The sequence below is a fragment of the Canis lupus genome, chromosome 26 (assembly GCF_003254725.2).
Source record: "Canis lupus dingo isolate Sandy chromosome 26, ASM325472v2, whole genome shotgun sequence".
Taxonomy (NCBI): Eukaryota; Metazoa; Chordata; class Mammalia; order Carnivora; family Canidae; genus Canis; species Canis lupus.
In genome coordinates this window covers 2,198,159-3,215,684 of record NC_064268.1, presented here as the reverse complement: position 1 = coordinate 3,215,684, position 1,017,526 = coordinate 2,198,159, and the positions used below count along the sequence as shown (strand labels likewise).

General features: G+C 46.2%; 4 protein-coding genes, 2 long non-coding RNA genes and 1 other non-coding gene across 14 annotated transcripts in view; 2 read left to right on the top strand and 5 right to left on the bottom strand.

Annotated features, from left to right (window-relative positions):
- Positions 1–52,327: 52,327 nt before the first annotated feature.
- SLC15A4 (solute carrier family 15 member 4) lies at positions 52,328–80,592 on the bottom strand. Its single transcript, XM_025473586.2, has 8 exons — positions 80,050–80,592; positions 73,979–74,274; positions 69,866–70,034; positions 69,389–69,466; positions 68,770–68,938; positions 60,199–60,354; positions 58,959–59,117; positions 52,328–53,320 (listed from the first exon to the last, which is right to left on the bottom strand). The coding sequence occupies exons 1-8, from the start codon at positions 80,575–80,577 to the stop codon at positions 53,172–53,174; spliced, it is 1,704 nt and encodes a 567-aa protein (XP_025329371.1). The 5' UTR covers positions 80,578–80,592; the 3' UTR covers positions 52,328–53,171.
- Positions 80,593–85,330: 4,738 nt separating this feature from the next.
- On the bottom strand, positions 85,331–91,852 carry LOC125753690 (uncharacterized). Its single transcript, XR_007406075.1, has 2 exons — positions 91,334–91,852; positions 85,331–89,668 (listed from the first exon to the last, which is right to left on the bottom strand). It is a non-coding gene; the product is annotated as an uncharacterized LOC125753690 (long non-coding RNA).
- Positions 90,082–177,309, top strand: GLT1D1 (glycosyltransferase 1 domain containing 1). 8 transcript variants are annotated; one of them, XM_035706555.2, is made up of 14 exons: positions 90,542–90,695; positions 103,241–103,389; positions 120,050–120,155; positions 124,647–124,698; positions 131,116–131,151; positions 133,874–133,885; positions 134,445–134,481; positions 136,183–136,239; positions 143,755–143,850; positions 144,415–144,464; positions 155,458–155,501; positions 156,778–156,898; positions 168,592–168,690; positions 176,712–177,309. In XM_035706555.2, the coding sequence occupies exons 1-14, from the start codon at positions 90,628–90,630 to the stop codon at positions 176,871–176,873; spliced, it is 1,089 nt and encodes a 362-aa protein (XP_035562448.1). In that variant the 5' UTR covers positions 90,542–90,627; the 3' UTR covers positions 176,874–177,309. The 8 variants fall into 8 exon arrangements, 7 of the variants coding, with proteins under 7 accessions (XP_025329373.1, XP_048957462.1, XP_048957461.1 ...); XR_007406074.1 differs by lacking the exons at positions 131,116–131,151; positions 133,874–133,885 and adding an exon at positions 161,407–161,576 and having other exon boundaries at positions 176,712–176,749; XM_025473588.3 differs by lacking the exons at positions 90,542–90,695; positions 131,116–131,151; positions 133,874–133,885 and adding an exon at positions 90,082–90,170.
- A 42,719-nt stretch (positions 177,310–220,028) lies between these two features.
- On the bottom strand, positions 220,029–822,594 carry TMEM132D (transmembrane protein 132D). Its single transcript, XM_049101718.1, has 9 exons — positions 822,407–822,594; positions 665,292–666,186; positions 540,034–540,180; positions 397,501–397,684; positions 308,260–308,403; positions 231,555–231,760; positions 229,305–229,581; positions 226,423–226,614; positions 220,029–223,259 (listed from the first exon to the last, which is right to left on the bottom strand). The coding sequence occupies exons 1-9, from the start codon at positions 822,483–822,485 to the stop codon at positions 222,078–222,080; spliced, it is 3,306 nt and encodes a 1,101-aa protein (XP_048957675.1). The 5' UTR covers positions 822,486–822,594; the 3' UTR covers positions 220,029–222,077.
- On the bottom strand, positions 316,739–316,842 carry LOC112677053 (U6 spliceosomal RNA). The gene has a single exon (XR_003146822.1). It is a non-coding gene; the product is annotated as a U6 spliceosomal RNA (small nuclear RNA).
- Positions 822,595–986,628: 164,034 nt separating the features above from the next.
- FZD10 (frizzled class receptor 10) lies at positions 986,629–989,806 on the top strand. The gene has a single exon (XM_025473584.3). The coding sequence runs from the start codon at positions 986,928–986,930 to the stop codon at positions 988,671–988,673; it is 1,746 nt and encodes a 581-aa protein (XP_025329369.1). The 5' UTR covers positions 986,629–986,927; the 3' UTR covers positions 988,674–989,806.
- A 25,821-nt stretch (positions 989,807–1,015,627) lies between these two features.
- Positions 1,015,628–1,017,526, bottom strand: part of LOC112676412 (uncharacterized) — a 12,380-nt gene continuing 10,481 nt past the window's right edge. The window contains exon 6 of the long non-coding RNA XR_003146505.3: positions 1,015,628–1,016,022. This is a non-coding gene — a long non-coding RNA (uncharacterized LOC112676412). The remainder of the gene's footprint in view (positions 1,016,023–1,017,526) is intronic.

The window sequence follows — 1,017,526 nt, the reverse complement described above, 5'->3', positions numbered from 1 at the left end:
TGGAGGAGAGGCTAGCCTCTGTCCTCAGAATATGACTGCAGATGGGAGCAATGGGGGCCCTGTGCTCCCAGGCGCAACTCTGTAAGCTGCATGTGAAACTTATATTGTTCACAGGGGAAAATATAGAACACAAGTATTAACAAAACCAATGATTTTTTATCAGACTGTGAAAAAAATAACATAATAAAGGGCATAAGCAGATATGGAGAAGGATAATTGGGCACCATTCATGGAAGGGACTGCTTGACATATAGTAGTCATGAGGCAAGATTATACTGGGTAACAGGTTCCAGACAAAGAAGGGTAGGTGCAAAGTCCCTGCAGCAAGAATGAGCTGATGCTGCCTTGGAGAACCAGAAATCGCCCTGGTGGCTGGAAGGCAGTGAGCCCTGCGGGAGATGGTAAGTGTGCAAGGCACAATGTGTAGTAAGGGGAGGCATGAGTGAGAGGCTGCCAGAGGCTCCGAGCAGAAGGTGATATTCTCTGAGTGGTCTGAGAGGACAGGTGGTGCCCCCATGAGAAGAGAACTTCGGGAAGGGCACTGGATGAGGAGGCTTTTTGTGCCTGTCCTAGTGACAGATTGTGGGGTTTTAGCTCTGGCGGGGGAGGTGGAGGACACAGCATGCATTTTGCAGAGTGGACATGGCAGACGCTGTCAGTGGTGCCCACACTCCCTGACATGGTGCAGCCCCTGCCAAGCCCTCCTGATGCAGACGACATGGGGCAAGCTGAAGCTCGGACTGTAAATTCAGGAGATCCTGAGCCATAGCCACCCGGCTCTACTGCTCACAGATCTTTACCCCAGGACCTGTGAGACCATGAATGTCTGCCTTGTAAACTGCCCAGTGCCAAGGTGCTCTGTCACACAGCAACAGATAACCGATGCACCCGTGTGCTTGGGGGTAGGATGACTCTGAGGTGTGTTGAGCACCATCCAAGGATGCCCCCCAGCTGGCTTGCACTGGCTCAGAAAACCTGACTGTGAGATTCTCTTCTCAAATTGTTGTTCAGGGACATCTTGTTGATAACTGGAAATCAGCCATCAGCAGGGAATGTTTACATCATGAAGTTGGTGGAAACACTGCATGTGTCAGAGTCCTGGGGCTGCTATAAAAACTGGGTGGCTTAAAACAACAAACTTATTCTCACACAAAGACAACCTAGGATAAGGAGAAAGATGTTGGTAAATGGTATTTCCATGTCTGGTAAGGATTAGTAGCCAAGATATATAAAGAATTGATACAATTCAAAATAAAAACCCACAAATAATCCAGTTAAGAAATGGGCAGAGGACATGAACAGACATGTCTCCAAAGAAGACATCCAGATGGTCAACCCACGCATGAAAAGATGCTCAACATCACTTATCATCAAAGAAATGCAAATCAAAACCACAATAAGATACTACCTCATCCTGTCAGAATGGCTACTATCAATAAGACAAAAAACAACCAGTGTTGGCGAGACTATGGAGAAAGGGGAATCCTTGTGCACTGTTGGTGGGAGTGCAAACTGATGCAGACACTGTGGAGAACAGTATGGAGATTCCCCAGAAAATTAAAAATAGAACTACTCTATGATTCAGTAATTGCACTTCAGGATACTTACACCAAAAATATAAAAACAGTAATTCAAAAGGATACATGCACCCTGATGTTTATAGAAGCATTATCAACAACAGCCAAATTATGGAAACAGCCCAGCTGTCCACTGACAGATGAATGGATAAAGAAGATGTGGTACATAAACAAGGAAATATTAGTCGTCAGAAAGAATGAAATCTTACCATTTGCAGTGACATGGATGGAGCTAGAAAGTGTAATGCTAAGTGAAATAAGAGAAAGATAAACGCCATACAAAATATAAAATATTTTACAAGATAAACACCTTATGATCTCACTCATATGTGGAATTTAAGAACAACTAAAGGAAAAGAGACAAGCCAAAAGCAGGCTCTTAACTATGAGAACACACCGATGGTTACCAGAGGATGGGGGTGGGAGAATGGGTGAGATAGGGGATGGGGCTTAAGGAGCGCCCCTGTCGTGAGTAGAATTGGCTGAATCACTATGTTGTACACCTGAAACTAAGATAACACTGTACGTTAACTACACTAGGGGAGAAAACAGAAATTTACTCTCTTGGGTCAGAGGGCCAGAAATGTGAAGTCAAGGTGTTGTAGGACAACACTTGATCTGGAGGCCTCGGGTAAAGTCTTCCCTTGCCCCTTCCAGCTTCTGGCAGCTCCAGGCTTTCATCATTCCAAACGTGGCTGCATCATCCCAATCTCTGTCTCTGCCTTCACGTTGTCTGCTCTCTGTGTGTCCCTGTCTGTGTCTCTGTCCTTCTTATAATGAAGGACCCTAGTCATTGGACTCAGGGCTCATCCTAATCCAGTTTGGTCTTATATTAATAATTACATCTGCAAAGACCCACATTCCAAATAAGTTCACAATCTGGAGTTCTGGACGTGAATTTTGAGGAACACTGTTGAACCCAGAATATACAAATTTAGTCACCTGAGCCCAGATCCTTGCCCCCCATTCTACTCCTACTGGAACACCACCTAAGACGGAAGACCATGGGGATTTGCTAATAGGTCACACCTGGGTTAAGAGAAAGACAAGAACCTGGGAGACAGGCCATCCATTTACTAAGATCATGGTTGAACAATTAAAACAAATACAATCCCAACAAATGACATCTGTAGAGAAGCCTCTGTGAAGTGCCCTAGCCCAGACCATAGCAGGATGCGGGTTCTGTGTGGGAGCAGGGCAAGCAGCCACCTTCTGGCAGCCTGTCAGTGTTTGCATTGGATGCTTCGTCCGGTCTTGAGTAAGTACTACTCTTCTCTTTTCTCTCTCCCTTTGATCTCATTGCCTGGTGTAAATGAAGTCTTAATTCCAGGGGAGCCCACTCTCAAGATCCCATCCAGGAAAAGAGATGTGAATTGCAGCAAATCCCACAATTGCATAAACGTGGGGATTAGGATGACTGAGATACACAGCAGTACTTAAACACATATCAGGTATTTACCAATAAAGACCATCAATTTCATGAAAAAGAAAAGTTGTAATTACCCAAATTCAGAAGTAGCAAATAAGAGGATGTTCCTCATTTGTGCTCTCAATGACTGTGGTTTGTATCATGGATGCTCATGGCCTCAGGCAGACATGGAAGGTTCTAGAATCCTCTGATTCTTAACAAATGGCCAGAAAAGTAAATAAATGACTTAATGTAGTAAGGGCAAATGGGCCTCCAATTTAAACAACCTCAAGGTAGGAAAACTTATTTCCAGTGGGATGGGTTTTAGGCCACAAATTCAGGTATGTGAAAAATAGAATTTTCTTTTTCTTTTCTTTTTCTTTTTTTTTTTTTTGCTATACCTGAAATTAATTTTTCTTATGATGAAGGCTTTTACCTTTAGGAACAAGAAGTTAATTTCAAGCAATTCATCTTCTCCTCCTTGCCCCCCAGGGATGCATCTAACTTCCAACAGGCTGAGGGGATGAGGGGAGGACCTCATCTAGGTGGGTGGCTGATCCACACAGGTACCCGTGGGACCATTCCTATACCCGGTACAACACCCGCCAGGACTTGCTCCCAGGCTGCTCAAGAATTCACAGGACAATTCTAGGGTTCTCACCCATCGTGGGGCCTGCAGAAGACCTCACTAGGTTGTCTAAAACCACTCCCCACACCCATGTTACATCTGGGGGCATCACACCTGTTACAACCAAACCACCTTGAGCATAAAGGGACTCTTTGATGCAGGTTTTTAGTGATGTCTACCCTAACAGAGATTAATATACTGAATACAAACTAAGATATGTTTCACAGACCCCAATTTGAGTATTAAAACTTGTATTTGCTCCATTTAATTTTTTAACAAGACTTGGGATAGTCACCTTCCCTAAAACTTTATGCCTTGCAAAAGGATCCATCAGAAGAGACTTTAAAAAGTAAGTGCATAGGCTGTGTTTGAAATGTGATTACTCGGGATCCCTGGGTGGCGCAGCGGTTTGGCGCCTGCCTTTGGCCCAGGGCGCGATCCTGGAGACCCGGGATCGAATCCCACGTCGGGCTCCTGGTGCGTGGAGCCTGCTTCTCCCTCTGCCTGTCTCTGCCTCTCTCTCTCTCACTGTGTGCCTATCATAAATAAAAAAAAAAAAAAAAAAAATTTGAAATGTGATTACTCTGCACACAGTATGCACAAGCACATTTGTTTAAAGAGCAACATACTCAGGGTTATAGGGGACAGGTAGAAGGACAACACGGATTCTGGCCTCTCAGTGCATATTGGCATTCGTACCCTCAGCATGACACTTGGTACATAACATGCCTCCAGGAAAAAAAAATTAAAACAATAAAATGAAATAAAGTGCCTCCAAAGGCCTCAGCTGAGTGAATGAGCAAAGGGACGAGAACTAGTCCAGGTGAGCCACTGGCCCTCAGTTCATTTTTTTTTTTTTTTTTTGTTCAGCATGCCCATGACCCTAGAGATCCCTTCTTCTCCTGCACGGTAGTCAAGGCAAAGATTCACAGACCTGGCGGAAACCCTGAGTCAGCGACTTGAATGGGTTAGAATATACACCTCAATCCTGAAAGGGAGGGCTGCTCTGTATCAACTCTGAAACCCCACAGTTGTGTTTGTGAGCAGGACTGTCAGTGGGACGCAGCCCAGGTGAGCCTCCCTGTGTTGTTGGAGGAAACAGGTGTAATCAGAATAAGACTGTCTCTCTCTGATATTCCGTATAAGTAACTCCCCAGAGGTATCTACATCCTCATCCCGGAGGCTGTAAATGTGTCACCTTACCCAGCATCACAGGGTCCTCGTAAGGGAACCAGGGACACAGGAGGTCAGAGAAGATGTGACAATGGGGGCAGAGGCCGGAGGGCTGCCAACAAAATGTCACGAAGTAAGGGACTTAGGCTGCCCTAAGAAGCCAGGAGAGGTGCACGCAGCTCCTCCCTGAAATCCTCCAGAGGAAACACAGTCCTGCCCGCACCATGATGTCAGGACTTCTGACTCCGGGGCTGGAAGACCGTACATTGGGATTGTTTTCAGCCACAGGGGCTTGTGTGCCATGTTACAGCAGCCGCAGGACACTCATACTCTGCCTCCCAGCATGGACATGAAGACTCAATGGCAGGAGACAGGACACTGCTCTCTCAACGCACTGGGTCTGTGCCATCGGCTGCAGGACATTCACTCACTCACTCCCCGCAGCAAACCCACAGAAGACTACTGTTATTACAGTCACCGTTTTACAAGTGAGAAAAATGAGCCTACAGGAGGCCACACCGTTTGGTGGGGGTCACTTCACTGTGCCTGACTGGATTGGAGCAGTGTCCATTCTAACCTCTGCACCCATTGCCCCCCACACCCAAACATCCCCGAGTAACACACTTCATATTGGGTGCCTGCTGGATGCTCAGTACGTGTGGGCTCATTGTGGTCCTCTCTGATCTCCTGGATCAGGGAGAGATTAGGAAGCAACCAGAGACTTTTCCTCCCTCGGGAGCACAAATGCAGCTTTCCAGGGCAGGCAGTGTCCACACCCGTGGGCCATGCTTTCATGCACACTCATGGCGTGCTGGGTTCTTGGGACAGGGCCGCCTCTCCAGGGCTGCCGTGTCAGTGCTCAGAAAACCCCAGAGCCCAGGAGTGGGCCACAGATGGGACGAAACCTGACAACAGTGCCCATCTCTGCGACACTGAATGTCTAGGCACCTGTTTTTTTTTTTTTAAGGGTTTATTTATTTATTCATGACATAGAGAGAGAGACACACAGAGAGAGGCAGAGACACAGGCAGAGGGAGAAGCGAGGAGCCCAATGCAGGACTCGATCCCAGAACCCCAGGATCATACCCTGAGCCAAAGGCAGACGCTCAACCACTGAGCCACCCAGGAGTCCCTGGGCACCCAGTTTTTCTGTTTGGTTAAAGGCAGGCGGACTTTGAGGAGAGCTCCACTTCTTCTGGAATTACTGATGAAATGGTCCTTCCTCCAGCCGTGAAGCCACCTGCTCCTGCCCGCAACACTCCTGTGGCCAGTGCTGGGAGAGACTGGGATGCTGAGGGCTCTGCTCCCTCTGCAGGTTCAAATAGCTCTGCGTGTCCAGAGGGCGGGTGGGACACACATGTGCACACTGCCGTTCATGCCTGCCCTGGCGCACACGGCAACGTGGATCTGCCCACGCGGGCTTCCTGCTCCAGCATGCTTCCCAGACGGTCCTTGGTGAGGGACACAGTCATTCCATCTGTCCGTATTCCCTCTTAGGTCACCTGTGCTTTGCACATAGTCGCTTCTCAATAAATGCGTTGGTTGTGTGAACAGACAAGACGTTTCACATTGGTCTTAGACCTGCACTGTTCAATAAAAATATAATGCAGGTCATAGGTGCAATTTTAGATTTTCTATGAGACACATTTTATAAAGTAAAACAAAACAAAACACTGAACTTAGTTTTGCTATATTGTATTTAATTAAATCTACCTAAAATGATATCCTTTTGGAACGCAATCAGTAAAAACATTTACTAATGGATATCTTGTATTTTAATACTAAGTCTTCAAAATCCAGTAAATACTGTATAAGTACAAGTAAATCCATAATAATGTACTGAGCATATCTCAGTTTGGACTCACCACATTTCGAGTGCTCAGTAGTATTTTAAGGGGTTCATAGTATGCCACCGCAATTATTTTGAGTTGAAGACACTTGAAGCAATCACAAGAAAGACTCTCTCTGCCATCCCCTTCTCTATCAGGAAGGACAGGTGATTTTCCATCACTGGGCATAACTTTGAACTCTCACCAGCCCGGAGATGGCACCAGGGGGGATCCTTCACAACAAGCTTCCCCAAATATTCTTATCTCCATCGCTTTCCTCTGTATATTTGTCTTCCCACAACATTTACCCTGCCTAGAAGCTCACTGTCCCCGCCCTTTGTCTTGTCACTCTATACAAAATTATTGTCCTTTTGTGAAAAAGCTTTATGGCAAGTTCTAGCCATGCTTTGAGTTACTGATCACTGAGTTTTCCTGTGTGTATGTGTGATGCACCTGTTAATAAACTTGTGTTGGTTTTTCTCTTGTTAATCTGCCTTCCCCCACAGGGAGTTGGCAAGGCCCAGGCGATGAACCCAGGCATCTGCAGGCACGTCGCATTTGCTGCTGGTCACAATCCATGCCCACACGTCTGAACATTTCAAGCATGCCCAAATAATGAGAGGGCTTTTTGTCTGATTCAACCTGTGCTGCTTGCTTTATGACTTCCAAAACGGTACCTCTGTAGTTTGGTCAATTCTCTTCATTTGGAGCAGTTTAATGAAAAATAGAAAGTCCTAATGCAATGGCAAGAAGAGAACAAGAAGAGAAATGAGAAGAGCTGCCAAACGGTCTCTATTCTCATTAGCTGAGCATGTTCTGCAGCTCCATAGAAGTCATAGTTGGGCTTGACTAATGTGTCTCCCTTCCCAGGTGAATGGAGTAAGTCTTCCCATGAATTGTTACTTATCACTGAGGGAAAGGACAAAGGGGAAACACAGACAATTCAGACTCGGGGGTGCAGAGAAAGGATGGTATTTAATGAGGACTCAGAGGTGCTGGAGAATTTCTTCTGTTTTCAGCTTCTTAGCAACTTCTTCCCTCCTCGAAGGTCATTTTCGTGTATTGACCAGCCCCTAACTGGCAAAAGAAGAAACGTAAAGAATCAATAAGCATCTAAAAAATGGCCAAATGATTGCAAATGAAAATAGTCCATCATCAGTCATCCTCCAAAGTAGCAACGATTTTTGCTGAATTGCCTTACTGAAGTTACTCCAAGTCAGGGCTGGAGGTACATGGAGCGAGAGCAATGTAACCACACAGGCTGACGGGGGTTTAGATATTATAACTCATCTGCAGAGCAACTGGAAAATTGTGCAAATGTGGAAGACCTGTTTCCAAATAGGAATGGATTGCCAAAGAGACACAAACAATACAAGCAAGCTGGTCAACCAGCCGTATAGGAAACAGAAATATTTCAGAGAACAGAAGATTGGATCAAGAATCCCTCATTACCATTTTCAGAACAGCCATACCCAGAGCATCACCCACAAGAATATGATGAAGAAACCATCAAAACCCAAAAATGACCCCAAAAAATGCTCTTGGAAATTTAAAAGTAGCATTGCTTAAACTACAAATTAAGGTGAATGGCTGGAAAATACACTGTAGGAATTTTGTAGGATACAGAGTGAGTCAACAACCATGAAGAGCCCAAAAGATGCTCAAGAGATACTCAGACAATGGGGGGAAGAAAAATATCAGAGAAATAATAAAAGAAAAGTTTCCAGCCCAATAGAGAGATATTAATCTTTAAAAAAGAGAGTTCACCTCATATAGACAACAGCACATTTTTAAAACATCCACACTAAGACATGCTTGGAAATTTAAAGGACTTTACAGACAAAAAGAAAATCCTAAAAGCTCCAAAAAAGAAAAAAAAAACATCTGTAAATGAGTTACAAATCAGGCTTATAGCAAACATCTCATCAGCAATGCTCAACGCCACAAAAATGTGGAATGATTATTTCAAAATTCTACATGGAAATTATTTTGGACATTGACATTCAAGCCTAGGCGAACTGCCATGCACAGATGAGTGCAAAACAAAGCCATTTCCTCATAGGCAAAGCCCCCCAACCCTGCCCGTTTCTGAATTAGTGAGCTATGGGGGACAGTGATGGGAACTCTAAAGGAGTCAGAGGGAAGCCTATGAAGCTGCAAAACTGATCTGGATGCCCACTGGAAGCAAAACAGCACCATCTCCCTGGATTGTGACCAGCCCCAAATGCGATGTGCCTGCTCCAGCTGGAGCAGGAGACAGAAATTCAAATTAAGCATGAAGTCAATGTCTCGCTGGAGAATACCTTCAAGAAGAAACGTGGAGGGCTCCATTTCAGGACATGGAAATGAGGCCAAAACTGGAAGATTTAGCAACATTGGGAAGACATATATTTCTTCTCCTCAAAAATAAGGAAAGGTAGTTCGAGAAATCTGGAAACCAATAAACCATACCAGAAAAACACAGCTCTGGGTTACTAGTAAGGATTTTCTGGTTCCTGATGGAAGAGGTATGGCGATAATTTGGTTTTCTGTGCTGAGAATAAGCAACTGTCATTTTGTTGAGGGCATCTGAGCCATTCTATTGAAGGGAAAGGATGGAAAATTATATCTTAGGACTCCCTATGGTGGTGAAATGAAAATCTTAAGTAGCGAAATTGTGTGCTCATTTTCAACTTTTAAAATCAATTTATAGTTAAAGCAGATGTTATTTAATTAGGATTGCTGAAGAGCAAAAGTTTCTGAACTTTGTGTTATCAAACCAAAGGTAGACTGACATAAGAAGGCAAAGAGAGATGGAAAACAGGTACATTCCCATCTGGTCATGAGGACATGACAACATAAAATTTGATGTGGGTGTATCAAAAAGTAGAGATTGCTGTATATTATTTAATGTTACAAATACAACCAACTAAAGATTGAAAAATAATTATATGGCCGTCAACCACTCAAGGGAGAAGCTGGGAAGGGTGGTATACAATACGGCAGCGGTGGTTGTCATAGTAATGGGGGTGGAAGGAAACTTTAGGAGGTGATGTATATGTCTGTGAGCTCAGTGATGACGCTGGTTTCACAGGTGTATCCTTACCTCTAAAATCATCAACCTGGATACATTAAATATGTACACATCAATCATACCTCAATCAAGTGGGTTTTATTAAAAAAAGGATGAAAGAAGGTATTACACTGAACTTTGTATGTACATAGCAGCACTCGTCATAATGGCCAACAGGTGGAAAATGCACATCTGTGCATGCAAGGATGCACAAAATGTGGTACAAGCACATGGTGGAATATTATTCAACCATGAAAAGGAAGCCAGTTCTGACACATGCTACAGATATGTGGAGGAGCCTTGAAAAAAATATTCATGGAAAGAAGCCAGACACTAAAGGACTTGAACTGTATGATGACATTGATATGAAATGTCCAGAACAGGAAAAGTCACTTTGACAGAAAGTGAGCAGTTGTTGCTAAGGGCTAAGGAGAATGGGAAAGAGACAAAGGAAAAATGTGGAGTTTCTTTTGAGGTAAACATAATCTAAAAATGACTGTAGTGATGGGTACATGGCTCTGGAGATATACTGGAAACTACTGAATGGTACACTTAACAAACAGACAAGCCTGACTTGCTTGGACATTTATGAGCTGAGTGGCCATCTGCAAATTACCCAGTGACTTTTTTCCTCAGTTTGCTCAGCTGCAAAATGGGAATAAGGCCCACCTCCTGCATCCCTGGTAGATGGTCTCATTTTTAAAGTGGGCAAGAGAGCCTGGTGCTTGCTCTTGGGAAGTTCCCCATAGAGGGTGCTAATATTGGTAGGTCTCCTAATTGCTGCAATGAGGAAACACTCACTTATTATTGGGTTGAGTGTGGATCAAAAGCCTCTGTGGTAGGCTTCAGGCATGCAGGCATGTTACAGGCTGGGTATTGTCTTTGAGGCTCCATGTTCAGCAAATTCTATCCTTTTGGCTTTGTTCTTGGGAGGAAAAATTTGGAGGGGATGGGACTCCTGAGGGATTTGTTAAGAAGGGGACCTGGCTGGCAAGATTGACAAGTCAAGCATGTGTCTGCATCCCCATGTCCACTTTGCTGGGAGCCTCCATGGGGAAATTTGACTTTTTGCTAATGCTTCCATTTTAGCAAATGATCAAACTTGGTTGTCCCTCTAGAGAAGAAAAATTAACCTCGGTTCAGTACACCCTTGGCTTAAATTGTAAACTCTGAATCTTTTGATCAATCAGGAAGAGCTTTTCCATCAGAAATGATGGTGTTCTGCATGTCCCTTGTGAAGACAATACACTCTTTTGGAAACCACTGAAAAGTCTGCTTCTCCCATCAATATCACTGGCTGGCATTTGTTTCCTTTCTTTAGTTCTGAAAAAGGTTAATCTAACAATAGATTCAGTGATTCTTCTATGAGCGGACCACGGTCAATTGGATGGACAGCCTGTTACTATTAGCAAAATGCTGTAGTGTCACAGCCTTGCTCCTACCAGGGGTCCTACGAAGAAAGCTTTGTGGTTTCTACAGAGCAAAGCTCGTCACTGGGCTAGTGCAATGGGCAGATGTTGTCATGTCTCATGGGAAGTAGGATCTAAGAGTACCATTTAAATGACCTGTCTGTGAAAATTGGTCACCAAAAGCAGAGAGACCAGAGCAGTAGTGTGAGTGGAGGGCAAATGGCAAGAGCAACGGAGCCCCTATGCCTGGGCACAGTGGGCCTCCAGGTCAGAGGGCCTTGCTCTGTGTATTGTCACAAAACTGTGTCTCTCCTGAGGAAGAAGCCTGTTTGGGACTGACCTGTGTCTCCCAAAACTCATGATGAAGCTCTCACTCCATCACTCAGAATGTGACTGTATTTGAATGTAGGGTCTTTACAAAGATGATGAAGTTCATGAGGCTCTTGGCATGGGCCCTAATCTAACCTGCCTGGTGGCCTTATAAGAAGAGGAAATGTGGACACACAAGGGCCCTGGGAGTACACACCCACAGAGGGATGACCACGTGAGGACACAGGGAAAAGGCAGCCATCCACAAGCCAAGGAGAGGGGCCTCAGAAGAAACACCTGCCAACACCTTCATCTGGGGCTGGGAGTTAATGCAGAGGCCAATGGAACATGCCCACCAGGATGTGCCCTCCTTCCTGACCATGCTCGAGGTACCGGGATCCCAGAATCACCTGTGCCCCAGCCCCAGACCCACTTCCTCTACCATGAGTCTGACCTCCTTAGGGAGGAACTGAAGCCTCTGCGCCCAGCGCTGGCCGAGAGAGCTGCCAGGGGGCAGCTGTATTCAGGGCTCTGAGCAGGCTTTCTTCTGCAGGACAGGGGTCCCCATGCATCCAAGCATGGAAGAAAGACATGGGAAGGAAGAAAAGTTTGGAGGACCATAGATTAGGCATCAGAGGCTGCTTTCTCTGTTCTAGCATTTTCTGCATGCAACTCCAAAAGAGCCAAAGGACTTTCAAGTCAAGCCTGGCCATCTGGGCTGTTAGGAAGGCAGAGCATTGAGGCAAGGGATGGAAGACATTTCGTTGCATACTTAGCTTGATTAGTAACGTTGGTGCCTTTGCACATGGCATGTGGGCTTCCGTTCATGCTCCTGTGTTGGGGTGCCACAAATGGGGGGATAAGGCCAACAGCATCCAGCCAACATGGGCTTTTGGGTGGCCACATCTCCTCTGATCCTGATGGTGAGCAGGGCCGAGAGACAGTCTATGGATTCTCTCAAGCGGCTTTTTCCAGCCGCTTTAATAGAAAAGTCAGCCAAACATATCCAGTTGTGGGAGTTACGAATGGTGCTGGCTGAAGACAAGCTTGAAAAAGGCGCTGTGAATCAGGCACAGCAGATTCAGGAGCACAGCACAAAAGCAGGATTTCGGTCAGGGTTGTGGGTCTAATTCTACAGAGCTAGGCTCCAATTTGTGGTTGTCTGCGGTTAGCAGTTTGTGCTAGCAAAGTGGGGTTACCATGGAAACCCCTTTCAGGCTCTGTGGCGGCCCATACTCAGGTTCTTGTCATCCACGATGTCCAGGTTTTTATTTTATAAAAATTTTAATGTGTTCTAATTATCCTGAAGCTTCTCCCTCCATAATTGATGTTCATATAGAAGAGCATGTTGTCCCGGCACTTACAGCTCAAAGCGCAATTGTGCCTTTCCTAGGAATCGGTTCATTGCCATGTTTGTAGACACAGCCCCTAATCAGAGAGTCAAATTCCTCTTTTTTGTCTTCTTCGGGGAATAAGAAGAGGTGCTGGGCACTGTCCAACAGGTATCTGGAATCAGGCTGCAGTTTCTGTGGTCTTCGTTGAGGGTTTTCTTCTGTGGAAAGGAAGAGAGATTACAAACAGCCTCTTCCTTGCAGCGGGACATTTATTACCCAGATGCCAGGAATAATGATAGATTCTGTTCACTCATAAGTACAGGCTTCGAGATCATATACTAATACTTCAGTTCTTGGGGGATCCTTGGGTGACTCAGCGGTTTAGCTCCTGCCTTCGGCCCAGGGCATGATCCTGGAGACCCGGGATCGAGTCCCACGTCAGGCTCCCTGCATGGAGCCTGCTTCTCCCTCGGCCTGTGTCTCTGCTTCTCTCTCTCTCTGTATCTCTCATGAATAAATAAATAAAAATCTTTTTTAAAAAATTTGACTAATACTTCAGTTCTGTAAGAATCCTGGAAACGGAGAAAGTGGAGACTATGACCTGGCCCTTGGAAGTGCAAACTTGAGCACAAACATTAACTTGGGGAATTTTCAAAATTAAAAATCCCCCCAAACCTTATAGAGCCCCCTCGGTCCATACACCTATATATAGAAAATCAGCTTTTGAAAGAGATGTCTGAGCTTGAAAAGTGAAGCCTAACTTTGGACCTGGAACAGCTGTGTCCCAGGTCAGCTCCATGACCTCCTTCGTGTTGATGCTGTGATACCGCACCAATGCCCAACTCGTTCATTATGGTCGAAAGGTGACATTGTGACAGTGCTAGCAGACAGCTGGAAAACCAACTGGAAGGGGAAGTAGATAAGAACAACAGAATGTGATAATGTGAGGGCAAAACACAACAGAAAAGGAGATATAGGAGGGAGAAGAAAGAATGAGAAATAGTATGTGATTTCTGTAGGAGGCGGGACTCTCTGGGTTCCAAGCAGTAAGAAATTCAACTCAAAATTGTTTCAGGAAGAAAGGGATGGGGGTGGCTAGCTGACATTAAAGGGTCCAGGAAACTTCAGGCAGAGCTGGATCCAGGTGCTCCTATGAGGTTCTCATAGGATTGTTGTCACTCTCGTGGGCTCTCAGTTCCGTCTTTCTGAGTTAACCCCATGGCCAGGCAGGCAGAAAGATGGCCCTCAGGAGTGTCACACTGGCTTTGCAGCCTCTCAGTGCCTCTAAGAACTGTTCTTTTTACTGACCATTCAAACAAGATACTCAGAATTGGATCTCTTTAGACCATTGCCTTACATGTCTACTGATCAAGCTGCCGCTATGTCTACAGGCATTAGATGCTCTGGCTGCCTGGGTCAAATGCCTACCTCCAGAGTCAATGAAAGCAGAGTCTGAAAGCAAGGTCACTCTTCCCCCAAGTTACATGGTTTTGTTACCAGAATAAGGAGTGATAAGGTAAGAGATGAAAATTGCATGGCTTTACCAAACAACTCAGCACTCAGAGGATCAGTGCCTTTCAGAGGTGACGACAGGGCACCCTGAGAGCCCAGGAGGTTCGTGAATGAATGAATGACTCTCCACTCTCTTCCTTTCCTCTGCCCACACAGCAATGGAGGGCATTAAGACACGTACATCACATCTTAATGCCCTCCCTTAATGCATTTCATTCCTCTGGCCCTGGCACGCCACGCACAGGCTCTAGGAAAGTGTGGTGCACCTGGGGAAAGAATCCAGGGATTGCTGAATACAACTGAGCATATGCTTTGTCATTTTCTTATCGTAGTTCATAATTTTGTGGTTTTGACATTTTGTCTTTAAGAAAATAGCAAATCTCTCTTTCTGCTTTCCTTCTCTCGCCCCCACCCCTAGGCTAGCCAAGGTGCCTGGGAAAGATAACAAGATTTTGGATTATATAAATATATGGGGTTTTTAGGTGGACAGGTCTGTGATGTTGTCAGATCGGTCAAGTGGAAGTTCTGCGTGTGCTCACCAGGGCAATGCTGAAATCGCTTATGTTCAGCCTTCATCAGAGCAAGCAACAACTTCTCCAAACAGAAAGTAAATCAATAGCAGTTGAAAGCTGGATTTTCCTGGTTCAGAGACAGGAAATGTTAATAATGTCTCCTCTCTGATTCCCTTTTCTGTCTCTGCAGTCTTCAGTTTAGAAGCGTTAGCAGAGGAAATGGTGCATTTTGGAGAAGAGTCCACCTGCCCCAGGGAGAAAAGTGTATTTGGGAAGATATTTTCATTTACTGAACCAGCAGGACATTGAGACACATTTTATACTGTGTTTGCAGGGGTCAACAGGTATACAATTTAGCTAACCTTTCAGGGTATATTCTTTTCCTAAATTTATACACACACACACACACACACATGCATGCACACACATGTGTAAATCCCAGGGTCCCAGATAGCTCAGCCTTGTATGGTGCTACATGATAGCAAACACAAGAAAATAGTCCAGTGGCCAGAAGTCATAGTTTAAGAATACCTTTCTTGAAGATCAAGTTTCTTAGTCATAATGATCAGAAACTGACTGAGTTCAAAAAAGTTTCCCTCGATGCCGTTGGGGCCCTCACAGATCCTTGCCAGGACTGGAGAACCAATAAGCAAGCTAAGTATCTGGGAACCACGCCCCACACCATGCAGCAGATGCAGCCAGCTGAAGAAGTTGGCACGGCTGTCACTGACCTGCTGAGTCCCAGAGAAGGTGCAAACGTCCACTCCCCTCGGTGATTCCGCTTCTGCCCCAGGAACTTGCCCCACATCACTGAGAGCAATCACTCCCATTGCTAATCGCTGACCTCACTTCAGCCATGAGAGCCAACAAATGCGACAGCTGCGAGGCTGAGTTTCTTCCCATTCTTCACCTTGGGATGCAAGTCACATCCAGGTGGATCTCACTGGATCCCATGGAGCCAGTGCCTATGTTGAGAGAGGCACTTCCCTGGTCCTAGAGCATCTCTGTGTGTCCTTGCTGTGAGGACCATCATCCCCAAGACTGGGCAGTCTCAGTAGCTAGTCATACAGGCAATGCAGAAGGTCAAGGTGCCCATGGAGGGACCTTGCATGCTCACTCCCCACACATGCTACCAAAGGCTCTGGGTCTTGATCCTGTGTTTCCTGGCTTTGGTGCGCTGTGTGTATTTGTGTAGCCTCCCACCTCATGGGACCTGGGACAGGGGAATGGGCACTCTAATGCAGACACTGGCATTGTTTCATGTGCCGTGAGTGGTGAATTCCTGGCTCTGGTGCCTCAAGTCCGGTTGTCTACATTAGCAGCCCTAGAACTGTGGCAGCCCAAGCAGCTCACCTCCTTCATCATCTGCCTGAGTCTCAGTTCTCCCTGTCCTTCTATAGCTCTGGGTCTTCTCTGAGAAGCAGAGTCCTTGCAACAAGACAGGAGATGGAGAGCCGAGGCACTTGGGCTCTGCCTCCTAAGATGGGAAAATGAGGCCAATGTCAGGAGAATTTCCCTGAGATGAACAGATTAACACTACCCTCATCCTAGACTCAGGAACTTGCAAATGTATTAGATTCACAGCAAAAGGAACTTTGCAGATGTGATGGAGGACCTGCAGATGAAGAGATTTTCTTGGATTATCCTGCAGGCCAAGGAATGCCAGCAGCCTGGGGAGGCTGGGAAGGACAAGAAGGTGATTTCTCCCAGAGCCTCCCAAAAGAACATAGACAGGCTCATGTCCTGATTTTCAGCCTGGTGAGTCTTGTTTCAGACTTCCAACCTACAGAACTGTAAAATAACAAATGCGTGTAGTGTTAAGCCACTTACATTTGTGGGTGATTTTTTATAGCAGCGATAAGAAACTAATACATTCCCTGAATGGTAAGAGACTACTCAAAAGAAAATGAGGGAACAAAATGATGTAGGAAAGAGGAGACACAGGACAGTGTTGTGCGAGGTCAGGGTTCTCCAGGGAATCAGAGCCAACAGGATCTACGGGACTGATTCATGATTACGGAGGCTGAGCTGTCCCATGACCTGCCCACCTGCCATCTGCGGCTGGAGGACCAGGAGCAGTGGAGGGGTGACATGGCACCAGGTCTGAAGGCCTGAGAACTAGGAGACTGGTGTGGAAGCCCCACTCTGAGCACTGTGACCTGAGACCAGCAGGCCTACATCTGCGGAGGCCTCAGGTCACCCATGGAGGGAATTTGCAATCCTTTTACTTTTTGTTCCACACAGGCCCTCTACCTACTGCATGGCACCTGCCCACCCTGGGGGTGACCTTCCTGGTCTACAGAGTCAGAGGCTGATCTGTTCCAGAGACTTCCTCACCAATGCACCCAGAAGCAACACTCACCTGCTGTCTGGGCACCTCTCAGTCCTGCCGGTGTGACCCACAAAAGAAGCATCACAGGAAGACTCATGCTTCTTTTTTCTTTTTTTAATTTTTATTTATTTATGACAGTCACAGAGAGAGAGAGAGGAAGAGACACAGGCAGAGGGAGAAGCAGGCTCCATGCACCGGGAGCCCGACGTGGGATTCGATCCCGGGTCTCCAGGATCGCGCCCTGGGCCAAAGGCAGGCGCTAAACCGCTGTGCCATCCAGGGATCCCACTAATTATTATTATTATTTGTTTTACTAATTTTTTTTCAATTGTAGTGAAAGACAGTGCAACTGTCTGAGCTCTCTTGTTCTGGAGAGGAATAATAGAAGGATTCTGAGTTCGTGTCTTTTTTTTTTCTTTTAAAGATTTTATTCATTCATTCAAGAGAGGCACACACACACACACACAGAGAGAGAGATAGAGGGAGAGGCAGGCTCCATGCACCGGGAGCCCGACGTGGGATTCGATCCCGGGTCTCCAGGATCGCGCCCTGGGCCAAAGATAGGCGCTAAACCACTGCGCCACCCAGGAATCCCAGACTCATGCTTCTTAATAAAAGTGAAGATGGGTAGCTGTTTTCAGGCATGTGTATAACTGCTGAAAATACATCATGAAAACTGTCTAAAAGGTGAGATGTAATGACAGGTTTTGTAATATTCTGTTATGATTATTTACTGAGGATACTTACTCCCCAGATCCCTGGGTCCACAGACACGTAGAACTCCTGTTTGACATACTTTCAGGAATTGGGTGGGAAGATGAGGGCTGCCCAGGATGCAATGATGGAAGGTTCTGGAACCCAGTCCATCCATCCCCATTGGGCTCAGTCCTCTGGTCACATTAACAGCACTCAGAATTTGGCTTATAAAGTGACATGAATTGGATTTACGTGAGTATGGGGTGGAGGGGGGTGACTTTAAAATACCAATAAAATCTCAATGATTATTAATATTTTAAATGACAGGAATCCCCTAAATTAAAAAATGCATCAAGAGTCCCATCTATTGGGGTACCTGGGTGGCTCGGTGGTTGAGCATCTGCCTTTGGCTCAGGATGTGATCCCGGGGTCCTGGGATCCAGTCCCACATCGGGCTCCCTGCAGGGATCCTGCTTCTCCCTCTGCCTGTGTCTCTGCCTCTCTCTCTGTCTCTCATGAATAAATAAATAAATATATTTTTTAAAAAGTCCCATCGATTAAAATCTGTGGAATAAAGTCTGCTGTGACCACTGTGCTGTGTACTGACACATTCTGATGCCATTTCCCACCAGGTAAGCAAAAGTAGCCCCAGCACAGCCAGGAGGAGCCCAGCTCTTGGCCTGCCTGTGCTCTGCGTCCTCGGCAGGGTGGTACACCCCAGAGCCCCCTTGCCCAGTGGCTGTGAGGCTTAAAGGAAGTCACACACCTGAAATGTCAGGGTATTTCCTAGTGCCCCTCCGCACCTCCCCAGGGGGGTCGGTCTTGAATGTGACTCTCTTCACCCACACACCACGCCACCAATGTGTCCTCTTTGCCCTGGCTCCTAACAGGCTCTTTATAGGCGCTGAATTAGGTACACGCGTTACAGATCTGTTGGGTGAGTCCAGCACAGGTGATGTGTCAACACTGGAATGCCGGATGGTTCTCCAGAGGTCTGAAAATTATTACTCTTCCACAAGTCTGCCCTTCAACAGATGCACACCCTTAGCAGACAGGCTCTGACCTTCACAGCTTTGCTCAGAGGTGGGAAGAATCTGGAATGTTCCGCCAGTCAACACCAACCCCGGGGCCCTGATGTTGGTTCAAACATGATTACATCTTGCAACAAGGGTATTATCCAGGTGATTTGCAGTTGGATCTCTCTGTCTTCCCCAGCCTGATACAATGATGCCAATAAAGACTTGTCCAATCACATGGGGGTGGAGGAGGAAAACAGACACAATGGCAGCAGAAACCATTTGCAGGCCTGGCCTCACCACTGCCAATGGCAAGTTTCCGATATGAAGGGCATTTTTTTTTTCTTTAAATGAAAGACTTTGTCAAGATTTGTGGTGAAGCATGTCTAAATAACCTTGTAACTCATTCCCACCTGGGGTCCTGGCATTAAGGTAACTACGCAGGTACATCTGGAGGAACCCGGCACCCATCGCTCAGTTAGTGCCCTCCTGCATGAATTGGAGACGAGGGCAGCTGGGGAACATTTTGCTCCTGAGGCAAAACTAGTCTCATTACCAGGTAAGGAGATTTCCCTCCACTGTCAATTTGTTGATGTTGCCAGAAGCAAAGGAAGAAATGTTTTTTGGTTGTTACACAACCGTGGAAAGAACGTTGCTTTGCAAAAGACTGGAACCAAAATGTCTGAGGCTTGAGGAAGAAGCAGCTGGCGCCTTGTGGCCCTTAGCCGCTGTGTGACAGTCGCATCCCGAGACATGCCCTAGTGGGGACAAGGTTGTAACTCAGAGCCTGTTTAGATTCATTAAATATCCACTTGCCACATTTCTTAATCTCCCTGTTAACCCTGTCATTCATTCAGGAGGCACCCTGCGTGCAAAGCTCAGTCCTAGGCAGTGGAGGAGCGTCAGCTAATGAGACAAGGAAACTCCCTGAGGTCACAGGTCTCACACTTTACTGGAGAAAGACAGATTGTTAATAAGGAATCCAACGAAGGGTACTTTCAATAAAAAGTCATGATAGCGGGCAGCCCTAGTAGCGCAGCGGTTTAGCGCCGCCTGCAGCCCAGGGTGTGATCCTGGAGTCCCGGGATCCAGTCCCACGTCGGGCTCCCTGCATGGAGCCTGCTTCTCCCTCTGCCTGTGTCTCTGCCTCTCTCTATCTCTCTCTCTCTCTGTGTCTCTAATAAATAAATAAAATCTTTAAAAAAAAAGTCATGATGGCTATGCTAACAGTGTGGAAGAACTTTGGAAACATTATGCCAACTCAAAGAAGACAGTGGTGAAAGGCCACATATTGAATGATTCCATCGATATGAAAAGTCCAGGAGAGGCAAACCCATAGACAGAGGTGGACTGGTGGATGCCAGAGGATGGGAAAAGGGATACAGGGTGAGGGGTAGGGTCATGGCTAGGTAGGGTGCCAGGTGTCTTTCTTCGATGACGAAATGTTCTACTGTCAATTGTGCTGATGGACACACAACTCTGAATGTACCGAGTTGTAAGATCACCGAGTTGTAAGAAAAGGTAAATGCAGTAATGTGAATTTTATCTCAATAAAACTGTTACGGGAAAACTATAATGGTGACTGTATGTTACTGTTGAGCAATGTGCTGCCCCAAGAAGATGGGACTTGGCAATTGCTTGTGAAGGGTTCTGAGTTTACACATCAGCTGGGGGTTTGGCTGGTCTTGGCTGGTGGTCAGCTGGAGAAGGGGCTGAGGGCTGCTGATCCAGGATGGCCTCACTCACGTGTCTGCTGGCTGGCTTGCTGTCAGCCGGGCAAAGGGGTGACCAGACTGTCCTTGTCTTCCCCCACACTGGGCTGTGTTTGTCTACGAGGCCCCTGCCATGTGTGAAGCCCCTGGAGGCCTAGGGCCTGACATGGCTCACCTCCACTACATCCTTTAGGCCATGGCAAATGGCAAAAATAGTCCTGAATCAAAAGCACAGACTCTCTTTTAATGGCCCTACTAAGACAGCTTCCGGATCCTGTCCAATTGTCTCATTAAAGTGTTCATTTCCATGGCTTCTTGTATATCCACTGCTACACTCATGTCATGACAGTCCAATCTAGCAAATCCTTGTTACTTCTCAGAGAAATACTTTGCCCCTCAGCCTCACCCCTTAACCTTGCAATCCCCTGTGCAAACGCTAATGTCTCTGGACCGACTGATTCTGGACATGTCGCACAAACAGAGTGCTTCTCTCTCAGCATCCTGTTGTCAGGTTGCTTCCATGTTGGAGCAGCTGTGAGTGCCTCATTGCTCGGCAATGTCCCATTGTGTGTCTGTCCCATATTTAAGGGCTGTAGATTCCCCCTCTTTATAGAGAAGCAGCAAACTCGCATTGCAAGGAGCATAGACCAGGATGGCAGGGAGTGGAGGCCACCTTGGCAAACAATCTACCCAGTGGCACGGATCCATTTATATAGTTTGGAGAGCGGTTTGGCTGTGTCTGGTGAAGCGCGTGTCCCCTTTGTGATGGACATCTGGTCCCCTCTCAGTGGTTACCCCCTGTTTTTGCTACACTGACTTCATACAAGTGACGCTGTGCCCATTCTCAGGGATGAATCATGATTGGTCCAGGCCAAGCAGCAATCTCATTCTTTGGCCAAAAGCTTGTTGGGGGAGGGGGACATGTGACATAGCTCTGGGCAATGACAATTAAGGGGAGTCTGCTGGGGGTCTCAGAAAAGAGTTTCTTCCTTCATAAACAAAGAGTTAGCTATACATGACTTCTGCGTCTACTTCCCAAGGGGCTTTTAAGGGTCATTGTGACCGTGCATGATTTTCCCCAAATGCAACATCTGTAGAATTCTCATTGTGTGTCCCAAGTTGAACACCATGTCCACCTAAATTCACATGCCCCTGGACCCTCAGATCATGACCTTTTTTAGAAACAGGATCTCTATAGCTATAATAATCTCATTAAGATGAGATCACACTGGATGGGGTGGGAATCATTCATCCAATGTCTGATGTTCTGAGTAGTAGGAGATTCAGACACAGGGAGATGCCATGTGGCAGTGGGAGTAGTGTGATGCATCTACATGGACGCCAATCCTGCTGCCACCTGCATTTTGGACATGTCACCTCCAGAGCTGCCATTCCATTGTGGCCCTCTGTTACAGCAGCCTTGGGAACTAATAAGCTATATTATTCCATTATTCTTTTTAAATAGTCAAACTTCTCATAACAAGCCATGGAGAAAGGAGATGTTCCCCTCCAGGGCCTGTCCAGATACCAGGGGAGCAAGAGACAAATGCTACAGAGGATGAGTGTTCTGTGCCTCCCACCTCCAGGCTCAGTGCCCCTTCTACAGGACAGCATGCTTCTCCTCCTGGTGAGTGACCTTCATTCAGCATGATAACTACAGGAAAGCCGCCAGCATGCTCCACTGTCCTCACAGAGCCGAGCCTTTTTATCTTAGGAGAAAAAATATACGATTTCTCATTTTAAGGGATTATGGGCCATTGATGCTCGCTTTCCATATGTTAGGAGCAAATAAAATTTTTTGAGCGATGAAAGTGAATAACTGGAGGTCTGCATACAATAAAGTAATTTTATTTTTTATTATAAAGCAGTTTGGTTTGAGGTGACAAAAAAGACGCTGTTAACATTTTGGAGAGATGGGGCTTTTTTTCCCCTTTGGTCAAGGACAATGAAAGACTTGTTGAGTCTCCAGGAGGTCATTTAATTACCTACAATTGCGAGAAGAACTTGGATGACATTAAGTATCCCAGCAAGTGATAATTCCTGAGGTTCTGTGCCCACGGGAACAACTCAGGTGATCCGTGCACACATGCACATATATACATACAAACCTCACAGTCATGGTCCCTACACACACAGGCACACACACAAGCTCACACACACATGAACAAATAAACATATACACACAGATAAGCACACACAAGAGAAAGACACACAAAACTCACATGCATGGCCTCTACACCTAATGCACACATGTATATATGCACAGAGATGTGCTCACACATGTACTACAGACACATATGAATACACATGAATCGAGTGCACACATAGACATGCAGACGCATGTAGACACAGCACACATACAACCACACATGGGCACACAGATATGCACACATGCCTTTCCCTAGCTGACCCTACGTTCCCAGATGTCACTGCTACCAGACGCGTTTAGTCTGTGGTCAGGAGGCCCTTCACCAGAGGTCTGCCATGGAGGACTGCAGCTAAAATCTGAATTTCCTGAGAAGGAGCGCTGGGTCTCTACTATCATGCAGATTGTGTAGACATCCTTTTAAGAAAAGGATCCCATGAGATGAAAGACTTAGCTCCTAACAAATGAGTGTTTTTTGCCACGCTGCCTTCCTAGGGGATTGCAGGCCAGCAACCCTCAGCACATGGCTTCATCCAAGAGAACAGAGGGATCAAGACGGCAGCGGCTCTCACTGGTTTGTACTCCAGTCCCCCCAACTCACACACACAGAGCTGTGGGTCTGGGAGACTGATCCGCCTGGCTTCGTTGTACAGTTACTGGGAGCCCATGACTTTCCCTTTCATGCATCATTACTGCTTCCCACCATGAGAGGGAAACCTGCCTTCTGTTGTTGCAGGGGTGAGATTCACATGGAATAAAATTACCTGCATTAATGTGTGCCACTCAGCGATTTTCGTACATTCACATTGTGAAACCATCCCCTCCATCTAGTTCCAGAACAATCTCATACCCCCAAAAAGAAGCCCTGTGGCCATTGGCAGTCCTTCCCCATTGCCCAGCCCCCAGCCCCCGCCCCCACCAGTCTGCTTCCTGTCCCTGGGCATCCACCTGCTCTGGACGTGTCATTTCCGTGGAAGCACACAGCATGGCCATTTGTGTCTGGCTTCCTTCCCTCAGTATCATGCTTTCAAGTTCATCCACATGGCCATATGTCTCAGTATTTCAATCCTTATTACGACTGAATACTATTCTAGTATATGGATATACCACATTTTATTTATCATGCATCTGCTGATGGACATTTGGGCTGTTGTGAATAGGGCTGCCATGAATATCCACATATGAGTTTTTGTTTGAACACTTGTTTCTCATTCTCTTGGTCGTATTCTTAGGAGTGGCATTTCTGGGTCATAGGTTAGTTCCGTTTAACTTTCCAAGGGACTGCCAGAGTGTTTGGGCCTTTTCTGAATTTAAATTTTTTTATTAAAGGTTTTATTTATTTATTCATAAGAGACACACAGAGAGAGGCAGAGACATAGGCAGAGGAAGAAGCAGACTCTCTGCAGAGAATGTGATGCGGTACTTGATCCCAGCACCCCAGGATCACAACCTGAGCCGAAGGAAGACACTAACCACTGAACCACCAAAGTGCCCTGTTTAAATGTTTTTATAATTAAATATAACAGAAATGCAGAAAGTTGAAAAAACAATTAATGTCTCATTTATTAGATTAGAACTTATACAAAGTGCTAATTTGTCGTTAATTAATAAGTTGTTATAAGAAGAACACCCTTGGAAGCCCCACCTGTGCCATCCAACCCAGAAGCCCTCCATGTGGTTCTGCACAATTATAATTCCATCTTCTCCTTATCTGTAGCCACTACTTTAGTATACATCATTTTTTGAAATAAATTAACCAGGGGGGCAGGGCAAGATGGTGAAGGAGTAGGGTCCCCAAGTCCCCTGTCCCCACCAATTTACCTAGAGAACTTTCACAGCATCCCGAAAACCTATGGATTCCGCCTGAGATTTAAAGAGAGGGGGGATCCCTGGGTGGCGCAGCGGTTTAGCGCCTGCCTTTGGCCCAGGGCGCGATCCTGGAGACCCGGGATCGAATCCCACATCGGGCTCCCGGTGCATGGAGCCTGCTTCTCCCTCTGCCTGTGTCTCTGCCTCTCTCTCTCTCATTCTGTGACTATCATAAATAAATAAAAATTTTAAAAAAAATTAAAGAGAGAACAGCTGGAACCTTCAGAGACCAGAGTTCGCACTGCTAACAAGGTAGAAAGGCGGAAAAATAAAAATAAAAAGGATCCAGTGGGGGCGGGGCCCGCTTTGAGCCGGCTGCGTCCCGGCCGCCCGAGCCTCAGGACAGGAAGGCCCAGGCCCGCAGAGGCGGGAACTTGGCAAATCCTCGGATCCTTCCCGGACGGAAAGGGAAAGGCGCTCGCAGGGAGCTCGGGCAGGATCCCAGGAGGGCGGGGGGGCCCCCAGGCTCCCGGGGTCGCTGATCCGGGAGGTGCCCCGGGGACAGCGCCCCACACCGCGGGCCAGTCTCCGGGGGGGCCCTGGGAGCAGCTCCGGCGGGGGCCCCGGGAGCGCGACCCGGCGGCGCAGGCCCCGGAGCCCAGGGCGCGGGGGACACAGCCCCCATCCTGCGCTCCCCGGGCCGGGCGGAGGCGGGGAGGTCCCAGGACAGCGGGGACGCTCCTGCCGCCGGGCGGCCCGAGGGGTGCAGGTCAGCGCCCCCGCCCCGGGAGCACCCGGGCCCTGCAGACTGGGAGCGGCAGGGGGGGGACTGCGGGAGCTGACTCCAGGGCTGGAGAGCTGGCCGCCGCCAGTGCCAGTGCGGTGGTTCCTCCTGGGGTCACCCTGTGCCTGGGATGGAGTGGGGCCGCCAGGGGACAGGGGCCTCACGGGGTAAACAGCGCCCACGGAGCCGTGCACCTGGCGGGGGGCGGGGCAGCTCCCCCAGGTGCACACACCTGAGGATCAGCGCAGCAGCCCCTCGCCCAGAAGACCAGCTGGAAGGACTGGGGAAGAGCAAGTGTTGACCGAGCAGCGCTGGGAAGCTCCAGGGGAAGGCGAGGGATTTACAGTATATAGAACTGAGGATACCCCTCATGGTTTTGTTTTTTTCTTTTTCTTCCTTTTTCCAATACAACTTGCTTTTAGCCACTCTGCACTGAGCAAAATGACAAAGAGAAGAACTCACCACAAAAGAAATAATCAGAAACAGTACTCCCTGCCACAGAGTTACAGCATTTGGATTAAAATTCGATGTCAGAAAGCCAATTCAGAAGCACAATTATGAAGCTACTGGTGGCTCTGGAAAAAAGCATAAAGGATTCATGAGACTTCATGACTGCAGAATTTAGATCTAATCAGGCTGAAATTAAAAATCAATTAAGTGAGATGCAATCCAAACTGGAGGTCCTAAGGATGAGGGTTAATGAGGTAGAAGAACGAGTGAGTGACATAGAAGACAACTTGAGGGCAAGGAAGGAAGGTGAGGAAAAGAGAAAAACAATTAAAAGATCATGAGGAAAGGTTAAGGGAAATAAATGACAGCCTCAGAAGGAAAAAATCTACGTAAAATTGGGGTTCCAGAGGGCACCAAGAGAGGGAACCAGAAAGCATATTTGAACAAATCATAGCTGAGAACTTCCCTAATTTGGGGAGGGAAACAGGCATTCCGATCCAAGAGATAGAGAGGACCCGCCAAATAATCAATAAAAACTGTTCAACACCTCAACATTTAATAGTAAAACTTGCAAATTCCAAACATAAAGAGAAAATCCTTAAGGCAGCTCAAGACAAGAGGTTCTTAACTTATATGGGGAGAAATATCAGATTAACAGCAGACCTCTCCACAAAGACCTGGCAGGCCAGAAATGGCTGGCAGGATATTTTCAGGGTCCTAAATGAGAAAAACATGCAGCCAAGAATACTTTATCCAGCAAGGCTCTCATTCAGAAGAGAAGGAGAGATAGCTTCCAAGATAGGCAGAAACTGAAAGAACATGTGACCACCAAACCAGCTCTGCAAGAAATATTAAGGGGGACTTTGTAAAAGAAAGAGGACGCAAAAAGAAATAATCCACAAAAACAGGGACTGAATAGGTATTATGATGACACTAAATTCATATCTTTCAAAGGTAATTCTGAACATTAATGGGCTTAATGATCCCAACAAAAGATGAAGGGTTTCAGACTGGATAAAAAAAAATAGAAAGGGATGGAGTACTTTCAAACTCGTTCTATGAAACCAGCATCACCTTAATTCCAAAACCAGACAAAGATCCCACCAAAACAGGAGGATTATATAGACCAATATCCCTGATGAACACAGATGCAAAAATTATCAACAACATACTAGCCAATAGGATCCAACAGTACATTAACATGATTATTCACCATGACCTACTGGGATTTATCCCTGGGATGCAAGGCTGGTTCAACACTTGTAAAACAATCAATGTGATAGATAATATCAACAAGAGAAAAAAACAAGCATATAATCCTCTCAATAGATGCAGAGAAAGCATTTGACAAAATACAGCATCCATTCCTGATCAAAACTCTTCAGAGTGTAGGAATAGAGGGAACATTCCTCAGCATCTTAAAAGCCATCCACGAAAAGCCCACAGCAAATATCATTCTCAATGGGGGAAACACTGGGAGCCTTTCCCCTAAGATCAGGAACAAGACAGGGATGTCCACTCTCACCACTGCTATTCAACATAGTGCTGGAAGTCCTAGCCTCAGCAATCAGACAACAAAAAGACATTAAAGGCATTCAAATTGGCAAAGAAGAAGTCAAACTCTCCCTCTTCACAGATGACATGATACTCTACATAGAAAACCCAAAAGCCTCTACCCCAAGATTGCTAGAACTCATACAGCAATTTCGCAGTGTGGCAGGATACAAAATTAATGCCCAGAAATCAGTGGCATTTCTATACACTAACAATGAGACTGAAGAAAGAGAAATTAAGGAGTCAATCCCATTTACAATTGCACCCAAAAGCATAAGATACCTAGGAATAAACCTAACCAAAGAGGTAAGGAATCTATACCCTAAAAAATACAGAACACTTCTGAAGGAAATGGAGGAAGACACAAAGAGATGGAAAAATATTCTATGCTCATGGATTGGAAGAATTAATATTGTGAAAATGTCAATGTTACCCAGGGCAATGTACACATTTAATGCAATCCCTATCAAAATACCATGGACTTTCTTCAGAGAGTTGGAACAAATCATCTTAAGATTTGTATGGAATCAGAAAAGACCCCGAATAGCCAGGGGAATATTAAAAAAAAAAACAAACAAACATATCTGGGGGCATCACAATGCCAGATTTCAGGTTGTACTACAAAGCTGTGGTCATCAAGACAGTGTGGTACTGGCACAAAAACAGACACATAGATCAATGGAACAGAATAGAGAACCCAGAAGTGGACTCTGAACTTTATGGTCAACTAATATTCGACAAAGGAGGAAAGACTATCCATTGGAAGAAAGTCTCTTCGATAAATGGTGCTGGGAAAGTTGGACATCTACATGCAGAAGAATGAAACTAGACCACTCTCTTGCACCAGACACAAAGATAAACTCAAAACGGATGAAAGATCTAAATGTGAGACAAGATTCCATCAAAATCCTAGAGGAGAACACAGGCAACAGCCTTTTTGAACTCGGCCACAGTAACTTCTTGCAAGATACATCCACGAAGGCAAAAGAAACAAAAGCAAAAATGAACTATTGGGGCTTCATCAAGATAAGAAGCTTTTGCACAGCAAAGGGTACAGTCAACAAAACTCAAAGACAACCTACAGAATGGGAGAAGATATTTGCAAATGACGTATCAGATAAAGGGCTAGTTTCCAAGATCTATAAAGAACTTATTAAACTCAACAGCAAAGAAACAAACAATCCAAACATGAAGTGGGCAAAAGACATGAACAGAAATTTCACCAAAAATGACATAGACATGGCCAACATGCACATGAGAAAATGCTCCGCATCACTTGCCATCAGGGAAATACAAATCCAAACCACAATGAGATCCCACCTCACACCAGTGAGAATGGGGAAAATTAACAAGGCAGGAAACCACAAATGTTGGAGAGGATGCGGAGAAAGGGAACCCTCTTACACTGTTGGTGGGAATGTGAACTGGTGCAGCCACTCTGGAAAACTGTGTGGAGGTTCCTCAAAGAGTTAAAAATAGACCTGCCCTACGACCCAGCAGTTGTACTCCTGGGGATTTACCCCAAAGATACAGATGCAATGAAACCCCGGGACACCTGCACCCCGATGTTTCTAACAGCAATGTCCACAATAGCCAAACTATGGAAGGAGCCTCGGTGTCCATCGAAAGATGAATGGATAAAGAAGATGTGGTTTATGTATACAATGGAATATTCCTCAGCCATTAGAAACGACAAATACCCACCATTTGCTTCAACATGGATGGAACTGGAGGGTATTATGCTGAGTGAAGTAAGTCAATCGGAGAAGGACAAGCATTATATGGTCTCATTTATTTTGAGAAAATAAAAAATAGTGAAAGGGAATAAAGGGGAAAGGAGAAAAAATGAGTGGGAAATATCAGAAAGGGAGACAGAGCATGAGAGACTCCTAACTCTGGGAAACGAACAAGGGGTAGTGGAAAGGGAGGTGGGCGGGGGGTTGGGGTGACTGGGTGTAGGGCACTGACGGGGGCACTTGACGGGATGAGCACTGGGTGTTATGCTATATGTTGGCAAATCGAACTCCAATAAAAAATATTCAAAAAGAAATAACCTACAGGGTGGTGATCCTCCCATTTTTTAACATAAAGTCCATCCCATGTAAGAGCTGCCCAACAGGACATTGTATGGAGAGCTAGCATGTATTTAACCTGCTCTTGTCGCTGTACACTTGGACTGTCTTCAGTGTTCTGCTGTGATCTTCGGAGGATTCTCCAAATCCCCTCAGATCTTGGACATCTCTTCCTCGTAACGAGGGGGGTGATAATCCCATTTGAAAGGAAGCAAGGGACAGGTTTTGGCAAACCACAGTGCACCCTGAAAATATAGGTTCAGGGCCAGGGTAGGCCCTGATAAGACCTTAGATGCCCAGGGATGGTTGTGGAGCTGAATACATGGGCTGGGGGGTGCCTGGTAAGTCTGTGCGGCAAGCTATACCTTCCTGAGCAACCACCCGGCCTTTGTATCCCACCTGCTCTTGTAAGAGGGGCAGATGCTCCTTTCTCTGAAAGGTGGACCAAGTTCCCCCCTCTTGAATCTTGGTGGGACCCAGCGACAGCTCCACCCATAGTGTACATTGGAAGTGATGGTAGGTGACTCGCAAATGTAGGTCTTAAGAATACAGTTTCTGCTTGGCTCTTCTCTTTGGCCAGTGCTCACTCTGGAAGAAGACAACTATTTCACTGTGCCGTAAGGAAGCCAAAGTTGTTCTCACAGGGATGGAACCACAAGGACAGACCCACACAGATGGACCCCCAGAGATGGACCGCAGAGACGGACCCACACAGAGACCACACGGAGGGAGATACTTCATGGAGAGACCACAGGAGTGGTCTGGTTCCACAGGCGTGGAACTGAGGCTCACGGGCAACAGCTGGCATTAACCCTTCAGAGGGTTTTAGCCCCTGACTTTAAATTTTCCAGCTGAGGCTCCAGACCATTGATCACAGAACAGAGATGGTCTGTCGAAATTCCTGCTCCATGAAATCCATGAACATAACTAATGGCTGTTCAATGCCACTAAATTTTGTGGTCCTGAATGATGTAGCCATAGTAGGTAAGTGGTCAGATCTTCCTTAAAATGAACTACGCTCTGTGCCATCTACAGCCAGGGTTGCTCCTTGGGACTGGACAAGTTGGGGAGTGCATCCTAAGACACCTGCTTGCAAGGGGTATTCAGCTGAGCAAAACAAACAGGGCCCGGACAGATAACCTCCCAGCATGTCCAGACTGGGTCATAGTACAGCAAGGAAGTTCAGTGGAGTGAATCACATCCAGCACAGGGACCCACATTTGGGGTTCCTACAGGATTATCCACTTCCAAACGACTTTGACAATAGAAAAATGTATTCCTGCATCTATTCCTGTGACAGTAGCTCCAAGATTGGGAAGTTACAGTTCTTGACTCGGATGATCAGCAGCGCATGCGAGGAAGTGGGTTCTTTGCACCTTCCCATTTAGGGTGTAGATGTTCCCTCAGAAAGCTCACTCCACAGTTTCAACCTGGCAGCCAAGTTTTGGGCATCGCTAGGGACAAGACAGGTGAGGGGATAAACTGCTGGCTGCCGCACATCTGTTTTTAAAAACAGGAGCGTTTCCTGAAGCCTCCAAGTAGTCCCATCTGACCTTCTGGCCAGCATGGTTTCATGTGCTCCTTCTCGAACCAGTCCCCACTCAGCAAGACAGGGTTCTCATGACTGGTCTGGAGAAGCAGACGGCTCCACAGGGAGGGTGAGCATCAACCCAGAAAGGACAGGTTCCTTCGGCACAGGCGGAGGGCAGGTGCAGGGGTCACAGGGGCTCCTGTGGGCAAGTGGGAGCTGAGCTGCTCTCCAAAGCGGAAGGTTCTCGAGGAAGAAAGCATCCTGGCAGAGCCATTCAGCACTGGGCTCTGCTGAGACGCGTTTAAAGCTGAAGACTCCTAAACCTTCTTCCAGACTCACGAGCACCGATCACTCTTCTTGACCAGCATTTTAAGATGTCTGTGTTCAGCATTTTGCCACTTTGATCAGATGTCCAAAGACTTCTCAGCTGTTTAACTTAAGTACCCAAACAGTGACACTTTCTTATCTATTAACGTCCTCTGTGGGGCCGAAGAATGTGTGAATCAGATTGAATTTCCCATCAGCCTTGAGCTTAATGTTAGCAGCAGCCAGGCCCCGGGGAGAGAAGTCGATGGAGAGGTAATTAGGGATCATGTAATATCGGGGAAATAATTATGGGGGGAGGAGGACCCTAGGCAGTGGTTCTCAGATGCTGTGGCTCAACAGGTGATTTGTCAGCAAGCAAAGGCACGAGGATTCCTTTGAGGCAAGGAAGAAAAGTGTTCTTGATACGGCAATCAAGGGAATTAGATATCGGATGGAGGTGTAATTATTCGAGGAAGGAAATCATCCTTTCTCACTGAAGGGAAAGCAGAAATCTCACAGCAGTGAATACAGCAGAGCGAGGCAGGCTGCGGCGAGGAAGGGGCGTAGAAATAGCAGATATTGGTGGAAAACAATCTGCTACGTGCCAAGCTCACGTCACATGGGATCTGGAGCACAGCCCAGCCCTACTGTCCAAAAAGGTTAAACGTGACACAAACCCTCCTTTGTAAATATAGAGGTTTACTCGTCACTTCAGCAAGTCCCTCAACATCCATGACACGCACCTTGGGCCCTCACTAGGGAAGGCCAGAAGGCCACCCATGGCGAGCATCCTGGAGTCCCTTGATGCCAAGGTAAGAAACGCTCCAATCTCAGTGCCTTGCAAAGGCACAGACGGGTTTCTTTTTTTTTTTTTTTAAGTTTTTATTTATTTATTCATGGGAAACACACACACACACACACAGAGCGAGAGAGAGAGAGGCAGAGACACAGGCAGAGGGAGAAGCAGGCTCCCTGCAGGGAGCCCGATGGGGGACTCGATCCTAGAACCCTGGGATCACGCCCTGAGCCGAAGGCAGGCGCTAAACCACTGAGCCACCCAGACACTGCGCAGACTGGTTTGTCACTCACATCGTCCTCCAAGGCAAGTCAGGAAGGCCTCCCATGGCCACGCTTATGGCAGAAGCGCCAGGATGAAGCCTCACTGCTAGGGAGACGACCTCGGGCTACGGGGGCAAGTCCGACCACAGAGCCCGATCCTTCTGAGAGGGATGCAGACGCCACTGACATACCAGAGGCTGGCAGAGAGAAGAGGTGGGCCACAGACACGGAGACTGGAATTAGCCATGAGCCGAGGGATGTCTGCAGCTTCTGGAAGCTGGAAGAGGCAGGGGACGCATCCTCTCGAGGCCCCCGAGAGGAATCAACCCTGTGCTGCACTGAGTTGCACCCCGGGGGCCAGCTATTTGGAGCTGCCTTAGCAAACCACCACCCACCAAGGGATGGAGGCCGGTGTGAGGGCACAGGGAGAGGACAGCGTGTACAAGCCTAGGACAGAAGTGGAACAGGCAGGTGGCTGTCTCTCAGGGCCCTTAGGGGAAGCCACCCTGTGGACACCTGCATCTGGGACTTCTGCTTTCAGAGCTGTGACACAGTGACGTTCTGCAGTTTTATCAACTCTGGATTTGCCTCTTCTGTATCCTTGTCAGGGAGACATGTTCCCAAGCAGGTCCCTATCAACAGCCTTAGAAATTTAGTCATTGAACCAGAGATCTGGCCATCCAAGACCCTGCAGGACAATGAACTCTGAATTGCCAGGTGTCTGGTGTGGTGATGGTCAGTAAGTTTCCACTCAGGGGTCGCCCCATCCAGAGAGGTCCCAGGCATCCTTGACCTTCCTCCATTTGCCATTCAGAGACCAGGAATCCGTCTCTCCTACAAGTGTCAGGGAGCGATGCATAAGGCGCTCCTTGCACAAGGACCTCCCGCCAGCCACCTGGCTAGGACCCAGAAGGGGTACAGGCTGTGCTTACTGCTGTGCCTCAATTTTCCCATCTGAAGAGGTGTCTAAAAAATGGATCTATATCACAGGGCACATATGAGTATTCAGGGAGTTGATGTGCAGCAGAGTTAAGTCAGTGTTGGGCACACAGTAGGCGTTCCACAGGCTGAGCGATGATGGTGTGCACATACCTGGCTGTCATTTGAAGCCTCTGCCATCATTTGAAGCCCCTTCCATGCACCTGCCACTGGGGGTGCAGACTTGAGTGTGACACAGGCTCTGACCTCAGCCTGGGATGGAGCGGCATGGTCCCCCACTATGCTGCCTGATGCACGCGGTGCGAGCCTGGCTCTAGTGCAGGCCAAGGCTTCCATGTGAAAGTTCTGCAAAGTGGAAACTCCACCAGGGGGACACAATCATGCAATTCCCAGGCCAGGCTGAGACTCAGTTAGGGCTTGAGTGATGGCTTCAATCATCTTTCACTGTAGCTAAACTTGGTTTGCCTGTCCCCAGCGTACAACTGACACGGGGAATCTGATTTGAATGGAAACATCTCAATTTCAAGGATGTTTGGGATTCAGTCTCTGAATCTGGCAGAGAATGGAACTCCGGATATAGTGGGATGCTACTCCAGGGACTGACCCTGGGGTGACAGGTGCAGCTGTGGGGGAGGGACTGGGTCACAGGTCTGAGTGCAGATCCAGACATCTGCACTCCAGGCCCCCACCTCCCCCTGCTGGCTGTGTATCCATGGTGAGCTATTTAAACTCTCTGACACTCAGTTTCCTCTCCCATAAAATGCGTCAGACAGCAGGACCTATTCCACGCAGCTGCTGTAAGAATTATACACGACACCAAACACGGAGTCATATTCAGCAGAGTGCGCATGAGTGTGCAAAATGATACAGGTGACAATTGTAGCAGAACCCTCCCTGAGGAAGGGGACTTTGCTGAGTATTCTAGAAGGAGACAATAAGCTGTGCGCTAGGAGGTATGGGGGTGTCATCTAGTAGAGGTTGCAAGTGGACAGCATAGTTTCATGTCAGGTCTCAAAGTAAGGCCCAATACTGTGTTACCTGGGCATCTGGGGAAAACCAGAAGCTCCTCAAAAGTCTTCATTGAAAGCTCCTCCCTAGCTCTGCTCCCAGAGATCAGGTCCCCAGGCCAAATGAAGTCTGCAGCACGGGAACCAGGTGGGGCTCCCGCTCACCCTCTAGCAGCGGGGTTTGATTGTCTGTCTGTGCGGGTGCCATTCAAGCAGGCCTATCGCACCCTCCCAGGGAGCCAGGCGTACCCACCCCCAGTTACTCCACAGCCCTGGCTGGTTCATGCACCCCATCCCAGCCCTGCAGGCCCAGCTCCTTGGCACCTGGCATCCTCCCTCTCTGGCTGTGAGTACACACAACCAACAAACTGCTGTTGGGCTCACCACTCCGACATCAACTGTCACGTGTTCAGTCATCCCCACGTCCCATGGTGAGAATCCCTCCCTCGCCAGTGTGCTGAGTGGGAGGTGATTAAAACAGACAGGAGGGAAGCGCAGACCCAGTTGAAACTGGGTTTCAACCCTCACTCTTGCAATCAGTTGAATATGCCAGAGATGAGACCCTAGCATCAGGGCTTCTACATACCCTTCAAGACTCAGGACAGTTCAGCAAAGTGACAAGTTACCTGCTCAAAGGTTGATTGCCGTCCCATTGGGAAACACCAGAGCCACCTCACTGGTTGGTTGGCTGGAGCCAGAATGGGTGACTAGAACAGCATGTCCTACACACAGAAGCCAGATCAAATGCTTGTCTCCCCGCTTGTGGCTACTAGGGACACACAACCCTCTACCGGCTCCCTCTCTGCTCTCACCACACACCTCCTCCCTGCCCTGCTAAGCTACATGCCATCCTTCTGTCCTCCAGAGAGACCTAACATCGGATCCTTCTCTCCCCCACCCCACCCCTTGCCTGGTGGACCTGCTCCTTGGAAGGGCTAATGGAGGCAGGCTTCATGGGCACTATTCCTTACTCGGCCCAGCTCACATGTCCCTCTTCTCTGAAGTTCCCCCAGTCTGAGGGGTCCCCAGCCTGCTCCCCATCGCATCCCTGTGTTACATGATGCACCTGTGGCCTCATCTGGCTGGAGCTGTTGACTTGTTTCCTGTCCATCTGAGTCTTCCATCAACTGGGTTTTAAGCTCTGTGAGAGCAGGGATTTAGGACTAACTCCTTTCCTGCACATTCCCTAGTGCCTGGCAAACATTTGTGGAATGGATGAGGGATACGAACATGTCTCTGCACCCAAATTTCTCTTCTGTTAACATGGAACAGTAATTCCCATCTCCTAGTACACCTCCTAGTACTGTGTAACAACAACAGGGGGTCATAGAAACCACATCACAGAGGTAGAACGTGTGGATACATGGTCGTCTGTAAAGGTCCTGCACAAGGCAGTGTCCTGGGGATCTGACGTTGATGTTCTGTTACTCCTCTGAGAGAAGCTATGCCTGCTGCAGGTTTTCCTGCTAATGATTCCACCTCCTTCCCAGCTCACTGAAAGCCACTGAATGGAGAGGGCTGGGCCCAGGCCCATCACTCCTCACTGGCTCTCCTGTGCGTGCAAGGTTGGTCATCCTCGCTGTTCTAGGCTCTGGAGTCCACCTGCCGAAGGGGCCCATCAGTCAGACCACATCTCCCTTTTCTCCATCTTTATCCTGTATAGTGTTCACTCCCCTTTGCAAGAGCTTCTTTAATCTGAACTGATTGAAAATAATTCTGAAGGTTGTGTCAGTGTCTATTGCTCCCAGAGAGAGTCAGTATTTAGACAACACCTGAACAAAACCAAAATAACCCATCCACAAGGCATCCATTCCCTGTTCTGGGCAGGGAGCTGAGGTGAGGGGAGGGGGGGAAGGTGGGCTTCCCTCTGCAGGTCCCAGGGAGGCGAGCTGTCAGCACTCCAGGATGGCCCAGACCCTGTGGTCATGGTCCTCACCCAACGTCCTGTCTTTATAATCTAAGAGAAGGGTGAAGGCAAAGATCTAGTCCCAAAGACATAAGGTGGAAGGATGCCAAAGACGATGGACGTTTGTGCTGATATTATGTTTTCCGTGATTTCTGTCCCCGTTTTCCAGGAAAAGGCACTGTTTTGTGTGTGAACCCACCTCTCTGGCTCAGCCCAGTGCATCACAGAGCAGGTAATGGCCTCCACGTAAGCCAATCGGCACGTAGCATGGCTGTGGCCAATCTGCTTCGCTCAAGGGTAAGCATGTGATCTGAGTGCACCACATCCCCGTGAGCCTCAGAACTCTCGCAGGAGCCCTCCAAAACAAAGACAATCCCTCTTACTCTCAAACACGGAACTGAGAGGATGTGGAGAGCCAGTAGCCACTCTGTCAACCTCGGGGGAAGATGCCAGTGGAAAGACAGCTGAAGGACAGAAAGAATCAGCGTTCTCATCCTCATAAAATGCCATGGAAGCCTCAACTAGTGAAATTTGGGTGAATCCAGGTAGTGTGGGACCAGAAGTGAAGGAGCCCTAGAGGCAGGATCTAGAGATTCGATGAGAATTGGCACGGCACGAAGTTGCAGTGCAAACTGTACTTGCACCTTGATTTTTTTTAATTTTATTTATTTATTCACGATAGACATACAGAGAGAGAGGCAGAGACGTAGACAGAGGGAGAGGCAGGCTCTATGCAGGAAGCCCGATGTGGAACTGGATCCCGGAACTTGGGGATCACCCTTGAGCCAAAGGCAAACGCTCAACTGCTGAACCATCCAGGACTCCCGCACCTTGATTCAAACAAACTGTAAAAATGAATAAATACATAAAACATTTACAGATCAACTAAAAATCTGAATATCTCCTGGGCCCTTGATGATACTATGGAGCTACTGTTGATGGTTTTAGTTGTGAAAATGGTTATGTGTTTGTTTGTTTGTTTGTTTGTTTGTTTGTTTGTTTGTTTTTACAGGTCTGATCTTTTAGAGGTACATAATAAATATGCAGGAATAACATAATATAGTGTCTAAGGTTTGCTACAAAATAACACAGGTAGGAAGGAAGTTGGTAAGGTATAGGGACACAAGAGTAACCAAGATAATAATTCTTGCAGCTGGGTTTGAAATACATGGCATTTTGATTTGAAATATGGGTATATTTAACATTTCCCGACATAAAGAGTTTAAACAATGAGCAGTTATTTGAATGCTCTCTTCCCAAGGTGAGGGTTTCCCACATACAGCTGAAGTAAGGCCATTGACATTTTCCTGTGAGGTATGGCTTTTCTGTTAGATCAAACCATTACTCTTCTAAATTAATTTGCTTATTTTTGATTCCTTACATTCTTGCATGTGTTCAAATACTGAGGTGCGAGGTGCTTGCTCTACTAGCAGACGATGATCACATAAATGATGCCTATTTTATATTGAATGCTCCCAATAAACATCGGTTATCACAATAAGGGCTCAGTTGTTTTTCATCCGATTATTGAAATCAAAGCCAAGATTTTGGAAGTTCATTTGGCAGAAGATGGATGTCTGATACAACTGTGAATGTTCTTGTAAATTCACCGATACCCACACTGGAGATAAGAGTTGTTTTCACAGTAATAACAAGAACACAAACTTTGGGGTGGCACAAAATCATGAGAGAAAAGCAATAGTGTACAAACTCAGGAAACTTTATGGAGCACAAGTTCCTTGTTTTGATTGCAGGCAGGGCAATTGCCCTCCCAGACCAGTAAATGCCAAGGCATGTAGTCTTTTAGGGTGGACCCTGGTGGTCCTCACCACCTTGTCCTCATGCCTTTGGAGGATCTCTACCCTGGAGAGATGGCTGGATGGCGGCATTTACTTCCAACTAACAGAATATAGCCAAAGTGAAGGGGTATCGCCTCTGAGCCTCTTGCGAGAATCTTGCTTTCTGCTTTGCTCCATCTCTTTCCACTCTCTCAGTGGGAAAAGCAAGCTGCCATGTTGTAAGCACCCGATGGAAAAGCCACGTGGCAAGCAACCCAAGGCTCCAGGCAACAGCCGGTGAGAATCTGAGGCTGCCAAGAGCCACATGAGTGGGCTTAGGAGAGTATCCTCCTCCCCGCCCCCATCAGACCTTGACATGATGGCAATCCTGGCCAACACCTCAGTTGCAACCTTGTGGAAGGACCCAGCAAAGCTCTGCCTAGATTCCTGACCCACGGAACCCATGATGTAAGAAAGGGTTGTTGTTTTGAACTACTGAGTTTGGGGGTAATTTATTATGCAGCACTAGAACTAATATAAAGCTCTTGATATAAAAACTTAGGTCTATTTCTATACATTCAGAGTAAGTGGACCTCAACATGTTTCCATGAAGGTGACCTGCACGTGCAAAATTCACCAATGCAGAGCACACTTTTCGTTTGGGGCCACTATTCGATCTGGGTTTAGAATGTCTGAGTCTTTGGAGAGCTGTTTTGCAAATTCACCCAAGCGTCCTGCAATGCTGTTGAACGATTTGCTAAAAACTTGAGATTCAGTTTGCATTCTGTCCAAAACCAGACAGAGCTCTCTAGTCAGAGTATTCAAACAGTGAGTGTCACAAACCTTAGCTTTTAGAGCTTATAGCAAATTACAGTTGTTGAGGGGGTAAACGCTGGAGAGCAAGAAGACGTTGTGGTGTATCCCCACAAAAGTAAGGGAGGAGCAGGAAAATCTCAGCAGTGAGGATGCAGAAAGGCGAGCTTTAATTCTGAAATCACAGGTTTGTGGTGGGAGACATCCTGGCCCGGGAGAATGTTTGGATAGAGTTTGTCTATTTAATTAGGTAAATCTATATTCTGTGTCAGAATGGAGCAAAATTGAGAAAGGCTGTAATTCTGAAGGATCCAAATGTGGTAAAACACTAAAAGGAAACTTTAAGTAGAGGTCAATTGTTTGACAGGTTTTGTGTGGTAAGAATATTTGTCAAAGAAAGGTCTTCTGGAAGGAGGCCAAAAGGACACTGTCTGTGAAAATATTTGGGCTAAATATTCTATTAATTTTAATATTTTAATACCTAACAAAAATGTGTTTTATGTGGCTGCACTGGTTCTAAATTTATATTAGATATATATTTTACTGACAAAAAATGTATTCATTCAAAAAATAACTGGCAGAGTATTAGAGACAGATGTGACAGAGAAACTAATAAAATGATAGGAATCTGCAATATGATGGTTAATCTCATGGTCAACCTGACTTCCCAGACAGGTGCTTAAACACTGTTTCAAGGTCTGTCTGCAAGAGTGGTTGTTTCTGGAAGAAACTGACCTCTGAATTGGTAGATGAGTAAAGCAGACGCCCCTGCCCAACGTGGGCGGGCCCCTCCCAATCCACTGGGGGCTCTGAGGAAACCCAGCAGGTAGAGGAAGGAAGAGTTTCCTCCCTCTCTCTCGGCCTGACTGCTGAGCTGGAGCCCCTGATCCCCAGGACTCCTGCCTCTCCACCTCTCAGGAGCCCTGTCCCCCCGACCCTCAGGACCCCTGTCCCCCCGACCCTCAGGACCCCTGTCCCTTCTGCCCCTCAGGACCCCTGTTCCCCCTGACCCTCAGGACCCCTGTCCCTTCCAACCATCAGGACTTCTAGCCCCTCCAACCCTCAGAATGGGACTTACTACATACACCACTGGCCTTCTTGAGCCTTCAGCTTGCAGGTGACAAGATCACAGGTCCATAATCACATGGACAATTCCTCATATTTCTTTACATGTGTTTCATATATACATACACATATGCATATGTACTTGACTTATATATGTTTTGTTTCTGTATATAAATACTATATGTATTATATACACATGTGTACTATTGGTTCTGTTTCTCTGGAGAACCCTAATACATCCACCAAGAATAATTAGCCTGCTTACATTAGTTTTAAATGAATATAAAATATTTATATAAAATGGAATAACAAACTATTTTTAATATAAATAATTTAACATTTTTTCAGAAAATACTATAGTTTTGACAATAGTTTCTAGATACATCTCACAGATCCACTGACATCATCAAACCAATCTGTCAGTCCATAAAGATATTATGGAGTGGAGCATTAACTATTTCTAAAACTCTGACTCTGAAGGATGTCTTGGCTTAGGTGATAAATGATCGGTCACCCTTCTTGAGTAAAGGGACGGACATTTCCTTTTCGAAACCAGGAGGGATGGGGAGAGGCGTCCCTCCTGGTGGGTACACTTCACTGGCTCCTGTGAGATTTCTTCTATTCTTTCCGGTTTCTGAGCTTTTTGCTGGTGGTGTTGCTGCAACCAGTGATGCACTCTCTTTCCCCATCAAACATTCTCTGTTTGAAATGGTCTCGTCCTTTAAGGCCAAATGCAGAGTGCTCACCCCTGAGAGTGCAGGCAGGGCAGAGAGGTAGCCTGGAGGTACCAAGGCCCAAACGCTCCCCTCCTCTGCAGTGCCTCGTGCTTCTCTGACGCCACGCTTTACCCGGCAAACAGAGCAATTTTTAAAAATCCTGGATCGTATGCATCATATCACTGCCCTGCTCACAGCCACCCGATGCCCGTACCCCTGCCTGGCTCTGAGGAATATTCCAGGTACTGGTGATGCAGCCACACCTCCACCTCCCGGGGGTCCTCCGTCCTTCACATTGTCTGCGGCTGCCAAGCTGCCTATGTGGCCTCCTTGAATAACCGACAGTTCCAGGGGGCTGACCTGCCTCCCTGGGAGGCAAGATGAGGTGGTGGGGACTCCTGTGTTCTCATCTCTTACCCTCCTCCCCTTGCTAAGGTGCCCCTTCGAATGGAATGTGTTTTCTCCACTGAGCGCTGGGCTCGGCCACAAGCTGGCTTTGGGCAACCGGATGGAGCCCAGACCCAGGCCGAGGCATTCCATGGACTCTCGGGGTTTGACCTCTGTGCCCCTGCCTGCCTGGCTCCAGGAGGCACCCCCAACCCTGCCGGGGAACTGCAGGTCTTTTCTGATTCCAGGGCAGAGCCAGGAGGAGCCAAGCTGAGCCTAATCACTTGTTCAGGGCTCAGGTTCCCCAGTGGCAGCCTGGCCCTGAACCTCTGTAGGGTGGCTCCAGAGCTCAGGCTCATGCTATCATGCACGTCACTCTGGGGGGATTAAGGCCCCCAATGTCCTTGCTATTAACTCATAGTGGAGCAAGGGGCTGTAAGGGGGAGCACCCGATCTGAACATATGTCAGAACACACAACTGTGGATGGAGTCCTAGAAGTAGGGCAGGTGTTGAGCACATAAACAGGAAGGAAAGCCCACCAATTCCATTCTGGGGAGGCATGTGTAGCAGATGTGTCCCAGCCTCTCCATACGCAGCTCTGTTGGCAAAAATCTGGGCCGACCCAAATGCGACCAGCCGGAAACCAGATAAAGCGATTGTGCTGCAGCCACGTAACAGAAAACCATGTGGGAGTGAAGATGAGTGGGTGGCAGCTGGGTGCATCGGCAGAGCGGCTTCCATGTCCAAAACACTGCAGCCAGTCATCCAAGAATGCCTACGGCGTGAATCCATCCGTGCAACACTCCACTGTGTACAAAACTAAAGAATTGTGTTTGGGACACGTGCATGTGTAGTAAAATAATGAAGACAAGAAAGAGAGAAAAATACAAACTTCCCAACAGAAGATGGGGCAAAGGAGGACACAAAGCAGGCTCCGAAGTACCTCCTTCCCTGGATGGTGGTGCATGGGGGCTTGTCTTATTCTCCTTTATATGACAGTCAGGCTTTGTGCGTTACTTTTTAAACAGGGAATTTTGTATCATTTAACAAGTGTTTTTTTTTTTTTTTTAAGATTTTATTTTTCTATTCATGAGAGACACACTGAGAGAGGCAGGGACATCACAGGCAGGGGGAGAAGCAGGCTCCCCACAGGGAACCTGATGTGGGGCTGGATCCCAGGATCATGACCTGAGCCAAAGGCAGACGCTCAACCACTGAGCCACCCAGGTGCCCCTGTATCATTTAATTAAAAAGGAGGGGGCATCCATGTAGGATAACGTGCATGCAATGCTCAGAAGCTCAGAGAGGGAGAATTATTGGTGAAATGGGCAAGCTCGGCCCCTCTCTTCTATTAATCCCTCCAATCCCTCCAATCCCTCGGATTAAAAAGTGAGCTTCATTTCTCCTGCCCCGGCTCCAGGTTAGCATGTGGAGAGGCTGGCAGGAGCAAGAGGACCAAGGACCCTCGTGTGCCTGTGTGTGTACATGCATGCACGTGTGTGTGTGTGCACGTGCCTGAGTACATGTGCATGTGTGTCTGCATTTTGGTGTGTACACGGAGATACACATTCATGTGGGGGGAGTGTATGAGGAGACAGCCACTAAGCTTTGCTGTTGGCAGGTCCCCCTCTCAATGCAGAATCTGAAGACAAAGGGGGACTTTGTTTTACAGACTCCAACTGCTGACAGAGCTGTTGGGGACTGGGGACCAAACACAGCCGCCACTCTAGGGTGAGTGTGGACTGCTTCCTCCTGCAGCAGCTGACGGAGGGCTGATCTCCGGGGAGATGGCCTGGTATGTGGACCTGCTGGCCTGGCTCGGCTGGCACCAGGCATGCTCACACCCTGTGGAACGAGCCGCACACACAGCACCCCGCTCTCCGCCACACCCCATCACTGGAAGCCAAGGGAAGCAGGAGTCCACTGCTCTGGGCCATGGTCTGAGGCTACACATGACGGCGTGAAATTGCACTGACCCAGAGACTCCACGTGAGAGAATCACTCCTTTGCGATCTCCCCGGAGACCCAGGAGAAAGCCTGAGCCAGGTGCTAGCATGGCGTTAACACTGCTCCAACTCTCGCTAACTTTCATTTTTTAAGGGGCCAGCCATTGGTGGGGAACCATGTGTAGCTGTTTCTATGACATTTAATTTGACAATTGTCTTTCATTGTTAGTGTGTGGTTGTGGTTTTCCATTTAAGAGTGTGATATGATTTTCTTTTATAATAAATCATGTAAGGACACCCTCGGCACCCCTCTCCTGTGTGCCAGGCACCGGTCGGGGTCCTATGCACACATCCGCTTGTTTCATTCCCCTGACCACCTCACTAGGCAGGTACGATTATTCTCGGGCTCGGCAAAGGCCACAAGCACCTGGAGCCTCCTTCCTCAGCTAGAAAGGAGAGGGGCTGGGACTCGTCCTGGGGAATCTGCTCTTGGATCTGTTCCCTACCAGCACTCTGTGCTTGCTCTCATGGAGGTGGGACAAAACACATGGTTTAAAGAAAAATATTAATAATACTGGGCATTGTGGGATGAATTGTGTCCACCAAAACAATGTCTCCAAAGACCCAGGGCCAAACCCAGGATGTGTGAGTGTGAACTTATTTGGAAACAGGGTCTTTGCAGGTGGAATCAAGTGCTAGGTCAGGGTGGGCCCTGAGTCCAATAGCTGGGGTCCTCAGGGACAGGAAAGAAGATGCAGAGATGCAGAGGAAGACGGCCACATAGCAACGGGGCAGAGACTGAACACAGGGTTGTGGCAGCCTCAGGAAGAGGCGAGGAAGGGTCCCCCCCACAGGGGCTTCAGAGGGCGCAGTCCTGCCCTCACTTTATCTTACACTGCTGGACTCTGGAGCCCTGAGACAACAAATTTCTGTTGTTTGAAGCCCCCGTGTATGATACTTTGTCAGAACAGCCCTAGGAAGCCACATGTGGAGCGGCAAACTCACTGTGGTACCTGAACAAATGTGAGACCTGGAAGCACCATGGGCCACAGCTGGGCTCCGGGTTCCCCTTCCAGGACCACCTCTTTATTTTCAGGACTGTGGTCCCGCTGTCCTCTACTGACCCAGGCACACAACCAGTGTCCCAGATCCCCAGACTTATACCCCTGGAGACCCCACTGTTGTGGTTTGCAAGCTTTAGCTCTGGGCTTTGTCACCATTTCCACAGGACACAGCCCACAGTTCAGAGGCCAACACCAAGCCAGTCCCCAGCATAGGAGTGCCCTCAAAGATTCACAGAGATACACCCAAAAGACAGCAGACCACCCCTTGGGCGGAGCCCCTGAGTGGCATGCAGCACCGTGCTTGGCAATTTAATAAAAAGATCTTGCTTAGTGCTGACAACTCACGGTGCTTTTGTTTTGAATGACCATAACGGACCAGCACGTCTCATATCAAGGGCCAGAAGCTCAGACCGTGCCTGGCCCAGGCAGGTGACATAAATACATTGCATAGCCTGGTGGAAGCTGCATGTGTGCCTCCTCAATGAGGCAGGAGCTGTGAAAATCAGAAAGACACCCTTCCAAAAGAGGCAGCTCCCACTTATGCCCCAGGGACTGGAATCCCATCTTGACCTATTTTCTCATGTCTTCAGAGGCTTAGATTAAAAAAAAACAAAAAAAAACAAAAAAACCAAACACGTAAAATCTCCGGATTTTCCACTGTTGGCTGTAGTGGTTTGACAGGTGTTCCCCCAAATTCACAATCTCCTAGATCCTCAGAATGTGACCTTATTTAGAAACAGGATCTTTGCAGATATAATTAAGGGAAGGATAGAGATGAGCTCACACTGGGTTGGGCTGGGCCCTAACCCCAATGCAAGAGTCCTTATCAGAGATCAAGAACACACAGAGACACACAGGAGAGGCCACAGGAAGACAGAGGCAGACATGGGAATGATTCGGCCACACACTGGGTACACTAGAGCCCCCAGGAGCTGGAAGAGGCAGGAAGCATCCTCCCCTACAGTGTTCAGAAGGAACATGGCCCTTGTCCACACTTTGATGCCAGATCTCTGGTCTTCTGAATAGTGAGAGAATAAACTTCATTTGTTTTAAGCCACAAAGTTTGTAGTAATTTGGTGCAACAGCACCAGAAAGCTGATATATTGGGTGAATTTTTAAAAATACTCAAGCTTAGCCTTATGTAGGCTCAGGATCTTGACCCAGTCCAACCCTCAAAGATGACTTTCTCCTTGAGGCCAGCAAGCGGATCTGACCACACCTGTTCCCAGAACCCACAGGGGTAAACCATGTCCGTCAAGAGTCTCTGCCCTTAGAAGTGTTTCCATGGTTGACGGAGGGGAGGAGGCCTAGTATTTTCTCTCTTGGGAGAAGTGAAGGCATAGATAAGAGGGGTCTGTCTACGTCTACTCCACTGCCTGCAAGTGGGCGGTCTTTGCTTCTGTGTGTGAGCCTCCCTTGCCCCTGAGAGGTTTTTCTGCAAACTCCCCAGGCTGGTTACTGGCTCAGTCCTCAGGACTGGACACTTCTCTCCTTCAAAGCCTTTTTGGCAAAGGAGAAGCCTCTGGCTCCTGCCCTGGGTGTTTTCTGACTCCCCAGGGTGGGATGCCTGAGGACCTGCTCAGCCCTCATCCTTGGGTGACCTACCAGCAGACTGGGAGTGAATGCCACATTTGGCAGTGGGGGATGGGACTGATGGATGAACTGTCCCCCTTTGCCCAGGCAGACACTTCTGGGATACATTTTAGATTTTTCCAAAGGACCCACAGAATCCAGGACCAGGTACCTGTGGTGGCAGCAACCAACTTAGTAACTTGTCTCTCATCTGCTCCTTCCCTCTTCTCACTCCCCGTCCCCCACTGCTGCTCTGAGCCCCCATTGCAGGCTCTCTTCCAGACAGACATGGGCTCACAGACGTGGTTCTGCTCTCAAACTCAGGCTTAGACTGTTAAGCAAGAACCAGCACATGATCCTTGATGTGTTACAAAAGAAAATCCACAACCTGCCAAATCCTCTTATGCTAAAGTAAAAAGAAAAAAAGAAAAACAAGACCCCACAAAACACAACTATATACTTGTGCTCGATCTCATCAGCCCTTGTTACAAGACCCTGTATGCAAGAAGTGTAATGAAGCTAAAGACAAATGCAACTTATATCAACCCTAATACATTTTAAGTGGTTCTCAATAATTTTGTTGACTTTGAACGTAAGAAGTTTCAGAAAAATCACTCAAATGACCATATGACATATAAACATTTTGGTGGATTCTGTTTTTTGTCCTGATGCAAATTTCTTTAGTTTTTTAAAACTGAAATACAATTGCCATGCAACTTCATAAGTTTGGGGTGTACAATGTGTTGATTTGATACATGTACAAACTGCAATACAATCACCACTGTCGTGTTAGCTAATACCTCTCTCGCCTTACAGAATTACCAGTTCCTTTTTGTGTGGGAAGAACTAACATCTGATCTATTACCAACTTCAAAGTTTGTAATACATCATGGTTGGCTATAATCATTGTGATATGCATCATCTCTCCAGGATTTATTTATCTACTAGCTCCTAGACTGTAGAGGCACTCAAAAAATTCATTAGGCTTTGAAAATCACCTGCGGTTCCATTTTTAGCCACTAGATGGCAGGACAAACAAGAACTGGCAGATCCTAATGGGCTTAGTTGACAAGAAGGGGCAGGGGTCTACAGGCAAGTGGCCTTCTCCAAGTCTTTTTTTTTTTTTTTTTAGATTGATTATTTACTTATTGTTTATTTATTATTTATTTATTTATTATTTATTCATAGAGACACACACACACAGAGGCAGCGACACAGGCAGAGGGAGAAGCAGGCTCCATGCAGAGAGCCTGACATGGGACTCAATCCTGGTCCCCAGGATCACGCCCTGGGCTGCAGGCGGCGCTAAATCGCTGCGCCACCGGGGCTGCCCGCCTTCTCCAAGTCTTGCTCTGCATTAACTGCCTCACCAGAGGGGATCATGCTACACTATCATCTTATATTGTTTTCACCACAGACCTTACACTTTCAGACATGTTATTGTTTGCCTACATGTTTACTGTTTGTCTCCTTCAATATAACATGAGCTCCAGAAGAGCTGGGACTTTGTTCTATTCCTAGCTGCCCCCCCCCGAATTTAAAATAGATCCAAGTAGCTCAGAGGTATTTGTTGAATGGATGAATGATAGGAGTGACAGATGAATGTGACATTTGATCCACACTAATGGTCCAAGTCTCCTCTGACTTTCTTGTTTCCAAAAGCATCACGACTCACTGTGAATGAAAATCTGCACTTTATGTGGTGTCTGGGATGTTAGCAAACTGCTGAACTCCACAGTTTGGTTTATGTCTTTGAAATATCTGAGCCCTGAAGAGCAGTAAGCAAGTAGTCCTCTGGGTCTAACTAGCTTGGTTTGAGTTTAAAATTTAAAATGGCAAGCATAAATCTACTTGGAGGCTCCTGTGATCATGCCTGAAGGATGTCCATCCTTTCCAGCTCCAGGATCGACAAAGGACTCATGTAGCAGTGAGACTGTAAATTCTGGTGAACTGAGGTTTCTTTAGATAAATCACCCATTTGCAATTAGTCAAAGCAGTCAAAAGATTTTGCTGGGCTTCTGGGGAGTGCTGCACATGTTATACCCTGTGGACTGAGAAAGTGGGTGGACCTGAACAGCAGGGCCAGGATTAGGGTGAGGACAGTGAGGTTGAGTATTGCAGAGCAAGGAGCTTGTGGCCCCTCCCTCCATCTTCCAAACCACCAGTGGCATGACTCTGCCCTCTACTTCTGTCCTCACTTCTGATTCTGAATCTCCTGCTTCCCTTCTTCACTTATAAGGACCCTGTGATTCCAAATCTCCCCAGACAATCCAGAATAACTCCTACATCTCAAAATCCTGAACTTGATCACATCTGCAAAGTCCCCTTTGCCACGTAAAGGAAACATATTCACAGGTTCCAGGGATTAGAACGCAGATATCTTTCAGGATGGTGGGTGGAGATTATTTAGCCTATGACAATGCCGATCTGAATTTTAGCCTACAGTTAACAGAATGGAGAAAAAACTCATCTATTGCTGGCACCCAAGAAAACTAATTATCTCTAAGAAGCCACCTTAAGGGCCATGTGCCACGATTTCTAACCTTCACTGCTGTGTGCAAGCCACAGGCCGGCTGTCCCATGTGCACCTGTTCACTTAAAATGTCAGGCAGTGGGAGTGGGGGGGGGGGTCGCGGGGGCAGTGACACTCTTCCTCTCACAGCAGGTTCCAGGTGGAGGCCAAGCCCCGCCCCAAGAAGGGCAGTGAGGGCGGCAAAGCCTTTACCATCTCAGCACATTTCTGCTTCAAAGATGTCCCCTGGTGACAGCCCCAGAGCTCCTCTTTCCCACTTCCCTGATGGATTTTAAATTGCGTTGAGAACACGAAGAGCAGCCGTACGGATGAGCATTCTGCCTGGCAGAGACAAGATTCTAGTTGGAGCAGTGAGGGTAATAAAGCGGTTTAATCTGCCTTAATAAGCAGAGTAAATGTTTAACTATCAATTGATATAAATGGCCTGTTGTAATTTTCTTGACTTTGGGAACATACCACTTTTGTGCTCAGGATGTAAAAAAAAAAAAAAAAAATCAAGAGTCCTGGATCAAAATCGAGAAGTTGACATGACTGTGCGTGTTTTCTGGCTGGTGCGCCGTGCTCGGCATCTGGGGGGCCTGACAGTATCGGATTCATGGGAGAACCCATGTTCTTCCTAATTCAGTTTCTCACATATGCTAGTTGGTTCATGTCCACATCTGTACCATGTGAATGTATGTGATAATATAAAGCATAAAAATTCATGTCTGGATCTGTCACGATATCTTTAATTTTGCTGGCTATTAGCACCAGTGGACCTAGAGGGAGTGATGGTAGCATTTCACCGAGTGTGTGTGTGCAAGTACCTTTGATGGATTAGGAACTTCTCCTGGGACATGTCAGAGCCTCACACAGTGGCTTCGACCTTCTGGAATCTGGGTTGCCGGCAAGCCACTGTGGCAGGCAGAGTAGCGGCACATGCAAACACCTAAACCTGTGAACATGGCCATACAGGCACCAACTAGCTGGCTCTGAGAGATTTCTAGGCTGCAGAACCATCAGGGGATTCGTCTCCAGTGTGCTGATCCACCCAGGTGGTGGACCAGCATCAGGGCGGCCCCAGGGCCCCAGGAAGCTGTTGTGCTCAGGGCAAAGTCCCACACAGTGGGGGGTCTGGAACTACAGAAATCCCCCCCCCCCCTCACACTCTGGAGGAGAGCCCTTCCTGCCTTTGGTGCTGCTGGTCACCATCGGCCTCCCGTGGCTTGTAGAGATGTCTCTCCAGTCTGTGCTAATGGTTCTTTGGATGCCTCCCTGGTGCTCGCTGCTCATGAGGATGCCAGTTGTACTAGATTCAGGGCCCACCTAACTCCAGAGTGACATCTTGATTCCACCTGCAAAGATCCTATTTCCAGTAAGGCCACAATCACAGGCTCTGGGTGGACGTGACTTTTGGGGGACACCATTCACTCCGGTACCGCAGCCAGTTATTTCTCTGCCAGGACAGATACCAAGGGGGGGGGGGGGTCTACTACAAGCAGGGTCCAGGCTTCACACCCTCATGGCTGCATGTCTCACAGGGCCCACCTGGCCCTGCATGCACACCTGTGGGCAGCACCCAGTGTTTTTAGCACCCTTCTCCATCCCTTGCATTTCTGCTTAGGCTTCTGCTAACAGAGTTGAGGACACAGAGGCAGTATCCTCTACATACCGGGGCTCCTGTGTGCAGGTTTATGTCCTGCCACATGCAAGGGGCCTCCAAACATTCCCACCTTGACTCTTCTTCCCTCTCAGGGGACCAGAGTCCTGCCCACCTGAGGCAGGGAGGACATCACTTTGGTGTCCAGCACTCTGCCACATCCCACATATCCCCTCATATAGAAGCTGAAATCTCCTAAAGCTTCTGATTCTCCATTCTGTAAGAGTTAGAATGACCACAAAGACCTCCCTTTGCCTGGTACTCTCGGAGGAAGGAGGAGGGCCGGGAGAGAGAGAAGACAGAAATGGAAAGAAGGGAGGGACAGAATGGAGGACCACCTCTGCCCCCACAGCCCGTGCTACAAGCCCCCTCCTCTGGGTCCCTTCAGGGCAAGTGGGTACCTTGTCCACCTGCACAGCCAATGCCCTGCAGCTGGGCTCACCGCTCCGCAGAAGGCGGTCATCCCACTTGGCAGGGATGTGGGGCAGACGCTCTCTCTCCAGGAAACACTCCTCCACCCTCACCTCCTTGACCTCAGGTCCTGGGAGCAGCCAGGGTTGGATCCTTCTCAGGGAGGCTCAGGCATCAAGCATCACCTCCCCACAGATGACTCCGAACATGGATCTCCAGCCCCAAGGAGTCAGCAGTCAGGTGGAGAGCCCTGATGGACATGTCCAGGGAGGTCTCCAAGCTTGAACTCCATACGCGTTACTAGTGACTGAGATGCTGATCTGATTTTAGGAACAAGTGCTGAGGGCAGCTGGCCCTGGGCCTGCCAGCAGTTAGGGAAGGTGGTGGAGGCTGTGCCAGTGGCAGGTTGCAAACGGTGGAGTCCTGCAGGCCAAGAGGCTGACCGTGCACTTCTCAAAAACGCAAGGCAGTCTGTCACCTCCTTGGCTCCTGATCTGGCCCGTTTTGCTGGGTCCTGAAGTCTCTGGAAAATCAGCAGGGCATAGAGGAGAAAGGACAGGGTTCCTGCAAGGTCCCTTCCCTGCCCTCCGGGAGCCTGTGACTCTGTGACGCGGAAGCTCCACAGAGCAATGCTGGTTTGGAGGGCTGGGTAAAGTGTGTAGGACAGATGTAACCCCCAGCTAACACCACGCTGGCTTCCCTGCCAAGGAGCCGTGGGCTTGCGGCCGATCTGAAAATTAGCAAACGCTGATTTTTCAGTTATGTGGCGTTGTCTCATTGACTATTTTCCCCCTTTGCTCTCTAGTTTGTACTTCTCACTTAATATGTTGTTTCAATCAGGCACCCTGTTTCCTCAAAAAGGCCCTGTTTCCAAAAGAGCAAGGTGTTAAACATTCTAAAGCATCTGCTCTAATGACTTCATTCAACTGGAAAGCGCCCCTACAATACTGGGCCTATTTTAATAACAGTGAATCACATGGTGTACACAGCAATCTCAGGTTCTGACAGCACTGTGTTCCTCTTAAATGCACTTTGATTTTTAAGTGATGGGGTCATTCTGCACCAATGGAACACTCTGGTATCAGATTTCAGAGAATCTGGCAGCCAGTGGGGGCCACTGCAGTCTTGCGAGGTCACATAAAGGACCATGTGTTCCCATCCACTGACAAGGGGTGTCTCAACCTCTGCCCAGTGAGGTGGCAGGATGCTCCACTGGACACCATCCCCCACCTCCCCAGGTCCCAGAGAGACAGCAGGACATACCGACTGGGCCATACCTGAACGTCATGGACAGGCTTCACAGGTCCCTTTGAAACCAAAACAAGGTTCTGTTCCCCCAAGCTCGTGTGGGAAAGCTCCGTCTTATTAAAACCTCTACGAGTCTGCCCCAGATACTGGGGAGAAATGAAGAGCCCCACCTGGCACACCCTCAACAGATAAGGCAGGCGGGAGCGTCTTCAAATGGAGCATGAGCGTTGGCCCTCTGAGGCTGACACCAATGAGCTAAAGACATATCCCATCTTCAGGGTACAGCATTTCTAAAGTCTCCCACGACAGGATATTGGTTTTGTATATATTTTTTTCATCTATTACTGCTTAGCGCCATAGGGTGAAGCCGATCACCTACAACCTAATTCAGCTGAGACAGACTCTAAGGCTGTCCTTCTGACTGCTTTGTCAGTCCTCCAATGACCTGGGGAGACTTTCCTGGATGGTCTGGACAGATCCAGGGATGGTCACAGGACATGTGTCCAGGGCGTAAACACTGTCAAGTGGACGGGGTAGGGACCGCCTGTCCCCATCACCCAACCCTCTCTTCCCTTTCCCCGCCACTTCCTTCAATGGGTTAACAGTATGGGTTAACAGTTTTCAGTATATCCTGAAGACATAAACTATATCTCTAGTGGACACTATTTCTGAGAGTGGTGCTTTTCACCCCAGACTCACACCGTCAGCCCCACTGACAACTTGGTCATCTGTCTTTGCTCTGCCTGAACTCCACCAGTCAGAGGACTTCCTTATGGTTTTCCATACTTTCTATTACGTACAAACAACAGAGCAGGGGTTTTGTGTTCATTTTTTCCTCCAGGTATAAAACTGTATTTTAATACAGAGCAGGCTTAAGAATCACTACGTTGGAAAAATCAAAGAGCTGTGACAAGAGCGGGTATTATAATTCTTGTCAATTTTTGATTCAAGAAACTGCACCTCCCACGTGGCAGTTTATGAACCCCTATAACGTCCAAAGCCAAAAAAGGGAAACCAGGTACAAACCACAAAGAGAAGTAGTTAATGGGTCTCACATTTGAGGGACTTTTCATAATAAAGTTATACCAAAAATACAGCAACAGATAAAGAACAGTTTATTTGACAAAATTAGAACCCCCACATCCATGTAAGAGAACAATACAAAAGCCGGTGACTATCACACAGTTGAAGTTCACAGGTAACGTTTAACACTGCCAACGGTCTTGAATGACACTAAATCTGTTCAAAGTAAGGTAACATTTCTCCATGACTGGTCTTCAAGCTCAATGGCGTCCAAAAGGAAATGTCACAGAAGGACAGACTAAGCAAGGTTTAAAATACCCTGTAAGTTGCTTTGTAGCTTAGTTAGGACACATGGTCTTAAATAGGTCCTGATGCAAGCTCTTAAGAAAAAAATTCAACATCAAGAGTTGAAAAGGTAAGTCATTTCTGAAGCAGCAGATGAAATACGCTCAGTACCAGCCTGCTCTGACAAGCCAGCAGTGGCAAGATTGGTGGCTTATGAGAGACCTTCACACAAAATCTCTGCAGCATCAGATTACATTTTTATCTCTTAAAAAGCCCTCCTATTTCTCAAGATAAGATGTTTATTAATGAAAAAGGGGGAAAAAAAAGTGAGATCATCCTGTCTGCAGGGAGGGAATGGTCACCCTCGTCTAACATGGGAAGACACCGACCAACACACTCGCAGTCTCCTCGAGCCCCTATCACCTCGCCACAGCTTCTGTTGAGGAGCTTCGCGTCTGCTCCAGGGGGCCCCGTGTGATGGGAGACCACAGGAAGGCACTTACCCAGCTCATCTGGGAGAACACGACAAACAGTCTAGGTGCCCCATGTGCACGGTCAGGAAGGTGGAGAAGCATCTCCTGCTTGGTGCATGGCCACCTACGGTCCACCAGACATGGCCTCGGGGGTATCAGGTCCTCCTGCTGGCAGGTGCCCCATTTGCCCGTGACCGTTGCCGGTCGTACCTCACAGAAACAATCAGGAAAAGCAGGAGGGTGGCTCCCTGAATCGCAGCCAGGAGAAAGAAGTAGTAGTTCAGATGGCAGCCATTGATATTGCCTACGAAGACACAAGAGAGAAACACATCAGCTGCACTTAGGGACTTCTCAAGATTTTATCTATTATGTTTGGTTCCTATCAAGGTCAGGGTGATTTTTAACTGCAGTTATTAAAAAAGAAAGGAAATGAAAAAAAAATTATATCTTTGTAATTCAAAACACACAAGTATTTTGTTTCTAAAACCACAGCAAAAGTCACTCTGAAGCCAGCTGTGTGTCTACCCCAGGCTCTGGACCGCAGTCTCTGGCATGAACCGCGCTCCCTGCTCCTCAAACGTCTCCCCGCTGGACGACAAAGGGATGAGGACAAAGCCCCTGGCCACGGGAATGCAGTAACAAAGCCTATTTCTGACCACATCCCCCAGAGAATCCATGCAATGGGCTGAAGAGAATCTGAGGAGGTAAATGAGGTGAGCGTCCACTGGCCACAACTGAAATCATGTGGAGAAAGTCTTTTTTTTTTTCTCCTTAAAATTTTCCAGTGCAGAAAGTTTGGGGAAAGTGAAAAAACCACCCCACTGTGTTCCTGCCCCCACCCTAGAAGCAAACACTGGACGGGATGGTGTTTCGTCTTTTCCAGCAGCTCCCTCCCCTTTAGGACTGACAGCTGGCCTAGCATGGACAGCTGTTCCAAGGAGGCCATCCTCATGCCGATCCTGAAAGCCATGTTCTCCACGGCTCGGGTCTAGAATCTGGATCCTTATCAACACCACACTTCGATACAGCTCAGATGCCATGTCCAGTCAGGAGTTCTGGATGCCTTGTGCCATTCAGTAATTCAGGTATAGTGAGCACCCTCCAACACACGTGTCTTTCACAAGCTAGGGCGGGTAGCTGACATACACTCCACATACTACATGTAGATAGTGTGTTTTTAAAACTCTTCTCCAAAATGTTCAGGTTTTAGCATCCTCAGGGTGATACAGGGACACACTTCATCTCAGCAGCTAACCTACTGAATGCTTGACTTTGGCCCAAGCACTAAGCATGGCCTTTTTCACACACACACTGTTCCGTTTAGCTCCCAATACACCCCAACTAGGCTGAAGAGGTTAGAGTCACAGACCCTGAAGCTCAACCAACAAAGCTCAAAGCCAAGAGGCCTGCTGTATCTGGGCTGTTTCTCCATCTGTGAAACGGGGAAAACATAGCAGCTAGCAGACAGTGTTATCGTGAGGGCCAAATGTGCAGGTAACATACCCAACACTGGACCCAGGACGCACTAAGGCTGTACTGTCGCCTGCCTGTTACCATCCTCACTGTACATGTGGGTCCAGGACCGTCAGGTCTGTAAACTGGGAGGCTTTCTGATGGAGAACCGAGTTTTCAAGGCACCACTTACCACAACCACTCAATGTGGAGAAGTAAGAATGTATTGAAATACGATGTTTGTATTGAAGCATTCAGAGCCACTCACAGCACATCGCCCTGAGCTCCCTACAAAGCCTGACCCCCATCGCCATGGCCCACAGGTGTCCTACCATTTACACCATTTGTCACCAACTGAAAAGGCTGACACATTTCTTGACAGATGAGCAAAGAGATGTATTGGTCAGCAGTGTCTCCAGAGAAAGCTGTTCTCTCTCACGTGTATCACATGCAGCTCTCTGATTCGCTTAATTTAAAAATCGAGGCTTCCATTTGTCTGGGTTACTCTGGAACTTCCCTTCTGTGTCTGAACAAGTACTAATGGCCAGTGTTTTATGGTGCTTGTATTTGTAAGCACAATTAAGGATCTATATAACACACATTTGTACAAGCGCTCAAGCAGGCTGCAGAAAACAGTGACTTCCCACATGGATTGGTTTGGGAAGGGATCTGGTAATACCCAAATTTCTAGCAGACCATCTACAACAGATAGTTAAGAATGGTGACTGATCAAAAACAAAAACAAAACAAAACAAAAAAAACGGTGACTGAGCCCCTACTGTGTGCTGGGCTCTGTCTCAGGTACTGGGAGGCCTGCACACCCCGTGGAGCCCAGGGTACACTGTCACCACTGCTGTGTTAGCTCCGTGCTACCAGAGGAGATTGCTGTTAGGATAATAATGACGTCATTCTACGCACTGATACTGAAATGTGCATCTCCCCAAATTAAGGAGTCATTTAAAAGTTGTGAAGCTTGGGCACCCAGGTGGCCAGTTGGTTAAATGTCTGCCTTTGGCTCAGGTCATGATCCTGGGCTCCCCTGGGATTGAGCACCCCACTGGGCTCTCTGCACAGCGTTGGGGGGGGTGGGGTCTGCTGCTCCCTCTTCCCCTCCCCACTACTCAGTCTCTCTCAAATAAATACATTTCAGAACTTCTGAAGCTCAAAGCTGGCATACCAAGAGAACTACACGCTGTTTTCCCTCTTTGGGTTGACCTGTGTGGGATTAGGAAGGGTATTCAGAAGCCAGTTCACTACCTGTAAGCAGTCACCCTGTACTTCCTTGGGCTTCTTCGCAGACCTAAAGGTAGTAAACTCTGGGTGACAGACTCCTGGGCCCCGGAGCAACAATCTCACACAATGTCCCCAGACATATGTGCAAGAAGGTCCTTAGCGGCTTTACTCATGACAGCCTCAAACTGGAAACATCACACCCAGCAAGAGTAGATCAGATCAGTGAACTGTGACTGACTCATCCACCAGCTACTCCTCAGAAGAAAGCAGTTACAGGGGATGATTCACAGACGTGTGGAATGGAGCAGGACACAGCAGCACAAAATCAGCAGAGTCCACAGGGCTTGACATTGCAGAACATGTGGTGAGTGGACAGGGTACAGAAGGCCGTAGGGAAGCCCCCTGAAATGTCCTGTATCCTGATCTGGATTAAACATGTTTCAAATTGTGCTTAAGACTGGTGTGCTTTGGGCAGCCTGGGTGGCTCAGCAGTTTAGCACTTCCTTCAGCCTAGGGTGTCGTGATCCTGGAGACCCGGAATCCAGTCCCACGTCAGGCTCCCTGCATGGAGCCTGCTTCTCCTTCTGCCTGTGTCTCTGCCTCTCTCTCTCTCTCTCTCTCATCAATAAATAAATAAAATCCTTAAAAAAAAAAAAAAGACTGGTGTGTTTAGGGGAGCCTGGGGGCTCAGTGGTTCAGTGTCTGACTCAGTTCTGGCTTAAGTAGTGACCGTAGGGTCATGGGATTTAGCCCTGCACTGGGGTGTGGGGGGGTGTTCCCTGCTCAACATGGGATATGCTTGAGGATTTTCTCTCTCTAGAAAAAATAATCTTTAAAAAAATCCTTAGGCACCTGGGTGGCTCAGTGGTTGAACGTCCGACTTTAGCCCAGGTTGTGATCCTGGGGTCCTGGGATTGAGTCCTGCATCAGGCTCTCCACAAGGAGCCTCCTTCTCCCTCTATGTCTCTATCTCTCTCTGTGTCTCATGAATAAATAAATAAAATCTTAAAAAAAAAATCCTTAAAAAAAGAAAAAGATTGCTGTGCTTTAGTCTGAATTATCCTAGATCTAAATGATGATGTTCATGAAAACTTGGCCTCCTGAGAGAACAAGTACAGAAGGGAATGGTGTAAGAACAGGGACTCTTCCTCCACACCACATTCCTGTAACTACACAGGATGCTCTAAATCTACCTGCTTCCTTCATCAGCAACCTGAACCCATATACAGAAAGGAAGCTGTGGAAAAGCAGAGCCAGGAAGAGCACAGTCTGTGCAGAGAGACACACAAAGAGCCCAGGATGACACCTGCCACTCCTTCTACTGAAGATTTTATTCTGGTGTGGGGGGTGGGGGCTTACCTGGTCCCATCCTCCCCCCAAATCCCCAGTGGGAGGGAGCTGAGAGGAGCTGCCTGACCCACCGGGCACTTCCCACATCCGCATCCTCCTCTTGCCAAGTGGGCTGCGGGCATGGTTCACTGAACCTCTTCTCACTGGTGTGAAAATAAGGACAGGACAGGTCTCCTTGTGCCACGAGATATGGTGTGGGGCTGTTCTAGGACACTGCTATGAAAATAACACTAACACACAGGATCCAGCTTAAACCCCATGTCTGTGCCATGCCTGACAAGTCGAGATGAACCTCACAATGGATGGGCTGGAAGCCACCTTGTCAGAAGTCAAGGGCCAATGACAGTAAAGTCAGAGATACTAAATCAGCAACGAGGGGCTGAAATCACTAAAATTAATCTTTCAGAATACGCTGAAAAATAAGACAAAGAAACAGAAGAATCACAGAGTTCTGGTCTCTGCAGCAAAGCTTTCTCTGAAGGTTTGTCCTGTATGCAGAAAAACAGATCACAGGACACCAAGAATCCACGAAAATTCCCAGAAGCCACCATGCACCTGTTTCCTATTCCACAGCTGCTTATTGTCCAAGGGGCCCGGGAATAAACAGCAAAGCCCCAGAGCCTCCTGCTCTCTTCAAAACAACCAGACCTGAGCCAGCTGTGAACATGCTCTGACAGCTGGAACGCAGTGTGGCCAAGGCCCAAGGGCTTCGAGGGTGGCTTAGGTTTCTAGAAGTTACACTGGGACTCCATATCCTAAACTCACCCCTGAGGACAGGAAATTTTTTTTATTTTTGAAATATTTTATTTATTCATGAGAGACACAGAGAGGGAGAGGCAGAGACACAAGCAGAGGGTAAAGCAGGCTCCCTGCAGGAAGCCCGACGTGGGACTCGATCCTGGAATTCCAGGATCATGTCCTGAGCCGAAGGCAGATGCTCAACCACTGAGCCACTCAGGCATCCGTGAGGACAGGAATTTTAACTCAATCTGGGAGGGGCCTTTGGAATTCTGTATTTTCTTGGGGAAAGTCCCCAGGCTTTCATCAGAGTTACATGGGGATTTATTACCTAAAAGTAGAAACCTTCACCTCCTGCATCCAGTTAAAAGCTACCATAAATTGGGAAACAGCAAAACTCTCATCTTTTGTGAGTGATTTTGCTCAGCGCCCCGATATGCCACCTAACAGCATCAGCTATAAAATCCCCTCATGATGGTCACCAGTCATAGCTGTGATTAAAGTAAGGAAATTATCTGTCCGTGTTATTAAAGGCAGAGAATTTGGGACGCCTGGGTGGCTCAGTGGTTGAGCGTCTGCCTTCAGCCCAGGGTGTGATCCTGGAGTCCCTGCATCAAGTCCCACACTGGGCTCCCAGTATGGAGCCTGCTTCTCCCTTTGCCTGGGTCTCTGCCTCTCTCTCTCTCTGTGCATCTCTCATGAATAAATAAATAAGATCTTAAAGAAAAAATAAAAATAAAGCAGAGAATTTAAAGGTATTGTCAGAAAAAAAAAAAAACCCAAATACAAAAAATACAAACTCAGGTAAATAAAAGGAACTTGGTGATACAGACTCTATTTGCCTCACAAAGATTGTGGCAGATATTAGGTGGAAAAGGCAGCCTACTGATGAAGGAGATTTCAAGTAAGTGGCAGCCCTGCAGACCCGGCACACTTGGCTGAGGCACATCTGTCCCCGCAACAGAAAGAGGCTCATCTGTGTCCCAACAAACTTGTGAGGATGTGGGAGATCAGGTGGGGAGTAGTCTCAGGCAGCTCCAGGACCTGCACGTTAGCAGCTCCTGGGCAGCTGTGCTCTGCTAACACGACCACAAACACTTGGACACCCGCTGCAGCCCAAGCCCAGGTCCTGTCAGAGGCCATGTTCAAACACACAGTGCAGCCCTTACCGAAGTCTGTGTGGTTGCTCATCCACCCGATGGCTTTGATGGACACCAGCTCCAACAGTCCAGAGCCCACGAATGAGCCAACACCAGAGAAGAAGAAGAACAAGCCCATTATGGCGCTCTGCATGGATTTGGGGGCAGCTGAATAGGCGAATTCTAGACCTATAAAAAGAAGAGGATGGTTTCCGTGAGAGGCGGGCTGACCCCGTCTACATACGGCGGGGTTAGCAGGGGCCCCACTTGGGGACTTGGGAAAGCAAGGCAGCTCCCTTCCCTATTTGGAAGACTGTATTTAACACAAGGTCAAGAAATCAAGGGCCCCTTCTATTCACTGTGACAGTCTTTCAAGTCATGGAGCAAAACGTCATTTTGTTGCTCTCAAACTTAAGGGTTATTAACATCTGACTTGTTGGCTCTAGTATTTCTTCATCTGAGGGTTAAAGAAGCAACTAAGGAGACTGTGAAAACAATGTATACAGACTAAAATGGGGATTCTATGTAAGACTTCTATCTTAAAGGCAATAGGTTTTAAAATAATTTCAACATGGACATCTAAAAATTCTGATTTTTATAACAACTGCATGTAGAGATGTATAACGTACTCCAAATGAAGGACCAGTCTGATTTATTTCCTTTACAGATTCATGAGTCCATTCTGATGAGTCTGGTGAAGGTGAGGAGGAAGAACCACCACCTACATCCCCCCCACAATAGATCGGCTCTGGTCATCATGAATTTTCTCCCTCCCTTCCAGCATCTGGGAACAGGTCTGCACACCATGTACTTGTCCACACCCCACAGAACCTTGCTCACAGGAGAGGCCTGTGCGAACAGCTTTTAGGAATCAGGTCTGCCGCCTGCACAAAGCTGACCTCACACACTCAGAGCTCTGGTGGCTCGGCTGCTGCAGTGTGACCACAGAGCTGAGGTTAGAAAGTAGCCAACCTGGGAGAAACCACCCACCACAAGCTCTTCCTCTTCCTTTCTCCTGTGGCATCTCCAAGGCAACAGACGATGTCATGGACATGTCTTTGGGAACCCTGTTTTTATATCTAGAGACGAAAACCTCAGCCACGGTACCACTGAACAACTCACACCATGAACCACAACTGTTGCCACGAAACAAAAGGGGCAGCAGGCTATTTGTGTCTCCGTGCATTCTAACAGGGTGTGTACAAGACACCATGCTCCTGTTCATTTAGGATCCTTCGAGCCCCAGAGCTGGGAAGGAGGGAAGCCTCACCTGCTATGCTGGCGAATATCTCACTGATGCCAATCAGCACATACTGTGGGACCTGCCACCATATTGGCAGGTCAGCAGCATAATACACCACTTTTCCGATGGTCTGATTGATGGTTTTCTCTTTAACAAGGTCCAGCCTTTTGCTCTCCAAAATTCCTAGAATTCATAAGCAGGTTAATAGAACACTCGTTCACTAACGTTTGCAATTAAACTAAAACACTACAGGCTTGCTACATGTTTATTGACCATTCTGAAAAGTAGAAGGGATGAGGCCCAATGACACACCTGCTCCAAAACCACCTGACCTAAGGGACCTCTTGACTTCCTAATTACTCAAACACTGATCGTAACAGATTATTTCAGGTGGGCGCTTTCCACCGCCTCAGGCAACAGATGCTCCACAAATGTGGTTTAATCTTCAAATGTCTGTATGGTGTACCTGTACTCTTCTGTTAAGCAGTCCTGCAGTAAGGACAGTGATAATGCACCCACTTCTGAGATGTTTTTCTCGCCATGGCAATGGATTTAGGCTGGTCCACTGACCTATTACCCTTATGACTACAACCCAAGCTACTACTGCTGACGCCAGTTCCCCTACTGGTGAACAGTGAACAGACTATATAGCAGCCCTGTGAAACTACTGGTCATTTTTTAAGGTAAACAAAAAGACACAAGGACATGAGCAAGAGCACAACCACTCCTTGTGAAACAAGTAATAAACCAATCAGAGTGAAGTTTAAAAGCAAGAGCTGTAGAACCAAGTTTTTAGGTTAGAGAGGTCACCAGTTTTGTTTCTAAAGAACTCTGTGAATAGAATAATAAGCCCTAGTGCTTAATATATATGAAAACAATTAGTATTTAAAACCATGAGTACGAGGAAGGATAGCTGTCTGGGAGAGGACAATGGACTCCATCTATTAAAAATACTCATTTTAAAACCTGAGAATGAGAAAGGTCCAGGCTACCAGTAACAAGAGGAGGGGAAGACAAACTCTGGAATCTGTCCCCAAGCCTAAAGGTCATGTGAAATGTCCCAACAAGAAGTGTATCGAACTAGGGGTGGTAGAAAGGGAGGTGGCCGGGGGTGGGGGTGACTGGGTGACGGGCACTGAGAGGGGCACTTGATGGGATGAGCAATGGGTGTTATTCTGTATGTTGGCAAATTGAACACCAATAAAAAATAAATTTATAAAAAAAATAAAAGGACTCAGAAATGAAAAAAAAAAGAGTGTGTATCAAGGGAGCACAGTAAGGACAGGCCCAGCTCCATCAGAAACACCTGCATCCATTCCCTGGAGGCACATGGAGGGGCCCTAACCCCTGCACCCTGTCATACAGGGTGAAGCGTAGGAGCAGACCTAGAGCTGTCTGCCTGGCACTCCTAGCTGCTCTAGATGGGTTGTTTGAGTGGCAGTGCCGTGGCTATCTCTGCCACGATGCTGGTGGTGGCACCAAGTGCCTTAGCCACAAGTGACAGCTGTCCTCTGTGCACAGGACAAAGTATGACCAGCTTCCTCTGGGTCAGCCAAGGTTCCCCTCACAATAAGGTCACTGTACTGACCACCAGTGTGCAGCTGAAAGGTTGTAGAGCAATTCTAGTGTAGCTGGGTCTGTAGGGAAGGACCCTTTCAACCAGTCCTGAGGGATGAAAACAAGCTGGAGAAAAACACTCTCATCCATAGGGCAGTTGAGAGGATTTGTGCATTTGTGTGGGGCGCAGAGGGGTTCCACTGGGGACAAGACATGCTCTGTGGTCCTACCCACAACACAGATGCCGTGCAGACGGGGGGAGAAGAGACAGAAATGAATGGTGCTGGCTGGGGGCACACAGAGGACAAGGCTGGAGCAGAACCTGTAGAAATAAATGAGAGCTGTCCTATGGGGGGCCAGGAAGGATAGGGAGGTGTGGCACACATGGCTGACCCTGCAGAAGGCAACAACAGAATGGGGCGCTGCCCGCAGGAGCTGCTAGGGGAGGAAGGGAAGCCACCAAGCACCGACACTCCAGGTCCAGGCCATCCTGAGTAACAGCAGAACTGACAAGGAAGCATCAATATTAATGTGAAGGAAGGTGCCAGGACAGCCAACATGGCACCCTCTTTGTTGACCAACTGCACTCTGCAGAGATCAAAGCCAACCAAACTCATCAGTGTGGGCAGGATGGGGGCATAATGCATACCAGCCCGGATGGGATCAGGTGAGAGGAAGGACTGGCCAAGATACAGCTGGCAGTGACCAGCAAAGGAAGAGGTGATGCCAAAACACAAATTTGCTCCATTACATTTCACAGACACGATGCCATTGGTGATCCACAGAAGCCAGAGATGCAAACAGCACCATGCTCTCGAAACATGAGTGCACTAAATCTGGCCTTGCTCCCAGACACAGGATTCCAGGTGCACCACCTCCCCACCAAGGGGCCATCTTCCCATGGGAACACACCTAACCCTGGAGAAGACAGAAACATGTGACGAAGTGACGGACACGCACCTCTCCAAGTCCTGGTTAGAACAAGTAGACAAACCCCACGAAGGCTTCATTTGGTGCAAGGGTTGCCATCTGGACATTCAAAGGCAAGCCCTGGCCTCCACTGATATGACACACAGCTCAGGACTCACTGAATGGAGATAGAAAGGTCAGTGCTCACGGGTTACTCTGGGAGACGCACACATCTGGGTGGGACCCGTGCCTCCATTCACCCGACGATGCACAGACCACCACAAATTCCGGGACCGTGAGCACATCCACAGGATCCACGGGACCCCTGGGCCCCGCGCAGGCACTGCGTTCAGAGCACCTGCCAGAACATGTCTGATGAATACAGCTGATGGCACTACAACAGAGGAACCATCATCCTAATCGGCTCCCTGAAAACATTTCCAGAAAGGAAGGCGTGAAGTCTGAATGCAGGACTTACAAAGCCATCGTCTCCCCCACACCACAATTAAACTAGGCTTTGTTAACAAATGGATAAACATCAGTCCTACTGAAGCAGTTCTCTGGAATTAGTCTTGGGTCATAAAGGAGGCAAACACCCAGGTTCAGTAGTCTTAGAAAACAAAAATCACAGCAAATCAAAGCACATGAGACCTGACAAAGCAGCACTGAAAGGCTAATTCATACCGTTCTGTGGTTTTCACCATTAAACAGGGAAGAAAAATCAAAAGTATATGAATACTCTAACCAATGAGAGAGAAAATCACAAAACAAACCCAAGGAAAAGAGAGAAATCATATTTTAATTTTTCTCTATTATTAGAAAACATAAAGTCAAATAAATTAAAGAGATACGTCTATGAAAAAAATCATAAAACACAGTTTTGACAAGCCTAATATAAGAAAAAAAAGCACATAAATACATGAAACTAGAAATGAGGAAGGAAACACAACAGATTTATTTATTCATGAGACACAGAGAGAGAGAGAGACAGACAGAGAGGGAGGGAGAGAGGGAAAGAGGGGGGGAAGAGAGAGAGAGAGCGCAGAGACACAAGCAGAGGGAGAAGCAGGGAGTCTGATGTGGGACTTGATCCTGGGACTCTAGGATCATGTCCTGGGCTGAAGGCAGGCGATAAATCGAGGAGCCACCAAGGGATACCCTACTTGGGACTTTTTTTGAAGAACACTTAAGTGATTTAAGAGAAAACACAATCTGCACAAAATTGAGAAAAAGATGAAAACATCACCCCATTTCTCCTGAGAGAGTAACAGGCTCCCCTGGGAGCAGACAGATAATTCTCCCCCTGCTGAAATATTCCCCTGCTCAGAGAAATTAGGGTTTACTAATACCTTCTTTTTTTTTTTTTAGATTTATTTATTTATTCATGAGAGACACAGAGACACAGGCAGAGGGAGAAGCAGGCTCCACACAGGGAGCCCAATGCAGGACTCAATCCCGAGACACCAGGATCATGTCCTAGGCCGAAGGCAGGCGCTAAACCACTGAGCCACCCAGGCATCCCTACTAATTCCTTTTATGAAGCTATATGACCCTGACACCAAATCATAGACTGATGTCAACTATGGATAGAGGCACATAGCAGAGACTGCACACAATCAAAGTCAGCCCTCTGGACAAACAGGTTTGTTTTAGAAACGCAGAAATGAGTATCAGGAATTTAATGTAAATTAAAAAAACATGAACACCGGGTGTGTGTGTGGGGGGGGGAGGCATATAATCCTATTAGAAACCAAAATATGTTACCAGAGAAAAACTCAACATTTCTCCCAAAAATACTCAGTAGACTTGAAATAAAGTTTAGAAATTTAGCATCGCCATGAATATGTATCTCAAACCCAAGTTCAAAGCTTCCCAGTGAGCTGCCCTGGAGATGCCCCCGTTAAAGCCCAGGTGGGAGCAGGTTCTCCATCACCACCAGCTCTACCAGCACAAAAGAAAGTCTCGCCAACACCACCTAACAGAAAGGGAGGAAGAATCACCAATGAAGGCAAGAAAATAAACTATGGTATTTGAAGAAAATAAGTGACCATTTGAAAAGAATTCATCTGAACTCAGAATTTTAAAAAATCCCGTATGTGAGCAAGCAAAAATACAAAAGTAGTTAGGAATAAACCTAACATAAAATGCATAGGACCTAAAAGAAAGAAATGCATAAAACTGCACGATACCATAAATTAAAGAAAACATGAAAACATTGTAAAGAGTATTCCTCAGATGAAAGTTCTGATTACATATCAACACGAACAAGAAAGGCTCGGCACAGGGGCCTGGAGGGCTCATTTGGTGAAGGGTCTGCCTTCAGCTCAGGTCATAATCTCAGGGTCCTGGGTTTGAGTCCTACACCCGGCTCCCTCCTCAGCGAGGAGTCTGCCTCTCCCCTCTGCCCCTACCCCCTGCTCGTACTCTCACTCACTCGAATGAATTAAAAAAAAAAAAAATCTTTAAAAAAAAGAAAAAGCAAACCTTGCTACGAAATGCCCCAGGGCATAAGTGTACACAGAATCTGATGACTGATAATGTGGGAGAGGATCATCATCATAAAATACACATCAAAACGAAGATACACTGTATTTAAATCCTTCAGGTAAGAGATTCACAGAAAACGTAATGAGAAGGGAACTGACAGGGCAGAGCTCATGGCCTGAACACTTTCAAGTGGAGGAACCCACTGAGAGGACAGCGGGCTGAGAGTACATGTGGATGCGGGGGTGGTGCACAGACTGGATGCAGCTATCTGCATACTATGAAGGGACTGGTCTAAAAACTGATGGTACATTTAACAAGAGAATATGATGTAGTTGTTAAAAAACACAAATGTGTAAATGACACGGTACAGATACAACATATAAAAACAATTAAGTTTACACTGTGAATAGTTGGTTTCATTTCTTTTTAAAAACAAATGAATGTAGCTGTCCAGAAACTGTCTCAGGAAGACGTCACGTGGTCGTCTTGGACAGTGGGATAATGGCACAGGGGGGTCTCCCCTGCTCTTCTGTGTGTTTGTAATGACCATGGACCGACTATGTGATAGTATGTCTGAAAACCCTGCTGCAGACCAGTGGTTCTTAACTAAGCAAGGTATGACCCAGGGAGAGGCTCTCAGTGGACTCTGCCCCGTTTCTGATGCTCTCTGGCCCTGACGCCTGGGCACGGATTCCCACGTACAGCCCTGTGTGACGGGATACCTAGGATACCACCAGTGGGACGGGGGAGCCAGCAGGCGGATGGGAGGGCACTGCCAGCCTGGGATGATGGTGGAGTCACTACCTCTCTGAAGATCCTTCTGTCAGATTAATAAAAGCCTTAAGAGGATGCCACGGTTACACTTGTAGATATCTGAAGAGTAAATCAATCTCCCTGTAGTAAGGACTATAGTCACAAACCCAAGCACCCAAAAGCAATCCCCAAGAGCAGAGGACTACAGAAGAACGTCTGATGTGGGAAGGATATTCGTGATACATTAGGGCTTGTTTTCAAAGTGCACACAAAGGAAATATAAACTATCTACCACATAACATGTATGTAATTTTCCCCAGGCATCTGCAAAATGGTAATTATTGGTTTCCTCAGGTGGTGGAATTAGTGTGCGTGCACATGCAATGGCTCATCTGTATCTCTGGTTTTTTTCCTTCTCTGTAGCATGCACAGCTTTTATTATACTCTTAGGGTTTTTCTGACACTTATTTTTTTTTCTCAATCAGGCTCATATCAGCTTGCACAACAGGATTTCGTTTTTGCAACAACACAGAGGGTATGTGTACACACACACACAAACAAGATCAGACAGGTTCACAACACCCCAGTGGGTGTTTCCTTAGAGCATCTCTAAGGAAATTACAGATGGTTTTTATTTTCTTCTCTATGCTCCCAAGACCACCTTTCCTCCAGCAAGCATCTATTGCTCCAGTAACTCAGGAGGATACACACAGTTCTTTAAAGGGAAAAGGAAATCTAACCAATGAACATACTTCCTTTTTCCTTATACACACTTGAAAAAACCCCCGGGGCCTGCCGGATTCTCATCTGAGAGACCAGAAAGAACCATTACCAGCAGCCATGGTTCTACATGGAAGATACTGATTGGTTATGGGGGAGGGTAGTAAGTACAAAGGCAAAACAGTTCCCTTTCTATTAAAATTTTGGTTTGCTAGGATGGTTTCAGGTCTCTACTCAAAACTTATTAATGTTCCAATTAAATAATACCCACTACAGCTGGAAGTAAAATTGTGCGAAGCTCTGGCCACTTTTACATTACATTTAATAAACTGTGCTTAAGTCAAGTACCACATACTTAATACCTCGGAACCAGTGACTTTGAGGCTCTTTCCTACTATTTAAGAACACAAGCGGGGCGGGCGCCTGGGTGGCTCAGCGGTTGAACATCTGCCTTGGGCCCGGGGCATGATCCCGGAGTTCTGGGATCGAGTCCTACTTCCTGCATGAGGCCTGCTTCTCCCTCAGCCTATGTCTCTGCCCCTCTCTCTCTATCTCTCATGAATGAATATATAAAGTCTTAAAATAAGTAAATAAATAAGAACACAAGCATTGTGGGTGTCTTTCATTTCTAAGAAAACAATTCTACCTCAGAAGCCTGAGGGCCACATGACTGTATAGCTCCCCCTACCTGGGGTGCAGTGGGCAGGCAGAGCACAGACCATCCTGCCCATGCTGGGAGTGAAGTGCCATGTGCCACTGACCCTGGGGAAAGGTGGATGCCATGCCCACCGTGTACTGTCAGTGGTCAGCCACCACATGCTGCCTCCTACACAAACACATGCAGAACACCTGCTGTGGTTCTCAGGGAGGCCGCCAGAAGCCACCTAGCCCATAACCAAACCAAAACACAAGATGGTATTAAAGGAGCCCTAAGCCAGAATCTCCTAGGAAATGCCTGTAAACCTCGAACACCTCCCTTCCCAAGGGGAGGGACAAGGGGAGCTGTGGGGCCAAGTTGAACCCATGGTGGGTGCTCAGAGGAGGTAGGACAGACAGCATCCCTGGGCAGCTCTGTTAGCCCAGACGGCCCTGAGGACCTCTGACCCTGCTTCACGAGACCCCAGCTCCAGCACCAGCATGGTCTGTTTGGTTGTTATTTGCTCCTGCTTACTCCCCACGTGCCACTGGGCTGGAGAAGTGGAATCACGGATGAAGCACACAGTATAAACATCATGCACACACGACCTCGCTGTAATTATCTGTTTGATCAAGAGAAAACCTAATTGTCTTCTAAAATGTCTCGGTCCCTGGAATATAGATTTCTTAAGCCTGGGGACTCATTTCTTTAAACCTATGAAGTACTCTATCAATATGTTCACTCCGGGGACAGTGCATGGAGGCTGCTGGAAAGCACTACTAGAGAATATTAAATTCTGTCTCAGCAATGCTTAATGTTCAATTTCTCATAACCCTGGGTGATACATAGTTGGTTCCAGAGTATCAGCTTTTCTGTTCTTATTATGTAACTGAGCTGTCTCACGGTTCAATGATTTTCAAATATTAATGAAGGAAGAACTCCAGAGTGAGTTAACAAAGCCAGCGGTATCTCGGCTCTATCAGCAGAAGGTATTCCAACTCTCAGCTCAGAATGTTAAGAATCACAGAAACACAAAGGGGCCCCAAGGGAAACTCCCCTCATCAGGGTTTTGGTGCTTCAGGCTAGGGGTTGGGGGCGGGTCACGAGCCTAGTTTGATAAAACCCTTCTCCTGACGAAAAGCATAGGCAATTGTTGAGGGGCACCAAAGCCTGCTTCTGTACCCAACAGGAAGAGTACAGAGATGAACCCAGGTCTTGAGAATGATAGAAAAACTCATCCAGTCAGCAATCTCCATCAGAAGAGAGAACAAACCTCCTCTGATGCAAATCAAGTCACTTTGCAGAGCACTTTCCTGGTTTCAGCTCAAGAAGAGAAAGAGCAGAGCTCTAAGGAGAACATCTTTCCCTTCACAAATAGAAACTAGAAGTGAACACCACCTGTTCCCCAACAACTCCTATCTGTTTTCTTTTGGGTTGTGCACACGCGGCATGACCGGGCTGGTCACAGTACTCTGAGTCACCCACTGCTAATGCCAGTTTCAAGCTTCAGAAATGAGACAGAAATGCCTCCCCACCTGCAGCGAAGGCAGAACACATCACAAAGAACATTCCAACAGCGATCCTTTTTAGGGATGACGGGAGTAAGCCGTGTCTTCTCAGAATGGGATCAACCAGTTTATCCTTCAAGGGAATTAACAGGAGGATGAGAACCGCGTCGAACATGGTCAGCCAGGCCGCGGGGAACTGGAATCGAAACACACGAGATAAGGTTAGTTCTCCGAAAGAGTAAGTTGTCACTTATCTCATAACTCATAACGTATAACTGGGAAAATCTTTATTCTATAAGAGTCCATTATTAGCGTATAACCTCCTAGGGAAAAAGCCTCACTTTCAAGATGTTGGAATTGAAAAAGATTTTCATCTCTAAGTGCATTTGCATTTGTTCTTCTGTGCTTTTAGGGAGAAAAAAAATCAGATAGGAAATTAGTGTTTGGTTGACATCGGTCAACAATCTAATAAACAACATGGCCAATAGAAGAATAGTCCCTAAAAGAAGCAGAAGTTCCATTCCAACGAGAATACTGCTGGTTCATGCAACCGCTGATATTTGTGAAGGACCTAACCTGGCCGAAGGAACCTGCCTGTTACATAAGCTCTGCATGACAATTTTCAGATCGTTTCAGTTATTCTCACCGTATGAGGAGTGGCTGTAATACTGGATATTGCTGGAATCTTCAAATGAAGACTCTGCAGAACATAGGTTGTCTGCATCTGGGTGTAAAAAGTGGTATTGTTACAAGAGGGAACACTCCAGCATGCTGCCCACCCCCAGACCGCTCTGTGAGGACATGCACATGGCTGGGGTCTGAAAACAGATCAATTATTTAGTCATCATACAAGTCATCTGGAGATCAACTTTGGAAAAGAAATAACAGAGGAATTAAACTCAAAGTCGGGGCCTGGAAAAACAGAAATGCACCCATTCTTAGCTTCTCTCATGGGAAGGTTCTCAAAATGCCCAACTCAGCAGAAGTGAGTTCCATGACTGGAAACAGGACTGCAAGATCCCAGAGACTCTTGGAAAGGACACCACAGCACCCTTGCACTCCAGTGGTGGCCAAAGCGAGGGTGGGGACAGAAAGTAATTTTCACCCGACTATCACCACTCACTTGAAAGTACACTGTCCAGTACGGTATCAAAGCCAAGAAAACAGGGATGATCTTCACAAGGGCCTTCACGTCCTCCACTGTGTCTTCTGAAAACGGCCCTCCACGAGACCTCTTACATGAATCAAACAGACTGTGTTTAGAAGAGTGCTGAAGGACTCCAAGGCCTTCACTTTGGGAGATAAAATGAAGGAGTTAGTTTTCTTCCACCCCTAGAAATCAAGTACTTGGCAACAATTTAAGTTCGGAGGCAGGAAGCCAGCTTACTATACGGATCTGCTTTAATGCCATCCTATTCCTGACTGACCACACACACTGAATACAGCAACCTAGGCTAGCCAGGAACACAGCACTGTGGACACAGCTGGCAGAGGGTCCCATCTGGAAGCACACCCATGCCTCCTGCCTCTGGACGAGGGTACAGACACAGCACGACTGTTCGGAACATGACTGCACTCTTCCCCAGCTCCGCTCACTCAGGCTGAGAAAGACCTACCATCTCACCTGAAGCTGCCCACTACTTCAGCTACATCGCTGGATTAGCGTTTGAGAAAAAAAAAAAATGGGCTGGATTGTTTGGATTTTGAATCACGTGGCTTTTTCAAATGTGAAAACTTCAAAACCATAATACTGATGCTGTTAATAGAGGCATTTATTTAAATGCAGCCACTGATAGGACCATAAGGAAAGGTTCTGCTCTGGCAGGGAAAGCTGTGATCATGATGGTAACATGCCAATGTCACTGGCAGCAGGTGGCACTCAGTGCTTGCTCATTACCCTGGACCGTGCCCCTGTGAGGCATCAAGACCAGCTTATGGGCCCCAGGGCAGAGAACTGGGGCTGGAATTTGAGCCAGGCAGCCCAGGGCACACTACCTGCCCCTCTGCTCCCTGGTCACAAGCATCACCCTCATGCTCAGGTGTGCTGGATGTGTTGAACCTTGTGGTCCTAGCTCATGCATTAGCGGCTGCACCTGCTCACTTATGCTAGGACAGTTTCATTAATTATAAAATGAACAGGTCCCAGTGGATAGCTCCAAAACACTCTATTGGACATGTATGCTTAGGTTCTTAGAGACAAAACAAAACAAAACAAAAATTGTTTTATTTGCCAACTATTCTCTAAAACTAGAAATACTAGGACATAATTAATTACCATTAAGAATTCTTCCAATTCTGAGATGCAGCTATACATGGCAGTTGTCTGCTTTTTAGTTTATAAACGCTTATCCAAAGTAACTAAGTTACTACTATTTTAAATCATTTTTGTCTTATAACATTGACATTTTTTCATCTGAATATTCAGAGTGGGTGGGGGAGATAACCAAAAAACTGAAACCACAACTTAATATTTTAGCCAAATTTTGCATAGGACAACTAAATTCAATTCAGCAAATATTTATCGGGCACATACTCATTATGCCCAGGTCTGTTATGCCTGGGTGCTAGAGATACACAAATAAATTTTAAAAAGATACTACTCCACTACTCGCATCATATGTAGCTTATCTAGTAAGGAAAAATTATCAGGAAAACCACACTCAAAGAGAAACTCTAAACTCCAAAAATACTATTCATACTGTCATTTGAAAGTATTCACAGCTTCTCCATTTTTGGCGGGGGGAGGGGGTGGGGGGCAAAAAAGAAGAATATGTGAAGTCCTTACATAACTATTACAGATACAATCAGTGACTTAACTACATCATACTACATGTGTTTCTCTAAAAACATGTCAAAGTCAAGTAACCAATCCATTTTTACACATAGAATCACTCAGACATGTTACTGGTTACATTACTTACTTTGTATCATTAAAATATTCTGGGAAGTACTAAGTCCACATGCACTTCAGGCTCTCCCTACCTCATACACACGGCTAGTGTATTATTATGAATACACAAGGGTCCAACATGGAGCCACAGACACAAATAACATGGAACAGATAGGACCAAATGGTGACCTAGCTCCACAGGGCCACTGCCCCCCTAGAACTGTCTGCAGAGGCTCTATGTGCACAGAGGCACTCTCCTGGGAAGGGGGGGCTACTAATTCTCAGATTCTCAACTCAAGAAGTATCCATCTCAAAAAAGGTTTAGAACTATTCCCAGTCAGATGAACTGAACAGATACACATGGATGTCTCACGTAAAATGAGTGTTAAAACTAATCTTCGAGACACTGATCCACCTATACCAGCAAGAAACCAGAACTGGGCCAGATGAAGGAAACAATGGCTGATGTTGCACCTCTGTAGGTGTTTGGAGCCGACTTTCTACAAGAATATCCTAACCAAGTAGTTCATATCAATGGGGCTCTCATCACGGACCAGGCATTCCTGAGAACTGCACACACTTCAGTTTCTCAGGCCTCACGACAACCGTGTGAGATGAACCCCACATCCACTGTACAAAAAGAGAATGCAGGCTTGGCAAGATCATTAACCTGTCCAAGATCACAGAGCTCAGAGTCTGTGTACCAGGAGAGCATAATGTGAGAATTCTCGGGACCACTGACCTCTCTGCAAGATCATCCTTTTTATCTTAACTGTGCCAGTCGTCAAAAACAAATCTAAAGGGAAACCAGATTCTGAAGTAGAAGTGCGGATCTTTCTCGTCATGACATCTGTGCACTTAAAACCCAAAAATGTCCATGAAGCAGGACTGTCCTCTTGCAGAAATGTCTACCAGGTACCACCCAGACAGACACACTGAAACTTTAAAAGCTGTTCCTTCAAAAGGATGCATTTTGCTCATGAGTAATCCATCTACAGAACAAACATCTGGACGATGAAACCCTACTTCTGCCTAGTTGAAGCAAGGCTCTGGCAAAGCAGCAGAAAGGCAGCACTATTTTAATGCTCAAAAATTTGTTGGTGTGGTGCCACCACTGTGGTTCTGAATGAGGAGTCTGAGTGCCACACTGACCCACAAGGATGCCAGGACTGGCTGGGAGATTGGAGGGAGCTCTGTGCGGGGACAGCTGAGGAACCAGAGTAGCCTGGAGCCAAGGGGCACAGCCACAAGAGCTATTCTGGTACAGCTTCAAACCTACTGCGTGGAAGCAGGTATTAGACATTCACAGGACTCCAAGGGCATACATAAGATACATGCGGATCAGCCACAAAGGGGCAGAACTTTCCTGCAGCCAGGGCCCCCCCCCCGAGCAATGAGCGTGCTGCCCTGACAGGAGCTAAATGGTTAGCCTCTGGCTCAGGGACTGACCACCCCTCAGGAATGCCTACTTTGATCAAAATATTACTTGAGGAGGGTCAACTACAAAGGTTCCCAGGAACTTCTCTAGGGTGATGGAAATATTCTATATATCCTGAGTGCTTGGTGGTTGCACAATCACATAAGGCTGTCATAATTCCAGAACAGTAAAGTTGAGAAGCCTGCACTGCACTGCACGTGGATTATGCTTCAATAACAAACACCAAAATTGCTGAAGTCTCTTCTCAGGCTAAATTCTGGACTTCCCTCTATTAATATGCAGCTGGGGTGACCTACCACCTGTCCCTATTTGTCTGGGACTTCCCAAGGATGTGGGGCTTTCGGTGCTGAAACAAGGAAGTCCCACACAAAGGGGATGATGTAGTTCCCCTGCCTGCATCTCAAAACTCTGCTCTTATGTCCTTCTGGCACAGAATGGCTGCAGTGACCACGGGATGACAGGCCCAATCTAACCCACTCAGTGGCCCACTCAGAGTAGGAACAGCTTACTATTTTAAGGAATACAGAGAGGTACCTACAAAGCAAACAACTGCTTGATTTTTCATTCAAATGAATTTCAAAACTTTTTAAAATACAAAGAGAAATGTACAAATGTACACTGTATGTGTAGTGTCTCTCCCATGCTCTGCCAATTTCTTTATAGAAGCAAGAGATCCATCCAAATCAGCAGTAAGACGAAATTCAATGTGGAAGTTAGACACCAAAAGTCTGCCTCTATGAGGAGAACAGACACCTTACAGCACCTTCTCAAACTGATGTGGGACATTGAAACCCACTGGCCCAGTTCCCTGCACACAGTAAGCCTGCGTCAGACACACACGAGTACTTTATTGACAGCAATGGGGAAGTCGTGTTAGGTGAAGCCTATGATCATAACCTGGTACTTACCCACTCTGACTGTGTTCTCCGATTCGCTTCTGGGGACGACACGAATATGCCAGTATCTTGAACATATAGGTGAAGGCACTGCCATCGGGAGGCTTGGTGATAAAGACGCTCTGGCCGCAGAGGAAGACCAGGAAAGCCACGCCAATGCAGACAGCTGGGATGAGGTAGCCAGTCACAAAGCCCACGTTCTGCTGAATGTAGGCAATGCCTCCCAGTGAAATGATTGCTCCCAGATTAATGCTCCAATAAAACCAATTAAAAAACCTTCTTGTGGCTTCTGGACCTCGGTCTTTAACCTAAAACAACAGGGAGGAAACAGATTTTAAAACATGGTGATCTTCAAGGATGGAAAGCCTGTATAATGTGGGCACCTGGATGGCTCAGTTGGTGAAGCGTCTGCCTTTGGCTCAGGTCATGATCTCAGAGGCCTGGGATCAAGTCCTATGTTGGGCTCCCTGCTCAGCAGGGAGTCTGCTTCTCCCTGTCCCTCTGTGTGCCTGCATGCACTTGCTCACATGCACACGTGCTCTTTCATTTTCTCTCTTGCTGTCTCAAGTAAGTAGATAAATCTTAAAAAAAAAAAAAAAAAAAAAAAAGGAAAGAAAAAGAAAAGCCTGTATAATGAAGTGACTAAGGTCACTGGAACACAATCGACCGGTGTTTACAGATACATTCAGTGTCCCTGACAAAGGAGCACCCTGTAACTTCCAATCACTATACTTTCTGGATAGTGTTTTTCTTAATTATGCTGAAATCCAAGAAATCCAAGAGAGTTTCTCAAAGTAACATCTGGGGACCGCCTTCTCTGGAAACACCGGAATGCTCCCTAAAAGTGCTGATTCACAAGCCTCTCTGGCCAGAGCTAATGAGTCCTCATCTCTGGGATTCGGACCCAGGGATTGGCCTTTTAAACATTTTCCAGGCGACTTCTGCTCACAGGTTAAGTTTTAGAACCACTGCTATAGAGCTCCACGCACAAAGGAAATTCCAGACTGAAACTAACCCTATATACTCTTTCATACCAGGAAGGCTATGGAGGGAATCAGAAGACATTCTGGTAAGGACAGAGATTCCTGGAGGCTTCAACAATCCCTCACCTCCTGAACTTCGACAGAAGTAGGGGGTAACACTGTTCACAGGACTACTGCAATGGGCCCCACGGTGCTAGTGGCACTCCACGGGGGGGGGACAGGTGCCCCACACACCTTCCCTTCTTGCCATGACATCCGCATCTACACAGATGCCACCTCTACACTAGCTGGTGATCTCATATACAATTTCTAAACCAGCTTACTAGCTAAAGGCTGACACTAGATTGCATACAAAGGCTGTCCTAGGAACCTCTGTTGTCTCCTCCTTACAAGTTACAAAAAGGAGGATTTCTATTTCAGTCACAGATGTGACGTGTTCCATGAAGCAGTCCCCACCTGCAGAGCACAAAGAAGGTTACCCATGGGGGCCCAAAGAACCAAGGGCCAGATATAAAAAAGCACCTTGTTAGCAGTCACATAAGTTGATACAATACCGTAAGCTCTATTTTTTGAGATCAAAATACAGGTATAAAACAGTCAAAATTGTGTGCTCCTTAAAAGAAAAAAAATATAATCCAAAAGGATTAAATGTGGCTGTGTTGACAAGAGACATGCTTAATTAAGATAACGACATGGTAACCAGCACCCCAAACTGAAAATCTGAGTTTTAAATAAACCACAGGTTTCAGGAGGTGCTTTGACTCTAGCCTATGTCAGATCTGGGTAGAGGTCCTAGACCAAATGCTGGCATGATGAATGAGTGATTCATTCTGGGAATTTCTCTTATTTCTAAGACAGCTCTTCATGGGGACACGATGTATATGAATGTTACTAAACTGGACACAAACATTCATTCTATCCTAGAGGCAGATCAGAGGAAAGAAACATCATAAGCAGAGAAGTGGTTACAGGGAAAATATAACTAAAGATATAAAACCCAGTAATGGGGTGGGGGGGTGCTCAGCAAGTCTTAAAGGGAAGAGAGCCAGTAAACAGACCATCTAAAATTATACAGACAATATACGTATTGGCTGAAGTACATCAGGCCCTTCCCATCGCCTGTGTCAGTACTGCGCACATGGTCCTGTGTGAACTTGGCAGTCCCTGTTTTGAACGTCCGAGTGTAATTCTCCAATGTTACTTAAGAAAATGAAGCCTCTTACTAAGGCCTCAAATAACCACATACCCGTAATTTTTTTTTCTTCCACAAATGGGAAGTTGGCTCCTATAAACTGCAAATCACATGCTTCTGTGCCCTGAGCTGGCAAGCCCACTGCCAGTCACATTACATCATCATCCGATCATCCGTGCAGGGACCTCCTGCCCTTCCTGGGCGAAAGTAAACAAGCCTCTCATGTGACCAGTCACCAGATGCAGCTGCCGTTAGTTCAAAAAACCACAGCTAAAACAGGATGGTGTACAGTAAGTCAGACAAGTTGGCTGGTTTGGAAAAATTCCTTAAAATGCACAAAACTGCCACTTTTTTCCTCACTATAAAAAAAAAAGTTGTATGATTTGCTCTCTGCATCTGTAAAGTAAGCTTTTCTTCTTTCAGTTCACTATTTGAAAGGACAGTGTGACCTTTGAAACAGGTAATGCACCGGGGAGGATGCAGGGGCTGGCACGATTTGCATCAGCCTGGATCACCTTGGACTCCTTAGTGGCCTACCTGCTGTCCCAGGTCAACAGAGGCCTCCCAGAGCTGCACAGCCTGCGCCCGCTCATCTCTCGCTCAGAAAGTTCCCTAAACGTCCTATGTTGGAGATAAAGGGGGAGTGACAGAGAAGCCTAAGAAGTACCTCAGAAACACAGTGGCTTCCGGAAAACAAGGGGAGCCAAGAGATGAGGAGCTAATTTCCTCTGAGGACCAGCGCAGACCCAGGTCTTGGAGCCAACCCCCTGCCCCCACACACATACAGACAGCCCCTGGCATGGAGCAGGCACCCTGGCTGAAGGGTACCCACATTTTCCTTCTAAATGCTTTTCACTGATACAGTCCACACAGAAGAGTCAACCATAAATTTTTTTAATTTTTATTTATTTATGATAGTCACACACACAGAGAGAGAGAGAGAGAGAGGCAGAGACACAGGCAGAGGGAGAAGCAGGCTCCATGCAGGGAGTCCAACGTGGGACTCGATCCCGGGACTCCAGGATCGCGCCCTGGGCCAAAGGCAGGCGCCAAACCGCCGCGCCACCCGGGGATCCCGAGTCAACCATTTTGAAACGTACAGCTCCCAGGTTTTCAGCCGACCCACACTTGAGCAACCACAAGCACTATCCAATTCCACATTTCATCACACCACTTCCCATTCCTTGTCCACTACTCCCCACTACCACTCCTCTTCCAGTCTTTATGAATTTGCCCATTCTGGGCACTTCTGTACAAGAGAAAGGAAAGAATGTGTGGTCCTTCATGTCTGGATCTTCCCCTTGGCATGGTGTTTTCAATGTTCATCCCCACTGTAGCACGTACCAGCACTCAGGGTGGAGGGATGGCCCACTGTACCATCTACTCTATCTATGCATCATGCAAGGACATCTCCACTTTTTACTTACATGCTTTAATCTCATGCAAAAGCTGAAAGAACAGTAAAGCATACACTTCTATATACACTTCACTTAGCTTCTTGGTTCTCTTTTTCTCTAGATTCAAGGACGTTATACTTGAGAAACAAAGGCAATGTGTGTGTCCTGATTGGATTCCCAGTGTTTTTCATTTATAAATGAAATACTCTTGAGGCTTAATGATTTAAAAATAAATTGCAGCATGATAACATTTCACCCCATATGAATCTAAAAATAAAGCCACTCTTCTACATGACCACAAACCATTATCCCACCCAAGAAATTGAACATCAATGCCATTTTATCTAATGTGTGGTCTATCATCAAATTACCCTAATTGTCCCTCAAAATGGCTTTAAAAAAAAAACAAAACAAAACACCAGGGATCCAATCAGAACACACACATTGCCTTTGTTTCTCAAGTCTAACATCCTTGAATCTAGAGTGGCCCTATTTCTTTCAGGATAGTGTCATATTTGAAGAGATTAGCCCAGTTAACTCACAGAAGAGAGCACTTTTTTTTTTTTTTTTAACGTCGACACGTTATTACACATCCTGTCATGCATTCTCGATAACCTCTATAAGACCACTCCTTCCTTTATGAAATGTTGATTGCTCATCCATCATGGACTGGAGACAACTGACTTCATGTTGGCCTGCCCAGGTCCAAACACAGCTCCTATTGCCCTGCTGTGGTTCTGGGCCGGTCAAACGTCCTCAGCCTGTGTTAAGATAGACACATGCAGTCTGTAGAGTGTCCTGAGGCTACGAGAAGGCAAAGTAACAAGTACAGTGAGGACACGACAAACATTCACATGGCATGTGGGCCGTGTCTTTCAAGGGGCTTCACTGCGCTGCCAATGCTGCGCCTTCACTGATGACACCCAAGACGGAAGCCACGAGCCTGGGCTCTGAGACCCGACTATGACCCAGCTGTGCTAGGTAGGTCTCAGAAAGCACATCTCGAAGCCATGGTTAAAACAGAGGTCAGGAAATCAGACCCGGACTACAACCGTGGCTTGCCCACTCACTACAAGAAGTCATCTTTTGTACCTCCGCCTCCTTGGGGGAGTCAACGAGGTCATGTGTGTAACACATGCTCATTTCCTGGCGCAGAGAAGAATTTGGAACATGAGGCAGCGATCTCTCAACATTATTGAGATTCAGCAAGGCGCCACCTCACTGTAAAGGGTAGCCGGACAGGGTCCACTTAAAGCTCAGACTAAGGACAGGCACCTGCATCCTGGCTCAGTCAGGCACTAGCTGTGTGACTTTGGGCAAATGATTTACCTCTCAAGCCTTATGTATAAAATGGGCACAAGAGCAGCAGCAGCGTCACGACGACTGATGAAGCACGGAGAGAGGGCCTGGAGAACAGTAAGCCGTATGTGCCGTCACGTCAAGTTCAGCACAAACACCTGGGGATCATCTTCCCTGCGGCTGCCGACCCCACCTCCACGCTCTTCACTCTGTGTCCACTCGACCCACCTCCGTCCAAATCCCTCTCTGTAACCCGGCCAGCATGATGGACTGCCTTCTGGTACGCCTGAGGTTCTCACTTCCCTCCCTAGTCTGCACACATCACAAACTTCTTCTGTGAACGGGCGGGGCGCACACGTTTTAGGTATTGAGTTGAGAGACATCTGGCCTTTGTCACAAGTCCCCAGTTGTGCTACTGCAAGGTGACAGCGGCCACTCACAGCTGGTGTGGGCCCAGCGGGCCGTGACTGTTCCGATGAAGCTTTAATTAGGGAGACCAACGTCTGAGTTTCATAAATTTTTCCCCTGTCACAGGAGACTCTGCTTTTTCCCTACCGCTTGAGAACCTAAGAACCACTCTCGCTGTTGGCTCGCAGGCCCCCCCGAAGCAGGAAGTGGGCAGGTTTGGCTGCCAGGACACAGCTGCTGGGCGCACCTGCGCTCGGAGGACCTGCTTCTCGAAGACGCCGCTCGACGCGGCACACCCGCAACAGCTTCCTACTGTACTCGAAGCACACCCACGAGTCTTTTAAAAGCCCCACGGGACCTGGCCTCGGCCCGCCGGTCCTTTCCCACTTCTGTTTCCCTGCAGCATAGTTGCCGTCTGCGGCTAAGCGCGCACCCTCCGCGTTGACTTGACAGGGACGCGCCGCGGCCTGAGCGTCACGTGGCCTCTTCAGAGCCCGGAGCCGCGAGGCGCCCGCCCAGGCCGTGACCCCGGGGTCCCGGGCTGGGGTCCCGGGCTGGAGCCCCGCGGCGGGCTGCCCGCAGGGGGCCTGCTCCTCCCTCTAGAGGCCTGGGTCTCTGCCTCTCTTTGTGCCTCTCATGAGTAAATAAGTAACATCTTAAGAAAAAAAAAGGGGAACCGGAGCGTCGGTCCGTGGCGGCCCCGCGGCTCTGCACCCGTGGCCGAGGTCGCCCCGGGGGCCCCGGTGGGGCCGGGGGTGTGGTGCTCGGGGCTCGCCGCTCGCCCGCCCCCCCGCCCCCGCTCACCTGGTCCGCCCCGAAGGGCGTGACGTTGGCCTTGACGGCGCCCACGCCGAGGCCGACGAGCGCCAGCGCCGAGAGCGCGGCCGGGGCGCAGTAGCGGGCGGGCGCGTCGGGGCAGGGCGGCGCGGAGCAGTTGCGGAGGCGCGTGGGGCGCGGGGCCCCGCAGAGCGCGGCGCGGGGCGCGGGCGCGGCCAGCAGCGGCAAGGCCAGCATGCCCAGCAGGTAGAGCGCCAGGCTGAGCAGGATGGCGCGCGCGCGGCCCAGCTGCGCGTCGGCCAGCCAGCCCCCGAACGGCGACACCAGGTAGGCGAGGCCCACGAAGAGCAGCAGCGCCTGGCTGGCCTGCGCGCCCTCCCAGCCGAACGGCGCGCCGTTCAGGAACAGCACCAGGTTGGCCGTGACGCCGTAGAAGGCGGCGCGCTCCAGCAGCTCCGTCAGCAGCACCGCCGCGCACGCCGCCCGCCGGCCCGCGAACGCCCCCCGCCGCGCGCCCAGCAGCGGCGCCCGCTCGCCCGCCGCCGCGCCCTCCATGCGCCCGCCGCCGCCGCCACTCGGCCGCCGCCCTTCTCGCGAGACCCGCCCGACGACGCGCCCCGGCCCGGCCAGGCCCGGCCCGGCCCGCCCCGCCCCTCGCGCGTCCCTCCCGGCGGCGCCGCCGCCCTTCTCGCGAGAGCCGCTCGGCCCGCCGCCCTGGGCCGGGGGCCGCGCGCCGCCGGCAACTTCCGTTTCCGCCCGGAAGCCCGGCGGGGCGGGGCGGGGCGGGGCAGCTTCCGCCGGGCCGCGGTGGCCCCACAGCCCCGGCCCCGGGTGCGCGCGCCGACGGGGCTTCTGTCCCTGTGCCCGCAGCCCCGGCGACGGCGACGGCGCCCCGCGACACCCGGCCTCGCTCCGGCCTCGCTCCGGCCTCGGGGCCAGCCGAGCGGCGGGCGCGCAGGTAGGGAGCCTGCCCCCACGCTCCAGCGAGCGCCCCTGCGCCTCTTGTTCTCCCGGACGCGCGCCCCCTGGACCGCCACCCGCCCCGGGCCGGCACGCAGCAGGCGGCAGGGAGCGGCCGGAGGGAGGCCCCGGGGCTCGGGGGAGCGTCCGCCTTCGGCTCCGGCTGGGGTCCGGGCCCGCGATCGACCCCGCGTCGGGCTCCCTGCGTGGGGCCTGCCTCTCCCTCCGCCCCCCCCCCATGTGTGTCTCATGAATAAATGAATCTTTAAAGAAAAAGAAAAAAAAGAGGAGCCCTTGCGTGCTGGAGGGACCTTCACACGGTGCGTTCAAGCTCCTCGTTCTCAGCTCGGAAGCTCGGATGTCACGTTTCCGACCCCCCAGCAGAGGGCGGAGCCCTCCTCACGCCCCGGGAGCGCCCTCCACCTCTGTCTGCACAGCACCGTGTAAAGTTAGGATCGTGCGTTTTGCGAAAACGATTTAACGTGTCTTCAGACCTGGGAGGGATGGGAATTTCTTTGTCCGTCCCCCGTAGTCCAAGAACCTAGCACAAATCCTCGCAAGCGGTAAGTACATGTGGAACCCAACAAACGAATATTTGTTGATTTTTAAGTGGTGCCGAAAGAAAGTTTTATGTTCGATTCTTTTTTTTTTTTTTTTTTTGGACTTCCCTGATGTTCTAAAGCATACATCAGTCTCCTAATTTAGCTGAAAGGCAAACCGCTTAAGATTTCTGTCTGGGGTCATACACTCAGTAGAGCGGAGTCTTCAATTAAAGGCTTTTACTTAATTCCTCGTACAAGGCTCTGCCTCTTCCACATTCTGGCTGGAATCTGAGACAGAACCTTCAAGTATTTGCTAAAAGACTGGTAAAACTGACACTCAGGCAAAGCGCAGAGTAAATAGGGGATAAAAGTTAAGCCGTCTGACTTAGCGTGTGATGATTTAGTGGGAAGCCCTGGCCCGTGCGGATGTGCCATTTCAGATGACGGCAACGGAAGGGAGTTGGATTATCTCGGCTAAGAAGTATAAAGCTAAGTGAGCAAAGCGAGAGTTCAGGACGTACCCTAGGAACGAACTTTGAGCAGTTCCTCTCGTGGGTAAGGAAATCAGCCGTACCCTGCAGTCTCTGACACCGTGAAGTTGCAGAACAGTCCAGTAGGAAGAAATGGGCTGGTTTGGTCGCCTTGTTTTTTAACAGCCAAACCGGCTTTGTGACTTGCTTTGGTAAGGAGAATGTAGTGGAGTATCCCTGGGCCAGGTCTGTCCTTAAGCCTTAGGAAGGTCTGGAAGCTTCTGCTTTTGTGCCTTCAAAGCCATGAGCCACCACGTAAGCAGTCCAGGCACCTTGCTGGAGAGACGTTATTGAAGAAGACCCCGCAATCGAGTCAAGAGGTGGTCGCCATCACCCCAGCCGACCTGCCAGCTGAAGGAAGCTACATAAGTCAGCAGCAGCAGCAAGATCAGCAGAAACTGCCCCAGCTGAGCCTCAAACCAGATTACAGAATTGCGAACAAATGAAATACTTGTTACTCTAAATCACTAAGATCAGGGCAGGATCGTTAGGTAGCATCAGATAACGAAAATACACATCTTCTCCCGTGGCCACAATCTGCTGACACCAGGTAGCAGCCACTGTCTTAGGTGGGGCACATACTTTGCTTTTATCTGAATCCTGCTCACTCGCTGCTGTCCTATTTTCTTACTGCAGAGAATTTTTCTCTCTGCCCGTCTGGTGCAGTAGCCGCTAGCCACGTGTGGCTATTTGAACTTAAATTACCACGAGTTTAATAAAATGAAACATTTTGTGCCTCAGTCACACCTGCCACATTTCAAGTGCCCAGTAGCCTCCTGTGACTGGCGGCCACCATGGTGAACAGCACAGTATACATCACCCCACTGCAGAAATTTCTGTTGGGTTAGTATAAGCACTGCCTCATGCTAACGTGCAGTGGGCACCACACCCTTGATTACTACTTGTCCAACGTGCACACCCTCCTGTCCTTCCCGATTCCATTCAGCTGTCTATTCTCAATTTGTCCTCACCCCACCTTGCTCCCTACCATTTATCTATGTATCCATGTAGCTCAGGAGAAGCTGACTTCATCTTTGTTTCTAAATCTGACTATTCAAAGCCAATGCTAGTGTCTCATACCTCTTCACAGTGACTGGTTGGGAAACCCAGACTGCAACCATTCAAGACAAATTCCCCCAGGGCCCAGCAGAGGACAGATAACATAAAGTGGCCCAGTCGGGCTAAAAGAAAGGACTTGTTCCATGACTGCAAAGGAGACACACTCTTCAAATGGGGCATGGATTCACAAGCCTAAATCCCTAATTGCTGCTGGCAGCTGTCTCACAAGCACGAGAGGAACCAGCTCAGGACGTGGATGGCACAGAAAATCAGGGAGAAGTTAGACAGTAAAAGATCATAAATCCTACCCTGTTCAGGCCACTGTGTTGGGTTTTCTGTTACTTGTAGCCAAAAGCCACCTGTCATGATTCTATCAAAAAGCAGGAAAACAAAAGAATAAAAGAAGGCAGCCTTAGAGTCTCTGCCTGGCCTGTGTAACCAATGTGTGCGGAGCTCCTGTGCTAAGCCCCAAGGATTGTAACGCTAAACTGACGTGAGTTGACTCACCACTTTATGGCGTACACTTGTAATAGGCCCGTGTTAATGAAAGTAATCATGGGAGTCTCTCTTTGGCTGTTGAAATAAACAAGTAAATGACCTAACTGAAACAGCTGGTGTCTGGGGATAGGTAACATTATCTTACAGAGTATATTTCTGTGGGCTGTCTCCACCTCAAGGGCCCTCTGGGAAAGAGGACCTTTCTGCAAGAATGCTTGCAGTGTGGGCTGAAATGCAGCATGTACTCTAAGACGCTGGGCCCTTCCTTCTCTATCACCGCCTATCCCCTGTTCTTGCTCAGTGTGGAACCCATAGGAGATGCTATCTGATGGAGTGAATTCAGAAACCAGTGAGGAACTGAGGACATTTTAGGGGCTGTCAACTTTCTCACGGTATCTCTGTTTCTCATTTCACATCAGCATGGCTCAGCCCTTGCCACCGCACAGCCGCGTCTGCTTACTCAGTTTCAGCTTCCTCAAAACTTTGGTTTACAAGTAGGCATTATGGATGTCCTGTACCATCTGTGTGTCACTAACCAACTCTTCTCCACGTGTCAGGACGGCTCAATGTCAGCACTCATGGCCGATGCTTCTTCGGGCTCTCCGGTTCCATCCCAGGGATCACAAGAGGCCCAGCTCGTCTCTGTGTGCCAGGCTGTGCTGTGAGGCATTAGCTGCATTAGAGTCAGGCCATCCTGTCCATCTTTTGACTCTCCTTAGATATGGAGTAGTCATAATTTCTGTTTATTTCACAGAGTCCCTGTTGTAATAGTTTTGTCTGGCTGAAAATGTAGGTAGAAACAGAAAATAGAAGTAAAAACAGAGTCAACCCATGGGGACAGAGTTAGGCCTTAAATTCCCAAGTCCAAAACAAAGCCACACTGACCTGCTGTTGTGTGAATTCATTTAGCTCTCACAATGACTTGTGTTTTATTTTTACAGGGGAGGTGAGACTGTGTGGCCAGGATGGGTTTTGGTTTGACTTTTTTCACTCATTTTCTTTGACCATTGTTAGTAGCAACCTCTTTGGGTTCCTTTTCTCTTGTGCTTTAAAAAAAACTGTGAGACTTCTGCAAGAGTCAGGCATTCACCTACAGAAAGAGGGAGGCAGGAGAGAGAGTAGGTGAAAGAAAAGGGGCTTCTGCTTCCTTCTGTTTGAAGAAGTGCAAGACGCAGGACTGAACCTGCCTGTTCAGCTTCAACTCCACTCCTACGGTTCCTTGTAAACCTGTCTATCTGTAAAGCATTCACAAAACAGATAGTGGGCAGCTGCAGTGTATTTGTGTTTAGATGGACCCGACAGAAGAGGTCCAAGGAGAGGAACTGAAGCACGTACGTGACACCATCCAGCGTGTAGTTCTAAGCCTGTCCTATGCATGGAGAAAATAACGGATTATTCAGTGAATTCCCTTGGAATGAGCAACTATAACACGTGAGAAGAACAGGCTTCACGTTTCAAACCAGCATCCATTCCAGACAGATAAAATATTATCATGGAGAAATAAAAAAATTATAAAAAGTGTTATATGAAATGATTGGCAAATAGAGAATCTCAGGGCGGGGAAATCTTTCCTGAGCCGAACACCGAACCCATAAGCCATAACAGAAAACATCCATAAATTTGGCTACATAACGACTTAAAACTTATTTACGTTAAAAAAAAAAGGATAACTGTTGTCTGGCAGCAAACAAATTTAAAAATATTTGAAATACAAGTGGCAAAGCTAATAATGTCTTTATTTTATAAGTTCTTAGGAATCTTACGGGATTTCTTGGGTAAATACCCAATAAATAAAACTGGCAAAACGAATGGCCAGGTGTCATAGAAAATAGCTGTCCTTTGGTGCTGTTCAGCATCTCTTCTGCTAGGGGCACCTTGCTTTTCAGCTCCTGGGGTGGTGCAGGCAGGACTGGCCTGGCCAGGCTAGCTGTGGTCATGGTCACATGATCTCAGTCCATCCAATGGCAGGATTCCATCTGTTGATACAGTGATTGGCTCAGATGGACTCTGACCCATTCTGATCTAGTCAAAGCCAATCCCTTGGCTTATTCTGGAGGACCAGGAGTGAATGTTCCTTTTGTTGGATTTGTAATCCTAAAGATAGAAGTCTGGAGTTGCCAAGGGCCATCTTGTAAAACTTAAGAATGAAACAACTCAAAAAGGTAGGGATGCAGAGAGAAAGACCTTGTTTGCAATGGACATGTTCTGGGTCTAGGTTCTGCCCATCCTCTACAGGAGCTTTTTCCTGGACATTTCTGTGGTGAGCCTGTGACTTCCCTTTCTGATTAAGCAACTGTGACTTCTAGTTCCTTGCGACTGGAAAACTTCCAACTAATAGAAGCAGTACATATCCATGCATGCACCCACATGGGAAAAAAAAAAAAAAAAGACCCTTCGAGGGGAAAAAAGTCAAATTACACCAGTAATTTAAAAACAAAAAGAGGGGACATGTCACTTGAACTGAAAAATAGTTTTGGCAATTGTTGGGCGGTGAAGTGAGTGTACTCAAGTGACCCGTGGAAAGGTAAATTTGGTGTAGTGTTTCTAGAGGGCAATTGGCTATGTATATCAAAACCACAGTTGCCTGCATTCTGAATGTGCAGTGCCACTGTTAGGAATTTTAAAATGCATGTGGAGACTTAGCATGAACTTAAATGTTCATGGCAATGTTGCTTAAAATAGCAAAAAGATTGGAAACAGGCATGGATTAAATTGTAGTCCATGGGTACACTGGGAAACTATGTAGTTACTCAAATGGTACCGGATTCTGAGGTAGAAACACATTCGCAGTCTAGGGTTGCAGTCTATGATCCTGTTCACATTCTCTTGTTACAAGTCACAACAACTTTGTTGCTTCAGATATCACCCATGTGTGAGCTCACAGCTGTGTGAGCCACAAGTTTGGGCATGGCTGACTGGTTCCCAGCCTGGGGTCTCAGGAGCAGAAGTGAAGGTGCGGGCTTGGCTGAGATTTCATCTGGAGCTCTTTTTGGCTTCTGTGATTGTGGCCAGATGTAGTTCTGTGAGAGGGGGTAGTAGAGGGCCCCACTTCCTGCTGGCTGTCAGCTGGGAGCTGCTCTCAGCCCCGAGAACCCCCAGTACCCCGTGCACCTGGCCGCCTTTGGCCCCAATGCCAGCAGCAGAGACTCTCCCTGACGTGCAGTCCCTCTCGCACTAGAGTCTTGATGACATCAAGAAATGCCCAGGGCCTTTACAGGGACAATGACTGGGTGAGACTCACCCTGTATGACCTCCCTATCTCAAGGGTGACTATTTTGGGAATTTAATCTACAAATTCTGCACCCCATCACCTGGATGGGCATCTGATGGAATAACTGGAAGAAGACCTAAATCAGGAGGCTAGAAATCTTGGGGCCATGTTACAATTTTGCCTACCATGATTATTAAATTTTACAAATTGAGCAAATAACCACAAAAAAACTCATATAAAGCATTTTTACTTTTTGTAGTGAAATGACAAACACAAACCAAAAAAAATTTTGTTTTGTTCATCTGCATATGTTAATTATATGTGAGTGTAATAAAAATAAAAAGGGGTGCCAGGGTGGCTCAGTCAGTTAAGCGTCCAACTCTTGATTTCAGCTCAGGTCAAGATTTCAGGGTCCTGAGATCGAGCCCTGCATCAGGCTCCATGCTCAGTGGGGAGTCGGCTAGGATTCTCTCTCGCCCTCTGCCCCTCCCTCTGCTCAAATCTCTCTCAAATTAAATCTTAAAAAATAAATAAAAGTTTAAGAATAAATAAAGGTCAGTACATACAACAGGTTGTTACTAGCAGCAGTTAAAATGTCTTCCCTTTAGGGATGCTTGGGTGGCTCAGCAGTTGAATGCCTGCATTCGGCCCAGGGCATCCTGCATGGAGCCTGCTTCTCTCTCTGCCTATGTCTCTGCCTCTCTCTGTGTCTCTCATGAATAAATAAATAACATCTTAAAAAAATAAAAATATCTTCCCTATAGTCAACCTCTGATGCACAAGCATTGGACCTCTGTCTCTTACATTATTAGAAACGGGAAGCCTTATAACTGCACCAATGCTGTCAGACGTCAAGCATTGCAATGATGAGAAGCTTTGAGATGAGCGTCCTGGTGCTGTAGAGTCAAGAACCTGGTATGCCCCCCCCCCCACACACACACCCTTCAGCACAACAATGGGAAGTCCTGCTTTTTTGCCAAAAGCTCAAAGGGAAAACTGTCTAGTTCGAGTTGACTTCCCTGTGTTCATTAGGCATGACAGGAAGAAACTAGTTACTTGAGACCAATAACTTGTTCTTGCATTTGGTCATGTAGGACTGCTGTCAGTGAGAGACAGGAAAAGAGAACGTAACCAGGCCTCTCAGACCACAGTTCTGCCTGTGGCTTCTGTTTTTAGGACGATCTCTTTCGCTCTCTCTCTCACATACACACACACACACCCCTTGTATTTATAGTTCTCAGTACTACGGTAGGGAAGAATGATGGTACAGAGATTGGGATCTGCTAGAAAAAGAGAATGAGAGTGCCCCACTTGTTAATGTCATGAAGGCAAAAAAAAAAAAAATAAAAAGATGTCAGGTGCTGTTTTTTTATCATGAGCCATTTCTAAAGTCAATATGCAAAAAAAAAAAAAAAAGGAAGAAGAAAAAAGATGTGGTGCTGATTTTTATCATGAGCCATTTCTAAAGTCAATATGCCCATGGTGCTCTCCCCTGAAATGCTATCACTTTTCAGAGTAGATAATATACACAGGGTAGATAAATAAACTTTCATTTTTCCCTGGTGCCGTGAACTAGAGAAATAGTCTGAGCAAATACTATGATGAAAGAAAAAGCAGATTTTGCTTTACATATATTTTAAGACCCTTGAGTTAAAAGCATCTAGAGAAATCTTAGGAGATGCTTACAGCCTTTTCTGTTCTAGTCTTGCCCCCCCTAATTATTTTTATATTATCCCATAGTAGCACATTTGTCTCTGTACCCTTTTCTATTATCTACTTGGGAGAATCATAACTAACTTTACCAAAATGAACTAATTAGCTATGATACTGTTTACAGTCTTGTCTTATAAATGAGTGAACTGAAGCAACGGATGAATACAGTAATGGGCCCTCACAGATACGTCAGAACCTTTCACTAACTTACAGAGCAGGTGTATTCCAGAAAAATCGAATAAAAGTGAATTTCAGTCTAACAATTCTATTGTAGCACCGACTTCCATTAAAAAATCAGGAATGCATTATCATAGGAATAAAATTTCACAGCAGTGCAAATCCAGTGATTTCCTTTAATTCAACAAACATCCACAGAGTGTCTTCTCTACATACAACATCATTCCAAGCAAGTGGAGGTTGCAGCCACGAGTGAACTCAGACCCAGTGGAGAGGGAGGGGCCAGCTGCTCTGTGATTATTAGAATGGGACCAGCACAGGGGAAGGGACATGGGTGTAGGAAGAGTGGTGAATAGTCCCTGGTGTGTGCGGCAGGGCCTTCATACACACAGTCATTTTTGAAACGCGCCAGTTAGTGGGTCGAGTTGCCCAGATAGATATATCCACATCCAAGTCCCTAGAACCTGTGTTATCTCTTAGTGACCACCATTTGATTCAGGGCAGCAGTGCGCCCAGCTAACAGACTGCATTTCTTGGCTGCCTTGGATGCAAGATGTGGTCATGTGCACAAAAAGATAAAGGCCTCAGGGTTGTATGACACTCCAGGAGGAGCTCCTAAAGTTAAACGCACCGTTTTGGGTGCATCCTTTTCCTTGTCCTCTCTGCTGAGTATGAACGTGATGTGCGGGGCTCCAGCAGCCATGCTGCTCTTTATGACCATGGGGAGAATGGAGGCCATGGTTATAAAGGTGCTGGGGTGCTGGAGCGAGCGAGAGAGAAGCCTGGGTTCCTGGAGACTGTCGAACCGAGAAATAAACTTCAATGTCTTCTTAACGTTCAGGCGGAGATCGTGAAGGAATTGACGTGAGCCCTCAGGTCCCATCCGTCAGATGATAGCAGGAGGCCACTAGACTGATGGGACTCCAGGGCCTTGTGTACCAAGCCAAGAGGGAACCCTGTCAACGCCTCATGGTTAAGGTCACAAAATTGGAAGTAAGAATGACCAATCACAAATAGCCAACCAGGCTTTAAGCTGGAGCCAATTAATAATATACTTCCTTTGTTTCAGCATTTTCTGTATAAAAGCCTCTCCTGGATCTCCTGCTCCCCACCAGCCACTTCCAGCTTAGTACTGCTCTATTGAAATCAACTTTTTCGCAAATAAACTTAAAATGTTTAATGTGCCTCAGTTTTTTTAACACATCTAAAGGGCACAGCTCCTTCTTAGATCTAGTCCGTTTTGGAAATGATGGCTTAAGATTGCCACATCTCTGATTTTTCCAGCAACGTGCGATCCCCGGTGCTGACAGCCCTAGGACATCTCTGACCACCCTGGTGCCAGTAAGAGTCTATCCATGGCCGCCTTTGGTTCCAGAGGGAGGCAATGCGGTCACCCCTGCTGTGGCCCCCGAGGAAAGGGACCCAGCACCTTGTAGATCCCAAGGGGGCAACCTGCAGGTACCCCCGGGCCCTGTGTGGGGTGGGGGGCGGGGTTGGTGGTAGCCGACCATCGTCTTTGTGGGAAGGGACTTGTAGGCACCCCTGCTGTCCCCTAAGAGCGGCCCTCTTCTCCCCTGGACCCATGAGACGGCGCCCTCTGTCTCTTCTGGTTCCCATGGGAGGGGACCCGAGGACCCCGCGGTGCTGGCCCCGGGGAGCGGTGCTGGGGCCGTGGCCCGGGGAGCTCCGGGGTCCCGGTCCCTTGGAAGCGGTCTCGCGCGCCCTCCCGCCCCCGCTGCTCGCGCGCCCAGGTCCCCGGCGCCGAAATCCCGTGAGCGCGGGCGCGGCTTCGGGAGCGGCGGGCGGGACCCACCGAGCGCCACCGCCCGCGGCCGGGCGTCCAGTCCCGTCCGGCCCGGCCCGGCCCCCGCCCCCGCGCCCGCGCCCGACCGGCGGCGGCGGGGACGGCGGAGGCATGCGGCTCCTGTTCCTGGCGGTGCTGCGGCGGCACACGGGCAACGCCGTCACTGCCGAGCGCGTCCGGTAGGTGCGGGCCCCGGCGAGCATCCGCGGCGGGGCTCTCCGCCGGGCCCCTGAGCGCGCGCCCAAACCGCCCGGCCTGCGCGCGGGGGCGGGGGGCGGGGGGCGCGGGCGCCGGGATGCGGCGGGGGCGCGCGGTCAGGGCGGCCGCAGCCCGGGCCCTCCGCGCCCCGCAGGCCTCTGGGGTTGCCTGGGGGGGGGGGGGGGGGGGCCGCGGCCGAGAGGCGCGGGGCGGCAGGAGGGCGGAGAGGGCGCCGCGGGGGCTGCCGGCTGCTGCGCACGCACACGGATGCCCTGCGTGGGAGGAGGGCCGCGGGCCCCGGGCTCGGCGAGGTGCACCCCGGGGGCCCGAGAGCGAGCGCAGGATGCCCACGGCGCGCTGTGCATGTATGACCGTGAGCGGCTCGGGCTGCGGGTGCGCGGGGGCTGCTTCAGGCTGGGGGCCCTCTGCACAGGGGCCGAGCGCGGAGGGGCCCCTGGAAGCCTGGGGCTGGGGAGACCTTCGAGGCCGGGGTGCGGCAACGTGCAAGCCCTCCGTCGTCCTCCGTGGGCCCTGACCTCCGCGGGGGCCCCTTCCCGCGCCCCCAGCATTCCAGGTTCCCATCTAACTCTTCCCGTGTGCCCACCTTCCCAGCGCTCACCTTGTTCTGCAGTTGTCTTGTCGGGTGTTTTCTTGTGTTCTCAAGGCGCTGTAGGCCCCGCAGGGCAGACTTGGAGCAGATTAGTGCCTGGAGCCTAATGGAAACCTTTTTTTTTTTTTTTTTTTATATAACTGACTTGCTTCATAAAATTTCTCAACTCACTTCCCCTCTATCGGTTGGCTTCCCCATCATTAAAATGAGCGATTGGGGCAAAGCCAACTCTTTAATTTGTCCCTTTCCACAAAAGGATGCTACAGTTCTCCTCCAGATCATAAGTGGCAATTGATAGAGGATAAATCAGTTTTCTGAGGTGTACAATTAGGATTTCACAATGAAGATTTTCATCTACAGGTTTATCTTCGATCTAATTTCAGTGCCCCTGCTTTCACTCCTGGGCACAAGGAGGGAGGAAGTGCAGTGTGGCCTCTGCTCTGATGAAGCACATTCCAACAGGGGAGAGAGACTGCAGGAGTCCACAGAATTACAGGGGGCAGTTTCAGGCCTTGACTAGTGCCAGGGGTGGGGAGGCTCTCTGACATGGTGAGATTCCAGCTCAAACCTCTGTGACCAAAGGGAGCAGCCACTCCGATCTGGGAGGATGGTTTGGGAGGGGCTAACAGCCAGAGAACAGGTCCAGAGGCCAGACAGAGCTTGATGTGCCTGAGAAACAGAAAGAAGGCCAAGCTCTCTGGAATCTAGTGCCTGGAGGGGGTGAGTGCAGAGAAAGGAGATCAGAGCGAGATGCCAGGTCCCATAGGAGAACTAGAGAAAGCATCTCTTTATTTAACATTTTGCTCCCAATGTGAATTGTACACATGAACCCCAATATTCCAAAGGCCCTCAGGCACCCCCAGCCAGAGAGCCATTAGGAGAAGTAGGCAGGCATGTCCACAGGACCACTGACATTTAGCTGGGATGCAGGCCCTTGAGCTACTTGTCTTTAGTTTTCCTGGCTGTGCATGAAACATGACGACAATGGCTCTTTGTGCTTTTGTCTCTGCAGAGCCAGCTTTGTCTCCCCTTTACTCCAGAGGGAATGCAGAAAAGGGAAAATCAGAAGTTGCAAAAGACATCCTGGGTCCTGTAGAAATGGAGGCTCCTTGAGGAAAGAATGCCAGGTGTCCTGGAAGGGGAGGGGATGGAGGTTCCTATGGTGACAGTTTCTTGTGGAGCTAGAGCATCTCCTCACACTTTCTCTGCCAAAGACCCCTCTGATCCTCAAGTGACCCAGGGCCCAGGGAGTCCCTCAAATGAATAAGATTGGAGTTCCCTTCAGTCTAAGAGAGGAAGGAGTCTGAGTTAAAGATTGGCTTTTTAAAATGAAGAAATGGGTCCATTCTTGTGCATCTGTCTGTAGTTGTAAATTAACACCCGGTCCATAAATAGCATTCCTGAATCCTGATGAGTACATGGATAGGGAGGTATAAGTGCTCTGGGAGCATGTAGGCAGGTGACCCATCCCAGGCCAGACATGGGGAGAGATTTTGCGGCATTGCAAACTGAGGAAAGGCACAAGCTCTGGAGTTGCCTTCACATGCCGCTCCCCAGCAAGGAAAAGGTAGACTGGGTTACATAAATGCTTTGCTGCTTAGTGTTCTTATCCATGAAGAAGGTATGCCGCTATTACCTGCCTCATAGGTTTGTTATGAGAATCAAACATGAATTAATACATTTTCAGTGTTTTAAACCATGGCCAGGTGCTTATTATGCATTTAATAAATGCATTCGATTCATGATACCATGGACCTTAATTACCCAAGTGGGCAAGGGTTGGTGGGAAGGGAGGATGGGTGTCCCAGGCAAAGGGGCAGCAGGTGGGATCAGGGGGACGGCATATCCCTTCCAGATCTGAGGAGTGCAGCCTTAGCAATGTCAGATACACTAGGTAAGTGATTCTCAGTGGGATCCAGGGCTGGAAGGATGTGCAGAGGAGGAAGGAATGATTTTGCCCCAGGGGACATTGGGCAGTGTCTGGAGCCATTATTTGGTTATCATGCTGGGCATGAGAGGCCACTGCCATCTCTTGGGTAGAGGCCAGGGGTGCTGCTAGACACCCTGCAGTGCCTAGGACTACCCCCACAGAAGAGAATGATCTAGTCCAAAATGTCAGTAGTGCTGAGACAAACCTCACTCTAGGGTGGAACAGGTAGACGTGGCTGCAGAGGTGGGCAAGATCCATGTCAGCCTGGATGTATGGTTTTGTGCCACAAACAGAATTAAGCCACCAAGAGCTATCCAGTTTTAAAGATATTTGAGCTGCATTTTGAAAGATGGATTGGGTCAGGGGCAGAGGAAGTGAGCCTTTGGGTCTGACATATTTCAAAAGTAAAATAAGTAGTGCTTGGTTATTGAATGTAGTGAATGTCAAGTGAAAAAAAAAAAACATTTAGTAAAGAGTTTGATGTCTTTTATTCGAGGGAAAACAACCCATGTGTCGGGCTGCCCTGCCTCACAAGCAGGGTCGCACTTCCGAAAGATTTGAGGCTAGAGGGAGTTTCTTTTCTTTTCTTTTCTTTTCTTTTCTTTTCTTTTCTTTTCTTTTCTTTTCTTTTCTTTTCTTTTCTTTTCTTTTCTTTCTTTCCTTTCCTTTCCTTTCCTTTCCTTTCCTTTCCTTTCCTTTCCTTTCCTTTCCTTTCCTTTCCTTTTCTTTTCTTTTCTTTTCTTTTCTTTTCTTTCTTTTCTTTTCTTTTCTTTTCTTTGTTAGAACTATTTTCATGGAGCCTTAGAAGCCACACTCTGGGGACAGTCCTGGCTGCCTAGCAGGTCAGGGTTCCTCTAAAGCTAGCAGATCCTGTCTGTTAGGGTGAGATGAGTTAGCTAAACTGAGTTGGAGGAGCCCGATTGGCCTGTGTTAGGCTTCCCCAACAGTGATGCATTTCCTGGCTGACTGAGGTTCAGGTTTGGGATGTAGGCCAGGCCACTGGACAGTCTCCATTTTGTGGGTCCTGATAGATGAAGTATGTTAGCAGGTACAGGTGATAGCTGGGAAGAAGGCATTTGGATGGGGATCAGTAACGTAAGAGTGACTATTTTATTGTCTGTGTGGCGCTTTGCCCTTCCAGAGACCTGTGTGCCATGCATGGAAGTTCACCTTGTGTTCTAAATCGGGGACTGTCAGTTGGCATTCTTTAAATACCCTAATTGGGTACCTACTTCTAGATTTGTTCCCTGAGCCCTGTGAGTGTTTGTTCATTAGTAAAGGGTTGTTCATTAGTAAAAAGCATCTCAGGAGTAATTACTGGTGTTAAGGGTCTTTGGTGTGCTGGAAAGGTTTGGGGTCCCTGTGTGAACATGAAGTCCTCACGGTGGGACTACATTAAACTGCCAAGGCTGGGGGTCTGGCTCTCCGAGTGGTCCAGCAAGGGCACCTGCAGTTCCCCACCCACCTCTGACCCCCTGAAGCTGTAAACATTTTTCAGAAGAACCTGACAATGATCCCAACAAGCCTCTAAATCAGGCAAATTGGTTCAGGTTAGCTCCTAACAAAAAAAGGTCACAATGAAAAGCTGCACCGGTAAATTAAAAACAGGGTCAGAAACCTAGGGAACAAAGTTCTTTAGGGAACAAAGTTAATTTCACTGGTGGCAGAGAAATAAATTGCACAAGTAATGGATGTGAAAAAAAAGTATTGATGCAATTGTTGTAGTGAAATAGTGGCAAATCCACAGTATCAGAGAGCACTAACTAACATGGGAGGCTGGCCCTCAGAACCCTTGAAATATCCTTCTCAATCAAGGCTGGACAGAGTTGTGCCCAAGGGCCACTCAGAGGCAGCGCCTGTGTGGTGAGGAAAATCTGGAGGACAAGGTTGTGCCCAGGGGTGCGGGGGGCTGCTTCCTCATTTCCCCACTGTAGTGGCTGAGCTGAGTGCTAGGACAGGGACCGTCTGCCCCAGGCCCAAAGATATGCACTCTCTGGCCACACTTCCAGGGAAGGATTTCTGACCCCTGTCCTACACCAAGCTGTGGGATGCTTGCCAGAGTACTGGGTACCACTCCTGTAGTTTTGTCTGCAGAGCTCCTAAGGTCACAGCGAGGGGCAGAGGGTTCAGGTCCCTCCAGTCCAGAGGAGGGAGTTCTGAGGGTTAGTGTTGATGAGCGTATTGGCATCCGCATGAAGGTGAATGTCACCACGTGGGAGCCGGACTTTGCGTGGAGGGTGGTGCTGCCTTGTTCTCTTCCTCCCTCATTGTGTAACAATGGCAGCCACTTTAGATACCAGAAGCAAACAGGATCCTGCCTGGAAACATACTGTTGGGGAGGGAGAGGAGGAAGTGCAGACACAGCCCTGCAACCAACACAGCACAGACACCCAACCCCACTGCTCCCTGCCCTTGTACCTCTGGAGTCTGCTGTGATTGCCCAGCCTTCTGGAAAGAAAAAAAGGCCCGAAGGAAAGTTTTCTAGTGTTCTAGCTTTTCTTTAGCAGATGCCAAGGAAACTGCAGATGTACATTAAGTCAGTAGCAAAAGGCTTTCTCATTTTTCCCCTGGAGTAATCGTTTTTGAAAGTCACTAATGTTTTCATTCCACAAATATTTGTTATTGAACATCTCCTGTAGGCAGGGTGCCCGCGGGTGCCCTCTACCTCCCGAGCGCACAGCCATTCAGCCACACAGTCCTTAACACATCAGCTCAATGCTCAGCAGGTGATGGCAGAAAAGGTTCTAGCATTTCTGCATGGCAGATGAACAACATACATTTGCACAAATGACTCAATTTGCCTTGTCATCAGTGCAGGAAGAAGTGCAGGGTGATGAGAGGAGCAAGCCCTTCTAGAGGGTCTGGGGGGTTCCCGTGAGAAAAAGGTTTTTCTTTCTCCTACAGTTTGCTTTGAGATATAGTTCACGTATCAAAAATTCACTTTCAAGGTGTGCAGTTCAGAGATCTTTAGTATATTCATAAAGTCATGCATCATTGCTACTGTCTAATTCCAGAACGTTTGCATGTGTCTCACTGGACACCGCACACTTGTTAGCAGCCACTCCCCAGCCCCCACTCATCTGCTTTCCGACTACGTGGATTTGTCTCTTCTGCACATTCCTGTAAATGGAATCACACACCATGTGGTCCTTTTTAAGGACTTTGCACACGTTTCACTACTAAACCCTTCGATGGCTGAGTCATACTCCAGTGGTGAGCATAACACATTCTGTTTGTCCCATCCTCCATTGAAGGACACTTACGCTGCTTCCACTAGGAAGTGGAAATGAATAGTGAACACGTTGATACATGAGTTATATGGTGGATAACCGTCTAAGCCAGAGCCCTGTGGGTGAGCTGAGGATAGAGAGCGTTGGGAATAGCATTCCGGGCAATGGGAACCATGTGTGCAGAGGCCCAAGGGCCAGAGACGCAGAGGTGCTGAGGTACAGCCAGAGAGCAGCTGGTCTGGCAGGTGGAGCCATGGTGAGGGTTCTGGACGCAGAGTGCTCATAGGACTGCAGGCCACTGCGGAGGCCCCTGTGGAATGAGAGACAATAGGGGTCTGATAGCAATGGGAAGGGCCTGGGAGAGAAGAGGGCTGCTTCTGCTGCCTCATGTGCCCATCGGGCCCAGGGCTCTGTGGCCAGGGGGACGCCCCGACCCAGGGTGGGGTGTGTGCATCCAAGCCAGGGTGGCAACGGACAGACACCCAGTGCTGGAGAGCGGGTGGTGCCAGTTGCAGGGGGAGCCGAGGGAGGGGCATGTGCCGGTTCCCAGTGCTGTGAAGGGTTCCTGAAATCGAGGGCCCGGGCTGTGACCATCACATCCCATCTCATACTCCCATCTCACTCTCCAACAGTGGCCACTAAGACGTGGTGGGTGGAGCATCCCGGGCTGGTGCTTCCTGCCATGGGCACCTCGAATGCTACCAAAGGCCATGGGAGAGGAGAGGTTCATGTATTGACAAGAAAAATCATGGGAATGACAGGAAAGGGAATCTTTGCGGGATTGTGAGACAACGTGCAGGAGGAGCTACTGGAGGCCAGGGTCTGGAAGGTCTGTGAGGTAAGAGGTCTTTGTGGTGTGAGTGATTGAGGAGCCTGGGGGAAAGATAAGATTGTGGTCAGAGACTGGATGGCTGTACAAAGAGCTTGATGTAGCAAGCAGCTTATGTATGAAACACCAATAAAAGCTCTAAGCTGCTTGTCTATAGTGGTATCAGAGATTTTCAGCTTTAAGTAAGTGGAAACCCAACCCCAACTGCCCCAACAATGAAGGGAATTGAGCGGCTTATCCTATAAAAGGTCTAGAGGTGGGGGCAGGCTTCAGGCTTGATGTTGCAGCTAACATGATAAGCACAGGAGTCCACTGCTTGCCGCTTCTTGGGTCCACTTCACATTCTTGCTAGATTTTTCCTAGCCGGCACCTCCCACCACAGGCCCAGCAAGATGGAGCACCTGAGTCTCTGCAAATACAAGTGAGCACCCCCCCCCCACCCAAGTCCATGGTGGAAGCATGGACAACTGGGATGCTCTGATTGCCATAAGCCAGCAGGAGCACCCCTAGACTTGGGGGTGGGGTGCACCCCACTCAGATGGGTGATACGGACATTCAAGGTTATCAGGAAGGGGGGAACATGGGAATGCATGCTACAGGAGCCACACATATCCAGATATTGTGGATGTGAAAGCTTCACCAATTCCTATAAAGAGAAGGAGAAAGCAGATCTCCACGAACTTTTGAGATTTAAGGGAATAAAAAATGTTGGCATTGAAGGAGCAAGAAATACCTTTGAGAACATTAAAATCAGGAAGTTTTCCATACAAATTCAAATACCCACCTTCTTTTAGTAAAATGACAGAACCATCAATGGTGAGGAGCATGTCTGTTTGGTACTGGTTGAAGCAGCGTGAAGGCTTGTGTCATTTTACATATCCTAGTGGTCACATTAAGCACAGCAAAAGAAATGGATAAAATTAATGGTAATAATATATTCTTCTGAACTGAGTATTTCCAAATATCATGTCAACATGCCATCACTATGCAAATTATTAATGAGCTGTGTGCATATTTTACACTTGGAACATCTATTCAGGCTAGCTCATCACATCTCATGGTTTTCCCTAGCCTCCCTCCTTTCCCCCATTCATTTGTTTATTTCATTAGTCCCATCTCAGCAGACATTGGGGCTCGGGATACTTTCTGATCTTGCCATTTTGCCTGTTTTTTTCATGGGACTCCGCTGTCTTTTAAAAAGACTGGTTTCCCAATAGCAAATCTCTTAACTACCAGAATCCTATTAGAATCTCATTTAAAAAGTAGATCCACTTTACAGTTTATAACACACATTGACCACATTATTCTAAGTAACACCCTGTCCTCCGAATGTGCTATTATCTCAATTAATCCACAGAAAGTTATGTGGTGCAGTGTCTTTGCTAGATCACTCTTCCAAAACTAGGGCCTGCGAGTTTGTGCAGGCATTCACAAAGGGCCTCCATCTTCATGAGCACTCTCATCATTCCAAGGCCAGCATGATTTCTTTTATACATCAGAAACTCTTGAAATACTGTCCAAAGGCAACATTTTCTTCAGCCCAGCCAACCTTTCCCCACCAGAAATAGCACATCTCTGCTTCCCCCGCAAGTTGCCGTTGAGGTGGCTGGCCTGCCAGTAGATGCTATGTCACTGGGCCTGGCCAGGGGCTCACACACTGAGAGGCCCACAGGGTGGGACAGCCCCAAATTGTACTGGACCTGTGTTCCTATCTCAGGATCATGCAGGGGTGCATGGAGATGGAACAGAATGCCCTTGGTGTTGCCCACTCTCATTAAGTTCCTCCTGCAATATTTTGTATTCCAGACATCATAGTTTATGCAAATTTGCATACATTAAACACAGAAATGATCAAGGTTCTCTATTCCCTCAGTTAAAGAGGATGGCTTTCAGCCAGTTGGAAGCAGGTAAGACCGGTTGAGTCTGGAGTCGGCCATGTGCAGATAGGTTCATCACTTCCTAGAACGACCAAGTAGTGCTTAAAATCTCATAATTTGTTAGAGATGATTCCTTTCTCAAAAAAGTCTTCAGTCAAATAAACGTGAACCCCTTGGGCATATTAGGTGCTCATGGAGTTTATATTGAATCAAGTGATCACTTACAGAAGAAGAGGGTTAGAGCAATTTCAAGGCATTAAAAGTCAACCAGAAACAAGGGTAAATTCTTAGTCATAGATAATTAAGATATAAAAAATTATTTTAGAACATTTATAAGATAATAAACTTAGTGTTGAAATGCCATTTAAAAATAATATGTTTAATAGATCAAGAACAACTCATTATCTGTACTAACCACCTCCATTCCATATGTCCTATCTTATCAGTTTTGCATAAACCAAAAAATCTCAGGAATGGATTCTCTACGTAGGATTCAAACTGTTAATTTTCTGTTTATCAACACATTTGTTTTTGGTTTCTTATTTCCTAGAGTTTTAAGAAAATGGAATAACAGTTATTCACTTATGCCCAGAAGCACGGTTGAATTCTTATCTTATTTTTGTAAAACATTAACTTTTAGGCTGATGTGAGCTAGCTCTGCTTGTCGGTTGCCTGCAGCCCTTCCAGAGGAGTTGAGGTGGGGTGAGGTGGGGAGGGGCAGTGTTATTGGCTGATAATGATTGATCAGCATAGCAGTGGAAATGATAAGATCAGGATACTCCTTGTACTTCAGTAACTTAAGCAAGATCTCAGCTTTTCTGTATTTGTCCAGTGATAGCTACAGCAATGTGCATTTAATTATAGTACAAAAAAAAAAAAAAACCCAAAGAGAATAATTGTCAGTTGCAGAGTAGTGCAGGTGATGATTCTCACCCTACTCCCCAGAGTGGGTGTGAGCAAGATGTCTGAATCTGCTGTTTCCTCAGAGTTCCTGAATTTGCCTGTGGCTCCCACATTGTAAACAACTGGGCCATTTTATGACCACTCTGCTCAAAGATTCTAGTTCCTTCATTCTTTTATTCTGATCTTTGTTTTGTACACTATTTCCCCTAAATACAAGCCAGCTAATGCACCTGGTAAACACCATGCACTTCAGCTAAACAGCTGAAGAAATAACAATCTGTTTTATTGCTGGAGAAAAAAAAAAAGCTATGTGGGATTTGAACTTTGTACTATAGTGACTTCTGGATGATTTAAGAGATGCTCAAGGGTAATCTTAAGTGTACTTGATTGTCATCTCTTTGTAATTGAAGCCTAAGTGCGATGCAACTCCCTTGTTCGAATACACGCAGTACAGAAGGATCAGGAGCAAGAGAGGCTCAGCACGATGGTGTTGGGAGGACAGATATGTGGTGGGAGCAGGAGCTATCGGATCTCACTGAGAGGAGCTGGCAGTAGGAAACGGACAGTCGAATGCCTGATGTGCTGGGTGTCCTGCAGGTGGAAAAGCAGGTCTGGAGCCAAAGTGGGTGGAGTGAGGGCGGCTGGCACATGGGCTGTGAAGGGCACTGTGGGCTAGGGTGAGGTTTTTGGACTTGATCCAGAGATGTCTTCCGCCATTAGTTCATTCAGGAAGCAAGACAGATTCGGGCCTGTTCTCACAGAGTTGACAGCTGAGCTGGCTACCCTGAACTATGGAAGGGTTTTAGTCAAAGAGGCCTGGGTGGGTTCATTGTATATACACAGGCACACACACCTCCAACACTCATAATATCTGACCATGGTAGAAATATCCAGCAACATAAAACGATACGTTTGTCCTCTGTAGACCTAATCATTGCCGTCTCCTGCTTGTGCGTCCTGCAGGTATTCTGTGCACACACACTATATATACACAAAGTATTCTTCGCTTTCTCCTCATTAACAATATGTCTTGGAGTTAATTCTAAATCACACTTGACCCTTGAACAACTTGGGGTTCGAACTTCATGGGCCCACTTACACGCAGAGTTTTTTCCTATATAAATACAGGACTGTAAATATATTTTCTCTTCCTTATGGTTTCCTGAGGAGCATTTTCTTTTCTCCAGTTTATTGTAAGAATACAGTATATAATACATATAACGTACAAAATCTGTATTAATCAACTGTCTATGTTAGTGGCAAGGCTTCCTGTCAACAGTAGGTTGTTAGTGAAGTTTTGGAGGAATCAGTTATACATGGATCTACTGTGTGGGGGAGAGTTGACGCCCCAAACCCCCATGTTGTTCAATGGTCAACTGTACTTCACTGTGATCTACTGCATTCCTTTGATGGAGGCAGAGCTTGATTGTAATGAGTCCCCTACTGACCAGCACTGAGGTCTCCAGTCTGTTTGGTAAGTGAAATATAGCTGCAGAGCCTTGTCTTGGGCGCATGTATTTTTTTTTTAATTAATTCCTAGAAGTGGAGGTGTTTGGTCACAGAGTTCATACATTTTAAGTACTCTAGCTGTTTCTTCATTGCCCACCAAAGAGGTTGTATCCATTTACCTGCTCAGAAATAATATAGGACAGTGTTTATTTCACAAACTTTCAGCAGACTTCTTTTTTTTTTTTTAAGATTTTATTTACTTATTCATGAGAGACACAGAGAGAGGCAGAGAAAGAGAGGCAGAGACAGGATAAGCAGGCTCCATTCAAGGAGCCCGATATGGGACTTGATCCCGGGACTTCTGGATCACGCCCTGAGCCGAAGGCAGACACTCAACCACTGAGCCACCCAGATGTCCCTAGGCTTTTGATCCTTACAATATTCTACGTAAAAAGGGTGACTGAAGTTGAGCACCATTTCCTACATCTAAAAGTCCAGTTGAATTTCTTTTTCTATAGCCTTTGCTCTCAAGTTATTATTGTTTTTTTCTTATTATTGATTTATGAGAGCTCTTTATTTATTTATTTATTTTTTTATTTTTTTTAATTTATTTATGATAGTCAGAGAGAGAGAGAGGCAGAGACATAGGCAGAGGGAGAAGCAGGTTCCATGCACCAGGAGCCTGACGTGGGATTTGATCCCGGGTCTCTAGGATCGCGCCCTGGGCCAAAGGCAGGCGCCAAACTGCTGAGCCACCCAGGGATCCTGAGAGCTCTTTATTTATTAAGCAAATTAGCTAATTTTCCTTTTGTAAGTGGTGTAAGTAGTTTTTCTCAGTTTATCTGTCTTTTGATTTTGCTCATACTATGTCACCATTCAGAATATTTCTTTTATTAGATTTTTATTTCAGATTTATGTTATAAGAAACCAAAGCAGGATGAGAAGAAAGATATGTCTGAAAGATGTTTTGGAGGTAGAATGGAAAGGGCACATGAACTATCTTTGGAAGCTATGATAATGGGTGACTTTTGAAGTCTTTATTAAGAACTGAATTTTATTTTATTTTTTAAAGATTTTATTTATTTATTCATGAGACACACACAGAGAAAGAGAGAGTAAGAGAGAGAGAGAGAGAGGCAGAGACACAGGCAAAGGGAGAAGCAGGCTCCATGCAGGGAGCCTGAAGTGGTACTTGATCCCAGGACTCCAGGATCACGCCCTGGGCGGAAGGTAGGTGCTAAACCACTGAGCGACTCAGGGATCCCAAGAACTGAATTTTAGATGCTTAAAAGCAAACTTTCAGTATCATCCATAATTAAGGGACAGGAGAAAAATGCAGAATCAAGGAGATTAAAAAAAAATGGAACTCTGGTCCAGCAAATACCATTGAAAAATGTCAGTGTGTGTCAGCATGTGCCTTTTGTCTAAGGGCTGCCAAGAAGACTTCCTGAATTAGCCCTCATCTGACTGGCCTTGGTCTTTGCCATAGTCTTAGGGACCGGACACTGGTGGGTGAATCGTTACTGCCATTGATGATGAGCCTTGTCCTGTATTTTAGGAGGATTGCCCTTACAGGGCATTTCAGAAGATAAATTTTATTAACTTTTTGATTTAAAGTGTTAATCACAGTAGCCACCCGTGACATATTTATGTTTTGCCCTCACCATTTTCTTTCTCTGTTTATATTTTTTGGTAAAGGGAGCATCTAGAAGCCGCAGGCCACATATGTCTTCTGAAAGATACCTCTGACCTGGAGAGCTCGTCTGAAATCGCCCACTTCATCAAGGCAGAGAAGCTCGAGGCAGCATTGGCTCTTCACCTGTACCGAGGAGGCCGACTTTTGCAAGGTAACCCTCTTTCTCTCCAAAGGTGAAACATGAGAAATCATGAAAACCAGAAACACATCCAGCGTCTGGTAAAACAGAGCTGAGACAGCTTAGCCTGTTTACCCGGTTCAAACCTGGAGGGAGCACAATCATCTGCTTTGCTCCGTCCTTAGTAACTAATGTTCTGAAAGGAGATAACTATGCCTATCGAGAGTGGCTGTGTGTTGTAGCTGTTTTACTTCATTAAGAGAACTATCCTGAATATCTTTGAGGTATAGTTTCTAACTCAAAGTATGATTTTCAGAAGCCAAACATTTATGAGTCTTTTACAAACATAGAATGGGCACGTTTGAAACATTTTATTCCACTGATTTACTAACAAGGGAAACGCTGAGATCTAAAGCCAATTTAGAGCACTATTGAGGAGCTGGGTGTTAAGCAGGTGATGTAGTGGAGAGTGTCAGGATCAGTATGCCAGCTTAGCTGCAGAGCAGATTCATGTCCAGCATGCCATGTAGGAAGCTCTGGGGCTATCCTTCCCAGAGGTGCATTAGTCAGGGCTCCCCAGAGAGATGAGACCACTAGTGCATATCCAGACACATGGAAGAGGAGATTTATGGTAGAGATTGGCCTGCGTGTCTACGGCCATACCACCCTGAACGAGCCCGATCTCGTCTGATCTCGGAAGCTAAGCAGGGTCGGGCCTGGTTACTACTTGGATGGGAGATTGGCCTGCGTGATTACTGAAGCCCAGAAGTCTCACAATCTGCTGTCTGCAGGGGGGAGAACCAGAACTGCCAATGCTGCCCTTCAGTCTGGTTCAGCAGGTCTGAGAATCAGGGGGCTCTGGAGCCAGAGTCTGAAAGCCTGAAAACCAGGAATTGGGATGTCTGACGAGCACAGGGGAAGACGGATATCTCTGCTAAACCCGGAGAGTGAATTTGCCCTTCCTCTGCCTTCTTGTTCTCCAGGGACCTTCAGCAGATGCCTTAACACCCACTTGCATCAGGGAGGGCATCCTGTCTTCCCCTCAGTCTACCAATTGAAATGCTAATCTCATCCGGAAACACCCCCACAGACACACCCAGAAATCATGTTCCACCAGCTGTCTGGTTGTCCCTTAGCTCAAACATAGCTTAACATCACAACCACACAGAAATGACTTACATCGCTACTTTACCCAAAGCTACAAAGTATGTATAATTTTTTTGAGTGAGCTGTATGTACAAGATGGCACTTGAACTCAGGACCCAGAGATCTTTCCATTTGCAATGACATGGCTGAACTAGAGGGTGTTATGCTGAGTGAAGTAAGTCAACCAGAGAAAGACATATGCTATCACTCATATGCAGAATTTAAGGGAAAAAAAAAAAACAGATGAATATAGGGGAAGGGAAGGAAAAATAAAATAAGATGAAATCAAAAGGAAGAAAAACCATGAGAGACTCTTAACTCTGGGAAAGAAACTGAGGGTCACTGGAGGGGAGGGGGGTGGGGTGACGGGGTAACTGCGTGATGGGCATGAGGAGGATGTGATGAGCACTGGGTGTTATATGCAGTGCTGAATCACTGAACTCTACTTCTGAATTGAATTGAATTGAATTGAATTAAAAAATTAAAAACAGGGCAGCCTGGGTTACTCAGCGGTTTAGCGCTGCCCTCAGCCCAGGGCCTGATCCTGGAGACCCGGGATCAAGTTCTACATCGGGCTCCTGCATGGAGCCTGCTTCTCCTTCTGCCTGTGTCTCTGCCTCTCTCTGTGTGTCTCTCATGAATAAATAAATAAAATCTTCAAACAAACAAACAAACAAAAAAACCAAAAAAACCCCAAGAGAGTCTAATGCTTTCCAGATTGAGTCAGCCAGGCGCCCAACTTCACAGAATATGAGCTCTTAATTAGTCATAAAGAGTGAAGTTGATAACAGTACTCTCTCTTAAAAAATTAATCAATCCATGGGGAATCTTAAAACACTGATCCCTAGATCACTGAAGGGACATGCACCCTTTTAGCTCTAGCTACATTTTGGGGATATTTCTTCTTAGCATCCCAAGACCAGCTTGACTTCAGTGAAAGTATAGAGACCACCAAGTGAAGGCAGAAGAAATCACTGTGTTGTAGCCGAGCAACAAGTGCCTCTTCCCAAAAATGAATTCACTGACATGGCAGTGGTAGCACACTTCAGGGGTGTAGTGTGTCATTTGAGGGCCAAAATTCTCTACAAAGATCTTCACATTGGGATAGAGCTTCAGGCAACAGGATAACAAGCTTCTGAAATTTTTGGAAGTTTCATTGCCAAAGGTGACTTTCTACTTTTCCACACTAGATCAAGCCTCGCTTCATCTCCCTGGTCTTCCTCCTGCCCTCTGCACCTAGCTGGGACTTAGGTCCTATCTGGATGCTTACTTCCTAATTTTTTTTTTTTTTAGTTTTTTTTGTTCATTCATGAGAGACCCAGAGAGAGACAGAGACATAGGCAGAGGGAGAAGCAGGTTCCCTGCAGGGAGTCTGATGCAGGACTTGACCCCAGGACCCCAGGATCATGACCTGAGCCAAAGGCAGATGTTCAACCGCTGAGCCGCCCAGGCTCCCTCACTTCATAAATTTTTTAAAACTTAAACTGCTATGCACACATATTTAAAAAATTCCTCCCAGCACAGAGTGAATGTAACTAAATGATAAAGCACAAAAAGTAAATCTTTCTCCCACTTCATATTCCAACTGTCTGATTTCTTATCCCCTGAGACAACTAGTTATTGTTTTCTTGTGTATTCTCCTGGAAATGTATTATAGGTACTATACTAGTTATCTGTCATTACGTAACAAATTACCCCCAAAAGTGAGTGACTTATAGCAGTGCATTTATATGGAATAGTTTCTGGGAGGGAATGGCAAGATGGAGGAGTAGGTGTCCTCAACTCACCTTTCCCACAAACTTACCTACATAACTTTCAAAACATCCTGAACACCTATGAATTCAACCTGAGATTTAAAGAGAGAACAGCTGGAATGTTACAAAGAGAAAAGTTTTCACTTCTAACAAGGTAGGAAGGTGAAAAAAAAAAAAAAAGAATAAACTGGGGGAGCAACTAGCAGGGCTAAAGAAGAGTGGCAAAAGATTCAGGGGCATGAAAGCCCAGCCCTGGAGAAGCAAGAACTTTAAAATCTGAGTCAGAGTTTTCCCTGATGGAAAAGTGCTTAGCAGGGAAATCGGGCCGACTCGAGAGAGGGGCAGTGAAGCCTCAAGATTCCTGGAGTCATTGTAAGAAGGAGTGCCCAGGGGAAAGTTCACCACAAACCGGGGTCTGATATTGGTAAAGGGCTGGAGCGCCGCAGCCCTCGGAGTATTTGGGAAGAGCCAGTCGGTCAGGTGGGCCTGCGGAGCTGCCTTTACCCTAGAGGCTGCCAGCGTCCGGAGGGGGCTGCACTCTGTTCCTTGCGGGAGAGCGCGGGTCCAGCAGCACGGCCCGGATCCCAGGGCGCCCAAGCAGACAAGGCCTGCGATCCTCCGTTCCGCCTGCGACAGTCGGAAGTGGGGAGGGCACGGGCAGCAAGGACTCTCACCCGCTACCAGGTGCCCCCAAGCTGTGCAGAGCAGTGCACCTGTGCCAGCCCTGAGAGCACCTAGGCCAGTGCGGACTGGGAGACTGTGGTTAGTAACTTGCGGAGAGCTCAACTTCAGAGCTAGAAATCTGGCTGCCACCGTTTTTTATTTTCCTCTTTGTTTCACCTTGTGTGTGGGAGGGATGGGGCCGCCAGGGAACAGAGGCCTCCCGGGGTAAACAGCTCCCACTGAGCCCAGCACCTGGTGGTGGGGGGGGGCATCTCCGCCCAGGTACACACACCTGAGAGTCAGCACAGCAGGTCCTCCCCCAGAACACCAGTTGGAAGTACAAGGGAAGAGCAAGTTTACTGAACAAGCAGCTCGGGAAAGCTCCAGGACTAAGGCATAATAGTATATAGAACTAGACGGTCCTTTTTTTTTTTTCTTTTTCCATTACGACTCGTTTTTATATCAGACTAAATATTTCCAATATTTTTTTCTTTTCCCACCTTAACTACAATATTTTACCAACTCTTCATTTTTTGAGTTTATTCCTTTTTGATTTTCATATTTCTACAATTATATGTCTTAGATATGTTTTTCACTTCTGGATTCCCTTCAACATATTCAATTTAATTTTGGTAGATACATGAGATATGGGTTTTGTTTTCTGTTTTTTCTGCCTTGTTTTGTTTTACAATGGTGGAAGTTAGTACCTTCTACAACACGACCAACATACACCTAGAACCAAGTGGAACCCTGTGGTGGTTCATTCTGTGAGATTATATTCTCTTTTCCTTCCCATTCTTCCCCCCTCTTTTATCTTGTTTACATTTTTATGATCAATGTTGGGACTCTGTATAAGTATTGCTGGTTTATATAAATTGGAGACTGAGCATCTTCTAACATACAGAACAAAATACACTCGGAACCAAGAGGATCACCCTCTAGGACCCCTCATTACACTACATTATCTCTCCATCACCATTTCCTCACCACCACCACAATCCATCCCCCCTTTTTTCTCTTTTCCTTACTATTTTTTCTTTTTCTTTGTTCTTCTCCTTTGTTTTTGACTTTTAATTTTAAAATTTGTTTTTCACTTTAGTGGTCCATTTGTTTTATTTTGTTCTGTTCTTCTTTTTCTTTTATTTTCTGGTCTCTGACCTCCTCAGAATCATCTAGAGTGTATTTTACCTAGGTCATGGTTGATATTTTTGAATCAGTCCACTAATACAGCCACTCTGCACTGGACAAAATGACTAGAAAAAGAAAAGAACCAGAAAAGAAAGAACCAGAAACAATACTCTCTGCCACAGAGTTACAGGATTTGGATTTAAATATGATTTCAGAAATTCAATTCAGAAGTATAATTATAAAGCTACTGGTGGCTCTGGAAAAAAGTGTAAAGGATTCCAGAGACTTTGTTACTGCAGAATTGAGATCTAAATGAGGGTGAAATTAAAAATAGATCAAATGAAATGCAATCCAAACTGGATGCTCTAAGTGCTAGGGTTAATGAGGTGAAGAGAGAGTGAGTGACATAGAAGACAAGTTGATGGAAAGGAAGGAAGCCGAGGAAACAAGAGAAAAACAATGAAGAACCCAAGAAGAAAAGTTTAGGGAAATAAATAATAGCTTGAGAAGGAAGAATATACGTCTAATTGGGATTCCAGAAGAGGCTGAGAGGGAGAGAGGACCAAAAAGTATATTTGAACAAATCATAACTGAGAACTTCCCTAATCTGAGGAAGGAAACAGGCACTCAGATCCAGGAGATAGATTCCCCTCCCCCCCCACAAAAAAATCAATAAAAACCCATGCAACACCTTAACATTTAATAGTGATACTTGCAAATTTCAATGATAGAAAATTCTTAAAGGTGTGTGAGACAAGAAATTCTTAACTTATATGGGGAGAAATATCAGATTAAAAGCAGACCTCTCCACAGAGACCTGGCAGGCCAGAAAGGGTTGGCAGGATATATTCAGGATCCTAAATGAGAAGAACATGCAGGCAAGAATACTTTATCCAGCAAGCCTCTCATTCAGGATAGAAGGAGAGATAAAGAGCTTCCAAGACAGGCAGAAACTAAAAGAATATGTGACCATCAAACCAGCTCTGCAAGAAATATTAAGGGGGACTCTGTAAAAGAAAGAGGAAGCCCAAAGAAATAAGCCACAAAAACAGGTACTAAATAGGTATTATGATGACACTAAATTCATATCATTCAAAGGTAACTCTGAATGTGAATGGGCTTAATGATTCCACCAAAGATGCAGGGTTTCAGACTGGATAAAAAAACAAGACCTATCTATTTGCTGTCTACAAGAGACTCATTTTAGACCTAAGGACACCTCCAGCCTGAAAATGAAAGGTTGGAGAACCTTTTACCATTCAAATGGTCCTCAAAAGAAAGCTGGAGTAGCAATCCTCATATCAGATAAATTAAAGTTTATTCCAAAGACTGTAGTAAGGATGAAGAGGGACACTATATCATATACTTGATCATATCAAAGGATCTATCCAAAAAAAGGACCTAACAATCATGAATATTTATGCCCCTAAGGTGGGAGCTGCCAAGTATATCAATCAATTAATAACCAAAGTAAAGACATACTTAGACAATAATACACTTACACTGGGAAACTTCAACACGGCGCTTTCTGCAAATGAAAGATCTTCTAAGCACAACATCTCCAAAGAAACAAGAGCTTTGGGGATTATAAAAAATAGCAAAAGGGAATAAAGGGGAAAGGAGAGAAAATGAGTGAAAATATCAGTAGGATGACTGAACATGAGAGACTCCTAACTGTGAGAAACGAACAAGGGGTAGTGGAAAGGGAAGTGGGCGGGGGGTTGGGGTGACTGGGTGATGGGCACTGGGGGGGCACTTGAGAGGATGAGCACTGGGTGTTATGCTATATGTTGGCAAATTGAACTCCAATAATAAAAAAAAAAAAAGAAAGAAAGAAGAGCTTTAAATGATACACTGGACCAGATGGATTTCACAGATATTTACAGAACTTTACATCCAAATGCAACTGAATACACATTCTTCTCAAGTGCCCATGGAACTTTCTCCAGAATAGACCACACACTGGGTCACAAATCAGGTCTCAACCGATATCAAAAGATTGGGATTGCCCCCTGCATATTTTCAGACCATAATGCTTTGAAATTAGAACTCAATCACACGAAGAAATTTGGAAGAAATCTAAACATGTGGAGGTTAAAGAGCATCCTGCTAAAAGATGAAAGGGTCGACCAGGAAATTAGAGAAGAATTAAAAAGATTCATGGAAACTAATGAGAATGAAGATACAACCATTCAAAATCTTTGGAATACAGCAAAAGCAGTCCTGAGAGGGAAATACATCGCAATATAAGCATACCTCAAAAAATTGGAAAAAACTCAAATACACAAGCTAACCTCGCATCTAAAGGACTTGGAGAAAGAACAGCAAATAAAACCTACACAAGCAGAAGAAGAGAGTTAATAAATATTTGAGCAGAACTCAATGAAACAGAGACTAGAAGAACTGTAGAACAGATCAACAAAACCAGGTGTTGGTTCTTTGAAAGAATTAATAAGATAGATAAACCATTAGCCAGCTTTATTAAAAAGAGAAAAGACTCAAATTAATAAAATCACGAATGAAAAAGAAGAGATCACAACCAATACCAAGGAAATACAAAGAAGAATCATGAATATTTATCCCCCTAATGTGGGAGCTGCCAAGTAAATCAATTAATAACCAAAGTAAAAAGATACTTAGATAATAATACATTTATTTTTATTTTAAGATTTTATTTATTTATTCATGAGAGAGAGAGAGAGAGAGAGAGAGAGAGAGGCAGAGACACAGGCAGAGGGAGAAGCAGGCTCCATGCAGGGAGCCCGATGTGGGACTTGATCCTGGGTTTCCAGGATCACACCCCAGGCTGAAGGTGGCACTAAATCACCGAGCCACCAGGGCTGCTCAGATAATAGTACATTTAATAACCAAAGTCAAGAGATACTTAGATAATAATACACTAATAGTAGGAGATTTCAATATGGCAGTTTCAGCAAATGATGGATCTAGGAAGAGCATCACCAAAGAAACAAGGGCCTTCAGTGATACACTGGATTAGATGGATTACAAAGATTATATATATATATCAGAACTTTCCATCTGAATGCAACTGAATACACATTCTTCTCATGTGTACATGGAACGTTCTCCAGAATAGATAATATGTTGGGTCAAAAAATCAGGTCTCAACCGATACCAAAAGACTGGGATTGTCCCCTACATATTTTCAGACCACAGTGCTTTGAAACTAGAACTCAATCACAAGAATAAATTTTGAAGAAACTCAAATACACGGAGGTTAAAGAGCATCCTGCTAAAAGACGAATTGGTCAACCAAGAAATTAGAGAAGAATTAAAAAGATTCATTGAAACTAATGAAAATGAAGATACAACTGTTCAAAATCTTTGGGATACAGCAAAAGCGGTCTTAAGAGGGAAATACATAGAAACCTCCCTCAAAAAATTGGAAAAAAACTCAAATACACAAGCTAACCTCGCATCTAAAGGACTCGGAGAAAGAACATCAAGTAAAGCCTACACCAAGCAGAAGAGAGATAATAAAGATCCGAGCAGAACTCAATGAAATAGAAACCAGAAGAACTGTAGAACAGATTAACAAAATCAGTTCTTTGAAAGAATTAATAAGATAGATAAACCAATAGCCAGCCTTATTAAAAAGAAAAAAGACTCAAATTAATAAAATCATGAATGAAAGAGGAGAGATCACAACCAATACCAAGGAAATACAAAAGATTTAAAAAATGTATTATGAGCAGCTATATACCAACAAATTAGGCAATCTAGAAGAAATGGATGCATTTCTGGAAAACCACAAATTACCAAAACTGGAACAGGAATAAATAGAAAACCTGAATAGACCAATAACCAGGGAGGAAATTGAAGCAGCCATCAAAAACCTCCCAAGACACAAAAGTCCAGGGCCAGATGGCTTCCCAGGAGAATTCTATCAAATGTTTAAAGAAGAAACAATACCTATTCTACTAAAGCTGTTCCAAAGGATGGAAAGGGAAAGAATACTTCCAAACTCCTTTATGAGGCCAGCATTAGTTGGTTCCAAACCAAAGACCCCACCCCAAATTAGAATTATAGACCAATGAATATGGATGCAAAAATTATCACCAAGATACTAGCCAATTGGATCCAAGTGTACATTAAGAGGATTATTCACCATGACCAAGTGGGATTTATCCCTGGGATGCAAGGTTGGTTCAACAGTCATAAAACAATCAATGTGATAGATCACATCAACAAGAGAAAAAACAACTATATGATCCTCTCAGTAGATGCAGAGAAAGCATTTGACAAAATACAGCATCCTTTCTGGTTAAAACTCTTCAAAGTGTAGGGATAGAGAGAACATTCCTCAATATCTTAAAAGCCATTTATGAAAATCCCACAGCAAATATCATTCTTTTTTTTTTTTTAATTTTTATTTATTTATGATAGGCACACAGTGAGAGAGAGAGAGGCAGAGACACAGGCAGAGGGAGAAGCAGGCTCCATGCACCGGGAGCCCGACGTGGGATTCGATCCCGGATCTCCAGGATCGCGCCCTGGGCCAAAGGCAGGCGCCAAACCGCTGCGCCACCCAGGGATCCCAAATATCATTCTCAATGGGGAAAAACTGAGTGCCTTTCCCTAAGATCAGGAACATGACAGGGATGTCCACTCTCACCACTGTTGTTCAACATGGTGAGGCTACAAGTCGTAGCCTCAGCAATCAGACAACAAGAAAGTAATAAAAGACTCAAATTGGCAAAGGAGAAGTCAAACTCTCCTTCTTCACAGATGATATGATACTCTATATAGAAAGCCCAAAAGATTCCACCCCAAGATTGCTAGAACTCATATGGCAATTCGGCAATGTGGCAGGATACAAAATCAATGCCCAGAAATCAGTGGCATTTCTATACATTTACAATGATACTGAAAAAAAAGAAATTAAGGAATAAATCCCATTTATAATTGCACCCAAAAGCATAAGATACCTAGGAATAAACTTAACCAAGGAGATAAAGGATCTATTCCCTAAAAACTACAGAGCACTTCTGAAAGAAATGGAGGAGGGCACAAAGAGATGGGAAAATATTCCATGCTCATGGATTGGAAGAATTAATATTGTGAAAATGTCAATGCTACCCAGGGCAATTTACACATTTAATGCAATCCCTATCAAAATACCGTGAACTCTCTTCAGAGACTTGGAACAAAGAATCTTAAGATTTGTATGGAATCAGAAAAGACCTTGTATAGCCAGAGGAATATTGAAAAAGAAAACCAGAGCCAAGGGCATCACAATGCCAGATTTCAAGCTGTACTACAAAGCTATGATCATCAAGACAGTGTGGTAGTGGCACAAAAACAGACACATAGATCAATGCAACAGAATAGAGAACCCAGAAATGAGCCCTCAACTCTATGGTCAACTAATATTCGACAAAGGAGGAAAGACTATCCACTGGAAGAAAGACAGTCTCTTCAATAAATGGTGCTGGAAAAATTGGACATCCACATGCAGAAGAATGAAACTAGACCACTCTCTTAAACCAGACACAGAGATAAACTCAAAATGTTTGAAAGATCTAAATGTGAGACAAGAATCCATCAAAATCCTAGAGGAGAACACAGGCAACACCCTTTTTGAACTTGGCCACAGCAACTTATTGCAAGATACATCCACGAAGGCAAAAGAAACAAAAGCAAAAATGAACTATTGGGATTTAATCAAGATAAAAAGCTTCTGCACAGTAAAAAAAAACAGTCAACAAAACTAAAAGACAACCTACAGAATGGGAGAAGATATTTGCAAATGACATATCAGATAAAGATTTAGTATCCAAGATCTATAAAGAACTTACTAAACACCTAAGAAACAAACAATCCAATTATGAAATGGGCAGAAGACATGAAAAGAAATTTCACCAAAGAAGACGTACATGTGGCCAACAAGCACATGAGAAAATGCCTCGCATCACTTGCCATCAGGGAAATACAAATCAAAACCACAATGAGATACCACCTCACACCAGTGAGAATGGTAAAAATTAACAAGACAGGAAACAACAAATGTTGGAGAGGATGTGGAGAAAGGGGAACCCTCTTGCACTGTTGGTGGGAATGTAAGCTGGTACAACCACTCTGAAAAACCATGTGGAGCTTCTTTAAGGATTTAAGAATAGAGCTACCCGATGACCCAACAATTGCACTGCTGGATATTTACCCCAAAGATACAGATGTAGTGAAATGCCGGGACACCTACACCCCAATGTTCATAGGAGCAGTGTCCACAATAACTACACTGTGGAAAGAGCCATGATATCCTTTGACAGATGAATGGATAAAGAAGATGTGGTCTATATATACACTGGATATTACTCAGCCATTAGAAACGACAAATACCCACCATTTGCTTTGACATGGTTGGAACTGGAGGGTATTATGCTGAGTGAAGTAAGTCAATTGGAGAATAACAAACATTATATGGCATCATTCATATGGAAATATAAGAAATAGTGAAAGGGATTATAGGGGAAAGGAGGGAAACTTAGTGGGAAAAATCATAGAGGGAGACAAACTATGAGAGACTCCCAACTCTGGGAAACAAACAAAGGGTTGTGGAAGGGGAGGCGAGTGGGGGGTTGGGGTGACTGGGTGACGGGCACTGAGGAGGGCACTTGATGGGATGAGCACTGGGTGTTGTACTATATAAAAACAATGTAAAAATATATATGTATATATATATATATATGGAATAGTTATGTGGGTCTGGAATTTAGAAACAGCTATGCTGGGATTCTGTCTCAGGGTCTCTGGTGAGGTGGCGGTCAAGACCACGTACTGTGTGTTCCGGCTGGGTCTGGGTCTTCTGGAGGCCTGACTGGTCCCACAAGGGCCACTTGTAAGGTAGCTGTTGGCAGCAGCATCCTTGTGATGTGGCAGCTGGCTTCTCCAAGAAAGGCCCATCTAGGATAGAAATTGGAAGCTGACTGGTCTATCATGACCCATCCTTTGAAGCCATACAGCATGAGTTCCAGAGCATCTGGATCACACAGATCAGCCCTCTCAGGCATGAGATGGAACCTCGCTGGTCGTGTCCTCCGGGAGCTCGCCATCTTGAAGGCTGGCTGCTGGATAAACGTGTACACATATTTGCATGTATCTCTTCCTTTACAAAAAAACATGAAAGTGGCAAGCAGACTCTCTGCTGAGCAGGGAACCCAATGTGGGACTCCATCTCAAGACCGTGAGATTACAACCTGAGTTGAAATCAAGAGTCAGGGATCCCTGGGTGGCACAGCGGTTTGGCGCCTGCCTTTGGCCCAGGGCACGATCCTGGAGACCCAGGATCGAATCCCACATCGGGCTCCTGGTGCATGGAGCCTGCTTCTCCCTCTGCCTGTGTCTCTGTCTCTCTCTCTCTCTGTGTGACTATCATAAATAAATACAAATTAAAAAAAAAAAGAAATCAAGAGTCAGACGCTTTACCAATTATGCTACCCAGGCACCCCTCAATTAAACTGTATTTTAAAACATAGCACTTATGATTTTTTAAAAGATTACCTAAGCACATGATTTGGAAACTTCTTAAAAATACAAAGATGGAAATACAGCACTTTGACTTTCACTACCCAGATGTGACCAATGTTTCCTGTGCATGTTTGCTTTTATTCATTTTGTATTTTTATTCAAATTTAAATTTACAAAAGGAGATCCACTCTTACAATATAAAATTGCAACTTCTTTTAACCAACTATTAACTGCTGCTACCTGGGCTAAGTGCTGTGGTAGGTGCTATAAGCACAGAGATGACACTGTGTCTCACATTCTGGTCTGTCTCTCTCTGCAATTTCTATGTGTATTTTTAAAATCATGATCATCTCACAGCTCAGCAATCTGTCTTACCTACTGACATGTTAGGAACATTTTCTCGTCATTGAATGGTCTTCCACAGCATGATTATGAGCGGTCATATCCTATTTCCATCTTCCCCCTTGACTGTAAGCAATGTTGTGATGGGCGAGCATCTGCAGAAGCCCTGGTAACCCGTTCACTTTAGGATTTTCTAAGAGAAACACAGCCATCTCACAGGACATACCTGTGCATTTTTACTGCAGATACATCTTGCCAATGAATAATCAGCCACACTTAACATGTCTGTGCATAGTAAATATATCTAAATAAAACCATAATGGCATGGACAAATGGAAATTTGCTTTTCTTTTTAAAACCAGTATTTACTGAGCAAATAATTAGGTAAATAAATTGCTAAGAAGACTTCAAGTGATGAGAAATAGCACATTAACAATATTAATATTTATTATAGCTATATTACAGGTATACATGGTTTAAAAAAAACATGAATCTTAATGCTTTATTTAAGTCATAGACCAATTACTATACTAACGTCAAAGTAATGTGTTGCATTTGTTCTTCCCTCTTGGACATGTCTGTGACAGAGGTTCACTGTGTATACCTACCAGCCTTTCAAGTGTGCAGGAAGAGAACTTCATAGCTATCCTTGCCTGAAATATAATAGAACACTGCTCTTGTGCAGAATGCTCCCTGGGCTCTCCTTCACAGGCCCCATGTAGCACACAAAGAAAAATTGCCTGGTGACCTTACATTGGCAGAAAACTGGATGAGAAACATTTTGATGAAGCTCTTTCTCTGCTTCTTTTTGAGAATCTGCTTCAGGCTTGAACCTGGTGAGGAAGCAGATGGCATCAGGTGGCTGATTAAGGAGCCAGGTTCAGGAAACTGATGCTTTTTCTTGGCAGACTCCTGAGAATGACACATTTAAAGCAGAGGAGCTGATTTATGAAATAGGACCAGTCACTTGGGTGGCTCTGAGTAAATGCACTTGGAAAATAGTTTGTATAGCACTTTTCAGGCTCAGTTCATTTCCACAAATGCTGTTTAGAGATTTAATGTGTAGCAGGCATTTTATTAGGAGCAAGGGATACAAAATTAATAAGCCACGGTGCCGGTTCTCGCGGATTTTCCAGTCTGCAAATCAATCCTAAAGCCTTATGATACATGGCAGGGCATCAAAGTGGGGGGTTTACTTCTGAAGGATCTGAGAAAGACTTCAGTGAGGAGGGCATGCCTGAATGAGGTTTTGAAGGGTCAGTAAGAGTTTGCAGACAGTTTATATGCATCATGCTATCTCAGAGGACTTCCAGAATTTCCCACTCATAATTATGGATGCATTGCCATTAAGACTAACATGCTACTGGGATCCCTGGGTGGCGCAGCGGTTTGGCGCCTGCCTTTGGCCCAGGGCACGATCCTGGAGACCCTGGATCGAATCCCATGTCGGGCTCCCTGCATGGAGCCTGCTTCTCCCTCTGCCTGTGTCTCTGCCTCTCTGTCTCTCTCTCTCTGTGTGACTATCATGAATAAATAAAATCTTTAAAAAAAAAACAAAAAGACTAACATGCTACTTATTTGAAGCTCTGTTTTCTCAACAATAGAATGAGTATTGAAAAAAATAGGAAAGTAAATGAAATATCTCACATTCCATTCTTCCAAATGCTAATTTAATTCAGAGAGCTTCTGGATTTATATATTTAAAAACTCGTTCATCGTAAAGCACAGTTATACTAGCATCACAAGCAGATTCCATCCTGTTCCTGTATGTCATATGTATGTAGTGAGTCATTTAATCCCAGGAGCGAGTCAGCTAATTATCATGACCTCCATTTCATGGATGAGATGGCGGAAATTCAGAGAAACTGAGTGACTCGCTCAAAGTCACCATTTTCCAAATGGGGAACCAGGATTCGGACCCAGGATGATCTGGTGTCAAAGTCTTATGTTTTTCTTACTAAATTTGATCTGATATATTTGAGCAGTTGCCAGTTGGCTTAATTAGCTGGCAGGGCTGATCATTTTAATTATTGAATATTCTCATAACTTTTGAGCAGCTTCTACAATACCCGGTGTGTATTTTTCTGGTCTCTATTTCTCTGTCTTTGGAGATTTCACTGAAAAAAGACTTTTTCTGTGATTTTTCTTACCCAGATTTTCCTAAACTGGCAGTTTTTATTAGGGAGGTACATTGTACTAGTTTCCTAGGGCTGCTGTCATGGTTTACCACAAACCCTGTGGTGTGAAACGACACACACTTGTTAATCCTGTAGCTCCCAAGGTCAGAAAGCTGAAATGGGTCTCTTGGGGCTAGAATCAAAACGTTGGTGGGACTGTGTTTCTTTTTGGAGGCTTTTGTGGCAAATCTGTTTCCTTATTTTCCACCCACACTCCCTGACTCATGGCCCCATCCACCCTCAGAGCCAGAGATGCATGGTCCAGCCCCTCCTCACACGGCAGTGATGGGAGCTCCTCCTTTGCCTGCCTCTTCCACCTTTAAGGACCCCATGATTACAGTGGCCTCCCTGGGAAATCCACAATCATCTGTCCCGTTTTATGGTTAGCCAACTGGCAGCCTCAATTCTAAATAGCTTAATTTGCCTCTCCCCTGAAACATTCATAGGATCCAGGAATTAACAACGGACATCTTTGGGGTCATTATTCTTCCCACCTCACACCTCCCTCAGCCCCAGAGATTCGTGTCCATCCCACGTGCTAAAACCGTTCACGCTCAGCATCCCCACAAGTCTGCACCCATCGCAAAAGGTGAATCATTTCTACGGAGTGTGCTTTCCCTGTCTGTCTGTGGTTTGGGAAAAGGTCATAGTGCCAATAGCAAGAAGTGCCAACAACATAAAATGTTAGAATGTAAAGTAGGTTTCCCTTGCATCCCAGATCTGTGGGCTTGTAGGTCCCTTGTTGGGAGACAACAACAACCCAGTTTTCTGTGTATTCTTTCACAGAACTTATAAACATAAACATAAATATAAATATGTGTGTATAGAAATGTATATATGTTTATCATTTTTATATAATACTTGTATACTGTATTAACCAACATGTGCTTGATTTTTCTCCTAATAATAGTGATAATAGATTTTTTTCAGTCTTTTTATGTCAGTGTACACACACACACAACCCTGTCTGCTTTCTTTTTTTAAAGGCTGGTCTCCACTTATATATCTGAATTGTTTCTCATCTTTTGCTCTTACTAGCAGCCTCGCTGTCTCCGAGTATGCTTCTGTTGGGCTTAGTATCTAGAGGCTGAATTCTTAGCAGATTCCAGGGGAAGAGTCACCTTCCCAGAGAGAAGACATCTGCTCCTTTGCATGGACAGGAATAATTCTAAGGCAAATAAAAGGAGTAGTCGAGTACCCTTTGACTGACATTCTGAAATCTCAAAAGGGATGGTGTGTTCCAGAAATCCCTGTATGGACACTCTAGTTAGTCTGGTCAGTTTGGTGGTTTGCTGGCCAGCATCTCTTCAAATTTTTGGTTGATTTTTGGAAGTCCGTCTGGAGGGTTGCTTCTGATGAGCACATCATTCAGCTTGGTCTGTGCATGTCTGTTGCCTCGCTCGCCCTTGCTCAGCAAATGTCTCTCAACTAAGCCTGTCAGCAACACAAAGAGCTTCCCCCAGAACAAACTTGATCCCTGGTGAATCCTTCCACACTTGACACGTGCAGTGTCTTGGATACTTTTGCTTCCTGCCATAGCTGTGCTGCATTCACCCCGAAGTCACAGTGGGCAGGGCGCCCAACATCACCCCAGTTCCTGGAGAGCATGACACCTGCTGTGGGGAGCCCCAGCCGGGCTGCATTTGAGCTGCTCTTACTCTGTCAAAATGCCAGTGGTTCCAGATCAGCCCGTTTCCCGAGAGCAAGAAGCTCAGCTTTGATAGATGGTGGCCAGCACGATTCTTCATTTGTTAAAATTTAAAGCTAATTGATTTAAAATGGTCCTGGCACCTGCGGTCTGATATGATTAATCCCCATGTCATGTTTATAATAGTGAGTCCTATTCTGCTCCTCAGGTGAGCTGGATAAAATGAAACAAACATCAAAACATGGTCCCCGAGTTCTGGGAACACAGGTTTCATGCTGCTTTGGGATGGGCTGATGAGGTCTGTTTCCAAAACCATGCTCTGCTTCATTAACTTTCATATTTTGCAGGTCATGGAATTCCTTTTGGAATCATCTTTGGTGGAACTGATTTAAATGAAGACATTAACCAGAGAGAAAAAAACCAAGTGATGGGGAAAGTCCTCGAGGAAGCCAGGTAATGCCTCTGAGAACTTCACAGGAGGTAAACACTGGGGCAGAGTTCGTTGAAACCTAAATCTTAAAGAAAGCAGTAGTTTGGGAAGTTTACATCTTACCATAATAAAGCTAATCTCTTTTTTTCATTTGGCACCTATGAATTTTGCCATGAAGAGTCATTGTAAACAAGTCATTGCATGTGAATGACTTTTTGAGGACGTTAACATTGGGCCAGCCTTCTTGAAAGGTCCTACAGGGTAAAAGGCACAGCATTGTTGTCCTCCAAGAGAACACCACACACAGACTCCAGCTCTGTGCGTGCATGAGTCAGGTTCTACTTTGCATGTTTTTGGCATATCTCTGAGCTCCATAGATTTCTGAGCTACAGAAAACCATCTGTGAGGGTGTCACCAGCGGGATTTCTCAACCGGCTTACTGTGGGCATTTGGGGTAGGACGGTTATCTGTTGTAGGGGGCTGTGCTGCACATCCCGGAGCCTGGACACTGCACATCAGCAGCACCTGCTGGATGCTGCAGCTTGAGGCCAATACGTTCCTAGCCCCCGGAGTGGGAGTTGTTGCCTCCACGCAAGAATCCAGAGATGCACTCCCCAACATTTTCTTTGTCCAGACATGCTTAGAGAATCCTATTGGTACAGCATTGTGGAGTGAACCAGAAGGACTGGTGGGGAAAAAAAAATCACCCCCATTCCTCTGTATCAGAAATATAATGATAATGTTTAACACAAATAGTAACAGTATAGAAATCCTCTATGTCCATATAAACATTGTTTGAAAAGGCTAAAGAAATCAAAACAAAACCTAAATAGTCACAAATGCTCCCTTTCAATTCTTGTAAATCTTTGAATCATTGTAAAACAAACAAAAACAAAATAAAGCAGGCAATCATTATGTTTTTAATGTGGACAAACTGCTTTATTAATTCTTTTTAAAAAACACTTTATTTAGGCATGATTGATGTGCAAAAAGCTGTATATAATTGATATATACAGCCCCATAAGTCTTCATCAGTAAAACTATCATCATGATCTGTGCCATAAACTCATCTATCACTTCCAGAAGTTTCTTCCCACCCCTCTTTATTATCATGCAAAGAGCACTTAGCATAGAATCTACCCTCCTTGCAAATTTGTAAGCTTACATGACAGCATCCTTAACTGTAGGCTCCAGGAGATCTCCAGGACCTACTCACCTCATGCAAGTGAAACCTTGTGCTCTTGGATAAATACCTTCCTGTTCCCTCTCCCTCGGGCCCCAGCAACCACCGCCCTGCTTTCTCCTTCTGGGGGTTCTAGTACTTTAGATACTCACATCAGTGGGATCATGCAATATTTGTCCTCTTGTGTCTGGCTCACTTCACTGAGCATCATGTCCTCCAGGTTCATCCATGTTGTTGCAAATGACAGGATTTCCTCTTTTTTTCAAGGTTGAGTAATACTCCACTGTATGTGCTTACTACATTTTCTTGGTCCATTTGTCTCTTGCTGGACATTTATGTTGCTTTCATGCCCCCAATAAATGACTGACCATGAAATGCCTGTGGCTCATCTCTAACCGTCTCACGGCTGAGAAGCTGTGGTAAGGGAATTCAGAACTCTTTGCCTCTTTATGTCACTGGAGCATTCCTGATCTCTTACAAAGGACAGGACTCCCTGTTCTGCCATGAAGCGTTAAGGCAACCCCCCTCCATTTTTATAAGGTGAGAAGCAGTCTTGCTCTTGGAAACTAGGGTTACCATGAGGTATCATTACATTTTAGGACCCGCTTCGTCCTGATAACTTCCTGGACATGAATGTGGCAGTACAGCCTTATCGAAATAGAGCCAAATAGCCATGTGTGCCTGTGTGAGCATGTGAGTCAGATGGAGAGAGAATTACAGTAAATAAAGGTACCCAGAGTTTGAGGTTGATCTTGAAAGGTGATCAGTTATTATAGGTTTTCTCGATATTGTTGTTCTTATGCTCTAAAAATTTATTACCTTTTGATTCATGTGGTTTACACTGTCTTACAGAGGGGAAATAATTCTGCTGGGTAGAAACAATATTGAATGAATTCATCTTATGGTATTATCGTTAGCATTATTCATTGCATTGTTATTAAAACACATTGATTTTCATTTGGAAGGGGTATTGATTGAGTCAGTGGTCAGGGAAGTTGGATGAATCATAAATTTCTTGCCGGAGAGCATATGGCATAGTTTTCTGTAAAATAAAGTATTGGACTTGTATTGCTTTATAATGAGTTTCATTTTTAATCAAATACTTTTAAATAGTTATATTTTTCTTATAAGGTATATTTTTTAGCTTGTTTTATAGTTAAAACATTTCCCCCCCTGTATGGTACAGTTTTGAAATTACTTCAGCATCAGCTTTCTGGCTTGTTTTATAATATAAGTATTTGGTAATTATAAATGCCAAATTAAGTAAGGAGTTTGAAACTTGTAGAAATTGTTCTGTGAAGAATCATCCAGGTGCATCTTAGAAAAAATTAATATTGCCCAGCAAATGAGCAAAAGAGTTTATATGAAATAAATTGCCTAAGAAATAGTTTCACAGTTAGGAAATACAGAGCACATGATGGGTTAGATCATGTGAAATGGTAGGCCAAAATGGTTCAGTATCATTTCATGGGGTTTTTGAGCTATGATATTGCTAAAGATGTTTTTGACAAACAAAACCACACATCAAAGTGAGTATGTTTTGAAATGGCAATATTCCCTCATGGTGTAAAAGTGGTAGTTTTACACTTTTCCTAAGAAATGGGTTATTTTCAATTTCTTTATTTTCTTAGGGTCACTGGGTCAGAAACTCTCTTGAGGGTTATCTGTTAGGAAGGTGGTGCAAACCCAGGGCCAGGGTCTCTGTAGTGAGGCCCCGAGAAGGAAGGTGTTATCTGCCGCTCCACAATAAAAGGACATGATGGAGTTCATGCAGACCTGCCACTGGATCCCAAAATGTTTACACATCGCTCTTTCTGATGGAAACCTTTCCAAGGCTCTCCTTGCTCCCATCTGTGGTCAGCCGTGCTGTTGATCCCCTGATGTCTGGGTCTGAGACAAATGGGGCATGCCAGCAGAAAGGGCTACAGGGTGGGGACAGTCACCAGCTGCTGGGTGAGCGTGCCCATCCTCCCGCTTCTGCAGTCAGCCCCCCACACCTGCTCTCCCTTCTTCCTTCCCCTGACCTGCTTCCTGTGGGAATGTAAGGCAGGACTTCCACCCATGCACTTGGTCATTTATTCAGTCTGCATACTCTTGCCCATCTCTGGGGTGCCAGGTGTGACTCCAGCGAGGGGCAGGTATGTGACAGCAAGCAGGCCTCCCCATTCAAGAGAAGGTGGCCAAGTTTGCCACAGGGGTGGATTAATCTTACAGGGGCCATCCTGAGGCTGCACTGCGCATTTGTCTAGAAACTCTGTGATGGCAGGAAAGGCCTGGTCCTTCGGTCATTGACCTCATTCCCTGCTCTTCAACTTTTCTCTGTTTTTGGGGTCTTCTCTTTTCTTCTTTTTCCTATAGGTTTAAAGCTGTTCCATGGTATGTTCATGGGGCACCATGCAGGGGTCATGGTGATGGTGTTAATCTTAGTAGAAAACAGTAACAGGAAATACTTGCTAGGGACCAGGAACCTGGTGACAGCTTACCCATGTTGTGCTTCTTGTTTGGCTCTGCAGTGTCCTGTTTTCACAGTCTCCCATGAAGGAAGGTTCCTGCACTGTCCTTGCGTGGCAATATAGGTCTCAGAATGTGGTGGATGCTCTCAGAACACACTTGGCCCATACCCCTGTCCATGTCCAGGGGCACGTGGAGTGTTGTATGAGGGGTGCCGGCACACCCATCATTGCTGGGTCAGCCCATGCTCATGCCAGCTGCATGCAGGGCCTGGGTGGGGAAGATGGCCCCAGTGGAAGGTGTGATGCCCTCTGCGCCTCCTATCCCTCACCGGTTTTGAGCAATTTCTGACTGTCTGACCTCCATGAGATGTCCCTGGTTCATCCCATGTGTACCCAGCTCTAATTCTAGAAACAGCCATTGTTTGATAAATGTAGAGGTTAACATCCCTTATCCATGTGCATTTGGTACATTTTGACTACTTTAGCATAGGCTTTCCTCGCTGAAGCTAATGGACTGGACAGCTTGTCCTGGGATGTTCTGAGTGTATTAACTAAATCCTTTGCTTCTCTTCTGCATCTGGCCTTCTGACTTTTCCCCTGCTTCTCTGACCTTACATGGAAGGAACAGTAACAACAAAAAGTTGAAATGTTGAGCTTCATTTGTTAATTTCTTGCATACACAACTTGTTTTGATGTGAGTGGAGATTGGAGCTGAAAACCACTGACCGCGCACGATAAAGATTGATGACACTTGGAATTCAGCTTCTCACCTTGTCTCTCATGATTTGTTCCACGGAGCTGGTCCCTAGTTATGTTAATTGGATTCTGCGCTAATTCCCCCCCTCCTTTTTTTTTTTTTTTTTTTTTTTTTTTACCAGATTCGCTGTCGCTTTCACAGAATCAATGAAGGAGATGGCGCAAATGCAGTGGGTATGTGTTTGTTGTGTGGTGTTGTGCTGGCTGAGCTGGGGAGAATGTGGGATGGGAGGGCTGTGGGGTCGGGGGCTTCAGGGTTGGGGGGCTATGGGATTGGAGGGCTGTGGGATCGGGGGGTTGTGGGGTTAGGGGCTGCTGAGTTAGAGGGTTGGAGGCCATGGGGTTTAAGGGCAGCAGGGACCCTTGATGGGACCTGCTAGTGTTTCTATCGACCCTGCCCATTATGGCCACAAGAGTGTATTACAGATCCCATATATTGATGTTTCTTTTATTCGTGTAGATACTTTTAAGACTTAACTGATTTTTTAAATATATTTTTGCCAAATGGCAAGAACAGCCCAATAGCCAAATCTTGTAGTATTCTTTCTGTTTTCTTTTTCATGAGCTCAGAATAAGTGATTTAGAGGCTGTGCTATAAAGGTTGCAGCCACCCCATGTGCATGGAGAGCCGCAATCTTTGAGGTGGTATATGTAGTTTCTAAGGTTGGACTGTTTATCTGAAGAGCTTTGAAGAGGAGAGGACTTTGTAGCTCTCTAGGCTAATTCCCTTATTGACTTTTTAAATTCATGATGACTCGGGGGCTGGTGGGAAGAGCTGGTGGGAAGAGCTGATGGCAGACTGAGTTCTCAGTGGGGAGTTAGGGAAAGGCGCAGCACAGCTGGCACCTGCAAAACCAAAGCAGCCAAACAAGAGGCCCATTTGCCTCAGGGACCCCTGAGCATGAGACTTTGCTCTTGGGGGGGAGGGGAAGGGAACCTGCAAGGAGCCTTGGTCGCCAGCACTGTTGGTCCCTGTGCCATGCCAGCTCATCTGCTGTGCCCACTGCTTATGCCCCATCATTTGTCGGCATTATTCCCGGCAGGGGTATTTTGCAGGCTATGCACTTTCTTTATAGAATTTCAATTTGGGGCACTTGGAGACTGCGTGTTGGGGTGAGGGTACATGCAGTGTTTTGTGGGACCAGTGGTCCCTTACCAAGGCTCTGAACACTGTGCGTGTGTGGACGCTCATCTCTACAGCCACAGTGTGCCTACCCTCTTCTTCACATCACACACTTCCCAGGCAGGAACTGGAGGTTGCACTTTTTCAGGGCAGTTTAACAAACTGTAAATCTCATAATGAAAAAGGACAAGCTTCCCAGCTGCTGGTTTTATGTTGACTAGTTTGACTGCCTTCTTAAAAGGTGATCGTCTGAACCAGTAGTGTCAATGTGTCAACGTGGGGATCCCTGGACTCCTTCTGGGCCTCCACAAAGTCAAGCCTATTTTCATCATGACAGTGAGACATTGTTTGCCTTTCTCACCTTTAGGAAATGAGTGAAACCGCTGACCCCTTCATCCTAATGAAGGCAGTGGCGCCAATGTGAGCCAGTCATTGATTATCCACACCACCCCTTGGAGTTTAAAAGAAAAATCACTTTAAGATCTCCTTGATGAAGCCATAAAAACTTTTGATTTTATCATTAACATTAACCTTTGAATACATGTGTTTTTAAATGTTCGTGTGGTGACACAGGATGTATGCATAAACCTATCTGCCGCATCCTGAATGAAGTATGGCATTTACCTGGAGAAAAGGCTCTTGTGTGATTGGGTTACAAATTGAACCAGATACTTCTTAATAAAATTTTGTATCCAAAAGAATGATTGGTAGACAAACGGGTTATTCGGATTTGGGCATTTGTCAGATGTTTTCTTAAAAATGAGTGGATCGAGCCAATCTCGTTAAGCAAAACAACTGGCGGTCTTTGTTGCCAACAAGAATGTTTGAATCGTTGAGAAAAATCAGAATTTTGGAAAGCCACCACACCATGTGGTTGACAACCTCCCCAGACGTAAAGGCTTCTCTGGTGAGGTCCGTGGTTGTACACTGAAGCGGGATTTTTGTTTGGATGTCGTATAATGACAATGCCTCAGTGTCTGGAAGACCTGCATCTCCCGGTGAACCCGTATTTCTCCAATGATCATACACAGTGTGACATAGTCACAGATCCCTCCAAAGTGAGGGGGAGATGGGTGGACTTGGATGGAGCGGAGCATCATAGGAATTCAGGTTCCCTATTGCATCTTACCTTGGGACATTCCCATTTGTTGAGTTTTTATGTAAGTCCCCTAGAATAACAGCTACGATGATCTGAAAAGGCTCACCCCTTCCTGGCCACCTATCAGCAAGTGCTGGGCTCTCTTTACATCCCTCAGTCAGAACAGATCTCATGGAGTAGCAGGTACAGAAGCCAACTGTTCTAAGCCAGACACGAAAGGAAGCTTTTACCTGTCAAAGCAGATGTTCCTTGTCCATGAATTTGCAACCCTTCCCCCAGCATCTCCATCTTAAATGTCACCTTCATCCATTGACCCTGGGGCCCTCCCAAATCAGTATAGATGTGTTCACTTACTGTATATGTTGTTTTTTGTTACATGACAAACCACACCAAATACAACACCTTAAATAAAACACTGTTTATTCCTTGTGCTACTTGGGTCAGCTCAGCCAGACTGGGTGGTCTGGGGTACCCTCCTGGCTGACGTGGCTGGGACCTTTGCCAAGGACAGTGAGGACAGCTGAGGCCTCTGTCTCCTGGACCACCATCCCTTGTGAGGCTGTGCAGCAGGAGAGGGCAGGCACCAGGGTGAAAGGCTTCTTGGAACTTCTGCTTGAGTAATGTTTGCTCCCATCCTGATGGCCCAAGCAAGTCAAGGTGTGGGGGTACAGTCTGCCTCAGGGTCAGAGGGTCTTCAAGGTGGGTTTGCAGGGGCACAGACAGACTCAGGGAGGGATACACTCAGAGCCTGTCCTTTCCTTAACCCTACAGGGTTGTGAGCTCCGTGAGGATGGGCACAAAGTAGGGCTTGCTAGTGCATCTCCAGGGGGTAACACACATCCTCATGTTCAATAGATATTTGTTGAATTGAGTTTACCAGGGACAGATGCTTCCTTAGAACTTCTTACTACAGAAATTTCCACACATAAGGAAAAGTAGCAAGAATAAAAGGGTGCACTGTACTCACCACCTGCTTACATTCTTCAATTCTTACTTAATCTACTGCCATTCTCTACACTTGGACACATATGCACATGCATGCACACACATACATACACGTGCACACATGCACACACACATACACTGCACACATGTGTACCCTTGCACCCACTCACATTCACATGTGCATACATTTGCACACACATTCACACATGCATACACATACACATATATTTTTTTAAAGTTTTTTAAAAAATATTTTTTTAAAAGTTACAGCCATCATGCCATTTCACCTGCAAATATACGATTCCACCTTCTTTGTAAATGCACTTTGATAAAGATTTTTTTTAACATTAAGTACCAGGTTCTGGATATATTTTTGTGTGGGAATACCATAGCACGTAAGGAAGAAATAAAGTGGGACTCAAACAGTAGCATGATTTAAGATTTTTATCATTACATTTCGGAAGAACTCAAGTGAAAGAATTTGGAGGAGAGGAGTGGCATTTCTGAGTCCCAGACTCACTGAATTAGCGATAGTGTTAGACTCAGGCACCAGGCTCGGAATGGAGCTGCATTGTGAGTCTGTGCTCAGGAGAGGGCGCACTTGGGGATACAGAGCCCTGAGTCCCTGGTGGCAAAGGGACAGCTGACCCGGAACAGTTCTTATGGTAGTTTAACTTTGATATGCAGTGAGAAGGGGACTGGCCCGAACGCACATGGCAGGCAGAGTTTGGGCAGCCAGGACAGTAGAGGGGATAATGCCCCAGGGACACGCCCGTGGATGGGCCAGCTCCCGCCTTGGAGCCAAGTCCAGCATCTGCTGACACTGGTTCTCAGATAAAGGTGATTTGCCACCAGGACTGGGTGATCCTGGGTCCCTGCTCTTTGTTTTCAGAAAGATACTCTTCCAAGTATCTAACAAAGCATTTTTAAAAAATTGAACAGGCAACAAAAGTTCCATCTTAAATGATTATGTAAGATGCACTATAATAAAAGCTAATAATAAGAAAGGGTGTTTCTGGTTTTAGAGTTTACAGTGGTGGGGGTTAGTTATTAAATTCGAATATGAGCCCGGTTTTTTTTTTTTGTTTTGTTTTGTTTTGTTTTTTTTAGTACAGTTTTCTGTACTTTTTTTGGTGGATGACTTTTCAATAAAGTTCTGTTCAATACCTTTATCTGATTAGTTTTTACAAATAAAAAGTACATATAAATAATGTAAGGCTTCATTACTCAGCCGTATTTATATAATTATTTTAGATGGATTTTTGTAGAAAGATGGTTTTTACTTGTATTCTGCACAGTGTTGTTTTTGAGTAATTAAGTTTGCCTCTTTATTATCGAATTGTCAGCTTTTGTTTTTAATTTTGTGTTCTTTATTTTAGTGAGCAGACCTGACTCAGGTTGTCGTTTAATTCATTCCACCTATTATTATCAACCAGAATCAGATTTCCATAGTCCCAGATTAGAAAGATCTGCAGCATTTGCTTCTTACTGCATAGAACTCACTGACGATTGCTCTGCTCATAGCTACAGTTTATTCTAGGGAAATAATAGACTTTATTGGACTAAAACCCACCCCATGAAGAGCTGTGTAGGGCAAAGACACCCTTATCCTCTTCCCTGTGGAGTCAAGCCTTCTACGCTCTGGTTATTGATCTGAGACAATGTGTGGGGAGGATTGCCAACCAGAGAAGCTTACCCAAGTTGAACGTCCAATGTTTTTATTGGAGCTCTTCATTCTAGGCTCGAATGATTGGTTTACTGTCCACATGGTTGAAGCCAGCGTCTACGTGGACAGATGCCACTTGACTCCAAGCTCCTACCCTAAATCATGTGGGTGGTGTTTGTGGTATGGCCAATTGGCTCCAACCCAAAGACCAATGGTTGTGACTGGCCTCACCCTAAAAAAAGACACTCTGTCAGGTCTCAGATAAGTTATTTCCTGGAGGTCTCGCACAAAGACCAAGTTCTTTACTGCACACTATCTATATCCCAAATCTTATTATTTCAACATGTAATCACTATAAAAATGACTAATGAGATAGTTCATATTTTTTTTTTTGCACAAAGTCTTCAAAATACAAGCATACCTTTTGCACTTAGAGCACATGTCTGTTCAGACCAGTCCTGGTTCAAGGGTTCCATGGTCTCGTGTGGCTGATGACTGCTGCATTGGTGACCCCAGTTCTGTACATACAAGTGGGAGATGACCTCTTTCAGGGTTGCTTAGATATGTGTGCACAAAGCATCTGGCAGTGGGAGACATCTTTGTCAGCCCCGAGTCCTCTGAGAAAGCCAGGGCTCTACTTTGGAAGCTATTTATGATCCTCTATCTGTCTCTGGCTAACTAAACAAATTAGTTTGATTGGATTTCAATAAAGCTAGCTTTATTTTATCTCTTTTAATTTGAAATGCCTTTGTTTGGGCTTGTCTGTTACTCTTTTTAGTGTTGTTTATATCAACCTTAACGTGACACCAAACCCACTTTGTGAAGGTCACAGTCCCAGGGGGCTCTTTACCAGGTCTGCATGCTGCATCATTAATATTTGTCACACAGGTTCAACACTGATCGTGTTTTGGGAAAACAATGCTCTGTTGGTTTGTGGAATTATAACCTCAATTTGGCTTTCTTAGGAATTTGATTCACTACCCACTTCTAACTTTGATGTATGCCTTATGGAAACATAAAGCTAGTCTACGCAAGGTGTTGGTTTCTTATTACGATATGTAACAGACATTCAGCCTGCAAATTTGTGTTAAAAGTTAAGGCTGCTTTCTCTGAATTCACCAGATTTCACCAGAAAATGTGACTGTTTCACCAAAAAAAAAAAAAAACAAAAACAAAAACAAAAAAAGTAAAGCAAATTAGGTCTATATCTTAACGGAAGGCTTTTCTCTCCATAGAATCAATGATTTTGGGTTTAATATGTCTCCATTGAGTTCAAATCCCCACAAGCCTACAGAAAATTCAACTGCACTGTCAACCCACTTTTTCTAAGGAATACTCTGCTAACAGGACTTTTTCCAAATTCAAATATTTATTTATGAGCTAGCTGTTTTTTTAGACATCTTGAGTTGGAGTAAATATTGCTTGAAGTGGTTATCAAATTTGAGAAGCATGATGAGCACCAACATGGCCCATCTGTACCCTTGGCTGAGGTTAGCACTGAGCTAAGCCTTCTGATGTCATTATTTTTTAGAAGATTGTGGGGGTTTTTGTTTGTTTGGTTTGGTTTGTTTTGGCTTGGTTTGGTTTGGAGACTGTGCCTGGCTGCCTTCTGGGGTGTCACTGTTGTGCCTTGCCTTGGCACTTATTAAACAATAAGAACTCTCTTGCAGCAGTTTGGGTTAGGCAGTAGCTAAAGTGTACTTTCACCTTCAGTGTGTGTATGTACTCATCAAAATTCTTTTGGAAATTAAAACGCAGAAAGCAAGACAGATTTCACTGGCTGTCACATGCGCGGTTCGCGGCACAGGTGAGCTCACCTGCAAATGTGGGTGTTAATGTCAGCCCATCTGAATGAGCCTCGAGTCGACTAATTGCTGAACTATATGTACTGAACGCATGTTGTCCTATGAGTGACTTGCTCCCTCTTCCTTCTGCATGGCCCATTGCTCTGTATCTGACTATCTCTGAAAATCACGCTGGCAGCAGCAGGAGCCACACAGACGACAGCTTTTGTTATGGTTCCAATCGCAACAGAAACTTCAAATCCTTCACCTCCTGGGTTTCATCCTCAAGATGCCCTCTTTGTAGGCGCCCCTCCCTGCAACTACTCTTTAAGAGAAACTCTGGGGTTGGAGCATACCCTAGGAAGCTAATCATTTTTAACAACTTCTATTAAGATTGGCTTTCCTCAGAGATTTCTTGATGGAACTGAAAATGTTCTTTGCATTTTTCTTCCCCAAATGAGATCCCTGGGAATTGGAAAGTTTTAATATGACTCAAAGGATGGAAAACTCATTAGGTCCAGAGCACAGACTCCCACCTTTCACAGGATCATGACCCGGGGCTCAGACATCTGGAATGGTCAAAATTTCTTTGAATTCCTCAAATCACCAAGGCACAGAATGGTGGAAGGATGGGGGTGCGGGGTGGGAGGGGAGTGGAGCTTTAAATAACATCAATAACTCCCAGCTATTTACTCGGTGTATTTAACTGTTTTTAAAAATCTTCCCCTGAGTTTTCCTGTCAGCATTCCTATTTCTGCATTGCCAGCTAGCTTTGGATCCCATGGGACGGGATCTCGATCCAGTCTTCAGAGACACTCCTCATCCCATTCATGTGGTTTTCTTTCTTTTTCTTTTTTATTTTCTTTTCTTGCTTAAAAACCAATTTCTAAAGGAAAAGGGTGGAGAGAGAAGGAAGAGAACCACGTCCCCTGAAAAGAGCCCAATTCGTATGTATTTTTTGGACATAGGTGTATTTTGAGAGCTTTCCACTATTTGATTGTTTTAAAGCAATTTATAGCTCTTTTAAAAGTACTTGTTAACAAAGTCATCACCAGAAGTCACATTGTCATTTTAGAATAAAAATTAGTGTTTTTGTCACCTGTAGACCATGCATTGTGCTGTATATTTAAAAAGTAGTGTTTACTGTGGTTTATACTTGGAGAGAGCTTAATTTCAGAAGGTTATATACATTAAGAAGTGGAGGATCTATTTGTTGTTGCTGTCAGTTATTCCTTTTTTTTAAAGATTTTATTTATTTATTCATGATAGACATAGAGAGAGAGAGAGAGAGAGAGAGAGAGAGGCAGAGACACAGGCAGAGGGAGAAACAGGCTCCATGCCGGGAGCCCGACGTGGGACTTGATCCCGGGACTCCAGGATCACGCCCTGAGCCAATGGCAGGCGCTAAACCACTGAGCCACCCAGGGATCCCCGCTGTCAGTTATTCCATTATAAAAACGCATTAATTAGCATTAGTGTCTGTTAAAAGTCATGTGTACTTATAAGTATCTAACCAACAGGACACTGGCTTTTTATATCTAGTAAATGGGCCAAATTAAGTAATGGTTTCTCATAGACACCATGCAGCATCCTCCCTCCACACCCTCTACACACACACACACGTACAGTCTCCTTTTTCATTTTCTGCATCAATGAGCTAATCTTGCAAGGGAAGTGATATACAAGGATTTTGACTCTTATTTCAAGGCAAGAGAACCAACAATAAATATTGAGCAAAGAAAACTAATTTGTATTTAGAGCATTTTAATATAGATAATGCTTTTCAAAATCGATAGAAGCCAGTTGGCTTTTGCCAGATTTCTTTTATTACAAAGGTTAAAAATAACCAAAGTCCAGATTTTTAAAATATTGTAACCCTATTTTCCTGACTTGCTAGGATAAGATCTTAAAATACTATTCATAACGTGTTTTAAATGTCCAGATAGGACTTGATACTTCTTTATTTTCTCGTGGTTTTGGTAGATTTAGGGGAAGCAATGCTCGGAGATATGTAAAGACCAGCGGATAAATTCAGGAATTTCCACATAGAGTCCATTCATTTTGCTTATGGAGTTGGGATGCCGGTTTAATTAATTTCTGTTTGTTTCAGAAGAAATTGTCTTGAAGGGAGCATCTTGGGTTTATGTATTTCTAATTGCAGATGGAGCATATTTCTAATGGAAACAGAGGCAAGGCAAAAACCCTATTTTGCCTTCCCTTAATTAATCAAATCTATGTAGAATTATATTGAATCTGTTTTTGTCAAATGCTGGTGTTCGCTTTAAAGTGTAACAGCCAGGCTGATATGTTTTTGCCAATGTGTTAGCATCCCTTTCTCAGGGCTGTTTGAAGAAGAAGCATGCCCAGCCTCCTCTGCATGCCAGTAAAAGTCTCTTCAGCTTTCCAGTGAAATTATAATTACACAAAAAGAGTGTTTTAAGCCTCTAAACGTCAGTTTCTAATTTCAATTTGTTGCTTTTAGCCATTTTTTTCCATTAAAAACTTCCCTTTAAAGTTAACATTTTTGTTTTTGTTTTTGTTTTTTTCACTAGTAGGGAGGAGAATTTTTTTAAAAAATTTTAAGGCTTACTATTGTAAGGGCATTTTCAAAGAAGGTGCTTCCCTGCTGTATGGTGAGTTGAGGAGGATAGTCCAGGCTTTAGAAGGTATCAGGTGCTTCTGCTGGTTAGATAAAGAATGTAATACTGAGGACAAAAGCAAAGCAAACAGAGATTCCTGTCCGTGTACAGATTTGCATTCAGCTGCCCTAAAAACGGCCAGATACTGCACCTCTCAGGCCCTTCCCATCCACGGGGCAGAGGGGAGGGCCACCCCTATCTTCCCTCACCTTCCCTCCCTCTCCTTGTTTCTTCCCCACAGGTGGGGATTGGGGAGTGTACTTTCTCTGTTCAAGGATCTGTGTCACCAAACTTCTACCTCGAGCTCCTGCACACAATAGATAGGCTCCCCACGGGCTCTGCCATTGGCGTGTTCTCTGAGCTTCAGTAACTTTATACTAATGTAGTAACTATATGATTGTAATAACTCATTACGCCTAATTTAAAGGACCTCTTTCTTTGTGCTTCTTACCTTGAAAATGCTGTGTTTTTAATGGGCTAACCCCCATTAAAAGCAGAAGGAACTCTGCTCTTGGAAAGTAACCAGTATATGAGCGGCTGCGTGGATGATTCTTTGTGACTTGTTCCAAGGCGGCTTTTCTTATGGCCTTCATTTTATTTCTAAAAAGCAGTTGTAATGCACTATCCCATTTACTTATTTTCCTTTTTCCCTTCTTTTCAAAAGCCGCATGCCAGGGATAAGATCTATGTCCAGAGTCAAGGTAAGAATTTTTAAAGTTTACACATTTTAAAATATGAGTCCCTTTAGAGACATGTACTGATGTGCCTGTGGATGAAATTATATGATGTCTTAGATTTACCTACTAATAATTTGTAGAATGGATGTGCCTATATTGCCTAACATGAAGATAAAGAACAAATATAATGACATTATAAAAAAAATTAAAATACAGATCCTTTAACGTTTTCGACAGTAGATGTAGTGTCCCAGGGGTATGTTACAAAAGGAGAAAGCTGAGCTTCTCTCTTAGTTAAGGGGAAGTAGAGTCCTTCTGCTCCAATCTACCCCTTCCTGCCCTCACCCAGTTCCTCCCAGACAGTGGCCTCCACAACCTCTCGGGAAACCCTCAGCATCTAAACACAGTGAGGGTTTTTTAGGAGCTGTGGACCATAAGCCATGGACAAAACCACATATATATGAGGAATATATTTTGGTCACCTGAGTAAAAAAATCTCACAGCAAGGGAACCACTGTATTATTGTTTAAACAATAGGAATCATGGAAGAGGCAGTTGCAAATAGGAGCACGTAACCCCTTGCAAGCTCAGGTCAGTTCAGGTGATGAGGCCCGGAGGGGCACAGCCCTCGAGGTCTGCCTTAGCTGCACACCGTGCATTATCACACGTATAAATGTCCCAGTGGTTTCAGTGACGTTTTTAGCGGAAGAATCACTTACCAAGTAAGCCCTTTCTTGGAATGCCCATTTTTTAAAAGATACCCTGACTCTATATATAATAAAAGGTGTCTTTAAGTGTCAGGGCAGGTGCAGGGTTGGCACCTCCTCATCCCTCTGTTGGCGCCTGATTTATAGTCGGGGAACACATAGGCACACCAGATATGCATGGGCTTTGAAGCAACACACAGGTTTGGACGTAGCCTCCACCACCTACATGCTGAGTCGCCATGAACACCATGTAACCTCTGTGAACCTCATTCCCATCCGGATAAACTAAGGGAGTCAGTCTACTCAGCAGGGCTTTAAGGGGCTCCAGAAGTGTGTGGATTGCACCCAGCTAGAGTCTACGCCCAGGACAGGCGTGCAGTGCACAGTCACTAAGTAGTACAATAGTGAGTACCCTGTGTTGTTCAGTGCAAATGATGATCTCAAAGGTACATTGCAAAAAGGGTTATTGACTTAATTTACATTTCATAAAACTTTAGATTTTTCCTATTATCAGGATAATATGTTAAATGTTGCCTCTGAATTTCCTACATCTCAAAATGTTCAATTCAGGGAATTTTAAACTTAAATCTGCTCAAGGAGATGCCACAGATAGCGGGCAATTGTGTGTGATGTGGAGAGGGTTGAGATTAGGAATTTTAAACAGAGACACAATTCATATGTGGGGCTGTGTTTTAGAAGCCTTTTGCTTTCAGGTGTCTGTTAGAGACTTGTGTTTCCCACAACCTGGCAGCTGTCCCGCCCAGTAATGGAGGTTGAAAATGGTGTGCCCTTCCTTGTTGGGAACCTGTGGGCTCCCTTTGAACCTCCTTTGGGGTAGGGATGAACAGGTGTTCACAAAGCACTCAGAACTTTGAGTTCTTTGTTAAGAACCAAGTATGAGACCAATATTTGAACATTGACCCCAAAATAGCTGGTTGCATCTCATCAACGTGGTCTCTTTCCCTCTCTCTCTCTCTCTCTCTCTCTCTTCTCTCTCTGTCTCTCCCCTTCAACTCAGGAATCGTGACAGTACCAAACGCCGCCTTTAACTGGAACACCTTCCTTCACTGTTCAGGTGAGAGATGAACCTTCTTACAATATTTTTTTAAATTAATTATTTATTTATTCATGAGAGACACAGAGAGAGGCAGAGACATAGGCAGAGGGAGAAGTAGGCTCCCTGCAGGGGGCCTGATGTGGACCTCCATCCCAGGATGCTGGGATCACGCCCTGAGCTGAAGGCAGATGCTCAACCACTGAGCCACCCAGGCATCCCTTCTTACAAGATTTTGACCAGAGTGCATCTTGTCCAGTAGTGTCAGGTACATGGTGTGCTCACGTGGTTTTGGAAAAGAGGTTCTTCAGGTCAAAGATGTCTACTGTTTTAGGTGAACAGGGAAGAGTGTAATAAGAATTGGGTTCAGGACACACCTGGCTTCTCTCTTTTCTCTTTCTTGAGAGAATGGGAGGAAGAGTGAGTTTGAAGGAGGATTTTTAATCCATTCTGGATTAATGTCTTTTGTTGGATACATGCATATATGTGAATATTTCTTCTGTTTCCTCTGGTTTATCGTTCCATTTTCTTCTAATTGATCCACTTTTCATTAATGCTTAGCACTGCCTGAGCCCTGATCAAGAAACCTTTGCCTCCTCCAAGTTCACAGAAATATTTTCCCTATTTCTTTCCCTCCGGAAGTTTCAGTGTTTCAGTTCTATCATTAGGATTCTAACCCATCTGAAATTAATTTTTGCCTGTAGTATGAGGTAGGGATCAAAATCCCTTTCTTTGTGAAAGTTGTTCTAGTATTGTTCATTGAAAATGTTTTTCCTTCGTTGAATTGCTTTGCTCAAAATCAGTTTACTGTATATGAGGGTCCATTGATCTGCATCCATATGCCAACATTGTGTTGTCTTCCTGCTGCAGCTTTATAGTTGAGAAAAGGGGTAGTGTGTGAGTTGACAACTCTGTTTCAGAATTGTTTCAGCTGATCTAGGTCTTTTTCGTATCCATATACATTTCCGCTCATCTTGTTAATCTCTAATAAAATCCTATTGTATTGATCTGTAGATTGATTTAAGGAGAATTGATACCTTAAAAATAATTTGTCTTAAAATCCATAACATGATCTGTCTACTTCTTAAAGTCTTTTTTATCTTCATAATGATTTGTGTATACAGGTCTTATGTCTTTTTTTCACGGATTTTATTGTTTTTGATGCTACTCTAAAGGTTTTTTAAGTTTTATTCTTGAATTATTTGTTGCTAGTATACAAAAATATAATTTATTTTTTACATTATATCCTGAAATCTTTTAAATGTGTTTATTAATTCTGATTACAGCATAGTTCCAATTCCTTTGTAGTATTATTTTGAATTCTATAAACTTAAACATTTTGATATGTAGTGGTGGAGGTGCTAGGATTTCAATCTTCATACATTTGCCCAATTGTTTTCTTTGGAACACCTAAAAACAGTCTCTGGGTTAGATTACGCACTCAATCAGAGCCTTTGTACATCATGCGTCATGTCTCCTGGAAAGGTAGCAGCAGTGAGTATGTCCATCAGCAATGCTATGAGATGAGGGTGCCATTTTTCCTACACACAGTGGAGCTAATGGAGTCTAGCCTTCATATTTTCCATATGTGGTATGATCTAAGTGCAGTCACGAAGTTCAAACAAAATTTTGTTGCAAAATATCTTTAAATAAAGAAAGGTTTTTGTCCACAAATGAGGCCTGTAAGTGTATACTCTTGGCAGCTATCATTGCCTTACAGGCTACCCAGCCCAGTAGTTCTGTGAAGGTGTGAGAACAGCTAACACTGACTCACCAAATGCAGTGGAAAGTTTAAGAATTCATCTGTTTTAACCTGAACTGCTTCTCACAAGAGTCAACAGTGCAAGGGTACTGGTGGGGGGAAGGGGCTTGATGTTATAAGCCTGATATAAACTTCAGAGAAGAGCTGAAATGCAAACTGTGGGCCACATCTGCAACACATGTAGACACCCCGAGCCTGTTTTCACTCCAGAAACATCAGACAAAAACTCCCATCCCCTACAGCATGCCAGTGTTAGGTTCCCTTGGAAAAAAGATTTCCAAGCATTTTATTAGAAACAATTTTCCAAGTGCATCCATCAACCTCGGGACCAGCAGCAGGGCCATTCTCTGCATCACAGATGAACCCCTGCTGTCCGACTGCTCTGTCACACTGGGGAGTACGGGCCATTATTCAGAACCAGTGGGCCCATTGTAAATTGCCTGTTGGGAGGTTATTTCATCTTCTATATATCATGGGATGCCGTTGCTGTGTGACTATGTCATAATTTCCAAAAGGAGAGTGATTTTTCATCAAGCCTGTAGCCTCATGGTTGTTTGTATCATTGGTCTTACTACTGAGTGATTAACGGAACAGCCAGCCAAGGGATGTTCAAGACTCCTCAGGCGGCACTTCCCCCGGAGACCTGCTGGGCAGCAGTTCCAACTTAATGTGTGCAATTAGGAGCTGTGAACGTGCTCGGGACACATGGCAGAGGGAAGCGTGGTGGTGTCATAGTCGCCGGCTCTGCTGGATCATGGCATAAGGTGGAGGCAGAATCAATCGGTGTCTCTGGGTTTTATAACCAGGCGTCTGTTCTCATTTATGGGGTCATTCATCTTTGTCATCTTTCAGATTTTAGAGATGGACTGTCTTCCCCACCCATCCTTGATCTTACCCTGGCATTCAGAGCCTGTGATTGTGATTTGTCACTTCCACTTTGAGCCTCAGACAGTGAAAACAGAAGATACAGTGAATTTGATATAGACTATTATGATCAGATACTCACCCTCTGAATTCTTATAAACTGCTAACCTTGCAATCAAGAGGAATGGGTGGGAAAGGGTCTCATTTAACAGTGCCTACCAGCAGACGAGTGCTTCGTTAGCCATCAAGGGGTACCATCTGCTTCTGGGGTCTCCGGTGCCGAGTTTATGATGCATTCTCCTTTACAGCGTGCCAGAGGTCCTTCTGAGAATATTCAGTGTCTCTAAGCCCCAACTAACAAACTACTAAATCCTTTAATTTAAAACATTGAACGATGTTTATGCTAACCAGATTTCACAGTCCAATAAATCAGCTAGGGAAAAATAAAGTTGGTTAAATGCACTAAGTAGCATCGTTATAATTTTTCACATGATATTTACAATAGTTATTCTGATCAGAAGATACATGTACAGGTATCAAGTCAGTCACCTTAGTGTTTCTATGCATTTCCATGTCCAACTTGAATGTTGCTATGGTTCAAGGATGTGTGATTTTTGCTTTTAAATCCAATGACTATTGCACCTTATACAGCAATTCTTTGTGGGCCACCAAACCTAAAACTATGAAAACTTCAATTTGACCATACCTTCCTGATTTTGTTCTATTTATATATTTATTGTTAACATATTTATTTAATTTTCTTCCCCTCTCCTTTTGTAAACTGTATTTATATTTCTATGTGGAGATTTGAATCTGCCAAGCTCAGATGGTGGTATCTTTCCTCCTTCGCTGTGCCTAGGAAAACACATTTTTTCAAAAAGATTTTATTTATTTATTCATGAGAGACACAGAGAGGCAGAGACATAGGCAGAGAGAGAACCAGGCACCCCACAAGGAACCCGATATGGGACCTGATCCCAGTCTCTGGGATCACGCCCTGAGCTGAAGGCAGATGCTCAACCACTGAGCCACCCAGGCATCCCTAGAAAACCCATTGTTTTTCATGTGGAAAATTCATGTTACCAGATCCCTTGATATTTTCACAGCCCCAAAATCAGATTTTCTAGCTACAATTCACTATGTCTAATGTGCTCAACCAAAGTCCTTGTATTCTTTTCTCCTTATAATGACCCATGGAAAAACTAAAATAAACAGTGGCTAGAACAGAAGATGGGAGAAAAAATGGCTTAGCATAGATCGAGTTTGCGCTGCAGAGCCAGCTGATGCATCATGCAGAGGGTTGGGGAGTATGGCGGACGCTCAGCCTTCAGGGATACGGTGCCAGCTCTCGAAAGCAACTCACTGTTTTGAAGATAAAAATACCATTCTCCAGGAAATGGTAACATCGGAAGGACAGACATGAAAATCCGAGCATTTGTGAGGGATGAGTTCAGTCCTTGACTTCTGTTCAACCTGGATGCTCACAGAGAAACAACAGAAAGAAACATAAGTTTGGAGTTAAAAGGAAGAAATGAAATGCACTAAAATGTTAGGTAGGCTCCTGCCTCACCTCCAGACGTCTGTAGGCCACTTTCTTTTCATTCTGCTATGAAATCTAAGAACGGCCACCATACATGTCCACAGCCCTGGCCCAGGACACAGGCTGAGTTGGGTACTTCCAGGTTGGGGCCTCAGCATGTGCTTGCTTGATCATGACTTTCCAACTCTCATCTCCATATCCTTGAAAACGATACTGTTGTGCTCGGGAAGTGCACAAATGCTACTCAAACCAAATGCTGCCTCTGTATTTTATATTTAAAATCTTGTAAATCCTACAATAAGGCAAAGCATGTAGTCCTGTGTCCTGCCATGGCCTAATTTAGTTTCCTAAATTCTCATGACATTTAATCTCCCAGGAAGAAGATGAGGAGAAAGACAAGAGAATATATAGGGCTGGCTCTGTCTCCCTCTAGGGTCTGGTAAGTAGGGTTCTCAAAATCAGTGAGTAAGTTGAGAAACAGCACTTTTGTTTTTTTTTTATTTTCATTTTTTTTTTAAGCTGGCACCACACTCAGTGTGGAGTCCAACATGGGGCTTGAACTCACAACCCTGAGATCAAGACCTGAGGTGAGATCAAGACTTGGACACTCCAGTGATTGAGCCAACCAGGCAGTCCCAGGGGCCAGCACTTTAAAAAATTGAAATGAGTTAGAAAACATCAGAGTTCCTCATATGTAATTAGACTAGTTTGGGGGGTTGGGGAATGTATGTGTATATAAACATATATATATATAGATATATATATATATCTTGTGTACAAAGTTGTGTACAAAGTTTCTTTTTTAAGATTTTATTTATTTATTTGAGAGAGAGAGAGAGAATGAGAGAGCATGAACAGGGGGAGAGTGGGGAGCAGAGGGAGAAGCAGGCTCCACTCAGCAGGGAGCCTAACACGGGGCTCGATCCTAGGACCCTGAGATCATGACCTGAGCTGAAGGCAGGCGCTCAATCAACTGAGCCACCCCGGCGCCTGGTGTACAAGGTTTCAATGTGATATATGTATACTTCCCTAAGTCATAGAGCGTTTTGAAGGTCAGTTTTGTCCATTGTGGGCTACTCTCTCTCAAGGTTAGCTTTCTAGGGCTCCTGGGGTAGGGGTAGGTAGAGGGACACTTTTTCCAGCTTCACCTGAGCAGAAGGCCCCAGATCTCCCAAACCTGCTGTTCTGAGTAGCTAATGCATGTCTCATCAAAATAAAGGGACAAAATAGATTTCCAACATCTGTGCTTTGTCACACAGCAAAAATACAGAAGTAAATGAAGTCTTTTTACTAGGACATCACATTGGTTCTTAGAATCGTGCTTTCTTTGGCTACTATCTCTGGATGGTCTTTGTGTGTTTATTTTGCTATTGTACTTTGTTTCAATTCATTAATACAGGTTTTCTGATTTCCCCCTTCTGGGTGCATCATGCATCTCCTTCTACTTTCCTTCTTACTTTCTTCTTGCCTGTTTGAGGAGATACTCCATAGACATGATGATGATATCTGTGATGTTGTGTCCTGCCCAGTGGGTTACACAGCACATCAGCTTCCCCTGTACTGGTGCTTAAAAAAACAAACAAACAAACAAAAAATATATATTATATATATATATATATATATATATATATATATATATATAATATATAAAGTGTGTATGCATGCATGTGTGGACTTCTGTGTGTGTGTGTGTGCACCTGTGCACATGTGTTCATGTGCCTGTGTGTGCGTGCACACACCACATGCCCTGGGCTAAGGCTTCCTCCCATAATTAAGTGGGCATCCCCTGAGTTTCTCCTTGTACCTCTGTTATCTTTCCATTGTCACTACTAACTAATTTTCATGAAGGCACTTTTAATTTTTGTCATCAGATGTTCACTCACTGGCTTCAGTGTCACTGATAGGTCTTGCCTGGTAATGTGAGATTTTTCTGTTTCTCACACCTCATCTTCCTGTCCCTTAAAGGTTTTCTTCAACTTTATCATTTATTAAAGGGAATAGCGTGTCTTCTGGCCTCTAATGCCTCTGATCTTGGATTTGAATTCTGCACACAGCTTCTAGCTTAGGCTTTTGGTCAAACAAATAGTAAGTAGTAAGTTTTATATTCCTAAGATTAGTTTCGAGGTGCTCCAAATATTGGGGAAATATTTTACAAATGTACCATGCCTGAATGAAATTAACAGTACTTTGGAGCCTGTGGTGCATTTTTAGGGTCTTTCCCAGGGGGACCCCCCAGCCATAACACTTCAGCACATATCCTCAGATGTGGTCACACGTGGTTATTGTGCAGCATGTGTGACCGTGTGAGGCAGTGTCACTGTGCCTCATCATGCTCACTCTGATGATACTACTATTCAAGGCTTACAAAAGCACAGAGAAACTGACAGTGTTTGCATAAAATAATGGGTGAAATAAAATGCATGAATGAAAACCTCTCACCTGCATGATTTTATGCCCAATTATATGCATTTGGAAATGATGAAGTCTTAGGTTAGCTTGTGTTAATTACACGAATAATTTCTATCGAATCACTTGCCTGTTGCTGCCCATCAAACCACTTCAGCATAAATGGGCTTGAAAGCCCCTGGTTTCTCATGACTGCGTGGGGTTGGCAGCTTGGCCCAGGCTCAGGGGGCAGCTCCTGCCGGCCTCCCCGCTCTGCTGCTGGGTCCCCGTTCCCTTTGCGCTGGGGTGAGGCCTGCCGGTCCTGCGTGGCCTCCTCAGGAGGGCAGCCGGGCATCTCCCCGCAGAGCCTCACCCTCAAGGAGGCAGTCGGCCCAGCTGCGAGCTGCGAGTCGGTGGTGCTCCAGGGAGTGAGACACCGCGACATAGGGTTCCCGAGACGGGGACTCAGAAGTCACTGGCTGCCCTTCCACTGGGCTGTCAGTCGATGCTAATCACCAGGCCTGCCCAGAGCCAAAGGGCGAAGAAGGCGGTTCCAGCGCTCCGTGAGAGGAGCCACTCACCCCTTTATCTTATGGACCTGTGAGCTCATCCTCATCCAATGTGTGCACCTCTATATACACACACGGGCTCAGGAATACATGACTATGTACAACACCTTTCTACTTTCATGAAGAAAATGCTCTTCCTGACCACAATTGTATCCAAATATCTTCCAGGGTCCGCAGTTCACATTGTCCCCTTCCTCATTGCACAGAGCTGGGTTCACATTTACTGGGCTGAGCTCAGCTCAAGTTTACCCGCCAGGAGAAGCAGTGCATGCAGTGAATCGTGTGCAGACTGGGGGTGGGAGCAGGTGCAGAGAGGTCAGAGCCCTGCAGCGTTGGAGCTGTGTCTCGGGATCTTTGCTCCCATGGCATCAAGCTGCCTTCTCTCTGCTGAAAATATCTGACCTCTTCTGTTGCAGGAATTAACCAAAGTGCTGATAATTTACACATCTTTCTCCTGGTGTGTGGACTTAGACAAGTTAAGGACCCTCTTTATTTGGTGGATGCATTCTCAGGTATGTTTTGTTTATAGAATTCTGTATGGGGACTGGTCTTAGCGCCCCTCCCATTGGGATTTTGAGTGTTGCTGTCTCCATCTTTCCACATGAGCAGAACTACTTCTAGTTTGTTATTCTGGAAGAAAAACAGAAAAATAATAGTGCTGGGTAGCGATCTCACGCATTTCTACTTTCATGTGCCCTCGGCTTCTCAGGAAATCACAAAAATAGTGAAGAATTATAAATCTAATATAATCTCATCCAGAAATATTTTACACATGTCAATTTGTGTGACGCGTTTGGAGATTTGCTGCATTGCTTGAATATCCTAAAGTCCATATTGGCTTGTGGACTGATTACTCCTGATTGTCCAGTAGGTGAGAGATCTGGATAATGCATAACATTCTAGAAAAAGCATTTTACTTAAAACTATATGATGTTCAATATTTACATTTTAAATACATATAACTTGACTGTTATGAGAGCAAAATGATATGAATGATTTATCACATAATTATTATTAATTATGTTTCCATCTATGACATGAAACCACTAAAAAATTTTTTTCTTTTTCTTCCCAAGAATGGCATCAAGAAGAGCCTAACGTTTACATGGTGATTGTAGGTCCTGAAGTAAGTGGATACGTCTTAAACATTGCTCTCATGTCTGTCTTCCTCTTTATACTTTTTACATATTTCCTAAAATTAGTTGACATTCTTCTTCTAACCAAATTATTTTTTTTCCTTTTTAAGTAACTGAACTCTGCTTTTTAAAAATGAAAACCAAGGTTAAAGATGATGAGGCTTCGTAAATCTTTATAGCTAATTTCTTGCTACAAAGGATAGGTTTTTAGGAAATGCGGAGGAGTCACATCAGGATAAAGTCCCATGAAGTGAAAGTCTAAATTGGTGTTGTAAGGCACACATTGTGTGTACATGGTCCACATTTTCTCTGAAACTCCTTTAAGCTGCACAGCAAAACAACACAGAGCTATTCCTTCAGCCGATCACCAGGTTAAGTAGTTGACTTGCATTTAGGAGCCAAGGGGTATGGGAAATAACTCTCTATAAGCATGGGGAAAGGAGATGCTCAGACCTGACCTCAGCTGCTGTCCAGGGAGCAGAGGCCTATGGGAAGCCTGCGAGACCCTGTGACTTGTTCACAAGCCTCTGGGACATTCCCATGTCCCCTTAACAACGCAGGTCGAGAGCGTGCTGCTCTGTCCGCCATGCAGGGCTGAGCACTCAGGATTCAGGGAACTGAGGTAGAGACATGTATTGAGAATGAACTTTGGTTTACTTCAAGCAGTTTGGAAAATGAAGTAAGCTCTGTGTTTCCAGCAGGATAGGATATGACATCACAGAAGCAACCCCCGTGCTCCATGGAATGTCTGTGCCGGGCTAGGAGATGGCACCCTCTGGGAAAAGCATCACTCATTTCCTTTGTCCTGCTTGCCAAACTGGGATAGTTGAGCTTGCGACCTTGCTATGTCACCTACTTTAGACATCGAGGGCACCCCGGAGACCTTGAGTGAGTAGAGTCTTAGCTGTTGTGCAGGCTCTCCTCCTGGAGGTTTCCTAGCTCCCTGGGGACATACAGCATGCAGTGGGACACATGCACCTGTCTCTGTATTTGCAAAGACTTCTGGAGACAATACGTTTACCTGGAAAAAGGCTTCCTAACCTAATAAAAATATCAAGGGCTCGAATCTACTATGTGAAAAATGAACCACCCCGTATTCCATCCATGTTTGGTGCAATGTGCACTCACACATTTATACACGCCTGCACACACATATCCACACGGCACACACATACACACATGCTCAGCACCAGCCTTTTGGTGGCAACGAGATAAATCCCAGGTGCCCTGGTTAGTGTGAAGTCCCGGCGCAGCAGAGTTGTTTATTATGATGATTATTTTAGTTCTCTTTCCATTCTTCTGTTTGAAGAGCATTACTGAAAGAAATAGTTTTAGTTTGATGCTAAAATCTTCTCTGAGAGAGAGGGCCTCAGGCTTAGAAAGAATTTAGTGATGTGGTTTCTCTCTTTCACTGTTTCTGTTTTCATGGTGACATTCTATTTATGGCGCATGATACTGGCTTTCCAGCTACGAAAATTTTCCTTAAAAATAAATTGTATTGTCTTCAAAAATGTATTAAATAAGCAGCAGACAGATGGTATGCAGATATGACAAATTATAAAAATGCACACAAATGGCCAAAGTTTGGAAAACAGTTGTTATTAAGTGTGTTCAGGGTGCAAGCAACCCCAAAACGAAGACTTGGTGGACAGAAACGTTTGCCTGCACCAACTGAAGGTTGGTGACCTGCTTCCTCCATTGGACTCTCTATCGCGTTTCCTTGTAAGGAAAGCCTTTTGGCAGGTGGCCAGCTTGGGAACACACTGGGAACACAGAACTCGGACAGAAACCCCATCCCAGGAGTGATGACCCCCATGGTGCTGGAGCTGGTGCAGCGGCCAGAGGGAGGGGCGACTGGCACAGGTGGCGCTTCCCTGGGTCCACCTGGGACCCCCACCTCCAGCCCAGAGCCTGCAGGGACGGTCTGGCACTGCCTGCCTCCTGAGGGCTTCCTCAGCCATCATCTTTCAGGAGAGACACGACTATTATTTTGTAGTTTATATTGAACAATGAGGACTGTTACTCATGTCCCAGAGGAAAGGTGTCTTTTCTACCACTTGCTATTGGAACACATCACTTTCCTGTAACCTGTGCTTGCTTACTTTTGAAGGAAAAGTGAGGACACAGAATTTGTCTCTTTCCCCCAAATTTCAGGGCAGGGAACCTTGTGCCTTGGGTTTGTGCTGGGGGACAGGGAGCAGGGGAGGCCAGAGGCTGTGGCGAAGGGGGTGAGAGCTGAGGGGGGCGGCGGTGCAGCTGCGGCATATTCGTGTATCCAGACGTCCTGCTGCGGACTTCCCCAGAGGAGCCACGGGCCAGCACGGCTGCTTAGAAATGTGTGAAATGGGTGCTGGGAATAAGTAAACACACCCACGTATGCACACAGACAAACCTTACAACATACATCTCTGTAGTTTCTTTTTGTGTTTTTAACTTCTGGAAGGAAGGTAGTGCTAAGTGCTTTTGAGCAAAGGCTGTCTTGACTTCGTCTCATGATGAGCCAATCAGAACTGGACATTCCAGGATGAGGGAACTGATGGTGGTTTGGAGCTGGGTGAGGGAAAGCAGGTCCTCAGTGATGCTGGAGAGCACGTCACTGGGATGCTTCATGATTCCATAACTTTCAGGGGCCCCTCTTTGCTTTTCCCCGGATAGTCTAATAAACCTACAATGCCTAAGAACAGCTGCTTGCTTGGCAAATGCAGATCCCAGATGAGCCCTGGCTCACCTACGAGCTAGATGGCCAACTGGGGCCCCAGGGACATCGGAGCTGCATGGACAGTCCACATGTTGGTCTGCTTTTGTGGAGCAAAGGACCCAAAGTGGCAACAAGGGAGGGTAGCTAAGAAAGTGGATTCTTGAGTAGGGGGCCTGGGAACCTCCATGAAGCATTGTGACCTGAGATTCACTGGCCCTTTAGCTCACTGTCACAAATTCCTAATGATTTGAAAGCATTTCTTTCACAAAATACTTCATGATTTGAATTGAAACCCTGCAGGAAATGGGGAAATGCATCTGTTTGGTGCAAGTTTACTGTTCAACAAAAGAAAGGGTCAGTACCCAGACATGTGCGATGTTCACACTCAGCCTGGAGCTTTCCTTGGATTTGCCTGCTTCTCCTCCACCACTGAGGGAGTTAGCATCTAACACATCTGAGTCCACATTGGGTGATGCACATCAGCACCCTTCCATGGGCCTGAGGGCAGAAGCGAAGGCTTTGGGCCTGACAGTTGATATCTGCCCAGTCCCTTTGGGCAGCTGCAGTGTAATCCTTTGGATGGGGTGATGAACCAGCAACAAAATTTATTTCTCCTGCTCCTGAAGGCTGGAAGTTTGAGGTAAAGGTGTCAGCATGATCGGGTTCCAGTGAGGCCACTTCCTGGCTCATAACTGCCTCTTCCCTCTGTGTCCTCACATCAGGGAAGGGACAAGGATGTTCTCGGGGGTCATTTGTGAGACCTGATCCCATCGTATAAGACTGATCCTATTCCCAAGGACTCACTTCCCAAAGACCCCACCTCCTGACACCATCATCTTTGGGGGTTAAGATTTCAAGGTATGAATTTGGGGGGTGAGGGAAACAATATTGAGGCCATTGCAGTGCCCCCACCTCATAAAAGGTCTTTATCAAATCTATTTTTATCAAAAAAACCGCCACCAAAACCTTGATGTCATCTCAGCAGACAGAATAATTTGAGCTTCTAAATAAGACATCATTGCATCCAATGAGTCACCAGTTCCTTCAGACAAGTTGTTTTCTTCTTGATTCTGTGTGTCTCTTGAAAGATGTATAACTGACATATCTAGACACACATCTCAGAACCTCTGGTAACTCAGGCAGGCTAGTGTCAAAGTTTCGCTTGTTTGTTTGCTTCCTAACATAACCGGCAGTGTTCTGGTGAGGGTCCAACAGGCAGTGCCCATGGGGGGTGGGGCAGGAGAGCCCTATTTTCTGAAAGCCCGATTGGCCTATTTCCATGGTGTAGAATCTTCTACAACGGCCAGTTTCAAGCTATCGGGGGATGTCTCTGAAGAGAGTTGCATGTGTGCATATGTGGCCATTGTGGGTGGGCAAAACCAAACTAGCACACGGCACGTGGTGCCCTGCTACATGTGCACGTGAACTCAAGCTCCTGCGAATGCACCAGAAACAAGCTTTACTAGACAATGCTTCTATCACTTCATGCAGTTGTGCACTCTAGTCCTTTTTTTGAAGTAGGCTCCATGTGCAGCATGGAAGCCAATGTGGGGCTTGAACTCACAACCCTGAGATCAAGACCTGAGCTGAGATCAAGAATTGGCCACTTAACTCTAGTCCTTTGTAAAAGACTGTCCTGTGCCACCCCTTGCTATGTTAGGCTATTCTATTTCATGTCACTTTTAAAAAGTTTTTTTTTTTTTTTTTTTACCCAAAAATTGATTTCCTGATTTGCTTCCTAATCTGAAGTGTGAAAATAATTGACTTGGCCATGCTGGATGGTATGTGTGTAAGAAAGTCCCACTAGATGTATGTCCCCTCCAAGGCCAATGCACTAGTGGCTTCCGCAGCAAGAGCCCCTCCCCAGATGCTGGCCTTGCTCTGCTGGGATGCAGGCAGATATGCTTCCCCTGACCACCGCATTGAAACCAGCCCTCCCCTTCATCATTATAAGATTTCCAAACATCTGTCCATTTTCAGGGTCAAGGATTCAATCAAACATCGTGTCTGAATACCAAAGGAGGAGGGGATTCAAACAATTTTACACTTTGATTTGAAACCTTGCTACAACATTATCAGTTAATAATTTGGAAATGGATTTGAGAAGTGGGTCAGAGGTCAAGCCTTGGGACGCATTGAAACCCACACTTTAATGACCATGTCACGTAAGACATTGAACACCCCGAATATTCATTATCTTTGGCATCTGATAGGAGTCCAATCCTATCCTATCAGATCCTATCAGATGCAGAGTTCTGCATCTATCGCATCCTTTGTTAACTGTGAATCCGTGGCTGAATAAACTCTTTAGGTACGAATTACACACTTTCAGAGAGCTTGTAGCCTTTCCAGGTCACATGCTGGCTTCTCAGTACAAAACTGCATTGACTCGGTGAGCTAAAGCATCTGTTTCTTATTAGAGAATCACTGTGCTGCGCACAGAGTGGTCCCTTTGGTCCTTTCTCTGCAAGGAGCCCCATCACATGGGACATACCAGCAAAGAAGAAATGGCACCAGCTCAGCCAGTGCCCCTCGGCTACAAGTGTCACACCAACTCCAGCGAATGCAACTTATGAGAAGATAACAACAGCCACGAAGAGAATGGTTGGAAGGCTGGAGACCAGAAATTTCAGAGGCCAGGGAGTCTTAGCTGGGAATGTTCCATTCCAGGCATCCCGCTGGGGAAAAATGAACTCTACCCACTTCTTGGTCTCCAGATCCTTCTGTTCAAGGTCCAAGATGCAGCTTGGGTTGCATCCCACCCTTCTGTAAGGAGAGGATCAGGCTCGATTCCACTTTGACAAGCCGTGTCTAGGGGAGGAAGAGCCAAAGGAAGGAGGGCTCTGGCAAGAGACGTGGATGCTTAGTGTCAAAGGAGAAGTAGATGTTCAGAGCCTGTGCAGATCCCCTGTTTGTTTTAACGCTCAAAGGAAGGGAAGACTCTTAAAGGTCAGGTGATGGGAGTGACACAGCCACGACATGGGGTCCCAGCACCTCGCTTCAGGGAAGTGGGAAGAATGCCCCTTAGCAAGGAAATCTGTGCTCATTGGTAGAACTGCTGCAAGACTGCTCTTGCCGTGTCCTCCTCTCTGAACGTGTGGGTGTGTGACAGTGACGGTGAGCCACGTCTCAGTAGGAGACCCAGCTATCTTTATTTATTTTATTGTATGTTCACAAAAACATGTATGTTGCAATAAATGTGTATATGTAAGTGTGTGCATGTATAATTATGTATGCAAAACTTGACTTCTTCATTCAGTCCTTCGAGAAATACTTACTGAGTGCCACTGTATTGTAAGCATGTGGACATATCCCAGTGGCTAGAACATATATGACCCCTGCCTTCATGGAGCACAGAGTCCAGGGCAGAAGGCAGACTGGAGCTGTGCCAGCAAAGGAGAGCCCAGGGGCTGCGGGGTGTTGACACCAGCTCCTGCCACTTCCCCTGCCCAGCCCAGAGGGCAGAGCCACACTGCTCTTGTGAATATCTTTGCTCCACTTGTCAAGCAGCATTTATTGATTCTAGTAACCACTTTTAATAAGTAGCGCAAATGTTCTTAGGTCACTTGAAAAATCACTGATGCTGTGTGTGTTTTATTTTTTAGATGCCATACATATGTTTATTTTCATGGTAATTCTTAGCAAGAACATTTTAAAAAGCTAGATCTCTGTCCCATACGGAATCTACATAATCATTCATTGCTGCTAACTGCTGGCAAGTGAGTGAATACCTTTAGACCAAGTGGTATCGTCCGTGTCATGCAAAGGGTCGTTCTGCATGGCCCTGTAGTACAGTGGTCGCATGCACGGACTCTGGAGTCAGCTGGCTACACCTTGCCTCTCTGTGCCTCAAGATCCCCATATGCAAAGTAGGCATGACCCAGACAATGCCACCTGCCTCATCGCTTCTTGTGGGGACTGAATGAGTATCAGCACAGTGCCTGGAACGGTGCCTCGCTCAGAGGCAGTGTCCTGTGATATTAAGGGAAAAAGACCTTTTCATGCAAATGTTTCCTTTGGGCACAGACATGCTGGGATTCTGCTTTAGCTGCAGGATGGTTTGAGTCTGGCTTTGGTTTTCTATTAAAGCTTCTTTGATCTCTCAGTTCAACCATTTTAGCAAAGCGTGTGGCTTCTGCTTGCAGGAGGGTCTTGAGTGGGTGCATTTTCTGGTGCTCTTTGATAAGGAGAGTGGTATGAGCATTCGGTTTGAGCATGACAGCTTAATGACTTCCCACGATAACTTCTTATATCAAAGATTATTTTCCTTAAGCCTGGGAGTTGAAACAATATCTTTTGCTCAGAAATAAATAAGCTTAGAAGGAGGAAATGAGAATTTTCTTTGCTGCTTGCAATGGTTTTGCTTTTTAAAATTTCATAACGTGTGCTTTCATTACATAAAAAAAAAAAAATCTACCCTTCTTTTTTTCTTTATCTTGTATTTTGTTCCACTTGGCTTCACTGGGAGATTTGAAAATGAACTGATGTGGAAGGCAAATCCAGAAAAGTTTAATGCAGTTTGTAGTTCCAACTTGGAAGTTGTTATACCTTCAGCTGAATTTTAGTTAACGTGCGAGGTACTTCAGCAGACTTTTAAAATTATCCTCACTGAATTACTTTTCTGTAGTTAATCATGAGAGCAGAAGCATGCTAATAAAATTAAAAATGAGGGGGTCTCTGGCTAAAAATGATCATAAGTAAAATATGACTTTGAGAATTAATATGTAAACCAAAAGAAGGCTTTCATTAGGTTGTTTGCTTTTTCACAATAAGATGTTGGACTTATAATGTAATTCAGTTGTTTGAGATCATTTTAACAGAAAAAATCAGAAATGAGAACTGGAAAGGTGGGGCCAGCTGGATACCATGCATATAGTAAATTTCATCAAGCAGAGAGCTGTGTGGAAGGCACCGGGCCTGGTCTTAGAGGGACAGGGACACGCATATGGGGGCAAGGTGGACGAGTAGCAGACAAGGCAGGACTTGGTCTGTTAGCAGGTGGAAGGAAAGTAGGGGAGGAAACATTGCTTCTCGTTTAGATGATGGAGGAAAGTCTCCCATGGAGGTGGCATCTGCCTGTGTCTTGGGGATGAATAGGTTTTGGGGACAGAGGGGAGTATTCCTGGTGGCGAGAATGGCAACAATAAGAGAGGGAGGGAAATAGAAAGCTACAGATAGGAGATCATGGGGAAATAAATAGATAAGCAAGTACTTATTCCATAATGCATGTTGACTTTTATGAACTATTTGATGAAATCCCTGAGTAGATGCCAGAGAGGCAGTGGTTTTAAGAATTCAGTCTCCTGGCCCGGCACCATTCTAGCTGTGTGATCCTGGTTAAAGTGCATGAGCTCTCTGAGCTTCACTATCCTCTTGTGTAAAGTGAGGTAATCATAACAGCATTGTTGGCAAGAAGTAAGTTAGTGCATATTTAGAACTTAGCATGCGTTAGGTCCAGAGTATGTGATGAATAAATACTGACTCTTAACAGCAGTAAATAAATCGTTCATAAGTATGAGTGTTTCCTTTAAGGATCTTTCTGGGAATAGAAGTGTGTTTGCAGTCTCCATGGGTTCATCTCTAACCCAGGCACTGCTTCTAGCTGACCCAGCTCCACTGAAGGAGAAGGAAGCAGGTGAGGAGGCCTCCAGAGCATGGTTCCTGCAGGGCCCACTGCCTGCAGGTTGACCAGTTGACCTGGAGCAAACCTCCAGGGAAACATCTGGCTACTAAAGCCACCTGCGAGCATGTGCCCTCTGCTGGTGGCTGATGGAAACTGCTTCCAGGCCTGCATGGGCATTCTGGAAACTGTCCTCATCAGAAGTGATGCTCAGACTTCGCTTCCGACGTCTGGTGCAGAAATTCCCCGGGACTTCCAAACAAATCTGAGCTTCCAGGGCTCAGCTGTTGGTGCTTTGCGAGAGGCAAGTGAGGTCTGTCTGGTTGTATGTCTGGAAGACACAACCCGAGTGTTATCCATGCCAAGTGTGTAATAACTTTGCCAAAAGACACACAGCTAGCACGCTGCACACGTGGAGAATTCAAGAAACCTCTATGGCAGGAAACAGTTCATTCTTAAGAAACAAAAAACAGTGTGCCTGGGTGGCTCCATAGGGGAAGCATCTGCCTTCAGCTCAGGTCATGTTCTCATGGTCCTTGGATCGAGCCCCACATTGGGCTCCCTGCTCAGTGGGGAGTCTGCTTCTCCCTCTCTCTCTGTCCATCCACCTGTTTGTGCTGGCTCTCTCACTATCTCTTCTCTCAAATGAATAGATAAAAACAAAGACCAGAAAAACCCCACAAAAGGTTCTCTTCTTGTTATTGGTAGTCCTGAACACTAGATTTTTTTCCCCCCGTGGAGTTCTAAAGTACCCAAACAGGTGATTGTGAGTGGAAACACAGGGACAGAAATCGGGTCTTGGCAGAATTTCCACTTTGATTTGTGTGCAAATTTTTAATACAAGAGTGGAGACTTCAAGCATTTGTGCAGGTCGAAATGCTTCAGCAAGAACTTAAGCAATTAAATTTTATAACAATCATACACAAACCCGTTCAATGTTTCCAGGTCACATAAGCATCTGGATTTTCTGAGAGCAAGCAAATCACTTATTGATGGCAACTAAATGGTGTTCACTGCATCTTGACCATAAGCTGGATTCTACCCACTAATAGTCATTTCTCACTGAGCTCTCCTACATGCAAATACGACTGTCTTTTGTGCTATTCCTGTAGCATCACTATTACAATACATTAAACTCTAAAAACATTTTTTCTGAGAATACTTTCAGTGTTCCTTATGCATTCATCCACATTTGGTATGTTAACTTGTTGGGATACATTTCACTTATGCCAGTGGTTTGAAGGATTTGGGGCCCAGCACACACACACAGACACAGAGACACACAAACATACACACAAAACTTAAAGTTTCTGGAAGGCGCAACATTATTTCATCTGGCATGATAAAGTATAAGGATATTGTCATTCATTAGACTGACTTGTTCTGTAATTCCTAATACCTACTGGCAAAGTGTGAATGAGAATAGAAATTGATTCTGTGTTCACCGCTTGCTCTTCAGGAGGGCAGGATGAGCCAGCAGACACTGTGTTAGTAGAGTGTGTTTATGTCCTCTTCTGTCTGTATCTTTGAGGAAGTACTCAGAATTTGGTGTCACACTGGCATAAACTTAAGAATATTTGTTATTTTGGAAGTGTGTTCATTGTTGACAACGCCCATAGAGAGACAGCCAAGGGCAAAGCCGCTGTCTGCTGGTTGAGTTTGTACTTGGTGAGTCCAATGTGGTGAATCTACACTGCGGCTGCATCCTGGGCGGGCCTGTGGGAACCTGTGACAGTGGGCAAGTATCCCCTCATGTCCTCCTGGTGCCTCAGAGAGCAAGCCCACCTGAGAAGAGGTTGTACGAGCAAATGATATTCCAGTTGGGTTCCCCAGGGCCGGGAATGTGTGTGTCCCTGTGTGAATCCAGCAATGGCCGACAGGCTTGCGGGATCTTGCTCTTCACTGCTCAGTCCCGGGTGCTGAGAAGTGTGGCTGAGTCATAGCCCCTGACAACCACTTATCTACTTTCTTTCTCTTTGGATCCGCACATCCTGGGTATTCCGTGTAAATGGAGTCACCTAGTACATGGCCTTTTGTCAATAGCCTCATTCATTGAACATTACGTTTTCTAGGGTCGTCCATGGCATAGGACTTCACTCCGTCTTGTGACTGAGTTATATTCCCTTGTGTGGATGGACCAGTTTGTTTATCCACACATCAACTTGATGGATGTGCCCTTGGCTTTAAAACTGTGTTTCTGGGAATGCTCCCTGTCAGAAATAAAATTTTAGTTCTATCAGGTCCTTTGTCTTAGATCTGCTAAGGATTCCAATGCACTCTGCCTCGAAGGTTTTATGACAAAGTCCACCTTCCCTCCAAGTGTCATGTGGCCAGCAGATTGCCCCATGGCTGGGGATCACTTCTGCCTCAAGACCTTGAGTGAGATGGGGGGCTGGCCCTACCGTCCCCAGGGCTGCACCAGGCTCTTGTGTGATGGGCCCAAGAACAGACAGGAGACAAATGTATTTCTCAGAGCTCCCTCCCCAGTGCTCCTCTCTCCCTCAGGATTCTTATGTAGTAGTGCCATCAGGTCATTAGTTCGTATTCCATGTGATTTTTTCCTTTCTGAGTTGTGGAGTCTGGCTCTGTTGCCATGATATGCAGTTCTCTTGAGACTTAGGCTCATCCCGGGCTTTTGCTAAAATCTGCCTTTGTCTCTTTTCAGGTCGACCCAGTGTTTACAAGGGAAGTAAAAGCCAAAGTAAAGAGGTATGTAGAGGGAGCGAACCAGCATTTTGCAGGAGAGGAAAACCCAGTGGCCAATCCCACTCGAATGTTTGTGCAGCACTCACCGTGCCCAGGCTCTGTTCCTAGTATTCCCAAATGCTACCTCCTGTGAGCTCCCCGTGATCCTAGGAGATTCAGGTGTTGTACTTACCCCCACTTGACAGGAAGGATACTGTGCTGGTAGTGTAAGCAATCCCTGCAGGAGTGGCGATGCCCAGCCTTGCTCACTCAGGGAAATGCTGATGCAAGCCACTTTGAAATTATAATTCCCACTGATCACATTGGCAAAAACCAAAAAGACCTAAAATATCAAGTGCTTGGTAGAACCAAGGGAAACCATGGTGCCTTTGCCTGCCAGTAGCAGAGGCTCCAGAACACAGGCTTGAACATGTGGCAGCTAATTGCTCACAAAAGCAACAACCATATGTGGTTGGCCTGGGACCAAGTATGACTTTGGGGAGATGGGTCCTGAGCCTCAGTCCAGCCATCCTCTGCCTGTGGCTTCTGTCCTGAGGGTGACAAGTGTCCACAGAGCTCCGCCAGCACATCCTGAGTTTTCAGTGGGGAGATGGGAAAGAGCAGGAGCCAAAAGGGTCACCTCCCATTTGGGCCAGCCCCCTTTCAGGTGATATCCTCATGATCGATCCCCCAGAATGACTCCTCCGTGTCACTGGTCATCCCCATCAGCAAAGGGCACTGAGAAGTCCTGATTTCATCCTCATAGATAAGCAAGCATCTTTCTATTATTGCTTATAGATCCTGAGTGCTCGCAGGTAAAACTATAAGCAGTTATATGAGTGATGGAAAAGGGTGTTGGATGGACATGAATCAGTGTTGCTGGATGAGAAAAATAAAACAAAATCTCCGTGATATGTCAGTTTGGGGCAGTAGGCACCTGGGTGCTTGTTGCAATCTCTATTTTAACATTTCTGTTTCTGTTTATTGTATTTCAATTATTGTCCCTATTACTATTTAAAAAAAGTCATTTGAAAAAAGTTGCATTATATAAAAAAAGTGGCCAGAAACTTATATTTGGCTTCTGATACCTGGGAGGCATGACTCACGGTGCTGGTGGCTCATCAGGGTGGGGAAGGGGAGAGACCCCTCATCCCCACACTGCTTTCCATGTCAAACCCACTGCGCTATCTGTGATGCCGACTTTTCCTGGAGAATTTCTCCGGAGCTGTTGCCTGTCCTCCACGGGACCCCCTCCCCATAAGATTCCCAGTGGCAGAAACTGTCCCTGCCCCTGTTTCAGGACCCCTGGGGTGAGGCTGCTCCGGGAGATGCCTCAGGAAGACCTCCACGCGGCGCTCAAGAACTGCTTCGCGGTGCTCAATAGCTCTGTCTCCGAGGGCATGTCTGCGGCAATTCTGGAGGTAATTACACAGCCTGAGTACTGGAGGTGGGATCAGGGAGCACATCCCTCCTGCTCTCATCTATGAAGGGGGTGTCCTTGTTAATCCACTCGTGCACCCCTCAGCACTGTGGAAAGCAAAACAGCCTCTCCTTCGGACCTCGAAAATTGTTTCTAAGTTCTATCTGAGACTTCAGAAAATATCCTTATATTTCTCTTTGCCAATTGTCCTTGGCAGCTAAAAAATAAAATAAAACTAGGTCAGAGAGGTGACCTCTCATCTTTGATGGGAGGGCACCATGGTTATAAGAGGTTGCCCAGGAGATGGGGTTAAAGTGTGTTTTGGCAAGAAGTCTCTTTCTTGATCTTTTTTTTTTCTCCTTCTTTTCAGTATGCTCTATAATCCCAGAACTCAGGATGAGAATGGGTGGGACTTCCGCATGTGGCAGGATGGGGGTGACAGCATGGGACGGGGGTGACAGGTACACGGGGAGGGGTGGGCAGGGCTGTGAGGGGAGAGCTGATATCCTCATCTAGCATTTGACCCCAGAGCATCACTTCCTCCACACAAGGCAGCACAGTACTGCCATCCAGTGCTGAGTCACTTGTTCTGCGGGGACAGGCAGGCATAAGGCGCCTCTGCCCTGAAAGTCCTGGCTGGCCGTGGCATGGCATCCAAGGAAGGGCTCAACCCAACCCCAGAACCCCTGTGCATTGTTTGTCATGTGAGCCGTCAGTGTGGCCGGGCAGTTCACCAGAACACCTGCTGCTTTGCACAGCTGCTTGAGGTGTCAGCATGTGTCTAACATAAGAAGGCTTTCCTTTTTGTCGTTTTGTTGTTCCTTCATCATGGGCTGGACTCCTTTTCAAGAATGAGCTCAGCACAGAATGGCCTCTGTTTGTCCCTGTCCAGACCAGCCCTCACTCCTGCAGTTCCTTCATAACATTCAGTCACAAGCCACAGCATACATGTCATCATGTGCTGTTGCTTCCAGCTTCGAACATATGCCCTGCACTTGGTAGATGTGCGTAAGAACTAGCTCACCATAAAACCTTCTCTAGAGAAGGGCACATTGACGATCGGGCCTCCAGGACTCTGGGACAGGGTTCACATCTTCTTTCTCAATGCGTGAGAAATGCCTACCTAGAGCCATGCCATCATTTTGTCATATTTGCGGTACCCACTTCTTCCTTTGGACGCTAGTTGGATTTACTGAACTTGTTTGCAAAAGGTACAATTCAGCTGCACAGAACATGGTAGATCATGAAAGCAGCCAAAAGAATAACCCTCCCTAAACTGAAGAACTGACTGATGTCCTGTGCCTCATATTCTCTTGTGCATCCTCCAAAAAAGCAAAATCCCAAACCCAAAGCGCTATCGGGAGCAGGGGTAGAAGCCGCATGACCAAACCTCGACGCCAGCGCTGGGGGCTTTCAGAGCGCACAGCACGACCATGACCCGTTGTCTCCAGGCAGAGCCAGGACCTCCACGGGAGCCGGAACGGCGGCGGCCGCCTCTTCAGGCTGGCTTCGGTCCCGGGGGCCAGGGCTTTCGCGCCTCATGCTGGCGTTAGAAAGGCACGTTCTTACCCCACCAGTCCTTGATGGATGCTCAAATGCCCTTTGTATGTAAATATACATTTTCTTGTTCAAGTTCCCAAGAAAAAGCGAAGTCGAATTCAGGCATGATTTCATCACCGGCGCACAGCGCATCTCACAGCGGATGAACTACTGTCAAATCTCATTTCCTTCAAAGGAAAGGCAGCTGTTACCAAATGTGACTGCCTTAAATGTTGATGCTGTGCTCCCTTGGAAAACTCCAAAATAACCTTTGGGTTGAGGGTTTTGAATAAAGCTGATTTTAGAGGAGTGGTCTGGGTGCATTTCATTAGAATCCATTCAGATAACCAAAGTGGTTAATCACAGAATGAGAACATATCACTTTGGAAGGAAGAGATCTTTCGACCTCCCAGAATTAGCTTTGTTTTCTCTTGGAAGTATATAAAAATCTCATTTGCTAACACACATCTCTTACTGATAAACTCCAAAAACCCTGCTTGAGCTGGATGTGTGGGCAGTAGAGTGAATATTCCTACAGTGAATCCACGGTTTCCAGCTTGGGCTTGTTATGGAGGTGAACGCCCTGTAAAATTATTATTTTTTTCTCTTTCTCTGTCTTTTCCTTTTCGCCCTGTAGAATTAAATTGAAATAACACAGAAAAGTATTTTCTCACCTCAGTCCCCGTACTTAGGCTCTCCACCCCACCCTGGAACACACACATACATACACAAATACACACACATGCACGCGCGAGTGCAAGCACACACACCACACACACACTACCCTCCCGGTCAGAGCGTTGCTGCCCATGGGGAGGGAGGGCCATATTCTAAGGCCAAGAGTAACAAGATAATTGTCAAGCTCTTAGCTTCCAGGCCCAGTCCCTAGTGACTGAAGAGTCACTGAAGGGCTCTCCCCAAGGACAGTTGTGACTATGTGCCGTGTTGACTGTGGCTAGTGTGAAAGTGAGTGTGTGTGGCTGGGCTGTGCCTATCCCACCCTAAAAAGCGAATGGCCCTTCGAGTGGTCACAGTGGAAAGGGTGTTACTGGCATTTAGTTGAGGGTGGCGGGGAGGGACCTGCAGGGAGATGAAGTACTTCTCAAGGCACAAGATTGTCTCTTGCATCTGAGAGTGGTTTCCCAAATACAATGGGCCTCCGTGCTGAGAAACATTCTAACCTGCGGGATGTAAGATCCAGGGCAGCCAGTGTGTGTGTGTGTCAGCGGGATCTCGGACCCACCTTGTGCCCACCCGACAGGCCATGGTCACCGCCCTGAACACGCGCTAGTCAAGGCTGTGAAAACACAAGCAAACCTCTGCATGAGAAAATCCAGGCCACGGAGGCTTTTGACCTAGGGTGTGCATCAGCAGCCCCTCCGTAAATACAGGTGACAGCCAGTGCCCACGCTTCGAGGCCCGCTCTCCCCAGCTTCGGTGGAGGGGCCCTAGCAGCTGCGCTCTAGAGGCTGGTCTACACATGGAGGGGTGGCAGCGTCTTGGGACCTTTCTGGCAGCTCTGCAGAAAAGGGGGCACTAGCTACAAGGGTCTTTTACAGGTGGAATCTGATTTTCAGCCACCAACGACAGGTGGGAGAGCTCACTCACGGAGAAATCGGGCACCTCTGAGTCCCTGAAACCCGGGACCAGGTCTGCGCCGCTATCCTCCCCACGGGTCTTGAACTAGCCTCGTCTGTGTTCCAGAAAGTGGAACACAGGGTGCACGCGCCCATCTCCAACACCGTCTGGCACAAGACGCGCTGCTGGTCCAGGTTTTGTCGGGACCCACTTCACACCCTGTCCTGCCCTGGACTTTGCCTTTCTTAAGGGCAGCTTGTTTATAAGGAGGTGACTTCACATCTTGAGAAAGCAACTTAAGAATCAACCATCAGATTCCTGAATGCCATGTCTTGACCATATGAAAACAGCCTTCCCACCGGCTTCTTCCCTCTAAAGACGTTTCCTTTCCTAACGACAGTGTATTTCTGAAGAGGGGCCTTCACAGTTACCTGTTTGTGAATACACAACCATTGGGTCCCCTTACGTACCTTCTGCTCCACCCCACCGTAGGCCAGCACAACCCAGAAGGTATCGCAGCTCTCCTGGCTGACCGGAGCACATCTTCCCCGGTGTCTGGCTGAAATAGTAATAGTAATGGAAATAGTAATCAGATATATATTCCTGGGCATCCTTTCATTTGACCAAGGTGTGCCGGGTGTGCAAAGTGCCCTGGCTTGGGCCATGCTCTGGAGACACAGCAGGGAGCAGGACATATAAAAGTCGTGGTTTGTGGGGAATGTATGCCCTTGTTTGGGGCAGAAAGAAGGAATTAGAAACTGGAAGTGAGGAAATCTGTCAATGAACGTAGGGCTTTAGAAAGTAACAAATTCTTGGCAAGAAATGAGCGAGGGGGTGCAAGGGGACAGGGTGGAAGGCGGCCAGCTGTCAGGGAGGGAGTGGTGGTCAGTGGTGAGTGTTCGGGGCTGAGCTGCATCAGGGTCCTAATCATCCCCCGCCAGGACCTCTTCTAAAGCTGCGGTCAGTCTCTACAGAGGCAGTCGTGTTAGGATAAGTCATTAGGGTGGACCCCAAGCCACTGTGCTGGGTGTCCTAGTGAGAAGAGGGGATTTGGACAGATAGGCATGCATAGACACAGGGGGAAGATGGCATCTCCCAGCCAGGGAGGGATCCCTGGACCAGATCGTTCTGGCCTCTGGAACTGTGATGGTGCATTTCGTGCTTTAAGCCACCCTGTGTGTGGTGCTCTGTTTCCCTAGCACGCTACTGCAACAGGAGGAGAGCACTTGAACTCAGCCCTGAATGATGAGAAAAGCCACCCCCAACAGGATCTGTGGGAAGAGAATCTGCTGAAGGGGACAACAGCAGTACTAGTGGAGCGACCAGAACCCCATATATTCCCAGTTCATGGCTGTTGTTGCTCTGCCTGACAGCAAGCTACCTTCCTTGCAGGATGGGTGTGGTGACTTTTATAGAAAACGTTATTACCAACCAGCCATGCGGCAGCCACCCTACAGGAGATATTGTCTGCTCACCACATTGAGAATGCCAGTTGTGTGACCTCACCTGTTCCTGATGAAGGCGATCTCCAATAAGTGCTATTTCCACGCAGCCAAGACAAGGTATCATAGAAAGATAAAAGCACAAAATTTATCACGGGACTGAAAACAAAGAAGTTTTTAAGATAAAGGAAAACCCATTAATTAGTGTTCTATGACATCACCATCCTTACACCATAATATTTTATTTGATTTAGTGCTGTAGCAATAAAAAGTTAGCAATGAAATATTCACTTACTCAGCAAGGAAATTTATTGAAAAACAATCTTTGGGCATGTGTTTTATAAATCGTTGTTTGAGGCTTTTTTTCTTGATTATAGGACACAACACTCTGAGTAAATTCAGACGTTTTTTAAAAATTATTTATTTATTTATTTATTTATTTATTTATTTATTTATGATAGTCACAGAGAGAGAGAGAGAGGCAGAGACACAGGCAGAGGGAGAAGCAGGCTCCATGCACCGGGAGCCTGATGTGGGACTCGATCCTGGGTCTCCAGGATCGCGCCCTGGGCCAAAGGCAGGCGCTAAACCGCTGCGCCACCCAGGGATCCCTCAGATGTCTTTTTAAAATGCTTCTTGAATACAACAATTTTATTGAGATGTAATTCATGTAAGAAGCCTTCATGCATTCATTTGTTTAAAGCGTAAATTCATTCAAAGTGTACAATTCAGGAGCTTTTAGCATGTTCCCAAGTTGTGAGCCATCAGCATTGTCAATTTTAGGAAATTTTCATCACCCCAGAAAGAAATCCTGGACACATCTGCAGTCACTGTTTTTTCCCAGTGTTCCCTGGCCATGCCAAGCCCAGCCTGAGGCAAACACCTCAGATTTACCTCCTCCAACACTGCATATAAAGGGAATCTGACAACATGTGGGCTTTTATGACTTGCTTCTGTCACCAACATAATGTTTTCATGTTGCAGGACGTGTCAGGACCTCCTTTGTATTGGTAAACATGCCATTGCACGTATACACTGCACTTCTATATCTTCTCACCAGTTCATGGACATTTGGGCTGTGTCCATTGCTTGGCCATGATGGATAATGCTGCTGTGAACATTTGCACACAAGTGTTTGCTTGACCATATAGTTCCATTTCTCTTGGGTCTACACCCAGGAGTGGAGTTGCTGGATCCCATGGGAACTCTGTTTAACCCTTTGAGGAGGAGCCACACTGTTTTCCAAAGTGACCTCACCATCTCATATCCCACAACAGGGCATGTGGAGGCTCCAGTTTCTCCATATGCTCATCAACTTGTTACCATCTATTTGGTGATAGCCACCCTATGGTGTGTGATGTCATAATGTGCTGTGGATTTGACTTATAATTCTCTAAAGACAAATGATGTTGAGCATCTTTTCAGATGTTTATTGCTCTATTTGTATCTTCCTTGAAGAAACATCTTCTCAAATCTCTTGCTTGTGTTTAAATTGGGCTATCTTTCTCATTATTGAGTTGTAAGTGTTCTTTATATATTATAGATACAAGTCCCTTACCAGATAGATGCTTTACAAATATTTTCTCCCACTCCATGGGTTGTCTTTTCACTTTCTTAGTGATTTTCATTGAAGTTCAAAAGTTTAAAATTCTTATTAAGTCTAGAGTATCTGGGTTTTTTTGTTTGTGTTTTTTTTTTTTTTTTTTTTTTTTGGTGTTGCTGTTGTTTTTGCTTTGGGTGTCATATCTGAGAATGCTTGCCTAACTTAAGCACTCAAAGATTTACTCTTGTGTTTTCTTCTAGGAGTTTTTTTGGTTTAACTCTTACCTTGGGCTGATGATTCATTTTGAGTTCATTTTTGTGTATAGTCTAAGAAAAGGGTCCAAATTTATTTCTGTGCTTCTGTATGCTATCATTTTTATCCCAAACTTTAATAGAATTTTAATTTTTGTTCTTTCCAGCTCCCTAGTTTCTAAGGGCACCTGTTTTTTTATTTGGGATCATGGGGGTGTGGAATGCAGTCTTGAGCTCTGGGACATGTAGTTAAAACTACATATGAATCTTACTGATTCAGGGAGAGAGACCATCAACAATCTCAAATTTACCTGCAATGATAACTATGCCCAGAAATAAGCCTAAATTCTTCAGTACTGTTAGGTAATCCTCCTCACCACCCTTAATGAAGGAGATTTTATTATAGTCTCTATTTGACATCAGAGGAAATAGGCAAACAGCTGAGAGATTGTGACATATACTCGAGATCATACAACTAGTGGAGTTGACCCACTAGTTGGATTCCAACTAGTTGGAATCTCCAGTGTGGAGATTAGGGGCACCAACTCCTGTGCAGTCAAAAATCTGCATTTAACTTTTGACTCCCCCAAAATGTAAGTACTAATAACCTAGTGTTGATCAGAAGCCTTACTAATAATGTGTAACAGTCATTGAACACATCCTTTGTATGTTGTATGTAGTATATACTGTATTTTTACCCTAAAGTAATTTAGAAAAAAGGAAAATGTCAAGAAAATCATCAGGAGGGGAAAATTCAGAGTCCTATAGCATATTTGTCAAAAAGAAAATGCATGTGTAAGTGGACTTGCACAGTTCAAAGCCCTGTTGTTCAAGGGTCAGCTGTGTAAAAGAACCAGGATTCAGACCCAGGTACAATAGCTTCAGGCTTGCACTTTAAGAAAATTATTATTATTTCTTGATTTTTTTAAAAGTTTAAGACCCATAGAAGAACTGAAAGAATGGTATACTGAGTAGCTATATACACTTCACCTATACTCACCTCCTTGTTCCATCTCCCCCACCGCCCCCCCCACACACACACGTGTTCATAAGATACCTAAATTTAAATCCTATTACCTAGGGTCTTCCTGACCCCCTCTGTCTCATATTTACATTCCCTTATCCCACAGCCATACCCTGGTTCCCAAAAATGTGGTCAAAGAACATACTTTTATATGATTTCAGTCTTTCTATATTTATTGAGTATTATTTATTTGGATTCATCATATGATATGTCCTGGAGAAGGAACCATGTATACTTGGGAAGAACATGTCTCCTATAGCCATTGGCAGGGGGTGTCCTGTAAATATCAGGTCAGTTGGTTGGTGCTGTCAGGCCTTCTGTCTCCTGAATGGTGTCTGTCCATTTGTTCTACCAGTTATTGAGAGTGGAGTATTGAGATGTCTAGTTATCATCATTAAATTGCCTATTTCTCCTTTCAATTCTGTCAGTTTTTGCTTCAGGTATTGTGGAGTTCTGTCCTAGGTGTGTGATTTTTATGATTTTTTTTTATGATTTTAATGTTTGCTTTCCTGATGTATTGATCCTTTTATTATTGTGGGATGCCCCTCTTTGTCTCCAGTAACAGTTCTTGTCCTAAAGGCCATTTTGTCTGATGTAAAAATATAGCCAGGGCAGCTCTGTGGTTACAGTTTACAGGTACATTTTTTCTTCCTTTTACGTTCAAATTCTTGTGTCTTTGAATCCAAAGTGTATCCCTTGTAGGGAGTGAATACAGTTGAGTCTTGCTGGTTTTTTTTTTTTTTTTTAACCAAGTCTGATAATTTCTGCCTTTTGAGAGTGGTGTTTAGTCCATTCACGTATAATGTTTTATACGTGACTGAAATGATTGGTTTCCATGATTTTTTTATGTGCTTCTGAATTCTGTTTACTACTATTTTCTTTAGGATTTTTATGGAGAGCTTTAAACATGAGATTGGCCTGTGCCTTCCTTTCCTGTGCCATCTGTCTCATGCTTGGGTTTATTGTTGAACTTGTTTCATAACAATTATTTGGAATGTTTCTTTCCTTTTTTGTGATCTGGAGCAGTTCCTGCAGTACTAGGATGATACAGTCTGATGATTTTCTAGAATTCTCTTGTGACATCGTTGAGATGATCCTTTTGTTGTACATGGTTTCCTCGATAACTTCTGTTTCTCTTATAGGATTTGATCTGTTTAAGCATTTGTTTCTACCAGGGTTAATTTTTTTTAAAAGAAGTATTTTTCCTGGTAACTACCCACTTCAGCTAGGTTTTCAAATTTATTTGCAAAGATTTCTATGAATATCCTCCCATGACTTTAAAATTCTTCTGTGTTTCAGTGATCTGTTTCCCCTTGCTCTGTTTTGTTTTGCCTTCCCCTTTCTTCTGATCAGGGTAGCTAGTGACTTCTTTATTTCATTGACTTTTTTTCAAAGACTCTGCATTTAGATATATCATTTCCTTTGTTTTTGCTTTCTGTTTCTTTAATTGCTGCGTTTATTATTGCTTTCCTTCTACTTCCTTTGGTTGATTTGTTGTTTTCTCTTTATGGCCTTTTGAGTCAAGCAAGGTGCCCCCTACTAGGCAATACTACATCATTATCCCCCTTCAACCAATGGGTCCCATCGCCTAAGCCTCCTGCATCCTGCTATTTGCCGATTGATAACAAATATTTGTCCAACAAGTGGACAGTGAATGGACAGTGCTCAGTGGTGCGCAGCCTTTCATGTAGGAAGGGTCCTCAATGAGCACTGGTTGAATGGATATACAAGGGAGTCTATATAGGAGAGATGATGATAAGATCTTCTTTGCCTGAGACAGAAATTTAAACTCTGTTATCCCTCAGGATCAGCCAATCCTGTGATGATCTGGTCATTGTTTTTATAAATCCACATTTGTCTCTCTCTACATCTACATTTCTAGATAGCTCCACTCAATCTGTGTCTGCCACAGATTCTTCTCAAATATTCTGGTGCTTATCCCAAATCAGGGGTCAAATGTACCATTGGAGTATGAAAATACTATGGGACCCACCTGGAGGAGGGACACGAAATGGGGCTCACCATGTGCCCTGACATGCCAATCACCCTCTTTCTGAGCTCTGCCCTGACCTGAGATGGTGGGTGAGATAGGACAATGCCAGAGGTCTCATCCATATGGGGGGTGTGGCAGTTAGCTGACAAATGTCTAGAAATGAAATCACAGTGTGATGTGCTAGTTTAACGAGCCAGAGACCTGCACCGTGTAACAAGCAGAGAGACAAGCCATATGACTCGTAGCATCACTCACCATAATTATGTTATGGCCTCGTAACTGATGTAGTGGATGTACTAGTCAGCTTATGCCACAAACCACATAATGGTATTTGTGCAAAATGACATCGAATTTTTCATGTGCTGTGGAGAGGAAAGTTTAGTTCCTTATTCCAAAATGATGCAACCAAGACCCAGTGAGATATCCAGGACCCCCTCGGTGTACTTGCTGCTTCACTGGTTCTTGAGCTGAACAGTAGGATTATGGGAGGAACTTTCACAGTTGCCTGACTGTGGGCAGAGCAAAGCAGGGTGGGGTAGGGTGGAGTGGGGTGGAACAGGGGCCAGGGCAGGGTTCCTCATCATTCCAAGTGAAAGTGCTGCACTCAGGGGCTGACAACCACTGTGTGAACCCGGAGCAAAGATAATAAGACCAAGATCTTAATTCCAGACCAAGGAAGGCCTCTTGATCCCTGGCCCTGTGCCATCTTCCAGGACTCCAGACTGTACCTGCAGTGTATCAGAACCCCAGGGAGCCCAACCAGGGGTCCGTAAGCACTTGTGACTCTAGAGCTGGGATGTGACCATTTCGGGTTACTTTTCCCCTCTGCTACCAAGGTGCCTCGTTCCTGAGTGTGAATAACCACTAAAGATTCTGCTCTTGACCCTACAAAATGAAAATGGAAAATCTGACTTGGAGACTTTCCATGCCTTCCCAACACCAACAGGAGAGCCTGACAGAGAGAGACCCACCACTGCACTGGGGAAGCAGATGGGTGGCTGGGGAGGAGCAGGACAATGGGGCTCTAGTCCTTCATCAGGCCAGCTCTTCCACTCTCCCCGATGGTGGGAACAGAATAGCCTCAGAGACGTGCTGAAAGGGAAAGGTGTTGCTAGCTCCCGCATTCTCTAGGGCCTGGATCTTAAACTCAAAGTAGACTGGGACGATATAGATGATGAAGAACCAGGAAACCAGGGAGCCTACCAAGACGGCAGCCGCTGGTTAAGATGGCCACGCTGGACGACATTGCCATAGATGCTCCTGAGGCATCAGCTCCACGCTATTTATTGAGCATCTGCTGTGTGTCACACTGTGCTCTGGGTGCTCTGGTGTTGCTGGCGTACCTGCCATAGGAAGGCCTCAGTGTCATAGAGCTTCCCACTGTGGCTGCAGTGGGGGAACTTTACATTTCTGAAAATCGAATGTCACCGTTTCATGACCAGATTTGTATTACATGAAAGTAGATGCCACAGACAGAATCAGAGTGCCTCAGACATACTTTAGTAGAGTAAAAGGGAGATTATCGATTAGCTGTTGATGTAAGCCAGTCCTGCCTGTGGACACCAAGTTACAAAGGGATGTCCTTCTCATCTGCTGAAGGGCACCTGCCATATGAGAGGTGAGTGGTCCCAGGCAGAAGCGGCCCCAGGAGGCTCCACGTAGGAGGCCAAAATAGACCCTTCCAGGTCAGGTTCCCCAACACGTAGGAGGAGAACCAAAGAGATGCTGCCTCGCCGGGGATGTGAGGCCAACTCTCCCCGCTATGCTCTCGGGCATTTTTCGAGACCTCGATGCCAGTTTGGGCTGGGCTGCAGATGCCGCATGCTGATCCCAGACCTTTGGGAATGGAATCTGCTCAGTGAATAATCGGTATGATCAATCATTCTCCTTCTTACTCTTGTCTGTGTGCCAAAGAGACCTGCTCGGTCCTCCTGTGCCATTCACGAGGCTTGTGCTGGGAGAAAATGACTCATTGGGGGAGTAATGAGGATAATTAATGATGTGTACTCCAAACTGTCACTGCACAAGTGTCAAGCGAACATTTGGAGAGAGGGGGTTTCTTTGTGACATTGCGGTAATTATGTCAGACAAAGTCTTGCAGTATAGAGATTTCCAGAATTTGCAACAGTACGTAATTAAAATGCAGTATGTACTTTGAAAATGGAGTGTTTAGATTGGGATATCGCTTTGACGAGCTGTATTTTCCATAATGTGCCAGAGGTCTGGCTGACATAGAAGTTATTTTCCCCCCAAATTGGCTCAATCTCTCCAGGGAAGCTCTTAATCACGACTGCCCACCTGTGTTCTCTCTCTCATATCCTCAGGCGATGGATCTGGAAGTCCCAGTGCTGGCCAGGAACATCCCCGGGAACGCGGCCGTGGTGAAGCATGAGGTCACAGGGCTGTTGTTCTCAGACCCTCAGGTAAGGATGGGGTCCCTGTGATCAGCTTATCTGGAATGGTTTTCATGGGCATTTCACTTGGAGACTCCGCGGTTCCCATGTTTTCACCAGTGCCCAGTGGTTCCCCCTCACATGATGGGAGCCCCAAGTGTGGCGCGTGTCCGCTGTGGCCACAAGGGTGGACACGTGATTCAGAAAAACCTAGAACAGAAACTCAAACACAAGACCTGCGCCTGTTCCTGATTCTGCCTCCAACGTGCGACATGGCCTTGAACAAGTCAGGTCACTTCTGAGCTGCTTGGATTTCTGATCCAAAGCGGATGCTCCTCAGATACAATCTTCTATTTCTAGCAACCTACTGGTTTTCAGAAGATTGCCACATATCTGATCACTGCAATGCCTCCAAACAGCGTGCAGAATAAGCTGAGTACTCGTGCATATGCACGCACCTACACGTGTATTTGAAAGTAACATATAGGATGGTGCAGCTGAGAGTGGACACAGCCTGGGCACGTGTGTGCATAGGACCTCGAGGAAGCATGTGGGGGTCCCGAGTGTGCCTGTGCATGTCTGCCTACAGTTGAACCCCCAGGGACTGCTTGCAGGGCGTGTGGCCTGGCCTGAGTCTCCAAGCTCTGTTTTCTCCTCCGGACAAGCGGAGCTCATTGGCCCTCTGCCTCCTGGAAGTGTGACAGAGGCTGAAGGAGGGATACACCAGACTGAGTGTGTTCATGGCACGCGGCCAGAGCTCTGGACCTGCTGTCACCACAGGAGAGGGACCGCTGCAGCCTGTGCCTTGTGTCAGGCAGCAGTAAAGAAGACTCTTAGCCCCAAGTCTTGTTCTTTTAGTCTTTGAAAATTAGGTTCTACCTACCAGCGTCTTTATTAAAGCACATATCATATTCAGGAATACAGGGATTTATACTTAAAAAATTATAGTCAAGTCAAATATTTGAAAATTCAGGTTTCAGATTTCCTATGGCAGATGCTTAATCCAAGAGAGCTTTCTGTTTCCCTTGCTACAACCACGGCTCACCTGTTTTCACGGCTGCCTGGCGTGCTAGCTCCCCCGGGGGGCCGACCGCAGCAGCAAAGGGGGCCTAACCACTAATGCCTTCCCTCTCCGCAGCAACACCTACCAGCCAAAGCAGTATCAGGACAGGGAGACTTTGTAGTAGTTACTTGTCTCTTCTCCAAACAAAGGTTTATTGCTTTGAACCACATTCTGGATCTCTGGAATCAACGCCAGCCAAGCTTTTAGGTCAGACAGTAGTGTCTCCACCCTGGTAAAGGCACTTTATTTTCATCTCTCCAAACTCAACAGCTATTTATTTCATAGCTCAATTTCAGAGCTCTCTAAGTGGTCAGTGAGTGTCTGAACATGAGGACAGAAGCATTTTGGCTTTCTTATTTCACAGAGCTTCCAGCAAGCGATTCCTTCTGACATTTGCAAATCAGTGTCCCACCGCCGACAGGCTCGTGTCAGCTCTGCTCGCAGACGTGCTGCAGCACACGCAGAGCTAAGTCTAGGATTTATCTCGATTCCAACATCTCAACATTGGTTTCACAAAGGATGTTTAAAAAAAAATAAAAAAGAACACTTTAGATTTCACATGGGGAGAAGGTTGTGTTTTCTAACACACTTTAAAAAGTGCGCTAGACGTGGCTGTCACACCCGGCTTTGTTTTGTCTGCTTTATGGTGTCGACGAGACTTAATCAAGCGCAGGGTGGGAGCTCGCCTCAGAAACCTAAAATGCATTTTCAAGAAGCCAGCAAGTGTGGTTCTAGTCCTCTCGTGGAGAGGGGCTCAGGTGGCATTAACCCCTGGCTGGTTGCCAGAGGGTGCAAGATTTATTTCAAATCTGTATCCAGATATGCATCAGAAGCAGCATTTCACCTGTTAAGAGGGATCTTGTGCACTGGTGCCAGCCTGCTGAAGTTGGTGTATAGTGTAAACTGAGAGTGCGGCCCAGGCTGAGCTAGCTCTGAGTGAGCTCTCTGTGCCTGATGGAGAGGCTGCAGCAACCTGACGGGAAGAGGTGAGGTCGCCAATTGCTGTCTCATGTGCTAGACCCTGGTCACCCAGCCTTCAAACAGCAAACAAATTTCACGAAGCCTTTGCCTGAAGGATGTCAGGGGTTGTCAAAGGGCATCGCTTAACTTCTAGTTTATTTGGTGAACTTTTGTATAAAACTAAACCAGGGCAGCCCAGGTGGCTCCGCGGTTTAGCGCCGCCTTCAGCCCAGGGCCTGATCCTGGGGTCCCGGGATCCAGTCCCACATCAGGCTCCCTGCACGGGGCTTGCTTCTCCCTCTGCCTGTGTCTCTGCCTCTCTCTCCCTCTCATGAATAAATAAGTAAAATCATAAATAAATAAATAAATAAATAAATAAATAAATAAAACCAGCAGTGGGAGCAGACCCGTGACCTGCCACCTGAGAGCGCAGCCGTACTCTGGTGTCCCCGCCCCGGCCCTCGCCCTCTGTTGCCCTTCCTGGAGCCCTGTCTTCAGGATCTCTGAGAGCCTGTACATCCTGGGCCATGGCTCAGGTTCGGGGCCAAGCTGGCCGTGTGTGCGGGTGCTGTGTCCCAGAGCCCCCCGCGGCCCTTAGGTCTGGCCACAGAGAGTAAAAGCTCAGAGTGGCGGCAGATACCAGCTTAATACCTTGGTCAGTCCCGAAGGCAGGAGGGGAGGGGCGTATGATAAGTAAGTGTGGCCTCGGTGTTGGGAGGCAGGAAACAGAAAAGAAGCGGGTTTGAGGCCCACTGGCGCATGCTGTCTTGTCTGGGGGCGCCGGGGGAGCCAGGGGCCTGCACAGTGCCCACTGCTGGCTGCTCTGGGGACACAGCCCTTGCTGAGCGTGAGGAGAGGCTGGAATTCACCAATTTGTAAATGTCGATAATTCAGTCGGTTATTGGTTTAAATACTCTATGGCCTATCCAAACACTCAGGGGAAGGAAGATTTGCCAGGCAGGCCACCAGACAGATGTCTGCTCGGGATGAGGGCTGTGCCTTCTCTGAAGGAGCAGGGGATGAGACTGTCACCCACAGGAGTGACATTCCCAGTGAGGTCGTGTCCAATAGCATCTTCCTAGGCTCGGGACCACATCTTGTCCTCCAGACAGAAGACAAGGCGAGGGGTCCTCGGGCAACGTCAGAAGTGGAGGGGGCCCGACTGTAGGTCTCCGCAGCCAGAAAGAGGAGTTTGGGCTTGGCACGACAGGACCAGAGTGGTGTGTTCTGTCCGTCTCGGAGACAAGGCAGGTGAATCCGCTCCCGCCACACACCAGGAGGGTTAGGCAGAGAACTTTGCTCAAGGCCCCGCTGTGTGGCAGGCATTGTGCTGTGCTGGGTTCTGCAGGTAAGAGCTGAGGGGAGAGGCTCAGGGCCTCCGGGGCCTACAGTGTCAGCAGGTGCTTCCAGGCTAGGGCAGCCCAGCCTCTCCACCGTCCTCAGCTCCACAGGCACCACTCCCAATGGGATGTTGGCCCCCTGCGGCTTTGTAGGGCTTGACTCCTGGGACTCGCACAAGGTCTGCCCGGCGAGGATGAGGCCCGCCTCAAAGGAAGCAGGGAAGGGCTCTCACAGCAGGCAGATCCCCGTGTACTGAAGCTGGGGCGTGGGGACGTGCGGCTCGGGAGCTAGGGGGAGCACAGTGCGGCACGCGGGCCCCGCAGGGAGTGGCAGAAATGAACGAGAACTCACATGTAAGGTGTACAGGACACGGGACTAGGTGGGCATGGTTCTGAAGCGGCCCTCACAGTCCCCACGTCTTGGTGATAGGCTGTCATCTTTTTACATCACCCAGACATTTTTTTAATAGAAAAATCAACAACATAGCAATTAAATTAAAAAGTATCCATTATTGGCTATTTGGAAACAACCTCGTATTTTTCCAGGACGCATTTTCTAGGACCCATCTGGACGGTCAACCAGGCCCTTTGGTTTCATGGTGCATCACCAGCTGTTCTGCGTCCACTGCCACTGCTCTCAGCCGAAGCCACGGGTGGCGATTCCATCCTTGTCTTTGTTCTCATGGACATAGGGCCAGTGCACTCCTTCTCCCCAGGGTACCCGCACACCAGAGGTAGAGTGTGCTTGTCAGAGCAGAACAATTGCTTGAGCAGGGAGGGCACATGACCCAGACGGCTTGGTTATGTGCCATCTAGGGGCTCCTGCTTTGCCGCGGCCATTCTCAGAGCTGGTGGTCCATGAGAACCATGGCTTGGAGCCACTACTGGCACCTGCAGGCATGGCTGGTGGCTGAGGTCAGAGGCAGGGCGAGCCGTGCCCACAACTAACAGGGCAGTGTGTGGACGGACATTCGTGTGGCCAAGGAGGGCAGCCACCAGCTGAGGTGCAACTGTCACCCTCTGTGGAGGGTTTGTGGCCCAGGTAGCCTCCCCCAGCCTCAGCAGGGCAATGCTGACCAGGAGCCTTTGCTGCAAAGCCCCCTGGGCGGCCTCCCAAAGCCCACTTCCTGAGGTGACCTCTTTCAGTTAACCCCATGTTATCCCGTGTCCCCGTAGCACAGCCAAGATGACTTCCTGGCAGATTTACTTCTACATTTCTCGAGGGCTTTGCTCTTTCTCTCTGACCTTCTGAGCCCCCGACCTGGCTGTGTCACTCTGCCCTCTGGAACCTTCTCAGGGCCAGCTCTCCTCCCACCGCATTCCCTCACATTCTGGTCTTTGCTTGCCAAGACTGGAGGAGGAGCACATGGGCCCAGAGCTGAACCGTCCAGTGTCGTTCCGTCCTGGCCGCTTACTGCTCCCTTTGCGGCCCTGGGCCCGGTTCCTGAACCTCTCTCTGCTCCTGTTTCTGTCTGAGGAAGGAGTCATGGGGATAGCACACAGTCCCAGTCCCTTTCTTCAACTGCAAAATCCAAAATGCGCTTGAAAAACAATTTGATTTTTTGGGAGTTTGGTGCCAAAACTGACTTGGCAGCAAAGTCGTATCTGAGCTGATGCAAAGTTATCTGTGGCTGTTTGTCCTGCTTTGTGTGACTATTCATACGTTTTGATTTGGAAATTGTGGTGTGTTGCATATGGGGCGCTGCTTAGAGCCACCATGGGGCCTACGGTAATGAGAGAGGGCATGAACCCCATCATGAGATCCCCCAGATCCTGGATTCTGAACGTGAACTGCTCCCTGGCGGTAAGCATGTGACAGATGCTGGCTGTATGCTGATCTGTGGCCGGTCCAGCCCCGCTGGAGGCTCCAGGCCACACACCAGCTGCCCTCGGCAGAAAGCGTGTGAGGGCAGGCTCGTACCTCTCCTGGGCTTTCTCCTTGACTCGGGAGCAAAAGAGAAATGGAAGGGTATGAACCTTCCCAGCATGCCGGTCACAGCCGAGGACTGTCCCGTCCCAAGCAGCCCAGAACGGGGGTCAGGACATGCACCCAGGTGCCTTGCGCTCTGCCCCTCGCTTCTGGGCCTCGTGGGTTCAGGGACCTGGTCTGTGGGCTGCCTAGCTGGGTGTGAGCCAGGTGCCCTCCTACAGGATAGCCTGAGCTTTAGGGCTGTTTCTTAGCATCCCCAGCCTGAAGCTGTTTTTATACAGTGGATTTTAGCTTCTGTTGGACAAGAGGGTCCATACAACTTCCAGAGGTGGTTGGAATGGAATGTTCCCCAAAACCATCCCTGTTGAGAGCCACGTCCAGTGTGCTGCCTGCGGGGCCGTTTGCTTCTCCCTGAGATCCCCCTGCCCTATGATGTTAGGGTGACAGTATTATGACAAGGATCCCAACAGGGGTCTGAACATCAGTTCTGTCAGAGGGACTCCACTTCTCATCCCCTGAACCTTGGCGGTGCCTCCACAAGAGAAGGCAGGTCCCCTGCCCCTGATTCAGAGGGAAGTTTCCCAGCAGCCACTGGAGGAAAGGTGAAGTGCTCATCGTATGATGACGAAAATAGAACCATGCTCTTTTGTATAATTTTTTGTTGTTTTTTTAACTTCAGAAACATATAACTGGAGCCAGGGCTTGCACACCTGTGGTCCTGGGGTTGCACCATGTTCTGGGCCATGTTCTTAAAGTTTCACATGGCTCATTTAGCACGAGGTGCTTTTTTGTAGATACCCCAGGCTTTAGGCCTCTCTTGAATGGAGGATGTGGCGTCAAGTCCAGGCCATGGTTACTGTGGTGCGGGGTGGGTGCTCGGGGTCCCAGTCCTGGCCTAGAACAGTGTCGAGATGGGCCTTCGAGCTCTCACAGGTGTGGAATACCCACACATGGGTCCTGTGTATGCCCTGAGCAATTTTCAAGAGCAGATCCCAATGCTGCAGGAAGCAGATCCCGACACTGATGAGCAGCCCCTTCCTCAAGGAACTGTTTGGCAATCAGTTGACCGGTTTTCTGGCAAGTTCCACAGATGGCAGTGCAGAGAATCCACAGTGCTCTTGCTAACACGCTGATCAACTGGCACGTGTGCTTCTTTCCTGGGAGCAGTGCCGAAGCTCCTACTGCCTCATTGTCCAGACCAGTCAGTGAGGCATCCTCACCTTGTCCTCGTGGGTGTCTCTGTCCACGCACTGTCATCCTCAGGGGGCAGCCCAGGCCTCAGGGCATGAGTGGGAACGGGAGATGCCAGGGAGCTCTGCTTGGGGCTCAGACACATCACCTCTGACTTAGTCTGTGGGTGGAGCACAGACTCTGGAGCTGGGAGAAAGACCCCCTCCAGCACATGGGAGGAGCCTGCACGGTGGTGCGCGTGTGCGGACAGAGGGCACATGGTCTGCCCGGCAAGTGCCTGGCCATCTGTCACCACAAGCATCTCAGGGTCCACAGGCGTGCACTTACATGTTCCCTCTGCTCACACAGGAGGGCTTGGCCCAGAGCCCCCGGGAATGAGTCTGACATCCCACGAGTCCGGGTTCCCTTTGCTTTTCCCGATGTTCTTCCTCACTCTCTGCCGCTCACACGGGCTTTGGTTGTGCTGCGGCCGGGGGCTTCCTCCTCGCCACCCACGGCTCTCTTGCTTTACCGAAGTCTGTGTTTCTGCTGGGTCTTCCGTGCGGACCGGAAACCGTGCACTTTCTCAGGTTCCATCCCTAGAAGCTTCATCATTCAGCGCTTGGTTGTAAAGTGGTCAGTGTTCTGTCGAAATCCTAAGAGGTGGCTGCCGCCGTGGTCTGCGGGTCAGATAATCCAAGATGTGACTAGTGTCAGAAAATAATAGACCGAAGTTGTAAGTGTCTTGAATAATTTTTATACGAACGTTCAATTATGAGGTAGGAATAAATGTGTTTCACTTTTATTATAAAAGAACACCAATTTACTAAAAAGTGTATACATAACACATAAAAATATAACTGCTGTATCATCAATATTGCTATTTATATTGCTAGCTATAAAGAGCTTTCAACATTTAGTTAACAATAATTTTGAAAGTACGTGGGCATTCTTTTTAAATGGCAAAGCGCCGCATGTTCACATGAGGCCTGGCTGTCTAATTGGAACTTGCATGGGCTTCGGGGGTTCCTGGTGATAATGATGGTGAAGTCTGTGTCAGGCTGTGCCAGGACCCCATGTACCAACCCATTCATTCCTGCCAACACACCATGAGGCTGGTGCTTCCATCGTCCCTCAGTGACACACGAGAAAACAGAGGAAGAGAGAGGCTAAGGAATGTCCCCAAGGTCAATGGCGTGAAGGTAGGACATGAGGTCACTTGCAGGCCTCCGGCTCATGCACTCTGCCCTTTACTTTGTGCAACGTAACACACATGGATGCCCCCCTCCTTTCTCTCCATACTCTTGAACAATCGAAATCATTCTAATTCTTTCCGATTATGGAGCGGGGGTCCCCATGTGGATGGTCATCCTGGCACGTGTGTGCATGCATATGTGTGTGGGTTCATGTGACTTGTCACTCAGCCCACGTCTGAATGAACTCTCATCCCCCCTGAAAGCCACGTCTCCAGAGCACAGGAAGTGGATGAAGGAGATGCTGGAAGCTAACATGGGCACAGGCTTTGGGTGCCTTTGCTAAAGCTTGTCACCAGTTTATTTACACCTGTTTCTCTTCTACCTCCTTGCAGGAGTTTGTTCAGCTGGCAAAGAGACTGGTTAGTGATCCTGCATTAGAAAAAGAGATTGTGGCCAACGGAAAGGAATACGTGAGAATGTATCACTCATGGCAGGTGGAAAGAGACACTTACCAGAACCTCATCTGTACCCTCGAGGGGAGCACCGAGGAGTAAGGGTGCTGTCACACGCCTGCCCTCGGCCCCAGCCCAATGCCCAGCCCTGAGGGAGTACCCAGAGACGGGGCTCTGGGCCAACAGGTCCAGCTCTGTATGAATCAAGCCAGTTTAAATGAATCACCGATAAGCAACATCAGTTGTAAGGCAGGACCTCATCCAAAATCCATCTGGGCTTCCAGATAACATCCTGGATGTGTCTACCTGGTCAGTCCTGGTGGAGATGAGGATGCTCATGGACACACAGGGCCAGGAGGGGAGCCCTGGAGAGAGTGGCCTTAGCTGCTGTAGGACTCTTGGACCAGCCACCCCCCTACAGACACTTCCCACCTGTCTTCTGATGACCTATGACTCAGTGTTCCACAAGCAGAAACTAAACTGAGACATGTCCACAGACAGGAGTCCACAGAATAAAACGTGTCGCTGTCAGTCCACAGAGACAGCCGCTGTGTGTTGGTGTTGTGCGCAGCATCGGCGAGAAATCGCTCCCCCGCCCCGCCTCCAGTTGCTGCCCCTGAAAGAGAGGTGCTGATGCTCAAGCACCTCACGAGGAGGGTTTTCATGCACAGTCACTATTTTAATGCCAAAGTGCAGATGTGAAACAGTGCTTTTCTATGCACACTGTAGACGGTCCCAGTTTCATACTTTGTTTAAATATCTTGTGTATCATTTTCAGCTTGTTGAAGTCCAGGTTTGAATGCTCCAGAAGTAAACCTCCAGAGAGAACGGAGATACTGTGGCTTTGCATACGGAGGGACAATGCACGTAATGGGGCGCCGCCTCCCTCGGCTTCTCCTGGGCACCATCCTACCCCCTTCAGCTGTCCCAGAAAGCCGAATGCCACAGAACCTGTTGGATGGGCAGCTTCACATGGGTGTTCAGGTCTACAGAAGCAGACTGCGTGGACTCTCCTGGCTGAGCCTGCCCACCTGTCACTGAGCCATAGCTTTCTACTGTGTCCAGAGTTGGCTCTTCTGCATGTTTCCAATGATGACACAGCATCTTCTTTCTCCCATCCCCTATGTCCTTTTTCCTTGCATCTCCCCACACCCTGCCCTCACTTACTCTTTCTGACCAGTGTCCTCTTGGAAAGCCAGGGGCTGATGCAGGAATGACAGTCAAAAGACCTCCCCACCCAAGGCCACCCTGACAAGAGAGGCCACTCTTTAAAGCAGTGGTTCCCAGCCTCAGCTTCTAAAAATCCTGGTTCCTGGGCTGCATTTCAGACCAGTAGCATCAGATCTCGGGGCTAGAGACACCCAGGCCTGAAGCTTCCCGGCGACCCAACATGCTGCCAAGATGGATGGCTACTGCCTTACATGGTCCATCTCAACAGGGACCAGAATTTCACAGTAAACAAACATCTGAGAAGAGGCTGGATGGTGATGTCATATTGAAAAGTGAATTCCAGAATGAAAAAGATAGGTTAAATTTGCCTTATGTTTAACATGATTGATTATGCCCATAAAATTGAAACTCTAAGTGCAGGGCCAAGAGATATTTCCCACCAACAAGTAGCTGACAAGCACAGCCCAGGACTTGTCAATGCTCCCCAGAGCTTCTCCCTCCTCTGGGCTTCACTTTTGTCTGGAATGTCTGTCCCACAGTCCTTGGAGACTGTCCCGCCCTCACCGGCTACCTGGTTCCAGGCCACCAGGGACCTGCCTGTGGTTCACGTTGCTCTCTGACACCTGTCCATCACTTTCATGGGATCCCTCATCTCTCACAAGATGTGCAATTTTACTTCTCAGTTGATTTCCAGAGGTGGTGGTATTTAAACACTTTGACCATGAAATAGTAAGAGGGACCAACCCTACCCAGGTATGGGGAGCAAGAGGATGTCACGATTACACCTGGTTGCACCTGACCAGAAATTCAAGGTAAAAGTGGCATAAGCAGGAGGGAAATGATTTTTTTTTCTCTCCCAAGTTCAGGGATGTGGCATTCCCAGGGGCAGGGACTCAGACCCTCCATCCTCTTGTTCCTCCATTCTCAGTATATGGCCATCTCTACCTCATGCAGCAGGTAGCTGCCCAAGCACTGCCATCATGCCTGATTTCCAAGCCACAAGAGGGTAAAAGGAAGGTGGGAACAGAGACTTACCTGTTTCCTTTCTTTCAGGACAATTCCTACCTCTAGTCACACACTGTGTCCCACACCCAGTTGCAAGGGACACTTGGGAATGCTGGCTTTACTCCCAGTAGCCATGTGCCCCTTAAAAATCAGGGAGGAGTCTATTATCAGAAGAGACAAGCAGATTGCGCATCAAGAGACAATCTGCAGGTGCTTGGCTATCGGTATAGGCTGGTAGTAGACTCAGCAACCCCAGACATCCTATTACTAACCACTGGGTACCTTTGAATTCCAAGAGAAGCATTTTCCACAAGGTTTTAATTTACTTTTTCAAGTCATCCAGACACAGCTCACCTTCCCTCCCCAGGATTTCATTTGTATACAAGCCCTCTGCCAGGGCAGCATATCCATTAGAACTTCACACCCCGCAGCAACGGAATGAACGGCTCTGAGTCAGAGAACACATGGGTTTTCACTTGAATCTCCTAAAATGTTCATTCCCTTTGGGTGACACACAACTGACCCTGGAAGACACAACAAAGCGATAAAGTGTATCGACGACGTGTATGTGATCTCAGCCACGAACGTGGTCCTGGTAGCCCCAGGTCCTTGTTCACGGTGGAAGGTCTTGGGAAATTGGAATCTTTTTGGAAGGGATCCATACTTCGAGTTCGGCTGAGAACAAAGAAGAATTTGTCTTATAAAGAAGATACAGTGAAGTTCCTTTGGCCTAGCTCTTAGGCCCTACAGATCATGTGTGAAACAAATGCTGCGCAGTGCGAGCTCTGGTGGAAGCCCCCCGCATGCATGCAGGCTGAGTGTGCACACACCGCCCTGCACACAGAGTCTGGCTCACAGGTGAGTTTGCGCAGTGCTGCATGAGGTCAGGGGAAGCCAGCCCTGAATGCCTGGGTATCCTATGGTCAGGATTTTAGGTGGAGAGCTGAATCCCTAAGCAGGACATGGGGAAGCCCTCCCTGTTTCCTGTTTTCATATCACCTGTGTTCCATGCTCTCATCCAGCAAGCACTTACCTGGACAGCAGACAGTGGCCGTGCACTGGTGCTCCAGGGCCAGGGACCCAGCTGTCAACCAACGGAGCTCCCTCCCTCTCAGGGCTTCCCTGCCCCAGGAGCCTCCCCACTGCGTGGATGCGGACCAATGCCTGCGCCAGGCTTTACTAAATCCTGGAGTCAAGCCACACAGAGTCCTTGGGGTCAGAGTCGGGGAGGACATAGCCACAGAACCACGGAGCCCCAAGGGTCTCGGAGTGGAAACCACAGCCAAGGGGGGACAAGCAGTTTCTGGGAGAATCTCGCAGACTCTACAGGAGCTTCTGGTACAAATACGGATAAGGTGGGGGTGTCCTCAAGTTCATAGGAATGACTTCATCTTTATCTGTGGCCACATCTCTTTTAAAGAGATTATTTTACAATCTATTCCATTCAGACTCGTAAGTAGGCCTTGGAAATCCAGGCTGAGAGAAGCGTGTTTCCAAAAATGAATGTAATTCAGCTAAATGGCAAAAGCTTTCTCCGCAGGGAGGAGAAATGAGCGTGGTGCAGCCTTGCTCAGCAGAGGCCCTGGAATCACCCTCACGTCCCCAAGCCTCTGCTACCAGAAGGGTTGCGCTCCACTGAAAACGGATTTTCTTCTTTATCATCTAATAGAAAAATATGCTAAGTATTTCCTGCAAACCAGAAAGGTTAGGAACCAGATGTCTGCAAGAACCTGGAGAGCGAGGAGCTCCATCTTTCTGCCAGGGAGCTTTCTGACTTGGTTTTTGGTGTCTGTTCCCCCATTTACAAATACCCAGAAAAACCACTTACAAAGTCTGAAGACCTGCTGATCGCCACCTGCTAAGAAGGCTTCCTTCCCGCTATTTCCCTGGCCCCTCTGCCCGGACCTCTGGCCCCATTTAGGGACTCAGCAGGCATATAAACAACGGGGACTGGAAGGCACCGCAGGTCTGTCACTGAGAGTGAACGTTAGGTGACCCCCTGTGTCCCCGGCACAGTGCTCAGTGCTGGCAACAGAGACTGTCCCCCAAGCCCCAAGCCCCTGGCGAACAACAGAGGTTAAGAAATGTCCCCAGCAACATGAAAGACTCCTAACTCTGGGAAACGAACTAGGGGTGGTGGAAGGGGAGGTGGGCGGGGGGTGGGGGTGACTGGGTGGCGGGCACTGAGGGGGGCACTTGACGGGATGAGCACTGGGTGTTATTCTGTATGTTGACAAATTGAACACCAATAAAAAATAAATTTATTACAATTAAAAAAAAAAGTCCCCAGCTTTCACGTTCTGGAAGGGCCTTACTGCAGAGGACCGCCTCCCCACAGGACTCCGGGGCCTCAGGGACGGCGCCCCTGCCCCCTGCCAGCCGGCCCAGTCGCCACAGGTCCCCGCTGGCTCTCTTCAGGCCTGGGCTGCCGCGCTGCTCCCCACTGATCCGTCAGCCTTGTCTAAGACCCCGTCCTCTCGGGGCCTGGCTGTCCCCGCTGGGCCAGCCACACCCCTGCCGCTCCCCCACCCCATTCTCTCCAGCCGCGTGGGCTCCTCCCCATAAAATAGAAGCCGTGTTCCAACCCCCACGAGATGCCTACAGCTCTGATGGTCAGAGTGCCCTCCCCATTGTCAGAATCCTCGAGAATCCTGAGAATCCCGCAGAGAAGATCCCTCTGTACCCAGCAGGATTTGCTTCCCATTTGGTGGGGACTTCTCCACAATACCTCAGTGCTCACAATTTCACTCTGCCTCTCCCTCCCTCTCCCCCTGTCTGTCTCTCCCTGTCGCTCTGATGCTACATGGGACCATCTCCATATCCCATCCAGGAGTCGGACAAGCGTTCAAACCAGGTCAAAGGGAGGGAGCTGAAAGGGGTCAGAATAGGTGACCTCCAAGTATGCCCCTTTGGTACCTGGGCTATTCTGAGCTGGAGGCCACTGGGAATGAACGGATGCTTCCCTCACCTGACTCGGAGCTCGCACTTCTGAGAAATGAGGTCTGCCATAAATCCCCCTCCCAGGGCACTTGGACAGCCGTTGACCTGCATGCACGAACTTAACTAAATAACCCTGATCTCCCAAGAGTTCCCTGTATATTTACCTGCCCACACTTTACTGCCCTGGAAGCTCAAAAGCTCACTTTACTTGTCACTTCTCCACAGATGCATTGTCCTTTGTTCAAACGGGTTTTGTAAAAGCCTGACCACCACTTTGGGGGCTCATTTCATTTTCTGTGAGCTCTCGCCCCATGAGCATGAGAAATAAGCACTTTCTTCCTCTTCCTGGGACTGGGTTTGCAGGCCCTCATTCATAGAACCTACAAGGAATCTCCTCCCCTCAGAACCATCATTTTTTTTTTAATTTATTTTTTATTGGTGTTCAATTTACTAACATACAGAATAACCCCCAGTGCCCGTCACCCATTCACTCCCACCCCCCGCCCTCCCTCCCCTTCTACCACCCCTAGTTCGTTTCCCAGAGTTAGCAGTCTTTACGTTGTCTCCCTTTCTGATATTTCCCACACATTTCTTCTCCCTTCCCTTATATTCCCTTTCACTATTATTTATATTCCCCAAATGAATGAGAACATATAATGTTTGTCCTTCTCCGACTGACTTACTTCACTCAGCATAATACCCTCCAGGTCCATCCACGTTGAAGCAAATGGTGGGTATTTGTCATTTCTAATAGCTGAGTAATATTCCATTGTATACATAAACCACATCTTCTTTATCCATTCATCTTTCGTTGGACACCGAGGCTCCTTCCACAGTTTGGCTATCGTGGCCATTGCTGCTATAAACATCGGGGTGCAGGTGTCCCGGCGTTTCATTGCATTTGTATCTTTGGGGTAAATCCCCAACAGTGCAATTGCTGGGTCGTAGGGCAGGTATATTTTTAACAAGATTCCATCAAAATCCTAGAGGAGAACACAGGCAACACCCTTTTTGAACTCGGCCACAGTAACTTCTTGCAAGATACATCCACGAAGGCAAAAGAAACAAAAGCAAAAATGAACTATTGGGACTTCATCAAGATAAGAAGCTTTTGCACAGCAAAGGATACAGTCAACAAAACTCAAAGACAACCTACAGAATGGGAGAAGATATTTGCAAATGATGTATCAGATAAAGGGCTAGTTTCCAAGATCTATAAAGAACTTCTTAAACTCAACACCAAAGAAACAAACAATCCAATCATGAAATGGGCAAAAGACATGAACAGAAATCTCACAGAGGAAGACATAGACATGGCCAACATGCATATGAGAAAATGCTCTGCATCACTTGCCATCAGGGAAATACAAATCAAAACCACAATGAGATACCACCTCACACCAGTGAGAATGGGGAAAATTAACAAGGCAGGAAACCACAAATGTTGGAGAGGATGCGGAGAAAAGGGAACCCTCTTACACTGTTGGTGGGAATGTGAACTGGTGCAGCCACTCTGGAAAACTGTGTGGAGGTTCCTCAAACAGTTAGAACCATCAGTTTTAACATCCACTTTGAATGAGTTACAAAGGTATAAGAATTGTTATTTTTCAAAAAAAAAAAAAAAAAGAATTGTTATTTTTCAGTAAGTAGAATGGAGATGGAGTTTTGATCTGCAGGACTTAAATACAGTAAGATATTATTGTTTCTAGAATATTTTAATAGTTTGGCAGTAACTATTCTTTGAATAACTTCATAAGCTGAGATTCTGCCTTTATGCAAATTTTTCTAGTTTTTGGGAGCAGGATAATATACCAACATATTAACTGATAAGTATTTTTTGCATGCACACACTTGCATAATTCTTTATGCAAATGAGACCATTGAGAACTCATTGCATTTGGGGATGGTGATGGGCACATCCACCACCAAATTCAATAAGAAACAGTCAAATCCTTGGCTTTCAGTTTCTGAGGAGGGTTTTGAATTTCCTGGGAGAGAAAACAAGTCTTGAAAACCGAAGGTCTTGCATCAAAAAGCAGGAGTATTTGAAACAGAAAGGCTTTAGCTTTCAAAATGCAAGGTCTAGACAAGTATCAGAAGCAAAATCCTGGAGGACTGGAGGTATAGTTTAATTATCAGATTAGAGAGAACTGGATGAGGAGTCAGGTGATCGGGCTGGGGGTGGGGGAGCAGAGCCTGAGGCTGGACGCTGCCCCCCTCCACACTGCCTGGGGCATAAACTAGATACCAGACCCCTCTCCTCACGGAGCCTCTGCAGCCTGGTGAGTCCCAGAGCTGCATCATGGTCCCCAGGAACATTGGGGCAGGAAAGACATGACCTTATTTATACATAGCACCTGCTCTAAAATGCACGCAGTAACACAACCATTGAGGCAGGGTAGAACCAATTGATCAGCTGCCATTTAAAAGACAGATCTTCCTCACAGTTCCCAAGAGGAGGGGGCATGCCCTGCTCCCAGGGCCCCATGGGAGCACCAGATCTTGGAGAGGACCTTTTGACAGGAGCTGCAGCCTCCAGTGGAGGGATGCAGCCCAGCTTCCGCGGGTCCCTGCAGGGAGCAGCCCCTTGCTCTCCATCTTCATCCTGTTCTCCTGGGCAGAGCCCAGCTGGAAGCAGCAGGTCAGCAAGCCCCCTGCTGTGGTCCTTACAAGCGAGTGCCCGGAGGCGGAGTGTGGATGGAGAGGAGTGGACAGTGTGCATGCTGGGGTGCTTGCGAGATATCCAGCTCCATTAGTTCTGAGGCTGCCATAACAAATGGCCACAAATATAAAATATTTATATGTAAGATACATATGTAATGAATTTGCTATGATTTATAAATTATAACAATTTATCATAAATTAAGATTATAAACATTTATAAAGTAATTAATATGTATTTATAAGCTTATAAATAAAATAATACAAGTCAAAATGATCTATAATTTAAAATGAAATTAACTTATTAAATTTACTAATATAGTTTTAAGATATCTATAATTAAAAATTATAATTAAAAACTAACTTATGTCTATAAATATTTTTATATATAACCAAATATATAAACATAAAGAGGTGATTATTTATTAATTTTGTTAGAGTTAAAATTATACTAAAAAGGAAAATTGCAGTAAAAAGGAAAATTTCATCTACAATTATATATGCTATATATAATATATACATATACATACATATACATATATAGTGTATATAATTGAAGATATATAATAATATATAAATATTTATTATATATTTATTTTATGTAGTCATATATTTAGTATATACAATATATATAACTATATATGTAGTTATATATATATATATATATATATATATATATATATATATATATAACCTATATATACACACACATAGTCTTTGACCAAGCAATTTCACTTTCTGGAATTTATCCTTAGGACATAATCAGGGGTGATCAAAAAGATTTATGTAGAAAGTAGAGCCATCACAGCATTAATACTTAAGATTTCAAGCAATGCAAATATCCAGAAATAACCAATTAATTTATAAGGTTTTTATATAGTTAAGACATGAGATAGTGTGCCACCCTTAGAAACTATATCATAATAGAGAGACATAGTCACCATAGTACGTGGAGTATGATCTCAGTTTTATTAAAACTTATGCATATATGTGCATAAACCAGAACTTGTAACTCTACATGTACATGTATTGGGGTGATGAAGTTTTGGGTGATATTTATTTTTGTAGGCATTTTTTTCTATAGTTTTCTAGTTTTCTAAAAGAAATATATTATTTTGTTGTAGGTTAAAAACTATGTTTGTTGTTTGTCTTAATGAAGGAAATGAAGCAGGGAAATTCATCATTGAGACCAGACTTCTCCATCTCTCAGTGGCTATTTCTCAAGCCCCACCAGATCCAAAAACTCACATGCGGTGCCTACGTGTTGTCTCTGGAACATAGAGCTGAGGGCATGACATAAAATGAAGGGCATCCTTCCCTGTTGTTTCTGGGTGTCTCACTGGAGCTCCTTCTTCAAAAATAGTCTTGAAATCATCAAAAGCTAGTCTCATGTTTTGTTTTAGTATTTCCCAGGCTCCTTGTTTAAGGCTGTATTTTGATCTTCTTGGAAATAGTTAAGGAAATGGTAGCAAACCAGAAGATTGACATAAACTTAGGGCAAGGTCTAAATACAGTCTTGGAACTGAAAGGCAAACTACCCAGGCCAGCTCCCGACTTCCACCTGCGAGGGTTTCCGGGGAGAGATTTGGACTCAGTCTCCCGTCAAATATAGTGTGCTGTACGGTCAATGCACTTCTCAACCCAGTTGAAATTAGCGGTTTTTGTGACCATCAGCTTCTCAGCCACGTCCAGTTGGTAGAAGACTCTACCATGTGAAATCCTGACATTTGTAGCAAGTGTGCTCAGTGGATCAATGGCAGACATTGGGGTGCCAGTTTCAATTCACAGGAGCTTAGGGTGATCTGAGCACCTAACGGCCAGCTCGGGAGTGCAAGATTACCCAAATCTGACCTCTCAGAGCTTAAATTTTCTTCCATTACTTAATAATCTCCGGAGAATCTGATAATCCCCAGAGAGGGAGGGGGTTTATTTTTCCTGGCGAAGAGCAGTGATGATGAAATACATTGAAAAAGAAAGCTGGCCCTCCTTCTATATGAACCATTTATAACTCTAGCCAACTCAAAAACACATAATTAATATCCCATTATAATTGCACGCAAAAGCATCATCCATCTTCGAACTTTCTTGTCCTTCCACCCGTTAAGCTGAGTCCTTACTGCTGAGTGGTGAAGCTCAGAGACAATGCGGTAGTTGGGGGAAAACTTTTCTGGTTCATTTTATTTTCTGCCCATAACACTTCCAAGAAGAAGAAAAAAAAAAAAACAAAAAACAAAGGAACAGTTTGTCAAGGGCTTGTCCCATGCGATGGAGGCTTCCATGTGGAAACCAACTATTTAATGCCTCAGCGGGACCCGAGAATTTTCCATTAAGTTGTCCAGTGTAATCTCATCATTCGGGAAGAAGTCCTCTTTCCTCTGTTCTTCTGGGTTGAATGGAAGCCAAGACGTGAGCACGTCCACACTAGCTCCATCTCAGTGCCCCGCTTCGTAGTCGGGGAGGAATTCTCAGAGCTCACTCTCAAGATGTGTTATTTACTACTTTGTTCTTAACTGATTTGTGAGCATGGCTTTCCATGGTTTGTTCTTTCGAAATGGACCCTGGGTGATTATCCCCAGGCCTGCTCCAGGCTTCCAACTGCAATCGGCTCTGATCTCATCCAGGTTGACCTCATGTGAGATTCGCTCATTTATCCATCCATGCATTGTCTCAACAAGCAATTGTGAAGCACTTGTTAGGTGTCAGACCCTGTTGCACCCCGGACTGCGGCCATGAGCCAGGACAGGCAAGCTCTTCCCCCTCGAGAGTGGTTACAGGCTGGAAGGCACACAGATCAGGTTTTAGGAAGATATTTCCAGGTAGTGACATGTGTGGTGAGGAGATAGAACAGGGCTTCTGAGTGGCTGGGGTGTGGGTGAGCAGGTGAGATCTGTGGGCCCTGAGTCAGGGAGGGGCCCTTGCACCACAGTGGGAATGATGGGAAGGGTGGAGGTGTGCCAGCAGCTGGAAAGAGAACTTGTCACTCTTCCCAGAGTGGGAAGAGTAAATGCCAGCGTGCTGGAGGGGAAGGGAGCCCCTGTGCTGGGGGAGTAGGGGAGGAGGCCACTGTGTATGGAGCTCATGAGTAAAGCATAGCAAGGTGGGCAATGAGCTTGGGTCTTGGGGGCCCTTGATGGCAAGGGGTCTTCAAGTCTGAGTTTTTAGCATGGTCAGACTTCGCACTTGTACAGAGGTGGGTTGTAGGGAGCAGATGTGTGCAGGAGGAGACGAGCCATCATGGAGGCTTGCAGAAGATAGCAGCCTGGACTCTGACCCACTTGGCCACAAGCATAAACAGGCTGTGGTGGCGGCTCTGGGGTGGGGCCTCCTGCCAACACTGCCGCTGGGGCCCGTAGGTTTTCCAGAAGTGCCAAAGCAACAGTTCACCTGTAGGAGCTCTGCTACAGGGTGACCCAGGAGGACAGGCTCCAGGAGCACGTCTGCTACCCACACTGTGGCTCTCAGAGCTGGGCTGACTTTTACAGAGATTTCGCCAAGGCTGCCCCATTGGGAAAAGCAGTAACTGCAGACACTCGTGTGCTTCCTGTATGCCAAGCACCAGCCACTTAGCCACCTCATGCTGGGCAGTAGGGTCCCGGGGGCCAATGCTGACGCCCCAGGGAAGCCCAGGTTCCCAGGGACCTCGTGTAATGTAACTGAAGTATAGTTAAAAAAAAAGATTTGAAGCTCCCTAAGAATCAGACATATGTTTGATATTGTTAACTTTTTTCCCCAGTGCTAGAAGCTAGAGGCACATTTCCTACATTAATGCACTTAGTCCTTCTATCCACACTGTGAGGCATGAGCTAGGACTACTGCCCATTGTGTGGATGGGGACACTGAGGCACAGGGAGTGGATAGCTGGATGACGTGCTGTCTGGTTCTGGCGACCACCACCTCAGCCACGTGCTGGGCTCCTTGGTGGGACTGGAGAGGCTGATGTTTGAACTAATTAGGAAGCCTCTGCACTCATTCCCATCCGCACTGATTGCTACGGCTGCTGTAACAAATGACTGCACACTCAGTGGCTTAAAGCATTTATCCTCGGACAGTTCTGGAGGCAGAAGCTTTACATCAAGGTGTTGACAGAGCTGCCTTTATTCAGGAGGCTCTCAGGGAAAATGATTTCCTTCCCTTTCCAGGGTGAGGGGCTGCCCACGCTCCTTGCATTAGAGACCCACCCTCCATCTGCAAAGCCAGCTGCTCAGCACCTTCTGACCTCACCTCTCCTCTCACTGTGACCCCCTGTGTCCCTCCTCTCTGAATCTGTCAGCTCATGGCCCCCCGGATGATCCAGGACAATCTCCTTGCCCCGAGATCATTAACTTAATCACATCTGCAAAGTCTCCTTGGAGCATGGAAGGCAACCTCTTCATCCACAGTTTCCAGGGTTTAGGATGTGAACTGGGGAGGAGGGTTCACATTCTATTTGCCATGTTATCTAAATGAAGAGTTGGGGAGAGAGCCTCGCACAAATCTGATTAATCCACATTCCTGGCTTCTGCAGACCCATTTGTGCTGGGTTCCCCTGTGAGTGCATCAGTCTGGGAATCAAGCAGTAAACCTATGTGATCAGCTGCCCTTCTACTCAGTGGACATTTATTAAATCCTACGACATGCATTTGTTAGCACATGTGGCACTGAGTAGGTTCTTAGTAAGATTTTGTGGAATCTGAGTGATAAGAGTGATCGCGTGTATGTGTATTGTTCACTCGTGTCCCAGGCACTGTTCTGCTGTATTACTTGCAATATGTGCATTCTGCAGGAAGGCAGGAGAGCCATCTCTGGTGGTGGTGCTAATGCATTACCAAACTTCCATTTTTGCTAAGTTTATACACTTTCCCATTATTTTCAAGGCTTGCAGTCTGTAGAAATAACTCTCAATGCTGTTGGGCTTCTAATTTTGGCTTCTTTAGACGACTGTTTCCCTGGGAATAGGAGTGAAGATTAAAATTGGGCCTGAACAGTTGGAATTTATCAGGTGTCAATGAACCATTTCCCTTAATCGCCCTTCTGAAAGCCTAATTGCTCTTTTCCACACTTTGACTTTCATTAAAATGATCAGCAAAGGTTTCAAAGGGGAATCCAGACAGAGAGGTGGTAAGACTGCCAACGACCCCAGTGCCTTGCCAATACACTCATGGAGGGTCTTGTCTCCCCACCCATGGGTGAGAAGCACTGTCCGGCCTTTTGACTCTCTTTAGCAAACAGAATGCAACAGAACCAGTGTCTCATGGGTTCTGAGTCTGGACCCCAATAAGGCTTGCATGCTTCTGATTGCTTTCGTGGGAACCTGCCGAATTGCCACCATGCGAACCAGCGCAGGCCATGCTGGGGGCTGAGAGCCCTGGTGGATTTGGGGGGAGGCACTCCAGACTATCTGCCCATGGCCAACACAGATGCGTGTGCGAACTCAGCCACAGTCGGCATGCGATTCATGAGCAACAATTATAATAATCAGTCATTAAAATAATTAGAAACTATATCATGTATTACAATGAATAAATGACAATAAAAAGTACACCATTTCATTTTTATGTCACGAACCTTTGTGCAGGTCTGTTATGAAATAAACAGGTATACAAAACGGAGAGTAAACTTTGTGGGAGCTCCTTGGGCTAGGTCTCACCGAATCACTGAGACGCTGCAATGTTGCTGTCAACAATTTTTCCTTTCTTAAGATTTTATTTATTTATGAGAGAGAGAGAGAGAGAGCAGAAGCAGGGGGGAGGAGGCAGAGAGAGAGGGAGAAGCAGACTTTCTGCAGAGCAAGGAGCCCAACGACGTGGGGCTGGATCCCAGGACCCTGGGATCATGACCTGAGCCAAAGGCAGACACTTCACCGACTGAGCCACCCAGGAATCCCGCTGCCAGCATTTTCAAGCACCATATTTTTTATCAAGCTCTTATTCTAAGGATGTGGTGTGATCTGAGTCAGTTTTTAATTGAGATATTTCATAAAGAAATTCTGATTTTGACCTCTTCTAAGAAAATGAAATGTCTGAAGATGCCGAGCATGCCTTCCCCAAGGGCAGCGATGCGCAGAGCGGGCTTCCCGCTGCTGCATCTGCGCTATGCCCGCCTCCCCACTGCCCGCTAAGTTCTGAGTCTGCTGCTGGCTGCAGAGCTCCACGTGAGGCGTGACCACACGGGACGACCGCACTCTGACCTCTGGCCCACCTTGCTCATCTAAGGTTGTGCATTCCACAGAGACCTGTACTGAGACCTGATTGTGCCACCTGCTAGCCATAGCAACAAGTATGTGGCTCAGATTGCTTTATGCCTCAGTGTCCTCATCTGTAAAATGGGAATATGAAGGTAGCTACTTTATAGGCTTGTTGTGAAGTTCAAATAACTTAGGGCACGCAAGGTGATTTGCCTGGTGCCTGGCACCCTGAAAGCACTAGGAAGTGTTTTCTATTATTTATTATGATTATTACCTGTGTTACCAGCTGCGCTTTGTAAGTACATGAGTTTCCAACCCCTGATCTAGTTCCCATCTACTGCTTTATTTCCCACTCTGTTCCTGTGTTGTGAAACTATACCAGTAAAAAGAAAGGACAGCACCTGGAAAATACATGGGAGACATTGTAGGATTCCTAATATGGAGATTTCCAATTCCCTGTTGAGGTTTCCACAGACTCCATGGCAGGAAACAATCCTACAGTCATGTTGCCTTTAAGAAAAGGCCATGGGTGCCCACGGATGCCGTCACTTTTAAGACAGCTTAGAGGAAAATACTAAAATTAAGGATGTGATGCCCCGGGATGAAGAAACCTCTTTTCTGAAAGGCTGCTCCGGAACGAGACTTTTGTGAGTGCGCAGACCGTCAGGATGGCATGTGCGCACAAGTGATAGCTTTTAAAAATTAATTGAATATTAAAAAAATTAACAATTAAACATTCTTTCTTCTGTAGTTCCACGAACTTTAACACACGTATAGACCATGATCAGGACCCAGGAAATTCCCTGGTGCCGTCCCTTCCTGCTCCTGTCCTCCCTCCCATCTCTGGCGACAGAAGGGGATGGCGACTTCTCCATCAGCACTGGTGGTGTTGTTTTGGGTTTCTTTTTCTGAAGACAGTACAGAAACAGAAGCAGGTGATATGCCTTTGGAGACTGGCCAACATCATTTTTAATAACACAAAATTGAAGAGGATCCTCCCTAAGAGGATGCTCCCAGAGGAATAGTTACATAAACAGGTGCAAACACTGTATGAAACACCATACAGCAGTTAAAAAATTAGGCATACATGTATTAATACTGATAAAATTCCACGACATATTATTATATAAACAACTGCCAACAGATATGCTTACTATTATCACTTACATGAATTCCCCCCCCCCCCCCCCCCCGTATACCTAGGTTCTACGTCACTGTACAAAGGACTGTCATGGAAGATTCCAACTGGGTGAAAGGGGCTACCGGACAGGGCTGGGGTGCTCCCTGCCGACGGCCAGTCCTCCTGTTGCCCCCCGTCCCCACCCCTGCCCTGGCGCCCTGTCAGTGCTCCCGGCTCTGTGACACCTGGGGATAAGGGTCTCCAGCACATTCCCCCCATCCTGGTATTCACACCTGCTCTCGTCACCTAGGGCAGATGCCACCTTCGGCAGTAATCACCGGATGCTAGTTACCCCCCTAACTCTCCTGGCTGTCTCGCCACATCTTAGATTCACCCAGAGAAAACCACCCCGAGTGAAATCTAATCGTCATTTACTTCCTGGCTGCACCCAGGCAGGTAAAGACGGCCGGGGAGGACACGGGCCTGTGCCGCAGGTAACCTGCGGTGGATCCTCAGAGCAGCCTGGCCGTGGCCAAGACAAGCACCCCGCTCTCTGAGCAACGCAGTGGCGGCGAGGACAGTTCCACAAGCTCCTCATCCCGCACCTGCCACCTACACGCGGGGTTCATCCCATTCCTGAGACTGACCTGTGCTCTGATGGAAGCTCGACCCTCTTCTTGGACCCTGGATCCCATCTGTCACCCCCGAAGGACATCCTCATGCCAAAAATTATCCCTGGCCCCCTTGCAGTATTATTATTTTTCTTCTTTCTGCCGAATCAGCAATGCAATCAGCTTATTATTGATTTTTAAGGAAACCTCCATGGCATCTTTCCTCTTTCCATACTATCTGCGTCCATCAATTCCTCGATGGCACATCTTTGCCTCTCGTGCAAGCAGAACCAGTCTTGTCCAGACCACCCAGCGTGTAAGTCCGGGCGCTGCAGAGGCTCGGGACCAGCAGTTTACACAGCACCCAGGGCAATTCTGCAGCTCGGGAACCTGATCTCCCAGCTGGACCCCATGGCTTCTGGCCTCACCGCCGCCGGTGTCTTCTGCGGGAGCCCCTGTGAACGCTGTGTGTGGAATGGCGCCCACACAGCCTACACCAGACACACACACACACACACACAGAGCACCAACCACACACCCAGAGACACACACACAGCACTGACCACGCGCACACACACATAAAGCACCTGTGTGTTTGTTGTCTCTTCCCGCCCCCCTCACCACCGGCATGTAAGTCCCAGAAGGGAAGAGACTTGATATTTGTTATTGATCACTTTTTCACTGGCAACTTGAACAATACCTGGCCCAGGGCAATGCTCAAAACATAGCTGTTAGTAAATAAACCAATGGGCTCTATCTTCTCCTCCGTGCCCTTGGGATTCCCTTCCCCAAGACAACTGGACTTTTGAAAGAAAGTGGTCACTATGTAACCAGAAAACAAGAGCCGCAGATAACTGATCATTATATCCAAGGGCCACTGCTACGAGAAAGAAGCAGATGGACATTAGCAGATCAGGGTCCGCGTAAAAGTTACCACTGGGTGGAGAAGGAGATGGGGCCAGAGCATTCTGCATACGAGATAGAGATGGAGGTGATGAGCGTCTTCCCTTGACAGTGTGGGAGCCCTGAGAGGGCTGCTTCAGCAGCCAGATTTACTTCTCCTTCCCGTCCAGGGAGATGTCTGGTTTTGATTTGCAAGAATCATCTCCAAGATAGGCTCAAATAACCTGTAAGTACATTAGAGCCCAGGACACCTGGGAGATGTGGCATGAGAATGCAAAGCTTCCCTCTCTTGGGAAAACGAACCAGACTTTCCTCTCTGGGTGCTAATAGCTGCACGTACCACCTGCTAGGATTGTATGACTTGAATCTCACAGAGTGGTTGCCCCCCTGGACTATATATTCCTGGGGACGGAGACTGAGCCTTTGTGGTCTTTGCCAAATAAATCGAGGGGCAGATCGTGTGTAAGCGGGTTCAGGGTAGAGGACGAGTATCTCAACTATAGCATGCTGGGCAATGCCCGGATCCTAGCTGTGGACACCTGCAATGTGAATACAGGCAACGTGGAGCCTGGGATGTTGCATCAGTCAGGTTAGGGATGAAAACAGTCTGGTTCTAGTTCTGGTTCTGGTGCGTGCTCAGGGCTGCTGTATGGAGGGCATCCGTCCACGTGTGACTCTGGGACCGAGGTTCTTCTATCCTCCTTCGGAGCTTCTTCGTTCATCTGGTGGATGGGGCACAAGAGCTAAAAGGTTTCCACAGGCCTTAACTGGCACATATCATTTGCATGTAAACGGCATTGGCCAAATCTCAGGCATTTGCTTTATTTCACTGTGAGAGACACCAGGACAGCTTAGCTGTGTTCCCAAGAGAAAAAGAAATTGGGTTTTGGCGAACCTCCAGCAGTGTAGGCCATGGTGCACCTCCTAGATACTCCCTCACGCTAGGTGGGACTGGGCTCACCCAAGCTCGCTAGTGTTGGAAGCAGGGCTGCGAGGCCAAGGAGGACAACGATGTGGGAGGAATGGAGGTACAGCCACGGGGGAGCCGGCCGGCGGCTGGGAGGGCTCCCTGATGAATTGGCGAATGCTGGCTGCAGAACCCTTACTGGATCACCTGTAAGTGCATTCCTTGCTGCGCAAACTGTTGGTAAGTATTTTTAGCAAGGCCAAAAGTTCCCTTAAGTACCATAATTATCTCAGTTGGAGATGTCAGGAGAGTTTACAGCTAAGGAAGTTAGTCTGCTGCAAGCGTGGTAATAAGGTAGACTCTGCTGTTTTTATGGGTTCAGAACAGAACATTCCCACGGCTGCCTTTACATATGGACAGAGGACTCAACTGTCCTTTGGGGAGCTGTAGAGACATAATTTCTCTTCAGTAGAGCCAACTAAGTTATTCTGACCCACACAGTTCACATCTCAGGAGGGAAGAAAATAAATCAGCGCTCTGTGGAAAACCTTCCCTCGTTAGGCCCAGCTCTGATGAGGCCCCGTGGGTTCTTGCTGGTCTGAAGGCAACACACAGGCTGACTTCCCCAGAAATAAAAGAGACCCGAGGTTATGCAACAGGCTTGCTCAGAAACTAGGGGCCGTCTGAAGGGAAATGGATCCCGGCAGGAGAGAAGTTGTCTGTCGGAATAAATGGGCTCAGAGGAGGTGGGGAATTATGCATGGGGGGAGGGAGGGAGTCCGTGTGGCACGTATGCAGATAGGCAGGTGCATCTGTGTGCATGCACAGTAACACACGCAGTGTTGCCCGCCTCTTGGGGGCACATCCCATTATGACTTTTTTTCACATTTATGCAGCAAAAATGAAAAATAATTGTGGTAAATATACTAAGTGAACACTTCACGTGGTTCCTCATTCTTAGACCAGCAAATACGGTTGCTGCAAACCTCTGAAAAATATTTCTGGATTGTCGAGATTTGTTTTATTTTATTTTGGAATTGTGGATGAGGGATTGTAGATCAGTGAGGAGGCATAGAAGCCCTTAGCACAGCCTTGGGCACGTAAAAGACCTCAGTAGACACCGATGTTATGTGTTAGGAGTCAGAGCAGGTTTCAAACATCCCTCTGGCAAAGCCAACAGGAGAAAAGACTGAGGAGTTAGTGATGGTCTAGCAGAACATGGCGTAGCCCGGACCCAGCATGGGAGGAAGCAAGGTGTGGGTGATGAGCACATGCTTTGGCATCAGTTAACCTTGCATCGGCTCCCAGACCCAGCATCCCATCATGCATAACCTTGGAGAAGACATCTGACCTTGCTGTGCCTCCTGGTCCTCATCTGGGCCATGGAGATGCTAAGTGCTCTTTGCTTTGGGGCCGCTGTGATGATTCGAGAGGCCATGCCCCATGACAGCATGCCACCACTTTTGTCAGCGAGGAACAGATGGTGGAGACAAACTGCATTTGGGGAAGAGCATGTATGCCCAGGGGACAGTCCGGGGAAGAAATCATTCCAGGGAACATTATTATTACAGCCACACTCAGAGAATGCAGAGTCCTCATTTGACAGACAAGCTCAGAGACGTAAGTGACTGGCCTGATGTCACACAGGAAATCCTTCACAAAGCCCACCTTGGGACTTCTGTCCTCTCATTGCTGGTGCTGTCTTTTCCCTGCATTATTCTTTTATTTTTCTAACACAGGAGCAAGCAATCTCACATTTTCTTGGGATCAATGTATGTGAATTCAGGGGGGAATGGAAGTGTGATGTAGTAAGAACAGCAGAGCAGGACCATATGTACCAATCTGTGGCTAGTACAGCATAGACCTCTGAGGCCGTGCCCCGCGGGTGGCCTGCAAGGCACCAATACAAGGCACGTCCCCAAACACAGACGGATCTAGAACACTCTGCGAGCGTGCGGTCTCTGACCCTGGGTTAGAATTTGGAAATGGCTGTTCCTGGGTGTTCCTGTGCTCTAAGACACCAAAGCCCTGAAGGCCGGTGTGAGCTCGCCAGAATGAGGTTGTGCCCTGCCTGCCGGGGATGCCATTGGGGGTTGGGGGGACCCATGGAGTAAGGCAGAGAAACCACACACAGTGAAACCACGGTGCCTGGACACGGCGGCGCCAGATGGTGGCATTTGGAGAAGCACCTTTGGCTGCACAGTCTTTGGATGTTACTGGGCCTCCAAAAAAAAAAAAAAAAAATTCCAAATTAGTTTCTGTTGCTGGCATTAAAGAGCTCGCACTGAAACAAATGGAATCAAAACCGTTCTATTTTTTGTTTTCATTTTGTCTCACTCCATTCATTTTTAAAATTGTGGTGAAATCCGTGTAACACAGCATTTACCATGTAGCCATTCCTGAACATGCAAGTCAGCGAGGTTACGGGACTCACAGTGCCGTGTGACTGCCACCACTCTCTACACCCAAATGGCTTCCAGCATCCGCAACAGAATCTCTGTGCTCCTTAGGCAGTGACTTCGCTGCCTTCCTCACCCAGCCCTGAACTGGCCCACTGGGGGAGCCTCACACAATATGTTGCTCTGCATCTAGCTTATTCTACTACGCATAACATCCTCCAGTGTCGCAGCGCGGGATCAACACTTGGGTTCCCTTTGTGGAGGAGTGATACCTGCTGTAGCCGTACACCACATTCTGCTGATTCGTTCGCCTGGCCTGTTCGGAAACTTCTGCCCTCATGCATGATGCTACTAGGACCTTGGGGTACAAATAACTCTTTGAGACTCTGCGTTCGATTCTGCAGAATCATTCTTGCTGACCCCGTATGAGGCCCCAAGCTGTAGCCCCATGTCGCTGCCTGTGTATGGGAACCCAACACTTTGCTCTTTATCACACCCCCACAGGTTTCCTTTTCTCTGAACAAGTATTGGTGAACTTGATGAATTTAATTGTCCTGACTGTGTCTTGGGGTTCTCCTCACTAGTTCTTCAGAAAGCCCCCTTTCCTCTTGTCTGGGAAATTACATGCTCATTTATAACTGGGACATCAGCTAAGGCATTCCCTTCCTGCTGCTGTCCCCGACCCCAGTGAAAACAGACCGGTCCTGTGCACCACCTTGCTGAGAAACAACAGTCAATCTTATCAAGCCGTGTCTAAAATAATGGATTAAAGTCACTTCTTCTGGCAATGTACTGCATTCACCGAAGACCTAAAGTATCTTAACTGAAAGCAATTTATTTTCTTTCTTTTTTTTTAGGCGGGGAGGTGCAGAAGGAGAGGGAGAGAGAGAACCTCAGGCAGACTCCACGCTCAGCATGGAGACTCAAGCAGGCCTCGATCCCACGACCCTGAGATCATGACCTGAGCCAAAATCAAGAGTTGGATGCTGAACTGACTGAGCCACCCAGGCACCCCCAAAAGCAATGTTTAATGTAGGGGTTTGTGGCATCTAGCCACCTAGATGGAAGGAAGGATAGTTTGAATTTGAGGGCTCTTTGAGGTTTAGGAAGCCACCTCGCGTGACATGTGCCCATCGGTCGGGTCTGCCAGCCTTGCCCTTAGAAGCACCTGCAGCCAGCCGCAGATGCTGCCCATGTCTCCAGTCTGGCAGCTTTGCCTGGGGCCTGACGGGTCCTGAGAGAGAAGCTGCTCTTCACAGCCTCCTGCTCCTATGAACAACCAGATGATCCCCTCAAAGGTCATTTTTGTTGTTGAAAGATGTGACATTTTTTCAGTGTTTAATGATGAACTGGGGATTTGGAGTGTGTAGGCCTGTGGTGCTCAGATTGGGGAAAGACATATGGCTTGTGTTTGAATTTCAGTCCGCGGGTGAATTAGTAGAAATTTGCTTCCACACCTCCAGCTTGCTGCCAGGGGTCACAGCTCACGATACTGGGGTGTTGGCTGGTCCTTCCCTCGAGGGGTCCCAGACGCACAGTTGACTCTTCTGTTTTCCTTGAGTAGTGATTTCTTAGTTATCATTGCCCCTTGTATGGACACCAGCAAATTGTGAACGTGGTCCTTATGCACCCCACCTGCGAGGGAGAGCCCCTCTCTCCCACCCCTCCATGGTCCATGCCCCGCCGGCGCTCAGAGCTATCAGTACAAGATGCAGACAAGACTCTGGCCCAACCAAGAGCTTCTCTTGCACTTAGGAGGATTCCCTCATCCTGGTCAGGGGGCCCCACCCAGGGCCCAAGTGTCCTGCCCCAGCGCCATCCTGCCACCCCCCCTCCCACCCTCTTCCTGGACCTAGACACGTTGCGCCTTGGCCCTTGGGGTCCCCTTTCTTGTGCTAACCAGCCTGCCTCTACTCAGAAGGCTGGCTCCCATGTCCAATCCTTGGGGAGACTCCTCTTACCCCTTTCTCCAAAGGGTTGCCCATCCCAGGACGGTCATGTATCCCCCAGGGGCATGATCTGTAATGACCTTGTCCATGTACTGCTTTCCTCATGTGCTGGGTACTCGTTCCCCGCCCCTTACCACAGGAGAGCTCTGTAAGCTCCGTGGTGCTGGTCATGCTAGGTCCAAGGCTGCGAACCCTGCCCTGCCTGGAGGGGGCGCTCGAGGGGCATCTGAGGAAGGAATGAGTATGCACCTCACAGAGTTGCCAGAGAATCACAGGACACATGGTCTGTAAAGCTCCTAGCCTGGGTTGGGGCAAAGGTGGGGCTGCATGAAGACACCCATCTTTATTATATCTGAGGAGTGCCAGTAGTCGGTAGGGGCGGCAAACTGGTGGCCTCGGAGTCACCTCTGAACTCCCGGCTGACTTGGTATGGTTTTCAGAATGTTTTTTACAGATTGCACAAGTATTAAAACATTGGAGGGTTTATGTTAAATTCTGGTATCCAAATACTTTTCCACTCCCTATTACGCGCTCCCCCCCCCAAAAAAAAAAACCACAACAAAACAAAACAAAACAAAACAAAAACTGGCAACACCAGACTCCTATTTCATACAGCAACCTCTGGGTGGCAGTGGAAAGCACCTGCTCCTGGACTCAGATGCTACCGGAGCATCTGAGTCTATAGGATGAATAGGGGCACTGTGATCACAGCAGGAGCCTGGATTCCTAAGGGTCCACCTTTCTGCAGCAAGGAGAGGTTGAGGTAGGGGAACCATAGTAGATCTAACCTTTCTTCCACTTGAGGCAGGCCCATGGGGGTCATGGGTCTGGCTAGCACGTCTGTGGGTGATGTTGGCCTCGTGCTTGCCCCTCAGGAAGCCGACAGCCATCAGCCTTCTGCACCCATCCAGCCAGGGACCCCGATTCCACTCTGTAGATCCTAGCCTTCCGGCTCTCAGATGCTGGGGACTGGGGAGTGTCCCACACTGCCACCTAGCCAGGAGAAGGGCAGAGCCGAGCGTGTGTCAGAGTGCTGGACACGGTGACCAGGGAGTTCTTGCAGGGGTGCTGTCGCTCGAGGTCTGCTGTGGCCAGGACCCCTCCTCCAATGAATGAATAACAAACAGCCCCCAGACCTCCTGCCCACCGTGCTTGTGCTCTCACATAGGCGACAACCGTCCTCTCAGCAAAGTGACCCTGGGGCCGTCCCGGGCACGTACGAGTCTGACCAGACAGTCATTGACCCTGGGCCCCGCCAGATTCAGGAGCGGCCGTGCAGCAACTCCAGTGAGAAAGTGTCCTGGCTGCATGGGCTAGCATGCCTTCCAGGCTGTCGCACTGGAAATGTTATATCGCTGCAGAATGTGAAAATGGAGCAGTGGGTGTGGCCGGCATGCCCCCCTGGGCCTCTGGGTGCTGCAGAATCTAACAGATTTCTCCTTATTCTTGGAGAAAGGGCTGGGAAGGGGTTCCAAATGTGCCCTTTTGTGCAATGTGCAATGAGCCTCTTACTGGCTTACTGTCATAATTGGCCAGCACAGCTAGGAGTTTTCTTTCTAGAATCAGGCAGTTAAAGAAGTGGTTGGTATCATGCCACTGGCAGAGGGCAAATGTTCTCAGATCCACCCCCGCCCCAAACTGAGAGTGAAGAAAAGCCCTGTGCACAGTTGATAATTCTAAAGGACCCTCAGTTCCCCTTGATGTGCTGTTCTGTCTCTGGAAACCTCCCTTCAAACGGACACACAGGCGCATAGGGCACACATGTCTTCTCTTTGCCCCACAATGCCAGGGAAGGACAATGTCCGAGAAAAGCTGTTAAGCAAGGCGCCAGATTTTACTTTGTCAGGTGGAACCTCCGGCAACCTGCTTCTCTTTCAGCTTAAATACCACCCAGAAATGGTAGCATGCTTCTGGGGTTGGTCCTGTTCTTCACCCCACAGAGTGCAATGCCTCCTTCCAGAGCAGTCCCAGTCTGTTGTGAGGACAGCGGGTCCCCCGCAAAGTCACATCCACCTGGAACTTCAGATGCAATCTTGTTTGGAAATGGGATCTTTGTAGATGTAATTAGTTAAGGATCTTTTTTTTTTTTAAAGATTTTATTTATTTATTCATGAGAGACACAGAGAGAGAGAGGCAGAGACACAGGCAGAGGGAGAAGCAGGCTCCATGCAGGGAGCCCGATGTGGGACTCGATCCTCCGTCTCGAGGATCACGCCCTGGGCCACTTAAACTGCTGGGCCACTTAAGATGAAGTCATTTTGAACGTAGGGCCCTAAATCCAAGGACAAGTGTCTTTGTAAGAAGAGGCAGGGCAGAGAGACCTACGGGGAAGGATGCCCTGTGAAGACAGAGGCAGAGGAGTGCCTGGGGCCACCAGGAGCTGAAAGAGGCAGGACGTGCGCTCCCTAGAGCCTTGGGAGAGGCTGCCCACATCTTGATTTCAGATTTGCTGCCTTCAGAACTGCAGGAGAGTACTTTTTTGTTGTTTTAAGCCACCTGGTTTGTGGCATTTGTTACAGCAGCCCCAGGAAGCCACTATGGTCTGTGAAGGATGTGAGAAGTCCTGATGATGATACGCTTATCACCCTAGATTGTAATTATTGGTCTTCTTCAGTTGACTGTAAGCCTCTATACTTGGTTCTGATCATGGCACCTAGTTGGCAAGACTCAGCTTGATGAGTGAGTGAGCAAGACAGTGAATGAATGGCAGTATGGGGCTGTAGGAGACCATGGTGCGGATGGGACCACTGAGGCATCATCCCACCAGGAACCCTGGCTGTCTGTCTGGGCTGAGAACAAACGGAGGGAATGAACCTTGCCCACAGACCCCTTCTCTCCATTCCAACCAGAGAATGGAAGTGTCAGATTACGAAGGCTCATTTTGGGGCATAATGCCCAGAGCCACCTCTTGAGGGCATACACCAAAAGGAAGTAATGTTGCCCATTTGGAAGATGAGATGTAGCGTGGGAGTGAGTCTATCTCCTGTCTGCACACCTGTGCTGTCTCACAGCACCTGCTCAGTCACCACCTTGTGCAGAAGGGAGCTGTGAGGAGGTGCCTCCCTCGGCTTCTCCTCGACCCTATACACAGCTGGCAACAGTGACCCAAATGTCTACCATCACCACCCGCCCTTTGGACTACACCGGATGGAGCACATGTGGTTGGGGGCAAGAAAAAAGCACAATCTCCATGGGTGATGGCTGCTTTGTAAGCAATTATGGCCCTCGGCGTCTCCCAGTCACCTGGATATGGGTGGGCCCTCGTGTCTCCCCGTCACCCAGAGGTGGGGGGCCCTCGTCGTCTCCTGGTCACCTGGAGATGGGTGGGCCTTCATGTTTCCCTGTCAGCTGGAGGTGGGGGGCCCTTGGCATCTCCCTGTCACCCAGAGGTGGGGGGTCTTTGGCATCTCCCGGTCACCCGGCGGTGGGGGACCCTCAGCATCTCCCGGTCACCCGGAAGTGGGGGGCCTTCGGCATCTCCCAGTCACCCAGAAGTGGGGGCCCTCAGGTCTCCCTGTCACCCAGAGGTGGGACCCTTGGCGGAGGAATGGAGTTTGTTAGAAGCTTATGGGAGTATCTTACAAAGTAATGCATGAGGCTGGAAATCTGGATTTAGACTGGATGGGAAAGAATGAGGCAGCAGAACTGTACTAGGTCACAGGATCAGAGGGCAACTGTGGGGACATCCCTTGGGACAGGGGGAGAGGGCGATCCAGGATCTTGATTGACAGCTCCACCTGCATCCAATAGAGGAAATGTAGCTCCCAAAGCAAATTCAGGTTGCTGCTACCCCAAAACGGACAAACAGCAAAACAGCACATGACTCTTCTACCCTCTTTGACCTACCCTCTCATGATGGACTCAGGACTTGTATTGAAAATATTTAATGACTAGTATAACACTGGCCAGAGAGGAAGTGGCAGTCAGCAACGGGGACAACTGTACTGGCCACACCAGCTGAACAGCAGCCCCAGCTGCAGACACGCACCATCCCCCACTTACAGAAGCATTTCCTGTCCTGAAGGCTAGAGAAGTCGGTGTTAAAACACACTGGTTTCTCGTTTACCTTGTCTTCCTCCTCTGTATGGTCTCTGGATAACTTTGGACCAGCGTGTCTAATGGGATGAGCACCAGGTTTAGGAATTCTGACATTCCGTCATCTCAACTCGCCTTCTTACCTTAGGTCCTGTTGTTTTATTTGGGCTTCAGATTTCCCATTGTGAAACTGAGGCTCTGGTCCTTTAAATCTAATTGAATTTGACAAGTTCCTTAAAATCCTGTTCACCTAGCATTTCTCTGGGACGTGTGATGGATGACAAATTCATTAGCTGTCAAAAAGCAACATTTCCTGAGTAAGACAGCCACTCGTCTTGCGGCTGCTCTCTTAGATGGAAAAGCAAGGTCGCCAAGGACGTGAAGATCCCTGTCTCTCACGTTGATGAAAGTTACAAGTACACACACTTGTGCTGCCTGTTTAGTGTTTTTTCTGCTCTCAGAGCTGGCTTTATCTGGAGAAATCTGCCTCCTCCAAAAAAAAAAAAAAAAAAAAAAAAAAAAAAAAAAAAAAAAAGAAAAAAAAAAAGAATAAGAAAAAACAAAGCTAAGCCAAGCAGTGTCTCTTTTCATCCAGGAGAACAACAGCTTAATTGCTTCAGCCATTTAGTTACCAAATGCAGTGATATGTTCACTAATGAAATGTTTCATGCTATTTGGATCCTTTGAGGGGAGAAAAGAAAAGAAAAAAGCTCACTCCAATCTATAAATCAAGTTAAATAATTTCTGTTCCTTTCTAAGGAAACTTTTTTCACCCTCTGCATATTATATTATCTGTGTCAAACAGACGCTGGCAGAGGGAAAAATGGAAGGACACTGTAAGCAAATTTAATAAAGTAGCTCTAAATATTGTATCAAAATAAATGAAGTGAATAATGAATGCAAGAGCTCATTCTTGTTTTTTTTTTTTTTTTTTTTTCATAACACGCTCAGTGTGCAAGCCACAAGCAGAGGTGACTCAAGTGGAGGGCTGAGCTGGAAGGTGGCCCAGTAACGTGTTCCTTACCAGGAGACAACAGGCAGCCTCACCGCTGTGTTCAACTTCAGAAGTTCGTTGGGTCCTGGAACTGAGAAGGAATGGGAAGGTGGGAGAAGAAGAATCAGAACCCTTCCTCAGTCCAAGGTTTTGCCTTGGATTCCTCCCTGGACAGCAGAAGATAGGTTCTTGGGGTTTAGGTCTTCCTGGATCTGTGAAGGGACTGCCTGTGTGAAATGTCATCTTCGAGGAGAGCGTTGCTCAGATGCTGGTTCCCACCATGGTAGGCGCTTGGCGTTTTCAGGCAGCAGCACTGAGTTCCTTTGCAGGAAGCCTCCCTGGGTGTGGTTCTGGATGCGGAAGGGGGAGACAAGATGCTCTCTCTGCGTGTTTCCGTGACCTTTGCTGTGGCACCGCGTATCTAGCACTCCATCATCCCTTGGTTTCTGCTCATTCATCCCCTTTATTCTCTGAGCCCTGATATCTTCCCAGTAATGGGGTCACTTTCTGTTCCCTATAACCAGGATCCCCAACCATCCCCAACAAGCTGCTTAGAAGAAGATACCATTTGTTTTTAAAAATGCAGAGGTTTTTAAAAACATCCTGGGTTTGAAGATGATGGCCAAGCTCAGCAAATTCATTGAGCTCTAGCTAAGTGCTAGGAATTGCTCTAAACAATGTATTGTTTCTTATTATGCATTATAATATAAAGTTATATAAATATGCTATTAAATAAAACAATGAAATATTACTAATAGCAATGTTAATTAAACATTAAATTATTTTGTTATTTATTATAGATAATTTATTATTTAATGGTTCTTAACTCAATCCTCACAATTATGATTGCAATTATGATTGAGCTGGTTCATTATTTTCCCCATTTTATAGATTGGAGAACTATAAAGCGGGGAGAGAGTAAATCTGTTACCAACCTGCTTGGGACCAGGGGGCAGAAGGGTCAGCAGCTGGACCCAGGCAGTGTGGCTTTGGCTCTTGCCTTTTAAGGACCACATTCCATTGCCTCTCTTGAGCAATAAAACTCCTCCAGATGATGCCAAACAATATGACTGCAGGAGGGGAATGTCCCTTACTGCGGGGCCACAGGATCACTTGGTAATTAATACAGATGTCAATTTACAGTGTTGTACATCTGACACGTATATAATGTTGTATACTAATTTTGTGTCCACTAGAGAAAGAGAATGGATTCGCTTGATGGATAATGTTGATTTGGTGCTGCTCGGGGTCCCCTCAGCATCCTCTCCCAACACAGTGGCTGACAGCAATCTCATTTTCCTACCGTCCACGGTATCATACCCCACAGTGTCCTATCACTCAGATGCCACGACGGAATGGGTACATTTAATTTTTAACCATGCAGACAGCATTTGCTGCTTTTAACAGTACTCTGGTGACCATGTTCCCTGTGTGGAGGTCCTAGCTAAGCTTGCTGTGCCTGATCCCTTTCAAGCCCTTCTAGATTTTAGATCCCATCTGTCCAAAGACACCATTACATAGTTACATGCACAGCATGGCTTGCTTTGCCTTTTTCCTGTGACTTATGGACAGCATAGTAAGATATGTAATCTTTTACTCAGCATGGCACATGGAAATTGAGGAGCTGTGGTGTGCTCGAAGCAGTTTTTGAAATCAGGAAATGTGGTTCTGGGGTCTTTTCAGAGCAACATAGCTGGGGATGCGGAGGGAGGCATGGTAAATTCCCACCTGGGGCTTCCCGCAGCCCTGGGCAGGCAGGACACCCTGCTACTACTTCCCTTGGGGAATAGGAAACTTTATTGAGTATCACCCTTCCAGAGCCCTGGAAACCATGCATGGAAACACATCCTCTGAATTCATCACAGAATCTGTGACTTGTATAAGATTAGTGCATCAGACTGTTCCCTCCTTCAAGCTTCAGCCTCTTCTCTTCACGGAACTACTTAAGTTCATCTCTCTGCTTTTCTGCGGTGATTTTTCAGCTTGGCCAACCTCCTCAGAATCTTGCAGATTTGGAAATGCAAGTCTTGCTCCCAGACTTCTCTGCTGCAGAGCAAGGGGAGATGGCAGGGTTGTGTCTTGATGAGCACGTTTACCCTCCTTTATTCTCTAGTGAGTTAATAAGCACTGCTGACAGGTCTATTCATCTGCATCTCACTTATTGTGGTAACAGCCAAGCTGAGTGAGCTCTGGGCTCAGCCTCAGTGTCATAAATGCATGATCACCAGCCCAGCCCAGTTACCAGATTGAGGAGCTGCAATTAACATGATAACTTTTTGTACAGGTCATTTAATCTGAGAATATAAATCACAAGGAACATGCATTGTTTTCAGCTAAGGTGCACTCAACTGAATCAACTGAGAAGTTATGGCCTCACCTAAACAGCTGAATGCTTTGGAAACAAAAACAGAAAAGGCAGAAATTAAATGAGTGGATCTTCTCTGTAGTAGACATTACATAGGCATAAGGCGGGTTGTCATCTTGAGCGTGTGTGTGTGTGTGTGTGTGTTTGTGTGTGTGTGCACACACACCACATATATCTATAGAACAAGGGTTAAGAATGCAGGCTCTGGAGGCAGCCAGTCAAATGTCACATCCTGGGTAAGCTACTTATGGGCTACATGATCCTGGGCAATTACCAGGGAGCTCAAAATTTGAGCTCAGGCTTCCTGACTCCCAAGTCCTTGCTTTAAATCACTCTGCTGCACTACTTCTCTAGCATAGCAATAAATGTTAAGCCAAGAAGACAAAAAAATGTCCTTCCACCCCATCTTTTGTCCTGATTCCTTGCAGAGCCAAACATAGTCACTGATTTCTTATGCATCATCCCAATAATACAGATTTTGATTGAACAGGTGTCTGACCTACTCCTTATATTTGTCCATGTTTGACTTAACAACAGGACATAGAGTGTTCTGCATCATGTGAAGATATTCTTTATTCCTTTAATGCACTTTACGTAAGCCCTGTTATGTAGAGCTGTCCCTGGTGTGAGACATGATGGCGCCACTCTTGCTAGAGCAACATCATGCTGGTGAAGAAGGGGGTGGGCAGCTCAGCCAATAACCAGATTGACTTTTCCAAAGTGAACTACGATAACCACAGCCCCTTCGATGGCTCTGGTGGCACAGTGACCCATCTGTTCTCCAGAAACCATCACACCACCAAAGGTACCGTGTATCCTATATAACCCCATGGACCCTACATAACCATGGAACCTGTGGTACCATGAATCCTATGTGGTGCCAGGAGACCACATTGATCCAACAGAGACTAGTGAAATTATCATGGCCCTACCAAGGTTTATCATCTAGTTATTGTTGCATTATATCCAAGCACGAAAATCCAATGGTTTAGATTAATAAGTATTTGTTTAGCTCACAAACCTGTGCATTGGCTCCCCACTTCTGGTCTTGGCTGGGCTTACTCTTGTTTCTATGTTGGCTGGTAAGTTAATTGTCAGACTGACAGGCTCTTTGGTGTTTAGGGCTTTGGCTAGGATGATACAATTGCCTCTACTGCTCCATGTGACTCATCCCCAGCAAGCTGGCCTGGGCTTGTTCATCCAGAGGCAGAGTTCCCAAAAGGTGGCCAGGAGCAGGGCTCTTGTGACCCGGGGTGGAACGGGCACAGTGTCACTTCCACCAAACAATAAGACCAGCCCAAATTCAAGGGAGGCTGGGGGAGCAGAATACACTCCACCTCTTGATAAGTGGGACTGCAAAGTCATGTTGGAAACGGTGTGCATATGGAGAAGAACTGGGCCCCTTTATGCAATTGGTCAGACGTACCAGTAGAGTAAGGGTCCCTGGAGCCTGGAGACACTTGTGGGTGTAGAGAAGGCCTGGGCAGCCCAGCCTGCCCTCAAGGGCGCCTGTACTGACTCCTTCAGGCCTGAGAACTTGGCCCTGCCTCAAGGGAGCCCCATGGATACTTCAGCCAGTTCCCTATCGGTAGACATTGAGGTTGTTTCCAGCGTTTTGTCACTGCCAAGAGCTCTCTAAGAAATATCTACATGCCTCCATCTGCCTTTGTGCAAATGTGCAGGTCCACCCGAAGGATCAATTATCTAGTGTGCTTTGAAGAGGAAATCTCTCTTTGGGTGTGTGTGTGGGGTGTCATTTGGCGAGGTATCTAAATAACTACATGCAGGCCCAAGACAAGAACAGAGCTCCTTGAAACCTGCTCTGGGAAGTCATTCATCATCAGAGCAGCGGTGCCAGGGCCAGTGGCCAGAGGCCAGCTGTGTCTGCCGCAGACGCTATGCTCAGCGCACCTCCGCAGTGGTCAGCATGGGCTTCCAACATGGTCATGGGGTTCCGCATTCCCCCGGGGCCAGCTGCCATGCACGCGAAGCACAGGGCTGCGTTCAGTCAGATCTCTGCAGGATGGTTCAGTACTGCAGAGCATCCTGAATCCAGCCCAGAGGAAGGGTCAGTGCTAGTGTTTCAGAAGAAAGTTCCTTGCCCATCTCTGACCTTGTGAACCAGCCCAGCATGTGCACGGGAATGCCAAATGCTGAGAGGAAAGTTACCGATCAGGTGTGGAAGGAGGAAGGAGGATGGAGATTCATAAACACTTATTAACGGCAGAGAAGGGATGGGTGCTGGAGTTTCTGGCATGAAAATAAAAGGGCAGAGAAGGAAGTTAAGGAATTGGAATATAAAATCTCAGAGTTGGAAGGCTGCTCCCAAACCCAGCTATATATCAGCATCAACTGGGGGGGAGCTTTTAAAAACAAGATACAGATGCAGTGAAACACCGGGACACCTGCACCCCGATGTTTCTAGCAGCAATGTCCACAATAGCCAAACTGTGGAAGGAGCCTCTGTGTCCATCGAAAGATGAATGGATAGAGAAGATGTGGTCTATGTATACAATGGAATATTCCTCAGCCATTAGAAACGACAAATACCCACCATTTGCTTCAACGTGGATGGAACTGGAGGGTATTATGCTGAGTGAAGTAAGTCAATCGGAGAAGGACAAGCATTATATGTTCTCATTCATTTGGGGAATATAAATAATAGTGAAAAGGAATAGAAGGGAAGGGAGAAGAAATGTGTGGGAAATATCAGAAAGGGAGACAGAACGTAAAGACTCCTGACTCTGGGAAACGAACTAGGGGTGGTGGAAGGGGAGGAGGGCGGAGGGTGGGGGTAAATGGGTGACGGGCATTGAGGGGGGGCACTTGACGGGATGAACACTGAGTGTAATTCTGTATGTTGGCAAATTGAACACCAATAAAAAATAAATTTATTATAAAACACACACACACACACACACACACACACACACACACACACAAACAGGAACCCCCAGGCCCTGCCCCATGTCTACCAACTTGACATTTCTTAGGGGTGGGTCTTTCCGTCTGTAATTTGTGAACACTCTCCGAATAGATCCAAGGAGCTGCAGACACAGCCCAGGGTGTAATCCATTCCCCGACACCCACAAAAGAAGGATCTGGACTACTTCACAGTGACGGTGAGTCCTGCTTGCTGAGCACTTACTATAGCCAGGCGATGCGCCTCATTCCCTCACTAGCCAATGCCGTGTGTGCTATCACCACCGCCACTTTCTACGTATAACAGCTGATGATTGTAAACAGGAAAGCATCGAGCTGGGAAATGGCAGAGCAGAAGTTCAAACCAGACCCTGTGCAACCCCAAAGCCTGCACTCTTCTTTTCCTGAATTGCTTCTTCCATGAGATGGGGCAGCAGTAGCAGCCAGCTCATACCCTCACCTCCAAAGCCCTGAGGCCCTGACTCTTGACCTATAGACTTCACTGCAATGCATAGGGTAGGCTTCTCCAGTTAAAGATGATGCCCAGTGACTTTTCTTACAACCTCTACCTGTTCTGGGTTCCCTTGCCTCTGGGGAGCACAATAAAATACATATATACTTATATATATAAATATGTATATAAATGAAGATATCTAAATTGTGTGTATGTGTATGTGTGTGTATATATGTATGTGTGTGCACATGCATGTGCATGTGTATAATACACACTCATCTCCACACATATCCAGCCAAGGCGACTTCAATCAATGGATCTTCTTGGCACATGCCTTTGGAAGACCCCACGAAATGGGTTTTCAGAGAGGTGGTATGTCAGGACCTGAGCAGAGATTGCTCACTGTCCCCAGAATCCATTCTTTCTGTCTTCCTTTTAGTAAAAGGATCTCCCAAATTTGCGCCAGGCACATGGCTGCCCATCTGGTGACATTTCCCAGTATCCCTTGCAGCTCAGGGTGGCATGGTGACGAGTCCAGGCTAATGGTATGTGAGTGGAAGAGGTGTACAACTCCAGAGTCATGTCTAAAGAGAAATCGCTCCCCTCCCCCTGCAGCCTTTTATTTCTCCCTGTGGGTTGGGATGAGGGCTCTGATTTGGTAAAGGAGAGAGGTCCTCTACCAGAAGAAATTCTGCCTCCCTTGGGGCAGGTGGAAATGTTTGGAGATGCTGAGGCTGAGAAAGGATGTGATGTACATCTGTATCTTCTTTTTCCTGCAAGTTTAGCTTGTACCTCATACAGGACTTTATCAAAATGTAAGGCATCAGAGATCCCGAATGACTGTGGCCTAGATGCCATACTAGGAGAACAGACATGCCCTGTCATTATCAGGAAGCATATACGAGGAAGGTCAGTTTTCTCAGATAGAATGTTTGATTGCAGGCACAAAACTGACTCCCATTCATTCAAGTGGAATATAATTTTCTGGAAGGCCCTAGAAGTTCACAAATGCATTGAGGAAAGAGGAAACAGAGAGGAGCATAGCTTTAGAGACTGGGAAGCAGGAATGACCCCAAGCAGGGATGAGTGTGTTGAACAGGCTTCGATGGGATGGATGTATTTTAGCTGCCTCTTCTGGCCTTGGGTCACTCGTTTGAGAGTTAATGGCTGGAGAGAGAGCATGTACCCAGTTAACCAAGCCTAGAATGTGCCCACCTGCTGGCCGGCACCCAACAGTGATGAGAAGGCTCTGAGTCAAAGAGTGTCCAGGTGACTTTTGACTCCTGGGCAGACAGCCAGCTGTTTTTACTGTTCCACAGAGAATGCTCACAACCTAGGTGATCCCAAGTAATTTGGAGTGTCACTAGAAAGTGGGATTGGATAATCCCGTAGCCCTAACCAGCAAGCACTGAGTGGGGAGTCAGGAGACAAGGTTCAACTTCTGGCTTTGTCACTTGTAAGCCATGTGACTCTGTGAAAATCCCTTTGACTTTCTGTGCCTGAAGCTCGAGGCTAGGCTCTCTCACATGCATATACCCCTGCACAAAGTCGCTCAGATCCACTCAACCACTCAATATGCTCAACTGTTGCTGGTAATAGATGTTTCTCCCTGCCAAGATGTATATATTGACACATAGGGCTCAGGCTATCTGTCTGTACAATTATATATCAAAAAATGGAAAATTTTAAGTGCACACATTGTGTCTCACTTATTTGAAGAGCATTGAGACAGGGTGAGGATTATTTTCAAAGCCTTCATATACTTTAAAGCATCTCAGAAATTGGGAAGAAACAGAACAGAATTTACTGTGCTGTGAATATTCCATATAGCCAAAGAGAGGCAACTAGGGAATCTCATCTCCCCTTCATCCCACAGGAAAGGTCCCGAGGTTGAACCTCTGATGCCCATCGATCTACCTGGGGAGTGGAGAACATGGCCAGGAGTTGAGCACTGAACTTCAGGGCAGCCAATTCTTTGTTCTCTTTAGGAGCAACTAGAGCCTTAATTGACCTTGGTTGATCTTTCCTGCTATCAATTTCCTTTTTTTATGAAAATAAGATAGCTTACTCAAATATTTCATGAGGACTGTCATGTGATTTGAAGGGAGAGGATTGCTGAGGAGTGGGTATAGGGTCAACTTTGGGCCAGTGGAAGCTTTCCATTCCCTCCTGGTGATATGGTGACTGGTTCAAGGATGGGCGCATAACTCAGATTAGATCAAGGACTCCATTTCTAGATTTTTGTTGAAACCGTTGGGAAAGAGACAATCCCTTTCCTTAGGGGTTTTCTGAGCAGTTGGATGTAAGCTCATCAATATAGAGAAGACTATTTTTGTTGGTAGTTGGAGAGAGCCTACCTGAGAAGGTGGTGATCTCCAGCATCCAAGGTGGCACACCATGGTTCTTACCTCCAGGTATTCAGGGCCTTGTGTGGTTCCCTCCCACGCTAAGTACAACCACTCAGTGTAACTGTGAAAATACCAGAAATGATGGCGTGGGACTTCCACAATGGGGTCATGAAACATGCTATGGCTTCCTTCTTGCTGTCTCTTGGATCCCTGGCTCTGGGGGAAGATGGCTGCCATGTGTAAGGTTACTCAAGCAAACTTGAGCAGAGCTGAATGTTCAAGAATCTCAAGCAAGCACTAACTTTTCAGACAAGTGGGTGAGCTGCCCTGAAGTGCATCATCCAACCCCAGCTAGGATCTGGTGGCAACCTCACAAGAGACCTGAGCCACCCCCCCCCCAGTGAACCATGCCTAGATGTCTGGCCCTCAGAAAGTGTGATGAGTAATACACATCATTGGAAGCTGCTAAGTTTTGGGGAGATTGTTGTGCAGCAGTGAATCATGAACACACATTATTATTTTGGGCAGTGGTTACTCCTACTGTAGGAATACCTAGTCTTGGTGTTCTCTCCTAGGCAGAGGGAGAAGCAGGCTCACTGTGGGGGGTCTGATGCAGGACTTGATCCCAGGACCCCGGGATCATGACCTGAGCCAAATGCAGATGCTCAACCACTGAGCCACCCACATGCCCCAGGGAATGCGGGCTTCTTAAAGCAACCTGACCCAGTTCTTCCAGATGGGATTGTCCAGAAGATGAATCCTGCCCTAGTAAGCAGCCCACACAGTGGTCTGGCTGCGGTGTTTCCGAGGAGGAGACAGCCCTGCATTCACTGAAATTCCAGTGGGGGATTTTCTGGGCCACAGGTTCATTTAACCTGTTTCTCTCTCTCTCTCTCTCTCTCTCTCTCTCTCTCTCTCTCTCTCTACCACAATTATTTTCAAATACCTTAAGGAGAACACTGAGTTTTGCATATTCCTTGAGGCTTTTTAAAATGGGAAGGATTTAGATTTTGTTTATTTATCCATGGGGGGAAAAATGCAATTTGGAAAGTCTTCTTGCTTATAGATGGCTGGGCTCTGCCTCAGGGGTCCCTCCAGGTCCGGTGCCTCTCTTCTCCGCAGTGAATTATAGGTGACAGTCATGGTTGGCAAAGTGCCCCTTGGGAATGTGGCAATCCCCACAGAACAGCGAGGCCACTCTCATGTGCGGTGACAGTGGTGCCAGCACACAGGAAGGATGGGAAGGTGAGAGGGAGGAAATAAGGAGCACGCCCCTCGGGGACAGATGGAGTCCACAATCACCCCAGATAGCGGAAATGGGTGGAACCTTTGGGGGAAGTGAACATTTTGTTTGTTTGTTTGTTGTTTATTTATAAAATTTATTTATTCATGAGAGAGAGAGAGAGAGAGAGAAAGAGAGAGGCAGAAATACAGGCAGAGGGAGAGGCAGGCTCCATGCAGGGAGCCCGACGTGGGACTCGATCCCAGGACTCTAGGATCACACCCTGGGCTGAAGGCAGCGCTAAACCACTGAGCCACGGGGGCTGCCCGGAAATGAACATTTTGAAGTATCAGTGGGATATTTAGCTTCATTGCGTGACTTGATAGATTTTCTTGGGTTTACATTTTCCTAAGATCATGGGAAAAGGGGAGGGGCTAAAAGAAAAACAAGGATCTCATCTTCTTTTTTTTAAATAATAAATTTATTTTTTATTGGTGTTCAATTTGCCAACATATAGAATAACACCCAGTGCTCATCCCATTAAGTGCCTCAAAATGGATGAAAGATCTAAATGTGAGACAAGATTCCATCAAACTCCTAGAGGAGAACACAGGCAACACCCTTTTTGAACTCGGCCACAGTAACTTCTTGCAAGATTCGTCCACGAAGGCAAAAGAAAAGCAAAAATGAACTTTTGGGACTTCATCAAGATAAGAAGCTTTTGCACAGCAAAGGATACAGTCAACAAAACTAAAAGACAACCTACAGAATGGGAGAAGATATTTGCAAATGACGTGTCAGATAAAGGGCTAGTTTCCAAGATCTATAAAGAACTTCTTAAACTCAACACCAAAGAAACAAACAATCCAATCATGAAATGGGCAAAAGACATGAACAGAAATCTCACAGAGGAAGACATAGACATGGCCAACACGCACAGGATCTCATCTTCATTGTGAGCTTTGGTCCCAGCAGCTGAGGCCACGCTGAGGTCAGAGCCGGTGGTCGGCCCCGGCCCCCGCTGGGAAGGGGCAGGAGAGCCCCGTCCCCTCCCTTCCCTGCGGCTGCCCGGAGGGTGGGCACAGCGAGGTAGGCCTGAGCCGCCACGGCACCTGCAGCCCCGAGTCCTCCGAGGGCACGCGGGGAAGGCGCCAGCAGCGCGGCCGGGAGAGCCAGGTGGCACAGAGGCCTCTGGGGCGAGTCTTGGGGGATGGAACAAAGCAGACAGTCCTGGGCCAGCTAATTAGTTCACAGCGGCAGGCAAGGGGTCCCCCGTGTTTTCCTTAAGCTGGTCTCAGAATCAAGAAGAGGCCCCACTGTCTAGGTGGTGCATCTGTTCTGCTTTTCCAGACCAGGTCCCCGGGGGCACCTGACGGGGTGGGGGGGAGGAATCCTGTTGCTTCCCCACACCCCCAAGTTCTCACCTCAGCATGAAGGTCTGTTCTCAGGAAGCCAGCCACTCAGCGAACTAAGTAGCATCTAATGAATGTATTGTATTTAACGGGCTGTATCAATCAGGTTGCTGCTACAGTAATAAATAAAGCACAAGAGCAGTGGTGTAAGGAACACAGATCTATCTCATGTCAAGAGGGGCATGTGAGGGTGGGGTGCTCTGCAGGCTACACTCCTCCTGCCACCACGGGGGCCAAGTGTGGGGAACTCCCACTCACTCCTCATAGCCCCCATTGGGATGTTACTATGCACAGTCCTCGTCACTGTTGTTACTGTGCACAGTCCTTGTCACTGTTGTTACTGTGCACTGTCCTCGTCACTGTCAGTCACAGGGTCCCAAGTGCACCACAAGGCAGGCTTGGACTGCCCCAACTCCCATGTGCCCAAAAACTTCCAGTACAGGGAGGGGGTGCTAGAGAGGAAGGGATCCCCTTCCTGTCTCCTTCCCCCGGCAGGAGAGAGCCGGGGAAGTTCTGCTCGTCAGCAGACTTTGCAGACACTCGTGTGTACAGCATGACTGGCACAACCCTGAGATTAATCTGGGAAGAAGAGGGACACTGAGTTCATACTGCACTCTGCATGCAGAAGCTCAGAAAATCAAAGTAAACCAGCAAAGGTCTTAAGAAAGAGACAAGGGCAGGTATTATCATCTGTGTGTCTCCTGAGGGCAGGTATTGCTTCTGACTTACTTTTCCCTCCTGTAAAGTGACCAAATCTGGACTTGCCTATTTGGCCCAGAGGAAGAGGTTGGTGTCACATCCATATGGTGCAGCAGTTAGCTAGATGCCTTTTTAGAATTTCCCTGGCAACAGTTCAGTTTCCTGGTTCCCACCACGTGACCAACTTAATTTATTAGATGATGCCTTTATCACCTCTGTTCTATAAACCATTCATTGTCCATCTGTTTTCCCATCAATCCATCCAAACATAAAATCATCTGTCCATCTGTTCACCTATCCATCCATCCATCCATCCATCCATCCATCCATCCATCCTCCTCATCTCCCCATCAATCTATCTCCCATCCCCCCATCCATCCACCCAAAAATGCTTGCTTACTGGCTGCTGACTTGCTAGGCATGGCTCCAGTCATGGGGTATATAGCAGAGAGCAGGTTGGATGAGATCCTTGCTCTTTTGAAGTATATTCTATAAGGTAAGGCACACAACAAGCAAGAGAGAACATACTTAGAAAGCACAGCTCCAGAGTGCCCTGAGAACCATGAAGGGTAGAAAGGGAGAGGGTTGGGTGGGGAAGGAAGAGGAGGGCGAAGCTTCTTTAAGGTCATCAGAGCAGGCCAAGGGAAGGGACGTAGGAGCTGGGGGCTGAATGATGAGGAGAGCTTACACAGGCAGAGGTTCCAAGGTGCAGATGAGCCTGTTTTATGAGGGGAAAAGACCAAAGGAGACCAATGAGTCTGGGACTTAGTGGGAGAGCAGGACAGGGGCGGGATGAGGATGGGGATGATGGGTGGCACCACGTCACTGGGTGCCTGTGGGCCTTGGTCTGGACTCTGGACTCCACTGGAGGACGTATAGGCATCATTGGAGGGTTTTAAGCTGGGAGTGACATGATTTATGTTTTAAAAAGGTCACTCTATTAATTTTCTTTTAACAAACATCAACTGTCTACTTCATAGATTCATTTAAAAGCCATGAAATACTCTGAATGCAGGGAGAGCAACGTAGAACAAGGCAGGAGCTTTTAAAGTTATGAACCAAACCACGGTGCTTTGAGTCCGTTTGCATAACTGGTGGATCAGACTTGACTGAACATCAGAGAAAAGCAGCCACAAGAAATCCAAAGTCTGGCAGATCGAGAAAGAGGCAGTGACACAGAGCATGTGGCCCATGGGACCCTCAGGGGGACCCAGCCGGAGTGGTGGGGCTCCACTGTACTCTTCACGCAGGTTATCTCTGAAGAAGGCTTGGTCTCCCTTCCACAGCCTGGCCCTCGATTTTCTGGAGTCCTGTATTTATGGCTCCAGCATGGGGGGTGTGGAAAAAGCAAGGAAACAGTAGCACATCAACTGCGTCAACTGTGTGGCAGGACCAGATCTATTCTTACGGCAAAAGTCTTTTGATTTTCCTCTTGGACACCGTCCCCTCTCTGTTCTGAGCCCATGTGGTGTAGCCCATGTGGTGTAGATGGGGGCTTACTCCCTTCCCAGCTTCCAGGCCTGGAAGGAGATACCCGTGAGCAAGGCCTGGGCCCTCTGAGCTTGCAGGCGACAGATTTGATTTCACTTCAGCTTGTGATGCAAACAGGCCTTCAGGGGTCAATTAAGGGCCTTTTTCTGAAGATGAGGGGACGGCTTCTGTCTTTACTCAGATTCTTAGCTGGGAAACTAACATGGCTGGAACTTCTGGAAGCCCTTGTGTGGAAGAGCTCTGCCTGAGAATGAAGTCAAACAGGTAAGCGCAGAGCTTGGACATGGTGCAGGTAACACAGGACCCCCCAGATCAACCACTCTGGGAGTAGGACGCACCTTTGCTTGTGCAGCCTTCAGAAGACTAAATTCTGTGTTTCTATTGTTTTTCCTTTCTGAAGCCCAGTTAAAAATTTTTTTAAAAATATCATTTGCAATGAAAAGATTCTCACTAAATCCAACATCAAGACCGGTCTTCTTCCCATCTGAGGGGACTGCTTCGTCCTTGGAATAGGGTAGAATCATATCCCTGAACCCCCAAGTTATACTGCAGTCCTGGCCCTCAGAACCTGTGAATATGACTTGATTAGGAAAGGGTCTCTGCAGATGGAAGTGAGTTACGATGTGGTCAAACTAGAACAGGGCAGATCCTAATCCAGTGACTTATGTCTGTGTAGGAGGAGGACTATTTGGACCCAGGGAGCAGACAGAAGGAGGTGTGGTGACAGGACATTGCCAGGACCACCAGTACCTAGGGCAGAGGCATGCATGGCAGACTTGATCATAGCCCTCAGGGGGATCCAACTCTGCCAACACACTCGGATATGGGGCATCTGGCTGCCAGGACAGTGGGGCAGTTCCTATTGTTTTAAGTCTCCCAGTCTATGGACAGTTGTTATGGCAGCCCCAGGGAAATGAACACATCTCCCCAAATTCATGTAGCTCTGGCCTTTTCCTTCTCCTACTCATACATGTATGACACACATATTTGTGTTTTTTCCCTCATAAACACATAAGTTGGGGCCAGATATAGGGCAGGTGTAAGGCCAGATTTGGTGCAGGGGTATGGCAGGTATAGGGCCAGATGTAGGGCAGGTGTAGGGCCAGGTATAGGGCAGGTGTAGGGCCACATGTAGGGCAGGTGTAGGGCAGGACTTTGAGAGGAGGGTCTTGGTTCAGGCAGGAGTTCTACTGCTCCAAGGCAGACTTCCATTAGACCTCTGGCCACAGCATCCTCTTCCCACTACCCATTTCTCCATCACCCCTTAGTCACCCCCAGGGCAAATCCAAATCATCCATGATCGCTGGACTTGGGGACACAGGCTGCCCTGGGGTGTACTCCTGGTCACTCCCATCCTACCAGAGCCCTGCTGGCTGCTGCTACAATGGCTGGGGGGATCCCCTGGAGAGGAGATCATGACCATACCTGGGAAGTGACTAACAAGGTCATTCACAGTTCTGAACCTTCCCAGAGGAAACAGATACATGCTCCCTGGCACTCTCAGGGTGTCCTGGCACAGCCCCGCTTGTAAAGTGGGTGTGGACAGAGGGTATGTAAAGACTTTTGTGGACGGGCTCATGGTGGGCCCCTGCCCAATGCTGGGTTGGCCTGTGTTGTAGTCAGCTGCCCTCAATCTGCTCACAAGTGGAGCTGCCCAGACCTTGGGCCAGAGATGGGCATTATAGGTTGAAATGTGTTCCCCCAAATTCTTGTGTTGCAGTCCTAATCTTCAGTAGTAGGTGGGACTTTATTTGGAAACAAGATCCTTGCAGATGCAATTTGTACCCCACTCCGATACACCTGGTGTCCTGATAAAAGGATGAATTCAGACACAGATGCACACACAGCGTGTGGAAATGCCATGTGAACATGAGGGCGGTGTGGGGGTGAAGCATCTACAAGCCAAGGAGTGCCAACGACGGCCAGCAAATCAGCAGGAGCTGGAGAGGGGCCTGGAACAGTCTCCCCCACGGCCTCAGAAGGAGCCGACCCTGCTGCCGGCTGACCCTGGGACTTCTAGCCTCCAGACTGTAAGAAAGGAAATTTCTGTTTTCACAGCCCCAGGTCTGGGGAAGCGTGGAGGCGGCCCTGGCGGCCCAACTCACCTGACGACAGACCAACCACGACAGGCCAGCCACGACCAACACGAAGGGCACGGCTCCTGCTGCTCTGGGGGTCTCCGTCAGCAGGTGGGGAGCTCACTGGCTCCAAGGGCCCCACGGGAGCAGAAACAAGGATGCAGGCGGGTGTGGGGGAAAGCAGGACAGCTGCACTTTATTCACATTCAAAAGGCACTCTGTTGGAAAAGCGTTTTGTCAAGACTTTCAGATCGCTTCTTCTTTCTTGAGTTCCGAGCACAGAGACGGCGTTACAGGCTGTGTGAAGTCGTGTTTGTTAGACAACAACGGTCTGTGTTTTCATGGGAGACACACAGGGCTGTTCTCTCTTTCGAACAGCAATAGACTTTTCCCTAATTGTCTTGGGAACACACAACGTCCCTCTGCCTATATTTTCTTTTTGCACTTTTGGGTAGAGATGTGACCAGGAAGGACTACTTCTCTATTCTAGGGAAAGTGATAGCAAAGATGGCAAGTCAGTCAGGGAGACAATCTGGGTGTCCTGTCCGGAGGTGGCAATAGCAAATCCACTGTTTCCAATGAGGGCCAAGTGGGGTTGTAAGCCTCATTTTACCAAAGTGTCTGTTTTCAAAAGAAAATAGTTCAATATTGACTCAGTTTTTGTCTATTCTGTAATCTGTTTTATCATCCTTTCTATAATTTATGATGGATCTGAAATTTATTTTGATGTCATCCCTTGCCTGGTTAGCTGTAACATTCTCAAGAGCAGTCATGTCACATTCAGTGCACCATCTCCAGTGCCTGCAACAGGTCTAAGCACATGGTAGGTGCTCAGTAAATACCAGGTGAATAAGTAAGTGATCTATCATTTGATACTGTTGCATGGATCCAAGGATTTCATACAACTTCTCTTTCTGTGGAATGGTCTCAGGCTGCATTTGGCCATTGGAGGAATCTAAAAATCAGCCTTTTTCATTCAGCCCAGAGCCACCGTGGGCACACCTCAGGAAGCTGACATCTGAATATATGTGTGAGATCCAAAGGAAGGACAGCAATTTTGCTTGCTGCAGCCCAGAGGGAGCTGGGATATACGCTTGCCTGACATGGTTCTCACTTACCACCATCAGTCAGCAGGCTTTTAGCAGGGAATTGCACATGTGATTTATTTGAAAATCCTTTCAGGTCTTGAAGGACAGATAGTTAGTACATAATACACTTTGTCATCATGTGTCAACATTGTCTTGATGCAGAGAGTAACATTACACCATGTAAGAGTGTAATTGGATTGTGCTGGGATCCTTAAATCTGCATTTTCATTTACCAAAGCCACAGCATTTGGAGAGCCATCTGCAATCGGGCGCCAGCCCCTCGGAGGGTTTCAGTGTGTAGAAAAAAAAAGGACAGCCATAAAGCTGCTGAATGCAAACTTTATATTTACAGTCGGTAAGTGTATAAACATATATTACATTCTTACGATCTACAATACATTCTGCAGGGGGATGGATGTGAGAGTGGGCAGCAGCTGCCACATGAAATTGGACATCACGCAGGTACGAAGGGAAAGAAATATCAGGAAGTCGACTGAAAGCAAAGGAGAGTCATGGAGAAGGGCTGACAGTGTCATCGCCCAACCAGACAAGGTGAGTAGACTCGGGGACGGGAGCAGGTGGCTCAGGGCTGCTGGAATCCCAGTGGAAGAGCAAATGGGGAGCACCTCATTTAGGGGGTGCTAAGGTGGGAAGGCTGAGCTGGTGGAAGTGACACCCGTGATCTAAGGGGAATTCAATTATATTCATTAGAGAGGGGGTGTGAGGAAGGAGGAAGGGGAGAAGAAGAAGGAAATGAGAAGGGGGAGGGAGAGACACAGAGGAAGCAGAGAAATAGGGTCAGGGAGAGACAGAGACACAGAGAGAAGGAGAGAAAGCAGAGAAGAGCATCACGGAGCAGAAAGACAAAGTGACAGAGGGCAGGGACTGGGAGAGAGCCGGCCTCGCTGTGCTCCCCCTGCTGTGCTCTCTGGGTCTGGCCCTCCTTGCCTGGGACCTCCTGCTCCTCCCGCCTTGGTGGGAGCTGGAGCCGGGACAGGAACCCGCTCCTCTCTCCCCACACCTGACCTTCTTACCGGCTCCATACCTGTGCAGGGAGTTTGGGACACATTCAAAATCACTCTGATTTCAAACAACCACATTAAAGCTCTCAGGACAGGCAGGGCCTCTCTCTCTCCCCCAAGGGCAGGCACCTCTGTCCCTCCATCTGTCCAAGCCCGCACAGGGGTATGGATGGGCCTCCTGAGGCCCACCTGCAGCACGGCGGGCCCCGGCTCACCCAAGCTCCCCAGTGCCCCCCACACCACACCGACACCCACGTTAATCTCTGCAGCTGGGTCCGGGGGGACCCAGTGTGGACGGAGACCTGGTGTGGCCGTCCACAGGGCCGTCACAAAACGGCTCTCTGGTCCTTCCAGAGGAGCAGAGGGACCAGTGTCCCTTGGTGTTGAATTCGCCGTGACAACCGCTTTTCCTCTAAGATCCGCCTCTTCAAGGAAAGGACACGAGTGATGTTTGCCTGGTGGGCCCACTGCAGAATGTCACCTGGAACTGATGCACAGGCCACGGGGAGAGGGTGGGTGCTGGAAAGGCACCCAGTGCCTACGGGTGAGCGGCAGCTTTTAGAAAGCTGGCAGGGCAGTGGAGTACAGATTCAAACACAGCGATCTTGCCCCCCAAAGCCTGGTTCTTTGAACAGGATTGACATCCTGTGCCCTATATCCCTCGTTTATAAAGAAAGAAATGCCCCACATTGCCCAGAGGGTTTGTTCGTTTGTTCTGGATATCTAGTTACAAAAAGACTTGTGGCCTACTTGCCCATGTGCTCCCCTTCAATGCCTGTCAGCAGCTGCAGTGCCTGGGTCTAGGGAAGATGACATCCTGCCGTGACACCCGCTGGGAGCTGCCCACACTCAGGACGCTGCCCCTGGTCCCACTCGCGATGGGATGTGTGCCTCGGCTCAAATCACTCACTGCCTCCCATCCATCCACTCCCATCGATGCCCCTGAGTCTTGGCGTTCTGCAGTCTGCGGATAGTGAATTCTGGACCCATGTGGATTCCACAACATCCACAGGGCTTTGATTAAAGAGAGAAAGAGAGGGGCGGACAGAGGGGGGCTGTTCTCTCCTGGAACCTCTCAGAAGCTCAGTGATTCAGAACTCATTTTTTCTTCCAAGTTTTAAAAATCTTGCTGTGCACAATCCGTCTCGTAACACCGGCCAAGACACTGGATGCCAGAACGTGTGCACCAATCCTGACATGGGATAGGTGTTGTCTACCAGGGCTCTCCTGATATCGGGGCGATCTTATGTGGTCCTGTCACTTCACTCTTTCCCGGGGACACCCTTGCCACACATCCCCAAATTAAAGGCTGAGAGGTGAGTGAGAACCAGCGTCTGCAAGTGTCCGGCTACACATCCTCATGTAACCTTTCCATGTAGCTGTGTGGCTGTCTGCTCTCCTCAGGGTCCAGGTCCTGGCAGACCCAGCTCACATCCTCACCACTGGTCGATATGGAGTTCACAGTGGGACATCCTTCATCCGAGGGGATGGTGGTGAACGTGGTGAATTTTACTCTTTTCCGTTTCGAGGTAGGGGACGTTGGGGGCTCACTTTTCTGATCCTTCCCATCAGCAGCTGGGGGTCCCGAGCATTTGAACAGCTGCCCATTGATACTCTGCTGGGAGTTTGTGCTGAGGAGATACTTACTCTCTTCGAAATCCATGCCCCTGTCAATGGCAGTGATCTGCTCATCTTGGGAGGACGCAAAGTTCGTGTGGATCTCCAGCAGTTCCGACCGGTGGCTCAACCCAACCCAGTCGTGGGAGTGACTCATACCTTCTTGCTCCTCGAAGGGAACCTGTTTGCGCCTGTACTTCAACGCAAAGGCCACGCAGTTGATGAGGAAGACCATAATGGCCAGACAGAAGACCCCCAGCAGAGCGTACATGCCGATCTCCAGGTCACTCAGCCCTTTGGATGCCTGGGTGAGGCCATTCTCGTCCATCTCCCCATTGTCTCTGGGCAGGTCCCCCTGGGTGGGGAAGCTGGTGAGGTCGATGGGGATGGTCTGCAGATGGCTGTCATCAATTAAGAGGCTTCCCTGGCTGTTCTTTCTCTGGAACGTTGACTTCTCTGTTGTAGATCCTCTTCCTTCCACGAGCCCCATAGAAGAACTGCCATAGGACTGTCCCCCCTGACTCCCCCATTCTTGAGAGGGTTTTTTGGCTCTTCTGTCACCAACATTATCTTCTAGGTGAACTCCTGAGCCAGTGTATCTGCTGTCACTGGCATTGGGGTTAGCATCATTTTGGCCAAACTTAACTTTGACATTGGCTGTTCCCACAGCCAGCACACTCTTCCGCTTGGATTTCTGGCATGATTCGCTAATGATCATCTCAACTTTCACCAGAGCACCCTGCCCTTCGGTTTCAGCAGCGATTACAGGCCACTTGAATTTGGGGTCTTGGTGGATGGAGACCACTTTCTCATCCAGGGATGTGGTCACCAGGGAGAAGTCTTTCCCATCGTAGATATCCAAGGGGGTGATGGAGCCGTCACTGAACTGGACCCAGCAACTGATGGCTGCTTCCTGTCAAATAAAATAAGTCAATGAGCACGGGCCCCAGAGCTCACAGAACACCAAGTCTTTGTAAAGTAGGCATTCAGTGGCAAAGATGATGCAACAAGAACAATCACTTTAAAGCAGTGCGGAAATAAGAGACCACATGCACGAGGGTCATGGAAAAGAACCGATGCTCATGAAGATGCAAAACCAAAAGAACACAACACGGCATTGACATGACAGCAAAGCAGGGCCCATACCAAACACTCCATAATCAGATCTACTTTTCATCCCTGAACAGTTGAAAGAAAGATGGAATCTTTAGGTGGTGCAAGATCTACTTCTGCGTAACCATAAATCACATGTCAAAGGATGTTCCTGGTTAGTGAGATCACTTATGAATGTCACTTATTTTTTTAAAAATATTTTATTTATTTATTCATGAGAGACACAGAGAGAGGCAGAGACACAGGCAGAGGGAGAAGCAGGCTCTATGCAGGGAGCCCGATGTGGGACTCGATCCCAGGACCCCGGGATCACGCCCTGGGCCGAAGGCAGATGCTCAACCACTGAGCCACCCAGGTGTCCCAAGTGTTACACATTTAAATGGAAAATACTTATTACATTATTTTTGGCCAAGGTCTGTACACATTTCAATCTCTTGGTGCTTTAGATCAACTTTCCTTGGGACGAGTCAGACCAGGCAAACCATAACAGAGGAGTTAATCTCTGACTTAATGCGAGCCTTTAATTTCAGGGAAGCTGTCACTGTGCTTGACAGTGAACTGGTGACCCCATTGCTTCCTCTCTTCCCTAGATCTTGGAGAACCTGCTCTACCCAGAGCCCAAAAGAATGAATAGCCTGGAGAGGCACATGACCCCACACACCCAGCCACAATGCCATGGTGGATTGGACCAGGGACAAAGTGGCCATCAGAGCTGTTCATCTCAGCAGCTCTGAGCCAGTGGCTATCTCTTTCTCTCTCTCTCTCAAATTTGAAATAAGACAGATGGAAGTGAAGACTTAGCTGTGGGAAGACAAGTGAAGGCTCAGGTAAGACTGGGGGGCGGGGCAACCAGAATAAGCAAATGTCTGGGCCCAACATTTATCACAGGGAAAGGAAAAAAATACACCAAAACAAAGCCACAGGGGAGGGAGTGTGGGCATGTGGATACCCCACCTCCTCTGAGTTCCTGCAGCTGGGGTCTGTGAAACCCTGGTAATAAACCCCTCGTTTTTCGAGCTTGCTTGAGTGGATTTCTCTTTCTTGCAACCAAAGAACTCCCAGGGGACCATGAGTGAAGCCAGGTTTCTTCCGGAGCTGTTTGGTCTCTGGAAGTAGGAAGAACCCCTCCAGTGTGATGGGTGGCTTCTGGTCCTCTTGCAGCTCTGCCACTAAATACTGCTATTGTCAGGTATTGGCTTAGACCAGCCACTCACTACAGAATGCTGCCAAGACACAGCGCAAGGGCCCCTGGGCATGACACTGATTCAACCGGGTTCTTCCAATCTGCCATGAAATTGGAGCAGGAAACTCAAACGCCATTGGATTTCCCAAAACCTAAGTGTCAGAGCCAAGTGCATGCGTGGACTAAGGGCCATCCAAACCAAGTATGGGCAGACCACAGGGTAGTGTGTTCAGCTCTGCATGTTGGAAATGGATTAGCTCTTTGGCCTCATTCTCACTGTCTTATTGCTTCCTTAACTCCTGACAGGCGGTTGCCTGGTTTTTATCACCCCACGAAGAGAGAAACCAGCCCCCAGTTATTTCTCCTTTGTTATCTGTGCCTTGAATCCTGGCTGGCATTCTGCCCTGAGAAAAAGGAGGTTTGTCTTTGGCAAGAATTCATATCTGTTACTGGAATCATCTACGTTCAAGGGTTTTATAATCCAAACCCCGGCACACAACAACCATAGTGAAGGGACAGAAGGATTAGCTAAGCCCTGATGAGCGCTGAGTGACAAGTACAGGCTGGGATAAGAGGACAAGTCTGGCTCAACTTGGAGCACGGTCACAGCCTCAGCAGTGCTGGGGGTGGGGGTACTGGGGGTACAGCTGCCAGGAAGGCTTCCCACCCAGAATGGAGGCTGCCAGGAACTCCCCACATGTCCCGGAGGCTCTCCAGCACCCCCACCAGGGGACAGTCCCGCTTCACAAGCCACAGGGAGAATCAGCAGCTGAGACCACTGTCTTGTTGCTCAGCAAGCTTCACCAAAGCTTCCATACTCCCTCCATAAAATAAAGCTTACCCACCTCTAATGAGGGAGAAGGACCTATAACATTTGCAAATGTCCTGTTTCCAGCGCCTGTTGGAAAGCATCATGTCGACACACAAAAACACTTGACATCCACATAGCACACTGTCAGCAGACACTGGTCTCAAATACAGAGAAAGGAGATGCTGATGGACATCACCACAGGCCCCCTACTCCCACCCTGAGCTAACTGCAAACCTGCTGAGAGCAACTCCTCCGATCTCCCATATCGCCCCAGGCCCGCTACCCCATTTGCCTCGTGGGGACCGAGCAGCCAGCTGTGGGCACCTCCTGGCATCCCCTCTGTTTCACCACTGAGTGAAGGCAGCCACATCCGGGGCAGTGTGGGCAGCAGAAGAGAGGGAGGCAGTCCAGGCGACTACCTGAACGCACTTGGCATTGTGGTTAATGGGGAGTGGAGTCCTTGTCCAGCCCCTAATCTCCTGGCGCCCTATAATCTTTTACCCTGGGCAAACTTTTTTTTCCTTGTAGCTCTGCTTAGGGGAGCTCGGAGGCATGAGCCAGACAGTCACCTGCCTCTCAAACCCCTCTTCAGGCTGAGAAACCCACGACATGAGATCCCACTGTTCTATGGAATTCCCCAGTTGGTGACTCCACCAGATAGGTAACCTGATCTAACGTGTGACCACACTCCACAATGTGACCTTGAGCGATATATGACTCACTCGGTGTAGGACCTGCTCGATGAATCACTCTACCTAACATGTGATCTGGCCTGACTTTGGGATTCTTCCGGATGTCTCACTCACATGATGCGTGACCTCCTCTGATGTGTGACCGACCTGATGTGTGACCTAACCTGATGTATGATTCACCTGGTGTGTGACATAACCTGATATGTGACCTCACCTGATGTGTGACCCACCTGATCGGTGTCCCACCTGGTGTGTGACCCCAGCCCTGCCCCTGTACCTGTCTGGGTCTTTGCAGAAGCTCCTGAGCCACTGCAGTAGCAAAGATGGCTTTGTTGCTCCCTGGGCTGAGCTGTAGGGAGAGTGACAGCCCTGTCACCAGCTGGACCCCAAGGTCTGTGATGGTCACCTTCTCATCTAGCACGGTGATGGTCTTTTCTGCCAAGATGGCATCTGACAGAGGTGACAGGATCTGAAAGGCAGAACCAACATGTAAAGAAAAACTTTCTGTGGTCCCAGAATTTCCTCCAATGGCATAAATGATGCTCACGGAGACAGACGAATGAGCCAGAACGAACAGAATGGGTCTTTTCCATTGAAGTCTTCTTCCAAAAGACATATCTCTCTTATGAAAATATAATGTATTTTTAAAGTAACAGAAAGGTGGTGTCTGGCAGCAGATGGGGGGACCTGGTGCCTCACCCCACTCTACGGACAAACCTCACTACCCACTAGGCACCACCATGGTCCTTCAGAGGAGGAGTTAACATTGTCATTCACTGAGTGCTAGGTTTATGATTCTTGTACTGCACTGCCATTTTTCTGTTATCTAGTGCATATTTTATTTAAAATTATTTTACTTAAATAATTGATTTAAGAAATTTCACAGCATCAAGGAGAAATGATTTTGACGTGCTAGCTACATATTTATATGTTTCTCTCTTACATATGAGAGGGGAGACTGTGTCTGTGTGTCACCTGCGTCATCTCATGTATCACAGCTCACATTCCATACCTTGGGAAACACTGAGCTTTTGGGAGACCAGCTGACATCCCCAGAAACAGAGCTGTGAGTCTCTACTGTGGGTGCTAACATCCCAGAGTCTCATTTCTCCCGTGGACACCTATGGCATCCAGAGGAAATGAAGCTTATTCTCCACTTAGATCCTGCAGAGGAAATCTTGCTTTTGTGGAGCCGCTTGTCCTGCTCACCCCGCACTCAGGTTTGAAGAGTTAGCTTTGCTCCCCGTGGACGTAACCCTGGATGGCATGGCTTCCAGGTTCTTCAACCTGCTTTCCCTACATACTTCTCCCTGCGAGGTGGTGCTGATAATTATGAAGACAAATGTCAATATGGCAGTTTCCCCAAGATCTCTTAAATTCGTTTATCAAGCTCCACATTTCTATCCAAAAACCAGTTTCGGTCTCTAAGTCTGGTTGGGGCAATTCGAATGGCAGTGAGCATGAGATATGAGTCCCCAGAAGAAAGTGGACAAATGGATTTATAACCCAGGAGGACTGAGTGGGAATAAAGAAAAGGTCTCAGGACTTGCTGCCCCACCAGGACAGGGTCCGCGTTGAACACGTGGGAAGCTGGCCTACGTCCTCTACCGCAAGCCCTGACTTGTGCTATTATTCTTCTGGCCCTTATGCTACTGCTTAGGGGAGTGGTTAATGCCACGCTGGTTCCAATCTCTGACTAGTTCCAATACTGACACCTGGAGATTTAAACCAAAGATCTAAATCCCTTCAGTCTATCCACAGGTTTAGATCCTTCAATGAAAAGTCAATCGTGGAGGTTTTTGAGCTCTCGTCTAGGGCACAGATATGTTTTGTTTGACATAAATAAAACTTTAAAATAGAATTCATGGCCATGCTTTAAAAAATGAGAGGATTTCATGCAAAGAGATTTCTTGAGGGACACCTGGGTAGGTCAGCAGTTGAGTATCTATCTGCCTTTGGCTCAGGGTGTGATTCCAGGGTCCTGGGATCGAGTTACGCATCGGGATCCCCACAGGGAACCTGCTTCTCCCTCTGTCTATGTCTCTGCCTCTCTCTGTCCAGTGTCTTTCACGAATAAATAAAGAAAATCTTTAAAAAACAACAAAACAAAACAAAGAGATTTCTTGCTTTTCTGGAAAAGTTGCAACATCTGGCTGTGCTAGATTTGCATTTTCTTTGGCAGCTCTGTGGTGTGACTGGCAGCCCCGTCCTCCCCACACTCCTCATCAGGCCCCATCCTGTTCTCAGCACCTGGGGCCCAAGTGAGTTGCTGTCTTTTGGCTCACACCCAGCCTGCTTCGCTCACTGTCATCTTCTCTGGTCTTAGACACCATCGGATCATGTGACCCCTGGGTCACTTCAAATCCATTTATTTTCCTCCTCGAGTAAAATGATGTCTTTTATATACCAATCGATTTTCCAGAATGGATATGCTTTAAATCTTGCATAATCCAAACTTTCACTGATGAGCAGCAGTGTCAGAAACCCCACTGTCAGGCTAGTAGCAGGATCAGGGCAGCCATGGGGCAATCATATTTGTTCTTAGACAGGAGGTAGATGACTAAACCCAGGGGACCTCCTGGAACAGTGTCTGGGGGAGTGTTTTTTCCAAAACCCCATGTTGCACCCTTGTCCTCTCTCATCTATTCCTGGGGAACAAGTGCTTCCAAGATGATGAAGAGCATAACAACTTTGTTCCTTTCCTCAGCTTGCTTCTGAGATGTCCTAGTTTTCACATGGCCTGGGGTGGGATTTGAGGCAGCATGGCCTCACGGTGGGAGGGAACGCTGTTACACATGATGACGGTCAGTGGGGCGGGGCTCAGGGAGAAGCTGTTGGCCATGCCCACGGTCCCCATGAGGCCAACTCACATCCGGAGCTTTCTCTCCAAGGTGGTAACACCTGCCATGCTGTAGAGACAGACAGCATACTGAGCTTTCAGACATAAACCAACCAGAGAAGCCGTCCAGTGTTTGTCAAATGCAAACAACACGTGAGCAATTTCAAGACTCTTGTCATATCCTGACACCACTTATATAATTTAGGTGACAATCTCATTCACTCTAGAAAGAAATGTCCTAAGGAATGACAAACAGTTCTCATCTGGGAGAGAAGATGCAGGGATACAGAGACAGGGTCCTTGCCCTGGGGGTTGCTTACCTGAATGGTGGTCATCCCAAGCTCCTGGCCAATCAGGACTTGTCCCCCTCGCAGCTTGGCAATCCGGGGCTCCTCTACCTGCATGAAGTCATTCACTAGCTCCGTGATGTCCACCTGCCAGTCTGAGCCCAGCAGGTGGGCCAGGTGCCCGCCGCGGTCGGCCGCCTCGGCCACAAACTGGGTCAAGACCCGCACCATGGCATGCTGGTACTGGAGCGTGCAGCCGCGACCCCCCCTCCTGTCGTCGTCCTCCTCTTCCTCGCTGTCGCGAGCTGGCCTGTCAAAGAGTCAGTTCTGGTTAGTAGTTCTGACTTAGGCCAGGGGCAGGGGCTGTGCGTGGAGTGTGGCAGGGGCTGCAAAGGCGAGTGGGCAGTGAGCCAGCCTGGTGGGGCTCAGACAGTGCACGGGTGATACCCTGAATACCTGACCAAAGGTGCGACACGAGTCCTGACACTCTGAAGGAGCTGGTGTGGTCAGCAGTGCTCCAAGGTGTCCCCATTGAGCCCCACCTCCCGGAATGCAGTCGGTGGAATCTCCTCCCTTTGGCTGGGAGCTGCACCTAGTAACCTTCTTCCAGTGGAAGATTACAGCCAAAGTTAGGGGAGCTCACTTCTAGGATTCTGCTTTAAAAAGACTATGACATCTGTCTTGCTTGGTATTCTTTCCTTGGTCTTCTCTTGCTTGCCCTGATGGAGGGAGCTGCCATGTTGCGATCATCCTACGGAACTAGCCATCTGCCAGGACAACAGCCAACAAGGAAGCGGGACCCTCCGTTCCATAGCCTGTGAGGAGCCAGGGCTGCCGATGACCACGTGCGCTTGAATGCAGAGCCCTCCCCACCCTGAGCTCCACTTGGCATCCAGACCACAGCTGTGAGAAACCCGGCTACACCCAGGCTGTGTTCCTGAGGTGGAGACACTGTGAGATCATATGCATCTTCTTTAAGGCACTATGTTTGGGGACAAGGCATTGAGTTGTGCAGCATGAGGATGCTAGGGCTGTGTGGATGCCTGCTATCGCCCCATAAACGAGCACACAGGGGGTTAGTGTTGAACTCAAGGTAAGGTAACATGACAGTAAACACAGAAAGGACCGGGAAGCTTTGGCTTGGGGACCGATGTTAGCTGCTCCCCTCGTGTCTGACTCTTTCCGTACAGTCAGTTTTTTCTGGCACATCACGGCATCCAAACAACAGCCCGGGTCTGTGGCCAGACCTGAGCTAGACAGCCCTGACGCTGTGATGCGCCACGATCAGACTCAGCCAGTCCCCTGGCGCGTCCTCCCGGCCACACTAACCTCTCCTAACCCCAGTGGCTAAGGGGAGGATCCCTGCAGAAAACACCTCCTGGCCCTGCATCCTTGAAGCTGTCCCCTCTCCCAGGACCACAGGACAGACAGGTGGAGCTCCAAGGGCCGGGACGTAGAGAGTATCCCTCTGAGGAGTGCCAGCTCTCTTCCCCTGCGGAGCGCGCACACAGCATGAGTGCTCCCTTCTCTAATTGTCTACGCTCATTTTCGACTTTCTCCACGTGGCCAGCATGCGGGTCCTCAAGCATGCATTTCTCTAGGATGACAGAGTCCCTGAACAAAGAGCCTGTCCTCTTGCTACTCTCTTGGTCCCTGCTGACCCATGTGGATAAAGGAGACCTGTCCCCCTAGCAGATACCACCAGAGTAAAAGGCCAGGGCCATGGGTGACAGGCTCCGATTCCATCTCCGAGACCATGGAATCTCAGAGCTTCTGGGCAGGGGCACAGAAAGGGTGCCCAGGCCAGCCAGAGTCTGCTCCCAGGTCTCTCTACTGGACGTCTGTTGTTCATGTCTTCCCAGGATCAATTAGCCCTTTCTTCTGGTTTGGGTGGGATTGACCTCGTCCAGTTCCTCTGGCTCCAGCCAGGGGATGGTGGCTGAAACCTGGCCAGTCAGTGCATGTCATCACTACCATGACTGCTTCAGGAATGGGCACATAGCCCATGTGAGGCTAACCTAACTCCAGGACTTCTGCTGGGACCAAGGGGAAAGAGAGGATGCATTTTCCACAAATCTGGACCTGCAGGAGAAAAACCTGGTAGAGCAGGAGGCCAACATACAGCAAAGCAGCCTGAGAGGTGGGGACAGACAACATCCTTAGGCTGCCATTTGAATCCCTGGATCCAGCCATGCCTGAAATCAGCTAGTCTGCAAAGTTCCATTTTTAGCGAAGCATATTTGACTGGGGGCTCTGAAAGGGGGTTGTGACTAGCACACCCACCTTTTGTTGGAGATGATGGGCACCCTCCAGCCCTTGATCTGGTTGAGCTCGGTGTCTGAGACCTCAATCTGCAGCGGGAGCCGGGGAACCCACACTGTCATCTCCAGAGGGCTGCTCAGGTGCTGGTAGGTGAAGTTTACCACCACGTTCACCTTGCCTTTCATTTCCTTCCCATTGACAAAGACATAGTCACATCTGTCAGACACCTGTGAGGAGGAGAGAGGGGTGGGAAGCATGTGAGTTCTCACTGTCTCCCATCGCCTCGGGAACAGCAGACAAGGTGGAAGAGGTGAGGAAAAGTGCCCTCGCCCTTTGCGGGAGGATGAGCCCTGGCGTGGATGCCGCCCACTGCTCTCTGCTGCAGCACATTCAGTGGGCGTCCGACTGCTTCTCCTGGGACCCCTTCTTCTAGTCTGCACACAGCCCCCAGGCGCTGTGGGCACGCTGCTGACCTCTTTTGCTGCTCCTCCTCTGCCAGGTGGCCCATCCCTTGGGTGCCAGGAGCAGTGCCCTCAGCTACCTGGTAGCTGTGTGCTGCCCGTGTGCCTCTTGGCCCGCCAGCCCCTGTTTTGCCTGGAGGAGGGACAGTCTGGGTGCATGGCCACCACGCCAGGTGCCTCCTGTGGTCTGGCTGAGGCCAGTTTCACTGGAACCACCCTGCTGGGTTTCCCTCACCTGTGCACCTGTGGGTCCTGTGTTCTCTTGCTCCCATATGGATTTCCCCCAGAGAACATCCCTTCACAGTCATCGGGACGGATCTGATGCATACTCTTCATGGTTCCTTACTGAGTCCCTCAGGACTTCTCCCCACCTGCCCAACAGGGTCGCTACCCCCATTGGTGTCTCTTCCTTCACGTGTCCTGTCCTGCCCCCCACTCCCTCGCTCTTCCTCATGGAGCCACTCCCCGGGTAAGCCCATGTCCCAGGCTCTGTGTCCCCGACAATCCAGACAGGGAGATGCAGGTGCATGTTAGCTCATGCCATCCCTCCCTGGGGCAGGGGCAGAGCATAGCTGGGCACGGAGGAGGGGGTTGTTCTGCAGTCCGAGGTCTCAGCTACCTCCCCGTGCAATGCTGTTCCTCCTGCCTGCGTCTGAAAGAAGAGCCGAGTTCAGTGAAGGGGTCTCCCCTTCCTCCAGTCCTGGTTTTCTAGCAATCCAGGGGCATTTCTCCTCATTCTAAAGAAGTGGGTAAGTGTGCCGGGCTAACTCGTAGCCCCAAAGAAGTCAGGTCCTAAGCCCCTGGAACCTGGCAGTGTTACCTTTTTTGGCAAAAGAGACTTAGCAGACCTAGTTCAGTTAAGGATATTGGGATGGGCATGTTATCGTGGGTCATCTGGGTGGGCTCTGAATGTAATCTGAGTGCCCTTAGCAGGAAGGAAGCAGAAGGAGGTTGGTGGCTGCGGCGCAGGAAGGCCACGTGCCATGTGAGCAAAATGCCACGCAGCAAAATGCCACGCTGCTGACTGTGATGACACAGGACAGGACGGAGACACCTCCAGAAGCTGGAGAGGCAAGGAAATGCTTCCCCCTTGAACCTCAGGAGGGAGCGCAGCCCGCTCACCTCTGGTGCCCAGACTGCTGAACTGCCTCCAGACTCCTGCCCTCCAGAAAGTGCTGTGTGACATCCCAGGTGTGCAGTGGTGTGTTCCAGCAGCCCCCGCATGTGGACAGAAGCCCAAAGTGAGTGTGGAGGGAGCACCCACATTTACTGAGCACCTAACACACGTGCCGACTGGCAGCTGAGCACCATGCATGCGGTCTCAGGTGCTGTTTCACAGATGGCCAGCCTGAGGCCCCGAGACATTTGGTAGTGCTTCCCTGGGATGCACAGCTGGAAACGCAGAGCCCAGACCTGCGGCCAGTCCACACTGCTGCCTCCTCCTGCAGCTGCCCCATCCCTGCCTGAATGGTCCTCCCTTCAGTGCTCAGAGGGGTGTGAAGAAAGCAAAGCAGAAATTATCAGGTTGTTCAAACATCTGTGGCGAGGCAGCAGCGATACCAAACACACAAAGGGGCACCAAGAGCTTCGGCGTCTGAAGATGGTCAACAGCTCTGTAGAGAACCATGGACATGGGCCCGTTTACGAGTCACAGGAGGTTGTCATCCTAAGTATCTGCCAATAGCAAAAGTGCTTAAATCTGGTTGAAAGGACAAATGGAAGGGCCCAGGCGGCTTTGTCACCATTGTGGTCTGGCCACGGGTCTCCCTGCCACTGGCCTGTTATCTCAGGCTTTTTCTTGTTCAAGTCTTTAGGATTCAGGCTGAATTGTCACAGATAAGCTGAGTGGGGAATAGAGAGGGAGGGAGGAGGAGGAGGGGGGAGGGGAAGGGGGAAGGAAGGAATGGAGAGGGCGGGAGGGAGAGGACGGAGGAGGAGGAAGGAAGAGGGAGAGGGAAGGGGGAGGGAGGGGATGGAGGGAGGAAGGCCCAAGTGTAAGACCTGTTTCAGGGACAGGGGCTGTTTCATGAATGTACCTTTCTGGTCCTCTTGCTAAAGCAGGTGTTCTAAGAGAAAGAGGTGAGAGAGCATCTTAGGCACGCCTGCCACCAAGAGCCTCCCATGGAAGACAGGGCAGGTCTGATGTCAATTGTGAATGTAGAGCTAAGTCTTCATGTTGTGTTTTGGTTTGCTTTTTTTTTTTTTGAAATTCAGTGTTAATTCCTCAAAGTAATAAGAAAAAGGAGGATCTAGAGTGAAAGATGAAGGAAGGTAGGACTTCACAACTATGCACCTAGGAGCAAGAGGTGGAGGCAGCGGGGTCAGAGGCAGGAACTGCAATACTGGGGCTGGGGGCGGGGCACCCAGGTAGAGGTGTGCCATGTGTGCAAATGTGCACACGTGTGTGGGTGTGTGCGCATGTGTATATGCATGTGTGTACACATGTGCAGGGTACACACAAATGTGAGTGTATGTATGTGTGTGCTTTGTGTACACGTGTGGGCGTGCAGGTTTGTGTGCATGCAGGTGCGCACGTGTGTGTGTGTAAGGATGCTTCAAGTGTTTATGGCAAGTAATAAAAACAAACTGTCTGACTGGAGGGTCTGTGAATCTCCGCCCTTAGAGTTCTCTGGTTTTCCGCACACGGCCAGAGTCTGCGTGGAGGCCGTGAGTGGGAGTGCTCAGCAGCAGTGTCTGGCCACTGTTTGGGCACACAGAGGGACTCTCTTAGCGCACATTGTTCAACAAGGATGGGACTACCTTGATAATAAGTTGTGAGCAGGTACCATGTGTCACCTCCTTGTGGGAATACTTAATTTCCCAGGAGGGACCTCCTAGGGCTCCCTGTCCATGGTGCCGGCAGGGCTGGTGGTGGTGACTCCAGCCTCGGAGCCCCGCAGCCTGGACCCTTGAGAGCAGAGACCCCCACAAAGCTGTGGAGATAGGTGGCATGTGACAGCGGTGGCAAGCACAGCTGTCTCATTTGAAGTCACTGATACCCCTGGATTATGTTACTTCACGTGAACCAAGCTATTTCCACCCCAGCAACATGCACAGACATGTTCTGATTACTGAATTAATAGAGAAAAAGTGCACCAAATTAACAGATTTTGTGGATTGGGGGAGGGGGATGAATGAGACACATGAAGGCAGATGAAATAATGAGGAGTGGGGGTGGCTAGGAAGATCTTAATTCCTGAAAACACAACATAAGCCAGGAACGTAACTGGGGTCTGACCCCGGGGCAGAGGACTTGGTTATAAATAAGCATCTTTCCATAATGCCCAATGTAGGGGACCCCACCCCCCAACACTTCCTAATACTATGGCTTTATAAGGATGGAAAGGGGGTGCAAAGGAAGGAAATGAAATTCTAGAAGGAGCGACTTGTGGCCTTGAACTCTTCACCTTGGACAAGGCTCTGGGGGGGATTGGAGGGGATCCGAAGAGAGAACGAGATCCCACCCAGGAAGGACTTTGCCAGTGAATGAAAGGGGGCGTCCGGAGCCTATGCGCTGGATAGTTCAGGGGCACAGCACCTACCTGGGGGTACCGATGTTCATAATCGCACAGTTTGGGGACCACGGTGCTAATGGGCCCTGCTTGTTGCCATTTTTGAGGGGACCTCAGCCTGGGTGTGTCAGGAATCTTTGTCTATGACTCAGCTTGGGCTGTGAGTCAGGGGGCTACCGCCTTGCTGGCTCTCCTGGTCCCTTGTTGCTTCCAAATGTGGTCTAGCCCATCCAGGGGATGCAGAAAAGGGGAGTGTGTAAAAATACCCCAGAGAGAGGGAGAGGGAGAGTCACATGGAAGACATAATTCAGTTAAAGATTTGGAGATGAGATTATCCTGAATTTGGGGGCAGGCTGCAAAAGCAATCAGTATCCTCGTAAGGGAAAAATAGGGGGAGATTTGGCAGACAGAAGAGGAGGAGGTCTTGTGGAGATGAGGCCGATGTAGCAGGGACCACATGTGGCCACACGTGCGAACACTGGCTGCCTCGAGCCCCTGCAAGAGGCAGGAGCAGACTCTGTCCTGGAGCCCCCAAGGGGGCATCATGCAGGCTTCTGGCCTCCAGAACTGTGAGGAAAGCATTCCTTTGTTTGAAGACGCAAGCTCATGGTGACTTGTCAGAATGGCCACAGGAGACTAACCCATCACCTGGGCATGGCTGTCTGTGCTCTGTGCCCCAATTACAGGCCTTACTTCTGGGGCTTTCCTCATTGAGCCTCTTGCACAAAGCACCAGCCCACAGCTGGGTCCAGGGAACCTGACTGAAGGCTGGGCCCACCCTGAGATAGGAAGATACCAGCCTGGTTCCCCAAGAGCCCACCTGGGTCTGCCTGCATCCTGTGGTCTCCGCAACAGCCAGATGGGCAGAACTTGCCCATCTGGCCCTCAGGCCCCCATCTCCCTGACTGTCATCAGATGAATGGACACACGGATCAGTCCAGATGAGCAGACAAGACCTGGCCATTTCTTCCGAATGACCCTGCATGGTGCTAACGGTGTGAGGGAAAGATTGGGTGGGACTCGACCCTCTCTCAGAGTCTGCTTCCAGCCAGCTGTGCCATTGTAAGGATATTGTTAATAATTTGGACTCTGCTATGCACAGTCCATCACTTCTGTGAATTTAATGCCATTCCTCTTTCCCTGAATGCTGTAGGAATTTAAGTCTTACTTAAATTATCACTAACATTCATGGTAAAATTTATGTTCTTCTATTTTTTTTCTTTCCTTTTTTTCCCCCAAAGAGCTAGAGGTAAGGATGTTAAAATTCTACCCCTCCACCCAGATTTGGCAAAAGTAAACAGCCGACAGGAATATTTGCATTCAATTCCCAAGCCAGGTTTTACCTGTTTGAGATTAGTCTTTATCCTGCACAAAAATCATACCATTAATAATAGTGGGAACGACAAAAGCAGTGTCTAATCTTTACTGAGTGTTTATTACACAGAAGGAACCTATGCTGAGCATCTAATATCCAATTCCACGTAATCCTCAAAATAATTCTGCTGGGGAGGTACTATTGCCCCATGTTCCAGATGAGAAACAGGCACTGTATCCCATAGCCGTGAGGGGCGTGGTACACTGGCTAACTGTCAGAAGACAGCTTTATCTGGCTTATCACGCTAGGCTAATTTATCGGGAGGCAACCTACCTCATTGGTGTCTGTTAATAAAACGTAGACAGGCTCCTGCCAAAGGACAAGTAAGTTTTCAGTGAACATGTGGAGGAGCAGGAGCCGAGGCTATGTGTGCAGGAGGAGTAAGAGCTGACTGTGCATCGATGGCCCTGTTAGGGGCTCACCTGCAAGCCCCCCGTGTCCCTCTGTGGAAGCCCTGGCTCCCAGAACCTCAGAATGTGACTGAATTTGCAGACAGAGCCTAGAAAGTGCTGATAAAGTGAAGACATGGCCCTTAGTGGGAGAGAGCAGGACACGCAGAGGCCCTGGGGTGCTCGCATGCAGAGGGAAGACCATGTGTGGACACAAGGAGGCGGCGGCCGTCCCCAAGAACAGCAGCCTCAGGAGAAGCCAGCCCTGCCAGCACCCTGGCCTTGGATTTTCAGACCCAGTATCATAGGAAAAGCAAAGTCTGCTGTTTAAGCCCCTGGCTGGGGTATCTCCTTATGCGGCCTGAACCCAATGATGCAGCCCCCGACCCGATTCCCAGAGCCTGTTTTCCCACCAAGGGAGTGCAGGGGGCCCGTGGTGCCCAGTGGGAGCTTCACATGGTGGAGAGCGGGTGCCCAGGACTGTCTGCTGGCTCCCTTCCCAGGGCTTACATGCAGGGGCTGTCTCATCCTGGACAGTCATCCAGCATGTGGGGGTTCTGACGAGGCCCATTGTGCAGAGCGGGAAACCGAAGTACCACGTGATTGGGGGACCAGTTCAGGTTTGCGAGGCTGGGAAGTGCTGGGATTTGCATGCAGGCCGTCTTGGCCCCCTTCTGACACCACAATAGTGTGACCACGGAGGTCTCTGGGGAGCAGACCCTGAGACAGGAGGTCTATGAGGCAGCAGCACCTGTGAAGGGAGTGGGAAGGGGCGCAGGGCAGGTGAGGGGCTCTCTGGTCAGGTGCAGATGTGATGGCACCCCTGCTGGCTGCACCGAGGGGCCCAGGGCCAAGGCCAGCTGCCCAGGAGAGGAGCCGGGGCCTCATGCCACAGTCTTCGTCATCAGCCAGCTGGGGTCCCCCGAGGAGCAGCACAACTCAGCTTGGAATCGAGGGGCCCAAGGAGCTCAGTCGCCAACACTCCTGTGGCAGAGCTGAGAGCCCTTTCTGGAGGAGCATCCCTAGCACCACCCAGGCCTCTTATTTATATACCAAACACGGATATTCTGGCATCTTTGGAATCACCTGTATGCGATAGCCTATTTTTCCTTCTAAAACCCTAAATTTAAGTTCCCAGGAAGCTCTGTTATTTTAAAATCAAACCCAAACCTTCTTACAAGCTGACGTTCCCACTCGTGGTGTTTCCCTGGGTCAGAAGGAATAATGTACTTGGTGAATGCTCCCTTGTTTGTTCTCCAAACAACCCAAAGTGTGACCTGGGCCACAGGATGACAGTGGGCACGTGTCCCTGGGCAGGCAGGAGCCACACACATGGAGGCTCTTGTGTGTGTGCATCTCCTTCTAGGGCAGCTGGAGAAACGGCTCCCCATTAATCACAGGCAGATACATGGACCAAAGAACAGACACGGAGGGAAAATGGGAATCCTTGGGAAAAGCATCTCTTAGAGGACTGACTCCTCTTCGGCCACCAGCTATTGATTTCCGCTTGCTCTATGCTAAGCCTTTCCTTAAAATAAGTTCTCTCGGTCCTGGGAAACAGGAAGCCCCGTTCTGGAAACTGAATGTGGATCTCTCTTCCTTCTCTTTTGAGTGCAAGATGTTCTTGACATGGAAGGAGCAGCCAAAGTGAGGATGGACTGAACACATGCTTCCTTCTGGGCCCGAGGGTCCATTTTGCCTTCACAGTCCTGGGGGCTCGTGCACGGCCACAGCCTTGGGAGCACAGAGCCGTGGCTCCCGCACACTCAGGGAAGCAGCTCAGGAGCACAGCACAGTGGGCTTTCTTCTTGGAAATGCCGCCCGGGAGATGCACGTAGGGGTATGCGTGGAATTAAACGTGCGGAAGGCAGTCATGGTCTGGGCGCTCCCACCGCGCCAGCCTCCGTCGGGCGACCCCGCTGAGCATGGTCTGATGTATCGATGAGGCGCCCGTTTGCGTGCTGTCTCCCAGGCCGGAGGAGGAAGGGCTGGCTCTTCCCATCTCCTTCCGGGACCTGTGGGCATCATGCCAGTGTCCTCCCTGCTGCCAGGCAGCGGCTGGTCCATGCGGCTTCCCCACACACTCCTGGAAGCCACCCGATCTCAGCTTCTCAGAACAAGGGCTCTGGGTCCTCCACCCAACAGTTCCCCTTCACATTCAGAGGGACCAGGGCCTGCTGAGCAGCAATCTGTGTGAGAGGACGTCATCTCTGTGCATAATTCCGGTGCTGTCTTTGCTTTGGCAGGTGCGGGGTGGCCGGGTTTTACCATGCTGCCTCCACGACACCACCTGGGTCCCTGTTCCCCCTTTCTGTAGGGACCTAGCATCTTCTTATCTAGTTAGCGATTTCCGATATAACATTCTCTCTGTTCAAATGACCGATACAAATTCTGTCTGCCAGCTCTGCCCTCAGGGATACGATGGAGGGTGGAGGCAGCTGCCTTTGCCAGGTGCACTGAGACTTATAAGATCTTTCTGGAGAAGTCCGCAGGACGGGGAGGTGACTGAGCATCATTGGAGATGGACCTCGTTTCTATTCTTCATTTCTCCCCCAACTCCTGACATTGTCTGCCTCTGCCAGTGTCGTGTGGCCGTGGAGGCGGCTTCAAGCAAGGAAGTGGCCAGGAGTGGAAGTGATGTGTGTCACCCCTGAGGGGAAGCTTTGAGAGCTGGTATGCATTCCCTGTGTCCCTTCTTCCTGCCTGGGAGCTCCGAGATGCAGGTGCCCCAAGATGCTGCACCATCTCTCCTTCCAGGGAGGGTGCTGCCCTGTGGAGTCCTCTGCCGCTATCTGCATGCTGGGGGCACCTGCTGAGGCTCTGGTGCTTGGCCTAGGGGAGCCCATCCTGACTAACTGGCACAGTGGTGAAGACCCATCTCTCGGATCCACAGCATCCTCAGTACCTGGAACAGTGCCTGGCATACAGTGGATGTGCCGTCAAGAGCTGTTGAATGAACAGAGGTGAGGATCACTTTGCAAGAGGTCCTAGCATTGACTCCAATACGGCACCAAATTTCCTAAACTCATGCTTCCAATCCTTCCAGATGTCATACCTTCATCATTCAACAAATACTTTGCAATGCCTGCTTTAAAGTCTTGAAATGGGATTCACAGATAAGGAGCCCACCTACAAGATATTTTATAAAAATTAATATCCCTAACTGGATAGACAGTAAATGTGACTTTATGATGGAATAATGCATATTTCAAAAGGCAGCTTCTTGAGCACAACTCATCAGGAAACATAGTGAAGCCCGCTGCCTGCAGCCCCTACTCAACGTATGGCCCCACAATAAACGCAGCAGCAACTGGGGCAACAGCACAGAGGTGCTGCTGTGTCAGCTCAGTGGGGCGCCTGGTGAGGAGACCTTGCAGGCTGGGGACAGCTCCTGGTAAAGTCACCAACAGACACAAAGTATTCCTTTGATTTACCTGATGGCACTCCTGAAAAACGTGGAGTTCTGCGTATTAAACTATGGTAGATAATGGCCTCTGCTCCCCTAGAGGGACATTTAAGTGTTGTGAGAGACACAGGACATTTTGCACAGCATGGGCTATTGGGGACACCACACTGCAAGACATTCAGCACCTCTGCCTTCTGCCCACGAGGTGCACAAGAACGACACAGCGCTCCCAGACTTTTACTGAACGCCCCCCCCCCCCACCGCCCCCTGTGGCAGCCACGTCCCTGTGGCCATTCATGGCTCTAGACGGGACATTTTATCCTTCAACCTGGCCCCTGCTGGGTCCTCGGGGGCACACAGTGACCCGTTTTGTGTCCACTTGTGTTGCCCCGATCCCACACCCCCAAGGAGGGGACACAAGCAGACACCTGGCGGAGAATCATCTGTTGTTGGCACATGCGCAGACAAACCCACAAGGGTGAACTGTCATCGTGCAGAGCCGGGGGTGCGGCTGGGCAGGCCCTCCGCTTTGTGGCAGGGAAAGGAAGAAGAAGCGGCTTCTGGGAGCTGCAGAGACAACACACATTTCTCTTCCATGCAGTGAGGACGAGCCTTCCTATTAATGGCTTTCCTCTCCTCATCAATCCCCGTCCTAACCTCCTGTCTGTGCGCATGTGATCAGCATACACCAGCCACAAAGTGGTCCACCTGCAATCAAGAGTCATGCCTGCCCTCCTCTGTGCTGACAACACCGTCAATCACAGGAAGCGGCCAGGGCCGGCCCCGGTACAGGGTGTCCTACTGCTGGAGGATGCCCCAGGCTCGAGCCCCCGTCACTGCTGCCAGTGTCCTTCAGAAAGCAGAGGGCATCCTTCCTCCAGGCAGATGCGTCTGTGTGAGTGGCACCCTTCCACCAGAGTTCTGCAGTGCACAACCTGTCCAACCACACACAGCGATTCTGGAAGACAGCTCTTGACTGGGAAACAGGGAAAACAACACTAAATCATCACATCACCAGCCCTGTTGCCAAATGCATCATGGGCTCTTCTTGCTCAGTTCTTTTCCTGGCAATGAGCCTTCCCTCCCAAGCTGGATGTGCTGCAGTCCCCTCTGCCGTCATTCTCCCGGCTGCAAAGCACAGGGTGTTCTGGAACTCCTGTCTCAGGCTTTCCCAGTCAGGATTTACTGGTAAGTGGAACTATCTGCTCTTACTCCTGGGACCATCTGCGCACTGGCCCCAGCCTCTCCTACTGAGGTCCTCTCTGCAAGTCACCAAGGTGGAGGGCTCCCTTAGTTGTCCAGATACCTGTGATGTTGTCCCCACTTGTAGGGAAAGAAACCCCACAGACATCCCACAGACAGCAGCTGGACAGAGAGGTGCAGAGCGGGAGCTCCCCTGGCTCCACGGCTTTCCGCCCTGGTACTGCGAGCTGCTTGTCTCACCTGCACGCTCCTCACCTGCGATATGGGAGCGATCGTCTAGCGTTCCCCTCACGGAGGTGTGGGAGTAAATGGTGGTCGCTCAAGGCACAAGGAGCAGGTCCCAGCATGCAGTAGAAGACACTTAGTTGATGTTATGCAAACTCCTCTGCTCATCACCCACAAAATCTACAAGCACCTGCTGGCGCTTCTCTGTTTCCCCATGGGCGAGGCAGCTATTTCTCCCATCTCGAGGCTAGTCTAAATCTCTGCACTGCTGCAGGATGGACTCATCCCCAGCACTGTGTCTCCCAGGCATATGCCACCAGCTCTCCGAGAGCCGTGTGCCTGCTCCCTGACACCAGCCTCGGCCCTGTGGCCCCAAGGAAACTCGCTGAAAATTGCTTTTCTCCTGATTCTGGCAGGTGGGCCTGAGCTGAGCAGCTTATCTCATTTCCCGACCTGGTTTCTTGGCAGCACTATTGGGTTTGGGGCGATGGCTCTGATCTAAAACCTTTGAACTGCCTGCCTAGGGTGGGAGCAGCTGCGGCCCCGCAGGAAGAGGGGAGATCACAACCCCACTCAGGCCACTGGGGAGCCCCTCTGCCACCCGGGGAGCCTTCTCTGCCATTGCCTCGGCCCGCTTGCTCAAATGCAGCACCTCTCAACCTTTGGCAATGCTCCGTCTACCTGCACAACAACCATCGGAGTCAGACATCACCTATAGTTTTAATATTTTGATTAACATTTTTGATCTGCTTTTTCAACATTTTATTATGACCTATTTTAAATGGAAACACTGAATTGTACAATGAACACCAGAGACCCGCCACCTAGCTTCTATTTTTTTCTGTATTTGCTTTATCACAGATCTCTCCACATTCCAACTCTCTTTCCATCTCCTTTTATGATTCATTTCAAAGGAAGTTGCGAACATCAGTATCTTTAATGCTAAATGCTTCAGCCTGCAGCACCTGCCTCTCTGCCCTATCCCTCCCAGATATTCCCCTCACAGAGTGGCTTGCACGCCCAGTTCTGCCCACTCTTAAAGAGGCACATGGCCCGTGGCCCGAGTGTGCCCCCCGTGCTGGCATCCGAGAGCCCGGGCACAAGGAGAACACAGCAAGCTCTATCACGTCTTCTACCTCCCTCCTCCAATTTAAAAAATTCACCAGTAGTGATTTATTCTTTTGGCAAAAAGGCTTTTCAGTCCCTGTTAACCCCAGAGTGAGCCACCCTTAAGTCTTTTTTTGAATTTTGCATTCTTTTCTTTTCAGTTACAAAATAGGACATATTTACAAATGAACATTAACCATGTAAGATGGTACAAATAATTACAAAGCAAGCATAGATCACCAAGTCAAGAAACAACTCATTGCCTCAGAAGAAATAACTCCATGCCGTAATAACAACACCCTCCCTTTCTGTCTCATCCGTGTTGCCTAAGTCAGCAGAGAAGAGGGACAGCAATGCTGACAGAAAAGGGGCAGGGAGGGCCATGCTCTGCCTGCTTCCTCTGTTGGCACAGACCACCCAGGCACTTGCCGATCATACACGTCCAAGGGCCACAGACACTACACATGTGCACAAAGGAGCAAGCAGTGCTCTGTACTGACTGGAGGGACAACCAGGGTAGACCTCTAAGTGACAAAGGTCAAGTGTAAGGCAGCTAGGGCCTCTGATCATCACTCAGCATCCATGGTGAAGGCCGAACTTGCCCTGAGCACTGACCTTGTTGGCAGTCACTGTCTCAGTGTCTAAGTGGCCCCTGCACCCTTAGGACCCAGGTTCGTAGTGTCCTGGTTCACAGGTGCAGTCTTCTTGCTGTGTCCTCGCATGGTGAAAGGGTGGGGGAGCTCTCTGGGGTCTCCTTTATAAAGGCACTAATCCCATTAATGGGGCTTCACCCTCATGACCTTGTCCCCCTCAAGGACCCCACCTCCCAATGCCATCACCTTGGGGACCAGATTTCCACATATGACTCTGGGGCACATGGAGTCAGGTCTATGCATCACCTATGGCAAGAGCTTAGTCTCTTCCTCCAGGCAGCCCTTGGTTTGCATCGTGCCAGTGGAACAGGTGCACATCAGCGGGGTTCCCCACTACATAGTCATGGACCAACGACAAGGTTCTGATGCGTGAGACCCCACCAGCAGGGCACTATTGCCAGATAGGAACTGCCCACATAACGTTTGTATTTTAAACCATGTGAATATATCACCAAATAAGAATCAACTATAAAAATGGGATCTCCAGGATCCACTGCAGACCTTCTACATGGGGTTTAATAGTGTCCCCCAAATTCTCGTCTACCTAGAGCCTCAGAATGTGATCTTATTTGGCAATAGGGTCTTTCCAGACATAATTTAGTTAAGATGCAGTCATACTGGGTTGAGGTGGACTCTGAATCCAATGAGCATGTGAGAGACAGAGAAGGAGAGACACAAACATCCAGGGAGAAGCCCACATGATGATAAAGAGAGGCTGGAGGTATGGGGCCACCAGCCAGAGGATGCCAGGAGCCCCTGGAAGCGGGAGGAGCAGAGGAAGGACCCTTCCCAAGAGACCTCGGAGCAGGTGCTGACCGGCTGACACCTGGTTTTGGAATCTGGCTTCCAAGACTGAGAGAGAATTAGGGTCACTGTTACGGAAGCCCCGGGAAACTAGCCTGTCGACTGAGACTCCTCGGTGAGGCTGGCGAGTCTGCATCCCAACAGCTGCTTCTCACTTCTGATTCTTATCACCCCGCAAGCGGAGGGCCTGAGCCCAGAGAAGCGCTGTCCGTGAAGAATGGGCTGACCCAAGGGCTTCTTACAAAGATGAAATCTGCCCATTGGTTCTGAAAGGCTCCGCTTTTGACTGCGTGTTCCAAAGTGGATGAGCACTGATTTCAGAGTCTTCCCTCCCTGTAAGTCCTTCAAAGGAAGCCCAGCTTTCCTGGCTGCTTTCAGCTGGAGGATTCTCTGCTTAATATCCAGCAGTACTGGGGAGTGATACTCACTGGGGCTATGTGAATGCTAACACGGGCATTTCTTTTTGAAATTTTTTAAAAATTTAAGTTCAATTCAATTAATGCATAGTGTATTATTAGTTTCAGAGGTAGAGTTCAGTGATTCATCAGTTGCATGTAACAACCAGTGCTCATTCCATCACGTGCCCTCCTTGATGCCTATTCCCCAGTCACCCCCATCCCCTCCTCTCCAGTGACCCTCAGTTTCCTAGTGTTAAGAGTCTCATCCATATCATTGCAAATGGCAAGAATTCATCCCTTCTGATGGCTGAGTAATATTCCAGTGTGTGTGTATGTGTATGTGTGTGTATATATATATATCCCACATCTTCATCCATTCATCCATCAGTGGACATCTGGGCTCATTAACACCAACATTTCAAGCACAGCCTTGCCACATGGGGTCGACTCAGCATTACCTACTTGACGTGCTCCACCTGCATATGTGGTGTCACTGGAGGTGCAAAGGCCTTGGCCACAGTCCTGAGGAGCCACTATAGCACCTTTGCTCAGTGGTGGTGGTGGTGGGGTGGCGGTGCCATGACAAGAATGTCTGCTACTTCTCCCCATCCTTCCTCCATCTTTCACCTTCTTCCTTCTTATCTTTATTATTCAAAAAATCTTCTTATGAACTTATTTTCTGTTTAATGCCCTTATGACATCCAGGTAACACGCCATGAGTGCGCAGCTCAATGACATTTCATAAAGCGAACAAACCCATAACCTGGACGCAGCTCAAGAACCAGCATGTTATTATTCTGCTGGATCCCCTCACACCCTCCAGGGCCCCCTGCTCACACTGCTCCCTGAGGACATGCTAACCACCCCCTAATATCGCAGCCCACACTTCCCTGTGTCTAACCTTTGGTGTAAATAAGGTGTCATCACATGTTCTTGTCTTTGTGAGACTGGTTTGTGGGAATGCACATGGTTCATTCATCCACCCTCCTCTTTTGCAGACATTTAGGTGTTTCCAGGGTTTGGCTACACCAGAGGACGCTGCCATGACCCGACATGTACACGTCCTGCAATGAACAGATGCAGGCATTTTGGTCGGGGACATATCTGGGTGTGGAATCCTCGGCTCACAGAGTTTCCATATCTCTCCTGTTTAGTTTCCCCAAATCACTTTTATTTGGACAAAAGGGCACAGAGCCTTCTTTTAAAAACACAGACTTATCATATTAGTACCACATTCCCCTCAGGACACCATTCTAAAAACTCATCCGTGGGTTTCCATCGCTTTGGGATAATACAGTAAACTCCCACTGTGCCCCACGTGGTTGGACATGGTTTGGCCCCCACTGGGTTCCTCCCTGGCATCTTGCTATGTGAAAGAAGCCAGTCTGGAAAGGCTGCATACTGCTTGTAACATTCTGGCAAAGGCATGACTCAGGAGATGGTGAAAAGATTGGGTAGAAAGATCAGGAGTCAGGAAGGAGGGAAGAAGGAATAGCAGAGCACATATTTTCTTTGGGGTGACAATACCAAAATGCTGGATACACGTCATTATGTGTTTGGTGAAAACCCATAGAATGCACAACCAGGAGAGGACCCCAAGGGAGACACTGGGCCTTCATTACTGATAAAGTATCAGTATTGGTTCAATAAAATCCCCAGTGTGCCCATAATATTTATTATGTGCCAGGTGCTATTCTAAGTGTTTTCCATGTTTTATTTAATCTTCATAACAACCCAACAAGGCCAGCGTTATTACAGCCTTGTTTATGGGAGGGGTACTGAGGATGGTGGGTTGAAGTCGATGGCTGGGGTGTAAGCTGCCGTGAACCTGAGCTCGCTGCCCACTGCCCCCAGTGCTCTATTCAGAAGAGCCCCAGTGAGCCCCGGTGACAGTCTGATCTCCACTCTACTGCAGTGGAAGAAACAATGACATCAAGGAGCACATCTTCTTTTGTGATTTTTAAAATTCATCAAGCTTTGTTATGTGTTATGAATCTTTCATACTAGCTTTTCAAGTCTGCATACCTCATTGGAGATTTTCTTTCCAGTTGCTGATTTTTTTGGCATAAGAATGGAAAGTCAGTACTGGCGTATGTGAAAGAAAGTGAAGAAAGTGAATGAAAGAAGTATGCACCTGTGAATACCTGTGAATCGTAAGCCCCGCCCACACCTGCCAGTCTCTGGGTCCTATTCCCTGGAAGTGACCCTCATTGATAATAGCTCTGGTGCAGCCTTTCAAAGAATCTATGCATGTACACACATTTAAGGACGCATTCTCTTACTTTTTCGAAACACATGATGGCCAACATCCTATGTTCTGTGGCTTTTTCCTTTTTAAGGAAGTAGATAGTCCTAAATCATTCTCAGTGAATTTCAGGTTCCTAATATTCAAAAATCTATGAATCAAAACCATCTTTTTGCAGATGATGGTGAAGTGGAAAATGGACACCAATTTTCCTTTAAAATTAGGGGATGGGTATAAGCAAGGTGTGCTCTGAATTATCAGGAAATGTCTGCAGAGTGGCCTCCCTAGCAGCTCCAGAACACATGACGCAGCAGCTCTTCGTGCCTGGAATGCACCTGCTCTCCAGCCGTCATGCACCCAGGGCAAAGGAGGCACCCACTCTCTCATCCTCTGCCCCTTCTGCACTGCTGGACTCTGGGATGGGGCCCGGCTGCTCTGGTTTCTTGAGATGAGGCACACAGGAATATCTAACTGGCCACTAGCCTGTTGGACCTGCATGTGTTCTCTGGTAACTTCTCCATTTAGCAATCCACCCGAGGGCCTTTTAGAGAACAAGGAATTAGACAGTGCTGCTGCCAGTTAATGGGAATGCAGAATGTGCTTGGCACTGCTGTTCTGATGTCCAAACAAGTCTTTGGTGAAATGCCGTTAAATGAAATGGGCCCTGGAATGTCCTGAAAGCCCCGGCCATCCATCCCAGACAGCGGCCCAGTCTGCCCGAGCTCACTGCCTGCGCTGTAAGCATCCAGATATGGCGCGACACTGCGGCTCACCTGCAGGGGCACCTCGCAGGCCTCGCTCACAGGCTCATGTGCCCCCCACTGCTGTCCTTGCCTGCTGTGCTTCTATAGGGGATGTCTGACAAATGAATTGTTCTTAGAAAGGGCTTCCTGCACCCCATACATCAGTCCCCAGAAGAGAATAGTGGACTCTATGCTGCCCTGGAGATCATCCCACAGGCCCATCCCACAAGTTTTTCCATGACAGGAGAGTGACCCTGTGATTGAGGGGTTGCTCATGGAGCCACAGAAGAAGACAAATCAAAATGATCAATGGAATTCCAGCTTGGGAACACAAGACACAGAAATGCTGTTTCCTGACCAGACTTTGCATAAAGGAACTCAGCTGCCAGATCTGGAGATGCAAGAATTAGGAACCACCATGGAGTCCAATGAAGGCCATGTGAATGCATGAAAATAAGTGCTCCTCCATGCACTTTGGCTAGAGCTGTGGGCTGGGCACATGAGATTAAAGAAATTCATTCATTCAACAACTATTTTATGAACACCTCTTTGTCCTCAACACGAGAGACAAAGCAGTGAATCACGGAGATAAAGTTTCTGATTTCATGAAGCTGATGGTGTTGTTGGGGGCAAAGGTGTAAATCCAGACAGTGGCAGGGGGTGAGAAATGAAATGGGACATAGGAGAGGGCGCTGGTGGGAGGGGTGGTGGCCACGCAGGGAGGCCAAGTTTTCCTCGAGACCTGAATCTTAAGTCATGTGTTAACCATGGGAGCACCCATGAAGGTTATTTATTAGGAAGAGTGCAAAAGTCAGACAGTGGGAATGAGCATGGAATACTTGAGAAATAAAATAAATGCAAGGCACTCTGGCTGAAGCCTCAGTGAGAGGAGTGTGTGTGGAGGGGTGGGGGTTGCCAGGGCCAGATCACACAAGGCCTGAACGTCCGTTCTGGTGAGGAGGTTGGATTTTATTAAAAGCACCCCTGGAGGCCATTAAGATGTTTCATGCATGAAAGGGATACAGCCTGAGTCACATTGTGAAGAAGCCACTTTGGCATCTTGGTGAGGAGCAGACTGCAGGGAGCATGAGCTGAAGCATCTTCTGGTGGATGCCACCAGAGCCTGTGAATGCCTGAGGAGGGGCAGGCCAGCTGCCTGTCAGGGTACCAGCTGAGGTGGGTTACCGAGGCAAAAAAGAAACTTCACAGTGGAGTAATCTTAACCAAGAAACCTATGATAACACCATATTGATGAAAAGCATACCCTCCATCCGATCATGAGAAAATACCAGACAGACCCAAGCTGGGAAGCATTCTATCACACAGCTGACCAGCACACTTCAAAAATGCTGAGCTCACGAAAAGAAGAGAAGGCCAAGGAGCAATCCCAGATTGGAGAAGACTTAGCAGATGCAAGAGAGAGCTCCCCACCACCCTACTTGTCCCTTCCTGCTTTTCCACATGAGGCATGGTCCCTGGGGCTGCAAGAGCCACCTTCTAGTCATGGGGGGAATCTCTGTTCAAGGTCACAAGGAGAGAGGACAGTGAAAGGCTAACTTCATCCTGGAACTGCCTACCTGAAATCATTTTTTTTCAGCGGGAGAACAAGTATCTGCACACAATGTTTCTCAGCTGTGACTGCACGTGAGAATTACTTGGGGCGTTTTAGAAAATATGGATTAATGGGCTTCACCCTGGAGCATTCTAAATCTTCACTTGGTGATAGTGGAGGTAGTGTGGAGCCAAAATTGTGATTTTTTTTAAATGCTAAATGCTTCCTAAATTATTTGAATGTGCAGCTGAGGTTGAGATCACCGGTTTACGCTGCTGTTAGAGGTTGGATATAGTGTGGCTTGCAGTTGAAAGCAGTCTTAATCGGCATCGTCAATGTTTCAATGTCTACATATGTGCCCAAAAGTATGGAATTCAGATATCATATGTCATAAGGACTTCTTGCCTTTTGGAAGTTAGCAGAGTTTAAAAGAGATCTGTCCCAAAAGAGATTTATGGTAAGGCTAGTGAAATCCAAGTGGATGCCTTGAATGGGTTCTCCTTCCAAGAAATGTGTTCAAAGTTCACGTGCTTTTGTAACATTTGCAACATTTGTAACATTTGCAAAATAAGTGATTTAACCATAATTCTTTAAACTCTTTCCATTGCAACTTTATCCTCATTATACTTCCTCTATGCCGGACGGGTTCTGAATGGCTGTGGCAGTTTTATGTCCCGCTATGATAGGGCAATTGGACTTGGGCTATATATTTCATCTGGCTCTACTAGGATCCATTTATGTGGTGTGTGGTTACTTCCATACAAAGTGAAGGAATTGCTGGCTATCTTGGTGTAGCATGGCTTCCAGAAGTATTTAGATGGCGCCGTGGGACAGCTGGAGGATGTGACATACTGCATCCCGTGAATTTGTGTATGGCATCCAGCTATGGAAAATGTGGATAGTAGAGAAGAAACAAGGTTTGCAATCTGAGGAGTCAGAAGCTTGACTGGAAAATTGTCTCAATCATGTGACATGTCACATTGGAAGTAGAGAATTCAGTGCCCATCTTTATGATATGCTTAGTAAGACATATGTTCTACCTTGTTAGGAATTGACTTGATAATGCAGCATGCACAGCAATAAACACACCCCACATTTTCTTTTTTTAGTGGGAATTATGCAAAATAGATTTTATCAGAATTTCTGTTTTAATGTCTTGCTTACTTGACGTGAACTCCTGACAGTGACAAAGATGACATAAGACTCCTAACGTCGCTTCAGAAAGATGCTGATGACAAGCTGGTGGAGGCTAATGATTGCCAGGAATTCAGAGTATTTAGTCACTTTGTAAGAAAACTTGAAATTCCCTAAAACCTTACATCTCCTAAAAAGATGACACTTGATAGGGTTCACTCAAATTTGAGAACAATCATAAATATGTGCATGGGATTAAGCACATCAGGTTATAAAGCTAAAGGAAACCTCTCTGAACTATCAGTATTTAGTGATGCTAAAAGAAATACTATCAGCCCTATCATTAAGTAAAGCACTTATAAAATCATGTTCTGGATTGTTCAAAACAGATGTAGCCAGAAATATGTAGGAAGAAGGTACAGTAGAGAAGGGTCAATTAGTTATTTAGTTACTTAAAAATAAAGATATTATAATACATTTTATATATTTTGTGATGTTTGTAGCATTTTCCCATTTTTTACAACTTATAATTTGTTGCTCTTTTCTCTACTGAGTATAAATAAATATTCAGTAAGTTTATGTACATGATTTTGTATTTATTTTCTTAGAGGTGTGCCTCTAGCTCAAGTGTGAAAGCTTCAAGCTGTTGGGGACATGGGTCTGGCCCTGCTCCAGCTCAGCTCTCCTCTCTGTTCTGTCCACATGGGCTCTGTTAAATTCATCCCAAGCCAACCCACAATAGAATCCTCTGCTGGTTCCCACAACGGATGCCCTCACAAAGTCTGCTATGAGTTCCTGGCAGATTTGCAGGTCATGGGGGCCTTGCACTGCCTGCACATGCCCTTGCATGGTCAACATGCCAACCCTTCCTTCCTTCTCTTCCTCTAAAATAACATGCCATGTGTTCCCCCTGCCCCACCAGTGATGACCCCACCCACACTCAGCACTGCCAAGTGTCACCTGGTATGCATGGGTAATTTTATTTCTACAAAAGTTGAGTTATAATCTAATGCTCAAAGAGCACCTGGGTGGCTCAAGTTGGTTAAGCATCCGACTCTTGATTTTGGCTCAAGTCATGATCTCAGGGTTGTTGAGACTGAGCCCTGAGCTGGGTTCCGTACTGGCTGTGGAGGCTGCTTGGGATTCTCGCTCTCTCTCTCTCTGAAAATAATAAAATAAAATAAAATAAAATAAAATAAAATAAAATAAAATAAATAAAATAAAAATATCTAATGCTCAAATGTGCACAGACCTTAACTAGACAAGTCAAAGGGCGTGTACCCATGTGTATGCTTGTATAAGCATCCTAAGATCAGAATCCACAGCACTCAAAAGACTCCCTAGTCAGTTCCTGCTCTCCATCATCCTCTCCTGCACCTCATTAATGGTTATTCTGACTTCTTTCCCTATAGGTTAGTTTTCCCTGTTCTAGAACAGAGAAGAAACCATACAGCATATAGTCTTTCATTCCCAGCTTCGTTTTCTCACTGCTGGCCTGAGAGGTGTCTCCATGCTCACTGTTCTTCGCCGCTGATGAGCATACACGTGAACACAACACTGCATCCACCCATTCTCCTGTTTGCAGGCGTGGGGGCCATCTCCAGCTGTCGGTTATCATGAATGGAGCTATTGGGCATGTTCTCATCTACAACTTCCATGACGCATGCCCTGGTTTTTCTTGGGGATAGAACTGCTTTGTTGTGGATGGACAGATGTTTTTCATTCCCAGAACTTTTAAAGGCTTTCCACCTCCTATCGGCCAACAAACTCAGTTTCTAGAGGAATTCTGGTGCTAGCTATTAATGTCATTACATTTCCCCATCTTGTTACAATTACATGACTGTGGCTGGAACTAATCTGGAGAGGGAGACAAGGAGAAAGCGGTGTGTTTACTTTTGAGATGAAGCACATCCTGACAAGGCCGAGGGCAAGGGGGATGCCTGGAGCTTATTAATGATGCTTTGTGCTTTTCTGATGGTTTTGCACTGATCAATAGTGGTGAATGAATTCAGGAATAATATGACGTGTTCCTGGAAGTGTGTGGAGGCATTACAGATGTCGATAGCTGGAAACTCCAACCCTGTGATTAAATACCTTGCAGGACACTATCTCCTAATCGAAGTAGTAGGTAATGAGGGCAGCCGAAGCACGCAGCCTGGAAACCCCTTCCTTCTTCCCTTTCAGATCAGAATTTAGCAAGAAACTAGCTCAGTGGGTCTGAGTTATCTCAACATAAGAACTCAATCCTTCTAGCTCAGGGATTTTTAAGCTTTCTGTGATAAAGTTATATTTTTTTCTTTAATGTTCAAGCCAGCACAGACTAACTCTTTTGCAAAACACAATAAAATGTGTTTGGAGGATGTGATAGTGTCCAGTTGCCGTCAGAATTTCTGGATGCTTACTCTTGACTTCCATACCAAACTCACTGAGGACCAGCAATGGGGTCTGGACCTGGGTTAGTATCCTGTCCACCCCTGGTTGAGTATCATGGCCCATCTGTTCCTGGCCAGGAAGCTCCCTTCCAAACACCATCAACATGGTGCTGCTTGTCCCCACAATGTCCCTGCTAATTCACTTGGTGTACAGGGGCACCATCTCCTAGAGGCCATGCCCTGGTGTGCCCGGCCAGAGCAACCCACATGTGTGTCAACCCACATGTGCCTCTCAGGAGGAAAAGGGAACTTGGGGCATTGCGTGCCTTGCTGCCCGTAAGTCTTTCCAATAAATTTACTTTTACTTTTGCTCAACATGTCGCAAGAAGTACATGTGCTTTAAAATTAGCCCAGGCAAGACCTATCAGGTATTTAAATGCACAGCTATTAATATCCATGAATCTCTCCCTACGTTTCTATCTACATATCCATATTCATGTCTGGGGCTTTGGTATCTATTCCAGTGGCATTCCCCAGCCAGGAGCAATCTTTGTGTGGTTCTGTGACTGGAGAGAAGGCTTTCCTTCTGTTGCCTTCACCTTCTCTTTTTCCAGCAAGATCTGGTTTGCGGGTTCTGACCCCTAGACCCCTCTACCAGCAGAGCTCCTGGAGCACAGAGCACATGCAGAAGGGACAGGCATTATAAACAGCAGCTTGAGAGGCTACAGTGGGTTCCTTCTGTCTTACTTTAATTAGTGTGGATAACATCTCATGTACACTAACCCACTCAAGGCTGCAAGCATCCCATCAGTGTCTAAGGGATTTGGCTCGTTAAAGTATCAAATACGCCAGCCCTGTCAGGGTGGTGGGTGAACGGTATGGGAATAATCACATTACAATACGTATGCATTCAGCAGGAGTGTATATTAGGTATCGAATTAGCATTCCTTGAATTAACACAGGGTTCTAGTTTAATACATTTTTCAAGAGTTTGATAAAATAAGCCAGAGTGGAGAGTTTTTATCTATCTTAGTAGCACTAAAATTTTAAATTAACAAAGAGCTTTTTTTCTGCATTATTAGCATCAGGCAGTTATAAACGAGGGCCAAATTCTACATGAAAAGATATGTCATTAGTGCTAACAGATCTGTCACTGGAGCGCCAAGATGCATCACGAGGAAGGTATCACATCTGCAGTGATTTTGGGCGTGCGATGCTCTGCATTTGGGGATGCCATCTAAGGGACAAGTATGCCATCCAAACCAACTCATCTGCTTCAGGGAAACACTAAGAGGGAAAACATTCGATGCCAAGGACCAGTAGACCTGCCCATCAGTCATGCAGGCTGAGAGATCGTTCATAAAATAGATGAACGCATTTGCTTCAAGGCTTTCCTATTGGACTCATACTAAATGCACCAAAGCGCACATTTCCCTGATTAAATTTCTGATATTTCCAATCACTCACATCCAAAGGGCACTTTTTCTCCTCACCTTAGGATCTTTCAAAACAAGACTAGCACCCAATGAAGAATGCAGTGCAAACAGAAGTTTGGTACCCTCTGCACCAAACGCCTCAATGCCCCCAAATCCAAAAAAGTCCAGAGCAGCAGAGGCTCATTTCATCACCATTTCACTGGAGACTCACAATCATCAGATAGGGGAGACTTGGCAGTTGCCAGTAGCTTCCAGCAGGTCCAGAAGCTTTCCCAAGAGTCAAATTTCGGTCTTTATTCCTATATACATGAATGGAAATAAGCCAGATGCACAAGGAAATGGGCTGTTTAAGGACATGTAAAAAACCTGCTCTCTAGGCATTTGCTAAATACTGAGGTTTTTGACAGCACTTTCTCTCTATTTTACCCTCAATTTTTGGATAGGTTGACAGTAGAAGGCCACATAAACACTACCTCAAGCCAAGAAAGAAGCAACTAATTCAAACACAGCGAAACAGACTTTTGCATACTTGGTGCATTTTTTTAAAAAGATTTTATTTATTTATTCATGAGAGACAGAGAGAGAGAGAGATAGGCAGAAACATAGGCAGAGGGATAAGCAATCTCCCTGTGGGGGCACAATGTGGGACTCGATCCGAGGACCCTAGGATCACAACTTGAGCCAAAGGCAGATGCTCAACCACTGAGCCACCCAGGCATCCCTACTTGGTGCATTTGAGTTTGTAGTTCAGGCCCTGGACGACCAAAGGCATGATCGAGCCTGGTGTGTGCTGATGCTTCCCGTGTCCTATGTCTGCATCCCCACCTACCTCTGGTTTCATCAGCTGCATCCACGTGCAGCCCACCAGCACCTTGCCTTGCTCCCTGCCCTGAGGCTTCTCTGTGGCTCCACATGGGCACCTGGGAGAACCTGCTTGGAGGGTGACACCCACCTGTCCCCGACTGGCAGGACTGCAGGCCTCCATGAGACCTGGGACCTTGAGCACTAAATCTGAGGTAACCACAGGCACAACAGGACAGTTGGTGGCCCTTCTGCTTGGCCATTTGGATGCATGTGCAAATAGCTAAGAGCTTGGCAACGCTTGAGCCATGGGGGCTGTGGGCAATATTCCCTCCTCAGGAGTGCTCCACATACCTCCTCCAAGGGCCCTGAGTACCTCTAAGCTTCCCACCCAGGCTTATAGACGAATGGATCCTCCCCTCATTTCCTGCTTTGCTCCTCCCAGTCTCCTAAGCCTGCTCCTTGGCACCAAAAATACGTACCTGCATGCAAGCTCCAAAATCAAAGCACTATTTTTTTGGAGTGGGGACAGAAAGACATACTTTCTGAAATATTTTTGAGCACTGTGGTGGTTGCTGTAATGTCAGTGCAGAGCTCAACCTTCCCCATTCAACCCAGGGCAGCTCTGAAGAGCCACAGCAGCCTCAGAACACCTGAGGGGTCCAGTGAACCCTTCTGAGGGCTTCACTGTGCTCAGCTTCTCCTTCTCCCCTTCCTGCCTCTGCCCCTTCCCTTCTACAGGTGTAGGCCCCTGAGGGAAAGCCTGCCTGCTCACCTCCACCTCGGGGTCTGCTTCAGGGGAGCAAAACCTGATATGAGCACTTTCTTGATACTTAGTATAGAAGTTAAAACAAACAAATCCCATCCTCGTGGAACTTATGTTCTAGAGAAGCATATAGACACTAACCAAAGAAGCAAGAGGATTGAGAGTGTAGTGTCCGGGAGTGGGGCACACAATGCACAGAAAATCAGGGTGTGGGACAGGGAGTGCCGAGCTGCTCCTCTAGACACTGTGGTCAGGAAGGCGTTCTGGGTGGTGCCAGGCTCTCCAGAACCAGCAAGTGTTGATGTCCATAAACTACCAATGGAACTACAATGCCCCAGGATCAGTATCAGGCAGAGTAAAATGGCACTGCTGTGATTCTTACCCACTAGAATCATCAGGGGTGGGGACAACTTTAAAAATGTCAATTCCTGGACCCACGGCTCAGAGGTTCTGATTCAAGTGGACAGCAGTCGGCCCGGGCACCTGCGGTTCTACAGGTATTTTTAGGCACAGTCGGGTTGACATCAGTGATCCACACACTCGAGTTAATCCACGTGGGAGAGCATGACATTCAGGTAACAAAAAGAACCAGTGGGAAAAAAAAAACCCATAAACCATCCTACGTCTTCTATGTGCAATTACGTGCGTATGCAACCACATGTGCCCCCCGTATGAACCTGTAAATGTGTGCCCTCACACACCAAGCACCCAAGGACAGGAGCCCACACTCCAGAGCATTTTGCTGACTTGGGGTCGAAGCACCCACATACAACACATTCTCCTAGAAAGCTGCACGTCATTACCCAGTATCAGAGCCAGGTTCATTCAAAATATATTTTGTAAAATGTGGGAAAAATCCATGAAGGGACATCCCAGCAAGGCTGCCATACTGGTGGCTGTTCCCTGAGCTTCATGAGGCCACCCCAAGGATGACAAGAAAAAGAAAGATGCCGGAAAGTGGGTCAAGAAAGACAAAGACCCCATGACCCAATCTGGGAACATGAGCTGTGGTCCAGAGGCCAAGTATGGGACAAGTTCCATGGCCTGGTCTTCTTTGACAAAGTGGCATGTGACAGACCATGTATGAAGTTCCCAGCTACAGCTGAGGAACCCAGCTGCTGTCTGTGGGGGCTCAAGGGCGCATGGTGCTCCGGGCAGGGTGGCTCTGGCTTCCTTGAACTCACTAGCAGCCTGAAGCTCACATCATGTGCATCAGAAGCACCCAGGGTGGGGCCCTTCACTGCCTGCTGCTCATGGAGGTGTGCAAACAAATTCTACCAGCTGTGCCTTCAGAGAACTAAAACTTCAATACATCCAAAAAAACTCCCAGAAGCATGAAAAAGGGGCTGTCAAGCAATGCACACAGTGTTATTATGCCACCAGCCCCCCAGCTGTACTTCCCTGAGAGTCCAAGTCTGTGGGGCCACCGTACCCGTGACTCATTCAGCTCCAACCCAGTACAGTCTCTGTTCTTGGAAACTTCAGTGAAACAACCAAAATTAAACGCAAATATTTTCTTAGTACTCCCAACCTTTTACAGGAGGACAAATATCGAACGTTTAGCTAGGCTTCGCTTGAGTGGTTGCAAATTTTGCTGTCCCAAATTGGTGAAAGCGAGACTGCAGAATTTACGGCACAAAGCAATTATCATCTGTTTACAAAAGAGTTGAATTCTAAGTTTTATCCTATACTTTTGCTGTCGTGTGTATTTCCAATAAGTGATTTTATGAGCATTTTTACGAAAAAGAAAAGCTGGTGCAGTCAGTTGCTTTAAAAAGAAAAAAATTGGAAAAAATGTTTGCCGGGAATCTGCAAAGCAGCTCGGAAAACGTATGTATATATCTGTATATACACATATAATATATAGCATAATTATATATTGTAAGGTATTTATAGTACACATATTTTTTAAAGATTTTATTTATTTATTCATGAGAGACACAGAGTGAAAGGCACAGACATAGGGAGAGGGAGAAGCAGGCTCCCTGTGGGGAGCCCAATGCTGGACTCAATCCCGGGACTCCAGGATCACAATCTGAGCCAAAGGCAGACGCTCAACCACTGAGGTGTCCCTATAGTACACATAATATATACTATTATTTATAATGTAATTATATATAATATAGTTATAATTATATATCTTTTAAAATATATATAAATATATCATATATCTTTTAACATATATATGTATATACACATATATATATCTCTTAAGTTCCTAAATTTAAAAGAAAGATTCTGTCTTGAGGAAATAGCAATGTAGTCCTTATAACTACATTTATACGTTTACATAAAAAGTTAAATTATAGGTAACTGTGTCTCTGGTAAATTAAAAGGAACAATTTCCATTTCCAGAGACCTTTAATAAAAAGACAAAGAGGAGATTTGTCTTGTGCAGTCCTGGAGGTGGTGGGTGCAGCAGCAGATCACTGCCCATTTCAGTGGTGCTGGACTGATTCTAGGTTAGGGTCTAGGAGGCAGCAGCCGAGGATGTTCAGACCAGGCTGAAGGGTGCTGGCTGCTGGGTGTGAGGCTGGCCGACAACTTTAGATCTCACAAGGTGTTGGTGCTGAGACCTCTTTCTCTCCTACCTGCTTCTTCCCCACTGTTTCTCTCTCCCACCTGCTTCTCCCTCCCTCACCAGCTTCTCTCCCCATCACCAGCTTCTCTCCTCACCAGCTTCTCTCTCTCACCCTCTTCTCTCTCCCAGCTGCTTCTCCCTCCTCCACCTGCTTCTCCCCTCACTTGCTTCTCTCTCTCCCCTGCTTCTCCCTCCCTCCCCTAATTCTCTCTTGTCCCTCCCTCTGCCCCTTTGTGACTCAGGACTAGCTCTCTTCCTCCTATGTCAATATCTTTAGCTACAGGTAATTCTTTTTCCCTGACCTGGACAGGGGTTGGACATGATTTAGAACCCTTACTCTGCCAGGCATTGTTCCAGGAACCTTTGTACAGTATCCAATAGAGGCCACTTGACCAATGTACGAGATCATTTATATTATTCCGCTTAATAGTTAGAAGGTAGAGACACCAGGGGAAACCCTGGGCAATGTTCCTTAGTAAGGAATTAATGGGCCAACTTCAAGCCTGGGCAGTCACCTCCAGAGACTGACCCTTCCATGAGGGACACATGGTGTTATGCAGGCTTGACAAAGCCTCTTCCCAGGGACTGGGGGAGACTCTGGGGTTCAGCTGGTCAGACAGACACCATTTGTGTCTAATAGCTTGATGTTTGGTTACAGAGAGACTGGGCAAGAACCTAAGTGACTCCTCTTGTGGCCTGGTTTTCGACCACCCTGTTTCTTCTGAGACAGGCCTCATCCCCTTGCTGCACATGGGGCAGGTCTCAGGCAGGGCTGATCACAGCCCCTGGTCACAGCGACTGGTTCAAGGCTATGTCCCTAACCAAAGCTGGGCAAATCAGTGTCCTGCTCTGATATTTTGTTTCAAATTGAAGTCTGTGAAGAGATGTTCTTTTGTCCTCTCTGGTCATGGGGACATGTAGGAGAAATAAATGGAATTTCCTAGGGCCATGCTCCCATGGCGATGGTAAAAGTCTGTTGGATATGGAAGAAGTCATGTGAACAAAGATAGAGAAGTCCAGCTAAGGTAGAGACATCACAGAGTGAGGGCAGTTCCTCAGCTTTTCTTGTCTCTCATGACCTTGAGAATTTGGGGAGCTATTTGGTAGAATTTCCCTTGATGCTTAGATGCCTGGTGTTTTCTCATGATTAAGTTGAAATTGTGCATTTTGGGGATGAGGTAATATGCCTTTCTCAATGCCTCATATCAGGGGTACATTAGCACTACTTTGAAACTCTATTTAAAAAGCCTATGGCTTTGATTTATAAATTCTACATGAAAACCCATTGTTATCATTATCATCACCATCATTACCACCATCACCATCATCATTACCACCTCCACCATCCTCACCATCACCATCATCACCACTCTCCCTATAAGCACCACCATCATAATTACTCATCACCCTCACTGTCATCACCATCATGATCATTACCATCATCACCATCTTTTATGATTGCCAACCATATGCCAGGTACTGCACAAGTTACTTCATAGTCACCGAGTCATTAGCTCCCATGGAAATCTTATATGATAGGTGCTATTAATATCCCTATTTACCAAATGAGAAACTGAGGGTCAGGGAGACTAAGTAACTTGTCCAAGGTCACACTGGAAGTAAGTGGTTAAATTATAACTTGAATCTAAGCCTTGGTGATGGCATATCCCCTATCATATTCATGCCTCCTTGAATTCGACATTCCCTTCTGTCTGCCCCTATAGTGTTCAATGCTGCAATGAATCAACCTTTCCAAATTCCCTTGAAGGTAGTTGTGGCCATATGATACCTTGGGGGAAATAAGCTGATGTGTTTTTTCTTTCTTTCTTTTTTTTTAAGATTTTATTCATTTATTCATGACAGAGAGAGAGAGAGGCAGAGACACAGGCAGAGGGAGAAGCAGGCTCCATGCCGGAAGCCCGATGTGGGACCCGATCCCAGGACTCCAGGATCACACCCTGGGCCAAAGGCAGGTGTCAAACTGCTGAGCCACCCAGGGATCCCCAAGTTGACGGGTTCTGGAAATGTTTTGCTTTCCTGATATAGTCTATGCCTCCTTCTTGCTTCATTCTTATTCCTGCTTGGAATGTAGACCTGTGGCTGAAGATATGACAGTCATTTTACAACTATAAGGCAACAGACATGAGCTGTTTCTACTTCTGAGTATTTACCTAAAGAAAACAAAAACACTAATTCAAAATAAGATATATGCACCTTTATGTTAATTGCAGCATTATTTATAGTAGCCAAGATATGGAAGCAGCCCAAGTGTCCATCAAGAGATGAATGGAAAAAAGAGATGTGGTGTGGTATGTATACACACACACACACACACACACACACACACACACACACACACTGAATGGACACAAAGGAATATTACCTAGCTATAACAAGAATGAAATCTTGCCATTTGCAGCAATATGAATACGGTCTGTGTGTATGCTTACTTTGCTACTGTCAGATACCTGTTATTTGCAAACATGTGTGATCCTAATTGACCCCCAAGTACAAATGTAGCTTCCTTTTGTTTAAAGTATGATATTTTCTAAACCTTTTCCTAAAATTTTTGGTTTAGTTTGGGGGTCACAAGCTCAGATGGCTGTGGAGAGCCAAAAACCTAAGTAAACGAGTTAGACGTGACCTAGATAGCTCCCTCCCCAGTGGATGAGCAACTGCCAGGTCACCCCGCTGTTGCCTTTGTGAAAGAGAGGTCAGTGCTGCCAGGTATTCCATTTTCTAGGAGAAGCTATAAATTCTATTTTCAATGCAAATTTTAATGTAACAATTCCAGATTTTAAAATCTTAGCCAAAAAATAAATAAATAAATAAATAAATAAATAAATAAATAAATAAATAATAAAAATAAGTAAAATTTTGGCCAGGATTCAAAAACTTTCAGGCCAAAAACAATATGTGTAGGACCCAAGGACCTCCAATTTTCAACCTCTGACTTAGAACAAAAAGCTAACTTCATGACATTTGTCTACTTGAGGGATATAAGAGAAGGGGGATTTTGCAAGAAACCAAGATGGAGCTTTTTTGATCTTTGAACTGGCAATAAAAACGGACAGCAAAAACAAGTTAACAAATAGTGTCTTCTCACATTGCCATTGTTCTTCAACACGGAAGCTGCAAAGCATGAAATATTGTGACAAGGAAGCCCATTTTTCCAGCCTCTGCTGAGTCTCTGATGGTAGCAACACCAGTGACCCAGCCTTCGTTCTGATGACAAAAAGCTGCCTCCAGACCCAGCCTTGGTATGCTGACTTCCAGGGCTGGAGGCAGCAGCCCTGACAAACTATTTTAGTAAGAGCACATTGAAATCCTCTTGTGCAAACTCTGAATTTTTTTTTTGTGATATTGTTTAAAACCTGCATGGGGGAGAAACACGAGACCCAGTTTACAGTTAGAAAATAGAGAGGGAAAAAGAAAATCAATTCTCCAAGGTCCAGCAGAAGGAAGTGCACTGTTGCCTGGAGCAAATGATAGGTTGTTTGCATCTCAGATTTTTTTCTCTTTCCAGATGAGTTTCCAACTCTAAAAAAGTTATGTGTGTGCATGCATGCACGTGTGCATGCGCATGTACGTGTGTGTGCATGTATGTGCAAGTGAATGGTTTTCAGGTACTGTCAGATGCAGTGCTAATTTTCAGACTACTCAACCACCAACATGGCATGCTTAGAATGGCCATCTCATCAGACACCAGCCACAGAGCAGTTCAGGCAGGCTAGTGCGATCCTTCTGAATATCCCCTGTGGCCATAGGGAACACCCCAAGTGGTAAGGACAGCAGGAGGGAAAGGAGGCATATTTATCTGACCTATTGCACTTGCCCCTGGTACTTAACAACAAATACAAACACATTTCCAACCTTGTCTCTCCTGTGGAACTGTTGCCTGTCCAAATAAACAATTGATGATCCTGTTGGTTTTACGTACCTGTTTTAGTATCTGATTTTAAAGTCTGTAGAGAAGCATGCATTTTCAAACTTGCTGTGAACTCCCCCCCCACTTTTTTTTGTTTATTAGAGGACTATTCACATAGAATAAAACTCCACAGTATGAAGCATAAACTTCAATGAAGTTTGGTGATGGTATACAATCATGTGACCACCACCATATCAAGACACAGGACGGCCTCTCACCCTAAAGGTACTTATGCACGCTCATATTTGACTTCCTGTCCCCACCATGGACCACAGGCAATGACTCATTTGCTGCCATTATATTTTTTTCTTGGAATTTCATAAAAAGGGAACCTTATATAATCTTTTATGCTTGCTTCTTTTGGGTTTCACAATGCTTTTGAGATGCAATCGTATTATTGAATGTATTGATGGCTGACCTACCCTGATGGCTCAGAAGCATTCCCCTGTAGGGACCGTCTACAATTAATTTATCCATTCACCATTTACTGGACATCTGGGCAATGGGGCTGCTTCCAGGTTTTGGCTTTTATGAATTATATCACAAACTCTGAATTTTGGCTTGACTTTCAGCACCACACATCACATGGATGACCTTGCAAATCTTAGTTTGAAATATATAAAAGAAGAGAAATGGAAATAACTTTGCTTTAATGGGTTGATCACTGGTGATGCTAGAACTAGAACAGCCACAGGGAAGGTTGATGCCCTGGGGTTTATGACCCATTTCAGGTTCCATGGCCAACATGATTCGATGGGAAGTCATTCATTCATCCAACAAATGTTTTTTGAGCACTTTTTATGCCAAACCCCTTTCCAGGACTTGGAAACATAATTGTGAATTAGATCCTTTATTTTTTCAGTGATTACTATTTAAATGCGAGGCTGGGCAGTGGGTACACAATGTGAAAGAAATAAACTAACAGGATTATTTTCAGTGATTAAATGTATGATGGAGAAATTAAAACATTGTGGCATGTGAGCAATTCTCTGGGCTAAATGTTTAAGGAAGAGCTCCTGGAGGGATGTCAACAGGGAAAAGACAGTGTAATCAATTGACAACTACCCTAGATATAATTGTAACAATCAAGTATTACCTAGAACAAGCAGTTGGAAAAAAGGCTTATATTGGGCTGTGCTTGACAGACTGTCAAAACAAGTATGATTTTCCCGGAAAAGACAAGGTTGTTTATAATAATGGTCAGCCAGAAATAGTAAACTGGGCATCTCATAAGTAGAAAAAATGTAACTATAAATAAAAAAATCCTGTGCAGCTAGCCACACATTTGAGAACTGCCTTGAAAGTTACCCCCAAATTTCCTGGCCCGTCCTCAGTGTAATGACTGTCACCTATTCACATGTCTTCAACCTCAGCTGACAGCAACCCTTATTGTCTGTGTTGTTGAGGAACTTCTTTCCCTACCCAAAGAAATAATAAGGTCAATCAGAGATAATGAACACAGTAGCAACCATGGTATTAGCTCTGATTTACAGCCACGATAGCCCTCGAATTGGTTTTATATTCCTGGTTCACTGTGTATCTTGTCAAGTTAAAAACATTTATGAAAATCTCATAGATGAGATTTTGATTTCAATGGAATGTTTAGAAATGTATAATTAAGTGTGTAATCAATATTTAAATCTAATTTAATATGTTAAACTTGTTAAAATCAAAATTTTAAGTTTATTTGTAGCCGGAGTAACCGATGACCATTTAGAGAAATGTTAATTGTTTAAAGATTGAGGAATTGGACAGGAGACACAATACAAGTCTTGTGCTGCTTTCCAGCTGCAACACTGTCATCGGGAAATGGTCTCTGTCCGTGGCTTTCCTTTGCTTCCCTGATCGCAAAGACCCTCCGGCAAGCATGCCCCTTACGGCGTAAGATGCCTGCTGGTGGTTTCAGGCACTTTTCTGAGAGCACGCACTAATTTCTAAGATCCGGTGTGACTGGACAGAGTTGGGTCGCGTGCTCAGGCCTCTCCCAGTCGTGATCAAAGTGTTAAAAACCCTTGACAGTTCTTGAGCCAGGGAGGGTTGTAACAGGTGGCCCATTCAAGCCACAAGAACACATGGGGAAAGTTCCCAAGGAAGTGAAACCTAGGGGGAATTGCCAGACAGAGCCAACACCTGTAGATGCATAAAAACTGCAGAGAAAAGGAGAGACAGCCGTTTCGAGCTCTGAGTTCCTGGCAGCACAGGATTCACGCAGATGAAAGGCCTTTTTATGGAATCCCTCAGCTTCGACATTGTTCCCCCTTTTCTTCTGAAGGTCAGTGCAGTTTGAGAACTCAGATTACGCCCCTCAGAACAGAAGTGAGCCAGAGCCCTGCCGAGTGGACTGATGACTCTGCTCACTTTGAACTCCCGGGGGAGATTCCTGCACTATTCAGGCGACGCTTAATTGGGGCTGTCTTGTGACCGGTGGGCAGCCGCCTTGATTTAGTATTTGGCATTTCTCTGCTGGACCCTCATGGACTCAGGTGGCTCATCCGTGGCCTGAAGGCCAGGATGCTATCGTCACACCCTTTTTGGTATTGTACCCTGATCCTAGCAGAGGTTTCCCTGCAGATTCTCAGTTAATGAAGAAGAAAGGTGGAAAGAGAAGGAGAAGAAGGGAGGGGCAGCAGCGATGAGCCAGGCTGAAGGACAAGTCTTGAAACTCTGGAACAAGTGGAACACAGAAGTTAGGAATTGTGTGCTTATCCCTCTGTGGCGGAGCTCAGGCGAACAGCCCCTAATCTATTGTGTCCTCAATATCCAGACCCTTGTGCAATCCCTTCCCACATCAACTGTGGGCTCAGTGTCAAAATGATGATGTTCCAACTCGCTCTGGCTGGTGTGACATCAGCTAACACAACACTGAGGTTTGGGGAGCGCTTGCACACTGGAGCTTGCCCTTTAGAAGCCAGGTGCCACACGAGGAAGCCCCATCCAGCTGACAGAGAAGCCTTGTGCAAGGAAACCAAGGTCCGGGCTGACTGCCAGACCTGTGAGTGAGGCGTCTGGGACCATCCAGCTCTACTGGACAATCCAAATGGTGGGTACTGCTTGTGTGATGGCAGCTGAGACCAGCCCAAATTGTAGAGTCAGGCATATATATCAATGCTTGTTTTCACGCAGCAATAGGTAACTGGTACACATTCCATTATCAATAATCTAAAGTAGTATATATATATATACATATATCTGTATGTGTGTCTCTGTGCATATCAAAGCACATATATGAACTACTCACATATAATTTTTATCTGACACATTTATCAGTTGAAACACAGTATACATATATATACGTGCACTAACCAGAAGTTATAGAACACAGACTCATTTTCCGGCATGTGATGCACGATAATATTTCTACTCCTTTCTTTCTTGTTTTGTTTCATTCTTTCTCTTATTTACTCTTTTTTTCCTTCTTTAATTCTGGTTAATAATCCACTAACTTAATTTCACAACTCAGGAGTGCATCAGTCACATTTTGAAAACCCCTGGTCTAGATAACGTATTTTTAACCTGGGGCAGGAAGGAGGGTAGCAGGGATGAGCTTCAAGGCATAGTTCCTTAAATTTATATGAAGACTTCTCTGTGCAAGTGGGCATGTGCATTTTCCAGAAGCTGGCCCCAGACTTTCAGCAGACTGGAAGAACCAACCATTGATATTGAGTCACTCAGTGATGCCGCCCATTGTCACACTGTCACCAAGTGGAAAGCCATAACCCTGAATCTCTATCTTCAAAACTGAGCTCTGGATTTGCAGCCAACAGCCTCCTGGACACTTCCATCTGGATGTCCTAAAGGCACACCCAAACTACTGGTTTCCAAAGCTTTTGAGTGTTTTTATTACCCACGCCCTCTACCACATCCCAGCTGCTCCTGCAATTTTCCACGCCAGAAGCCTCGAAAACTTCCTGATGCTTCTTCCCTCCTTGGACTATGTGGATTCTGCTTCTACAAATTCTTCCTTCTTAACTAGCCTCTGGGCATCTGTCTCTGTCCCAGTGCTCACTGTCTATTTCCTGGATTGTCACCAGAGCTTCCCTAGTGGCTTCCCCATGTGGGATTTGCATTTGTCAGGTCCATTTCGTATCACAGCCACCAGAGTGGTCTTTGAAAATTACAGATGTTATGACATCGCTTCACTCTTTGAACACTAAGTAATTCTCCACTGTCCACACTGCAGAACAATAAATCACAGAAACTCCTGTGCGTGGGCGAACGGCACTTCACAACTGGCCCCAGCTCACCTGTCAAGCTGTCCCTTAAGCCATGCCCTCCTCACACTGTAGCATTCAGCAATATCCCATCAACATGCCCCGTCTCCAATCTTTGCACACTTCCCCTATGGCACTCTTACTCTGTCTGTCCAGCTGGCAAACTTCTACACATCCTCCAAGCCTAAATTTTGACTTTTCTGGGAACAATAGTGACAATAGTAGTGATTAGTGCCTGATGAGCACACAACGCTTTGCCAGCTGCCAATGGCTTCACATGAGTGAGTTCATCTGAGCTGCAAATAGCCCTAGAGGGGAGGTGCTTTTAGTATCCTTAATTTACAGATGGGAAACTGAGGCCCAAAGGAATTATGAAATCACAGGGCTAGCAAGAGGGCATTGGCAAGACTCAAACCCAGGCACTCTGGCTTCTGAAGTCAGTTTTGATGACCAAAAAATACTTTTTTTAATAATAAACTTATTTTTTATTGGTGTTCAATTTCATACAGAATAACACCCAGTGCTCATCCCGTCAAGTGCCCCCCTCAGTGCCTGTCACCCATTCACCCCCACCCCCCACCCTCCTCCCCTTCCACCACCCCTAGTTCGTTTCCCAGAGTTAGGAGTCTTTATGTTCTGTCTCCCTTTCTGATATTTCCTAAAATATTTTTTATTTGGAAATAATTCCACATTTATTGAAAAGTTGCCAGAATAATACAAAGAATGCCTTATCTACTGTTAACATTATGCCCATTTTTCATTATTTGTCCTATTATCTATCTATTTATCTATCTATCATCTATCTGTATGTCTACCTATCTATCCATCTATCACCTATGTATGTATCTACCTATCTATCCATCATCTATGTATGCATCTACCTGTCTATCAGACTATCTTTCCTATCTGAACATTTTAAGAGTAAATTACATGCACCATGGCCATTTACCCTTGGACACTCATGCATGTACTTCTCAAGAATAAGGATACTCTCTTAAATAACCTCAGTACAGTTACCAAGTTCAGGAAACTTTTAATTTAAATTGATTTAATCTTCTGTCCATATTCCAATTTTGTCATGTGACCCAAGAACATTTTTATAGATTTTTTTCTCTTCCAGTATGAGGTTCTGTCTTGGATAGGGTGTTGCATTATATATCATATTTTTCCTTAATTTGGAACATTTCCTTGACCTTTTGTTCTATTTTAAAGTATTGACATTTTTGAAGAATATTGCCAATTTTTAATAGGATGTTCCTTGTTGGGGTCAGTCTCATAGTTTCCTTGTCATTAGACAGATCTATGCATCCCCAGCTGGGACACCACAGAGATGATGCTGTATCCTGCTCAGCATGTCACATCGCAGGCACTAAATGCCCACCTGCCCTTCATTAGTGACATTAATTTTGATCACCTGATCAAGGTAGTGTCTGATTTCCTCACGCCACTATAGCTAGTACTTTTTTCTTGCAACTAATAGCTTTTCTTTGAGAGACACTTAAGAACACGAGTAACCTGCTCCACCAAATATCCTCCTCCTCACCCTAGATTTAGCATGACTTAATGTTTCTTGTCTGAACCAGCTTTAGTGGATGGTTTCAAAATCATGATTTCCCCCCCCCATTTCCAGCACTCCCTGCATGTTCTCCAATTAACACCTGCACAGATGCTATGATTCCATTCTTTCTCCCAGACAGATTTAGGCATCCCTTACCTATATCCCCATGCTACTACAACAGAAATTAATTGCTTGGCAGTTGTTTGGTGTACCTAATTTTCTCACTATAAAACTTATAGTTTGAGGGCAAGCACTCCACCTTTCCACCTTTGTATCCACGGGCAGCTGAGAAGGGCTTGTCTTAAAATGATCAGGAATATTTGCTTTTCCATGAGATAAAATCTGTTGCCTGATGTGGTAGAAAGACTAATGGCCCCCTAAAGCTGACCTCATCCTTATTCTTGGAACCTGTGAATACACTGCCTTACATGGGAAAGAGAACTCGGCAGATATGATTAGGTTAGGATCTGGAGATGGGCAGATTACCCTGGATATTCTGCATGGGTCCAGGATCATCAGAAGGGTCCTTCTAAGAAGAAGGCAGGAGGTCAGGGCCAGTGAAAGATATTAGAAGGTGCTCTGCTGCTGGTTTTGAAGATGGAGAAAGGAGCCAATAGCCAAGTACCATGAGGTCCTTTTAGAAGCTGCAGCAGGGCAAGGATGGGATTCTCCCCCAGAGCCTCTAGAAGAAATGCAGCCCTGCCCATACCTGGATTTTAGCTCCTAGAATCCATTTCTAGACTTCTGCCTTCCAGAGTGGCAAGAGAATGCATTTCTATTTCTAAAGCCATTATGTTTGTGGCAGTTCGTTACAGCACCAATAAGACCCTGATACTAAAGTTTTGATGGGAAATGTTCCCCACCTCCTCCCCCCAACTGGCAAGGTAAAAGAAGGTCTCCTTGTGTGCAGGGGGCACCCCTCACACCCTCATTCCCCTCCCCAGGAGGACTACCTCTGAGGGCTTCCTGCTCTCCAAGCTACCTTGTGAAGCACCAGGTCCCAGTGTGGGCGGGCCACGTTGTGGGCTGGCTCCCCTTTTGTCAAAAGGAAAGTGTTCTCCACTGTGGGTCCCTCGAGCTGATGCAAAAGGATCTTTCATAGAAATGCTGCCCCAAAGCCATGAGGCTCAAGTCTTCCTGCCCCTGGAACAAAAACAGGGAGATGCTTACCCCAGATTTCTGTGACGGTTCAAGACTAAGATAAGGGAAAAAAGCCCAATCAGGGATTGCTGGAGAGAGCAAAGGGTTTGTACTTCTGTTCTTGCAAAGGTGTGAGTATCTCCTGGGGCTTTCGGGTCCCTTTAGACTTGCGGGACTGATAAAGGATAAAGAGAAGGGATACGGAGGGAGTGAGGCGGTGATCTCACTTTTACATTCCGCCTCTTCGCCTCCAGGAACCATGCGCACTCCTCTGCGCCAGGGGGGCAGGGCAGGCACAGCGAGGCGTCCAGCGGCAGCAGGAAGAAACCGAAGCAAGCTCACGGTGACCCACGGCCACCGCTCCTGCAGCTCGCTAGCCATGTCTCTAGTTTGTGAACCTGGATGCTCATTTGCTTTTTCTCTCCAAGCATAGCCCAACCCTTTTGGTCAAAAACCTAACGTACACCCCGGGATAGAGAGGAACAATTTCTGAAGCACTGATGTCATTTTCCCACAGACATAAAACATGGGCGGCAGCCGGACAGGAAGCCGTGACTCCATGGGGAGGAGTGTCATTCTTCCCCCATGACAGCATAAGCCTGGAGCTCTCAGCTGACCTTGAACATGCTATGTAATTCACTCGTGACCTCATGTCCTCCATGAATGAGTGAGATCAACACCAACATGCTATGAGCTCATAGACACAATCTCCCTTACTCCCTGGAAGGCGGGTGGCCTCATTCCATGTCTAAAGGGCCAAGATGCTTGGGCTTAAAGGTGTGAGCATCATACGCTGGGTGACAGGGCTCATAGGTGGCAGAGCTCCCTATGCGAGGAGTGTTGGGAGGCTCCATCACGGAACAGGAGAAGCACAGAGCAGTGATCCCTTCCCGCAAACCTTCACAGCCACCATGGTTGTGCATAGCTCCAGGTGGCGGCCCAGGAGCCAGTGTGGAGGGAAAGCATGCTCTGTCCCCCTGCGGTCCCCCTGGAGAGAGGAAGGATGGGGAGGAACATGGCCAGTCTCTCCTGGGAGCCTTGCTCACATCCCAAGGCAGGAGGGCAGTGACTTGCTCAGTTGGCAAGTTTAGCAGGAGGAACAGAGCTTCCCAGTGGGCTCCATTTTGTGAAAAGTGCATGTCCCAACCTCCTCTGAAACGGATCGAGGCCACACAGCCAGGTCTGGCCAATAGGTCATGAGCTCAAGTGACAGGTGTCAGATTTGGAGCCTCCTGGACCCCAACGTCCCCACCGTGAGTTGTCCTTGGAAACCACGTGTGGAGAGACGGCAGCATCATAAGATGGGTGGAGGTGGCTCCCAAGTAACTTGGAAGAATAGCAACTTTGTCTAGTCAGAGTGTAGGGATAGAGGGAACATTCCTCGACATCTTAAAAGCCATCTACAAAAAGCCCACAGCAAATATCATTCTCAATAGGGAAGCACTGGGAGCCTTTCCCCTAAGATCAGGAACACGACAGGGATGTCCACTCTCACCACTGCTATTCAACATAGTACTGGAAGTCCTGGCCTCAGCAATCAGACAACAAAAAGACATTAAAGGCATTCAAATTGGCAAAGAAGAAGTCAAACTCTTCCTCTTTGCAGATGACACGATAATGTACATAGAAAACCCAAAAGCGTCCACCACAAGATTGCTAGAACTCATACAGCAATTTGGCAGCGTGGCAGGATACAAAATCAATGCCCAGAAATCAGTGGCATTTCTATACACTAACAATGAGACTGAAGAAAGTGAAATTAAGGAGTCAATCCCATTTACAATTGCACCGAAAAGCATAAGATACATAGGAATAAACCTAACCAAAGAGGTAAAGGATCTATACCCTAAAAACCATAGAACACTTATGAAAGAAATTGAGGAAGACACAAAGAGATGGAAAAATATTCCATGCTCATGGATTGGCAGAATTAATATTGTCTAGTCAATCTGCACTGAATGTTGCAAAGGCAAGATGGGGGGATTTCAGGGCTTACTTTTTTTTTTTAAGGATTTTATTTATTTACTTATTTGAGAGAGAAAGAGAGAGAGAGAGTGTGTGTGAGAGAGAGAGAGAGAGAGATCAAGCAGGAAGGAGAGGAGGGGCAGAGGTAGAGGGAGAAGCAGACTCCCTGCTGAGCATGGAGTATGACATGGAACTCGAACTCGGGACCCCAGGATCATGATGTGAACCAAAGGCAGACACTCGGTCGTAGGGCAGATCTATTTTTAACTCTTTGAGGATTTACCCCAAAGATACAGATGCAATGAAACGCCAGGACACCTGCACCCCAATGTTTCTAGCAGCAATATCCACAATAGCCAAAATGTGGAAGGAGCCTCGGTGTCCATCGAAAGATGAATGGATAAAGAAGATGTGGTTTATGTATACAATGGAATATTCCTCAGCCATTAGAAACGACAAATACCCACCATTTGCTTCAATGTGGATGGAACTGGAGGGTATGATGCTGAGTGAAGTAAGTCAATCGGAGAAGGACAAACATGATATGGTCTCATTCATTTGGGGAATATAAATAATAGTGAAAGGGAATAAAGGGGAAAGGAGAAAAAATGGGTGGGAAATATCAGAAAGGGAGACAGAACATGAAGACTCCTAACTCTGGGAAACGAACTAGAGGTGGTGGAAGGGGAGGTGGGTGTGGGGTGGGGGTGACTGGGTGGCGGGCACTGAGGGGGGCACTTGACGGGATGAGCCCTGGGTGTTATTCTGTATGTTGGCAAATTGAACACCAATAAAAAATAAATTTATTATTAAAACAAAAACAAAACAAAACAAAAAACAAAAAGGCAGATGCTCAACCCACTGAGCCACCAGGTGCCCTGGGGTTTACTTTCTATGGACACACAGCACAGCCTACCCTGACTAACCTATCTAATGCCCTCTCTACCATCAGCTTTAAAAATGATAAAGCTGATATTTTTATTTCTGTCTCTTCAGCTGCTTGATTCTCATTTTTCAGTTACTTCTAAATCCACCCTGGAGAGGAAGACAGGAGGATTTTTTTTGCTTTTGCTTCCTTAATCTCAATACCCCACCCACATACTGCACTCTCTAATGGGTCACCTTCCTTGGAGGGCTCTGCAGCTCTGGGAGAGAGGGAGACAAAGATATTATAGAGCAAATCTGTGGCAGAATCTCTTTGCTGGAACATCCAGAATGTTCTGGGCAGGGAGAAGGCATTCATGTGGCTGCCCAGGATTACAGGGCAGGACACATGGCAGGGCAATGGGTCAACCAGAGTACGCAGCATCACAGTTCACTGAGCACTCAAGTACGCCATGTACTCTGCACATAGCTTTAGAAATGATTTTTATTAGTAGTATCTTCAATAAAATGTTTAGTTATTAGAGTTATTTTACAATTTGTTATTTATGCATCATTTCACTCAGTGTTCAGGAAAATTTCCAAGAGATATTTTGCAGAAGAGGAAGCTGAGGTTCCGATGCCAGAGCCTGTGTTCGTAGCCACTGGGCTTCATCGGTGAGATCATCCGGGATCTCGCTGGGCCCCCCCTGAGCTGGGGTCTCCCCTTTTTGGGATTGCCGGCCCCATTGTCCCGTCCCCTGGCTGGTGGCAGCCAGGGCTCCTGCATCTCCCTGCCCTGAGGGGCTACAGGCTGGCAGCTGTCCCTCACAGAGCACTCACAACCAGAATCCCAGGGTTGCTTCCTGGGACACGAGCACAGCTCTCCTGGGGCAGTGCGAGGTGTCCAGGGTGCTCATCTCCTGTCTCAACTCTGTGAAGACCATCCCCTGAGCTCTGTGACATCTCCAATGCCAGCAGCTCCATGTTGCTTCCCCAATGGCTGCCACCTGCAAACCCCATCACGATGCTCTCACATACCAGGTGAGACTCAGCTGGCAAGCATATAGTCCCAACAGTTATAATATTCTGGAATATTTCTGCACCAATTAGCAAACGAGCACACTCTCAAGCTCCCCAAGGACCCCATCCACCTCCATGGCTGCCCCAATCCCTTCCTGGGACTGGAAAAATGGGCTGTGCCCATTTTGTAACCACTAAGGAGCAGAGTAGCCTTCTGGGACAGACTCCATGTCCACTACCCGCCTCCACCCTGGATTTTCTGTGCTTCTGGCACCTGAGTTAAATATTTGTATATCACCTGTCCAAATCCATGTGCCATTAATACTGATATTCATTTAACATAAACCCTTATAAACTTCAGCTTTACTGAAATATAGAATTAGAAGATATCGGAATGTACATGGGGGCGATTTGTAAACATGTAGTGTGAAAGGATTCCCCGTCTCATTAATTAATCCATCCATCACCACACATATTTATCTTCTGGGGGTATGAACATTCAGGTTCTGCTGTCAGCAAATTGCGGTTTTATTATACAGTGTTACAGCAGTGTTGTTTTGGACCTCCTTCATTTTTTGTACCTTTTGAATCAACTTGCTTTGAAATCAATTCACTTTAAAGCAAGCACCCAACCCAATGGGATCTTCCAGGAGTTGGGATCTTCCCTCGAGGTCCTGTAGGCCCTCCCACACGGGGAACAGGGCGTCAGAAGAGAGCATTTCTCCATGTTGTCCAAGCCAGCCTGAATGCTCTCCGCCAAGGCTTTAATAATGCAGAGCCCAAATCCATCTCACCTTCCATCTGCTTTTTAATCAGTGTTGGGGAGGGAGACCAGGGGCAATTGGGCTTGGGATCTCACCACTGCTCAAGACCTCCTTCTCAGTAAGGCAGGGGCACAGAAGGGCTTGAAAATCACCCAGGTTTAACCCAAAATAGATCTGGGCTCCCGTGTGAAGGCATTGCATTAACGAGCAGTTTGCCCGGGATGACAGCCATTTCTAAAATCTCCAAATACTCCTGTGAGCATGTTTTCTCACCAGGAGGTCAAAAATGTCTCCCAGAAAGACGAGGTTTTGGAGCATCAGGGCATGACCAGTGGTCCTGACACAAGCTCAGTTAGCTCTTCCGTCATTCAGAAATTATTTTCTGGGCATCTGACGTGTCCCTCCTAATTGCTCCCCTTCCTCTGCTCCATATCACAGGTCTTTGCAAACCATTCCCAGGCTTCATGGTCGGCTGGCTTCCAGGTGGGTTCAGTCATGTGGATGCACTGGTGGCATGTGGGGTGGAGGAGCGGAGATTCCCAGGGATGTGTCCCCTCTTTCCCTCTGTGCTCTGGACAGTGTTTCTTCTAGAGGCTGGGATCCTCTCACCGTTCCACCTCTCACTGGGCACCTCCAGCCAGGAGTCCTGGGTTCTGGCGACAGCAGCTCTTCTGCTTGTCTCCCAGACCTAGAGGCGGTCCTTGCTGCCAGCTGTGGCTGGTGTCTGAGCAGCTCACAATTTCCCCTTTGCACTTTCAGGTCTGCAGCACTAATCCCACATATTAAATTCCCTCCAGGGAGCTTCTCACTGTATTTTCTGGTTTCTTGACTGGACCCTGTTTAATGTACCTACTGGGCATCCAGCCCTGTGTCAGGCACCTGGAGGCAAGCAAGTCGGCACGCGGTGACATTGCAGGTGCAAGCCAGAGATACATGCGCGGCATATCTAGGAGAGCTCACCGTGCGCAGAATTTATGTGGTGCTGCCCATGGCATGTAGAGACCGAATATGGTAAGATCAGAGGTTTCCACCTAAACAAATGGAAATCAAAGCTCTATAGCTTTTGCTGTGTCCCTGTGAGTCTGGATCTTGGTGCTTAGGTCACAGTGAAATGTCACACCACCCGAGGCTCCGCTGTGAGAAATGGAAGCCGAGCTATACATACTAATTACTTCTACATCTGGCTTTTCATGCTCTTTGTGACCATTCTCAGGCTGATGTTATGAGGCATTTTCATAACATCATAGTTTTAAAGAAATATAATAAATATTTCACCTGAAAATTAAGTAAGTGCTTTTCAGGATGCTGGAATCAGAAGGAACATGTCTTTTCAAAAGATTTTATTTTTTAATTCTTATTTATTTATGATAGTCACAGAGAGAGAGAGAGAGGCAGAGACATAGGCAGAGGGAGAAGCAGGCTCCATGCACCGGGAGCCCGACGTGGGATTCGATCCCGGGTCTCCAGGATCGCGCCCTGGGCCAAAGGCAGGCGCCAAACTGCTGCGCCACCCAGGGATCCCGGAACATGTCTTTTCAAAGAACCCCAGACTCAGCTGGGTGAGGCCACCCCAATAGGAAGTCAAGGAGATCCTGGGGCCCCTCATTTGAGCTGGGGATCAGTGATGAAGGCAGAAGCATCAGGTGAAGGTGATTTTGGGGGGCTGGTGGTCCTGCGCCTTCTCTTATGTGCCTGGGGCTGGCAAGTGACACAGGAAGTGCATTCTGCGCCCCTCACCACACTAACAGGTGGGAGATGACACATCACAGCAGACGCTACCTCCCACTCCAGGTAAGATCATTGAATTTCTGGTTAGTCTTTCATCCTCAAAATTCGCTTTGAAAATTGTCACTAATCTTATATTTAAAGTTCAAGACATATAACATTTCAATGCCTCTACTTGGACAACTGATCGCAAGCTTGACAGGTTGCTGGGTGATCCATAGCCCATATTTTGTGATGCTCTGGGGATGCAGTGAAGGGCAGTGAGAAAGTGCACGGGTGGGTTACAATGCAGTGGGTCGGAGCCTCCTAGGGAGCGGGAGGGAGTCATAGGACACATGAGCAGGGACCAGAACCCGAGGGGCCACGGGAGGGCTGCCTGCCTCCACATGCTTAGGAACTGTGGGAAATATGCATTCGTTCCCCAAGTTTGGCAATTTATATTAGTGAGCCAGAATGAGATGACTGAGTTATTCACAAATTCAATACATACAGGTTTCTCAGGACCCATTGTGATATGACATCTACAGGATTGTACAAAAGACGATCCTGTGGCTGGGTATTGCTTTCTCAACATCTGGCCTCCTCAGATCATTTAATATAATAGCTATTTGGATTATCACAAATTGATAAATAAAACATAATATTTAAAAACTTAATGGCAATGACACTTGTTACTAGGAAGGATCATATTGTTTGTGATATTACTACACTGTGACACCTGTATCTGGCTCAGTGACAGATGGCTGGTGCCCTAAGCCATTTCTTTTTCTTTTTTTTTAAAGATTTATTTATTTATTTGAGATAGATAGAGAAAGAGAGAGAGAGAGAGAGAAGAGGCAGAAGGAGAGGGAGAATCAGATTCCCCGCTGAGCAGGGAGCCCAGGGTAGGGATCGATCCCAGGACCCCAGGATCATGGATGAGCCAAAATCTAGAGTTGGACACTCAATTGACCAAGGCACCCAGGTGCCCCCTAAGCCATTTTCTCAACTATTTGGGTTACTTTTCATTTTTTTTCTCCTTCCCTCCCTCCCTTCCACCCCTTTCTTCTGACGCTAGTTCATTGGTTCCAACGGTTCTGGATATTTGAAATGACCTCAGACCTGGAGCATTTGGTGTGGCTTCTTGCTGCCAATCGCATCCCGAGAGTCACCTAATTACTGCACATCTGGCCACACGTCCCACCGAGAGAACACATTCCCAGCATGTCTTTGATCACATTTACACTTTTCTGCCCTTACAGAGTCATGATCAGGGAGCACAACATTGACCACAAAACGATGAACAGACTATGAAGTAATTTACCATTTCTGTCCACACACGCACAGCATACATCCTGAGAGCTGTTTTGTAGGAAACACGCGCACCAATGACTCCTTACAAAGTAAAATATTTGCGAGAATACAGATACAAGTAATTGCTTTTGCACACAGAATGCCGCCAATAAAGGAACCCGCCAACACTGTGCTACACGCACTCCCCAAGCCTATCTGGCATGCAATTTGCACCTGACTTTGCAAGCTTCTCAGAACTGGTGTAATTTGTACTCATTTTGTGCTACAAGCAGCCCATGCATCTTTGATGGGGCTTATAGTTTTGTTTTCTTTACCTTTAACTAGAATGTTAGTTTGTTATAAAAGCATTATGTGGCTCCTGTTGTAAAAGGTTTTATTAGAGAGGTGCTTCTTATGAAGGGCTGGAAAAGACCCATGTCAGTTTAATAAAATCCAATTTTCAGGGAGTCATTAGCATTTTTACACTTCACCCTTTCCTTGGTCATTAACAGATCATCATATTTCCAGATTCACTTATCTCAGTACGTTCAGATTTACTCTCGAGATCTGGCCACTCTGTATGTTAATATCGACTTTCCAGATGTAACATGAATATTATTACTTTCATCATCATGTCTTACACTTGGTATATCTCTGCTGAGCCATTGATCTATTTCTATGAATTCGGAATATAATGCCGACACAACAGAAACAATATCCATCGCAGACTTCACAAATGTAAAGGAGACACACACATTCTACACAAATACGTCAGCCAATATTAATTATACACTGATAACTGAGTGCTAGCTGGAAATGCAATCCCAGACCATCTGGTCTTTGCATGGCCTACATACTTTAAAATTGTAATGATTATTAAGAATATAATGTGGTTTTCTTAATAATCATAATTAATCTTATATTTAAAATTTATGACATCTACAATCTCATCGCTTTTTCCTCTGCAGCTGTGAAACGACGTGCTAGCCTGTTGTACATCATCTGCTAGAATGGGGGGGTCTAGTCAGTGGGGGGAGATGTGTTTATGGAGATATGGTTTGGTCTGGCTGGAGAAATGCAACTGGACAGGTGAGTGGGGGCAGGATGGCATGGGAGAGGAAAGAAGTGGCAGATCACAGAGCACCTTGGGGCAAGAGACGGGTAGGCCAGGTGTACACTTCAGAGAACATCATGTGTTTGGGGACCCTCATCAGCAGAAGTGCACTGGCTGGTCCAGATGGGGCCACAGACTCAGCTCTGCAGATGGGCAGAGCCTCCGACTGGATCTCTGCATGAACACTACTGCCAGCAGGACATAGCCTACCATGATCTGGGTTCCAGGGCTGGGAGCCTTGTCTCTGTCTGATCCCCAGCCACTCCTGTGAGGTATGACCCAGTGGGCCTCACGAGGAGCGTCCTGCCACTCTGGTGCTGCTGGATGTGCAGCGGGCTCCCGGTCCCACTGTAGAAGCCACAGTCCCAGGGACCCATGTGGCGTGGTGCGGTGCTGGCCGGGGTAAGGTCAGTGCAGCTGCTCACTCTTCTCGTGCTATCTTTCTCAGACTGGCCTCCCCACTCGTGGATTTTCAGTGGTGCCTAGTGGATGGACAGTTGCTAGCTGGTCCTCCTGTTCGGGGGACCAAAGCAGGAAATGACTTATGCCATCATTTTGAAGGCATTGCTTCCAGGGGCTGGCAGCTCACAGTCAAGGGGGACCGGAGCCAGCACAAGGGCCACTGCAGAGTCCACAGCCAGGACTCAGGTCCCTATGCCTGTTACCCAAAGCCTGGGTGGCCAAGAGTCCTCCAGGTCCCTTGGCAGATGGTCCTGGGGACAGAACCAGAGCCAGCCAGGGCTGCAGCTGAGTCCTGGGCAGGGTGCTCTTTCTGGGTCATCGCTGGGACCATGGTGGAGAGTTTGGGTGTAGGTCTGCCTTCAAATGGCTCTTCTTGGTCTTGGAAAACCTCTCACCTAGATTCTGCCACTCCCAGAGGCACATGTGTCTGGGTGTGCTGCCTGATTACTGCTGAGGGCCGTACACCTGAGGCCGTCTCTTCTACCATCTTGCTGACCTCACCACTGGCTACTTCCTTCTGCTCAGTAAGAATTCACGGCTGCTCTTAGTCCCCTGGGTTCCTTTGGGGAAAACCATCCTCCCCAAGTCCTTGTCTCTCACTGCTGGGGCTGAACCTGGCCCCACAGGTGGGCAGGACTGAGGCCTGAATTGTGACATCCTCCAGGCTAGGAACTGCCTTGGTGACAGGCATGTGACTGAGGCTTTGGCTGAGGTTTTGCAGAGAGGTGCGCTCTTCTCCTCCTGTCTTGGAGTGTGAGCAAGATAGCCTGGAGCTGCAGAAAGCAACATTGCCACTACGAAGGAAAAGCTGGAGAGAGATGTCAACATTGCAGAGGACGAGAGGACAGAGACCAGGTCCTGATGACCAAGACCAAGCTGCACCCCAGCTGTGGTAATCCCCTCGCCTCCCTTTCTTGGGGGTGGGATTAAGTCACTGTGATTAAGTCTCCATCACTTGCAGCCAAGACCTCAGACAGACATTCCATCTCAGTGGGTTTTGCTCAGACCATGCTATAAATTTATAGGTGATAAATGTGTGTTGAATGACCAAGAATGGTGATATGGTTAACAACTAATACAGTGAATTTCTTTAGCATCTTGATCTCCCTGTCAAGTATATGCTGCTTCAGTCCCTGAATCCACATGAGACATGTTTCCAGGAGTCGTGGAAGCAGGGACCTGGTCTGGCTTTGAGTTGGGAGTCCAGGAGAAGAGCCAGCATGCCTCTGATCGAGTCTGCGTTTATTCTGAACACACTGTAAGAATTACCTTTACTCCCAATGCTCACACTAATACCAGAACCCAAACAAAAATCTTAGCAGGGGTATTTAACTGAACATTTTGAATAGGTATTTAACTGAACACGCATCTAGAATAGGCCTCTAGACATCAAAATCCAGAACCTTCTGGTGAGCTAAGCTTTCTGCAGACATTTAGCATCACAATGGACTAATTTCAAGGAATCATCTCAAAGGGCTGGGGAACACTTACAATAAATTCCTTTTATGTTAACAAAGCAAAGCAAATATCTAATTTCTCATTTCGAAGCTGATCCTTCATGGGTTTCCAGTAATGTGAGAACCTCTTACGCGACTATTAATGAGTAAGAAGTAAGATCACAATCCCACTATTTCTTTTCAATGTCCAAAAAGCATCACTTCCCAGAGTTTGCCAGAAGTCATATAAAACTGCTAAGTTCTCCTTCTATTTATCTGATCCTGTTGGGACAATGACACATTTCTTTTTCTGACTTTGACATTTTCGGTGACTTTTGTCACAGTCCCCCACAATGCCAAGATCTTTAAAGAGGGAGCAAAAGCTTTCAGCAGATTCTGGGAAGCTTAAATTCTCTCCTATTTTGTTGTTACATCCTAAATGCTCACATTGTAAATTCCTCTCTGCAGTCAGGGCCGATTCTCACCCGGTGAGCACAGGAGCACATGCTGGCTGGCCTCTGCTCCAACAGAGTGGTACCCAGGCCACCGTGGGCCATGCACTGTGCTGACCGCCAGCTGTCCTGCTAGGAGAGGCCCACGGTGGTCCCATTCTCTGCACTCCTCCCTCTCCTTGGGCACAGGAACTGAAACTTTTACTCCCTTCTCAACAAATAGTTGGAATAGACAAGAAACCCTTGAAATGTCCATCAGTAAATGACTGATTCAGTAAATCCATGATTCCATAAGCAGAATACTATGGAGCTGTCGAAAAGGAATGGAGCAGTTCTATGTATGCTAACATGGCATGATCTCCAAGTTTGGTGGAAATGCCAGCCAGGTGCATGACGCCAGATGTGGTGTGTAACACTCTGCACATCACCGAGTGGAGGGTAGGTATGCAAAAGTCACGAATGTCACTGGAGCTTGAACTTGACACTAATTATAGTGGCAGATGAGCTTCAGGAGGGCCCTGACATCACTTCATGAATGCTTATGTGTGGTTCCCATAACCAGACTGCCTGGGGTCTCATCTTGCCTCCTCCACATATTATGTGAGTCTCCGTGCTGAGTGGTTCAACCTCGAGCCTCAGCATATTTGTCTCTGTAATGGGGATAATATTAGTGCTTCCCTCATATGGTTGCTGCAAAGATGAACTGGATTAATATATTAACAGTACCTGGCTCAAATCAAATGCCAAATGAGTGTGAATTATTATGCTATCTCCAGTGGGAGTGCTCTACCACGGACACATAAAGCCTTTTGCAAATCAGCAAAGATGCATGAAAAACAGATAAAGGTAAAACACTAAAATATTCTAGGTTCAGAATCTTGTTAGGACTGAGAGGACCTCTTGTCCAGCCCAGAAAATGAACCTTTCTCTTTGCTGCCTGGATCCTCTGCTTCCAGGATGAAGACCCAGGATGAAGGCAGAGAGAGGAAAAGACAGAGGTTCTGAAAAGGATGGAATGATTGTGCCCAGATGCAGGTCAGCAAATGCCAATGTGGATGAAACCCAGGTATTTTCAAGCTGGAGGGCTCCGGGCACCAACTCTGCTTGAAAGTTCAAATGAACAGCTAGGCACCTCCATCCCGGCCAGCAGGTGAAGGCTCCCCCTGGCCCTGAGGAGCAGACTATATGGAGATGGCACAGGCTTCTTTTCTGTCTCTTCTCTGACCACGTCTGTGTCACCCCTGCGCGAACAACGCCACATGCATCCACCCCTCCGCCAGAACGCTGCTGAGACATGGTGAAAGCACCAGACATTTACTGATGGTTTGGGCATAAGAGAGGTGTTCATGGGACAGAACACAGCAGACGATGTTCACACTCGCATGGTGGGCACTGATGCCCGCGTGTCCTGCTCGGGAGCGTCCACTGGCCCGCAGATCCACCCTCTCTGCCATCTCTTCCTTCCAAACGCCAGCCCCCAACCTGCACTTTGTTGCTTCATTTCTCGCAGGACTGATTACATCCTTTCCTTCCAAGCCACACCTGTCGTTACCAGTTGAGCTGGTGGCAAGGGGAGGGCGTGCAGGGTGGGGAGGGGTACTGGCTAACTTTCTGTTCTCAAACAGCTGCTCACGTGGTTCTCTGAATACATCAAAATAGTTTCCTAAACTCCTCTTCTCAGAGATGGCTTTTGCCTCTCTCTGGATCCCTCTGCAGAGAGATTAGGCTGGAAAGACATTGAAATTATCTTCCAAATTAGGCCAGCCTCTCCTGTGGCCCCCTTGAGGATGACCTAGTTGGCTCTGTGAGGATCTCATCATTCAGAAATGCAGCGCTGGCAAGCATCTATTGTCCCGAGAAGATGTAGTGACAACTACCTCTGCCAGGTCCTCACGAAAACCCCTCTGCTGCTAGAGATGGAGGAGGTTTTGAGAACCATGTGAGAGTGCTGAGTGATCCAAAGTGGTGGCCTCATCACAAGGACACTCGAGTCTGCATTGGTGACTGGGGCTCACACAAAGACCCAATGGTTTTATTGGGGGGCATTTGGTGCCATCGTCAGTGTCATGTTTTAGAGAATAATGAAGAGAAGTATGGCCTAAAGCGTATCCCCCAACTTGTATGCCAAGGCCCTAGCTCCCAGAGTGACTGTATTTGGAGAGAGGGTCTTCAGGAGATGAGTAAGTTTGAATAAGATCATAGGGTGGGGCCCCAATCCACTAGGACTGGTGTCCTTACAAGAAGAGATGCCAGAGTGCTCTATCTCCCTGCACGCCAGAGAAAGGCCACGTGGAGGCTGACCCAGAAGGTGGCCACCCACAATCCAGGAAGGGAGGTCTCACCACAAACCAACCCTGAGGGTACCTGATCTCAGACTTCCAGCCTCCACAACTGGGAGAAAACAAATTTCTATTCGGTGAGCCACCCAGCCTGCAGGATCCGGTTATGGTGGCCGAGGAAGCTAACGCAGTCAACGTGGGACAGCTAAGCCAGTGTTAGCATTGGCATCCATGACGTGCCCTTGCCTTCCTGCAGGTCTGTCTCAGACCCGAGCCAGCAAGGTCACCACCCAGCATGAACCACGCGGCCCATTCACGTTCAGAGTTACTGGACTGCTGGGGATTTACCCCAAAGATACAGATGCAATGAAACACCGGGACACCTGCACCCCGATGTTTCTAGCAGCAATGTCCACAATAGCCAAACTGTGGAAGGAGCCTCGGTGTCCATCGACAGATGACTGGATAAAGAAGATGTGGTTTATGTATACAATGGAACATTACTCAGCCATTAGAAACGACAAACAACACCCACCATTTGCTTCGACGTGGATGGACCTGGAGGGTATTATGCTGAGTGAAGTAAGTCAGTCGGAGAAGGACAAACATTATATGTTCTCATTCATTTGGGGAATATAAAAATTATTGAAAAGGAATAAAGGGAAAGGAGAGAAAATGAGTGAAAATATCAGTGAGGGTGACAGGACGTGAAAGACACCTAAGTCTGGGAAATGAAAGGGAGGTGGGCGGGGATGTGTGTGTTGGGGTGACTGGGTGGTGGGCACTGAGGGGGGCACTTGGCGGGATGAGCACTGGGTGCAAATCAAACTCCAATAAAAAAAAAAAAAAAAAAAAAAACAAAAAACCACGCGGCTGCGGGACCCCACAGACCCCATCCTCATCAGAAACACCGCGTGGCTGCGCCTGCCCGAACCGCGTCCCCTGTGGGTGGCATCAGAACCCTCCCCCGCCTCCGGATTCTGCATGCTCCGCAAGCTTGGACAAGGCACCAAGTGGGTGGCTGCTGAAAGGAGATTCTAGACGTCTTGATAATAAGGCAGGTGTGTTCTTAAGAAATTAGTCTGCAACAATATAAGAGGTAATTGTATTTGTGTCTGGAATCGGAGAAGCATTTCTCAGGATAGCAATGTCAAAGCAGTGCAGCAGCTTTTGTTTCAAATCTCATTTTAATTTCTTCCTCCTACAGTCAAGCAACAGCTACTATGAATTCAATGAGCCTTGGGATTGTGCTGTGATTTTTTTTTCCTCTCTGCCTCTGCAGACACATGGTCTGCCCTTCCCTGCCCCTGGCCTCTCTCAGAAAGTCCATGGTTCTGATGCACACCATCAGATAGCCTTCCTCACTCGATTCCAGGCCAGGGGCGGCCAGTGGACGGCAAGGGCAGGAAATCAGAGCAGGAGGAGAGAATGGCTGGGGTATTTGCTCCCTGCACCCCCTCCCTGCTGGGTTGTTGTTTGCCATCTGCTGCCTCTGGTTCCTCTACCTGTGCATGGAGCTCCTCCAGGGTCCAGAGCCAGCCCCTTCTCCTTGCCCTCCAGGCCTACAGGAGACGATGGCTTCTCACTGTTACTGGTCCCTAGGACTCCCCTCTCCTCTCTAGGTTCATGCTGGCCCAAGAGATACCCTTATTACCCCTGTAACACACTTTACCCCAGCTCTTCTGCACCCTTCAATCCTCTGCCTTTGCCTCGAAATGGCAATCTTCTCTGCAGGAAAGAGAAACATTGAAGTGCACTGCTTGATGGAAGTCAGCACACAGTGATGGTCCATTCTTGTTCAAGCATATGGCTTCTGTGTGGCTCTTGTGCCCTCCCTGGCTGGGACTGGGCACTTGAACACTGTGACCTCTGGCAATTCAGCAAGTTCCCCAGTGGGTAGCTCGAGTTATGTGCACAATCCTCAGAAACAACCCACAGCACACACCTGGGGTCTGGAGGCTGATGGGAGGGTCGCTCCCAGCTTTGTGCTCACCAGGAGGTTGCTCCCTGGCCAGCGGGTAGCCAGCGAGGAAGGTGCGGGCACCTGCTCTGCACCAGGTCAGGCATTAACGTCCCTGGTACCCACACTTGGCGTGGGCCTGGCAGTGTGGCCACGGCAGAGAGACCCACTGTACTACAAGGGGCTAAAACCATCGCGTGTTGCTGAGAATGTGGAGCAGCAGGAATTCCCAGACTCTGTGGACAGGAAAGCTGGCGGTTTCTTATCAAGCGAAGCATATACTTGGCTATATGACCCAGGTATGTCACTCATATGTATTTACCGGAAAGAAGCAAAAATATGTTCCCACCTAAAGACTTGCATATGAGTGTTCACAGCAGTATTTATATACGCTGAAAACCAAAATCATCCTAGGTGTCCATCAAAGGAAAAATATATACACAAATTGGCATATTCTTGCAGTAGAAAACCACTCGCCACTCAGAAGGAAAGAATTACTGACTCACATGATAACACGAGTGAATATCAAAAATATTACACTGCATTGAAGAAGGCTTCCACGCTGGATGATCCACTCATGTAAGATCTTAAGATAGGACATTGGTGGAACTTAGCACCTATGAGGTCATTGGCCTGCTCTCCCCAGAGGAGGGGTGACAATGTCTCTAGCTGGTGGGCAGATAGATTCCCCCACAGACAACTCCTAGAAAGAGCTCATAGCAAAACCCAGCCTGCAGTGCACAGGTGGTCTGTTTGTCTGGCACCATCGCTTTGACACCTGCCAGGTAAAAATCAACACAGGCAACAGGAGTCAGGGCCACCTTTCCATATGCAGCCCACAGTCCCAACATTTCACTCCACAGAGTAATGAGAGATCAGAGGACTTTTGCCTTCCCTTTGCTACTTCTTGACTCACAATTTTCCTCATTAAGGCTTATTTCTTAACACATATCACATGACATCATGGAATCTGCCTTAAACCACTTTGCACCCGAGTAGACATAACTTAGATCTATAGGATGTGCATCTCTTTAACATTAAAATCATCTAATTTTGAATTTAAATGTCAGTCTGACAAATTGGGAAGCAGCCCAAGCCCTGCATTCAGAGTTTCTAAGATACAGGATCTCATGGAAGTGTGAAGAATTACCCTTTACCCAGAATATTGCAGGGGGGACGGCGGTGAGCAAAGGCTAGTACACTGTCTCTGTTGTAGCTTGAGAAATGGATGAAGTGAACCCCCCCCAGAATGAGAAAGCTGTAGAAAATAAGTATTTTTTTCCTCTGGTTGGAGGACCAAACAATCAAGCTCTGAAAAGGTAAAAATGAGGGCCACATTCACCAAGATAAAATGACAGATTCAGAGTTCAGAGAAGGGGAAAAAAAGTCAGTCATGGCAATTCTTGGAAAAATGTATTCACTTTTGAAAAGCGTTAAGGGCTTAGCCATAGGGAGAAAATGCAGCTTTGTGTAAGACTTATAACTATAGTTTCTTAAGAGAAAGAAACATTCCTACCACCAATAATGGTTTTGCTAAAAAGTCTTCGACCTGCTAGAACAGATTTCCTGAGCTATAATTCACATACCACACAAACAACCCTTCTTAAGGGTACAAGTATGTGTCTGTGGCATCCTGCCAGAGCTGTGCAACCATCACCACTTCTAACCTTTGTCACCCCCCAAAAGAAACCCCATATCCATTCTGGCCCCCTTCAAGCCCCTGGAAACCTGTAATCTGCTTCCTATTTCTATGGATTTGCCGATTCTAGATATTTGATATAAATGGAATCATACCATATGTGACTTTTTATGTCTGGTGCCTTCTACTTAACATAATGTTTTCATGGTCCATCTGTGTCCTGACACACCTAGAGCCTAAGCTGTGCTTTCAAGTTCATCTAACATTGTCACTGCTGATATTTTGGGCTGCATCCTTCTTTGTTTGGGAGGCTGCCCTGCCTAGGACCAACCTGCTCACCACCCACTAGACGCTAGCACCATCTCCTCCCATGTTGATGGCAACCGCAAATGTCGCCAGATAGGGCCAAATGTCCCCTGGAAATTACAGATTATCAGTCCCAACCCTCAGAGTTTTTGGTTTGATAGGTCTGGTGTAGGGCCCTAGAATTTGTATTTCTATCCAGTTCCCAGGCGATGCCGATGCTGCTAGTCTGGGGATCCCACCCGGAGAACCATCTGAGAGTAAGCTCATCTTACCCCTTTTTATGAACTAAGATGCTCAAACACAAGCTCCTGCTGTGGCCAAACAGGAAACATAATTATGAGACATGATGGTATGATGATGTTGTGGCTGGAGCAGAGCTGTGGCAGCCACTATGTGGTCCTGAGTCCAGAGCCAAGAGAGGTGCTGGGAAGCCAGCCTGAGGAGGCTGATATCATGGAGCTGCTGACAGAGCCACATCTGAGATCAGCAGTCTCTGAGCTTGTGATCCTGCAGAATGGATTGTAACTCCTCTTATTAGCCACTTCTGATCTGTTGTTCTGTTATTTCAGCTGATAATATCTTTGAAAATCCAAATACAATGAGGGAAGTTAGGCCGTCTACTTTTGGTTTATCTCTGTATCTAGAAGTGGGTCTAATACAGAGACGGGATTTAAGACACAACTGGTGAAAGAAGGAAGGGCTTCAGCGCCACTCCTCGCAAGCTTCCGCCCTGTCCGCATCTCGTTTTCAGGGTTTACACAGCATGCCTAAACACCACGTCTACTAATACTTACTTAAAAAAATACTCTTTACCTTCTGCTAAGCAAAATATTTGCAAAACCAGTTTTGATGTGTTACTTATAGTTTTGCAATACATTAAGTGCACAGACTGTATTTTGAAAGCATCCATCTACATACCATCTAGAATCCTTATGCCTGCTATGGGCTGCATCCTGCCTGCATGTCAGGATGGCATGCTGGACCACAGCCAGTGCTTAATTGGGTCCACGGGGTTCTAAGCTGTTCGTGAATAATCATGAAGTCTCCGGACCCCATTCTCATTTAGAGCTGCTCCTCTCAGGTCAAGGGTGAGGCACTGTAGGGAGAGTGAGTCCAAGTGCTCTTACTGTATGCAAACCGAACAGATAAAGGATAATGAGATCTGAGTCTGGAACAGGGCCCCTCGAAGCCGTGGCTCATTCACCACCATGCTCAGGGTGGGGTTTACAGAGCAGGGAGTGAGCAAATAAGCCCAGCAAATGTTTGCTGATATAAAGATTAATAGGTCTTGGCTCTTCCAAAAGTATTCCAAATGAGCTGTTTTAAGAAAGACTGCTTTTGAGATGAAGAACATGATGCTTCATGCCCCCAGACATTTTTCCATTTTGTACCTAAATATTATAAAACAGAATTTTCTCTAATGATTCTTTATTTCTCACACCAACTTAAACAGCTTCTGCTTTGCCAGCTCCTTTTGTCCAAAGCCAGGCTTTTTCTCACCGAAGATTTCCAGCCCGAGGGACTCTTCACCCCTGATGAGTGGATGATCTTTTTAACACCTGCAGTTTCTATCATGTTGCATTAAACCAATCTTCTTTTGTGATTTATATTTATGCCAGTGTTCAATTCTATCACCTTCTCCTTCCTGTATTCTCGATTTCCTCTCAGATTCTTTTTGTCTCGATAACATCATTTCTGTAGCTAAGTCATAGGCTGTCACTTTGCATTTATGAGCCGAGACATAAATTGTCCATGATTAGTTTTGTGAATATCCGTAATGACTAATGAATGCATTGATTGGATCTCTAGGGAGGGGCTTTAACTTCTTCGTAATGGATTGTCCTCACCCCATACCTCCAAATGCCCGGATATTTAACAATGCATGGGATGGAGAGGTGATAAAAATTTGTCATTCCTTTTCGGGGTTTTTAGATGTGAAGAAAGGCAAGGCTATATCTTACTTGTTTGAATTTTGGAGTAATTTTAAGTTGTGGTTCAAGAGAGGAGGGGAATGAACATCTATTTTAATAAAAATGCACTAGAATGAACCTAGCCGGCTACGTAAATACTCATCCAAAGTGATAATCAGACCTTCTGAGAAACAATGCCCTCTTCTCAGGGAAGTGTAATGTGCTGGAGTAACAGGGTCCCAGGGCGTGGCACCAGGATCCAGGTTTTGATGCCACCCCCTAAACTGCCCACCTGATACCAAGCATGTCTGACATGGATTTCAGTCCCCTTATGTGTTTTACAAGTTTGTTGGTAATGAGGAGAATATATGAGAAGCCTTCATATGCTCTGAATATATTCATATATTCATACAATGCTGCATCAATGAAGTCATCCTAATAAGGCAATGCTATCTCACTGCTATACCTACCTGCCTGCCTCAGTTTACCAAACTTGTTACTGTTGCAAGTGTAGTGGTGATTTGTCTACCTAACTTCCTGGAATTAGCATTCTCAAGAACCTTCTGGGTTTCATCTCGTACAGGGGTTGGGACTTGAGGGCAAATATTTGGCAGAGTGCAAGATGCCCTTGTAAATTATATAGGGCAGCATCATGTTGGGTCTGGAGATCATCCCAGCAGATCTGACAATATCCCTGCTCTTCCTGGCAACTGAAATGGTCCCAGTTTCTTTGGTTGGGCATGGGATGTGGGCAGGGGGCTTGTGGCAGAAACTACATTGTGTGGAAACTGGTGTCTTCCAATGCTGACTGTACCAGACGCCGACACCCCAGAGGCACTGGGGAAGGGAGTCGTGGGGATGCACAGGTTCTGGCTCCCTCCTCACTATGACCACAAGGGGATCCTCAGTGCATGCAAGGTGTGAGATCTCCCTCATTACTTAATGGTGATTTCTCTCTCTCTCCCCTCCTAAGCCCATGTAAGTAAGTGCATCTCCATGACAGATTTGCACAGCGTGGCTCCCCTGTACTGCTCAGAAGCAGCTGCCTGCCTCACACAATCCTCGGGACTCATAACGTTCATTTCTGAATCTCAGGAAATCTTTGGACTGCTTGGCCACGTCCATGGACGAAGGTGGGCCTCCAGGAGGAGAAGCTAGAGCATCAGGAAGAGTCATTCTTCTCTATGCCAGGTAGGGGATTTCAATGCCTTCCGGGATTCTCAGCAACCCTCCACTCTGCTTTGATGGCTCTCTCTCCACCACGGCAGAGGATACACTGCTTTAATTACAGTGAATTAAAATCCATTTTGAGACTCCTGTGGCCTCTGAGAGAATGTGAGACGTCTTACTGTCAGTAATTAGCTTTGCAGAGGGGCGGTCGGTGACGGCAGGCCTGGCAGTGCTCATCACAGGTGTGAGGACCAAGTCTGGCGATGAGCTTCCAAGAAATCAGATCATTTCTGTATGTGTGTTATGGGCATTGCTCCGTCACAGCTGTCAAGAAGCCAAGTGCTAGGCGGTGAGGTGTACTTAGCCTGAGAACAGAAGCTGCCATCTGGGGACAATTCTGTCAAGTACCTCGGAAGAAAAAATGCAAACACAGCCACGGTAGCCTTCGATTGTGGCTGGCCTTTATCCGAGGGTCTTCGCTGTGATGAGGCGCCCGCTGTGCACACTCCTTACCCCGGCTTGAGGGGTACCATGTTGGCAAGTGCACAGTGGGCAAGATTAAATTTTTAGGAAATGAGGAATTAATTGGACAAAGAAAAAATGATACGAATCCTTAGAAGTGAAATCACAAGTCAGAATTACTTTACTTGTGAGTTATGTTCAAAAGCCCATGAATTCATATATTAAGACAAATTCTTATCGAGATTCTGAAGTGGTATGTCCCCTTATGGGCTCCCTCAGTCACTTGGTGCCAGGGAGAAACAGGACAGGTGTCTTGGTGAAGAGGGTAGTACTAGTGTGTGTGTTTGCTCCGGGCCACTGGGCCTGACCCCAGGCTGAGCCCCGCACAAGATGAGCAGGAACTAATCTGCTAAACGAATCACACTGAACACAGGTGCAAATTATTTCACCAAACCTCAAGTCTAAAACCAATTAATGTGAGCCCGGTTGAACCTGAGCTGAACTTCCTTATATTCTAAGATTACAGAATGGTCTCACACTTGAGCTTGAAGCTGACCTTAAAGGTCAAAATTCCCAATTCTACCTCGAGGGAGGAAGATCCAAGGGCTCATTTACACCACCCCACAGAAGTGGGCCAGGAAAGAAAGGGGGCATCAGGGCACAAATGATCATCGTATTTAAAAAAGCATTTCCAAGCTTTCAAAGAAAAGAAGATTTCTGTTATCTGAAATAAATGGAAGATGTGACAGTGCAGAAGAAAGAACCTTTTTTTTTTCAGTTCAAAAGAACTTTTGAAAACAAAATGAATGAGAACAAGTTATCAATGGTTAATTCTTGATTAACTGTGCACCTTGAAAATAAAATTTTTTTCCCCAGGTGTTGCCAGATGTAGTAACAAATGTTCACTTAGTATGCCCAATATTCTACATTTCCTTCTCAAGTGGTTGGCTTTAAGATTGATTTCCTGGAAGAATGCTTAAAGTTTATCTATATTTCTATATCTTTCCATTCTATCATCTATCCATCCATCCATCCATCCATCCATCCATGTATCCATTTATCTATCATGTCTATATCCATTCTATCATCTATCTATCTATCTATCTATCTAATCTCCATCCACCCTATCTATTATTATCTATATCCATTCATCCATTCATCTATCCATCCAATCTATCTGTCTATCTATCCATCCACCCACTTATCTCTACATCACTGAATTTAAACCACTTTGTTCTGAAATAAACTGCACATAGAGCTCTAGAAACTGTCCAGAGGTCCTGGAAATGTGTCTGGTTTTAATGAAGTGATCTTACTCTGTCAACACCACAGAAAGCCTCTAAATTGAGCTGCCACAACAAGAATTCCTCAGAGCTGTTGAAGGTTTGCACAGAGAGTCAGAACATCGTGCTGAGCTCCTGGTTCCCGCTGACAGCAGAGCTCAGAGAGTTTTGTAATCTGCAAAATGCCAGACCTTTCCTTTCAGAGCCTCTGGCACTCCCACCAGGAGGGTGGGTCTGAGAGAACCTAGGTCCCTACAGCGGTTTTACGTACACCCCTGTTGAGAGTACACATTTAAAATTCAGGTAAGCCAAAGGCTCCATGATGCACATCTGACTTACTTCCTGCTCCTCGGGACTTGTTCTGGCCACCCAGGCTATGACATGTTTAGGGAGCCCTCCAGACCCACCTTGCCTCCTTCTGTGCCTCTGCTGGGGCAGGGACTCTGACCTGCATTCTTCCCAGGTTTGGTCCCCTGGGAAGGGGTCCATGGAGCAGAGGGCCCAGGCCCCCTCTAAGCCAACCTCATTGTCACCGGTGCCCACGTCCTGGCTCTCCCATCAGGTGTCTCCCAGTCCATCAAGAAGTGTGTTTATTTGTGATGGGTCCTGGTGCACCCTGGAGCCAGATTGCCTGGGTTCAAACTTGGGTGAATACTTCAGATTCTCCATCTGAACCCGGCCCCCCTCCCTTCAGGGATGTCACGAAGATGAAATGTGCTATTGCAGGTCAGTGCTCAGAATAGTTGTGGGACCTGAATAACCATGAACAGTAGGTGTACTGATCATTATCTGCTCAACTACAATGGTCACTGTAAATTCACTGTACAGATGACAATTTCATTTTTTCAGATTTGATTCTGCATTATACCAACATCTTATGAATGTTCAGAATTCATGGAAATAACACTATTTAATACATGTTTGATACAGTATTTTATGTATTATGAAATATGAGGTAAATCCCACATTCTTAGCATGCTACGTATTAAGCAACTATTGTCCATTTAATGTAAATAAGCAGCTGTTACAGATTCTCCTACTTTCTTGGATTTCAGGGCCCTCCACCCTGAGAGTACCCCTTTGTTCCACTTCTTTCTGGGCACAAAGTGACTCCCTGTCAGTTAGGTAGGACCATGAGATCGAGCTCCAGTGGACGGAACACAGCCCACAAGCATATGGCATGATTTTCCAGGCTGCCGTCCGTCCTGCTAAAAAAGAACTAGGGAATGGAGAAGCCACAAGATGGAAGGAGCCTGGGTCCCTGAATTGCCATGAGGAGTGGAACAGGAACACAGTGTTGAACTGTTTGTTGCACAAAGAGAAATGAACCATGAATGTTTTAGAGGCTTGCGCGTTACAACGGCAAGCCTTACTCTAACCAGCCGGGTGGCAGGAGGGCAGAGGGGAGGATGCTAAGCAGCTGCACAGTCTTGGAGGTAAAATGAGGCAGGGGGGACTTGGGTGAGGATGTCGGGGAAGCGTTGGTGGTCATATAGTGGGGAGCCATGAGGGCCAGTTTGAAAGTCTGAACTAGTGTTAATTTAATGTTACTTAAAAATGAGCTTGGGTTATAAACCTCTATGGCCATAATTAAACCAGAGCCACTTAATTTTTTTTAAAAAAAAGTAACAGACCCGGCTATGCAAAGTGAATGCCCTTTGTGTCATCACACAGTTAGAAGTGACAGCCTGCCGTACTCCTCCGAAGAAGTGGTGACACCGTGTGGCACTGGGCCTGGACGTGTCTCTTCTCCTGGACAGTCATGCTTCCTGCCAGCATGAGATAGAGCGACTGCACACCTCTGCACATGAGGTTCACCTGTGCTGACTGAGGAAGGTGACAATTTCCTTATGGAATGAAGTCCTCTGGCAAAGGAGGATTTTCTGGTTCTTGTGTGCCACCTTTGCCACCTGTCACTCCATCCACCTACCACCCCTATTATTCTTTATCAAAATGCTTCTTTACCTCTTCCTTATACTAAATCCTTTGTAAATTTAGTCTAGTCCCAAGAAAGAATATTGAGGAAATTACCGTGGGCGATGTTGGACATGTATTCTTCTAATAAACATAGAGGATAAACCTACTGACACAGAAAATGTTCTTGTTCCTGTCTCAGCAAATGCTGTGAATCACACTAGGAGAGTGTCCAGGGCACGATGCCTTCTTAACACCATACAGATGAGTGAGCCAGCTCCAGGTGCCTTCAAAAATCATGATCATGGTTTTTCTCAGTCTTACCCTGGGGATGACTTTTCCTTTGGAAACAATTAGGTTACAGATTGTGACTCAGTGAGATGTTGCTTCGGGGTCCTTGGTGTGACTGAGACACATCAATGCTCACTTCTCAGTTCTTCTCTGTACTTAGAAATCTCCCCCAAAATATCAGACCTGTCCTTGCTCAGTGAGGCGGCCCCATATTTGGGGTGACTGCACATCTGGTTTGTCTAGGATGGGACAGCTGTACACCCCTACTCATGAAAAATGTCCCATTTTATTCTAAAAAATGGCCTCATGGGAGGAATATACTGTATTATGTTCTACTCACAAATAGCCTGTTGGCAGTGCCCATCACGTGCTTCCCTCAGCACCTGAAGCCTCACACACAGCATGCCTGTGCTGCTCCTTCCTTCATCCTCACGTCCCCCATGAACCTGCTTCTTCCTTCCAAGATCGGTATTTTGTGAATGGAACCATGGCCCCCAAATCTGCCCATGCCAGGAGAGTGGGCGTCATCTGTGGATGCTATTATCACCTTCTGACTGGTGATGCCTGTCCATTTTATCTCTCATGGCTCACATCTACTTTCCTTTTGCAACCCCCACTATAGGGGGTTAGCATGGTTAACTCATGGTTAACTCATCATCTCTTGCCTGTGATTATTTAAACAACAGGGCCCAACCCTGGCCCCTTTTGTCATCCACTCACTGTGCTGTGACTGGAGGGATCTCCCAGTAGCACCCCTGGCCCAAGGCACTCGTCCTGGCTTACACACCCAGCCTGGAGGCAGGACCCCACATGTCTTAGCCTGGTGTGTGGATGGACTGCAACTTCTAGCTTATCCAATCAGGAGCAAGCATCTGTTTTCTACCACCTGAGCTTGGGCATCAAGATGGACCTGGCCCATAGAGTGGAACTGGCCCAGGACGATGTGATTCCGGCAGCCCCATCACCTCTGACCCCCAGCCCCAGCCAACACAAAGGAAACCACCCTGAGTCCGCTAGCCCTGCAGCCTCCCACTGGCACCGGGTGCAGCTGAGGCTGGCACAAGTGCCCAGTGTACCACAGGCTTCTTAGGGAAACAAGTGCCGGCTGCCTCAGCTGTTAGGTCTTGCGACTCTTGCTGGGTAGTATCAGTGTGGCGACAAGGAACAGCTACACACGACACTCTAGCACCTGGGATCCATAAGCCCCCTCCTACACACATCTCTGGCCCAGTGGTTCCTAAACAGGGGGGACTTTGCTTCCAGAGGAGGGTCAGCAAGGACTGGAGGTGGTCTAGCAACCCCACGCAAGTCAGCTTCATGTCCTATCCCTTCAACGGCCTTGGCCACACCTCAGACTCTGCAGCGCACTGTGGCCCTCAGTTCCAGCATCCTCCAGAGGTACCCTGTTTCCTCTGCCTGGGAAGCCCTCCACCCCCGTCTCCCCTGTGGTCCCTTCAATCCACAACTCTGATGCCTCCTCCTCCAGGAAGTCTTCCCACATCTCCCCCCACTCCCTCTACCCTGGCGGTAGGTCCCTCTTCTGTGAGTTGAAACTCCTCCCATGACTCTCATCGCCTGGTTCTGTAATGATGTATCCATCCCCAGTGCTGAGCTACTCCAGGCTTCTGGACAGGGTACCTAGGGTACTAACCAGGCAGAGAGAGGGGGCAGGGAGGGAGACAGAGATGGAGAGGGAGACAGAAAGAGGCAGAGACAGAGAGAGATAAGGGGAGATAGGGAAACAGAGACACAGAGAAACAGAGGCAGAGAACCTTCAGCCTGGATGAGCCCCTCCAGAGATCTGAAACCAGAGTCCCTAGAAAACATGTAAATGTAGCACTCTACACAAGACGGGGTGTGGTTCAGTACTCGCTGGATCCAGTTTCTGTCGAGCTGATGGCGAAGACCAGTGAAAGGCTCATGGCGAGTGCTATCCTGAATTCTGAGATCGCCCATGCTCCAGAAGGATGCGCCGTGCTGCTCCCATGCTGTCCACCCCTCACTGCTCAGCCCAGGGATGGGGACCGCGGACAGGAGGAGCTGACCCACTGGGGGAAGCCAGGGTTCCTGAGACGGAACCACCGATGGCCCTCAGCTCCCATGAGCAACGTCCCTGAGAGGATATAGCCCATCGGAAGCTGCCAGAAGGATGCCCCAAAGGAGCACTCAGGAGTCTAGAGGTGTCTAGGCCATCACCTCGTCGCAAAGCCAGGGGCTGGTGATCTGAAATATCATAGTCTGGGAGCCCCTGGACAACAAAGTGCCCAGTGCCGTGTGGCAGTGATGAAACCAAGAATGAACAGATGGCTTGATGTGGAGACTCACGTCCACACCCGCTGGGCAGTAAGGAAGAGGACCCCTGCCCTGGCCTCAGAGTGAAGACCTGAAAATCATGCGATGTCAGAGTGCAGTGGCCATGCAGGTGCTGGAGACCAGCATGCTCTGGGCAAGAAGGACTCATCTGGGCCCTGGACAAGGCCACCACGGGGCCCCTGCAAGGCCTAGCGAACGTGAGGTATTACGGGGGCCGGGGGCTGGCCGACAGCCGGGCTATCCACATAGATCCAGAAAATGTGCGCTGCTCAGCATGGAGTGAGGCTCTGCGTGGCCATGGGAGAAACGTGCATGCGCTGTGCCATCATCCACACGTGAGGACAGCGCATCTCCTCGGCAGTGATGCCGGCAAGGCAGCCTGGGGTAGGCGGGAGGACGTGTCCCCACCCTGATGGCTGGCACCTGTGAATATGTCAAGTCACATGGCAAAGGGAAGGAAGGTGATGAATGGAGTTCAGGCTGCTCATCAGCTGATGCTGAGATGGGCAGAGGTGCTCGGTGGACCCAGGGGAGTCAGAGACAAGGGGCTTGCAGAGATGGGATCACTCGTCACAGTACAGTCAGAGATGCAGCAAGGCCAGCTTTGATCACAGAGGAAGGGGCCACAGGCCCACACATGTGCGTGGCCTCATCGTTTGATTTTTCAAAGACAGATTTAAAAATTCTCAGTGGGAACATCTCTGGCCTGTTGGCCAATAAGCCTCTGCCTGGTGCCCATAGGCATGCCTTTGCTAAGGATCCTGCAAAGTAACAAAGCACCTTTGAGAAACCATTCACCCAAAGTGCAGTTAACAAGCTCAGAATTCTGTTCCCACGGGACAGTGTGGATTTCCCGGATTCCCGAAAGGCCTCCTCTGTTCGCCGTGTAGCACCTGTCTTATCCACGCGGTCCCGCGGCCTCGTGCTGTGTTTGGGCCACAGGGTGCTCCTGTCTTGGTGGTGCAGGATGTCAAGGTAAAAATCAAGGATGACTGAAATGTGATGAAATATTAAAAATCGATTTATTCTTTTATTTTTATAAGCATTATCAATATTTTATTATTTCATCCAACGGGTTGTATTGTATTTAATTATTTTGTGATTATAGCTATCACAATCCTGTTTGGTTTACAGATTTTGTTTTCCCTGAGAGGGAACGCTAGAATAACGTCTGGTTTCAATATTAAGTGAATTTTTGTTGTTAGCTTTCCTCCCCCAGCTTCTTTGGGATATAAATTACATGCCGTATTGTGTAATTTTAGGGTGTATCACATGATGATTTATTTGACACACATATATACATTGTAAAAGGGCCACCACAACAGGAGTGGTCGACACCTCAAGTGATGGTGGTTTCTCCATGGTGGAAATACTGAAGGTCGGCTCTCTCAGGAGCTTTCAAGTACATAACACAGGATTATTAACTATAGCCGCCGTGCTGTCCATCAGATTCCCAGAACTTAGTTGTCTTATAACTGGAAGTTGGTGCCCATTGACCTACATCTTTGGAACATGGAAGAGTGAAGGAAACAGATCTTCCCCTGGACCTGGCCAGGAAGGATGCTGCCCTACGGACCCCTTGACTGTTAGCCCACTGAGACGCATGCTGGTCTAACCCACAAAACTGTAGGATAATAAAGGCTGTTTGAGGACAATGCACACGTGGTACCTTTTCACAGCAGTGGAAGACCAACACCGGTTGCACGGGGCGGAGAGAGCCCAGCACCAGCAGCCAGGGCTCAGTGCACAGCAGCGGGCTCCTGCCACAGCAGCTGCACTGCATGCTTCTGGGCCCCCAGCCTCCCCACCCGGCCGCAAGCAAGCACCGTCCTGCTTGCGTCCTGCTTGCTTCCTGCTGGCCATGATCTGCTTCGCATGCCCCTGCCCCACTCCGTGCCTCCCATCCTCTGCCCTACTCGGGCTCCTCTGGCTCACCTGAGAGCCCGTCGGTGCTGTTCCTCCTGCTGCAAACACTCTTCCTTCCTGCCCACTCTCCACGGGACTCGCTTGCCCCTCCCCTGTGTCAGAGCTGAACTTTGGGTCTCTAAAGTCTTAATCTGTTTTTTAGAAAAGACTATTTCCATGTAGAGAGGTCGCTGAATATGACCCGGGGCTGGGCCTCCCTGGTGTCCTACTGTTGTGTGTAACGTCTAAGCCTGCAAAGAGGCCTCTCTGGAATAGATCTCTGGGCCCTGCATCCTGGTGGATGTGTCCCGAGAAATGTTGCTTAGAGGTTTGAGGGTCCATACTTGGGATTTGGGACCGGGCTGATTCTCTCATTTCTCTCATGGACTAAGTGCACCGCCTCCAGCAATGAGAAATCTCTGAGTTCTACTGGGAAAGGCTCTGAGCTTGGTTCTCCTTTTTGTCACAAACACACATTATACTTCCTGGTACATTCTTTCTCTTTCTTCTTGGATCAAACACCTTCCCCTCAGGGGAAAGACAGCAGAAGTTTCTGTAATTCACCCTAAAATTAAAGTCAAGATTCTACATCAAGCTCTTGTGAGACAGGAATTCTGATAAGACTCTGAAAGAAAATAATTTTTAAGAAATCCCTTTTGGGTAAGTATAATCTCTAATTTGGGGTTCTACATGTACCTTTTCCCCTCTATAAATTTGCCTCTGTAGAAGAAGAAGACAAGGGGATGCTACTGGTACTAATTATCTATCACTATTTCATTAATGAGAGTTTCTGCTGTATGTTGGGCTTTATGTCATAGCTGGTATATGGTAAACTCAGAACCATTCTGACTGTGGTTTGAGCTGACATCTGCATGCCCCATTTTAGCACCAATGGAAGATGGAGGCTTGTCTCCTAAATCACCATGCAAAACACTACTGTTCTAATGCTGGGTTAAAAACAAAACAAAACGAAACAAAAAAAAAAAAAAATCCAAAAACAATGCAGGGGCAGCCTGGGTGGCTCAGCTGTTTAGCCCCACCTTCAGCCTAGGGCCGGATCCTGGAGACCTGGAATCAAGTCCCACACCGGGCGGGATCCCTACATGGAGGCTGCTTCTCCCTCTGCCTGTGTCTTTGCCTCTCTCTGTGTCTCTCATGAATAAATAAAATCTTAAAAAAAAAACAACAATGCAACGGCTTTGTGCCAATTACACACCTTCTGTTTATGATACACAGTGTTTAACTGCCTGAGTGCTGAGTTAGAGGGTTTAAAATGAGTTATGGCCTGTATCTCATGCCTTAATGCACCTGTTGTCAATATGTTTCCTTCTTCATATAACAGTGTGTTTGTAGTCATGGATGTACAAGTCAAACAAATAATTTCCATCATAGAAATGGAGGGGAATTAGCGAGGCTCCCCTTTATAGGAATGTTACAATCCTGGAAGGTGCTATGACTGCAATTTGGGTTCCCGCCACCGGGTGGTGCCCATCAGGAACTGGCCTCTGTGGTTCCTGGCAAGGAGCCAGTGTCTGGCCCAGGTGTGCCTCTGACGCGTCCAGCTGATGCACCTGAGCATTCACCAACCAATGCCTCCAAAACCCAACTTTACTAAAGTAGCCCATCAAACACAAGTATGTGTGTTAATAAAGTCCATCTAACCAGAAATAACCATGGAAGGGAAACAGGAGATGTGATACTTTGTACCTTGCTAGATGTTTCTCAATGTTTAAATACAAATCTAGGTTTATTTAGCTATTCATTCATTCACTCAACAAATAACTGCTCAGGTACTACCACAGGCCAGGCCTTCAGTTTAGTCCAGGAATACAGAAAGGCATTAGATATGTCCCCAGTGTAGAATTTCTCCAAATCCATCAGCAGTGCCCACACATAGATAACTCAGGGTAAGGACGATCCAAGCCCAGGACAGTCATATCTTACCTATAGAAAGGCAAAATTCACCCCTAGTGAAAATTACTCTTGAAAATCTTTTAAATTGAAACCCTTTTGGCCATGAATGTATCCTTTGACTTCTAACGTCTGACTTTTGTCATTTTAATCTTTAAAGCCTTGGAAGTAAGGTCGGTGCAGGGTCCTCCTGCTGAGTCTAATTGCCTACCTCATGTCTGTAAAAGGGATGCTCACCCCAAGGCTTCTTGTTCCCATTTAAGCTCCAGAGGATCCCAATTAACTGTCGCATTTCTTCATTCATGTAAAAAATGGAAAGTATGGAGTAGCAATCAGGCTGGATCCCTTCCTGCTCACCTCATCCCTGTTCCATTCAGAATGTTCTCTCTACTGCCTTCTCAACATACCTCACTCTTTCTGAACTGGACCAACAGAGCCATTTTCATAGGGTTCTAAGTACTATCCATCAACTCAAAGTCCATCATGCCTCCTGGGACCTGGAGGATCTGGAGGAAGTTCCATCCACCATCCTGGGGATTTTTTTTTTTTTTTTGTATGAAGGTCTAGGGAAATCCCACCTTATAGTAAGTAAGCAGGCATGTCCTCACCCAAATGAGGAGAAGGGTGCTCTTGGTTGTTTACTGATTTTTTCCTACTAGAGAGAAGTTCCTCTCTGATATCAGAATGCTCTATGTGACAATCCAGAGAGGTGATGCTCTTCACCCACATTCACTGTGAAACTTCTAAGACCCCTTCCTCTGCACAGCTACTGGCAGAGACCCCAAGAGATGGCAGGTCTTGCTCCCAGCCCTGGGAAACTAGCAATGATCCAGTCAGCAAGCCTTTGTCCTCAGAGAGGACATGGAGAAAATGAAGCAGAGGAAGGAGTGGAGGTTGGGGTGAGGGCCATCTGAGCCGAGCCCCAGAGGGCGCAGAGGGTGAGCTGTGTGTATCTGAGAGAAGACAAACAGCAGTGTAGCTGGGGAAGAATGGGGAAATGAGGTCAGGGAGGGAGAGTGCAGGACAGGTCATGGGGGCCCTGGCGACAGCTGTGAGGCAGTCAGACTTCATGTGGAGGGAGATGGGGAGCCATGGGAAGAGCTAGCAAGAAATGTGGTGTGATGCACACTTCCACAGGGATGCATTCACTGCTAGTGCAGAAAAGAGTTTGGGGCACAGGACAAAGCTGAGAGCAGTCACCAGGGAGGAGGCCCCTGGATGGTTCACTTCATCTCCCAAGCCTAGCCCCCTGAGCCAGCTCTAAACAAAACCTGGGAAGAATCCACGGGGACATTCTCCAGGTTAATGTTGCCGCTACAGGCACAGTTCTGCTGACAAAACAAATACACCAGGCATCGGAGTGACTCCCCAGCCCCATGAAGAATCTAGTCAGCCATGGGAATGTCATCACACCCACTTCACAACCGAAGAAACCGAGGAACAGAGAGACTAAGTATCTAGCCCTGGTTCTCACCTGTAAGTATCAGAGCTGGCATTGAAATCCAGGCAGCGTGGCACAAGAGCCCATGCCTTCAAGTGCCCTATGTGCTCTTCCGTGTGGCAACAGTCAAGTAGAACGTGGTAGCAGCCGCAACTTGGGATGGGGTGTGTGCCGCAGACCCCACCACTCCCTATCACTTCACACATTCGTTATCTCCTAGAGCTCATATTCAGCTGGGTTGGCCATCCTTGGTCGAAGTACTCCGAGATCCTTTATGTAAATTCTATGGAAGCGGGGGTCTCATGGGGAGCTATGTGGTTCCTTCTAGGTCTGAGGTGACAAGGAGGTTTTGTATCTTAGGCTGACGATTGGCACTGATTGCCGGGCCAGTGTCTGAATGCAATAGAGACATGTGCTGAATTCTACAGGTGACGTCTGTCCTGGGGCTGGCACCGGCAGGAGCACCCTGTGTGCCGTCCATTTGCTATTGCTACTGGAGGCTAACTGAGGGTGTATGTAGAGCAAGGCCGGCTTCCAGCTCTGACCCATTTTGCCCCATTTCCTCGGCAGGTGGAATCTCTGCTTGACCTGATTTTGCCTACCAAGGAGGAAAGTTTGGACAGAAATTTCTAGGAATTGATACACACCATCTCTCCCAGAAGTATATTTGCTATAACAAAGCATCGCCGAGAGATGTTAATTCTCAATCCAACGGCATGAAATTTTGCTGGAAGAATCGCAACCATCCATGGAGGAATTATTTCTGGCCAGGAGTGCAGGGCCTCAGAGCGCCCTGTGGGTAAGCACCCATGGAGAAAAGGCCCGCGTGGAGTCCCTGAGCAGAGGCCGGCAAGCTCCTCTGTAGGAAATGGATGGTGAGCGCATCTGGCTCTGCAGCTGGACCACCTCCCCCACTGCCACTCAACCAACCCTACCACGGCCTCGCAAGAGCAGCTGCCGACAAGAACACACAAACGTGCATTCCCGACTTGTTCTCACAGCAGGCATCGTGCGCCAAACCCTGTCCTGACAGAGGAGTGATGGAGGCAAAAATGCAATGGGACTTGGACACGGGGACCATGAATCTTGGTTTCTGAAGATGCGTCAAAACTCTGTGTGCGCAGAGTGGCATGATTCACAACAGTCCAAAGGTGAAGCAACCCAAGTGTCCATTGATGGATGAATGGAGGAACCAAGCATGGGCCGTTCATGCGGTGGCATTTCAGCCCTAACAATCCCCTAAGGGGATTCTGATACCTGCCACCCCGCGGATGAACCGAAAGAACAGTGCTGAGTTAAAGCAGCCACCACAGGACAGATACAGCACAGTTCTCTTCCTACTAGGCACCCAGAGGAGTTAACGTTCACGGAGACAGAATGTAGAAGAGAGTCTACCAGGGGTGGAGGGGCAGGGGGTGCGAGGGGCAGAGCTTCAGCTCTGCAGGATGCCCAGAGTCCTGAAGATGGATGAAACACCATGGGAACATTCCTAACACCTCTGAACTGTAGGCTTAGCAATCGCTAAGATGGTGCATTTTATGTTATGTGTATTTTGTCACAATTAAAAAAAAAACAACCTCTATTCGTCTCAATTTCCTTATGCAGAAAAAAAATCATCATTGCACAGTATGATTGCAAGGAGAAAAAGAAGTGGATGCTGCTCTGCTCTGTAATGGGTGCTCAATACACATTCAGACACTTTTTCCATTGTTAATGGGGTAACAGGGCTACTATAGCAGGAGTCAAGCCCCCCCCCCCCAACAAAGCTGGAAGACGCATTATGTTTTAAAAACCGACAGGCACAGAGGACAACAGTTGGAATCTACGAGATGGGCCTGTTATGGGGAAGAGAAGTATTGTTTCCTATAAACAAGAACATCTATTCTCAATCAAGCAATAACAAATTCAGCATTCAGAAGTCAGTTTCGGGCAAGGAACATCATTATTTGGTGTCCAAATAGAGGATAAAAGAAACAACACCAGACGAATGCCGAGTCGTCCCCCCACCCTGGCTGTCCCCTTTCCAACCTCTCCTGCCCCACCTTCGCATGCGTCCCCAGGGTCCACTGAGTGGTAGTCCGGGCTCCAGCGGCAGGTGGCTTCACCCCACTCCTCAGCTACAGATCCCACACACTCTGATGTGGGGACTTCCTTGCCTACAAAGATCGAAGAAGCAGTGTACTGGGAGGTCCCCTCATTGCAGGAAGACCCCCCTTGGCCCCGGAGCCAAGGAGGGATCAGTTCACAAACACAAGCGTATCCCCGCAGCAGGGCAGGAGAGGCATCACACTCCTACCTGGTGGGTGACAGGGTTATGTCCCTGCAGGAGCCCCAGGCAGCCATCCTCAGAAGGGGCAGCAGGGACGGTGAGAAGTCTTAGTCCCTCTGCTGCCTGTTCCTTTGTGGGGTATTTACGAGGCCATTTGGCTAAACTCTTGGGCAGAAACAACCAAGCTGCCCTAAGAAGCAGGACAACAGCCTGAAGGTAAAGACGAGACCGAGGGCCATCCCCGCTGGTGGCTCCGTGTGCTTCCAGGGAGGAAGCCCAGCAGCATCCTGCAGGACCCGCCCCGCGGGCTACACCTGGCTCCCTCTGCTCAGGCCCTGCCCCGCCAGGAGCAACCCAGCGGCAGGTGCACGTCCAGGGGGGCCCAGGGCAGGTGGAGGGCCCTGCCCGCCACGCTCCCTGCCTCCTATGCGTCCAGGCAGCTTGCTCAGCGTCTCACCCCGTGGATGAACTGCTCTCCATCCCCTTACAGAGCTCTGCGCTCTCTCCTGCATGGACCCACCTTGGGAGAACGTGGCAGGCTGGGTGGTGCCCCACTCCCGCAGGCTGGTGTCCCCTGGAGGCGCCAGGAGGGCCCTGAGCCAGGGGACCATGGGGGTGGTGAGGCGGCTCCGGGGTCATGGGGGCGGGGGCGCTGCAGTGGCCCGGGGCAAGCGCCAGTTTACTGAGGAGCGTCAGCCAACACCTGGGACTGTCCTGGCAGAAAGCGCTCCGCCAGCGGCTCCAGTGATGCTCCAGCAAAGCTGCGTGCTCCTCCGTGGCTGGAGATGGAGTAGCTGCCCACGCCGCACTCTGGGGACTCTCACAGTCCGTCACCTGCAGCTCCCCGGGCCCAAGCTTCTGTGAGCCGCGTCCCTCCTGTGCCAAGACAGCACACAGAGCTGCCCGGGCCTCCCTCCTGCCTCTCCTCTGCAGACTGCATCCCTGGGCGATGAGGCTTTGCACAACCCAGGGACCAGAGTGTGGGGGGCTGTGGCCCTGGGCTCGTGGGTAAGGAAGCCACCTAGATGGGTTCCCAATGGAGCGGGTCCCAGGACTGGCCTGGGGGGTGAAGCCACACAGAACCGAGGAGCTCTGTCTGCAGGCGGGGGCTGAGAGAACAGAGAGAGATAGAGACAGAGACAAAGAGATAGAGCTAGCAACAGAGATAAACACAGAGAGACAGAGAGATGGAGATAGAGAGACAGAGAGACACAGAGATAGAGATAGAGACATAGAGGGAGATAGAGAGATAGAGAAATAGAGACAGAGATAGAGATAGAGATACAGAGACACAGAGATAGAAACAGAGAGATAGAGACAGAGAGAGATAGAGGGAGAAATGAACCCAGACAGAGATAGAGACAAAGAGACAGAGAGAGAGACAGAGCTAGCTGGAGGGAAGGAGGGAGGGGCAGAGAAAGAATAGTCTCACGATGTCTTTTGAGGTTCTGAATAAAACTCCCATAAAATACTCCTGACTTTGTTCTTTTCAATTACATCAGCCAACAACAGTTTTTTTGTTTTGTTTTGTTTTGTTTTGTTTTTTACTTTTTTTTAAAACTGGCATTGGTTGGTGTGGGTGGGATTTCCTGTTATTTCCAAACCCTCAGAATCACAAGGGATATTATTGCCAACACCCAAAATGCATCCATTAGGGATCTGCTGCCCTTGGAAACACAGCATCCTTGGGAAGCGTAAGGTAATGTGCCTTCACATAATTTACAGTTCAGTGCAAATGACTTTTCCAGTGGTTTCCTGTGAGGAGGTTTGGATACAGATGGCGGGGGGACACACAGGTTTATCCCACCTCTGGGTGGGAAGAAAGAAAGAACAAATAAAAATAAAAGAACTGGAGCTCTAAAGCGGACCTTGCTGCTGGGAGGCTTTCGGGGAGCCCACACAGGTGGCTGCGGTTCTTCTCCAGGGCTCCTGGGCCTTCTGTCTCAAGGGTTTCCAAACGACACCAAAGCATTATAAATGCCGGGAGTCTGTGAACCCTGAGCTGCACAGTGACAGCGGGGCTGTGGGTGCTGACTTTGGAGCTGTGCCTCCATCTCTGGGGTGTTTCTGCGGGTAGTGTTGGGAGTCCCGGGATCACCAGAGTCCTCAGCCTGGACTCCCTGGGGCATAAGTGGGGACTTCTTTGCTATTACAAGCCCAACTCCGAAGGAATCAATTTTCAGGAACATTCTGGGAAAGTCCGGTGTGGTCTGGTGGGACTTAGGCTCTCGGGCGCCATCGAGAGGACGTGGCTTCCCCACAGAGTGACTCTGGCTTCTCTGTTGTTTTATGCTCCCTGGCAGGCCCCTTTCTGGAGATGGTACCACCTGGTAACTGCAGGAGATCTTGTCAAGGATGGCTAGCAACCACAACAAAAGGAGGGGAGTCCTTCTGTCATAAGACTTGCAGCCTGACTCTCCAGGTTGCGCCTCTGTGCCTGGGACTGGGACTGTGTCTTTCCTGGAGCCAGGGATGGCGTCTAGAGTGGCCACCCTGGGTCACCTGGCCACCAGGAGCTGGAGTGGACGCGGCACCATTTAGGTTGCACGGATTAAGTGCAAAGACACAGAGGAATTTCCTGGAGAAAACATCATTGTTATCAGAAGGGCGGGTGGAGGCCGGCGAGAACACGCACGGACGTCTCCCCACCTTCATTCCCACCGTCCCTCTGTCTGGGGTGCACTTCCACGTCATGTGGCGCTCGGTCAACTGCGTGCAGACCCACCCTCAGTGTCTTGGTGAAACTATGTCCCCGAGAGCGCTTTCGAGATTCGGTGACACGCTCTCTCTTCCGGTTGATTGCGGCACTGTTCACGCGTTCATTCGACACACGTGTGTGGAGGCTAGCTGCCCGGGACTGTGCGTGAGGGGGACAGCGGTGCAGGAAGAGAACCAACCAGCCCTGCCCTCTCAGAGCCGATGGCCCCGTGAGACAGTCAGACAACTATGTAAAATAAAATACAAATATATATGTGAAGCTTTAGAAATACACGTTACACACATATAACACAGACGAATAAAGATAATGGATAAACAACCAGCAAGGCTGGGGAGAAGGGGAGGCGAGGGACCTCTCGGCCCTCCAGGGAAGCGAGTTTGAAGCAGGGTGACGGGGTATCTGAACTGTCAGAGGAAAGGCAAAGACTCCAGTGTGGCTAGAACAGAGAGAATGAGCTGGAACGGAAGAGAGTGAGGTCAGAGTTCAGGCAGGGGTGGCAGGTGGGCAGGACCCTGCGTCCACACTCCACTCTGGCTTCTCCTCTGAGACGGGAGAGAAGCCGGTGGACATTTGTGAGCTGAGTGACATCATCAGACTGCATTTCCATCCGTCTGGCTGCTGCATTGAAACAGACTACGGGGAGGAGGCATGTGGGCAGGTGGCCCCGGAGAGCCCCCGAGGAGTCGCTGGGCGGGCCGGGAGGCATATAGGAGCTCAGGCTGGGAGGCAGCAGACCACGGTGGAGCAGGGGCGGGTGGAAGGCACTCCCAACAGGATTTTCTGGGGGTTGGACGTGGGGAGAGAGAGAGAAATGAAGGGTGAGCCAAGATACTGGTCGGCGCCCTGGGAGGACCGGCCTGCCCTGTACCCACAGAGGGGATTCTGGAGCAGGGGTGAGTGATGTGTCATGATGCTTGTCTGTCCTTCCCATCTCTGCCTTCTCTCCAGGCAACTGCAGGACAGGGACCGTGCCTCTGACTGTTGTCCTACCGCCGTGAACAGGACCTGGCACTTAGTGAGGATTCAGTCACTGGATGTTCCCAGCAGAGCAGAGGGGCTTAGCAGCTCTGTCCAGACAAGGAGGGCGACCATGCTGGGACTGCTGCTGGAACCAGAGGGAAGGTGTGTCGTGTACCTGGAGCCCTCCTGCCACCCCCGGGGGGGTTTGCTGGAAGGTTGGCTCAGGGGAGGTGCCAGGCAGTGTTTGCCACCCCAGCTCTGGCTCCAGAGTGGGCAGAAGGGGGCATGACAAGCCCAGGCCCTCCTGACTGCAGCATGCCGCAAGGTGCCCTGCCGAGCACATCCCCGTACCCACAGCCAATGCATCTCCCTGCATGCCTTGGTTTTGCCTCATTGTGCATTCAGTGATAAAGAGAGAGAAGAGGGCAGGAAGAAAGGGCTCCAGGGAATGTAAACAGGGGGCTGCCCACCACTTCCCCAAGGGCAGAGCACTCCCGGGTAGGCCAGGGGAGTAGGGGATGGTGTCTTCTCTTCCTCCCCTGGCCGGTCCTGTCAGGACCCCAGCTGGGCGCTCGACACCCCCACAGACCGCACAGTCATCCCAGAGTGCGGCCGCACACTTGTCAGTCCAGGTGTGCCCCCATCCCAGCCCCTCCAGCCCTCCATAACCCCCCCCCCCCCCGCCAGGGGCAGGGTAGAGGCCCCAGGCACTTGGCAAACACAAAAGGTCAGGAGCTTCATGACCTGGCTCGGCCTCCACGTGGTGTTTTATCCCAATCCAAGGAGGGTCTCCTGGCACAAGCACAGCGGGCTGGGAGGGGCCCCCCAGCGGCTGATGGACACAGACACTGTCACGGCGGCAGCCGGCAGCCGGCAGCAACTCTCAGGATGGGGCAGGGGGCAGGGAGATGTCAACTTGCCTTGATGACATCTTCATCAGATGAGCGGCACCCCACAGCCTCCAGCAGGTCTGTCACCGTGCCGTCCTCCTCCACCGAGACCACCTTCACGGGCACGGCCACCGTCTTCCCAGTGAGGATGGCTGTGTTCAGGATCTCTGCCTCCTGGAAGACCAAACACACCTTTCCATCACACACCGCCCCCTGCGTGACGGCCCCCCTGCCTCCCCAGGGACCCCAGTGCCAGCACCGCCCAGAGGTGACATCCTGCCATCACCCAAACGTCCATGGGGAGAAGGTGACGGGGAAGGGTAGCACGTGCGGCGGCTCGGGAGCAGGTGTGTTGTTAGTGTTGTGTTGGACAGAGCTCACCACCTGCCAAGGGCCATTCCCAGGGCTTTATAAGAGTGGACGTATTAACTCTCAGACCAGACTGACAGGCTTAGGATTCTCTCCATTTTGTGACAGCTCAGAGAGGCTTTGCAGCTGGCCCGAGGTTGCACAGCTGGGCAACAGTGAAGGTGGGATTTGAACCCAGGATGTCTAGTGGCTGAGTCCATGTGTTAGCTATTCCAGTATGTCTGAACCCCCACAAAATGATTCCTCTTTCAACTGAGAACTGAGAACTGTTGGCCCTAAAAGGAGCCGAAATCACACCCCAACCACACCCCATCCAACGTGTAGAGTGCACATGGAAGCTGAGACCCTCACTCTCAGAACTCTGTCGCTCTGGTTGTCTTTCTTTCTTGTACCTTTTCCAGGCTTTTACTGGGTCCTGGTCTCTGTGTGCATTTGGAATGCTGTCATGGCCCCAAAGACATGCTCAGCCCCAGTGATGTGACACATGCGTGCAACATACACACACTCACAAACACTCACAAAAACATGCGTTTGCCTGCTGAACACTTCCTTTTTCATCCATCTCAGGGTGTCCCACAGGATGTCCCCACTTGCCTTTGTATTTGCTCTCCAAGCCCCTAAGAGCCCAGGAGACCCAAGCACAGAATCTCCTCCATGGCATCTAACACCATAGCTGTCTTACTAAGACCTGTTCACTCGGCCATCTCTCCTCCAGGCTGTCAGCTCCGTGGGGCTGGATCTGCCTTCTGTTCCCCAATGCCAGGTGTAGTGCTGGCTACAGCAAGCAGTACAACATCTGCAGGGTGTGTGGATAAGGACTCAACCGGGAGGACTGGAATCTACCCCTCTGCCTCCCTGGTCTCTGGCTCTCTGTCCTGTGCACGGACCCAGGGTCTCAGGCTGCTTGTCCCAGACCCCGCGTAGTAGCTCTCACTCTGCATCTGCCTGGACTGCACCTGTGTCTCCTTGCAGTTCCACCTACGGGGCCCTGGGAGACCCATCACAGGAACCCACTTTTCAAATTTTTTTTTTTTATTTATGATAGGCACACAGTGAGAGAGAGAGAGAGAGAGAGGCAGAGACACAGGCAGAGGGAGAAGCAGGCTCCATGCACCGGGAGCCCAACGTGGGAACCCACTTTTCAAATGGAGAAAACTGTGCCCCAAGAATCAGAAATGGGTCTCATTCCCCTCTGCAGGATTTGTCTCTGCCGATTACATGAAGATAAATGTCCCCATATAACCCACAGCTTCTGTGCAACAAGCCTTCCGAGTTCTAGCCCATGCTGGCGTTCCTGCTCAGTGCCCATAGCTGCATGCCAACGGTGCCCCCAAGAGAGGGATTGTGTTGGCGTGAATACTGAGTTTCTTCTATACGCCCGACCTCGTCTGGCCCATCCTCAGTAGAGCAACAGGGAGATGCCTGGATGGGAGCTAGGTGATATATCTCTCTTAGGGCCAGGCTTGCACAGGTTCTCGTTAATTTGATTTTCATGTGAAATCACAAATTCCCATTTAGGAGCATGCCAGAGGAAGGAATAGAAATGTATCATCCTAACATTGCATAACTGTTTTCCTTATGTTAACTTTATATTTCTTACGTAAGATCTTGTTTTTCCTTTACAGGACTAGTTCATCTTATAATTAGCTCATTTGGTTTAGATTTGGATGTGGAACTATATATCTATATTTTTTTCATTATTTAATTATAAAAGAGAGACTGCAGTTTGGAATGTTCCTGAATTTCAAAGACCATGCCTTATACTGTCTCAATCTGCAGAAGCTTCTAAATGCCCATTGATCATGCACTTGTTGGATTTTTTCCCCTCTTCCCCCTCCTCTGTGAGTTCCTAGCCTGATATGATTTGCAGCTGCTCACAAGTCTCTAGGCAAGAGATGGTGGAAGTGCCCACATAGCCTCAGTTTGGGTTGAGACGCACACACAACTGCTTTGATGATTAGACCCCATAAAACCCCTGGAAGCTCTGCTGCCTTGCTGCCATGGGTCACCCTTAACCAGCCCCTCAGAGCTAGGAAAGCAAGGCAAGAATGTCTTGAGAAAGCACCGTGTCAGTTCTCATTGGTAGCTCCATGCTCCCTTCTGCTACCTGGACACTGCACACCAGCAAGGACTCCCTGGGTGTCCCACAGATCACAGATCTTCAGGCTCTACAGAGGCCAGGAGGAGGCAAAAACAGGGGGGGAAAGTGACCGAGCTTTGAGGCAATCTCATAAGAGAGGCCACAAATACCTTTCTTGGGATTCAACTGAGGAACAATCATAAGAAAACAATGACTGTTCTGATCTTGCCGGAGCAATGATGGCTCATATCTTTGTTTGGATCCCCTCTAGAAACGGATTCTAGGACAAGGATTCAAGGCCAGGGTGGCTTAGTAGAGAGGTTCAGGAAGTGACAGTAGGGGAGTTGGGGAGAGATGGCCAGGAAGGTGAGTGTGCTATGCCAGCTCCTGCAGTGGGCGGCTGGGGGTAGTGCGAGGACTGAGCCGTGTTGCAAAATACACCATGTGTGTTATATATTTCCATATGTTGAGATATATTATCATACATTCCCTTGCAGGGAAACTACCTAAAATATACACCTAAAAATAGTTCCATGGAGAGGCGAGGGAGCTGAGTTAATTATACCGCGTCTCCAGAGAGCTGTCCCAGGACTGACCGTTCCCAGCATGTCCAGCCTGCTGTGTGTGCGGGTAAAGCAGCTGTTCCTGGTTTCAAAGGATGCTCTGATGGATGGTGGTCTGGAGCACTGTGCCGTGCTGGGTGCAAGGGATGTGCATGGAGCAGAGGATTGAGCAATAAAACTGAGGAATGATGTGTCATCCAGAGGTCTGATGGATTGGAAACAGAATTAAGAGTTGTTTTTTTTAATTTCCTCATGCTTTCAAGCATCCTAATTTTCTGCTTCATGAACATTCTCACTGATTCACATTCACCCTTCCAAATTAATTTTAAAATGGAGGAGATGAAGATGATTGAGGCAGATAAACATCCCACTGGGGGCCTTCTAAAACACATGCAAAGGTTGATCTGTGTGTGAGAGACAGCTTGCCGCCTACCTGATGTCCACCTTCCTTTCTGCCCTCCTAGCAAGACCCCAATTTTATCTGAGGCTGCAAGATGCCCAGCTAAAATTACTGCATTTTGGGGAGGGGGCTGCCCTTCATCTGTGACACGGTTCTGGTCCATGAGATATAAATGGAAGTCATTTGGTGAGGCTTCCAAAAAAGTTTGCTTAAAACAGCAGATTCTGAAGGTTGTTTTAGGTTTTCCCTTTCTTCCTGTGGCCAAACATAGATGATACATGATTTGGGGCTATATTTTACACTCCTAAGGTTAAAGCATGTGGTTAAAAGCCACAGTCAAGGGCAGAGTGCTGGGTGTAAATCCAGCCTCTGATTCTGTCCCATGGGAGACTTCAGATGGCTCACCTGTCTCTCGGTGCCTAATTAGTTTCAACAATGGAATGAGGGTAGCACACTGCTCACTTCCTGGGTCTCCCTGGTGTTGAGGAGTCAACAATGTTAGGGAATTTATGACAATGGCCCATGCCTCATCCATCCTCTTTGAGTGTCTGATAAACACACAGGTGTGAGTGGCAGCTGCACCAGAGTGGACAGCATCCCCCCAACATTCATGTCCACTCAAAACCTCCTTACAGCTTCGTTTGGGAAGAGGGGCTTTGCAGATATAATTAGTTAAGTTCAAATGAGGTCGTTCTGGAGGAGGCCCTCATCTAATGACTGGTGTCTTCATAAGATGAGAAGACAGACAGAGCCCCCTGGAAGGCATCTCTGTGAAGGTCAGGCGAAGATCAGGGTGGTGCATCTGGGAGCCGAGGAACATCCAGGCTGGAGGAGATAAGGAAGGATTCTCCCCAAGAGACTTCAGAGGGAGTGTGATCCTGTCTTCACCTTGAGTTTGGACTGTGATCTCCAGAAGGGCATGAGAACAGATATCTCAGGTCTTAGGCTGAAACCAGCAAGTCAAATAGCTTATGGTCCCTAATGAGGGAGGAGAAAATGATTTTTTGCCTTCGCTGTTACCGTGGCCCCTCTGGAGATGATGTGCTATCTTAACATATGGCTCTGAGATGGTCCCATGTGTGTTGAGCTAGATGAGTAGGGTTGGAAGGAATAAAAATAGGTGCGGTGTTAGCAGCATCACTGCTTCCTCCTAACAAGAGCATCACAGGGGGAAGCTACAGCATCCCACTGAGGCGGGCATACAAGGGCTAACGTGCCATAAAACAAACAACTGGCACATAGACCGTGGCTGCTCCGCATGGGAAGCTGGCGTGGGGTCGGCATCAGCGCCAGTGGGGGGAGTCCTCAGGTCACCATGGCCCACAGCCCCATCCCACACCCCAGTGCACAGAGTTTCACATCATTTAACTCCCTGAGACAGGAAACTGGAAGATGACCATTCTGGGAGAGTGGAAGTAGAGTTAACTGGTAACCAGATTTTCCTTAGATTCACACAAAGGAAGCATTTCCTACATGGGCCGCTAACGAGGACATGAGTCCCAGATAGGACTGCAGCTAAATACTCAGGCAGATTTCCTTAAAATATCGTTTATTATGAGTCATTGGGATGGAAGCTTCTGTTTTTTCTGCCCAATCTCTTCTCCATCACAGCACATCAATTATCTTCAGGGGAAGGCATTCCTTCTCCTTTGAACAGACACAGCAGCCATCTCTCCCCCCGCTGCCCGGGGGTCAGCAGGCATCCCGGGGCCATGCTGCCAGCCTCCCCCCATCCAACCCCAGGGATGGGAATTCCATTCAAGGGGAGCAGGCAGGAGCCCTGGATGCTCGGATCTCATTCCCCATCAGCAGCACCTGAAAACCTGTCATTTACTCTCTTATCTGCATTCCCATGGAACATTCTGGTTTCCTGCCTTTTCTGTTGTTCCATCTGTTCTTTGGGAGAGCCCGTATTCTTTCACCAAATTTCTCCTTAGAAGGTGATTCTTATGTTAAGTGGTCCTGACACACACACACATACAATAATGATAATAAGGGACATTTTGGAAGGTGACGCCTATGCTTGTGGCCTCAATAGTGATGCTAGTTTTATGGGCGCGTATATTTATCCCCAAACTCATCAGGTTATATAGATTAAACAGCTTTGTGTATGTCAACCATACCTCAAAAGTAGTTAAAAAATCCCAAACTTAACGAGAATCAGTTCCTTTTGCTTAGAAGGAACCCCTAATTAATAAACATGATCAGGAAGGTGGTTCAAAGGGTTTCTTTCCTATTCTCACTGAGATGCAGACTTACTTAGTATTTCTTAATGATTATCAACCTCAGTTTGCCAATGTGTAAATTGGATATTGCATTATTCTGATTCTCCCCCAGTAGAGCCTGGGACTGTCTCTAGGCGGTGTTAATTTATTTGCAAGGAGTAGGAGTGGGGGATGAGGTGTGGGAAGGAGGAACAGCCCACAGGAGGTGGTATGTCCAGCCTGCATCAGGGGACTCAGGAAGCTAGCATCTCCAGAGGTCCGGCTGCAACCTGGAAGCGTGCATTCCCTCGGAGGTGTTAACTCCACACTTGGCAGGACTTCCAGCATGTCAGAGAAGCCCTGGAGCAAAACGTGGAAGGTGGTGTGACATAACTTGAGATGGGCCAGGTCAGGGAACTGTCCAGCGTGGAAGAGAGCAAAGGGCACAGGACAGGGTGCCAGAGGCAACAGCTCCAGGAATGGACTCAGGTGGTTAGAAAGTTCTTGTGTGTTGGGAGGGAACGTCCCATGATAAAGGCTGGGGTAAGTATTTTGCTTACTTTCTTAATAAAAGGAACACGCTCAGGCATTCTTGTTTATATGGTGACCTGCAGCCAGAATTTACAGCAATTCAAACAGCAGGCTTCAGAAGTAATGCTTCTTCTCTTGTCTGCTTATAGTCCTCGGAGAAACTGAACACTCACTTAACAAGACCATATCAAATGCTCCACTGAAGCATCAGATGATCCACCAGCAAGCTTGTTGGCATCTGTCCAGGTCCTCAGGAGATGACGAGCTGACACGTCCTGCATCAAGGAGCCACACAGACTGGGTGGACACCAGCTGGGGTGCTATACTGCAAGGCCCTGCAAGCACATTTTAACTCTACCTATAATCTGCAACATCGTTACTCACCTACTGATACCTCTGCCACTTCCTGTATTGCTAATATATTTGTTGCATGGGATATGTGTTTCATTTCTCCCATACCTGCTCCTTCCTCAAGAACATCTTGGAAACCACATTTGGTTTTGAGAGATACCGTGTGACTCAAGGATTTTAGTTGCAGGCAACAGAATCTGTTCTTGCTCATTTCAGGAGAAAGGGATTTATGGAGGACTTGGCATCGTTGATGGGGCTGAGGAAACAGAGCCCAACCGACCTCCCAAGATCAGTGTCTGGAACCCTTGGTGGGCCTGCCACAGACTTGCTGCCTCTGCCCTGATTAGGAGGCTGGGGAGTCAGGCAGATTGTTTAAGACCTTTGCTGCCTCTCTCCAAATCCCACATACCTCCTCTTCCCCACGTTGGAGAGAAAGTGTCACACAGGCACATCTAATTGGCAGAGACTAAATCACAAGCCTAATCCCATCAGGGACTCTGTTCTCTCCCAAGGAGGCTGAATAAAGCAGATTTTTGGAATTTACTTAGAAAACGTGAAATTTACACAGCAAGGGGCTGTAAGGACACAGAGGGGATACCTTTTGGGCAGCTACAAATGATAGTTTTCCATGACCTATATCAACACAACATGCTCTGGTATCTTCCTGATGGTTATGTACAAAAAGGCATATTCTGCTAAATCAATCCATTCTCTTTAAAATTTTATAATATTGCATCGTTTACCCTCTGCTCTTGATTCCACCTCCAACAACACAAATTAAGTAGTACCTTATGATTCTCTGTCCACAGCAGACTGAATTCTAGGACATCAGATGTCAAAGGGACATAAGATGCAAGAATTCAGTTTTCATACCAATACAATATTCTGCACAGCTAAAGGCAGATACTCATATCCAGTACAAAAATGATTTTTTCCCTCCTGCCAAGTTATATCATACTCAAAGGTGGTATTTAAAGTACAGGAGGAAAATCCTAAAGCACCTGGTATGGCAGGAGTACTGATCAATCAGAAGAGTCGCCTGGCCAATCAGTCTGGATGCTGACGGGAATACCGTGTGAGTGGATTCCAGTTTACTGCAGAGAAAGGAAGGTTCAGGAAATATGCCATTTACACCTCCATATTTCCCAGGTCCCTTGGAGTTGGAGCCACGTGAATAGTTAGAGCTTTTAAAATGTGAGGATCAGTGTTGTCTGTTACCTCTGGGTTGGGGCAATAAAGCTTTGGTGCACGATTACCATTGTTTCTCATCAGCTGCTCTGCTGACTGAGCTTACATATTTCTGATGGTGCAGCCACAAGATGGTAGCACCTCTATTAGTCTGGTTATCCCCATCGCTGTATGGAGAAGAGGTTCCTGCTGACCCCCAGAGGACGTGAAGGACGAGTAATAAATATGCTCTCTTTGCCTTAAGGCAATGAGACTTTTGGAGATACTTGTTTTTGCACTATAACCCAACCTATCCTGTCTAATATATAACATTCCCCACCTTCAGCTTCCAAACAATAAAAATATTCCTTCAGTTCTGAACTGTTCAGGTATGAGAAGCCAACATTTCCTCCATGTGTTTGGTGGCTGGCTCCATCTCCTGGTTTCTCTTGTGATGAGCTTGGGCAGACCCAGCCTGATGCAGTGCCAAAACCAAACATCTCCACAGCTGTGCATGGCTTCCGTGTCGTTTCTTAATTGTGGTTAACTTCTTAAGTCTTTTCAACTCATTTCCCAACAAAGATCAATCACCTAATAAATACAATAATGACTCATTATCCTGTCCTTGTCTTTTGCTTGTCTGGTCAAGCCCTGTCATTCCAGGCTCTACCCCCTGTAGATAACAAACACTTAGTAGAGGATGGGCTGTGGTTTCTTATTCATAACACATGAAATAGAAGAGCTAGTACAGGACCCCAGAAATAATACATCTCGTTAGCAACAATGCTGCATCACTATCAATAACCTGTGTGCTTCTTCTATTTGATCTTCCTTTTTATGTTTTTTTAAAATAACATGCTTCACAGATTTGTGTGTCATCCTTGCACAAAGGCTGTGCTAATCTCTGTGTCCTTCCAATTTTAATGTATGTGCTGCCGAAGTGAGCACCTGTATACTACTTTTAGTAAGTGGGGAGCATCAGCCAATTTGGCCAGCATTGCAAACAAATTTATAAACCATTCCATTTTTAACAGTACACCAGCCCCTCGGCTTAATGGCTGTGGCACAGTATGGAGAAATGCTGCATGTTAGCAGCCATACCAGGTAAAATAAAATTATCCTCCCACCCATGGGGAAGCAGCAAGATGCCACACTGCAGAGCCCACATGAGGCCTTCCATGCAGGCTGTCTTATGGAAGCTATTGATATGAGCCAGATCCATGGTACTTATTCTTTTTTATGTGAATTAAAATTGTTTATCAAGGTCAAGCAATGTCATTGTTAAAACACTGCGGTTGTGAAAAGGTTTATCATAACATGCCACAAAAGGCCATCCTTATCCACATTCCTTATCCCTATTTTTTCCCCTGAGGCAACCACTCTTGACTCATCTAACCATTAAGAAGGCTTTTTATCCATCTAAACAACATGCTACATTACACTTTCTTGATAAAGCCAGCTCAGCCATTATCTAGTTTTTGGCATGACAGGTGAAATCCCATCTCTCTCTCCTTTCTCAGCCAATATAATTAGATTCCTGTTTCGGTTCCTCCATGGGCTTGATTTATAACTTAAGCAAACATACCTCTGACCAAGAGATAAAGTATCGATTCCTGAGTGGTTGTGTCTGCAGAGGCTTTGACGCTCATCCTGTGCAGTGGCAGGAGCTCTGCTTGCCCTGGCCTCAGTGATTCCTGCCTGTGATTGAGAATGTCATGAGGGTGAGGCCATGTCACTTGTGATCAGCCAGAGAAGGTGATCTCGCTTCTGCCGGGTTTTTCCTTGGTGATGCTTACTCAAGGAACTTGGACACCAAGGTGGGCGGAAGCCCAGGCACATGGAAGGGCCAGTGCAGATGGTCTGGTTCATGGAGCCCGCTCCTCAGATGTGCCCATAAGGAAGCCTTTGAGAGGACCCCTGCCCTAACAGAAACCCTGTAACAAGTCCCACTGACTCCCAGGATCCTGTTGGAAGCATAAGTGGCTGCTGTGACCACCATGTGTCTCCTCGCACAGCCACGGACACCCAAAATCTCCATGCACCGTGCTAGCCCGGCTCCAACTCCCGTCTGCTCTTCCTGCCACCCTGACCTTCCAACCTTCCTCATTTCTAGCTGATACTTTTATGCTCTCAAGGTGGATAACATCTACATTGTGTCTGAAATATAATGAAGTCTTCCATGCTTTGTACAAAGGTTGAATCTAAAAGTTGAAAACTGGTAATGGATCTCTGATACTCACACAAGTGTAGCTCACGGAGGAGCAGTTTCTCAGCCCTTGGGCTACTGATGTTTTGGGCCAGATAACTCCTCATTTTCAGGCTATTGTGTGCACTTCATATATTTAGGAGCATCCCTGGACTCAACCACTAGATGCCAATAATGGTATCCTTACAGCTGTGAGCGTGGAGAGTGTCTCCAGGCTTTGCCAAATGTCCCCTGGGGAGCAGACTAGAAGAACCGCTCTGCAGGGTTGAACTGTGTCCTAGGACTCTGTCCTGTTTCCAGGTGTTACAGATGGCCTCTTCTTCTGCTTTTCCTTTGCTAGACTCAGGGCTTGTTTTAATAAATATACACACCAAAGAGGAGGAGAAATTTTTAAAATACAGAAGAAAGGAGGAAATCCTTAATTTCCTTCCCGTTGTGGCAATTACAACTCTGCTGTGCACAGGGCTCTGTGCGGCTAGAGGTGGCTGGCTGTTTGTGGTACACATATCCTTGAAAACTAAGTATAAATAAATTTCTTAAATTGTATTTTTTGTACTAGTGGAGCTTCCTATTAAAAATGATCATGAGAGAATAAGCTTAAGGCCCAACGAGAATGCTGCCTCTTTCTTAATGCCTCCAGGTGGAAACAATAAGTCTTACTGTTTCTAGCTTATTATAGATATTATGGTTTCCAGTTTATTATATATAATATTATAGGTATTGTATGTGGTAAATTTTATATGAAGGCAATAGAGTAAAGGACACCTGCTCTAAAGCCAGACGGCATGACTTGGAACCCTACTTTCTCTATCTACTAGGTCCACGACTGGAGGCAAACCAGGGACTGCACCATGCCTTGGTTTCCTTATCTCTACAGTGGGGATTGTAAATGTTTCCATGTTATTAGCTGGAAGTAAGGATTGCATATGTGAAAGGCACTTAGAACCATGACTGGCAGGTGGTAAGAAAAGCACATGTTGGCATAGTTAGGACTGTCCACTCCACCTAACTTCAGGATTTCTTCCATCCTGGAAGCAGGACCCGAGTAAAGGAGCCCAGCCTGAACAATGTGAGCCCTCACTTAGCTCAGGTAGGTGACCTTGGGCACATTATATACCCGCTCTTTGTCTTAAAAGATCTAAATGGCATCTGGTAGGAGGAGCCTGCTCATGTGTCCGCGCGAGGCTCTGGACTCAGGCTGTCTGGGTGCAAACCCCAGCTCTGCTACTTCCTAGTCGTATGACTCTGAGTTATTTAAACACTGTGTACCTCTTTTTCCTCATCTGGGAAGTGGAGTTACAAGTACTATCTACCCCTCTATCTTGGACATTTCTCATGAGGGGCGGGTATGTCAATGCATGCCAAGTGTCCAGACGGTCCTTGGCATCATTAATTCTTCATTAAGGTTGGTTATTGTTAGTAGTATCATAAGACATATGATGACTTATAGGAATTCAGTATGTCCTTGGCAAAAGGGAAAAGTGAGAGAGAGAAGGAAGGAGAAAAGCAGGGAGCAAGGAAAGGAGAAAGACTGGGACACATAATGGGGAGGACCTCCTGTGAACTCAGGCTTTGTCCTGGAGTGAGAGCACGAGGGTGGGCAAGCACCCGCACCACCCATGCCACCCCCAGTGTGAGCATCTCACAGCATTGATAAGAACTTGAGCATTAAAGCTGTATTTTTTGCAAACAGGTTCCCTAAGCATAAATAAACCAGCCACCTCACTTGGTGCTCAAGCAAGGAGCAATAATCTGTTTCAATGTTGAAGGTAAGAAGGAAGTTTTGAAGCTTAGAGACTGTTTTTCGAGTGGTCTCAGGAGTTTTCAAAGGTGATGTTGACTGCATGTCCTTCTCACTGGCCGTGTTCACTTTGGCACGTACACTCCTGGATGAGCCAGGGCTTCGCCGTCCTGGGCAATGAGTTCTATTCAGTGTCTGGTGCATACAGGCTTGCGCTAGGATGGCTGGATGACATATAGAATCATGAGTCCTTGGCCTTGTTCATTCCTCATGGAAACCTACATCAGGTTTATTTCTGGAGGAACCTCTGGGCAGGACCCTGGGGCAAATCAGGTTGGATCTTGAGCTTTTCTGCTCATTTGCACCTTTCTTATAGGGGGTTTTCTGAGCCACAGGTAAGGATGCACAGGCATCTCAAGGGATGGGGCAATTCTCATACAGCCTACTCTTGTAGTGCCACTTCACCTTGGCCAAGACACGTATCCTGGGACATGGCATCAAAACTGATTTCATCCATAACCAGGTGAGCCAGGATCTCATGCTCAATCAAGAGACAATTTTAACTCTCCCAAAATATTTGCCTTGCAGGAACACAAACTCAGGTTTGCACATTTCCTGATTTTTTGAGAGAAGCTGAGGATCAATAATATTTTTATGTGAAATCCTGATTTTTCACATTTGGCTCACTTTTTGCAAAAACCACTGAGAACTCCAGACAAAACACATTTACAGGGAACACTGACCTCTAAGCTCCACTTGGTGACTTCTATTCTGGTAGATAATAATCATCCCTAAACATGAGGTCCCTTTTGGATGAAAAGGATGAGATTTTGAACTCTTGCCTGGTTGCTTGCACTCTCCAGCAAGGCAAGCATTTTCCCAGGACCCTGGTTCATTTCTTGGGGTCACCCCATGACCCCCTGCTGTCTGGGAATGAGGCCTCCTTTATTCTGTGCCACCTGAAGATATCTGGTACCACAAAAGCACTGCTCAGTTTTGCATAACTAATTTCAAATCTTATTTAGCATCAAGTTTCAGAATTAAGGAGCTAAGTGACAGCTGTTTAATTAACTCCTTAAGCTGATTAGACCGCATTACTGAAATCCCCTCCAGGAGGAGCACGTAACTGTGGGGAGATCCTTGGGCCAGGTTCCTGCCACTGTTCAAAGTCAGTAAGCTGCTAAGCCAATTGGCCAAGCATTCTCAACATCCTCAAGGATGTGGTCAAATAGAGATTTTTATTTATTACATTAACTGCTACAGAAGACTCTAAGTGACAAAAATAACACGAGCTTCTTTAGGGATGCTAGGCAAATAGGCTCTACATTAAAAAAGAAGAAAAAGGACTCCTTTGGGAGTTTCTCAAAAAGCACTCTATGATGTGTATAAATCCCATGTATTCAGTAGTATTGTGTTAAGGAGAGGAGTTCGGATTAACCCTTCATCCCCACAAAATGGGCTGTCTATCCTCCTCTTGATTAGTAAGACAAAGGCATATTAACGAGTTTAAGACTTTAAGCCAATTTTATCCGTAAGATTAGTGTTTTCAAAGTAGGATTTCCAAGGAGGAGAGAAGACTACGGTATATTCCTTACTTTAAGTGTGAGCTTAAAGTCCTTGCTGGACATCCCAGCACTGGAGGGAGTGTACAAAATGATGAAAGTTTTTGTTTCCTTTTAATTCTTGGCAACAGGTCATGTGTAAGAATGTCCAAGACTTTCTCAGCAGGAAGAGAGGCTCAGTGAACATGTGAATTACCATCAGCCTGAATCTTCTAGAAATAGGACATAAATTTAACTTGCAAATTGAGCTTTAGGGGGATGTTTCCAGTAGGATGGGCAGGGGCATAGGGTGACATCCGGACTCTGTGGGTCGGTTCCGCGTGCTGAAAATTTCAGCTCCTTGCTTGAGGAATTCCAGTTTTTGGTGGTGTGATGGTTGTGTTTTTTTGGACAGCTTTATTGAGATATAATTCATATACCACACAATTTACCCATTTAAAGTGTGCAATTCATTACTTTCCAGTATACTCAAAGATGTGTACAACCATCACCACAGTCAGCTTTAGACCATTCTTATCTTGAAAAGAAGCCCTGTACCCTATGGCTATTCTTCTCTCTGGATCACCATCCTGGCTCCGGCCCCAAGCCATTACTAATCTGCTTTGCCTTTCTAGAGTTTCCCTGTTCTGGACACTTAGGAGGAGGTGAAGTAACGTGTTACATGGTCTTCCATGACTGGCTTCTTTCAAGAGGCTTCAGTCATTAGGCTCTATCCACTGTAGTGTGTATCTGTGCTTCACTCCTTTTATGGCTGACTAATACTCCTCAAGGTAAAGAACTTACATGTCCTCCAATCTGCAAAAGTTTGTTTTTCAGACATCACTCAAATAACTGTACACTAGGGTTCTGGGAACTGAATCCAGCTCACAGAATGTTTTGCTTGAACTGTACAGATCGAATCATTTTCAAAGGATCACAGTGTTTAGAAATTGGGAGATATGCAAAAATATGGATTCCTGCTTTGTCTTCAATACTTAGAACAGGCAATTCTGGGGCAATGTCAATAGGCATGGAGTAGTGAATACTCTCCCTTCCACCAATATTCACATCTCCTTTGTGCAATGTGGCTGGCCGCAGGAGGCTCTGAATCTGGGATGCCTTGCATGGATGCTTCTAGACTGCCAACACATGTGTGATCCAACAGTCTGGGATACAAACATTGCCTGATCTCAACATCTAAAGCTAAAACATGTAGGAGATGTTAAGAACACAAGAGTAAGTAAATGGCTTCATTAATAACTTTCTTTTTTCAAAGCAAGCTACTGTGTGTGTCAGAAATTATAAATCCAGGGATGCACTTTTCTCCCTGATGAGAAAAATCTGAATATTACAAAAATACTATTGAGTACCTTCAACATATATCCAAGATTGACAATTGTGGATGTCAATGATGGTTCTTATGAGAAACTTCACTTCTTCCTTGGCTCCAAAGAGTAGTTCTGTGAAACTCGGCATGAATATTTAATTTATGTCTGTTGATAGAGTCCTCTTGATATCATAAAGTATTTGCTCTTTGAAACTGGGGGAGTTTTTTGCCTGTAGCCTTTAACTAAACGAGCTGTCAGCCCTTTCTCTATCACTACAGAAAAATGCATGTCAAATTGTCAAAGGCAACAGAATTTTCCGTAGGCTGGAAGAAATCTATTGGTTTTATGGTACATGAAACTAAGGAATTAATTCAGTCAGTACGGAAAGGTCATACAAAATTAATAAACATCAAAGGGCTGCTCCAGTCTTCATTTGACTAACCAGGCACACCTAAAAGTGGGTCTTGTTTAGAACCCCAACCCTCCAGAAGGCCTGTAAGTGGTTCTGAGTCCTTTTTTGACCTCTAAGCCACAGGGACTCAGCTAGACTTATGGGGGTGGGGCGTGGGTTGGGGAGAGCCAGGGCTTGATTATCTATGCTAATGAAGATTCAGTGGTATGGCTAATCCTGTGAAGTTCAAAAGTCATCTGTAGTTTGGCCCTGGAATTCATTATGTGCTTTTTCTTCCTTTCACCAGACAACTTCTTAATTATGTTTTTCTTAGGCTAATGCAGAAATGAATTTGCATGTCTTGAGCCAACACTAATTAGGAATTGTGGGGGGGGTGCAATTAAGATTATTCTGGAAGATGGGGGAAGGTGAGTCTGGGTTTTTAAAATGACCACAGCCATCCATGCATTGACTTCAGCCCTATGATGTACTACTGGCCACGGAAATATTTCTTAGATCTCTCCTTCTCTTTCTAGGTGCTAGGGGTGAGGGTGCTGCCTGTAGTAGGAACAAAATTCTTGGCTACTCTCCCAGCTGAAGGCTTTATTGCCCTGTCTCTTCTCAGCATCCAGGCTAAGGATTCCATGATTCAGAGGTGCAACTGGCCGGCTAGCTGGTCCTCCGTGAAAGACAGAGGAGTGCTGGCATGCTTGATAAAAACGAAGATGATTATAGGCCCTCCTGCACAACAAAGCTCTGTGAACAAGCCCTCGGACACTGATCTTCCTCTCACCCATACAAAAATATAGAGAACTGTCCACTATAGCAAAGAGGTTCTGTTTTGGGGGTATTAGAGGTGTCACGGACCATGGAAGACCAAACTCTTTGGGTGATCTTATCCAGTCTTGGGATATTTGTGTTCCACTCGTTGGCAGATTGATGTCTCCAGCCCTGACCTCTCCTATGAACTCCTGACTCACATATTCTCCTGCCTACCTGACTTCTCTGCTGCGGTGTGTCCAACTCACTGGGTCCCCAACAGAACACTTGATATTCCCCACTTGAATCTCTCCTCTTTCAGAGTTCCAAACAGTACGTCATGCCATCTGGCATCTGGTTGCTCCAGCCAGAACCTCAAGGGTCTGATTGATTTTTTAGTCCAACCCTGTGTACTGTCCATCAGAGCATCCTGGGAGCACCGGTTCCAGTATGTTCTGCACACCCAGCCACTTCCTTCCATCTCCACTGCCATCAACTTCACTTAAGCCACCATGATGTGGAGCCAGGGTTATGATAAAGCCTTTGAAACGACCCATCCTGGTATTTGACTTCATCATCCTTGTCACTCCCCAAAATCACTTTTTACTATGAATGCATTGCCTGTTTGACTACATCAGGACATAAGCTCCAGAAGGGCAGGGCTGTTGTGTTGCTCTGCACCTGGCCCTGAGCACCACTGGGAGACACTGTGTGAGCTGTCTTCATCGCATCACATGTTTAGCACCGGGTTCATCAAGGCTGGAATTCAACAGGTAACTGGCCCTATGGCCATATTCCCTTCAGTGTTATGTTCCACATTGAAAGCTAAATGGGTCATTGGTGGATCCTTATAGGTAGGTCTAGCTTCCATGTTGTCTGAGTGGACTCGGGAAATCTTGTTATATTCATAAAGCTTGAAATGGAAAAGTGAGCCACATGTTGAAAGCAACTCAGCTTCATCGGATGCTGCCTTATGCAGAGCCAGAACATAGGAGAGTGTTGCTTCATTTGCTGGGGTCATTGGGCGATCACCACCTTGCATGGTCATTACTATTTTTTTAATCTAATTAAACTGGACTTTGGCAGGAGCATCCAACTGCTGTGCAGCCAAGAACATACCTGCTGGAGTCCATCTGGTCAGAGCATGATATTCATCAGTCCAAGGTCATGGGTTTAATCCCTACCTGGCTATAGGTGTGCTCAAAATCAGTGGGCTGAGATGGTAACCCTGATTCTGACCAAAGGCTTAATATTCCAAGGACAAAAGCACCTTGAGCACGTGGAGTCAAGCCACCACGGTGTGTAGCCGGGGTTGTGAAAAATGTCAGACGTATCCGAGACAAATCACTTTGTTTTCCTAAGGTTCTAGCACATCTGAGGTTAGGTCCAGAACAGTGGTTCTCAACCAAGGTCACAGGAAAATCTGGTAGAATATACCAATGCTGGGGATCCACCCCAAACCAATTATATCAGAATTGCTGGAGAGTGAGTCCCAAACATCAGTAATGGTTTATATCTTCTCCTGGCATTTGGATCCAAAGATTTCCAAACTTAGTGGCCTGCAGGAATCACCTGGGGAGGTTAAACAATGCTGATGCTGGATCTTGCACTCAGATTCTGATTTAACTGCCATGGGTAGCAGTCTGGACATTCAGAGATTTAAAATCTCCCTAGGCAGTTCTAATAGACAGCAAAGTTTGAGAACCACTGGGAATTACCTTTGCCCAAGACAAATGGTCACTTTCCTTAGTGATTCAGAAGTATCACCCTGTCGGATCTATAAAACACACACACATACCAGGTGGGCCCGAGACAAAGGACTCAGCAGACAAGACAATCCCCAAGCTAGTACAAGGCAAAAGGTTTACTGCTCCATGTTTAAGGAATATGGGAAGAAAGTGACGGTGCCATAAAATAAACTGAGCAGGGGAAGGATGCACACACACAATAGAATTCAGGAGGAGTGACAGATGTGAGCTTCAACTTGTATGTGTTGCAGTGATCCAGCCTGGAGATTCCAAGTGAGGCAAGTGCAGGGGGTGAGGCATGACTTCACATCCCCAGCCCCTGCATCCTCTCTCTTCTGTAGTGTCATCACCTCCAAGGCAACCATTGGGAGACTACTGCTAGTCCCAGTGCAAAACCCCCAGCCCATTCCCCTTTAGAACATCCCCTCTTCAACACAGTAGCACTTATGGTTGGAGATTATCTTATTTTCATGCTCATTTCATTTTAAGTTTAATTTGTTAAATTAAATATGAGTATTAAAATGATAAAGAGATAAAAAATATTTAAGTCATTAAGTTTAACTGTTTAGACTTCTAAGCTACCACCTGCTCCAGACTCTTAAAATGGACAAGCACAAGATATTGTGTGTCTTGCTCACTGATGCGTCCATCCTGTCATGCAGCAAGGCACAACTCAAGTACTTGGTCCCCTCTGGATATGCAAGTGGGTGAATGTGACCACAGTTTGTAGAAAAAAAGAAGTTATTTCTTCTTCTGGCATTCTTCAGTTACTGCTGCTGGTCATTTGCAAGTTTAGGGAGACTTGGAAACATGCAGTCTAAGAAGCTATTATGAAGAGACATAATCAAACTTGTAAAAAATATTCTTAGAAATGACACCCAAGTAAAGGCTTCCAATCCTTTCTCATTGTAGGCATGGCAGCAACTGTTAAATTTCTAATCTTTTCAGACCTGCAGCAATGGAATTTATGTTAATGCCCACTCTGTGTGCTCAAGAAAATAAATCTGGGCTTGACTTTAGCTTTCAAAACTTGTGCCTTGAAAAATCTACATTTCTTCAAAACCTGATTTATAGTAACCTGCACTCTGTTCTCACCTGCCTCAAACACAAAATTGGTATTTCTTTTCTGCTTCTTTTCCAAAATGAAGTACATTTCACGAAATTTCCGATTTTATCTAAATCTCTATAAAATATCATAGCCACACAGAATCACAAATCCATAAAGAATGCCAATAGTAACTAACAACCCTTTATGTTAATTGGGTAGGTGTTAATAACTGATAGAAATAGAAGTATTATTATTCCGGGTGAATGTAATGATTTTTATTCACAAAGGCAATCTATGTGGGTGAAATCCATGATCTTAAAAGTATTTTTGATAAGAATAAATCCATGTAGAAAGGGCTTTGCTTCTCCCTTGCAATTGTTAAACCCCATTAAACATGCCTAATAATTAGTTGGCCGAAGAGTCTCATTAGATGTACATTAAATGTGTATTTAAGGCATATTTGAGACACTTCATTAAGGGTGACATGGTGGGCTTTACTGAGTAACTTTTTTTTTTTTTTTTTTTTTTTTTTTACTGAGTAACTTTAATAAAAATTCTAGTCAAATTAAAACTTGAATTTATGGTCCCTCTCTTTCCGTGAGAACAGAGCATTGCACTGAATTCTTGTGTGTATGTGTTTTTTTTTTTTTCTTCTTGAGAGACCAGTCCCAGTCATATTATGTGTTTCCTAACTGCTTTACTTAGGTAAAGTTTACATAAAGTAAATTCAACCATTTTAAATGCATAATTTGATGGGTTTTAGTAAATGTATACAATTGACCAACTATCACCACAACCCAATATTAGAGCATTCCATAGCCCCTAAAAAGTTCGTTTGTGCCCCTGTATGGTCAGGTTTCCCTCCTAATTCAAGACTCCCATTTCTCTACCACATCTGTGCATTCACCAGAAATTTCATATATGTGTCATCAGTTCCTCCACTTTAGCATGATATTGCTGAGATGATGTATGTTGTTGTATGTGTATTCCTCTTTTTCACTTTTACTGCAAAGTAACATTTTGCTACATGGATAAATTTGCTACATGGATAAATCACTCTTTGTTGATACATTGACCAGCTGATAAAACACCTGGGCTTTCTCAGTTTGGCTGAGATGAATGCAGCTGATGTGCACAGTCACACAGAAGTCTTCGTGCGAACATACATTTTCATTGTTTTTGGAGGATGGAAATACCAGGTCCTATAGAGGTTTATGTAACTTTTAAAATCTGCCAATTGTTTTTCAATGTGGCTGTAACATTTACCTTCCCGCAAGCAATGTACGAGGGTTTGGGATTCTCCACTTGCCTTCCAGTCCTGGATATTGTCAATCTTTTGAATGTTTGCCATTTTAAGTGAACGTGTGGCTGTATCTCATTGTGACATTAATGTTCATTTACCTAATAACTAATGTCGAATGTATTTTTAGGTGGTTATTTGACATTTGCCTACTTTCGAGAACTTATTTATTTGTTTGATTCAAATAATTTAGCTATTTTTATAGGATTGTTTGTCCTACATCCCGATTTATAGATTAGATTTGCTAAGATTTTGTAAAGCATTTCTGCATCTGCATTGAGGAATACTGGTCTATGATTTTCTTTCTTTTGATGTCTTTGTGTGGTAATATTATGGCAGTAATCCTAACCTCATAAAATAAATTTTGAATATGTCTCTAATTTTTGAAAGAGACTTTCACCTCATTTTCTTAAATTAAATACCTTATTTATTAAGATTTAATACACCTTTATTGAGCTGTATTTGTCATGCAATCAATTGCACTTATTTAAAATCCATAATGTGTTAAAGGCTATGTGTATACACCAGGAAAACCACTACTATTATCAATATAATGCATTTATCATCTGCCTGAAAATTTCTTTGTGATCCTCAGTAATCCTGACTTCCCACACCTTCCTGGTACCAGCTCTCTCCCAGCACATCTCCAGGCAAGCAACAATCTGTTTTCCATCATTATGGATCAATCTGCATTTTCTAGATTTTATATAAATGGGATCAGTTAGTATGTATTTTTATAATATACAACTAAGTCAGAGAATACTTGTATCAAAGGTTGAACTGTGCCCCCAACAAATGATATATGCAAATCCTAATCCTGGTAATCTGTGAAAATGACCTTTAAAAATGGGGTGTTTGGGACACCAGGCTACCTCAGTTAGCTAAACATCTGGTTCTTAATTTCAGCTCAGGTTATGATCTCAGAGTCGTGAGATTGAGTCCTGCATCAGGCTCTGTGCTTAGCAGGGAGTCTGCTTAAGATTCTCTCTCTCCCTCTGTCCCTCCTCCAACCCCATGCATGTTCTCTCTTCCTCTCTCTCTCTTTCTCTCTCTCTCAAAAAGGAGGGGTCTTTGTATCAGTAATCAAATTAAGATGATGTCCTAATGACTTAGAGCGGCTCTGATCCAATGACTGGTATCCTAACAGGAAAACAGAAATGCAGATGCAGACAAAGAAAGAGGGAGAATCCCCAGTGACCACAGAGGTAGAGATCCATACATTAAGGAATGTCAAGGATGGTAACCAGCAGAAGCAGAAGGAGGCAGGACAGACCCTCCCGGGAGCCTTCAGAGCAAGCATGGCCCTGCCCACACCTTGATTTCAGACTTCCACCTTGGAGCTATACTCTTGCCTTAGGCCACCCCAGTTTGTGGTCATTTATTATGGCAGCATTAGAACATGAATACGCTTTGTTTAGAACAATTGTGATTTTAGTCCCCTGGGTCTGGAACCAGATTTCCTGAACATATTCCCTCCTCAACACCTTAATGAAATTGGCCTCCTCTTAGCAAGGGAAATGCAGAAATGGCTTTCAGGTTGCCCTCAGTCTAAGTAGATGAATGGCCATTTTCTTGCATTAGAGATAAAACTTGTATCAGCTTTACTGTAGAGCATCTGGAAAATACATAGATGTGTAAAGAAGTAAATAGAGAGAAGCAATAATCCTGCTGCCCAGACATAACCACCATTAATGATTTTGATATATATATAGCCTCTAGGACTTTCGCCAGTATCTATGACTGTTTGTTTGTTTTATATATAAAATGAGTCCCTGGCTTCCTTTTACATCACTGTGAATGCTTCTCAACTCATATTCTCTAGCTAATGTGAGTTTGTTCACTGTTGGTTAGGTTTGGTTTTTTGTTTTTGTTTTTTTTTTTGTTTTTTTTTGTTTTGTTTTACTGAAGTAAATGAGTTTGCATTTTTCCTGAGGGTGGCAGTAATTATGATGCTTGAGCAGGTATTATATCACAGAGGGGGTGAGGCAGCAGGTATTATAAATTCTTTGAAATCTTTTGTTGAATTTTCTCTAATGAGAATCTATCAACCTGGACATCAGATAGCAGGAGAATGAGGGAAGTTATTAGCCAGCCTCAGTGTGCAGAATAATTTCTTGATTTGCAATTAAAAAAATCCAAAACAAAAAACCTTAGGATTTTATTTATTTATGAGAGACACAGAGACATAGGCAGAAGGAGGAGCAGGCGTCATGCAGGGAGCACGACGTGGGACTTGATCCCAGGTCTCCAGGATCACACCCTGGGCTGATGGTGGCGCTAAACCACTGAGCCACCAGGGCTACCTGCAATTCTGAGTGTTGAATTCAACCTGTGTCATCTTTACATTTTACAGATATTATCTCCCCCAGGCTGACCTCTCACCAAGGGGTGCTTAGTGACCTCCATGTCTAGTGTCCAAAGTGCAGGAACTGGCTGTATTTTTGCACTAATACCTAATATCTAAGGTACTTAGATCAACATACATATACCCAAGCTCATGATCTTCCCTCTAATTGAGTTTTCCTGTCTCTGAGAATGACATCACCTTTCATCAAGTGTTCAAGCCATCAGCCTAGGGAGCTTCCAGACTTTCTTTACCTCCTTATCCATCCATCCATCACTATGTCCTGTCCATTCAACCTTCTGGGCCTCCTTCAAAACCATCAGCTCCTCTCTATAGCCCCACTCCAGTCCACAGACACTCTCATCTGAATTGCAATTGTCTCCCGCTTGAGTTGTGGCACTAAAGAGAGCTTCTGCATTGGCCCACCCATTACTGAAGCCCATTTAATAATACGCTCACCATACTTCAGTCAGAAGAGCCCTTCCCACTTCTGATGCCCCACTGCCCTCCCTTACCTGTCCCTGGACAAAACCCAACCTCAGGATTTTCCACTGCTTTTGGAACAGCCAACACTATTTTGATGTGGCCCATAAGGCCCTTGCTGATGTGGCCACTTGCCACTTGCACATGAATACCTTGGAGGCAGTCTTCCTGCTCTCTGTGCTCCAGATCCTGCTTCCTGCTCTCTGTCCCCCAGATCCTGATGTTCCCTCTTGCCCACTGGCTCTGCACATGCTATTTCCTCAGCGTGCAGCACCTCCCAGTCCCTGCCACCCAGTTTCCTCCCATTCATCCTTTAGGTCACTGACCAAGCAGCACGTCCTTGGAGAAGCATCTTCATCTTCTCTTAATAAGCTAACCTCTGCACTGCAGCTCTTCCAGCATGTTCTCTCCTTCATAGCACTCATCAGAGGTAAATCTTTTTATGCATTTGTGTTAATTATTTGATTAAGATCTGTCTTCCTCACTGCATTTTGGGCTCCCCAGGAGCACAGATCATTCATGTTTTGTTTACACTTTATCTCTTCCTCCTACCAGAGTGCTTGGAAAAGAGTGGATGACTAAAAATATTTACTGAATGGATGATGCAGAGGAGGTACCAGTAATTTTAAAGATGAATGCATAAGAAGGAGACCGAACTTATTTAAGAAGTAGGAAAAAAATCATTATCTCCTGTAATCTCACTAATCTGAGGGAGATAGAAAGAGAGAGACAGAGAGACAGAGAAAGACACTCTGAAGATTGATTCACTGACCCTGAGCACTCTTGCCAAGGGGTGCTTAGTGACCTCCATGTCTAGTGTCCAAAGGCTCTCAGTTGAGACCCTAGAGTCCAGCAGCCAAAATGCCATTCCAAAAACGGCTGTGTCCCTATGCCTTCAGATCTCTGGAGAACAGGTGCCACAACTTTTCCCATGGACCAGTTCTAGAGTTCGATCCTCCTCCATTCAAAAGAGCTTGCCTTACATCTGATAGAGTTGTTTTTACTCCTAGGAGGGGAGTAAAGTTTTAGAAGCCTATCATTGTTGGTGAGATATTTATGCATGCATCAAGTGTAGGGATTGTGTGCACAGGGACAGGGGCCATTTTCATGTCTACTTACACTTCTTGCCTTACTGTCTATTCCACTGGATAGCTATATGGCCACATTAACTTTCTTTTTGTTAGATGTAGCTTAGTATGGCTTTCCAAGCTTCTACTTTAAGTCTTGCCATGTTCTTAATTTTTAGGAGCACGTGTGTGTGTGTGTGTGCATGTGTGTGTTTGATGAAAGTATATAGCTGAAGTCTATACACATTTTTTAACTTTATGATGACAATCTTGGTCTTTTAATTGCAAAGTTTAATTCATTTTCATTGGAAATCATTACCTATATATTTGAATTAATTTATTCTATGCTATTTTGATAGGGATTGCATTAAATGTGTAAATTGTCCTGGGTAACATTAACATTTTCACTATATTAATTCTGCCAATCCATGAGCATGGAATATTTTTCCATCTCTTTGTGTCTTCCTCAATTGCTTTCAGAAGTGTTCTATAGTTTTTAGGGTATAGATCCTTTACCTCTTTGGTTAGGTTTATTCCTAGGTATCTTACGCTTTTGGGTGCAATTGTAAATGGGATGGACTCCTTACTTTCTCTTTCCTCAGTCTAATTGTTAGTGTATAGAAATGCCACTGATTTCTGGGCATTAATTTTGTATCCTGCCACACTGCCAAACTGCTGTATGAGTTCTAGCAATCTTGGGGTGGAGGCTTTTGGATTTTCTATGTAGAGTATCATGTCAACGGCGAAGAGGGAGAGTTTGACTTCTTCTTTGCCAATTTGAATGCCTTTAATGTCTTTTTGTTGTCTGATTGCTGAGGCTAGGACTTCCAGTACTGTTCCAGTGGTGAGAGTGGACATCCCTGTCTTGTTCCTGATCTTAGGGGAGAGGCTCCCAGTGCTTCCCCATTGAGAATGATATTTGCTGTGGGCTTTTCGTGGATGGCTTTTAAGATGTTGAGGAATGTTCCCTCTATCCCTACGCTCTGAAGAGTTTTGATCAGGAATGGATGCTATATTTTGTGAAATGCTTTCTCTGCATCCAATGAGAAGATCATATGGTTCTTGGTTTTTCTCTTGCTGATATGATGAATCACATTGATTGTTTTACGAGTGTTGAACCAGCCTTGTGTCCCTGGGATAAATCCTACTTGGTCATGGTGAATAATTTTCTTAATGGATCCGATTGGCTAGTATCTTGTTGAGAATTTTTGCATCCCTATTCATCAGGGATATTGGTCTGTAATTCTCCTTTTTGGTGGGGTCTTTTTTTTTTTTTTTGGTGGGGTCTTTATCTGGTTTTGGAATTAAGGTGATGCTGGCCTCATAGAACGAATTTGGAAGTACTCCATCTCTTTCTATCTTTCCAAACAGCTTTAGTAGAACAGGTATGGTTTCTTCTTTAAACGTTTGATAGAATTCCCCTGGGAAGCCATCTGGCCCTGGTCTTTTGTGTCTTGGGAGGTTTTTGATGACTGCTTCAATTTCCTCCCTGGTTATTGGCCTGTTCAGGATTTCTATTTCTTCCTGTTCCAGTTTTGGTAGTTTGTGGCTTTCCAGGAATGCGTCCATTTCTTCTTGATTGCCTAATTTATTGGCGTATAGCTGTTCATAATATGTTTTTAAAATCATTTGTATTTCCTTGGTGTTGGTAGTGATCTCTCCTTTCTCATTCATGATTTTATTAATTTGAGTCTTCTCTCTCTTCTTTTTAATAAGGCTGGCTAATGGTTTATCTATCTTGTTAATTCTTTCAAAGAACCAACTCCTGGTTTTGTTGATCTGTTCCACAGTTCTTCTGGTCTCGATTCCGTTGAGTTCTGCTCGAATCGTTATTAACTCTCTTTTTCTGCTGGGTGTAGGATCTATTTGCTGTTTTTTCTCTAGCTCCTTTATGTGTAAGGTTAGCTTTTGTATTTGAGTTCTTTCCAGTTTTTGAATGGATGCTTGTATTGCGATGTATTTCCCCCTTGGACTGCTTTTGCTGCATCCCAAAGATTTTGAATGGTTGTATCTTCATTCTCATTAGTTTCCATGAATATTTTTAATTCTTCCTTAAAATACCATGGACTTTCTTCAGAGAGTTAGAACAAATTATTTTAAGATTTGTGTGGAATCAGAAAAGACCCCGAATAGCCAGGGGAAATTTAAAAAAGAAAACCATAGCTGGGGGCATCACAATGCCAGATTTCAGGTTTTACTACAAAGCTGTGGTCATCAAGACAGTGTGGTACTGGCACAAAAACAGACACATAGATCAGTGGAACAGAATAGAGAATCCAGAAGTGGACCCTGAACTTGATGGTCAACTAATATTCGATAAAGGAGGAAAGACTATCCATTGGAAGAAAGACAGTCTCTTCAATAGATGGTGCTGGGAAAATTGGACATCCACATGCAGAAGAATGAAACTAGACCACTCTCTTTCACCATATACAAAGATAAACTCAAAATGGATGAAAGATCTAAATGTGAGACAAGAGTCCATCAAAATCCTAGAGGAGAACACAGGCAACACCCTTTTTGAACTCGGTCACAGTAACTTCTTGCAAGATACATCCACGAAGGCAAAAGAAACAAAAGCAAAAATGAACTATTGGGACTTCATCAAGATAAGAAGCTTTTGCACAGCAAAGGATACAGTCAACAAAACTCAAAGACAACCTACAGAATGGGAGAAGATATTTGCAAATGACATATCAGATAAAGGGCTAGTTTCCAAGATCTATAAAGAACTTCTTAAACTCAACACCAAAGAAACAAACAATCCAATCATGAAATGGGCAAAAGACATGAAGAGAAATCTCACAGAGGAAGACATAGACATGGCCAACACGCACATGAGAAAATGCTCCGCATCACTTGCCATCAGGGAAATACAAATCAAAACCACAATGAGATCCCACCTCACACCAGTGAGAATGGGGAAAATTAACAAGGCAGGAAACCACAAATGTTGCAGAGGATGCGGAGAAAAGGGAAGCCCTCTTACACTGTTGGTGGGAATGTGAACTGGTGCAGCCACTCTGGAAACTGTGTGGAGGTTCCTCAAAGAGTTAAAAATAGACCTGCCCGAAGACCCAGCAATTGCACTATTGGGGATTTACCCCAAAGATTCAGATGCAATGAAACACCGGAACCCCTGCACCCCGATGTTTCTAGCAGCAATGTCCACAATAGCCAAACTGTGGAAGGAGCCTCGGTGTCCATCGAAAGATGAATGGATAAAGAAGATGTGGTCTATGTATACAATGGAATATTTATTCTTCAGTCATTAGAAATGACAAATACCCACCATTTGCTTCAACGTGGATGGAACTGGAGGGTATTATGCTGAGTGAAGTAAGTCAATCGGAGAAGGACAAACAGTGTATGTTCTCATTCATTTGGGGAATATAAATAATAGTGAAAGGGAATAGAAGGGAAGGGAGAAGAAATGTGTGGGAAATATCAGAAAGGGAGACAGAACATGAGAGACTCCTAACTCTGGGAAACGAACTAGGGGTGATGAAAGGGGAGGAGGGTGGGGGGTGGGGGTGACTGGGTGGCGGGCACTGAGGGGGGCACTTGACGGGATGAGCACTGGGTGTTATTCTGTATGTTGGTAAATTGAACACCAATAAAAAATAAATTTATTATTAAAAAATTATTCTATGCTTTTATGCTTTGTGCTCTATTTGCATTGGCTTTTAAAACTTGTTTTATTTCTTATTTCTCCTCTTCTTACATTTTTTTAGGTTTTGTTTGGTGTTTGGGGCTGTTATTTTTCTCCTTTCTTTTGATTTTTCTTCCTCTTATATTGTCAGAAGCTAAACACTCATTTTGCCCCTATTTTAAGTAATTATCCCAGAGATTTTATTTTTAATGAAGTCTATTGATTAGTCCTTTAATCATTTAATTGTTACTGAGCTGCTACAAAATGCCAGCCAGTGGGAATATAAAGATGAATAAAACATTCTTGAGGATACTCTTGTTTAGAGAGAGAGGCAAGGGTCTGCAAGTACAGCCCTTCCCCTTTCTTGTCTATGCAAGACATTGTTAATGGATCCCATTCTGGCTGCAAAATCAAGACCGAGCTTCAGAGTTTCACTCAAAACCAAAGGCCAGATTTAGCCCTCAATCCCAGCATGGTGAAGGAAAGCTCACAAGCATGCATGTGCATACACATGTACACACATGCTTTTGCCGCCTCAGATCAAAACAGAGAAACTGTAACACAAATCACTAAGTGCTTTTTCAGATGCCATGTAAGCAGATGGAGTTGTGTGTGTGTTGCAGTTAGAAACACTATTACTTGCTCACAGCTATTTCTTATCATAGGCACATCTGATTTTGATTCTACAGATGAGGACATTCGAGTTTAGAAGTCAGAAGGGTTGGGGATGCCTGGGTGGCTCAGTGGTTAAGCATCTGCCTTTGGCTCAGGGCGTGATCCTGGGGTTCTAGGATCGAGTCCCACGTCAGGGCTCCCTGCATGGAGCCTGCTTCTCCCTCTCCCTCTCCCTCTGCCTACGTCTTTCTCTTTCTCTCTGTGTCTCTCATGAATAAATAAAAAAAAATATTCAAAAAAAAGTCAGGAGAGTTGAATGTAAGATTTATGACAAATCTGATACCTTTTCTACAATAGGGGAGGCTAACTAATTTGTATACATTGTATCCATAGTATGTTTAGGCATTATCTGCCTTGCATGCTTGTATGTTGTAAAAGTCTGCAAGGGTTAATTAGAAGCTGGGGGTGGGCAAGTGGTGGGTAAGTGTCTGCAAATATCAGTTTAACCAAGTCCTACTCTGTGTGTGCACATGCAGCTACTAAAAAATACACTTTTGCAAGCCAGATTAGAACAGCTGGAAGGAGTTTGCCCTCTGCTTGCTGCCTTGCTAACATGGAGCTTCATCTCCAGTTATTCTGAATCTCATTATTATCATCTGGCAAGACTTGATTTCAATTCTTGTAAAGGTGAGTTTAATGCAAAGTAAATTAGATTCTTTAATGGGATTTTCCTTAGCATGAATGAGAAATATAAAATGTCAATATCAAATAGCAAATTATTCTTGATTAATTTTTTATGGGTTTAGCTAACAACCAATTGAATACATTGTAGATAATTACTTCTATTACTATCACATCTTGGAATTTTAATTAACCGTTGAAATATTCTCATTTTGATTAATTTGATTTTCTTGAGTAAATGAAGCAGGTATCTGGCTTCTGTTGGCATCTGAAATCTTCACACCCCCTGGGGAGGAGGTGCTGGGGGCCCCTATCTTACTAGTCATTTTTTCCCTCAGGGACAGGAACAGTGGTGGGCACTGAGGGGGTCCAAGGAAACTGATTTACCACTGACCACAAAATAAAGGGTAAAAATTTCACATGGCTTTGTGCATTTTTGGTCTGATAATGAAGAAATTGGAAAGGGACCACAAATGAATTGGAAACTAGGAAAAATAAAGATGGAAGCTTAGGATTGGCTCACTACCAAAAACCAAAATCTGAGGATCAGCTCAGTAGCTCTCTCTCGTGTGTCAAGTAACATCCCACTATCTGGAGGTGGCAGGTTATTCACCTATGGAAAGACATCTTGGTTGCTTCCAATTTGGGGAAATTATGAATAAAACTTCTGTAAACATTTGTGAGCAGCTATTTTTTTTTTTTACTCATTAGAACTTTTTTTTTTCTGAAAAGAGACAGTTCTTGCCCTTAATAGATTTCTACTGTCAGCTAATAAGTAATAGCTTCCATTCCCCATATCTTTATGGCGTAGCGATATGTTTGTAAACCTACAGTGAGAGTGGGTGGTAGTATAGGACACACCATTGCTTTGGGCTAAAAAGCAATGAAGAGGAGAAAATATGGCAGGAGCAGAAGAAAATCAACCTATCAAACAGAACTTGAGAACTGGCATCCCAGAAGCCATACCTGGCCAACAGATGTGTTCTGTTTAGCCTGTCTGGTGTTTAAAAAATAATACAAAAAATTTTAAAAAAAGGAATTACTCATAAGACTTAAAAATCATAAAGTATCACATAAAAATGCTACATTATAGCTTTTATCAAAAAACAGGAAAATCTGCCAACTCCAGGTGCAATTCTGGCATGACGGCACTGGAGTGAACGGAGAGGCAGCAGCCTCCTGCAGAGAGTATTTGCTGGCATGCCATCCTTCCTGCCTGACTCACTTCATCTCATCCACCAGCTCCCAGATTTGGGGTTTTCATCTCAGAAAGCAAGTTACCATATGCATAAGGAAGGCATTCTACTGCAAAGGCTGTAAAGCAATCTCAGTGTTTGAGAGGTGTGGGCATGAGAAGGGAAAGGCAGGGTGGTCATCGTGGTTCTGATGGAATCATTCCTTTCAGATGGAAGTGGAAAAAGAGAGATTGAAACCAAGGTAGAGAGATGGGATAATAAGTCAACAAGGGCACAGGTGAACTATACAATGGGATCAAGATGTATTTTCTAAAAAAAAAAAAAATGTATTTTCTGTGGAAACAGGAAGAAGTGACATACCAAATGCATTGGTTTTTCGCAATAAAATAATCTGTGAATACAGTGGCCTAACAATGATAGGCCAGTTCTGTTCATTACTGGAATAGAAGGATCTTTTATGGTCCAGAATAAATTATATACTCATCCAGCCAATTTTTTTCTGCTCATGAAGCTGGTATCAAAGGTATAAAAACTGTACAAGCTATAATATGGATTTTCTTGTTAATGTCTCTGCCTCCTTAATCGAAAGGGTGTTTCAAAAGCCTTCTAAGTAGCTCGTTTTATTTTCTCTAAAAATGTATATCAGCAAATTGCTAAAGCTAAAAATCTGGAAGTCGATGTACAGATTTTCTCTAGGAAGTATACAAATCACTATCAGTTTTTACTTTGCTGGGGTCTTCAGATTTGGGGTTAGTCATAAGGATTTTTCTACATTTCATGTCTCAGAACATGGATGGACAGGCCTCATTCTGCAGCAGGCAAATATTGGAATCAATATGTAAAATGATGACGTTTATAAGGGACAGCTAGATCAAATGGCCAGCTTCTCCCTTAGCTTCCAGAATTCTCAACATGTATTATGCTCTCAGCCTTCTAAAATATTACTGAAATAGTAATGGATTCGGCAACCAAATGACATTTCTCAGTATTTTGATGACCACAAAATAACAAATCCTCAACTACTTTCCCCCCTAATACTTTTCTGTGGCTTTTCATTCATCTTCACCAAACACAGGGAACAAAATTTCAATACAAATTGTCCTGATAAGATTCACATAGATGTAGAACAAAGGATAGACACAGTACTCTGCAGAACAACCAGACACAATACTATCTAGAATAACCACATATAACACCATCTAGAACAACCAGACAGTACACCATCTATTTAATTAATAATTAAGTGAGAATAACCACACCTGACACTATCTAGAATAACCACACACGACACTGTCTAGAATTACTAAAACAGTCCCTAGTTCTCAGGAAAGTTCCCTCATGATGGGTGGGTTTCCCCCCTCACCAATGTGAAGTCAAGGTGACAAGGTGGCTAGTGTGGAAACAGACAACAATTCTGCCCAACTGGAAAAGTGAACCCCCAAAGCTGAGGCCACTAGACTCAAGGAGCAGATTCTCATGATAAAACTTGAAAGAATAGGAAACTTTCAGGCAACAAAGCTCACAGCAAGCAATTAGATTTAAATAGATAAATAAGATTGCATTGTTTGAATATTTCTCTACCTGTAACATAAAATTTAAGTCAAATCTAAAATTATTCTCTCTTGGGACACCTGGGTGGCTCAGCGGTTGACGAGATCCTGAGTCCAGGGATCGAGTCCCACGTCGGGCTCCCTGCATGGAGCCTGCTTCTCCCTCTGCCTGTGTCTCTGCCTCTCTCTCTGTTTCTCTCTCTCTCTCTCTCTCTCTCTCTCTCTCTGTGTGTGTCTGTGTCTCTCATGAATAAATAAAAAAAATCTTTAAAAAATGTTAAAAAATAAAATTATTCTTCTACCTTGATATCATGAAGTTAAATTTCTGCAGGACTATTTGCAAAGAAGGGCAAAGTGTTTTCACATAAAATTGAAGTATCTAATAATTGTCGGCACTTCTGACTTGCCATTTTGAGTCCAAGAAAGATTACTGAGGGCTCTACACTTTTTTGAAATGTTTGCTGAAGGAAATAGCATTTGCTCACTTAATGTGGAAACTGTGTCATAGATAGTTGATTTCCTCATCAACTTGGAGATAATGAACTCAGTATGACCCTCTGATCTCACACTAATTAACTCAACCATCATGAAAGAATGCTTGTAGACACTCCTAATATTACGAACCAGCAAAGGCAATCCTCCTTGCAAAATCTGTTCTACAAGTAGAATGAAGATAACTCTAATGGATTAAATTTAAAATCGAATCCAGAATCTCACTGTGCCAAAACACAGACATCACTGAAGATATAAGAAGAAAACTGAGAAAATTGCTATTTAATGTCACACAAAGGACTCAGAAGCTAATGGAACAGAGGCTGACTTTTTTTTATTAAAATGTCATTTTAAAATTTTGCTCCAGACAAGATCAGCTACACAGAGCCCATTTCACCCTCTAAGACCCCATGCTGCCGTGAAACAGCTAAGAGTGATGAAATCATCTTAACATCTGCCCATCTGCCTGACCCATAGTAGGTGATTTGTCTTAATTGAGAATACTGAATGGGTGCTGAATTGTAAATGAAATAATCTTGTTTATAATGAGTGCTCCCTGGGGATGCCTTAAAATGCTTCCCAAGTCTTCCTGGACTGGGTCAGTACGCCGCCACATCCGTGCGCCTTGTAGTTACCTGAAGGATGTTTTCCTATCTGCCATCGTCATGCCCACTTGTAAGTTTACTCATTGTCTACCTTGTCTCCCCAGAGAGGCACGAACAAGAAGGGACTGGAGAATATATTCGACAGTGGAGGGAGTACAGGTGGCTGGTGCCAGGTTGATGGCTGTGACCCTGGATACCCCATATCCTTTCTGCGGGCCTTCGTCCATGTACCCCTTCCCGATGGAGTCCCCATCACTTCACCCCTGCTGGTTGTTCTGGGTGGTGACTGGTATGGATTACAGTTACGAACCCCTTTGCCTAAGTGGCTTCTGGTTGGGTTCGGGCAGCAGGAAGTGTCAGCAAGGTTCTGATGGAGGGAGGAGAGCATCCCTGGATGTTTGTGCCTGGTCCACCTCCTTGCAGGGCTTCCCCTGATGGCTTCATTCCTTTTACTGAGGGTCTCAGCAGTTGTAAATCAGTCTTCTCACACAACCCTCTGTCCACCAATCCTGGTCATTACTTTCTCTCCTGGCTCTGTCAGGTCTTGGGGGCTGTTCCCACCCTAACACATCCTGCCAATGTCTTGGCTAGACCCTGATAAACTCTCCTCAAATTATCCTAGTGTGACCATGTCATCTGTTTTCTGCTGGGATCCTGATGATCTCCTGTCCATTTTCCAAATGTAGTTCTAGAATTTTCCTCATGAATCTGTGAGCCACTGGGTATCTATACACCCGAATATCTTTTCTGTCTCTCTTAGCCAAGGTAGATATCTGTTATTGGATCTGAGAGCCCCAGGGCACACAGCAATTGGCCACTCCACATGGCGGGGACCCTGGCCCATCTCACCTGCACCTGTTATGGGGGACGGCACACAGCAGGAACTCAGGAAACATTTGCTGAATGATGGGAGGAGTGTGGCTGAGGAAGCAAGCCTGCCGTTTCCACACGTGTGCCACAATTACCTGCACACACACTCTGGGCCCGATATAAAGTCATCTACACTACTGCTCAGAGCACTTTTGGAAACTCTTCTGTAGGAACTGCCTTTGGGGTAAACCCTTCATTTTCTGTGTGAACTTGTGGAGATAAGCACTGATTTCAATCTGCGGGACACCAGGAATCCTTCCTGACTGCCATCCGCTTGCGCTGATGAGGGGCCAGGGCAGACAGAGCACTCCTGCTGTGTGGCTAGATGGGCGCGGTGGTGTCGGAAATCCCCTTCCTCTTAGGCTGAGAGTCTACCCCTGCTTAATGCAGTGAGTGACCTTCTCGTGTCCTCTATGGGGTGGCCTAAACCTGTTCCAGGACAGAGTGTCCCCCTTTCCTGAGATACTGGGGACATGGTAGGCAGGTGCTAGTGGCTGACCCCAGCGAGGAGGACCAGGCCCTCCACAGGCAAGGATACACACCGGCCTGGTGCTCACACCTCTGGCTCTTTGGGGTCAGGAGGTGGGAGAAAGCGTGAGATACCAACTCGTACTATTCTGCCCTGGGTTTCCCCATGCAGAGGGGTTGTGTTTTACATAAGAGGTAGTTTATGTCAGCAGGTGCATTAGGTAAAACTGTATAATCAAAATTGTTTTTGAAAATCTGCTTAATTGTCCATAAATTTCAATTTACATGGTTTTGTGTGTGCAATCCTTCATACTGAAGTTGGGAAAGCACTGAACACAGAGTGGTGGAAAAGCTCCTGCGAGGACCCCTGGCAGTTCAAACTCTCCCATCTTCACATCCACTGTCCATTCCAATAACCTGCAAGGATGAGGGATTCTCAAGTGTTCCTCATCTGCAGGAGAGTCTTCATTTCACTCTATATTAAGTCTCTCAACTTCAAAACATGCTTATATTCCTTTTGCAGTTTAAATGAGGCAAACGGTCTGTGAGCAGCACTGAAAAGTCAGTGTTTTGGGCACAGACTATGGCCATCTCCTGACTCCACCCTTTCTTTTGCCCAGGATACAAAGTCAGACTACATTTTCCAGCTTCCTTTGCTTCTGGGTGCAGCCATGTGACTAGGAATGGCCAATGGGATGATGGAATGGAGGATCTTTTTGGATCCCTGTCTTTAAGAGAGCAGATGTGCTTGCTGCAGGTTTTTTATGTGCCTGTGCTGGCTGGGCTTCAGAGGCTTTACTCCTTGGTCATCCAGACAGCAATGCGGTTTGGGGATGGCAGAGCCACTAAGTGGAGGGAACCTGGGTCTGTAAATCATTACATGCATGGGAGCTCCTTGAAAACCAGGACAGCTATCCAGTACTTTTACAGAGTGACAAATCCTACCCCATTCAAGTCATTGCATTTTGGGGCTCATTTGTCACTGTCTATTCTAACTGATACAACCTATCCACACTGTTCACATATTCAATATGTACGTACACATCCATATCTATATGCTGGGGACTTAAGAACCTCTCTGACTCCTATGTTTCAAGTTCACAAGCCTGAGCAAATTGGAGGATTGTTTGGAAAAATAAAAGGAGGAGGTGGAACACAGACTTAGTATCTCAGCCTGATGATGAAAGAGAAGAATGAGGATCTGGACATATTGTTTTGTCGAGAAGCAGAGGATCGGGTGTGGACCTGCCCTCTCGCCTGAACCAGGGGAGCGGTGTCTCTGGGTGTGGGGAGATGATGAAGGACAGGTGACTTCTGCCTCCTGAGCTTCTTGGAAAAGCAGTGGGAAATGCACAGAAGTGTGTGGTGGTGAAGGTAGGCAGGCAAAGCAGCCGTTGCCTCCTAGGAAGATCCCAGGCTCCTGAGCACTCCCTGGAAGGTGTCAGAGCCCTAATTCCAGTGGCCGTGATGAGTGGGACCATGGCCTCTCAGTGGTCACCAAACCAGGTGATGACCTTGAGGATCTAATGGCCACTCCCCCCCGCCAAAGTCTGTGTACTATGAGCCCACTCACCACAGCCTGTGAATGACTTCAAAAACAAGCAAAATGGGACCAGGGTTAATTTTCCTGCCAAGCCAAAAATGGGATCTTGGAATGGTAATTATATTGAGTTACAGAAAAACAAAGCAATAAATATTTCTTGATTAAGTGAGCTGTCTCATGTGATTTATATGAACGAGAGTCAGACCTTTGATGCTGAGCGAAAGGGACACTTTGGTTGTCTCAGCCTCTTGCAAACTGTGGGTAGGTGCAGCAGAGCGAGGAGAGAGCCTGCCGAGGATGCACAGGCTGTGCTGGCCTGAGTCTGGGGGCTGATTTTCTTCTCACTTCTCTGTAGGGAGGTGGAGGGACAGGGACCGACTTTCATGTATCCTTGGACTCCTAACCCCACAGAGGTGATCCCAGGGGAGACCAGATCTGGTTATTCTTTCCACGGAAACACTCACAAAGAGAAAATCAGACATAGTTGTTTAAAACTAATTCCTGACCACAAAGCGCTTTGAATAGAAAAACCTCTTTGAAAGAAGCTGGAAGTATGTGGGCAATATAAATGCTCCAAACAAAACCCAGATCTGTAGTCTCTCCCCCAGGCGATCAGGCTCAGGGATGCTGACTTCCTGGGCCTGAGCCAGAGGGACTGACACATCAGAAGACCAGCATCCATTTCACTAGGAGATGTGGCACGAGAAGGACGGAATAAGGCCGCCCTCCTGCCAGGACATCGTCTCCATGTCTCCATACCGCATTCCCAGGAAAACCCAGAAATGAGAAGGGTGCTTGAGGAAGGGGGAGTCAAAACAGAACAATCCTTGTAAGTGTGTTTCCCTCAGAGGGGTGGGGAGGTTACAGAGGAGCATGTGTTAGGTGGCCTCTGTCCAATCCCCAGCTCTTCCACTTACTGGATCTAGGACTTTCACAAGTCAATCCTGTAAGCCTCAGATCCCTAGTCACCAAATAGGAACAAACAAAACGGTCTAAACTATAGAGCAGCAGTGCGGATTAACTGAGATCATGGCTACAAGGAGCTTATTCCAGTGCTGGAGCATCGAAGGACTCGATGATGTGCTGTGGGGTTTGGTTTTTCCTAAGAAAGACATACCTGTCAAGGACATGGCTCCTTTGAGCACTTCTGGAAGGGGCACTACCCAGGGACACTTGTCGGGATGTCCTTTCTCCTGCTCCTTCACCTCCTTCATCCCCTTCTGATGTAGATATATGTCCTTCCAGAAGTTAGCCAGGCTATAATCCATTTCTTCCCAGCCTTGGATTCTCAGTCATCACCAGAAACTGTGCTCAGTGGTCAGGACTCTCAGGCTCAAGCCACAGAAAACTCAAGCTTAAACTGAAATGGGAATTTGTTTTTTTATCAATGTTTTATTCAGGCAAGACTTGATCTAGTGGCTTGAAACATGTCACGCTGCAAGAACCTGACTTCTGTCCATCTTATGGGCTCTGCTTTCCACAGTGTCAGCTTTATAGGGCTGTAAGATTTGGCAAATAAAAATATAAGATGCCAAGTTGAGTTTCAGGTAAACCACACTTACATTTTTAGTATAAGCATGTTGCAAATATTGTACAGAACATATGTATTCTAAAAAATGGTTCCTTGTTTATTTGAAATTTTATCTGGCATTTCTATGGCTTTAAGAATCCTTAGTCTCCACCTGTACCTCATTCCCCCTTCAAACACATCCCATCTCTGTTCTCCAGGCTTAGCACTCCTGATAGTAAAGTAGCCAAGAGTACGTCTAGTCTCCACACCAAGGCAGGGATCCAGCATGTGGGACTCAGCACCCTACCTCACCAGGAGAGGCCGCACATGACATGCCAAAGGCGCTTGGGAAGAACAGTGATTTCTAGATAAGTGGACACAAGGTAAACTGAGCTTACCTGTGTCTGACAAATTAGCTGAGCCTGGCAATATGCACCATCCTAGTGGCATCCCTGGTTTTGATAACCATTCACTCGGACATAGCCCTGCTAAGGGGACTTGGACATACCCCTGAGGAACTATTCTCTTGCTTTTCTATTCAGGTAGTCCAGTGCTAGCTTGTGACCCAGGCCTAGGTGATCCGAGCTTTCATCCTTCCGGGCACAGAGATGGGTATGGGAATGGATATGCACCCCATGCAGAGACGAAGAAGCACAGGAATTTCACTAGGGTTTGAATCTAGGAGGACATGAACTTGAATTTGAACTTTAACTACTGCAGGCACCCCAACACCACATGGTGAGAAGCTGCGAGATGGAGAGAACACAGATTTCTTTGTCACTCTTTGAGCTCCTGGGTACTGTCACGCCTGAAGCCAGGGCTCACTGCACTGTTTTATTACATGTTGTTTATATGAGATGTTGAGTTGCATGAGCCCAATGGTGTAGGCTGTTTGGGGTTAGGTCATCTACCTTCTGCAACTAAGAGTCCTAACTAATTCAACAGATAAGAGAGGATACACGGTCTGCACCCTTTACTGTTTAAATAGAACATGGTTTTTTCGTAAAACTAGGCATGTGTTTCAACCGCTGATTCTAATCCCTACATGATGGCTGATCTTAGGCAAACCATTTAAATGCTCTGAGCATAAATAAATAAATAAATAAATAAATAAATAAATAAATAAATGCTCTGAGCTTCCTTGTCCTCATTAATACACTGGGTTAGAATCCCAGTTCATTGTTTTAAGAATTCTGTGAAATAATCTATGTACATTAAGTGGTACACACATGAACCAGAGTCTGAATACTGTATCAAAGGTAATCATTGCTAATAATATGACAACCATCCTTATTCATAGTAATTGGAGCATCAGGCCTGCACGCGTGTGAGGTGACACTGTGGAGAAGACACTATCTGTGCCTAGAAACCACTTATCCTCAAATTGGGAAGTAAATCATCCCTAATATGTATTGGCTTACAGACACCCATTGGGAGGAATAATTTTTGAATGGTAAAGTTATGTGACTGTAGTAAATTAATTCAAATTGACATCTGCAAGAGGAAAGGCTAATGACCCAGGCCATGTGTTCACTTTCTGCCTTTGTGCCAAAAGATAGACGTTTTGCTAGTCAGTCACGTAAGACAAGCCACCTGCTTTGCATGCATTCACGTGTTCCTCCTCCTGTTCTCACGTGTATTTCTGTGCATGTCATCAGTACCAAGCACGATCCTAGGCTCGAATGTCACGGAATTCATTCAGATCACCTACTTTCAAACAACTTAGAGTGGGAGAGGAAGATTGAACATAATAAGAAAACAAATCAGTCTACCAGATAAATTCAGAAAATGATAAGGCTTTACAGTAAATAAATGGGTATCATCATCTCATCGGGTCATGTGTGCCTTTGGTCCATTTTCCTACAGAGTCTGAGACAAGGATTTGGGCATGCATAGCTCCTCAGGAAACACATATATAGGAACGAGGGGCAGAGATGAGCAAGAATTTGTATCGGGGGGCATCTGGGGTTTATAGCCCTGGTGGATCTTCGTGGGCCCCTGGGGTGTAAAGCACACGGCAAATCTGTCTACAACTCTGACCCACAAATCAGCTCTGGGCTGCCCTCAAGAGGGGCACTGCTTTCCAGGTGAGGTGGCTCCTGAACACCTTGGTCATTCCCCAGAGCGGGCAGCCTAGCTGATGGCTGGAGGACTAGCTAGCCGTGTGCCCTTGACAGCTGACACTGACAGCTGGGGACCTGGCTGAGAGCTGACAGCGTCCACACATGCAGTGAGGGTTTGAAGCTAGTCCAGCAAGAGTTGACATCCTTGCGTTGGTAACTAGTAAAATGCTCCCTAAAGGAGAACAATCCATGTTAAGATCCAGGGGAATTTCTCCAGGTGAGGGAGGAACCTCAGTCAAAGGCCCTGAGGCAAAAAGGAGTCAGTGTGTTCATACAAAAAGGCTAAAGCCTAGTAAAGTGAGACTAAAAAGGGAGACAGTATCCAGATCCCATATCTGAGGAGAATGGAAGATAGGAAAGCTAGGAACAGCACCTGGGAATTGGGTAGGAGGCGGCTGCAAGGGCCCGGGTGTGACATCCCAGCTTTGGAGTAAGACGGTAGCCGTAAGGATGGGGAGAAGCAGACAGATTCAAGACTATTTTAGGGGTAAAGCCATCACGACTTATAATAGTCTGGGTGTGTGGGATGGGAGTCAGAGGAGGGTGCAAGACGGCTCCTTGCATTGTGGTGTGAGCAACAGGGATGGCAAGGGTACCATCCCCTGGGATGGGGAGGCCAGGGGCAGGCTGGGAGGGACAGGCATCACCAGGTTTACCTCCACGCGCTACCTGTGACTTGAAGTAGGCTTCCTGGAGAAACCATCCACGAGGCAGCGGGACCCTGGCGGGGCAGGGCAGTGGAGATGCCGGAGTCAGAGCCTAGCTGTGGGACCTAGAGCTGAGACATGAAGGGGCAGAGGGCCTTGTGCAGATGCCCGGGGCCACTGCATCTGGGGGCTGAGCAGGGAGGCCAGGGAGGAATGGCCTTTGAGGAGGGGAAGGAAAGGCGCAGAGCCCGAGGATGCAGATGCTGAGAGCATCAAGTGTCTGACAGACGAGGGGCACCCCTGTCCTATGTGTCACTGACAGGAGGGTGACAGGGAAACAGCGGGGCTGCTCAGGGTGTGACCACAGCCGGTCCCGGCCTCCGAGAGAACGGAGCGCTGACCAAGTGTCTGGGGACACGCACTCCACTCTGCACAGCCTTCTCCCCGGGTCCCTCTGCGCGCACCTGCCTGCTTATCTCCCAGCGCTGCGCTGCCCAGGGTGTCAGGCACAGCAGAGGTTCAATTTACAGGGGTGTGTGAAGGACTGGGGGACAAAGCGTGACATTGTCAGGCCTGGGTGGGGACAAGGGGAGGCCACGGGGAGCCTCGAGACTTTCCTTCCTAACACAAATCCCCGGACCTTTGCTCTAGGCTCTGCTTTGCTTCTGCGTCTTCCCCGCAGCCCCACCTGGGCAGTCTGGTCCTTTGTGTGTCACTCCTGGGTCAGCTAGCCCTGCGTCCTTGGAGCAGAGCTTATGGGGAATCCTCACGCTGCCTGCAGAACCCAGCCTCTTGCTAGCGAAGGCACCAGAACAGCAGGGCACCAGTCACTGCTGTGTAGTGACTGATGGGGATGTGACCCAGGTCCTCCAAGAGAGAAGGCAGCGCCGTGAACTTGATGGGTGGGACTGACCCTGAGTGACACTGCCGGCTGGACCAGAGCAGAAAGCCCCGCAGGCCACCAGGGAAAGCCACAGGCTGTGTGTGGAAGGCTCTCTGGGCACTCAGATGTTCCCTGGTTTTCTGGGTGCACTCTGGATGCCAGTGTCCTGTATGCAATGAGGCAGTTCCCCCTTTGTGGGTTCCTTGCTCTTCTTCCAGTGATGATTTATCATCTGCATCTCTGCCCGAAATGGAAGTGTTGTCCAGAGCAGGTGCCTGTAACCGAAGTGGAATAGTTGCTTTGGGACCAGAAACCCAGCCTGGTTACCATAGAAGTGCCGGACCGTAGTGTCCCACCTGAGCTTAAATTCTCACACTGGAGAGTGCAAGACAACTCCTGCAAAATGAAGGTATCCAGACAGTCTATTTCAGGAACTGACTGCATCCTTGGGCAAGATGGCATTTGTATGTGCGTGGAGTCCCATCACACGCCTCCTGGGAAAATAATCGATCCCTCTCGGTGAACCTGACTGAAATGCCATGAGGATGACATCTGGACAGCACTCCATCAAGTGACAGGAGGAAACAGGACACGTGAATTTGGAGGATTTCTCTTCTATCCCCATGAAGGCACTGCGTCCTGCCCAGTAGGGATGCCACACTGCCTGGGTGGGCGCAAGGGTGGGCATCAGATTACAATGATGCCACTAACGGCTCAAGGGAAGTTGGAAAGACATCCACCTTTTGTTTCTGTGTGCCAGCAGGGCTCAGGAGTGCTCCCTTAGCAAAATGGCATGGAGCCTTCAAATTAGTCCTCATCCATCTGCAAAGCTGGTCACATGTCAAAACATTAGTAATCCTTTGGAATCACGGCAGATAATTACAGTCACGACAAGGTTTCACTCGCACCGCTGAAGATGCTTGTTGTTGAGATCCTCCTATGGCATCTGCAGCCCCCTCGCTCATGGGCAGGCCTCCTCCTGCCATCAAAGGCGGTTCCCCCTGACAGCTGCCTCAAAGGCTTCATTGTTAGTGGCCAGGAGAGGAAAAGGCTAGAAGAGTTTTGTGAAGCCACAGACACACACACAAAGGTTGGGCTTTGTTTCGGATTTTGGTTTTCGGAGTGCACCTTTCCCAAAGCACTAGCTTTTTAGTGAGGCTCATGGAACTCATTTGGAAAATAGATCAAGCCACGTTTTGCTGGGAATGAGAGACCTTGTCCACCAAAGCAAACAAGATACCCAGATGTTGCTGTGTTCTCAGAAGAGTGTTCTTGAGCCTGTGGGGTTTCAAGATTGTTCTTTTCCACTTGGTATCACCAAAGCTAAATTCAGGAGCAGAGAGCCCTTTCCTGGAATGGTCTGACTGGAAATCCACACTACTCCTGGGGAAGGAGAGACCTCGAAAGGATTTTTCCTCTGCCATGTGGGGGTTGCTGACTGCCAGGTGTTAAACCAGCTCCAGGAAGAGCCACACAGCACCTTGCTTTTCCAGGTCTGGTCCTGGCAGCACCAGGGATGACATCCCCCTGGGGAGCTTACTAGAAATGCAGAGGCTCAGGCCACCCAGGTGCCATTTGGTCAAAGTCTTCCTTTTAACCAGATTGCTAGGTAATTGGTAATATGCACATCAAATCTGAGAATTACTTCTCCAGTGAGTCAGAGGACCAGGTCATCCATAACCCCTGACTGTCTTCTGGGAGGATCACTCCCCAACTTCATTAGGTGAATTCACTAGAAACATCATTAATTATTGAGCTCCTAATATGAAATTCCATGATTTTTAACAGTGTGGTCCCACGGGGTTCTTCATAAATGGGGTATTTCTTTATTATTAAAATACAGCCCTGTCATTAAGAGTATTTGCATGTAAATTTTTAAAAGACTTTATTTATTTATTAGAGAGAGAAAAGGAGAGAAAGAGCAAGTGAGAGAGAGCACGAGCAGGAGGGTGGGGCAGAGGAAGAAGCAGTGAGCAGAAAGCCCAATGTGGAGCTTGATCTCAGGACCCTGGGGTGAATACTTCTTGCAAAACTGTGTGGTCTTTGAGATGACAGAAAGCAGGACAGTATCCATGCCAACAATGATGCCCTTGCCGTGGAATTCATGGGTCTGGAGTTTGCAGAGGGTGGGATTAGGGGCAGTTTTCATTAGTGTGTGCATATTGCATGGATGTAGCATGAGACAGAGTACCCCCGCCTCAATTCTCTAGCAATGGCTCTGAGTACTTCACAGAGTTGAAGCCAGTCTGAATGCTGGTGTGACTAGACCATTCTTCAGATACGGCCAATCCACCCCCCCACACACACACATGTGCATGAACACACACACAACACACAGTCACACACACACTTTTTTTCTCTTAACGAATACCAAGAGGTCTTTTCCTGGCAAGAAGATGCTCTGGAATTGTTTTATAATAGAGTTATTTTTACAGCTACAATATTTCGCAAGCCATAATATTAATATAAGTGGTACAAAGTATCTTTAAAAATGTATTTGTCAAATTAAAAGTGGAGTCTACTTGAAGAAGAGCATCAGCTCTCAGCAGAAGTTGGGACACAGAGATCCCCTGAGTCTGTAAGTAATGATGTAAGTAACACCGTGTTTATTCGCTACCCAGTGTAGGCTTATTTCTGTGCCACTTGCCAACTTTGAAAAGAAGCTAAAACCACAGGCCACACGCTCAGAACAGGTAACCATCACCTCCTGCTGAGTTACACGAAATGCAGTGTTCGAGGTGGACACCAGGCAGCTTGGCCACCGTGCGCTGGAACACGGGAGAACAGAGAGATAAAGGTCAGAAGGGTTGTGCTCCCCATTTGTTCACTGAGCAACCATTTCAGACCCTGCCAGGCACCGGGTCCCTCGTGCATCCTGAAAGCTACACCTGAGCTCAGGGATCTTTCCTGCCCCAGAGGAGCAGCCCTTTTGCAAAGGTGTGAGTCTAACCGATGAAAAGATTTTTTTCAAGGATAGGTCCATTTAGGGAAATAGCATCTCAACAACTCACGGATCACTCTTCCATGCGAAATTTCTCTATTGGTACCCAAAGATAAGACGTTTGCCACCAAAAGTGCCATTTTGCGAAGTAGCAGCTTTTATGGGGAACTCCGTTATCAGCATGTCTGAAAACCATACTGCCAATCTGCAGAGAGCACACGAATGTTTTTCTTTTCAGATAGCTTTCAAGGACACTTACAATAAATCTATGAAAAGTGAGCTACTTACAAGCCTGGGATTTATGGAATTTGCTGGTTATTTGTGTCTCTTCTTTTATCAATAGCATTACAATCTGCCATTTGTGCAGAATTATCCACTGACCTAAATCCTAGCAAGCTATCAAAATCTGCTTCTCAGATAAAGTCATGCAGGATGGCGATACATTTATCAGTGCCAGGCACGCTGCGTAGCTGCTCCACAGAGGGGGTGGGCCCGTCTTCTTCCAACGCCAGACAAAGCAGGGAGTACAAATGGATCGCAACCCACTTACACCAATGGTTTCCCACAATTACTCGGTGCCTATTGTTTAAAAAAGTACAATAACAGAATTCCTGTCTTCTGGTTTCCTGCAAACTTTCAAAGTATAATGACACCCAATTTGTTTACCTAATGTACAGCCCCTGAGGACTACCGACAAGGCCAGCATGATTTATTGTACTTAGATTATGCAAAGCGCTCTGGATACATCATGCCTCATTATGCAAAATCAGAACCATTGCTATTCACTTGAGTGAGTCTCAAAGGGGCAGCGCCAGGTGCCCTCCCCACCTCCCCCTCCCCCGCAGCAGCACTGTTTGCCAGTATCCCTTAGGCAGTGTCACTGTCTGACACTTCAAGACCAAGACAGGATCCCAAGTAGGGTCTTGTGGGAAGAGATGCTACTGGGGACCAAAGGCTGGAGTCCCCTGAACCAGCAGGAACAGACCGGTACAGAAGGGGCTTAATAATAGAAAGGTGAACCTCGAGTTCTTAGATCATGGGTGGGGTGGGAGAAAGATGGGTGTGTATAAAACAAAAAGCTTTAGAAACAGGCATGGCTTTCTCTCTTTATTTCATGTTTCTGGCTGGAGGGATTTGGTCTTGTGCGCTTGTGAGTCTTTACAAGGAGAGATTTATTCTTCCCAAACAGTAGACCCAAATCTTAGAAGCATCTCTGTCACATTAGAGCTTCATCATTTTTTGAAATATTTGATATTTAAAAAGTTCTATTTGATTAGATACTTATCAGATGATCACGAGAAAGTTTAACATTAAATCTGTCAAGGAAAAAAATAAAGGAACGTAGTTTCCACTGCTCTAAGTTTTTGAATGCTTGTGAAAAATATTTTTTATCACCCTACTCATCAATGACGACTATCAAGAATTTGAAAGGTTCATTAAAAAAAATTCGATGTGGCCATTTCTAGAATAAGACCTGACATTTAAGTTATGCTCAGGCATGCAAGCTGAAGTCTCTCATTAAAAATTTATCTAAAAGGTTGTATTTGGAACTTATAAACACATTCAATATCCAACCTGCTTCTTAATTGCTTGCACTATATTTTTCTCATCATGATCATATAATGTGCAGAAAGATATTATTCTCCAGGCAGGGCACCCCCACCTCCTCCAGCTGCAAGATGCTCTGAGGCCCCTCCCACTTCCTCCAGGGTCCCTCACATTCCCAAGGATGGTCAAGGCTTGGTAGTGCTGCCCTGAGGACTTCTCACAGGGAAGCGCTCCCCTCTGCCCCAACCTCTAGTAAAACCCTGATCTCTGTGTTGACAGGAAACTGTCCAGGCCCTGGCTGAGGATCATTAGTTCCCCACTGGACCCTCTTCCTTTTGCACTGAGAGAAGCCCAGCCAGAGTGAGAGACAAGGGAGCCCAGAAACATGCCAGGGAGGCAGAGTGAGGGGGCAAACAGGGAGTCCTCCTGAAAACACACGTAGTCTTGGGGCCAGCCTAGGTCTTAACTGTACACCCTTTACATGCCATACTCGCACCCCCTCTGGACTGCAAACTATAAAAGCAAACTAACTTGAGTTCACCATGGCTGCTGTGAGTTCAGTCCAGCAGCAAACTTCACACCACAGGGACGGACTCCAAATGAGGATGAGCCAGGGAGTGGAGATCCAGGAACTATCACTCCCTGGCCAGGCCATGACCCAAAGGAAGCAAGTGAGCATGCAGCCTCGGACTCTCCTAGATGGCGCTCTATGTCACTGCCGGCTGGGTCTCCAAAGCCAAGGACACACGCAGAGATGAGTTCTCCAAAGAAGGGAAGGGGCTGGCTCAGAGGGGAGTCCTTCTAGACGAAGCCCCATCTGTGTCCTAGCCATTTCTGGCAAAACTCTGGAGTTTCCAGGGTGAGGAGGCATCCAACCACATTTGGATTCCTCCTTAGGACACATGAGACCACTGGGGTGAGAAGAGGTGCCTGTAGCATCACGGGCCTCTGCTGGCTCCAGCTCAGGGAGGATTACAGAGAATTTTGCTTTAGAAAGGATTGTGGTTTCCTCCCTTCAAAGAAATCCACTATGTGCTCCAAACAGCCAGCCCTGCATTGTCCAGGTGGTGAAAGAACTGCAGAGAAGTCAGCAGTACACAGGATAAGTATCATGGGCATTAACAACCAGCTCAATTTTGCACAAACGCCTCCATAAGGCCCAAAATGCAGCGGGCTGAGTGGGTTTCAAGGCCAACTAGGAAAGGCAGTGTCTGATGGAGAAGCTCCTGATGATCCAGCTGTCTGCACCAGGTGGGTTCCCACCTGTGTGGCAGTTTCCCCTTTTCTAAAGAACTCAGCAATCCAGGATTCTATGTAAGGTTTACTGGGGTTATACATATCAGTGAAATTTAAATAAAGTCCTGTGAAGGACCAAGATGTCCTTCAGTAAGTGAGCCGATAAATTGTAGTTTATCCAGACAATGTAATGCTGTTTAGCACTAAAAAGAAATGAGCTACGAAGCCATGGAAAGGCAAGGCGGAAGCCTAAGCACACATCACTACACGAAAGAAGCTAGTCTGAAAAGTCGCCCCCTTCCCCTGCTCCTGATTTTGGGAAAAGTTGAACTTATGAAACAATAGCAGGACCTATGACTGCCAGAGGGAAGGGTGGGGTAGATTTTATGGCAGTGAAAGTAGTCTATATGAGACCATAATGGTGCCGACAAGTCATTAGACATGTCCAACAGCAAGACAGATCCCTAATGTACAAAACAGACTCGGGTGAAGGTGATGTGTCAGTGTGGGTCATCCCATCTGCCGGGGCTGTTGATAGTGGGGAGATTGTGTGTGCATGGGGCAGGGGAGAGATGGGAAATCTCTCTGCTTTCTCTTGCATTTTACTGTGAACTTAAAACTGCTCTAAAGAAATAGTCATTAAAAAAAAAATAAAAAGGTGCTGCATAGACCAAGCACAACATATCTGGCTCATGGGACACCAGGGAGCAGCTGTGGATCTGAAGAGAGAAGCTACTGTCATCTAATTGGTATTTAAGAAAGATAGTTAGGAAATAGGATTTTCTCTTGCAGGATAATTGTCAGTTCCTAAAACTCAGTGGCGCAATAGCACATTAACAAAATGTTAGTCTAATGGACCTCAGCAAAATAATGAACGTTCTGGCAAAGGATATATTTTTCCCACTTCCTTTGCCTCCTAAATAAAATTTTAGGAATAAAGATTTTGCAGTCAGGAGAAAATGGACCAAGAGCTCCAGTAACATGTGAAATATGGTGGCTAGGTCTGCAAACTTGGAACAGAAGTGTGGCCATAAACGGGGAAGATGGGGGTCTCAGAGCTCCCTAGTGGCTACGCTCTTTCATATTTGATTTTCTTGACTTTTTTTTTTTTTGAGAGGGTAGAAAAACACAAAACGTTGAAAACCTTTAAATAAGAGATTAAATGATGAATTAGAGCAAATCCTTGAAGGCTATCCATTAGCTGGGAATCCAATCGCCCCCAAAAGATGGAGTCCTCACGAGTGGGAACTGTTAATTCATGAAAACATTCTTCCCCGCACGGTGGCGGGATGTAGGAAATCACTCCCAACACAAGCACCAAAGATGATCTCATGTTTCACGCAGCTGCGTCAACGCACTTGCAAGTGACACAACTTTATAAAGGACAGCGCCAGATAATCCCATTGTATCTGAAGTTAAGTACGTTAATGTAGCTTGAATTAATTTTCTTGGTGTTAAAGTGCAAACCGGCCTAATAAAAGTGACACATTGACTTTTCCAAAGAATAATGTGCGGCTTATGAGGAATGGCAGCTCAAAGGAAAATTAGCCTCAAGACAATGTTAATTACACTTTATCCATTAGTAGGAGGGTAATTGAACTACTCATTTCACAGCAAAGAAAACCCTGCTGGCTTCATAAAGGGAAACTATAGTAGTTAATGTTCTCATTAAGGCCCAACAACGTGGCTGTATAGAGAGGAAGGGAGTGAAACACACATTCTAGGGGGAGACACACTGTGGGTGCCGTCTTGCTGAGTTTTTCCAACACCGGCAAAGTCCCTCTGATGTGGCAGTAGGGATGGCATGAGGCATAATGACAGGTACTGTGGTTGAATCTGAAGCCTCTGGTATTTAAAGCTGGGGGGTAATATCCATGACCCTGGGAACACACAAAACTAGCTGATTATCGCAGATTCAATTTAAACCAATATAATTGCCTTTACGGTACATTCATAATACAGTTGTCTTTTCTAAAACAAAACAAACAAAAAGAAAATCAAATGATTGATTTTTATAACAAATGTGCATATCCTTAGATATTGTACTAAATCAAAGGCGTACTCCCTCCTCCTCTGCGTGACTCGAGAAGTCACCTGGATGAGCTCATGCCAGGCCACTGGTGGATATATACAGTGACTACCCAATGGCGTGACCTTGAATTTTGTTGGTGGAGAGGCGTTTGTTTTGCAAATTTTGGAATAATGTGGCTAATCTAGATTGCAAACTCATTGAGAATAGAAAGAATCTTCTTGATGCCCCAGTGGTGGGCCATCTGCTCCTCTGCATCCAATTATCTTCCATTTCTAGATAAATGGGACCAGTGAAAGCCTTAATCCCAGCCCGCATCTGCTGTGAGGGGTTAGATGCTAACAGCTCCTGGATCTCCAGAGAACTGCCTTTGGCCAATGGGATATGCCTCTCTCCAGGTATTATCTGGAAGATTATGCTCTCCCCCAAACCACCCAAACCACCTCTTATGCCTGAATGATGGGGAAGACAAAAGACCAGCTTCCTTGCTTTCTGGGGGCTCTGCTCAGGGCTCTCCCTGGGGTCAGGCTGCAGATGGACTTCTGAGAACCCTTTGCCTGCTTCTTGCCCTGCTCTATTTATTCCCTTCCCTCTCTCTCCTGAAAATGGTCCTTCAATCAATCACACAGACAAGAATCTGCATCCTACTTCTAGGAAATCCAACCTAGGACCAAATCAGAGCCGTGATATCTGTAACCCAGAGATCAAGTCAGAGTCAGCCAGGACCTGAGGGTTCCAGAGGAGACAGTCACATCCTGTCTCCTCCCTGGGCTGAATTCCAAAGGCAGTAAGGACACCAGCAGGTAAGAACGGGAATAGGAGAGCAGAGGGAGCAGGTCTCTTCTCCAAGTTCCATCTCAGAGAAGAAATGGGGAGCTGATGAGGGCTCACGTTACCCCCTGAGGCATAATCATCAAGAAACAACTGCATGGGAATAAAGTTCAAGACAGGCCAGAGCCTCCTGCCCCTCCCTGAAGTGAAGGGTATAGGTGTGGCTCAGAAAGCTGGCGATCTGCAAGTGCCCATGGTCCTGGTGAAGACCAGGGGTCATCTGGGTTCACTGATGACTAGAGGCCAGGTGGAAAGGATGGGTCTGGAGGCTCGGTGTGCTGCCCCTGAGCCCAACACAGGGCTTGGCAACAGGAAGGTTCCACCCTTGACCAAGTGTGAGTTCACCCTTGGGACCAATAATCTGAGATACATATGCAATGCAGCTAAGTATGAAAACTAAATTGAGAGGCAGAAAAATCAGAGAAATGTACATTTCTTGCACATCTGAGTTACTGAGAGGATGGCTGTAGCCAGTAGGGTCTCAAAAGCATTTCTGATTATGACCTCGTGCTGGATGACATAGTCAGAAAGCACCAGCTGTGAAAGAGGAAGGAGCTTCAGTTCAGGGCAGCCCTTCTCACGTGTGAGGCCAGATGAACACATGCTGCTCAGTCACATCTTGTGGGAATCATGCTACCTCTTCCGGCTGTCTGTGCCAGAATGTGTGTTTCCTGGCACAAGAAGACAAAAAAAAAAAAAAAAATCCTTGCTTCCCCAAAGTCTCCTCAGAGGCTCTGCTTACACTCAGTAACAGAGGGGGCTTGTCGGGCAGGAGCTGACAGCTCCCAATCTGTCATTCATGCATGCATGCATCAAACAACTATTTACTGAGCATCTATTATAAATCAGGCATTCTTCTTGGCTTTGGGCATCTAGGGGTGATAGTGACAGAAAAGGAGCTGCTGTCACAGAGACTGCAGTGTAGTGAAGAGACAATGAATAAATAAATCATCAATATAATTTCAGATGGTGATAAGCACTCTGAAAATGATCCAGTATGTCTCCTACACAGTAGACCTTCTCACAAGTGCTTTACTGGATTCATCATTTAGTGCCCTCATCAAAACCTCATGAAGTATGTGCCACTGTGGTCCTAATTCAGTAAAAGCAGAACAAGGGGCAGGGGTGGAGGTGTGGGGGGGGGGTGGACAGGCTAACAGATGTGCCCAAAGTCATTGCTAGGAAGAGGTGGGAATGTGGATCGCAATTGAAATAGTTTGACTTTCGTGTCCCCGTGATGATGTCCACTGTCACCAGACAGGCATTAAGCTGTGGCCACGATCCACCTGCCTCGGGACACTGCTCACCAGCTGCAGGCAGCAGGCCAGCATGACACTAAATGGTGAGCTCAGATGGGGGCTTCTTCAGGTAGCAGTGATCAGGGACAGTACAGGGGACCTGCAGTGTAGGGCCTGGGTAGAGAGATGGGGATAAGCAGGTGAAGTAGAAGGGAGAATTGTTCCAGGCAAGAGGACATACCAGCGTGTGAATGAGCCTGGCCTCTTAGCAGAATAGAAAAAGAAATCTTCATTAAATTGGTCCCCATATGTATTCACATTTCTAAACTTTCCTGAGGAGCATTCTTGGCAATGAGCCTCATCCTACCAACCGCAGGAGTGCCTCACCTTCTTCCCCTTCCTGGACACAATGCGAGTTTGTGTGGCTCCAGCGTCTGACCCAAGGCATCAGGCACTTCATACACAGGTTTTCTTGCTGTTCAGCAGAGACCCTTCTCAATTATGGTACATACTTGCCCCCTCTATTTCTGAAATGGGATTATTATGCTTGCATAAATATAAACAAAAGAAACGCCTTAGACTAAAGTGGTTTTTTTTTTTTTTCCTAAAGCACTGGATGATTTTCAAAACCTCTTTTTTGCAAATAGAACTGCCTGCTATTGCACTTGATGGCACGACCACACAGGGTGACTGGCCGGGCTTCTGTCCTCTGAGAGCCTCAGGCCCCTAACCAAGAGGGGAATATTGGTTGCTCCATGACAGAGACCAACCTGTCCACACAGTGACCTCCTGTCTTGGTTGGGAGAAAGGTAGTGAGTCAGCAGAGACAGCCCTGGACATGCCTCCCTCTGCGTGCATGCATGGCATGGGGAATGAGTGAATTCATCCCTCCCCTTGAGTATGAGTCTGTCTGCACAATGAGATATGTTCAACCATCAAATAGGAGGGAAGCCCTGATACCTGCTACCACATGCATTCATCCCTAGAGCACTATGCCAAGAGAAAGAAGCCAGACAGGGAAAGCCACATATTGTATGATCCCATGTATATGAAATACACAGAAGACACACCCATAGACTGGATGCAGACAGGTGGTTTCCAGGGGAAGGACTGTGGAGAAACCAGTTGTTGGGGGCTTCCCTTCGCAAGAGTGGAGATGTTTTGAAGCCTAGAACTAGGTAGTGGTTGCACAATATGATGAATGCAACTGAGCTGTTCACCTGAAATGGTTAATTTTATGTTACTTGAAGACTCAAACTGCCTCTCCCAGTCACTCCACCAGGATCTGCTGAGAGGAGGGGTCAGATCCAGGTTTTTTTCAGCCATAGATCCTTGTCGAAATGATACAACTTCAACCATGCCTCGCTGTGTCATATTTCTATTTATTCGGATAACGTGCTTTTAAAAAAACTGCTGTTAAAGTCTATGCTTTTCTTCTTGCTAACAAGAAAGGTTTATTTTAAAAGAACGATTTATAGAAAACTGTGGCAACCAACCCCTGAGTCCAATTCTGGAGAGAAGTTTTCTCTAGTTTTTGGGTTCATTAGGAAGAAAATGAAACTAAAAATAAGATAACTAAGATCAGAATTTCAGACATAGCAGCTTGCCACAATCCACTTGAGATCATTATACGGGAAAAACAGCTGATGATCAATCCAGAAACAGTGCAGAACCCAAAATATATGTGGGCATTGGTGTTTCACTTATGGTGTTTCATAAAATTCAGAAAACATATCACCAGTGCCATATTTGAAGTTGTCCTCATCTTCTTATAGTTCAGCTGGGATACTTTTTTGGGATGATAAGTATGATAGTCTACTGGGAATGTGACCAAGGAGACAGGCTTGACGGAGGGCAATGTAGGATTATTTTTGAGAGTGAAACACTGGAAGCACATTATATGGCTAGATAAACTCTATTGTGGAGGCAACAATGCTACGTGTTTATTGCATTGTTTCCTCCTCCTAGGAGCAAAGGGAAGATTTCTGGGTCTCCCTCTATCTCAGGCTGGGGCAGGTGACCAGGTGCTGGCAGCTGGGAAGAACAGGGTGTGAGGTGCTCTTTTTGTTCAAAAGCAGCAAAGTGCAAGCAAATGGTGCTAGCACCAGATCTTGGCATCTAAAGAATGTCTCTCATAAAGGAACTCAGGCTCCTTGGAGAAATAGCAGGCTCCAGAGTAGGATAGGAAAATAAAGGATGAGCCTGGGACCCCTCATAGTGGCAAAAAGTAAGGAAATGCTCAGAGACGGGTGGTTGCATCTTGAAAAGACATGGGAGCCAACTGGAAGTATTCCAAGTGGACAGATTAGACAAGAGCAAGAAAATAAATAATGACAGCAATGAATTATAATCCACAGAATGAAACTAATATCCACGTGTCCATCACTGATATAGATACACAATTGAATAAATAAATAAATTCCTTTTTTTTTTTTTTTTAAGTAGGCTTCATGTCCAGTGCAGAGCCCAATGCAGGGCTTAAACTCATGACCCTGAGATCAAGACCTGGGCTGAAGAGTCAGATAGTTAACAGATTGAGCCACTCAGGCACCCCATAAATAAATGAATTCCAGCTAATAACATAGAAGGAATTATGGAAATAGAAATTTGCCATTTGGCAGACACTGCAGGGACAACTGTTTCAGAGTCAAATTTGTGAGCAAAGTATGACAATCAATCGGTTATTTCCACAGTCTCAAAGCCTCTCTACACGTATCTAACACACAGGGAAGAGAAGCATCAATTGATGAATCTGGCAGATGCCAACTTGACCAAATGCTCAAAGCCAACCTCACCTGTAACCAGATGCATCGATGTCATGTGCTTGTTGATACGACACAGAAAGTCATAGCATCGTTTCCATGTTCATCATGCCCAAAAAGTATAACCCAAATTTAATCACGAGGAAACATTAGCCAAACTCAAATTGAGGAGCATTCTTCAGAATCACTGGCCAGTACTCATTGAAAAAGGCCACGCCATGAAAAACTCAACCAGAATAAGGAATCATCCCGGAATGAAGAGGTTACGGAGATACTGGCATCCATCCACAGCATGTGGGCCTGGACCAGATCACTCATGGTGAGACATGGCATTCACATGGCAACTGGTGGAATTCAGGTAGATCTGTATCTACTAAGAGTTTTGTGTCTACTTCTCGGTTTTGACCATTGCCTTGTAGTTCACATTAACATTTAGCGAAGCTGGACACAGGGACTGTGGGAATTCTTCTCGTTCATTGGCCTCGCAGCTTGAAGCCTAAGCTCGTCTCAAAATGAGAAGTTAACGAATGAAAGTCAATGTATTTCTCCCACCTCTCTCTTCCTCTCTCATGTTAATTTTGGAAGTCATGCACTGAGGTGGCAGCATCACGAAATGGAAAATGTCTAGATCCCTGAGTCACTGGATGAGAAGGCACCCTCGCCAAACTGAAGTTAACTTCACATGAATGAGAAATACATTTCTGTCCTGCAGGGATGCCGAGCTTTCAAAGAATATTTGTTACCATAGTGTAACCTACCCAATTCTGATGCAGGCAAGGAAGGGACAGTTAGCAGAGATGGCTGGTTCTACTGGTTCTATGTGTACAGACATGCTAGATCTCTAGGAACATTGTGGATTAGGGAGAAAGTAAGTTGCCAAACGAGAGCTACAGAATGAAATATTTTACGTTGAAATAAATTCACGAAAGCTGCATACAGCTTTCACATTTGCAGGAATGTGTGTTAAAGGCACATAAAAAACTCAAGAAGGGTACCCAGCCTCAAGAGTGGTCATCTCTGATGAAGACAGAAGGCCTCAGGATATTTTAAACGTGATGATATATTCAGGAATCGCTTTGTAATTAAAATTCACAATAAAAGCAGGCAGTGTGTTAAGCTGTTGACCTCAGCTAAATGATTTGCTAACCCATGGCAAAGATACATTTTCATTACAGATATCATTAATTTGTCAGGGAGAAATTCTCTGTTTCCTGTCTAATGAAGTTGCATTTCCCCAGAGGATTAAGTCCCAGATTCAGAGCTGAAGGCAGAAATTGCATAAAGTTCATTACTCCTAATGTTTTCTTTAAATTGTCCACAAAGTATAGAGTAGACAGTTTCCTATATCCAGTGCAGTATATGGGTTTTCATGGCTCGAATGTTATGGGATCACTCAACTACACGAGAGAGGCCAGACATAATGCCAGGCACAGATATCTGGGCCAAAGCCTTCCACTTTTAAGTCAAGTACAAAATTCCTATCAGCCCCTGGAGAGTGGCCAGAGAACTGAGCCTGTGTGATTTCTTCTGTTCTGTTTAAATATTATGCCAGTTTTAATGCATGCTAATACATGTGTCCACTGTTGAGGAATTAAGCAAAATAATGAGGTTTTGTCTTCCTGGGGTTTGCTCCTAAAAGACAGTTCAAACATTAGGGCAAACGGGGTGTGACTTCGCTTCATGAGGCTTTCATAAAGGTGACAGTGTCTTGTCCATAACTCTTCCTCTGGTCTTCCTCTGGCTCTTCCTGCCAATGAGCTCAAAAAATTACAATGCTTTTGTTTTGTTCTTACCTTCAACATCTTTTCACCTAAGTCAGAGTTACCAAACTGAGACTCAGTCCTTCACTCCTTCCCTCCCTACAAGGGTGGGCCATCTTTGGAGAAATTTGCTCTGGACCGTTGTAACAGCACATGGTCATTGGAAGGAGATGCTCAGTGTACACTGGGGCACAGACTATGGAACTGGGACCTGAAGTCTCTATAGGGTGGGTTCCCACTCGGCTGCTAAGGCAGTCAACAGAGTTCCATCTGGGGGCCAGGAGGAGGAGCTCTCTGGGAGAAGAGCTGGGAAATTACTAAGAGGCCACTGTAGGGCAGTGATTCCTGGCCTGAGTGGAGAGTGGAAGCAGGGAGGTCAGAGGCTACCAAAGCAAGCATCACATGGATGGGAAAAGGCAATGGGCTTTCTATAGTGAATCAGAAAGAAAGAGTGAATGGGTTTGTAGAGGCCATGTAGGAAGCCATGAGATTGTGGGAGACTGGAGAGGATGGCTTTTAGCATGAGTGCAGGGCACAGCAGACAGTGAGATAAGTCCTATAGGATGCTGTGATTAGAGCTTGCCTGCCACATTAGAACACCTACAATCATAAGACGGAAGAACACCAACCAAGCACAACATTCATGTTTTTTGGCCTTCTTCTCCTTCTTTCTGTGATTTAGCAAAATAAAGTCATTCTCATCAATAAGAAAGCTTCTGCATCTTCCTTTATGTGGTATGAATAAGAAGGTTAGTCCCCATGAAGACACCTCCTCTCCCATTTCCAAAACACAGCTGTAATGCAGTAGAGCAACAATGGAAGAACTAATCATCTTATTCCACATTAGCCTGCTTCAATGTGGGAAGAACTAACACTGGAGAAGCCAGATATTCTTCTAGAAAAGATGGAGCCAGGTTAGTCCCTCATTCTGGCCAAATCACATTCACAAGAGCAAATGAGATTGATCCATCTCCTAAGGAGAATCCTTTAACTAGAGAAAAGCCAGGGTTAATCAAAGGAAAACAGACAAGCACACTTGAATGCTGTTCTTGAGCATCTCAATTCTAGCCTGAGCCTCTGGATCCCCATGTCCTGCCACCAACTGTCATTCGTATAGACGGACATGGATAATGCAAGTCTCATTGCCCATAGAATCCACTTGATATTGAGGATTGTAAAGACATTACTTTTATTAGACAGGACAGATGGTGGATCATGCCACTGGGTGAGAGGAGATGTGAGAATAAGGTGGAGAAGAAAGGAGAAAAGGGAGAAAAAAGATCTTTTCACAGCCTTTGATTTCTAAAACCGATACTATAAGAAAAAAAAAACACAGGCGATGTTGAGATTTGGGGCAATACTTGGTGAATAACAGCAAAGATTCCTTAGCTTCTGGATCTGAGAAAGGGGCTGTGGGGAAATAGAGATAAATTGCAGGATCTTGCACAAAGCCTTAACCCTCTGATCCCTAGAAGCAGAGATGGCACCTGCAAAGGAGAAGCCTTGCCATGTGCTTCCCAAGGAGGATTCCCAGGAGCATGGGGAGTCTGCCAGAGACTTGACAAGGTTGGCAGGGCATCACAGAACATCCTGGAGATGCATCACACCACCCTGGGCTGTGGGGAGGCAGCTGTAGGACTCTCATGTGCCAGGAATGGGTCAGGAGTGCCAACAGGTCTTTGGACCTGGAAAGACATGGCTAAGGGAGGTGGGGTAAAAGGTTTTCAAGGTGGCTTGTGTGCAGCAGGTTTTCCTGGGCCTCACATAAAAGCAGGTGGGGCAGTTGGAATCTTGGATGATGCCTGCATGAACACGATCCATGGGGTTAGATGTTCCCCTCTCACCCACTCTGGAAACATATTCTGGGGCTTCCCAGTACATAAACACAACCCAAAAGCAGAAGGAAAGGTGGAACTTCAGGTGACAGAGATTATGTTTGGGACAACTAGCCTGGCAGGGCTTGAAAATCTGAAAGAAAATTAAGTTGAGTCATTGATAGGTAATAAAAGTATTTATCTTGCATTGTTAGGGCATGATCTCCATGTCTGGATCTTGAACATTTATGTCATTAGAATACTGTGAATTACACCACTGACATTCAACGCTTCTACTGTGACTCAGAACATGCTTCAAGATTCTCAATGCCTCAAATGCCAATTTTGGGTCACCGAGGGCTTGGTGAGTCTGTATGTCTATTTCGTAATCTGTAAAGCAAAGTCATTAGATGAAATATTTTATAAAGTGAACCAATACAGGGAGGTTGATCATAAAACCATCAACTGCCTGCTCTGTGTTGGTGACGTAGGGCTCAAACAAGGAACAAGGAAGGCATCGTGAAGAGGCATCTCACTGTGGTGAGTGAAGACAGTGGAGTTCATGCCCAGTATAGAGCCTCACCTGCCCGTCAGCACATGCCTGGGGATGGGGACGGTGGCAGAGAGACAGGGACTCTGGGACACTGTGTTTCTTACAGAGTTTTTAGCTCTTCCTGCTTTCAATGCCATCTGACACTGCCTATTTCCAAGATATCTAGAACCCCTAAAGACCTACACATTTTTCTTTTCCTTTTAATTCAGTATATGCCCTCCCCACACCACCCTTCTGCAGGTGACAAGCTGTCCTCTGCTCTACTAATTCAATTACCACCTGACAGTCTTCCTCTTCTCTTTCAATATTTTGTTGAAATCTCTTCTAGGACTGTTCATTTTTTTTCCCTTCAGTTTGATGGGGTCTTTTGAGAGAGAAATACTGTTGTGATGGTTAATTTTATGTGTCAACTTGATTGAGACATGGGGTGCCTGGATAGTTGGTCACACCATATTCTGGGTGTTTGGAGATGAGATTAACACTGAGAGCAGATTGCTCTGTATTGTATGGGAGGGTCTCATCCAATCAGTTGAAGGTCTAAAGAGAACAAAATGATTGGCATTCCTCGAGCAAGAGAGAATATATACCAGTTCCAACTGGTCTATTTCTATCTATGTCGAGAGATAGCCAGTTGGGTCTATTGCTTTGAGGCACCCTGACTGGTACAAGAATCCTCCATGGATGTCTAGATTCAACAACAGTGATGCTCTTCTGGTTATTGTTTATGTACCAGCAGATCTTGAATACATCATCTCCTTTATTCCTCTTAAAGGTGTTGCAGAGAGGTGCTTGGAGAAGGTGAGTAGTTTGCAAAGGGAAAAATGGCAATAATAGTAATTTTTAATTAAAAAAAATTTCTGCAGCTTTATTGAAGTATAAAGCTTCCTATTCTGGGACTTGTATTACTGGTACCCCCAGCCCCTGGCAACCATCCTTCTACAGTTTCTATGACTGGCTTTTTTTTTTTAAGATTCCACAAATAAGTGATATCATACAGTATTTGTCTTTCTCTAGCTGGCTCATTTCACTTAGCAAAACATCCTTGTAGGGAATGTAAATTGGTGGAGTCATTATGGAAAACAGTATGGAGGTTCCTCAAAAAATCAAAACAGAACCACCCTAGGATCCAGCAATCCTACTTCTGGGTATATACACAAAGGAAATGAAATCAGTATCTCAAAGCCGTATCTGCACCCTGTCTTCATAGCAGCATTATTCACAACAGCCAAGAATGAATGAATGGATAAAGAAATTGTGGAGCCCATGTGTACATGTGCATGCACATGTAGGCACACACACAGACACACACTGGAATATTATTCAACCATGAGAATGAAGGAATTCCACCACTAGTGACAAGAGAACAGGGATTGTAATCTTAGCACAGTGCCCACTACAACAGAGATACCTCCCTCATCACATCTAAAACATCTTTATGTCCGGTTCTAGAAGCAACAAGATGTCCGTTGAGTAGCATCACAAAACTCCTGTGTTATATCCTTTGTCTTCATGCTTTTCATAGCCATGCAGCATGGTCAGCAGACAAGTGTTGGAAGTTTCCAGTTTATACTCTTGTTTCTACCCCGAGTACCAGCAAAATTTAGGTGAAATCTATAACTCTTTCTGTTCCCTACATCTCTCTCCCCACAGTGCACTAATGTCCTAGGTTTGTGGTGGGTCCTTCATGACATCTGAGAGGGAGAATTTACCTGATTCTTCTGAATGAACCACAAGACACAGCTCAGCCTATGTTCTACAGAGAGCAGAGCCTGCAGCAAGGGTTATATGCTAAGCAGGGGTGCAGGAGTTGTAGGGTAGGGCAGGAAGGAGTTTGGTGTGAGTATAGGACTGAGGGGGCCGGTGTTTGGTATCAAGCATGACAATTTGCTCAAATTTGCCAGATTGTTTTCTGGGAATGCTGCTCAGAATAGCCCATTTTGGGAAGAATTTATCCACCGGTCTTCATTTTTTGTTGGTCAAAGCTGTGCCCTGCAGGATGCAAAGTACATTTTGGTCCCAACCATTTAAGAATTCATTTATAGAAAGCTAGGAAAACTCCGAAAGAGTTTTGTGTGTGACAACTCATAATAGTCTCCCCCACACCGCCTCTCATCAAACTGAACAAACAATCTTTTTTAACTTTTGGAACATGTGAACACTATTAATAATAAAATATTTTCTCTTCTTCACTGGTATTAGATTTCGCTGCTGAGACAAGAGGGAAGTGGGCACAGCACATCCTAGGTGTCCTTCAGGATGTTCCACGGTGGTGCTTAAGAAGAGGAAGCTGCAATTTCTATGAACCCCTTTGTGCTGCAAAGTTAAATGGGTTTCTGCAGTGAACCATCCCGAGTTGACTGCCTTCCGATATGCCTAATCATTTTTGTAGGCAAATTTCAAATCTCAAGCACTTTCTTAATGCTTTCAAAATCCGAAATTAGTCAAGCATACAAAGATAACTTTGGAGCTTTAAAGGTAGACCAAAAAAGGTGCAAAATGAAGAAAAAAAATAAAACCTCACACCTTTTCTTTTGCGAGTTTCTGCACATTTATTAGAGTTTGGGCACAAATAAGATTTGTAGAATAATGACTGCTTTAATAGGCCTTCCAGAATGTGCCAGGGAGCCCAGTTCAGCTTAGAGGAGATGGTGAACATTTGAGCCAGCTGCTTAATAAAGATGCAGGAGTGTGCGTTCTGAATCCCATACTCCCAAGGCCAACCAATGCACACAGAAGCTATTAACCTGTGGAACATGGCACATTGCCAAATAGCTCCCCTAGAAAAGGAGAGAATTCTGAGCCAGAAAAATGGGAATGCCATTGACCTGTTAAGGTAAAAAGGCATTTGATGCCTGCTTAGTTACCAGGGCTGGCTTGGGAGGGAAGACCATGACTACAGGCCACCAGTGGGTACCTGCCTAACTCGAGCTCATGCACATGCCACTGGCCTGTTAAGTTCTTCTTTGGGTTTCTAGTTGCCGCTATCACACATGACCACAAACCCAGTGGCTTTAAACAGCACCAATCTTGGTTCTGGAGGTTAGAGTCCAAAATCAAGGTATTGCCGAACACGTTCTTCTGGAGGCTTTGGAACAGAATCTATTCTCAAATTTCTGGAGGCCACTCACATTCCATTGCTTGTGGTCCCTTTCTAGCACCTGTCCCATTTGTCATGTCCCTTCTGACTCTTTATCCTCATGCATCCAGCTGCAGGTCAGTTCTCCATCTGAGCCTCCCTCACAGAGGGACATGTGTGGTCACATACACATGGAGGGTGAGGGCAGCGTCCTTGCCTCCCATCCTGAACCACCCCTGCAAAGTCCCACTTATCACCTATGCTGACATTCACAGGGTCCAGAATTAAGGATGTGGGGATCCTAATGGGGGGAGGTAGGTATTATTTAACCATATCATCTTCAGAAGAGAAGATGGAAACCAGGCATGAGCCCTCGCATTCTGGAAAGGGCTCTCCCCTTGGAACAAACACGGTTTCACTGTGTGGTTTACTTAAACTTCTTGGTAACGTCTACCCTTTCCCAGAGTTTGCCTCATCTGATGCCTGTGTTATCAACATCCAAATCCTCTTTTGGGTATGCGTAGAGAGCCTGCGGCCAGATGGAGCTCCGAAAGCCAGGGCAGTTCTGGGGCCCACAGAGCACCCTGCCTCCCAACAGGGGTGCAGCAAATGCTGAAGAAGACTCCTTGTTGGGAAGGTCTGAAGAAAAAAGGCTCACAGACGAGACTCATGTGCCCGTGATAATTACATCCTCATCAAACTTGCCTCAAGGCAAGAATGCCACAGGCATTCTTCCTACTTCCCAGATGGGCAACTGAGGCATGGTCAGGGTAGAGTATTACCCCTTCACTTGCATCCAGAATGATGCAGTGACAGACCTGCCCACCACCAGACCCTGCCTCTGCTGGACCTGACACCACCAGACCCCACCACCACTATCAGCGAGAATGACACCTGACGTCCACTGAGCACTCGTGTACTGCTGGGCACGGTTCTAGGCACTTTTATGCATTACTTCCTTAAATCTGCTCTCCTTTCCAAGCCCAGCAAGTGGGGAACCCTTGACTCATTTTACATGTGAAGAAATGCAGGTGCAGGGAGGCTAGAGGATTCACTGTCGCCGTGGTCTGATTTGCAGGCTCTGGAACTCAAGAGCCACATCCCATTGTCACAGATGATGATGTGGCCAAGGGGAATATGATGTCATAGGAGGTACACTGGGAAAGGCCTTCACCACATTGATGCATCCGAGGAACTATCGACTCCTCCTTTTGCAGGGATCCACAGCATCCACCTAATGGGCGTGAGCTGTAGCCACTGTGAATCCTGGCCGACTCCCAGGCTCCGAAGAGTTTGCTTAGGAAAAGAATGGGGCAGAATGTGTGTGCAAAGGCTCTGCCTCAGGTGGCCAGGTGTGGCATGGGACACCACGTACTGTTCTCACCATCGCCGACACATGGCTCAGCGGCTGATGCTCTGCTTCCGGCTGTGGGTCTGCCGGTGGGCTGGGCTCAGAGGGCCTGCACACTCGGCCCACAGCTCCCAGCTGGGTTCAGGTCCACGTCTCTCATTCTTCTGGGACCAGCAGCCTATGGGCATGTTTTCCTCCTAACGAAGGCAGAAGCATGATAGAGCAAACCTGACCATGTACAGACATTTCCAGCATCTGTTCTGTTCGTGCGCACTACCGTCACCTCGTCCAAAGAAAGTCATGTGGCTAAAGTCAAAGCAAATGGAGAGGGGAGATGAAGTGACCTCCGTCCTCGTGGAGGTTCCATTTTCCTGACTACAATCCCTCACTTGTGCATCTGCTTCAGTGGATGAAGAACCAAGGGACACAACCTGGTGTCCTATACACACCCCTGTCTCCATGCCGGGGCCGTGGTGATCTCTGAAAATGTGAACTCCCTGCCTTACAACTCTGCATCCACGATAAAAGTCAAATTCCAGATCATGCCCTAAAGGATCCCATATTCTCCAGAGCCTGCCAACCACCTGCCTTCAAGCTCTAGCAAGTGCTGCCCTGACCTCATGTCCCAGACCTGGGTCTTTTCCCTGGCTATTTGAACTTGCTCTTCCCTTTAGTGTATGGGACCCCAGCCCTTCACACCGCCTGCCTCTAGCACATACCCTCCCACCACTCGCTCAGCTGTCCTTCACATCTTCCTACTTGGGTAGAGCCATACCTCCCATAGAAAGATCTGATTAGCCCAATTCACCACTATGTCCCCCCATGATGAGCACAGTGCCACATTATATCATTGACTCCTTAACGATGTATTGCAGGGAGAAGATGACCCAACGAGGACACATGAATAAGACACTCATGTGTAGTCCAGCAAGCTGGAGAAAGTGATGCTTTGTAGATATGCATCATGCCTAAAGAAGAGGATATTCATCAACTTCAATGCACTTGGGCACACATCTCTTCTATTTGGGAAACGTCAGCTTGATTGAGTTTCGGGGAGTTCTATGGCCATGGTCTCTCCTGAGGCTTGGCAAAGGGTCTCAAGTGACCCCCAGAGCATGGGACATCAAGTTATGGATTGGTGACAAAGCAGGGGTGAAGGAGCTGGGGGCAAAGGTGTGCACAGCCCAAGTGGTGCTCTGCAAAGCCAAAAGAAGGCAGCATGTCACGTCTGAGCTCTGGAGCTGGACTGTGAGTTAGGACTCTGGATGAGTTTCTTAGCCTCTATTGACCTCAGTGTCACATGATGAAAGTGCAGATAATAATAGTACCTTCCTCACAGTCATCAAAATTAGATGGGCTAGTTCATGCAAAGCCTTTGGTGAGTGGCACTCGGTACATAGTAAGCAATCCATCTGGGTTTGCTATTATTAGTATAAATAAATATTAATTTGGATCAAATTGTAGTTGCAAAGTAGGGAGAGAAAGAAAAAAATCATAATTAGAGTTGTTAAATAACACTTGTTATAATTTCCCCGTGGTGCCTTCTCAAAATAAGGTCTTCTGTAAATGCCACTTCAAATCTCAGAGCTCAGCAACTCACCCACCAGCCAGCTGTCAGGAATGGGTTTAACTCACAGAAGTGGCTCTGTTCAGCCATTTCTAGTTCCCTGACAATGTTATCTCAGGGTTACCCAGCAGAAAAGTTACACTGCTTATTATAACCACAGTATAAACAAGGCCTGGGATTTATATAACACCTCAGTTACCAAAAGCTGAAAAGCACATCTGAGTGTTGAAGTCATGTCTGTATTCACAACATCCATGAAAAATCAAGAGAGTCTGGTATCTTACTCCATTTGCAGAGAAAGAGGAAAAAAGAAACCAGATAACTTCACCAGGGTCACTCAGGACGGAAGTTAAATAGCTGAAAATAAGTCTGAAAAACTAACGTTGGCATAACAAACCCTCTATAATTTACCCGACTTTACTTTTAAAAAATATGTTTACTTGTATTTAATCTCTTTCCAAAAAAAAAAAAAAAAAAAAAAAAAAGAACTGGGAGTATAATTGATCGATCAAGTAAGATATCCCAACTGCATACCCTGGGTTGATCACAGCCCATGACGGTTGTGGCATGAAAGAGCAGGACTTCTCTTGGCAAGCTGGACCGCACTGTGAAGAACATCTGTGGAACACTGTAGAACCTTAATGGCCTCCGTGCAGAAAATGATCTTTATGCATGGCGCTGAGTTGCCCCACCGCGGAGAAGGCCTGCTAACTGTGGCTCCCCCAGCATTCGACATTCCTCACAGAGCATCTTTAAAATACAAAATCAATAGATTCAGAGTGCGAGTGTCCCATGGATCAACTGTTGGGGAAATGCTGACGTGGAGAAATCAGAGTGCAGAGGAAAATTTGGGTGATAATGAGAAACCTGGGGTCTGGCGAGCGCATGTGAGTGCAGACCGCCACAGCCTCTCTCACGAGCATCCCACTGGCCACGGAAGAGGTAGCAAGACGAGCCGTTTAAGGTCAGCTCATGAACAGGTAGATTCGGAAGTAGGTGGTTCTGGGGATTTGATGAGCCTTTAACTCAAGCTCAAATGATTTAAAATCTGAAATAAAGAAGCAACACAGGACAATGAGCAAAGACTACCCTGGATTCTTTTTTTCTCCCTAAGCAAATTTAGCAGTTCCAAATTCAACTCGTGACATTCTTAGAGGTACTATTTAAATTTGTTTTAAAATTTGTGCTACTAGCTTGAAAATGGCCGTATGTTAATGCAGAAAGACTTCAGAGAGTTTCTAGAATTAAGGAGAAACTTGAAAACAGCATAGAAAGGACATGATTTATGTAATGACAGCCACTTATGGGCACCGGCTGTGTACCTAACGAAGAGGGGCATTCAGGAGACGACTCTCATCCATCACTGCTGTTTTTATTTTTGCTCCTATTTCTGCAACACCATTGGAAGCAGCACAGCTTAGGCTTTAGCACTGTGCTTAGTCACTAAGGAAGCCTAGAGAATTTTCTCTTGTCCCTGAACACATGACTTCCATGAGTTTTAAAAGCTTAACGCTCCTGTTTCCCAGCGATCTCAAACCTTACAAATCCAAATCTACATTCTTGCTTTCGCCTTGAAACCCTCCCATCTCCTTGGCTCTCTCCATACACAGCACCCCACGTCCCCACTTGTCTGAAACCACACAGACCACCAGTGAGCCCTGTCCCTCTCGCAGTGCCCATGAGAGCACTGGGCTCATCTTCAGGGCTTCTTCCTCCTTTTTTTTTTTTTTAAGATTGTGTTTATTTATTCATGAGAGACACACACACGGAGAGAGGCAGAAACATTAGCAGAGGGTGAGGTAAGGCAGGTTTTTCGGGGAGCCAGATGTGGGACTCGATCCTGGGACTCCAGGGTCACACCCTGAGCTCAACCACTGAGCCACCCAGGTGCCCCTTTTTCCTCCTGATCACAGCCCCAGACATCCGGGCTCAGGCCTCTCCTCTCCCTCTCCGCCCCATTCCCATCGTTTCTTGACTATACTCTGCAAAATGGTCTGTGGTCTTGCTGCACCCATCCATGCTTTCTCCATACAGTCTGCATGTGGCAAAGTATTTTAAAAACCACAAAACATACATATATTTCATTTCCTCATTGGCACTCCCCAAATTCTAACTATTGCCCTTGGAATAAAATGCAGACACTGGGGGCACCTGGGTGGCTCAGCGGTTGAGCATCTGCCTCTGGTTCAGGGTGTGATCTTGGAGTCCAGGGATCGAGTCCTGCATTGGGCTCCTTGCATGGAGCCTGCTTCTCCCTCTGCCTGTGTCTGTGCCTCTCTCTGTGTGTCCTCATGAATAAGTAAATAAAATCTTAAAAAAATAATCCAGACACCAACTCATCCTGAGACAGTGTTCTCTGGCTCAAATCCTGGCCACACTGGCCACACATGGAGTCCTTTGAGCCGACTGGCCTCAGGGCCTGAGTCCGCAGCATTCACGTCCCTGCCTTTTGTGTGACCAGCACATCTTTGTCCTAGGAGCCTTAGTTTAAATAACAGCTCCTTAACACAGATCTTCTCTGATCTTCCTGACTAAGGATCCCTCTTTCCCAACCTTTAACTCTCCATCACCATGTTCTGCAATTCCTACCCACTTGTTCATTCACCTGCTCATTATCTGTCTCCTACATCTTTACTGCTACCTCCATGGGGCAGGGAATCTGTGTTTTATTGGCCAAACCTTACACTTTACCTGATACATTCCAGGCTCACATACACACGATATATATGTACACATATATGCACCTACACACAGACACGCACAAATACATGTCAGTATCTATCTATCTTTGTGGAACAGATGCAAAAACAAATGAATGGGTAAAATTCCACAAAGGATTCTTTATGAAAAAGGAATATTATTTGAATTTTTACTTTATACAAATAACTGGCAAAGCATCCATGTAAGGCAATTCGTTAATTCCCTTCCATTTCTCCACCACAAAAGCCACTTTGGTCAACATATCAGAACACAAGCAGGACCTGCTGCCTATCACTTCCCTTTAAAACCTTCAATGGCCTGCTGCCTTGTTTAGAATTCATAAACTGAATATAGTAGCAAAATGAAAGGATCTTTCAGGAGGAGCTGAATTCCTCCTGGTTAATTCTCAGTGAATGATAAAACATGATAAACAGCACATAGATGGCAGATGGATTTATTAACTAGTTCTGGAAAAGAGAGGGCGGTCGAGAATCAGCTTTCTGGGCTCGAGTCTGCCATGCTGGGGTAGGGAATGTCTGATCAATGAAAGCCCTGAGTCGGAGGTCTCTATCAGGAGTGAGGGGTGAATGGCTGACTCCAGGCAGCTAGTGATGAACTTGTCATGTTTGATGCTAAGTCTCTGGAAAGAAGTAGGCAATGGTAGAGTTTAGTCAAAATTTCCAGGAAAAGGTCGCTACAGATGAGCTGTTTTTGCTGTGGAAAACCAAGGAGCATCCATCTCCAGGGTCTTCAGGGTATGTGGGCTGTTCTTCCCAACCTCAGCCCACCACCCATTAAGGGGACTTTTGCTCCCTTTCCTCATGTCACTTGGGTAACCTCCCGAACAAACACACTCAAAGAGTAGTTACGTCATGTGGTTGTTGATAGCGAAATGCATCATCATTATCTTCTTTAAACAGGGATTCCTCTTAGGTCTCGCATTATACGTTCCCTCTGCTTCGTTTTGAAAGTTGAGTTGATTTTTAATGTCCTTTTTATGGCTGTTGATGATATTTTTTCTGTTGTTAAATGCAGAGGGGAGAAACTGTCCAATTACCTATCTAATTACCAGCTCAGTAATTACTTTATCACTACTTAGGTATCAAATGATCTAAATAGCGTTCATGCCAGGATTCATCTTTATGGTCTTCTGGGACGTGTCTCAGTTGGCCCATCTCTTCTCTCAACACATACTCTGGAGTGTGAGCAGAGTCCTTGGGATTCCACAGGGTGGTTCCTTGCTTTTAGGCCTATGTAGATGGCCACCCACCTTACAGTCCCCATGTCACAACCAACCCCAGCCAGACCAGCTAGAGGAGAGCTAGGGCCAGGAAATTAAATCTCTGTCTTCATAATTGCTGGCATTCCCTATTTAGCCCACAAATATTAGGAGAGCAGGAGCCTTGTAGACTGAATCATTGAGATGTGTGCATAATGCTCTTATTGGAAAAGAAGTAGAGTGCATTTTAAACTTGTTGAGGGTGAACAGGCTGTCAAATCATGTAACTGAGGAATCGTGGGAAAAAAGCCAAATGAATCTAGATCTCAAAAAATCCGGAAGAAAGTAACCTATAAAAGCTAGAATGGAGTCACTCTTTAACCTCAGAAGGTTCCCACAAGACACCATGGCTAAGTTGGAAGTGGCCAGTAACAGTAAGTTCCAACAGTAAGTTGAAAGAGTCATGTAACAAAGCAAGGTCACTGGAGAAAGCCAAATTCTTAAAAGTTTCAAGAAAAGACAAAAACAAAAACAAAAAACAAAAAAATACAAACCTCACAAAAGAATACTATGGACAGAAAATCCAGATAAGGCCTGGGCAAGTAGGAAAACTGAAACTCTAATTTCATGACTCAAATGACTGCCAGAGGAAGAAAAGCCACAGGAATCTATGGTTGGCCAGGGAAGAATAGTAGGAAGGCATGTGGCAAGAAATGGGTCTTGGAGGAGGGTTTCTGGGGGACCAGTCAATGTCCCAGCTGAGAACAGAAGGGCAATCTCAGAAAGGCTCATTTAGAAAGGTGGGGATGCCGGGGAGCCATGGAAACTGCGTCTGTAATCTGGAGCTTGCAGTGGCCGGACTGTGACCGACCACCCCTTGGCTTGGAGGGGAGGAAACAAATGTGTTGCAGGCAGTCATGTTTGGTAGAGCGACAAGCCCAGCCCACCTTGGGGGACCGTGCAGGTGGGGAGCCAAGAGGGAAATCGTTCTGACCTCCCTCCCACCGAGCTGCTGCTGGGACTTATAGAGAATTTCTCTGGCCAAACCTACTGGAATCCAGAGGGTCCTGGAGTCCTTTAATGTAGAATATGCACAAGAACAGTGACAATGGGTCTGAGGAAATGAGAGAAGGATCCCAGGCACACCCAGTCAATGGAAACACTTCACAAAATGCTACCAGGCACCTAGCTCTCTCTTTCCCTTGGTGCTCCCATTCATGTTGTCAAAGAGAGTCCTCAGACTGGAAGGGAGAGCCATTAAGAAGACTTGTATCCACATGTGAGCACATTGAGAGCCACGTCTGAGTCTTGTTAGTTGACCTCCAGCCTCCTGGCCACCATTACCTGGGACACACAGATGGAATCTGTTTGTGAACCATTTACTGAACCTGCGAAGAGCTATGTATACAGGGAAAGGTCCCAGAATAATTTTCAGTGAATAAAAATGGACAAGACAGAAAGTCGGTCATGAAAACTACAGACCAGTAAAGCTAACATCTACAGAGACACGAGTCCAGAATAGGTTGTTAAAAATATCATGTACCTTCACAAAAACTGACAATCAGAAGACAGTACAGCTTCAGGCAGGGTTTGTTATGCCTGAATAATCTCAGTTATTAACTTGTTGGATCTTCTATGTGGCATCATTTATGGATTCAACAAATACTTCTGAGTCCCTACTATGTGCCAGCGAATATTCTAGGTGTGTGGACGCTGCATCAATCAAGGTGGACAAGCCCCTGTCCTCAAGTTTACAATACAGTGGGGGATAAACACTCACAAGTAAACATAAAAATAAATAGGATAATTTCAGGTAACTTAGAGTAGAGTGAAGCAAATAAGCCACGTGGCCGAATGAATGGGGGTCAGGGGGCACCACTCACAAGCTGATTTAGAAAGCTTACACAGAGAGAATCCATTGGGTAAGTCAGCCAGGAGATATGCTGGTGGAAGAGCTTTCCAGGCAGAGGAGTAGTGAGAACAGACACCTTGAGGTAAGGGTAAGTTTCAGGAGCATCAGAGGATAGAGTATCTGAAGCTTGTCAGCAAGCAAGTTAGTTTTAGGAAATGAAATGGAAGAGGTAGAGAGGGATCAGGCAATGAAAGGATCCTTGGGTTTTGGTAAGAACTTTGAATTTTATTCTTCACATAGATGAAACTGCACAAAATGGTTTTAAGCAGGAAAGAAGACTATGTGCCTTATGTTTAAAAAGTGCTCCCTAGCAGCTCTGGGGAGAATGGATCAGGTGGGGGTGTGAGTGACAAGAGGGAAGGAAGGGAGACCATTTATTTAGGGCAAGAGATTAGCGTACCTTAAACTTAGGGAATAGCAGAAAAGATCAAATGCAAGGCTATACTTTGGAGGAAAAACCAAGAGATGTGGTTCTCAGTTGGCTTGTAGGCTAAGGTAAGCCAGTATCATGGAGAAATCTTAACTTGTTGGTTGGAGAACCAGGTGGAGCTGGGTGCATTTATTTTTTTTTTTTAATATTTTTTTTTCAATTTTTATTTATTTATGATGGTCACAGAGAGAGAGAGAGAGAGAGAGGCAGAGACACAGGCCGAGGGAGAAGCAGGCTCCATGCACCGGGAGCCCGATGTGGGATTCGATCCCGGGTCTCCAGGATCGCGCCCTGGGCCAAAGGCAGGCGCCAAACCGCTGCGCCACCCAGGGATCCCTGGGTGCATTTATTGATGTGATAAAATAAGGGAAAGATACAGTTTAGGGGAAAAAAAGAATTTATTAATTTTTAGAATATGGTAGACAAGGTTTCTCTGGGATACTGATCTGATGCTGATACAATGTACCTCATCATGTCATCAAGGACAATGAGAAGTGACTTGAATCTGAATGTGAGGGCATATATCATTTATTGTTAACTTATTCATCTGAAAACATTTTTGAACACTTACTATGTATATAGAAATAGTTTAGTTATGAAAAATGATCATGAAGTAAAGACAAAAAAATTCATGTCCCCATAGACTTACAGAACATCAAGGAAAATTGATGGCACTTCAGGTGAGATCTTGGACTGTGGCATTAGTATGAGATAGGGTCAGATTCTGAGTATACTGTGAAGGTAGAATTATTATTCAGGATCAGGAGATTGGACACAGGGTCTAAGAGTAAAGGATTCCTCAATTTGGGTCTGAGTAGCTGGAATGATGGAACTGCCTTTGACTACAATGGAGCAATGTGTTTGGAGGTAAAGATCAGGGATGCTAGTGTGATGTTAGACAACCCAGAAGAATTCTGGAGCCAGGCGGTTGAGAAGTATTCAGGCTGGAGGCATGCACTTTGGAATTATCAGTGAATAGGTAATACTTAATGTTACAGGGAAGGATGAGATCACCAAGGGATGCAGAGTAGGCAGAAAGGAATTCTAAAGACTTCCTCAGAGCGGAACAGGTGGGTAGGTGAGGAGAGAGTAAAGGAGATCAAGAAACAGTAGCCCATGAATTAGGAAAGACAACATGAAGTGTGTATCATCCCAGGAGCTTTGAATTCCACAGAGGGTGTTTTCATCCCTGTTCTGTTCAGAATTTCAATTAATGGATTGAATGAGGAAGTTGATAGCATGCTAATCATATTATACATGACATAAAGCTGAGAGTTATAATCAAAATGCTCAATCACAGATTCAGGATCCTAAAATATTTCAACAGACTGGAATGATGATGGAATGTGTCCAACGAGATTAAGTTTTAGAGAGAAATGCCAAATCCAGCTTCCTGGCTCTAAGCCTTCACTGTATGAGAACAATCACAGTTGAGATGTAGCCAAGAACCAGCATGCGAAAAAGACAAAGGGGTCTACGTAATTGGGGTCAACAGTGCGATGTGGCTTCTACCAAGGAGAGTCTCAGCAGACTGGCTGGCAGCAGTGGGATAACAGTCCCAAAGTGAGATGCTAGCACACAGTTCAGTTCTTCCCTTGGTCAGCCCACAACCTGAATGCCATCTCTAGGTCTGGGACTACAAATTAAGTCTGAGATCCAAAGTGACAGTGATGGGCAATGGGATGCAGAGACTGACCTCTCTAAGGACCCTACTCAACCCAAGGCTGTTTAGATTGGAATGCCCAGCATGGTCAGAGAATAACAGTAGTTGAAGAACTGAGGGATATTCAAACCTGAGAAAGACACCCTTAGTGATACATGGTGTTGATGATTTACCAACTCCTTCCTAATCAGGGAAATTATACTCCCCAGCTTCGTGTAATTAGGGTAGAAGACAATCCTGGAAGAGTCTGGGAAGGTAGGCCAGGGTTAGATCCCTGGAAAGTCAGCCTCATGTGCCATTTGTCTCTTCTAAGAGCAGTAGGACATCGTTAATCTGTTTTATGCAGGAAATAGGGACAACATCAAGGCTGAGTTTCTAAAAGATTACTATCTGACATGGAGAGAGCAGAGCAGTGAAGGATCAGGAGTGGATGGCATGTCTGTAATGATTTAGACTAGAAAGGATAATTTGAGCTACAGTATCAGCAGTGGACAGAGGAAGAAAAGGACAGGTTTAAAAAACAGGAGGCAAAATCAAAAGGACATCAGGATACGGGAGATAAAGGTGTCAAAGACTTGACTTGACTTGAATGGGTAACAAGAGGGAAGAGAAGCCACCCACTGGATATTAAACATCACATATCTCTCCCTCTCTATGTATCTATAGATAACATAGGATATTATCTATCTATGTTTCTATCTATCCACCTATGTATGCATGTATCTATTCCATCCATCTATCCATCCATCTATGTATGTATGTATGTATGTATGTATGTATGTATGTATCTATCTATCTATCTATCTATCTATCTATCTATCTAGTCTAAGCTGCATTATCCATCCATCCATCCATCTGGTTGGTAGTTGCATTATCTCTTCCTATCATCCTCATCCATATCTATATTTATCCATATCTTTATCTATCGTGTTTATGTATATATAATGGTGTGGGTTTCCCTAAGATGGTACCATATTATTCCTTCTACCCAGAAAATATCAGTGGGATCCTAGGCAAATCCCTAGTGGGGATGTTGAGTGGGGGACTTCCATCATATCATGAAAAATTCACAGGTTGTTTCAAAACATATGACCACAGATCATCCTAACAAAATGTCAAGAATCCCATTAAATGGATGGGGCCCATGTGGCATTATTTCATAGATAGGACAAGGGAGGTACCAAGATAGAAACTTGCCAAGATTTACTCTGAGAATAGATGACAGGAATGTGGATTTTCCTTGTGAGTCTGTTTTTTCCTCTAGTTCAAAAATCTCGAATGTCATACTTCCACCACTCAGTCATGTGACAATTGTGTTCTATCATCTTCCATCTCAGAGTCAGAGTTATCCAGGACCATTGTACGTGCACACCTTCCCCATCCATCCATTCAGGTGTGGGGTTAATGTTGTAGCTTCCGCTCCTCCTCAGGCACAGGTGTCTGCTATCATGCATACATGCTCAGGGGGCAGATGCTGGCTTTGTGCATTCTTACTGGCATCGCTCCACACATAAATCCTGGATGTCAGCAAGCATGAGTCTAGAGTCAGTCTCTTTCTAGCCATGTGAACTTAAGTGACTTATTTTCTTTCCATAAATCTCAAATTTTCCCATCCGAAAAATGACCACAATGCCCCTCTGGGTGGCATCCTGTGAAGTCTAAATAAGTTGTGTAGAAGAGCCTGAGACTGAGTCAGGTAGCAAAATGCAGTAACTACTAACGTAGTTACTAAAGAAGACAGTCTGCTTATTTTCCAGGGTTGAGTCCATTCTGATAGTTGAACTGTATGCTTATTATTGTTTCCCAACTTCATTACCACACAGGGAATCTCATTACATCAGAGATAGGTTTTCTAGGTCCTGGGTTCCATCACCACACCTGGATTCCTGTACTAGAAAGCTGAATTTGCCACCTGTCCCCAGGTCAGAAATGAGTTCAACCTGTTCCTACTTATTAAAGATGGATCTGTTACACACAGTAAGAGGTATGTAATCACTAATGTTCTTCCATGGAGTAAAAGAATAAACCAGCTAGTCACACACATTTTCAAAATGGAAATGCAAGATGTATGGAAAGAACTCTCAGGCTCTGGTAACCAGCTTAGCAAAATCCTTTCCTTAATCATTCCATTGCACTTCCATATGTTGTTTTATGGATTCGTAAGGACTGAGAGCCTCCATTTCAATTGAAAAATTGTCAGGAAAACAGATCTGCATGGAACACACAGAGCTGGTTAAGTAATTCCTTCCCCACAGTTTACTGCTGACAGGCTTAGGAAAAATAAGTCCTGTAAAAGTCACTTTGAACTGTAGCCACCATATCACTAAGGTAGTAATTTTGATAATTCCATGACAGGGCTGTCATTCTGCTGTTTTGTGGGATAGCTACTTCTTTTCACAAGGCATAAAAGGTCCTTCTTCTTATTACCACTAACCTTTCTCACGTTTTTATAATTAAAAAGCTTACATACCAATTTTCCCCATCTTTTCTGATCTATTCATGCTATTATCTGACACACATGGTCATTTCAGCAGTGGAGAAGTGGATGCAGATCCACTTGCTATGGCCTTGGGGATTAACGCCAAGCTCTGTGAACCAACTCCAAACAGAGAAGACAGATAGACCAAAAAATATATATATCTAGCATTATATGAATTAACAAACCAGAGAATCCCTGCCAGTGAGCCAAAGAAAATTAAATTGATCAGAAAAAAGAGTGACAGTTCTTTAGGGAATTGTGATCAGAGATGGTTTGGATTCAAGCTTAAGATTGTCAGATTGCTCTGTTACTTGTTCATTAAAATCCTTTTTGATGGGGGATTTCACAGGTTAGAAAGAAATACAATTTGAAGCTTTAAATCTTGGCTGGAGCTCAATCTTCAACTTTTAAAATCCCCAACTAGGCATTTTAACATGGCTATCGACACTGGGCTATAGCTGAACCACTGCTTTTGCTTCGGTGCCCCTGGTGATGCCCTGGAGATGGGGGGAGTTTGTTTCCCAGGGTACACATGAGTGGTTTCCAGTTGAAGGACAGTCTGCATGTTCTTTTTCCATGTCGTTTCATCTTTATTTGTCATGCACCTTTTCTACAGGACGTTTTTGTCATTGTTGAAGGTTTTAGATTTGTTTGTAAATAAAACAGAAAGGCAGGTATCTCCTTCATCCCAAACCCTACACAATCAGATTTGTCCTGTAGCTTTCCACTGCAGGTTTTCTAGGCAAGCTCGTGGAATACCATGCTTCCATTCTTTCTTCTCTCCTGCCTATCAGAGATCTGGTTTTATTCAAATTGCCAAGCTGATTTACAGCTTGTGAACTCAGAGAATGCTGACAGCATCCCCATCCTAGCTGGGTATGATCATACTATTCTCTTGGTGGTGATTAGTTTAGGAAGCCTGTTAGACCAATCAGTACCTGGTGACAGTTTCCAGGCTGAGGGCAGGGGATGGCCTCATCGGCACAGTCTGACTGACAGGAAGACTTCTATGTGATAGCTGGAGGAGAAATGTCTCCTTTCTCTCACCAATGTGAACAATGCCTCCCTTTGCTCCAGGGAACGCAGAGGGCAAGACCAAGCCATAGCAGAGACCAAACAAATTGGAGTGAAAGAGTTGGGTCTCCAGACAGACCATCTTCTCTGTCTCAACCGCCCTCTGGACTTCCCAGTGTATGGCATGGGAAGTTTGCATGTTGGGCAAGCACGTTTGAAGTGGGGCTCCCGGGGATCCCTGGGTGGCTCAGCGGTTTAGCGCCTGCCTTTGGCCCAGGGCGCGATCCTGAAGTTCCAGGATCGAGTCCCACGTCGAGCTCCCGGCATGGAGCCTGCTTCTCCCTCCTCCTGTGTCTCTGCCTCTCTCTCTCTCTCTCTCTCTCTCTGTCTATCATAAATAAATCTTAAAAAAAAATTGAAGTGGGGCTCCCATTGCTGGAATTCTGAAGGCATCTCCACTAATGAATAAGAATAAGATCCGTAGGAGTCCCACCACCTGCTATTCACAAACTGAAGGTATAGATGCCAGTCTGAGGGCAGGATGGAATGAGAGATGGGACAGGATGTCACAGCTCAGGCAGTGATGCAGGGATGCAGGGGCAGGGTTCTTCATTTTCTCAATAATGATATTCATAGACATTCACATTTATTATACATAAAATACACATTACATATAATATCATTTAAGGCTGAGAAAATGAGAAATAATAGTATAAATACATATATATATATATATATATATATATATATATATATATATATATATATATATATATATCTCCATGCCCTATGGGTTCTGTTTCTCCAGAGAACTCTATGGCAGGAAGAGAGGGCAGAGAAAGAGGGATAGGAGAGAGGAAAAGACATTCTGTTTCACCAAAGGAAGGGAAGGAAGGGTCTGGAAAAGAATCTTCATTAGCATTCCTGTCTTCCTCTTTAAAGCAAAAAAGAAATCAAGTTCAAGGGTAAAGCAATCATTTTTGTTTGGGCTAAATTTAATGGGTAATTTACTCACACAACTGGAAGATTGGTTTATATAAACTCAAAAGACAGATTTTTTCCCCTAATTTGCCCACATTGGGAGTCCTAACCCTGTATTTACTACCCATCGTGCAAAGATTAATGGACTAAAGAGCTCATAGAGCTGTTACCTAACCCATATTTTACTTTAACTACACACCAGCCCATATTCCAGCATCCACTGAAATCTCCAGTTTCTTTAGCATCTGTCAAGAAAATAATGGTTTTGGTTGAAAACTTCTGAGTTACAGAACACTGGAAAAATAGTTTAGTCCCCCATGAGAAAACCACTGCTTGGTGAAAATACATATTCTAATGTGCTATTTTCAAATGTTTTTAACATAATTTTTTTCTCACTACAACCAACATGTTCTTGCCAGCACACTTGTACTGAGGTGCTTCATGTTTCTTATGGAGATGGGCTTTCACTGCTGTATGCTTCATAGCCCACACTGGTGAATGCCAAATGGCTTCTTCTCTAAGATGAACATGTTTTAGGAGGAAGAAACAAATGCTCCTTTTAGACAGTTTGGGGTTTCTCTTTGTGTGCTATTCCATCACATCATGTCTATACTTTAAAGTCCTGAGCTCTCATCAAAATATCAAAAAAGGCAACTGATGCTTCATTCATGTCCTAAAGGTGGGTGGACGTGATGGCTGGAGCTTCATCAGCCATTCTGGAATCTGAGGTGACTTTGAGAACAGAGTCACCTGGTAGAATGACACACTTGTGTGAGCAAGGAAGCCACCATATTCATCATATAGCCCTGCCTCTGGACTCATTTCATGTGCAAGAAAGGTGAACTTCCATCATTGCTAAAGTCCCTGTATTTGGGGGACTCTCTAACATGCAGCCAAATGGATCTAACCTTACCAAGTGAGCCAGTAAGTTCTGATTTCTAGATAAATCAGTTTGGACTGGATTTGGAAAGTCTGAACACATTCAGTATTGTTATCCTGTGTCTGTCCATCCGGCCAGCTAAGGCTGCCATACAGGACATAGCCACTATTACTTATTATTTAGAGTGTTGCAGGCTTATTGAGTCTTTTTACTTCTGTAGGGCATTCATTTGTTTCTCTACGACATTGCTTTTTCCTTAATTTCTTGGAAAACTTTCAGAAGAACATAGGAGAAAGAGTAAAGACTACTTCATTTTTTTGTGCTAATATTCTTTATCTTTTCTCTTGTTGTTAGTAGTAGCAGCAGCAATAGTTAAATTACAGCCACGAAGCCCCAGGCCCTGTGCTAAATGGTTTACTTTGCCTCTCACTAAAGTCTCCATCCCCCTGAGAGGGCAGAGATATGATGATGATACCCATTCTACAGGTAAGAAGAGTAAGGTGCAGAGAGGTCATTTGACTTGCTCAAGGTCTACTCACTCACGAACTCTGAAGGCAGGATATGAAATCAGCTCCATCCAATTCATCCTTCACTGCAGCATATATAGTGAGCTTCTATTGGGGTCACACACTGGTCAGGGTGCCACACATATGGTGTGAATAGCATAAGCAATGCACCTATTTTGGTCTTAATCTGCTGGGCAAAATCAGTATATGACATGCTAGGTATCAAGAGGTATCGTGGAGGGGCACCTGGGTGGCTCAGTTGGTGTAGCATCTACCTTTAGCTCAGGTCATGATCCTGGGGTCCTGGGATCAAGCCCCATGCTGGGCTCCCTGCTCAGCAGGGAGTCTGCTTCTCCCTCTGCCCCTCCCCTTTCCCTACCCATGTTTGTGGGCATGCATGCCATCTCTCTCTGTCAAATCAATCAATCAATCAATCTTAAAAGAAAAAGAGGTTCTACAGAGAGAGGAAATGAAGATGCAGCATGTGCTGTGAGAATGTGATCTTGACATAGGATACTTTCTGATGAGGGTGTATTTTATGGGCTGTGATCCCAACCACCTGCTACAGAATGCCTGCCTCTAACTGATACTAACACAGAAGCCAGGTCGAGCTGGTGCTATCTTAAACTGACACCGATCCTGAGGCCTTCCAAAATACGAGCTTGGGTTTAGGTGGCCTCTCTTCAGAGAAAGATAACACATTTCACAGATACAAGAGATGCCACAGGCTAGGCAACTGGCCTACAGCCTGAGCACACAGGGATCTCGCGTGCAACCTGGCTCTGCCGAGAGGTGTGTTCACCTGCTGGTGGTGGCCAAGATTCTGGAGGTACCAGCCTGAGCCCGCCTGTGGGAAATGATCTAAGAAGCAAGGAAGTGTTGGCTCAGATCATGTGGAACCTGGAAATTCACTGGAAACATGCTCTTAAATCAGTCTCCAGTTATCTTTCTGCAACCACCTTCGACTCTTTGATAATGAGGTTAAATGAAAGGTTAATAGCAGCTGCACCGCTGGCAAGTCCTGCCACCATCCAGGGGATACCGCCTCAGAGGGTGATAAAGTTGATTGGAGGATGCTGGGGATGCTCAGCAGATTTAGGAAAAATAGCCCCCAGGAATGTGGGAGAGTCCCCAGGACTCCGACAAGGTGGAAGGCACTCCTTCAACCTGAGGGGTCAACCCACCCAAGGGGCTTGCCAGCCTCTGGAGGTGACAAGGACAGGGCAGAGCATCAGGCCTGGGTGTGGGGCGCCTGATCTGGGGGCGCGGCAGGCTAGCTCTACGTGCTCAGGCTGGCCAGGGTCTTGTGGGGACCCTGCACCGAGTGCAGCGCTGCAGGGTGGCAACCCCACTCACCGCGGGGGACACACTTTTCTCACGATAACGGTGCTTTTCAAAATTGTTTTTGTATTTAGGGTGCCATTCCTCTAAGGAGGTCGAACTTTACATCACCATTGGGCCACAGAAGGCCCTTCTAGAGAGGTCCTTAGACGCGGGGAAGACTGTCTCTAGTAGATGAAGGGTCGGCTTCAAAACTGCATACTATAAGCTCTAGTTTCGGGATAGCCTTCATAGCTTTTTTATTTATAAGTGTTTGAGAAATTTTTTAAAAGCATACTTTCCAGCAATGCATGTAAATGATATGAAATTCAAATTTCCACATCCATGGACAGTTTTGGTGGCACACAGTCACACTCAAACTTTGGGGTGTGTTTGGGAGGCTTTGGGGTGACGCAGGGCACAGATGCACTGTTGCAACAGAGGTTGTGTAGCCCGCAGGAGTGAACTATTTACCTTCTGTGCCTTCGCAGGAAACGTTTGCCAACCCCATTGTTTGCAATCCCATTGGAGCTAATGCTCCTTTCAATATAACAGAGTTTATACAACAAATTAAGAAGTGCTGACTTGATCCTGAAATAAGAATCATAATGAATATCACCTACCAACACACGTGCTTAAAAAATCAATATAATGTCTTAAAGGAAGTATAATGAGAAATAAAAGCAAATAGTTTAATAAAATAATATGTGCTTCAGTGCGTGAACCGCAGGGTGGGAGATCCACTGTGAGACACAGTGGTGCATTCAGACCCTTTCACCCTTAGGGAGCAGCAGGAGAACTACTCCCTGACCCCCCACCCCTGACCCCGGGCGAGTGCAGCCTGCACTTGCAACACAAAACACCACAGCTAGCATAGCTCTTGCTGCTCCATTGACCTATGTGAGCTGGCGCTTCTTACGGAGCAACACAGCCATTGAAAGATGAGGCCCCAACCGTTCTCTTACCCTCCATCTAGTCTTCTTCCACTCCCTACCACTGACCAAGTCCAGGCAGCTCCTTGGAGGCCGTGAGATGAGGCCCACAGAGCAAGTAGAGAATATATAGATCACCATCTCGGAAATACACTCAATTCCCCAAGACAAAGCTTTGGAGCCCTGCTGTCTAATCTGAGAGCCATTAGCAATCAGACAGCCGTGCTGCCTCATCTCGGCCAAATCTAAATTATATCTGGCTCTTGAACAACACAGGTTTAGCCCCTGTGGGTCCACTTTCATGTGGATTTTTTTTTTCAATGAATGTAGTATAGCACTGTAAATGCATTTTCTCTTCCTTATTTTCTTAAAACCATTTTCTTTTCTCTAGCTTACTTCATCATAAGAATGGAGTGACTAATACATAGAACGCCTAAAACCTGTTAATCAACTTGATGATTTGGTAAGGCTTCCGGGCTCAGCAACCATGTGTGGCTGTGGCTGCCATATTGGAGGTTCAGATGATAAAATATTTGTGTCATTGCAGAAAGTTCTATCAGGCAGTACTGTTTACTCTAGACTCATGTTTGGTCTCACCCATTCAAACAAATTCCTGGTCTTGTCTATAAGCAGGTCCTCAAGGCCGCAGTTAGAAAGTACATCCTGAGGCAAATGGAATCATTTGTCTTCAATACCACCATCATCACCCTAGACCCAGTCCCCAATCCTTTCTGCCTGGACTGTCAAGGTAGCTCCCAACATGGTCTGTCTACCTTCATTGTTCACACCCCAATTTTGTTCTCCTTCTGGTTTTCAGAGTGATGTTTTATTTTATTTAAAAAAATATTTTATTTATTCATTTGAGAGAGAGAGAGAGCATGAGTGGAGAGAAGAGGGATAGGGAGAAGCAGACTCCCCGCTGAGCAGGGATCCCGATTTGGGGCTAGATCTCAGGACCTGGAGATCATGACCTGATCCGAAGGTAGACGCTTCATCGATGGAGCCACCCAGTCGCCCCCAAAGTGAAGTAGATCATGAATCTGATAAGATTTAAACACAATAAATGAGAAATCCTCCTACACATATCATGGTTGGTGAGGATCTAGATAATCCAGTGCCTGCCCACTTGGACCTCATGCCCTCTAATCACCATTCCTCTGCTCCACTTGACCTTTCCATTCCAAGGTGCACCAAGCTGGCACCTGCTTGGGGCCTTGGCATCCGCCTTCCCTTTGATCTGGAAACCCAGCTCTCGCCCTATCTTTCCATGTTGGATCCATCTTTGGCATTCTGCCTCAGTTCAAATGTCACCTCCACAGCAATGTCCCAGTCTCGAAGGGCTCACTTCCCTATATCCTGTTTTATTTTCTGCCAAGCAGAGATCAATTCTGAATTCATTTTGCTCAATTATTTTTTGCTTATTTACCAGCTGCCCCTCCCCTCAGTGGGACGTGAACTCTGTTATAACCCCAACACAAAGGCCAGTGCCTGGCACACAGTGGGAGCTCAGGAAGTGCTGCTGGGACAGATTGCTTTCCAGAGTGCCTGCAAACTCAGTTACATCACAAGCATATTGGCCCAATGATCGCATCTGGTTGAACGTCAATTGGGGCTGTTATAACCACATGATAGCCAACAACAGCAAAACCACTCTGACTTATTTTGTACTCTGTATCTTTAAAAGCACTGAGGTTCAGTTGCCACCACCTCATTATAAATCACCTCTGAAGAGGAGGGCTCATTAGCAGCATCAAAGGCACCAGAGTGGGCTGAAGAGAAAAGGCAGTGGCTTTGTGCATAATAAATAATTCATTTTCAGATGACTTTCCTATTTCAGTAAGACTTCTCAATTTCATATTTTTTTATGAGTGTGGTTTTTTTTTTTTTTGTATTTGCATTTTCCAAAGATCCTTTGCATACCGAACTGATCGACAGCCTAAACTCTGTTTTCACGGAGAGGGTGGTGGAGTGCACTGATTGAGAGCATGGGTTCTGGAACCCATCCATTTGGACCCTTCTTCTGGCTCAGTTTCCTGGCTGGATGGCTTGGAGCATTCTTCCACTGCGTGTGCCCTCCTGCCTCTATGAAGTTGGGGCGGGGGAGGGCAGTACCAGCCTCACCAGGTCCCTGAAGGAACTTAATGAGTTAATAGATAGAAGGAGGTATGGAGAGCCGCACCTGGTACATAATAAGCATTGAGGATCTGTGTCATTATTGTGAACGCTATTGAGGGCAGCCATGGTTATTCACCAAACACACAAAGTGAAAATGCTTCTTGAAGCAGAGATTTTTCTCAAGGGCTACAGCCACAACTTAATTTGCACTTGGTCGAGAACGTATAAAAATGAAAGTAAGGCTGTGCTATCTGGTGTGACTGAATTTTCAAAAAGTCTGAGTAAAACAACAGAGGGATCTGGCATATTAATTAACAGGCTGACACAGGAAAAGAATACCATGAAAAGTCAAACAAAAAAGAGCCAAGAATCTGCTTTCATGCCAAAAATAAAAAGAAATTTCATTAGTGGAGCCAGGAAAGAGAGTTTCCTTCCCTAATATGGGGGCCTTTATCTCCAGTTGTGATCTCAGGAGCTACTGTCACAACTCATTACCTCCACTGACTTCAAAGGTGACGCAGGAGACAAGTGACCCTGTATTACCCTATCGCCAGTAGGCAGTAAGGGTGCTCTCTGGGCATCGATGATGGGATAGTGCTGTGCCTTCTGCTGGGTGTGCAAATAGGAAGAGGATCTGGTTTGATGGTAGGGAGACAATACAAGCAAGGTAAAGGTGCCAGGAGATTAGGTCATGAGATTCTGAAGATCAGAGGAGGGTGTGATCCATGAAAAGAAAGTTCATTTTACACTTAATTCTAAAACAATACAGGGCTTAGGGGCACTGAACCAGCCACAGTGGAAATCCACATATAACTTCTGACCTCCACCCCCAAATGGAACTACTCACAGCCTACTGCTGACCAGCAGCCTGATAACATAAATAATCAAGACGCATTTGTATGTTTTATGTATTATACTGCATTCTTACAATAAAGTAAGCTAGAAATGATAAAAGTTATTTAGAAAACCATAAGAAAAATAAAACACATGTACAGGACTGGACTGTAATTATTGAAAAAAATCCCCATACAAGTAAACCCACGCAGTTCAACCTTGTGTTGTTCAAGGGTCAACTGTATTTAGGGGGAGGAATGTATTAGATCCAGGAAAGCTTACTTAAAATGCATTTTACCTGTCTTTATAATAGTAAATTATATGGCTGTAAAAACACGGGTGAGTTTTGTGAGCTAGGTTTACAGAAATAAGAGCCTACTGAACCACAGATTCAGGAAGTGCCCTGATTAATAAGACTTAAGGAGATGCACGTGGACAAGGAGGGAAGTGGTTGTTTCATGATTAGTTTCTTGTAATCCCAGGACTCACATAAGAAAGAACTCAACATTCTGTCAGGTGAGTGAAGGGTCTGATGAGGTCTACTTCATAGTCATCTGAGCTAAATTGACCCTTACTCAAGCTAATGAGCAGAAGGCATTTGAGTATGGCATAAACAGTAAGCCAGCATTGGTGTGCTGGCATCTAGCTGCTTCTACTTTGGAAGGGGCTTGAATATTGGAAGGGTTTGGGTGGGGTTCGAATAGGATGAAATGGGGAAGGACATGGAGGGTACATGAAGGAATGTACTGGGCTGATGTCTTCCCAAACAACTTGGGCACGGCTCTTGCCTATTACAGCTCCCAATGGAGTGATCTCAATGATGAAAAATAACTCGAGAGTGTCTGAATCCCCTGACTTGACTACTGTCAAGGAAGTCACCATGCACAAGGAAATCATGGGGTGGACTGAGCAGAAGAATTGACAAAGATCATATCTAGGTGTGAGGATCTAGGAAGATTCCCTGGAGGAGGTAGCACTGGAAGCGGGCTCTACAAAGAGATTCATAAGATGCATTTGTGCTCTCATTAGAGTAACATTTAAGATCATTATGAACTTCATGAAGAGCACCTGGCACACCTTTAATTTTGATTTTGTTTAAAAACTCTGTTGGCCTTCTCCAAGGACCTGTGGAGACATCTATATCTCACATCATTGCAAATATCACAGAACGTCACCATCGCCAAATCATTCATCAGGGTGGCTATCTTTTAATCATTTTCAAGAACTGTGATTGTCCATCCCGACCATATCTTCTGATTACATTCTATTTAAAGTCCTACCTCAATTCTGATGGCTAAGACTGGTGGTCAAAGCTGAAAAACACAGTAAAGGGGGGACCTCATCAGGAGCCAAACAGGGAGGAGGCACATTCCTACAATCCACAGGAGAGTGATATCACCCACTTCCATTCCCCAGACTTAGAGCAGCACCCACAACTACAGTATCCCAACAGCCACCACCCAATAGGATCAAAAACATATTTAAAATTAGTCTTTTTAATAAATTTATTTTTATTGGTGTTCAATTTGTCAACATACAGAATAACACCCAGTGTTCATCCCGTCAAGTGCCCACCTCAGTGCCCGCCACCCAGTCACCCCACCCCCCGCCCACCTCCCCTTCCACCACCCCTAGTTCGTTTCCCAGAGTTAGGAGTCTTTCATGTTCTGTCTCCCTTTCTGATATTTCCCACTTATTTTTTCTCCTTTCCCCTTTATTTCCTTTCACTTTAAAATTAGTTTAAAATGAAAAGCACATGCTAATGATTTCAAGGATATCAGTGTCGTTATCTGAATCTTGGTGGAAGCTCAAAACACTTGTTTTACTCAAACCCTGGAGGCAGGGGAGAAGGATGTTGAAGAGCCTTGAACAACTGGGGCTTCCCATCTTAGCCCCCTCCCTCTAGAAGGTTCCAGTTTTTCTAAGAAGTGCAAACACTGCTTTCTAGAATCAGACAGTGACATGCAGTTACAGAGTGCACTAATTAGATTAATGTTAATGCACACTTAATGACATCTTCCTCACTATTTTCTCCCCAAGATGGTAAGGCATCATTTCCTGAGCAGGAAAAAATAATGTAATAAAAAGAGAAATACATAAATGGGTTTCTTTAAAAAGGTTTTATGGCTGTAGACATCAGGGGGAAAATGGGCAAAATATTGAAGAAGAAATAAATGTCTTTTGGGAAATTGGCTGTGAAAGTTGGTGCTTAACTGCATCACATTTCAAAGCTTTCCTGGAGATGGAATTATATGTCACACAAAGGATAGAGAGGCCATGAGCCCCAACCCAAATTGATCTCAAATCCTTAATGATAATATAAGGTGTCACAATTTCATTTACCTTCAGCTTTATTTTCTCAAAATGACAGTTCTACCTATTCAAATATGCTGTCTGGGAGTATTTGAATTTCTGAGATTTTACAAGAACAAGTAAAAAAAAAAAACAGCATGCTTTTCCTCTTGGTCATAATTAGGGGAGAAGAGGGATTTCCATTAAGGAAAAGATCAGTGAATTTGACCGCATGAAAATTAAGCAAATACCTCCAAACTTCTGCATGTTAAAATCTGTGAGATTAGAAAGCACATGATAAATTGGGAAGAATACTTGCAGTAACTTGCCCATGAAAAGGTCAGCATTGCTAATATATAGAAAGAGAAAGTAGAAAGTGGTGCCCAGGGGCTGGGCTGGGAGTAGGAGGAGAAATTAGTGTTCAGTGGGTAGAGTTTCAGGGTTGTGAGATGAGAAAGTTCCCAACATCTGTTGCACCATTATGTGAAAATACTTAACACTAACAAACTCTATAGTTAAAAATGATTAAGATGGTAAATTTCATGTTATGTGTTTTTACCACAATAAAAAAGATTTTTTTTTATGACAAAGTAACAAGAAATGGAATTCCCAACAGGGAAAGGAAATGGGTGAGAACAAATGTTTGAAAAGGAAATTTACAAATGGAACCAAAAAAGGGCAAACTAAGGCAATAATAAAAAAAATTAAGGCAACCACAAGGTATCATTTTTGCCTAATAAATTGCCTATCTTTAAATTTTAATCTCCTACGTTTGTAAAGCTGCAAGGAAATGGGTATCATCTTACACAGTAGGTGGAATTAAATTGGTTAAACTTACTGGAAGGCAGTTTAGAGACTTATTAAAAATTATAATATTGCATATCCTTTGATTCGTATCCTTTGATTTGAATTTATTCCTAAAAGTTTATGTACAGAAATCAGAGATGTGTACAAAGATTTTTGTGGAAAAATGTAAACCATAGGATATTTCATAATAGAAGATCTCTTAAACATTTTAGATGTGTGTGTAGATCATGGAGATATATGGGAAGCTCTTTGAATGTGCCTAGAACTAGAACTCATAGTTTTTTTCTGCCATCTTTCCTTAACAGCTATCCAATGCATGGGAAAGTCCAGTCCAGTCATCTGTCTACCTACTAAGATGTACCTAAAAGGGTTCACCTCACTCTTTCTCCAGTGTCCTTACTTCAGCCCTCTGCGGCCATCCAGAACAGAATCAGTGTTCCTTCCTTCTTCCACAGTAACATAGGTTTAGCTGGACCCATGTCCTCTGGAATAAAACTCACTCTCCCACCTCCTCTGCAGTTAAAGGTGGTCACTTGGCTGAGTTCACAGCTGATGGGCTGGGAGCAGAGGTGCTGCTTTCAGAAATGGGTCATGTCCTGAATGGAAAGAGGGACATCCTCCCTCTGTCCTTCTTCTTATTCTTGCTGGCTGCCACAGGAACATGGCTATTATTAACCCAAGGCCATGGGGATGAGGTCAGTATCTTTGGGATCACTCAGCAACAGGATAAAGGGAGGTTATGTCCTAAGTCCCTGGAGGCATCTGATAAGCCCCAGGCTGCTCATACTCCTACAGGAGAGGTTAGGAACAAGTAAATGCCACGCTCATAGTGCCAGGTCAGGGTTATTTGACAGCAGCCAAAGGACAAAATCTAACTTTCTCTGACATCTTTCTTACTCTCCCAAATCTATTCTCCACCTACAGCCAGAGTGCTCTTCTAAAAACACATATGGGTATTGCAATAGCTTCCAAGCACACTTGAAGATCCACCCCCTTTATCTAGCTCCCAACTGCTTTCAGTGACTGTGATCTCAACCCAGAGCACCTTCTCCTCACTCATCATGTTCTTGGTAAATTGGATTTCCTTCTGTTTCTCTAATATTTCAAGAACGTGTGATGCAGATGAATAGATTAATAGATGTATGGATATCAGATCTCCTTCAAATATCCCCCAATGAACATATGATGACCAAAAACAAAGTTAAAATAAAATGAAATGGCAAAAAGCTCATTTAATGAGGTTAATCCCCCTAAAAATGGCCAAAGCTCTTTTGCCAATCAAGTCAAAGGCAAAATGAAGCAGTCTTCTTGGGAAAGGGGTCTCAGAACACGGTATGAAAGATTGGGGAGTCAAGACCTTTAAGACCTCACCCTCAGTTCCAGAGGAAGATGCTCCAAGATTGCTTGTAAAATCTCATCAGACCAAACGTGTTCTAATCCAACTCATTCAACTCAATTCAAGATTCAGTGAGCACTTACACACAGTCTGCCACTCTTCTTATGTCATGAAATAATGAGGGCTTGGACCAAACTCCCTTCCTGAAACAATCTACAATATTATTGTCAGGGTACTACTTATACTTTGCATCCAGAGGTTAAACAAACATAATAATAGCTATCATTTATTGTGGACTGGACACTGTTCTAGGCACTCTAGAGTTATCATTTTATCCTTACAACAACCTGTGAGGAGGTATTGCCTCTTTTTCCGCCTTGGGATGGGGAAACGAGGCACTGTGAATAAGAACGCTTGCATAGCTTGTTAAGGGGAGGCTAGGATTCAGTTAGGTTATTTGCTTCCTAGGAGTTTCTTGAAGACCAGTACAGAATGGAAAACACTCAGTGACCCCTCTGAGCCTCAGCTTCCTTATGTGGAAATGAAGGAGAATTATTATAAATCTTGCCCATTGCCTTGAAATAAATACCTTCTTCTTCTTTCCTTGTAACAGAGTCTAAGCAATGTGCCCTGCTAAAATAAAGATTAACCAGCCTTTCTTTCATCTAGGTATGGCCATATGACTAAGTGTTTGCCAAATGGATGTAACCAGAAATATGTCAGATCCTTGCTTCTTGAAAGTGAAGAGTAACTGGCCATGTTTGAGCTCCTGAATTTCTTACTTTTTCTGGTCTACAAAATACAGATAAGTTGGTTGGCACTCTAGTATCCATCTTGAACCCTAAGATAAACCATGAGGATGGAATTCATGTCCTCAAACTTCTGAAGCAGAAATCAAGACAGAGTCTGAGTGTCAGGTGGCATGAAGCACCATATAAAAACTATACCACCAACCTTAGGAGTTCCTTTATGGGAAAAAAGAAACACATTTGTATTTAGGCCACAATTGGCTGGGGTAAAGTAGACTGGGTGGGTGAGGATCTCTCTTGCTTTCAACCAAATGCAATTCCTAACTGTTAAAAGGGTCAAGTAGGTGTTGGCTCTGCCATCACATGATCTTACAGAGCTATTGTGGCTGGACAGGCGAGGTAAGTGGAGCATGTTTGGAGATCAGCAGAGGATGGACAGGTGCCTGGTCAGGTGGGGATTCATATGGTTTATGGAGAAAATGGGGTTTGGGATAAGCAACGGAAGCATCAGGGACATGTGAGGCAAGAGAAATGCTGAGTGTGGGAAATGAACAGGAGGTTAAGCTATGCTGAGCAAAGCCACAGAAGCTGTTTCAAGAATTGCAAACAGCTCATTCGACCAAAGGTGCTGAAAAGGAGCAATTCAAATAATTCCTTATTCAAGACAAATGGTCATGCCATCCCCCGTAATAGAACAACTCACGAAGAGCCTAATGGAAGGAATGCTACCCTCACCCGTGAAATGATGCACCAGGGGAGGCTCAGTGCCTTCAAAATAAAAGAAATCATTCATAGGAGCCCTTATTAACAGAAGTACCCCAAATACTTTTACCTTTCCTGATGAACAGCATAATAACTAACTGGCTGTCACTAGGCAACTGTCCATGCTACCTTTTATTGAAAGATTGATTCCCGAAGTTCTTTCTGCACTATATTATAACCCTTGTCAATATTTCCTAACAAGCGGTGCAGAGGAGACAACAGGCAGTCCATGGATAGGTCAACCCATGTTTTGCTTCTGACAAGAAAAGTACTTTTGTAACAGGAGAAAGCTCACATCGTTGTCAGCAGACTAACATGCCCAAGCTTTTCCATTGTGAAAATTCACATTTAAAAAATGTATTATTCCTTTGTAGTCTCCTGAAGAGTCTGAGGAAAGGTAGGTTCTACATACGGGGCATCTGTATGTTTTGTTAAGGGAAAATGGACGATGGGGCTTCCCACAGGGAGCGGGCTACAGGACACAGAATCCAGGGAATGACCCTTCAAGGGTGAAAGCCCATGTTTGTTCCACAAATCCTAGTGAACACACAGACAGATTTACAAACTTCGATCTTTTTCAAGATCTGTAAACAGATGCCCTATGGATGGAACACAGTTAACGCTTGCCTATATAGTGTTTCATTTATTTTTAATTAGCTGCCAACACGAACAAGTTGACATTTCACATTAAAACTACATTTATGAGTTTCCTGGAAAATCACAGATCTTAACAAGTGAAGTGTGGCTTCCCATGTTGGCTTTCCATGTGGTGAATATTAGCTGTAGCTTTATGACTCGGCATGTGTTGGCCATGACACCTGCCATGTTTCACTCATATACTTAACCTGTTTGGTCTCTGCAGGTGTATGTATTTGAGATCCTTAAAGTGTACCTCATATGGTAGGAACACGTTTATTAAATGATCGATAATTTTCAAATACTGAAGCTCCAAATCTAATGCCTGGAGTTGGATGATTTTCCAAATAATACTCTGAAAATATTATTTAGAGAAAAAAATGTATTTTTAGACTCAGCTGTGTGTAGTAGAATTCAGGTTCAGGTGCCCCCCACCCTAGTTCTTGGTTCCTTGACACTTCTCCACCAAGTCTGGGTGACAGTGTGGAGCATCTCTTTCCCTAGGGTTCTGTGTTGACAACCCAAGGCAGGGACATTCTTACCATGGCCAGCGGGATGACGCCCATCAGGTCCTTGTGACTCACATAGATCTTGGATACACCCAAGTCAGACGTGATGTCTCCTGGATATTCCACCTGCCACGTGACAAGCTGTGTGGCCGGTGGGTCACTGGGCTCCTCTATTTCTATGTCGATCTGCATGACTTCATAGGAGGCTCCATCCACACTGGAGAGAAGCAAAGGACAACAACTTTGAGCCACTGGAGAGTGGTCGCCCTTGGGGGCAATGGGTAACACTTGTCATTTCTACATGTGTCTTTGTACACACACGTATGTTCCCATTATCCCCATGAAGGGTGTTTTGGAGATGCAACATCAAAAAAACACACCATTTCCGGGGAGAGGAGCAAGACGGCGGAAGAGCAGGGTCTCCAAATCACCTGTCTCCACCAAATTACCTAGAAAACCTTCCAATCATCCTGAAAATCTATGAATTCGGCCTGAGAATTAAAGAGAGACCAGCTGGAATGCAACAGTGAGAAGAGTTCGCGCTTCTATCAAGGTAGGAAGACGGGGGAAAAGAAGTAAAGAAACAAAGGCCTCCAGGGGGGAGGGGCCCCGCGAGGAGCCGGGCTGAGGCCGGGGCGAGTGTCCCCAGGACAGGAGAGCCCCGTCCCGGAGAAGCAGGAGCTGCACCGACCTTCCCGGGCGGAAAGGGGCTCGCGGGGAGGTGGAGCAGGACCCCAGGAGGGCGGGGATGCCCTCAGGCTCCCCGGGACAGTAACAGAGCAACTGCGCGCCCAGGAGAGTGCGCCGAGCTCCCTAAGGGCTGCAGCGCGCACGGCGGGACCCGGAGCAGCTCGGGGGGGGGCTCGGGCGGCGGCTCCGCGGAGGGGGCTGCGGGGCGGGAGCAGCTCGGAGGGGCTCGGGCAGAGGAAGAGGCTCCGTGCGGAGGGGGCTGCGCGGTTCCAGGAGCAGCTCGGGGGGGCTCGGGGGCGGCTCCGCGGAGGGGGCTGCGTGGCCCGGGAGAATCCACCAGCGCAGGCTCCGGAGCACAGGGCGCCGGGACACAGCCCAGGATCCGGCCTCCCCCGGGACAGGCAGAGGCCGGGAGGGCCCAGGACAGCGAGGAAGCTCCTGCCCCAGCTGAGCAGATCAGCAGCCCCGCCCCGGAGCCTCCAGGCCCTGCAGACGGAGAGCTCTGGAGCTACTGCGGGGGCTGACTCCAGGGCTCCAGAGCTGGCCCCGCCACTGCGGTTGTTCCTCCTGGGGCCTCACGGGGTAAACAACCCCCACTGAGCCCTCACCAGGCAGGGGGCACAGCAGCTCCCCAAACTGCTAACACCTGAAAATCAGCACAACAGGCCCCTCCCCCAGAAGACCAGCTCGACGGACAAGTTCCAGGGGAAGTCAAGGGACTTAAAGTACACAGAATCAGAAGATACTCCCCGGTGGTTCTTCTTTTTTTTGTTTTGTTTTGTTTTGTTTTGTTTTGTTTTGCTTTTTGATTTGTTTCCTTCCCCCATCCCCTTTTTTTCTCCTTTCTCTTTCTCTTTTTCTTCTCTCTTTTTTTTCTTTTCGTTTTTTTCTTTCTTCCCTTTTTTTTCCTCTTTCTCTTTTCTTTCCTTCTTTCTCTCCTCTCTTTTTCTCTTTTTCCCAATACAACTTGCTTTTGGCCACTCTGCACTGAGCAAAATGACTAGAAGGAAAACCTCACCTCAAAAGAAAGAATCAGAAACAGTCCTCTCTCCCACAGAGTTACAAAATCTGGATTACAATTCAATGTCAGAAAGCCAATTCAGAAGCACTATTATACAGCTACTGGTGGCTCTAGAAAAAAGTATAAAGGACTCAAGAGACTTCATGACTGCAGAATTTAGAGCTAATCAGGCAGAAATTAAAAATCAATTGAATGAGATGCAATCCAAACTAGAAGTCCTAACGACGAGGGTTAACGAGGTCGAAGAACGAGTGAGTGACATAGAAGACAAGTTGATAGCAAAGAGGGAAACTGAGGAAAAAAGAGACAAACAATTAAAAGACCATGAGGATAGATTAAGGGAAATAAACGACAGCCTGAGAAAGAAAAACCTACGTTGAATTGGGGTTCCCGAGGGTGCCGAAAGGGCCAGAGGGCCAGAATATGTATTTGAACAAATTCTAGCTGAAAACTTTCCTAATCTGGGAAGGGAAACAGTCATTCAGATCCAGGAAATAGAGAGATCCCCCCCTAAAATCAATAAAAACCGTTCAACACCTCGACATTTAATAGTGAAGCTTGCAAATTCCAAAGATAAAGAGATGATCCTTAAAGCAGCAAGAGACAAGAAATCCCTGACTTTTATGGGGAGGAGTATTAGGGTAACAGCAGACCTCTCCACAGAGACCTGGCAGGCCAGAAAGGGCTGGCAGGATATATTCAGGGTCCTAAATGAAAAGAACATGCAACCAAGAATACTTTATCCAGCAAGGCTCTCATTCAAAATGGAAGGAGAGATAAAGAGCTTCCAAGACAGGCAGCAACTAAAAGAATATGTGACCTCCAAACCAGCTCTGCAAGAAATTTTAAGGGGGACTCTTAGAATTCCCCTTTAAGAAGAAGTTCAGTGGAACAGTCCACAAAAACAAGGACTGAATAGATAACATGATGACACTAAACTCATATCTCTCAATAGTAACTCTGAATGTGAACGGGCTTAATGACCCCATCAAAAGGCGCAGGGTTTCAGACTGGATAAAAAGGCAGGGCCCATCTATTTGCTGTCTACAAGAGACTCATTTTAGACAGAAGGACACCTACAGCCTGAAAATAAAAGGTTGGAGAACCATTTACCATTCGAATGGTCCTCAAAAGAAAGCAGGGGTAGCCATCCTTATATCAGATAAACTAAAATTTACCCCAAAGACTGTAGTGAGAGATGAAGAGGGACACTATATCATACTTAAAGGATCTATTCAACAAGAGGACTTAACAATCCTCAATATATATGCCCCGAATGTGGGAGCTGCCAAATATATAAATCAATTATTAACCATAGTGAAGAAATACTTAGATAATAATACACTTATACTTGGTGACTTCAATCTAGCTCTTTCTATACTCGATAGGTCTTCTAAGCACAACATCTCCAAAGAAACGAGAGCTTTAAATGATACACTGGACCAGATGGATTTCACAGATATCTACAGAACTTAACATCCAAACTCAACTGAATACACATTCTTCTCAAGCGCACATGGAACTTTCTGCAGAATAGACCACATATTGGGTCACAAATCGGGTCTGAACCGATACCAAAAGATTGGGATTGTCCCCTGCATATTCTCAGACCATAATGCCTTGAAATTAGAACTAAATCACAACAAGAAGTTTGGAAGGACCTCAAACACGTGGAGGTTAAGGACCATCCTGCTAATAGATAAAAGGGTCAACCAGGAAATTAAGGAAGAATTAAAAAGATTCATGGAAACTAATGAGAATGAAGATACAACCGTTCAAAATCTTTGGGATGCAGCAAAAGCAGTCCTAAGGGGGAAATACATTGCAATACAAGCATCCATTCAAAAACTAGAAAGAACTCAAATACAAAAGCTAACCTTACACATAAAGGAGCTAGAGAAAAAACAGCAAATAGATCCTACACCCAAGAGAAGAAGGGAGTTAATAAAGATTCGAGCAGAACTCAACGAAATCGAGACCAGAAGAACTGTGGAACAGATCAACAAAACCAGGAGTTGGTTCTTTGAAAGAATTAACAAGATAGATAAACCATTAGCCAGCCTTATTAAAAAGAAGAGAGAGAAGACTCAAATTAATAAAATCATGAATGAGAAAGGAGAGATCACTACCAACACCAAGGAAATACAAACGATTTTAAAAACATATTATGAACAGCTATACGCCAATAAATTAGGCAATCTAGAAGAAATGGACGCATTCCTGGAAAGCCACAAACTACCAAAACTGGAACAGGAAGAAATAGAAAACCTGAACAGGCCAATAACCAGGGAGGAAATTGAAGCAGTCATCAAAAACCTCCCAAGACACAAGAGTCCAGGGCCAGATGGCTTCCCAGGGGAATTCTATCAAACGTTCAAAGAAGAAATCATACCTATTCTCCTAAAGCTGTTTGGAAAGATAGAAAGAGATGGAGTACTTCCAAATTCGTTCTATGAGGCCAGCATCACCTTAATTCCAAAACCAGACAAAGACCCCACCAAAAAGGAGAATTACAGACCAATATCCCTGATGAACATGGATGCAAAAATTCTCAACAAGATACTGGCCAATAGGATCCAACAATACATTAAAAAAATTATTCACCATGACCAAGTAGGATTTATCCCTGGGACACAAGGCTGGTTCAACACCCGTAAAACAATCAATGTGATTCATCATATCAGCAAGAGAAAAACCAAGAACCATATGATCTTCTCATTGGATGCAGAGAAAGCATTTGACAAAATACAGCATCCATTCCTGATCAAAACTCTTCAGAGTGTAGGGATAGAGGGAACATTCCTCAGCATCTTAAAAGCCATCTATGAAAAGCCCACAGCAAATATCATTCTCAATGGGGAAGCACTGGGAGCCTTTCCCCTAAGATCAGGAACAAGACAGGGATGTCCACTCTCACCACTGCTAGTTCAACATAGTACTGGAAGTCCTAGCCTCAGCAATCAGACAACAAAAAGACATTAAAGGCATTCAAATTGGCAAAGAAGAAGTCAAACTCTCCCTCTTCGCCGATGACATGATACTCTACATAGAAAATCCAAAAGTCTCCACCCCAAGATTGCTAGAACTCATACAGCAATTCAGTAGCGTGGCAGGATACAAAATCAATGCCCAGAAGTCAGTGGCATTTCTATACACTAACAATGAGACTGAAGAAAGAGAAATTAAGGAGTCAATCCCATTTACAATTGCACCCAAAAGCATAAGATACCTAGGAATAAACCTAACCAAAGATGTAAAGGATCTATACCCTCAAAACTATAGAACACTTCTGAAAGAAATTGAGGAAGACACAAAGAGATGGAAAAATATTCCATGCTCATGGATTGGCAGAATTAATATTGTGAAAATGTCAATGTTACCCAGGACAATATACACATTTAATGCAATCCCTATCAAAATACCATGGACTTTCTTCAGAGAGTTAGAACAAATTATTTTAAGATTTGTGTGGAATCAGAAAAGACCCCGAATAGCCAGGGGAATTTTAAAAAAGAAAACCATATCTGGGGGCATCACAATGCCAGATTTCAGGTTGTACTACAAAGCTGTGGTCATCAAGACAGTGTGGTACTGGCACAAAAACAGACACATAGATCAGTGGAACAGAATAGAGAATCCAGAAGTGGACCCTGAACTTTATGGGCAACTAATATTCGATAAAGGAGGAAAGACTATCCATTGGAAGAAAGACAGTCTCTTCAATAAATGGTGCTGGGAAAATTGGACATCCACATGCAGAAGAATGAAACTAGACCACTCTCTTTCACCATACACAAAGATAAACTCAAAATGGATGAAAGATCTAAATGTGAGACAAGATTCCATCAAAATCCTAGAGAGAACACAGGCAACACCCTTTTTGAACTCGGCCATAGTAACTTCTTGCAAGATACATCCACGAAGGCAAAAGAAACAAAAGCAAAAATGAACTATTGGGACTTCATCAAGATAAGAAGCTTTTGCACAGCAAAAGATACAGTCAACAAAACTCAAAGACAACCTACAGAATGGGAGAATATATTTGCAAATGACGTATCAGATAAAGGGCTAGTTTCCAAGATCTATAAAGAACTTATTAAACTCAACACCAAAGAAACAAACAATCCAATCGTGAAATGGGCAAAAGACATGAACAGAAATCTCACAGAGGAAGACATAGACATGGCCAACACGCACATGAGAAAATGCTCTGCATCACTTGCCATCAGGGAAATACAAATCAAAACCACAATGAGATACCACCTCACACCAGTGAGAATGGGGAAAATTAACAAGGCAGGAAACAACAAATGTTGGAGAGGATGTGGAGAAAAGGGAACCCTCTTACACTGTTGGTGGGAATGTGAACTGGTGCAGCCACTCTGGAAAACTGTGTGGAGGTTCCTCAAAGAGTTAAAAATAGACCTGCCCTACGACCCAGCAATTGCACTGCTGGGGATTTACCCCAAAGATACAGATGCAGTGAAACGCCAGGACACCTGCACCCCGATGTTTATAGCAGCAATGGCCACGATAGCCAAACTGTGGAAGGAGCCTCGGTGTCCAACGAAAGATGAATGGATAAAGAAGATGTGGTTTATGTATACAATGGAATATTACTCAGCTATTAGAAATGACAAATACCCACCATTTGCTTCAACGTGGATGGAACTGGAGGGTATTATGCTGAGTGAAGTAAGCCAGTCGGAGAAGGACAAACATTATATGTTCTCATTCATTTGGGGAATATAAATAATAGTGAAAGGGAATATAAGGGAAGGGGGAAGAAATGTGTGGGAAATATCAGAAAGGGAGACAGAACGTAAAGACTGCTAACTCTGGGAAACGAACTAGGGGTGTTGGAAGGGGAGGAGGGCGGGGGGTGGGAGTGAATGGGTGACGGGCACTGGGGGTTATTCTGTATGTTAGTAAATTGAACACCAATAAAAAATAAAAACAAACAAACAAACAAAAAGAAACACCATTTCCAACCTGATCCATGGCACCGGCCCATCTTAGAGGGCACCACTCCCCGGTTTTGTGGGCTGCTTAGCTTCCCAGGGCAGGTGCTTGTGGATAGTTATGAAAAGTGGTGATTACATTTCCTAAATGCTTTCCTTTCTTCTGTGCATCCAGGAGATTAGGATTCTCTCCCTCACTCCTCAAAATCTATATGCTGCTTATATTGAATTTTCCAAAGCTATAGTCAGTTCAAATTGGATGCAGAGAATTTTAAAGAGTCTGAGGGCGATGTGGCTTTGCTATCTGGTGGTGGTGAGATAGAGCTGCAGAGGCACAGAGGTGAGGCAGGGACAGGAGAGTGAGGCCACGGAGTACATGCAGAGAAGCATCCTGATGTCACCTGGAGATGGGAGTAATCGTAACAGTTATTAGTTCTTAGACGTTCTGGTTTTTCCTATAAAGATGCATCTGGAAATGAGTCCAAGTGAGGTTGTCAGGATGACTTTTGTAGCTATGTATGTTAGTTTAATTAACTGGCTACCCCTTCTGCCTCCTCATAGTCCACTTTTACAAAATGTCTGCTCTTCTATATCATGGGTGGGAAAAAGGCAAGTGTGGGGCCAGCCGCTCCCTAAGGGAAGAAGTGAAGAACATGCAGGTGAGGAATAACAGAGGAGGTGGCCAGGAGAGATCTATTTAAGCCTCAGTGGCTGAAGCAACTCCCACCTATCAGATCCATCTCTGAAGATTCAAATGTCACATCACTGCAAAATGATCACTGATATCTGACACTCAGGACTACAGGTTTGGCCTTTTATATACACGGAGCTCCTGAAATGTTTATCACACCCTCAGATCTAATAAGAAGCTCAGAGATGGAGGGTGGGGCTTCCAGGGAGCTTTCTTCTCAAAGTAAGGGGTGAGATGGGATACTGGAAACTTAGGGGTAGTTGTGATGAAAGAAGGCAGGGGGGAGGAGGGAGGAAGAGGGGAGGAAGCAGAAGAGGAGAGGAGGAGGAAGAGGAAGTGGAGGTGGAAGATGATGTAGAAGAGGGAGATGAGAAAGAAGAGGAAGAGGAGAAAGAGGAAGTGGAGGAGGAAGTGGAGATGGAAAAAGAAGAGAAGGAGGAAGTGGAAGAGGAAGTGAAGGAGGAAGAAGAGGAGGGAGACAAAGAGGAAGAAAATGAAGAGGAGGAGGAGGAAAAGGAGGAAGAAGAGGAGGAAGAGGAAGTGGAGCAAGAAGAGGAGGAGGAAGTAGAAGAGGAAGAGGAGGAGGAAAAGGAGGTGTTGGGGAGATGGACAAGGAACCAAGGGGTGAGATCAGGGGACTGCCCCAGGGAAGGAGAGTGTCCCGACTGGACCACAGAGGTTGACTTTCTCTTGCAGCAGCTCTCTGCCATGGAGCAGGAGAAGCTGCTGTGGACAGTGAGCACGGTGAGCACGAATCAGGAAGAATTTGGCACCTGGTGTTTAAATCCCAAGGGACCCCCCCACCCTTGGCCTCTGAAAGAAGAGCAGTTTAACTCTTTGAGAATCGGTGCCGTGATAAGAGTTGACCGCTGCCTATTTGGGGCCTCTGTCCAGAGTTCCCATAGGTAGTGGAACCCCGAGATCAGGATGCCAGCACATACTGTTCTGGTCTGGAAACTCACAAGAACTCTGGCATTTCCTCCCCACTCAGGAGATGGCAAGTCCTTCTTTTAGCTGTACCGAGCCCTGCTTCTTTGTGGCCACGGGGAGGGAGAGATGGACAGAACAGATGAGTCAACACTGAGCTGAGGCATGGGGGCCACAGCTGAGGCATCACGGGAACCCCTACAGGGCAGAAACGTGACCCTACTGTCTACACAGCTTTCCGTTCTCTGGTGCCCCACCCAGGTGCCCTAACCTCCAGCAAAACCAAGCAATCCTCAGCTCCGTGGAATACTGGACTTATTTGCTGCCACAGATTGTGTGTTTTCTCATGGAGCTTGCTCTATCAGGAATGTATCTGTAAATCTCTCTGTAGATTTAAATTCTTCCCATTCTACAAGAGCTAGCCATAAAACAACAACTATAATTTTAAAAGGGCTCTACTTCCTTCATCTAGTTTTACTCATCCAGTCACCCTGCCAGGTTTCCTATAAAGTTTATTTTCTCTTTCCCTTTAGATTCCTTGCCTGGCCAAGATGTCGTTTTTGAAACACGGTTGCTTTTGAGCTGACTCTCATCTCTTTGATGTGGTGATAAAAGCTCCCTACATTGGGAATTCTTAACCTGGGGAACATATCAGACTTGGGGACCCTGAAACGTGTGCAAATGTGTGTTTTTCTTGAACGATTCCTTAACTTGCATGGGCTTCTCAGAGGTTCTGATGCCATATGGCTGTGAGCACATTTCTGACCATTTCCCTTGTGAATTCTGTATACAGTGATCTAGCTTTGGATAGCTCATCACTTGTGACTTGGATCAGTGGATATTTGAATTTCAATACCTTTCTGCAAATGGTTAACATGTGCAGGATCCTGGAATGCTTGCATATTTGGCAATATTGATCATTTCTTGGTGTTTGATTCTAAAGCTAAGGCCTGTACCTTTGCAGTTTGTATGTTTAACTGGAAGTGTCCTAAAGAGGAGCTCTGCTTATTTTGTTCCAAGTTACGTGTAGCATAGAGTATAATGCCCGGTATTCATCAGAATGGAATCTATTGTGTTATAGGACAGACACGATAGGTTAAGTAGATGTTTATACAATCCGTCTGCAGAGAGCAGAGGTTTTCACCTTGTTCATGCATTAGAATTGCCAGGGGGAACTTTATAAATAAACCAATGACCAGACACCACTCCCTCAGATTTCCTGTTGCTCCAGAGGAGGGGCAGGCACCTGTCTCACTGATTCTCTCTCTCCCTTTTATCCAGGTGATCCCACCATCCAATTAGGACTATGAGCAATGGAGTTAAGTTTATACAGGTTTAATTACATGGACATCTGCATTCCATGAAGTATTCTGGATATGAAGATATCAGAAACAGAATGTATGGAGTTAATGGATTTGGGAGGTATGGCTGGGAAAATCGGTGAAGTCAAAGGTGAGCTGTGAAGGTTTCAAATGCCACGAGCACGCAGTGAAGAGAGACAGGAACAGAATTCCAGCCAAGGAGGCCCAAGGAGTGGATAAGACTGACGTGTCCAGACACCACTTCTGATGGCCCTGGATGCAGCCCTACTCTTCCACCCTCCTTTATCTCCTGCCCCACAGGCCAGTCAGATAAAGAGCAATAAGGATGAACTCCACGTGTGAGCTCCCCCAGGAAGCAGTACTGTTAAGTTGGGCAGGTTTTGCACGAAGAGGATCAGGCCTACATCAAACTTAGGACTTGTCAGCCTTCTAGGCATGGAGACCACTTGCAGTTTGAGTTTCTTCCACTGGCATTGGTGCTACCAGCCTCAGCAAGCCAAGAAGCCACCTTCCTGCCCTGTCTTGCCTGCAGCTGACAAAGTGAGAGGGAGCAGAGGTGGTAATGCAGCCTCACACCTCATAGGTACCTCAAATCCCTGTGGACAGGCTGTATCCATAGGGGTTGGGCAGTGCCTTCCTGCAGCCTGTCCTCCTTACAGAGATGAGCACCATCTCCTTGGTTTGCAGAGCTCTTCCCATTTCTCAACAACCTTCCCTTATGTGGACCCTTTTGTGCATTGGGTTCAAACTCTAACCTTTTCATGAGTGGGGGCTTCCTCCAAATGGACAAAGGCACTCCCACTGGCCGCACAACACAGTTCAAGGCTTCACAAAATTTAAGGGAAATGCAAACAAAGCTCTCAGGCACAGACAGTGACCAACACTAGTTAGGGCCATGGCTGAGAAACCCAATGAAGGAAACAAAATTTGGGGCTCTGCAAGACCCACCTCAGCAGATCCCAAGGCCAAAAAAGGACATCATTTTCAAAAGACAAAGTCTTATTTTAGGATCATCACGTCTTTTTCCAGATGATACAACAGCCTCTATTGAGTACTTTTATTGTGCCAAACACTGTATTTAAGGGCTTTTTATGTCTTATGCACACATGTAATTCTCACAGTGTTCCAGTAAATAACGGTGATTGACTGCCAATTTATAGATGAAAATCTAGGTTCGCAAGGGTAAGATATCAGCAGGGTCACCCAGCTGACAGGAGAAGGATCCAGGAGATGTGAAGGTGAAATGTCCACCCTTGATCCCTGTGTGATATATGCACACCCCCACCTCTTTTTCCATGGTCAGATAGGCATGCTTATGAGCAATGAGGATCTAGGACAGCAACTTCTCATCCTCTACTAGAAACATAGGTCCATAGGTTACACCTGGAAACTGGATGCCCCAAATAATGTCTGGACAAGCAAAGCTGGGACATTTTTGGAACAAGATACTTTGATATCAGGCTGCCTTCAGGGTCCTCTGCCAACTCTTTTAGTTCTATGGTGTGTCTACAAATCAAAGTAGACATGTAGCAACTAGAGCTTTAGATATGAGAGCCTACCATCCATTGGAGGGATAAGAAACCATGTAGACATGGACCTGCTAGTGCTAGTACCATCTAGAACTAAGTATTTGAGATTCAAGTCAATGCATATGAAAACTACCTGAATTTTTTTCTAGATTAGAAAACCAACATGTTATGGTAGATCCTTGCAGTGAATGCCAATGATCGAACTTCATTCTGCTACCACCCATGTAGGCAATGGGCTCCCAGTGCATGTGTGAGTGTTGTGATGAAGCTGGCAGGGTGTAGAGGAGGGGAAGCATGGAGTGAAATTCCATTTTCAAATAGGCTTTTACAGATGGTACTCTCAAAGATAAATGGGTAAAACTTCTGAGAACAAAAGGAAAGCCAGAGAGGAGGTGAGGTTAATATCTAAATGGCTGTGTACTTAGAATTTAGTTTGAGATGTAACCAAACAATTCAGAATTCTCCCTAGAGGTCGGGTGAAGGATAGTCATCTACCACTGGGCAGAGACTATCTCCTCATACTACCTGCATCATTTCTATTTGCCTCACTTCTGGCTTATAAGTGTTTCTGTTCCTAAGAACACCCACCTGTGACTACCCCTCCCTGGATGCCTTTCTTTCCTGAGTTCCCAAAGCCACTTTGCCCACAGTGCAAAGAGCTCAAAGTTCCTGGGGTTTTCTCTCCCTGGGAGGTGGTGCTCAGGCACAGGCTGGTGGTTCTGGAGGTGAGAGCCCCACTCCCTTGCCTCCAGCTGGGTAGGTGGAGAGCACTGCTCACACCCCAGAGTCTCCCCCTGGGTCAGGCTGGAGCTACCCTTCATGTACTTGGGTTCTTCCTTCCCTGTTCTACTCTCCCTGGTCTCTTTTCTGTCTTCCTGGGACACTTCCTTCAGAAATCACTTGCATGCAAGTCCTTGACTTGGGATCTGCTTCTAGGTAAACTGAAGGAGTTTTTTTTTTTAAGATTTTATTTGTTTATTTGAGAGAGAGAGAGAGAGAGATAGTGAGAGAGAGCACAAGCAGGGAGGAGAGGGAGAAGCAAACTCCTCACTAAGCAGGGAACCGACGTGGGGCTCGATCACAGGATCCCGAAAATATGATTTGAGCCAAAGGCAGACTCTTGACCAATTAAGCCACCCAGATGCCCCGAAGGAGTTTTTAAAGAAAGGAGGACACTAAAGGCAACTGGCAGATGCTAGGTGAGAGATTCTGACAATGGAAAAGAAATAAGGAATGACTTGGGGGTGAGGGGTTGCAAAGGGACCCTCACTCCAGGTCCTCAGCATCACTACTCCACTTGGAGGAGGTCTCCAGACCAAGCCAACCACTGCCAGTTTTCCATGGCATTTTTGGAAATCTGCACTGGACACAGACATGGGTTTCCAGGTGTCTCCCAAATGCAGGAGCCTCCCTGCCCCTCCCCTCCTCCACACCTCATTTTCAAGATTAAAATGAGGATATTATTCAAACAAATTGTTTCTTCTTAGGCATGATCCCAGTATTCAAGTTTTTCATTACTGACCTCTTTTTTCCCTAACTTTTTCATTAGCATTTTCAGAATAAAAACTTTCATTAGAAAGTAAAATATGTTTGATCCCTTTAATGTACATACTTTATAATGAGATTTTTGTCACCATAAATTTGTCTGCTCGTGTCCTCTATTTCTACCTTATAATAATACTCTGAGGTCTGGCAACCAGAGTTATCCTGAAAAGAGAAATGGAAAGCCTTAGCTTGGGCCAAGTTATGCTCCATTTCTTCTTTCTATTTTAGTGTGTCCTCACTCCCATTCCTATACTTCATTCATCCACCCAATCAAGGAGGTTCCTCAGATTCCTGTTGTTTGTTGGACCATGCTGGGTGATGGGGGTGCAATGCAAAGGCTGGCTTTAGAGCACTAACATTTGGTGGTGACCCAGATTGAGCTGGTTCTGCACATGCCTTCCCACCTCCACATTCAGTGACAACATTTTGGTAGCTTTGGGATTGGCAGTGCTGGGAGTATCCACACCATGAAAACTGGCAAATGCCATAAATCAGGTTCCCTCCAAGCCCTCCAAGAGCACGTTGCTGAAGACCTTTGCTCTTGTAGTGCATACAGTCTAGTGGAGAAGAGTGATACTAAATAAATGATCACATCAACCAACGCAAATTGGCAACTGTAAGAAATGAGAAGCAGAGGTATGGGTGAGATTTTTGAGGACACTGGTGGAGTCAGGGAAGTAAGGATGATTCTCCCAGAGAAGTAAGACTCGGGTTGTGCTCTCTGGGGAGGATGTGTAGGAATTCAGTGTCCCAGGAGCTGGGAACTGCACGTATAGATGCCTTATGCTTGGAGGGAACAGGATGTGTTGCAGAAAACACAAGAAACCAGGGTGGCCGAAGTACCCGGAGGGTCAGGAATTGAGGTGTGAGATGCAGCTGAAGGATAGGCAGAGGGAGACTGTGCAAGGCTTTCTAGCTCACATGCGGTATTGTCTTTTTGAGTCAACAAACTACAACCAGCAGGTCAAATCCAAGCCACAGCTTGTCTCTGCACAGAGCCTGAACTAAAAGGGGTTTACATTTCTAAACATTGTTAACAAGGAAAGAAAGGACATGTAGTATAGAGAGTATACGGCCTATAAAGTCTAAAATATTTGGTATCTCACCCCTTACAGGAAAAGTTTGCCAAGGTCTCTTCTTTTATCGTCAGAGAAATGGGAGCTCATTTTAAAATGTTAAAAATAACAAAAGAACATTTATCTCTTCAGTATGTAAATGCTTTGGAATATCTTCAGCAGATGACATTATAAGGTGGTCAATATTTATTTCCACTAAACATGAATAAATTTGGATTTAAGTGTTGATCTGAGACTGTTCTACATAAGAATAGGAAAATGAAAGAAGCAGGCATATGCATAGCACAGGAATAAAAACTGTAGTTAGGCTAAGAATTCAACAGATTTATTGTGTAAGATAATAACAAAGTACAAAATTATATTAACTGAACTAGGAAAAGTAGGCTAAGCCAAGTTACGGATTGTCATAATGGGAAAAAAAGTGACATTCTTTCAGATGTGTTCTGAGTCCTGCAAAAATGTTCACTGAGCATGAGAACGTCAAACAGGGCAAGGAACAATGCTTCCTTATGTGGAGCCACCCCACACACTGCAGGACATCTGTCATCCTGGGCCCTGTCCTCTGTGTCCCAGTAGTAAACCCCAGTGATTCTGACATCCAAACCATGCCCCCATGCTCCCTATAGAGAAGCACAGACCTGCCGTGTGTTCAGGATCCTTAGGGACACTTCTCTGAACCAGGTGGGGCTCTTGTCAGAACTGGTCCTGTCCTTACTTCTTGCCAGCTGTACCCCCTTCTTTCAGCACCAAACTCCTCCACATAAGGGTCTGAGTGTAGGGTCAATGGGGTGGACAGAACAAGGATAGGGATATGGGTCCTTCTGAAGAGGAGAAGAGCAGCAGGCAGTGATTATCTGCTCTTTCCACAAAGAATGGGAAAGCCTGCCCCACCCTGAAATTTGTGATGATGTTCACCCTCTATCTGATCATCCAGTTTGGGTTCCTGACCAGGGGGTGCTGGGTCAGTTTGCTGTGGGAATGAGGAAGGAGGACTCTCTAAATTAGTTCATAGATGGGTGGGGTCAGGAAAGACTGTAGTCAAGAGGTCAATCCAAGGTGGGATGAGGTCTCTCCTGGACACATGGCCACCATCTTCCTGGCCAAGCAATTCCTGATCCTCTTCTGGATGCTTCCCACTATGCAATCTTGGCTTTGTTCTAATGTGTCCTGATGACAAGGGTGGCCCATGGAGCCTATGTGTCAGCATGTAGCTCCTCCCTGGAGAGGCTTACAGCTGGGATCTGATATAGGGGGATTTAGGGCTCAAGTAGTCAATCCATGAATGAATTTGCCCTGGTCTAGAAACACAAATGAAGTGTCCTGTGTTCAGGGCATCCTGGGGCACATCAGGACATCCCGTGGAGTCCTTTGCATCTCAATGGGAGTCCACCCAACTGCTCTCAGCAAAGGTTAACAGCTTGAAAATATCACTGTGGTTGTAAGGTTGAGAATGGACCAGAGAAAATGTGGGTAGTTGGGGCAGGATCAAAATAGGGCTGTTGGAGAGACACACTTGAGACTGTGGGCAGTGGGGGAACATGCAGGGCTGCCACTTGTGGCATATACATGAGCTTCTGTTCTGCTCTGCTGGCAATCACGGTTTACATGCCCCATGACTATCTCCACTGGCTACCACCTACTACCGCAGATTTGCAAGGAAACACATATTGTAGATGTGTTCGCTGCTCCCAATAACCACAAAGGTGCTAATCCAATCAGCCCAGCTTCCCCTGCAGCAAGAAAAGACTCGCATAAATATCGGGGTTTCTTGTATGGGAATAAGGGAGATGTAATGTGCCAGCGCCAAAATAAATGATCTTCTCTCACTTAACATTTGCTTCCTAAGTGTCTGTCATAAATGTCATCATGAATTGCTGCCTGTATACATAACACAATGACATGCAAATACCACACAGATCCACAGCACAGGGGTACTACACATCTTTTAAAAGATGTCATATTTAATAAAATCTGTGAATGGAATCTGGGAGAGAGCTGTTGGGATTCTTTGATTCATGCATAATATGACTGACAAACAAGGACATGGGAGAATCAAAAGTGTTAGTGTTTGAAAGAGAAAATTAACAAAGACCAGTCAGTCACTTCAAAAAACACAGAACTCATGAAAGCACAAGATAAGCCTCTGAGAAATTTTCATGAAATTCTAGACTACTTTCTCAAAACTGACCAAAAAGGAGTTTTGTTTTTTTCCTGAAAGATGGCCGCCTCTGCCACCCATTCAATACTGATTTCCATCTCTATCCAAGAATAAGGCCATAGCTCTACTTATGACTGTTGCTCATTTAAGGTGAAATAACCTGATTTTCTCTATCTTAAGCTTCATTTGTAAAAGGCAAGTTCCTAATCAAAACTCATTTAAGTGACCTTTACCATAATACTGCAGCATCGACTTTAAATGATCTTTCACAGAGTGTGTATTATTCTCCATTAAAGAGAGCTTCCAACATCTCAGAGGAAAAGGGAGTCTGGGGTGGGGGAAGGATGGGGAATCAGAAGCCCCAAAGGTCTTCATTCAGAAACAGACAGGCTCCTGGGCGACTCAGTGGTTGAGTGTCTGCCTTTGGCTTAGGTCATGATGCCAGGGTTCTGAGATGGAGTCCCACACCACGTTCCCTGCATGGAGGCTGCTTCTCCCTCAGTCTATGTCTCTGCCTGTCAGAAATAAATAAATAAATGGAATCTTTTTTAGAGAGAGACAAAGAAATAGTCAAGAAAAAGCAAATCCTATTTAGAGTGCAACGTCGAGGCAGGGCAAGATGGTGGAAGTGTAGGGGTCCTCAACTCACCTGGTCCCACCAACTTAACTAGATAACTTTGAAATCATCCTGAATACCTACAAATTTGACCCGAGATTTAAAGAGAGAACAGATGGAATGCTACAGAGAGAAAGGATTTTGCTTCTAGCAAGAACCATCTAGGCTGAAATTTACTTAGGCTGTGGTTGATATTCTTGACTCAGCCTGCTCATACAGCTACTTTGCACTGAGCAAAATGGCTAGAATGAAGAATTCACCACAAAAGAAAGAATTAGAAACAGTACTCTCTGCCACAAAGTCACAGAATATGGATTACAATTCGACCTCAGACAGAACATGAGAGACTCCTAACTCTGGGAAATGAACAAGGAGTAGTGGAAGGTGAGGTGGGCAGGGGGACAGGGGGACTGGGTGACGGACACTGAGGGGGGTACTTGACGGGATGGGCACTGGGTGTTATACTATATGTTGGCAACTCAAGCTCCAATAAAAAATATACAAACAAAAATAAAAAATAAAACCTAAAACAGTAAAAAAGCACAAAAAGAATTGATGTCAGAAATCCAATTCAGAAGCACAATTATATAGCTCTGGAAAAAAGCATAAAAAATTCAAGAGACTCCATGACTGCAGAATTTAGAACTAATCAGGCTGAAATTAAAAATCAATTAAATGAGATGCAATCCAAACTGGAGGTCCTAATGACAAGGGTTAATGAGGTGGAAGAAAGAGTGAGTGACATAGAAGACAAATTGAGAGCAAGGAAGGAAGGTGAGGAAAAGAGAAAAACAATGAAAAGATCATGAGGAAAGATTAAGGGAAATAAATGATATCCTCAGAAGGAAGAATCTACATATAATTGGGATTCCAGAAAGCGCCAAGAGGGATAGAGGGCATATTTGAACAACTCATAGCTGAGAAATTCCCTAATTTAGGGAGGGAAACAGGCATTCAGATCCAGGAGATAGAGAGGCCCACCCCCCAAAAAATCAATAAAAACCATTTAATATCTAGACATTTAAAAGTGAAACTTGCAAATTCCAAAGATAAAGAGAAAATCCTTAAAGCAAAGAGAGACAAGAGATCCCTAACTTGTATGGGGAGAAATATTAGATTAACAGCAGACCTCTCCACAGACACCTAGCAGGCCAGAAAGGGCTGGCAGGATATATTCAGGGTCCTAAATGAGAAGAACATGCAGTCAAGAATACTTTATCCAGCAGGGCTCTCATTCAGAATAGAAGGAGAGATAAAGAGCTTCCAGGATAAGCAGAAACTGAAAGAATATGTGACCATCAAACCAGATCTTCAAGAAATATTAAGGGGGACTCTGTAAAAGAAAGAGGACACCCAAAGAAATAATCCACAGAAACAGGACTGAATAGGTATTACGATGACACTAAATTCATATCTTTAGTAGTTACTCTGAACATGAATAGGCTTAATGATCCCATCAAAAGACACAGGGTTTCAGACTGGATAAAAAAGCAAAAACTATCTATGTACTGTCTACAAGAGACTCATTTTAGACGTAAGGACACCTCCAGCCTGAAAATGAAAGGTTGGAGAACCATTTACCATTCAAATGGTCCTCAAAAGAAAGCTGAGGGAGCAATCCTCATATCAAATGAATTAAAATTTATCCCAAAGACTGTAGTAAGAGATGAAGAGGGACACTATATCATACTAAAATGATCTATCCAACAAGAAGACCTAAGAATCTAAATATTTATGCCCCTAATGTGGAAGCTGCCAAGTATATCAATCAATTAATAACCAAATAAAGACATACTTAGGTAATACACTAATAGTAGGAGACTTCAACATGGTACTTTCTGCAAATGACAGATATTATAAGCACAACATCACCAAAGAAACAAGGGCTTTAAATGATACACTGGACCAGATGGATTTCACAGATATTTACAGAACTTTCCATCCAAACACAACTGAATACACATTCTCCTCAAGTGCACATAGAACTTTCTCCAGAATAGACCACATACTGGGTCACAAATCAGGTCTCAACCAACACCAAAAGATTGGGATTGTCCCCTGCGTATTTTCAGACCACAATGCTTTGAAACTAGAACTCAATCACAAGAGGAAATTTGGAAGGAACTAAAACACATGAAGGTGAAAGAGCATCCTACTAAAAGATGAAAGGGTCAGCCAGGAAATTAGAGAAGAATTAAAAAGATTCATGGAAACTAATGAAAATGAGGATACAACCATTCAAAATCTTTGGGATACAGTAAAAGCGCTGTTAAGATGGAAATACATTGCAATACAAGCCTCCCTCAAAAAATTGGAAAAATAACTCAAATACATAAGCTAACCTCGCACCTAAAGGAACTGGAGAAAGAACAGCAAATAAAACTTACACCAAGCAGAAGAAGAGAGATAATAAAGATTCGAGCAGAACTCAATTAAATAGAGACCAGAAGAACTGTGGAACAGATCAACAAAACCAGGAGTTGGTTCTTTGAAAGAATTGATAAGATAGATAAACCAGCCTTATTAAAAAGATAAAGGAAAAGACTCAAATTAATAAAACCATGAATGAAAAAGAGAAGAGGTCACAACCAATACCAAGGAAATATAAACAGTTTTAAAAACATATTATGAGCAGCTATACGCCAATAAATTAGGCAATCTAGAAGAAATGGATGCATTTCTGGAAAACCACAAACTACCAAAACTGGAACAGGAAGAAATAGAAAGCCTGAACAGGCCAATAACCAGGAGGAGATTGAAGCAGTCATCAAATACCTCCCAAGACACAAAAGTCCAGGGCATGACAGATTCCCGTGGGAATTCTGCCAAACATTTAAAGAAGAAATAATACTTATTCTACTAAACCTGTTCCAAAGGATAGCTTCCAAATATTTCCAAACTCATTTATGAGGCCAGAATTAGTTGATTCCAAAACCAGACAAATACCCCATCAAAACACCCCATCAAAAGGGAGAATTATAGACCAATATCCCTGATGAACATGGATGCAAAAATTCTCAACAAGATACTAGCCAATAGGATCCAGCAATACATTAAGAAGATTATTCACCATGACCAAGTGGGATTTATCCCGGGATGCAAGGTTGGTTCAACATTCATTAAATAATCAACGTGATAGATCACATCAACAAGAGAAAAAACAAGAACTGTATGATCCTCTCAATAGATGCAGAGAAAGCATTTGACAAAATACAGCATCCATTCCTGATCAAAACTCTTCAGAGTGGAGGGATAGAGGGAACATTCCTCAGCATCTTAAAAGCCATCTATGAAAAGCCCACAGCAAATATTCTCAATGGGGAAACACTGGGAGCCTTTCCCCTAAGATCAGGAACAAGACAGGGATGTCCACTCTCACCACTGCTATTCAACATAGTGCTAGAAGTCCTATACTCAGCAACTGGGCAACAAAAAGAAATAAAAGGCATTTAAATTGGCAAAGAAGGGATCCCTGGGTGGCGCAGCGGTTTAGCGCCTGCCTTTGACCCAGGGCGCGATCCTGGAGACCCGGGATCGAATCCCACGTCGGGCTCCCGGTGCATGGAGCCTGCTTCTCTCTCTGCCTGTGTCTCTGCCTCTCTCTCTCTGTGTCTATCATGAATAAATAAATAAAATCTTTAAAAAAAAAAAAAAAAAAAAAAAAAAAAAAAATAAATTGGCAAAGAAGAAGTCAAACTCTCCCTCTTTGCAGATGACATGATACTGTACCTAGAAAACCCAAAAGACTCCACCCCAAGATTGCTAGAACTCATACAGCAATTCGGCAGTGTGGCAGGATACAACCTCAATGCCCAGGTATCATTGGCATTTCTATACACTAACAATGAGACTGAAGAAAGAGAAATTAAGGAGTCAAGCCCATTTACAATTGCACCCAAAAGCATAAGATACCTAGGAATAAACCTAACCAAAGAGGTAAAGAATCTATACCCTAAAAACTATAGACCACTTCTGAAAAAAATGGAGGAAGACACAAAGAGATGGAAAAATATTCCATGCTCATGGATTGGAAGAATTAATATTGTGAAAATGTCTGTGCTACCCAGGGCAATTTTCACATTCAATGCAATCCCTATCAAAATACCATGGACTTTCTTCAGAGAGTTGGAACAAATCATCTTAAGATTTGTGAGGAATTAAAAAAGACCCTGAATAGCCAGGGGAATATTGAAAAAGAAAACCAGAGCCGCAGGCATCACAATGCCGGATTTCAAGTTGTACTACAAAGCTGTGATCATCAAGACAGTGTGGTCCTGGCACAAAAACAGACACATAGGGCAGCCCTGGTGGCTCAGGGGTTTAGCGCCACCTTTAGCCTAGGGCTTGATACTGGAGACCCAGGATCAAGTCCCATGTCGGGCACCCTGCATGGAGTCTGCTCTTCCCTCTGCCTGTGTCTCTGCCTCTCTCTCTCTCTCTCTGCATGTGTGTTTTTTCTTAAAAAAAAAAAAAAAACAGACACATAGATCAATGGAACAGAATAGAGAATCCAGAAATGGGTCCTCAACTCTATGGTCAACTACTATTTGACAAAGCAGGAAAGACTATCCACTGGAAACAGTACAGTTTCTTCAATAAATGGTGCTGGGAAATGGTGCTCCCAAGACACAAAAGTCCAGGGCCTTTTGGATAGCCACATGCAGAACAATGAAACTAGACCATTCTCTTACACCAGACATAAAGATAAACTCAAAATGGATGAAAGATCTAAATGTGAGACAAGAATCTATCAAAATCCTAGACGAGAACACAGGCAACACCTTTTTTGAACTTAGCCACAGCAACTTCTTGCAAGATACATCTATGAAGGCAAGGGAACAAAAGAAAAATGCATTACTGGTACTTAATCAGGATAAAAAGGTTCTGCACAGCAAAGGCAACAGTCAAAAAAACTAAAAGACAACCTACAGAATGGGAGAAGATATTTGCAAATGACGTATCAGATAAAGGGCTAGTATCCAAGATCTATAAAGAACTTATTAAACTAAACAGCAAAGAAACAAACAATACAATCATGAAATGGGCAAAATACATGAACAGAAATTTCACCAAAAAAGACATACACGTGGCCAACAAGCACATGAGAAAATGCTCTGCATCACTTGCCATCAGGGAAGTACAAATCAAAACCACAATGAGATACCACCTCACACCAGTGAGAATGGGGAAAATTAACAGGACAGGAAACCACAAATGTTGGAGAGGATGCAGAGAAAGGGGAACCCTCTGCACTGTTGGTGGGAATGTGAACTGGTGCAGCCACTCTGGAAAACTGTGTGGAGGTTCCTCAAAGAGTTAAAAATAGACCTGCCCTACGACCCAGCAGTTGTACTCCTGGGGATTTGCCCCAAAGACACAGATGCAGTGAAACGCCGGGACACCTGCACCCCGATGTTTCTAGCAGCAATGTCCACAATAGCCAAACTGTGGAAGGAGCCTCGGTGTCCATCGAAAGATGAATGCATAAAGAAGATGTGGCCTATGTATACAATGGAATATTCCTCAGCCATTAGAAACGACAAATACCCACCTTTTGCTTCAACGTGGATGGACCTGGAGGGTATTATGCTGAGTGAAGTAAGTCAATCAGAGAAGGACAAACATTATATGGTTTCACTCATATGGGAAATATAAGAAAGAGTGAAAGGGATTATAGGGGAAAGGAGAGAAAATGAGTGGGAAATATCAGAGATGGTGACAGGACATGAAAGACTCCTAACTCTGGAAAATGAAAAGGGGTAGTGGAAGAGGAGGTGGGCAGGGGGTTGGGGTGACTGGGTGATGGGCACTGAGGGGGGTACTTGACGGGATGAGCTCTGGGTGTTATGCTATATGTTGGCAAATCAAACTCTAATAAAAAATATACCACCAAAAAAATAATAAAGTGCAACGTCCTTGGAGTGTCCTGGCACTGGCACTGCCCCTCCCCACCACCATCTGAGAGGATCTCCCACACATGAGATGGAACTTCTACAGCAGACAAATACAGGGAAAAAAGAGTAAAGCTAACTCTTTGATCTTTTCATCACGACACTTTCTTAAACATACTCAAAGATGGAGAGCAATCTTATGTGTATTTCTTTTAGTTGGGATTTTTTGACTCAAAAACAAAATCCAATTCTTATGTCACAGACACATTAGCATTCTCGGCAGGGCCGCAGACTGTTGGGGATGGAGATCACATCGTGTCTGCAGAACCAGGTCACGAGGATGCCATACACTGTCTCTTTGGCTCCGAGTCTCTGGTGCAGCCGAGCTGGGGCTTGGGCAGGACACACACAGTCAGAGTCGGGTGGAGCTGTCATGGGAGGTAAGCAAACCGATTCCACACAATTAGGTTCTGAATCTCTCCATCTCCTCCCTTTGGAGATAGGGAAAGGTCTGTCTTTGAAGTACCAGCTTGGCACAAAGCTCTTCCACTTCTTGGTTCAACTGACAACTGTACGCAGCACAGCATTTCCCTCCAGACTTGAGCCTGGAGAATTTTTATGTTAAAAAGTTTTTTTCTGCTACATCTGGCAACTCAGTGCTTCTTCTGCCACTCCCTCTGTTTTTGTTTGTTTGTTTTTCAGAGAGCATGCACTAAGAGGGGGTCTCTATCCAGACTCCACATCAGCAGGATCTTTGGGCAGACAGGTCAAAGGAAGGCAATTTGGAATGAAATTCTTAGCATCAAGAGTTTTCATGTCTTGTCATAGGGCAAGGGCTAGAGCTCCCAGCTCATTGGCCAAAGGACTGTCTCCAACCAGAAAGTCAGGCTGCTTCCCCAGACACTGACACCTGACAGCTAAGCTGCATGTGACATGCTAGGCCCCCCAAAATGTGAACGCCATCAGCTGGATCCTAGAAGAAATGATGAGCAAAGACTACTCTATCTGGCCATGATTTCTCTAAGCACGTAGCTGAAGTGCTGGGGTAGAAAGAAAGTTCTACATTCATTTGCAAATGCAAACAGGACTATAAATTGACAGTGACAATCACTGCTAACTTTACTAACGCTTTGCTCAACTCCCATCTGACGTGGCCAACAGAAGCGCTGAGAAGCTACAGTGTTCTACCTTTTCATGATAAAAAATAAGTATCATGATAAAATAAGTATGTATCTCGTTGATTCCTCCTATAAAAGAGATGATTCTGTTTCTTGAGGCTTAGCTGGTAAACTCCCACGCAAACAGGCCACACCATATCCGATGATCAATACGTCATTGTGCTTCAGCCTTGAAGTGCTCAGGGGTTTCAGCTGAAGAATTAATTTGCTAGTTGAGGTTAATAGAATGTCAATTAATTTCTTGGTATAAATGTCAATACATTCTGTTAAGCCTTGTGATTTAAATATAATTAAAGATAAACTTTAAGTCAATGTTGCCTTTCTGGATATGGGCACAATGAGTGGTTTCCTAAAATCTCACAAAGCTGCAGGGAGGATTTCAGCAGGTTGCAGCTTCTCATACGAGCAGTTAAGTACATCTGTTATCAGTGAGAAATAGAATTAGCTGGACCTTATCTTACCTATGGCTTCAAACATCCACCTCTTTACAGTTCATGCCACTCCCTGGGAGTTTTACAGCAAGAAAGGCTGTCGTGTCATCACGGACATACTCAGGATTAGACAGCGGGAAGTTGGCGATGATACATAGTGTTTGAGACAATGGACTTGCAGGGAATTATACCTGGGGTGGAATCGGGACTTGGCACTGGTTATGCTATCTGACGCCTCACCTCCCGAAGCCTCAGATTTCTCAACTATAAAATGGTTAAAATCACAACTATCTTTTCGCACACATGATCTCCTTTACTCATCATCGCCAGGGCTGGGATGGTTTCATACTTTTGTACTGGTTGTACATTGCACACTTGAAAGATGACCCACTCTGACTATGTGAATGGTGCCCCCAGAATTGTTCAGTGCATCATATGCACACCACACTCAGAGGCCTGACCAGCATTCGAAGACATCGTTGTGATTGTTTAATTACTTATTTACACAGGCAATTCTCTAAGCACAGAGTGAATGCTTTGAGGACAGGAACCATCCCTCCCTTGCTCCCTTCTTTCCTTTCAACTGTTCCTTTTACTCAACTGTACAGACCCCCATATGTCCTAGATTCTCAGGGATGAGTATCCAATAATACAGTGAGTCAGTGACTGTGTGGCCAGTGTTTGAAGTACTCAAAGTTCATTCTTCCCTTTTCCCCTGCCAATTTGGAAGCTATGGGAAGCTGGGAAGCTATGACATATGTATATTTCTGGCCAAAAAGATGTCAGCAGTAACTGTTCTGTGAGTTAACAAGTGTTTCCATTAATAAAGAGGTGCATTTTCAGAGGGCATGTGCTCTTTATCCTCCCTCCATTCTCTTCCCCTCCTGGGATACTGATGTGATGACTGGATGTGCAGCTGCCATCTTGTGAATATGAGGTGGCACAGCAGGAAGACAGGCAATAAAGACCCCATTGCACCATCTAGTACTGTACCAGCCATGGAGTACCTACCCACATCACCAACGTCTTTTCACTGCTTGGCATATACAAATCACAATGTTCTAAAAGTCATTACATTTGCTCTTTTGTTACATGCAGCTGAATGCCACCCTAACAATACAGAGAGGATGCACACCTCTTGTGGTGTGTATTGGTGATGTCTGTGGGAAGGTCTGCTGGGAGACAAGAAACAAAGCCAGGAAAAGTGGCACTCATTGTCAATCTCCCTAATCAATAACCCACCTTTTAAAAATTTAACTGAATAAAAATATCTATTGTTCATTTTTTTTAAATTCAGATAGTAAGTTCTGCTGTCTTCCTAGTTCTGAATGAGTCCAGCCATGTGAATTATATAGGAACTGAAACAGTTAGTTGATGGAACACTTGTCTTCCCTAGAATGCTTGAGAATACAATCACAAAATGACACCATTGTGTTTAAATACTCACTGGTAGCTAGCATCCTCCTGTTATTTATTCTTTAAACACCTATCTAGCTGTTGAGAGGCAACTTGGGGCAGATCTTAGTAGGTAGGGCCCTATCTGCCAGAGGGCTCATTTGCAAAGATTGCTGCATGATGAGGTGTCATGAGACATGTCAATTGAATTTTCCAGCAGTACAGAAAGTAGATGAAGGCGTGAATAGTCATCTTAAGCTACAAATAAAGAAAGAGAGGGAAGAGGCTTCTCTTAGCAAGAGATTAAAGCCAGGTGAGACCAAGTAATTTTAGCATGCTTGTTAGCTCTCTTTATCTTGTGACACATATGAGCTATAGTACTGGGGATGAGATCTCCAATTTCAGATGCCATAAGGAGCAAGCACAGAGTGAGGAGAGCAGCCCACTGAAGGAAAACAGCATTGGTGGGAACTGTGGCTAACTGAAGAAGGCACGCCATGACTCATGGGGCTGCCCTAACTCAGTTCATGCTTGTTGTTCTGGGAAGAAATGTAGGCCAGGTATTGATTGCTTATCTGAGTTTTTCCCCAAGACATCCATTTTTTTAAAAAATTGAAAGCTCTTGGTTATTAAACATTGACAACTAATTCAAATTTTCTTAAAACCACCAGCAAAGCCAAATAAAAGTGTCTTTAGGCTAGACCCAGCACAGCACAAAGTCCCTTGGGTTTGCAATGATGGTGACAATGATCATGGTGACGATAATAGTGATGGTGATGAAGATGATGTGACAATGATACGATGATGGTGATGGTGATGGTTATGGTGATGGTGGTGATGGTGACATGGTGATGATGATAGTGGGGCATTGATTAAAATTGGAAAGATACTAATGTGTTTTCATATCTATACATATCTATTAAACCTAGCTCCATGTTGTGGATACATTAAGAGACATCTAACTGCTTATCTGCCCCCTCATTTCCTTACATGTCACAGCAATAAATGTAAGTCACTTACTGGTGGCCAACATACATTCTGCAGCCCAGACCTTGTTTAGGTTAATGTGTTAGTTGTTGTGGTAGTTGACATGTGGGCCAGTAATCATTGGTCAGTCTGAGCATATATATTAGTTATCCGTCAAGTGTTAACAAGAAAGAGAGAGTAATACAGTTAGTCCCTGGCTGGGCTTTGGCAGCAGGGAGGATTTGCCATTGGTTCCTGCCACTGGATGGATGTCACAAGGCAGATATGAGCATGGGGCCTGTAGAAAATAATGTATTACTGCTTTTGACTTTTTCTATGTCATACTTGACATATTTCTTTCAATAAAGAACAAGTGTGGTTAGGGGAATGACCCTCAAATATGTCCATAGTCTAATCAACAGAAACTGCAAATTCTACCTTCTATAGCAAAAGGGATTTAGGGGACGCCCAGGTGGCTCAATGGTTGGGCGCCTGCCTTCGGCTCAGGTTGTGATCCCGGGATCTGGGATTGAGTTCCGCATCAGGCTCCCTACGGGGAGCCTGCTTCTCCATCTGCCTGTGTGTCTGCCTCTCTCTCTCTCAGTCTATGTCCCTTATGAATAAATAAGTAAATCTTTTTTTAAAGAGGGTATTTTGTAGCTATGATTAAGTTAAGGATCTTGAGATGGAGTGATTATCCGGGGTGGGGGCCCTAAGTGTCATTAAAAGTGTCTTCATAAGAGGGAGATTTCACTATAGGAGAGAGAGGGCCAGGAGACAGTCCCAGAAACAGAAATTAGGGGGGTATGCTTTGAAGATGGAAGAAGCAGAATACATGTGGCCTATAGAAGCTCGAAAAGACGAGGACACAGATTCTCCATCAGACCTGCCAGAAGGGTTTGGTTCTGACAACACCCAGTGAAAGTGATTTGAGATTTCTGCCTTCCAGAACTGTAGGGGAATAAATTTATATTGTTGTGAGCCACACATTCATGGTCATTGGTTCCAGAGGCCATAGGAAACAACCACAAGCAGGAATTTGGTCAATATTAGGAAGACCTACTTACTAGGGAAACATGCTATTTCAAAGATTGACAAGGTGAGATGCCAAGTGCCACAGACTAAAATTTGTGTTGAAACCTAACCCTTAATGTGATGGTAACAAGAGGTGGGTCCTTCAGGAGGTGATGAGGTCATGATGACAGTACCTCATGATGGGATTAATACCCTTACAAAAGAGACCCCAGAGAGCTCCCTGCATTTCCCTCTACATGAGGACACAGCAAAAAGACATCTGAGAATCTAAGATCTAAGAATCCAGCCTCACTCAGACACAGGATCTGCAGGTGCCTTGATCTTGGACTTCTAGCTTCTAGAGCTACAAGAAGCAAATGTCTGTTGTTTATAAGCCATCCTGTCTGTGGAATTCTGTTCTAGCAGCCCAGACAGACAAAGACACCATGTTTCTATGTAGATACAAGTATTTAGATCCTGAACATTTGAAACGGGATCACAGAGTGGGGCTCCCTGCCATCACTTATGTGAACAAATCCTTCCAAACTGATTTATTGCCCCTTTACCACTTCACATTTCAAGCCGTGTTCCAATAATGACTGTACTGTACGTCATTGATAAAAGTTTGGATCTCATAAAAAGAAAATAGGACCTGCTCTAGCTTCATGAATTTGAAAAAGAGAAGAAGAAAGAAAGGGGAAAAAAAGCAAATAGGGGACTTCTTGGCATTTTATAAACACACACTTCTTATTGCCTGGGGGTATCATCTGGTTACATCTATTTTATGTCTAGAAGGCAACGACCCTGCTCATCTCTAAGGGCTTCAAGACGTGACATGAAGCCCAGCCTCCTGAGGACCACAGGGAGCACGCCGGGAGGAGGCTGCCCAGCTCTCAGCACTTCTGGGAAGCAAGAAGAAGCTGGATTAACTTCCTGGCTTTTAAATTTCAGGTGCCTAGGGCCTTAGGGAAATATAAAGATAATAAGGAAATAAAGGAATTAAAGATGTAAACATTTAGAAGAATAAAAAAAAAAAAAGATGTGTAAGAAAACATTCCCACAGTCCCTCGGAGCACAGTCAGAGGAGTGGCCTTGGTTGGCACAGGCTGCCTTCCAGAACACCATGGCCTGGTGGCTCACACAGCACGGATCCCTTCTTCCTGGTTCCCAGGGTGGTGAGTCTGAGGTCAGGGTGTCCATGAGGTCGGGGTCTGATGAGGGCAGTGCTCCTGGTTTATGGACAGCCACTTTCCCTGTTTGTCCTGACATCGTGGAGAGACAGACAGACACAGAGATCTTCCTCTCCTTATAGGGACACTGCATAATTACCTCCCAGAAGCCTGTCTCCAGATACAGTCACATTGGGGGTTAGGCTTCAGCATATGAATTTTGGAGGGATGCAATCCAGTCCAGAGCACATGCCATGGGCTGAGGGAGGAGGGGACTCAGGTGAGCAGTAAGAGGCTGGAGCTGAAGAGAACAGGAGGGAAACCAAGTCATGGCACTTGCTTTGAGAAAGCTAAGGCATCGCCAGGACCCAATGTCCACACCATTTTAGGGTCGTCCATGAGAATTTCTTTTTTGTGCAAATTTTATTTGTGCAAATTCCTTTTTGTTGTTGTTGTTGTTGTTTTTGATTCCTTGCAAAATTCCACTGTAGAGCCTTGGTTGAGAACCACCAGTTTTGAGTTGCAAGGAAGGACGTGGAGAATGACATCCAGGACACAATTTTTGCCCCAGTGCAACTTGGCTGATTGCATAGAAAGAGCCCAGCTACCCAACAGCATTTTAGGAAGCCTGGCAGAAGGCTGCAAGCTGGAAATGTGGCGGTGATGTGGAATATAATGCTCCAGGAACTATCCTTGGGGGTGGCTTGGGGAGACCCCCATCCGCTGTGCTAGCAGAGTGCTACCAAATACCCCAGCTCCAGGACATCACAGCAGTCCCACCCTGGTAAACCCCCCACTCCCCACCCTGCCCTTGGAACACTCTTCCCAGGGACCTGCACTCCTCCCACCACTCAAATTAACCATGCCCTTGTAGGATGACTGGAGTAAACTTCAGTGACATGAACCTCAAGGAGCCACAGGGAGCCATCATTTCTGCCAGAGCAAATTCAACAGGCATTTAACCACTTTATGTAGAGTAGATAATAAATCAACATCAAATGCATTATGCTGAGCCTTATAATAATTCAATAAATTATTCAGTACAGCAGTCAGTAAACACAGAGCAATTTACAAATAGCCCAATCATGAGATATTATGATTCAGGCTCACATCTGTGAGTTGTGTCTACACCACAGGCTCAATATTGGAGTCGCTTTAGAACAGAGGCTTATGATGTTGGAGACACTGGGGATCACCTGTATGGCCAGGCAAGACGGATGCCAGGGTCACACCTCCCACAGATTTGAATTTAATTCCCCTGGGGTGTGCCCTGGGCATGCCTCTGCATTTTTTTGTTTTGTTTTGTTTTTTTGTTTCTTTGATTCCTTGCACAATTCAACTGTAGAGCCATGGTTGAGAACCACCATTTCCGAGTTGCAAGGAAACCAAACTGTTTGGGGCTCTTGATCCTATCAGGTTTGGGGAGGACATGTAGAGAAGGGACCATTCAAATCAATTGTCCTCAATCTGTACCTTAGAATTGCCAAGGCAGCTTTAACTATGGCTCAGCCAGGGCCCCAAGCTCAGTTCTGATTCCACTGGTCTGGGATGCTGTCTGGCCACCTGGATTTTTAAAGCAAGCAGATAATGGCAGCATGAAACTCCTTCAAACTGTGGCTCTCAGTTTGCTCAGCATGTTAGGATTGCCTGGGGGATTTACAAACTGACATCTGAGGCCTAACCCCAGAAACTCTGATTTTAGATTGATCTGGGATCTAGAATGGGCTATTTTTGCTTTTAATGCTTCCCAGAGCATTCTATAAGCACCTAGAATTGGGAGATAGCGGTTTAGACATTTGAGGTTGGAAATTGTGCACTTGGTTGGAATGGGGTGAAAATGTGATATTGGGATCCCAGAGATTAATGTGGATGTCAGGATGCTCTAACTTTTCAGGGGGAAATACAGCAAAATCTTCCAAAGCACGCCCCATGTTGCTATACTTGCCACAACTGCAGGCATTAGAAAAAGAGCAAGGTGACATGTGAAGGGGATCTGGCCTTTCAAACTATCTCCCTTCTCCCTGGCCCTTGGCCACCAGCCAACAGGTTGATGGCATCACAGACTAATGTTTCTTATCTGTACCCAGGAGCCATCCTGCTGACCTGCTGTTTGCTACATGGCAGGATTTGCATGCAGAATCCTTCGCCTTGGAGTAGGTTAGCAGCACTTCCTTGGGGACATGTTTACGGCTTTGTTAGTGGAAGAGTCACTCAGAAGTTTCACTGGGGAGGCTCTCAGGAAGGTACCCCCTTAGAGAAGTGAAGAGGAAGGACAGGGGACAGAGGAGAGACATACCTGGCTGATCTGACAGGCAGCTCTGGGGCTGGTGGGCAATGTGCAGCTATGGGCCCAGCCTTCGTGTCCCTACCTCAGCTGGGGGCTCAGCCAGTGATCATCTCCAGAAGCGGATCAGCAGAGGACAGAGCAGTTCCTCTGGGCATCAGGAATTAGTTCTGGCTGGTGCCCAAGGGGAGAGGACACCCAGAAGGCCAAACAATGAAGTCAGACAATTTAGATTGTTCTCATGGAGAAGAACTGAAAGGAGCAGCAAGAGCATCTGCAGCTCAAAGGACTATAGGAGGACAGTGCTAGCTTCTCACATACAACAGGTGTCTATTGGGTGCTTCTGAGGTGCAGAGACAGTGCCCAGCAGGTGGATCACAGGTGTGCCCTCTGGAGGAGGTGGGGTGTTTCTTCATTCCCCTAACAGCACATCCACAGCATTTTGAATCCTCCATCCAAGTACCCCGGTAGCCTCCTTCCAGGTTCCCCAGGTGGGCACAAGGCCTGTCCATGGCTGAGCCACAGGATCCATGGCACTTGCTCACGGGGGTAGGCACATTCATTCATTGATTCAAGCTATACTGATGGAAAACCCACAAGGCCAGAAGTGCTCCAGGCACAGGGGACAGATCCATGAACCAAGCAGACAGAGCCCCTGTCCTCAGATACTCCTGTTGTCAGGAGGCATGAACCAATGAATGAGCAGAAACAATGGAAAACAAACACATATATGATGACTGGCAATGGTGAGGGTGTGCTGGATGCTGGTGTTCCTGCCAAGCTCAGGGCTGCTACTCCAGAGGGGCCCTGTCTCCTTCTGTTACACACCTGTCCCAGATGTGGACCACCCAGCTCCAGAGCTGCCTGTTGGAGCCACGTAAATCTCACTAGATTGGAGGTCAGCTGGCTCCTCAGTCTTCCCTCCTCACTTCCTTACCTGACATTCACAGGTTGGAACCCTAACCCCTAGGACCTCAGAATGACCATATGGGGAGATACAACCCTTAAAGAAGAAACCTAGGTTTTAAATGGTCACCAGGATGGTCGTCATCCTATAGGACTAGGTCCTTATACAAAGGGGAGACCAAGAAACAGACATACACAGTGGGAAGACCATGTGAAGATAGAATATAGCCATCTGCATGCCATGGAGAGCGGCCTCAGACGAAACCAATCCTGTTGACTCCTGGTCTCAGATTTGTACCTTCTAGAACCAGAGAGAATAAGCTGCCATGTTTACACCCCCCACTCTGCAGTACTTTACTGTGGTCACCCTAGCAACTGGGTACAGAAGCCTTCTCTGGGGGCTGGACACTTTACGCAAGTCATAATTCCAGTGAGGGAGTGAGCTATGGGAGCGTGATGGATAACAATGTTCCAGGTCAGGAGAAGAACAGGTGCATTTGGCTCTTGATCCAAACTGAAGAATGTTCAAAGAAACAGCAGAATAAAATTGAATATTCTTCCTAATTGTCAAGATATCGCCAAAAGCATGGTCTGCCATTTCTCACACTGTCCCTTCCGTGAGGAGCCAAAGAAAAAATTCCACTTGGGTCCTGGCATCAAGAGGAACTTTGCCTCCCTAGGAACTGAAATGTCCACTTTGTGGCTACTTCAAATCTTTTCCTTGATTGCATTCTTGCACTTTCTGACCACTGGAAGTTTCCAAGAGAAATGCCTGGTCTACCTTCTGCAACCATGTAGAGCCAGGTGGCATGCATTTCCATTATGAATTCTGACTTGACTTTGCTGTTTCCACCCATATTCTCCTTTCGCTCACTACTTCTATCTTTCCTGTGGCTAATTATAGTGAGGAAGCGGCATGAGGTCACTTGTGGAACGAAGTCGGTATGCAGATAGTAAATGTAAATGTTGTCAGTACGCTTGAGCCATGGTCTCCCTCTTCAAAGCCAACACAGGTTCCTCTGTCACCTGGTCGGCTTCTGCTCCTGTGGGACAATGTCCAAAAGTATCTGCACAGCCTCCTCCCCCCACTTAATGACATTTAACAGCCACTACCAGCTCTTTTCTTTTTTTTTTTTATTTTTTTTTTTTTATTTTTTTTATTTTTTTATTTTTTTATTTTTTTATTTTTTTTTATTTTTTTTTTCCAGCTCTTTTCTTTATCAATGGCTGCACCCAAATGATCATTTTCTCAAAGTGAAGCTTCAACATATACCAGAGAACAATTCGGAGCGACACGCCTCAAAGGGAATATATTTTTTTAAAGATTCCACTTATTTATTCATGAGAGACAGAGACACAGAGAGAGGCAGAGACACAGGCAGAGGGAGAAGCAGGCTCCCCGTGGGGAGCCCAATGTGTAACTCGATCCCAGGACCCTGGGATCAGGCCCTGAGCTGAAAGGCAGATGCTCAAGCACTGAGCCACCCAAGTGCCCCTTAAAAGGGCATATTAAGGACGAGATGTGAGGATGTTTTCGGGTGAGAATGGGCACATCTCACCCCAGAGCAGGTTGGCATTGGCAGTGAGCCCAACCTCTGGGGCCACTTCCAGGTGCACATGGACACCCCCGGCTGGATGAAAGCAAGGCTGCTCTGGACTGGCTGCCTCCAGGAGCCTGTGTGCCATCTGCACTCTTGATGTTGAGACCTGTGGTCAGGCCGTGTTCTGACAGGCAGACCCTTTCACGGTCTTCCAGAGCTGCGTGTGGATGTTTCCAGAGCTAATCGAAGGATGTGGGGGAACATGCCATGAGTCATTTCAAAGGATGGCTGTGAGCTGCAAGGCTCTGGCTAAAATGGAATTAAACACTGGGGTCTGTCTATGGCAGCTCCTTCCTGGGTGTAGAGCAAAACTTGCTGCGGGTCTGGCAGGTGCTCTGGGGAAGGGGGTCTCCCTCCTTACCATGCAGCCCCCCACTGGGCTCCATTTACCTGCCTTTGGGGCTCGGTGAGCTGTGCCAGAGCTGAGCTAGCTTAAACCTAGACAAGATAGCACATTATTGCTTGTTGCACTACTTGAATGGGGGCTCAGGACCCTCCACAGTTGTTCAGTCAGCACACAAGAGGCAGAGGCTGCCCGAGTCAAGTCTGAAGTGAGTGTCTCCAAACCCAATCTTCCTCTCAACGTGCCTGTGGATGCTGTCAGGAGGTAATCGCCTAGGAATACGGGTGCTCTTAATCAGATAGGTCTCTTGAGAATATGCTCTTAATTCAAGCAATGGATTACATTTAATGAACCTGATTATGGGTAATAAACGACAGGAATGTGCTACTCTGGGAGGGGTGTGCATTCTCACTTGGGATTTAATGTCATGGAAAATACTAGTTGCTCCCGCCTTGTAGTCTGTGTGGTTCAAATCTGAATCTGGCCACCACTCTGCTGTCAATCACAGACACACACACACACACACACAGTGGTTACATGACAAGCTGGATAGTTTGCATTCAGCAAGAGGAAGAAGAGATTCTGTGTAGCCTTTAGTTACACCTGTCTCCTGGGTGGCAGCCATTCTACAGGTCTATGAATGAATGACACTGTAGTCAAGATATCTCTTTCCACAAGCAGACATTCTCACTGATACCTGAAAACACAACTTCTCAAATGGAGAATTACTCACAAATACTACATTATGAGAACACCTGTGAGTGTGATAACTCTTGCCCAGATCTCAGTATTTCAATCCTAACACAGGTGACTTTTCACGTTATGAGAAGTGGTTGGAGACATGGTGTCATACGTAAACTGAGATATTAGAGAGGCAGAAGTATTTTCCCATAGACTCTGACTCCACCGAACTGAGTAGTCCATGTCCTTTCAGGCAGATTGAACTACGGTCGTCCACAGGACATCTCTATCGTGTTCCTTGGACATTAGGAACGGCACAACTCCTTGGAGAGAGACCCCAACACTTCTTCATTTCATCCGTTCTTAGAGGCCTTTTTTCTTTTACATTTAACATCTTTGAACTAGGCATGATGACGTTGTCTTTGCAGAGGTGAGAGCTCAGTTGTTTTATTGGTGGTGTAACAACAACTGAAACTGTTTGGCATATCACTTGATTGTGTGCTGCAAGACACATTAGAGGCACATAAACGAGTCCTGGGGGTGGGAGGGGGTCTGGAATGTGTACCACGGACACCTACTGCTAATATTAGGAAGGTGTCAAACCTGGAATTGCCACTGGAAGGGGTGTCGATGGCTTGGAAGAGAATCTGAAGACAGCAGTTGGGAATCCTTTTAAGAAATGCCTGCCCCTTAATGGTGCGACTCTAGCAAAAAGGGGCCACTGACAGCTCCGAGTCGATGGGATTCACAGAAGTTAGGCTCGATATTATAAGAGGCTTAGAAAGGCCACAAGCTACTTATTCTGCTTTCCTCTTATTTTCCATACGTACAATGCAATTACATGATCCTAAGAGAGAGCTTTCATTTAGCATAAAAATAATGAAGAAGAAAGACTGCATTATAATTTTAGCAGCATGCTGTTTTTTTTACTGGGAATCAAAATAACAGTACATTTTATTTTATGGCACTTTGGGTTCCAACTGAATATGGTAATGATGCCGATTTACATGACAATGCAATTAATAAGATACATTTTTTAGAGGGAGAAGGGCCCAAGGGAGAGGGAGATGGAGAGTCTCAAGCAGGCTCCACGCCCAGTATGGACACCTGCACAGAGCTCCATCTCATGACCCTGAGATGAGACCCTGAGCCAAAATCCTGAGTTGGACACTTAACTAACTGAGCCACCCAGGTGCCCCAATAAGGTACATTTTAAAAGCATTAGATACATATGTAATAAACTGCTAACTATCTTCAGGATTTACTTAGCAGGTAAACATAGAATTCAAAGAAGAAAAGTCTCCTTTTCTCACAGGAAATATTTTTTAAATGATCAATACTCAAAGTCTCTGCCTTTACAGTATTAATAATTACTTATTTCTAATTTGCATTGATACTGGGGTCATTGTAGTTTCATGTGACTTGTAAGAAATATTAAAGAAAGGTCTCCTTCAGCCAGTGTTTCCCCATGAGGATACCCTGCGTACCCACAATGCAACGTCATAATCAGAATACTGGTAGTGATGCAATCCACAGGTGGTACTTGATTTCCCCAGTTTTACCTGGACTTCTGTGTGTGTGTGTGTGTGTGTGTGTGTGTGTGTGTGTATAATTCTATAACATTTTACCACCTGTGTTGGTTTGCATGTCCATGGCCACAGTCAGAGCACGAAGCAGTTCATCACCACAAGGACCCCTTCTGCAGCCTCCCTACAGTAGCCACACATCTCCTGTCTCCCATTCCTACCTCAATCCCTGGCACCTGCTATTCTATGGTCACATCTAAAATATTGTCAGTTCAAAAATCCCACATAAATGTACTCACATTATGTAATCTTCTATAATTGGATTAATTTTTTTTTTTTTTTTTGGCCCAGAATAGCTTTCTGGAGAGTCTTCTAAGTTGTCCTAGGTACTAATAGTTCTTTCCTTTTTGTTGCCGAGTTAAGTATTTCTTTTTTTTTTTTTCTTGAGTTAAATATTTCTTAAGAAAGAAAACAGATATTGAATCCTTGGAGGATTGTTTTGAGTGGGAATTTAAGTAAGCATATAGAGAATGTCACTTGTGTGGTCTTCCTAAAGAACAGAAGGGATCCTTCAAGTTAGTGACAGCGATGTTGCTATCAATCAGCCCATGAAGTAAGAAGAGGGGTGGAGGAGGTGGAGCAGGAGCTTGCAAGTACTTCCAGAAGCTGGCCGCTCTAGAAATCGTCCATCCCACACACTACATTTGCTCTCTAAGCCAAAGCTATTGCTCAGTGTGGCTATGCCCATTCGTATTTGATTTCTTGTTTCTTTCCTCCTACAAATTCTTCCAGATATTTAAATAAACAGTGAGAAGGTTGCTAAGAAAACCCAGCGAAGAAGGGCAATTAGGCTCTGAATGACTCTCGAAAGGCTTATCTACCTTGGAGAATATTGAGAAACACTCCTTTCCCTTCAAATATTTAACGCACTTGGGACTGCAGCTTTTCACTGTGGTTCTGTTTGGAACATCCTTTCTGGCTTTTAGCATTTGACCAACACTTCTGTATGCCCACTGCCATCTCTGCTGTAGATTTTTTTTAAGTCTTTCCGTTTTGCATATGGGGAAAGTTAAACCCAGCATGATTAAGGGAATTTCCCCAGGTTCCCTGGCTGTGAAGTGGAAAACCTATACCTGGTTCCAGGCAGTCTGACTCTGGAGTTGCCTGTATAGCCTGTGAACAGCTTGAACATCTTATGGAAGCATATGATACCTACAGGGAAGTGCACATCATAGGTGTAGAGCTTGACAAATGTTTACATTTTGTACTCAGCTCCTGGATCCAGGAACAGTAAATTAGCAACATCCCACAGGTTTCTCTCCAGTTATTTGCCCCGAAGTAGCCACTTACCTGGCTTCTAAAAGCCAAGATTAGTTTTTCTGGTTTTGGCACTTGATGTAAAAGGGATTACACTGTATATACTGTACTATGTCTGGCTTTTTCATTTACCATGAGCTCATCTGTACTGCTGCACACAATTATAGATCATTAATTATTGTGGCAGGATAGTATTCCATCCAGTGAATGTATATGTTATAATTTATTTATCCATTCTACTCTTGCTGAGCACTTGAGTCATCCACCATCGAAGGCCACGTTCCATGAATGTTCTAGTACACATCTTTTGGTAATACATATGCCCTCCTTTCTTCTGAGCGTTACTTAGAAGTGTAATTGTAATTTACAGTTACAGAGTGCTCTTCAGCCCTGCCACATTCTTAGAAAACCTGCAGGTGGTGCAAGTACTGGGAAAACTTACTAGATTTCAGTAGCAGGTCAAATTTCCATTCTGGTACCAAAAAGGAACATAAATGCTGAAATATTCAGCAGTCAGTTTAAATATCAAAACGTCCTACTTCTATGTGGCAATAAAACATCAACTCAGAAGCTGGTTTACAAGACTTTTTCTTTGAAATTTACCACCTTTCAAACCATAGTCATTTTAATCAAGATTAGAACATCTGATCATTGTTTTTTGAGCACTTAAATTCCTTCCAGCCCATTAAGTTGACAAAGGGCATTCAATTACCAAGTATTACTATAATCTGGGCTGGAATAGAGCCTCAAGACAACACTTATAGCAAAGAGACTTGGGCCAGCAGAACAGTGGTCTCAGCTGCCCATCACATTGAAGGATGGTGCTGGATTCGAGACCCCTGCTGCAGCGTGACTCACAGGCAGCACGGTGATCTAGGAGCTGGACACGTGTAGCCTGCTCTCTGCTGCCATTCTGAATATTTGAGAACAGACAACACAAAGTCCTAACTCTCAGCTTCAAAGGAAGATACTGATTCAACTGAACTAGCAAAAAAAGAGGAGAGGCCCTAATTATTAACACTAGGAAGTGCTAGTAACTAGAAATCATAGTTTTTTTCATAACCATGTATGTTACTTTCATAGCAGGTAAAAATGCTAAGCCAGGTCCATTTTCACACCATGGTGTCCCAAGTTTGTCAGCCATGCATGGAATTTAGCAAACTGGCCTCTTTTCATGAATAAGTAGTTTTGGGGAAAGGTCCAAAATGAGTATTGGGATGAACAGGGGCTCAGAGCCCAATCTGTGCTCCTGAGAGTCAGATATGTGCAAGGACAGAAGTCCCAGTTTTCATCCGGGCTAGGTTTCCAGTGTGTGGAAGACCTGAACTACGCAGCACTGCCCACTCCTGCCCCAAGCAGAGAGCTGTCACATCAGCATGTTGATCTGGGCTGCAGGCTGCAATCTGCACCAGCAACAGAAGATGCCCTGCCGCCCCCAGCCTGTCTCCCCAGGTGATCCAGTTCCAAATCCAAATTTACCTGTGTGCATCTGATTGGAGAAACCTAAATCACTCCCAGAAATCCTCACTGTAAGGGCCTCTGGGAATGAGGTTCGAGCTCACTGAAAAGACAGAGGGCACCCTGAGTCCATCAGCCCACACCTGCGGTGTTTACAAGCACTATCCACAGAGAAACAGAAAGTACCACTTTTTCCTCTCACGGAAGCCTGGTACATTTGAAAGTCAACTCTGCTGACAAGCTTTGTCGAATTATGTCAAATAATATCGATTTCATTAAAAATGAGGCTGTTTTTCCGCCTCTACTGTGTATCAGATACACTAGGACAGATGAAGACATTCCAAGGGCTAAATCCTAACTCCCAGAGGCTCTAACTCAGCCAGTCTTGGGGGACCCGGACACACCTAGATAATTCCAATCTGTGGTCAAAGGTGAGGAACAGTGTCAGGAGGCTCTGCAGTCAGCCAGTATCTGCTCTCTTCTGAAGACCACAGAACTTCACAGGATGTACAAGACCCTCATTGAGCTCAGGACCAATTGGCAAGAATAGATGACATACGAGAACAGACACTCAAGAAGAGGCTCCAAATGCTGGTACAGCGCACTCACCATGAGCGATGGGAAGCTACAAAGAGTTGCACTGAAAGTGTTTGGGTGGACACTCTGATTAGCAAAAAAATGACACTCTAATTAGTAAAAAAAAAATGAAAAAGCAATATTTATCTGTCAAGTCAACTACTGAAAACTTCAAGGAGCTTATTGAAACATTAAAATGAATTAAACAAAACAAAGCAAAACAAGAGCAGACAAAAGACAACTGCAACAAACTGCATTTAATCTCTAGGAAACTCCAGGGGATTTAGACTGTGCTTTCTCTTTTCTCCAGAAAAGCAAGTCTCAAAACTCAAAGGTTGGTCCCTGGGCTCCTGGACATCAATTGAAAGAGAACGCTCTGCTCTCTTGACCATTTATCCATGAGGGTCTGTACCAAGTTCCCACTCCACTTCTTTCCCAGGACCAACCTTGGCCACTCAATGTGCGGTCCATGGACCACCATTCACAAACACAGACTCTCAGGCTCATGCAGACATCCTGAGTCAGAATCTGCATTTTAACACAATCTCCAGGCAACTCATAAGTCTCCAAAGCACTGAAAAAAACTTCCCTATGCTCCCCACCCCTTCATTTTAGGCTTATGCTTCCATTTTAAAGTGTAACATCCTATTTTACAATTTATTTAAAGATTTTATTTATTCATTCATGACAGACACACACAGAGAAAGGCAGAGACAAAGACAGAGGGAGAAGCAGGCTCCTTCAAGGTACCCTGATGCAGGAGCTGAACCCAGAACCTGGGCATCACGACCTGAGCCAAAGGCAGATGATGCTCAACCAGAGAGCCTCCCAAGTGCCCCATGTTTTACAATTTTTGAGAATATAAAAAAGGAAGTAGCATTCCAGAGTGCTGACTCTAAGCCAGCCATCCCTCACAAGGTGAGGGCATTGATACACTCTTACCATCCAAACTGCTCCTTTCATCTCTAATTCTCTAGGCAATGTAAACATCCTCTGAACTTGCAGTTTTGTCCATTCCTGCATCCTAATGAGTATTTTAAATGATGGAAATGGCTCTGAAACATACCAGAGTATAGATTTACTAGGACATTTAGGGGACAATAGCCTTGCATCCTGGTTGCTCCCAGTGTTCTGAAAGCAAACAGGTTGTTCATTCACCTCCCATCCACCAAGTGACTGAGTAACTGATCTCTGACTGTCTGGTTGTTTTTAAAAAGAACAAGACAGAAATTTTCCTCTTCCTTTAAACCTTTAAATATGCAGTCAGAATTAGCTGGAAACTCCATCAAATCTCCCATGTACTGACAAGACAGTAAAAAGACAAGAATTAACTGCTAAAAATGTCTCTCCATCTTATCTTCAGGCTTAATAATTTAGAGCATGAATTGTTTGCTCAGAAGGCAAACAATATCCTCTGCTGCATATTTTATGACGGCGTATTCCAGAGAGGAGCCGGCCAGCCGCTGAACCGTTGGTGCATACTTAACAGGCTTTCCAGAGAGAAGAAGCTCTGTTAGGGGAGCAGCTGGGATCAACCCTGACATTCCAACCAGAGGCTCTGCAGAGTAAGTTTTAGAACCTCTTAATTAATTTCCACTGGAGGCAGGCCACTCTGTGATGTACACAGTTCCTAGGCTGTTCTGCAAGTTCCTACGTCTGATGTTCTCTTTACAAACTGGCCAATTAGGACCAACACATCTTTGTTAATTCACCGTGGCACAGACCTGTGTAACCAGCTGGTTTGCAGAATATGCACACGCCTAATCCCAGGTTACACCAGGGTATCTGACACCCTGAATGGAACTGAGAAAATGCTATTGCCCAATTACAGAAATAGCACCTGTTGCAAATATTCTCTGTAACAAGAACATAAAGTGATTGTTTCCCAGGTCTGGAGACACTGATACTAATTATACTCATACCAATATTAATGCCCATGTTAATTAACACTCAGGCTATTCTATATTCATACAAATATGAATGTGAATGCTTAGACTAATTCTAATGATATTCAATAAATAAAATCATAATTGCCAATACAGATTGAGCATTTACTGTATGTTCTATGCTATTTAAAATCTATACACATTTAATTCCTAAAACAACTCTTAAAGTGTCATTTCCATTAACAGATGAGAAATTGGAGCAGAGAGCAGCTAGGTTTCTTGTTTGAGCTCAAACATCTGATAATAAAAAATTTAAAAATAGAGGCACCTGGTGGTTCACTAGGTGAAGTGTCTGCCTTTGGCTCAAGTCATGATCCTGGGCTCCTGGGATTGAGTCTGCCATTGGGCTCCCTGCTTAGTGGGGAGTCTGCTTCTCCCTTTGCCTCTGCCTCTCCCTCCACTCATGCTCTCTCTCTCTCTCTCTCTCTCTCTCTAATAGATAAATAAAATATTTTCAAAAATTTAAAAATGAAAATTTCAAGATGGGCAGTTTGATGCCATAGTCCAGGATTATGGTATCTCTAGCATCGGGGGGAATTTAGACTGTACCTGTAATCACAGTGGCATGTCCTAGGACACACTCTGGGGACCCTTCTCATCTGTGAGCATGGAAACCTCACCTCCCATATGCAAACCTCGCCACAGGCAACCGCAGTGCAGGAGGACTGGTGGGGGGAAGTGCATCGTGTGGGGCACTCATGTGGTCATGGATGGGTGTTCAAGCTTGTCCCGGACTTCCCTCATACCAATAAACTCTTCCCAAGTGCAATCCACACCTGGGGCTGGCAAACCTCACCCAAGGGCCAGATCAGGCCTCGCTCTGCCTTTGCACACGAAGTTTTTTTTTTTTTAAGATTTTTAAATTTAAGATTATTTATTTATTTATTCATGAGAGACACACACAGAGAGAGAGAGAGAGAGAGAGAGAGAGAGGCAGAGACACAGGCAGAGGGAGAAGCAGGCTCCATGCAGGGAGCCTGATGTGGGACTTGATCGCGGGACTCCAGGATCAGTCCCTGGGCTGAAGGCGGCACTAAACCGCTGAGCCACCCGGGCTGCCCTGCACAGGAAGTTCTATAACAACACAGCACACCCATTCATTTACAGATTATCTGGGTCTCTTTAGCTTTACAATGGCCAAGTTGAGTAGTTGTGTCAGAGACCAGTTGCCGCCAAAGCCAAACATATTTAGTCCCTGATCATGTTCTAGTCTACAATTACCCACCTGCATCTCCATACCCCTTCGTCCCATGGCACGCTGGAGTCCACGCCATTTAGCCAAAAACAAGTTTCTAACAATTCCAAAGTTTCTAGAAAGCTTGTGGATAAAAGGCACAGACAACTCAAACTGGCTTCAACCACAAAGATCATGCTGGTGTTTTATTGTAACGGAGAAGTTCAGGTATATGCTGGCTTTCAGTGTGGAAGGAGCCAGAGATTCCAGAGTCCTCTGGTCTCTTCGTGGCTGAGCCTTGAGTTAGGGCAATTCTCCAGAGGGAAATCCAGGTGTTCTCACTGGCAAGTAGGTACAAATGCTTGCAGGAAAGCAATGCAATACAAAGGACTCTCCTTAGTCCTCAGGCTTCTCCTAGCTGGTGGCTCTGTGGTCACCAAGCCTCCTGGCCTTCTCATGTGACCCTCTCTGGATTAACCTTTCTGGCTCAGGGCAGTGTACCTAGAGTAAACATACTGACTCAAGGGCCATGCTGTGTCTTTGTCCCAGCTTCACACTATCGGTGGGATGCTGGGCAAGTTACCTAAGCTCTCCAGGTCTTAGTTCATTTATTTGTAAAATGTCATTTTTAATATCACCTAGTATGAGACTGCAGGAATCTAAATTGTTCAATATGTGCTGCTACTCATACATACATATGCTCCATGTATATGTCTAGCACAGCATAGGTACAATATAGCTGTTAATTATCATATCTGTTGATTAATAAGATCATTAACCTTTCCATGGTTACTTTCTTCCCTTACCCTAAGAATATCATTCCCAAGTTTCTGTCATTAGCATGCTTCTTGGAATTTCACTGTTTTCCTTAAGTGAATTGACTTTTACTCACATAACAGTAATAACAATGACATCATCATCATCATCATCATCATCATCATCATCATCATCATATTAGTGCATAACATTATGTGCCTGCAAGTTCACCTGTTCTAAACTTTCCAAATATATTATGAAATATAAGTTCTTGGGCCTCCTACCATGGATACCACATCAGAAACCCTGAGTGGGGCTCAGTCCTCGAAGTAACAAGCTCCCCAACCTTACCTCCATGTGAATCTGACTGATGCTCCTAAAGACCATCATGATGTGACATCACCATTTGAGAACCTCCAGACCATACCAAAAGTGACCAAGTCAGGTGTTCACAGACCAGACAGGTAATCTGAGTGGATAGACTAGACCAGTGATAAAAATAAAGAGCTAAATCAATGATAAAAGACTCACAATTCCACCTCCAATGTTGAGAGGGACATCAGCAAGAAAGACTATTGCCATCTGGAGGATGATTCCCACATGAAACAGGCAGCCTCGGCTAGTGTCCTGTCTACACAACAGTTGCCAAAATAGGCCCTCTGTGGACAGATGTTTATTTTTCTTTCCTTTTTTAAAAGCTTTTATTTATTTATTTGAGAGAGAGAGAGAGCACAAGCAGGGGGAGTGGCAGGCAGAGGGAGAGGGAGACTCTCCACTGAGCAGGGAGCTGGATGGGGGACTTGATCCCAGGACCCTGAGATCATGACCTCAGCGAAAGGTGGATGCCCAACAGACTGAGCCACCCATGCACTTCTGTTGTTCATTTTTCAAGGGTGAAAGCTCTTGATTTTTCAAACAAGGCATATAATTAATTTTACTTTAAAAATGGTTCAAAACACATCCTGTAGGACAATTGAAATGGGATCTGTGGGACAGATCCCGTCCATTGCTGCAAGTTTCTGACCTCTGATCCACTCTGTGGACTCGTCTTTGTTTTTGTCCCGTGTGAGTGAATGCAGAGGCACAGAACAGATGTCCACCGAATACATGAGTGAATGCATGAGAAAATCCACACTGGTACCATCCAGCTCTTTGTGGGAAATGTCCATGGTCCCTGGTGCGTCGACTTGCTTAATCGATCCAAATTTAAGTGCAGTGACTTCTTGGAGATTTTTCTCATTTCTCTCCAGGAGGGGCACAGCTGAGAGCATGGAAGGAAGGGGCTTGCTGCAGACTCTTCACCCTCTTCAGTTTGGAGGGCACCAGGCCAGACTGCAGTCTTCATGTGTGCTTTCTGATGGGAGCAAAGTTCACCTAACAGTCTTGCACTGCTTCTTAGAAACTTGAAACTTTCACCTACTCGAAGAAACTTTTTTCAAAAGCCCATACTGCAAAATCTTGAGTGGCTTCCCGTTCACGAAGACAAATGGACCCCAGCTAGCACAAACACTTCAGCAAGCAATCATGCCACACCAAAGCGGTTTTCCTCTTGCTGGTAACATACATCACTCAGAAATGCCCGTCACGACACACAGTGACAGGTGTACAACAGCAAAGCGAAGCAATGTTCTCCAACTACTGCAGGGGAGCTCTTCCCTGGGAAACATAAATACCGCCCCAGAACTCAATCTCGGATCTGTCAGGCTTCCCAGATGAGACATCCACCTCGCGACCACAGAGCAATATTTGTCCTGACAGAAGCGTCATTTAAAATTAATATTGAAATAAGCAGCGATGTGTTCCATCATCCCCACTTCCTCTTTAACAAGGCAGAATTACAAATTGAATTAAACGACTTCAATCCCAAAGTGTTCCTGTGGCATTGCACATTTTTCATCGGCACGCGAAGAATGCTAAGCCATTGATCACACTGTGCAACCGGAATGATGAAGGGTAGAAAACTGGCCTCTGAGCTGAGGGTTGTAACTAACTGTCAATTACAGTGTCTGCCCAGACACACAGAGAGATTTTATTCTTTCTGGTGTGTGTGATTGCTGCTTGTCTCGATACGTTTTTGTAAGAACTGAGGATATACCTTGAACATGAACAGAGTCTATTACGGTTGCCTGCCTAGGCTGAAATACTACCTTCAAACTCAAGTGCTGGATGCCGTTGGTCAATAAAATTATTGAGATCAGTTAACTTAGCATTGACAATAAGTGTTTTCCCCACTCATCCCTACTAAAGAAACAGCTGGATCTCTCAGGGCCTGCATTATTTCTTGGAAACTACTGTGCAAGTTCCCTGTGCTAGCCACAATAAAGGACTCCCAAATATCGGCCAGCCATGGAGCTGGGGGGCTGACAAGAGGTATCCTCAGGGAAGGATCTGAGAAGCAGAGTGGTGCAGAGTTGGGATAACATTCCAAGTGTGGTGGCTCTGATGTGCCAAACTATGCATACGAGATGCCCCTAGACGGATTTTCAACGACGTGCCACATCCCACTGGCATGGAAACACAATGACATTGAGAAGACCGCATCTTGTATGGCTCCACTTACATCAAATGTCCAGAAAAGGCAAAGCTATAGACAGAGAGGAGGCATGTGGTTACCTGGGGCTCGGGTGAGAATGGGGACAGGCTGCAGAGGCTTGCAGGGGGTCTTCCTGGGGTGACAGATGTGTCTTAGAACCACACTGTGGTGACAGACACACAACTCTGCAAATATGCAGGCAGTCACTGAATTGTACATACATCACACAGGTAAACTGTGTGATGCCAATTATATAACCTTCAGCTCTTAAACAGTAATAACACAGGGGCTCTGTTGTTTATCTACCATGCCTCTATCCAAACACTCCTCCAAGGACAGGAGTGCGCCAAACGAACCAGGGATTTCCACCACCAAGGGGAGTGGAGGTTCATATAAAAACTAACTTTTATTTCAGGAAAATTAGAAGTATCACTGTTTCCCCATTAGACTGGCATAGACTGAGTTATGTCTGGCAATATTAATAAGAACAAGAACGAGGAAAATGGTATTCTGGTGGAAAGCTGGTGAGGTGGTGCATCACTCAGGCCACTCTTGAGGGGAGTTTGGCAGCATTTGGTAAAGCAGGAAATAACTAGCATCCAGGAATGCTCTAGAATATACCTTAGAGGAGTTTGTTCATGTACTTGCTGAGATCTACAAAGTGATGCTCCCTGTAGAAATGTTTATCCAAGCAAACAAGATAAGACAAAAATGTCCAAATAGACAAATGAGAGATCTATGTCTAGATATCATTTATATATATATATATATTTTATGATATATATGAAAGACCTATATTATCATATTTTATATATGTATGTATCTGATTGGTCTATTTGGCATAAATACATATATATATACATATATGTATATGTGTGTATATATATATATATATATATGCTGATGTTTGAGTATGAATACACCTCAAAAACAAATTCAGTGAAACTAAGAAAAATGACAACATGCTATATTTAATTATTATTTGTCTATGTGAAATTAAAATAAACACCCATTTATGTGAAGTTAATAGGTGCACACCAATCCAGGGACAGCAGCGCACTACAGAGTGGTGGGCAAGGGACTGGGCAGGGGTCTGTTCTGGCAGACACAGTTAATTGTCTCCCTCTTCATTTCCTTTCTTCCCACTCTTTCAATCACAGAAACCCCTGATTTGTAAATTGGAGTATGGCCTGCTATATTCACGTCAAACCACGCGGTTAAGGGTGGACATTTGACTACATTCTACCCAGCGGAAGATGAGAGGAATCATCTCTGCCTTTCGAGGTCACATCTGTAAGTGGGGTTTAATTGTTGGCAGCCACCTGCTCTTCACCTTCCAGGCTAACTGGATGGAGCAAGTGGTGGTGGCTGGCCCAACTATGTCTACATGGACAAGGGCACTGCTCTAGGAAGCGAGATGCAGGGACCTGAGTTCTCCGGCGACCACATCGGAAGGACCTGTCTTCCTTACCCAGGCTGCTTACCAGCTCAGGCTTCCATAGAAGACATAAATCTCTTGTTCACACATTGCTAAGGATTCCTTCTTAAAGCACGCAAGCTCGACACTCTACACTCTACATACTTCCTGTCTGAATATTTTTATTTCTTAACAAATCCAAGAACAAATATGATAACATGATATTTTAATTTTTATGGAGGTGAGCTATGTCTATACATAGGTATTTCTGGCTGTGTTATTTTTGTGTTTTCCTGAAACTTTCAAGTTTATCCAAAGGAACATAAGCCACATTGCTTGTACACCTGAAACGGTGATTGAGGGCTTGCCCACACTGAGGATATCTCCCACAAACACATTTGGTCTGCAGCAGAATCCAGTTAACATCTGCTCTCTTTTCCCAAGCCCTGAGTGGACGAACAAGCCAGCTCTCAGCCTGATGGGAATATCAATGGTGCTCCCTGAGTTTTGGTTCTGAGGTGGGAGTGGAGACCATATTCCGCATTCAGCAGCTCACCTGTCACGTTACATCTCGGTATAGAAAATGCAATGGGTGCTTATTAACCTCTTCAGATAGCCTTTTATAAATTCCTCTTTGCCTCATGAGCTTGCTGGAAAGTCTTGCTTGTCTGGGAGATGAAGTTTGCCATGCCCATCACTCACCAAGTGTGTGGCTGTCACTTGGGGTCAGAGACTAGATTTAATTGTGATGGTGATGAACAGGGGTGCTCATCCTTAATCATGTTATGCATTTAACCTTTCCAACTCACACCATAAAAATTAATGAAATATATCCCTGGAAGGTGATCAGACTGGTATTCATCAAAAACTTGATTTAATGCTTTTTCCTTTGGGTCCAGATGAGTTCCTGAAGTCTATCCTAGGACCAGGGATGAGCAGGGGACAGAGACTGGGGTTGACAGATTCTGGAAAACTAAGGCAATAAGGTTTTCATCTCCCATCCTTGGTGTCTGGGGGCATGTCTGACATACTCAGAGGTCCTTATTGGTTAGTTGAAAGCTTTTCACACATAATTTTATTAGCCTCTCTCTGTGGACACTTTTCTTTCCAAATACCACCTGGAACAGAAGCAAGGCTGGATATTGGCAGCTGGTCCATAAGATTGGCCTCTGCTGGTGAATCTTGGGTCCAACTGGCACCTCTGCTGAGCTCTGCTTGAGTCTGTCCCATCTCAGGCTGTGAAACCACTGGCTTCCAAGAAAGCCATGGCTAACCTACAGACACGGAGATAGCAGCCCACCACCAGGGTCTCATACTTGGGGCTAGCACTTCGGATGCTATGTGGGGAAGCACAGCACTGGAGACGCAGGTGTGTGGTCCCCAGAAGTCACGGGAGATGAGAAGGGAAGGATGGGGAGAAGTCTGCATGGGGAGAGTCCAGTGGGGGACAAGGCCAAGTGCAGGGGTGGGTGGGGAGGAACACAGAGGCCACAACTCCAAGATGACTGTCCAGAGGCAGATGCATTAATGAAGAGCGTACTTTTATTGTTGTGACCTTGTGACCCCAGCCCTGGGACACCTGTACCCGCCAATGGTGACACGGTCCAGTGCAGACACCCTGGGAAACTCTTTCTCTGGCACCTCCGAGATCCCATAAGTGAACTTCACCATCCAACTGATGCAACACTGATGTCATGAAATTACGACAACGGAAAGGAAGTGGTATAACTGTCACCTTCCTGGGTAAAAATCCTTGGGGAAAATATGTTATCTTTATGCCAAGTGAAAGATATAATATTTTTAAAGTAACTATCAGCTGCTCCACTGGAGTGGGAAAGCTACCAATATCTTCATGGAAAAACCGTGAGTCATATCATGTTGGTCATTTAGGAAATATTCAATGAAGAAAAAAAAATCGCACAATTTTTCCAGATCTGACTTCACAAACGTGAAAAAAAGTCGGGCACATGCCTTTAAATCCACTGATGGACTTTCCCCATTAATGCACCTGGGGTGAGGCTCCTTCCCCTACTTTTGCGACCCCCAGAATTTTCTCTGGACCCTGATGCAATTTTGGTCTTCTAGCACCGAGACTGATCATGACGAGGCTGAGTGATTCTAGCCGTGTTGGCTCATGTGATCCTGTCCCTGCTCAGCCACCACAATCTATTTGTGAGGAGACATGATGGGGCTGGGGCTTCTGCATTCACTGAGGGGACAGCTCTAGGGTCACCCAGGGTTCCAGGGTTGCTATAAAATGCAGTTTCCACACCCTGACTCATGTAATCCTCAGGCTAACCACATGAGGAAGGGAGGCTAGTCTTCACTTTAAAAATGAGTAAAAATGAGCAAGCACAGAAAGATCGAGTGAGTCCTCCTGGGTCACACAGCTGAGGAGCTGGGAATGGAGCTTCCTCGTGCTCTGTATGCAGTAGTGACCCTTGCGCCGTTTATCTGATCATGCTTAAGGACATGAGCAGATCTGGCTAGGTCAGGCTGTGGGGTGACCACGGCCTCCTCTCCTGATCTGTCCACTGGCTCTGTGACAGCGACTGTCCCTCCAAGTCACAGCACAACTGGAGGACACAGATGGAAGGGAATGAGCTCACAGTGAAGCCTGGCCACCAGGGCTGCATTTCCATCTGCTTCCACAGCCCACTGTCTCCCAAAGGCAGGAAGCAATGTCCTGGTCTCTTGTGGGACGTGGGCTACGGGGCTGGTCAGGTTCCCAGGTACACATTCACTATCTAGTTCAGAATGTTGACTGCTATCCAGCTAGAGAACCTCATAGAGGGAGAGCCTGGAAACTCTTAAGGAGTTTGGATGCCGGAGTGTTAACAGCTTCTCCCACAAGCATGCCCTGAGGCTTCTATAACAGAGATCAAACTCACGTGTGCCTAGAATCCTACAGCTGTTTTAGGATGTGTGGCTCCAGCTCAATGATTCCCCCCAGTGTCCCTCTGAGAACAGAAGGGAGGGGTGACCACCTGTTGCACAGATCTGTGGGCTTCCTTACGTGGTACTTAACCACAAATGTTAAGTCTTGTGCCATCAGTGCACCTCTACCCCCTGGTTCAAGGATGGGACATGCCAGATCCACTTCTCTTGTCAGCTGATGGAGTGGAGATTTTCTTCCCCACTGGCCGCGATGCCAGAGGAAGAGCAGGGAGTCTGGAGGGACAGATGCCTTGTGGCACCAGTGGAGGAGCCCATCCAAGCCTGAAAAGGAAAGTCTAAAGATTGTGCCAGTGGCATTTCTTGCAGCACCCAGGGTCAGCCCTACCTCTTTCTGAATGCCCACTCATGTGAACCAATGAATTCTGTATTTTACTGGACTGGGTTGCACTTTCAGCCATGAACTGTCAAAGAAGATTCATTGATAGAATCATTTATCGGGACTGCATTGGCCCTTTAAAATCCCAAACTCAGGGCTAAGTAGAAATTCTTAGAGGACCTCGTCATACACAAAGGATAGCATTCACCTAGAAGGTCCTTCCACCCTCTCATCACCTGAAGGATCAAGGTCCCACAGCTTGAGCACCCCTGCTTGCTGTGGTAGGAGTGCTCAGTGGGGTCAGAACTTTTGTCTAGATTACTGACAGGCAGCATGAGGCTCTAGAGAATGATCTTCAAGATGCCTGCCCCAGGAGAATCTGGACACACGCTCCAGCATACACACACCCCTCCCTCAAGGGGGACGGCAGGGCGAGCACTAAATTCATGAACATGTGTTAGCCATGGCTACAAGCATTCCTGTGGAGTGAACGATCACAAACAGAAAAGTGCATTAATGCAATTGAAATAGTCTGATTGGCAAAAAGTCAGCTTACGCTTAACTCCTGAGGAACACGTGTTGTGGGAAGAGCAGTGCGCTTGGAATGGGGGAAAATATCAGGCAGCAGCAACGACCCTACCCAATAAACTAATGTTCGCTAATGTGTCCACTTCCCACTCACTGAGCATCTGCTGTGTGCTGGGGGAGGCTGTGGTGGCCACAGAGACAGAGGACGAGGAGAGAGGTGAGGTCTCTGCTGCAGGCACTCTGTCGACTGCCATGGGTTAGGAAAAGTCTTTAAAACTCTAAACTCATGGCAATGGTACATCTTATGGAGAGGATGGCATGTCATGAGGGCAGCAATGAGAAAGGTCAGTGAGGAAAGGCTCTCTGCAGAGGTCACATTCCAGCAAAGACCAGGAGGAGGTGAGAGAGACAGTCAGGGGGTGTCAAAGAGCAGCATGTTCCAGGTCGGGGCAAGGGCTCGAGCAAAGACCCTGAGGTTGGCATGTGCTGAGCATGTTTCAGGGAGCAAGTGTCCTCTTGGGTAGAAAGGAATGAGCAAAGGGGAGGCAATGGGTCAGAGAGAAAATGGGACAGAAAGTGCAAGCCTACTGCTGGGGATTTACCCCAAAGATACAGATGCAATGAAACGCCGGGACACCTGTACCTGATGTTTCTAGCAGCAATGGCCACAATAGCCAAACTGTGGAAGGAGCCTCGGTGTCCATCGAAAGATGAATGGATGAAGAAGATGTGGCCTATGTATACAATGGAATATTACTCAGCTATTAGAAACGACAAATACCCACCATTTGCTTCGATGTGGATGGACCTGTAGGGTATGATGCTGAGTGAAATAAGTCAGTCGGAGAAGGACAAACATTATATGGTCTCATTCATTTGGGGAATATAAAAAATAGTGAAAGGGAAAAAGGGGAAAGGAGAAGAAATGAGTGGGAAATATCAGGAAGGGAGACAGAACATGAGAGACTCCTAACTCTGGGAAACGAACTAGGGGTGGTGGAAGGGGAGGAGGGCGGAGGGTGGGGGTGAGTGGGTGACGGGCACTGAGGGGGGCACTTGATGGGATGAGCACTGGGTGTTATTCTATATGTTGACAAATTGAACACCAATAAAAAATAAATTTATAAACAAAAAAAAAGTGCAAGCCTTCTGTCATCCACAGAAACATAGGAATTTCACTCTAGTGACATATGAGTCACCGGCTGTTCCTTCGCAGAGGAGCGACCCTCCCTGATGTCCATGTTCAAAACAGCATGTGCATTTTAGGGGTCCCTGGGTGGCCCAGCTGGTTAGGGCATGAGTTCGAGCCCTGAGGTGGGCTCTGTGCTAGGAATGGAGCCCAATTATTTTATTATATATATATATATATATATATATATATATATATATATATATATATACTACCTTATGTGTCTATATATATATATATGCAACACAATCACTTTAAAAAGTATAAAAATTGATGTAATATGAGAATAAAAGTACAACAATCTAACTGCAGGACCATAGTGAGCACGTGAATGAAATGGGAGCAAGACTTCTCAAAGTAGATATTTTCATATCATTTTGATACTCACAAAATTTTCTCAAGTGTGTATTTGTTACTGAGAAAACCATCATTATGAGACTCTTCCCGGCCACTGTGTGAAGGGGAGGCTGCAGGACTGGGGCAGGACCCGGGAGAAGCATGAATAGGCGCGTGCAGGCACGATCCAGGTGGGGCCTGGCGGGGGATCCCAGCACCACATCCTCCAGACTGCCCTGTCTCCTGGGGAAGACGCACCCCTCCCCATCACTGTCGCAGGCAAGGGCAGTATCTAGATGACTTCCCTTGAATCTTAAAAAAGGCAAATAAACAAGATTTTATGAAAGATACCAGATATTTTTCTTCAGTAATTTTTTTCTTCTGAAGAAGAAATCTCAATCATGTGCTCTTCCTTTTTTAGATAATAATAGTGTGCTAGAAAAATTAATTAAAATGTCCAAGCCTTCATAAAACCCAATTTACAAATCCACTGAGAAACCTCATAAAAATAGAAATATCCTTCTTCACAAATGTACATGCATTTTCACGATGTTTTTATAAAAATGAAATGTCATACATGTTAAAGACTTAGTCACATAGTTTTGAGAAATTCAACTTCACAACATATACTTTTGTTTAACAATGCCTTTAACTGAGTAATGGAGTAGAAACAACATTTTAAAGCTTCAGTGCATATTTTGCATATGTGTACATGTATGCACATATGTGTATATGCACATGGGTGTGCATATATGTACATGCATGTTCATTGCACACACAGTGCATAACAGGCACTCACATCATCAGTAATGAGATGTCAGAGATCCGGTTGCCTCCTGCACCTCATAAGCTGTGTGTTGCACACTTAGACTCTAGTGTGAATGGCAGCCCTACACCTCTTGACCCAGAATCATGCATGATACGTCCTACACTCACAGTACCGCTGGTTCCTGGTTATGGACACAGAATGTATGAGATCTGTTTCCAGCTTCTAAATTATCCTTTTTGTCTGGTTTCTCTGTGCCCTCCAACACAGCCAGCATATTAATGAGAGATTAATTTTCTTTCAACAATGGTCCCTATTAGATCAGGCGAAGGTCTCCTTGATCAAAGAAAAATTGCTACAGGAAAAGACAACTTGAAAAGAATCTTCTTCTTCTTTTTTTTTTCTTTTTTGAAAAGAGTCTTCTTAAACCAGGGTCCAACACTTCAAAATCAACAATGAAATAAATGTCTAAAGGTTTAGGGCATGAGGTAGGAAGCTAAAATTATTATAATAAGTTTGGTTCTTGCCACTTCAGCAAAATTTCGGTTGTATTGCAATGATGGGGGAAGAAGGCAAACCAATTTTTTCTCTAACGAATACAATGTATACAGAGGTTAATAACATTAATTTGCTAAATGCAAACCTTTAAAATGTAGCACCCTCTCTTTGCTCTATCTCCATCCATAGTAATTATGGAATCCTTAAAAATTGCAAGGAACTCTTGCTTCTCTTAGTATTTGAGAAGCTCAGAGAAAAAGGCATAAGGTTGAGCTTTCAGTTTATTATTTATTTACTTAGTAGAGGCAAGTATAGAAATGCCTGAGCAACCGTGGTGGGTTGAATTGAAACGCCACCATGCGTGCATGCTGTATTACAAGCTGCCTGAGTGTGTGCCCCTGGATTGTAAAGATACATGCCACTGACCCACCTTTCCTGGCAACCCAACCCAACCTGCATTCTACTCACCCTGGGATGCTTCCTTCATGACATATGGCCCTTCCTACCGTGGCTCCTCTGTGTTTTCCCCTCTGTCTCCTCATAGAAGGGAGGAGATTTTGCCTTTCTTGGTTGTTGTCAGCAGACAGCACCTGACTCCTGACTCAGTTAGCCTTCCATCCAGGCTCACAGAATATTCCTGTGCCAACACCATGTAGTTACAAGTGTGCAGGGCTATAATGTATATGTAGGATGCATCTTCCTTTGTTATTTCTTATATGTAAGGATTTGGATGATTTTTAAGCATTTGTTCTTCTATGGGAATTAGACATTTATTTTATTTTTCTGAATACCCTGTTAATAAGGAGCATGAAGATTGTATTTATAGATTAATTTCTGGCACTTCCATCACTTTTTAATATTAGCTTTTTTATGATTTATGAATATTGAATGCCATGATGGTTACTTCAGTCATGTTTCTTATCCCTTAGGAAAGTTTGGGATTTTCTTCACGCTGTTCCCAAACAGTTGCTCTGGAGGTGACTCTTGGGAACTTTACATTTTTACACGAGCCACTTTAGTAGCACTGAGAGGTATTCGGAAGAAAAATAGTAAGTCAGGGGCTCTGAAATTCTTTGGGTCATGAATCTCTCAGAGAATATGATGATGCTTATGCACTCCCTGTACATATGACTGTGTATCTGTGTGTACACATGTATACACATATGTGCACCTGTTGTGCCATGTCAGAGCTTCATGGATTCCATGCCCATTCAAGGGCCAAGAGTTAGGTAAACCTTGTAATGACAAGGTTTTTTTTTTTTTTTTTTTTCAATACTGAACCACCCAGGCACTCCTGTAATTAATTGTATTTTATTTTATTTTATATTTTTAGAATTTATTTATTCATGAGAGTCACAGGAAGAGGCAGAGACATAGGCAGAGGGAGAAGCAGGCTCCCTGTCTCCCTACAGGGAGCCCTATGCAGGACTCGATCCCAGGACCTCAGGATCATGACCTGAGCCAGGCAGACACTCAACTGCTGAGCCATCCAGGTGCCCCAATTAATGATTTTTTAAATGGAGAAACTGCTACACATTTGGAGAGAAATCCTCCTTTATTCAAAGTGATCATTATATAGCTATGTCTATATTCCAACTTGCTTATGTCTCCCTCAGGAAAAAGGAAATAGAGGAAATTAAGGAAGAAAGTCTCTCTCTCTCTCTCTCTCTCTCTCTCACACACACACACACACACACACACACACACACACACGAAAGAGGACAAGCCAACCTAGTATGAAAATATAAATATTTCATTGGATCCTCCTGGAGAAAATGTAAAGTCTGTGTCTTTAATCATTCCTGTTCCAGCAATAAAAAACTCCATGTGAGAGAAATTTTCAACCTGTGCATGCTGAGAAACTGGTGTATAAATTGCTTGTATGAATTACGAATACCACTTCCTACAATTTGGGGAGCTAATCGTCATGAGCATGAGGAGACTCTCCTATGTTGTTCTAACCTCCATAAAATAAACAGAAGCATGTCTTTACATATGGTGTGTGAAAACCCTGAGTACCTATAAATAGTATACTCACATATTTGAATACTGTGTTAGTGCATCCTTGTATGTTACAGAACTCAGACCGTGGAGCTTATAAAATAGTACATATAAAATAGCAAACATTTTCCCTTAGTTTGAGATGCACACAGAACCAAACTGAAGTGTCTGAATGGCCCAGGAAGTTGAGTTTGTTTATAAAGGCACAGATTAAAAATGAGAGGGCTGTGAAATCTGTTCATGCTGGTGATGCTGGTGGAGGCTCATGTGCTCCTGGAATACTTTTTTTTTTCATTTCTATTTTAAAATACTTTGATCATGAACATCCAAATAATAAAAGTCATAATCAGAAAAAGCAGGGAAGTCAATCCATTTGGAGAGAAAAAGGCAGATGACCACAACAAGACACAAATTCATCTGAATGGGCTGGATTAATCCTAGAGAAAAGATTTCTGTATAATTAGGTCCCACCCCACATTCTATGACTACGGCCAGATACAACAACATAATTTCTGTTTTTCCTGGATCTAGGCTTCATTTAAGAGGCTACCTACCAGCCCTGCAGCAAATTCACAGGCTGAGTATGCTGTGCTTCCAGTTGTGGTGCGCTCCTGAAGAGTTCCAGGATGATCATCCTGGGAGTGATGGACAGCTGTCAAGGGTAACCAGTGCCCAAACCTAAGTCTAGTCTGAATGCAATCACCTGCAGGAAGGACTAATGATCCCACAGCTGCTCTTGAAATGCTCTTTCATGTACTCAGGTGCATCACTGGAAATCCTGACTCGTAATAAATATGTTGATGAATGAATTAGGATAAAGGGGAAGCAGCATTTTCCAAGAGCTGACTGTTCCCTTAGAGGGACTGCATGTCCGCTGGTCTTCTGGCCACTGGCTCGGAGAGCAGTGCATCCTTGTCTTCTGATAGGGACACTGGGATGTGCAGTCTATGCCTCACGCCACGTGGAAGATGACTTTCACATTGTCTCAAGGAGGCTAATTCTCCAATTTACTCTCCACAGAACTGGATAGATAAGCCCTCAGGGATGTACATGACCTCATCAAATACTCGACAATTATGGAAACATCTTTAAAAATCACACAATATATACAACAATATATTGATTCAGAAATATTTTTCCACGCTCATATTTCATGATGATTTCCACACAGCTGTCTTCATCACAGACGTCCTTCCCTAATCTCAGTTTTTCAAAGCATGGGATTGTCACTCCCACGTACTCTCACTCATGGAGGACACACGCAGCCCCTTGGAATGCTGACACCCTAGAGTTTTACTTCAAATTTCGAAAGCCCATTCATGTAATATTTAGATAGTTGATTTTCTCATTTATTCTGTGGGTTGTATATTCATAAGCCTTAAAAAGATAACCCTGCATCATATTGCTTTTCAGACGGAAACGTACAGAACTTGTTTGCAACCAGGAGGTCATTTCCTTTGGAATAATGAGTAGGTGTGTGTTAAATTTCCTCTCTTCCCACCCTTGTTTCCTCAAAATCAGTTCTGATGTAACCTCTGTAAACATCTATAACTAGCATTGACTGAGTGAGGATAAGCTGACTGTCTTCCTCGACCCGTTATTAGCAAGTAAGAGGGCTTCCATTGTGTGTCCCTCTCAGTGAATTCTGGCGCTGAGTCCGCTGAGCAAGGATCCTTTTGAAAATCCTTGTTTTTGCAAGCATGCAGGGCCACAGCATTTTCTGCATGAGCAATTACACTCAGCATGATGTAATCCTTGACTTTCCCCTAAAGGCTGTTTCAAAAGTTATATGCTTTTTTTGGTGGTTATTTGTCATTTTGGTAAGTGTTCAAAATCAAATGTCACAATGTAGGAAACTTCATAAGAATGTCACGATAAGAATTCACCCTCTTTTCTGAAGGATAATTTTTGGGGGAAGAATTTATCTTATGTTTGTTCATGCAAATGTCAGAGACATGAATTTACCCCAGACTTTTAACTCCCAAATGTATGCTTTTCCTATCACACCGTGAGAGAATTCACAAATTCTACTTTCTCTCCGTGACTCAGGCCATCCTTCCTGGAATTCCAGTAACTTCGTTACTCATCCCCCTAGAGACTGACATACCCCCACCCCCGCAATTGCCTATCACACAAAGAGCAAATGCCTCAGTGTGGTAGCAAAAGCCTCTCTAAGGAAGTCAGACAGTGTATCAACAGCCAAGATTTCTGCCTGACGAAGACCATTCTCTAATGGAGATTTCTGAATTTTAGTCTTGCTAGAAAAGTCACATTCAGGTTTTAAGTGCTTCATGAGAACTTATGCTCTATATTTTATAGAAATACAGCCTTGCCTACCTGGTCCCTTCCAGGCACTACAGTGCAATAGAACTCTCTCTCTCTCTCTCTCTCTCTTCCCCATCATGGACCATTTGACATTGGTACCATCCAATGTGGCAGCCATTTGCCACATGTGGCTATTGAGCACTTGAAATGTGGCTTGTGTGGCCAAGGGAGTGAACCTATCACTCACTGTAATTAGAATTTCAGTAGCCACAGGTGGCCAGTGGTGTTCATACTAGACTATACAGAATGGAAGTGTCCTCCCATGCAACACTTATGAGAAGCGCAAATAGGAAGGCTGTGTGGATTTAAAATATCTGGTTTAGGCAGATCCTGCCTTCCAACTCTTGAGACCCTGTATGTCTTTTTCTCATATCTACAATCTTGCAAAAAGTAGTCCTATACATCTTTCCATATATTTGGCGGTATACGCCTGAGAGAGATCTCTCAACATGGAATTACTGGTCAAAGAGTAAATTACATAGAACTGTTGGGATTCCAACACATTCTCTTCCATAAGGTCATGCCATTTTTCACTTCCCAGAAACCTAAGAGAGAGCTCACAGCCATGCCCATAGAGGATGCTGTCGAACCTCTAATTTTTTATTAAACATTTGGGTAAGACATGGGATCTCAGAATACTTTAAATTTGTATTTCTCTTTTTATGAGCAAGCTTGAGCATATTTTCATATGGGTAAGATCTATTCACTTTTATTTTTTGCAACTGTTTATTTCTCTAAATGTTTTTCTATAGGGCCATTGATCTTTTTCCTTCTCTGGCTTTAAAAACTCACAGGGATGTGTTTGGGTCTGCTTTATAACTTGCAAATATTTGTACACTTTCTTTTTTTCCCCCTTCTGATGTTTTTTCCTCTATGCATAGTTTATGTCATCCTGTTTATCTACATTTTTCTTTCTGAATTTTGAGTCCCAAAAGAATCTTCCTCAGTATCAGACTATAGAGAAATTCACCCATATTGTCTACTAGCACTTGTATTTACTGTTTCATAGTGTTTTGCTTTTGCATTAAAATCCTTGCTTTGCTTGGTATCTATCATGGTATGATATGTGAATAATGGTAGCTCCAATTATATTATTTTCATATGGCTTGCCCAGCTATTCCAACACCTCTTCTTTAAAAAGTCCATCTCTGTTCCCCTGATTCATGGTGCTACCTTCCTCTTCTACTAAATTTCAGTATGTTAGTGAGTTTCTAGAATTTTCTACTGTGTTCTACTGATTTATGTCACTATTGACATACCCATAATGCTTGTACCAATACCGTGATCCTGCTTTAATTATAGACTCTCTGTAATACATGTTAAGATCTGGTAGTATAGGGCAGCCCGGGTGGCTCAGCGGTTTAGCACCGCCTTCAGCCCGCGGCATGATCCTGGAGACCTGGGATCGGGTCCCATGTCGGGCTCCCTGTGTGGAGCCTGCTTCTCCCTCTGCCTGTGTCTCTGCCTCTCTCTTTGTGTCTCTCATGAATAAATAAGTAAAATCTTAAAAAAAAAAAAAGATCTGGTAGTATATTGCCACCTTGTTCCTTCTGTTCAGAACATTCTTGAATCTTGTTTATTCTTCTTTTTTTTTTTTAATTTTTTTTTTTAATTTTTATTTATTTATGATAGTCACAGAGAGAGAGAGAGAGAGGCAGAGACACAGGCAGAGGGAGAAGCAGGCTCCATGCACCGGGAGCCTGACGTGGGATTCGATCCCGGGTCTCCAGGATCGCGCCCTGGGCCAAAGGCAGGCGCTAAACCACTGCGCCACCCAGGGATCCCTTGTTTATTCTTCTAAATGAACTTTTAAAGCAACTTCTCTGGGTCCAGAAAAAAATTTTGGTGATTTCACTGGAAATGCATTGAATTTATATATTACCTGAAGGAAAATGTACATCTTCAAGATATAAAGATTTCCTATTCAAGGACATGGTATGTCTTGCCATTTCGAGTGTGCACAGACGGAATTTTCTGGAAACATAATTCTATCATCTGCAAAGGGAGATGGTTTCCCTTCTGCCTCTCTGATTCCCATGCCTGGAATTGTTCTTGATTATCTAACTGTTGGACAGATGCTACCACACGATGTTAAATGATTGGGAAGAGAGTGGGCATCTTTATCTTGTCCTTGACTTGAGCAAATCCATAACTTTAATTCATTGTTTTCAGCACTATTTCTGCTAGACTTGGTATTTATGAGTCCTAAATTCTTTGAGGTGCTGAGGGGACACTGGGTCTGCTGCTCTTCATGTGCTGCACAGTGGTCAGCAGCCTTCCTCCTTCCACAGGGACCCTGGCATCTCCCCTCCTCCCATGTCTTCATGCCCAGACTCCTCAATGTTGTGTGTCACTCCCTTTTCTGTTCCTTGCTATATTTGATATGGCTCCTTGTGGCATGGGTGCCCATATGTGCACATGATCATCCTCCCTAACCTAGAATTGCCAAGTGGGAAGCTAAGACATAGCACCATCTTAAATGTCTCTTGTGTTCATTTGTCTTGAAAGTTAGTCTCTTGATAACCTCCACCCATCCCATGTATGTATCTATGTATCTATCATCTGCCTATATATATCTCCATCCATCCAATCTATCATCTACCTATATTTATCTATATCTATCTATCCATCCATCCATTCTATCATCTGCCTATATCTATCTACATCTATCCATCCATCCTATCACCTGCTTATATCTATCTACATCCATTCATCCACCCATCCAATCTAAAAATCTATTTAATCTATATCCTTCTGTTTATATCTCTCATTAAAATTTACAAAAAAAAACATTCATTGCTTTTGCAGAGTCTAAATTCCCACTTGAAAAAACAAACAAGCAGACATACCAATAAACGCAAACAACCAGGTCTGGGTTCTCTCCCCAAAGCATGAACAGCTTGAACATCGACTTCTTCATTCAGGAGCCCTCTATGGAACATACTGTTAGTTGCGTACCCCAAAGCAACTTGTTTTACAAGGTAAAACAAAATTTACCTTGTTTGGATTGGCAATGAACCTTAACAAACACAAACTCTCCCCTTGTGTTCAGGGTGGCTGGGGCACAGTTTTCCTAATAGTTTAGTAAAAATAAGTCTTCCCTGCTCTGTGAACACCTTACTCTTCTGCTCTATGTGGTGCCTCTTCCCACTTGTTCTTTCTTCAGAGAAGGACTAATGGGGAGGACCTATCTGAAAACTACAAGGAAGAAAGACACACTTTGGGAGATCCAGAGCCAATCCTGGGCATGGATGCACCCATCCTGGACAGTCTTCATCTGAACTAATATTTTTTTGAAAAAAATACAATCCTCTCTCAGGTATAATTACAGTGGCCCAGTTTCTGCCACATGGATTCAAATAATATCTAACCAATACACTGTGCTGGATATTTAATATTATTAGTTTGAGTTCAAACATTTCTCTAGAAAGTAAGCTATCCCATTTCCCACAGTTTGGGCAAAAAACTCATTTGGGAGGAAGGAGGGATTTTTGCACCTTAGAAAAATAGAGGACGTGGGATCCCTGGGTGGCGCAGCGGTTTGGCGCCTGCCTTTGGCTCAGGGCGCGATCCTGGAGACCCGGGATCGAATCCCACATCGGGCTCCCGGTGCATGGAGCCTGCTTCTCCCTCTGCCTATGTCTCTGCCTCTCTCTCTCTCTCTCTGTGACTATCATGAATAAATAAATAAAATCTTTAAAAAAAAAAGAAAAAAAAAAAAAAAAAAAAAGAAAAATAGAGGACATCTTAGAAAAAATTAGATAAATTGCCCTTTTGGCAAGCATGCTTCTAATTACTTTGGACTTTTGAGGACGGTAATACATTTCTCCAAGGTTTGGGGTTCCATGAACATTGACTGCATGCTAAGTACTTTGCTAAGTGTAAAATGCATTTGAAACTCTTACCTTGACCTTGGAGAGGTCACACCCTATCTATTCCTATCTAATCAAACAATATGGTAAACACTCTAACCAAGGTTATGGACAGTCAGCTATTGAAATGCAGAGAAAGGAGTCTATGAGTTAAGTATTAGAAACACCTTTGCTAGCATGAGTTAATAATGTTCAAAACTTAATCGGTGCTCATAAAATATTTTCTGGGTAGAATTAAAGTAGTTGACCACATCTCCAGCCAGAACACAATCATGCATACTTAGAATACAATGGTCTTCTAACACTTTATCCTGAAGTATCAAAATCAAGTCACTGGAATGGAACTTGTTTGCCTGGCTAACTCCTCAGGCTGAACCTGAGAGCCCTCCTGATGCTGAATTGCTCAGTAAAAGCCAGGATGCCTCCTTCTTCCCTCTCCCGACATCATATACTTTGTCTGCTTAGCACTTATTACAATTTGAAGTTATGTATTTGTTTTGTGCTCATCTTTAACATCCATTCATCTAACTATATGGAAACCCTCGGGAGGGAACGGGATACATCTCTTGGTGCATTATTTCCCCTGAGCGCTTACCACATGGTATATGCTCAATAACCACACATTAGATAAATGAATGAGCTTCAGTGCTGCTCTGATCATTTTTCTTTTTTTTTATTAAGATTTTATTTATTTATTCATGACAGACACACACACACACACAGAGAGAGAGAGAGAGAGAGGGAGGGAGAGGCAGAGACATAGGCAGAGGGAGAAACAGGCTCCGTGCAGGGAGCCCGACATGGGACTCGATCCCGGGTCTCCAGGATCACACCCCGGCTGAAGGCGGCGCTAAACTGCTGGGCCACCGGGGCTGCCCTGTGATCATTCTTCTAACTTCATTCAGAAGTCACTTTTTCCTATGCAAACCAAAGGTCTAGCTTGACATTGTGACCATTTTTTGTAGTAAAATACCAAGGCAGAAAGGAAGTTCTATCCTTGAAATTTGAAAAATATCTTCCACGGCAAACACAAATGAGTTAACAGAGACAGCTAATATTTCCTGCCAGAGACTAGATTTACTTCCCAAATAGTGCCCCTGGCCCATAACTGTAACTTGCGATGTACACTGACCTCATGTCAAAGTGTAAATGCTGTTCACACCCAGTCGGGCTCACCTCCGGACCTCATCCCCATGTTAGCATCTAGCGGGTGCCACAGGAGCCACCTCTTCTGTAAGGACTGTCCATCTAGTTCTCCAGCAAAGTCATGAAGGACATGTGGGTGCACAGAAAGAAGGAGGTACCTGTCACTACAGACCTCTCATGTTGGTAAATATGGTGACAGGGCTGAGACCCTGAGGTCAGCACTGAGATGGATGAGACCCTCACTCCCCTTTGGGAAATTCAGACGTCTGCTCTTCTTTGCTAGGTGCTGGCCATGTTCGGTTTAGCGGTGGGTTCTTTGGGGCCTAAGGATGTTAATATTGCCTCTTCTATCCTGGGTTGAAGACCATCCTTCAAACATTCATATGTACTGGGAGCCTCAGCATGTGCCCATGTGTGGAAGTAGGATCTTTACAGTTGCAGTCATACTGCATTAGGGTAGGCCCCGAATCCAGCAGCTGGTGTCCTCACATGAAGGCCACATAAAGACACAAGGGCACAGACACACAGGGAGAGGCCATGTGACCACAGGGGCAGAGACCAGAGCAATGCAGCCCCAGCCAAGGGCCCCAGGGATTCCTGGCAACAAGACAGGCTGGGAGGGAGGGAGGGGCCCCAGTGCCTTCACAGGGACCTCTGTTTACACCTTGGTTCCAGACTTCCAGCCACAAAACTGAGAGCATGAATTCTCGCTGTTTCCACCCAGTGGGTAGTATTCTGTTATGGCAAATTAGGAGCAGAAAATTGGTGAACCAACTTCTTTGGGGAGGCAATCCTTTTCCTGTTTCACCCCCAGGTTTAGGTGGGACCAATGCCATGCCCATGATTTCAGGGTTAGCCACAGGAACCAGGCCTGGTCAATCAGTATTGACTGGGATCGGGTCAGGAATAAGGGTGTGACTCAGTGTTGGCCAATGAGACAGGGTGAATCCCAGAGATCCCATGCTTCCTGGAAAAGTCTTTCCCCCTGGATGTCCTGGGATGAACATGTAAGTGCAGGCACAACTGCAAGTACTTTGCTACCATGAGGGAGCCAGGTGCTGGTAGGGAACACTGTGCTGCGTGAGGATGAAGAATTCTTCAGAGAGAGAGGCTCTGCTTCTGCTAACATCAGTTAATGTAATTATTAAAGCTTTGCCTAAAACTGGAACTGCCACTTTACCTTTTCAGTTGTACGAATATTACCTTTTATAGGCAATCCACCTCGATTCTACTTTCTGCTACTTTCAACCAAGCGAATTCTAGATACACTTTTGTTTGAATAAGGCTACATTATACTATGTTTTCTTCATTGTATCCTCGGTTAAACCCTACCCCACAGGAATGTAAAATGCCAAGTCGAGGGGATCCCTGGGTGGCTCAGCGGATTAGTGCCTGCCTTCACCCCAGGGCATGATCCTGGAGTCCCGGGATCTAGTTCCACATCAGGCTCCCTGAATAGGGCCCGCTTCTCCCTCTGCTTGTGTCTTTGCCTCCCTCTCTCTCTCTCTCTCTCTCTGTCTCTCATGAATAAATAAATAAATAAAATCTTAAAAAAAAAGCCAAGTCGATGGCCTTTTGTTTCAGAGGTGGCAAGTTATCTTTAGAGATTTTATAGAGCTGTGTTTATTAATTTAATAAATGTAAACTAATTTATGTAAAAGTTATTTGTGGCTAATTTATTTCCTCGGTGGTGGGGAGGGGGATGGTTAATTTTTGTTTTGTCCAGTTTAAGTATACCTCACCCTTCGACCAAGATGAATCAAAGGTATTGAAATTGTTGTAAACATAAATTTAGGACAAGCTGGGTGCTTTAGTTTCCTCTAGGGCGGCCACTGTTACAGCTTGGTGGTGATTTCTGAAGAAGTATGTTAAGGAGGATTCAGAGTCCATGACAGCTCAGGGGAGGATGAACTGGGGAGTAGGAAGGATTGGGGCCAGCTGCATGGAAGGAGGTCAGAGGTGGGGATCAGACAAGGAGATGTTTTCTCTGGGGGAAATGGCCAGGAGGAAGCATGCCATAGTGAGTTAATGATGCCTGTTACAGTGCTGTACCAATATAGTCCCTGGCTAGAAGAAACATATGGCCATGGTGCTGTACATATTTTTCTTTGACTACCTCAAATATGATTCTGAAGCTCATTTAAAGTGATTACACATTCTGGGGGGGATTATCTGAGCTACTGCCATTTGCAAGAATAATTATCAGTCATCTCTGCAAGTACACTGCCTCTGGCAGGCTCTATGCTACTTTCTACCTACGCACTGTCCAGTTCCAAACCATCTCTACCACCGCGTGGCTTCCAGGGCATGACACCATCACAGACCTGTCAAATAAATGAAGAAGACAGCAGAAGGAAGCTTTGAGTCACCAGGGCAGACACAACGACCAGAAAGAGAGCCATTTCTTCTGCTGGGATGGTGATGTGCTCGCGTCGGATCCCAAGTCCTGCAGGATGTCAGGAAGGTGAATAATCACCCCTGCTGCCAAGGATCTGTCAACTCAACCACTACCTGGCAATGCAGAGGGGGATGGCGCCCCCAGGAGACACCTTCATCCTCTGCCCACTCCGACATCTGCCTCCAGCTGAACTAGCAGAGTAGCTGCCCCCTGCACCGCTTTTAGCACTGTATTCAAGAATAAACTCAATACCTTCTTGATCCTGACATGTGATAGCCAGAGTAAACTGGTCCACTGGCGAGACATTTCAGGGATGTTTTCATGCCTCAATAGTTAATCATTGTGTATGGTGTCTGATGCAGGATTTTGGGCCTATACCTATGAAGAAAACCCTCAGCTATTCCTGCATCTAATAGTTGAAGGCATTTGCATATCTATTTGAAAAATCGAGAAATGGTACTAAATTTTATGAAACATTTTATTCAAATATTTATGGACACCAATGGAGATGATCATAAATTTCTTCATTTAATCTGTTAATCAATTCCATTAATCCATTAATTAATTAGTGCTCATCTAGAGGGGACTCTGTCACCCAGGGCATGTTCGGCAATTTCTGGAGAGATTTTTGACTGTCGTATCTGATGGGTGCTAGTGGGTGGAGACCAGAGAGGCTCCCACACACCCTAGGGTGCAGAGGACAGCCCTCCCCGACCCCTCGACAAATGAAGGCTCGTCTACTCCAAAACACTGACAGCGCTGATGGATTCCCTAACACTGACCCTCTTGTACTCATGTTGAGCTCCAGATAACCTACAAGAGAAGCTCTACTTGGCCATATGGCCATATTGTTAACTCACTGCTTGATTCAACAATATTTTATGTAGGATTTTCACACTTATGTTTATATGCGATTCAACATACATTATTCTTCCATTTTGAGCAACTGCCAAATGTTGCCATCCGGGTAAAGCTAGGCTTATACAATATTTGAGAATCTTGCCTATTTTTTAAATCTATTTTTTAATGAACATGCAGTAAAATCCCCTTATATGGTGTGCTTTCCTAAATTTCGACAAAGGCAGAGAGTCATGTGACCATCACAACAATAAGATACAGAATAATTCCATCACTGGCTCCCATTCAGAAATAAATCCTTGTCCTGCCTCTTTGTGGTCAAATCCTCCCTCCATTATCTTGTTTTTTCCACTATATTTTTAATTATAAAGTTAGCTCATGGTCATTACAATCAATCCATTCAGCAATGCTTTAAAAAATGCTTCTCTACTTTTCTGTCATCCTCCTTGCTACTGGCACTAATGTCAATATTTAGGAGAACATTTATATATTTGAGCATTGGGAAATGCCTGATGTGAGAGGCAAACATGAACCTTCCTACAATTTAATGGGTTTTTTGTTTGTTTGTTTTTGGTAAAAGTCAGTATAAACAAAAATCAGAGAGGGATGCATTGCTGCATGATCAGTGTGGCAGATCTCGCCATCCCAGGATGAGAGCAACTATAAGTGGATAAGATAAAGATAAACAATGAGATGTGAGAAAATTAGCAAAGGGTAGAGACAAGCAAGTCACAGATGAGGAGATGCCAGCAGCCAGTAAACACCTGGAAAACGCTCTTGTTCATTAGTAGTCATGTAAATGCAAAATAAAACCACAAAGACCACATTCTTCCCTCATCAGATTTAGCAAGACATGGGCTAGCAGCCAGGTCTCAGAAGGCTGTTGGTAAGTAGCAGCTTTTACAAATGTCGTCACATCGATTGGTTCAACTTCCTGAAAATTACTCTGGCCATGTCTATCATGATAAAAAAAATCCATGTCTTCCTTGACCCACAGATCTCACCTGGGACTCTCCCTACAAAAATAAAATCATTAGAGTGAATGAACATGTGCAGAATTATTCAAACAGAAAAATATCGGGAAGAGACCATCAATAGGTAAATAGTTGAATCAATAGTAAATAGTTGAATAAATTATGGTAAAACTCTTCTATGGATTATTACACAGGTGTGTGAAAAAGAAAGAATTCAGTCTATATGTATTAATCTGGAAGAACAGTCAGGACGTATTTTTAAGTAAAAAAAGGTAAGTTACTCCCAGTTAAAATAAAAAATATGCACAGGCATACATTCATCTAGACAGCTGGGGCTGACATTTCAAGTCTGAAGTGATATAATTTGATAATTTCTCTTCTTTCTTCTTCCTCTCCTACAAGTAAACATGAGGCAGGGTTCTGCAGATCAGCATACTCATGAGGAAGCCTGGTTTTTCTAGTGTTGTGTTGGCAAACGGATTTAATTTCCAGAGCCAAATTTGGCTGAGCCATACTGAGACACCGCAGAAAAGCATCATGGAGAATGTTCCGTGTCTTCCCCAGGTGGGGCCAGGGACAGGGGAAAGAGAGTCTGCACGTCACCAACTTAGTTCCAGGGGCAGTCCCAGATGGGATACACAGACAGACCACAGAAGCTGGTGTGACCATCGGCAGCAGGGGCCGGTACCCCACTGTGGCTGGATACCTACAGAATGCCTTCATAAATAAATATTAACTTCCAGTATTATTTATGATAATATCTGCAGACTTGAAATAAGAATATGTCACAATTTTTGACAAGGAAAGCCTACTGCATCCCAATTTTTAATATATATTTTCCAGTCAGAGAAAATTAGGGCATGGAATTAAATTCATTAAAGCTAAACAGATGATAAGTCTGAAATCTCCTCAATTTATAACAGGCTCATAGGTAGGTCTCCTGGGCAGCTTTGACTGAGAAAACATTTGACATTTTTAGGAAATTACATAAAATTTCCCCAGCCTTATTTTTATCATCTCTACAAAGATACACTCTTTTCTATGAGCATTATATTTGTTTAGTACTAATGACAGTTAAATAACAATAAAATTTAGAGAGAATGAGCATGAGTGAGGCAGAGGGAGGGAGAGAATCTCAAAGCAGACTCCCTGCTCAGCACAGAGCCCAATGCAGGACTCAATCCCATCACCCTGAGATCATGACCTGAACCATAATCAAGAGTCAAACACTCAACTGACTATGCTGCCCATGCGCCTCTACATATTAGTTTTCTTATGTCTGTCCAAGAGGGTCTGGGGAAAAAATTCCATAAGCAGGAATTCCACTCTTTTTGCCATTAAGTTTGCCAAGGGAGTCTTTGTATTCTTCTAACCCCCCACCAGGAATGCAGGCACTAGATCCTGAGGCTGGCTCTCCCATAACACACACTATTTCTCCCATTCCTCACTGTCCCTCGCCCCACCCTGATCCTGGCTCAGCAAAGCATTCCCCATACCTCTTGTGACATCCCTTCTACCCCTCAGAATCCCACCCACTCTCCAATAACACACCTTCCATGCACAGGAAGACTCATCGATGGTGAAACTGTGTCGAGAGGTTTATTTAAAAATCTTATTGAGGTATATTTTGAATATAAGTTAATCCAAACATTTCCAGACCATCATTCAATTATTTTAACTCAATTTACTAAGCCATGCAACCATCATCACTTAGTTTTTTTCAAAGATCAATACTTCATCTATCATAGATCTCACAACTATCTTGTAGATCAGTATCTTCATCATCCCAGTGAGACTGTGTTTGTCCATTTACATCTAATTTCCATTCTTCTCTCAAACCCCAGTCAACTACTAACCTCCTTTCTGTCTGCAGATCTGCCTTTTCTGGACATTTCCAATAAATGGAATCGTACAGTATGTGGTCTCTTGCATCTATTTCTTTCACTTTTCATGGTATCTATCCATTGGAAGCATGCCAGCCGTCCCTCCTTTTCACTGCTGAGCAGGGTTGCATTGTATGGACAGGAGCACACTGCTTGTCCATTCATGGGTGGACAAACATGTGTTGTTTTCAGCTTTGGGTTTTGAATAATGGCGCCAAGGACATTCACATGCAAGGCTTTGTGTGGACACATGACTTCATTTCTCTTGAGTAGATACTTAGCACTAAAATTGCTGGATCACAGGATAAATGTATGTGTGACATTGGGGTTTACAAGAAATAAATGCTCATGTCTTTTGCCCATTTCATGATTGGATTGTTTGTTTCTTTGCTGTTGAGTTTAATAAGTTCCTTATAGATCTTGGAAACTAGCCCTTTATCTGATACGTCATTTGCAAATATCTTCTCCCATTCTGTAGGTTGTCTTTGAGTTTTGTTGATGGTATCTTTTGCTTTCCAAAAGCTTCTTATCTGGATGAAGTCCCAATAGTTCATTTTTGCTTTTGTTTCTCTTGCCTTCATGGATGAATCTTGCAAGAAGTTACTGTGGCCAAGTTCAAAAAGGGTGTTGCCTGTGCTCTCCTCTAGGATTTTGATGAAATGGGCAAAAGACATGAACAGAAATCTCACAGAGGAAGACATAGACATGGCCAACAAGCACATGAGGAAATGCTCCGCATCACTCGCCATCAGCGAAATACAAATCAAAACCACAATGAGATACCACCTCACACCAGTGAGAATGGGGAAAACTAACAAGGCAGGAAACCACAAATGTTGGAGAGGATGTGGAGAAAGGGGAACCCCCTTGCACTGTTGGTGGGAATGTGAACTGGTGCAGCCACTCTGGAAAACTGTGTGGAGGTTCCTCAAAGAGTTAAAAATAGACCTGCCCTACGACCCAGCAATTGCACTGCTGGGGATTTACCCCAAAGATACACAGATGCAATGAAACGCCGGGACACCTGCACCCCGATGTTTCTAGCAGCAATGTCCACAATAGCCAAACTGTGGAAGGAGCCTCGGTGTCCATTGAAAGATGAATGGATAAAGAAGATGTGGTCTGTGTATACAATGGAATATTACTCAGCCATTAGAAACGACAAATACCCACCATTTGCTTCAACGTGGATGGAACTGGAGGGTATTATGCTGAGTGAAATAAGTCAATCGGAGAAGGACAAACATTATATGGCCTCATTCATTTGGGGAATATATAAAATAGTAAAAGGGAATAAAGGGGAAAGGAGAAAAAATGAGTGGGAAATATCAGAAAGGGAGACAGAACATGAGAGACGCCTAACTCTGGGAAATGAACTAGGGGTGGTGGAAGGGGAGGAGGGCGGGGGGGTGGGAGTGGCTGGGTGACGGGCACTGGGATGGGCGCTTGATGGGATAAGCACTGGGTGTTATTCTATATGTTGGCAAATTGAACACCAATAAAAAATAAATTTATTTTAAAAAAAGAATTAAAAAAAATAAAATAAACATAAAAATGAAAAAAAATCTACATATGAGTGAATCATTAAAAAAAAAAGAAAAAAAGAAAGAAAGAAGAAAGAAATGTGTGCTCATCCGGATGACCAAAGTCTGTCTCTCACTCATGTCTGGGCTTCACCTCTGTTCCTGGCTCACAGCTCCCAAAACCCTTGGGCCACAAGAGCCATGATGCATCTTTGTTATGGGATTTGGTCCCCTGTCCTCAGTTCCTGAAGTCTTGCAGAGCCAGAAGTGAACCAGCCCCTTTGCTCCCCAGCCGTGTTTATGTTAACAAGGTGATCTGTGGAATTCTCCTGCAGATGGGCACGGGCTGGTTGCCAGGGGAGCTATGAGTGGGGGGTTGTTACTTCCTGCCCCACCTGCCAATTTCCAGGAGAGCAGAAGGGCTGGAGGTTGAGTCAGTCACAGTGACCAGGGACTTAATCCATCGTGCTCATGTAATGACGCCCCCATAACAACCCCAAACGTTGGGTTTGGAGATCATCCAGGCTGGGGACCCAGAAAGCTTCCACTGCTACTGTGCATAGCCCCAAGCTCCATGGGGACAAAAGCTCTTTCATTCAGAGCCTCATCCTAGGTCTCTTCCCATCTGGCTGTTGCTTTGTATCCTTTAACGTCCTTTTTCATGGATTGGTTACCTAGTAAGTAAGCATATGAGTTTTCTGAACTCTGTCAGCTGCTCTAGTGAATCAATGAATCCCAAGGTTTGTAGCGGGTCTGTCAGAAGCACAGGTGACCACTGGGACCTGTGACTGGCACCTACCGTGGGGCGGGGGGGGGCATCCTGTGGGAGTAAGTCTCTTGCCTGTGGGATCCCATGCCACCTGAAGGTGGATGGGGTCAGGATTGAGCTGGTATCAGAATGTTCCTTGTTGATGTGAGGATCCCTGCCCAGTGCTGGAACTGAGTACACAACCCCTGGTGTGTTTAATGTCTTAAGGAACTGCCAGGGTTTTCCAGAACACACTTCCTTCCTTTCCCACCAGCAATGCAGGAGGGTCCTGTTTCACCACACGCCTTGTACGTCAAGTCTGTGCTTTGTAATCCCTACTTTGGTACCATTATAAGAGAACCTTTTATGCTCTAGCTGACTTCCTTCTAATTGACATTGTGGACTTAATATCTTTGAAAAACACCATGGAGACACGGCAACATGAAGAGAACTAATGAGCAGCTTGGTGGTCAGTAGTAAAGAGATCACATTCTCGCAGATACATATTACTCATGCCCTTTCTTCTGAGATGGGACTTTGTTCCCACCTGACAGAGTCAACAAACACAAGTGAGTCTGTACTACGAGTACAGTGGGCTTGACCTGGTTTCCACAGCTGGCATTTACTGAGCACTTTTCAAGGACAGGCACCTACTGAGGTCATTTCTGGCTTTACTGCGTGTAAGACCCAGGTGAAGTCTATAGATTTAGGGACTAATAATGTTCAGAGGCATGGGGCAAATTCCCTGATGGCACAAGGCAGTGGGTGGCAGAGGTGACATGTGAAGCCCTGGTGTCCTACCCCAAGATCTGTGGGAGGGCAGTGTGGCAGTTGGCACATGCCAGAAGGAAGAGTGGGGTGCACAGGATTCGCAGGGACCATGAAACATCAACACAAGGACACCCATGTCTCCAGCCAGGATCACTGAATTGATGAGAAATTGTGTTCAACAATTTCTGAAACTGAAACCATTTTTCTCAAATGGCAAGAAGTCCAGAAGCAGGTGCCTAGGCTTGCATGACAGCTCCTTCTGTCTTTCGGCCTGCCACTCTGCACATGTGGCCTTCCTCCTACGACCGCCTCATGGTCACAAGATGGCTGCCCCACCTCCTCCCTTCACACCAACAGTTTAGACAGGAAGATTTCCAAGAAGAGAACAACAGGGAGAAAGCTGGCTTCCTGTTTGAAAAAGCAAAGTCTTTGCAGAACCTCCTGGGAACTGTTTGATGTGACCACACCTACCAGCAAAGGAGGCTCAGATATGTTGTTTTATTAGCTGAGACCCTTAGCCCCCCTGACAAAGCCAGGGTTCTGTAATTAGGAAAGGAGAAGGGGAATAGGACGCAGAGAGCAGGAGTTGCACAGTCATGCCCAGTCGAGTCATCTCAGGCTCCAGTGGTCCGAGAATGATCTGAGAAACATCTACCATCATGTTGAGATACCAACACACTCCCTCCAGCCCAGTGTTAAGTTACTAAAATATTGGAAGTACAATGAGTTTATAAATAATACTAATGGCAACAACAATATAATAATAATGATCACATTGGCAGCCCACATGTGGCGCTCACTCTAGGCCAGATTCTCTGCTAAGCTCAATACATGTATTAATCAAACTTAAACCCCGCAATCATCACATGGCGGAAGTACTAGTATCCCCGTTGCTCAAGGGGAGAAACTGAGTCACAGATTAAGTGATTGGTCCAAGGTCACACAGTCAGAACCTGGCGGGAGTGAGAGAAGCCACTCCAGCACGTGAGTTTCCTTCCCAGTGATCCACTGCCCATTGCCAGCAGATGTGCCGTCTAGTTTAGAAACCTCCATCCTTGAAAGAAACCCATGTCCCGCTAGCTGAAACTCTGTTGCTCACGCGACATGAGGGCGGTGACTTGAATCCCAAAGCACCCTGGGGAAGAATGGGTGAGAGCCCGCAGGACAGGCGCAATGCTGGCCCACTCCTGCACCAGCTGCACTCCACTAGCCTCCTGCTGAAACGACTCTCGTCTGTGTGACCCCGAGTCTACCCCCGGGGGATAAGGATGAGAGATGTATGTGGGAAGACACAGGGAGGGGTGGGGAGGGCGCTGGTGCATGCCTGCCCTCCTCAGGAAGCACCCTCTGTTTGCGCACTCACCCCTGGGCTTTGCTCACTGTGCAACCGGGTGTTGCAAGAAAAAGGTGAAGGTTTACTTTGGTTTATTCTTTTTTATTTCTGGAAGAAGTAAATCTTGTACATTTCTTACAGGAGGGAAATAAAATAATGGCTCCTAGGTCATTGAGATGGGATGGGGAGGGAGGCTGACTTCACTTTCAGGCACGTCTGCCCTTGGGTTGCTGCATTCACAGATGTCAGGCACCAGGCCCCGCGAGGGATCCCCACGCCTCCCGTCCTGGCTCCCCGCTACTGCACATGCAGACTTCTCAACCCTCACCTGGAGGGATGGAAACCTCTGGACAGGCCACTGAAGCTTCCATAAAATTGCATGGATACCAGTAAATGTTTTCATCTACGTTGTACACAACAGAACAAGAGTGAACACCTAGGAGATGGAAGGTCAAGTGTCGAGCAGTCAGGGGATGAGAATTCTGCTTCTTTTGTGTGAATTTATACATCCGTGTTTAAACTGGATAATTCAGCAATCAGGTGTGCTTTACAGATATGTCACAACCCAAAAGCATCTTATCAATAAAACATTCAAAACCACCTTTCCTTTAAAAAATAAACAAACAACCAAAATAAAAAACAAACAAAAAAAGCCCTGCAGGGCCTAGTGTGAAATCTGAAGACAAAGGATTACAGAGATACACAGGCTATGAATTTGCATTTTTCTAGTTTACAAGGTTGTGCTTCATGCGATGCATGTTTGAGAATTCTTAACGTGTTAATGGCTCGATAAGGAATTCCATTGCTTGTATGTTATGGAGGAAATTCAAACGGAAATTCCAATTTTTATGGTTTTTTTATTTTTTTTTATTTTTTTTTTATTTTTTTAAGCCCTAGGACCAAATCGAGTTTTCCTTGGTGGAGAAACACATTAGCCATGGTGGTGCTCCGTGTTACAGGTTTGGGGAACCTGAGATAAAATAGTATTTGCCATCAGGATGTATTATGCTTTACGTCATGCAGGGCGTGAATGTTTTCTTAAGGGGACAGCTGCCCCTCTCAGAACCTAGGCCTGACTCCGTGGGAAAGCCCCAGAGGACAACACATTCCTGTCCCTACAGAGCAGCAGGGAAAGAGAAAGGCCTCAGCAATTGCTGGAACATTCCCTGTTGGAAACAGAGGCTCTGGACTGCGGCTGACCAAACGTGGACACCGCCATCACTTGTGCTGGATGGCTCCCCCTGATGTGACACAGCTGAGCCGGCCATCCTTGGGGTCCCACCCCGGAGGCTACGAAGAGTGAGCCCATCCATCGGTGCATCGGGGTGAAGAGCCTTCACACAACAGCCTACTGGCTGCACAGAAGCGGGGTTGAGCGGTGGAATTAGGTGACAACAGTGCTGTCCCTGCTGCAGAACTAGGCCACGACTTGCCCGAGGATGGCCTATAGCCACCGCCACCACCAGGAAGCGGCCCTGCATCAGGAAGCGGCCCTGCATCAGGAAGCAGGTCCCACCAGGGCCCCAGGGCACACGTCCCCTGGCTGTCGTCCAGGGCACATGCTACAACTGTTGCATCCAGAGCCAGGCTGGCCTCTCAGACCTGCCCCAGCAGAAGAATGCTCCCAGGCCTCAGGTTTGCTAGACCGCCCATCGGTCCTTACTCTGAAAGGGGCCTTAGCAGGATGGCTTTCAGCTTTTTCATTTTTGCGGTGCCAGAGAATGATGACAGAGGTGCCGATGGGGCCAGCCCACCATTTCCACCCTGTGTGACTTTATTGTTTTTTTTATTTATTTCCTTTTTTATTTTTAATTTTTTTGTTATTTTTTAAAAAGATTTTATTAATTTATTCATGAGAGACACAGAGGGAGACAGAGACTTAGGCAGAGGGAGAAGCAGGCTCCCAATCCCAGGATCCTGGCATCACGATCTGAACCAAAGAGAGATGTTCAACCACTGAGCCACCCAGGGGCCCCTACCTCATGTGGTTTTAAATCCAGCCCCCACTTCAGCTCTGGAACACCCCTGACCGCACTCAGCCTCAGCTTAAGGCTCACAGAACAGTGACAAAAGGCACCCTTCCACAGGGTCATCTGGGAGAATAAAGCAATCCCCATAAAGTCTCCAACAGCACACACATGCACAGTGACTTTGGCTACCTGTGTGCCCTGCCAGCCACCAACAACAGAAACTCTCAGAAGGAAAAACATCCTTGTGTTTACTCCCTGGTGCCAGGCAGATTGGTGGCACAATGGCTCAGGAACTGAAAGAGGGAAGTACACTGGTAAGTCTAATTAACTTGGCTACCCGGGTCATTTCTGCTGGGGCGTCAGGATGCACGCCTGCTGGAGGGACCCTGGCCTGCGACAGGGGACCAGGGGTGGTCAGCAGAGACTCCTGGAAGAGGACACTGAGTTATAGGGAGGACGAGTGACTCAGTCAACAGTCCTAGAAACTGCACCCAAGCCTGTACTTTCCCCTCTGCATGCTGCCCCCTGCATTCCCCATAGAGCTCTTCCTCTTGGCTTCGGATTTTCCAGAAAGCCAATCTTCTTCCTGTTTACCTCGCACAGGCATTGAAGGTGAAGACACATCTGTCACGTCTGGGCTGGGAGCCTGAGTACCCAGCTGCTTTTGCAGTGTCTCTCGCTTTCTCCAAAGCAATGCACATGGGGCTTCTTTGGGTACTGGATCTCATGCCGTGGGCTCTACTGCACAAAACAGATCTCGTTCCAACCACAGTCCACCACACCTACATGTCCTCCTGGCTTGTTTCAAAAGCCTAACTGGTCATCCCACGTCTGCCCTTGAGTCCCTACACTTTTATTGCTCCTCTAGGAGCAAAAACCACTCTAACACACCCCTCCTTGGCTAGAAAGCTAGAAACCTCCATTGGTTTCCCATCTCATTCTGGATAGAACTTAGATTCTTACCCCGTTCCAGTCCCCAGTCTGGTCCTTGTCCTTAGCCACAGAACCTCTGCCCCATCCCCACTGGCCTCCTTGAACACACTAACCATACTCCTACCCCAGGGCCTTTGCTCAGGCCACCCTTCCGTGGTCACGGGTCTCCCTGCACATATGCACAGCTCATCCGGGCCTCTGCTCAGATGTTACAGCATCAGCCAGGATGTCCCCCACCCCTGGTGATGGAGTTATACTCGGCTGCAGGTATACCTTCATTACCTTTACCCCCTGCACACTCTCACCACTACTACTGCCAGGTTTATACACAGCTGTATGTGTTATTTCTGCCTACTACAATGTAAACTTTTTTTTTTTAATGCCGTGCACAGGTCAGAATCTTTAGTACAAACAAAAGGAATCACCAGGGTGGACTTAACCAGAAAGTGAAGGCTCAGCAGCACACAGCGCATCCCAGAGGAGGGAAACCAGCCTCAGGGTCAATCATCCAGGAACAGTGGGGAACATGATGCCATGGAGCTGCCGGCACAGGGCACGTGCTGTTGCGGACAAGCAGAAAACGCTGAGCTTCCCGGGATGACGCTCTAGAATCTTCCCTCGGGAGGCCACCGGCCTGGAGCCACACAGGCCATCCTTCCCCGCCCCCCAACCTCCCACTGGTTCACATTGTTCTCCTGGCCGCAGGGGGTGAGCACATGTGATGCCCAAACCAACTCTAGCTTTGGTTGCTTACCTCCTTGCTTCCGTCACGCCAGCCTCTGGAGATGTTCTTCTCCACTTAGCTTGGATAGTCGTGGATTCACCTAGGGCTTCCTTCCTCCAGAGGCCTCCTGCGCCCCAACCTGTACACACCTCTCACACACACACCCCCACCTCCGCACTGCTTAGCCCCCTCCTGCTGAGACCAACAGCCAAGCTCCCCTGTCCGGCGCTGCTGTGAGTTTTACACAGAACAAATCACTGATTCTTTATGACGGCCCATGAGGAAGATGGTGATGGTCTTCACTTACAGAGAAGGACACGGAGGTACAAAGACTGCCAAAAGTGGCCAAGGGCATTCACCCGGCAAGTGTCTGAGCCAGGATTTATTCTCAGGGACCTGGCTCCAGAGCTGAGGGGCTTTTTTTTTTTTAAGATTTATTTATTTTAGAGAGAGAGAGAGAGCACGGAGAGGAGAGGTGGAGGGGGAAGGAGAGGGAGAATCTTAAACAGTCTGCGCTGAGCACAGAGCCTGATGTGTGGGCTCAATCTCACGACCCTGAGATCACGACCTGAGCTCAAATCAAGAGTCAGATGCTACACCGACTGAGTCACTTGGGCGCCCCTAGAGCTGAGGTTCTTAACCACTGCATGCAAAACTCCTCTAGCCAATAACCTACCTGTCTCATTCCTCAGTGGGAGAAATCCCAGGTGTGAGGGGGCTTTGTCTCTCCAGCTGTGAGATTTCCTCTTCTAAGCAGAATGTGTCATGCTACAGGGAACTCATATCTGTGATACATAAGATCCTAACATGCCATCCAGGCGTTCAGGTATTCTGGAAAGAATTCCAGGAGTACTGTTGCTCCAATTTGCTTTCCCATCAAAATATCCCCCAGGATGCTTCTTTTGTTCCTGAGTTATTAGCTCTAAACCTTGAGTCATAACATCAGATGCATATGAAATATCACTTGCTGGGTCACTTGAGAGGCTCAGTGGTTGAGCATCTATCTGCCTTTGACTTAGGTCGTGATCCCGGGGTCGTGGGATGGAGTCCTGCATCAGGCTCCCCATGAGGAGCGTATGCCTCTGCCTCTCTATGTCTCGTGAATAAATAATAAAATCTTAAAAAAAAAAAGAAATATCACTTGCTCTGTTTTCTGCAACCCAAATACTTCTCATTGCACACCCCACCTGTCTGTCTGGTTGAACATTTAGCCTCTCTTATGTTCATAAATATCTCCCCATCCCCTTGTTAAAGAGTTTTAAAAGAAGGGAAATGTGGACATATTTGTATTTCAAAAAGGTCAAATTTCATTTTAAAAAGGACCTTCTAAAAAAAATAAAAAATAAATAAAAAAAAGGACCTTCTGACAATTCCAAGTGTTGGTGAAGCTGTGGAGTAACTGATACTCTTGCACACTGCAGGAGTGGGGAGGTATAAATTAGTACAGCCACTTCGAAAGGTGTTTGCCAGGATTTAAGCTAAACACATGAATGCCATATGACATGGAAACTCCATCTCTGGGAGCAGCCCCTCGGGGAGTGAGAACTCTTGTTCACTAAAATGTATGTGCAGTGATGTTCAGAGAAGTGTCCTTCATCACAGCCCACCAGAAACAACCCAACTATCCCTATTTGTCAATAAGATGGATAAATAATGTGCTGTGTATTCATATATGGATACCACCTAGCAACCACCACACAGAGAAAACCCTCCTCCAGTCAATAACACAGATAAAGTTCAAGGATGGAATTTTTAGGCAAAGATGCAGACACAAGGGAGGATATGGTGTATGACTTGAAACATCAACTTTTGGGGAGAGAGGTCAGAATAACTCCTGTCTGAGGGTGGAGGCGGGTGCTGGCACGGAGGGATGAGCACCCCGTGGGATGATGGAAATATTCTGAACGCAGACCTGCAAGGGGGAGGACAAGCCTACATGCATATGTGACATTTCGTCACAATGTGCACTTAAGACTTTTGCACTTTTACTGTATATGATAGTGCTTGATAATTTTTTAAATGTCTTTTTTTTTTTTTTACCAATTAGGTGTTGAACAGAAAGAAATTTTAATGGAAGAAGGGTGGGCAATACAGACAGAATTTCAAGGCATGCGACGGGTTTTCGGAATCCATTACTCATTGCTGCTACGTATAGAATGCCATATGGAACTGCCTGGAAAGCGTTCCACTGCCATTCTCAATGCAATTGCTTTTGCAATAGCTTCTGGCCGCTCTTTCTTATTCCAAATCCCCAAGTTTCATGCCCAGCGCAGGGTTAAAAATAGACCAATAGCTTCAGGATTTATGACTCCCTCCGAGGACTCCCTTCCTGCTAACAACACTGCAGCAAGGCAGACAGCGAGGCACTAAAGTGGAATGTGGGACTTTGGGAATTACTGAATAAATGGAAATTAGTATAAATACCACAAACTGAAAACGCAGAGTTAATCGGGTTTACCTTTGGCAAACGATCCTTTCTTTGGGAGCTTGAGAAGCGGTAGGAAGGCTTCTGTTTGGGCTAGCTTCCCTATCAACAAGAATAAGGTCAATCCAAACATTGGATGGTTAATATTCTGCTTGCGTTTATGGTGAGACCCTATTTTTAAACCAAGCTTAATCTATTCCCCACCAACCCACTTTTTTTGTCATTATCCACCTGCCCCACCATTCAAGCATACACGAGTCTATTCTACTGTTAAGGTTCAGTGTAAGCAACAGCAGATGTGCACGGCTTCCTGGGCACTGAAATGCTGAAGAATGTAGGTTCCTCTATGGTTCCCACTGTGTGTCGGCCCTTGCCTTGTCAGGGTGATGGTCTCCCACCTCTGACATCAGGCATGGACATGCGACTTCCTTTAACCCATGAAATGAGAAGGTACTTCAGGAATTACATGGCTTCAAGATCTTTCTTCTCCCTCTTCTCCAAACAAATACATTCCCAAGGGTGGCAGCTTTTTTGGTCTTGTCCCAGAGTGAAGAGGAGTGAGCATACAGCTTCAGCAGGTGAACACGCGTGTGCAGTGAGAGCAGCCAGCAAGCCTCTGCTGTTATAAGCCTCCGAGACTTTCAGCTCATTTGTTACCAAGGTGGATTTAAGCAAAATGTAGCGGATTTAAGCAAAATGTAGCACGAAAGACAGGAAGGATTCATGCACACAGGGGAAGTAACACATGGTGGAGCATCCACCATAATAGAGGAGTGCAGTGTCCCATTCTAAAGACGGAAATGCTGGTTAAGGGGGAGCAAGGTGGATTTTTGAAAGGAATGAGCAGAGACAGTGGGCCAGGTCTCTGCTACCAGGTCTCGGGGAGGGGAGGCCCCCACCAAGGAGGAGAGATGTGAGGTGAAGAGCCAAGATACTATGGCTCATTTCTTAGGGAGAAGCAGAATCCAGATAGTAGATGACTGTGTGGTGTGTGGGTGTCAAGGAGGATAGGGACAACAGGGCGGCACTGGTCCAGGCTCCATGATGTGGGAGCTGCACCAACTTCTTATGACTCCCCCAGAAGCATGGAGGGTGCAAGGTGGAGCTCCATGCAAGTCGAACCTGAGTCCCCCAGAAGTACAGAACATGCAAGCTAGAGCTCCGTGCAAGCCGGACCTGCATCATGTCCTGGAAGATACCTGTGCTGACCCTCAGCTGAACACTGGGCAGATCCAAGACACCCCTGCAGGCATCAGCTGGCTCAGTGATGTTACAGCCAGACACCCTCTCAGCTTCCTACTCAACTTTTGGCAACTGTAAGCCACTAAAACCCAGGAACAATTCCGAAAAGAGGTAGGACATCTGGATTGGGGGGTGACAGCATTGAAAGCCCCTTAGATGATGGAGACCAAGGGATTTCATCTGAAAGAATACACGGTCGGATCAACTATAGGCAGCAAAGCCATGGCTGGCTCACACAAGTGTCTGGATTGGGATTTGCATCCATCTGTAGTATATTTACCAACCGTCTCTGAGGTCTTATTTGCGTAGACTTGATTAGTGATTATATGGGCTCATAATCCAGCCAAGGAAATGGTCTCTGTCTGAAGTTTCATAGACTGAATGTAATCTAGGGGACTAGTTTAAAAGATGCTGGATATTCACTCAGTTGCATAAAAGTATGTGAATTTATCTGTATATGCACCACATTTCAGTAAAAATTGCAAAAGGTACTGGAAAAACTAAACACCAGAGAAGAACGGATGAGGGAGTGAGGGCTGAGGGATGGCCGGGAGCAGCTCGGGTCTCTAAGGATGGAGCCAGCCAGGGCAGGCAGTCTGATCAGAGCCAGAATCCGGAGCCACCTCGACAGGAGCGGCAATCATGGCAGGGGCCATCTGGTAGGAGACAGAGCCACAGAGGGCATGTGCACGTGCTGCTGCCCAAGCAGAGAGCAGCAAGGAGCCTGGATCTCCATCCTCACTCTCAAATGTCCTGAACTCGTCCTCCACTGGCCACACTGTGACCAGCACCTAGCAGGCGAGGGAGCCTGAAACGTGGAATTTGCAGCAATCAACCTTTGTGATTTGGAGCAGAGCAAGGGAAGTGTGGAGAAGGGGTCCGTGAACAGCATGCCACAAATGCCCAGCTCCACATCTGCCCAGACAATTGGTGCAGTCATTTTCAGGATCCTGGATGTAAAAGTTCCAAGAGGCTTTTCTTTCCCAACTGTCAACCTCAGGTGAGACACTGAACAGCACGCTACATGGAGAGACACAAGCTGGGACCCAGAACGTCTTCTGAGTATCCACCCCATGCCCCCTGCACCTGCCAGGAGGCCTCTAGAGCATCACACTGATGTGGAATGGGGCACTAGAAGTGGCAAGGCTTAAAGCACGCAGAACACATGGCTGTGGATGGCCGCATCTGCACCCAACCTCCTACAAGCTGCACTTGGGTGAGATTGGAGGTGTTCATTCCTTGAACGCAGTCCAGACGGGCACAAGTGCATTTCATTTGTGACCCAAAGGCCTTCCCATCCCTTCCCTTTTTCATCCTGCTGTGTGCAGAGGCTCTCAGGGGTGCAGAGGTTGCTGCCCAGACCCCGTCCCCCAGCTGCCTGGAGCACCACTGGCAGACGATCTCCAGGCCTTGCCCCACCTGCAGAGCCACCTGCTCCAGGTGATGCTCCCTCCCAGGCAGACGGCCTCATCTAATGATGAAGCAGGGAGGCTTTCCCCAGCTCCCCCTGGGATGGGCTGAGGCTTTGTTGAAACCACATCAGGTATGCCCTAACCTCCTCCCCCCAACTTCCTGCATGTAGAGACCCCCATGCTGGAGGCCGCTTGCTGGGGAAGCTCACCTAAGACACTTGTACGTTTTGGCAGCAGGATTCTCAAGGTTACCTACCTCCCCCTCTGCAGATCCGTGGGCACTGCAGAGCTCTAGTATCTGAACCATTAAGCCCATTCTGATATCATCAAAAACTGCTTTACATGCTCTCTGATGTGATGATACATATGAGAAGATAAAAGCCAAGCTTGGTGAGTAATGACTCATCCCACAGATTCACTCTGGCTGTCCTTGACACATTCTCTTCTAGCTTCCCTCCTTCTCCCCAACCTGTCCTCCCTTCTCCCTGCCCCCGTCTCTATACTGGTCCTTCCTCCTTTATTCACACCTCTGTTTCCCCCCCCCTTTTTTAAAGATTTTATTTATTTATTCATGAGAGACACAGAGAGATGCAGAGACAGAGGCAGAGGGAGAAGCAGGTTTCCTGCAGGGAGCCCAATGCAGGCCTCGATCCCAGGACCGCAGGATCACACCGTAAGCTGAAGATAGATGCTCAACCGCTGAGCCACCCAGGTGCCCCTCTGTTTCCCCTTTCTTATACACAGTATCTCCCCAGCCCTCCACATGGGCCAGATGCTGCGTATACCTCCACCTCACACACAGAAAGGAACACAGAAACCAGGCCTGGTCAAGAAGCATATCTCATACTCTTTGTGCACCAGGACAGCTTTCAATTTGACCATGTGACCCCTATGACAGCAGTGATTGAAATCTCAGAATTTAATTTTTTTTTTTCGCTGAACTGACACGGGAAAAGTGTTCTTTCAGAATCCAAAGTACCGGAGTCTAAGCTATTCCTGGAGGCCGTCTTTCCACTGCCTGGATGTGTGCCTAAGTCTGAAACTAACCCAGAGGGAACAGGATGACAGAGGTGTCAGCATACGAACTCCTGGATCCAGCTGTGCCTGAAGCTCTCTCCCTGGATTTTTCAGATTATGAGTCAATCTTAGGCTTGCCTCTTAGGCTTATGCCAGCATGGGTTGTGTTTCTATCCTCTGCAACTTAAAGTATCGGAGTTCAGTCAAATGAATCATTCACAGAATAACTCACAGCATAGCCTGCATGAGGCATTTTTATTCTTTTGTGGTGCAAGCCAGGTTTCTCATGAAGTGGATTCTGAGATGGGAGCTTTGTTGAGCTGTGTTATTAGGAAACCATTTGCAGGGGAAGGAAGAAAGCAGGATGAGGTGGGGTGGAACAGCCAAAACCATGATGCAGTCCCAGGGGTCCTATCCCCAGGGGGTTAGGGAGCTGGGTGGTCCTGTAGGGTAGTTCCAAATTGAGACCAGGGCCTGAGCCTTCATACAGCTGTGTCCTCCAGTATTTGGACAGGGGCTTCCCCCACAAGGGGCTGGATCTTGGATGCCACTCAGGGCAAGTCTGAAAAAGGGACTCAGTCCATAGGTATCAACTGCTATCATCCTAGCAGCTGGTGGTGGGAGAAACCCAGCACAAGATGAGAAGACGTGGGTGGTGCATCAAGACACCCACTCCTGGTGCAGCACGTCCTTGAGGACCCGGAGAAAGCGGTGACCTGTGGGAGAATACGGTGTGGCTCACCCGGTGCTTCTAGCACTCATACCCAGGGCTGCAACATTGCCAAAGCTCGAGCTTTGCATGTCTTGACTCCTGGGGGCTCTGGATCTGCGCACCTCGGCTGTCCTGCCAATTCCCACACAGAAGTGACTTGCCTTTTCATCCCAAGGTACTTACGGAGAACACCACGTCCCGGATGCGGAGGGCGGAGCAGTGAATGGCAGAGATGGGACCTCTGCGCTGATGCAGAGCCCGGCAATCAGTACATAGACGATCCTAGTTATTAGTAACAGGTGCTTCATGTCCGTTTCACGTCTATGAACGTTTCTCAGACCTCTGCTCCTCAGGAGCTCAGCCCTGCCTGCTTTCCGAGCGGCGATGAGCAACACACGTGCGCGGCATTGCTGTTCCATGCGCTGTGCCAAGGGCAGCTACCGCGCAAAACTGATGAAATGTCAGGAATTCAAAGGTGCTGTTGACAATATATTTCGGGCTTTGGTTTCCCACAATTTCTTCTTCTGGAAAACGCTGCGGTGGTGATTTCTTTATTTGAAACAGCAACTGTGCCTGCCGAGTGTTAATCGACTCACCCAGCTGTGAGCCTGGGCTGGCAGGCACCGTCCCTGGGACCTACACACCTCGCATCTGGAGCCCACGGCAACAGCCCCCAGTGGACCACACACAGCATCATGCAACTGTCACCTCAAACCCCAAATAGGCTAATCCCACGGATTTCCGGGTGCCCAGGTGCCCGGCATGCCCAGCAGAAACACAAACCAGCCACCTGCTCCGTCTCTCGTCTGGGCTGCCCTGACACGGGGACAAAAGCAAATGTACCCTCGCACACTCAGCTTGCCCTTCCGATTACCGTTCAAGACCCGTATTTCCTCCAATTTCTCTTCTCTCTAAAGAGTAATTTTCATCTCAGTAAATAGCCTGGCTCCTGTTTTTTCTACTTGAGTCATTCTGGAATCTGATGTTTGCTCTATCAGCCTGCAACCAGAACTATTATGCAAACTGAGTATTTTTATTAAATTGACCTGCTTTCTTTCCTTAAATGCATTCATTCTGAAAGGAAACTTTATTGCACTACTGTTAAGTGAACGCTAGTGTCGTTTGCCATAAATAGAAGGCAGCCATAAACATAGCCAAGAAGGAAATAAAGCAAACTTATTAATTCTAACTAGATACTGCTGCCCGCCAAAGGCTTTACCTCCGACTTGTACTTTACTTTGAAAAACGAGGTACGCAAATATTAGGATTTAAAGACACCCTCCTATCAAACAGAGCCTTTTTCTGAGAGGTAATCTGAATGGTCAGAAAAGAATTGAAAGGAGGTTAATTTTCTACTGTGTGATTCATTGCTCTCTGTAGCTATGCCCTGGCGTTGTGTGTACCCACTTACTCCCTTCTGGGGAGCCCTGCAGTGCATCAGGCTTTCCTAGCAAGGCAATGAAATGTGATGACACAGCCACTGCTCAGGGGCAGGACCCCCCAGCTATAGGCTGCCTCTGCCACTCACGAGCTGTGTGCATCTGGCCCAGGCCCCTTGTCCGTCTGGGCGTGTCTCCAATTTCTGTTGTTGTGATAATGCCTAAGGTATCTTTTGGTGTCCAGCAAACCATGAGCTCCTGAAAGAGTCTAAATGAGATAATAAATAAGATAAGAAATAAGAATGTCTCCTTTAAGGACACCTGGGTGGCTCAGTGGTTGAGCTTCTGCCTTTGGCTCAGGGAATGATCCTGGGGTCCTGGGACTGAGTCCCAAATTGGCTCCCTGCATGGAGCCTGCTTCTCCCTCTATCTGTGTCTCTGCCTCTCTCCCTGTGTTTCTCATGAATAAATAAATAAAAAAAATTTTTTTAAAAAGAGTGTCTTCTTTATCTATACCTTCAGCACAGGCATAGCATGACATATGGTGTGTATATCTCTAGGTGCAATGCAGGTGCTCAGTAAACTTGCATGGAATGTAGGAATGAATGAAAGTAGTGGGCAGAACATGGTCAGTGAGCCAGGGGCTGTGAGATGCACTGTATGTATTCATCTTTTCACTCCTTACGATTACACAATGTAGCATTTATCCTGTGTCTTTCACAGATGAGGGAAGGGGGGCTTATTCTGGTCAGACAAGTTCTTCAGAGGACAGATCAATGTCTGGGGATTGGGGGAGCGTACATCCCTTAAATTGAATAGGAAACACTTAAGCCTCTGGAAAACCAGGGAATGGTACCAGGAAGGGGTGCATATCCTGCCCCTGGATGTCTACAGGTGTCTGTGCTCCGCCCCATCTGCTCCATCAAATCCTGGAGAACTAAATACTTTTGACATGTGCCATGAATTCCTACACTATTCTTCCTGCTATAGACTGTTGGCTATAGACAACCCCTCTGAAATAAAGCCATATATTGAGATCCTAATCCCCAAGGTGATGGTAGGAGGGGGTGGAGCTTCTGGGGGGCAGTTAGGTCAGGAAGGTGGAGCCCCCACGATGGGACTGGTGCCCAGTAAAGGAGACCCTAGAGAGCCCCTCGCCCCTTCCACCATGAGGGGTCACAGGGAGACGGCAGCCATCCGACTACAGCCGGAAGACAGTTCTCACCGTGACCCGACCGTGCCAGCACCCTGACCCGGGGCTTCAGCCTCCAGACCATGAGGGATCAATGTCTGTTGTCTGTAAGCCCCCCAGGCTATGGTATTTCATGATAGCAGCCCAAACAGACTACGATACTTACTATCCAACACAATGCCAGTAACATATCACAAATCAAATAATTTTAAATGATCTAAAGTTATAAAACATGTTATGTGTTCCGAATCTGCTAGAAGGCAGAGAGCACATCTCAGACTTCATCACTGGAAGTAAATACAACAGCGTAAAGATGTTGGGAGGAGGGTCCTTGCTCGCTGACTTCTTGCTTTTTACCCATTGTGCATGAGGTGACTGGGGTTTGGGGAGCAGTGTCACCACAGGTGCTCAAACTCCAGATCAGTCATCACCAATCATTGATCCTCACGAATTAAGTGGTGATTTTAAAAATCAACTTGAGGGCAGCCTGGGTGGCTCAGTGGTTTAGAGCCGCCTTCAGCCCAGGGCCTGATCCTGGAGACCCAGGATCGAGTCCTATGTCAGGCTCCCTGCGTGAAGCCTGCTTCTCCCTCTGCCTGTCTCTCTCTCTGTCTCTCATGAGTAAATGAAATCTTAATAAATAAAAATAAAAATCAGTTGACTAAAATGCTTTATTTTTTAAAGATTTTATTCATGAGAGACACAGAATGATTGGCAGAGACACAGGCAGAGAGAGAAGCAGGTTGATGCAGGAAGCCAGATATGGGACTCGATCTCGGGACCCTGGGATCAGGCCCTGAGCCAAAGGCAAAAATGCTCAACTGCTGAGCCACCAGGGCATCCCTTAACGAAAATGCTTTAAACACAAGTCATTCAATCACTATGAGGATGCTTAACACCAACCAGCAATTGATGAAAGGATAAGTGAGAACCAGTTCAACTGCTAGCAACCGTGTAGGGTATGGGAACACTGCCTGGCAGGTCTCTCATGCACTCATTGGGGTTTTGAGGCTTGAGAGAAGGCTCTGAAATATAGACATCTTTACACCTCCAGAGGCTGTTGGGGAAGCCACTACCATGGGACCTGCTGAGTCTGGAACATTCCTTGTATGGAGGCCAAGGGCTGATTCTTCTCCCATATTAAGAGAAACCACTCTCCTGTTCTGGGCCTCAGTGAACTTCTTGGTGTTGGTAAGCACAGGGTCATATGGCGCTTGGCCAGCACCCCCGCCAACCCCGCCCAGTAGAGTTGCTCCCAAAGGAAGGAAACAGAGTCTCTGCCTGACCACAAGAGAGGGTCCTGAGGTCCACCACCCCATGCTGGCCATTGGAAGGGCCCCGCTGTGCACTCTACAAATGTTGTGTCACTTCTCCTTTCTGTGAGGAAATGCCTTGCAAGTTTAATACCCTCGGACGCTCCAAACCTGAAGAAGATACAGAGGTACAAGGTCTATGGGCGCCTACATCTGGTGATTGGCATGATTAGGATCTTTGCCGTCCTCCACCGGGCGGGAAGCCTCCTTGGGGCTCGTGGCTGGATCTTCCTGCCAGATAGTTTTCCGCAGGCCTTGCCTTGGCTGTGCTGGACCCCAATGCATGCACCATGGAATCTCAGTACGTGCATGTTTATCACAGAGACACAACTGCAAAGGGTGCTGACAACCGGGCTGGCCACGACCCCATCGATCAACACCCTGGAGCGGTATGGGATGGGAATCATGGCTATGTGACTGAAAGATCTCAGCACACTGAGCCTGTGTCCTGCTTTTGAACATCTTCATTTTCGTCCAACAGGGCTCTCTGTGCCAGCCCACCGTGCCAGCCCATCATGCCAGCCTACCGGTGACTTCTGCAGGTACACCCAACAAAACAAAGCAAACCTTCCCAGGAAGACACTGTCCTCTGCTTGGTGCTGGAGGATATGCTGATACATTTAATTAGTTGAAAGTGGCTATGCTGGTCTTGTGGTAAGGGATTTTCAAGAATGATGTTGATGCTAAATCACTTTCGATGATGCTTTGATTTCATAGTCTAATCCTTACATAAGTCAAGATTCCAGCTCTGATTTTAAGTGGGAGTGAAATGCATTTGAAAAGTCAAACAAGCAGTGCTATGTTTTGAGAAAGAATGATCAATAATGTGCTGATAGTAGCATTAGCAGTGAACCGGGACTTGCAAGTTCATTGGCATCTCTGCAATAGGATAGGTTTGGTGCCAAGAAATCACTTAGCCTCCAGACAGGCATTTTCAGCAATGGGGCTTCCATGAAGTTTCCATGGCTTTTTATCAAGCCTTCCTGGGTTCTAGCAAGTGTCCATCTTTTGCTTCCTGGAGCACTGAATTTCAAATGATGGTCCTCGAATGCTCGGTGCTCCCATAAATGTTCACTTAATGGGTTTCCTACAAAGTGACTGAAGCTCCTCAAAGTTGTCAAGGTAGATAAGATGCACAGATGCTGGGAAGATCTTCATAAATATACATCAGAAAAATCTGCTAGAATTTCCCCAGCTGGCAGCAAAGAACTCTGATAAACAGGCATTAATCAAGGTGGAGGCACTGTTAAATTCAGATCTGCATTACTGCCTAGCTGCACCCCCTCAGGTACCTTGTTTGTCTGTGTAAACTTTTTGCTGCATATCTGGCGCCTGCAGAATGAGCTTTAGTTCCAGCTCGTACAGAAGTCACATAGATGTGAGTGGCAATCGCAGGGTAATAAATCATGTAAATAAATGAAATGTTCAGAAATAGGGGAACTAGCATACTGATAATCAAGCAAAAATATTATGCTAACAAATGTGAAGCCAAAGAACGAACATTAATGATGAAGCCGAGGTTGAATGAATTCATGAAAGATGTCAAAAATTGGACACCTGCCTACAGAGGCTTGTGTCACTTTAGCATGCCTCCACATTGAGAGATTCCCCATGGAATGAGAAATCCAGAGCAAGGGCTCACCCAGGACTGGGGTGGCAGCCTCGTGATGCCAGCAGGACCCCAGGCAGGAGGGAAAAGTGTCAAGACTGAAGAAATATGTCCCTTAAATACACTCTCCTGGTTCTGATCGACAAGAACCGAGTGACATGGCAACTCTAAGGGGCAGAGCCTGGGAGGGTCATTTAACCTGGGATCACTGCTGCCCTAGTAAGGAGGACGGGCACAGGAGATATTAGGTGGTCAAACAGCAAATGCATTCATGATGCCAAGGTGGGGATAAATAGGTGCTCTTGCATGCGGGGCCCTAGTGGTCAGGCTAAAGTGATGAGTGCTATGTGCAAGCCCTGGTGAATTCTCCCCAGCTGCTTCATTTCCTGGGAGACACCGAGCAGGAATCATGATGGATGAAACCTCTGTGCTATTCATTTGACCCACTTTTCAGAGCAGTAAGGAGAATTATTGGATTTTGCCTGTAAAGGGGACTGTGCATCATAGTACCTGTCTGGGAAAAAATGCTTACCAAATGTGGGAAGAAGGGCAACTCTCTGCTAATTGTGGAGACAACTATAAACAGACTTGGTTTTGTAGACGGAGAACCAAACACTTCAAACCTTCTTTCCTCGCTTTCCATAAAACCCAACACCCTTCCAAAGGCATGGGGGCTGGGTTCCATCACCAACATTTATGGAGGGCTTCTGGCCACGTTCCCTCCTCATACTGTTAGTGGATGTCGGCTCAATCTTGCAACAGTCATACATGAGCACAACCATCCTCATGATAACTCAGCAATGACACCTGACCTGACCCTGCAACTGAATTCCCCGTCAACATCCAGGTTAAATTAAAAGGTGTTCACATTGGCATTAGCGTTATCTTAAGGGACACATCCTAGGAGTTCATAAGTTGATAATTTTTCTTTCTGATATTTTTGTGGATTCATGGCTTCTGCATGTTTTTTAAAACAGAGAGAGAAAATCTATTTTTTGTCTACTTTATTTTCTTGCTTTCACTTACCACCCCCATCCCCACCCTGTACAGCAGTTTAACCAGAATACAATATAAGGATTCTTTTGTAACATTTTAGGATTATCTTCATATTCCAGCTCTTAGGGCCAGCTTGGGGATACTGCAGATGGTCTAAAGCTCTCTGCATACTACAGGAAAGTCCACCTCTGCTTGCTTTTCCTTTTGGCTCTTGAGCCTGGCATTCCTGCCCCAGGATGCCCTCCCATGACACCACCCTTCTAAATTTGCATTCAGAGAAGGGGTTACAGCTGCATCTTTCCACTGGATAAAGCTCCAATAATAACACATCTCCACTGGTTGCAAATAATAGAAACTTTGAACTAGCTGAAGCTAAACGAAAAAATTTTCAAAAGGATTTATCCACATGCAAATGGAAAAGTCTAGCAGGGGCTAGACCCAGGGGTTCAAATCAGGTTGACTTAGCTGCTTCCTCCAGCTATTTTTGTATGTGTTCCAGCTTTACTGGGGAGTATAAGTGGCAAATAAAATTGCAATAAATTGGCAGTGTCTGGTTCTTGACTTGGCTCTGACTTCTCTTCTCTGTGACTCGTTCATGGGCACCAACCACGTTGGAGAGGCCTGGCAGCTCCAGGCTTCCTCTGTTCAAGGTATCGAACCCAGAGGATTGAAAACATCTCTCCTTTGACTGCTACCCACCGGAATTGAGTACCTCCGTTTCTGGTTGCCTTGGGTGAGCCAATCCCCATCACTACTGTGTATGTGAGGTTGTGTTTGGTTTGAACCTTGTTCTCATTCCCCTGTGGAGCTGCTGTCATATCAATGATTTCCTTAACCACCTGACCCAACAGTAAGGGAGGGGTAGTTGACATTTAATTACTGAAATAGATACGGCACCAACTCCAGCGGTCACTCTCCATCATCACTCGAGTTATGTCCCATGTTATGAATCTCCGCAGAGTTTAATTGTGCTTCAGGCCAGAACATCTCCATGATGTCAAGTTCCGTGTTTCTGAGCTGTGTTTCATGCCTATGTGAGGCAGAGTGCACGAATATCACGCACTTCGCTGAATGGCAGTTTTGAGCATTACTGTTATTACTCAATAAGAATATTCAACTATGCAGGTTTAAGGCTTTCGGGAAGGCACTGACCTGAGTATCTCAAGTTCTCTGTATCAATGGGGACACAGGGCATGGAGTGGGAGACAGATGCAGGAACCAAAGTCAGTAGGAATGATGGTATCTGGGAAACATTCAAGGTGGGTTCTCGTGAGAGCCTTGTAGAGGGGGCTGCGCCCAACATCAAGATGTGTCCTGTTCTGCTTCCAGCTGGGGGATGGAGGAGCTCTGGGATGGTGAATGAAGGCACTTGAGACACAATGATACTTCACTGGCAAGTGAAAAATCTCTCACCAACTTGCTAAACCAAATGATCCTTCATCTGGCATGTAAGTCAAGCTTAGGAAGCACTGCATTTGCCTTTCAAAATGCTAAGAGCTCTCTCCTGAGAATTCACCTCTTCAGTAGCTGTGTTCACCGAGGATGATATGGTTTACAAAGAGCTGATTCTCCCACGAGAGGGTCCGCTTCCCACCTCTCTCTTCTCCAGTTCCCAACACCCAGTTCTGAGACTTCCTCTGTAATTGTCATAGCCATCCAGGACAGCAGGCAGTCTGTGAGCTTGTTTGCTTTCCTCGGTGAACTCCACGGGTATATATACTGGTCGTGACCTCCTATCTCTAATAGATGACAGCCAAATTTAAGTATAAAATTCCAGCTAATTAACAGCTGACCTTTCAAAGAGCCTTTGAAAAGCATCCGGAAGACAGTGAAAGCTCATCACCCAGCTCGGTCTCATGGAACCACACTCAATACATTTGAAGTAGACAGATGAAGATCCGTGTGACCAAAGACTTGCAGGCTTCATCAATTAATACAGTCGTGTGTCTAGGCTCTGGCTGCCAACTCCAGGAGACACTGCATTTCTCCCACAGACAGGTACTTGGTTCTATCAGTTCTAACATGATAGAAGTGTAGGGTATTCAAAGGTGACCACAAAAAGTCATGAGGATGTGACACACACAGAGTGGATGTGAGAGTGATGCTCCAGAGTAACAGAGGTGAGCAAAGCTCCACCACTTACACGCTGTGCATCCTCAGGCAGAGTGCTTAGCCTTTCTGAGTCTTCACTTTTTCAACTTTGAAGATAATTGTCACGTTTATCTCACGGTGTTTTTTAAGAACTAAATGAGATAATTTATGCAAAATCACTGAGTTACTATTTTGAAGAGGACAGATTTGAGCCAGAAGCTGACCACAGCAACGTGATCACAATACATCTTGATGATAAAATGTAAATAATAGGAGCCACGTAGAAGAGCAGACACAGCCTTGGAGGAGGGAGCCAGGGAAGGCTTCTGGAGAGCTGCGAGGCTTTGCATGTTTGCTCCGTGGAAAGAAAAGAAAAAGGATTGCTGAGGGAAGAAGTTACAGCATGTGCAAAGGCACGGGGGTCTGAGAAAACGTGTTTTAGGAAGGGTGAGGGGTACACATCAGGAGAAGCTGCTGGCAAGATGGGTTTGGACCATGTCATAAAGGATCTTGCCTGCTATAAGCAGACTGAATTGGGTTCTCTGAGGAGCCACAGATGTTAAATCACCATGACACACTGTGTTTTCAGGAAGGAGAACCCATTTTTCATGCACAGAATGGACTCAGGAGTGGGGGTGATGGAGGCGGAGGGTAGTCTCAGAGGCACTGCTGAAGACAGTTGTAGAGGGAGAACATGGGGCAGAAAAGACAGTGAAATTATTAAGAGGAAAACCTTCAGAGTCAAATAGAACCTGTTTCAGATCTTGATTTTGCCACTTGGTAACCTTGTAGGATATATTATTAGGCCTGCTAACGTTTCCTCATTTCTAGACTGGAGATAATTTCAGCGGCCCTCACTAGGGCCATCAGGAGGAGTAATAAAAAAATTTATAAAAAGTTACTCATCAAGAGCCTCCTACACAGAGCGCATCCAGTAAATGTTAGCTGCTGTTTGGTGTTCGACTCTGTTACTGATGTCACCAACATTGATTGAGGTGCTCCCTGGCCGGGAGTGCTGGGCTCCCATACTCCTGGTCTGCCTCATGGGCACCCCAGCTCCCCTTCCTCCCCAGCACAGACTCCACAGGGCCTGCCAGAGCATTGGGGAGCATATGAAGCCGTCCCTCCCAATAACTCTCCCATTACAGATATAGTACAATCAGTTCTTTGTGCATGGAATCGAGAATTTGAGCCCAGCCCTGACAGGAATACCAAACACTCCCTTTTTAACCATAGACAACCAAGTCTTCTTCATCTGTTCCCTTCATGGATAAATGACCCCACAAAATGGGGGTTTCTCTGTTTATCTGCCACCCACCCACCCACCTGCCACTCAGATCTACCCCCACTTTTCTGCTCTGGGACCTCCTGTACTACATATCCCTGGATCCCTTCTTTCTTGCTACTGGTTGGTTTTGGACAAAAAGTAGAAGGCAGAGCAAGTATTTCTTCCCCGCTTCCTCCCTGATTTTTTGGAGAGCTTCCAGCCCCAAGGGCCCCCTAGGGTTCCAGTTCTTTCGATGCTCTGAGGACATCCTCCCCTTCTGTGCTCCAGAGCCCGGAGGTGAGAGCCCGCTGCTGCTGGTCCCTTCTCCGTCCACACCTCTGTAAATATTCTCAGCAAGGCAGCTGCCTCCGTACCCTAACTGAGTGCCTCTTGCGTTTTCCGCTGAGCTCCCAGCTGTAGCAATAAATGGAGCAGAAACTCAGCTGAGCTGGCTAATCTCTCGGCATGAGCCCTCCTGCTCTGCTGGAAAAGATATTTTAAAAAATAAAGAGAGAACAAGTAAAATAATGGTGTTGATATTTTATAAGCTAGTGCTCACCAAATCAGAGTGGGTACAGGTTCAGTTTTTCTTTTCTTTTTTTAAAATAGGGTTTGAGTCCATCAATAAAGATACCATGAAACACAAGCCAAATTCGTTGCAAATTTGTTAGCCTTTTGTACTAAGAGAACTTCTGAAATAGTTTAATCAGATGGATCTGATAAGGACAATTCCCCTGTGAGGCTCTGGGCATTACATTGAGGGAGGAAGCAGTCTGGGAGAACTAGTGAAACTTGGTTCTGAAGGGATCTGAACTCACAACCTCTCCAGCAGTGGTTATTCCAGAGAAAGGGCGATGGGATACATCATGTGGTTCAGATGGAGCCCCCTGGGGGCTGCTAGTGCTGACATCCAGCAGGTGCCATGGGAAGGCTAGAAGTGAACACTCACAAATCAGCCATCAGCTTTGGAGCATCGGAAGCAGTGAGCAGAGGAAGGCAATGCCCACCTTAGGAGGCAGGGGGGTGGGGGTAGGTAAAACCCACAAAGTCATGGACGTGGACGGTGGAGCCAGACAAGAGCTCAGCCACTGCAGCCTCCACACTGTCTTTTCAACAGAAAAGGGAAAGACATTTTTCTCAATTACCAAGAAAAAGCCTATGGCTAGCTTTTACTGTCTTAGGTTTGGAACATCACATACTTCCAGAATTAGCACATCAGGCTCTGTGCTCAGCAGGTTGTAATGGCACCAGAAACACCTCCTTCTGTGTTCCTTGAAGATCTCTAGTGACTTTCCCTTCACTTTGGCTCATGGAGGACAGACACTGTCTACCTTGTGAATGTCCTGGGGCAGCTCAGGGAAGAAGCGGCAAGTGAGGATGGGCTGCAGGCTGGCATCTGCTGGCTTTCATAAAAAGATCCTTTCTGCAGTCAAAATCAAGAAAGCATTCATTTTGTTCAATGGCCAGGGTTAGAACACTCTTTGCTCCTTTTCAGTGTTTTCCAGCATACAGTTAGTCATGCTAATCTGGCCACAGATCCCTCAGATGTGGACTGACCTCTGACAACCAGCCAGGAGCTGTTCTAGGTGCTGGCATGATGCAGGTGGACAAAACAGATCAGAGTTTTTCTTTCAGGAAGCTTCAAAGATAGTAGGTGAGACAGACCATAAACAGGGTGATTTCCATTTCAGATGGAAATAGATACTTTATTAGCAATATGGACTCATTGCTAGTAGAAGACAGCACCACTAGCAGGCATGCTAATATGACCCCAGCTACAAGCAAGATGGACCAACTGGCTCATAAGGGCCTCACTCCCATGTGCTATCACCTATAGTGATCCAATCACCCACCTTATCCCTCAGAGCCCCTCACACTGCTCCCCCACTTGCTTTCCCTTGACATCAGTAGGTTCTCCCTCTATGTGGATGATTGAGCTTCCGTAGTCACATGAGAGTTGCAATACTTTTTCTCAACTTCTCCACTGATTTTTCTCATGATTCAAAACATAGAAAAATAGGTATGTTTCTTGGGACATGCTGGGAAGACATTCCCACATGAGAACACGGACTCATGCCCTCTGGATCTGAGTAGCAGCCCTTCTATTTCCTGTGACCTTGGACATACTAGCCAACCCCTTTGGTGAGGCTCCATTTCCTCATCTGTAAAAAGGCATGTAATTACCACCTGTAACCTGATTGCAGAAAGATGAAATTCTTCAACGTGTGTAAAGCCATCAAAATGGTTGTCTGGCATGTAATTAGCACTCAGGAAATGTTAGCTCTTGGTAAAGAGGTGACAGTGAGGACTGCTGGAGAGCATCTAGCAATGGCCAGGGATGGGTCTGTCAGCACTGTCATAAATGGTGCACTTCTCACATATTGGCATGTGTTTACCAGGAGCCTGTCACTCAGCCTGACAGGGAGGAGAGAGACACCAGGAGATCTACATAGAAAAAAGGCTAAAGGGGACTCTGAAAACTTTACTTCCCCCTGGGGTGCTCCTGAGTACCCCCTCTTCAGGCAACTGTGGCCATGAAGGCAAACTCGGGCAGGTGAGAAGGAGAGCGTGAGGTGTGGATGAAAAGCAAATGCCAAAAAAAAAAAAAAAGAGAGAGAAGCAAATGCCTGGCTGCCCAGCACTGCATACCTGTGGGCATCAGTGAAAGAAGGTAATGTGGGCTGGCCAGGTGGCAACAGAGGTTATCCCTGATGGGTGCAGGCCCTCTGGCTGCTGGGCTCACCCGTGTGATCTGCATTAAGCAGAGCTGGAAGTTTTAATGCCACTCTGCTGAGAGAGGTGGATGATGGTAGGAGTCCAGGCAGTATGAACTATGAAGAGTAGAGGTGTCGAGGAAAAACAATTGGATGAAGAAGGAAAAGGTCAAGAAAAACCAGCTCAGAGGCTTGCAGGTCAAGATATTCTTAACCAGGATGGAAGGCTCTCTTTAGGGAGACAGCACAAGAGTCATGAGGGAGACCCAGAGAAGGGACGCTGGGTGAAAGCCAGGGTGCTCTCAGACTGAGCTTTTCAGTGGATGCAGGGAAAGCCATTTAACTAGAAGCCAAAGGGCAGGAGTAGAAACATGGATTGAGAAACTAGGCCAGCTGAGTGACAGTAAAAGTGGTGTTCTGTGTGCAAATAGATATGAAGGGACTGGTACAAGATAAACAGGACCCAAGAAAGGGAGATAAAGTCTGTATCTTTGCATCACATGAATAGACCAATTCCAATTAGAATTCCATCTTTCTTACTTATCTACTCATCTTCTTCTGATCTTCACATCAAACGGGAAAGGTTGGTGGGGCTAGATGGATCTGCATGCTCTTCCACCAAGACCAAGGAAAGAGAAGAAAAGTGTACCAAGTAATGGTGACCAACAGAAATGGGCATGTGAATCATACATGCGTACATACCCTCATCAAAGATGGGAGGCTTGGGTCAGAAGGACCAAGTAAGTTGGCACTCTAGGAGCTCCAATAAGCATCTCATTGGATTCTCCAAAATGCTCAACAATAGGTATGGCTGTGGCAAGTGACAGATAAATCATTTGAACACAAAGTGTAAGGTAGCTCACCCCAGGCTATGGGCCCAACAGGTTGGATGGATATCACTATAGAAGCAACTCGTCCTCAAAGCTAATGGAATGGTGGATGACAGATGGTGGACAGAGAAGCACGGGGACAGGTGCATTCCACTGGAGGAAAGAGAAACAGAGACAGACCAAAGAAGGCAGAGAGAGAGAGAGAGAGAGAGAGAGAGAGAGAGAGAGAGAGAGGAGAGAGGGCTGCACAGAGCAAGCCAAGAGAAAGAAGGGTGGCTTGATATTTTATTTTCACCTTAAACTGGACACAGAATTTTAAAAATTGGAATGGCATCACAGACCAAAAAAATGTGTTTGAATCTGAGTTGTAATTTTTACATTTGTATGATGGAAATAACATGGCGCTTAGGAGAGAATTTTATGGCTGCTTTTCCAAAGGAAATTATTATGAAAGCTGTGTGCTTAATAAACACTATTCACATTACCAAACTCTTGGCCCCTGCCTATTGTGGGGGGTCGAAGCATAACACACCCAATTAATTTTACAACAGCACTAAATATTCCTCTTTGTTAAACAGAAATTGCCTTCACAAACAAGGCTCCAGCAATTAAATTTTGGCTACCCTTGGGATACGGTAATAAAAAATTCTTTTGTCCAATTAATGATTTCAAATTGATTATTACTGGGACTTTGAAAATGGGAGGTCATGGCAGTAGAGAATTAACCCACTGGATTCCAAACTTTCCATGAAATGAGACTCTTATTTCATAATCAAACTCATCTTGTGTCTTCTGTGTTTCATAAGAAAGGATCCTGACAAATAGAGAGGTGGGATCCATTGCTTATGATCCAGGGAACCCAACCCAGGAATTCTCAAACCCCAGAGATCTCAGACAAACATTGGAAATTCTTACTTTAAGGAACCTGACCCAAGGGATACACACAAAGGGAAACTGAGACCAGCCAGCACTACTTGTTCCTGAGATACAGTCAACTCGACTGCTTTGGACAAGAGTTCTGAAAGTAGACAGTCCTGCCTGGGATCAAGTTCTGGTTTTCACCCCCACTAGACTTTGAGCAAGAATATCCACTGAAGAGCTAATGAACTGGGCCAAGTTGCCTAACATCTCTTACCTCCATTTCTCACATGTTAAAAATGAGGATAATCATAGTATCTCTGACACAGAATTAATGTCAACAGTTCTTGACACAAGGAATGTAAACTGCTTAGCACATTTCCCAACACAGTGAAAGCCACTCAACAAATAATAACTCATTGTTATTAATCATATTTTTTGTCATTTTTATTACTCTGTTCTGCAGGTCCAGTGAAATGACAAAGACTGACATGTCTACTCCAACTCTAAAAGTCATTGGACCCGGACGAGCCCCCCCCCCAAAAAAAATAAAAGTCATTGGAGAGGTGGTCTGGCAGGGGGAGGGCTGTGTAACAGCAATTGGTCGAGTAGACTTTTTCTTTTCACAGAACATTTATTTATCTGAGCCTCAATTAATCTTTCCTTCTCCCAGCAGCTGTTATGAGTCTTCTACTACCTAATAGCACTTGCCAATAATGTTCATTCACTGATTCACTCACGCAACAGATACGTATTAAATATATTCCCCAGGGAAGACACTTTCTACAAGTACTTCAAAGTTCAGCAGGAACAGTGGACAATCTTCCAGCCATGATGAATTATGTGCATTTTCCCCAAACTCATTATGCTTGCTCTGACTTGTTCTCATATTTTATTTCCTAAGCTTGGAATGCTCATTCCCTGTCTCCCTTGTGGCTTGTGTGGCAAACTCCTACACATCCTTCAATACCCTTGAATATCACTATCTCTAGGAAGTCAACTCGAATATGATCAGGATGCATGAACAGCATAGATTCTCCCAAGTGTCTGTTGAGCCACTTTGCACTGTTGAAATTTTGTCCATCTCTCCTTGATGGGGGATCCGTAGCCCTTATGAGGCAGGAACTATCCCGGGTGCTGAGTGGGGAATCTGACAGATACTATACGATTAATAAAAATATATGCTAAATAATAATTGGGAATAAACTTAAAAATATCATCCATAATTATAATCCAAAAAATAAGTACTGCTCTTGTAAGTATATAAATGGAAAACAAAGTAACACAACTGTGGCTTAGACCAAAAAATAACAATTTATTGGATTCTCCTCCTGGGAAACTCTGTGGTGGGTCTCACCCCAGACATGGCTGGATCCCGGTTTAAACTCTTGCCTCTGCTTTTCCCCATCTCAATTTCATTCCCAAGCGGGCTTTCAAAGATTGTGACACGCAGTTTCAGGCTTCAGTGATATCAGCTTCCCATCTGCCTTAGAAAGACAGCTGTTTTCCCAAAGGCTCCAGCCAAAACCCAAGAGTGGAATCTCATTCATTGGCCATACAGTAGTCTTATGACCATCCCCACCAATCACTGCAATACCCAGGGGATGGAATGTTCTGATCGTTGGGGCTGCATTGGATGCCCACATCTGGTGAAGACCAGAGGTGAAGAGTGACAGGGAGGAGATCCCCCTCGCACACTCAGGATGCAATCCTCAGAAGAGGCAACCAGAAGGGCAGACTTGACCTCTGGACCTTATAAAGAAAATGAGATACATATAAAGTCATGCAGAGGTCAAGGCATCTGCACTTGGCCTGCAAGCCAGGAAAAACTTAAACATGTAGATGGGAGGCCTACAGGAAGGCGCAGCATGTTGACTAATCCACCTTTGTGCTTGAACAATTATAATGGGCTAAATGTTTGGAGATAGGATTTAGAACCAGCTCCCCAGAGGCCTTGGATGCTAATCTAAAGGAGCGAATTTCATTTAGGAGGCAATGGGAGACCACTGATGCTTTTCACTTAGAAGGGGGACAGACCACCATTCCACTGCAGAAAGATTCATCAGGCAGCTGTGTGTGAAATGCACCATAATAGTCCTGGTAACAGATAATTGGTATCTGAGTGTGACAGGGACAGAGAACACAGGGATGTCAGATGCAGGAACAGATCAGATGGCATTAATGCTTCATTTCAGCCCCATACCTGGCAATGCTGTCAAGGAGCAAAGCAAAGACGTTTCCAAGGGCTACCATTTCTGGACATTACATGGAGCTGGATTCTTTTCTGGCTTCTGCCTCTGAGGGATTACATTTTCCTTGTCTTGCAGGAAGAAGGCAGTGAGTAAAGAAGGCGAGCTCCATCTCTAGCTGTGGCACTGTGACCCTGGGCGTGGGGGTCTCACTCATGGCTGATTCTGCTGACCAATAGAGACACAGGAGGCAGATACCACCTTCCTGCTTACCTCCCCTGACACACACACACACATTAGCATTCATTTCTGTGGAGGAGACACAGAAGACATGATGCATATGTCACCCAGGCATTACTTCTGCATCCACAGGATTGACAATTTCACAGAACTTGTCTCCACCTCAGGTCTCAGAGGCGTCCCAAGCATCTATACAGTCCTTGGGGACCTGCAGTCAATAGGTTTTGTTTTCTTTTTCTTTTATCTCTTTGTAGTTCCCAATGAAAGTCATGAGACATTAATCAAAAATGCAAGTACATCCATAAATATTTCCCCAATTGTATCTCAGTGATTACACATCTTCACAATCCCCCTCGGCAGCCTCTTCTTTTTCTCTTCACACTTCATAAAACAATATTTTACGTAAGATACTTTGCCAACTGCTCTTCCCCCTGACAGCCATATATTTCTAATTACTCCAAGCCAATGGTGCTTGTTGCATTTTATTTTGCTTTATCTTTATGATTAGATAAATCAATTTTAATGTCACGCCTTTAAAATCTGGCTTCTTCCAGATGGAAACAGATGTTTTGCTTCCTTGATGGTGCTTGTTTTAATGTGGCATTCCCCGAAAGAAGCTCAAGTGGAAACGACAGGCCATTTAATAAGCTCTCTCTCTCTCTCTCTTGCTCTCTCTCTCTCTCTCTGTGCTCTCTCTCTCTCTCTCTCTCTCTGTGCTCCAAACCTGCACATCACCTCACACATTAAAACCACCACAAAACAAAACTTTTCCTTCTTGACTTAATGAGGAAAACTGGCCCATAAGCAAGAGATGCTGAGATCACAGGAAAGGACATTGCCATGCCATGAAGATGCAAGAAGTAGCATCTTCATGGCCGTTGATGGCCTTTGTCTTCCATTTGTATGGCAGACATTTATCCATTGCTTCAAATCAAGAGATTAAAACTGTCTTTTTTGACTTGGACACATGCTAGACATTTTGCTTTTTACTTCTAGAGATGCTTAAAAAAGGAAGGCAAAACTTGATATGAGCCCTGAAAATGTGTCTCCAGCACTGAGCTAGTGAAATGCATATTCTCCAAATCTGTTGAATCAGACACTCTAGGGGTGGGCCTAGCAATCTGTGTTTTCAACAAGCCCTTCAGGTGATTCGGCTAAGTGTTCACAGTTGAGAACCACTGCCAAAGGGTAAGCGAGAAGTCAAAACAACAAAAAGTCTGGTAAGAGGACAGAATGTCCACTCCAGCCATCATGCCCACAATCATTCATCACGTGCTCTGCCCAAGATACACGGACCATCCCCTGGGCACACAGCAAGAATTATACCACCCCTTACTGCTGTTGGTGGTCTAGATTTGTTACAGAGCCAGAAGCTATGGCTCATGTATGCTTCTGACACCTACTTCAATGTCTTCAGATTACCAAGAGCCAAACATGGTGGTCTTCTCATCGGGGCGAGTCTACATAAGGCAAAATAAGATTCTAGAACACTAAATGGACAAACTCCAGCTGTGCCTTCACATCACCCTGGTTTCATCATTTGTTTGCCTCTGGTGAAGTCCAAGATCACAGACATATCTCCAAATGGAATCACAGAAAATACTTGGTACTGGGATGCTATGAAACCAGACAGGGGAGCCTTGAGTCCCTGCTGGATGCAAAGCTAACCTCTCCGAATTGCCTACTCCCCTCCCAAGTGTTCTCTCCAGGGTCATATTCTCCTTCAAGACTTTGTAAGATGTGCTCAGCAGCAAAGGTATTGACTATGTAATTTTGAAGAGGGATGAAGGGCGGCTGCCTGGTCTGTGTATAGTATGTGAATCAGCCTGGAGTCTATAGATGGGAAGATATTGGACTGATCAATCTTTATTCCTAGGCAATCAAGCAAGGTAGCATCTTCAGGTATCTCTAGAGACAGCTCATAAAATGGGGGTATTGATCAAAGGGTCTAAATTTGTAGTTTTGACTATAAAAGCAATTTGTTTTTGTGGAACATTCATAGAAGATGAATGCATTTGGGTTATTAACTTCAAAAACAATTCTTCTGGGTAACTTTGTGAAGTTACTGAGCAGTTTGCAAGTATTTTTAAATGTGTGTAGTAAATTATTTTAGGCGATTGAGGTGCCTACTGACATAGCTAGAAGCACAGTTTATGTAACAAATAATTTGAGGTTCTCTGAATAACAATGGCATGAGCCAGCATTTGTTGCGGGCTCCCTAGTTTGTGTCAGGCATATGACAGGGGTTTTGCTAGATGTTCCTAATTTAATTTATCCTCTGGATAATTCCATGTGTTGGGTGTTTGGGTCTTTGTCCTTACTTTACAGGTGAGGACATCCTCTTTCACAGAAGTAAAGTGACTTGTCCAAGGACACATAGCCGGTGAGCCAGAAATGGAACGCAGGTTGGTCTGTCTCTAGAACTCATATCCCTAAAAGGGGTTAGTTACAAATGTCTTGGAAACTGTACATGAAAAATTCCAGGTCACCTGACAACATGCAACGATTTGTCCAGTTCTAGAAATTGCTTCTTCCATAAGCAATTGGCATTTACTAACCAGTTGCTCCTCCCAGGGGCTAATACCGACCACAGGTTGTCTTAGTAACTTTTGCCCCCAGAAAAGCAGAGGAAGATTGTCATTTGTGAGAATTTTGAGGTAACCATGGGGGTACAGGTAGGTGAGTAAGTGGCCAGAGAAGCTAGTCTGCAGGTTAAGAAGAACAAAGCAGACATAGTGGGGATGGCAGACCATGAGGACTTAGCAGACCAGAGGTGGCAGGGCAGGTACCTAGAAGTTCTGGGGTCTGTGTGCGAACTTTGCAGTACCCTGATCTTCAGTGTTGATCCTTATGACACAAGCTAGCATAAGTGAGCCTCTCCTCGGGAATGTGGTATTAGAATCTGGAAGAGGGGAGTCTGGGCGACGTGGGGGGCATATGAGATGCAGGAGGGGTGAGCCTGGAGTTCTCCTGGTGGAGAGCCAGGAAGCTGTGGAGCCACAGGAGGGTGCCTGGGGTGGAGAAAGACAGCAGACAGCTCAGAGGAGGAAGGGCAGCAAAGAAGCGCCAGCCCCATAGACCATCCTGGAGGCACTGGATCTGAGCAGAGTGAGGAGCTGCCACGGGGGAGGGGTACAGGAGTGCCATCATACGATTTTGACAGCATCCCTCTGGCTCCTGGTTAAGACTCAACTGGGGAGGGCAAGGAAGGAAAGGAGGGGCTACTGGGAGGCCCCCACATAATGGAGAGGAGAGGCACTCCGCAGACACAGAAATCATAGGAGGACTGGAGACAAGCTTCGAGCAGTGCTATCCTATAGGACTTTCTGCAGCCACAGAAATGTTCTGTAATATGATCAACTCATCCTGAATCAGCTTTGAAAACCCCCATATTCAATCATTTCTTCAGGGACACCAGAGGAGGATGGGTGTCTGGGGGGCTGGATAACACTGCACCCACAGCAGAATGCTGGACAACACTGAGTGTTGACAAGGACGTGAGGAAGAGGACCCCTTCGCACAGCCGGCACGATGGGAAGAGGGCGCCCCGATGAAGCAGACACATCCCTTCCACCCCGCCGTCCACTCCTGAGGCGCATCCCAGGATGGTTCTCACACAGGACTGCAGGAGCAGGAGACATGCACAGGGACTTGGTGGCAGCATGGTGCCCTCACTGGGGCCTATGAATGCTATGGGACACATGAGGCACCTAGAAGTCACGAGCCAGAAATATGCACAGCAATGTGGACGGGCCAAGGTGTGCCTGAAGTCCAGAGATGCCAACAGGCGACTCCTGCTGAATTCGAATTTAGGGGAAAATTTACCCTAAAAGATCCCACAAAACTATATGGCAAATGACTCTGAAAAAGGAGAAAAATATAAAAACAGAAGAGGGAAATTCAATTTACCCACAAATGTACGTGAAGATTTTCAATCTTCCTATGGTAAAATGAATGGGAATGAAAACAGCAGCAAGTTTCACCCGCAATACTGATGAATGAGAATACCTGACACCTGGGTAAGCATCGCATTAGGAAAGGTGCCCTCTGGGCCCTTCGCAGTGGTAATGTGGGCGGCCAACACTGGGGCTGAGGTGCTTCCGCCGTGTCTCCTCACACTGAGACAGCGGGCTCCCTGTGACCAAGTGTGCCTGTTTTGTTGTGGCCCCGACGAGCGGCCTGTCCCAGGTGGATGCTGATCTGCACACTCCCTCCCCTCCACAGCATGAGTGCCGGGCTTGATGGGACGGGCCTGGCTAATGAGATGAGAAGGTGTGAGGCATGTGGGCGCCCCACATGTGCATGCACACGGGGCCCATTATCCTGGGCTGCTTCCCCCGGGACCCCTGGGCTATCATGCTGCCGGGACCTCAGGCCAGCCGCACAGTGAGGCCACTGGGAAGAAGTGGGGAGCCCTGTGGAGTAGCCAGGACCAGGCCCTGGACATCAAACAACTGTTAAATAAATGTCTGCAGAAGCATGGGAGGAGGGTGTCCAGGCTGCTGACACCAGCTCCTTAGGAGGGACTTGGAGAGGTGGGCAGCGCTGACATTTCAGTAGGTTTTTGAAGTAATTTGCACAGATCCAGCCTACTCTGGTACCCAAGGAAAATCTCATGGGGGAAACGGGAAAGCAGAACAATTTTGGGTGGCTGGGACCTGGCCTATGGTCACACAGACAGGGTGAGAAGCCGAGGTGCCTGGGGTGTGTGACCCCAGGTAGAAGAGCAATGTCCTGCGTGCCGGCCTCAGATGAGCACAGACCCATAGGAAGGCTCCAGAGCTGTGTTCCATGGGGTGTTCCAAGCACATTTGCCATGGTTATATGCTCTGCTTCTAGCATGTTCTATTAGAAAGAAACATCTGGTTTCCTCTCTGAGAACATAGTTACAGATGTGTGTGTGTATGCGTGTGTGGTGTGTGTTATGTGAAGGGGTTTGTGCACATGTGTGTGTTCTGTGTATTTGTGTGTGGTATGCATGCATGTGTGTATGTGTGTTTGTGTGTGGTGTGTGTATATAGTAGTATGCGTGTGTATTTGTGTGGTGAGGGTGTTTTTGTGCAATGTGAGGGGATATGTGTGCATGTGTGCATGTATTATGTTGTATATATGTATTTTTGTGTGGTATTTGTGCATGAGTGTGTGTGTTGTGTGCATGTGTGTTTTTTGTGTGTATCTGTGTGGTGCATGTGGTGTGTGTGTGTGATGTGGGGGGTACATGTGCACGTGTGTGTGTATGTGTGGTGTATGTATACTTGTGTGAAGTGTGTCTAGTGGTGTGTGTATTTGTGCAATGTTGGGGGGATAGGTGTGCATGTGTGCATGGGTGAGTGTGGTGTATATTTGTGTGGTGTGTATGTGTAATATATGGTGTGCGTATGGTGGTGTGTATTTGTGTATGCGTGTGGTATGTGTGTTTGGGCAATGTAGGGGGGTATGTGTGCATGTGTGTGTGTGTGTGTGTGTGTGTGTGTGTGGTGCAGGAGGTGTGTGATCAAATCTTCAGAAATTCCTCTTACTCTGGAATTTGATTTAAGAGCTTAAATAACATTCTTATATGTTAACAAATGACAAAAAGAATTTGCTGTTGGATAGTTGTCATTGTTTCTTTTTTTTAATCTTTAGTAACACTTTTCTAAATTGAAGTGTAATTGCCATACAATCTCCTGTTAGTTTCAGGTGTGCCTCGCAGTGATTCGACATTTCTGTACATTACAGAACAATCCCCACGGTAAGTCTACTCACCATCTGTCACTATGCAAAGTTATTACAATATTATTGACTATATTCCTGATGCTGCACGTTAGTTTTTTATTTTATAAAAACTGAAATTTGTGTTTCTTTTAAGATTTTTTATTATTTCTAAGTAATCTCTACAACCCTGAGATCAAGAGTCACATGCTCCTTCGACTAAGCCAGCCAGGCTCCCTCCTCTGTTTCTTTTTTGAAGGAAACGTCTGCATGTATCATGAGATCTGGCCAAATTCTTGCCAATGTGCTTGGCTTCGTCCATCTTTCCAGTCTGATACTGTGGTTCTCAAATTGGGCTTCGCATTAAGTCTTCCAGAAGGCTTTGAAAAAATATAAATTGCTGGCTTCTGATTTAATTTGGATGGAGCCTGACCCCAGAATTTGGGAGGCAATCTTCAGGTGATTTTAATATACGCTGGAGGCTGGGAATCATTGATCTAGGACGAATATGAGTAATATTTTCAAAAAACTCATAGAATGTTCAAATCTTTTGTCTTAAATCAATGATGAATTGAATTATCTCTCATAGAGTTTTAATATTAGCTCTACCTTACTGAAGCATAGTCGTTTGAAAATTGGTTTAAAAACAAAGTCATTTAATCTAAAATTTCAGTTACCCAAGAACATCACACAGAGTGAGCCCAAGCAGGTGGCTCTCAGATGCCGGCACAAGTGTCTCCACACCAAGAGACCAATGCCCTGCTTCATACTGACTCCAAATCTAGGGCCCAGAGTCGGGCTATAATTTGGTGGCATTTGAAAGCCATGCTGGGGTATTTTGGCAGACTTCTAATGTTTCATTCACAAAATTCCTCCTATAAGGTATTCCCTGATGAAAACATCTACATTTCTCCATTAGTTTTCTCTCTTTTAGCTTGAACCTACCAAACTATATGTGAACAAACTCTACTTAAAATGGTGAACTTGCTCTGGATTGCTCTTTACTTTTAAAAATTAAGCACATTTCGAGCACTTGATTTATTGCCCGAGATACCCCTTGACTCTCGAGCTGGTCCTTAAACTCCTCCAAGGGATAGGAAGTTGTGTTCTCTGCAGCTTCAGGCACATGGTGGGGCAAATGAGTCCCTGCTCCCCTAATTAGTATTTTTACTCATCAATTCTGTTTGCTTGAAATACCCTCCCATGTGCTGGAAAGGTCACAAAGATTTTTGCGTATTTGAGGAAAGTTAGCCAGCACTCCAGAGACTGGACAAGTTGGTGCTATTGCTCCATCAGTGGTGAAACAGATTTCATCTTGTGGTTTTTCTCAAATGGTCCAACATGCTTGCCCCCAAATAATATGTCCGGGCTGCTCGAACAGGCTGCCGCACACCGCAGACACTTGTCTTTCACAGTTCTAGAGGCTGGAGATCTGCTTCAGGGGACAGTCATCCACATTCTCACGGCATCCTCGCCTGGTGGACCTGACCACCTCCCAAGACGCTGTCTTGGAACACCATCACACTGGATTTCGACGTGAATTGGGGAGAGGACACACGTTCTTTAAGGGGATGGAATGGAATCTGCCCTCCCTTCTCTGCCCTGTGCCCCGTTTCTGGGAAAGTTAGGGCCAGCTTAGCATTCTTGGTTCACTTACTGAACATTCTTTTTCAAGGAAGATGATCAACCACAAATCAACCTAAACACAGCTTTCTTCCATTTATTAGAAACAGTTGGCATGTATCTGCAAGAACTGGGATGTAGCACACAAGAATTCAAAAGATCTGGGTTTTTTAACAATGTCACAGTAATTATAGCACAAGTGCCATTTATTGGGCTCTTCTTACGTGGCAGGTGGGGCCGCTTCTGTCTCTAAGCCCCATGGTTTAGAGGCCCCAGTTCTATTTCTCTTCTTTATGGGACTATAGGGGCACGCATAGCTGATGCTCCTCACCTCCTTCTAGACAGGAACCCAGGTGCGTTAAGACGACATAAGTGACACAAGTATGTGGATGCAGGCACTGAATTTGGAAGGTGACACCAGGAACCACCATGGAGGAGTTCAGGCATGAGAAGGCAAAGGATGGCATCCTCCATGCATCACTGTGGAGAGCTCCGAGAGTGAGGGGAGAGGATGCCTGACAACCGAGGGATGAGCTGTAAAGACTCCAGCCACCAGAGATGAGCCTCAGAAAGTCACAGGTGTTTGCATGGGATGTCTGCGGGGTCAGCTTCAGGGTTATGGGGGGGATGTGGTGCACGGTGGTCAGGCACCCTCAGTGTCTGTCATCCCAGGACCCTAATGTGCTGCCCAAATGAACCAAGCCCACGTCCATTTCTATGCATTCTCTTCCCAAGTCCGTCCTCCCTGGGGGACCCACAAGGCAGTAATTTCTCTGCTGGACCCAAGGTGTAGCTGGGGAGCAGCTGCATGTGGAGGGCACTGAGGGAAGAGCGTGAGTGGGCCCCTATGGCTGGGGAGGGGTGCCTGTGGGAAGGCAGGTCATCCCTGGGGCTGCAGGTCCCACAGCAGAATCGGAGCGGTTCAAGGATTCCACTCCCGACCTGGCATTCCAGGTTGTCATAAAGGTACATTTGTCACAGTGGGAGGACACAACACCTTTTATTTATCAGTTTGTTAGCTTGATTTATAACTTTCGAGCATTGAGACATATGTTGTATGCAGCAGATGCCGTTGGCTCCCGCCCATATTCCCTGGGCTGCACCGCTCCAGTGTGCCCAGGCAGCCAACTGCCAAATATGCATCTCTGTGCCTCAGGGCTCTCCGTTACTGCTGGAGTCCACTCTTATGCCAGAACAGCAGGCAGGAGATTCCGAGGAGTGGGGTGGGGGGCTGGGAGCACCCCTCCACAGAAGACCGATGGGTGTCAGTATAAAAATGCCCCAGCTTCCTCAGCCCAAGTGTGGGACCATTCTGAGTGCTTCCCCATCAGAGAGAGCTGCTACCATCCACAGGAGTGACTGTTTATGACACACCTCTCATTGGCTGCCTCCCCTTCCTTTATGTCCACAAAAAATATTTGCACTTAAATGCTTGTCTAGCTCCTGTTCCTGGGAGGATCCAAACCAAGTAAACAGCTGCAGTGACCATGGTGTCCCATTCTTTGACTCTTTCCCATAGCCAACTGAAGAAGGTAGCATTACAATCCCCATCTGAAAAGTCTTTGAGCATTAAAATCATTTGCCCAAGATCCCAAACTAATACATAAAATAATAAAAGATGCTTATGATCATGACTCTGTCCCTTACTTGCTGTGTGTCTGCACAGGTGGCATCTGACACTCAGATTCTCCATCTGCATGATGGGGTGACGGGGAGTCCTATCCACCTGACCTATCTCCTGGGTCCCTGCAAAGGTCCAGGGACACGATCGGCAGAGAGATCATATGCACTGTAAATCACACGGCCAATGTCAGGACTCTGATGTCTATGCTGGGCCTGAGTGGACCTCACCTCCATGCCACTGGTTCTTACCTTTGTCTATCAATTTCTTCTTTCCTTCCTTCCTTCTTTCCTTCCTTCCTTCCTTCCTTCCTTCCTTCCTTCCTTCCTTCCTGATGAGGATTTCTTATTATTCTATGAAAATCAAAATTATTTTGAAGGAGCAATTTTTCTTCTGGAATCAAGTGAAAAATAAGATGATCTGGTCTTTTTGCCTCCCTCTTTCTCAATGTCACTTCCACAGAACAAACATCAAATATCTGTGCAAGGCACAGGGCCCCATTAGAACCATGGGAATATCCAACCTTGCCATTCCGGGTCAAATATCTGACAGGACTTGGGCATACACAACATCTTCATCAGGGTTTACTGGGGGTCCAACAGAGTTTGACACTGAGAGAAAACCACTGGACAATCTTCACTATAAGTGATAAAGTGATAAGTGATAAAACCACCAGACAAGTGACACTTGTGCATGTGAGGTGACACACATCCACCAGGCTCTGTGGGTCTGTAAATGTGATGTGGCCTTGGCCCTTTTAAATAATGCCAATTTCAAGTGTTTTATTCCTGTGAGATCACTTGAGGGAAATGGAAATCATTACAGTAGAACATAATCATCTCTTTAAAACTTTTATTATCTTCTAAACTATACAAATAATAGTTCTAAAATGTAAATGAGTTCATAAACAGATACGCAAGTGCCTTTTTAAAGTCACCATTAGAGAATCACATCATCTTGAGATAATAACGTCCATGTTCAGGTACAGATTCCTCCAAAATCTTTCATATCTTTGATACAACAGTAGTCCATACAGCTAGTTGACCCATCACCTTGGCAACAGAGACAAAGCCCTCCTGTCCATTATACATCTAGTCAACATGAAAGATGGAGAGAGAGAGTGGAAGGAGGTTATAGAGAGAGAGGGAGGGAGAAGAATAGAGGGAAGGAAGGAGAGTCTAGCAGCTAGGGGCCCATGGAGACAGACCAAATCCATGTGCTTCATGAAATCACAGTGAGCATCTTCTTTTCAAATCTGTGCCATCACATCTGGTGACCACACTATATTCTGTTAAATGTAGCTCCTATAATCCATTTAGTCAACTCAAAAGAAGTAGATATGTGAGCTTTTCTAGCACAAAGCTATGATGTACAACACCCAGAAAGAAATCACCTTCCATAGCCATCTTGGGGGACTTGATAAAATCTACCCGTTGGTTTGCTGCAGGTCTCTCGGTGCCCATCTGGATTTCTAACAAAGACAGAAAACTCTCAGCCAGAGTTTGCAAACTGATGACACAGATGAATTTTTTTATAAATTTATTTTTTATTGGTGTTCAATTTGCCAACATATAGAATAACACCCAGTGCTCATCCCGTCAAGTGCCCACCTCAGTATCTGAAAGAGAGAGAGAAAAAAAGAGAAAGGGAGAGAGAGAGAGAGAGAGAGAGCAGGGGAAGCAGCAGAGGGAGAAGAAGAAGCAGACCCCCACTGAGCAGGGAGCCCAACATGGGGTTCCATCCCAGGACTCTGGGATCATGACCTGAGCTGAAGGCAGACACTTCACCCAATGAGCCACCCAGGTGCCCCAGACACAGATGTATTTCGATTGGCCTAGATGACATTTCCAATATTGGAAAACTTCCCCAGAACGTCTAAACGTCTTCTTCTCATGAAAGCACCCCAGCCCCCGGCCCCACATGACAACCACTGGCAGTGTCTGAGCTCCAGGGACCCATGAGCTTGCACTTCCATTGGCCACGACACCCCCTCCTTGTCTCACTGGTGCTTTCTTTGCTCTTTTACATTTCCCACCTGTCCCACCCCTCTGGCATTGACCCTCTGTTGGCTGCCATAGATTTCTTGTTCATTTAATGGCACAAACCTATGTCCGCTTTCCAAAACTGGAATTGGGGCCAAAATATAGGATCCCAACTTTAAATGTGCCAGATGTGTGACTTCAGACAATGGAATCTCTGTGGGACTGAATTTTCCCCGCTGACACTATCACCAATTCCCTCATGTTAGTTGTGAATATCAAAGGCGATAACTCACATTAAAAGTCCTCTGAATGTTGTCCAAGCCCTAAAACCTGTGTGCTATCATCATCTGTCCATGGGGAAACCTTCCTACTCTGTCAACAGGATCATACTGACTGCTGTATGAGAACAAGAGCGAAGGTAGACCAAGGAGACCAGCTAGGCTATTGCCCTTCCAGGCCTACTGCATTTATGTCACCAAAACTGGTGGGCTAGTCCCCCAAAACCACTTCCTTCTACTCGTGGCACAGAGTGGGACTACATCTCCCAGCCTCCCTTGCAGTAGAGGAGGCTTCATGACTGAGGTCAATGGGATGTGATCTGTGCACCTGCAGGTAGTCCTGGCGCCTTTCCCAGCATCTCCCTCCTCTTCTCCCTTCCTTCAGACCCAGAAAGGGACTGTGATAACCATGGAAACCACATGTTGAAGAAAACTGGGACCCACACTGAAAGGAGCCTGGGTTCTTAAGGCTTTGCTTGATAGAGAGCTATCTCCTAGAAATACCTGGATTTTGGATTTTACCTGAGTTAGAAATGAGCCTCACTTGCATGTGTGAGCCCTTACCAGTTACGTTTTGTTTGTTAAAAACAAAAACAAAAACAAAAAATCCCCACAAAACACTAGTGCTGCTTCATGGCTAGTTTGCAATGTCTAAAAGAGTATCAACTTGAAAAAATTCTGGATTTAGTTTGAGTTTTTTCTTTTTTTGTAGGGGGGAGGGGGTTAAAATTAGTAAGAAGAATTAGCAAATGTCAGTTTCAACCAATTAAGAATAGTTTTGGTTACAAATGCAGCACTTGGAAACAGGCTGATTATGAAATACTTCCTGGGAGACACATCTCCTTGCTCATAGAGTTCTCTGAAAAGCAATTAATTTTTATTTTAAGCCAACATGAGAGAGCTTTTCAGTGTAGAGCAAAGAAATCAAGAAAGAAATATGTAAAGTGACGGAACACAAGTATCCTTAAATATATAGCAGAACACATCAAATCATGCATCCTGTCATTAAATATATTGTAATAGAATGGCATTGATGCACAAAATAAAACTATATGTAGCCCTCATTTGTCTAAATCCACTCATGTGACATGACCTAATCATGTCATTTTGTGTTTGCCACTTTGCTCAGTGGAAGGTCTGATTCCTTGATGTCCAGAGATCCAGTATATTCAATCCCAAGTTGACTTCAGACACCCTCCTGGTGGGCTCTTTCCCTTTCATATGGTGAGAGTACCTTCTTGCTTTGACAATGGAACCCCAAGTATTGTGAGAGGTTATCTGCTTCCCACACTTTGGGTTTATGAGATGCTGCTCTACTCTAATCTCACATACATGTGCCCATGAACCAAGCCTGGGCAGCCGGGCATGTCCATGCTCCAACAGAGGCTCAGAGGGTGCACGTGGCCCAAGGTGGACCAGAGAGATGCAGACCTAGAACTTTTTCTGGGATGGCTGTGTCCCACTTTTCATGAGACTACGACCTACATGGAGAGCCTAAGCTGCCACATGGAACCTCCTGAGGATAACAGAGGTGACAAGAAGAAGGCTGAGCCCAGCAGTGGAGAAACTATGCCTTCATGACACCATTCGTATCTCTGTATCCAGATGCATCTGATATGCTCATTATTCTCAGGTCCTTCAGTCAAAAAATATGCTCTCTCTCTCTTTCTCTCTCCATCTCTTTATTTTGTCTCAGTTGAAATTCTAATTAATCCAAGAGCTAATGGAAACATATTTTCTTATAGCTACCATGATTGAGCATCTATTATATGACAGGCATCCAACATGGTAATTAATACAACCTATTTTAGTGTCTAACACAGCACTGAAATTAGTTAACACTTATTAGGTACTTGCTGTATGCTGGGCACTCTTCTAAATAGTTTAAAACAGTAATAGACACACACTGTTTTAAAAAATTCAAACCATACAAATTGGTATACAATGTAAATCTTTCTGCTCTCCCAGCCCTCATTCCCTGTTCTCTTTCTTAGAGTGAATATGATCACCAGCTACTCTGTATTCTCTCAGAAACATTCTTATAAATAAATATGCATTAGAATAAAATGTGTGGATACCTGTATGTCGATGTGTGTTCAGTTTTCACACACGATACCAGCTACCAATAACTGGTAAGCACAGATGAGGTACAATTTGAACACATCACACTTCCTATCTTAATTGACTCTCTTGACACTCATGAAGTGAATAATCCTAAGAGGGAGACAAGGCATCAATGCACACAGGAAAACAGGTAGTTGCCTTCAGAGCAGGAATTCCTAACAGCCACTCTGCTCTGCTGACACATTAGGGGATCAAGAAATAACAAACCAATTCTCTACCTAGGTTTGCAAGAAACCGAGAATCGGGATGCAGAATCTGAGCTGGAGCTCGGCATGTGCTGGTTCGTGACAGGGGCCAGGTGCAGGCAGATGTCAAAGGGGTGTCCCCACGTCTCTCGCCACTGTCCCCTCCCACCATCCAGTCTAGGGTCTGAGGTGGGCCTCATGCTGGAAAGTTCCCGTCACCAAACCATACCCATACCTGCTTCAACGCTGTGGGGTGGAAGGAAAGCCAAGAGCTAAAACTTCATGGCTCAGGCATTCAAAGGAAACTAGGACTTCAGTGGAAAAGTGGAAGCTGCCGTTGAGCAACTATGAGGCAGAAGTATCTCCCTGTGTGGAACCAGGAGGGGTAGCTCCTGGAGCTCACCTTAGCATCCTTCCTCAGTTCATGAGGAGTCAAGGGCCAGATGAGTTAAGGAATATGCCCAAGGTCACACAGTGAGGTGTCAGGGCCGGAAAAACCTCTGTGCATCAATGAGCTGCTTTCCAGACAGATAGCCTGCACTTAACTGTCTTGGCCACCTGCAGGCACACCTTTATCTTTTTGACATCACTCATGCATCTGATTTTCCTAACATGGCTTGTGAACAGCTGCCATGTTGGTGGGATGTGTAAATGTTGGGTGTACATTTGCATATTAACAAATGTACAGAGCTCGACAGATAGGCTTATGGAGAATTGATATTGCAGCTTTGATCGCTGGTACTGCCTCAGTTTCTCTTCCTGTGCCTCTGCTATCTTTATATTTTATTCTAGAAGGGTTACTCCTCCCTTAAAAAAAAAAAAAAAGGAGCCGTGTGCTTCTTCAGCCTGTCCAGTGTCTTCCCATCATCACTGAATAAGGCTGGCAGTCCACATCCTGGCAGGAGCCCCCAGCTAACTGCCTCATACTCCCCTCCTTTCATCCCCACTCTGTCTCTAGGCTCTAGTCACCCTGGCCTCTGGCTGAGCCTGTATCTCCTATGTGATGGTCGGTGCCTAGAACAGTGCCTGGTACAAGGGACATGTTTAATGAGCAGCAGCTGCTTAAGGGAGCAGTGTGTCCAGGTAGAGTGGGGGTGCATCCAGAGGCAAGCCTGGCCAGGCGGGACTGAGAGAGGCTACCAGTGATGGGGCGCTTCCATAAGCCCGCCCTGGATGAGGGGAGAGGGCACAGGTGGGCTCGGGACACATTCTCAAAAACCTCATTTCAACAAGAAGCGTTATCTGGACGCTGATGTGGACCATCAGCTCAAATTCACACAAACAAGAGACTAGAGGATGAATTCTGTTAAGAGGCGGCTCACCAGCAAGACACAGTACTGTGAGAAAGAAGAACACCATGGATGTCAGTGTAATAATATTAGATCCTATTTCCCAATGGTAGCTAACAGGGCATAGAGGGGAGAGAAGGAAGTATCTGTAGGAGGACAGAGAGGAGAATCCAAAGGGTTTTCATGGCTTTGTGTGAGGGAATGCTCTCAGATGAGCAAGCCTGAGAGGAGGAAGACCCTGGGAAATCATGGTGAGATGATTGCTTTCTGTTTGGCCCTCGTTCCCCAAGATTCACCCCTGGCCTCCTCCATCCCCAGAGCTGGTTCCTGTGAGTGGTGTCATTGACTCAATCAAGGTCCGCTTTGGCCCTCTGCTTCCAACTGGCTTTGCCAATGGGACTTCCTGGCCCCAGAATAGAAGGCAAGGGGAGGCTTGGGTTTTCTTCCCCACTGCTCTGCTCCATCCCCCATTGCTGGTGGCAGCTGCTTTCCTTCAAATCTTTGCTTCTGGCCAGTGACCCCACCTCTTACTGGGCTGGGAATGCAGCACCCTGTGGCCCTTGTGTCCTCAGGCCTACAGATTGTCAGGGTGTTCTCATGCTAGCCTCTGGGTGCACAGACATCGCCATCTCTTCCCTAACCCTGCCCACCCCACAGTGATGATTCTTTTCGCTCAGGTCGCTTAACTCTGACGATCTGGAGTTTCTTGGTGGAACCCCAGCTCATACAAACTATTTCAAATTGTTTTACGAGGCCCTTGAACATCCAGAATTCCAGAATGACCTGGAAATGTCAAATGTCTGTGGCTAAAAGGCAGAAAGGCTAAAATGTCTGCCAGCTTTTGGAAAGTTTATTAGAGCAATCTTATTATTTGAGGTTTTTTTTTTCTTTTAGCCATACAATACTAACACATTCTCCAGGCTTGCCTGTTGTTTTTCCCCTTTGAGCAGTGAAATTAAATAGCTAAGAAGAAAACACTCTAACACCATCCCCCCATGGCTCACCTTCCCCTGTGAACCCAGAGAGAAAACAGTGCATGGGAAGCTCAATAATAAAATGTTTCAGTGTCTTCGCAGCAGGGTAAGTGTTTGTGAGCACATCAGAACGGACACCTGCGGGGCTGAGCTAGAAGCGCCACGATGAGACATACTGTACCAAAATCCTGATGAGGAGAAACCTTGCTAATTGCCAGTTCCACATCCTTCTCTTCTCAGAACGCTGCTGGCCGGCATGGGTCAGAACACGGGGCTTCTGGTACAAGACAGTCCAAGAACACTCTTGGGCAAGTAGAGTATCCTACTCAGTCTAGGGTAATGTGTCTGTCGAGCATCTCCCGTATGGGTTCAGATTTCATGTTGCCCAAGAAGAAAGGGGCCTAAGACGCCTAAGGAATCCCAGGGTGGGGAGGACAGAGGACCAGAGAAAACCTGAAATGAGGAACTCCCAATGGTCAGGGTGTGCGCTGTCTCTCTCATCTGTGCTTCCCCAGAGCATTACCTCATTCCTCTCTGCTCATCCACAAGCTTCTTCTGCTTCTCTGCCTTAGAATAATGTGCCTGCCAAATACAGTAAAGTGTCAGCTTGCCTCTACCCATTCATTTATTTAAAGCACAAATATTCCAGGAGCTAGGGATCCTGGAGGGAGAGGAAGGAAGGTGACCATGGCACCGTGCTTACGTCTCATCCATTGAGAGGCAGGCAATACTACAAAAAAAAAAAAAATAGTATGCTACATGATTTGTTTTATATTTTATCTAAATTACTCTCATATAAGTAAATAACATAATCCAATCATGGCAAATAATGTTGAAAGTTTGCCTTCGGAAGATGGTTTCACATTTGTAAAATCACAACCTTCACAGAGGGGTCATGGTGGCATTGATGGGAAAAGAAACACCCTGTGCCAGAGGGGCAAATGAGGACCACGAGATGGGGTATGAAAGGAAAAGTGATGAATCTACAGTGGAAGGGCAGGGTTCTGCTGGCTGGCTCTGGTCAGGGGATAACACAGGGGATGCAGAGCTCCCACCTCCCCGCACCCACAAGAACTCGGGGGCTGAGCTCCAAACAGAGTGGGGCCCCCACAAGATTCCCTCCTTATTCCCCAGTAATGGCCTCTTCCTCATGCAGGCAGCACCATGCACAGAACAGAATATGGCAAATGAGGAGAAGTCAGGTCCGTGGCGTGGGGACCTCCACTTTGGGGAGTCACTAGTATAAATCCCAGAGGGATGTGAGCAAGAAACAGACAGCAAGGCTATGTGGGGGTCCAGGGGGCTTGGGGGCACAGGAAGAGCTGACGTGGTCATGGGGGAGCTGCTTGATGCTCTCCAGCAGCCCAAGCAGGGTGGCTCTCTTGTGACGTCCTCTGCCCCTTGTGGGTCTTAGAGGGACATCTAGCCCAGAGGGGATGGTCCTCAGTCTCTTGGTGGCCTCAGGAACTGCCTCAATTGCCGGCAACTATTCCATCTGCCTTCTCAGCTGCTCCCTCTCCACCCCGCCCCCCCCGCCACACACACACAGCGGCCACCAGAAGAGTAGACATGCCCAGAGGACACGGGTGGGTGTCTCAGACAGTTGACATTTTAGTGTCTTGTCTAACCCTTGATGAACAAAGCATGCCATCACCTTGAATGTTGAGCCTCATCTTCCCCTCACCTCCGAGCTCCTAAGGGACAAAGCCAAGTGCCACCACCGGGAACAGCATATTGCCCCAGAGCTGGACTCTTCTCCATAAGAAACTGGACATTCAGCTTCTGAACGTGTTATTATGCATAACATCCCTGTGCCAATGACCCCAGACCTTTATGGGCAGCTGGTAAAAAGTCGCATGTGTCTACAATAAGCTTTCTATGGTAATGCCAATGGTTTACAAGAAAACAGGCCAGGCCAAGTGAGTTTCACTTCCAAACACTGTAATTTCAACGATAACACATTTGCTCCCTCCCTGTCTCTCCATGCAGCCTCCCTTGGAAATGAGGGTACAGTTTGAGCACCTTCTGTCTACCTCAGAGCACAATGCATTCATAAAAAACAATCTAGAAATTGCAGCATCAAAGTAAAATTAAATTTCAGGCTATAGGAGAAGGAGCAAAATGAAATAAAACTTCTGGGATTAAGGGGAAACTCATACTTAAAATGACAACCAAAGTGAAAACCATTTCACAGAGACTGAAAGATTCAAGATACATCTCCTATGATTAGGAAGCAAGGCAAGAGGGGAGAGATGGGGTTTGCTTAGACGATCCTAAAATACAACCTCATGTCTCATGATTTCCAAGGCTGCTAAGAAACATAGCTTGGGGAATCACCTTGCAATTTCTCTTTTGAAAAAAAGTTTGATCCTATCAGAGGGATGTGTGCTCATTTCTCATTTAAAAGTTATCTAAAGCTTCCAGAATCCAGTATATTCTCCAAGCAGTGCATGGAGAGAATCATCAAAGGGTCATAGCAGATTCTGAAGTCAATAGGACTAACATTGTGAGCGGGTCAGTGGTGGTGGCTGCCTGACTGTCCTAAAATCTGGTCTCCAATGACCCAAGCTCCGAACAAAATCCTCAGTTCCTGACAGGTCTGGTGCCTCCATCTGCAAAATGCACATCTTGAGCCAAACGGTCCCTACTCACACTTCTGTGATTATTTTTTTTAATCCGAGTGATATTGCAGACTTCTCTGGAAAATGATGTGAAATCACAGAATATCAAGTATTAATACATTCCTGACTTAAAATCACAGATCAGGCAAAGAGATACTCAGAGGGCATCCTCCCAAAGATTTAGCAACTCTGATAGGAACAACACTCAAATTCAGAAGCCTAGCAATCTCAAACTCCATACATTAAGCCATTTTAAATAAATGCTTTTTTTTTTTTTTGGCTGGAACCAGAGGCTCTTCTCCGTGTGCCATTATTGGAATTCTGTGACATGTGTTATCAAGGAAAATATGTAATTTTATACTTATTAACTATAATCTGTGGTATAAGACAGATCTCCAGATGGCGGAAATCCAGCTTCGACTGGTTTGAGCAACTAGACTCTATTGGCTCAGGTTTTTAAAAAGTCTTTGAAAGACTCCTAACTCTGGGAAATGAACTAAGGGTGGTGGAAGGGGAGGTGGGCGGGAGGTGGGGTGCCTGGGTGACGGGCACTGAGGTGGGCACTTGATGGGATGAGCACTGGGTGTTATACTATATGTTGGCAAATTGAACACCAATAAAAAATAAATTTATAAAAATAAAAAAAAAAGTCTTTGGAAGGTATTGACTTGGGGCAGAGCCAGATCCAGGTGTAAATCACGGCCACAGAGGTTCCAGTTCTCCCCTTCACCTGCCCTCTCTTCTTTGTGCATATGATTCCTAGGCAAGTAGGCCACAGTATGGCAAACGAACACTGCTCCACTGTATACTGCTCCACGTATACATTCTACCAGCTGGAAAGAAGACTTAACTCTTCAAAAGTCCTGGGATTGAACTCAGTGGGCTCACATATGGCCATATCATTTATGATTTTCCAACCACCTTAATAGTTATGTGTCCCATGCAGAGTCCAGAGAGTGAGTCTGAAGAGCCCCCAGAATGTGGAGTGGTACATAAAAATCCAAAAAAGCAATTAAACTATGGACAGAGTGTTACAGATACAGAGAGGAAAGGCAGGTACTTTGGGACACCTGAGGGTGGCAACTCCCAGAAATGGGGACATTTAAACTATAAAACAAAGGATGAGTATATCTGGGTGGGCAGAGACAGGAGGGAAGGATATTCTGGGCAGGGAAACAGAGTATGTACATACAGAGACCTTGTTGTTTTTGTTTAAACTATCTTAATTTTTTTTAAGTTTTCATTTAAATTCCGGTATAGTTAACATATAATGTAATATTAGTTTCAGGTGTACCATACAGTGACTCAACACTTGCATACATCACTAGATGCTGGTCATGGCAGGTGCACTCTTTCATACCTATCACCTGTTTCTCCCATCCGCCCACCCATTCCCCTCTGGTGACTACCAACGTGTTCTCTGTAGTTAAGAGTCTGTTTCTTTGTGTGTGTGTGTGTGTGTGTGTGTGTGTGTGTGTGTGTGTTTCACTTTGCTCATTTTTTTTATTTTATTAATTTATTCATGAGAGACACACACAGAGAGAGAGAGAGGCAGAGACACAGAGGAGAAGCAGGCTCCATGCAGGGAGCCCGACGTGGGACTCGATCCCAGGACTCCAGGATCACATCTTGGGCCAAAGGCAGGCGCCAAACTGTTGAGCCACCCAAGGATCCCCTGCTTGTTTGTTTTGTTTCTTAAATTCCACATGAGTGAAATCATATGGTCTAACGATCTTAAATATTTTGCTCACATATTTTAAATCTAGAAAGTACAGTTGTTTCATAAACTCCATTGCATGGCACCATGACTTTGTTCACACAGGCCACCCGCCCTCTGAATGATATGCACAATAATCTATAAAGTCAACTCTTTCAGCCTATGTAATCAATCCTAACAACACTGCAGAAGGAGTGTTGACAGTTGCTGAGGTGCATGTATAGATGGTGGGAGGGGCAGAAAACAGGCTTAGAGTTTCCAGACACTGTCTCCTCTCTGGTTGCACCTAACAACCCAATACTTGCTCCCTTCTTTCTTCCAGTTTTGAAATACTGTCATCCAGGGCACCTGGGTGGCTCAGTGGTTGAGTGTCCGTCTTCAGCTCGGAGTGTGATCCTGAGGTCCTGGGATTAATTCCCATATCAGGCTCCCTACAGGGAGCCTGCTTCTCCCCCTGCCTCTGCCTCTGCCTCTCTCTCTTTCTCTCATGAATAAATAAATAAAATCTTAAAAAAGAAAAGAAAAGAAATAGTCATCCAGATCCTCCCCCTCCTCGTTCTCCTTCTCCATACTCCTATTCCTCATCTGATTCATCTCTTGTCTCTGGAATTCCAAAGCTTCCTCACCTCCTGCAGGTGTTCACTGATTCTGACGTGTGACACTTGTGGTGCTGGCGGCTTCTTTCCAGCTTTGCCACACGCTCCGCATGGTCTATTGCCAACTTCACCCTGTGCATTCTATGCGTGCTCCTGACAGCACAATTCTGCTCATCAGGCTTGTCATCTGAGAGGGTGGGAGCAGCAGGGGAACCTCTCACTGGACTTGGGAACACCAAGAGGTTTCAGTGGAGTCTGCACGCAAAAGATGCCAAACAGAATCGACTGTGTGAAGGGTTATCAATCTGTCTACGAGTTTAATTTACGTTATACAATACTCTTTCTGAATTGTGCAACACTATCCAATACAGGAAAGGTGATGCTCTGGAAAACTTTCCCAAGAGTTGGAATAGAGGGAATATTTTATTTAAAAAAAAAAAAAGCCACCTGGGTGGCTCAGTGGTTGAGCATCTGCCTTTGGCTCAGGTCATGATTCTGGGGTCCTGCGATCGAGTTCCACATCGGGATCCCTGCATGGGCCTGCTTCTCCCTCTGCCTATGTTTATGCCTCTCTCTCTGTGTCTCTCATGAATAAATAAATAAGATCTTTACAAAAAAATTTAAAAAGTTAAAAAAAAGGAAGTGGGAACATTCAAGAACAGGTCAATTCAGTTCAACGGCAGTAACAACAGAGCACTAACTACATGCTAGCTGGAGCCTGGATAAACCAGACAAGGAAGTAGAAAGGAGGACAGACAGTGATTTAGCTTTTATTTAAAAACTAACTGCTCTTCTTATCCCTAATAGGAAGAACTGCCCAGAGGAAGGGGTCCCTTGAATTCCAGCTCTGGAAATTCCTACCTACCTGACCTTGGGAAGGTCATTTCATTTTTTGAGCTTAGGTTTCTTCCTCTGTGAAAAGGAAATAAAAGGATCTTTCAGGAATTACTCTAAACATGACAGGAGGTGTACATGTATCTAAGTGCCTGTAAATGCATACACAAAATATATAATAAACCAAGGGTGTTAAAACAAAACATCTGAAAGAAGCAATCAGGCGTTGAAAACAAGCAGAGGGCACTGGGGCTCAGGAGATGTCCTAAGGCAGACTCTAGTGCTACTATTCACATGGAGGGCGCAGACTGTCCTCCTGCCAAGTGCCACCACGGGCACAGCCATGCCAAGGCAGAGACACCGTGTTGCCTGAGCAGCCAGGCATCTACATTTGGATGTGAAATCTCCAATTCCAAAACATAGTGTGGGTAAAATAAAACACATATGTGGGTCTGATCTGGCCTGCAGTTCACTGGAGCGCAATCTGTGATAACACACATTATTGCCTGAACCTACCACTTTGAGCAATTGAGCCAATTGAATGATTCAGAACGTCCCTGCTTGCTATACCCAAATGCAAAGAGCTGCAAGAGCTCACATTCTCGAGGCCCTCTGTGAAGGACTTAGCTGCCTTGACTCATCTCCAGCATACCCTAAAATCCTGGCAAGTCAGTGAGGCCTTAGACAAATGTTAACTTATTTTTAAACGATATTTATTCAAGTACAATGTACATATAATAAAATATGTATGCATAGAATTGGATGAGTTCTGACACGTGTCCAGCCGTGTCACCCCAGTGCCCATCAAGATGCAAGACACATCCATCAGCCTGATTGACACATCAATCAGCCCATGTGATTATCATTTCCCAGTCCTCCACTGCCCTGGGCAACCTGAACTTGCCTTCTGTCGCCATTGTGGGATTCAACATCTACAGAATTTCATGTATACAGAACGGTCCAGGGCACACTCATTTGTGTCTGGCTTCTTTCACTTGGCAAAAAAAAAAAAAAAAAAAAAAATTTTTGAGCTTCCTCAATGTATGTGCACCAGTACTTCATTGCTTTTTACTTCTAAGTTTTATTCCACCTGTGGATGGATAGACACATGTCCATCAGCTCACCTGGCAGTGGTTGCCGGGAACACAGCTGCCATGCAGACATGAACAGAAATCCATCTTTATATTCGGCCAACCCAGTGGACGTGCAGTGGTATCTCGGTGTTGCCTGGGTTTACATGTCTTTCATAACTGAAAGTGTTGAGTATATTTCACACCCTTCTTTCCTGTGCCATCTGTGTGTGTGTGTGTGTGTGTGTGTGTGTGTGTGAAACTCCTGTTCAAATATTTTGTCCATTTTTCAAACTGGGTCATTTGTCTTCCATTCTGGATTTCAGTCCTCTGTCGGCAATATGATTTGCAAGTACTTTCTCCCAGGCTGTGAACCTGCTTTCAATATTGAAACTAATTCTGTTCTGTATTTTATATACTGTTCCCACATCCATCACCTCATTTTATCCTTATGAAAAAAACTTGTCAAGGGAGAGAAGACATGTTATATCTTTATTTTGCAGGTGAGGAAAAGAAGATAGAAGAAAGTGATGCACTTGATGTTATACAGCTGTTAAGCGACACCTACGGGTCCATCAGCAGGATCTCCTGTGTTTTTAACCACTTAGAATTCAACCACGGGAATGAAACAACGTGAGGGAGAAAAATTGTTCTCTTATTCCCTGATGTAGCTCCAGGGCTCTGCCCAGCACATGGAAGCCACTCGAATAATTGTTGGATAACTCTCTTCTCATAAGATGACTCATCATAAGGTCTGATGGTTAGAAACTGTCCCCTGCCCACCCTTTGTGTTTGTTGACCGACAATTCTCATCCCTCTAGCAGGTGACCTATATCCCAGCCACAGCGACTGGTCCAGAGGAGGCACATGACCAAGGCCGTTCCCATTGGCATGGATCCCAGGATTTCTAGAGAACTACTGGAGAGACATTCATTGTGTCTCCTCTTCTGGACTGGAACCCAGGAAGCTCTAAAGTGAGAAAGTAACAATTGGTTTTCCAGGCAGAGAGCGGAGCCCTCCTGAGATGGCAGCCAGTCTGGAGAAGAGCCAAGTGATGCACTCAATGGTGATGCCATCCCATCCACGGCGAGCCCCGCTGGACTGTGTCACAGAACAGCAGGAAGTACTTATGGTTCCCATGTCCTTTGAGGGTCAGGAATGCTGCAGCAGCCTCACTGATGGAGGTCATGCAGGGCAGTGGCCACCCAGAGGTCATGCTTCCATGGTGGGGAAGCCAGTGCTGCATGTGGCTAGAGCTCCCCATCTGTCCCCAGGGGGCCTCTGCACAGGCTACCTCAGTGTTCACATGTCACAGCCCCAGCTGCTGTCCCAGAGTGAATGTTTCAAGGGAAGAGCAAAGAGGAGGGGTGACATCGGGATGATCTGGCCTCATAAGCCACATGCCATCACTGTGCTCTGCTCTATCTGTTGGGGGCAAGTAACTAAGTCTGACCACCATTTCACGGAGGGTTGCTAGACTCCACCTTTTGAAGGGAAGGTGTCAAAGACCTTCTAGACATATTTTGACACCACCACACTGGGCACACTTGAAGGTCTGTGTCAAGGCTTTTTTGTGGCATGAGGCAATAATTTAACCACCACCTCCTTGTATATTCCTTTTGTTCCCCCATGAGTAGACCAGCTAGACTTGTGTTTTCTGTCATATTCAACAGACAAGGAGAACCCCGCCTGATACAGAAATCAAAAATACGTCTCATCACTCTAAATGTGCTGTTACTTCTGAAACACTACAGCTGTCAACTTAAGGTCTGATTCTTGACACTGAAGCATCAGATTTTTATGTCGTGTGGAGAACACTGGGACTTCTTAGAAAACCAATGGTAAGTGCACACATCCCTCATCGTGCCTACATTGATGAGATGAAATGATTTATCTGCGCATGAGAGCTGCACAGACTGGCAGGACCCCATTCCCTAGATGGCCCTGGTGCCTAGCAGAGTGCCAGCTATAAGTCAGATGCCTCCCATCCATCTGTTGACCAGGCCAGATCTGATGTACAGCCACTGCTCAAAAAGAATGTCGGTGTTTTGGATGGTTAGACTTTTGCTTTTATGATACATTCTTTGGCCAGCTATGATTTGTTTGAAGCTGAAGCCCTCAGTCAAGAATGCAACCCCCAGTTAAGGCATTGATCTTATGGGAAAATAGGGTCTAGCATGAGACAATATGCTCTGTGATTAGTGATGCTCTGGAATGCCCAGTGATGGCGAACCACCACTGCCTATAACACATCTTTTTATTCACTTGGAGAGACTCATTTCATCAAAGCCTTCCAGCAGAAATTCCTGCTTTATATCTCAAGAGGTTCCTCTAGAAGAACATTAACTCCTACATCTCCCCAGAACCCCAATTCAGCATTTTCAAAATCTATACTTACTCCATGAGCACTGGGGATACACAGCTACACATTTATTTCTAGGTATCTCTTCATCATGATGACTTAATCAGGATCCCCATGCGACTTCCTGAGGAGGGCACCAGGCAGCCATATACGTAACCATCTCCAATGTAAGAACGATGTGCCCCATGACCATGTAAGCTAGCTTTCAGCTCTCCACCATCACTGGAACTCATTTCAGGAAAGACTTTTTGAACACACACCTCCCCACACACATTGGTTACAAATAAAATGGATAAGAATCGCTGACTGATTGAAAGAATGGAGTGCCAGCAGTGTCATTCAAACTTGACATCTAAATCCTTGTGGCTTTAGGGACGCCTGGGTGGCTCAGTGGTTGACTATCCGCCTTCGACTCAAGTTGTGATCCTGGGATCCTGGGATCGAGTCCCGCATCAGGTTCCCTGTGGGGAGCCTGTTTCTCCCTCTATCTATGTCTCTGCCTATGTCTCTCATGAATAAATGAATAAAATAAAATAAAATAAAATAAAATAAAATAAAATAAAATAAAAATAAAATAAGATAAGATAAAATAAAATAAAATAAATACAATAAAATAATAAAATAAAATAAAATAAAATAAAATAAACCCTCATAGCTTTAGAAAGCCTTGCAGTGTCTTCTGTTAATGACTAAGTGTGATCATGATGCAGACTGTGAGTCAAGAACCATGCAAAAGGCATCTCATGCACTCAGCTCCTTCATCCTCAAGACCCCCAATAGATAAGTGTAGCCATGATGTCCATCTCATATGTGTGGATAGTGAAGATTAGGAGATGGTGTGTCTTGCCCAAGGCCACAAAACTGGTGGTGACAGAGAGGGGCTCTGGACCCAAACCGTGGGAGTCCACATTGCCATTCACTCACCCATACACCTTCCTAAATCCGGGGCACATTTCAGGAGTCAGAAGACTCTGAAAGCTAGCAGTGGCTGACAGCCCAAGCCTGGGAACTGCCTCCCTGGGGCTGAGACCTCGTCCTTCTACAGCTGCAGGTGACCAGGGGAAGTACACTGGATATCCATGGCTGCTATAACAAGTTCCCATAAATGTTTTGGCTAAGGTAATACACACTGACTCTCTTCTGGTCCCAGAAGGCAGGAGCTTAGAGCCGAGGCACTAGCAGGGCTGGTTTTTGTGAGGACACCAGGGGAGAACTCACTGCCCTGCGTCATCAGCTTTCAGAGGTGGCCGTCTCTCCTTGGCTCCTTGTCCCCCTTTCTGATCCCAACAGATCTCAGATCCCATTGTATTCAAACCTTACAAGGACCATTAGGTCCTCTTTATATTGAGACTACCAGGACAATCCAAGTTAGTCGTTTCCCCCTCTCAAGACCCTGTCACACATTCACAGGTCCCAGGAGCTATGACAGACACATATTTTGAGAAGGGGAAAGAGGCATCATTCATCCCATCACAGGGAATAATTTATGTTACCTGCCTTTGGCTGGGTGTCTGTTTACGATGGGAGTGAACTCTGCCTTTTATGTTAGGAGAATGAACTGCTGAGATTAGGGTGGTTACAGGTAAAACACCTAGGAGAGGTTGGTGCATATTGATTTCTTATCCAATGCAAGATTTTGTAGTCACATTACTGTGTGTAGGTGTCTAGAAGTAGACATTGCACTCCAGGGGAAAGAAATGTCCCTGAGGTTCTGGAATGGGCAGACAACAGAGGCGAGTGACACAGGTCTGCCCATTAGGTTTGGAGGATGCTGAGCCAACTGCTGTGTCTGATGTTTCCAGGGACAGCACATGCCCACCACCCATGGCTCGCACAGGGCTCAGAACTGTCCTCAGGGGTGTCAAGCCATCCCATTGCCCTGTGTTAAAATAGCTCTAGACAATAAATACTAAATGAAATTTCCCTTCCCCATGCAAAATCCAATTCACATCTTCTCATAAATCCTGCCTGAGGCTCCTGCTACAATTTCTTAGGCTCACAACCCCATCACAAGGTCACTCTGAAATTAGTTTGGAGGCAGTTTTCTCTGTGGCTGGCATGGTTGAATAAAGAACGGGGGAAATTATGATTGGATTTTTTTGGACGATATTTATGCTTTGAAAAGAAAAATTCAACTTCTGTTGCTATCAATGGCATTAGAACTAGTTGATTTCCTTTGTTGTTATATGATTTTAATGTATGTTCTAGGACTGTTATATAACAGAATAAATTGATTTTAATTTATCTTGCTAAAATAAAGATAATCAACGCATGTTATATCTCATAAGCATTGCAGGTATTTTCATTCTTGCAAGCCAAAGAGAATTTAGTATTGTGTCCTTAAATGTAAACACAAAAAATGAACAACATATGTAATCACTGAGATGATCAGAATACAGTCTCCTTCCTGAAGATAGGTCTTTTTCCGACAAGAGTCAACACTTTCACCAATGCTTGGACTGTTCCCTTTATGTCAACCCTGATTTCACTCTTGAAGGAAATGCGTACATTTCTCTTAAGGCAAGTCTGTAATAACAATAAAAGAAACAAAGCCCCTGGATATTTTTGTAATTAACAAAACCAATGCAAGCTTATTGTAAAGACAGGCAAATGTCAATGAATATAAGATCGAGGTTGTGAGTCCCAAAGAATAGACATAACACATGACATTGAGCTCTTAATCAAAGGAGTACCTGGCAAACGATAGGTTCTCAAAAAAGTTTAGGGCTTGAATTCAGGACAAAATAAATATCACCTCTAATCTCATTGTTACTGAATTTTGTCACATTTCACCTTTAACCTTTTGACTATGTTGTATGTGTATGTATACATACCAGATAATTAAGAGCATTTTCTTAATGCCAATAAATATCTGAAAACACCATTTCATTGGCCTGATTACATTTTGCTATGTGAATATGCTAAAGTCACTCAATCATTCCTCTATCCTTATCTAGTTAGCAGATTCCAAATTTTTGTTAAAATGTGAAATTAAAATGTGAAAACCATGCCTATACATCTTATTCTGATTATCTATTTAGGATTGGTTCCTAGAATACAGGACCAAAGGGCTATTAAACATTTTAACAAGTCTTGGCACACAAATAGATCTACTGCTTTTTTAAAAAAAGATTTTATTTATTTATTTATTTATTTACTTACTTACTTACTTACTTACTTACTTACTTATTCATGAGAGACACAGAGAGGAGGGGCAGAGACATAGGTAGAAGGAGAAGCAGGCTTCCTGCAAACATCCTGATGTGGGACTTGATCCCAGGACTCCGGGATCATGCCCTGAGCCAAAGGCAGATGCTCAACCACTGAGCCACCCAGGTGTCCCAATCTACTGCCTTTTTTAAAAGATTTTGTGGGATCCCTGGGTGGCTCAGCGGTTTGGTGCCTGCCTTCAGCCCAGGGCATGATCCTGGAGTCCTGGGATCAAATCCCACATCAGGGTCCCTGCATGGAACCTGCTTCTCCCTCTGCTTGTGTCTCTGCCTCTCTCTTCTCTGTGTCTTTCATGAATAAATGAATAAAATCTTTAAAAAATAAAATAAATAAAAAGATTTATTTATTTCTTTGGCAGAGAGAGTATGTGCACACAAGCAGGGGGAGAGGCAGAGGGAAAGGGAGAAGCAGACTCCTCTGCTGAGCAGGGAGCCCAACCTGGGCCGAAGGCAGATACTTCACCAACTGAGCCACCCAGGTCCCCCAGATCTATTACTTTCATATATGGGACATTCCATGAAGATTTTCTGTTGTTTATAATTATATTTACTGGAAGCTGTAATATAATCTACCTTTTCCAACTACTGCATAGGGGGTATGGGCTGTATATGTTAAAAAATATTTTGTTCTTTAATATGTCTAATCCCTTTCTAAGGAATCTGAACTTGTTTTAAGGAAGAATCATCAATCTGGGGCCCAAGGAGATGGAATTCAGGGGTTTGTAAACCTGGATGGGGAAAATACATTTTTATAATTTTTTTTTTAGCCTTGAACTGAAAATTTATCATACCCTCAAATAATGAACGTAGGCAAGAGCCAGAGCAGCAAGGATGGTGACTTTTCACAAGCTGATATGGCAGTGATCTTTATGTCATCTTGCATTTTCAATAGATACTTCAAAATATATTCTGCTCTTCACACTTGTTTGAAATCGCAGTGGCTATGAGATGTACTCCTCGGCTTCATTCGCAGGGTTTATTAAGGGAGCACATCTACTGCATCACCAAAAATATTTTTTTAACCATGTTTCAATATAATCACCCTCCTTGGCACTGCTATGAGTTTGATTCTATGAAATTAAAAACAGTATTCTAAGAAGATTCACAGGCATTAGGGAGCCACCAATGCAGTCCATGGCACCAAAAAGGATGTGGACCTTCACTTTGGCAGCAGCTTGGGGAACAGTCAGAAGACAACAAAGAGAAGACATGTAAGACATGCCACACACTCTGAAGGACTCCAGGTATGCGGGCCAGGTGACACCAAGGCCGCACAGGAGGACAGCGTCAGGCTGTACCCAATTAAATACAACGTGGTGGACCACTTACCACTCTTCTGTCTTTCAGCCCTTTGGATCACCTTCTGCAGGCTCAGCCTGGTGCACAAGCCCCTAAGCTCTTGTACGATCTGCCACCTGTCCCCAGCAACACAGATGAGGCAGCACTCAGCCAGGTGCAAGCAGCAGCCTCTCCCTAGAATTCTCCAGTATTGGCCTCACTCACTGGATGTCACAGCTACCTTCGGCACCCACGCGATCCTCGTTCCCACTGCAGGTCAGATAAACTCCTTCTGAGCAAATTTGCTTCTGTTTGAGAGTGCTCAGAGTTCAAGGAGCAAGTGGGCCATCCAGCAGGTGAGATGGGAAGGGGTGTGCTATAAACACATCGTGCTATTGCTGGAGCCTTGGGAAATGTGGGCTGGCTTCAATGATTTTAAATCTCCCATGCCTCCCTTTTAATGATTTCATGGGAAAGCAGCCTCTATGCCCACAACCGCCAAGTTGCACGTACCTATGACATCCCACCTCTCAAATCTGTGCCACAGTGCTCCTAGCATTTGACACCCACCCGCCCATCCCATGCAGCCCTGGGACACTAGCACCATCGCATCCCTTTCTGAGGGCTCCATGCTGGTTTTCTCCATGAGGATCTGTTGTAATGAGCACCTGCACACTCAGCAAAATACTGTTCTCATCCATGTTCCATTGGCATCCAGGAACGGGTAATCAAAACCATGTCCAGCAAGCATCTCAGACTCCGAAAGTTACACAGGGACAATGCTAAGCAGTTACAGAGAGACCATCCCAATGACTAATGCTGATGTCAACTGAGTGCAAAAACACCTGCTCACATTAAGGGGGTCCCAAATGATTGCTATACATCTTGAAACTGATCCTGACATCTGTCCACAACTGAAAAATCCATTTTTTTCCTCTCCAGAGTATTTTAGGATTCAGATTGTAGTTGAGAGCCCATGACCTTCTAATGGGGTTGAGGTCATACATCTTATTTCTATGGTATAAAAATTAGATCTACCTTTGTGACAAAGATGAAGGATCTGCATTTATTGATTGGAATCTTCAGTTCAATGAGCTGAATCTCTTCAAAACAGTAAGATGAAAGAACTCTTAGTGCTGCCAGCGGTTAGAACGGCTGGCTGGACACTGCATCACTTCCTTGATGCTGATCACTGAGCATTTATACTAAGGTTAAGATTTCACTGAGAAAAAATTTTGCAATCTCATAAAAGAGCAAATTCACATATAAAGAGGAAAATAAAATAGTAATTCAGGGAGCAATAAAGTAATCTGATACTTGCTAACTTGGTGGATCCCAATGAGAAGCTGAAAATGAACTACCATAAAATGAAGTCTAGAAATTGCATATACATGGAGGGACAGAGCACGCCATCTCCTGTCTCTGGGCTCTCACCCCAGCAGCATGCCGCGGAGGTTTCAGCATACCCACTCACACACATGGGGTCTTCTTCATCGCTGCATACTATTCCACTGCTAAGGTGTAGCTCAATTTTCTAGTCCTTCACCAGTTGATTGACATTTGGATTGTTTCTAATTGGGGCTTTTATGGAAAATGCAGTATTATGGGAGACAGAAAAGATTACAGGTGATCACTTGGAATTGGGGAGGTGCGAATTCATAGCAGATGAGAAAAAAAAGACTTTTTTGGTAATGGAAGTGCTCTAATACTGGATTGTGGTGATGGTTGAAGTTTTCTAAAACTCATGTAACTGCATACTTTACATGAGTGAATTTTTTTTTAGTATTTCTTTTTTTTAATAATAAATTTATTTTTTATTGGTGTTCAATTTGCCAACATACAGAATAACACCCAGTGCTCATCCCATCAAGTGCCCCCCTCAGTGCCCGTCACCCATTCACCCCCACCCCCCGCCCTCCTCCCCTTCCACCACCCCTAGTTCGTTTCCCAGAGTTAGGAGTCTTCATGTTCGGTCTCCCTTTCTGATATTTCCACCCACTTCTTCTCCCTTCCCTTCTATTCCCTTTCACTATTATTTATATTCCCCAAATGAATGAGACCATATAATGTTTGTCCTTCTCCGATTGACTTATTTCACTCAGCATAATACCCTCCAGTTCCATCCACGTTGAAGCAAATGGTGGATATTTGTGATTTCTAATGACTGGGTGAATTTTATGGCATGTAATTTAGAATTCCAAAGCTCTAAAAGAAAAGAAAAGCAAATTAAGAATACTAACTTCCATTACTTTCTTGCTACCTTCTCCCTATATGTCTAAGAAGAGAAGCTACACCAGGCTAAGTGACGACAAAATTAATCACAAGAGATAAAGGCTAGCAAGTCACTGCGGAAACTTCTTAAACTAATTGGCTCACAGCACAGAAGCGAAGAGCTGTCAGAAGAAAGGCACTTTTAGAAATGATAGAAAATCCAAAGCATGTACATTTAAAAATAAAATAAGCCATCCTGTTCAAGAGAACAATAACCAGAATGAAATTTTTAGACCCTAAGAAACAAGATGATAGTTTTCACAGTTGGATTATAAATAAAGCTACTTTGGATGGATCCTATAATTCTTCTTTTGTTTCTTTTTTTAACATTCCATGAAATACTATTATCTTTCTCAACTGTTCCCCAGGCCTTCAAGAAACAGATAATCCAAACACAGCGTTTGTTCTATGAAGCTAAGCACACTGCAAAAATGTGGAGATTTCAGGATGTTTGCAGGTGCTCACAGTAAAGCACTGTCACAGTGTATGAAGGCAGAGATCAGAGGACCAGAGCAACCCAGACAGCTAAGTGATCAAAAGTCTGGCTTTCCCAAGAACTTCTCCCTCACCGTCAAAAACATCTAAGGTATGCAGGGATCTATGTACCCGTTTTACAATGAACACCCATCAAAACAAGTATGACTGCAGATACTCATGACTCAAATTAAAGCAAGTTAAAAAAATTATATTTTACATTATGCATATATCCATATTACTCATTTGTATAACTATAAATATAGACAAGATAGAGACAAAATACAGATATGGATACAGATATAGATGAGACACAGATACATAGATACGGATACAGACATAGACCTATTTTTCCCCATAGGACTCTTATGCACACACCCGCATGCACACACACATTCACTTCGCATGCAGTTTCCAGTTCAGAAATTTATACAAAGCCAGAGAGCAGGCCGCATTTTCTAGATGGCTGTTAGGTGTCCCATCAGATATGCCTGCGTCGAGGAAGGAGAAGCTCCTCATTCACTGGAATCACAAGTGATATGAATGAGGAACTTCTCCTTCCTTGTCGCAGGGTGGAGTGGGTCCCCGGCGCTGTGAAATCACAAGTCGCCAGCAACAGGACATCAGCCGTGATCCATGGCACTGGTGTGTACAGAGCATGGTGATAAACGCCAGCGAGCGGCATGATACAATCCCTGCTGCGATGAGGTTATTAGTCACGCCGCGATAGTTAACTTTGCAGCTGGAGCAGCGGGCGCTTGAGTCCCACGTGCCCCAGAGGTCCTAATGAAAGTCAAGGCAGCTTGTGCAAGGAAGGACGAGTGGCACTAAAGCACTGCTGTCACCCGCTGAAAGTGGGTGTTAAATAATTTAATTCCAAATTTGGTACTTTACTTGGAAACGGGAGATATTAAATATCAAATATATGGGTGTAATAAAAGTAAAGCAACACAAAGGTAAATTAAGGCAAAGCTCACACTTCCCCGCACTTCCACATAACGGGATTGGGTGGGCATCAGGAAATGGTAAATGAGTCAGCCTGAGGTATAATTTCACAGAGAATTGGGCTTATAATTTTCCCTTAACGGTAACACCATGTGCCTGAATTATCATGCCACCTTCCATAGTCGGTATGTTGCTCAGGGAAGCGTCCATGTCCTGGGGCAGAAGGCAGCACGGTCTCAGGCCAATCCCAGAGCCACCTCCTCCACGCTGCCCGCTGAGCATCGCACACACCTTCCTTCCTCCGAGGCACGCGCTCTGGGCCAGCCTTTCCAGGAGCTGCGATATCCCATCCTGCCCCTGTCTACATTAACTCAGTGTTGCCCTCAAAAACAACACACGTCCACGGGTCTCTTTTGTAAGTACTTGAGAGATAGCATCGGACACAGTATTCCAACTTCCTGCTCCGCACAACATTGGATGTTCAGGTCAATTGGAGGCTGACATACATTGCTAACTAGATCTAGGGGTGCTTGGGGGCGCAGTTGGTTAGGTGAGCATCTCACTCTTGATTTCAGCTCAGGTTGTGATCTCAGGGTCGTGGGATCGGTCCCGCAGTGAGCTCTGTGCCTAGTGGGGAGTCTGCTTGTCTCCCTCTCCCTCTGCTCCTCCCGCCACTTGCTCTCTCTCATATAAACAAAATCTTAAAAAAATAATAACTAGCTCTCAGCTGCTTCTCACAATGGCAGAATAGGATTCCACCATATGAATGTAGCATTTTTTTAAAAAATCAATTCACCCCTTGATGAATATTTAGTTTGGTTGTGGCCCTCAGCTATTTTTAAAGATGCAGCAACGAATGCCATTGTATACATCTCTCCATGTCCATAATCAAACTTTAATCTGGACTAGATGTATCCAGAAATACAGTTTTAGGGTTATACGGATGTACGTCTTAAATGTTATTAGCCAGATACTGACAGATATCTCTCCAAAGTGGATGAAGTATTTTATAATTCTTTCAGCACAGAGAGTATAAGCATCCCTTGTGCTTCCTCATTCTCAGGAAAACATTTTATTATGTGCATCTTCTCCCTCCCCGCCCCCACAATACGATTAGAAGAAATGATATTGGAAACAATACCTCGGTTTGTTGTATTCCTAATGCAGAAGTTATTAAAACATACTTGAACGGAAATACTTCTGACAGGTTCTAAATTCAGACCCAACACTTGATAAAACCTCCACATCCAACTAACATAATTCATCTCGTCCTCCAGGAAATTTTCATTTAGAGTATGGAAATAAAATATAATTCTCCACAATCTAGGAGAACTTGGTATGCAGGCTCCCTGTATTATACACCATTTTAACAATCTGAAAACAATTAATAGATGTTTCTCTTAGCATGGTGCTCTTGATAATTTCAGCGTGTTCACACGCAGGATTATATGAGATGCTCACAAGAGGTCAGCAAAAGCTGATCTCCCGTTGCTGATATTACAGAAGAGGATGCTTTACCTCTTATTACCTGTCTGGCACATGACCTGGCCAAAATAAAATGGGAAATACATACCAGATTTCCTGACTCTGATGCCCATGCTCTTCTACCCTTTGGAAAGGAATTATCATTCAAATGGTAATATTTATGCATATCATAATCCCTAAGTCAATGATAAGGATGTTGCCAGCATTTAGGGCATCAAACAAATCACACAGGAAAAACGTACCATTCTGACAACTTTATACCACTGTCTCTGGCTTTGTTGTTGTTAAACTTGGGTTCTATACCTCAAAAGAGTTGAATTGTCTTGCTGAAAAAATATATCTAATCAAATCATTACATTAAAAAAAAAACCTCAAGATTTTTCTTTTCCATCACTTGGTTTGTCATCTTGGTAGAGCCGAGCAGCAGCAAAGTACAAATTGTTAACACTTTGCTTTTTTTTTTTTTTAAAGATTTTATTTATTTATTCATGAGAGACACAGAGAGAGAGGTACAGACACAGGCAGAGGGAGAAGTAGGCTCCATGCAGGGAGCCTGAACGTGGGATTCGATCCCGGGTCTCCAGGATCACACCCTGGGCTGAAGGCAGTGCTAAACCGCTGAGCCACCCGGGCTGCCCAACACTTTGGTTTTTAAAGCCACACAGAACATTTTCAATCTATAAGATCTCTATTACAAGTAATTATTACCTGAAAACAAAGAGGCCAGATCTTTCTCGCTTCAAATCTGGGCAACCTGGCAGACGGACACAGCATCCCAAAAGAGTCCGTATTCCACTCAGCAATGACAAGGACAGACATCCACGCCTCTGTTAAACAATTGCCACAGTGCATTACAGCTTCATTTTTTCCTGTTTTCCCTATCTTATGTTTTCCTAATTCAAAACAATCCATGTTCATTATGGGAATTTTCAGAAACACACCTTGAGCAAACAATGGGGAAATCATGGGTCACGTGTGACATCACCAACTGGGGATGAACACGGTCAACATTCTGATTGAACCCGTTTCAATTTTTGCTGCCCTCTATTTATTTAGAAACATTATATTGTGAGCTCTTTTTAATTTACTTCTATAATACATTTAGTAAGATGTAATACATACATTGTCAAAGTCACCATTTTTAAAGTATACAAGTGAGTGGCTTTTAGTTTTTTCACAGCATGGTCCAAGCATCCCCCACTACCTACCTGCAGGATCTGGTTATTGATTCCAAAAGAAACACATATCCACCAGCAATCAGGCTCAGCCCCCAATCCTCAGGCAGCCCCTGAGCTGCTTAGATGCAGATCTAGGAACTGGCCTACTTGGGACATGTCATCTAAATGGTTTGTGTCACATGGTGTGGCATCCTCAAAGCTGGTCCATGTTGTAGGTGGGTCAACACTTCTCTCCGTGTAACTGCAGGCAATGTCCCCTTGGGTGGGCACACCACATGGTTTATCCATTCACCTTTCACCTGTGGTGGGTGCTGCTGGTGTGAGAGTTTGTGCAACAGTTTTTGTGCAAATGTTTGCTTTCCATCCCCCCGAGTGTATAACTATTAGTGCTGGACCTCATGGTAACTAGGTTCACTCTCCTGTTCCTGTGGCCATGTTTATACTCTTGGTTGGCTGGTTTTCAGGAGTCTCTCATCACTTCCACTTCTGAAGTTTCTTTTTCCTGAAGGTTTTGCCCAACTGTGCTGATCTGAGTTTCTGCAGCACCAACCCTGACAGCCATAGGGTTCCAGCTTCTCTTTGCCCTCCTAATCTTATGGCTTCCTGTCCTTGAGGCTGGATCTTCAGGACATGAGTCTGAGAACACTGATCAGTGTCACAAACCATCTCTGTATCATGCAGGCAGCTCTGTCTTTGTCTCTCACTTTCAAGGGTTTCCCCAAGTTCATTCTCAGAGTGATGCTCCCATCCATCCTTGGGTATGCCCCTGCCATGGAGACCCTGCCTGCTCCAGCGAGGAAGCCTGTGGCTCAACATGTTCATAGGCACCTGTGTACCGCCTGCCCTATCAAGATGCCATCCTGGTGTTTCAGGCCTGCGTCTCCACTCTCATTCCAGCTCTCTCTCTCTCTATGTGTGTGTGCACTTGGGACCAGCCACTTTGGCACCCTCCTTCAGTTCATTCCCATCTGCACCTAACAAATGCTGCCCTAACTCACTTTCTCATATTCTTCCTTTATACTTCTCTAGAAACCTCCATTCATGCCTGACAGAGTGAAGGTGATCACCAGGTACCATGCACTTGTCATCATCCTATTGGAAGTCTCACAACACCTGCCCTTTACAAATTGCCGAGAAAGAAGATTTGGGCTGCCTGACCCATGTTCTTCTGTCTCTGGAGCAAAAAAAATGATTCTGAGTTGAACATACCATTGTCTGTCTGGTGCAGCCACTTGGTTAAGTCCTAGCCAAGGAGATGTAAAAGGAAACCAGGGTTTGGCATGGTTTCCAGGAAAGTTGCTGAAAGAGAGCTGACCCAGCTGAGAAAATCTTTTCCACAGGGCAGATGGAATGATTGTCATCTTAGTCCATGAGAATGGAAGCCCTGAACTGGAATGCTGTGCAATAAAGACAGGAGTTGGGGCACCTGGATGGCTCAGTTGTTTGAGCATCTGCCTTCAGCTTAGGTCATGATCTCATCGAGCTTCACATTGGGTTCCCTGATCAACGAGGAGTCTGCTTCTCCCTCTGTTTCTGCTCCTTCCCTTGCTGTGTTCTTTCGCTCGCTCACTTTCTCTCTCTCTCTCAAATAAATTCTTTTAAAAAAGGAAAAGAAAGACAAGTGCCTGGGACCCTGACTGTATTGGAGAGTTGACGTACCAGTCCTGGCCTGCTTACTGCAGGCTTCTTCTGGGTGACAGAGAAATAAAATTCTGTCTTCCATAACTTTTATTTGCATTAAAAATTAAATAATCAAGTAATCCTAACAAATATAATTTGAGATATACTTATTGATGCCAGAATATCGTCACTTTGAATATACATTCATGACTTTAATCGTATCTGTCTATATTTGAAATATCAATTATTTTTATGGCAGTTCATGTCCTTCATATACATTTCAAAGCAAGACATACTACCTATGATAAGCATAACACCAGTGCCGTATATAATAAGGAGATGATAATTCTGAAAAAAATTAAATTCTAGCTGTGTACTCTTGCCTGTCTAGGATCTGCTGGCAAAGGAGAGATGCTGTTAGGACAAGGTAGATGAATGCTTCCATTAGAAGTCTTGCTGGAGAACAGAAAACCATGGGAGCTTCTGTCATTCAAATTTATTCAAACCCACATCTATGTTACCACCTAATATCATTTGCATAGCAACAGTGACAGACTTTGGAAAACACTCATCTATGCAGAGAAGAGCACGTACATAAAAAATATATGGCTTTTGTTATACATTGGTCTCAGTTTCCATTGTGCTGTAGTGAGTAAGATTCTAAAAGTGCAAAATGGAATCTGATGGATGGAGCATTAGTTCTTCTGCTCTGTTCCATAGTATTTCCTGGCAACCCTTTAGTCAAGAGACCCCCATAGTTGCAATGACATTCATATGTTAATACTATGATGATAAGGTTTTCAGCAACAAACTTTTCCAGAAAGGAAAGAATGTATTTTAACTCAGGTGAGAGATCTTCTCTCTTTCCTGTTGAATTCATCACTACCACAAGTGTCTCCTTAATCCATAAAATTACACCTGTCACAGTGACTTAACTTCATTAACACAACTTTGTGAACCATGGTGAATTATTAGCAATACAAAATCCATGACTATCAAGCTAATTAAGATTGCCTCTTTGAATTCTGATGATCTGATTCTGACTTTTAAGAATAACTAAAAAATATTCAAAGAGACTGGGAAGAGTTTATAAAGCAAGACAACTTCTGAAGCAAAACCTCCTAACACTAAAATATCCACTCCGTAATACATTTTCCAATTATCCTTCAGATAAAGAGAAATAGATCACCTCCCAGGCCACTCACTACTCCAAATACTGGAGCATGATGTTTCTTCATTGAATATAGTACAGACAGAAGTGAAATGAAACATTCTGAAGTGAGGATAGAAATGGAATATATTAATGAATGTATGATATTCAAAAAATGTCAATTTATCTGTATACATTTTATTAAATGGTAATACATGCACAAAGCAAAAAAATTCACAGTCCAAATGGTTCACAATATAAGATAACTTACATTCAGCCTTCTGCCTCAACTTCCTGGCAGCCACTCAGGAGAAAGCACAGTTGCCAGACCCTCTGCTCAGGAAAGTACCTTTCTCTGGGTTTTCCCCAAACAGGGCTTCAATATATACATCCTGTTATATGCCTTGCTTTTTTAAGCAGGTGTCTTGGAGGGGATTCAGTATGTATGGTTTGCATCATAATGCATACAGTAACAGAGATGAAGTATAATTTTAGAACTGCAGCAAACAAACATTTTTGGAGAAACCCATGTGCACCAGACGCTGCTCTAGGGACTGGAGCCGTAGCTGCAAACAGGGAGACACATGTTACCAACTGAGAGAGCTCCCATTTCCAGGCTTCCTCATTTAAGCAAAGGCTTCCTAGCTGTGGCCTAAAAACTGGATTCCAAAACCATAACCTCCATATCCATGCACGTGAGTACACATAAATCACATGGCAATGCGTGTGTACATGCATGCACATACTTAAACACCTATATAATAAATACATTGTATATATGTTCTATATAGTAGTGCTACTAAATACATGTACATGTATCTATACATAGATGTGCATGTCTCTCAGAACAAACACATGTTGTATATGTACATGCATAATATGCTGTGTATCACATATCACATATTAGCTACACAGACATACATAAATGTGTATGCCAAGTGTGCCTGTGTGCTTTTAATATCATCTGGACCAATAGCAGGAAAATAGAAAATAGCCATCAGGATCTACAAAGCATAAGACATGTTGGGGCACCTGGGTGTCTCAGTGGTTGAGTATCTGTCTTCAGTTCAGGGTGTGATCCTGGGGTCCTGGGATCGAGTCCCACATCGGGCTCCCTGTGGGGAGCCTGCTTCTCCCTCGGCCTATATCTCTACCTCTCTCTGTGTGTCTATCACAAATAAACAAATAAAATCTTAGATAAAAAAAGGATAAGGCATGTTCTCCATAGGGAATGGTGATATGATACCAGGGCTTTGAAGAAATAACTTGATATTCCACTCAGGGCACTTGCTTCTTAAGGAAGATACTGATACAAATCAAAGAAGAGAAGTGGCAAGCACCATGCATTGTTATGTTTCCACGTGCTCTGCAGACGCTCAGAAGTGTTCAAGCACCCCTTGGAAGCCCTTTGCTTGACCCATGGGAAATCAGTTTACATCTTAATGGGGATGAGGCACCCTCAGAAAGTTTCCTTACCTCTCCTCCGGGCCCAAGACAAACTGATCTAATCCTTAGCCATAAAATCAAAAGCAAAACAAACAAACAAAAAATACAAACAAAAAAACCAGCAACATAAAAGTTTAAAATGGTTCATATTTCTTCACATGTCATAGAAAACACTTCAACTACTACTATTAATAATACCCCTCCCCACCAAGGAAATGCAAGAAAAAGAGCAGAAAACAGAACAGAGTGATTGAGATCCTTCCTCTCAAATTCCTCTCCTCTTCTGGTAAAGAACCTGCCTGCCTGTCTATCACATATCCATCCATGCATCCATCCATCCTTCCTTCCTTATTTGTGCTAACTTCACAACACAAAAGAAACCTTTACTGAGGTGGCACCTAACTTCCCAAATCCCATGACTGGTGCAGACATATCTGGACGTGTGGTTATGTGCAAGTTCACTCTGTGAATCCATATGGCGTCCTATTACTACACAGACATTTGGGGCAGAGCTCAGATGCACATTTCTTCTTTTTCTTCTCATCTACTCTCTTAAGAAAATCTTCAAAAAGCACTCTTAGGACACTGGTCACAAAAGAAGAGACACAAGCCAGAGCTCAAGAATTGACAACCTGAATCCTGGTGCTCCAGTGTGAACCAGAAGGAACGCACAAGGGATCCCAAGTCAAACTATCCCCAAACTGGCATCAAATGCTCCCTGATAATGAACCAAAAAAAAGTGTCATAAGCGTCCATTGAGATTCATGACTTCAATATTAGAATAAGTAAATGGAAAATTTTTATTTTTTCCAAACACTGACCAATGGAGTTTAATAATCTGACACCGAAAAATAATGTGTTACATACCTGGGATTAATCTGCTTGTTTGTTTCTTTTTTTTATTTTTTTTATTTTTTTATTTTTTTTTATTGGTGTTCAATTTACTAACATACAGAATAACCCCCAGTGCCCGTCACCCATTCACTCCCACCCCCTGCCCTCCTCCCCTTCCAACACCCCTAGTTCGTTTCCCAGAGTTAGCAGTCTTTACGTTCTGTCTCCCTTTCTGATATTTCCCACACATTTCTTCCCCCTTCCCTTATATTCCCTTTCACTATTATTTATATTCCCCAAATGAATGAGAACATATAATGTTTGTCCTTCTCCGACTGGCTTGTTTCTTTGTTTGTTTGTTTTTCAATCTTCGGTAATATAAAGAGCAAAAAAGCAACCAGCCAAAAAGTGGCAAAAATATGTGACCAGACTAGGAATTCTCGAGAACCACAAATGAGGTTTCAGGAAACAGAAACAAATCAAGAACCACTGAGTTTTCAAGTCTCTCTGCCCCGCTGGGAGTTGACGGTTTCTAATTTGGTGGGTATCAGACTCAGATTCAAGTTTTAATTTGTCTCTAGAGTGACTCACAATGTCCCATAATTGCACAGTAGACAGTTTACTGTTCATCAGAAACACGTGCACACAAATATAATCACAGACACCTACATGGCAAATGTGGAACACACTCCACAGGTGCCAAGAGTTACACAGTGTTGTTGCGACACTCACAGGACAGGCTGTTTTATCAGAGCTGCCCTGACGGGCGAGGAGGAGGCCATGGGGCAGTGCAGCACCATCTGTACATAAATCCCACCTGCAGGAGTGGTCCTTGCAGATGACCCGGAGCTCCGCTAAAATGTGAAGGAGGTCTGCTGTAATAATAGCTCACCTTTCCCAAGGGACGGATTCCATCCATCTTCCCGAGAAATACGAGTAACACAGAATACAGGTACCACATACAAACCACAGTGGGAACGGTTGTTAGCAAATGTAGGGGAAACGAACCCCCGTCACAGCGAGTCTGAACATGTTGAAGGCCGCTGGGACTCACCTGTTTTCTGAGCTAGCAGATTTCTTCTGACAAACGATGACAGCCGGTGCGTACTTGCCAGTGTACTCTGTGCCCTCTGTGACCTCCCAAATGGAAGGGCTGCTGGCTCTCACCCCCACGATGCTCACGCCCTTCTTCACCTTGGCCCTGTAAGAGACAGTGAGTGCACAGCTCAGACGGCTCTGGGGAATCCCAGGATACCTGGTTCTGGGGACATGGGCAATGCAGCCGCACGCGGCTGCCCGGTAGGCGCATGCTTGTGTGAAACAGGGTTTAATCACATCTTTGCCATCACCTTGCAATAATGGTGCCCCACTTATTCCCACCTTTGGCAGAGGAGCTGGCCGCAGCACACTGGCAGTCTGCAGGCATAAAGAAAGTTGCACTCATGGATGGCTTCAGTTTTTTTTTTTTTAATGACTTTCCTAAAGACCCCATACTATAAAGACTAAACAAGAAAAGGGAGTGAATTAAAACCATATGAGTGAAGTTAGTAATGACACTGCGTGTTCACAGACCGTCCCCTCTGTGCCAGGCACTGACAGATGCCTCACCTGGACTACCTGCTACCCCCGGTGTTCTCAGTGTAGAATGAGGGGCTGTAGCGCACACGGATTTGGGACCAGAGACAGCCCCAGGAACACAGGATCTGAGTCCTGCCTGTGCCCCTCCCTCCATGCAGGCTTTACTGTCATCACTACCCTGAGCATCACGGTCACGGCCGCTGCTTAGAAACTGTGCGCCACATACCAGGCACTCTTCCCAGGTGTGACAGCCTCAACTCTGTTAAGTATCACACGTGCCCTATGGGGTCCGCTTGCACCAAGCGGCTGAGGACCTGGGCACCACACACTCAGGAGCAGGTGCCTTAAGTGTCACATGGCCCTGAACCACCAGGCAGCTCGAACTATGCCCAGGACTCCCCTTGGCATCACTCAAACCCATGAAAACCATGGAAACCACTTACTCTGATCCCACTCACATCCTCTGCTACCCAACACTGGTCAGCTACAGAAAGACAAATTTACAGAAGCCTGTGTCTTGTCTGCCACACGTGTACCCTCCCACCCATTTGTTTATTCTTTCCTCATCGCCCATGGCAGAGGGACAATGATATGACCAGGGGCTCCTCACCAAGATACGAGGGGCCTCGTTCCTCCCCAGGAGGCTGATGAGGGAGGAGGAAGGGAATATCACAGCAGAACCCTTCTTTGCTCCAAGAAGTTTCGAGTGAAAAACATATGGAATGGCGAGTGTACAGTACAAAATGCAATGCATCGCCCACCGCCTGATGTATGAACTGGCCTCGTGTTTGAGCTTCGTGCTCCTGTTGGGTTGAAGAGCTTTGCAGCAAGGGCGGTGGGAATGAGCGGGCGGCTGAGGAGAAGATGGTCTGGGAGGGGCATCCTCCGGATGGGAAACTGCTGTGCTTGCATGGACAAGGCGCCCAAGCCACAGACATGGGCCCTCCACCTCTGACCCTCATGCACAGCCAGAGACAAGCAGGGCGGAAGGGGATGAGACACTCGCAGGACTCAGGGAAGAGAAAGGGACGCATATGCCACTAACCCCAAGAACATGACCTCCCACAGAAACAACTGCAAAGTTATGGTGTAGAAGAGTCAACAGCGGGTATGAGGCTGCCGTTCTAGAAAGGCCACTGGCAGGGAGGCCCCTGGCTGGCATCCAGGCACCAGGCTTATGGGGCGGGGGTTCCCTCCATTCCCTAAGAAGAGGATGTGCCCACACCATTTACACAAACAATGCGGTGTCTGCCCTACACCCACGGAATCTGAAATCATGGTGCGCACCTGGCAGAGAGGCCCGGTGACCAGTCCCCAGGACAAACCCTGGGCTTCCAGGCTCAGGGGACACTCACACGAAAGGTCACAAGTCACTGCTAAGGACTAGAGATGTCGGCATGACTCCCCGTGGGGCTCTAGAAGCCTGAGCCTGGCTCCCCCAGACTTCGCCCCACAAGTCTTTTCCTTTGCTGAATGTGATTTCTGTCCTTTGCTGTAACAAATCACAGTCACGATTAAGACAATATGCTCCATCCTGAGTCCTCCTAGCAAGTCATCAAACCTGAGCGTGGTCCTGGGAGCCCCAACTCACACATACTGATGCGACTGCTCTATAAAGAGAAGAGGAAGTGTGTCTCATGTGTGGCCCTCGGTGCTAATGCAGGCAGTTTTAGGAAGTGAGCTTCAATGGATAGCATGATTTCTGCAAGAAAAAAAAATTGCATGTTTTGTGTCTTAAATAATTATCATACAAGCCAACACTTTGAATGCAGCCATTTATAAATTAGGAATTGAATGCATAGGCCAGAAAGCCATCTCATTTTCTGGATACTTGGGTGAAACACCGCAGGTGAGTAAGCTATGATTTCTGCCTCGCGGGAACTCAATTAAATAGCAAGAAACCAGGATGTGGTGGTTGAAAAATAAAAAGTTCAATTCACTATGGACAGCTGCTATTATATTGAGATGAATTCTAAGGGCTGTCCCAATTATTGTGCACTGGAATTTTATTGAATCAAATTTGCTTTAAATAAATAGGTCATCATCCTGGATGTGGTGATCTTTTCATTATAGAGGAGATATCCTTGCATAAGACTTTTCGGATACATTTCGGATACAGAACAGGCTCATATTTTTCTTAAATTTTATTCACAAGTAGGCCATGTGGAACTCAGATAATATTTCTTCCATGAATCATTCTTAAGTTCTCAGGAAAGAACACAGTTGCTTATTTAACCTACAGAGTATCCAGTATCTGTTCTTGGCGATCCTACTGCAGTAACATGAAGCTGTAAGTTAGAGCATTATTTTTAAGAGAACATTCTTTCTGAAATGTAGCGTGGGACACTAGGAGGTTACTTTTCATAGACACAGAATGTTTTCATAAGAGAAGACACATTTCCAGGGGCTGTTCCAGATGTTCTGAGCTGAAGGACGATCCTTGCTCAAGAGATGTCACTGAACAGCTTGCATCAAGTATGAATCCACACAAGACATTGGACAGTTGTCCCTCGAAGACACATGGACAGCGTATACTGAGCTCGGTTTGTGTCGGCTTGATCATGTTGGAATGCTAATCTCAGAGCAGTTAAGTTGCAGTGTTTTGGAACTATTAGATAATTTGTAGGACACGTGCAGTTTGGCTTCACTGGGTTTGAACCAACTGCTAATTCCTGCCTTTGTTTATGACAACTGAGTTACTTACACTCATTAATGGAAGTTTTATAACCTACTTGTGCCTCAATACATACGGGTTATACTGACAGCTTCATTACACAGAGATAAGCACAGTGCTTGATTTCCAAGGACACTCTGCTGCATATTTATGCATGAAAATGTATCTCCCATAGTGACAGGGCCACAATTTCCCCCATGGTGGGCACACACATGGGGACGGACACGGTAAAACCTGCTTGGGTTAAGGGTATATTGTGTTTTTAAAACATAGCAGAGGGACACTTGGGTGGCTCAGTGGTTGAGCATCTGCCTTTGGCTCAGGTCATGATCCCGGGGTCCTGGAATCAAGTCCTACATCGGGCTCCCTGCATGGAGCCTGCTTCTCCCTCTGCCTATGTCTCTGCCTCTCTTTGTGTCTCTCATGGATAAATAAATAAAATCTTTAAAAAAATAGCAGAGCTACAGTACCCCCCCCCCCCCCGCCACACACACACACACACACACACACAGTTGACCCTTGAACAACACGGGTTTGAACTGCTCACATTCACTTACTCATATGAGTTTTTTTCAATAAATACAGCAAAGTAAATGTGTCTCCTCTTCCTGATGGTTTTCCTAGTAACATTTGATTTTCTCTAGCTTCCCTCTTGCAACGATACAGTATATAATACACAGAACATACAAAATATGTGCTTTTTTCAATGGCATATGTTATTAAAACTTCTGGTCAACAGCAGGCTGTTGGGAGTTATGTTTTGAGGAGTCAGGGTTATACTCAGATTTTTGACGACATGGTGAGTTGACACTCCTTTTTTATTTTATTTATTTATTTTTTTATTTAATAAATTTATTTTTTATTGGTGTTCAATTTGCCAACATATAGCATAGCACCCAGTGCTCATCCCATCAAGTGCTCCCCTCAGTGGCCATCACCCAGTCACCCCCACCCCCTGCCCACCTCCCTTCCACCACCTCTAGTTCGTTTCGCAGAGTTAGGAGTCTCTCATGTTCTGTCTCCCTCTCTGATATTTCCCACTCATTTTCTCTCCTTTCCCCTTTATTCCCTTTCACTATTTTTTATATTCCCCAAATGAATGAGACCATATAATGTTTGTCCTTCTCCAATTGACTTATTTCACTCAGCATAATACCCTCCAGTTCCATCCACGTCAAAGCAAATGGTGGGTATTTGTTGTTTCTAATGGCTGAGGAATATTCCATTGTATACATAGACCACATATTCTTCATCCATTCATCTTTCAATGGAGGCTCCTTCCACAGTTTAGCTATTGTGGACATTGCTGCTATAAACATCGGGGTGCAGGTGTCCCGGCGTTTCACTGCATCTGTATCTTTGGGGTAAATCCCCAGCAGTGCAATTGCTGGGTCGTAGGGCAGGTCTATTTTTAACTGTTTGAGGAACCTCCACACAGTTTCCCAGAGTGGCTGCACCAGTTCACATTCCCACCAACAGTGTAAGAGGGTTCCCCTTTTCTCCGCATTCTCTCCAGCATTTGTGGTTTCCTGCCTTGTTAATTTTCCCCATTCTCACTGGTGTGAGGTGGGATCTCATTGAGGTTTTGATTTGTATTTCCCTGATGGCCAGTGATGCAGAGCATTTCCTCATGTGCGTGTTGGCCATGTCTATGTCATCCTCTGTGAGATTTCTGTTCATGTCTTTTGCCCATTTCATGATTGGATTGTTTGTTTCTTTGCTGTTGAGTTTAATAAGTTCTTTATAGATCTTGGAAACTAGCCCTTTATCTGATAGGTCATTTGCAAATATCTTCTCCCATTCTGTAGGTTGTCTTTTAGTTTTGTTGACTGTATCCTTTGCTGTGCAAAACCTTCTTATCTTGATGAAGTCCCAATAGTTCATTTTTGCTTTTGTTTCTCTTGCCTTCATGGATGTATCTTGCAAGAAGTTACTGTGGCCAAGTTCAAAAAGGGTGTTGCCTGTGTTCTCCTCTAGGATTTGCACCATACACAAAGATAAACTCAAAATGGATGAAAGATCTAAATGTGAGTTGACACTCCTAACTCCCGTGTTGTGCAGGGTCAGTTGTATACCTCTACACACATATACACACATGCACACACACAACATATGTGGGTTCCAATACAGCATCCAGCAACATGATCCCAGCAGCTGGTAACCCAGTGCCGACCCCATGCACACCTGATTTTGCTCCCCCATACCCTGAATCTCCTATTATGGATGACAGAAGGACACAGCACACTTATAAGTGTTGTCGATTTAGTTATCAGCATCCCTGCCCATTAAGTGATAGAAACCTGTGTTTTCCCTGTTGGTTCAAAGTCCAAGGAAAACCCCTTTGGGTCAAAGCAAAGCTTTAAAAAAAAAATGTTCCTCACACACGCACTCTTTTTCTCTCATTAACTGTGGAAAAGAACAATGCGGCTCTGTATCCTCAGATGCCATAGCTATCCCACCGTGGCTGACAACCACGCACTGCATCTAACCGCTGCTTCACCAGGAGCACTTGATAACAGCGCCACTCCCCACTAGTCCACGTACTACATGACACAGAGCATTTAATTTATTGTCAGAGCCACTTTCAGCCTGTCCCCATGTCCTGGCCTTGCCTCAGCCAGCAGGTGCGTTTGTGTGCTTGTTTCCAATGTTATCAGCAGTTCTCTGTGGCTTGTGTGACACTGCACCCCTCTTTCTACCCCTGGGAGGTACTTGGCTAAGTCTCCCTGCCGTGGCTTCAGGATGATCCCAATATATACAGTGGCTCTATGGAAGAGCTGCTGCTACATAAAATCTAAATCTAAAATAGCAGATTCCCACAATTGTTGATCATCATGCACTCAAGCCAGTAAATTATTTGTCAGCATTCACACTTAATGTGGGCATATATTTTTTGTCAACTTTGTGCTTGGACTATTGCAACATGCTATACTATAAAACACACACCAAAAAAAAGGATGCATGAAAATAATGAGATTAAGAGACACATGTTGAGGAGTCCTGATTCTCCACCAACTCAGTGAATCACTGCACACTACTTGGGGTGAACATCCATGAGAAAGTCCCATTCGAGCTGCCTTCTGAGTACAGGACAAGGAAACGTGATGACCAGAGGTCATGGTACAATGAAGCAGGTGGATGGGTACTGGCAAGATGCTGAACCTCTCCTGCCAGTTCTGCTGTTCACAGCATCAGGGGGTGAGGGAATCTGTTTCCATGTGGCGATTTCTTGGGGAATGTTAAATTTAGAATAAAGGCAAGTCAGTCTACAGCAAAGTGTTTTTGATGTTGTGCTATCAGTGAGGCACTGGGACCAAAGGAATGTAGCACAGTCCTGACTGTTGAAGGATCATCTGTGTGAGACATTATAGAACAGTCAATACCAGTGGGCAGAGTCTGTCCTCAAGAGAAGGGGGCATCTCCAAGACCCTCAGGGGGAGGAGCTGGGGCAGAGGAGACTTGGGCATGTGGCCTTGGGAGGCTGGGACCCATGGCCAGGTGGAGAGGTGAACAGCTCTCTGTGAATGATTTACTGATTAGACATCACAAGGCCCTGCCTGTGGGGCTTTGGCATCCACTAGAAAGTACCAACCAAGCAAGGGATCGGCTACTCAGGCTGTGAGCACAGATCTCGCATACAGACCAGAGCCCTCACCTCCCGCTGCCCTGCAGGCCCGGTGTTGCCAAGCCTTTGCAATCTTGAAGAGAGGTCAGAGATCCCCACTTGAGTGTAAGATCCCGTTTGGAAAACATCATCCCGGCTAGACATAACAAGTGAGGACTGGAAAGTGTCCAAGGTCACCAGTTTGTGACCTCCACTAGCTGGGGTTCAGTAAGTCAGGCCTCTTCTGAGTGAGTGAATCAAGAAGCCATGGGAGAGCTCCCTGCTACAACCAGGGTGGGACCGAGGCATTCATGCACACAAATGCGCCCACGTCTACACCCCCCGCCCCCATACGTACAACTCACAGTGATGAGTTAACTTTCTCATTTTTGTCCTAAGTGGATGGAATATGTTCTTTGTGGGAAAACAATGAGTGCTACACAGATATGAGGAAGAAAGTAGAAATGACCTGAACTTCCATCTCGTTGAAACTAAATCAACAGTATTTTAGTCATCATCCTTCTACGTACTGCTTTATCCACACCCGACCTGTAGATTTACATAAATAGGATCATGCCCAGGACTGCTACATGACCATACAATTTGGGCACTGGCCAAACCCAGGAAGCATTATTTATGTAGATTATGATATGAAATGTCACTTCTAGAGTTGAGCAGTGCACAACCTGCATAACTGTATGCGACAACCATTATTATATTAAATGTGCTGCTTTATTCACAGATCATCCTGGTCTCTCTCCTTGACTTGGTCCAGGGACAAATAAAATAACTAAAGCAGGAACCTGGCTGGCCACCTATCAACTCAGGAGAATCCAGCGAGGAGAAAAGCCAAAACAGCAGAACATTACACCTTGGCCCAAAAGGTGAGCAACATGTGCTACCAGTCTCTAGCCAGGCAGGCTGCTGGCTCTGAGGACCTCCTGTTTACCCTGGAGCCTGGGTGGGTCAGTACTTGCCATCCTGATAAACCTGGCCCATGGGTTTTCTCTGCCAGCCTAGACAGAGACTGAATGACTTTTTTAAAAGCATCTAAAGCTGAGTGTTTCCTGCACACAATCTCTACTCCTCCCAAGCACTTGGTTTTCCTTCTGACTCTCTGCCCATGAGAAGGGTGCAAAGGCCAGTTTCATGCAGACACAAGTTCAAACAGACACATGATGGGTAGAAATAGGACTGTGTGACAGATGGAACCCCGTGGGCATGAGGAGTGTGGAAGCCAACTGTGAGAAGCTCTGGAGAGAGGGATCCCACCCCCCACCCCAAAAAAGTTTTATAAATACGTGACTGTATACGCAACTGAAGTAGGTAATGAATAACACTAAGATAAACCAAACTGTTTATTTGTTCCTGGATTCATTCATCAAACACAGTTTGATTTTCCTGGAGACCGTCACAGGACAGGAAATGCAAATATGAACAAAACACACATTTCCTATCGACTCGGAACTTATATCCAAAGAGAAAGACAGAACACACACACACACACAAACACACATTCAACGTGTGTAAGTTCTATGAAGGATTTTAAAAAAAAGCAAGAGAAGGGTAGAGAGAGCCCAGCATAGGGTGGCTACCCCAGAAAGAGTTAATTATCAACAGACCTGCCCAATGGTAGAGCCAGTGATTAATCAAGTGGGCAGGCAGGAGGGGAGTATGCATACATATATGGACATCTTCTCCAGTGGATTGGTTTTTGCCCAGCATCTGAGTGGGGAAGGAAACTCTACTTGTTCCTGCTGAAAACAGCCTACCACCCAACAGTGAAAGGCACTGTTTAAATGTTCCTTGGCTTATTATATGAGCCCACTGTCTACGGATTCACAGCGATCATTACCACCCCATGCAAACCAGGATTCCCGTTCAGACAAGCGAAGCCTTGATGGAGAGAGACAGCAGTCCTTAACACAGCTCCCATGATGGCTCAGCTGGATGGGTGGCAAGAGAGGGAAACTCATCACCATTTCCAGAAAGATGATCATATCATTTGCCCCTGATACTAAAGCAGTAAGTGCCCACAGTCTCCATGATGCCCACACATGGAGATCAATGTTACAGCTTCACTCATTCTGCGTCTTATTTACTCTCCCATCGTAGACTCATCCAACCAACCAGCAGATGTGCAGGAAAAAGCTCTATTTATTGCTGAATGTGATAGACTGTCAGAGACGACCGTATGCCTAGCCCTTCCTAGAGTGTCCCATAGAAAACAGACCTTACCCATCATCATCATCATCATCATTACATCGCTCTTGACACAGAAACCTGGACGCTTGGCTATTTGGAATTTTACTCTTTCCATGTCATCCATACAATAATCACTAATCAAAGCCCTGATTCTAAAAACAACGACAACAACAACAACAACAACACACACACACACACACACACACAAAACAGAGCAAAATACAAAATAGCAAAATACAACCACCTTTGTACTCCCACAGGAGATGGAAGACAAGGACTCAAAGTTATGCAGGACCTCAGACAGCAAGCAGGACTTGTATTTGCAGAGAAGCTAGTTGGGTGGCTTTTCTGCGCCGTGACTAGTACTTCTGAAAACTGTTGGCTTTCCTGCTCCAGGGCACTGCCATGCGCCGTGTATGGTTCCCAGGCTTCGGGATGAGACCTAATCTTGCTGTCTGCTATGAGCCAACCCTCTAATTTCACGAAAGCACATAATGGAATGGGATTGCTGTTTTCTCTAGTCCTCGAGGTTACTAGTGTTTTAAAGGAATTACTTAAATATCCTTATTTAATTAAGGGAAACATTCTAAGTCAAAACCAGAGCTTTGGGCAACAAACTCACACTTTCAGGGATGTCTTTTGGTTGTTTTTTTTTTTTAAATTTTTAATTATCATTTTTTTTTTCGAAGAAACAATGCAGGCATGTTATAAATACCTAAATGTTACAAATGGGATACAAAGTTCCTCTCACTGGAGACTTCCCTCCTCTCAATTCTATCCAATGTAACTTACATTTTCTGGGTGATCAATATATGCAGCTATGTTGATTGTTTAAAATACCAATAATCAGGGGCACCTGGTGGCTCATCAGTGGAGTGTCTGCCTTTGGCTTAGGTCATGATCTCGGGGTCCTGGAATTGAGTCCCGCATCACCCTCCTTGCAGGGAGCCTGCTTCTCCCTCTGCCTGTGTCTCTGCCTCTCTGTGTGTCTCTCATGAATAAATAAATAAAATCTAAAAAAAAAAAAAAACTAAAAATACCAATGCAGTACTGCACACACTCTTATACACTATCTATGTATTTAAAATACATATCTAGTAGGTACATCTATATCAGCATTTAGAGACCTAAGCACCCTTGAGTCACAACTACAGAAGAATCCACTGTGCAGGTGTCCCAGAACATCTCACTGACCAGTGCCCGTGTGATGGGCACCTTGGTGGTTTCCAATCTCTACTGCTACAGTCAGCACTTCAGAGAAGCTCCACATCTGCAGAGCTTGGCATACACAGGCAAGCATGTCCACAGCAAAAATGTCTAAAGGAGGAAGGGCCAAGTCAGAAGAGATGCCGGTGCTTAATTCTGATAGAACTCACTACATTGCCATTCAAAGAGATTCTAGCAATTTACACATTCACAGAGAGTCTTCATGTGCCTTTTTGTGCCTTTTTTAAAAAAAGATTTTATTTATTTATTCATGAGAGACACAGAGAGAGAGAGAGGCACAGACACAGGCAGAGGGAGAAGCAGGCTCCATGCAGGGAGCCCGACGTGGGACTTGATCCCGGGTCTCCAGGATCAGGCCCTGGGCTGAAGGCAGCGCTAAACCGCTGAGCCACCCGGGCTGCCCATTTTCTGCCTTTTTCATTGTTGCATATTTGACAAATAAAAATAGTATTTCATTAAGTCTGAAGGACATTGAATATAGTTTTCATAGGCTTACATTTGAATAATTTTTTATCAAATGTCTGTTCACATCATTTGTCCACTTCCTTATCCTTTTATTGGTTTTATTTTTATTGTTTATTAGGAAATTGATTTATTGAGAAATTAATCCTTTGATCCATCTGAAATGTATTTTCATGTGCGACATGAGTAGAAGAGGGATCTGGCTTTACTTCTACCCATATGGGTTTCATTAGTCCTATTTATTAAATGATTCACCCAGTACCCCATTGATTTAGAATGCCATCTTTGATCTATACTAAATTTGTCTGCTCCTTAGGCTTATTTTTAGCCTCTGCATTTGCTTTTATTGATCTGTCTGCCTTCTCGTGAGGCAGGACCCAAATGTTTTAAACACAATAGTTTATGACATGTTTTAGTATCTGGTAGGGCTATTTCCTTCCTATTCTTTTTCATTTTTCAGGGATATCTTCATAGCTATTTCAACAAAAATCATCTTCTGTTAGCACATTCTGGAAGATAGACTTTTGGTTTATAAAAGAAGGAAAGAAAGAGAAAGAGAAAGATGCTCCCTTCAAACATCCCTGTCTAAAACAGTAACACCTCAGACAGTCCATGATAGGGGCGGTGGCCACAGCAGCAGCCCTCTCCCCAAAAGAGGTGTACTGTCCCTGGGCCCAGGCGCCTCCTAAATCCGAACATGACCCTGGCTGCTTCACACACAACATCTTTCAGAACAATGACATGCTTACAGGGACGTGCGGTCTACCTTGAAAGTACTCAACTTTCTTGGGCAACAGCCTGGGTCCTGGAAACAGAAGAGGTGACCCACAGATAATCAGCACTTTTCTTCCTTCTAGTCACAGTGATTGGGTCCAATGGGATTGGTGGGCTCTGGAATTTCTCAGGAGCTACTAGAAGAGTATCTCCACCTCACCCCGGGCCTCATCCCTGATCCGAGGTGAGTCTTGGGAGGACATACAACTTCAGCTATTGTACTCTGAAGGGACCCAGCAGGATGTGAACTCATGGGAAGGAAAGAACCGGGAGGAAAGAGATGATCTTTGCTGGTACACAAGCCCTGAATCCAACAGTTAAATGAAAATAAAATGGAGGCCAAGCTTGAAGATTCCCCCCCACCGCCAAGCAAATAAATCCAGTAAGCCATGTGAGCAAACCTAAGTCCAGCTTATTTCATGAATGAATGCAAAAGTTAGGTTATTTCTTTTCAGTGCCCCTTATAATCATCAAAGAAACTTAAGAAATGTTCCTAAAAGTGGTTTTAACTAACCCTCTGCCATTTGGAAACCCCGGGTGATAAATAAATATCCTTGAAAAGGTTAAAGAGCCTCCCTGTTTCACCTGATAAGCCACCTTCTGACATCGTGTCCCTGAGCTTCACATCAGTTTCGAACTTGAAGGCACCCAGTCTGAAAACTTCTTATATGCACGACAAACTCTTACTAAGTGCTTTTTCATTGGTCTCGCAGTTTTAATTTTGCTATTTCTGGATTTCAGACACATGCCTGAAGCAAGAGCTACTAATTCCCTCTTATTCTGGCTTTTAATTTTGTTTTCATTATTGTGAGTGTAGGTTTTATTTTTTTTCCATTTTCATTTTTACCTTTTTTTTATTGTGAAAACAACACTTATCATGCAATCTACTCTGTGAACACATTTTTAAGTGCTCGATAGCATACTATAGGGGTTGTGTCTGCAAAGACTCTACCTCCCAGTAAAGTCTCCTGTAAGGACCGGGACTTAGGATCTGTGGGGACAGAATTCAACCCCCTAATGCAGGTCATCACAGTGGGTTCTCTGCAAACTCCAGTGGGCAGACGTTTATTAATTTTCACCCACACACACATGACGGCCAATTAAAATTTGTTTACACAGCATCCTCTGACCAGAAACTGTCAGGTGAGCAAATTAGTACCTGTGCCTTTCAGGAAAACATTAATGTTTAAATATAATGTTTTAAAAATTCATAAGCTTTAGTTTTTAGAGTTTTTGGTTCACAGCAGCACTAAGCAGAAAGTACAAAGTTCCCACATAACCCCCGCCCTGCTGTAAACACGGTCCTGCAACACCACCGAGGCACATCCCTGACGATTGATGAGCCTACAATGACAGTTCTCATGCTGTGTTTGTGGAGTGAAAAAAAATCAATGCATCATCTAAGAGTCTCATCTAAAAAACTAGTATAGCAGGGGCTGTTGTGCAGACAAGCTTTATCCCATCTTCAGGTGAAGAGAGTGAGGCACAGAGAAGTTAAGTATTTTGCCCAAGGCCACACAGCTGACAGATGGTTGAAGCTGGCTCCAGGAGCCCTATTCTGGCTGTGATCTGCTGCAACTTTTCTGTCCCTGAAGGGTATCTTTCAGCAAACCTGACAAGCGCACCTGTAGCTACCTTCCCTGCCCTGCAGGGCACATGGGGACTTGGTGCGCAGAAGCTTCCATCCTGCAGGGTGGAGGCAGGCTAGCTCACCAAACCCTGAAGATGCAGTCATGTGTAACTCATGGGAGAGGCAAACTCCTTCCAGAACCCAAGTAGGTCCTTCTGGCCTCAGAGTTCCTGCTGATCCTTCCAGAAAATTCTTCTCTCCTTCATCTGGGTTTCTGCCCCATTGTTCCCAGCATCTCCCTCCCTTTCTCCTTCTCACAGTCCCCTGGCCTATATTCATGATCGGAGAGGTAGGGTCTGGTCTTCCTACCTCCCACTTGTATCCCCCCTGCCCCTGGAGTACAATAAAATCTACTCATTTAATCTGTCAGAGGAGCTAAAAATCGAGAATGTGGGGAGATAAGAAAGATCTTCAAAATATTCTTCTCTGGCTCATTCCATGAAATCTGGCTTTCAGGCTGGCTGTCTTTCTGGGGAAAGGAGCACCACACTGGGGATGTGAGAACCCGAATAGGGACCTTTTCCCTCTCTCTGGATGCTGGAAGAACCTGTTCCCTGAGCGTAGGAGAACATGCTGCAACCCCACGGTGCTCCTCTCACCTGGATGTATGTCGCTTCTGCTTGCATCTTACAAATGAGAAACCCAAGATTTAAAAGAGGGTACTGGGGGACCTGGGTGGCTCAGTGGTTGAGCATCTGCCTTTGGCTCAGAAAATGATCCCAGGGATCCTGGAATCGAGTCCTGCATTAGGCCCCCTGCATGGAGCCTGCTTCTCCTTCTGCCTGTGTCTCTGCCTCTCTCTGTGTGTCTTTCATGAATAAATAAATTAAATCTTAAAAAAAAGAAAAGAGGGATGCCTGGGTGGCTCAGAGGTTGAGTGTCTCCCTTTGGCCCAGGGCGTGATCCCGGAGTCCCATCTCTGCTTCTTCTCTCTCTGTGTGTCTCTCATGAATAAATAAATACAATATTTATAAAAAAAATAAATAAACAGGCTACAAAGATGGGATATTTTCTGAGCTCAGGCAGGTGGCCTGATGGACACAGAAAGGAAAGATGCCATGGGACATGGTACTATCAACTGCCCAGTTGGCAGCTGCCCGGTGGCAGCTGACAGGGCCGCTCTCAATGTCTCTTCAGGCACCTGGGAGGACTCACTTCTCCACTCCCTTTGCAGTCGGGCATGCTCCTGTAGCTTCATTCAATAAAACGTGAGCTTCAGGGACACTTCTCACAACTGGGTGAAGCTGGAAGAGTTTAAGCATGTTTTGCTGTGGTGTCTTTCCCCCACACCCCACGGACTGTCAACAGTCTACATGGTGCTACTCCGTCATCCCGGCCCTGACCCAGGACAGACCAGAGCAAGGGCATCAGCGGATCAACTGGGTGACTTTTAACACAGAGGGCTGGGACTTCTGTGGGATGCAGTGGGGCCCGGACGAGGCTGCCACTTAGAGAACCCTTCCCTGCATCTTCCTGCTGCCAGCAACTGAACTAAAAGGCTGAGTGAGAATCCATGGGTGTGAACTCAGTCCTGATTACGTAAGACACAACTGACCAGGTGGCCAGTACAGAGATGTATCTTTTGTGTAAAACAGAGGATTTTCCGGATTCTATGGTACTGGTGAATTTTTATGATGAGACCAATTACTCTTCCACACTGATCTATTTTCCTACATTTTCATACTTAAAAAGCTCTGAGAGAGAGGCTTGATTTTGTAGCCCAGGAGGTCAAAGAGAGGACTTGATCCCTTCACTTTCACAACGGCAAGATGGGGTCTGTTTAAGGAGCAGAGGCTCCGTGCTCCTGAGCCCTGACTGTCTCTCTGAAGCTGTGCTCTCTCGCTACTGCCCCTGACTTGTGGCTGGCACAGAAGCCTCACTCCGAGCAGCATGCCTGGGAGCCTGCGAGCCTGCGAGCCGGTGCCTCTGCCCACCCCCCACCCCTGCTGTGCCCCTGTCCCCCGCAGGAACCACAGATTTCACAGATTTCACAACCATCCCAATCAGTGACAATGACACCAGCTGAAAGCCAAGGGCTCAACTAGTTGTAAACCACAAAGAAAGGCAAGAGAGGGGAAGACAGACACTTCCATAAATAAGAAGGGGCAGCTATGCATTTTAATTGGCTGAATTAAACCTCCATTCCACTCCGCTTTCATCATCTCAGTCTGCTTGGTGTTTGGCAGATAGGGCAGGTTGTGTTTCCCAAAGGTGATGACTGTGACAGTCCCTGTCTCCTGCCCCCCACACTCTCGCAACAATGTGCCCTTGCCTGCCCTCCCATCCAGGAGGAGGCTCGCACCCATAGCGAAGTGATGCATGTGAGCTCGGTCCTTCGAGGTGGATCAGCTTCCATCGGCTTTGCAGGATGCTTGTTTTTAGAGCTTGGCGCCACTACTCAGAAGCCAGAGGCCCCTATCTGTAAGGAGGCTCCGCCACGAAGTGAGGCGGGCGCTCAGCTGACTACCCACCCAGCTGAGGCTCCACGTGGCACCTGTATCCGACATCAGACATGTGCAGAGCCAGCCTTCAGAGGGTGCAGCCGTCAGGGCCTTGTCACATCTTTCCAGCCTTCCTGGCTGAGCCCCAAACATTAGGGAGCAAAGACATGTACCCCAGATATGCCCCTTCATGATTCCTGACCCACAGAACCCATAAACATAAGAAAATGGTTTCTGTCTAGAGCGCTGTTTGGGGTGGTCTGTTCTGCTGCAAAAGACAGCAGAATAGCAACGTTCTGACATGGAAGTGGACACCACTGCCTATTCATCCTAGCTGTTCATTAGAGGCTTGGTTCTCCTCAGGAAAGTGGGCCTCCCCCCAGTCCTGAGTCATCGGTGGTGGCTCACAGGCTGAAGGTAGCCTGCAAACTTCTTGTCTGACATATTTTATTCCACTTGACCATCTGAACCAATTATTTTAAAACTATATTTCCTTTCAAAATCCAGATTTTTGGCTTGTCCTGAAACAGTACGGTGATACTCGGTCTGCAGGCCTTAACACAGCAGCCCGCTGCACCACCACCTTCAAACAGCACAGGTGTTCTACAGTGCTCGCTGCTCCCTCCTCCTCCCCCGAGCCTCTCCAAGCACAAACACTTTTCTTTCCTTTTTTTTTTAAATAATAAATTTATTTTTTATTGGTGTTCAATTTGCCGACATTCAGAATAACACCCAGTGCTCATCCCGTCAAGTGCCCCCCTCAATGCCCGTCACCCAGTCACCTCCACCCCCCACCCCCCTCCCCTTCCACCACCCCTAGTTCATTTCCCAGAGTTAGGAGTCTTCATGTTCTCTCTCTCTTTCTGATATTTCCCACACATTTCTTCTCCCTTTCCTTCTATTCCCTTTCACTATTATTTATATTCCCCAAATGAATGAGCTTCACAAACACTTTTCTTATGCCTGACCTCCACCAGCTCTCTCATTTTTATCACCTGCTTGTCCCCTGAAGGCAACTGGGTTTGGGATCCCTGCTTTTAGCTTTGGGATTCACAAAGGATCCAAACTTGCAACCAAATCAGGAACCACAGGTTCAAGTGGTTGGATCACTGCCCCGTGCCAGGAAAGGAGAAGGAGAACTCACCCTCTGATATTTTAGTTGGAGTGAAGAACAGATTGCCAGTAAGAACCAAGTGACATACGTGGGCACAGATAAAGGTTAGTCCTCTTCTGCTGGAAGGTCCTTATCCGTAGACTAGTGAGCCTTCTCTATTGCTCTAAATTCCTTCCTACAAGACTGGAAAGCCTCTGTCTGTCCAGGCTTCAGAGTAAATGAAATAAACTGTGCCTGGAAAATAATGTAACAAAAAGACACAGGAAGGCCCATCCACCTGTTACATTGACAGCTTCCAACCAAACCATGTAATGTGTGTAGACTGGCAGTGGAAAGTTTGAATTTGCAATGGAAAGTAACATTGTAACTGTGTTTTCTCCCATATTCAATTCTATCTCTCCATCTATTAACTTCTATCTCTCCATCTCTCTATCCATCTACCATCTATGACTGGTTATCTACCTATATCTGACTGTTGCTTATCTATCTCTAACACCTTTCATCCTCTCTAGTGATGCACTGTTTCCCTTCTAGCTCCATACCTGCTTTTTAAAGAACCCTCTCTTTTCTGAATCCAAATCTTGACACCTTGCCCAATTATCACCACCTTCTCTACACTACCATCCTTGACAGAGAGGCCTAGAAAATGTTCTCACCTATTGCATTTGATATTTCCTAGCATGTAACTCTCCTTTATTGGGAAGAAAAACCTGGAGACCTACCCCTCTGCAACTTGGAGGCTAGAAGACTTATGGTCGAGAAGGACTGGGGGACCTGAGTCCACCTTCCCAGAATTTCTGGGCAATGTGGACCAGAGCTAAGGCTGAGGCTCAAGGCACCCAGTCCATTTGTCTGAGATGCTGAAAGCCTAGATCCCTTTGTTGCTTTCTCCTACTGCTGACAGGGTACCAGTCACTTGAATAATTCTCTCCTCCAGCCCATCATGGCTTAAAACTTCCAAGTGTCCCAAACAGTGCTTTCTCTCCAGCTATTTTATGGTCTCTCTCCGTCCTTCCAAAACATCAAATATCCTGCCAATTCGTAGGTTGTCAGTAAAAACAACGACAATAATAGCAACTGCTCCACATCCCTAAACCCACTAGAATGCCTTCTCTTCCAACTTGGAAAGAGAAGCTTATTATTCAGAACTTAGGCGGCCCTATTGCTGACTGCTGTTTAACAGCTCAGTGGCACAGATACAGAGCCAGCCACACAGTGGGGTCGCACTGCATGCATGGGAATCTAGGTAACCTCCCACGGAACATACTACAGTTTCAAAATGCCCTAAGGGAAAGGTTGGGCACTTTCAAGCAGTATCTTTTATTTATTTTTTTTAGATGTTATTTATTGATGAGACACACAGAGAAAGTCAGAGACATAGGCAGAAGGAGAAGTAGGCTCCCTGAGGGAAGCCTGATTCAGGACTCGATCCCAGGACCCCAGGACCATGACTTGAGCTGAAGGCAGACACTCAACCACTGAGCCACCCAGGTGACCCCAGGGTACCTTTCAAAGAACAAGTATACAGGTGGTTGGAAGCTTGGATCTCCAGCCACAGAACTGCCCTGGGGTGACCTCTTGCCCTTGTGGATGCTTGAGATGGGCAGGATTGTCTGCTAAGCAGTGTCGGGCCCTGTTAAGGACATACATGTTTGTTTGTTTGTTTGGTTGGTTGGTTGGTTGGTTGGTTGGTTGGTTGGGTTTTTTTTGGACATATATGTTTGAAGAAGACATTTATCTCAAAGGTTTTGATTTATAAAAAGATAATCATTTGGGGGGGGAAATAGATTTTGCTGGACCTTTTAAATCTATTTTATGGTGCATATTTTGTTTATATTTCAAATTAAGGAGCAGAGAAAGCTAGTAGTTACGATGATCTACCAGTGGCCAGGCCTTTCCAAATTCTTAGCACGACTCTGCTAATGCATTTCTTATCCCTCCTAGGACCTGAATAAAGTGAAAAGCAGGACTTAAAGATAAGGAAAAATTTGTTTATAATATATATTTGAGTGAAAAGATTTTCTGACATTTTAGTGTTAATGGGTTATGATCTCTCTATACATCTTAAAGATAAAAACATAGTTATGCATGAGAGAGCTGGACATGTATGTCAAAACTAGAGTCACATCTTGGGTGACTAGGTGACAGGTGATTTACATATTTTGCTTTGTCTATTCGCCACCAAAACTCCAGTCTTCTGTCCTACATGCACAGGATGTGCACCCAAAGGTAAAGTGGAGAAGGTGTCATGTGGAGCGACCCACTTCCCTTCTGCCTCCCCTGATTGCAAATCCACAGTGCCTTTAGAAGGCCCTGAGGGTGTGTGTGGAGATGAGATGAATGCTCACTCTGATTCTAATATGCTCATCCTCTAATGCAAACATCTTGTAGGGGTCTCTGCACCAGCATGGGAGACAAAGGTGCCATTTCTGTCTTGACCATCACTTCTGCCCACACCTGCCAGCCACCTGCCCCTGGATCGGCCCTTGGCTGAGGGGCCCCTGAGCTCAGCCTGAATCCAGCATATCCATCATTACTACATGGATTCCTCATCTCCCCTGGTGATGAGATGAGGCTCTATCTCCCAAAGGTGCTCCGATGTGAAGCACAGGGTTGTCTTACCAGAGGTTAAAATTGTAGGAAAGACCACAGATGCTACTATATTAGGTTACCTCCTATAAAAACAGCAAACAAATAATTTTGCAATTTGACTTCGAACTTTTTTACATCCGATGTCCCAGTAACCCAACTGCCTTGCTTGTATATGCTCTGAAAAAGTACTCTCCAAAAAGGTAGTCCCCAGACATGTGAATCTATTTAAATTTAGAAGAGTTAAGATAAAATAGATTCAGTTCCTCAGTTGCATGACCACATTTTAAGAACCTGAGAGCCACATGTAGACAGGGGCTACCAGATTATACAGTACAGGCAGAGAGCATGTCCATCACTACAGAGAAATTCTTTGGATAGCGATGCTCTGGAATAATTTCTATGCTTCCCCAGGCACATTTTAAAGCTGACATTTAAAATTTTCCCTCCTAAGTTGCAAAGGTTGAGATTTTCAGTATATTGTAACTATTGACATTTAAAAATTAAACTGTTATATCATTCTTTTAAAAGTATTCACTGGAATCTAAATACCATGGTGATTTGATACTGACCATTATTCATTTTAAAAAATATGCAGAAGATCTCTTCTTTCCCAAGCTTGAATTCTAGATTTGTTTTTTTTCTCCTTTAGCTAGTGTATTCATTTTGTTTCGTTCACAGAATTTTACCCTAATGTGTTCTATTTTTTAAGTCTGAAAGTTCTTTATTGATCACTCTGTCATACTGTTCTGCAACAAAAATATGTATATAAATTCAAATTTATGTTTCCTCTGTCCATCAGTCTCTAAATGTGGTTTTTAAAATTCTAGATTGAGATTTATTACAATTGTATTCAATACCCACTTAGGCAAAAACAGTATAACTTTTAAAGAATGTTCAACATAAAATAGGGAAGATCAGAAATGCACCGTTTCAATCAGAAACAGGAATGGGCTCGTATTCTATGTTGTGCCAGAGGAACAAGCAACCCTGACTCTTACTGCCTTAGAATAGCAGATTTATTTATTTTTGTTCATACTTAGGGTATTCTATGGCCGAATTGAGGCTGATGGAACCCATATTCTGATGATGTCATCACTATCTGGTGCTTCAAAACATCCCAAACCCAAAAACAGAGAGCCTGGAACATTCACGCATGTTGACCAAAGCATGTCACATGGTCACAACTTCCTGCACTGGAACCAGGGAAAGGTAGCCCTCCCATAGGGTCCCACCGGGACAGAAAAACTGAAGCAAGTCTAGCACAGTCCAAGCAGAAAGTCTTTAAGAACAGGACACAGAAGCCACTGGCAGGCTGGAAGCAAGGGTGAAGAAACCCCCGACAACTGTCCCCACCACCTGCAACATGAATGGGGGTGACTTCCAACACTAGCTCCCCAGCCGCTGGGGACCTCAACAATCTCTATGAATCCACAAGATGACACTGCATTCTTTTCTGCTCTCCAAATCTCCATGCCTCTCCTTGGCAGACTCTAACCCAGAACCACACAGGAAAAGGATGCTGGGGACATGGAGATGTCAGTTCCTGCCCTGAAATCCAGAAAAGGATATGGAAGAGATGCCAGTCCCTGTGACTTGATAACAGATATCCTAGCACAGGGACACTTTCTCTAGTTAGGACACATGTTGGTGGGTCTGTGGGGGCCTTTTTTTAAAATAAATTTATTTTTTATTGGTGTTCAATTTACCAACATACAGAATAACACCCAGTGTTCATCCCGTCAAGTGCCCCCCTCAGTGTCCTTCACCCAGTCACCCCCACCCCCCGCCCTCCTCCCCTTCCACCACCCCTAGTTCGTTTCCCAGAGTTAGGAGTCTTTATGTTCTGTCTGTGGGGGCCTTTTAAGAAAAGAATGAGGCAAGGTCAGTGTCACCCCAATCTCAACCTCTCTGTTTAATACATTGAGTCCTTGGAAACCCTGAATGGAGTGTGCTGTGCTGCAGCAGGGTACCCCAATGCTCTGAACGCCCCATAAGACAGAAATCACATGGGATCCATTGTAGACAGTTAGGTTTAAAGATCTGTCAATGAGACCAGGTCCTCCTCCTCCTCTCATCTTGAAAGCAAAGAACTCAAGATTACATGGCTTTCACAAAAAGGATTTGTTACGTAGTCATTAGAGTAATTTGCCTTCTCAAAGGCAGTAACATAAGTGGATTGTCTATAGGGCTGTCAACCCATAAGAGTTTACATCCACCGCAACTCATCACCATGTCCCTACATGCATGAGCAGGGCAAATGTGCAGCTCAGCACCTCCACCTCTGCTGCTTTCACGGGCAGACTAATTTCAGGAGAGAGGACATATGGGAGGAGTGGACTCAGCAAATAGATTCATTTAAAATTATTCCTGGGGGATTCCTGGGTGGCTCAGAGGTTTAGCACCTGCCTCCGGCCCAGGGCGTGATCCTGGGGACCTGGGATCGAGTTCTGCGTCGGGCTCCCTGCGTGGAGCCTGCTTTCCCTCTGCCTGTGTCTCTGCCTCTCTCTCCCTCTCTCTGTGTATCTCATAAATAAATAAATAAATAAAAATCTTTAATAAAATAAAATAATTCCTGTCTCTATACTCCTTAAATGGTTTTCCATAACATCAGCCATCTTCATGTCCTAGGTGAAGACCTCCGCAATGCAAAACTTCCCTCAGAAATCCAAAAGGGACTAACACCCTGCTAGATGAATAATCACAAGACAACCTGCCAACACATAACTGAACACACCAGCTATTCTTCCCAACAGGTGCAGAGGTTATGAGTTCTCTGCACATGTACTATTTTATGTACCTGAGAGGCTCCTTCCACTTCACCTAACATACAGAGGTCACAATTTAACCTAGAATTCTTCTTCTTCCCTAAATCCAAAGTGTTTATTAATAGTCAGCTCTTCTACCTTAGGCTCTGTGCTAGAATACACTCCAGAAAGTCAACCCAACAGAATTTTTGACATTGAGCCCACTTTTATAAGACTTCAATTCCTTTAGTATTATTTTCTAATGTAGAAGGAACAAGCATGCCCTTGCTTTCTCTCACATAAGTCTAATAAAAATCCAAAGATACAAGGAAATTTTCATATTGAAAATCTGCTGGTAAGAGAAGACACAGGTAGGACACAGATGCTAGCTTCAGGAAAAATGTGAACCATTATGTGAAGTGAGCGTGAATGGCAAATTAACAACCACAGGGGCCAGAAAAATGTAGGAAAATCCAGAGAAGATATATTTCTGTTCAATATGAAGAGTCTCCTAACACTCAAAGTCAATCGAAGTGTAAGGGGCAAACTCATGTTATGGAACTATGGGGATTTCCAAGGATGGGTCTGAATAAATTTTAAAAAAATTGAATGTGTGTCTTCTGTGTGCTGGGTACTTGCTAACTGTTGGGATACAGCAGAGGACAGAACAGTCCTAGTTCATAATGGCATGAGTGGGGATGAGTCAGGTCAGGGCATTGTACACTGCAGTGACAAAGACATCTACAAAGTAAACAACACCAATTTATTCCTTCTTCCTCTGCACCCAAGATCAGTGATGTCTCCCTCAGGGAGAGCCAGCAGAGGCTCTACCATCAGAAGTATTGATGGACACCTCATTTGGAGAAAAAAATGATGGAAACTCCCATGCCACTCTCTCCTTGTGCCCTGTATGCACCTGGGCCTTAAATGTCACATTCACTTACTTGTCCTCAGTCTGAAAAACAGTATGAGCATGACCAATCTCACAGTGATGCGGAGGAGAATACCCCACGTCTTCCCAGAGTGGGCTTTTTTAGTGGGTGGTAGCAATGGCCAGTAAAGAGAGACAGACATAGCAACGATATGATGGCGGACAGTGATGAGTGGAATAGAGAGAAGTCTAAGGCATGAGAAAGTAGACTAGGTGGAGAGATTCAGAGAATGCCCCTCTCAGGAAAAGACACATAATGCAGAGGATAGAAGAGAGCTACTTGGAGGAGAACTAGAAACCATGTCCTGCTTTGACAGTCAACAATCTTACCATTCTGACTCTACCTGGATCATAACTTGCCCTAATTCAGGATCCACACCCTGAACCACTCATCCAACAAACTTCTGGGTACCTCACTATATAAAGATCATTTCCAATTCCTGAGCCTGAATGCCCAGTCTTTGAAGCCTCCTGCCCAGGCTTCTCACGTAACAACAGAGAGCAACCCTGCTTTCTCCAGAACAAATCTCATTTACGGCACATGAGGCATGGAATCAGCACTGTTCTTCACAGGAGAAGGCTCCGAGCTTCTTCGTGTCACACTAATAGTTTCGCTGATTGAAAATCTGCAGCAGACAAGAACTGGGAGTCCCTCGGATGCTGCTGGAGTTGGAATAATTTATGGAGAGCGGTCTAGCACAACATAAGCTATTTAAAGCTGCATAATATACCCACAAACTCTTATTAAGGGCTGTGGTTTTCAACCCTATGAGACAGAAACCAGTTACTATTATGCATCACCATGAAAGCAGATTAAAATTAAATCAATTTGTTTATCTCTGGGTTCTCTGCCCAATTAACAGTTCAGAAAGAAAGGCATTCTGTCCAGATATGAGGACAACACTCGTTCAAATCAAGATATTAAAAAATAGAAGTCTTGGGAGGTTTTAGTACTAAATTTAATTATCAAAAGGGCAGAAGACCAGTTGGGACTCAGCCTATGAACTATCTGCGCTATGAGTTTAGAGCAGGACTTTTCAGATACCATCCACTTAAACTGAAGGAAAGTGATAAGTTCCCATGTAAATTAATTCAGAGCACAGTAGATTTCTCTATAGAAATAGAAATGCCACTTTATTTTGATGGCTTTTGTGTGTGTGTATGTGTGTGTAAACATATATATATTTATTGATGACTTTTTAAAGTGACACACTGAAACTTTGGGTAGAATACATTACATATTTATTAATGAATTCATAAAAATTACGAGGACTTTGGTTTCAACTAACCATAGATTTCTACAAAGTCCCAAGCACCTGACTCACAATGGTACAAGATTCTGACTGTGGGTTATCTCTTATAGATTGTTCTCTGCCTAGTCCATGTCTAGGTGATACTCGAGTTCCCAAACCACATGTTTGAAAGGTATCATGGAATTTGTCAATTCTTCCATATTAGAATTTAATAGATTTGGGACATAGTCTACTTTTAATGAGAAAGAGAATGCTGCTGTAAACCAATTTACTCAGTTTGAAGAGCACTGTATAGCAGCAAGCAATACTACTTTCCATCAAGATACTAAACAAATTGCTTACAGGTAGATAACCAGACAGCAGAGAACAGATTCCTGGAACCTCAGAGAGTGGTAAGAAGATCCTACCCTAGCAGAAGGAAGACTTAGATTCCAGCTCAAGATAGCCTCCTGCGCTCTTCATCCTTGGACGATGAAGCCTGACAACCTCTCTACACTTCAGCTTCTTCCTATGGGAAATGCTAAAGAACAAACGTGATCCAAGTAAAGGGTTATCTTGAGGATCAGTGAAAACTGTGTGAATAGGAAACCTTAACCATGGACATAAATTCCCACCATTCCAGAACGCTTAGAGCCTTTTTTGTTCTTTTATGGGTTTTCGATCTGCAGTGCTCCTGGTATATGTGTATCAGCGTATGGGGATAGATATATGTAAATATCTTTCCCCACTCTTCTTTCGTCCAGCCCTCCCCTGACCCTTCTTTTTTTTTAAGATTTTATTTATTTATAAGAGACACACAGAAAGAGAGGCAGAGACACAGGCAGAGGGAGAAGCAGGCTCCATGCAGGGAGCCTGATGTGGGACTTGATCCCGGGTCTCCAGGATCAGGCCCTGGACTGAAGGCAGGCGCCAAATCACTGAGCCACCAGGCTGCCCCTCCCCTGACCCTTCTTGAGAGGGGAAAAGAAAAGGTACACTACAGAGACACGCAGGTGGTCAGCGTGACAGGGCATCCCAGCTAACCTGTCAGCAAGTTTACAAGAGTGAGATTTATTTCTCTGGTACATATTTCATTCTGTAAAATCAAAAGGGCCTAAAGCCTCCTTCTGCATTGAACACCAAAGATCAAACAAAGTTCCTCTTTCAGGATGAATTCAGGACCCTGCAGGAGGGATAGCCTGACTGGGAAAAGATCTAGGATTTTGGGGGAGGAAGAAGAGAGACATCAAAGCTTTACCTGAATGCCTGTCTGAACTAGAGTCTTGTATCTGAGGGTAAGAACCAAATTATTTAGCAATTCACTTGTTACAGGAACCAGCCATGGCAGCCATCAATACTACTATGGCTGTCCTTGACCTGGGACAGTGTCCTTGACCTGGGACAGCATAGAGGGCCAAAGGAAATGAGAGCAAATAAAGAGTCAAACCCTTGGCCAAAGGAAGCAGGCCTCTATTGCTTTGAAAACAGAAAACAGCTGCTTTTACAAGTCAGTATCATTTTGATGATAAATAAGATAGTTCACAGGATTTATTTCTCCCACAGAATCCAGTATGCATTAATTTTCATGATTATCCAGTCAATCTGCCTTATTTTATAGATGGGAAAACTAGAGGTAAGAGAAGCTGAATGACAAAAATCTGGAGTAAAATGTTCATCAGTGGCAGTGGTGGCCTTGGCAGCTAAGTATCCTCAACTTCAGGAATTCATTAAAATAAAAATGGGCATTTCCCTGACAGGCCACATGACAGCTGCTACCCAACGCCAGGGCAGATGTTGCATCGAGGTCTCAAGGTCTGATGGAGGACAGCCTGGTGCTTCCAGCCAGTAAAGAGAGACAGAATTCTGGATCATCGAGGACAAGGATGGTTTCCTCCCCCTCGAGAACTCTGTGGATAAAAGGACTCCATAACTTCCTCGGACAACTGTTTTGAGGATCTGCTGTTTCTATCACTCAGCTTACTTTTATACTTTTTTGGGGAAACAACGCACTTCTGTTTCTCCAGAGAACATTTCCATCACCTCTGCCCAAGCCCTGCGGCTCTGAGGACATAACCCCACTCTTAGAGGACCTAGTTATAAGAGCGTTGTTGGTGGCTGATGTCCAGGATTCTCTGAGTCTCACCTGTGAACCTCTGCAGGATTCACCAGCCCCATCAAGGATGATGCAAAGTCACAACTATTTTCATAATAACTACCACAATGCTATTCACATATTTCACTGTACTGTCCTTTGTCCTAATGATGCAGAGGCAGTGGTGGATAATACTGTGTCCCCTTGGCATGGATGAAGGCAACGAAACTACCTGTACTAGTAGTTATTATATTATGCACTGTAATTCACATTGTGAAAAATGCTGATCTTACTTAAGGACGTCCTTGATACAGTAGTAAGAACTGCCTATTTTTATTAAATATGTGTCCTTGAAACCATGTCTCTTTAATACCCTGCACGACAAAACACAGGTGCCAGGTCTACTACCTATGGAGTTTTCGCACTTATCTTGACAGACACGTGTGTTATTCTTTGAACTGCATGCTGGGCTAGCTCCTTTTCTTGTAATACACCATTTTCACTTACAAGAATGACTAATACACCGTGATTATTCAATGTGGGTATCTGACAAACATTTTCTTGATAATGAGCAACGTGAGTCTGCCATTTTAAGAAAAACAACTCACAGTATTTGTTACCGATGACAAAATTATAGTTGTCAAACAAAAAAAACATACTTTTAGAAAACTGTTATCTGCCACTGTGATTTGAAAGTTTCTTCAATACATAAAGGCTTTTTCTGATGAGATTGGTGCTGATATTTAAAGGAAAGTGGATTTTCAATATTGTATAATGGAGTGGGTCCACATGGGGAAGTCTTGCATAACGAGCAAATCAACATTTTCCAAATGACAAATGCATGATGGCACGCTACATTCAGGCTTGGGTAAGGGAGCCACTCAAGTTCTAGCATCCACAATGCAACTAACCTTTCAAAAGCCACTACATGATAAGTTTTGGTGTAGTATTAAAAATATATATACACACAATGATCTGAAAAGGCTATTAAAGATTCCTCTCTTTTCCAACTACATATACATGTGATGTCAGACAGTCTATCTATACTTCGATAAAAACAAACAGAATTCTGGGCACCACCCCCAGAGTCTCTGGCTCTGCGGGTCTGCACAATCAGTAAGTCTAAGTTCCCAGGTGCTCCCAGGGCTGCTGGTCCATGGCTCACACCTTGAGAACCACCGTCCTAGGTTAACAGAGCAAAACAACGTGCACCATTCTTTTTTTTTTTTTTTTTAACGTGTACCATTCTTAGAGACAAACTTCTACAAGTGAGATTTGGAAAGACCAGAGCAGTAAGAAGATCTTCAGGACAGAAGTGCATGAAGCATCCTAATTAAATAACCTGACTTGTAAGATTTCAAGTGGATGCTCTTCTGATTATAAAATCACAGAGCTCTTCGGGCTTAGATCAACTCACCTGTCATTTCCAAAGCAACGATGGTTCAAAAACACGCAGAAACACCAGACGTCGGGATCCAACTGAAGGCACTGAGGGATGGTTTCATTCATACAGGTGCCAAAAGGAAGAAAGAGTTTTCAGACTGGGTGCTACCCTGGCCACATGCCTTAGCAACTATGCCAATGTCATCATGTTCTGGATTTGATCAGTGATTGAGATGCTCACTGAAATCCTACTGTGTACTAGACACTGTATAAACCTTGGGGTGATGGACATGAATGAACATGAAGTCATTTATCCTCTGGATTTCAGTGTGGAATGAAAACATTTTTGTATTTCAAATTTTAAACACAAGTTCACTGGACTTTTGGAAACTACATTTTCAGAAGGCATAAACACAAATAAAAGCATTGCTTAAGGTTATACAACATGCCAATTACATGATGTCCATCAAAGCTGAATCCGCAGGCTTCATGAAGCAGCTCTAATGAAGCAACAGCTTCGTTTAACCAAGCACTGCCAAGAGATGGTGGTCTCCTGAGCCCAGAGATCTGCAAACAAAAGTCAAGGCCAATTATCACCTAACAGTGCTACCACGGTGGGAGGATGGGGCTTTTTATTTTCATACTTGGGTTTTTGTGCAGGTGGGTGGAAAGGTGCACTGGGTACTTTTAGAGAAACTGGACACATCTTATTTTAATTCTAAATCCCCATGAAGCCGTCAGTGTGTGGATTTTATTGGACAGCAAATAAAGCCAGCAGCTTCTTTAACTCTTGAAAGAAGCCTGATGACACAGTAAACTTTAGTATTTCTTATTGGCTGAATAAAATCAGACAGACACAATTTAGTGGATATGATGGTGGGATCCAAATCTCAAACCAAACATTGGTTCATTAGTTTGGATACTTTGAGCATGAAGTAACAAAAGACCATCTAGAAGTTTCTTAAGCAGGTCAGGGGTTTTCCATCTCACAAACCATTCAACCCAGAAAAAGAGCAGCTCACTAAAGACTCTGCTTTCTGCCATCGAAACCTGTGGGTTCGTCTCCTCCAGATCTCAAGACGGCTGGACAGTTCCAAGCACTTCATGGCGACACAGTGACATCTGAGTTAATTTATTGCCATCTAGAAACAGACCCCGAGACAAGCACCCAAGTGCAAAGAGTTTAAGGAGTAACTCCAAGAATTAGCAGGAAAAGGCTGGAAGAAGGCCTGGAAGGAAAGGCTGCTGGTTGCAGACCTGTTATCATGCCCCTTGCCACTATAGAAAACTTTGGGGCAACTCTAAGGGGACCTGAGAGCTACCGCGCTCAATGGGGGCAGGAGACAGATAACTCCATCCCCTATACATGTCATCAAGAGAGGGTGTCCTCTTCCCTGTGCCCAGATGGGCACCGCTGAGTAGAAACTTAACTAAAAACCCTTATGAATGTAAAAAGTTATTTGCAGATTATCCTTTATTCTCCCTTCAAACATTAATTTAAAATTAATGTGTGTGGAGGATGTTGGGTGGCAGATATAACCTAGGAGTGGCTTGTACTGACAGGATCAAGGGGTCATTTTGAGGCATGGACACTGACAAATCTAGGCAGAGGCCAGTAAGATGTAACCTGACCCCATGATGGAAAGGGAAGATAGGTGCTACCCACTACCCTATGAAAGGGTGTTGTTTAGAGATTAGTGGGGGAAAGCCTTGCAGACAAGGAGAAATTTAGGAAAGCCAGCCATTCCTTATTACAAATGTTAGATGGTCCAGGTCCAGAAAATGACCACTTGAAACTGGGAGATGAAGACAGCATCCACTCAACAAACAGTAGGTGAGAGCAGCAGGGTATGCCCATAAACTGAGCTGAAGGGCATTGTTCACATGCTTTTCTAGATGCAGATGGTGCCGCTCCTGCCTTGGTATCTGGTCACCTGTGTGTCCCTGGGGACGGGGATCTGCCCAGAATCAGAGTATATGCAGCCAGCCCTCCCGCCATGCCCACTCCACACGAAGCCCACCGTGTGGCCCCAGCCAATCCCTTCCTTGTTCTTTATTCTTTTTCCTAACGTATCCCCATTTTGCAGCTCTCCGGAAGGAGGCTGCCCACTTTCAGAAGGGTTAGATAAAGTCTGTCCTGTGACCTAAGTTGTCTTCTTTAATTGTTTTGTTCACAAGATGTAAGAGGCAGAGGAGCACAAGGAGACATGGCCTGGAGACGAGTAGGGGGCCCTGAATGACCCAGAGCACAAGGCTTCTGCCCCTCCAGGCTCCTCTCCCATTGAGCAGGACCTCGGCCCAGTCATGGACTCAGACACAGTCATTATTCGAGGAGCAGGCACAGTGTGGCGGGGATGACAAAAGCAAAGAGCAGAGGTCACTGAGGAGGAGGTCAATAGTCCACAGCTCCAGAGAGCAAAACCTGACGCTCCTGTGTTTGCACACAGACCAGAGGAGCCCGATCTGAAAAAGGAGAGTCTGGGTATTTTCACTGCTCTCATAATGTGTATCAAACACCTAGGAGCTCCCATTTATTGGGTGTCCACTGTGTACTATTGAGAAGACACCTGATTAAGCTACAGTATCTTAGTTTTCACAGATCAGGTGAGGATTTCTACCTGTAGGTTCCCCTGTATCTCAGGGGAGAGGAGTAGTGCCCTCTCCCCCCCTTAGCAGGTGGAGCAGGTGGACGCCGCCGCAGGTCTCTCTGACACTGAAGTCTAAGGTCCAAATTCTCCATGGAAGTTCTTTTATTTTCTTTTTGGAGAGAGAGAGAGAGAGAGAGAAAGAGAATGAGTGAGAGAGAGAGAGACAGAGAGAGAGCGAGAGAGAAGGAGCACGGGGAACAACAGGCAGAGGGAGAAGCAGACTCCTCACTGAGCAGGGAGCCTGATGGAGGGCTCGATCCCAGAACCCTGAGATCATGACCTGAGCCAAAGGCAGATGCTTCACAGACTGAGCCACCCAGGTGGCCCTGCACAAATGCTTTTTTTTTTTTTTAATTTTTATTTATTTATGATAGTCACAGAGAGAGAGAGAGAGAGAGGCAGAGGGAGAAGCAGGCTCCATGCACCAGGAGCCCGACGTGGGATTCGATCCCGGGTCTCCAGGATCGCGCCCTGGGCCAAAGGCAGGCGCTAAACCGCTGCGCCACCCAGGGATCCCCACAAATGCTTTTTTAACATAAAACTGTGGATCATGACAACTTAGAAAGTGTGTGTATGGATTTTCTTTGTTCAAATATTCATAGTAGCCTTATTTCTAATAGCCCCAACTGGGAACAGCCAGGAGACCCCAAGAGGATGAGGGATAAACAATTGATGGTTTCTTCACATAATCAAAAATTACTCAACAATAGAAGGGAACACACTAATGATATACAGCATGACATGGATGAGCCCCCAAATATCACTCTGAGTGAAAGAAGCATCATACAAAAAAGCACATACTGTATGATTCCATTTATTTAAAAAAAAAAAGACTCTAGATGATGCCACCCCAATCTGTGGTGGAATTAAAATAGAATAATGACTGCCTCTGGTAGGAAAGGAGTGAGCACAGACTAGGAAGGGCATGAAGAAAGTCTATGGAGCAAGATCATCTCTGTCTTGATAGGGGTTTGCATTCGATGTAACTCATCAACAGCCACATATCATTGTGTGTAAATTTTACATTAAGAACTATCAACAAATCTGAACTAACGATATGCATCCCAAAACATTTGCATGAAGTACACTGATGTTTGCAGTGTATTCTGAAATGTGTCAAAAGTAAGATGGATTCATACATGCAAAGAAGGATAAATTGGTAGATATATGAAAACACAGACATAATTAAAATGTTAATTACAGAATCTAGGTGGTAGTGATATGGGTGCTAACTTATAAAATCTAATCAATATGACTGCATGTCTAAGGCTTGTTATAATGAAATATTGAGAAAAACGTACATGCTTGAGCTCCCTCCATTCTAATTGGAATCTCAGGGAATATTAAAAATCACAAACTTTCAAAAAAATCTCATGAAAGGCAAAGATGTGATATGCACTAGGATTTGGATTTCTGTTTTTCTAGAGAGGCAAATGATGCCCCATGAGCAAGAGCTGCCATTGTGTGCAAAGCAAAACGCCTTTCAGATGTGTCCCTCCCACCCAGCTTGTCTGACAGCAGGAGGAGCACTGAGGTCAGATGGTATCGGTGCCTTTTAGAGCAAGGAGGAAGCTGACGCCTAGAGAAGGAACGTGATGTGTCCAAGCTCATAGAATCCCTCAGAATCCACAAGGATGAAAACCCAAGAATCTAGCCCAGGGTCCCTCCACAGGACTCCACAATCACAGTGAGTCTTAACATGAACACTTGGGGAATTTGGGATTTGCCCTATCCCTCGTGCTCTCCAATATCAAAGGATAGATGACGGAATGCAAAATGAAGCAGATAAGAAAGACCTCCAGCTAAGGAAGCAGCAAGGTCAAAGTGATAGAAGCTAAGAAGCCCCATGCCAGAGAAAACAAGATACAGATGTCAACTATGCAACCAAGTGCAGCTGCCTGCCTGCAGCGATGGAACCAGAGCAACAGGTAAGCCAAAACTCTACAGGACGGTGACTAATTTCTTCATCATGTCTGCCAGGTGCTGTAGACGCAGTCTAAGAAGACCCTTCTGCCACTGAGAAGGAGGCTTTCCAGAACAACTGGTCACTGAAAGCCTCCATGCCCCAGACCATTTTCATCCCATCAGTACAGTTAATGGTTCATGCATTATTATGGCTCCACAGAGGCTGTTTGTTAAAATTATTCAATGCTATTTGCTTGCCTGCAGGTGTTACAAATCTCTCCCTAAATCGGTGTGGAGATAATCCTTTATTGCAATGGTCAATGCTGAAATGATTAAATGATTATAGGAGGCAGTTGGTAATATGAATGTGCAGGTGTCGAACACAAAATAGGGATGATGGCAACAGAGGACCAAACGAAATGCAAGGATCGCTAAGGTTAGCATAGGCTAGAAAGATCCAACCAATTGTTGCCAACTGGAAATAGGGATGGAGTGTTGTCAGATTTGATTTCTTAATGAAAGAAAAAAAATCCAGTTTTATGTAACATCTATACAAATGTTGGATATTAGTTCAATTACACATTGAATGCTTTAAATATTTTCATGCTATTTTCATATTTATGATCCAGTTTCAATCCATGAGTCTTTGTGTGCAAAATTCAATTGTTTCTCTAGAAAGATGTGCCATACCCCACATCAGTTAGCTATATTCAAAATAATGCCACCTAACAAACCAACCCAAAATGGAGTGGCTCAAAGTAACAATTTTTCTTGAATGCTGCCTGGGGGATCTTTCAGTATGATTTTTAGCAATTAATAATTTTCTGAATTTGTAATTGAAACAGACTCACAGAATGAGTTCCATGAAAATGGAAATCCTGTCTTATTACCATAGTGGGCCATTATCCAGAAGGGGACTTCGCTGTAGGTGTTGTACATTTGTTAAAAGAATAAATGAATAGCTGCCTCTCTAATATTAAATACATTTTTCAAGGGAAAAAACACATTTTAATCATGAATGCTGATCCCATCTAGAGTTTCTTTGCCCTTTTTAGAGAAAGAAACATTGAATTTATTGACAATATTATCACAAAAAGGAAATTAGAATGATTTCAACTCAATTTACCTTCTTTCATATGTCATGAGCATTTGCAGAGAATTTTTCCCATTTAGAGATATCTTAGCCTGGATTCTTCTAGAAAAATAAAGTCTCCAATAAAGTCTAACACAAGTGGTTTATTTGGATATGTGATTTCAGGGTGCAAGAGTGAGGGACAAGAAATGAGCAGAGAAAAGAAGACAGTAAACGGAAGATGTGTCATCAAGTTGACTGTCAAAAGAGGCAAGAGGTTGCTTGACCCAGAGGACTTTCTGAGAGGCAATGGGGTCAATGAGGAGCCATCACTAAGGGAGAAGAGAGGGAAGCACTTAACTCTTGGGTGCATCTCCTCAGGCAGGCAAGGATGGCTCCAGGAGACATTTATTCTCCCATGTTTCTGGGATGTGCACACCTGAATGCCAGGTGGTTACTTCAAGGTAAGAAAAACCCTGGGGATAGAAGTCAGATGCATTCACAGCATATCCAAGCTGTGAAGCAGTCAGATGATCCCTGAACTAGCCTAGCCAAAGCCTGGGCAGAAAGAGTCGCTGCATCTGCGTCTGGAGTCAGAGTTGAACTTGAAAGAACATGAAGTAGTGCCCAGAAGGGTCTGATCCAGAAATGTCATGTGGTACAAAAGAGCATGTGGGGAGGTTTAGGGGGAAGCTAGGGTAATATTTACTCAGTAACAGAAGAGTCTACATCTTGTTGAGTATCACACTAAAAATTTCAAAATACTAAGATTCCTGAAAAAGTCACCATTTGTCTTGACTTTTTCCCTATTAATGTAAATTACATTGACTTAATCCCATCACCCTTCATGCAAAATTTCAAATCACAGGCAGGAGCCCAGTGGGAAAATCTCCCTCTATACCCTGGCACCAGACAGACAGTGATTAATGATTAATAGTGAAGACCACTAGATTGCTCCGGACTTCTCCACCCAGGTCACTCCTCGATGCATTCTGACATCATTTTGTTAAAAACACAAACTGTGGTGAAACATGATGTTCCAGTACTATCCATTGCCCTGAACATCTTCATTGGCCTCACTGCTGACACAGACATCACGTTCGCAGTGAAGGGAACAACATCAGTAATGACAGCTGGCACAAATGGACGTGCTGACATTGCTGACTTATGCCAAGTACTCCTGTATTTTCTGTAGTTTTATGCCCTATCTCAATGAAAAATGTTGAGCTTTTACACTGTGGCACAACAAAAGGATGTGGCTTGTATTGTACAACCCACACGGCCAATCTCATGCTTCTATCATAATTGTGACCCTAGCAAAGTTCTTTTTTCCTTCTAGAATGTTTTGGGAGCTTGTGCCCCCATCAAGGTGGTTGAATATTGGTTCGCTGCCATTTTTATTGGCCATGCTTCTGCAAGAGTCAACAGATATTGATTTAAGAGCACAGCTTAGGACTGATCCTCAGCAGAGGTTCTGTGTTCCCAGGATCATGGCTGTGGAAGTGGAACTCCAGGTCCATAAAATATACACTTGCTCATCGTCTCTGATGCTGCTGAGCACCTGGGAAGCAGTCTGCTTGGGAGCTCTGGCTTGGAGGCTCCATGCTTGGGTTTATACATCAGCTCAACCCCTTACTAGTGTTGAGAATTAAAGTAACTAGTACCCATTACCTGTGAAACTGAGCCCCATCTTCATTATCTATATACTGGAATGACATAGAAGACATTTTTTAGATTATGCGTGTAAAGCATTTAAATTAGTGTTTGGCACATGGTTAGCTCTCCAAAAACTGATGTTTGTTATGGCTATTTATGATTTGATTACATTGAATTTATAGTTTGGAAAATATAAAACTATGGGTTGGTAAGCAAATCAGTGGTTGCCAGGTGTTGGGTAGAGGGTGGATTTAACTAAAGGAGGGCAACATGATAGAAATTTTTAGGGCGACAGAATGTTCTGTGTCTTGATTGCAATGGTGGTTATGGACCTCTTTGAATCTGTCAAAACTCATAGAGCTGTATACCAGAGAAAAGAGTTACTTTTTGTAACTCTTTGAAAGTTAAAAATTAACTTAACAAACATTATTTGGGTTGGTGTTGTTAGCAGCCATAGTCCTAGTCTCTGTGGATTCAGAGGTGAAAAGACTTGTTTTCATACAGCTCATGTTCCAGGGGCAGACAAACTAGTAAAGTATGCAAGGTAACTCCACAGAGTGATAAATATAAAACAAGACGATATGATAGAGAACGAGCTGTGGGGGTGGGGGTCTGCGTTACAGAGAACAATGTGCAGTCCTCCCTGAAGGGGAGTCAAGGCAGCACCTGATTTTACTAGAAAGAACTAGCCAACCAGGTGCAGACAGGGATGGAGCGCTTTACCCACCACACTTTTGTCAACACGTTGGATATCATCTTCTGATTGAAAAAAATCAAAGGAATAAAAGGTAATTTGTTTCTGTTTTAAGTGACTCTTATCATTATTATTAGTTCAACAGAGAGCATCCTTATATAGTTTCTTTCTCACAAATAAACATTTCACTTTCCAAAACTCTAGCTTTGTTCAATATGGACAACTCGATTTTCCCACCTCGCTTCGGTGAAACACGGATCCAAGTCGGAAATCTTAAAATACATTCCTTAGTAAGCAGGAGAGGAAACAAATAAGTAATTGGTTGGAAACAATTCATCCTAACTTTTTAAACATCTGATGGAAGGGGCACATGGCAAGAAACTCAAACTGTCAGAAAGTTTCAAAGAAGAAAAATAAGACATTTTTCTTCTGCCAGTCTCCGTCTATGCAACCTCTATTTTGAGTTTATTATTCACATAATTGATAGTTTTCTCCATTCTCTGTACTTTTTTTTTTTCTCACATAATAACAGATCTTGGAGATTGACTTAGATCCACCTATTAGACCTTGGTGTTTTCTCCACTCCACACGCAGCCATGCTTTAAGTAGACCATCCCAAAGTTGACCAGTTCTATTTCGATAAGCATTTCATGGCTCCCAGCCCTTGATGGTGTAAATGCTGCCACAGTGAGTGTCCCTCTACAGCATCTCTGCACACACAGCCATAGGCAACATTTCTAAAAATGAAATTTCTGGGTGGACAATGATTTTCATTTAAAAAATAGAGGTAGGGTCAAATTGTCTTTCAACATGATTGTACTATACTAAACTTGCCAAGAACAATGTAAACAGGGCCTCCTTTTACAAGCCTCACCAACACTTTTCTTTATCAAGAATTCTGATTCTCACCAATCTGTTGGATGACAATTTGCGCTGCTTTTATCCTGAGTGAGGCTGTGTCTGTCTGTTCAATGCTTTAGAGCCATCTGCAGATAATTTTGGCAAATTTTCTGTTCTTGTCATTTGACTATTTTTTTATTGAATTGTTTGTTTTTCTTATTGTTTTAGGAGCTTTTAATATTACAAAATTAGCCTTTTTATCCCAAATTTAAATGTATGAATTATTTTTTATACACTCAGACAGTTAAAGGATGTTATCACTTTGTATCCACTTTCCAATTTATAATCTTTATATCAAGGGTTAACCAAATTACAGGTCACTGGGTCAAATCCATCCTAACATCTGTTTTTTCTTTTTTCTTTTTTTTTTTTTTTACAATTGGCAAACTTAAATGTTTGGTAATTTTTGTATTTTTAATTGTTGAAAAAATCAAAAGAAGAGTAACATTTCAGGATATATAGCATATGCAGTTCAAATTTAACTGTCAATAAAGTTTTATTGGAAAGACAGCCACATCCATTTGTCCCCGTGCTATCTCCAACTGCTTTCATGATACAATTGAAGAGCTGAAGAGCTGCAAAACCAAAAATATTACCAGCTGGCTCCTTACAGGATAAGTTACCTTGAGGGAAATTAAAACTGCTTCTGGTCCTTTTTCTAGTTAAGTAAGAATTCTCTATAGACTCAAATTCAAAATGGCACTAGGAAAACGTGACCAATTGGTTGGGTTGTGTACAACTCATACACCATCCAGGGGGAGACTTGACTCTTCCTGTATTTTTATTATTATTATTAGTCACTGTTTCTTTTAGAAACTCTCATACGTGGGATGTTTTAAAACAGTCTGTTTTTTTGAAACAAACCTAAAACCTGCATAGAAAACATTATAGTAATCTTGCTAGAAATCTCTTATCTACTTAAGTGAAAAGTCCTCAAATTACCTTTCCCAGTGGCATGTCACTTTTAGATTGCTTTCTTCCTCAGAATTTTCCATCCCAGGAACTAACGTACCAAAATAATATTTTCCTTAATTACGGAAATACTTGTGGAGGAAAAATTTATCTTAATCACCAAAATCTGAAGATATGTTCAGAAATCTAGATTATCTTGGATGCCTCAGTGGCTCAGCGGTTGAACATTTGCCTTTGGCTCAGGGTGTGATCCCAGAGTCCCGGGATCGAGTCCCACATCGGGCTTCCCGCATGGAGGAGCCTGCTTCTCCCTCTGCCTATGTCTCTGCCTGTCTCTCTGTGTCTCAAATAAATAAATAAATAAATAAATAAATAAATAAATAAATAAAAAAAAAATCTTAAAAAAATAAATCTGGATTATCTTTTAAAAAATCTTGTTCTCTTAATGTGCGAATGAAGGTCTTTTACAAAAGACTGTTTTCTGAAATAATATATTTTACCTTGATATTACAAAATTAACCCTCCAAGGGACATCTTGGTGACTTAGTGGTTGGGCGCCTGCCTTTGGCTCAGGTCATGATCCCAGGATTCGGGATCAAGTCCTGCATCAGGCTCCCTGTGAGGAGCCTGCTTCTTCCTCTCTCTGCCTGTGTCTCTGCCTCTCTCTCTCTTAATCTGTGTCTCTCACGAATAAATAAATAAATCTTTAAAAAAAAAAGAAAATTAACTGTCTGAAAAGTAATATGTACCATCTTTGTATACTTGTCATTGATATATGCACAATGGGATCAATATTTTAAGCAAACATTTGGAAAAGGTAATAAAATTTCATAGACTTGTTAGATAATATTGTCTGAGGTTTTCTGAGGTTTTTTGAGAATCAATAGGAATATATAAACGTTTTACAAATTTAATAAACTTGAACTGGACTCCAATTAGTATATTCAGATTTGAATTTTTAGCAGGTGATTCTGACACTGTTGTGCAGATGTTTCATATTCATTTACTTTATGTAAGGAGGAAAATTCTTGTACATGGCGACACCTATTGACTTATAAACCCATAAGATAGGTTTTCTCAAGAAACAGGTCTAAGTTGCTTTTTAAAATTCTACCCATTTTTTCCCTTTCTCTCTGAGAAAGACACTTCCTACTCACTTGGGAAAACCTTGCTCCTTGCCCCCGAGTTACACAGAAGTAGTATCTTAAAGATTCCATAATGGAAAACTGTCACAGAGATTTTAACACAAATTTTTAAAAGAATCATGAGTAATTTAATCTTTTAATTTTCAGTTTGTTACTACTATTCTTATGAAAATTTCTATAAAATGTATTTTAAAGAAATGCAAAGAAATTTCTAAAAGTATGCTTCATCTCGGCTCCCATCAAGTAAATTTTAGGAAAATAATTTCTAAAAAGAGTTGGCCAAAAAGCTCTAAATCAAAATACCCAAAAAATTTATTTCCTGTTGTTGAATTTTTTAAAGTTTTTCCTTTCTAGTGGGAACCCACGATAGCAAATTTTGAACATCAATATGTTACTGCCTGTTGTTATTGGTAACTCAGGAACTAGCTGAGGACTTGCATTTGTATTAATATTTATTTTTATCTAAATAATATGAAATGTTTAAGGTTTTGAAATTTTTCTATATTTAGAAAACTCCAAGGATGGTTTAGACACTGTTTCTAAAATGAATCTAAGACAGATTAGATTATTATTTATAAATAATTGGTACTTTGCACCTTAATGATCTGTGAGTATGCTAGGTGGATTCCTTTGGACACTTGGTGAATGAATGTTTCTTGCCCACACCTTTAGGGTCTTTGTGTGACTAGCTCTGGCCAATGGACGTGAGCAGGTGCAACACAAGCAGGCCTGATCAGACTTTCTCTGTTGCACTTTCACCTTCACAGTGGAGAACATTCCTTGGCTATCCACTGGTCCTAGGACGGTGAAGGAACTAGCTGGCCTGGCTCGGGCTCCATGGGGCTTCACTCCAACCTTCAAGTTGGTTACACTGCATTAATTCAAGTGACATTGGATGATTCAAGATGGTGTGAAAAAGATAGAGACTTCCTCCAGTCATTCAGTAAGTATAGTGAAATAACTAATGGCAGAAAAAAGGAATAGCTCTAAATGAGTATGTCAGGTACCTAAAGGGAATGGAAAGGGAGTCCCATCACATGATGGAAGGAGGATGGCAACAGTACCAAGCATATGGGATTGGATCTTGACTCTGTGCTTACAGTGCAAAAGACCTTGGGAAATTACTCTGTATGCCTTGGTTTCCCCATCTGAAACATGAAGAAAATAACAGGACCTATTTGATAAGTGGATTTGAGCATGGAATATATTGATGCAGATGAAACCATTAGAATACAGCAGACACACAAAACACGCTCAATAAATAAGAGCTTTGTTGCCAACATCATTAATTAAGTAGAGGCTTCATTATGCATTAAAGAGGGCTTCATCTGTAGTAAAGAAGTATATGTGATCATTTGAGTGCTAGAACATTTTTTAATGATTTTAATAAAATGCAAGCAAAATCTTATCTGCTACTAACATAAGTGGAACATCTGAACAAGAACTGTGCTCTACTTTGAAGACTCAAGTGTGACATCTACACACTGCCAAGCCCGTGTCTGTGCTGAGTGGGGAGGGGAAAACACATCCTCATGCTCTCAAATCTATCAGCTTGTTCTGGGCGCAATTCAGGAACTTGCAGAAAAGATGAGCAATGTCTCAAAGCATGAGAAAGTGGAGCAAACACATGGCAGGCAGCAAGCACTGTCATTTATTGGACAGACGTTGACCGGAGCACCCCTGTGTATTATTCACCACGAGTGCAACACTTGCATGCATTATGGACCTGTTAGGAGCTATCTCAAATGATTCTTTCAATGCACAATGGACTGGTGGATGGTGTGATGCTGACATAGATTTCCAAGGTTGATTTTTTTTCTACTTTCCCTAAGTAATTTTTATCATATGGCAAATGCCCCGGGGACTCTTTCAAATGGATTTCAAATAAAGATTTTGGATATTTTTGTTTTGTTTTGTTTGCAGAGTAGACACATCTAGAGGAAAGGGTGAATAGCATACAGATATTGATGGTCCCCCAAATGAAAGTATAAATACAATGTTTTTTCAACCAACATGCCAATGAGATTTGTGTATGTGCTGTGTATGTGTGAGGAGGTAGAAATCATCTTGATAATTTTATAAAATAAATGTATTTGCCTAGGAAAAGTCAAGAATATTTAGGAGGGAAAAAAGACCTGACAGAAATAGATTTGCCATTCTATATATCAGCATGCACTAAAAATTATAATAATTTTTATTTAAAATAAATATAATTTCTATATAAAATAAAATTTAAGTTTTATAACAATATTTGAATAATTAATATAATAATTGTGTTGAAATACAAATAGATAAATAGCTCTTTGGAACCAAACAGAGCATGTAAAAGCAGAAGCATGCACCTATTGGTACCACGGTAGATATTGCTATAGGCTCACGGTATCTTTGTCTCTCCCTATGCATACAGGATAATCAATTTTCTCAACCATGTTTGCAATTAGATTGTGACATGCAACTGAGTTTTGACTGCAGAATATCATTTAAGGCAAATCTAGGCTTACCACTCACAATCATGCCTTGGATCCCCAGACTGTTTCTGTTCTGTAGTGTCCACCGTGAAGGGCATCTGGAGTGGATTCCCTAACACCAGGATGGACAAGGTCCCCTTGACCAGCATGTGTGGGGTGAATTTCAAGGCTGGTGTGTCACAGTGCCATAACCTCGCCTATTTTGACCATTAAGGGTACATAATATGTAATAAAAAGAGCAATAGTGTTTAAAATAAAGGGAAGAAAAGGTGACTCATTACATTGTGTTCAAATTATTACCCATTCACTTTGAAAATGAGAAAATGTGAGCTAAATACTGTACCCCCCCCCCCACAAAACTCCACTGGGTTCACACAACTAAGATGTATCTTCATCCCTCATGACACAGTTGGAATATAGGCCTAAAGACCACAAAATAATTTGGGAAATGCTAATAAAATAGTAAATGAAAAATACAGATTGTAAAATATTATTCAAGTAGTAATTTCAACTAGAGTGGGACCTCACTGGGAAACAAATCCCTCCAGAGACCCTAGAAAATACACTTCCAAACCTGCCCACATGGGAGGACTTGTATTTGTACAGATGCCTTACTTCCTTCAGAATCCCATCCCCATGCAGACTCCCATGCCACTGTGGCCTCCAGCGCTCCCTGTCATGACCTGTCGTAAGCACCTCAGTTCGGCAGGTGAGTTCCACCAAGCTACACAGTTTCCATTCTTGCAAAGGCTCAGGGCCAGGAACAGCTGGAAGGGAGACCACGGTTCCACCGTCGGGTGCTGGTCAGCGGTGCATCGGTCTCCAGCGGCTACTGGTGTGGATTTCCAAGTCTGATTATTATTATTGTGTGTGTGTGTGTGTGTGTGCATGAAGTAATTTTCTGCAGACTCCATTCCACTTGTGGTGAGCAAAGCCTCTTGCGTAGCATGTTGGCTTGCATCTTGAGGCACATAGCAGGCCATTCAGGACGGACATCCTCTTGGGCCTGCCAGGACCGAAACAGATCTACGTGCACCTGCCTCCCGACACCCTTTCAAACAATCACCCTGCAGGGTCTTCTTCCAGCTGACACTCACGAGTGTAAGTTTAAGATGGATATTCTTCCAAACACCACTGCTCTTCCTGTCCCTTTTTTTCCCATTAGTCTTGCAATCCTGGCTTGATGTCCAAAGATTGGGACAAAGAGTTGTACCCCGTGCTTCTTACCTGGCTGTGGAGAGGACAGACAACGGGCACATTAGTGCAGGCCACATTTCCATGGCTGAAGCAGAGACCAACACTACCAGCAGCTTGAAGAGGACCTGAGATCTTTCACTAGGCTCCCAGCGTCATGGGGCAGCTCAGTGAGGAGGAGGTGCGGGCTCCCAACAGCTTCCTGTTGGGTCCAAGATGTCTCACTTCCACACCCACATTCAAACTGTCATGGGGTCTTCAGGGCCTGCATCCTTTCATGGCACAACTTGAAAATCGCGCTCATTACCCTTAATCACATGGCACATGACATTTCCCCAGTGGAAAGGCAGGTTAAAACATCTAGTCTTTATCCAAGGTGGTCAGGTGACCAGATGAAGGTGCGGTTGTGTTATGATGGAGAAGAAAAATCAGAATATCAGGGACAACCAGGAATTCCCAGAATTCATATTGGGGATGAGGGCAGGAAACCTTCACATCAGTGAAAAGGGAGGAAGAGACAAATGCAAAGTCTGAATGGCAGGTGAAGCCCCAGAATGAAGGCAGAAGGGCAAAGGCATTGCAAAGGTCCTGGCAGATGAAATCAAGAGTATGGCAAGTGAGAGTTTCACCAGGGCTTTCCAAGAGTTCCTGATCAACCCTCACGTGACATCATTACTTATTATTACATGTCTTCTTTCTGGAGTGGAGAGCCTCTGGCTTGGGTCACCCACAATACAGAAAGTCACTGTGTTTCCATATCAACAGGGACATCATGCTTTGGAAGAAGGTGTAAGACAAACAAAGGCTGCATGATGCACTCAGCTGCACCCACACACTCTTTTCCCTCTGACCAAAGAGAGCCTTCTCACTAGACAGGAGTTCCATCAGCACGCTGGCTGAGGTTTGTGTTTGTGTCTCAAGAACTGTGGTGCAGCGACAGAGACACGTTCACTCAACACATACTTATCCAGTGTTGATCAGGAGACAGGCACTGCAGGTTTGGTGCTAGGTTAAAAAAATCCTGCCCTGAGGAAGCTTTCTTTCAAAGAGGAGGCAGGGACCAGGTATTGGTGAAATCCGTTAGGACTCATTCGAAGAAGAGTGAGAATACATGAAGCATGGTGCTTGTGAGCTTAAGAACCCATGATCTGATGCATCTTCTGAATGGATATTTCTGACTGTTGAATTATTTAACTGAAGGATGAATAAAAGGTCATCTCTTTCCTTCAGGAATTCAAGATGTGTCCACACTAACAGCAAAAATCAGCACCGACAATAAAAGTCATACGGAGTTACTAACCTAGAGAGTTTATATTGACCAATCGAAGATTTATCTAAATAGCATATCTGACGAGAAGCAAAGGGTTTCATTGTTTCTAAATCACATTATTTTCCCTATTTCTTATTACAAAAAGCATCATGTTTCATTGAATCTCAACCACCAATTACAAGACATGCCTTTTATTCATGCATTACTAAGAAGGCAAAAATACCACGAAGGTAACGCTATGACAAGCCCGAGTGTGACACACTTCTCTAGATTCGAGGAATGAGAAAAGATTGTGACTTGAAGTTGGTAAAATAAGGTGAAGTATCTCGCTTTCTTGTTGCAGACTGTCTTCCAGGTTCTACTGATCAGCTTTCCAGATGGAACAAGATAGAGTAAGAAAAACCCCCGCTACTCTTGCCTATCCTAAGCTCTATGAAATTGTCCTCATTTTAGAAATCTGCCATTTCACAGGACAGCCCAAAAGGCCTACAGAATTTGGCGATATCTTTCCTTTGACTTGATTTCTACGTGTTTAGCAGGCAGTCATGTTTCCAGGTGTATGAAATGATACACGCACAAGAATATTCTGTGCAGCATTACCTGAAATGAAGATCGGGAATAAGCCAAATATCCAACAGTGGGGGACTGATCACATAAATAATGATACATCTGCCCAATAAAACACTCTGCACCTATTAAAAAGGATGAGCCAGCTCTATATGTTCTGACATGGAAATGCCATGTAAGATATACTCTTAATGGACCCAAAGCAACATGCAGAACTGTGTGCATTTTGTCGATGTCTGTGAGGAGAAAACAAACATTATGTAGGTCTTGTATGATCTATATATATAATCACATATATATAACAAGGATGGTGTGTCAGTAAGGAAATATGGGGAAAGGGTTGTCAGGAGCCACTAGAAAGATGAATATATTAATAGCAGAGCCCTTTGTACTTTGTGCTTTGTTCAGGTAATATATTAGCTACTCATTGGTGAGGATGAGGATTCTCATAGGGATGAAGATGAGGAAAAAGGGGAAGAGAAGCAGGGTGGAAACCAGGATTGATTTGCAAATGACATCACATCAACTACGAAGAGGTATAGAGCCCTATGAAGTTTATGTATTCTAAACTTTCTCCCAAAAGTCTAAACACACATTTCTTAGACCAATCACCATGTAAAATGGCTGTTGGAGAGGAGTGTGCCTGAAAGATCGGAGGAAAGTTTGGAGAGCCTCGTGCTGAGCCGCACGTCTGGCAGTGGGCCAGCCCAGGGGGCAGGATCATGGAGAAGCAGGCAGGCTTCCTCAGCACCGTGCTGGTAAAACTACACTCACTCAAGGAAACAGGAGAAGAAATCACTTTGTGACCCCACGTATTTCTTCTGCCATAAAATCCCTATTACCAAGCACAGGAGAAAGGCAAATAAGCCTGGTCACACATGTCTCTGAATCCAAGGGTGTGCTAATAGATCAAGGACATAGATCAGTTTATAGAGAGTTTATATTGACCAATTGAAGATTTGGTCTCAGACACGTGAAAGCTGGGAAGGGTTTTTTGCTGGTTTTAGATGTGCTGGAAAGTGGGTGGGTAGCAGGAAGGAGCAGAGGGTGGGTTAAGAGAAAAAATACTGACACCAAACACGAAGATAGTGTGACTTTGGCTTTTGGGGAAGCCTAGCAAATGTCACCAAGAAGTTGAGGCCAACTCTGAGCCCCAGATATCCTTCCTCTACGTGCTTAATATTCAATATTTTAGGCTAAACTATATTAGTATAGCACTGAGTTTAAAGACTGTTTCAACACCTGAAAGTATCAGGAGGCACAGGGAAATTCAGCTGTGAGTGGATATCATCAGGAGCTCCTCCACTTGGCATGTATTTCTTTAAAATTTAAGTTCATTAGAGCCTCCAGAGTTCTAAAGTTTCATGATTTCAATTACTGCTTTCCAATGCCTTCTCCATCTATGTACATACCATCCTGCCATTAAGTGACCTCCTATCAGGTATTGTTTCATGTCAGACTAAGATAATTTATTACAGGTCCCATTTTGATAGCTTTCCAAGACATCCTCCCAAAAAATAAAGGGCTTGCTTCTGGGCATTCGTGGTTCATGTTTAAGCAACAAGTACATGAGATCACATCACTTTCACCTGCACAGTGCAGGGAATAGGAAGTACTTGATGCCACAAACACAGCATTTCCCGTGGCTTCCCCTCAGTATGCAGAGAGGCTTCATAAAACTTTTATTCTATTGGCTCTGCAACCCCTAAGCCACATGGCCTCATTTAAGACATGATTTGCTTGCACGTGATTTGTAATTTAAGATTAGCCAAGAGATGTTCTTGACAGTTATCAGATACATGATCAGCTAAATGAGCATTCAAGTCCCACCCAAGTCCAGGGGCAATTAAGATGCTGTTTTCCTCACTGTTAGGAGGAGTGACCATCAGGAGAGATTCTCTGCCATGCACACAGATGCCTCTAGTTCTCACTGGAACAAAGGTAAAAGGAGATATATCACATATTGTTCATTAAGGCAAAACAGAGGACATTTGAAGGTGTGACAGCCAGAATGATAAAGGCTAATATCATTCACCACTAAGGTTAAAGTATGTATGTAGCCAAAACTATTTTAGCAAATACACTCAGTCCTGCACCCAAGTCTTCAGCGCTTTCTTTCCCAGACCCCTTGGGAATTATTTCTGGGTACAGTGCACCTGACCTGTAGATGTTGGTGTTTCACATTTGCTATTCTTGTAAGACTCTAATAGCAGAGTCTTTGCCTGGCGTACCTGGTCTTCAAGCCCGGGCAGGGAGCATGCACCGTATAGGGACCTAGGCGGCCCCTACTGAGAAGGCTTTCAGTATTCATGATGTTCAGATTGCAGATGGACCACTTCCCAAGGCATTTACAAATGAAAGCAACGTAAATTTTTACCACATTCAATAGGCTCAAGGACTATAATCATAGACAGGCAGTACTGAGAGCAGAGTATGAACCTATACGTCTTAATAGTTTCTTTTCACAGGTGGCAAAACAGGGGCAAGAGTGAAAGTAACTGGCTCCTGGACACAGACTACGTTCCAAGTAGATCCTGGGCTCAAAATCTGACCTCCTCATTAATTCTAAGTGAAATTGGAAATATGCAAACCAGAATGTGACATAAACTGACATTTCCACCTGTCATTAATCTGACAACACTTTACTGAGTACCTGTCTGTACCTGGGCTGGTTCAGATCCTGAGGGCATATCTGGGGACTTTCCATTCTAGTGTGGAAGGAGGGACACATACAGTACATGTGCAAACACTGTCATTTTAGGAAATAAGGCACAGCAATGTAACAGAGATGTCTCCAGTGGTGTGTGATGTTAGGATGGAGAGCTAAGATATCTGGAAGGTGTCTTAACTGAATGACAAGAAGGATCAGCCAAGATGCTGTACTTTGATTCACAGACACGATTCTCCATCTGTCATACATTCACAGCTTTGCTGTGTGACTTTGAAGTTCCTCCCATGAAAGGAGAGGAATATTTCTGCCTGGCCTGACTCTGAATTCAGCCCATGGGACATGCTTTGGTCAACAGGATGGGCAGGCACACCTCTGAGCCAGTGCTCAAGAAGTCTTATACATTCCCATTTGCACCTGTGCACATCAGTTACAGCCGTGAGACCATCCCCAGGCTAGTGTGCTGATTCCAGGAGTGAGAGGAAAGGCACGTGGAACCAATACACACCCAGCACAGCCAATGTATTGCAGGCGTGTGAGCCGAGACCAGAAGAGCTGCCTCGCTGAGCCCTGCCTGCACCAACCGGTCTCTCTGGTTGACTCCCAGCTGCCCCGTGACACAGGAGCCACAGAAATGCCCACTGTGTTACGCTGCACATCTTTTAGGTACACCTGTCCGGCAGCACATCATGGCCATAGTTCACTGATATACTGAACTAGGAAACAAATGTTCCCGCAAAATAGAACAGTACCTTCAAAGGCTCCAAGGAAAGTACAGGTTGGACTCTGCGGAACAGAAAGGAGTCATTCCAGAATGCAAAGTGGTTTGTTCAATGTGTGAAAGCATGGTGGAATGCAGCTGCACATATGTAGAAAGGGGACAGATTGAGTGTGGCCCCGTAGGATGTGGTAGAGATTTTATCATGACCACAATGGGAAGCTACAGAACAAGGGACTGACATGATCTATTTATCTTGTTGATAGATAATTGGATATTCCGTAGAGCATGGAACACAGGCAGTAGGAACAGAAGCAGGTAGACAAAAGAAAGCTAGTTTGATCATTCAGGTGAAACAATGCACTTCCTCATGATCCCGAAGAAGCACGGGATATATATGATGTAGCTATGAAGAATCATATGTAAAATATACATAATCAGATATATCATATAAATGTGATAGTGGATGATAATATCAAAATAATGGATAATAGTTGTGCTCATATCAATTGGAAGGGATATTCAAAATAATACTGATATAATCCTAATTCATTTGCATAAAAAATGACCAGAATATCACAAAATATTTTTGGGATCCTAAAGTATTATAAGGATACACTTACAAAAAAAATGTAGCCAAATCTCCTCTAATGTACACCAGTATATACATAAAACAGAGTTGTGATACTTTTCAGAGTGATAAGTAAAATGATTATAAAGAGAAATGTTCCATCAGGATTTCCCAGAAGCAAATAACACATCCATGCAGTACAAGTGAGAGAGCCCCCTGAGAGAAGAGTATTATCTCTCAACCCATCATATGGACGTATTCCCTGAGGCAGTGCAAAGACATAAATGTCATTCCCCTAAATGGATCATGGGCAAATCCCTTTAAAAATAAATATATATAACTAGGAAATCCAAATATTATGTTCAGATTCTTACCTGCATTTTCACCATGACATAGCATTTAGAACTTGTAGCTGCACAGGCTGAGCTGGTCTCTGCAGACCACAAAATGCCCCCAAGGTGAGCCTGACATTATCTATAGACCAAGTACTTCCCATCGGGCTTGGCCTCATGGCAGAGCTCAGGCAATCACAGAATTTCCCACAGAGTTCAAACTGGCTCCTCCTTTTAGATGTACTTTATTGGCAGGTGACCTGTATATTCAAACATGAGTTTCTTAAAAGGACATTTGGATAAGGTCAGAGGCAGATGGAATAGCCACAAGTAGTAAAAAGATATAGGAAAATTTTCAAAGTAAGAACCCAGCATGACATTCTTTGAAAAAAAAATTCTACAATGAAATTCAATCACAAATATAAATTGTACACATTTGGGAGGTGTAGAATTCTAGCACATTGTAAGCCAGATTCCTAGGACAGATTCTTATGAAACTCAGAAGTGTTTTCACACATTTCATCCTCCATGAGGAAAATGCATCCTACGGAATGCTCTTTATTCCTTCATGGGCTATTGAGGAGCACAATGTACTCAAGAATGACTCCAACCACTCCTTCCAGAGGACAGGAAGGACAGACATGCAAGAGGTCAACGCCCCTGGCCATGTGAACACTCCAGAACCATACCACCCCCCAATAGAACCATCACCTCTCCCTTCATGCAGGTTTCCACCTCCACCGAAAAATCAGAAACAGATTTTGTGTGTCTATGTTTTCTATCGCGGTTGCCATAGTTCTAAGTTCCTAGTGTCAATAATGGCAGAAAATAAGCAAGAGATGCCATAATCATGACACATATCAGCCAAAGGAATACCATCAGGAAAGGAAAAACAAAACAGAACTTCAAAGCAAACACAAACAAAAAATGACACAAGGAACAGTCATGGCTCACAGGGAGACTGAACCAATGTCTAAAGATCTGTTCTGTTAATGAATAGTGGACATTGGTTGGTTTCCCTGTTTCCCAAGAATTCACTGCCTCTTTCTCTGATAAAATAAGTCCTATTTCCACCTATTCCTCACTCAAAGTCCGGGTCCAGTGGACTGGATAGGTTCATTCTACTCCAAGCCAAGGTGGGCGTTTGATCAAGGCCTGGCCGGTCATATCATTTCATGGCATCAAAAGTGGCCACAGATGGATGTTTGATGCAATCAAACCAATCACAGAGAATATATTCACTTCTGAGGGACCCTGGGGAATATCATCTTTTCCCTGGGATTGTTGAGGGATAGAAGGCACGCTTGTGGTTTCTGGAAGCCACATTTTCACCCAAGAGAGGAACCATTCTGCGAATGAACAGAGGAAGGTGGAGTTGAGAAGCAGGAAAGATTTACTGCCAATGGCTCTGTTTAAATCTTAGAATCAGTCATGCATCAAAGCAGTGCCACCCTCGGAATTCCCAGTTTTATGAACCAATAAATTCGCATTTTGCCTAATCTGGTTTCAGTAGGGTTTTTGTCTCTTGCAATTAACATATTCACAACTAATGCATTCTGGTGCAAGCATTTGTAATTCCTTGTTTACAATGTGCAGCAGAAGTAATAATAAGTATGTGACTTGGAATTACAGAAGATTTAACCACCAGTGATTATATAGTCCTCATACAAAAAAATCCATCCAGATAAATAAAAAAGAATTTAAACCCAAAATATGACTACTCATATCACATGTTAGATCAGTTAAAAGGTATAATTGTTCTCAAGTTGTCACATTGTAAGTATAATCTTAGAACCATAAAAAAGTTCATTGCCATGAATCAGTAGCACTCATACACTTTATAATTCATGCACTTTAAATGTTTCATCTATATTTTTCATTATCACTTGTATTGAATGGTGTTGCAATTATTTATTTCTGTCTCCCCAGGTGAAGCCACATCGTTCCTCTAACTTCAGTACCCAGGAGAACGCTTTGCAAAGAGGAGGTGCTCTGTCAGTAGAACAGTTGCAAGTGCCAACTGAAAACATTATAAGCCATCGGGAAGAAAGGTTAAAAGTAAAAGCTAGCAACCTGCCTCTAATTATTACATTCACATTGTCAGTTAAGAATGTGCCGAAATCTGGGGTGCCTGGGTGGCTCAGTTGGTTGAGTGTCCAATTCTTGATTTCCGCTCAGGTCATGATCTCAGGGTTGTGAGATCAAGCCCCACGTTAGTCTCTGAGCTGGATATGGAGCCTGCTTAAGATTCTCTCTCTCTCTCTGTCTTTCTCTCTCTCTCTCCCTCCCTCTGTCCCCCACCGCCTGCTTGCTCGCACCTGCACACCCTCTCTTTCAAAAAAAAAAACCCACAAAAAAACCAATGTGCCAACATCTACCGATATCTCAATATCTCATCTTTCCAAAAATAAAAAAAATAGTGTACTGAGGAACTAATATTGATTCTAGGACATTAACACAGCTATCAATGATAACGTCAAATTACTTCTAAAGGTAGACAGGAGTAATGCCTGAGATGCCAGTGATTTCTTTAAATGTGGAGAGGAGAGAACGATGAAATGAAAAGTACAAGGGAGAAGAGGATAAAATAATTTGCAAGGAGATAAAAAGAAACACGGAGGAAGCAGGAAATAGAGGTAAGATCGTAGGTTCACGCCAGTTACCTTCAATCTCTAGGACATAGATTTCATAGTCTCGTTACTGCAATTCTTTGCCTCTGCTATTGATTTTAGTCACATGGGCATATGCCGTTTTGATTCAAAACATTACAAATGTCATCATTTCCAGACCTGACCCAACTGTCTGGCCTCTGGTAATTGTTTTCAGTGGCATTAGGAAAGAAAAGATGCATTCAAATCACTCTAATGCACCTAACCAATCGGAAAATGGCATAGAAAAGAGAAAAGTTCCTCCCTCATGCCTGAAGCATTATCATACTTAGATACTGAAGCATGAGATTTAATTATCATTATCGTTACCTAAGCTTGGCTAGCTGCAAATGAATTCTGAGTTCTAGGTACCCAGCCAAGGCATAAGATTAAGATGCTGCTAGCAGACTTAATATTAAACAATACAAATGCATACCTTGGTAAGAAAACAGTTCTAATTAAAACAGCCTTGGCCTTGGGGAGCTGGGGTGGTAAACAAGAAATGTGAGGTATTAATTTTAGAACCAAGATTTTTCTCACTTTATAACCTATCTATGTGTTAATTTTAGAATTCTTCTCTTTGTAGTGTAGATGTTTATAAAAATGGATAATTTACCCTTAAAAATATACAAGAGATATAAATCTAAGACGACCTTGATGGGGTACACTCTGGAATGTTCTAATCATTGTTCAGCTTTCACATTTTTTTCTCAATATTTTGTAGTTTGTGTTCTGCTGTGTAGCACACAAAAACACATCAATGTGTCACTGAAGACTTTTAAACATGATGGATATGATTATAAAAATGATGTGCACTTGTGGGGACATTTATGGCATTGGGGATTTCCCATCTTTTTTTTTACATTTTTTTAAATTTTAATTCAAATTTCCAACACATAGTATAACACCCAGTGCTCATCAAGTGCCCTCCTCAGTGCCCGTCACCCAGTCACCCCAACCACCCACCCACCTCCCTTTCCACAACCCTTTGTGTGTTTCCCAGAGTTAGGAGTCTTCTCAGGATTTGTCTCCCTCTTTAATTTTTCCCTCTCAATTCCTCTCCTTTCCCTTATAATCCCTTTCACTAATTCTTATATTCCCCATCTGAGTGAAACCACATGATGATTGTCCTTCTCCGACTGACTTACTTTACTCAGCATAATACCCTCCAGGTCCATCCACGTCGAAGCAAATGGTGGGTATTCATCGTCTAATGGCTGAGTAATATTCCATTCCACATCTTCTTTATCCAGCCATCTGTTGAAGGACATTATGGCTCCTTGCACTGTTTGGCTATTGTGGACACTGCTGCTATGAGGTTGGGGTGCACGTGTCCTGTCGTTTCACTGCATCTGTATCTTTGGGATAAGTACCCAGTAGTACAATTGCTGGGTCATAGGGTAGCTCTATTTTAAATTTCTTGAGGAACCTCCACACTGTTCTCCAGAGTGGCTGTACCAACTCACATTCTCACCAACAGTTCAAGAGGGTTCCCCTTTCTCCACATCCTCTCCAACAATTATCACCACACTATTCTAGCAAAAAAAAAAAAAAATCATGGCAGATGCTATTACTTCCCATGCAGCTATACATGTTAGAGAATGCATGATACTCTCACCATGAAAGCTGGTTTGAAAGGACCAGACTCCTTAGCCACTGTGCTTGCTAACTTTTCTGCACAGGGTAACCTGAACTTGTATGGAACTCACTTCATCCCCCTTGGTCTTACGAGCAGTATCTTTTTGGCAGAACCCAGCTTATAGTTGGAACCCTAGTTACAAGGGTCTTTGGGAAACGTCATTTTAGTTTAGTTTTTACTTTCCAGAGCTCAGAAAGAATGTTTGGAGGGGTTCGGAAGGGTGTTAAGGAAGCCAATACATAGCTTCCTCCAGACTTTCTTGAGTAGGTCTCAGGAAAAGTGGGGAAATTGGCAAGGAAGATATAGGAGGTTAGAGACAAGTCTGTCATGTCTATGTACATAGACCCTAAGATAGCTTCAGAGTTTGCCATAGCCTCATAGCCACTTGAGAAAGCTATGAAAATTCCTGTCCATGAGGACAGGTCCCTAAGACCAGCTAGTACAATTTAATCATTAGAACTCACAGAATTCAGGAAGACTGTTACACTGAATTATGGTTCATTAGAGTGAAGGGATACAAATTAGGTTTGCAACAGGGAAGAATGCTTTGGGCAACCCAGGGGTACAACTTCCTGTTGTCCTCTCCTAGCATAGTTCTGCATACAGTGGTAATTCTCCCATCAATGACGTGTAAGGACAGACATGGATATTGCCAACTAGGAAGCTCACCCAAAGCTTGGTGTCCAGAGCTATTATTGGACATTGGTCCCATAGAGATGACTGACCACCTGCATGCCTGATCTTAGACTCAAATTCCTCTAAAGATGGAGCTAGTGTCTTGGGGATCAAGGCTTTGCCATAGATCACATTGTTAGCAAAGACCATCCAGCATGGCCCAATGTCCCTGAATAAACTAAGACATTCTTGTCAGGCTTAGAGGTTACCCCAGGAGCAAGGGACAAAGGGCCAAAACCATGTTTGAGGAAGGTCAATCCTTTCCAGCACATATTCAGTGTTTGTGGAAGAAACAGAATGGCTGACTACTGGATGGATAGATGGATGGATGGTTAGATGGATGGATGGAAGGATGGAAGGATGGATGGACACTAATACCAAAATTAATTATGTATTTTAAATGTCTTTACCTATTCATGAGTACTTGCATATTCAACTTGCATCTACAGCTCTCAAAAGATTTAGAGATTGCTTGCTGAGTTGTTCATGGCATGAGTTCAGCATTTAATTTTACCAATCAACATATAACATACTTCTCAAGGCTGGAATCACTACTGCCCAAGTGTATTGCACCAGATAATGATGCCCAGCCCCCAGTGAATATGCTGACTGGGGTGGAGTGGGGGAGTCTAACAGATGAGCAGTTGTTTCTGCTTGATTCTGTGAAATATTGATTGCTATGGGGGAAAACAGATAAACACATGGCAGAAAGAACAGAATAATCACCCACAAATCCCTGGCTTTTAAACTAAAATCACTGCAAAGGAACAGTGAAGTGTGTTTTAAGGAGTTTTAATTCTGCCCTTTTGACCCAGAAGTAGCAGAAATAAGAACTGTGATGTTTATGCACTTGAAAAGCATTGGTTTTCCACTTAACAGACCAGAGTGCTTTGCAAAAGGTGTGCCAGAATGCTGACTTTCTTGCAGGGAGTGGGTGGTGATGCCCAGCCAAGAAGACTAAAGCCTTTCTGCAAACCCATCTTCAAGCCATCCAGATGCAAACTACGTTCCGTCTGCAAAGATGGAGCACAAACATGTTGATGATGGATGAAGGTTCAGATGTCACCAGAAAGAAAAACCCTATGAGTCAGGACAGCTCTTAGAGATCCAAAGCTCCAATCAGACAAATGACTGATATCGTTAATAAGACACCAGTCTGTTCACTGGATGGAAATGGCAATTGATTTTCTTTCTAAAACCTGTAAAGAGTCTCCTTTATATGTACTTTGTTTCTGAAAAAAATGCTAAGTTTACAGGTAAGAACAAAATTGTATGCCTATTGAAAACCAGGTGACCTCTGTTAATGGATAAACCCAGAATATCAAAGTCCATGTATTAAGCTCCGAGCTCCCGTCTTTCTCCCTCTTCTTTATATTACCCTCATTGCTTCACATACCTCAAATCCCAAACAACACTACTCCTATTTTGGCTGCTAGAGCAGTGGTTCTCAAAGTCCAGGTGTACCCAAACCACCTAGTGGGCTTGTGGAATCACAGATTCCTGGACCTAACTACCATATTTTCCAACAATGTAGGTCTGCATTATTTCATTTCTAATAAGTTTCCAGGTGATGCTGATGGAGTTGGTTTGGGGACCACCTTTTGAGAGCTGGATTTGCCCCACCCCCACCCCCTACCTACTGGAGGCATGGGTGGCCTCCCAAGAGAGATGATGGCCTCTTACAAAGTTATAGGGAAATGGACACTGGTGCAGTACTTGAGGCAATCAGTTAAGGTCATGGAAGGTCATAGAAGGTCTTGGAGGACTCAGCCCCATGACTTAACCTTCTGATCACACCAGAGAGGGGCTGGAGCTCCTGGGATTGCTCAAGTCAAGACTCTACCAGTTGATATTGTCATCTATGCTCTGATCCCACACTATGCTGGAGGGAGAGCCAGTGCATTCTGCATCAAGATCAAGGGTTAAGACCTCTCCCCTTTAATCTGATTTCCCACCCGCTAGATCTCTGCATGCTGTTCTAGAAGTATCGTTAACAAGACCTACACACCTGCTATCTCTCCTATTTCTGTGATTTTTTTTCCTCATCAGGCAATATACAACTGTTTGGTATATGTCTCAGTTGTCCAGCTGCCATTGTTTTATAAACAACTAGATCTTTAATCCATTTGGAGTTTATTTTGTGTACAGGGTAAGACAGTAGTCCCATTTCATCCTTTCTCATGTAGCACTTCCCAGCACTATACGTTAATTATAAGTTAAAGGCAACATCAAAATATACGTCAGAGAAAATATTTTTAGAGCAGACATGATTAATATGGCATTAAATTCTACCCTTCTTGAGATTTGATGGTTTTGAATTTCCAAATCTAAATTTTAGATGCATCCAAACACTCATATCGAACAAAGGATGAACAATGAAAATAACAACAAGAAATACTCAGGTATTCAAGAAATGCAGCCAACAATATTAATAAATACTATCCTCCAGAGCCTGAGAAAAAATGAAAGGGACACAAACGTGAACAAGAAAAAGCCTGGAAGTCATCATCTGCTGAACTCTGGAGCTCTTTCGCAAGTAAGTCCCATAACATAAGGTAAAACCTGGCAAATACTGCAAGAGTTATAAATTCTGAAAAGAAATATAGAGATCATATTCAGTTGAGAAGGCCAGAGAAAATGTCTTAAATCAGAAAAAGACATTCCAAGGCTTTGGTGGGCATAGTTCTTTTCTCAGCGTCCACAAGAGGACAGTTGTCCGAACACTCTCAACTCATCCAGATAAACCTGAGCAACTTTTTCATTAGACAAGTTAGTATAAAATTGCTTAGATTGATTATTATGAAAAGAGAAATAAATTAATGTATTTAACCACCTCTTCACGGACATAATAAACCAAAAGAACGCCTAAAATAAAACGAAAAACTAGAAAGTGATGTTCCTTTTGTTAGGAGCCAGAAGCATTTGTAAGAGGCAGCAGAAAAAGCTAACAGGCTCTACTTCTCTGCTATTTTGTTAATCTGCCTATTATTGTAATTATATTTCTATCTCTCCAAACCAGCTGATATTTTTGTGATCAAAGATTATGTGCTAAGTCAATATTTCTCAAAGCTTTGGTTAAACTGGAGATTCTGATTCTGTGGTCTGGGGTGGGACCTGAAATTTTATATTTCTAACCAGCTCCCAGGTGATGCAATTCAAACTTTAAGCAGCATGGTTTTATCTCATATTATTTTTCTTTTTTAATTCCAGGAGTGTAAAAGAATAATTGGTACATAATGCACCCAAAATTGAATAAGCCCTAGTTTAATGGGAATATGTGAGCACCATACTCTTGAATTACTTAAAATTCTTCATTGCAAACAGCAGAAACCAACTCTGGTTAATTTCAAAAAGACAGAACCAACTGCAAAGACACCAGAAGTCCATAGGATTGATGAGAGGTGAGGTGTAGGGCCTGGGGATGGGTGGGGTACTGGAGGCAAGTGTGAAGGGGTCTTAGAGTTAGAATGCTATGGTCAGAACACTATCACTCAGAGGGCAGGGAATCTTCCTACCACTTCACCATGTTTCTTGGTGCCTGCTTCATATTCACCTTCCACCGAAAGACACATGGTTGGACTGGTTCGGGTCGAGTGCCTGCCCCACACGGGAAATCAGCAAGATTTGATGTCATCTCCCTAGACTGTGTCCAATCCATGAAAGATAATTCTAACTATGGAATCTTGGATGCTTTTAGAGAAGGGAAATCAATGCAAGACAGCTGACCTAGAGGGCACCCACCCTCTTAATTGCAGAGAAATTAAGGGAGGTGAGCAGATTATTAGTGCATGCCCTGACTCGGTGCTTTTAAATGAGTCTGCATTGACCATCTTTAAAATCTTATCATCACTCAAAGAGTTTGAGGGAGCTATATAGAAAAATATGAACCAGACTCCTTGAAGTTAGAGTTTAGCAATCAATAGGTTTCTGATTTGGGGCAGGTTCTTTCACCTCTCTGAGTCTGAATGAATGAGGACAACCATTTGGGCTTTAAAACTTGCTGATGAAGCCCACTGATAGACGAGTAGATCAACAGAATCTGGTCTATTCCTACAGTTCCTACTCAGTCTTAAAAAGGAAGGAAATTCTGACATATGCTCTAACATGGATGAACCCTGAAAACGTTACATGAGTGAAATCAGCCAGACACAAAAGGACATTGTATGAATCCACTTCTATGAGGTCCCTAGAGTTGTTGCAGTCCCAGAGAAGAAGGTGGCGGTAAGTGCTTACCAGGGACAGAGCTTCGCTTTTGCAAGGTGAAAAAGTTCTAGAGATGATGGTGGTGATGGCTGCATGGCAGTGTCAAAGTACTAATGCCACTGAACTGCACACTTAAAAATGGGTTGAATAATAAATTTTATGTTATATAAATCTTAACACAATAAAGAAAATCTTGTTGAATTAATCAGGATGTGTGTGTGATGTGGCAGTGCTCAAAGTGGGATAGGTATCATCTTATTTCTGTGTTCAATTTTTCACAACAGAGTCTGAGGCTATTCATGGCAAATGTTTCTGTGCCTCCTTGGTATTAAATCACCCATGTATTCTCTGAGCCGTGCCCATCAGCAGATCTCATGGTGAAAATACAAACAGGAGCAAGACATTGTCATTATCTCAAGAACACACTCTTGAGTGGGGTTTCATCCCTCAAGTCCCAGCCAACACAGGAGTTTCAGCTATAGTTTATGAGGACCCTAGTTCAATCTTCCCCATTGGGAACCAGATCAGGTGAGAGGGTCAGGGAGGCAGGACATTATCATCCAGAACTGACACAGGTGATGCCCTTTTTCCTACCTCAAGCTTTGCAACATGCTTCAATAGCTATTCCCCCAATATGTTAATGGATCTGTTCTTCTTACAATACCAAGTCTTCACTCCTTCTTTCTTCTTTATCACCCAGCTGAGCCAAACACTGAGACAACTCACAACATCTGAGTTTCCTTTTCTCGAAGTCTGGCTGTTTCCTGGAGGGTGGGGGCCCAGTTAAGGTGAAGCTACCACCCAGCCAATGAGATGGGAGCAAATAGTCCTTATCATTGCAGTCCATTGAGCCAAATTCACTAAAAACCTCAAATTCCTAAATAAGTGGGTTCTAGTCCTTGGGTGACAAGCAGGTAAGTAATTACTGAGGTTAACACAAAAAAACTATTAGGAGATTGCTGTGTTCATCCATAAGTGAATTACAAGTGTGTTCCTAGGATGCATTAGGAAGTAAACAGCACATAATCGGAGGAATTTTACAGGGCAATTAGGTTAAGTACTGACGAAAGTGCATTAGTCTGACACCGCACCAATGTTCTGATAACAGATCGACTGAGGCACTGGTCCAATTTTTTTCCCCAGGGAGTAGCTTGAGTTCACCTAGATCCAGGAAGAACTACCATATTCATTAATCCCCAACCTCACAGTCTCAGATGCGCCACAGGAGAAAAAAAAAACAAAAAACAAAAAAACAAAACAAAACAAAACAGTGGGAGAATTCAAATCATGATTGCTTAAAATGTATTAGAAGATTCCTGTTTCTGTCTCATGTCGACCATGTATCAGACACTGTCCAAAGATCTTTACACGTGCTTTATATAATCCTTGTCAGCCAGACGGTATTTATTAGGAAATGGAGGCATGGAGAGGAAAACAAACATGCACGAGCAGGATCACAGAGATATTGTATTTCCAGGGTATTTCGCATTAGCAACACCCACCATGCAATGGTGGACAAAGGACAGCATAAGTAAGCTAAGCATATCCATTTGCAAAAGGAAAGCTTCAGGACAAGGGCAGGCTGTGGTCCATGACTACAGTAGAGAAAGTCAGCACCAAAGCTCTCAGGTCCTATTGGATAGCAGTGAACTTGTGCACGAATGACAGAAATGCAGCAAGAGTGGCTTAACCAAAGAGGCATTTATTTTCCCCACATAACAGAATGTCTAGAATCAAGCTATTTCCCACATAGTTTCAACAGCCCAGCGATTTCCAGACCAGAATGAGTCATCCCAGCTGTAAACGGGTGGGTGAAAGGGTGGAAAGGGTGGATGAACGCTTTGTCATGAATGGCCTGGATTAACCGGAGTTCCGTGGCAGAGGAAGATAATGGAATGGCGGATGACCAACAGGGTCACATACAATCTCCCTGCTCCCTCTTATTGAAACAATTCTTGTCCACAAGATTTGATTCCAGTCACATCTCTATAATACCTTGATTGTTGTGAACTACAGGACAGAATTCTGCTAGGAAGGAGCAGAATTTAACCAAACATCTACAGGGTTCAGGGGGATAGAGGAAAGGAGCAAACTGATTGGTAGGGGCTATGAAAACTAGGAAAAAGGGGCACATGTCCCATGGACACATGGCAGCAGCACTCAGTGCGAGGAAGTCAAGGCCACACAAGCCCAGTCACCCTGTGTCTCCTGGGATTGCCAAGGATAATAGAAATGTGGACTTTACGTGACATATCTTGTAAAAGGTTGGTGTTGTCTGATTTGTTAACGTACAAGGCAAACCAACCCATCCTTGATCTGAGAATCTTCCATTTCTAACAGCTGACTCAATCAATACAACAACATGGGGTTTGCACCTTGTACTTTTGTTCTCTTGCAATCAAAATCACGTCTGAGTAAATGTCTGTGGATCTAAGGAAATAACTACTTCTCCCAATGTTGCCTAAAGGCTTAGCATACAACAATGTAATGACGGCCATGAGGTTGGACACCACCGCTGCCATCACATGGCATGAACTCAGAAAACAGACGTGTGGATTTTGTCTGTGAAGGAATCACTGAACAATTTCACTTCAAGATGGATCTGGGGGTCCACAGTAACCCCAACATCATAAGTCATATCTGCAGATATCTGACCTGTTGGGATCAGGAGGTGAGATTTAGGTGAAAGTTTGCAAAAGAGGCTCACAGTTCCTTACCACAAATAATGCTTCATTTGGCCCACAAATAGTTTAATTTGCAATTACACTTAAATTAGAAAAACTTTCCTTATAAATCCATGTATGTGAGCTTTTTTATTTAAAAAAAAAAAGAGCTCTGAGAACACAGTACTGGCACCCCAATCTCCATCCAGCCCCAGGACATTGCTATCTCCCTTCTGACATTCCTAGCACCTGCCTAGCCCTGGAAGGCATGGAAGTTTGCAGTAAGTCCACTAAGCAAAATTAACACCACTAAAACTGAAGAAACAAACAAGAAATTACATGACTAAGGCCACCCTTCCTCCACTCCTGTGTTTGGCAGGCAGATGCTCAAAAAGAGCCAAAACTTTAATTTCAGAACAACTGTGAGAGGTGCCAAAATGTGAGAGCGCCCATGTGCTGGGACTCACTCACTGAAGGAAGTGAGAGCTGCAGAAGTCAAAGCGGCTGGTCCACATGCGCAGCAACCTTACAATTCTGTCTTTGGCTGACCCAACACCCAGGGGAGAGCGGAGGGAGCCGGAGGAGGCATGGAGATCACCCAGAGATGGACTCAATGGTAAGGGGCCTTTGGGCTTCCTTTCCTTTGAGGGGGGCAGGAGATACACTTCTGTTTGCCTATGAGAGAGGTGAGGGTCATAGAATTATGTGTGCTATGGTTTTGTTACCACTTGAGAGTGAGCCTGTACATGGAGGTGGAGGACAACGTGATGGAGGATGCTGGCTTCTGTTGTTCGCACACGCATCATTTACTTACTTGTGTTCCCTTCCTTTACCTCCCTCAAAATCAGGGCTGGAAGCCAGGCATTTTGCAGACTCCTTGCCTCCGGAATTCCAGAGGCAATCTACATGTTGGCGACCCAATGCACTTGTGTGGTACCTGGAAAGGAGGTGGAGGATGGTGGCCATTCCTCTCACGGCGGGGACACGTCCACCACGTGGTGGGTGTGGGTTTGTGGTGGTGTTTGCATCCCCTGCATGGAGCCTTCTCAGGGATGCTGAGGAACTACAGCATCAGCATTCTTGTCTTGGGCAGCAAAAACACAGCTTTTGCACCCTCTGGGCCCCAGCTATGGATGCACAGCTGACAACCTGTCAGCAGTTTTGTGAGCAGCTCATTCCCTCCATTAAATACCTTTCTGCTCAAAATCCTAGAGCAGTTCTGTGTGCCTGACCACAGATGGAGCAGCTCGGGTGCGAACAGAATAGGCCTGAGCGAGCAGAGCCACAGGGACTCGGAGAAGGATAACAGTCCTGATGGACATGGATCCCCTACGCCAGGCCCAACACGGCGACCTAGGGAAGGACTGTGGCAGCCAGGCTGTGCCTGTTCATAAGGAACAGGAGCAGCGCGCAGGGGTGGAACTAGGATACCAGGCGGAAAGGGCCTTCATACACACCTGCAATGCAGAGTCACAGAGCTCCTTACAAACACTCACAAGCACTCCCTAACGGAGGGCAGGAGGAGCCCCAAAAGCCACACGTGTAGTGCTAAACTTGCAGGTGTGCACTAGCGGAGGGACACGGAGCCAGGGTGCCAGCCATTCAGGCACCCCGCAAACTTCCATTATCAAGGATGACGCAGAAAAGGAAGAATGGGTAAGATAAACAGAATCTAGGAAAAGAGATGCTAGCCGCCAGACACAGGTGAGCGAGGCTCATCGACGGCAGGCCTTCCTCCACCCCTTCAGTCGAGTCGTGGGAACCGACTTCAAGTCTGCCTCATCTCCCTGAACCCCATACCTCTGTCATTGGTGTCGGAAGCAGACCAGTGACTTTTCAGTTCTCAGATCTGATCCTTCGCCTCCCTCCAAGCGCTAAAGCCCTGGGGAAGTCACGTTACCTCCCAGCGGGTGAATGTCCCGAGCTACAACAAGGGGGAATCTGCACCTACTTTGTAGTGCTGTTATGAGGACCACAGACAATGCTGGGGACATGCCTCACACCAGGCCCGCAAGTGGCAGAGTTTAAATTAGATAAAACAATGCAAAATGCCACGCACGTGAAATATTACACAGACATAACAGTCTTTCTCCACTGAGCTTTTTATTCCTCTGAGTTTTTTAAGACCATATGTCATTTGTTAGTGTCTGGACCTATAACTATGAGGTTGTTTTTTCATAAAAATAGCTATAAATATTTCTAAATGAAGCAGAAAATGAAATAAAATCATAATCAAGCCTAAAGTATTAAAGCTTTTTTTTTTAAGATTTTATTTATTTATTCATGAGAGGCACATACAGGAAGGAGGAGAAGCAGAGAAGGTTCTCTACAGGGAGCCTAACGTGGGACTTGATCCCGGGACTCCAGGATCATGCCCTGAGCTAAAGGCAGATGCTCATCCACTGAGCTACCCAGGCGTCCCTAGAGTATTAAAGCTTTAAGTGTTGTAACAGTACTGGAAGCAATCTGAACCCCCAGGAAATGCACCTGAGGTGTTTGCTCATTCAACAGATCACTGTTTATCCATTTTGTAACAGTTGGTGTTCTATCTCATGGTTTGGCAAATCTTTTCTGTAAACGCCAGTCAGTACTTTTGGCTTTGCTGGCTATATAGTCTCTCTTGCAGATACACAATTATATTCAAGCTAAACTCAGGAACTAAGGGAGAAGCTGCACAGGGAGAATCAAATTTCCTATATTTTTTTTAGCTTCAGTGATAACTGGAGTCAACATACTTTTGGTGTGTATGTTTAAAATATACACACATGTATACACATACATGTGCTAGAACAGAATATATCCATGACTCCACTGAGATTCCCCCATGAACACAGCCTCCTTATAAGGGACGAGGTTCCCTGCACCATGATACTCATAACGTCAGCAGAGACTAAGTGTGTGTCCGGGAACGTCCTTGCCAACCCAGGACTTATTGCCTAATTAAATATGGAGACACTTCCAATTTCCCTATGTTTAGCTAATTTTCCAGAGTATTCCTATTCCTTAGGCATTCATTTGTCTTGGGTTATCCACCCTTCGTCCCCCCCCCCCATTTGATTTTTTTTAACGTCAGCCAAATTGCGTTCATTTAAACTCAATTAACTTTTAAAAGGAAAGGTATCACCTTAATCCCATTTGCTGATCTAAATTCCCTTCGTGTTCCCATTACAAATTCCTGTTTTCAGTGTTTTAAATATGAGGATCATCTGACATTTGGTTTAAAGGTTTCAATCAGTAGTGTTAATGGAACTCGTTAAACAACCTTCTTTGACTCAAACTGAGTTTCAGTAATCATTTCCTTCTTAAACACCAGGGGGAATTTTTTTCTTAAAGGACATTTCATTTTTCAATTGAGTGCACCTGCCCTAAAGGAAAAGGATGTTTAAAATACAAAAACCAGAATTCCTCTCCAGATAGGCACCTAGAATCAGTTGTATTGGATTGCAGGACTCTCAAATGGCCTCAAACTACACAATACTGAGTCAGCAATATTTCTAGTCTATATAAATTTATTTCTGGTTTTGTTCACAAGCCTGTTCTTCCTATTAGAGCCATCTGTCAAGTCTCTGGGGGCATCTTTGACTCTGTCTATTTTTTCAAAGTCACAACCAATACACCAGCAGATGCTGGCAACTCGACCTTTGGGGCTCACCTGGCACCCAGCCACCTGTCACCACCTCCCCTGCTACCACCCTGGACAAGCCACCATCTCCTCTGGCCCAGATGCTGTTGGGATAGCACGCTTCCCACTCCTGCTCCCACTCTCCCATTTCCAATCTGTTCTCCACAACAGAAGCCAAGGACAGCCTCCTGAAGTGTGTCAGGCCAAGCCACTGCCCAGATCCAAGTCAACCACGGCTTTCCATATAGCTCATGGTGAAGGCCAAAGTCCCCCACTGTGGTCTGTCTGGTCCCTCATGTTCCTGGCCATCCCTACTTCTCTAAACACCTGTCTTCCAGTTGCTCCTCTCACTTCAGCCCACCTGCCACCTTGCTCTCTGGAAGGCACCAAGCACACTCCATTCTCAAGGCCTTGTCACCACTTCTTCCTCTGTCCAAAGCGCTCTGACCCCACCTGTCCTCTTCCTGACAGCTCTGTGCATCACAGGGGCCCTCCCTGCCAAGCAACGAGACACAGCCACCTCTCTTATGTCCCCCTACCCTCCTCTGCTGTTATGTTCTCTCCAGAGTGCTTAGCACTGCCGTGGCATGTATCCACATGTTTTTCCCCTCTGCCCCACCTAGAATGCATGTTTCATGAAGTCCCTGGGTCTGTTTATTCACTATTATAGCCTTATTGGCCAAAACTGTGTGCTTGGCACAATGTCCATGATAACAAATGTCTGATGCACACTGATGTTTGCCCTCTGCTTTAGCATCCTAATAATGTACGCCAATGCAGAGGGCATGCTGACCGTGCTGGCTCTGTTCTGAGTGTTTAAAATATTAACACATTAAATCTTTCAACTATGTGAAGTAGGTTCTATTATTATTATTCCATTTTGCCAACAAAGAGTCTGAGGCAGAGAGAGGCACAATAATTTCCCAAGGACACCCAGCTGCTTAGCAGAGGCAAGCTTTGACACCAGGTGGTCTGGTCCAGAGCCCCTGTGTGTAACCATCCCCCATGGCCACTTCCACTAAGTTCTGTTACTTAATTTATTAAATAATTAATATATTTTGTCTATGCTCTGGTCCATTCTCTACCCAGAACCCACTGGACTTTTTTGGAAAAGTAGATTGTGCGCTTAAATGTTGCCCTCAAAGGCAACTCCTCCTTTTCTCAGAAAGAGATTCATCTGGCCCATGGGCCAACTCTCTCTTCTTAGACACACACACACACACACACACACACACACACACACAATCCAGTGAAGGTGGAAATATTTGGAAGAAGAAGGGAATGATGGGCTAACCCATGGTCTGTGGGAGAGAGATCTTCATGCCCAGAGGAGCGGGGGAAGGTAAAGAAAGAGCTGAGAAGGCGTATTCTTGGGGGGAGGAGCAAGATGGCGGAAGAGTAGGGTCTCCAAATCACCTGTCTCCACCAAACTACCTAGAAAACCTTCAAATTATCCTGAAAATCTATGAATTCGGCCTGAGATTTAAAGAGAGACCAGCTGGAATGCGACAGTGAGAAGAGTTCGCGCATCTATCAAGGTAGGAAGACGGGGAAAAAGAAGTAAAGGAACAAAGGCCTCCAAGGGGGAGGGGCCCGCGAGGAGCCGGGCTGAGGCCGGGGCGAGTGTCCCCAGGACAGGAGAGCCCCGTCCCGGAGACGCAGGAGCTGCACCGACCTTCCCGGGCGGAAAGGGGCTCGCGGGGAGTTGGAGCAGGACCCAGGAGGGCGAGGATGCCCTCGGGCTCCCGGGGACAGTAACAGCAACTGCGCGCCCAGGAGAGTGCGCCGAGCTCCCTAAGGGCTGCAGCGCGCACGGGGGGACCCGGCGGGACCCGGAGCAGCTGAAGGGGCTCGGGCGGCGGCTCCGCGGAGGGGGCTGCGCGGCCCCGGGAGCAGCTCGGAGGGGCTCGGGCAGAGGAAGAGGCTCCGTGCGGAGGGGGCTGCGCGGTTCCAGGAGCAGCTCGGAGGGGCTCCGGCGGCGGCTCCGCGGAGGGGGCTGCGGGGCGGGAGCGCGAATCCACCAGCGCAGGCTCCGGAGCACAGGGCGCCGGGACACAGCCCAGGATCCCGCCTCCCCCGGGACAGGCAGAGGCCGGGAGGGCCCAGGACAGCAAGGACGCTCCTGCCCCAGCTGAGCAGATCAGCGGCCCCGCCCGGAGCCTCCAGGCCCTGCAGACGGAGTTCCTGCCGGAGCTGAATCCAGGTTTCCAGAGCTGCCCCGCCACTGGGGCTGTTCCTCCTGCGGCCTCACGGAGTAAACAACCCCCACCGAGCCCTGCACCAGGCAGGGGCAGAGCAGCTCCCCCAACTGCTAACACCTGAAAATCAGCACAACAGGCCCCTCCCCCAGAACACCAGCTAGACGGACAACTTCCAGGAGAAGCCAAGGGACTTAAAGTACACAGAATCAGAAGATACTCCCCGGTGGTTCTTTTTTGGTTTGTTTGTTTTTGTTTTTGTTTTTGTTTTGTTTTGCTTTTTGATTTGTTTCCTTCCCCCACCCCCTTTTTTTTCTCCTTTCTTTTTCTTTCTCTTTTTCTTCTTTTTTTTTTTTTTTGTTTTTTCTTTTTTCGTTTTTTTTTTTTTCTTTTTTTTCTTTTTCTTCCCTTTTTTTTTTCTCTTTCTCTTTTCTTTCCTTCTTTCTCTCCTCTCTTTTTCTCTTTTTCCCAATACAACTTGCTTTTGGCCACTCTGCACTGAGCAAAATGACTAGAAGGAAAACCTCACCTCAAAAGAAAGAATCAGAAACAGTCCTCTCTCCCACAGAGTTACAAAATCTGGATTACAATTCAATGTCAGAAAGCCAATTCAGAAGCACTATTATACAGCTACTGGTGGCTCTAGAAAAAAGTATAAAGGACTCAAGAGACTTCATGACTGCAGAATTTAGAGCTAATCAGGCCGAAATTAAAAATCAATTGAATGAGATGCAATCCAAACTAGAAGTCCTAACGACGAGGGTTAACGAGGTGGAAGAACGAGTGAGTGACCTAGAAGACAAGTTGATAGCAAAGAGGGAAACTGAGGAAAAAAGAGACAAACAATTAAAAGACCATGAAGATAGATTAAGGGAAATAAACGACAGCCTGAGGAAGAAAAACCTACGTTTAATTGGGGTTCCCGAGGGCGCCGAAAGGGACAGAGGGCCAGAATATGTATTTGAACAAATTCTAGCTGAAAACTTTCCTAATCTGGGAAGGGAAACAGGCATTCAGATCCAGGAAATAGAGAGATCCCCCCCTAAAATCAATAAAAACCGTTCAACACCTCGACATTTAATTGTGAAGCTTGCAAATTCCAAAGATAAGGAGAAGATCCTTAAAGCAGCAAGAGACAAGAAATCCCTGACTTTTATGGGGAGGAGTATTAGGGTAACAGCAGACCTCTCCACAGAGACCTGGCAGGCCAGAAAGGGCTGGCAGGATATATTCAGGGTCCTAAAGGAGAAGAACATGCAACCAAGAATACTTTATCCAGCAAGGCTCTCATTCAAAATGGAAGGAGAGATAAAGAGCTTCCAAGACAGGCAGCAACTAAAAGAATATGTGACCTCCAAACCAGCTCTGCAAGAAATTTTAAGGGGGCCTCTTAAAATTCCCCTTTAAGAAGAAGTTCAGTGGAACAGTCCACAAAAACAAAGACTGAATAGATATCATGATGACACTAAACTCATATCTCTCAATAGTAACTCTGAATGTGAACGGGCTTAATGACCCCATCAAAAGGCGCAGGGTTTCAGACTGGATAAAAAAGCAGGACCCATCTATTTGCTGTCTACAAGAGACTCATTTTAGACAGAAGGACACCTACAGCCTGAAAATAAAAGGTTGGAGAACCATTTACCATTCGAATGGTCCTCAAAAGAAAGCAGGGGTAGCCATCCTTATATCAGATAAACTAAAATTTACCCCAAAGACTGTAGTGAGAGATGAAGAGGGACACTATATCATACTTAAAGGATCTATTCAACAAGAGGACTTAACAATCCTCAATATATATGCTCCGAATGTGGGAGCTGCCAAATATATAAATCAATTATTAACCAAAGTGAAGAAATACTTAGATAATAATACACTTATACTTGGTGACTTCAATCTAGCTCTTTCTATACTTGATAGGTCTTCTAAGCACAACATCTCCAAAGAAACGAGAGCTTTAAATGATACACTGGACCAGATGGATTTCACAGATATCTACAGAACTTTACATCCAAACTCAACTGAATACACATTCTTCTCAAGCGCACATGGAACTTTCTCCAGAATAGACCACATATTGGGTCACAAATCGGGTCTGAACCGATACCAAAAGATTGGGATTGTCCCCTGCATATTCTCGGACCATAATGCCTTGAAATTAGAACTAAATCACAACAAGAAGTTTGGAAGGACCTCAAACACATGGAGGTTAAGGACCATCCTGCTAAAAGATAAAAGGGTCAACCAGGAAATTAAGGAAGAATTAAAAAGATTCATGGAAACTAATGAGAATGAAGATACAACCGTTCAAAATCTTTGGGATGCAGCAAAAGCAGTCCTAAGGGGGAAATACATCGCAATACAAGCATCCATTCAAAAACTGGAAAGAACTCAAATACAAAAGCTAACCTTACACATAAAGGAGCTAGAGAAAAAACAGCAAATAGATCCTACACCCAAGAGAAGAAGGGAGATAATAAAGATTCGAGCAGAACTCAACGAAATCGAGACCAGAAGAACTGTGGAACAGATCAACAGAACCAGGAGTTGGTTCTTTGAAAGAATTAATAAGATAGATAAACCATTAGCCAGCCTTATTAAAAAGAAGAGAGAGAAGACTCAAATTAATAAAATCATGAATGAGAAAGGAGAGATCACTACCAACACCAAGGAAATACAAATGATTTTAAAAACATATTATGAACAGCTCTACGCCAATAAATTAGGCAATCTAGAAGAAATGGACGCATTCCTGGAAAGCCACAAACTACCAAAACTGGAACAGGAAGAAATAGAAAACCTGAACAGGCCAATAACCAGGGAGGAAATTGAAGCAGTCATCAAAAACCTCCCAAGACACAAGAGTCCAGGGCCAGATGGCTTCCCAGGAGAATTTTATCAAACGTTTAAAGAAGAAATCATACCTATTCTCCTAAAGCTGTTTGGAAAGATAGAAAGAGATGGAGTACTTCCAAATTCGTTCTATGAAGCCAGCATCACCTTAATTCCAAAGCCAGACAAAGACCCCGCCAAAAAGGAGAATTACAGACCAATATCCCTGATGAACATGGATGCAAAAATTCTCAACAAGATACTGGCCAATAGGATCCAACAGTACATTAAGAAAATTATTCACCATGACCAAGTAGGATTTATCCCTGGGACACAAGGCTGGTTCAACACCCGTAAAACAATCAATGTGATTCATCATATCAGCAAGAGAAAAACCAAGAACCATATGATCCTCTCATTGGATGCAGAGAAAGCATTTGACAAAATACAGCATCCATTCCTGATCAAAACTCTTCAAAGTGTAGGGATAGAGGGAACATTCCTCGACATCTTAAAAGCCATCTATGAAAAGCCCACAGCAAATATCATTCTCAATGGGGAAGCACTGGGAGCCTTTCCCCTAAGATCAGGAACAAGACAGGGATGTCCACTCTCACCACTGCTATTCAACATAGTACTGGAAGTCCTAGCCTCAGCAATCAGACAACAAAAAGACATTAAAGGCATTCAAATTGGCAAAGAAGAAGTCAAACTCTCTCTCTTCGCCGATGACATGATACTCTACATAGAAAACCCAAAAGTCTCCACCCCAAGATTGCTAGAACTCATACAGCAATTCGGTAGCGTGGCAGGATACAAAATCAATGCCCAGAAGTCAGTGGCATTTCTATACACTAACAATGAGACAGAAGAAAGAGAAATTAAGGAGTCAATCCCATTTACAATTGCACCCAAAAGCATAAGATACCTAGGAATAAACCTCACCAAAGATGTAAAGGATCTATACCCTCAAAACTATAGAACACTTCTGAAAGAAATTGAGGAAGACACAAAGAGATGGAAAAATATTCCATGCTCATGGATTGGCAGAATTAATATTGTGAAAATGTCAATGTTACCCAGGGCAATATACACGTTTAATGCAATCCCTATCAAAATACCATGGACTTTCTTCAGAGAGTTAGAACAAATTATTTTAAGATTTGTGTGGAATCAGAAAAGACCCCGAATAGCCAGGGGAATTTTAAAAAAGAAAACCATATCTGGGGGCATCACAATGCCAGATTTCAGGTTGTACTACAAAGCTGTGGTCATCAAGACAGTGTGGTACTGGCACAAAAACAGACACATAGATCAGTGGAACAGAATAGAGAATCCAGAAGTGGACCCTGAACTTTATGGGCAACTAATATTCGATAAAGGAGGAAAGACTATCCATTGGAAGAAAGACAGTCTCTTCAATAAATGGTGCTGGGAAAATTGGACATCCACATGCAGAAGAATGAAACTAGACCACTCCCTTTCACCATACACAAAGATAAACTCAAAATGGATGAAAGATCTAAATGTGAGACAAGATTCCATCAAAATCCTAGAGAAGAACACAGGCAACACCCTTTTTGAACTCGGCCATAGTAACTTCTTGCAAGATACATCCACAAAGGCAAAAGAAACAAAAGCAAAAATGAACTATTGGGACTTCATCAAGATAAGAAGCTTTTGCACAGCAAAGGATACAGTCAACAAAACTCAAAGACAACCTACAGAATGGGAGAAGATATTTGCAAATGACATATCAGATAAAGGGCTAGTTTCCAAGATCTATAAAGAACTTATTAAACTCAATACCAAAGAAACAAACAATCCAATCATGAAATGGGCAAAAGACATGAACAGAAATCTCACAGAGGAAGACATAGACATGGCCAACATGCACATGAGAAAATGCTCTGCATCACTTGCCATCAGGGAAATACAAATCAAAACTACAATGAGATACCACCTCACACCAGTGAGAATGGGGAAAATTAACAAGGCAGGAAACAACAAATGTTGGAGAGGATGCGGAGAAAAGGGAACCCTCCTACACTGTTGGTGGGAATGTGAACTGGTGCAGCCACTCTGGAAAACTGTGTGGAGGTTCCTCAAACAGTTAAAAATATACCTGCCCTACGACCCAGCAATTGCACTGTTGGGGATTTACCCCAAAGATACAAATGCAATGAAACGCCGGGACACCTGCACCCCGATGTTTCTAGCAGCAATGGCCACGATAGCCAAACTGTGGAAGGAGCCTCGGTGTCCAACGAAAAATGAATGGATAAAGAAGATGTGGTTTATGTATACAATGGAATATTACTCAGCTATTAGAAATGACAAATACCCACCATTTGCTTCAACATGGATGGAACTGGAGGGTATTATGCTGAGTGAAGTAAGTCAGTCGGAGAAGGACAAACATTATATGTTCTCATTCATTTGGGGAATATAAATAATAGTGAAAGGGAAAACAAGGGAAGGGAGAAGAAATGTGTGGGAAATATCAGAAAGGGAGACAGAACGTAAAGACTGCTAACTCTGGGAAACGAACTAGGGGTGGTAGAAGGGGAGGAGGGCGGGGGGTGGGAGTGAATGGGTGACGGGCACTGGGTGTTATTCTGTATGTTAGTAAATTGAACACCAATAAAAAAAAAAAAAAAAAAAAAAAAAAAAAAAAGAGCTGAGAAGCCAAGGCTCTGTCTCCAGGATCAATACACTCACATGAGTGTGGTCTCCCCAGCGAGGAGCACCTCACAGTTCCAGGCTGACATTATCCTTACCGTTCGCACAGATTGCTCCAACCCACAGACCAGCAAAGCAATTACTGTGTCTCTGACAGTGCGAGATCCGCAACACTTTAGAAATAGGTGTCAAATGCAAGGTGTTTCAAAGAAAGCCCCACACAGTTGTTGCCTTATTTAAAGACAGGATTTATTACCTTCAACACAATTAGATACTTTACACCCACAGGAATTCTGTATCCCTCCCTCCCCACTCCGGCCTATGAGGCTGCATTTAAAAACACCCACTCAGAGGGGGTACCTGAAGTCTCAATTTCGAGTGTTTAAAGATGATTGCTGTTGTTGCAAATTACATAAATAACTCCCAACTTTCAACAATTTAACTTGGAGAACTCTTCAAATACAGGTTGAAAGTATATAATTCACGGTAGCAGTGAACACTCCATGGCTATTATAACCTTATCAAAGTACACTAGTTTTCCAAATGTGTTTCCTGGAACACTGGTTTCTAATGGAATTTTAATCAGTGTTAAGTTGAAAACAAAAAAGCTCCATGGTCTATTAATTTTGAGAAACACCAGGTTGAATAAAGCTCAGTGAGTTTCCGGTCTGCATGACTTGGCAACAAGGATTCTTGGTCCAGGTCATTGTGAAGCTCCAGGAGGAAGACGGGAGGCAGCGCTCTCCAAATGCACCTAATGATGACCGCATCCAGGCTGCATACGCTCCCCCCCAAACGACTAGGTTACCGACGCCCAGTAGTTTCAGGAAACCCTGACCAGGGAAGGAACAGTGTTTGCTCTTCACAGTATGCATCATGACTTGCCTAGCTCCCAGAGGGCAACTACGAGAGAGGGCAGAGGATTCTGTGGGAGGCAGGAAGGAACATGCACAGAGACAGTCTGTTCAGCCCCCCAGGTGTCACTGGAGGTCTTCCCATCATGGACAAAGTCATCCTCAGGCAGAGAGGCTTGTCCAGTCATACCTGGATTTTTCCTTTGCTTGACAAACATAGTGAGCACCTACCACATGCCAGGAATTTTACCAGACTTTGGGGATCCAGCGGGAAACAAGAGGTTCAGAGTCCCCAGCTCTGTGTGACCCACTGTCCAACCAGGGAAACAGCAGACAAACACATGAAAATCCGGACAAGGCACCTACAGGTGGATAGTGCTGCTCGGTAAAAACCAGAGGATGTTCAGTGTGACAGCCACATCTGCATCCCTCCTCTCATCTGCTAGTGATCTTTGTCACATACTTGCTGTTGGTTTTAGAATGAAGCCAAAATTCCTCACCACAGACACATCCCATGCTGTCTTATTCCTACACACTTCTGTTCTTATCAGTCTTCTCTCACACACAGGCATATACTCTGTCTCTCTCTCCCTCCAGCTCTTTCTCTGCTCCGGCCAAACCTACTTTATTCCCAAATCCTCTGCCCTCCCCACAGGCCCCCACCGTAGTGCCTTGCACCTGCTGTCCCCTCTGTCTGGCAAACCCCTCCCTTTCCTCTCCCCCTAAATGGCCTTCTACTTATCTTTCAGTTCTTGTCTAAAGCCTCTCTGCCACTGGGAGCCTTCCCTGTCTGGGTCCACCTTCTCTCTACCCTGGCTCTCAATTCAAAGACAATTTCCTTAATTTCCCTCAGTTTATTGATGCCTCTTCCAGGGGTTCTGTCTCCCACATTCTTATACACCCTTCCTATTGTTTCTTTTGTGCTGCTACAGCTCACCTAGGCTTAATCCCTACAGCTAATGCATGAGGAAGAAAAGCAATACAATCCAGATCATCCTTGGATAGCCCCAGGTGACCTATAAGCTCAGGACACATGGCTTGTATGCAAACCCACAACACTCTGTGGTCCCTCAATATGCCCATTATAGGGAGGCAGACTGGTATTTTTTGTGGTGCACTAGATGACACAGCTTGGCTCGTGTTTAGGATCCATTTTGTATAAAAATATGAGCACATAAAAAAAATATGAGCACATAGAGTTGAATTTGTGAAGTTAAATATTCATTTGGAAAACTACAATATATTCTTGAAGAATGAGATTTGTTTCTGTTATCTTTGGATTTACACAGCAATTGCAAAGGAGCTTTGCACATAGCAGGTAGTTGATACAGATTTGCTGGGTGGCTGGCTAAGTCGTTTTTAAAAAGTGGCATATTTGGATACACACCAAGTGCAGGAAAAGCTGTTGCATGTGGTCCCTGTATGCAGATTTTCCAGATGTCCCAGCTGGCCCCGGAACTCTGGTTTGCTCCTGTCGCCTAGATGTAGTTGTGGGTGCTGTCTTTTTTCAATGTAAACGTGCTCCAGCTTGGTACTCAGACTATATGTGGCATGTCTGTGTTTGAGGAAAAACAGACAGATGGAAACAGTGGGACCAAGTGGTTTAAGATTGGAGTTCAGGGCAACTAGAAACAGAGAACAGAAAGGAAAAGGAAAGACCCCATTGCCAAGATTCAGAAGACATCCTGAAATCAAATTGGGTAACAAGGAAAGTGAGGACTCCAGAGGCCATACATTCCTTGCACAGGTTGGACAGAGGGGTCAGAGCTTGGCCCGGGTGACACGGAAAGAAGGTCTCCTGGAACATGTCCTAGGACGAAGACCCGAGCTGCTGAAGCAATGCCCACAGAGATGCGGCGGTTGGGAGACCCCGAAAGCACTTCAGATCCAGCATTGCAGTGATCACAGCAGGGCACAGTAGTAACGGGGGCTCCAGACCACTGGTGACATGCTGAGCACTCGGTAAATCCCCACAGAATTATTCTTAATCCTCACAATGACTCAGGCAGGGGATTGTAATTATTGTTTCATTGTTTCCATTTTGCAGACGTGAATATGAGGGCTCTGGTGTGCTGACTCAGTTGCCCAAAGCCACCCAGGTAGAAGGTATGACCTCAGACCCTGCTTCCCTTGGGACAACTGCAAATTTCTTACTTCTTAAGTGCTCTGCACAAAAGCTGTGCACCATCTCGAGACCTCCAATCAGGCCAGTCTCATAACAAGAGCAGAAAGCAGCAAAATGCAACTGAAAGAGGAAAGCTTCATTTGATCAAGAGAAAGGGCAGAAAGGATCCCGAGATGCTCAGCCTGCAAACCTCCCAGACAATGGAAGAGACGGACACAGGCATGACTTTGGAAACACCCTGCACCCCAAAGAACAAATGTCTTAGGTGAGTGGCAGGGGCAAGTTCTGGACGTGCACCCTGGGAAAGCATAAAAATCCTCAATAGAGCACAAAGATGCTTGCATGATGGATGATCTCCACTGATGCGTCTGACAAACTCTTAGCCAGAGAAAGATCATTTGGAGACAAAATGAGACATCAAGATTCTGCAAAGTCTCACCTCTCAGGCAAATGAAATCTTCCCTGAGGAGCTGCCAGACTGCTCATGTCATTTTGATTGACAAGCAGAGGGATGCAAAGTGGATGAGCCCCTGGCATCATGGGTTGGGGGATGGGGAGCCCTTGCTAATGGGTTGTAAAGATGACTAACTCTTAAACCCTGGAAAATCCAGTAGATGTCCAAACTTAGCATACCAGAACTCTAAAATTTAAGATTATTAACTCCCTATTGCAGGAATAAACATGGGCGAAGGGAAATGCATGAAGATGTTCGCTACAGCATTGCTTACAGCAGCAGAGCCCAACTCGCATCCTCAGCACTCTGAGAAGTGACTGCAGATAGCCTGGTGCTTACTCGTGACAGACTATTAATGGGGGCTGAAAACTGTAATTAGGAATTAATTTTGCACACTGAGAAATGGTGGCACAAACAGAAAAGGCCAGACCTGAGCCATGTCTGTATGTAATTATGAGGAGGTGACAGTCCACCCACGGTGGCCAAGGACTGAAAGAAAGAGGACACAGAATAGTTCGTTTAATCGGAGTGGTGAGATGGGAGACTCTATTTTGTTCTTCCTTAATGCTTTTCAGGAAGGAGAAGGAGGAGAAAAAGGAAGAGGAGGGGAAGAAGGAGAAGGGAGAGGAGAAGAGGAAGAAGAAAAGAGGAATATTATGTTTACCTCTAATGATATTGATCCTCAGTTCAAAACTCACTAATGCTCCTGTTTTCCCCTCTTCCTGTGGATTGGATCTCATCTTGGAAGGTCAGCCTTGGAGACCCACTAGGATGAGACACTCACCCCTGTTTCCCATTACGTCCTGCATCCACGCTGGCAGTGACGCATTTCCCCCTCAGGGAGCCTAAGGCTGTCAGACAAGGCTCCCACTCTCTGGGAAGTCACCACACCTGCTTTCTTCCCCATTCCTGGCTATGGAAACTCATGAAACCATCCAAGATGTTCTTGAGACTTTCTTACATGATCCCACCCTCCTGTCAATGCCATCCTATAGACCTGCCTTGTCAACAGCAAGCATCCCTATCCTGTCCCTACCTTCATTGACGTAGGTACGTTCCTTCACACACCCTGTCGTTCTCCACGTTCTGATGGTCCCCTGCCCCTGAGTAGACTGCAAACCCCACAGCCACAACTGATCCACCCTGAATCCCACACAGGGGAAGCAGGAGCCTGGTTATGATACAAGTTTCCTGAACCTAATGCTACTGAAATTTTCATTTTAGCAGAGCAGTCACCTCCCCTCCAAACTGAAACAACAGGGTCCAGCTCACCAGCACATCACCGATAAAGCAAAACTGTGTGCCATCAGGCAAGTGTCTTCCCCACAGGTTTTGGCTGAGTTGTCCCTTGTATTTTTTCTCCAAAGTTCTGTGGCACTTCTGTGTTATGGAGCAACCATCTATGGGTATTCTGGAACCAGGCCAACCCAAAGTTTTCAGAAGTCTTGATCAAGTTTCCAACTATTATAAAAAGCTTCTACCTATTTAAGTGGAAGAAACAACTTAAACTCAATGACCTGAGCATTGTCCAAATCAGGTGCATGTTGGAGCCTGGCAAGAGAGACCTGATCTGTGAATCAGCCTGCCAGAAACCTGTGGCCAATGCCACACAGCAGGAAAACTCACAGTCGCCTCATACGTCCTTCGTCTGAGAAAAAACAGGACTTCGCAGCAAACCGTGCCTGAGGGCCCAGTGAACGCAGAATCCCTCGCTTGTATTCCTTCATATGCATCAATCCCCTCTGAAGTCCAGGGAGCAGGATTAACCGCCTGAGCCTTCCCCAACTGGATTCGTTTTGCCAGCTCTTTGGGAGTCTCAGTATATCCGAATGATATTGGGGACCTGGCAGTAGGGTGATGGATGGGACGGGAGCCGCCGCAAGCCCGCCTGTACGCGGCTGTCAGGGCCCATCCCGCCCGCCATCCATCTCCCGCTCGCCCGTCTGGCCCGACAGCCTTCCTTCATATCGTCTCATTTTCTTATTGCCCGGGAACCACTAATGTGTGCCTCACAGGGAACTCAGAAGCAATAGAAAACAAAAACACTGTGGCTTTGGAGGCTTTTGCCCCTAAAACTTAAAAATACTCAGCCAAAAGTAGGTAAGCCATTAACTTTTGAGACATGAGCTCCCCTCTAAGCTAAAAGAATATTAAAAAAAAAAGAAAAAGAAAAGAAGAAGGCAACCTTCTCCACTAGAATCTGTCTCTGCTGCAGAAGGAGCAGTGGGCCCTTGCTGAATTATTCCAATTCTCAAAACATTCTATGCAGCCCATGCGCACAGCCATGGGCCACCTCCCTACTCCCTGCAGCTGCCAGGACCTGCCCGTCTCCGGGCCAGGCACCCTGTGTCCCACGCTCAGAGCCTGGTGAGCAGCAGGTATAGAGGGAACCATGCAGAGTGCCACCACGATCTATAACTTTTGTGGGTTTTTTTTTTTAAGATTTTATGTATTTATTTGACAGAGAGAGAGCACAAGCAGGGGGAGCTACAGAGGGAGAAGGAGAAGCAGTCTCCCCAGTGAGCAGTGAGCCCGACGTGGGATTCTATCCCAGGACCCTGGGATCATGACCTGATGATGCAAAGGCAGATGCTTCATTGACTGAGCCCCCCAGGCACCCTACATTTTACAACTTCTTTTTTTTTTTTTTTTTTTTTTTAAATTTCATTTATGATAGTCACAGAGAGAGAGAGAGAGAGGCAGAGACACAGGCAGAGGGAGAAGCAGGCTCCATGCACCGGGAGCCCGACGTGGGATTCGATCCCGGGTCTCCAGGATCGCGCCCTGGGCCAAAGGCAGGCGCCAAACCGCTGCGCCACCCAGGGATCCCCATTTTACAACTTCTAAATATACCCAAGAATCTGCATGACTTTCTTTCCATTGAAATCCTGGGAACAATTCTGGTGCTTTTTACATCTTTTAGACTATCCTAAAATGATTTGAGTGATCACTTTGTGTCTAAATGAAAATGTCAGTGACAAAGAGCACAGGATCTTGACATGTCATGGTTTGAATACTTTATTCAAAAAGTTAGGTCAAGGTATTTTGTTTTCTAGGAAAAGCTGTATCATTTTTGCCTTCTTAGTATTTTCTGGGATCCCACATTAAGAGTTTTTAAAAAACGTTTTGCCTTTTAAAAGATTTGTGTTATGGTTTCATGAACACCCAGGAGATTATGAAAATAAACAATTGTAAATCATTCTTATCTGCTTTGCTGTTTATTCCCCTTAGGGGACAAAAGCCACATGGGAAGGGAGAGATTATCTCCCCCTGGGTCTCCTTTGTTTTGGAAGTTTGCCCACGTGTGTCCCTGTGTGTGTGTGCCCGAGGTGTTTTATTAACTGGTCTTATTCCATCATCTTGATTTCAGAGCAGAAGAGACCCTGCATGGAACAGCTCCAATAAATGAGATTCAAGTAGAATACAGAGTTGCCTAAATTCCTTGGTTCTTCTGTATCCCTGTTTGTAAAGCCCATGAAGTTACAAATTGTTCTAGAGGAAAATGCATCATTTGACTTTAAGGATTATTTCTCTTCCAATAACTTTTGGAGGATAAAAGGTGCATAAGGGTAAACCCCAAGACAATGAAGGGAACATCCAGATTCACTGTTCAATGGCTGCCAAAGTCAACTCCAACCTCTACCCACAAAATGGGACACATCGTTGGTAGAGGTAAGAAGGGCATTGTTCTGGGCTCAGCGCAGCTACTTGAATGATTCTATTCATGAATGAAGGTGAAGCAAAGACCACAACTGGAATCCAAAAGATTGGGATCGTCCCCTGCATATTCTCAGACCATAATGCCTTGAAATTAGAACTAAATCACAACAAGAAGTTTGGAAGGACCTCAAACACGTGGAGGTTAAGGACCATCCTGCTAAAAGATGAAAGGGTCAACCAGGAAATTAAGGAAGAATTAAAAAGATTCATGGAAACTAATGAGAATGAAGATACAACCGTTCAAAATCTTTGGGATGCAGCAAAAGCAGTCCTGAGGGGGAAATACATCGCAATACAAGCATCCATTCAAAAACTGGAAAGAACTCAAATACAAAAGCTAACCTTACACATAAAGGAGCTAGAGAAAAAACAGCAAATAGATCCCACACCCAGCAGAAGAAGAGAGTTAATTAAGATTCGAGACCAGAAGAACTGTGGAACAGATCAACAAAACCAACTCCTGGTTTCAAAGAAAGAATTGAAAGAATTAATAAGATAGATAAACCATTAGCCAGCCTTATTAAAAAGAAGAGAGAGAAGACTCAAATTAATAAAATCATGAATGAGAAAGGAGAGATCACTACCAACACCAAGGAAAGACCACAACTGGAATTTTAAAATTTTATTTCCTTTTTCATTTCTTTAAGTTTTATTTATTATTCATGAGAGACACAGAGACACAGGTAGAGGGAGAAGCAGGCTGTGGGGAGCCTTATGTGGGGAGCCTGATGTGGGACTCTATCCTAAGACCCCAGGCTCATGATCTGAGCCTAAGGCAGGCGCTTAATGGCTGAGCCACCCAGGAGTCCCTTTATTTCCTTTTTCACTATCAAAAATTCAGCAAACAATATTTTTTCTGGATCTCCTAAGGCATATGGAAAGTGGAACTATCACAATCTCTGAGCCAAGTGGATACTGCTGGTATCTCTTTCAGAGTGCCTTCTCAGCTCTGGCAGGGAATTTATCAACTGCACAGGTGTGATGTGTGTGAACAGGATTCCCACGGAAGCCAAATGTGATAAGCAGTCCTGCAATGATGCATCCACAAGGTAATTAGCACTGAAAGTGTCCACAGAACTTCCTCTTTGGGGATGGTAAGTGTGAAAGCACATTTAGATGAAGCAGAGATTCGTGTCGCACTACGAAGCCAAGAGTTCCAAATGGCAAAAACAAGACCCAGGGGGTTGGTGTGTGGAAGGGATGATATCTTTCTAATCTTTGAGTTAGTGTAGCATGAGGTCCACTACAAATGGATTTAGGTTTGGGTCAGCAGTTTCTCATTCTGGGCGAAATAATCATTATAGAAGGTACTACAAGTCAGGAATCACTTCTTTACATCCATAAGGTTTCAATATGCATTCACAGAATGACCTCTTCCCTCAAGGGGATTCCCACTGCTATTTTTTTGAGGTTCTGTTCATTCTCTGTCCGGTACCCTCTCTCTCTGCCCAGCTCACAGTCCCAAGGCCCGGAGTGTGGACACCACTTCTGCATTTGCACATCAGCCACCCCCTTTCCCAAAGACCATATAGTCAGCAACAGGCAACAGCTTCAAAAATGTCAATCAATCCACACTGCCAGCCTGCTCAAGACCCTCCAGGGCTTCCCTGCTGACTTATGTCCTCACTCCCAAAGACAGTTTACATGGCTCTGGGACAAGCACTACCAGAACTTGTTCACTGGGAGGAAACTCCCTTATTCTAGGTGAATTTTTTCTCCTTTTTTTGGACAATCAAAAACTATGTGCAGATGGAGGATAACTGTGTATCAGAGTTATAATACTAATTTGCATTTATAAAGTACCTATAATAAAGAAAACTGCTATGTATCAGATATAAAACTACTATGTATCAAATGCTCTAAAATGGACACAATTTAGGATGCTACCACACTTACTTCTCAGCATGAAATAGAAATAACAGAGGTATACACATGGACACACATGCACACCAAATTTCCAAAGCAAAGGAAATAAGGCAGTTATAAGGCACGATCTTTCAAATGAATCTCCTATTTCCTTCTTCACTTACTTCAGGGGCCAGCATCCTTTTTCTGTAAAGTGGCAGAGAATAAATATCTTAGGCTCTGTGGGTCATGCACTTCCCCTATAACTATGCAGCTGAGCTGTCCGCATGAAAGCAGCCATGGACAGACCCTAACAGAGCATATCTGTGTCCCAATAAGAATTTATTTCTGTAAATGACACCTGCAGCTCACATTTGCCATGCCTGCTCTCCTGCTGACCTCACTTCCTATAACGTAGCACCTCCCCACGACACCTTATGTTCCCACAAGTGACTCCTTGACGCTGTTTGTCACCTCCTTTGACCACATTATTCCAAGCAGCTGCCAGCACAGCCATCCCAGCCCTTTCTGGCGAGCTCCCATGGTGCAGAAGGAGCTATGGGAAGTCAACAGGGTTGATTTCTGCCAGCCTCTAGGTCTGTCCCCACCAGCCATGACCTCCTGTGCAGCCCCCGACCGCACTGTGGCATACAGAACAACAGCCAGGTGCTTATTAGGAAATCCAGCTCTAGTCCAACACTCTGGAGCACTCACTGTTTCCGCACGCAACACACTTTCACTCACTCATTCATTTGATCATACATTCTTCCTCAGCTCAACTAGAAAAGTAAGTTCCATGAGACCAGTCGCTTTTTTCAACATCCAGAGCCAGATCAACACCTGGCCCATGAAAGGCTCTCAAAAAATAATGAATGAATGAGTGAATGAATGAATGAATGAATGCACCCTGCAAGCAGAGGAAGGTTGGCATCCGAGGGACCATGAGATGCTAAGAAAGCATCTATACAACCTTTATAACTAAGCCAGATGGTGTCCTGCAGATCCTGTGATTTCCAGGGAAGCCTCTGAGAGCCCCACCAGGACCCTGTGTACCCAGTTATGTTCTGGCTCACATTAGTATCATCCAGACTGGCCCCAAGTGGCCTTGGATCCTCAAACCCCTGTCTTCCCCGCACCTGCACTGCTGGGGCCAGAGCCACTGGCTCTCTGGAGCTGAGTGGGGCAGGCAGCAGGAGGCACTCACCTTGCAGATGCAAATGAGGATTCAGAATACACTGTTCCTTTTACCATAACAATCCAGAGGCAGTGCATTTTAAAAGCCCATTATTCTATTTTCAGATTTTAACAGTGCAAATGTCTCATTGCAGCTCATTTTGTAGCTTACTGAGCTGTGTTATATCATGAAAAGTGTCCAAGTACAAACTGAACATGTCTCAGGGAACACTATTATAGCTCCATCCCGTCGCAAACGAAGCAGAAAATCCAGCAGTTCAGAGGTGCGGGCGGCAGTAGGGCTAGCGGACAGAGGGGCTGGCTGGGCGGGCTAGCACTGGGCATCACAGATTAATTGGGCAGCTCTGTATTGAAGAGCTCTCTGTTATCAAGCAGAGAGGGAGAGAGGGAGGGAGGAAGAAATAAGAGAAAGCAGAGATTTCATTACAGTCTTTTAGCACTTAACAACAGCACACAGATGAATTCACCTTCTATAACCAAAGAAAACACTCCTCTAAGTTCCACTTCCTGTGCTGCCGAAAATAATCTCATCAGATCCCAAGCAAAAGAGGGCAGAGGGCCCTGGTGTCCAGCAAATGTTGTTATAGATGTTCACGTTCGCCCCAGCAGACATCAGAGCCAGTTCCTGGCCAGGGTCGAATAACAGTGGTTGGGAAAGCACTAAACCACGGAGAACAGCCCCTAGTTGCTGTTTCATGGAAAAGCTCAGCCGGGCTCATGCTCACTGTGTCCTCCTGAGCCCAAACCCAGTTCCACTTCTGATCCCAAGACCAGCTCTTCTCCCGGCATTCTCTCTCACCACCCAAACTCAGTGCAGGTTCCAGCCCCCAGCTCCACCACTCTACACCCCCTGCTCCTTTGCAGAACCACCTGCCCCTAACTGGCTCACCCTACTCTGAGTACATCTACCACCAAATGGGGAATTTGAACACGGACTGTCTTTTCTGAACCTCAGATATTCAGGAAAACCCTTTGTGACTTTTTTCAGTATCTATATATACTACCAATAGTGTTATATACTAAATATTGTCCTTTAAAACAACTCCATTTTTTAAAAAAAATTTACTTCGAAAAGAAGCCTCACATATTCCTATAAATTGAACCTCGATAGCACTCTAGGAAAAGTCTTAAGTTTGGTGATTGTACATCCTTGATAGGTATCTTTCTGCTGAAATTAGAAATTTTCAAGATTTAGAGAAATGTTACACACATTCTAACAAAAATTGAGGATTTCTCCTTCATGCAGACAGAAAGCCTTACAAATAATTTAAAAAGGAATTACTTTCTCTCGGTGGGCTTAAATATTACATGTGCCGTGCTGCTATATCGCCTAAAATCACTTGACTTACCACCAGCGAAGGGGCTGCAAACTGCAACCCAGCTACCCAAGCCAGCCCACCACCTGCTGTTACAAATGATCTCATAGGAATGCGGGTGTGCACCATTCATTCTTGCTTTTTCTGTGGCTGCTTTGTCTACACAGTGGCAGAGTTGGACAGTCACAGTAGAAATTGTACATCCCACAAAGCCAACAATATTTACTATGTAGCCCTTTGTGGATAATGTTTGTCAACCCCTGCACTAGTGGATGGACAATTCTTAGAGAATCATGCCTTTTTGCCCAAAGTCAGTTATTTTTTTTTTTTTATAGGATCCCTCAAGGGAGGAGCTCTGGTTCCCTTTCACGGAGAGGGGAATTATAATACCTACTTTGCCATGACATTGATGAGAGAATAATGTACAAAAACCAGCAAGCATATCACTAACACCCAGTGAGTCTTCTGTGAATAAATGAATGAATAAATCTACCAATCCATGTATTTTTAACTCACATGTATTTTCCCCTGTATTCCATACCTGAAGCCCTTTGAGTTACTAGAGAATATAACCAACCAACAATGTTAGTGTAGTTCTTGAGGGCTACGTTGCCCAATGACGTGGACGCCAGTCACAGACTTGCACGCCTGTTCTTAATTGAGATGTGCTCTGAGCGTGGGACGCTGGATTTCAAAGGCCCTACCTTATAAAAGAACATTAATAACACATTTACATTGACTGTAAGTTTAAAGGACAATGATTTGGATTTTTTAAGTTTATTTATATATCATTTATTAAGTTATTTACTTATTCAAGTAATCTCGACACCCCACACTGGGGCTCGAACTCATAACCCTGAGATCAAGAGTCTCACGCTCCACTGATGGAGCCAGCCAGGCAACCCAATAATTTGGATTTTTAAAAATTAAATGACCTCTATTGTCAAAATTAATTTGTCTGTTTGTATGTATTTATTTTTAGTGTGGTTATTAAAACTTTAAAATTATGTATGTGGCACACAGTGTGGTTCACACTGTATTTCTCTTGGGCAACACTGCCCCAGAGTTAACAAAGTACACTTCCTACTGTCTCAATAATTCTTCACAAATACCCCTGAACAGGCATCATCTTTCCCATTTTGCAGAGAGGATGCAGAGTGTCCATTTGGGTGAGCGCTCTGTCTGCAGGTACTTGCTAGTCGCTGCTGGCACCTGGACTCCTGCTCCTGACCTGTCTTCTGCACACCATAATGGCCACACCTCCTAGGCTTCTTAGGATGTCTCCTCCTATAGGTAAGGGAGGGGCAAGGCTTCTGTATCAGGGAATATATGAGACGTACAGAAGATGTAGATGTATGATAGTGAACAGCCATGTCCCCACCACACAGTTTAAGAGATAAATGCTCTTCCTGATTCTACTGTACTCTCTCCTTCCCTCAAGGTAACTACTATCATCAACTTGAGTTCAACATCATGAACTTCTATTAATCACAATATAAGCCCATATATATTCAGTATACAACAATATTAATGGTCTATAGATACCGAAAAATCATGCAAATTTAAATGCATGTATATGTAAACACATATATATTATAAATATATGCACATGTTGTCAATGTATATACACACACAAACCAAACATGGCATTCTCTGGCATGGTTTTCAAGTTGCCCTGGTGTCATATGATTTTCCTTTAACTTATTTTATTTGCTGAAACGTTGACTTGTTTGTGATTTGTCCGTTTCAATGCATAAATCCTAGTTCATTCATGTTAACTCAGGTATACTGCTCTACTGAACGCATGGAAGATTCATATCCATTTCTTTCTTGACAGAGCTTAGGTCATTTCTAAATGTTTCTCTGCTACAATCAGTGAACATCTCTGTTGCTGCCTCTGGTCTTAGATGCATACAATTGGGGGGGTGGCATCTGTCCAGCAGAAGAACCACCACATCATAGAGGAAGAGCAGCGGGGCTTTGCAAGATACCGTGGATGGCTCTCCCAAGGGGACACATCAGTTTACATGCCCACAGCATGTTTGCCCATACACACATGCCTATTATTTGCCTCTCTTCAGACTTTACCTTTTTGCCTATGGGATGAATATGAAATGGTACTGCATATTCTGTGTTTACCTCATTCTTGGAGATACTGAGTAGCTCTTCATGTGCTTATGATTGGCCGACAGCATTCCCTTCTCTGAGAATAGCTTGTCCACACTCTGCTAAATTTTCTATTGCATTGTTTAGCTTTTTCTTGCTGATTTGCATGAGCCCTTTAATTATTCTGATTTTTATTTCTTCTTTGTTGTTTCAGACACAGCCTGTTTTACAATTCTCTTGTCATACATACACTCTGCACATAGCACTGTGCCAAGCACACAGCCTGTGTTTAAAAAAGTGAGTATTACTGATTAATTAGTTTCACCCTCAAGGATGTATCTGTTTACATTCACTTGTGATACAAGTCAATTTTATTTGCCGCAAATCGTGTATGTCCTGTCTAAACAACTGTATTTGATTAACATAAAATGTGATTTCAATGAATAATGCACCAAATAAATAGGAAATACAGCTCCAAAATTTTCATGTTACACATTTTCACTCAAATAAAATCTATCTAATAGTGTTATACCCTCATAAATTAGTGTGTGTAATTGACAAAATAAAACTCCAAAATGAATTAACTACAGACTACAAAGCAAAATAGGTGAGTCCCCCAAACCTGATGATGAACACCCCTCAGGCAAGACAAAGGACACAGCTACTGTGGGTGGACACAAATCTACACACCTTCCTTAGTGCTTTCATGTAATCTTCACGATGTACGGTGGGTAATATTTTCTCATGTTTTCAAATGAAGAAAAGACTCAGAGAGGATCAGAAACTTCCCTCAAGTCACACCAGGAGTGATGGAGGCAGGACTCACACTCAGATCTCTCATTTCTTATTCAACAGGTATTTGCTTACAGATACAGAGTTCTGACAACAGACATAAATGACGTGTCATTACTGAACTGGCTTCCAAATCCTCTCTCATGTGTGCATCCTCAAATAGCAGGGATGGTAGTGAATAATTTGGGCTTGTATTCTCAGGTATGAAATGTCCCCTGCTCCCCTGTGCCCCACTTCCCCCCTAAAAGCTATCAATTCAGTATATTTCAATACAAGCATAAGAAAGACCCAAAAGGTACGATAGTGCAATAAATGAGATGGAAATCTTGATCATTTGATGTGTACCTGTTCCCACCCATTACTCTTTAATCTTTGCAAAAAAATTATGATGAATATAACTTTTTCTCTGATCTTGAGAGAATCTTTGACTCTAAAAGGAAATACTGGGTTCATTTGACATTCTTTATGAAACTTGCAAACTATTTCAGATGTACAGTAACTATCTCAGACATATGGTAAGACATATACACCTAACACTTGGCTGAAGAAATAAAATCTTACAAATCCCACTGAAGCATCACTGACTCTCCTGCCTCATGTTTACTTTGCCACATGTCCCTGCCTCATACACAGAGGAATCTCTATTATGTCCTGGGTGCTGCCATTTATATGGATACAACTGCACATTCAATATACGCATATCTACAACTGTTTGCATGTAATTACTTTGCAAGTTTACACAAAGTAGATCATACTATATGTGCCTACCTAGAGTTTGACCTTTTTTCTAAATAGAACATTTGTGACTAGTAAACTGGCTGCAGTTCATTCATTTTCTCTGCCCTAGCATACACATTGAATGAATAACTTCATCTTTTATGTACACATTCCTTTTCGGATGAATATGGAAGTTGTTTCTAATGTTTTAACTGCCAGTAGCAATGCTGCTCGGAACAGTCTTAATCCCAGGCTTTACGAGCATTTCCTCTGGAACAGATCATTTTTTAAAAAACCCATTGGTCACTCCGCAGATCACGCATCTTCAAATCTACCAGGCATTGCAAAATCACTTGTCAACAGAGTTGTAACGATTGATCCAGAAGGGTCCTCGTTGCTTCATTTCATCAACAGTTGATATTATCACACTTGGTAATTTTTGTCCATCTCATGGGTGCAAATCATACCTTGATTCGTGTTCAATCTCCATTTCCATGACTTTATTTCATTTATCTGTGAAACTGAGCATTGTTTCCAGGGCCATCCACAACACAGGTTTGCTTTCTGAGGAACAGACTCTTCACATGTTTGTCTATTTTGTTTTGAATACACTTTGCAATATGCCAGCTGCCAATAATGTTACACCCTTAAAACTTGACAGGTACGTGACGGCTCCCCTGTTTGACCTTGGATACTGACCAACTCCTGGGGAGACAGAGAAATCAGCCCCACTCCGATGCGTCCTCTGCCCTTTGTGAATGAGCCACATGAAAACTACAAGGCAGGGGTGTGACGTGTGAACAGTACACATCTGTACCCAATATTTTAAATTTTATTTCAAATTCCAGTATAGTTAACCTGCAATATTATATTAGTTTCAAGTGTACAATATAGTGACTCAATACTTCCATACATCACCTGGTGCACATCACAACAGATGCACTCCTTCATCCCCATCACCAATTTTACCCATCTGCCCACCCACCTCCCCTCTGGTGACCACCAGTGTGTTCTCTGTAGATAAGAGTCTTTTTCTTGGTTTCTCTATTTCTCTTTGCTTATTTGTTTTCTTTCTGAAATTTCATATCTGAATGAAATCATATGGCTTTTGACTGTTTCTGATTGACTTACTTCACTTAGCATTCTAGCTCCATTCATGTTGTTGCAAATTGCAAGACTTCATTATTTTTTATTACTGAATAATTTTCCAGTGTGTATTGGGGGCATGATTGCACATATACACACACGTATACCACATCATCTTTATCCATTTATCACCCAGTAGACACTTGGGTTGCTTCTATAGTTGGCAATTGTAGATAATGCCGCTATAAACATCAGCGTGCATGGATGCCTCTGAATTAGTGTTTTTGTATTTTGGGGGTAAATACCCAGTAGTGGAATTACTACATCATACAGTTATTCTATTTTTAACTTTTTTTGTATATATTTATTTATTGGAGTTCAATATGCCAACATATAGCATAACACCCAGGGCTCATCCTGTCAAGTGCCCCCATCAGTGCCCTACACCCAGTCATCCCAACCCCCCGCCCACCTCCTTTTCCACCCCCCTTGTTCGTTTCCCAGAGTTAGGTGTTTCTCATGTTCAGTCTCCCTTTCTGATATTTCCCACTCATTTTCTCTCCTTTCCCCTTTATTCCCTTTCACTATTTTTTTATATTCCCCAATGAATGAGACCATATAATGATTGTCCTTCTCCAATCGACTTATTTCACTCAGCACAATACCCCCAGTTCCATCCACCTCAAAGCAAATAGCGGGTATTTGTCGTTTCTAATGGCTGAGTAATATTCCGTTGTATATATAGACCACATCTTCTTTATCCATTCATCTTTCGATGGACGCCATGGCTCCTTCCACAGATTGGCTATTGTGGACACTGCTGCTATAAATATTGGGGTGCAGGTGTCCTGCCATTTCACTGCATCTGTGTCTTTGGGGTAAATCCCCCAGTGCAATTGCTGGGTCGTAGGGCAGGTCTATTTTTAACTCTTTGAGGAACCTCCACACAGTTTTCCAGAGTGGCTGCACCAGTTCACATTCCCATCAACAGTGCAAGAAGGTTCCCCTTTCTCCACATCCTCTCTAACATTTGTTGTTTCCTGTCTTGTTAATTTTCCCCATTCTCCCTGGTGTGAGGTGGTATCTCACTGTGGTTTTGGTTTGTATTTCCTGATGGCCAGTAATGCAGAGCATTTTCTCATGTTGGTGTTGGCCATGTCTATGTCTTCCTCTGTGAGATTTCTGTTCATGTCTTTTGCCCATTTCATGATGGGATTGTTTGTTTCTTTGCTGTTGAGTTGAATAAGTTCTTTATAGAAGTTGGATAGTAAGCCCTTTACCTGATATGTCATTTGCAAATATCTTCTCCCATTCTGTAGGTTGTCTTTTAGTTTTGTTGGCTGTTTCTTTTGCTATGCAAAAGCTTTTTATCTTGATGAAGTCCCAAAAATTCATTTGTGCATTTATTTCCCTTGCCTTCATAGATGTATCTTGCAAGAAGTTGCTGTTCAAAAAGGGTATTGCCTGTGTTCTCCTCTAGGATTTTGATGGATTCTTGTCTCACATTTAGATCTTTCATCCATTTTGATTTTATCTTTGTGTATGGTGTAAGAGAATGGTCTAGTTTCATTCTTCTGCATGTAGCTGTCCAATTTTCCCAGTATCATTTATTGAAGAGACTGTCCTTTGTCCAGTGGATAGTCTTTCCTGCTTTGTTGAATATTAGTTGACCATAGGGTTTAGGGCCCATTTCTGGTATCTCTATTCTGTTCCATTCATCTATGTGTCTGTTTTTCTGCCAGTACCACACTGTCTTAATGATCATAGCTTTGTAGTACAACCGGAAATCTGGCATTGTGATGTCCTCAGCTATGGTATTCTTTTTCAATATTCCCCTGGCTATTTGGGGTCTTTTCTAATTCCACACAAATCTTTTTTTTATAAATTTATTTTTTATGGGTGTTCTATTTGCCAACATATAAAATAACACCCAGTGCTCATCCCAGTCAAGTGCCCCCCTCAGTGCCCATCACCCAGTCAACCTCACCCCCCGCCCACCTCCCCTTCCACCATCCCTAGTTCATTTCCCAGAGTTAGGAGTCTCTCATGTTCTGTCTCCCTCTCTGATATTTCCCACCCATTTTTTTCTCCTTGCCCCTTTATTCCTTTTCACTATTATTTATATTCCCCAAATGAATGAGAACATATAATGTTTGTCCTTCTCCGATTGACTTACTTCACTCAGCATAATACCCTCCAGGTCCATCCATGTCGAAGCAAATGGTGAGTATTTGTCGCTTCTAATGGCTGAGTAATATTCCATTGTATACATAAACCACATCTTCTTTATCCATTCATCTTTCAATGGACACCGAGGCTCCTTCCACAGGTTGGCTATTGTGGACATTGCTGCTATAAACATCAGGGTGCAGGTGTCCTGCGATTTCACTGCATCTGTGTCTTTGGGGTAAATCCCCAGCAGTGCAATTGCTGGGTCGTAGGGCAGGTCTATTTTTAACTCTTTGAGGAACCTTCACACAGTTTTCCAGAGTGGCTGCACCAGTTCACATTCCCACCAACAGTGCAGGAGGGTTACCCTTTCTCCGCATCCTCTCCAACATTTGTGGTTTCCTGCCTTGTTAATTTTCCCCATTCTCACTGGTGTGAGGTGGTATCTCATTGTGGTTTTGATTTGTATTTCCTTATGGCAAGTGATGCGGAGCATTTTCTCATGTGCTTGTTGGCCATGTCTATGTCTTCCTCTGTGAGATTTCTGTTCATATCTTTTGCCCATTTCATGATGGGAATTTTTTTTTTTTTTTTGCTGTTGAGTTTAATAAGTTCTTTATAGATCTTGGATACTAGCCCTTAATCTGATACGTCATTTGCAAATATCTTCTCCCATTCTGTGGGTTGTCTTTTAGTTTTGTTGTCTGTATCCTTTGCTGTGCAAAAGCTTCTTATCTTGATGAAGTCCCATTAGGTCATTTTTGTTTTTGTTTCTCTTGCTTTCGTGGATGTATCTTGCAAGAAATTACTGTGGCTAAGTTCAAAAAGGGTATTGCCTGTGTTCTCCTCTAGGATTTTGATGGATTCTTGTCTCACATTTAGATCTTTCATCCATTTTGAGTTTATCTTTGTATATGGTGCAAGAGAGTGGTCTAGTTTCATTCATGTGGATGTCCAATTTTCGCAGCACCATTTATTGAAAAGACTGTCTTTTTTCCAGTGGATAGTCAGTTGAGGGTCCACTTCTGAATTCTGTATTATGTTCCATTGATCATGTTTTTTGTAATTCCACACAAATCTTAAGATTATTTGTTCCGACTCTCTGAAGAAAGTCCATGGTATTTTGATAGGGATTGCATTAAATGTGTAAATTGCCCTGGGTAGCATTGATATTTTCTCATTATTAATTCTTCCAATCCATGAGCATGGAATTTTTTCCATCTCTTTGCATCTTATTCCATTTATTTCAGAAGTGTTCTGGAGTTTTTAGGGTATACATCCTTTACCTCTTTGGTTACTTTTATTCCTAGATATCTTATGCTTTTCGGTGCAATTGTAAATGGGATTGACTCCTTAATTTCTCTTTCTTCAGTCTCATTATTAGTCTATAGAAATGCCATTGATTTCTGGGCATTGATTTTGTATCCTGCCACACTGCCGAATTGCTGTATGAGTTCTAGCAATCTTGGAGTGGAGTCTTTTGGGTTTTCTATGTACATTATCATGTCATCTGCAAAGAGGGAGAGTTTGACTTCTTCTTTGCCAATTTGAATGTCTTTTATTTCTTTTTGTTGTCTGATTGCTGAGGCCAGGACTTCTAGTACTATGCTGAATAGCAGTGGTGAGAGTGGACATCCCTGTCTTGTTCCTGATCTTAGGGGAAAGGCTCTCAGTGTTTCCCCATTAAGAATGATATTTGCTGTGGGCTTTTTGTAGATGGCTTTTAAGATGCTGAGGTAGGTTCCCTCTATCCCTACACTCTGAAGAGTTTTGATCAGGAACTGGATGCCGTATTTTGTCAAATGCTTTCTCTGTCAAATGCTTTCTCTGACAAATTCTTTGTCAAATCCTTTCAAAGGATCATATGGTTCTTGTTTTTTCTCTTGTTGATATAATCTCTCACGTTGATTTCTTCACGAGTGTTGAACCAGCCTTGCATCCCAGGGATAAATCTCACTTGGTCATGGTAAATAATCGTCTTAATGTACTATTGGATCCTATTGGCTAGTATCTTGTTGAGAATTTTTGCATCTGTGTTCATCAGGGATATTGGTCTATATAATTCTCCTATTTTGGTGGGGTCTTTGTCTGGTTTTAGAATTAAGGTGATGCTGGCCTCATAGAATGAGTTTGGAAATATTCTCTCTCTTTCTATCTTTTGGAACAGCTTTAGTAGAATAGGTATTGTTTCTTCCTTAAAAGTTTGATATAATTCCCCTGGGGAGCCATCTGGCCCTGGACTTTTGTGTCTTGGGAGGTATTTGATGACTGCTTCAATTTTCTCCCTGATTATTGGCCTGTTGAGGTTTTCTATTTCTTCTTGTTCCAGTTCTGGTAGTTTGTGGTTTTCGAGAAATGCGTCCATTTCCTCAGATTGCCTAATTTATTGGTGTATAGCTGCTCATAATATGTTTTTAAAATCATTTGTATTTCTTTGGTATTGGTTTTGATGTCTCCATTTTCATTCGTAATTTTATTAATTAATCTTTTCTCTTTTGTTTTTAATAAGGCTGGCTAATGATTTATGTATCTCATTACTTCTTTCAAAGAACCAACTCCTGGTTTTGTTGATCTGTTCTAAAGTTCTTTTGGTCTCTATTTCATTGAGTTCTGCTCGAATCTTTATTAACTCTCTTCTGCTTGCTGTAGGTTTTATTTGCTGTTCTTTCTCTATGTCCCTTAGGTGCAAGGTTAGCTTGTGTATTTGAGTTTTTTCCAATTTTTTGAGGGATGCTTGTATTGTGATGTTTTTCCCTCACATGACTGATTTTCCTGTATCCCAAAGATTTTGAATGGTTGTATCTTCATTCTCATTAGTTTCCATGAATCTTTTTAATTCTTCTCTAATTTCCTGGTTGACATTTTCATCTTTTAGCAGGATGGTCTTTAACCTCCTCGTGTTTGAATTTCATCCAAATTTCTTCGTGTGATTGAGTTCAAGTTTCAAAGCATTATGGTCTGAAAATATGCAGGGGACAATCCCAATTGTCAATCCCAAATCAGTTAAGACCTGTCAATCCCAACTGACAATCCCAGATCAGTTAAGACCTGATTTGTGAGAGGAGGGGCAAGATGGCAGAAGAGTAGGGTCTCCAAATCACCTGTCCCCACCAAATTACCTAGATAACCTTCAAATCATCCTGAAAATCTACGAATTTGGCCTGAGATTTAAAGAGAACAGCTGGAATGCTACAGTGAGAAGAGTTTGCACTTCTATCAAGGTAGGAAGACGGGGAAAAAGAAATAAAGAAACAAAAGGCATCCAAGGGGGAGGGGCCCCGTGAGGAGCCGGGCTGAGGCCGGGGCGAGTGTCCCCAGGACAGGAGAGCCCCTTCCTGGAGAAGCAGGAGCTTCACAACCCTTCCCGGGCGGAAAGGGGCTCGCAGGGAGTTGGAGCAGGACCCAGGAGGGCGGGGATGCCCTCAGGCTCCCTGAGACACTAACAGACACCTGCGCCCCGGGAGAGTGCGCCAAGCTCCCTAAGGGCTGCAGCACCCGCGGCGGGACCCGGAGCAGCTCGGAGGGGTTCGGGGAGGCTCCGCGGAGGGGGCTGCGGGGCGGGAGCAGCTCGGCGGAGGGGGCTGTGGCGCGGGAGCAAGAATCCAACAGCGCAGGCTCCGGTGCACAGGGCGCCGGGACACAGCCCAGGATCTGGCCTCCCCCCGGGACAGGCAGAGGCCGGGAGGGCCCAGGAGAGCGAGGATGCTCCTGCCCCGAGCTGAGCAGATCAGCGGCCCCGACCCGGAGCCTCCAGGCCCTGCAGACGGAGAGCTCTGGAGCTACTGCGGGAGCTGACTCCAGGGCTCCAGAGCTGGCCCCGCCACTGGGGTTGTTCCTCCTGGGGCCTCACGGGGTAAACAACCCCCACTGAGCCCTCACCAGGCAGGGGGCAGAGCAGCTCCCCCAAGTGCTAACACCTGAAAATCAGCACAACAGGCCCCCTCCCCAGAAGACCAGCTAGACAGACAAGTTCCAGGGGAAGTCAAGGGACTTAAAGTATACATAAGCAGAAGATACTCCCCCAAGTTTTGTTTTGTTTTTTTTTTGTTTTTGTTTTTGTTTTTTTTTTTTTTTTTTGCTTTTTGATTTCTGTTTGCTTCCCCCATCCTTTTTTTTCCTTTCTTTCTTTTTCTTTCTCTTTTTCTTCCCTTTTTCTTTTTCTTCCTTTTTTCTTTTTTCTTTTTCTCTTTTCTTTCCTTCTTTCTCTCCTCTCTTTTTCTCCTTTTCCCAATACAACTTGTTTTTCGCCACTCTGCACTGAGCCAAATGACTAGAAGGAAACCTCACCTCAAAAGAAAGAATCAGAAACATTCCTCTCTCCCACAGAATTACAAAATCTGGATTACAATTCAATGTCAGAAAGCCAATTCAGAAGCACTATTATACAGCTACTGATGGCTCTAGAAGAAAAGCATAAAGGACTCAAGAGACTTCATGACTGCAGAATTTAGATCTAATCAGGCAGACATTAAAATTCAATTGAATGAGATGCAATCCAAACTAGAAGACCTAACGACGAGGGTTAACGAGGTGGAAGAACGAGTGAGTGACATAGAAGACAAGTTGATGGCAAAGAGGGAAACTGAGGAAAAAAGAGACAAACAATTAAAAGACTATGAAGATAGATTAAGGGAAATAAACAACAGCCTGAGGAAGAAAAACTTACGTTGAATTGGGGTTCCCGAGGGTGCCGAAAGGGCCAGAGGGCCAGAATATGTATTTGAACAAATCATAGCTGAAAACTTTCCTAATCTTGGAAAGGAAACAGGCATTCAGATACAGGAAATAGAGAAATTCCCCCCTAAAATCAATAAAAACCGTTCAACACCTCGACATTTAATAGTTAAGCTTGCAAATTCCACAGATAAAGAGAAGATCCTTAGCAGCAAGAGACAAGAAATCCCTGACTTTTATGGGGAGGAGTATTAGGGTAACAGCAGACCTCTCCACAGAGACCTAGCAGGCCAGAAAGGGCTGGCAGGATGTATCAGGGTCCTAAATGAGAAGAACATGCAACCAAGAATATTTTATCCAGCAAGGCTCTAATTCAAAATGGAACGAGAGATAAAGAGCTTTCAAGACAGGCAGGAACTGAAAGAATATGTGACCTCCAAACCAGCTCTGCAAGAAATTTTAAGGGGGACTCTTAAAATTCCCCTTTAAGAAGAAGTTCAGTGGGGATCCCTGGGTGGCGCAGCGGTTTGGCGCCTGCCTTTGGCCCAGGGCGCAATCCTGGAGACCCAGGATCAAATCCCACGTCGGGCTCCCGGTGCATGGAGCCTGCTTCTCCCTCTGCCTATGTCTCTGCCTCTCTCTCTCTCTCTCTCTCTCTGTGTGTGACTACCATAAATAAATAAAAATTAAAAAAAAAAACCTAAGAAGAAGTTCAGTGGAACAATCCACAAAAACAAGGACTGAATAGATATCATGATGACACTAAACTCATATCTGTCAATAGTAACTCTGAACGTGAACGGGCTTAATGACCCCATCAAAAGGCGCAGGGTTTCAGACTGGATAAAAAAGCAGGACCCATCTATTTGCTGTCTACAAGAGACTCATTTTAGACATAAGGACACCTACAACCTGAAAATAAAAGGTTGGAGAACCATTTCCCATTCAAATGGTCCTCAAAAGAAAGCAGGGGTAGCCATCCTTATATCAGATAAAATAAAATTTACCCCGCAGACTGTAGTGAGAGATGAAGAGGGACACTATATCATACTTAAAGGATCTATCCAACAAGAGGACTTAACAATCCTCAATATATATGCCCTGAATGTGGGAGTTGCCAAATATTTAAATCAATTAATAACCAAAGTGAAGAAATACTTGGATAATAATACACTTATACTTGATGACTTCAATCTAGCTCTTTCTATACTAGATAGGTCTTCTAAGCACAACATCTCCAAAGAAACAAGAGCTTTAAATGATACACTGGACCAGATGGATTTCACAGATTTCTACAGAACTTTACATCCAAACTCAACTGAATACACATTCTTCGTTCTATGAGGCCAGCATCACCTTAATTCCAAAACCAAAGACCCCACCAAAAAGGAGAATTACAGACCAATATCCCTGATGAACATGGATGCAAAAATTCTCAACAAGATACTAGCCAATAGGATCCAATAGTACATTAAGAAAATTATTCACTATGACCAAGTAGGATTTATCCCCGGGACACAAGGCTGGTTCAACACTCATAAAACAATCAATGTGATTCATCATATCAGCAAGAGAAAAACCAGGAACCATATGATCATCTCAATAGATGCAGAGAAAGCATTTGACAAAATACAGCATCCATTCCTGATCAAAACTCTTCAGAGTGTAGGGATAGAGGGAACATTCCTCAACATCTTAAAAGCCATCTACGAAAAGCCCACAGCAAATATCATTCTCAATAGGGAAGCACTGGGAGCCTTTCCCCTAAGATCAGGAACAAGACAGGGATGTCCACTCTCACCACTGCTATTCAGCATAGTACTGGAAGTCCTAGCCTCAGCAATCAGACAACAAAAAGACATTAAAGGCATTCAAATTGGCAAAGAAGTAGTCAAACTCTCCCTCTTCGCCGATGACATGATACTCTACCTAGAAAATGCAAAAGCCTCCACCCCAAGATTGCTAGAACTCATATAGCAGTTTGGTAGCGTGGCAGGATACAAAATCAATACCCAGAAATCAGTGGCATTTCTATACACTAACAATGAGACTGAAGAAAGAGAAATTAAGGAGTCAATCCCATTTACAATTGCACCCAAAAGCATAAGATACCTAGGAATAAACCTAACCAAAGAGACAAAGGATCTATACCCTAAAAACTATAGAACACTTCTAAAAGAAATTGAAGAAGACACAAAGAGATGGAAAAATATTCCATGCTCATGGATTGGCAGAATTAATATTGTGAAAATGTCAGTGTTACCCAGGGCAATGTACACGTTTAATGCAATCCCTATCAAAATACCATGAACTTTCTTTAGAGAGTTAGAACAAATTACTTTAAGATTTGTGTGGAATCAAAAAAGACCCCGAATAGCCAGGGGGATATTTAAAAAGAAAACCATAGCTGGGGGCATCACAATGCCAGATTTCAGGTTGTACTACAAAGCTGTGGTCATCAAGACAGTGTGGTACTGGCACAGAAACAGACACATAGATCAATGGAACAGAATAGAGAACCCAGAAGTGGACGCTGAACTGTATGGTCAACTAATATTCGATAAAGGAGGAAAGACTATCCATTGGAAGAAAGACAGTCTCTTCAATAGATGGTGCTGGGAAAATTGGACATCGACATGCAGAAGAATGAAACTAGACCACTCTCTTGCACCATATACAGAGATAAACTCAAAATGGATGAAAGATCTAAATGTGAGACAAGAATCCATCAAAATCCTAGAGGAGAACACAGGCAACACCCTTTTTGAACTCAGCCACAGTAACTTCTTCCAATATATATCCACGAAGGCAAAAGAAACAAAAGCAAAAATGAACTATAGGGACTTCATCAAGATAAGAAGCTTTTGCACAGCAAAGGATACAGTCAACAAAACTCAAAGACAACCTACAGAATGGGAGAAGATATTTGCAAATGACGTATCAGATAAAGGGCTACTATCCAACTTCTATAAAGAACTTATTCAACTCAACAGCAAAGAAACAAACAATCCAACCACGAAATGGGCAAAAGACATGAACAGAAATCTCACAGAAGAAGACATAGACATGGCCAACACCAACATGAGAAAATGCTCTGCATCACTTGCCATCAGAGAAATACAAATCAAAACTACAGTGAGATACCACCTCACACCAGTGAGAATGGGGAAAATTAACAAGGCAGGAAACCACAAATGTTGGAGAGGATGCAGAGAATGTCTCTCACTTTTGATTCCCTCTTACACTGTTGGTGGGAATGTGAACTGGTGCAGCCGCTCTGGAAAATTGTGTGGAGGTTCCTCAAAGAGTTAAAAATAGACCTGCCCTATGACCCAGCAATTGCACTGTTGGGGATTTACCCCAAAGATTCAGATGCAGTGAAACACTGGGACACCTGCGCCCCGATGTTTATAGCAGCAATGTCCACAATAGCCAAACTGTGGAAGGAGATTCGGGGTCCATCGAAAGATGAATGGATAAAGAAGATGTGGTCTATGTATACAATGGAATATTACTCAGCCATTAGAAGCGACAAATACCCACCATTTGCTTCAACGTGGATAGACCTGGAGGGTATTATGCTGAGTGAAGTAAGTCAATCGGAGAAGGACAAACAGTGTATGTTCTCATTCATTTGGGGAATATAAATAATAGTGAAAGGGAATATAAGGGAAGGGGGAAGAAATGTGTGGGAAATTGCAGAAAGGGAGACAGAACATAAAGACTCCTAACTCTGGGAAACGAACTAGGGGTGGTGGAAGGGGAGGAGGGCAGGCGGTGAGGGTGACTGGGTGATGGGCACTGAGGGGGGCACTTGACGGGATGAGCACTGGTTGTTATTCTGTATGTTGGTAAATTGAACACCAATAAAAAATAAATTTATTATAAAAAAAAGAAGTCAGTGAAAGCCAAAAAAAAAAAAAAAAAAAAAAAAAAAGACCTGATTTGTGACCCAGTATATGGTCTATTCTGGAGAAAGTTCCATGTGCACTTGAGAAGAATGTGTAGTCAGTTGCATTTGGATGTAAAGTTCTGAAAATATCTGTGGAATCCATCTGATCCATTGTATTATTTAAAGCTCTCATTTCTTTGGAGATGTTATGTTTAGAAAATCTGTCATTTGTAGAAAGTGCCATGTTAAAGTCTCCCAGTATTAGTGTATTATTATCTAAGTATGTCTTAACTTTGGTTATTAATTGATTGATATACTTGGCAGCTCCCATATTAGGAGCATAAATATTCATGTTTGTTAGGTCCTCTTGTTAGATAGATCCTTTAAGTATGATATAGTGTCCCTCTTCATCTCTTACTAGTCTTTGGGATAAACTTTATCTGATATAAGGATGGCTACCCCTGCTTTCTTTTGAGGACCATTTGAAAGGTAAATGATTCTCCAACCTTTTATTTTCAGGCTGTAGATGTCCTTAGGTCTAAAATGAGTCTCTTGTAGACAGCAAATAGATGGGTCTTGCTTTTTTATCCAGTCTGAAACCCTGCGCCTTTAATGGGATCATTAAGCCCATTCACATTCAGGGTTACTATTGAAAGATATGAATTTAATGTCATCATAATAACTATTCAGTCCCTGTTTTGTGGGTTCTTTCGACATCCTCTTTCTTTTACAGAATCCCCCTTAATATTTCTTACAGAGCTGGTTTGGAGGTCACATATTCTTTCAGTTCCTGCCTATCTTGGAAGCTCTTTATCTCTCCTTCTATTCTAAATGAGAGCCTTGCTGGATAAAGTATTCTTGGCTGCATGTTCTTCTCATTCAGGATCCTGAATATATCCTGCCAACCCTTTCTGGCCTCCCAGGTCTCTGTGGAGAGGTCGGCTGTTAATCTAATATTTCTCCCCATATAAGTTAGGGATCTTTTGTCTCTCACTTCTTTAAGGATTTTCTCTTTATCTTTGGAATTTGCAAGTTTCACTATTAAATGTCAGGGGGTTGAACAATTTTTATTAATTTTAGGGGGGATCTTTCTATCTCCTGGACCTGAATGCCTGTTTCCCTCCACAAATTACGGAAGTTTTCAGCTATGATTTGTTCAAATATGCTTTCTGGTCCTCTGTCCCTTTCAGCACCCTCTGGATCCCCAATTAAATGTAGATTTTTTCCTTCTGAGGCTGTCATTTATTTCCCTTAACCGTTCCTCATGATCTTTTAATTGTTTTTCTCTTTTCCTCACCTTCCTTCCTTGCCCTCAAGTTGTCTTCTATGTCACTCACTCGTTCTTCTACCTCATTAACCCTCATCCTTAGGACCTCCAGTTTGGATTGCATCTCACTTAATTGATTTTTAATTTCAGCCTGATTGGATCTAAATTCTGCAGTCATGAAGTCTCATGAATCCTTTATGCTTTTTTCCAGAGCCACCAGTAGCTTCATAATTGTGCTTCTGAATTGGCTTTCTGACATCGAATTGCAATCCAAATGCTGTAACTCTGTGGCAGGGAGTACTGTTTCTGATTATTTCTTTTGTGGTGAGTTCTTCTCTTTGTCATTTTGCTCAGTGCAGAGTGGCTAAAAGCAAGTTGTATTGGAAAAAGGAAGAAAAAGAAAAAAACAAAAACATGAGGGGTATCCTCGGTTCTATATACTGTAAATCCCTCGCCTTCCCCTGGAGCTTCCCAGCGCTGCTCCGTCAACACTTGCTCTTCCCCAGTCCTTCCAGCTGGTCTTCTGGGCGAGGGGCTGCTGCGCTGATCCTCAGGTGTGTGCACCTGGGGGAGCTGCCCCGCCCCCGCCAGGTGCACGGCTCCGTGGGCGCTGTTACCCCGTGAGGCCCCTGTCCCCTGGCGGCCCCACTCCATCCCAGGCACAGGGTGACCCCAGGAGGAACCACCGCACTGGCACTGGCGGCGGCCAGCTCTCCAGCCCTGGAGTCAGCTCCCGCAGTCCCCCCCCTGCCGCTCCCAGTCCGCAGGGCCCGGGTGCTCCCGGGGCGGGGGCGCTGACCTGCACCCCTCGGGGCACCCGGCGGCAGGAGCGTCCCCGCTGTCCTGGGCCCTCCCCGCCTCCGCCCGGCCCGGGGAGCGCAGGATGGGGGCTGTGTCCCCCGCGCCCTGGGCTCCGGGGCCTGCGCCGCCGGGTCGCGCTCCCGGGGCCGCCGCCCGAGCTGCTCCCGGGGCCCCGCCGGAGACTGGCCCGCGGTGTGGGGCGCTGTCCCCGGGGCACCTCCCGGATCAGCGACCCCGGGAGCCTGGGGGCCCCCCCGCCCTCCTGGGATCCTGCCCGAGCTCCCTACGAGCGCCTTTCCCTTTCCGTCCGGGAAGGATCCGAGGATTTGCCAAGTTCCTGCCTCTGCGGGCCTGGGCCTTCCTATCCTGGAGGCCCCGCCCCAACTGGATCCTTTTTTATTTTTATTTTTCCGCCTTTGTAGCTTGTTTGAAGCGCGAACTCTGGTCTCTGAAGCATTCCAGCTCTTCTCTCTTTAAATCTCAGGCCGAATCCGTAGGTTTTCGGGATGCTGTGAAAGTTCTCTAGGTAAGTTGGTGGGGACAGGGGACTTGGGGACCCTACTCCTTCACCATCTTGCCCTGCCCCCTATTTTTAACTTTTTGAGGAACCTCTATACTGTCTTCCAGAGGAACTGCACCAGTTTGCATTCCTACCAACCGTGCAATAGGGTTGCTTTTTCTCACCATCCTTGCCAACACTTGCTTCGTATGTTGTTGATTTTAGCCATTCTGGCAGGTGTGGGGTGATATTGTAGTTTTTGATTTGCATCTCTCCGATGATGAAAGATATTGGGCATCTTCTCATGTGCCTGCTGGTCATCTGGATGTCTTCTCTAGGGAAATGGCTACTCATGTCTTCTGCCCATTTTTTAATTGGAAAAAAAAATTCTCTGGGATGTTGACTTGTATTAGTTCTTTATATATTTTGGTTATTAACTCTTATCAGATGCATCATTTGCAAATATCTTCTCCCATTCTGTAGGCTCTCTTTCAGTTTTGCTGACTGTTTCTTTCACTGTGCAGAAGCTTTTAATTTTACATAGTCCCAATAGTTTATTTTTGCTTTATTTCCCTTGCCTCAGGAGACATATCTACAAAAATGTTGCTATGGCTGATGTCAGAGACATTACTGCCTATGTACTCTTCAAGGATTTTATGGTTTGAGGTCTCACATTTAGGCCTTTAATCCATTCCAATAGTGCCAGGGATTACGGGACTATAAGAGACTTTATAACGTCTTCAGCAAATTGGAGTAAAATACTGATTCTAGGTTTTGAATTCCAAATTTTTGTAACATTGATAATTCACTTAGTAGGTTCTAGTAAGTAGTAAGCTTTAGTCACATGTAAAAATGAAATCTATGGAATTGTAAACTATTCACCTGTAAGAATCAAAGCAAGGATGTGCAGCTTTAGATCAAACAGCCTATAAGGGGGTTTCTACCAACTCTACTGGCACTTTGAAACCTTGATCATGAGTCACTTGTAGAAAACCCTTTCTTTAAGCAATGTAATATGCCTGAATCTGTATCTGTTCCACAGAGAAGAATGGCATAGAACCTGGTCAACAGATGACTATGGAAGCCCACCTCCAACCAACAACTTTCAGCATAGAGCCCTCATTCATTCATTCATTCATTCAACCATTACATTTTGAGTACTGGTAGTAGACAGGGAAATGGCACCAAAGGTGTCCATGTCCTATGCCCAGGAACCTGGGACCACTTTATGTTACTAGGCGAGGGGGATTAAACTTGCAGGTGGAGTTAAGGTTTCTAACCAGCTGACACTGATGCAAGGAGGTGGCCCAATATAAGCTTGAAGGTCCTTTACATGTAGAACAGAGAGGCAGGAAGTCAGAGTCAGAAAGATCTGAAGATGTTATACTACTGAGTTTCCAGATGAAGGAAAGGGCCATGAGCCAGGGAATAGACAGCCTCCAGAAGCTGGAAAACGTGCATGGAAACAGATTCTTCCCTAGAGCTTCTACCAAAAAAAAGATCCCTGTCAACATCGTGATTTAATTCATTGAGATACATTTAAGACTTCTAGCCTACAGAAATATAGGATATAAACTGTGCTATTGTAAGCCACCAAATTTGGTGATGAATATATATAGTGATTAATAACCAGAATGCATCTTTTTATTAAGAATTCCAGCATTATAAAATTGACTGCTATATTGTGCTGCCACTCAAAAAGGAAACTTTCTAAAATGTTTGGCCTAGGGGAAAAAAGATAATTTTCTTACATTCCAGATCCTTAGAAATTCTCAAAAGCAAATAGGTGTTTACTCATGTTCTCTGCTCCAATAGAGCACAAAAGAGTAGTCAGATTGAAGGGCTGTTATTTGTGAACTGAGAACAGCTTGATTTTCTTCTAATAATGGGTAAGATAATCAGCAAGTAACCCCCCCCCAAAAAAAAAACAAAATCCAGAAACAACTCTGCTCTGTTAAGTTTTGTGCAATGAGTCTTAACACAGAATATCTTTTTTTGCAGATTACTGTAAAAAGCCTTTGCAATATGAGGGTATATGACACAGTAGAGTAGATTTTGATTATAACTGCTTTCTTATGAAATGTAATTCAGCTCTAAAAAATAATAGCTATTTCAGAGAATGATTCAGCTGAATTTATTTAACAGCATTCTCTAAATCTTTAAAGTAGGTATAATTTTCACCTCATGAACAACACCGTGCCTATCTTTAGGTCAAAGCTAAGGAATGTTAATGAGGCACACCTGTGAATTGAGGCTAAACTAGACGGGATTACGGAGACCTGGAGGAGATGCTTGCAGAAAGGCATTATCCGAGCTGTAAGGGAGTTATTGCAGGGGCACGGTTCAGTCATTGCCTGCAACCCCTGAAAAGGGACAGTGTGGCATAGGAATGGGTAGTGGGGGTGGAGGCCAGAGGGTGGGGTGAAATCCATGTTGTAAAGTGGCATGCTCCATAGTGAAGGTAAAGTGATCACATCACAGCTGACCTTTGAACAACACATGTTTAAACTGCATGGGTCCACTGACACAGATTTTTTTTTTTAAATAAATACAGTCTAGGACTCTAAATGCATTTTCTCTCCCTCATGATTTTGCTAGCATTTTCTTTTCTTTTGCTTACTTGATTGTAAGCACACAGTATATAACACAAACAGCATACAAAATAGGTGCTAATCAATTGGTTATGTTATTGGGAAGGCCATCAGTAGGCTAGGTGGTTAGGTTTTGGAGGAATTAAAGTTATGCATGGATTTTCCACTATGTGGTGGAGAAGAGGGGGTCATGACCCCAACTCTGGCATTGTTCAGGGGTCAACCCTACATGGATATATAGGAAAGTAATAAATAAATCAATGAGAAAGGTGACTCATTCTGTACCCAAGACTCTGAGACTCCCTGGGGAAGGGCAGCTGTAGTGCAGTGACCTGGGTGCAAAACCAGCTCTCAGGGGAGTCATAAAGGCACCACTTTCTTACCATCACTTCTGAAACCGTCACTTCCTCCTCCTGCCTCTTCTTCTTGCATCTCGTGTTCACACGGCCAGACAGAGGTCTGGTGGGATTGGCTGCAACCACCCAATATGGCGGACTATGTTGGGCAGACTGCTGTGTCAAGTACCGTGTGGAATATAACTCACTGATGCAGCCGGCCCTCCTTTATGGCTGGTGTGCATTTTGTTGGCTTTTGTGTTGATCCCGAAGTCTGGTCCAAGCAACTGTTTTTTTTTTTTTTTTAATTTTTATTTATTTATGATAGTCACAGAGAGAGAGAGAGAGAGAGAGAGGCAGAGACACAGGCAGAGGGAGAAGCAGGCTCCATGCCGGGAGCCCGACGTGGGACTAGATTCCAGGACCCCAGAATCGCGCCCTGGGCCAAAGGCAGGCGCTAAACTGCTGCGCCACCCAGGAATCCCCTGGTCCAAGCAACTGTGCAAGTCAGTAAAAGGCTCGTGTGGCATGAAGCCTGCATGCTGTTGCTGTCCTTTAGAAAGGAGCCATCTCATAGAGTGTGAGGAGGAGCCCATGTTTGGGTGTCCAAGTATCAATCTGTACACTTGGCACCTAAACACACCATCTCAAAACCCCTTGTCCACCGGGTGGGGATTTGCCAGGCAGTGGGAGCAGATACCCTATGGGATCTGACAAATGACTCTCCATGCTAGCTGGTTTCTAACTTATTTTCTCAGGTGTAAATGCTCTATCCACAGATTTGGTGAGCATATCACTAGTGCCACCAGCAGAACAGAGGTGGGAGGTACTCGGTGGGAGGCACGCGAGTGGCTGTAGTGTACTGCCATCAAAGCCTGTTCTAGTTAGTTTACTCTCTCACTGTCCAGGGTTGTTCTCTAGTCTTAGCCACTCACAAACAGCACTGCTAAAACACAAGCTACGACAGGGCAGGTAGGAAAGGCAGCATCTCAAAGAGGAAAAAAAAATGTCACTGGTAGCGACATTTGCTCTCTGCATTGTTCGGGCCATATTCAGGTTGTGACTCTGAGTTGTGTGGTGCTGTTCCAGGAAGCAGAAAGTGTAAGAGGTAAAGCCATGTCCTGGCTACATCTACCACCACCACCCCCCATTTTTTTTTAATCAAGGCAGGATAGGGTTCCATGCAAGTCATTCCCAAAGATCGAGATTCAGACCTCACCAGAGCAGATGGGATCAAAGACCCACATCTGCCACAAACCATCAAACCATCAAACCATCTAGAAGTAACAATCATCACTGGATGTTTTGCCCCCTGGATAAAATCAGAATTCTATTAGATAAGAACAAGGAGGAATGGGATGTTGGCTAGGTAACTAGCAGCTTCTGGCAGGGTGTCCAGGACTAAATTCTGAATAGCTGAGACCACAGCACTGTGCAGTCCATCTATGACTATCCATAATAATAATAAAAAAATAATAATAATAATAATAAAATAATAATAATAAATAATAATAAATAATAATAAAATAATAATAATAATAAAAGACGAAGAGAGACTTTCAATCCAAGGCCATGAATATATCCAACCTCCCCAAAATATTTTGCTTTGCATTAGCAGATATCCTGGGGGAAACCCTTCCCCATGTAATCATACAGTGCTTTTTATCTCTCTCCCTCTCCAAAGAAAAAATCATATGAGATTAAGAGACTTTCACAATTATCCTCCAATTAGGAAAATCACTATCCGGGAGTCCTTTGCAGAAGGGTAGTCTATACATTCAAAACAATAGAGGAGAAATGGAATCTTTGGGCAGCGCTGGTGGCGCAGTAGTTTAGCGCCGCCTGCAGCCTAGGGCGCGATCCTGGAGACCCGGGATCGAGTCCCACGTCGGGCTTCCTGCATGGAGCCTGCTTCTCCCTCTGTCTGTGTCTCTGCCCCCCCCCCCCCCGAATAAATAAATAAATCTTAAAAAAAAAAAGAAATGGAATCTTTACACTCTCTTACAAGGAGTTTTTTGTGATTAGAAATCTGACTTGAGGGCAGCCCAGGTGGCTCAGTGGTTTAGCGTTGACTTCAGCCCAGGGCCTGATCCTGGAGACCCAGGATCGAGTCCCACGTGGGGCTCCCTGCATGGGGCCTGCTTCTCCCTCTGCCTGTGTCTCTGCCTCTCTCTCTCTCTCTTTCTCTCTCTCTCTGTCTCTCATGAATAAATAAATAAAATATTAAAAAAAAGAAATCTGACTTGATTTTTTAGTTTGTATTAAAGAAAAAAAAAAAAAAAGCCAGGGAGAAATTTGCCATCAGGCTTTATATGGAGGCCATGATGACATGTCGTCAGAGACTGACTGCACAATCCTGAGAAAATCGACACTGGAAGGGGCAGCTTGCCTGGCCTCTCCACATCCAGGGCTCCAGCTGGCACATCTGGACGTTCTAGACATCTATAGAACCCCACCTTCAAGTCTGTGTGAACCAGCCTGGTAGGGTAACAAGAGCATGCCCTAATAAAGTGAGACTGAAGCACTTTGAACTGCTATTTGTCTCTTGGTGTTTTGCAATTTTAATTAGAAGAATATTTAAGAAATATCAAAAAGGAGGCTTGCTCAGAGAAGGTAGGAATGCTCCATTTGGGTCAGTCCCGAAACACGTGAAACAAAACCAGATACAAAATCCTTCAACCACTAATGTGGCAACAACGATAGAAAGGATGCTGACCACTGACACTTCCTGAGCACTTCCTGAATGCAGGGCGCCGTCCTAAGTGACCGGTATGCATTTCCCATCACAAGAGATAGATACTGTGCCTGTCCCTGTGTTGTGGTTGAAGAACCAGACATCTGCAGGAGGCAGGCGGCCGGCCTTCAGCACTACTGCCCCGTATCACCTATGCACAGAGGTACAGGTAGCACTTGCCACCTACAAGGAAGACTCTGGTCGCCTGTGTATAGGAAAGCAGGCATGTGTAGTTGCGCAGAGGCCACCCTACTTCAGACTAACCAGTGGCACCTCCAGCTTGGCTGATGGGCCGGCCATCTCAGGGGAGTGATGTGCTACAACTCCTCCAACAGCCGTGATGCTCCAGGAAGAGCTGGCCCAAGTGCCACCTAGGCAGAAAACTAGGAACCAGAGGGAGGCTTAGACACACCAGCATCAGGAGTTGCTCAGGTCACTGCCTGAGCATGCCATCCTGAAAGTGTCACAAGTGGAGCTGCCAGCTGTTGCCAGACATGGGAGAAGACAGGAAACCAGTGCATGTCCAAGAGGACCCAGAGCCAGGGGCAGCGGGGCAAGTCCAAAGTAGAAAGCAGAAGAGTCTGAAGCCTCATCCAGCCAAAAAGAGCAACTGTTGCATTTGGGTATTCAACTTAAAATACTGATCTCTTTCAACATGGAACAACTGAGCTCTTCTTTATTTGCTGAATAAATATTTATTTATTTGCTGAATAACTATTTATTTGCTGTAAATAGTTTCATGAGGGTTTTTAAACTTTCTGAGTATCTCCAGGGGGAGAGATTATATATGCTCCCATTTTCTACCTATTATAGATATATGCATTATTATTATATATGTATTGTATATAAGACAATATTTTGTTAAATAAAAAAAAAAAGGGATCCCTGGGTGGCACAGCGGTTTGGCGCCTGCCTTTGGCCCAGGGCGCGATCCTGGAGACCCAGGATCGAATCCCACGTCGGGCTCCCGGCATGGAGCCTGCTTCTCCCTCTGCCTGTGTCTCTGCCCTCTCTCTCTCTCTCTCTCTCTCTGTGTGTGACTATCATAATAAAAAAAAATTAAAAGGCAATATTTTGTGATATACAACCTGTATATGTATTTTGCACACAGTAATAAGTATATAGAAGACATTCAAATACATTTTGATTTATTGCCTAAGCTAAGAGTCGGGAACTTCAAAGCACTAATCTGTTTAAGCACATTTTTTAAAAAGTCTCCAGAACTAATACCCTATAACTTTCCTCTGGATTTGAGGGCCACTGCGGCTTTATTTGGGAAGTTCTGAGGGACCCTCAATCACTCTCTCTTCTCACATTAAGGGCATGATATTTTAACTCACTTTATAAAGAACTAAAACTCACTGCTGTTTTAGGGACGTGTCTGGAGTCCTGGCTACCCCAGAACCTGACCCGGTGCCAGCCCGTGGGAACCAAGTGCCCAGGGTGGTGGCTGGGGTGGGGGAGACCCTGGAAGACAAACGTGCTTATGTTTGGTGTGACTCTGCATCGGATGTCTTCCCCACTTGCAAAAGCAAAAGTATAAGTCTGAATTTGGAAGCTTTTGTTAAAAACCTTGGAATTGCTTCTGATGCTCCCTTCTCAGGGGGTGAAGAGGCACTGAGAGCTTCGCATGGCAAGGAGAGGAAACACACAGAAAAGTAAACACTGAAGTAACATATAAAACAATTGTTTCTCAACACTCCTCATGAAAGAGTGGAAGAGCAAACACTTGGGGCCAGAGGAGAGAAGCCACATGTGCGACACTCCCTGTGTTATTTTGGAGGAAGAGAGGCAGCTTCAGAGGTTAGGGCTGGACCTTCCTCCATGGGGCATATGAGCTCCAGTCACTGGTATAATGGTCGCTTTCAACAGGCTGCTAATGTTAAGTTAAAGATGGGTTTCCGAGGGGGAAAAAAATGCATCCCAACAAATTAAGGTGTGTGCATCTTTAGATAGGAAGAGGTAAAAAGGGCAAGAACCCTGCCTGGGGAAGGGATATCTGCCCTCAGAAATCATAATACTGGGAGCACCTCAGTGGCTCAGTGGTAAAGCATCTGCCTTTAGCTCAGGTCGTGATTCCAGCGTCCTGGAATCAAGTCCTGCCTCGGGCTCCCCGCAGGGAGCCTGCTTCTCCCTCTGCCTGTGTCTCTGTCTTTCTCTCTGTGTCTCTCATGAATAAATAGATAAAATCTTTTTTAAAAATCACAATACTGGCTGTTGAGGTCAATTAAAGAATCTGGAATACTGGTTAACCATCAAAGGGAGGAAACAGAGCAGCCACAGTGATAAGGGAAGGCCATGAGGAATGCACATGAACGACCTGGAGAGATGGAGCACCAAGGACAGGAGCAACAGGTGAAAACATGGGGAAGGAATGTCCCGAAGAGGTAAAGGTGCAAAGGTGAGCACCACATAGATCATCCCACAAATAACAGAAGGGGGGAGGCACCAATATTAGCTTACGTAATAGCTACTCTGTAAATGTAGGAGGGATTGTAGTTCGTCTGATCTTGAAGACCAAGTGAGGGAACAGCATGGCAGCCATCAAGGATGGGGATGGATGGTCTGTATTCCATTAGGTTGCAAGCCCCACTCAGAGGAGAGATGTGGGAATCAGACCATGTGGGGTTAGGGGTTAGGACAGAAGCAATGCTAAGCTTCAGGATGCATCGTCCACTGCAGGACATGGAGTCATTCTAGTAACAGAATTCCCACCACATGGGAACAATGTGATGGGAAGAAAAGCACGCAGAAGAGGTGGGCTGTGCCTAGGGGTGAAGTCTCAGGCAGACCCATCTACCTTTGAGGCCCAAGAATAAGATCAGGAGGGACAAGAATACGATCACCTGGCCACTGTGAGCGATGATGTCTGGCCAATGGCATATGGGCAGAGGGATGTCCATCTCCAGGACTGGGAAGCCTCCTCCGTGCTCCTCCACACCCTCACTGCTGCCTCCCTGTCTACTGGCTGGAAGTGAAGGACTTTAAGCCCTATAAGAAGGCAGAGACTCAGGGGATCCCGGGTCCCTATGTCTCCTGTGGAAGCCACCCACGAACCGTGGACTTCGTGTGAGCAAGCAGCACACACTTCCTGCGTTGGGCACCTGAGAGTAGGGGCTGATCTGCTACAAGCTTCTGGGGTTAACTACTCCACCTCACGCAAAAAGCAAGTCTGGTTTAGGAACCCCGAGGAGGGCAGAGCCTACAGGCTTACAGATGGACAGATACTACCTGGGTGAGAATGTCCCATTGCTTTTTCCACTGACGCTAGTAAGGTCAGTGTTAGACACTAAAATATCAGGTTAAAAACCTATATTGTTTCATACAATTCATCCATTTCAGGTGATTGTTGAGTTTGGACAAATTCATCCATTTCAGGTTGGACAGTTTTATAGACCCACATAATCATGCACTCGATATGCACATATATATGTATGCACGTGTGTGTATATAAGAATTTTCCTAGAGAGCTGGATGAGTTTTTCAGACCTGTCTAGAGTCCGGTAACCACCAATATAATCAAGAAATCAAGATACAGAACAGCTTCATCACCCATACACCCCCTTGTGCTTTCAACATCTCCCCTGTCACCCCTAGCCCACTGATCAGTTCTCCATCCCTGTATTTGCCTTTTCCAGAATGTCACATAAATGGAACCATACTGATACTGGAATTATGCTCGTACCCTTGCAAGAGGCAGGGGGCAGACTGTCAAAATTCCACCCTGATAACTTCTGAGTCTGCATTTTTAGGATCAGACTGTTCCCAATGTCTAAAGGACCCAGCTGCAATGTCCTACTTCTCTGGGAAAAAAACAATATCAAACCTTTGCTCTTTGCCAATCTAAGAATCCCTTAAGTTTCTGATTCAAAGGCTTGATACAACAGAAATAGGCCAGTAAAATCTACAAAATGGAGAGGGGATGGTGAGGAGCAGCTAGCTATTGTAATAATAATAATAATAATAATAATAATAATAATAATAATAATTTTTCTCCTTCTCTAAGATGACCAGTCTATAGGGAGAGAAGGCCTGATTCTAGGGATGTTACAGGCTCCCACCTGCCCAGCACAACACGATTCCTTCCTGCCCAGACCACACGTGGTGCACAAAGGCGTACATCTCCCTGTTCCTCCGTTCATGCCGGTCTGAAATGCAGCCACCCCAGAGTCTTCTCTGCTGTAACAGGTCAAGAGTTTGAAGAGCAGAATTAAAGCAAATCTTCCTCTAACCAGTGGGAAGGGGCCTCAGGTGTTAATTTTGAAGGCTTTAGGGAATTGAAATAGGCTCTGAAAAGGGCACATTTTCTGAGCAGCATTTTGGAAATCCAGGCATTCCTGTATAGATGTCCCTTCTGGCAAAAAGAATGGGAAAAAATTCACCTTAAAAACCCCTAAGGTAGCTTTTCATTCAATTAGATTTTTACTAATATATAGAATGTCAGAAAGTTTATTTTCTTCTGATAATGTGGATCTAGTTTGACCAAAATAACTGCATTCAGGCATGAACCAGGTCTGCCCCTGCAAATGGAGTCTCTTGTATGTATGATTATTGGTTTAAAAGACACTTCAATACTGAGCTCTAAGTCTACATTTATTTTATGTCTTCATCCAAAATGGCATCCGTCATGGGGGCTTTCCCCAGTGAGTGTGGCACTGTGTTTTACTGTATTCCAGAACCAGTCCTGCTCAGCTATCCTCTGAACTTAGCATGTAACTTCTGGACCATAAACACATCCTCTGCTTTTTCTGGTTTCTCTCAACAGTATGTAGAAAGTGGGTAACACACTCATCCTCACACCCAAATGTGATTTTCAGTGAGTAAGCAATGAGAAATGCCCAGAAAATACAGTGAGGAGTCCAGGTGACTCAGTAGGTTGGGAGTCCAACTCTTGGTTTCAGCTCAGATCATGATCTCAGGGTCCTGGGGTTGAGCCCCACGTAAGGATCCATGGTCATCAGGGAATCTGCTTTGGGTTCTCCCTCACCCTCTCCTTCTCCCTCTGCCCCTCCCAACCCGGCCCCCCCTAATTCTCTCTCTCTTTCAAATAAATAAATAAATCTTAAAACACACACACAATGAGACCATAGTAGAAGACTCTAAATCAAGTGAGTCAAAGAAAATGGATACAAACCTCATGGAAAATCACTGTGTAAGTTAGAAGGCAAATCTAGGATTCAACTGATATTTCATTTTCTGATATGAAGGAAAAGTTTCCTTGGGATAATGGACGTTTGGCAACGTCTGGAGATCTTCTGGGATGTCACAACAGAAGAGGAAGGTAGCACACTGTTAGCTATTAGCGGGTAGAGGCGAGGGATGCTGTCCATTCCCTACAACACCCTATCCATCCATCCATCCATCCATCCATCCATCCATCCATCCATCCACCTATCCATCCATCCATCCATCTTGTACAACACTATCATAGACTAACACACACACACACAGACACACACACACACACTCCAAAGAATTATCCAGTCCAAAATGTCAGTTGTGCCAAGATTAAGAAACCATCCTTAGGATCAGAGCTGGGAAAAATCAAATGACAGAGTCTGAGATGCAGGGCCGTGGGTGGTCCCAACTCTGTATCAGCAAACCTGGCTTTATTAACATGCAGAGAATCTCTTAGGGCCATTGAATTTGTCATAATCTTTGGCTTTAAACTAATCAAAGCACTCGATCAGCAGAGACTGTGGTTTTGAGGATACACAAGAAAGAAATTTGCCAAACTCATGGAGTTTGCAGAGGGAGGATAGCAAGCTGGTCAAAGCACAATTATGTAAATAGCTAAATCTCAGGCAGTGGTTAAGTGCTATCAAAACATAAATTGGGGGGGGGGAGGGTACCTAGGTGGCTCAGTGGTTGAGTGTCTGCCTTTGGCTCAGGTCATCATCCTGGGGTCCTGGGATCGAGTCCCACATGGGATTCCCCACAGGAAGCCTGCTTCTCCCTCTGCCTGTGTCTCTGCCTCTCTTTGTGTCTCTCATGAATAAATAAATAAAATCTTTTTAAAAATAAATAAAACACAAATTGGGGGCATCTGAGTGGCTCCCTTGGTTAAGTGTCTGACTCTTGGTTTTCACTCAGGTCATGATATCAGGGAGATTTAGTCCCACGTTGGGCTCTGTGCTCAGTGGGGAATTTTTTTGAGATTCTCTCCCTCTCTCTCTGCCCCTCCTCTACCTCAAATAATAAAATCTTTTTAAAAAATTATTTTAAACACAAATTTCAGGGGTGCCTGACTGGCTCAGTCGGTAGAACATGCAACTTTTTGTCTCAAGGTTTTAAGTTTGAGCCCCACACTGGTATAGAGATTACTTAAAAATAAGATCTCAAAAAAAGCCCCACAGATTAAAGCAAGATGATGGAGGTGCTTGGGTGGCTACTTGGTTGGGTGTCTGCCTTCAGCTCGGGTCATGATCCCGGGGTCCTGGGATCAAGACCCACATCAGGCTCACTCTCAGGAAGGGTCTGCCTCTCCCTCTCCCTCTGTCTCCCTCTGCCTCTAACAGCTTCCCTGCTTATTCTCTCTCTCTCTAATAAATAAATAAAATATTTTTAATAAAATAAAGCAAAATGATGCAGGGAAGTGTGGGATTTTACTTAAGATGCAACATTTAAAGAATATTATCTGTGTATCGATCCATCTACCCACCTATCTTCATCCATCCATCCATCCATCCATTTACCTACCTGTTTATCACCCACCCATCCCTCTACCCATCCACCCACCTATCATCCATCCATCCATCCATCCATCCACTCAGCTATGTATCACCCATCCATTCATCCATCCATCCAACCATCTATCCTATCCCATCTTTTGTACTTCACTTTATTGTACCTAACCTCGCAAAATTTTCATATCAAAGTAGCTATATAGTATTCCATGAAACAGATTGTGTGAATATAAAATAATCAATATCTTTAATGAGCACTTAACGATTGTAGACATCGCTCTATCATCTTTTCACATGAATGGCACTCAGTGTTACTATGGAGAAGTCCAAAGCCAGCCTGATTTTCTTCCCCTTGTAATTGACAAGTGACTTGCTTTTTCCTGACAAAATGTTTTAAAATCTAGCTTCTCTCTCTCTCTCTCTCTCTCTCTCTCTCTCTCACACACACACACACACACACACACACATACATACATTTAAAGTGTACTTTCTAAGAAGGCTGCACCTGTATTTTCCTCCAGCAGCAATAATGAGGCTTTTCTTCTCCCCACATACACAGCCCTGGAGAACAGCTGACTGCCTGACTCTCGGCAACCTGGTGGTTACAAAACTGAACTCTATCATGGTTTTAATTTGTTTTTCTCTGATTTCAGATGAGATGGAGTATTTTTCTTAAATTTCTTGGTCCTTTGTGTTTTCTCTTCTGTGAGAGGCTCTTACCCATTTTCCTATTTGTTTATTTGCTTTTAATTGTTGCATTATAGGCATTCTTTATATATTCTGCATCCTAATTCTTTGTTGGGCTTATGTGTTACAAACACTCTCCCCAAATTTATGGTTTGCTTTTTTTTTAAGTATTTAGTTTTAAAACCTAGACAAAAGTATTGATGTCCCCTTTGTGGTCACTGTTCCATATCTTGTTGAAGAAATCTTTTCCCCGCAGAGCTTACAAAGATACGCTTTGTACTTTCTTCTACATCGATTTCCTTTTTCCCCCTTTGGATGCCTAATTGATCTGAAATTGATGTCTGTAAATGGCATGAAATAGAGATCGGATTCTTTCTTTTCTCATTTGGATAATGCCCCCAGTGCCATTTCTGAAAATTATATCTCTTTTGAGCGATCAATAATCATAGTCTGTCGCATGAGACCTCCTATTTGCTGGTGATTCTGGAGCTCTGTTCATTACTGTATTTAGATCTTGCGTTCCACTACCACACTCTTCAAATAGACTTGGATTTTCAATGACTCATCGATATTATTCTACTCTTCAGTGTCTTACCCATTCTTGGCCTGGGTGGAACTGCATTGGCTCCACATATTAATTTGGGAAGAACAGACACTTTCATGCCATCCTGTCTTTCTGTCTCTGAACATGACATAGCCATCTCTCTAGTTCTTACTAATATGTATTCTGTCTCAATAATTAGCTAATTGTTTCATTATGATTGAAACTTTATAATTCAGTTATATTCCTTATTTGTAATTTCTGTTTTGCACTATTTGGGTCCTCCATTCATGGACTATCTCTCTAGTCTACCTTACCATCTCTGTCTTTGTCTTTTTTTATATTTGAATTCTTGGTTGATTAATTTCATGTTCCTTAAAAAACAAAACAAACAAAATGCTCCCTACCCATTTAAAGCACTCAGAGACATCTCTTTATTTTCCCTTGGTTTACATGTTCTTCCAAAGTAAATTCTTCCCCTCTCTTGTATGTTTGTCCTTCTTTCTTCCTTCCTTCTTTCTTTCTTCCTACAATATATTTACAAAATGGGCTGCCATCTTGATTTTAATCTGATCAGTGCCCAATCTGGAGAACTCTGACCCAGACCCCAGCCTTCCATCTGTGCTGACGTACTGTGGATGAATTTCACCTGGCATGCTTTATCTTTCAAAGTGTGTATCAACACTTGAGTTTTCAACAGGAAAAGAGCTCAGTCAGGCTGTTGAAAAGAGCTCAGTCAGGCTGTTGTAAGTCAGGCACTTACACAGATGGGTTTTCTAACATGTGCTCTGGGGTGAGTGCCCTCCCTTTACACTGCACCTGAAATCACTCAACCCTCTGTGTGTACATGCCATCTGCTTGAATAAACTTGAGCTTCAGGTGATCACTCCAGTTCATCTCTGCATCTTGAATCCTTGGTTTTCAAAAGAGAGGCATCCATGGATGGTGTCTTTAATCACTGCCTACCCTTCAACTGCCCAAAATGAGAAAGGAAAAGAAATACAAGGGTTGATTTTTTACCTATGCACAAAGAGTTCACAGAGTAGAGAGAAAAATATTATCTCACTAGCCATGTTCTCTTTCTGCTGCCTCTAGGTCTTTCAAAGTTTGTATCTAATTTATTACATTTTCTGTTTGGCTGAATTCATTTCTGCATTGCCTACGACCCTTCTGCCTCTGCTTCTAGCTGAGACAGACACAAATGAGAAATCCCAGTGACTGTCTCTTCTTCTGGTACAATGTAGAAGTAATCAGAAAAGATATTCTACTTTCCATAAAAAAATATCTCCTCAAACTGCTACACTCACAGGGTCACATCAGGGATGAGACCCCACAGCACACAACTGACCAGAGCACTTGAATACAAGGCACTAGTTACAGACAGAGCAGCTGAACTTGCTCCAAGACCAGCCAGACAATGGTGCTGGAATCCCGAGGTCGACACCTGCAGGACGCCTCTCTCCCAGGTCAGGAGAACACAGCATGGAGCTGGTGCTGTCAGAGGCCAATGGCCAGGTCTCCCTGGAGGGACTGGGATCAAGTCCTGCATCAGGTTTCCCATGTGGAGCCTGCTTCTCCCTCTGCCTGTGTCTCTGCCTCTCTCTATGTGTGTCTCTCATGAATAAAGAAATACAATCTAAAGATCCTGGGACCCTGGGATCACGCCCTGAGCCAAAGGCAGATGTTCAACCACTGAGCCACTCAGGTGCCCCTACACCAGATTCTTTAGACATGGCAACTCTATGTATGAGGGATGTGAGCAGGGCTCCAATGTAAGATCCACCTGCTCCCCCTGGAACTGGCTGAGGTCGCCAGCTGGTCTAGAGCATCCAAGACAGCTTCATTCACACATCTGGGGCATGAATACCAGGCCCACCTGGTCCTTCCCTGTCCAGGTAGTCTCAGAGCCTCTCCCAGAAGACAAGCTGGCTTGTTCAGATGGTGGCTCCAGGCTCCAAGGACAAGTGCTCTGGAGACCCTGGGGGAAGGTCAAAGCTTGCTATGGTCTAGCCTCAGACTTCCAAATCCTCACATCTTCCCTGTCTACTGGGAACGCTATGCACTGAAGCCAGGGCACATTCAGGGAGGAGGGAGCCCACATCCCCCCAGAAAGAGCACCAGAGAATGCATGGCCATGCTGGACCCATCACCCAATGGTCTCCTCTCACAGAGGGACACACACAGCTGTGGAGAGATGCAGAGTTGGTGTCTAGAAACTTTTTTTTTCTAGAAACTTCTGTCTCACTCTTTAGGCTGACCCCTTCACCAGTCCTTTGCTGATGCCGGTATTATTTATGCTGGTCTGTTTTCATCAATTTGCTTTTCATGCTTTCAGATTTTGGGGAAAAGATGTTGACATGTGGCTTCATTCTACCACCTCATCCCAGGATACACTGAGTTAGTTGCTTTCCTACGTTATGCCGGGAAACGCCCCTAAGCACCTTTGGACACGCTCCATCTTTATTCATTCTTTATGGGTAAGGTGCAACTAACCTGCGCCTTGTGTTAACTCCTGCCCCTTTCACAGTAAGCTGGGCCTGCTTATCTGAGGCGGCCTTCAGTCAGGTTTGCATTTCAGCGGACCCTGATGCATTTCTCGGTTGATTGCTGATTTACTAAATGCCTCATCTGACACCACACAATCTGTTCAAGGTTCACTGTGAACTTTTATTTACACCCCACATCACTCTGTGAGCTTCAGTGCCCTTCCCAGGGCACACGGTGGGTGACAACACCAGGCGACCAGGGCCCCGGACTCCAGACCCCAGACTCTGCTGCTTCCTGCAGCAGGTGAACTCTACCCCATGGATCGGAAAGTGCTGCTCCTCGTGGCCATTACCACGTGTGAAGCACAAAGACAGGGCCACCACAATCCACTACCTGCCCTCAGAGCCCCTGGGGACTCATGGGTGTGGGTGATGGTGGACAGAACCTCCCTTGGTCTCCTCTTGAGAGCAGGGGCTCGTGTGGGCACCTACGCCCCCAGTGGAAACATGGCTGGTTCTCACTGATCCATCCCTCAGTCAAGAGCCAGCTCTGGGTGCTCTGGTCCCTGTTACATCTCCAGCACCAAGCTCCATACTCATCAAATTGTTGTAAAATAGGGAAAACCGTTCAGGTGACTCATTCTCTTAAGTGCTTTGACAAAATGGATCTCAGAGAAGCTGTGCCTGGCTCTTCACCCTGCACTTACACAGATGGGTTTTCTAATATGTGCTCTGGGGTGAGTGTCGGCAAGGGTAAGTTCTCAGGACGTTAAGTTACATCTGTCACAAGCTATGGGGACTCTGGCAAGCCGCTGGACCACCTGTGTTTCAATTTCCCCTTCTGGAAATGTAGGTAATAATTATGTCCAATCTGTAAGGCTGTTTTGAGGATTAAATGTGTAAAAAAATACCTGAATCACTCTGAGCAGTGCCTGCCACAGATAACAAGTGTCGGCTACTGGGAGTACAATCGATCTTACTCCTGACGCACTCAGCAATCTCATGCACCCCACTCCCCTGCCCCACACATCACCCTGGGCTCCTAGGAGGAACCCAGAAGCCATACACAGAGAAACGGAATCTGAACATGCTGGAGGAGGACATGAAGATGCTCCCTCCATAGCTCTGTGCACTGCGACCAAATCTACCTAGGATGTGGACGTCTCCATGGAGACCACATGAATGGACAACCTGTAGGACCAGAACCCAGCTTGGATTCCTCTTTGCCTTGGCATGGGGTGTCCTCCACCCTTCCTCACCCCTCCCCACCCTGGAGCACAGCGATGTCCTCGGAGGTGGTGGTGGGGAAACTCAGAGATGACCCACCTGGGCTTACTCAGCCACCACATCTCCCAGCTCACCCATATCTATGGACCAGAGCTCATCCTGGCCATCAGAGCATTCCAGCAGGTGCTTCACTGACCTGGAGATGGACCATGGTCCATTCCCTCTCACTGCCCTCTGTCTGGTTGAGAGTGGCCCTATGATATAGGGTGATGTGATGGGGAGGGACTCCTATGGAAATGAAGGTCAGTTCATGGTGACAGAGAGCAAACATCAGTGGCCAGAAGTCTGCAGAGCCAAAGGGGACCACAGAGAACTTTAGCTGCAAGACAACCCTGTCCATCCTAAAATAACAGTAATGAGGAACTCCTGGGTGGTTCAGTGGTTGAGTGTCTGCCTTAGGCTCAGGTCATGATCCTGGGGTCCTGGGATGGAGTCCCACATCAGGCTCCCCAAAGGAGTCTGCTTCTCCCTCTGCCTATGCCTCGGCCTCTGTGTGTCTTATGAATAAATAAATAAAATATGTTTTAAAGCAATAAATAAAATAACAGTAATAATTATAGCATTTAAACCAAAAAGGCTAACCATATGAGAAATCCCTTTCATAAAAATCGCCGGACAGGCCCCCTGGTCAAAGGGGGACCAGCAGCTACCAAGGCCGTACCCTCACATTCTGCCAAACCACATCCACACATCTGTCCACCTGTCCCCAAGAGAACCTCCCAGAACCACGATGGAGACGGGAACTGCCACATCTCCTCAGGCCCACTGCCTCTGTCTCCTCTCCCACATTTCCTGGATGTGGCATCAGAAGGCAGACACTGCGGGGGGTGTGGAGACTCTCATTCCTACAGCTCTTACCCCCCACTGGAGCAGATAAGAGAGTGTGACATGCTTCCCTGGGCCTCCCAGTTTCCCCCTTCTGGCTGTTTCCCTAGTTGGGAAGATCAAGTCCACTCCCAGAGCTGATTTTTGGGACCCTGAGTTCTGTGCTTGGAGGCAGGAGGGGAAAGTAGTTTCTTTCACGCAGTGTAAGCAGTGAGCAGTCTCTGCTTTGTGGAGCGTTATGTTCTAGTAGAAGGAAGAAGGTACCACTGCATGCAATGTAAAAGATTTTTGAGAACAATCTGACTACACACACGGTCACCTTAATTCTAAACTTTGAACCCCCCTCTGTGCAAGAGATGAGCTCACTCTGTAAACATTTTTTCCCCCAACGACCATACTCTACTTGGAGAATTTGGTGGTTTTTAACTTGCAAGGGTATTTTCTCCCACAGGGGATGTGTGGCAGTATCTGGGCACCTTCTGGGCTGTTGCAGCTCAGGTTTCCATTCTACAGCAACTCATGATAGGAGCTTGGGAGGCTGACAGCAGAGACCAGACCCCCCACCAAAATACTGTCCAATGCGAATGTCCGCAGGATGAGGTGGAGAAACCCCATCGGCTCTACTGGGATACAACCCAAATGGTAAAATAATAAATATCCAGATGCCCCTACTGAAATAAATAAATGACTGAATGAATAAATTTCACCTGTAGAATTCCAAATAATGTAGGTACCTATGAGAACCTGGAGGAGGTGAAGTGTGGCGCTCTTCTCCATAATTGTGAGCTTCCTTCCAGAGCAGGTGGCATGGGGGCGGGAGGGGGGGGACAGTCTCATGGGAGGAGGGAGGGGAGCATCCTTGGGGGTAGGGTGGGGTGGGGGCAGGTAAACCCTCACCCAGCCCCTCACGAAGGCAAAGTCAGATGTGGGGAGTCAGGCACATCCCTGATACGATGTGATGACATTTGTATTACTTTTCCTCTCTGGTTTCCAACCCAAACTCATCACTCCAATCTGGTCTTGAGAAAACCATCTGACAAGTACCCCTGGAGGGACGCTCTTCAAATGTCTGAACAGTGAAGTCTCTAACCTTTCAGAGTCCATCAAAAACGTTTGTGTGGGAAATGGTCACAGTCCAGAGGGTCTCAGGAGACCCAACACCACATGCATGGGACATCCTGACTGGAATCCCGGCACGAGGCATAGAGACAGGAATGTGAATCAGGCATGGTTTGTTAATTGTGACAAATGTCCCACAATGATGTAACATGTTACTAATGGGAGAAATCAGCCATGAGGCATCTGAGACTGTCCTATGTTGACTCCACAACATCCCTGTAAATCGACATCAATTCTACAACCAAAAGTTTATTTAAAACAGATGGAACACCCTCCTTTCTCTATCTGCCGCTGACCCATAGTCTACTCCACGCAACTCTGAATGTCCATTGGGTGATCAAGAAAGGAAATCCCCAGGCACAGATGTCAGAGACCTCACTGGGGTCCGGGGACCCCCGCATGCACCCCTTCTCAATGGCACTCCAGGGTCCTCATGAGTGAGATACCTCCTCCTGGGGAATATTAGTGACAGGTAATTGCAGGACCCCATGTTTCAGTACCAGAGCCACACGGGGCCCCCTCCCACCCCCTCCCACCCACCCCCGGCGCAGACAGCAAGTAGACACAAGAGCCAGTGGGAGCCTCTCCCAAGTCTCAGCACCTGTTATGAGCCTGGCAAGGGCAGAGGAAGGAGCTCACAGTGCGGGATGCTTGGGGTAGGCTGCTCCACCCACCACCTCTCAGACACCAAGCTCAGTGCCCCCATCTCTTATTAATTCTTGAGACCCATAATACATACCCTGCAAGTCTTTTATTTATTTTTTTCTTAAAGAAGCTAGGCTGGCCTTATGGCCTGCAGCTAAGAATATTATTGGCTACACCAAGGCATATTTTACCTGAAATAGAATAAGAAGAGGAGCCTATTCTAGGTCAGGGCAGGTTCAAAGTCTGTATCCTTCAAGTGATTTAAGCTCAGGGCCAAACTCAAACTGCCACATCAATTCCTAGCAAGCTCAGAATCTGGCCAAATGGGCTTCCCAAACCACCAATGAAGACCTTTCAAGCCTTACCCATCCCAGATTGCCTTTCTCCCCGCATCACCTATTCTTATTTTATTCTCTTCCTGCTGCTTTCATAACCCTCATGTTTCCAAGAACATTTCCTTGGCAATAATGCCTTATTCAGAGACAGCCTTGCGTCTGACCACTGTGGCAGGCACATGGCTCTTCACACTCTGGAGCACTTAGCATTAATACAGCAAAGGCCTCAGTAAAGTATATGCACTTGTTCATAAGCAACAATGTGTCCACTCACTCATTCATTTGTTCAATCAATTTAAGAACATCTCTGACTTTGATACAAGTCCCTGTTTGAGTTTTGTGCTACTGTTTTGGACCTTTTCGCTTGCACTAAGCTCATGCTATGCAAATATTTGGCTCTAGCCCCACATTCAGATCTGATGACCGGGACCCTTTTCAAAGTGCTGTCCTGTGAGGAAAAGGAACAGAATAGGTGGTGGTGGTGGGGATGTGAGAGAGAGTCTGCATTCTGTTTTTCTTCCAGACACATAAGCAGGTGATTAGAGACCTGAGATACTTCTGAAATTGGCTCCAGGGGGGCAGGTGGTACAGAACAGGAAGTGAGAACATGAAGAAAGGGCCCAAGTACATGGGATGCTTCAGTTGTTCATTTGAAGGAAAACATTTTCTGAAATTAAAAAGGATCCTCAGATGTCTAAGGAATGAAAGCATTTGCTTTTCTTCTTTTGTGGTGGTCTGCTTAGGAAGACAGGAGCTCCAGGAGAGAACAGAATTCATCAGATGACAAATAGCCCCACCCAGCTTCTCTTCTTCTCGACAGTTAACATGCACAACTGTGCATGCACACAATCACACACACGTACACATATGCACACACGTATACACTCACACACATGCACTCATATGCACACACCTTCCTGCAGACACATGCACACATGCATAGACCCACCTGCATACATGCACACACCCACACACATGCACACATCCACCTGCACATACTCGCCTGCACACATATCACATATGCACTCACCCATGCATACACATATGCACACAGCAGGCACACATCCACATATGCAGACACCCACCTGTACACATGCACACACTCCTCTGCACACACACGCAGATACATGCACACACCCACCTTCGCACATACACAGCAACTGCTTTAAACTACACTTAGTGATAATTTGCAGGACAAAACTTGATTCCTAGAACAGAAGCACTGTGCATTAGCCATTGTGTCACCCTCAGGTTACAGGCACAGAAATAATAGGGTGGTGGCCGAAGGCAATCAATCGCTATCAGAAAAGAGCTCAAATGTCAGCTGCTGTGCAGGCTGGAGGGCTCCCTCCTGTTGGTGGCACTTACTTCAGTCCCTTTCTCACCCTGCTCATCCTTAAGTGGTGTGGACGTCCAACTGGCACCCAATGACATTAGCATGTCAACAGAGCGTCTAGAAATAAAAATCACAAATTCAGAGGAAAGCATCCAAAGATACATGGCTGGATCCTGCAGAGCTATTTATATCAGAAGGCCAGATAGAGCAGACCCATACTCATTCTACATATTGGAAGCTATGCTAAATTAGTGTAAAATTGACTTCATTAAAAAAGATATACTGTGTTATTTTCTAATTATGAGAATTCAAACTAAATGCTCAAAGCATGACCAGATCCACGTTCACCTCCAGCTGTTGTCACAACCCCTATGACTCACTCGTAATAACAGCATTTGAAGTATGCAGCAAGCATACGAATGCTGCTTTTAAGGGGACAGAAAGTGTACCACCTGACCAAGTTAAACACATAGCCATGAAATATTCATTTCACTATTACCTGAACCAAAATACTGAATTTATTTCTTTTCAAATTTCTAATTGGTGAACTCTGAGCAAATACACTTTTGCTATATATCCAAAATTCTCAACTCTTTGACTTCTAATGTAGAGCAACCACATCAAGGAGTTTCAAATGTGTTTGTTTCTGAATTTGCAAAGATTTAGACTCCTTAGATTATGCAGCCCAGCAAACCAAATTTCTGCTGGCTTCGTTACAGCTTGCCAAGACAGAGCTGCCCTCAGGACTCCGACACCCGTGTCTTAATGTGCAGTAGGCGGTCATCAGATACAAAGATTTCTGTGAAGTTTAATACTACACATACAACTACCTCCCCAAAACAGCTGGATGCAGATATCATCTCCTGGAGAGTTAAAACTTCAGTAGATTTTGGGTTTTCACCCCGGGATCAGGAAATCAACAACCAGCAGCTGGCAAACCTACAGGACGGCAGAGGGTCCAAAATCATGCAAGAACAAAGCTCTCCTTATTCCAAACCTTTGGTTTCTACCAGCAAACAGTTCTCTACATAAGCAGCCATCTCCACAGAGAATATTATATAAGACCGTTGATCCTGGAAAAGCAGAGCACAAAGCCCGCACACCATGCAGCAGGTCTGTGAGCAGCGGAATTGGGTCTGCTTCCAGGGACAAAAGGAGAATTAATGAGGCCTCAGCCCTACAGATGTGCTGATGCAGCCTAATCCCCAGGGTCAACCCCCCCCCAATACACTATCAGCCCATGCCAAAGGTCTGTCCCTGCCAAGAATCAGCCACATTCAATCATTAGATTAATGTCATGCATTAGCTCCTATTTCTTTAGTTAAGAGTAAAAGGTCACAATCAACAAATCTTAAATGTGGAAGGTATAAGCAAAAGGAGGATTCCTTTCTGAAACTCCTGCACCTCTTAACAAAAACAAAGAGAAAGGGGAGAAAGAGAACAAAGAAAAAACAGATATGAAGCCCACATGGAGAAGGACGAGAGAACCAATAATCCTGGCATGACTTTAAAAACCGCCCAGAGAAACGAACTAGGGGTGGTGGAAGGGGAGAAGGGCAGGGGGTGGGGGTGAATGAGTGATGGGCAACGAGGGGGGCACTTGACGGGATGAGCACTGGGTGTTATTCTGTATGTTGGCAAATTGAACACCAATAAAAAATAAATTTCTTATTTAAAAAAAAAAAAAGAAAGTAAAAACCGCCCAGAAACCGCATCTCATGTACAGACATTTTCCGGGGTCATCTCCAATGTCATCCATGGCACGTGAAATCAACGTTCTGAGTTGGTAACAATGGCAGGACGCTTTTAGTGACCCCATCACCCTGACACCCAAGTAGCTGTGTAGCAAAGCTGTGTCGTATTTAAAACAAATGGAAAACGCTTTAATGAAAATCCCAAGTCAAGGCAAGTGGCTTCTCTCATATATGACATTCCAAAGTGAAAACTAACTCATTTTCCACCCAAAGTACACAGTACTCCTTTAAATGTCTTGTCTTTGTATGTTCGTATGTAAGATACTCAACAAATTCTACTGTATATTCTTCACACATTATGCTCTTTTATGTTTCGAACACTGAGTTCTATTTCCAGGGAGAAACAAAGTGAGGTTGGTACCATATCATACTTAGAATGCACAGGCTTGGCATAGACTGGAGTTGGCAAAACTGTATCCTCTCTCCTCAGACAACTGTTACCATCCCATGTGCTGACTAGACTCATTTCAACTGTGAGCCATTTGACACCCTGATGTGCAAAGGACCCCCTGGGACACACCCCTCCACACCCGCGTTCCTCAAACTTCTGGGGAGAACCCAGGCTCAGGACAGAGCACAGATCCACAGCCACCTGGCTGTTCTGGGAGGGCCCGAATGATCCTGTAAAGGGAGAGTCTTTACCACCAAACTGTCGACCATGAAAGAGCAAACTATTTTCTGCATTTTTCCCTGAAAAGGAGATTTATAAAATTTGGAAGGTGTTACACCTGTGAAGGTGCTAACGCAGCTCACAGGGTCAGGGAGTGAGAGTCTGGAGGCCTGGCCAGGCCTGGAAGGTTCAAGGACAGGCGCCCCCGGAGGCGCAGGGGCAGGTGCTCCCAGAGGCACAGGGGCAGGAGCTCCCAGGGACTCACCTCAGCGTGAAGCGATCGGCGCTGCAGTTCCGGGACACGGCCACAAGGAAGGTGAGCACATCGCCTTGCCTCGCTGTCCTGGCGGAGTACAGGATGGCCACGTTGCTGTCCAAATGCAGCTCCCGCAGCGCGGGTCTGCCCCCCGTCTGATAGAGGAAGACGCTGCCGATCCTCTGCAGGTGGGGCACGGCCTCGTCCAGCCCGTCCTTCCCGGGCCGGATGGCGTTGCCCTTCCTGACGTCGCCGCCGCCGCCCGCACAGTCCCCGCGCGCATCCCCCGGCTGCACGGAGTAGTAGAGCTCCACGGGGCTCCCCTCGGGCGGCCCGGGCGCCCGCTTCCTCCCGGCCACCACGGTGGGGGGCCCGAACCAGGCGGCCAGCAGCTCCAGTTCGGCCACGCACAGCCCCAGGGCGCCCTGCAGCCGGCAGCCGGCCCGCACCTCCCGGGTCTCCCGGAAGGCGAACAGCCGCAGGCAGGGCAGCCGCTCGCCAGGGCTCTGTGCCGCCCAGTCCCGGCCCAGCAGGTGGAAGAGCACCTGCACCCGGGGCCGGCTCAGGTACACCTTGTCCCGCAGGATGTGCGCCCTCAGCCTCCAGTTGAGGGAGAGCTTGCTGGTGGCTCCGAAGGGGCTGGAGGGCAGCAGGAGGTCCTGAGGCACCACCTGCTCGATGGAGAAGGGCCCGTAGCTGGCGCTGAGCACGGGGAGCCTCTGGGCTCTGTAAATTAGGAAGGACTCCACGCGGGACTGCAGGCTAGAGTTGCGCATGATGTCCTGGTTGGCCTCCTTCAGGAAGAAGGACACGTCGGCGTTGTTGATGTGGTAGGTCACAGGGAGGTAGGTAGGCAGCAAGGAGAACCTCTGGATGCTCTCCAGGACCCCTCGGCTCTCAGTCACTGTCAGGAGGAATCAGAGCGCAGGCGTTAGGAACCCAGGCCAGTGCTAACAATGCTTCCGCCGTCTCCATACCCCTTCCTCCCTGATTGCCAGCTTTGTCCCAACCATGCACCTCTCTACCCAAAACCTCAGATGCCATCCACTCACTGTCTAAGACGTGTGTTGCTTCTACAACGGGGTGAGCCTAGGACTCGCTCCCTTTGCTAAAAAGTGAGATCACCCGGGATTAGGAGTCTGAAGAACATGCTAGCATCAGACAGAGGAGGCTGCTCCCATTAACTCCAGGACAGAGACTAGGTGCAGAAACAACTTCCTTGGCGTGGGCTTCAATGCTTCAGCCACATCTCACCTGACACCCTTGTGTACCTCCTTCCACTGATAACACGTGCAACACTTAAGGACACTTGGGCCACCAGAGAATGATAAAGGACGCTGGGCGATGGTAAATGAAGATGGGATCTCACAATCGCGTGCATGTCACACACACCCCTTGGATGTCAGCTGACAGACTCAGAGCCCAGAAGGATTTGCCTGGAGGAGTCTTCTAGGAGGAAACCTGACCATGTCTCTCACGGCGGGCCCAGGTGTGCACAGCACACACCTCATGCCCCCAAGAAACACATCATTTTCTTTACAGTCACCTCCTCCCTGAAAGCTGTTTTGATCCCGGAGCACAAAAGGTATTCTTTTTCTTCCTTACTGATCATATCCCTCCATGGCGGGGGGAGGGGAGAGGGAGACCAAACTGCCATTTTTACAGTATGCCTTAATTTCTCTAAGAAAAACACAGACATAGAAATTCAATGCAAGAATGAATTTTACGGGTTTTAGAAATGGAAATTACTGGCTTTGGGAACACTGACTTTCTAGGCCAAGTTCCACAAGTCGTACAAAGCCCTTCCCATTAGTAGCCATGTGACTATCTCTGGTTATTCTGCAATAAAAGCAACTCAAACCCTGACATTCACTGTGCCCACGTGCTTAAAAGGCCCACGTGAAAACCTGTTCGGATGCATGACACCAACCCGAGCCTGGACCCCTGGAGGCAGCTGACTGTGAGCGGAGGAGAAAGCAAAGAACTCAGGAAAGAGGTTCTGTGCATGGCTTGGCTGCACGTTTGCCAGGGGACAGACAAGTCACTGACTCCTTTGGCCTCGTGGGGCTGGTGTGCAGAGTGAGGGCCCCGACCAGGGCATCGACGCCCTGTCCAGCTGCAATGCTACAGGTGCTAACCTGCATTCACTCCCCCTTCTGGACCAGCAGCCAGTCTGACTCATACAATTGTTCTGAGTGTACAGACAGCCCCCAGGGAAGAACAGTCAGTGGGTGGCATTACCAAACCCAGGCCAGGCTAAGCCCCAGTGAAGCAACCAAGGTTTGCGTGGTGCTGAACCATTTAAAATCGATGAAAAAGTGAGCAGTTTTGACTGACGTGAGCAGTGACTTCACGCGGCTCAAGCAATAAATAGGAATTTCCTTTTCAAAAATCAAAATATCATAGGTATAACCAGATACTTCACTCCGTAACAGGATTACCTTTTTTAAAAAACTTTCCGGAAATCACTCAGGATTCGTATTTCTCATAATCCTGTACTTTCCCATGTGAGTTTTAGTGAAAGCTAAGAACAGGGTGTGGATTTTCTGCTAATATTCTGCACTGAATGCTTCATCCCTTCACTGGGTCTGCCCTCCGCACCCTCTGCTGCATCGTTGCCATTCCCCAGGTCTCAATATAAAGTCACTTTTCTGGAATGCCTCCCTTGGCTGCCTGCTTCTGGGTCACAGGTGCCATCCCATTCTTCCATGTATCCCGCATACCCCTCTGTAGGACTTCATGCTAGGCTGTAACTGCTCCCATGCTCCGTGGGTTATGTGCAAGTGAGCACACACAACAGATGGGCCTTTACTCTACGTTTTCACATCCTTGGGAGGGCGCCTGGAAAATACCAAGTACCCAATAAGTATTTGATAAATGCATGAATGGATGGATCGACAAATGAATGATGACATTAATAGTACAAAGAGCAAATTGTATTTTTATTTTTATTTTTAAGACTATTTTTAAATTTTTACTTTTATTTTTAAGAATTTGTTTATTCATGAGAGACATGGAGAGAGAGAGAGAGGCAGAGACACAGGCTGAGGGAGAAGCAGGCTCCATGCAGGGAGCCCGATGTGGGACTCGATTCTGAGACTCCGGGATTATGCCCTGAGCTGAAGGCAGATACTCAACCGCTGAGCCACCCAGGCATCCCCGAATTGTATTTTTACATCAGGATTGTGGATGTTGTGTTCTGTCCGCCATCTCTCTACAATCAGGATCCTTAACCCCATCAGGAGCTCCAAATAGATGTTAGCTATTTGGGGCCAAGGAAGACAGAAGTTTCTACACACAATGAGATCCATAAAAAGACCTACATCAATGACACGGGGTCTCCTGATTCTTAAAAATACACCTCAGAACCCCTCAGAATAATGGCCTTAAGCTGTCTCACACCAGCTTCTCATTCATCCCAGAAACTGCCAAAACCAAATCACCAAGCTGCAGAGAGTTAAGCATGCACGATAGACAGCAAGACCATGTGAACTCTGCTGTGGAACACACAACCCCTACTCCTTGAAGACATCAAACTTAATTGTGCAGCTAATTACATATTCCAAGGACAATGACCATGAGTGCCCTGACTTTATTTGGGAAAGCAATAAGGAAGTCACTGCAAACATTGTTCAAAAAAGGTAAGTAATTTCTAAGCTTTCTTCCACAGATGGCCTATTGGTCTTTTTGCCTAGTAGCTGGCCTCAATGTTTATTGCTTAAAAGTGCTCCAAGTTGAACTAAAGTTCATGGTATTTACTTACACTTCCTTTATTCTTTTCTTTTTTTTAAATAAAATTGTAAAAATAATGCCAATTCTGCTCCACAAGACACAGAACACACTAAGAAGTAAAACTCATTACCCTTGAATCCCCACAGGGGTGGCTCTTACAACCTACAAACACCAATTCCACATTAACACGAGTGAGGTGTCAGAGAAACAAGAAGCTGTAAATCTCAATTAATAAGCCATTAAGAACAAAATTACATTTGATTTTGATGCCATGGCTTTCCACACTAAGTTGAAGGAAAGCAATATGTTCCCATCTTAAAGCAATTCAGTGATGCTGGAGAGATTTTATATTAATTTTAGCATTTTTGAAAACATAATTTTCCCCTAATAATACTTTTAAGAAAGATGGGGAAGATAGCAATTTGAGCACCGACCTTTACATCTTCCCCTGGGGAGATGGGAAAGCAGTACCTGAGGGGATATGGTAGCAGTAAAGAATCATCACCTGTGCTAAACATGGAAGTTCAGTCTGCACACCAGGAATCACAGGAATTCCTGAGAGATCACATGGGACTCAAACAACACATGCAAAAATACAGCATGGTTAACGCTGCCAGATAAAATATGGGAACCCAATTGTGTCTCAATTTCCAATAAACAGTAACGCGTGGGGACATGTTTCTAAGAGAAAGTAAATAAATTTGTTGTTTATTTGAAATTCAAATGTACCTGGGGAATCCTGTATTTTTGTTTGCTAGGTCTGGCAACCCTAAGCAGGATCATAAAAACAAAACAGCAGGTATCCTGATAGAAACTCCCTTGATAGTTCTCAGAGTGAAATCCATGAACCCCAAGGACGCCCCACACTTGGTGATGATGTTCATGATGCTGGTAGTCAACTTTTGCAATCAGCTGAGCTCAAAGACCCAAGAGTAAGCTTGGTCACATGCACAGAAAGCCCCAAACAATCGAAGTGTCTTGCTAACAAGGAATAGGAAGGAGCTGCGACATAGCCTCCTGTGATCCTGGGATGAGTCCAGACCAACCCTAACCTAGTCTAGAGCACAGTCCCCCTGCTGGGAGCATCAACCAGCCCAGTGCACCCTCACATTGCTCAAGCTGCAAGCCACCGGGGTCACAACATGGGTTATTAATACAGGATAGGTGGCCCCTCCAGGTGAATTCTTGTGACCTCTAATAGGATCAAGTGAAAGCCAGGGACAAGGAAAACACACTCCATTATGTGAAGGGAAATTGCCCTGCAAGAGACAATCTAAAGAGAAAAAGCAAACAAACAAAAAGCAGAAGAGGAAGAAAATCTATACACAAAAGCTGTAAAATAAAAGAAAAACATTTAAACAGGCATTCAAGAGGTAGAAAGCAATAACGCTTTGAAGAATATTTACCAAAGAATATAGAAGTGCATTTTACACAGAATAATTTTGAAGCCCTTAACAATCAAGACCATACAAGCCCTTTGTTATTTATAATAAAATAAAATAAAGGCTAAGAGGGAAGAAGACCTGGCAGTATTAAAAGTAAGGGATTTAAAATGGTTCCAGAGGCAATAAAACAGATTTGAAAAAGCAGAAAATTGAATTTATCAAATGAGATGAGAAACTTTGGAAGCTCTCCCTAAAGGTAAATGCTAAAGACAAAGAAATAAAAATGGCCAAGGCCACTCTGCCAACACATGAGTCACACACACCAGTTGTTCAATGCAGATAGGCTTCCTGGGAAGATACCAGAAAAACTCAAAAGCAGCATCCTAGAAAGACAACAGAGAAAAGAAAATATCCCTGATTTCAAAAAATAAATATTTCACCAAATTCCAGAAACAGAGAGCACCACCTTTAGGATTGCTTCTAAAGATACTTTTTATTTTATCACTTTTTTCTTGAAGAAGAGTTGGCACAAAGTTGCATTGGTTTCAAGTGGAACAACATGACTGGACAAACCTGTCATGCTGTGCTCACCATGAGTGTAGCAAAAATCTGTTGTCAGGTAACACTGTATGAGATATTTATTAATGTCAATGGAAAATATAATTATTTATCTCTTTTTTAAGATTTTATTTATTTATTCATGAGAGACACACAGAAAGAGGCAGAGACATAGGCTGAGGGAGAAGCAGGCTCCATGCAGGGAGCCCAATGTGGGACTTGATCCCTGGACTCCAGGATTATGCCCGGGCGCGAGGGCAGGCACTCAACCACTAAGCCACCCAGGCGTCCCTATAATTATTTATCCTTGATGAGATAACTTCCCTCCAGAGCCACTGGAGATCGCTTCATGGTACAGAAGAGTCTAACTTGCTTAGGACAACAAAACCCCAGGACATAGCAGACAGCCCACAGTAGGGATTCTATGGACATGGACACTCATGTTTGCTATGACTTTACCCAAGGTCAGTGAGCATCAGGAGTGAGGAGAGATGAAGGTGAGAGGGAAGGGGATGCAGTAACAGACAGATGACTTTACAGAGAGCCCCAGACTGAGAAGTGCCCCCAGGAACCTGGATTCGAGAGTGTTCAAGATGACAGAACCAAAGCAAAGTCCCTAACTGCCTCAGCTCCCTTGCCTTGCTCCTTCCGACTCCTGGGCATGGTTGGCTACCCTATGCAAAGATGAATAATCAACAGCCCCCCACTACCTTCTATTCTACCCCACACCTAACACATTCTCAGCTGGAGACTCCACTAAGAAAACAGAATCCACTAGAAAGGAATCCTCTCATCTCCCCTCCAGTGAATTAGTCAGTGACTTAAAATCTGCTACCCGTCTTTGCCTATTATTTATATTTATTATATATTTAATATTTTAAATATTATAATATTTATATATTATATATGTTATATTATAATATATAAATAACGTATATATATAGGGTCCATTTCCTTGACAGTCCTCATCAAAACCCAATCCTTGTTAACTATACTTCAGTTCAAAGAAAAAATCTTTTTTTAAAAGATTTATTTATTTATTTATGATAGACATAGAGAGAGAGAGAGGCAGAGACACAGGAGGAGGGAGAAGCAAATACTCCATCCTTACCACCTCACCTCTTCATATTTGTATGCATGCACAGATATGCTATTATATGCTATTATAAATATACACACAGACATGTTTATATTTGCATCAATGACTATAGACTGCTCTATGCACACATGCACACAGATACCCACACAAACACAGGTGGTTGTCTATGGTCACTGTGATAGGCTAAATAATGGCTCCACCAAAAATATCCACAATCTAACCCCTAGAACCTGTGACTATGTGACCTTCCAGGTCAAAGAGGACTTTGCAGATGTTATTCAGTTAAATATCTTGAGATGGAGAGATTACCCTGGATTATCCAGGTGTATCCAATGTAATCACAAGGTTCCTAATAAGAGAAAGGCAGGAGGTCAGAGAAGAGAGATGCTCCTTGCTGGCTTCGAAGATGAAGGAATGGGCCATGAGCCAAGGGATGGAGACAGCCTCTGGCAGCTGGAGACAGAGGAACACTGCCCTGGGTACTTCTGGCCTTCCTTGTCTTTTAATCATTGAAAATGTCATGTCGTTTATTTTATAGGATTTTCTTCTTTTGCAGATAAGGAAACTAAGAGCCAAAGGGACTAATGCCTTGGCTAAGGTTGCACAACCAATTCTGTGTGGGCCTGGGATGGATGCAGATGGGTGGTGTGCTGGTGCTGATGGACACAGGCAACAGGAGCTGATTTCACACCTCATTTGGGCCCCACGTCTGGTGACATCATGCCTTGGTTCCATGATGGAAACTGGCAGACCCTATAGATCAGGAGTCTCCCTCTCTACCTCCCACCAGAACCAGCTGTGAAACATTTCTGTTGGTCTGAAGACTGGGGTTTTACTCCCCACACTCCACTGTGATCCTATCACTTTGTTGCTGTCCTTCTTGTTGTTAAAAAGGTTTCCTTGGCTGTCCAATGACTCCCATGTAAAATTCATAACCTACAATTCAACATTCATAATGAACTGGTATGTGCAGCTTTTCTCCCGGTCCAGTCTCGGCATCTCACTTGCTCTGCACTTAACCTCCACTCCCACCAGTCTGAACACTGGTCATTCACCAAACACAACCTCTGAGTCTCCTCCTGCAGTGCTCTCACTCTTCAAATTGCAATGGCTTCTCCAACAAAGCAAATCTCTAGCAGGAAAATTGCCATCTGTCCTAAAACATTGCCTATTGGGGCTCCCCCATCTAAGAAATCCACCCCATTGACCCCATTCAAAAGGGGTCTTCATGTATATGCAGTATTTGATTCTGTTTTTCTCCTTGGATAAAAGTAGCAAACTCTGCTTTACACTGCAGTTAAGTGGGTTTATTTCCCCCATCAAGTTATGTATGTAATAATTATGCAGAATTAGTTCCAAACACTGTCCTGTATGCTCTAGAAGGATGGACGACCCTGTTACTCTCAGTGACCTCATGTATTATTTTATCATCCTCACTTTACAATGAAGAAATGGAGGAGCAGAGCAGTTAAGTTGTTTGCCTGAAGTCACACAGGTGCTAAGTGGCAAAGACACGATTCAAACCCAATAGTCTGGCTCCTTTACCACCACACAATGTGACCCTCTCTAGGACTAAGCCAAGGACCCAGCCCTGTTTTGTTCATCTTTCCATGTGAAATCATGCTTTTCCAAGAATGTGGCATGAGTGTCAGTGGCATCATGCTGGACAATTCCCAGTGGCCACAGAAAAGCATATTTATAAAATTGTAATTAGCCATGTATTTCCCTTAAAGAATATGGGAAACAATATAATTCGCATATCAAGTCCAAGAATCATGGCTACTACTATTGCTTAGGTTGACACTATATGAAGTACTTCATGCTAATCTGTCTACACTGGCTGCATGGATTACATGTGAAGGGCTTATAGAACCTACCAATGCTCAAAAGTTGTGAGGGTGATATGTGTAAGGCCCCCAGACCAAGCACAGAGCTGGACAGTTTGGGGCATATTACACATTCATCAAGTGAGGAAATGATAGCTCCAGAAAAAACACATGAATTATTCTTTGGGATCTCTGTCAATACAAGGACCCTTTTAGAGACACTTGCAGAGAACTGCACACCCCTCTACATCCCCATAGCACTGCCCTGGGAACATAGGAGAAAGGTCCTGAGATGGAGATTAACACATTTCCTTTCAATGAACTGTTCTTAATTTGCTTCTAAAACCCGAATTTGTTGTTTCAGATATATCAGAGGGGAATTTGTCATTTCTCAAGCACATTTTTATGCTTTGAATGAGTCAGGAAACAGGTATTTTACTGCCGCTTCTCAAAGGAGCAGGATGACTGAAGGAGGTAGCCAATGACAAAGGCAGCAGCCCCCTGTGTGGATTTAAATATGAGAAGCACTCTCACTTGACCAATAATTTGTTATAAGAAACATGTTTAGAGGCTGTGAAGTTATCTTAAAAGCAAGACACATCTCTGCCTCTATGTGCTGAGCTCAGCATGCAGAGACGCTGTCCACGGTGCTGAGAAGTGCCACTTAAACAGAAAGGTCTCCATCCCCATGAGGCGACATCCTGTTGTGAGGGACACATTTAAAACACCAGCAATGATTAGTCCCTGCAACAGCAAGCCATGAAGAAAGCAAACCAGGGGTAAAGGGCAGAGGGTAGAGGGTGGCATACCCAGTCAAGTCAGACTGAACTCTAAGACAGGGAGAGGCAGTGAGGACCTATCTACATCCCCATATGTATCACTCATGTTCAGGCCTTGTCAGTCTCAACATTTCAGGAGCTAAATGCAAAAGTTTGGAACGAAAGAAACTGAGAAGGTCTCAATCAGGAACTCTCAGTCCAGGACTACTGAGGATAATTTGTCACTGCAGGAAGTTGTTTTGTGCATTGCTAATATTTATCAGGAACACTGACCTCAATCCACCAGATGCCAGTAGAGCCCCCTTACTCAGTTGTGACAGCCATACATGTCTCCGGACATTGCCGGATGTCCACTCAGGGTACAGATGCCAGATAAACACAAGATTCTTATTTAAATCTGAATTTCAGAATAACAATGAATACTTTTCTTAATATAAGTATGCCCTAAATATTGCATAAGACATTTATTGTTTATCTGAAAATCAAATTTAAGTGGACAGTCTGTATTTTTATTTGCTCTATCTGGCAACCCTAGTTAGGAAGCAAAATTGTTCTTGAAAACCACTACTCCAGATTTATAATTTAAAAAACTGTATGTATGTGTGCACACATGTATGTGTGTATGCATGCATGTCAGTCATGGATATACATGCCAAAGGGACACAATCAAATATTCTGACCATTCAGATTAATGAACACACAATTGCAACTGAACTTCCAGACAGAGTATGGAAGATTCACTTGGATGAGATTAAGGAGACCAGGATCTGTTATTACAGGTTCTGAAAATAGAGATAAAAGTCATATTCAATGTGACATAGTTTTCCTCTCAAACTTGGCAAATGGTTTTTAATTCACAACAAATGATGCTGCCCAGAATTCAGCCACAGCTACAATGGAAAACAGGGCTTGTGAGGAAGGATATCTAGGGCCATCCAACCAGAAGATGATTGACATTATCAAAGGGAAGGATGAAATTCCCATTCTATCTGCCCCCTTCATTGTATTCCTTGGAATCTATTTCAAGACATGAAAAAATAAGAAAGCACCTAGGAAAGTCTGTATTTTAAGAATGTTTAGTGCAATTTCAGGCCTAAAGTTAAAAAAAATGGCAACAAACTAAATATCAAATGAATTTTATATAACCACTTTCACCCCCCATTAAAACAACCAAAATACCAAATATCAACAATAGCAAATACTGGTGAAGATATGGGGCAATAGGAGCTCTCATTCATTATTGGTGGGAATGCAAAATGGTACACCCACTTTCAAAGTCAGTTTAGTAATTTCTTACAAAACTAAGCATACTCTTAAAATCCAATTCAGTAGTCATGCCCCTTGATATTTACTCAAAGAAGCTGAAAATTCATGTCGACCACAAAACCTCACATGAATGTTTAGAACCGCTTATTCATAATTGTCCAAACTTGGAAGCAACCAAGATGTCCTTTAGTAGGTGATGGATAAACAAATTATGGTATATCCAGATGATGAATTATTATTCAGTGTGAAAAGAGCTCTCAAGGGACACCTGGGTGGCTCAGTGGTTGAGCATCTGCCTTTGGCTCAGGTCATGACCCCAAGGTCCTGGGATCGAGTCCCACATAGGGCTTTCCACATGAGCCTGATTCTCCCTCTGCCTATGTCTCTGCCTCTCTCTCTGTGTTTCCCATGAATAAATAAATAAAATCGTTTTTAAAAAATGAGGTATCAAGCCATAAAAAGACATAGAGGGACCTTATATGATTATGGCTAAGTGAAATATGCCAATTTATAAAGGCCACACAGTATTTAATTCCAACTATATTACATTCTGAAAAAGGCAGAACTATAAAGCCAGTAAAAAAAAAAAAGAAAAAAAATCACTGTTTTCCAGAAGCTGGTGGGGGGAGGGGGGAGGAAGAAGGGATATATGAATAAAAGAAGCACTAAGGGTTTATATATCAGTAAAAGTATCCCAAATGCTTCTATCAAGGTGGAAACATGTCATTATACATTTGTCCAAATCTATAGAATGTATACCCCTAAAGTGAATCCTAATGTAAACTATGGACTCTAGTTAATAATAATGTATCAACATTACTCAACAGTTGCAACAAATGTACCACACTAATGCAAGGATTGATGGGAGCTTTGGAGTTTTCACTCAATTATTTCCTATAAACATAGAACTGTTAAAAATAATAAAGACTATTAATTTTCTAAATTAACTTCTAGTTATGTTTTTGTTACTGAACTCTAGCTTACTTCAACAAAAGGCTGAGAAAAAATATGATCACAAACATTTAAAAAGTGCCAAACATGCTTTAAAGCCCATGATTTAATTTAATTTTTAAAAATTTGTATTGCCCAGATATTTTTTATCTTATGGAAAATTTGCTAGCTTTGTCTATTTAGTTACTGGGAAGCATGTGTTCAATTTTCCCACTATTATTTTGAACAAAGAACAAAACTGAAGCCTTCACAATTCCAGATTTCAAGATATTCTACAAAGCTGTAGTGATCAAAGCAGTATGAGACTGGCACAAATGCAGATACACAGATCAAGGGAAAAGAGTGGAGCATCCAGAAAAAATCCCAGATTTTACAGTCAAATAATCCTCAACAAAGAAGGAAAGAATACACACTGGGAAAAAGACAGTCTCTTCATAACATGGTGTCAGGAAAACTGGCCAACCATATGCAGAAGTCACTTTCTTACACCATACACAAAAACAAACTCAAAATGGATTAAAGGCCTAAATATGAGACCTGAATCCATCAAAATTCTAGAGTAGAGCCCTCAACTACTTATCTGACACCAACCACAGCAATATTTTTCTAGATATGTCTCCTGAGGCAAGAGAATCAAAAGAAAAATAAACTATAGGGACTACATCAAAATAAAAGGCTTCTGCGCAGCAAAGGAAACAGCCAACAGAAGTAAAAGACAACCTACTGTATAGAAGACATTTGCAAATCATATACCAATAAAGGGATAGTATCCAAAGTATCTAAAGAACTTATACAACTCAACAGCAAATAATAATAATAATGAATCCAATTAAAAAAGGGGAAAGGAGGGGTGCCTGGCTGGCTCAGGTGGAAGAGAATGTGACTCTTGATCTTGGGATTGGGAGTCTGAGCTCCACCTTGGGTGTAGAGATTACTTAACAAATAAATAAATAAACAAATAAACAAAAGAATAAATAAATAAATAAATAAATAAATAAATAAATAAATAAATGCAAACTTTTTAAAAGAAAAACGGGGAGTGGCCGAGGGGCCAGATAGTGAAGAGTAGGCATCCTCAACACACCTGGCCCCAAAAACTTACCTACATAAATTTCAAAGCATCCTGAACACCTACGAATTCAAGCTAAAATTTAAAGAGAGAATAGCTGTAATGCGACAGAGAGAAAAGTATTCACTTCTAATAATGTAGGAAGGCAAAACAAACAAACAAACAAAAAACATTGGGGGAGGGGAACCACAACTAGCCGGGCTAAAGCAGCATTAGTTGATTCCAAAACCAGACAAAGACCCCACCAAAAGGGAGAATTATAGGAGCAGCATCCTGGATGAACATGAATGCAAAAATTTTCACCAAGATACTAGCCAATAGGATCCAGTAGTACATTAAGAAGATTATTCACCATGACCAAGTGGGATTTATCCCCGGGATGCAAGGTTGGTTCAACACTTGTAAAACAATCAGTGTGATAGATCACATCAACAAGAGAAAAAAACAAGAACCATATGATCCTCTCAATAGATGCAGAGTAAGCATTTGACAAAATACAGCATCCATTCCTGATCAAAACTCTTCAGAGTGTAGGGATAGAGGGAATATTCCTCAATATCTTAAAAGTAATTTATGAAAAGCCCACAGTGAATATCATTCTCAATGGAGAAAACCTGAGAGCCTTTTCCTTAAGATCAGGAACATGGCAGGGATGTCCACTCTCACCACTGCTATTCAACATAGTAGCTAGAAGTCCTATACTCAGCAATCGGGCAACAAAAAGAAATAAAAGGCATTCAAATTGGCAAAGAAGAAGTCAAACTCTCCCTCTTTGCAGAAGACATGATACTGTATATAGAAAACCCAAAAGACTCCACCCCAAGATAGCTAGAACTCATACACCAATTCGGCAGTGTGGCAGGATACAAAATCAATGCCCAGAAATCAGTGGCATTTCTATACGCAATCAATGAGACTGAAGAAAGAGAAATTAAGGAAATTAAGGAGTCAATCCCATTTACAGTTGCACCCAAAACCATAAGATACCTAGGAATAAACCTAACCAAAGAGGTAAAGGATCTATACCGTAAAAACTCCAGAACACTTCTGAAAGAAATGGAGGAAGACACAAAAAGATGGAAAAATATTCTATTCTCATGGATTGGAAGAATTAATATTGTGAAAATGTCCATGCTACCCAGGGCAATTTTCACATTCAATGCAATCCCTATCAAAATACCATGGACTTTCTTCAGAGAGCTGGAACAAATCATCTTAAGATTTGTGTGGAATTAGAAAAGACCCTGAATAGCCAGGGAAATATTGAAAAAGAAAACAAGAGCCGGGGGCATCACAATGCCAGATTTCAAGTTGTACTACAAAGCTGTGGTCATCAAGACAGTGTGGTACAGGCACAAAAACAGACACATAGATCAATGGAACAGAATAGAGAAACCAGAAATGGGCCCTCAACTCTGTGGTCAACTAATATTCGACAAAGCAGGAAAGACTATCCATTGGACAAAGGACAGTCTCTTCAATAAATGGTTCTGGAAAATTGGACAGCCACGTGCAGAAGAATGAAGCTAGACCAATGAAACTAGACCATACACAAAGATAAAATCAAAATGGATGAAAGATCTAAATGTGAGACAAGAATCCATCAAAATCCTAGAGGAGAACACAGGAAACACCCTTTTTGAACTTGGCCACAGTAACTTCTTACAAGATACATCCATGAAGGCAAGGGAAACAAAAGCAAAAATGAATTATTGCGACTTCACCAAGATAAAAAGCTTTGCACAGCAAAAGAAATAGTCAACAAAACCAAAAGACAACCTACAGAATGGGAGAAGATATTTGCAAATGACCTATCAGATAAAGGGCTACTATCCAAGATCTATAAAGAACTTATTAAACTCAACAGCAAAGAAACAAACAATCCCATCATGAAATGGGCAAAAGACATGAACAGAAATTTCACCAAAGAAGACATAGACATGGCCAATAAGCACATGAGGAAATGCTCCATATCACTTGCCATCAGGGAAATACAAATCAAAACCACAATGAGATACCACCTCACACCAGTGAGAATGGGGAAAATTAACAAGGCAGGAAACCACAAATGTTGGAGAGGATGCGGAGAAAAGGGAACCCTCTTACACTGTTGGTGGGAATGTGAACTGGTGCAGCCACTCTGGAAAACTGTGTGGAGGTTCCTGGAAGAGTTAAAAATAGACCTGCCCTACGACCCAGCAATTGCACTGCTGGGGATTTACCCCAAAGATACAGATACAGTGAAACACCGGAACACCTGCACCCCGATGTTTCTAGCAACAATGTCCAGAATAGCCAAACTGTGGAAGGAGCCTTGGTGCCCATCGAAAGATGAATGGATAAAGAAGATGTGGTCTATGTATACAATGGAATATTCCTCAGCCATTAGAAGCGACAAATACCCACAATTTTCTTCAACATGGATGGACCTGGAGGGTATAATGCTGAGTGAAGTAAGTCAATCACAAGCTAACATCTTAGCCTGTCAGAATGGCTAAAGTCAAAAAGACAAGGAAGACAAGTTAACAGACTAACTCTACCTGTACTCTAAAGAATAACCATCTTAAAATATCTCCCTAGCTTTGAAAAATTCTCAGATGTTATTTTTTCACAGGCTTTATACCTCTTTACAAATCCCCTCTTTTTGGGACTCCAATTATACCTCAGAAATTTATACAATGTCACATAAGTTTATTGCCATATTTCTTCTTATTTATTTTTTTATATCTCTCTAGTTCTGTGTATTTTCAACACTATTTTTCATTCCAGTGATTGTCACTCCAGCTCTAATTAATCTGCATAATACATGTATGAAGTTTCTCATTTCAGTAATTATACTTTTTCAGTCCAAAATTCCTATTGTATTTTAGTTTGTAGATTCTGTTTTTCTGCTAATGTTGTATCTTGCTCTTTGTTTACCTCACCATATGTATCCCATTTATTCAAAATTATACATCTAATAATTCAACTTTAATTTCTGCATACCTCTGTTTATTTTTCTATAATCTACTTCATTTGTCTCATCTTGTCTTCTGATGTGTCTAGGACATTTTCATTGAGTGCCAGACCCTGTGAATAGAGGATTATCCAGGCATACCCAGAATATAAAATGGGAATTATATTTGTCCAGGGATGACTTAATTTGCTTCTGGAAAGTGGGGAGAATAGGATTGTATCACCTTCATATAGTGGGAGTTGACCTGGTTTGAAATTGGATTATAGTGCTTGTGAGGACTAGTTATTTCCAGTATTTTTGCTTATAGACAAGATGAAGCAATCAGAAAATCTCTCTGAAGGCCTAGGGAGTTTACCCCTACTCCTTGGCATAAAATATACTATTTTTTGTTTGCCCAGTTCCATGAGACTGTGAAAACTTCACTCAGCTTCCTGCCTCTTAGCTACCACTTTCTTCTCAGCTTCTATGTTTCTTTGTCTTGTATGAACTAAGCATAAGCAATGTCCCAAGGCGAAAACATCTCAGAATGTTGGATTTACCACAGTGTGCCTCCCTTCCTCCTGGCTTCTGCATTCCTTAATATCCTGTCTGCCTCCATAGCTCACTAATGCGTTAAAGCATTTTTTTGCTGTTATTCAGCTTTTCTACTCAGCAGGAAGTCTGGGCCACTAGCCTGAAGCAAATATCACACAATTTATTATTGATTGAAGAAAATGAGGATATTTAGTTTACAATACAAAACTGCATATTATATTTCATAGACTCTAAGATCTCATTAATTTTAAAATAAGACATTATTTTATATACCTCTAAAAGATTAAACTATGTCACAAAGATTTTTTTGTTTTTTATTTTATACCTACTGAATATTTATTTAAAACTATTTACTCATAGCAGCAATGGAATATGAAAAAGGTATGACCCCAGAAAGCAGGTGATACTAGCAGGACAGCAATGTATACTAAATCATAACTGATTTCAGAACACTAGGAAATTTAAGATGCCATAATTTTAGAGATAGATACTATACATGAAAAAAAAGTCCCAGTAACAATAAAATACAGTATAACTACATGAAGTAGAATAATAGGAAGTATACCAAATATGAAGCAGGAATAAGAGTTGTATCTACCTGGTGATATTTGGAGCGTTAATTTTTTATGTTTTTTTCCTCTAAATTTTTTCATTATCGCTAAATATCACTTATTATTTTTAATTTGAATAATGTGTCGTGTACAAAAGAATCTCTTGCTTATCCCAAATATCAAACTGCATTCTGGAATGTCTTTTTGACGATCACTTTTATTTATTTTTAAAATTTTTTTTTGGCTTCAGAGGTAGAGTTTAGTGATTCATCAGTTTTATATAATGTCTTGTATAATGCCCAGTGCTCATCACATCACGTGCCCTCCTGCATGTCCATCACCCAATCACCCCATTCTCCCACTCCCTCCCCTCCAGCAACCCTCAGTTTGTTTTCTATGACTAAGAATCTCTTACGGTTTGTCTATCTCTCTGATTTCATCTTGTTTTATTTTTTCCTCTCTTCTACTATGATGATCACTTTTAAAACATGAATTTAAGACATACAAGGTGAGGAGAGAGAAATGAGGATTTGCACTCTGTTATTCACCTCTTGGGTCTTATGTATTCCCTCACATTTCTTCTTTGCTGGCTCCTTCTTCTACACTACCTGTAGACAGTGCCCAGAGCTTGGCCCTCAGATGGCCTCTTGTTATCTTCACTCATCCCCTTGCTGGTCCCATTCAGTCTCTGGGTGTTATGTTCACATCTCCAGGCTGGATCTTTCCTTGAACATCACCTGCATCCGTCTTCCTTCTCAACATCATGTTGTGGAGACTTCATAGGCATCCAAAACCTGACATGCCCGAAATACATCTATTTCTTGGTCTTTCTAAAATCTCTCCTACATTAGATGCCCCCATCTCAGAAAATGCAACTTCATCAGCCCAGTATCCTTGACAAAAACTTGAGGTTGTAGGTTACTCTTCTCTTCCTCTCATATTGCATATCTAATTTATATGCATAAGCTCCTGCCTGTGCCTTAAAAACATATCTAGAATCTGAACTCTTCTGTCCATTTCCACCACCACGCTCAATCACCCAGGGCCCCTGCAGAAAACATTTATCCTGCTAAAATTGATTGAGGATGTTTTAAGATGAGTTATGTAAAGATGTAGCAGAGATAAAGATGCACCCTGAGCTAGCAGAAGTTAAAGCTAAAACTACACATTCCTAGATTCGAAAGGGCATGTGGAAGAGCAGGTGCTGGATGGCTGGGGCCACAGCTGAAGGAAGGCTGCCCAGCAGAGCAGTGGTCCTCAATGGAGAGATACAGTCTCTGCCAACCCACGCCCTCTTCCTCCTCTGGCTTTATCTTCCTATAGCCAAAGCCACATGGAAGCCAGACAGCAGTTTATGAATGTTAGCATTTCAGAGTACAGGGTAGGGAGGAAAACTGATAAACAGTGAATATACAGTACAGCTACTCTGCACCAAACAATGTCCATTTACTCACTTGGGTTACTGCAACTGCCCCTTAACTGGTCGTGTGCTTCCATCCTTGTCTCCTACTCATATATTCTATACAGTGTATCTACATTCTGTAGCATACTAAATATTACAAGGCATATTATAATAGCATATGGTACATTACACATCAGAGTATATTATAAAGTGTATAGTATATGTGGAGAAATACAGCAGCTAGAGTTACTTTGTTAAAACATAAGGCAGTTAGTATTTCCTCTGCAGAAAATCTTCCAGTGATTTACTAAAAGTAAATTCTGAAGTCCAAATGTATTTAATTTCAATTAATAGAAGTAAACAGCCACATGTGGTTTATGGCTTCCACACTGGGCCACTCTAGTCAATGGGACGTAAGCAAAACAGGGTTTGTAGTTTCCAAGAAGTGATACACAGAGCAGCCGTGCCCTGTGCCCCTTCCCTTCCTTCCTGTTACAATGACAGACCAGATATGAGGGCTGAAACCAGAGCATAGAGCAAGCACACTGGACCTTAGGAGGAAGCACAGGTTGCAAACAGAAGAGTAACAAGACAGAAGGGGTCTGGGCCCCAGCTGGCCAAAATGCTGCCATGTGAGTTTGAATTTTTTTGAGCAAGAGAACAAACTCCCAGCTGGTTTCATCTCCACTGTTTTGCAGCATCTGCTACTCCCAGCTGAACCCATCCTTCACTTCATGAGAGTCCTCTTTCCCTAGCTCTGTGTTTTAGCGGTGTGACCCGTGTGTGTGTGGTCCCTACACCAGCAGCATCAAACTGCTTAGACACCTAGGAACTGTTTAGACATACAGATCCTCAGGTCCCACCACAGACCCTCTGTGAAGCAAAATCACTGTAACTATTGCCAAGGGATTCCAACATGGGCTATGGCTTGAGAACCACTATTCTAGCCAATTATGATAAAATGGTTCTCTTATATGCAGTAATGTGCAGTGATGTGCAGACATGCATTTATGACTGCATACATACATATAAATCCATTTGCAGAAGAATTTTTTGGTGTGTGGTTGCTCAAATGTAGATCCCTCTTACCTCACTCATATTTTTTTCCTAATTAAAAAACTGCAAGATTCCTTCAAATAATGTGTGTGTGGAAAAGTTTTGTGATTTTAGGAAGAAAAGAGGGTAAATCCAACATAATTTTTAAAAATGTAACCAGCCAGGCATAGCAGATAATCCCATATGGAAGTCTAGTCCCATCCTCACCTGGTGGGTTTCACTAAAGTATCTAACCCAAATTCTGTAACTACACTGATGGTCTTCCCTGGTAATTAGAGAGAGGGAGATGTGTGAGTTCCCACCATAATTTTTGAATTTGCAAAGAATCAAACACAAAAAAGCAAAACTCTCCTCCTTTCATCAAACACGGTGCTTCCTCAACTGTGGCCTGCATCAGAATGGCTCAGAGGGCTTCTTCAATGCTCCTCTCTCCAACTGCCACAGCTGCTCCTGCCCACCTGCCTCCATTGACACTGCCCTGAATGCTCTCTCTCTAGATCTGCCTCAGGGCCTTTGCACTTGCCCCCTCTTCTGCCCAAAATGCCTTCTGCATGGCTAACCCTCCTGATTCGGGTCTTGGCCTAAGAGGCAGCAGGTGGCCTGACATAGCCCTACCTGGTCTCTCCCTGATGCCCTGCTTAGTTGCTTCCTATCCTAAATTGTCTTTTCTGTTAGTTTTCCTTATTGAATCACAGACCCCTCCTTCTTGGAAGGGTCCCTGGAGGTGGAGACCTGAACTGGCTTGTTCAGGGCTCCAGATTCTGAGCCCAGCATGATACCAGGACATGTACGGACATTAAGTAAATGTGCAAAAGACGGAATAAACAGATAAACAAAGGGATGCTGGGCAAACTGTACAGAGCCGATCTCACGAGGCTGGGTCAGCAGCTCATTACCTGCAGACCAGGACCACAGTGAGAGCTAGGGAGAAGATGCCACGTGGGTTTGGAGCCCTGACTCCACCCCAACCTCTCTCCCAAGGAGGCCTCGCCACCCTCTGTGTGCTCAGTATGCGGCTAAGGAACTCCATCAAGCAGTTTCATATTAAAACTAGTAGAGTGTCACGTCTCATAATTTTTTGAAGATTGTTTACATTAAGGTTTGATTAGTTCTGGGATTAAACAGCATTTTTTAAAAATCTCACAGACAACTCTTCTCCATCCAAACTTTCTGAGAGCAAAGTCCTTTTGAGTGATTTAATCAATATGCCATATTTCCTGAGGGAGGATAAAAGAGGGAAAGAAAAGGTGAGGAGGAAAAGGGAGGGGAGGGAGAGGGAACGAGGGAAATGGGAAGGGAAGAGAGGGAGGAGGAGGGAAGGGAGAGAAGGGAGAGGTGAGGAGGGAGGGGGAAGAAAGGAGAAAAAAGGAGGGAGGAAGGGGAGGAGAGAGGAGGAGGAAGGGAGAGGGAGGGGGAGGAGAGGAGAGGTCACAGGGCACAGAAACCAATGCTGCCTCCCATCTGTGAGGTTCACCTTAGTCCAAGGACAGATGGACATAGAACAGTCAGAAGTATGGACAACCGTTCTGGCAGCCTGGAAGGGAACTTACACAGCACAGGGCGGCAGGGGAAGATCCACGCCTTGACGCAAAACCTGGCACACCCTCCGGGCTTTCCAGGGCGTGAATGAAGCTATCCTCCGATGCGGCAGAGAACTGAGAGTAATCCAAAATCATTCCTGCCTGGACACGCAAATCAACGCCCTGGCGGAGGGACGCCCTTCCACACACCCGGGGCAGCTTTGTGGGGACCTGCACGCATGCATCTCAAAATTCCCTCGCTGCCCAGACACCTGTGTTCTCCGGCTTCTCCTCTGCACCTGTTAGAATGTCTGCTTGATGTCCTGAATTAATGTGTTAAATACAATTTTTAACAGATGTTATGTTACATTTGCATAAGAGTCATGACCCTTATAGCTCCTTGTGAAATCTCCTTGTCGGGGAAGAAAGGACGCAGGGTGCATCCTCTGGGTGCCCAGCCTGTGAAGACAGGGGATAGTGAATCTCAAGCCTGCAGCCACAGTGCGCGCTCACTGAGCTGCCCGAGTGGACACCGCTGGAGGCTCAGAGACGGCCAGGCACGTGGTCACCCAGAGACAGAGAATCGTTACGCTCAGCAGCTGCGTGCAGCCTACACATCTGTGGGACCCTCCTCTGAAGAAGCCAACGGATATGTTTCCATGGGGAAAGTGATCATTATTTCTCACATGTTGATGTCCACAGTCCCAAGAGTTCCTAAGCCCAGGATGGGAAATACAGCAAGCGCACCCAGTCACACTCAGCTTCTAGAAAGACCTCAGGAATCACTTCTCTATTCCAAGCAGCTTCAGATCTACGGTCTCAAACCGCCTGAGAGCAGCTTGAAAATGCCAAAAAGGTGGCCAGGAAGAGGCCCATCTGTGGCATCAGGGGGACATCCAATGCCCAGCAGGATCCTCTGAAGCAGACTTTCTGCTCAGTTACCTGGGAAGTGAGAAGAGGCTTCGAGTACCAAAGGCTTCCCGAGTGCAGTGAGCAAGCCTTGCTGCCGACACCCCTGTACGGGCAGTGAGATCAGAGCACACATCGGCCTGGAAACCAACATTGAACCCCAAAGTACCTCTATCACGGCCCAGAAGCTAGAAACATCAGATTGAGTCCTTGTGTAACTGACCTCCTTTTCTAAGAAAGGGAGAGTACTGTCCCCCCCAACGCCCACGTCCAGACGCCATCATGCGTGACTCTGGCATCGCATGCTTCAAAAGGAACTGTTCTGGTGTGATTATGGCAGGGAGAGTATCTCAGAATGTGTGCACAGGCTCCGTGCAATCACAGGGTCTGTGCCAGTGAAAGAGCGAAGTAAGCACAGGTGTGAATGACAGGACAGGAGACTCATCTCCCTGCCGCTGGCTTTGCAGGCGGAGGAGGTGAGCCGGGGCCAGGCAATGCAGTAAGAACTTTCAAAAGCTGGACACAGCAAGGGGACAGATCCTCCCCTGAACCCTCCCGACAGGAACACCACCCCGGTGACACCCTGGGGCTCACAGGGACCACGTCAGACTGCTGACTCACAGGACCCACAGAAAATAAATGCATGTTGTTCCAAGCATCACATTTGTGTGGATTTGTTACAGAAACAATAGAAAACAAACCCAGGTGGCAACTGTCGATGAATCGTGGCACTAATTCGCATGATCATAGCATTATTAGCATTATTGTTCTCACATCTAGCATCTGAGAGTAGGATGGAGCAGGCCACCCCACTGAGGTGGAGTTCTACGAATGCTGCAACTAACATACATGACATCTTCATGTTAATTAGAAATGTGTCCTTTCCAGGCCAATGGGGTCTCATGGCAGCTAGCAGAGCTCACTGAGGGACTCAGACTGGCCTTCTCCCGCTAGTCCTCTGACACAGGAGCACTTGTGCAGTACACAACCTGAACAACTATACATGGTGATGCTGAGAAGGGATCATGCCCAATTTCATCCTCGAAGGCCTTTTCTGTCTGTGCTTAATCTACACTCCACAGAAGACAGTGCGCCTAGTTTCCTACATGGTATGAAACCTGTCATCTGGCACTTCTTGACTGCCTTGTAGCCTCCATCATATTTTACAGGTGTATGCTTTGTTTCAGTTTAAAGTCCTCACATAAGTGGGAGAAGAACCATCTCCCAAGTATTGTGTTGCTTGTTTGACTGTTTTCATAAAAATGGTCAGAAAATCCAAATCGAAGCAAGTTAAGCAAAGTAAGTAATTCCCCTTAATCCAAAATAAGGGATCCAGAGGTATCAAATGTTAGGAGCCAGGTATATATAATAGCATCTGTTTCCTCAAAAGTTAACGGGTTTATTTTCAGGGTGGCTCACTCTTGCCCAGGGCCCCCAGCAGCTCGTGGCCTCTCTTCTCCCACAGCCAAGTCCATCAGAGACAGGAACTCCTCCTCCTTGATAACGTGAAATCTGAAGCCTGGATGGAGGTAGAAAGTGGCCGAGCTCCATCTGATTACAGGATCTTCATCTTTCGACCGCCTGGTTTCACTGCACAATGGAAACTGATTATAAAAGTAGTAAGTTGGGTATTAGAAGAAGGCATTTCCTTTCTATGCATCTCTGAAGATAAACAGGAGTTAGAGAAACCACCACAGCCCCAACACACTCCAAGTCATAATTTATTTTCCTCTTAATTTATGTGGCACGGAATAAACAGCCAACAACTAGCTCACTTTGCCACTGTTAAAAGGGCAAAGCAGACAATGAAATTCAGACAGAAAAGCAGGTGGGTGAAAAAGTAGGATGCGGGGCAGGCCACCTGGTCTGTACCTCATCGCAGCCCACGCACGCCTGCTGCGTGACTCTGGGAGATCATTCAGTCACTCTTCCTGTCAATGTCTGCATCAATAAAAGCTACAGGTACCTCACGCAGAGACCACATGAATTACTCCAGACAGAGCTCCACACCTATCAGCCAGTGTATTATCAATATCACTATTCTCAGAAACAGCAATCTGGCCGTCCTCACGAACCCCCTCCACACCCGACAGCTGCCTATATACTGAAAGTGTAGACTCAAAAGTAAAGACGTGAGAAATTGGTAGGTCCAGTTCAGTCCGATAATCAAAAAATGCATTTCCTAGAACAGAAAAAAAGCTCAACTCCATAACAGGACTGAAAACATACTGTGATCATACAACGCAGTAACATGATCGATCACCAGCATTTCGGTTTGTCTGTCTATAATATTGTGCATCTACATGAATGACAGATGCAGGCCAACCCCTAATTGTTTATCTTTTTCATTTATTCACCAAGGACCTGCTTCTGTGAACATTCAGTGTCTCCCACAGGAAAAGCATGGTTAAAACCCAGACATCTGTAATCACCAGGGAGCCAAGATGCTTTGAAAATGACACAGGAATTATTTATTCTAGCAGAAAGTACTTACTCGGGGCGCTGGCTTCTCAGTGGAGCACTGCCCGAGACAGTAACCACCATCAGGTCAAACTTCTGATTACAAGGCTCTTCCACCTGACAAATCGGGTTCTAAACACAGGTGAGTCTTTTTCAAATAGGACACTTGCGACTTGTTTGTTTACTGCCCTCCTCTGAGCTCCTTAAGGGCCGAATTTATCAATCAAATGTCATAACCAGTGATCTGGGCCCCTGATCCCCCTCCACACATACATATACACACACTCACACACACTCACACTCACACACAACACACTATTTCAAGTGAGCCATTAAAGATTCATAATCAGAATACAGTCAATGTTCTAGGAAGACTAAATTTTGGATCGTCCTCCACGTGGAAGGGATCCACATTAGATGCACCACACATTACTTAAAGACACGGTTTTAATAAAAGCATGGCATACAGGAATGGTGCCATCCCTACTCTCAGGCTAATTATGACAATGTCTAAAATTAAAATAAAATGTTGAAAGGACTCAGCCATGGTCCTGGGAGCTAGACGTATGCACAGCACATCCTCACCTGGGACAGTCCCCTCCACTGAAGAATCTGACCACCATGGGGCTCCGTCTGGAGGGTGCTTTGCCCTGAATTGGACAGGTAACAAAAAGGGGTGGGAGGTCCTGACGTTGTCTCTCTCAGGGCCCAGAGATAAGCCAGGTCACTGTGATAAAACCCAGAACCCCATCGGATGCTGCCAGGAGAGGGGAGGGAGGGCCTGCGTCCCCGGGTCCCTGGGGCTAACTGCCGGAGCCCGACTAGGGGGTGGAGGGACCTCCCCGCAGCTGTCCAGGTTCACCTGCTGGGACGTGTCCAGGGCAGGTGACTCCAGGGAATGGGAGCGAGATGGACAGACCCCTGGCCCACAGGCACCCTGCACAAATAAATGGCAGAGCCTGGGGGGAAGAGGGCTGTGGACACAGCGGGAGAGTGCATGGGTGCAGACACCTGTCAGGAGGGCGCTCCCCCTGCCAGCTGCCATCCATCGGCCATGCACCCCATGCAGAAGCTCCAAACCTTCCTTCGCCGGCTTGGGTCGCAGTAAATATAATTTTCTTAATTTGCCCATGACAAGTCCTCACTCTGTGCACTAGCCTGATCCATTCCCCTGCCCACATCAATGAGCCTCTTTTCTGATAATTCCTCCTTCCCAGTGAGAAACGAGGAGGCCCCTGCACAGCAGGCTGCAGCATAAAACACAGGGCTGGCAGTCAGAGCCCAACCACAGCCCGGCAGGCAGTGCCACCGGCTCACGGTCCCAGTGCCAACTGCTTGTCACTGTCCACCCAGCAGGTGCCACAGACACCTGACAAGTCCCACATCTATCTGTTTTCTACAAGAGGCTTTTCCAAATCTCCTACGGCCACAGGAATACCAGATCGTGAACAGGTAAAGAATCTTAAATCCTGAATCAGCAATTGAAGGAATACTCAGTCCTCCATTTGTGCATCTGGATTGGCCTATGCCCAACTCAGCCTCCCTGAGTAGGCGACATTTAACAGACACCCACAGGAAGCTAGGATGTGGTGGCCATGCAAACACAGCTGGAGAGGCTTTCCAGATTGGGAGTACAGCAAGAGCAAAGGCCCTGAGGCAGACACACAGCCAAGGGCCAGAGCACATAAGGTCTTTGGACTTTATCCTATGCATGCCCCTGAGGCATGAAGAGGCTGACCTTTGTTGGAAGGTCATCTTGCTGAACAGGGACTGGTTAGCAAGCTACGATAACCATGCATCCTGGGTTAGTGTGGGTCAGAGGTGAAGTGAGTCCACAGCAAACTCAGGCCAGAGGTCTGGGCACCCCCTGCAGCTGACTACACGTGCCCAGGGAGCCCTCCTCCAGCTCAGATCCTGCCTGGCAGGAGCCCGACTCTGTCCAAGAAGGACTGAGCCCCCATCCAGCTGTACACGGGGCTCCTTTAGAGCGATATGGATGCCCACCCCACCCCTTACTGATACATTTGTGTGGATTTGGCCCAAACCTCAGAACTGTTCAAAACTCCCAGGTGGCTCCAACGTGCAGCTTGGAGGGGCAGCCCCGGACCAGGTGATCTCCGAGGATCCTCCCATGTTAGAGCACTTGTATTATCATGCGACTGTCCCCATTTTGGAGACTTGAAGACCAAGACCAAGCACAAAACAAAACAGAATGAAGGCATAGGTCTAGGGCTGCAGGGACAGCAGAAGGATGGCTGGGACCCAGTGGGTCTCTCCCGCACCCTCCACCAGCTTCCAACAGTGTCTATTACTAAGATCTGGTTACTCGGCAGGAGACAGTCTTCTCCCAAGTGACTTATAATCAAATTAACGATTCAAACATGGCATGTTAAATGTGGGTGGATTAATAGGGTATAGCCGGAACAAAATTTCAAACTGCAACCTCAAATGCCTTACATATTTTTTGGATGGATGGAAAAAAAGCAAAGTGTACAGAGCAAGAACAGGGGACACCCTACACACATACCCTGTTAGCACTAACCCTCTGCTACCGTGACCGTCCTTTCCAATAAGGAAATGGCCTCTTTCCTGATCATAGGCTGTACCCAGCATGTCAGCATTTATCCCTCCATCACGGCCATTAGGCTGGCTGTGCTTCTAAATCTCTTTTGCAAGCATGTTAATAGGTGGAGGTACATGGAGGGTACTGGTGGTGAGGAGCCATGAGATGGGTCCCCAAAAATCTCTCACATCATTCCATCATAAAAGAATACAGACACAGAATGTAAAAAAAAAAAAAAAAAAAAAAAAAAAAAAAGCAATATGACAAGAAGCCAGAGAAAAATCTATCAGTACAGAGGGTTCTCTAAAATGAGGACAGAAATAAGCTGTTTTCCTCAAAGTATTATTCAAGACAGAAATTCACATCTTATAATATTTGTTCCTGTTTCTTGATTCATCTGACAACAAATTTTGTCTCTCAGTGAGCACAACACTCTCTCTGCGAGTGATTATAATTAATATGCAGTCCACTCAGGTTTGTCTGGAAATTCTTAATCCTAAAGCAATCAGCCCCTTTCTCTTGAGAGGACTCTGGATGCCTGGCGCCTGCTGTGTGGAGCCTTAACAACCTGGGAAATCTGAGCAGAATCACCGGAGCCTGCGAGACTTGGTCTTTGTTTAGAACATTCAAGGGCTGAGAAGCAAAGGCCTTTTTAATTTCTGCAGTAAATTCTGTTTTCCTGCGCTCAGATTCTTGCCTTCTAAACAAGAAAAGAGCCAGTTTCAAATCCTTTATAAAAAAATTCTAATTAAGGACACCTGGGTAAGCTCAGTGGTTGAGCGTCTGCCTTTGGCTCAGGTCGTGATCTGGGGTCCTGGGGTCCTGGGATCCAGTCCCACATCAGGCTTCCCACAGGGAGTCTGCTTTTCCCTCTGCCCGTGTCTTTACCTGTGTCTTTGCCTCTCTCATGAATGAATAAATAAGATCTTAAAAAATAATTCTGATTATTAAATTCCAAGATGGCCTTCATGTGGCAAAGGGGCATCTGTAGTTATAAAGAGGAATATAGGGCTTGCCAGCTCTTCACTATTCCAAGAGTAAACTGTCACCCCCCAAACATGGTCGTAGGAGGAAGCCCAGGTAGACGGATGCAGAATGTCACCCCACTGGTCTTTTTGTTACTTCTTCTTTTTTTTATAACCCTCCCCACTGCCCGCGGCAGATGTAAACCAAAGGCCCGTGAGCCAAATCTGGCTGCGAAGACTGTTTTATTTGATTCTTCACGGAGTGATTTTAAATTCATAATTCGTTTTTAATGCCAATATTTATAAAACAGAAGACATCACATAAAAATCTTGATCCTAGATTGTTTCTTTAAAACACTGCAAGATGTGACAAGCCTGTGAGTCTACTGCCATACTGCCCCAAGCAAAAGAAAGGTGCCCATTAGGTGGGGCAGTAACTTACCAGTTGGACACAGTCCCCACCCAGCACTTATGCCTCATTCATGTTGTGCTCACTCCCTCCAGGCACTTGGGTTTTTTTAACCTCTGGACTGTAGGATTATTCACTAAACTCAGATGTTTCAAACGATCACTCTGGCAACTCCATGGAGACGAGGTGGGAGAAGGAGTAAGGGTGAAGAAGGATGGCCAGACAGGGGGCACGGCAATAACTCAGGTGACAGAGGCTGCTGGCTTGGGCCAACATGGCAGCTGTGCAGGTGAGAAGTTGTGGCCACAATATGGACACAGCTCAAAGGGGTTTGCTGATATATTAGAGACATGAGCATCAGACATTGACCCCCTCGGCCTCTTAGCCAAGCTAACCTTGCCCCATTGCAACTCACACTCCACATGCCTTGTGGCTCTGCCTTCCAAAGCAAAGCACAACGGGAGATTCAGGAGGTAAACATGGAACCCTTTCTCATCTGTTCTCAGATGCAGCTGGCAGCCCAGTGTCTGACACAGTGGCTTTTAAATAGCTTGCAATATGAGTATCAGTCATTCATGATGGAAAAAGAACAATATTGGCCAGCGAGGTGGGACCCGGCGCCAGATCCCCTTGGAGAACAGAAAATCATGACACTTAATTACCCATAATTAGCTATCTTGCTCATTCCACTCATGCTGCCCTTGTATACGAACCAAATGGAAATGTAAGATGTCATAAAGAGAATGTGTTTGCAAAAGCCAAAAATGATACCCTGAAAAACCCTCCAACTATTGTTTTTGGTGTCCTAGCCACTTGAAATGAGCTTCTGCCCCTTTAACCAAAATCCTTTTCATGTTTTTAGAATCAGGCCCAATTCCACCCCCTGAGTGGGGCTTTTGTTCTGAACACCACCACCATCCCTGATCCCATTTTTCTCTGAACTTCTATAGCAATTAATGTTTGTTCAGTTCATGGTGCAATTAGCCTCAGAGTTCCACGGGACACTCCTTCCATCACTGAGAAGCTGCTCTGAGATTATTAATTGTTAACGAACAACAGAATGCTTTACCAAATGCATAACCCTGTAAACTCAATCAAAATCAAGTTTACCCAAACTGAGATCCCCTGTTCTTTGGGCATACTGATTATAAAAGAAAAACACTATTGCAGATTAACAGAAAAATGGAAATGATTTTATTTAAATTAGAATCCAATTCCCATAAAAAATAGTGAAAAGGAATAAACGGGAAAGGAGAAAAAATGAGTGGGAAATATCAGAAAGGGAGACAGAACATGAGAGACTCCTAACTCTGGGAAACGAGCAAGGGGTGGTGGAAAGGGAGGTGGGCGGGGGGTGGGGGTGACTGGGTGACGGGCACTGAGGGGGGCACTTGATGGGAGGAGCACTGGGTGTTATGCTATACATTGGCAAATTGAACTCCAATTTAAAAAAAAAGAAAAAAGAATCCAATTCCCAACAGATACTCTATTACCGCCCACCTCCGATATTCCTAAGGATTAAAAAAAATTTTTTTAAAGGGTTCAATTCTGAAGTGTTGGGGAATATGATCTCTTTCCACACAGCAAAGCTGCCTCATACTGAAGACATAACTAACTTAAATTTCTGAATCTAAACAAACATCCTAGGGCACCTGGGTGGCTCAGTGGTTGAGCATTTGCCATTTGCCATCACTAGGTGGTGATCCCGGGGTCCTAGGATCGAGTTCCACATCGGGCTCCCCTCAGGGAGCCTGCTTATCCCTCTGCCTATGTCTCTGCCTCTCTGTCTCTCATGAATACATAAATAAAATCTTTGAAAAAAAATTCCTATTTCTCGATAAGAGTACAAAGACCAGGAGACAAGCGAAGACAAAGAAAGCATAAAGTCACGCTGATAACCACAAATTATCAGGAAAAGCACAAATCAATGGTATCTCTGCAGGTGCTGGGATAGCAGACATGAGAACAAACCAGAGCCTCCCATTTTATGGAGTCATGACAAACACAGTAAACATTAAGGGCTAGAAGGATTTGAATGTTCAACATTCAAAATAACATAATTCAGGAAAAAATACTCGAATTTTACAGCCATCATCTGGCCACCGCCAATCACACAGCAACAAGGGATGAAGAGACTACTGGCACTCCCTGTCTTTGTCTTCATCACCTGCTGAACGCTTGGGTCTAGTCATCTGTGAGCAGAACATGGAGAGAGGAAGGACTTTACCTACCCTGCTCACCACTGACCATATAACCTAGCACAACGTCCTCTGGCCAACACCTCCTTGCACTGTAAGCACAGTGGTTACAGCCATTAGGCAGCTGTTAGAAGCTGTTACCTCCTCCATGATGGAGGTGCCTAGGTGGCTCAGTTGGTTAAGCATCTGACTCTTGGTTTTGGCTCTGGTCTTGATCTCGGGGTTGTGAGATGGGCCCCATATCGGGCTCCACACTAAGTGGGGAGTCTGCTTGAGATTCTCTCTCTCCCTCTTCCTCTGCCCCTCCTTGCCCTGCACACACACTCTCTCTCACTAAAATAAATAAATCTTTTAAAGAAATAAAGGGGTCCAGGGCAATAAGCCCATGTGATGGCCCGGGACTATATGCATCATAGGTATATGTGTAAATCGACAAGGCTACCACATTTTTGGAAACAAAATCACAGAGCCCTACATACTTAGGCATATAAACGAGGTGGAAAGAACAAAACAGGAAACCTGACAGTAAGTCAGCAGAAGACCCAAAAGGACACAACAACCTATATGGATTTCATAAACATGACACGTAGTGTAAAAAGCCATACACACACAGCTGCCCAGTACATAATGCCATTTACGTAAAATTCAAAAGCAGGCAAAACCAATGTATGTTCAGGATAATGGTCCCCCCTGGGATTGTGCCAGGCAACAGGGTAACTGTAGGTTCTGGGTGCCATGCAAATTCTATCTGGGGCTTTGGGTTGGTTGTTTTTTTTTTCAGCTTTATTAAGTTATAAACAACAAGTAAAATTGTAAGATATTTAAAGTGTACATAGTGGTGATCTGTACCATTGGGACCGGACTCCCATCATCTAATTAGCACATCCATCCCTACACAACCCTACACATAGGAAGCACCAAAGTTCTACTCCCTTAGCAAATTTCAATTGTGCAAGTGTTATGGACCATAGGCACCATGTGACACAACAGATCCCCAGAGCTTACTCATCTTACAGCTGAGAATCTGCTCTCTTCCTTTTTTTAAAAAAATTTATTTCTTTACTATTTTAGACACAGAGAGAGGCAGAGACACAGACAGAGGGAGAAGCAGGCTCCCTGCAGGGAGCCCAATGAGGGACTTGATCCCAGGACCCCAGGATCACAACCTGAGTCGAAGGCAAATGCCTAACCACTGAGCCACCCAGGTGCCCGGAATCTGCTCCCTTCTGCTACCCCCTCCCTATCTCCCACACCTCCAAGCCCCTGGCAACTACTTTTCTCTCTTGATCCTGGATATGTTAATTACTTGTAATTATTCATTTGTTCTCTCTTCTTTTTTCTTTTTAACCCTGATGTTTAACCTCTTTAGTTGTATTCTTGTTCTCTTTCCTTTATAGATGTTATACTTCGATGAATACCATTTATTTTAAAAATATTAACACGAGTTCTCGCTGGGTATAGAATTTATGATTGATTTCCTTGTTTTCTTATTTTTGCTCATTTTCTGTGTTGTCTACTTTCTATGACAATCAAATATTACTTTTATAAGAATTCCATAATATTAAAACGTGTTTTTATTTTCGTTAGAGCACCCTGGACCACTGCTAGAGTGCCCTGCATTGACGTATCAGGGAAGATACAGCTCACTCAAACCAGGTATCAAGGGGTAGTTCCTGCCATGAAAGCTACCAGGTGCTGCTGCTGTCACCCAGGGCCAGCCCTGGGGAGTGATCGGGGTCTCCCCAGAAGAAAGGAATAAAGGAATAAAGAGAGGAATAAAGAAACCAAACCAACCACTGCTCCTCCCTCCTGCAATCTGCAAAGATCACCCTCGAGGTGCTCCACACAGGTGGGGAAGGCTGGAGATACCTGAGGAGTGACCGTCCCAGGGAGTGGAATCCCACCCTGACCTGTGAGCTCAGGTTCCCACGTCTCCCAAACTCAGGCATCTCTGGATCACCTGATTCCTTTCTCTGCACTTAGAAGGCAGGTCAGGATCTCACCCTTGTCCAGATTTCCACACTATGAGTGTGTTTTTCTTTGGTTCCACTGTTTCTTCCTTTTGGGTAAATTGGCAAACAGAAAACAATTGTACTTACTGCCATTTCTCTAAAGAGGTATGTGCCCTACAGAAGTCACCCTCTGCCTACACAGACTTCTCACTTCTAACAGCGTGAGACTTCTTTTTTATGGCGCCAGGAACTGGCTTCCCTTGACATTGGTTTCACAGGCGCACAAGTAAATGTTATTTGGCTAGTGGTAGCAAAGCAAGCCATGTGGAGAGAAACGTGATTTCTTTCTTTCTTTTTTTTTTTTTTTAAAGATTCTATCTATTTATTTGTGAGAGAGAGAGAGAGAGAGAGTGAGATAGAGTAGAGGTGGGGCAGAGGCAGAGGGAGAAGCAGACTCCCTACTGAGCAGGGAGTCCCTGTGGGGCTGGATCCCAGGACCCCGGGATCATGACCTGAGCCAAAGGCAGATGTTTCATGGACTGAGCCCCCCAGCTGCCCCAGAAATGTGCTTTCTATGTGAAATACTGCTCTCCCAAGCATTTCCATCAACAGTCTACACATAACATGGAATACTGGGTAACACTACAACCTACACACCACATTCCAGGGAAGCAAACACAGCAGCATGAACTAGGAACCTGAGACTGGAGCCAGCCGTCAGTGAGGAAGGAAGTGGTGCGGAACCAGGGAATTCCAGGCTTCCTGACGAATGCCGCTAAAAAAAAGTCAGTTTGATGCTGAAAAACACATAGATGCCACACATAAACCCTCAGATTAAAATGCTCTAAAAGAGACAAAAATGTCCTCTCTTTATATAAAACTGAATCTGTACTTCTTAAAAGACAAAGAAAGCCTTAAGCATACATACTCAGAGAAGCAACAGTGGGTCGGCTGTGCTTGCGTGATGCCACCCGAGCTGTGGTCACTCCCCAGCAACAGTGACAGCAGCGGCTGGACGGCTCCATGCAGGGCCCCGGCTGTGTGCAGACGTGCGGCAGCACCTGTGGTCCCGAGGTCCCTGAGATGCCAGCGGCACCTCCTCCAGGTGTGACACCAGGAGCATCCCCACATGTGGCTTGACAGCCTCCTAAAGTTTTTAAGTAGCTGAAAACACTCAATGCTCTGGATAATCCACACAGAAATCTCAATTCTGTGTATCTCTTGAGTTATCAGAAGACAAGGCACTGTCTTGTAGGGGGCTCTGTGGCTCCCCCTGGCTGACAGAACCAGCAGCCCCGTGGCCCTGTGTGCTCCCCCAACCACCATGGTCACAGCCACCTGTCCTCAGGTTCACACTGTTCTTTCCTGCTCACACCTGCATGCTTCACTCATAGCACAATTCATCTCTGGTCCCTATAGGGTTGAACATTTGCTGCACCTGCTCCAAACCCAAAGGACCTAGACATTTCTGTGATGAACAAAATAACTAATGTTGGGTAAATAACATACAAACAGCACCAAAGGGAATTACCTAAAGATCAACATTAAGAATAGTCACCAGGCTCTCTCTGAGGCTCAGGATCGCTGCCCATTATGCAACCTGTAGGGTGAAAATCACCACCTGCTGTCCAACTCTGGTTTGTAGCCACTGTGCCAATGTCACAAATACTCACCAGCAGCCCATAACACTGAAATGTTAAAAAAAAAATCAGTTGCCCCCTGATCATTGGTAAGGGTCATCCATCATGCTGCAGTGTGTACGGAATTTCTATAGTCAATAATGCACTGTATAGATCACCTATTACTGAACAAGCTAAGCAGATTAAGTAACTCCTCCATTCATTTCTCAAAATCTTATTTAAATTGTCTCAGCTATAATATTCTAGCAAATACCAAGAAAAATCAATGAGATTAGAGACCTTGCTGCTAAACCTAAGTGGTCATGTTAGTCCTCGCTAAGCAGTGAAAGGCATTCAAATAACCATCGTGGGCACTGCAAGTGCACACCTGCACCAAACAGAGGAGAATCTTTTTTTTTTTTTAAGAGAAAAAGAGAGAGAGAGCACGAGTGAGGATGTGCAAGTGGGGTGGAAAACAGAAGAGAGAGAGAATCCCAAGCACAGAGCCCGCTGAGCATGGAGTCCACTATGGGGCTTGATCCCAGGACCTTGAAATCACAGCCTGAATCAAAATCAAGAGTCAGATGCTTAAATGACTGAGCCACACAGGGGCCCTCAGAGGAGAGGCTTTTGCTGGAGAAAATAAAGAAAAGGAAAAAGGAGGGAAGAGAGGGGAGGGGAAAGAGGGAGAGGAGAGGAGAGGAGAGGAGAGGAGAGGAGAGGAGAGGAGAGGAGGGAGGGGAGGGGAGGGAGGGGAGGGGAGGGGAGGGGAAGGGAGGGGAGGGGAGGGGAGGGGAGGGGAGGGGAGGGGAGGGGAGGGGAGGGGAGGGGAGGGAGAAGCATTTTCATTGGAAGTGGGAAGTCTCACACCTCTGAAAGCTGGAGAACCAGGAACACCAAGGTCTGTGGGCAGCAGAGATGGATGTCTCAGCTCAAGAGAGAGGATATGTTCTTCTGTTTTTTTCTTCTCTTCAGACCCTCAAAGTACTGGAAGATGTCCACCCGCAAAAGTGAGGACCATCTTCTTCACTCATCTACTGATTCCAATGCCAGCTCCTTAAGGAAACATCCTCACAGACACACTGGAAATCCTATTTACTACCTGTCCAGGCATCCCTTAGCCCAATCAGGTGGACACCTAAAATGAACCATCACACCAAGGAAAAGAACATTAAATGATTTTTTTCTTTTTTTTTGGTGCATTCTTCTTACAAAGGTAAGGGTATGGTGGCAGGTACGTTAGAATGGCTTAAAAAAAAAGATTCAAATACTGAAGGGGCACCTGGATGGCTCAATTGGTTAAGCATCTGCCTTTGACTCAGGTCATGATCCTAGAGTCCTAGGATCGAGCCCTAAGTCAGGCTTCCTGCTCGTGGGGAGTCTGCTTCTCTCTCTCCCTCTCCTGCTCTTGCCCTTTCTCTCTGTCAAATAAATAGATAAAATCGTATTTATTTATATTTTTAAATATTTTTTATTTATTCATGAGAGACACAGAGAGAGAGAGAGAGAGAGAGGCAGAGACACAGGCAGAGGGAGAAGCAGGCTCCATGCAGGGAGCCCAACGTGGGACTTGATCCCGGGTCTCCAGGATCACGCCCTGGGCTGAAGGCGGCACTAAACCGCTGAGCCACCTGGGTTGCCAGATAAAATCTTATTTAAAAAAAAATTCAGATGCTGAAAACTTGCAACTCTAGCCTTGAGAAGACAAAGCCATTCAGAGTGCATTCAGTCTGGGTCCTTGAACAATTAAGGTTTTGCTCTCTGTATAGTTGCAGAAAATATATAAATCCAAACAATAAGAACTGTGTGTTCCAGGGGAGAGTTGCTTCTCCCAGGGTGCCTAGGATCTTTGCTCTCTGAGAATCCTTTAAAACAAATTGTCACCTGCACACATCTCACGCAGACCTGTGTCCTCCAGCTCTGTGGCTCTGCTGATTGGCTCCATCCTGGAGCCTGAAATTGATGAAAGCCCCGTTCTTTGAAGCACTGGAATGTGAGGATTTCATCAATTTCAATTGGCTTCTGGCTTCCAGAATAGGAACCCACTGAGAAGTTAGCTGAAAGACACTGACCCGGCAAAATTGAGAAAATGAACATGCTACCTTTGTTTAAAATTACTGAGGATCCACTCTGGGGAAGTATCCCCAAGAAGGTTTTCGAGAAGGTCTCTCCAATCCAATAATCTGACCTCTTGGTCTGAGCCTTGTTCACAGGCACCTCTGCTCATGGTAAGAACACCCCTACATCCATATGGCCTCTCTCCTATGCTGGACAATTCCTGATTTGCTCCTGGGGATCGTGGTAGACAGGATAATGCATCCCCCTCCCAAGGATGCCACATAGCAATCCCCGGGACCTGTGAATATGTAACCTCACATGGGAAAGGTGGCACTACAGATGTGACTGGAGATGACGACTGGCCTGGATGGTCCAGGTATGCTCAGTGTGATGCCAAGGGTCCTAATAAAAGGGAGAGAGGAAGAAATACAATGAAGTTGCAGAAGATGGAGTGATGCTTCCTCTGGATGATGGAGGAAGAGCCAGGAGCCACTGGAAGTGGGAAACCCAAAGAAACAGAATCTCCCCTGGCACCTCCAGAAGGAACCAGCCCTGCTGACACCTTGGTTTTGGCTCCTGAGACTCATTTCACACTTCTGCCCCCCAAAATTGTAAGAGAAAACAAATGTGTGTTGTTTTAAGCTACTAATTTTGTGGAAATTTAGTAAGAGTAGGAGATGCACACAGGTATCCACAGGGCTGCCACTTGCCTGTGGCTCTTGGAGGCACACTGGACGCTGCGGTGTGGGTAGATGACCTCACCTTCCTCACCTGTATAGCGGGGGTAGCAGCAATTGCCAGCTCTTGGGCTCTTCTGAAGATTATTACCCTTAACATGGTGCCCAGCATACACTAGACATGAAATCCATGTTTGCTACTACAGAACTATTGAATGCTCAGTTTTCCACTGCTAAATATTACAAATGTTACAAAGTTAAGACAGCTGCAGTGCTGTCTGTCCCTAACTCTGTGTGGTGAGTATTACTGCTACACTTAAAGTTTCTCCTCCAGGGATGCCTAGGTAGCTCAGCAGTTGAGCGTCTGCCTTTGGCTCAGGGTGTGATCCTGCAGTCCCGGGATGGAGTCCCACACAGGGTTCCCCGTGGGGAGCCTGCTTCTCCCTCTGCCTGTCTCTCTCTCTCTCTCTCTCTGTGTCTCATGAAAAAATAAATAAAATCTTAAAAAAAAAGTTTCTCCTCCAGAATCCCATATGCCTGAAGGATTCCTTTTTAATTATTAAACGTGTGTGGGGAGGGAGATCTTGCACTGGTGTGGGCAACAGGGAACAGGCCACAAGGGAACCTCTGACAAATGTCTGCAGAGAATTGCAAAAGGCCATGCCAAGTGGGGAGGCTGCACATCTCCCAGCCCTGGGAATATTTTCGGATCACACAGCTCACCAGGCTGTGAGCACCTGCAGGGCTGGAGGGGGCTGCGCAGGTGAGGAGCCCAGGGCTCAGGATGCAGGCAGGCCCTCTCTCCTCCACAGGGACTGTGGATTGGACACTGAGCGTCCTGGGCATCCCATCCAAGTGACCTGGCCCCGAGCGGGTACAACGAGGAGAAAGTGCTCAAGCTAGACAAGCAAAAAAGACCCAGGAAAATGTACAATGACACAAAGCCAGAGCATCTGTATAAGTTCTATACACATCAGCTTCAAAGCTAATCCCAAGACTGGCTGGAAGCATTGGGTAGGACAAATTCTACTTCATAATTCTTGCTCAGCTTTGCAATAGTGACTCTTCTAGGATCAGGACTTGCAAACACAGACTGGGGCACTGTTTCAAGGCCCCAAATGCACCTACTCACAGGGGTGGGAGTGTCTAGGAGCTGCTACCTTCTCATGACTGGCTTCTCATGACTGGATGGTGCTGTCACTCCACTGTGTCCCAAGCATCCTCTTGTCCTGCTGCTCTGAGCTGAGCAGCTCAAAGTCCCAGACTAAAGGTGCAAACCCCTTCTCTCTCACGAACCTGTCCATCCCTCATTTTCTTCCTTTTGAAATAGAAATCATAATCGTGGTTATATATAATGCTAAGGTTCAATGCAGGACAGGGTCTGGCACATGGCAGGGCCTGAGTGTCAGCTCTTGACATCACCATGAAGATGATTAGCTATGCCGCTCCTGCCTGGAGGTCCTGCAGGACACATAGCATGACATACTCGCACTATGACCTTCACTAAATAAATAAAACAGGACTCAAACTAATGAGCTGGAGGAACCAATTCCAAAGGTAAGAATGGCATAAATTGTTCACCTGTAGAGTTAAGGTCTCTGACTCTACCCTTATCCATAAATTGCTCTTTCCTACACACAGACCCCTGCCCTACAGAATGAGGGTCTCAGAGAAGCTCTTGGGGTGAGGGGGCAGGGTGCTGCATGCAGTGTGGGAAAAGCTCCCTCAGGGGTGACACTCAGCCCAGGACCTATGTCCTAAGAGAGAGCCAGACCAACGGGGAATGACATTTATGGATGAAGGAAACACAGCCAAGGAATCAGCCTTCCAGAGACAGACAGGAGCCCTGGTGGGTGGAACATAGGGTCATGAGGCTGTGAGCGTGCTGGCTGGTGTGGTCCTGCTCCACCTGGCAGGTGAGGAATCTGTGTCTGGTCTTTAAACTGCAGAGTGATTTGATTTTGCTTGCATTTAAGATCGCTCTTGCTGCTGTGAAGAGCCAGAAGCAGAATGGGGGCCACCAATTAGGGGACACAGAGGAAAATGTTGTCTTCAGTGGACTTGGAGGTGCGAAGACCTCATCACGTTCAAAATGCCTTCGAGAGGGTTCAGCCTGGGAAGCACTGTGAGGCATGGGGGCAGGGGGCCAGGATGCTGTGCAGGACCAAGGATGTCCATCTGTCTCTCGGTAAAGAAATAGTATCATATATATAATCACACACACACACATCCAGACACACAGAAGCCTGTCTCACTGGCTGGAAAGAGATTCCATCACTTACTTAATCACTTACTTAATTCTGCACAGAGCTTCTGGACAGGTGCATTGCAGTGAGGGAGGCACAGCAAAAGGGGATTACAACACACTCCTGGGATCTCCACCCCTGAATCTGCTGCTCCTGACATCTTCTTGGATCTGTAGACAGCAGCTCTATCCCTCCCCGTTCAGAGACCATCACAGACTGCTCATGGACCATCACCAAATTCTGCTGGATCCACCTCTACATGGTGCACAAATGCCACCACTTGTCCCCACCTCTAGGGCAGTTACTTCTCTTTCTGGCTCTGCCTGTGGAAAAGGGAGAGGTGCAAAAGACACCGGACTCTGAAGAATCCGTGATTTTTGTGTTTTCTTTGTTTTTTTTTTAAGTGAATGTTACTTAACTTCAATTAATTAACATATACTGTATTACTAGTTTCAGAGGTAGAGGTCCATGATTCATCAGTTGCATATCGCATTCAGGGCTCATCACATCATGTGCCCTCCTTCATGCCCATCACCCAGGTACCCCATCCCCCACCCTCTACAGCTACCCTCAGTTTGTTTCCCAGACTTGACTCCCTTATGGTTTGTCTCCCTCTTTGATTTCCTCACACTGTGGTTTTGATTAGTATTTCCCTAAGTAGTGATGAGAGCCTCATTTCACATACCTGTTGGCTGCTGGGATGCCTTCTGGTTTTAAAAAACAAGGGTTTTGCATTTAAAAATCCTACTGGGGGCACATCTCTGCTTCTGGACACAAAGCCCCCACTGCCTCTTACTCCCCTACCCCTTCCCAGCATCACCACCTCCATCAGCTTCCCTATGGGCATTGACTCAAGACTTGCTTTTAAAATGTTGGTTGGGGCAACCCAGGTGGCTCAGCGGTTTAGTGCCACCTTCAGCCAAGGGCCTGATCCTGGAGACCCGGGATCGAGTCCCACGTCGGGCTCCCTGCATGGAGCCTGCTTCTCCCTCTGCCTGTGTCTCTGCCTCTGTGTGTGTGTGTGTGTGTGTCTCATGAATAAATAAATCAAACCTTAAAAAAAAATAAATAAAATGTTGGTTGGAGGACATCGATGTGTCCATCAACAGATGAGTGAATAAAGAAGAGGTGGTATATGTATACAATGGAATATTACTCCATTGCTTTGATGCTTTGATGTGGATGGATCTGGAGGGTATGATGCCGAGTGAAGTAAGTCAATCGGAGAAGGAATCATCATGTGGTTTCACTCATAAGGGGAATATAAGAAATCGTGAAAGGGATTATAAGGGAAAGGAGGGAAAATGAGTGGGAAAAATTAGAGAGGGAGACAACCCATGAGAGACTCTTAACTCTGGGAAACGAACAAGGGGTAGTGGAGGAGAGGTAGGCAGGGGGTTAGGGTGACTGGGTGACAGGCACTGATGAGGGCACTTGATGGGATGAGCACTGAGTGTTATACTATAGGTTGGGAAATTGAACTTAAATAAAAACAAATGCTAAAAAATAAAATAAAACGTTAGTTGAAACATAAAGGTAACTTTGTAAGCCTTTTGCTCCCAGACTGGACCATTGCCCAAGTTACAGACTGCACCACTATCACTGGATGATAAATGGCAGAGACGCGCTTGTTTTGTGCATTTGGACAAGGCACATACTGACTAGGATTTGCAACCTCACAACGAACACTGTGATGATTTTGTTTTCTGTTGAAAAGTTTTCCTCAGAGAGCGTAAAGACCTTTTTCAAACCGCTTTGTTGGACATAAAGCTGATTTTAGCATAATTTTCCTCCTTCCCTTCACTACACTATGCTCCCTTCTCAATATTTTTCTCTTCCTTATGATCTAAATTAAAACAATCTCATCAGACACTCTAATTTATACTGTGTTAATCTTGTATAATATGTCATCAAACTTCAACTGTTATTGGCTTAACAAAACCCCAAAGCTTTAGAATGATGGTGAGAGACACAACCATTTGCAAGCACTCTGCACCCCCATCCTCACAACTGTAAAGATTGTTTTTCATGGATTATATATCACCAGTCTTTCAGATGGGGAAGAAAACCCAGATAATTTCAATATTTTAAAACTAAAGACATGTTAAAAGGGAGTTAAAATTGTGCTTTAGCAGGGCTCCTGGGTGGCTCAGTGGTTGAGTATCTGCCTTGGACTCAGGTCGTGATCCTGGGTTCTTGGGATCAAGTCCCTCATGAGGTTCCTGCATGAGGTTCCCGCATGAGGTTCCCGCATGAGGACCCCGCAGGGAGCCTGCTTCTCCCTTTGCCTATGTCTCTGCCTCTCTCTGTGTCTCTCATGAATAGATAAACAAAACTTTTAGAAAAAATTGTGCCATATCTTCAATGCCTAATCTTAAAATCTATCCCTCCGACCACATACACACATATGCATTCACCCCAGTATCTGTGTGCCATCGCTGGAAGGAAATTCAAAATATCAAATGTAAAAAACCCCAAGGAAGTGGGCTTCTGTGCCCAGATAAAGTCCATCAAATTATCCCTCTACACGATCTGGAAACTGGAAGACTCTCATGTTTTACCCAAAGGCACTGCCTGCTACTACCTGACACAGGGCTTCTATGTCAGGAACAGGTTTCAGAAAGACCCTGGGGGTCAGTCACCAGGATACCATGATTTATAACAAGAAACACAAGTTTGGTCTTGGTCCCCATTTCTGATTCAGAGCTCCTAAAACCCTTGGAATCTCCTGTAAGGAGAGCCATAAAGATGTCTTTTGTTATGTTAATAAAGCGACTTTGAAAGCACCTGCGTGTGGGGCAGGTGGCCAGGAGTGCTAGCTAGGAGGCTAGAGGGGTGGAAATTTCAGCCCCACCCAGGACCTCCAGGGTCTGACTGAATGGAGAAATTGAGTTCAATCTTCCACGGCCAGCGATTTATTGGTCGTGCCTATGCAGTGGAGGCTCCAGAGAAACCCAGGAGGACGGGGTTCCTGGAGCTTGCAGGTGGGTGAGCATGAAGTTAGGAATGCTTCAGGGATTGTAAGACACGCCTTCCCATCTCTTCTGCAAACTCCCCTCCTCTCTTCTTAGCCTTTTGTTTCAGGAACCCAGTAACCACCCTGGAACACCTGACAGAGGAGGCTGGTAGAAGAGACTTACTGTTTACCAAAACCAGTAGATCCTGTATTTCTCTATAAAACACCCTAGCCTTTTCCTCCAGGCAGCCTCACAGGATTTGAAGGCCACAGCCTGTTGCTGGGCAAACCAGGAAAGCTATTGTTCCACTTTACCCCAAACTCTGTCTTGGCATTATATTTTGGCTCCAAGGACAGAGGTCAGTTTTTGACGGGAAGCCCATGGAGATTCAGGGTGAGTGGCACCTGGAAGATATATGAAGGTCCACACCACCCTGGGCGTCTCCTCCATCTGGATGCTGCTCCTGAGTTACATCCTTTACCCCAGCCAGTCGGGGTTTCTCCAAGTCCTGCCAGCTGTTCCAGCAAATTAATCAATGCAGACGAAGGGGTGTTGGGAACCTCTGATCTACAGGGGACAGGCTTGGAACTGCCACTGGCACCTGCGGGGGGCGGGGGGGGGCAGTCCTGCAGGACCTTACCCCTCGCCTGGGGGATCCAATGCCATCTCCGGGTAGACCGCGTCAGGATGGAGTTCCCTGGAGGACACCAGTTGGTGTTGGACCGCCTCCTGGGGGTGCGGGAACCCTCCAACACACACTGGAAATGTCTGAGAAAAAGTAGTCACTGAAACACCACCAAACTTGAAAGACAAGACAGATCCTTGAGCAGCGTTGGTGATTCCAGTGTATGAACCCGGAGAGATCATCCCCAAGATGCCCTGTTGGGATAAACTCACCATTTCTAGTCTTTGTGCTGTTACAGTGGCAAATAGCACCCGACTGGCCCAGTCTGGCTCACAGACCTGCTGCTTCTCCGCCAGGAAAAGTGAGGCATCATAATTAATATTCCCACCAAGACCACATCCAAAGGAGGGAGGATGGTACCTCAAAGCAACTCTGGCAGGACACAACTGGAGGAGCAGCGTGGATGGACAGAGACAGCCACAGGTGGCGACCCATCCGTGGCTGAGAATGTTACATAAGCTTTCCACACCGAAAGGCATGGTGCCCATTTTTTTATCAGGATTTGCTTAGGGTGAGGCAAGTGAAAGTGTCATTTCCCAAGCTTTTGATCTCTCAAAAAGCTGGAGATGGTCCTTTGAATGAAGCCTTCTGTATAACCCAGATTTACTTGAACCATCTGTGAGTGCTGCCATCCTCAGAACTTAGGATAAAGTTCTCCCAGATTCCCTTTGATCTGCACCCCCACATTAACATCTGAACGTCTCAGAGTGAACGTGCCCCTGGACATCATCCTTCATCGTCCTTGTCCTGAAAGTGCCAGAGGGGCTGCACTATGCCAAAATGCATAAAACAGAATGTAATGTTTAAAGGCCTTTAAAACCAATAGCTCTTGCATTATTCACATCTGAAAGAAATCAGAAAGACTATTCTTCCCTAAACTTAATCCAATCGATTAAAGTAAGAATTGTTGTTGTTTTTTTTTCTTTCTTTTACATAGGCCTTCCAAATGTTCTCCAAATCAAAGAGATACCGGTAAAAACATTTCAGACCAAATCCTGGACATTCACAAATCAGTAACCATATCTATTTAAACAATTTAGAGTGATCTGAAATGCTTTCTTTTCCTGAAAAATAAGGGTAGGCTTGACAAGTTAATTGAAAAAAAAAAAAAAAGAAGAAGAAAGGATCTACTCACATACAGTCACACAATATTCAGCAAGTACTAGAAATGACAAACTTAAAATCCATCAATTTCAACAAAAGGAAATTAAAATGACACATTGCCTGTATGTTTCCTATTACTTCGGGTGTGTGTGTGCACTCAGTGACTATACGTGAATCTCTGAGCACGCAAGGTGCTAAGGTAGGAAAATAGTTACCTGTTACTTGATTGCTTCTCTGTCATCTTTGTTACAGTCTCTTATTTCATTCCTTCTCCTGATGTCCCTCTCCAAGACCCAGATGCTCCCAGGCCTCAAATTCCCCTTTATGTTAACAGCACCAGTGTGAGGAATAGAAGCAGACTCTTGGCTTTAGAGTCTGAAAAGCCAGGGTCCACCAAGTCATATACAAGAGGTGTCAAAGAATGCATGCCCTAGTCAAATTCTTAAGGGATAATTTTCTGGCTTGAGAAAGGGAAGAGATAGGAAGACATGAACAGGAAGAGTAGATACTGGACAGGGACTCTGAGGAGAAGCAGTCCAGCCAGCCTGCAGAACCACCTCTGAGGGAAGTGGGGGTGGGGGAGACAGAACGAACATACCTCACCCAGATACAGTGGGATATGGTGAGGCAGAGGGATCTGTGCCCTAAAGTCCCATGTAGCATCGTGAGTGTTGAGCCCATCAGTTCCACACTTCTACTGTGGACAGAGAACCAGGGAGCAAATCAGGTCTGGTCATTAAGTCAGGAACTTTAGGAGTAGAGGCAACACAGCAAGAGTCTGTGGCCCCAAAGAAGGTCAGGAGCACTGCTATTCTCTGTGAGTTCACGCTAAGCAGGAATTGGGGGCTCTGGATGGAGGGACCACACAGTTGACAGGGATCTGGATGAAGCATCCAGGGAGCAGCTGGAGGAACCTGCTCTCGGAAGATGCCAACATGCAACGGGGCAGATAGGTGGCTCCCAGATGCGATAAGTAAGGTGCATTCAACTGAAAGAGGAAGAGATGCCTTCCCCGTGACCTGGGACTTGGATTCCTCCCAAGGCAGGAAAAGGGGTGGCCACAGAATCCTCAAAGTTGAAACTGCAGTGCTTTCACAGCTGGAGAAGTGGCCTGGAGAACCACAACCACGGAGGGAGGTGAATAACGTCAAAAGAGACAGGAATCGTGCCTTCAGTGTGTATCATCTGGACCAAGACTTAGCACTGAAAACAGAGAAACCGTCCAACTCAGATTTATGGGGGGACTGGAAACATCCTGTATGGTCCGCTGACAGTGGAGTGGAGATGGCAGTGACAAAGCCACCACACCCCTCACCCACACGGCATTTCTCAACAGCAAGGATGTTTCTGTTAAGAAATCTTGCCTAAGACTTGGAAACAAGGCAGAAGGTAACTCCTGTTCTTTCCTATTTGGTTAACTGGCTGACCCAAGAGCTGCTTGGTCATCTAGCAGAAGGCACCGTGCTTGACCTGGTTATTTACTGTTGGCCTGGAGTGTGCACACAGCGAAGCTCTGGGGGCACTCAGAGTTACGGCTTATTGCCGTAGAGGACACTGGTTCTGCAGCAAATGTGGCAAGCTCAGTGCAACAGTCCTTCATCAAACTGCCAATAAACACCCGGCTCCTCCACGGCTCTGTAAGCCAGGCTTCCCATCTATCCGGTCCTCACTGATCAACAGAGTGCACGGTGCTCATGTTAGTGTTGACATGCGTCTGTGGCATATTTTCACAGAAGTGTTACTGTACACACACGGAGGACCCCTTTCCAGGGGAGCCCATGGTATGAACAGCCCCTGGGATGGCCACCCCGATCCTGGCAGGGCTGGAGGAAGTCCCAGGATAGGAGCTCCCAGGATCCAATCACACTCATTTGAGTTCTGAGGTTTGGGAGGAAAACCAAGCAAGGGAGCACTAGCAAAACTCAGGTCTGCCTCCAGATCCCAGGATTTCTTGCTGCCTCATCTGTCTGCCTTTTATCAGATGAGAAATGGATGTAGACTACTTTTCTAGCTTTTTGTCATTAGCTTATTAATTTGAATTTGAGAGAAGGGAAAAAGAATGAAAAGATAACCATTAGGGCAGCATGTTTGTTCTCAGGAAAGGTAAAAAGATCATAAAACTTCTCTGCTCCCCTCCCCCAACCTCTGCCCCAAGCCCAGGTCAAGCCCACCTGGTTTTCTCAGGCCCCCCTCCTGCCCACCCTACCCCCTGAGGACCACATGGAGAATCCCTTGTGTGCCTGGGCTCAGAGACCACCCAAAACATTGATGATTTTATTTGTGCCTGGGCCAGGTGACACACAAATCTGAATAAAATTAAGAAAAAGCCATCGATCTGTCCTTCTGTGGCAGATGTATTTCATTTGGCCTGATGAGGACACATGTTGCGTCACTACACTCACGTAGGGCACCTAAAATAGTCACTCCGCAGGGAGCAGAGGGCAAAGGGTGGCTCCCAGGGGCTGGGGGAGGGGAGGCGGAGGGAGGCTGCTCCTCTGGGAGGGGTTTCAGTGATGCTACATGAATGCCATCCAGAGCGTGGCTGGGCAACACAGTGCCTGCCACTAACAATACCATATGACACATATAAAAATGAGATCAGTGGGTAGATGCCACGAGAAGTATTCTTAACCACAACAAACAGAATGTGGCATGCTCATACAATGGAATATTATCCTGCTTTTAAAAAGAAGGGGATTCCATGAATGGAAGCAGAGGACATGATGTTCAGTGAAACAAGCTGATCACAAAAAGACAAAGGGTGTCTGACTGTACTCATACGAGACCTGCAAGAGGAGTCCCATTCACAGACACTGAGAGAAGGGTGGTTGCCAGGGGCTGAGGGACAGAGAGAGGCATTAATGTTTCACCAGGACAGAGTATCGAGGTTACAGGGTGAACAGTCCCGGAGGTGGCCAGTGGGAGTAGTCTATGGGAATGGCCCGTGGGGATGGCCTATGAAGTTGGTCCCAGAGGTGGTCTGGGTGGCTGGCCTGTGGGGGTGGCCCGTGGGGTAGTCCATGGCGATGGTCTGTGGGGGTGGTCCTGGAGTTGGCCTGTGGGGGTGACCCTTGGCGGAGGGGGGTTCTATAGGGGTAGCCCGGGTGGGTGGTCCATGGGGGTGGTCCATGGAGGCGGTGGATGCACAATGTGAATGTGCTTACTTAATACCACTGAGCCATTCGCTTAAAAATGGTTAAGATAGCAAATTTTGTTATGCATATTTTACCACAATTAAAAATAAAATTTTAAAAAGAAAACAAAAAGGAGCAAGGACTGTGAGGTAATTTTATTCAGTGCCAGAATAATTGAAATCGAGCTTCTTCATCCAGTCCCTTGACACTCCAAGGAGCTCAACTGTTCGCAGGGCTCCTTCACCCCAAATCCCGCACCCTCCACCTCCCTTCAGAGCTGAAAGGTCTGACTCTGACATTTCCTTCCCCAGTGGGGCCTGCCTCCCTGCCTCCCTGCTTCTCTCCCACAGGCTCCCTCCACTGCTCTTCCAACTGACTGGCTCTTCCTTCACCTTCACCGACAGCAGGTCCCTGATTGCAGACAAGGGGACGCAAAACAAACCAAATGAAAAGGACTCTGTCACGGTAATTTGGGAAATGAATCCCAGCTGAAGTCACAGTCACCAGGAAAAGGTGGAGCACTGCCCCACAGCGTTATGGGATTTGCCATTTGTAACTGGAAGACAGGGCCTCAAAGTTTCAACATCAAAAAGCAGTTTTAAATGCAGCCCTAGTTTACCAGTGTGCAGACTCTATCATTATTTCAAATAGTAACAGTGCTTGTGGGATGATGGCATTGGGTATTAAAGAATAATCCGTTATGAGTCGTCTTTTTTTTTTCCTTTTAATCTCATGCTTTTGCAGTGGGGTCATTGCTTAAAGGTTGGCAATTTAGCTCTGTTCCAACGGTGTATTTGTCATTTCAAATACCATCTATATGCCAATGACTCAAAAATTCGTATCCTCCACCAGAATCCTGCCACTGAGCTGCAGACCCTGGTAGCAGCTGCCCACCAAGCAGCCCCATATGGATGTCCTCCTGGCATCTTCCACTTGAGGAGTTCAGAGCCAGCCTCAAGGCCATCTCCACCTCCAACCCGCTCCTTCTGGCCAGTCTGATGTCTTCACAGAGGGAGTGAACCTTGGGTACTTAGCACTCCCTGTCCTCCAGAACTCAGTCCCTCGTTTGCCAGGTCTTCCTAGACCTGTCCACTCCTCTCCCCACCGCGGCCACCACCCAAGTCTGCGTCACTTTCCCAGGGCACCCCTGTGGTCCTCAAAACTACTCAACACAGCAAGAGTAAACTATTGCTTGTTTCTTCTTAATGCAAACACAATCACACCTCCTCTTCACAGCAAAGCCTCTGACAGTATTCCATGCCTTGGGAAACATCCAAGATGTGTCCACCTGGGACCGTCCCCACCTGTCTTGTGCCCCCAGTCTTCTTCCTTCTCCCCACTCCCTCTATTCGACCACCTTGTTCTTCCTTATTTTGCTATTTTTTTCTTAATGACACAGCCTCCCTCCTGCCTCCATGAGACTATGCAAGATAAACCATTAGTTAGATTCTCAACAAACATTTAAAAACTTAATGTGGCCACTGTCTGTCTCACGTCCCATCTGGGACACATGGAAAGTCTGTCCTGAGATTTCAGTGACACTGTGTGACTGAGGTGTAGCCAAACGAGTGATGAAGTCACCTCTAAACTAGCCCTCAAAACCGTCCATCTTTGAATCTCCAACTTTATCCTCCCTTTCCACATGGACCTGGGATATTATGTGTTCTCAGTGGGTAACTGCGTGGTGCATGCGGCTGGACACTTGGGTCGGAGCTGGCGGCCAGGAACTCTAGATGGAAGGGCACACGGCATGATGAAGACATATAGATCTGCTGTATGAGACTACTGATATTTGGGATTTGTTACTGCAGCCGAGCCTGTCTTATCCTGATAGTTATGTCAAAACACACACAAGAAATAGCATGTAAATGGGTGTTTATGACCCCAGATAAATAATGATCCATGAATATGCATAGGAAAAAAAAAAACCAAAATGACAGTCCCCAAATGCCAATAATAGTTGATATATCTGAATATTAAAATACTAAGCAAACTTTATTTTTCTATATTCTAATATTGTCTACCATGTTATATATAGCCTTCAAAAACAAATTACATTAAATTATTATTTTTTCTTTTTAAGATTTTCTTTTAAGTAATCTCTACATCCAATGCAGGACTCAAACTCACATCCCTGCGATCAAGAGTCACATGCTCTACCGACTGAGCCAGCCATGTGCCCTGCAAATCACATTTAATTTTAAAAATACATCTAAATGAATGGATAAAGAAGCTGTGGTCTATGTATACAATGGAATATTCCTCAGCCATTAGAAACGACAAATACCCACCATTTGCTTCAACATGGATGGAACTGGAGGGTATTATGCTGAGTGAAGTAAGTCAATCGGAGAAGGACAGTGTATGTTCTCATTCACTTGGGGAATATAAACAATAGTGAAAGGGAATATAAGGGAAGGGAGAAGAAATGTGTGGGAAATATCAGAAAGGGAGACAGAACATAAAGACTCCTAACTCTGGGAAACGAACTAGGGGTGGTGGAAGGGGAGGAGGGCGGGGGGTGGGGGTGAATGGGTGACGGGCACTGAGGGGGGCACTTGACGGGATGAGCACCGGGTGTTATTCTGTATGTTGGTAAATTGAACACCAATAAAAAATAAATTTATTTAAAAAATACATCTAAAAATAATTTTTAAAAACACATATAACCAAACTTAGCCAAAATGCAGCCCAGGGCTTAAACTTTTGGCATTGAAATCACCCGATCATTATGATGTTAAGACAGATTGAGAGAATATTATGTATGTGGCTATAATTATGTGCTGAGGAAGAACATGTGTTCTAAATATAGGAATTTGAGAAACAAAACAAATGCCCATTTGTGTAGATGTACTTAATAGCATCTGGTAAAGCACATGACATGATGAAGGAATGTAGGACATGCTCATTGTTATATAGTTCATGCATCTTCACACGTCTAGTCCATTAGAAGATAAATGCCTTTTAAAGAGAATAACAAGGGGTTGGAAGACCCGACTGTAATCTCTAAACAGTGCATTACACATTGTACACCTGCTGCCATGTCAGCAGAAAGGGCGAGCTGCATTCAGGAGCAGACACTCACTCGGACGAGCACCAGGCTGGCTGCTTCCCATAGGACGCCTGGATCCTATGCCCTCCTCATGCTCAGGTCGCATACACAGGCCTGAACTGTTCCCTAGGGCCTGGGCCACCACACATCCCCTACCTCAGACCCCAGGATAAGCCCCTGGGCTGAACCACATGAGCCTGGAGGATGTGGCTTCCTTCCCCACCGCTGAACTCAGGAGCAGCACCAGGGCAGATCTGGCTTCCCAAGTGGCTGCCCAGAAGGCTGATGACAGCCTGGAATTTGCAAGGCATTCAGGAATCAGTAAGGAGAGGCAGATAAATGCATTTCCATCTTGCTGTTGGATTGTCCCAACCACCAGGATTCCACCCGGTCTCTGTCAACACAACCACGCAAACAGCGACCCGCTGTGTTTCCTTGTCTTCATGAAAGACCCTAGGGGCCAGCCCCACCACACCTGCTATTCACTTCCCTTCCTTCCTGTCTCTCATGCTTTTTGTTCACTCTGGGACTGTGCCCCCACCACACACACACATACACACACACACACACAAATGACAGCATGTAGGCTGCTTTTCAGGGCCTGCTTTTTGGGAATCTGGGTTGAGATGACTCCTGAGCAACCTCTTCCCTCCAGATTCCCTTCCAGCTGCCAACAACTTCAGCTGTGTGAGTCTACAACAGGTTCCAGGAAGCTGACTTCACATCCTTTCCCCAGAAATAAAGCTGCAAACCTAGACTACCTCATCAGACTGGCCAACAGTGACTGGGCACAAGTGGGAGCCTGACCAAATAGGTCCTACCACCGTGAAAACATCAAGCTATCATATTCCAATGCTAGACCAAAGTGCTCGCTTCACTGCAGGCCCAGAGTCCATGCAGTGATCTTTCTGCCATGAAAAACTATAGCCTAAGGATAGACTCACACCTGGAAGAGACCAGAACTATAAGGAAGAGTCCCTTATATTGCAAACCCTGGCTCGATCTGTACCTGATGCTGACTACCCCCTGGATGTTTCAATTATGTGTGCCAATGAATTCTTTTTTATTGTGTAACCCAGTTTGTCTTTTCTGTTACTTACAAATAAAACATCCTGAAGGTAGTGATGGGTAATTGCCTGAAGCAGTTCAAAACTAATTTTCTATTCCCATTGATCACCTGAGTGGACAATCTCCATCTACTTAAGATAAGCAGATAAATTCTTTTTTTAAAAAAGCAGCCATACTTCTCCAACAAGTTTGTTTTTTGTTTTTGTTTTTGTTTTTGTTTTTTGTCTTTGTTTTTAAATCCCAGAACCATGCTACATTGCAGTGACTCTTCATTCAGCGGGCAGAGTCATTCCAAGCATGCCCCAGGAACTTGTTCTGTGTGGGTCCTCTGCCTCTGTCTCCTCTCCACCCTTCCAAGTGTCAGGCGGTCACCCCCTTTCTAAGTCAGCATCAGCATTCTGCCTTCATAAGCAAGCAGGTGAGACAGACAGTGCTAATGGATGAAGATGCCTCATCAAAGCTGCATACTCGGGGGGCTTCTGTCACGCATAACTTCTCCTGATGTGGAGTCTGGCCAATCCACCAGAGCCAGGCAGTCTGCTTCTGCAGTCATGAGCCATTTATGGTGCAAATCAACTGGTTTATCCCTGTTTGGGGAGATGGATGGAAAGCTATTGTTGTCACTCTAACCGTTTCACGCATCAACTCACTGAAAAAGCCAGGCAATATGTTTTGTGCCACCCATGCAAATGCACTAGGGTGGGTGGAAGCCCGTCTATTGAACACCACAGTTTTGTTTTTCCTACACTTTGCCTGAAATGTACAAAAGGATAGATTCTGTGCAGATGGAATCAACAGCCCACTAACTCACAACTCCAAAGCACATTTTTTCACATTTACATTTAAAAGGAGAAGCACTTCTGATAGTTATTAAACCAAGGGTTGTAAACCAGCCTCCCAGGGCCAAGTCTGATCTATATGATACACATTTTTAAAATCGAATTAGAACTCACCTTTTCAAAGGAGAAATTCCAAGGGAGAATCTGGATGTCTGGCTTTTTTTTTTTTTTTCACCCTGAAATTTCAAAGCATCAGCAGCCCTGGCTGTGGAATAGAAAATGTGATATACCCGCAGGTGAGCCACCAGCTTGGCCACCCTACCGTCTTGTGCTCTTCACACATATAGGTCACCCAACTGGCCCCAGCTGTCACTTGAGTTTATAAAACCCTTTTTGAAAGCCCGTCCTGTTTTTGCTTCTGTTTTTAGATTCTGAGACATTTAACTCCCAAGAAAGTCTTCTCAATAAGACATTCTGGTGTTCAGAAACACTTTGAATAATAGAAACTCTCAACATTCACAAGGTAAATGGTGATAATCTCATCACATTAGTTTCTCTTTCTTTTGCATCTTGAGAATCCCAGTGTATAACATATGCAAACGCAATGTACAGCAACATCCCATCCACCTCAGAAAGCAGGAGAGAAAAATATGAAATGGTAAAGTCTCTTCTCTCCTGGGCTTCTCCCCCCAAATTCAAACCACAATAAAATGGTAGTGTCAGTAAAGGTGGAAAGCAAAATTACTTCCGTACAACAGGAAAATAACCTGAAAAAGAGCTTTGCAAATTATAGGCTTCTCTCCCCAGTGGTCTTTCCATTGCACAGAAACAGGGTGGATCTGCCAGCAACAATTAGGTCATGTCCCTTGAGGAATGATGCTACCGGCTTTACGTGACAGGTTACATAGTGGGGTGTGTTCATGGCTCCCTACAGCTGACCTCCACCCATCCCCTGGAAATAAGCAGCCCTGAGCCCAGCCAGGTTGCAGCCAGCACTGCACCAGCTGCCAAGATCCTGTCCTGGAAAACCCACTCTTTTTGGCCCATGATCATTCTGAAAGTGGGTATGTGACTGGCATCTGGCTACAGGAAAGTACTTGTGTATCAGTGAAGAAGTCAGGACTGTCTCGATTCTGTGGGGTACTCCTGGGGTTGGTTATCTGATTATTTTGGAAGCTCTTTTTCAATGCTAGTTTGAAATTACTTATACTGCTTAGCACCCATTCCCTTTCCCCAATAAAACAGCAAAGCCTCTCAAGGAGAATGCCATGTGTGTGCATGTGTGTGCACATGTATATTTCTGTGCTTTTATTTTTATTTTTCATTGTGGTGAAATATACAATAGACACACCATAATTTTTTCTTTTTTTTAATGATAGTCACACAGAGAGAGAGAGATAGAGGCAGAGACACAGGCAGAGGGAGAAGCAGGCTCCATGCACCGGGAGCCCGACGTGGGATTCGATTCCGGGTCTCCAGGATCGCGCCCTGGGCCAAAGGCAGGCGCCAAACCGCTGCGCCACCCAGGGATCCCCCATAATTTCTAATAAGCATACAGTTCAGTAGAGTTAAGTATGCTCTCAATGCTGGGCAACCATCACCACCCTCCGTCTTCAGGGTTTTTCCATCTTCCAAAACAGAAACTGTCCACATTAACACTAATTTCCCCACTCCCTTCCCCCAGCCTTGCCAACCACCCTTTGACTCCGTGCTTCTATGAATCTATCCTAGAAAATTCATGCAAGTGCCATCATGCAGCATTTGTCCTTTCATGTGCCACTCATTTCACATTGTACACTGTCCTCCACGTTCATCCATGCTGGGGCAGGTGTCTGAATCCCCTTCCTTTCTAAGGCTGAATCATAATCCACTGTGTGGATGGACCACATTCTCTTCCTCCTTTCACCCCTTGAAGGATACCCAGGTTGCTTCCATGTTTCAGCTATTGTGGCTAGTGCTGCTGGGAACACAGGTGTACAAATATCTCTCCCAATTCCAATTAATTGAGGTATATACTCAGAAGTGAAATTGCAGGATCACGTAGTAAACCCATTTTTTAGCTTTTTGAGGCACCTCCATGCTGTTGCCCACAGTGGCTGCACCAGTTTGCATTCCCACCAGCAGCGCATGGGGGCTGGCTCCCCTTTCTCCACATCTGTGCCAGGACTGTCGTCTTCTGATTTTTCCATCATGGTCATCTGGACAGGTGTCTGATAATCTCCTCATGGCCAGGTTCCCCCTGTTTCTGCCTGAGAGTATATCCATCATCTCGAGACCTCAGAGTGCCAAGGATGAGGAAGAAGTCAAAGTGCTAAAGATTGTGGAGAAGAAACGGGGACGGAGCCTGGAGCCAACTGCCCAGTCCAGTTACACGATGCCAGCAGCTGTCTCCCTCCAGAGTTCCTGTGGAGTTAGGAAGATGCACTTCCATTTACTTCAGGTGCCAGCAACCTGGCTTTCTATTCTTTCAGCCCAAATCATTCCTACACTGATCAGTTGATAGAAATCTATGGCAGATTTTTGCAATCTTTCTAGATACGGTGGGATTGTGCTTTGTGTTCGCAATGTGGTCCCAAAGTTACCAGGCAAGGAGAAAATCACATTTGTTTCAGCCTATCCTCAAAATCTCCTCCAACACACGGAAGATACAGTGCAAATGGAGCATACAAGCAAGCCTGTGCAATCATGGTGGTTGTGCAGGGAAAGATTACAGACTCGCGGTTTGACAAAAAGACTTATCCATTTTATAGGAACAGCGTGTTGGGAGGGAGGGGGAGAGGTGCTCCACCACATGGAGCAGAGGGCTTCTTCTACTCCCTGAGTACACACAACTCCCCTCTGAGAACTGCCTTGGCTGTGGAGGGAGGCAAGTCCTCCTGACACAGGGGAGAGAAGGTGAGGCCTTGCAAGGACTTTCTGAAAGCTGGCAAGTCCTGGGAAAGCCACTGGGAAGGATGCCGACCATATACACTGATGGAGGGCACAGTCCTGGTCTAGGAGGAGTTCTGGAATTCACGAGGGGTATTGATGCAGGGAATAAAACAGTGAAGGCCGGAAAGGTGGCCAGGGGAGCAAACCAGTAAGCACCTCTGTGTCAGTTGGAGTTTTGCCTTCAGGACACACAGAAGGAACTCCACTGGAGATGAAGGGCTGGCATCCTGATGTCAGCCACATGCATGCACCACGGTGGAGACAGACATACCCCACCGGAACACTTTGCCAAGAACCCAATGAAGTAAGCTGCCTTACTCTGAATTGTGAGCTTGCATATTCCTGAGATCTGAGAGACTCAGGGCACGGGAGGCCCCTGAACACACAGCTCTCAGGCTCTCAAGTATCCCAGAGCTCTGTGGGCACAAATGAGGGAGGGCATCTCTTTCTCCAGAGCACACACTGGAATCACTTGCATCAAGCTCACCACTGGTGCTCCCAAGCCCCTTGGTTTTTCCAGGACCAAGACAACAATGGACTGCTTGGTTTGTATGCCCTTGCCCAAGAGGCAGTATGGGATAGTGGTTCAAACCCCTCTAACCCCTCTATTTCCCAGCTGTGTGGTTTTGAGCAAGTTTACCCACTCCCTGCCTCAGTTTCCCCATATGTAATATATGGAGAGTAACAACCCCTGGCTGGCTGAGGTTCAGTGGTGATTAAGGGAGGTAAAATATGAACACGACTGAGCCCAAGGCTTGGTACGATTATTATTATTAACAGCATGGTAAAACACAGCAGCATTTCTCAATCGCTCTTTGAACAGATGCTATGGTTGATCTTACCACAACCGGTCTTGCCAACCTGCAAAGTGAGGCCTTCTGTGTGCCTCAGAAGGATGCTCAGCATTGATGCCAAAGCGAGTGAGTGCCTTAGCACCAAAGGTCTCAAAGGACAGTGCCATTCTCAACCCCTGGTCTCTGGCTTCCGGTTACAGACACTACCACTTCCTACTAAGTAATCCCCTTGAAGACTAGATGTTTCTGCTGGTCCCTTATTGAATCAGATTCTCTGATGATGGGGACCAGGGCAAATCTATCAATCACTTTCACATACACACGTAAGAATTGAACAAAACGTTTAGTGCCTTACAAATATCAGCTTATCAATGTTCAGTACAAATCTGTGAGGTCAGAACTATCACCTACCTCTGTTTTCCCCCTCCCCAAGTAACTGCCCAGCTCGGATAAACCATGGAGCCATGGCTCTCATCCAAGAGGGTAGAGTTCCGGATTTTCACAAGCAGCAGCACTGGGTAAAACACAACTTGTGCATCTATCAGTCACAAATGGGATCACGTAGTGCCTGGATTGCGCCATTCTTCACTCAATGAACCATATGATTATTTCTAGTATAAAAACTATTGACCTCTGTCCTTCTCAATAGGTCACAATATTCCAAAGCATGACTGTAATAGAATTTGAGTTATTTCATACACATATCATTTAAATTGATTAGGATCTGCATCAAAGATTCACTGTAAAATTTGAAGTTTTTGCTGTTAAGAAAGTACAACTTTTGTAGGAAAAATTGTAAAGTGTTTTTTTTAATTGAATGATATGGATCCCATACAGTTGGAGTGATTTGGATTTGGAATTCCAAATGCCTTAGTGATGTGGACTGCATATACAGTGAGTAACTGGGTCCATTTAATTGGGATAAAAAATCACAGGATCAAAGAAGGGAACAGCAGGGTATTTTAAATAACATAAATGTGCACATTCAGCCTACATCTCAGATACCTAAATCCTGCTGACAACCTGCAGAAAGGGATTCGCATGCATATAACAGCTGCGTTCAACTCCCCGCCGGGCATGAATGTAAAGGCACCATCTCCTACGGGCCCCTGAAAACATAGCTCTCCTGCCGCATGCACGTAAATAAGCTATGAGTTTTTCTCTTCCCACTTTTTCATTTCCCAGGATAACAGAATCTAGATGTCTCTAAAAGCGTAACAAGAAGTCCTATCAGAGTCTGAAAGGAGATCATTAAAGCCAGCAGAGGCCAGGAATTGCATAACCGAGCTGCTGACCTTTCCAAAGGCTGACTGAGCCTTTGGACCAAGGGACCACAGGACGGAAGTCACCAGGCCTTTAAGCCAGGCTTTGCTGGGACTTTCCCGGCATCGCTGATCTTCCTCTGCATCTTTGAGGAACAGAGGAGACAGAGACGCTGACAGGGTGTACAAGATTCATTGCCACACCACTGAGCAAAGGAAGCAAGAGGAGACAGAACCCTTTTCATCTCTGTGGGGCAGAGAACCCCTGGGAAGAGTCGGGGGTTTGTTACAGCAAGCCGGCGGAAACACAGGCTGCTTCTGTGCATCGGCCACTTCTGGGTGCCTGGGTATCTCAGATACAAACTTCCTTTGGGCAGAATAACTCCTTTTCTAAGAGATTCATTCTGATGAAATAACTGAATAAAATGAAAAGGTATACTGATTCCATGTATCATGTTTTCAACATGGCAAGCTTACTCTATGCTACGTACTGCTCCAGGTGCTGGGGGCCAATGACCACTAGACAGACACAGTGTACTGGTGGGAGATAGGAAATGGGCAGGGCACAGTCTTGGAGATGAGCTGCAGAGCCCAGTAAGTGCTATTGAGACATTCTAAGATGGTAAATAGCAGGTAAGGGCACGGTGGTCATTTCAATGGACTCGAGAGAGCCTCTACCAGAGAGCTGAATTTGATTTGAGGGCTGAGTCTCAAGGAGTCAGGTGAGTGGAAATTTGGAAGGAGCAGCATGTTGCCAGCAAAGGAACAGCAAGTGCAAAGGCTCCGAGGTGGAGGTAAGTGATCGCTCCCAAGGACAGAAGGCTTGAGCGGCTGCAGTACGTATATTGAGTATCTTTATACATCCCCAAAGATGTTCAGAGCAGGATGACTAATGAAGAATGGGAGCAAACTAATGCTATTATGAGTGCAGGAATGGATGGAATATGTGCACATTGGCTAGGCCTCCAGGGTCAGAAGGACTGGAAGGAAATTCTCACCCCACCACTTACAATCTATGGGAACTTGGGCAAATTTCTCAAAGCCTCCATTTTCTCAGCAATTAAATGAGGATAGTAAGAAATAGATCTGTGGGTTATTGTCCATATTGAGTTGGGAAAACGTTTGTAAAAATTGTGAATGATGCTGGGAACCATGTACACACTTAAAAAATATTTGCCATTATTTATGAGGTACAGGCTGGTGATGCCCCGGTGAACAAAAAGCAAGAGAAGAGTATTAATCAAATAACCACATAAATAAATGTAAAATTGCATAAGTCCTGTGTTTGAGAACTGCAGGGAACCACAAGGACATAAAGAGAGACTGAACCTGTCAGGGAGGCAAAAAATGCTTCCAAGGGGAAGAGACACTTTACCATGGCCACACGGCGACACATTCCCTGTCGTTCATTTGTGCTACTTGGGAACTTATGTGTCTTCCACTTTTCTCCTTCTGTAGACCCACCTCCATCTGTGCCATGAGCCTGCCCTTCAGCTCTCAGGGTGACCTGCCTCGGGTCCAAACTTACGCACAGTGACCATCTACCTGTCTTGGGTCCACCTCTATGTTCTCCAGGGGGGGATTTTCATGGATGCTACCTACATCAGGTGTTATCTTAAGGTGAGGCCCCCGTCAGTCAAGCAGATGGGGATGTCACTGCATTTGCTGCATGGTTGTTGAAATCATTGCTGGATGGGGTGGGGAATAACCAGGGATGCATCGTGAAAAAAGGGTGGAAACATGACAGACTTATGTGTCTGGCAGATTCTCCACATATGTGACCCCTAGAGTTACACAGTGATTGCGACAGAACAGAAACCCAGATTAAGTTTCTGAAAACATGTGAGTAAACAAAAAGCAGAAAGCAAATACATGTATGCAGTGAATACCCAGCAGTTGAAGAGTTAGAGGTGTTCCTAAAATTTTGACTAATATCCTGTATTTTCTCAAGACACACCTCGTCTTCTCATACACCTCTCTGCCATCCCTGCACTCCACTCTGCCGCACCCAGGTCTCTGTACAACAAAATCCAAATGGTTAGACTCCACTTATCTGAAGGCATCACAGCTGCATACTGCAGGCATCAACCTGCGACGTCTCCTGCTGAGGTGAGCATCCTAATTCACCAAAGAACCAGGCTTCTGAGGCCACCTGGCTGCACACAGGGATCCCTCTCAGGCTGCCGGAGAGAGGGTACAAATTGCCCCCATGCACGGTTTACTGTCGCCCTGGGATTTGGGGGGCTGTCACATTTCTGCCGCCGTTAGCATATCTGTGGCAGAAGATGAAGCCAATTAACCAAGGGATGGGAAGCAATGGCATCTGTAAAAGGGATGTGGGTAGATGACTATGAAAAGTAGGAGGGAATCAGGAAGTGAAGAGGATGATGCTGCCATAGGTAACACCAAGTAGCAATCTGTTAAAAGTGCTCTGACTTCATTCTGGCCCCTAGGGACACCCTGCTGTGCTCTCTCTCTCTCTCTCTCCCTATATGTCAGCTCCTGGAGGCAGTAAATCTGTTGCATAAAAATGCACACCACTTATAATTATGGTAAAATGCATAACTATATACACACAAATATACAGACACACCGATACACCTATTTGCATATCTGTATGTGTGTGTATATATATATATATATATATATATATTTTTTTTTTTTTTTGATACTGAGTACTCCATGCTACCCTACTTCAACAATAAGAAAACAAATTGTCCTCTGTCTTGGTCAGAAACCAAGACCCAGCAACTAATGAATCCTAAAATTGAGCTATAATGAATTTTGTGTTGTGCTGCTGGTTTGAACAGAATCATTCCAGGAAGGCTGGGAAAGGGGAATGTCTTTAACCCCTATGTTCCATGAGAGCAAAGCCTTGGAAAGAAGTAGAAGGGGAGCATGGCTCTCCCGCCCTGGGACAGTCCGATGCCTGTTCACCAGGCCAGTACTCCACAGCTGGGCTGCCTTACATCCCAGGGTCCACAAGAAAGCCAGGAGGGAAGAACATGCCCCCCAGAGCTCAGGGTCTAAACACATCTGACCTGAGTTCTCCAGACAGCCACTGAGATTTGAGACTGCTGTAGTAAAATAGGAAAGCCCAACCCCTTTTAATCACTGTGTGTTGTCAGGCACTGAAGGCCCCTCAGCCTCACTTGGCCCCCAATTTCCTGAAGTCTTGTCTTTTCCACTTCCTTCCCCAGACTTGTGGTTGATGGTGGAGTGAGCTCAGCCCTGCTGTGCATATGTCTGGCTACTCGTTAGGGTGGTGGAACAGTGGTTCCGTGCTCCTTACACATCACAGACAAACGGCAGCCCTACCGTGCTGCTTACATGCAGTTGGCTGTTTTGTAAAAATTGCTTAATTCATTTTTTCAAGTAGCAGCACACTTGGTGATAAACATATTTAAATTGGATACTTAAGAAGCAAAAGACTGTGCTCCTTAATCATTTATGCAAGTTCTTGCTTCTTAACTAGGAAAAAAAGTAACAAGAACAGCTTGTCAGGTCTGTAGCTACATTTTTAGATAATAGGCTTCAAAAAAAATTCCTTCTTTCCAGGGAGGGGAAAAAAAGACATCCTCTTATTAATCACTAAAGTCCACTCTTTCTTTAACTGTTGCTAATTGATGTCTACACCCCTGAGTAGGAAAATCAATCTATACCTTTGAATAGTGGCATTTCCAACAATAAAGGCAGGTACTGGGACATCTTCCTTCCTACTCACAAAGGTGTTTTTAAATACCTGCCATGCATATCAGATTCACTCTTCTTAACAAATTGCTAAAGAGAAGCTGAGACTTGTTATTGGTTGCATCTATACATTGTAAGCCTTCCCCAGGGAAGTGTCATTTGTGATGTTTGTTACTGTTACTTTACGTGGCATTTATTAAGGCAGAAATGGGAAACCCAAACTCCTCGGGGTGTCAGGGCCAGTCCAATATGGTGAATGAGAAAATGTATTCAGGCAGGAGCTATGGGGGAACTGGGAGATGGTGCTCTGCCTCAAGAGGAAGTCAAGATCCAGGTTCCCATCATTATAGAGAAGATATATTTTTCCCCTATAGGATATTGCCTAGATTTTAAAAATATTTTCAACAAAAAACTTCTCTCCTCCTCCTTCCCCAGTATAAAGAAAGCTATTATCAGAAATGGCTCTCTTTTAATTTCAAAAAGTTTTGCTAATTTACTATGCAAACCCAAATGCTCTACCTCCTTGACTATACTGTTCCCAAGCCTGACGCTCAAACAACTGGGGGTAGATGCTTAGCGCAATTCTATAAAAGTCTGGATAATCTGCATTGATCTAGCATGAACACAGTTGCAAACACACCAGTAAAAAGCATCTGGAGAATTTGTCAGTAGTTATTTCCAGCTGTTTACTATTCCTGGAAGACTCGTAGGAATGCTCAGCCTGATCAAGTTCACATTAATATCACTCAGTCACACCACTGGGTACCATAATCCTATGCATCAAAGACGCTTCAGGAAATTGTTTGCAAGTTGCTGATGCACGGGGATGATTGCAGACAATCCAAGACTTTTACACTAAACAAATGTTTGGAAGGGGTGACTGTAAAAGAGTGACCTGAACTCTGACCCAGGTATGGCTTTATTTTGACTTATTTGGGAATGAGATGTGGTATAAAGGGAGCTGCTATAATCCCAACCTTGAGGAACTTCAGGTGTTGTACACAATTTTGTTTTCTCATTAGGAGGGTGGGGTGTTGCTTTCAACCACACCTGGACTTGCTCATCATCTTTAGACAGTGCCTTACTGTTGCACTCAAAATGGACATAGGGCACTGCATTTGTGACAAAGGCTCCATAGACGATAAAGAACAGTGTCTTTAACCAGGTAAGTTTATATCTCTCTCATGTAAACACCATCCAGTGCTAAATTCTCCAGAACTGAAACTTTGCCTCCATGGCCAGTGGTGAACCTGGCCCCTTCCATCTTTCTGCACTCATGTCTTAACATTCTCATGAAACATAATAGTTGCATCAGCTCCAGGCATCACGTGTAGAATCCAGGCAGCAGGAAGTTGCTGGAGGACATATGCTCTTCAAGGACATTTCTGAGAAGTTCTTTTGGACACTGCCACTTGCAGCCACATGGCTACATCTAACTACAAGAAAATGTGGTTTCTATTCCATGAAGGCCGTGGGTTCATTTTAAACGAGGGTCCTGTTGTTAAGGAAGGAGACCAGATATTGGGAAAGACCATCTATCTGAAGGCTCTGCCATTTTCACTCACAGCCCCTGCAAGGGCCAAGTCTCATATACTATGTCTCCTCGTTATGATCATCACTCATTAATTACCAAATGTCACAGGGCCACGTGCTTTTACATGAAATCTCTATGGCCATCCTCCAAGGTAGAAGCCTCTGCCCATTTCAACAGCAGAGCCAGGCTCAGATGCGCACCCTCCCGCAGTGACACGGCGACCTGTGTGAAGAGCCCCTGCCCTGCTCCAATGCGAGGACCAGCCTGCTGCTGAGATGCCCACAGACGCACCCCCTCCTGCTAATTGCAGTCCTTTGGTCCCTGGCTTCAAACCTGCCAACATGAGTCTCGCCTGGTTCACCCAGGCCCAGGATGCACTGCTTTCTTGATGTTTACGTATCACTTGAAAGACATAGCTGCACAAGCAGGCAGCCTGACTGTGCGCAGGGTGCCGTGCTGGGCTATGATCCCTCTGCCCATCAGGCTTCTACAGGCCAGCAGGTAAGTCTTCAAGAGGCACCTGGGGTTTTAATTTTTTTTGGCCCAAAGTATTTTGAAATCTTTCGCGCAAATTAATGATGACCTTTAAAAATCGGAGGTTTCTCACCAATATCGGGACATCTGCCTTCTCTTAAGAAAGAGAAAGATCCAGTAACCCTGGGCTCTCATTCGCATATGGCAAGCATCAGGATGGAGAAGCTGCTGTCTCCTTGAGCCAGGATGCATCTCCATGGAGACGAGCTCCCACCTGGCCCACCTCACTCAAATCTACTCCACCTGCCTGGCTCCATGAGCTTGTGAGTTTAGGACCTGCGGGAGGTGGGGGATTTCATGGGGACTAGGCTCCAGGCAGAGATTGTAATCACTGAATTTCAAGCTTCCAAAAGCCCCCTATACCTGCTCTGTAGATAAATAACCAAAAAGGACCTCAGGGACATTAGTCCAGAACCCTTTATCATTTAATTGAAGGAAACACTTGAAACAGTGGCTGGAGGGTTCCCCTTTCTCCACATCCTCTCCAACATTTGTGGTTTCCTGCTTTGTTAATTTTCCCCATTCTCACTGGTGTGAGGCGGTATCTCATTGTGGTTTTGATTTGTATTTCCCTGATGGCATTTGGGAAACATAAAATATAGTGAAAGGGAATAAAGGGGAAAGGAGAAAAAATGAGTGGGAAATATCAGAAAGGGAGACAGAACATGAGAGACTCCTAACTCTGAGAAACGAACTAGGGGTTGGTGGAAGGGGAGGTGGGCGGGGGGTGAGAGTGACTGGGTGATGGGCACTGAGGGGGGCACTTGATGGGATGAGCACTGGGTGTTATTCTGTATGTTGGCAAATTGAACTCCAATAAAAAATAAATTTATTTAAAAATAAAATAAAATTCTAATACTCTGTTTAAAAAAAAAGAAACAGTGGCTGGAATCTCTCTGATCTACAGCAAAGGCATGTTAATAACCATGTTTCTGGGAAGAGAGCTGCTTAGCAGGGAACTTAGTGGTATTTCTCCAAGAGCTAATGTCAGGAACATGCACAGGAAATGAATTTCTGACTAGCTTGTGAATATGTACATAAGAGGATCTTTCGGGTTGGTAACGCCATTCACTCTTGACAGGTGAAGGCAGCCTGAGCTTTGTGGGCCCAAAGGAGTATTTTGGGGGTGCAAAGTGAATGACAAAAGGTCATTTCGTCAAAAGCTTTGTTGCAATCTACATTTTAAAATCTGTAACATCCTAAAAAAAAGTTCTAGAACTTATGTGGGATCCCAGCAGATACTAACAATGCAGAAACTGCCACATTTGTCTTCCTTGGCCCTATATCTATAAGCGTTAAAGTGGTTTAATTGTCTTAACCCATGTAAACCTCACAATATCTCTGACTCATGAGTCACAGAAGAAACTCCAAGCACAACATGAGACACACTTTGCAAAGCAGCCTGGGAAAATTCCTGAGGATGGCCAGATACGAGGCATATTTCTGAGTGTTTTAGTCGGGAAACCATAAAGTAACCCCAAAATACAGTGGCTTATGCAGCATACAAGTTTACTTTTTTCTCAAGTCTGAGTCATGAGCCAGCAGGCACTTCTGAAACTCTCAACATGTGGCTTCCACCTCTGTGTCCAAAGTGGCTTCTATGGTCCACTCTCACATCTACATCCAGCCAGGGGAAGCACTTTTAAAAGGAAAGGTCCCTGGGGTGCCTGGGTGGCTCAGTCATCTAAGCGTCTGCCTCCAGCTCAAGTCATGATCTCAGGGTCCTGGGATCGAGCCCCATGTTGGGTTCCCTGCTCAGTGGGGAGTTTGCTTCTCCCTCTGCATGCAGCTTCCCCTACTTGTGCTCTCTCTGTATCTCAAACAAATAAAATCTTTAAAATAAATAAATAAAAAGAGAGCACTGGTGTTGCATTCTCACTTCCCACCACTCACTAGAAAGAGAACGGTCCCATGAGCTAACTGAACTACAATGGAGGCTGGAGAATGTAGCCTCCAGCTGGGCATCCATGTGTCCAGGGAAAGGTTGGGAGTTACTTTATTAAAGAAATAAGGTGGGAGGTGCCTGGGTAGCTCAGTAGGTTGAGCATCCAACTCTTGATTTCCACTCAGGTCATGATCTCAGGGTCATGAAAACAAGCTCTGTGTTGGGCTCCGTGCTCAGCATAGAGTCTGCTTGAGATTCTCGCCTCCTCCTTCTCCCTCTGTCCCTCCTTCTGCTTGCTCGCTCTCAAATAGATAAAAAATCTTTAAAAAAAGAAAGAAAGAATGTGGGAAAATTTCCTGGTGGGCAATTAGCTGCCACATTTACAGTAGAGGACAGAGCCCTTCCTGAATTTAAAACAGAATAGTTCAAAATGTTCACATCCCTTCTGAATGCAACGTCACCTGCAAAGCCATGATACCTCTTGGGAAAGACTTGGGGGAACTCACAAAGAGGCCCATGCATCATGGGATCCCCAAGGTGGGACTGTGGAACCGTTGCACACAGCACCTCAGACCACAGGCTCTGCAGCTGGACACTTCGTATCTGATTTCTGTTATTCCTTCTTTCTAGCTGTTTGACCTCAGGCCAGTTAGACAAGCTCTCTGTGCCTCTGTTCTTTATTGGCAAAAACGGGATGAAAACAATCCCTACCTTGGTGCACCCATGTGAGAATCTAAAGGCATAATGCTGGCCAAGCCGCAAAGCCAGCCTAGCTTCCGTCATTGCGTCCTGCTTGCACCCCAGACAGGGGGGATAAAGAGAGGCCACCGGAAGCTCACGTTTATCCCTTCCAAATCAGTGTCTGCAAGGTGGCACGCATCATGCCTGCTCACATCTCGGTGGCCAGAAATCAGTCACATGGCTGCACCAAAGCTGCAAGGGAGTCTGAACTTATTTTCTCTCTCAAAACTCTGACAAAGAGATGGGCACTACACATGGTTCAACTCCTGCTCATACTAATCCCTAATCCTGCTTCCCAAGCTCTGTGCGTTTGCTTCTGGTTTTTGCACCAGCTGCGGTGGGGAGGGAGGTGAAGTCCCTGCCCGTAAGTGTCCCCTTCTCCTTGGAAACCAGACATTGCTCTACCTCTTCGAATAGCAACTCCCATTTCTCGAGGCTCTGGGATGTGAAGACTTGATGGGCGCACATTCTGGGAAGAGCCACACATCAGGTTCATGGGTCTCTTTCTAAAACTCTCAATGAACCCATTGGGGAGCCCAGAGGTGGGTATGCTTCAATTCAGAGTTCACAGTAAAAAGAAAACCAGGGGGACACCTGGGTAGCTCAGCGGTTAAGCGCCTGCCTTCAGCTCAGGGTGTGATCCTGGAGTCCCGGGATCGAGTCCCACGTCGGACTCCCTGCATGGAGCCTGCTTCTCCCTCTGCCTGTGTCTCTGCGCCCCCCCCCCCCGTCTCTCAAAAATAAATAAAAATCTTTTAAAAAAAGAAAAGAAAGCCATGGCCTTGATTTTGCCTCAGAGGGTCACAGGGTTAGTAACATACAAGGCAAGTCTCATGTTCAGAGTTGCAAATGATCAGTAACAAGCTCATAAATGTGATCTTTGCTCTGGAAGAGTTCTGCAGGTAATAAACTGCTTTCCTTCACTTCATCCCACGTTGTTCTGCAAACACTCTGAGGGACTGGTCACAGGGCACAAGGTCAGGCAGGGGGCTGGTGTGTGATCAAACCAGAATCCGATTTCCAGGCATACCTGTTCTCACCGTGGGGCCCGATGTGCAGGGAGAACAGGTATGCATGACAGTTTGCATTTGCACCAAATGCTTAGAACATCTTCAGTTTTTAATATTTTGGTTTTGAGTCCAAAGTTCAGTAGTTGAGATTTATAAAAACCGAATTCGGGGGTGGGAGGTGGGGGAGGGCAGTAATAGCAACGTGTGAGTAGCAGGACCATTCAAGACAGTACTGGTGACCTGGCTGTTTGCTGGCATCCTGCACCTGTCATCCCAGCAGGTCAGCTCTCCTGTGGGGCGGCAAGGAGGGCAGTAAATTACCCCTGAAAGTGCATCATGGCATACCCTCAGGAGCAACCCTAACATCCAGGAATTTCCAGAGTTTTATGTTTGCTTCCCTCAACCCCTCACCCTCTTCAAAAATCAAAGGAGATAACCGTTTCCTCAGGATGTCCCCAGGTGATGACAGTAGTTGGCATGTAGGGCCCATTTCGTATAAAATACTCATCTCGAAATCCTAAAATTGTTCTCTGAGTAGCAGAAAGCTCATTGTAGGAATGGTAAGTGGGAACTTAAAGTCAAAACAGAACAGCAAAGCCAAGCCGTCTTACTTCTGAAGCTCACTCTGGGCACAAGGTCCAGCTGCCAAAGCTGGAGAGTGTAACTGTCCTCATCTGTGCTTTCTTTTCTTCTTCCTTTTTCAATGTTCAAATTAATTCATTAAAACCCATTTCAGGGGTGCCTGGGTGGCTCAGTGGGTTAAGCGTCTGCCTCCGGCTCAGGTCACGCTCCCGGAGTCCTGGGTTCTAGCCCCCCATCAGGCTCCCTGCTCAGCTGGGAGTCTTGTTCTCCCTCTCCCTCTGCTCGTGCTCTCTTATTCTTGCTCTTGCTCAATAAATACAATCTTTTAAAAAAATAAAATAAAATCCATTTCATATACCATGGATGTTTTCCAATTTATTTCCATAGTACAGCAGATAAAAGGTAGAAGGCATGATTTTTAGGCTCCTGAGGAAACGGCACACCCATATCCAGCCGGTGTGCAGGCCGAGGCTCAGGACAGCCCACAGGACTTATCTCTTGCTCACTCTTTTTCTCATCCTTCCTTCTGCAAGCACTTCTTTCAACTCTAAAGTCAGCTGAGCTGGAGAATATACCATTTAGTTCCCTACTAGTAGTGAGCAACTGAGTGAATGAAGGCTGATCCTTTTACATAATTTCTGATGGGAGGCTTATCCCATAGAACACACCATTGGGTGTAGAGCATATGGCTTTCATTTTAATCCCACAGACCATACACAGTCAGCAAGTTGGCCCACACAAAATGTCACACTATGTGCACACAGGCAATTTCCCACAGCTTTCCAGCTAATCCTCACAGGCACCTATGGTGCCAACATGAAACAAAGGTGAAAAACTAGCAGTGTGAATTTCACGAGGCCTATAGTTGTTTTTGCTTGGATGACATACGATTGGCCCACTTAGTGGCAAATTTATTTTTATTGCCACCAACATTTTGTGAGCTTTCAACATCACCTTAAAATGCAAATTTCTGAATTCTCCTGCATCAGATGGCATTAGCAGGTACCCCCAGTGAAGATGCAGCATGCACCTGCTGCATGCCAGGCTCTGTGGTAGATGCTGGGGATTGCAGCCAGGAGCCAAGCAGACAGCATCCTGGGCGTCAGGGAGCCTGACCTGGCTGCTATCACCATCCGACAATCAGCCTGATCCACTCACTACTACCCTCTTCCTCATCTGGTTAGTGTCAGACTCTGGAAATGGCTACCACACTTTTGGTGTCCACTCTGCTGTGCAACAGGTGTGAAGCTGTGCACCAGGAGTGATGCTGTGCACCAGGAGTGATGCTGTGCACCAAGAGTGATGCCATGCACCAGGTGTGATGCTGAGCACCAGCTGTGACATCGGGCACCAGGAGTGACACCGGGCACCAGGTGTGATGCTCAACACTAGGAGCGATGCTGTGCACCAGGTGCGATGCTGGACACTAGGAATGATGCTGTGCACCAGGTGCGGTGCTGGACACCAAGAGTGATGCTGTGCACCAGGTGTGACACCAGGCACCAGGAGTGATGCTGGGCACCAGGTGTGATGCTGTGCACTAGGAGTGACCCAGGCACCAGGAGTGACGCCAGGCACCAGGTGTGATTCTGTACACTAGGAGTGACGCCAGGCACCAGGAGTGACGCTAGGCACCAGGTGTGATTCTGTGCTGGGAACCAGGAGTGATGCTGTGCACCAGGTGTGACACCAAGCACCAGATGTGACTCTGGACACCAGGAGTGATGCTAAGCACCAGGTATGATGCCAGGCACCAGGTGTGACTCAGGACACCAGGAGTGACACCAAGTACCAGGCATGATGCCGGGCGCCAGGCATGATGCTGAGCATCAGAAGTGACGCCAAGCACCAGGTGTGATGCCGGGCACCAGGTGCAATGTTGGACACCAGGAGTGATGCTGTGCACCCGGTGTGACATCGGGCACCAGGTGTGATGCTGTGCACTAGGAGTGACACCAGGCACCAGGAGTGACGCTGGGCACCATGTGTAACACTGTGCACTAGGAGTGATGCCAGGTGCCAGGTGTGATGCTGTGCACCAGGTGCAATGCTGGATACCAGGTGTGACGCTGGGCACCAGGAGTGATGCCGGACACCAAGTGTGACACTGAGCACCAGGAGTGATGCTGTGCACCAGGTGTGACTCCGGACACCAGGAGTGACGCTAAGCTCCAGGTGTGATGCCAGGCACCAGGTGTGACTCAGGACACCAGGAGTGACACCAAGCACCAGGCATGATGCCGGGCACCAGGCATGATGCTGAGCACCAGAAGTGACGCCAAGCACCAGGTGTGACGCCGGACACCAAGAGTGATGCTGGCAATAGGTAATCAGTAGGAGGGTCAAGTCTTCTTACAGGTGAAATGGAGACAGTCCCATCTCCCTCCAAGGACTCTGTAAGGATTTAGGTGACACATGGGGCTGCCTGGTATTCAGATGTGCTAAAGACACGCTCTTTCTTGACTCATGATGGCTGTCTGTACAAATCCATGTGGCATTAAGGAACCAGAGACTGTCAGGTGTGAAGTTTCCCTTGTGCGGGACTTTTACAGTGTGCCCTCTCCCTGACATCGCTCAGGACAGAGTTGCGTTCTCCCCACACCCTAACCATGCCCTCACAGTGGTATATGACCTGAGGCCTTTGAGAGAGCATCAGGGCTGGGTGGGGTCATGAGGGTGGGGCCCTATGTTGGGAGTAGTGTCCTTAAAACCACTCTCTCTGCCAGGTGAGGACACAGTGGGAAGGTCACCAGAGCCCTACAATGCCAGCACCCAGATTGGGGATTTCTGGCCTCCAGATTGGGAGAAAAGCAATGTGTTGTTTAAGCCGCTCATCTGTGGTGCTTTCTTACGGCAGCTCACCACCTGGGCCAGCACACCCGCTTACTCTGTTATAGATTGGGGCTTCAAATAAGATTTCAAATGAAAAAAAAAATACAAACTGGTGCTTACACTGTAAAGTATGAACAAGTGCTGCCTTCCAACAAGTTGAGCCAAGTTTGAAAGAGACAGAATGCTCGGGAAACACATGCACGAGCATACACATGCCGTCGAATGCACAGGTTACAGAGCTCCTCTGCAGACAGCAGAAGTGAGGAGGATGGGGCTGGGCTGGCACTGACACCGTGCTCTCCCGCCTGTTCCCAAGAGAAGACCAGGGCAGGAGGAGTATAGATTTTTGGCCTGAAGGTCATTACCAGGCAGCTCACTGCAGGAGTGCAGGTGGCTCCCAACGGCCATGTGATTCAGAGATTTTTACTCTGTGTTAAAGCAGATGGTTCCTCAGGTACATACTCTCTCAACGTGTACCTGACATCCAGCGTACCCAGAAATGAAGTGAATTGACACGGAGTTTCCTGACAGCTTACACTGACTGTATTTACCATGTAGCACCAGTAGTGCATCTGAACCTAGTTTATTTGTCAGAAAACATGTGGCTTTTAAGTCTCATGGCTGATGCTTGTCAATCAGAGCTTCCAAGTCTGGAAAGGACCCCAGGTCCTATGCAAACATGTCCTGCTTTGTCCCTGGGACAGGAGCCTACAGAAAAGGCACCTGCAATTAATCAGCTCCCCACAGCAGTGCAGACAGACTTCCATGGCACTGTGTCCCGACGGCACATTTCTGCCTCCACTCCGGTGTATGAAATGTTCCACAGCCAACTGGACGGTCCCAAACTGTCACATAAAATAAAAGATAGCGAAGCAAGATGGTGAAGGCACAAGCCCAGAGTGCACTCAAATGGGAGGGGCAGGGCAGAGAATGATGATGTGCTGCAGAGGCCAGTGGGCTCCCAAGCAGCCCCATCAAAGAAGGGAACTTGCGGGATGCTGCAGCCTGCAGCCGACAGGCAGCTAGGAAAAGCTGTGTCTCCCCAATTGAGGGACATTTAATGAAGGAAATACCTCTTCCCGTCCTCACGGCAATCACTACAAAAACAAAAAAACAAGCAACAAAAAAAAAATGAACTTCCCATGTTACTACAAAATCCCTTCATTTATTAAGGCTTGAATCCTAAATTTGCAGATATTAAGATTTTTGGCTACCAGTGATTTGATGGAAGGAAGGAGGGAAGGCAGGAGGGGAGGAGAAGGGGAAGAGGGAGGGAAGGGGGAGGGAGGGAGGAAGGAAGGAAGGATGAGGTAGAGGGGGTGGGGAGAGGAGGAGTGGGGAGGTGCTAGGTGGTTTCTGAAATTCCGTAGATCACCCTAACTGCTGAAAGAGGTGAAGTTTTATCTGTCCAAACTGACCCAAACACAGAGACGATAACATCTAATTGACTTTCCTTCAAACCTCAGTCCTAAACTTCACGAAGGGCCAGGTAGGACACAGGGACCCTCAGGATGCTGAGTGGCTGGACGCCAAGGCACTAACCTGGGGCCCTCTCTGAGTCCCCGGAAAGCCCCAGCACAGGGTCATCAGTGCAGTGCTGGAAACGGACAGTTCTGCCTTCGCTGTTATGTCCGGACATTCAGGACCTGGATTTTCTTGCAGGGTAGCCTCCAGTGCACCCCAGAACGCTCTGTTAAGTTCCTGCTCCTGAGTCGTAATGAACACTTCACGATCAATTGCAAACATTAGGTTAGAAACTCAGTGAGAGCAGAGTTTTTGTCTCCTTTTTAGTTGCCAGGCTCATTCCTCCACCAAACAAATACTGATCGAGATGTAGTCCATGCCAGATGCTGCACGAGGTACTGGAGGATCCGCCCATGAACAAGACTCACACATCTCTGCTCTCACAGAGCCAACATTCCCTCTGAGCAGCTGGTGGTCAGCATCAATGACAAGGAGCTAAGCTATGTATGTGAGGGCCTGGGGACGAGCTTCCCAGATGGATGGAAGAAAATACACAGACTGCGGCCCAGCATCCTTGCAAGACAGAGAGAAGGCCATTGCAGCTAGGATGGCATGAGAGAAGATAGCAGGACAGAAGTGCAGAACTCAGACGAGACATAAGCTCCCATGGCGAGCCCAGGGCCAAGCGTGGACTGGTCCTAAGTATGACTGCAAACCAGAGCAGGGTTTTCGGCAAGCATCTGCAACCCCCCAATGTTTACAGGGACAGACGTCTTCAATCACTGCCTGGAGGCAGGTAGAGCCAACTGGAAGAGACCAGCCAGGACAGATGACCCCGCGTGGGTGTGTCATGGAGGCACGGCTGTGCCAGGTAGGGTCCCGGTGTCTTCTGCACACTTGTCCTACAACCACACACGAGGAGCCACAACATCTTGTAACCCCGGAAAGTTCTTGACAGACGATCAAAATCCACCAAGAAACGAGAACCATTAGTCTTTCTATCATGCAGTGGTCCATGAGGACGATACCTGTCTAAACCCACACATCAGCACCCAGGTGACCTTCTGCACTGGCTATGGCACAACACTCCTAATTCTGTTCTCCCAGCAAAGAAACCTCTCATTCGCCTGGCCAAGGCAAACCAAGTCTCTGAAACGAGATTGGAGTTCCACTGAATCTGAACAACTTCCCAAACATTCCACCTATGAAAGTACATCCACCTATGAAATTCTGAATTTGTTTTCAGTGGAAAACATTTCTGAACTGGGAATCATTGAAGAGCCAAAAGTCCTGAGACCTTTATTTTTAAAATATTTTATTTGTTTATGAGAGCAAGAGCTCAGGGCGGGAAGAAGCAGACAGAGGGACAAGCAGAGTCTCCCCTGAGCCTGGAGCCTCACATGAGGCTTAATCCCATGATCTGGAGATCATGACCTGAGTCAAAACCAAGAGTCAGATGCTCAACCGACAAACGACCCAAGGGGCCTCAGTACTGACATCCCCAATCTAATACTACTGATATCTGTATTCTGGTGGCACATTCCTACTCACTCCCCACTGGAAGTGCTGCAAGCTTAATGTAAATTGTATATGTTACTTCACTTATAGCTTGCATGCTGCCGGCAGTGAGACAGTCAAATTAGCAGTGTCTGCTCAAAGACATCAGGACAGACAAGCAGGTCCTACATCATTAAAATCACAAAAAAATGCATTTTTATCTGAGTTGCTTCAGGAAGCGAGGTCTGCAAATATATTGATCAAAAATATAATGGGAATAAACCTTATGGAAATGTACCTGCAGACTCCCAACAAAGGGGAAATTGACCTTTCACCATTAATTATGTGCAGCATTAAGAGCAGCATTTGAAATTACACACAGTTTCATCTTTTTTGAATGTAAAATATTGCTCCACAACCAAAGTGGTGAGAAAAATAAAGTTATTCATTCCGACTCACAGTTAAGCAACAGAAGGGAGTTAAAAAATATTTTAAATGGTTTAAGAAGCTGTCATTGGCTTGAACTCTGACCACTTCAAAGTACAAAATAAAAATATTTGAATGTAGATTGTTCTTCCCCCTCCAATCCCAAACATCCTATTTCTTGAAAGGAATAGCCTGGGTTAACCTCCACAGTAACAACCTGTGCTGCTCTGAACAGTTGCAAAAACCAAGGCTATGATTTTTCAAAATCTAATTAGCAAATGAATCTCTCAATCTCAGCCTGCTTGGAGTTTCTTAGCCACTGATGCCAGGAATCTGGGCTGTCAAAAATCAATTTGAAAAGCAAATAGCCTCAGAGCCATCAGTAGTATTGGACAATCCACAGACCCACTTCCCATGGAGCATGCTTAATACCCCCCCGTGTGCACAACACTTGAGGCAAAGACAGTAGCAGCTACGGAACCTCTTTTCTGATGGTCTTCCTGATGGGGGAGAAGACCTGTTTTCACTTCTGCAGGGTGATTTTGTTCTAGTGCTTATGGGATAAGTATATTGATTTCCTAGGGTGACATTCAGACACCAAAGCAAATGTTTGAATGACTGAGTAAAACGCAAAAGGGCTACCTTACAGATTCCTAGATGGACTGAGCATTTCAGTGTAAAGGATGTTCTCCTCCACATCAGCCTCATTTAAGATACGTGTATGGCTGGGTATCCTTTTTTATAGGGTCAGACACTGCGGGGAACTGTAGCTAAAAGCCCAGGCAATGGAATTCATCTCAAACACCAACTATCTTTCCCATCATCTATGTAATCTTTGTTTTAAAGATTCATTTTATTTATTTGAGAGAGAGAGAGAGAGAGCGTGCGATTGCATGTGCACACGGGTGGGGGGGGAGGGGCAGAGGGAGAGGGAGAGAGAGAATCCTTAAGTAGACTTCCCACTGAGCCCAGGGCCAACTCAGGGTTTGATCTCCTAACTCTGACATCATGACTTGAGCTGAAATCAAGACTCAGACACTCAACCGAATGAACCACCCAGGTGCCCCAATGCAATCTTGACCAGGATATGTACTCTTTATGGGCCTCAGTTTCCTTGCCTGTAAAATGGGATAAACATGTACAGGGTTGATGAGGTGGGAGTAAATGAGGTAGGATGCGTTCAATGAACAGCACATGAGGAGCAGCTGATGAATATTAGCCATTTTAATCATCACTGAGGGTTCATTAATTCATCCAGTAAATATTGACTGAGAACCCGAAGGGTGCTGGGTATTGTGTTAAGTACAAAGTAGCAGACAAACCACACATGGTCCTTGCCAACATAGGATTTACCATCTAGTGCACAGTGACAGGCATACACAGATCAATACACCAATAGATACATAAGTAATATCCATAATAAGTAATTTTAAGAAAAAAATGGTTAAGGGATTCAGAGAAAAACCTTAATTGGACTGGAGGTTTCTGGGGCGGGGAGGGGGGAAGTCTCTTTAAAAGAGTGAGTTTAAAGTGAATAGGTATTATCAAAGGGAAGCTTCCAGGAGGCTCATGTCTGACATTTTTTTTCCCCATCATTTATTGCATTTTCATTGAGATGATATGGAAAAGATATAAAAATATAAAGAACATTACTGCCACTCACAATCTACCACCAAGGGGCAAAGTGGTGCAAATACCACCAGATGTTTCTTTCCAGGAAAATATATGTTAGATGGCATCACACTGTATGTGTGTGCATGTTGACTGCAACCACCACTTCCACGTAATACTGCACCTTGAGCACATCTGCCCTCAAGAATTCTGTGATAGGGGCACCTGGGTGGCTCAGTGTTTGAGTGTCTGCCTTTGGCTCAGGGCGTGATCCCGGGGTTCTGGGATCAAGTCCCACATCAGGTTCCCTGCAAGGAGATTGCTTCTCCCTCTGCCTGTGTCTCTGCCTCTCTCTGTCTCTCATGAATAAATAAATAAATAATTTTTAAAAAGAATTTTGAGATAAGTAAAGATGCAGAGAATATATTTGAGAGTGGATCTTGGCACATCATCCAATTTTTTCCCACAGGATAGATTCTCCAGAAAGAGGGCAGAAACATCTGAATGACTCTAGTAAGTATTGGTCTTTAAAAACCTTTAAAAACCTTTTACAACACTTTGCAGGTTCTATTCTCTTTGGGAGTACAGGAACACCTTGACACCCATGACCTGGCAGGTCCTCAAACCTCTGCCACTGTTTTAAGTGAAAATGGCACCTTTGGCTTTACAGGAGGATGGTGCTATTTTTCAAATTTTATTATAAATGGTTTTGTGAATTGTCTGTCAATGTCCTGTTTCACTTTTTTATATGATCTATTCTATACTGGCCCACTCCTACTTGTAAAATCATATTATATATCGTTAGGTATTTGGAAAATGGTGGCACGGGAGAGCAAATCACTTTTTTTTTACTTTGGATATGGCATTTTAAATATTCAGAAATGTAATTTTTGTCTGTAAGTAATCAGGGCTATTGATGCTTTGAAGGTGTTCTTTTACATTCTTCCAAAGAAGATATCCAGATGGCTCAGAGACACATGGAAAGATGCTCAACATCACTCATATCAGGGAAATGCAAATCTAAACCACAGTGAGATGGCCCCTCACACCTGTCAGGATGGCTAAAATCAACAAGATGAGAAACAACACATATTGGTGAGGATGTAAAGAAAGGGAAACCCTCATGCACTGTTGGTGGGAATGCAAACTGGTGCAGCCACTCTGGGAAACAGTATGGAAGTTCCTCAAAAAGCTAAAAATAGGGGCACCTGGGTGGCTCAGTTGGTTAAGCTTCTGCCTTTGGCTCAGGCCATATGATCCCAGGGTCCTGGGATCAAGCCCTGTGTTGAGCTCTCCTTTCTCAGTTAAGAGCCTGCTTCTCCCTTTTCTCCTCCCCCTCCCCCTGGTCTCTCTCTCCTTCTCTTGGTCATTCTCTATCTCAAATAAATAAATAAAATCTTTTTTTAAAAGTTAAAAATAGAGCTACTCTATGATTCAGCAATTGCACTACTAGACATTTACCCAAAGGATACAAAAATAGACTTGAATGGGCAACTGCACTCCCGATGTTTATGGAGCATTATTGACAATAGACAAACCATGGAAAGAGCCCAGATGTCCATCAACTAATGAACGGAATAAAAAGATATAGTGTTTGTATATACATACATATATATACATATATAAATATATATATATAATAAAATATTAGCCATACAAAGGAATGGAATCTTCCATTTGCAATGATGTGGATGGAGCTAGACAGTATTATACTAAGCAAAATAAGTCAGTAAGAGAAAGACACCATATGATCTCATTCATATGTGGAATTTAATAAAGAAAACAGATGAACATAGAGGAAGGGTGAAAAGAAAAGGAGATAGGGAAACAAACTAGAAGAGACTCGTAATGACAGAGAACAGAGGGTTGAGGGAGGGAGGTGGGTGGGGGATGGGCTAGATGGGGGATGGGCATTAAGGAGGGCACTTTTTGTGATGAGCACTGGGGTGTTGTATGCAAAGGATGAATCACTGAATTCTACTTCAGAAGTCAATATTGCACTGTTTGTTAACTAAAATTTAAATTAAAAAAATAAATGAATGAACAGGGGTGCCTGGGTGGTTCAGTCAGTTAAGCACCTACCTTCAGCTCTGTAGGGAGTCTGCTTATCTCTCTCTCTGTCCCTCTCCCCCGCTCATTCTATCACTCTTGCTCTCTCTTTCTCTCTAAATAAATAAATAAATGAATAAATAAATAAATAAGTTCTTTTTACAAACACACACATAAAATCACTTTCAGTTTTATACCATCGAAATCTTGGCTTTTCTTGGATTACTGCCTATACTGCAGTATTTTATTTATCTTTTTATATAGTGTGTTTTAATATCTTACAGTGAAGGTCTTCGACATTATTCTTTCTTAAGTATTTGCTTTGTTCCACTTAGGCATTTCTTTTTCTTAGTGAACTTCAGAATCATTTTGTCATGTTACCCTTAAGAAAAACACTGCTATTTTGATTGAAAAGGTAGAATCACAGATGAATTCTGGATAAGTATATTATATAATACAGAACACTTCATAATTTTATGCAAGTGGCCCTCTCTGCCTTTCCTTATGACTGATAGAATTTAGTTCTGTCAAATTGTTCCTTCAATTTTGAGCATTGTTATTAAATTCTTCCTAAATCATTTATATTTTAAATATATTAAAATATTTTTAAATATTTTTTAAAGATTTATTTATTTATTCATGATAGAGAGAGAGAGAGAGAGAAGCAGAGACATAGGAGGAGGGAGAAGCAGGCTCCATGCCGGGAGCCCGACGCAGGACTCGATCCCGGGACTCCAGGATTGCGCCCTGGGCCAAAGGCAGGCGCTAAACTGCTGAACCACCCAGGGATCCCCTATTTTTTGTTATTTTTGAGTGGGATCTTGTCTCCATGCTATTTCCAATGCGAGTGCTACTGTAATTGGACAAAATGACTGTTGTGGCTTTATTACACCTGTCTGAGTTTCTCTGACTCTTTGGAAGACAATCATATTATCTCTCAATAATGATTTTCCTCATGTAAATAAAAAATAACACACACATATATGCATTTCTGGAAGAAATTTAAAGAATGGTAGTAAAGTGTACTATATGTGAATAGGCAGCCTGAAGGGGAAGTGGCTTTGGTTTCTTATTTGGCACCAGACTATACATATTTATTTGGTTAATAACTTTGTGTATGTATTTCCTTTATTGTTCTTTAACATGAAAGAGGTTTATCTGAAGGTGGTGAATTGTTGACTATTTTATAGTGTCCTTCTTTATACTTCTGTATGGTGAAAACATTAATAGTCACGTAACATGATCCACTGTCACCCTTTCCAGTAGTTACTCAAGATGCCTTTCTTGTCTCATGGTGTTGGCTATGATAGAGTCCTTATTGTTTTTAACTTCAGCGTTAAAAAGGACAGAGGATGCTCACATGCTCAGAGAATCCCTAAGAATGAACTGTGCACAGAAGAAATGCAGAGTTCTCCAGGTATGAAGTTCCCCAGGTATGAAGCCACACCTCCATACCTGCACAAGTATGCAAGACCATGCTATGCCCAGGTGGAAGCAACAGTGTCAACCAGATTACACTATATCCCCTAAACAAAATCATTTCTAGACACTGAAGAATATACACCATAATAAAAACGTTAGTCTTGACTCACCTTACAAGTGATTCTGGAAAAACAGCAGTTCATGGCACCAGAGCTACCAGTCTCACTTACCTCTATATTGCTAAGTTATGGTGCCAATAATTGGCATCCTTATTTTGATGTTCCTTCTTTTTTGCCATTACATGTAAGGTGGCTACTGGATTCAGAGATACTATAAGGTATCTACAATGTGGGATTCCTACCTTACTGCTTTTATTTTTTTAAATGAAAAATGCAGGTTGGGTTTCATCCAAACTAACTGGTGACATACACCAAGGCATCTTCCTTCATAACCTATCATTTAATGCTATACAATCTCGAAGGTTTTTCTAAAAAAATTAACTTTATTAATGAATCGTATTACTCTGTTTAACTTGTTAGTATTTTACTGGAGATATTTAGAGCTGTTTTTGTGAATGAGATGTTTCTCTAAAATTTCTTTTACTATCTTTTTAGATTTTGGTTTGAGGTTATGTTGGCTTCATAAAATTCACTAACAGAGCTTTATTTTTACCTACATTTTATTTCCATTTCCTTTCTATTTATTTTTCATAGCCAATGGAATTGAATATTCTTTAAAAATGTGAAGAAATCAGATAAACCCATCTGGGCCCAGTGCCTTTTCTTTCCCCATGGGAGAAGAGTTTAATAACATTTTAAGTTTTTTCCTACATACTCATTTGTTACAACTTGTGTTTGTTTAAAAAAAAAAAGTTTGCCTACAATGATACTTATTGCTTCTATAGTTTTCACTTCTATAAACATATGGGTTTCAAATGTAGCTCTTTTAATTCTTGCTTTACTCAATTCTGTATTCTCCTGCTACCTTGTCTCAGCTTTCGGTCTCACTACATGAAGGCCATCTTACTCGAACATTATTGGGGTGTTTTTCAGCAACATTTTCTTTCAAAACTATACACATTACACATCCTCTGAAACCTCCCACACCACTTTCCCCATCTTTCATGGCACCAAGTCATGTCATTCTTTTGCTGTTTCTTTCTCTGCATACATGGCTAAGACTTCTATCCAGTCCAGGTGCCATCAAGACATCAAGCATCTCTTCTGAAGGACTCCTGACTGTTTTCTTGGCTCTGTGTACATTATCAGCCTAAGGGCTAGCCCATTTTAAATGTTCAGTACCATGTGTTGGGCAGATCTGTTGACCTTTGGGACAACTCTCTGATCCTGCTGCATTTGAGAAATGGAGTTTAATTTCTCAACAACATGGCACATGATGTGTCACTATCATATTTCCTACTCAGGGGCACCCAGAGCATCCTGTTCACATGGGCCTTCTGGGTTTGCTCTTTCGTAGTGCAGCCTGCACCACCATTTCCATGGATGCTTCATTACATTGCTGATTATAATCCCAAAACAATATTAATTGAGGAGCCCGGGTTGGGGAGGAAGGCCAAGAGAAATGCCTCCAAAGGTTCTAGAAGTAGCTGCTATGCACTTATTATTAAAACTCCCATATATCTCTAGGACATTCATTAAACTTTCTTTTTAATGACTTTATTTATTCATTCATGAGAGACACAGACATGGCAGAGGGAGAAGCAGGCTCCCTATGGGAAGTCTGATGCTGGGCTTGGTCCCAGGACTCCAGGATCATGACCTGAGTCAAAGGCAGATGCTCAACTTCTGAGCCATCCAGGTGCCCCCTTATTACACATTTTTAATGAGTAATGGAAACTTACAGTCTTCCTTCCTGGTCATCCCCCATCCAGGTAGTAGCCATCTTGTCTGAGGGCTTCCTTTGAGCTCTATCCACAGACATCTCCCTTGACACCCGGAACTCTGTAGATATTCTGAATTCTGGGTCACACACCTATCTCGGTAAGAAGACCCAGGGAGTAGTTGGTGTGACAAAAGAGGGTAGAGATGTCAGATTTCAGAGTTACCACTGGACTAATTTACCCTTCCTATGAAAAACTGAGTAAAATTTAAAAAAAATCTCTGCAGTTTGGCAAAAGACATGCAAATGGTAAAATAGATGTTTGTTTATTAATATAAACATTCTGGAAAAGCCAAGCAGGTTAGCGGTTTTTGAATTCTGTAAAGGAAATTGGAGAGATAAGATAATTAGTAGAAACACATCTAAACTTATTTAATTTTTATTAACTTAACTGCATGGAATCAGCCAAATTAAAGCAATAAAATAAGTAACAATTTAAATAGTGCAGGACAATTCTTGACCATACTGCCATCCAATGAGTGCCTGTCCTGGAGTTAAGCAGGACTCGGAGACGGTGCCCCAAGCACCCAGTGAGCCTTCCTGTCCAGCCTTCTGCCTGGGTGACACTGAGAAGTCAGGCATGTCTGACTCTCCAAACACTTCCTGTTCCAGAATTCCTGGCTTCTGGCTTCAGCGGAAATTGCAGACTGGTAACCTACAGGCCAATCCAACTTATGAACTGGTTTCATTTGACTTATACAATGTTTAATTTTTTAAATTAGTTATGAGCCTTAAAGAATTAGAAGACTTCACCTAAAAATGCAAATTTCAGGTTTCCTTTGGATGTAGGAAGTTCCAGCAACATAGGGCCTGCATTCCACAGGTCAGCTGTCACCTGAGGGAAACAGATTCTAGCCTCTATGGGACACAATGCCCTCCACTGCCAGACTCACCCTGGCAGTGGTTCTCTGGTCGGCCCACTTGATTCTTGGGAACCTCACTCTCACACACTTCACTCACTTTCAAAGATGGGCTGGTTCTTAAAAGTGTGTGTGTTTTCTAGCCCTACTCTAGAGGAATCTAGGTGCTGATACTGAGGAGTATCAGGGGACTGGCATCAAGCTGTCCAGAGAGGAATGAGCCATCTCCGCCCAGATGCTGTGGGGTTGATGAAGGTGATGCATTTGCATCTGAGGGTTCTCTATGCTCACACAGCTCTGCAGCCTGGTGACACGGGCTGCGCCCTCCTCAGGAGACCTTCCACTGGATCCTATATCCTGTTTCTGCCAAATCTCATTCCACCCTGAGTCAGTGGCACAAGACCACTGAGGCCACAGGACACAGTGCCTCAGATATACACATTTATTTGTTATTCCAGCTTTTGAACTGGAGATGTCCTTGATAATCCTGAAACTTGAAGAAAACATTCTATATGACCTGACAGCCAACCACGGAACATCTCACTGTGTGCTCTCCTTTTTTTTTTTTTTTAAGATTTAATTTATTTATTCATGAGAGACACACACAGAGAGAGAAAGAGAGAGAGAGAGAGAGAGACATAGGTAGAGGGAGAAGCAGGGAGCTTCCCTGCAGGGAGCCCGATGTGAACCTTGATCCCAGGACTCCGGCCGGGATCATGCCGGGAGCTGAAGGCGGATGCTCAACCACTGAGCCACCCAGGCGTCCCTAACCCGTGTGCTTTCCTTTTTTTTTTTTTTTTTTAAGTTTTTTTTTTTTTATTGGTGTTCAATTTCCTAACATACAGAATAACACCCAGTGCCCGTCACCCATTCACTCCCACCCCCCGCCCTCCTCCCCTTCTACCACCCCTAGTTCGTTTCCCAGAGTTAGCAGTCTTTACGTTCTGTCTCCCTTTCTGATATTTCCCACCCATTTCTTCTCCCTTCCCTTATATTCCCTTTCACTATTATTTATATTCCCCAAATGAATGAGAACATATAATGTTTGTCCTTCTCCGACTGACTTACTTCACTCAGCATAATACCCTCCAGTTCCATCCACGTTGAAGCAAATGGTGGGTATTTGTCATTTCTAATAGCTGAGTAATATTCCATTGTATACATAAACCACATCTTCTTTATCCATTCATCTTTCGTTGGACACCGAGGCTCCTTCCACAGTTTGGCTATCGTGGCCATTGCTGCTAGAAACATCGGGGTGCAGGTGTCCCGGCGTTTCATTGCATTTGTATCTTTGGGGTAAATCCCCAACAGTGCAATTGCTGGGTCGTAGGGCAGGTATATTTTTAACTGTTTGAGGAACCTCCACACAGTTTTCCAGAGTGGCTGCACCAGTTCACATTCCCACCAACAGTGTAAGAGGGTTCCCTTTTCTCCGCATCCTCTCCAACATTTGTGGTTTCCTGCCTTGTTAATTTTCCCCATTCTCACTGGTGTGAGGTGGTATCTCATTGTAGTTTTGATTTGTATTTCCCTGATGGCAAGTGATGCAGAGCATTTTCTCATATGCATGTTGGCCATGTCTATGTCTTCCTCTGTGAGATTTCTCTTCATGTCTTTTGCCCATTTCATGATTGGGTTGTTTGTTTCTTTGGTGTTGAGTTTAATAAGTTCTTTATAGATCTTGGAAACTAGCCCTTTATCTGATATGTCATTTGCAAATATCTTCTCCCATTCTGTAGGTTGTCTTTGAGTTTTGTTGACTGTATCCTTTGCTGTGCAAAAGCTTCTTATCTTGATGAAGTCCCAATAGTTCATTTTTGCTTTTGTTTCTTTTGCCTTCGTGGATGTATCTTGCAAGAAGTTACTATGGCCGAGTTCAAAAAGGGTGTTGCCTGTGTTCTTCTCTAGGATTTTGATGGAATCTTGTCTCACATTTAGATCTTTCATCCATTTTGAGTTTATCTTTGTGTATGGTGAAAGAGAGTGGTCTAGTTTCATTCTTCTGCATGTGGATGTCCAATTTTCCCAGCACCATTTATTGAAGAGACTGTCTTTCTTCAATGGATAGTCTTTCCTCCTTTATCGAATATTAGTTGCCCATAAAGTTCAGGGTCCACTTCTGGATTCTCTATTCTGTTCCACTGATCTATGTGTCTGTTTTTGTGCCAGTACCACACTGTCTTGATGACCACAGCTTTGTAGTACAACCTGAAATCTGGCATTGTGATGCCCCCAGATATGGTTTTCTTTTTTAAAATTCCCCTGGCTATTCGGGGTCTTTTCTGATTCCATACAAATCTTAAAATAATTTGTTCTAACTCTCTGAAGAAAGTCCATGGTATTTTGATAGGGATTGCATTAAACGTGTATATTGCCCTGGGTAACATTGACATTTTCACAATATTAATTCTGCCAATCCATGAGCATGGAATATTTTTCCATCTCTTTGAGAAATTAAGGAGTCAATCCCATTTACAATTGCACCCAAAAGCATAAGATACCTAGGAATAAACCTCACCAAAGATGTAAAGGATCTATACCCTCAAAACTATAGAACACTTCTGAAAGAAATTGAGGAAGACACAAAGAGATGGAAAAATATTCCATGCTCATGGATTGGCAGAATTAATACCGTGTGCTTTCCTAACCGGAAAGTCAGTCCATTATCACGTAATTGAATATGTGGCTTGAGAGAAATCCCTCTAGAAACAAGATATGGATGGACTTAAGGAGGGGATACATCTTGCTGGAAGTCTTTCCAAGAGTTTCAAAGGGAGGGAGAATGGGGGAATGGAAAGTATGTAAAAGAAGAGGATGTGTTTAGAACCAAAACCAGTCTAGGCTCCCTAAATGAGGGGGCAAGATGAGAAGGAAGAAAACCAGGAGTTAAAGGACAAATGTTCGTGTTTCTGCAAGTCTCCATTGAGTCTGTTGTGCGCTAGACCGTGGGCTGAGCTCAGGGGGATGCCTGCACTCTCTGATCTCTCTTTTTCTGGAGTTGTGGGTTACCCACCCAGATGCTGAACAATTTTCTGTTTGTGAAGGGTACAGAGAGGGGAGCAGCATCCCCTGTGCAGAAGGCTGCAATAGAGCCGAGGCGTCTAGGGCTCAGGGAAGGAGGAACTGGCATAGGCCCTTCTGGGCAATGGTGCTTTAGAACATGCTCTAGAACACACATTGCCTGATACCCAGGGTGGCAGCCCAAGAAGCCTACAGACGTGTCTAAGCATGCAGAATCGTGGTTACGGTGGCTTTTTTCCTTTTTGTTTAAAATATGTGTCCGGTAAAAAGAATTAAGAGATTATACACAAAAGTGTGATTTTCTATTCTCTTGAGCAAACAATTGAAGATTTGACCTGGCTGGAACCCCGTTCGCTGGTGACCATGACAAGCAAGACACCCCTGCCCCCACCCTGGTCCTGGAAAGGGAGGCTTCCCCACTCCCAGCACCTCACTCCTATGCATTGCTGAACTGGCTGGGCCAGGATGGGTTGTGAATTTGGGAGACAGACCGTACATGGCTCCCCAATGTGGCAGTTAGCAGAGAAGCTATGATTCCCTTCCAAGGTTCCCGTAAAAGCTAACACATAGACAGACACACGTCTGCATCCCCGGCCCTGCCACACCCAGAGTCTCCCCATCACTTTATGGAAAAGTGAAAACAGAACTTTTGGTCTCATTGATCACATTCTGCAGCCCTTCCCACTACCAACGCTTGGGAACAAAGCGCTCACGTTGGGCACTGCCACTGTTGGCTCTTGTATTTTATTTCTGCAAAGTTAAGAGAGGATGTAATACTGGTTGTTCAAATCTATCTTTCATTTTTCCTTTTCTTCTACCTGCAAGCCTTTCCTGCCCCTAAAAGTCAGGCAGGCTGGCCCAATCCTGTGGAGGCTGGACCTGTCCAATGAAAATAGCTCCATTTGACTGAGGTCCAACCGCAGCTGATAAACAACCAAACAGCCATTCACAAAGCCTCCCTCCCTCTCTCCATTATCACTCCTTTTAAAGCCATCCGTGTTATCTGAGATAGCCTGGTTTAACATTCAGCCTCAGGCAGGAGGTTTCCATAAAGGTGCTGATGGAGACCAAACAATGAACTCCAAAGCAGCTGGCAGTCTTGGGAATTAGCATGAGAAAAACCCTAAAAATGTAATTATTTTTGCTGACAAAACTCTTACTGTTTGTCTTGGCTTCTTATTTAACACTGCCATTACAAATACAGGACTCTATTTAGGACACGGTGATTTAGATCCTCAGCTTAGAGGAAATTGGTGCAGGCCTGCCAAACAGTACAGTTAACCATAAAAGAAATTTAAATCACACAAATATTGCAGAGCACAGCTTACTCACAGTCATGACACTGTACTCTCCTGCCATTCCTGACTGCAGAAATCTATTCTTTATGGAAGAAATGGGAACAAGCATTATTCCATATGGTCCCATCTAAATATAGACTTAGTGGGGCACCTGAGTGGCTCGGTCTGGTAAGTGTCTGACTCTTAGTTTCGGCTCAGGTCATGATCTCAGGGTCGCAGGATCAAGCTCTGTGATGGGCTCCATGCTCTTTCTCCGGTCCCCTTCCCTGCTCAAGCGCACATGCATGTGTTCTCTCTCTCTCTCTCTCTCTCTCTCTCTCTCTCTCTCTCCCCCTCTCTAAAATGCGTAAATAAAATCTTTAAAAAATTTTTTAAACAAAAATAAAATAAAATACAGATGTAGAATCAAAACAGGGACCCACTAAAAGAAAGACACTCTCAGGTTCGTTCAGAAAATAAAATCAACCCGTCTGTGAAATGCGGGAAGAGTGAAGATAAAGACCGAGGACGGGTCTATTAAGAAAGCAGGGTTGTAAGTAACAGTAATAAGAGAAAAAGTAAAATCAAGATCAAGGAACAAAATTTATGAATCTGAAGAGTAACACGTACAATGCAGACACGATGATTAACTCTCAAGGGCTCCCTTGCAGAATATTAAAAACAGAGTTATATATTGAAATACGTAAAGCCAAAGGTGATACACAAAGAAATAAGGAAAAATTGGACAGAACACAATAGAAATGGGAGATAATATTTAACATGCTACTTTTACTTCTGACAGGTCATATGCATGGAATGGAAGGAAAGAAAGTAGCTAAAGAGAATATGAGAAATATAAGCAATAATGTTTAGTTCATGGCCTTCTGTACATATGAAACTAAAACAGCACAAGGACTCTACTGTTTCCAGTGTCCAAAAACATTTAGAGACCTTGTCCACAAGAAGTATCAATAAATCCCTGAGAAAGAGAGTAAATTTTTAGACTGCAATCTAGTAATATTGTAAGCTATTTTAAAATAATAAGAAAATAACAGCAACAAGTTGATGGCTTACAAATATATAAACTCTACTAGCAAACCTGGGCTCAAGCTGGAAATCAAAGCTGTGATGCAGACTGGGTGGAAAGGCGCTCAGATGGGAAGAGGACGCATGGAAGCCTGTGGTCAACCCTGGTGGGGGGGGCGGGGGGAGCCAGCTCAGGGAGCCACTTAACGAGGGTCTCCCTATCTTGGTGGAAAGAGGACTCCTGCCGGCCCTGAGAGAAAAGGTCAGGGAAAGTTTTGCTCTAACACTTAGCGTTTAAGTGAACACGTAACCAATATTAACAAATCCTGTATTTTTGAAAATCTGGCCCCAGTACAGCTTAGGAAAGTAGTAGCTGATATGCATGTTTGGGGGGAAAAAAAGAGTCCTTTACAAAGACCAATAATCAGGGACGCCTGGGTGGCTCAGCGGATGAGGATGAGCGTCTGTCTTTGGCTCAGGTCATGATCCTGGGGTCTTGGGATGAGTCCCACATTGGGCTCCCCGCAGGGAGCCTGCTTCTCCTTCTGCCTGTGTCTCTGCCTCCCTTTTTGTGTCTCTCATGAATAAATAAATAAAATCTTTAAAAGAGAGAGAGAGAGAAAAGAAAAAAGAAAAGGATGGGTGATCAGAAGGAGGAGGGGAAGGGCATCCAGCTAACCAGTGGTAAAAAGAAATTCGCAACCCGGATCCTACCAAAAATTTAGAACAAAACATAAAAATTAACTCAATAGCAAAATATCACTGGTGTTTTTAGTAGGAAGAAGAATAGAATATGTCTATCACTAGCACTTCTCAGCAGAGGCCCTAGTGAAAGAACAGAACCAAGAAAGAGGAAGTAAGAGACATATGGATTTGAAAGAGGGAAAGATTTAGTATGGCAGACAACAGGAGTGTCTACCTACAAAAAATCTAAGGTATGCCACTGGCAAATCCTAAAGTCTATTTTTCCTTATTTAAAAAAATCTAAAGAGGAGCACATGGGGTGGCTCAGTCAGTTGAGCACCTGACTCTTGATCTCAGCTCAGGTCTTGATCTTAGTGCTATGAGTTAAGCCCTGCATTGGGTTCAATACTGGGCATGAAGCCTAATGGGGGGAAAAAAAACCTAAAGAAAAAAGTCAAAAAACAAAAATCACACAATAAAGCATTTCTTCATTTAGGGTGATCAGTAAATAAGTGACTGTTAACATTATTTTTGGCAGTACCCAGAAACGTGTATGCACGTGTATGCATTTAACATTTAGCCAAAAGGGGGCAGTGGGAAATCAGGCCACCTTGGTGATTTCATATGTAAACTGTTTCCCATATTTAAGGAAAATATATGCACACATACACTATTTAACCTGTTCCCTAACATAAAGAAAAATATTCCAGGAGAACAGCAATATAGGAATGTATCTCTAAAAATCTACACAAAATAAACTTCAGCATTATGATGAAGGGGAACCCCTCTAAGAGTAAAAACAGAACTGTTAAAACATTTATTAACTTGTTATTCACTATGTTAACAGAATGAAGAAGAGAAAGCATATCACCATCTTGAGCCATGCCCAAAAGATATATTTAAGGAAAGTCAAAAATCTCTCCAAATAAAAATTAAGCCAAAATAAAAGAAATAGATATTCTTAAAGAAAAAAAACCCATATTGATATTTACACTGACAACACTGCATGCCTGCAAAATCCATTCAAAGCCACAGAAAAACAATCCCAAATCATAAGAGCATTCAGCGAGGAGGCTGTGGGCACAAAACACAAAGTCAAGAACCTGTTTACAGAAACCATTAACCTGGTACAAAGGCAGCGGTGGCAAGTTTCCATTTATATTCTTCAATAGAGAATACGATATCCACGAGCAGATCTAACAGGAAAACTGTCAGATCTCTTTAAGGAAATGCTTATGCTATCCTGAGGAGCACACAATGTTGGGGAAATTGCAGGTATCAATTCTTCCCTGGAACAATTGCTCCTGCACTTAACACACCCGGGGCTGATGGGGATCAGCCTTGTCCTGCTTCGGACACCCTGTCCTGCTCTATGGGGCTCACAGCGGTGGGTGTCACCCCCCTCCAGGGTCCCTCCCCACCCGAACACCTAAAGACCCAGCTGTGAGTCCCCTCGGATCCTCAGCGCCTGTCCACATTCTCAGTGACCTCAACATCCTCAAAGATGACACTCCGTTCCTTTGTGTGCCTCTACCCTCTGGGGTGGGCAGTCACGGGCCCCGAGAAGATTCCTGCCGTGGTCCCGGGATGACAGCGAGGGGACACAGCCTCTGTGAATGTGTTACCGACAGTGACCGGGCAGGAAGGGGTTCCCCAGGACCAGACAAGAGGGCCCCTGGCTGGGCTCCGGATGGAAATCAACCAGGGGCCCCAGGAGGTGAGAGCAGAGTTCACTGAAGGTAGAGAGGGTACAGGTACAGCACGTCCAGGAGACTCTTCTTTGCCCGGGTGGGGTCTTGGAGTTTTTATTGAGGATTGTGGTTGGGTGTATGTGTGCCTTCAGGCATCCGGGAACAGGTTAGAACAAAGACAAGAAACCAGGAGTAACTCCTTGGAGCTGGGGTTGGGGGTGGTGAGTCTCGACACCAAGATATCCAGCGCGGGTGGCCGGCTGTGAACCTAGGATGGCTTCATCTGCTCATTCTCCCCTAGTCCTTCCCTAGGTGTGGTCTAGTGTAAAGAAAACACTAACTCCTCATCTCTTACAAGGAGGACACACACTGTTTGCATTCTGGGGCATGTGTAAAGTGGGGGTGCAAGTCCTAGCAAGAACAGCAGCAACAAAAGGATCAGACATCAGGCTTTCATGGAGTCCTTCAGCTTCCCTACCACTTGGCAGATGCGGTTCAGGTGACTAATGAGCTGCCTGTGAAGCAGGGCGGTCATTCCGGGTTGCTCAGGGAACCCAGTGCCACTGTGGGAGCCCCTGAAAGCAGACCTGGGAAAGGAAGCCAGGCAGAATGACAACTGAGAGGGGCCCAGGGGCCACCACTGGCTTTGGGGACAGAGGTGGCAATGGGAGAAGGGAGGAGGGAGACCCAGCTGACAGCCAGCAAGGAGACAGGGATTTCTGTCCTAAAATGCCTGGGGGACTAGATTCTCCTGTTGGCTTGGGGAGCCTGGGACAGAGTCACCCCTAAAGCCTGCAGCTAAGAGCCCAGGCTCCTGACACCTGGTATCAGCCCCGTGAGGCCCCCTGAGCAGAGGACGGAGCCCACCTAGACATCTGACGTGTAGACCAGGAGCTAATCTATGGGTGTTGTGCCACGGTGAAGTTGGTGGCAACCTCTCATGTGGCCACAAAAAACTAGCAGGTTCCTGCAGTGCCATGCACCCTGCCATTCGGTCGCATGGGTGCAGAAAGAGCTGGGTCTGCCTCTACACCACCCTGCACTGGGTGCCCACGTTCTCACCTACCCTCTATCTCTCCTCCTGGCCAGCATTGAGTCCGCAAGAGGAGCCTCTGCACAATCACTGAGCATAATTCCCAGCTCAGGGGTCCTGGCAGCTGCCCCATGGCCCTCCCCGAGTTTCTGTGAACCACCTGCCATCCTTTTCCAAAACCACACTTCTGCTGAAATCTACCATGATGGATTTTCTGGTTGGCATCAAAGCACCCGAGTGATAGCACCACACTCCACCATAGCATGTCTTAGAAAGATCCCTGTGCCTTCACAGGCCTCATTGTTCTGTCCTCGGCACTACAGTTCAAACCCCTCAAAGAAGCAGCTCTTGAAGGTCTCTAGTTCCTGCAGCTGAGCCATGAAGACTTTCCACCCTGGTGTTGTCCAACTCCACCACCACAGCTGAGACCACCTGTCACGGGGCTTGGAGTCAGAGGAATGGTACCTGTCCCTCCTGACCTCTCCACAGGGTGCGACAGTCAGCCTCCTCTCCGTGTCCCAATGTCCTCTCTCGGACACAGCTAGCTCCTGACTTGGCTTCTCTCTGGCCACTCTCTCTTCTCCAGGATAATCCTGTGCCCACAACTACTGAACACTGGATTCCCTCCAGCCGTGGTCCCTCCTATTCCTTCTTCTCCATCCTCCTTCCCTAGGATGACCCCTCTAGCCCTGTGGCTCAAATGGCCTCTGTAAGTTTTCACCCCTTGCATATGTGTCTGGGTGTGCCACTCCCATAACCCCAGATTTGCAGATCCAATGCCTGCTTGACATATCTGCTCAGGTGTCATAAAAGCTTCTGCAATGTCCGCAACACTGGACAATGGGATGAGGCATTTCTTCCTAATATGTTCTCACCACATCTTCCTGTCTCAGTGGCACCATCATGACAGCTGCACAAATCTGAAATACTCGAGTGTTGCCTCCTCCCTCACGCTCCCACCTGATCCTTCAGGGACTTCTGTTCATTTCACCTGCTAAACATCTCCCGGATCTGTCCGTGTTCCTCCAGTCCTGGCCATCACCCTAGTCCCAGCCACAGTCACCTGTTCCGTGAACCCCAGCAAAATTGGGCCACTGCTTTCCTCCCTCCTTCCCATCCTCTATCCCATTCATGCATCATCAGTTGTAAGCATGAACTTGGAAACAATGCATACAAGAAATAACTTCCCACTTTTATTAAAACCCTCATCAGTTTCCCACGTACTACTTCACTGTGAATAAAATCAGAAATTCCTGGTCTACGGGGGCTGTGTGGACCAGACTCCAGCTCAGCTTCAGCGTAGCCAGCACAGAGGGTGCTCTGGCCGGCTTATGGTCCCTGCACGCCACGCTCTTCCCAACCCGGAATCAGGGATGGTCCCCTGTCACTCCAGGATGCCTTTTCCTGCTGTTCACTTAACAACTCTTTGGCATCTGTCATGATCCAGCTTAAACCTAGGGGACAGCGGCTGCCATAGACAAGCCTGCCTCAAGCCCCTGTATCTGCCATTACCTTCCTTCAGATCATCTTTTCCATTTCTTACATTTTGCCCTCACTCTCCTCCAACTAACCTAAGAGCTCCATGAGACTGTACACTTTTCCTGGAACATACTAGATGCTTAGTGGATATTTATGGGGAAAATATTTTAAGACATACACAGGAGTGTTAATTGTGTGGTAATGAACCTAAGAGCATTTGTTAAATAAAGGTTAATACATACGTGCGGTGGATTAATATGCAGCCATTAAGAGAGTGAGGTCGTTCTTAGTTCTATAAAAACATGTCAAAATCCAGGATATATTGTGTGGTGAAAATAGCAGATTTTAAAATAGCATAATAATATGATTCTCCCAGGCACTGCTTTGTGAGAATCATTAAACAACATAATAAATAAATCTCCATTACCTCACAGGGAGGAACATCAGTGCAGAAGTGCCGGTGTGTGCAGCAGTCCCAGCCGTGAGGGCCGCAGCCAGCAGGGCAGGCGCGTGTTCACCTGTTCCAGGTGCTACCCCGCATCTGGGCACCTGCTGCATTTCTAGAGTACACCAATGGCTGATATTTGGTCAAACCACTCCAAGCATTTCTTTTTAAATCAGATGCACATGCAATGGCTGTCAGGGACTTGGTTTCCTGTTTATAAAGGTGTGTGTGTCTGTCTGCATGCCCAATGGAAAGGAAAGTTCCCCCAAATACAAGAGGTATTTTGTCCGGGTCATGGCATTTCAGGTGTTACTTATTTTTCACTTTAGGCTTGTTTTCACCGTCTGAATGTTCTACGATTATTTTGTATTGTTTACAATTAGAAACCAAAGCTGTTTCCTTTTGGAGAACAGAGGCAGATGCAAGACCAAGACGCGGTATAAATCAGCAAAAGCTAAGGAAGGCTGGTGACCACAAGGAAACACTAGCCAGCAGGTGCAAAATGACCACATGTGGGGTTTGCCTTCTTTGTCTCCCTCTTCTCTTCATCCGGATCATTAGGATACGAAGGTGAACAAAAAAGTGTGCGGGGTGTCTGCTCTGCTCAGGACCAGTGCTCCCCCAACACTGACCTCAAACCATAGCACCTGCCAGACAGGTGGTTGGGAGGAGACTCCTGCAAAACTGCCCTACTTCTACTTTAACACCTCAGAATACGTTTTCTGGAGCCACGGCCCTCTTTTTTGAGAACACAGAAAAGGATCATCAGCCAGACGGGAATATCTGTGTAAATGTGAAACATATAAAAACATCTAAGTCTTACAATTACAGTTTGCGTTTCTTACACAGTGTTACAAAGTCTGCCATTGGGGCACCTGGGTGGCTGGTCGGTTGAGTGGCTGACTCGTGGTTTCAGTGCAGGTCATGATCTCAGGGTCGTGGGATCCAGCCCCATGTCGGGCTCCGCACTCAGCAGGGAGTCTGCCTGAGATTCTCCTTCTCCCTCTGCTCCTCCCCACATACTCACTCTCTCTCTCAAATAAATAAATCATTTTTAACAAATACGGCCATTTGTGCACCTCGAACTGTGTCAGAGTGGATCATGGGCAGGGACTGGCTCCACTTTCCAGACGGAAAAACCAAGTTACTAACTACGCAGGAGAACTAACCAATGCTCCCTTCAGATTGATTGCAAACGGCACACTTGGTCTTCCATGTGATTTGCACCATGGAAAGACTAAATATTAATTACAGGAAAATAGAAATAAAATAAAACACTCATAAATAGAAAAAGTCAAAATAAAAGAGATGCAAAGTCTATCTTTGAGCCCATAAATGGCAGATAAAAATGATGAATGCAACAATTAAGATGAGGTGGGAGAGAGATCTATTTCGTAATCACCCATCTTCCTAAGCGCCAAGAAAAAGGTTTCCTTGTAAGACATATGTCAGAGGCTCATCATGAGCTCACCCTAAGACTATTTATTCTATAGCTGACGCTGCTTGTCCCATGTGAGGCCTTTGATTACAGCATTTGCTAAAACGAATGCAAATGATATTCTCAGGCTTAAATGAGTATTTCTAAAATACTGAGATAGTTTTATCAAAGACAAAAATTCTGGAATATAATCACAAACAGGAACATAAATAGACACCATATTTCCCTATTCCAACAATGAGTCAGCTTTTATTACAGCCATCCAATTTCATCCAAGAATAGCACTTGGCTAATTAGGCAGGAGTCAGTTTAATAACTAGCTGACATTAATAAGAATAGAAATGGATTATAGGGAAAAAATTTTCACGACTGCAAAAGAATGGTCAAAGCTGGTACGGTACTGTATAAAGTTGGAGTGACCATAAATTCATTTCTTACAAATACGCCATGCTTGCAACTAAAATTCCTGGCAGTAAAATCTTGACGACACCTTCATATATTCATGCATTCATCCAAAGTGTAAGCATTGAAGTCCTACTAGGTATGGGATGCTATTAGGTTTCTCTGCTCAGGCACAGATGTTTTGTTTCTGCAAGGGACAAGGAGCTGAAAGCTCTACCAGTGCACAGAGCAGCAGGTGACCACAGGTAACCCTCCTTCCCTGGGAATATCCAAGATCAGAACAGATAATAAGAAGGAAGAATTCACTAATTTAGTCTCTGCAATGAAGAGCCTGGGGAAATAAAGTCTGGCTCTTGACATCCGCATACTATCTATATGTAATTCTGAAGGCTCTGTAGGGAAAGGCCCTAAGAACCCTAAGGTTCTCACTCCGTTACAGAAGGGAAGGAGGCCAAATGTCAGCCAGGAGGAAGGATGGAAGGACCAGGTCAAAACCTAAAGATGAGATGGAATGTGTGTTTCTAGGTCTTTCCCAAGAGGGCAGGCTGTCTGTCATAAGGCGTGTCTTAATGGACAGATGGATGTTCTCACGCGCAGAATGTGCGCGGTGCTCCGCCACAGCCGTGGTACACAAGACAGCCCATGTGGTCACTCTCATGTCTCACGATCTATTGAAGTTTGCATAAAGCCTATGGCCCCCTCCCTCCCCTGCCAACTGCGGCAGGAAACCTTTAAATAGAATACAAACATAGATTCACACTACCAAGTGCAAGGATGCACTCTTGGTTCACACATTCCTTAAAGACAAGGAAGCCTGTTTTTCCTTTTTCACACACCCCCACCTGGTAGTACCCAAGGTGGCAGCACGGTGCGCCAGGGAAGGGCATCGTGAGCAAAGCTGGCCTCTGTGCTCACTGTCCCTGCCGTGACATTCATCCTCCTGGACAAATAAAATATGCTAAGAACCAGAAACATCACACACATGTGAACTTCGATGTTGGGTGAAATCTGGGTAAAACCAGTTCAAGCCCCCAGCGCCACCATATATGGAGGTACAGATTCATCACCGGTTTCCTGTGGCATTTAGCATGCTCATTAACCGTGCAAACTCCAGAGTCCAGGGAACCTAAGACCCAGAGACACTGTCACCTCTTCCTCTATCACCTCTTCCACCTGTGAAATGGGAACGAGAATGGTCCTGATAAGTAAGAGTGAATACAACTGGGTCTGGACAGTGTGCCTGGTGGGGGGTGAGCATGAAGCACTGGGTCAGCTATCAGTGCTGCTGCCGGTGTGATTCCTGCTGGTCCAGGCACAGCCCTGGCTGTCACTCCATCCGTGTCATCTACTGCAGACTCTCTCCTCTGGTTCTGGGCACGTCCTCCCCTCTGCTCTTCCTGTGTTCACCGGGGCTCTGGGTGGTACTGGGAGCAGAGGCCAAGTGAGAGGATGGCCACACTTACTGCTGCCAGCAGCGGACACTCCTGCTCTGAATCTTCGTGATGCTGCTCAGGAGCATCTTCCCCTTCCCTGTGAGAAGTGGGAAGCATGCCTTCCTCTCCTGGTCACTGCCCCTTCCTTCCTCTTCTCCCCCTTTCTCTCCGAAGCTATGGCAAACATCCTGTCCTCTCCGTCGGCAGTTCTGCTCCATCTCTGAGATGCTGGCCACAGCAGACACCACGGCCCTGGGGACCCTGACTTATTTCAGTTTTATTTCAAAAGCCATTCTCCTTGTGCCAAGAATTCAAGAGCCACTTGTTGGAAAGCATGCAGTTCCCACCTCATCATAAGTACTGACAAAGCCCTTTCCAATTACCAGGCACTTGCTCCTCCCAACAACCCTGTGAGGGATGCCTTCTTCAGGTAAAGGAGTCAAGGCATAGAGAGGCTCTGGGGTCTTAACTCAAGTGTGGCAGAGCTGGGGCACGAAGCCAGGGCTTCTGACCCAGGTCTGGCATTAGTTTCCACTCTGGAACACTTACCCACACGTTACAAGTATCTCAAACTCAGATTTAGCCACAAGGTTCTTGAAATGGAGTGTTCACATATAATCAGAGGAGGCCCATGTAATTCCAACTGTACATACTTACATTTTATCCCCACTATGCTGTCCGGCACCAACTGTAAAATACATGTAAGAGCTCCCCCATGAAGGAGTTCATATTTGGGGTACAAAGATACAATGTATAGGCATGCAAAAGCTAGAGAAAAAAACAAAACTGGATTTAGTGCTCCCCAAATTTTAATTAATAAATCATTAAGGACTCAGTAAAGGCGCAACACAAGCCTTGATAAATATGACAAGTAGCACAGATGACCTGAGTCTCTGTTCAGCCCCTCCATGGTGCTCCCTTCCTTTCCTTTCCCTCCTCCCTCAGTACACCCTCCACCCTCCACCCACCCTCCCTACGCCAGTTTTAAGAATGGAGTGAAATTAACCACCCTAAGGTGGTATTTTCGTATTTTCTGATTCTGATCCTGATTTTACACATTCTATAGTAAAAAACAGTCCCTGGTCAAAGTCATTTGGAGAACACTGGGTTCAAAGAGTGGAGATAGATCCTCTCAGAGACTCCTTGGATTCCTGAACATGAGGATGTGTGCTGTGAGTTCATGCCTCCATAATGTATCTGACCACAGAGAACTGCCATTAAGTTTTGCCACGGGCTTGGTTTCCTGGGGAACACACGTGCCAAGTACAAAGGGGTGGCAGATAATGACCAAAGGAAGTCACAGGGTTGGACTTCCAGGGGACCAGAACTCTAACAGGTGACAAAGCCCTTAGCTAACTGACATCTCCATCATCAGGAAATGGAAGGTACCAGAAGTCAGTCTGTCATCCCCAAGCTTCAGGACATGGGTTACATACCCTCTATGCCAAAAATAAGGTTGCCTGCAAAGGCATCCAGAGGGGAATTTTTCAGAGGGAAAATAGATTTTCTCTGAAGTATTTACTGATTTGAAGCAGTAACCTATTTGGCCTAAAAAAAAATGTAAAAACATCCATGGGAACAGTGTTGGTCAGGGACAAAAGGGAAGGGAAAGACACATGGACCATTTGGATAATGCGGCTCAAATGTGAACCTGCAGGTGGACTGATGGACCAGCTAGGACCTTCCTGAAATGCGGATCTTGACTCAGAAGATCTGGGAGGTAGGTGAGGATGGGAATGTGCATTTGTATCAGACCCCCACTTGCTGCGGATGTCTGTGGCCTTCACTGGCTACAACTTGGACCAGCCGAGATTTAGGGAATAATGAAACTGTCTGATCTGAGAGGGTGTTTGAAAGACGTGTGTGCTCACAGAGCAAATTGTGGAGACAGAATCAACACATCAGAGAGATTCTGGAGAATTGGGGAAAACAAACCAACAAAGCTGGAGGTGGGAATCCCTGGGTAGCGCAGCGGTTTGGCGCCTGCCTTTGGCCCAGGATGCGATCCTGGAGACCCGGGATCGAATCCCACGTCGGGCTCCCGGTGCATGGAGCCTGCTTCTCTCTCTGCCTGTGTCTCTGCCTCTCTCTCTCTCTCTCTCTCTCTCTCTGATGACTATCATAAATAAATAAAATTAAAAAAAAAAAGCTGGAGGATACGTCAGAGGACAGAGGACAGCAGAGGGCTGGTCAGCTGGAGAGAGGATGCCCGGTGGGTGTCCCCGAGGACTGGAGCTGCAGCTGGAGGGCAGAAGGAACCAAAGAAAAAGGAGAAGCTGAGATATGCCAAGACTCCTCAGGAGCACCGGCTCAGGGACCCGCTAAGATTCCGCACACAGCCATGGACTCCCTGAAGGGACACAAAGCAATACTAGCAAAGGGAAAAAGGTACTCAGGGTGAGGTCTGGGGGAGCCACGCTCAAGCTCCAAGGATCCCCTCCCAGGGGAGTCACATAAGATGCATTTAGTTCTCCCCAGCAAGGACTTGTGACAAACATGAGCAAGGAGCTATCACCAGAAAGCCCAGCAGAGACTCACCGCCCAGGGCGTTTACTGGGGACCGTTAGGTAGACATCTTCTGCCTGGCACCTGCCAATAACCAGCCTGCCCGAGGGAGAGCAGGTGTTTGGCATAAACCACGAGGTTTATACTGACAGCGAGCCCCAGTGACCTCCTTTTATCAATCAGGGAATGGGCTGGGGGGACCCTCCTACAGCCTGAGGTCCCCAGACCCCACATCCAAGGGCCAACTTTGCAAACAGCCCTTCTAGCATCGAGCACCACACCAGGCCTGCCATGTGAACTGTTCCCTGCATGTGTCTTCTGTTCGCAATGCTCCGTGCAAGGGCCCTGGGGAAAGAAACAAACACAGTCCAGGTCGTGAAAAGGGAAGCAGGCCAGTTTGCTTGGAGCTTCGTCGGCTAGAAGATCCCTGGGTGGTTAGTGATCAAATCCCAGGCTGTAGCACTTACTGGCTATGTCACACTTAACCTCTCTCGACCTCAGCTCGTTAGCTGCAGGCTTAATGCAAAGAAGCAGAGTGCCTACTTATGAAAAAGCAGCACTGGACTATCATCATTAGCCTCCAGGAACTGACATCCCCTGAGGCCCTACAATGAGCCAGGCATCAGTATGAAAAAGTGCTTTTCATCTTTTAATGGCTTTAGTTCTCACGACGACGCTGCAACATATAGGCTTATCATGCTCCCATTTCAGAGACAACAAAACAGAGGCACAGAGAGATCGAGTGACTTGCCCCATGTCACAGAGCCACCAGGGGCTTGGCAAGAATTTAAGTCGGGGACCTGCCAAACCATCAAGGAAACCACTTTGATCAATAAGCTTCAATTCACAGGGCAGGACATTAAGCAGTTTTATCTTTTTTGTGGACTATGCTCGGTCAACTGGGTCTCTACTGAGCAGCAAGCATGCTCTCGCATCAGGGCCTCAGAGCAACTCCGTAACTCTTTAGTTACTTTTTGTTTCTAAAAAGTGTTTATCGTGGCTATGAATACTCCATTCTGTCCATTTGTAGGTTTCAATCATGTTTTAGCCCATCAGTCCCCAGCAAAGGTGAGATTACGTCGGGGACTGTTGGTGTCCCCCAGAATTCACGGAGCCGAGCCCCCACTGTGCCACTCGGAGGCGGAGGCTGTGGCAGGTGATGGATGGGGGCTAGAGAAGAGCATGAGGGTGGCCCCATGGTGGGGTCAGTGCACCTAGCCAGACAGGGACAGACACCAGCATGCCCTCTGTCCACCACGTGAGGACATGGGAGACACCGGCCATCTGTCAGCTGGGACCCAGCCTTGCATGTCCAGCCCCCACCACTGGGAGACATAACCGTCTGTTGTCTGGTCAGGCAGCCGAGCTGGCCGAGGCAGATTAGCTGTCTGGTGGCCTGGGTGGAGTCAGGGACTCTGTGGGCTCACTGTGCTGCCACCCAGCAAGCGTCCCTTCTAATTCAGGGCAGAGAAGAGGGCAGCGAAGAAGACCCCCCTCCGCCAATGATCGTCCCTGGCTACTTGGCTGTTCCCTGTTGGTCTTGAACAACTGCGAACCTTGTTCCTTTAAGGCAGACTGTGAGTTATCTTCTCCCAGGTCCAAAGATGGCTTTCCCTTTGGGTTCTTCAGAGTGAATGGGCCCCACCGAGGACAGTGTCCTTGAGGGGATACAAGGTCCAGGTTGCAGCTCTCCCTGCTTCTCCATCTATCCCAAGCAGGGCGCCCTGAAGCCTCCTGCTGCTGCTGCTGCCTGTCATCTCCTCACCGATGGCTCTGTCAGCAGGATGGCCGGCAAGGGGCTGGAACTCTGGCCATGCCCCACAATGTCCTCTCATCTGCGGGAGACACAAGCATCTCTGCCATGCCGTGCCGTGTCAGGGGGCACAGGAAAGCCCTCTGTGGGGTCCAGGCCCTCTTTCTTCCCTATGTCCCAGGGGCATCATGTGTGCTGCTGGGTTGGTGGATCTGCCACATTCAGACACCAGACACGTGCCCAGGAGGGGTGGGCGGTTTAGGAGCAGATAGGGCAGACAGAATGACCCTGGGGTCATCATCAGCACTGTCCACAAATAGTTCTCCTTCCAGGCATCCTCCCTAAGGTCGGGAGTGGCCCAGTCACATGCTCCACTCGTGACTGAGCAGAAGTGCTATGTGTCATTTCAGGTAGAAATTTCCAAGGGAAGCACTGGATTTCATGGGGAGCCTGGCAGGTGCTGCCAAGGAGCCTGCATCCACTTGTGTTTCTGAGTGAGCAGGACCAGAGGGGACCCATCCTGCTGGCCAAGGCTGGGCTTGTCATTCCAGGAGTGAGAGGTCAGTCTTCTCCGGGGTGTTTGAGGATACAGGGTGATACAGCCAGTGTCTCCCTGGGATGGAGACCTCAAAGCCCACCTCCCCTTCCTGTGTCATCCCTTCCTGTGTTTCCGGATGGGAAAGCACACTGAGTACTCAGCCTTTCACGATGCCAAGAACACATAGGAAGAGGCCCCATCTGAACTCAATCTGGGGAAGTTCAGCAACACTGTCTTCATGGAAGTACCAGAACCCTAACACCAACTTACAGCTACGCAGGTCAGGGAAAGTCATTTCAGTGACCCCTCACTATCCCCACACTTTACAGTGGATTTCAGAAGCCAAAATGCAGGGCTTGGAGCTGACCTCAAAGCCACAAAGAAAATGGGGGCACCTGGCTGGCTCAGTCAGTCAGTAGAATGTGCTATGCTTGATCTCAGGGTCGTGAGTTTGAGCCCCATGTTGGGTATAGAGATTCCTTAAAAAAAAAAAAAAAAAAAAAAAACTTCAAAAAAAAAAAATGAAATGAAACGGCATACGTGTAAGGTGAGCAGCATGGCAATGTGATATATTCATGTGTGGGGAGATGACTGTCACTGTCACGCTAACTGCCCTACATCCGCATAGAGTCTCCCTGGTCTGCGTGCTAAGAGCACCTGAAGTGACTTGCTGCCCATTTCCAGTACTCAGCAGGGTTTGGGGAACCATGGTCACCACGCCGTCCACCTGCTCCCTAGAAGGACCCGTGCTGTGTACCCACACCCTCTGACCAGTACCTTCCCATCCCGTTCCCACCCCCGGGTAGCCTCCCTGCTGCGCCGGCAGAGAGACCAGAGGTGAGATATCCCAGGACGTCAGAAACCCAGCTGAGAACTCCGTGCGAGAGGATGAACCAGACGCAGTTTGAAGATGTCTATTCTCAGAGAGCAGAGTAAATGAATTCTGTCTGGAACTAAACTGTAAAACTCAAACAGGGTTGTGCTAATAGGTATATTCTAAAAAGGAGGATATGACAAAATGTGAAAGATACAAAACCATTTTAGTGAACACAGGATCACGATCTGGCGGTTCCTAAGGCATGTGCGCCTCCCACAGCAATAAATATTAATAATGGCAATTAATAATGGAGCACTTCTTTCTGTTTGGTCTTGCATGACCTCTTTGCATGCTTGACCTTCCTGTTCTCCTGTGAAATAAAGACTATTATTATCATCCCCGGTCTTGGGTAAAAAAACTGAAGGGTGAAGAAACTTTGGAACTTGCCTGCTGGCCCCTGGTTAACAAATAGTTAACAAATAGTCTTTGTTGGCCCAAAATGCAGGTTTCAACCTGGGGAGTCAGTGATTGTGGAGAATTCTGGAGACCTGGGGCTCACAGGAAACATAACACCTGTACCAATGCTGGTTCACTCCTCCTGTACCTGGTGCTCATGTAAGCCGAGAGTAGAATTTGCAAAATATCCCTTGATGATATTTTAGTGTTAGAGCTTACAAGACATGGTCCGTGGTAAATTTCTGTCCTAATTCTTGCTGTAAGAACCCATGTTCTGAATGAGACACCTCAGGAGCACTATGATGCCTTGTTTCCCGATTTGACATGTCACTAAAGTCGCATTTCCAAACCTGCTTGGTTGTAGAATGAGCCATCCTCCCCCAGGGAATTATTCAGTAAATCTGAAGGGTACAAAGGTGTCTGAGGAAGCTCTTTCATCAGTGGAAGAGTAAAGTTCATTTCTCACTCCCTCACCTCGATGAAGCCCATTCTGAGCTAACAGATGCAAAGTGCTGGAGTCGTGTTCTTAATGTGATCACGGGAACTAGTAAAAGCACATCCATTAAAAAATAAAATATGTATAAGCTGCCTGCTACATTCACTAAGTGATTAAAAACGTAATCTTCCTGAAGAAATGTGCCACATATTTGTTTATATTAATGTTAATAACTTGCTAACTAATGATAAATGTATGATAATTTATTCTAAGTGAAATGAAGTGTGCCCTAAAGACAGACTCTGTAAATGAAAGCTTATGCTCACCCGAGTTTACAGCAGGCGCATTAATAACTATATTCTCTTACTGCAGTGAAAATGACTGTATGTAAATTATATGCAAAGGTACCCACAGTAGCCAAATCATGGCAGAGTGGGGGTTCTTGGAAGCAGAAATTATCAGCAAAGATTCTGTGACACAATATTGTCTCCACTGCTATGGCTCAAAAATCCATCTCACAGGGCAAGAGAATTTTCTACAGCGTGCTTTTTGGGCATATTTAAGATTCAAGATTCTTAGTCTCTGCTTCTCTATACATAAATAGGATTAATAAAAACCGCCTAATGTACTATTGTGTGCATTTAGAAATCATTAAGCCAAACTATTTTTGTGAATTTAGAAATTATGTAATTATTATCTTTATAAATAATGTTAACAATTCTAATTTATCCATGCACATAAATCTCAAAATATCTGTTAGCATTCACAGCAGTCTTACATCTCCCACCCCGCGCCGTACCCACCCTGCCAAATTACAACCTATCACCTATGATTGGATACAGTGTGAGCACTGAAATTAAATCCAAGTGGTTGTCACTGGCAGACACGGTTGGTTGGCTAGGCCAAGACCTGTATCCTATGTCTCTGCTAATAGGAAGCAATGATGGGGGAGGGGGGGTGGCAGAGGGGAAGGAAGGAAGGAAGGAAGGAAGGAAGGAAGGAAGGAAGGAAGGCAGGCAGGCAGGCGGGGGGTGGGGGGAGGCCTCAGCTGTGACCTGGGGGCAGGTAGGAAGGTTTCATCCCAGCGTGAACCCTGCCACCTGAATAAAGTGACTCTCAATACTCAGTCTGAAATGACCCAAGGTCCCAGAGCAAAGAACTACCAGGGCAGCAATGCTCAACATCAACAATGGACTGGGGCATCAAACCCTGTTCAGATCTAGCTGGCATGCCAGGCTCCAGGTCTGTCCCACCCTGGGTTAGATCTCATGTCTCACTTGTGAAAAAGAATCCAAGTGTGAGGTCACCAGGCCCCATGCCTCTCAGGGACAGAGTGGCTCAAGCTGCATCATGTGCCTGCACCCCACCTGTCTACTTGTGAAACGGGGGTGGAGTGTGCCCGGTCTTCCTCACCAGGCTTTGGGACGCCCAACAATGCCGTACGTGGAAGCACAGTGTGGCAGTGCTCGACAACAGGAACGCCAGCACCGCCTCTCCTGCTTCCCGGCGTCTGTTTCCATCCCCTGTGGCACGGAGGGCAGGTCACACAGGCTGTCAGCTCCTGCCATGATCCAGGCAGAATAAAGTGACATCAAAGGGAAATCCCCACTCCGTCCCACAGATACATTTGGCAAACCCAGCTCTGGTTTCCACCCATCTCCCCATGGGCCACTCGTCAAAGCATCTGGCATGTGTCCTCAACAAAATACTTCTCAGGCTAATGAAGTAACCAGGACTGCAGATCCCAAGCATTCTTTACAACAGCCTGCCTAAAACTCAGGGGATATGTATTTTTTTCAACCCCTGCAAGCTACGGGGAGATGATGGCCAGGATCTTTCACATTCAGACAAGCCCTCCAGAGGATTGTGCTGCCCTGCCTGGTTTTAGAATTGCTGCTCTTAGTGGGAAGGGGTCATCCTGCTGCCCCCTCCTGCTTAGCAGGATGGCAGCTGCACACTGATGACGGTTCCACCAGCCTGCGGGGGAGGCGGGGGGACCTCTGCTGCCCTGCAGTTGGTGTGTGGTAAGAACAAGGAATGGAACCACAGGTCAAGTTCGAAACCTCCCGGTGCTCACCTGCCCTAATGCTGCAGCAGACACAACTGCATCAGCGCCTCTGCTGCAAGGCATCCCAGACGTTGGCACCACTTAGTCATATTCATGTGGAGTGAGCTCACTTCACACATGGGACGTGACCAAGGAGGAACCTCCAAAAGGAAGGACTCCGTTAAGTCCCTCAAAGGGGCTGCAGCCACCACCACGGTTCTAGGGCTGGCACAACCCACTGCCATCACCCCTCTGATCTCTGCAGCCGTATGCAGCGCAGACTGCAGGATTTTGGGGTCCTCTGGGGACAGCAGAGAGATGGTTTTCCATCTGCTGGCTCTTGACACCCATGCACGGCTCCATCTATCTGCAGGACTGCTGTGTGTGCCCCGAAGGGCTTTTATGATGGTGTAGACAACCAGTGTCTCCAAGGGTGGAGACTCTGTGTGTGTGCATGCGAGCGTTGAGTGTGTGCATGTATGTGTGTGCGCGTGCATTAACGCCACACAAGTACGTGCTGCATTTCTTCAATGTAAGGATGTATATGTATTAGCTCTTTACCAAGCAACAGTGGGGATTACCTAACAAAGTAACAACACTCTTCCCCTTCTATGTTCCTATAAACGCTTCCCATGAATCATTAAAATCAGAGAAAGGGTCCCCTCCCTAACACCATAAAGAGATGAATTACTGCAGTAAAATCACTCCCTGGCTGTCTCCTGGTGTTTACACACACTGTTCGTAAAACACAGCAGTCTGAGGCAATGATTATTACACTTTTATTTCCACAAACTTATAGATTTGGGTAGTTTGTAAAAAAATCACTTTGTAGCTATAGCTATTAACAGATTAATTAAGACAACCATTAACAAATCTATTCCCTAATTGATTCCAAATTTTGCAAAGAAGAAAAAAACAGATAAAGGGAGGGTGAAAAATCTATTCTTTACCTACAGGGAAAGGGAATTTGCTTCAAGATCACTTGCTAGGAAATAGAAAACGTGACTTTGGTGCTTGTTAACTGTCCATAAACACCCACATGTGTGACAACCACCACATCACGTCTCCTCAGGAAAGATCATGGCATTTACACAGTAACAGATGTGTCGCCTAAATCTAATAATTATTTTTTTATAGGCACGGCTTGCTTTATTTGAAATATGTACATTTGTGGCAAATACTCCTTGATAATATTTTTCATTTGACATCTCCCAAAAAATAATTTATTTTCAAGGATATTCTTTTTTTAATGGGAAATACACCTGGACCCAACTACCTTCATTCCTGAGTGTTCTTTACAAGGTGAGGAGTTCTGTGGTGAAGATTTTAGCACCACATTCACACATGCAAAGGAATTCATTTAAATTCCTAGATTTACAAACAAAATGCCTTCTAAAACTTTCTGTAGTAGAATTAGTAAAAAAAAAAAAAAAAATCACATCTTTATTTTGTCTTCCTCAGTGAGGCAAGTTCTCTAAATAGAAGTGTCTGTGCTTTTACAGGAGAGGAAAGAAGTAATGTATTCTGACCATAAACATGCTCAGGCCTGAGTAATAGGGTTTGTTGCACCAAACAAAAAGCTTTGTTTTAGTGTTTCTGTGGTTTTGTTTTGTTGTTCATATTTTTAAAAAAATATTTTATTTTTTTATTTGAGAGCGAGAGAGAGAAAATGAGCAGGGGAAGGGACAGAGGAAGAGGGAGAAACAGGCTCCCCGCAAGGCAGGGAGCCTGAGCTCAATCCAGGACCCTAAGATCATGACGTGAGCAGATGGCAGATTCTTAACCAACTGAGCCACGCAGGCACTCTTATGATTGTTCATATCTGTAACCCAAAACATCAGTGTAGACAACTTGGCCCCCCAACCATGTGCTTCCAAATGAATGAGCTATAGCCTCAAGTTCGTCCTGACATGTCCGTGGCCCCGGGGAGCCCATGAAACATACATGACGCAGCTTCATGCCACCTGCAGATGAAAACATCAAGTAAAACTTATAGTTTGGAGGCCAATCTCCAAAAGCCCTGGCAAAGCTAATTTATCACGTGTCTTTCACGATCACACACAAAATGTAATCCAAAATATCTATGTTTTCTCTCTCCAAACAAAAAATAAAGCAATTTCCCAGGCTTGACACTAAACAGCTGTCCTGCCAAAGATATTAACCCTCCGACGTTTTCAGGAACCAATAAAATGTGATCGCGTGATGTGCTTTTCGGGAAGAGTGGCTGTCCCCATCACACTGCATTCCTGCCCTGAAACCGTGGGTAAATCAGGACAAAAAGCCATGGATGAAGCTACTGTTAACTCAGAGATGTCAATGGCATCTTCCCTAAATCACTCTTCAACTCAGATAAAAATAAGAAAGTAAGACCTCTAGAACAGAAACTCCTCTGTAAGTTTCTCCATAAAAATCAGAAGTAAACAAAGGCCTATGTTGTCCAGACCTAATGTGAGTGAGGGCAAGGACACCTCCAGGTACAGGGCTGGGGGCCATGCAACTGTTTGCAGGTCGGCAGGTACAGGTTCCTCCTTCACTCAAATTTGATATCAGGCCCTTCCATGCTGATTCCAAGGAAGATAAGTAAAATAGGGCCAGCTTAACACAGACGTGGCTCTCTGCTAAAGCTTTGTAAAAAAAAAAAAAAAAATGACCTGTCACATATGGTAAAGTAACCCCCCCAATATGAAACAGCTTGGAAACTAATTTTTTAAAAAGATGAACACCCAAAATTAAAGAAAAAAAAACAGAAACAAGATAGGAAAAATAGAGCAAAGATGATCCTCAGAAAGAAAGACAATACAGGGGCAAATGAACAAGAAAATGATTTAATCTAATTACAATCAAAGATATTTCCATGAAAAGCCCAGGGCCCCAAGGAACCTCCCTGATGGCAGAAGGACCTGTCTGAGGCTGTCCAAAGCCTTCAGTGCCTGGGAGGGCAGAGCCAGCCAAGGCAGAGGACACGAGGACTTCCCAGGGCTTGGACTCACACACCCACCAGCTTCTGCACTGCCCAAAACCAAATGCACTCCCCAGGCAGTAAAGGATATTTTGAATACCCACCATATATATACATGCACTTATATTCCCACATAAGTAAATACACATAAACATATATAGATTACGATATGTCATATATTATAGATAACACATAGTAGCATATTAGTATAGTAGCACGTATTCATAATTCACACATATTCCTATATATGTAATATTGTACATACTATACTATATCTACATACATGTATATAATACAAGATATATACTTACATGTTTTTTCTTATGTATGGATTATATACACAAACTATTCTAATAATATGTGTATTGTGAAATGTAATCTCAAAACTTTCTCTAAACATTGCTCATGAGAAAATTTAAATTAAACATGCAAGTAGAAGCTCCAGTATTTTCTTCTGTCTGCACCCCCAGGAGCATCACCCTCTTGGAGACCACAGCTCAGAAAGGCTCCTCTCTCCCTCTCTAGAATGTGCCTGGTGGCACAGGAAGGGGGTGTGGCTGGGAGGGAGGCAGACCTGACCACTGGTGAGCTTCAGCCCCCCACTTGCAGGGACCCTGGGGATACCTGCCACATAGGCCTGGTGTGAGGATGAATGGCAGAGGTCAAGTTTCTGGGGCCTAGTATTGAATTCCTTTATTTTTAAGTATTCTAGTTCTCAGTATATAATAAATAGGAATAAAAAACCCAGACCTTCCAGTTCAACCTAGGAAGCAAATTCCCCTTAGAAAAAAGTAAAAACAGAAGGATAATCCAGGCCTTCTGAAATGACCAAATAAAAGTAAAAAGTTCATGGGACACCTGGGTGGCTCTGTGGTTGAACGTCTGCCTTCGACTCAGGGTGTGATCCTAGAGTCCTGGGATCGAGTCCCACGTCAGGCTCCGTGCATGGAGCCTGCTTCTCCCTCTGCCTGTGTCTCTGCCTCTCTCTCTGTCTCTCATGAATAAATAAAATCTTTAAAAAAATTATAAAATAAAAAAATAAAAGTAAAAAGTTCGGTTCACTGGGTTGTGGCTTCTTGAAGCCCTAGCAAGTGGCCTGTGAAGTAATCCATCCCTCTCCAGCCAACACTAGGGGATTCCAGTTTGTCCCTTATCACCTGGAGCCTGGGCAAGTGTTTGAATCTTTGTGTCCATCTCTCACCTGCAACATGGGACAGGACCCCTCCTCCAAGGCACCACAGTGCCAATCGACAAGGCCATACCCAAGAACAATGGCTAACCCGTGCTACTTGCCTGAGGAGTATCACCTGAATGCGTTACCACTGACCATGTGACTAAATTTAAGAATGATCATTAATTAGTTGGGTATGTTAGATCATAAAGCGGCAGAAGTCTATAGAATAGTATAGGTTGGATTTATGCAACTTTATCACAATGCAGAGGTGCAGTCTGGGGAACGGTAAAGATGCACATACCTACCTAACATGCATTACATGGTGTATATGCACATGTAAAACCCACATTTATATGTATACATATAAAATTATAATTTTTTTAAATTATGATTTTTTTTAAGTCTCAATAATATAGTCACCAACAGTTTTTAGGGTGCTAGGTATTACATTTTTCCTTCTTGGAAAATATCAAAACTCAAATGAAAGAAAAAGATTTTTTTCCCATTTCTAAGTTTAAAATCCATTTCTAAGTTTTAAAAAAAGAAGTATCACCATAGGTGGGTATTTCAAAGCCCCCATTAGATCTCTAATTAGATCAAACGACTTTTTATCTCAGGCATTTGGGGATGAGAGATGGTGAAATCACAGTTTAATCAACCCTAAGTCCCATCACTCCTTGGAGGGAACAATTTCAAAACCATGAACATCAGCCAAGAGGGTGTGAATTTTACCTTTTCTGTTTTCTGCCCTCCTCTATAATAATGAGGTGCTCTGACATGTTAATGCTGTTTGGAATTTCCACTTATACTATTTCTTAGACTTCTGTCCTGAGTTCCTTACCTCTAATAGATAAAGTTCAGATTTGCAGACAGAGGCAAGGATAGAATACGGTGGGTAGCACAGAAGCTAATGGTGAGCACACCAACACGGAAATATTAATTGTATTTAAATGAGAATTGCCCTACGGTGCCAAAGCAATGTCCTCAGGAATATTCAACAGGAAAAATAGATATCTGGTCCCTTTAATAAAAATTAAGATCAGATACAAGAAAACAAAGACTAAGGAGGATGAGGATGGCTAGTATTTGTTGTCCTTACTATGAGCCAGAGCACTACTGCGGTCTCGCTTGAAAATGTTTCATGCCATAAACATCACATCCAGTTTTCCCACACAGTTGGAGGGACACCCTGATGGCCCACACAGAGATTCCAGGAGGCTCACAACCCAATCAAGGATATAGTCATACCAACACAATGAAGGTACTATCTTTCCTGTGTCTTTCCAGCTGATGACATGAGGGAAAATGTGCAGGTGAGGCTGGAGTATCAAATTTCCAGCGTTACTGATCTCTGGTTCCGGTGAGGATGAAACAGGTCAGAGCATCCAGGGAGACAACAGTCATCTCATTTGTTTTCACTGCATTTCTTATTTCTATTTTCATAAATAATTCTGGCTTCCCACTTATCTTTATAATATGAAATTCTACTATAAAATAAGTATAAGTGTCCTTTACAAAAAAAAAAAAAAAGAACATTAAGCCAATAACAGCATGGTTGGTTGTGGATATGGCAAAAATTACTAAGGGAAAGTGCAAACAACTTGTGTTTGGAAGTCCTGGCTGGCTCACTAGTATGCTACAGCCTCATGAATGCACGATGTCAGACATGAATTCTTTCGATGTATTTAAATGCAAGGACCATTTTAAAAAAAATATTTTATTTATTTATTCATGAGAGACACACAGAGAGAGAGAGAGAGAGGCAGAGACACAGGCAGAGGGAGAAGCAGGCTCCATGCAGGGAGCCTGATGCAGGACTCGATCCCGGGACTCCATAATCACGCCCTGGGCTGAAGGCAAGCGCTAAACCGCTGAGCCACCCAGGGATCCCCCGCAAGGACCATTTTTTAAAATATTTTTTTTTTATTTACTAGAGAGAGCGAGAGAGAGAGAGAAAACAAGTGGGGAGGGGAGGGGCAGAGAGGGAGGAGGAGAGAGAGAGAAAGAGAGAGAGAGAGAATCCTCAAAGCAGACTCCCTGCTGAGTGCAGCCCAATGCAGGGCTCGATCTCACAACCCCGAGATCACAACCTGAGCTAAAACCAAGATTGAGACGCCCAACCAACTGAACCATCCAGGTGCCCCCACAAGGCCCATCTTGTAAAGAAGAATCGCCAAAAATTGGTGTAAATATGGTCTCCAATTGGTTCATATAAGACTTTTTTCAGAACAAAAAAAAATTAAAAGTGCACTTTTTAATTTAAAAATGAATTATAAATATGCTTAAGAATACAACTATTGAAATATTCTACCAATGCTGAATTTTTCAAGTATTTGCCATATCCTTACTATGATGGAATATGCAAAATCATGATGTGATTCCAGCTCATAAGTAACTAAAATTCCTCAGGAAATGGAAAATAGAAATCAAATACATGGGCGCAGAAGAACTAGAACACTGGTGTCGTGAGTGGGTGCTCTGCAGAAGCCATGAAGAGGTGCCGAGTGCTGGGTGCGCATGCAGGACGAGCCCCTGTGACCACCTCTGTGTGCTCTTCATAATCACAGTTTTTTACAATGCAAATGTATTGCTTTTATAATTGAAGAAACACAAGACCAAATACACAAAAAATTACTACTGATAAAATAGAATTCGAAAGATACTTTAAGGACCATCTAAGTAACCTTTATCTGGAATCTATTTGAAATTATGAGTCCCCTGAAACAGGCAGCCTTTGTATCTGGTCTATATGGGGATGTGTGGTTTAACATATCTGAAAATGGGATTAATCTTACAAGATGACATCTTTTCAGTCAAATACAGTACCTTAAACCAATTCAACTTTGTGTGCTTGTAAGGGAGGTGAGGTGAGAGGGAGGTGCAGAGAGGGAGGAGAGAGAGTAATTTAAACGATGCAGGTAAGTCTGCAAACTGTTCTACCACCGGAGCACCTGTCTTGGAGGGAGTGTGAGTCAGGGTGCAGATCTACCCTTTCGTCAGACTTCTGGAGTCCCTACACCTCTCCTACCACAAGTATCTTGATAAGGCAAGTGTAATCCCAATGATTAGGATATTATTTACCCCTATTAAAAGATCCAGCCATTTTATCTGATGCTCATCTGAAGACAGAGGGACCTTTCCTAGCTCTGAAAGACAAATTCCTGTACTGGCCTCCCTTAGGAAGGCACGTGAGCCCCTCACGTACATCTTAATAAGATGGAATGCCAGCCACCACGCCCCTGGAAGCATCTAGAATGTCAGCAGCTGTCCTAGGCCAGAGTAGGGAAATCACATTGCAGCCCCAACACAGGCCACACTCTCCCCTTTACAGTTCCTCTGTACTGCCAAGCCGCTGACCCACAGGGCTCCAAGGATGAGTGACAATAGGGTGTCAACTTAGAATGCATTTCCTATTTTAGTTTTATGTGCTGGAAGTGACATGAAGCACTGCCCATTTGGAAAAAGGATGGAATCACCTAATTCATGAGATGGGCACTACAATGCTCCATTGTCTGCTTACATGTCCTTCCTTCGCCTCAGATGGGAGTTCAAGAGAATGGTTGGGACCTAATATGAAAACTTTCCCTGTGTTCTTGAATTGAGAAGTTGACTTATTGGTGGACACAGAATGGGTGACATCAGCCACTTTCCTTATTCATTATATTTCAATATCTAAAAGGAAAATATAGGCAAATTACCCAAGGGAAATAACATGAAGTTGAGATATATATATTTAAGCTTGCATGTGAAGTAAATCTGTTTTGTGGTTCATATTCCAGGGACGGCTCATAATCAAAACATTGCTTCCACAGTAAAGTGTTTAGAGGCAGAACAAATTGCTGGAAAATGGCCTCATGCAAGGATCACTTCTAAAACCCAGAGAGAACCTGAATGTTTTCCCCTTTTTGCTGTTATAGACATATCCAGAGTCCCCTGTCCTACATGAGTCGGAAATCAACAATAGTAAAACCATTTATAATCTTTCTGGGGAAAGCAAAATGTTTGAGACTGGAGCCACCATGATTATAATTCCAGTAATTTCCCTCTCTGTCTTGCTAGATTCAAATTCCAGATAGATCAACCACATTCAAACATCATTCCACCAAGGCCAATCAGCAGCCCACTGGTAAAGTGTGTCCCAAAATTTAGCTACAACTTCATATCAGATTTATCCCAAATTAAAATGATTCCAAGCACAGAATCATCATGTCATAAGCAGGTTCTACTAAAATTCAAATAAAATGATCCTACACATTTTATCTGATCATTACTTTGTGTAATCAATTGCCCACACACTCACCATCACCCTTTATCCCTTCCTGCCTATGCCCTTTAGTCATACCTTCCACGGAAGGTTTCTGGGATACATTTGCTATGGTTCTAGATGAAATATATCATGAAAATATAAAGAAAATATCACAATTTAGTCTTTATATTTGAATACAGCTTTCTTAATATATAGAATTCTAGATTTTGAACAGATATTTTTTCCTTCTGCATTTTAAATATGTGATTCCATTGTCTTCTGTGTTTCATTATTTCCTTTGAAATGTACAAAGTCAGTCTGTTTCTACCTTGAAGTTAAATGCCATTCGTCTCTTTTGAGAAATTTTATGATGATTTACTTGGATGCGGTTCCCTTTGCATTAGTGAGGGCTGAGGTCAGGTCACAGGTTTTCTTGATTCTGTGCCTTGATGTTTTTTTATCAATTGGGGAAATTCTCCAATTCATTTCTCTCCCTGTCTTTGCACTTCAGAATATTTCTACTGACCTCCATTCCAGTTCACTAATCCTAATTTGCTCATAAACCAACTATTATTTTCAATCACTCTATTATTCAGCTGTACCTACCCCTTTCATTTGATTCTACTGAACATAGTTTGATTTCCTGCTGAATCTGGCCATTATGCCATCTCAGGATAGGTATTTTTAAATCCATTATCAAAATTCTAGTACCTGGATCCCCCCCAGGGGTCTACTTCCACCCCCTCTACTGTTGGTCCTGGCTCCTGGTGTTTCTGGGCAATTTTTTACTGAATGTCAGACAACACATATGAAAAACTGTAAAGGCTCTGATTATATTAACTTCTTCCCAGAGAGGTCTTATTTTGCTTCCAGCAGTCAATTCAAGTTAGAAGAAATCATCTTAATCCAGTCTGCAATTGAGCTATTTCAAAGCTGATGTTGAGCTTTTGTGATCCGGTTCACCCTTATTCTTGCCCCCGGGGAGCCCCAACCAGAAGCCTGGGTGTTTATGGGCCAAGCCCCATGGACAGGTCCTGAACCCCATTTTTGTCCTTGGCAAAACTCTATCATGAGACTGCTGAGGACACTGGCTTAGCTCATCAGCTTCACAGCTGCCATTCTGTTCATTCCTAAGCATTCCCACTGCTGCGATTAACTGGCAAACACCTCAAGACAAACACTGATGCAGAATGCTGGGCTCACTTCCCAGCCTCTTCCTCCTCTGTGTCTCTTACATCAGCACTGCTGCCTGGGTCACCTTGAACTCCAGCTTTGGTCTTCCCAGATTCCAGGGACTTCCGATGGCTCTGGTCCACTTAGTTTCCTCTTGCCATGGCTTAAAATCAGCAAATGCAACAGTGGTTCTGAAATGTTCAAGGCACATGTTTTCTGTGGCAGATTACAGGTACATCCTGACTCTCCTCCTATGGAGAAGAGAGGCTTATCCTGGAATCTGGGCAGGTTCTGTGACCACAGTGACCCACAGAATACGGGGAAGGGATGCTCTGCCAGGCCCATGCCAGAAGAGAATGGCAGCTTTTCCTTCCTGAAGTTTGGAATACTTGCTCCAGCAAAGAAGGTGTTATGTAAGAAGTCTGATTACCCTAAAGCCACCAAGCTTTGAGGATGCCTGAGGCAGCTGAGTGGAGAGGCTGCATGGTGTCAACCAGCCCCTGGTTCAGACATGAGCACAGAGAAGCCTTGATGACTCCAGCCTCAGCCACCATCTGCCTACAGTAGTATCAGGGGCCCCAAACAAGAAAAACTGAGCTGACCCCATCAACTCCAAGAACCATGAAGGGCACTGATAAATTGTAGGTTTAATACGCTAACTTTGGGAGTGGTTTCCTTCTCTGTAATATACAACCACATCTTCTTTCTTCCGATTTCAGCTGCTTGGGAGTCTTTCCAGTGTGTGTCTGTATGTGTCTGTAGGTGTGTGTGTGTCTATACATGTGAATCTCTGTGTGTGCATCTGCAAATCTGTGTGTGTATGTCTGTGCATGTGTATCTGTGTCTATGTGTATATCCAGCATCCAGTTGGGGATGCTGCCTCCATCTGTCTGAGTCCCAGAATGGGAACTCGGAGTGCCCAGCACAGCCTGCAGCTGAAACTCAGTGGATATGGAGAATGGAGAGACATAAATCTCTCCTGTTTTAAACACTAGAAATTCAGGGATTCCTGGGTGGCTCAGCGGTTTAGCGCCTGCCTTTGGCCCAAGGCACGATCCTAGAGTCCCGGGATCGAGTCCCACGTCGGGATCCTGGCATGGAGCCTGCTTCTCCCTCCTCCTGTGTCTCTGCCCCTCTCTCTTTCTCTCTATGTCTTTCATAAATAAATAAATAAATAAATAAATAAATAAATAAATAAATAAATAAATCTTTAAAAAAAATAAACACTAGAAATTCGGGGGCTATTTGTTACTGTAGCACATGATAGCCCATCCCGATTACATGGAGCACAATGCTATGTGTTACTGTCATGGCCATGGATCAGAGCTTTAGCACACAGAGATGATATTCATACGTATCTGACAAACGAAATTCAATAATTGAATTCAGGAATTGTTGCAAAGCAAACAAATTCAAGAATTCTCTTCCCAATGTTATTTAAGATATAACTAAGTTTTAGAGATGATGAATCATTCTCTCCATGATACCCTTTAGGCCTAAGAGCAGAATTGCATGGAAAATTATTTATCCCCATGTTTACTTTCACTGTATTAGATTTTATTCATAGCTAAATAATAAACTGAATTTGATATTCTCTCCAAGGTAAGCCATTCACCTTCACTCACCCAAATTATCATGTTTTTAAAGAGACAATGAGTAGTATCTGAAACGGGGGTGTGCCCACTCCAGATTAGAAGCACTACATATAATTTGCAGTTTAGCAATGACTTTACATCTTTAGTAGATTATGAATCTACTCAATTAACTCAATTAAGGGAGAGATGACTGCCCTCCAGACAGTGAGCATTACTGTCATTCCAGTATGATTTTCCCTGGGAGCTGTGGGTACCTTCTTGGCTTTCGATATCTGAAATACCCAAAAATAAGTTCCTAATGGCTCCTTTGAAAATTATCACGGCGATTTTGTAAAGACTTAGTGTAAATGGTCCCCTAAGGATCTGCCCTTAAATGAAACATGGAGATTCGAATTGGGACACAGAAATGATAGTTTTGTTCTTTGATACAAAAAAAAAAAAGAACTGTCACCCAGTACATAAATACTTTAGCTTAGTCTTGAGATATAAACAGCTTGTTTTGATAAGTTGGTCCTAGTAGTAAAGGAGATTTGAAAATCAAACACACACACACACACACAGACACACACACACACACCTTTTCCAATGAGGAAGAAGGTAGAAAAATATCTTAAGAAGATAAAATAGTCTATGTGGCTCTTAGCAACAACTACCAGGCATGGGTAGAGACCAGTGGGTAAAGAAAATGAAAGACTTTAGTTTTCATTGGGGCACACTGAAAATTGGGAAAACTGAGGCACATGGTCTTTTCTTAGGCTTGAAAACCCTTTGATTAGTCACTTCAATTTTTCCCGTTTATCATTTTGTTTTGTGAAAATTAAAAATAATTTTGAGGGATTTTTTCAATCATTACTCCCAAAGACTCAATGGACCCACCAGTTTCAAGGTGCCTTCACTAGATGTGAGTCAGAGAAGAGGAAGAAGAAATGAATTTTCATGTTGTGGCTCACCTTCCTTTCTGCTTTGCTGAATTCTACCCTTTTGTTCCTGGTAACGCCTTTGCCCTCTGGTTGCATCCGGGCCAGTGTCCTGCCCCTTCCTGCCTCAGCTTGCAAATCATTCACTCCCAGACTCAGTGCACACTCAATAATTACAAAGGAAATGCTCCAGAGAAATGTGCACTCACTCATGGACAGCAGCTTATAAAGCCACTGGGTACACCTTGCCCGCTTCTCGTTTCCCAGGTTCCACTTTTACAAAGGGACACCTCCAGGCTACATGGTGCTATAGCCATGTTGGATCAAATCCCATTTTCTAAACCCAAAGTTATTCCATTTTGATATTTTTCTATATAAAAAAAATACAGCATGTATGAGTTCTCCTAAAATGTAGAACTCAATAGCAAACAAGTACAAGCATAAAACCACACTTCTGTTTTTCTACGGGAAAAAACTCCAAATCCCTCCCTTAGTCTGAATCATCAATCCACAACCAAAACCAAAACCTTAGGATACAGTTTGCTTTCACTCTACACACAGTTAATTGCTTTATTTACAGGATAATTAGATTTGAATCTACCTGGGTTTTGTTAATAAGCTACACACGATGAATACAAGCATAAGATAATTATTAAATTACAACACCACTGACAAAAAAAAGACACAGCTTTATCACACAGAGAAAGGAGTTGGTCACTTAGTGAATGTCACTCATCAGGGAAGCTGATGGAAACTCCTTGCCGGGCAGGTTGCTTCCTATTTCACACACATTATCCCACTTGAATCTTGCAACATTGCTGTGACAATGATATTAGTTCCCCCATTATGCAGATAAGGGAAGTGGTCAGAGAATGTTCAGGTGAAGAGTTAATATATGAGCAGAGCTGAAGATTTACCTTGTTGCTGACTGACCACCTAACGAACCCATGGGCTCTGCCCACACCACAGCAGATCCTCTGTCTTGTCAAGGGATATTCGAAGCATTCATAACAGCAGGAGAAAACTGTTCACACACACAGCAATGGACTTCTGTTTGGCAAGAGCATCCAGTGAAATGTGGAATTCCCACATATTAGATTTAAGTTTTGAAAACTATGATCCCTAATTTAATTAATTTGGGGGGCAGTTAATGTGAGAGCTGAGGAATTTATTGGCTCAAGTGTGAAAACAATGGTGGATCCCTCTCTCCTGCTCACGTTGGCTTGGTGGGGCCACAGTCAGGGAGGCGAGTTCAAGCAAGACTCAGAGAGAGAAGAGAGCAAATCAGGGGTCTTCTCTCCAGTGCCAGGCAGAAAACACTCCAGAGTGCCCTAAATAATAACTCTGAACCTGTTACTAAATATGCCTTTGGAATGGGCCCATCCCACTTCTCCAAGGACATATGCCAGTTGCTTATTTTAAAGCTTATGAAAAAATCTGCCATGCAAATACAAAACAGGTTATGGGGACAAGAGGGAGCAAAAGCAAGCAAAGGTGACATCAAGCTTTGTGCAAATACGAAATGTACACTGAGTGGGCTTGGGGTGGTTTGTGAGCTACAACTGTGGGTTTTTGATTTTTGCTTTGTTTTAATATTTTATTTATTCACGAGAGACCCAGAAAGGTAGAGACACAGGCAGAGGGAGAAGCAGGCTCCCTGCAGGGAGCCTGATGTGGGATTCAATTCCAGGACCCCGGGATCATGACCTGAGCAGAAGATAGATGCTCAGTCACTGAGCTACACAGAGACCCCATGACTGTTGGTTTGTTTGTTCGTGAGGGTCTAGGGTGAACAGGACACTTTACAAACATGTTCTCTGTAGGAACCAGAGTGCTTTCTAAAGTACTTCCCCGAACTGAGTAAGATAGCCTGACAGGTCAGAAATCAGTGTCATTCACTCAGGGTAAACTTTCTGCAGATCCATCTGGACCTTCAAGGAAGGGAAGAGAATCCACAGGTGAGGTTACATACTCTACATATTCAGGACATATGCTGTTAATCACTGTCAAATAGGTTTTTTTTTTTTTAAGATTATTTATTTATTTATGAGAGACACACACACACACAGAGAGAGAGAGAGAGAGAGAGAGAGAGAGAGAGACGCAGAGACACAGGCAGAAGGAGAAGCAGGCTCCATGCAAGGAGCCCGACACGGGACTCGATCCCGGGTCTCCAGGATCTCGCCCTGGGCTAACGGCGGCGCTAAACCGCTGGGCCACCCGGGCTGCCCAACTAGGAGTTATTAATATGCATGCAGCGCCACATGCACGGAGGACTTTTTCATGCCAAGACACAAAATACTTTTCTTCATTAGATTCTTTTAAAAGAAGCAGTGCCTCAAGAGACATCCACAGCCAGACACTTTTAATGGTTCTAGCAGATTCTCCCATGATGAAAACCCAATTTCATAAACAGTTATTGGTGAGTGTTGATCTGAGCACTCAAATCAGAGAAAAACTGAGGTCAATATTTACTTTGGAGGGAACATCTCAATATCCATGCAAATATGAGCTCAGTTTGGAAAACACAGCCTCTGTTCTGAAGGCTTCTGTCCAAATACTAGCACAGATGCAGACAAAGGCAGATGTTGCTATCCACGGGGAAACTGACTTCTACAAGTGAATCAGGATCACGTTTGCAGAGATAGCTCATCCAAGCACGTGAAAGCTATATTTTCTCCACGCTGAATAGTTTCTCAATTATTTGGAAATTAGTTGACTTGCTTTTCACATTTAGGATTTTAAAACCTCCTGACTCATTATAGACTTTTTTTTTCCTTAACCAGAACAGATTTTCTTCTCTTAGGCTGCCATCATAAATATTAAATTGAAAAATTGTTCATATACCACAAGTTGCCACATTGTTGATTAAATTGTACACATGCCAGCATTTACATGGCTCTCAGTTGGAGATAATTGTAACTTTAGTAACACTCAGAAGACTCTATGAATGTACAAGGATGTTTACCACAGCAGTATTTGTAAGAGTGAAAAATTATAGACAACCAAAATGTCAGCAGTGATAAAATAAATTACTGCATGATAGCATTGTTTTATTTTTGTAAAATACGTGTGCACTTGTGGCCAAAATACTGCTTAAATACAGCTGTGCATGGCATGCACTGCACAACTCCAGGGGGGGATGTCCACATCATAGTCTATGTCAGGGCTCAGCAAACTGTTTCTGTAAAGGGTCAAACAGTAAATATTTTTATTTAATAATAAATTTATTTTTTATTGGTGTTCAATTTGCCAACATACGGAATAACACCCAGTGCTCATCCCATCAAGTGCCCCCCTCAGTGCCCGTCACCCATTCACCCCCACCCCCCACCCTCCTCCCCTTCCACCACCCCTAGTTCTCAAACAGTAAATATTAAAGGCTCTGAGAGCCACAGGGTCTCTGCCACAACTACTCAACTCTGAGACTGTAGCAAAAAAGCAGCCATCTGAATGAATATGGCTCTGTTCCAACAACATTTTATATTTGGACACTGAAATTGGAATATCATATAATTTTCACATGTCATGTAATATTTTTTTTGACTTTTTAAACCATTTAAAAATGTAAAAACTGCTTTTAGCGTACAAACCACCCAACAACAAGGGGCAGGGTAAAAATGACCTTTGACTGTGAGCCACCCATTGCGACCCTGATCTATATGAATGTCACCCACCAAAGTTATGCCCTATAAAACCTGCACTGCCTCACAGATACCTAGTACAAATGCATAAGGGCTGAAAATTTCTCAACCAATGGTTAATAACTGTAACAGATGTTATCTGTAGGGGCTTCTGGGATTGGGGTGGTGGGCAGTGCTGATGAAGTGTTTCCACGTTGAACCTTATTTGCTGCATGTACACATTTTTCTCAATAGACATGCACAGCCACTTCTTTTCAAAGACTATAAAATTGAGGTCCAAAGGCCATGGTGAGGGGCGTGTGCCTGAGTAGAAGTAGTTCCCTGGAGTCGGAGCAGAGGCTCCACAGTGGAGAAGGAGCTTTGAGCGGAAGCACCACAGTGGGGTGGTGACGAAGTTTCACATGTTGCCCCTAACCGTGGTCACATAGGGAGTGCTTCACTGCATGTCATCAAGCTCCACTTACATATTACGGATTTTCCAGAATGTGTATCATCTCTGATGAAAGAAATTTCCAAAGGAAGATTCTATGACAGACTGATATTCATCCTTCCACGTACTCTTCAAACTTCCCTGAAGCGGAGTCGGGAGGCTGAGCCTGACCATCAACCATTAAAATAAAATATCACATCTAAACTATGACTGTTTCATCCACTTCACTGCCACAAACGGGTAACGGAAAAGGCTGATGGAAATGTCCTCTACTCTGAACGGTGCAGAGGGACTGGGGACCCAATCATAGCTAAAGAAATGCCTGTTGAAAACCTGATTCGTAAGAGCATGTCCTGGTCATTTGACCACCTTCCGAGCCCGCCTGCCAGTTCACAATATAGAAGGGGACACATGGATGTGCAGAATCCACTCTGGTTCACATTCAACTTTGGAAATCAAGTTCTTTTTAAATGAGAAATAAGGGCTTTGTAGGGTGGTCAGATGAGCGCCAGATGTCCAAATCCCTGGAGAGTAGCATAGAAACACAGGGAGAGCTAGTCAGCTGGAAGGACAGGCCGCTGTACAACGTGCACCTCCTCTCCAGAAGGGGAGACACCCCAAGGAAGACCAAAGCTGTGACCGTTTCAAGCTTCTCCCCAGTCCCCACAACTGTGCCTCGCCCCCACAGGGCCAGCATTGGGATCGACAGGGAATCGCTATGTGCAAGAGCCTCTGGAGTTTTGTCGATATGATCTCTTCCAAAGGGCCATCAACTTCCGCTAGGATACAGATGACCAACCACCAGCCCCAAAGGATTCCCCTCCTCACCTGTCCTGTGTCCTCTTGGCTTCCTTTGAATAAAGCTATGTATCTTATTCCCTACTTTCATTTTTTTTTCCTACTTTCATTTTTAAAAGAACTCCAGACCCATTGGCACTTCCACCTTTTATTACAAGTTTTTATATAATTTACCTTATCTCTTTCCAAAAATGACATCAAGTGTTCTGTTGCTGGGGGCTGCCTACTTATTACCTTCTGGGCATTTTGGAAAAGGTTTAGGATCATATGACCCCACACTCACTCAGGTGGGTAATTCTCTCTATGCTGTCTACTTCTCTGCCCCTTTGATTGGTGTCTCCGTCTCTTCATCCCGTTTCTAATTCTAAAACTGTTCTCTGGGTGTGTTTGTGCACATCTCTGTTTCTCTATGTGTGTGTTCCTTGTGTAGGGCTCCTCATTAGTGAACCAGCCTCCCCCCACCCCCACTCCTTCTCCTCTTCTTCCTATGCCTGACCACCCATGCCCCACTCTAGACTAAATATTTACAGAAACCAGCAAAAAAACTGGCTGAGTGTTCCAAGGTAGATGTTTTGTTGGAGGTTTTCAGAATGAGTGATGTTTTAATTCCACTAAATACACAGTGTGTGGAACATGGGTAAGATGGTTTGGAAAAAGTGGAAGAAAATTATCCAAAGCATGGCACAAAAGTTCAAGAATATATCTGGACTACCTTCGGCTTTGCAGCTCTAGTACATCTTTCTGGAATATTTTCTCATTTTCTCATATGGAGAGATACTGGACTTTCAATATTCCTAAAGATGCTTGCCACTGGATAGAAGAAAATAAATTCCAATTACTTACTAACAGGACATCTGTGTGCCCAGTGCACCTAAAGCTTAACACGTGGAAGAAAGGGGATCCAAAGTGAGGGCCCACAGCAAAAACATATAGTCAAAGTCATGTTTATATAACTCTTCAGCTTCCAATGACGCACAGAACACAGGTTTCAGGTACATGTTCTGGTACAGAACGCTCCTGACTCATATGTGTAAGGACCACAGAGCTAGAGGGAAAGACAGGTCTGCATGCAGACCCCCTGGCACAGCTGCTCTGCCTGGAGCGACACATGGAGGGTGACCAACACTCGGGTCTCCCCACTTGTTTCACTTCATTTTGCTTTTTAAAATTTTTTTAAAAGATTTTATTTATTCATGAGAGACACACAGAGAGAGGCAGAGACACAGGCAGAGAGAGAAGCAGGCTCCTTGCAGGGAGCCTGATGTGGGACTGGATCCCAGGACCCCAGGATCACGACCTGAGTCAAAGGCAGATGCTCAACCATTGAGCCACGCAGGTGCTCCTACTTCCTTCTGCTTTAATCTGAAATCTTCTGTAAAAGTGAAAGTCATGGTACCAGACCTGTTTCTTAATGTTTCAAACTGTAACAGGGGCTGTTGGTTTGAAAGCAACCATCCCTCCATGTTTACCACACAGTACGTACTGGGTTGATGTTTTGGATTTGAGTTCGACAGAGGTCCACATGCTAATTGGTCTCCTGCTCACTGAGGAACTGCAGAAGAGAACCCCTCTGCAACTGGTCTGCACCACCAGGGTCCCAGCTGGATGCTTCCACCCTGGCCATTGATCTCTGTCTCCTTACGAGCAGCATCTCATGGAGCTGGAGACATGTTCTGGGAAAAGGGATGGTTTTAGATTCAGCACATTAGCTGAAGTTAGGACAATTCCATCCTACAATCCCAAGAGCGTCTGACTGACTCCATGAGAAATCAAGATACACACAACTGTTGCAACAGGACAGAGTCTAGTCATGCTCAGCAGAAGATCAGCAGTGACATCATGCAAAGTAAGGCAGTAATGCAAAGTAAGTAAGACCAGGTGGCACACAACTCATGTCAAGTCCTCATGGCTTGCACTTCCCATTACGTGTCACCTCCTACCCTTCGAGTACATGGTGTTTGAAGGCATGGAGCGAAATGAGCTGTAACACCTACAGGGTGGTCATACGATAACATGGAACAGCCAGCTTCATGGAGCTGCTGCCCTGTTCCAGGCCCTGTTCCATGCTCTGGCCATATGCCGCCCCATCCAGCCCCACTGAGCCGACAAGGTGGGCCCCCTTGCCACACCTCAGGAGATAATCGGGACTCAGAGCCCATGGGGGAGGGGACCAGAAATCAACAGACACAGGATCTGCCCCATGTGGCAAATGGTGTGGGAACAGTACCAACTCAGCGGTGTGAAATTCCCCAAACCCTCCCTGTAGTCCTTCAAGAAAAGCCTGGTTGAATGAAAGTGTGAGAAAGACCATCCTCATAGAACAATGACAAAATCATGGTGGAAACTGTCCACCAGGAGAGAGCGTGGAAATATTCTCTCCCCACCGCACACTAGGGACACCAGATGACACTTACCATGTGCCAGCGACTCCATACCAGGGCTCTCTTGCTCCTGCATGCAGGGGGATCACACAAGAACCCTGTCACCACCCCACAAATGAGGCCCAGGGAGCAACCCCCCGTACTGGGATGAGAATGGAGTCACTCTGCCCCTGACTCCTCACCACCCTGTGTGTGACACTGGGTGGGTCTGTGCAGCCCCTTTGGAAGAATGAGGCTGGCAACCTCAGACCTGCTTTGTTTCCGTTGGACCAGTAGCCTGTATTCTAAAATTGGGAATTTCCCATACAAATCTGGATTTAGAGTTTCTCGTGGAAAACATGAAGCTCAGGCCACAGGACATTCATACGGCATCTGCGAGCAGGCCCTTGGCTACCTCTGACAGGGCTTCCCCACCCCATGCTGGCATACCCCACCCTGCCTGTGGGCATGGAGCAGGGTGACAGGTTAAAGAAAACCAGGCATGGTTTGGAAATAAGGCAGAAAGACTACCGTGTGCCCTTTCAAAGTCACGCCAGAACACTCTACAAGTTCACCTAAATGTCATAGGATCCGCCAGGAAAAGGGATTTCACTTGACTTTCTGTTGATTAGGGCCCGGATTCTGTACATGCAGATGTCAACTTGGAGAACATGGGGAAACTGCCAATGACTCATGTCCAGGAGCCAGGCAAATAGCAGGTGTCGTGTGGAAAAGACACCTCAGTGGTTGTGTTGCATTGTCCATGGGGCCTTCACTACATCAAACTCTGTAGGCCTTTCCCAGCTTCCTCTTTTCTGCTAAACATGCATGCATGTGTGTGCATAGGTGTGCACGTGTGTGCATGCATGTAGTTGCATGCGTGCATGTATTGTCTATGTATATGTGTTCATGCATGTATATGCACTTGTGCATTTTGTACGTGTATGCAGATATGAGTACGTCTGTGTGCACATATGTATATGTGCATGCATGTGTGCATGTGTGTGCATGTGTTCACATGCATACCCATTCCTGTGTGCATATGCACATGCACTTATGTGTGTGTGCTGTGTATGTGAGTACATGTGTATATATGTGCATGTGCTTGCAAACGTGTCTGCATGCATCTGTGTGCATGCATGTGTCCACATGTACATTGCACATGCACGTACACTAGTGTGTGTGCTGTGTGAGGGTATGTATATACATGTGCACGTGTGTGAGAGCATGTGTCTGCACACATGTGTGTGCTGTTTCTTGTAACCACCTTCTATCTGGCTGTTTCATGTCACTGATTCCCTCATCAACAAATTACATGAATCTCTGATCCTCACTTATGGGCCACACTACATTTTTAACCTTTTGAGAAATGATCACTGTTTGAAAATGTTTAGCTTTCTGTGAATAGTAATTTTCAGTCCGTTACACTCTGACATACCTTTGCTGCCATGGAAGGAACCTAGGAACGCTCTGCCCTGCAGACCTGCTTTACAAAGCCTGAGTCCAGAAGCCACAGAAGGCAGGTGCCCTCACCTGTGTTTCCCAAGTTAGCTGATGTGGGAGAGCTCCTCCTCCCGGGGACCAGGGGGTGCTCTGCAGGCCCAAGACACACCGGGAAACAGACCTGCGGGCATGTGGAAGGCTGCACGAGCACGACACCTTCGACTCACAGGTCAAAGGCAGCCCATAAGGCAGATGGCACACCTGCCCTTTCCATGCACCGTGAGGTGCTGGTTCAATCCATCCCGTCTATGCTCTCTGAGCTTTTCATCTCCAATGGATTCAGACTAATTCACAGCAGCCACACAGGTTGATGGGCTAGGCCTTTCCTGTCACATCCTACGGGCTGCACACTGACATCCTTAAAAGAATTTAGAAATAAATCTAATAGAGGGTCTTTCACGCCCAAGAACTGTTTATTTGAATTCCATCAAGAGGGGACACAAGTATAATCAGTGAATGGTCTGTGATTCAAAAGCACTTAGCCAAGCCATGTACCCCTGTGCTGAATAGAACCATTCCATTGTAATAAAATAAAACGCCACTGCACGTTGACACAGCCTGGGATAAAGGCTTAATGCTTTGAGCAGCAGCTAGATGAATGCCGTTTATAGATGTATGTATATATATAAAAGAAATCCACAGCAGCCAGGCGACAGAAGAGCTGCACGTGGCGACACACGCTGCATCCTGATGGAGGGAGCTGGCCTGGCTGCCGCAGACCTGCCCTCTGCAGTGGTGGAGGCATTCCAGGAGAGGCTTAGAGGGGGACTCCAGACCATTCATCAATTCATTTGGAGATCTGGGGCACTGGAAAGTGTGCAGAGCTTGGCCTTGGAAGGGGCACAGGCTGGCGGTCAGACAAATACGGTCTGTGTGAAATGAAACGTACTATAATTTTTAGCTCAAGCAAGAGCATGAACCACAGACCTCTGTGTCTGTCTTAGAAGCTGGGTGAAAAAAAGAGATGGTTCTTTTATGGGAATGCTTGGCAGGGAACGCGACGAAGCTCTTACCAAACAGAGGATTGATTGGGGACCCCTGCTAAAGTACTGGTCCACAGGAACAGAAACCAGCAGGTGCGCAGATGCAAAAACCACATCCTTCCCAGGGACGGAGGAAGTGCACCTGCCTTGCTGTGGTGTCGTTCATTCGTGCTGAGACTCAGAGGCAGAGTGTGTGCCATTTCGCATTAAAATGGAGAACCTAGTATTTTAAATAACCTGTTGGTCTGTTCTTTTATAAAATGAAGAATCCTCTTACACTTTAATTTTTCCACTTGACAGCAGTGCATTTCTCTTCGGTATATTGAGCTTGCTAAAGCAGCCCTCATACATCCCCACTCAAGCAAGGAATATGAGCGAGCCTGGCAAGTACTACCTTCACTGTAACACTTGTGTCCTAAGGGCTGATCGAAAACAAGAATTCAAAAACATTGGGACCAGTGTAAAACCAGTGTCCTTCCCCAGGGAGGAAGAAAGATCTCCTATATGCCCAGCATATTTTAATACATAAAGTAGCACTGTGACGGCAGCTGGATTTTGGGCGGGATTGTGGGCAGGGAGGGGAGCATAACAGAATCTGTTGGTCTGTCCTGGTGATGGTGCCCCCATGAGCTACTGCAGCTCCCCCTTGCTCATCAGCAGCACCCACCTTGCCAGCAAGAGAGATGAGTTTAGGGCTGCAATGGTGTCAAAATTCTTTACCCAGTCCTCTAAAGCATGAGCTGAAGCCCACATCTGCCATGACAAGGCGTGCTAGAACCACCGCGTGGTTCCTTCCGAGGACTGGCGTATGGAACAGATGATGTGTGACTCCATGAGGGCAGCAAGAGGCCCCAAGGGACATGCTGCTCCCATCCTGGCCTTCCTGATGGCTCTCCTGGGAGAGCCAGCACTACCTTACAAGGCATCTCCAGCAGCCCCGGTGCATGGCCAGCCAAGGGGGGCACCAAGGCCGACCTGCTGGCCTTTGGAGGGAGCCACCTCAGAGCAGATCTCCAGCCCAGCCAGGCTTTCCAGTAATTCCACAATCCAGCCTTCCAGTCTCTGAGCCAAGCCCCCTGAAAGCATAAAGAAAGACAAAGCACTCCACAGGCCCCACCTCAGTCTCTGTCCTATAGAAACTGAAATAACAAATGGTTAACTTGCTGGATGTAACTGTCCCTGTCTAGTGACTATTACACAGCAACTGATAACTAATGTGGGGGCTGAGCTCACGCCCACAGGCAAGTAAGACTCAAGCAAGGATCTTCTGTTGTAACCACTGGGAAAAAGGGGGGATTTTCCTGCTGAACACGAAGCTTGGACAAGTCAGGAGGAGGTGCTGGAGGCCACCATGTACAGAGACTGCCTGTGGAAAAACTAATCCAAAGAAGGGCAGAGACAAGAGGTGGGGAGAAGCTGAGTGCTCATGATGTCATTTGAGTCCCTTGATCAAACTACGCCTGAAGGCCACCCTGGAGTTTATGGTTGTTTGAGCCAGTAAGTCTTCCAACCATCTGTGTTTTCACTTTAAGTCAGTTTGGGTGGGATTTCTCTCATTAGGTGACTCCACATACTCGGTGTGCTGCCTGCTTGCAGTTACACTATGTGGTACACCAGACAGGCTATGTCCTTCTAAGGAAACTGGGTAGGTCCAAATGTTTGGACCAAAAGCAATAGTGCTACCCTGGCCACAGCCAATGAGACCAAGGACAGGTGGGTACAAAGTGGGTCCAGAGGAGGTGAGCCACATCCAAACCTGAGAGTTCGTTATGGAGTCTGCAGTCAGAGAACTTCTGCTGGTTACAAATGTGCTTGGACTCAAGCTATTTCCTAGCAGGAGGAGCCGAGGATCCAGAAAGTAACAGACACACAAGTACATCCACAAGATCACCTCAGGGAGAGGCCCTGCAGAACTGGCACACACAGATGGGGTAGGCAAACCCCCTCCCAGGGTGATCATTAACTGGCACCAAATACTGACGGGCAGCTCAGTGAGATGCAAAGTCTGGGGACAGATTCTAGGCAAGGGTCCCACAGGTGCAGAGGCCCTGAGGAGGCACTGACCTCAGAAGTGGGGAATCCCAAGGACAGCAAATGCTCGTGTGGCTGGAGCACAGGAAACGGAGAGAATGGCAGGAGGGGAGTCCCAGGAACAGAAGCAGGAATGAGACCACATCTGAGGATTAGTGGGCACAGAAGTGATGTGGGTCTGTCGCAAGGGCAGGGATCTGACCTGTGTGTTCTCCCACTATCCTGGCTGCAAGTGAAGGATGGATGTGGGATCAGGTGTTGCCAGCCTAGTACACAGAATGTACGGAATGTGTCACATACAGGGCTGGACTGCGGGGCTTCCTCTGCACCGAGTGCTGCTCTCAGCTCCTCACAGGCTCACCCCATGTGCTTCTCCCAACGTCAATTCCATCAGGCAGACAGAGGGATGCAGGGATGCACAAGACCATGGTCTTGTGGCCAGAGGCTGAGAAGCCTGAAGGTGAACTCAGGCAGCCGGGCTCCGGAGCTTCCCTATGGTGGTATACTTTCCTTGTCGGGGTGCCATAGCCACTGTGCCCCCATCAGGAGTGGCTGGCTGGATGTCTCCTCACAATGCTGAGGTTCCATTCAATGTGGCTGGAGGTTAACCGGTCTAAAACAGGAGTAATGTGACACCAGGGATAGGGGCGTGGACATCGAGTGGCCAGAAGGCAGTTTCTGGGGTTGATAGAAATGTTTTCTATCCCAAAGTGATGACACTTAGGTGGTACGTACATTCGTCAAAATAACATTGACTATAAACTTAAGCGGGGGGGGGGGGGGGAATCCCTGGGTGGCTCAGCGGTTTAGTGCCTGCCTTCAGCCCAGGGTGTGATCCTGGAGACCTGGGATCAAGTTCCATGTCAGGCTCGCTGCAAGGATCCTGCTTCTCCCTCTGCCTGTGTCTCTGCCTCTTTCTTTCTCTCTCTCTCATTAATAAATAAAATCTTAAAAAAATAAATAAACTTAAGGGGGGTGTACTTCATGCAAATTGTGCCCCAAGAAAATGATTTAGAATGATTTTAGAGGCATATATTCACTTCTTATTTGGACTTAGGTAAGTGGAGCACATTGAAAAGCCATCCTGAAACCTTCTGCAGCACCTCCCAGAAGATACAAGCATAAGCAGCCTCCTTCCTATAGCCCCTGTGGTGGAGACACACTTCATCTACACAGGATTTCACGCAGTGAACGCATTGGTCCTATCCCCCCTCCATCCCATCCATACCCTGGGCAGGTGCCACCCACATCTCCATGACACCCAGGCAGATGTTTCAAAAGCATGGGACTGCAGGACAGCCCTTCTAAGGCCGCAACACACTGACCTCCCAAAAGGTCATTTCTCCAGCAGTGGGAGATACAACAGGTGTGCCCCTGTCCTGTCCTCAGCATTGAGCTGTCCTCCAGCAGAAGGACTGAGTGCAGAGGAGCCCTGTCCGGCCACCAAAAGGCAAAGAGCAAGAGGAGGAACCAACTCCTGACAGAGTAACACCAGCTTTACATCAAAGGTGCAGACTCCCAGGGCTCTGAGCGCTGGTGCACCTGTGCGTCACCCCCTGGCCACATCCAGCTTTCCCCTCTGCCAGGATCCCTCTTTCACTTCAGGCTTTGTTCATTTGTTAGCATGTCTTTAGCAGGACCCTGACTCTCCCCACACTCTAGTCTCTTACACCGAGCCAACTCCCATATGAAAGCACCTGCTGGTGCCTAGAACTTTCTGACTAACAACTTTGGTTTAGACCAAGCATGCCCTTATTGAGGCACAGGGGAAATGGCACACTGCCAATGGAATGCCTGTTTTAGCTTAAATTTTATGCATCAAATTAAATACAGTAAATAAGAAAAAATCATTATTTTTCAAAATAGGCATGAAAATCCTTTTGTATCTGAATGAGGAACGATGACCATGATCTTCCTGGGCTCTGCACATCAGTGGGGATGTACGCGCGAAGTGGCTGTTTTAGGATCAACGATCCCACACACTGTGGACGCATGGACAGCTCTATAACTCTGTGTATCTTGACAGCTATATCCAGACCTGATATAATAAACACCGCACCTGACTGCACCCCTAGTTCCCATCACAGAGCCTCGGAAATCCTTGGAATTCCCTGAGTGACAACAGTCCATTATTCATAACAAGCCTCTGGGCACCACACCTGAGTTTATGCTAATAGGATGACCTTCAGGAGGGGCAGACCAAGGCAGAAAGACCCAACAGATGGCTACAGGGCTGGAGGCTGCAGCCCCATGCCCCGAACTCTGGGAAGTGAGTATTCCCTAGGATTTTATCCAACCGTGCCAACATAATGAAACCCCACATGAACCCCCGTGCCTCGATGCTCCATGGCACTACCTGGCTGGTGAACACATCCCTGTGTGAGGGCAGTCTGCCCAGATTCCATGTAAAAGCTTTGTGTCCACCCCCAGACCTTGCCCTTTGCATCTCTTCTGCTTGTCTGTTCCTGACTCGTATGCTTTACAACGAAACTGTCATCGTAAGTACGGTAAACAGCATGGGCATCTCCATCTATATATATCAAGACTCACAGATGGCAGATGGGAGCTGACTGGTTGCCACGAGGTTGGTATCCTCCAAACCCTGGCCCCATGAGTCACACCCACTGCACTTGGGGTTAGCAGGCAGCCCAGGAGAAGTGGGAATGCATGCTTGTGCTCTATGTACCACTTCCACATGGACCACAGACTGAAGGCAATCAGCTCATCATGGAACCAACCAATGATTAGTTCGAGGTGAGCTTGTAAACTGTTGCAAATCCAATGAGAGCAAAGTCTGAAACTTTCTGGAAACCCTCAGGACAAAGAAGTCCCTCCTGTTCCGCTGCTGAAGTAGTCAGGCAGATGGGAAGCAAGCCTGGAGCTGAGAATGCCCCTCTGCTTCCACAAGGGCAGGCCCTCTGCAAATGAGGGCCAAGCCAAGCCTCAGGAAGAGACTGGGTCCTTGGGGTATCCCCTGCACCATCTCCATCCTCCCAGGCCCAAGGCGGAGCGCCCGGCATGCCATTAGCAGTCATGAAACCCCCTTCTCTGCTAGCAGGTTAGAAAGGGGTTTTCTGTAGCACTGTCCGACTACACGGGGCTGAAAGCCACTGGTATGCTCCCCACAAACACAGGCAACTCAGGAAGCCCCCGACACTTAGCTCTATCCGCCCCTGCCAGCTCACACCAGTCTTCAGGGGCCAACTGTTAAATTCTTCAAGAATTTTGCATGTCAGTTGTTAAACTCTTCACACCTTGAAATTAGCCCTGCAGGTGTGAGAACCAATCGTTAAATGTTACCAGCAAATGTTCTGGTTCTAGCTCTTGGGCCAAAAAAACGATCCTCAGAGGCCGTGGGACGGCTCAGGGCCGGACTCCGAACCCGCGCTGAACTGCAGCCCCTCCCGAGAGGCGGCCCTCCGTTTCCAGTCCCAGCCGCGGAGGCCAGGGCGCCGGCTGGGAACACTCTGCTCCATCTACCTTCGCCAAGGAGCTGCCTTCCTTCGTCTACAGGCTCTGCTCACACAAGTTATGGGCTCCTGAAGGTTATCAGACTCTTCGATGCGGCCGGCACTCCTCCTGCGGCAACTTCAATCAAAGACCATCACTTTCTAAATTGGTGACTTCTCGGTGATCACGGTGCCTCCACGGAGAAGATTAAATCCCTCCCGCACAGTGAGCCTGTTTTAATACCCCGCCTCTTCTCCTGGATACGAGGAAATCTCCCCAAGCAGAGGTAGGAGATCAGAGGCACAGAATCCCTAATCCAGTCTGTACAGGAGGTGGAAAGAAGGGAAGACGGAGCACGTGAACTTTTTGATCAAAGGGCCATCATGATGTCCAGGTTGAGCATCGGGATCCACTGTGATGCATCCTCTGCTCAGGGCTCCCCAACTGAGCTATTATCTCCTCAGGATTAGCTGTTCAAAAAGACTTTTTATCTGAACTGCAGTCACTTATAAACTTATTTTTTTCTCAGTCCAAAAGCTTTAAAGGTCAAATCTGCTCCCCCCAGGGAAGAAAACAAATACAGGGATGTTGTTTGGAAGCCAGCTACTGGTGCTGTGTGTCCAGAGGAGCCAAATCTGCTACACCTGCAGAGCAGAAGCCGGTGAACATCGTGGGGTATGCCGTCTTCAAATACCTCTGCATCCACGGCGGGGATGAATCTCAAAGGAAAATTTCTGGGTTAAATGCTGAGCAGGATGCCAACTGTGCATGCTTGGATGGTTAAGGTAATTTCGACCATGTCAACAAACTCGTTAATAAAAGGTGTACTTTGTGTAAATTCGAGGGAGCATGAGCCACACACGCACTGGCAGTCATGCCAAGGGGGACGGAGAACCAGGGACATCTCCAGTGGCGTCTAAGAGCACCACCTCTTCATGAGGAGGCAGGCAGCTCTCCGGGGAAAGCCTGAGTGCTGATCCCATGCAAAGACCCCCAGCAAGCTGGCCTCTGACAGCCCCCAGCAAACCAGGGGGATGCACTGTGGATGCTGGAGCTGCCCTGGAGCCCAGACATGCCATCTAGCCCAGGAGCTCAGAGGGTTTGGCGCCTTGAATCCTCTGCATCAGATCTAGGCAGCAAGGACCACCTTCAGATCTCTTTGCCTCCCATCCCTGCGTCTGATGGAAGAGGGGCTCACTCACAGCCCAGGCAGCACTCTGATGTGATGATCCTGCAGAAGGCGGACTGCTCTGCAGGAGGGAAGACGCTGCTCTGATGATTGTTATCATCCCACCATTTCACTGATTTGCTGCAACTCAAGTGCGGGCAGGAAGGAAGACAATTAAGGGAGACCCAGACCGGTGTTGCCTCTGTGATTATAAAAACAAACAATAGGAACTTAAGCTGACTCCAAAGCAGCAGGAAATGTCAGGAATAAAATTGCTGAAATCCCAGCTCTCTGCGGAGCCAGCCTGAGCCCCTCACAAAGCACCCTCCAGGGGATCCCTGGATAGCTCAGTGGTTTAGAGCCTGCCTTCAGCCTGGGGCCTGATCCTGGAGTCCCAGGATCGAGTCCCAGAATCGAGTCCCGGGTCGGGCTCCCTGCATGGAGCCTGCTTCTCCCTCTGCCTCTCTGTGTCTCTCATGGATAAATAAATAAAATCTTAAAAACAAAAAAACCAACAAAGCACCATCCATCTTGTTGGGGGTCTCAGCCGCTGGGTCTCCAACTGCCTCTCTCACCAGCAGACTGAAGAAGCAGGTGAACCACGCAGAGTCAAAGCCCTGGAAATGAAACTCACACAGACCCAACTTGACCAAAGCAGAAAAGAACCCTTGTTTTCCTCTTTGTGGGTGAAAAGGGGGCTTTTTTTGAGGACAAATTTCATAGAATTTGCAAAAGAAAAGCTTTCCACCCTGAACTGAGGGTTGATGAAATGATTGCAATTTTTACATGTAAATTGGATCAGTTCCTCTGCTTTTTAAAACCTGCCAGGGGTCCCCCCTTGATTTACCCTGCGTGGTCTGCTTCCTACCTACAGATCCCACTGCCTACCACCCTCTTTACCTGCTACATCCCAATGCCAGTGCCCTGCACACAGCAGAAGTCAGAAAACTGGCTCCCGGACCAAATCTAGACAGCCACCGGTTTCCCTTACAGCCCAGAGAGAATATGGCCTCACACCTTTAAATGGCCCCAACAATAAAAGGATAACATTTCATGACATGTGAAAAGCATATGAAATGCTATTGTTAGTGTTTATAAATAAAGTTTGATTGGAAGAGAGGCCGGGACATTGTGTGTACACACTGTCTGGCTGCTTTAGCGCTATGACGATAGAAGTGATGGATCAGGTGTGACCTCAACTGTAAGGAGCACAAAGCCTGAATTTGCTGAACCACGGCTTCAAACATCAAGGCTCTCCACACATGGGGCCTTCACTCGGACCCTATAAAGTTCTGGTCCCACATAATCCTAACAAGTGCTTCAGGGTCAATTGTTTGGGTCACTATAACATAAGCCCAGGGACTTATAAACAATATATATTTGTTTCCTGCACTTCCAGAGGCTGCGGGTCAGGGGGCACTGGTGTGGTCAGGTGATGGCAAGGCCCAGCTTCCTGGCTGCCACCACCATCTTCTCCCTGTATCCCCACTGGGCAGATAGCACAGGGAGGAAGCAAGCCCTCCAGATGCACGTGGACTCGGCCCTCATGACCTCATCTGACCCTTGTCACCCCCAAAGGCTCCACCTCCTGATACCATCACACTAGGGACCCAGGTCACACATAACAGGTGTCAACTACTTAAATGCCTCCTCTACTGGGCTGGCTTCCCTCCTCATCATCCAAATACCACCTCCCACTCTGGACATGCAGTAGTATCTCCTTCCTAGCACTTACCACCTCTGAGTTTATTCCATTTATCAGTTTTTTGTTATCTGCCTCCCCATCAGAACTTTTGTTACAATTCCCCATGTAAGTGGACACCCTTGTCCTATTTGGAACCGTACCCTGCACACTATAGCTGCTCCCAAATACTGAAAGGATGGATGGATGGATGGATGGATGGATGGATGGATGGATGGATGGTGGGTAGGTGAGTGTATGGGTGGATGGATGGTGGGTAGGTGAGTGAGTGTATGTATGGATGGATGGATGAATAGATAGATGGATGGGTAGATAGTTGGGTAGATGGACGGGTGGGTGGGTGGGTGGATGGGTGGGTAGGTAGATGAAAGGATGGGTGGGTGGATGGATGGATGAATAGATGGATGGATGGATTCACAGCAGAGGTAGCATCAGGTGAACTATCTGACCTTACCTTCCCAAACGACCTCCCAGGAAAGCAAACATCTAACATCATTAACAATGAGATCTTAAAGGGTTTGTGTATGTATGTGTAACGCATATGTGCCAGAAGCACTAATTTATTTGATGGAAGTGTCCAGCGCATGTCAGAATCTGGGTTGCTCCACTGGGCATTTCTTCTGCTTCTCGTCTCCCATCTTCGTCTTCTACGTAATAACAGACACATAAGGTGATGAACTGTGCTGTCCTGACTCCTATTTAGAAAGGCCCCATAGATACAAAATAGGACAACTGTTTAAAAGACAATACATAGCCTCCAGCGGGCACAGCTCAGAAGAGAGGCACTGGCGTCTTACCAGCTGCGTGGCCTGGCTCTGCAGTTCAGTGGGCGACAGACAGCAGAATGTGTGGGGCTGGCTTGGTGGGCAAACAGAAGGGCACGTGCCTCTTTTGGGCACAGCGAGCACTGGGCCCCATGGAGGAGGGCCTGTAGGGACTCCAGCCCTGCCAGGGCTGCCAACCTTCAAGAGACACTGGAAATCCAAATTCATGTTAATTCTTGTGATTTGATATGTTGACAATTCAATTAAGAAAACAACAGCAAGATTCTATCGATCAAACACATGTCCAGAGGCGATGTTCGACCAGAGGCGATGTTCGACCTGCCAGCTGCCATTTTGTTAACTCTGACCTGGAGATTTCCAAATTAATCAACATTGCCGTATTCACTCACTCCTTCATCTATTATTTATGAGAGCCGTGAAGGCATTCTCAGGCTATGTTCTCAGCCCTGAGGGACCCAACACACAGCCCCTGGCCTCAGATGGCCCACCATGGAGCTCCAGAAAGTAGACGAATAAGTAAAAGCACAAGCAAATGAACCAAGTGGGTTCCATGATGCTGTGTGTGAAATCTAATGACTAAAGGGCAGGCAGTGTGTTCATTCCATCTCAAACAGAGCTATTCGCTGATTTAAACTCAGCTGTTTACATCCCCATCACTAAATTCTACCTTTTACAACAGGACTTCCAGTGTTTTAGTGATGCTCACAAAGCCCAGAGAAAGAGCCAAGACATTATAGGTGCCAACTGAGCAAGAGGTCTCTGCTGAGAGACTTGTTTGGAGATTCAGTGGAGATGCTAGCTCGGGGCTGTGTGCTTGGCTATTGCTTCTCATGACTATTTCCATGGCTATCGCTCTACTCCTTTGACAAGCACATCAGTCAGTATTCTTTCAACAGAGAATGAGAAAAACGTAGATAAAATCAGATTAAAAAAAAAAAAGCTTTATTGGCTCATGTCACTGAAGGTTACAGTTTTAGGCATGGCTGGATCAAGCCTCAAATGACACTACTATGCTTGCCTTCTCCCTGTCTCTGTGTAGGCTGCATTCCTGTGTTCTGTGAGGTGGCTACCCCAGCACACGTCATTCTTACTACTATTCACCCCACAAAATGTGACTTTATCTTTTTGGTGGTTTCCACCAAAGGTCATGAGCCTGCCTCTCTCTCACTAGAATGGGATCAGGGACCAACCCTCGACCCAGTCACTGAGCCAAGAGGTGGACTGCAGTGACTGCTGGTCCACATACCCACCTCTGGAATTGAGGTGGGCTCAGCCTACACTCACTATACGGATCGATACGGACAAGGGGATGGTTCCCAGAAGGAAACAAAGATGCTACAGAAAGATGCAGGATGGAAGCTGAATGTGCAAACACAGTTGTCGCCCACCACGATGATAGTTAATCCCACCCTGACTCCAGGAGGGGGCATAGCTTTATGAAGAAACAACCTCCTTCTATGCCCATCAGGAAAGGAACACAAACTCATGCCATCATTCCAGAGCTCAGATGGAATAAAGAATATTAGCCACGGCTGAGACACAAACACCTCTGGAGAACCACATGACGATGGGATGAAGTACACAGAGATGTCTGTGCTCTTTCCCCAATCCCAGCCATTTCTGGTACACACGTCAGAACTGCACATCCAGCTCATCAACAGCTGATGCTCCAAGGCACTTGCTCGCAGAGGGAGGCATCCATTCCTATTTGCTCGGCTGAGAAACATCCTTAAATGCTCAAGACAAATAAGGTCACAGAGGGCCTCCTTCATCCGCCTCCTACAGTCAGCCTGCAAATAGACATAGGTCAAACACCAGGCACAGCGATTCAAGAACAGCAGCCTACCACCACCTGTTAACGACACACACGTGCATAGGCACACACACATACACATAGGCACGCATGCACACACAGCTATCTCCCAAAGTGTCATCCTGCAGCCTCCTTACACAGCTGTTAAGCAGTGATATCAATGTGTTTCAGAAAGCTGACTCCTGGGTGTCTGTAAATAGGCACAGAGGTAACTGTTCCTCCTCCAAGCATGCCAGGGTAAGTTATTCTAACGGCTTCATATTAATCATGTGCTGAGAACGCGCACGAGGGGCTGTCCACATTTATCCCCAACCCTGGAATTGGGAAGCTGTTATCCATATTATAGAATGAGGTCAGTTTCTGTCAACTGTGCGCTAGGAACTGAGGCTGTCTGTAGCCACAAAGTTTAACCAACAAGACTCAAAACCAAGAGCATCTATATCAAAATGACTTCACGTTCTATGCCAGGAAATTCCCACTCAGGAAGTTAAGACTGAAATGATAAATAACTTCACTGTTTGCTTCAGGAAATTTCCTGAAAACTGATTTATGTAAACAAGATATTGCTCATCTGGGCAAAGAGCCCCCTTTCAGAACAACAGATGGCTCACCTGGATGCAAAGCTCACTCATAAAATAACTGCATGCACATTCTCTTCACTTTGATGTGTACCGATGCCCACACTGAACGGCTCATCTTCAATCAGCTGGGCTCAGACCTCAAAATCCTAAACATCCATTCCTGACCTCCCTTTCCTGGTATACTACTGAGAGTCACCACAGGCGCTTTTCCTTACTGCGGTAGGCAATAAAATTAAGCTTTGTCTAATTACGTGGTTACACTAGAGATCTCTGGGAAATGGATAGTTGCCACCTCCGAGCATTTCTTAACAGTCCCTGTCCTATTCTGCACCACAGGTACACTGACCTCTGCAGGCTGCATCCCCAGGTTCCCAGGTCAGTGGGTCTTATACTCAGTGAGAGCAAAGAAAGCCACTAGCAAAGGAAGAGGGCCCAGGGCTTCTACCCCCATATGCTATGTATGGAGGGGCTTCTTAAAAATCAGCTGTATCTTTTTTCTTGGCATCCCTGGCAGCAAACACTTGTCCAGGAAACCAGACTGTGGGAGTACCACCTCTTCCCTTTGTCCCCTCACCTGGAGATGGCCAGACTCCTGCTGCAGGGAATCTCTGGCTCCATCCCTTCCCTGCATCAATTGTCAGCTTCTCTTCACTTCTTGTACTAAAGTCCCCTTCTGGAAAGTGATTCATATGCTTTCTGTCTTCCAGGTTAGACCCTAGGAGATACATAAAATAGTTCACTAGGACATAAATGTCACGAAGTAAATGTTCTTCAACAAGACAAGACCCGAAAGGGTCTGCCTGGGTGGCTCAGTGGTGGAGCATCTGCCTTTGGTTCAGGATCCCCGGGGTCCTGGGATCGAGTCCCACACTGGGCTCCCCACAGGGAGCCTGCCTCTCCCTCTGCCTATGTCTCTGCCTCTCTTCGTGTGTCTCTCATGAGTAAATGAATAAAATCTTTAAAAAATTTACTGAAAGTGACACACTACAGGGACAAAATAAAGAAAGATACGCAGAGCATCCAGGACCACAGAACGGTGCAGAAGTCTGCCATGCCTGAACTGGAATTCCAAGAGGAAGAGAGGGTGAAAAACAGGAAGAGGAATATCTGGAAGGAGAAATGAGTGCCGATTTTCCAAAAATAATGAAAGACATCAGCTTCTACAGACCAGGAAGCTCAAAGAATCTCAAATGGGATAAATAAATTAGCAAAAGCACATATTGACACATCACCTCTGAATAACCAAAAAAGAAAAATAAAGAGAAAATCTTTAGGACAGCCAAAGAAAAAGACACATTACATGCAGAAAAACAAAGATGAGGATTCTGGTGGGCTTTCTGTCAGAAGCTAGAGAAGCCAGGCAACAATAAAGCAGCATTTTTAAATAGATAAAATATTTTCAGAAATAAAAATATCCCAGAAAAGTAAAAGCTAAGGAGGAATACATTGCCACGAGACTTCTGAGATTAGGGAGGGCAAAGGCAGATCTTCAGACAGAAAGAAGATATCAGGCAGGGATGAGGATCTACACAAAGAAATGAAGACTCCTTGTAATGGTTAAAATGAAAGTAGATATAAAATCCAATTTTTCTTATTTTCAATTGCTCTAAAAGATAATTGACTGTATAATACAAAAATAGTAACAATATAGTGTAGGTTTATACCATATCTAAAAATAAAAATAAATGACCTTCATAAAACTAAGAGTAAGAGAGAGAAATTGGAAATTTACTGTTGCAAGGTTTTCACACTGCATGTTAAGTGGTATAATGTCACTTGGAAATTAGATTGTGATAAAGTAGAGGTCTGTATTGAAAACCCTCGGGCAGCTACTGCCATGATTTTTTTAAAGTATAAATAATAATCCAACAGTCAAGATAAAATACAATTGTAAACAATATTCTATTAACTAAAAAGTAGGCAAGGCAGGGAGCACAAAAAACAGACAGAATAACCTAACTAAACTAAAGTAAAGAGATGGCAGATTTTAACCCAAATATACACAAAATTACATAATTTTATGACATATAAATTGTCTAAACACAACAACTAAAAACCATAGATTGCTGTGGTGGATATAAAAGCAACCCCCAGTCATATGGGGAAAATATACCATGCAAACATTAACAAAAAAAACCTGAAGTATGTATATTAAGAGAACTGGAAAATAGACTTCCAAATAAGCCATGATATGAGGTGGCAGGAAGAAGTATTATATATTTGTAAAGGGACCAATTCACCTACAAATAGTTGAATATATTGGTGTTATATAGGTGATAATCCTAAATGTGTATGCACTTAACAAAGGAACTTTAAAAATACTTAAAGCAAAAACTCCCAGAACTAATAGAGAAACAGAAAAATCCCTACCTATATTTGGAGAGGTCAACACTCCTCTCTTAATTACGAAAGGAATAGAAAACTAGTAAGAATATAGAATATTTGGACAACACTATCAACCAAGTAACCTAACTGATAGCTACAGGGCACTCCACCCAACCAAAACAATATAATATTCCTTTCAAGAACTCAAGGAGCAGCTAGCAAGATAGAGCTTACTTTGGAACATAAAAAATACTCACACATATAAATGAATGACATCTTACAATATGTATTCTCTGACCAAACTGGGATTAAACTAGAAATCAAGGGCACCTGGTGGCTCAGTTGGTTAGCATCTGCCTTCAGCTCAGGTCATGATCCCAGGATCAAGCCTCTCTGCTCAGCAGGGAGCCTGCTTCCCCCCCCCTCCCTCTCCCTCTGCTGCTCCCCCTGCTTGTGCTCTCTCTCACTCTGCTCTCTCTCTTTCTCTCTCAAATAAATAAATTCTTAAGGAAAAAACCCTTAGAAATCAGTATCAGAAAGACATCTGGAAAATCCTCAAATATTTCAAAAGTAAACAATAAATATCTAACGTATGGGTCAAAAAGGAAGTTACAAAAGAAATTAAGAGAAATTAGGAGAAACAACTGTAAATTACATGAAAATAAAAGTATACTATAAAAGTTTGAGGGACAGAGCTAAAACAGCGCCGAGAGGAAAATGTATAGCATTAGGTGCTTTTATCAGAAAAAGAAGAAATGTCTCAAAAAATGATCTAAGCTTCCATGTGAAGTAACTAGATTTTTAAAAAAAGAAAAAATTAAAACTAAAGCCACAAAACAAAATAATAAAAATCAGAGTAAAAATCAATTAAAATGAAAAAGAAAAAAATAAATGAAAAGTGAAAGCTGGTTCTTTGAAAAGACACGTAAAATTCATAAACCTCTACCCAAACTGACCAAGAACAAAGAGAAAAAAAAATACCATTAATTGCAGGAATGAAATAGGGTACATCACTACAGATCTCACAGTCATGAAAAAGTGGATAAAGCGATAATATGAACATTACTTCCATATATCTGACAATTTAGATACAATGGATTAAGTCATCAAAAAACCACAAACTACCAAAACTCACTCCATATAAAATACATAATGTGAAGATTCCTAAAACTATTAAACAAAATTTGCAACTTAAAAGCTTCTAAAAAAAAATAACTTCAGACCAGGTGATTTTGCCAGACAATATAAACTGAACATGTAAAGAAGTGCTAACATTGAATTTATGTTCTCTACCAGAAAACAGAATGGGAGGGAACACTCCACACTTCATTCTATGACACCAGCATGACTCTGATACCAAAACTAGTCAAAGGCAATATATTAAAAAATAAATAAAACTATAGAAAAGAGCATAGATGCACAAACCATCAACAAAATATTAGAAAACCCAATACAGCAATAAAAAGAAATGTACCATAACCAAGTTGGGTTGGTGCAGGAATACAGGTGATTCAGTATCTGAAAATTGACATAATCTACAAAGTCAAGAGGCTAACCAAGAAAAATCATGTGATTGTGGCATTGACACAATAAACATTTGGACAAAGTTCAGTATCCATTTATGATAAAACCTCTCAACACTGAAGAATAGAGCAGAATTTCCTCATTTTCATAAAAAGCACCCACAAGAAACCTACAATGTCATAGTTAATGGTGTAAGATTGGCAATAGGGCAGGGATAGGAATTATCGTCACTCTTAGCATCATCCTCAGGGTTCTGGCCAGTCCAAAGGGAAAAGGTCAACAAATGGAAAAGGAAACCATAAAACTATACTCACAAATGGCACAACTGACTATGTAAAATATCCCCAAGAGTCTACAAAAAAAAAACCAAAAAAACAGCTACTAAGACTAATGAGTTTAGGATACAAGGCCAAAATACAAAACTGATTGTTTTCCCATATAATTGTAATAAAGATTGTATATTCAAATCTTAAAAAGAATATTCACAATAGCACCCTAAAAACATAGAATACTTTGGTATAAATCTAAAAGTTACGTGTAGCATCTGTATGCTAAAAATGATAGCACAGTGATGATAAAAAACGAAGAAAATCTTAATAGACTGCCAGATGTACCATGTTCATAGATCAGAGGGCTCATTATTGTTAAGATGGCAGTTCTCATTATTACAAAGGTATATTTTCTGCTGATTCAGTGCAATCCCAATCAAAATCCCAGTGGCACCTGGGTGGCTAAGTGTCTGCTTTCTGCTCAGATCATGGTCCCAGGGTCCTGTGATAGAGTCCTGCATCAGGCTCCCTGCTCAGGAGGGAGTCTGCTTCTCCCTCTCCCTCACTCTCTCTGTCTCAAACAAATAAGTAAAATCTTTAACTTAAAAAAAAATTAAAATTAAGTACCAGTAGGACTTTTTTTTTTTAAAGAAAATGACAAGTTAGTTCCAAAATGCATATTGCAAATCAAAGAAATCAGAACAGCTGAAACATTTCTGAAAAGGAAGAGAATTGGAGGATTCACATTACCTGACTTTATGATTCATTATAAAGAACAGTCATCAAGACAAGGTGGTATAAGTGGAGGAATAGACACATGGACCAGGGGAACAAAACGGAGAGTCCAGAATATGCCTTCCACTTACAGTCAAATGATCTTCAGAAAAACAGAAAGCCAATTTAAGAAATAACAGTCTTGACAACACATTATCTGGAACAATAGGACATTCATAAGCAAATAAATTGACACTGGACCCATGCATGGCATGACACACAAAAACTGACTGCAAAGTGGGTCACAGACCTCAATGTAAAACCCAAACCAATTACATTTCTAGAAGAACATGCTTTCTGACCTTTTGCTTGACAAATATTTCAAGATATAAGAACAAAAGCCATTCCATAAAATACAAAGAGAAACTGGACTTCATCAAAATATTTTTTCTGCCCTGCCGAAGACCTGTTAAAAGGAAGAAACAGCATGCTGCAGACTGAGGAAAAACTATTTTCAAATCACATTACATGATAAGAGATGTGTATCCAAGCCACACAAATAATCTTCAAAACAGAATAAGACAACCCACATTTGCTGCCCATTTTAAAACAGCAAAGGATTTGAAAAGAAACATTACCAAAAAAGATATACAGATGGCAAATAAGCCACTAAAACTTGTTCAGCATCATTAGTAATGAAGGAAATGCAAATGAAAACAACCATAAGATATCATTACACACATATTAGAATAACTAGAATAAAATTATAGCGTGAAAATATCAAGTGTTGGCAAGGGTGTGGAACAGCTGGAACATTATACATCACTGGCACAAATGCCAAATGGTTCAACCATCCTGCAAAACCGTTTGAGAGTTTCTTCTATGTTAGACATGCACTCAGCATATAACCCAGCCATCTCATCCCCAGGTATTCATCTACAAAGAAATGGAAACATATATTCACACCAAAACATGTACACAGATACTTAGAGTGGATTTGTTCATAACAGCCAAAACTATTAGCAACTTTGGTGTCTTTCACCTGGCAAAGGGAAAAACAAACTCTGGTTTGCCATACTATAGTATCCTCAGTCACGAAGGAAAGGGACCTCCTGAAATATCCCACAACCTGGAAGAATATCAAATGCATCATGCTGAGTGAAGGAAGCCTAACTCAAAATGGTGTATGACACCACTTATGTAACATTCTGGAAGAAGCACAACTATAGATCAGTGGCTGCCAGGAGATGAGGGCAGGAGGGGCCAGCTATGAAGGATAAAAGGAAACTTTTGAGGGTGATGGAAATGTTCTACATCCTGATGATTACAAGACTATATGCATTTGCCAAAATTCATAGAACTGTATTGTAAAAAGCTGAATTGTATTCTATGCAAATTTACCTCAATTAACACAACACACATAACTCTCCAAAAATACCTTCCCACATGATTCTAATGTGCAGCTCAGATTCAGAATCATTGCTGTACCTCTTGCCCACACATACAGATGCCTTTCTTTGATGGCTTTGCCTCATGGCGCTCAGTCTTGACTTCACATCAGAATCACCTGGAGGCCCTTTCAAAACTGCCGGCACCCAGTCTGATCCCAGTCTGATCTCTGGCTACTCTGATGCCCCTGGTCTACAGGTAGCTTGGGCAGCAAGATGTGGACAGTTGACTTGCATGTGGAGCCCAGCCTGAGAGTCCTGTTCTAAAGACAAGGCTCTCCCAAGAGCCTTTCTCCTGAAATTCCTAAGAGAAACCTTTTAAAACCATGTACCCACCCGCACATTTGAAAATTGATACCTATTGTTTCTCATCAGACTTTCAACAGTTGCTAAGGATAAAGTTTCTAGTGTATTGTAAATCTTGACATTTAAAATTAAACTGCTACATCATTCTCTTAAATATATCCATTGGAATATAAATAACAGAATGACTTGACACCCACTACCATCCATTTATAAAATCCATGAAAAAGTCTCCATTAACAATCAGAAATGCACCATTGTTCTTCTTTCTCCTGAACTCCGGATTTCCGTTCCATGCCTCTCTGAGAGAGGATACTATTACATTGGATCCTAATGTAATAGAGTCCAATCTTGAAAATAATGTGCCCATTATCTCACTAAACCTTCTTACAGGAAAAATACATGTAGGTACACACCGAACGTAAACTTTTTTGCTTCTTCAGACTGTAAGATTCTCAGCATTCAGAAATGTCAAGTTGGGATTATTGTAGTGATGATTGTCGCACAAGCCAAACAACATCATTGCATCCCATTTCATAAGTTTTTTTTTAACAAAAAGCAATTCCCTTCTTGTAAACGCACCTCTTAATGAGCTATGGGGTGGGAGTGTTTTGCTGTCTTGAAAAAAGAATTGTCTAGTTGTACTTATGGGACCGTGGAGGTTTGAACACCTGAGGGAATCACAGTGAGAGAGTAGATGAAGGAGTCCATTCTCTCGTGAAATCAAAGGTGAGAGAGCAAGCACCAGATGCAAATAGACAAAGATGTCTCTAAACCATAAATCTAGAGAGATCAAATTGAGGAGTGAATAGTACACCTTTTTTTTTTTTTTTTTTTTGGATTTTCTTTATTCATGAGAGACACAGAGACAGAGACATAGGCAGAGGGAGAAGCAGGCTCCCTATGAGGAGCCTGATGCGGGACTTGATCCCAGGACCCTGGGATCATGACCTGAGTCAAAGGCAGACACTCAACCACTGAGCCACCCAGGCGCCCCATGAATAGTACACTTTAAACAGATCATTGTGTGTGTCGACTATACTCAAACACTTTTATTTACATTTAAGAGTGAATGCACATAGAAGTCAAAGGATCTGTAAACTCATGACCTCTCCAATGCCCCCAGTAAATTCATCTCATCTCAGGAGGTCTCTGTCTCACACTCCTCCACACGCACATCCCATTTCTGGGTCATCACTCCAACAAACAACATAAAAAAAAACAACACATCACGTAAAACCAAGCAATTCCTGAAATTCAAGGTAACTCTCGCACAGAAGGACCTGTACACACTCCCCCTGCTGCCAGGGCGCAGGGAGATCCCATAAGTGAGGGAATGTCATCACACTCAAGGGACATGGACACTGCACTCCGCATTTCATCTCCCCATCGGATGGACACATGGCACGGACACGTAGTTCTCTGCTCCATGACACAGCAGTTCCAGCTCTCAACAACGGTACAGGAGTGGGCCCCACCGTCTGGTGGCTGTAGCCGCTGCTTGCTTAGCTGGAGCCACCTGTCACCACGCAGAAATATCAGTGCTGCTTATCCACTGATGGAAGCAGGAAGATCCACACATCTATGAAAGTCTCCTGATTTCAAAATACCGACACATCTGTCGTGGCAGCCATGTGAGACATCTTTGCAGGCCACAGGTGTACTACCTGACACCCGTCCACCAAAAGCCACAACCCTGACCAAAAGCACACAAAGAAAGGGATGGCCAGTCATCTTCTCTATCTGTTGAAGGCATAATGTGCCCTAGCTCTTTGTTTTTCATCCTTTAGATTCACGAGGCCTACTTTTAAATTTAAATTGTAAAAGAACAGTAATAATGTCCTTTATCAAAAGTCTCTTTACTGCATCCAAAACAATTCCTGGGAAAATCACTGTAAAAGAGTATAAATGAGACATTTGACCCAAATACACCTTAGAACCCTTCTCCAAAATGTAAAATATTAATCTATAATCCAAAGCACCTTGGAAATCGTTTCTCTGCATCATTTCCAGGTTACACTTCTTTGTACTATGTGACTCCCTAACGTGAAACTGGAGCTCCAGAAATTGAGCAGAAGGCTCACTTTGTGGGACAGGGACCCGGCTGAGCTGCACTTTACATGGCTGTGCATCAAAACCACCATTCCCCTCCCCATGCGGACATGCCTCTCCCAAAAATGTAAATTACATGATCTGAGCAGTTCTCTCTCCCTTCCAAAAGAATTCCCAGGGCTTTCAGGGACCTCACATTTCAAAATATTGAATGCTTGTAAAACAAGCAATTGCGTGTTTTGATGCTTGCTTTTAACAGCACATAATGCAAATATTTAACCACAGCAGTAATTTCCATTGTGCATAGATTTTACATCTAATTAAGGACTCTGAAAAATTACAACCATTGGAGACAAAAGCGTACATTACATTTAAACACTAGAAGGATAGAATCACTTCTCTGAGAGGGTACAATTCTATACTGAGAGATGTCACCTGAGCAGGAATACAAAATTCCCTTCAAGGTTAAATATTGGAGAACACGTGAACATTTTCATAACAGGTTTAAAATGACCACAACTCTAAGAGTGGAATAATGCTCTTATGGCGAACGTCCAGCATCCATGACCCCTTTTGGGTAATAGTATTCTGAATGGTATGCATCATGCTCTCTTCTTTTCCAAACAGGTGATCTGGGTGGATTCCTTCTCCAGGCTCCAAAGGGGGAGCTCACTGCTTCTTCCTGAAGGATGGAGCACATGCTTATGGGACACAGCCTCGTCCTCCTGGGCATAGCCACTGGTTCAGGGAAGCTCATGGAGCAATGTGGCCTATCCAGAGCAGGTCCAGAACTTCGATGGAACTATTATCAGGAATGCTTTCTTTTCAGTGAATCTCAAGAAAGGAGATATAATTCTGAGCTGGGAAACATCTTGCCTAAGTGAGGGTCAGTGTCTCTAATTATAGAAGCAATACAGTTAAAGAGGGGACACATGGGTGGCTCAGTGGTTGAGTATCTGCCTTTGGCTCAGGTCATGATCCTGGGGTCCTGGGATTGAGTCCTGCATCAGGCTCCCTGCATGGATCCTCCTTCTCCCTCTGCCTATGTCTCTGCCTCTCTCTCTGTCTCTCATGAATAAATAAATAAAATCTCTTTTTTAAAAAAATACAGATAAAGAGGAGCAGAGAGACTCTAGGTCCTTCTGGCATCACCTAAGCACCTGGATCAAGCCTTGCCTGATGCCATCTGCCCATAGAATTTCAGGTACATGAACCAACATGTTTCCTCTCCCTCCTGGCAAAGACTGTGAGGGTTTACCAAATGTGTATGTGCTGCTTTACATTGTCCAGTCCTCCCTGCAGTTAGATCAAGGCTGTTTCTAAATGCTGATCAATGGGATGTCAGCGTAAGTAGTGAAGGCAGTTCCAACCCTGCACTTTAAGTGAATCCCACATGATATCCTAGCCCTCTCTTCCCTTACTGCGACAACCTTGGGGACCGGGTGCTCCAAAAGGCATAACAACAAGATGAAAGCAGGTCAATTAGACTCGCAGTGGATAAGAAATATTTCCCAGATTAAGCCACTAAGACACGGAATCTTGCTCATTACTGCACTTGAGCTGCCCTGTCCTCACTAATGTACCCCTTAGGCCACCTCACATTTTTGTTTCATGCCTGCAACCAAAATATGCCCAATTATTTATCACTACAAAGTATTTCTTTTTCTTTTTTCTTTTTTCTTTTTTTTCTTTTTCTTTTTTAAAAGATGTTATTTATTTATTCATGAGAGACACAGAGAGGCAGAGATAGAGGCAGTGGGAGAAGCAGGCTCCCTGCGGGGAGCCCAATGTGGGACTGAATGCCAGAACTCTGGGATCATGCCCTGCCTGAGCCAGAGGCAGAAGCTCAACCACTGAGCCACTCAGGCATCTCTACAAAGTGTTTCTTTAAACAAAAAAACTCAGGTGGAGCATTTCCACTGAATCCATAGCTTCCTGGAGACGGTATTACACTTTGCTCTGTATCCCAGCTGAAGACCTGCTTTGACTTCTTCCTTTATAGCGTCTGTTAAATGCTGCCTGAGGACAGTAATCTAGAGGCCTTTGGGATGTTAAAACAGAATGTTCCTCCTCTTTGGGCCTCCTGGTCCAAGGAACACGAGGAATACTTGCAAATCCTAGAAGGCAGAGGGATTGCCTAGAAAAACCAAAATCAAATGAGTCGTTAGTTGAGCACTTCCTTACCAACACCATGGCAAGGAATGTCAGAAACACCCAGGAGGGGTCCTCCTGGGAAGACAAAGATAACAAAGGTGAGATGCTCCAGCATGACTTCTGCAAGGTCAATAGTGTCACACATCAATTTTAACACGATGAGAATCTCTCTGGATACCAAAGACTGGAATATTCACCGATTCCAGATCCCTCCTGACATGTGTTCCTGCGCTGAAGAGACTCAAGTCCTATTAAGCAGACGGGCAGGCATCTCTGGGTGCAGAGTTCCAGGGCGGGCTCAGGGCCAGGTGTCTGCTTATTTAGCAGGGAGCCCTGGGGAAGTGGCAGCACGCAGCCCCTGGGACCCCGGGTGCCAGAAGGAGGGCAGGGGCGAAGGCAGGTGCTGGGCACATCGCCCCGAGGTCATCACAGTACGGAAGAGAGGGCCGGCGTGGGAGAAGACTGTGGGTGGGAGGTCCTGGCAGCTGTGGCAGTGCCCCGGGCAGGCTGAGGCCCCACGGCGCTCAGCGGGTGGGCACACATGGCCCAGCAAACCGCTCTGCACAGGACGGACCCACTGGCAGCGACCAGGAATCCTGGCCAGCACCAAACGAGCCCAGTGCACAGGAAAGAGATTTCCAAAGAGTTCTTCAGGGGAGATCAAGGATGTCATCCTCCCTCCCTCCATCTCATCCAAGAATGTCCCCAGCCCTGGATCACACGGCTCGTCAGAGACAGTTATGACCATTTCCCACACTGCACTGTAATCTCGTGAGGCCAGAGTGGATTTCATACCCATTTCTGCGCCCTTGGAACCCATCTCGCTGTTAGATAAACCACGGCCCTCTGTGCCCAGAACCATGGCATTCCCTGGACATACAAACTCGGAACTAGGCAGAGTGCAGGCTGAACTGGAATATTTAATGATGTGGGCAGCAGGGGGTCTCTCAAATGCCATCCCATCACAGAACCACAAATTGCAAACTAGAACATCTACCTGTTGCTCTGATGCCCTTCAGTCATGGGGATTCCCAAACAGCATGTCCTAGAAGGGACCGTCTCTTTCCCACCAAATAATAGCATCCTCTCAGCCCCATTCTTAAACACATCTTTCTTTAACCCCCCAGGCCTAAAGCCATGGTCTCTCCATCTCACATCACCTGCTGACTGAGGGGCTCCTCACTTGCAGCCCAGGGAGTGCCTGCCATAAACAATCCTGGATCTCCTACTGTGGCCATGGACTTTGTCATTTCACTCCCTCCAACCCTTCAGCCTCCATAAGGCAAAGCCCCTCTGGGCACTAGACCACACTTTGGGGGAAAACACAGAGCTTGGGGCATTAGGAGCCACAGCCTCAAAGAGCAGTGACTTTCTCCATGACACATTGAGAATAGTGTCCAGGGACACTGAGGTGCTCAGCAATTTGGGTTGTGGGGTACCAGGGACACCGCCACCTGCCATCATGAAGACCATCAATGTTCAAAGAAACCAATGCTCTCGCATGTTGCTCACACCTATGTGAAAAGGCACAGCCCTTCTGGGAAAGAGCATGGCAACAAAAGGTCTACCCATACTCTCTGGCCCAGTAATGAAATGACTGTGAATCAATCTAAGAAAGTAACTCAAAGCAAACTATGCACAAAGGTAATGATTTCCTTATAATAGTGGAAAACTAGAAATTATGGAAATGTCCAACAAGAGCTAAAACCTTCAACCTATGATACAGACATTAAAAATACATTTGTGGTAGGTTTTTAAAATATGAGAATGTATTATATAAACATTAGAACAACAAAAAAATAAGAATTCAAAAAGTCCAAAACCCAAATTATGTGTACCACCCACAGTATGAACACATGATTTTAAAAATCCACAGAAGGGTGCCTGGGTAGCTCAGTGGTTGAGCGTCTGCCTTCAGCTCAGGTCATGGTATCAGGGTCCTGGGATCAAGTCCTGTATTGGGCTCCCTGCTCAGCAGGGAGTCTGCTTTTCCCTCTCCCCTCCCTCCTGCAGTGCTTGCGCTTTCTCTCTCTCTCTCTCTCTCTGAAGTAAATAAAATCTTTAAAAATAAATAGAAATTTTTTAAAAATTAAAAATCCACAGAAAACAGTAAGAATGAGACACATCAAAATGGAAAACAGTTGTCCTTGGATGGTGAGACTATTTTTACCTCTCCCTCATCTCAAAATTAATCTGAAGTAGCTTTCAAAAAAGCAATGCTGTGGGATAGAATACGCAGGCACGGAGGCAGACAGGAGCAGGAAAAGAAGACAAAGCCAAGGATAGAGCTGATGCAAAGAGGCCTGTCTTAAGTTCCTACACATACACAGAGCAAATCTGGCTCAGAGAGTCCTAGGAGCTACAGCAAAGACAGACACTTAGAAATTCACTTAGAAAATTCACGGTGTTCACAGGAGAAAGTGCAAACCACTTCTCAGGATAAACACAGCTTCCCCCCACCCATTCCCCCGCCCTGTACTGTGATCTAAGAAACAGTTCTCAGAAAAGGCACTTAGGAAAAAGACTGTGTTCTCACAAAAATCCTTAAAATACCCATCCATCCCGCCACCCCATGTTAAGCTTGTCTTCCTAGGCACCCAAGCCTCCTCCTACAACGTTGCTCCCGAGCTCCTGACTGCTGCACTTCCCCGGCTGGCATCTGCGGTGGCCCTGGGGTCAGTGTGCTGCACGCCTGCCACCCACCCCATCTGTTAGATGGCCCCCATGTCGGGACAGCAGTACTGTGCACCTGCCTGTCTCCGGCAGGCACCAGTATTCTGCTTGCTTTCCCAGCCAGCCTGAGATGCAGACACTCACCCAGGAAGGACTGGCTCGGAGCCCTGGGACTGGACCCCACAGGCTGTGCTCAAGGTTGACCTCCCTCCCCCACCATCTGCCACCAGGGAGTGCCCAGATCCACCAAGCCCCATGGTTCCAGGGATCATGTCTAAGGTCTGGGAGGGCCAAAGTGGCCATAGCCACCAGAAGGGTTCATTTCTGCTAAAGACTTCGTCATGTGTCCACACGGCATCTGGTCTCCTGGAGTCATTCCATGAGGACCACGGCTACATCTCCATGGTCTTGACCTCAGGGCCTCCGGAGGTCACCTGTGCCACCTCCCCACCCACACAGCCATGTCTGCACCATGCCCCGACTGACCAGGAAAACATTCTATGGCTCCCAAAACTTCTTGGGAGCACCCTGCCTGGTCTTCATGCACAGGCATTTCCTCTGCATCTCCCCGCAAGATTCAGGGCAGGTGCTCCTCCTTGGGGACTCTCCAGCACATCTGGGAAAATATCATTGTCTCCTCTACCACTGAAGTAAAGTGACTGAGCATCTCAGAAGCATTGAAGCATCTAAGCTCACTGTACGTTTCCCTCCCCTTGCTCCCCACGAAAAATATTTACCATGGTAAGGAAGGAGAGAGGGAGCAAGCAAACGTGCCTGTCAATATCTGTTCTCCCAAATCTTTGGCCTTTTGTTGCTGGACATCGGCTCTCGGAGCCAAAAGTCAGGCATGTGGCTCTTCTGCTGCCTGCCTTCTGCTGCAGCGAGAAGCGGTAGCTGCCCTGTGTCACCTGCCTGAAGAGAGGCACCCGGGGAACAGGGAATGGGAGCAGGTGGGGGAACCGGCGAGATCAAGTCAAAATCACTCACTGCCACATTGTCTTAAAAGAGTGTGTCAAATACCTTGCTAGCTACAGCATCCTCCACCTGTCAGGACGGCTTTCCCCACGAGGAACATAATAAACACACGCAAGGACGCTGATGAAACCTGACTGTCCTCCTCTTAACTTAGTAAGCCTGCTCTGTGATGCCTTCATAAACACGAGAACTTACTGTGTCTCACATGCACAAAAGAACATAATGGCAGTAGGAGCTAAAAGCTCTGTGACGGCCTGTCTTTTCAAATGTGTACCCAAATCTCCTTCCACGCTTTCCTTCAAAGAGACGGACGCTCATATTCTTTCTGCTCTTTCAAATATATTTTTTACCTTGGCTCCTGTTGTTCTATCTGCTCTGACAATACACACTCGAGTCTCTTTTCCAATGGATGTCAGCAGTTTGTTTACTTTTAAGTTCAAGGATCTTCTACCTTTGCAGAGTCTTACACAGTCTCTGGAAGTGGCAGGAAGTCTTGGGCGGTCTTTCTGTACAAAAATAACCCTTAAAACCAGCGTATGTATGTATGTGTGTGTGTGTGTGTGTATAAATAAGTAAATAACCAGTGTCTGATAGCAGAGGTGAAGAAGACACGGCCACAGGCTGCTGGATGCTCCCCTCATTCCTTCCTAGAAGCAGGTGTTTCTTGAATAAATGACAAAAATGATAGATGTATATTCTGAGCCTTTAGTCTCACTCCCGGACAAGTGCAGGGCAGACCCCAGTGACCACCCCCTTCCTGTGCTGGCACCCCCAGGAGACTCTGCAGCTCACTCCTGCTCACGGTCTGGCATCAGAGTCAAACTCACAAGTGCACACATCCACCGGACCCATCATTCTCCTTTTGAGAGCAAAAAATATTTTTGCCTTCATTTCACATGCTTCTTCCTCATTCTTCATAATTTCTCCAAAGGGCCACCCCTATGCCCAGGCCTGGGGGCCACACATCAGTCCTCTCCTCCCCAGGGTGTGTTAGAATGCTAGTTAACACTCCACAACATCAGATCACTGCCCTTGCCCTTTCTGACAGTCTGGGAATTAAAATCTGTATTTTAAGAGATTAAGGGATTAAGAGATTAAGAGGTTCAAACTTCCAGGTATAAAATAAGTATGTCACAGGGATGAAGAGTACAGCGTGGGGAAGACAGTCAATGAGACCGGAACAATGCTGTCTGGTGAGAGGCGGTGACAGGCAGTGACAGCAGTGATCACGGTGAGCGCCAAGCACCACGCTGTGTGTCCGAAACTAAGAGAATGCGGTACGTCAACTACACTTCAATGATAAGTATTTAAAAATAAAATAAATAAGTAAATAAAAGTAATAATAAATTATAAACTAATCAGTAGATAAAAAGTAATAAAAGTAAATTTAAAAAATTTTAAAATAAGGCATTTTTTAAAATCTCCATTGTAGCCCCTTTCAGGTCCCAACCTGACCACTGCCAGAAAATAATAGTGGAAGAAATTAAAGAGCAGGATGTTCATTTACCCATTTGTCAAACACGGGTTTGAACTTGTATGTGGATCTTTTTCGATAAACACAGTCTTGTCCTGAAAATGTATCCTCTTACGGTTTCCTGAGTAATATTTTATTTTCTCTATCTGACTTTATTATAAGAATACAGTAATACATATAACATGCACGATATGTGCTCATCGACTGTGTGCATTATCAGTAAGGCTCCCAGTCAATGGTGGGCTATGAGCAGTGATGTTTGGGGGAGTCAAGGTTATAAGTGATTTTTACTCTGCAGGGTGGAGGTCGGTGCCTCAACCCTTGTGTGTTGTGTTGAGCGCCAACCATACACTAGGCTCTGAGCCAAAACTCAAATGGAAGCCTCTCAGTACTCAATCATCCACATGTGTGGCTCCTCACATGAACGGATTAGTTTTTAGTGATCACAAAAACCACAAGCAGAATGGAGGCAGGCTAACAGGATGGGCTAATCAGAATTCAGACTCTGCCACTTTCTGGTTGTTACTTATGCTCTGAGCCTTACTTTCTGCATCTGTAAGATGGGGTTAATAGCAAATTCCACCCAGTGAGGTTTATGGAAAATTCTCCCCAAAAATCATTTTCATAAGTCACTCAGCACAGTGGCTGGCATACACTAATTACTCAAGAAATTAGCTGTTATGATGATTGACCAAAGTATTTCCTGCAGCACTCTGAATAACTGGCAGGAAAAACAGCATCAAATAATTTTACCATCAGGCTAAGGTTCTTTCAGCAGTATTCCACAGTGTTAACCATACTTGAAAACTGATTGAACCCCTGCAAGGTCCAAAGAAGCATACTATGTACCGAAGAGAAATCGAAGCCAGAGAGAAAAATACACAGGGTGGCCCCCAGAGGAACTTGAAATTTAGAACAGGAGATAGAATATAGTTGTAGGATGTCACTCCCATAAAAGGTTGGAAAATGAACACATGAAAGATATCCATGTCCAAATCCCTTGAACCTCTGAATGTCCCCTTAGTGGGGGGAGGATCTTTTCAGATAAGATTGAGTAAGGTGGGAGATGACGTTGTGGATTGTTCTGGTGGTCCCTCAATGCAAGGGCATGCTTCTAAAAGGAGGTGGTGGGAGACTTCACACTCAAACACAGAGAGCAGAAGATGCTGTGAGGACAGAGAAGAGAGGCGGGAAGCCACTGGCCTGCACGACTGTAGTGATGCTGCCGAGGGGCAAGGTGCAGGCAGCCAGCCACCAGAAGCTGAAAGAGGTAAGACACATCTCTCCCCTGAAGCCTTCTGCGGACACCTCAATTTTGGCCCATTGCTACTGATTTTGGACTTCTGGCCTCCAGAATTGTGAGAGAATAAATTTGTTGTTTTAAGCCACCATGTCTGTGGTAATTTGTGGATGGATGGATGGATGGATGGATGGATGGATAGGAGAATGGATGGAAGGATGGATGGATGGATAGGGGCTGGGTGGATGAATGAGATGGGTGGATGGATGGATAGAACAGATTGATGAATAAAAGGATGGATGGATGGATAATGATTGGCTGAATAAATGGACGAGCAGATAAATGGATAGATGAGACAAAAATAGAAGGTAGTAGTATAAGCTTCTGCAATAGTGTATTTTTGGAGTTTTGTTTTGTTTTTCATTTTTTTCTTGGCTTCCAGAATGGAACCAAATTAAACAGATTCTCATACTTGGAATTCTACCTTTCTATGCATATAAAAATTTATGAAATCATATTTCTTATTCAACTTTATTCAGAAAAAATGAAAGTTAATGATCTCCCTGTTCCCATGGCCCTTTAATTATGACATTGTTTAAATGTAAGCAAAAAAGTCTGTCTCAGTCTCTGTCTCTGTCTCTCTCACCCACACCAACGGGCTCCCTCCTAGATAGCTCCTCCCCTGAAAGCCCAGACAAGGCATCACTGTAAACCAAAGCTCCTTTGAGTCCAGGGCTGTACTGGACTTCTCCTGGGCATATCCTCCAAGAGGAGGCACTCTGCCGCCTGATGCTTCTCTTCTGACCTAAGATGGAAGCTTTACATACAGAAACACACTGTGCAGGAAGACACACCAAGAAGGCCACTGCCCAGGATGCTACTGGGCCAGCACAGCCCTGAAAGAGGTCCAGCCCCAGGGCTCTGATGGTCTGCTCCTCACCGGCATTTGCAGGAGAACAAAGTAACTCTGCAGGATGCAGGTGAAAGTCCAGACAAGCAGCCTAAGTGTGGCCACCTTGATCTTGTGCATGAGAACTGCGTGCTCTCTGCCCACGTCCTGTGTTCAGATTCATTTGTCTTATCAGCCCTTACCTGACATACTCCTGCCTGGCCCCTGCCCCAGAATGAACTTCCATCAAGTTCCCAATAAGACTGGACCCTACACATAAGACACAAGCTCTCTGGCAGCTGGACATAAGCCCATTCTCCAGAAAAGGCTGGGACCATAGGTCAGCATTGCTGGGAACTTGTTGATTTCATAATATCGTCTCTAGGTCCCTGGGGACAGAAGTACAAGCAATGAAGCTTTCTTTTTGTTTTCAAAAGATCTATAGAAGAGTGGGTTCGCTCTGTGACGGATGACTTCCTGCTTGTGAAATGTAAATATATGTGAGGTTCAAGGAAATCAGTCTGCATTAAAATGTGCATATCTGTTCATTCAAGGATTCATGTTTGGAAGGAACGAAAGCAATACAGTAAAAACAATGATATGCTGAAGGAGACATTTAGTATTTGGACACAATCTCCATTCTTCTATCAGCCCCAGACCAACTGTGCACTTTGGATTACATGCATGCATGCCTCTGTGTGTGTGTGTGTGTGTATGTTTGCTTCCAATTAAAATCCGTTTAAATATAGTCCATATTTTAAAATTTAAATAAATATAATCCATATTTGATTTCCAGCTGGTTTAACACTTTCAGGTGGTCAGAGAATCTTAGAAGGAAAAGTGATGCGAACACACGGGAACCACAACAAACCATCCCTGCATTTAGAAATCACCAGAAAATTGCATACAGCACAAAGGCATTAATTAGAAGGGTCAAACTTTTTCTTATTCTTGGGTATAGTGTGAAAAATCGCTGAACAACCGACCCTGGGCTCAGCACCACGCTCACTCTGAAAATCCACACAAAACTGACTCACTTCTGAACAGTGTGGCTGAGTTAAGGTCTCTCCATTCAACACACAAAATAGGTCACATGCTGGGCTGGTAGCATTATTTCATGAGCAGAGCACCCCCCCCCCGCCACCCCCCCTCCCAGACACACACATCACAGAGGCCCCTGTTTTAAGGACATTTCCAGGTTTCCACTTGAAAAAGTTCAAAGGCATCAGAGGTAATAACTGTTTTCTTCGGCACTACTCAGTCTAGTAGAGAAATCAGTAACAAAACTATGGACGTACCCAGAGAGACACGATAGTTACGTCCTATTTACCAAGCTATTCTGTACCTTTCTTAATAAAGCCTTGTTATTGCAGCATAAAAACAGAGAAGCCTATTCCTATTAGAAAATCAAGTGACAACCAATAAAAACCATGCCTTGCAGCCATAGGCAAGTCTGCTGGGCTGCTGTTGCCTTGGATTAGGGTTTTGTTTTGTTTTGTTTTGTTTTTAACCTAACATCTGCCTGGGTTGGATTCACTGAATTCATCAACCTTTTCTTTGGTTTCTTGTGCACATCCTAAATCCTGGAGGCTCTGGTCCTCAGGATTGCACCAATTCCTCATTAGGAGCAGTGAACCCCCTGCAACAGCACTCAGAAGACAGCTGGCAGGCTGAGCAGGCTTCCTCTCCCTCAACCCACGGCAGCTCAGACCCCAGTAAGTGGCCCGTCTTCTTCTAGTATCAGAACCTCTAGTATCAAAACCTCCCTGATTCTGATAAAGCTCACAGAAGGAGATTTCTGTAATTAAAAGACTCTGCACATGATAAGTGGCTTTGAAGTTTCTGAGAGGGGTCTCATCTGGAAAATCTTAGCAGAAAAATCCGTTTTCAGGGATTTGGGGGTACACACTGCAGACTTGCAGGAACATCCACTTTCCTAATTGATTTCCCTGGAGGAAAGGAGGCGCTCGCAGGGAACTGCACACAAATAAAGAGTCCTGATCAATAATGAGAAAGAATTGCTGGTTCCTTCTACAACCCCCGGCGCGAATCACATAATTTCTCTTCAAAGAATGAGGTGTCCGGGCTTCCAAAGCCGCTGGGGTGCCGGCGGAGGGAGAGGGGGTCACCTGGAGACTATCCGCCTCTACTCACAGCTCCGGTCCCGGCTCTGCGGGGATAACTTGGGTGACCCGAGGAGGGGCTGCAACTCCGCGCGGACCCGCACCCCGGCAGACCCCGCGCACAAAAGCCCTCAGGCCTGTCCTAGGGGCACTCGGGTCACTCTGGGAGCCAAGAGCCGGGCCCTGTGGGCGGCTGCCTCCCAGACCCCAAACGCATTCCCATGCGCAGGAGTGCGCTGGAATCATTTGCTCGCAGGTCGGCGCCAGCGGGGAAAGCCGAGCGCACTTGCCGGGGCCCTTCCCGGTTCCCCCAAGCCTCCTCCCCTGACCCGGAGCCCAGCCCTCTCCGCGCCCCCCTCGCCTTTCCGGGGTCGCCGGGGCCCCCTCCCCTAATTCGGGGCGGTCTCTCCTCGCGTCCCTGGGCAGTGTCCGCCCGGGCATCCCCGCCAAGTCCTCCCGGGGGGGCACCTGCTGCAGAGCGGCCGCCCGCGCGCGTGCACACGCGCACACGGCACCCACGCCCTCCACGCCCTCCGTCCCGGGCACCCCAGCCACGCACGCTCCCACACCCTCACTCCCGGCAAAGTTGGTGCCGGGCCGGGGGCGGCGGCGGCGGCGCTCACCTTCGGAGAATAGGGCGGCCAGGCCGATGAGCACGCGGGACCAGTGGTGCCACGGCGTCCCCATCTCAGACGGGCTCATCCCGGACGCCCGAGCGCGGCTCCTCTGCTCCGGGCGCCGTCGGGGCGCAGACCAGCGGGGGCCGAGCCGCGGCCGGGCTAGGGGCGCGAGCAGCCGCGGGGCCCTGCGCCCTCCGCCCGCCAGCCCATGGCCGGCCGGGGACGACCGCGCGCGGCTCCGGACTCGCTCCCCCGAGGCCGGCGCGCGCCGCAAACCCCACCCCTCGCCCCCGCCGGGCGCCCGGCTCGGGCTCGGGCTCGGGTCCGCGCGGGGTCGGCCCTCCCGCGGGCGGGCGAGGGGCGCCTCGGGAGCGCGGCAGCCGGCTAGAGCGCGCGGGCGGCGGGGCGGCGGGGCGGCGGCGTCCGGGGCGCGGGCGGCAGCGGCGCTGGGGCCCCCGGCGGGCAGGCCGGGCGCGCGGTCCCCATGCCGCCCGCGCCCGAAGTTTGGCGCCGCCGCCCCCGCCCCCGCCCCCGGCCCCGCCCGCGGCCCCGGCCCCGCGCGCCCGGCCCCGGCCCCGGCCCCGGCCCCCGCCCCCGCCCCCGCCCCCGCCCGCGGCCCCGGCGCGCAGAGCGCACGGCACCGGGAGACGCGGCCCCGCGCGCGGAGGAGGCCCGCCGGCTCGGGGACCCGCGCGGTGGCCCCGCTCCGCCGACCCCGCCCCCGGCGCCGAGCCGAGCGCCGCCGGGCCCTGCGCGCCTGGGGGCCTCTGCCTTCCCAATCTGTCCTGTTTTGAAAAGCCCCACCCTTCCGGAGTGACAGCGGCGAGCCCCAATCCGCGAAGGAAAGCCCACCTCCCCCGGCCCGCCCCCCGCCCTCCCCGCGGGCGCGGCTGGCACCGGCTGCCGGGAGGTGCGACCCGGCCCCCACCCCCCAACAGGTGGCCGGGGGCAGCTGCCCTCCCTCGGCCCCGAGCCTCCGGCAAAGGGCGAGTCCTCCGGCCCGTGCACGCAGAGGCGGCCGCGGAGGGTCCCTCGCCGGCCTGGGCATCCCCGACCAGCTCTGAGTCCCCGGGCCTGGGACGCGCCCTCCCGTCCCCCCGCCCCCACCCCTGAATGGCCAGGTCAGGGGTCCTGAAACAATTCCACCTTGTCTCTCCCCCGCCCACGCCCCCCACCCCACCCCCCACGGGACCATCCGGAACCCGGAATGGCCCTGTGGTGTGCCAACGTGGCCTTGAGAAGAGAAAAGACAAGGTTCTCGGTTTATACCTTCCTGAATCCTTAATTAAAACAACCCTGAAACCGAGATCACTAAAGCATCAGCCTGTGATTTTAATCCAAGGACCCTTCTGCTCCACGTGAGCATCTGAATTAACCAGATCAAAATCAGAGGGAAAGCGGAGCATTCTGAATATCCAAAATATCTTGCAAGACAACAACCACCAAATCAAATGAGGTGAATTTCCCCAGTAGGTAAAAATGGGTCATTGTCATCTGGCTAACAGAGCAACAGATGTTTTATTCCAGATGCCCGTGGTTGCAAAGATATACCAGAGCTTTAAGAGTTTTTAGTTTTCAAAGTTTCAAGGAAGATCAGACAAGCAAGTGTTTTCCTACAAAAGACTGTCTCTCTGGCTTTCACTCTTTTTGAGAGGTGCACTTCACCTTTATTCTGCACTGACTTTTCTGAATGGATGCCCATCTTTCTGTTTTTCTTTTGTTTATTTCTTAAACTTCAGCCTCTTCTCCTTGGGTCTCCTATCAAATTATAAAGAGTTAATGCAGCAAAGGTGCTAGGAGATTGTGTATTTCACCATCTCTGAAACTTGAGACATCAACATCCCTGGGGAAGCTTTGTTAAAAACTGCCAGCAGAGTGCAGAGCCCTCCCCGGAGCCTCTGATTCAGCAGGTCTGGATGGGACTTAAATGTCTGCATTAACAGGCTCCTGGCCCAGCCGATGCAGCTTGTCCCAGGACTCCTGGCCTAGTTCACTGTGTCCCTTCACCGCCAAGATGGGGACACTGAGGCTTAGCCCCCTGCACATCTTCATCTGGCCTCCTCCTGGCAGAGCCAAAGTCTGTTGTAAATGCCAACTCCAGGGTGGCAAAGTCAGCTTTAATGTGAAAGGGGGTCTTCTTTTTTAGCATCTCCCAAATGTATAGACTAGAATTCATGATCTATTTTCTTTATTGAAAACAATCCACTTTATATTCCTTAAATCAAACTAAGATTTTTTTCAGAATTGCAATCATCAGATGTCCCTTTTGGGGAGGGGCTGGTGAGGAGGAGTGTCATTGCAAAAGATTTCTCCATCTGTGTCCTTAGGATGAAAGGTGGCTGACAGCTTCCAGCTCCTGCCCAGGACATGCAACTGCTTCCCCATTTTGCGTAGTTAGTTAGGCAAAGTTTTTTCTACTCTTTGGTGTGGAAGCTTTTGGGGAAGCCAGAACTCCAGAAACCTGATCAGTGGCTAAAATAAGATGCAAGAATGGCTTCTCCAATATGTCGTTCCAGCTAATATGTCTAATCTTCTTTGGGAAATTAGCACAACTAATCATGGGGGAAGCCGAACCTTCAAAGCCTTGGAGAAGCGCTTGAGGCCTGCCAGGTCCCTAGCTGCAGCCTATGCCTCTGGGACAACATCCCCTCCAAATCTCCTGCCTTGTGTCTCTCAAATTAATTGTAAGAAATCTGCTTTCCTGCAAGAATATGTGTTTCATCTGCAGGACCATAAATCAATTTGTAACGCTAATTTTGTCAGTAACTAAAGTGTACTAATTATGCTGTATGGATTACACTTTTAGGTAAGGCAGTTTGGAGTCGCTGTCTTTCAAGAAAACAAAACATTCCCTGCAGCAGGTTTCAGGAAGTGCCAGCTTTGTCCAGGAGCTGGTAAAGGTGGAAGGAGCCTGCTAGAATTCACCGTGGAGGAGAATTAGACCATGCTGGTGTAGAAGGTGTTTCTAGGTGCCAAATGTTGGGGCAGTATTTAAAACTGGAAGTCCTCCAGTGCCTCCAATGGCATCAGGGAGAAAGGCTCAAGCCTTCCAAGCTGTTCACAGTGGCAAATGCCCTCACTTTTAAAATAGAGGAAACATCTTTCTGCTGGGAGTGACACTATCTAGCTAGATTGTGTTAACGTTGCTTTATTTCTTCTTTGATTATTAATATGTTTTTCCTTTCCCACGTTCCCTTTACTTTGGTGGTATGTTTCCTTTCAAATTACGTGAGGTAAGTTTCTGCGGGATGGGTTGACCTGACACAGAGCATCCCATCACCACGGGTACAGGCATGTGTACCATCTTCTCTCTGTGACAAAACTCATGAAGACACTTGAGAAGTAGCTCAAGAATCCAAAACGTTGCATGTGAGCCACCAGATCAATCCCTTCTGCAAGTGCAGAGGAGACTTTCTGGAACTCCTTTTTTGTTCGCAATCTCCCCAAATATGTGGAATGGCGAGGAAATAAAAAGGCCAGAAACAGCTTGCCTGTTTCAAGAGTGGGGACAGCATTCTGATTTGGAGTTCATGGTAGCCATCAGGAGAACCTCCTGCCCTTCCTGGGGAGGCTGGGGGAGTGCATCCCTCCAACAGGATTATCTCTGGGAGATTCCAGAAAGTGTCCTTGAGGACGGCACTACTGCTATTCGCCAGTGCCTGTCATTCTGCCCTTCTGGACACAAGGATGATGATGCTTCTTGGGCCCCTGGGAGGTGACCGATGGAATATGAGCAGAAGCAATGAAGGTCCCTTCCAAGATAAGGCAATGAAGAGCCCACCTATGGTTCTTTATTCTGTATGTCCCCCAGTGGGAGGCTGGAGGACACAACGTGTTTGAGTAGGTGCCGCAATGCTACAGGGTGGTGAGTCTCCATCAGCCAGCCCATCAGGTCCAGGGCAAAACCCCTGCCAACCCATGCAAGACACCCTGCAGGAGACACAGATTAGTACTATGTTAAGTCACTGTACTTGTGAACTCTTCTGAGTTACCTTACTAATATCTAGATTGTTCTTCCACCCTCTGCTACTCTGTCCTTTCTTGCTTATCTCCTTGGGCTCCCTAAGCAAATGTTAAGAACCCAGCACATCAGTCTCCCAATCACCCACGTGTGGCATCTTTGGGTGAGCCCTCAGTGAACCTAAAGGAACAGATCAATAGCATCAAGCCCCTTGGCCTAATTTACTGATTTATGGATCCATACCAAAAGTTCAATCAATCTTAAATGGTCTTCTTTGAATTTGTATGCTGTAACTCCCAGAATAAATCCTGCATTTCTACCTCCAGCCTGGTCAGGCCCTGTAGGGTACTGGGTCCAGGGTGAGGATTCCACGGGGGTCGGGGATAAGGTACAGGCCTCCTCTCCTACAGCAAGCCCCCTGCAAAAGGACCTCCTGGACTTTTTGTACACTTGTCCTTCATTGAGCTGGTCATGGTGCCACTGGCTGTGTGCATCCCACTCCATCTACCTATGAGACACGTGGCTGGAGCACATGCTCTAGGCTTCTAAGGGGGAAGTGCAGGGTTCTCAGTGGGGAGAGACTTAGACGGATTTCTTAGTCCACACAGTCTGTATTTATGATGTACCTGTTGTTGACAGGGCACTGAAATCGAGCTGGGAACATACCACCTTGGAGCTTGTGTTCTCATGGGGACAGACAGGGACCAAGCAAATAAGGAACATGACTGTTTTAGAAAGACTCTAGAAGAAATTCAGACAGGATCATGTTCATCTTGAGAGAGGGTCCAGCAGGGCTTCTGTGGGAAGGTGGCCTCAGAAGCGAGGCCTCACTGATGAGAAGGTGCCCCTGTGAGATCTGAGTCATAACATGTGGGCAGAGGGGACAGCGGGGGTGAAGGCTGAGAGGCATGTCAGAGCTGCTGGGTCAAAAGGAACTGTGTGGCTGGAGCTGAGGGAGCCGGGAGGCCAATGGGAGGAGGTGAGGTCTGGGATCCCGGCTGGAGACTCAGGTGCAGAGCTCGTTGGTTCGGGTCAGTATAAGGGCATCTGGAGGCAGGGGAGGGCGTCAAGTCCTGTGAGTGGATTCATATTTTTATTTATTTATTTTTATGTGCATTTTCATACACAAAACCCTTAGTCTTTTTTAATTTAAATTCAGTTTGCCAACATATAGTGTAACACTCAGTGCTCATCACATCATGTGCCCTCCTTGGTGCCTGTCACCCAGTTACCCTATTCCCCCACTCTTCTCCCCTTCAGCAACCCTCAGTTTGTTTCCCAATTTAAGAGTCTCTCATGGTTTGTCTTCCTCTCTAATTTTTCCCCACTCAATTCATATTTTTAGCAGAGAAGGTCCTATAGCACCCAAGAGGCAGGGGCACAGTGTGTGTGGTTCTGGCAAAATGCGGCGCAGCTGGCTCTCCTCCCCTCCAGGAGAGCCCTGTGTCCTGCCTTCCCTGGGCTACAGGTGTGCCAGGGAGGCTGCAGAGCTAACAGCTGGCCCCCCGAGAAGGGCACACGGCCTCTGGCCTCCAGTAGTCAGATGGGCTCTGCTCTTGCCCTGGGGTGCTGGCTCTTCCTGGCCTTCGGCGTGCTGAGCCTGCTCCCACTGTCCTCTCCTATTTCTGGTGTCTCTGGTCTGGCTCACCCCTGCTCATCACTCACCTAGCAATGATTGACTGTGCCTCTTCTGTGCAAGGGGCAGAGGGCACAGGATGGATGGTACCCAGGTTCATGGGCATCAGAGTCCAGGCCAGAACAGGAATCTGTTGGACAGCTGGCAGCCGTTCCAGCACCTGTCTCTGTGGTAACTGGGAGCCGGCTCCTCACAGGAGGTGGGATGGCAACACATAGGAGAAACAGGGGGGTGACCATCTGAAGGTCTTAACCCAGAGAAAGACCCAATCCCCGCCTAATTCCTCAGAGCTCTGACCACGAAGGAGGGAAAACTGGAGTTTCCTGGGCCCCAAACACTGTCCCATCAGGCTGACACATCGAGAAGACCCACGTTTGCTTTTCTAACTAAGCTCCCAGATGGTTTGGTTTCCTGAGTCCCTTTAAAACAGGTGTTTGTCAAGACCAGCAGGACTGGGCTCTGACCATCAGGGAATGGGTGAGTAGGTTGCGAAGCCCCAGAGTCAGACTACATACACACCCCAGGGCTACTGTGGAGAAAATGCCCCTGCCCCCGTCCAGAAAAGGTTTCTGACAGTCGCACATAAGGGAGCCGATCCTGCCCTGGAGGGGTCAGATTGGCCAGAAGGGGAAGGCTTGGCTGGCGGTTTGTGGAGTTTGCCAGCATCAAAGGGAGCTGTTGTCACATATGAACATGTAACAGCTTCAAAGCCCAAATCTGAGGACATGTTCAATGGCCTAATTTGGAAGTGATTTAAAGACTCTTTGGGGAATAAACAAATGGAAATAATAGAGCTGGGAATACTTCTGGCCAAGGAGAACTCTGTTTTCCCTCCTAATAAAAGTCCTCCTTGTCCAGCACTTAAATCATATGTATATTCCGGTTTCATCCCACAGTGGCACAGGTTCATCTGCCAGGGATGCTAATGACAGAAGAGAGACCTGCTTCTGCCCCCATATCCTTCCACTCCATAGACGCATTGGTCCAAGGTAGAATGGAGGGATCCCACCTCCACATGATAACAAAAGTCTCTTAAAAACATTATTTCGGGTGGCTCAGTGGTTGAGCGTCTGCCTTTGGCTCGGGTCATGATCCCGGGGTCCTGGGATGAGTCCTGCATTGGGTTCCCCACAGGGAGCCTGCTTCTCCCTCTGCCTATGCCTCTGCCTCTCTGTGTGTGTCCCTCATGAATAAATAAATAAAATCTTTTTTTGAAAAAAATTATTTCTAACAATTCTTCTTTATTTCATCAAAAGGTCTTTGCTTGGTGTTTCACTCAATCCACACAGAGTAACTGTTGTGAATACATAATATTAATTACATGTACATGGACTTCTGAGTCATCACAGGAGGGATATCTGTATCCACGAACATGACTCGTGACCATTTGTGAGCTCCGAGTCTGAACACCAATGCAGCGGCAGGGTGGCTGGGAGGGATGCTCGGAAAGATCATTTTACATTGTTACTTCAAAATTGTAAAAACAGGTGGCACTGGATCAATATTTTCATTATGATGTCAATGGATCAAAAAGGCTGAAAGGCAATACCTGGAGACAGGACTTTCTGGAACATTCCCTCTTGCACAGCCTGGGGCCTCGAGGCAGCATCTGTGGGCCTGCAGTGACCCCTGGTGGTGAAGAGTTGACAGCTCAGGACACCTGTTTTCCCAAAGAAGAGTAAATGATTGACATAGCCCACGGTCACCAACGGACACAAGTTGTCACATTTGAATTAGTCAAATTATATTTTTAAATGAGCTTATTGCACCTATCTTGATCATCCAAGGGAATGTTTCCCAACAAGATGCTTCCAACAGCATCCTTCACGTTTTGGGTCCGTCCTCTTGCCCTGCAGGATAAAGTCTCTCCGGTAAAAGAAAAAAACCCTGGTTCCTTTGGGGAGGGGCTCTTTAAGGGGCTGCACAAGAGGGACCTGGAGCAAGGAGCCCCAGGGTCCTGCTCTGGAAGGATGTAATTTTATGTGTCATGTAAAGACAAGAGAGAGAGGCAGAGACACAGGCAGAAGGAGAAGCAGGCTCCCTGCGGAGAGCCCTACGCGGGATTTGATCCCAGAACGCCAGGATCGGACCTGAGCCACAGGAAGATGCTCCACCACTGAGCCACCCAGGTGCCCCAGAGACAAATGAGTTTGTAAGAAGTATGGACTCGTACCAGCACCGCTGACCATGGCAGTGCCCAGTTAAAACAGATGGTCTTTCAGGGGAGCATCCAGACATCCCTTCCCTGATTCAACCCTGCAGGTTGGATCTGAGAAAATGAGAGCCAGAAAGGGGGAAGTCACAGACTCAACTATTGTGGCCTTTTAAAGACCCTGCCCTGTGGATTAAATCACTCAGTAGAAAGTCTGAGTGCAAGAAATGGGAGTGTCCACATGTAGCTGTGACTCAGTTTCATGCTTCAAATAAACTAAAACTCAAGTCATTGAGGCTTCTTTTTCTTTTATTTTGACATTTCTGTACTGGGACTGCTTTAGAAATTAATTTGTAGAAAATCTGTCATGAGAAAATCTGCATTTAAAGCATGCATATTTATCAAATATTTCAATTTTTTTCTCAAAATTGGCCTTCAAAAAATCGCAGTTTGGCTAATATTATCACACTAGCAAAATTGGAGTTTGTCACACATGCACCCACCTGGGATGGATGCTTGTCAATAACTGGTAGATTCTCCAATGTGTGCCGCGTCGCCACATCTGGCACTGCTGTGTCTCCACCACAAGACGGTACACCCACTGCCTGGGAGTGCTCCCACTGCTGTTCTAGAGTGGCACCTAAGCCAGGCTAACCACAGCCTTGCCCAAGGACCTTTGCCCCTGAGGCAGGAGATGGGAAGGGGAGAGCTATCTGTCTTTGGATGTCTGAAACATATACTATTAAACTTAGATGTTGCTGGCTGTGTGGCCCACGACATGGTCTGGAGCCCTGGGGGCGGCAACACCAGGGGAACAGATTTGAGGCCAAGGCGGGCTGACGTCCTGGTTCTTCATTCCAGTTATCTCTCACATTCCAGGAAACACCTCAGGGTCCACACAAAGTCCACTGTTTATGCCTGTCCAGGTCGAGGTGGTCCCTCGCTCTCAAGGGATCATCTTTCATCAGTCCTCTAACTGGCTCCACTAGCCGGGGTCCTGCTTCCGGCCTGGTTGAAGAAACACTGGAGAAACGCAAATGAGCTCTTGTCACTCTAGCTCAGACCTTCCACGGTTCCCATCTCAGTCAGTGCGAGTCTCAACTCTGCACAGCGCCCTGCAAGCCTTGACTTGCACCTCTCCTGTTTCAGCCAGCTGTGTTGCCTCCTCCAACACACTGGCATGGCTCCTGACATCGGGCCTCTGCACAGATGGATCCCTCTGCTAGGAGCACCCCTCCACTCGGAGCACCCCTCCATTGGATACCTACATGGTTCATCTGGTCTCTGCTAAATATCACTCTATGGCAGATCCCTTCTCTGGACAGAATCGCTTTCTGTCCTCATTCTGTGTTGGGTCACGTCACCTATCAACACCAAAATACTACACGAATACTAAATACTAAATACTAAATACTAAATACTAAATACTAAATAAAACACATTTTAAATACTAAAATAAAACACTGTATATAAGATACAAAATATCACGTTGGATTAATGTCACTCCCTCCCACCTGGAATGTGAATACCCTGAGAACAATAGATTTGTCTGCTTTGTTCACTGCTGTATTCTCACTGCCCAGAGCAATGCAGGATAATGCAGGCATTCTGGAACATTTTTTCCCCCACCTGGAGTTTGTTAGTATAAAACTTGCCACACTGATAATTTCCCAGTTTGCATGTCCACCCAGGGCTGTTCTGAGGCAGTGCGGTAGGATGATTGCAGCGAAGCCCCTGCTTGGACTTGGACTGACAGCTGTGTGACCTTGGCATGTTGCTTAACCTCTCTGAGCCTCCATTTCCTTATCCTAAAAATTGCACAGTATACTATCACTTGACTTGTTGGGCTGTCCTATAATTGATTAAGGATGCCTGCATAAAGCACCTACATGGTACGTGGCATCCATGTGGCATGCACATAGTTAGCATTAAAAAGAGAGCAACTGTCTATTATCCTTTTCTAGCGGAATAGCAATGCGTTCTTCCAAATGTTGTGTTTTTCCTCGTCCAGTTTCCCTATTTGACTATCCACGTAATTTATGGTGTTTCTGCAGGGTCAAGGCCAGATACAGATTTTCTTAGCATGATGCTAAATGATCTCCATGGGGATCAGACTCATAAGAGAAAGTCTCGTTGGTATTATGCTTGCATTAGACCTCTAAGGACATCAATAACCCAGAAGTCAGAGAAACAATTCCTACAAATCAACTTTACTCATCCTGGAGTTTAAAATAATTTGCTTTTGTTGTTGTTGTTGTTGTTCTCAAAGTTTTTCTTTCCTGCATAAAAATTCCAAGGCTTGGGGGGAAAACACCAAAACGAACAGACAAAAAATCCATGAGGCACCTTATATAATCGCAAATTTTCCATGATGAAGTGTCTGCAGGTGTAAGCTCTGTTTGTTGATTTTTCATTCTGGTGCACACACTTAGGAAAAAGTGCTGACTAGGTTATAAAACAGTCCTGCCACATTTTCAGGTTCTGTTAGTTAGCTGTGGCACCTCTGAGTTCAAGTCGAGTGTCAGACTTGCTGTTTTAAAATGGTGTTGCTGGGGGTTTATATAACTTGTGCACTGTGGCAGGAAGATGAGCGGCTCACCTGGGCTGGGGACCTGGTGCCCCTCCGGAGTCCAGCCCCAGCTGTGCCTGCAACTACATGACCAGGTGGCGAATCGTGTAGGTGCCCCTGGCAGCCTTCCAAGCCCAGTGAGGGTACGCCCTTGGCTCTTCCTCCTCTGGAGCACCCTTGTCCAAGACTCACTGCCTTCAGGCTGGGCAGAGAAACCAGGACTAAGTGAACTAGTGCAAATAAATAATAAATAATCCATTGCTAATTTCAATAATTTAATTTATCCAGTAATGCCCACCTCTCCCCACCACCAACCAAGTCAGTGTCCTTTCACAAGCTGACTGTGGCATGCTGTAGTACCCAAAGATGGTAGAAACCATGTCCCCCAGCCGTGAGCTCTTTCCAACGTCATCTCAACACTGCCTCATCTAGAGGCAGGCTCTGGCCCTTTCCCGAGAATCTAAACAGACTTGGTTCTCACAAGGGACTGACCAGAAAAAAAAAAGGAAAAAAAAAAAGCTGAAACAATGTGAGGTCCAGAGTCTTCAGTAACCAGGTCCTCTACTTGGTAGAAGAAAGCAGAGCTGAAAGATTTAAGTCAACATTTAGAGAGCAAAAGAGAGAACCCCACTGCATCCCTGCCTACGCTGTGAGCAGCTTTATAATGTGAACCAATGAATTGCCATTTTGCTTGAGCTACTTGGAGTGGGTTTCCATTGAGCGATGTCTACAAACCTCCCTGCGCGATGACTCCCAGGCAGAAAGATAAGTGACAGGTAAGAGGAAAGCTCAAAGCCAACACATTTGAGCATCAGCATCCATGGCTGCATTTGTTCTCAGGAACCCATGGAGCTGGAGTTACAAGGATGGGTGGACAGAAATGAGATATGTAAGATTTCTGGCTCATAAGAATTGTTCCGTAAATGTTAGCTCTTTCCTATTATGCTTATCCCACCTGTGAGTGGCATCAATTTGCATCAATACTCGACTTCCCTCCAGGAGCAACAATGTTGTGTTGGCTTTGAAAGCTACGGTCCCCACTACAAGTATCAAAGCTTTGATTGTTCATTTTGTCATTAATCTTTACATGTATCTAATGTTAAATCTTCTGATGAGTAGAAAGCTCCTTCATTAATTGGTCATAGGGTACAAATAATCATTTATCCTTAATTGTTATGATCCAAGGTTTCTGTTGAAAACATCTTTTGTAAAAAATAAATAAATAAATAGATAAAAAATAAAAAAAAAAGAAAACATCTTTTGTCTGCCAGTCCTAAATAGATTTTCCATTGTTCAGTGGGCTGTGATCAATCTTTTCCCCATAAATCTGTGGAAACCATTTCTAATATGTCGCGAGTGGCCTGCTAATTGCAAATCTCAAGGATATGTTGAATTTCTGATCTATCTTATTTGACGCCATTCACTTTCTACCTCCTGAGTCTGTGATTCCACTGTGATTTGGGATTTGTCCCTTTATGATTTGTCCTCAGTATTAATCTGTCGGTTTCTGTTTCTCTTCCTGCCTCTTATGTATCCTCTAGGAATATATTCCTCTTCAATTCCATGTATTCTCCTTGGCACCTTGGTGACATCATCACTTCAACCAGCAATCATGATGAGATGGCCACATGTCTACCCAAGAGATCATTCTTGAAACCCATGCTGAAGTCCCAGCTGCCTGTTGGACATCTTCTTTAGACAATTAAGATTTAATTTTTCTATAATGTCACAAGATATATACACCCTCTAGCCTCTCTTTCTCTTTCCCATCTCGTATCTATAAATGTCTCTGACCATCCCCCAGCTGCTCACAGACTTGGAAGTCTCCCTTAGTGTTAGGCCTCCCTCAACTCCATGTAGAATTGATCATGGAATTCTGTTGATCTTTCCTGTTGAACATATGGGAGTGTCCTCTCTTCTTTTCCCCTGCACACTGCTGCTGAGCCCACTGTCTGTGCTGTTTCTCACTGAGGGGTATCCCAGGGCTCTTTTGATTATGTTCTCTGCTGCCTCCCATAGCCCCACAGCCTGCAGGGTGATGTTATTAAAATATGATCTGATTGTGTTCTTTTCCTGCTTAAAATCATTTATGGCTTTCTGAGACCTTCTAGACAAGGCCTGACCCCTCATGTGAGCCTCGTCTCCCACCACACCTGCCCCCCCACACCTCTATTCCACATATTATTGGAGGTTTCAAATGTTCCAAAAACAGTCCTATGGGTTTATCAGGCTTTTCTAAACCCCATGCTATTCCATTTTGGGGGGAAAGAGAGCATCTTCTATTGTGTTCTGCTGAGCTCTCTCTTGAAGACTTAGATGCCATCTGTCCTGTCCTTGTCTGGCCTCCCTACCACACCCTCCCCTCAAATGCCAGATACACATGGTCCTCAGCCTTTAGTGACCAGAAGGAAGCAGTACTTACGGTGTGTGACCTCCCTGGCTAGAGCTCCACAAGCATCATATGTCACCCTGGCTCTCAGCTTCTTGGAACACATAATTTGAGAGAATCCTCAAGAAGCCCCACAGAAAGTTCAGGGGGCTGGGAATGGAGGCCTCCTCTAAACAAGGCTGCACACAGGCCAATTTAGGAGTGGATCCTCCAGCCTTAGAGAAGCCTTCAGGCAATACAGTGCAAGCCAAAGTCTTCATGGCAACTTCCTGAGAGGTCCTGCGCCAGAACCACCCAGCTAAGCTGCTCCTGAATTCCTGACCCACAGAAAAAATGAGATAGTCATTGTTGCTTTCAGCTAGATAGTCTGGGGCTTGTTACCACACTAGATAAGGAATATAGCCCTCATCTGCCATCCATGGCAAATGGTTGCTAATTGTCCTAATGGTGTTTGTCTATGCACATTTGTATCCTCTTCTCCTCCCACATACATTCACTGCTCTTTTATGGCTGGACATTCTGTGTACACTTTGTCATGGTTTTCATAGTTGTAGTGATTCCAGAAGTGGCATGACCTTTTCTAACAACCAATTTAATCCCTGCTGTTGGAGATTCGGTTATTTTTAATTATTTGCAATTATAAACAGGCTGTGAATATTATAGTAGATGAAATTTTAGAGCACAGATATTTTCCTTAGGATAACTACTATGAGTTTATTGCTACATAAAAGAGGATGTATGTCCTAAGTCTTTAGATGAATATTTTTTTAATAATAAATTTATTTTTATTGGTGTTCAATTTACCAACATACAGAATAACACCCAGTGCTCATCCCATCAAGTGCCCCCCTCAGTGCCCGTCACCCATTCACCCCCACCCCCCGCCCTCCTCCCCTTCCACCACCCCTAGTTCGTTTCCCAGAGTTAGGAGTCTTTATGTTCTGTCTCCCTTTATTTCTTTTTTTTAATAAAATAATTTTTATTGGTGTTCAGTTTGCCAGCATACAGAATAACACCCAGTGCTCATCCCGTCAAGTGCCCCCCTCAGTGCCCATCACCCAGTAACCCCAACCCCCCGCCCTCCTCCCCTTCCACCACCCCTAGTTCGTTTCCCAGAGTTAGGAGTCTTTATGTTCTGTCTCCCTTTCTGATATTTCCCACACATTTCTTCTCCCTTCCCTTATATTCCCTTTCACTATTATTAATATAGATGAATATTTCTATCTTATCTGCCAGAAATGTATGAGACTACGCATTTTCTCATATTCTAACCAAGTATGTAACTTCGGCCCCCCAGTGCGGGTAGAGGTATGTTTGGCACCGTCTGGAGACATTTCTCACCGTCACTTGCAATGAAAAAGGGCCACTGACATCTGGAGGGTAGAAGCCTGGGATGCAAGACACTCATGGCCCAAAAAGAATTCTCCAGAATTATCAACAGTGCCCCTATGAAGGATGCTGTCTACCCAAAGACAAGGGTGTTTCTATTTTTAAAGTGATCTGCTGTTTTAGAGTTGAAAAGTTGTATCTCATTGTCTTAAATGGTTTCTACCTTTTATTTCTTTTTTTTTTTTAGATTTTTAATTTATTTATTCATGAAAGACACACAGAGAGAGAGGCAGAGACACAGGCAGAGGGAGGAGCAGGCTCCCTGTGAGGAGCCTAATGTGGAACTCGATCCTGGGACCCTGGGATCACACCCTGAGCCAAAGGCAGACACTCAACCACTGAGCCACTCAGGTGCCTCTACTTTTATTTCCTCTTGTTGCCACCAGGAAACGTCAAGTTTGTCACTTTTTACTTCTTGGTGTGACTTGTCTATTTGTTACTTCCATCACGTGTCAGCCTTCCAGAGTGGCTGACAAGTATCTTTCATAAGATGCAAATGCTTTGTCGTACATGGCAAATATTCCTCCCAGTGGCTCATTAGCTTCTTAACTGTATTTATGCTCTGTGAGGTGTGTAGAAACTAGCATTTGTGTTTTTCTAGTCAAAACTGAAAACTAACCACATCCACTTTCTTGGTTTCATTTTCTTAGTTAAACTCTAAACAACCTGGAGTTCACTGTGCTCTGTGATGTGGAGGGAGGATGTAATTCTCTTCTACATCTACAGCCAACTGTCCCAACGCCAGGGATGAAGTTGCCCGGTTCTCCTTGTGACCGGAAGTGTCAGTGGCACTTCTGAGCTTCTTAAGAACGTGGAGCGGCGTTTGTGAGATCGTGGGTGTTATGATGAAATATGTCACCATCTCCATGGTGCATCAGCCTCATCCTAATCATTGGGAATCACAATTATGGATGTATCCTGAGTATATTTTATCTGCAATTATTTAACATTTGGCAGCCAGTCAAACACCAAGCATTTTTGTCTTCAAAGTCCACTACCCTCAGACGTATAAGGCTACTCATTAAAAGTAAGTGCTTTGTTCCAAGTCACACACTCCACGGCTTGCTGTGCCGCCAGGGCTCATCACAATGGGATCTTTTCATGTGTCACTGAGATTTGGAGCCATTTCTTGTGAAATGGCAGAAATAAAGCTTTTCCTTCTAGATCCCTATTGCAGAATTCTCATAGCCATAGTTAATCTTAGTCTAACAAGAAGTAACCGCCCCCCCCCCACACACACACACAATTTACAAGCCCCATCAGAAAGCACTGTGGGATCTTCTTACATTATTAAGGTCCATATTGATCAGACATGCAGTTGGTAAACCGTGCGGTAAAAAAGCTTTCATTAAAATAAGGAGGTAACTCAAAAGGTAAGCTGTGTCCTATTGCCATTTTTATTTTATTTATTATGCATTTATGTTTCCAAGTGCATTTATTTACTCCCTGTTTCCTGGCAAACAGGATTAAGGTGATGTTTGCTTCAGAGAAAAGGGCCTTCCACCCTGGGAGCTCTTAATCCGTGTAGAGAAGGGCTTTGTGGAAATGGTGGTTTATGTGAGCACCTCCAGGCCTGCTCAGGGAGTCTTGTGAATAAATTAGACCACTTTCTCACTTACTTCCCTGTCTCAGGGCCCAGCACACTCTCCTGCTACTCCGCCAGCAGGGGACAAGGCCCCCACAAAGCCCCTCAGTCCTGACCATGCTTGGTTCCTCCTTCTGGCTTACTCTTTCCCTCTCGTGCACAAGTATCAACAGTGGTCCAAAGATTGCATTCACTTCTTCCTGCGGTGGGGATTCCCAGCAGTTCTATGAGTACAACAGGAGATTTTCTCTTGTCCACTGCCGGATGGATGACAGGGAGGTGACTCACAAGCCAGACCAGTCAGAGAGCTTTCCCTGGGATTGGGAACTGAATCATGAGGTGGACACCTTTCTTCCACCTGCCATACAAACTGAGCTGCAAAGGAAGGCCCACTGCAGTGAAAGAGCAGATTTGGATCTCTTGGTAATCAGGGAGTGAATCCAAAGGAAACGGCAGGTTCTGTGGGCTGGCTGTGGAGGAAACTGGATATGCCAAGGAAGGAATCAACTTTTCCCAGAACCAGACAGACACAAAGCTAGGGAAGAAACTGGTCCTGGGAAAAGCCAAAGTATCCAAGACTAAGGAATCTCCATTAAGTAATTAACAGAGCCTTGAACTGTGTACCTGTTCATATTATGTTTCTTTGTCAACCTGGACACCTTGTCGTAAAGGCATTTCTGTGCTATCATCAGCCAGCGAGGAAATGCACTGATAGTAATGGGCTAATAGTAACCTGAGATGCAGGTGAGGAAGAAGAGAGGCTCTCAGTAATAGAAGCTCCTAACTTCTATTACTCGTCTCCCCGAAGACGCCTTCAAGGCTTTCAGTGATACTTGCAGAAATGACAAGACAGAAAAGAACATCTCAAGTCTGGGATTTCATCAGGATTCCTGTTTCACCTGTTTGAAGAACAGAATCCATGATGAATCACATGCCAAGCACACAAAACCAAAGAGAAGTAAGACAATTCCTGGTCCACACCCCAGACCTCCTACCTGGAGCTTGAGGCAAAGACAATGGAAAATGCTGGAATCTTCTGGAAGAGTTACTCAAACATTGAGAGCAGACGATATGATCAGAAGTGACAAGCATCTTAAACACCTTTCTCAAAGTTCAACAAGTGAATGTTTATGCGTTGTGCCTACTTTGGATCAGTCCTCCCTTCTTCAAGAGTGAAAATCTTTAGAGTCTCTGCAGATGACACACCTGCCCCCCAGTCAGGCCGAGCAGTGTGGATGGCGCTGACCTCAGCCCTGGGCCTGGTATGGGCAAATGGCCCTGGGATGGGCAATCAGAGCGTCACACTTCTCTGCACAGCAATTGGCTGAAGGGTGGGCACATGACATGGTCACAGTGGACCAAAGCTTCTCTTGGGTCTTTTGCTGGAGCCCCTGGAAGAGGCACTAAGAGTTTGGGAGGTGGATTCCCTGTCCTCCATTTGTGTCTTGGGGACATGCTGCCCAAGGGTGGAAACAACTTAGAAGAATGGAAAGCTTAGTGATGAAGGGAGATCAGGCCATCACTGGAACACCTGAATGCAGCCATGCCTGAATCTGACACTTCCCATCCCCTCTATGGGGACATGAACCAAATTTCCATATTTTTTCCTTAAGTAAGTTTGAGTTGAGATACTGTCATTTGCAACAAGGGGTCCTAACTAACCAACCACCACATTGCCCATGGACATTAAAAACAAAATGGATTGCATGATTGCCAGGTGATGTTATACCTTTCTCAGGAGTAGCTCTGAAACAGCTCCCTACTGCTGTATTTTTTCATTCATTCACAAAATAAAATTTTACCTAGTATTTATAGTTTGTTTATTAGTCACTATGACAGATTTAGGGAGATTATCAATGGTTAAAGTAACAGGATTTGGAATGGCCAGTGCCAATTGTGAGCTTGGATCTCCTTCTTAACCCGTAAATCACAATGCTTTTGGGAGAATTTAATCAGGTCACATTTGCAACTCTCACTGCACAGTGTCTTACATATAGTTTATATCATCTAAATGTTAACCAATATTCCTAAAAAGAGGATTACAATGTGGTCCCTGCTCTCAAACAGCTTACCATTCAGGAAAGTTTCTTTTTTGGATTTGGCAATGATATGGTCATCTTTCACTGACTTTTAAAAAAAAGCTCTACATATGGATTTCAAAGTATCTGTAAGATCATTCATCTTAACAAAAGCTATTACTATAAATGAAAAGGAATCTAGAAAAAATATTAAGCTGACTGGTAATGAGATATCTGTTGTATTTCATTTAGGGATGGATAATTGACTTCTGGCGGTCCTAATAAAGGGGGGGATGACACAGCCTCAGCATTGTCAAACTCCCACAGAATTAAGCACATCCATGAATAATTCACTCTCAAATCTGTTTTATAGGAATAAAAATGATAAACAAAGGTCTGTTTCCCAAATGACATCAGACATGCACAGAAAACACCCAAGATATCAAATTAAATGAGCACCATTAATAAATAATTTGAATTGCTTTTGCCTAATGTGTTGGATAAACATTTGCATCCCAAAAGCTAAGAGGCCCTCAGCTAAGTGAGAAAAGAAGAAAATTCAGATTCCTGGGGGCATTGTTTATATTTTAATAATGTATGACCATTACACTACATTTTCTGTTTTATTATTATTTAATTATTATCTAAGAACAAAACATTTGGGCACTAATGAAATTTCAGAAGTAATTTATCTTTAATTGCATCCCTTCCATTCATGCCCCTCATTTTCAAGCAAAGAACTGATTTCAAGCCTTTTCAGGCACCGCTTTGGTCTCTCGTCCTCCCATGGTCCTCCACTCCGCCTCCCTGCCTCCCATCCAGTCTCGGTCCCCCCCCCCCCCCCCGCCTTTCTTCTATCAGTGAGGCTTGACCCTTGAAGTTTACTTTTCCTAAGATCCTTGGCCACCTGGTTTCTGAGTAAGTCAGCCAACAGGGGCCTCAGGTGCATGAAAGGGGTCTCCATGGCACCTGTTCTCACCAAGTGGCCTCAGAACTGCCACCTCCCTCCCTCTGTGTCCCAGCTCTAGGATGCTAGCAGTTCCTTTGGGGTTCCTCGCTGTCCTCTGGTTGGTATTTCTGCTCCTCCAACAATTTTAACCAGTGCTCCAATTCATGTCCTCCTGTCAAGTACCTGGTGTAGATGGCTTTCCTGACCAGACTCTGCCTACTGTACAGACTCACCTGTCTCTTCCTGCAGGAACCTGTTCCCTTGTACCTCCTAAAATCTTGTTAATTCTGCTTCTTCCTGACCTGGGGATTCATTTCTTTCAGATGGGCACTTCCAACTCCCATCAGTGACCCTCAACAGGTGTCCTGCATCTCCTGGTCAGTGGTTGTCTTCTCTGGATCCCTACTCTCCTGTGCTCAACAGAAAGTGTCTCCCTGCTGAAGCTCACACCAGCAAATCCCCCTCCCATCCTGGTGCCTCTTAAATGTTGACCTTTAAGACAATCCATCAGTTTTATGGAGAACTGGTCCAGTGCATTTGTCCTTTACCATAATTTCCACCACTGCTAGGGGTCAACTTCTACGTCATGTGATGTTATGTTCCCTGTCCTCCTTTATCTTCTCACTCCAGGGATTATGAAGGGGAAATTTCATCCCAGCTCCTCTATTCACCTAATGTGCTATCTTGAGCAAGTTCCTCAGCATCTCTGAGCCCAGTTTCCTCATTCCTGCACCAAATTGTTCCTGAGGTCCTACACTAGACAAGGGAAGAAGTGTCAGCCAATAATATAACCATGTCTTTATGCAGTCAATATCATAGCAGAAAAGAGAAGTCATAAAAATTAATTATACTTACAATGCTGCCAATGATGTAATTATTATTGTGATAATTAATACAAGAGAGAAATACGAGAGCATATCGCAGAGGGAGGAAGGTGACTATTTTTTTTTCTTTTGAAACCACCATCTTCTCCCTTGTGTCTTGAGAAGATAAAGCTCATCGTCACCTACTAGTTACAGTGAAAGCAAACTTGGTTTTGGGTATTGTTGCCTGAAGGCTGAGTCTTGATGTTGTCTGAACAAACAAATGATTGCCTAGAAGGACATTGACATCCATGCTTAGATCTCTCGGTGACCTCAAGGGGCAAAATTGCAAATGGCAGGTGGCATAAGCTCTCTCCTAATCCTTAGCACAAGCATCATGTAGGAAATAAATGGGCCACCTTTTCTCCTCTGTATGAAGCAAATAATTCAAGCTACCCATCAAACATGAAGCTTTTGTCATTTGATGTTTTGCTTAGAAGTGAAACTTTCAGCACCCAACCCAAGCTGGCATAGGAAGACAATAATTTATTGGACAGTGTACCTGGAAAGGCTCAGATCTGGCTTCACACATGGCTCACGGCAAGGTCAGATGATGTCACGGGAATCTGATTTGTCTCTTTTCCTCTCAGCTCTCAGTGGTGCTTGGGTGTGGACTCCATCCCCAGCCCAGCCCTCTTCTGGGAGCACCTGAGGCTCACGGCCCTCCAGATTCAGGTGCAGGATGCTCAGAATCTTCTCTATTGGCTCATACAAAGCCCTGAGCCCCGTTCTGATTGGACCTGCTTTGGTCATGTGCCCATGCCTGAGCCAATCTTGATCTCCAGTCTGGAGGATGGTGTGCTTGGTCCAGCCGAGCACTGGCCCTGGACCACGGGAACTAAAGCTGCTTCAAGACAAATCTGTGCACCATAACTACCTTTTAGAGGCCTAGATACTGGGAAGCCAAGCCAAAATTACCTCCTAGATCTCAAAAACAGATAAACAAAAATCCTGAAGAAAAGTGGACATTTTTGCCATTGCTCCTGTGAAGTCCTTGACGTCTCAGAATATAGTCGCAGGCTTGGCGGGGAAGGTCTCACCTACACATCACCTGCTGCGCCTCTTCTTGTGCCAGGGGAGTGGCTGTGTGCTATTCTGCAGCTCTGAGCTCATGGAAGCCCCCAGCAGCCAGAAAAACCCACACAGCAAACCACATCTCGGAAAAGGCTCATCCATTTCCTACTGACCTTTTAATGATGTAAGCAATTAATCTACACAGTTTTCCGGACAATTAATCTTATCGAAAGGTTCAAAGTCTGTCTGCTTACAGGAGGAAAACAAGAGGACTTTTGAAAAACAAACAAAAATAACCTTCAAGATATTCCCCCAAACTTCTGTGGTAGGTTACACTATAACTTTTCCTAAAAGGTATAGAATTTAGGGGGCCCTCTTTGTGGGCTTGGAAGCTGTAAAATAGTAATACAGATAGGAGACAGGGGCTTAAAACCCAGAAACTTTATTCTTTCACAATTCTGGAGGCTAAAATCTGAGATCAGGGAGCACCTGGGAGGTCAGAGGTTGAGCGACTGCCTTTGACTCAGGTCCTGATCTGGGGCCCCGGGATCGAGTCCCACATCAGGCTCCCTACAGGGACCCTGCTCCTCCCTCTGCCTGTGTCGCTGCCTTTCTCTCTCTCTCTCTCTCTTTCTCTCTCTCTCTCTCTCTTTGTGTCTCTCATGAATAAATAAATAAAATCTTAAAAAATAAATAAATGAAATAAAAGTCTGAGATCAGAGTTTCCACAGGGTTGTTCCTTCCTGGGGCTTTGAACTCCTCCCCTCCCCTCCCACTCATTCTCTCTCTCTCTCTCTCTCTCTCTCTCTCTCTCTCAAATAAATAAATAAAATCTTTTAAAAAAATAAATGAAAGATCTTACCTCCGAGTATAGTCCCATACAGGAGCCCGGGGGTTAGGACTTGAACACATAAAGCGAGGGGAGCCCACAACTTCAGCCCCTACCAGGGACATACTGCTATTGCTGCGAAGAACAGTGACTTACTACAATGTGAAGAGAGGGCTTCGTGAGTATGTAAAAATCCTATAATTGCACAGTATTACTTTTCTCTTTAAAATGTGGACATATTGTAACCACTTTCTCCCCAAGGAAGATAGCAAGGGGCACAGCAGATTCAGGCTCAGAAGTATGTCAGCTCTGGCAGTGCTGAGGACCAGGAGGGGAGGCACGGCTGCAGTGCACATCCCTCCAGCCCCTCCTGCCCCTGGGAGCAACACCTGTTTTCCAAGGAAGGACCTCCACACATGGAGCCTTGGTCTGGGTAGGCGTGCGACCAGGCTGAAGGGCTTCAGGTTGTCTCCCAGGGGCCTGTGTCTCAAGCTCGATGTTGGGGTGGGAGACGGGTGGGGTGGACCCATGCGGAAGACACAGATTGTGAACCACGCACCTCTGTCCTTTCCATTGCACCTTCCCTGACTTGTGAACAGCTCTTCCGAGTTGCTTGCAGGCCACTGTTTGCACACATGTGTTGCTCCTGTGCTCCGAAAATACCTCTGTATTTTGCGGCAGGGACTCAGAGGGCAGGGAAGAGCTTCTGTGGAGGAAGACCAGGAAGGATTCTGGTTTTCATCCCTGAAGAGTGGCACTTAAAGCATCCCTGTGGCCGTCAGATCATGAGGCCCGAGGAGATGGGTTGCAGACAAAATCCTGCATATGATCTTTCAGGCCAGACACAGGCTAGTGTAAGACCTGGGGTGCAAGGCCTCATGGGTGACACTGTCCTCCCAACCAGCCTGGTCCAGGCAGTGCATGGCAATTTTCTGGAAGGAGGTGCACTCTGGCCTCCCACACCAGCCATGCTCACACACACACCCACACTCCCGGCCCAGCCATCTGCTCTCTGAGGCCTCCTCACAAGGTCCTTTGCTGGCATGACTTTCTCTTCTCCTGCTCCCCCTCCCTGGAAACTAACAACAAACAAACAAACAAATCAGGACCCTTCCATGGGGGGCAGTTGACTGGTGGACCTGCCTCCTGCCCCATGCATTTCTGTGGGTAAAAATGGAATATTAGAAGCTGGCACTTGTGTGTGCGTGTGCACATGTGTGCAGGTGCATGTGTGTGCCTGTACTATCCTTACAGGTGTGTGCATCTCCTGCAATAAGATACCTCACAGAATCTGAGAAGAAATGCTCTAGAACAGTTGGGATTCTCACTCACACAGCCTTATCCCTCTTAATCCTGGAATAACTTACTGGGATCTACCCCTGCAGGTGAAGCAGATGGGAAGAGGTAGAAGCATGTTAGGGCTGAGAGGAGTCAGGCCATGGGGTCTTAATGGACCACTTACCTGTCCCACCAACTTCCTGGGGACCTGGGTCCTACCTCTGTCTCCCTCAGAGCCACTGGTCACTTTGGCAGAGGGCAGGGCTCCTTCCTGGCTGGTTCTCCCCCACCGCCCATCCTCCCAGCCCTTGCAGCCCATTCAGGCCACTGCATACTCCCCTCCCTCCACTTAGACTGCACAGGGACCCAGCGGTCCATGTGGATGTTATACCACACACACACGTCCACCAGCATGTCCCTTGAACTGCCTTCTCCTGGACGGGTTCCTGACTTCATTCAGCATATATGGCTCCAACCTTTAGAGACACATGGTGTCTAAGAGCGTAGGCTTTGGAGAAGCAGGGACCTGGGTCTGAGCCCGAATTCTAACACACATTGGCTGTGTGACCATGAGCAGGTTATCTAACCTCTCTGAGCTCAGGTCCTCATGTATGAAATGGGGATACTGATGGTATATTCCTCCAAGACTACATGAGGATTAAATGAGAAACCCGGTTCAAAACTTAGCACACAGTGTCCACTCAGGAAGCATTAGTGGCTAATGATTTATTGTTGCTAATATTATCCCTACCCCGGACAGCAGCACAATAAAATAACCTCCCACTCTGCACCACTGTCTTCCTTGAGGGACTCTAGGAAATCCTGTGGCTGTCACACGGGTGCAGAAGATTTTGAAGGTAAGCAGGGAAGCTCCCAGTTTACCCAAATACTGACAGCTTTTCAAGTCAGCTGCAGACCCACTCTTACATATAAACTCCAAATTACAATAAAGAATCCCAGTAACGCTTCAACAAAGCGATGTCAATCCCAGGCCTAGAAAAAAAAAAAAAAAAAAGAGACCCTATATTGCCCACATTGGCAAAAGATTTATGTTGGAACCAACAAAAATGTCTGAAAAACAAACAGGAGCCCCACGCAGCTTCCCTAGCCACACACACGCCATAGACTGCAACTGGGAAAGATAATTCATCACCATAAAACAAACATCCATTTCGCACTTGCTTGGCAATGAGGATGCTCTTATTTGCATAATGATGGTGATTTGCATATGATCAAAATTTGCCTGAGTGAGTCTTGAGCTCGAAATACATTCAAATATGATACCACTGGTACAATTTTCTCAAGGATCCCAATTTAATACTATTTATCTAATGAAAGGAAAAAATAAATATTGGCTGTAACATCCCATTACGCTTGAGAGTTGGTTTTAAATTATGGTGGAGGGAAGTAAGTGAGCGAGTGGTGTTTGCCTTTCTTTGAAGTCCACATAAAAAGTCTACAGGTGGGAATCCCTCCCCTCGAAATGGATGTTTTCAGCCACACACGGACAAAATTGTCTGCAGAAGTCGGGAGCAGAAGGGGCGTCTTGAAGATAGGCATCCTGAGAAGGAGGGAGAGCAGGGCGGGAGGAAGAGAGGGAGGGCAGGCAAAAGAAAGAACTGACAGAAAAGAGAAAGAAAAAGAAAGAAAGAAAGAAAGAAAGAAAGAAAGAAGAAAGAAAGAAAGAAAGAAGAGAGAAGAAGAAAGAAAGAAAGAAAGAAAGAAAGAAAGAAAGAAAGAAAGAAAGAGAGGGAGGGAGGGAGGGAGGAAGGAGAGAGAGGGCGGGGTGGGGGAAGGAAGGCTATCCTCAAGGTGAGCCAAAGGCGCTCTTCTTCCAAACCTGCAGGCCAAACAGAAAGTTCTGGAAGCTCCCGTCTTCCTGGAAGCCGACTTCCACGTGGCTCAGCAGAATTCAGAACGCAGCGTGTGCCTCTGCGGCCTGATTCTGCCTCACGCTGGCCACGGGGCTGTCTACAATATGCTGCGCGTCCCTCTCCGGGTACCCCTGCTTCTGAGGGTGGGTGGACGGAACCTCCGCTTCACTCTCCCCCAAGGGGCTCTCTCCGCTGCCATCACGGCCAGGAGGTGTGGGTACGATGCCCACGAGCACGCAGCACGCGGCTGGCGGCCGCCAGGGCCTGTCCCCCTGCCGGGCACACATGCTGCCGGGGGACGCTGGGGCAGCTGGGGACACACAGGCGTCCTCTCCTGTGGTACAGGCCATCCGCTCCGATGTCTTTTACGCTTTTTGGACTGCAGTTCACAGTAAGAACTAGATTTGACCTGACCTAGAACACAGAGGCACATGCACACACACACGCATCCCGACTAAAACGAGATCTCAGAAAACACTGCTCCCTCTACTACCTCTATTCCGCGGAATGTTCCTGTTGCTCCCGAGCCTGTCCTGTCCCATATGGCCTTATGCTTTGCCATCTGAGCCGTGTGACGCTGCTTTGTTTCTTCATAAGTGATGACCAATTTCCACGACGTCAATTTAAACTCTTAAGAGTGAATTAAGATAACAGGGATCTAGATTCCAAAGGCTAGCAGGACCCTGAGGGTTTATTTTTATGAGAGTCAGACTAACACATCTTATTCCCAACCTTTCAGGTTGGTTTCTGCTCTGCTCTCATCTTCCTGTGCCCCTGCCTTGAACAAAGAGAAGCCAGTCCTTTGGTCCTGTTATCTGTGGATTCTTGAACTGCTATGTTCATTCTTACGGGAAATCTCAGGTTTAGGCTTAGAGGAATGAGATTATGGTTCAACAAAGATTGCAGAAAAGTAATTAATTAAAGAGCTTCTTGCCCAGAATGGCAGTGCAAGTACAGGAGCTTCCCTGGGCAAACAGAGACTTGTCTGAGCTAAGACTTGAAAGGAGGGTGACTTTGAGCTGATAAAGGTCATTGTTTACAAACCTGTGGGTAAAAGCAAAGATGCTGACCACCTCGCAATAACCTCAGGGAGTTCCGGAAGGGTCAGATCTGTGAGAGGCGTGATGCTGTGTCCCTTCCTTCACCCACAGAGCAGACTTCGGAATACCCCTCAACACAGACCCCTGGAAGCTCCACCAGCCAATCTTAGTCAGAAAGGTGGATGGAATCTATTTTAACCTCAAGTCTACACACAGGCAGGAGTGAGGCAAGAACCTCAAGGCTGTGCTTCCAACCAAATATCAGGATGGGTGACAGACCCTGATAGACGTGAATATTTTACTTTTCATCCTGGAGACTCTGGTGTTGAATAATTATAGCCAGAGTCTGAAATGTCTTTTTTTATTTTTTAAGTAGGAGAGAAAAAAAAATTGCATTACTGTAGAAGTTCTGAGCAATAAAGACACCCTCAAATATCACTGGTTTTTATGCAAAGTTATCTTGACAATTTCTTGCAGCTCTGGTCTTCAATAATTAAATCTGAAATCAAAGGCAGTTGGTAGGTTTTAATTTTGCCAAGTCCGACCATGGAGAAAGTACTGCTTAATAATGAATGGAGAGATTCCTCTGCTTCTCTAAAGCAGTTCAATAAGGATTTATTGAGCATCTACTAGGTGAGGGGGGTTAACTGGGTAATATTAGTGGTTCCTATTCTCCTTTCTAGTGACTCAATGGGGTGGTTAATTAAAGCTTCTATGGAGGGACGAATTTTTGATATTTGGAGAATACGATAAAAAATGAGCTGTGATCTTAAAGACAAGAAATCACAAGGTGGTTGCTCACGTTTGCACACGGGCCCAGATCAGCCAGGGAAAGGCATATTGCCCTGAGATGTTCGTCTGCAAGTGTAACCCCAACCTTCCTGTCTTTGTTAAGATTGATCATGCTGACCAGCCTAGTGAGCTGTTCAGAGCCTTCCAGGAGAGGACCCCACATCCCCATGATTCTGTTTCATCCATCCCAACCACTGACACACCCAGAAATAACGTGCAACCACGGATCTGGGCGTCCTGATACGTACATAGATTTTGTTTCTCTGGAGAGCCCTGATACACCTCCTCTGCTCAAATGCCCCTGTAGCTTCCAGCTTTCTCATGCTGCGTCAAATCCAGATTCCTTAGAGTAGTCCACAGGACCCTGCATGAGCTGGCCCCATCACCTTCAAGACCTCTCCACCAGCCCCTTCCTCACTGCACTGCATCCACACTGGCTGCCTTGCAGTCTGTGCTCTCTCAGGATCTCCTGCTCCAAATAGCTGGTTTTCTTTCTTCTGAAACTCTTCTATCAGACGCTGCCCTATAAGTACCCCAGGACCTCAGATTAGCATCTCACAGAGGCAGGGACTTTTCTTCAGCTTACCAGGCAGCTGCCACCACTGCATTGTCGGAGGACATCTGGGCGGACCTCTGAGTCACCAATATCTTCCAGGCTGATTCTTACAATTCCACCCCAGAATTTTTCCTTTGTGTAAGGAGTTGCCTCCTCCCCAGACTTTTATTAAAATGCAAATACTCTGAGCTGAGTAGCAAATTACTCAACATGTTATTTCCTTAGCACTTGAGTAAGACAGAATTTATCAGAGTTTTCTTGTAGCCAGAGAGGGGAAGTTTGAGAGAGAAGTATAAAAAACTTTTCTATCTTTCCCAAAAAGGAAGATGGGACCTTGCTCCTATTTAACAGGTTTACCTAGAGCAGATCCTGAAGGGGGATTTTAAGGGCTCAACCTCAATGTTTTTAAATTCGTCAATCTTAGAGTGGATTTTTAGTGAAGCTTCTCACGTAAATTGTACAAAATATATTAGGCTGGCATATTACTTTGCTATAACTGTTGTAACCAATTACCACAAGCTTGGGGGGCTTGAAACATCACAGATGCTTTTGTCCCCTTGTCCTGGCAGCCAGAAGTCTGAAATCTATGTCACTGAGCGTCAACAGGTGTCAACCAAGCGGAGTCAGCTCCTTCTGGAGATCCTGAGGGAGAATCCAGCCTTTTGCCTCTTGCTTTCATGACCTCATCCAGTTCTGCTCTCTGACTGCCTCCTGCTGATGAGGAATTTGTGATTACATTTCAGACCTCCAGATAATCCAGGATAATCTAACTTAATTATCTGTGCAAATCCCTTTTGCCATGTAGACAGCATTCACCGGTTCCAGGGATCAGGGTCTGGATGCCACTAGGGCCCTTACGCAGCTGACATGGTGGGATGCTACCTTATTTCACTGATGGCATTCCTGACACAGATCAAGGACGTTAGCTGAATCCAGAAACTGACAGGAGAGATTGTTGATCTTAATTAAATCCAACATGATTCTGGCATGTCATGCATGGTGTAGGGGGTAACTTTCGGACAGAATTAAGACAGAACTTTCCTTCAAGCAAAAGATTCTCGAAGTGACGTTTCTGCAATAGCTTCGGCAAAGTTGTCCCGCTTGTATTTTATTTGCTTGTTATTAATCAGGCACCCAAAGTGACTGTTCTGTAGGGGACCCATCATGTGGCAACACCGTTTACTTCTGACTCATCCATTTGGAAATCATTCCCTGGGAACTACAATCACGACACTTACAAATAAAAAAATCATTAAACTTTTAATGTTAAGTGACCTGTCCCAGAGCATTTCTGGGATTCTTCTTCCGGCTGCCATTCATGCTTTAGGAGTAGAAGTGAATATAATGAGATTGCAGCAAAATGTAGTTAAAATTTAATATATAAATATTTGATAGGAATGAACTTTGTGAACAAGACCCCAAAGAGAGGAGCCACAAGAGAAGAAACATCGATTAGAGAGAATGAATGAAAACCAACTTCTCCTGAATGTCAAGACCCTCAGATGCATGAACACACACAGGAATACATATACACACATAAGGTGAATAAAAAGTGGGAAACATATTTGCATGAGACAGAGGATTAAATCTTCAATAGATAAAGAATATTTGCAAATCAACAAATAAAAGACGTGGATGGTTGGAATTTCTACAATTTGTGGGGATGGATACTCATTGGTGAATCTTCGGTTTTACCTTAAGCTGGTTGTATTTTTCAATCACTAATATTTTTGTTTGGTAATCTCTAACATTGCTTTGGCTTCAGGGCACCTGAGTGGCTCAGTGGTTGAGTGTCTGCCTTTGGCTCAGGTTGTGATCTCAACGTCCTGGGATTGAGTCCCACATGGGGCTCCTCACAGGGAGCCTGCTTCTCCCTCTGCCTACATCTCTGCCTCTCTCTGTGTGTCTCTCATTAATAAAATAAAAATAAAATTTTAAAACAAACAAACAAACAAACAAAAAACATTGCTTTGGGTTCATTATTCTTAGTGGATTTTGGTTGACCCCACCATGAGTACTGGAGCATTCCTAAATATTTTGGCTTGTAATTCCTAATACTTAATGCTGGAGGCATTCATGGACCATTTTGTGACTCGTTTATGTGCCTTGTTGGTCAGGCTAATGCAGAAACAGTTCATCCCCTCATCCTGTCCCAAAATAATACTTTTCAGTGGTATCATGTTGGTCATGTATTTCTGTTTCATTTAAATAATTTTTGATATATTATCATAAACTAATAAAATAAAAGGTTTTTTTTTTTCGAATTGTACATCAAACACACAGCACTCACTGAGTGTCAGGTGCCACTCGAATCACTTCACAGGCCTTATCCTGGCTTCCCCAGGATCTCACAACTAGGCGGTGTCAGGATGGGGACCCAGGGCAGGTCCTGGGCTGTCCAGCACCATGCCGCTCTGCCTGTGGGTATGGTCCCCCACCACACAGTCAGGAGCACAGGGCCACAGTCTTCCCAAGCAAGGTTCCTCTTCCATTCTTTTACTATTACACACTCCTTTCTTGCTGAAAGGGAGGACGGTATGCAGCAGACGGACTTCCGAGTCTTCCTTGGCCGTGCGAGTATGAGGTCCATTCCTGTTCATGATCTATGCCCTGCCGGGCACCGGGGTGACCTCACCTGGGTTCCTGGGCCGACGGCCTCTGCCCTGCCCACACGCCCTCTTCCCTGGAGGGCAGGAGTGCACATCCCCAAGCATTGCTGGGGAAGCCGCGGGGTTCCCAAGAGCTGAGCAGACTTCATCATCAGGCCCATCCAGGCACTCCCTCGTGCACAGGACAGAGAAAGCCCGCGGCCCTGACTCACCATCTCCATGCCCTGCTCGGATTCTGGCCCCAACACCATTCGGCGGCCAGAGCACCTCCCTCCACCGAGGACTCAGTGAAGTCTTCCGGGGCATGCCTACCAGGACTAACAAGACACCTTGAGTTCCCACACATGTTCACATCCAGAGCTCTCTCATTTGGCGAGATGACTTCCGTGTCTATTAGTATAAAAGAGAGCAATCAGCTGAAAGCCATGGCACCATCTGGAGAAAAAAATTGATGTCTCTAAATTTAGGCCAGATGGGAGCCAATTCAACCATACTGAACGGCACATGTATATGCAAGTACGTGCCAACAGCATGCTTGACACTCCCTGTTGTACATTCATTATTTACCAACTTGAAGTAATAGCATCAAGCCAGACTATGGGCAGGGCCCCAGGTATAAAGGGAACCCCAGAGAGCAGACCATGAACATAGCAATAGAAGTGAGAGCAAACAGCACCCGCCAGACACTCACTGCCACACTGGAAAACACAATTTCTGTATTGTGCCCTGAGTGCTGCTCAACGGTCTCCAGCTGCCAGCTCTCCCCTCATAAACATTTTGTGCCAGACAGGATGTCCTCCTGGACCTCACGGTCCCTGTTCTCACTTGGGTCCTTAGAGTTCTGCTTCTGAGGTGAATGTTCAGCTAAATCTCTAGCACTCAGGAGGTGTTTATTAATTTGTCATTCTTTTGATGCAGCAAATATTAGTTGTCGACTATGAGCAAGGCAACCCTGATCAGTATTTTCAGGGGGCAATTGTATTTTCTCCAGCTTCACTGAGATGTGTGTAACAAATAAAAATTGTCCATGTTAAGGTTGTGCACAGGATGATGTTTTGGGGTACGTTGCAAAATAGCATAGTCATGTTAATTAGCATGTCCTTATTTCACAGGGTCACCCTTTATCTCCCACTCGGTGAGAATGCTCGAGAGCTACGCCATAAGCTACATCCATTAGGCATTGGAGTTGTGACCAACAGAAACCGAGTCTGGCCAATTTCAGCAGAAAATGGATCTATCAAGAGGGCATTGAATGACTCACAGGATCTCTCCATTTAAAAGCCACATGCCACAGCAAAGATGCCAAAAGTGCTATTGGTGGGATAGTATGAGAGAGACATGTCCAGTCTCGATGTGGATGCAGCACCCTGTGGGTGACTGGGCAGCAGGGTGGCCTCTGATCTGTGTGGGGTGCTCCCCGTGGTGACCCCAACCACTGATGCATGCAGTCTCTGTTGTGGAATAAGAGGCACACAGTGAGGCCACTCCCCAGCCTCCCCTGCAGCTGGATGAGGCCCCGTGGGGAGTGCTGGCCAAGGAGGCCGGGGTGGGGGTGGATGTTCCCCCACAGGCATGCCCAGGACGCCCCCCCCACCCACACACACACCGACGGCTTTCTCTCCCTCTGCATGCTGGCTTCTGAAGAACATCCAGAGGAACAGCGAGCCAAGAGGAGGAAGGACCAGCATCCTCGAGTGACTTCAGAGAGAAGTCTCTGTGGATCCTGCTGGCTTGTGGTGGCATGGTGAAGAGGTGGCCTCCCTGTGCTCAGACACAGGGACACGGGGACACTTTATCTGTGACACTAACCAGCATTACTTACCACAACTAACACGCAGACCCCAACTGAAGACACCCATCCCACAGGCCAGCTACCGTACAAAGGTTCATGGGTTTTCATTTTCCTATTTTACCCTTTACAAGATTACCAATGACTTGTTTGTATCTTTCTCTGAGTTTTTCTGTGTTTTCCAGATTCCTTTTTTTTTTAAGTTTCCAAATATGGGAAAAATGTATTCCCATAAGGTGAGTGATGAAGGATTTATGATGACGTCCATTAATCAATTACTACATTTCTGGGACCATGTTACTTTGTAATGGAAAAATAAATGATAAGCTTGATTAATACCTTGAAAGGAGACAAAAAGAGAACTCTTGCCCTCCCACTCAGAGTCATGGTATTTGGACACAGGTACTTGAGACATTGACGAGTGCATCAGGATTTCATCAAGCATGAAACTAGCATGATATGGAGCAGATAAAAAATGTGATTATTCTATTGTATTCAATGTGAACCAATACACAGAATGATCATCCATAACCATGACACAGCTGGGTACTTCACATTGATCATTTATTTAATCTTCATAATGCCATTAAATTAACTTCAAATCCATCTCCAACTTCCCCTGCTGCTGCTCTCAACTAAGGCTGGAAAACCGAATACTGCTTCCCTACAGCAAAAGTAGACCGACACACAGTACTGGCCAAGAACCAGTAAATATAAATGTAGCAGGGAGAGGACAGTAGTCACAAGTCTGCTAAAGCTTGTGTTTTCTTATTAAAAAAATAACAAATCTGGAAAAGAAGAGAACCAGCATAGCTGCCACCATACCCAATTGCTTCTGACTTGAACACTGATATGATGGCAGGAGCTACAGCAGCCATCCTATAACTATGAGGGAAGGATCAGGGGAATCATAAACATGTTGCTCTGGGACATGACTGAGCCACAAACTGATGCCTTAGGTCTTATCATTTGTGAGAACAAACTTCCCATGCACATTCATTACTAAAAGTTAACATGTTTCTTTTTTTTTTTTAACATGTTTCTGATTAATATGAGTCTTTTGTCCAACTGAGGAAATTAAGGCACAGGGAAGTTAGGAGACATTCCCAAGGCTGTGAGCTGCCAAGCCAGCACCGGATCCAGGTTCTTCTGAAGCCATTGCATTCCTACAATGTAAAAAGGAATGAATAGGAAGTCAAGGATACAAGTATTTGTCCAGTCCTATTTAGGGGACTTAACAGTTATTTTAGGATCAGTAGAAATAGTTCTTTAGAGTAAAACAGGGGTGATCCATCACGCATCTTCACAGCTTCCACACCCTAGCAGCTTCCACTCCTGCCTCTGGAATCTGCCAGAGCCAAAAGAAAGCAGTCCTTGGAGTCCCGGATAATTCCAGCATTTTGGCAAGAAAAGATGTCAGAGAAGCCAGCTAACTTTCACAGGAGGAAATATGCTTCAGGACAATCTGCCGTCCTGCCTCCTTCTGTGTCCACATGTACCAGACCTCTCTGCAGAAGAGTTGCTATGTGGGGTAGCAGACAGGAGTGTGGAGCCTCCAGAATGTTCTAGAAAGTCACAAATGTACTTGCTTATATCTTTGGAGCCTGGGAGTAAGAAATCATGTGCCCATGGCTGGCCTGGTCCTCCTGGAGGAGCTGATTTTCATCAAAGCAGAGAAGCAGAACTTGGGAGGGGAATTCCTCTGGGAAGCAATGCTGTGAGTCCTGAAGTTAAGTGCAGGCCACCGTCTCCTGTTAGGGCAAAGGTACTTCTAGAACATTCTGTGACTAAGACAGCTGACTGTAGAAGCAGAGCTCTCTTTACACACTCCTTGAGTTTAATACCTAATCCAATACATATTTCATAAATATGAAGTAATGTTGGCGCTCGGTAGAGGCGCAGCAACCTTGAATGTTAGAGTAGTTAGCTGGCTTCTCTGACATCCTTTCTTGCCAAAAAGGCTGGAATTATCCGGGACTCCAAGGACTGCTTTCTTTTGGCTCTGGCAGACTCCAGAGGCAGGAGTGGAAGCTGCTAGGGTGTGCAGTGACTGCATTGCAGGAAGGGAGCCCCTGTGATTGAGGCCTGGGTCCCGTCTCCTGAGATGGGCTCCCTGGAGCCTCTGCCCTCAACTTAGTAAGGACTCCCCTCTGCAGGTAGGAATGGGCTGGCTCAGGGACTCTAAAAAGGGGGTCAGCTGTCAGGAAAAGCAGAAGGAGGTTTGAAAGCCATTTGGACTCTTGTTTCCTCTCTCATCCCTCTCTATGCACATCACTTTATTCTCCCTGGCCATGAGCCTGAATTCTCCCTCAAGTGGGAAATGTGGCTGCCAGTGGCAACCAGGTTGGGTGGATGATGTTCCCACTGCAGTCTGGGACCCTAATCCCTTGCTCAATCCCAGCTCCAAACATCCTGAGATGTTTTCTGATGGGCTTCGAAGATTGGGCCTACTGGTCACCGTGGACTAACCAAACATGGGGTGCACAGAGGGAAGGGATTATGGAAGCATGGCCACCTGTCTGGGAACCATGGCATGCAGCAGGTCCTGGGAAGAACCAGTTATTCCCAGGCCAGGCAACTGAAACCACCCCCTTCCACTGCCCTGGGTGTGGGACAAGCCAGGTGGGAGCCTTCTCCACTTTCTCTGCTTTCATGGTCCTCCATCCTGTACCTGTTTGTCTCCGGGCTATTCCCACAGGGATGCTGAGTGCAGGCAATGAGAGTGCTGACCTACAGCCTCTGGTGAGAAGTGGTGGCAGCTGGTCATGACTGAACCTTTTCCAGAAAGCCCCTGTGGCCTGTTGGGGAAAAATAGTCTTCATCTTACATGGAAAGCAGGAATAGGAATATGACATCTTATGCTAACATTGCCATTGTTTCCCCCAACCTCATGCTTCCATTTGGTGTTCTGATTTATAATGGTAGCATTTTAGTTAAATTTTAATTGCACCAGGAATACATGCATATATTCTCCTTGTAAGATGATGAAATTCAAGGAGAACACTGAAGTTCTCATCGACTTTGCCTGAGAGCACAGATCCTTCTGTCTTCCTCAGGAATAACCTCTGGTCCCTGTTTTGTTTCGTATCTTCTCAGACTTCTTCCTATGAATTTACAGGCATGTGCCAGCACAGAGAATTGGAGAGGTGTGTGTTTGTTGTGCACATAAGTAGGTTTTTCATGGAAAGTCAACAAAACCATAGATGAACTCATGCGGCTTTTTTATTCAACACAGCATCAGGGAGATAATTCAAACATTGTTACTTATACGTCTACCTTGTTCGTTTAAAACCACGCTTCCCTACTAATGGACATTTAGAGTTGTTTCCAGTTTTTCTGTACCAACTGCTGAAATAAACGTCATTGTGCGTGGCAGGGAGCATTTCTTCAGGAGGGATTTATAAGACATGGAATTGGTGTATGCTTTTAAGATTCCATCTGATGCTCCTACCAGCACAGCGAAGCAATACCTGTTTCTCATATACTCATCAACACTCGATACTGACAATCCTTTTACTGTTCTATTACCATTTTCTCAAGCAGCAGTTTTAGAAACTGAAATGTGATCCGTGCACGTTGGGTTCATGCGTTGCAGGCAGATTATGGGCACTTGCAAAATGTGAAGATAGTTGGAGCAAAGCACAGCGTTTCATTAACAAAAGCTGACTTTTAAAAGCAAATGACCATTTGCAGGATTTTTGCCATTCACTCCTTCCAATAGTTATTTGTAAAATTGGCAGTCTTTGTAAGTTGTTACCAAATGATAAACACTTAGATTCCAAACGAGATGTCATTAAGAAGCTTCACTTTATGTGCGTGACAGAACAGCAGCTGCTTCTTTGCCAACAAAAGAACAGTATTTTTTTTTAAAGTGCCTTAAATTAAAGTCAGAAAAACATTCATGGACATGATTCTGTAATAGATGGAGCTCTGGATTCATGCGTTGTGTAGAAAATTGGACTGGAAGAAGTTTAAAATCCTTTCCAACTTGGAGAGCCTGTGTATCCATGATTCATCCAGTGACTCTCAACAGTGAGGATGACTCAGTCATTGGACACATTCTGATCTATCTCCTGCCGTCTGCCTAGCACTGCCGTGGGTGTAGGGAATGGAGCAGAGACCAGGACAGACATGACACCTGCTCTCAAGGAGCTTCCTTCCTAGACCAGAGAACAGGCCGTCATCCAGATAATGTACATCCCAGATAGCTTCAGAAGGATATTGGAAGAAATCCGCAGATTGTCATGATAGAGATGGGCTGGTGTGGGATTTTACGTTGCACAGTCAAGAAAGGGCACTCAGGCTCAGCCAGAGACCGCAGACTCATTTGGAAAGACCTGGGAGGAGGTCTGGGGTTGGTGCTGAGGCTGGTTGCCTGGTCATCTGTGGGGAAGGAGATCTTCAGCCCTTACCTACTGGCAGGGAGCTGAACAGAATGACTTCTCAGCACCCCTTCCAGATTTGGATCTTACAGCTTTCCAGAACATGAGCAAATCTTAAATCTTAACCCTTCTCTCTGAGGACCCAGGAGTCTAGGACAGGAAAGACATGGACAGCTCTCAGCGGGGATTAGAGGGAGCATTGCTAGGCATCACCAGTTTAGCCGAGCTGAGTTCTTACACCTGGAAGCTCAGGTACAAAAACACAGCTTTCTTAACATTGTACTGGGTTTATCCAATTTGGTAAGGATCTTTACAAATGACAGTAGAGAGAGCTGGATGTGCTGGGTTTGAACCTGGCTCTGCCGTTTACTAACCGTGTGACCTTGGAGGATTTCCTTGACCGCTCTGTACTTCAGTGTCCCCTCTGTAAAGTCCTCATACATTTGGGAAGGGCAATTACCCAGGACGTGCAAGGCTTTTGATGTCTGGCCATACGTGCAAGCCAGTATGTGCTGGCTATCCTCACTCCAGAGGTTTCCACATGCTGCTGAGATTCTTTAGGGGAGGTGCTGGGAATATAGGGCCCAGGTAGATTGTCCACAAAAGTTTCCAGTCAGGTGACTGATGAGGGGTGGGCACCTCCACCCAGCTCCATCCTTGCCACATGACTGTCTTCCCAGGAGTCTGCCATGACATCTCTTCTTAAGCATACCCTGCAGCATCCTTCTTTAAGTTCTGGGCACCTTCTCACCAGTGCCAAGATATCCATCCAGCCTGTTGGCCTGTGGAGAAGCCCCTGCATGATCCCTCTTGCTCTGAATTAGGCCGTATTGTTCCCCAAATCCCCTCTCCACTCTGGGATATTCATTTCAGAGAAAAGCCGAGGATTTCCAGGTGACTTCCTCTCTTTTCTCCATCATGTCCAGAGACATTGAATGCAGGGCTGCCTCTACACAAGGGAGAAGGAGAAGGAAAAGATGGGTATGACACAGAAAGATTATCCCACCCAGTGTACACGTGTGCAGGCGGCTGTCAGGGCCAGCGTGTGTCAGCCAGGGCGGGCCGTGTACGGAGGGTGCAGCACGCCAGTGGGGACCCCACAGGGAAACAGCCAGTGAGGTACACACCCCATCTCTCCCCCCTGCCCCATCACCTGCCAGAGCACCCCATTGCTTCCAAGTCCAACCAGAGGACAATTAAACAATGGGTGCCATTCACAAGATTTAGTACCTGAGGCAGAGAGCAGTGGAGAAGAATCAGGGGGACCAATGGGAAATGTCTGGTGCAAGAGCTTCTGTTCGGATCTGAAATGACAAACACTACGATCTTCTCTGCAGGGAAGAATTTTGTCCTGCTTCCTGTAACCTAGATGTGTACTTAAGGGACGGGGCTGAGGGATCCAACCGCTGTGTACCCTCTGACGCCCACCAGGTAGAAGCTGGCCAACGAACAATAATTGTGTAGGAGAAACATCAGTTCGGGGGTAGTTGTTGCTGCCTTCAGTGATGGAAACGGGGCAGCCACCAAACGCCATCACATAGCGCGTGCAGGATACCGTCTGAGGGATGGGCTCTCCACTTACAGGTGCGATCATATTTAATCATAAGCTCCAGGGAAGATTGTGCCACCTTACATAACATCCATAAATTATCCCCGTGTACTTTAAGAGTCAGGTTCATTGATTTATAATACAGTTCATTTATAAAAACCAAACTTATTTCACAGATGACAGCAGCTGCTTGAAACACTCTTTAAAGTGAAGGTGGCCTACAAATTATCCAGCGGTTTCATTTGAAACAAATTATTCATGAGGAATGCAATGTCAGCAGGAAGGAGGCTACATATTAATCCCTGACAAGATAAGCCTGTATCCATATCTGATCATTATTTCAACACTTCAGGATGGGAACACAGCACTCCGATGGGTGAGGGGAATGCCAAGGGAGGCGGTAGGGCCACAGTAGCAGAGAAATGCCACGTGCGATACACGTCACAAAATATACATCAGGGGCTACCAAGTTTCCTCTTTTATTTTATTTTTTTTAAAGATTTCATTTATTTCTTCATGAGAGACACAGAGAGACAGAGAGAGAGGCAGAGACACAGGCAGAGGGAGAAGCAGGCTCCCTGCAAGAAGCCCGATGAGGGACTCAATCCCAGGACCCTGGGATCACGCCCTGAACCGAAGGCAGACGCTCAACCCATGAGCCACCCAGGCGCCCCAAGATTCCTCTTTTAAAAGAGGCACAGTGGCTGTATCAGTTGCTTTGTAATAAAATCCCTTACTTTTATTATTTCATAGTTTCAAAGTGAGGACATGGGTGTTGCTGTGCTGAGTCCCCTAGGAAGGGTGATCCAAGGGTCACGTAGGGATGGTGTGTCCTCCAAGTGCTTGGTGGGGGAAGGGGTGGGTTCCACACCCACTCTGGCCACAGGTAGAAGTTCTTGGGCTGCCCCTGCCCTCTGCCTTGTGTGCCCCAAGTGAACACTTGCTGCATTGAGCTAACAATCAATCCTAGGAAGGTAGGTGTTACCATATTGTAGCTATAAATGTGCATGAGTACCACACTCAGGGAGGGGGTCACAGAGGGGGTGACTATCAGGAGGGGTGATGATAGGGCCACCTGAGGAATCTGTCTGCCATGGGAGGGGAAGCCAAAAACAGGCTTGAAGGGGTGAACGGGAAATTGAGAAGAGAGAGGGGATAAAGACAGACATGAAGATAGAAGAACACACACAAACATTGCAGGGCACCCAGTGGGCTCAGTTGGTGGAGCATGTGACTCTTGATCTTGAGGTTGTGAGTCCAAGCCCCACGTTGTGGACAGAGTTTACTTAAAAAAATACATAAACAGGGGCACCTGGGTGGCTCACTCAGTGAAGCATCTGCCTTCGGCTCAGGTCATGATCTCAGGGTCCTGGGATTGATTCCTGTGTCGGGCTCCCTGATCATTGGGGAGTCTGCTTCTCCCTCTGCCTTTGTGCTCTCTCTCTTGCTATTTCATAAATAAATAAATAAATAAATAAATAAATCTTTAAAAAATCTGTAAACGTTGCAGGAAAATGGTTGAAAGACATTTGTTATTTTTGGATCACTGATCTCTGGTCCAAAGTAATGAAATGACACTCTTAACACACTCCAAGGAGGAAAGCGCAGGCCTTGGTTGTCTAGAATGGACAGACACCCATGGTAAGCCAAAGAGGTCTCCGGGGACTTTTTCTTGTTCTTCCCAGGAAAGCCCAGTTAGTGCATGGCCCCCTCACCGTTGGCAACCATGCCAGTGCTCCTGCCGTGGACTCCCTGGGGAGGCACTGGGATGAGGTCTTGATAGAGACCATTCACTGTGCTCCTTGGTTTCCGTGGAACTCCTGAGAGGGGGCCCCCTTGCACAGCAGTCAGGCTGGCTGTGGACAGGGGAAGGAGGAGGTGGGAGAAGGGAATGGTGCGGTGAGTGTCCGCTGAGAGCCCAGAGAGGAGGAGCTGGCAGGCCAGACAGCAGGGAGAGAGGGGCAGAGGCCCTGGCCCGGTGAAAGCCGGTGTGACTGTCCACCCGGGTCTGAACCACCATGGGTCTGACTAGCCCAGCTCTGCTGGAGCCACAGCAACACTTGTCCTTGGCGTGCCACTCACCCAGGATCTCTCATGACTCCCTTCTCCTTGGTGACCTCTGGTGGTCACCCCAAAGGGCTTCACTTTGGGAAGGCAGCTCCCAAATAGCTTCCTTTCTCTCTAACCCTGAAGGCAAATTTAGGACACTGCCAGCCCAGAGCAGGAGCCATGTACCTCTGATTCTACGTGAAATAATTATATCACACAGCAAAAATATTTCTGCTTTGTGAGTCCTCTAATTAACTGAATTAGATGGCTGAATGGGTAGGTTGGTGTTTGGGGGAGGCATTCAGCATATAGAGCTACACATCTGGTCTCCCTGTCTCGATCCAAAAATCAATCATGTTGTATGAGCAGAGAATCGCCCACCTTGTTTCCATCAGCTTTCCAACCCCTGTTAAAAGATAAAATGTCTTTCATCCTGTGATTCTTTGGACAACTTGAAATTCAGCATGGAAACCTTGGCAGGGTTTTAGATCACAAACCCTCTCCAAACTGGGGATGGCCGAGTTGGGGGCTTATGGTAGGACATGAGTGATTCCAAGGTCAGTCTCCTACAAACCCATTTCTTTTGCCCTCCCGTCGGGGGACAGAAGGCGCATATACGTGTGTCATGAATCACAGGAAGGCAAGTGCATGGGTGACCTCATCCAATGCAGCTAGCAAGGGAGAGCCAGTCAGAGCTGGGCTCCCATTGAGAGAGAGCCCCTCGCATATCACTGGACACATTTTGTCTCTGGAAGGGCGGAATAGAAGTAACGTTTCCAGTGGTGTCCACGAGACTGCAGTTAGCTGCCAGTGGAGAATAACTGGATGCTGAAGGGTGGGTGCTGTGGGCAGGATCCACCCACAGGGCAGGATGGGAAGGGGAGGGATCATTCTCAAAGATGGCTTAACACCACTCCACTGGAATTAAGCACTAAAATTAATATTGTCTGGAGCAATGGTCACTACATTTTGAATGGTCACTACACCATGAAAGAAATGCACTTTACAGTTATCACCCTCACAGTCCTGGTGCTGCTGGCTGGCCTTTCAGGCACGTGGTAACTGCTCTGTTGACCTGGTCCTGTGGGGGCTACGATCAGAATGGCAGACTCCATGGATGAGCTGTGGACAGGCAGCATGAATAAGACCTCAACTTTTTTTTAAGCTGCTGAGGTTAATGGATTGTTTATTCACAGCATAACCGAGCCCATGCTGACTGGTGTACCCATGTGTCTGCTACCTTTACTATCAATGATATGCTGATATTTTGTACCTTTTTTTCTATTCTATTCTACTCAATTTATTTCTAAAACGTTAGTTGCAATTCAGTCAAATTCGTGACTCATGATGGATTTGAAAAACAAAGTTGCAAATACACATTTGTTTATGTGATTGGTTGTTGAGTCTATGCCTCCCTGCCTGGTCCAGACGGTCCATGGGGCAGGAGCCAGGTCAGCCAGAGATGTGGCAGATGAATGAATGAACCAACACCAAAACCATTTTATCTACTTATTTAAATGTCCTGATCCTAGCAATAGTGTCTGTCACGCGAGCCCTGACACCCAGCACAGGTTGAGTGAATGAGCACCATGCCCCACATGGAGAACATGGAGAACAGACCCATCCCTGAGAGCATGGCCATGGGGGGCAGCAGGGCTGAGAACACTCCTAGTAACAAGACCAGCGTCCATCGGTTTTCATCCTCACCGTGATCTCTACCAACTACTAAGTATCTCCAGGTACGAATGAGATACTCCCATTCAAGCTTCTTTTGGAAACGAGCCTGTGCTATACCAACTTGCAGGAGCACAGGCTGGGATCCACATCCATAGGAAATTGAGCATCAAGGTAATGTCTCGGTCAGGAAAGCTTGGAATGAGATCTATTCAATTATTGCAAGTTCAGCTTCCATCTGCAAGACGCCTCTTAATTGCCTTGGCTGGACTGCCAGGTAGTGGAAAGGTTAAATTGTCTTCAAACTTTTATTTTATTCATTGTGTGATAACTGATTTCAAATATTGAACTTCCTTCAGAGGAACAATAAATTACTTTTTGAAATATAGATTATGCCAATAGTGGATGAGCTAGATATAAATGGAATTGCAGCATCTTTGGGATGTATTCTTATGTGGATTTCTCTAGAAACTGGAAGAAAAGAGAGTGCCACAATAGTGAAATAGAGCAGTATCACTGACATATTATTATTCCACACTCTCGAGGTATGCGGCCAGTGTGCTGTGCTGACCAAATAGAAGCACAGGAGTTGGGTGTCCTCAAGAAGATGGAGCCTCAAACTTTATTCCTTTTAAAGATTTTTATTTATTTATTCATGAGAGACACAGACAGAGGCAGAGACACAGGCAGAGGGAGAAGCAGGCTCCCCGTGGGGAGCCCGATGTGGGGCTCAGTCCCGGGACTCCAGGATCACAACCTGAGCCGAAGGCAGATGCTCAATCTCTGAGCCACCCAGGTGTCCCAGAGCCTCAAACTTTAAAAGAAAGAAGAAAAACATCAACCTCTCCTTATTTATAAACTTACAGAGCTCCTCCACCTAGAATAGTAAAGGTGGCTCTGTCCTGTTCTCTTTGAGAAGATATTGCGGAACTGGACAAGGTCCTGAGAATAAATGGAAGGTAAAATTAGCAGCTTCCACAAAGCAGGTGCTCAGGGGTTGTGGTTTTATTTTGTTTTGTGAAAAAGGACAAGGAGGACGTGAAAGGAAAATGATCTTCAAAGGGAGTACTTCTTGTCCTGTTTGCTCCACGAGTCAGACAGAGCTCCTAGATGGAGTGTGCTGTTTCTTTGGTCAGGGGGTAACACTCAATCCATCTTTCGGACAGACAAAAGTAATGCTCAGATTTTATTCTAAAATAAAAAGTGGAGACAGCGGTGCCAAAGAACCCTGCTTAGACACGCATTTTACCCACCCAGGAAATGTTTATCGAGCTCCTACTATATACTCACTCTGCTCCCCATGCCAGGGAGACGGCAGTGCACAGAGTGCTCAGAAATCGACATCTCGGGAAATGGAAGTGGTATCGCTAACAAGATGCCGCGGAGTGTCAAGAGGTGATGGGTGCTATGCAGGGGGGGCAGTGAGTGTCAGGAGGAGGAGGGACGGCACAGCGATAGGGAAGGCGGCCAGGGAAGGTCTTCATGAGGAGATGACATGCACACGGACACTTCGACTGGTGCAGAAGATGCTATGCTGAGTCTGAGGGAGGGGGGTCTGCAGATGGACGCACACTGTCCGATTTGGTAGTGCTGTGGGGGGCTGTCCTAGGTGTCGTAAGACTGTTAGCATCACCTCTTCCTCCCATCCATTAGATCCAATAGTGTCTCCCCCTCCTTTGTGACAAAAACATCTCTCAACATTGGAACATATCCCTTGGGAGGCCAGGTGGCCCTTGGATGAGCAGCTCTGAGCACATGGGGAGGCACTGGGTGGAGCGAAAGGGACAGTTTTCCTGCAGCAGAGTGAGGAAGAGATTCACAGCTGAGGTAGGCAGGTGACATGGGGCCATGCGCAGGGTCCCCAGGGCCATCCTCAGCCATTGACCTCTGTCCTACGGGAGGTAAGAAGCCACTGGGAGGATGCCCTGATCTGAGGTATGTTGTAACAGCTTCAGCCGAGCTGCCATGAAAGAGGAAGGGCTCAGGGACAAGAATGAAGACAAGCAAGAGTGGAGCAGGGGCTGTGAGAAAATTCGAGGGGGGCGAGGCTGGTGGGGGGACATGGCAGGTGCTGTGCAGGAGTGGGGAGCTGGCCATACCAGCCCTAGTCTGAAGAAGAGCTGCTGGAGTTTTGGGGGAATATACCTGCCAACTTCCTGGGGGACCCTCGTGCCTTTGGAAGATGATTCTGCATCAGTGAAGGTACACCTCCTGGACTCAGTGGTGGAAGACAGAGTCTGAGGAACGAGTGAGATCTCCTGGAAACAAGGTGTTTGATGGTGACTTGTATCTCTATTGGGTAATTGCCACATTCAAGATTTAAAATCCATCTTTCTGTGATTTTACTCATTTTCTCCTTTCCAGAAAATCCATGAGAGTAAGTGTTCCCTTATGGCAGGTAGCAGAATGAAGTGATTTTCATTTTCTGTTTTATATGGTGTGCCTTGCAAAACAATGGCTGTGGGTTACCTGTATGAGGGGAGGAAGTTTACTACATAAATAAGTGGACTTCTTTCTCTACTAGGGTCCAGGCTATATGGGGGGCATCTTCTCCAGCACCTGACAAGTGGCCACCATGGCCAAGCCAGGGTGATTTCCAGACACTTGGAACACCTATGGCCTTGTGCTGGATGTTTTCTTGTTGCCCTTCCAGGTCTGCTTTCCTCTCTCATCTGCCCTGTTCTACACCTACATGAACTGTATCTGTGGTCTCCGTGGCCTCTGGCATCCTGTGACGTCTACCCAGTGGTAGTCAGATGGGGGAGAATGAACACATGTATCTATGCCCACAGCCGCTCTCGGTCAGCATGAGTTATCTGGGTTCCCCCACTGAAAGCCAAAGCCCCAGAAGGTGGCCCTGTCTAGATCCACCATCTCCAGGTGTTAGGGAAGGAACAGCTCCCCAGTGTCAGTAGCCCCAAAGCACTGCCCATCCCACACCCTCACTGGTATTTCTGAATCCTGTCCACATGGGTCTGCTCTGTGTCTGCTTCATGTGCCTTCTGTTTCCTCCTGGGGCCCTGATTGATGCAACCTTCACAGGTAAACCCAGAAAAGAATGAGATACACTAAAAAAAAAAAAAAGAAAAAGAAAGAAAGAAAGAAAAGAAAAAAAGAAAAGAATGAGACATACAACTTACCCCGCAGGACTCCCTGGGTTTAGTCCAGCTATGTGGACATGGTGTATGTCTCCTCCCAGCCCAGATGCTGTTAGCTTCAGACTTTTCTTAAAGAAGCAATCAGAAACACACAACAAAGGAACACCTTTGGCTTTCAAAATAGATCTTGTGAAACAGAAAGCCTCCCAACAAGTTCTGTAGCCGGAGGCCTTCTACCATATTTACAGGAGCCAGAAATACCATGGCAGCTGTTTCTGAAGTCTTCAGCCTTTCCAACTCCTGGAGCAGCTGGTGGCATGACTGGCAGCTCGTTTTGGATCTGGGACAAGGCGGAGCACTCCCATCCCTGCCATTCTGTGGAGTTCTAATGCCAAACACCACACTGAGAGACCTCCACCTCACCAAAAAGAAAAAAGTAGGAATTAGAGTGCGTCCCAAAGCAGGTAATTTGGGTTGAGAGATTTATACTGAAGGTTTGGGAAAGTCATCTAATGGTTTAAAGCCCCCTAAGGCAAGTATAGAACGTGTACTCGCTTTTTCTAAATTGCACAAAATGAATCCTAAGGCAGAAGGGGAGAATGGCTAATGTATTGATGTATAAGCAGGGCTGAGGCTGGGGAGAGCATTGCTCAAGCCACCTGCTGTTTCCTCAGTATTAGAATTCCAAACTTCCAATGCTGGAAAGATGGGTTAGATGTGCTCTGTCCTGTGCCTCATGTTAAGTACAGCTAACTTCCACCAACAATGCATGTGAACAGACTCTGAATGCTCAAGAGAAGGAGGCAGATCTCACAGGGAGCTCAAGACCCAGGGGGCAGCAGGACGGCCAGCTCCCTGGCTTCTTTTGCCTTAAGCCTCCCAGATTGGGTGCTTGCTGAAGGAGCCAGCAACCAGAAATGCCAACGGGTACAGGCAAAAACACCCCCCGAAAGTCTGCTCTTTTTAGCCAAAGGGACAGTAAAGCGGCAGACTCTCAGAAAATCTCTGACAATTACTGAGCTCCAACCTCAAGCCCCAGAAATCATGGGGACTCACTCCTGCCCCCACCCGCAAAGAAGCCTCGAAGTTCAGCCTCACTAGCTACAGGAATGTGCCCCGCACCTCTACGGGTTCACAGAGCCTGGACATCAGGGGAGCCAGAGGAGGAGCAGAAATGTGGCGGGCACCCCCTTCCAGCCATCGGGGTATCTGCAGAGGTCTGGCTGAGACTCTCAAGTCCCCTTACCCAGCAAGTCTGAGGAGCCCCTCTCCCCTGGTGTCCAAGAAGCCAAAGTCTGGTGCGTAACACCGAAACGACACAGTTTTCATATGAAGTGCCCTGGCACACAAACAACCAAGATGACCCTCACTGGACTAAGAAAAAAAATTGGTAGATGCCAACAGGTAGAGGACATGTTAGGCGACAATTTCTTTTTAAACATTTTTATTCATTTATTTATTCATGAGAGACACAGAGAGAGGCAGAGACATAGGCAGAGGGAGAAGCAGGCTCCTGGTGAGAAGACTGATGCAGGACTTGATTCTAGGACCCCAGGATTATGACCTGAGTCAAAGGCAGATGCTCAACCACTGAGCCACCGGGTGCCTCATGTGATGAGGATTTTAAAGCAGACTTTGTAAAATTGCTTCATTCACAAATACAATCTAAACAAATGCCAAGCAGAAAGTCTCAGCAGAGAAGTGGAAGATACAGAGAAGAAACAGAGATTTTGACACTGAGCAACAGAGGAACGGAAATAAAAGACTCACTGAATGGTTCTCAGGAAGCAGAATGGAGGGAATGGAGGACGAAATCCATCCCCCGTGAAATGCAAGAGGAATAGGAACGACCTAGGCTAAATAGAGAGAAAAGTAGATTAAAAGCAGAAGGAGCATGTTGAGACTGTGACAAGAGATATCCTATCTGTGTCTCTGGGTCCTAGGGGTCAGGAGTCAAGAGTCAGGGGGAAGAGTATTCCAAGAAATGATGGCTGAAAAATGCCCAATTTTGGAAAGAAGGGAAAAAAAGAAAGAAACGTACATCTACAGATTGAAGACTAAGTAAACCCCAAACGTGGGGAAGACAGAATCCAGAGAATGTCCAGGACCATCAGCACTGTCACCCCAGCATGGGCGAGGAGTCTGGGCAGCGGTGGCAGTGGCCGGTCTGGTCCACGTTCACTCCGTCTTTTGAGGGACCAAGGCAGGGCCTCCCCCACGCGGAGCTGCTTATTCCCAAATCTTGAGGGACCCTCTGGTGTAGTCCACACCGAAGGCTGGAAGCTGTGCTGTTCCTCCTCCTGGAAGAACATCTGGTCCTGTTCTTCAGCTGTAAACCAAGGAACTGGATTTGGGTTAATGTCAGCAAGAAAAAAAAAAAACATGTTATAAAATTATGACGTGGTTGGAGACCGAAAAGCTTCAGGATTGCCAAGGGCCCGTGTACCATGATTGGTTGCCAGTCTTATTAGGATATGGCCCCTGGACCAGGGTATCCCCTGCCCTCTATCCATCATTCTTCCCTCTGCTGGGACCGGGCATCCTGCAGGAGAGCGAGGGGCCAGGACTGGGTGTGCTCTTGGCCACGGAAGCAGCAGGGTCTCTGACCAACAGCACCCCCTACAAGACCACATGCAGAGCTCATTGTTCAAAGAAAAATGGGGGGCACCTGGGTGGCTCAGTGGTTGAGCATCAGGGCATGATCCCAGGGTCCTGGGATCAAATCCCACATCAGGTTCCCTGCAGGGAGCCTGCTCTTCCCTCTGCCTATGTCTCTGTCTCTCTCTGTGTGTTTCTTATGAATAAATAAAATCTTAAAGAAAAAAAAAAAGAAGAAGAAACAGGAGGAGCGTGTTTCAGCCTTTGTATTCAAAATAACATAGAACAAGGGCTGAAACAACAAATACTGACTTCTCACAGCTCTTGAGGCTGGAAGTCCAAAGTTAAGTCCCCAGGAGATTTGGGGTCTGTCAAAACCTGGGTCTTGGTCCGTAGATGGCATCTTTGTACTGTGCAGCTGGTGGATGGGCAGGGGCACCCTTGGGGGTCTCTTTTATGAGGACCCTAATCCCTTTCGTGAGCCCCATCTTCATGCCCCATCACCTCCAGAAGGCCCCATCTGTGCCTACCCACACCTGGGGGGTGGGAGTTCTGCGCGTGCATTTGGGCCTACACTGTCTGCAGCAGTGCTGCCGGCCACAGGGCAGGCTGGATGCTGCGGACAGACAGGTTGTGCCCACAGCCCGGGAAGCAGTTGGGTGTGAGTACCTGGCAGCAGGTGAACTGCAAGCCAGAGGCGAACACATTCACTGGCCTCTCTACATGGAAGAACGGGGCCTTTATGTGAATCGAGGCCTTTGTGTCACGGTGAGAAAGGCAAATTGAGAAAGGGAACATCGCAGAAAACAGAATTGTCTTTTTACAGGGGGAGGAGAGGTTTCTGCGGCATTTGTGAAGAATCCAGTTTGCTGTTGCTCCCACCCAAATCCTGGGTGAATTACCCAATCTGTTCCCTTGTCTACAGCATCAGGAGACAAAGGTGGAGGTTGGGCTGGGGGTGCAGGTGAGGCGGCAGCTCAGCTGGAGGTACAGGGCGACATCGGATCCCAAGGGCACACGTCTCCAGGCTCCCGTCTGCCCGGCTCCCGTACCCCTTCTCCAGGGGCAGTCATGCTCTGTGTGAGTCCCCACAGTCCCCAAGCAGCCTGGAGCTCAGGGAGCATTTCTCAGATGCACTTCTGAATGACCGTCCACACTGACTGCCTGTGGACCCACATGGAACACGACTGTTTGAATCCTTCCTTTCCTGATGTTTGGATAACTCTTGCCTCCTCCTCTCTACGGCTCCTATTTCAAAGCTCACGGGAGAGAAATTTGTGCCACCCTAGACCCTTCCATGGATCTACCAGCAGCTCGATGAAGGCTTGGCTCTGGGAGTAATCGCACACAGGCACTTGCCCCGTGGAAATGTGAATTAGTCCCTCTGGCAGACCTTGTGGTCCTGCGGGGCCATGTCCTCTCCTTTCCTCTCGAATTAATGCCTCAATTAGCAAAATGCACAGCTTTGTGGCTGGATTTGCATCTATTCCATGAGGCAGGGAGAAGACCAGCATGTCTGCACCCAGCCATAAAGCTGGCTGCGCACCTGCCCCCCCCCCACCCGGTGCCCCACAGGCTGGCCTCCTCCTGTCCCCTGGCCTCATGGTGTCCTGTGTCATCTGCCGGCCACAGAAGTGGGACTGAGCCATCCACTGAGGGTGAGCAGGAATTGAGGTCAGGCCTGAGCCTCTGAAGGCAGGCAGGTCTCCCAAGAGGATGGGGGACCCCAGAGTGCCACTGGCCATGCACAGCCCCTTTCTGTTCCAGCCAACAGCCTGACCCTCCCAGCAATTCTCCTTGGCAACAGGAGACTTTTTTCTTCCCTTGGTCGTTTTCTGGTGGAGCAGTTCTGCTTTTGTAATGCAAAACGGCTCTCTGCAGCCACGTCCAGCCCCCAACCCCCTCTCCCCTGTAACTCCTAGCTGGGTAGCTGGGCCAATTTAGGAAATGGAATGACTGGAATCAGAGGAGGGAGAAACATGTCCCTGGAAGAAAAGAAGAGAACACAGACATCACTCTCTCTTTCCCCTCTGAATATCCTGGAATTTGCAGAAACGTGTTTTTATGGTTGTGTGTGGAGGGCAAGACACCCCCAAACTGCACCTTGTTTCCAAGCCCAGGAGAGCTGGGGTCTGAGGCGCAGGGTTGTCTGTTGAACAATCTTCACATCGCTTACCATGCCTGAAAAAATAAATTAGGCTTGGATCAGAGATCCGAAGCAACAAGAATCTGCCGCAGGAGAAGTCAGCAAATGCACACAACACAGAATTGCCCTAGAAACCAAGGAAAGGGCTCACCCACTGGATTCCTGGCCGCAGCAGGCAGACCAGAAATCCCCTGCTAGCTCCACCAGCTTCTTGAGGGGTGGGCTGAGTCCAAGATCCTCAAGAGGACAGAGTTGGCTCTATGTTTGATATCGACCTGGAGGCTGGGGTGGCTAATCTGCCAGGCACATTCTGTGAGACCTTCTGCGATATCGTGATTTGTAACAAGAAATCTGTGTTTGGTCTTTGTCCTCCTTTCTGGTATATGGCTCCTCAAATCCTTGGAATTTCCTGTAATGAGAGCAGTAAAGGTGTCTTTTGTTATGTTAATGAGACGACTTTTGGAAAGCACCTGAGCTTGGGGGCAAGCTGCCAGGGGTGCCAGCCCAGTGATTAGAGGGTTGAACACTCAGTACCCTCTGACCTCAGGGAAGGGCAGAGAGCTGGAAGTTGAAGTCATTGCTAATGGCTAATGATTTAGTCAATTGTGCCTCTGTGATGGACAGGGTGCAAAGAGCTTGAAGGTGGGTGTGCCCATGGAGATTCGGGGCCAGTGGCACCCAGAGGAGACATGAAGGCCCACACCCCTCCCTGTGCGTCTCTTCCATCTGGATGCTCTTGAGTTACATCCTTTACCCCAGCCAGTCAGGGTTTCTCTGACTCCTGAGAGCTGCTCCAGCAACTTAATCAATGCAGAGGAGGAGGGGGTGTTAGGAACCTCTGATCTACAGGTGACAGACTGCCTGCCACTGGCACCTGCAGAGGGGGTGGGGGGGCAGTCCTGTGGGACCTCACCTTTTGCCTGGGGGATCTGATGTCATCCTGGGTGGACCAGGTCAGGATGGACCTCCTGGAAGGACACTGGTTGGTGTCGGAGCGTCGCCTGGGGGTGCGGGAACCCTCCACATTGGAGCCGGGGTCAGAATGACTGCTGAAACAAGGAACCCGGGGATTCTGTGAAAAGGAGTCCCCAGAAGGCAGAAGGAAGACTTTAGGTAGCCAAAGAAGGTCCCAGGGATTGCTCGATGGGTCTGGGGATCACGGGGAGAGGTTCCATGTGGATTTGGCGGAACAAAGAGAAGAGGCAACAAACATCTCTTCTTGTTCTTTTCCTACTTCTGTTTTCCTTCGTGCTTTTCCAGAAACCAAACTCTGGAGAGGAAGACAGCTGCAGACGCAAAAACTCAACTTATGTTTATTTCCTTTTGTGGGGAGGAGGTGGCCATCCACGCCTGGCCCACGACATCCTGGAGGAGATGGCAGCTGCACGCCTGACCCACACATAGCAGAAACAGTGACCTGCGGCCTCTAGTTCCTGGAGCAGCAGCTCTGGCTGGAGGTCGCCTCCCCCAGGAGAAGACGGTGAATGAATGAGTCAGTGAGTGCATGAATGAATGAACATGCAAGTGCAAACCTATGAGTTTTACTCTCCTCTTTGGCGAGTCTTGTTCCAGTTCAGGCTGATCTCCTTTTTATGTCATTAGCACATAATCCGCAACTATCGGCATGCTTTGCTACATTCAGGACACAGAAGGCAGACATTCCTCTCTGCATTTTACCAAATCTCTCTTTGTTTTGCAAGAACTCCTGGAAAATTATTCGACTTCTCCCACCAGGACCCTATCTTCCTCAGTGTTCCCTGGTTGCTGGTCATAGAGCATTTCAAATTCAAGGTAATGAAACCATCACTTTATATAGTTTTCCTGGCTCTTTTCAATAAGGTGACCTTGGAATTATACTTGTCTGGAAGAAGAAACGCCAAGGACAGCACAACCTCCCCCCCCCCTCTGTGTATGTGAATGTGAATACAGTGGAATTTTTGTGAGTGGTTTTGAAAAATCTACAGCATGCACAAGTTAATAGCGGGGCCAGGGGACCCCATGAGGTCTACGAGCTGAAATACTGTCAGACAAATGGTGCGCAAACATTACGCACACGTTCAATTATGGATAACACAGAGCAGCAGCCTCCTCTCGAGGTTATTAGTGGCTGTGTTGTTGTACCTTTAATTATGCTGCTGCTGTCTATTCCAGAACACTAACTCTTTAGAAACGCAGTGCGTGGAAATTCTTTATTAATCACCAGTGGGAGATTCGCCTGCCCATATAGTGGTTGTAGTTTGTAAATGTGTTTACTTCCAAAGTCTTGAATCCTATTAGGAATTCTGCCTACAGGAAAACTCACTAACAGCTAGTACCAAATAGACTCTAACAGGGCTGGGTCTTTACCCAGGGAGACTCACTCAGGGAGGGCCTTGCAAGAACAGGTGCGAGTGCCGGGGGTAGACTGTGTGTTGCGTGTTCATTCAACCCGCATTTCACTATAGCGGAATTGAGAGAGTAGTAGTAGCGGACAGGGTGCCCCTGCGATGCCACAGACATCTTCCAGGTCTTCTACGAATGTCCTTGCCACTCCAGCACAAGGTGAAGACTATTTACATCTCTGCAGATTCAGTTGGACTTGCCATTGGGTGATGGAGGTGACACCTTATGATTTTGTACACTGGGTGTCCTGAAAGGTGGTTCATTGAAGTACTCAAGCTTGGAGCCCTGCGCCACCGTGTGAGAAATCCACTGACCCCAGGCTGCCATGCTGTGCGGGAGCCCCGAGCAGGCACTTCAGTGGTCAAGGTGTCCAGGCATGGGAGTGAACAGGCCTTCAGGTAACTCCAACAGCCGGCCTTAGAGGCTTCCTAGGTGAGGCTCAGATGTCACAGAGCAGAGAAAAGCAATCTCCACAGCATCGTGTCTAATTTTGCAGTGATTTGCTATGGGGAAAACTAGATGGAACATGTGGATCTCCAGGATTGCCAGGAGGGGAGAGCCAGAGGTTGATTGGGAGATAGCCATCATTGATCTTAGGGGATGCCTGCTTAAGGATTAAGATTTGAAGCATCCTGCATCCTGTGTCGCAAGACCTTCATGTGCGTGGTTCAAGGTCAACGAGTTGGGAGAGAGAAAGGAGGAAAATAAATTTGGCAAAACATGAACAGTGGTTGCATCTAGGTGGAGATTATTTGGGATGAAAATTAAAAGCAGAAGAGAAAAAAAAGTGGGAGAGGAGAATCGTCAACTGACCTTTGAGATCCTAAAGAAATAGAAGAATGGACTGGTGTGGAATGGAAGGGGAGCCTGAAGACTGTGGAATTCCTTAGTCCTGGTCCAATCTGCTGATTGGTTTATTTGGAGCCAACATGACAGGCAGTTAGCTATATTGATGGCACCAGGAACTTAGCAAAGTAGCCGATTAGTCTAGTAACAAGGGTAGGACTTCATCCATCCTCAAATGGTTTCACAACTGCAAACCCAGATGTCCACAGGGACAAGGAAATACAGAGGGAGCCCTGAGGTTTAATATAATAATGCATGAAGCCTGGTGTTCTGTAATAATGTACGAAGTTCCTGGGCACCACTGCCCGTTGGGGACACGAGCCAAGTGCTGTCCAATGGCCCCATTTTCTTTAAAAGTCAGAAATTGGGATGATTATGTGAGACCTTACAATTTTTCAAATGCTGAAAATGAATTACAAATGTGACAATACAATGCAGGCCAAGAAAAATGCATCTCCATGTCTTATTTAGCCCAGCAGTTATGAGGCTTCTACTGAATGAAGCCCGGCTGATTGGATCATCACCTCTGAGCCGCAGGGTAGTTTTGTACGAAGTTGAAATGAAAAACATCTGGGCCAAAGGGACACACTAGTTTGCCATTCGGCCCTCCCCGCACTGAGATACCTACCTCTCTGAGGGTGTGAAGGGTCCTGGATATACTTGCCATCAAATTAGTGCCCCCTGTACATGTGCCCCCATAACACCTTCTCGCTGAATGTCCAGGACCTCTTCTTCCTTCTCTGAGGGCATATCTGTGTTCTGGGGGTTGCCTATGCCCAGAATCTTGCAGAAAGACAGATGTCATTATTTTTGAATGGCCAATGAGAGATGGAGTGGAGGAAGGATAGCTTTGTTGTGCTACCTGGTTGAGGACAGGTGGTCTGAGAATGCTGTTTCCAGCTCTGCCTGCAAGTGCTCTTGGCTGAGGTTCTCCTAGCACCATCTCCCTGTCACATCTCTTCCTCTCTTCTCAGTCCCTTTGCTCTATCCCAGTGAAACATTTTCTATTCTGATATTCTAAAAGGAACTATGAATGTAATCCATTGTATTTATTTTATACACCAATTCCCTTCAGAGCCCTGGTTCTAAGGCTCAAATTATCTCTTCTACTACAGTATCTTCTCTGAATCAATGTCAGATGCATAGACCCTGTAACAAGATGGAAACAGAGACCAAGAGCAAAAAGGAAGAAAATACCACAGAAGAGAATAGAAGATCAGCATATGAGACATTGTTCTATACTTTATATTGTACAAACATGGGCATGAAGGAAATGAGGGAATTAGAAAAAAAATCAAAAGGAAGAAAATAGAATGAATCTAGAGATTAGTTCACAGAAAATTCACTTCGGTTATCTTGGAGTGAACCACCCCATTTCCTCCAGGATTCCTTGGAATCTGTGTGAACCAGGAGGTCACACTCCATGTCAAATGCCACTATCTCTTCCAAATATAGGTCAGATTCCAAGCAGATATGCCCAGTTAAACTGTATGGATATAGGACTGGACCATGGTTGTAACCTGTTGAGTGCTGACCTCTTTGTTGTTGTTGTATTATTTTTCTCTGCTTGGGAAAAAAAGGGGGTCTTGATACAATAACAGGGAGCCCAGAGACAAGGATGGCTTGGTCCCCAGCACCATCAGGTGAAGGAGTGGGGGATGGGTAGAGAAAGGCTATGAAGCCATTATGTGTATGGCCAGGATGGGGTGTCTCTATTCAGTGACCCAACCACTTCAAACCTAGGCTTACTAATCAATTTTGTGAGTGGTATTTGTTGGCTTTGGCCACTGTGAGACCATGATTCATGTGTTATTGACAGATCTGATCAATTAATAGGAGGTACTGCTTATTTAGATGAGGGAGTGGCAAGGTCTCTGTGAAGTCAGCACTTTTTTTGTGGGGTCATGTTGGTGAAGGGGAGGGTACGAGTGACAATGTTGGGTGAAGGGAGGCTACGGGCCATCCTCTTGATGAAGGGGAGGCTATGGGTGGCCATGTTGGGTTAAGGGAGTATGGGTGGCCACGATGATGAAGAGGAGGGTACGGGCAGTCATGTTGGGTTAAGAGGACAATTTTGGTTAAAAGTTACAATGTCCTAACGCTGTTCTGGGCTCACCTCCTCCCGCGTACCCAACCCCTTTCTCCTTTTTTCTACTAAACACAAAGTTGCTGATGTAGTTTCTTCTTGCAACCACAGTATCTTTGTTTTAGCTATCCCTTTGAGAAAAGAGTATTAGAAGGGGACTCTTAGGTGTCACAGTGAAGGTCATCCGAATGATGATAAAAAGCTTTACAGAAATCATAAAGCTCTTGAGAGAACAGAAAGTACCAAATACTTTCTCCCTGAAGAGCCTAATAAGCCAATAAATGACTGACCCTGGCCTCATCTCTCCAGCCTATTTGTTGCACAGATGATGGAGAAATTTTGATATTTGCAATGACAGGGAGCAAACTACAACCTAATGGGGGCTGGCTGAATTCCGGGGTAGAGGCTGTGTAGGGTGTCCTGGTCTGTGACACTTAGTGGCTATCCTCTGCCTCAAGTTAGAGAAACCAGCAAGCAATGTTGCTTCTGAGGCAGAAGTCAGCCAACAATCTCTGTAAAGGATCAGGAAGTAAATGTTCAGGCTTTATACCTAATATATCTAATACCTAATATAAGACCATAATACAAGAGCATCCATAGGCATTGGAGAAACCAATGCACATGGCTGGCTTCCACTAAAACTTTATTTACAAAAACAGGGAGGGAACCAGCTCTGGTCCCACAAATTATTGATTCCTGTCCTAGGACATGATTAACTTCAAGATATCTTAGGGAGACAAAATATATATTTTCAGGTATCACCCACCTGGACTGTGTTGCATGAAGGGTAGACAACATAGCTGATAGATGTTTATGTTACAGGATAATATTTTGATTTTTTCCTTGTTTTTCATGGGGCTTTCATCTTTTCAGAGGGTGAGAATAAGTCACCCATCACTTTAGGTGAACCAGGGTTATTACAACAGAATGAATAATAGAGACACATCATAAGGCTCTTTTGTCTTTTAAAGTTAAATTTTGGAATTTTTTTAAATGACAAAAGTGATATTCTAAGATATAGCAATAGGGGTGGTTCCTCTTCCTCATCTGGTCAGGGCAGTTTTTGGGTGGAGGGTGAAGGTGTGAGGGGAAAAATCTGCCAGGAGACTTGTGTTTCCTGGAGGAAGATGAGTTCAGGGACTTTTATCTGAAGTCTGGGCAGGTGAGAAGAAGGATGAAGATGGGAGTGTCTATAAGGCTCATGAGTGATGACAATGTAAAATATGTCAATTTGCATCAGTTAGAGTTGAATTCTAAACAGACACCTCACAGCTTCCAGCAGAAAGAATCAAATGATCCAAATTTGAGCTATTTATTAATGTTAAGACAAAGAATGCAGGATGGACACTTAGATATGTTTCCTTAGCTACCTGCTAGAATTTATTTTTTGTCTTATAACACAAACAAGATTTGATCTAGAAAATAACTGCAAAAACCTACACACTAATTTTGAGAAGGATATATACATATTTACATTATCTATTTTGAGTTTCATACTGAAGTCAGGTCACTTTGCTGGACAGAAGGATTGTAGTGAATACTGGGGCTTTCATCTCCTGTCTTGTATCTCCCAGGCTACATTGAGATCCCATGAACTGAAGAGACAGACAAAACAATCAGAGCTAAAGGTTATGGCAGTCGCTCAGACTCAAGTTACTCTACAGCACGTCTGGTTATTTTGTTGTTGTTGGAAAGTCTGGCGGAAAAATGACAGCTGAGTTAGCAACAGTCAGTTTAAGCTAAATTCGGTTTAGCTGATCGGTTAACAAATATTGATTCCTTCTTCATATTCCTTATGAATCAGCTGCAGTCTACTCCAGTGTTCTTTGCTCTAGGATTCAGATTGAAGTATTAGCTTCTAAGGTCCAAGAGAAGGTGGCAGAGCCACAACATGGCTCTCAGGATTTCTCTCTGGATGTGGCACGTGTCATTCCACTCAGATTTCACGGATTATATGACTATGCTTGCTATTGGTGGTATAGGGATAGAAGATCTTCCACAAAGGAAGAGAGAGAATCCTTAGGCATAAAAACAATTTTATTATTGTCTTTTAAAATACTGATTAATGTCCACAAATTTCCATTTTGAATTCCAATTTGATTCATGCTCTCCAAGTCTCCAAGGGATAGAATGTAGATCATTAATTTCCATTACTAATGCAAAGCCAGACAAGGTCATCAGAATCACAGAGTAGAAAGGTCAACAACTTGAAGGACTTGGGTCTACATTGTGTTAGCAGGTGGGAATCTCAGGCTTTCCAAGTGTGGTCCAGTTACAAGCTGTCCTCCATTTTCTCCACCAGGACTGGACTCATCCTGGCCTCTTGAGTTAATCCCACTGTGGCGAGCAGGAAGTCCTCAGAGGAAGGCAGCCTGGAAGATAGCAATGCAGCTTTTGGAGTGATTTCTTCTTATTTTATAAAACTAGTCACCCTTGTGCCTATGTGTGTCACACCACAAGATGACAATTCACAGGAGAAAAATTGTCACTTTTCATAATTCAGAGGCTGGAATGATTGCACTGTTCCTCCAAAGATGAATATCCCTACCCATTATAAAAGCATAATGGCATTTGACAGATGCACTAGAAACACCATAGAACCAAAGAGTCATTTGTCACTGCTGGCATTTAGATTGTCAGAGTCTGGGAGTTGTGTTGGACCTTAACATTTTGCTTCTGATTAGAAACAATAAAATGAAAAGTGCTGTGTTAAAAGAAGTGCAGATACTCACAGAAATGTATGTATTCTACTTTTCCAAAAAGCTATGAGAGGGCAGCCTGGGTGGCTCAGCAGTTTAGCACCGCCTTCAGCCCAGAACCTGATCCTGGAGACCCGGGATCAAGTCCCACGTCAGGCTCCCTACATGGAGCCTGCTTCTCTCTCTGCCTGTGTCTCTGCCTCTCTCTCTCTCTCTCTCTCTCTCTTCTCTCTCTCTCTCTCTCTCTTTGTCTCTCATGAATAAATAAAATCTTTAGAAAAAAAAAAAAAGCTATGAGAGAAACCCACATGTGTCTGCCAGGGAAGGTCTTCCGGCATGTAGGATGGTCCCAGTTTGGAGTTTGAATCTTGAAGCCAATTGCAAACACTGTTCTTGGTGAGTTCTTGGCTCCTTTTGGGGCCAGGTCAGAATCACCTTAGGCTATGGCCAGCAATGAACTCAGAAAAGATCTAAAGAGGAGTCTATTCTTGGGAACTCCGGCTGGAAGGAGTCCTAGTGTATCCACAGAGATACTCAGAAAATGGTTTTGGAGAATGAGTGCAAACATGAGGGATAAGAGTATCACTGGGATTCTGGAGAACTGGGCTCCAGAACCATTCCTCCCATTTACTGTTTCTACAACCCTGAGAACTTCACTGTATTTCCATTTTTTCATCTTGGAGGCAGAGGATATGAAAGTGTTCAACATTTTGCAACAGAGTAGATGGGCCTATAGGATCAGAATTATCCTTATTGACCTATAGGACCTAAGGGGTGTGTGTGGAGGGGAGAAGGTAGATGTCTGGAGCACTTAGTGATGGTCAGTGCAGCACTAGCAGAAGGTTGGTTGCTGATGCTCATCACCATCTCCATCTTCATCATCACCATCACCATGCTCACCATCACCACCATCACCATCATTCCCTTGGAATGGCTCCACACTTATCAATATGCATTTACCCCTCCATACCTAAAACAGTTCAATGCAATAATGCTTCATTCAGTAAAACACCCAGAGTACTTCCATATGATGTCAAAGTTCACAAAGTCATACTTGAATTGATAGATAACTGGATAAAATAATAAAAATAGCTGTGCTGAGTCAGAATAAAATTGTGATTTTTTTTTTTTTTTTTACTGATCTGAAACTTTCTTCCTATTCTTAAAGAGGTTGGCCTGTTCTTTTCAACTGAAAAAAATTATTAAATTAAACTACAGGGGATAAATAGATGACCCAAATGAAAGCCATTGGGAATGTTGAGTGAGGCAGGGGAGGCACAGGGCAACTTAGGACTGCGTGATAATAGCATTTGCCTTGTCTTTGGGTTCTAGGATATTCTCTTTAGAAAACCTGATTGGAAAATGGGATGAGAAGTGAGTAAGGAGAAAATATGAGGTGTGGGTGGGATAGGATGCAGGACCTTCGCCTGTTTGGTCTCAGCCTAGATCCCACCATCGGAGCTCAGGAGGCCACACACTGAGTTTCCAGGCTGCATCTCCATACCAGCCCCTCCATTAGGTTCTTCCAGGGAGAAAGACTGGGAGGAAAAGGAGCACAGAGATTCTCCTCCTGCTTCTTTCCCAGCTGCATCCAGAGACGTTGTAACAGTGGCAATCATGTTGTTGACAGCTACAGCCTGGTCCAGGGAACACCTCTCGGATGGGACGTTGAGAGGGACAAAAGGCATTGCTCACACGTCCCCTTTGAATGATGCTTTCATAAGTAGCTAAAACCACACTTAAGGGAACAAAGGGATACATTCAGACCAGTCATTGGGGAAAATCTAATCCTTGCCACCTGCCCTCTCCTATGCCTGGTCCAGTCTGTGTAGTAAACAGAATACATTTCCTGAAAGATGTCTCAGAATGAAGAAAAGTTAAGACATGTATACAGACTGGAAGTAGCCAATATTTATGGTAGAGCTATGTGGAGGGGGGAAAATGGAGACCGAGGACATAGAAGGACTCAATTTCTCTGAGCCCCATCCCCCCATATACAGAGAAGTAAAATAAAACAACACACAATTAATGTGTGGATTCATTGTGATAACACATGCACAGAGCCAGGCACACAGCAGGTGCTCAATATGCAAGCTGAATTATAAATCTCTTTAAAAAACAAAACCATTGTTAGAATTATTGTAGTCACAATGATTTAAAACAGCTCAAACTTCTTTAGAGGTCAATTGATTGAAAACTCACTGGCTATATGGCCATCAGGATTCACTTGATACAGGGGCTCCCACTAGGCCACTGGGACTCCATCTTTGCACATCTTAAGCCCTCCTGTCCCCTTGCGGCCTTCATCCTAAGACTGGACATGGCAGCAAGACGTTGGGCAAAGCCAAAGCCAAAAGGACAAGTCTGGAGGGAGCTGCGTGTGGAGTGCCAAGGAATATGAATATATTCCTTTTTCAACAACACCAGAAAAACCTCAAAATGAAAACAAAATAATTTTCTTCAATGCCATTGGTTCTAGATGGTTACATGCTTAACCTCAGCCGATCACTACCCTTCAGGGAATGTGATGTTCTGACCGATGGGATCTGAGTCCCGTGACCACCCCTGGGCCAGGGGGTGGGGCCCCTTTCCTCGATGTTGCACATGAACTGAGAGGGTCAGGGGGAAAGAGGTGAGTTTCATGGAGGAAAACTGAATCCCTCCCACCTGGATGCTGGGAAATCAGATAACTAGTAAATAGCTCCACCTACTGAAGGGACTATCTGGATATATTTCTGCCTACTTAGCAACCCCCTTGGTCTAAGAACAGCGACCCCTTTTGGAAAGTAAACCCTTTATGGAAGCTTCCTGTCCCCTCCCTGCCCTTGAGTTTGGCTTCCACGGGAATTGACATGTTCTTGCATGAACACGCATGGGCACTTGGACAAAGCTATGCCATCAAATCACCTCCCACAGACTTTTATATTCCAGGGGAAGAAAATCCAGTTTGTCTTAGCATGACTGAAGTTTTGAGCTATTAGTCACAGAAACCATTGATAATCATGAAGAGAAATTGGAAATTCATAAAGGATGACTAATAAAGCTGACACATAGCTCACAAAACAAAGACAAGAAAAGAATAACCAAAAAATAAATCTGCCCTACGGGATACAAGTCCTTGATTCCAGTTTCTCTGAGACTCAGCTGGCTCCACTTCCACGAAGGGGGAGATCAAATTCCTGCAGACAATAACCTCTATCTGCCGGCCGACTGTCTTTCCAATCAAGAGATTCCACAGGTAGCAATAAGATGTGGAGGAGGGTGAGCACCAGCATTTTATAGACTAAACATCTCTCTTTCGTTGCTGACTGGCATTTGTTACTGGCCTCTGCCTTCCATCAGTGTCCACAAAATAGCTGGTAGATGTGGATTACCATGGGTCCTTGGTGCTAATTCGATTCCTGCCTTGGCCTCATTCCCATGACAGGGCTCAAATGTGCACACCTTTCACTTAATGTGTGGGAAAGTATATTTAGCACATGGTGGAGAAGGCTGAGATATATGCTCTAAGCTCTCTGTAGCAATTTTCTCAGTTTAGAAAATGGAAATATTCTTAATGTATATTTTACATCATATTCATTTTAAAATTTATAGACAGGAGAAATCATATCTGTTGTGGTTCATTTCTAAGAATGTGACAAATGCATGCCATGGTGTGACAATCACCAGAAGCCACACGTGGGTGCAGCAGACCTAGTTCCTGCTGTGGAGGGTCATGTGGGGAAGAGGGGAGCCATACCTGGAGAGAGGCCCCCCGCCTGCTGAGCTGTGCCCAAGTGCTGGGCCGTTGGAATGTTTGCAGGCCGCACGGGTCAGACAGGGTGGCACCGCCGGGGCTGATCCGCCCCCACATTCAAGTGTTGGACAGAAACAAGAATACAGAAGAGTGAAACTGCTCTCTGAAAAATCCCAGGCTGACACCTCACAGCCGGACCAGGAGACTGTTTTTAAAGGCAATTAGGAACTGCAGACCAAGTCGCTCGCTATGCTGGGGCATCATGTCTAGAGTCATTTTGGGATGGAAACTGCTCCCAGGCATATAGGAATCCAGGAGAATTTGCTATCAGCCACCTAATCTGTACCAGGGCACCGTCATGCGTGACCAGGCCTCCCTGGTACCCACATCCTAACCTTGTCAGCCTCAGAAACCCAGAACTCCAGGTAACACTGCTTTCTAAGCATCTTTGAGCACCTTCTGCATCCCGTTCAATTTGCTAAACCCTCTCCACAGACCATTATCTCAACCTCAGCAGCAATCTTGTGAATTCGGCACAGTGACTATGTGCATTTCTCCTGTTTACCTGGGTGACCCCAGTTTATCCTGTTGGCTCAGGGTCATTATTAAGAGTCCTCCCGTTGCCTGTCAGAAACGTTCCAGTTGAGGTGATAAATTGTATGTCATCCTAACTACCCCATTTTACGTAGGAGAATAGAGCACCCCGGGTTCCCTGCAGGAGGCAGTGCTCAAGCTCGCAGTCTGAGCAGGCAAGAAGCCCCAGCAGTGAGCACAGGGTCCAGGCTCGCCCCCGGGTGTGTCCCCGCTGCTGGCCACAGGGGTGGCCTCGGAACAGCTTGACCCTGGACTAAAGCTGACGGAGGAACATGGAGCCCAGAGACTTCTGACAGCTCTCTGCAGCCCAGCCTCAGCTTCAGCTCCTGACCTTTCTCGTGAGGCGCGCCCATTACCTTCTCCCGCCTCCCGCCTCCCGCCTCCCGCCTCCATCAGTTTGATTGGGCTTCTGTCCTGGAAACCCGAGGAGCCTTAAACGATGGGACACAGGACGCAGAGAGAACTGAGGGCACACCTCAGGGCAGCGGTGAGCAGGCTCCACAGCACCGACCACTCAGTGCCCCGGCGGGGTCCTGGGCGCCACCCTGAAGGACTGTGATGCCCCCTGGTGTCAGTCAGCCCACTCCCCACCCACGCAGCTGCTTCAAGGGCAGCAGAGAGCCGGCGGTGCCTCCTGGCAGAGAGCTGCGCTCTCAGCAGCTCATCCGAGTTCCCAGCTCCTGCACATCGCACATCAGGTTTTAGATAACTTGGCAGCGGCATTTGATTTCCGAAGACAGCCCAATCAGATGCCATTCTTGAGGTAATAATGCTTCATTTTCTTCCTTTTTGTGGGATGGAGATCATCTCCTACACTCTGCTTCCCAGCTAAGCACATCATCAAAATTTAACTTCCTGCATCTGTGTAAGATAAATAGGGCTTTGCAGAAATGGGCTGCAGACCAGCACTCACCCTCCTCTCCCCAGAGCCCAAGATACCAGCTGATCGATCACCCTTTCTCCTGGGAGAGGAGGAGAGATGCTGCGGGTGGGACCCCCAGGGCTGCTCTGTCTGGCTCCAGGTCACAGGAACGGGAGGAAGAGGAAGGATGGTGGGAGTACAAAGCACCGCATGGGGAGGAGCAGCAGCTCAAACATCCTTAGAAAGAAGTGGGGCGTCTCTGTAAACTTCAGGCAGTTACTCAGAAAGCTGCCACGGCCCCAGAGAGCCCCTTCAGCCAAGGTTCTGTAAATAGACAACACTCTTAATTTGATCTTACAGCTTATTCTGAAAGATAATTTATTTAGCAAGATTTAAAACATATCAACAAAGCATTGATCTAAGATGTGGAAGATGCTTCTCCCAAAGTATTCAGAATGGACACTGTGTCATTACCAGAGAAATGTTGGGAAAATTTTCAAACAATACAGAAGCATAGAAAGAAGACATTAGGCAACTCACCCCCCGCCCCCCGCAGCCCCCTCGCCCTTGCTATGCCTTGGCCCACCTCCTGCACTCAGTCTGGGGAATGGCTGGGTTTTGAAGGACTATTCTGTTGGGAGCACCAGCTCCTACTGAAGGAAATACAGTGATGAAAGCCCAGTCCCAGAGCAGAGCTTCTGTGGTCCAGGTGAAAGGCAGTTGACAAATGAAGAGCAGTATGAAATCCCTGGGGGAATGTAGAGGCAGAACTGGAGGGATACCCACTTGCTTTCCTCCCAGCTGAGTCCCCTGGGGGGTTGAGTTATTCCTAGGGAAATAGGTGGGGGTGTCCAGGGACCACCATTATTTCTCCACCTTCTCTCATGGGCCTGCTGTCCATGGCACCTGCTGCTTCTGGTGATGTGAGCTGCATGGCAAGCTCTTCCAAGAGAAGGCAAAGAAGCACAGAGGTTGCAGCTGTTGCTTCATCCACAAGCGGTCCACATGCGCCTCCCCCCGCCCCACACATGAACGGTCTATGCACAGGTGACTTTCCCATCTCTAACAGCCCATGCACCATATATATATCCCAAACTTCTGCAAAAATCTCGTACATGCATGCTTAAAGTGATACATGGTGTTTCCAAACTACAAGGGCAGTTCTGCCCTCAGGAGGCAAAGTAGCAAAGGGTTCCCATTATAGTGCCGTCGAGCCCTGGGGCTCCTCCTGGGGGTGTGACAACATGCCTGTATCAGTCAGAGTTCTTCAGAGAAACAGAGCCAATGGGATATATTATATATACATGTGAATCTACAGTATATACAGCACACACACGGAATATAGATTATATGGATACATAGGATATAATGCACATGTTATATGTCAGCTACAAAAGAAGTCTGTATATGTAGAGAGAAAAGAATTGGCTCCTATGATGACAGGGCTGACAGGGCTGAAATCTGCAGGGCAAGCCAACAGGCTGGACACTCTCTAGGTTATAGTCTTGAGTCAGGATTCTCTCTTCTCTGGGAAGAAGAACACATTTTTGCTAGTAAGGCCTTTGACGGACTAGACAAAGCCCACCCAGACGATGGAGGGTCACCTCATTTACTTAGAGTTAACTGTAAGTATTCACCACATCTGCAAAACGCCTTCATGACCAGGCTAGCGTTCCACCAAACGGCTGAGCACTAAAGCCCGGCGAAGCCGACACGTCCAAGTCCCCATTGGGGCACGGCTCGCAGGTGGTTGGCCCCTAGGAGGCGTGTGCTGTGAACCACAAGAAGACTCATGAGCAGAGCAATCTGCCTTCCTCTGCAGTCTGGATCAAGGCTGAGGAACGCGCGGCTGGGGTGTGATTGCAGCCTAAGGAGCCCTCAACAGACACACCCTTCTTCAATTCCGTGGGATCAGGGACTGGGTGGGTTTCTGTCCACAACAAAAATAATCAGAGTGTTCTAGATTGACCAAGTGTCCTCCTGTCTTGTTCCTCAGGCCTTGAAATAAAGGGCTCTGGGCCTGGGTTTGGAGCTGCAGGGGTGGAAGGAGGGGCAGAGAGCAGGGGAAAGACAGGGTCTAGGAGCGGGGCCCTTCAGGTCAGGCACAGTGGACCCAGGAGGTGAGAAGGAGGCAGCGAGGGCCAGGCCGGCCAGCCGGGCCCCTGCACAGGGCTGCAGTGCAATGCTGCCACCCCGTGTCCCTCACGTGTACTGCCGCTGCCTTCCTGAGTTCACCCGTCCGTCCAGACCTTCCACGGGAATCACTCTCCAGGTCGAACAAGGACACATCACAGACTAAACGTGTAAGCACTGAACAGCAGCCCAGGGCACTGCCCGTCAGCACAGCTGGCCAGCGAGGCGCGTGGGACCAGGACCTTGCGTGAACCATGAGAGTAAAGCTCCGAGATGCTGCACAACATGCCCCAGTCCGTGTGAACATCACCCTGCCTGCAGGGTCTGGGTCCAGCCAGCAAGGGGCCCCCCGGCCTTGGCCCATGTGCCAGCTCTCCGGTCTGCTTCAGCCTCAGCCAACACAAATGGGATGTGACACGTGTACAGCTCAACATTTTCCAGCGGCCACCTCCAAGACCAAGAGACACAGGGGGAAGTGAATCTTCAGTGTTGCTGTTTGTTTTCATGCTCCCCTCCCCCCAGTGCCTTGTTCCCAGTGCAGGCAGGACCTGCTCCTTGGGGCAGCGAGGTCACTACCTGTGGACCGGGGTCAGCAGGGGGAGCCGGAGGGGGTTTGCATCCTATTGCAGGGCAAAATTGCACCCTCTCCATCCCCACCTTGCACATCTCCATTCTTCCCCTTTGGCACGCGGCCCCTCTGCACACCCCCTTGGCTCTTCCAAAGTTACCCATGGACATAAATCTATGCGGACTTCCACATAATTTTAAAGTAAGTCTCTCCATGTCCTCCAACTGGGATTTTCACTGGGATTCCACTGAATTCGTAGGCCAACTTGAGGAGGTGATTCGTCTCTTCCATCGCGTGCAAACCAAGGTGTGCTGACCGAGACAGTCAGAACGTTCTGCCTCCGTCAAGGCAGCCAAACTGCGCATCTCCCCACTGAGCCCCACGCCTCACATACATTGGACCCTCCATAAATATTTGTGGGGCCAATTAATTTAGTGGCCTGTGGCTGGTAGCCTGAACTTGGTCTGCACGAAGGCAGGGTTTGCACACCAGCTCCTGCAGACCTTTTATAACTTATTTTGAGTGGCTTGGCCTCTAGGTGTCATTGTGCCGCCAGAGACCTGAAAATACAGCCCACATTAAATAAGCCATTGGAGAGAAAAATGAATAGGTAGTAATTTAAGGAGATTAAATGGGCAGGGCTGTGGACGCTTATCATCGTTTCTGCAATGCTTCATCTTCGGGACTGGGAGAAATGTCTAAGTTCAGAAATGTCAGGACAATTCATCAGCCTTCGACATTGACGTGAAGTGAAATCATGTCGTTAGCTTGTAAAATATAGGATTTTGTTTTCCCTATACCTGTCAGTCTGTTTTATGGTTGGCTCAGCCCTGCGATAAAACGGGAAGGAATTAAAGTAACTGCAGGCATCCCTGTTCCTTGAATACACTTTTTTGAAATAATAGAGCTGAGGGTATGGACATTCAGTCCCAAGCAAGAACTTTGTTTTTGTTTTTTAAGATTTTATTTGTTTATTCATGAGAAACCGAAAGAGAGAGGCAGAGACACAGGCCGAGGGAGAAGTAGGCTCCCTGCAGGAAACCCAATGCAAGACTTGGTCCCAGGACCCCGGGATCACGACCTGAGCTGAAGGCAGACACTCAACCACTAAGCTACCCAGGTGTGCCCCCTCCCCCGACAAGAACTTTTTAAGCAACTTGCACACTCCAGCGGCTCCCCAGTCCACAAGTCCAGCCACAGGATGCTTGGCCTGCCCGTAGTATGTCTGCAATGAAAATCAACTTGCAGCCTCTACACAGGTTACAACAAATTCGTCTGCCTCGGTAGGGAGCAGTGGCTGGTGGTTCACAAATTCCTTCTCACTTGGGTGAAGGATCAAAAAGTATGAACCTTCAGATATAAAATAAATAAGCAATGGGGATGTAAGTTACATACAGCAGGCTGACCACAGTTGATAACGTGATATTGAAGATTTGCTCTCTTAACAGCTGATTTGCAAACTGCTAAGAGAGCAAGTCTTCAAAGTCTTCATCATGAGAATAAACCTTTTTGTACTTATTTAGTGGCAGAATGGAATGGAATTTCACCAGGCTTATTGTGGGGATCGTTTCACAATATTTACAAATATCAAATCACAATGTTGCACACCCAAAACTAATATAATGTTGTATGTCGATTGTAACTCAAAAAAGGGGAGTGTTTTTGGTGGAAAAAGCCTTTGATACCTGCCTCCTAATTTTTCCAAAAATCAAGAATTGTAGTATATTCCAAAAGGAAACATAGTATTTAATAATTATATGTAAAAATTTCAAGTGCATTTTATTACACAGCTTCTTTTTTTTAATATTTTACTTATTTATTCATGAGAGACACAGAGAGAGGCAGAGACACAGGCAGAGGGAGAAGCAGGCTCCATGCAAGGAGCCTGACGTGGGACTCGATCCGGGACTCCAGGATCATGCCCTGAGTCAAAGGCAGACGCTCAACCGCTGAACCACCCAGGCGTCCCTATTATACAGCTTCTTTATAAGAATTGTATTTCCTGGCTGATATCTTCAAAAATGATACCATTTCTTACATCTATTCCAGCAATAACAATGATTATTTTTCCTTATCTAATTGTGACTCTATAATCAGCTGGAAATGGCCATTTAGATGTATGATATGATAAATAAAACTTCAATATGCATCAGGAAAAAAGAGTCACTTGTCCTACTTTTCTCTTAACATCCCTGTGACCTGTGGTCTTGAAAGTCAGAAACTGATAGTTTGGATTTTGCTGTGATCTCTTCCAGCAGCGAGGAAAGCACATCGCCTAACTGGCAGGAATCGGGAGAAGCAGGAGAAAGTACAGGCAGTGCATCTGCTCAGGTGCATTGCGTAGCCCCCCCCCCCCCCCACACACACACACTTGGAAGATGGTGCTCCATCAACTCTCATGCTGAGGACCAGGGGCCGAGCCGCTGCACCCAACTCACAAACCCATCAACCTGAGTAGTGAGCAAAACAAATACAATAACATACACTGGGTCCCAAAGTGTCTTGGGCAGGAAACATGCCCAGGACCCTGTTCGTGGACTGGTAGGTAAGCTCTCCTTTGGTTCTTGGATAAGGGAGGGAAAGCGGCAGAGAGAAAAGATGGTCAAGAACATGGAGATGAGGATGGCATCTGCTCTGCAGCCCCAGAGGACACGGAAAGAAGCTCCAACAGCAGGTAAGGTGTGGTGTCTGTGGTTTTGGAGAGACTTGAAGACTACCGGGTGCCTGTCTTCCCATGTCCACTTGTGCCATCTTGCAGCTTTCCATTCAATAGCAGAGTGATCTCTCCCCGAGTTCATGCGATGTCATCACTTTTCTGTTTGATTCCTCAATGGCTTCCCTTTGCACTTGGGATCAAATCAGAACCCCTGTCCACAGACCTGTGACCTGGTCCTGCTGCCCTCTCTTCCATCCGTGGTGCTCACCCTTCTCCAGACACCCTGGCTCCATGACTCCTCCTAGAAAAAAACAGGCCTTTGGCACCTCAGGGTCTTGAGACCTGCTGTTCTCATTGCCTGGAACGTTTTCTCCAGTTCTTTGCAAGAGTACCCCTGACTCTTCCCACGGTCTTCTCAAGCACATCTCCAGAGCCACGTCTCCAGAGATGCTTTCCCTGACTACCCATCTGAAACATGGTCTTCTAGCGGGCAACGTCGTCCTTCACAGCCCTATCTCTACCTGAAATGACACATAGATTTGCCTTCTAGTGACAGCCTATCTTCCTGCCAAGAACATGAGCCTCATGGAGCAGAGACCTTGTAAGTTTGGGTGGCTTCCCTACCTTTGGTGTCAGGGACATGCCTCCCATGCAGTAGGCTGTCCATCACTATTTGTGGGTGAATGAATGAGGGAATGAATAATGAAGAAATTATACATGTGAAGTTGGGAAGAGGTTCTCTCTTCCATTTCTGAGTCCCGGAGCTGGCCGTGATCTGCCTTGTAACCCACACAGGGAGAAAGGCCGTAGGATCCTGCCCTACACTGTTGTCATCCCAAATCCCCTCCCATCCCCTGTCCTCTCTCTGCCTGCCACCTAGAGTGTCACCTAGCCAGGCACCCCAGCCAGAGCCAGCACCACTCAGCTGTGCCTCCTGTGGGCTTCAGCCTTTGAGAAATGAGGGGCTGGATGGGCCTCCAAGGATGAGAAGTCCACAGCCCCATGTTACACACACTATAAAGCCCCAGACCTGATTGTTGTGGAGCCCAGAGCCCCTGACTCTCCACCCTGGACAAACCCCAGATGGTTCCTGTGACACCCTAAGACCTAAATGCCTGGAAATGAGACTCTGGCTGGAGAAAGTCTGGCTCAGGGGATGCTAGCATCCACAGGTGGAGGAGGCAGTCCTCCCGGGTGGGAGCGGGATGCTGTGCTTATAGAATCACATCTAGAGGGATCGGATCCATTCATCCTTTACCTCCTTGAATTTAGCATCGTCTCAAAAGCTGAGGATGGAAAATGACAGATTTCCTGGGTCATCTTGAATGAGATTTTGTGAGCTGTACTAAGTTGCCACTGTGGTCAAAGCGTGTTGTGTTTGGGCGTCCATGTATAGGACTGTGAGAGCAGCATGCTCTGGAGCCCCGTGGTTCCTCACCTGGTTCAGGAGGAGATGCCGTGTGAGGCTAGCTCTTGCTCCAAGTGTAGAGAGGCTTATAATCCCAAAAGAGGACCTACTCCCCAAATCTGGAGACCTCCGAAAATGGAAGGTTGCTCACCTGCCAGGTGGCTGCAGTGGCCCTTGAAGGCTAGAGGGGCTCTGGCTCTCCATGTGGCTGTCTGCTCACAAAGGGGAAAAAGTGGACTCCATGGCCAAACCTCGACCTCTCCATCTGCCTCGATCATTCTGGCACAGACTGTCAGAGTGGAAAGTCAGAGACAAGGGTCTGCCATGCTGGTTGGTGCTTGGACCTAGGCCCATCTGTCCATCTGGAAATGTCTGTCCAAGGGCTTAGGATACAGAACGATTCAAGTACTCAACATCTACCTATCAGAGTCTGCTATGTGCCATGCACAATTTTGATTGCATAACGTTTATAAATAAACCAGCAATATCTTTGATTTTGCTCACGGAGCACAGAGCATACAGACTTGCTGCAAACCTAGAGCCATCCTGACCAATCAACCTGGGAAGAGCCACTGCATGCATTGTAAGGTACTTCACAAAACCTGCCTGGATCACATGAATACATGAATGAGTAAATAAACAATGGAGTCTATGGGAGGATATTTGTTTGTAGATTCTGAATTTCCTGATGTAGGACCCCCGTGGAAGCAGAAGTAGGAACTGTCTGTTCTTTTCCTCAAAGAGGGGAATATCAGCACTCTGACCTTAGGATGTAAGCCCTCTAGATTCTACGAAACAGGTCCAGAACAATGGCATACAGGCCAGCTGCATGTTTCTGTGAATAAAGTTTTATTGAAACACAACCATAGCTGTTGAGTGAGCAAGTTGTTAGCAGTTACTTCTGTGCTGTAATGGCAGAGGTGGGCAACAGAGATTTTAAGTCCCAGAAAGCCTGGAATATGTACTATCTTGCTGCATACAGGAAAAAAAAAAAAAAAAGGCCAACCTCTGATCTATGCTTCTTGCTTATTTCAGTCAAGATCCAGTGGGTGGAAATAGAAACTGCCCTGGATATTCAGGTAGAAAGGATCTACTACAAGGAAGTGGATGCTTCTGAAAGCATCACAAGGGCTTGAGCAGCTGACAGGAGCCAAGACGCCCAGGGGTTAGGACTGCCTTGGGACACTCAGGACATCATTGAGTATGCACTGACCACAGATGGGGAAAAAAAATCCAGTCCTCTTCCCAAGCATTAGAAACAGCAGAAGCTCCAGGAGGAGGATAACCTTTTCTCTCAAATGCAGAATCCAATGCTTGCCCGGACTCCTGAGGCAGGGAGCCCTGTGGTGCGGAGCAGCACAGTGTGGGCAGGTTGTGATGGGTGCTGACTATCCATCCAAAATATCTACCATAACGCCAAAGTGCAAATGAAAATTAACATAGGACCTGCTATGAAGCATTTCTAGCTCCTGGTCTCCCCGGAGGAAGTTTCCAATACTTGCTCTGTGCCCACATTGCATTAGAAGGCTCAGAGCCAAAACCGAAAAATAACAGGTCCCAGGTCTACCAAAAGTGGTGTCATTCTCACAAAGTATTCCAGCAAAAGTGCCAGCTCCAGCTTCCACACTTATCTTAACAAAATTTACAAGCTGTAGACCCTACAACTCATCATAGCCATAGAGGAGGTGACACTCTAACATTTTCTATTTAGCTTTACGGCTACCATAACGCATGTGGCTCACGAGAAACAGAGTGAGGGCCATGATAGCAAGTGTGATGGTAGACTCAGCCTTAGAGCCTTTGAAAGGACAAGATCTAGAATTATATTTAAGTCCATCACCAATCTGGAAGATAAAGGACTTTTTCCATTAGTGTCCCTGAGTCCAAAGCATCTTATTTCAGATGAAACATCAGGCATCTAGTTGCTGCCCCCACAGGGGTCCTCAGGAACTCTGAGAGCAAAGCAGAGTGTCTTATCAGTAGCATGAAAGTAGATGATCACATGCTGCAAATATCTTTGATTTGGCCTCCATCAAAATTAAGGTTAAAATTATTGGCCACACGCCTTATGTTTTTAATCATAAGAGAGTATAAAATGCACTTCACACAAGCACTTTGAAAATGTAAAGCCCTTTGTTGTAAAATACAGAAGGTTAGTAAATATTTGCACACCAGTTACCCTAAAATTTAACTTGAGATACCGTCATCTCAAAGAGAGACAAAGAATTTTCTCTCTCTATGAAAGGGCTTATTTTAACTGTTTCGTGAAGCATTAACAGGTGTCCTTGAGACTCAATGCCATGATTTTGCATGAGGCAAAAGGGAAAATGCGTGCTCTATGTACATGATTTTAAGTGTTTGTTAATGTCTATTTTTCCCCAGAATATTAAAGTAGTTTTAAAATGCTGAAAAGTGAAATGCAGGTACATTAAAATTTACAGCAATGTTTTAAGTATACACATTTTATTTACACCCAAACAGAATTCGTGGTACTTTTGCTTCCACTTAGGTTAATTAAAAACTATTTAAGATCATCACACACAAGGGATGCCTGGGTGGCTTAGTGGTTGAGCTTCTGCCTTTGGCCCAGGGCATAATCCCAGGGTCCAGGGATAGAGTCCCCCACCAGGTTCCCAGCAGGGAGCCTGCTTCTGCCTCTGCCTGTGTCTCTGCCTCTCTGTGTCTCTCATGAATAAATAAATAAAATCTTAAAAAGAAAAAGATCATCACATGATTGAAAGAAATGGTCAAGCATTGCCATTCCCTAGACTAAAAATGAGAAAAGGAAGGAGCTTTTGAAAATACTGGCCAAGGTTCTTTTTTTTATATATAAATTTATTTTTTATTGGTGTTCAATTTGCCAACATATAGAATAACACCCAGTGCTCATCCCATCAAATGCCCCCCTCAGTGATTGGCCAAGGTTCTGCTTCTACAGTTTCCTTCTGCCTTAGTTTCCAATATGGCTCAGCACGGCATTGGTCCCGATACACATTTTGGTGTTTTGTTCATCATGGGGGTTTTGGTGTGGGTTTTTTTTTTCATTTAATTAAAATTTTGTCCCCAAGGCAGGCGCCTCCCTCTCTTCACTGTAGACCCAGAATAAGGAAAGTCTATTCTAGGTGACACTGCTCCAGAGTGTTGTATGAAATGGTACTTGATCATTAAACCTTCTAAGGTTGACACATTTTTCATAAGAGATTGATTTTCCTCACTAGCCTTGTGATCATTAGCCTGAGAGTTATGACCTCACTGATCTAACACCATCAAAATCATCCAACATCAAAACTGTGCTGATACCGTTATAATTAGGAACATAGCTAAGGCATTCTTCCCTGATAATAAAGAGATGCTTTTCAAGGAGAATTAACAAGAGTCTTTAACAGAATGCTTCGAAGCACAACAAACCATGTAGATTTTCCACAACAAGAGCTTTGCTGCTAATAGACAATAATAAAACAAACAAAACAGGGCACACAGCGGATCAAAGATGGACTCTGAATTATTTTATTAACTTCTTCCCCATAATCTTCCCATAATCTAGTCCCAGCAGAATTCACTGAAGCCAACATGTTTCTTTTCAGCTATATATATATATGGCCGTGTCATCATTTCTTGGTGAGGAGACTGAGTCGCCAATTACAGCATGCAACATTTCCTACTGAACTACAGTATAGACTGTCAATTTCCAAAAATGTTTGCCTATTGATCCTCTTCAAAGTGACCCTCGATTATACATCATAAAGATGACTTAATATTTTTTCCCCTAAAAATGTTTCCTATAACCTGAGATGCATCAGAAAAGGCTGGGTTTCTTAGCAAATACACCAGATGGCTTGATGCCACCCAAGAGCATCCTGGATTGGTCCAGCAGCCGTGTTGTGATCGTGAGGAGCGTGCCGTCACGCAGACACAGAGCCTGTCTGCTTTAAACCACTCTCCATTCACCTCCCTCCCTCACAGGTGACTTTCTGAATCTGAGGAAGTCAAAGCTTTCTGTTGTTTTTATTACATTTTTATCTTGCCAGCTTTGACTCCATGCTTTAGGCTGCCAGGAGCTGTTGTATTTTAAGTATATTATCCAAAATTCTGATTTTCTGGGCCATCCCTAAATCTGATCAGCACATGCCAAGTCTTTGATAAAATGTTGAACAGAATATGATTAAGACTGGCTCTTGGTGTCCCTGCAGCAAAGACTGCCCTCCGGGTGAGTCTTAATCTGGTAATAGAGTGGATAAGAATCCTTCTCTAGCTCTCTTGACTCAATACATTTCTCTTGTCCTAAATGTATTCTCTCAGTGCTGAAATTCAGATACCTCGAGCTGAAGTATTCTCTGATCAAGACATTCATCTCAGAAAAGAAGTAAAATTGGCTTCAATGATGGGCTTACTCTCTGTAAACTTAAAATTTGTTCTCATTTTCCTTTTGAGGGCTTGCAAACCAGGTAATTAGTAAAGGACATGTCAATTACAAGGAGTAGTAACCATATAAAATAGGCTTCAGAAAAAAAGGAAGTTATAATGTCACATAATTGAAAAGTCCAAGTGTAGAGCTATCTAGCTTCAGGCATGGCTGAATCAAAGAGCTCAGAAATGGTCACCAGGATCCAGTCTCTCTTGTGCTCTCATTTCTGCTTTTACACATATGTTGGCTTCCTTTCTAGGCAACATCACCCTATCTGGAGGAAAGATAGCACCTGGCATCTCCACACTTTGTTACTTTGCTATAATTGGAGTGATAAAAGACTTCTAAAAAAGGTAAGGTATAGACACCCCTTGGCCTGACCATTGAACTTGAATCAATTATCTACTCCAGCTTCAATCACTGTTGTACCCATTGCAATGCTGTGATTGACTGGGCTGGAGTTCCAAGCTATAGCCACAGCTGCAGAGAAGGGGGATCAAGTTCCAAGCTATAGCCACAGCTGCAGAGAAGCCCCTAAATGGAATGAGAGGAGGTTTCCCAAAGAAAATCAGGGTTGCTGCTCACAGAGACTCTAGATTCTGGAAGACAAATTTACAGATGCCTCCTCCCTCATCTAGTCAGACAACACCGAGGCGGAGGGCACGTACTCAGGTTTACAGGTGTCTGAGCTTTATGTGAGCCAGGGCAATGTTTGCTTACAGCCTGTCCTCCGGGACCTGTACAGTCCTTGGTCATTGCTCACACACACATCCTCCCACATTCCTATGGCCACAACCTCTGGCACAGTCCTCAATTTCTGCTAAGTCATGTCCCCTCTGTATTTTCCACTTGGAAGATGATCTGTGCCTGTATATTATTGGCATGTACATTTATATATTATAATTCATCTTCCTGTAATGCTCCTTTACTAAAGAGTTCCTTTAGAAAAACAAAATATTTAGCAAAAGAACTCTTTTAAAATAATTCTTAGTAATTCCCTTTATAAGAAAATCTGGGAGGACCACTTACTTCTCAGTCCCTCCAGGGAAAAAAATCGCAAAACACTTGGCTCATCCTCTTCTGGCACCTGCCACAACCTCCATCTCGCTAGAACCACTCACCTGTGGTACATCTGTTGGGTCCCACCCAGCACTGGGGGCCTGGAATGCCTCAACCAGAGCAGAGCTGCAGGCCAATCCATGTTGTCCAGAAATCCCAGGGAATTCTTTTTTTAGGTTGAAAGACATGAAATGTCAGGGGGTGCTTAAGAAGTGTGGGATGCCAACATTGTTCTGGGAGGGGCTCTGACTTGACTTCAGGAGTCACAAAAGACATGCAGAGAAGGAGCCGGCATCCCTGGGCTGGAGCCTCAGGCTGTCTGTCCACGGGGTCCTGGCTCTGTTGGGGCAGTGCAGTTAAGACGATTGTGCACACAGGGCTCCACTCACACCCCAGCAGACCTGGGCGCTGTCCCCTGAAAGAGCACCAGACCGTGAGGCCTAGGACTGTGCAGAACGTCCATGTCCCATTCTGCTGGGTAAGTGGGCATGAGTGGGAACACACTCCACGTTGATGTAAATCCCAGGCGTGTTGGGGCTGTGGTGGAAATCTCAAATTTGGAGTCTTGCTGGCTGCAATCAGTTTGTACGCAACTTTTCTTTGCCCTGGATTTTTTTTATGTTATATTTTAAAATGGGGAGGGGACGCCTGGGTGGCTCAGCGGCTGAGTGTCTGCCTTCGGCTCAGGGTGTGATCCCAGGATAGAGTCCCACATCAGCTCCTTGCAGGGAGCCTGCTTTTCCTGCTGTCTATGTCTCTGCGTCTCTCTCTCATTCTCTCTCTCTCTCTCTCTCTCTCTCTGTCTCATGAATAAATAAATAAAATCTTTTAAAAAATAAATAAAAATAAATGGGAGATTTCTGATGAAAATTAGGTATTGTGGATTCTCTTTAAACATCAGAATTTCTGCCGACGCGGGGCTTCTGCTTTGACATCTGGTACAGCTGCTGAGAGCATGGGCTGGCTGACACAGCCAATGGGTCAAATCCAGTGTGCTGTCTGGTTTGGTAAATCAAATTTTGTCTGATTTTACCCTTCCATGTGCCTGCACTTTGTAGTGGCTTCCTTGCTATGGCAGCAAAATGAAGCAGCTGTGACAGACACTGCAATGACACAAATCCTGGAGAACCTACTGTCCCTGCCTGGCCCCTTGCAGGAGATACTTGTGGATCCGGCCTTGAGCTGGTAGGAGTGTGCCTTCGGGTGGGGAACCTGCTGTCTGGCTGAGCACATGCTTCCAAAAATCAACAGCCACTTATTACCATGTACGTGTATGTTTCTATTGTTTTATTTTTATGATTGCACTTTTGATTTTCTTGTAGAAGAGACACATTTCCCTTGGCTCTTTATTCCCTAAAATTGTTAACAAAAGATAAACCATTTTACCAAAACAAATGGAATGAGCATATAAGCCTATTCCTTGGCAGAACACTGAACAATGATCCTAAATGTTAATATGCAAAAGTGTGCAACAAGAATTCATCTTAAGAATGTTTTGGGGTGGCTTCACTTGCCCCACAGTAGCTTTCTGGCACCTGTAGGAAGTGAGGCTGCTTCTCTGACCTTATGTTAACCACTCCTGATCCCCAATCCTTGACCTCCCTAAACTGATCCTTATGTATAAAATTATCCAGTGTTCTCTGAATTAGCCTTTCTGAACAACTTAACGGACAGTCTCAACCCATCACTCCAAGGATGTGGTGCCAAGTGTCAATATTACTCAAAGAAAGCCCTTGCCGGTGAGAGTGACAAGCCCCGTGGACCCTCTCCTGAAGCCCATGTGATGATCAAACGGCCGTGCAGCCCTGAGGCTGGGGCTCGCCCCCGGCAAAGCTGCTGACACCTGAACAGATGCCCTCCTGCCCCGCAGAGCTGGGGGCAACCTGGCTTAAATGTGAACACAAGACTTTTGTGAAGGGAGAACGGGTGGAGGAGAAGAGGAAGCAGCCACGTGATGCACAGTGTTGTCTCTGCTTCTCAGAGCCTCACGAGACACAGGTGAAGGGCGTGTGCCATGCTCGGGGAAGACGGGCCCTGGTGAGGGCCTCCCCACGCACCTGCCATGCGGGCTGGCTGGTGAGTTGTTTGCTTCCACATCCCCACGGCCAGCATCCGAGCCTGTATTTCAGTGTAGCCCAGCTCAAAGGACAATTGGTAATGAAGGAGGCCCATCGGGGTGCAGGATCTCGTACACTGCCACCTCCCAGACCCCTGGTCCCAGAGCCAGGCTGCCGGACACTCCTCGGGGCCACAAGCCATCAGCTCTGGTCCCTCCTTCAAGGCCACGCTTAAATGGCAGCTGTGGGCACGATAGGCCTCAGGGCTTCTTTGGGGGCTTTTATTTTATCTTTTTACTTTGCAAGACACAACAAATTCACCCGGGCACTATTTCTGCCCCCGTCCTGGTCAGATAAGTGTCTCATCCAATAAGCAAAATGGCAGAGTCTCCTTAAGGAATTGTCTCTTTGGAAAATGAAACACAACGTCCATCTTTCTTTCCTCTTTGCTTCTGTAATAAATCCAGAGGGGAATCATTTGGGAGGAAGAAATGTGTTGAGAGGCGTGGGGACAGAGACAGGTGAGAAGGAGAAGAGCAAAGCTGTTGTCATGCAGGACGGGTCAGGAGTGCTTGTCATGCTAGATAGTCTTTCCTGTGATGTTATGTGAAGTTTTAATCAGCGTGTGCCCCAGAAACGTGTTAGAGCTTCAGGTCCAATTTCCTACAAACAAGGGAGGGAGAAAAATAGAATAACGATGTATAAAAGGGTCAGACTTCACACCCAGGAGAACAGTTATGGTAACAAAAAAGCCCCAGGAAATGGTGGCGCTGGCCAGGGCATTGAGAAGTGAGAACCGTGTGTACCGCTGGGTAGGGGAATGTATAATGGTGCAGCCACGGTGGAGAACTGAATGATGTGCCCTGGAAAACGAGACTCAGAATCACCATGTGACCAGCGATGCCACCGCCGAGCAGATACGCCAAAATGGGGAAGCAGCACAGGTGAATAGCTAAACAGAATGACGTCCATCCACGCACCAGGATGTTACGAAGCCTAGAGAGGAGATCCTGACACCTGCTGTGACATGGGAGGAACTCGAGGACGTGACATAGAATGATAGAAGCCTGTCCAGGAGGGGACATGCCGTGTGACTCCACTTCCAGGACGTTTCCTAAGATGGAAAGTAGGCTGGCACCAGGGGCTGGGGGGCTAGAGTTTCATGGGGTCAAAGTTCCGGTTTGGAAAGACAGGAGATTCTGGAGGTAGATGGTGGTGACGGCCGCACAGCAGTGTGAATGCTTCTAATACTTAAAAATTACCAAAGTGGTAACATTTATGTTATGTCTCTTTTACCGCAATAAAAATTCCTGTTTGTAAAAACGTTTTGAATGTCATGGGCTGATGCTGATTTTGGAGAATTTACCATCCACTGGATTTCCATCTCATGCACCCAAGGAGAGAATTTTCTTCAAACATGCTCACACATCTATCCGCACACTCACACTCGCACACAGCAGGTGCCTAATATACCTTTTCTGTGTGTAAGGCCAACAGACAAGGATGCAGGTATAGAGGCACAGCACACCGTGCTGAGGAACATGTGTGGTCAGCTCAGCCAGAGTGTCCACAGCCACAACGCCCAGCAGCACAACCTCTTGGCAAGAATAGGATTCGGGTCTGAGGTGCGGCGCCTCCTCTGACAGATCGGATCGCTACCCTCTCTTTGGGGTGGAGCACCTTCATACTTCCAGCCCCACTCTTTGGTCTAGGTCATGTGACTTGCCCACCAGGTCATCCTTGCCGACGGACACAAGCAGATGTGACGCATGCAGGGTTTTCCATGTGTTGCACGCTTGCCTTGTGCTCTTACATTCCTGCCGTGTAAGGTAAGAAGAAAATGTCCTGGCTCATCCCAGATGGAGGCACAGAGAACGCCTGAACCCACAGTTTGCAGCCTGGCGGAGAGGCCTGCCAGCCCCGCTGAGACCACCTGACCCCCCAATAACTGCACACTCGGGAGCAAGAAAAATAAAGTGTGTTGGTGTCAACCACAGAGACTTGCTGCATGGCTATTACACAGCAAAAATGGAGTGATACGCCTCCAGTAGCCTTTATGGCAAAATCGGAGCCCTGCACAAGCCCTGAATGCCGCAGCTGCTACCTGACCACCCGCCTCCCTGCTGCTCTGTGACGGCCTCGCTTTCTGCCTGTTACTTCAACCCACCGAACTCATCCTGCCTCAGGATCTGTGCTCTGGCTGTTCCATTTTCCTGGGAAAGCTTTTCTCAATAGATTTCCTGTAGCCAGCTCCTTCTGATCATTCAGGTCTAGTAGCAAGTGTCTTCTCTTCCATGGCTGCTCTGCTGGTGATGTGACCCCTGCATCACATCCCGCACGGCGCTCTTCTCTCCCATTCTCACGTTCATCTTCTTATTCTTTCCATCTGCCTCCATCCAGACTACATGCATTTTGAGAGCAGAGTGCTCACCAGTCCTACCACCACCGCTATCTCCTGGGCCTGGCTCAACAGTAGATGCTCAGCAAATGTTTGCTGAAGTGCACCTACACGGATTTCCATCTGAAACATACAAGGAAAGGCAATGGCTGGGTACCACACCCACAGATGCACCCACAAATTAACCTAGAGCCTGAAGCGTTTGCTTTTTTATAGAGAGAAGATTGTAGGAAGAATCAAAACAAGGAGAATGTTGGCAAGGAGCGCCATGAAGTCTCAGAGAAGCACCAGCCCATGAGGCGGGTGCTATGGATCCCTGAGTGCCACACAGGAGCCTGGGCTCCTGGCAGGTGAGGGCCTCTAGTCTGTCCTCATGTAAACTGGTGAGTGACCTGCAGCAAGCTTCTAGGTTCTCACCAACCCTGTAGGGTCATTGATTGTTTAGATTGTATAAGAGAAAGCCTTTCCAGGTGCGAACCAGAGGGACAAGGCAGCCTCGAGACTGGGCATGTTACCGCACCTGCCCCATCAGAGAGAGGCCTGAGAAAGTGTCCCGTGTTGGGAAGTAACGATCGAGATAATGACATGTTTGTCTGATACCACCCTTTTCATCCGAGCACCTTGGAGCACTTAGAAATATTAATGATTTAATGAGAGTCGCTGGGACATGAAGGCATTCAAATGGGCCCATATCTTAGATTCCCTGTCTGGGAATCGGGCTTAATACAGCCCATTATAATGACAGCCTTGCAGGAGGGGTGTCATTAGATGGTTTCACGATTTGCGGGAGGGATACACAGGCGAGGTTAGTAACACCACTGCCTGCTCCCTGCCCCCAGGAATGCCTGCAGGCCAGCGAGGTCACAGGCGTCCCTGGAGAGGACTCAGGTGTCTGGGACAAGTGGAAGAGACCAGGGACGTGGACACCACAGCCTGGAGTTCTTCAGGGGGGCCCAGATGGATGTTGGTGCAGACACGCAGAGCAGAGGTAGCCCACTCACTTGGCGGGGATGCCCTGGGCAAAAGGACACACACCCAAGCTACAAGTGGGCAAGTGACCTGTACGGCCATTTCTCCTGGAAGAAGAACAGGTGCCCAACATGTACATGAGAAGATGCTCAACACCATGAAGCCATCGGGGAAAGGATCAAATCCTCAATGAGACAGAACCCCACACCCACCAGCGTGACTGCAGCAGGGGACGATGTGGAGACAGGGAATCTGCCTGCATTCCCAGAGGGCCTGGGAAACGGTGTAGATGTGGTTGACAACAGCTCGGAGCATCCTTGAGAAGCTGAACACAGCATCATCACCACAACCCGGTAATTCCACCCCCAGGTGTGATCCCCCAACCTGGAAGCTCACACTCAAATACTATAGACACGTGTTTGTAGCAACACGACTCATGACAGTCACACATGGAATCAGACGTGGAGTAGATGACAACAGTTGTGATCAGCCTTCTGGTGGGACGCTGCTCAGCCAAGGAGCAAGGGGCCGGTGATGTGCCATGTGGTGGGAGGATCTGAAAACATGGTGCTGGTGAGAGCAGCCAGACCTGAGGCCCCCATGTGTGAGCTCATCTCTACAAAGTCTGCAGAATAACGCTCAGAGACAGAGTGGGCTGGTGGTTGTGGGGGGAGTGAAGGGGGAGGGACGACTAGCGGGTCTGGGGGCTCCTTTTGGGATGATGATAGTGCTCTGGAGCAAGATGGAGGTGGAGTTCCCATAATGTGAATGTATTACATGCCACTAGATTGTTCACTTTAAAATGATTCATTCTATGTTATGCAGTTCAGCTCTGCTGATTTCTGAGGAACATATGGAGCAACTTCACAATAAAAACAAGAACAGCCAGCATTTGCTGAACACTGACTAGGCACCTGCTCCTCTCTGAGCCTTCCCGTGGACTGGCTCCCTGAACACGCACAGGAGCACTGAGGTGGGCCCTGCCATCACCCTACAGATGAGCACACTGCACACGGCACATTCACTGGTGGTGTACGTTTCCAGAGTCAGTAGGGGGCAGAAGCAACCGGAATGAGCAACTAAACCCATGGGAGTCCTGCCCTGAAGCTCTGACCTCTGCCAGCTGAGCGCCGCACTGGAAATTCACAGTGACCTTGCAGACACATGCCTGTCCCTGTGGTCCTTACATTCTGAGGGGCAGAAGCAGACATAAACTAATCCCCGCAGAAGTGAGAGACACCTGCACACAGAGGAGGAGGGCCACCCCACCAGCAATCTGCCAGTGACAGGGGAGCACCAGGATGACACATAGATGGCTCACCTGAGTGGACCCCACACCTGGGCTGAAGCCCTGCTGAACAGCCAGCCATCTCTAAGTGTGGGGCTAGTGCACAGGCAGATGGCACGGCACGTGCAAAGGTCCTGGGGTTGAAAAGGGATTGGTAAATTCAAGGAACCAAAGAGAAGACAGACAGTGGGAGATGGCACTGCCAGCCCTCGGGGGGATTGGAAGTGCTGAGAGGAGCTGGGATTGCCGGACCTCTGACCCAGGTGAGCCAACAATGAGATGGCAGAGTTCTAACTAGGGGCAGAGAAGAGGTCAGCTCTCTTCAGAGACTCTCAGTCGCCTTCCCACCTGGATGCTGTCTGTTTGGGCAGAAAGGGCATCTGACTGCCCCTCCAGCGGATCCATGCCTCTTTGAGGGAGTTGACTGCATTTGTACCTCCAGACTTTGAGCAGAGGGGACCCCCACTAAAAAAGTAGTCCCCAGGTTGGCTCATTAATACCATGGGAGGAGTGGGCAGGGTCTTCCTGGAAGGATTATAGGGGCAGAGAGGGGGGAAGGAACCAATGGTGTGGATAGGTTAGAGCCAGGCGGCCAACAGAGCAGTGCCGGCATGGCGCAGGGCCCCGACCTCCACCCAGTGAGACCCCAGGAGCCTGGGGATCACTGGCTGCCCACTGTGTCCAGACCAGGTGTCCCACCGAGTCCCGCCACCCAGCAGGCAGCCCCGGTACCTCCCCTGATCTGCACACCTCTCATTCGCCAACACGGGGGCCAACCCTGCTCATGGTTCCCGTCTTCGCCAGCGGCTGCCAGAGATGGGCTAGGATTTGAGAGTTCGGCGAAAACGAATGGAATTCTCTGCGAATGTACTTTCTCTAGTGGATCTATAGTAAACAGAATTGTAGGTCTTGTGACGGGTTGTGCATCGTGTGCCACACGCACTGGTCCCGGCACAATTGGTCTCGTACGGCATCTGCACAAATGTGTATGCATGTGGATGACCGTGTGCGTGTGCGTGACACAGCCACACTCACCCCCACAGAGCCCTTACTAAACACTTTCCAGAAAATCTCCCGACCAGACCCCTTGCCCTTCTGCAATTTGCATTCTGGTGTCAAAGGCCAGGAGGACACCCAGGGATGGGGGAAGGAGTGCATCTAGAGGAAAGCCTTCCGGTGTGAGCCTGACGGCCGGAGAGCTTGCTCTCTGAGAAACATGTGGTGTCAGAGCCGTGGGCTTGTCACTGACGCCGCCGCTGATCTAAGGCCATGTACGTAGGCCGTTCCCTCCATCTCACTGAGACTCGGTTTCCCTGTTTGTAAAACGGAGCGTGGCAGTAGCTACCGAGCCTCTGTGAAAGATGCACAGGTGCTGACCGCGCCATCGCCCTGGGGCCTGAGCCTGAGCTGGGCACGGGCCCTGCAGAGAATGGGGTGCATGTCTGTGCCCTCCGCATGAGCTCCTGGCCGTGGCCGCCCCACGTTCGTTGCCACGCATGTTCTTCTGAGGCAGTCCTCTTGCTTTCTCTGGAACCTTCCGCCTGCCCCTCGGGCACAGCCGTGTGGCTCCTCAGCCCACAGGATGGTGATCCCGCCGAGTGGGAGAGGCCCGGCCGGAGAGGGCTTTCCCGTCCCACACGGGGCGCTGGTGCAGCCTGCGCAGTGTCCCCTGTGGCCACTGGGTGGCGGCATCTGCACAGTTTCGGCCGCGGGGCTCCCGGGACCTGAGGTTTTCCGCGGGCTCCTGGTGTCTCCGCACTTCAGGAGACCGTGGGGTGCGGGGCCCACTCCACCAGCCCGGCCCACTCCTCAGGGCCTCTTGGGTCCCTTTGTCCCCAGAGACCTCCTGGGAGGTCTGTGCCCACTCACATCCCCATGAAGCTCACGTGGCTGGTTACTGCATCCACGGGGCAGCTTGCCCCTAGCAAGCCCTGGAACTGCCATCCAGGAGAAGGAACTCTGGACAGAAGCTCCTGTTGGGGGGGGGGGGGCAAACGAGGCCCTGGAAACAAGGCCTGTAGGGGCAGTTGTTCGGATGAAGAAATGATGCACATGTGTTCCCCGGAAACTGGCCAGAGCCTAGTAGGGCTGAACAAGTACTTGCTGGACAAATGCAGATGTGCCTGGGCATCACCGTGGAAGCTGCGGCTCCTCCTCCAAACCCGCCAGTCCCTCTGCCTGTTGGCTCCTTTCTCACCTGACTGAATCCTGCTCAGACCAGCTGTCCTAATGCAGGCCTGCAGACCGTACCTGGAGCACACCGGGGTTTGTTTCATTTGGTCTGCTGGGTGTTAAGAAAAAAATCATTTGAGTTGCCAACATTTAAACACTGGATATTTTCAGACACACTCACGAAATTCCTGTGCTTTGGGATATTGGGAGCCTGGACAGCTGAACTCTCACTCCAGGTCACCTCTGTGGGCCAAGGCTGAGTGGGGGCTGCCTCTCTCTGGACGGTGGGCCTGTGTCCCCAGCCCCCACACCAGTATCTTGCAAATAGCCTGCATTTAGTTTTTTTTTTTTTTTTTTTTTTTTTTTTATAGCCTGCATTTAGTAAAAGCACGGCCATTCTGGGTCTCCTAGGACAGGAGTGTCTGCGTGAGCCCGTGGGAACCGCCCCCAGGAGCTGAGAGAGTGTTCAAATCTAGCTGAGAGAGTTATCAAATCTTAGAATTTAAAGGAAAAAATCTGGAAAAGCCCAAGGGCACAACTGGATCTTCTGGAGAAAGTGAGGCCCGGAGAGACCACACCCCCTCGGGCTGGTCTGCCAGTCCTCTGGGCACACATGCGTGCACACGCACACGTGTGCACACCGGCAGTGCTCACCTGTCCAGCAGCTGGGAAAACACAAGTTCAGAGTTATACAGGAGCCCATATTTTTCATTTCTCGCCCCCTGAAAATGGTCCCTGCACACGCAGCCCTGTCTCCATGGCATGAAATCCAGGTTCCCTGCAACCTGAACCCCAAGGCCCTGAGTGCGGATGCTGCCCTGCGATTGCCTGAACTTCACTCGCCTCCAGAGAACACGGCTCGTGGGAAAGTGAGGGGCACCTCCAGCTCACGTCTGCAATGGGTGGCGTGCACCGGAGAGCATCCAGTGCTACTCTGGTTGGATGGGGCGGCAGAGGAGTGAGGGCCAGGGAAGATGAGGCATCCCCTGAAAGGGCCAGTAAGATACCCACAGCCACACTTCCAAGGAGCAATGCTGTCCATGGAGGCGGGGGTGGCCTGAAACGGGCAATGAAAGGAGGAAGGGCCCATCCCAGGTCTGATCTGAAGCTGGGTCCAAGGCAAATTCAGGGCAGAAGAGAAGCGCCACCAGCCACATGCGTGTCTGGCTGAGCTCTGTGCTCTGTGATGAGGAGGAGCAGCCCCTGCTCCAGGAAGACTGCATGCCTCTCTTCACACTCCTCCTGCTCCCTGGAAGCCCAGCTAGAGGCTTCCAAGAGCTTCCTGAAAAGGCAGGAAGTTGGAGATCCTTTTAATGAGTTTACTCAGCCTTTGGAATATCAAGTATTTGTTTTCCTAAGACTGGAAGGAAAGGGTCAACAGCCGGCCCCCTCCTGGGCAGCCCAGCTGGTTTGTCCTCAATTTGCTGGGGCCTCTAAAGAGCTCATGGTGTTCAAAGGCCTTTCGCACCTGAGTCCCACCCCCACCCCCATCCCGTTCTGAGCCTGCAACACGGGAGCTTTGTAATCCCTCCAATCCTCAGGCCAAACACTGGCACCAAACACCCCCTCCCAGCTTCCCTTTGAACTTCAGTCCCGGGAGGCATTTTGGTTTAAGCAGAATGAGTTTTGAAGAGGAAGTGGCTCTGTCCTCTGTGGGGACAGGGTAGGGGCCGGGCAGGCATGGCAAGGTACCTGGTGAGATAGGACATCCAGCCCACCCTCTGCCTGGCAGCCACGGGGCCACAGGACCTCCACTTCCCGGGCTTGCAGACCCCGGCAACAACCCACCCAGACTGCTCGCAGGGAGGAGGCAACCAGACCCGGCTTATCCCTTTAAGGATCTCTACAAATACCCACCATTTGCTTCAACGTGGATGGACTTGGAGGGTATGATGCTGAGTGAAATAAGTCAATCGGAGAAGGACAAACATTATATGTTCTCATTCATTTGGGGAATATAAATAATAGTGAAAGGGAATAGAAGGGAAGGGAGAAGAAATGTGTGGGAAATATCAGAAAGGGAGACAGAACATAAAGACTCCTGACTCTGGGAAACGAACTAGGGGTGGTGGAAGGGGAGGAGGGTGGGGGGTGGGGGTGACTGGGTGACGGGCACTGAGGGGGGCACTTGACGGGATGAGCACTGGGTGTTATTCTGTATGTTGGCAAATTGAACACCAATAAAAAATAAATTTATTATTAAAAAAAAGAAAATACAGAGAGAAAAAAAAAAAGGATCTCTGCAATGTGCAATGTTGTGGGAAAATCCTGAGAGTACTGCAGGAATTCCTGGGTAAATTCAATCTCGAGCCCCCCAAGTGCTGGCACCCTAAATCTTGCTATAGTAGCTCTGGCTCCCTCCCTCTCTATATATACCTTCATGCATGGACAGGGTCCTGGCTCTCTCTGATCATCCTGGAAGCTTGTAAAGGTTGATCTCTAATGACATAACTGAACTCCTTTTCTTTGTAAGGAGGGGGGACACGTTCTGGGCAGGGACAGCACCCGAGTGTCCCCTGTCCCCATGTGGTCCCCCTGAAGGACGTGCCTGGCTGCCTGGCTGGGGCTGGGTGGTACCCAGAGCTGAATCACACCACCCCTCGCCCCGCAACCCGTTTCCATCTGTCTGCGGCGTGTTTTCTGCTCCCTGCAACTTGTCTTGTTCTCTCAACAATTCTGTCTCAGAGATCTTCCCAAACTGGTACGTAAAGTTTATAGCTCTCTTTCTTAACTGGCGCCATACTTTTTTTCTCATCAGATGGGCCCCAAATCAAAGTTTGATGTTATCATGAGTGAAGGAAGGTGCTGGGGAAGTTTCTCATCAGCAGGAGTGTAAATGAGCAGAGGCCTATAGGGCGCAGTCTGACATTCCCATTAAAATTCAAAGTGTGTCTACTGTCCGTCCCAGGGTTGGAGGGAGGGCGGGGGTCTCTGGATCCAAAGGAGAGATGCTGCTGCAGGTCTGGGCACACAGGGGCACGCTGCCGACGTGCACACCCTGCTTGCACACGGTTGGAAGCCGAGTAGTACTTCAGTGGGAATCACTGTGATGGGAGCTCTCAACACTGGCTGCACGTGAGAGCCCGCGGCACACCCCCAGGGAGTCAGGTTCCTTTGGCCTGTGGTGGGATTCCGTGGGATGCAGGCACCAGGCACCAGGTGATTCTCATATTTAGCACCCTCACATGTGGCTTCCTCCCAGGCAGGCAGGGTGCCAGGGTCAGCCCAAGTCCCTAGATCATTCCATGTCGCAGGGCTACGGCTGTACTGGGTACTGTTCAGGTTCAGGGAACTTTGCAGAGCTCCTCGATTTAGTGCAAATCCTACTGACCACAGACCACTGCAGAGCCTCCTCGTGAGTCACCATGTCCCCTTGAGCACGTTGTGCACTGCACAAGCGTCCCTGACAGTGATGGTAATGATGGTGATGATCATGGAGCATGTGCTAGGAGCCAGGTCACTGCAGACATCTTTAAATGTGTGATTTCACTTGTTCTGGCTCAGAATCCTATGAGATGGGGATTCATATCCACCCCCTATAGAGAGGAGGACAGCAAAGCAGTGAAGGGTTCACCTGACTTCCTCCGGAACACACAGCTAGTGAGTGCAGAGCCCGGACTGGACTCTTAGAACCCTGGTTCCCAAAGTGCATGTGCAAGGAACCCTGGGGACCCCCCAGTGAACTCAAAATAGCACCATGCAAATGTGCTTTCTGTGTTTTCAAGAACAGACACCACACAGACTGCTCCTTTGCAGCCATTTGGAACTACTTAATAGTAATAAATATGAAGCTGTTAGCATTCCTCTGGGCCTGGGGTGGTGTGGAAATATGGCTAAGACACGACAGTCCTGGTGGGCTGAGAAAATCCGGGAATGTCTGTCTCAGATCTCACTGTAACACAGTATGACAGCCTGGTGTCACCCCTGTGGGAGCACCTTCCGTGGCTACCTACTGCCACACAATTAAGCCCCAAATCCATATCCTGGCATGTCGGCGATGAAGGTAACGCTCCGGCCAGACCTCCGGCCCCAGGGCCGGTGAACGGGGGTCCTGGCCGCAGCTCCCAGGGTGGCGGGACCCCCCACAGCCCCCCGCCCTCCTCTGTGGCAGCAGCAGAAGCAGCAGACCCACAAACATGCCGCTCTGTTTCCTTAACGAGGCCCTGGGCCGGCCCGGGGTGAGCCTCTGTGAACTGGAAGCCACAGGAGGCCGCCCGCCCCAGCCTCGGATCCGCTGCAGGCCTCTGCGGATCCTGCCCCCCGCCCGAGCCCAGGGGTGCCAGCGCGGCAGCCGGGCAGGAGAGCGGGGCGGCTGGCTCCCGCCCGGGGGGCCCCGAGGAGCTGGGGCCAGGGGCACTCTCGGGACGGCGTCCCTTCTCAGGCTTGCTCCTTCCTACCCAGCATCACTTGGGCCATGACATGTGCTCATTCTCCACCCTCCTCCTCAGCGCTCGGCCTTCCCTGCTCCAGCCACCCTGAGCGTCCTCAGGTCTTGTCCCCAGCTGCCTGCTCTCGGGCAGCACCGGCCCACCCTGCCTCCTGCCCCTACCACTGGTTCTCTCCCCTCGCCTGGCTAATCCCTCCTGTCACTCACGTCCGAGACCAAGTCATCTCATTCATCGGTCCACTCAGCTAATATTTACTGAGCACCTACTATGTGTCAGTCACTGATTTGGATCAGGAGTCAGCAAACTAGGCTCTCGGGCCACATCCAGAGGCCATCTGTTTCACAGAGCCCATCAGCTAAGAATTATTTTTACGTTTTTTAATAGGAAAAAAAAGGAGACTATTTCATGACACATGGAAATTTTATGAAATTCAAACTTCAGTGTCCCCAGATAAACTTTTGTTGGCACACAGCCACACTCCCTCCTTGACAGACCATCAGTGGGTGCTTCTGAGCTACCGTAGCAGAATGGAATCATTGCAACAGAGACTTTGTAGCCTGCAAAGCCTGAAATATTTATTATCTTATCCATTGCACAAAATGCTTGCCAAGGCCTGATCTCAAAGCTGGGGATACAGCGATCAGGACGAACACTAAAATGCAGACACAAATCTCTGGGCTCACGGACTTACCTCTCGGTGGGACAGATGGACACCAGCAAGGTGAAGAGCCTCACAGCATGATGGGAAGCATTACAGGGAAATGAGGCAGGGGCAGTGGGAACGACCCACGGGCCTTGCCATTTTACGTGTATGGTCAGGGAAGCGAGATGTCAGTGTAGACACGCTGGGGGTGAGGGGTCCTCGGAGGGCGAGTTCCAGCAAATGAAAGTGAAAGTCAGAGCCCAGAGGAAGGAGCAGCGCCGGCTAGTCTGAGGGGCCCGGAGGCCCCCGTGGCAGGTGGGGACTTGCTGGGAAGGGCACAGCCCCTCACAGAGAGGGGGCAGCGGGACCCAGGTCAGGGCCTGTGAGCTCTGTGGGGCTTAGACTTTTTCTCTGAGATCAATGGGGAGCCATTAAGGGTTTAGTACATTCATGCAGGCATCCCTTTATCTAGTTCCAAACACATCCAGCATCTTCAAGGGAAACCCTTCGAGCTTGAAACACTCTGTCCTGTGCCCTCCCCAGACCCCAGCCACCACCTGCAGCCTGTCTGTATGGACTTGTCTGTCCGGGACATGACATACAAATGGAACCCATAGCACATGGCATATGTCTGGCTGCTTTCATTAGCATAACATGGAAACCTGGACCCCAATCAGGCCTTGGGGGGTCAGGGAGGGACCCTGGGGGCAGCAGGAGTGAGGGAAGTGGTGGGTGCTGGATGCGGTATCCCGCCGATGCATTGAGGTGGCAGGAGGAGGCGACTCTGGCTCAGGAATGACCAGGTGAGTTGGTCGAAGATGCGGACAAAGCTGGAGCGACAGGTGCAGGGGAAGACGATGCATTTGCTGGGAGACAGGTAAAGTTTGAGAGGCCTATTAGGAGGCATAGGGAGGAGGCGGCTGAGAATCTGAGTCTGAGAAATAGATCTGGAGCAGTCTGAACCTAAATGGCATTGACCTCGGGCATCGGCATAGACAAAGAAAATTCCTTCCTGGTGCAGACTCATTTCCAAGTAAACATGTCAGAGCATGAGCTGTGTGCTCGACTGCCGGGGTACAATTCCCGCTTGCCCCCCCAAAGCTGTGTGGCCTTGGACAAATGACTTGCCCTCTCTGTGCCTCCAATGTCCTCACCTGCCACGTGAGAACAAGGATGCCATCTGCCTCATGGGATGGTTTCGAGGCTTCAATAAGCAGGTGTATGTAATGTGTTAGGAGCCACATCTGATACCTCGTTATCGATTGAGAACACTCGTGTGGCTCCGAGCATCCTCATCACCGCATCCCCAGGGCCCAGCACAGGGTCTGGCACCTGGAGATGCACCAGACAGGTGCTGCCTCTGAGCATGGGCAGGGGAGGGAAGGCGGCAAGCAGAGCCAGTAGGGGCTGGGACTGAGGCTGCAGCAGGGTTGGGGGCCAGAGAGGAAGGTGGGCAGGCACAGAGGATCCTATGCAGGAAACCCCGAGACTGCACTTTATTCTGGGAAAGCAGGGAGCCACGGAAAGTGTTTAGGGAAGGGCAGGGCATCTTGGAGATTGAGAGAGGCTGCAGCCCATTTACTTTGGGGAACTCCTAGTATGGTTGTTATTGTTGTTTAAGCAAGCAAATGCTAAAAGGGGATTTGAAAACTCGAGGTATATTTATACATTAGCCATGGCTGGGTGTGACTCGTCTACACCTTAGGCAGAGAGGCAGACACGGAGTGACCCATTTGTGGCTGTGAAATCATTTTAGACTCCAAAGGCTGGTTTCTGACCTGAACCACGGGGCACAGAAAGCAATGTAAGTGGGTGTTTCTTGGTCTCTCAAGTGAGGAGCACAGTGAGCGCCCATCCTGCCAGAGCCTGTGACTCACGCAGGGCGGTCAGGGCTTCACCCCCCCACCCCCGAGAGCCCAGCTGATGGGGGAAGAGCGGGAGGGATGGAAACAGGGTGGGACGAGGGGTCTCCATCCACGACATATGTTAACACAATAGATTGTGTAGACCAGGCTGGGAGAGGGTTGCACAGATTAGGACAAGGTGCACGGGGAGCTCAGCACAGAGCACACAGGAGGGAAGAGCTCGGATGGGGGGCGACGGCACCACACCTGATTCGGGGTAAGTGAAGACACGTCTGCCCACCCGTTGCTGGCCAGTGGGCTGGGCCGTAGAGCAAATCCCCCTCTGTGCTGGGACAGAACCCCATGGATGTGAAGTGGTGTGAGGATGGGGCGCTCTTGTTCCTGGCCTCTCCTTCCCCCAAAGACACTAGTGGTGGGTGGGAGGGGGGAAGGTGAGGACACCCAACGTAGGGGCGGCAGGAGCACATGTCATGGCCCAAGTGATGCTGGGTAGGAAGGAGCAAGCCTGAGAAGGGACGCCGTCCCGAGAGTGCTCCTGGCCCCAGCTCCTCGGGGCCCCCCGGGCGGGAGCCAGCCGCCCCGCTCTCCTGCCCGGCTGCCGCGCTGGCACCCCTGGGCTCGGGCGGGGGGCAGGATCCGCAGAGGCCTGCAGCGGATCCGAGGCTGGGGCGGGCGGCCTCCTGTGGCTTCCAGTTCACAGAGGCTCACCCCGGGCCGGCCCAGGGCCTCGTTAAGGAAACAGAGCGGCATGTTTGTGGGTCTGCTGCTTCTGCTGCTGCCACAGAGGAGGGCGGGGGGCTGTGGGGGGTCCCGCCACCCTGGGAGCTGCGGCCCGGACCCCCGCTCACCGTCCTTGGGGCCGGAGCGCACCTTCACTGCCCGCGCTTGGAGGCCGACAGCCACCTCTGCCTGGAGCACAGTGTTTGCTCGTGAATTTCTCAACACACTCCTCGAACCCAGCCCGTTCCACCCTGTTATCCTTATTGGTAATAAGAACCAGCATTGCCCAAGCCGAAGCTGATGGATGCTTTAGGGGAAGAGTGTTAGGTGTGGTGGGGGTGGCCCTGAGCTACCATCTCGGGTGCTGGCGCCCTCCCCCAGCGAGGACCTGGGTGACAAGTGTGGCCACCAGTCCCCCGCTGGGAGCAAGCCCACAGGCATGCAGAGGCATGTGGCTCAAGCCTTGAGAAAGCTGGAGCCCCTTTGTGTCTGTTGGAGGCAGGCGGGTGCGTGGTTCGCGTGGGCCTGGAGTGTGACGACGGGATGCAGTGGAGCCAACTAGAGCCTCCTGGCCCTTCTAGGAGGGCAGTCCTCCTCGGCTCCGGCTGGCCGTGGCCACTGGGAGAAATGTGCCCAATCTTCCAACGTTTTAACTGAGGCTGGAAATCCAGATTTAAACAAAAAATTATTTGAGTATATTTGACACGCAATGTTCTATTAGTTTCAGCTCCACAGCACAATGATTCACCTTCTAGGAGTCTTGCTGTGCTTGCAATGTGGCGACCACCTGTTGCGTGCAACATTATTACTTTGTCCTCCCTATGACTATTCGGCCTATGGCTGTGCCTTTTATTCCTGGAAGCCTGTGCCTCCCTTTCCCCTTCTCTAGGTCTTTTCAAAAATTTTTATTTAACTTCAGTTAATTAACATATAGCATATTATTAGTTTCAGGGGTGAGGTCAATGATTCATCACTCGTATATCACGCCTAGTGCTCATTCCATCACATGCCTTCCTTAATGCCCATCACCCAGTCACCCCATGCCTCCACCCCCCTCCCCTCTAGTAACCCTCAGTTTGTTTTCTATGATTAAGAGTCTCTTATGGTTTGTCTCCTTCTCTGATTTCATCTTACTTTTTTCCTACCTTCCCCTATGAGCCTCTGTTTTATTTCTTAAATTCCACATATGAATGAAATCATATAATAATTATCTTTCTCTGATTGACTTATTTCATTCAGCATAATACCCTCTAGTTCCATCCACATCATTGCAAATGGCAAAATTTCATTTTTTGGTGGCTGAGTAATATTCCATTGTATATGTACACACTACATCTTCGTTATCCATTCTTCTGTCAACGGACATCTCAGTTCTTTTCACAGTCTGGCTATTGTGGACATTGCTGCTATAAACATTGGGGTGCAGGTGGCCCTTAGAATCACTATGTTTGTATCTCTGGGGTAAATTCTCTAGGTCTTTTTAAAATCTAAATTCTGAATTCTTAATGTTGTCAACTAAATAAAAAAAGAAGTGTAACATTACATAGGCTTGGCCCAGGGGCTAGCAGCTGGTAATTTCTGTTTTAATTGCACCACAGTCTGTGTGCACAGCAAAAGCCATGCCTATACCTCACCAGCACAGCACATAGAGAGATATGAGGTGTAGCTGCTGTACACACACACACTAAGAGGCACATCCTGAGAAAGCTCAGATGGCAAACAGTTTATTTCAGAGCACAACAGCAGGCTAACTTATCATGAGCACTTAGGATGTGCCTGGACCTCAGGGGCTTGAGGTATGTGAACCCATTTCATCCTCATGATGATCCTGAGAAGTAAGCACATTCTCTCAGCCTCCTTTGCAGATGGGGATACTGATTTAGGTTCTCATGAGTCCAGGCACCTCTATCTCCCTCTGGGAAGCTGGAGGGAGGAGGTGGGGAGACTTGCACAGTGGACGTTCTGACCCAAAGCGTGGAAGGATGCTGCTCTCTGCTGAGACAGGCCCTGATCCTGACCCATGGCACAGCAAATGCTGGAGCGTGACACACCCATGGCCCTCCTCCCACAGGCACCCCCAAAGCTGCGTGTATACGGTTCTAAACCTGTTTATGCTGGTTGTATCTGCTACTGTCAGCTTATGATTTAATGAAACATAATCTCAACCAATGAAATACGAGTGCAAAAATCATTTCTGTGAGAAATACTTGGAATGCCTTGGAGAGGTTTAATAAAAGTGGGTTGCCAAAAAAACTGTCTTCAAAGTAAATGTTGGACCAGACAACTGAAATATTTGAGTGATAAATCATCAAATGCAAAAAAGAATCCTCAGCTTGGATTGTTTCACAGATGCCTTTATGTTCTCACTACATTTTAAATAAACAGAGTCGAATCACACAGGTGCCCTTTAGAGGTGGTTTTGCCACAAAGAAAATGAAACACCCATCGGAAGGCACACACTCAAAGAAAAGACCTTGTTCCTACATGGAACTGTCAGCAGATAAATGCACATCTCTATATTTTTAACTTAAAAGATGTCAGCCTTTGTGTATAACTCATCATGACATCAGATGATAGGGCTTCTAGGCTTCTCATGTCAACTGTTGCTTTCTAGAATTTCCACGGCTAGGATTACATGATTTCACTTGGTGGACGTAAATTACTTTTGAAATAAACAGAATCTGCATACTAGTACAAAGGAGGCTCCCTGAGTTTCTGTGAACAGGGTTCCGGGAGAATTTACCACACAAATGGGTTTTCCTTTCCCCATCGCCTGGCGGCCCCTGGCTCACCCACCTAGCCAGCTCATGTGGATGGTGCCCTGCTGCACAGGCCCCAGAGACACTGGAGCAGCCAGGCTTGTAATCAGGACACAGGGTATGTGGAGTTAGTATGCACTGATTTGAAGAGCACAGTCAGCCTGCAAGGAGATGCCCTATGGCCCCAAGGGAATCACCTCCTCAAAATCACAGATGGGTGGGCATTCTTCTCAGGTGCCCTTTTGGGTGTAGTGCCTCTAAGGACATTAACAAAATCCACAACTTTCTTTGAGTTGTAGCCTGGAAATAGCTCACATGCAGGTCTCCTGGGGCAACATGTCAACGTCCATCCTCAAAACACCAGTCTCGCTGTGGCCTCCGATGGAACTTTGGACAATTGCATTCAGGCACTCAGAGAAAACAATAATATTTTCCAGGAAAATCCAGGAGAGGCCCCTTTCCGCCTGTCCTGCTGACAAAAGTTTCAGTGACCAGACTTTTTCACCTGAACAAACTCCCAATGAATGTAGCTTAGACGCTTCAGGCTGAAATAATTTAAAGACTGTTTTTTTAAAGAAATTAATATATGAAAAGTTCATCACCCTCCACCCTAGACTTTGCAGAAATGAGGTTTGAGACCATCTAAAGCACAGGTATACTGAAAATCAAGCTGAGAGGGTAGGGGAGGTTGGATATTTACAGAAAGTCAGATGTTGTCTTTGCCATGGGCCTATAGACTCATCACTTCTGTACCAGGTTGAAGAGTGTCCCTCAGATTCATGTTCACCCAGAGCCTGCCAGTGTGATGTTCCTTGGGAGTGGCATCTTTGCAGATGTGATTAGTTATGGGTTTCTAGGTGAAATCACTCAGCATTAGGGCATTAGGATGGGCACTAAATCCAAGGCCTGGAGTCTTCACGCGAGAAAGGGGGTGGGGTTGGAGGCTGAGAGGCGTGTAGAGAGGGCCAGGTGGGAACAGGTAGAGACTGGAGAGATGTCCCACAAGGGACGCTTGGGGCCCTGGCTGGCCGGCAGAGGCAGGAAGTGACCTCCCTGGGCCCCAGCACACACCCTAGTTTAGGCTTCTGGCTCCAGACCTGTGAGAGGACACACTTTTGTTTTTTTAAGCTCCCCCCACCCCAGTATGTTATACTTATTACAAAGGCACTGGGGAGGCTAATACAACCCTCCAGTGTGAGTTGGCCACTGCTCAAATGTTTGATAGCCCTACCCACCTCCTGTTTATCTCTTCCTTCTGTTTCTTTTCATAATTTTGCCTGCCTGGTTTTGCAGATAAAATCTAGAATCACTGTCTTCTGTGGGCAGGAGCACTAGGGTCAGACTGGGTCAAATCTGGATCTCACCACCCACGGGTAAGCTGCTTGGTCTGCTCTGAACCCCAGAGTTCTCACCTCGAAATTGAGAATAAGAATGGTCCTGACTCATGAGACAGTAGGTCCTGAGTGGATGGAAAGCTCTAGCAATGATGAGCTGGCGCTCACGGAGAGTTTTCCTGCCATCGGGGGTTCATGCAGCACCGGGGTCATGTGCTCCTGTTCCACGCCTCTCCTCCTGCCCCAGGTGAGTGGGGAAGACAGAGCTGGGAAGTCCTGGAGCAGGTGGGGAGGTGGCACGGGTCCACCCCGGATCCAGCGGGTAGGCTGGCCCCTGCCGCCGGGAGCCCCACTCACTCTTTGACTCAGCATGCCTGCCTTTCCCCCAGAGCTTCAGGGCCACTGCCAGTTGGGTGTGGGGTTCCACCTGGCCGTTGGGACCTGCCCAGATTTTCCGGCAGAGCCAGCACCAGCGCCAGGCTCAGATAAACATCTGTGTTTGCAAACAAACCAGCCGAGGAGGTTAGCTCAGCCTGGCTGCCTCCTGGGTGTTATCTCGCTCTCAGAGGTGCTCAGAAGTGCTGCCAAGGCCTCCAGGAAATCGAGGGCTGAATGCCCTGGGCCACCTGCCTCAGCTGGGGCCCAGCCTTCTGCCTGCCCTGGACAGCTCTGGGGGTCTCACACAATGGGCGGACAACAGAGGTGGCCAGCAGCGAAGCAGGAAACCAGGCTGCATGGGAGGGAAGGTCAGCAGCCCCAGCCCAAATCTAGGGCAATCCAGAACCCGATTACACCTGCAAAGATCCTGTTTCCAGATGAAGTCACATTCCGAGGGACTGGGGGTTAGAACCTGGGTGGATCTGGGGGACACTGCTTGCCCCGCTACAATGCCCACAAATGAGTTCCAGCGTTATTTGTGATGCCCGTCATCTGCTGTTGTGTGATAAGCCACCCCAAGTGCAGCAGCATAGAACAGCAAGCAGCTGCTGGGATCACAGATTCTGTGGGCCAGGAATTCAGACAAGATACGACAGGATGACTTTTCTCTGTTCCACGGTGTCTGGGCCGCCAACCAGCAAGGCTAGAAGACTGGGGACACCAGGACAGCCATGAGTGGAACCTTCTGAAGGCTCTTTCTCTCACATACCTGGTCCTGGCTGCAGTGACTCAGGGTGGCTCTGCTCGCTGGGCCTGTCCCCAGCACCTCCAAGTGCCTCCTCTTGAGGCTTGGGCTTCCCACAATCCTGTGACCATGTGCTAAGAAGGAGGCCCCTGGGAGGGAGTGTCCAGAAAGCCAAGGCCCTAGGACAGCCAGGTGGAATTACCGTGGCCTCCAGTCTGGCCTTGGAATCAGGCAGGGCCCCCAGCATATTCCATCAGTTATGAGCAAGTCATCATGGCCAGCTGAGATTCAAGGAGAGAGGAATGTGGCCTGTCCCTTATTGGGATGGTGAACAGGTCACCCCTCAGAAAAGCCTGTGGGATGAGAGATAGTCATGTTCATCTTTGGATGAGAAGCTGAGACACAGAAAGGCCATGGCTGGTGAGTGGTGGGGTCAGGACTCCACCTTCAGAGCCTGTATTCTTAACGGATGTGATGTCCTGCTCCACGGAGGGCTACCCTGGCCTGGCCTGGCCCTCCGTGTGAGTTCTGGGAGCTGAGAGCTACCTCCTGAAGTGCAGGGGTGCTTGGCCACCTGGCCTCATCTGTGAGAACAGGGACCACTGACACATGAAGGACTCACAGATGGAGGGAGGCCCCCGGTACCTAGGGGAGCTCTGATAAGAAGACCGGGTCCTAATTCTTCAGGTGAGGGCAAAATCAGGTATTCCAAACCTGTGCATTTCTGCCAGCCTCCTCAGATGGTGCCATGGCACCATGACCCCTGCCAGAAAGGATTAGTGGTATTTAGGCAAAAATGCATTTCCTCTATGCCCAGCCTGATTCACCAGCCAGGTCCCACCAGAAAGTGAGAAACAAGGACTTTTTCTGCAAGGCCTTTGTCAAATTGGGAAAACACACCCCCCTGGGCTGACTTAACCACCCTGATACAAGGTTTGGCTAGTAAACGGTAGTTTTATGTGGGCTAGGAAGAGATGCTCCAAAAAAAAAAAAAAAAAAAGAAAGAAAGAAAGAGATGCTCCCTCCTCCAGCCTCCTTGCCTGGTGTCCTTATGCAGTGTATAACCCACTCAACAGAACATAGCAACCAAAATTAATAAGATTCTCAGATCCCTCTCCCACTTACAGGGTTTTGTGAAACCAGGGTCAGCTGAAAGCTACTTCTCTGGCAGTTCCACACCCTCCCAGGCCCCTTAGAGGGTTAGGAGGCCCAGTCCAGCCTGATCTGGTCAGGTTTCACATGAGAGCCAAGAGAAAAGAATTTTAAACTCCATTTTGCTCTGAATTCTATTATCTTTCATTTTCATCCTCCCTGGTTAAAACATGAAGAAGGAATCAGATACAGGTTCAATTCATAATTTTATTTTGATCACCCAAATTATTGATCAGAAAAAAAGATGTCTTGCATACAATAAAATAGTTCAATTAGTGCTGTGTTTGACTCAGACAGGATGGATAGAAAATCAACCAACATAGAAGACTCAGGGGCAGTAGTATGCTCAAAATGAGTCACACTGGCTCACGAGAGCCAGATGGTAGATTTGCAGGATTTTGTGAGTCGGTTGATGTCGAGCTGGTGCTGTCTGACATCAGCCACAGGGGGAGCATTTACACGGCAGATGTCAGCAAGAGCCGCAGATGTGGGCTTTCTGCTCGGTGGAACATTCACCAGCACCTCACTGACTCAGGGTCAGGACTGATTGAGGGTGGATGCCTGGGTTCTGGTTTCATGTGGGCCTTTCATTAGCCTTGGGCAGACCCCATTTATTCAGCTTTAAAGAGGAATAGAAATAATTGACTCCACCTGTAACACAGAATTACTGTCAGAAGCAAGACGGGGGCGGGGGTGTATTTTTTTAAGTAATCTCTATACTCATTGTGGGGTTCGAACTCACCACCCCGAGATCAAGAGTCACATGATCCACCAACTGAGCCAGCCAGGTGCTCCTGGAGGTTTTGTTTATTTGTTTTTGTTTTGTTTTGTTTAAGATTTTATTTACTTATTCATGAGAGACACAGAGAGAGGCAGACGGAGAAGCAGGCTCCATGCAAGGAGCCCGATGTGGGACTCTGTCCCAGGACTCCAGGATCACTCCCTGGGCCAAAGGCAGACAGACACTCAACTGCTGAGCCACCCAGGCAATAGCAGAGGACGTGTTTTGAAAGAGAAGTCCCAGAAGGTCTGAGAGTGAGTCCCCGGCCCTGGAATAGTGCGCTTCTCCAAACAAATCTCATTTCCGTGGCCCAGACACAGTCTCGCTCTACCACCTCCTGGAGGTCAGGCGCTCATCTGAGCTGCTTGGGCACCTGAGGCCCCAGCCTGTGGTGGGTTTCGGGGAGGAGCCGGGAGGGGAGCAGAGTGAGCCAAGCATAGGTGGTTCCAGCGTCAGAAGCAGAGTCCAGCGGAGTCAGGAGCCAGGACGAATGGCCTGAGGACCTCCTCAAGCATGGGATCAACATCCTGACCTGTTTCCCTATCTTTAATCTTCAAAATGTGGACAGATAGCATGTGTCAAGCTTGCTTATCATCAAGAGTGGGTGGGAAGGGGGTGTGCACGTGTCTGTTGCAGAATGGGACATTGGTCACTCACACCCCAAAGATTATGGTGACACAGAAGGAGGTACAGCAGGAGAGGGGGGGCGCTCATGGGATGCTGGGCTGCACCCCCACCCTTATGATTACCCAGATCCATGAAATCAGATGGAGTATGTCATGTACCTGTGTAGCTGGCATCACAGGGATGATGGTGGCCATACCTGCTAGGGCTCACAATAAGGTCTGTCTGAGAACGTAAGACATCCACAGGTGTTTCTATTGCCCCACGTGTCACTGACCATGGCCCCTGGTCACGTTTGTCCCCATTTTTCCTTTTTGGTTCCTGAGCACCATGTTTTCCGCTAAGGCCATGGAGACGTGGTTGAAGTCGCAGGAAGCAGGATGCTCATGAGTGGGGACCTGGGTTTATCCTTTTTAACTGCAGGAAGGGAAAGGAAAAATGGAAAGGGAGGTGGTTTGTGGATTTTCACAGCTGAGCAAGAGAGGCAATCAGCGACCTCTTGTTGGAGGCCATGTTGACAGGAAGGCCAAGAGCCAGTGCTATGAAAACCCCAGCTGCTAGTAGCAAAAGGAATGTTCTGGAACTTTAAGAGTGTTATTATAGAGAATGAGTGCTGTGCAGGTGATGCAAAAATAAGTATGGGAGAAGAGATTTTTTGGAAAGGCCATTCTTATTTGGTCAGCCAAGGTGCTACAAATGTCCTGATGTTTGGAAGGTGATTGAAGGTGCCAGTGTTTGCAGGACAGGAGGACCATAGCTGCTTGTTTCAATTCATTTTTTATTATGTAACTAAATTTTGTTTGTTTGTTTTAAGATTTTATTTATTTAAGAGAGAGAGAACATGTGAACACAATCAGAGAGGGGAGCAGAGGGAGAGGGAGAAGCAGACTCCCCACTGAGCAGGGAGCCCAAAGGTGAACTCAATCCCAGGACCCTGAGATCATAACCTGAGCCAAAGGCAGACACTTCACCCACTGAGCCATCCAGGCACCCCTAAATCATGTTTTAAATCTGAATTTGAACATAAATAATATGACTTTTGACTTTCCTACAAGGAGAAGACAATGTCCTGCACATTATTGTGATCGGGCCGTGCCGCCACCAGATTTTAAACCTCAAAAAATGACTGGTATCTACACACGTTGGGGATGAGTGCAAAACTGAAAAACACAACCAGTTGTCTCTGTGTTTAAACCAATGTCACTGTAAAATAATAAAGGTTCATCTGAACCAATGCTTATACTGTCCCAAGCACTGTAAGCAACGTGTGCAAATTAACTCAAAATCCCCCATATGACCCCCACCCAGCACTATGGTCATGAGAACTTCACAGATGGGGATGGGTCCCTGGCATGGGCAGTTTGGTGAGTCCTCAGTGGAGCCGCAAGCCTGGCTTGGGGCCACCCTTCCAGCACTGCGTCCTTACGTGCCACCTGGGCTAATCTTGTCCCTGTATCATTAAGCGGTTCTGTTTTCAATCAGAGTCATAGCACCACAGAACTAACCTCCTGCAGGCATCTGTCTAAAATCTGGTTTATGTAATAAGTGACAATTCCACAGAAGGATCAGCCCAATTGGCACAAAACGTGCCACATGGGAATCAGACACTCTGAGTTCAAGCACATATCTGCAGCTCAGGAGCCCAGTGACCTGGAAAGCCATGTGCTCCCCTGTACCTTGTTTTCCTCATCTTTGAGATGAACATAAACCCGGTGCATGCCCACGAAGTTCAGAGTGCAGCCATGAGGATCCAGCGTGACAACGTCCACAATCACACTGCCAAGCTCAGACCCACTTTCCGGGGCCGGCCACGGCAGTGACAAATGCTGGCCTACTTTCCAGGCAGGAGCATTCAGACTCTGCCCCAGATACACACTTGTTAGCGGAGCCGGCACAGAGAGAGCGCTGACCCGGCAGCACCCTGGCTAAGCTCTGGGAAAAGCATGAGAGCCCCAAACAGCCTCCACGCGCTCCGTGAAGGAGAGAATCTTAATGTATTGTGTGTCCTCTTCCAATGTGGTGGCAAATGCTGCAGGTTAGGGAAAGGATGGCTTGGATTTTTAAAAATTAACTGAAAAATGATATCTACCGGATATCCTGCTCAGCTTTGGCCCTTCCTCCAAGAGCTCTTCTTGTGCTCCCAGTGCACACCTGTTCCTCACATGGACACGGGGCACGGCCAGCAGGTGCCCACACCTGCTGATGTGACTGATCTGATGGAGATCAGATGTGTCTCCATCCACCTGGGAGAACTTCACAGGGGACGGGAGGCAGTGTGACGTCCTTCTCAGAGTAGCCACAGGGACTTGCATCTGGCCCTAGAGAGGCTGGCTATGGGTTGCACTCAGGGTCTTAGGAGACAGAGGATCCCTGGAGAGACAGCCTGGCTCTCAGCTGCAATGGAGCACAGCGCCTTCGGGGATGCAGGAGCACTGCTCCATCTCAGCCATTAGGGTGGTGGCCCTTGGGGTCTCTGTCATCCACAGGGTCAGGGTGGTCACCAGTGCCATGGACACCTGCCCTGGAATGAGAGCCGCTGAGTGCTTGCTCCATCCTGGGCATGGTGGGTATGCCCTCTGTGTTAGGGGCAATGGGGCTCTCACAGGGCAGACCCAGGTGGTGAGTGGGCACATGAAGGAAAGAACGTCCAGGGGCACTGAGCACCAGCCAATGTGGGGTGGGGTTGTCCTAGGAACGCAGACGTCCTGTGCTCTGCTTTGTAACAAACTCCCCCAGCATTTAGCATGACACGTGCTTACTGCTGGTTTCCATGGCTAGGAGGGCTGGAGGCTGGCTCAGTGGCTCTCATGAGGGTGGCCCCGGCTGGGCAGCAGCCCCGAAGGGGGCAGGGGCTCTGCTGGCTCAGCTCATCTGTCATGGGCTCCTCCATAGAGCAGCCTGCATGTCCACCTGGCCTGGCATCTGCTGTCCCAGAGTCAGTGAGCATGACCTCATCTCAGATGTCACTCGGTCGCCAGCTTTTACCTCTTAGACATGAGCCTAGAAGCCTCGCCCACCCTGAAAGGCAAAGCGGTTAGTTTCCACCCCCCAGGGAGGCAGCTTTCCACGTCAAAGATTCCTGAACCTATTTTAAAGCCCTGAGAGGTCTTTCTAGCGAGTTGGGCTCCATCCAGAGGTGTGAGGAAGGGCCTGGTGGGGCCTGGATGGGGGGCTACTGTGTAGCTGGGGAGCCCATGGGGGTCCAAGGGGTTCACTCATGGGCATGGCAAATACCTGGCACCTCGGTGACTACGCACTGTGCTCTCTCTCCTCCTCTGGGTGCTTTGGGAGCTTCTGATTCTCTCGCTCAGTGCATAAGCACAGGATTCATTCAGATGCTCAGACGGAGCTCCAGCAGCAGGAGGAAGTGATAAAGATTTCTCAGGTGAGAGGAGGCCAGTGACTCTCTGCAGTGTGTGGGCTCTGACGGTGCACGGGGGCCACTTGTGCGGCCTGCTGTCCCATGGGGAGTTAGCATGCAAGCAGACTTCCAGAAGCTCCTGGAGTTGCTGCTTCCAAGTCGACGTAGGTCATGCATTCAGCCCCGAAGCTGACGATGCACCTGGGATGAGAGTAAAAAGGAAGGACACGTCATAGAGGTGACGTTGCACGAAGCCAGGAGAAGCCAGGGCTGTGAGGATGTGTTGTATCATGTCATGGAGAGAAAGAGAGACTTGAAGGGACTCGAGGGCTGCCCTGGCCAGGATGGCTGGGAGGCCCCACTGTGATGCTAACAGGAGGCGAAGTTTGTACAAAGGTCCCACGTGCACAGAGCCTGGGGTAAAGAAACCCAGCAGGAGGCAGCAGCAGAGCTGACAAAGCCCTGGGTGTGACTGTAAATGCGATGGGAAAGCCTGGGTCAGGACAGGGGATTGGGGCCCTGGTCAGAGGGACAGATTCTGGGATTATCTAGAGCCAGGGATGAGGAGGGAAACTTCTGCAAGACAGGCTGCTTAAGCACATTAACTTATGGGACAGGAAACAAGACAGGAGCTGAAGCACATGGTGTCTTGGTCTTGCCCCCCCGAGCCTACGAGCTGGCCCTGCTGTTGTGCCCATTTCCTGGAGGACACAGAGGCTCGGTGATTGCTATCAGCGTGTGGATCTCCTAGGGAGCAACACACAGGATTTTCAAGAAGTGTAAAGTGTGCACCATCATTCTAGGTTTTAACAAATTTCCTTAGAATCAGCGTAGGAGGGGTATCTCTGGATGGCTCAGTGGTTTAGCTCCTGCCTTCGGCCCAGGTCGTGAGCCTGGGGACCTGGTGTCGAGTTCCACGTCAGGCTCCCTTCATGGGGCCTGCTTCTCCCTCTGCCTGTGTCTCTGCCTCTCTCTGTCTCTCATGAATAAATAAATAAAAATCTTTAAAAAAAAAAAAAAAAGAATCAGTGTAGGGGACACAACCCTCCTCTCCTACCCAGTATAGGATGAGTGTGGCCAATTTGGAGCGGTGCCTATGGTTAAGACACATCAAGAGGTTCCACCTGAGTTTTCTGAGAAGGACCTTGGCTTCCCTCATGGTGCTTCACCCCTGCAGAGCAGGCCTGCTGTATAAGTGCTCTGTCACGTTCTGTTTCCAGCTATAAATGTATGCATTTGGCCCCAAAATGACCACAAGCAGTGGTTGGGTGTCTCTGCCCTGATATAAGAGGCACACCGCACAGAAGCTGCCTCGGGAAATGCCAGTGGACCTGAGGGCCCTGCTGGGTCATCCTGGAGCACGGGGATAATTTCCTCTGCCTTTGACCAGAGCAATGACATCATCATCCACTCACTGCCTTTGTTTTGTTTTGTTCTAGACTATTTCTGAGAGTCTCCAGACTTCCTGTAGCTTTGTTTGCTTTCCAAACTCTTGTTATCCTCTTGATTACACGGAAGCCACAGTGCCCACTCTTGGTGGGGCCCCTGCCCGTAGCTGTGCTCCATGGGGGGCTGGGTCCGTGTGAGGCAGCACGAGGACAGGCAGACCACCGTGTCAGCGACAGTGGCGGCGGCAGGTAACGTAGCATATGCAAGTGCATTCTTGGGGCTGCGTCCTGGGGCTCATGTGCACTCAGCCCTCAGCGTGATATCCGTGTTTCAGATAGACACACCAAGGCTTGAATCACTTTCCCCAAGCCACACAGTGCTGAGACCAGGCACTTGCCTCTTAACACGCATGTCCGTAATCGCTTACAAATATTGTCCCAAGAGGGGTAAGGAGAAAGGAGAGAAAGAAGAGAGAGAGATGCAGATATATTCAGAGTAAAAAGAAGACAGAAATGCAGGTGGAGGATGGCTCTCAGGCGAGGAGACCATAACGCAGTGAGATGTCATCTGGGCTCAAAAGCAAATGATGTTGGTGGTCAGGGAGTCCAGGCACAAAAACCAGCAAAATTGGGCAATGGGGGATTAAATGCCAAATGAATGTGCTGCCAAAATTACCAGGAGGAGAGAGATGGAGCAAGAGGGTAGGTGGAGACAAGAGGTTTCCTGGAAGAGGCGGCATGGGACCGCGGCACTCCACAGAGGACGGACCACAGAAGCCCGCTATGTGGCATCTGAGGCCAGGTCCCAAAAGGCTGTATGGCTCCTACTTCATTCTCTGGAACGTTTGCTGTCAGAGCCCCTGGCACAGTGGCCCTGAGACCACCCCACAGTGGAGAAGCCACACATGGCTGCACATGGGCGGCCCCAGCCAAGCACAGCTCTGTGGAAGGTTTTGGAGGAGGAAATGATTTGGAATCCAGCAGCATGTTAGCAGCCACCCTCACAAATCATGATGCGAAGAACAAGATGGCCATTTAAAAACAGTATTTCTGGATCATTTGTTTTTACAATTGGAGGTGGGTTATCTGACATAATCACAGAGACTTAAGTATTAGGACTAATTATCATGAGCTAACTTGCTAAGGAGTTTATGTTTCTAGTGTTAGAAGGATTCTGGAGGCAGGAATACCTGCCTGAGCTGCCCAAGGAACCAGGGTCCCTGTCTCTCCTCGCTCCACTGTATTTATATGTGACTTTTGTCCTCGTAGGAGCAAGTGACTGAGCAGTGCAATGATGATCCGGAGGGTGAGGGTCAACAGGCACAGCAGGTGAGCCCTCCGGCCTTAGACAGGCTATCCTGGCAGCCTGCACCCCCCACCCCAACCTGCATCTACCTCACTGGACAGGACTGGCTAGCTGCAAGGGAGGCTGGGGAATGGAGTGTTTGGACTCCACTGCTCCCAAACTAATTGTGTTTCTGCTGGAGAGGAAGGCTGTAAGACCCAGCATTGTTGATGTGCCCCCTGCAATTATTACACTAGATTATCCCAGATGTTCCACATAGGTGGGGGTCCCGTGCTCCCAGCTCTGACCCTAGTGAGTAGAAGTGTGCCTTGCACATGGCTCCACAGACATTCGCTGCCTCGTGCCATGTGGATCCACAGGGAGCTCTTGGTGCTCAGACCCAATGGCCAGGGGCTCCGGGAGAGGAACACAAGGCCAGGAGGGGAGGTTGATCATTGGTTCAAGTTCTCAGTTCTGAACTCAAGCCCAGAAAGGACAGATAATGGCACAGCCGATGGTCTTAGGATGGTAAGTCAAGGATGAGCTCAGGTTGAACATGCTGCAACAGATCTAGAGAAAGAAACATGTTTTACTTCAAAAATTCATTTGAAGAAATTAGGAAGATAGGGTGGGGGAGCCCCCTCCATCCTGGGCTGGGGGGCTTGCCTGTTCCCACTTTTGGATGTCCTTCACAGTTGGCTTTGAAGGGTATGGCTGCTGAGAAGCCAATCTTCAGAGGCTAATTGATTTTGCTCTTGGGAAAATTATCCTGACAATCAGCCTGAAGTTCCTTCCCTTTCATCCCCTGCCTCTAATAGCACCTCCTTGGATCAGCATGAAAAACCAGCACCCCCCCCCCTTGATGTTTATCCTGGTTGGGCTTATCACACTGGTCTTCGTCAGTCATTACTGGCTGGGCAGCTTCAGTGCTTCCAGAGCAGGGCACCGACCTGCCCTAGAGGCTGTGAAACTCCATGGGTGGGTGGGAGATGGGAGGGGGGCTGAGTAGCTTCCAAAAGTCATTAAAAATAATTTGGTTCCAGGTAACAATTACGCCCCAGCTGTGTGGCTTCCTTCCCAACCACCCAGATGCTGTGGGTATTCCCTCTGCAGCTCCAGGAGTGGGGTCTGGGGGAAGAGGCTGATGGGATGGTGAATGATAGCAGAAGCCTAAGATGGGGCTGAAACACTGAACATGAGGTTTATGATTGTCTGGAGCATAAGCAAGGAGACCAAGGTGAGAAGGGACATGGCCACGAAAGGTTCAGCTGGCATCTTGAGGACCATAGTGGGTCCCCGCTCCTCAGGGACTCTGCCCTCATTTGGAGGGTGTACCCCACAAAAATCTCACCAGGGGTTGCAAACACAAATGCCTTGTGCAGTGGACCTGGGAACATTAATGAACTTGTAGGCTGGGTTGGGCACGGAAGGATGCCCCACCTAAAGAGGGCGCTGTGACCCTGCCCCTGCCCAGAGTCACCCACCAGGAAGCGAGGAAGGTGCAAAGTAGCAGAATCTTGGGTTTTATAAGAAAAGCAAGAAGTCAAAATGTTAACTTGAAATTCCCTGTTCTTTTAGAAATAGGGTATTTAAAAAATTCAAACCTCTTGCAAGTCAAGCAAATATCTGAGAACAAATTTGCTCCTCGTGCCACCAGCCCATAGCCCTCACCCAAATCCACCTTGATATAGGAGGTCTGTACCCTGGGGCTGCTTTCTACCTTGCAGTGGAAGTTTTCTTGGTTTCGGTTTAGTTTTGATTTAATTTTTCAAATTCAAATACAAATACCCCTATATTTTCTTCCTATTGGTTCTACCTTAGAGCAAAACCATCTTTCCATTTCTGGTTTTTTGAAATGCCTAAATATCTTTTACTGCATTTGGTCTTCACAGAGTTGGAGGTGGATTGGTCATCTTCCTGCCAAATAAAACATAAGCAATATAAGGCTTGCACGACACCTTGATTAATTGCAAGATCTGCATCTAATCCCAAGGATTCTGTACTCTTGAGAGCAGAATGTGGTGACCTCCAGACCCCTCGTGCTGCGTCCTTTATACTCAACTACACCACATCCTCATTTCTAAGATTTATTCTCATGACAAACACTGAAAAGGACTAGGGCCTACTTAAGAATGACACACAGCTATGGTGGGACTTCCCCGGTCTGGTTTCTGCTGGCATGGCATATTATCAAGTAGGGTTAACCCGAATTCCACAAAGTTCAGCCCCCTCTATCAGTGGGCAGTCTTGGCTTATTGCCGATAGCAACAGCTTTGTCTAATTAAAGCAAGGGATCATTTGATGGCACTCCACAAGGAGCTCCCAGAACCAGTGGGAAGGCTGGAAGACCAATCTTGGGAAAAGAAAGTCATTCCAGACAACTTGTAGCAGGAAGAGCTTGAAGGTCTCATCAACTGTCATGGGGATTAATCTGCTTGATTTCATTTAAAAAAAAATCTGCCCTAGCAAATGTCATTTGGGTTTAAAAGTCGGGAAAAATAGTCCAGTTGGCCAAGTCTGGATCAGCTGCCTATGCCTTGGTGGGAGGGGGGCAGGGCAACCTGATTGACACACCCACAGAGTCTGCATAGTGTGGGGGTGCTCCTTGAGAGAGGGTGCTCCAAAATCCATCCTCCCATCCTTCTTTTTTGGCAGGTGGCTATTCCATGCTTCTCAGCCTCCTCTGCAAGTAGACCTGGCCACGTTCCTCAGGCCCAGCCACTGGACCATGGCAAAGCGATGTGACCCACCCACCAGACCTTTCTCCACCTGGACAGAGGGTACCACACACTAAAGTTGGTGCGGGGGCAGTGTCTTGCTTAGCCTGGGTCACCGAATAACTACAAGGAGCAGTGTTCCCCCTCCTGCCACACCTTGTACTGTGACATGAATAAGGCATGGACTTTACCAAGTTTATGAGGTGCAAACTCTGTGGTCTATTGTTCAGAGCTTTGTCTACCTGAACCACATGCTATTACCCAAGCAGGGGGAAGGGTACTAAACATTCATGACATGCACAGATGTAAACCTTTAAACGGGAGACTGCCTTCCTTTTCATGATTGAACATGTTAAGACAAAGGTGGGGAATGAGAACACCCTGCTTCTCGGATCCCGTGTCACCTGGATGTTCCCTGCAGACCCCGAGAGGAGCCCCCATACAGATTTCCCTGGGTCCTCCCCATCCCCCGCTGGCCTGTGCATTCTAGTAAATCCTGGTTTGCTGGGCTGTTAGTGTTCTCTTCTTTGCCTCCGGCTAGTTCTTTGGCCCCATCTGGGGATGGCAGGAGCTAAAGATTTACACACACTGGAAAACATAACTCAGGAACCTAACCCCATCAGAGAGCTGACAATCTGACATGGAGACACAAGGTCTTTTTGAACACTTGTGGAAAAATCAGAAAGGGAAACGGCTGGGCCATGCAAGCATCCCAACCTTAAATACAATAATGAATTTTGCACACATGAGTGGGTTCTGATTCTGTGGCCAGTTAAACCCTCCATGGGCGGTATGCAGTCCACTTAATCTTCACTGACAAAGATACAATCTCCCCTAAAATATCACAGGGAAGGAGGGGGTGAGTGGAAATTATATTACAAAATTGACCCCAAATCCTACCCTACTTTTCTGAAGTTTAGGTATTTTTTCAGTCTTCTCACTTCTGACTCTGTCCATCCATAAGGAAGGACCAACCAGAAAAATCCAGGGGACCAAGCCCTCCCCCCCCACTAGTCTCTGTTGTCAGAAGTAGGACTCTGTGTTTTTAAAATGCCTGAAAACAAGTAGCCGGCACCCAAAGGGTGTTTTGTGTGATATGCAGTCAAAGGGAGCTTCTGGATTTTAATGAAGGGCTTTGGAGAAAGTGTGGCATGAAATTTTGCCAATAATGTCATTTGGAATCATGATGTATTTCCCTCTTAGGACTGCTTTTGCTGTGTCCCAAAGATTTTGAATGGTTGTATCTTCATTCTCATTAGTTTACATGGATCTTTTTAATTCTTCTCTAATTTCCTGGTTGACGCATTTATCTTTTAGTAGGATGCTCTTTAGCCTCCACAGGTCTGAGTTCCTTCCAAATTTCTTCTTGTGATTGAGTTCTAGTTTCAAAGTATTGTGGTTTGAAAATATGCAGGAGACAATCCCAATCTTTTGATATCAGTTGAGACCTGATTTGTGACCCAGTATATGGTCTATTCTGGAGAAAGTTCCATGTACACTTGAGAAGAATGTGTATTCAGTTGCATTCAGATGCTAGTTCTGTATATATCTGTGAAATCCATCTGGTCCAGTGTATCATTCAAAGCCCTTGTTTCTTTGGTGATGTTGCGCTTATAATATCTGTCATTTGCTTAAAGTGCTGTGTTGAAGTCTCCTACTATTAGTGTATTATTATCTATGTCTTTACTTTGGTTATTAATTGATTTACTTGTCAGCTCCCACATTAGGGGCATAAATATTCATGATTGTTAAGTCTTTATTGGATAGACCCTTTAAGTATGATATAGTGTCCCTCTTCATCTCTTACTACAGTCTTTGGGATAAACTCTAATTTATCTGATATGAGGATTGCTACCCCGGCTTTCTTTTGAGGACCATTTGAATGGTAAATGGTTCTCCACTCCTTCATTTTCAGGCTGGAGGTGTCCTTAGGTCTCAAATGAGTCTATTCTAGACAGCAAATAGATGGGTCTTGCTTTTTTTTTTTTATCCATTCAGAAACCCTGCATCTTTTGATGGGATCATTTAGCCCATTCACATTCAGAGTAAATATTGGAAGATATGAATTAGTGTCCTCGTATTACCTATTCAGTCCTTGTTTTTGTGGATTGTTTCCTTGGGCTCCCTCTTTCTTTTACAGAGTCCCCCTTAATATTTCTTGCAGAGCCAGTTTGGTGGTCACATATTCTTTCAGTTTCTGCCTATCTTGAAAGCTCTTTATCTCTCCTTCTATTCTGAATGAGAGCCTTGCTGGATAGAGTATTCTTGGCTGCATGTTCTTCTCATTTAGGACCCTGAATATATCCTGCCAACCCTTTCTGGCCTGCCAGGTCTCTGTGGAGAGGTCTGCCATTAATCTGATATTTCTCCCCATATAAGTTAAGAATCTCTTGTCTTGAGCTGCTTTAAGAATTTCCTCTTTATCTTTGAAATTTACAAGCTTCATTATTAAATGTCGAGGTGCTGAACAGTGTTTATTGATTTTGGGGGGAATCTCTCTATCTCTTGGATCAGAATGCCTGTTTCCTTCCCCAGATTAGGGAAGTTCTCAGCTACAATGTGTTCAAAAGACTTTGTGATCCTCTCTCCCTCTCAGCCTCTTCTGGAATCCCAATTAGATGTATATTCTTCCTTCACAAGCTATCATTTATTTCCCTGAACCTTTCCTCATGGGCTCATCATTGTTTTTCTCTTGTTTTCCTCAGTTTCCTTCCATCCCATCAACCTATCTTCTATGTCATTCACTCTCTCTTCCACCTCATTAACCCTAACAGTTAGAGCATCCAGTTTGGATTGCATTTCAGTTAAAGTATTCTTAATTTTGCCCTGATTAGATCTCAATTCTGCAGTAACAAAGTGTCTAGAGTCATTTACACTTTTTCCCAGAGCCACCAGTAACTTTGTAATTTGCTTCTGAATTGAATTTCTGACATCGTATTTAAATACACGTTCAGTAACTCTGTGGCATAGATTATTGCTTCCAGTTCTTTCTTTTGTGGTGAATTCTTCCTTCTAGTCATTTTGTCCAGTGCAGAGTGGCTGTATGAGTGGGCTGAATCAAAAATATCAACTATGACCTAAATAAAATACACCCTAGATGATTCCAAAGAGGTCAGAGACCAGAAAATAAAAGAAAAAGAAGAACAGAACAAAATAAAACAAAATAAAACCACTAACATGAAAAACAAATTTTAAAACAAAGTAGTAAAAGTAAAAAGGCAAAAACCAAAAACAAAGAAGAAAGAAAAAGAAAAAAGTGAAGAGAAAGAAAGGAAGGGGCAGTTGGTGGAAGTGAGGGAGTGGTGGTGGCGAGAGAATATAGTCTCCCTGAGGGGACCTAGAGGTTTATCCTCTTGGTTCTGAGTGTATTTTGTTCTGTATGTTAGAAGATACTCAATCCCAAATTTATATAAACCAGTAATACTTATATAAAGCCCCAACATCGACCACAAAGACATAAACAAGAAAAAAGAGGGGGGCAGAATGGGAAGGAAGAGAGAATATAATCTCACAGAATAAATCAACATGGTGTTCCACTTGGTTCTGAGTGTATTTTGGTCATGTGTTAGAATGTACTAACTTCCACCATTGTAAAACAAAACGAGACAGAAAAAAAAAACAAAAAACAAAAAACAAAAAACCATGGCTTGTAAATCTACCAAAATTAAATTTAATACGTCGAAGGGAATCCAGATGTGAAAAATATATCTAAGACATGTAATTGTAGAAATGTGAAAGTCAAAAAGAAAAAAGCTTAAAAATGAAGAGTTGGTAAAATATTGTAGTTAAAGTGGGAAAAAGAGAAAAAATATTGGAAATTTTTAACCTGATATGAAAAGGAGTCATAATGGAAAAAAAACCCAAAGGACCATCTAGTTCTATATACTATTTTCCCTTAGTCCTGGAGCTTTCCAGTGCTGCTTGTTCAGTAAACTTGCTCTTCCCCTGTCCTTCCAGCTGGTCTTCTGGGGAAGAGTCTGCTATGCTGATTCTCAGGTGTGTGCACCTGGGCGGAGATACCCTACCCCCAGCCAGGTGCTGGGCTCAGTGGGAGCTGTTTACCTTGTGAGGACTCCGTTCCCTGGCGGCCCCGCCTCTCCCAGGTACAAGATGAAACAAGGAGGAACAACCACACTGGTGGCGGCCAGGTATCCAGCCCTGGAGCCAGCTCCCTGCAGTAACTACAGCAGATCCCACTCCGCACTGGCCTGGATGCTCCTGGGGGCAGTGCGGGGGCGTTGATCTGCACAGCTTGAGGGTGCCCGGCAGCAGGAGAGTCCTCACTGTCCTGTGCCCTCCCGGCCTCCACCAGTCCCGGGGGAGTGCATATCTTGGGCTGTGTCCGCTCAGGCCCTGGGATCCACCTCTCCAGCAGGGAACAGAGTGCAACCTCATCAGTAAAGGCAGCTCCGCGGGCCCACCTGACCGACTGGCTTTTCCCAAATGCTCCAAGGGCTGCAGTGCTCCAGCCCTTTACCAATATCAGACCCGGTTTGCGGTGAAGTTTCCCCCGGGCACACCTCCTCTTAACATTGTCTCCGGGAATCTTGAGGCTTCAGGCTCCTCCTGCAATTCTGCTCGATTTCCCTGCAAAGCACTCTTCAGTTTGGGAAAACTCAGGTGCGCATTTTAAAGTTTCCACTTCTCCAGGGCTGGGCTTTCATGCCCCGGAGGCTTTCATGGCTCCACTTTCTCCAGGCTTGTTATGGTTCCCCTCCTCCACTTGATTTATTTATTTATTTTTTGCCTTCCTACTCTGTTAGAAGTGAAAACTTTTCTCTCTGTAGCATTATGGCCGTTCTCTCTTTAAATCTCAGCTCGAATTCATGGTGTTCAGGATGTTTTGAAAGCTATCTAGGTAAGTTTGTGGGGCCAGGTGAGTTGAGGACCCCTACTCTTCCACCATCTTGCCTTAACCCTCTGTCATTTAGAATCAAAAGGTGGTCAAGTTTCCTTCTTTTTTATTTAAAATAAGAATGGAAAAAAAAAGAAAGAAAAGAAAGAAAGAAAAAGAAAGAAAGAAAGAAAGAAAGAAAGAAAGAAGAAGAAAGAAAGAAAGAAAGAAAGAAAGAAAGAAAGAAAGAAAGAACAGCCATGAAGTTATAAAGTTAAAATTATATTCAAAATCATCTTTAAAAGCTCAACTCAATAATAAACCAGCCCCAAGTTTAGTCATTGAGTGGGAGGCAAGCTGATAGGAGGACCAAGCCCACACTTTGGAAGCTGGGCCTCCTGGGTTCAAGCCCCACACTGCCCTGCATGCTGCTCCTGCTCCTGGGAATAGCCGTGGGTGCTTAGCATTTCTGGCAAGAAGTGGAGCTTCTTAAATACTGGCTGTTATTAAGAGAAGGGTGCATTTCCTGTAAGGACTTGGTGAACTTCTTGGCCTTTAAAGACTTTCTTCTGTTGAACTGAAGTCTGGTGGGAAAGAAATAAATGTTACCCAGCATTTTATAATATTGGTGCATATACACACATACATCCTGTTTTGTTTCTCATTACAAATCCACGAGCCTGGCAGAGCAGATCCTTGTCTGTTTTCTCTTTATTTTACAGAAGAGAACTGGTTATGTGTGATATATTTTGTATCTGTGATTATAGGTTCCTCCTCCATAAAATACATTGTTATGTACGATATGTACGAGATGTGGAGATGTGCATGTATGCACGTGGCCCTGTGTGTGTGTGTTTCTGTGCAGAGCTGCCCGCCTGCACGTGTGACCTGTGTGCACACACACATCCAGGCCATGTAGACAGCAGCAGTAAGTGGTGATCATTTGTCTATCGGAAAACAGAGTTTGAGAGGACATGTGATGTGGAAGGGAACATGTTTTCACAGGAACAGAACAGAAGATGTAAAACTTACTATAACCAAATCTAAAATTCAGTGCGGCTCCAGTGACCACACACAAAAGGGCAAGTCAAACGGGAAGAAAGGGCCTGGAGGGGACCTCGCAGGCAAGGATTTGTGTTCAGAGCCCCCAGCGGGCTCCTGTGAGCCCATGAGAGGGAGGAAACCAGACTCGCAGCAAAAGGGGCCAAGGATACAGAGAGGCAGAAGGAAGTGGAAATATGAATGCAAATCAAGGCGTGGGAGAGTGAGGAGCCCCTAATGCTCAGATGAGACAACCTTGGGTGCCCACATCCCATCGCCCAGGCTGGTGACAGTTTACATGTCCGATGACAATAGGGAGTTTGGCAAGTTCATGGGGGAGTGTTGGTGTGGGGGCAGCAATCGGCTCCCCCAGGACGGCTCTACAGACAAATACCAAAAGTGCCCCTGGTTGTGACTCTGGAGAGATCTCTTAGTTATCTCCCATGGAGGTGGGCACCACTAATGAGGCCTGGCCTCGGGTGCTGTGAACCTGTGCCACCAGAGAGCCATGGAGATGGGGTCTTGAGGACAAGATGGGAACTCTCAACGCTGCTGCTTCAGGTGATATGGAAACATGAGGAATTTGAGGGGTGGGTACTGTCCCGTAATGAAGGAACATACAGCACAGGTGGAAGCGTCTGGTAGTGCCCTGCAGTCGGGGACATGGACACCCGGACCTGGATGCCTTCCTACGGTGGGAGCCGCTTCCCAGTGCCATCACACCGTGCAGGCTGACCCTTCTGCCTCTGGCCCTGAGCCAGCCCTGTGCCGTGTGGATGTCACTCTGTTGAGCCAATTAGGGAAGGCAGCCCTCCTTGCTGGGTGACTGGAGGACTAAAGACCATGGACACACTCAAACGAGTGGTTGGAAAGACAACCATGGGAAAGATGGATGTGAGCAGCACTGAACGTTTGAGAGGTTGAGCCTGGGGAGGGGAGGACTGAGAGAAGCAGGAGCGTGCTCTAGGGTGACAGCCAGGTCACTGTGAGTCAGGCTTCCCAGCAGCCAATGAGTGCTGGCCAAGGAAGCAGTGGCTGTTTGTTGGCATGATGCTGAGCAGCTCACAGAGGCTGGAGCCCCGTCAAAGAGCCAAGCATCTGAGGGCCACCACCGCTCGGTGCCCCCCAGTTCCATTGGACTCTGGCAAGCCCAGTGGGGCTGGGATCTTTGCCTCATGAAGCTCACTGCCCCCAGAGCCAGCTGCCTCTGCTGCCATCTGACCGGCACATGGCCTCACCCCAAGCCTCCTTCCTCTGATGCCCACTTCCAAGTCAGAGTCCTGCCCACACCCAGGGCTTCCAGGCCTACCAGCACCCAGAGACCGCAGGGGCAGCGCTGGCCCTGGCCACATCGAGTCTGAGCAGAAACTGGTGAGGGTATCCCAGCTGCCAGATCTCACTGGGTGTCCTTCCCGGTCCTCGGTTCTCCCCAAGCAAGGGGTAGGGACGCGGGGAGCAGGGAAGGTTCCCATCTCTGCCCCACCCAGCCTGAACTTCCCATTATTCCCCTGGACCCCCACCTCCCTCTCTGTTTTAGACCAGAGTGACTCCATTTCCTCCCATGAAGGGCCGGGTGTTTGCCACCACCCCAATCAAAAGCCAAGGGTTTGCACATCTCCATCTGAGAAAAGATAAAAAAGGAAAATTCTCTAGGAAGCTCAGTGGCCACACAGCACGTCCATTCTGGGAACCGCCGGCGTTCAAAGGCCATGCACTCTGTTTTCCGTGGGTTTCCTGTGCCCCGCACATCTTCCTCCCTTTGTCTTTCATGTCCGAACTGCAAAGATTCTGGGGGATGGATGATAACTTTCTTCCGAGGTGAGATCAAAGGGTCTGCGCGAGCCTGCTCGTCTGTTCCTGACAAAGAGAACTTCCCCACATCTGTTCTGGCCTCTCGCCTGCCAGGGAGGCCGGCAGGATGCCACAGAAGTTGCTTCGATGTTCCGAGCCAGGCCCAACTCTGCCCTGGGTGGTATGGCTCCTCTCAAGAGCCCGACGGCCTGTAGGGCTTGATGCTGAAAGTGAACCACGTAAGAGGCAGGGCCTTGCACTTTTCAGACTTGACCACCCAGCATACCTGTTATGTCAGGTCAGTGCATGCACGAGGGTGGGAAGAGCTCAGTATCCCACCAGGGACCAGCCGGTGAAGGGGCTGTATTTTGCGACTTCTGTTAACTTTTTACTCTGTCAGTGTGTATGGATCCTACCTGTATCTCCTGAAGAATTTTCCCAAGTGAACATGCCTGTGTAAACAGCATTCAGATGATCTCTTGTCCCCCCAGAAGCTGTCCTCGTGTCCCTGCCTGTTTGCTGAGAGCTTAAGGGAAATAGTCACTGGTTTATGACTTCAGAGCCATAGGACGGTAATAAAAACCACTGCATTTTGTTTTTCTAGAGAGTGTTGAGTTCATCTCCAAGATTAGTCGTAGAGTCCCTAGGAAGGACTGTGTGTGTGTGCAAGTGCATGTGTCTGTGTACTTGTGTGTGAGCGTGTTTGTGTATATTTACATGTTTGCATACATGCGTTCATGTGCACACACATGTACACCTGTGTTTGCACATGCATTTGTATGCATACATGTGTGCATATGTGTTTATGCATATGAATGTTATCTGTGTGTGTGCATGTGGGTCTCTATGTGTACATGTATGTGTTTGCATGTGGGTCTGTGAGTGCCTATGTGCATGTGTATGTGTTCAAGGAAGAGGAAGAGATGGCCTTGCACACAGTAGGACTGTGCTTTCCTTCACTCTGTTTTGGAGTTAGGGACACTCAGATGTCACAGACCAAGCCGTTGGTTTCTCAGCCACAGACCAAGCTGTTGGTATCCAGACCAGTAGTAAATGCTCCTGCTTTGACTCTGTTCCCCTGACAGACTGATCACCACAGGAGAGAAGAGAAACATGGAGCCTCCTGAGGCTTTAGTTAGCACCTTTTCTTTCCATACTTTGCCTGCCCCATTAGCTTACTCACATCCATCTGCAGTACTTTTGATCCGGGCAGTGGCTTCTCTTACAGCCGGGAAAACAACAGTCCTCTGAGCTGAGCTGTCAAGGGCGCAGGGCCCCCAGAGTGCCTGCCTCCTTCCCTGCTGGCGGGCCCAGTGACCCAGATTCACAACCACAACATCAAGCCAGGTCCAGACAGGCGAAACCTTTCAGACTCTCCGGGAGTTCTAGTAAGAGGATTCTGAGTGTGGCTGGGAATCAACACCTCCACCTGCATCAGCCAGGGCCATTCTGTACACACGATCATGTCCACCCACCCTGTAACCTGCAGGGAAGCGGTGGTGATCTAACCGTAAAGATGAGGAGAATCTTGAGGCTCAGTGAAGTGGGGGGACCCGGCCAAGGTGCACACAAGGTGCATGGTAAGCCATTGGCTGGAGCCCACGAGGAGCCGCTCAGCAGTGCTTGTCACCGGGAAAGGCCAGTGGAAACTATGCTAAGGCAGCACTGCTCACAGCCACCCAGGTGAGGACACACGCACGTCCACCAGCAGATGCGTGCAGGTGAGCCCTACATGTCCAGCCACATGGTGGAGCACTATCCAGCCACGTCATGGGGATGAATGTCGGAGATATGATGCTGAGAGAGAGAAACCAGAGGCCCAAGGCCATGCACTGTGATTCCATGCTTGGAAGATGTCCACAGGGGGCATCCAGAGACAGGGACGGGGTGAGTGATGGCTGCGGGCCAGGGAAGGGCACAGGGTGTGGCCGCAGCATGAGGAAGCGTTTGGAGACTAGAAGTGCCCAATGGCCCGCAGGTACCGAATACGACCGTATTGTACACATTTCAGTGTTTAATTCTATTACGTTTACTTACTTCTATTACCCCAACTGAAACCAATTACAAACAGGCAGATGCCATCCTGAGATGGCCTTGCACACAGTAGGACAGTCACAACGAGAGGAATGATGGCACCACGGGGCGGTGAGGCCAGCGCCGAGAGCCTCGTGCATCCCCGCTGAGTCAGTGAGATGCCGTAGCTACTGAATCAGGTGGTCAGGGCAGCTGTGACCCAGTGCCACCCACCAGGGGGCTTTGACCACAGACTCCAGTGTCTCCCAGCGCGGAGGCCAGAAGTCCACAGTCGGTGCCTTTGCCCTTGCAGGCCAAGTGAAGGGGTCTGGTCCAGGCCTCTCTCCTTGGCCTGTAGATGCAGCCCTCACTCTGTGTCCCCATGTGGTCTTCCCTCCATGTGGGTCTGGGTCTAGATTCCCTCTTGTTCAAAGGACACGAGTCCTACTGGATTGGAGCCCAGGCTAGCAACCTCGATTTATTTCACCTTACTATCTTTGTTAAACCCATCCCCCAACGCCATCACATTCCAAGGTCCTAGAGGTTAGGAAGTCAACATATGACTTCTGGGGAGGCCCGCTGCAGCCCCTAACATTTTGGACAAGTTCTTAAAGAGCTAAACACATACTTGCCGTTCACTCTGCCAGTATGAGGTTGTCTGCACCGCATTCCCATTCTAATGTGTCCTCCTCCAGGTAGCCTTCCTGTCTCTGGAGCACATGACTTCTAATTGAAAGGCCACACAGGCACCCAGGCAGCCCAGTGTCATTTCTGGCTCACAGATATATCTCTTAGGCTCACATAAGATTTTATTTTGAATCTGAACTGCTTGCCAACATTTTAAAAGCACAAAATTTCACATAAAAAAATCTAGATTTCCAGCTTCTGTTTAAAAATATGGATGATTGGGATGCCTGGGTGGCTCAATGGTTGAGCGTCTGCCTTCAGGTCAGCTCGTGATCCCAGGGTCCTGGAATCAAGTCCTGCATGGGGCTCCCTGCATGGAACCTGCTTCTCCCTCTGCCTATGTCTCTGCCTCTCTCTCTGTGTCTTTCATGAATGAATGAATGAATGAATGAATGAATAAATAAATAAATAAAATCTAAGAAAAATAAAATAAAACATAAAAATATGGATGATTTGGCAAGAACTGGTCACATTTTATTGAACAAAGTCTTATATAGATCCCACCAAGCACAAGGCTCTGTCCTGAGTGCCTGTGCTTATAGCTCTCCTCCTAACAACCTTATAACCAGGGACTTGTTAGCCACACCCCCTTCTATGACTGAGGCCACACAGGGAGTTAAAATAACTTGCACACATCCTCATTGTTCAGGCATGAGTAGCAGGCAGGCATCGGAACCACGCCCCCCAGGGCCCACACTCCTCAATTTGCCATGACGCTGTGCGGTCTGCTCCATGGCTGCATGGGCTGGGACACATCTTCACCTCTCAGGGCTCCATCCAAAGTGGGACAGCAGTAAAACAGTGTGGCCACAGTGGAAAATGATATGGTAGCTCCCAAAAACATAAACAGGATTACCACCAAATCCAGCAATCCCACTGCTGGGCAGAAAAGAACTGACAGTAGAGGCTCAAATCGATGCTTGCACACCCACGTTCATAGTAGCATTATTGACAAGAGCGGAGAGGCAGAGGCAACCCAGTGTCCATGGACTAATTGGGATACAAATATAGTCCATCCATACAGTAGAATGTGATTCCTTTTTAAAGGAAGAACATCCTGACATCAGCCACACTGATGAACCTCAGAGGGTTGCCAGTCACCAAAGGACAGATGCTGTTGGAGTGCAGTTAGGAGCTCCAAGAACGGATGGTCCCTCTGAGGTGTCCTGCTCACCGTCCCTCTGCCAGCACCGAACGTCGTGTCTGGAGCACAGCAGATGTTCAAAACTGAAACAAATGTCAGAGAAACTGCTGGCGCACAGCTGTAGCTTCTGGGGAGACAGGTAGGATGCTGTTTGTCGTTCCTTTAACCGTTAGATGTTATTTAAGGAAACAGGAACTTCTAGTACTTCTGAGGTCCAGAGATTTGAATTAAATATTCCCGTTCATAGTTCTCTTGACCTGGCATGTTCTGCTGCCCTAGGCCGACCTTCCCCTAGGAAGAGGTGTGCTGGCACCAGGCAGCAGGTGGCTGCCCCCTGGTCAGACCTCACATCCTATGGTTTGCACATCCTCACTGCCCCTAAACGCCCGCCTCAAGCCCACACAGTACCCTGTTTTCTGCCTGGCTGACTCTGGGAGCATCTGAGTTTACACCTACTTAACTAAAAGGTGAGTTAGTAGTCCTGCAAAATTGACAACCATGCCCCATTGAAGACTACTTCATTTTGGTTAAGATCCACCCTCCCACGGGAGCCCGAGTGGATTCTGTTCGGGGTAACAGTGGCAGGGCTCTGGCATGCTCGGGAGCCACAGCCCAGGCAAGAGGCGAAGAGAAGCCAGAAATCCAAGTGTGCAACCTGCCCTGCGCTCTAGGACGTTAGGACATCTCGGTGTCAGGAGCCTCTATGGGCTGTGTTGAAGGCACCTGTCCTGCCTTGGGGCTATTGTGACATGAATGGGGACGGGGCAGGACAGAGACATGCCCATAAGCACACACTACACAGGGTGGATGGTAGTTGCTGAACACTGGGAAAGAAGTTGGTGATGATGGGACACAAAAGCTACCAGACAAGTCTATACCATCAGATTTGTGATGCACAAAATAATAAAAGATTCTTGCAAGAAAATGATTGTCAGATTGTATAAAAGTCTATAATTGGCTCTAATTGGCTCACAACTTTGGCAGTGCCCACCTTGGATTTTATTTGGGCTCTGAATCCCCCTGCGCTCCATCTGCACCCCATAAAATACCCACATGCTTTCTGCACAGGAGTTGCCAAGCCGACCGGACCTGAGAAGGTAGGGCCCCCGGTAAAAGCATCTTCTGCACACTCTGGGTAGAAACCCTCCTCTTCCCAGCACGATGGCCTCGGACAAGTGAAGGGAGACTTGCTGAGCATGTCCCACCGTGTATGAAACAGGTAATCTCACCTCACAAGGGCGTTGTGAGCATCCTATGAAATGACAAGCAGGATGAGGACCGGCATTGACTGGCCCTGAGCAGGGCTACCAGATGCTTGTCAAGGAGCAGGAGATGGCAGGGCCCTGTCTCAAAAGTCGCAGCTCCCGCCCCACTTCCAGCACCCCAACGCTGGGTGGCTTTGTCTTCCAGTCCATGAAATGGGTATAATAGCAGTGCCTGCTTCCCCATGGGCAGTGGGAATTAAGTGGGGCTCTAGGTTTATGATCATTCTGCCAGTGGGAACTGTGAAGGACAGAATGAGACTACCTAAATCCTGAGCACCTGCTGTGTGCCCTGCTGAGGCGCTGCCTGTGGCCCACCCCACGCAGGCCTCCTCACCACCCTGTGGAATGCAGGTGATCTTTCACCGTGGATGGACACTGAACCACGGAGAGGCCAAGTGGCCCATGGAAGGCTGTCCAGCTAGTCAGTGACACCTGAATTCACATAAGCTATGTAGACCACTGTACAAGTTACTGTGAGGTCTTCGATTAAGGGAGATGGCAGCATGGGCCGGAACACCCAGGAAAGGATTTGTAGGAAATCAGAAGCTTAGATTGTGTTGTTTAGGGTTATTAATTGCACCTTACTCCCCAGAAATTTGTCTCTGTAGGCTGAAAACAAATGGGTCATTTGCCCCAAACCTATTTGTGTCTGGGCACCACTGTTGCAATAGACAAAGAAACAAAAATCAACTTCAAAAGGAAATATTTAGGGTGCCTGGGTGGCTCAGTGATTGAGCGTCTGCCTTTGGCTCAAGTTGTGATCCTGGGGTCCTGGTATCGAGTCCTGCATCCGACTCCTGGCAAGGAGCCTGCTTCTTCCTCTGCCTATTTCTCTGCCTGTGTCTCTCATGAATAAATACATAAAATCTCAAAAAAAAAAATAAAGGAAATATTTGATACCAGAATAATTCTGTGTAGCAGCTCTGGGTACCACCACCTACCTCCCTAGAATTTTGCCCACCCAGTACGGAGATCTTTCCCACTTCACCTCCAGACAAATAATTGAGGCTGAAGGAACTTTGGGATGCACCCATCCTTCCCTTCACCCCCACCTCCAACCAGCCCTCTCAAATGCACACCTAAAAACCCCTACCCAGATCACCTTGCCTGCCTGATACAGCCCTGCTGGCCTTTATGATTCTTAGACACGTCACCAAACACCGTGCCCATAGCAACAGCCTGCCAGAGTAAGCTTTTAATTACACCACATCCAAATGGAGAGCTCTTTGAGTCAGATCTGGTGCTTTCTTTTAGTGCAAATATGATTCCGGGTTCCATGGGCGGTCTTGATTTTTAGAAACTCCAGATGTTCAAAGGAAGATGATCATCACGTTTTATTTCTAAGTGCCTTAATGGAAGTTTGCAGCTAGCATGTTTCAAAGTCCCCCAAAGAGAACCTTTCATATTCAAGAGCAAAGTAACTCAATTCAAAACTTTTATTAATAATGTAAAAGGCTTGTGTGACACACAGAAGCCAGAAAAATATGGGGAAATCAGAGGAGGCTTTGCTTTATCAAAGAGCAACCAAAATAAAGGTTGGTCTTAATTGAGGGTGGGCCTGGGGCTGTCTGCACAGAGGAGGTGGTCACTGCCTGTTCCTCCAGCAGGATGCTGGTCCTTGTATGGCTTCGAGACTGCGGTTCAGCGATTCAGTTCTGAGGATTTTACCAAAACATTTGCGGGCATTGCTTTGCAGTTCAGCTCAGCTGTTAGCTCTAGGGGGCAGGGTGGCCATCTGGATGCTCCCTCTTGGCACCCAAGCTCCAGCCTCAACTTGTCCCTCAGGGAAGCATCATTTGTTCTTTTTATTATTATTTTTTTTCTTCCCAAGTTGTAAATTTATAAACATGAATGGGATACAAATGTAAGAGGTTAACCATTTTCTAAAAGTGAAGGTGAATTGGATGCATCAACAAAATTAAAGATTCCAGTATCTGTTTTCTCTTTGACTCGTACAGTGGGCTGTTTAAAATCATCCTTCCGGTCCTGGATGAAACACTTTTTCCTTCATGAGCCCATATTTCGAAGGGAGTGTAAGATGTGACGCCATTTGTTCTTAAAGTAGCAGATTTCACACTTCACCCCCAGGTGCTCAGGGAAAGCATCCTCTGGAGGCCCACAGCGGCCTTCTCCAGGTGCTTACTTTGGGTTTGGAAGATGTGGCATACCCGATTTCAGCCTGGGTTTTCCCAAATAAGAGGTCAGTTTACTGACCTAGATTAAGCCTGTCAAGTTATTGAGATTCAGTCATCAACTATATTAACTTATATCTCTGTCCTCTTTTTCTCAGAGTAACCCCCAGCTACTTACATTTTAAGGTTTTCTCCTTAAATCTTTGCAAATGGGGGGAAAAAAGAATTGTAATTAGTATGCTGGGTTTTTTGGTTAGCTTACTTGTAGAAATTTAGATAAGGGTATGATTTTGTCTGACATTTTAAATCTAGTAATTATAGTATATTGATGAGGTTTTCCTGAAGATCATCTATATATTGTATATATGCTGCCAGGGAGAGAACATCTGCTAGGAGCTCCCCCCATCCTACGCATTTTCTTGTAACTGACAGATGGGGAGTCTGCTTAAATCTAGGCACCTTTTTCACTTAACTTTTCATTAAATGGAAACATACAGAAAACTGTAGAGATCATGGCTGTGGTCCTCAAAGCGAACACACCTGTGTAACCAATAGCACATTCACAAGAGAATTTTACCAGCTTCCCAGAAGCTCATCCAGGATCCCCAAGTCTCTGCCCAGCCTGCTGGCCCTGTGCTCAGACTTGCTGAAGTCACACCCCCGGGGGCAAATGAGTTTTCCTCTCGCATACTTTCATGGCATGGGCTATAGACAAGCTTGTCCAAGAGACCAAAAGTGATATGCCAACATCATCTGCATCTTGACTTTTCAATTATGAGTAAAGCTAAGCTTTTTCTTTCTTGTGTTTATTGACTTTGTGTGTGTGTGTGTGACACACCAGTGTTGTTAAAATAGTCAAAAAACAAAACCAGCTGGTGCACCTGCCAGGATCTGATGAAATAAATTATGGGAATCTGCCAAAAGACGTCCTGCGGATGGTTACAAACAGTGAGGTATGGCCATGTCACTGCAAAGAATACTTCCCATATGTGGATTAAGCAAAAAAGGCAAGAAACCAAAAGTATGGATTATAGGATCCAACCCTGGTTTAAAAAAAAAAAACAACAACAACAGTTTAGGTGCCACAGAATCCTGGAAGAATATTTTAGAAAGTGGCAACCACTTTGTCTGTCTACTTATCTCTGTCCACTGAGGCAGGAGGGAGGATGGCGGAGGACTTTTACATCTAATTTTGTTTTAACTAGACTTTTTATTTGGAAAAGTTTTGATTTACATAAAACCTGACAAGGTAGTCCAGAGTAGCTAGGAACCTAAACCTGCCCCAGAAACCAAAGTGTGTTCATTGTTTAAAAAGATGTTGTGGACAGTTCCTGTATGTCCTTCCCTGGTCTCAGCTTCCCCACGTGCAGCCACCCCATGTCACCGGGGGACACTGGTCACAGCCAAGACAGCAGCCCTGGGGCAGCAGCAGAGATCCCTCTAGGTGCCACCAGCCTTCCACAGAAGTCCTGGCTGTCCCCGCATCCCCAGCTGGGGCTTGCAAGCACGCGGCCCTCACGTGTCCTTAGGCTCCTGGTGCCTGGGTTTCTCTACCACGACCGTCTTCCATAACCCTTACTGATGGTCAGCAGTAGTGACCATGCTGGTCAGGCGTGTTATGCAGCATCCCTCAGCTTGGGTTTATCTGACAGTTTTTCTCACAACTTGGCTGGGCTTGAGGGAGAATGTGACAGGCGTGTCATGCTAGGGGTCCCCTAGCCACCCTGCTACCCTGGTGAGGTGGTGCCTGCACGTGCCCCCAGGTCAAGATGCTGCCTGTCCGTTTCCTCCTGTCTCCTTAGCAGTGACCTGAGTGCAGCCCACCCTGGAGCATGGGGAGGGGGACGGGAAGCCCCTCCCAGAGGGGGAAGAGCTACATACAGTATTTGGCCTTCCTCTTTTCCCTTTAAGTCCTTGTGTGCTGTTTGCCTCTTCAACCTGTGCACGTATTACTCCTGAAATTTAAAAACACAGTTCCTAGAACAAATATGAACTGCTGAGGAAAAATTGGGGGCAGGTTCTGTGCTATCTTTCCCCAAGCAAGGCTTTCTGTTCTCTGGAAAGAACATATGTGCAGCCCACTTCCAGGCCCAGGGCAGGGGAGGTGACAACGACTCTACCAGTCTATTTTGATGAACACCGCATCTTGAAGCTGCTTCAGCTGAACCCCATGGCTAGGCTGGGAGGGAGCTGCAGCCAATGATCTTGCTGGATGGGCGGGCAGGGGGTAAGGGTAGGGTGGGGTGGCACAGTGGCCCAGGAGGGGACCTGACAGGTCCTGCTCAGGAGCACAGAAGAAACCAGAAACTCATTAGCTGCAAGCCCCACGGTAACCTTTGCCCCTCACGTGACCTTGAAAAAGCCTCTTAACTTCCAAGGCCACTTCCATGGGGGTCAAGTGAGCATTCCGAGTCCTGCCTGCCTGTGTGGAAAATATCTTTTGATGATTGATTAGCTAATGCTTGGAAACAGCTCCTGCGCTAGAAGCCAGCTCCCCAGAAAGTGCTAAGCAGTGTTATTAAGGGATCAAACAGGAGGGCTTTTGTGTGTGATGCCAAGATGGTTTTGTTAAATTACGAAACTTGCTTTGATAAAGCTGCCTGGAGGTGCCATCTGTGACATGCTTAATGTTTTTTTTCCCCACTTCCCTGAGCTTATTGAATTATTTGTACACAATTTATTTTACTTTCATAGGGCATTAAATTACTCAGAGACCTTGAAATATTTTATAGCCAATTCAAGGGATCTGGATGCTGTCAAGAGAGTTTGTGATGGAGTTAGTCTTTAGGAGATGAAACAGGGGAGGGATCTGCCAAGCGCTGGGAGTGGGGGCCAGCGCCGGTAAAAGTAGCTTTCGGTTCTGTTTAACACAAGTCCTTAAAATTGTCAGCTGCTGTTGCAATGTGTTTTTGAAATAGACAAAAGAATTGGGTATATTCACTCATCTCTGTGTCTTAAGCAGAACCAGTATTGCAACCTTTCATTAGGGGACATAGGAAAGAGCTTCATGATGGGGAGAAGCCTGGAGTGAATCTGTGCATCCCTCCTACAGCTCCAGTGGCCCTCAGTCGGGCCAGCCTTGTGCTCCATGCACGCCTACTCACGCCATCAACCCCTTGGGTCCCTTTGAAGCCCATTCCAGATATGTAGCATTTCATCTGCAAACAAGAAACATATTTTAGTAGGAGAAAAGAGTTGCAGCCACTCCCCCTGGATGTGTTCACTGTGACATTGGAAAACCTCTTTCTGTCCCCTCTGGGTGGCTGAAGATGCTCTAAACCACTGCTCCTGCTCCTGTGGCTCCAAAGGTGGCTCCGTGGCTGGACCAGGCCAGACATTGAAAGTTGACCCTCCCAGGGTGTCTAGTCCTAGACACTCACCTGAGTCTAGGAGAGATGTACTGACCAGCGGCAAATCCCCAGGCACCCACCTCACCTGTGCCCTGGGAAAGCCAGCAGCCAGCAGAAATGTTCTCCATGGTGGATTGTATGTGACACTGCAGAGCCAGCCCTATCCAGCTCCTGCAGAAGCCACCTCCTCCAGAAGTCTGCCTTCCATCGGCATTTCAGACGCCAAGAGCCAAGCCTGGTTCCAGTGCCACAGCTCTCAAGCTGGGTGTATCAGAGTCTCCTGGGCCACGAGTTAAGACTCTCAGCCTCCCTCACACATTACTGATGCAAATGTGCTCTGATGCCAACTATAGAGAGTGTAATTAAGGAGAAACTATCACAAATTTATTTTTTTTAACTATCACAAATTTAAAGTGCACGTATCTTTTGACCTTGAAATAAGACTGTCTCAGACAGACATGCCTGTGTGCAAATGACATCCGTGTGGCATGATCTACTATGGCCAAAGACTGGTCAGTGATACAACGGCATAAATTCGTGAAGAATAAATAGTATAAATATTTCATAGCATAAATAGCATGAGGACCCACCCCTGCAATGCAGTATGCTGTAGTAGCTAAAAGGATCAGGGGTGTTCTCCAAAATGTGTGGAAGAAGCATCAAGGTGTGTAACATCAGAAACAGGAGATCTGGTTGGAGGATGGAGACGGGGTGTATACATATGCATGTACCTGTAGGTATAGATATGAGGATGCAGAAACGCCTATATCTACTTCATACAGGAGACTCAATACATTTCCACACATGGGCTAACTATGCACACCTGCACACATGTATATGGTAGAGACTCATACTCACATGTGCATGCATCTACTTGTATTTAAATGTGTGCATGTGCCTGAACCATCTCGGCAAAAATATCTAAGAAGTGCAAGCAACATCCAGTTCCTTCTGAGGAGGGGGCTCAGCAGCTGGGGCCAAAGGTAGGAAAGAGGAAATCCTACTGTATAGTCCTTGGGCCTGATGGATTTTGCCTCTTGAAAGGTATATATTACCTTTCAAAAAGATGAATCAAATAATTTGTTCAATTTACAGTTACCTGGACCCCGCTCTGGATCTACCGAAGGAAAATCTTCGACTGTGGGGGCTTGGAAATCCATGTTTTGAACAAACCTGCTCTGGTTACTCTGGTGCACTCTGGTGCTGAGAATCTCTGCCCTCAGGCTCTGCATTTTTGATCTAGATTAATCTGCACTTTCGGCATGTGCAACAAAAGATCTTTTCAAGTGTCTTTCCTTTGTCTCCCTAATTACCTAAACTTCTGAGGCCAAGTACTGATTTTTACATCTGTGCTTGGAAGATAGGGAGGTTTTGAAATGCGCAGATTTGAGTAAGTACCCAAAATACAGCGATGCTGCAGCCTGACACTCAAGTCATTTCTTAGACCACAGGTGGCAGGTAAGAACCACCTGCAGATTCCATGCTACTCCTCCCATTGAGAGAGGGAGTGAAACTTCCTTTTCCTTGACCATTTGCTTAATCAATAAAACAAGGTAGAGGTGATGTTCTGAGACTGGGATTCGAAGCCTTGTAGCTTTTACTTCAGCTTTTTGGAACACTCGCTCTGAAAGAAGGCAGGTACCTTGTTGTGGTCAATCCGCCATGAGACTGCCATGCTCTGAGGAAGCCCAAGAAGCTCTGCAGAGAGGCACAGGGGCAAGGGGCTGAAACTCACTGAGCTCCCAATCAATAGCCAATACTAGCCTGCTGCCCACGTGAGAGTGAGCGTCTCCGAGTCCGGCTGAGCTGTGCCCAGCAACACTTCGAGGAGCCAGGGGAGCCAGTCCCCAGCACCTGCTACCCAAACAGCTCATCCATGAGCAGAGCCAATGAAGGTTGCTGCTTTAAGCCACTAGGCTCAGGGTCATGGGAAGGGGGAGCGAGGACAGCTTATTACTCAATCGTGAATAACCAGAATAATCTGTGTATGTGGGGACACTGTACTCAAGGGCTCTGTTGTGCTATTTGGGACACAAGTTCGCTCTGTCCTCACTGATGAGTAATGCTGCCATTTCTGAACATTTACCATATGCCAGTCTCTTTGCCAAGGCCTCTCATGAAAGCCTATAATTATCCTATTTTACAGATTTTACAGACGGTATAAATGCAGTGCATACTCCCAGAGGGGTTGCCCAGCCAGCTCTCCCCTCTGCTTGAGCCTGCTGCAGCAGAGTGCCACCAATAACCGTGCTGGAGTCCCGTGGACCACCATCTGGACAAGAGCACAGGGGCTCAGAAGGAACAGTTGTACCCAATCTGAGCCCCTGGCTCCCCTCCCTGGAAGTCAAGAAGGGGCCCTAAAGATGTCAGCCCCATCCAACTTGAACAGAGGACTGGAAACCAGGAGGGATGTGAGCGTTGCTGCCCAGTAAACCCGGGAGTGATGAGGGGCAGGTGTGTGTGCCCAGAGCACGGCTCAGACAGGGTGCCTATGTGTGCACCACAGCCCCAGATAGGGTCAGCACCTCTGGACACAGACGCAGCTTTCCTCTCAGGGCCCCAAAGTACAGGTGTCCATTCCCTGCTAGTGCCAGCTCTCACTGGTTTCTGCTGGTTCTGGTGAAGGCGAGCATGATCAAATGCAGAGGGCCACTGTCCTAGGGTCTCCCGGCAGCATGCAGCCCCATCTGCGCTCCCAACCTGCTAGTTGCTGCAGGGCTGGAAGACCCCTCTCTGCTCCCTGTCAGGTAACGAAGTGTCAACAACACCACAGCACCCACAGCCTTTGGCACTAGAACCTTAGCTCTCCTGCCACCAGGCAGCTGATTTCTGGACACATTTTTGGGTAAGTTGCAGACCTCAGCATCCCTGGCCCCTAAACACTGCCCTTCACCAACCTCCTCTGATCTTATCTTAAATATTATGGGAAACAAACAAGGAGTAGTGGAAAGGGAGGTGGGCGGGGGGTTGGGGTGACTGGGTGACGGGCACTGAGGGGGCCACTTGATGGGATGAGCACTGGGTGATATGCTGTATGTTGGCAAATTGAACTCCAATAAAAAAATAAAAAATAAATAAATTCAGACCTCTTTAAGAGAAAAAAAAAGAAATTTTAAATTAAAAAAAAAATCTTATGATGTGCATCCCTGTTCTTTGGATTTGCCAAAGCATGCTGACCTTTCAGCCCTGTGAGAGGGAAGAGTTTGCAACCAGCCCAGAAGAAAGAGGATCTGTCATTCCTGCACCAGACCCTTCTGATACAACATTTTGTTATAAAAATTTTAAGATATCCACAGACATTGAAAGAATTATTCAGCAAATGCCCAGGTGCCCACTACCTACTTTTTTACTATTACCATGTTCCTCCTCTGATTTTATCAGATTTCCCTCTATCCAGCCGCCAGCACATCTTCTCCTAAAATACACATTCAAGGGGCAACCGGCTGGCTCAGTCGGTGGAGTTGTGAATCTCAATCTCAAGGTCATGAGTTCAAGCCCCACATTGGGCGTGGAGCCTATTGGAAAGGAATTTTTTTATTTTTATTTAATTTGTTCAAAGATTTTATTTATTCATGAAAGAGAGAGAGAGAGAAGCAGAGATATAGGCAGAGGGAGAAGCAGGCTCACTGCGGGGACCCCGATGTGGGACTTGATCCTAGGACCCCAGAATTACTATCTGAGCTGAAGGCAGATGCTTAACCGCTAAACCACCCAGGCATCCCAAAACTATTCATTCATTCATTCATTCATTCATTCATGACACACACACACACACACACACACACACACACACACACAGAGGCAGAGACACAGGCAGAGGGAGAAGCAGACTCCATGCAGGGAGCCCAATGTGGGACTCCATCCCAGGTCTCCAGGATCACGCCCTGGACTGAAGGTGGCGCTAAACCACTGAGCCCCCGGGCTGCCCCCAAAACTCTTTTAAAAAGACATTTTGGAGGAGCTGCGGAACGTCCAACTCCCCGACCTGTAACGGTTCAGCATGCAGACGTTTCTCCAACTATGCTCTATACCCAGAGTGTTGGACATGTCTCCGCCATCCCCTCACCCACCCGTCATTGAAAAGAAGGTAAAATCAACTTTGGGAGCAGACATTTAGAGTCAGCGGGGATGTGTATCCTCAGAGCAAGTGGGATCACAGACTGGATCTTTTTCTTAGATTTCCTGGAACCAGCCCTCCCTGTGCATGTGGACAAGTAAAGGGGACTCCGGTGAGGCTTGTCTCTCTGCCAGAGCATAGAAATAAGGAGCAGATCTGAGTTTTTAAAAATTTACCTGTATTTTATTTTATTTCTCAGATATTATTTATTTATTTATTTATTTATTTATTTATTTATTTATTTATTTAAGAGGGAGACAGACGAAGAGCATGAATCTGGGAAGATGCAGAAGGAGTGGGACAAGCAGACTGCTCCATGCAGAGCCTGACACAGGGCTCGATTCCACAACCCTGAGCTCAAGACATGAGCTGAAATCAAGTTGGACTCTCAACTGACTGAGCCACCCAGGCACCCTCTAAATTTTATTTGTATTTTAGAATTCCATGTTATACAGACAACCTACCAACTATCCTCTGCTCTTACTCCTTTTCCCCTGCAGAGAATGCTTTTATGAGTTAAGAGACCCTTTAATAAGAAGCACGTGCTTAAGAGAAAATTGTCTCATGATTCCCGATGTCTGATGTCTACACCTACAGAGTGACAAAGATTAATGGGCAGTGAACCACGTATGCATTTGTCTCCTCTCTGTGCCCCAGACGTTTTATTTTTCCAAGCGGTTGCAAACCATGAGAGATCAGATACACCGGTGGATCCCAGTAGTGTGGAGCCAAGAGCAGGCAGAGGAGAGCGTGAGCTGGAGCATTGGAATATTGGTGGCAGGGTTGTACTGTGCCAGGCACCACCCCGGCACGCCACATGTAGAATCTTCTCCCTCTTCATGGTTCCCGCACTGGACACCATAGGAGTTAGTGCTCTGTAGGGGAGGAGGCTGACCATGCATGCTGAAATGAATTTGAACATGGAATGTATTTCTGTGGGGCTCACAAAATGAATTTAAGGCTCTTAATAAAAATGAACTCTCAGTGGTCGACCTAGGTTTGGAAAGAAGAGTAATAGAATATTCCTTGCACGCTTGCTACATCTGGGCCCTCGGCTAAGCACAAAGCTTCATGTGCTCCCAGCTGACTCTGTGATGCACTGGTGTAGGTCTGATGCCTGCGTATTTCTAGAGAGTAAATGCTGCAGGAACGGGCTCTCTGCAGGTCAGCTTGATTCTGTGCCTAGCTTTGAAGAGGCCAGGAAGTGCCGTGAGGCCAGCAATCCCACACCCGGGTGTCTACCCAAGAGGAATGAAAGCGCATCCATGTGGAAGCCTGTACCTGGAGGTTCACCACAACACTACCTACGATAGCCAAAACGTGCAGACAACCCACAGGTCCCTCCCTTGATGACCAGATGTACAAAACGAGGTCTATCCCCCCAATGGAACACTTTCAGCCATAAGAAGGGATCCTACACTCACAGAATTGTCCAACCTCAGGACCATCTCAGGTTAGAAGGTTCCCATCACCCCAAAAAGAAACTTCATAGCCCTTAGCAGTCAGCCCCACTCAGCCAAATGTGCCTGGCCCCTGGAGATCACTAATATTTTTGTCTCTATTGATTTGCCTATTCTTAGTGTTGCATATAATGTACTCCTACAGGGGCGCCTGGATGGCTCAGTGGGTTAAGTGTCTGCCTTCGGCTCAGGCCATGATCCCAGAATCCTGGAATGTAGCCTCACATCACGCTTCCTGCTCAGTGGGGAGTCTGCTTCTCCTTCTCCCTCTGCTCCTTCCCCTGCTCCTGCTCACTTTCTCTCATAAATAAATGAAATGTTTAAAAAATTAAAAAATAAATGGACTCCTACAGTAATGCCCTATTCTAATGTGAGAGTGGTCGTAGCTAGACAATTCTGTGAATACAGTAAAAATCACTGAATTGTACATATTATAGTGGTGATGGCATATGGATCGTCTATGTAAATATAATAGTATATACTTACATGTATTCTATATTTTCGTGTGTTTATATTATTTGTGTATTTTACATTTACATATGTGTTCCATGTGTTCACGTAGAAAGACTTCACATGAAATGTCTGTGAAGAAAGTCTCTAAAGACCCTGTGCAGACACAGGGACTGGCCCTGACTGCCCCTCCTATGCTGTGTGACCTGAAGTTTCTGCACCTTGCTGGGCCTCCATTTGCTCATCTGCAAGGTGGGGGCAGTGATGGGGCATGTGGATGCAGGGTATGGTAGGCTCGGGGCCTGGGTCCAGCATATGCTTTCCATGCTGCATGTGTGTCTTCCCTCTCTTACCCGCTGAGCCCCGTTGTTGCTGCTGGGCCCCCTGCACGCACCTCCAAAGCTCATCTTCCCACTCCCATCCCAGCCTGGATGCTCTGTCGTCTGGGTGGCGGTCCACGCTGTCCTGTATGGAGATGTAGTGGAGCCGGGGGCAGGAGCACCTGCACGGGCATCAGGGCCATGCCCGGGTCCCCAGCTCTGCCACCTACGTGTTGTGTGACCTTGGGCAAAGCCACCTTCTTCCTTGAGCTGGAATTGCTCAGGTGTGCAATGGGAATAATCAGTGAATACCACACAGGGTCATCTACATAATAAGCTTGTGGGTGCGCAATGAGCATGTAGGATGAGCGTGACATAAAGTAAACATCGACAATATTTGCCACAGTTACAGCCCACTGTCTCCTCCCTAATTCCTCTTCCTGGTCTGGCTTGATTTCCACATGCAGATGCAACAGCCTTCATGGAAGATTTGTAGATGCCACGGGACTATCCCTTCCCATTTACCCTCCTATAATGCTGTACCAGTGATAGGAAGTTGAAGCCCAGAGAGGTTTGGTCACTGCCTTTGGTTAAAAAGCCAGCAGGGGCCATGCCAGGTCTGTTGGGCTCCCAGCCTGTGCTGTTTCTGCTGCATGGCTGTTGTTTCGGTGCTGGGTGGGAACTGCTGTTGGCACACAATGCAAATACAGATAGACATTATTGCATAAAGACTACTCTATTTATTTATAATATTAATAAGGAAAATACTTACATTTACTGCCAAGTGGGTTACTTCACAGATATTCTTGCTTGTAGTGAGGCCAGGACAGGGAATAAGTCTAATTTAAGTATTAATATTAAGTGATATTGTAGGTAGGAAGGGCTCCCCCTGAAATTCTCAGGGCGTCTCGGTTCCTTTTCTCATAAGCTGAAATCGGGACGTGGGTCTGACATCTCCATCTGGGAGAGTTTCCTGCTCACAGCAGATGTCACACACAATGCTGTGAAAGCATCTAGCAATCATGCAAATGAGCAGAAGGACATACAGCCAGGGAAAGGAGGAAGGCTGGCATCTCCCCCACCCCAAACCTCAGCCCCGAGCAAATGTAACATTGTGCATCAACCCATGTTTTTAAAGCTCAAACACAGAAATGGTTTTGAAAGACTCAGCCTTCTGTGCCTCACCTGGGAGAGCAAAAAGCAGCTCCCCATTCTCCATCATCGTGTGAAGCTTCTCCAGTCCCCCTGGGACGTTCCACCCGCTTCCAGATCGTTCTGGCTCATTCCCTCTTGTCTGTCTCCCAGACCAGTCTTCCCTTCACCTGGCAGACATCTTGTTCCCAGCTTCACACCTGTCTGTGAGTGGAAGGTGTTGCCCCAAAGGCGTGTCACCAGGCCGTCTATCACCAGCAAGTCCGTGATGACTGCCCTGCGGGCCTCAGTTCCCCCCGACACCCTCTTCGTGGGGAGATGGGGGGCTTTCTCCCACAGGACTTCGAGCTTGTCCTCGTCCTTACGGAAGACTCTGCAGAAGCCTTCCTGTTCCGTAAATGCCCTTTAGACTCGGTCCTGCTATGGACCTGGCAACTACCCCTGCTGCCAGCAGCCACGTGTGCAGCCACGTGCCAGGCATAAGGCAAGCGCTTTCCTGCCTTCTCTCCCCATCCCAGAAGCTAGGAAGGAGGGACATCCCTGCTCAGGGCTTGGAGGGGGTGGGAGGCCCCGGGGACAGGCTCTGTGGACACTCGGGGAGTGAGCCAATGACCAGCACGCCTTCTGACCATTACCAAATGGGGAAGCAGAACCATAAAGGGAGGGGGTGGCACTGAGCTCTCCGGGCCTGGCTCAGGTGCCCACATGGCCAGCCACGGCAGCCCGGCGGCAGCTACTGCTTGACGTGCAGAGACCACCACCCTGCACAGCCCCTGCGGCCCCCATCTGCCCCTCCCGGAAGGCGCCCACCCCTTCTGCGTTGGGCTGTGGCCTCCTGCACAGGAGGGGCGGCCAGCCCTGTACTGTTCATACCATCCTGCTGGCGCCTTTCTTGTGAGCAGCGGGGGTGAGCCAGTGATGAGAAGCTTGTGCCTTCAAAGCACAGGCAGGCAGACAGGCTGCCCTTTCAGCGCCAACCCTCCCAGCCCCCCGCCCCCTGCTGGGCCTTCCCATCCTCCCAGGGCAGACCCTGTGGCCCCAGGCCCCAGCCCATGGGGCAGCTGCCCTGGGATTCTGGCTGCGGCCAGGCTTCTCCAAGATCTCCAGGTCGCAGGAGGAGGGGGAGGTGTGGGCTGGGGTCTGCTCCCGCCCCCCGTGCAGGGGTCAGGTACCTTCCTTCATCTGAAGTTCATCGTAGTCTATTAAGAAATGAAGCACGAACCAAGCAGGGCCTCCTAACCATAGTGCCTTTTATTTCTCTGAACTCAAAGAGTGTGACAATTGAAGTAATTTTGTCCAATCCAGAACATTAGGATTTTTCAGAATGATGGTATTCTCTCAAGAAAATGTGAGGCCAACATTGGGGCTAATGATGGCTATTTGTTCCTTACGACGTGAAGAGTCCATTCTGTTTTCGTGCTGCCTACCCCAGCCACATGTGGTGCCCAGAGTAGACCATGCTGCCCGGGGGACAAACGTCCAGTGCATTTGGAGGCACCAACTCCCAGGATGCAGGGCAGTGGGGCCTGGTGGTGGATGGGTGCTCGTGGGGTCAGTGCAATCCCTTGGGGAGACATCCACCTCACTGATCCCCGAGGCCTGGTCCCAACCCATCAGAGAAAACAGGAAGAAGCTGAGGAGAAGAATGAGGGGATGGGAGGCTCTGCGACCCCACCCACTAGGCCACCTGGTCCCTATGACTACAGAGAATGTTCTAGAAGGGCGAGGGGGTGATGTTCACCTCCGGGCGGAAAAGCCTGTCTTGTTTTCATTTCAACATGAGCAAGACTGGAACGTCTCGGGAGCCAGTCTGGGCCCCAAGACTCCCCAGCGCCGAGGGTGGGCCAGGGCCCCACGGAGCAGGCTCCTAGGGTCTGTGTGTTGGTCATTTTTTTTTTATCCTCAAGAAGACTGCGGTTTTCCAGACAGCTTCAATTAAAGCTGGGGCCCCTCACCTCTGGTAGTTACATTGCTTACATTTCAAAGGCCTGATCCTGACGTTGCTTCTTGTGGGATCCTTGATGAAAAGCATTTGTTCGGGATTATTCCCTAACAGCAGATGAGGTTCCCCCAAGACTGCTGGACGGTGCAGGAATGGCCCGAGGCTCCGGTTGGGCCTGTGGGGGAGCTCTGCAGGGAGTGGAGTGTGGGGCCGAGCCACTCCCCTCTGCTGCCGCAGAGACTGGGTCCCTGGGGAGGGACAGGATCCCTGGCACATCGCCATGGGCATGAAAGCAGCAGGTTAAGAGATGCAGGGCCCCCATTTGGCCTTGGTTTGCAATCTGAGGTCCGTGTGCTGAAGTCCAGAGCTGTGGGTCAGGGAAAGGGGATGCTGCCGGCATGGTTAGGGAGGGACTGGAGGCTGCCTGGGTCATGGGGCCCTGGGGCCTCAGGAGAGCAAGAAGCTAAGAGGATGTAGAGGTGACAAGGGAGACAGGAGGGAGGGCTCGGGAGCCGAGGGATGCAGGCAGCCTCCAGGACGGGTCTGGAAGAACTATCGGCCTCCTTCCTATTAGCCTCCCGCGGAAATGCAGCCAGACGGCACCTTGGTCTTAGCCCCGCAAGACTCAGGTCAGACTCAGGCCTGCAGGCCTATGGGATAATCGGGCTGGGTGAAGCCACCAAGTCTGCTGCACACAGGGCCCCTCTCCCGACCAGGACCCGCTGGGGACAGGGTGGCCTGCAGGCCCTGCCCTCCACGACTGAGTCCCTAGTCTGCAGATGCTGCCCCAGGCTGACCGCACAGTAGGAACTTTTTGTGACCGCAGCGCCACCCCACACAAAGGTCTGCACCCCAGGAAAACACATCTCAAGTCCAGGTCGCCTTCTGCAGGACACCCCAGCAATTCTCTGCCACCCGCCAGCACCCTTGGCTCCAGTGGGTGCCCTGTCCACCCGCTGCCCTCCAGCAGGATGAATCCAGATGACAGGGCTGGCAGTGGAGAGATGGGAGAAACCCAAGGAAATTCCCCTGGCCCCATTTCCCCAAACTCTCCTTTGATTTTTAATTTTTTTTTTTCACAAAATTTCTTCATCATGGATTTCCAGATGCACCGTCCCTGGCGGCTCACACAACGAGTTTTGGCAAAAGCCAAAGTCTGGCTTGTCGTTGGCTGGAGGAAGGTAGTGCGGCCCCCAGCTGCGTGAGGAACTCCCCCGGCCAGCAGAGGGGAGGATGGGAAGGAAAGGATGCTGACCTGCCCACAGACTGTTACTCCTTTTCTCATACAAGCCACAGGCCGGGACTCGCGGTCTGGCCAGCTCGGGGGCTGGGCTGGGGAAGCAGGAGGAGGCTCACGTGAAGGCTGGAGGCGCCGTGTCAGCCTCACTGTTGGGGCTCCACACCAAGGGTGCGGCTGGAGCAGGTGCAGGGGGCGTGCCCACGGAGCCGCGGGGAGACCTCTCCCAGGGGCAGCGGGCTGCGATGGGGCTGTTTCCTCCCTGCCAGCCCCCCACGGCCCGGGCCCCACACGGAAGCTAGCCGGGCCGCGTCCTCCTGGCTGGCACACCGTTGGTGCTGGGAACGGCTGCTCCTGGCTCTGGCGCCGCCTGTCTACCGAGGTTGCTTTGCCGCAGACGCAGTTTCCATGGCCTCTTACAGAGGCTCATTTTGCACACAGAACCCAGGGCCCCAGTGTGAGCGGGGGTGGACAGGACCCAACAGAGGGCCTGTTACATCCCACCTGCCACGACAGGCTATGGTCTGAGGCTGTGTCGCTCACACTCACTCACACACTCATACACTCACTCACTCACACTTACCCACCCACATACTCAGGCAACTCACACACTCACACATACGCATCCACATTCACTCTCACTCACATTCTCACACACTTGCTCAACTCGCACACACACTCATACACCCGCACACGTTCTTGCAGCACACACACACCTCACTAGCACACCCTCACACACACACCCCATCCACTCACTCTCACACACTTATGCACACCCACACACCTCACATACATTCACACTCTCACGTGCACACTCACACACTCATGCGCACACATTCACACACCAAAATTCCCAGGAGCCACCGCACTGTGGCCCTGGCCTAGGGAGAGCGGCTGGCCATGCCCAACTGGCTGCAGAGCATTCCTCAGGGCAGAGGCTTAGGAGGGACATTCCACCGTCCTTGTCATGGGGGACAGCCTCCTTTTGCTGCTCTTTACTGGTTGCCTAACTCGGTGCGACACACCCTTCATGGGCGGGGGCTGCACGCACGTTAGCTGACCTGTGCAGAGCTGGCCCTGGACATTCGACAACTGGTCTGGAAGCCAGGAGTGGCCCACGGCCCTTTCACACCCAGCATGGCCGGGTCCCAGTGCCCCCCAAGGACCTTGTGGGCAGAGGTGGGAAGTCAAGTGCCGGCCTAGAGCCCAAACCTATTTATAGCCCTTCCCATGGACACTGTTGCAAACTTCCCTCACGTCCAGGGGGTGGAATGGGGAGTCCCAGCAGGGTCCTCCCCCTTCCTCTGCGCATGTACGGTCCACAGCTCTGGGCTGGTCTTGAGGGCGAGCTGGAGGGGTGTGCTCAGGCTCTGGCCTCTCAGCCCCTGGTGAGCCCGGGTGCCGGGCTGGCAGCCACAGAAGGCTGAACTGGGGTGAACCCTGGAGCCTCGGGATGAGCAGCTCTCTGGAGGGCGGGGCCGCATCCTGCAGCTGCTCAGAGGCCGGCAGCTTGCCCAAGGGTGGGGGCCCCACCAGGCTACACGCGAGGCAGATGCCCTCTCTGGAACCTGGCTTGAGGCCACGGTCAGCTCGGGGAGGGTGGGGACGATCTCCTCTACACCCCCTATGGGACCCCCACTCCCCTTGGGGTGGCTGGGGCATCGGGCCCAGCAGCCAGCGATAAGAGGGAAGGTCCACAGGTGCTGGCAGAGCCCAGGGCTATTTCCCAGCCCCTCCTTCAAAGTGGTTGCCATGCCAATGTCTCGAACGCCCATCGTGCATGAGCAGAGACACACTTACGCTCTTCACATAGAGTGCAGGGGCATCGCCCAGCATGCAGGGGAGTGAAGTGTTGACACCTGCTGCGCCAAGGATGAGCCTCAAGGAAGTCAGACACGGGAGGCTGTGTGCTGGGTGACTCCATTTACAGGACATTTGCTGCTGGGGATCCCCCGCCATGGCTCCCAGCAGGGCTCTGTTTCTGCCAGGGGTAGTTACTGTACATAATTCCTCAGACATTATGGTGCAAACTCACTGTATTTTACTAATGCTAAACTGCCTGATTGTCATATTTTAGTTTCTTTGCAACTGGGACAGGATGTCATAGTTTAGCCTTAAATGTCATGAAATAACGCTATCAACTCTGTGAGAAGTAAGAGCCCAAGTTCCTAGAACGATTGTTTCCTTTCTGTTGCAGACATCCACTTTGTTGTCACTGTCAAATTTTTTGAAATTATACATATATATATATATATATATATATATATATATATATATATAACCTGCTGTTCAAATTTTCTCTTCCTGTGTAACAAATGATCACAAAACTTAGCAGCTTATAAAAACCATTTTATTTTATCATGCAGTTTTGTGGGCCTGCAATCCAGCAGGATTTAGCTGGGAGTCTTCTCTTCTGTGTGGCATGGACAGAGTTTGCTCGGAGGGACTCAACTATGGGGAGGGCTGTCCCTGACACCCACATGCCCTCACTTACACCTGGGCAGGGACAGCCTGGGAGGCCAGGCCCTGCAGAAGCCATGAGCAGAGCATCACAGGTGGCTTTAGGTAGAAGGACTCCTGCCATGGAGGCTAAAAGCTCAGAGAGCTTGTGTTCAAGACACCAAGGCTCTGGTGCAAAGCCTCTGCTGGGCTAGCCTTGGGAGGCATGTGGTATCACTTCTGGGTTGTGTGTGGCCAGGACCCCACAAGGGCGTGGGTGTCAAAAGGCAAGGATTGGGTGCCGTGTTGGAGGCCGGCTCCCATTCCAGGGGTGACTGTGGCCTCCTTCACGATGCGTCCTGGCATCAGGAAATGGACACCAACTATATCTGTTGTGCACTGTTCTCAGCCACAAGTAAACAGATGCACACAGTCCTGTCCTCACAGCAGTTACACCCAGTGGGACAGGGTGGAAGAGGGACAGGCAAACAGCAAATGAAAGTCAATAGGATTGTGCGTAGGGATCATTGTTGTCAGGAAGGATGGAGATGCTGGAGGGGATGGTCATGAAGGTCTCTCTGAGGTGCTCTGGGACAATGAGTCTGAATGATGACCAGGAATGAGTTCTCTGGGAGAAGAGCATTTGGGGTGAAGGGAATAGCAGGTATAAAGGCTGTGGGGTGGAACGGGGGAGCATGTGGTCAGAAGCATGAATGGTGGAGGCGTTCAAGAGGTGGCCAGACTAGCAGGTGTTGGGGACTGTGGTAAATGGCATGGGTTTCACCCCAAGTGCACTGGGACTGACCCAAGGGCTTGCCCCAAGGCCAGGCTCACTGAGTAGTTGAGTTATGTGTGGCTTGTGACCAGTTGGGTGCATCCCGAGGAGAGGTGGTTCAGCACAGCCACAGCACCAGGAGGCATCTGCAGCCTCCCAGGTGTACCAGTACCCTAGGCAACTCCCTCCTGGCGCTCACCTCTCACGCACATGTGGGTCAAGCCTCTCACACCCACACTAGGAAACCACTTGCCTTTATAGTGAGGAGGCAACCAGGGGCTCAGCCAGTGGATCAGGGAGGACAGGGCTAGGGTGCTATGTGAAATCAGCTAAGAGAAAGTATTCCCCAGGGGGTGAGGGGTGGGCTCCAGGACTCAACTTGGAGAAGGTTGATCTCTGTGTTGTTTTGGATGTGTTTCAAAAAATGAGCACCGGGGTGCCCATAAGTACGAGGGAAGCAGCCAGTTACCCTCAGAATTCCAGGAACATCGAATCTAAAATAGTGTGACCCTCTGAACCTGCTGTTTTACTGATCTTTCTATTTTTTGTTTGTAAACTCCTTTAGCTGCCCCCTCAAACCTGCAAAACAGTGCATATACAATAGGCACAGAATAAATGCTTGCTAAGTGTGTGATGGTGGTACACAGAATGACACTCTCCTCTGCAACATGCAGTCTGTGACTCTGTTACCTGCCTTGGCACAAGGCATTTTGCAGATGCAGTTGAGGTAAGGACCCTGAGAGAGGGACACTGCCCTGGAAGGTCCAGGTGGGTCCAGGCTAATCACTGAGACCTTCTTGTGATGACATGATGACAAGGATCAGGGAGGGGCTGGCTCTAAAGACAGAGGGAGGAGACCTGAGATAGGGGAAGCAGGTGCTTGGAGGAGCTGAAAAATTTGGGGAACAGATTCTCCTGAGAGCCTCCACAAGGAATGTGCCCTGTGGACACCCTGGAGTCAGCCCAGTGCAACCTGCTTTGGACTTCTGACCTCTGCAGTTGTAAGAGAACCAATGTTATGGCAGAGCCGCAATGCAAACTCATGCGTCTCCCTTCTGTTCCGTGGTGAGGAGCACATTCTCTTGGAAAATAGGTGCACTTACTTCTGAGATGAGGTGGTTTCAGCCAGCACTTTCTCAGTCATGTCCCTAAGACCCACTTCAACATGACTGAAGACACAAACACACAAAATGAATAGACTGACTCACAGGAATGGAAAGGGTTTGATTCATGCACCGTCATCAAAACCAGCTCCAGTCCTGCTCTCTGCCAAGTGCCCCTATTCCTGCATGCGGCCCTCCACGGCGTCCCCCTGCAGCGCCCCAGCTCACATCCTCTCTGTTCAGGCCCAGCAGACACAGACCTTTCTGTCCTGGCACCTGTGTGTGCCTGTGTGGGCAGAGGCTCTCCACCTGACACTGGCTGGAACCGGCTCACATGCCTTTCCCCGAACCAGTCTCATGGCCAGAGAGACCTGGTGCTTCACAGGGCCAGGTCTGGTTCCTGGCCAGGGATGCAGCATGTGAAAAAGAGGAGAAGGCAGAGGGGCCTCAAAGCTTAGGGTACTGCCACTTATAGATGGACTGATGCTGAACCCCGAAACAAATGTCTGCTCCAGAAATACTGGGCATTCCCTGGTTGACTGGAGGGCCAGTGTGTGGACTCTGCCATGGGAGCGTGTTAGATACAGGAATGACATTCCCAGTGAGCCCTCGGGTCACCCAAGCAGGAGACATGGACATGGTCACTGCCCCTTTATTCCCATGTGAAAGTCTCCCTCTGGCTCTGGGCATGGGCACTTGCCCCTGGGGTCTTTTCCAGTCCTGGGCCCTCTGCAAATAGTCTGCCGTCCTGCAGCTGTCCTCTTGGAGAGCCTCCTGATTGTTTTCGGTCATGCTGGGACCAGGAACACTCACTCCTGGGTTTGTTTTCACAGAGTATGCAAACTGGAGTCTTGGCCTTAAACCAGGGAAATGATCGACTTTTTCCATCCGCCCACTGCCATCCCCAACTGGCCTCCAGAAGAGCCCTGGGAACACTGTGGGCAGGACTCCCGATGAGCTGGAGAGGTGCTCAAGCAGGGCTCGGCTTCTCACAGCTCCTTAGCTCCCACCCGCCCCCGCTGGGCTCCATGATGGCCACAGAGGCCATTCTCTTCCTTCCCGTGAGTGGGGATGGATCCTCACCCAGCTACCTGGGTACCTTGCTCAGATGCTCAGCAATTGTGTCAAAGGTGGAGACACTACGGGGACTCAGAGCCCCGGACCCAAGCCCATCATCTTTCCCGTAGTTCTCTCCATGGTACCACTCACCCTCAAGGTCAGATACTACCAGACCACAGGCCCAAATGCACTCACCCCAGGATGTCAGCCCTTCGTGCAGCAAGAGCGTGAGTCACCACTAATTTTGCTTAGGCTACACTAAATTGGCACAGCCAGACTAAAATACTTTGGGCTAATTCATTTGGCAACAGCATCAAAGCCCAAGGAGGACGGAGTCCAAATTTTCTTCTCTTTTAAAAATAAAATAAAATAGAAACAAAAACAAATCCTGGCGAGAAGAGAAGCAAAACTCCCATGGGCTTTCATCATTTGTGTTTGCTAGAATGGAAGTGGTAGGAGGGCATGACCCATGTCTGGTTTTTCTCACCATGCCATCCCTGCCTAGCACACAGTAGGTGCTCAAGAAAGACTTGCTGGATGGTGTTCCCGTAGTCTCCAGATGAGAAACCACCCCAGGCTTACTGACATGAAACAGCATCTTGTGATAGTCATGGGTTTTGTGGGTTGAGAACGGGGACAGGGCATGAGGATGGCTGTGCTCTGCTCTGCAGCATCTGAGAGTGGGGCCGACTCGGCAGCTGGACACTGGAACCACCTGCAGGTACCTTCACTCACCTGTCCGGTGTTTGACGCTGGCTGCCTGTCAGAAGGGACCTCGGCTGGGTTGTGGGCCACAACACCCACGCGGGACTGATCCGTGTGCTCCTCCTGCAGCAGGTAGCTTGGGCTTCCTCACAGTCTGGCACCAGGGTCACAGATGCTGCCACAAGCATCTTACAAAGACCCAGGAGAAAGCTGCATCACCATTGGTGACTTATTCTCTGAAGTTAAGTAGCATCACCTCTACAGTCCGTCGTCAACTCAAATTCAAGGGAGGGGAACACACACCTCTCCTCTTGAGGGAAGGATTGGGGTCCAGGTCATATTTTGATTCAGTGACATGCAATCTGCTGCCGATGGTGAACAGATCAGATCCAGATAGGATGGTAAACTGAGGCATCTTTGCAGTGATTAGCTCAACCCCATTCAAGGCCTTCCCAAGTCGCCTGAAGCATAATAAAGTAGACTTACACACCACCAAAACTGGACAGATTGACCTCAGATTCACAAAAGGAACAAAAGCCTCTTCTCTGAGAAAGCAGTGTATCAGCTGGGGCAGGAACACAGTGCTTGGTGGGCTGGGAAGCCAGATCAGTGTCCGCATCTCGGTGAGGCTATTGTGCAAGATGCTGAAATGAGTAAAGATAAATGGATCTCTCTGTGTTATTTTTTACGACCCTGTAATTATTTCAATGAAAATTTCAGTTAGAAGAACATGAAGCCAGGAGGGGCACCTGGGTGGCTCTGTTGGTGAAGCATCTGACTCTTGATCTCAGCTCAGGTCTCGATCTTGGGGTCTTGAGTCCAGAGGCCTGCCTGCCTGAGAGACCCGCCAGGAAGCTGTCCGTCCGCCAAACCACTCTCGGGCTGCAGAAGAGCCCTGTGACATGGGTCAAAGTAGCCAAGGTGGAAAAAGCTAGCAAATGTTTGAAATCTACAGTCTGTGGCCTGGGATGCAAACACCTGATTGACAGCCTGTGCACTGACCCGTTTTCCAGACACTGAAAAATCCATGCGTGGAAAATAGAACATACAGATGTGTGATTTGGAGAGTGATACTCTGTGCAAAGCTCATTGGCTCGACCCTCATATTTAATACTTACAGCAACTTATAAGACATTATCATGATTTTCCTCACTTGACAGATTAGTCTGCAAAGGCTCAGAGAGGGGGCCATTTGCCTAAGACCACACAGCTCGCGTGTGTGGCAAAACACGGTGTGAAGCCAGGTGGCTGGTTTGGAAATCTGTCTTCTCCTGCCCCTCCTCCCTCGCCGGCTCCTCCCTGCAGCCAGAATCAGAGCGTCCACTCTGAGGACGCTTGGTGCTAACGCGCACATGCGCTGATGGCTGGAGTGTGCAGCCAGTCCCCTCCCGCCCACCCCTTGGAGCTCCGCTGGGGTCGATTGTGCCTGACAGCCTTTCCACACAGGCTGGTGAGGACAGTCCCAGAGAGACACAAAGAGGGGCTCTTCAGCTAAGCTCTGTGTATTTAAATCTCAGCAGGATGACAATGGTCTCAGCTGTTCCGTCTGTAAAATGGGCATCATAAGAATGCCAACATCATGGGGGCTCTTTTGAGGATGAGACGAGGTGGTATAAGCAAAGAGCATTGGGTTCCCCCAAGAGAAATCTAGGCAAGGTTAGCAAAAGACAGGGAGGTGACACTTGGTGACCTAACATCTTAAAGGTCAATAGCTCTTCCTTCCTGCACCTGCCATTTCCCCCAGAAAGCCCCACTGTCCATCCATGACTGCGTTGTGTCCGTCTCACTCGTGGGGCAGCGGCGGGGGGTATTCTAAAGCCTTTGCTGGACCCTCCTGAACAAACGTGGAGTGGTGTGTTTACTCTCATACTCCACCCTGCCGGGCATCAAAGGGAACTCTACTCCCAGGGCTCCCCTGCCATCTGGCCTTGGGAAAGTTCTAACGGAAGGGGCCCCTGACGGGCAGAAATCTGGAAGGTGGAGCAGGGGAAGACAGCGTCTTCCTCCCTCTCTCTCTGCTCTGGCAGAGGCAGCCTTCCCTCCGTGGCTCCAGCCCCCACCTCATGGGCCCTGGGAGTATCTCCAGCTGACCTCCCACATCAGGCCACACCATGTTCTGCGGCCTGGGAAGGGGGGTAAACCCCCTGCCTGCACTGACCTCCATTGGACCCTGCTGGATCCTACACAGTGGGGGTGGAGTCGAAAGCCAGGCAGTCATGTGACGCTGCGGCCTGAAGCTCTTGGACCAGAGCATCCCTGACCCCTGAAGCCCCTTCCACACAAACCCAGATACTCTTTGTAGTGGGTTGAATAGAATGCCAACAAGCATTTTCACCCCAGATTGTGACCTTGTCTGGAAGAAGGGTCATTAAGGTAAGACGGCATGAGGTCATACTGGATTAAGGTGGACCCTAAATCCAATGACTGGTGTCCCTACAAGAAGAGGGATGGCTAGAGACACACAAGGAAGGGGCTGTGTGCCAACGGACTCCAGGGACTGCCAGCCACCCTGGGAGCTGGGAGAGGGGAAGATGGAAGCTCTCTCAGCGCCTCCACAAGGAACCAGCCCTATGCTACCTCCGATTCAGACTTCCAGCCTCCAGGTTGATGAGACAGTGCACTGCTGTGCATGAAGCCCCCGACTGCCCACTGTTTTTCCATGTGTCACAGCTGCCCCAGGAGAGTCACACGCTCTTCCTCCAGGGTCTGGTGTCACCGTCCCCCGAGGCCAGGATGGTGCCCAGGGAAGAGGCATAGTTGCCCCTTACGATGCAGTAAAAGGGATATGGTGAAGGGTAAAAAAGTAAACCTGGTGAAGAAGTAAGAATTCAAGTTGGTCTTGAAAGATGGGGAGGAAGGAGGTAAGCCAGGCCCAGGCACTCCTCTCCTCTGCTCCATCTGCCCAGGGCTGGAAACCGCCTGGCAGCCCTGCGTCCACAGGAAGACAGACACTGGCCAGGGCTGCATCACGGGGTGCTCCTTCAGAGGGAGCACAGGCCCTCAGTTTGCCTTAGACCCCAGCACTCCTCACACTCCGCCCTGAGACTGGCCATCAGTGGCCCTTGTCAACAGACTCCTGCTTCTTTGTTAAATGTCTGTGTGGTGGAGACGGGATGATAGTGGAGCGTCTCCTGCACACACTGCTCATCGAGGCAGAAGCGTAAGCTGGAGGGGCAGAGTCGGTGTTTCCGCCGGTGACTTTCCTCCAGCTGGAGCCCCAAGGCATGCACCCTGGGACCTTCTCGCCGAATGCTTGTCCTTCCTGCCCTCCGCCTCCATGCTTTCTGTCTGCCTGTGTTGCATGGAATTAGGCACGGCTTAGTGTTATAGGTTGAACTGTGTCTTCCAAAAAGCTTATGTGGAAGCCCTAATTTGGAACCAAGGTCATTGCAGATGTAATTAGTTACAAGGTCACAGCAGGGTAGGCAGGGGCCCTAAGCCCGCAGGACAGGAGTCACACTGGGGAGAAGGCCAAGCAGAGCCTGCAGTGACACAGCATGAGGCCAAGGGTGCCAGGATAGCCAGTTTCCAACAGAACAGCGACAGGCAGGGAGCAATTCAACCCAGAGCCTGCCGGAAGAGCATGCTGGGCCAACACCTTGATTTCTGACTTCTGGCCTCCAGAGTTGTGTAAGAGTAAGTGCCTGTTGTTTCAAGCACCCTGTTGGTGGCACCTTGTTTTGGCAGCCCTGAGAAACTAATGCATTTGGCAAATACAATTAGACATTTCTGCGCTGGAATGGAAATGACAGGTAGCTCTGAAGGGCAAAAGCAAACAGTGTCCAAGATGTAGGAAATACTATCTTTTACTTCAGTTAGAGCCCAAGGTGCAGCTTTCCTAAATTGCACGCACTAAATCTGTGGCTGGCACAAAGCTACAGCAGCGTTCCTGCCACAGGAGCTCCACACCGGCACAGGCTGCGTGCAGTGGTGTGCAAGTGATGGCATGCCATCACATGTGCGGGATGTGTCCACAGACAGCTTCCTGGGTCACTGCGGTGGGGCTCAACCTCCCCGTACCAGACTTATCACATGGTGACAAGTGAGCTGAACAGACAGACCTGGCCTTTCCAGATTTGCATTTCGGCTTCAGAGCAATGCAGTACATTTGCTCTCTCAGCCTGGCCTGCCTTGGGTTTGCAGGGAGCCGTTCTAAAAACTTGCCAGCACACCTGCTGGGACAAACAGCTTAGGCTGGCCCATCACCAGTCCTGGGTGCATTCAGAAAAGTCAGGGTAGAAGGTGCTTCTGTGGCTGATTCAGACGCTCCAGGTGCTCCAGCAACTAGCTGTCTGAAGTGGGGGTAGTCAGCTCAGCTGGGATGAGCCCCTGGCAGAAGCCAGGGTAAAAGCGTTGGCAGGCTGGGGCAGGTGTGTCCCCATGAGGGGGCGGGACAGACAGAAGCAGGGAAGGGCACCAGGCTTCGGGATTCTCCAGAGCAGGTGAGAATACAGCAGAAGGTTTATCTGAAACTCTGAGCAGGCCTGGCTTGGAAGGGGGCAGGAAGTGACAGCAGGGCGAACACACAGGAGGCTCCATCGCTTGTCCTCCCGCAGCAGACCATGAGCTGGACCATGAGCAGAATGCACCCTGGTACATGCTCACGCGGTGTCGTCTGAAATCTCCTCACTCCCAGCCATCATTTCAGAATCCAATGTGATCATAGGAGGGAAAGAACCGGGCTTCTTCCTCTTTAATCCACAGTGTCCCCACAGACAGGGACTTCACTCAATGGACTCCTTACCCTAGCTCTCCAGATTTTCTGGTGTCCAGACATTCCCAGAAAATGATTTTATTTATGGTTTTCTGAGATGTGTGTTGAGTTCATGCTCTATGGCTCTGTCTTAAATTGGCAGATGTAGCAATTTTCTACCTGGAAGGCATTGCTTGAAGGCATGTCCTGCCAAGGTGTTGAGGCAGGACAGAGCTTCGGGATGTCTGGCCCCCAGGCAGGGGTGACCATGGAAGTCTGTGTTCCACATCCACTTGGAGGAGCTGCTGCATCAAGCCCCAGATGTGCCTGAGACCCTTCCCTTGGGACATGGACTTGGCCCAGTGCTCTTTATTGCTGTCATTTACCAAAGTCCCGCAGTACCTGGGCACAGTGCTGGGCACTCACTGAATCTTAACCGCGAGCTCTGTGCATCAGCCAGGGTTCTCCAGAGAAACAGATCCAAGAGGAGACAGATGGATAGATTGGGAGATAGAAGAGTGATAGATAAAGAGCTTTATCAGACTAGCTCATGCCACTGGGGGTGGCAAGTCTGAAATCCAGGGCAGGGCCAGCAGGCTGGAGACTCAGGTGGGACTTCTATGTCACAGTCTCTGGGCAGAATTTCTTCAGGAAATCTCAGTGTTTGCTCTTAGGGCTTTTAGCTAATCGGTTAAGGACCACCCACATTATGGAGAAGAATTTCCTTTGCTTAAAGTCAACCGATTACAGACACTAATAACATCCATGAAATGCCTTCATAGCAGCACTGAGTTAGGACTTGACGAACTCCCTGGGTAGCGTCACCAAATCAACATGTAGAACAACACATCACCGCACTCTGCGCTTCCCAGATGAGAAGTTAATTAGAGGCTCAGAGAGGTCACCCGCCTCTCCTGAGCACACAGAGCCAGTCATGGGTGGAGCAGATTCCATCACCCCCTCAGCTGTCAGTGACCTGAGTCCTAGGGCTGGGCACAGGCATGCCCCCAATGCTGAGTGGGACACAGGATGACAGAGCAGCCCCCATCAAGCACACCCTGTTGCTCAGAGCTCTGTCGTCCCTCCCGAGAAGCTGCTCCACGTGATGGGTGGATGGAATGGGCCCCTAGCACATCCCAATGGCCCCGGAGCTGGTCTTCACTTTGCAGACCACCCAGAAGGTGCCCCACTCCTGCCCTTGAGCCCTCCTAGCACACTTGCCCTGGCCGGCTGATGGCAGAACAGGGGTTTCCAGCCAAAGACTGGTGCATAATCCTTTCTAGAGGGTCCCAGAGAAAGCAGACACATGGGAGCACTTGGAAGGCCATCAGCACTGCCCGCACTTCTCCATGGACCATCCTACAGGCCCCAGAGGGCCATCGTATTGTTTTCGGTTGTGTTTATGGTGAACTTGAGACCATAAGACACCTTTGTCTTCACAAAAGATAGAAGGCATCTTAGGAGACAGATTTTCATCCCAGATCTATAAGGTGCATTTTCCAGGCAGTTGATTTAAGTGAAAACACAAAGTGGCTGAGCCCACTGTTTTTTCCCTCCAACCCAGACAGTAAAAAGTGAAAAGCATCAGGTTAAGATGGAAAGGGGAGGAGATATTTTGCAAATGCAGAACTCGTGAGGAATGGTTGGTGCTTTGGCCCACAGAGTGCTGAGAAGCCTCTAATCGCACCCTGTGGGATGGAGGGGCTGATGTGCAGGTCATAGGCTGTAAAGAAAAGAACACAGACGCGGCTTCAAACTGTCGAGGGATGTGGGAGCATCTGTCACCAGCGAAGCCTCAGGGGCCCAGGCCCTGGCCCAGGGTGGCCAGCCTCGTGGTTCTGTTTCCTTTCTGGGCACAACTTTGCTGTGTGTCCTCGGGCCACTGTCTCCACCACCCTCCTTCTACCTCTGGAAGCCTGTCTATCCAGATGGGGTACTAGGGTGGCATGTGGCTCTCCCCCATCCCACGTTCTCAGCCCAACCCAAGAACTGGATAAATAGCCAACTTGCACTCTGTTCCAGGACCTGAACCAGGACTGAGCTTGCTCTGGGTGCACCACAAACCACAGCCAAAGGCAACCTCTGGCTGCACAGCTGGAAGCCCCAGGCGCCAAGTGTTTTAGGGAGAACAACACCTAAACCAGGTCAATCTTCTAACATGTAATAAGTAAGTTACAGAAGATAAAAAGTTACATCCAGAATAAACTATTGAAAATTATCTAAATGTCCTGTAACAGAGGGATTCATCCAAAACTATGATGCGGTGATATGTGGACGCGCCATCACAATGATCTTTTTAAGGAATGTTTTAATGATGGGGAAAGAGTCTCGTGATATGTTACTCAGTGAAAAATAAAGGTTATGGAAAGGTACTTACAGTAAGGTTTTGCTTACAGAATCAGGCATAAATGTGGGAGACAGCCTTCCAGAAAAACCAAAGATGAGAAGGTCATGCATCAAGGAGCAAGAGCACAGGGCTCTCTGGGTGGGGAATTCCAGATGATCTGCTCTTGGATCTCTTTGCTTATATTTCATGATTTCTACATCTTAGATATGAACATGCATTAATTCTGTAATCATAAAATGTCAGTTGTGTTTTATTTTTAAGGCAACACTGTGGAAGGAATTTCTGGGAACGTCTCCTTTTATTGGACACCCCAGAACATCAGGGGACTGCCCAAGGTTGAGGACTGTTTCATGAAAGCTCTTTCAGAACGTCTGGCTGCCTCCTGGCTGCATAGACACGGCTACCCTTGGCCTGGATGCCCACCAACATCATCAGAGCCTCAGCCTCCCAAGGCGTGGTGCACCCTGGTGCCTCCTTCCTGGTGGGTGAGCCAGCTCCCACCAGGCAGGGTTTGTGTCTGGTCTGTACAGTGGACCCAACAACACCAATGAGGGCCCATAGCCCATCTGTCCACCACTTTAGTAGCTACCTAACAGTAGCCCAGGCACTGCAGAGAAATCCAAAAATAGAAGAAAAAAAAAAAAACCCACAAACACAAAAAGACAAAAAACAAAACAAAACAAAAAAACACCTAAACAGACAAAACCCCCAAATCCCAAGCAAACAAAAAAACCAAAACACCCAAGGGAGAGAGTTCTTGTCTGCAGAGAGACAATATCTTCAGAGCCCAAGTCAGACAGAACACAATATCTCAGGCCACACTCAATGGCATGATCCCGATGACAGAGACAACAGAAGTTGGGAGGAAAGATGAGGAGGGGACAATGAGCCAAGGATGGCTCTTGAGGGAGGGCAAGACTGAGCACTCAGCTGCGAGACTCACTGAAATCCCAGCAGGGGCTCCTCCATGCAGGGGTTCTAGGATGAACTTTTAAACACAGTAACTTTGATGATAGCATCCCTATGCTCCCTGTGCCCTGACGGGTAGCCTCGTGGGTACTGACAGTGCCAACCTGTGGCCTGGGGACCAGCAGAGTGCTGCCCATGGGTCCTTAGGGCCAACAGTGAGGTGAGAGGACCACTACGGCTTGCCTTTGGGCCTCCTTCCTTCCATCCGTGCCCCCCTCCCTGCTGGGCCCCTCCTCTCAGCCCCCCGCAGCCCATCCCCACCCCTGCTAATGGTCAGCTTTATGGCTCAGAAAACCCGTAATACCTACAGGAGAACCTGAGTCCTGCCCGAGTGGTGCTCAAAGGGAGTATCGCACATCATCCTTCAAAGGGACTCATCCCAAGGCAGGACAGCAAATCCCACCTGCTGTCCTCTCCTTAACCTGGAGGTTCAATCTGGTTAGGGTTCCATTCCCTTCTGGAAGGTGCCAGAAGACCTCAGGCTTGGTAGTAACCCTGTCTGGTCCCAAGGTAATCTGGGAGGCTTGGCTGGTTAGTGGAGGCCTCAAGCACAGGGGTACCTGGACTCAGGGTATTAATTATGCCACTTTGGGTGAGATGCCCTGTGGCTGAGCACACTGGTGATGTCCAGGGATACAGACTGGCTGTGAGGCTGCACAGAGACCTGTGCTGGCCGACCATCTGCATGCATGCAGGAGCCCAGTGACTCACCTTCCCTCAGCTCAGAGCGAGGACCACAGGCAAAAGCCCGATGAGAACTGTCTCTGCAGGTTGTAGGCCAGCCATGCGGTGGGGCTTTACAAACAGATAGACAGTTCCCAGGCCCTGCTCTAAACATGTAATTAATGCTCACTTCACACGCAGGGAAACTGAGGCAGGGACCTTGGGGGTCCCAACTGTATGATGGGCTGTCACCCAAGTGATCTTGGCTCCCTGTCTAACCCAGAAGTAAGGTCAGGCAGAGGAAGTGGGACATCTCCCCCAAACCTGGGAACTGGGTCAGACACAGCCCAAAGGCCAGGTCCCACGAGAGGGATGCAGTGGGGGACGGCGGAGAGGAATCTGCAGAGAATGGGGCTGCAGGGGACAGGGGCCACTTGCCCCAGGCCCAGTGGGTGGCTTGGTCTCAAGGTTTCTCGAGAAACTGAAAACTCCATTTTTATGTGACAATGATGCAACGGTTTAAAGTTCCCTAATCAATTCAAGTATCTTGAAAACACAGTACAAGCCAAATGACACGTGTGCGCAGTAGATTCACCAGTTAACACATACACTAGCCTGTTTATCTAGATCGGCACCGTCCTGCAGAAATGTAACGCATGCCATGGGTATGTGTTGAGTGTCTTCGTGGCCATGTGTAGAAACTCAAGGAAACAAGCACAGTTGATTGGGATAGCATACTTTCCTTAACCCCCAATCCAAAATAGCTCATTTCGGGGTATGATCAACATAGACATAAGTAATGGGATGAGGGGGCCTTAGGGACCCTGGAGGATGTCTCATGCAGAAACGCATCTGTGAGGACTGGCTACCCTTGAAGCAAGGACAGTAGAACGAGCCCAGAATTGGGCTCTGAGCCACCCTTCAGGACAGCACAGACCCCATGGGACCGCAGTGTCTAGCCGCATCCCCAACACTCTCACCCATCCACTGGAGTGCGTTTTGAGCCTCTGGAACAAATCCTCCTCATGCACTCCTCTTCTACCCCACAAAGCAAAACATATCACCTCATCCTTATACTTCCAGTTCTCTGAGAAAACTCACCACTTGGTCCTGATCCCCACGTGTTTTCTCTCCAGTGCGACTCATCAGGGCTGTTGGATCACACACTGGGTGGGGTTGCCAGATGCCTGCTGTCAGAGCTAAGTGGGGCACAGGCCACGTACGGGGTGGGGTGATCTTTGTATCAGGCACTGCCATTAGCCTTCACATCTCACTACTGCCCACTGAGCCCAACCATGATCATCCCCATTTTGCTATTAAGAAAACCAAGACTCAGGGCACCTGGGTGGCTCAGGGCGTGATCCCAGGGTCTTGATCAAGTCCTGCATCAGGCTCCCCAGAGGAAGCCTGCTTCTCCCTCTCCCTATGTCTCTATCTCTCTCTGTATGTTTCTCATGAATTAACAAATAAGTTCTTAAAAAAGAGAAAGAAGGAAAGAAAGAAAGAAAGAAAGAAAGAAAGAAAGAAAGAAAGAAAGAAAGAAAGAAAGAAAGAAAGAAAAGACTAGGGATCCCTGGGTGGCGCAGCGGTTTGGCACCTGCCTTTGGCCAAGGGCGCGATCCTGGAGACCCGGGATCGAATCCCACGTCGGGCTCCCGGTGCATGGAGCCTGCTTCTCCCTCTGCCTGTGTCTCTGCCTCTCTCTCTCTCTCTCTCTCTCTCTGTGACTATCGTAAATAAATAATTTAAAAAAAAAAAAAGAAAAAAAAAAGACTCAGAGAGGTTAAGCAATTTGCCCAAGGTCACACAGCACTTGGAGGAGCCAGGATCCAAACCTGGAAATCTGGTCCACCCTTAGGCGACTTGTGAACTCCTGGACGGTGACAAGGTCCATGATTTAATAATATTCTAGTTCATGACTGGCAGCCAGCATGTGTCACGTGCTTACTACATAAGCATATCAATGACAAACAATTGTGTGAAGAGTGACTCTGCACCTTAGCCCCCAGACCCCTGCCTGGCTCTCAGTGCACGTGTGAGGCCATCATGAGCACTGTTGCAAAGTAGGAATTGACCCTCCCGTCTCCCTCCATCTGAATTCCCTCCTTCTCTAGCCTCATGGCACACAGAAGCTGCCGAGCCTATCCTAATGCCTTCTCTGCATATCACATGTCCCTCTGCAACAGTATGAGTCCCACGGAAAGCAAGAACCCACTCCACCTTGTTCGCGGCTGAGTCCACATGCCTGACGCAGTGCCCGGCACAGGGAGGTTGCCTGCTGTGTACCCACTCAAACTCCCACAAAACGGTGATGGAGTCTCCTCCGCCCAGACGCCACCTTCTTCACCAGTTCTGGCTCCTGCCAATCAGCCTGGACAGAGTAGGTCGGACAGACGCGAGGTGGCATCCAGAGGGCAGTAAGTGACATAAGATTGGAAATCTGCCCCAAAGGCACAGGCGGGTGGAATTACCTACCGCTGTGATGCTCCAAGAGGCGGCAAAGGCTTTCTGCAAAGGTCTTGATCACAAATACGTTACACATTTCAGACCAGATGGCGCTCTCTGTTGCAAACATTCAAACCTGCCACTGTCCTGTGACAGCAGCTCCCTGCAAAATGCAAACGAAAGGGTGTGGCTGAGTTCCAATAAAACTTTATTACAAAAGCAGCCATGGGGCAGATCACAGGATGCGGCTGTCGACTCCCACCCCATCTACTGAAACAGTTTTCATGTAAAAAAAAAAAAGAACTGAGCAGACAGCTAACATAGCATTTAAACATTACTCCCAAAATACAGGGCAAGGGCATTTTATGCAAAGAATTTGTTCACAAAGGTCTTACCTGTTTCAAATCTACTGCACAATTCAAGCAAAGAAATACATGTGAAGAAAGCATTTTTCAGCATTTCTAGCTCAAGCAGCACCGACCTGAGACAACTAAGTAAGTAGAGTTTACAATTCACTTTGCCAGGTTTAAAATTATCTGATTTTTTTCTACATTCTAAAACTGGAGTGTGGGTGGTCATTGTTTCCAATTTTGCTATACTGAGAGACTCTGTTAATATTTGATATGTCCCTGCCCTCATTCACACAAGTGCGAACCTGCATGAAGGCAGCCACGTGGCATCTGCCTCCCCACTGGCTGTCCACTCCCCAAAATGCCCTCAGGGGGGCCCCGGGCTGGGTGTGCAGGAGCCACTCAACGCACACGCACCAAACTGATGGGAACTGAGCTTGTTTTACCCTCTAAGAGCAGGACAGGAAGGAATCGGCGCCACGTGCAGCTGCGGTGATTTCCGTGGTGGTTTCTGTGGGAGGTGGGCCCTTTCCGATGAGGGAAAAGGTGCAACTCTGCCCGTTCTGTGGTCCTGAAGTCTTTCTCCCTGGTGACCTTTCGTGCATTCCCATGTTTCATGGCACCTGCTCATGTCAGACGGCACACAGCTGGTCCTACCAGAGGGCAGGGGGAGGGAGCAGAAACTATTCCCCGTATCCTTCCAAGCCTAGAATCTAGGATCTCAAATGCCCTGGTCTACAAAGTACAGCTTGTGGCTTTGTTTCCTTGCATGGCACCAAGCCCCTACACCCCACAAGGCATTGTGGTCTCATAGCTTCCTAACCCACATCAAAAGCAGTTTGCAATGATGCATTGGGCTCTATGAAACCTGAAGCCATAAGTGGGCCTGCTGTGAAGCTGGTAACGAAGCCACTCCTTGGGCCTGGTGGATATGCATCAAACTGCTAAAATATAGTGAAGTGAGCGTCTTCTTTCGTGGAATCCTAGTGGCCTGATGTCCATCTTCCCCCCAGATACCTGTCCCAGCAGCTCTGTGTTTTAGCTGGGGAAGGGGTTCCCTGTGTGCCCTCAAGGGAGCATCAGCATGTGAAAAGCAGATCCTCCTGGTTTCAACCACACCCCCGCAAGCAGCCACTGGACCCCAGTGAGTAGCTCACCAAATAGCCATGCAGTAACCAAAAGATGGTGTCTGGGGGCTGTCTCCAAGGAAAATGTGTCTGTCGATCACTGTCACTCTGAGTTTACTGCCTTGAGCAGCGTCTGGAGGATGGAAGCCCTCTGAGGAGCCACTGTGGACCCTATGGATGCTCTCCTCCCTCACTGGCCAAGATCCTGCTTCCCCAGATATCTGCCCCCCTGTCCAGTGCTCCAGGAGCACATCCTAGCTGATCTGCACCAGACACAGTGCCCCAGCTTCACCCAAAGCTTCCTCCTTTCTATCCCAGACAGAGGAGGCTTTCTCAATGTAAGCCACATGGAACTGGTTTTTGTCACTTACTCACAGGACTTCGAACAAGTGCAGTGAATAGCGAGCACATCTACTAAGAGATACTGTCCTGTATGGCAACCCTGTGCTAGACTCTGTGATATGCTTTTTTGAGGAATTATTTCATTTAAATCCTTTCAATGACCTCTTGAGGACCCAACTCTCCTCTTACAGAAAAGTAGAAGGTGCTCAGAAAGATTTAGGAAGACCTCTAAAGCCATCCTTAAGGTAGCCACTGGCTTTTGCATACGCTGGGGAAAGGGGAACCAGGTTTGGGGGATCTGTGTGCAAACTGGAAGAGGGAGCCCTCACTCCAGCAGAGGTGGCACCAGGATGCAGGGTTTCAGGGTGGGGGCAGTTTGCACACCTGGAGGGGGCCCTGGTTACCTCGCTCACACGTGGTGCGTCCAAGCCTGGAATGCCATCCTTCTGGGCACAGGGCCTCAGTTAGGGACCTAGGAGGACTTGAACCTACAGTAGCATATGCGTGAGTACACAGAGATGCAGCTCAAGGAACAGGCTGGCTGGGCAAGTCTGAAACCCATCGGGCAGGCTGGGAATCTCGGGTGGCAGCCGGATGTCCTCCTCCGGAAACTTAGGTCTTCCAATCTTTCACTCTCCCACCCCACTCTGGACGAGGCCAACCGCATTGCTGAGGATGGTGATCTCCCAACTGTGGCTGTCCGTCACCTGGCGTGCACCAACCCAGAGACATGCAGTCCACAGCAAAGCCACAGCAACTGCCGCCTCTTCTTATCATGTCGCATGTAGGGTGTGGGGCTGGAGTCCCCACTCACCCCTCTGTCTGTTTCACCCCTGCCCCAGCAGCTCCTGAGTTCACTCCACGTGGCTGGGTGATCACATACAAGCCAAGCCCTGCAGCTCTGTCCCTGCAGAACCTACACTACCTGCCCTCCCCTTCCCTTACTGTCCTACCTGCAGGCTCTGGCATCCCTGCTGCTTCTGTCAGGCTCTGGAGGACAGGAGCAGGGAGCGGGGAGCAGTGGGGAGCAGGGCCTACTGTACTCAGGCTGCATGGAGCTGTGGAAGGATGAAAAACTTGAGCGGAGCTTCCTAGAAGGTTGAGGACCGTGCCTGGCCGGTGTCCCACGAGTGGGACTCAGTGTTGTGATCCGAACGCTGGTTCTACTTTTCCCATGTCCTCAAGCCTCCGTTCCTCCCACTGCCCATACCTGATGGAGCAGGGGAGACACCGCAACAGCCTGAAAGCATTTCTGACTTTTTTTTTTAAGATTTTATTTATTAATGAGAGACACGGGGGGAGAGAGAGAGAGAGAGAGAGAGAGAGAGAGAGAGGCAGAGAAGCAGGCTCCCTGCAGGGACCCTGACGTGGGACTCGATCCAGGGTCTCCAGGATCAGGCCCTGGGCTGAAGGCGGCACTAAACCCCTGAGCCACCCAGGCTGCCCACATTTCTGACTCATAATCACTACCGAGTCTTTCAAGGTCATAGGAGAAAATAAATATTATCTAGTATTAATAGATAGGGGAGGGGCAAACAGATAAGACCCCTCTTCTGGCTGGGACCTTGGAACCAGTCCAGCCATATGGGTCCCTTCTCCGTGTGTCAGCAGGTTGCTGGCACAGCCTGTGTGTCTCCCAGCCATAGAGAGAGCACGACGTTTCATGTAGGACAGCAGTGAGGGAAAAAGTCATTTGTTGAATTATTGAGGAAACAGGAATTGGGCAGGCACAGTTCTCGATCCTAGGAACGCACAGAGGATCCAGCTTGGAAATCCAGCTCCACAGCTGGAGCATTTATATGGTTAGATTTTATATATAATAGGTATCGATGGGGGAGGGAAGGAAAAGGAGAGGAGAGAGAGAAAGACTGGCCGTGTGGGGGGAGGCTGAGCGTCCCTCCCCAGACTCACTGGCTCAGCTACAGAAGCGCGATTAGAAGCCTCCTCAAATCTTCCTGTAGGACAAACAGCAAAATGCAGGCAGGGACAGCAGAATTCTGTGTCCTCCCCTCTCCTGGACGTGGAGAAAAATGTGCTTTCTCACGGGAACTGCCATTTACAATGAGGGGTGCAGACAACAACTTGAATATGACTTTGATTCCTCACTGTGAAATAGGCACCCAAACTCGACTCTGTCAGCAAGGCCACGGGTCTGTGTCTCCGATCGTCGCCCGAGGGGAAGGAGAAAGGCCCCGAGAGGCCCCAGGAGCACCTGCCAGAGCTCTGTGACGGCGGCTGCCTGGACGCACGGGCAGGCCCGGCGGAGGGTCCACACCCAGGCTGCGGCGCTGCTCCGGGTGGGCCCCTCAGCCGAGAGCCCTCTGGCTTGCCCACTGCTTACCCCGGGCAGGATGGGGCAGCCACCAGGGTGGGGTCTGCCGGAAAGGAGACTCGCAGGTGATGCTGTCAGTAAGCCCTGAGCCTTCTAGCGAGCCAAGACATGTTGAGGATTTGGACGAAGACAGCAGATTAACCCCAGCGCTGAGACACGATGAGCCCCACTCGGCTGACCCTGAGGTGCCAGACCCGTGTCTCGGTGCTTCGTGAGTGGTGTCACCTCAGCCTACCCCAGACTTATAAAGGGGGTACTGGTATCAGGCTCATTTTACAGCAAAGTTCAGGGAGGTTGAGTGACTTGCCTGAAGCCACACAGCCGAGGACAGGAATAAACCAACCACGCTAGTACCTCCCACGTGGTGTTTCCTCTGCCTCTTCCTCACCATTGGTGACTGCCAAGAATCCCTTCGAACCCAAGAGAGCAGAACATCAAGATCATAAGACAGTGGCAGACACATCCCAATCCTCCTGGCTGCTGACGTGACATGGGAACAGGGTCCCTGTTTGAACAGAAGGCTGTTCCCTTACAGAGCTCACTGTGAGGGGCCACGGCAGACAGAGCTGGGGGCCCGCCGCCAGTGGTAGCGCCCTGACCCTGCTGCCCGGCAACCAGATGGCCCTGGCCAAGTTGCTTGGGCTCCAAAGGCCCCAGTTCCTCATCTCTAAATCGGGCATCTCCCCTGGACAGGTCCCACAGGGTGCCATAAGTCACCCCACAGGAGAGGCTCAGCCACTGCCGGCACTTGTACATGCTCAGTGGGCTTCTCCCACTTGCTAGCATTTTCATTATTCATGTACACGGATGTCCCCTTGTGTCATTCTGGTCCTGGTTATCTCTCAACGTTGCCCCGACCTTTTGCCGACACTGTGGTGCTGCATGGGATCCCAGTGCTGCCTGCACGGTGGCCGTGGCGGTGGCGGTGGCGGTGTTAGAAGTGTTCCCCATGTCCTGGGGGGCTGGAGCCCTACTGATGCCTGTTTTACAGCTGAGAAGACTGAAGCCCGAGGCCTGAAGGACCTGTCCCTGGGTCATGTGGTGGAAGGTGGTGGAGGAGCTCGACTCCCAGCCCACGGGGTTCCCCACCTTCACTGAGGGGCTGCCCTGTGTTTGGCCACGTGGTCTCACGCTCCACCAACACAAGTCGGAAGTGGGAATGCGGGGCCCCTCTTGCTTCTTTCTGAGGCAGGACCAGGCCGGAGGGCGTCCCCTGCTCTGTCCCTCAGGGGATGGTCTCCCTGTTTAATCTCCTTCTGTCACCTGTGCAGGGGCAGCAAGCCCGTGGGGGGCTGACCCCTTCCCTGGCTCCCATGTGATGGCCCTGCTCCAGGGGACAGGCCATGAAAGACTGCAGGGTTGGGGGTGACACAGAAAGGAAACAGATGGGAACGTGAGTAATTAAATCAATATATCCCAAATACAAGACGGGATGGGGGTGGGGGGCTGGGGGCGGGAAAGCCAAACAATTAGGACCAAAAATGAAGTTTGAACTCATCATTTTGGCTTCATTTCCAAAAAATTGTCCCTTGAAGCTGCATGGATTCTAAATCCAACAACAACAAAAAAAACATAACAAAACTCTGGAATAAAACATGCACACGCAAGCACTAGAATCTCTTTTGTTTCATTTCTCTGGGATTCTGTGATTTCTTTTTTCATATATATAATTCCGCTTCAAAAAACCCCACAAAAACAAAAACAACAAAAAAACCAGTCCCATATAAGAAGAATAGGTTTAGGTACTTTTTTTATAGGGGTGGGTCCTGTTGCAGGTTAAGGGTCAATTTGTTTGTGTTTTGGGGCAGGCATGCGCTAAGTCTTTCCTATATTTTAAACAGATAATGTCCTTGTAATTTGGGAGCACTTACATGAAGGCTGGCTTTGTCTCTTTTTTCAGGATGCCTGCTGCTGCCGCCCTCCTGTTGAAAAAGAAATACTGTACCTTTAAATTAGGAGGTTCCGAATAATCACCGCTGGGCAGTGAAAAGACTAATGTGCTGTGGAGAACAAGGAGTTTAATCTAATTTAGTTGGAGGGTGTCTGTCTGCGGTGTTGTTTTTTTGGAGTGTGGGAATAGCAGAGAGAAGCTGCCCCCTTGAATGGTCCCTCCTACGCCAGAAGCAGTGGGGAGCCCCGTAGACGCCAGTGATCCAAAGCCGGCCCTTGAAAGGGGGATTAGAGGCATGCTCTGATTTGCAATTCACACTAATGCACCCCGTGGAACCTCTGGTAATATTTCAAACCACATTTCAGGGGACGTGGCCTTAAAATAACTGCCTAAATTGTGCTGAACTAACCCACTACATGCCAGTCATCCATTTTATGATGTGCATGTGTTAGTGGCTGCGGTCCCCACCCCACACCCCAATTCGCATCTTACAAACGAGTGTTTTTAGGTGTCCTTAGAACTTTTGTGCCTGTTGCATTTGCTGGCGTCGGTTCCCCCCTGGCACAGACTAGTATGTTTTCCCTGAGTAAGGATCACTTCAGAGGACGGAAGGTGTTTTCTTTCGAGAAAAATGAAGTGGAGTGGACAGGGTAACTGGTGCTCTTGGGCAGTTAGAAATAGAATTTTCCCTGCCTGCTTTTTTTTTTTTTTTTTTAAATCAGATAATAAGTTTCTGCAGAAATGTACCACAGGATGAGGTCAAGGCAATAGTGCCTCTTGGGTATCACAGACCCCTCTGCCTGTCGGGCAATATCAGCACATAGACCACATTTTCATCTTATTGGGAAGCAAAACTGGGATGCCCGATGAAATACACATATCAATGACGTTGGGAGATAAAAGAGCATAACCAGCGTTTCACGGGATCACCAAACCCAAACTTGCCCAGAGAAAGCATCCAAGCCAGAGCCCACCACCAGGCACCGGGACTGCCTGAGCCACGCTGTATCTGAAACCTCCCCCAAGACTATCCTATTTCTTTCCACGGGCTTTGCTGATACTCTACAACTTTACTCTTGCGATTAGCCTGTAACGTGCAAAGTCTCTGCTTTAATTTCTTTCTCTTGCTGAAAGTGTCAGTGCTTTTATCTTAAAGAGATTATGTGGGTTTTCTCTAATCTCATTTCAGAGAGCCAAGCACAGTGCCTATAATTTCCACTGACTATAACATAATAAGAAGAGATACAACTTTGATTTTTAGCAATATCCATGTCAAAGAATTTCATACTTCGGCCTCTGCTAGGGTGGGATGTCACTGCCATTCTTTCAAGTCTCTTCCATCCAAAAATATTTAGGTATTGTTCAAAACACTGCCTGACTTCAGAAATAGTCCCTTTCAGAAAACCTTCTACTTTTCTGGGTAAGCATTTGCAAGAACTTGAAGGTGGCTTGTGTTTAAGAGTAGCTCTCCGATATTTTTTTTAGGTGGTTGGGGTAAAAAAAAAAAAAAAAAAAAAAAGAAAAAGAAGTAGTATTCCTTAACCCTGCAAGTTATTTGAAATCATGTTTGATTATAAAGTTTCACTAAAAACCTTTGCTCAAAATTTTAGAGGCCTAATAAGATTTCCATTAATTTAAACATATCACTATTCCCAGGACAGCCCCAAATGCTTTCTTTTGCCTCTTTCATCCATGGTTAAATATGTAAATAAAATGTCTAAAGTCATTCTTCAAAGAAGACAAAGGAAAAAAGAGCTGAGGGGAAAGACAGCCATAAAATTCCTCCCAATTCTCCATAACATTTGCCAGAGGGGGGCCGGTTGCCAGCCAGGGCCGAGCAGCAGGGGACCCCGCTGCTCCTTACAATCACACATCTCAAATCCCACACACAGGAAAAAAATAAAATAAAATATCTTTTCAGCTGGAGCCATCAAAAGGCCCTTTTCATTTATTAGTTACAGAGTTATCTTGCAGTTGCTCATTTCTCAGAGCCCTCGTTTTTCTATAATAATGTCTATTTGTTGGTTTCCGCCTCAGCTGGGCAGCGCAGAGCACTTCTGCAGACATTTTTATAAAAACGAGGGAAGAAAGCAATCTGAAGTGGTTATAGCTAAAATAATGGGTCTGAACATGGCTGAATTAAAATGGCACATAAAAGATCAATTAGGACGCACTTTCTCAAATAGCTCACGCCCACTCCTGGCGTTTGGTGCTTTCCTTTGCGTCCACGGTTTCTGAGGGAGAGAAACAAAAAGGAAAAAAGACAAAATGGTGCCAATGGAGGACTCTGGCAAGGAAAATTCTGAAGAAGCCAAGTGATATCTGCTAAACTTTGTTTAACTTGAAGTTTTTGAAAATAAGTCACTAAACAAAACCAAACAAAAGGCATAAGGAAAATGGCAGTCTTTAAAAAAATGTTTTTGTTTTGTTTTGTTTCTTAACTTGAGAAATAATAACACGGTTGAAGGTGGTTGTTCTGATGGCATTAGTGTCTACCTTCTTTTCCATCAACTGGCTTACTCCAGCATCTTCCAACACCCTACAGTGAGAGTCAGGGACAGTGATTCAAGAACAGCTGTACAAACCTGCCTATTAGTAATTCTAGGATCCTGAGCAAGCCCCAGCCTCAGTCTTCTGGGTGTTGGATGGATGGATGGATGGATGGATGGATGGATGGATGGGTGGGTGGGTCACGGGCATGTGGGTGGGTGAATGGTGGATAGGCGGTGTATGGGTGGATGGATGGTTAGGTGGATGGATGGATGACAGATGAACAGATGAATAGTTGGTGAGTGGATGGTGGATAGGTAGTGGATGAGTGGATGGAAGGATGGGTGGATGGTGGTTAGGTGGATGGATGGATGGATGGATGGATGGATGACAACAGATGAATAGTCAGTGTGTGGATGGTGGGTAGATGGTGGATGGGTGGGTGGATGAATGTGTGTGTGTGTGCGCATGTATGTACCTATGGATGGATGATGGGTAGGTGGGTAGATGGGTAAGTGTGTGGGTGGCTCGATAGGTGGATGGGTGGTTGCATGCATGGGGGATGGACAGATGGATGGTGTGGTTGGGTGGAAGGGTAGGTAGGTATGTGAGATCTCCCAAGTCTCTTACAGATGTAAAATAGTACCATTTGTCTTAATTAAAAGCCAATCTTCTAAAAAGCCTTCTTAGAGGAAGTGCCCCACTTCTGCCACTGCTTACAAAAAAGCTTCCCGTGGGAGGAGGAGTGCCTGGCAGTAGCCTCTCCTTCCTGGGCGCTCCTCGAGGTAGCTGGCAACACCCGCAGCGTTTCCCTTGCGGGGATTCATTCAGCCCTTCCAAAACGGGGTGCAGGGCAACGAGCCTGAGGGAGCGACACCGTCCCCAGGGACGTCTGCTCACAGGGCACACCTCTCCACTGTCGACCTCTCCTCCGCCGGCCGGCCCTCCTACTGCCCCCTCCGTACGCGATCCCGGGAGTCTCAGAAACGTAAAAAGGTCCTGACCGCGAGGGCGTCTAAGAGGAGAGAGACCCCGCCACCTCCCAGGGGACTCGTTTATTTAAGGGCTACTACCCCGGGATGCTAGGTGAGGCGCTCTGCACGTTCTGTTGGAGACAAGGAGGGGTCTGGGCGCCCACCCCGCACACCCAGTGCAGTAGACCGGCGGGGTCGTTGAGCCCCAGCTGACTTTGTCACAAACTGGCTCCGGGGTAAGGGAGGGTCGGGGTGGAAGGGGACGCTCCTTCGCCTTGAGGACCCTCCGCGCGAGCCGGCGCCGCGACCTGCCGCCCCCAGCTCCGCAGCCGCTGACGGGTCTGCAGCCCAGGAGGGCGCAGGCAGGGCCGATCCCTCGCCGAATAATATAAATAGCCGACGAGCGAATGACTTCCTATAATAAATAAACTCAGCCGCCCACAAGGCATCAGCGGCCCTGCCCGGCGAGAGGCCCCTCCGCCCCGCGGCCCTGTTGGGGGCGGGGGTCATCCCCCAGGCCCGGCCCCCACTTCCCGAGGGAGAGGGCGGTAACACCCCAGCGCCCCAGGAGGCTGCCCTCGTCTCCCCCGGCCCGCCTTTCCCGCGGAGACCTCGGAGGAGCGGCCCTAAAACTCAGGATTCCCTCGGCCCCTCCCCCGCCCTAAGCTCTTCTCTTTGAAATTTCAAAGAAAACCACTCCCTGGAGCCGGGGCCGGGGCCGGGGCCGGGGCCGGGGCCGGGGGCGCAGGCCTGGCGGCTCCCGGGCCTCGGGAAGATGCGGGCAGGTTTACAAGCCGAGGGGCCACTTTATGGCCGGGGCTGTAAAACGCCGGCCCCACCTCTCTTCGAGAGCGCCCTCGCCCGGGGCCCACCGTCAAGGCGAAGGAGGACGCGTCTCGCCCCCCGCCGCGGACCACCCGCCCGCGCCCCCGGCCCGTCCCGGAGCTTCCGCGATGCGGGCCCTTGGGCGCCCGGGGCCGCGGGGCTTCCCGGGGCGGGGGCGGGGGCGGGCGCGGGGGCGGGCGCGGGGGCGCGGGGGGTCCGACCGGCGGGGGCGGGCGCCGGGCCGGCTTTCTCATGCAAAGCGGCGGCGGCGGCGGCGGCGGCGGCGGGGACGGGGGCGGGGGCGGGGGCGGGGGCGGGGGCGGGGCGCGCTCCCGGGGGCGGGGCCTGTCGCCGCCCGGCTGCGCTCCCCCCTCGCCTTTTGCGCGTCTTCTCCGCCCGGGACGCGCGGCGCCGAGCAGCTGCGGCCCGGCCCGGCGAGGCCGGCGCGGGAGGGAGGAGCGGCCGCCAGCCCGCTGGCCACGGTGCGCCCGCCCGCCCGCCCGCCCCCGGCCTCCCGGACGCGCCACCGGGGCGCTCGCGGAAGAGCCCAAAGTTTGCCGCGGCCGGGGAGTCGCCGCCCGCCGGGAGCCCCGGCCCCGCAGCGCTTCCCGGTATCGTTGGCCAACTTTGCTCACCCCCCGCCCGCGGCCCCCGCCTCGCGGAGGCCGGGGGCGCGGAGCGCAGCGCTCCGGCCGGCGGGGCGGGCATGGGCGGGGGCCGGAGCGGGGACGGGGAGCCGGGGCCCGTGGCCCGAGCGGGGCAGCGTCGGCGCTGAGCGGAGCGGACCTCCCCGCCGGGCACCTCCGACGCCAGCATGCCGCGCCCGGGCCCCCGCCTGTGGCTGGTCCTGCAGGTGATGGGTTCGTGCGCCGCCATCAGTTCCATGGACATGGAGCGTCCGGGCGACGGCAAGTGCCAGCCCATTGAGATCCCGATGTGCAAGGACATTGGCTACAACATGACCCGCATGCCCAACCTGATGGGCCACGAGAACCAGCGCGAGGCCGCCATCCAGCTGCACGAGTTCGCGCCGCTGGTGGAGTACGGCTGCCACGGCCACCTCCGCTTCTTCCTGTGCTCGCTGTACGCGCCCATGTGCACCGAGCAAGTCTCCACCCCCATCCCTGCCTGCCGGGTCATGTGCGAGCAGGCCCGGCTCAAGTGCTCCCCGATCATGGAGCAGTTCAACTTCAAGTGGCCCGACTCGCTGGACTGCAGCAAGCTCCCCAACAAGAACGACCCCAACTACCTGTGCATGGAGGCGCCCAACAATGGCTCGGACGAGCCCTCCCGGGGCTCAGGCCTGTTCCCGCCGCTCTTCCGGCCGCAGCGGCCGCACAGCGCGCAGGAGCACCCGCTCAGGGACGCGGGCCAGGGGCGCACCAGCTGCGACAACCCGGGCAAGTTCCACCACGTGGGGAAGAGCGCGGCGTGCGCGCCGCTCTGCACGCCCGGAGTGGACGTGTACTGGAGCGGCGGCGACAAGCGCTTCGCGGTGGTCTGGCTGGCCGTCTGGGCGGTGCTGTGCTTCTTCTCCAGCGCCTTCACCGTGCTCACCTTCCTCATCGACCCGGCCCGCTTCAGGTACCCGGAGCGCCCCATCATCTTCCTCTCCATGTGCTACTGCGTCTACTCCGTGGGCTACATCATCCGCCTCTTCGCTGGCGCCGAGAGCATCGCCTGCGACCGGGACAGCGGACAGCTCTATGTCATCCAGGAGGGGCTGGAGAGCACCGGCTGCACCCTTGTCTTCCTGGTCCTCTACTACTTCGGCATGGCCAGCTCGCTGTGGTGGGTGATTCTCACACTCACCTGGTTCCTGGCTGCGGGCAAGAAGTGGGGCCATGAGGCTATCGAGGCCAATAGCAGCTACTTCCACCTGGCAGCCTGGGCCATCCCGGCCGTGAAGACCATCCTGATCCTGGTGATGCGCCGGGTGGCTGGGGACGAACTCACCGGCGTGTGCTATGTGGGCAGCATGGACGTGAACGCCCTCACCGGCTTCGTGCTCATCCCACTGGCCTGCTACCTCATCATCGGCACTTCCTTCATCCTGTCCGGCTTCGTGGCACTCTTCCACATCCGGAGGGTGATGAAGACCGGTGGGGAGAACACGGACAAACTGGAGAAGCTCATGGTGAGAATCGGGGTCTTCTCGGTGCTTTACACCGTGCCGGCCACCTGTGTGATCGCCTGTTACTTTTACGAACGCCTCAACATGGAGTACTGGAAGATCCTAGCCACGCAGCACAAGTGCAAAATGAACAACCAGACCAAAAGTCTGGACTGTGTGATGGCTGCGTCCATCCCAGCGGTGGAGATCTTCATGGTGAAGATCTTCATGCTGCTGGTGGTGGGCATCACCAGCGGCATGTGGATCTGGACATCGAAGACCCTGCAGTCCTGGCAGAATGTTTGCAGCCGCAGGTTCAAGAGAAAGAGCAGGAGGAAACCTGCCAGCGTGATCACCAATAGTGGGATTTACAAAAAAGCCCAGCATCCCCCAAAAACCCACCTCGGAAAATATGAGATCCCTGCACAGCCTCCCACGTGTGTGTGAACTGGCTTCTGGGGGAGGCCGGCGTGGAAAACCTTCCCAGACAGGATACAATGGCAATCAGAGCCAAAACGTGGTGCTTTTCCTGGTTGGTTGTTTTTGTTTTGTTTTGTTTTGTTTTGTTTTGTTTTTTTAATAAAAGTAAAAGAAAAAAGTTTTTACTCTTAAATTCAGGATACTGTGGTACGCTCAAAGTAAAAATGTGCTTACAGGGTTTTTTGTTTTGTTTTGTTTTGTTTTCGGAAGGAGAGCTCCTCAATTAAGTAGCCTCTCGTGTAACTAATTTGTGGTAAAGTAGTTGGTTCAGCCCCCAGAAGAAAACTTTTGTTTAGAAGCTTCCATAAATACATAGCTGTGTGTTTGAGTTGGCTTTGCTACCCATTTACAAGTCAGAGGAGAGATGGCTTCTTTGTACATTGAAGAACTTTTGCTGGGAGCATTGGGGGGGGGGGAGAAAGAGAGAGGCGAAGTGGGTCTCCGGCAGGAGCCATCCTAGGGACCCACCCCCAGGAAGGCTGTGTGTGGGACAGCAGCTTCTGTGCAGACAGGAAGAAAGGGGAACCCTGACAATTTAGCACACTCCAGTGGATTTGGAGTCACTTAAAATAGACTCCAGCCTCTAGCCTTCACAAATGGTCTTTCTCCAAGACAGAAACTTCCACCAAACCTAACATTTGCAAATGCAAACAATGTGCAATACATTTCTTCCCTCTTTCCGTTAAAATGAAAAGAGAAACAAGTATTTTGCTGTACATAAAGACAACAAAAGAAATCCCAACAAAAGCACGGAGAGGCCCAGCCCTCAGAAACCCTCTAGTGTTACATTTTGTGGCTTTTTAATGGAAACCAAGCCAATGTTATACACGTTTGGACTGATTTGTGGAAAGGAGGTGGGGGGGGGGGAGGGAAGAAAGATCATTCAAAAGTATCCAAAGGGCTTATTGACTCTTTCTATTGTTAAACAAATGGTTTCCATGAATAGCTCAAGAAGCACTAGACAAGTCTACATTATTCTCCCCACCATCCCAGGGAAGAGTGGTCCTGCTTGTGTATATTTGTAATATATGATATTTTTCATGCTCCACTATTTTATTAAAAATAAAATATGTTCTTTAGTTTGCTGCTGGTGCCTTGTACATTGTGAGGTTTTCCTTCCCTGAGTGTGGAGAGAGCAGAGCAAACTTTATACCCCTGCTAGCTTTGCAAGCAAATCCTGAGTGTGCATCTCTATCTAGAGATTACTGGCTATCCATATGAAATGGCAGATGGGCGGATTCCAAAGTTTGCAGGATAATTTAGTTTCGAGTTTCTATGGAATGACATGCAGGAAACATGGAAACATGGAAAGCTGGACACTGTTTGCCGTGACTCTTGGTGGCTGGATGTGAGGGCCTGGCTGTAGACATACTTCATCAGGGAATGCCTGGGCTACTCAGTGTGGGTAAATCCTGGAGAACCTGGATCAGCTTTGGGTGAGATCTCCCGGGATTGGGGCCAGCGAAGTCAGAGAATTCAATCAGGGTAGCGTTCGGTGGGCCTGCTGGGATCAGATTGTACCTAGACAGGGTTCTGTGCATCCGCTCCAAGTGTGTTCTGCTCTGTGGCAAGTCGAGGACAGGTTTACAAAGCAGAATATAGACCTGGACAGGATAAAATATCTGCTAAGGATGGCGAGTCTGTGAACTTAGTTCATCTCCTGTTTTTACGTGGGGAGCCCTGGAGCTGTAGAGACCCAAATTGGGCCCCAGTTCAAGGTCAGAGGCTCAGCAAAATTCAGGTCCGGATACGAAGGATTGCAAGGCACAGTCCAGACCTACAGTCGTGGGAAATCAGCAGGATCAACCAGGCTGTCCGCAGGGTTGTGCTGTCAGGCTCGCAGCTGAATGAACAGCCCTTAAGAATTTTGAAAATGTACTAAGCACTTGATGGACAGAAGCCTGCGGTCAGGGCAGCCTCTTTCCTGACGAGGGTATTCAGGAGGTAAGCCTGGTGGTCTCACATGACACCAGAGCTGAGCAAAGGGATGGGCCGATCTGTGGGGACCACCTCAACTGGTCTGTGTATGGCTTTAGCCTGCCAGAGCAAAGTCCCTGGGTGGTTTGGGATCAAGGTCAAAAAACACCAGCTAAATAAGGCAAAGTAATTTAAGATAAAATCCAGAATAGCCTTCAGTGCACTAAAAAAGGGGGGAAATGGTTTAAGAAATGCCCACAAATAAAAACCTATCTGTTGATTGTTCCCGCTTGGCCCCCCTAAGACCATCCGGGGATATTGATATATGGATGTAGGTATGCTTGTAATGCTCTCTTTGGGTGACTCAGGAAAAAGAAAACTTACATGCTTGGAGCAGAACTTTGAAAAATCTAGAAGGATAGCAGGACCTGCTGCTGTGTGGATGCATCAGAGCTGAATATGATGCCCCAAGCTCTCAATTGTGAGCTCACTGGACTAATCAGCAACCTAGCACGCACCCGTGTGCAGGCATGTGGGCTGCAGACCGCAGGATCCGGAAGACCTAAGTGGGACGGCACACAGAAGCACCTCTGCTGTTCCTTGTCTAGAATGTGTTTCCGTGTGGGACACACACACCCCCACCCCCAAAGCTACAGGGAGCCTGTTCACAAATGTCCAGGGATTTTACCATATGGTCGGGGCAGGTGCATGGGGCCTCGCCTCTGCCACTGATAATACCCGTAGCAGCAGAAGGGCGCTTTCTCTAGGAGCCACAACCTGACCCATGATTGCATACAGATGATTTGTGAATTTTAGGAGAAGTATCAAAGCTCGGATAAATCTGCAAACACCTCTGCTAACTCAGGACTTCCACAGGATTTATAGATTGCCTTTATAGGGAGATTTCTCAGCCTCAGCACCTTAGCTCCGGGGAAATGGAAACCCGCTTCAGGTGACAGATCCCGGAGGTGAGGTCATAGTTAGAAGCCCGGTTCAGAAGGTGACTGTCCAGAGTCACACTGCAGGCTGTCCCTGGGTATTTCTTCCTTTGGCACCCAGCCACTCACCACCTCCTCCATGCCAGGGCCCAGGAAACGGGGCAACTGCCCCTGGCTCTTGGCTTCAAGGTCACCACCACTGGTGCGGGAGACCCACACTGTGGTAAAGAGGCTTGTGGGCAGCACATCCTCCACACGCTTCTATTTTGAGTGGGGGAGGCTTCCCAAAGGTGGCTCAAAATGCACAGAAGGCAGAAGATCCCACACGAATAGTGTCGTGGCAAGGTGGTGTTGAGGGGACATGTTGATGGCTGGAGCAGAAGTTATGAACAGGGCATCGAAGCGTCCACGCATTCCTAGCCGGTGCCTGGAACCTATCCTAGGCCTCAGGGTGGCATTTATCACAATGAAATCGGTCCAGCAGACCCTTGGGAGCACTTCCTGCATGCTGATGGCTTTACAGGCTTGTCTCCTCTAATTATTGCTCAGGTGCTCTTATCAGCCCCACTTTACCCTGAGGCCCAGAGAGATTCAGTAAATTCCCAGGGTCACACAGCAAGTACACATTAGAGCCAGGACAGGAACCAGGGGTCTGGTCGTAGATCCTGGACCACTGACTAGATCAGTAATTGCTGGATGAGGAAGTGATAGTGGAGCACCGATGCTGGTTCCCAGGCTAAACAGTTTATGTATTTCTTTTTTTTTTTTTTAATTTTTTTCATTTATTTATGATAGTCACAGAGAGAGAGAGAGAGAGAGGCAGAGGGAGAAGCAGGCTCCATGCACCGGGAGCCCGATGTGGGATTCGATCCCGGGTCTCCAGGATCGCGCCCTGGGCCAAAGGCAGGCGCCAAACCGCTGCGCCACCCAGGGATCCCGGCTAAACAGTTTAATGTACTCATTCAATCTACTGACACACTCTGGCGGTACTATTCTCATCCCCATCTTACTGATGAGGACGATGGACCACAGAGAAGTCAAGACACGAACACAAGGTCATGCAGGTAGTGAGCAGGGCCCAGAATGTGAGCCCGGCCATGTGGCTCCAAACCCACACTCCTGAATACTAGCTAGCCCCTCACCTCTCTGGATGGTTCTAAGGACTCTGTGTGTGGAGTACTTTGGACTTCACGGCGGCTGTGCCATCCCTGTGCTATGAGCAGGGGTCACAGGGCACACTGGCACAGAATACAGATGACCTTGCTGGCTTGGAGGACAGAGGGGAGGGGCTGTGGCAAACTGCCTTCTGCAGTAGTCAGAGAGTGAGCAGAAAAGTGGGTACTCAGAGCCAGGGCAGCAGGGCTAGGGTCAGGCCGAGACAGGCCAGGGGGATGCGCAGTCAGGGGTGGCCCCCATTCTGACCTAGGGGGTCAGGCAGCCTTCACCAAGACAGCAGGAAGGAAACAGAAAAGGGCCAGGTGCCCTGTGTTGCTGGAGAATGGAAGATGGACACAGGTTAGGCATGTTGTGTCCGAGGGGCCTCTGATCCCTCCTGGGGGAGGTCGGTGTGCAGGCCAGGAAGGAGGCTGGAGGCACAGGTGGATGTCTGGAAACAGTCAGATTGGAGGAGAGTGGGGAGGGTGGAGAGTGGAGGGGGCAGGAAGTAGGAAATGGTGGGGAGGAAGGCAGAGAGAGAATGGAAGAGGAGGAGGGCAGAGGGGGCAGGAAGGAGGAGGAAGGGGGAAGAGGAAGAGGGGAGGGGAGGAGGAAGGGAGAGGAGGTGAGGAAGAAGAGAGGGAGGGAGGAGGGAGAGGGGAAGAGGGAGAGGGAGGAGGGAGAGGGAGGAGGGATAAGGAGGGAAGGGAAGAAGGAAGAGGGAGGAAGAGGGGGAAGAGGGGAAAGAGGAAGAGAGGAGTGGGGAGGGGGGAGGAGGGAGGGCAGGGAAGGAAGAGGAGGCCTCAGCAGGAGCTTGAGGAGGAGCAGTCCCCTAACTGCTGGGGCTGGTTTCTCACTGTCACAGTAGAGGAGTGCAGGTTATGTGATGGTCTCATCTGCAGGCCAGGGGGAATAGTGAGGTAGAGGGAGGTAAGGGGTAAGGGGTGCTGGGGGGTGGACACTCCAGAATGGCTCCCCGCTCCCCTGCTGAGCCTGGAGCATTCACTCTGCTCTTTCCTTCAACCCTTGGGCCATCCAGGCAGCCTTGAAATCCAGTCCTCCACCCTCCACCGGCGCCTGTGGGGATGCCGCTTCAGAAGAAAACAGAAAATAAGCCAAGAAGTATTCTCGAAACTGTAGATATTATCCTATTTCCCATATTATTTCCCTAAAAGGAAGAGAGGAGGACATAAAGGAACAGAAGAAGGGGCACCTACCCCTCACGGGGGTGAGGATATACTATAGTTTGGGGCTGAGTGCCGTCTCCCCCCTATCTTGCCCTGGTTTCCAGTGTGATTTGGCCCTTGGACCAGCCGCTGGGCTTTCCTGCCTCTGTGTCTCCCTCCATAAAATGGAGGTGCTGTTGGTGCCTCCCTCACTAGGCGCTCAGGGTCCTGAGTGATCAACTTTATCAGCCTGTGTTTGTACAACCGTCCAGAGACGGCATCCGCTCCCATGTGCACGGCACTCGCAAGACCAGGTAGGGCAAACACCACACGAATGCTGCTGGTATGATGCTCGCTGTCCCTCCCTCCCCCACAAAGTTAAACCCAGCATGCTAATGAGTAATGGTCTTTAAAAAGAAAGAGGCTTTTTTCTGTTTTTTGTTTTTGGGATTTTTCTTTTTTTAAGAGAAACACTTTCCCAAAGCTGTGTTCAGGTTACACAGAATACCCACTGATCTTTCAAGTTGAAAAGGCAGGCACAGTGTCTCTGTGGTGGTGGAGAATATGCTCTGTCTTCCTCTTTGAACACAATAACATCACACTCACTTCGCAGGGAATCAGACCTCATGCGCGGACACCTCTGTACGCAAATACGCGGAGATGGCTATAATGTGCCGATGGAGGAAACGCGGCCAGACTTCAGGGAAACTCGCTGAACACGCTCCGGCAACATAGTGTGGAGTGTTTTTTAATGTTTTATTAAGAGTGTGAAGGCCAAACCAGAGGGAGGAGGGAAGGAGGCGTTTGAAATCCGTACAGATTAAGTTTCCACTGCTGGGGTGAGCCTTCGTAATTGGGGACTCAAACAGTCCCGCCCCTGGGAAGGTGATGCTCCCAGACCCCACACAATATCCACAGCCGAGGCAGACTTCTCCAAAGTCCCAGAGTTTCGCTTTGTTATTAGAAGACTTTTTTTTTTTTTTTTTTCAGGGCGGAGGGTGGATACCAAGCTCGCATCCAGAGGGCTTCAGGTTAAATACCCCCTTCCATTGCACACGAAGGGACTGCTGCCATCGGTGCCTTCAAGGAGCACTGTGATGATGGATGAGATGCACTCAGGTGCTCTCTGACGACTGGTGGTCTCTCCCAACAGATGTCCTCAAAGGGAGCACTTTATGGCGTGTGGGAGAATATTTGCACTAAAAAAGAGAGAGAGAGAGAAAAAAGAAAAAAGAGAGAAACAGAAACAAACCCACTTAAAAACCCATCCTAACAATGTTTCAGTATTTTAGGCAGAACTACAAAGTTATCAACCCTGACAGATGATCAATCAGCTCCTGCTTTGAAAGGTGGGTGCCGGTGATTATGAGGCGCAGGTGCCGACTTTGATCAGAAGAGACAAGCACTGGGGCTGCTGCCGGTTCTCCTCCCCTGCTCACCCCCAGGGCAGAGCAGCACCTGTTTACCTCCCAGGCCCGCCCTCTCATAAAACACTTGGATTTTGCTGGCTTTGAGCAAGATTTTTCATTTGCAAATGGCTTTTCTTCCTACCGCTCATCTGGAGCAATATTACCAACCTTGTGTCAATATCAGCTAGGTGTCCTTGGATTTCAGGCCATAGCAGAAGGCTTAAATTCAGAAAAAGTTCAGGCCAGCTGAAACGTGCTGTTTTTTGTGCCTTTTTTTCCTTCTTAAAGGGACTTTGTTAAGTATTGGGAAAATAAATGCCATTCTGCTCTTCCATGCATGGCAGAGCACACAGAGGACATGAGAGATTTACAAAAAAAATTGTGATTCTGATTTGCTTTAAGGATGACACAGGTCTCACAACAAGAATGAAAGGGAAAAGTCCATTATAAAGCGTACCATGCTCTGAGGGGTGTCATGATTGTAGCCATTTTTTCAATTAATAAAGCCCAACACTGCAGCAATGTTCAGAGGATTGAATCACATCTCTAGGGTAATAGAGGGCATTAGGGAGAAAAACATAAGAGAGGAAGGGGCATCAAACAAAATTGGAAGTGTATTTTAATTTCCAGCCCACCTCTGCCTTCTAAAGGTTTTATTCTTGTCAGTTAGGTGATCCCACTGGGTTAGGAGTGTGTGTATCACTCAGTCTAGTCAGTGAGGTGGGATAGAAGAATGGGTGTGTATATGTGGAAGTCAGGAAAGGTTCTAAGAAAGATTTTTGCTTCATGATGAAAAGACGGATGATGAGGAAGCCTGTGCTTTTCCTGCATGTAAGTAGTCAGTGAAAGTTGTACGTGGAGCTATTGCAGCCATTTTGTAACCATGAGGCAATAAACTCAATATTCAAGTCAGCACTCTGAGCATGGCAGGTGCAAAACAAGGAAGATCCAACTTCGTGATGACTTCATTAAGCTCCTACACCTCTGTTTCTTATTACTTGAGGTAATTAACTGCCTGTATTCTCTGAGAGTCTGCAATTTGGTTGTCCTAAGACTGGTAGGAAAATATGTTTGAGATGGTCAACTAGTCCAGGGCTTCTGAAATCTTAATGTGCATACAAATAACCTGGGGCTCTTGAGAAAACATAGTTCCTGATTCAGTGGGTCTGGGTGGGACCCAAAAGTCTATGTTTTTAATAAGCTCATAGGTGGTGCTAGTGATGCTGGTTTTCCTGACCTAGTTTGAGTGGCAACCCATCACTATCTGAAGTTTAAAGTTCCTGCTCATTATTCCTGGCCATAATTATATGCACTTCTCTTGGGCACCACCACTTTTGTGTCCTATCTTGGATTATCTTGGGTAATAGTTTTTAAAAATGTCTTATGTTAAGTTAAAATCTGCTTCCTTATGACTATTTCCTTTTAGCTCTACTTCCGTCATATGGTCTACTTTACTTCATTTAATTCATTTTCCACTTGAAAACCTCTGTATTTTTAAAGTTGAGTATCATGTGCTCCCTGAGTGTCTTTTGATTCTTAAAATTGCTGCCCAAACCACTTGGTTTCACCTTACTGACTGTCCTCAGAGTATGCTTACCTTGGTCTAAAGTCTTATCCAGGAAGGATACATACAAGTGGCTACAACTCTCCTGGAACTGTCTAACAAGGACACAATACAGTGGAACATCTACAGCAAACATTACACATAATAATGGGACACAAGAGGCACTTTTATGAAAGTCAGAATAGAACAAGGCTCTCTACTATTACCCAACATTACCTCAGACATAGGCAACCATGCAGTAGGCTAGAGGAAGAGAGAGAAGGTAAGACCATTGGAAACTGCCATTATTTGCAGATTATGTGATTAAAAAGATAATTGGCTTAAAATAGAATTCATGAGAATTAAATAGGATTGATAAGGAGACTAAGAGAAAACATATCTGTAGAACCAGCAGCTTCCTTATAAACCAGTTGAAAATATAAAGGAAGTAAAGACTGCTTTGTAGAACCCACAAAAGCCTAAGTAACTATCAAGAAACAAGATGTGCAAGCCCTTTTGAAGAAAATGCCGCTGTTTCTGATGAGCATATATAATTGGCTCAAATATTTACAGAATTATGTACCTGGTTAATATATCTGTTATCTCCAAATTAATTCCTAAATATAATGCAATTCCTATGTAAATATAGGTATTTTTTTGGACTCTCCAAAATGATGTTAACCCATCAAATTGAGGCAAATACCCAAGGAAGGGAAAAAACTGAAACCATTGTAAGAAGGAGCATAATTCTATCATTAGTCGATGCCCTTTAAAACTGTAGTAACAAAAACAGTATGGGAAAACAGCATGAAAATCTGCAAATTGATGGAACAAAACATAAGGTCCAGAAAGAGTCCTAAACACATTTGGCACTTTATTTCAAACAAATAAGAAAAAATGGCTGATTCAATCAATAGTGTTGAGGCTTGTTTCAGATTTGGGGACATTTTTATCAAATCTCTACCTCACACTTTTTATTAAAATCCTTTGGGACTGTTAAAAAATTAAAAGTAAAAATAATACTACCATCAGGGAGAAAAGGTTATCTAAAATTTTCATTCCACGGAAAGGAAATGCTGGTGAATCCTGGACACCACGTACCAGGAAAGAGTCTTCTTAGCATGACACAAAGCCAAAACCAATTTAAAAAAATCATAATTTGACTACATCAAAATTTGAAATTATATATGACAAAAAATTAATAAAAAATCTCCATAAACAAAATAAAAAACAGAAACTATATTTTTCTGCAAAGGTATATAAATAGGCAATTCAGATGAGAAGAAATACAAATCATCTATAAACCTGAAGAAAGAGTTAAACTCACTAGTGGTAATCAAAATATGTGAAAGAAACACTATTTTTGCCTAAGAGATTGGCCCTTTCCTTCTATGGCTGATAATAGCTAGATTTGGCTTGGGTGTAGAGAAATGGGCTCCTCGTGTCACATTGGTGAGACCATAAAGTAGATTGCCGTCACTAGAGCAAATAAATGTGTATCCAACACCTTTTTAAAAATATAGGGGCAGCCCTGGTGGCTCAGGGGTTTAGTGCCCCCTTCGGCCCAGGGTGTGATCCTGAAGACCCAGGATAGAGTCCCACATCGGCTCCCTGCATGGAGCCTGCTTCTCCCTCTGCCTGTGTCTCTGCCTTTCTCTCTCTGTGTCTCTCATGAGTAAATAAATAAAATCTTTAATATACATAATATATATTGTTATATAAAATATTAATATATAATATAATAAAAATCTTTAATATATATATTATATACATATATAATATATATATCCAGTAATTCTGGCCAGTAATTCTATATAAAGCCAGTAATTCTATTTGCATTAAATGTATTGAAAATCGAGGACAACCTAGGTATACACCAGCAGGCTGACTGTTCAATTCAACTGTGACAAATCCTTAGACTATCATGTAGTCATTGGAGTAATTATGTAGAAACATGTTATTAACATGGGCGAATGGCCAACGGTATTACTAAGAAAGCGGCCATCAGCCAGGGTGGACCAGTACAGCCCTCTGGCTGTTTATAATTAGCATGTATTCTGATTGGTCTGTACCTATGCCACATCAGTTGTTAGACATTTTGGATATTAATCTGCTGTTAACTGAACAAGGCAGGTTATATAATATATTCTGTGTCACACCATTTAATTTTTTGTAAAATGTATGTGCATACCAAGGAAGACATAAAACGTTTAGAGTAGTTATCTATGCAGGATATATAGATAATCTTTATCTTCTCCTTTATACTTTTTCAATTTCAGTTGTTGGTGCTAAATATGTATTAGGTAGATAGATAGATAGATAGATAGATAGATAGATAGATAGATAATAGAATGATAGACAAAAGATGGATGAGTGGATGGATAGATGGATAGAAGGTTGGATGGATGAGTGGATGGATGGATGAATGAATAGATAGATGGAACTGTGGATGGATGGATGAATGGATGGATGGATAGACGGATGGATGAGTGGGTGGGTAGATGGATTGATAGATCAATGAATGGATGATGTAAGGGCAGATGAATAGATAGATGAATGGACAGTCAGAAGGGTGGATGGATGGGTGGGTGGGTGGATGGATGGATAGATGGAAGGTGGACAGATGCATGGATGGATGGGTGGATGGATGCATGGATAGGATGGGTGAGAGAGTTTGCAAAGCTAATGAAAACAATAGGATGATTGCCTACTTCTTTGTAGACCAGAGGCTGCAAATCCAAATGCCTTAGGGACTCAGAAAACAAGGAGTAAAGCAGTTAGTACGAGAAAATCAACAAGGAGTTGTTATAGGGTCTATAAGATCTGCATGTCCTGTCTGAAAGAGTATGTATAGCTAAGTTCCAAACAATTGCTGTATTGCAGACTTGGGAGCTTGGTGTTAACAGAAATTCTGATTTTTCAAGCTAAACCGAAAATCTTGATTTTTTTAAGGGGGGGCAGGATGGTCAAATCTCCTGCTTTTAAATGTGGACAATGAATCAGAATTTGTAAAAAAAAAAAAAAAAAAAAAAAAACCTGTGCATGACAAATGAACCATGTCTGCTGGCCTCCCTCATGCACCTGCTGTTCTACCCTCTAAACTCTAGTTCATGTAAGTGAGAACTACACCAGCTTTCCAATGTGCACCTGGTATGGATGATGTGACTTGGGCTCTCTCTGCTGCCTTCCACAAGTATGAACCATCTCAACTTCCCCACCTCATCCTGCTTCCGTAAGAGTGCATGTCCCTCTACCCAAATACAAGGGTCATGTCTACCCTGTTACACTTCCTTCACCAACCTCACCGTCACCCCTTTGGTTCCTATTTGGCTCCTTCCTCTTGAATGTGCCTAGTTCCGAGCTCTTTCTGATGCTTATTTCTGTTTTTCAACACATGGTGTTCTTTTCAAGTCTCCATCATCCAAAAGTTCACAAGTGTTTTTTCGGGGCCTTCCAGCTTCACAAAGTCACATGTCCTCTCATTGTGGAGGGTGAGTGGGTTTTCCAATTCCTCAAGTCTGCTGTTTGGAAACAGTCAGGTAATGGCTGACCAGCGGCAGGTGGTTCTTCACAAGCCAGACTTTATTCCCAGCTTGGGGTTCTGACAGCCCTGGGGGTGACTTCGGTGGCAGCAGCCCTGGAAGATTTCCTGCAGCAGCATATCCTCAGTGCTGACATTCTCCGGGGGAAAGATGCAGAAGCGTGAGAATGGGCCTGGGAGCATCCTTCCCAGCTCTGTGTGCAGTTGGCAGCTTTAACTCAGCGCAAGCAGGAGCGTTTACACCACAGAAATTGGCGTATGCCAGCAGTGGGGGCTGTGGGTCCCTTAGGGGAGCTGCCGGCTAAGCTTCTCCAGCTCGACCCCTGACCCATCTGTGTCTTTATTCTCAGATGGAAACCCAGGCAGCATGTTCTTAAATATATGTGAACAGAAGTGTGTGTTTTTCTCATGCCTCCTTTCCTTTTTTTTATCTCTTTTTTTAATAATAAATTTATTTTTTATTGGTGTTCAATTTGCCAACATACAGAATAACCCCCAGGGCTCATCCCGTCAAGTGCCCCCCTCAGTGCCCGTCACCCACTCACCCCCACCCCCCGCCCTCCTCCCCTTCTACCACCCCTAGTTCGTTTCCCAGAGTTAGCAGTCTTTACGTTCTGTCTCCCTTTCTGATATTTCCCACACATTTCTTCTCCCTTCCCTTATATTCCCTTTCACTATTATTTATATTCCCCAAATGAATGAGAACATACACTGTTTGTCCTTCTCCGACTGACTTACTTCACTCAGCATAATACCCTCCAGTTCCATCCACGTTGAAGCAAATGGTGGGTATTTGTCCTTTTTAATGTCATGCCTCCTTTCCTAACTACTTTAGAAAGTACTCAGATCCTCATAGTTGCATGATGTATGTCTTATTCTTGAAGTTACTACAACAAAAGACAGAAATCGCGATGACTTCTCACTAAGAGAACACGTCACTGGGGCATTTGTTTCCCAAGTGGGTGCTGGCTGCCCCACTCCCAGGATCCTTTGCCCCTTTTATTCTTTTTGGGGGTCCGTGTGGTTGGGGGGAAGATAGCCCCACTCTGGTGGTCTCCACCGCCTAGCTCCATCCAGCTTCCCATGGAGGTGGGCACGGGCCAGCTCACAGAGTGTCTCTGTTCCCCCGGTGGGCACAGGCCATCATTCACGGGGGACAGGGGGCAGGTAGCATGGCTACACCAGGCCTGAAGGTGTCACCACCTTTTTTTGCTGGATTTAGGGCCTCTGTCCTGAAGACAGGGCCAACACTCGTAGGGGAAGGTATTTCAGAGGATCTGAACCGAAGCTATGCTCACATCATGAACCTCCGAGGCAATCTGTGCCCCAATGAGATCTATCTTGAGCTTTTGGCTCAGAAATTACTCTCTAGACAGTAAGGTAGGGGTTTCTCCTACCTGCCACCGACTGATGAGGAGCCCCAAACAGCACAAACGCAGCTCGTGGCTTCCGGAGGAGAGCCAAAGGAGGTAAGTGGGTTCGTCGGGGGTTCTGCTCATTTGCCACTCTGTAGCACGCACCTCAAAACATATATTCTCATGAACAGAAATCTCACAGAGGAAGACATACACATGGCCAACAAGCACATGAGAAAATGCTCCGCATCACTTGCCATCAGGGAAATACAAATCAAAACCACAATTAGATCCCACCTCACACCAGGGAGAATGGGGAAAATTAACAAGACAGGAAACAACAAATATTGGAGAGGATGTGGAGAAAGGGGAGCCCTCTTACACTGTTGGTGGGAATGTGAACTGGTGCAGCCACTCTGGAAAACTGTGTGGAGGTTCCTCAAAGGGTTAAAAAGAGAACTGCCCTATGACCCAGCAATTGCTCTGCTGGGGATTTACCCCAAAGATACAGATGCAATGAAATGCCGGGACACCTGCACCCCGATGTTTCTAGCAGCAATGTCCACAATAGCCACACTGTGGAAGGAGCCTCGGTGTCCATCGAAAGATGAATGGATAGAGAAGCTGTGGCCTATGTATACAATGGAATATTCCTCAGCCATTAGAAATGACAAATACCCACCATTTGCTTCAATGTGGATGGAACTGGAGGGTATGATGCTGAGTGAAGTAAGTCAATCGGAGAAGGACAAACATTATATGGTCTCATTCATTTGGGGAGTATAAAAAATAGTGAAAGGGAATAAAGGGGAAAGGAGAAAAAATAAGTGGGAAATATCAGAAAGGGAGACAGAACATGAGAGACTCCTAACTCTGCGAAACGAACTAGGTGTGGTGGAAGGGGAGGAGGGCGGGGGGTGGGGGTGACTGGGTGGGGGGCACTGAGGGGGGCACTTGATGGGATGAGCCCTGGGTGTCATTCTATATGTTGGCAAATTGAACACCAATAAAAATAAATTTATAATAAGAAAAAAAAACATATATTCTCAGTAATGCTTCAGCTTTGCTCATGATCTGGTGAGCCAGGATTCTGGAAGGCCTCTGATCACCTTGATGGTGGCTGGGGTTGGGGATCTCTTGCCACCCTTACTTCCCTGGCATATTGGACCCCTCGGTACCTCTCTGCCAGATGGTGTCCCAGGCTCTGGGGCCTCCTTGCAGGACGCCAGCTTCAGCATCAGGTTCCACAGATGACGGCAGCCTCCGCTCAGGGCCAGGTCCTCGGAGACCCAGTGCTGCTTCCCCCAGAGCCTGTCTGATGGGAGTCTTGGAGCCCACCTGGATTCAAGGAGTGAAACCCTCACCTATGGCTGTCTTTCTCGCCCAGGAGACAGGGTGCTCAGAGCTCACCCTGAGCGCGGAAGAAACAGCCTCCCTCCACCTCCCGCCGTGTATTCCCGTCTTATGGGGTGTTTTTCATCATAACTTGCAAACAAAATGGCTTTAGGTGGCATCATTTCTACTTGTGAGAATCCTATTGTCCCTGTCTTTGGTGGCACTGTGACTTTTAACTGAGGATGTCAGCCCCAGAAGAGGCTGCACTGTGGGGCGATTTTGTCCAATGTGCTGACAGCCTTGGAGCCACCGGGGGACTCCAGGTCTGGTCTGCAGGCCGACGAGGGACACGTTTTGTGGGCCGAGTCTGCTTACTTCTGGAAAAACCCAACTTCCTGTTTCTAAGGGGGAACAGGTTTAAAAGGCCTCATAAAAAAGTGCTCAAAGCCCCTTGACATCAAATGGTTCTTACAGGGCAGCATCTGATGAGTTAAGTGTAAAGGAATCAGAAACATAAGGGTTGAATTTCCCCGCAGATACACAGAGGTTATAAATTAAGGGGGAAGAATCATGTCAAAACATGTTCTGGCATTAAGCCAGAACTGAAAACGTTTGAAAATTGGTTTTGAGATGGTGGATGTACCCGAGTCCTATCTCCATGGCTCCCTTCTGGTTTATTTATTTTTAAACAAGCAGCAGTGGAATTGCAGACAGGGGAGCAGTTCTAATTGGAGTTTTACCAAATTTTTAAAAAATTTTCTTCCTGCAGGATGGTCCTGCACAGAGACGCCAAACACTCTTGTTTTGTGTTGGTTTTAATTGAGATTTCAAAGAAAAGGCCGTAGCTTTTATAGCTGTCGGTATGGTTCTTATTTAGATTAAGGCCCCAGGAAGGATAAAGCTCATTAAATTCAGTGCATGACCAGGGAATGGCTACGTGGCCTTTCTTTCACCTGTTTTTGGGAGATTTATGCACCTACAGCCTTTGCATCTGGCCACGGGCAGAGCCTGCATGTGGACAGAGACGTGGGAGCCACCGTCTCTCAGAGGCATACCAACAACAGAACACAGGGGCCATCCTTCCAGGGAAATGTTCATGATCTCCGAGGGCACTACTTTTTTCTTTCAAGCTTTTCACTTTCAAAACTTTAAAAATGGGGGCGCCCAGGTGGCTCAGTGGTTGAGGGTCTGCCTTCGGCTCAGGTCATAATCCCAGGGTCCTGGGATCAAGTTCCACATCGCCCTCTCCACAGGGAGCCTGCTTCTCCCTCTGCCTATGTTTCTGCCTCTCTCTGTGTGTCTCTCATGAATAAATAAATAAAACCTTTAAAAAACTTTAAAAATGTCATAGTTATTAAAAGTGGACACTCCAATGCCAGCCAAAAAAAACGAGTTTACAAGTGCATTTGCGTCCAGATTGCTTATGTCATTTCTTAAGTCATTGGAAAAGGATGGTGAGCCCTGAGCAGGTTGGGGACAGAGCCGGAATGCCTAGTGGTCCTCAGCTGGGTGTTCCCTCCCATCCTTAAAAAATCAGATTGGCAGCAGGAATGTTTTCCTAAGCAGCTCTGCCCACCAGCTCCCCCACCCCCACAGCACAGCAGAGATGGGAAGGACTGGTCACGGGGACCAAAAACCAGCATGGCCTGATTGTCCTTCCAAGTGACTTGAGGCCAAGTTGCCGGTCAGCCAGGCGCTCACTGTTCTGAGAGGCACCTCTAAGTTTCCACTCCGGGGCTGCGTGGCCAGGGTGAAAGAGGGACACAGGGTAAGCACAAGGACAGCCTGGCCATTCAAGTGGCAGGCCGTTATCTACCATCAGCTGGGTGTGAGTGTGTCTGCTCCGTGCAGTGGCCACGTCCACCGCTGTCTCTCCTTCGGGTATCTGGCAGGTCCACTTCCCTCCAGCAGCCGTCTTTGGGCGGCTGCTTCTCCATTGCTCCTGCAGGCCCACTGTCCTTCCTGCCCTACCCCCAGGAGGCTGACCCCTACTCACTTGATCCGGTTGCTGATGGGTTTGGCTGATCAAGGGGAGCGTGTTGGGGGTGTTCAGGCACCTGCTCTGCCCTGTGCTCCTGGCCCGCCTGACCTGGCAGTGATGGTGTCCGTCTCCCCACAGCCCCGCATCTGTCTGGCTGCGGCTCCTGTCCCCGGGGGTCAGCTCGCTGCAGTCTGGCTTGCTCACCTCATCCCTGCCCTGCGGGCTGAGGCATCAGGGTGCAAATCTGGCTGTCCGCCCAGCCCCTACCACCCACTGCTGAATACCCAACTCCACAGCACGTGCCTAGGGAGCCCATGCTTTAGATGCTCTCTGGGTCAGCCCCATCTCAGTGAATCTGAGAGGCTCTAACAGAATGCTACCACCTGGGGAGCATGACAGTTCCCATGTGTGCTTCTTGGGGCTCTGGAGCCTGGGTGTCCGGGTGCTGGCAGATTCTGTCCCAGCGAGGGTGGCGTCCTGGCTCACAGACAGCCACCGCCTTGCTGTGTCCTCCTGCTTTCCCCGTGTGTGTTTAGCAGACCTGGCTGCCTTCCACCTCCTATAAAGGCACTGACCCTGGATGGGAGCCCCACCCTTAGGACCACACCTAAACCTTGTCACCCCCAGTGGCCCCGCCTCCTCACACCATCCCACTGGCAGTTAAGACTTCAACAAATGCACTTTGGCAGGGCGTGCACAAGCATTCCTCCCAGAATACCCTCTGGGTGCTGCCCGAGTCCTGCAGGAACCCTGGCTGCTACCCGTCCTCTTTGAATTAAGCTATTCACTCCATTTCCACATTATTGAACATCTACTCCTAGGTTTGCAAGATGAACCTTACAACTGTATGTGAATTAGAGCTTGAGGAACATTTGTTCAAGGCAGTCTTCATTCTCACGGCCACAGGTTCCATCCCCACTTTGCAGAGAGATAGTGAGGACGGGATGAGGGGGCAGGTGGTGGGAGGAGAGGATGTTTACATAACAGAGCAGTTATTGGCTTTCCCGCTCTCCCAAGCATGAACCTAAACAGCTGAGGTGCTCAACGAATCTGCAGATTTCTTTTTAATTGGATGAGACACAGAATAAGCCAGTGAGTGGCAAGGTCTGGGGTGCTCTCCCCAAAAGTCAGGAGAGAACAAGCAGCACAGGTGGGTAAACAAATCTGCAGTGTCATCTCCTAAATATACCACCACAAACCAGCTGCGTGGGGCTGCTTACTTTTTGCAACCTGATTATTTCAAGGCTCTTGGCCTGGAGGTGGAGATGCTGCTCCTCCTGGAGGAGCCTCTGTTTCTACCGACTCCACACCTGCCCAGGAGAGTCCCAGACATCTGACTGTAGGTGGCTCAGGGACACTGGTCCTTCTGGAGCATCCTCTGTGTCGCTCGCCCTGAGAGCCAGTCTTGGGACACACCATGCCAGCCCAGTTTATTAACCTCGTGGAACTCCTGATGTTTTTTGATTCCACCCACTGCCCTCTTGCTCCCCTCTCCACTCAACTTCAGGATGATTTTTCTTTAAATAATTCATTGAGGTAAAATTCATATAACGTGAAATTAAGTACTGAAAGTGAACAATTGAGGGGTTTTTAGTTCTTTCACAATGTTGTACAAACTACCAGCTCTGTGGAGTTCCCCAGTCTTTCCATCCACTCCTCAGGAGGACCAGCCACACACCTCTTGGAGCAGTCATCTGACAGGCCCCTTCCACCTTTCAGGATTCAGGACACATGATTTTTCTCATCATTTACTGTCACTCCTGACTTCAACCCAAATCTGTGCCATCATCTGAGATGAAGGCCTCACTTTATTCTCTCTCCCCCAGTCTCTCCTGAATTTCCCATGGCTCATTCTTCCACTTCCCCTAAAACTTGATGAATAACCCCCTGCAGGGGGACTGGATTGTGTCCCTCAAAAGATATGTTCCACCTCCTGGCATCTGGTTCTGTGAATGGGACCCTGTTTGGAAATGAAGTCTTCTCGGATGTCAAGTCAGGGGTCTTGAGATGTGACTACTGTGGGTTTAGGCTGTTTTCATAAGAGGAGGAAGGAGATGGAGACACCGAGACCCAGGTGAGAGGGTGAGGGAAAGACGGAGATTGAGACAGGAGTGATGCAGCCACCAGTGAGGGACGCCTGAGGATGCTGGAAGCCCAAGAGGCAGGAGGGATTCTCCTCAAGCCCCAGAGGGAGCACAGCTCTGTCCAACACCTTGCTTTCAGACTTCTTGCCTCCAGAGCTCTGAGAGAATAAATTTCTGTTGTTTGAAGGAGCCCAGTTTGTGATAATTTGTTACAGCAGCTCCAGGAAACTAATGCACCCCCTGTAAGCGTGTTTATAGAGTAGTTGTCAGGAACGCAGTTGTGTGAGCCACATGGCTCAGTCCAAGCTTGCCTCCATGGGGCCATGGGCATAGAGGTTTCATGTCTGTGTGGCCCACTGGTAATTGAGCACATGAAGAAAACAATCCCCGGGCAGTGAGGACCACAGGAGTCCATGCATGTGCCTGTTCAGAACACCACCAGGGACTCAGGGCTGGGTAGCTGTTTGCCACACTGGTTCCACCCCTGTCTTTTCAGCCCATCAGTGAGATCCATGCTCAGATCCGTGGATGGTGCACAGGTGACCCATGCTTAGGCCCATGAATGGTCCACATGTGATCCACCATCAGGCCTGTAGATGGTACACACATGATCCACACTCAGACCAGTGGAGGGTGCATGCATGATCCATGCTCAGGGCCCTGGCCCATCTCCAAGCCCTCCTTCCCTGTGCTCCTGTATCCAGGGCATGTCCATTCAACATTTGTCTCTTAGCACTTTGCTGCTCTCTTCTGCATTCCTACGGCCCTCGGGCTACTGGCCAGTTCTGCAGCTCCTCATCTGGGGCAGTGCGGAGGTCTGTCCTTGGTCTGCTTGCTCGAGGTGTCTTCCACTCCCAAGTGTGCAGAAGAGTTTCCATAAAGTCCAGTAATTTCCATGAAGTCAATGGGTGCGGCCTTCTCCAGAATCTTCCTTCCCTGGAGGGATGACCACATTTTTATTGGCTTAGGAGATGTGAAATCTATGTGTGCATTATGGAGGGAACGTAGGAATAGCTGGCCTCAGAAATATGCAGGCACAGCCTGGGGGTAACAGAAGCCAAAACTTAGAGAAATATCCAAAGGTGGCCACACAACACCTCATCCTGATTCTGCATGAGGTGAACCATGCACCCAGAGGTGGTATGGTGCACTCCTTTCCTACCCTCCCTCCAGCCCCCAGCAGCAGTCATTTGGGGGCTGGGGGTTTACAGTGTCGGCCAGTTACAGCCACTGAGTCACAGCTGAAGTCTACACATGAGACAAGTAGGAACTTGTCAGGAACAGAGTCAGGAACTCATTGGGTGAAAGGTACATGTTCCCAGGCTTGCCACCCCAAATCCTCAGGCCCTGGGTGCCCAGCAAGCAGGCTTGTCACAGGATATGAAAAAGAAGAGCCAAGTCCTTCAGCCTCAGGATTTAGGCTCTTAGAAGCACAGGGTGTCACTGCCATGTGCTGCCCACGGCCATCTCGGGTTACTGACACGTCCCGCACCCCCAGTGCTCTCCATGAGGGCCCTGCCTCACGCCCCACCAGGTTTGTCTGTACTGTGCAGGGAGGAGGGCGGGAGGCGACCTGTGACCTGCCAGGTCCCTTGATCACTGGTGGCGCCCCATCTCTCCAGCATGGGACCAGCCCTGGGGAATGGAGTGATGGACTGGGGCCTGTCTGGGGAAATGGGTCTAGGCGGACACAGAGCCTCGGCTCAGTGCAGTCGTGTTTGAAATGCAGGGCATGGGGGATTCTGGGAGCCACACCAGGGGCAAGACTGGGCCTCCCCATCTCCCCACCCCTCCGCTGCTCCAGCTGACTCAGGCTTTCGGGACACGCGGAAATAAGAGCACCTCGTTTGTAATGAAATACGGGCTTCAAAAGGACAAGCAGCTGTTCCCTGGGACTTGGTGCCTGGCTCCAAAGCCCCCGTGCTCCTGGCCCATGCCGGATGCACTGGCCCTGGAGCAAAGTCGGGGAGGACGTTGGACCTTAGGTTCTTAGTCACAATTTCTAAGGTCTCCTTTCCATGGGATGATCAGTCTGCTGGTCTGCTCAGGTTTTCCCTCCGAGCCCATTTCCTGGCTCCGCTGGATCAAGCAGGCACCCAGGCAGCAAGCCGCAGAGCTGACTCTACAGCTGTCTTCAACAAAGGGGGAATTGGGGGGTGAGCGGAGGCCAGAAGTCCAGAACCGGGAAACAGGAACTATGCGGCGGGTGTGTCCTTGTCGTCAGGCTCTGAGTGGCCATAGTGAACAGAACAGGCTCCAACTGTCACCACTTGTTGGGGACTTGCTCAAGAGTCAAGAGTCCCACTGACCAAGCCTACACTGGACGCCCTCCCAAGCCGAGCTGGGTGGAGAGAGGAAGCTCTGTGGGCTTCTTTTTTTTTTAAAGATTTTATTTTTTTATTCATGAGAGATACACACACGGAGAGAGAGAGAGAGAGAGAGAGAGAGAGGCACAGACACAGGCAGAAGTAGAAGCAGGCTCCATGCAAGGAGCCCGATGTGGGACTTGATTCCGGGTCTCCAGGATCATGCCCTGGGCTGAAGGCAGGCGCTAAACCACTGAGCCACCCAGGGATCCCCTCTGTGGGCTTCTGTAGTGGAAAGATGAGTTTCTAAGGAAGCTGACCTGACTCATAGACTTCCTTCAAAGGCAGGGGTAGATGGTGGGTAGCCCCCTCCCCACCAGGGGCAAGCATCACCAGTGCAATGGGAATACCACAGGTCCTGATCAGTGCAGACCGGCACCACTGTGGGTCAGGGTGCCAACTTCCCACCTATCGTGCTATGACTCTAGGTCCCCTGGAGAAGCCTGTATATGCTCCATGCATCTTGCAGGTGCTCCCCAGTCCTCCACACCTCCGTGCTTGGCCTGCATCCATGGGGTCTCTATAGTTCAGGCTGCTGCAATGGCTGGGGCTCCAAATGGGGCACTGGCCTCCTTGTCCAAATCTGGTGAGAGAGTCTCCACAGGACCCCAGCACATGTTGGTCTCACAACCTCGGAGGGCAGGCAAGCCTATCCCCTGGGGAGAAGTGCAATGCCCACACCAGCTTGGACCACGACCCAGCAAAGGATTAAGCAGAGAGCTTTGACCTTGGGGCAGCCTTCCCAAGTGCAGGAAGCTGGAGAAACCAGACCCAGCTAGAGACTGGGCATACAATGACATGTCCACTGCACATGTTCTGTCCAGGCGGCTTTGGCCACCACAGAGATTTCCTCTCCCACCAGCCCTGCACTACCCAATAGCCCAGCAAATAACACGCCTCAGATGCCAGAAAACTACACACGCCAAAACTGTATTTTAAAGCGTTTAATATTTCAAAGGGAGCATTAAAGAGAAGTCAGCGCAGGAAATGCTGGACATTCATTCACGCATACTTTACACTTTAGACTTGCTTTTGTTTTAAGCTATTTGCCGGGGCAGGAGGCTGTTGCAATACTCTGCAGCATCACCCACATGTGCATGCCTCCAGTTGGCCTGCCCCAAGCACAGAAAAGCCATTGAGACCCCAGTCATGTGACGCTTGACACCAATAGCTCTCCCCTTGGATGATCTTCAAGTGATGTTTCATTCTTCTGCAACTGATAACCTGCTGCTGATTTAGACCTCGGGTTCTCAAAGTGGGGGGTGGGGGCTGGGGGCTGGCATCAATTGGGAACCGGGTAGAAATAGGATGGAGCCAGCCTCCTCTCCCCAGACCCGCAGAAAGTGGGTCCCTGGGATCTGTGGTAGCCAAGCCTCCCAGGTGATGATGTGCATGACAAAGTTCAGGAACCATTGACTCCAATCACCAAGATGACATCCCTCCTCCGCAGACACACCTCCTGTGTTCCTTGGGAGCCTCTCGGGGACCCCGGTGGCAGGGAGGAGACAGAGAAGTCTCATAATCATCTCATGCAAATTGTGTATTAAAATGTGTTACATTGATTAATTGGTTCAGAAAATGCCAAGAGCTGGTACATATACTCAGGTCCTTTTTGAATGAACCTCTGAAAAATGTTTTGGGGTAAAATATTTTGGTTTTCTTCCTGGTTTCATATACCATCCCAGGAAGACAAAACTACATATAGCTGGAGTGTATGTGTTGTGTATTTGTTAAATATAATAAAATAAATTTTTTTTGCTTCATATTTAGTTTCTTTTATTTTAATTTCTTTCACAATTTATTTCAATGATTTTTCAGATTTGCATTTATTCTTGATTTTATATTATATTCCCTGGGGAGGTGTATATGTATATACCATTTTGACATATTATTTGTTGCATTTATTAGATGCTTGATTTAAATGTATGTCTTTTTTCAACCTTTTTCCTATTTTCACTCAAACTTTCTTTAAAAAAAAGAAAGAAACATGGCACTCACCCAACATGGTAAAACGTCTGGTGAGAGCAGCTTTGGGTACATCCTGTTCATCCTAATATTTCATGTGTTGGCAACTGTTTTTCTTATGTCTACAGTTGAGATGTCTACTTCCTCTCTTCTTTGACAGACTTTCAGAAGGCACATTTTTATCGTTGGAAAGCCCAGTTTCCGATTCAAACCTTCATAATGATTCTTGCGCTCTAGTCAGGAAGCATGGCCAATGCCCACAGTTTCCAAATGTGTTCAGATTTCTTGCACCCAATCTGTAGTTTCTGTCCTTGGTGTGTAGGTACATGAATAAAGGACCTGCTTTCTGCAGGGAAGGTCATGGTGATGAGTCGAAGTCAACCTTAGCTGTGAGTGTCGGGTGTTTCCTCTTCCCCTGTAAGTGGCAAGTCAGTGGGGGCTGCCGCCAGGGGCTGTTTTGACAAGGAGGTCAGCAGGAGGCAGAAAAGGTTTGCTGCTGGGATACCAACAAAAGAATCAGAAAGCTGGGGGAGAAGGGGCAAAATAGTTTGCATAACGACCTCAGCAGGGCAGCTATTGTCACGATGCCAAGTCTGACAGGGCAACTTTCTGTGCTAGTAGTGAGTGTCCTTATTTCAGGGGGCATTTTGTGGGACCTTCGGGGCAAAGAGATGTCCACTTGCTGGGAAGAGAAAATCAGGAGTGGCTGCTCTCGCGTGTGCGTGTGCAGGGAGGGGGCGATGTAATGAGCAGAGAAAGGACACTAGCAGAGGGGTTGCTCCGAAGATCTTTGACTTACATCAACTCCTCCCAGATGTTGAGCCTCATGACCCTTCTACACCTTTTGTACTTACCGAGGACCCCAAAGAGCTTTTCTGAGAGTAGGTTACACCATACACCTTGTTGGAAATTTAAAACTGATGATTTTAAAAATTTTACTTATTTGTTTAAAAATAACAATAATAAGGATACCTGGGTGGCTCAGTGGTTGAGTGTCTACCTTGGGCTCAGGTCATGATCCCTGAGTCCTGGGATCAAGTCCTATATCAGGCTCCCCACAGCAAACTTGCTTCTCCCTCTGCCTATGTCTCTGCCTCTCTGTCTGTATATCTCATGAATAAATAATTAAAACCTTTTAAAAATAGTAATAAAACATTGTATGGTAACAAAAATAATATATTTTTATGGGAAAATGACTATTTTCTAAAACAAAAAAATAGGAGAAAAGAATGGTTTGTTTTTTTTTTCAGATTTCTGCAAATCTCTTTACTCTCTGGCCTAGTGAAACACTACTGGGCTGTCATTGCTGCCTCTGCTCCACCTGTTGTGCCTACCTCATGCCACGGAGTCTCTGGAACACTCTGCTGTACTTCTGTGAAATAGTGAGAGTGAAGACACATCTAAGATCCCCCAATGTGATCTTGGGAACATCTAGCGGTCCTCAGATCTCTCTTGGAGAGTCTTTTATTATTTATACTTAAAGTATTTTAAGAATTATCTAGTGTAACTTTGGTATAGTTATAGGAAGAGGGAGGAAGGCACAAGGGTCTGAACCGCTTTTGTAGAAAACAGGAGTGTGTCACACAGTTTTAGAGACCGATCAAGTCGTGGGCAGAGTCCCCAGATCATAGGCGCCCAACCGACATAGGACTGTCCATTGTTTTCAGTCCCCCAGAAGAGAGCAGAGTTCTCTAGGGTGGTTCTCACTGGTCTCTGGCTTAGCTGAGATGCAGGCAGAGCGGCCACACACTACAAAAGCACCCAGACTGTCCGCCTTTGTTTCTCTGACTTCCAAGGGCGCAGAAGGGCGTGGCCCGGTGTAGCAGGTGCCTCCTTTCCACGATGTCATCCAGCTTTCCAGGTTCCTTCCATCCTGTTGCTCTTCCAGCCCTGGAGCCTCGCCATCATTTCTCTCACGCTGTTCGAGCAGCTGTTCTAGCAGTGGAAGGGGAGAGAAATAAGGGAAGTGAGCAGAGCAGCTCGTCGGCGCAGGATGGCTCCAGCCACGTCATACCTACTCTGTGTCTGCATCTGGCTGCAAGGAAGGCAGGACCTGGAGGCTTCAGCTAAGTGTTCATCTCAAACCCAGGGACTTCTATTGCTATAAAAGAAAGGAAGGACTCATTCTGGGAAGACTCTGATACATCCTCTGTGGTTTTGGCCTTTTTTCCTGAGTCTGCAAGGAACTAGCCCTGGGGGTAGGCAAGGTCTCATCATTTCCTTACTGCCTTAGTCGTCACAGGCTGCTATCATCAAATCACCAAATCACCAAAGACTGAGTGGTTTAAGTCACACACATTTATTTCTCAGACTTTTCAAGGCTGAAAGCCTGAGATCAGGGTGCCAGCACGGTCTGGATCTTGGCTGAGACCACCTTCCTGGTTCACAGAGGGCCGTCCCCTCCCTGTGGCCTCACATGGCAGAAAAAAAAGAGCAAGCGGGCTCTTCTTATAAGGGCAAGGCTCGCTTCCTTGGGGACTCCACCCTCATGACTAATCACCTCCTAGAGGCCCCACCTCCTAATACTAACATTGCAATTAGGCTTTCAACACAAGGATTTTGGGGAGGACACAGACATTCAGTCCATGGTACTAGGCAATATTACTCTTACGGTGACATTCTTTATCGGGAGTAGCCAATAGGAAAGGAGTTCTTCTGGTGGAACAAGAATCTTCTAGAAGTTTTCTCAATGGACAAGATAATTCCCATTTGATTTGGCTTGATTTTTGTTTGTTTGTTTGTTTCCTTATTTGGCCTTTGAGTCCTTTGGCCTCAAATTTCACTTATGGTGCAGTCACCTTGCAAACCAACACAACACACCATCTCACAAGGAGGCAAAGAAAAAACAATACAATAATAATAATTAAAAAAAAAAAAAACCAACAGCAACCCTGCAGAGTCACAGCTGGCAGCTTTGAGAGCATTCTCGGTTGACTCACAATTTGATGTCTCCTGTGGACTCAGCAGTATCTCATTTCCAGGCGCTTCCTTGGACCTGTGGTTTAGTGTCTGAATGAACAGGCAGGTGCCTGGCGATGAAAGCAGGCTCCTCAGAGCTATTTTTGCCACAATGACTCAACGGGGGGCAGCAGTGCCTTTCTCCTGACCCACTTCCCTCGACCCCTTTGCAAATGCAGCCCCGAGGGATTTTCTATTAGTGTCTGGCTTGCTTTCCCCTCTTCACCCCGGCTGTCCAGGAGGGAGAGGCTGCCTGGTTTGCGTTTGACTCTCAGGTTATTAGACAGCCTTCCTAAAAGTGAGAACCAGGAAACCCATGCTGTGTGTGCAGTCGCTTGTTCTGCTAGGATTGTGTTAACACTTCTGCTGCCGTGGACACAAATCTCTGTTTATGTCTGAACCCTAAGTCCATATCTTCAGCTCCACACCTCCGATGGAGGATTAATGTTAGGAAGCAAGATGCAGAATGATTTGGGGCAGTGAAGGGAGGTGTGATGTCTCCTGTGGACTCAGCAGTATCTCATTTGGGGCAGTGAGGGAGGGTCTTGGGAAAGGGGCAAGGGGAGAGAATATTAACAGAAAGAAGGTATTCTCAAGAACAGCATGGTGCTGTTCTCCAGAAACAGAGGCAATCTTTTAGGGCTCAGCATGTGAAACCCATGACATACTGCACCAAAGCTGATATTCTGATCGAGAATTTTGTATTTAGGAAGCTAGATGAAGTATCAAGCCTCAGGAAACCAGAGAAGCCTTCGTATGTTGCTCAGCTCATGTGTTATATTTGAATGAAACCTTGACACACGGCCGCTTTCACCAAAAACTCAAAAGGTGGGACTCTGTAACTTTTCTTAGTAATGTTCTCGTTTCTTGAGACCATTGTTGATGGCTTCTTCCAAACGTGTACTTGTCCCACTCCAGGGATAGTTCTTGGAGATGAGCAAGCACTTCTTCTAAAGCCATCGGCTCATCAGCTCTAAGGACCCCAGACCCTGTGATTCTCAAGCTTTCCCCATCCATCGGCCACCGTGCCCACCTTCTGCTGCTATAAAAAATAATCACTAATGGGAAATACTGGTGCTGTCGATATAGGAACATTTTGTGAAATATCATAAATAAACCATTACTTCATGCCAGTACCAGAGGTGTAGAAATTAATGTAAACATTATTTTATCAAGGGCATTAACATAATAAGAGTGGGATGATTCACTGTCCCCCTGAAAGGCTATGGCACTGCTTCATGGCCCACATCTTGGTGTCACAGCACAGATTTTATTTCAGCACCCTCTGTGGTAATCCCCAGAACTGGGACCTCCAGAGACACTTGCATATGTGCACGAAGATGTTCCTGCCATTATTTTGGGGAGTAGCAGAGAATTAAAGAGAAACCAGATGTGCACAAGTGGTCAGCCAGCGTGCCTGGGCATTAGGTGGTAGCACAGGGTGCTGAGGGGTCGACGGCCATGCTCCACATGCTCCCAGGAAAAGCCACCAGGACGGCCAAGTTCAGCAGGAAGAAGCCAGGAGCCAAACGGCAAGCAGAGCCTGATTGGATTTGTATAGAACAACAAGGGTACGTTTGTTTGCTTGTGTGAATATTCAGAGCTGAAAAACAGAAGGACACAGAGAAATGTTAATAATGTTTGTGGGACAGGAAGTGGAAGTGAGTGTGGGGAGAACAGGAGGTCTCAGTGGGTAGAATGTCTCATTCTCTATGTGTCCTGCTACTCTTGTGTATGGATCATTTCAATCATACCAAAATATGATTTATAAGTGGTAGAAAACCCTATAATATTTTATAAAAATAATATTCAAAGAAACTGACCACAGACTGGGTACTATTTCATATTCATGAATTACTGATAATGGTTTAGACTACAACAGCCTTGTGGCACATCTCAAGGAAAATGGTCATCTTTGAGGCACACATACTGAAGTGCGTGCAGGTAAAATAATATGATATGCAGTTATGAAAACTGCATCTCTATTCCTACATCTAAAATACAACATTTGGAATTATTATATACATATTGTTAAAGTATTTCAAATAAACAAGCAAAATTCTGTGAGGTTTCCTCAGGAAAGCGCATGGGGATTCCAAAGTCATTCAGAAACCAGGGGCATGGAGTATGAGGTCCAAGGGTGTGGGGGGCTCATGCTCCATCTCTGGGGGCCATTTCTGCCTCAGATCCAGCCTTGGGGTTCATTGCAGATTGCAGGCCCTGCGTGGTCACAGTATTTGAGTTCTTGAAAGAAACTAGACGTGCATTTGTCCTTTCTGATGGCTGAGTAATATGCCCACCATTTACTTTGACATGGATGGAACTGGAGGGTATCATACTGAATGAAATAAGTCAATCAGAGGACAATCATCATATGGTTTCACTCATATGGGAAATATAAGAAATAGTGAAAGGGATTATAGGGGAAAGGAGGGGAACTGAGTGGGAAAAATTAGAGAGGGAGACAAACTTCCTAACTCTGAGAGACTCCTAACTCTGGGAAACGAACAAGGCATAGTGGAAAGGGAGGTGGGCGGGGGGGTTGGGGTGATTGGGTGACGGGCACTGAGGAGGGCACTTGATGGGATGAGCACTGGGTGTTATACTATATGTTTGAAAATTGAATTTAAATTTAAAAAATTAAAATAAAAAACTAGTCTTGCAAATAGGGGGTTTGCCTGGGGCTGGCAAGCAAGGTGCCTGGGCTGCTGGATTTAGGGAACCCACGCTCTGAGGGCCAATCAGACCCTTAAAGACACTCAGACCTGGCACCGCTGGAGGTGATATGTCCCTGGCTTCTGATGCCTCCACTAGTCAGGCCCTTTCTCCTCATATTCAAATATGACCCCTAATGTAATTGTATGTGTGTGGGTGCACGTGTGTGTGTGCAGTGAAGGAGAATGTATCTGAGGACCACTAGGCCCATGGGCGGCCAGCGTGATTTCTAAGCTCAAATTGTTGCTGTGGAGGGGCCCTTCCCTGCTTGCAGGCAAATGAGATCCCAACAGTAAGCGGCAGAGTGCTCAGAACCATGCAGGTGGTGGAAACCAAGCCCATCAATCCCATAACCAGAGGCTGGAGGGAAGGTCGCTTGAAAGGTGTCAAGG

What these genes read in the sequence shown, in the direction of transcription:
- SLC15A4 (XM_025473586.2), bottom strand. Translation starts at nt 80,577, where the DNA reads ATGGAGGGCGCGGCGGCGGGCGAGCGGGCGCCGCTGCTGGGCGCGCGG. An exon ending in CGCCCTTCGGGGCGGACCAG is followed by an intron (nt 74,275 to 80,049) that starts GTGAGCGGGGGC and finishes CTGTTGTTTTAG; the next exon opens with GTTAAAGACCGAGGTCCAGA. An exon ending in ACTGGACAGTGTACTTTCAA is followed by an intron (nt 69,467 to 69,865) that starts GTGAGTGGTGAT and finishes TTTTACACCCAG; the next exon opens with ATGCAGACAACCTATGTTCT.
- FZD10 (XM_025473584.3), top strand. Translation starts at nt 986,928, where the DNA reads ATGCCGCGCCCGGGCCCCCGCCTGTGGCTGGTCCTGCAGGTGATGGGT.
- TMEM132D (XM_049101718.1), bottom strand. Translation starts at nt 822,485, where the DNA reads ATGAGCCCGTCTGAGATGGGGACGCCGTGGCACCACTGGTCCCGCGTG. An exon ending in TCTGCTAGCTCAGAAAACAG is followed by an intron (nt 397,685 to 540,033) that starts GTGAGTCCCAGC and finishes GCTTCTCTCCAG; the next exon opens with TGTGGATGGAGCCTCCTATG. An exon ending in CTGATGAAGATGTCATCAAG is followed by an intron (nt 231,761 to 308,259) that starts GCAAGTTGACAT and finishes TCCTCCTCACAG; the next exon opens with GTGTCTGACAGATGTGACTA.
- GLT1D1 (XM_035706555.2), top strand. Translation starts at nt 90,628, where the DNA reads ATGCGGCTCCTGTTCCTGGCGGTGCTGCGGCGGCACACGGGCAACGCC. An exon ending in TTTGGTGGATGCATTCTCAG is followed by an intron (nt 143,851 to 144,414) that starts GTATGTTTTGTT and finishes TTTCTTCCCAAG; the next exon opens with AATGGCATCAAGAAGAGCCT. An exon ending in TGGTGATTGTAGGTCCTGAA is followed by an intron (nt 144,465 to 155,457) that starts GTAAGTGGATAC and finishes GTCTCTTTTCAG; the next exon opens with GTCGACCCAGTGTTTACAAG.